This window comes from Marmota monax, unplaced genomic scaffold, assembly GCF_021218885.2.
Source record: "Marmota monax isolate L192 unplaced genomic scaffold, Marmota_monax_Labrador192_F-V1.1 WCK01_AAM20220418_F8-fsc00022, whole genome shotgun sequence".
NCBI classification, from domain to species: Eukaryota; Metazoa; Chordata; class Mammalia; order Rodentia; family Sciuridae; genus Marmota; species Marmota monax.
The window spans coordinates 13353522-14464728 of NW_026695215.1; the positions used below are offsets into that span (position 1 = coordinate 13353522).

The 1111207-nt window shown below is 37.9% G+C and overlaps 11 protein-coding genes, 2 long non-coding RNA genes, 1 other non-coding gene and 3 pseudogenes across 41 annotated transcripts; 9 read left to right on the forward strand and 8 right to left on the reverse strand.

The window, feature by feature from the left end:
• Positions 1-79236: 79236 nt before the first annotated feature.
• Positions 79237-82628, reverse strand: Chst2 (carbohydrate sulfotransferase 2). The gene has a single exon (XM_046431825.2). The coding sequence runs from the start codon at positions 82501-82503 to the stop codon at positions 80911-80913; it is 1593 nt and encodes a 530-aa protein (XP_046287781.1). The 5' UTR covers positions 82504-82628; the 3' UTR covers positions 79237-80910.
• A 43621-nt stretch (positions 82629-126249) lies between these two features.
• Positions 126250-179924, reverse strand: U2surp (U2 snRNP associated SURP domain containing). Of its 4 annotated transcripts, none has more exons than XM_046431434.2 (28): positions 179814-179924; positions 171384-171428; positions 169847-169978; positions 167169-167267; positions 165294-165408; positions 164723-164853; positions 160107-160174; positions 159500-159594; positions 159382-159417; positions 159208-159290; positions 157230-157395; positions 156836-157047; positions 155865-155908; positions 152645-152749; positions 151491-151557; positions 151250-151413; positions 149544-149706; positions 149061-149140; positions 148144-148231; positions 147083-147205; positions 144466-144622; positions 143176-143271; positions 142363-142429; positions 139987-140146; positions 135489-135599; positions 132852-132970; positions 131528-131704; positions 126250-130351 (listed from the first exon to the last, which is right to left on the reverse strand). In XM_046431434.2, exons 1-28 carry the CDS (start codon positions 179856-179858, stop codon positions 130213-130215), a joined length of 3087 nt encoding a protein of 1028 aa, XP_046287390.1. In that variant the 5' UTR covers positions 179859-179924; the 3' UTR covers positions 126250-130212. The 4 variants fall into 4 exon arrangements, with proteins under 4 accessions (XP_046287390.1, XP_046287389.1, XP_046287388.1 ...); XM_046431433.2 differs by having other exon boundaries at positions 159385-159417; positions 164723-164856; XM_046431432.2 differs by having other exon boundaries at positions 164723-164856.
• A 20200-nt stretch (positions 179925-200124) lies between these two features.
• Positions 200125-216390, reverse strand: LOC124084519 (uncharacterized). Its single transcript, XR_006849122.2, has 4 exons — positions 216114-216390; positions 208037-208130; positions 206595-206646; positions 200125-203155 (listed from the first exon to the last, which is right to left on the reverse strand). It is a non-coding gene; the product is annotated as an uncharacterized LOC124084519 (long non-coding RNA).
• Positions 216391-216417: 27 nt separating this feature from the next.
• Positions 216418-223116, forward strand: Paqr9 (progestin and adipoQ receptor family member 9). Of its 3 annotated transcripts, none has more exons than XM_046431817.2 (2): positions 216418-216583; positions 217520-223116. In XM_046431817.2, the coding sequence occupies exons 1-2, from the start codon at positions 216557-216559 to the stop codon at positions 218807-218809; spliced, it is 1317 nt and encodes a 438-aa protein (XP_046287773.1). In that variant the 5' UTR covers positions 216418-216556; the 3' UTR covers positions 218810-223116. The 3 variants fall into 3 exon arrangements, with proteins under 3 accessions (XP_046287773.1, XP_058430851.1, XP_046287774.1); XM_058574868.1 differs by lacking the exon at positions 216418-216583 and adding an exon at positions 216771-216785; XM_046431818.2 differs by lacking the exon at positions 216418-216583 and adding an exon at positions 216977-217140.
• Positions 223117-227285: 4169 nt separating this feature from the next.
• LOC124084469 (nuclear speckle splicing regulatory protein 1-like) lies at positions 227286-258582 on the forward strand (annotated as a pseudogene).
• Positions 258583-289355: 30773 nt separating this feature from the next.
• Positions 289356-350842, forward strand: Pcolce2 (procollagen C-endopeptidase enhancer 2). Its single transcript, XM_046431922.2, has 9 exons — positions 289356-289587; positions 290510-290618; positions 326832-327087; positions 331905-332029; positions 335360-335496; positions 341176-341330; positions 345313-345396; positions 347781-347948; positions 350267-350842. Exons 1-9 carry the CDS (start codon positions 289508-289510, stop codon positions 350395-350397), a joined length of 1245 nt encoding a protein of 414 aa, XP_046287878.1. The 5' UTR covers positions 289356-289507; the 3' UTR covers positions 350398-350842.
• Positions 350843-353622: 2780 nt separating this feature from the next.
• Positions 353623-353732, reverse strand: LOC124084626 (U6 spliceosomal RNA). The gene has a single exon (XR_006849167.1). It is a non-coding gene; the product is annotated as a U6 spliceosomal RNA (small nuclear RNA).
• Positions 353733-359223: 5491 nt separating this feature from the next.
• Trpc1 (transient receptor potential cation channel subfamily C member 1) lies at positions 359224-442258 on the reverse strand. Of its 5 annotated transcripts, XM_046431841.2 has the most exons (13): positions 441553-442258; positions 432905-433059; positions 426576-426677; positions 421895-422097; positions 398778-398909; positions 396242-396437; positions 392038-392374; positions 385780-385919; positions 383997-384140; positions 365225-365400; positions 363428-363629; positions 362905-363099; positions 359224-361104 (listed from the first exon to the last, which is right to left on the reverse strand). In XM_046431841.2, the coding sequence occupies exons 1-13, from the start codon at positions 441773-441775 to the stop codon at positions 360877-360879; spliced, it is 2433 nt and encodes an 810-aa protein (XP_046287797.1). In that variant the 5' UTR covers positions 441776-442258; the 3' UTR covers positions 359224-360876. The 5 variants fall into 5 exon arrangements, with proteins under 5 accessions (XP_046287797.1, XP_046287798.1, XP_046287799.1 ...); XM_046431842.2 differs by lacking the exon at positions 426576-426677 and having other exon boundaries at positions 441553-442257; XM_046431843.2 differs by lacking the exons at positions 426576-426677; positions 432905-433059 and having other exon boundaries at positions 441553-441727.
• A 2536-nt stretch (positions 442259-444794) lies between these two features.
• On the reverse strand, positions 444795-562966 carry Pls1 (plastin 1). 4 transcript variants are annotated; one of them, XM_046431914.2, is made up of 16 exons: positions 562865-562966; positions 495457-495561; positions 490613-490776; positions 488950-489079; positions 484886-485018; positions 483031-483112; positions 475300-475465; positions 475077-475219; positions 473046-473141; positions 470545-470740; positions 465699-465777; positions 462160-462274; positions 455639-455772; positions 454152-454275; positions 446887-447011; positions 444795-446607 (listed from the first exon to the last, which is right to left on the reverse strand). In XM_046431914.2, the coding sequence occupies exons 2-16, from the start codon at positions 495524-495526 to the stop codon at positions 446472-446474; spliced, it is 1893 nt and encodes a 630-aa protein (XP_046287870.1). In that variant the 5' UTR covers positions 495527-495561; positions 562865-562966; the 3' UTR covers positions 444795-446471. The 4 variants fall into 4 exon arrangements, with proteins under 4 accessions (XP_046287870.1, XP_058430790.1, XP_046287871.1 ...); XM_058574807.1 differs by lacking the exon at positions 562865-562966 and adding an exon at positions 546746-546767; XM_046431915.2 differs by lacking the exon at positions 562865-562966 and adding an exon at positions 531406-531590.
• Positions 562967-573284: 10318 nt separating this feature from the next.
• On the forward strand, positions 573285-684791 carry Atr (ATR serine/threonine kinase). Of its 6 annotated transcripts, none has more exons than XM_058574885.1 (47): positions 573285-573443; positions 576683-576774; positions 583965-584114; positions 586717-587594; positions 588536-588729; positions 589261-589452; positions 589955-590145; positions 590722-590874; positions 592248-592455; positions 592583-592845; positions 593841-594031; positions 594107-594207; positions 594503-594674; positions 595688-595858; positions 597361-597555; positions 599626-599811; positions 603753-603845; positions 605726-605856; positions 609875-610018; positions 613608-613701; positions 614597-614722; positions 619733-619939; positions 620937-621050; positions 625387-625502; positions 628265-628385; positions 630660-630797; positions 632730-632940; positions 634707-634885; positions 637333-637497; positions 638878-638969; positions 641926-642017; positions 642357-642534; positions 644934-645113; positions 645552-645711; positions 648699-648878; positions 655002-655144; positions 660470-660567; positions 661035-661267; positions 662111-662245; positions 663912-664112; positions 667916-668059; positions 670982-671132; positions 673613-673769; positions 674289-674442; positions 676194-676345; positions 682773-682878; positions 683975-684791. In XM_058574885.1, exons 1-47 carry the CDS (start codon positions 573385-573387, stop codon positions 684146-684148), a joined length of 7965 nt encoding a protein of 2654 aa, XP_058430868.1. In that variant the 5' UTR covers positions 573285-573384; the 3' UTR covers positions 684149-684791. The 6 variants fall into 6 exon arrangements, with proteins under 6 accessions (XP_058430868.1, XP_046287880.1, XP_058430869.1 ...); XM_046431924.2 differs by having other exon boundaries at positions 592263-592455; XM_058574886.1 differs by having other exon boundaries at positions 588536-588714.
• Positions 615263-615748, reverse strand: LOC124084447 (histone H2A.V-like). The gene has a single exon (XM_058574914.1). The coding sequence runs from the start codon at positions 615746-615748 to the stop codon at positions 615263-615265; it is 486 nt and encodes a 161-aa protein (XP_058430897.1).
• LOC131423159 (transmembrane protein 230-like) lies at positions 617185-617539 on the reverse strand (annotated as a pseudogene).
• A 1080-nt stretch (positions 684792-685871) lies between the features above and the next one.
• On the forward strand, positions 685872-797981 carry Xrn1 (5'-3' exoribonuclease 1). Its single transcript, XM_046431928.2, has 41 exons — positions 685872-686071; positions 697532-697764; positions 700958-701055; positions 702181-702290; positions 702387-702497; positions 704132-704214; positions 706541-706628; positions 706712-706880; positions 707850-707917; positions 712161-712298; positions 715832-715898; positions 716110-716215; positions 717909-717998; positions 720250-720406; positions 721961-722080; positions 726587-726756; positions 728243-728363; positions 728461-728559; positions 732395-732498; positions 735440-735571; positions 739075-739237; positions 741141-741254; positions 743232-743330; positions 746018-746133; positions 746619-746765; positions 750586-750675; positions 751055-751190; positions 755379-755435; positions 755540-755672; positions 761499-761568; positions 763264-763471; positions 767487-767582; positions 770535-770643; positions 774079-774140; positions 776081-776203; positions 776913-777072; positions 778960-779141; positions 781365-781478; positions 781573-781675; positions 785157-785314; positions 793166-797981. The coding sequence occupies exons 1-41, from the start codon at positions 685997-685999 to the stop codon at positions 793469-793471; spliced, it is 5085 nt and encodes a 1694-aa protein (XP_046287884.1). The 5' UTR covers positions 685872-685996; the 3' UTR covers positions 793472-797981.
• A 27471-nt stretch (positions 797982-825452) lies between these two features.
• Positions 825453-829603, forward strand: LOC124084596 (uncharacterized). Its single transcript, XR_006849144.2, has 3 exons — positions 825453-825770; positions 827934-828140; positions 828708-829603. It is a non-coding gene; the product is annotated as an uncharacterized LOC124084596 (long non-coding RNA).
• A 29197-nt stretch (positions 829604-858800) lies between these two features.
• Positions 858801-936658, forward strand: Gk5 (glycerol kinase 5). The gene is made up of 16 exons (XM_046431746.2): positions 858801-859045; positions 869646-869739; positions 872119-872194; positions 878485-878578; positions 885100-885231; positions 897136-897211; positions 897976-898037; positions 898234-898307; positions 898511-898571; positions 901131-901257; positions 903373-903477; positions 919087-919181; positions 924668-924771; positions 926543-926602; positions 927303-927436; positions 929735-936658. Exons 1-16 carry the CDS (start codon positions 858884-858886, stop codon positions 929881-929883), a joined length of 1605 nt encoding a protein of 534 aa, XP_046287702.1. The 5' UTR covers positions 858801-858883; the 3' UTR covers positions 929884-936658.
• Positions 936659-945421: 8763 nt separating this feature from the next.
• On the forward strand, positions 945422-1108661 carry Tfdp2 (transcription factor Dp-2). 11 transcript variants are annotated; one of them, XM_058574942.1, is made up of 16 exons: positions 945430-945559; positions 953478-953533; positions 975305-975334; positions 979584-979684; positions 990356-990422; positions 1018806-1018840; positions 1049184-1049287; positions 1061047-1061168; positions 1062173-1062220; positions 1079624-1079786; positions 1084511-1084657; positions 1088358-1088426; positions 1092865-1093016; positions 1096408-1096574; positions 1102824-1102929; positions 1103144-1108661. In XM_058574942.1, exons 7-16 carry the CDS (start codon positions 1049285-1049287, stop codon positions 1103325-1103327), a joined length of 1161 nt encoding a protein of 386 aa, XP_058430925.1. In that variant the 5' UTR covers positions 945430-945559; positions 953478-953533; positions 975305-975334; positions 979584-979684; positions 990356-990422; positions 1018806-1018840; positions 1049184-1049284; the 3' UTR covers positions 1103328-1108661. The 11 variants fall into 11 exon arrangements, with proteins under 11 accessions (XP_046287694.1, XP_046287696.1, XP_046287697.1 ...); XM_058574939.1 differs by lacking the exon at positions 1018806-1018840; XM_046431738.2 differs by lacking the exons at positions 953478-953533; positions 1018806-1018840 and having other exon boundaries at positions 945422-945559.
• LOC124084637 (U6 spliceosomal RNA) lies at positions 961478-961570 on the forward strand (annotated as a pseudogene).
• Positions 1108662-1111207: the final 2546 nt, after the last annotated feature.

A 1111207-nucleotide genomic window follows, 5' to 3' on the forward strand; every position in this document is an offset into this window, starting at 1 on the left:
TGGTAATCCTATTTTATTTTGAAATTTTTTAAAAAATGAAAGGATAATGAGATCTACTATGAAAACAGATCCACTCAGCTACAGAAGAGCTCTACCTTAGTGGTCCATATTCATGATCTAATCCTTTCATTACAAATAAGCAATCAAGGCTCAATAAATATCTGAGGGAACTCACCAGCACACAAGAAAAATCACTAGGGTAAACAGAATAACTCATTACCGAGGATGCACATACAGATTTTGAAAGATCTGAAAAGGCCCAGTGGCCCGCGGCGGGACAGAGCTTCCAATCACTCCTGCAAGGTAGGCAGGCCTGCGACCCACCGGCAGAAGAGGAGCAGCGGCCTGCTGAGAGGCAGAGCCGCCCCCTCCCCCTGCCCCGGCAAGGTAGACAGAACTGTGACCACCCACAGAGCAGGCCCAGCGGCCTGCTGAGGGGCAGAGCCGCCCCCCATCCCCCGAGCCTGCCAGGTAGGAGGAACTGTGACCACCGACAGAAAAGGCCCAGTGGCCTGCAGCGGGACAGAGCTTCCAATCACTCCTGCAAGGTAGGCGGGCCTGCGACCCACCGGCAGAAGAGGAGCAGCGGCCTGCTGAGAGGCAGAGCTGCCCCCTCCCCCTGCCCCGGCAAGGTAGACAGAACTGTGACCACCCACAGAGCAGGCCCAGTGGCCTGCTGAGGGGCAGAGCCGCCCCCCACCCCCCGCGGCTGCCAGGTAGGAGGAACTGTGACCACCGACAGAAAAGGCCCAGTGGCCTGCGGCGGGACAGAGCTTCCAATCACTCCTGCAAGGTAGGCGGGCCTGCGACCCACCGGCAGAAGAGGAGCAGCGGCCTGCTGAGAGGCAGAGCCGCCCCCTCCCCCCGCGCCTGCAAGGTAGACAGAACTGTGACCACCATCAGAACAGGCCAGACCTGCAACCAACAGACAGAACAGGCCCAGTGGCCTGAGAAAGGGTAGAGCCGCCCCCCCCGCGCCTGCAAGGTAGGCGGACCTGCGACCCACTGGCAGAACAGCCCCAGAGGCCTGCAGAGGGGCAGTGCCACTGCCTGCGCCTGCAAAGTAGGCAGAACTGCCACCACCGACAGAATAAGCCTAGCCTCCTGCAGAGGGACAGAGCCGCTGCCCGCGCCTGCAAGGTAGGCGGACCTGCTACCGACCGGCAAAGCAGGCCCAGCGGCCTGCCGGCGTGGTAGGCACATTGCCCCAATTGGAGGAGGGGCAGAGCCGCCGCCCACGCCTGCGAGGGAGACTTTGCAACTATACAAGACCAATATAAATATATAGGGGGAAAATTCAATAGCACAACAGTTTCACCAAGTAGAAAGGAACACGAACAGTATGAAGAGACAAGGAAAGAAAGGACCACAAGCAATGCAGGTCAACTCAACGTTAGAAGAGGTAATAGCTGCAGCAGATGGAATGTCAGATAAAGAATTCAGGATATACATGCTTCAGATGATCTGGAGTCTCAAGGAAGACATCAGACAGCAAAATCAGACAATGAAAGATCACTTCAACAATGAATTACATAAACAAATCTAAGAAGCAAAAGATCAACTATACAGGGACATAGAGGTTATAAAAAACAAACAAACAGAAATCCTAGAAATGCAGGAAGCAATAAACCAACTTAAAAACTCAATTGAGAATACTACCAGCAGAGTAGAACACTTAGAAGATAGAACATCAGACAATGAAGATAAAGTATTTCAACTTGAAAAGAACATAGACAGCTCAGCAAGATTGTTAAGAAACCATGAGCAGAACATCCAAGAAATATGGGATAACATCAAGAGACCAAATTTAAGAGTCATTGGGATACAGGAAGGGACAGAGTTTCAAACCAAAGGAATGAGCAATCTATTCAATGAAATAATACGAGAAAACTTCCCAGACTTGAAGAATGAGACAGAATCCCAAATCCTAGAAGCCTACAGGACGCCGAATGTGCAAAATCATAAGAGACCCACACCTAGACACATTATAATGAAGATGCCCAACATACAGAATAAGGAGAGAATTTTAAAAGCTACAAGAGAAAGGAAGCAGGTCACATTTAGGGGTAAGCCAATCAGGATAACAGCTGATCTTTCAACACAGACTCTGAAAGCTAGAAGATCCTGGAATAACATATTTCAAACACTGAAAGAAAATGGGTTCCAACCAAGAATTGTGTTTCCAGCGAAATTAAGCTTCAGGATGGAAGATGAAATTAAAACCTTCCACCATAAACAAAAGTTAAAAGAATTTGCAGCTAGAAAACCATCTCTTCTAAACATCCTTGGCAAAACATTACAGGAAGAGGAAATGGAAAATAACAATGAAAACCAACAGTGGGAGGTAGGACAGTAAAGGGGGGAAAAATAATCAAAGAGGAAAACAAACCATGTTTAGTAACATAAATAAACAAATATGGCTGGAAGAACAACCCATATCTCAATAATAACCCTAAATGTTAATGGCTTAAACTCACCAATCAAGAGACACAGGCTAGTAGAATGGATCACAAAACAAGACCCAACAATATGCTGCCTACAGGAGACGCATTTGATAGGAAAAGACATACATAGGCTGAAGGTGAAAGGTTGGGAAAAATCATATCACTCATATGGACTTCGGAAACAAGCAGGAGTGTCCATACTCATATCAAATAAAATAGATTTCAAGCCAAAGTTAATCAAAAGGGATAAAGAGGGACACTACATACTGCTTAAGGGAACCATACACCAACAAGACATAACAATCATAAATATATATGCCCCAAACAATGGTGCAGCTATGTTCATCAAACAAACTCTTCTCAAGTTCAAGAGTCTAATAGACCACCATACAATAATCATGGGAGACTTCAACACACCTCTCTCGCCACTGGACAGATCTTCCAAACAAAAGTTGAATAAGGAAACTATAGAACTCAATAACACTATTAATAACCTAGACTTAATTGACATATATAGAATATACCACCCAACATCAAGCAGTTACACCTTTTTCTCAGCCACACATGGATCCTTCTCAAAAATAGATCATATATTATGTCACAGGGAAACTCTTAGACAATATAAAGGAATAGAGATAATACCATGCATCCTATCTGATCATAATGGAATGGAACTGAAAATCAACGATAAAAGAAGGAAGGAAAAAGAATACATCACTTGGAGAATGAACAATAGGTTACTGAATGATCAATGGGTTATAGAAGACATCAAGGAGGAAATTAAAAAATTCTTAGAGATTAATGAAAACACAGACACAACATATCGGAATCTATGGGACACATTGAAAGCAGTTCTAAGAGGAAAATTCATTGCTTGGAGTTCATTCCTTAAAAAAAGAAAAAACCAACAAATAAATGATCTCATACTTCATCTCAAAATCCTAGAAAAAGAAGAGCAAAACAATAGCAAAAGAAGTAGAAGGCAAGAAATAATTAAAATCAGAGCTGAAATTAATGAAATCGAAACAAAAGAAACGATTGAAAAAATTGACAAAACTAAAAGTTGGTTCTTTGAAAAAATAAACAAAATCGACAGACCCTTAGCCATGCTAGCGAAGAGAAGAAGAGAGAGAACTCAAATTAGTAGCATACGGGATGAAAAAGGCAATATCACAACAGACACTTCAGATATACAGAAGATAATCAAAAATTATTTTGAATCCTTATACTCCAATAAATTAGAAGATAGTGAAGGCATCGATAAATTTCTTAAGTCATACGATCTGCCCAGGTTGAGTCAGGAGGATATAGACAACCTAAACAGACCAATATCAATTGAGGAAATAGAAGAAACCATCAAAAGACTACCAACTAAGAAAAGCCCAGGACCGGATGGGTATACAGCAGAGTTTTACAAAACCTTTAAAGAGGAACTAATTCCAATACTTTTCAAGCTACTTCAGGAAATAGAAAAAGAGGGAGAACTTCCAAATTCATTCTACGAGGCCAACATCACCCTGATTCCTAAACCAGACAAAGACACTTCAAAGAAAGAAAACTACAGACCAATATCTCTAATGAACCTAGATGCAAAAATCCTCAATAAAATTCTGGCGAATCGGATACAAAAACATATCAAAAAAATTGTGCACCATGATCAAGTAGGATTCATCCCTGGGATGCAAGGCTGGTTCAATATACGGAAATCAATAAATGTTATTCACCACATCAATAGACTTAAAAATAAGAACCATATGATCATCTTGATAGATGCGGAAAAAGCATTCAACAAAGTACAGCATCCCTTTATGTTCAAAACTCTAGAAAAACTAGGGATAACAGGAACATACCTCAATATTGTAAAAGCAATCTATGCTAAGCCTCAGGCTAGCATCATTCTGAATGGAGAAAAATTGAAGGCATTCCCTCTAAAATCTGGAACAAGACAGGGATGCCCTCTCTCACCACTTCTGTTCAACATAGTTCTCGAAACACTGGCCAGAGCAATTAGACAGACCAAAGAAATTAAAGGCATCAAAATAGGAAAAGAAGAACTTAAATTATCACTATTTGCAGATGACATGATTCTATACCTAGCAGACCCAAAAGGGTCTACAAAGAAACTATTAGAGCTAATAAATGAATTCAGCAAAGTGGCAGGATATAAAATCAACACGCATAAATCAAAGGCATTCCTGTATATCAGCGACAAATCCTCTGAAATGGAAATGAGGACAACCACTCCATTCACAATATCTTCAAAAAAAATAAAATACTTGGGAATCAACCTAACAAAAGAGGTGAAAGACTTATACAATGAAAACTACAGAACCCTAAAGAGAGAAATAGAAGAAGATCTTAGAAGATGGAAAAATATACCCTGTTCACGGATAGGCAGAACTAACATCATCAAAATGGCGATATTACCAAAAGTTCTCTATAGGTTTAATGCAATGCCAATCAAAATCCCAACGGCATTTCTTATAGAAATAGAGAAAGCAATCATGAAATTCATATGGAAAAATAAACGACCCAGAATAGCAAAAACAATGCTAAGCAGGAAGTGTGAATCAGGCGGTATAGCGATACCAGACTTCAAACTATACTACAGAGCAATAGTAACAAAAACAGCATGGTACTGGTACCAAAACAGGCAGGTGGACCAATGGTACAGAATAGAGGACACAGAAACCAATCCACAAAACTACAACTACCTTATATTTGATAAAGGGGCTAAAAGCATGCAATGGAGGAAGGATAGCATCTTCAACAAATGGTGCTGGGAAAACTGGAAATCCATATGCAACAAAATGAAACTGAATCCCTTTCTCTCGCCATGCACAAAAGTTAATTCAAAATGGATCAAGGAGCTTGATATGAAACCAGAGACACGCCGTCTGATAGAAGAAAAAGTTGGCTACGATCTACATACTGTGGGGTCGGGCTCCAAATTCCTCAATAGGACACCCATAGCACAAAAGTTAATAACTAGAATCAACAAATGGGACTTACTCAAACTAAAAAGTTTTTTCTCAGCAAAAGAAACAATAAGAAAGGTAAATAGAGAGCCTACATCCTGGGAACAAATCTTTACTCCTCACACTTCAGATAGAGCCCTAATATCCAGAGTATACAAAGAACTCCAAAAATTAGACAATAAGAGAACAAACAACCCAATCAACAAATGGGCCAAGGACCTGAACAGACACTTCTCAGAGGAGGACATACAATCAATCAACAAGTACATGAAAAAATGCTCACCATCTCTAGCAGTCAGAGAAATGCAAATCAAAACCACCCTAAGATACCATCTCACTCCAGTTAGATTGGCAGCCATTATGAAGTCAAACAACAACAAGTGCTGGCGAGGATGTGGGGAAAAGGGTACACTTGTACATTGCTGGTGGGACTGCAAATTGGTGCAGCCAATTTGGAAAGCAGTATGGAGATTTCTTGGAAAGCTGGGAATGGAGCCACCATTTGACCCAGCTATTCCCCTTCTCGGTCTATTCCCTAAAGACCTAAAAAGAGCATGCTACAGGGACACTGCTACATCGATGTTCATAGCAGCACAATTCACAATAGCAAGACTGTGGAACCAACCTAGATGCCCTTCAATAGATGAATGGATAAAAAAAAATGTGGCATTTATACACAATGGAGTATTACTCTGCATTAAAAAATGACAAAATCATAGAATTTACAGGGAAATGGATGGCATTAGAGCAGATTATGCTAAGTGAAGCTAGCCAATCCCTAAAAAACAAATGCCAAATGTCTTCTTTGATATAAGGAGAGTAACTAAGAACAGAGTAGGGTCGAAAAGCATGAGAAGAAGATTAACATTAAACAGGGATGAGAGGTGGGAGGGAAAGGGAGAGAGAAGGGAAATTGCATGGAATTGGAAGGAGACCCTCAGAGTTATACAAAAGTACATACAAGAGGAAGTGAGGGGAAAGGGAAAAATAATACAAGGGGGACAAATGAATGTCAGTAGAGGGGGCAGAGAGAGAAGAGGGGAGGGGAGGGGAGGGGAGGGGGGATAGTAGAGGATAGGAAAGGCAGCAGAACACAACAGACACTAGTATGGCAATATGTAAATCAATGGATGTGTAACTGATGTGATTCTGCAATCTGTATATGGGGTAAAAATGGGAGCTCATAACCCACTTGAATCAAAGTGTGAAATATGATATATCAAGAACTATGTAATGTTTTGAACAGCCAACAATAAAAAATTAAAAAAAAAAGAAAGATCTGTATACATTAAAATAGAATAGGATACTTGAATGTGGTGCAGAGAACAAATACAGCATTTTGAAATTTAAAAAAATACATAGTTATCAAAATAAAAATCAATATAAAACTAGGAAACAAAGTCAAAGAAAAATTGTAGAGTAGGAATAATAATTTAAAAGGAAGAAGTAAAACTAGAAAAAGAAGAGTAGAAGTGTGGTATGGTAAATTTAACTTCAATCCAAGAAAATTTGCTTTTTCTTTGAGGAGAAGCAAGGTCATATTTTATTTTTTTTCTACATTTTTTATTGGTGGCTTATAGTACATAATAACTGGATTTGTTACCACATATTTGTACACGTACAAAATATTAAAACATAATTTGGCCAATATCATCTCCCAGCATTTCCCCCTCTCTTCCCACTTCTAACTAATTGGTCAATTCCCTCTACTGCTCTCCCTTTGGTTTTTAGGAGATCCACCACCACCTTTCTTTTGCTTCCTTTTTTCTCTCTAGTGTCAGCATATGACAAAAAAAAAGTATGGCTTTTGATATTATGAGTTTGACTTAATTCACTTGATGATCTCTAGTTTCATCCATTTTCCTGAAAATGATATACTTTCATTCTTTCCTTGTGGCTGAACAAAACTCCATTGTGTATGTGCACCACATTCTCTTTATCCATTCATCCACTGATGGATACCTAGACTGTTTCTCTAGTTTGGCTATTTGAGAATTGTGCTGCTATAAACATGAGTATGCATGTATCACTATAGTAAGATGACTTTGATTCTTCTGGATAAATACCAAGGAGTGGTATAGCTGAGTCATATGGTGGTTTCACACCTAGTCTTTCAGAACCTCAATACTGATTTCCAAAGTAGTTGTACTAATTTACAACCCTACCAACAGTGTAAAAGTGTTCCTTTTTCCCCACATCCTCTCCAGTATTTATTATTTTTGTATTCTTAATGATTGCCACTCTGACCGTGTGACACAAAACCTCAGTGTAGTTTTGATTTGCATTTTCTTAACTTCTAATGATGTTGGACATTTTTTTTTCATTTGTATGCCATTTGTATTTGTGGGCCATTTGTATTTTGTTTTTGAGAAATATCTGTTTAATTCATTTGCTCATTCATTAATTGGATTATTTTATTTTTGTGCAAAGTTTTTGAGTTTATATATTCTAGATATTAATCCTCTGTCAGAAGAGTAGAAGGTTTTCTCTTCACATTCCCAATTGTTTCCTTTGCTGGGCAGAAGATTTTTTTAATTTGATGCTGTCCCATTTATTAACTCTTGGAATTATTTCCTGAGCTTTAGGGGTCCTGTTGAAAAGTCTTTGCCTGTGTCTATATGCTGGAGAGCTGATTACATTTTCTTCTATGAGTTGCCTATTCTCTGTTCTACTCCTTTGGTCTTTGATCCATTTTGAGTTTATTTTTGTACAGGGTAAGAGATAGGGGTCTAGTTTCTTTCTTGTATGTATGGATAAACAGTTTTCCCAGCACTGTTTGTTTAAAAGACTGTCTTTTCTCCAATGTATGTTTTTGGCACCTTTGTCAAGGATCAGTTGACTGCAGATGTGGGGTATGGCTCTGTGTCTTTTATTCTGTACATTGGTTTATGTGTCTGTTTTTTTGCCAGTACCGTCAGTTTTTGTTACTACAGCTCTGTAGTATAATTTAAAATCAGGTATTGTGATGCTCCAGCATTGCTTTCTTGACTATAATTGTTTGGGCTGTTCTGGGTCTTTTAGTTTTCCAAATGAATTTTAGGACTGTTTTTTCTAGTTCTGTGAAGAATGTCATTGGAATTTTGATGGGGATTGCATTGACTCTGTATATTGCTCTTGGTAGTATAACCATTTTAACAATATTAATTCTGCCTATCCATGAACATGGGAGGTTTTCCATCTTCCGAGGTCTTCTTCAATTTGTTTCTTCAATCTTTTATAGTTTTTTATTGTAGAGCTCTTTTACCTCCTCTGTTTTTTGTTTATTTGTTTGTCTTGAGGCTATCGCAAATGGAATTGTTTTCCTTATTTCTTTCTCAGTAGATTTATTGATGGTATATATAAAAGCTATTGGTTTCATAAACTGCTACTTTGCCAAATTTGTTTATTATTTCTAGCAATCTTTTGGTGGAGTTTTTTGGCTCTTCCAGGTATAGGATCATACATCATCTGCAAACAGTGATAATTTGACTTCTTCCTATTTTATCCTTTTTATTTCCTTCTCTTGCCTAATTTCTCTGCCTAGAATTTCTAGCAGTATATTAAATAGGAGTGGTGAGAGTAGACATCCTTGTCTTGTCCCAGATTTTAAAAGAAATGCTTTCGTTATTTTCCCCATTTACTAGGAGGTTTGATCTGGATTTTTCATACATAGCCTTTATGATGCTGAGGTACGTTCCTTCTATACCTAATTTCTTTAATATTTTTATCATTAATGCATGCTGAATTTTGTTAAAAGTCCTCTCTATATCTATTGAGATGACTCAGTAAATTTTTATCCTTAATTCTACTAATGTGATGAATTACGTTTATTGATTTGTGTGTATTGAACCACCTCTGGAATAAAACCAGCTTGGTCATGATGTACCATATTCTTAATAGGTTGTTGAGCATGATTTGCTAAAATTTTACTAATTATTTTTGCATTTACTTGCTCATCAGGGATATTTGTAGTTTTCCTTAATGCGTCCTTATATGGTTTTGATATGAGTATGATACCAATTCATAGAATGAATTTGGAAGTATTTCATCCCTTTCTATTTCATGGAATAGTTTAAGGAATATTGGCCTTAGTTTTTTAAAGGTTTAGTGGAATTCAGCTAAGAATTCATCTGGTTCTGGGATTTTCTTTGTTAGAAAGCATTTTATTGCTGTTTCTATCCAATTACAAGTTATTGGTCTATTTAAGTGTTCTATATTCTCTTGACTCAGTTTTGACAGATCTTATTTGTCTAGAAATGTATCCATTTCTCCTAAGTTTTCCAATTTATTGGAATTAAGTTTCCAAATAGTCCCTAGTGATCTACTGGGTTTCTGTGAGGTCTGTAATGATTTCTCTTTTTATCTCTAATTTTATTTATTTGGATTTACTTTTTGTTGTTGTTACTTTGGCTAAAGGTTTATCAATCTTGTTTATCTTTTCAAAAAACCAACTCTTTGTTTCATGATCCTTTGTATTGTTTTTCTTTTCTCAAGTTCATTAATTTCAGCTCTGATCTTAATTATTTCCTTCTTTCTACTGGTCTTGGAATTGGTTTGTTCTTTTTCAAGGGCATTGAGATGCATCATTAGGTTGTTTATTTGGAATATTTCTGATTTTCTTATGTAGGCACTTATAGCTCTAAACTTTCCCCTTAAAAGTGCCTTCATAGTGTCCCAGAGGTTCTAGTATGATATAACACTATTTTTTAATTAAGTCTAAGAATTTTTTAATTTCTCCCTGTATTTCTTCTATCAAGAAGAAGAAATCAAACCCATTCATCATTCAAAAGAGTATAGGTCAATCTCCATGTTTTTATATAGTGTCTACATGATTTCTAAATTCATACCATTAAGATCTGATAAGATGCAAGGAATTATATCAATCACTTTTTACTTGCTAAGAGTTGCTTTAAGACCTAAAATATGGTCTATTTTGGAGAAGTTCCATGATCCACTGAGAGAAAACTGTATTCAACTGTTGTTGGATGAAATATTCTACATGCGTCTGTTAAGTGCATTTGATTTATAATATTTTTCATGTCCAGAGAGTCTTTACTAAGGTTTTTATTTCATCTGAGTGATTTATTTAATGGTAAGAGAGGTAAGTTAAAATTACCCAGTATTATTGTATTGGGGTCATTCTGAGGCTTCAATATGAGTAGTGTCTCTTTTATTTAATTAGTTGAACTGACATTTGAGTTATAAAAATTTGTTATTGCTATATCTTCTTGTGGATATTCCCATTACCAGTGTGAAGTGACCTTCTTTGTCTCTTCTGATTAGTTTTGGTTTGAGGTCTGCTTTGACAGATATGAGTCTAGCTCCGCTTGCTTGTTTGCTCCATTCACATTGCATATCAATTCCATCTTTCCACTTTTGGCTGACTTTGCCTGTAAGTTGCATCTCTTGCAAATAATATATAGTTGGATCTTGTTTTTCAATGCATTCTTCCAGTTCATTTCTTTTTATTAAAGAGTTGAGACCATTTATATTCAATGTGATTATTAATTCTTGCCATTTTGTTTATTTATTATGTTTAATTTGATCCTGTTTTTCATTTGCTTAACTACTCTTCAAATTATATTTGTTCATTTGTGAGCCCTGGAGTTTGTTTTTTTTTATTTCTTCTGTGCGGACTATTTTTTTAAGGAAGTTCTATAATGCCAATTTAGTAGTCCTGCATTCTTTCAGTTTCTGCTTATCTTGGAAGGTTTTTATTTCATCTTCAATTTTGAATGATAGCTTTGCTGGACAGAGCTGTCTTCATTGACAGTTATTTTCTTTCAGAACATAGAACACATCAATCCAAGCCTTCCTGGCTTTTAGAGTTTGGACTGAGAATTCAGAAGTTATTTGATTAGCTTGCCTCTAAATGTGACCTGACTTTTTCTCTTGATGCTCTTAAAAGTCTATACTTGTTCTGTATGTTATGCATTTTAATTATAATGTGTTATGGAGAGATTCCCTTTTTGATCTTGTCTATTTGGGGTTCTGAATGTTTCCTGTATCTGGATGTCCATCTTGTTCTAGAGGTTTGGAAGTTTTTCTGTTATTACTTCCCCAAAAAGGTCATCTACTTCATTAGTCTGCATCTCACAACCCTCCTGATTCCAATGATTCCTATATTTGGTCTCTTAATAGTCCCAGATTTCTTATATTTTCTGATTATGGTTACTTATTTTATTTAATGCTGTCTAGATATTCAAAAGCTGGCCAGTTTGTCTTCCAGTTCTGCGATTCTGTCTTCAGCATGGTCTATTCTATTAGAGACTTTTAACTAAACATTTTGTTTGATTTATTGTGTCTTTCATCTCCAATATTTCTGTTTGATTCTTTTTCAATATTTCTAACTACTTATTGAATTTCTCATTCATATCCTGTGCTTAATTCATTCAGTTGTTTCTCTGTGTTCTCTTGGAATTCATTTATTATTTTTATAGTGATTCTTTTGCATTCTTTATCTGGCATTTCATCCACTTTGATACCTTTGGGGTCAGTTGGTTGTGAATTATGAGCTTTAGGAGGTGTCATGTTACCTTTTCATGTTTCCTGTATTCCTGTGTTTTCTATTGAGAGGGATTTCTTTTCCACTCTTATGTGCAGGCCTTGTTAGGGCACAGTCTTCATTTGCCAAGGTATCCAGGCATGATCTAGATTGAGAACCCCTCTCATAGCTGAGATGACTGCAGGCTTTGTGTTCACTCTCTTAGTTTTTGCAGTAGCAATGCACATTCATATGTGAGACCTAGGGGCCAACCCTAGATGTTTCTACTTGAGGTCTGCTCATTAGTTTGGGTTTTTGTCTTTTCTATTCTTTGTATTGAAATATTGCTGAAGATTAGGTGTCATTGTGTGTGGAGCAAGGTGCACTGTCTTTTGATGGAGCTGAGTTTAGCAGAAGAGTCTCTATCCTGTGAATTTGTAGTGTCCCCATAGGTTCCACAGAGTAGGGAAATAAAAATAATAGCAACAACTGATGCAAACAACATACACCATTAAAATAAACGCCTTCTTCCTCCTATGACATCTACAATTAATTAATTGCCACACACACAAAAAAAAAAAACAGAGGTGGTAGGGTCAGCAATTGCCAACAGCAAAAACAATAAGTACCCATAAACTAGATCTGGCATTAAAGCAGACAATAGGTGTCAACTATGTCATCCACAGGAGTAATAATGGCAAAAGCATTAATGGCAGGGCAGAAATTATATAAACCAATTATTTCTAAAAACTGGTAGAACCACAGTTAATTAAAAGAAAAGAAAATGTGATAGGAAGGTAGAAAAGAGTTCACAATTTCAAAAAGTCACAGAGAAAATTAAGAAGAGATGTAGAAGGTGCTGGCTACAAGGAAGGAGGGGAATAGGGAGAAAGAAAAGGGGAGAGCAATAGAATATGGCTATTAGCAGGAAAAGAGGAGAGAAATAGAAACATGAGAAACAAATAAATGAAAACAATACAAAACAAAACCAAAATATACAATCCAAACCCCTAATCCTCAAAAGGCAAGGCAAGGAAAAATAACTACATTTTTTAAAATGCTAAAAATGGGGGGGAAAGAAACAAATACATATATGTATATATGATCATGAACCAATCAGCACAGCAAGAACACGAAAGAAAGAAAGAAAGAAAGAAATCGATTGATTCTTAATGAAAAATGAAAGAATCCTTTCTACTGAATTGGTCAAAACACTCAACAAAAATGGATGATATCTGTCTATGCCTGACTGTCTTACCATTTCTTCTTGAGCTATGTGCTGAAAGCTAGAACAAGTTTTGGAGGTTGTTAACCCTTTACTCTTTTTATGTTACTCTCTAAGCTGCCAGTTGGAGTGGCCCAAAACTGAGGCTGGTTCAAATAAGTCTCAGCTTCCCTTCTCACCAGTATGGAGCTGGATAGGGTGGATGGGAAGTACCATCAGCTGGAGCTTTTGTCCACATGGCTCAGATTGGTAGGACTGCCCCAGAGTCCTGCTCATAGGACAGGGGAGCCAATCCTCCCCACACTCTGCTGCCCATGAGCACAGCCTTCCCAGACTTAGTCCCTGAGTGTGTTTGCAGCTGCCTGTTCAGATTCCTGTCCTGCCTCAGCCAGTCATGTAAGCTGTCAAAGAAGCAAGTTGGGCTCCCCTTTTTTCTGATTTGAATTCCCTTGAGTACAATCTTCTCTGTGCCTGTTTCACTCAAATTCTGATAGTACACCATAACCCACATGGTAGGTGCTTGTTGGGATGGTGTAGCCGTGTTTGCTGTGACCTCCCAGCTCTGCAGTAGCAGTGGCAGTGTGGCCACCACAAGATGGCTCTGCCTTGGCTCTCTGTGTCCAGTTGGGAAACAGAGAGCACTTTTCAAGCACCAGTGCACAGTGTAGCCTCTGGGTCAGCTAAATCCCAGCTGCTTTTCTGATCTTTGGCTTTTCCATACCAAATCTATGTTTCTTTCTTAGTTCTCCCTCCCTCAGCACTAAACCAGCTCTGCTACTGCTGCTACCACAACCAACTCAATTCCAATGTGGTCTTTCTTCTTGGTTGAATATGCACAAGTTTCTGAGTCTCTTAGACACTCTGATAATTTTTAGTGAAATCCCTCCTTCACCTACATGACTGAGAAGCAGTTCTCCTGCTGTTTGAATCCCAAGCCACAGATCAAGTAGGAATGCAGATTCCTCTACTCCACTATTCTTAATGAGCTCTCAACCCAAGAATTCTAAAACCAATCCAATAGAATTTCCAAAAAGAAAGAGAGGATTAGAGAGAAGGAAAAAATTAAATCAATCATAGAAGAAATTTTCCTAAAGTAGAAGCAAAGTTTCAATGGCTGAGCAAAGTGGCCCACACATATACTCTTATGAAACTCTGAAACATCCAAGATAAAAAGAAGGTAAAACTTCCAAAGCCAAAAAGAAAAAAAAAATCTACAAAAGAACCAGCATCAGACTTCTCATCAATCATACTATAAGTGAAGATACAGGAGCAAGGCTGGATAAATTCTGATAAATTATCTCTTACCTAAATTCTATAGCTAACCAAATTATCAATCAAGTGTAAGGGTGAGATAATGACTTTTTAAACATATATGAATTTACAAATTTTACCTCACAGTTACTTTTCCTGAAAAACTTACTTGTCATGGTATTCAGCAAAAATTTAAATGAACTACACAAAAGATGAAGACCTGGGCCAAACCAGAAGTATGACAAATAAAATAATAAATAGAATCTTAAGATGATAACCATGCAGCAATTTCAAAACTACAAATACAAAATTAAACACAAAGTCAGAGATCTTCCCCCCAAAATGTCTTTATTTGTAAAAATAGATTAGCCATTTGTGGTGGTGCCTACCTATAATCCCAGCAGCGTGGGAGGCTGAGGCAGGAGGCTCAAGGGTTCAAAGCCAGCCTCAGCAACAGAAAGGCCCTAAGCAACTCAGCAAGACTCTGTCTCTAAATAGAACACACACAAAAAAGCCTGGGGATATGGCTCAGTGGTGAAGTGCCCCCGAGTTCAATCCCCAGTACCAATAAATAAATAATTGCAATAAGAGTGTAATTAAGAAATTTGATAAGCTAATTGTGTGAAGCCATTCCGGTGTAGTTAAAATCTGAGTCTCCAGAATCAGATTACCTGGTTCAAATCACAAGCTGTGTGTATGACTTTGGATGGTGGTTACTTATATTTTCTGAGGCTTAATCTCCTTATCTGAAAGATGAATATAAAAAGAATTCCTTCATAGGGTTTGGTGAGTATCAAATGAAATAGTGCCTACAAAATATCTAGCCCCTGTCTCTCATTACTTCTTATTTTATTATACTTTTTGTATCAAGAAAATGGGCAGTTGGAGACTTTGCAAAAGACAAAACAAAGCTGTCAAGAAGTGTCATGTGTCAAATCAAATTAAAATGCAGTACGAGTTTGAACACGTGAAGTAATATGAAGCTGAAAACAAAATTCACTTGACCTTGAAGATTGGAGTTTTTGCCTTTGAGTGCCACGGGTTTGGTGATTTAGGATTATTTTTCCTTCTCTAAAAGTCTAATCAAACTACTTGGTTCTCCACTGAATAATATTTACATAATCATAATTTCCAATTGCCATTTAATGGTATTCGATTTTAAGAAACTAACCTATCGTCAAAGCACAGAAGACTTAATTATAGTCACAGATCCGAATATAAATGTAATAAACCTTGATCACGCAAAAGTAATGATCAAAGCTGAGACGAGAGGGGCTGGAGAAGAGGGGAAGGAAGCATAGGGGTAGAACATCTTTTTTTTACATAATGACTATCCTAGAAACCCTACTTCTGGGATGCAGTTTATGGTTCTAAGTGAAGCCCAAAAAAACATTTAAAATAATATAGCTTTTAAAAATGGCACACAAGCAGGGGAAGAGTGATGATGGTAATGCTCTAAATTCTTTAACTTCCAAAGCCAACTTACTTCCTGAGAATAGGACCTGGCAGCAGAGGGTGGGTGATGTCCTGAAAGCAGGCCAGAGGATAATTTTCCTTTTTCTCTTATGCCCAGATGCTTTTTGGATTTTTTTTTCTTATGCATCTGTATTACTTATATTATTCAGTAACGTGAAAAGCGCTGGTCTAGTTGGTCAATAAATATTTATAGAGTGCCTCCTATGCTCCAGGCCTTCTCTAAGTTCTGAGGAGTTAACAACATAAAATCCTCTCCCTTGGAAAGCTGACATTCTGGTTAAGGAGACCAACAGTAAATATGGAAATGATCTGATAAATAAGCTAATATCAAACGATAGCTGCTGCAGAAGGAGTTGGGAAATGTGATGGGGAGGGCCTGCAGGAGGACACGGGGAAGCTGCTTTATCTGGGAAGATCAAAAAGAATCGAGGGCCCAGCGAGAGGATGCTTGTACCGTGTGCACAAGGTTCTGGGTTCAAACCCCAGCACTGGGGAAAAAACATAAAAGTCTCTGGGAGGGGTGGGAGGAGGGGACATTGGAATTGAGATGTGAACAATGAACGAACAAACGAAGAGAAGGCAACCATGAAAGGATTGGGGGAAGCATTGCTTTCAAAGACCCGAGACTCGAAGAAGCTTGGCAGATTCCCAGGCTAGACCCAGCTGGTTGTTTGAAACAGAGGGTGTAAGGGAGCGATAACAGGAGGTGAGTTCAGGAGATTTGGAGGAGCCAGATTGTAGTGGATTATTTAGGTCATGATTAATCATTTATTGTTGTTTTTCTTTTTCCAAATGAAAAAAAGTTTCAAGTTATTAGAGGATTTTAAGTAAAAAAAAAAAAAAGTGATGTGATCTGAGTTGACTCTCACTTTAAGAAATTTGTCACTTGAATCAGGCACTAGGATTACATAAGGTATGATTTTAACCACTTTCCAACCAGCTGTAGAGTGAGAAGCAACGGAAGTGAGCACAGGGTGGGCAGGGGGGACTGCGGTGGTTTAGAGTAGGGTGATAGCAGAGATGGTGAAACAGTCAAATGTATTTGTGAAACAGTCAGAATGTATTTGTGAAAGAACGAATAAGGCTCGTTGGAGAAAATGCTCGTTTATTGAGAAACAGCTCTGCAAATTTATAGAGCTGGGGGTGGCTTGACAGTTATGACAGTTTAATGGTTGAACGGTTTGACAGTTGGCATGGGGTGCTTTCTGACTGGTGGGTAAGGATCATGTGACCCAGCAGGGCTAGTCTGATTGGTGGGTAAGGATCATGTGAGCCAGCAGGGTTCACCATTGGACGGCTCTTCTGGGGGATGGGGAAGTTAGTCTTTGGAGCAGCCCACTCCCAACAATTTGAAAAAAGAATAAGACCCCAGGGGTAGATGGTGGTGGTGTGAAGAAAACAAGGAACCCACTGAGACTGCTCAGTCTTTTTCAGGAGAAATGGAGAGGATGGTGATGCCCTTTGCTCAAGTAAGAATGCAAGGAGCAGCAGTTTAGGGTAGAGGACATGGGAGGCACAGTGCTTGCAAAGCAAAAATCCTAGCTGTGTCCTGATTCGGTTGTGTTTCCAAAGATGGCTACAGTGAGACGCCCACCCTCACCTCCATGCTCTTTCGCAATGAGATCTTGAGGTAGAGCATTTTCTTTCCCTTCAGATCCGGCTCACGATGTGCCTTGTTTTGACTAATAAAATGCAACAGCAATGATACTATGGAACTTCAGGAGTAAGGCATTAAGAAACTTGCAGCTTCTACCTTTGCTAATTAGAATGCTAATGCTTGAACTCCAGCTGTCCTGGAAGGAAGACTAGGGTAGACACCTGCAGGCAGCCCTGTCAGATGAGAGAGATGGACAAACAGATCCCAGGCCTCACCACCAAGGCTGCAGTAAGTGAAGCCGTCTTCTCTAATTTCATTCACCACCAGCCTTGTAAGAGGCCCTCCTTGTGCCCTGTGGACAAGAGAAACCATCAAGTAAGACCTGCTCAATTTTCCGGTACACAGAATGGTAGACAAAGAAAATAGTTATTTTGGACCACTAAGCTTCAGGGTGATTTGTTACACGGCATCAATAAGTGAAAGAAGAAGTACTCCTCAGCCTAATTGCTATCAGCTACTGAAAGATAATGAGGCATTCTGGAGTTGGATATAAAGAAACCGTGCAAAGGTCAAGGAAATGGATAGAGTTGAGGTTTCCAGGAGACTGAGGCATTTCTGAAGCAGGAGTTTTGTGTTAGTCATCTTTTTGTCGCTGTGAACAAAATTCCTGACAAGAACAACTCAGAGGAGTAAAAGTTTATTTGGGGCTCACAGTTTCAGAGGCTCAGTCCACAATTGGCTGACTCCATTGCTCTGGGGCTGAGGAAAGGCAGATAGATCATCATGGCAGAAGGACATGGTAAAGGAAAGCTGCTCAGCTCATGGCTGGCAAGAAGCAGAGAGAGAGAAAGGAGCCAGGAACAGACAGAGTCCAAGCCCAAGTGACCGACTTCCTCCAGCCGTGCCCCACCTGTGTATAGTTACCACTCATTAGTCCACCTAACTATTAATGGATTAATCCAGCAAATATATTCATGAAGAGGTCAGTGGATTAACCATTGCCTGACACCCTCCCACCCACACCAGAACCCTGCTGTATTGGGGATCCTTCTTTCAAAAAATGAGTTTTTCTGGGGACATTTCAGATCCAACTCATAACCATCACTACCATTGGAGAGCCGGAAAGACAGGAGGTGATGACAGAGAGTAGAAAAACTGAAATGAACACTTTGAGATGATGCTGTTGTAACTGATGAAAATGTGATGGTTATGATCACCGGATTAAGTGGCAGTGGCAGTTCTGAGGAACCAAGGAGGTCAAGCAACAGAGAGGCCAGCATGTGCAAAGGGTCACCTGCACAGATGTTAAAGTTGCCAGCCACAGGGAGAAAGAAATGACCTAATACCACGTTTAAGTGCGTGTTCTCTGGGACCAGATTACACTTTCAACACTGACTCTGTCACTAGCGCTGGGTGACATTAGGCAAAGTATATTATCTCAGTTAGCTAGAAAACTAGGATGGTAATAGCAGGTGGCTCACAGGATTATAAGAATTAAATAAAATAACGCCTTCGGGGTGCTCAGAGAGTTCAGGGAAAGAGAGAGCGCTCGGGAGGTGCTGGCTCTCATTATCATCGTTCTGATGATAAAGGCAGCAAGCAGATGCTAGAGGCAGCCAGGACTAAGGTCAGCGAATGACAGCAACAAGGTGGGGTGGCAGGTGGTGCCATCTGATGATGTGCTTCAAAGGGCCTGAGGTCTTTGAAGTTGAAAGCCAAAGAAATGATTAATTAAAAGCAGAAAGGGGAGTAAAGAAGACACGGACTCTTTTCCCAGGCTTCAAGGTCTATGAGGTAGGAAATCAAAAGTGTCTCCTTGAGAGGGCTGCGGGGAAAGCAGAGTCCTGAGGGACAGCCAGATCCTGTCAGAGTGACGGGTAAAGGGATCATTCAGAGAAGGAGATGGGAACTTATGTTGGCTGGTGACAGGCCATGAGCTGCAAAGGGACAGTGGGAGGTTCGGTCACGTGAGGAGGAGCAGGAGAAGGGTCAGACTTTAGGATGTGCAGAGAGGCACGAAGACAAGGCGTGCAGTGATGGACTCTGGCGGAGTTCAGGGTCAAGGCTGAAGTATTCATGACCCACATGGCGTTGGTCCAGAAAGCCTCCCAAGGGGAAATGTGGAAGGATCTAGAACCAGCTATCCATTTTTTTTTTTTTTTTAGTTTTTGGCAGACACAACATCTTTGTTTGTATGTGGTGCTGAGGATCGAACCCAGGTTGCACGCATGGCAGGCGAGCGCGCTACTGCTTGAGCCACATCCCCAGCCCAGCTATCCATTCTTATGGCTCAATATCTGAGGAACAGACAAGGGGCTCTTCTGGGCAACTCACTTCCTATGCAACTTTTAAAAGGTACCTAGGAGGTGGTGGTAAGGTGGAAGGTATCTACCCACCTATCCCTAAGGTTAAGAACGGGAGTATCCATCTGTGATCCATTCATGCAAACTCAAAATGACTGTAGAGGCTGAGCCACCTGATTCTGCATCATTAATGAGTCCCAGGTGCTTAACATCTTCCCTGGCAAAAGGAAGGACCAGTATCAGCCTTTACAGTGCCTTAGTGCAAATCAGGAAAAGACACTCCTCCTGACAGGTGCAGCTGCCCAGGTGCATGGCTCAACTGACACATTGTGTTGCTTTCTCTACTTTCCCATAGCAAGCATACCAACATTGAGGTAGGCCCCACCAGGTGTGCCCTTACCATGCACAGCGTAGCACTGGCTGGACATGATGAAACTCATCTTCCCTCAGTTCTTGTGTTGGTTCTAAGTGTGTTGCCCTGAACAATCACTTCCCTTCTCGGAGCTCATTCATCTTTTGGGGGATTTCAATTACATTCATATATTAAATGAGTAGGCTGGACTCCTTCAGTTCATGCATGTGCTCATGTTATTACATGTCTGGGATTTTTGCTGTGCACCAAAAATACAAAGTTGACTTGGAAATACACAGTCTTTTGGAAGACAAATGTAGATTCCCACATTACAATGTAGGTTCCGTGACAGAGTACAGAAAGCATACAGAGAAAACCATGGGAACATAGAGGAGTTCCTGCTGATCACCTGTCACAGGTGCAACAGGTTCTAGTCAATAAGATAAAAGAAGTAAAGTACGTGACTTCTGAGCAGAGGTACTGAAAAGCCCCTCTACAATTCTCCATCCAGTATCCTCTTATTCTAATACAATATTCCTGAGAGAGGTCTCATGTTGAGATAGTAGAACCACAAAAATAAAGCATCACGTATTCCTGAGTCACCACATGATAGATAGCTACCTGGACCCATAATGAACTTGGTTATGAGCAATAAAGAAACTTGAGTCATAAAGGTTTTGATGTTGATTTGTTACTACAGCAAAACCTCAACTATCCTGACTGATGATGACTGATGTGGGTAAAAAGTTAAATGATAATGGATGAAAGATGAATTGCCTTCTAAGGTGGATGGGCCTGATTAACTGCTGGTGACTGAATATATATGAAAGACTAGATCCAAGACTAAATTGCATAGAATAACACAGGAAGGCTGACTCCAATGTCCCTGTAGTCCTTAAACTCCTCACTCAGATTTCCTCCAAATAAATGTAGTATAAAGCATTTAATTATTTTTCTTTAGGTACCTACCCTCCCACACATAAACCAGCTCCATAAATGAGGATCCACCTGGAAAATTACAGTTCCACCTCTTCTTGCCTGCAGTAATTACATTAGCAATGAGTGCATAAAGCAAGCCATGCCAGAGAAAAGAGCCAAAGTTATCTTTCTGGAGAATCACTGAGTAATAGGTTTCTTTCTTAGGGCGTAATTATGTAAATAGATCTAAGTCTGCAGTTGCTAGAACTACCTTTACTATGACATAGAATGTGCCTGAAAATGACAACTTAGAGAGATGATGGACATGATGAAACTCATCTTTCCTCAGTTCTTGTGTTGGAATATATAGAAATGTATAGATACCAGTCAGGTGATATATTTATCGTGTTCAGGATACCCACATATGACAGCCCAGTCTCTCCGTGGAGTTGGGCAGGAACCCACATACCCCAACTTGTAGTTCTGGAGCAAAGAAGAAATCCTGTACCACTTCATCTCCATCTGGAATGCGAAAGAAGACCAATAACAGCTTTGTGTGTTCTGGGTACAACCACCCATCCCTCTTCTCTGCATCTTCATTGACAAGAGATAAGATGGGTTCCTGGAGCTCTGTGTGCTCCAGGAAAGATCACCCACACCCCTTTACCACCCCAACATTCATAGATTCAACATCATTATCTGCCTTGGAGTCCATCTGGATTAATTCATCATGACTCTCACTCCTGTCTGTCAGTATCCATAAGACACGAGACTCCAGGTCATTCCACCTCTCATCCCAGACTTCCTCTAGTATGACTTGATTTCCCACCCCTTCCCAGCTCCTGAAACTCTCCCTCTTGTGTCCTCTGAAACTCACTGCACACCAACAAAATTCAAAGTCTCAATATCTTTCCAGAACATTCCTATCACCTCTTTGCTCCAACTAGAAAGGCCTATCTTCTGAAGACACCAGTTCCCTTCAGCCCTCACAGTGGTGGGCTTTTTTCTCTCACACAATCATCATACTACCTGGCCTGGAGGTGGGTTAGGAGCTTATTGGCTCCTCAGTAACATCTCACTTCTTCCTAAACCCCTCCATCTTTGAATGACATGCTGTCCAGGCTATCCCATCCACCACTTGCCCTCATTGCAATCACCTCCAGACCCTAGGTCACAGTCTCTCGTTGTTTGTTGCTTTTAGCTTCTAATTTACATACAAGCACATGCCTGTCTTGACATTTGTTGATTTCAGTGCCAACATGGATGAAACTTCCAATCTGTTCCTCCAGGTGGATGGGCCAAATTAACTGCTGGTCTTTGGATTGACTGAATGTATAAGAGGTCTCCCTTCCAGAGATTTCTTCCTCCTCCCCTTCTCCCACACTGACCTCAACCATGCAGTCACGTGGTCATATTTTTAACTTTATCACAACCAATAATCATGTTATTATCTCAGTTTAAATTTTCCCACCGTCCATCCACCAATTACTAGTTCTTCATTTCTCCAGCTAGTGCCCCAACCACAACACCTCTTTGATGCCACCAGGATAAAATCTATTGATCCGTCCACTTTTGTTGTTCATTCTCTTACTTTCTACCTTATACAACTTAGAGTCTGTGGCTCATCCCTGTAATCACCCTTTCCTCTTTTCTCCCTACCTATCTAGAAAAAAACCCATAGCTCTAGCAAATCCAGCACTCACCCTGACCCACATCTGCACATTCTAGCAGGAAGAAAACACACAACCATGCTGTCGGGTCTCACTCCAAAGTCGAGACCTCTGTTTACAATTTTTTGTGCTGCCATTACTCCTACTGTTTGTTTTTCTAAGTCCACTTTTTCCTCCTCTCTTAGATTTCTCCCCTTTGTCCTCACCCTCCCTCTCAGTTAATGACCTGACTTCCGACCTCCCTGAGTAAGTAGAATTAATCTGATGTGATTTTCCATACCTTCCTACCACCCTATCTTCCAGTACCCCCACCTGCCTCTGTGTTTTCTGCCATCCTTCTTCTGCAGTGGATTAACCGTCCACACTCCTAAGACAGAGTTATCCCCTAGTACACATGTATGTCCTCCCTTCCTGCCTACTCAAGGATATCAATCCAGAATTTACTCCATCTTTTCTGCATCATTTTCTCTTTCTTTACTAGAACTTTCATACCAGCATACAAACTAGTCCTAATAGCAAACATCTTTAAAAAGTAAATTCTTTAATCCCAGTCCCCACTCTAGTTACCATCCTGTATTATGTCCCACCACCAAACTTCTTCTCGAAGAAGTTTTTATACACAATGTCTTCAATTTCTCTTGGTTCCGTCTCTCTTGAGCCTACTCTGTCTGGCTTTCAATCCCACTGCTTAACCAAAGCAATTCTGTCAATTTACCCAAAAGTTGTTGAATGAATTAATCCCCATGTCAGTTTACAGTCCTCCTCTGCCTGGACCACTCAGCAGCATTTCCTACAGCAGGTCACACCCGCCTCAATACACCTTTGCTCTCTGTTTCCAGGACACCCTCAGCCTTGGTTCTCCTCCTCCTGGCTGCTCTTCTCTGTCTCTTGTGTTCATATCCATCAGTCTCATGTCCCTAACTTGGAACTCATATCTCAGGCCTCTTTTCTGTTTCCACACATTCCTTTGTGACCTCATCTGGTTCATGGCTTAAAACACAACAAAAATCTTAAATTTGTTATCTCTATCCCAGATCTCTGCTCTGAACTCCAAGCTCATGCATGCACCTCCTACTTAGCCTCACCACTTGGGCATCTGATAGCCATCACCAGCTTAATTTTTTCAAAACCAAGATCCCAATCACCCATCCATGCCACCCCCCCCCCCCAGAAACCTGCTCCTTTACTGTCTTCCCAACACCAACAACTGACAGTGGCATCCTTTCGGTTTCTCAGACCAAACACCTTTGGCTTCATACTGGACTCCTCTCCTTTCCTCACATTCCTTATCCAATCCATAAGCAAAGCCAAAAGCTTCTGCCTTCAAACTCTTCTCACATCCAATGTCACCACCCTAGTCTTCACCTGACATCATCACTTGCTTGGATTCTTGTGATAGTTTCATAAGAGGTCTTTTAGCTTTTGCTTTTGGCCCCTTACAGTCTGTGATCAACACACCAGCTCTTTAAAATACAAGATAAATCGATAACATGCTTCCGTTAGAACTCTTCAGTGCCTTCCATATCACTCAGAGTAAGTACCAAAGTTCCCTATAAGGCCTCACCTGGCCTGACCTTTCTGACCTCATCTCTTTCCGCCTTGCTCTCAGTCTGTTCCAGTCACACTCATCTCCTGCTGTCCTTGACTGTAACAGGCACCCTCGCACCGCACCACAGGACTCTTAGAGCTATTGTGGCCCCATCTCTGGAATATGGACCTAGAACATAAATATCTGTTGAAAAATTAATTTGAACTTTCATTCCATCATGTTTGTCCAGTCAGTTAAGGCTTCTGTCACAGCATAATAGACTGAGTACCCATCTCTCACAGGAAGAGGCCACAGGTTCAAGATGAAGTCTCCAGCAGACAATGCCTGGTAAATGCCTGCTTCCTGGTTTGCAGATGGCTGCCTTCTGGCTGTGTCCTCAGAGAGAAGAGAAAGAGAGCAGGCTCTCATATCTCTTCTTGTAAGGGTACCAGCCCTATTCATAAGGACGCTGTCCTTGTGACTTAATTACCTTCCAAGGGCTGCACCTCCTAATACCATCACATTGGTGGTTAAGATTTCAGCATAGAGAATTTGGGAGGGATACAAACATTCAATCCATAGTGATCATCTATGCACGTGACCTTAAGCAGGAGGCCTAATCTCTCTAAAGTCTCATTTTTTCACTGATCAAATGATAATATTTAAAAACCTGCCTCATACTTCCAATGCTACATTAAGTAACATCATATGTGTGAAGTGTCATCCATTGTTCCAGAATTATCATAGAAGCTAAATAAACAGTTATTTTTGATGTTTTTGCTGTTGTTGTCCTTAATCTGCATTATTGCAACAAATTGCAGTCAGGAATATATATTGCAGTCAAAAGATATCCTCCTCATCCTTCTAGAACCTTCAAGGACCAAATACAGTCCCAGTCTGAGCAGAATATCTCAGGCAGGCAGATCCCTTGGCCAAACATCCCCTGGTCCATCTACCACACTCAGAGCCCTTTGTGTAAGTACACTTTCTCTCAGGGAGAAAATAGCTCACCCGGGTGACACCAATTCCATCATGCAGGACACCAGGGTGGTATTTTGTGCAATGAAAGTAATTTACTAAATGGTCCTCTGGTGCATGGAGGAGTGAATTCATTTTGCACAGGTCACAAGTTTACTTCCAGAGAGCAGCTTCCTCCCTGCCAGAGCAGGCCCATGTCTAATGGAACCCTGAAGCCCAGCACTGGGGCTCCACGCAACACTGGTTCCTCTGAGTCCTGGGCCTCAGCAGCCGGAGAGGGAGGGAAACAGGAGCAGTGGCGGGCAGGGAAACCCAGTGTGTTCCCCACAGTGGCAACTTGGGACTATTAACTTGCCCAGAAGAGACCAGAAGAGGAGGGAATGGCCACCATTGGGAAGTGGTGGAAAGAGGAGGAAAAACCCAATGACAACCAGAACCACAATAAACCTAGGCCTGATTGGTGTTGGAGATGGGGGGGGCGGGGCGGAGAGAGAGGCACAGGGGCGATGTTGACGACCACAGAACCTTCAAAAACTATCAACCCCCCACATCAACCTTCCACCTCCCCCATCCCTTCCCTCCCTGGCATTTCTTTGTTTTAAATGACCTCCTTCTCACACATGTGTGCCCTCCCCGTGGCTGTTCTTCTCAGAGAAGTAACAGCATTTCTTATCAGGTCTGGATTTAGAATCCGCCCTTTTTGGAGCATTCAGAAATCCCTGGAAAATGTCAAACAAAGCCACGCTGCGTGAGGAGATATCCCCACGCCCACAGCACATGCTGCCAGGGCAAGTGAGGGTCACCATTTACTTCCAAACTTAACTCTTCGAGCTGCCTAAGATCAGAAGGAAAGGCAACAAAGATAGCGCTATTCAATGGCATGAAGTAGCCATTGAGCCAATGTTATCAAGCTTTAAAGGTGGCTTCAGTCAGCGTAGGCAAAAAAGATGGCCATCTGTACGTATCCTTGTCCATTTCGGTGGCTTCTGTCGTCCCCTCTCCACTTTTTATTTGCCTCCCAGAAATCTCAGAACCTGAGCTTTGATTTTTTTAAGGAACCAGTTCCAACCTGGATGACACTGGTCTACAGGGAGTTAAGTGTTTTGTGAAAAAAGAATAATTCTTGGGTCAATTTAACTTGATAAAACCTAAGTTGAAAAGAGTTCAACCCGTGTCTTTTACTGAAAGACTTTTCTGTGCTTTTCATCTGTGTGCTGTGATTCGCACACATAGCCTGGGATGTTTTCCACGCTTGCAGGGACAGCCCACAAGGCCAATCCTGCAGCGGACACATTTAGAGAAATGCTAGATTACATCTTTCTCTTTTCCTGACCTAAAGAAATGATAATAGATTTTCTTGTGATACGATTCTAAACAACAATTTTCATTACTGTTATATCCTGAACAATTTGAAAATGCTGGTTGAAATGCATCATAAACCCTTCAACTTATATTATGGAAATATGAGCCCCAGAGATCATAAGCTCAAGTCTCCACTGGTTACCAGTGGCTGGCCCAGTGGTCATAGCCCACAGACTCTGCAGTCACCTCCCTCCTCTGTTCATAGCCCACAGCTCCGTGCACCTAATGAGAACAATGATAATAATCACAGTACTCACTTGTTGCTGTGAGATTTAATAAGTTAAAATGTACACAAAGTTTGAAACAGTCAACACTAACGAAGCTTTCGTATGTGTCATAAATCATTTCAAGCTCTCGGGAGCAAATGGTGCACAGATCCTTTGAACCATAAGATTTATTCCATTGCCCTTCTCCCTCTAAGAAGGGCATGGAGAAGAAAAAGAAACTATGGAAATTTAAGTTAGACATTAACAAAAAGACGAGATGAAAAAGTTATATAATATCTTGAGGGAAAAAAAAATAAGAGATTGTTCAGTTTGGGGTATTTTTTATAGAAAAATATCAGATCCGGACTAAATTGCAATTTAGCCTACTTACAAAATGTCTCAGGGTCTAGGGAGATATTAACATTTTGTGTAGTGGGTATTCAGACAAATACTGATGGGGACTTTTGTATAAGCTGAGCAACAAAATTTCAAGATTTTGCTGTTTTAAATTTGCTGAATTGAAAAAATAGTGATTTCTGTGTCATAACACCACCTTTATATCCATGCCGTGAATCCTCTGTTAGCAGACAGATGTCTTGGTGTATGACTAGACTTAGAGGAGTCTCTTGAGGATCTTGATTCTACACTGAGAATCCCATGTCCCTCTTGAAGCCTCTTTTCGGACCTCTCTCTTTGTCCCCAGTCTCTCTCCGACTGCCTCTTTCTCTCACCAGCACAAACACCAGACTCTACCTGTAAACACTTTTTTAAAAACTGCATCTTCTCCTGTCTTCACATCCTTTCAAGTTAACATCAAGATTCCTCAAATTAATTTTCTGTCCTTACAGACATAATGAGTGACTGAAGGACGCCCCTTCGGACTCTCTGTTCTTAGCGTGGGAAAGGCACCTTACATTGCGTAAATCCTACTGAGGCCAGAGCCAAAAAGCCAGTGGAGTCTCTATAAATTAATTGTCACCTATTATTTTAAAAACACATGTGTACCTGTTTGTTGTTGGTTGCCCTATCCCCAGGCCCATTCTTTGCCCTTCTCTGGGCCACGCTGAGCCCTGGACACTGACTCCAATGGACAGCGTCAACCTGGCTCCTGTCAACTGGCTCTCGGTTGGGTTTGGCCCAGGGAGAACCTCAAGGTGAGGCAGGAGGAAAGAGCATGGGACCTCTCTTTCCTGCTCTCTCCCTGTCCTGAGCCATGTTTTCTGGCAGCCCCTGCATCCCTCCCGGACTCCAGCTCCCACTGGGCGGAAGCAAAGCACCTTGCAATGTTCCTTGTCCCTTCAGGCCTGGTCGGGAGATGGCCTCCATTGTTACCAGCCTCTGGGAACCCACTCTCCTTGCCTGTTCCCTTAATCCTGTCCATCCCCCTACCCACAGCCTCTTTTTGGCAGCCTCTTGAACTATGTGAATTGGATTATTATTTTTTTTTTTTGCTAAGATCTTGACCAATAAAAGAGGCCCAGTAAAAAATAATTTTACGCACATCAATTATTAATGTTATTTGTAAATAAAATAGCTTATTTGCATAAACATATAGTCTCAAAGGTAAGGAAAAAAAAAACACAGTTGTTCCTTCTCAGACTTAACACCATCCAGGTGATTTTTTTTTACAGAAAAATGCCTACTGCAGACATCTTAATTTTTTCGGGAGTTTAAGTAATATTCAGAATTCCTAACTGAGTTAAAGTGCTTCATCTGTAGGACCCACTTAGACCCAGAGATAATTACTTAGAAGAGACTAGAAATGTTTTGAAGTATATAAAGCAATGTTCTCTTTCTTTAAAAAGGAAAGAAAGCTTATGTTGAAAGTTTTAATTCAGAATCCACTTTAACAAACCTCTTGGGGTTCTTGCTCCTGCTCTTCCCTCTACCTAGAATTCCCTAGATCTCTTTGTGACTGAACTTTTCTTGTCATTTAGATCACTTAGAGAGGGCTTCACTTGTCACTTAGAGAAGAGTTCAAGTAGCCAGCCACCTTCCACCCCAACATTCTTAATTTAACCCTGTGTGTGACACCTTCTGCATCTGACGCTTTTCTGTGTATTTGTTTGCCTTCTTCCTTGCTGAGACATAGCTTCATAACAGCTGAAACATTATCTATCATATTCACTGCTATGTCTTCAGCACATGGCCCACAGTAGGTATTCAAAAAATATTGTCAAATGTCATAATAACTAAGTTTTAGAACTAATCTAGGTGCCCTTCAACAGATGACTGGAGAAAGAAAATGTGGTCCATGCACACAATGAAATATTACTCAGCCACAAAGAAGAATGAAACTATGGCATTTGCTAGTATATGGATGGAACTGGAGACTATCATGCTAAGTGAAATAAGTCAATCACCAAAAAAACAAAGGTCAAATGTTCTCTCAGATATGCAGATGTTAACACACAATAATGGAGTGGGGGAGAATAGAAATTCTTTGGATTAGACAAAGGAGAATGGAGGGAAAGGGGGATGGGATTAGGAAAGACAGTAGAATGAATCAGACATAACTTCCCTATGTTCATATATTAATACATGACCAGTGTGACTCCACATTATGTACAACCACAAGAATAGGAAGTTATATTCTATGTAAGAATGATATGTCAAAATACACTCTACTGTAATATGTATCAAAAAGAACAAATGAAAAAGTAAAATAATGTTGGATGAATTAATAAATGAACTGACATTTTATAAGAAGAAACTGTAATAAAACAGAGTGTTTGTTCTCAAAAAAAACTCATAAGTGCAAGAAAAAAAGTACATGGAAACTGGTAATAGAAAAGAGTTCTGTGATAGAACACAAAGAATCCCAATTGTAGCTATGGCCATCTTAGGGCAGAACAATTGCCAATGAACAAACTACAAAGGTCTGATAAGAGGTGAAAAAAATAAAATCCATTTGAACACTTTGGAAACACTCAAGGAAGCCAGGATTTGCAGGACCGGGAGCCCAAATTAAGAGCCCAGCATTCCCCTATGTCCTCAGAGCATTTTCTGATCCACATTCCGCAGCGTGGAAGGGCTGAGAAGCCAAGCAGAACCAGCAGCTGAGGGGTGGAGGGAGGCTGAGCCGTTTTCAGTTTCTTGCAAAGATGGACAGACAAAATCTTGGAGTCCAGAGTCAGCACAACAGAACTGAGAAGGCCAAGATCTAAGGCAGAAAGGAAGCAGGCAGGACTCAGCCCAGCAACTTGGACAAGATTTTTCCCTTGAGGCATTTACTGATTCATAAGAAGAACGTGCAAACAGGCAGATGGTGCTGGGAGAAGCTGGGCAGGGTCATCCCCAGTGTTACTTGGTGAAAATTTTTAAACCTTCCCTCTGGAGAAAGCATCATTCATAATTTCTTTAATTTTTTTACACACATGTTTGATATTCGATATAATGTTAACAGATATAATGTTTTTGTAATGTCAAGAGACATTACAAAAAAGACAATAGAAAGAGACCTTCTAAGATCAAAGGAGTTACTTAAATACTGGAGAACACCTAGGATTGATGAGTTAAAGAAAACAGATGGCAAGGTCTATAAAAAGAGAATTAGATCTACAAAAAAAAAGAATCAAATGGAAATTCCAAGTTGATATTAGAAATTAAGAATTCAGTAAACAGATTTAAAAGAAGATTAGACATACCTGGGAAAGGGAGGAGAAATCTGGAAAATAGGTAAATGGAAATTAGAGGGAAAAGATGAAAAATGAAGCAGAAGGCATAGGGAACCCAGCAGAACAATCTGACATAGATGAAATCAGAGTCAAAACAGGAGGAGGGAAAGAAAGGAGCAGAGAGATATGTGAAAAGTAATGACCAAGAATTTTCCAGAACTGATGAAAGACATCAAGCTATAGATTCAAGAAGTACCTCAATCTAGGCACCAGGATGCACACTTGTAATTCCCGTGGCTTAGGAGGCTAGGGCAGGGGAATCATAAGCTCTAGGCCAGCTTCAGCAACTTAGCCAGACCCTGTCTCAAAGTAAAAAATAAAAAGGGCTGGAGATGTAGCTCAGGGTAGAGTGGCTGGGCTCACCCCCAGTATCACCAAACCAAAAAAAAAAAAAACAATTTCACTTCAAACCCCACAAGGATAAATGCAGAGGAAAACAACACACCAACAAATACTACAGGAAAAAAAATACAAAGACAAAATGTTATAGTTACTTAAAGGTGAAAATAAAAATTTTACCTAAGAAAAATCAGACAAAGAATCATAATAAGATAACAATTCACTTATTCATCAAGAAGAATTCATTGAGCACTTAGTAGATGACCATTATTACGTTCAACCTTAAGAAAACCATGCAGCCAATATGGAAAGCAGTATGGAGATTTCTTGGAAAATTGGGAATGGAACCACCATTTGACTCAGCTATCCCTCTCCTCAGTCTATATCCAAAGGACTTAAAATTAGCATACTACAGGGATACAGCCACATCCATGTTCATAGCAACACAATTCACAATAGCTAAACTGTGGAACCAACCTAGATGCCCTTCAATAGATGAATGAATAAAAAAAGGTGGCATATATACACAATGGAATATTACTCAGCAATAAAAGAGAATAAAATCATGGCATTTGCAAGTAAATGGATGGAGTTAGAGAAGATAATGCTAAGTGAAGTTAGCCAATCCCCCCCCAAAAAAAAAACAAATGTTGAATGTTTTCTCTGATATAAGGAAGCTGATTCATAGTGGGGTAGGGAGAGGGAGCTTGGGAGGCATAGAAGAACTCTAGATAGGGCAGAGGGTTGGGAGGAAGAGGGAGGGGGCTATTAATGATGGGGTTATTAATGATGGTTGAATGTGATGGACATTATTATCCAAAGTACAGGTATAAAGGTATAAAGACACGTACAGGTATAAAGACACGAATTGGTGTGAATATATTTTGTATACAACCAGAGATATGAAAAATTGTGCTCTATACGAGTAATAAGAATTATAATGCATTCCACTGTCATATATAAATTTTAAAAATAATTAAAAATAGTAAAAAAAAAGAAAAAGAAAATCAAATATACTACATGACATCATCCGTGCCCTCTAGGAACTCAAATTTGACATGCAAGAGAGACAGAAATACCAATAGTCTTCATAAAGCCTGACAAGAAGGGTTTTGAGGGTTTTTTTTTTTTTAATCTCAAAGAAAGTGTGATACTTGGAGCAGGCCTGGGTGAGTGGGCACAGGGAAGCTTCAGAACATTCATGAGTAGTCTTACTAGAAGGTCAAGAACTGAAAACCCAACTTAAGGCACAGAGAGGTAAAGCTGGACCTCTCGTTGAGAAATGGTGAGTGGTCTCTTGGGGTTGCATGTGGGGAGACAGCAGGAAGATGCAGGTGGGCCCCACCACAGGTTTTTTAAGTGGGAAAGAAGGGCCTGGTCCAAGGCTCCCTGAAGAAAGAGTGCCCTGGGTGCAATGAAGGGTGCTCTTGAGGGGAAATCAATTCTAGCCCCTGAGACCAACTAGACGGCTGTTTGTTGTCATGATCCAGTTAAGCAAGCCAGGTGGTGCCTAAGCTAGGGCAACAGAAATAGGCAAGGAAACCCGAGAGAGCATTCTCTAGACGTTCCAAGGTTAGAATCAACAGGACTGAGCAGTCATTGACTGTAGGAAACAAACAAGTAAAGTCAAAGTTGACTCTAGGGTCCAGAGGATGTGGCAGTGGTGTCCGGGCCAGTGTGGCATGTGGAAAGCACCATGAGGCTTGTCCAGTTAGAAATATCAGTGGAGAGTTCCAAAGGGTCCCTCGGGAGCTGGGAAGTCCAGTCTGGAGCCCAGATGTAAGACCAGAAGCTGGCACCAATTTGTCAGAGCGAAGGAGAAAATGAGGTACCTGGTAAAGGCAGCAGAACAAGAACCATAAAGAGGTGACTCCCAAGTTCACGTCTCCGTAAGGCAGATCATCACAATAGGATGTTCCTGGGTTACTCATTGTGAGATAGGTCAAAATATTTTAATTGGAAAAAAAAATAATTAGGATGCTCATTACACAAGAAAACCGTTAAGAGAAATAGATCTATTACCCTTCGTACTTTATGTTTTCCTGAAGCTTTTTTGCTAAGCTGCATCCCAATTTTTTCTGCTTCGACAGCAGAAACACTAATGATGTGAGCTGTAGTTAAGAAGCCTTTCCAAGTCCCCTGCTTGAAAGCTTCAGCATGAATAATGCCAGAGGCACTGGGGGCGGGGGAGTTTCAAGGCTGCGTCTGTACTGGGTTTTTTAAAATAATGCACATCAAATAAGGAAGAAACCTCTTTTAAAACTCAGATGAAGTTTCCACAATATTAACTTAAGTATTTTTAACTTAAATATACATGCATATATGTACACAGTCTGTATAGGGCAGCTGGGGAAACTTTTTCTCCACTATCAGTGGATAGGTCGCTCTAATTTCAGATATGATTTATGGATGAGAATAGAGTTCATTAGTGAGATTAGAAGCATTTTTGCAGCCCACACAATATTGCCGAATACTATAGTTCAGGTCAAGAATAACAGACTTCCTTCTGCTGCAGAAATTCCCTCAGAGGGGCACACCGGATATGATATGAACTTTTGTGTTTTTTCTGCTATTTGTGGTTTATTTCTTAAAAACTCTGCTTCAAGTCTTTGAGACTACTAGGAGAGGCAGACTCTTAAATTAAATTTGCACATTTCATCTTAGGAGATGATGCTCCCAAAGTATTTTCCTATACCCCTAAAAACCAGCACCCCATAGCATATACTCCTAATAGTTCTGCAGTTTAAAACAATTCGTACTTGTTCATTCATTTGTGCTGCCTGCCCCCATTTTACACACACACACACACACACACACACACGTGTATAAGGAGGCAGAGCGAGGACAATTTCTTTCCCTGCAGGTTGGATGCCTGTGGCCTATGTGAGTAGGGATGCTGCCATCTGATGCCAGGCCAATCTCAGGGCAAAATGGCAGCAGGATGGAAGCTGCTCATGGAGCACCAAGTTCTACAAATCTCCCAACAGCCCACCTTTCACCTTCATTTAGCTTCTCTCGGGAGTTTTATTTTCTCTGTAGGTTCGGATCTCATAGATTGCCATTCTCCCAAACGAAAAACTCTAATACTGGCAGTCAGGACCACGTGATAGAATTGTGCACAGACAGCGACAGGATGGGGTAAACATGAGGTCTACATTCAGTGGAATTTTTTTGTGGTTTACCAAGATCTGTGTTGCAGGAAGAGAGGAGGGAAGTGCTCAGAAGGCCAGTTTCTCAACTCTTGAAAGTACCAGAGAGCCCCTCTGAGAACAACAGCCTTGTAATCAGCACTCAGAAAGGGGAGAAGAGGTGTCATTATACTTGATATGAGAAGATAAACCCTTGATCTGTTAAAAAAGAAAATGGAGGTGTTGATAACATACACTTGAAAGAAGTCCTAGTTTGTCCAGTAAAACTTTCATGAGTTGTCAACTTGCTAAAATTTTACCTCTCTTTCTCTAATTGCTCAGGTGCAATGTCATCTTGAAGGAGCTAGTTTCTGCATTAAGGATCACCAAGGAAAAGAGAAACCAACTGGGAGCTCAAGGAAAACTTGATGTAGGAGGTAGCATGAGAAGCCAGCCCAATACATGGGCTTTTTTTTCTTTTTTCTTTTTTTTTTTTTTTTTTTTTTGAGACAGGGAATCACTATGTTGTCCAGTCTGACCTTGAACTCGGGACCCTCCTCCCTCAGCCTCTGGAGTAGCTGGGAATACAGGTACGCACCACAACACCCAGCTCCCAAGGGGCAGATTTTTTTTTTTAAGGAGAAAGAGAGAGAGAGAATCTTTTTTGTAGATGGACACCACACAATGCCTTTTTATTTTTATGTGGTGCTGAGCATTGAACCCGGGTCCCACTTGTGCTAAGCAAGCGCTCTACCGTTGAGCCACAATCCCAGCCCAAGGGGCAGACTTTTTAAGGTGGTACTGGGGAGAAGAACACCATGGGAATAGTTGGGGAAAGTGAGCAGCATGTTCCAGAGACCACGGACTCCAGAGAGCTGTGATGTCCACATATGGGATAGGAAGAGAGAATTTAGGAGGAGTCTGGTCCAGAAGAATAATGGTGGACCAGCTCCTGGAGGGCCCTGTTCACCAGGCCAGGTTGTTCAGACTGAATTATGCCAGTCCGGGGAGTTATAAAGATATCTGATGGAGGCTTGGTCCTATCAGATAATCCCCCCAAATTGCTGACTGATATGGCCTAAGGCATTGCCCTCCTGAAAATATTTATAATTCAACTAAAAACTTCCTAAAGGCAAATTAAAGTGTTTGCTAATCCACAGAAGGAGGTATGAAATGAGATGCCGTCTGCAAGGGGCGTGTCATGGAACAGGGACTCCCAGACTCTCCTCAGTGAACCTCTTGTTCAAGTGAACCTCTTGAACACCAAGCTGACATTCCCCATTGCTGAGCTATAAAGAGCAGACAGCCCAAATGTTCCGTACCATTTTTCTCCTGAGACACAGAAAACCGATGAGGGTCACTGACAGCATGTTCTCCCACAGCTGGGCTCAGGGCTGCTTGGGCAACCAGCTTATCAAATGGTCTGATTGGAAACACTCAGCATTCAAATAGGAAAATTGATTTACCTCCATTCACTGCCTTCAGATTTGCTCTGTCGGATCTCCCTTCTCTGTCTCTGGACCGCAAACTTGATAGATCTTCAAAAATTTATAGTCAGGGTCAGTTCTACAAATAAGGTTCCTTTTGGTAATCAGGACTCCTCTCAGGCCTGGCCCAGTCTCAATCAAAATGTCACGTTTGCCTAGCATGCACGAGGCACTGGGTTCAATCCTTAGCACCACATAAAAATAAATAAACAAAAATAAAGGGATTGTATCCAACTATAAAAAAAGTTTTTTTTTTTAAAACATCAATCCCACACACTACAATACTCAGTCTCCTCTCCCTTGACAACCTGAGCCCCTCCCATTCAGCTTAGCCCTGACCCACCTGGGGTGTGGACAGAGTCTGTATTTCCACTGCCCTGTCACAGTTCCTCCATTTTGTCCTTCTCTCTTTCAGAGTTGGAACAGGAAAAGGGGTGAAGGTTCAAAGTTTGGCATACAGGCTACCTGGATGGTGTTTTTATGGCCCACCTGATACCCTGGGGATGCCCTCACTCAAGACTTGGGAGGAAGAACCTTCTCCTCTGTGGTGTATATTCATGTCCTTGATCAGCCTCCTTGAACTTCTAGCCTTCTTTTCATACAGGTACTAGATCCTCACTGGTTCCTCCACCTCTCAGGTATTTCAGAGCAGGTCTAGAAGCACCTCCCTAGGAACTTATGATCCCATAATTGTTGACTTTGGCCCTTAGGATGAATGTTTCAAGACAGCAGAGGTGTCATTCAACATCTGATGTACACACAAGTTATCACTCATTCATGGCAAATTCCCCCTTACTCACGAAATCACATCAAATGCAAATTAATGAAATGAAATTATTATACAGGAACCCCTGGATCTGACCTAATTTATTTTAAAAATATATTATTAGCGAACTTGGATACCTTAAGCATGATTAATGACAAGTTTCTTTTAACACATCGGAACTGATGTTTTGCTACATCAACGGAGCCCTTCTTTTACTTGGTAAGTATAATCTTATGCCAAAGAAGAGAAACTCAATAGAGAGAGGCCCATTTATGTGGACACATAAGTTCTAAGACATCAGTGGTAAGTATCACTTTGTATTATAATCACATATCATGTGGGCAGGTGAGAAATCCTAGCTAATTGCACCTGGCATCCCTGATTCTCCTCCCTAAGAAAGGCAGTGTGTTGGCTTTTTATCACTATGACACATACTTGAGAAAAACATCTTAGAGGAGGAAAGATTTATTTTGTCTGGTGGTTTCGGAGGCCTCGGTTCATGGTCAGCAGGCTCCATTGCTCTGGGTCTGCATAAGGCAGAACATCATGGCAGAAGAACACAGCAAAGGAAAGCTGATCACCTCATGGCAGCCAAAGAGAGAGAGAAAGAGAGGGGAGGGGGCTGGGGATAAATTAAAACCTTCAAAGGCAGGCCCCCTGTGCCCTACTTCCTCTAACGAGACCTTACCTCCTAACATTTCCTCCACCTCCCAAAAGTGCCATCAGCTAGGAACCAAGTCCTCAATTCTAAGTCCACACAGGAAGGAAGGAAAGTGATGGATGAAACAGAAGAAGACCGCACAGAATATGTGGCTTGGAGGTGTGAGAGCAGCTGCACTCATACAACCCACAGCGCACTTTGTAGTATCTTCCAGTTATAGTTCTTATGTTGAGAATACCTTTGGTCTCTGGCCAAATGTGTGGGGATCAGCATCATGGCTACTGCCCAAAAGCCTGCCCCAAATTCCCCAGTGCTTGGATACAACCACACATCTTCACATATTGGTCTCCTGCAGATTAGGGATTTAATTCTTATAAGACTGGGACACCCGCCATATGCATTAGCCTCTGTTTTTGCCAACAGAGAGGTTCATGGAGGGTTACTAATTTTTGTCAACTTCCTAGAGTCTTCTCAGTTATCTAAAATTTTTAGAATCATACGCCTGTCAATCAGTTAACAAACATCCAAGAAGAACACACCAGGCTCAGGACCCTGTGGGACTCCCGGGTCTACAGAAAAATAAAAAACAGCCAACCTCTAAGTTTAAGAGCAGACTTATCGGATGACATAACAGCTCACAGAATATTCTCTTTGGGATGAATTTCAGGAAGTGTGTCAGGAGGGAAGGAAAGATGGAAGGGAGTTCATCAAGAGAAAGAGGAAATGAGAAATGTCTAGAAGACACTTGGAAGATAGAAATTAGGGATTACGAATCATGGCTATTTTAATAAAAGGCAGATCTAGTGATTCAGTCAGTTCTGGAAAGAAAGTAAGAATGACTCATGAACAATCCAGATTCTCCCATCCAACAGTCTGGGTCTGGTGACTACTCAGTCCTTACCACTGAAAGCATGGTCCACGGAGAAGCAGCGTCGACAACACCTGGGAATTGGTTATGAATGCATTTTCTCAGGTCCCATCCTAAGAACAACAGATCAGAATCTGTACTTTAACAAGATCCTAAACTGACTCATGTGCATTTTCAAGTCTTCAAAGCACAACTGCCAAGCATGAGCCATACACATCTGTACCAATGAAGATCAGGAAACCCGTTCTGAGCTACTATGGGGGAAGCAGCCCAAATCATATCCTTCTCCTCTGCAAACCTAGAGGATTGTCACCTGGCTGGTGCCGCCTACCTGGCACCCAGTTCCTTCAGTGAGAAACACTCATTGCTACAGCTACTTTAGAATTCAAGAGAGCCCTCTATGCATACACTGAAGCCATCGGAGTGATGCTGAATTAGAATTCATTTTCCCATAGTGTTTGTGATGTGTTGGCATTTTTTATACTTGTAAATTAACTTATACTTCCAAAAAGTGATCTGAAAAAACTCACACCAAAAGAGATACATTCAATAAGGCTAAAGAAAAAAAAAAGACATCTGTAGGAAAAAATATGTAAAAAGGAAAAGCTTCAAGCACCTGGGAATTATCATGATTATGTAAACAAAGCAATGACCGTATCTCTGAGGTTGCTGGTAGCCAAAGCAAAAAGGGAAACATGACCTTTTTTTTTAATCTGAAACACCCCATTCAAGGGAGAGAGAGATTTTTGTAATGCCTAGATATCAATGTCAGGACGAAGAAAGTTAAAATTTAGAGAAAGATTAAAGAAACAATCAGAGACCCAAATCTTCAGGAAAAACAAAAAGTAGGATAAGACCCCAGATGAGCTTAAAGAGTAAATGTTTTGCATTTTATACCCTTCAATCTCTGTCTGAAACTCCTCAGAAAGGAAATAGCTCTCCTAGCTCTGTGTCCCCCGCCAATGTGATAAATACAACGTGTGGAGTCAATGCCGGTGATCAATTTTATGAAACAGATTTTTCTTCTTCTCCTCTTCCTTAAGAACTTATAAAGCACTAGAATTTTCAAAGCCCTTGTTTGACCTACACAACTGCCTTTGGAATTGATTTTCTCCATTGAGCTATGAGGAAAACAGCCTCCAAAAGTTTGTGCCACTGTCCAGAAGACAACTTGGAATCCACATCCCCCAACACCACGTCTGCTGTTCTCGAACCTACAAGCTGCCCGTTCTTAGAAGTCAAGACTTAATTTCACTGAGCTCTCTGAAAGTCTGATTTCCAGCTACCACATGGCAGATCTCAGGGGAAGTAACTCTTCAAGACAAGCAGAAGATGGATCTATAATATACTGCAAGACCAGCAACTGCCTACACTTAGGAGTCCATTCTTAAAAGGGTCAGTACAAGAGGCCTCTCCATATAAAAAAATCCTGCATGCATGTGCTTGACAGCTCCAGCTCAAACCCTAAGAGGAGGCTTTAAAGTCTAAAATAACTCTGAGAATGGGGAAGAAAAAAAAGGTAAGTCCACCATAATCAAAGAAAAACAGCCGAGAAGAATGAAAGAGACCTCTGCTGGGATTGGCCATTCAGCGACAAGCGAGTCTTGCCAAGACTAAAACTCAGGAAAAGGTGTCAACATCAGAACTGAGATCGCAGAAAATCAGCGTGAGGATGAACCGTGCCGTGGGGCAGCTGATCCACACAGCGGATGACAACAAGGCTCAGAATACAAATAATGTCACCGCGGCTGGAGAGAGAGCCCAGAGCCATTCACTTCCAGAAGGAAACCTTCATTGTCTCCCTGCCAGCAAAACCGAGCCAAGAACAGAAAAATCTCCAGTTCCTTCTCTCCTTGCCACTAGTCTACCACTCAGGCAAACAAATTGGAAACCTGGGGCCCTGAATAACAGATCTCAGCTCAAGACGCTGCCTGGGAATAAAGCAAATCTTCTGTGACCCGTTTAGTAACTGACCGAGTTTCCCTGTTTGTCGGCTGAGGCTGGGAAGCTCGGAGTGGAGTCTAGACCTGCCCTAGCAAGGTCAGGACCAAACAGTGCGCATTTCTCTGGGGCTTGGGTTTTACATTTCCTTATCCAGTGGCTGACGTGGAATTTTTGTAGGCCACATTAAATTGGCTTTGGAATGTGGTGGGATAAAGATTAAAAAGGGGAAGGAAGGAAAAGAAGGAGGGATTCGGAAGTCCATCCACGATTGTATGTGAGTTTGAGAGAGACAGATTGGATTCTGGAGTTCTTCATAAAAACCGTCCAGGCAAAACTAAATAAATTTAAAAATTAAGCGTAAAATAGTGTCCAGGCAAAGTATGTCATTAGGAGAAATAGAATGAGAACATCGTAACATCTAGAAAGAATTCCACCAGAGACCCCACAGGGTGCTGCCAGGCAAGAGATGGTCAAGGGAGGTACTGGCATAATGAGACCTCAGGACAGAACTAAAATCCTCGGTGTGATGGCCCCCACCTATGCTGTCCACAATCACCATTACCAAGAAGCCACCATGCACCACACACTTCCCATGCTGTCCTTTTTAAAATTTTTAGGAATAAATCACTTATAGAAAAATGTAAAGATCTGAACTATCCCAATCCATAACTTTTGACCATCGCGTACCCTGGTGTCACCCCAGGTCCCTAGACCACGCACGCTGCCCCATGGCATCCCGTTTGCTCCATGTCACTCCCACCCGCCTCTTTTCTTTGTCTTTGTGATATGGTCATTCTCAAGGTGTATATGGGTACCTGGTTGTGGTTTGAACTTTCATTTCCCCCGACGGTGAGTGATTTTGAACAGCTTCTCACAGACCCGTCGGCCATTCGAGAAATGTCTGTTCAGTTTCCTGGCCCATTTTTCAGCTGGGTTATTTATTTTATCTTGTTATTTGTTTTTATTTATGGAGCTGTTTGGAGTCCTGACATGCTTTGGATATTTACCCCTTGTCGGATGCACAGCTTGCAAATATGTCCTCTCATATCGTGGTTCGTCCTTCCGCTGTGTTGATGGCTCCCTCAGCCGTGCAGAAGCTTTTTAGTTGGATGCTACCCCAGTTGTCTATTTTGTTTCTGTTGCCTGTGCTTTTGAATTCAGACCCACAGAAAGCATTGCCAATGCCAAGGTGGTGAAGTCTTCTTTCCCTATTGTTTTTTCTAATAGTTTTACAATTTTAGGTCTTTTGTTTAAATCTTCAATCCATTTTGAGTTGGTTTTTGTCATGGTGTGAGATAGGGTACAGTTTCATTCTTCTGCATGTGGATATCAGTCATCTCTGCATCACTTATTGAAGAGACTATCTTGTCCTCCATTGTGTGGCCTTGGAACCTTTACTGAAAATTAACCATACCTGTGTGAATTTATTCTGGGCTCTCTGTGCTGTTCCACTGGTCTCCATATCCGTTTTTCTGCCGGCACCAGGCAGTTTTGACTACTAGAGCTCTGCCATATATTTGGAAGTCAGTTTGCTTAGGATTGTACTTGTTGCTTGCCGTCTTTTGTGACTCCATTCAGATTTCAGGATTGTTTCTTTCATTTTTATGAACAGAGTCATTGGAATTTTTATAGTAATTGCACAGAATCTGTAGATTGCTTTGGGTAGTGTGGACATTTAGCAATATTGTCTCCCAGTTTATGAACACAGCATATCATTCTATTTATTTGTGTTGTCAATTTCATCAATGTTTTATATTTTCCACATAAAGGTCTTTTGCCTCATTGGTAAAGTCTTCTTTTGGTCTAATCTGTAAATAGGATTACCTTCTTGATTTCTTATTGTAACAGTATGCTTTGATGGCCAGAAATGTTCACTCTTGATGTCACCTAGCCCCATTTCTCAATCTTCTCTTATTATGGTTAATGCTTTTCATATCCTGACCAAGAATTCTTTGCCCACTCCAAGATTGCTAAGATATTCTCTTTTATTTTCTTTCCATAGATTTATGGCTCTTTTTTCTTTAGCAATAACTTTATTTTATTTATTTATTTTTTTTTACGTGGTGCTGAGGATTGAACTGAATGCCTTACACATACTAGGCAAGGGCTCTGTCACTCAGCCACAACTGCTGCCCCTCCAATAACCATGGTCCTGATTTTATATACTACATGTATAATCCATTTCACACTTTGTGTGTGTGTGTGTGTGTGTGGTGCTGGGGAACGAACCCATGGCCTTGTGCATGCAAGGTACGCACTCTACCAACTGAGCTATATCCCCAGCCCTCACACTAACTTTTATATATGGATTGACGTGGGGGTCAAGGGTCATTTACCCCATGTGAATAATCCATTGTTCCAGCACCATTTGTTGAAAAGGCTTGCTTTTCTTTCTCTAAAATAACTTAGAACTTTGGTCAAATCACTATGTCATCTTGTTTAGTCTTTATAAAAATCCTGTGATATATATTCCCTACTTTATATATTATGAAACCAAAGCTCAGTAAGATTGAGTGATTCACCCAGTGTCACCACCCCTGGGGTGAGACAAGGAATACATCTCCAAGACTCAGCACCTATAAATACATCACCCTTTGTAGCTTCCTTCCTTCAAAGACCCACTCAAACCCTTGCTCCCCAAGAAGATTTCACCAATGTTGTCTGTTCTTCCTGTCTCACTTTCCTAAATTCCAGCTGCACCCAGACTTAGCATGTAGTCAGTGATGAGTGTTCTTATATCAATTTGCATCATTTTCCAATTGATACCTTGTTAACTCGTAAAATTCTTTTCTTCCCCTTCTAAAAATACTGATTTGAAGTTAGTCAGGTCTTAACTTCAATTTGTGTTTCTATACCATCAAGCACAATCGGTGCCTCATCAACTCTCTCTCTCTGAATGGATAATACATGTTCATTTAATCAATGAGTCCGTGCCCTCATTCTTTATCCGAGGTGTTCTGAATTACATTAGATCTTACCAGATCCTATCTCAGTCCCCCCCCCCACCTGGAGTGAACAATGTTGGCACTCTCTCTCTCAGAGCCACAAAAGAAGGCTTCCAAAGGTGACAACTCCCAAGTCTCCAGTTAGTTTCTTCCTCTCTCTGTTTGCATAACCAGTTGGTGCTAGAGATGAGCAGAAAACTAGTGAATTTTGAAACAGAAGAACTTCATTTCCAGAGGTTTTTAATTTGCCAAATGAGCAAAATGAGGGTTAGCTATAACTTCATGAATACAGTGACTTCTCTCCCCACAATGCAGCAGCTCCCTATCCTACCAACAGTTTACCATTGCAGAGATTCAGGACAGAAGTCCAACATTGGGCTCATTGTGAAAATTTTACAGAATTATAGGGGAGCGCTCCCCTATGTGAAACTTGGAAATTATGGAAACAGACACTGAATCATTAGAAAAGTGAAAATTTGAAAGCAAACACCATGAGGGAGCAAGAGGAGACACAAAGAACAAGAGCCAGAGTCAGAAGACAAGAGTCTGAGGCCAAGCCTCACACACAGAACTGCGTGCTGAGCCCCAACCCAGCCACTGCCCAGGCTGCTGCCTCTTCCAGGGTCATACTTCTGGGAGAGGCAGATCCTGCCCCTCTCAGGTAATTCCAACTACTGGGTTAAACAAGAACAATGAACACTTGTAAAAAATAAAATGCTCTAGACTTATATTCCGCACTATGTGCTTTCATTACCTGTTTTATCTCACAATAACTATCTGTACACATGGCCACACAGAGTCATGGGCCCCAACCATGCATGTGGCACTTCCTAGATGATGGAAGGATGTTTTGAGGTGATCCTGGCCACAGGCCACTTTAGCCTTATGAACTCTGTGTGGACTCTGAACCCCTGGGTAACCCCAACAGCTTCATTTGGCCTACTTCACACCTGTCTTATGGAGACAGGATGCATGAGCTGCTTTGTAAACTGAACAGTCCAGGAAACTCTAGCCTTGTCGCAAATAGGAAGCATGCATGACCTACTAGACATGAAGGAACTTCAAGAGAGACTGAGGACCCAATCATGAGGCATGCTCAGATGAGGAGCCCTCTGAGGAGTCCCAAAGAAGTCATTCTGATGAATTAAAAAGGCCAATCTCATCAGAAGATGGGAGGTTATGGAGCAGAGCTTCCCACAGGGAAGCCCACACCAGAAGCTCCAGGGGAACCAAAAAACGCAACTAAGAAGCAGTGACCTTGGAAGGCAGGCATGTCCAGAACTCTGAAAAGCTACAGGCCTCGGGCTCACAGAGGAAGTAATGCGGTGCTGTGAAGTTAAATGAATTCTTCAGAATGGCTTGTCCCTGGGAGGGATTGATGAAGCAATCTCCATCCCAAGGGCACCGTCAGCAGAAAATCCTGGGGTTGCTGCAATAAAGGCTGAGGGCCCCAGGAGAGAGGGGAGGCCATCCACCTCTAGAGACTCAGCACAGGGTGATAAATCACTGAGACAGAGAGCAGTGTCCAGTCACTCAGAAGGAATTTAGAAGCTGAAAGGTAGAGCATATGACACAGATATGACATCCAGGTCACATGCAGAGAAACACTTGCTACATAGTAACCGTGGAGAAGGTGAACTTCTAAATCCGGCTCAAGGGGCTGTGGGCCACCCCTCATAACAGAATATCTCAAGCATTCCAATTTCACAAGCTGAGTTCCACAGAGAAATTTGGCAAATCCATGGGGAAATGAGGGACAAATCATTCAAACTTTAAAAAGGACCTGCTGATCATTTCCTTCATCTAAATTATTAGAATACCTTCTCAGCTCTACCTTTGAAAAACAAAGACTTTTGCAATCAGCAACGGGTCTCACCAGTTCAGTCACTCAAGAGGAAGTAGCGTCGTTCTGTCAAAATTGGTTTATAGACGTTTATCTCAAAGTCTCTGAAGGTCTTTGTAATCTTGTAGAATTCTCTGAAGTAAATAACAGCAACAGGGAGACTGCCCCCAGATCCAAAGAAATTTGCTGGAAATATATGTACATGCACAGGAACTCAATTACACACACAAAGTAGGAGGCCCAGAAAATTCACAATCAGCCATGAAGCCCTATAAAATCACCAGCCACCATTTACCAAGGATGGACCATGGTAAACCAAGCCAAGCACCTCACAGAGTGGGGCTCATTTAATCCTCCAGAGAACACAGTGATAAGAATAACATTAGCAAGTTCCATAATTTCATTTAGTTCTCAGATCTAGCCTTAGAAAGCATATTATCCCATTTTACAGAAAGGCTCCAAAGACACCAAATAACTTGCCCATGATCATATACCCAAGTACCAACACCTTAATGTGCTAGACCCTTCCATAGGACACAGATGAGAGAACTGGTCCCTATCATCAAGGAACATGCAGCTGGTGAGAAGTGGTCAGGATTTGTGCTCCAATCATTCCAATGCTCTTAAGATATGGTGTTAAGTCAACTCTCACGCTCAGCCTAATTTCTGTTTGGATTTTCATATGGTTAAGATATGAGGTGTCCCCCAAAGGCTCTTGTGTAGGACAGTGCGAGAAAGTCTAGAGGTGACATGGTTGGGTTGTGAGAGTCTTGACCTAACCAGTGCATTAATCCCCTGATATGGATTAAATGGGTAGTAACTGTAAGTGGGGAGTGGCTGGAGAGGGCAGGTCACTGGGGGTGTGCCTTTGGGGTTTGTATTTTATCCCTGGTGAGCACAGCTCTCTGCTTTCTGTTGCCATGTCCTGAACTGCTGTCCTCTGTCATGCCTTCTGCCATGATGCTCTGCCTCACCTCAGGCACAGAACTGTGAAGTTGGCCATCTATGGACTGAGATCTCCAAAACCATGAACCAAATAAATCTATAAATCTTTCCTACTCTAAGTGTTCTTGTTGTTGTTGTTGTTGTTTGTTTGTTTTGTTTTGTTTTGTTTTTCTGGTCACAGGAATCCCAGGGCCTCAAACCAACACCCAGGTCCCATGTTGAGGGGCTGTTCATAAGAAGCTGGGCAGATGTCCAAGTGACCCATCCTAACCATGGCCTCCATACAGCTCTGAAGGTGGCCCAGAGAGCCAGGTCCCATAGTGCCATCTCCCTCACACCTGCCCTGGCAATGGTGGTTAGGATCTAAAGTTAATACTTGTAGGGAATGTGGGAAAGAAAGTCTATTGCTTTGTTTTCTTTTATTGTTAAGTTAATCTAGAGCCCACACTAGAAGGAAGGAAGATGAGCACATCAGAGTATTGGGGACATCCGAAGCTGGGGGGTTACCATCTTTCCCCATGAGTGGTCTCTGTCCGAGGTTCTCCTCCTTCCCTCGTCCTGCGTAGGCATGGGACTCAGGCTAAACCCAAGTGGACACTCCCAGCAAGTGAGTCTTAAGGGGAAAGAGGCAAAGAGGGGTTTCTGGGGTTGAGTCACCCAGCCACCATGCCCTGGACACAGTGACAAAAGTTCCTGCTGCAAAGTTTCCCAGGGTTTCTCCAGTCCCTGTTGTTCAGAAACGTGGTCCAACGGCTTTCCCTTCTGTTCTGTGCCCTAAGTTCACACTGCTACCTCTGGTCCAAGGGCCTTCCCTTCTATTCCTCCAGCACGTTCTCTTTCTGCTCAGGTTAGCTAGGATTGGCTTCTACTGCTTACAACTGGAAAAAAAAAAAAAAAGACCTCCCTGTCTCTCAGGCTGACCAAAACCTCAAGGTGCATCAGACCCTGGTGAACTGGGCTTCTGGATCCTCAGCAGAGACCAAGAGATGACTGATAGGGAAGCTCTAACAAGTGGAAAAATGTAGACTGTTTCAAGAGACAAGGAGTTGAGGAGAAAACTCCCATTTTGTTGGGTATCCACATAGTTTTATACCCCTGAAATCCTCTGTCCCTTGCACAACTCACACCTTTCAATGTCACTCTTCAGTGAAACACACAGATTTATTGTCCTGTGAAAAGTATTTCACTGTCTAGAGCATGATGTTAATGAGAGCAGCACTCCTGATTTACCTTTGTGGGCTCATGACCTAAGATGACAATCACAGACACAAATGTCACTCCACACCAAGTCAGGGCTCTTTTGACACTTCATGGGGCTGGAGCCAGGCAGCTGATGGGCAACACTAATCAGTGTCACAAATTCAGACTCAGACCATATTTCTTAGGACCCTGCTCCATGCCAGGTAGTGCATTAGACACGTCACATGCATTATCTCATTGGTCATCAAGTAGGACCTTGTGACAAATGGATTTGACTGTATTACACGTGAATGACATAGCCACACTGAAGAAGGTGAGAAAAGAAGGAACAAAGCTATGTAATTTTTGGAAAACAGAATCTCAACTGGATATTATAAGGCTAGAATCAAAAGAATGTATTGAACAGTGAACTCTACCTGGTAAACCTGTTTCTCACAGGGATTTGGGATTAGGAATTCTGAAACCACTTTATACGTATACCAGTGTTGGACATAAAAGTAGATAAACTGTAGAGAAGGAGAACCAGGTTTCTCACTGTTCAAGAAAGAAATTATAAATAAAGAAAGGTAGAGGTTGGAATCAATCCTGTGGTTCCAGATTGAAGCCAGAGGCAGCAGTAAGGACATATGGCTATTTTTGTTATTGTGGTAAAATAGACATAATGTAAAGCTTACGACCTAAACCATAAATTTTTAGGGGTGCAATTCAGCACATTCACATCGTATCCTTCACATTATTCTGCAGCTGTCACCAACTTCCACCTCCAGAACTCTCCCACCTTTCTGAACTGAGCTTCAAACTGTGGAGAGTGGTGACAGTGATTGGGAGACCAGTGTCTGAGACTTGGGTCCCTGATGACTTCATGGCTGTGCCATGCTTGGTGACTGGGAAAGTTTGTATGCAAAGGTGTGGGATGCCCAGTTGCTATGGCAATGCTATCCATGGGGAGACTCTGTTGCAAGAGTCTTATCAGCCTTGACCTTATTCTCAAGCACAGCAGCTCCTGGGAGTGAAGGAACTTCCTTGCTAAGATAATCACAATGTTTCTCCAGCTCTGCTGCTCCTGAATCTGCCCAGGAATTAGTAACTTTAAACATTGGACTTTCTTGAGAGCTGCACCATGCTCATAACATTGCACATTGCAACTGTAGAATGTAACTGAGGAAACAGCTGCACACTGTTGCTAACTCTGTAGCTTTCATGAATACAAAAATAATGCTTGTATAGTCTTTAATCTGATGAATGAGACATATATAATAAATATTGGTAGTTTAATTCTTTAGACCTGCTTCTCCATCAGAGAGCAGCGCTCCACCTGATCCCAGATTTATCTTCAAGATCTGTGTGTGTGACTCTTCATTTTTTCCAATCTCCCATCACCCCTTGCCAGAACATGCTAGTTTGGCCAGGCTGGTAGTACCGTACCACTGGACAGGAGCTCCATTTTGTCCTCTCCCCTCAGCCTGTACTAACACTGTTCTACTTTCCTTCTCTGTGAACTTGACCTTTCTAGTTACTTCATGTCGGTGAGATCTTATAACATTTGTCCTGATGAGTCTGGCTGATTTTATTCTGCATAATATTTTTGAAGGACACTCATATTGTAGCATGTATAGGAATTTTATTCCTTAAGACTGAATAATATTCCACTGTGTGTATATGCCCCTTGTTTATTCATTCATCCACTAATGAAGGTGTGAGAATTCTCCAACTTTGGGCTATTGTGAATAATGCTGCTGTGAACATATTTAAGTCACAAAAAATATGTAAGGCACTGCTTAATTCTTCGTATATATACATAGAAATATGGTCATTTATGTGTGATTTTTTTTTTTTGAGGAATCGCCATACTGTCTTCCACAGTGAATACACCATTTTACAGTCCCTAGAGTGTTATTCAATGGTTGCAATTTCTCCAAGTCCTCAACAACACTTGCTATTTTCAATTTTCTGGATACCAGCCATCCTACTAGTGTGATGTGGTATCTCATTAAGGTTTTGGTTTTCATTTCCCTAATGGTTACTAATGTTGAATATCTTCCTGTGCTTATGAGCTATTTGATATCTCCTTTGAAAAATGTATAATTGAGTCCTTTGCCCAATTTTATATTGGGTTGTGCTGCTGCTGCTGTTGTTGAGGTTTAGGAGTTATTTGTGTTATGGATATTAATTCTTTACCAGATATATAATTTGCAAAAATTTTTCTCTCATTCTATGGGTTGTCTTTCTCTTCTCTTAATAGTATCCTTTGATCTCCACCAAAAGGAAATTATTTTGATGAAGCTCAATTTATCTAGTTTTTCTTGCATTCCCTAGGCATTTTTATGTAATAGCCAAGAAATTGCCAGATTTGATGCCATGAGTCATTTCCCCTATTTAAAGAGTCTAAGATTTTAGCTCTTGTGTGAAGGAGGGGGTTTTGTCTAATTTGAGTTAATTCTGTATGTGGTATAAGGTTTGGGTTCAATTTCATCCTTTTGCATGTTTATATCCAATTTTCCACATGTAAGTTTATGTTATCTGTGGACAGAGATAATTTCACTTCTTCCTTTCCAATCTCGATAACTTTTATTTCTTTTTCTTGCCAAATTGCTTTGTCTAAGACTTCCAATTCTATGTGGAGGAACAGTGATAAGTGGGCCTCCTTGTCTTGTTCCTCATTGTGGAGGAAACACTAACATTTTTCTCCCATTGAGTATGGTAGATGGAATTCTGAAATACAAAATGGTATTAGTAGAAAAACTGAGAAAACTCTAATAATAGACTGTGGTTATTGAATAAAATCATACCCATTTTAATTCTTAGTTGTCATAATATACTGTAGTTGTGCCAGATTTAACATGAGGGAAGCTTGGTAAAGAGTCTATGGGAACTCTGCACTACTTTTTTAACTTCTCTAAGTCTAAAATGATCTCAATATAGAACAGATTTTTTAAATATCTGGAAGGGATAAAAACACACATAGAAAATAATTTGGGGCCCCGAAATATCATTTTTCTAAGAAAATAGGGCACATTTTTACTCTTTATGAATTAACTGTTCATAGTAGGTATTCACCACTTCTGCCCACTCTGCAACAGAAGAGCCTTGAGGGCCACTGTTCAGTCAGCATACTTAGGGAGCCTGTGGTACCTTCTTAGGCACATCTGAGTCTGAATTTGGGGAAATTCTTGGGGGAAAGTTGTTTCCTATATCCATAATATAAAAATTTCATTCCAGGATTGTAGTGAATATGAAATGAGATCCTATTTAAGAAAGCATTCAAATCCATGGTAGGTATTCAATGACTATCCTTTTTGCTTTTTTCTCTTTTTTAACAAACATTTTATAATACAAAAGAAAAACAAGACATGGCACCTTTTACATTAGGACCTTACACCTTGACTGGGACAAAATGTACACATGTGAAATAATTACCAATTAACAGCTTTACATTGATGTCATCCAGCGCTGAGTTCATTAGAAAGCGGGACAGTGTACCTCAGAGCACAGCACCACACAAGGAGCAGAGATGAGAGGAAAGTGGGCTGCCATTGCTGGCGCCATCTTTGAGAGGGTGGGACTGTCCTGAGCTTGGTGTGCACAGATGAGGAAAGGATGGGGCTGGGTGGGATGGTTGAGCCTGAGAAGGAAGAAAGTGAAGACCTGAAGGGAGACAGGACCATATCTGGGCGGGTGCCAAGTGAGGCACTTTGCAGAGACAGGAGACCACTGGGAGGTAGATGCACTTGCTTGGAGCACAAGATGAATGGGAGGCAGTGGGGAAAACAGACCAAGTGCAAGTAGGGCAGGATTCAGGCTGAGTCATTCTTGACACCAGAGGCAAAAGAAGCTGTGGTTTGTCCCCGAGTAAAGGTGAGGCTCAAGGGAGGCATGTAATGTTTTAGTTTGTACTTAACCACAGAAGTGTTTTTAAACAAAGGAGCCATGCGATCATAGCATGTGTTTCAGGCCAAATTCTGTTGCAAGAAATCCAAAGCACTCTGGCAATTTTAGCTGGGGAGCATTAGATGCCTATAAAAATCATTGAAAGGGCTGGGGGACTGAACTCCAGGCTCTTCTATTACAACAGAGGATTAGGGGGATTTTGAACTGATGGAGCCTTCTGGGAAAGCAATTGGATGATGTCCAATCAAAACTGTAAATGTATATATATATATAATCTTTGATCCATTATAGGAAAAAAAATCAATTCTAGAAAAATCTATCTAGAAAAAAATCTTCACTTATGAACACAAAGATGAACATGCATGGAACTATTCATGGGACTATTTTTCTACTAATGACAAATTAGATACTTCTAAATAAAAAGTGAAGTAAAGCATGGTATATTATGCTGAGGAGGAGGAGGTTGCCAGGTGATCCTCTGAAAGATCCTGCTCTGTTGAATTCTCTCACGAGGAAAATGTGTTCATGTACAGCTTGTAAAAACATCAGTAATTGGTCACCTTCTCCAAACTCCTATGTGACACGCACTGAAGAAAATGAGCCTGCACTTCTTTCAAATCAGACCATGTCCGGATGGGGGTGGGGGGAGTAGCAACCATCCCGTCACACACAAAATGAGCTGTTGTCCAACTCAGGTCAAAGTGAGAGCTGATGTGAAGACCAGGACAGTGCCTTGTGGTTTTGTCAAAGTGGATTGGAGGACATGGCATCTGGAGTGGGGAGGGGGTTCATTTTTGTCTGGTGTATTAGAGTTGTAAGTGGTATCACAAGGGACGTACGTGTTGAAAGGAGGTGACACCCTCTAAGTGGATTAAAAGACTGAAGATCTAGGCTGGAAGGAAAAGGGAGGCTGGTAGCCAGGAAGACAGACAAGTTCCCACCCAGGCAGGCTGCGGTCTGGTCCATCGCAGGTCCAATGCCACTCAGCCCTGCCTCCCACAGCCTTTCCCTAAGGGACCCTGAACCCTTACACCACTCCCTGATAGTTCCAAACCCTAGCAGATACATCTCGTTATCAAACAAGTTAGGAATTTTATGGCTTGGATATAAGGTGTCTCCTGAAAAGCTCATGTGTTAGGCAATACAGAAATGTTCAGAGGAGAAATGACTGGGTTCTGCGAGCTCTAAGCTAAGAAGTGGATTGATCCACTTGATGGATTTATAATTTGAAAGACTATTGCACTGGGAGGTAAACAGAGGCAGGTGGGGCATGGCTGGAGGAAGTAAGTCTCTAGGACCAGACGTTGGGGATTATATACTGTCCCTCTGACACCTACCCCACCCCCCTCTCTTCCCTCCCTCCTAGCTACCATGAGCAGAGCAGCCTCCCTCTGCCACACCCTTCTGCCATGATGGTACCTCACCTCAGGCCCAGAGCCATGGAACAACCTGTGCACAGACTGATCCTTGGAAACCATGAGGATCAGTTGCTCTTGTTAGGTATTTTGGTCATAGTGTTGATCTAAGACAAGTGTTAAAGGGCATCCACCTCCTCTTTGGTCTATTGTGAGTATCCGGGGCCTTTCCCTCCCTAAGCCTCCATAACGAGAGACTTGTCTCAAATAAAAGTGCTCTGATGCTGAGGAGGCCAGCAGTGATAAATGTTAACCACGCTTGGGTAATTCAAATACATATTTTGCCTGGTTATTAAACAGATGCTCCAAACTGCCTGTCCACTGGCCTAGGTCTAGCAAAATCATTTGCTTCTGATTTTTGAGCACTTCAAGTTTTCTTGGCACTTTATGAAGCACATAACCAGTGGAGTCTCCCCAGAGAAGAAGCAGCCTCACTTCTAAAGAGGGAGTCAGCGGTTGCGTTCATAAGATGAGTATTTATTGAGCCCAGAAGCAGAGGAGGCAACAGCCCCAGCCCACAAGCATCAGCTGGAGCAGCATGCCCCTTTTCAGGTACCCCATAGCATGAGGAAATGAAGCAAAAGATTGGGGAAAGTCTAGGCTGGTCAGAAAGGAGGGCTGGGGGTTTGTATTGGCTGCCTTCAGCAGGCTGATGGGTTATAATCCAGCAAGGAGTTTTTCAGCCCGGACCAGGGAGACAAAAAAAGCAAATTCAATTGAGGTTCATAAAACTTATGAAGCATATGCTGGAAAGTGCCTCAGCAACTCACTCCTGAGCCTTATCCCATAAATAACACAAGGACAAAGAGGTGAGGAAAATGAAATTGGAGACTAGGAGAAAAGAAATCTCTTTTTCACAAGGAGTTTAGATGAGGCTCTTTCCTGCAGCCGGCGGAGGTTGCCAGAGCACATGGAATAGCAGAATGTCTTTGGGGAGGCCCATTTCATTTCCATTTTTTTTAACCACTTTTGGCATTTGCAGGTGGGTGGTATTGGCACTTTTTGATTTAGGATGTAATTATATGTTTATTGGAAAAGGAAGGACTCGGAGGGAGATTATTTCCCATGTGCAAGAGTAGTTCATAAATACCGTATTCACCTCTGCATCTCATCCGTGCGCCCTCCACGCTGCACTCATCGCTTTGGGAGAAGAAATATCTGAATTTCTTTCCTGTGGACACAGCAAAGGGGGACCAGAAGGCTCAGTCACACCGCGGTGGACTCGGAGTCCCAGTTGGCTGAAGGCTGGAAGAGGCTGAAGACGATGCTCCCCCAGCCACATCGAGGGGAGTGCAGGGGTCAGACTCCACCTGCAGCTTCCTGAAACCCAGTCTCTCTTCCTCTCACACAAAGCCAGGGGCTGAAGCAAGGGAGGAGGGTTGGGGAGAGAAAATGCAATTACCTGGGGATGCGTTGGTTGTTGAGCCAACCAAAGAGCCAAGAAAAGCAAATAGGATGCTAACTGACCTGTCTGACTTTAAATCAAGTCACTCCTGGCTAAAATGAAGGGACCAGAGGTGACTCTTGAAATCACAGCTACAGAGAGAGCAGGGTTTGTATCCCTCCAGGAAGAAGCTGGGGGATGTGACCCAAAGGAAAAAGAGCCAGGATAAGCAAGGCTGCTGAATAAGAAGCGCATGAAGCCCAGCCAGATCCAGAGACATCAGTGGCCCTTCTGCTTCCGCACAATGGAGTGCTTCAATTTAAATTTTTTTTTTAAGAAACAAAAGACATAGGAGGCCAGATGCCATGATTTAAGACAAAGCAGTGGCTAGAAAGGCCAATTCTCCTGCAGAGAAATAGACTGTATATTGTTTTCATTATCCACTCATACACTCTCTGTTTTCACATGAAATCTAGTGCCCATTTCAAAAAAAGGAAATCTATATGTGTCTGCTAGCCCATTGTGATAGAAGCCATTTGTATCAGTTAGAAATGTATCCAGCTACAAATAACAGAATACCTGATGGCCAGGGATTGAAATGGATGAGGATTTATTGGCCCTATGCTAGAAGCCATCTGCAGGGAGGGGGTCAGCCGTGTAGCAGTAGCTCAGAGACTCAACACTGGCACCAGGATTCTAGTTTTTCTTTCTGCTCCACAGGACTTCCATATTAGGACATCGGCTTTGTGTTTTTTTGCTTCAAGGTTTCAAAGTAGTTGCTGCACTTTCACTCATCACATCTACATTCCAGAAAGGAAGAAGAGAAAGGAACAGAAAGGGGTAAAGTTTGTATACAGAAAGCAAATGCTTTTCCACAATTCCCTCGGAAGCATGGTACTTACAACTCAGTCACCAGAATGGTATCGCATGGTCATCAGCTGCTAGGGAGTCTGAGAGGTGTTTATGTTTGAGCTGGACATACTGCCAATCCCACCCAAAATGCCACTCTGACTGAAGTGAAATTGTATATTGGATAGGCAACCAGCAGGACCACACAGACAGCTGAGCTGACCACACCACACTCAGCCACAAGCAGCACCCAGACAATTAGCTTCTCTGTCATTCAGTGTAAATGTTGTGGTCTGCTGAGCTGGGACATTTGTCTGAGGAACACTGGCATTTTGTGCTAATATACAAATGTATAATGCTGACAACTTGGAATATGAGTTAGTCTTGTAAATAGTTTAGTTGTCCAAGTCTATGAAATGGGTATAAGCAGAGTTGGGGATTCTCCAGTGGGGGAAGGGGGAACTAGCTCTCCTAAAAATGTGGAACATGCATTTAATTGAGTTTTCTCCTCTGCTGCATATCGCCTAACACTTGTGATTATTTTTCTTATAGTTACCCAGTTTCCAATTCCATTAAAAGAAATGGATATCGAACGATATAACTCTGGAGGGCCTGACCACAGGACTATGTCACAGGTCTGAACCCCTGTTAGAAGTTCGTCTTTCTCTACCTCCACCCTTTGATGTAGGCTCTAAGATCATCCTCCCGTATCATAAGTCATGGCAAGTGCCCCTTCTTCAGAGAAGCCATCCCTGATCTCCTTCCCTCCCACATTGGATGTCTCCTTGTCCTCTGTTTTCCTTTCTAGAATTTCTGTACACGTATTGCAAAAATGGTCAGGAACTCTGCCACTGCTCTCTCCTATGCCACAGCAGGGTCTGGCAGGTAGAAGATGTCCAATAAATGTGGATCCAATGACTTCTAAGCAAACATCCATTGAATTATTACTAGGCCTGATTCAAAATGTTTCAAACATATCAAGGCATTAACTTGATAGCCACCTTATGTAGAAAAACCTGTCATCCCATTTTTCGGTTGAGAAAACTGAGGCTCAGAGAGGTCGAGGTTGCCCAATAAATGGCATTGCTAGGATCCGAGTCCAGACAGTGGCTCCAGAGCCAGGCTGTTAGCCATTGTGCGGCTCTGCCTCGGTATTGTGGAAGTTTCTGCCACACAGCACGGTGGATGGTAGCCGTCCACTGTTCCTTCCACATTGAATTGTGATCCTGTTCTTGTTCAGTTTCACAATCATCCTCACTTCTTAATCTTCTTCTCCTTTCTCAGACCTCACTTCCCCACCATTCACATGACCCCAGATCCCTCTTGATACTTTGTTAGTTAGGCACAAGATAGGCCCTGGTAAACATGAACATGACGTTAAGCACAATAAGCCAGACTCAGACAGTCAAGGGTCACATGTTTTCTCTCGTATGTGAAAGTCAGGGAGGAAAAGGGATCTCATGAAAGCAGAAGGGAGGCCAGAGGGGCGGGGAGGGGGAGCCAAGAGGTGGTACCGGGAATGAAACTGATCACATTGTGTTATGTGCATGTGTGAATATGTTGATGAATGCCATTTATGGCATATAATTGTGCACCAACAAAAATTTTTAGTTGATTAAAATCTCTAATTATGTGGGAGTCAGTTTGTTCAAAATAACATACATTTTAAAGTCAACTGTGAGAATGGTTAGTCTTTTTGATCAAAGAACTTCAATGATGGCAGATATAATTTTGCTATATCTCTTTATTAAGTACCTGCTTTATCTCTTTATTAAGTACCTTCAATGTGCTATATGCTTTTCGTACGTTATCTCTAATCTTCAACAATCTTTAAAGAAGCTAAAATTTTCCTTTTTTTTTTTGATACTGGGGATTGAACCCAGAGATGACTAACCACTGAGCCACATCCCCAGCCCTTTTTTATTTATTTATTTATTTTTTGGGGGGGGCACGTGGGTACTGGGAATTGAACTCAGGGGCACTCAGGCACTGAGCCACATCCCCAGCCCTATTTCATATTTTATTTAACAGGGTCTCACTGAGTTGCTTAGTACCTCACCATTGCTGAGGCTGACTGAACTCACAATCCTCCTGCTTCAGCCTCTCAGGCTGCTGGAATTACAGGTGGACACCACTGTGCACGCCCTTCAGCCCTTTTTAATTTTTATTTTAAGACAGGGTCTTGCTAAGTTGCTGAGACTGCCCTCGCATTTGCGACCTCCTGCCTTAGCCTTCCAAACCTCTAGGATTATAGGTGTGAACCAAGGTGCCCAGCACATTTTCCCATTTTTGAATTGAGAACCAAAAGCATGGAGGAATTTCAATGAATCATCTCAGGTAATCATACGGAGTAAGGGGAGGTGGGTTTTGTGGAAAAAAAAATAAGTGCCAATCCAGGCCCGAGGTCCTCATGAAGGAAACTTAACAAATAATAAACATTCAATCATGTTCTCAAATGAAATAAAGATCTATAAGGCATCACATGACCCATACGAGACTTTAACTAACAGAACTTTTCCATCCAATGAGAGAAAGTGCTCCACTTCTTCCCTTCACTTGCCAAAGAGGAAATTGTTTCTGAAACTGTAGCAGAAACAGTTCAGAAATCACAGAGGAAGGGAGCGTCTGGAGTCAGTAGTCGTGGTAGTCATGTCTTCTCTGCCCAGCGTCTTGCAGACAGATTCCTGCGTCTATCACATCTTATTCTCAGCAACCTTTTTTTTTTTTTGGTACCAGAGATTGAATCCAAGGACACTTAACCACTGAGCCACATTCCTAGCCTCTTTTTTATTTTTTTATTTAGAGACAGAGTCTCACTAAGTTGCTTAGCGCCTTGCTAAGTTGCTGAGGCTGGCTTTGCACTTGTGATTCTCCTGCCTCAGCCTCCCAAGTCACTGGGATTACAGGCTTGTGGCACCACACCCAGCTTTCTCAGATCCTTTCTGCAAAGGGTTTCTGAGCCCTAGTCCAGGAAATCACACCCACCATGAAAGGACAAGAATTGGCCCAGCACTGCAGATAATGACAAGTTATGCTCATCCCCCATCCACAAAAGAGAAAGTAAAGCAGCACTTGGGGCAGGTTTGACCCCTCACCTGATGACACCACCCTGTGTCCTTTTCTCCATTTCTAAAGGAAGCTTCACCGTCCAGCACAGGGTGTAGAAGCCAAGGAGAAGCAGGAAGTACAGCTGTGTGGAGGCATCGGCAGCATCACTGGGATAAGCCCGCCCTGCTCAGGTTTGGCTTTGGGGGAAGTTACAGTGACACATGTTCAATAGCATTTGCTCTATGTCTCCGTCACAACTCGTGCGATTTCACTACGTGGTGCTGTGACGATGCTTATCCCAGAGAGAAAACATCCTCAGACTTCCTCGATAGAAGGTCTTCCCCTGGACATCAGGGACTTTGAGAATTTCTGCTCATTTCCTCAGTCAAGAAGAGGGTGGGAATGAAGGATCTTCCAAGGTCCCTTAAATGACAAGCTGCCTGTCACAATGGCAGAGCCAGACAGCTCCAGTCTCTGCCACCCACCAGTCAGTGCCCACCAGTAATCAGGGTAACTGATCCATTGCTCAAGGGTGGACATGCAGGCTGCACCCAGGAGCTGGTGGATGAAAGCCCAGCCCAGTGGTCCCTCTGAGCAGGCGCCATGATGACTTCTGCCCTTAAGAGGAGGGACCCGCAGGAGCCACTCTTCCCCCGCGGTGGGGAGTTTACCGGGCAAAGGAGCCAAAATGGCTCTTCCTTCAAAGGTCAGTGAGACACTGCCTAAGGAAACTGTGACTTCAGACCTAACCTCACTGGCTCCCTAAATGACTGCAGAGCACATGAGCTGAGAACTCTCCTTGATCCTGCCACAGCCGCCCATGGGCAGTATTGGCCTGACAGTCCCATCGCTCACCCAGAGGAGAACAAGGCAAAGAAAATAGCTAGGAGCCTTCCCACATCTAAGTCCACTTGTTCCACAAAAAAATGCACAAAATACTGTTTTTTCTTTGTTTATACCATTTCTAGCATCCAAACGCTGGCTAAGAGACACATTACCATTACTGCCATCACCCTCTGTGCCCATAACCTGCTTCTTTCGCAAAATATAATTATTCTCGCTCTCCATGCTTTTAGCCAAAGATTAACTGGTAGCAATTTAAAAGGTCAAAGCCGAGATCAAACTGTGTGTGTGTTTTAATCTCAAAAAAAACATGTAAATTGGCCCAAACTTCAAAAATAACAAGCCAGGCGAGTAGACTATATGTTCATGAAAAGTTTCCTGTGACATACCAACCTGTGTCCGCATCACCAGCCTTGCATCCGTGCACCAGATGTAACCCCCAATGAGCTATCAGCCACGGTACAGTAAATGCTCATGCTTTATTGAAAAGGAGTGAGCAAACAGAATAGAAATATCACAGGCCAAGCGCTCCGTGGTGGAAATGAAGGTTGTCCCCAGCGTGGTGGCCGTGATGATTTATTCAACCAAATGTTTAAAATAAATGCCCTGGTATGTTTGTATTGATCGTACTTATTTTCGTTGACAGAAATCGTATCTGCTAACTCCATCTCTGGGTAGAGGGGTTGGGTCTGGGGACCATAAATCCCTCCAAAGGACACCATAAACTGTCCTGAAAAACGAGCCCCACTTTTCACAGAAACCAAGCGCGTTCCTTTCCACATGGTTGTTCTTCAACAAGAAATAATGAAGGAAAACAGTGCCGAAATGTGCTGTGCAATTCTTAATGGCATTTTAATAGTTTAAATTAGGAGTAAAAGGCCTCTCGGTGTGCGATTTGGCATAAACATTGCCCTTTCGTGATATTAATTGGGGTAGGGAGAGATGTCAAATAGCAGGCCTCAGTTCGGCTCACACAGTGGGGCAGCCGAGTGGCACAGAAGTCCCTCAGCACCTCCGAAGCAGCAGCCAGCCACGGGATTTCAGAGTACAGCAAAGCCTACCTGTGTCCCACACCATGGAGTGACTACAGTGTGATGTGCCACCGTACGCAGCTGACAGCTTGCTGCCCTAGATGTGGCAACTGCTTAATTGATGTGATGCTTAGCACTTCTACAAAGTGATCAGAATAGTGACATGTGAAAAGACATCAGCAGGGGAGTGCAGGTTTACCATTTGGAGATGTACCTGAGACCACTGCATGCAAACAGAGGAGACAGACACGCCCGTCTCTTCTAGATAAGGTTGCTAGCTCTGTGCACTAACTGGCACAGGCGTGGCCAATTTATTCTAAGGCAGAATCTCCATTCCTCTTGCAAACCCTGAAGACACACTTGTGACAAGAACAGGCAAGGTCCCTGCTCTTCAGGGACTCCCAATGTCAAATAAATAAACCAACAAAATATCAGGCTAATAGGATGAAGAAAATAAAATTGGCGAATGGCAAAGGAAGTGCTCATGTGGTCAGGAGGAAGGGGTAGGTATGCTGAGACCTGAATGGCAAGAGGGGAACAGCCATGCAGAGATCTCAGGAACAAGTACCCCAGGCAGAGGACACAGGAAGTGCAAAGGCCCTGAGGTAATGCTCCCTTTCCCTCCGGACCCACACAAGACCATGCAAGGCAGATCTTCTTACTGCAGCATTTCTTGAACAAATGGCCTAGCTCTCAGGTGTTAAGAGTCTGTAAACAAGTCAAGATGGCGCCTGGCATTTTGCAGAGGGAGTGGTTTGTGAAGTAACGCCAGCGAGCCATTAAGTGTGGAGATTCCTTATTGGTTGACTGATGTATCTAGTTTATGCTAATTAAGATAAGCTGTATGGAATGTATAGATACCCCTCCTATCCTACAATAAACGGCTCCCACTCCTGCTGTATCGATGTACACAAGTTGCTCGTCACCCCCTGGTTAATTTGCTGCAGCCGGACTGCGGCACCCAGGGTAGAAAATCAGGCTTGTTTCTCATATCAAAAATGGCTACCTCACTGAAGGAGTGAAAGCAGGGCTAGGTATCGTAAGGACACAGAATGCCAAGAGGGTAGGAAATATAAATGCTGCTTTCGAAGTACAAGGTCAGGTCCCTCCTGGACAGTTACCGGCAAGCAGCAACACATGAAACCACAGGTGAGAAGAAGGTGGGTGGTCTGAGAAAGTGTGGCAGATATCAGGCAATTTGTTCCATTTCCAACAAACAACGAGGGGTCACACACCTTGCTCCCGGGTCAGCAGACCTGGGTTGGTCACGAGTTTTCCTCTGCCCCATATTTATCACGGCAACAGTAGCTGCCCTGTTAAGGGGATCACAAGAGGACCATGCAGTGAACACACGGGCCTTTGAGGGAGATCCCAGATCCAAGCTACAGATGGAGCTGAGGACCATCAGTGTGGACAGCAAGAGCCAACAGAAGACGGGTCTATACACATGGGAGAAGTGGACTTCCTCCACATCAGGATCTCTGAATGAAGAAATGACACTCCCACGTGGCTTCAAAATGGCACCATGCTGAATCTTGAGAGATGAAAATGGAAGACTTGAACGGATCTTTTTTTTTTTCCGAACATAAAATTCTAAGAGCAGAACCACTGATGAAATGCAACCCTCTGTTGACAGTCACATGGAGCCCAGAGGAAGTAATAGAAGTACCTGGGTGCCCTCTCCAAGGCCACTGGAGATGTCCTTCTCTTGGGAAGGACCCTTTGTGAAGCCTAGTGTCCATCCCTGTTCAGATGGATCTCTTGAACACTAACAACTTTCATGATTACGACCCAGGTTTGAGTATTTCAGGAAGAGCTCATCTCTTGAGAGACTCTAGGCAATGCCCCAAAATTCATTTTGTAAGAATATATAGAATTCCTTCCAACTTCTAATCTTGTATTTTTTCCTTCTTCAACTATAAAATGCATCAACCACAATGTGGAAAGTCTTTGACTTTCTAGATAAGAAGCATTAGATGTTTTGATTTATATGATTGCTCAACTGCATTACCCATGTGGGAAATTGTTGGCTAAATCAACATGATTGAATTGTATTCCTAGGGTTTCTCACTGCACTTCTGTTTGATCTATAAGAGTGATTTTGATGAGGAATCCATAGAAAATGGAATTGAGACATCCTTCACCAAAACAGAACAGATTGGCTTTTGCACTGAGAGAACTGGCCTTGGAGTTCATATATTACCTGCTGACTATGTATATAACTCTGATATCCCTCGGGGAAATGGGTGTTCCAGAATATCAGCTATGCTGAGATTTCATATGATTCAACCATCTTGGCAGATGCGTTTCCGACTGGGAAATTGGATTTTTTAACTAAAGTGTAGGTACACACCAACACAATTGTAGGAAAAAAAATGAAGTATATAGTTAATTAGGATCTAGCAGTCAAACAACTAGCCAATCTAATTATTCCTCTACTAAACTGACCTGTAGCTTGAGCAAACGGACTGAGTTCACCAGTTAATTAGTGTGTTAGTCAGTTTTACATCACTATAACAAATACCCAAGACAATCAACTTATAAAGTAAAAGGTTTATTTTTATGCACAGTTTTAGAGTTTCTAGTCCATGACCAGCTGCCCCTACTGCTTTGGGTGTGTGGCAAGTTAAACTGTTCATCTCAGAGCCAGGAAGTGGAAGAAAGGAAAGGGAAAATACCAGTGTCCCACAATATCTTTCAAGGGCATGTCCCAAAGACCTAAAGAGCTCCCCCCAGACCCACCTTATTTCTACCACCACCCACTAGTGCCAATCTGGAGACCATGCCTCTAACACAGAAGCTTTAGGGGAGATTTCAGATCCAAACTATAGCAATACGGAAATAAGTATACATAGTCGACACACACCAAAACATACAAGTATATAATCAGAGATTATCCATAATCTCTTCTCTTTTCAGCTACAGAAGCAATAAACTGTGCTGCTCATGGGGGCAACCTGATGAATTGTCAAAACAGTAACTATTCAATGAATATTTGCTTAGACACGGTAAATAAAATAAATGTATACACCATTATTCTGTAACTTTTAGAATAGTAGCTTATGTCCCGAAAACTTACAGGCTATACCAAATAAATTGATAATAAAAAATGTATTGAGTGGCATATGCCTGTAATCCCAGTAGCTCAGGAGGCTGAGGCAGGAGGATTGCAAGTTTGAATCCAGCCTCAGCAATTTAGTGAGGCACTAAGCAACTTAATGAGACCCTGCCTCAAAATAAAAATAAAAAAAGGACTGGGGATGAGGCTCAATGGTAAAGTATCCTTGGGTTTAATCCATGGTACCAAAACAATTTCTACTGAGAAGGAATGAAAAATGACAAACACCCAACAAATACCACCTGTACTGAGGCTTCAAATTATTCTGGTCAAATGATCAGATAGAGTATACAGATCTTAATTTCTGAATACCATCCTCCAGTAAAAAGGAATCAGCACTCCTTGGAGAAATGACTGATTTAGAGTCACAGAAAGGAAAATAAAAGATAATCCTGAAACATCTCATGCTACCAAAAAGTTACAAGTCTTCAAAGTGACAGGGTTGTATCAAAATTGGCCAATTGGCCGATTTGGGTACAGGTTCAGCAATAAAATTATGATAGGAGTAGATAATTTCCCATAGAATAAAAGAAATTCCAGAGTGATATGCATAATTGAATAGACAAATGAGAGAAAGGAAAGCTCTAGTGGTAGAATTCCTTGAAGTCAACTTCTAACTAATAAATGTAGAAGGAATGATGGAGGTAAGTTATTATTTGGCAAATATCACAGTCATGATTGTCGCAGGCAGGAATTATCAGTGGGTGCTAAAATTAATGGGCATGAGTATGAGAAACAAGATATGAAAATGGTCTCAAAGCATCTTCCTATAAAACACTTATTACAAAGAGGAAAACAGCAACTTGCCAACGGAGACAACTGTGAGACCTCACCTTGCAAGTTTTTAGAGTTACTGCCACCAGTTATCCAATCAACCAACCTTGTGCCTCCTGATACATTGCACAAAGAAGGACACAGCATTGCTTCAGTGGTATGTGTATCAAAAAATGTATAACCTGGCCAAGTATGGTGGCACATGCCTGCAATTCCAGGGACTCCAGAGGCTGAGACAGGGGGATGGCAAGTTCAAGGACAGCCTGAGCAATTTAGTGAGACTCTGTCTCAAAATAAAATAATAAGAAGTACTGAGGATGTAGCTCAGTGGTCAAGCTCCCCTGCGTTCAAACCTCAGTAAGAAGAAACAAATGCCTAGCCTGAATCTAGTCATCATAAAACGTTTGACAAACCCTAATTAAGGGATCTCCCACAAAATAACTGGCAGTGCTCTCCAAAAGTGTCAAGGTCATGAAAGATAGACTGAGCAGCAAGCTGTCACAGATTAAGGAGAACTAAGAAGATACACCATCTAAATGCACCATGTTATCCTGTAAAGGATTGAGGACCAGAAAAAGAACATTTGGGGACAATTAGAGAAATGTGAATAAGGTCTCTAGGTTGTACAATGTTAATATTCTTATTTTATCACTTTGCTGTAGTTATATGGGTTACTAACATTTGAAAAATCTGGGTGAAGGGTTTATGGGAATTCTTTATGCTATTTTTGAAACTTTCATAAGTCTGAAATTATTTCAAAATGAAACAATAAAAGAATTTTTAAAAGTTGCTAAAGGTTCTGCTAGAGCTGGTTGATGTTCCAGCTTTTGTCACTAGGACTGAAACATCTGACACAAACAACTTGGAGGAGGAAAGTCTTCTTGAGCTTCAGAGGTTTCAATCCATGGTCAGCCTGCTCCATAGCTTGGGGACTGAGGTGATTCAGAACATCATGGCAGAAGAACATGGCATAGGAAGCTGTAGAGGAAGCTCTGGTGAAGAAATGATACTCCCAAGTGGCTGCTCTCAGAGAGCATGGGGGGGTGGGTCACGGGGACAAGAAATCCCCTTTCAGGGCATGCCTCCAGGGACGCACTTCCTCCAACGAGGCCCCTTCTCCTCAAATTTCCACCACCTCCCATAATGCCACCAAACCATCTTAATCCATCAGTGATTTGATCCACAGATGAAGTCAGAGTTCTCATAACCCAGTCACTTACCAAAGGCCCATCTGTGAACATGGCTGCATTGGAGATCAACCTTCAATCATGACCTCCTGGGAGATGCACTTCATGTCCACACCACAGCAGGTGGAAGTGCCAAGTCAAGCCAGCCTTGAAGAGACCAGGCTTTGTGGTCTGCCAGAGAGCTGACCCAGGGGTCACCAACATGGGCAGCAGCAACCTGAAGAAGCCAGGGTTCAGATAACTTGCCAAACCCCTGCATTCACCTGTCAACCTTAACCTAGAACTTTGGCCATACTTAATCTATTTATACCCACAGATGCCTTAAGCCCTGCCCTGTTTATAACTGCCTTCAAAATAGAGAACAAACTTCTTAATGGGGCTTTGGACAAGTTACTTAACTTGTTCCTTATTCACTTGGAAAACGGGGCCAATAATAGAAGCTAAATCACAGGGCCACTGTGAGGATTACGCGAAATAACATGGAAAGTATTTCTCTGGTTTGGAGAAAGTTCTCAATAAACGTTGACCACACTGCCCATCCTCTTCTTCATCATCATTATTCTTGGGCTTACAAAGCCCTCCCAACTGCCTCACCAGACTCTAGCTCCATGAGAGTGGGCGCTGTGTCCATCTCGGTCACCACTGTCACCCCAGCACTTCTCACAGCTGACTTCTTAAATGATTAAGGACATAAACCAACTGCTATCACAGATCCAAATTGACAGTAACTTAAGCAAGGCAGAAGTTTGTTTTTCTCTCACATAACCATCTGTGTGAGTAGTCCATGACCATAAGATACCACCAGGATCAGCACCCAGCTCCTCTCTCAGGGTGGGGCTGTTCCCAGAACCTCCTGACCTCACCCACATTCCAGCCAGCAGGAAGCCGAAAAGCTCCAGGAGGAAGGACACGCCCTTAAAGGGCACAGCCACGAGGATGTATACACATCAGTTCTGATATCTCCTCACTGACCAGAGCTTGGACACAGCCACACCCATTTGCGAGGGAGACTGCAGAATGCACCCTTTATTTCGGCAGCCATAGGCCTTGCTAAAACTCAGTAGTTCCATCACTATGGGTGAAGGGAGAATGCTACTCAGAAGCCACCAGCAATCTACAGATGTCAATTCCTGGCCCTCGTTCTAGACACCCTCCCTGCTGACTTCTCCCAAACCTTTGCACTCCTTGCTTCTTCTGCCAGCCACCCTAACCCAGCCATAGGCCCAGCACTTTAGACAATTTTACTATTCAGGCCCTGGAAAAGATGGTACTTTCTCTGCCAAGTCTTCTAGAGCACCCCATCACCACCCAGCAGGGATGGGCGACACCTCCCTTCACACAGGTCTTCCCCCCTCCCTGACCCTGTCCTACAGTGGCACTTGCCACGCTGTACCTGAACCGTTCATGAATCTGCCACAATGGAAACTCCAAGAGGGCAGAGAAAATAATATGTCTGTGTGTCCCTTGCACATTACAGCTCTTTAAATTTCTGAATTATTAATTACATACTTTCAAGAACTTATATTTGAATTTTCTAGCTACTGTGGCTTTGCCCAGTGGAAAAATATTCTTGGCATAAATATGACCACCGTGCCCCAGATCCAGGCAGGAAGTAGAGAATGTACCAGGGAAATCAGACCCATTGCTTATGAAAGAAAGGAATCCAGATGCTTCAGGCCCCGCAGGACCCTGGGAAGGCTCTTCCTGCTCCTAGCTTACATTTATGCCTGGCTGAGCAGGAGGGCAACAGAGACCTGTCACCCAACACCTCCCTGAAGGAAATCGGCTGAGTGTGTGGTGGCCTCTGGACTCTGGAAGCACATGCTGCTTCCTGAGCAAGCAGAGTTCACGTGGCAGCCTCGGACTCCGCTGGTGGAAGTCACAGCACAGATGGCCCTATGAACATGAAAAGCCTGTTTAATGTTAAAAGCCTTTGATTTTTTTTTCCCAGATTAATTTCTCCTTTGGTGCCCTGTGAGCTGTAGGCAATACCGTATAAGCCAAGGAGAGAGAGCATTTCAACCAAAATACTGTATTTCCTTACTTAATGCCATTTCCTTTAATTCCAAATCAAAGTCTTAAATACATGCGTGTGGATTTGGGGTTCGTTTTTGTTTATTTGATGAAAAAGAGTGAAGGGTATGGTTTGGGTTGTTTTCCTTGCCCATGTTTTAACAAAAGGGAAGAGAAAAAAAAAAAACTATGGAGCCCAGACAGAAGAATAAAGAGAGGTTATCATTTGCTAAAGATGATCTGTCAGAGGACACATCCTAATACAACCCCTGGGTTTAGAAATCCTGTCTTACCTTCTTTTCCTTGCTTAGTCCTCATTTTCCTCATTTCCAAAGCAGAATTGTTGTGGGCTCCTGTTTGCTGAGGGAGGACTTCTTTCAATATTAGCCCATCAAGCATTCTGAGTGTTCAGCTACCCTAGGAGTTTCATTGCATTTAATTTCTTGCAAGTACATAAAGTCAGTTACAAAACAGGGTTTGGAATGGTCCTTGGCTGGCATATGACAGTATCTTCTCATCAGAAACCACCACCTGGAAAGGGAAGCCAGCTGTATACTTATTTTTTCTCTGAAAACTCAGGTGAAGTTAAGGGTCCCCCAGAACTCTTCCATACAGAAGTTACTAAGCTCGTAGATCACTCTGGGTCCTTGGCCCATACTGATCTGGGATGTCACCAGGTGATAGCACAACTATTAGTCAATGACCCTCTGGTTTCTTAGTGCTTAGTGGTTGTTCAACAGGCCCTCATGACTGACAGGTCCTTTCTGGAGGAAGCATAGCCGGATCTGTGTTCTGTGGCTGTCTCCTCTGTCACTGAGCGCAGTGCTGTGGCATGGAACAGGAATCGTTGTCACAGTCACAAGGCAATATCTTTACTCTTGTTGTTAAGTACATAAAACTGTGGAAGATGACAGGCTGACAGTGTTGTTTTTGTTTTTGTTTTTTCATCCTACTCTGAATATCACAGGATGTCTTAATACCACGAGGACCTGATCTGGGAAAAACAATACCTGTGTGTGACTAAGTTCTAAATGTGCATCTTTATTAACCATGGCACTTCTGATTAAGAAATAAGTCTCCTCTAGTCACTCTATGTTGCTCCAAAACAGGAATAATACTTTCCCTGTAAGGGCATTTCTGTTAAAATTGCTAATCTGATTCAAAATACAGATGATACCTGATGGCGACTGAAACCAGAAATTAGATCTCAATTGATTATTTGGATTAGATAACTTGAAGTAATCTTTGAAAAACCTGAAAAGAGAAAAATAAGGATCTTTAAGTAATGGTCCACACATGACCAAGGAGTTGTGTGATGTTTTTACCTTCTTATTGAATGACCAGGTCTATTCCTTTTTTTTTTTAATTTGACAGTAGGTAGTATAGCTATGTTGGTCTAAAATGAGAACTACAAAGATTAACTGGGAGATAAAGCTGAATGGTAAGAACTTGAACTCTGACCTTGAAGTTGAGGGTCAAGGTGATGAAACAGGCTGGCTCTACCAAGTACTAGCTGGGTGACCTTGGGCAATTCACTACTCCTCTCTGAACCTCATCTGAAGACAGGGACGTGAGTAGTGGCACCTGAGAGGATGATTCAGCACGTAGTTCTGGCTACAGCCAGTGGCTCTCGTCCTTTGAATGCCAAAAGAAAGAGGATCTTTTCTCCCCCTTTCATTGCAAATAGAACAAATCTAAAAGGGCTGGTACCTTTTCCAGAGGAAGAAGGAATCTATCTGTACCTCCTGGCCATGAGATGCACACAAGCCCTGTTTAGCCCCACCCTGCACAACCCTGGTATGTTCAAATGCTATTTATCTTTGGGATTGCTGCCTAGAAAATAGACAGATAGATATAACCATCTATTTCCATGCTCTGTTGACTTTCCCCCCCACACTCTGAGGACCGTCTTTCAGTGGCAGAGCCAATGTGGCCACCTTCACAGAATACTCTAGCCCAATAAATGCTCCCAGGCTCCCCTGAGATGAGTGTGCTCTAGAATGTGTCTTATTTAGAATCCAGTGGTCTTTCTCTCTGCCATACATTGGGAATTGCAAACCGTGCTGGCTGACACACACGGTATAAATAAAGGCACTCAACCTGCTGCAAGAAACAGAGTTGCCCACTGGATACTAAAGTGCAAGTTAGCACAACTGGAATATTTTCAACAAAATGGTGATATAACAATCTATAAGCAATTAGGAACTTGCAGAAATCCTCTGATGTTGGAGGGACCATGACATTTTTGCAACTGAGAGAACTGACTCATGCTCTGCTGTTTGCAGGCTGGGAAAACTGATGGCCAGAGGTTCTAAGTTATTTCAGGTGGCCTGAAAAGCCTGGAAGAGTGACTGCCAATGGGAATGCCAGGACTCCATTCCCACGGGCACAGTGCTGAGTCAGTCACCGCCCCCACTTCCAGGAGGGCAGACCGCAGCTCCAGGGACACAAGTGCCTGCCTCTCCTGCCCCCAGCTTGAAGTCGGCTAACGTTTTTAAGCAAATCCTTAAGCTATGAAAAAGAGATGACTCATTCTTTCTGCCCTGCATTATTCAAAAGTTGAATAAATCATTTATGGCCCATGTATACATGTACAGGAGCATGCATAGATGATCCCTAGATAGACCCTGTCTTTACAAATTTACTCAAAATTCACGTGTGATGTTTGGATTGTAAGACTCCTAGGACAGAATCATATTCTCACTGAATGGGGTGAGCAGAAATCAGAAAAAGAAAAAAAGAACAAGATACCTACTGTCATTTTTAGCTAACATAAAATCTTAGAGAGCCTGACCCATCAAACGTTCTCATCACTTGAAAACAAGCTCAGAAATAAGAATATTTGTTATTTTTCTGCTATTTATACAATACTTGTTTGCCTTTAGCCCTCCCAATAGTACACACTCAAAAAGATTCTAAAAATCAAATTCCGGAGTGAGCCACATGGCTAAGAGCCTACAAAATGGAAGCCAAGAATTCATTTGAACGGGTTGTATTCCCCAGACTGTGACAGAATTCAGGTTTCAATTAGCCTTCTCCAGGCTCCCAAAACCAAGAGGAACCCAGTGGGTTGTTAACATATTCATAAGCAAGCAAGAGCTCTGTTCTTTGGCGGGCTGCCAGAACCCAGTGCCAGGGAGGATCCAAGCATCCGAGGTGAAGCCATGGGGGTCTTTCACCTCCCCCACTCTGTGGAACTGGACCAGCTGCATATGCCACACCTGGCTTCCAGATCATCTTTATCTATGTGTTTGTGAAACCCATGGGCAAAATGCCCTCTGATGGAGTCGTGAAATGCAACCAGAATTACTGAACTGAGATGGTGCTGCTTGTGGCAGCTCGACTCTCCAGGCTAGACGCTTCCAAAACGAAGTTGACTACAGGCCTGTAGTGCAGTCCTTCCCCAAAGCACATGAATCACCTGAAGATCTCATTAAAATGCAGATTCTGATCTGGCAGCCTGGGGAGGGACCATTGCTGCTGGCCTGAAGACCCCACTTTGAGTAGCAATGTTGTAACATGAGATCATTCCATTTACAATTAAATAAACATGGGTTAGAGGTACCCCAGGTGCCAGGCACTGGGACTTCTGCTAGAGGACACAGATAAGACAAGGGTTTGACCTTAGAGGAGCTTGTCATGTAATAGGAGAAGCAGCTTAAAACACTCTGGGTTAAGTCTGCACTGGTTACCAATCCTCTTGCCTTTTCCTCTTATTAAGATGCCTACCTATCCCAGGAATCGCAGCAAAATCTCCATTGGTTCTAACTGGGTCAAGTCTCCATTCTTAACCAATCACTGTGGTCCTGGGAAAGTCAAACTTCCAGCACAGCAGACCCTAGAGTTCAGCAGAATCACATGCATCACGACAGCAGGAGACGTGGACTCCCAAAAGAACATCAGTCGCTCCAGAACAATTTCATTCACTACTGTCTGGGCAGATGATAGAAGTGAAAAGTGTAGTTTAATTGCTCCCAAGGAGATTAAGGTTAAGTTGAAATATAGAGCAGATTGACACGCACCGAATCATTTGAAGTCAGTACAAAAGACTACACAGCCCAGTGCTCATTTGTGACCAGAGGAAGGAGATATCAGTGTGGACTGGAAGAGAAGTGTCCACAGGCATTATGAGCTGGCTTGTGCACTGGGACGTGACAAGACCAAACAAGTTCTAAGAGGGAACCGGGCCATCTTTGAAAACAAAGACAACTGCAAAGTCTTGGGGTGCCCAGATCAATGAATCCATTCTACCAATTATCATCCATGGCTTCAGACTTGACATTCTAGCTCTTTGTATCATCTTCACTGACAATCCAATATGGCTACATGAGCCCTTGACCAGTAACATCTTCAACTATCACCTCAGAAGTGTAGATTTCAGGAATTCCTGACCCCAGAATAAAGATATTCTGTATCATATGTATCTGATCTTGTAAAGTTCCAGACTGCTATCCCTCTATCCCTCCTAGTTTTCCACTATCCATTATCCAGTTATCCATCTTCTCCAAACTTAACATAATATAACTAGGAATGTAACTGGGGAAAAGCAATTTTAAAATTTATGACAGTCACAAATGTCCAAAATAGTAATGATGATGAAGATGACAGTGTTGGTGATATCAGTTATTAACATTTATTGACTGTGATCATGGGGCACCCTATTCTGGTTCTGAGTCACTGAGTATGAGATTTGCTTTCACTTAATTTAGCTCAGTTTCTCAAAGGAGCCACAGTCTGCGTTTGGAGCAGGACAGTTCTTCATTCTGAGGAACTGCTGAAGAATGGCAGAACATTCAACACTGCTCAACACATTTCCTGGTCATGACTAAAGAAAATAATCCAGAGGCCATCCTTCCAATTGTCCCTCTCCCCAACCAGACTGATTCCAGAGACAGTCCCATGTCCACTCAGAACCACTGGCTTAGCACCACATTGGGTCTCAAAGCTGATGTTGACAATACATTTGAGAATATGGACAAGACTGTTGGCCTCTCTGAGTCTCCGTCTCTTCTATAAAAGAAGGATCATAATCATACTTCTACCTAGTGGTTGCAAGTCTCAAATTACCCGATAAATTATTATACGAGACTATGTGGTGCGCTCGTTAGGATGGTGTTTGGCTATAAGGAACAGAAAGTCGGCAGCAACAGCTCAAGCAAGCAGGCACGTGCTCTCCCCACATTGCAGGTATTCTGGAGGCCCGTGGTCCTTGGCTGGTGCCGTGGCTTTAGGATGTCATCCATGTCCCTGGCTCCACTGCTTCTCTAAAGCAGCTTTTACCATCATGGCTGCCTGTCACTCACAGGATAGAGGCTCCACTTCTATACTCAATCTGGAGACCAGCCTGGGGATGGTGGGGTGGAGAAAGAGAGAAAAGGAGGAGGACAGAGAGGAAGAGGGAGGAAGGGGGGAAGAAAAGAGGGAAGGAAGGAAGGAAGGAAGGAAGGAAAGAAGGAAGGAAGGGGGAGGGAGGGAAGGAAGGAAGAAAGGAGGGAAGGAGGGAGGGAGGGAAGTAAGGAAGGATTGTTAACACCTGGAGGAAAGCACATCTCAAAATATAGTATCTACAAGGATTTCATCTCATGATTTCCATCTCACATCCCATTTCTCTGCATTACCTAAGACTAAATAAATGAATGTTCTTATTTATGTCCAGCAAGCATGGCAGCCCAACTAACTAGCGAGGCTCAAGGCTGGCCCACATCCTAACATAGCGAGGCAAAGTGCACAGCCTTGTGTGTAGTGGCCTCTAATGAAAATAGCCTCTGATTATCCAAGGTAGCAGGAAAATAATAAAAGTGTACAAATGAATATAGAAGATGTGTATTGGTTTGAGACCACCTGGCATCCGTTGTCTCTACTTTCAATCATTATGACCTGATTTTCTCTGAGAAATGACTTTGCATTGTGTGTGGATTGGTGGATCAGCCAAGGTGCCCTGCTCCAGTGCCAAGGAACAGACATCTGACCCAACATCACCAGTCCAACTCTCTCATCCAGGACTTCTAAATGTGCAAAAAAAGAAAGAGCAAGAGAGAGGAAGGGTGATTAAAAAGAAGAAGAAGAAGAAGAAGAAGAAGAGAGAGAGAGAGAGAGAAGAAGGGAGGAAAAGAAACTAAAGTACCCAGCCTGGCTCTTCAGCACTGCTTCACCTGTGACCGATGCCATCTTTCCCAGTGGATCCCCTGTTCTGCTCCATCTAGTTGGGTCACTTTTGTAACTGAAGAACCTGGACCGACACTCTCAGACCACCCACCCCAGCTGTCTGCTTTGGTTTCAACCTCATTTCCTCCCAAAACATGACCAGAATCCCAAGGGCACTTCCTCCCTGGTCCCCCAACATTACGTAAGGACACAGATAATTCTGAAATCATGGAAAGCCTAGTCAGAGCCAAGGAAATACAACAAAGCTTCCCAGAGAACCCCCGACTGGGAATTCAGAGCTGTGACTTCTAGTTTGTGCTTTCCCTCTAACTAGGAATGGGTCTCCATCCATGTTTCTGTGCCCGGTTTCCACACTGGTAGCTCTGGAAGTTTACAACAGGCCAACATTTCCTACCTTGCTATGTCTCCGCCTGCCTGCTGAGTTCTATGTGGCCTTCAGGGTTATAAGTCATGTCGCAGCATATCCCCTGCTTCTTGAGGCCACCTTGCCCTTTACAACTTAAATACGATGGCCTTGAATCTCCCCCTCACCATGGGGAAGGAAACTTCCTCCTCCCTCCCAATCATGTCCTGGGGTGAGCCAGCACTTCCTGAACCAAACTACTAGAAATACCTCTCCATAGTTCTCTGCCTATGGGAACTGGTCAGGTTTTGTCCCATTGTCAATCCAGGTGCCACTGCCCTGACCCTTCAACCTGCAAAGCACCACCCACTCAAGGCTAGAAGCCTTACCAGAGGTTCTGGGCAACTCCATGGCTATACCAGGCTCAGTGGGGCAAACAGCTCCAATCTGACCACTCTCTTCCTGTGGCTGGCCATTGTCTTCCCTTCCAAGAAGCATCTCTGTAGTCTCCCTACCCGGGCTCTAGCATTCAGCCATTTGGCCCCTATTATTTCTTCTTTTTTCCAATCCCCAAATTTCCTATTCAGTTTTTTTTTTATAGAGCTTCTTTCCACCACCAAAATGGCCTTTTACTGTGTTTTGCTAAACAACAGGATAGAGGCCCCACTTCTATACTCAATCTGGAGGCCAGCCTGGGGATGGTGGGGTAGAGAAAGAGAGAAAAGGAGAAGGACAGAGAAAAAGAGGGAGAAAGGGGGGAAGGAAGGAGGGAAGGAGGAAAGGAAGGAGGGAAGGAGGAAAGGAAGGAAGGAAGGAAGGGAGGGAGGGAGGGAGGGAGGGAGGGAGGAAGTAAGTCATTGTAAGAGGAATTTGGACCACCTGCACTTAAAATAACAATTACTTTTTCCTTATGTTGCACAAAAATGCATCTCTAAAGATACACCTGTTCCCCAGTTGGAGGCCCAATGTAGGCATTCAGGATGCATTTCTCAAAAAGCATTGGACTGGAACCAAAAAAAGGTTTGCTATTTTGTAGGTATCTCTTAAAAGGAAACAGTGTGATCTCTGATGTACGTGGCAAAAAGAAAGACTGTGCCATTCATTAGCCATGTGGCTTGGGAAAACTACCCATCCAAACTGATATGCCCTTCTGTACAACGGGGGTCGTCTTAATACTGATTGCATGGGAATCAAATGGAATCAGACTTAATAAAGCACTTTGCAGAGACTAACCCAGCATTGTCTTGCTATTTAGGGCATTTGAAAGTGAAATGAAAATGATGATTGAAAGTTATAAAGAGCAGAGCACATGAAGAAGCCACTTGGGAAATATGAAAATATAAATGAAAAACTACATGCCGCAAAGATTTAACCTAAATAATGGGATCTCGGAACTCGCGTCCTTGGGAGAATACTGGTCTCACCAGGAAGTAGGTCTGGTTAAATAACAGGGAAAAAAAAAAACTATAGATATAGATAGTGAATGAAGATGTGTTTCCATTCCTATTTTTCTTTAAAAAAGTAATGTAATGCCACCCTTCATATAAAGATACCTGGGCACCAATAGGAGAACATGAAATATTTGAATTCCTCCCAGGAACTGGTTCAATCCTAGAGAGACCAAGAGTTGGCCAGAGTAACTGGGACATCTGAAAATGGAAAGGTAATATTTAGACATCGATGTTGTTTCTTGAAAATTTTCCAGTCTCTGAAGTGATTAGAAGATGATCAAACTAGGGGGGATCTCTACATGTCAAAAACAGATAATGGTCTCAGACTACATTGCAAGAATACATTTTCCTACTTGGACCTTAGAATTTTCATTATATATCATTTTTCCTTGATGGTAATTTACTTGTTAACTTTCTTTCAGGCCTCCACTTTCATCTGTATTAATTTGTCTTGTTTTTTCAGTTTCTTGTCTGACACACATATAAATGAAAGTGGAATACAACAGTGCTAACTCTAAAACCTATTGACAAAGCATCTGTGCCTCTGTCTCTTCTAATCCGGCTTCTTGGGCAACATTTGTTATTTAGCTCCCACTTATTAAAGACCTAAGTACAAGAAGCTGCCTTGGTACAGGGGAATCACACACACATACACACACACACACACAAATAAGATCCAATCCCTTCTAGGGAAGGATCTAGGCTAGGAGGGGGAAATACGCCTATTAGCCTGATTCCAATCTGCAGTGATAACACTGATAGATCTATGTACGCAGCATTATAGTAGAATAGGGAACAGAAAAACATTTCTGCATCTTGGAGCAGGACTGGCACAAAGATCCAGAAACTTCAATAAGGAGTAGAAATTCACAAATAAAAAAAGAAAAGGGAGGCAGGCAGAAAGAGAGAGACAAAGTGAAGAACTGAGACCCAAAGGAAAATGCAACATTTCAAAACCAAAATACAAATCATCTGCACCAATTTGACTTAACACAATAAAGAGGAATGCCAGTTGGCTTAGTACATCTTGTCCCTTTACTCCTTGAGCTTATTGTGACTCAACCTTTTGCTTTTCCATGGGCTTTTTCTTTTTTTTTTTCCCATGGGCTTTTTCTGTCTCTATTACATACTAAGAAAAGAAGAAGCCCCACAAAAATTAGGAGAGCCCCACAAAAGTTCCAGAAGGAAGGAAATATTATTAGCGGAACCTGTCAGCATTCACATTCCAGAGGACAAGGAGGTCATGTTCTCTGTCCTCATGCAAGATGTCTGTCCTGACCTGTTCTTAGAAGGATCCCAGGAGCAGCAAAGGCTCCCTCCATCTTCAACAGGATCATCCCAAATGTTATTGTACCCAACCAATGGTTAAGAGGGCATTGTCAATCACTGGCTGCAAACACCAGGAAGTACATTGTTGGGTGTGCATACTCCACTTTAAAATGCCGTCATCACAGTGTGCTCAACAAGCCTCATTGTAGTTATTCACAATCACACAGGTTTTTGCACCCATTTTTCATTTGCACCATTATTTGTTCTCTCCTGTAGCTAGACATTTAATTCCTTGCATCTGGAGACAGGATCAGCTTCAGGGACATACAAGCTGCACTGTTGCCCCTGCTTAAAGGGGGCCCCGTGCTTGGTGTAACTGTCATCTCAAAAGCCTGATTTTTTTTTTTTTAACAAGGGCCTTGCACTTTTGTTTTGCTCTGAGCCCTGCAAATTATGTAGCTGGTCCTGTCCAGAAAACTAAGCACTTCAAAGTGAATTTCTAGCCCCGTCTACATACCTGGTATGGAAACCACTGCAAAACGTTTCTGAGTATAGCTTTGGGTTACAGGGGTTATTTTTACCATCACTCACTTGGTAGGATGACCATAACAAACCTCAAAGGTCAATCAGCCCCAAAATACTTTTGACATTTCCTTACAGACAACTAATTCAACCAAAAGTTAAGCTCTGGCCTTGACCACCCTTTATCATCCTATTACCAAGCATACAGACAGGCTCCTGCTCCTTCAAAACTCCTTTAATTTTATAAACCCCTCAAACACTGGTTCAGAAAGTTTCCCATTCTATAAACTTGATGTGTTATGCAGAATCTAACATTTCCTTTAAAATAATTTGATTAAGGGTGTGCAGAATTGCCTCAGATGTAATAAAAGTCAAGCCTTGTGATTGCAATTATTAAACACTTGTACCAAGGCCTGTACTCGAGTAGTTCATTGGCTTGTATTTTTGAACTGCAAAAGTAGCAGCTGGAGGTCCAGAAAGGAGGAAAAGTATTTCAACAAATTATTTTCTTAGCTGTGACAGGCTTGAAAGGGCTCTTCTCAAGGTGAGTGACAAAAGAGGTATATAAACTATGCACTTACGTGGGGATATCCCATCACATACCTTTAGCCATCCCTCAAATTACATTGTCATTTTGTACCTGTCCACATTGGATCCTGACACAGAACTGTCACAGGTTCTGATACAATAATTGGCCATTCACTCTCCAGAAGCCTGAGATCAAAAGTGAGCTCACCACCTACCCATTAGCTGGTATTGAAACATTCTCTGAGGCTGGGAATATAGCTCTGGAGTACAGAACTCACCTGGTATACATGAGAACATGGGTTCCATACCCAGCCCAAAAACAGAAAAAAAATTAAATATTCTTGTCCAGACTCCTTCAAGACAATGCAGGAACTCAATATGGTGTGTGTGGGTGTGGGTATGTGTTGTGTACGAAAGGAAGAAAGTTGGAGAAGGGTGGTAAAGTGACATCTCACCCTTATTTACCATGTCTACAGAAGAGACACGCCTGTTTAATTTCCCTCTTGCTCTTCCTGAAGTCATTCTAGAGACTGGGATTCAAACATGATCTTTATTTCATTGCTCAGTGGCTAGGGAATATTAACGTAATAGCCTCAACCAAATTCACATTAATTTCAAAACCATCGCCATCATCCAGCCACAACTCTACTGTGTGTAATAGAAACCCTGCCCAGGACTGGCTGCAGCCAGGCAGGGATGCATGGGATAGACAGCAGTTGTCTGATTCAGCATCCACAATAGAACAAACTCCCTGAAGTAACCATTCTTGGGTTAAATTTACACCAGAGCACTTGTCTGCACATTCACAGCACAGACACAATAAGTTCTCACATGGCTTCTACAAAAATGAATCATGTTACAGCCTCTCCTAGGCACCTGGGCACATTTGTTCTGCAGGTATGTTCCGATCCCTGCCTGCACGTTGTTCATATAGTTGGGAAAATAAATATTAAAAAGTTAGTTCCTTATTTGGAAACTTTCACTCCTTCACATTCATAAATTCTGCCTTTCTGTTTCTAACTCATCAGTGGGAAATACTGGTCTATACACAAGTTTCCATGAACATCTTAAAGATATTGCTTACTGCCTGCATCTAAATAGGGCCCACTTCCTTCAGCAAACCACAGTGAATAGCCTGGATCGGTCCCCAGACAGATAACACATTCTTCAACTCTTGCCCTCTGAACATTTTCAAAATTAGATAGCTACATAGTTCCTTTACTTATTTGATAAATATATATCCAGCACTCACTGTGTGGCAAACACCGAAGGGTAGAGGTTTGCTCCAGCCCCTGCCCCCAAGGTCCCCATGGGTCAGTCTGAATGAGGCCTTTCAGTGGCTCTGAGCTTCCTGAAACTCAAGCACCCACACTGTGCCTCTGCCTTGTTCTAAAACCATATTTGTTGACTAAAGGCACGGCATGGGATTTATTTTCTACATAGAACTTTCCAATTAACACAGACATTCCAAAGTCAAAAGTGTAAGTCAGGAGTGCTATTAGTTGAGCAGGGCTTAAAATACAAATCAACTCTAATAACGTGCTCAGGAGAATGTTTCCTCCTGCTGATGGACATCTTGCCAGGCTGGGAAATGTGAAAGGATCTCTTTCATGTGTGCTGCCTCCAAAACTGCCATAGGCTCTGTTACAATTTGTTGTGGCCCAGGCCTATTTGCACCAGGGGCTGACAGGAGCTTGTTAACGCCAAAAAGGCTCCTTTCCTCAAACCCGCAGAAGCTGAATGTCACTGATATGACTATCTCAGCTGTTAGGAGGAACAACCCTCTTCTCACTTTCCTGGAAGGCAGCTAGGTGCAAATCTCCAGGAACAATTCACCTTTCAAATTACAGAGTCCAAGAGTGGCAGAGTGGAGAGGATAAAGCTGCCACAAAACAAGGATATTACAGGCAAAAAAAAACCTGTGCAAACAGAGTGAGGGGGAACTGTTGATGTGAGCTTAATATTTCATCTGAGCAGAGGCCAGGAATGTTCTGGAGACTGCTAAGGCTCTGCATAGCATCTAATTTTTTTTTGTTTTTAATACAAGATCCAAAAACGTCATCATCCTACTTGAGCACAATCCAAGTCACTGGATATACTGGGATAAGAATGAATTCAACTGCTTAAAAATCCTTCGCTCAAGAACCAGGCATGAATTTCACTGTGGTGGTTAAGAGCTGATTCTAATGCCACATGAAATTTGTTTTTAAATGGTTATTTTATTCAGAATGGTTGCTTTTTAATGATGCTATCTTAATTTCCCACTAAACCCTTTTTCATCTATAGTCTTCCAACATTAATATTTATTTTGTTCATTTAGTTTTAAAGTATTCTTAAATTAAAGCTCTTACAAATGTTGCTGAAGATAATTCAGCATAGGCACTACCACAAAAAAATCATGAACAATATGATCACTGTGTCATAACTGTAATATAACTTAATAAACACAATATTAGAAACTATTTTAGTATATTAAGAAACAACCATTCTAGAACATGTTATAAAATCCACTGCCATATATACCTTTAAAAAAAAAAAACCTATATACTTCTTCATCTTGGAATTTTTACCAATGTAGTTAGATCTCACACTATAATGATAATTATACTTTTTTTTTTTTTTTTGGAGTAGTGTTGGGGATTGAACTCAGGGCCTTGTACATGCAAGGCAAGCACATACCAACTGAGCTAAGCCCCAACCCAATGATAGTCATACTTAAGAATTACTTTGTGTTCAAATATTTTCCATGTATGTATTATTTTTCATTGTCTTTTCCCTAAAATAAAATCTTCAGAATTTATACATATCAGCTTTCAGAAAACTCATAACAAATTATAGTAAAATAAAGCCATGATGATATTGAACTTGTACCGTATTTAATGCAATATACAACCACACTGTCTCTTGTTCCCATTTGGGCTTCAGAATTTCTTATCCTAATACAACATTCTGCAGAATGCTTCAGTACAATATGGGTTCAGGACACAGCAATATCATATCCATTGCAGGAAAATTCAATGGTTTTCTCCCTGGGAAAGTACCAAATCTCAAAATCCTACACACTAATCCATTTTTATTTTCTCTTCCCCATAATTCATTTTCAAATCTAAAAGAAGCTCTTGGCTGAAGCCTTACACTGTCTGCATCATGTGTTTTCTTTGCAAATTTCCTTTTAGGAAACATGATAAAGAAAGCAACATATCCCATGGGCGTCCCAAGTAAACCATTATAAATTCATATTCTCTTTCTCACTAATTTGGATGGTAAGTGAGGAAGAAGAGGAAGAGCCCATAAGTGCCCTTACTCCAAAAAGGGAAGATAAAACTTCTCTGCTTTTCTAAGCCTGGGTACTGTGTCAAAGGCAGAAAAATACTCCAGACAGAAGATACTTGTGTCACTTTGCTAACTGAAGAAGTTGCTACCGTCGCCAACAATATGTTCACATTCACTTTTGAGGCTTGTGTTCTAATCATCAGAATTTTCTAAAATTATATACTTTTTAAAAAGACTTTTCCCAGAGCCAAACTCATGACAAAAACATTAGTCTCAGCTTCAAGGTTCCCTGTCTTAACTCATTACAGTAGAAATCAAAAGCAAATGCATTCAAATCCTCAAGGGCTCACTTCTTCCTTTCTGTACTTGGAGTTCAACAGGAGAGTAGTTTGTGCATTTTCTTCCACTGCCCGTCTTGGTTGTGCCTGTAGAATTTGAAGATTTGTTCCATTCCTGAACACCTGGCAGGCTGTGATTTACATGTGAGAAAACAATTCCAATTCCGGGGTTATTATCAAGGAGCCAGAAGCTTCTCCCTGGTTAGCTGTCCTTCAGCAGAAGGCTAGAAATAAGGGAAGGGGGAAGGGAAGCAGATTCTATCTGAAGCTCTGTAGGACAAGTAACACAGGTAAATCCAAAGCAAGGGAGGCAAATATATTTAAAAAAAAAAAAAAAGAATATTATTTATTATCTTCTTTATTAATACTCACATGTAACCTTTGCTTTTTTACACAAAAGTCTACTTTAGAGGAATGCCTCCTTAGTTTATCAGGCCCAGTGGGGCATTTTTTTCCTGGACCACTTCCCCTTTGTCCTCCCCACCCCCCACCCACATCCAGATTACTCTTACATGTTCACAGATACCACGAAAACTTTGTAAACAAGATTTGGGTTACTGGAACTAGATTTCATCAACATTCCACTTCAAAATGGAAGGCAGGTGGGGGAGAGGGTGAGAAATAGGAGAAAGGGGAAGGGGAAAGAGACAGGGGACAAGAGAGGAGGGACCACTGTTCAGAACTTTCAAGTCTTACCTTTTCTGAGGTGTGTGTGTGTGTGTGTGTGTGTGTGTTCTGTTCCTTGAAATTCACTGACTCAAAACATCAACAGCTAGTGCCTGTGTGGTTATTTATATTATATATCTATAATAGAATATGTGGGCTACCTCAGTTTGGGTCTGGGCTGTTTGTTTAAACACATCACAGTTATCTTTGTGGGCGTCTCCACAGAGTGTCGGATCTCCTGGGAAACTCTCTCAGAGCCGGGGCTTCCGAAGCAGGGTCTTGCTGAGGTCTTTGACCTCCTCGGGGCTGTTGACCCGCTCATAACCCAACACAGCCATGGGCTGGTAGCAAAACTCCTCCACCTGCTTGATCTGCTGGAAGGTGAGTGCCGTCCGCCAGGCGTTGGCGGCCTGCGTGGCATTGCGTGCTGATACCACGAATGGCTTGGAGGAGGATCCTGAGCCACTGGTCATGTTCAGGGCAAACTGCTCCATTTCTGGACTCACCAGCAGCCCCACAAAGTCGTACACCCTCCGTAGCGTCTTAATGGGGTCTCCCACCAGGTCCTCGTACCGCACCACCAGGTAGTGACCCTGCAGCCAGTCGGGAGGCTGCAGGGCTGTCTGCAGCGTCTTGGCCATGCTGTTGCAGATGACCTCCATAGCGCCCAGCGCATGGTAGTCTGCGGGGCCGCCCATACCCTCCTTCTTGGCACCCAGCTTGTGGCCGGCGGCCTCCAGGAAGGGCATTCGATGGGCTCGCGGATCCCGGCTGCGCACAACTTGTAGGCTCTCACGGATGAGGCCGTGGCGCGAGCGGATGCGTGAGCTGGCAACCGCACGGGGATCACGCACCAGGTGGATGACCTTGAGGTCCAGGGCCGGGTCTCGAAGCAGTGGCGCCAATACTGCCACGTCGAAGACGCGCACGCCCTTGATGACCAGTGTGCGGTACTTGCGGCACTCCTCCTCAAAGCGTGCCAGGCGCTGAGGAGGGCACTTCTTGCACACCCGGTCGTCCACCAGTCCCACGACCTCCTTACGGTAGGCGGGGCACAGTGGCGACGAGCACACCACTTTGTTGGTGGCTGCCCCAAAGATGCCCAGAGTAGTAAGGTTGCGCCCCCCACTGCCCGCCGGACTATACAACTGGAAAACGGAGAGATCGCAGCGATAGAGAGCGCTCAGCATGTCCCGCGCTGCCCCCTGCAGGGAAACGGCGTCCCCGGGGTACAGTTTTTGCCACACGTGCCATACTGGCTCGTAGAGGAAGAACACCTCGGGGTTCTGGTTGAAAAGCTCGCCGAAGAAGGACGAGCCCGAGCGCCACGTGGTAAACACATATACCAGCTGCCGCTTGTCCCCGCCGTCCCTGGTGCCCCGAGTGCCATTGCCTGGAGGGGCCGCGGCCCCCACCACTCCCAAGGCTGCTGCAGGAGCTGCCCCGACGGCGGCAGCGGGAGGGCGGTACGGAGTGCGGGGGTCCAAACGGGTGTGAGAGCGGGGTGGAGCCGCTGGAGGCGGCCCCGGGCGCCCCCAGCTGCCCCCAGCTGCCCCTGCCGCGGCACCCAGCGGCCCGTCGGGGTTGCACTGCTGCAGCGGCTCCTTGTGCCATTTGTAGTCCAGGAGGTTGAGCATGGTAAGCACCAGCAGCAGTGCATAGCCCGCACACAGCACCAGCGCCTTCCTGCGGAACACCTTCATTCCGAGCGGGGACGCGGGCCAGCGGCGTCCTGGGCGCCGGGGCCACGGCGGGAGCAGGGCGCGTGGCGCGGCGGCAGGCACAGCCGGGAGCAGCCGGGGCAGCGCGCCCGGGGGCAGAGCTCGCGGCGAGCTGCGGCTCATCACAGGCACAGCTCCGGCCGGCAAAGCGGCGGAGGCGGCCCTGCAGCCCGAGAAGGGGACGCAGCGGGCCAGCTGCGGGTGCCGGGACTGGGGCCGCGGCTCCGAGGCGGGCGCGGCGGCAGTGGCGGCTGGTCCCTGGCGCCCAAGGCTGGCTCTCCCATGGCAGCGGCTCGGAGACGACCTGTGAGGGGAAGCGGAGTGAGTGGGTGCGCCCCAATCTCCCTCCCAGCTACCTCCTCCGCCTAAGTAACGCCCACCCACATGTCTGCCGGCTCCCCCACTCACCTGGAGCCGCGGGCGCGCCCCAGAGCGGCCCCGGATCACAAGGGAGGACTGTCCGGCTGTCACTCCTTCCTCGAATTCTCTTCTGATCTTTTCTGCTGGGGGTCCCTGCGCCTTCGGAGAGGGAGCCGCGGGACTCTGCAGCTCTAGCCCTGGACAGAGTTTCCTGGCAGCGGGCGCCCTGCAGCTCGGAAAGGGAAACTTTCACAGGGCCCGGAGCCCTGCTGCGCGCTCCGTTGAACCCGGCGCGTCCCGGCTCCAGCGATGTCTCCTCCTCTCTCTCGGGACCGCAGCTTCCTTCCTCGCTCTAGGGGGCGAAGCGGGCTAGAGGCGACGGTAAGGGTGGCTTATACGCGACCCAGCTCCGGGCAAAGCGGCTGTCGCTGTCTAGCTCTCGGCCTCTGCACAGCCAATCTTCCCATCTCTCTGGCTGCGGCGGATGGGGTGCAGCGCGACCCCGCAGCGGCGGCGGCTGCTTCTTCCATCACCGGGAGGATGCCCGGGCGGGCAGCGCAAGCAAGCCCCGCCGCTTCTTAGCTTCAGATTGGCCCGGAAGGACCCTACACACACAGCTCTAAGCAAAGGAGCCCCGGTCAGCAGCGCTCTCTTGCCTGCTCCGCCCCCGGCACGAGCCGCTTCTGGCCAACGAGGTATCCAGGCAGAGAAAGCCCCCGCCGCCGCCGCCGCCGCCGCCGCGCGAAAGCGGCGCCTGGGAGGATGCTGCTACCCGACTCCCCCTACGCCGAGAGCCTGCAACGCGCTCGGGCCAGCCTCTGCGCGGCTTCTGCCAGCCGGCGCGGGTTGGAGCGCGCCGCCGTCTGTCGCCGGGGCTCCTCCCCTTCGCCGAGCTGCCCTCCTCCTCCTCCTGTCCCACGCCCGCCCTCCTCGCAGCGCCTGACTCCGGCCGCCTCCTCCTTGGGGGCTGGAGATGCGACCCGGTTTACAACCGCGCTGCTTGAGCCGCCATCCGCGGTTGGAAAGACGTAGTTCTCTGTGCGCAAAGCCCTGGGGCGCGGGCGCGTGATTCGCAGCCTCTGGGGCTAGGAGCTACCGGAGACTTAGATTCTGCGTGGCTGCAGGACTCGGCCCTGTGCTACTCTCTCGAAGAGAGTTGGTAATAAAGTTTGGGCAGAAATCCCCCGGCGGCGGTTCGCTGTCTCCGCCTTCCCTCTGGGTAGACACCGACGGCGGCTTCTTGCGTAGCCCAAAACACACCGCTCCCGGGAGCGCTTAGAGAGCCGGGAGTCGCACTCTCAGGCTTCTGACACCCTGCTGGTCCTTTCCAGCTGTTCTGTGGTTTCTCCCATAAGGAGGAAGTAATAAATCTTTTTGACCCCAGGGTCAAAGAAGATTTCAGTTTTGGGTGCTGGTGGGGAGCCGTCTCCTCGCTCTGGACAGTATAGACAGGGAGCGGTTTCGTTTTTATTACGCCCCCAGCAGATGCTCTGGCTCTTTCTGCTGTGTCCACTGTGATTGACGTCCTCCTGAATTGGGGTGATGGGGGAAGGGGCGATTCTTTGTTCTAATTTACAGGGAAAGGAAAAAAAAAAAAAAAAAGCTTGTCCCGATTCTTGGCTTTAGAAATGAGATCAAAGAACTTTACTCCAAAGAAACACAAATGTTGGAACCTGAAAGTCGTTGTTTAGTTAGTTTAGATTGGTTTAAGTAGTTTTTAAGGTCATGAGGAAAAGCTCCTCTCCCTCGGCCCTCTAGTGTATAGTCCGTCTCTCCCCTCCCTCCGCCCCGCCCTCCTCTCGAAGCTTCAACTTCATCTATTAAATGGGGACAAATCTAATAGCCTCAGGCGACTGAGCGGTGATTGGACTTAAGGTTGGGCACATGGACAATAAGACCCCAGTTCAGGCCTAAAAGACTCTGGGTCCTGCAGGTCAGCGACCTCGGGTAAATCGGTCTCTTGTCCGGATGGGATTCTTTGGACAAAGTTGCTATAAACGCTTTATAGGATTTGTAGCTGCCTCTTTCAGGGGAGGACCTTATAAATTTAAAGTGCTGCCGTTGGCGCCATTGTTCTTCAGTGTCTTGCAGAATTTTCTGGTACAAGAACTCTTGGAAAGCTGCTTAACTCGCTTCCCGTGGGTTTGTAACTCGCTTTTTAGGGGTTTAGTTTCACGGTTGAAAAAGATATGTTCAAAAAATTTGATTTAGGGTCATTTTCCAGGAAACATCCATAATGTCATGATAGAGTTGAGCTAATTTCCCCCCCTGGGTTCTGACAAGGGTCACAGATGAGGTGTTTCTAGGACAGATTTTGCCAAAACTGGGCTGGGAGGGGGTAGAATTCAAATTTTATATGTAGCTTTCTCAAGTAGCATAGCATTACTTTTGGGAATTGGTGAGGACACCGGAAGTTTTTGTCCCTATTCACAGACTGGTAAACTTTAATTAGTGGCTTCCCATCTTTCTTTTACAGGGCCACCCTACCTCCCTTCCAGTGCTGTTCAAATGTTCCTGTCCCTCTCCCCCACTCCCGCATGAAAAGTCTGACATTAAGAAAAATAATTTCTAATATTTTCTGTTTAAATATCTAGGTATGTGCATACCCTGAAAACACTGAATTGCCATTATAAGGACCCTTTTAAAAACAACTGTTTGCATAGAAACAATTTTGTTGCAATTTTGTAACACTTTACTGGAGTTGGCAAAATAGTAAATGCATTTGTCAGACACCCCCACAGCCAGTGCTCAGCTGGCATAAATTTACAGGTTCTAGCATCTCCGCCCTCTCCAGCAAGTATTTTACCATTTTGCAGGATATCATGATTAATTGTGAACTTTCTGACAGGTAATGACATACAAAAACTTGATGACACCTTCCTGCATTTGTTCTGAAATTTCTTTCATTTTAATCTACTTGTCCTTTTAGCATAGTAATGACCCAGACCTACAATAAGTTTCATAACAATGTCATTCACAGAAGATCCAGTCATGCCACAGGGCTGTCCTCCATTTTAGCTTAGTGTTTGATTCTATATTTTCCAGGATGCACCTTCAGTCTCTGCTGCCTGTGGCATGGGAAGGAGATATCTGTTGGAAACTTGCTATGGCTGCTATCTTATCTCGGGCACTCTAATGTTCTGGGGTACCTTAGGCCAGGTACCGCCTGGCGAAAATGGCAGAGAAATTTTCAAGGAACTTCTTCCAGAGTCTGAAGGGAGTATTATGGTTTAGATGTGAGGTGTCCTCAAGATCATGTGAGAGACAATGCTAGAAAGTTCAGAGGTGAAATTATTGGGTTCTGAGAGCCTAAACCTACTCACTGCATTATTCCACTTGAATGGGTTAGCTGGGTGATAGCTTTAGGCATGCAGCATATGGCGTGCCTCTGGGGTATATATTTTGTCCCTGGTGAGCCCAGCTTAGTTTCTCTCAGCTTCCTTGTGGTGATGTCCTGAGCTGAAGTCCTCCACACTCTTCTGCCATGATGTTCTGCCTCACCTCAGGCTCCAAGGAATGGAGTTGGCCTTCTAGGACTGAGACCTCTGAAACTGTGAGCCCCAAATTAACTTTTCCTCCTTTAAAATTGTTCTTGTCAGGCCTTTTGGTCACCGTGGGGGGGGGGGGCAGGGAACTGACTAAACTAAGAGAGATGTAAGGCCAGGTTACCTGGACCATTCATATCCAGGCCTGCCTATGTCACTGGGAAATGTTTGTCCTTGGGCGCCAAGACAGAGTCTTTGTGTTTTCAGCAGATCTGAATTTTCAGTGGGATTTGAGTATACGGAATTGGATTTAAAATCCCTGACTTAATATGTGCTGTCCTCTTTAGTGCAAGGATCTCTCTCTTTTTTATTTTCTATGTTTTACTGTGATAATTATGTATGGACCCATTACATAGCCCAGGAACCTCCAGAGATCACCACTCTACTTAATTTAGCTTAGATGTAATGGTCAAATTGCAAGGGAAATTTTAACAAATACTTGCCTTAATAATCTCAAAAAGGAATAGCCCAGATAGTCCTGGGATTACCAAGGAACTGAAGTAGCCATTTTATTTCTTCCCCCAAGAAAAACAATGGGCTCAGAAGGATTTAAAGAAGGATTCTACCCAGCTTCCAGGTCTAGATAGTTCCTTAGACAAACCCTTCCATGGAATAGAAAAGGGGGCAGTACTTCTCCAGCTCCTCCTGAGGGGATGTTGACTAGAGAGGGATTTCAGAGAAGGAAATCAGTCCAATTCACTGATCAATGTATACATAAGACTCTTAAAATGTCAGAAAAATAGATCTAATCAAGTATGGATGGGGTTAGGGTGAGAGACAATACACTACCACCAATTTGAGTTTGTCCCAGGAACAAAAGAGTGATGATTAGTACTTACTAAGCACCTACCCAGTGCCAGGGGCTGGTCTAGCTCTGCAGGATATTGGTGTAAGAGGGAGACCTGGTCCCCATCCTCATGGAATTTACACTCCCAAGTGGGAGATATTCCATCCATGTGCATTTAAACAAATAAGATTATTTTAGAGATTTGTAAGTGCTATGGGGGAAATAAAATAGGTCAATGTGACAGAGAGTGACTGGACGCAGCTATTTTAAATTGGGGAGATGATCTTTGCAAAGGGAGGTTGACCCTTGTGAGGAATAATGAGGCAGCCAGATGAAAACTGAGACAGAAAGTATGTGAGACAATGAGAGCAGAGTCCCTGAGCAGGAATGAGATTAGCTTGTTTAAAGGCAGCAGGAGTCCAGTAGGGCTGGAGCCCAGCAACTGAGACCGTGGTGACCCACGACGGGGCATACCTGGCTTGCAATACCCAGGTGGGTTGTTCCTTCATGTTAACGTTAAAATGCAATTTGTTAAGAAGTACAAAAAAAGATGTTATGGGAGAAGTACACTCAGGTTCATTTCCAAATGAGTCACTCTGGGATTGCCCTGGTTTGGGTTCCACTCCCTTCTCCCCAGAACCCACCTGGATTTGCTCAAACTTTCTGATCCTTTGCTTTTTGACTGAGCCCAGCTGTATATTTCCTGGGTCTCTCCCCAGCCCTGAGGGTTGGCAATAAAGCCTTCCTGCAGGTTGTTCTCTCCCCAAGACACCAGAAGACAGGGGCTAAGCTAACTGAGCAGGAGTTGCCCTGCCACACATAGCGAGAGCCACCACCTTCTGTAGTCCACCAGCCATCACTCTGCTGCCTGAGGTGCACATCCTCCTGGGGTTCGCCTGCCCCACCTCCATGTTTGAAACACCCCACTGCATTGCCACTTTGGTAGGACCTTCAGCCAATTCAGTCCTTCACTGTCCCCCCATGGAACAGGTATCTTCCCAAGCTCAGCCAGTTAGACATTCTGTCTTCATTCATTGGCTCGCTCACTCATCCCATGTGTATCATGCTCCTGTCATGTGCCAAGCAATCCAAATCTTCAGCGGAGAGATGAAGAAATGGGACATGGCTGCTGCCCTCTCGTCCCATCTGTGGAGCTGATAGAGAGATGACCCATTCTTCTCTCAGAAGGGATCCTATCTCTTCTCAGGCTGCTTTTTTCTTTAAATTCTGTTAGCTACCACAAATCCCTTCCGTCCCCCCATAAAGTTTGTCAGAGTCTATTTCTGTTGCTTACCATCAAAACTCCCTGACAGGGCTTCCTACTTACTGCAGACTCGGTTTCCTTCATGCTCTTGTCTCTGTGCCTTGTTGTCCACATGACCTTAAGTGGTGCTCTCCCTTGAGTCTCCACCCTTAGATTCTGGCATCTAGCCAGCCAGGCATCCTAAGGAACTCCATCCCAATCCCACATGACTTGTTTTCTTGCCCATGCTGGTTGGGCTGCTCACTGGAGGCCCCTGACAGCCAGGTCTGCTTCACACTGGCTGGTACACCTTTCCTGACAGACTTACTGCTGGAAGCCATAGTTTATCATTACTGTCTTACCTCTGTCCCAGGGACTTACAGAACTTTTTATTATTTTTTATTTATAGCACCCTATTAAAGAGTAGAGATATTAGGTGGCCCACGAAGATAAAAACAAGAAAATTGATCAAAAGGAAAATAACATGAAACCAGGGGTACAGTCCATGTACCAATTCATTCCATGAGATCCTGGGCAGTGGCTAGCAGTAAATCAAAGCGCTTGGTTCTGAGTTTCCTAGTAGCTATAGTAAAGAAGGAAACCCGCTTAGGAGACTGACAGCTTTGCCTGAAATAGAGACCCAAGAAAACCTTCCCCTTCAACACCAACCTGGGCTTCATTCTGGGACCTGTGTTCGCTGCTTAGTTGCCATTAAAGGCAGTGTCGGTGTCTGGCATGTAAGTGTTCAATAAGTATTGATGGACTTACTGCAGGTCCTTATATAAAGAATTCTGCAGTGTAGAAAGCAGACTATGTCCTTAAGTATGACTCTCCAATAAAAATAATTTTAGAGTCAGGGAGAAAGGTGCTGGCTCTTATGAACCAAATCAATGCAAGCTAATGGCCTAATGTCAATGCTTAGCTCACTTGAGGCAATTTCATGTGGGCTGCATACACCCCCTTGCTGGTCCGGCCTCCTGGCTCACATCAGCATGTTTTGCAAAGCTGTTTATCGCATCAAGGTGGGCAGGGATGACTAACTTCTAGGAAAAGGCTTCTTGGAGAAACTACTGCCTGGAAACAAGAGCCTCAGCTCTGTCACCTGCCCCCACAGCTCCAAGTGCCAAACATCTCCAACAGCAGTACAAGCTGTCTTCCATGATCCTTGGCTGAAAGTGGCCTTGAAGCATTTTCAAAATCATCTCATTTCCTCCAGGGATTTCCTCCTCAATTCCCCGCTTTTCATGAGTCATGAACCCACCAAAAGGGGGGCATGTTGGGATTAGGCATCTCTTGCTCTGACCACTGCCCATCACTGTCATTCAGAGCCTCAGTCACAGGAATTCCTTCCTGAAGCCAATCTGTTCTTTCCACAGGGACCTGCCGCTGACTGCTGGGTGCTTTCAGGCCAGGTTTCCTGGAACCTGCTCACAAAGATGCCCATCCCCCCGGCACTGTCAACACTCTAGACAGTCTCCCACCTAGTCCACTCACCCAGGAGAAATGACCGTCACTGCTGGATTCTAAAGCACAATGTTTGAAAGCCTAGAGCAACTTTGACACTGAGGTTTTTGTCCATGATCAGAAATGTTTTAAAAATAAATAACCAGTCACAAAAATCAACTGTCACAGGAAGCAGAGATAATGTCATATTAGTAGAAACTCCATGAGACATCCATTGGGCTCTACAGTAATAGAATTCGGTTTAAAACAAATAAAGGGATATCTACAGCAATGCCCCCATGTGTTCAATGTCACTTCTGCATCAGGTACTACAGTACCTGAGGAATGGTTGTCAGTTGGAAAACCTCTTATTGACAGAAAGAATTAAGTTTCTGGAAATTAAAAAACAAGACGTAGAGGCTCATGTGCAGAATTTGGAATCAACCTTAGATTTAATTCCCTACAAGTTAACCTATAAGATCCAGGCTACTTGGAATGAGGTATCTTAGTGGGCCTCAGTTTCCCTGCCTATAATACAGCAGTAATAATAGTCATCTCACAGAATGGCTAGGGAAAGATGAGCTGAGCACAGGCATGCCCAGGAGTGGTTCATAAATAATAATTCTTTCCCCAACCCCAAGAAAAGTCCAGGTGAAGGTAGTCTTTTCCAACAAGAAAAAGAAAGAACTCAGAATCTATAAGAAGCAGGATTCTTTGCCTTTCTTGGTAGGGACATTAGGGATTTGGTTCAGTGATGATTTATAAGAGGGGTACAGAGGGTTGTGGTCAAGGTTTATAGGGACAGAAAGATGGAGAGGAGAGTTCTGTGGTCAGCAAATAGAAGGGACCCAAGCATGGCCAGAGTTTGCTATGAGTTTTATGGTCCTTGACATCCACAAAACCTCGCCATTCACTATGTGTGGTCAGTGGGTCAGCCGGATCAGAATCCCCTGGGAGCTTGTTAGAAACACTCTTGGGCTGAGACCTCCTGGGTTAGAACCTGCACATTAACAAGATCCTGAATAACTGGTATGCGCATGAGAGATCTGGAATCATGGTAGCAGCCACTTGAGCATTTAATGATGAGTGAACACCTCAATAAATAACACCAGGTTGGACATGTGGGTGGACTGACTTCTCTCCCTGAGCTTTTCTGTTGCATAAGTTTGGCAGGTGGCCAGTAGAGAGGTTTCTAGAGCAGCTGCTAATCCATGCCATGCACTTGAGTAAGTTAGAAAGAGACATGTTGATACCCAGCAAAGCTCCGTGTCAGGGTGCAGAACCACAGAGAGATGCAAGCTACTTTATCAGAGCCACTCAGCTCCCCCAGCCGGAGCCTCTGTGCAGGACCCAATCTGCACATTGGTCTGAGAGCCTCAGTATGAAAATAGGTAAAATAGTGCTTCCCAATTCCCAGAATCAGCCCATCATGCTCAACTTCCATATTTTCCAACAGCAATAGAAACAACTGCTTTGCTAGCATTAAACAGAAAGAAAAGGAAATTATAGCAGCGTTATTGGTTTCTTGAAGAAAAGTGAATGCTCTGGGCACATCATGAACCTCACAGTACACGTGGCATTCTCAGCCATGTTCTCTGTACTCTTGGAACCTACAGATAAAACGTTATGCAGTGACCTACGATTTTCCATAGATGGCCTCTGAGTTCAATTTCTATGGTGTATTGGTGAATGAAGTGGAATGTCAGATTTCATACATACACTATGTTGGCATCACGGGATAAAAAATCCAAGAGGGGAGACAGAAAGTAGCTCTCAACCTAGACAGCTTCATTCCACCTCTCCTCAGCTCTATGGATAGTGTTCCCCCCCTTCATCTTCTATAACAGTGTCTGAGTTCTGAATTCCCCAAACTTTATGTCAACTCTTACTACTTTGGCTCAGATATTGTCTAGTGACATGCTGAAAAGTTGGATGTGATTTTGACTCCAAATGTAACATCTTATTATTAGTTTTCCGATGAGGTGTCCTAGTCCTTCTACACATTTCTTTTTCTTAGTCACCACATTACACATGGCTGTACTCACTTCAAAGGAGCAACCTTTCAGCTCAAGTGTGGTTCCTGCCACATCTATTTCTAGAGCAGGAAACGTTTTGTTGATTGGGGAGCTGTTTCTTTCCCTTTGCCTTGTTAGCTGTCTATTTGTATGCAAGATTTCATTGTTAGGATACAACTTATGCAGAAAAGTCTCTTCTGCAAATCTGTGCCCCACTTACAGTTTTTTGAGGGAAAAAAATCTGCATCTTAATGCCACAGGTCAAATTCCAGCTCAACAAATATCTGAACCTGTAGCTTTCCTATAAAAATATATTGCTTTCTTCATCTCCAGCCAATTCCCCTTCTGTCATTTATTTTAGAATCTAATTGGCCTGATGAAATTTCAGTACAATATAAGAAACTGAGAATTTCTGGTACTGAGATATCTGTTTCGATTTTTATGACAAGTACCTGTGTTCCTGCAGATTGACTTTTTCATTATTCCTTTATGGGTGGATATTTGTTTCTTTCTTCCTCCTGTATTCTCTGTCTGGAACACAGGAGAGTGGTGGACCTTAGACCTGTCATTTCAGTTACGGACAACCATGCAAATGTCCTGCCAGTGGCATTGCTGGGCTCTGTGCCCAGAGAATGCAGATTTGACATAACAACATCATAACATGTGGCGTCGTGCCTGACAAAAGTGGGGTTAGCAGTCACTAGCGACAGACAGAAGCCCTCTCCTCCTAGTGGAAATTAATTCTCTGCTACTCATATGCATGACATAGCCCCGGAAGCTTTTGGATCCCTGGCTTGTTTAGTTCTGTCCATAATGATGTGGAGGACACCACCTCTTCACTTATATGGAGCATTTTTGCTGGCGTCACCAGGTCACTCTTGGATATCCACTTCTCAAATGTGGTCCTTCCTCTCAGAGTGCGTGGTACAGAGGAACCCAGGAGAGATGGTGCCATTTGGTAACAATGGGCTAAAGAACATTGTTTCTGTAAACCACTGGATTTGGCCAGCCATGCTAGCCATCAGCTTGGGTGTTTATGGCCCTTATGAAACTCCCATATCACTCAGGCAGGCAATTGCTTACTTATGTTCGGCTGGAAACCCTTAGAAATATGTGCTCAATAGCTGCAGATGTGCCCACAGCTTGCCCACTGTCCCAGCCTGGGTCAGCAATCTTTGCATCATTTGAAATAACCCACACTGTAATCCCCTAACAGAATATTATCCATCTGGTCGTTTAAGGCAAAGTGCTGAATATGCACTGTGTGTATTTGGGGCTCACATTCAGTTTAATCCCATGGTTCCTCCTGATTGGGGAAAAAAAATCTTTATTTACAGACCCCCACATCACTGATTCTTGCTGCTAGTAGAAGACAGATGATGTCATCTACTTGCATGACCATGGTTGACTTTCAAAGCAATTTACGGGTGCTAGTGCTTATAATCTCCCACCAGAGAAGGATGGAAATTTCAAGAAGGCTGGGAATGTTAGTACTAATTTTGCCCATGAACAGCTTGGTCCAGCAGAATTTGAGCATCCTTATTTCACGGTGTCCTCCAAGGACCAGTGGATGCCTAACCATGTATTAGGCTTATCTAGAAAGGCTGAATAGGGAAGGAAGAAATAAAAACCTCCTACGTCCAAGCATTCTCCTCCCAATCTCTCCCACAGAAGTGCTGCCTAACTGGAGCAAATAGGCAGGTGAGCCTCCCGGGGACATGAGAGATCCAGAAAAGTGCTGACACCGAGCTGGCCATTGACTGCAGCTGAGAGTGGAGGAAACCAGAAGCATCCCACTTGTTTTGTAAGCTGATGGCCATCATGAAGGAGGGTGGCCCCCACATCTGTGCCTGTCTTCTGCCCTCCAGCTCTGTATTAATCCCCTAGATTCACGGTTTCTATCAAACGGTCCAAAGGCCTTCCAAAGGTGAGGTTCGAACACATCCCTTCCCCAACCACTGAAACCATGACTCCAAGAGTGGGTCTTGGAAATCAGCCTGCTAGAAAGTCTTCCAGCTGATTCTGATGCACACTGAGGTTGGGGACCATGGTCAAATGCAGCACAGGCCTCAACACTTGGCCCATTTGGAAGCCCCCCTTTCTCCAATGCCAGTCTCTATCCATTGAAAGCCTCCTCCAGGGAGCCTTTCAGAATCTATAGGAAGAGGAGGCAGCCAATGCCCACAGCACCTTCGGTGGCTCATGTTTGAACCACTACGTAAGCTTACACAGTGGAGATGCCTGCACTTCTTGTTTTCCCTGGCATGGGCTTTCCTCATCTTCATCCATTCCCCCACCACTTTCCTTCTTTTTTGTTACATAAGATACTACTTGTCCTGCTGCTTAATACTTTCTTTCATCTAATTCACTGTTCAAGACCTAACCTATGTTAATTCAAAAAGCAATTATATATCACCACCATAAATGGAAAACAAGTATCATGTTCCAGAAATAAAAAGTAACCAAAACAAGCCAGGTATGGCAGCACACACCTTTAATCCCAGCAGCTCAGGAGGCTGAGGCAGGAGGATCACAAGTTCAAAGCCAGCCTCAGCAACTTGACAAGTCCCTGAGCAACTTAGCAAATCCCTGTCTCTAAGTAAAATATAAAAAGAGCTAGGGATGTGGCTCAGTGGTTAAGTGTCCTTGGGTTCGATCCCCAGTACCAAAAAAATAAAAATAAAAATAAATAATCAAAACATAAGGAACGAAAAAGAAAGTTTTTAAATTCTGGTTTGACTATGGCCTCTAAAAGGCTTAGACAGGTTTTCTGTTTTGTTCTGTTTTTTAAAATAAGTGTACATTAACTATCAAATAGTGTTAAAGACAGACCATCCCAGACTGAAATTGAAAATCATTTCTAGTTCTCCTGAAAACTATCACACATACCATAAGTAAGTAGTAGGTTCCTATTCTTTGTGAAAAATTGCTGCAGATGTGAAATTTCACAAAGACTGTATTTGATGGAAGATATATCAATTCAAAGGCAGACAAAAGAACTCAACCTAAATATTTCCTAGTACCGCCATTTACACCTTTAAAACTGCTTCAGAACTTAGCATGAGTGCTTTGCATACAGAGTTCACAGAACAAATATTTGTTGGGGAATGAATGAAGGAATGTACAAACATCCCCGTTGTAAAATTGATTTGGTACCTTTTCTCAGTTTAACTGCTCCATTAACCTCCAGTGGTTCATTCAGTTCCGTGTTTCCCTATTACGATACAAATTCTGCCCTCTGAATTCCTCCTCCCAGGTGCTGTGTTCCAATTATCCAGTTCAAGTAGACAGCACCTGATTTGCATGTGATTGGGTTGCAAGTCAGTCTGGTCATTCATGGAGGGTGAAGTGGAATTTTTTGTTTATTTTTTACACTTTCCACTTTGTATGCCAAATTAAATTACCTTTTTCATTTATGCGCGGTCATGAGCCACATGGTTTGTTCGAGCCACTAGTTGGTTTTAAGTTTGGGTTTCAGTTTAGGGCTGTGTATCTAATATTAATCCCCCAGTCACTAGCATCTCTGTACCTGAGGGTTTGTGTTTACTGCTGTGAAACCTAAAGCAGTTGCTCTCAACCTGAAGGCCTGGCTCCAGCTCACTGAGCAAATGCTTCATGCTATTTTCTTATTAATTTAATGGTAAACAGTTTCATTTCTGACTCATGAGCATTGCAAAAATGCTAGCAAACTTCATGTACCCAAAAATCAGAGAGTTCTTTTGAAACGGCTGTGTAAACAACTTGTATGCACAGTTTGCTTTTGTTGTTAAGGTTTCTAGTTTAAAAAGAATTTTTTTAAACATGTGCTTTGCTTTGCTTTGCTTTGCTTTTAAGGGTATCTAAATCTTTCTTCCAAAATAGTTCATAATCAACTTTTTCACAAATTCTGAGCCACATGGCAAATTAATCTGTTGAAACTGTTATAACAAAATACCATAGGCTGGATGGCTTAAACAACAGGCATTTATTTCTCGTAGTTCTGAAAGCTGGGAAGTCCAAGGTCAAGCTACTTGACCAGTTTAGTTCAGATGAGGGTCCTCTTCCAGGCTGGCACCTTGCTGTCCTCAGGTGGCAAAGAGAGAGCTCTCTTCTTCTTACAAAGCTACTAATCACATCACGAGGCCCACCCTCATGATCTCATCTAACCCTAATTACTTCCCAAAGAGTCCGAATACCAACACATTGGAGGTTAGTGTTTAACACATGAACTGGAGGGGGGCACAGCTCAGGGGGCAACAGGTCCCACACACACACAGTTATAATAAAAGGGAAAATACATTCTGCTTCCCATTAAGCTTGCATTTTTACTTACCCAACAGCCAAAATCTAGTATGACTCATATATTCAGCATATGTTTGTTTTTTTTTGAGGAGCTACTAAAGGCATATTTCTAAATTAAATCACATAACAAAAAAACTAGTGCATCTATAGTCCTTTTCCATTTCTAACCTTGTTACAACTGGCTCATGGGAGTGCATACTGGTATCACCTCTTCCAGAGGACCATTTGCTGGGACATGCCAAAATCCTCAAAAACATTTGACTCAGAAAATTCCAGTGCGACTATTGACAAACATGCTTATTCAGATCTAACTACAAAAAGAGGTTGAATATCGTTTTTGTTGTTGTTCTAATTAGTTATACATGATAGTAGAATGCATTTTGATTCATGGTACATAAATGGAGCATTTTCATTTCTCTGGTTGTACACGATGTAGAGTCACACCACATGTACAGTCATACATGTATCTAGGGTAATGATGTCCATCCCATTTCACCATCATTCCTGTCCCCACACCCCCTCCTTACCCATCCCTCTCCTTTGCCCAAAGTTCCTCCATTCTCCCCACACCCCCATCCCCATTATGAATCAGCATCCACTTATCAGAGAGAACATTTGGCCTTTGGTTTTTTGAAATTGGTTTACTTCACTTAGCATGGTATTCTCCAACTCCATCCATTTATCTTCAAATGCCATGAATTTTTTCTCTTTTAATGCTAAGTAATATTCTGTTGTGTATATGTACCACAGTTTTTTCATCCACTCATCTATTGAAGGTCATCTAGCTTGTTTCCACAGTTTAGCAATAATGAATTGTGCTTCTATAAACATTGAAGTGGCTGCATTACTGTAGTATGCTGTTTTTAAGTCTTTAGGGTATAGACTGAGGAGTGGGATAGCTGGGTCAAACAGTGGTTCCATTCCAAATTTTCTATGGAATCTCCATACTGCTTTCCAAATTGATTGCACCAATTTGCAATCCCAACAGCAATGTATAAGTGTACCTTTTCCCCCACATCCTCATCAGCACTTATTGTTGCTTGTATTATTGATAACTGTCATTCTGACTGGAGTGAGATGGAATCTTAGAGTAGTTTTGATTTGCATTTCTCTAATTCCTAGAGATGTTGAACATTTTTTCATATATTTGTTGATTGATTGTATTTCTTCTTCTGAGAAGTGTCTCTTCAGCGCCTTAGCCCATTTATTGATTGGGCTATTTGTTTTTTGGTTTTTTTTTTTGTTTGTTTGTTTGTTGTTTTTTTTTTTTTTGGTGTTAAATTTTTTGAGTTCCTTATACATCCTGGAGATTAGTGTTCTATCTGACGTGCATGTGGCAAAAATTTGCTCCCAAAATGTAGGCTCTCTCTCCATCTCATTGATTGTTTCTTTTGCTAAGAAGAAGCTTTTTAGTTTGAATCTTATGTAAAAGAACAAGAACAACCAAAAGGACATCTGGAGAAAAAGGTAAGAAAACTTGCTCTTTCAGATAGCAGATCTTGGTGTAACCCCATACTTCACACAATATGAGATTGGTACAGAGACAGAAGAACAGACCATAGACCAGATAGCTCTGTCACAGACTCATGCATGTGTGGCACTGCAAAAGGACAGAGACCATCTTTTCACAAACGATGCTTGGACTGTTGAGCATTCATATGGGAAAGAATGACATTGGACATGTACCTTGTACATAAAACTCAATTCCAGCCAAAAGATAAATCTTAATGTGAACAAAAACATAATGATTTTAGACAATATTACAGCAGAATAGCTTAATTGTCTAAATAGGGGAAACTTATTTAAGCAATATACAAAGTCACTTATTATGAAGAAGACTGTGTGTGTGTGTGTGTGTGTGTTGTCTACATGAGAGCTGCTTTTCATCAAAAAGTACTGTGAAGAAGTAGTGAAAAGACCAAGCATAGAATGGGAGAAGATATTGTAACGTGCAAGTGACAAAGGACTTCTATCCACATGACATTAAGAGCTTTGCAGATCAATAAGGAAGAGGCAATTTGCCTAATGGGAAAAAATGCAAAACATTTGAACAAACTCTTTAGAAAAAAGACAGCCTTGCCAGTGGACAAAAAGTTTCTCCATTTCATTAGTAATCAGGGAGGTGGAATTAAAAACCACAATGAGATACCATTAGCAGCAAACAGCAACAAATAGAAAATGACTGGCAGCGCCAACTGTTGGTGAGGATGGGAACTCCCAATCAGTCCTGGTGGAAATGTTAAATTATTGCTAGCTTGGAAGAGAGGTTCTGGTACTTTCTAGCAAACTCAAACGTTTTCACATTCTATGACCCAGAAATTCTACTCATAAGATATATTCACTAGAGAATCTATGGATATGCCCACCAGGAGACAGACATCTTCAAAGCGATCCTGTTTATAAAACCCAAACACCAAATTAGATAAATGAAATAGAATGCAAAATGAAAAGGAACAAACTAAAGTATAAACACAAACATGAAAGAACAATGTTGAGTAAAAAGAGCAAGAAGTGTTGACCCATTCATAGAAAATTCAAGAATAGCTGAAATTAAACTATATTCTTTTGAAATGCATCCATAAGTGACAAATTATATTTTTAAACAGTAAGAAAATGCTTTTCCACAAAAATTAAATAGTGGTTTCCTGTGTGGAGAAGAAACCGAGGTGTGCTTGATAAAGACAGAGGTTTTTGGAAGGGACTCAGAATGTTATATTTGTTAACTTAGATGGTGGCACACGATTATCAGTATTAACTGTACATTTTGGGGTACTTTTCTTATGTGTCACAGATTTTATAATATAAAAGAAAAATAAAAGGAGAAGAAAATCAAAGAAAGAAGTAAAGAAGGAGAGATGGAAGAAAAAAGAAGGAGTGAGAGAAATCAGAAAAGGACTAAAAGGAGGAAAGGGATTAAAGAGCGAAGGGAGAAAATAAAATAAATTGGAAGTGGAATGATCAATAGTCTGATGCATATTCTACTTCAGAAATTTGTGTTCCATTCCTGGTGGAAATGTTAAATTATTGCTAGCTTGGAAGAAAGGTTCTGGTATTTTCTAGCAAACTCAAAAGTTTTTGCACTCTCTGACCCAGCAATCCTACTCATAGGTATATTCACTAGAGAATCTATGAGGATGTGTCTGAAGTTTCAACTAAGACTGTCACTTACAATATCGTCTAATGCAATCGTATAATCTAAAAGTTCAAAAATAAGGAAGCAAATAAGTATAACTATGTGACCAAAGACTGTGCAACCATTACAAATGATATTATAGAAATATATTTGCTAACAAGATGGATCATTTAGGGTGGTAGACACCGAGATGTGCTGCTGAATGCCCATGCTGAGTAGGACTTGCTGCCCAGCTGCAGGGAGCCGGGTTGGCAGTCCCCTGTGGCCGTCAGTTACTTCAGTGTTGGCCTTAGCTACAGAGGGTTACTGAAGCATAGACAAGCTGCCACCCGACTTTGACCACAATGAGGGCCATGCCCTGTGGGATGAGCAACAAACAAGAGCCTTGGTCCCTCAAAGACCATGGTGTCACCTTGGAGGAGTTAAAGTCACCATGTGTTGAGGCACATTTATTACAGCAGCTTTGTCTTGCCTAATGCAGTTGTCTAAATTGCAAAATCAGGAGACTTCATATAAAAAATTCAAAAATTTCTGGATTGCATCAAAACATCATCATTGAATTTTTGTTCTTGCAAGATAATATGCCAGAAAATAGTGGTACTAAGGGGCTGGGGTTGTGGCTCAGTGGTGGAGCGCTCACCTAGTATGCATGAGGCCCTGGGTTCCATCCTCAGCACCACATAAAAATAAAAATAAAGACATTGTTCCCACCTAAAACTAAAAAAATAAATATTAAAAAAAAAGAAAGAAAATGGTGGTATTCAATTTAGAAAGGGACAATTTCTTTGAAGGGCAGCTTTTTAAAAATCACATACACACACATACCCCCCCCACACACACACACACAGAGGCATGCACAAGCACACGCTGACTCGGCTTTGAGAGTGATAGTCTCATATGGCACAATCAGCCCATTTTATAGACTGAGGAAGCAAAGTCCACAGAGTGACTGGCTGACAATCCCAAGTTAACCCAGATGTGGGCCTGGAATGATTTTCTCAACCTCTACTTTGTCTTGTAATCGCCAGCTGCACGTACATCTTAAACATGCCTCACTCCCTGGACACAATGGAGTCACGTGTTGGTTTTGACCACTTAACCTATTCCTATTTTTTTATAAAAGCCAAGATCATTTTATATGTTTGTTGTGTTCATTGTTATTTAAATCTCTGGTAACACTGATTTTGCATGATGCTAGAAGTATAGCCATTCAGCTGGCCTGTTTGTAAGCAGCCTTGAGCCATCAGCAGTGCAAATATCTCCAAGAGTGGTCTCTTTGATGGCATTGCAGCAGCCATGTGAAAACATCTCTCTTGCTAGGCATAGTAACTTGGAAGTCTGAGGCAGGAGGATCAAAAGTTGAGGCCACCTGAGCAACGTAACCAGACCCTCTCTCAAAATAAAATGTAACTCAGAGTGGGCTGGGGTTGTAGCTCAGTGGTAGAGCACTTGCATAGCATGTGTGAGGCACTGGGTTCAAATCTCAGCACCACATAGAAATTAATAAATAAAGGTCCATTGACAAGTAAAAAAAAAAATTTAAATGTAACTCAGAGGCAGAAATGCTCTTGGTGGGTTTAATCACCTGTACTGAGAGAAAGAGGGAGGGAGGGGGGGGAAGGGAGGGGAAGAAGAAAAGAGAAAGAAGGAAAGAAAGAGAGAGGGGTGCAGGAAGGAGAAAGGAAGGAAGAAAGAAAGAAAACTGTCTCTTTCTATCCTTATAATTTGCCTCAGTGGATTCTGGAAATCAGAAAATATTCACTGAACCCTTAAATACTGTTGAATCACTGATGAGAAGCCCAGCATCTCGTTGGCAGCTGGCTGGCACCGCAGGCTCCCCAGCCGGCTGAGAGCTGTGCAGAATGCTTAGGCTGTAAAGTCCAGGTTGGGCCTGCAAAAGGCAGGAAGTTCACATACACAGAGGCCAAACGACAGCTCAGGCGCTAAGCTTCTCGGCTTTTGTCAGTTTAAGTTAGTGCTTTAATGCAATTTTAATAGGTAGTGATTTTATTTTGTATCTAATGAAACCAACAGAGCGTGAAAATAGACATCAGAATTTGGAAGATAATGAGTCTGTTAGCTCTGGTGCCAGCGTGGCTGAGCGAGGTACAGTCCTTAAGTTTCAAAGAATAGACTGCTTCAAAAGAGCCTTTTATTAGCTTCATTAGGGTGGTCATCAAATGAATGATTTCATAGCAGATCTAATTAACCAAAGAATGTGCAGAACCTGCATCTCCTTCCTGCTAATTGGCATGGAGACTCCACATCAGCCACCTTAGGAATTCAGCATCCGGTAAACTCCATAGAATCTTCGTGGGAAGGGGTTTCATGAGGGTGCATTTTACAGCCAAATTCTGAACAAAACAAGATAAAACCTTCCCAGCCTTCCAGTTCCCAATGATGGGAACACCTGCCCATCTCTTTCCCTTCCCCAGCCACCAGGAATGCCTTGACTAGAAAAGTGCAGCGGCAGATGACATGCAGGTATCTGGAACAGAAGCAAGTTCCGCCAGGGACAAAGAGCTGTCCTGGAGCAAACTATCTGATGGCGCCCAGGACGGTCAGGACCCTGGAGGTGCTGGCTCGCCTGGGACAACGGCAAGCAGGACACTGGCCCTCCTCCAGAATGAAACCATCCTGAAGTTGACAGCTGACTCCTCTGGTCACCTAGAAGGCCAGCTTTTCTGCATCCCTCACCCACTTAGGCAGAAGCACAAGGCTGGGTTTCAAAAAAGCCCAGACCTACGCATCTAGAGAGGAGACTCGTGCCAGCTTCTGGGTGCTGTGGAAAGAGGTCAATCAGAAAAAAGAAAAGAGATCTCAGACAGTAAAACATATGACCAAATCGGGAGCAGTGGCCCAGGCCTGTGGTCCCAGCTATCCAGGAGCCTGAGGAAGGAGCATCCAGAATTCGAGGTCAGCCTGGGCAACAGAGAAAGACCCTGCCTAAAAAAATTTAAAATACACACACACACACACATATAAATACATATATACATCACCATCAAAATTTTAAAAAGAAAAAAAAAAAAAGAATGGTGAAGAGGATTGATGACCAAGTTGTTAATTTTAAGGCAGAACCAAAAATCTTCCAGAATAGACACACACACACAGATATACACATATATGCACAGCTCTGTGTGTGTGTGTGTGTGTGTGTATGTGTGTATCTTTGGCAGAAATGTAGAATATATATTCAAGAAATTTGACATCTATCAAACAGTAATTCCAGTAAAAGTGTCCAGTCATACCTGAAGAGAGGAAACAATCAAAATGGTAATAGGAGAAGATGCCCTGAGCTTTCTTGTGAAGGTAGACATGAATTTTCAGGTTGAAAGGTTCACCAAGTTCTAGACAAGACTGAAAAAAAGACCTTTATCTAGACACACCCTGCTAACATGCCCTGACTTCAAGGATTAAAAAAAAAAAAAATGCTAGGGGCTGGGGATATGGCTCAGTGGTAGAGTGCTTGCCTCTCAGGTATGAGGCATTGGGTTCAATCCTTAGCACCACATAAAAATAAATAAATAAAGATATTGTGTCCGTCTACAACTAAAATGTTTTTTTTTTTAATTCTAAAAATTTCCAGAAAAAAAGTCAGATTACTAAAATGGAGCAAAAGCCCAGCTTTTCTTAAGCAGCACTAGACTATAGAAGGCAATTATGCAATAAATACAATAGTCTAATAAAAACATTATTTTCTACCTGAGAATTTTGTCTCCTGGCAAATATTGAGTCAAATATTAGAGTTCAAAAGAGATTCCCAAATGAGTCCCAAAAGACTTATCATGGGCTTGGGGTTGCAACTCAGTGGTAGAACGCTTGCCTTGCACATGTGAGGTTCTTGGTTCGATCCTCGGCACCAAATGAAAATAAACAAATAAAATAAAGTCATTCTATCTAACTACAACTAAAGAAAAATATTTTTTAAAAAAAGATTTATCACCTACATATCTTAAATGAAAGAACTAAGCAAGTGAAATTAAATGAAATAAAACAAATTCCATTTAATGTCATGAGTGACCATGGAATATGATCTTGTAGATAAGAAAGAGACTAGGGGAATTTAAGGGGAAACCCGCTAATCTGAGACATTTGGAAAAAGTCCCTTCAATGAGCAAAGTTTTTGTTGCTATTGTACACTGCTGTCATTGTTATTTTGTTTGTGTTGCTATTACATGTTTTTTGTTGGTTTTTATGTTGCTGGGGATCAAACCCAGGGTCTCACACACACTAGGCCCAATTCTACCATTGAGCTATACCCCACTCTACAAGGTTTTGTTTGTTAGTTTGTTAGAATTGTATCTTCTGCTATATGGTTCAAATCATAGATGGTCCTACAATGACCAATACCCACATAAAAACATTACTGTAAATGAGTTAATGGGTTTTCAATTTTTAGAATTAAACTAAAGACAGGATGAAAGCCTTCATTGTAACTATATGAACAGAATAGTGCAGCAAACCATAACATTGTAAGTGTACCAAGCATAACTGAGAGGTGGAGGTGAGAGAGGAGGAGGAGGAGGAGGAGGAGGAGGAGAGGAAAGGAAGAGGAAGTGGTCTACTACAGTGTCCTCAGCTGATGGCGGTCTCTAGAAGAACTAGGCAAAACAACAAGCAGCAAAGCAGTCTTCTTTCTAGATAAAGGGAAATAGAAAGTTTCCATTTGAAGTTTAAAAAAAAATCAAGAAATAGAAGTACAAGCCTATTACTTCAACTTATGATTGTAAGTGCTAGAACAATTGAGGACAAAAACTACTGGCAGAGGTTAGTTTCCATGTTTTACTGTTTTATATGTTTAAAACTTAGTATTATACCATAGGTATATCTTTCTTATGGATTTTTTTTATTTGAATTTTGAGACAAGGTCTCTCTAAATTGCTTAGGACCTCACTGTTTCTAAGGCTGGCTTTGAACTTGTGATCCTCCTGCCTCAGCATCACAAACTGCTGGGATTACAGGCATGCACCACGTGTCCAAGTCTTGTGGAATTTGTAAATTAAAAAAAGAATTTTTGCATTTATTTAGCATGGTAGGCTTCAACAGTGTTTTTTAAATGAAGTTGATAGGAACACACTGAACTGAATAGCTTCATGGCCTTTACCAGATTGCAAAAAACACTTATATTGAAAGAACTTTATTTAGCTGGAGGATAGAGATCAAAATGCCGTCTCAGAATTTTTTTTTCTCTTTTTTCCTCTTGAAGAAAAAAATGAGTTGCTTGTTTGTGTGAGAACTCTAAAAAACATACACAATTATACACACTTTAGATTAAGTTTATAATTATCAGACTATGAAACTATTACTGTCACCCCTATATTTCATACAAACATTAAGGGAAAATGGGCAACGCTATATACTTTGTCTCTTTCTGAATTCAGGTAAGCTCATCAGAAGCTCAATGGTGGTGGTGATGATGGTAGTTGTGGTTATGGTGATAGTGATGATGATGGTGATAGTGATGGCGGTGGTGGTAATGTGGTGGTGATGATGGTAATGGTGGATGGTGATGGTAAATGATGGTGGTGGTGATGGTGTGTGGTGGTAGTGGTTGTAATGATGATGGGAATGGTTGTTATGATGGCAGTTGTGATAATTGATGGTGAAGATGATTTCATATACTGGGGCTGGATGAGAGGCTGGAGAGCAGAGAGAAACCCTAAGGAAATCCCAAACTCTGTGGCCTCTGGGATCTTAGCAAACAATACCAGAAGCCTATAGTGACCTATCCACGTTTCTTTGGGTGAAATAATTGCAAATTCTTTCTCAATCTCTCCACTATAACTGTGGCATCTTCATTGAGTAGCAATAAAAATGTACTATCTTACTATTTGTAGAGAATTCCTGTAACATTATGTGGCCTTAGTAGCTTTAACTCTCTCATATCAAAGTCAAAGCTTAGCTGCCCTTGACAGTTTATAGTTCTCTGCCTCCCAGTTCCTCAATGTGGTCTGCTCAGGTATCTGCCCCACACAACTACTTCCTACTTACCAGGTCCCATGGGTAGATATGTCCTTCTCCACTCTCCCCACAGATCCTCATACCCCACATGCACAGCACAGATATGGCTCAGTGACCTCCTCAGTCACAGTGTGATTTCATGGAACTTATTCCTCTCTGCTGAGCCCACCCATTAGAACTTCCTGAGGGGAAGTTCCTAGGTTTGCCCAGGACACCAGAGAAGGCTCTGGCCCACAGATGCCTCATTCTTTCTCTTGTTGCCCAGTGGCTAAGCACCCATGGCCCAGACAGCTCCCTCTTCCCACTGGTCTTGAGAGGTCTGCTGCCCTCTCCTCTCTGGAATCTGCAAGAATCCGCAAGAATCCACGGCTTCTGCTGTTTCATGAGTTTTATGACATTGCCTGCTCTGTGTCTCACCTGACCCATACACCTGGGTCTAACCTTCTTCCTGGCCAGGGCCCTCTTAGAGCCTGAGTAAGGTTGGGAGAAATAAACTGGACCCGTCATACGAGAACCACAAGGGTGACTGGCAGCAAGAACAAGTTTTCTGCAAAGAGATACCTGCTCACGTTGGACAGCTAAGGTGAGGCCATCCACCAAGTGAAGATACCTCCATGAAAATACCCCTGGCTCACTCCTTGGGAGCCCTGCCAGGAGAGGACCAGAGTTCACAGCTGCTCCCCAGAGAGACCTCAGAAACAACTGAGAAGAAAACACATCACTAGCACCAGCAAGACTCCCTCCAGGAGTCAGCTGCTTGACAGCATTTAAAATCTGGGCTCTGGAATCTAATTCCTGTTCTGAAAGCTGAAGACCTCTATGGAGACCAGAGAGGTCAGGTGGTTCAGAAAATCGGCCAAAAAAATCTAAATCGTTCCAACAACTCCCTTGATGGTGTGTGTGTGTGTGTGTGTGTGTGAGAGAGAGAGAGAGAGAGAGAGAGAGAGAGAGAGAGAGGAAGAGAGAGAAGGAGAGAGAGAGAGAGCGCAGGAGGGAGGGAGGGAGAGAGAGCAGACAGCATGAATCCAGTGTTAGAATCAGCATTAGAAAAACAAGGTTTTGTCTTTTACTTGGGAATAAGGGAAAGCATGTGAGTGTCCTCTGCAGATGCTGTAAGACAAAGCACGGTCCCAATGGTGGTTGGTGTCTAAAACCCAAAGGAACACTGGAAATGTTCATGAGGACACCTCACCCTGATGACACAACTCACTCTGCACCAACCACTGTTCCAGATGTTCTCCATGTCTATATGTCACTCAGAATTTACCATGGCCCTAGGGAGTAGGTATCATTATTAGTGTCCCCACATTAAGGTATGTTTTAGTCAGCTTTTTCGTCACCATGACCAAAAGACCTGACAAGAACAAAATAGAGGAGGAAAAATGTTTATTTGGCACTCACAGTTTCAGAGGTCTCATTCTATTGATGACTGACTCCACTGCCCTGGGCCTGAGGTGAGGCAGAACATCATGGCAGAAGGTTGTAGAGAAGGAAAGCTGATCACAGTAATCAAGAAGGAGAGAGAGAGAGACAGAGACAGAGACAGAGAGTGCCTCTCTTTCTTGGGACAAACTATAAACCCTAAAGGAACACCTTCAGTGACCTGCCTCCTGCAGCAACACCTTACCTGCCTACAGTTACCACCCAGCTAATCCATAACAGGGAATTAATCCACTGATTAGGTTACAACTCTAAAAACCTAATCATTGCACCTCTAAAAATTCTTGCACTGCCACACACGTGAGCTTCTGGGAGACACCTCATATCTAAACCATAACCAGGTAACTGAGACACAGAGAAGAAAGTAACTTACCTGCAGTTACACAGCTAAAGAGATGGAGTTGAGATTTGGACCCAGGTAGTTGTTTATCCCTTTCAAACTGTTTCTTCTCAAAGTGATGTTTTCATCCTCCTCAATGATTTTAGGTATGATTTGGTTTTAAGAATCATAATTTATACCAGCAGGGATTTTAGAGACTAGGTAGATTGAATGTCCAGTCTCTCTACATGATTTGTACCCTGGCATCCTTGCTCCTCAGCAATATGAATTTGACACTCCTATCAAAAGGTGGAGTTCATCCTCAGCACAGGTATCTGTACTGACCTTGTCTGTTGCTTTAGCCAAGAGAATACAGTGGAGAGAAGTTAAGCAGGCTCCGAGTTTAGGTCTTACAAGGCTGTGCATCTTCCAACCCCACCCTCTTGCAATTTCCAGTGGCCACCATGGTATCAGGAAGCCCAGATGAACAATCATATGGAAGGAGAAAACCACCAATTGTCTCAGATGAGCCCAGATCTGGCTGACCTTCCCATTGAGGGCACAGGGGTAAGACAAGCAAACAGCACTTCAGTAACCCTCAACTGTGAAATCATAAGTCATTGTCCTTGTAGGCCACCAAGGTGTGTGTGTGGGGGGGGGGGGGCTGGTTAGCAGCCATAGTGACTGATACAGAGATCACATAGCACAGCACACTCATTTTACAGCTGAGAAACCAGGTTCTCAGTGGCAGGATTAAGATGGAGCCACTCTGGCTTGCCTTCTGACCTGGGTCTTGCCATAGACAGAACAAGGCCTAGGCTCAAGAAGCCCTAGGTGCTGTGGGGTTTTCATGCACTGTGAGCTAGAGGGAGAGGAAGCTGGCTCAGGGACCAGAGCCAGTGGGTGTAGGAGGGTTCCAGCTGCAGGCCAGTGGTCAGACCCTCCCCCTTCTCTGACTTGGTAAAGTACCCAGGAGACCTCGAGATCAGCACCTGCGGGTGGGGGGGTGACAGGTGAAGGGAAGGGCCTGCCTACAGAAGCTGGAGAGCTCTTCCACCCTGTGCTTAGACAAAGCCCCTGCAGGCCCCTCCTGGTGACCTGAGCTTCAGATGCCAGGCTGCAGAGTGTGGGTTACACTCCACATCTGTCCCCTTGTTGGAGGCAAGGTAACCTCCAAGTCACACACCTGCCACAGCCACCATGCTGGGCTTCTCAGGCAGCAAAGTCAGACAGGGCTGAACTGGGTGAAGGTGGCTAGGGACACTGAGTGACAAGGGAAGGACTGGAAGTGAGAGAGCAGAAGAAACCCAAGAGGGCTCCCAAAAGCACCTCTCTCTGCCATGCCTCAGTTGACTATTCTATGCACACAGATCAAGAAGAGGAAAGAAGAAGGATCATCTGAGGGCCCCAGAGCAGTTTGTGCCTCCTGTCCAGTGTGTGCCTGGCATGCTGTACACCTCTTCTTCTCTCCCTGGGCCATGGCAGGAGGATCCTCCCCAGTTCCGGACGCCTCCAAACTCTCTTCTTTCTAACCTTCTCCCATGATGGAACAGACAGAACTCTCCAAAATTCAAATCTAGTGGTGCCCTCTTTCCTGTGACAATGTGACATTGCCCCACCACCACTACGGCCTCCACCAACCACGTGCACATCACATTTGAGATCCTTTGCTCCATTATCATAGACACCTGTACTATCATTTTAATGTTTTTCTTTAAAATGACTCATTTTTGACTTAAATAAATGGCTTTAAGTCATTCTAAGTAATAATACCCATGACACTGTGGGTTTGATGTGCTGTTTATAGTTTTTCTCAATGTGCATTACAATAATTACATAACTGAAAAATGTAAATGTTCCTTGTGTGCCACTTAAAACCATCCCACTGACTGTATTTCACTCTGAAACCCTATCAAGAGTGTATCAGTCTGAATAGTTGTGTTGCAAAAAATAGGAACTGAGTCTGATTACCATAAGTAAAAAGAGATTTTTGTTAGAAGGCTGTGGGAGACGGGGTAGTCTCACAGAATAGAGAGGAAAGCAGAAGATCCAAGCTTGCAAAGCACAGGGCCAGTAGGTGTGGCCAGGGGTGCAGGGGCCACAGGGGCTGTGTCCCAACCCCATCCGAGAACAGGAGCTGGAATGAATGTCGGCAATGTCCATCTTCACATCACTCAGTGATTCAAATTCCAGAGTGGGAATTCCTCCCAGGCTGCTTGGGTCCACTGCCTACCCTAAGCTGTACTGGCCCGAGTGTCTTTATAGAATGGATATCACACAGCAGAAAGCACTTCCCATGATGAGAGAATTCTTGTCCCCTTCTTGACCATGAAGGCTGCCTCTTCAACAGTGTTCATGGACAGAATATTTCACCAACTGCCCATGAAAGCTGGAAAGAAGTCTGTATCTTTTTGGCAATATCTGGTTCTTTTAGGGGATTTTTATCCTTTTTTATTTTATGTTGGAGATTTTTAGAAGAAAGGGTGGGCAATAGAGGACACTAGTAGCATTAGGACTGTCTAGCTTTAGAAAATAAATCCAATTTAAATAGGTGAGAAGTCCTTTTTTCCTCACCACCTATGGATTTCCTGGGCCCAAAATAAATTCCTTCTTGGGGCTGGGTTGGGGCTCAGTGGTAGAGCACTTGCCTAGCATGCATGAGGCACTGGGTTCAATCCTCAGCACCACACTAAAATAAATAAAGGTATTGTGTCCATATACAACTAAAAGAAAAAAAAGAAAGAAAAGAAAGAAGTTCCTTCTAGCACATGTCCTAGAACCAGCTAAGCTCCTCCTGGTTCAACTAGAAAGCCCAGAGCCAGATTTTGGCCCATTGATAGTAACCCTGTGGCTTTTAACCACATTTAGAACACTTGCCTAGCATGCATGAGGCCCTGGGTTTGATCCCCAGAATGGGGGAAAGAAAGAAAAGAAACTAGATACATTCCTTACAAAGCTCTACCTACTCTTTTTTTGAAGGCTACCTTACATATAACAAACCAGGAGATGTAGATGATCGTGATATGTGCATGTGTGTGCGCGTGCGCACTCACGTTGTTAAAATGAACCACCTTTAATCTCAGTTTTGGTTGGAGTTCCCATAATGTCACAGGACACTGGCCTGCTCCTCCTGCCCTCCAGTTTTATAAGAAATCCCAGGAAAGTTTCCAGAGCTTCCCACCCAGGTCCACCACTTGACTTCTGACTGACAGCAGGGTGACATTGGCTTTCAAGTCTCCTTTATGCATAACAACTCTAGTAGATCACATTGACCCATACTGACGGATTCTATTTGGAACCTGTTCTTACAGATTTTATGGTTAGAGGGAATTATCCTTATGTCCCTGAGTTCTGGGATCTGGTCTGTATAAGGGTCACAAACGTCACCCCCTTCAGGGTAACTTGGGTTCTTCTTATCAGCATTTCAGGCCTGCATTTCTCCTGCAGATAACAGGTTGTTTGCTGAGAAATGTAACATGCCTTGCCCACTTAAGCTGGCAGGGCTGCTGGTAAATTGCTTTTTAGAAAAGAAACCATGTAGGGGTCAGCACAGTGTACCCAGTTTGTAGAATTATTCCCTGAGCCCAGTGTTCCCACTACTCACATTTATCTGTTCCCTGTCATTAGGGCCAAGAACAAAATCAACAGGCGGCATGTACTTCCACATTTTATGCATTGGTACTAGATCACTCATACTAGATTTGCAAAAGATGGGTCAAAAGAGAAGTTCTGAGTCCAATACCACCTGGAGTCTGAAGAGTTAGGCTGCAGACACTGAGAGGTCACAGAGAACACTATTATTGAGATGGGAAATTTTTCCTCTCCTTCCTTTCTTGGAGAGAAGTAGGAAGCAGGAGAGCTTTTGTAAGAGCTCGTGGAGCTAAAGGAGGAAACATCTGGTTTCTTCTGAGTCCTCAGGATTCTTATTCTTTCAATACACCAGTTCCACAAACACACAGACTTGAGATCACAGGAGTGAATTTTGCACATAGCATTCATTCTAGGGCCCTAGGTGCAAGTTTTCATGATTTTCACAAGAAAACCATCACTGTTAAATGGGAGACCTTTCTGTGGTTGGACCTAGAGTCATTCTAAATCTAGTGAAATGCCACTCTACCCTGAAGCCCAGATTCACCCTAGGGATCTTTGGATTTTGTTTTTTTCATCTTGGAACTTCCCAAGTTTCCTTTCATTCTGCCTTTGGCCAGTACTGTTCTTTTGATGCTCTAAGAACTGAAGAAGTGTTTCCCCTTTCTCATAAAATGTGTTGGCAGAGGCCACAGCCCCATGGCTGTCAGATAGATACGTGCAGACTCCAAGGAGAATAAAGAGGGAGAAAAAGAGAACACAGACAGAGGGCCCAGGTGGCTGGGAAATTCCAAGATGTATGTCTGCAGATATATCTGGGATATATCTCGACCAGATTATCAAACCAGAAATCTAGCTGTGAGGTCCTTGCCTGACTTCTCCATAGCCTGGGTGGTTAAACAGCCCTGCTTTTCTCTATGGGACCAAAAGTAGAGTTCCTAACGGGGAACAAGCCTACTTCACCTAATTGGAAAATGCTTCAAGTTTGGGTCTTTCTACATCTTCTTAATGACAGGTTGCAGTAAGTGTTCAATACATTTTAACAGATGTGGTAGGAAGAATGGGTTGTGCAGGTTAAAGCAAGTGGGATGAAATTCTAGCAGATCAAAGCATTCTAAGTTGAATGTTTTTATTATAATTACAGAGAAACTCACAGATTCAAATAATGGATTCAAAATAAGAAACTATTTCTTGGTTTTCTGAGGTTATGACTTCAGAACATTATCTTTTCTGAAAATCAAAATGCAGCAAATGAGGTTCTTTTCTTCACCAATTGTTTAATTATTTTTCATTCATTTCTGGGATTATGCCTGATAGCTAAAGAGAGAGAGGAGAGAGAGAGCTCAAGGCACACCAGGGTTCCTTATTAATTTTACACACAAAACACTTCCAAATGTCCCTATATAGCATACTGCCAACAATAAATATTTTAGTCTCAGAAACAAATATAGTTTATGTTAAATTTATGGTTTGGCAATAAACTGGCTCTCAGCTTCTTAAGCTGTTCATTATTTTCCAGAAATTTCCAAAGATAGAGGTTGAAGAAAGTCTTTCCAGAAAGAAAAAATAATAATAATAATGAGTTAACACAAGAAAGTAATGGGCAAAAGATTTGAACAGACACTTCCCTAGAAACCATATCCCCTTTTCATAGTCAAAAGATTTACCAAGCATGAGAGCAGAGTTCACACCCACTGGAAAATCAAAAGGGACTGAGATTCCCATTGCCAGACTCCTTTGGCTCCAGGGCCCAGCTGTGACCTCAGCCTGGCCAGTCAGTCGCACAGAGGAAGCAACCAGTAAGAATCCAGTCTGTCAGTGCCTCAGAGTCTGCCACTGTCCCAGCCTGGCTTGTCTACCTTTCTGGTGACCAGGGGCTGCCCAAGAACTTTTTTCCTCAGTCAGCGCAAGTCAGTTACTGTTACACGCTGCTAAGAGCACAGATGCGTACAATGACACTGTCCTTGGATAAAATGCCAAGTCTCAAATGTGTGCCTGTTTCCCACCCAAAATATAGACCTGCTCTTTTGATTTGAATCTGGAATGTGCCCCAAAAGCCCAAGGACAAAATAATGCAGCATGTTCAGAGGCAAGTCCATAGGCTCAGGGGGTTGCTGACCTCATCGGTGGACTAATCCTTTTCCTGATTGATCATTTGAATGAATTTACTGGGAGGTGGTGAGAATTATGGGTAGGTGTGGCATAGTTGGAGAAAATAGGCCACCAGGGGCATGTCCTGTTTCTCTTTCTCTCCACCACCACCACCACCACCATCACCACCCCGCCACCTTCCTGGCTGCCATGAGCAGAGCTGCTTTCCTCCACCATGCCCTTCTACCATGGTGTTCTACCTTACCTCAGGGCTACACAGACACAGCCGTCTGACCATAGACTCAATCCTCTGAAACCATGAACTAAAATAAAGCTTTCCTCCTCTGAGTTGTTCTTGTTAGGTATTCTGATCACAGCAACCAAAGGCTGAGTTACCCACCTCACACTAGCTCTATTCCACCAGATTTTTAAAAACCACTTATGAAATGCAAAAATTCTTTGGAATTATGTGGACAAAACAAGTCTGTGTATGTTTCCAGAAGAGCTTATTTTACTACAAGGAATGAAAATTTTGGAGTCAGAGAAAAGATTCTATAAAGAAAGGCTGTCCCAAAGCCATGTTCTAGAATGTTCCTTCAGGCAGTAAATGGGAATCCAGCCCCCACAGCACCCTGCTTGGGTTTCAGAATTTATGGAGCCACCTAGGAGAAGAGAAGGGCATTTTCACAGATCCAACAAGCCAGCTAGAGCTCTGAAAAGCATTTCATTCAGCCATACTTCCCCCTGGGTTTCACAGCTTCTACGCATTTTCTTGCCGTATACCTTTTTTATGCTACTAAGATAAATACATGACTATGGTCTCTTAAGAATTCATCTTGTGAGTTGTTTTTTTCTCACCAGCTACAACCTCCAATCACAGCATGTGGGGCCGTAGCTAGGGACACTGTAATGGTGTCTCAGAGAATGAGCCCGGAAGGAGGAGAAGCTGCAAACACCAGGAAACCCTGAAGGTCAGAGGCCCATCTGGGAAGAAAAGGTCACTTTTAAGAAGATGGAAATTAAAAAAAAAAAAAGAAAGAAAGAAAGAATATCCCTTCTCAATCTTACAAGGCCAAGATGCCCGCAACCATTAGACTATCACACACCGTTCACCTACAAATCCATCCAAGCATCAGGTACTTCCACTACAAATGGGTTAAAGTAGATGAACAAGAGAGCTTGCCCCTAGATTGTCACTACAGGCAAGGAAAGGATTCCCCAGGGGCTCTCGGCCATGAGACCAAGACAAGTTACTCAGACCAAGTTAAGTTCCTGCCCACTGGGGTCAATGACTTGGAAAGTCACTTGTATTCTGCAGCCTTTGGTAGGACACCCTAAGCCATCTCTCTTGCATACCTGCAGGTTGGAGAAAATTCTGTGATGCAGTCTGTCACCCACCTCCCCTTGGCATATCTCTAACTGGCATAGATGTGGCCAGGGCCAACTGGCCTCAGGATAACCCACTGATTCCTTTTAGGAGAAGGTGCTACCAAGAAGTTTCAAGGCAGGCCCACATGAGAGAGACCTGTGACCCTCTGCCCTCTCCATGAAGCAGGCACCTCTACCCTGGACCAGAGAGCAGGGAAAGGGCGCCTGTCCTCCAGCTCTGCAGTCTGCTTTTGTCTTAAAGGGATGGCCCAACACAGCGGAGCTCACAGAGCACTTGTGGAACTGCCAGGATAGAAGACAAGCAGTGGACAGGGTTCAGCTCCTGACCTTTCTCCCACAGCACAGAAGGGTCCAATCTGGAGTGGCTCCCACAGGTCAGCCTCAGGCATGTGCAGGGGCCTGGGGTGTCCCAACTCCCAGTTTTGAGTAGGTTGAGCATCCCAGATTGTCCTCAGCCTTCTGTGTCCCTTTCCCAGGAAAGATCTCCACCCAATCAGAGATGGACATGATTTCAAGATGTATGCAGACCCCTGAGCTTCAGCCACTGCAAGTTCAAATGCATTCCCTTTTCCCTAGCCGGTGGTGACAGCCAGGAAGCCGGCAGACCTGGACTCACCCACCATGCCCAATATGTCTCTGAAATTTCCATTTCTGCAGGGCCTCCACAACACATTCTACCAGCCAAAGCCCAGAGAGCTAACTCCTCAGAGAGTTTCAATAATTTGTGTTAGCATTTTTCAATATTATTCCTAGATGAGACACAACTTTATTACCATCTCAAGCTGCCCTTTTCAATTCTAATATTCTCATATTCTGTGCATCCCCAGAGGCCCCTTTCCTGACAAAGATATTTACCTTAGATATATGTAACTTCCAAGAGTCTAAAATATGATCATAAAGCTATTATTAGCTAACATGGTGGCTTTTATCTTCTCCAAAGCAGAATTCACATCGTTAATAAGTCTTTTAAGATATTCTTCTTTGCAGAGCTCTCCTTTATCCCCCTATGCAGGGAGGACTTATTATAGACTATATCTTGGATCCACCAGGGGACCCACAGAATGAGGCCTGTGTGGCATTTTATTAGCCCAATAGATTATGTTCATGATAGAGAGGGAGAAAAAGCAAGTTAACATCCCCAGGAGTCTTGTAATGGTCCAAAGCTTTTCTTTCAGGCCAAAGAAAGAGGGTGAAGTGTCCACCTGGGCAAGAGAAAAGCCAGGCTCTTGAGTCCCTTCTGCCCTTGAGAGGTTAGAATATTGTAAATCAACTCTTGAGAAGTCCCCTCCAAATTCTGGGTTTGTCTAGACAGTGGCTCTTAAACATGGGTGCTTCTCAGAACCACCAGGAGGGCTTGCTTGTTGATGAAACAAATAGCTGGGCCCTGCCAGAATCTCTGGTTCTGTAGGCATGCAATGGGGCTCAGGAATCTGCATTTCTAAACACTTTCCAAGGAGGCTGCTGCAGCTGGTCTGGAGACTTTGCTGCAGAACCACATGGGTTCCAGGTTGGGTCAGTGTTTTAGGACACCCTAAGGGGGGTCAAATAGTCCTTGGGTCCCTGGCCTTTGGAAGTCCAACTTTCCCTAGATAGGACTCAGGCCCAAGCAGGCCAGTGCTATCAATGCAGCTGCTCCCTCCTGCTTGCTTCTACTCCTGTTTTGGGCCCTGCCAGAATGGATTACATAATTGTTCAGGCCCAATGCAAAATGAAAATCTGGAGGCCTAACTGTTCAAAAATTAAGAATTTCAATACAGCAACAACAGAGCATTAAAACCAAGCATGTGTCCTTTTCCCCAGGGCTTGAAGTTCAGACCCAAAACCCTGGTTCTTTCTCTGCCCCATCCTCCTGTCGCCCTCAAGTCTTCATGGAAGAGTTCATCCCACCTCCCACCTCCTTGACTCCACAAGTTTTGTCTCTCAAAAAAGGAGTATCAGCCCATCTGGGGAGGGAAATTTAAATACCTCTCAAAACTGTAGTGTTCTTACACTTTGATACAGCAATTCTACTCCAAGGGATTTATCCCTTTATTCCTTGAAGTGGTCTCACAGTGCTCAAAACCCATTCATTGGTATGTTTGTGATAAAATAAAATGGAAACAACTTGAGTGCCTGTCAACATGAAGAGGAAGGAATTCAGGAAACCTAACAACAAATTGTTAGTCATGACCCCCAAGAATTTTCACTTAACAATGTATACACCCTAAATTTTAAACTTTCCTATTACTTTTCAAAATTATTTGAGTATGTGTAGAACTGAAAAATACTTAGGACCACCACCAAAACAGTTTTCATCCAGAACCTTGACCACTCTCCAGGGCTGCTCCCCAATCCCTGGTCTTGGTCCTGCTCTTTCTACCTCTTCTCCTTTAACACTGGGACATGGCTCAGCCCAATTCAGCCTCTCAGGTAGCACACCAGCCTGACTACACGTGGATTTGCTGCATCTCAAGGCATTCAATTACCCCCGCCCTCAGAAATGAGCTCCCATGGAAACCTAACACGAATATATAAAGGATTTATGGAATTTCTTTTAGATCTATTGTTTCCTTGTTGCTGTTGCTTCCTCTGAGTAAATAAAACATATTCTTGCTTTAATGTTTGAACTTTGGATATGAAGCAGGATACCTATTAAGACACCTCAGAGTCAACATACTCCACAAGGTTCTCCTCAGTGACAGGTGACATCACATCACTCTCTTGCTCAGAAACCCCTGTGGATCCCCTAGGAAAAAAATCTGAAATTCTCAGCCTGCTGCTCCAAGCCCTCTGTGTATCTGTTCCTATTGCCTTCCTGCTCTTATCTGGCATGTGTCATCTCTCCCAAGAGAGCACAACACTATATGACCTATATGACCCTGAGCAGATGCCACGAGGGCTGATACAAGGGACAGGGGGAGGTGCTGACATTGGGGTGGGGCTTCTCCCCCCACCCCAGGCTGTGTCTCAGGTACCACCTCCTGTCATGACAGAGAAAGCTGGCGGGGCTGGGGTGTCCAGAGGGAGGAGAGGTTTGATAAAAGATGCCTCATAATGCCAGGAGATACTAACCAACCCAAAGAGCTTGGGTTGGGTCTAAATCACTAAAAGAACCCAAATTTTCAGATTTCCTTGGATACCAAATTCCTTAGTGTGCAACACTGGGGCTGGACGATTGTCCCTACCACCAATCCACATGGATCATTGTCCTTGGTGCAAGAACAGATCCACAGCACTCCTCAGTGATGAAATGCTGAGGGCAACAGGGAGGCTCAGGGAATTGGAGACTCCACGCCCACACTGGTAGCCCAAGTGTTTTGTGAGCTCCTAAGGGGAGGCACAGGAGAGCCACTCTCACTGGCCCCACCTCACTTATTTATTCCCCAGTTAGCTTCCATCTGTGCTTATGCTCTGTGATCCTTAAGCCCTGTTCTTCCCCAATTACAAAGACTGCAAATCAGTTAATCACATACTATCACAGACTTATAGGATTTTAAAATATATGTTTAAGAAATTTGGGGAAAAATTAGAAAAGGAGGCAGGGTAGAGAGAAATCATCTATAAGGCTATTAACCTACTGCTATTATTTTGATATATTCCATTTTAACCTTTTTCATATGCGTATTTTAATGTGTTCATAAATATAATTTTGCATCTGGCTGCAGAGTCCTCCAGCCTCATTTAATGGCCCCATAATATTCTGTCCAGTAAATTCTTGGCAATCTACCCAACAGTTCCCCTATATTTGGATGTTTGAATTACATCTAATTCTTTATAGGTGCCAATAAAGCTCTGATGCATGCATTTTTAAAATTATTATTTCCTTACATCAGAAAAAGTGCAATTTCTGGGTTAAAGTATATAGAGATATTTAGGATACGATACATTTGGTCAAATAGCATCTTAAAAGGTTGTACAAATTTATAGTGCAATAAGCAAAGAATATCAGCCATTGAAATATTTATTTCCTATGTATGTTTCAAATGAATATTTGCAAACTTAAAAGGGGGAAATAAACAGGATTTTGGAGTTGGAAGGAACCTCAGATCTAACCCAGCAACTTTTTAAACTTGTATGCATATCGGAATTATCTGAGAAAGTTTTGAATGAGAGGTCCAGTGAAGCTCTTGAAGAAATGGTTGTTTTAGGGGGCCGGGAGTAAAAATGTACAAGATAGGTCTGGAGTATTTGTTATTTCAGAAAACTAGGAAGCTGTGAAAGAACACTGTCATCTGTTAAAAGGACTCACAAGCCAACTTGAAGAGGCTCCCACTGACCAAAAAGAGGAATTCTAAGGATAAGAATTGTGATAGATTAAAGCACATCAAATACGTTAAAACCTATGAGGTTATAATGATACTAAAAATTATAATAAAACTTCAGTGGTCACTTTGGAGGATGACAGTGAAAACCCAGCATCAAAGTGACTTTGAAATCTGGAAACTAAAAGAAAAGATTCAAGCGCTTCAGCAGCCTTTTCTGTGTGAACTGTACCGTGGAGTAGGCAGACAGTAGCTGAGGGGAAGTTTCTCTGTATTGTCCCTGCTAACAAATGAAAAGGTAAAGATAAATTGGGGCTATCATCAATTGCAACCCCAATGAATTAGTGCATTCAGGCAGTGACCATCAATGGCTGCTAATGCACAAAAAGAAAGAGCACACGTTGTCTGCCCTGTACGTCCTATATGGTCTTTGCCAAAATGTCTGAACCTGTCTGATCAAACCTCTAAATCAATTATTGATTTTCAGAAAATATACATGGTGGGTGGGTGGGTGGAGTTACAGTCAGCAAAACCCAGACTGTGGAAAAGTCTGAAAGACAATGTCATTTCTGCAACAAAAATATTAAAAGGAAAAAATATAAAGCTGAGGACACGAATGTATTCAAAATGACTGAAGAGATAAACTAGCCAATCATAATGCAAAGGCCTGATTTAAAACTTTAACCAAAAATAACAAAAGGAAACCTTTTTACAACACAATTAAGGATTTGTGGACACTGACAGGATTTCTGACAATATTAAGAAGCCACTACTAGTTTTTCTTCTGGTGTATGAGGAATAGTGTGGGTATTTTTAAAGTCTTTACTTGTAAGAGAAACATACTAAAATACATACAATTAAAATAATACATCAGGAATTTATACAGACCAAAGTGGCTGTGAATGAATGGGATCCATTATATTATTATTTCCGATTTTGCAAATTTGAATTCTCCATGATTAAAAGCAGATAGGGCTGGGATTGTGGCTCAACGGTAGAGCGCTTGCCTAGCACATGAAAGGGCCTGAGTTCGATCCTCAGCACCATATAAAAATTAAAAAATAAAAGGTATTGTGTCCAACTAAAAAATAATACTAAAAAAAAAAAGCAAATAGATAAATATCAGGGTTATACCTATGCATAGCAACTCAAACTCAAAACCATGAATGTTATTTTCAAATGAGATTATAAGTGGAGGTCACCAACCTTCTCCAGTTGTCCTCCGTGGTTGGGAATCCATCTTTAGCAATAAAGCCCCTATCCTCAACCTCTTGTGAGGTTCTTAAGCCACCGACAGTCAACATTGCTACTCTTTAATCATTAAACACCACCTCTTGAGATTGATGATTTTGCTGATGCTAGATTATGAATCCTGAACAGAATAGGGGGTTATCCAGTCTTAGGAGTATTAGAATGTTGGAGGTGAGGAGTGACCCGAGTCTGGGTTTCTTGCAGTAACTGCCAAACCCTGAGATAAAGGAACTGAACCAATTCAGTCTTGGTGGATTATAGGAATGTAATGATAGAAGGGGTTATAAGTTGTGACAGAAAAAGGTGAGGGGGATGGTGGAGTGTCTGGTTTTCTTCTGACTCCTGTTCAATACGAGGACCTCTTCTTGATGTCTGATGATGGAGGCATCGCTCCTAAACTGAAAGGGGCAAACCTACACCAAAAGCACTGACCCTCTCTGGCCCAGGAGCTGGGGTGTCACATCATCCCTGATGGAGTGGAAAGCTTATTATGGGAAGACTGGTTTCCTCTTCCACATTGCTGCATTTGACTTTCAATAATGATATCCTTTAATAATTAAGCACAAGAACTTTAGGTCCAGTTTCTGATTAACTCACAGTACAGAAGGATTGCATGGCATTTCAGCCCCAAGGGTCATTTGGGAGGTTAACTCCACCACATACAGGACAGAGTAAAAAAAATGGAAACCCACCTGGGTAGTCCCTTGTCTGCATTGTTTGGCTTGATTCTTAAAACTTTATCAGAAATATTTTCCCTCCTATCTTCCCTAGTCTTCATCCCATAGCACACATCTACATTCATAAACTTCTCTCTCTCTCTCTCTCTCTGTCTCACACACACACACACACACACACACACACACACACACACATAAAACCTGGCAACCAATGAAGTCATCTAAAGGCTTACATTTAAGTTATACATTTTCTCTCTTCTAAAAATAAATTGGGGTTGGGGACGGGGGATGGGTTACAATAGATTCATAAGGAGAGTCTTTGGCTTTTTGCCTCAGCTGTCAGAGGAAATCAGGGTGGACCCGAGGACATGGTTGCCACTCAGCATGGCTTATGCAAGTGGGACTGCTTTAGACCCACAGATTTCTCCAGATGACTAAACCAGTTACTTCACTCATCTAGAGAGCCTGCCAAAATCTCCTTCTGTTTTATAGATTCCAGAAATCTCCCCAGCTGGAGCAAGTCATTTCACCCAATTTAAATTACTTTTTAAAATCATGTCATAAATTCCTAGGGCTGACAAAGTTGGGGTCAAATACCTATTCCCAAACACAAGAGGTCCAAAATGGTATTATATTTGGAAAGAAAGTTAACAAGATGCATTATATGAACTGTAAAATGTTTATATCTTTGACCCAGTAATTCCATAACTGAAAATAACTCAAAAATTTTTAAATGTATGAAATAAAAAATGTTAGGCATAGTAATGTTCACTACAGCATTATTTAGAAGAGAAAAAAGTGGAAACAATTCAAGTTGATAACAGGGTACTGACAAAGTAAACTACAATAAATATAACAATTAAAGTTATGTTTTCTTAAAAGTTGGTAACAAAAAGATAAACCCACCAGGAGAGCTCTTCATGGACGTTGAACCTTCAGCAAAAAGACAGGCTGAAGAAGGTTGGCACTTCGATCCTTCCCAGAGGGGTCCTGGCCAGACGGCTCCCCTGGGAATCTGGCTTCCTTAGCCTGCTGCTCCCATCCTGCAGATTCCCATGTTGGGCTTTCCAGGTGCAGTCAATCCTGGGTGCCTCCATAGGTTTCCACTAATTCCTTTTTTCTTAATTTAACTAGGTCTCTGTTGTTTTTAACCAAAGGACCCTCTGAAAAATAAAGTTGCCTAATCACAATTCCAAAGTGTTTTCCAAAGTATGTTCAGTGGAACGTTAGCCCTCTGAAATCAGGTTTCAGAAACACACAGTCCCCTGCCTGAGGATCTGTGGCACATCCTCAAGGTCCAGGGAAGTGCTGCTGTAAAGAAGCCTGATGGGCCAGGTCTTCCCAGCTCAGTTACCCACGCAACTCCATTCACAAATAATACCTACCAACAGTCTACAGTGCAGTAGGTGGTTGTAGCAGTGGACGGCAGTAGTACTGTAGACGGGAGTCTACACAATTTATCATTTCTTCATATAACCAGCCGAGAGTAACAGGAGCACTATGTCCTGATCAGCTGCCTGTTCGGAGTTCTGAACGAGAGGTCAAGTGAAGTCAATCTTACATGAATACCTAGCCTCTGTTGAGGGAAGGAATCAACAGCATTGGAGAAAATGCAGAGAGGCCAACTCCTTCACTAGGGAGCTGCCCCATGCTTGGGACAGTGCTATAAAATCCCATTTCATCTCTATGGCTAAGAGCCTCCTTTCTGGTTCCCCTGCTTCTTCTCTGGCCCCATCCCAATCTGTCTATACAGTGGCCACAGTGATCTTTCAAAAACAACATCAGGGTACACCCCTGCTTAAAACTGACAAGCTCTACCTAACCTCACCTCATGGCATACCCTCCTTTCCTCACTGCAATTGGGCCACACTGTCTCCCATTTCTCAATGTCACCAACACTGTTCCCCTCTTCAAACATGCTCCAGCTCACTCATTTAACCATCTGAAATGATCTCATTCAATTTTTAGTCTGGCTCTTCTGATTAGTATGTAAGCTCCAGGACAGGAGCTTGATAGTCTGTCCAGTCACCACCATTTGTCCCCAGTACCTGGTGAATATGTCAATGAGCAAGAGGTTGGCTCACCCATGCTGCAAGTGAGGAAATGGGCTCAGAGTGCCTGGGCTAAACATCTTCACCAACGCTACAAAGTTGGGCAACAACTGGAACCCATACTTTACATCTGAAGGCTGAAAGGAGTCTTTGGGTCTCTGGAGTTCAAATATTATGTTGGACAGTTGGCCAAGTCCTGCTGGCCCACACAATACAAAAAGCTAGGATTGCAAGAAGGCAACTTTCTGTCTCATCAAACCCTGTAGAGATAATCTAGATTTGTTAAAGATGATCAAGGTCAGAAATTATTCTACAGAAATCACTTTCCAAACAAAACATCCAAAGAGCCCAAAGGTCCTTAGGTCTGTTCCTTCAAACATAAAATTATGAGTGATTACACTAGCACTGCATGTCCTTACTCCAATCTTTCTGTATTCATTAATCAGAGAAACACCAGCTTAGCCATAACAAGGGAGTTTACTGTACTTGCCTTACTTGCAACACACCTGCAAGGAAAGAACTGAAAGCTGCAAAGACAGTGGAAAGAGGCACTACAGGCAATCAGGGGAGGTAAGGAAGGCAGGACAAGTCTTCCATTTCCTCCCAAAGTTCATCACATTTCTTCTATTTCACCAAAAGGGTCTTTTCAACAGAGGTAAGTCACCTTCCACTGTCATAGGAGCTTTACAAGGCCCTCAAGGATCTCTAGATCCCCAGTGGGTGCTATGTAAGGACACATCATGATAAACTGACAAAGGGTCAAAATGTGGGATCAGACACTAAAAACAGCTTGAAGGTTTTCTTCTTATTATGAGTTAAATAAAGAGTTATGAGGTCCTGGGAAAGCTGAAGTGAGGCCTGTGTACCTAAAGAACTCTCGAATTTCACTGTGAACTCTGGCACTTGGAAAGAATCATCTCGATCCTTCACTGGCTAGGACAGTATTGGGATCTGTGCTATAGCTGCTAATCATGAAGAATATTTTAAAGATAAGGTGTTCCAGATAGTTGAATTCTGCAACTTATGAAAGGTTCTGAAATACACAGTAGGCAGACTATTTTTAACACAAAATTCCTTTCATTCTTCATATACTGTTAGTCATAGTCTTACCATATAATAGTGACAAAATACACACTAGATTTTATTATAAAATATATGCAAATAAAGAATATTCTGAGGCTAGGCACAGGAACACACACCTGTTAATTCCAGAAACTCAGGAGGCTAAGACAGGAGGATCACAAGTTTGAGGCTAGCCTTAGCAATTTAGTAAGACCCTGTCTCAAAATTAAAAAATAAAAAGAGCTAGGAAGATAACTTAGTAGTCAAGTGCCCCTGCGTTCCATCCCCAGTACCGAGAAAAAAAAGGAAAAGAAAAGAACGTTCTGAGAAGTTTTAATAAGTTTCACATTAGTCAATTAAAATGATCATTCCTTGCCTAAAGCCTTCCTCTTATACTATTTAAATCAAATTAAGCATGTTTTCAGGATAATCCATTCAGAATGAAACTAGTATTTCTAGATGTAGCTGTCTCTTGGGAAATCCTTGAAGAGTGGTATTTCTGTTTTGTGTTACTTATATAGTATCTGGCACAAAGTTGGACATGCTGCAGATTTTGGGGGGAGAACACATTCTTAAAGTAAGATAAGATGTGTTTCATAGGATGAGCATTCTATGAAATACATATGCTTGCTACATATGGTATGTAATCTTGAAATTCACAGGGTTTAAGTTCACATTAAATAAATGCTACTGCAACTAGAGAATCTAAAGTTACCTACTTTCTGGATCCTGATACCTAATTATATCCTGTGCGAGAGACCTACATTAGCCCAGACTGTTTACCTTCCCAAAAGTTAGTGATACAACAGATCCTTGTTAAAATGTCAGCATAACCAAAAAACAACTGAAAAGCATTTTCCTAAATGATCTTAATAAACTGTTTATATCCAGTAGCTAATGCATAGTGCATAAAACAAAACATGCTGAAACAAGAAAAATCATCTAACATCACTTCATTAATGGAATATTTAGCCGCTCAGGTAATCAAGCTATAGTGAGGTATTTGTTTTCCAAATTTAATGTTTCAGCTCTATGAAGGACCCTAGTGTTTTAACATGTTATGCTCCTCCAGATTCATGTTTTATAGCTCAGAGAACTCCAAAAAGCTTTTTAAAAGTAAGATAGGATGTGTCAGAGGTTGAGGATGAACATCCTATGAAATTCATAAGCTACACAATATTTCATCTTGAAATTCACAGGGTTTAAGTTCACATTATATAAATGCTACTGAGTTTAATTACACTCCCAGTGCTTAATTCTTTTTCATTCTCTCTCAGGATATTGCTCTATACCCACTCATTTTGTTGCTCAGCTCTGGTAACTGGGGTGCGTGTTTCACATTGAACTTTGACAAAGAATCCGGTGCTTCACCAAATTTAATACTGTTCTCTAGTCTATTCTCACATGCACTCCTTTTCAGCTACTTACATTGATTTTCCTTTCTGGGATTCCACCTTTCAGAAACTTTTCTTGGTGGAATTCCAGAGTCATAAATGACAACTGATGAAAAAGTATTTTTAAAAATCTACTTAATAAAAATGTTTTTTCTCAAAGGAGATTAAGAATATCATATAAAAGACTGGAACAGGAGATTATAAGTATTTAATATGCAATAAATGTGCTAATATTATCACCAAATTTATAAAATGTTAACCAATACAAATCAAGTGTTTAAAAAGTCTCAAATTTCAGTGCTACTTTATCTCATTTTAGTTACAAGATGTTCTCATCACTCATTTTCAGGAATACTAAATGTTTAAGTACCCCTATGACAACCACATGCCAGTGATTTACATGATTTCTTACTTTGAATAACCACACAGATTATTATCTTTGTCTTGTAGGAAGATGATGAAATTCCAAAAAAACACAACACACCTAGTAGAGGAGAAAGGCTGGTGTTCAAATCCAAACACAGTTATCAGACTTTTCTTCTTCCTCTACTACTATGCCGTGCCACAACACACTGAAGTATCAAAAAACAAATTATTCTAAAACAGAATGATACTGTTTTCTAAGACAGAGGAAAATAACTTTTAAAAAATAAGAAAAGTTTTCTTTGTGGCAAAATGAATATCAAGTAAAAAAAAAAAAAAAAAAAAAAACAAAGCTTCCTACAAGTCAAAAATTTCCTTTCTCATGAGGCAATTAAAAAAAATCAGGAAAGCATTTAAGTATGGTCATTGATATTAATCCATTACACTTTCAAAATTGGTTTGCACTGAAAGTGTATTTTGCACCCCATGCTATGAAGTGTTAATGTGAAACTACATCATATATAACCGTAAGAGAACACAAAGCACAAAAGGCTGGGAAAATGGTAAAGAATTTTTAATTCAGTGGTGTGCTGTGTGATCTTACTTTCTAGAGTAATCAAACAGAATGAGGTTATGAAGTATGAGGGGTGGGATAGGAAGGAGAATATGGGGAGTCGTTTAATGGGTAGAGTTTCAATATTGCCAAAATGAAGAATATTCTGGAGATTGGCTGCATATCAATGGGAATACACGTAACTCCACTAAACTCACTTAAAAACGGTTAAGATGGTGAAATTTGTTAATAGCATTTTACCGCAATTAAAAATAAAGAGGAACCATTAAATTTTTTTTAATGTGATAATGATGCTGTGGTTTATGTTTTAAAAACAAAACAGAGATACAAACTAACAAGTTGATAGATATATGGATATTTGTTGTAGTAGCCTACTTTTGTATGCATTTTAAATTTTCTTCACTGAAATAAAATAAGCAGAACAAAATAACTTTTTTTTAACAAGGAGAACAAGGAAATGAAATTACCCAAACAACAGAATCATATATCATGAAAATATGTGATTAGAGTTTAGATTTATAAAATGTAACATTTTAGTTTTAACTGATAAATGTGACACCTCACTTTTTCACTTGGAACAGAGCTGCTAAAACTAGACATGGTTTACCAGGCTTTCATTAGAACAACTGTATGGAGAAAATTACATGAACAGTCTAAATTTACTATGAAAACAATGTATTTTATTAAAGTAATTAAAATCCAGAAAACAACAACAAAAGGGAAATTTCACAACCTTTGTTAGCAACTATATAATCTTTATGTAGAAAAACTATAAAGTGACAGTCTGATCTGGAAAGCAGTGCCACAACAACCCTAACCCTTAAGTCAAGGGTAACCAAACTCAGTTGCTATAGAATATTTCAGCAGAGCTGACTTCAACTATATTATGCTTATTTCTCGAAAACTGTCTTTTCTATTATTTCAAATCACCAGATACATAACATTCAAGAGCCTGTTAAAGTGAAAGGATAAAACACAAATACTCCAAGCACAATTACATGTAAAAACAATTGAGGTTATTGAATCTATAGATCTGAAAAACTACACAAATGACCAACTATACACATAATCCATTTACACTGAGGTTCCATGAGGTGGTACTGGAGGAACACGGAGGCACTGATTCTCAACAGTGGAGCAGGCTCACTCTGCACAGCAGTACACTCCCAACCCTTCCGTCTGTCACCACCACACTGCCCCTGGGGGTTTTACTTGTGTATTACTTAAAATCCAAACAAGTAGATGATAAAAAAAGAGAAGAGTCAAAAGGATGAGAAACACTCTAAAATCTATTCCAAAACATGCATATGAAAAGAGACCAAGCACTTTGTAAAATTTGAGTTTTTACAGGAATATTTTCCTTTAAATTTAGTGTCTTCACTAGTATCTGCACTGAATTTCATAATTAACTTTTCCATTAAAATGTCACTGAAGAGAAAAAAAAAGTTTTGTTTTTTTAAATACACCATCTCAGAAACATGGTACTATATTTTTAAAAACAACTTTGCTAAAGAAATCACACTGTTGTGGTCATCAGACTAGTTTAAGTCACTTTGGCAATATATTTATTTGCTCTTATTTTTAATAATGATAAAACTATTATCATGATCATGTAATTTTTCAGAACTTATATCACCAAGAAGGTAAATGTATACAAAATATTTCTAATAAACCTAAATTTGATCAAAATTTCTTTAAAATATTTTCAAGTGATCAAGAATATTATTAAAGTTTCACACATAAGTCACAGCATTTCCCCCAAGATTCATTAATTGGGATAAAAGATTCTGGGTAAGTTCCTAGAAATGGTCTATAGTAAAGAAAAATTGGGCCAGTGTAAAGTTTTTTGCAAACTTTAGCAAAAAGGCCAAGACTATTCTGAGCCAAATAAAGAGCATTCTTTCGTATCAGAGATTTTTGTTATGTTAATTCTTTAGTCTCTAACTCTTCAAGATGTTAAAGTTCATAAATTCCCATGTTTACTAATATAACAAGGAATACAAACAATGTCAAGAAAAGATTCACCACCATGATCCTTTTCAATCACTGGTCTCTTTCCAGAAAGAGAGAGACCAACACTTATTTCCTTTCTTTCACCTGGGAGAAGAGAGGAGAGTTACATGGTGTTAACCTGGTAAGAAATCACTGTGTATAAATGGTAGATTTGAGGGTAAAGAATTTAAATGATGCCCTTTGTAAAGATAGACAATAGAGGATTTCCTCTTGTGTGTAGTTGTGGCAGAGGACAGTGACTGTTACATATCTGGAACATGGTCTTTCCTACAACTAGAAGAAAGTGTCTATGCACATTTCAGTCAACCTAGAGACATTTGGCTATGCACTATATGTTCTATAGTTCCAAACTGATAAACGATAAGCTATTATAAAAATATGGTAGGATATCTTCCTCCCACAATTCACCAACTTCTGATCCTATTCAACTTTCACAGAATTTACAGGGAATTTAACAAGCTTACTCTAGATATTTCTTTATAAAGTAAAATTGGAACTAACCTATCTTACTATTTGCAATTTAAGAAAACAAAATCCAATAAACACATTAACAAATTTCACCACATATATTCTACTAGGCCTAAGCAATCCCCCTTAACCAAAAGTAAGCCAGTTTTATCCACTGCAAAGACAAACTACAATAGTTTTATCGAGATGTATATAAAGAAAACTGCTGAATTCCTTTGCAGTAGGAAAAATTACCAATAAGCACCCCAAACCACTACTCACTCCTCCTTCTCCAGGGTTTGTTTTGTTTTTGTTTTTAGAGCAAGAGGAAAATAAGCATTCCTTGCAACTTAACTGAAAAAATGATATCATGACCATGTCTAAGCCTATACAAGATAACAGTGAATGGGGAATGCCAAAATCACCAGCAATTCAACACTAGTAATGTTTTTGCAAAGAAAGGTAGATTATATAAAAATTACATTCTTCCAGGCAACGACCGGGGGAATAAATGGTTACTTTAAAATAATGACATTTATAGGTTTTTAAATACCAGCACCAAATGTTCACATTAATTATTCTGAACAACTTTTAGAAATTAACGTTTCCTAACAAAATGGATAAACAAAAAAGAGTGAACAATAAGGAAATAACTTCCAAGTAATACTTGCATGCTAAGACCAGTATATAAAATAACCTGATAGATTGGCTCATTTCCAAAGCTCTTGTAGATTTGCCCAGTTTGGACATAGTATGCCTCACTGCTCAACTAACAAGTTTCTTCCCAAAACATGGACACAAAGTATCTTATTTTTTGACAAGGCAAGACTAAGCACAAAGTTGAAAAGATTTTTTTTTTATAAGCAAGGGAAATCAAAACAATCCATTATTATAATAGCTTTCTACTTTCTCTGTTAAAGAGAAAAAAACATCAAACCACTATGTAAAATGCCTAAATGAAAAACTGAAAGCAAGATTGACAAATAATAGTGTCAGTTCAAGTCTATGTAACCCTTTATTACATTATATTTATAGTAACATTATGGTCAACACTACACAAGTTTTTTCTTCTTCTCAGACTACAGGGATTTTATTCTCATTTATAATAGATAACTCTGAGAATGGTTTTTGCACCTTGAATTTACAAACCATTGGATGTTAAATTTCCTGAAAACCATTGTATTTTTAAATTTTACTTATAGCTACACCTAAAGCCAAACTTTCTTTTTAAAAATTAAGATGTTTTAAACATAAATTTATAGAAATATTCTGATACCGGTGTTTGAAAGACAGCTCACAGAAGATTATAAAAGGGCAACTCCCATACGAAAGAATTCTATGGTCAAATCTTGTTAGAAAATTTCTTTTATAAATAAACTTTTTCCATGATAGAAGACAAAAATCAAGAGATTTCATTTTCTCCTAAAAATAAGTAGTTGCTCAAGACATGGGTTGAGTGTATTCAAATAATATTGCTTATTTGAAAAAAGAAAAATGTTTAAGTCAAGCATTCCATTCTCTGGGTATTGGAATTATCCAAGAGAACCTTACTGAAGAAAACTAGTCAGCAAACCTACCAATAGTAGTTTCAGGTCCCTTAATTTTGATATTCATCTTAGTAAATATAAAACTTCAGCTACTTGAACACTGGAACCTGTAAAGTGCATTAAAGGGTATAAGAACACAACATTAATGCCAAATTCACTTTGTAGGAATTCAAGGGACTTGATATCACCAACTGGGCAAAAAAACAACATTATACTTTTCTGTTTAGATTTTATTTGAAATCTAATTCAAATTGTCAAAGCTACAAAAGGGGGGAAGACATCTGTATTATTTTTGCTAAGTCACAACATCCTAAAACAAAATACTACTACTGCCAGCAGATCCATTATACACATTTCTGATGAAATTCATTAGCACAATAAAAATTTCATCTTCAGAAACAGCCACAATGAAAGTAATTTATACAATATAAAACAATGACAGGTCTACAGATGCAGTTACTCATGAGTTTACACATGCATTCACAAACAAACAAAAAAAACCCAGGAATGCTCTTTCATTTGATTTTTTTTGTTTTGTTTTTTTAAAAAACAGACCATTCAGGCACAAAACAAAATCGCATTTCCAATAAGTGACAGCATCTTAAAAACATATGTCAGTGTTTGTTTTTCTTTGACTTTTTATGAGACCTGTGTGGAGATCGGGACTGGGATCTGGATTTCTTCCCTGATTTTTTAGGGGATCTAGATCGTGATCGCCTAGACCTTTTAGGTGTCCTTGACCCAGATGGTGATCTAAGGAAACAAAAAAACAAAAACAAAAAAACAAAACAACAACAAAAAACCACAATTTATCATGTGATCAAAACTGCTTATCCATAAATTGTTTAAAATGATCTTTAAGAGAGCACAATGAAAGTCACTAAAATAAGACTGTGAACTTCTCAAGTTTATATTTTGCCCAGTGTGTGTATAGGCCACACACACACACACACACACACACACACACACACACAACTTTGTAGTTACTATGCAATTCATCAATGATCATCAGTTAAGCACCTATTTGTAAAGAAAGATTTCTATGTTCCCTACCCCTGCTCTACTGAATCTAAATCTCTAGAGGCAGGGACTGAATTTGCATTTTTAACAAGCTCACCAGTTAACCAATGTTCTCAAAATTTAAACCTCTAATCTACAAGGTAACTTTCAAAATGGCACCTAAGATTAGTCACAAAACACAGCAGCTTTGCAACCTATCAACTTGAGGGAAAAAAAACTTCAAATTACTACAATATGGTTCAAGGGCATCATCTGAGAGCATAATTTTGTTAAGTGTTATTTATGAAGATTTTCAAAATGAAGAAATATACAAGTACACATATATACATATATACATACTGTAAGAGAACCCTATTGAAAGATTTTACTAATAGTTACAATAATAAAATGTTAGTATATAAAGCAGTTTTAGCTCTCGGAAAAAATCTATAATACCAAATAAATAAAACATTTTTGAACCACTTTTAGTTCTATGAAGTAAAAGGAATAAAGAATATAAAATACTAAATTACATACTGAAGAAATGGTATAAATGGTATTTATTTCCACAAATCTCTACCCACGAACTTGTTAAAAATATTCCTATGGGAGGTGCATTTTTCTTTCAGCTTTGACATAATCTGAGAATATTCTACAGAAACTAAAGAGCAAAATGAAAAGTAAAGCAACTACCCCCGTGCCACAGGAAGCATTGGATACATCGAAAATTCTCAGCTGGTCTTTAACTTGTTGGGAGCCTTCTTGTACTTTAGTCATGAGAGCCTGGGGTAGGGGTGTGGGTAATAACAACCTAAAATGAAACTGTTATCTCTCTTTTAAAACTCTGCCAACCAAATTATGTTCAAAAGCTGGTAGAATAATAAGGATACTGGTATTTAAAATATTGTAAAAAATGGCTTGCATATTTACCTTTTGGCTTTTTTGCTAACATCCCTAGGAGAATCTTTGTGAGATGACCTGGACCGGGAGCTTTCTTTATGAGATCTTTCTGAACGCTCTGAACGCTCCGATTTTGGTGATGGGGATTTCACTCGTCTACCACTGCTACTGCGAGATGGGCTGGGGGATGTACTATGTCGCCTTTTCCTATGGAACAAAGCCCCAAAACATTTCATGAGTAAGCAAAGGATTAGGTATGTGTTTTTCTTTTATTAGATTGACAAATTAATTCCTACCAGTTTACACCACTGTTAATATTATTTTCTATAACACTCAAAAGTTCTTTGTAACTAGAACAAACAAGTCTTAAAATAGATTGATCGAGAGAAAACTAAATTCAGCTAAACTACATTTTCTTTTGCTCTAAGACAGATTATTGAGACAATCAACAAAATTAATTAAGTTTCTAGATTAGATAACAGTGAGGTTTTCTTTAACGTGATTTTTCTGATCTGATACTTTTATTGAGGTTAAATGAATATGGCTAAGATAACATGGCATCCTATTGTCCAATTATTCTTAAATGATTGGAATCAAGAGTGGAAAAGGAAAAATAAAGCAGAAGTAGAAATATTTTAACATTTGGGGGATGTAGAAGGGAACCTAGAAATTCTTTATTCTTTCAACTTCTGTAAATCTGAAATTATGTCAAATAATATCACAAAAAGTGACAGATTTTTGTTACCAAAACAATTAGCGTTACCTGAGGTAACTCTAGAATGGGTGAGCCAGAATTTATTTGCAATTATTTGTTTTGTTTTTTTTTTTTATTTGAAAAACCTCAATTCTGTCGACTAAAGCAATGTTCCTTCCTAGGAGACTTAGGAACTATGATAGTAAGAAATAAAAACTGAAAGAGAAATGCTTAGAATGAAGACTTAAAGCAAGAAGCAAGTCCCTGTGGCCTATGTACACAATCTCCTTTCAAAGTAAGACTGAGACAGGTTTACAGGTAGCAGCCTCAGCACAGAAACCAGAAAAAAATTCTTATAGCGGAGGTAAAAAGGAATATCTAGCAAGCTGTTCTGTTATTTAAGCTTCATGTTTGATACCTAATACTGTAACTGAATACTTGCACTCAACTAAGGCTAAGGCTACCATAAGATACATGTAAAGGGAAGATGCCCTACTTAGTTAAAACCAAGCAGCAATTTTTTCAGCTAACTCTGCCTCCTACAGATAGGAGTCAACAAGTTTATTGTAAAACACACTTCCAGTTTGTTGGTATCAATAATGAGAATATTATAAAATCAAAAATTATTGCAAAACCAGTATACACATCAGGATGTTATACCTTTCTTTCCTTGTTGGAGTACACTCATCTTTTTCCTTCTTGTCTTTGGATCTAGATTCCAACTTTTCTTTATCCTTCTTATCTCTTTCTCGTTCTCTTTCTAATTCTTTCTCTTTCTCCTGTTTTGTTTTTATAAAGAAAATATTTAGTTGCTTAAAAAAATTAATCAAGGTTAATCACTTTTATGTAACAATATTTTCTCATTTAGGAAACATTTTTTAACATCATTACTTAAGATACAATATCATTTTCAAAAAAATCTACCATTCCAGGAAAACTAGTTCTTGTACTGAATAATAATTACCATTATAACAATAATGACATTATAATGATAATAATAATAGGAGCTACATATTTACTTAGTGCTTACCATAGCCCAAGTCCTGTACTGAACATTTTTCCATATACCATTTCATGTAATCCTTTACAAGACCCCTAGGATCAGTAATATCACCATCAGTCTAGAGATGAAAACTGAGACTTGGAAAGATCAAGTACAATGTCTATAGTCACACTGAATGGTCAAGTCAGGGTTTTAGTTCAAGCTTTACAGTCAGATCTTGTCCTACTTCCTAATCCCACATACCCACCGCCCAACTCAAAAAAAAAAAAAAAAAATCAGAAAAAGCTAGCAATGCACTAAACTTTCCATCACAGATCACAATTAGTAAAAAGTAATTCTTCTAACTGCGCAGCAGGTTGATTTAATCAAGGAGTTCTTACTAAAGGAAAAAGCTGAAAAGAGGAAAATGGCTATTCATAATAATCTTCCACCAAAATTTTATTACTGAGAAACAAATACCAGCTATAATAGAAATTTTAAGTGCTAATTTACAAAAATAAACTGACTACATAATGATACAATTATGTACACCAGAAAATAGTTTCTTTGCTCATGTCACTTGAAATTCTGATTTGTATTGATAACAGTATAAACAAATGAGTGGTTACAGACAAAAAATCCAGATAACTTGGTTCTTCAACAAGAATTCCTCTATGATATGTATCAAAAATGCTATTTGATGGCTGACAATTCCAATTTTTAAGAAGTTATAGAAGCCTATACCAGATGTTGGAAAACTTTTTGTGTAATGTCAGATAGTAAATATTTTGTTTTTGTGGGCCACATACAGTCTTTGTCACAAGTGCTCAACTCTTGTCACTGCAGCATAAAAGCCACCATAAACAATACACAGTGAATGGGCATGGCAGTGTTCTAATAAAATTCAACCTACAAAATCAGGCATAGTCTACTGATCCTCAGCACATGCCTTCACAAAACACAAGCTTGTCTACAACTACAGTCATGGAATGTAAGGGGATTAAAGTGGTCATACATGTATTACCCATTTTAAACTTGCTACCATTAGGATTAGTGAGGACCAGAAGGTTTCTTGGCAGATAAATAATCTATCACCATTCCAAAGGAACTCAGAGGGTAAAGATTACTAGCATCTTTTAAAAAAAAATCTCATTCATATTTTTACAAATACAACATACAAAGTACAAATTTTACAAGTGGTGCTGAGGAGATCTTTAGGAAATATTCTCGTGATTGAAATGCCTACTATATGGAAACCATACTACAGTTAAACTACTTACAATGTTTCACAAATTCTAATTCAATAATAAAGCATAATAATAGTAGCTATCATCTAACAATCTTGCAGAATTGGAAACATCACCCCAGTTTCACAGAAAAGCCAGGTGCACATCAGAGAGTGGCACTAGGATTCCACAGGTCTGTGCAGCACCTCAGTCCCTTTACTGGACTGCTCCCCATTGTTGGTTCTACAAATGAATCATTTCAAGTTCCCTTCTATAACTTTTTCCTATTTCTCTGTTTTTATTTCTATTATTACCATTATTACATTATTATTTTGCAGACAATCAAAATATAGGCTAAAATAGCACCTCCACCAAAATTCCTGAGTTTCTTCAACAATTACCATGTGGGACTGCTACTTCTAGAAGTCTCTGCCTATTCCTACACATTTTTTTATGTGCAAAAATACAAAGTCCCTCAAAGACTTGGAATTCTGGGGTTGGGGTTGGAGTTGTGGCTCAGTGGTAGAGCACTTGCGTAGCGTGTATGAGGCACTGGGTTCAATTCTTAGCACTGCATATAAATAAATGAATAAAATAAAGGTCCATCAATGTCTTAAAAAAAAAAAAATCAAAAAAAATTTTAAAAACATGGAATTCACTGATGAGCCATTCTCTACCATTTACAGAAGTCCTAAAACAGCTTCCTGACACTAAAATTTCTCAAACCCTGTTTGCATCTGTATCTCGGTGCCAGTTTTCAGGGTAGCGGTTGTCTCACTGTCATAAACTTCTTCCTGTAAGGTTCTTTCAGTTTTGAAAGCATGCTCTTACTAGGATTAATCTTGTAGTCCACAGGTTGTACCCTGAATAAAATAGTATGCTGTTGCCTTAAGACCTCTTTTCCAAGTTGAAACGATTTTAAAATACTGAAACTCACATGCTTCTAACTGTCCACCAGTATACAACATTTATACATCAAAGGATATAAATGGAAATATACTGTCGTTAAGTATCCAATATACTAATATTCTAAGACATCAAATAAGTAATTTTGGAAATCATATATTATTAAACATATTTATTCCTTACTCGTTGAAGAAGTTTATCTCTGTAGTGTTCTACTTGCTCTTGGAAACTTTGGCCTGGTTTTTTAGGTCTTTTTCCAGACTCTAATTCATCCTGAAACTTCATAACTTTGAGCTGTGAAATAAAACATTTTTAAAATAAGTATTTTCAATTACTTATAGTTTCTTAAGAACCATTTTGCTCTCCTCTACAGTAAAGTGATATCTGATTAGCAATCAGTCAAAATATAACCTAAACATAAAACTGTCTTATCTGAAGGCCACTTGTCAGACAAGCCCATCCACACAGAATCCAAGTAATCAGACATCAGGTCACATGCTCTCTACACAGCCATGAGATTACTCAAAAAACCACATGCTTCATACCCTTAAGAACTTATTCTCTCAACACAATTATGAATTGGGATCTGGTTCCCCAAATTAGAAAGGCAAGGAAACTGGAGGAAAGCATACTGCCAGGAAGATATGTGTCAACAGAAAATAGATTAAAACACACACACACCCACCCACAAAGGCAGTATTCTGGTTAAAGCTGATGTTAGACCAAACAAAGAGCTGCACAGTCTGAAGATTTACTCTATTTCTAGTACAATATAATCACTGAATATCAACGTACAAAGAAAATATTAAAGTCATATTTAGAATGTACTTTTTAAGACAATACTGATTTTTTTAAAAAAATCAGAAAATGTTTTAATTCCATATCTTATAACTTATCCTTTAGAATGTCCACATAAAACCTATTTATACAAGAATATTCACTGCAACACTATTTGTAAAACTAAATTACCTACATGTTCAGATAGAGATTTCTGGCTAACTACACACAAACACACCAAAAAATCTGCAATAGTAACCAGAGAACATATACAAAAAACTGGTAAAATCAGTTACAGGGAGAAAAAGAATGGAATAGGTGAGATTAATTTCATTTTATTCTAGAGATTTAAGTATTTTAATATTTTTTACTACTAGATAAAAAAATACTAAAATGAATAAACTCATCATGTATTTTGAACTTGAAGATTTCACAAAACAGCTAAAATAAAAACTATCTGGAGGCTTAAAGGAGCTTAAATCATCCAAGAAATTTCCAAGGACAGATACTTTCTTCTTGGACTAATGGAGAGCAAATAAGGTAAAGATCATGAGGACTTTGCGATTGTCGGAAATTGAGGTGGGAAGTACACGGATCCTAGATGAATCCACCCTGTAAAGTCCCAAACCTGTCCAATCCAGTTTTACTCAATGAGATGGGGAATGCATTCTTGTCTAATGGAATTACCAGAGGTTAACATCTAATCCTGCTTTATTTAGATATTGATATGTCCTTTAAATGGGCTATGTGCTGCTACACATTTTATTTATATTGGAAAAACAAGGTCTCATTTGTTTTAGGCTTTCTACCCCCACTCGTCATTACAAATAAGACTTTCCAATAAAATGGAAACAAGATATAATTTCTTCCCAGTCCAAAATTAAAGTGGTATTTTCATGATTTTTTGAACTTGATGAATGTTTTTAATAAGTTCTCTAATTTTTTCCCTTTTACTACCTAATTTCACTTTTATACATAGTAAGTAAGGGTTTTATAATTGGAGTTTTAAGGTCCTCTCCTCTTCCTTTTAAAATCTTACAATTCTTTGCACTTTTTTCAAATTTTAATGATTATTACATCTTAAAAGACAGTTTTAGGCTTTCCACCCCCAGTAAGATATAAGTTTAGATTGTAAGATGGGGGTGCACAGCAATATAAATGGCTGATCTCATCACTGTATGCAGCCTTGACCAGAATAAATCAAAATATGTTTTGCAAATCAGAATTAAGTATCCAAAGGGCAAAAAACCAGACTCAGTGTCATTTATGGGAAAGGAGGACTTCCTAGACAATCTTTTAAAAATATCATTATAAAATTCCAATTTAGGGGCTGGAGTTGTGGCTCAGCAGTGGAGCGCTTGCTTCTTACATGTGAGGCGCTGGGTTCGATCCTCAGTACCACATAAAAATAAATAAACCAAGGTATTGTGTCCATCTACAACTTAAAAAAAAATATTTAAAAAAAAATTCCAACTTAGGTTTTTGCTGATACAGTCTACCTCTGGCTTAATCAAAAGTCCAAGGTATCCAGAAAAAAAAGGTGATTATAGGCCTCAACGTAAAAGAAAGTAGCCCACACAATGGCTTGTTGCCTTGGGATAATGACCAGGTATCACCTTCCTACTCAACTACTCATTCTTTCCTTAGGGACCAGGTTAGAAAGTGATCTTTCTCCTTCAATAATACAGAAGATCCTTCACTTGGCTCCCAGTCCAGTATTCTTTTCCAACTCCTATGGCAGAAGTAGGGACAGTGGAATAGGAAAAGGCAATGCTACTTAGGTACTACTCTACAGTATCTGAAAAATTAAGAATCTGTTCCTGGTCAACACTACAATATCATATCCACCAAGGTGAAACTTTATTCCATGTGATTAAATCTTTATTGCATGTGACTAAATCTCAGTACTAGCAAACAAGAGAGAAGAATAAGATAATTAGATAATGCTAAGGACTTGGTTCCAAATCAAAATCCCATGAGTCAATTGTGAAAGGTAGATACCATGAGAGCAGGAAAAACAGCCACTGAATATTTAACAAAGGGAGAAGCCAGACTACAACAGAACACACAAAACATGGAAAGGTATACTCTTAAGTATGTACATGGGTGTGTGCATGCACACATGTATATCCCACACGTATATATGCATATAATGTAGAAATAATAATGTTCATAAAATCCAGCCAAGTTAAGAAAAAGCTAAATTATACAGCTTTCTTCTCTTTATGTTAAGAAGCAAATAGAACATTTTAAACTAATTTTAAATAGTCTATTTTGGCGTTTATAAGGGGTAACTTAAATTATCAAGAAAATCTATTTTATTGAACTCAATCTCTACTTGTATTTTAACAGTTTTATTATATCAGTTAGGCAAAGCCTCTCAGTAAAATAGAAGGAGGACTGAGAGTTAGGAAGGGGCATGTGCTCATCAAAAAAGGTCCAACCCCTAACTGTGAAACATTGAAACTGGGCTAAATAATGTCTGAGTTGCTTTGTGGCTTGGAGCTTATATTAGTCTGTCTCTAGTTTTTGATCATCTAGACTCCAATACATATTGTGCCACTATCACATGGGTGGTTTAGACAAGTTATTTAAAATCTATCTCCATTTACTCACTTGCCAAATAAAGAGAACAGTATTTCCCTCATAAGGTTTTTGCAGAGATTGTGCAGCAATCAGCACAGTATTTAATGATACTCAGTGTTAGCTGTGTTTGAATTTGCTGTTAGCACCAAGTTTAACATGTGACTAATTTAATGCTTTCCACTAATGACTTATTTTTAACTTTTTTAAACCAATACCACCCAGTGGTACTTAACTGCTTATCTTCTTATAAATAATTCTATATACTTTTTTAAAAAAGAAAAAGGTCCAACCTATGTTTGTTCACTGATATACATTGTCTATTTCTAAAAAATTAAATTATTAGTAAGAGGAATAAGGCTGGCATGAAGTAAATATTCAAAAAACTGTTAAGTGAATGGACTTAACACTCTTCTTATGTTCTAGACTGACCACTGCTGTTATTTGCTAGAAATGTTTCATTACCTTGATGCATTAAAAAAAAATCTTTCTTTCTCTGACATGTCTGAAAAGCTTTGATTTTAAAAGGACATTTTAAAAAAAGGAGATGGAAGAATGGAGGGAAAGTTCATGAAATGGTCTGGGCTCTCCTATATATCTTTCTCCTCTTAATGTTATGACCCACTCAATGTCTACTCTTTGCCCAGTCATTAAAAGTAGACATATTTTAGTCCCTTATAATAAAATGTAAATATCACCTGAGTGTGCCAGAAAATATTTTATCATTCCCTAGTTACATACTGCATACATTCAAAATGTAATGAATTTCCTACATGATTAAATATAATCTATTAATTAGAATTTATTTCTTCAGAGGCTCTCTTATGTGCCTGCCATATTCTAGAGATAAAACAAAAAGGAAAGACATTAATCAATGAAGTAAGGCAGCAAACAAAATACATGCACACCCCACAACACATGTAAAATTATACAGAGATAAACAAAAGGAACAGGGCTGGGGTTGTGGTTCAGTGACAGAGTGCTTGCTTAGCACATGTGAGGCACTGGGTTCGATCCTCCTGCACCACATTAAAAAAAAAAAAAATAGATAAATAAATAAGGGTGCTGTGTCCATCTACAACTAAAATAATAATTTTAAAAAATTAAAAAATAGAAGGAATAGAGTCCACAAGAGAAGAAAAGGCTATTATGAGGGAAGGGATGCTTAAACTAAGAGACCTGAGAGGCTTAAAAAAATGGAGGCTTCTAAGCAGAGAGGGGAAATGGTATGTACCCACATATGCTGTCAAGAGAGAGTTGAACCTGACGGAGAAGGTGAAAAGCCAATGGAGTATAGCTTCAGTGTCACTCGCATACTAACCTCAATCTCACGAAGCTTAGCTCGTTTTTCCTCACTCATTTCAGAGTATTTAGAGAACTTGGACTCGGTCATTTCTTCTTTGATTGGATTAGAGTACAAGTGATGCTCTTCAGATTTGGAACTTTGGGTATCATCTTCATCTTCACTTTCTTCTTCTTGACTTTGGAAATAAGTAGAATACATGGTACGTCAAGACATCAAAAAAAGGTTACATTTTACAGACTGGAAATTTTATTTTTCACTGTCATAGAGCCTAAATAACATTAGCAAAATATATGAGGACAATTCATCCCTAAAACATTTCTTGTAAAATATCTGAGTAAATAATATTTTATAGACAATTTTGTAAAACTCATTTTCTCCACAGAATAAGTTTGAGCTTCAACATGACACTTTTAATAAATTTTGCTTATGTTAATGACATCTGTGTGCCTTTCATTCTGCAAAAAATTTTCTTTGCAATAGTTAACATAACATTTAAATATAAATTTAAAAATATACAAAGGGCTGGGAATGTAACTCAGTACTTATCTAGCATTTGTGAGGCCCCAGTTCAATCCCCAGTACTATAAAAAGAAAAAAGAGGGGAAAAAAAAAAAAAAGAGCTATGCTACTTGGATAACTTTAAATATATACATATTTTCAAATTGCTAATATAATTTTTCAAGGCCTGAGCAGTTGTTTTAATTGATTTTGGCCTTAGCCCTCAGTTAATAGTTCCAGGTTCAGTTCTCATCACAGCTTCTTTTGCACTTCTTTTAAAGAAAAGGGAAGTTCAAAATTAAAATGTAGAATTCATTACAAATGAAATTCTTTTAGGAATTCTTCTTCCAAGTCTTAATAGGCTATATTTTTGTTAAAATCACATTTCTCCCACAAATGCAATAATCACTAGCTTCAAAAAGCAGCTCTAAGTTAAAAGGCATTTTGGATTCAGCCACTAGAGAGTAGTAGTGAGGCATAAGAGAATTTCAAGAATCAGAAAGTTCTTTATGTGATTTTTTTCCCTCACTTTCATACTTATTTTTATATTATCAAGATTTATTTGGAGTTCCTAAAAAAAAAAAAATCAAAAGTATAAATTATTCTTATTCATGCTATCAGTGAATCATTTCAACATCAATACTAAAAGACAGTCATATTCCAAACATTAACACAAATAACAACTTTATGTCAAGAAAGAAAAAATTCCCAATACCTTTAGAAATAAAACCTACTTCACAATATATTCGAATTCTTTGAGTTCTCTGATGGCTTTCCTATCTTTCCTGCCTTCTAAATTAATTATTTTGAGTACAATACACATTTTAAAGCAGTGACTTCAAGTTCATGAGATGTGACTAATGATAGGATCATGGACATTAAAGAGTTAAAGATAATCACTGTTTTAAAGCAAACTGAATTAAACCAGACTCCTAAACTCCTCAACCTCAGACAGCTATTTCCATTAGCAAGCCACATCTCTATTTTGTAAATACTTTTATCATAATCATTGCTGACCTATTCTGATCACACCATTTCTGGAAAGACATCACTGTGACAAGTTTTTCTCATCATATCAATTTGTGTTTCTACAACTGAGTGATCATACTTCCTTAACAATCTAAAGACCCATTTATGAAATCCACATAAATTTCTGCGTTATGCTAGGACAAAAAGGAATTTTCCCATTCCTTCTTCCATTTGGGAATAATAAAAAAATTACAGAGATAATTTTTAAAATAAAGCCTCTGTTTTACATTCTTGATGCCACCTCTTCCTACTTAAAAATCTATTTCCTTTGCAATGATATTTTTTTTAATGTTCAACGCCCCCTACAAAGTACAAATACAATCTTGCAGGAGAATATGGGAACAGAGATTCCTATAATCACGTATTGTCAAATGCAAAAACAATTCTGGAGTAATTACCAAAAAACAAAATCAAGAATATAATTTCTCTATGCTGCGAAGAAAAGGTTGTACTTCTTTTATTCATTCTTAGTTCAGCTGAAGTGTTACATTTAAATAACAGAAAAGAAGCTCCCACTCACATTTTTTAAATAATTTTTGTGGATTTTCACAAAAAATTAAAAAATCACTTTTTTGTAGATTTGGTAACAAAGATTTGAAACAAATGTAGTCAGTCATTTAGTAATTACCAAGTGAGAATGTACAATCTATCACAGAAAATAAACTCAATAGCAAAGTGAAACAAGATACATGAATAGAAACCAAATCTCTTTATTCAATAGAAAAACTATGAACAACTAAAAACAACCCTCTCACAGGTGCTTTTAAGAGTGAAGTTTTCCTCTTCACTATTACTTCAACCATTAAGGAAAAAAAAGGAGTGTATATGCACTGGAAACAGTATATTTGAAACTTAGATTCTTACTTTTGATTTTCTTCTTCTTCTGATTCTTCGTGCTGGTCAAATAACTCCCACTTAGAAGTTGTTACAGCTACATGAAAAGTAAAGAGGATATAATATCACAAGGTAAATTAGCATTTTTTCAGCTGCTGCCTAAGAACTGAATGTTTATACTATAGAAGTTTTTAATCTGTTTATGTATTCTTTGAACAGCCAATTCTATGCAAAATCTCTTCCCTTAACACCTACAATTTTACTCAAACTCAAAACTGATAAAAAATGTGTCATTCTTCTTTCTGTGCTAGATGGTAACATCTATCAATTAAGTGCTAGGTCCAAACTGCATCTAATAATAAGCATTATGATTTTTTCTGAAATTGACCTCTCAAACAGATAGCTTCCCATCTACACTTTCTACTGAAATGCCTTAACCTTAAAAGTTTTGGGTATTTCTCTGATTACTCTCAATGCCTCCCAACTGAAGAATCTAAGAATCTAAGAAATTATTACTAGAGTAATAGCAACCACAATAAAAGCTCACACTATACATAAAATGTGGTTAACACTGGATCTTTAGAATGAATCATGTTATAAAACATAAAAGGAAAATACACACATACAAACGTATCAATGATTAACTTATAAGAACTCAATTTTTAAAATTTTTTTTAGTTGTAATTGGACACAATACCTTTATTTTATTTATTTATTTATTTTTATGTGGTACTGCGGATAGAACCCAGAGCACATGCGAGGCAAATGCTCTACCACTGAGCCACAACCTCAGCCCAAGAACTCATTTTTTTGAAGCTTGATATTTGCTATACCTTTACTCACCTTGTGCTTCCAATTCAGATTCATCTACAGCTTCCCATTTTGACGGGGCAACTTTAAATATAGGCTCATTCTTCTTTGAGTCTTCAGTTGCATCCACTAATGGAAAAAGAAGAACTATTAATTCTCACTACTAGGGGATGATCCAAGCTACTGCATTCAGGAATATTTACTCAATTATTAAAAAACAAAGTAAAACAAGGCCACACATGGAAAAATATTGATAGTATCAAGAACAAGGATGCTTCTGAGGTCCAAGTTTTTAACATTATACAGAACCCCACCCCATCCCCATCTATGAGAGACACACTCCAAGACCCTAGTGGATACCTGAAACCAGACAGGCACTAAACTCCTTATATACTGTACTTCTCCATATATACATATCTATAATAAAGTTCAATTTATAAATTAGGCACAGTAAAAGAGTAACAAAAACAATCATACAGTAGAATAATCAAAACACTATACTGTGATACAAGTAAACCTTAGGAATTATTTATTTTTGGAATTTTCCATATAATATTTTTGGACCAAGGTTAACAGCAGGTAACTGAAACTGAAAGTGAAATGGCAAATAAGGGGAATCTACTGTACATATCAACTCAGAAAACCTTGGTTAGTAATATTTTAAGCAAACGAAGAAACACAGAAGTAAAATAAATATATCTTGAACACCTTTACCTAACTGTTGTCTAAAATATCAAATCCCTAATTTGTTTAATATTTTAACATAATTTTAGGCAGCTAAGAAAACTGAATCTGTAGACTGGAAAATGTAATAATAAAAACAGAACTGGTAAGACTAGGTACATGGCATTGTGAATATAATTGTGAACAAGATTTGATCTATAATTTCCTGACAAGACAAAAAGGAAGTTACTAATATTATAGGAGGCCGACTATCTCAACAAAGAAAGGTGACCATAAAAAAATTTAGTCTTTTCCTTGGGGCTAGGGTTGTGGCTCAGCGGTAGAGCATTCACCTAGCACATTCGAGGCACTGGGTATGATCCTTAGCCCCACATAAAAATAAATAAATATAATAAAGTATTGTGTCCAACTACAACTAAAAAAATATTTTAAAAATAAAGTCTTTTCCTTGGTATAAACATTACCTTGGTATAAACATATTCAAGGATATTTGAATTTCGAAAAGTCAGAAAAATTTGACACCTTAACATTTTATTAAAATATTAAATAGAAATAATTCTTTCCATATTAGCATGAATAGAAATTAGTTTTGGTAACTAAACTTATTAACTACATTTAATGCTTGAAATCTGAACTTACAAGGCACTCCATCCAGATCATCATCAAGACTTTTTATAGGAACTCCATCAAGATCATCAATCGGAGTAGCATCAATGGGAATTCCATCCACATCTTCTAGAGGTGCACCATCAAGCTCTTCTTCAATGGGAGCACCATCAAGATCATCTGGTACATCCTGCAGAACCACATACAACTAACTGTAACATTTTCTTTGCTTGTTAAAGTCTCACTACTATAAACCTAACCAGTACAAGTAAGGTTGGTTGGATACCCACACTCCCGGGTACAACGTTAAGACAATAATATTTTATTGTCCAGTCTGCCCATGAAACAGGAACTGGTACCTTTCTTTATATAATATTTACCAAGTGCCAAGTACCATGTGAGTCAATGATGAGCAAATCATAGAATTTACGAAAGGTTTTTTTTTTTTTGTTATTATTTCAGGAAATCAGATAATCACAACAACATACAAATAATTGTTACAATAATGAGGTATATCACCATCCTATTAGAATGATTAATAAGGAAGTTTCACTTTGGAAGAGAAAACACTATCCACTTAAGAAACTGAAACAAAACCCATGAGTAGGGAGGATATGGAAGGATCTTGCATGAGTGAAAATGTACAGCTTGACTATTAAAGATGAAAGACTCAAGAACTATTGAGGTAAAAAGCAACAGAATGGAGGTGAATAGAATCTGCTATCATGTGCTATACCTTTTCATATACGTATTTACTTATATAGTTCTTTAATAAAATGAAGTCATGCTAAATACAGATGGTTCCCAACTTACTTACAATTATTTTTCGAATTTATAATGGTGCAAAAAAAGTGAGACATGTTCAGAGGTTAATCGTACTTCAAATTTTGAATTTTGATCTTTTCCTAGGACAACAATATGTTATATGATCTTCCTGTGATGCCGGGCAACAACAGCAAGCCACAGCTACCAGTCAGGCGCATGCTCATATGGATATGTACTGAGTTATCTGAGTTATCACCATTTTTTGGATACAGATATTTAGCAAGTTACATGAGATATTCAATACTTAATTTAAAACTAGGCTTTGTGTTAGGTAATTTAAGTGTCCTGAGCATGTTTAAGGTATAGGAGGGTAGCTATGACATTCCATAGATTAGCTGCATTAAATGTTTTTTCAATTTATGATACAATCAACTTACAATGGATTAATGAGACCTTATCATAAGTCATGGAATATCTATATATGGCTTGTTCTCTAATGTATCATAAATCTTTCATGTCATCAAAAAAAAAAAAAAAGCCACTAATTTTTACATAAAGACAGAACACAGAAAATTCCCACTATATATAACTTTGATTCTAGGGCTCAGGTAATTTTAGCAATAAAAAAAAAAAAAAAAAATCATTATTTAGTGTTAAACAATAGATTTTTTTTTAAACAAAGAAATGCTATCCCCAATTTTCCAAGAAATCTCCATACTGCTTTCCATATTGGCTGCAACAATTTGCAGTCCCACCAGCAGTGTATGAGTGAACCTTTTCCCCTCACATCCTCAGCAACACTTGTTGTTTGTATGCATAATAGCTGCCATTCTGACTGGAGTGAGATGAAATCTTAAGAGTGGTTTTGATTTACATTTCTCTAATTGCTAGTGATGACAAACATTTTTTCATGTGTTTGACAACTGACTATAAATCATCTTCTGAGAAGTGTTTCTTTAGGTCCTTGACCCATTTATTGACTGGGTTATTTGTGGGGTTTTTTTGTTTTTTTTTTTTTTTTTTTTGGTGTCTAACTTTTTGAATTCTTTATATACCTTAGAGATTAGTGCTCATCTGATGTGTGAAGGGTAAAGATTTGCTCCTAAGATGTAGGCTCTCTATTCACCTCACAGATTATTTCTTTTGCTGAGAAGATTTTTTAGTTCGAGTCCATCCCATTTATTGATTCTTGATTTGACCCAGCTATCCCTTTCCTTGGTCTATACTCAAAGGACTTAAAAACAGCATACTACAGGAATACAGCCACGTCAATGTTTATAATTCACAACAGCTAAACTGTGGAACCAACCTAGGTTCAATACATGAATGGATTAAAAAAAAAAAAACTGTGGCATATATACACAATGGAATATTTATTACTCAGCAATAAAAGAGAATAAAATCATGGCACTTGCAGGTAAATGGATGGCGTTATAGAAGATAATGCTAAGTGAAGTTAGCCAATCCCCCAAAACCAAATGCCAAATGTTTCCTCTGATATAAGGGGGCTGATTCATAGTGGGGTAGGGAGGGGGAGCATGGGAGGAATAGATGAACTCTAGATAGGGCAGAGGAGTTGGAGGGGGAGGGAAGGGGGCATGGGGTTATTAATGATGGTGGAATGTAATGATCATTATTATCCAAAGTACAGGTATGAAGACATGAATTGGTGTGAATATATTGTGTATACAATCAGAGATACGAAAAATTGTGCTCTGTATATATAATAAGAATTGTAATGCATTCCGCTGTCATACATAAATAAAAAATAAATTTAAAAATTAAAAAAAAAAACAGAAAAGAAATGCTATTCACATATGTAACATACCACACTGCAGTCCAAAAACAAATTTCAAAAATAATCAGACAAATATAGAATGCCTACCTCGGTTTCCTTTTCTTCAATAATATTTACAAGTCCTAAGAAAATATTCTGTAGTTTGATCAAAAATGGTTCTGGATAAATTGCCCAATCTTCCCATGCTCTGAAGCAGGTCATTACCCGTTGCTAAATAAATAGGAAATAGACAATGAGTTACTATTGTGGGCAGTGTCTCAAAGTTCAGTTCCTAAGAAACAACTATCATGATTTGCTGAATTTTCCTTTAAACTGACACTCTTCATAAAATTTTCAAAAAGCAAATATTTCATATTTAAAAAAAAATCAGTGTCACCTTCAAATTAAAGGGGAGCGGGACAACCACAATTGTTTGCTTTTCATCATATAAAGTCAATTCCAATATTAGTACTAAACATGAGTCTTATTCTGGGGTAGACTTAACAGAAATTTAGGAAAGCTGAAATCAAAGTAGCCAAGTTTTAACCTGAATCCCCTGTGGCCCAATAAAATACTTCAAATATCTGGCTAACATTTTCCTCTGCCATTCCCAAAACTGTCAATTCTAACTTAGGGTAAATATTTCAGAAAAAAATATTTAAAAAATAGATTTGTCTAAATCCTCTAGATGATGGGATCACTGGCTATCTTTCCAAGTTAAAAAATTTTCCTAACAAAGTTTTCTTCCCATGAAAGTATATTTACTTATTCAATTATAAGTTATTTTTTGGCTTTTCTTAATACCAGTCTATTGCTTATGAGGCTATAAAAAATTAGTAGCTGAATATGCTTTCTAAATATAAATAACAAAAATGTACATTCCCTAATCCAACCACACTGTATGTACCATTACAAAACAGTTTAACTTCTGAATGTGCTCTGTGGGAGGGGAGGAACCTAATAGCTAAAATATTTAAATAATTAACACTTAGAACTAATCTGATAAAACAAAAAGTGATGTATTTTAAATTTTCTTATACTTTTAAATAATGAAGGTAGCAGTAGAATTTTAAAACACTAACTTCTAATATGCTTTTCTAGCCCTCCAATGCCCTCCTCCTCCACCTATCTAGAACACTTAAGGCAAAAACAGAAAACAATATACATACCTTAAAGTTTTCAGACTGCAAATGGCCTTGAATTGTACGATAGGTAGCATTGAGGTCTGAAAATATCTGACATAACTTTGTTTCAAAACTGAAATTTAAATAATATATCCTTTAAAATAAAATCTGTTTGAAATTGCACCTCCTCTTCAAAATGCTAATCAATGAAAACCCCTCTTGGACTTAAAATTAAGATCAAGGTGCTTTGACTTCTACTATTCTACATTTTCTCCTGTAAAGACCCCCAAGAGTCGTAAGTATTAGTTCCCTTCAAAAACAAGGTACTTTACATTAGGACACAGTTGAACCATCTATTTCAACTTCTGTTTTATAAATAGGAAACTTATAAAAATTTAAGTGACTTGACCATAGCAAAAGCAGAGTAGGATCCATTTCTAAATTTCCTTTCAGAGACAAGTTTTGTTCCTGAGCCTAATTTATAAAATAAACACAGAAGAGGAACTCTAAGAAAGAGACAGCTTAATTATAGAACAGCAGTATAATTTCTTAATGCCTCAAAAAACATTAACAATGAAAATCATACAATGATGAACAGAAGAAAATGGAGATGTTATAGTTAATGTTGTATCTTTGCTCTACTCCTTTATGTCTGCTTATTAAACAACAACTAAATAAGATGTTATTTTTTTAACTTCACCTATCTTGTTATTTTGTCAACACTTAAGAATCTGACATTTAAAAACTGAAATAAAAATTAAAACTTCCCCAAAAACTGGTAATTCAGATTACAGCAATTTAGTTCAATAAATCCAGGCCAATTTAAAAGAGAATTCTCTAACCATAAATAAATTCAAATTATTTCTTCTATGTGGGCGATGTTAACAATTGATCCTCTTTTCTAAACTCCTTACCCTTAATTATTTTATTTCGGGAATATCAGCTTATATCATTATACTTACAATTTTCTATAATATGAAGCATTGGCAACTTTGGCTGAAGAGTTGTACAAAACATCAGAAACCAAATATAATCTGGCAATCTATAATGCCAAAAGATAACACAAATGGATTAAAAATAAAAACCATTAGCCAATAATATATCTAGAAAAAAACTCTATTGTCATTTCTTGGAATCGGGGCATAAGGCTAATGTTCAGCTATAATTTAATAATCACTCCCAAATTAGAAAAGTTATATGAAATTCAACATCATGGAAATGACACGAGCAGGGATAAAATCTGTCAACTCATTTATAGTTCGAGTTGTTGGTTACTTATATGTCGATGACAAAAGTTTCCCAGGCAGAGGAAAATAAAACTACACGGGAAAGATTTTGTCAAAGTTCTTCATGCAAAAAGAAAACCAATTCCAATTCAAAAAGAAGTCAACTATTATCTCCTATTTACTTTATTAAACATTCAGAAAAAGAAACCATTCCCATACCTTTTTAGGAAGAGGTGTCTTTAAGATAGACAATGATTCAGTAATGCAATCCACTATTTCTTCAGCAGCTTCAGCATTATTAAGACAGAAGACCATTGCATCTCCAATATCATTTTTTCTTGGAGTTAATCCCCGTAAGATTTCTTCTAATTTGTCCCTCTGTCTGAAAACAAATTTTTAAAATTATAAAATTACAGATATAAGTTTCAAATGCCATTATAGTTTTTGCTCACAAACTAATCTCTTTAAAGTCCACTCAGATAAAATAGATCTGAAGAATGTATTAAGTACCCCAAACTCGTTACCATTTTAATTTTTTTTATTTGAACATAACACCTTTATTTATTTTTATGTTGGTTGAGGATCAAACCCAGGGCCTTGCACACTCTAGGCAAGCACTCTACTGCTGATTCACAACCCCAGACCCTCATTATCATTTTTTTAAGAACTTATTTACAGAAGAATACTTCTCATGAAACTAAAAATATTCAATGACCTTTTTAGCTTACAAATTAAGTAAATTTAATATTATGGGTATATTTCCAAATCTTTAAGATTATCTCATCATACTGAAAAACGTTCTTGTTCTTTACTCTCCTTTCTTGAAGGAAGTCTTATTACTTTAGCACTTTGGCATGGGATTAGGACAGGCTAACTTTTTCTGTAATGAATAAGATCACAAATATTTTAGGTTTTGCAAGCCATATGGTCTCTGCCAGTCACTCTACTACTATAGCACCAAAGCAACCATAGACAACATGTAAAGAAATGGGCATGGGCATATTCCAATAAAACAGTATTTACAAAAACAGGAGGCAGTCAGATTTAGGCTTTGAGCTGCCTGCAGATTCCTGGACCAAAGTAATAATGGACCCATCCCTACAGAAACAAATACACTCAGATATGTAACACACCATTAGCAAATGCTCTCACAGTGCATCAAAGCAACATGTATTAAGATAATAGAAGGGGCTAAGGTTGTGGCTAGCGGTACAGTGCTCGCCTAGCATATGCGGGGCCCTGGGTTCCAACCTCAGCACCACATAAAAATAAATAAATAAAATGAAAGTATTGTGTCCAACGACAACTAAAAAATAAATATTAAAAAAAGAGATTAATAGACTATGCAATGAAGTCTAACTTTAAATGCTAAAAATTCTTTTAGCTAACTTTTCCCTATGAGATATATGGAGCATCCTCCAAATATTTAATAAATATGTTTCTGCTTTTTAAATCAGGCTAATTGCATTTACCAGGGCTGAGTGAGCACTAATAACATGTTTGCATGGCAGCCATCTCACAGCTCACACACTGTAAGCTCTATGAAAGACTTTGCATAGTCAACATCTGACCCCTTCCTAACCACACAGTAATTTTTCCTCTTTATGTTGCATTCAAAGAGGCAAGAATTCTAAGGGTCCCTAGATAATTCCTGTAAGAGTCTGAAGTATTCTAATGCCAGAGAAAGAAATCAATCATGTTTAAGAGATCATCAATAGTTTTATCACCAGGCACAGGACACGGTCAGTAGGACAGACATATATATTTGCCATAATGTTTAAAATTATAAAGCATATGATGAAAGATGTTAATATTTTAAATATTCACAAGTAGAAAATCATTGTATTTTAGGGTTATACCAATAAAACTATTAATTAAAGCAAAGTGACTTTTCTGAATATATAACAGAAAAAAAAGCATCTTACTCTTCCTTGAGTGCTCCCTTCTTACTAGGTTCCTCTACAAAAGCTTCTGTTTCTTGTTCTTCTGACATTCCATGAAGGTATGGATTTAATGGTGGTGGCCTCCAAAAAGATCCATTTTTGAACATACGAAAATCTTCTGTCCGCCATTTAGTTGGAGAATCTCCCTAAAAATTTCCAGGAAGTTATTAGAAAGGTCTAATAACTCAAGAGTGAAATTAATAAAGCAATTAATTCTACTTGCCTGCAGAATGGAATAAAGCTTCCACCTGTAGTAAACATGGGCAGGTGTCTGGTTTTCAAATAAGAACCTAAACAAAACAAAACAAAAACATTATAGACATCATATTCTTTTAGAAAGGGCTACCTTCAACTAAATATAAACAAATGATAAATATTATTTGCCCATTTAGTTCTAAAAAACAACTACAATCAAGAGACCCCCCAAAATTCCTTATATTTTGCCATCTGTTCCTTACCCCTTCCCTGCTGTCCCAACTCCAGACCACATTAATGATCGAGTTCAATACTTAAAAGGCATGTTTCTTGCTGGGACTTACAATGATTTATATGGAACACTTATAGGTCAGCTGCTGTGTCAGGCAATGGAGAGATTTTTCTCAACATGTAATTTCAAAAGTAGTGATTTTACACTACTTAAAAGAGTGTTAAATTAATGTCTTAGATACCATAGCAATTCAGAAAATAAACAATTTCCTTTCAAACTCGTTTAACTATAGTTTATGAAAGTGTCTTTCTTTTTTTTTTAAATATTTATTTATTTATTTATTTTAGTTTTCGGCGGACACAACATCTTTGTTTGTATGTGGTGCTGAGGATCGAACCCGGGCTGCACGCATGCCAGGCGAGCTCGCTACCGCTTGAGCCACATCCCCAGCCCCTGAAAGTGTCTTTCATTGAAAACATAATGAAAAGTATTTTTCTCCTAGACAATGCTAAAAACAATGCTATTTAACTAAATCAAAATGTGGTAGAAAAAAAAAACTGATCTAAGCATTCTAATCAACAACTGACTTATCCTTTTGCAAAAATAATCTTGTACTCTAAAATTTTATTCTTAATTCCTAAAAGCAGTTTAAAAATACACACCTGAAAATATCATACAATTTCACTTATATGAGATACCCAAAGCCAAATTCAGAGAGATATAAAGTAGAACAATGGTTGTGAGGATACAGAGCTGGGGAGATGGAGAGTTATTATTTAACGGGTACAGGATTTCAGGTTTGGAAGATGAAAAAAGTTTTGGAGATGGATAATAGTCATGGTTACTAACACAACAATGTGAATGGATTTAAAAGGCACTAAACTATACACTTAAAAATGATTATAATGGTAAATTTTATGTTATAGTACCACAATTTAAACAATACACACCTGAACATAGGATTGTTGATTTCTCTGTTCATAATCATAGCTTCAAACATTGGCCCTTCACGTACAACAAACTCTATCATTCGATGTATCAGGGCGAGCAAATTCCTACAACAACAACACAGTTAAAGAAAATGGATTCAGACCTACCACTATATAAAACTATACTTGACCTAAATTACTACAATTGTGCAGAAAAAGATCATTCTGCTGACTAAAACAGAATTTAATACCAAAAAAGCAACCTGGAGCATACGATAATGCCTTGTGCATTAAGAGGGAATGGGACAGTGGGGGTAGGGGAGCGGGAAGGTGGGAAAGGTGAAGGGAGGGTGGGAAACCACAACACAGCCTCATAGTAATAGAAGTTTAATTTTCTAAATGTCACTTAATTTTATTTTTCAAATGCAAAACATTAAATCCTGAATCACAACTAATTGGAAAGCTGTAAATATATAAAACCAGTAACTTATAACTTGCATATTATAACCACTAAAATTTACATACTATCTGTTTTAAAAGAAAATATTCCTAATCCAAGCACTTTTGTAGTTGTATTGAAATGTTATAACCATGACTATAATTTATGAAAATGCAAAACTACATGTCAAATTTAAGGCCTGATTTAATGAAAAATCCATCCAATTCCTGTGCTTTTCTGGTACACATTATACTAGATGGAGTTTTTATTAAATCTGACCTTTAATGAGGCAACATCCCTTTGAAGCACACTTCAAACTAGTTCACAATTCATGGCATGTACAACTCTGCCTACATGTTAAGAATCAATGAAGAAATTATATTGCCAAAGCCTTAAGTGAATGGAGTCCTACTCTTTCCAAACTGGGGGACATGGTGAGATGCCCTTCCCATTCTTCATAACCATGATGTTCAAATATTTAAGCCAAAAATAAATATACATAACTTTTTCCTACAGTCATTTATTCTCTGAATTTTTAGAAGGCCTTTACTGATTTTTTTTTTTAATCTGAAGCTAAAATGTCTAATAAAAGACTCCAAACACAATTTCAGACATTGATGATACTATCAGGTAAAAATGACTCAGCTTACTTATAAGCTACTTATAATTTCTCATTTCACCAGCTGCCCAGCATACAGAGCTGGCAAACAACAATTGGGAAAAGCAAAAGGATATTGGCTCTTGGTATAAGGCACACATTTAAAGTTACATCTTTAGCATTCCCAGTTCAAATTAAGTTCATATAACTGCTAGAATATAAATATAGTTATAGAACAAGACGGATTTTTTTTTTTTTGGCTGTATATAACTCCCTGTTTCAGAGTACATGGACAGTAAAATAACCTATCTTATGTTGACTATAATTATTTTCTCACAGTTTTCAAACAAACCTACTTAAGTGGATGCTAAAATCTCTACATAGTAAAAAAATAATTTAATTCTAAAGGAGGTAAAAAATTATATGCAGGTGTAAATCTTAACAAAGGGGCAACTATATATTTAAAACTATTAATTCAACCATAAATTGTTAAAACTAAAAACAAAAATCACTTAATTTTAAATTTAAAAAATTATTTTCCTTCATAGAAGTATTAATAGTTCTGCAAATATGCAGTTGATATCCAAATGAGAATGTATTCTCAGCATCCATAAAATTAATGACATTACTTTCAAGAAAGGGAGATACTGTAAAATTATGATTCATTCCAAAATTCCCACTGCTGTGAGCCAAATTAAAGTAAAGGGAAATTTTATACATCATAATATATAAGACCATTTACTAGGTGGACAAACACAATACACCCAGAAACTTGTATAAATTAAGTCAAAAGCAACTTGACTTCAGTATTAAAGATAGATGAAAAATGGTTTAGCAAGTTTAAAACCAAAGGGTTCACTCTAATGGTGAGTCAAGACTTTTCAGTAAAATGTATACTCAAAATTTTGTTTAGAAATAAGCTGAGCCACAAGTAAAGCTACTATGGGATATATGTTTTTTGAATATTACAAAAAATACTTTCCTGTGAATGCTTTATTAGTGGAAAAAAAACCCACTATAGTTTTAAACAGGCTTGTAACTGGTAAAATCTATTTTTACAAAATTAAAAGTTTTTAAATGTTTCATGATTATTTAAAATCAAAATCTGACAATTAGTAGTTGCTAACTTGAATTCAAGATTATTAAAGAATTGTAATCACACTTTTTTCCTTAAGAATTTTGTAATTTCCTTATTTTTTAAAAAATGTTGACTTTCTACCAGGATAAAACAGTGTAGTACAAAAAGATAATATATTTTAAAGTGCATTATTTTATTTTAAAATGGTAATTATCTTATTCTGGGAAACCACAACAAAAAAACAAAAAACAAAAAAATTGTCTCTCAGTTATAATAAAACCACATTTATTGGAGTCGATCGTACCAATGTCTGGTCAAAAACTGTATACTTTCCCAATCCATCCCATGATGTTTTCCTGGTCCCCCGCTGCCGCAGACAGTTCAGCTGGTGTTGCTCACCAAGGCCAATGTCAAAGAGAATTTGGTATTCTTTTGTGTTCATTTATTATTCAACCAGTGTTGTGTTCCTGTGTTTGGGAAAAGGCTTAGCTTGACTGAGCAAGAGCATACCTAGAGTATGAATTCTTCTGCATTGATAATATATTGAGAAAGGAAAAAAAGGAAGAAAGAAAAATAAAAGAATTCCAAACACCTATATTACCATGGAAAAAAGACTCTAATAAATACAGTGTTCACAAAAATATTAGGAATTTCTTCTTAAAATTAATTAGGAAAAAATAAATAAAACTATGCCCTCAGTAAGGAGAATGCAAACCAAAGTTGTATATTAAATGTGGCTAATTCAGAAATCAAAGAAGAAGGGAAAAAAAAAAGATTGGGTCAAATTATAACATTATCTAAAATTTAAGATGTTTTATTTAAAACACCTATTTGCCCATTATAATAGTCTAACATTAGAACAACTCCACATTAAATCTATTAAACATTTTCTAACTCTAAAGCTATAAAAATTCTCTACATTAATAACAATAAAAACAAAAGATAATGACATGAAATTGCAAAGCATACTAAAGTTAATTAAATTTCATACATCCCCCCCAAAAAGTACTGGGAAGGAACCATTGCTCAGTCAAGATATTACCTTTTCCTCAACACCATTTTTTTTAAAATTCAGAAGGGGATATTGTCTATATTTAGATCAGTAATAATAAAGAAAAACATGTACCTTTCTGTTGGGATAACCACTTTGACTATGGCTTGCGACAGAGTCTGTATATGAAGTCACATCAGATAATAAACATAGAATATGTGAGTATTGTTAACAAGTAACAAGCAAAAATATACATATGCATTGAAAATACTACACATCTAATCACAAGTTTTGCAGGCAATCACTGCATTTGAAGTAATTATACACTAAGCAATTACATAAATGCAAATGGATGTGTTCAGTGAACAATAAATGTTCACCAAATGCAAAGAATCAGAACATTCCTGCCAGAATGCACATCAATGCACTGAAATAGGTACTACACTGAGAATTATCAGATAAAGATTTTAATTTGTGAAATAATTAGCTGTTTGCCTCTGATCATACAGTTTGCTACTTTGTTCCCAAGCCTTTAAAACCAGCCCTGTCATTTTAAGTGTAATTAAGTCACAACAGAACCAACAGATTCTTATAACTTGAAATTCAGTTGGTTTTATGTTTAATAAAGAGAAATACTCACCCTTTGCTTTTTACTAGATTAACTTTTTAAAAATACCACATATAATCTCAAATATTCTAATACCTCAAACCTCGAGAGTTAGCTAGCTGCCATCCAAACAATTTAACTATTTAGGTGATCTTTCTAATTGATAAGTCACTTAACCAAATAAAAACTATCACTTTCTCAGAACAAAATAAATTTAGATACTGCACTTAAGCAAACCTGGATACAACACTGGACAAAGGGGGAGAAAAAAACTTAACAAGTGGTCAAAAAAGGAATGGTAGCCACAAATAAAAATGTGACCTAGTATTTCAATACAGGGTTTCCATGGGCTAAGGCAGGGAACACATCTATTTATTTCTTTAAGAAGTTGCCAAACAGAATTACACACACATTTTCTATAAAATTGTTGAAAAGAAACACTACCACAGATTTAGTATTTACAAATTAGATGCGGCCCTATGTACATTTTTTAAATTACCTTCTCAAAATCCTCCTTGTTTTTAGGTGGTGGTAACATGGGAGCATTGGGGTTTTTTAACCGTTCTCTAGGCTGCGCATTAAAAGGCAGTCCGGATGGAGGTGGGGGAAGTGTATGTTCCATCATAGAAGGCGGAATGTATATTGGATGTGGAGGAATAGGTACAGCTTTACCCCAACCTAACTTCATTTCAAAAGACATAATCATTTTTCCTACAAAGGAAGAAAAGAAAGGTCACTCTCCTAAGTCTCTAAAGAAAATAAAGTATATCTGGTTATTTGAATTATATTTCATTTTTAACCTCTTCATTCCTCACTGGAGTTTACATAACTACTTTTACAAACCAAAGAAATGTCTAAATTCTATTAAGTGAATAATTATAAAACTTTCTTACCATTTAAATTTTTTAAAGCTCTTTCAGCATCTCTTCTATTCATAAAGGCCACAAAGCCACAATTTCTTTCTCTTGCTCTTTCTTCATCAGTTCTAGGCCACATAATTTTCACACTAGCTAATGGTCCAAATCTTCCAAATTCTTGGCACAGCATTTCTTCATTCATCTATGAAAAGGCATTAAGGGTTTTTTGGTTTGAAAAAAAAAAAAGACAATTCTGTGCCAATAGAAAGCAAAGTAAATTTTGCAAAAATGAAAATCAACATATTAATGCAACAATTCTCCCTTCACACACCAGAAAATCTACACAGGTAAAATCCTGCACTCCTGGGGCACTCACACTTATTTTCAAATCACAAACGTTCTATTTCACTTAAATAAGATGCCAGGGTAGGAAGGCTGAGTGGCTGAAGAGAACAAAAAGCATATTTAACTCCCTTCTTTCTGTTTTAATATTTTAGAATCTAAGTAACCTGTTCTACAATGATGGTTTCTATGTCTAGGCATTTAGCAGCATTTTTCAGGCAGGAATAATTAGCACATTTAAAAGGAAACATTTGTTGATGATGAAAGAAAAAACCACCTTCCAACATCAAACTACTTCTCACTAGTATAAACCAAGAGCAGGGAAACAAATCAGTGAATATATAATAAGGTCAAATATTCTAATAGGTGTTTTGTTTCCCTTTGTTTTTTGGTTTTGGGCGGGGGGGGGGGGCGTTGGTGTGTGTGTTACTGGGGATTGAACCCAGGGCTGTTCTACCATCAAACCACATCTTCAGCCCTTTTATTTTTTTGAGACAGATCTTGCTAAATTGCTGTCCTCAAATTTGCAAACCTTCTGACTCAAGCCTCATGAGTCACTGGAATTACAGATGTAGACCATCACACCCAGCTCAAAAGTATCTGTAAGTTTTGTTTATTTGTTTTGGTACTGGGAATTGAAACCAGAGGTGCTTTACCACTGAGCAACATCCAGGCCTTTTTTTACTTTGAGACAGGATCTTGCAAAATTGCTTAAGTCCTTGCTAGGTTGCTGAGGCTGACTCTGAAAGTGCAATCTGCATGCTTCAGCCTCCTGAGCTGCTGGGATTACAGGCAAGTGCCACCATGCCCAACTGTAATTTTTCAAAAGAATATTCTGTACAATACCACTACAAGTCCCATAACATAAATAACAACATCGAAGCAGGAAAATAAGTAAATATTAAAGATAAAACCACAAATACTAGTTTGCTGTTAGAAGCAAAAAAGAAAAGTAAGCTATGTATTAGGTATTATAAAAATATGGACATCACTGGTCATAGTCTGATTTGATAAATAATAAAACTGGCACCTAGCAAAACATTCCATATTCAGAGTATAGTCCCAGTTACTGAAAGAGGAGACAAGCCCTCAAGAATTTGCAGCAAAACAATTTGGGCCATACTAATAAGTCCCAAATCTACAAGATAATTTTAGAGCCTCTCTAGTTCCATCAGATTTGCAAATTTCAGAATCTTGATTTTTTTTTTTTTTGGAGGTGGGGGTTGGGGGTACTGGAATTGAACTCAGGGGCACTCAACCACTGAGCCACATCCCCAGCCCTACTTTGTATTTTATTTAGAGACAGGGTCTCACTGAGTTGCTTAGTGCCTTGCTAAGTTGCTGAGGCTGGCTTTGAACTCACAATCCTCCTGTCGCAGCCTACCAAACTGCTGGGATTAAAGGCATCCACCACTACGCCAGTCTTGATTTTATTTTTGTATTGACTAAGAAAGCAATTTTCTTCCTAAGCATAAAGCAATATTATTTAACGGGGCTGGGGATGTGGCTCAAGCGGTAGCGCGCTCGCCTGGCATGCGTGCGGCCCGGGTTTGATCCTCAGCGCCACATACAAACAAAGATGTTGTGTCCGCCGAAAATTTAAAAAAAAAATAAATATTAAAATTCTCTCTCTCTCTCTAAAAAAAAAAAAATATTATTTAACTAATATTACCTGTGGATTAATGTTTCCAAGGTATAAATTAGTAGTACTTGGATCGCCTACATCATGTGAGCCTGGTGCATAATCATCAAGAACTAGAGAAAAAAAGAAAAAAAAATTATAACTTCCAAAACACAAAGCTTGGATAATTTCTTATTAATTAAAAAAGCAAAAAAACGGTATTACCACCAGATGATCGATTTCTCCTGGAAGGTGCGTCCACTTAAAAGAAAGGAAAGAAAATAATTCTTAATTGTCAGTATAATTAAGTACAAATACACACAATAAAATAAATGTCACTTACTAGAACGACGCTGACCATCAGAATCTGACTGAGGCGGCTCGAATCGACTTAACCTGCCTTTTGTTTTATGCCTCTCATCACGCTCTTCTTGAATTCTATTAAAACATATTTACAACCAATAAAAATGAGCCACAATTCACATTTAATAATAGAGTCTATCCAAGTGTCACCTTCAAATAGCCTGAAATATTGTATTTAACTCAAATATTGTAATGATAACCAAGATTAGACAGTCCCTATTTCTATCATTCCAGTGATGGAAAACAAAGCCCACTTTTAAGGTAAAGAGGAAATTGAACATTAAAACCACTGAATTTGTTGTTTCTTGTTATGCTTAACCACCCCTCACTCCTACACCAGTGAGTTCACTGCTTCTACTGCAAATAGAACTCCAGTCATTAAATAAAAAGAACTGCATCCACATAATCCAAGCAACCTTGACGCTGGACTAAATGCTAATTCATTTCAAATATGCTCCATCAAATATCTTCATGAGATCTAAAATAACCTCATAGCAAGCTGTTAATAATAACTATATTCTTCATACCTGTATTTCTAAGTATCAGTTCAATATACCTATGATAGTTCTTCTTATTATAAAACTTACTGTTTTAATTCTTCTTTGAAAAGTTCCAAGTTGCTTTTTTTCTTTTCTTTCTCCCCTTTCTTCAGTGGCTATGACAATGACAATTCAAACAAAATAAGATTTCAAAAAAACTGTTGTACGAAATCATATTTAAATAATTTTTACTTCAGTTTCATTACATATTCTAGTTATTTAAATTCAAAAGGGAGAATACTTCTGTTATTGAATATTCCCTATATTCTTCCTGTTCCCCCAAAACAACAAGTAAATAATTAAGTTATTAAAATGATTAGTTAAAACAACAACAAGTAGTAGTCTTAGTGAATAAAAAAGCTACTAATAAGTGGTCCTGAAAAAAGTATGTGAGGCATGGAATTCAAGAACAGTAAGTAAATGAAATGAACTGCCATGTAAAATAACTGCCATAAACAACTGCTGAAAATATGCGCAATTCAAAGCAATCACTTTTGGAGGATATAAATTACTGAAACAATGAGTAAAATCTACTACCAAGATAATTCAATGGGGAAGAATAGTCTTTTCGACAAATGGTGCTAGGACAATAAATTACCTACATGCAGAAGAATGAAGATATACCCCTACTTCACATTATATGCAAAATTATTTCAAAATAGCAAATAGACCTAAATGTAAGAGCAAAACCCATAAAATTCTTAGAGGAAAACAGGAATAATGTCATCTTTATGACACTGAATTAGGCAATGATTTTTTTAGATATATGATATCAAAAGCACAAATGACAACATTTAATTAAAATTTTCCAATTCCATGTTTCAATCGAGAAGAGTAGCCGGGTAGAGCAGCACATGCCTGTAATCCCAGCAGCTCAGGAGTCTGAGGTAGGAGGATCACAAGTTCAAGACGGTCTCACTTAGTGAGGCCCTAAGTAACTTAGTGAGATCCTGTCCCAAAATAAAAAGGGCTGGGGGTGAGGCTCGGTGGTAAAGTACCTCAGGGTTCAATTTCCAGTATTCATCACCCCCACCCGCTGAAAAAGGGCAAAGCCAAGCCACAGAACAGAAATCATTTACAAACCATGGAGCCAGTAAGAAACTTGATTCCTGAAAATATAAAATACTCTAAAAACTCAAAAATAAAAAGACAATCCAATTAAAATATGGGCCAAAGATTTGAATAGCTATTTCTTCAAAGATTATGGACAATAAACACATGAAAAGATAGCTGCTTAACATCATTAGGTAAATGTGTCTCAAAATAAAAATGAGGTACAACTTCACAAAGATGTCAGAAATAATTTTAACAAGTGCTGGTTAAGATACAGGGAAATTAGAACCATCATACATTACAGGCAAGATTACAAAACTTTGGAAAACAGTTTGGCAGTGTCTCAAAAGGTCAGAGAGTCACTATGTGACCCAGTAATTCCATATGTGGAATTTAACAAGAACTAAAAACCTACACCCACACAAAAAGCCATATATAAATATTTACAGCCGTATTACTCTTTTTTTTTTAATAGTAACACCTGTTAAGGGGATACAACCCATAAAGTAATGAACCCATCAAGTACCACATGGATAAACAATATGTGGTATATCATAGAGTGGAATATTGTTTGACCACAAAAAAGGACTGAAATATTAATACATGCCACAAGAAAGATGAACCTTGAAACATGCTGAGAATAGAAGCCACACCCAAAATACCATGTTGATGATCCCATCTGTATGAACTGCTCAGAATAGGGAAATCCAAAGATAGAAAGTAGATCAGTGCTTGCTAAGAGCTGAGAGTATGAGGGAAATGGGGACAACTAACTCCGGGCACAGAATTTCTTTGGCGAGTGATAAAAATGTTCTGAAATTGGAGAGAGGGGACCATTGAACAACCATGAATATACTAAAAAACCACCTAATTGTACACCTTAAAAGGACAGATTTTGTCAATAATTATTTTTTAAATACTTTGGAGTATCTGAAACACTACAAGAAAACTCAGCCTCACAGGATACAAAATCAACATACAAAAATCAATAGCTTTCTCATACATCACCAATGAATCTGTTGAGAAAGAAATAGGGAAAATAATTCCATTCACAATGGCCTCAAAAAATAAAATATCTAGGAATAAATCTAACCAAGGAAGAGAAAGACTTTGACAATGAAAAGTATAGAAAACTGATGAAAGAAAATTTTAAAAGACACTAGAAGATGGAAGTATAAAATCAACATTAATAAAAGGGCCATATTACCAAAAGCAATTAACACATTCAATGCAATCCTCATCAAAATACTAATGACATTCTTTACAGAACTAGAAAAAAATAGCCCTAAAAGTCATTTGGAAGAATAAAAGACCCAGACAAGCCAAAGCACTTCTAAACCAAAAAAAAAAAAAAAAAAGCAATGCTGGAGGCATAATACCTGCCTTCCAATTATACTACAGAGCCATGGTAACAAAAACTGCATGGTACTGGCATAAAAGCAGACATATAGACCAATGGAACAGAATATAAGACACGAAGACAAACCCACACACATATAGTCATCTGATCCTTGACAAATATGCCAAAAATATACATTGAAGAGAGCCTTTTAAACAAATAGTGCTGAGAACTAGCTATCCGCATGTAGAAGAATGAGACTAGATCCTTCTCTCTCGCCCCTCACACAAAAGTCAACTCAAAATAGATCAAAGACCTAGAAATTAGACTAGAAACTATGCAATTCCTAGAAGAAAACACAAGGTCAACACTCTAACATCTAGGTGCACACAACAACCCTCAATAGGACTCCTTAAAAATCTTTGCAAGCTACTTTTCTGACAGAGGATTAATAACAGAATAAAGAACTAAAAAAATAATAATAACCCAATTAATAAATGGGTAAATGAACGAAACAGATACTTCTCAAAAGAAATAATAAATACAAATGGACAGTAAATATGAAAAAATGTTCATCATTAGAAATTAGGGAAATGCATATCAAAACTACACTGAGATTTCATCTCATTCCACTTAGGATGGCATCCATCAAGAATACACACAAGGGGTCTGGGGTTGTGGCTCAGCAGTAGAGCACTCGCCTAGCACATGCGAGGCCCTGGCTTTAATCCTCTGCACCACATAAAAATAAATAAATAAAGGTATTGTGTCCAACTACAACTAAAAAATAAACATTTTTTTAAAAAGAGAATACACACAAGGCGACTGGAGTTGTAGCGCAGTGGTAAGAGTGCTTTCCTCGCATGTGGGAAGGCACTGAGTTCAATCCTCAGCACCACATAAAAATAAAGGTATTGTGTCCATCTACAACTAAAAAAAATATATTTAAAAAAAAAAAGAATACACCCAATAATAATGCAGGAAAGGATGTGTAGAAAAAGCACCTTTACACTTGGTGGAATTGTAAATTAGTACAACACTGTGGAAATCAAGTTGGAGGTTCCTCCAAAAGTCTAGGAATGGAACTACCATATGACCCAGGTATACCACTCCTTAGTATTTATACTAAAGAATTAAAGTAACAATACAACACACAAATACTCATGTCTATTGTAGTACAATTCACAACAGACAAACTGTGGAACCATCCTATGTGCCCATCAATGAATGTATGAGTAAAGAAAATGTGATATATATAAACAAATTTTATTTAGCCATAAAGAAGAAAGAAATTATGTCATTTGCAAGAAAATGGATAGGGCTGGGGACATAGCTCAGTTGGTAGAGTGCTTACCTTTCATGCACAAGGCCCTGGGTTCAATCCCCAGCACCACAAAAAAAAAAAAAAAAAAAAAAAAAAGAAAATGGATAGAACTTGAGAGCATTATGTTAAACAAAATAAGCTAAACTCAGAAAGTCAAGGATCATGTTTTCTCTCACATGTGAAAGATAGGGAAAAGAGAAAAAACAAATGGTAGGGTATAGATGTCTCATAAAAACAGGAGACCAAAAAGTAAAGGAAATGTACCAGGTAGAGGGGGGGAGAAGAAAGAAAGGGGAAAAACTCAGGAATGATACTGACGTAACTATACTGTCAAATAGTATACATGTATGAACGTCATAAACCTATTATATATAATTGTAATGTACCAACAAAAAATATGGAAACAAAAATAAAAACTGGAAAAAAAATCAATCTCACTGTTCAATTTAATCATACTTACTCACCAAATATGGCTTCAAATGACATTACCCACATCTACCTATCTACTATTCCCCATAAAAACCCCACCATCAAAGAATACAAATTTTTATAAACACTGAGAATATTTAAGATACAGTGTCACTAATTCTGATAGCAATTCCACAAAAAAGTTCAAAAATGCCTTGGAAAACATACACTACACACTGTTAATAATTTAAATACCTCAGTTCAGAATTTATTCTAAAGCTAACTTCTTTATTTTACATTTATACCCCAAATGCAGACAACTTTTGACTTGCAATATATGTAATGTGTAAGTACAACAAACAATGTTCATCTATGCGGCCTACTCTTATAATCTCTCATCTATATAAATTACTGGGTTAGAAAACATGAGAACTCAACATCTACCCCCCCAAAATTAAAAACAAACTGCTTACAGTGGTAGTACTGAAAGTATCACTGGGAGTGTCATCTTTGAACCTAAATTATTTAAGGATGACTTACAGGTTTTTTGGTTTCTATTACAAGAAGAGATGGTGGTCTTTCATTGGACGACTGATTTGGAGGATTTTTTTGATCTGCAAATCTTGAAGATGGCTTATAGATTTTACCTCTTTTTTCATCTGTTTCATGTTCTTCTGAAATGTAAAATGCTGTTTCAAAACTAATTTTATACTATTTGATTTTCTTTACTATTCTTATTTAAAAATAAACAAAAATTAACAGTATTAGTACTAAGATTTATCACTGTTAACATGTAATTAAATTGAAATACCACCATACCCCCAAAATATATACTCACTTTACAGTAAACTATTAAATACATTAAAATTTTTGCAAAGTGCTTGGCTATCTTAAATCTTGAAACGTATTAATTTTTTTTAATTATCTGGCTTCAATATCACCTTACTAAGTCACATCTGGCCATTGATTTTGCTAATTAATATAACCACTAGAGGGTGCTAATAGAAAGGAAATGGGAAAGTCAAAGCAGTCAGGCTTCTTCCATAATTATCTACCTGCAGTCATTCAACCAAGACAGGATTTGCTCAAGGACTAAAATACTGACACTCACCTTTAGCTGCATTAACAACACCCCCTCGCACAAATGTTTTCACTTTATTACCATCACTTCCTTCAAAAGCAGCAAGAAATTCCTCATAAATCTCCGCAGCTGCCTTTTCATCCTCCTAAATGCATAACAAAATATTAATAACATATTATAAAAGTATTATTGTATATGTGATTAAACTCATCAAGGAATAATGAAGATAAAACACTTTCCTTTTCAAGTTAAATATTTATAGTTGTAATATCTAAGTCTTAATAGATATTAGATATTAAGTAATACTAAAACTAAAAGAAGCTCTGCTCCTTTAGTAGCAATTGGTAGAACAGAAAAGAACCCACTACATATAGACCAGCAAGTAAATTTGCTTAGGGACAATCCAAGGGCCAAACCATAAAACAACTGACTGCATGTAATACAACTAACATTTACAAAGTATCCAAGGCATGATGACTTAATTCAGTGAATATAAAGATTTCCTTTTCAAACTAATGAAGATATAATATATGAAGTAAAAGCAACAATCTATTCCAGACACATAACACTGAAGAAAAAATGAACCTTGACATTTTCAATTATAGATATTTTAAATGTTCGCAAAGCATATATGAATAAAAAGAAAACAGGACAGAAAATAGGTAAATTTAATTAACAGCATGTAAAAATTTACTATTTATAAGAGGAATATCTCAAAATTGTTACATACAAGGGAGGAAACAGGTCAAAGGGACAGTGAGAAATACATGAACTTTTCAATAAATGATGCTAGGATAACTGGACAACCATTTGAAAAAGATAAAAATCAATCAACTTTTTACATGATGTTACCAGATAAACTGCAGATGAATCAATTTGATTTTCTTAAAATTAAATATAGAAGTACTAGAAGAAAACATGAGGAAATTCCTTTATAAGCTAGGAATGGAGAAAACAACTGAAAAATCAGAAATCATAGGGAAAGATTGATTATATTACAATATCAGAAGGAAATTTTTAAAAGAATCAAAAAACTAGGGGATAAAAACCATTGCAAGTTAAATCATAAACAAAGTGCTAGTAGAAACTTATAGTTCAGATATTAGCAGACAGTTGAAAAGAAAGGAAAACGGGTCAAGTTTATCATAAGAGAAATGCAAACTTGAAACTATACCAAGAAATTATTTTCACCTAGGAGACTGACAAAGTATCTTTAATGTCATCTACTTGCAAAGCCGTTGGGAAACAACCACTCACATGTACTCATAGGAATCAAAACACCCCCCACCCTATAGAGATTTTTGACAATATGACAAATATAGCAAAACTACATTTATGCATTTATTATTCAGCCTAGTAGTTTTCATCCTAGGAATATATCCCAAAGATACACTAGCAAAACAAAACAAAACAAAAAAACACATGCATAACACTATCCATAATAGCACAGCATTACGTGTAGTGGCAAGAGACCAAAACACAAATGCCCTCAGTAATTTTTTATGTGAATAAACAATTGCATATCTGCATAGCTGTTTAAAAAGGATAATAAATATTTCCATAATAATACCTATGATATAAACTTTTTAAAAAGCAACATGCAGTATTCTATATATATAGCTTGCTGTCATTCCTCTAAGAGGAGTACAATTTATGCACACAACACACTTCCCTATACAGAAAGATCAGAAAAAAAAAATTGTTACATACAAGGGAGGAAATAGGTCAAAAGAGACAGGGATAGAAAGTGAATATACCTCTAATACACCTTCCTGGGACAGACTTTCTCTTGGGGATGAACTGAGAATACCCCTGAAGTCAAAAATCTTTGGGAAACATTGCTGTGCTGCCCTTAAGACACACTCACATTTTGAAGGATAATTCAAGATATATTTTAAACATTACCTTTTTCTTTAATTCCTCTTGTTCCTTCTTACTTAAAGTTCGCTTAGCTGTGCTCATTTTTCCAATGCTGAATGCTTTAAGTTTGTTTTCTAGAAGAGGCTATGAGAAGAAATAAAGAGCATGTCTTTACATACACATTCTTAATGCTATCTTTAAATTTAATACACCTCAACTGATAACCAAGTCTCTGAGACAGGCTATTTTTTTTTTTTTAATTAACCGTAAAGAAAAGTTAGGACTACTCTAGTATTAGGTGCCTGCCTTGGACTTGACTCTGATATAAGTACCTATTCATTAAAGAATGGTTTATTTGCTAGCTCAAGGTCAATAGCATCTCAAGGCCTTTTTGTTCCTCTTTAAGGTAAAAACAGAACAAACAGACTGACACCAAGGTATAGGGCAAGAATAAAAGCACCTGAAGAGGGAAAATGTAAGTCTCTGGGCAAAAGTAGCAATGATTAAAAAAAAAAAAAAAAAAAAAAAAAAAACAGATCCTCAAATACAGAGGAAGGGATACATTTTTCTATGGTTCAGGAATTAACCATCTATAGCCCTCCATTTCAAGATACTATAAATATATCATGTATTTAGTAAGTTACCTCATTCTTCACCAGTAATGTATTTATGAACATAATCTTATTTTTCTTTGCTGGAAACATATCACTTAATTTTATATTTCATCTCAAGTAAAACTGCATCAATTAATTTGAATACACATTGAGCATACCAAATTGGAAACTTTCTGAGCATCAATATGATGCCATAAGTGGAAAATTCCACACCTGATCTCGTGTGACTAGTCATGGTCAAAACCTAGGTACCCAATAAAAGGATTAAGCAAAATTATCTTCAGGCTATAAGTATAAAATTTATATAAAACATACATGAATTTCTTTTTAAATTTTTTTTAGTTATAGATGGACACAATACCTTTATTTTATTTATTTATTTTATGTGAAGCTGAGGATGGAACCCAGTGCCTCACACAAGCTAGGTGAGTATTCTACCACCAAGCTACAACCCCAGCCCTAAATAAATTTCTTGTTTAAGACTTGGGTCCCATCCCCAAGGGTAATGCATTATGTATATGCAAATATTCCAAAATCTGAAAAAACTCAAAATGCATAACACTTCAGATAAGGGACACTCAATATACATAAGAAAATAACATTTTAATGAAGTCTTCATATATGTAACTTAGATGGAATTTCTTTCTAAAATAGGCGTAAATATATTGTCTGAAGACTTCTAGTTGCTCAATCAGTTACTCATTTGACTCATAAACTTAAAAGATAGAACTCTTTATTAAACACAACATAAAATATTGAAATTTGAAGGTTTCTGGGACTGAAAATATAGCTAAGGGGTAAGGCACTGCCTGGCATGAATGAGGCCTGGGTTCATTATCTGGCACCACAAAAACAATTTTTTCAAATAGCCAGGCGCAGTGGCACAGGCCTGTAATCCCAGCAGATCCAGAGTCTGAAGCAAAAGGATTGCAACTTCAAAGCCGGCCTTAGCAACTTAGTGAGGTCCTAAGCAACTTAGCAAGACCCTATCTCTTAATAAAATATAAAAGGGGTTGAGGATGTGGCTCAGTGGTTAAACGCCCCTGAATTCAATCCCCAATACCAAAAAAAAAAAAATTATTTTAATTAAAAATGAAGTCCCCTTGAGAAAAAGAAAGCAGTTTATAAGCTGAAAGTCAATGCTGGGTTTCAGAAACAGATTTAAAATAATTTTTCCCGCTCAAAGTGGAAAGAAAAATATTTTGCTATCATTCAGTGTTTCTGGAATCATCTTCAAAAGTTTAAATGAATGATAAAATTACATTTAAATTCGATGAAAACCATAATTTAACAAAACAAAATTTCTGCGCTCAAGCTTTATTTATATCTGAAGAGCTACATTTAGACATCCAAGAGAGAAATAGCTAAGGAAATCAAAGAGTGTTTACTCAAAGGAATAACAGTCATCCACTGAAAAGTTTGTTTACAGAGTTTTACTGAAATGAAAAAAAACATTAGATTGAAAACAGGATATTTTAAAGACGTGTTGCTGTAAAATGGATCTCAGAAATATTTATGCTTAGAAATATTAAACAATAAAAAACGTGTCACTGATGCTTTAGACTAGCTGGTGATGATTATATTATTATATTTTCTGAATTTAATCAGAAAAAAAGTTATGTTAAATAAATTAAAAACTAAAAAAGCCCAAGAGTATTTTGCAGATGCAGGAGAAAATATGTTCCCTCTCTCTATTCCTGAATGCCCCAGGCATTACACTTACCAACAGACAGCACCTGCTCCTACTTGCTTCCCAGGGTAAGACCATAAGCTCTCTAAGAATGAGGACTAAGTTTTAATCATCTATATATTTCCAGTGACTAGTATTTGGCACTTGGTTCAATGAACAAGGGGGTAAAGATAAATTTGACAATAGCCACCATACATCTAAAATACTTTGTTTTTAAAATATCGTTAAGCATTGTAAATGAAACATCTCATATAAACTAAAAAAACATTCTTATATAAACTTGAGTTTATTATTAACAAAAAATGTTATTTTCTAACATGACAAGATGAAACAAGTAAAAAACCAAATATTCCATCATCAAATTCAATCAAGGATAAATTAAAATCATTAACCATCCTTTCCTATCTACCAATACTCACTCTTGAGAGATTCTGATGAGGAGAATCACAAAGGCTCTCACGGGCACTTTCATTCCTATAATTATGTTTTCTTGGACTCTTAGGCCGCGTCCGACTTGGCATATCACTATCTGAGGGTCCAGATGCATCCATCTTCAGGAAAGTTAAAAAAAAAAAAAAAATCTTTTTAAATCTTGTATATAATACTGAAAACTAGAAATGATCTGAAAGTCATGACAAATTTTATTATAGATTGCCAAAAACCATGTTCCTTATACTGCTGCAATCACCCTTGATATCATTAGCAAAATCCTTAAGAACAGGGCCAAGTTTTCAATAATTCTTAACTCCCACTTGAAAGCACAAATATAGTGGTAAAAATCAATTGTTATTCTTTAAAAAACAGATTCTTTTCTTCATTTTTAAGAAAATGTCTACCAAATACCCAGGTCAGACTAACCATAGTTTATGTATCAGTTGTTTCTTCAAGTGAAAATGGTATTGCATGCAAAAAGCAGCTAGCTTCATTCCCCAACTCAATCTCACACAAGTAATTTTCCACAGGACAAACATCACACCTTGGTAAGGATAAGTGTTATACTCGTTTCATCACACACTATTAAAAAGACCCACATACAAGTCAAGACTTAATAATAATATTACTAATTTTATTGGTTCACTAAAAACATTCTTAAGTGAAACTAGCATTTTTCATTGTGCCTGGTGGGAAGGAACAAAATGACTAGCGGTTTTGGCACCGCTTCCCTGATTCTTTAACTGTAAAAAGCCAATAGTTTACCCACCAACTGCTTTTGCATCATCAGTGCAAATATCAAAACAGTGAGAAAAGTAACTAATGCTTTAGTTTTGAACTCAAAGACCCCGGAAGAGATTCTTAACAACCCCTAGAGGTCTACAAAGCACACTGTGAAAACTGCTGTAATAACATACATAAAGAATTATTTATTGCAACATTCAAAATGTCAAAAAGCAGGCTGTGGCTGTAGCTCAGTGGTAGAGCACTTGCCTAGCATGTGTGAGGCACTGGGTTCAATCCTCAGCACCACATAACAATAAATAAATAAAATCATTTAAAAAAATGTCAAAAAGCTTTAAACAAAAAGTTTATGTGTCTACTAACACCAAAATAGCTTAATAAATAATTGTACTTCTCCAACATTATGATGCCATTAGAAAAAACAGATCAGAGCATGCCAGCTGCCACGCAGAAAATTTCAACAGGTATAATGTACACTGAAAAAAAAGTGTCCAAATTTTGCAATCCCACAGTATCTAAGTACACACATTTATATGTGCACAAAACTTTATAAGCACAATAAAAAAATAAGGAAACATACATATTGAGTTTCTAAGATGGTGTAAGGCGGCTAACTTATACAAGAACAACACAAAATAAGAGGGAAAAAGAAAAAAATGTGCATACAGTGTAAATGTATTTACTTACCATATAAAGTCCTAGGCATGGAGATATATACACAAAGAAAAATTATATTTACTTTTTAAAGGAAAAAGACAAAAGACTGTCTTTTATACTCACATGTGCATCTGAAGAGCCAGATGAATGAACATCTGATGATCTGGTCTACAAATATTAAAAAAATTTTTTTAAAAGTCAATATTTAAAAGATAAAAAAAAAGTCTTGTTAGACTAATAGTTTCTTAAGTGATATGGATTTAATCTTCCCTAACTTTTAGCAATTCCTTCTCAGCTAATAAAATTAAACAAGGGAAATCTCTGACTTATGAAAAGGTTGAGATTCAAGATAAATGTGCAAATCAATTCTTTAAAATTCAGAAATCATATTTCCAAATGTGATATAAATGTTAATAGACTCTATCTGAGGAATAGTTACCTTTATATAGTATAGACTAGAAACGTACCCATCATTTTTACAACAGAATTTTGGTGCAAAAGCTCTTCCCAAGTCATAAGACAGACTATTGCTCCAACACTGCCCAAGCAGCAACATCTTGATCCACAGCCAAAAAAAAACCCAAAACAAAACAAAAAAACTTTCCTTTTGCCAACAACTGAAAGCCACATGAAGGGACTCTAACAGCAAGAAAATCCATATATAAAACCATTGCTATCTAGAAAAAAGGTACAAAGTCTACTATAAAAAAAAGGGAAAATTATAATACCAAATCCCCAATAGGTCACCATTTGCAACTTGTTTTAAGAGACCTGCTTCTAATTCATCATGTCAAGGGCTGACTGTAGAGATCCCTGTGCCTATAGGGTTAAATCCTCAGATAATGGCACTTTCCAACAATGGTGACCATTAAAATTTCATCTTATTTTTTCTTAACTGATTTACATCTCAGACTACACATGGCACAAAATAATTTGTTGTTGTTTTCAAAAAAAACATCTAGGGACAAAAAAAGCCAGGCTGCAAGGCTATTAGCTGAATAATACATGGTACCTTTCTGAAAGTTTTACATGGAGACTAAGAATTTAACTTTGTCACTAATGTTTTTTTTTTTTTTTTTTGAAGATACTGCATGGTAAGATTTTACTTCCGTGTTAAAGTGAGATTTTCTTTCAGTGTTAAAAGTGAAATAAAGAATCTTAAAATCACAAATATCTCATCTGACCCTAGCTCCCAGTTCTAGATTTCAAATAAAATACACACTAATTTTCTAAAGCAAATTAAACATTTGTTATGTTTTAGAAAAGAGCAAATACAGGAAGATTCATGAGTTCATGAAGTATTGCTTTATTTACCTTGTCCCAACATAAGACTAAAAGCAGCTGATCTGATTTTCTAACTCAATTTACTCCCAGAACTCCACTGTATTGAGCCCTAGGCAAAAACTAGCCCAAACCAGGCATGCATTGAGATATCACCCATCTTCATTCTTTCTGTCCATCATTTTCCTGTCCTCAACTTTACTGTGCCTTCCCCATTCATTTTCTTCTCCCAGGTGACCTTTCTTAATAATCAAGATAGTATAAAAGAATAAGCATTTTTACATTTCAACTTTGTGAAACATTCTTTGAAATACACCTATTTGCAGACATCTAAAAATTAGAAAATCCAAGATAATAAAAGGAACACAAATTAAGTGAAGAGGCTGAATGGACTTTTAAAAAAAAAAAAGCCTTCCTAAACACCAGTATTAACCTGCTAGGTAACAAACACAATATTGTAATGACAGGAACAAAAAACATAAAACACGCAAAAACCACTTTAAGAAATCCAAGTCACTTTTTGAAGACTAATATTCCTTTATGGAAAAAGACAATATTAAAACTATGTGAACGATACTCACATTTATTTATATATTTTAATACAATTTCATTCAAGAGCTCAAAATTCCAAAGGGAAATCTTTGCAAGGGGGTAAAGGAATTGGAAAATAGCTCTAACACAAGAATAAGAAGCATGCAAGAGAGTAGCTAAGAAAGGAACAGCCTTTATTTTACTGGTGCTGCATCCAAATCATCAATTTCTAGGATTTAAAACTAAGAGTCACAAGAACCTGGACTCTCCACCTATTTCCAGAGTTAACTCTTTCATGACTCCAAGTCATGTAGTCATAATCTAATCAAGAATATCACTTGAATAACCTTCTACCAAATTGGTGAATGATCTCTGAAAGTAATCTGTTCAAAAGTAGCACTATGAATTTGCAAACAAAGCAGTAACAGCATGGCTTAGAATAATGAATCAGCCAATTTCAATTAACCTAAAAAGTCATGGTTACATTTACTGCAAACCAGACATTTACCACTGATATGCAGCCGTAACTACACAGCATTCAATGGAACGTTTTTAGAACAAAAAACAAAAAAAAACTAAGATTAACAGAGAGATGCAAGCAGTTGTTAATAAGGTTTTTAAAAGGATGACCAATTTCAAAAGCTAGTGGTTGAAGTCAACAGTAAATGTACCACCACAGACGAGGAGCCTCTCCCTCTTCTTAACCTACACCTGAACTGTATTGTCTTCGGTTGTTTTTTCTCAACTGAAGAACACAAATTAACGATGCTTAAATATCTTCTGAAGTTTATAACACAATTCCTCATCCAGATGAAAAGACTCAAATGCAAGAAATTAAAGGGCAGAATAAGGAAAGCTTAAGGCAAAAAAAGAAGCAGATGTAAGAACTTTATCTTAGGATAGCAAAAATAAGAAAATTCAAAAAGATCAATCATTTTATTGGTTGCTAAGGTGATAAATGTAAAGCCAACTATACGATACTTATGGCCCTGTATCTTATTGGCCAAGAATAAAAACTAGCATTTTATCTTGCTGCTCCTACTTTACTTCAAATGAAAGCCCCACACCTAAGTTTTCAAATTAGCAGGCTATGCACAGCAATGTTCCTCTACCACCACTCCTGCCTGTCCAGCTCACCATTCCATCTCCTAAATGCCTTGCCCTCTAAAAGCATCAAAATTTTCACCCAAAGTTGAACAATTTCTCCCAAAGGAAATACATCAGCACCTTTATTATACAAAAATGATTTCCAGTTCTTGATCTTCAATTTTGGTCATCTCGTGGATTTCAATCTATTCTCAAACCGTCTCCTGGATGTCTTCACCTATGTGTCTGCAAGGTTCTCAAATCTCACATGTCCAAAATTCCTCCTAAACTAGCTTCTCCTTAGTTTCTTCATATGTGAAACCAAATAGCACCCATCTCAAGATTGTTGTGAAATGCAAATACAGGTGAAGCTCTTAGAAAAATGTTAACTTAATAATTGCTCAGTGTTAACCAGCAGCAGCAGCATTCTAACAGAGTTATCCTGGACACCTTCCTAATCAGCTGAGTGAAATTATGAGACTTAACATAGATCTTGCATAGAGACCTTTTGTTTGATTTAGATCTTCCCTTCAATTAATCACTTACTGAATACTTCCTAGGCTGGTACTGTGCCTTGCATTAGATAAATGCTACTGTGCCTTGCAAAGTAAAATAAGATACAGCTCCTGTACTTAGGAATGGATTTTAAAACCAAGTAAAACAATGTGGCTATGTCACAAGAGCACAGAAGGCAGGCAAATTTTAATTGGGTGGGGAAATGAGGATTGTCAGGGAAAGCTTCCTGGAACAGGATCTTGAGGTGTGATTTTTTTTTTTTAAGCAATCTTCAAAATGTGCCAACACCACTGTAATAACCTCCAAATCGGTCCTAACCCTTAAATCCTTCCTAAACTATGACTTCAGAAGAGCTCTCCTAAAGGACTTTCCTGCCTAAAATTTCTCCCAGATCTCTAATTTTATTCCCTAGCATTTAAAGTCCTCCACAGTTAAACCCAAACTTATCTTTCCAGTCTTTAACCCATTTTATACCCAAGTAAGTGCCCTATGCCGATTAAATCAGAGCACTTCTCAATCTATTTCCCACCTATTTATTTTCTTCACCTCATCCCTCTCCTTTTAATGCTCCTATCTATACCCTTGAGACTCTCCTCACTGCTCAAAGGACCCAAATTCCACGATACTCTTGAAGCTGCCTTCTCCCCAAGCTCTAATGTGTCATCTCCCTACTTTTAGACACTTCTGAGAGCACTGCCTTGTACTATTATGTGAGTTAGCTCTCTCCTACTAGAAAGCATGCTCCCCAGGAGTAGGAACAGACTAATTTAATGTCCTTTTTTAAATTTTTTTTTTTACCTTAACAGCAAGCACAGTATCTGACAAATGAGAAAGCCTCAATACACTTGTTGACTTAACCTATCTAAACAAGTACCTACCAAACAAAATTATACCCCACACTGTCAACACACTATGTCTACTCATTAACAAATAGCAGCTACCTGGCTTAATACCACTACTCAAGCCAAACCAAGGTTTTACCTCTCAAAAAAAAAAAAAAAAGAAAAACAACCTTTGTAAGAGCATTAAGATTTGCACTATATGTAATATAGTTACATAACAATCTAACATGATTTTTTAAATTACATCCAAAACACTACCAATATATAAAAAGCTTTAAGTACACTTTGTCCTATAGTATTAAGAGAGGTGATTAACTTCTCAAGGAATACAACAGCCTCAAGTGTTACTGGCAAATGTATCTGAAAAGTTGTTTCAAGGCTGCCAGTGCACTTCAGTGGTAGAGGCATGCTTAGCATATGCAAGGTCCTGGGATTTGATCTACAGAATAAAAAAAATTTAAAAAAGTCATTTCAGCAAAATATCCAGTACATGGCTGGTATGCAACGAATGTTAAAACTATATAATATAAGGCGAATTTTTGTAATATTATTGTTATTTTAAAGTTCTGCACCAAGTTTTATTTTTCTTTCAAAAGTGCTGCTCATTGTACAAAGGTGCAGGACTCTTTAACATGTATGCCAAATGAACTCTCTCATTTGCCACCAAGGCAAATGGCTCTCTTTCTTAGGCTTGCTCTCCAAGAAAAAAAAGTTTCAGAAACAAAAACCAAAAGAAAACAAATGCTGGAATTTCAGAAAACCATCAATTCAGTCTAGTAAGAACTGTAAAAAACTGTATCAACAGTCACAACAAATACATAAGGATCACAAGTCTAGAAAAGATCCTCGTTTTACTTTTTTTTTTCTCTAGGTGATTTTTTTGTTAATCAGCAAAGGCAGACAATAGTTCAAAGCATTTCAGTATTCTATGTCCAAGGAAGCCAGTAGTGTTTCCTATTTTATCCATTTACCTCTTTAACCCAATTTATTATAATACGACAAAAAAAAAAAAAAAACAGGTACCATCAGAGTGAAATAACAGGGCACACAATTCCATTATATTATCAATATTACCAGCACAGGAGATATAGAAGAAAAAGGAAATACCAGATTCTCTTTATAGCCTCCTTTGGCTGAGCATACAAACAATAAAACTGAAATTCAAAATGTTAAAATAATTTTTATAAACTAAATTCTAAAGAAATATGTTTAACAATTTTATAAACTCACAATGATAAGAGGGAGTGCTTTCAGCAACCCCTCCCTGGGCATGTCTCTCCCTCTCCCCTTTCAAAATCAAAGCTCTAATATGGCACTAAACTCCTGCCTTACCCAATTAATATTAGGTTTAGTCTATCCTGTTTAGTCTAAACAGAAATAAATGCATAGGAAATTTTAGTTCATTTCCAAAACATTTACTGAATGTCCAAATCCACCAGGCTTTAAAATGAAAAATACTAAGCAGGCATGATAGCATGCCTGCAATCCCAGCAACTCAGGAGGCCAAGGCAGGAGAATCACAAGTTCAAAGCCAGCCTTGCAATTTATAGAAGCAACTTAGTGAGACCCTCTCTCAAAATAAAAAATAAAAAGGGCTGGGGATGTTGTTTAGTGGTTAAGTGCCCCTGGGTTCAATCCATGCTACAAAAAAGAAAAAAAGAAATAAAATTACACAGAAAATAAGAGCCTGGAGGTCTTTTCATTATAGACAACTATACATATAGGTAAGTCACTTGACACACATTTGTAAAAATGTAGTTTTGAAGCTAGCTAGAAGAAACTGTAGCAGTTACCTATAATTAAAGAGATGTTAACGATTTTGCTATTGTCAATGGCAAAAATCCTGCATGTTATTTTTTTGTTTTGTGGTTCTGGGACTGAACTGTGTGGGCCTTACGCTTGCTACGTACATCTTTAAATTAATGTTTTCCTCAATGTCAAGAAATATAATTAATAATCATCCCTACCTATATCAATGGAAATTTAAACTACCAAAGAAGAATGAGCATAAAAAAGAAGTATCTGTTCACCCTTTCTGTACTGTGGAATATAAGCCATTTATCTGCTCTTTCCAGAAGAGGGAAATAAAACCATAGATCAATGACCAGAAATACCAAATACTGTAATACTAGCCAAAATGATCATATAATCTCTATAATAAATTCTGGAGTTGCATTAGAAGTAAAAAGCGGCAATCTGGGAAGTCATTATAACAGCTGATAACTTAGATTCAAATTCTCTGGATCACAATGTATCCTGACATTTTGAAAAAACAATTACTTTTTATTTCCTTTAGGAACAGAAGAGAGGAAGACCCAGATTTGTTATGCATTTTATAGACACTGACTCACCGAATCTTTATATCAACCTTGTAAAACAGGGAATGTATCTACAACACAAATGAGAAAATTGCAATTTAAGAGTTTAAGCAATTTTCCTAATATTACTGCAAATATAATGAACTACCAAGTCAGGATTTGAATCGAAATTTTTTGTTATCAAAATTCATAACCTTTCTACTACATCATGGAGTTTCCCTAATAACAGAGAAATCACGCCAATACAGGATTTGAGTGGGTTCTGATTCCTTTTAACAGACATGGATAAGAAATCTGTTGAAAGCATCAACAGATGATAATCTAAAGGACTATAAATGGTAAGACTCATTAACAGAAAACCCAATAATTTACTTAGAAGGAACAGTCAGTCACACATTCACAACCATCAGTACTATTTTAGAAGGAAGATTAAACAAGCACATTGAAATGTTTTCAATGTATCCAAGGTCTCAAAGACAGGATACTTCATACTTCGAGAAGAAACAAAAATTGTGAATTATCATAAACGTAGCAAGCTTTCCTAACAGTTCCCTAACAGCACGTGGAGCTATTTTCATCACAAATCTGTTGAATAGCAGAGTGGATAGAGTCAGGTACTACTGAATTTAAGCCACCTCTCTCTCTCTTTAGGAAGGGGAGAAGGAAAAAAAATCTACTGGGGAGGGATGGAAATGATATGGAGCAAAGGTTTGATGTAAAGCACCCCAAACTGTCCACGTACCATACTTTCACCTAACTAGAGGATGTCTGATAAGGACATTAACAATTACAAACTAAATAATTTGGTGAACATCATTTACCAAATGGCATTAAGACATGTTTATTAGACACTGAGAAAGCAAAAATAAAATGGATTGTGATGTCTCGCAGATCAAAGAGCAAAGGCGAGGCTCTCCTCTTCTACCTAAACTTCCTAGTATCTGACTTAAAAATCATAGTCTGTAAGTCCCTAGAACCTTTCAGTGTTACACAACTTCTTTCATCAGCATCTCAATGCTCACCAACTGACTACTTCATGGCAGTAACAATATTCTAATATTGAATTCCAGATGAGAAGCTCAACGCAAAACAAACCATTTTTTTTTAAAAATTAAAAACGATGAAATGACCCGCCCAAGATGGCAACTACGACCTGATATCAAAACCTTATTGACGCTAAACTATTTCCACAGCTCCCTGGTTTCACAAGATGTGCGCTCCGTTCCCTGTAAACTCAAGCGGAATTGACTGGGTATTTTCCAAGTCCACGGAAGTTCTTCCTTCGGTGGAACACACCACACGGAGAGAGGGACCCCGACTCTGCGACCCTCCCGAAAGAGGGTTCATTTTTCACTTCCTCTCCACGGAGGTGAAGGCCACGTGTAGAGCGCAGCGTTAACCTTGGCCACGCAACCCTGCCAAGGGTGGCCGCTCCCGCCTAGCTACTTCCCACCCCGCGTCCCCTCGCTCTCCGTCCTCCCTCCACAAACCTGCCACCCGAGAGCCCACGTACTCCTTGGAGGGCATGGAGGACACCGAAGATGGCCACAGCAGGTAAGACACGAAAGCCAAAGAACCAAGACAAAAAGAAACAGACACCCAAACACCGGGAGGCGATTCCCGCCTCTCCCGGGCGCTAGACCGCGGCCTCGGAGCCCAGCCGACTGGGACACAAGGGCGCGTTTTCAGGACTTCAGGTCTCCTTCTGAATCCCTGACTTCACTCCAGTGCCAAGCAAGGGGCAAGCTACACACGCCACCAGCCCCTGGGCACGCCGGTCTCGAGCCGAATCCAGGCTGGGACCGAAGGGGGACATCAGGCCTCTAAACCTGCGCACCACGGTGCGGCGGCACCCAGGCCTGCTGTTGCGACCAGAACGGAGACCCCCACCCCAGCAACCCCTCGCCAGCCGGAAGCGTCCGTAGACCCTGGATGACAGCCATAGACCCACTGACTCATGAAGACCTCTAAGAAATTACCTTTGAACTGGCCTTCTGAGATCCGCCTGGCGTTTTGTCCGCCATCTTGAGCTTTGCCCCTCCTTCGGCGGCGGCAGCAGCACGAGCGAGTCGAGCACCGAACGATTGGATCTCAGCGCAGCCCGCCAGCGGCCCGTAAGGCTGAGCAATCGACCGCCGGGATTGTGGATTTAGGCCTAGTCGCGCACGTGACTTCCGGTGCCAGTCACTTCCCTGGGCCCGCCTCCTCTGAGGGTCTTCTGGCTGTCGCGGTTCCTGGGCCTGTCATTGGGCCCGGGAATTTAGAGCATTTCCTTTTCCTGACTTTCAGGGCCGGCTGATATTTCAGTCTGTTTTCCCAGAACCGATTCTTGATAGATGCAAGCCAGTTTTTGTATTTCCTGGGCGGGAAGAAAAGCAGCCGCTCGTGAAGAAATGCGCTGGCGGTCTGGGGAGGAGCGTTCCCTTCAATTCAGAAAATGGGTCTGATCTAGAAAAGATACTGTAAGCGCCACCTCGGGAGCTCACCTCCACAGAGGAAAGCAAATTTGCAGCTTTCTCAGATGATGAATGTCGAGATAGAGTTGTGTCTGCAAAGCCCAGAAGAGAAGCGTTTGACCCAACCTGAGGGTGATCCGATAGAAACTGGGGCGTGCGCAAATGGATGCATGCAAAGACGGTGAATGAAAGAAAATCGTTAAATATAGACCGACTTCTAAATCGAGTGTACATGCAATCGTGTGCCGTTTTTTTAATTACATTTCACGCTTCGGTATTGTTTCATCGTTAATCACATAAATGGGGGAAGCGCCATAAGCTTTTCTACTTGGTACTTTTTTGGGGTTTCTTAATCAGGATCTGGATTCAAAGAGGGAAAGCTTGCTTGAGAAGGTCATTGCCTGAACGGAGTCAGGCAAGGAAAGTGGAAAGGGCATACCGGTCAGAGGAGAAGCTGAAGTGAAAGCCTTGTGGCATGAGTCAGGACAGCCCGTGCATTGTGCAATAAGGACTCCCGTCAAGTTTTATTCGACCAGATGTGGGAGGGACGTGACTGGAGAGGTGGATGGGAGCAAATTCACACAGGGCACTGAGGTAACCAGTGTAGTTAAGAGTTGGAATTCTATTCTAAGGATGAAGAGTGTCCATCAAGAGTATTAAGTAGAGCTTTGATGTGGTCAAATATTTGTTTTAAAATGTTCTGAGGACCGGGGCTGGGGGAGTGTTCATGACCTTCTGTCCCTAATGCATTTATTCAAAAATACTTCTGAGCCCTATTTTGTGTATAAAAGTCTACCCCTGGTGTTGTAAAGCTTTCAGAGACAGATAAATAAAGACTGGTCCTTATGTGATGTAAAACTTAGGGAGGAATGGGGGAGACAAGGAAACATCAAACTAACAAACACTATGCATAATTTAGTTGATGCTCCAGAGAAGGATCAATAGCCTAGGAAACTCTGAAAGAAGTAGTTAATTCTGGAGTAGGAATGGGTGAAGAGATGGGGGAGGGTTCACAGAAGAGAAACATGTGAGCCATCTCTGAAGAAGTAGAACTTTGTCTTTTGGATGGTGGGGGAACCCTTAGAACAGGATCTGCCACATGACTGGCCCTCCAGAGAGGTCAACCGGTCATATGCACCAGGTACTGAGGAATCAGCAGGCAATCCTCCTGTTTCCTGTGAGGCAATGGAGGTGGAAGAAGAGACAATAAACAAGCAAACAAGAAATGATCAGAAAGTGACAATTTCTGTCTCAGATCCTGCCACACTTTCTCCAGTTCTGAGCTTTTGCCCTCGCTCTCACCCTGGCCTCTAATTAAAGTCTAATCAGTTTTTTTACTCTTCCTGAAGATGCCACTTCCTTCCAGCAGCCTCATAGACCTATCTCCTTGGCAGAGCCTAGGCTAGATTCCCTGCTGTTTCCATGGGAACCTGTTCTTTCCCCACCTAAGAGCTTATCACACTGGATCTTAGTTGGTTGTTTAGCCTAAGATTAGAAAGTGAAATCATCAGCGGAGTTGGAGGGAACAGGAGTGGGATGGAGTGTGCCTAGTGATGTTCCTTCAATGCCACAGGCTGACTTTGTCACCATCAAGTGAACATATATGCAGCTTTTCAGTCAAATCCCCAAAATCCTACTTTAAAAATATTTTTTACTAAATATTTGCTAGGAAAGAGTAAAAAGAAAGGAATATAGGCTTTCTCCCTTTCTCCTTTTTTATATGATAAGCCCCAAATCAAGTCCAACAAATGTGACCTGCCCAGAAGTAATATGGAGGCCTTACTAAGACCAATTAAGTACATGAAAAAATTCAAAACCAAGTTGCCAGGTGTGGTGGTGCCTGCCTGTAATCCCAGCAATTCAGGAGGCTGAGGCAGGAGGATCACAAGTTTGAGGCCAGCCTCAACAACTTAGTGAGGCCCTAAGCAATTAGTGAGACCCTGCCTCAAAATAAAAAAAAAATGGTTGGGAATATGAGTCAGTGGTTAAGCATCCCTAGGTTCAATCCCTGGTACAAAAACAACAAAATTCAAAACCACGATTTGTAGCAGAGTTATTTATACATTTAAATTATGAAATCTTAGCCCTATCGCTCAACTACAAACATGGGATGAAAATAATCCAAAAGGAATTTTACAGAATCGGAAGAATTTAATTATGTTCATAATTATTATTAACAAGGGACCTCACATAAGTAGTAAGAACTATACAATCAATTGACCTCAGTTAGCATTACCTTTTTACAATCACACTCAAAGTACACCATTTTTCTCTCCCTGATGCTACTGTATTCCCCACAGCTGCCGTTTGTTTTTTAAGAGTTTTGTCTAAGCGACTCTGTTCAGCACAACTTACAAAGTCATCCTAGATACAGTCCATAGAGGTGTTTTGTTTGGCACAGCCAGGGGGATTTTTCTCTTTAAAATTTGAGCTAGCACTTTAAAATTGGAAGGTTTTACATAAAGTTCGCCTTTTGTTGAAATATGGGAAAATTGGGCAACAGTGGGGTACAATCCAGGTTGCTATAGCAACCTCTGACCAAGTGGACCGTGTACCCCAGTTGGCCAAGCTCTCACGTGGTGCACAAATTCCTCATACCCCGCCTGCTTGTAGACATTTTGGTCTTCTGCATCTGACACACAGTGTCAGTCTTAGCCAGGGGTGATTATCAGAACATTAAAAAGGCACCATCCAGAACCAACTTACCAACTAGGCAGAACAAAAAGCTCACTCAACTGCCAGAAGTCCACCGTACTTGTGAAGGTCCCCCAGAGTGTTTTCAAGGACAAGTGGAGTGGACAGAGCATTTCACAGTATGGATGGCTGTTGAAACTTTGCACATTGAAAGACGGTGTTAGGATTTGGATTCCAAAGCTCTACAAGAAATTCAACAACGTTCATGGTAGAGCTTTTAGGAAATGATTGGATCAAAAGGACTCTAATGTTATCGGTAACTTGACTGGACTACGGTGTGGTAACTGTAAGTTGGTGGGGCATGGTTGGAGGAAGTAGGTCACTGGAATCATGCCCTTGGGGACTGTATATCCTGTCCCTGGCTCTCCCACTCTCTCTCTTTCCTGGCTGCCATGAGCTGAGCAGCTTTTCTCAGTCACACCCTTTCGCCATGATGTTCTGCTTTGCGTCAGGCCCAGTACAATGAGTTAGCTGACCATGGACTGAAACCTCTGAAACCCTGAGCCAAAATAAACTTTTCCTCCCTTCAGTTGTTCATGTCAGGTATTTTGATCAAAACAATGAAAAACTGACTAACACGGAGACCTTAAAAATGAGTGTTCAAAGCCAAAATCTCCCATGTTATTCCAACCTTCTGCTCTCAGTTGATGCCACTTTCCTTCTAGAGAATTTTAAAGCAGTTTCTCCCTGCTCTCTAGGCCTCAGGACAGAGGTTGATGAAAGCACAGTCCCACCCATGGCTTCATTTTCTAGTGTATAAAAGACAAAGAAAGAAGATAAAGGAAAAGTCAGCAGCCAAAGATCAGACTCTTACCTCTGTTGCTAGGAGAGATCCCAGCTGCTTTTAGGAACAGTCAGGGAACAGTCTTCAAGGGAAGGCCATCTGTGTGGAATTTCCACTCTTCCTGATGGACTTGATCACCTGCCCCACGCCCACCCCACATTACTAGTCTTCCAAGTGGGATTTCAGTGGCAACAGCAGCTTCTCCCCTTACCCCCCCTTACCTCACCCCAAAATTACCTTACTCATTTATTGGTTATAAATGGAATTCCTTGGACAACAGCAACGGTGGCATTTTTTTAAAACCACAAATGCCTAAGAGGTAAGAGATAGGTAAAAATGGTGTCGAAAAGCACATAATCCAAGAATGGACTGGTGACATGCTGGAAGATGCCATAAATTGCTATTTTAACTATGATCCTGATAGGAAGAATATTTGTGTAGCAATTATTGTATCAACAAGATTAATAAAACTTCAGGTGGTCCAAATGGAATATTATGGAAATAGTTGTTTCTAAGGGAGAAAGGGAGTGTGTGTGTGTGTGTGTGTGTGTGTATGTGTGTGTGTGTGTGTGTGTGAGAGAGAGAGAGAGAGAGAGAAAGAGAGAGAGGAAGAAGGACTCAAGGTGCCCCTGGCAGATCGGGAGAACTAGCATCTGGGGAGCCCTCTTTGGTCATAACCTGACTGTCCAAAGGGGGACTTGGCTAGGACCACTTCATAAGGCTCACTTAGCCTGGGACCTGCCTTTAGCCAGTGGGTAGCCTGCATATCTCCATGTGACTAAAACTCTTGAGACAAGACCAGGCTAGGTGGAGAATGAAGTTATGAAGAGAAAAATGAAAACAAGACTATTTCCCTATCAATTCCATCTGATTGCTTGTGATACAAGTCCAGATGCAACACCGCTAAAAAGCCAAGGCTTCACTTTGACATTGCTGATGTGGTATGTCTTTCTGTCAAGGGACATAACCTGCTTTTCTTCGTTTACAAGTTTTGTTCCGTTTCCTTCATGTTAACTTTGCATATTTCCTGTCAGGTTAATTCTCTTTCCTGTTAGTGCTATAAATAGAAAAAGTTCTCTTTTTTTAATGTCCTAAGTGACTATTAATCCATTGATTCCTATACATTAATGTTGTGTGATGTGTTTATTGAATTATTTTATTATCTGTACAACTTATCAGTTTATTCTCTTGTGCTTTCAGGCATAAGATCAGATCAGTTGCAAATAATTTCAAGCTTACCTTCTCCTGTCCCCACTTATTTTTTAATCTTATTTTTCCCCATTGGGTAATTATATGAGCCAATATGTACAGAATAATATTAGGAAGAATGATGCTAATCAACACCCTTGCCTTGTTCTTGGCCTTGGTGAGACTGCTTTTTTAAAAAATATTTTTCTAGTTGTAGATGGACATACAATATCTTTATTTATTTTTATGTGGTGCTGAGGATCAAACCCAGTGCCTCATACATACGTACTCTACCACTGAGCCACAGCCACAGCCTTTAGTGAGACTGCTTTTAGTATTCTCATGAGGATGAGGATGAGGACTTGAGAGACTCAAGGAGATTCAAGGTGCCCCTGGCAGATCATGAGAACTGCATACAGCAACATCTGAGGATCCTGGGCTGTACAATCAGTTACACATTTTTTTAAGCAAACTACGGAATGGAAAATATAGAATTTGAAGTTCACATTAAAAAAAAAAAACTCAGGGACTATGAGGATATGCCAAAGAATGCTGATGACCAGGCCACCAGTTAGGGAAACACAAGACAAATCAGGACATCTCCATGTCTTGAGAAGATAAGAAAACAAGGGAGAGATTCCTGCTCTGTGCACCAGGGACAAGAGGCAGTGTGGCAGGTGGATGAGGACAGGTAGAAACTGGTTTAGCTTTTATTGCTGCTGTAAAATATTACCACAAAGTTCACGGCTTACAGTAAGAGAAATGTGTTCTCTTACCATCTTGGAGGTCAGAAATCTAAACTGGGCTGGCAGGCATGTCTCCATTTTAGACACTCGGGAGGTGAATCCTTTCCTCCTCTTCCAGCTTCTGGAGTTCCCAACCCCCACTGCACAACCAGCAGGGCCGCGTCTTCTCTGTGACATCTGCTTCCACCCTACATCTTCTCAGATTCTGACTCTACTCCCTCACTCCTCCTATGGATCCTGTGACTCCACGAGGCTCACTATGACAATCCAGGATCATATCCCTTTGCAAAAGCCTCAATCTGTCACATCCACAAAGGGCCCTGGCCATGAAGAGAACACTTACACATTCAAGGGATGAGGGCGTGGACACCTTTGAAAGGTCATTGTCCTGCCTACCCCAAGATATATCATGAACTTTCTGTTTCTGTATTTTGTCCCTGGCTGGCAGGGCACAGCTCTTGCTCCCACCAGAGAATTGACATGGAAATGGCCCTAATAATTATATTCCTCTCCAATCGTTTGGGTTCTGAAATGATTCCTGGGGAATCAATATGTAGAAGATGTGGTTCTGGTGAAGAAGGGATAAAATGAAACCAGTACCTGTTGTCAAAGGGATTTGAAGGTATGGAGGAGACAAACATCTCCCTTGTATAAAGAACACACAATTTCTCTCAATTTAATTTTGTTTTCTTCTGCAGTTTGACAAACTCCAAGAACCACCGTCGTCATTTACTGTTTTGCCACATGGTGGCGCTGCTGCGGCCAGTGAACAGAGACCCAGGGTCCCTGGTAGGTTTTCCCTGAGTGATCCTGGTGCTCAATGTTGAAACACTTGTTACAACTCCACATCTTTCTAATATCCTGTCATTGTCAATCAGGTTTTCATTGGGCAGTTGTGCTTGTCCTGGTGTTTCAAACTGTGCTGAAAAGAATGATGCCTTCTTAGAGGAAAGTTAAATGTGATAACATTGTGTCATGCTGCGCTGCGCTGTGCATTTAGAGGAGAACAGTTTGGAAATTATCAGAGATGACAAAACCATGAGAAGAGACATCAGAGGTCACCTCTCTGCGATTGAGCTGGCTTTGCTTCTCCTGGAGGGCAGGGGCATGGCTGAACTTCAGCACATAGCAAAGAGCCTGGCAGAGGAGGCTAAAGATAAGTATTGGTTGAATAAATAATAAATGAACCTGAAGAGGAAGATGGCCTTATAGCGCTCAACCACATCATCTCATTGTTGCCCCTACACAGAGAATAACAAAAAGTTCCTGCAACCAGATTCTACGTTATGGGGCATGAGGTCCAGGGTATCGCAGCTCTAGTTAGCTGCCATCTGTTGGTCTAGTCAGTGTGCCAGAGGCTCCCAGGGAATAAATGGAGAGTTCAGAAGGTGGGGTGGAGAACCAAAGCTAATTATGGATTGTGTGAATACAGGGTCTCAGATACAGAGGCAACCATTTTTCAGATGTCTTGGAGATGGTGCTGCAAGTGATAAGACAAGATTTTTATTAGGATAAGTGTACATAACATAAAATTGACCATTTTAGCCATTTTTAAGTGGCTTTAAGTACATTCACAGTATTGTGCAAGCATCCAGAACTTTTTGTTTTGTTTCCCAAACTGAAACTCTGTACCCATTAAATAGTAACTTTAGTCAGGTGCTGTGGTGTGTGGCTGTTGTCCAAGGCAGAGCCAGGAGGATCACTTGAGTCCTGGGGTCTGAGATCAGCTGGGCAAAATAACATAAACAAACAAAACACTCCCTTCCCCGCCCCTCAGACAATGGCAACCACCCTGTACCTTCTGTACCATGTGTCAGAATTTCCTTCCTTCCTTTCTTCTTTTTTTTTTCTTTTCATGGTGCTGGAGGTCAAACCCAGAGCATCTACAGGCTGGGCAAGTGCTCTACCTTCTTTCTTTTTAGTCTGTTTTTGTTTCTTTTCTGCCCCTCCCCCTTCCTTCTTAAGGCTGAATAAGGTTCCATATTTTGTCTATACACAGTGTGTTTACCCATTCATCTCCCATTGGGCACTTGAGTTGTCTCTAGCTTTTGGCTGTTATGAATTATGTCCATTGTCGTTGCATTCTCCAACGTATGACAACTTTGTCTTTATGCAGACTCTCAGATCCTAAAAGGACACTGTCAGGTCAGTGGGGTGGCGGTGACTTAGGACAAAGTAACCCTCACGGGAAAGAAACATCAATCAGGCACCAACAGAAACGCCTGTCAATCAGCAGGACCCCCTGGCCAATCCTGGAGTTCAGCCAGCTCCCCCAACCAACTCCAATGGGACAAAAGACTCTAAAAACACCTTTTCCTGTCCCAAGCCCTTCCCTAAAAACACCTTTTCCTGTAAGCCCCATAAAAGTTCAGTCCGGTCAAACTTCCACGCGGTTTCTCCTCAGACCCTTCTCCTGTCCACTCTGTGGGTCTGATTGAGTTCTGCCTGGGAGTGAGTCTCAATAAAGCCTCCTTTGGCGGCCTTTTTAAATCTGCCTCCCTTGGTCACTGCCCACTTTTGCCTGATCTTACAGACACTTACTATCTTGTGGGGATTAGCAGAAAGAATGGCATGATGGAGGTCCTCAGGCTTGACATCTCTTTGAATCTTAAAAAAGGAGTGTGTTCGGAGAATCATGCTGTGGTGCCCTTGAAGACCAATTCCTGGGAAAAAAGAATGATGCGAATTAAAACCATCTTCCTAGAGAAGAGCACAGTCAAGAAAGCTATGGGAACTGTTCTCAAGGAACAAAGACTTTTCCTTGTCACTCCCTAAGGCAGGCGAGAAAGCTTTGGATAGAGGCACAGAGTCACTGAGACCTGATTTCAACTCAGTGTATTGAAGAATTTGTTAACCTCTGAAAGTGTTTAACACACGAACAGTCAACCTGGGTGAAATGGGTGTCCTCTGTGAGAACTCACACACGGAAGCTGATTCCAGAACTGAAGGAGCGCAGAGGATCTGTGACTTCTGTTACTCCAGCATCTCTGTCTTTCTCATGCCTGAAACATCAGGAGAAAACAGAAATGACCAAAGAATTTCCAAAGCCAGTAGCTATTCAGTGTAAATTTCGTTTAAATATCTCCCAGTGTCTCGTTCCCCAGGTGATGTTGGAATCTGACTAGCTAATCCTTAAAAAGAAAGAGAGGGAAACATTATCCAATACAGTGACCTGAGCCAGGACAGATCACCAGGTACACTGGGGTACCAACTCAGAGGTCCCAGCTCTCACTTGTGTATTAGACTAGGAAAATAAATCCAGATCAAATTAAACAGAACCTTGTTATGTTGCTAATTAATGAAAATTAATGACTCCAGTTTGTCTAGTTTAGTAGACTTTGATAGTAATTTCTCTCCATTGAGTTTTTCTCTTTTCCTTTTTCACTAAAATTTGTGGGGGGAAGAAATGCCTGAAGAAGCCCAGTAGACCATTCTGAGACTCTGAGGTTGGAAAATAAATTGGAATGACCTCCTTTGGATGGCATTTTGGCCACAGCCATCAAAATGTGAAGTGCACATACCCTTTGACCCAGCAATCCCACTTGTAGGAATTTACCAGCCAGGTGCACTGTCACACAGGTGAAGAACATGTGCAGCAAAAGCCACTACAATGCATGACCAAAAATATCCCCAACATCCACCAATATGGGACTTGGAGTAAGGTGTGGCACATCTGAAGAATGCTGTGGGGGCAGGGGGTGGCCTGAAATTCTATGCCATAAGAATGAGGGATATTTTCTTTTTTTTTTTCCAAAGAGAGAGAGAATTTTTTAATATTTATTTTTTAGTTTTCAGTGGACACAACATCTTTTTTTTATTTTTGTGTGGTGCTGAGGATTGAACCCAGCGCCCCGCACATGCCAGGTGAATGCGCTATAGCTTGAGCCACATCCCCAGCCCAGGGATACTTTCTTTACAACGTGGATACACTACTGCAAAGGCAAGATAGGTGTGTGTGTGTGTGTGTGTTTGTGTGTGTGTGTTTAAAGAAAAGCTATTTGTAGCTATACGTATAGTACACATGTGTGGTAGACAGTTTCTATGATGCAACCAACAATCTCCAACCCCTGAACCATGCCTTTATGTAATTCCCAGCCCTTGAGGGTGGGTTTGATCCAGTGAATTGCTTCTAACAGAGAGAACGCATCAGTATCAGAAAAAGAAAAAAAAAATGACAGGATGTTCTTCTGGGATCAGGTTAAAAAGACCTTTGGTTGGGCTGGGGTTGTGGCTCAGTGGTAGAGCACTTGCCTAGCACCTGGGAGGCCCTGGGTTCAATCCTCAGCACCACATAAGAATAAATAAATAAAATAAAGGTATTGTGTCCAACTACAACTAAAAATTAAATATTAAAAAAAAAGACCTTTGGCATGCCTCCATGGTCTTCACTCCTCTTTTCTCCTGTTGGCGTACTGTGAGGTGCCCCATGGAGGGGTCCACCAGGCAGGAAACTGAGGGAAGCCTCCGGTCAAAAGCCAGTCACAAAATGAGGCCTGAGTCCCACCACCTGTGAGGAACAGGATCCTGTGACAAGGCTGGAGCACAGCTACACCGGGATTGCAGCACCAGCTGGCAGCCCGACTCCAGCCTTAGGAAAGACCTTGAGCCACAGGGCCAGCTCAGTCCTGGGCACCAGACCCACAGAGAACATGGGACCATGTGTGTTCGTTGTTGCGCACGCTGCAATCCCATCAGGAGGATCATGAGTTCAAAGGCAGTCTCAGCAATTTAGCAAGGACCTAAGCAACGCAGCAAGACCCTGTCTCCAAATACATATTTATATATAATACATATAAATATATATGTATATATATATATATATATGTGGGTCAGTGGTTAAGTATATCTGGGTTCAATTCCCAATACCACTCCCCCAAAAGTTACATGAGGTAACAATTTCTGGGTAACACCACATTGATATCTGTAATGTTGACAGATATTGCCAAGTTATCTTCCTCATCGTTGTGCCAGTTTACGCTCTGTTTCATGTGGATGATCCTGTTTATTTCCCCCTTTCATCTATGCAGTGTGTTAGTGAACTTCTGAGATTTAATGAACAGACATAAAATGTTTCTTCTTTATAGTTCTTTTTCATTTTCTGTGCATGAAATTGAGATCTTTTCACATTTAAGAGCCTTCGTGTTTTCCTTCTGCACTTCACATCTTTTTCTCATTTTTCTGTTGGTGATACTTTTCTTATGGATTTTTAGGAGCTCTTTACATAACAGGAAAACAAAATCTTTATGAATGATAAGTGCTATGGGCTTTCCTTCAACTTATTGCTTGAATTTTGATTTTCTTTATGATGATTTTGTCATGGTGAATGTCTTCAATTTTTTAATTTGTTCCTTTTAGTTATACATGACAGTAGAATGTATTTTGGCAAGTTATACATGCATAAAGTGTAACTTATTCTATTTATGATCCCATTCTTGTATTTGTACATGATGCGGAATTACTCTGGTCACGTATTCAAATATAAGACTAGGAAAGTTATATCCAATTAATTCTACTGTCTTTCCTATTCCTCTCCCTGAACCTCCTCTTCTGTTTCCTTTTGTCTAATTCAATGGATTTCTATAATTCCCCTCCCCAACCTCCCTTGTTTGGGGTTAGCATCCACAAATAAGAGACAACATTTGGTCTTTGGTTTTTCGGGATTAGCTTATTTCACTCAGCATGCAATATTGGAGGATATTTTATATTTAATAATATAATTAAATAAATTATTTAATAATATAATTAAATAAATTAATTCCATTATTTCATTCTTCTTTTGGGCTGAGTAATATTCCACAGTGTATATATACCACATTTTCTTTACCCATTCATCTCTTGAAGTACACCTAGGTTGTTTCCACAGCTCAGCTATTGTGAGTTGATGAGCCAAAAAGTTTTGTTGTGTAACAAATGACCTCATGTAATGCCACATGTATATTTATTTGTTTTTTCATGCATAATAATATATTTCTTAAAAACTGGCCTCTGTGCTTGCCATGACAAAGAGAAAGTAAGATTCTTGGGGGATCAGGGTGAAAATTTTTTTTATTCAATAAAAATATGAGTAGCTAATTTTTTGTTTTTGCAAATATAAAAAAGGATCTTATAAGATGACCAATTTTTTTGATATGTCACAGTTTTGTAAGAGGACAAAAGGCACATTTAAAAAATAATCACAGGACCCTGTGACAGGGCTGGAGCACAGCTACACAGGGACTGCAGCACTAGCTGGCAGCCCGACTGAGGAGGGCACAACGGGAATGTGACCAGCATTTTCTGTGTGTGGACATGCACTGATCCATCAGTGGTCACCTTGCACTCTATTTAATCTCCCTCATATGTCTATATTCTCACCACTGTTCACAGTTCCTAAGAATATTTTTAATATCCTCCAAAAACAATAATTCCCAAGACCCGTTTCTGAAACTCTCATATACATTTTTCTATATTTACTTACTTTTTTTTGCATTTTTCTCCCTGTCTCTGTAGGTGCATTACAGAAGTACATATGGTGGAATTCGTTGCTACGTATTCATAGGCGCACACAGGTATTGATATAATCTGGTCTATATTTATTGATCGTGATTCACAAAGAAGTTTGTTCGTGCTTTCTTTAACTTGGATATGTGTCGCATCTTTTCACATAAATGGTCCAGTCCGCCTCTCTGGGGGGAGGAGGAAAATGCCATCCTTCTGGGTCCATCCTCTGCTTATGGCGGGTCTAGCTCTCCTGGGCCACCCCTGGGGTCCAGCTCCCCCATGGGCCCTGTGGTTTTCTGCCTCCGTCCATGTCTCACACCTTCCCTTGGCCTGAGGTGCTCTTCCTCCCAGGCCCCTCTCCTGACTGACCCTCTGCCAAATGCAGGCCCAGCTGCAGGCTCTCCTGACCCCCTCAGCCCCCTCCTGCCCAACCATCGCATCCTCATCCCGCGATCCTAGCCCCTGGCTCCTTTGGACTACCCCTGTATTTTGTTCTGAGTTGCAGCAGGTTTTCACCTACCTTACTGTCACCTTTTGTCTCTTCCTTACTGGACGGTGACCTCCATGGAGATGAGAAGGGAAGGGGTAGAGAAAGGGAGGTGGAGACCCCGGAGAAGCATGAACTCCTCACTTTCCCATTCCCAGTGGAAGATTCTACCAGAACAGTGGCAGTGGATACATGTGGGCCACCCAGCGGCTGCTTTCCTCCTTGACATGAGTTCGTAAGAGACGTGTGAGCTTTACACATGTGCACCTTAAAACGCACAGGCAAGCAAACTTCATTTGCAATTGACAGAAGCCTCCTTACTTGTGTGGCTTAAACTAGAGAGAAATTTTATTCCTTCACCCATGAGACATTCAGAGCAAAGACTGGTGTAGGATTTGTCGATTCAGAAGCTCAGCCTCATCCATGTCTCTGCTCTGCCAGTCTTCTGCTCAGCTCTAATCTCTTTATAGTTACAAAATGGCTGCCACCATGCCCAACATCACTCCAAAGGGAATAAAATTGTTCTTTTTTCCTGAAAGCTTCTTTGTTTATTTAAGACTAAGTAGGAAAAATTTCCTAGAAACTCTCTCAGCAGACTTTTTCTTCGTGTCTCATTGGCCAGATATGTGCAGAGGCCTCTGCCTAAACCAGTTGATGGCAAGAGGAATAAAATGGTTATGAGTGGATTACAAGGAGCAGGAAGTGCACTGTCTAAATAAAATCTGACTCTGGGGCTGGGATGTAGCTCAGTGGTAGATGACGTGCCTGGCAGGCTCAAGTCCCTGGTTTCTACCTCTAGCCCTGCAACAAGAACAGCCACAGGAAAAATTCTGGATTTTGCTGAGAAGAGGAAGAAAATGGGCAGCAACCAACTCTTACTTTGTGAAGACTGAGGCTCACTGACTTTTTACACTTTATTAAACATTTAGCCACATTCGTATATTATAATTAGCAAATACTACTTACTTCTGCTATCCTAAGAGATACGTTTCTTAAATTGTCATACAAGTGACCCAAATCCAGCACAGAACATGAATGATAAAACTTGGAGCGCTGGTAGTGCCCGTTTTGTTATCTGGGGAAGATCCAGTGGGGCCCAAGTGAGAAGAACAGGCAGCGAAACTGTAGCTATGCCAGAGTTTGAGAAGAGATGGAGACGATGGATTTGCCCACCTTGCCCAGCTGGTCAGGATCCTTCAGTGGGCAGGAAGAACAACCAGGCCCCATGCAGATGAGCCTTGCATGTGTGGCACAGGAACACCATCAACAGTATGGGGACCTCAGGCAAGGAATTTCAATGTCCTGAGCCTCAGTTTCCTTATGTGTAAAAGAGATACTAATAATAATTTCTGAAAGGACTTTATCTGGAATGAAATCACACAGCACAATACCAGGAATACAAGAGTAAAATGCCCAACCTCCCCTCACAGCAGAAACAAAACAAAAGCAAACAGTGTTATAATAGCACAGGATCAATGGGGTAGAAAACAAGATCTCTAACACAGACCCATTTGCACAAGGGAACTTAATAGGCACTAAAGATGTCACCTCGAATCAGTGGAGGAAAAAATGAACTTCTCATCAGATGGTGTTGGGAAATGGACTTATTAGGAAGAGGAAAAAAAAAAGCCAGTCCCCATCCATCACCATGCACCAAGATCAGGTCACAGGATAGTGGTGTAAAACACCATTTTACTTCCCAAACTAGTGGAATGGTCTCTATTGGAATGAAAGATCTAATTGACAAAGGTATTCTCAGAAGGCCACACCCAGATTCTCCATAGGCTCCGGACCTCTTCAAAGAGATCTTGGTTTACTTACCATGACCAGGCACAAGGATTCTTCTTCACAAATGACACATTTGTGGAAATCTTCTATGAATTCTATTCTCAGATCACTTACCAAAAGGAGGTGTTCTTTGTTCACCAATTCCAGTGTTTACTTTAGGATGTGCCCTTTGTTGCTTTCGTGGGCAAATTGAAGTTGTGGTTCATTTTGTTTTCCATTTCCAGTCAGTTAAGTTATTTACATAAGTAGATAGATTCCATCTAGATATCTGAATATAGATGGAAAAATCACATGGGGTCTGTTTGGCTCTAGAAAGGTGGCTGGTAAAACCAATTAAATACATTTTTGAACATTTTCTTCCTTAGCTACTATTTGATTCTAATTTAAGAAATGCCATCTGCTATGTTTATGTTTACTTTTGGGCGGGGGGGGGGGGGGGGGGGGAATTAAAACCAGGGCCTTGTGCATGTGAGATAAGCACTCTTCCCTAACCCTAACCCTAACCCTATATCCCCAGCCCCTCTCATGTTTTGTGTGTGTGTGTGTGTGTTTTGATTTTTTACTATTGATTGATTTATTGATTGTTAGTGTTATTTTTGCTTTAGATCTTTAGAGTTTTCACTCCGATTTTTAGAATAGTCAGTCCAGTTTTGAGAGAATGAGGGACTCCTCTAATAGTTTGGGAGTGTTTCCTTTAACCACTAGAGGGCGCATTGCAGTTGGATTTTCTTGTTCAGTTCTGTTTTAATCAAAATGTGTCTTAATTTTTTAGTTGTAGCTGGACACAATCCTTTTATTTATTTTTATGTGGTGCTGAGGATCGAACCCAGGGCTCCGCATGTGCTAGGCGAGCACTCTACTACTGAGCCCCAGCCCCAGCCCCAACAGCTACCTCATTTTATGTAAGTGAGGAAAAAAATTTTCATTATTTTAGTGACAAATGTTTAAATCTTAAGGAAGGGCCAAAATACAGGTGGGGAATCGAAATCTTTGAAATCTAAATCCTGCTAAATCCAGATAGTCTTTCACAATTAAATAAATGCATAAAAATTTCTCTTCAGTTACTAATTGAGGAGAGGAAACTCTGACTTGCTTGAAAATAAAGAGTCACAGTCATGTACAACCAAAATAATGGGATCCTATACTTGTGGACACTTAAGTTGTCCACAAGTATACATACTCCATGTATGTATAATATGTCAAAATACATACTCTACTATCATGTGTACCTAAAAAGAACAACAACACAAAAGGGTCAGAGCCAGGCTGTGACACAGGCAAAGGAAGCTGTGTGGAGCGTGCAAAGAGGGCATTTCCTGCTTACAGAGAAGCACCCACATTTTGTCTTTAGTCTTTGATTGGCAATATATGCATATCATAAAATTTAAGTACTCAACAGTACACAGCAAAAGATAGTTTCCCTTATGCCCTGTTCTCCCTACAGCATAGTCTCCCTCGTTCAAAGCCACCACTGTGATTCATGTCTTATATATCCTTTAGAAAATTTATAGATTTATGGACATTTAGCCTAGCAAATATACTGAATTTCCCCCTACAGAAATGGCAGTGTGCTAATAAACTGTTCTCACGGGTTTTTTTAAATAATTATTATTTTTTTAGTTTTAGGTGGACACAATATCTTTATTTTTACATTTATATGGTGCTGAGGATCAAACCCAATGCCTCATGCATGCTAGGCGAGCACTTTACCACTGAGCCACAATCCCAGCCCCTCTCTCTTTCTTTTTTAACTTAACAATATATCTTACAGATCTTTCTATAGCTGAACCCAGACGTCCATCTGATTATTTAGAGCTGCCTGCCACTGAAGTCACATTATTCACTAGCTTACATTATTTTGTAATTCTATTAAATTATACCCACAATTTATATAATCAGCCTATACTTGTGGACACTTAAGTTGTCCTTGAAAAGAAAAAAAGCAGTTCTGCAATAAATATTCTTTTACATATGTCGTTTTGCACCTATTTGTCTGTAGGGTAAATACTGGGGCTAAGTTAAAGAGTATGCACAATTAAAATTGTAATGGGGGTTGGGATGTGGCTCAGTGGTAGAGTGCTTGCCTAGCAGGCTCAAGGCCCTAAGTTCGATCTTCAGCTAAAAAAAAAAAAAAAACCAATGCTGCCAATCAAATTCCCACCACCCCGTTTGTCTACACCTGATTCACAAGGTTTGTACTTTATTTATTTTTTATCTTAGTTAATCTGCTAGATGAACAATGGTATCTCCAGGTATTTTATTTTGTGTTTTTCTTATTATAAGTGAGTTGAGCATTTTTTTATGTGTTTAAGAGAAAGACTAGTCTGAATCAAGGCAAACTCCTGCATAAAGGGTTAAGATATTAAGGTAATTATAATTATAATTAGTAACCAAGAGGAACAACTATATTTTTAAGAGGGAAGAGAGACTCTTCACCCCTCTTTCTGTGAAGACCCACACTATTCTTTTGTATGCTGGAACCCTAGCTCTCCCCACCAAGGTACGATGAAGTCAAATGCCACCAAAGCGAAGTCATCATTTCCAAAATGCCTCCCATCCCCATAATCCTCAGCCCTTTCTTAGGCCCCTGAGCTTTTGGATTAACTCTGTCAAAAGAAATAAAACACAAGTCTTTCATATAATTTAATATTGTCTAGTAGCTATATTTTAAAAAGTAGAAGCACTTGTAAATACTTTCATTAACCATTTTATTTTTTTAATATTTATTCTTAAGTTTTAGGTGGACACAATATCTTTTTTTACATTTATATGGTGCCGAGGATCGAACCCAGTGCCTCCTGCATGCTAGGCGAGGGCTCTACCACTGAGCCACAACCCCAGCCCTTCAACAATTATTTTATTTAACACAATATATCCAAATGATTTCAACATAGTCACTATTAGAGATTATCGATGAAGCATTTTATATTCTTCTTTTTGAACCAAATCTTAGTAACTGAGTGTATGTATTCACATGTGGAGTAGATCTCAGTTCAGACCAGCCTAGGTTTCAAGGTCTCAATAGTGGTGCATGATTAGACCAACACTCTCTCACTCCCTGTACCTGACGTTTGATGTGGTCATCAATCAGCCGTCCCTGTTGGATATGGAAAATGAAAAACCCCAAAATAGTGTAGCCTGGGAAAAGGGAGTGAAAAAGAAATCCACATATTGATAGCTTTCATCTCTTTCAAGATAAATCCTTTTCAGTTGCTGGCCACTGGTGGGGAGAAGGTGTTTCATCAAACCTAGAATCATCTTCTCTGGGAAACACTAATCTCTTCCAAGATAAATCCTCTCCAGGTGCTGGCCACAGACCCCCAACCCCCAAGCCCAAATTCCTGAGTGCCCAAACTGACATGTCACTAAACCACTTCTCAGTACAACCTCTATAAGCCCAAACTCTTCCTGTGGCCAGAGGCTCATTTTCCATCAGGAGAGTGGGGCCATTCCCAGGTGTAATCCTATTCCTGAATAAAAGGCTGAAATGATCCATGAAGTTTGCCCAGGCTTTTTGTGCTAACAATCCCAGCAATCCGTATTCCTTCAGTTACAATTAGCTAACAAATAAGACACACTATATTCTTTCTTCTTTCTTTTCTTTTCTTTTTGGTACTGGGGACTGAACCCAGGGGTACTTTACCACTGAGCACATCCCCAACCCTCCATTCTTTAATATTTTTTAATTTAGAGATAGGGTCTCCCTGAGTTGCTTAGGGCCTCATTAAGTTGCTGAGGCTGGCTTTGAATTAGCGATCCTCCTGCCTCAGCCTCCGGAGCTGCTGGGATAACGAGCAAGCAAGATAACCATCACAACCGACCAGTCTTTACATTCTTATTGAAAACTAGGTTGAACCATAGAGCTAAAGGGAAAGTCCTGAGGTGGGATGGAAGAAATAGTAGGCAGGTAGAAAGGAGACGTACAGGAAGGACAAGGAAATAAGATTTTAATTCCAAAAGCTCCACATTATTTTCCAGGCCTGTCACTCCGTAAACCTGTCTCTCTCCCAGGCAGTTACTTCCAATTTCCTGAAAATCTACCAGTGCTCTATTAACTAAACCCCCAATAAATCCATTAAATAAAGAAAGAGACAATATTTCAAGAAACCTATAATTTAGCCAGTACTATCTATTGATTAGATAGTGAAGACCCCGTCAGCCTGCGCATTCTGAGATTGACCAGGCACCATAAACTGTCTGGACATCTCCAGACTGGTGTCAGTCTTAGGGACCATTCCATTCCCTCCCCTCATCAGGTTTCCTTTAGAAGAAGAGCCAGGCCAGGCGCAGTGGCGCACACCTGTAATCCCAGCGGCTCAGGAGGCTGAGGCAGGAGGATCACAAGTTCAAAGCGAGATGCTAAGCAACTCAGCGAGACCCTGTCTCTAAATAAAGAACAAAGTAGGACTGGGGATGTGGTTCAGAGGTAGAGTGCCCCGAGTTCAATCCCTAGTACAAAAAAAGGTAAAAGTGTTTCATCCCCAGCACTGAAATAATAAATTTTTTAAAAAATTCAGAAAGTATTAAAAGACCAACAGTGAAGTTTTCCTTGTCCCTCATCTCCACAGACCCCACTCTAGTTCCATAGGTAGTCACTGTTGTTTGTTGTTTTTACAAGAACTAATTATTCCTCGAGCATTTCAACTGAATAGGAAGAGGAATCTGAATTCTTATTTCCTCCCATGTTATAAACGTCAAATGGGTATTTCATGCCCTGCTCTGCGCCTGGAACTGCCTTTCCGTATCCATCGGAGAATCTTCCTTTGTTCCTTCCACAGCAGCAGCACCTTCCTTAGGACTGAGTGCTCCATGTCTTCACCAAGCCCCTGCTGCTGGGGTCTTGAGCTGCCTTCAGTGTTTACCACTATTACCATCAGTTCCCCAATGAGGAACCTCGTACCCATGTCCCTTTACGTGCACGCAAGTATGTAAAAGGGGAAACTGCACAAAGTGTAATTGCATAGATCATTTTGATAGGCAGTGTCAAATTGCCTTCTGCAGGCGCTGCATGAATTTACACTCTGTAGTGCAGAGCTCAGTCTTCCTAACTGCTGCCTGATGTTCTGAAGTGCACAGGGCACAAACCATAGCATCTGGGCCCCTCCTATTGATTCAGGTCGTGAGGTTGTTTTCAATTGTTGTATCACAAACAACGCTACAACAAACATCTGTATGTGTACTTCCTTGTGCATGTATTTCTCTAGGATAATTAAAGAAAACAAAGAGCAGAGAAAGTAGCTGGGCAAAGCCTGGAAGACAGAATGGAGCTCAGAGTGAGGAAGACAGGGAGAAGGCCCTCTGGCTGGGGCCAAGAAACAAAGCAGGAGAGGAGCCTGGGACCTCAGGGCAGATGTAGGGCTCAGAGGCCACTTGGGATTTTATTCTAAGATCAAGATTATCCGAATTACATTTTAAAGGATCACTGGGCACTGGGTATGGTAGTTTACCCTTGTAATTCCAGCAGCTTGGGAGGCTGAGGCAGGAGGATGGTGAGTTCAAAGGCAGGCTCAGCAACTTAGTGAGACCCTGTCTCTAAATAAAATACAAAAAAAAGGGGGGGCTTGGGATGTGGCTCAGTGGTTAAGTGCCCCTGGATGTAATCCCCAGTACCAAGAAAGAAAGGAAGGAAGGAAGGAAGGAAGGGAGGGAAAGAAAGAAAGGAAGGAAGGAGGGAGGGAGGGAGGGAGGGAGGGAGGAAGGGAGAGAAAGGAAAAAGAAAAAAGAAATCAATCAGTCAATCACTGGGCTGCTTCATGGAAAATGGCTTGGAGGGAACTCGGGGAAGCAGGAGAGCAGGCAATGATGTACATGAGACCAGGCATCAGAGACCAGGCTGAAGTGAAATGAAGAAATCCTTAGCAGGTTGCATACCCAGCACCGGTTTAAAAAAAAAAAAAAAAAAAAAGATACTTAATTATATTTGGTGAATGAATGGGAAAAAAAACTTTCCTCTCTCTGCCATCTGTCTTCTGGTGTCCCTGCTGGCCTTTCCAGTATTTTGGTTCTAAATTCCTGCCACCCCCTCCAAATCTGGAGTGTGGTTAACAACGGAGTAAACCACGTTCATTAACTCTTTGCCTGCAGTCTGCCAGGATCATGAGCTGCCAAGTAATGTGAGTTAATTGCTCGCACACCTTCGGGTTTCTTCTTTTTCTAACAGTATCGTTTTTTTTTTTCAAAATAAAATCCTTCTTTTCCTCCCCCTGTCCCCTTTTATTATCAGTGATTTTGCCGTATACTAGAAAAGGTAGATGGAGGAATTGATTTATTTGATTAATGAATATAAAATTATTATGGTTAAGTTTATTGTTTTAGACCACAGCCCTATGGGGACATGAATAAATGTGATTGCTTTTGCTAAAATATTTGTTAATCCTGTGGTTTAGTGCACTGATAATGGAACCCGCTGCTCCCCTGACTTTTAATGAGCTTACCACACTGCCTAGCAGAAAGCAAAGGAAATAATTTTGCAAACACATGTTAAGAAGACTAAGAGAGTTTTCAAATCTCCTTATGATCTCAGCATGTCACAAAGGTGCATTTAAATGTAATTTCCTTTTCCTATTCTTACCATTTTCTCTATAGATTTTTTTTTTAATGTAACATAGAAATCTAAGGGACAGGTGCTTTGGGCTGAATTGGGTTTCTCCCAAAAGTCACATGCTCACACCCTAATCCCCGAATGTGGCTGTATTTGAAGATGGTGGGTCCCTAGTGCAATAGAGCCAGTGTCCTAGTAAGGACAAGAAGAGACACCTGAGCTCTCTCTTTGCTATGTGAGAAGGTGGCAGCTGTTGGAAGCCAGAAACAGAGGCCTCACCAGAGACTGACCCTACCAGACCTCCATCTGGGACTACCAGCCCCCAAAATTGAGAAAACAAAATTCTGTGGTTTAAGCCACCTGGTCTATGATATTTTGTTATAGCAGCCCTAGCTGACTAATACAATGGAACTCTTAAATCCTTAAACAATATGATTTATTCCTAGCTATTATTCAGATTTTAAAAGGCTCCATCTGACTTGGAGGCCTTAATTAATATGATCTGTTTTAGCAGGGGTGGAGTTTTGCCTTCTTTTTGAGTAAATAACACTGACACAGTTGTACGATGATAATAGATTCAGTGCCTGGTTGATTCAGGTCACATACACAGTCGTAAAGTGAAATCATGTTATTAACAAAATCATCAGGGCTGTCCAGTCAAGGGCAATAGACTGCCTACGTGTCAGATCAACTGTAAACTCCTGTGTCTCTTCCTCTGCCCTCCTACAAATCAATGCCCACGTAGGCAGGTGTATTTTCTCCCTATTTCTTATTTAATAACATGAAATTAAAGGCTTCTTATTGGAGAGAGTGAGCTTCACATGCACATCTGCCTCCTGCTGTTCCAGAGAACATCACTGTGTGCGTATTTTTTTAAGGGACAGGGATAAAAATTTCAAAATTAAAGAGACGAGGAGAGGAAGCCACCAAAGGACTATACATTTTTGGAAGACAAATAAACAAAGCAGAGAAAGCCAAAACTCAGAACCCACCAGGATGAGAAATACAGGGAAAGTTGAGAGACTCCCCCCAACAAAGCTTAACAAGGACATCAGACCCACTACTATAGTATATTAATCTATTTTCTGTGGTTACAATAAAATATCTGAATAACTTATAAATAAAAGAGGCTTATTTAGCTCACAGTTTGGGAGGCTGAAAGGCCAGCCTCTGAAGAGGGTGCCCTTGGTGGTCTTACAGGGTAGGGGATGGGAGCACACGCAAGCAGGAGAATTCAGTGTCACAGGAAGCCAGACAGCAATGCGAGGGTCCAGCTCATGCTTTTATAGCAACTCCCTTTGTGGGAACTGACTGGGGTCCCACAATAACCACCTTAATGCCTCTGATAGCAGTGCCCCCCTTGACCTAAGAACTCCCCAATAGGTCCCACCTTTTAAAGGTCAAACACCTCTCTGAAGACCAAACCTCTGACCCATGAACCCTTAGGGGACAAACCACATCCTAACCATAGTACAAGGTGTAAATGTTCAATAAATGTTAATTATCACATTACTCTGGAATTTGCCTTTGCCACTCGATGCCAATACATACACAGGTCATTTATTTTTTGGTAGAACTCTGTAATATTCCGTGACTTGTTCATCCATTTCCTCATTTGAGAAACTTCTGGATTATTTTCATTTTGGTTCCCCCTCCCCCCTGCCCACCACCCACCATGGGAGTAGTCTTATAAATCAGCAGATTTTAATATTTTGTCAATATGATGGATTTTAAAACAATAGCTTACTTCTATTGTGATTTGCATTTCTCTAACAGAATTGAGCATCTTTTCTTACATTTATTGGCTATTTGAAGTTCATTTGTAAGCATTATTCACATCCTGTGCCCATTTTTCTTTTCCCGTTTTCCTGTTTTCTTCAAGAGATGATGAGTTCTTCATAATGTGAAGATATTAATTTCTTGTCTGTCCTATATAGACTTTATTATTTCTTGCCTGGAGGAAATTTCTAGTTTTTTGTTGTCAGATACATCATTATTTTTTCTTCATGGCTGAGGAAGTTTTTTTTGGAAGACATTGTATTTTTCAAGTCTCTCCCAAACTGAGATTTCACAAATATGCCCCGATATTTTCTTCTGTTATTCTTATTGTGTTTTCTGTTTAAAATTTAGATCTTCAATCTGTCTAGAATTTTTTTTCTGTAGTGTGAAGAAATAATAAGAAGTAACAATAAACTAGCTACCATTTACTGAAAGACTTCTATACTCTGGAGACTCTACAAATACTTTATATATTTCACATAGACAAGAACATAAAGGATCAAAGAGATTAAGGAATCAGGCAATTTCACTCAGCTACTAAAGTAAGACTGAGATTTAAACTCAAGCAATTTTTACTCTGGATCTTCTTCTCCTAAATATCCAGATGAACAGTTAATTCTGCAACCCCACTGAGTATACATCCTTTTCCGTTGAACCAAAACACAAATTTCATGATACAAATTCTCAAATAAGGTCCCCTGGATTCCACTACCATTGTGTCATGACTAAATTGTTTTGATTTTAGTAGTTTTATAGTAGGTTTTGTTCTCTCTCTGGTAAGACAAGTATTCTTTCATTACTTTTCTCAACCTACCCAATAAAATTTGCACATTTTATTCCACATAAACATTTAAAACATTTGTCCAGTTCCAAAAAAAGTACATATTTGCATGTTTTGACTTGGACTACATTAAATGTGAGTTTTAATATGTTAAGAATTGACATTTATACATTTACATATTCATCTCCCTATGCGTAATATAATATTCCATTTATTTTGATCCTTTGATAAAATGCTAGAGTTTCCTTTTAATATGATTCTTGTACTCATTCATGACTTATTTTATGATTTTTGTTATTTTTGTGAATAGAATATTTTCCCCATATAATAGGTAATTATAGAAGAAAAGGTAATTATTTGGGATATGTATCATATTCAGCAATTGAACTAAAGTAGTTATTCTAATTGTTTTTAAATGAAGTTTGTTTGTTTGTTTGTTTTGCATTTTCTAGGTATGCTGTCAAACATTTATTCTCTTTTCCAATATTGATACCAGTTGCTAAATTTATGAACAGGGGATCTTATTAAATAAGTTAAAATCTTCAAAATACTGAGCACTAGTAGTGAACGTGGATACCCCAGCTTTGCCTTGATTGTAATGGCAGTAGCTTTAACTTTGCACTCAATATATGATGTTGCTGACTGTAACTCAGTCTTCACTATGCTAAGATAGTTTCCTTCTTTTCCTATTAAACTTGTAATTTATTTTATTAGAAAACCTACTTAACTTTATTCATTTTTATCTACTACATAATCTTTTTTTAAATTTTTTTTAAGTTGTCAATGGACCTTTATTTTATTTATTTATATGTGGTGCTGAGAATTGAACCCAGGGCCTCACACATGCTAGGCAAGCGCTCTACCACTGAGCCACAAACCCAGCCCTGCTACCATAATCTTAATTTCTACTTTTAACTTGTTAGTAATAGTCCAGATTATTGTAATATTTTATAATGTTAAAAAATACTATAATTCTGGAATAGGTACCACTTGGTCATCTCTACCATCTCAAACCATTTATGAATATGTCAAAATGAACCCCACTATTATGTATAACTATTATGCACTAATAAAAAAATAAACACTTCTAGATAAAACATTATCAAATTCAGCAGTATGTTAAAGGAATGGTAGAAAAAGATATGGCAGTATAATTAGGAAACCTAAACTAGTCAACCAAAAAAATACCAAGTAAAAGAATTAAAAAAAAAACAGCTAGATATACATTATATGTCAAAAGGCAGTAGCTATATATAAACAGCAGTTAGGACTGGGTATGGGAAAAAAGTACTATTCATATCATAGTTATACATTTAATAGAATTTTTGAAGAAAAATGACTTGAGTGTTCTTCAGGAATTTGTTAAACATAATTTTGAAAAATGGAGATAGACATGGGTGGAGTGCTGTGTGCTATCTAATGATTAATTCACGGGAGACCACATAGCGATAGAGCTGGGGGCACAGGGCTGGCTCACTGGGTCTTCCTTCCCTCAGCTGGGACAAGTGCAAGGGCCCCATTCAAAACCATCCTGTAGTTTCCCAAGAAATTACTGAGTAAATTCTGCTTCATGAGAGAATTCCCAGAGTTAATTCCCGTTGTTTGGTCTCTGCATCAAAGCACAGGACTGATGTTCATTTTAAAAGTCTGTTAAATATTGGGCTGTCACTGTCAACTATTTTCTAAAAAGCTATACATGTAGCTTGGATAGAAAGTCCCCTGTAAAGAAAGAAACAGAAATGTGATATATATATATATATATATATATATATATATATATATATATATATATATATATATAATTTTTTTTTTCAGTAGAATACTACTCAGCTTTAAAGAAGAATGAAATTATGGCATTTGCCAGTAAATAGATGGAGTTGGAGAATATCATGCTAAGCAAAATAAGCTAATCCCCCAAAACCAAAGGCTGAATGTTTTCTCTAATATGTGGGTGCTGATTCACAATAAGAGGGGAGCACTAGAGAAGAATACCTTTACCTTAGATTAGGTAGAGGGAAGAGAGGGGAGGGAAGGGGATGTGGGGATAGGAAGGTTAGTAGAATGAAACAGACATTATTACTTCATGTATATATGTGACTGCATGACCAAGGTGATTCTACAACATGTACACTCGGGAACATGAGAAATTATATCCCATCTATGTATGATATATCAATGTGCATAAATGCATTCTACTGTCATGAATTAACCAATTAAAAATTTAAATAAATAAAGGAGGTAGTTGATGCACTAAACCTGCAACCATGAAGAACAATGCTGGCCCTTGAGTATACACTCAGTAAATGTTTGTTGAATAAATGAATGAAACTAACTTTGACACAAAAGCTTAAATTATCAAATGTGTGCATAGCAAGTCTATGTTTGGTGCTACAGAAATTCCTTTGTGAAATTTAGAGTCCTACAACACATATGCAAATATAAATTTAAATAAACATGTAAGCAGTACCAAGTTCAAAAAGAAAGAAAAAAGAAAGAAAGAAACGGGGTTGTCTTATTCATTGGAAATTTCCTATTTCTAGGAACACATGCATTAATTTATTAATTTAACCCCTATTTCTTGCACAGGACGCAATGCACCAGGTGCTGGGACGGCTGCTGCACTCAGGAGCTTACACACTAGTGGCTTCAAATGCACAGAAAGTGTGACCAACTCCACTGCTTTCCTTCATGAATAACAAAATGAAGTGCAATTGGTGAATGAAGAACTGATTATCTCTGTGTCTCATTGAAGAAATAGGTTATTTTTTAAAAATTACAAACATATTTAAATAACAGTATACTCAGTAATTGCTAATGCTACATATAAGAAATTCCTATTTCCAGTCTGACTTTGCATCCTGCTCCCTCTGCTGCATCAGGCACAGGTTTTCTAAATAGAAAAGGAAGCCGCATTTCCTCTCTGCCTTTTCTCTGGGGCTGAGGTCAGCCTTGGGCTGAAGCCAGCATGAGTCAGCTCCCCAGCATGGATCCCCTCTGCAGAGGCTGGCCCCGCTACAGCTCCCATGGAACACCTACCGCAAGTGTCTCTGGGCCAGGTCAGCAGCGGGCAGCAGCGTCTGGTGGATCCCTGCCGGAATACAGAGAGAAAGACTTACATGATTTCCTAGGTGGGCAGGGTAGGGCGACCAAGCAGGAGTCACTGAACTGTTCACATATTTGGTCTCCTCATTCTATTCTGGGAACAGCAAGGAAACAACTTAAAAGAAAAAAAAATGTAATAGTACATAATAGTACAATTGGTAACAGGGATAAATTCTTAGCATCTCAAAACACTTCCAGTGGAGATCCGGATGAACCATCAGAGGTATTTAAAATAAAAAAGGATGTATACTATTCTATTTCAGGGAAATATCCACATGAAAATATCAACATTAAAAATAGAACATGAAATTCACACGTGGATTGTAATTACATTAAACGTCTGTAGGTATACTTTAAAAGATTAGAAGTTAGAATATTGCCAATGGTTTGGAATGTAACTAGGGTTTTTCTTTTTTCCCTAGAAATTCTTCACTTAAAAAAAAAAACAACTTTTATGCAAATTGGAACAAATGGCAACTGACATTTCGAAGTACCAGAGCTATTCTTGACAGACTTACAAGAGAAGAGCAGAAGCAATTGCCTGCATGTTGGGATTTGTCAGCCTGTCCCCAAGTCCAGCTCCTCCAGGTCCAGATAAGGGGACCCGGTTCTGCAGCCCCATCCCCTCCTGACAGATCACACTGATGTCACCTGTTCAGTTCATGCATGCTTCTCAGCTCCTCTGGGATTCTGGTCACTGTGCTGCATCCTCCTCCAGCAGATCTGGATGGGGCCTGCCATGCATGGCCACCTCCCCACCTAAGGCCGACTGCTGGCCTTTTGAGTTCTCCTCCTGCAAGTTCTTCCTCCCAGCACCTTCAGGTGGAGCTGGCCTGCACTTGACCCTTCCTTCCCCTGCAGTTAACTAAATGCCCAGACGTTCAACCCATTCCAAAAGTTCACCTCCTTATATTTCAATGGCTTCTTGTTTTTAGGAATCCTTATTACAAGTTGAATACGGGCTGGGGATATAGCTTAGTTGGTAGAGCACTTGCCTCACATGCACAAGGCCCTGGGTTCAATCCCCAGCACCACAAAAAAAGGAAAAAAAAAAGTTGAACACACTTGAAAATTACCATTTTAAGTTGGTGTTTCATGATATTTCCATTGAGTTTGTTGCGCCTCACATAATGGGGACATAGGAATAACAGAAATGGCTACCGTTTATTGGTACCTTTTTGTGGCTGGCACTTTTTAGACATCAGTCTTCACAACAATCTTGGAGGAGAGCCATGTGGTTTTCCTTTGCAGCTCAGAGAGGCTCAACAGCTCACCCAAGGTCACATAGCTGGTACATGACAAAGTCAGACTTCAAACCTGGCCAAATCTGACTTGGAAGCCAGGGCTCTTTCACCCACCTTTCACTGTGTACCTACCCTCTGCAGTCTCAGAGAAGGCACAGACTGAGAGTCATAGACCCAGCAGAGTGTCCCTGACATCTTCATTTCTCTGGGCTTTGGTCTCCCTCATCTGTAAAATGAAGTAGTTGAACTTAAAAAGCTGCACAATAGGAAGGAATAGAAGGTGCAAGGGAAATAGACAAAACGGGCCTCCACTGCACTTACAGACCCCTTAGAGGCCATCACAGGTCCTTGCGTGACACAATTCCAGGCAGTTACCTCTTCCCCAGAGAGAAGAGGAGAAAGGGCCAGGATTGGTCACACAGCCAAATTTTCTAGCTGTCACATGAAGAAACAAGCACAGAATGCCCCAGGTACAGGAAAGAGAATCCTTTCTGACAGACAGCTCTCTGCTGGGGAAAGTCAGGTAGAACCATTACTGGCCACCACCCTGGGTGCAGGATTGACTGGCAGTAAGGAGGTCCTCTTGGGACAGGACTCAGGGAGTGGGATCTGAAGGTGCAAAACAGAGTGGTGGAGGAGATGCATCTGGCTCTATTTTTTTGCACTCAGAGCTAAATCATATCATCACAGACTCTGTCACCAAAGAAACCTGCAGAATGCAAACGAGAGGAAGAATTGCAGTCTGAATAACCGCCCCCAGAAAAGGTCAGGCAATTAGGCATAAGTTGTTCTTTTTCCAGGAACTGCCCCCATCTGCAACCTTCCTGTGTCACTGCACACAGACACGTAACCACTGCTTTTAAAAATGCAAGACCACACTTCCCTGAGTTTCTTATTGAGCACATTAGGTGAAGCGAAATCCAACCTCAATCAAGCTAGAAGCCATCTAATGTTCAGATTCCGCCCAATGGCAATGGAGCCAAACTCAAATCTTCCTCCATCCTCCCACACCCAAGTTTCCTAGAGATCTTTTCCTTCCCGAGCCTTTGCAGGTGGTGCTGGGCTGGATTCTGCCTTCGGACAGTTCTCTGGGAGGCTGTCAGGTCACGTGGCACCTGCAGGAGCTGCTGTGTTCCAGAGAGGACACAAAGAGAAGATGCTGGATACACCGAGGCCGGCTGTCCCCCAACTCTTCCTGTGGAATGGTGCTTGCTCTAGAGCTCTGTGTCCCTGTGAAACGTGCCACCTGACTGTTAGTGGCTTCTGTGTAAACTACCGTTTTAGCAGCTGCCTGCTCAGCTATGCTCTCACCAATGGGTCAAAAAAACCAGGATGTGGTGGTCTCCAAGGCTCTTAGGGCACTTGCAAAACTCCAAGCATCTTAAAACAGCCTTTCAGGGGGAGAATCTGCTAAGTGCCCAAAGCTCAGGCCATAGGCCCGGAGCATAATATTTTTATACCTCTGTGGCACCGTATCTGCCTTGACATTTGCTTCTCTATTTCAGTAAAGGTGAAAACATGGTGAGACAGAATCCTAAACAGAGCTGCTGAGCTGCCAGGGGTGCTAAATGAGGCTATTAATAGAAGAGATTTGAGGAATTCTCTTTGATACAAACGACTTTGTTAGAATTGACCTTTAAAATTCAAATCAAACACTGCTACTCCTTCTCACCCTCATGGCCATGTTATAGGTGGTTTCCTTCCAGATAAATGACTAGTCCTGCAATTCCACGCGCCTGCTCCGAAAGGCTCCGCCAGGCAGGGGTGGAGGATGTGGCCAGCACCCTTTTTTGATGATGTTATGTTTTGAAGGTCCCCCAGTGATTGATCTTAGTGCAGAAGCCACTGCCCTCGTTACAAGAGATTCACAGCCAATGGCTTCTGTGTTTTCTATTTCTGGGTCAGTACTTCTGGGTTGTGGAGGTCAGTTCATTAGAGATGCTTCTGCCTGAGCAGCATCAATACACATATTCTGAACTGAGCCTGACTCTGGGCTTAGCTTTTAGGGATAGTCTTTTTAATTATTCCACGAATGTTTCCTAAGTGTCAGGCACTCTGATGGGAGCTGTGGATAGGCAGTGAGCTTACATTTCAGGAGAAGAGAAAGAAAGAAATATATAATACATCACATATTATATAATGTCAGATAATGCGACTATGAGAAATATAAAGCAGGGTGAGGGGGCAGAGTGAGAGGAACCCCATCACTATCATGTCAGGGTGGACAGCAAGGTCTCTGGGAGGTGGCAATGTTGAGCAGAGGACTAAATAAAGGGAGAATGTCAGAAAGAAAAGTAGTTGAGGCAGAGGGAGGCAAACAGAAACAGAGAGTGCAAGGGCCCTGGGGCAGCTGTCAGTCCACCAATGAAGCAGTAAAAGGTGCTTATTCTTCAGGGGAAAGAACACACGTCTAGGCTGTGAGCATGGCTGACAGAGCATGGGCTACCGACCAGGCCCCTCTGCCCTCAGCTGGGCCACTGTGAGAGGCCAGCCTGTACACAGCCACAGGGAGCCTCTCCTAGCGGCACATGCTTGGGACTTAGCAGAACCTCAGAAAGGCTGGTGCTGTCAGAGGAGAGGTCAGAATGAGGGAGAGCAGTAATGAGCAATCACAGTCTTAAAAAATAATCCTTTTCTTACCATAACTAAGCACCACCAACCGTGAAGGACAAATGTCAAGTCAGTCCCTCCACGGGGTTCCCCCTCCCATCTCCCAAAAGAGGGACGGTTTTCTGCCACCAACTATGATGCTGCTGTAGAATTTTAAAATCACATCAACCCTAGTGACAGGAACATTCCAACATGGGGACTTGAGGCTGGCTCTTCCCATGCCTGTCTCATACAGGGAAAACCCCTCCACCCCCTTTCTAACCCTTCCTTTATTTGTACCCTTGCTGGTCTTTTCTAAGCAATGTGTTCTGTGCAGCCAAGCCAAAACAGCCCAGCATAAATAACTGATACTTAATATTTTTTATATTTAAAAAAATCTAACTAAAAAACATTTTCATCATCCCTTCTTTCATAAGAAATCTCTATCTTTGTGAAAGGCTTTTCTTCTCTGCCTTATTTCTGAATTGTTTAAAATGTCTGACGAACGTCTTGACAACTCCATATCCAATGATTTAATGTTAAATTTTTTTTAAAAGAATTTGAGAAAACAAAGTATTATGTTGTGTTTGCATCTGGCAGACCTGTGTTAGTTGGTCTCCGCTAAGTGGGGGTTGAATTTGATGTCCACAGGTATAAAGCATGCTCATTACTGAGGACGCTATTAGAAATGCTAACTGAAGATTTCAACGCACTCTGGAGCTGGGAGTATGGGATGGAACTGTGGCCCACAGAGCCATCCATTCCCACCCTTCCCTCCCAACATACACCAAATTAAACCAGGTTAGTATAATCAGGAAGCCTGCTGAATGCAGGAGTTGGCCGTCCATGCAATTTAAAGAAGAAATGAAAGAAAGATCCACTGTCCAGCATCCACCCCCATTTGCTAATTACAAGTAATCGAGCAAGGACATTGTTAGTACAAAGGAGAAATCAGTGAATATGAGATGGGCGCCAAGGGATAGGCAGACCATCCTCCAGGATTGATGGCTTTCCCAAAGACAAGTGTGGAGATGTCTCGTGACACTTAGTTTTTCCTGGTTCATTTGTCAGATGGCATTTAACCCTCACCCCAGCCCTGACCCCATTCCCATGGGGGTCAGCGCTAGGGGTGCAGGTGTCTGTAGAGCACATTACTTCAGAGTAAAAACATCCAAAGCTAATGGCATTCAGGGCAGCATTACAGTTCCCAGTTTCAAAACGGCTGCACCCAGTGAGTTCTCACAAAAGGGCTGCCTTTAAACATGGCGGAGCCATTGCCCCTCCAGTGGAGAGCAAGAACAATTCTGATTTGGCTCCACTGTGCTCCAGTTCACTCCTCTGCTCTTCTACACCTGGGGTTCCTAGATCCATCTCTGTGCCCCTAGTGCTGATTAGGGCCTGCTAAGTACACAACTGGGGACTATCTCCCAAATGCTCACCATGGATCCACCCAGTAAGCCCTCCCCAGTGCCAGGAAGTGTCTAGACAAGGAATTAGGTGGGTATGAGAATGGAGTGGCTCCAGTTGAGGTTGGTCAGGGCAGCAATGGAGGGATCAAGAGCACACCACCACCAAATCCATTTGACCCAACTTCCCAGAACCCAAGGCTTAAAGGAAGCATGCCAATGGGTGACCAGGAGAATAAGCATTTCCTAGAACATTTGTCCTTGTTCAATGTGGAGAAATGACTTAAGTGTACTGATAAGACACATCGGTCTCCCCAAATGCTTATGGTTTGGACACAAATGGGGCTCCAGATGAACACAAGGTCACCGAAACACACTCTTAAAACAATCAATCCACCTAGGATACATACAACACCCTCTATTAGTCTAGTGATTGGCACCTAGATAATTATGTTCACAAATATTTTCAACAAATAGATATTAACCCTCAAAAAAAAAGAAGAAGAAACATCATTACATTATAGAACTAAACAGAACCAGCGACAAGCAAGTTTCATTGAGGCCCAAGCTGAACCCCGTAACAGAGATGCCCTCCCCTCGAAGTCAAGTGTGTGATGAGGTAACAGGATACTTCCCTCCTGTACCAGTCAGCTGCTCTAATTGATAATGTTGTGATAAATGCAAAGATTATCTGTGAAATCACAGAATCTGCTCTTTGCCTCTATGCAGCAAGCCTCTGGGATCAACAGATGTTCCTCCTTTAGACGATGACACTTGTTATACTAAACGTACCTAATCACATCCAGGGTCACTTTCCACGTGTGCAACTGCTCTATCTGGCATGGTTCTTTTGGGGAACTTTCTAACCACACGCAGACTCAATAACCCTTATGGCTGACCTTTGGGCCAAGATGCAACAGTGTGTGTTTCTCATCAATAGCACTCCTTTAATTATTAACAAGATTTTCCAATAGCGACAATGATAAAAGAAAAAAACTTATGATGGAAAAGGATAAGTCCCTTTACTGGAAATGTTCAAGGCAAGCTACGTAACAGCTTCTCAGGAGCAAGTGCCTATGAAGGAAAGGTTGAGGGGATTGGAAAGAAAAGCACTGGACTCCGGCTCTGCCACCGGGCTGCTGAACCTCTCTGTGCCTGTTTCGTTTTCTTGGGGCCTGAAAATGGGGAGAGTGTGTTCACCTTGCCACCTTGTCCAGCTGCCTCCACCTCTCTCCCAGGTCCAGGGTGGATTCCCCCTCCTGACTCTCAAGTCACTGGAAGAGGTTTGGGGGGTCACCATCTGTTGTGCATACTAAACACCCAACCCGTTGTGACTGGGATTTTTTTTTTTAATCATCACAATAAGCTTTTCAAAGGTTAGAACCTAAAATCCTAGAATCTTAGAATAGGAAGACCACTTAGTTCCTAAAATCCTCTAGTCTGACTCTTCTTATTCACGGAGCTGTTTTTGTTTATTAATTATATGCTACTTTCTGATACTGTACAAACAAGGGCAATGGACTATGGAGCAGAGGTCAATAAACAATTCCCATCACCCACCCTTCTCAAAGTGTTTTGACCCTTCCCTGGGCCTCAATTTATTGCCTATCAATTACCCCCATGGACTACATACTAAAGCTTCATATTGAAACTGATGAGACTTACACAGAAATTGTAATCTTTTATTCTTCACCTTAGTCTCCTGTGCGCCCACTTCAGAGACCCAGGGTAGAAAAAAGGAGAATGAGCCGAGGTTGGGGCATGTGACATTGACACTACATGGAGACTTCAAAGGAAAAAACATCCTCAACCAGTCTTCCTTAGCATTTCTTCAAGAGAGAAACAGGGAACAGGCAAGAATAGCATTTTCTCTCCAGTTTCCAGCCCCCCTCCCTGACTTTCCAATCACACTTGTCCCCAAAGATTGTCACAGTCACTTCTGATGCCATAAGATTTTCTACCACTAGGGAGCTCATGCCCTGTTGTTTGGCTGTGACCCTGTCTGACCTGGGAGAGTGTGGTGGACACTATCATGGCTACTTTCAACTTGGAGAAAAGAGAAGCATTTTGTTGAGACTGTATATTCTGAAGACAGGGATTGAACCCTTGAGTTCTCTTTCTAAAGATTCTTGCGTGCAATTAACTCCTAGGTCCATTGTGGTTTATTGTTTACTTGCTTGGCTCATTGTTTTCTGGCTAACGTGAGACTAAAAAGTTATTTCCTCTGGAAAATAGGTGTCTTATTAGCAACTGGCATGTTTTTCTGCAGATTTTACAGGTCACTAATTGTCCTTATTAGAAAACATCAAATTTACTGTGAAATTTTATATATGCTTCATTTCATTAGAGAGAACCACAAAGACACCGATAGCTGGTCTAGAAGAAAGTTGCTAAAGCAAATCAGATTAGAAAAAGCGTTTATCCAGTTTGCCACACAGCCAACATATGATTGCATTTTGCAGCCAGGGCCCCACAGGACGCTGATGTACAAAATTTCTACAGAACTACCAAAACCACGTTTGCAACCTCCATTTGGCAAGCTTTCCATTGAGAACACGAGCTGGTTTCTGTGACCAGACTCCAGCACTGGCTTTCCACACACACCTTGAGGGGCGGGAGGTGGCAGCCAGCACATTGCTTCTATCTGTTCAGCCAAACCCAGCAACTCAAGCCTGGTTCTCACTGACAAGAGGCAGACAGTTTACTGGAATTAAAACAAACTACAAAACCCAGCATTGGTGGGAGGTGGGGAACACATTTTTATATCACAATTTTAAAAATTAAGAGACATTAACCCTATAGATGGGTACTAATTCAGGAAAAAATCAGATTGCTATTTTATAATGAAAAACTTTTATAATTAGAACACTTGTGCTGTTTCCTTTATTCCTTTTTACTTAGCTTTGTCAAGATACAGCAAGGTTAGCTGTTTGGGCTCTGCACAGTGAATGTTCATGAACACCTCTCACTGCGTGGCTGTACTTGACTTTGCACCTCCCACGGGGCAAGGATATATGAGAAAGGAGAAAGGCAGAGACCATGAAGGATTTGTGATCACTTACAAGAATGTTGTGACAGGGTGTTGTTTGACTTTATAAAATAATGACTTTTTAAAAGAACACTATATTTTATTAAGAATCCATTCTGCCATTCTTAGATGCAATGATAAATGTTATTTTATCTAGCTAGAGATGGTGCACACTCATTTACAGCCAATTCCATTATTTTGCTTGAAATGAACTTTTTATTGTATTTTTTCCAATTATGTAAGTGAGCTGATCATGCAACAAAGAGGTTGCTAAATGTGGGAATTATTATAAGATCAACATTTTTTACAGGCTACAGCTTAGGCTGTTTGTGGAGTGACAAAGGGAACATGAAAAGAAATTTTTTTTCCCTGTCTGCCCTGCATTTAGGTTTATCATTCCTAGGCTTGAATTAAGTGCCTGAGTCTTAATCCCTTTCACAAGTTAGCAAGTTAGCATGGGCCCTCCGTCCAGATGTGAAAGGAAATTAGATTTCACTTTAAAACAGACAGTGGGAAACCAGAGAACACTAAAAGAAAATACTGGTTAAATAACTGCAGCAAACCTTATTTATTAAAATCCATTAATCAGGAATGTGTGCTAGGTCAGACACAAGACCAGAGTTTGCCTTTGGCCTAATTGTGTAAGAGTTTGCTAAATCAATTACTAGTGGAAAATATTTCAGAGAGAAGGCCAACACTTCTAAAGAGACTGTTAAGTAATTCTATTCATTTACAATACAGAATGATATCCCAGTTATAAATAATTTTTATCCATATCTTAAAGCCACCTTGAGCCTCTCCTAAGTAAATCTTCCTTAATTTACTTACAGGATTTGCTGTAGTTAGGAAGGTAGCCTTTTATTCTTGAAATGAACTTAAAAACGAAAACTGAAAGCTTTTCCTAAATCATTCCTTTCTTCCTTTGAGTAAAACGGGTTGCTGGATGTTCCAGCTGAAATACATGAAATCTAGAAACAGCATACCTGGGTTCAGGTTCCCCTTCTACCACTTAGGCCTGTTCTTTATGGTCAAGGGTGCCCCCATTTCCTCTTCTGTAAAATGGGATGCATGATACCTAAAAGATTTGAAAACTATAAGGTGCTTAGTGCTTATTGTCGCCTGTACCACAGGTTAGAGATCAGTTAAACCCAGCCATACCCCCAGGGTATCACTGAGAGAAACTTACATGTTGAACTTTTTAGAACACACAGGTTTTTGAGACCCTCTTTCTTCAAGGGTCAAGGCATCTTTCCAAATCACTTGGAGTCTTCGAATCTTTTGTTCTTGCCTCCAGCCATCCAACCTATCCTGCCAGGTACTCCTGGTTAATTATGCATAAGTTTTACCCAAGCCTGCCATGTCTCTAGGAAATGATCTTGCTTTCTCTCTTCAATTCGTGCTAGAATGCACCTGCTCCCTGAGGTCTTCTTTCATCCACGCCCTCCCTTGACTCGGGCGCAGCTCTGCTTGGGAATCCCTTCTTAATAAATTCCTCGGATCCTAAGACGTTTTCTGAATCGCCAGGTCGTCATGTGAAGTTTTTCACTAAAATGCGGAGGTTCCAGCAACCGGTCCTGAGCTGCCGGACTCGGGGCTCCAAACAAGAATCCTAGTTACAGACGCAAGAAGATGGGTGAGCTGTGGCTCCAATGGCCGGTGAGCACGAGCGGAGGCTAGTTTGGGGACGGTTCCTCTGGACAAGACAAGGGTGAGGGAAATAGGAGGATAGTGACGCACCTGAATAAGTCCGCTAGGGGAAAGGGGATAAATATAAGGCTCGGTGTAGTGCTTGGAGTGAAAGGCCGACACGCACGCACGCAAGGATGAGCGAGGGGCAGGGAGAGAGAAGCAGCACCAGGTATCTGACAATGACAAGGCTCGGATCCGGACCCGGTAGCAGAGCCCCCGCCCCGCGTCCCCGATCTCCGCAATGTCCCCTCGCGGGCCACCTCGGGAGATGACTGTCAGCGCATCTCTCCGCCCCGCGCGGGCCCGGGCGCGCAGTCCCTCCCCTCCCCAGCGCCCGCAGCTCCCCGCCCCCTGAGAACGCGGCTCCCCAGTGTCCTCTAGAACGCCCGCGTGGCTGTCGGGTTTCGAATCCCAGAGCCGACCCTCACCCTCGGCCGGAGCGGCTGAGCCGCAAGCCAGCCTTTGGCCCCCGCATCAATCATTAACGGGTCGGCCTGGGCTGCGGAGGCCCGAGAAGGGGGATGGTACGGAACTCGAGACTGGGGACAACTCTATCCCCCGCGGCGGCCGCGAAACCCTAGCCGGGGAGGCCCCCGCCCTTCCTCAGTGCGCCCCCCCTCCTTCCCTCCCTCCCTCCAGCGCCTCGGCTCTCACATCCCCGCCTCTCGCTCCGGGGGCGGCGGCAGAGGCGCCCGCACCGCGCGATGCCCAGTCACCGCAGCAGCGCCGCCGCCGCAGTCCGCCGCGCCGCCGCCGCCGCCGCTGCTGCCGCTGCCGCAGCGCGGGCGGCCGCGCGCGGGTAGCAGGGAGCTCGGCGAGGGGGTTGCCGAGCCTCGCGCGCTCCTGCCGGTCGCCGCGCTGCCTACTGATTGTTTTATGATTCTATTTTTTTTTTTTATTTAGGAGCAGCTACTCGGAGGATCGGGTCTGGTCTTGAACCTGCAGCAACGCCCCCGGAGCGGGCACAAAGGCCCCGACGGCGACCGGCCGGGGCTGCCTAGCGCGCGGGAGCCGGCGCCAGAGCTCGCCTGCGGGCGTCCTAGTGGAGCCCCGAGCACCATGCCGCGGCGCCTGCAGCCCCGGGTCACGGGCACAAAGGGCCCTCCCGCCACGGCTGCCGGAGCTTCGGGGGCCAACCGGCATTGTCATCCTGCAGCCTCCGGGGACCTCCCAGCGTCTGCCAAGCAGTTACTGCGTTGGGACGAGGTCCCCGACGACTTCGTGGAGTGCTTCATCCTGTCGGGCTACCGGCGCCTGCCATGCACGGCGCAGGAGTGTCTGGCCTCGGTGCTGAAGCCTACCAATGAGACGCTCAACTTCTGGACGCACTTCATCCCACTGCTGCTGTTCTTGAGCAAGTTCTGTCGCCTGTTCTTCCTGAGCGGCCGCGATGTGCCCTTCCACCACCCGTGGCTGCTGCCCCTGTGGTGCTATGCGTCGGGTGTTCTGCTGACCTTCGCCATGAGCTGCACGGCGCACGTGTTCAGCTGCCTGTCGCTGCGCCTGCGCGCCGCCTTCTTCTACCTGGACTACGCGTCCATCAGCTACTATGGTTTCGGCAGCACAGTGGCCTACTACTACTATCTGCTGCCAGGCCTGAGCTTGCTGGACGCCAGAGTCATGACCCCGTATGTGCAGCAGCGCCTCGGCTGGCACGTGGACTGCACACGCCTCATTGCCGTCTACCGAGCGCTGGTGCTGCCGGTGGCCTTCGTGCTGGCTGTCGCATGCACGGTGGCCTGCTGCAAAAGCCGCACCGACTGGTGCGCCTATCCGTTCGCCTTGCGCACCTTCGTCTTCATCATGCCGCTCAGCATGGCCTGCCCCATTATGCTGGAGAGCTGGCTCTTCGACCTGCGTGGCGAGAACCCAACGCTCTTCGTGCACTTCTACCGTCGCTACTTCTGGCTGGTGGTGGCCGCCTTCTTCAACGTGAGCAAGATCCCCGAGCGCATCCAGCCAGGCCTCTTCGACATCATCGGCCACAGCCACCAGCTCTTCCACATCTTCACCTTCCTCAGTATCTATGACCAGGTGTACTACGTAGAGGAGGGCCTGCGCCAGTTCCTCCAGGCCCCACCTGCTGCGCCCACCTTCTCGGGCACCGTGGGCTACATGCTGCTGTTGGTGGTTTGCTTAGGGTTGGTCATCAGGAAGTTCCTAAACAACCCCGAATTCTACAGTAAAAAGTGAGCCTCCGCCATGGAGGAGGCTACTGGTTTGCCCGCCTGTTTGTTTGGAATTTATGTTGTTGCTGTTGTTGGTTTGTTTTCAAGTTTTCTTGTGTTTCCTTCTTTGCTCAAGGAGGGTGCTGCAAAACCACAAGGGAAAGGTCCACTGCTGCTAGGGGATCCTAGCCCACTTGGGGCTGAGGAAAAGGAAGAGAGAGGGATCAAATAGGAGGCAGAGGGCCACAATAGTTCTTGCCCTTGGAAAAAAAGGCAGGTGGTGTCTTTGACATCTGGAGATTTTGCAAAGACAGAGAATAAAATCCCAAATAAAACCCCAGTTTGCTTTTCCAGTTGTCTTCTGTGTCAGTGGTGATAACAAGAAGCCTTTGTGAGGTCAGGTATGCAATAAGGAGGATAAATAGAGAGAATCCCTGGGTACTTCCATTTCAGTCTGAGGAATGCTTGGATTTGTCAAAGAATGGAGCTTTGTAGGAAACGGGCACAAAGACACAAACCCAGGGCTTAACCTGCTAGAAAATGCATGGAATGTGAACACAAGTTAATTATTTGAATACGTTTCTCAGATGTTATTTAAATAATAATATATATGATGATTTTGCATAACTTATCAAAGCCTGTGATATGCACTGAATTTTCTTTGTCACATAGTTTTGAATTTTGTAGCCTTTTGCATTGCAAACTTGAACTGGACATCAGGGCAAGCTGGTTGAGAGTACTCAATTACTTTTTTAAACAGTGTTTTCTGAAGGCCTAGGAGTGTCAAGATACAACTGTGAATGACTACCTTAGGGACTCTGGTTAGACTATTGGTGAGGCGCTCAAGTGGTTTATAGAGATCCCAGATTCCTATTTACTTTATTCCACAAAACCCATCCTGGCTTTTTTGTTTGTTTGTTTTGTTTTTAATCTTATTCTTTTCTTCTCTATTTGTTTAAATTGCCACTGGAATAAATGTGCCTTTTAAAGCAATGCCCAAATGACTGGTCCTCAGACACAGTTTCTTGCATCAGGAAAGCAGCAGGAATAAGCTTTTCTTACTTTACTGCAAATCAGGGTTTAACATTCCACCCAGGAGGGAAGGAAGGTGGTGTTGGTTTTGAGTGTTTGGTAGAACCAGAAGTGGCTTACACGGGCATGCAGAGCATTTGGCTTCTCTATTGAGAGAAGAAGCCAACCCACTAATGTGACCACAGTTCCTAATTCAGATGTCGGGGAGGGTGAGAGGACACTGACACTGCCCATCTCTGTTTAAAATTAAAACTGTAATATTCAGGAATATTTATGTTATGAAAACAGGAGCGTATTACTTATTTATGTTATGAAAACAGGAGCATATTACTTAAGTAGTAACTGCAACTTTTGAGTTAAATGAGATTACACTTGCCCAGTTAAATACTAAAGCGTCATCCGGGTCCAGGGTATGGAAGTGATTGGCAGTCACCCTAAATCATTGAAAAATTAATGAACACACCCCAAGATGCTTTCTAATGATCTGATTGGCCAGTGTTATTCAGACTCGATTAACAGAAACCACTGAGGTAGCTTATTTATATACTTAACACTCTTGGTAAGTCGTTTTGGTTAAGAGCCAAATAAGTCTGTGAATAGAGAGTCTTGACCTCATGGCATAATTTAGATCAAGCACAGAAAATAGATGAACACTTACCTCAGCACTGGTAGGATGGTGCTCCTAGAAAGATTGCTGTTTTTGTTTGTGTTTTTAATAGCCACTAGAATTGTAAACAGAGAAGCTCAGCACAATTCCCTGGAGGAACCAGTATCCTTGAATGTGTTAATTTGCACACAGAAGTCAAATTTATGTAGGTCTATATTTGATTTAGGACCTCTTAATGGGCTCTTCAATACACTTTGCACAGTTCCAGAGGAGTGTCAGTGTCTACCCCTTTGCAAAGTGCAAGAAGAGTGCCTGTTAAGTTACGAAGGCTGGTGATTTGTTCTCAGCACAGATGTTATTCCTCAGCTGTAACTTAATTCCATACACGTGTTCAAGGACAGCTGTGGAAATCAGGATATTTCCACATGCAAACTTATTTGCATGGTATTGTCATCTCCTCTAGAGCCCCAAAGAATGTTGATTCGGAAACTAGAGAAACAGGTTGAAGAGTATCTTGCAGCTCCCCTGTCAAATGGGACCTCCCTTTCAGAAGGAGGGAGACTTCTGAAAAGGATCCATGGATTTGAGAATAAGAACAATCCTGGCATTTATCATTTTAAATTTTTTGTTGGAGATTTTCTGGATCCACAAACAGAATTCTCTTCTTGCCCTGTGTCTTTGTCCTTAAGCAAGGGCCACTTAGGGATAAAATTATACCCCTATCATTTTCAAGTGATTATGATGCATGAGCCAGTGAGATGACACACTTTTCCCTGGGAAGGTTAAACTGCCCAGTCTGTTCCAGAGAGAACCAGGACTCCTTTTCCTCTTTCCTTTGCCTCTTCCTTCCCCCGTGTCCTTCCCTCCCCATTCCACTTTAGATGTTATATACCACACGTACCAGTAAAGGAGGACATTCTAGTTGACAACAGTGATTGGACTTCATGTCATGTTTGCAAACAGGTACCACATATGCTAAGATCAGGAACAATTTGTTTATCTGTGTTATTTGCTAAATGACATCAGATTTCTGTTAGGAGAGACAATTCTATTTTAGAAGCAAATGTTTACTGAGTCTCCACATTTGCATGGAACTATCCATGTATATTGCACATTTCAAGGGTAACGTGGCAATCAGAATAAAACATCTTTAAAAACATTTTTTTCACACTCTTTATTTTGCCACATCTATTAAAATTCAGTTTCACTTTATTATGCTCAGTTGTTCAAAATACAGGACAAATTATAAATAAGAATTCACTCCATTATCTTTGCACAATCTACTCTGGCAGTAGAATTTTGCAGCATATTATGTAATGCTTTTTATTTTTACTTGTTAGTCATGATCTAGATGACATCTCAAGGAGCAGCACCATAGAGTCATTCTTGGGAGAAGAGGATGTTTGACTTCTGTGCCTGTCACCGGTGGGTGGGTCCCTGGGGCTGACTCAGGCTGACTCAGTAGTTTAAAAGGTTTCCTTTCTTCTCTGCCCTTCTTGCAGCTCAGGTGAAAAGGGTGACCTTCCCAGGGAGAGGAAGTGGAGCTCTTTGGTCTTGTCATGACTTGTAAAAATAAATGTGATCTTTTCCACTGGCCATACGCTTTCTATAAATAACCCAGGGAGAAAGTGTGGGGCTACAGAGCTGGCCAGGGTGGCCTTCACATGTTTCCATTCATAAATCCTGTAAGTGCTTGCAGTCAGAAAACCGTTAAGCCTCATTCATCATTGCCACTTCCTGGGAACCATTTCTAAGAATGTAGAATTTGAAGACGGAGGTGATTTTTATATTTTTCTGGTATGGTGCTGAATCTGAGGGCTAGCAGCAATAATAAATCGGGATTTTTAAAATATTTGAATCTCACAACTTTAGTTAGTCTGCACAAGCAAGAGACAGGTTTGATAGAAGTTATCTTCAAGATTTTACCATGGGTCCAAGGGGACAGAATTGTGTTTTCAAACTGATTGTAGGATGTGGGGACAGTTATGCACTCCGTCGTGTTTTCTAGCCTGCACAACTTTGATACCTGCCCAAGCACAGAGACCCTAACTGCATGTATCACATATAATATATGGGTCTCTATGTTCCTTTAATTGATTGCAATTTTTAAATAGAGCAAAATAAGAAATGATCGTTTTTGAAATCAGATTACAAAATCCAACAAAATGCCATCAGTCGAGGTTTGTCTTTGTGACTTTGTCAGTGTCTTTGGTTGCTGTTTATGCCTTCATTCATGTAATCCCTGAGTGATCATTGACCACCTACTATATGTAAGCTATTGGGCAAAGATCCATATTGTCACAGCCATTACTTTTTTTTTCTCCCTTGTTGGAAGAGAATTAGAAGTTTGGGTCTTCTCTCCTTTCCATTAGCATAAGCGCAATACATAGGATCGTATTTCAATTAACGTGCTAATTTGCCTGCAACCAATTGTTTTTCCTGTCTGCTTCTAAGCCTTTGGTTAAGAATGACTTGAAAATTTAATGTACAATCCAGGTAAAGGGATAGTGTGCCCACGTGCAGAACTGAAAAATTTATCACCACTATTAATTAATAAAGATACTACTAATAATAAAGATTGGAAGGTTAATAGTATTCATATCATTATGAAGTGTGATTCATTCAAAGTGCCTAAATTATGATGTCATTAAGTGAATTTCATAGAGAGTGTAATAAAGTTTAAAAAAAATACACATATGAGTTCAAGTGCTTAAATATCCGAAATTAAAACTGAGACGAATGTTCCAGCCTTTGCCCTCTTTCAAGGTCTGTGTTGTAACTTATAGAGCATCTCTTAGAAAAACTACCTGTGGGGGAATTTGGTTTGGTTTGGTTTTTTTGTACTGGGGATTGAACTTAGGGGAGCTTAACCACTGAGCCACATCCTCTGTCCTTTTTATTTTCTATTTTGAGACAGGTTCTCGCTAAGTTGCCGAGGGCCTCGAAAAATTGCCAAGGCTGGCCCTGATCGGGCTTATGATCCTCCTGCCTCAGCCTCTGGAGTTGCTGGGATTACAGGTGTGTGCCACCATGCCTGGCTGGAGGAGTTTTTTTTTTTTTTAGGATCCCTTTTTTAAAGGATCTGACTTAATTTAATAAAATAGGAAGAGGACATGGGAAAAGGAGACCAAGGAGGATTGGATTCCAGTATCCAGAATGAGGCAAGTTCCAATATGGACATTTTTGCCCATGTTTTAAATTTTGTACCTAAAAAAATCACGTGAACTCTCAGGGTGTTAGTATTTAAAGAGGTAGGCAAGGAATTCTATTTGACGCCTCCTGTGGCTTTTGACTTGAGCATGGAGTACCTGTGTGTATTTTGAGTGGTACGTTTATCCTCTGGCTTAATGTCCTTAATTTGTTTCCGTACAATAGGACATAAGTGAAAAGGGCTCTGGGGAATAGCACCAGCCAATTGTAAATCACCCTTTGAATGATTTCCTTGAAGGATTGCCAATATCCTGACATACATTGCCTGACAGTGAACAAGCCCAGATACTTTGAAAAAGGAAGCGTCCAGGGGCTGAAGCTTAGCACACTATTTCTTTGCAAGAGACCACATGCTTTCCTCTTGAAGATCTGACTTCTTTAGCATTATGAATAATTATTTCTCAATTATGAAAATGCATGTCAGTTCTTCTTGGTCACTATTCCAAAAAGCTAATATAAATTTATGCTGTTCTTTTTTTAAAAAAGGACAAAATTACACTCTGGGTTGCAGATTTCTAACCAGTTTGTAGTCCTGTTTTTTGTTTTTTTTTTTCCTTTTGCTTTATTTATTTATTTTAGAGCCGCTTAAGAGTCTGTGGGCATGTTGCAGAATTAGAGTGTTTATTTATAGGTCAGAGGCCAAGAATACTCACTGAGCTGCTAATTGTGGCAGGATGTGACTTTTGAAAGCTCTGAAATTTAATGTACACCTATGTGCAACAATACGCACTCATTTACTGTTTAACTCGTTTGGGAAAGCAGATTTTCCCTTGAGCTTCTGAAAATATTCCCAGTGTCTTTTGCTTCTAAATGCTATACAGGAGCTTTCCAGCTTTTTGTTCCAACCTCTGAAAGCTATTCCAAACCTGGCATTTCTCAAGGAAAATGTTCTTGAATGTGCAAAATTATTCTCCAGCGTGTAAAAGTGGCAGGCCACCTTGCTCATGCCTTACAACTCCACCCAAATATACAATAAGCACTCCAGGCTGGGAGGGGGTGTCCTTCAGTTGGTTATTTAGGCCATAAAGATGTCATAAGGATGACCCTTCCTCTGTTTACCACATGGAGAAAGGACACCATGTAAATCAGCCCATTTATAGATGAAGTACAGGGACCAGTTAACTTTCATTTCATTCTTTCTCTTAGATTTATTTCTAGTTAGCACAACCTGTTTTTAATACACTGGATGCAAAAAAGCAAAATTCATGGGAAACAATTTTGAAGAAGTATTTTAATTTTATATTGCAAAATTTGTAATAGCCGTTTGTTTGTTAATAAAACAGGCCTTAGCACCTGGATGAGAACCAGTGCTTTTTGGAAAGCCTCATCTTTGTCCTAGGAGTTTAATCACCTTGAGTTCTTATCCAAATGAAAAAGACCTCTCAGGTCTTTAAAAATGTAAATACTGTAGAGCTTAAAGACAAAAGGATTTTTTTTTTTAAGAAGAAAATATGTCCAATAAGTTCTATGTGTGTAACAAGGTTAAATTCAAAGTCTTTTAAAATTCTGGTTAGAAACTTTTTAAAATTTCCTCTCCCGGGAGGACCTAGCTAGGAAAGTCTACTTTTCTGCCAGAGGGGTTCTGGGTCTCTGGAGGTGGTGAGCAAAGCAACTGAGTACCCAGACACTAAGGAGGTGACGAGGGTTCGAGGACAGTGACTACAGAGCCAGTAAGAAGCATAGCCCTGGAAACTCTGTCCCTTGTGTCTTTGAAGTGGGAAGAAGAATCAGCCCCAGGTCCTCTCTGCCACCTTGAAGCCTTGGCTTTCCAGGAATCCAGCCTTGAAGACAGAGGTTCCTAAAAGGAGTCCTTGGCCTTCTCTGACCATCTGCCTTAGGAGGTGCATCCATTTCTAATGAAGAATTTAAATGCCACGATTGTACTGGGATTTCCAAAAAGGTACAACTAGCAGGTCCCCTCTGCAGTAAAGGGTCATATGCATATTCTCCCTCAGGTCAGAGGCAGAGGGAAGATTTAGCAGTGATCAAATAGAAACCTTGATTCTTTTTTGTTGTTGTTGTCTTGTTCTGTTTTTATTTTTTGTTTTTAAATTCACTTAATGGTGATAATGGAAAAAGAAAAAAGAATAACCTAGGCATAAAGAAATAATTATTCTTCCCACTGCTTGTTAAATCCTAAAGAGCTATATTTAGCTGGCTGAAGAGGCCTCCTCAGGACATGGGAACTTCTCTACCTGGACTATGAGGTGGTTTCAGGTCAATAGTGTGTTCTGACAGAAGAGCATTGCTTTATCGTAATTCCAGATTTCCTGATAAATCAGCCAAAATAGTCTTTAGAAATAGATATCATTTCGGTCAATTCTGTGCATGTAACTGAACATATTGTGACTCCTGTTTGTCGTACAGTTTGCCATGATTTCAGCTTTCTGAGACATTTGTTCCCTGCAGTTTTGAATATGAAAGTCTGTATAAATAATATAACTATGCATTTTTTTTGCTGAAAAAAAAACAAATGGATGAAATAAGAATAAAACATTTGTAAGCACAGCCTTCAGGATTGCCTTTGTGTGCCTGTCTGGGAGATAGCCTTTAGCAAACACAGTAGTCCTACATTACCAATAAAATGTGTGGAACACTAGTAAACATGATAAGAAAAAAAATACTCTTTTTATATAAAAATCAGCAGGCAGAAAGGAAGGATATAAGTTTGTCCCAAAGAAGAACCCTGAGAGTATTACTTTTTATAGTATTAGTTAGATGAAAAATAAAATTCATTAGTTATTTCAATACTATATCTTCTTTAAAAATGTATATGCAGACAATGAAATCTCCCTTGTACCTCCCTGTTTTTCAAGGACATTTGTGATAGGTTCAGTGGTACACTCCTATAATCCCAGTGCTCAGGAGGCTGAGGCAGGAGGATTGCAAGTTCAAAGCTAGCCTCAGCAACTCAAATATCTATGGTCCATGGGCTTCTGTGCAATACTGCCTGTCCCAGACTCCTGGTGAGGAATATGAATTTACAGTGTCTTTGTCCCAAATAACCTTAGCAAGGAGGACCCACCTTCCATTCTTTTTTGGGGAGTTGGGGGGTACCAGGGATTGAACTCAGGGGCGCTCTACTACTGAGCCTCATCCCCAGCCCAATTTTGTATTTTATGTAGAGGCTGAGTCTCACTGAATTGCTCAGCACCTTGCTATTGCTGAGGCTGGCTTTGAACTTGCGATCCTCCTGTCTCAGCCTCCCCAGCAACAGGGATTACAGGTGTGCGCCATGGCACCCTGCTGTACCTTCAGTTCTTATTCTCTGTGGCGATTACTTAGGCTACACTATGTTGACTTTTAAACGCTCAGTGAAGCAAGAAAAGGTTCATAGGAGGCACACTGGGGTGTTCACAGAAGGCAGGACACTGACCACGCATGTCTCAGGAAGGACAGGGAGCCAGACAGGGCCAGAGACTGCTGCCTCTCCCCAGGGCAGCTCTCCAGAGCTCTGCTACCAGAGGAGCCATCTCTGACTGCTTCCTGGCCCTGTCACGTCTGTCCCTGGGACAGATTCCTGGGAAGGAGTACCTGAAGGCTACCTTAGGTTGCGTGGACTCTTCTAGTGTCAGGGTACAACTGCTTGTTACTTGAGCCCTTGGGGATCCACAGGAGGGTGGAGGTGAGTTCCCCCCGCCAGGAAGAGAACATGGCAGATAAGAGCAACACAGCCTCTTGCTCCAGCCCCGTGGCTGTCTGGTACACAGCCCTAACACTAATTGCCACTCTCAGGGAGTATGAGGAGAGAAAAGTTTGGGACTGTGAGTGTTATGTCAAGCCAAATGTCCTACCAATGTCCCTGCTGAAGCTCCGGAGCGTCTGGTTGCAGAGGAGGTAGCCTTTCCAAACCTGCTTCCTTTAATGAAATACAGCTCTTACCTCTTTAGGAGCTGATTCTAGGTTCCCTTACACTCTGGCTTTTTGTTAGTTCCTGCCAATGAAAGAAATGGTGGAAGATTGGATTGGAAGGAAGGAAACCCATGATAAGTATTTTTCTCCTTCTCTCCCTATTCTTCCAACATTTTCCTAGGATCCTCAGTCCTGCTTGTTGTTGGCAGTCACTATATCACCCTGAGGGAAGGCAAAATAAGAATCAAGCCAGCATATGGAGTGGGTCAAGTAAAGTAAACCACTAAGGAAACCTTGATCAATCTGTGCCTGAAGCCTGCCCACATTTGGATGCTTTTCTTACTTAAGCCAATAAATTCTCTTCGTTTTAAGACTCAGTTAAAGTTGTATTTACCCTTTTTAAGCAGATGATTAAATTGATCTATAATATTTGTTTATCTCCCAGTCGTGTATAATAGGATTTGCGTAGCTCCTAGCCCACATTGATGCAGAGAGTCCCTCATTTCAGGACCTGCATGCTAACTAGATATTGACCGGGCTTTCATTTTTAAGTACAGATTTTCTGTATTAGTACTCTGCAATGCCAGAAGCACTTTCTCTCCTGTTCTCCAGTGTAGAACTGAACTTCCCTACCGCTTGTATTACTTCCTCCCTCTTAAGAAACCTCCCTCCAGTCATTGCACAGCGTTCTTCTGTATGTTTGCAACCACTTCTACTCAACAGAGTCCTCCTATGAGCACATAAACATGTACTACTTGTTGCTTCCATCTTCTAATGTCACCCTCTCCCCACTGTGTCACTGCTAAAAATCACCCTCTCCCTCTTCTTTATAGCCAGGCTTTCTGAAAAAGAGTGGGGAACACTCTACATTCTTAGCTTCCTCTCACTCCCTCCGTCACAGCATCCTGGCTTGATTAATCTCCCCAGTATGACTCACTAAAATGTCTCACAACCTCCTTGCGGACTGGGAGATATTTCTGAGACTCCCTTCTCCTTGGAACACTCTTTCCTTGGCCTCTGTGACTCTGTGCCACTCTTATCCAATCTCCTTTGCTGGCTCCCCCTCCACCCCACCCCGCACCCCCAAGTCATGCCTGTAGTCAGTTTTCTCAGAGTGCGAGCACCCACTGGCCAAGTTAGTTTGAGCAATTGGTCACCAGCTTTCTGATTGGGTGGCTTGCTCTCAGCCTTCCTATTCATGGCAGAGATGCTGTAGTTCTGATCCAGGAAGCTCAACCTTGCATTTGTTCCTCTAATTCTTCCAGTGAGTTTTTAAGCCAACCCATGCCTACTTTTAAACCCTCTTCAACCCAGCCAACTTGAGCGGATACTGTTGTCTGCAAAGAGCTCAAATGGGTTCATCAACTAAGCAGGAAAATCAGGAAGGCTGGAAATGGGAATGCTGGAAAATAGCTCTTCCTTCCCCAAACCACTGACAAGAAGGCCGTTGGGCCTCCTCAGAGAGTTTGGTTCTACTTGAAAGAAAAAGGGAACATTGGGAAGATAATTACCCCGGAAATTTTATTCCCTTCATAATAACCTAAAATAAAAGAGACACACAACACGAAAACCTGAAATACATGTCAAGTGAAAGAAATCTGAAACAACAAATCCCATAATCTGTAAGTATTGTTTCCAGGTATCAAGATAGTTTGTATGATATTCATGCCAAGATTCAGTTCTGAATAACCAAAAACCCATTAAATTAAAAAGTATACAAAATTCTCACATTGGATAGGAATTCTATGAGTCTTTGATCTAAAACCTTAACTGTGTCGTCCTCCGGCCCAGGGGAAGCAGCCAGAAGTGAGGCAGGCTTTTGGAAGCTGCTTGAATTCCGCTTTCCCAGGATAAAGGTGTTTTTATCTATAATGCATCTCCTACTTCTACCATCATACCCTGGATTTCCCTGGAGAATGGATCTACTCTCCCAGGACATGGGCTGGTGTCTGACCCAAGGTAGGCCTGCGTGCTGAGTCCTATATGGTCCCTTATCTACCTGCACAGGACTTCATGCAAGTCTGGGAGTTAACCCATAGCTTTCCATTCAATCACTCATTTATTCTCTCTGTCTCTTTGTCTGTCTCTCTTTCTCTCTCATTGTGGTTCTCTTCACCCCTCTTAAGTTAGCCAGAAGCTTTTAATTTTCTGTGATTAAAACATATTAACTGAGGACTTCTAGTTCCTAGTATGGCATGTAAGGAACTTGTCACTCTGGGTAACAAGTAAAAGGCTAACAAGAAGAAACAAACCAAACTGAAAAATCAGTAACCCTTCTTAGATAAGGTAGATAAGGTGGCAGATCACACGGCTGCCACCCAAATTAGAGACACAGGTGGACAGAGAATCACAGCCCACCAGAGCAGGGACCTATGACAAAAAAAATCTCTGCAGGAACCATCACAGAGTTTGTTGTTTGTTTGTTTCACCCAGGACACATATTTAATTCTCAATAAAAAAATACAAATAAAACGGTTAAGGTTTTAGATCAAAGACTCATAGAATTCCTATCCAATGTTAGAATTTTATATACTTTTTAATTTAATGGGTTTTTGGTTATTCAGAACTGAATCTTGGCATGAATATCATACAAACTATCTTGATACCTGGAAACAATAACAAAAGGCAAAACACAGTTTGAAAAGACAGAGCAAGGGCTGGGGTTGTGGCTCGGTGGCAGAGCACTTGCCCCCCACATGTGGGGCACCGGGTTCGATCCTCAGCACCACATAAAAATAAACAAACAAAATAAAGATATATTGTGTCCATGTGTAATTAAAGAAAAAAATTTAAAAAAAAAAAGACAGAGCAAGCCACAGAACGAGGCTCAGATAGGGTAGGTTCGGACTCGGGATTTAAAACAGTTATGCCAAGAATTCCGATGGGAAAAGTAGGCAATAGTCAAGAACAGATTGCTAATCCACAGAGAGAAGGGAACTTTAGGGAAGCTTCAGACCCAAATACAAGCACACATTTTCAAAACTGGAAAACAGAGGGGAAAAAAAAAAAGGCTGAGAGAAAAGAAAGTGCCAGAAAAGAATACCCAAGAACTATGGAACAATTACCAAAGTTGTGATATATGCATACGGGGAACACGGGAAGGAGAACAAAGAGAAGGAAGCCAAAGACTATCAACCCACATGCCCCAAATGTACAGCTTGAAAGGGAATGAAATTTTACACATGGACCAGACGTGACTTGCAAATCACTTATAAATGATTTTTTTTTCCTCTCAACTGTCTCAGAAGTCCACTATCAGTTTCTGACCTCCAATAACTTTTTTTTCCCTAAAAAATGAAGGAGAAGAAAATGAAAAAAGAACGTGGAGACTTAAGGAATCTGATTACCTTTATAAATTTATAAATTTATAAATAATGTATAAACAACTTTTAAACCGTAGAATTAATAGAAGATTCCGCATCCTGCCTGCTTGACTGATTCCCGCCCTTCCTATCTTGATCCTCTACAGCTATAAAAATATGGAAAAGTGAGAGGTGGAGAGAAGTTATGGGAACATTTATTAGTACAAAATGTAATTCTGCAAGGGCGACATTATTACATCAAGAGGACCTGAGTGGGTTTTGATCCCAGCCCTTCTTAATTCAGTGGTTGACTGAATTAGTTCATCTTCATCCCACCGTACATCTGTTTTGGTGGTGACCTATAAATATCAGAGTTCTTTCAGTTTCTTATTTTAGTTCACATAAGAAAATGCCACACAGTACAAGAAAAAAACGGTCTAAAGAAACAAATGTTTTCTACAGACTTATGTATATAGCACATCCCCTGTGAGAAGGACGTGGTCATGACCTCCTTTTCTCCTGTTGTTGCTATAGCTGTTTTGATTTGATTTTTTTTTCTTTACTTTTGATTTTGGGGGTTTCCTCTTTGCCCATTTTATCCCCTACTGGAAAAGTCAAATATAAAAGACGGAGGGTAAAAATTATTATCATAAATCTCTAGTCTACTTACGTGGTACCAAACGCAAGCTTGTTAATATTTAGGTGCCAAATTATTGTGTAAACGCATAAGGGGATCCAGGGCAAGTGGTATAGGTCATGGTGCCTCATCACAGCGTCTGGATAGAACGAAGTCACAGAGAACCGGTGGGAAGGAAAGTCAGGGCGTCTTCTGAGCATCAGTGACAGCTCCATGGCCTTCTCCACATCCTACAGTTTCACAGAATCATTTTGGCCCATGGGGCCTACACTTGTCCTGTGGTGTGGCAGAGGACACTGTCCTGTGACTCAGACTGAAATGTGGCAAGGCCTGGGTCCTTCCTTTCTTCTTGGGCATAATGAAGTGGGGCTCATTGTGTAAGTATCAGGATATCTTTATATCATAAACCCTTTTCTCCCCATCACTGGTCCTGTAAATGGTTTTGACAAATACATCCATCAAGCCGCAGTGTCACCTGCCCCCCCCCACACACACACACCAGTACAGATGACAGTTCATAGTTCTCCTGAAATTTCCTGAAGAGGGAACAGGTGTTGTCCTGGAAAACAGGAGGCCTACCAGCTTAGGATCCACCAGCACAGTCCTATGACAGGCTCATTGTCACCTCTGTCCCCACAGCAGTCAACTTTGTAGAGAGGCAGCCTGAGGTTCCTTACAACAGGGAAGAAAAAAACTGGATCCCAAGTTGGAGTGGGAGATTCTTGCCCTCCATGGGTCACACACACACCAAACTCAAAAATACCCCGGTCCCTGCAAGAGGATGTCCAAGCTGTCTAGTTTTGCAGAAAGATCATCTTCAAAATCATGTAAGAGAGAGCAGAGAGAAACAATGCAAACTACTTGGAATTTTCTAGCAGCTTCATTAAAAGGGTAAACAAAATCAAGTCATTTAACTTTATTAATATATTTTATTTAACCCCATATAACCAAAATACTATCACTTTAACCTGTGGCTTGATGCTGATGTTCAAGTGCTTGACCAGCCCACCCATATGCTGGACCACCCAGCACCAGGTTCCTCTTGCCTGGATCTATGTATGGAGACTGCTTTTCACCATCTGGATCTTTGACCACCTGGAATAGTCACCCGTCTCCTCTGTCCATCCACCACAGTTCACCATGGCTTCACCATTTAATTTCTATGCACCATGTGAAATTCCCTGGTTCATTGTTTCTCTCCCACCCTTGAAACCTAGGTCCTGAGACCACACGGTGGGATCTCCAGCACCCAGTACAGTACTGGCACATCGTAGGCACTCCTCTAACACTTGATGGACGCATGAATTAACAAACAGACACATGCAAATGACAAGATGTGCTGGTCCATGTTGGAGGAAACTAGTTTGACTTCATGGAGTCTTCGCTTCTAAAACCGAAAACATTTAACAAGGGGGAAAAGGAAGCTTTAGTTTCTATTTATGTCGTGCTACCCCAGTAACAGCTAAAACCAATGCATCAAAGTCTGCTTTCCTTTCTGTGCATGCTTCTAAGTGAGGGAAATAAATGGCCTTGCTTTTTGGCAGGTGAATAAAATTAGTGGCACTAGTGTTTGCATGTTTTCTGGGACATTAAATTCTCAAGTTCCTGTTAATAAGGGTAATGTGAAAAGCAGGGACAGATTTTCTCAGACCTTAAAATGAAACTTCCAGTTGACACACGTGTTGTTTTACCGGCAATGATAAGGCATTTATTTTCTGAAATTAATGTCAGTTCCTATCAAGCCAAAAATAGAACAGCACAGTAGCACAGCCACCTATTCTACACACGGAACTACCCAGTGGTGGCCAAGGCGACATCTCGGATTGTGGGAACAATAATCATATATTTGAACAATCAGAAGATGAAAATTCTTCTATAAATTGGATGGTTAATCAGGCAATAACAAGCAACTCAGTGATATCTCCATGCCTGGTTTATTAACTCACTCTCTCCACTGTTATGACAGAAATGTCAGATTTTCTTTAACATCTTATTTCCTTTATAGATTATAAATGTAAGCCAACTCAAAAGTTTTAAGATTTTAAAAAAATTATCAATAGTTTTAAGAATAAAGTTTTAATATATTAAATATGAAGCTGAGTCCAAATGGTGAAGAGCCAGCTTACCACACATGGGTTAACTCCCACTAATAAGAAAGAGAAAAGATAGGTGAGCTTGGGAGTGTGTGTGTGTATATTTGGTTGAGATCATTTCACAGTACTGCGTTCTCAATAAAACTGAACATTTGGCCTAGGAGTCGATAACATCATTAAGGCCTATTTCTGGACAAGCAGTGTGATTACATGTATTTGCAGCACCTGTTATAATAGATTCATCCGCTATTATAAAATGATTGATAAAATAGCAGTTTCCAAACCTATTTGCACAGTAGAATTACCTAGAAATCTTTACAAGACCACTGATTCCCAGGTCTTCTCCTCAGAGATTCTAATTCAGGCAATCTGCCAGGGCTTTGGAACCTGCAATTCATAAGCTCTCTTGGTGACTCCACTGATCCGCCCAGTCTGGGAACCTCTGTAGCAGAATTTTCCAAGATTAACCAAAGAGGCTCAGTGTTCAGGGATTCTCATTTGCATGGGTTTCTTGTAAGGCACAGCACATGATTTTGTAGTTGTAATTCATATTCCTTTTCTAAAAGAAGTTTCCCCTAGTTGTAAAGGAAACAGTCCTCACAAAACTGGGGTCTGCTTCTGCTCAGAAACTGTACCTTAGTGGGAAGACTCTAGCCCTAGGGTAAATCCCACACTCTGCCCCTTTTTTTGTCTGGCTTACAAATTAAGAAGAATTTTTTTTTTCAAATTTAAATGGTGGCAAAAATCAAAAGAATAATTCTTGACATATAAAAGTTACATAAAATTCAAATTTCAGTGTCCATAAATAAAGGTATATTAGCTCCCTGCAACTGTCTATACACGTTGCCTGTGGCTGCTGAGCTGAACCATTGCAACAGAGATGTGGGATCCACAAATTTACTGTCTGGCCCTTTTCAGAAAAAGTTTATGGAGTCCTGACTTGTGCTATCCAATGACAGTGTCATAGACACAACAGAAAATTGATTTTTAAAGGGTTGCTTTTTTTAATGTGACAAGCAGGGCAGAATAATCATTTAACATAAACAACTTACCAACACTCCCAATTGCAGAAGAGAGAGGTTTATTTTATGAAAATCTACAAGCGATTAAATTCAGACACGAATAGCAAAGACCTGATAGGACCATAGCGTCTTATTCAAGAGCCCTTAGAGCAAGCTGTGCTTAGTCTGTAGGATGGAAGACAGAGGGTTTGTGGAAGATGCAGGATAGGATTATTAGTAATGAAAAACCTCCAAGTAGAAACCATAAAAAAAATCTTGGAGGACTGTTGCAAAAAGAAAATATGCAATTAGATCAACCATAAGCATAAAAATAGGGTTGCTCTGGGTTTTGAAAAAAGTGTAGTAAAATGTTGCTAAAGTTACATATCAAAGTCCATCTTTCAGAGATGGATTGGTAAATCCGTTAAAGCAATCTACAAACAATGTTTAAAAACATTTTAACAATAATGATTGGATGTTTTGGGCAAGAACTGTGACAGATCATCGAATTCTGGCAGCAAAGCAGATGAAAAATATTGATTTAGTTGTCTCTCTTCATAGATGAATGACAAAAACATGCAGAGCTTCGAGGGTCATTCTGAAGGGCCGGGACCTCAGAAAAGTGGCAAGCAAGAAAGTCTGTCAAAGACAACTGTCCACGTGGTACCTGGGTTCCTGTGAATGCTGACTGTTCAGTTTCTGTACATGGAGCAGATTTCCTAATCAGGCAAACAGCAGGTGGAAAACTAGATTAAAGAATAAAATCCACTGGGAAGATAATTCAGTGAAAATATTATTAGGTTGGGAGGTCAAGGATAAAGGCAGACACTTTTTTTTTATTAGTCAGCTGACTCTGCAGCGCTCATGATTGGATTGCACAAAAGAGAATGAGAATCTTCCTTAACTGACACAGGGGCCTGCAGCTTTGAAGGCCCACGTGGTCTGCTCCTCCAGCTGCTGCTGGAATTCTGGCTATTTGAAGCCAATTTGTTCTCTTTTGAAGGAGCCCAGTTTCCTGAGTTCCAAAGCCCACCTGGGAATAAGATCCCAACATTAGTCCAACTTTCCCATGTTCATAAAGAAAGAGTTTAAGAGCTGGAGGGTTAGAGAAGAGTGGCATCCCTTGAAGGATGATTTACCAAACAGACAGAGGGGAACAAGGAAGGAGGGAGAAATTTGGGAGCATCGGCTGTGTACCAGGCACTTTGTACACGTCACTTCACCATCTCGGCCTCCCCTCTAGATAATTATTATTGATTCCACTTCATTGAGGAAAGAGACTGAGTTCCATGTTCACAGTCAGCCAACCAGCAACCGTGAACTGATGAGCTGCTGGATTCATGAATGTAAATGCTGAAATGTGAATGTAGGTCTGTCTGTCCATCTGCCTGGCCCCTGATCCTTACTCCAGCTCACCATCCTGCTCCAGGCAGGCTCTCCAAGTAGAGGCAGCAGCCTGCAGAGAGACACAGCTTCACAAATACGTCTTCCCCCGTCAAGGACCACCAACACACTTCTTATGTTTATCAGCGTTATAACAATAAAACTGAAGTTATGCCCTTCAATAATTAATACTGTCTTGAAGGCAGACGGACACATTGCCCATTGCAGTCTCTAAAGTGTCCATTTTTTTTTTTTTTGGTACTTGGGATTGAACTCAGGGGCACTTGATGATTTTGTATTTTATTTAGAGACAGGGTGTCACTGAGTTGCTTAGCGCTTCTCTTCACTGAGGCTGGCTTTGAACTCAATATCCTCCTACCTCAGCCTCCCAAGCTGCTGGAATTAGAGGCATGCACCACCACACCTGGCTAAGTGTCAACTTTTTTTGTTTGTTTGTGTGGTGCTGGGGATTGAACCCAGGGCCTTGTGCATGCAAGGCAAGCACTCTACCGACTGAGCTATATCCCCAGCACCCCTAAGTGTCAAATTTTGAATTTAGGATATGTCCAGTATTAGGTCCCTTTGAGACTTCACACAAACCTTCCCCCCACCAGCTAGCTGCAAAAACCGTCTCCTTTTAGGTGGATGCAAAGTTTTCTGCCTGAAGGTTACTCCAGACAGGTGACCAATCCTCCTGGCCCCTTGTTCCAGCTGTGACTGGTCTCTTTTTTCACAGCAGTCCAATTAGAAATGAAGTAGTACTTCAGTTCTAAGTCATCCCTCCCCTGGGGCCTTCCTTACTCAGGCCATTATCGTAATGAGTCACATGGTCTTCCTTAGTGATGGCCAGCAAGAAAAACACAGCCAGTGGATCTTTACAGGAATTATTAAAAGCATCCTTTAAAAAATCGGTTAAGGAACACACGCCACCACTTAGAAACCAGCAAGGAAGTAGTTTGATCAATTTGTAAATACTTGTATTTCTTCCAAAATTTCATCCTCAAATTGTTCAATTTATTCTTTCTCCCCAATTGCAGACACTTCAGAAGAGCTATCAAAAAACTCTGTCTCAAAAATCCTGTCCACTCTAAATTTAGCAGATTTCCTTTGTGAACCTAGACCTAATCTCAGATTAAACAAAACAAATGGTAGCTAAATAGATGGCCTCTTCAAATCTGTTTGCTTTGCCACAGAAGAACAAACCAAAGCTTTCCTAATTTGCAGTCCAGAAAACTCCTTTCTCAACTTACCAGTAGGGAAAGGAAAACCAAGTCCCAATGCAAACAGACATTCTGTAATTATAGGATTTTAGGTTTGAAGTCACTTCACCTAATCTTTGCATGACCCAGAATTCAACTCAGAAGATTAAAAGAACAGCATTTGCAATTCTATTCATGAAAAGTAAGGACTTGGCTAGAGTCAATAAAGCTGAGAAAAAAAAACATAAGCTGGTAGGCAAAATTAGGTAATCCTTATTCCAGTGCAAAGGGAAAAAATAGTTATATATTATTTCTATTAAAATAAGTAATACTTTTTTTTGATTTGTAAAACAATGAAACAATATTCCACAGTGAATTGCTCCATATGGGAGAACCAAATGAGGATTCCGTGGTTGGAGTAATTCCAGAAGCTTATCAGATCTAAATAAAAGATTGATGATGATCCTGACTTTAAAATTTAATGTCTAAGCTACCTACTAAATTTTACATTAGAAGAAAGTCAACTGTACTGTAAATCAATAAAATCAATTATGCCTCTCTTATGGGTTGGATTTTATAAGATAAAATTATATATTATCATGCTTTTTGAGAGCGCCTTGTTTATTTCATTCATTACCATTTTTCCAAATTTTCTTTTTGAAGGATTTAATGGACAATATTAACATATGATACATCACAAAACCCACACCTCTAAAAATACCCATATTCTTATACATTGCTGATAGACATGGTCTTTTATACCTCTAGGTATGGATACTGGATTTGCAAAAACAGAACAATCTAATAATCTGATATGCCCAAATTTAAGGAAATAGTTTCCAACTCTTAATTCTGTTGAAACTGATCGTCTTCCTGGAAGAAACGGTCGATATAGCAATCACAGCTGTGAGGCTTCTTTGTAAATAAATGCTTAGCGTCTGTTTATCCAACACCTTAGTAACTGTGTAAGTCTTCTCCCAAAGCCAGGTTACCAATTCACAGGGGCTTTATCTTTCGCTAACCCATCTCTCAAGTGAGTAAAAGGCTTGTGAGAGAAGGTAAATGACCTTCCACGGGTTTGAAATGGACTGTGAGATTTTGCAGTTTCTTTCCCGCTCTCTGTCTCAGTGTTCCCACAGCTCTCCTTGTTCCCCAACCTCCAGCAGGGGAGGAAAAAAAAATCATGTTAATAAATAATTGCAACTGTAAATACATCTACAAGTTTGACTTACTTTGCTTAACATACTGTTCCCAAGTTCCATCCATTTTCCTGCAAATGACATAATTTCATTCTTCTTTATGGCTGAATAAACTTCCATTGTTTGTATATAACCGGTTTTCTTTATCCACTCATCCATTGACAGATGCCCAGGCTGGTTCCTTAATTTGGCTCTGTGTATTATGCTGTTATAAACATGAATATGCATATATCACTACACTATGATGGCTTTCATTCTTTAGGATAAATACTGAGGAGTGGGATAGCTGGGCATATGGTAGTTCCATGCCCAGTCTTTTGAAGAAACTCCTTGCTGATTTCCTAGTATTTGTACTAATTTACAGTTACACCAACAGTGTATTAAAATTCCTTTTCCCCCAAATCCTCTCCAGAATTTGCTATTTGTATTCTTGAGAACTGGCATTCTAAATGGAGGTGACTTAAATCTCAGTGTGATTTTGAGATACATTTCCCTAGTTGCTGAAGATGTTGAGCATTTTTTCATCTATTTGTTGGCCACATGTATTTCTTCTTTTGAGAGGTGTCTGTTTCATTTATTTTGCCTATTTATTGATAAAGTTATTTGGGGTTTTCTTAAATATTTTTTAGTTGTCGATGGACCTTTATTTTATTTATTTATTTCTTATGTGGTGCTGAGAATTGAATGCAGTGTCTCACACATGCTAGGCAAGTGCTCTGTGACTGAGTTACAGCCTCAGCCCCTGAGTTATTGGTTTTTTTGGTGTTAACTTTTTTGAGTTCCTTATGTATTCTGGATGTTAATCCTGTGTCAGAAGACTAGCTGGCCAAGGTCTCCTATTCTATAGATTCTTGTTCCACACTCTCGTTTACTTTGCTGTGCAGAGCTTTTTAATTTGAAACCATCCTATTTATTTTTCTATTTTAATATTTTTATTAAGAGGTATGAAAACACCCAGAAAGATTAATAAATGTAAAGCAATGATGTCTGTCCTAATACAAAGAACTTTCTTTCACTGCATCATTTCCCTTCACAATGACCTTGAAATCACAGGAGGCAGTGATGCCAGGACATTTCCTCTTCTTTTATTACAAGTAGTGGGATTTCTGAATCAGCGCCCCTGCCTTCAGTCCTCTCATTTATAATCAAGAGGGAGTGTATTTGGGCGGGGGGTACCAGGAATTGAGCTCAAGGGCACTGTACCACTGAGCCACAACCCAGCCCTATTTTGTATTTTATTTAGAGACAGGGTCTCACTGAGTTGCTTAGCGCCTCAATTTTGCTGAGGCTGGCTTTGAACTTGCGATTCTCCTGCCTCAGCCTCCCAAGCCACTGGGATTACAGGCCTGAGCTACCACCCAGCAGAAGGCCGACAGGAACAGGACGACCACACCCGTGGGGTCTCCGTGATCCGCATTCTATTTGTAACATCCTATTTGTTGATTCTTATAGTATTCCTTGAGCTTCAGGTACCTGTACCGGTATATTGGAACGTTGGCGCTATATTTTCTTCTAGTGTTACAAAATTTCTGGTCTAATTCCTAGTTCTGTGATCCATTGTTGAGTTGACCTTTGTGCAGGGTGAGAAAGAAGGATCTAGTCTCATTCTTCTACATATGGATAACCAGTTTTCTCAGCACCATTTGTTAAAAAGACTGTCATTTTTCCAATGTATGTTTTTGGTGCCTTTGTCAAGGGTCAGATGACTATCTGTGTAGGCTTGTCTCTGTGTCATCTGTTCTGTTTCATTGGTCTGTGTGTCTGTTTTATGTCAGTGACACCACATTTGTCATATTAACAATCTTTTGGAATCCTCCAAGCTTCTACTTCAAGCTGATGTAACCTATTGGATATAAATTGTGTTTGTGTATTTATCTTCTTTGGGGTTTTGTTTTTGGTTTTGGGGTACGGGGGAGTGAACTGAGGGTAAGCTAATCTTTCTTCCTACTTGCAAATAAGGAGGTAGAAAGGGCACAAGGCTCTCACCCTGCACTCCAGGAGGAGACAGGCTGCTGACTCAGCCCTGCAGTGCTCCCTGTCACTGCAGTCACCATGTGACTACCTCTGCCACAACTGCCTAGCCAGCAGGGCAGGCGCTGAGCAAGGTTCAGTTATGCACACGTCCTGCTCTTACTACTGGTCCTCCCGTACCAGCGGGGGTGCTTCTGTGTTTAGCAACAGAAAGTCAAACTCAGATGGGCTCAGAAAACAAAAGATGTTTTGATGAATAGTTCAACGAAGGAGGGTTCTAAGTTTAAGTGCTGAAAATCGGTGCTGATGGAGGTCAAAACAAATCTTTTTGAAAGGATACAGGGTAGCCCAAAGCCTGGGCAGAGAGAACCACTACTTGTCCCTGGATGCACCTGTCCCTGGATGCAGGGTATCAAGGGCTGCTCCTCAAACTGTTGCCACAGAACCCTGCACTGCCCCTATAGCTGCCCATACCACAACAAATTCCCCAGTGTCTTGGCTACCTCATGCCACTAGCACGGGATCACAGGACCTTGGACGTTTGATGGCCGGGTACAGAAGGAATGTCTGTGCCCTTGTAGGGAAGCTGCCTCGCGTGTGACTGTCTGGCCCTGACTGTTTCTACCCTGCAAGACATCACTCTCCCCCCAGTAATATGCATGTGGTAGGAGAGCCCCAAACTTGGCCAGGTGCTCAGCAGGAGGTCCAGGTTTCACATCACATCTCATAGCATTCAGGAGAGAGGCATCTGAGTCCCCAAAATCCCATGAAAGTCCCAAGCTTCCTCTGGGTTTCCACATCTAGTCCCTGTACCATGGGAATTCCATGAGTTGCTGACCCCTCATTTCAGTCCAGAGGTTGGGATTACTCTGATTGATTTAGGCCCATGAGGGATCATTGCTAGAGCTGGGATAGGGGCAATCCCTATAATCCCATATCAATAATATGATTTTTTCAAAATGAGTTGATGCTTGATGAATGTTGGGGAGAAAACATGGCCTCCTCCTAACTACCCTCACTGGTATTTTAGAACTTAGATTTTAATACCTTCTCATTAGTTTTTTTCTTTTTTTAAAACATACCCGCTAATTACCTCCTCAAATAGACTACATGATCCATGGAAGCAAGGACTAGATTTACTGCAGAACTCTCTTAGTACTTAAGATATTACGGGCACTCAATAACTAATAATAAATCAAAGATTGTTCCATTAAAAGTGATCAATTAATCAACACCATTAAAGTGGGTCAAATAATTGACCACTTTTAATCAGTTGCTTTAGTTTTTCACAGAAACTCATTAGGTTTATGCACAAAATGAGAATAAAATATTTCTCTTTCACATGATAAGGACCAGAGATTCCTTTTAAAGGGTTTTTAAATTACTTGGGGGAATAAGCTTCAATAAATAAAAGAATTGGTCTTATTTCTCTTAGAGGCTTAAAATTATCCCAAAGTGTCTTGTTTATGGAGTGTATATCTATTGTGTTGCTTTTGGGTTTACATTTGAAAATAATTTATTTATCCTTTTTCTCCCTTTCTATTCCAATCTACAGTACAATTAATACAATTGTTCATTAGAAAAGACACTTTTCTTCAAAAGTGTGCTTTGCCCTGTTTAATGCTGAAACGAATTCCCTTTGGGTAAAATGATATAATAATACACTTTATAATTACTATTCTTACTCTATTAACTATTCAGTAAATCTCACTTTACGAAACCACTTTAGGGCTGGGATTGTGGCTCAGTGGTAGAGCGCTCCCCTAGCACAGGCGGGACCTGGGTTCAATCCTCAGCACCACATAAAAATAAAGGCATTGTGTTGTGTCCATTTACACCTAAAAATAAATTTTAAAAAAAAGAAACCACTTTAGAGACCAAATTTATGTAAACCCCTCATCATTTGCAGATAAGCATTGCAAAGAATTTGGTTGGGGGGTTTTGAACATTTTTTTAATATATATATTTTTTTAATATTGGTAAACCAGTAACTGGTTTAAATAACTAATGTGGAAATTTGGTGAAAGCACAGTTTTATGGATTGAGAGTCCATTTACATAAGAAGTTTACGGAATATTCAAAAAGCAATGACAAGGGCTAGAGTTGCGGCTCAGTGGTAGAGTGCTTGCCTGGCATGTGTGAGGTCCTGAGTTTGATCCTCAGCACCACATAATAAATAAATTAATTAATTAAAGATCCATTGACAACTAAAAAATATTAAAAAAAAAAAGCAATGAGGCCTTCTCCCTAATCTTCTGAGGATCTAAGAAAGAATTTTGGGGCTGGGATATGGCCCAGTGGTAGAGGACTTGCCTAGCATGTGTAAGGCCTTGGGTTCAATTCCAGCACTGCAACAAAAAAGAAAAAGGAAAGAATTTTCTGTGCCTCCAGTGCTAAGCAACGGTAACTAGGAAGTTGGAAGTTGGACTTACCACCTTGGTTTTCTTCTGTTGGTGTGGTAGAGTGTGCACCTTCACTTCCTGCCCCCACCATCTTTGCATTGTGACCTTGCACTTCTCTTTCCGCAGTGAGTCCTTTAGCACTGGGTTTAGCCATGTAACTTGCTTTGACCATCAGCACAAGAGAGGAGGACAGATGTGCCAGTTCTGGGCCCAGGCTACAGAAGTCTTGATGCTCAACCCCAAGTTGCTGGAAGACAATGATCTGTTGTCATGCACCTGAGATCTCGTGGATACTTATTCATTAAAATAAAAAAAAAATAAAAAAAAACTTAACTGATACCATCATCTTATTTTAAAATTACTTGAATTAGTTCTTATGGGGATGAATTTATTTAACTTAAGAAATAAAAATTGGAACATCATCAAGATGGCAGAATGTTGACAGGCAGTCTACTGTTATCTCATTGTAGGATCATCAATTTTGACAGCTACCCATGAACAAGGGCACCACAAAGAGATATGTTAACACATGTTAGGATGGGGCTATACTTTGGATATGGAATGACCCCAAGGCCCCTGGGCTAAAGGCTAAGTCCCCAGCTTGGCTCTACTGAGAGGTGGGGGAGACTTGAAGTGGCAGGTCCTGTGGGAGGTCTTTGGTCACTGGAGTGCCTTGAAGGCAATAGTGGGAAACAGAACGGAAGCTCCTCAAGAAATTAAAAATAGACTTATCATATGATCTAGCTATCCCTCTTCTGGGTATAAATTCAAAGGCAGCAAAACCAGTATCTCAAAGGGATATCTATCCTCTGTTGTCCATCACGGAATTATTTGCAATAGCCAATATATGGAAACAACCAAAGCATCCTCTCTCAGATGAAAGGATAAATGAAATTTGATAAATACACCACACACACACACACACACACACACACACGGAGAGAGAGAGAGAGAGAGAAAGAAAGAGAGGGAGGAATATCATTCAACCTGTAAAAAGAAGGAAATCTTGCTATTTTTGACAACATGAATAAACATGGAATATGTTATGCCAAGTGAAATAAACCAGTCACAGAAAGACAAATCCTGCATAACCACACTTCCAAATAGAATTAAAAGAACAGAATTCATAGAAACAGAGTAGAAAAGTGGCTATTAAGGGTCAATGGGTGGGGGAAAGAGGGAGATGTTAATCAAATTTCTGATTAAAAGATGAATGAGCTGGGCACAGTGGTGTACACCCGTAATCTTGCAACTCCAGAGGCTGAGGCAGGAGGATCGATCATAAGTTTAAGGCCAGCCTCAGTAACTTAGTGAAGCCCTAAGCAACTTAGCAAGATTCTGTCTCAAAATGAAAACAACCAGGGATGTGGCTTAGTGGTAAAACACCCCTGGGCTCAATCCCTGGTACAAAAAAACAAAAACAAAAGATTCATAGTGACCCAATGTTCAATATGGTTACAGTTAACATTAATATATAATATACTTGAAATTTTCCAAGAGAGTAGGTCCTAGTGTTATCATCACACATAAGGTAATGAATATGTTAATTCTTTTGATTACTCTTCTTAATGCATACATATATCAAAGTATCACACCAAAAATATACACAATTTTGTCAATTATACTTCAATAAAGCTCGGGGCAAGTGAAGGCAAAATAAAGATATTCTCATAAATAAGTAAGTAAATAAATAAATGATATTGCTCACAAAAATCAAGACTCCAGATCCTGAGATTCTAGACTCTTCAGAGCCAGTTTTTAGGCTTGTGACTCATCTTTCTGCAATATAATTAAATAAAAAGTTATTACATGTTTTTGTCCCAGAATCCCCAAAAAACAAAACAACAACAACAACAAAAAATCATTGAGAACCCCAAAGAGCCTTGTTTTTTTGGTAGATTACATCTGTTGATATTCACAATATTAGAAATTAAAACAAATTGAAAAATATTCATTTATCAATTCATTTAAATTAGTCATATACCTATTACAGTTAGTATAAACAACACATATTTTAAGAAAAATAACTACATTTTCTAGAACAAAATAATATGTAATAAGAAGGCAGCACTGTCATACATTTTTTATAAATTTCCTTTATTGTCTGGTCCAGTAAAACACAGCTGAATTCATACATTTGCTTATAGCTTAAATTTGCTGCAATGTATTTTTTTAGTTGAAGCATATGAAAAAATCTGGAAAAGTAGGAAAATAGAAGAGTATTAAAGTGGACTTTTTGAGTAATTGAAGAAATTCTTTGGTGATACAATGCCTAAATTTCACAAGTGATAGTTTCTTAAAGGATTAGTTGCAAGCCAGGCACAGGGGTGCATGCCTATAATCCCAGCAGCTCGGAAGGCTGAGGATCACAAGTTCAACGCCAGCCTCAGCAAAAGCGAGGTGCTAAGCAATTCAGTGAAACCCTGTCTCTAAATAAAATAAAAAAAGGGCTGGGGATGTGGTCAGTGGTCGAGTGACCCTGAGTTCAATCCCTATTACCAAAAAATAAAAATAAAAAATAGTTGCAATACAGATTATCATTTTGTACTATTTCATTAAAATCCATTTATCTGCACTGTGAACAGATCTTTTATGTATGCATGATCATGACCCCATGAGCCCCCTGATAGGATCTCTAGAGCACACTTTTGAGAAATGCTGGTGTAAAGTATCAAATAAGCTTTGCCTATATTCTCCTGTATCAGGCAATTGTGTCTTTCACATCTGGGCCACTACCCATGAGGCACAAAGAACATTACCCACCGTGTCACTTATTACATCCACAAAAGCTGAACTGATTATTTCTAATCCTTAAGTAAAGAAAACCAAGGAACACAACGAGTTGTGTTTCTATAGAAAACATGGCTGTTTCTTACATCACTCTTAACCAATGTGCTCTGGCATGAGATGGAAGTTTAGGACAAAGATACATAAGACAGACAAGGTCCTTGCTCATGGGGCGTTTACAGCCTTACAACAAGGGAGACCCACAAGAATAAGCGAATGCACAAACACAGATGCTCATTTCAGGTAGTGACTAGCATTCTCAAGACTATAAGGACCCCCACAAAACCCAGCCCTGATGTTGCCTCAGAAGGAGGAGAAAGTTCACAAATCTGCAGAACGATGCAAATCTAGGTCAAAACCACACACACACACACACACAAAAAGACTCTCTGGGGAGAGAGAGGGGGTGGCTATGACCTCTGTGGGCAAATGATAGGCAAAGCAGAGGAAGTCACTGTTGGGTCATGGCAGGACAGAGTTGCAAGCTGTTTTCTCTCTCTGACCCCTGGGTCATTGGCAGATCATTGCCTGGTATCACCTTGAGGCAAAATATCTGCTAGAGAGAGGTGGCAGGATACTGTGAAGGTAGTGCCCGGGCAGGGTGAGGAATGGCTAGCAATGGGGGTATTTGGATCCTAGCAATTCCATTTCCATCCCTTCCATCTGGAATGCTAGGGATTGCTGACTAGGTAAAGGGCAGGACAGGGTAGGGCTCCCTGAGGGACATGTGGGGGTGGGACAGGGGTAGGAAGCCCAGGATGTGGCATTGTAAGCTCTTCTCATACTCACCAGGAGGTACTCACCTGCAAGTTGAAAGCCCGCCTCTGCCACTTACTAAAGACATTGGGCAAGTCATTAACCCACTCCGTGTCTCAGTTTCTCCACCTGTATGTAAAATGAGGACAATAATAGCACCTACCTTGTAGGTTATTTGAGAACACGAAACTCATATAAGTAAAGCACTTAGACCATATGTCTATAGGTGTAGCCAATTACCATCCAAATCCATTCTCACAGGTCCATAAAGACACAACATGAAAGATACTCACTGCAGATCTGGGGAATGTGGGCGTTGAATGCACTCCAAGGGCAGGGAAAATGAATGCACACTACAGAATACCAGCGATCAGTTAGAAGCAATGGACCAAATGTACATATCCAGCTAGACAGATCTTTAAGGCTCACCTTGGAATGTAGCACATAATAACGAGAACAAGGGCCTATGGTACAGTATCACTTAGGAAAACCTAAAACATTCAACAAACAAAACACCACCTTACGTTGATATTACATGTGTGTAAGGATTAATAGCTATACCTTATGGTGGATGGCTCTGCAAAGGGAAATACAAATGAAAACCAGGAATGAATGGGGAAAGTATCTGTGGGGGAAAAAAAAGGTAATAATTGTATACCATGACCCGAGGCATGTGATTTGCTTAGTACTTTTTATGTGAGGTATAAGAAAATAGAGAAAGAATGGAAGAGGGAAGGGAAGGGATGGTAATTTATTAGATAGTGTTTGGGCTGCAGGTGGGTGAAGAACATTAAATGGGGTTGAAATGGGCAGCCCCTCTGAAGAGGTAACACACAGGCCGAAGTGCTAACAAATGTACCCAGCCACGTGAGGAGCCGGGGGTGAGCATTCCAGGTAGAAGGAACAGCATGTGCTAAGACTCTAAGCCCAAACATGGCATATTGAAGGAACAGGAAAAATAGAGGTGTGTTTGGAGCACTGTATGCATGGAGATGAGCTTTAATTTAAAAAAATAATAATAATCTGGGGAAGACTTCCTTCATGTGCTAAGGTCACACATACAGTTTAGGCTCACTGGTTTCAGGGAGTTTGACAGTTCCCAAGGAGAGGAGAAGTCCTCTCCGGTCTGATGGTGATCTGGCTGGTGACACAGAAGTGAAGTGTGAACTCCAGGCAACCCGACAACGGCAGACCTGAACTCAGCTCCCACAGGGTTGAGGGAGCCAATTCCCAGTCCTAGGGAGGCAGTGACTTCAGCGTGTCCAGGTTGGGGACACTGAGTCCTCCCTGCAGGAGGCTGGACAGCAGTGGGAAACCACAGAGCAAAGCTTCAGAAGCCCACAGTGCATGCTGTGGCCCCACTGAGTGCTGGGGTCTTTGCTGGGACCCCTTTCCACCCGTGCCCTCTGGCATCTGGAACTGGTTTCCTTCTGCCTCCACCTTCCTCACAGATCCAGAGACCAGCCAGTTCTTGGTTTCCCTCAAAAGAGCACTTGGTACATCAAAGGTGCAAACCCCAGGGTTTCACTCCGTCCTGAGGCGTTGACTTCTCAGTGCTGCGAAGCAGAGAAGGGCTCCTTCTGAAATAGAAAACCACCGAAAAGCAACAAACTGTTTTTCCTGAGCAGAAAATCCTCGAGGAGAGGGATCTAGTCTATCTTGATTTCCATCCCTTGTCCTCAGGCCCAGAAAAATGTCAGATCTAAGATGCCACATAGAATGGGTGGGATTAGTGTGTGCTTGCACACGCACACATGCATGCACATACACATGTGCACACAAACAAGCCTAAATTAACAGAAAAAAAATGGAATTTTCTTTTTTTATGGCAAAAGCTCCAACTAGAATGTATCTTTCCCAAGATAGCACGCATAGATGTAGCTTTGTTCAGCATCAATTTTTGCTCAAAAAGAATTGATTTTCCTCACTGGGACTATTATATAATAATGTTTATCGAGCACCATGTGCTAAACGCTGAATTATCTCATTTAAACCCAACAACAAGCCTATGACTTATGCACGATTTTATCCTCATCTAAAACAAGAGAAAACTGAAGCTAAAGAGGTTCAGTAACTTTTAAGTGATGGGTTTTCAATTCCAGGTCACCTGACCCCAGAACCCTTGAACTTCTGAAACTATCAAGTTTTACAAAATAAAGGGTATTAAAGTTTTACCTGAAACAACTACTGCTCTTCCAAATATTGTTTTCATTTTTTCTTTTCCCAACTAACTCCATATGGAGTCATGCAGCGCATATTGATGTATCAGTCAATGGAGGACCACTTAGGCCACAATGGTCCCATAAGATTATATAGGGCTGGGGTTGCTTGTAGCTCAGGGGTAGAGCCCTTGCCTAACATGTGTGAGACACTGAGTTGGATCCTCAGCACTGCATATAAATGAATAAAATAAAGGTCCATGGACAACTAAAAAAATATATTAAAAAAAAAAAGATTACACAGGGCTGAAGCATTCTACCATGTGGTGAGCAAACAGCATTACCCATGTATTCATGGTGACACTGGTGTGACCAAACCTACTGTGCTGTCAGTCACATAAAAGCACAGTATACACAATTATGTACAGCACATAATACTTGATAATGTGTTAAGGTCTATAAACAAGTCAGGATGGCACCTGGCATTTTGCCAGAGGGAATGGTTTGTGAAGTAATGTCAGCGAGCCATTAAGTGCGGAGATTCCTTATTGGTTGACTGCTGCATCTAGTTTATGTTAATTAAGATAAGCTGTGTGGAATGTGGACTGCGGCAATAATGGGAATAAAGACTATGTTATTTCTTTATGCATTTCTATACTACACTTTTTATTGTATTTATTTATTTATAAGGCTGGGCATCATGCTAGGAACTTGTACATGATAAGCATGCTCTTCAGTACTGAGTCATAGCCCCACCCCTTATCATTATTTTAGTCTTCTTCTACTTACAAAAAAAAAAAAAGTTCAAGGCCAGCAGCATCCTCATGCATCATGCACCTCATTTTACCACGACTTGATTGCGTCAAGGGGCCACATTGAGTGATTGGCCTATACCACGAAGGTGTGCATCAGGATGCTGTGATGTTCACACAATGAAATCTGCTAACACTGCATTTCCCAGACCATGTCCTCAATCACTGAGCAATGCAGGGCTGCACTGAAACATTTTTTTAAGGAGCTCAAAGCTTTTCACAGTATTATAGTCATTTAAAATATGTTTACCAGCCAATTTGCAAATGAGCAGTAAAAGTGAAGTCTTTGAGGTCACGGTCTGTCTTGGCACTGATTCTATGTTTGTTGTAATTCTAGTTTCCAGCTTTGCCCTTCTTTTTTTCCTCTAGTCTTTCTTTCTCTTTGCACTAATGGTTTAATTGTTTCTTGTGACTATAAAACAAGGTCTGAGCATTCTGAAAAAATTGCTGCAGTAAACATTCTTTATCTGAGTCTGGGTTCCCTGGAAATTATAGTCTGAGGCAGAACTTACAACCGAAAGCTCTCCTGGAAGAGTACAAAGTCAAGGCTGCAAGGGTGAAGCGGGACAGGACAATGAGGGGGAGGTGAAGCAAAGAGAAGGTGCTTTAATACTGGCCTCTGTTTCACTAGAAAGAACCATTGGTTACTGGATCATGTGGAAGTTTCCAGAAAAGCTACATGAAGCATTTCTCAGGAGAGTCCTTTAGGGAAAGGAAGAATTTATCCATGGGTTCTCTCTCACCCTCTGCCTCTCCATCAGTAAAGTCTGCATCACTGGAGATTAGCTTCTGAAATTCTGGCTTTGTCACTTGACCTCACTGGGCAGCCACCAGAGAAGCAGCAGTTGCATCTGCCCATGGTGAACCTCAGATCACGCGGTGAGTGTGCAGGCACAAGCCAGGGACATTCCTCTTCTGCCTGCAGGCTGCAGCCCCCTGGGCCCTAGCAAGCCAGGGTGTTCCCAGCAGTCTCACTGTGTCAAGTACCTGGTGACAGGGAGGGCCCAGGGAGGGATGAAAGAGGCCAGCAGTGTGAGGCATGAGGCAGTGTGACCTTGAGCTGTGCCAGGAGCAGCTGGCAATGGGCCCAGCTGCCTGAGCCTGGAGAACATTGCAACAGCACGGGTTCTGTAGTGATGGCGTCCCAAGAGCTTCTCTACAGCAACGACCAAAACCACATCTCCTCTTCTTAGAAGAAGATGATCTTCCTGCAGGGTCATCATAGCCTTGAGTAGAGAGCCATGGCTGAGGACCAAAAGCTCAAACTGTCAGAACACACTCACGGGGGTCTCCTAGTACACACACAGACTTCTCACTGGGTGGACCTAGAAGTGCGTGCAATGGCAGGGTCGTAGGAATGTCCCTCTTCAACTTTACCAAATATTGTCAGATTGCAGTCCTAAATAGCAGCTTTAAAGTCAGGTGTGGTGGCATGTGCCTGTAGACCCAGCTACTAGGGAGGCTGAGGCAGGAAGTTCACTTGAGCCCAGTAGAGACCCTGCCTCAAAAAATAATAAATAAATAAACTTCCAAGAGTCGCTTGTTAATTACTTGGTCTGATTCTTTTCTTTTCATATAAGATATGTCTAAAACTCATCTATGGATCCATAAATTTTCAGAGAAACAATTCACCAAATATCCTTATCACAATTCTCTTCTTATTAAACTGGAATAGATATCTTTTGCTAAACTCACAGGAAAACCAAAAGTAAGCATAAAAACTACCTACGAGGTATTGGAATTTGAAAAGAGAAGCTATTTGAATCCACATTCATTTATTTTTTAATAACTTTTTATTCTATTTATTTATTTTTATGTGGTATTGAAGATTGAACCCAGTACCTCACACATGGTAGGCAAGCGCTCTACCGCTGAGCCCCAGCCCCAGCCCCAGCCCCACGCCATCTATTCTTAATGCTCTTTGCAGTTCTCCCCCACACTCACCCCAGGCACACAGGGGCGCATGCACATCACAGCGCTTATTTTGCATTCATCCACTAGACAAATGGCTTTTGCTATTGTTTCAGAATCCATGCAAAGCAGCGTTGGGCAGACTCTTTACCATGCTGCAAGACCCAGAGTGTCCCTTGGGGCTTCCTAAGGTTCCCATGCAAAGCTGTGACTACCAGGGCTAAACACACATGGCTTCAAGTTAGTTCCAATGTGATTTTCCCTCCTTTTCTGTGGTATCGGTATATACTAAGAGTAGTGATAAGCACGGTCCCAGGGCATAGGGAAACACGATGTCTGTAGAGATTTTTAAGACAACAATAAAACAGACTAAAAGTTGGTCTGATTTTGTTATATTTATACTATATGCAATTCTATGTAATGCCAAATACTGTACCCCTCCCAATTGTTTTTGGCCTAAGCTCTAAAAAATGTCTGTGGTTACTATTTAATCTTCTAACAAATACAATTAACATATCATACTGCTTATCCTTTAATAAACATTATTTTCTACATGCAAGTTAATTCAGAGAAACCCTAACATAACCAGATTTAATCACATGCCTTATTTAAGAGCTAAGTTTCTAATTGTCCAGAATCACTCAAATTTGAGCTGGCTTTGGGTGTGCTTCACCTCTTCAACCCCGCAGAACCCTCTGCTTGTGCATTAAAGTACTACATTTGACAGAAATAGTGGAGTACAGTGGTTGTGGCAGAACTTGAGCAAGTTCAATCCTTTCTCTTTCAATTTAATTTTCTCATAAAAGCACATTTGGATTTTTTTATTATTAAAATTTAAAATAGTGAAAGTTCCTAATAGGCCCTGGGTTCAGTCCCTAGCACTGCATAATAATAATAATAAAGTACAAGGTATAATATTTTTGTTAAATAAGTGCAAATTTTAATTCATGCAAGAAATATTTTGCTGCATTTAAATACTATCTTTAGGAACTGAACTGACTTCTTTTAATTACTTTTTCTTTCTTAAAAATAACATTAAACTGTAGTGTTATTATTCATTTCTGTAGCAGACTAATATGAAGGTATATGACTTTTCTTTCTTTTGAACAGCAGTAATGTAATTAAGAAGTACTGATCCATCACTTTCACCTCTTTTTGATAGTATATTAATTTATTTTATGGGCATGATTGTATATACAAATTTCAGTTAAAAATCTCACCATGTTTCTTTTCAGTCCATTATTATGATCCCCTTCATTCCATGATTAACTAAAAATAATGTAAGGAGGTGGTGTTAAAATTGACTTGCTGGGCTGGGGTTGTAACTCAGTGGTAGAGCGCTTGCCTTGCATGTGTGAGGCTCTGGGTTTGATCCTCAACACAAGAATAAATAAGTAAAATAAATGTTTTTTTAAAAATCGACCTGCTCCATGTGCAGATACACAGGGTACACCCTGCAGCCTAGATCCCTCGGGCTGACTGCAGACTCACCCTGGAGAGCTCCCTGCCTGGAGACACTGCCCCCTGCTGCTGGGTATGAATTTGCTCACAGGACTGACGGATTAACACTCTCCCTAAATCCTATTCTTTTATTCTGAGACACATATTTAACTAAAATGTCAGCTCCACAAGGATTAGAACTTTGTCCTGTTCACACAGATCCCCAGGAAGAGAGTGGGTAATTGACACATTTTGTTGAATGAAAGAAGGAATGTGGGTGTTCAACCATACATTTTGAAGAATATGTGTTAATATTTCTGCATGTTTTGTGCATATGTTCACAGCACAAAATAAGAGTCTTACCAAGAGCAGATCATAGATCTTAAATTTTTTTTTTTGCATTCTCCCCACCACTGATCTCCCCAATGTCAGAGACTACAGTTACAGATTGACAAACAAATTGATTTACAAGATCAGATCTCAAAACACTATTTTGAAGTATCAGAATGGCCAAGGAGTTAAAATTTTATAAAAAGCATTTTAAATTTTTTTTCCTATCATCTTAGTTTTGTTTTTATAAGAGGATAGTGGGACAGGGAGAGGTTACTTAAAATGCTTAGAAGACAGATGCAACTCAGTGGTAGAGCATTTGCCTAGCAAGTGTAAGGCCAAAAGTTTGATCCCTAGCACTAGAAAACAAAAAGAAAGAAAACAAAATCTTAACTTATTAAAAATATACTAATTAAAAATACACTGATATCAACCTTCACCAAATTTTAATAATTTTCTTTCCATTCAATATAACTGATGCCCAGGAATGCATCTAATATGTTTCAGAATTTCCAAACACCAAAGTCACCATTACACTCGAGGTAAGAAAGGAGGGAAAATGTAACTGTTAGAGCTTTGGGGCTGCTCACATAAGGTATTCTTTCAAAGATAGGTAGAATATATTGCTAAAGATACTAAAAATTACACAGTCCAGCCTCAGTTTTTTTTATATTATTGATTTTATTTTTTTAAATACATGACAGTGGAATGCATTACAATTTTTATTACACATAGAGTACAATTTTTCATATTTTTGTATATTCAGTATGTTCACGCCAATTCATCTCAGTTTGTAAATAAAGAAGCCAGAACCCAGAAAGCATAAGACTTTCGTCCAAGGTCTCATAGTATAAGGGTACCACAAGGATCAGAAGTCAGCAATCCTGGTTTCCACCTCCACCTTCGTCCTAAAGAACAGATTATTCAACCAAAGTTCTTGAAGCTGAGAGTTCTCTGGAATAAAAGGATTTATGCAGCCATAAATGCCAGCCAGAAAAAAAAAAAAAAAAAAACAGGTTGTGGGACAAGTTCCCACTTAGGGGAACTTGGGGCAGCAAGGCTAGATGGTAGCTGGAAGCATGTCTGCCAAATCCAAGGGCCAAAAGCATTTTTGTAGTTAAAATTTGGAGAAGGAAAACATAACTAGTTTACATTGCATGGATGTCGTGGTCCACACCAGTAATCCCAGAAACTTGGAAGTCTGAGGCAGGTGGATCGTAAGTTCAAGACCAGCCTGGGCAAGTTAACAAGACTCTGTCTCAAAATAAAGTAAAAAGGGCTAGGGCTGTAGCTCAGTGGTGGAGCTCTTGCCTAGCCTGAGCAAGGACCTAGTTCCATCCCCACCACTACAACATAAATAAACATTATTAGTTTACACTGAACTCTCATTGGCTATAAGACAAAAGGGATTGAGATAATGCAAATCAGTGAAATTTGAATTGGAGAACAATCTATAGGAGAAGTACTTGTTGCTTCTGGATTGGTTGGGGGTGAACAGTCCGGAAAGCATCTCTGTAAACAGGATGCAGTGGCACCTGGTGGTCACTGTGACGGAATTTAAGTCAAAATTTCAACGTACAATCAGAATGTGAAACGGTCTTACTGGTTGGATTTTAGCTGTTAGCTGATTAATCTATCCTCCTCTCTATCTTCTCTTGTAATTAAATTTAAGGCATCTCAGATAAGAATTTTGTTCTTATCACAATGTACAAGAAAATGGCTCTATATGTGCTTATCATATCAAATTGCTGAAAGTATTTAAGAGCTTCAGAGCCACATCAGTTTATTAATGGCCATTGGCTAAACAATGGGAAAGAATATTATAAAGATGTCATTACATAGGCAGATAACAACATACCGATTAATAACGCCTTGAGGAAAACTTGAAGAATTACTTATTACAACATATCTACGTATAAGAAAATTAATAAGGGCTGGGCTTGTGGCTCAGCAGTAGAGTGCTCGCCTAGCACGTGTGAGGCCCAGGGTTCGATCCTTAGCACCACATAAAAATAAATAAATAAACGTATTGTATCCAACTACAACTAAAAATAAATCTTAAAAAAAAACTAATAAATATTTTCTAAGAATCTACCAGGCACATAGTTATTCCCCTCAGAAACCATTGAGTGAATAAATAATAGCACATACTTTCCATAATGCTCACCATCCACCATTCTCTGTTCTAAGTGCTTTATATTCATCAACACGTGTAACCTTCAAGACAACCCAGTGAATGAATATCACTCTTACCATCATCCCCATTTTACAGTTAAGGAAGTTGTGGACTTACCCCAGGCCAGGCAGGTAAGTAGAACTCTGCCAACCTGACCATCCATCTGGCTCTATAGGCCATGCCAACTGGAATCTACTTTCCATCTTAAGGAACATACATTAGAAGAGGTGCATAGCAGTGAAGATTTAAGTAACAACTAAGAAAAACCAGAATGTCCTTGAGGCAATGTACAAGCTCCAAGTGATTGGTAAATCAGTGCCAGAAACTAAATTTGAAATAGCTGAAGTTATTTTAATAAGCTATTTGCTGCCCCCTAACAGAAAATGTTATAGGATGAATTGTGCCCCACTTCCCTGCTCTGACGAATTTATGTGTTGTTCTACTCCCCAGCACCTCAGAATATGAGTCTATTTGGAGACAGGGCATTTAAAGAAGTCATTAAAGTAAACAAGTCATCAGGGGGGCCCAGGTCCAATCTGACTGGTGTCTTCATTAGGAGGCGGGTTAGGACCCAGGCACCAAGGAGGGAAGGCCTTGTGAGATAGAGAGTAGACAGTGCAGCCAGGGAGAGGCCTCAGGGTGGAACCCAAGCTACCCACTGGGACCTCGCTCAGCCTCCCAGGCCCCAACACCATGAGGAAGTAGATGGCTATCTAAACCACCCAGACTGAAAAGGCTAAGGCGGAAGGAGACTGGAGAGTTCACAGAGTTAAAGGAAACGTTAGCCATTTGCAGAACCAGAGCCAGGAACTTCAAGGAGGACCAGGGCCTCAGCACCCCCAGGACACACAACTGATCTCTCTCCTCTCCTCTCTTCTCTTATGTTTCACTTCATTTTTATTTGAGAGGTACTTTCTTTACAATGGAGGAGAAAATGTGGAATCTGTGAAAGGACAAAATTACAGCAATTTAGCTTCACAATCTTTAATTACTTTATTTTCGGTTCCAGAATCAGGCAACACTTCATTCTATAGATAGAGTTAAGTGGCAGCTTCACATCAGCAAGATGGTGACTCTGGGCAGACCACCTCGTGAGGGAGGCCCTTCAGAGCTGATGAGGAGCAGGCCAGGAAACAGACCACGCTGGGAATTCCAGTATAGGGTCTTAAGATTTAACATCTGAGCAGCCATCTTAAATGTTAACCGCCTGGGGGCTGGGGCTGGGGCTGAGTGGCAGAGTGCTTGCCTAACATGTATGAGGCACTGGGTTCGATCCTCAGCACCACATTAAAAAAAAAAAAAAGGTACATCAACAATTAAATGTTAACTGCCATCTTATGAGATAAATTTCCCTTTCCTGCACTTCCTCTTACCCCAATTCCTCCCACCCCCATTAGTGACCTATCCCATGGTAACCCTAAGCCAATCCCAGAAGGACAGGACCCCTTGACTCTGGAAAGCCCCATGGTACCACTGACCTAAGCCAAAACCATGCTATTCCCACCTGCCTAGCTCTGACACAAGCACCCCCAGCCTAGCCCATAGCGCCAGGCTACAACTCCAAACCCCTGCCCCACAAAAGCTGAACACCCGGACATCTGGGGGCCTCTCTCCTCTCTATAGAGGGATGGCCTTTATTTGCCAGCTCTGACAAATAAACTCTCGTGTGTATCTCTGCCTGGTCTCCATCTTTCATTTCTCGCTTACCCGTCTCTCGTTCCTTCCCTTCCCTTCATCCAGAGGCTGCAGGAGATTCTGCTGTGACAGTATTTACAGTGAAATGCAGGAGAAAAAGAAGGAAAGTAATTCTAAATTGCTTTTGGGAAAAGACTGGAAGCTCAAGTATATTCACAATGGAGATCAGAAAAAAAAAGAATGGGAAGGAAGAATAGAAAAGAAAATACAGACGGAAGGAGAAATGGAAAGGGGAGAATTTGATGATGGAGAGGCATTTGTGACATCTTATTTAGAAAGAGAGTTGCTGCACATTAGATGTAACCAAGTGGAAAGAGTTCGGTGAATTTGAGAGGCATCTACTAAATCAAGCAGTTGGGGAAGAGGAAGTACTAACTGCAGATTGTGTGAAGCTAGGTGTGGGATAAGGGACAAGAAATCAATAGGTTACTCCAATAAGTGAATTCAGAGAACAGAGTACCACAGGAGAAACGCATCATCCAAACCGGTGGAGACAGTGACCATGATGTTATGAGCAGCAAGGGTGATGAGACGGGAGAAAATAAAATGAAATGCAGAAGAGAGAAGGTCACAGAGACCTCTAAGAACTACCCCAGGCATCACAGGAATTAAGCTCATTCATGGTCATCTAGTGAAGAAAGGGGACATGGTACCAAAAAACCACACCAAAAGTTCCAAGTCAAGAGAACATGAGAAAAGGGCAGATCCATCCTGAGAGAGGCAATCTGGAGTCCAGGGGAATTATTATTATTGGTAGTAGTAGCAGTAGTGGTAATAGTAGTAGTAGCATTTTGGTACCAGGGATTGAACCCAGGGGCACTTAAGCACTGAGCCATATCCCCAGCACTTTTTTTCTATTTTATTAGAAACAGGGTCTCCCTGAGTTGCTTAGGGCCTGACTAAGTGGCTGAGGCTGGATTTGAACTCGCCTCAGGCTCCCCAACTACTAGAATTACAGGTGTGCACCACTACTCCTGGTTAACCAGGAGAATTATTCCATTAACTGAGACCACCAAACAGAAAAGAATTCTCTCTGGCTTAGAGAGGCCAGTCATAGAGATTCCCACGGGAAGAGGCATGAACAAGAAGATATATTGAAGAGAAGAGAGCAGAGAGAAAGAAGCGACAGAGAATGGAAAAGGGAGAAAGACTGGGAGAAATATTCCTCTGGAGAACAAGAAAGAGGTAGGCAATCTAATGATACATTGAGAAAGAACAGAAAAGCAAAACAAAAAAGAATACATAAAAGTGAGGAAGATACAGAAATGATAAGTACAGAGATAAGGAAAAACAAGAAATAAGCCCTCCATCTTCAGAAAGAAATCAAGACAGAAAGGAAGGCAGCCCAAATTCTAGGACAAGAGATGAGTTTCTTGGGGCTGGGGATGTGGCTCAATTGGTAGCGCACTCGCCTAGCACGCGTGGGGCACTGGGTTCGATTCTCAGCACCACATAAAAACAAAATAAAGATATTAAAAAAAAAGATATCTTATTAAAAAAGAGATGAGTTTCTTGACCAGGAAAGATCCAGCAAAACGAGAAACATGGAAGAGGACAAAGAAAGAAACCAGGAGAAACCCTCTTGTCCTGAAACATCACTGGGAGCAAAATACAGACTCTCAAAAGAAAAGCAAGGGCAAGGCCAAGAACAAGGGAGACCACCGAGGCAGTGAGCAAGTTTGCAAGCAGAACAGTGAGGAAACTGTGGTATCAGCTAGAGAGAGGTACTTGGCCAGGCCAATGGCTGGGTTCATGCAAAGACGTGTGTTAAGGAAGATGGTGATGAATGGTTGTCCCAACAGACAGATCTATGGAAGCCCAGAGCACTGGGACTTGCTTTGTGAAAGCATACAGAAATGTGTTCATAATGGCTGGAAGGGATTTTAAAATATATTTTCAACATTTATTTTTTTATTTAGGTTTAAATCAAAAGTCAGTACTTTTATCTCGAATGTTTAGTGGGATTTATCTATAACATTTCTTTATCAATCCCACATTCTTGGTTGTCTGCAAAAACCATAAGAGTGTGCTAAATTCCTCCCTATAACTACTTAATGAGGAAAATTGACTTCACTAAAACCATTTTTTAAAAAAAGCTCTCCTAATAATGTTGCTTTTGTTGCAAGATCTGTTTTGTTTCATAGATATATTTCAAATAAAAATGTGAATTTGAAAAGTAAAATAGAGAACATTGTTATACTCTGTGTCCTAAAGTTTGTATTAAAGTGTAAAGTATTGCTTATGTATCTTGTCTAAACTTCTTTATAAATTTTTTTCCACATTGTTTATTGGTGCATTATAGTTGTATATAATGATGGGATTTGTCGCTACATATTCATACATGCACTTATCTAAATAATTTTTTAACCTGCAACATACTTGGCCTAAATGAAAAATTAAAATAGTGATATGAAAAAGAAAAAAAATTGAGAGAGTATTCCAGTGAGCCCAGCAGAAGATGTCTGTTTTGTAGACGGAGAGAGAGGCTGAAGAAAGCAGATTGGTCATTTCAATTTACTTTTCTTGTAAGATGAGGACAGAAGACAGAACAAAAAGAAAATAATTGATTAGCTAATAGTAGATTATTTCAGGTCACTTCTTTGGGGTAAGGATTAAGGAAGAGGGGATTTCATTATCCTGCCAACTGAAACTGACCTATTTCAGAAACTTAGTTATTATCTCTCTAATCCTCTCTCCTAAGGTCAGATAAACTTGGTGACAGGAACTTCAGCGTACATGACTCCATTTTGATTATTAGCTTGATCCTTTGGTGTAGCACTTTAAGCCAACCAAAAAGTTAATTCTCCTCTTCCAGTGGGGTGTCCCCACCACCCTTGGCTGGCCTGTGTGCCTGAGTCTGCCTCTTGTGATTCACTTTATCTAGAGACAACCTGGCTTCTGCTGGGACCAGAGGGAGGTCTCTGAGAAATGAGGAAGGAATCTGGGTCCAACTACTTCTTCACAAGACTTTCCATAAACCTCTCATTTCCAGCCCTGCCTCTCGCCTTCCCTTTCAGAATAATCTGGTGCCTCTCCAGGGTGCTGTGCCATGAACCAGCTCCCCAGCTGCAGATGCTCGGGTGTCCACCTCCTCAGCTTTGCTGGGTTAGTCCCCACTCATCCAGCCCCTGTCTATTCTATCTTCCAAAAATGAGTTGAATGGACTCCTTACTCATCCATCCTCTTTGTCCTGTGGACTTAAGCCTTCTGGCTTCTTTGCTGTTATTTTAGTGCACTTTGAGAGAGACCAAAGGAAAATACATGTTTTTAAGCTGCAGTGTTTAACCAGAAGTCTATTTTGGGGATTTTCAAATAATCCTGTGAGACGCCACAGTGGTTGGCCTTGAAGCTTGGGAGTGTGGAGTGGTGCAGAGGACAGGGAGGAGAACGGCAAAGAGAAGGGTGGGCAGGCTCTGGCCCCACCCCTAACTAAGGCAGAACATCTCTGCTTTTTTCTGTTTTATATTTTAGGCATCTAAGATTTCACTGAAAGAAAGAGCCTTTATCTAAAAATAGGAAACCCTAAAACCACTGTGTGACACCAAGCTGCATCCTACAGATTTCTTGGAGTTGTAATCACGTCGTACATTTCCTACCCTGTTTTTAGTTCCCTTTTGTCATTATATTACGTTATAAACATGTTCCCATATCTCTGTAGCTTTTTCTTTCTTTTTTTTAAACATTTTTTTTCGTTGTTGATAGACCTTTATTTTATTTCTTTATATACAGTGCTGAGAATCAAACCCAGTGTCTCACACATGTCAGGCAAGTGCGTTACCACTGAGCCACAGGCCCAGCCCACAGCTTTTTTATAATTAGTTTATTAACCCAATCCCTGGTGCTGGTAGGCCCTTAATAAATAGAGGTTGAGCTGATTGTTACATGATTTGACAGTTGTTCCTAATTTATTTATAACTACAGGTTATGTGAATAGTTAGCCTGTTTCGTTCATTCATTCACTCACCCAATACATCGTTGTTGAACACTTACCATATGCTGAGAACTGGTGCATGTGAATGTAGCAATGAATAAGATAGACTGTTCTTCCACATAGAGCTAACAGTCGAAAGGGGAAGTCACAAGTAAAGTGGCAGTCACAATATAGATGGATCAGAGCTATGGGAAACAAAAGGGATTGTGGGAGCACAGCAAGGACATTATTGGATTCAATAACATCATCAATCAACCAGATACAATGGACATGTAGGGAGTACTTAATCTAACAACAGTGGAATACAATCTTCTCAATCTCCCATGGAGCAAACTCCAAGATAGACCACATTCCTGGCCATTAAACACACCATAACAAATTTAAAAGAATAGGTATCATTCAATGTATGCTTTCAGATCACAATGGAATTAACCTAAGAATCAAGAACAGAAAAAGGTTTGTAAAATCTCAAAATAGTTGCAAATTAAACAATATACTTCTAAATAACACATGGATCAAAGAAGACATACTATGAGCATTTAAAAATGTTTTGAACTAAATGAAAACATCAAAATTCTCGGGATGTTGCAAATGTATTGCATACAGGGAAATTCATAGCACCCAATGCATATTATGTTAGCTTTTTATCACTATGACAAAATACCTGAAAAAAATCAACTTAGGAGGAGGAAAGATTTGTTTTGGCTCATGGTTTCAGAGGTTTCACTACATGATCACTTGGCCCTATGGCCTTGGGCCTGTGGTAGCACAGTACATCACAGAATGAGCATGAGGAAGAGCAGAGCTGTTCACCTTATGGTGGCTGGGAAGCAGAGATAGAAAGGTAAGGGGCTAGGATCCCAATATCCCCTTCAAGGACACACCCCCCAATGACCTAACTTCCTTGTATTAGGCTCCACCTCCCAAAGTTGCCACCTCCTATTAAGAGCACCATCAGCTGGGGACAAAGTTCTCAATACATGAGACTTTGGGGACATTAAAGATCCAAATCAGGAGAGACTCAAGATGGCCGATAAGAGGAAGGCTGGCTGCATTTCCATTCGCTCTGTGGCTTGGGATTCAAGCAGTGGGAGTACTGCTTCTCAGTCATAAGGAAAAAATGAAATCATGTCATTTGCAGGAAAATGTATGGAATTAAAGAGCATTATATTAAGCAAAATAAGCCAATCTCAGAAAGTCAAGGGCCATGTTTTCTCATATATGCAAAAGCTAGAGAAGAAAAAGGGCAGTGGGGGTGGGGGGGGGCGGGGCAGGAAGGTGTGTATGTGTAGAATCTCATGAAAATTGAAGAAAGAGGATCAGTAGAGTAGAGGAAAGGGACCAGGTAAAGGGAGGAGAAAAGGGAAAGGGGAAATACTGAAGAACTATGTCGGCCAAATTATATTGCTATGTTGTATGCATATATGTAAAAGTGAACCCCTCATTACGTACAACTATAATGCACTAATAAAAATTGTGGGGCTGGGGATGTGGCTCAAGCGGTAGCGCGCTCGCCTGGTATGCGTGCGGCCCGGGTTCGATCCTCAGCACCACATACACACAAAGATGTTGTGTCCGCCGAAAATTAAACAATAAAAATAAATAAAAATTAAAAAAAAAAAAAAAAAAAAAAATTGTGGAAAGAAATAACAGAAAAGATCCAAACCATAACATGTATGTTAGAAAATATGAAAGATTTAAAAATCAATCAACTAGGACTGGGGCTATAGCTCAGTGGTAAAAGTGCTTGTCTTGTATGTGTGAGGCACTGAGTTCAATCCTCAGCACCACATAAAAATAAATAAAGATACTGTGTGTTCATCTACAACTAAAAAAAATTAAAAATCAATTAACTAAATTTCTATTTTAGAAACTAGAAAAAGAATAGCAAATTAAATTCAAAGTTAGCAGAAGAAGAAAAAAATCAAAGAAGAAATCAATGAAATTGAAAACAGGAAATCAGTAAGGAAAAATCAATGAAACCAAAAGCCTGTTCTCTGAAAAGTTTCAAAAAAAAAATTGATGAGCCTCTAGCCAGGCTAAGATAAAAAGAGAGATAGCACAAATTACTAATATCAGAAATGAAAGGAGGAAAATGACTAGAGGTCCCACAGGCATTAAAAAGACAATAAAAATACTATGAACTACTCTATACTCACAAATTTGATAACATTGATGAAACAGAACAATTCTCTTACAAAAACTCAATAGACACAGAAAAAGCACTTAACAAAACCCACAGGAAGAAATAAAGGATGCAAATAGGCTTATAAACATTAAGAAGTTGATTAAGAAATTGAATCAACAATTAACCTTTCAAAACAGAAAGCAGTAAGGCCAGATGAGTTCACCAACTCTGCCAAACATTTAAAGAACAATTCATACCGATTCTTTGCAATCTCCTTCAGAATAGATCAGCAGAGTAATATTTCTAAACTCATTCCATGTGGCCAGCATTACCCTAACACCAAAACAGACAAAGATGGTATAGGACCAAAAAAGTACAGACCAATATCTCTCATGAACATAGATGCAAAATCCTAAACAAAACACTAGCAATGGCTGGGGTTAGCACTTGACTAGCATTTGTGAGGCACTGGGTTCAATCCTCAGGATGACATTGAAATAAAAAATAAAAGTATTGTGTCCATCTACAACTAAAAATATTTTTTAAAAAACATTAGCAAATCAAATCCAACAAGGGATAAAAAGAATTTCATACCACAATCAAATGGGATTTATCTCAAGTATGCTAGGCTGATTCACATTTAAAAATCAACTACTGTTGGATAACAATTAATCAAATATTTCAAAATAACATAGAGAGGATTTTGCATGTTTCCAACACAAAGAAATGATATATGTCTGAAGTGGATATGCCAGTTACCCTGATAGGATAACTACACATTGTATGCATGCATTGAAATGTCAAATTGCATCCTATAGTATGTAAAATTACTATGTATCAACTAAAATATTTTTAAATAATGATTTAAAAAAGCAAATCAATGTGATTCATCATATTAACAAGCCAGAGAAGAAAAATTACTCAGTAATGTCAATAGGTACAGAAAAAGCACTTAACAAAACCCATCACCCATTCATGATAAAAACTCTGAGGAAACTAGGGTTATCGAAGGAACTTCCTCAACTTGATAAACAATATCTACAAAAATACACTGCAACCATACTTAATGGTAAGAAACTCAGTACTTCTCCACTACAATCAGGAAAGACAGGCATGTCCCTCTTTACCACTGCTTCTGACATTGCACCAGAAGTGCTAACTAATGTCATAATCGGAAAAAGGATTGAAAAGACATACAGATTGGGAAGGAGACATAAAACCATGTTTATTGGCAGAATACATGATAATCTTTGTAGAAAAAAATTTTGAAAAATTAACAAAAGAACAAAACAATAACACAAACCTCTTAGGTTTCAGAATAACGGGGTTAATCTATGAAATCAATCATTTTCCTATATAACAGCAATGAATAAGTGGAATTTAAAAGTAGAAACAAAATACCACTTATATTAATGTTCCCAAATATAAAATACTTAGGTATAAATCTAACGATATATTTAGAGAGTCTATTTTACGAATAGATAAATAGGTCGATGGAGCAGAATGGAGAGCAGAAATAGATCCCCATCAATACAGTCATCTGACTTCTGACAAAGAACAAAGGCAGTACGATGAAGGAAAGACAGCCTTTTTAGAAAAACAAATATTGCTGAAACAACTGCACATCCACCTGGGAAAAATAAAATGGCTTTAGACCTTGACTTTATACCTTTCACAAAAAAAAAAGTCTTAAAATGGATCTCAGACTTAAATGTAAAATGCAAAGCTATAAAAAGTCCTAGAAGATAAGAGAAAATCTAGATGTCTTTGGGTTTGGCAATGACTTTTTAAATATGCCACAAAGGCCATGAATCATGAAACAAACAACGGATAAACTAAATTTAATTAAAATAAGAATTTTCTATTTTGCAAAACACACTGTCACAAGAATGAGAAGACAAGTGACACAATAGGAGCAGATATCTGCAAAGGACATATCTGATGAAGGTCTATTATCCAAATTACATGAAGAGCTCTTAAAACTCAATAAAAAGAAAATTCTAAACCCAACTTAAAAATGGGCCAAAGACACACACCTCACCAATGAAGATAGACATGTAAAAAATTAGGATATCCCCATTGTGTCATCAAAGAGATGCAAATTAAAACAAGATACATCTATATATACATTAGAGTGGACAAAATGCAGAACACTAAGGATAGCAAATACTATCAGGGATGTGGAGCAATGGGAATTCTCATTCCTTGTTGGTGGGAATGCAAAATGGTACAGCCACATTGGAAGACCAGTTGGCAGCTTCTTACAAAACCAGACTGTTCAATCCAGAACACACACTCCTTGGTATTTACTGAAAGGAGTTGAAAACTTATCGTCTCCCAAAAACTTGTATGCAAATATTTTTAGAAATTTTATGCATAATTGCTAAAACTTGGAAGCTATTAAGATTTCCTTCAGTGGGTGAATGGACCAAGAAATTAAATAAATGTCATCAGAGAGATACAAATGGGCCATTCAGAAAATGAAAAATGGTTTAGCACCAAAAAGAAATAGCTATCAAGCCACAAAGAGACATGGGCAAACCTTAAATACATATTGCTAAGTGAAAGGAACCAATCTGAAAAGGCTATATATTGTGTGGTTCCAACTGTATGACATTCTAGAAAAAGCAAAACTATGGAAACAGTAAAAAGATCAGAGGTTGCCAAGGGTAGCAGGGGATAGAGAAAGAAGGAATGAATATGCAGAGCACAGAGGAGTTTTAGGGCAGTGAAACTGCTCAGCATGATACTCCAATGATAGATACCTGTCATCGTAAGTCTACGCAAACCCATAGAATGGAGAGCACTAAGAGTGAGCCTAACATACACTTCAGCATCGGGGTGACAGTGAACTAGGTTCATCAGTTATCAGTTATATAACAAGTACCACTCTTGTGTAGAGATGTTGATAACTAGGGAGGCTATGCATGTGTGTGGTCAGGGATACACAGGATGTCTCTATACCCTCTGCTCTATTTTTCTGTGAACCTAACACTGCTCTAAAGTAATTTTAAGTCTAGTGAAAAATGAAAAATAAACACGACATGTTGAGTGCAGATGGGAAAACAAATGGTACGTGTAGAGGAAGCAGGAGGTGCAAATGGACTGGGGACAGAGGAGGCAGTGTGCTTCCCAGGACCTGGAAGAGATTCAGGATGGGTGAGGAGTGAGCACCCTGGGTTGAGTTGGATGATGAAGAGTCTTGTGGACCCTAGACTTGGCTCTGTCATGAGGACAGGGGGAGCCATGAAACTATCTTGGAAGTGTTAAGGGACACAAGGTGGAAGAGCATCCATGACATCCTGGGGAGAGATGAGAAGTGAGGAATGCCACCCGATCCCTGGGACATGCTGACAGGGATGGACAGAGAAGAGCCTGCAAAGGAGATGAGAAGGTACAGCCCAAGATGTTGGGTGAGACCAAGCCGAATGCTGGTTAAAGAAGACAGTGTGATGGAGATTGCAAAGTGGTAACAAGGACATCACTGGGGCGCTTGATAAGGTGGTTTCAAGTAGGATGGCCAAACAGGAACCTGGCCACAGTGAGTCTAGACGCATCTGAATTCCAACATAACTAGGAAAGACGCTCAGGAATCATGGCTGAAAGGGAGAAGAAAAAGATAGGGCCCAGCTGAAAGGGGAAAAGAAAGCAAGAGATTGGAGCCCATTTGAATGCTATAGTGGCTCCCTAGTACCACCAATCTAAAAACAAAATACAACCAACAAAATTCTCCTGTCTATTACTATTTGGGCTCCTCCAAAGCTTGGCTCCAACTACCTTTATTTCTACTATGGTCTGAATGTTTGTGTCCCTGACATACGTATGTTGAAATCTTAACCACCAAGGTGATGGTAGGAGGAGGTGGGGACTTCTGGAAGTCATTAGGTCAAGAGGGTGGAACCCTCATCAAGGGGATTAGTGCCCTTATGAAAGAAAACCCAGAGAGATACCTTGCCTTTCCACCATGTGAGGACACAGCAAAAACATTGCTATGTCCCAATAAGTGAGCCCTCACCAGACACCAAGTCTGCCAGTGTCTTGAACTTAGACTTCCTTGCCTCCAGAACCATAAGGAATAAAATTCTGGTATTTATGATATTTTGTTATATCAGCAAGAATGAACTAAGACAATTTCCCACTACTCTCCACTGCCACACTGTGCTTCAAACAGGTGAGTCACTGTCCTCCAAATAAGCTCCATAGTTCACCACCCTTGTTTCCTAGTCTATGTGGTTTCCAGTAGCTGAAATGCCTTGTCACGTACCTCTGGTACAGCACTGGTATCACCTGCACCGGCCACCTTCAGCTTTTGGAAACCCCACAATTCTTCATACTGAGAATCTCCAGAGCTCATGGTATGTCCCCAATCTCTGACCCTACTTATCTTGAGTATCTAAGTTACATGGATGTCACTGGTATACCACTACTTCACTGGAAATTCCTTGAGGGCATGGGTTGTAGCTTGCTTAACATTCTGTAAGCTCTTCTTCTGTGCTAAGATTTCAATTAACATGCATGAAGAGATGAGTGAACAAAAATATCTATGAAAATTAATATGATAAAATTTATTTTTTAAAAGAAATTGAACATACAAAAATAGAGAATAAAACTGTAATTACCAGAAGCTAGGGGTGAAGAAAGCAGTAAATGGGGAGTCGTAGGTTAAAAGATGCAAAGTAGCAGATATGTGGATAAATCTAGAGATCCTAATATGCACCATGAGGAGAGTAGAAACGTTGTGTTGAGTTTGGGATTTTTGCTGAAAGAGTGGATTTTAGATGATCTTGCTACACACATTAAAATGGATAACTCTGTGAGGTGATACCTCTGTTAATCTGCTTGACTATAATAGCAATTTCACTATGTACATGTATATTAAAACATCATGTTGGACTGAAATACATACCTCTGTTGTTTTTGGTTCCACGGAGTTAGTCAGCTGATCTGCTGTTACTTTGTCAGGAGTCGAGAGCAAGGCCTTCACTGCAAGAACCCCAATCTGGGCTGAACTTGGGCCCTGGGACATTGTCTCTGACATCTCAAAGATGGAGCCATCTCAGTTCTAAAGTATAGGACCATGCCTGTTAGATTGCCTGCAGAAGATCCTGCAAGACCAACCAGTCTGTCAATCAACCACTTCTCCTTCAAGACTACCAGCCCCTGACACCCAAGACCGAGACCTAGGACTCATTGTCAAATCCTCCGACTCCTGAGACTCTGCCCCCACCTAAAACCCTCCCTGACTCCCTTTACAGGAATAAGACTCTTTGCCCCTAACCAGCAGGAAGAAGCTACAGAAGAAAGACCATCGTCCCCACCCCCAGTATCTATAAAAACAAAAAGGGAGGAATATTGGCATCAGACCTGCCATTTTATCTAGGAACTCCTAAGTTTTGATTCTGAGGCAAATGCTGCTCAGCTTCCCGTAAAACATGTAACTGCTCAAAGGTCAACCCCACCCCAGCCCATGTCTCCACTCCTAAGCATGCATGTGAAATTCCTCCTGCAGGCTAGAAAGCCCTCTGTGAGTGCCACACGTTGCTGCTCTCCTCGGAGGGACAGCCTTGTCAGTTTGCTCCGTGCTACTGACAACAAATCTCTTGTGTGAGATGCAAGCGTGTGGTGTGGTCCATGGGTTTTGCTAGTGTCCTTTCAACTAAATTCCCCCCTTTGCCAAATTTTTAAGAATAAAATTCTTGGACTTTTGTTGCCGAAAGCTCAGTCCTTGTCCAGGGTGCCAATCCAATAACGAGGACACAGTTTTGAGAAAAAGGAAAAGAGGTTTTATTACTTTGCTAGCAAAGGAGAAACCCTCCTGTCCCAGAGGCTGTGATTCTGCCAGGCATCAGGAATGGGGCTTTTAAAGAGGTCCAAAACAGAAGTACAAGCCATTGACACTGGGATGCTCGGATGCTGGTATTTCAACTGATTAACTGACAACACCAACTACTCTACAGTTAGGATAGGAAAGTGCCTCTATCTCACATGCCCTGTATCTGTATCTGCCCTGCCCCAGGAGTTAACAGCTGCAGGACTGTGCTGTGGAAGCAGGACAATGCGGCAGCTGCTTCACGTACCCCTTTCACTTAATTTTCTCACCTGAGGTAGGTACTGTTCTCCCATTTTACAGATGAAAAAATGGGTTAGGTGGGAACTTGTCAAATGAGTGACTCTGAACAAAGCACCTGGCATTTGTAACTGTGGCTGTGTAACTAACAAGATCCCTTGAGATTTGATGTTCCACTAAAACAGTAAAAAAAAAAAAAAAAAAAAAAAAAAAAAACATTTAAAGAGATTGTGCCAGTTTTGTGGGGGAAAGGGCCACAAAAGAGCTGTTGAAAATATAAGCTCTGAATAGTATTCAATTGCATTAAACCTAGTTTCCCACAAAGGCAGCATATGTCATCATGTTAGGTGTTTCTGATGGTACGTACCATGATGAAGTACAAAAGGGGATTTAAGCTGGGCACGGTGGTGCACACCTATAATCCTGGTGGCTTGGAGGCTGAGAAAGGAGGATCACGAGTTCAAAGCTAGCCTCAGCAAAAGCAAGGCACTAAGCAACTCAGTGATACCCTGTCTCTAAATAAAATAGAAAATAGGGCTGGGGTTGTGGCTCAGTGGTAGAGTATCCCTGAGTTCAATCCCCAGTACCCCCCAAAAGGGGCGGGGATTTGAAGGACACAATGGTACTAAATCACTAGAATATATAAACATTAGATGGCAATGGGGAAAGTTTTCTTATGGGAGGAAATGTGATGGTCTGCAAAGATGCATGCTGCCCACTATATTACCAGAACAAGTTAATTCCTAGTAACCAATTTACTTGTCTAGCAGTTGATTTTTTTTTCTTTACAAGCCTGAATGCCAGTTTACAAATGAGCTGTTTCCAGAAACTTTAAATAATGGTATTTAATATTTTTTTAAAAATACAAACCTTTGTTAAAAGAGTACTAAAGAACACGGAAGTGTTTTATTAGAGTACACAGTTGATGCCCTGGCAAGAGGCAACCCTTACCTCAATTCTTTTCTGGGGCCCTACATTCTCATTAAATAGAAACTCTCCCAGAACACACACACACATACACACACACATACACACACACATACACACTGTGTTCCAAGTAAATAATCTGATTCACTTTTCCATCATGCAATATGGCAACTATCATCACTCCATTTTATAGATGAGGAAATTAAGGCAGAGAGGACAGGTAACCTTCCCAAGGTCACATAGTTAATGAATGGCTAAACCAAGACTCCAAACAGAGGTCTCTTGGTCCTTGCAGCCCATGATCTTACCTAGTACACCATACTGCTATTGCTGGCTTCTTTCTGCTTTTGTTATTGATTTGAAGAGTGGAGAAGAAAATATTTTAGAAAATACTCGAATAGTAGGGTCAAGAGGTAGAGCTCAGAGCTAAAGTGCTTGCCTAGCATATGCAAGGCCCTGGGTTCCATCCCCAGCAATGTAAAAATAAAAATATTCTAACAGTAAGTACTCTCAGTAATATTGATGCAAGACATTATAAAATGTGCACTTTAGGAAGCTCTCAGATTGGTAGAAAGACCCATGGATTCTGTTTTTTTTTTTTCTTCTTTAAAATTCAGTAATAAGTAAACAGCATAAATAATAGGAAACTCGGAGAAATAGGCAGGAAGCATTCAGTCAATAAAAAAGAAACATGTTGGGATACTAGAAAGAAGAGAAGCAGTTAGATAAGAGAGCGATTCACTTTTCCTGGTGTTTTAGTCAGCTGTGCATTGCTATGACCAATAGACCTGACAGAACAACTTAGAGGAGGAAAAGTTTATTTGGGGTCACGGCTTCAGAAGTTCAGTCCATGGTCAGCCCACTCCATAGCTCTGGGACAGAGGTGAGGTAGAACATCATGGTGGAAGGGTGTGGTGGAGGAAAGCAGCTCAGGACAAGGCAAACAGGAAGCAGAAGGAGAACTGCATTCCCCAGGGACAAAACATAAACCCCAATGACATGCCCTGCCATGACCTACTTCCCCCAGCCACACCCTACACTTCCTGCCTGCAGTTACCTCACAGTTAATCCATATCAGTGGATTAATCCACTGATTAGGTACAACTCTCATAATCTAATAATGTCATCTCCAAACATTCTGGCATTGACTCATATATGAGTTTTTTGGGGACATCTCATATCTAAACTATAACACTTGGCTTTTATTGGGTGACATCTAATATTTCCAAAAAAAACCCTGAGTGTTCAACCACCTGGCATGATTCCAAGAATTGATTTCTTGTAAAATTTTTATTTGCCAGTGTTTTTGTTTTTTTTTTTCTCCTAGGAACATTCTTTCTTGGTGACACAAAAATTCGGTGGCCTTAGTTCTTCAAATTTATAAAAATGACTTTTTTGCTTACATGATTTTGGTTTTCCTCCTAAAGAGAAACATCAAGAATAGCAACTTATAACTGCCTGGAACAAGAACCCTGCCCTCATTCCTAGGTAATGATCTGGGAGTTGGGCAGGATATTTTCACAAACATGTTGTGGTAGGCCTTTCTCCATTCATCGGACGACATTACTCACTGTTTCTTGACAGTGATTATTTAGTAACTCACTTGTTTTTCTGTGAGATACCGTTTCTAATTAGATATCCATGACAATAAAATCAAAATATAGCTCAATTTCTGCTAAAGGACGGTGGTATATTCTTCAAATCAGGAAAAAAAATTTATCTCTACGGTATTATAAAGAAATTAAGTTCCAGGAAAATTCTGAACAAAGTCAGAAACATCCAGTTATAGTCCCTATTTTGGCTGGCTTCCCAGTAATGTCATCGTGCCTCTTCCCCAAATAGTCTATTAGAATGGGGGCTTCTCATTTTGAAAAATATGAACAGTCCATTCTTGTTGGATGGGGAAAAGTCTCCTTTGACATGACTCCCTTTCTTCTCTCTGACCACCTACCTTCCATCATAAAGCCCTCCATGAAACTTCTTAAAAATAAAAGTGAAATGAAAATAGCTGTGTTCTGAGGGTTTTCCCCTCTCAGAATTCTGGGTCAGCCCTAGATAATTAGTTTCTGTGAAGATACTTTTATACCCCTTAGTGAATCTTTTTAGATTCATGAGCATCTGAGACTTTTATAACCGATTTATGACTTATTCCTTTTTACTTTAAGAGAAAAATTCAGAAGTTGGTCTGAATGATTTTCTCAAAGGGAGGCTCTGAGAGAAGACCCTAGAATTCAGAGGCACTCAGAGTCACATTTTCAACTGGCCGCAGCTGGCCCTAGGGTGGTGGGTGAGACAGGGTGAGGCTGGGGCAGGCATAAAAGGGGAGAGGGCCCAGCAGTGGGAGCAACCTGGTTCATCTGAACTGTGTTACCCAGTATTAAAGACACCAGTTCTGACATCAGGCAGACCTGAATGCAAATCTCAAACAGCCAGCTACCAGCTCTGTGACAATGCAGAGCTCCCGAACCAACATGAGTGTCTGTTTTCTCATTTACAAATTGGAAAAACAATGCTGTATCTATCAGGGTCCCATCAGGAGACAGACTGTACCAGCTATCTGATCAGTGAGAATTAAATATAAAAAAACTGCTAACTAGGTATAGAGTGAACTAGGTAACTAGTGAGGTCAAAAGGGAGCACTTAGGAATCATAGCAGTAGCAAAACTGCAGCCTGCATCTCTAGAAGTGAGGAAAGGGGAAGAAGTCAGAGGGAGAGTGAGGCAGCAGAGGGCTGGCACTGTCTCTGAGGGGGTGCAGAGGAGGTTGGTCCTTCACCTGAAGGGAGAGCTGCAAATTGGAGTCCAATGTGGCCCCAGCGAGGGATGAATAAGTATGGTTGATGGGATGCTCATGGGAATAGGAAGAAGACCCAAGCCTGCAGGGGAAGAGCAAGGGCCCTTTCCTTCCTCCAGCCTGGCAGTCACCTTTGGATTTCCCCATGGCAAAGTCCAACAGGGAGCGGCTGGTGAAGGAGAAATGTGCTCTGCAGAGACCCAGCCCCAGGGTCACAGAGCAGAGTTCAGCATGGTGAGTTTGGAGCTGAGAGACAGAAACCTAGTCTATTCCCCGACACAAATGGCCTTTACTGAGTACGCACTCCCTGCCAGGCACAATGCCAAGAATTGTACATGCATTACTTTGTTTAAAAATTAATGAAGTGTGCCTGTTTTTATAGATGACTAAGAAAGAAAGCAGGGTTTACCTGACTTCCCAACCCCTCTGCTGAAAATAACAAGATGCTGTCTCTGTGAGTAGATATCATGTCTTCCCCTACCAACATTCCTCCCCTGCTCCAACATGTTCAATCTATAGTGCTCAGTGGTTTCTGGGGAAATGCTACAGGAATGGGGAGTGAGGCCTGTATATGGAGGAAGTGGACCACCTTGTGGCTCAGAAGTAAACACAATCTGGCCCTGATCCCAGGCAGATGGGGAGAAAGAATAAGAGATCTGTAAGGGAATTCACCTTGCAGGAAGAAGACTAACTAATGGCTGAGGAGCCATTCAGAGAAGCAGCATAGGACTGAGCACAAACTGTGAAATCTAATTTTAGTTTCCCTCCAATTAATCCTCATTACAGATATGAGATGTAAGTAGGGGTGATGGTTTTATCGTCCCAATGAAGAGGTGATGAAATTTTACCCTTGTTTCGTTGAAAGACTTACCCAAGATCTTCCAGCTAACAGGTGACAAAGCTTGGAGTTGGCTACCTTCTGACCGGGGAAACAAGGAACTTCAGCAAGGCCAGCCTATCGAACATGATGCTTAGCCAGGCTTATTACCTGGGATTGACTTGAGAATAATTTTAGAAAGTAATTTGGTGCTTCAAATGTTCTTTTTATATCTATTAATGGAATTTGATTCTGCTATTGATCATATTAACAACCCCATACAGCTTCTCATATCAATGGAGAGGAAAAAATTCCTGTAAGAAAATTCAATTGGTCAATAAGAATTTTTGAAACACCTGAGAACTGTTCCATCATCTCCCACCTCATTTCTTCAGCTATGTGCTCTGGTTCTCCAGAGCTGCCCTGTGAGTACCCTACCTCAGAGAGTACAGTTTGGCAATAGTCGCTACAAAAATCAATGCTGAGTGCAGGTAGCATTTAAACTGCCCTGGGGCTGCTCCTGTGTCTGAGTCACCCTGTTGATCTGGAAGTCTCAGTGTTGAATGATGCCCAAGGACATTTAGACAGACAGACAGACTGACTGATAGATTAATTCCTTCCATTCCTTCCACATTCTCCATTGCCTCACTCTGTCTACCTGCTGAGATGCAAGTATCTGTGGTTGGGGACACACTCTGGCCTCATTCATTCATGCAACAAATGCTTATCATGAGCCTAGACTCATGTCAGACATTGGGCTAGACTCAAAGGATAAAAAAACCCGCAAATACTCAGCTCCTGCCCTCGACTGATTTATGAACTTCTAGAGAAAGACTCACACCCATAAAAACAGGGGCTGTAAAGCAGGGCGTGCTGTGATGAACCTGTGTATGGAGCACAGGGCAGGAGAACAAAGGAGAGGCCTGCTCTCCCAGAGGTGGGGGTCAGGGAAAGATCATAGATGACCAGTGCTTAGGGTGAACCTTAAAAGACACTATGCTTTGTTACACACATTCCTGTGTTTATTGCAGGACTCCCCACTATAGCCAGGGTCTGGAATCAACCTAGAGATAAAGAGACAAAGAAAATCTGGTTCTGGGCCAGGGCTGTAGCTCAGTGATAGAGCGCTTGCCTAGCTTGTGTGAGGCACTGGGCTTGATTCTCGGCACCGCATAAAAATAAATAAAATAAAGGTCCATTGATAACTACATATATATATTTTTTTTTAAAAAAGAAGAAAATATGGTGTATATACATAAGTGAATACTGTTTGCCACTAAGAGCATGAAATTCTGTCATTTGAGAAATGGGATGGATATAGAAGATACTCTGTTAAGTGAAATAAGTGAAGAAAGACAAATGCTATATGATCTCACTCATAAGAGAGATTTTCTTCCTTCCTTCCTTCCTTCCTTCCTTCCTTCCTTCCTTCCTTCCTTCCTTCTTTCTTTCTTTCTTTCTTTCTTTCTTTCTTTCTTTCTTTCTTTCTTTCTTTCTTTCTTCTTTCAGATGGGTCTTCTGCACCCCAGGCAGACACTGATCTTCTGGGCTCAAGTGATCTGGCTGGGATCACAGGTATGAACCACCATGCCCACTTATAAGTGGAATGTAAAAATGATTTTATAGAAGTTGGAAGCAGAATAGTGGTGACCACGCACTGGAAAAAAACAGGAGGGAGGGGCGAGGAGAGGGAGTCAGTCAATTGTACATTGTCATTGCTCAATAGGAGGAAGAGGTTCTGAAGCCCTATACCACAGTCAGGTGAATGTCATTAACCATGATGCACTATACACCTCAAAATAGTTAGAAGAGAGGAATTTGAATGTCTCACCATAAAGAAATAATACAAGTAAGAGGTGATAGATATGCTAATTAACCCGAGTTGATCACTACCCAATGTACATGTGAGTGAAAAACCACATTTTATCTTATAAATATGTATAAATATTATACTTGAATCCATCAAAAATTTTAAAATTTAAAATGAAAAAGATAGTAAGATTGGTCATATGCTAAAAGCTTAGTCCCAGAATAGTGCTGTTAGAGATGGCAGAAGCTTTAAGCTGTGGAGTCTAGTGGCAGGTCTTCAGGTCACTGGGGGTGTGCACTTGAAGAGGATTGTGGGACCCCAGCCTGTGAGTCTCCTCTGCTTCCTGGCACATGATATAAGCAGTTTGCTCTACCATATGTTCCCACGGTGATGAGCTGTCCTGGCCAGAGGCCCCCAAGCAATCAATACCACCTGATCTTGGACTAGAACCTCCAGATCTGTGAGTTATATAAGCCTTTTTTTTTTCTTTATAAGATAATTACCTCAGGTATTTTGTTGTAGTACTGTGATTTGGACTAAGAGAAAAAATTCATTTGCTAGGGGGTGAACATATGGTTAGATAGGGGAACTGCAAGCAGAGGAATCTGCACAAGCTTGCCACTGTGGCTTGCATGTGACAGAAAACCTGATCCCAGCTGAATTAAGTAGAAAGTGAATTTGTTGCAGAACTAAGTGAGAAAAAAAAAATGTACAGGTATAAGCATTTAACAATGTACATTGTTAGGCATGGATAGATTCAGAACCCAAAAGCTGTCTTCCGGCCAGATGAAATGGCTCGAATGGTAACAAGATAGTGACAACAGATCCAATCTTACTTCCTCTCAGCTTTCCACTCCGGAGGAAACAGCACTACCACATGACACTCTTCTCAGAAAACGCCAGTGGCCCCTAGTGGCTCTGGGTAGGCAGCAATCAGATGAAGAAGTCACTGGGGCTAGCAGGGTGAAGCTTTGATTGTGTCCAGGGTCACTGGGGTGGAACTGTCCTCACAGGACAACCTGGGCTCAGGGTCTGGAAGGACAATCTGCACACTGTTCTTACCAAAAAGAGGGGTTGACCACACACCTCCGTTTCAGCACTGGAACTGCTGCGACCAGGAATCTGGAATTCACACCAATCGGCTTCTCCAGAAGCACCGATTTCTGCCCCTCCTGCCTGGAACAGCCAGTTTCCCCAGAGCCCTCACTTCCGGGAGGTTTTCACTGCACTCCCACAGGGGAGCACCAGCCTCTGGAGGGAGCCTGGGGACAGCTGTGGTCTAAGGGGCTCCATGGCCCTTGGGGAGCCCTGGCCTAACCATGTGTGGTCCCTCCCTTATCTCCTCTCCTGTTCTCCCTCCAGCTCCTCCTGCTCTGTCCCTGGCTCCACCAAGGCCAGCCCACAGGTACACCACTGCAGTTTCTAATTTTTGTGATACATTATTGGAATCTCATAGTGGGAGCAGCTACAGGCTTCATCTCCCAGGAGCCAAGCTTCTGGCTTGTTCAGCAGGCCACTCCCGCACTCAGGGACCCTCTTTCTACCTGAGGATGTCACCCTCAAAACCAAGACGTGTTCTGATACAGGTTCTTCTTTTTCAAGAACTTTCTGACTTATCCACTGTTCCTATATCTTTGCAGCCTTTCCTGTACAGATAAGAGGCAGGGGTATATATATAAATAAATACATAAATCATAAATATGTATATATGCTTTGTTTCAATGTGTTTATAAACTATTAGTATTTAAATAACAAATGTATATGTTTTTAAACGTTTCAATAAAAATGCTACAAAGCCGTGTCACAATTTAAAAGTCACTCTCCTAAGGTAACCATTGACAGGATGATTTATATTTCCTTCTTTACGTTTTTCTATAGTTTGCAGAATTAGCTGATTATATTCAAAAGTAATTAATTCTATTTAATTAATTTATTTTCTCTAATGAACAGGTCTTGTTTTATAATAGAAAATAAGGCCAGTAAAGCACAATTTCAATGAAGAACCAAACTTTTCTTCATTTTCTGCTACTTATAATAGAAAAATCTAAATTCTTTGGCTGAGGCCCCAAACTGTAGATAATGAATATTTTAGATTGTCATTATTGAGATATAAATTGCATAGAGTAAAATGTAAGTATTTTAGGTGCATAGTTCAAAGGGCTTTGGCCAAAGCGTAAACCCAGGTAGCCACCACTGCAGAGAAGATTTAGAACATTTACGTTGTTCCAGAGCCCCTGTGCCTCACACATGCTAGGCAAGCACTCTGCCACTGAGCCTCAACCCTGGCCCCAATAATTAATATAAATTTAATTTAAATTAAATAGTCATATATGTCTAGTGGCTACTGTATTGGACAGCATAGATCTAGATAAATAGCTAAATTACACCCAATGTTCTAATTTACTATTTTTCAGTCTAATATCAAAGTAATCATAGTTACACTTCAAAGTTAATGACATCTTGGAGCTAATATTTTGTTTTTTTTTTTTTTTTTGTAAGAATTTTAACAGGTTTATTGAAATATAATTCATATTCTATATAATTCACCCATTTAAAGCATATAGTCTGATGGCGTGTAGTGTATTCAGAGTAATATATACATCAGTATAATTTTAGAACATTTACATTAGTTTCCCAAAGAAACCTTGCAGCATTTATTTTTTTTTTTCATGTCCATTTTTTAAAAATTTATTTATTTATTTTTTTTTTTTTAAAAATTTTTTATTGTTGGCTGTTCAAAACATTACATAGTTCTTGATATATCATATTTCACAATTTGATTCAAGTGGGTTATGAGCTCCCATTTTTACCCCATATACAGATTGCAGAATCACATCAGTTACACATCCATTGATTTACATATTGCCATACTAGTGTCTGTTGTATTCTGCTGCCTTTCCTATCCTCTACTATCCCCCCTCCCCTCCCCTCCCCTCCCCTCCCCTCCCCTCTTCTCTCTCTGCTCCCTCTACTGACATTCGTTTGTCCCCCTTATATTATTTTTCCCCTTCCCCTCACTTCCTCTTGTATGTACTTTTGTATAACTCTGAGGGTCTCCTTCCATTTCCATGCATTTTCCCTTCTCTCTCCCTTTCCCTCCCACCTCTCATCCCTGTTTAATGTTAATCTTCTTCTCATGCTCTTCGACCCTACTCTGTTCTTAGTTACTCTCCTTATATCAAAGAAGACATTTGGCATTTGTTTTTTAGGGATTGGCTAGCTTCACTTAGCATAATCTGCTCTAATGCCATCCATTTCCCTGTAAATTCTATGATTTTGTCATTTTTTAATGCAGAGTAATACTCCATTGTGTATAAATGCCACATTTTTTTTATCCATTCATCCATTGAAGGGCATCTAGGTTGGTTCCACAGTCTAGCTATTGTGAATTGTGCTGCTATGAACATTGATGTAACAGTGTCCCTGTAGCATGCTCTTTTTAGGTCTTTAGGGAATAGACCGAGAAGGGGAATAGCTGGGTCAAATGGTGGCTCCATTCCCAGCTTTCCAAGAAATCTCCATACTGCTTTCCAAATTGACTGCACCAATTTGCAGTCCCACCAGCAATGTACAAGTGTACCCTTTTCCCCACATCCTCGCCAGCACTTGTTGTTGTTTGACTTCATAATGGCTGCCAATCTAACTGGAGTGAGATGGTATCTTAGGGTGGTTTTGATTTGCATTTCTCTGACTGCTAGAGATGGTGAGCATTTTTTCATGGAGCTAATATTTTGAATGGGCAGAGTACAACCTCAGGAAAATTAGAGAAGCAGTGACAACTAAAGAGGCCTTGATCACCTTCTTGGCTACTCATTGTGGCTCATGTTCTCATGTGTTCTTTTCTGGAAGCCAAGTAGAAAGGTTCTCCTATTTCTCTAGTTGCCTTCATTTTGGGATCTGCTAAAGCTCTTTGATGAGCTGGCAACCCAGAGAAAGGTTCAATCTAATGCTGCTGGATTTTATCATTATTTTGGAGATAATGACGTGACTTTGTAGTTTTTCTTTTCAAATTCATTTTTAGTACTCTGTGTTTTGGTCTAAATATTTATATCTACTCAAAATTCATATATGACAGGGCCTCAGGAGGCTAAGGCAGAAGCATTGCAAATTCTAAGCCAGCCTCAGCCATTTAGCAAGGCCCTAAGCAACTTAGCAAGATCCTGTCTCAAAATAAAAAATTGGGATGTGGCTCAGTGGTTAAGTGCCCCTGGGTTCATTCCCAGGTGCCAAAAATGGCTGCCATGAGAGTGCATCATGTAGGTCTCCCTCCAGGAGAAAACTGGTAATAAAGACAGTCATGGCAGCCTCCGTTGGCTGCACATTTGGGACCAATATGCACATTTCAAACATGCCAAGGCTGCACTCTATCCTGGTTGCTTTCAGCCAAACACAGACAAGGCAAGGGACCACAGCCAGTCTGTCACTACCCAACAGTCTCTTCTATCAGGCCTTCCTCTGGAGCGCCTCATTGCCTTCGCCAAGGTTTTGTTCAGGGCTGTGCTATGGTCTGAAGCTCTTCCAGCCCACTCTCCTCTTTCCCTAACTCCTCTCCCAGGCATCGACCTGCTTTAGTAGCTCCTACCTACTCATGGTTGCTCTGCCCTTGACCCTCCTTGGCATTCCTCCTGATGTATCCCTTGCATGTCTAAGTCTGCATTAGTATCTGCCTCTCAGAGGACTCAAACCCACCTGACACAAAAATGAAAGAGACTAATTATTTGAAGAAATAACTTTAAAGGACATTCTCTACGCTGAGGACAGGAAACAGGTCTGTTCCACCCAGCACTGTACCTCCAGGGCCTAGTGCAGCACTTGGTATAGAGTAGGGTCTCCATAACCTGTGGAAGAAAAGAGGGTTGGAAGGAGAGGAGCAAGGGATTGGATTAGCTGGGATAGAAAATCTTATTAGCCTTAGTGAATTTAAAAAAAAAAAGAAAAAAGCTATAGAATTGGAATTTCAGGGAGCGCCAAAGTGTAAAAATTTGTTAACATGTCTTATGGTTTGGGTATGAGGTGTCCCCCAAAAGCTCCTGTGTTAATACAGGGATGTTCAGAAGTGAAATGATTGAATTATGAGAGCTGCAATCTAATCAGTTTATCCTACTGTGAATTGACCGACTGGGTGGTAACTGTAGGCAGTTGGGGCATGGCTGGAGCAGGTGGGTCCCTGGGGATGTGTCAGGAAGGGTGCATCTGCCCTGCAGTCTTTTTTGCTTTTTCTCTACTTCCTGGCCAGCCATGCATGAAGCACCACTCCTCTGCTATGCCCTTCCAACCATGATGTTCTGCCTCCTCTTGGGCCCAGATGAACTGGGCCTACCATGGACTGAGCCTCTGAAACTGTGAACCAAAATAAATTTCTTGTCTTCTAAGTGGAGAGACGAGAAGCTGCCTAACACAACATGTCTCCAGCATCTTCTTGCATGCATATTCCATACATGTGTCCATATCTACATATGCACAAATGACAAAAGGCAGGAAATCATGTGCATATTTTACACATATTTTTATGCCTAGCATTTTTCTCAGAATACCCAATATCTACAAACATAAATAAATATAATACAAAAGTAAAAGGGAAATGAAACAACCAAAAAAATTCTCTAAATACTGCCAATGGAAATATTAGCAGTTGAGAAAACAGAGACAATTGGCAGCTCCAGGCCCATGACAGTGCTTCTGTTGCTAAGACTTCCCATTTGCACAATTAGTCCTACACAGCGGGCCAGAATGCTCCTGTCATTAGTGTCTGGCCAATATCCCCCAGTAAAAAAGCATCAGTTGCAGTGTCCCCAAGAAAAGGCTCTGGATTCAATCAAGAGCTGTAATCCTATTAAATTCAATCCAACAGCAGTAAGTCTCATGCTGATTTTTTAAATTAATAACCATTTAATACCCATAATAAATATATGTTGATGCTCAGGCATTTTGGCTTTATTTAGAATTTACAGAGAATGATGCTTTCCCACATGAAGATACTTTTGCAGTGATCTTGGCAAGAAAAAAAAAAGTATAGTCAGAATTCCGCTTGTTCCTTAGGAAAAATAAAGTGTTTGTTGAGATTATTTCAAAAGCTTTTCTAGGACTGTAAAATGTTTTCCGTGTCTGAGAGCAAAAAAATTCAGGCCACATGCTTTAAACCTGTTTTACTAATATTATGGAGTAATATTATGGATTTATGACTGCGTTCATAACCACAGTTTCATATATGTATAAATATGTGGGTACATATATTTGTAAAATTTGTAGTTCTGTTTTAAACTCAGAATTCCATAGGATCTCTTAATGGCTGTGTCTCAAAGTTCTGATCCTTCTGTTTGCACGTAACACTTATTTGGATAATTCCTTTTAGGTAGTTCTTACTTTTTCGTAGACAAAAACCCTTAAGCGATCTTGCAACACATAACAAATCAGACTCAAATGGGAAATTCAAATGCTTGCTCCAGAAGTTTAATGAGCAATGAATATTAATCTTTTCCTTGAGTAACAAATACAGAGAGATGTGAATTGAAGCAGATTATTCCCTGTGCCCTAGAAGAGAGATAAGTAAACAGGAAGTTACTTGTGAATGGTATTAAGATAGAAAAAGATTCAGTATTCTTCCTCTTGTGTGTGTGGGGGGGTCATCATCTTAAGTCAGTATCTTATTACAGTGATGTGGACACTAAAATCATTGTCTTTGATCTTCTTTATTGGTAACTTTTCCAAAAGCAAAGAACCAGAAAGACTTGGAATGAAAACAAACTCTTCAAATCCCTAGATACGATCTTCTCCTAGAAGAGACATTGGAAAGGAAGGGAGCTAACTAACGTGGGACCACTGTTGTCTTTAAGTGGTAAAGTTAAGGGTGATTTTCTTTTCTTTTTTAATATTTTCCAGACTTTATGTAATGAGCACCCATTTCCTTTCTATTTGGGAACATTTCTGCTTTTAAAACAAACCAATCTGTAGTTACTGAAGATGGAAGCCCACACGTCTTAAAGGAGAGTCTCTGTTTTCAGCCCTTGGTGTGGATAGGGTTCAGGGGCTGACACCAAGCTCTTGCCCCATGTTTCTAGGATGGGTGAGTGAAGAGGGCACAGGGACCCCAAAGTCATCAGAGGGGAAAGGCATCTGGGTGGATGGCCCTCGGGCAGCTGTTTCTTGCTCCAGACTCTCATAACCAGTCAGTCTTGGTGGCTCATCCTTGGGGTCCTGGCCCTTCTCTCAGGTGGCCATGTGGCACTGTTTTCTTGGCAGACAATCGCTAGTTGGGCATGACTCGTGATTATGAGTAACAGTGAATCCTGGTGAGACAGCCGCATGAGCTAGCTACAGAACACTCAGCTGGCTTAATATGTCAATCTACAGAGTAAAGTCACTTAAAGGTGGTGAGTATCTCTATCAAATAAAAAGATATCTATTAGTTACAAATGATGCTGATCACTTTTATAGGCAAAGGTGCGTCCCTCTAAGTCAACAGAATGGTACAATTCTGAGGCATTTTTGTTTGCTTTGGTGTTGTTACTTATACTTCTTACTTCATGATCTTCATTACCATCAGTGACCCACTTACTGAGCTTTTGAGGTTTTTTTTTTTTTAGGATCAAGACAGTTTCTTTGTTGACACTTGTCTTTATATCTTAAACCCAAGCCTTATTTGTATCACATGGTAGAATTCTGAGTTTTCAACAAAGTCTTTTGAAAATTCTTAGAGCTCCACCTCCATTTGGAAGGTGGGCAGCTATTGTTCTGGAACATTCACCTCAGGCTGTGTCCGCCTTTCCTGAGAAAATATCTGCTTACCTGTGTTAGCATAAAATGACCAAACTGGGTACAAGCTTCACGGATCAGCAGAGCCTTTATTCAGCAGTGGAGTGATTCGTCTGGTGGACCCACTTTCCTGGTGGAAAATGAGCCACTAGCCAAATGAGAAATCTGTGCTTACATATGTTACATTGAGAGGTGACTTAATTCTTGAAAGAGCATGTCAGTTTGGACACTCAGGAAATAGGTTGTGAGAATTTGAATTTTTTTTTTTTTTTTTTTTTTTACTGGGCAATGTTTTCACATGGAGAAGAATGGAAGGTCTGGGTTCAGTGCTTATCTCTGTCCCTTCAGGGTCCCATTGTACTGTCACAGAGAAAGGATGTATTGGGAAAGGATCAGTGTTATCAATGTGTTGCCTTCTTCCTCACTCCTTCTTCGAAGGCCACACTATTTTGGGGTTCGTCCTTTTCTATATCTTACAACCTGGTGCTTCTAGAGAAAGAGGAGGGAAAAATCTCTTTCCTAAGGAAAATCTCTGGAGACTTCTGAGTCAGTTCTTGGTCACATCTTCCACCAGGAGGCTTGAGGAACAGTGAATGGAATCAGTGTTCACAGAAGCGCAAAGCACAAAGGAGGGTGGTTTCCCAAGGAGGGGATTCTGGATAGACAAGCAGCACATACCAGTCCACGACACCGACCATCTCCATGTGCTTTGAGCATTCGGGTGTCCCAAGAGAGGATCTGATGGATTGGCATGCAGTATTGATTAAGAGTTGAGTTTCCCAGTCAGGGTAGATTCAAATCCCAGGTTTTTGTTTCCACATTAAAGGTTCTGAATTAATGGATAACTTCTAGAAACGTCAGAATCTTCACCTGTAAAATGATAGTAAGCATTCTTACCTCACAGGGCTCATAAGAGAATTAAATAAAATATTATTGAACAGCACTTAGCACTATGTTCCTGGAACATAGTAAGTGCTCAGAGTTAGAGATGATGTCAACAGCGACAGCAATGACGATGACAGTGATGGTACATTCATGGAGAGCCTTCAGCAGATGGTTTTATTGCAAAGCAACAAGAAGCAGCCAACTCCTGCATGTTCCAGTTGGCCCAGCTTTCATGAGGTTGCTTTGACCCAGAGAAAACCCTGACTCAGTCCATTGGGTCCAGGAGAGTGGAACTGGTTTCACTAGACACATTATTACCTTAGCAACTTCATGCCCAAAGACCTCCCTTCCGGTTTTTCTCCAGCAAAGGGGTGTAAGAAGACAGGTGAACAAAAATGGGTAGATCCCTATTGTGAACATCAGTCATGTTTGTACCTTCATATTATTTTTTGAGAAGCCTTTTAATACTTGGGACATTTCTACATTATGTGACCCTTATCCGTCAGCCTCCCTTGCAGCTGAGATGACAAGTAGCATGCACAGTATTCAGATGCATTTGCATGAGACTTTGATCAAAAGAGATCAACATGGACACAGGGGGGTCTGTGATAAGCTTTCATTCTGTGAGGGCAGGAGGGGCGTCTGGCCTTTGGGGCAGGAATGTTGCAAGGGTTAGGAATGCCCTGAGGTGCACAATGAAGTGTCCACTGCAGGAATTTCCAGGATCTGCATTTAGTGCTCAGTCTTGGTGGCAGCAATGACAATAGATTTCTCACTGGGCCTCTTCTGAGGCAGGGCTTTGGCCATTGTTCCAGGGAAATTAGCTTTGAGACTGGTTCCCCAATTGTCTTAATGGTAACACCACCTATTGCTGTTTTTAAATGCAACACTAAGTGGACTTGTTTGTTTGTTACTAAGAAGCCTGACCAATACATTTCCTCTCTAGCATTGTCTTTTTGGTGGGGGCAGTGGTGGGAGGGAATGGAGGGAAACTCTAGTTTTCTTCCTAATGTATGTTCACAAATATAAAAAATATCGAACTAATTTTTAATTCTAAAATTTAAAGGACACAAGTATGTCTACTGATTGGGTCTGTGCCCAGAACTCAAAGATTACAGAGAATTTCTAAATGTTGATAGTATCTAACATGCTGAATTCAGGGGTTGAGGATGTAGCTTAGTGGGAGACTGCTTGCCCAGGAAGTACAAAGCCCTGGGTTCAACCTCAGCACCAAAATGAATTTAGGAAAGGCATTTCCATCACTATAGTATTAATATTATAACTCTGCACTATCATACTTTCCTAGATAAAAGAAGATGAAAAAAAAATCCCGTTTGATAATTTTGAAAAACCACAGATATTATGGAAGCATCATGAACATGTATCATCACTAACTTGGGCTGCACAAAAGAATTTCCACACGAATTGCTTTTCAGATACTTTTCATTTCTTCTATAGATTTGCAGCACTTACAAATCTAGAGCGCCACATGGTTTGGATGGAGCAATGTCACCTTCAAGGAAGCACAAGACACACCTGTGCTCTGGATGTGACTCAGGATAGTGGAAAGGGAGATCCAGCCACTCCCTATTTTCTCCCCTCCACCCTCTTCCCCTCAGAAAGAGGGTTCCTAGACTGGGTGCTCAGGCACCTTTCAAGATAATTGGGGATTCTCCATATCTGAGGGCAATTGTACATGAAAAGTCCACTTATTTTCATAAAATAGGTACAAAGTTTTTATGGTAGGTATTGAAAAGTTGCTTAGGATTTTATCTTTATTTTTTTTTGAATTTTTAATATTTATTTTTTAGTTTTCGGCGGACACAACATCTTTGTTTGTATGTGGTGCTGAGGATCGAACCCGGGCCACACGCATGCCAGGCAAGCGTGCTACCACTTGAGCCACATCCCCCGCCCAGGATTTTATCTTTAAAATGAAACTGAAAATTAGAAAGTTAAATTTATTTTGTGTTCATCAAATTTCAGTTATATTTGAAACTGTGTGCTAATTCTCTTCATGAACAAAGAATGAATCAAGGTGAACTTTGTAGACAGTTTTCCTGACAAAACTACAGAGCAAATACAAACATCTCCTCTTTTACGTCTGACTCTCATAGTGCAGTGTATAGGAGATCACTGCTACAGTTCTAATGTTCCCCCAAGGCCCATCTGTTAAAGGCTTCCACCTCAGCTGGTGGTGCAATTGGGAAATAGAAGAACATTTAAGAGGTTGGGCCTAGTGGGAGGTCTTCAGGTCATTGGGGGTGTGGCTTCAGAGGGGAGGTAGGGCCTCCAGCCTCTTCCTTTTTCTTTTTCTTATACCTGCCAGCAAGAAGTGAGTGGTTTCACTCTACTTTGCACTCCCTCACTGATGTGCCATCTACAGGCCCAAAGCTATGGTGCCAACCAGTCATAGACTGAAAGCTCTGAAACTGTGAGCCCCAACAAACCTTTTCTCTTTCTAATGTGATTTGCTCAGGTATATTTTATAGAAAAAGAAAGCTAGCACAGTCACTTTTGGAAAAATATTGTGGGGGCTCCTGCATTTTTCTCACAGGTTTGTCTTTGATGCCTTGTTATTAAAAATCATTCATTTTGGGGCTGGGGTTATGGTTCAGCGTTAGAGTGCTCACCTCTCCCTGGGTTCAATCCTGAGCACCACATAAAAATAAATAAATAAAATAAAGATATTGTGTCCATCTACAACTAAAAAAATAAATATTAAAAAGTCATTCATTTGGGGGCTAGGGGGTATAGCTCCATGATTGAGCACGGGCTTAGCATAAGTTGAGTTCCTGCACTCACACACACACACACACACATACATACACACAAAGTCATTCTTTTTTGAAGGGGTTTTTTGGCTGGGAAACTTCTTCAGTTTCTTTCCTTCTGTTTTGTTACTGAAGCAACTCATCCAGGTCTTCATTACTCCAAAAAAGCTCATTATTCTCCCCCTTATTTTAACATAGCTTGCATTCATTTTATGAAACTCTGGATCTTTTACAAAATTAATACTGCATTGTGATATAAATGTGCATTAGATTTACATTGCATTTTCAGATATTTATAGGGTTGGTGAACTAATCAGAGGCCAATCAGCTAGACATACTAGACACAACTAAATGCTCATACTATGCAGCAAGGAATGCTTGAGTGGGGTCTAATTTTCAAGTGGTCAGTTCATTGGTGAATATTTCCATATTCCCATGACTTTGATTCTGCGCCTGCTAACTGCAGAGACTGGATAGTATACATTCGGGATAACAAGGATCACTTTACATTTTGAGAATCTACTCTATAGCTTTTTTTTTTTTTTTTAATATTTATTTATTTATTTTAATTCTCGGCGGACACAACATCTTTGTTTGTATGTGGTGCTGAGGATCGAACCCGGGCCGCACTCTATAGCTTTTGTCATCGTCACCTCTCCCCTTTCCCACTGCCTGGAGCTCTGTGGCTCCCTGGCCATTATACTACTTTTGCATTGCAGAAGTCCAGAACCTGGTCTCAGAGAGATGAACCATATACACACATCTTCAGAGTCCCCTTGGGTCTGCCTCAAATTTAACACATTAAACTTCTTGGGACAAGTAAGGTTTATAATTTTGGTTAGAACTGTAGTTCCAAGTCAAATATGTGTTTTTAAAAGCAAATAATATGAGTCTTAGTAAACTTTTAAAATCACATGGTGAGATCAATGTCTTTCTTATGAGTCTCAACAACAACATAATGATCAGTGTTAGAAACCCAACTCTTCAGCAAGGATATGAACTCATTCTCATGCTATAAATTAGGAAAAGAAAACACTGCTGAATATTTTTGTTCAAATAGTTTTCTATCTATTTAGGCATGCTTAATATTTTGTGCTTTTTATTTTGAATTTCAAAAACTTAGTTTAGTCCTAAGAATGAAGTATTTTCTGGCTATGAGGACTCCAAACCATTGCCCAAACTGAATTGCACAATATTTTCACTTTGTAATTTCAAACTATGACTTTTTAATAAACTATTATCTAAAACACTTATGCTATTGGGTAGCTTATTCTTGAAATGTGTGCAAAATAAACAATCGCTTATTTTTCTCTTTGTTGTTCTAAAGAAATTTTTATTGAGTTGAGGGTGTAAGTTTCAGGATATAATTCAGCTTGCCAAATTCTGTAATCCCTTGTTTAAAAAAATGTAATACAGGGCGTGGTGCCTTTAGGGAACTCTTCAAAAGTTGTAGTTTATGTGTTATTTTTTTCTTCACTTTTTAAAAATGCTAAGATAATCTGAAAGTTGCAGGGAAGTTCTGATTACTAGTATAGACTCTTGGGTTTTCCATTACTAAAAGTCAGGTTACTTTCTGTAACCAGTTTTACCTATTTTTTTGTCCCAAGTGTTTATATTCTTAACATTACAAGCACATCATTAGAAATGAATTTTTGAACAAGTTTTACTTTAATGCTTATATTTTTTCTTAAAAAGGTGAAAATATTTAGAGGGAACAGCAGAAATCAGGCATGAAATTAAGTTGTAGCTCCCATGGGTAGTATGGGTATTGAAAATCTCAATTCATCCATTCTATTTTGTTATTCTTTTATTAATCCCTATTACTGGGAAGAACTTACCAAATATAAAGGTTTAAAATTATTTTTGTGTAATTAAATAAAGGAAAGACTCCATTACACAAGGCTAGAATTGTTCTTCTTGGAAAAACAACTTCTTAACAGCTTAACTCATCAATACTAAAGAAAGAAATTGGAAAGCTTCTTTCCCAACTGTTGGATAAACTCTTCTAAAAACAGAGAGATGCCAGCAGAGAAACACCATTTCCAGAACATAACATGGGCTGGTGAGATTAGGTGATTCGGGATTATTTGACATTTAATGAGAATTCACTCAAAAATCGCTGGCTTGAGATGGTTGATTTAAATGCCCCCCCCCCCCAAAAAAAAAGTATCTCCCTCTTTATTTTCAAGAACAGGAAAAACAGAAGAATGTACTGAGATTGTGTATGTCTAAGGTAAAAGAATAAGACCCGGAGTTAAAATATGATAGAATGTCTTTGCTTTCCTCTTGGATCTGGATGTTCGAAGGCGACAAAACAGGGAACCCCAGGTTTTGCAGCAATCAGCTAAGTATAAAAATGATACTTTGTAAAGCAACTATGGGGGGGGGCACTCTCCAAAGCAAACCAAGACGCTCACCCCGAGACTGGTCCATGGATGGCGGAGCCAGGCCCGCCTGGGTACCACTCGGTCCCCATCCTTCTTCCCGCAGTCCCCGCGGTGGGTCCCGGGGCGCACGGAGGAGACGCCCGCCCGCCCCAGGGGAGGAGGCGGCTCTGGCCTGGGAGCCGCCCCTCCTGCCGCCGGAGAACAAACGGGATATTCAGCAGTGGCTTGTGGCTGCCAGAGCAACTCCTCAGGGGAAATGGAGCGTCGTCAGACGGCACCGTGATTGCCTATAAAAGCGCCCCCGCCCCGCCGGCCGCTGCGCACTCGGGGTACCTGGCTGCCCTCGGCGGCGAGCGAGCGAGCGCGGAGAGTGAGGGCTCCCGGACCGCAGCGAAGCCGGGGAGCGCGCCAGGGTCGATGCCAGCGGGGGTGTGAGCCCCAGCGGGTGCGAAGCGGGGTGCGCGCCGGCGGGGTGGAGCCCGCGCGTCCACACTGGCCATGAGGGGCGCCGGCGCCTGGGCCCCGCTCTGCTTGCTGCTGGCCGCCGCTCGGCCATCCCGGCTGCAGCCCCCGGAGAGGTAACACGACCCCAGACCTCCCGCTCCCCTGCAGCCTCGCGTGCCGCCCCTCTCCACGCGCTTCGGGGCGCCCGGACCGCCCTGCGCTCGCCCCTATGCCGAGTGGGCTCCGCGTGGACCAGCGCCCGGGCTCAGCAGCTGGCCCGGCCACCACGTGGCGGGGGTAACTGACCTGCCTCTCCTCTCCCCGAGTATTTAAGGGAGTGGAGGGAAGTAGCAGGGCCCACATCTGTGGCCTCTGCTTTGATTGCTGTTTTTGCCCCAGAGGCTTTGCCCAGGGATGAAAACCCAAGGGGAACCCAGAGAGCTGCTCCAAAAAGTTAACTCTTTGCCACCCTTTAGAGGGCTCCAGGATCTGGGCTGAGAGAACCAACCCAGGGCCAGTTTTGGCACCTCCTCTTCCAGTACCTCCATCAGCATCAGCCTTCCTTTTCAATGGGAGGCGCCACCAATGGCCAAGGATTTTCAGAAGAGGGGAGGAGACCTAGGCATGGCTCCAAATCTGGGAACTTCAAAACTTTAATATTAACTAATTGCTGGCTATCCTTAAAACCTTGAGCCTCACTCAGCCTGGCTCTCACCACTTCTCCCCCTCTCTCCAGTTAAGCTGATCCACTAACCATTTTTTTCCTACAAACTTGAATGTACCCTGGAGGACCAGGTTTTATAAATGTATATATATTCCTAGGTAAATGTATTCCTAGGCGATTATGATGGAGACAGATGGCATCTGGCCTGAGCGCTTGATCAGGCTGTAATTTAACTATTCTGAGAGCTAGCAGCTTTCAGATCCATGATCTGGTGCAAGCAAGTATTAAACCATATTAACTTCTCATCCATTTCAGTACATCTTTCTGAGGGTGACATTAGATTGTTAAACCATGTTTCAAATTAAGTATTCTTTCCTCTTTTATTTTCACAGACCTGTTTTCACATGTGGTGGCATTCTTACTGGAGAGTCTGGATTTATTGGCAGTGAAGGTTTTCCTGGAGTGTACCCTCCAAATAGCAAATGTACTTGGAAAATCACAGTAAGCATTTTTTAAAAAGGTATTCTCTTGAAAGTGGGCATTGGAAGCAGAGTAAGGCAGTTGCTTTTTCTCTCTGGTGTGAGGATTTGGGTTAGAGGCAAATGCCTGAATAAATGAAATGTTGGATTTACTTCAACTATTTGGGAGATTTTTATTAAGAGATCTAGTGGTGTCCTGCATTAGCGATTAGAAAGGGCTCAAGATAATGCTTGAAGGAATAAATTCTTAAAGCAGATGTGTTTCTGAGAACCTAGCCTGACTCAGTTGAATTTTATGGATGCCTGATGAAGGCTATTTTCAGTCAAAGGTCTGTCTAATGACCTCTGGAAGTTAGTTATTCCTCATGGCTGCATAAATTCCCAGTGGGAAATAAAAGATCAAAGATATTGTTATGACTACTTCATACCCACTAGGAAAAGAAAATAGAGAGAGGAGGCAAACACACACACACACACACACACACAACACTTTATGTCCCTGGATGGAAGCCACCACTAAAAGCAATCTAAGAATAGAGAATAATAATAATTGGGGCAGGGGACTGGATAACAATACTAGATTATGCCGAGTCAAGATCAGAAGCTTGATCTTGAAACAACTAGTGTTTTAAAAAGGGTATTTAGAGTCAGCTGGATTGTGTTATCTTTGTAGTCAGTGCTTGCTATCTTTATTTTTGTTGTTGTTGGGAAGTTGTTTGGTAATTGAAAACATTGGTTCCCTGAGAGCTTCCTTTAGTCAGACAGCGCCACCCACAGATTCTGATTGTAAGAAATAGCTGCTTCTGACTGTGTAAACTAGCATTTACTGTGCCAGGTCGTTAACACGCATAATCTCACTGAATCCTCAAAACCACTCTAATAAGGTATTATTATCCCCACTTTATAGATGGAGAAGCTGAGCCCTCAAAAAATTATAGGAACTGACTTAATAAGTCCTACTTTATGTAAAGTGAAACCTGTCCTTCAAGGAAGCATTCCCACTAGGAAGGTCACTTGCAGAGGGGCTGGGGTTGTGGCTCAGTGGCAGAGCACTTGCCCAGCATGTGTGTTCGATTTTCAGCACTACATAGAAATAAATGAACAAAATAAAGGTCCACCAACATCTAAAAATAGTTAAAAAAAAAAAAAAGAAGGTCATTTGGCAGGCAGATATGAGAGGGCCTCCTCTATAATGTAAAACTCAGCTCTTATGTGCATTCATGCCCTCGTATAAAAATGTCAGCCATCTGATGAATTGGTACAGATTTCATTGTTTTTACAGCACATGGAGCCAGGAGAGAATGACATAAAGATTAGCTTAGAAATATTGATATTAGCATAAATGTGAAATAAGTCTCTGAAAAGTAACTCATAAAAGTAACTTGTTTTTCATATTATAGCTGCATTTTAATTGTAATTAAATGCTTGCAAGTTTAAAACGATCAGAGAAAATTATTAGCCCAGAAGCATCACATGCTTAACAAGTTGAAATTCATGGTTGGCCAATGTTTTGGGGGGATTGCAGGATAGTGTTGGTGTGGCCTGAAACATTGACTGGGGGCTGGGGGGGGGGGCGTCCAGGCAAGATTTTCCTTAACAAAGGAGGGATTTGCCTCGGAGAGGCCTGTGGTCTCCTTCTTCTGTGTGGAGACAAAGGTGGTGTATGTTGCTTCATTTGAATGCAATTCCGAGGTGAAAGCTATGAGCCTGTTCCTGGAGTCCCAGGCCAGAGGTCTGACCCTGGGGGTCCCAACAAACCAGATACAGCCACAAGCCACCTGGAGAGCTCAACTGGAGAGATAAGTGATGGTAAAGTAGGAAAGGAATGTAGTCAGTGTGGCCATAGGGGAGGAAAGGGGAAGGGAGGGAACATGCCTTGTCAAACGGATTGGTCAGACTGTGGATCCTTATCTCAGGTCTGGTTCTTTGAGGTTCTGTGGCATCAGGGAAATCTTTATTGCTTGAGGGAGCAATTTTGTTCCATCCGGAGGTGGTCTGCCTATGAGGCTGGCTCTTATTGGAACCTGGGCTAAGCCAAGGAGAAAAGACTCAGAAAGAACAGGCCACAGAGCAAAGTGGAGTTGGTCAGGACTCCCTGAAGAGCCCAACTTTAAAGGAAACCATGTTACAACCTCAGCAGACCTCTCTTGATTTCAAGTTCTCCTCCCAACCCTCATCAACTATGTGGCCAGGATTTACCTTTAAATCTCAGGTTTATTATAAAGACAAAATGATTTTTTTGGTGGAGGGGCAGGATTGAACTCAGGGGCACTCAACCACTAAGCCACATCCCAGTCCTATTTTTGTATTTTATTTAGAGACAGGGTCTCACTGAGCTGATTAGCACCTCCCTTTTTGCTGAGGCTGGCTTTGAATCGTGATCCTTCTGCCTCAGCCTCCCAGGCCACTGGGATTACAGGCGTGGGTATGTAGAGACAAAATGAAACAGTGCATCTAAATCCCTGAAACTCAGAGCCTGAGGGGGAAGAAGTTTGATTTACCTCAAGAACATGTGGAGGAGGTGGTCAGTTGGAGCAGAACAAAGAAGGGGAACAATGGGATGAGAAGAAGCAAAAAAAAAAATTGGAAGTAGAGCTTTGGAGGCCAGAGTGAGGAGTTTGGATTTTGTTTTGGGTAAGAACCAAGGGAGGATTTTAAGCAGAGAAATGAGCCTGATTTTAAAAGATCATTCTGGCTGCTGTGTGGAGGTTGGATTACAGGGGGTTACGAATAGACACGGGGAGACAGATTAGGAAGGTGACGAGGTATCCAGGAGGAGATGGTGGAGTAAATAGGAGGGCAACAGAGAAGATGAAGAAATGTGGAGACCTTTGTCTCAGTGTTTTCTCAGCAGATCGGCGTGCTGTCAGAGTGTCCAGGCACCAACTGAGGGGCAAATGCACTGGTCCTGGCCCCTAGTATGGCCGCTGTTCTGGACAGGGCTATGCTCTGCTGGGGCCTTCTCCAATCCAGTCTCTAAAGTCTTCCTGAAGCTTGTTGGTCCAGTCCATTTTCCCGCCCCTCCGTCAGTAAACCAAGAATAGGGTCCCCACTGGGTGATTCAGTGTCACTTTTGTCAAAACATCACAGCCACATTTTTCTCTGGCACATTTCTAAGATGTTTTTCTCCATCACACAGATGGGAAAATCTCGGAGTGGCCTTTGAACTTTGTGGCATGCAGTGGTGCACACCTGTAATCCCAGCTACTGAGGAGGCTGGGGCAGAAGGATTGAGAGTTCAAGGCCAGCCTGGGCAATAGCAAGACTCTGTCTCAAAAAGTAGAAGGGCTGCAGATAGCTTGGTGGTAGAGTGCCCCTGAGTTCAATCCCTGGTACCGGAAAAACACACACATAGACACATGCACACACTTGCACGCACATGCACACACACACACACACACATAATCAAAACACTTCATTTCCCTGAAGAGGGAAAGAAATATGCATTTTAAACTCATCTGCCTCCCATTTCATTCTTCTGAACTGGACATGTGTTCCAGCAAGGTGGCCTTCACCACCAAGTGGCTTTCGTTAAACTATGCTATCAGTGGAGAATGTGGACAGTCTGGTTTTAGTGTCTATGCTTTGAGAAAGGTGAATACTAGTTGTCACAGCCAGACTTTCTAGACACTCGTGTAGGACTTTCTGGTATGGAAGTTTAGCCTGCAGATTAGAAATTTAGATTTGCTCTTATTTTTACTTTGCCCACTGCTGGGGATTGAACCCAGGGCCTTGCACCTGCAAAGCACATGCTGTCAGTGAGGTGCATTTCCAGCCCCTAGAATAGGACTTTGACATTTTTATAGCAATTTCTTGGATGGTTGCACTACCAACATTGGGTGTTTAAAATTTAAATTAATTAAATAAAAGTTCATTTCCTCAATCAGACTCACCACACTTCAAGTGCTCAATAGCCACATGTGGATAGTGGTCGCCATACTGGACGGTATGTGAGTATTTCCATCATCACCAGAAGTCCCTTAGGACAGTTCCAGAGGATTTTGAGGTTAATTTTACTCACATAAACATGTTGAGCATGAAGTTGCTCCATGCCAGTCAGTTGTACTTCTGCTTTTCAAATGGGGAAGCTGATACTTGCCCTTTGTGCTTGTTGACGTTGTGATTGTAACTTAAACCTGTTGACTCAGCTTTATCTTTCTGGTAACAAACTCTCAATGGCCTCAATTAGCCTTAAGTTTTACTAATTAATTTTGCTGACTGTGTTCTTAAAAACGCATGACTTGACATTAAATCAGAAAATTTAAGAGTTAAGAAATAGCTAAGTGTTTTGTAATCCATCATGAGAGTGACATTTTCTTAGTTTCCTGTGGGAGCTGTCTTTGGGGATTGTAATCCAAGGGGCATTTCATACATTTGTCCTTTATATATGAGGGAGTGGGCAGGAAAGGAGGGTGAATTGACAGCTAAGATCCTGTGGAACATGAGGACCCAGCCTTCTAAGAAAGCTTGGAAAAATCACCCTAACTGACTTAAGGATAAGAGCGGCCTGTGCCAAGTCCTGCAGCAAGACAGGGAACTCCAAACACGAACCGACCACCACCGGGACCCCCTGTGGCAGTGGTTCTCCTGCAGGCCAGGATTGTGTGCGGAGGGCAGTAAGAGGTCTCTAGACCCTTAAAGGAAGTGGGCCACCATCAGTCAGAACATGGCTGGTACCATTGGGCTCACTGCAACGTGGGCAAGAATGCTTTCCAGGAGTCGCCAGGCACAGTGCCGGAGACACACAGGTGACTGTATCGGCAGTGTGAGATGGGGTGCTGCCTGCTAGAAGGGGAGCCAGACGGAGTGGGCAGTGAGAGAAAATCCAGCAGGCACCTTGCATTCCCAGCTCCATAGCCCTGGGTGTAAAGACCACCAGTTCATATAGACTCATTATGGATTCACAGCACCCTTGGCAACTAACCACGACCTCTGTTTCTTGGTATTTTCGCCTATGACTTCTTCATTTTATAATCCCCATAGTAGAGTCAGAGATACATATTAATGATTTGATCCAAACCAAATACGTTCTTTTAGGGAGAAATAGACATTAACACTAACATATCTTGCGAGAGCAACTCTATTCCGAGTCTGACTTGGGCTCTATTTGGAGTCTGACTTGGGCTTTATTTGGTATGGATGGCTAAGTGGAATCGACCGAACTTTTATTTACAGCAACTGCAAATTAGAGGAAATTTAAAGCCCAGAGCCTTCTAAGAACTCTCCTTGATCTGGTGTATAGGAATTGTTCTTTAAAATTGGTTTCTGAACTTAAAACCAAATAGAACAGTAAATGTGCAAGGCAGTAGCTGTTATTATCTCACCAAAACAGCAGTTGGCATACAGAGATTGGTGTAAATAATTTTGTTCTTAGATTTAAAGCTGAGCATATTTTAAAAATCAGTTTTTAAAATGAGGTAAGCCATGTATATAGTCCTGTTGTCTTACGTCATTATTGAAATTACAAGGTTTATATTTGTTATTTAGAATCCCTTCCATATTTCCAAAAAATCTTAAAAGTACTGAAATTAGCCAGTTAATTAAGATTTTAATTATTGTTTTTAGCATAAGTCTGACTTGAGAAAAATCAGCAAATACTTGAGCAATTTAAAATTTAGTCTTGGGGCCCCACCTAGAAAACAATCTTTCATCCCTTTGACTCTGAAGTAAATAATGTGGGAGGATCAGAAAATCTTATTAGTCAGAGTTAAGAAGAAAATTTGGCAATACAGTCTGTCCTGTTTAGGCCAAAAGTATGTGCATTTCTCCTCATTTAGCTACTTCAGGCAGAAGACGAAAAGCATAAACTGTCTCGCATAGAAAGAACTTCAGATTTCCCACCTAATGCATGTAGTATCATTTGATAACTACCTATTTTTCCATCCTGCCAGAATTTAATACACTTGGTACTATATAGATCAGAGTACTAAAATAATAATGTATGTTTTTGAGCATGTCTTCAATTAATGTTGAATCATTTAATTTCATTTGCTGGCAGTTCTCTGAGGTTGTATGCAAGACAAGCATTAATGTGCCCATGTCACATTTAGGGAAACTGAGGCCTAATGATTTTGCATCTTGCATGATATCATCATGTTTGTAAATGGCATGAAAAGACTTAGCACAATATATTCTGACTCAGTAATACAATTACGCTCATACACTTATTTATCAAATAAATAAACATTCACCAAAATTTATTGAGTGCCAGCTATGGAGTAGGCACTGTGATGGGCCCTGGGAGCAAAAAGACAGGGCATAGCTTCTGCCCTCAGTGAGTCTGTAATCAATGTACTAGAGAGTAGACAAGAGAACCAGTAACAGTTGTATGTGTAAGTTATGTTGGTGCTCACCGTAAGTAGTTTTATGTGTTGACAATTTGGAGTAGACCTTTGTAAAAGCTTTATTTGACTTCACACAGACCTTGATATTTCTGAGTATACCTAATAAACAATTATAGAAGCCAGGCAGGGTGGTTCACACCTGTGATACCAGCAGCTTGGTTAAGAGGATGGCAAGTTCAACACCAGCCTCAGCAATTTACCGAGGCCCTAAGCAGCTATCTCAGAATGAAAAGGGGTGGGATGTGGCTCATTGGTTAAGTGCCCCTGGGTTCAATCCCCAGTACCAAAACCAAAACACAACAAAAAACAACTCCCCCCACCACCCCCCAAAAAGCAATTATATAAAGGTATTTCTGTACCCTTGCCCTGGGGGTAATTTTGTGACTTTGTTGTGTTAAAGTCATCATAGGAATCTATCCCCCAGAAGGCTGATTACATTTAAACTGGCTGATTAAACTTAAACAGCATTCACATTTAATGGAAAGAACTCGTAAATTAAAAATATGAGTGGGATTTATGTCTTTGCAATAACTTTTGAATGGCTTCATAAGAAGAAAGCTAGCAGGGGAGGGCATGGGTTTGTGTCAAAATTGAAACATAGAGCGATGCTCTGGTCAGTCAGTGCCAGGTATATAATTTGAGAAAACAAATAATGAATTGAGGCAGGAACTCAACGTTTAAGTCACTTAATTATACCTGAGGGTGTAGCAAGGGGTTCTAAAATTACTGTAACTATGATTTGTCTGGTATAACCACAGCAGGATAGATAGGGGAATGGAATTTTGGCCTTAAACACATATTTCCTGGCTTTAAACTATACATAGGATTTAGAATTATATAGAGATTGAAATTCCAATCTTAACTATGGGTTTTTTTTTAAATGAACGTATATATCTGTTTTACTAAGCATAGTTATTTCAACTGCCTGAATAGTAATTTAAGATGCTGTGTTAATTCGTTGACACTTAAGGCAAGTGACAATGAATATAATTAACAGAAAATGTTTGCATATCAAAGCTTGAGAACTGCATGAATAGGAGTAGAGCCTACAGCTGGGTTTGTTGTTGTTGTTGTTGTTGTTGTTTGTTTGTTTTTATCAAAAGTGCATAACTGGAAAGGTTATGACACTTAGGACACATCAGTAACCCAGTTAGGCTTTGGTGGAGAAGACACTAGAAGCTGGAAGTGTCCCTGCCAACTTGACTCCTCTGGGAGGCAGGGCCAGATGCAGCCTCTATCAGTGATCCAGCAGGTGACATTTTCCCACAGGGGCCTCTGTCCCCCTTTTACTGATTGTTTACTCTTCTGCTTGCTTTTGAGGCCTCTGGTCCTTATTTTCGTTTTGTTCTCCTTTTGATTCTTCGCATGGAAACCAAGTATGTTTTTATTGATTGAAAACCTGATGCTCTGTAAATATGTTCATTTGTGCTGCTTATATTTTTAGTGCCGCGTTCAGGCAGAGGAAACTAATAGAGAAGAAAACATGAAAATGGAGTCTTCCATTGGGTTTTTTCTTTCTACAAGAGATTCTCTTTGACAATTATTCAGAAGCAAAAAAACCCTCTCCTAAAAAAAAAAAAAAAAAAAAAAAACCCTCTCCTTTCTGAAACACCACTGTAATGATAGAATTCAAGGAGACACATTTTTTAAAGGCAGTGTAAATGGAGAAAGCATCCATAGAGGTAAAGCACTAGAACGGAATTTTTTTTTTATATTTTATGAATATTTTATGATATTTTATGAATATATAATATTTATGAATACCATTCCTTGCCTCCCTCCAGAGTTCAATTCACTGAACAAATTTGAATCGTTCCGTACATTTGCAAATTTCTTACAAATGTTCAGTTTGAAAAGACGGTGTCCTCACTTGTTGGTTGCTTTTTGTTGAAGACCAGAGAAGTATTTAGAGGGGTCCTAATTCCAAGGCTAGGCTTTGTGGTTTTTTTTTTTCCCCCCACGTTGTCCTGCTTAGTTAGGAAGGTGCCCTGTGGACAGCTGCTGTCCCGGGTTCCTTGCACAGAGAAGCGTTTTATGTGTGAGTTATTGTCCTTTGATCCCATGGAAAGGGGAATCATTACCCTCTCCTCACACAGTTGTAGCTTGTAATGTCACAGCTTTATCAATAGTGGCCGTAGTGCTTTGGGGTCCCCTTGAATTTCTAACTCTAGGAACTTGGGAGAAAAGAAGGGTTTTCTTCAAATACATTGTTTGTTAGCTCATGAGAGTCGGTGTGGCAGGTCCTGGAGAACCAGAATAAACATCCAAAAATAAATGGAACACCCGCAGAGAGGTGGGGAGCTGTAATGAAAGGTGCCCAGAGCACTACCCCTGCCTTGCTTTCACCGCCTGCCTCCCTGCAAGTCACTCCCGGGCACTGCACATAATCAAATAGTGTTTTCCAAAAACGTGAAGGGAGGGGAGATCAGTTAGGCCGAGATGGGCCAGTGGAAGCCAGTGGCTGTTTTACTGCTGAGTGCTCCTGGCCGTGGTTGATAGGGGTTTGATTGCTAGACACTGACCTAAAACCCCTGGGTTACTATCAACTTCCTCTGAAGAAATCATAATTTATTAATTCACTAAAACTGGAAAGTACCTACCTAAAATCAGGTGCTAGATTGAACCCAGAAACAGCAGTGATTGGAAACATCACAGCCCCGAATGGATGGGGGCGGTGAGGAGGGAGGCACTCAGTAGTCAGAAATGACTAACAGTGGCCACATGGTGACAGGGATCTTGGTAGAGGGTCATATGCATGGCATTCCTCAGTGCTTAGCAGAATGGGCTTTGGAGAGTCACAGTGACAGAGGTTTTAATCTCTGGCTGCTTACTAAGTACGTGATGAAAATTTCTGGAACTTTCTGAAGTTGGTACCCTGGATATCATGGTCCAACCTGCCCTGTGAGGTTGATGTGAGGATTGAAGTAAGTAGGAGACAAGGCCTCTGCACAGCGCTTGGTGGAGTCAGGCGCTCAATAAATGGTGGTGGTGGTGATTATTTTTTTTAAACCTCTTTTCCAGAGCTGTAATGAGGAATGAAAGTGTGGCATTTGTGTAGGACTTGTCTACAGGCCAGATTTTTCAAGCCGGATGGTAATCCCTTTGGGGCATGGCGAATTCCCATTGAAAATACCTGCTGCTGATCACTGTGCCCTTTCTTCATTTAAACATGAGCTTTCATAAAACTGTGCCCACAAAAGAGCTTCCAAACCCTCCCTGCTTTGCCCAGCCTCCTCCACCCCAGCACCTACGGCGGGTGCCTCTTGACTTTTGGAACCAGGCTGTTTGGAAGCGGAGAAATGATTGTCAGTTAAAAATTACAAATTAGGCTGGGGGTGTAGCTCAGAGCATGCAGGAGGCTCTGGGTTCAATCCTCATCACTGAAAAAGAAAGAAAAGAAAAAACCTTGCAAATAACCTTGTATCTTTAGAGATGGAGATTTTAATTCACCTTTGGAGTCCCAAATCACCAGAATGGTCTCCTCTAGTAACACAAACTAAAGACTTTATTCATTCATTCCTGATAGAGACACGTGGCGTGGTGGTTAAGCGTGAGTTCAGTTTCTGGAATTGTCCTGCCTAGATCCAAAGGCCAGCTCCACTGTGGTGGTGGTGAGTCTCCAAAGATGACACTTGAGGTGCCACACCTGCTGGTTTTCTAGCGACCCCCAACATTGAATCTGGGATGGCTTGTGAAACAGACAGAATAAAGCAAAAATGACAGTGCTTGACTTCTGGGGCTAGGGCATAAGAAGGCTTTCAGCTTCTGTCTCTGTTTTTCTTTTCTTTCTTTCTCTCTTTTTTTTTGCACTGCTGGGGATCAAATCCAGGTCCTTGTACTACACCTCCAGCCCCTGCCTTAGTTTCTTCAAATGTACATTCTGGGGGAAGCCAGCTGCCTTAGAAGGACCACCTTTCTGTGAGGAAGCTCAAGCTGGCTTCATAGAGAGAGATGCCCAGGCAGCCCCCAGCAGTTTTAATCTTCTCAGCTGATTTGCAGCCCCATGAGGGAGGGAGTCATTGGAGTTCTAGTGTGGTTAGGCCTTCAGATGACAATATCCTAGCTGCTAACTTGAGAATTGTTGCATGAGAAGTCAAGAACTCTCCAGCTGAAGCCGGTGAACCCACAGAACCATAAAAAATAAGAGCATTGTTTGAAGCCTCTTGTATTGAGGTATTATGTTATGCTACAGATTGCCAAAACAATTACTGCCTAGCAGTATTACCTTGGACTTTTTACTTAATTTCTTGGTTCCTCAGTTTTCTCATCTATGAAATGTGGATAACTCCACTCCCTACCTTCTAGGATTGTGTTAGGTGTTATATTCGTTATAACATATATGGTATTAAGATCAGTACCTAGTGCATGGTAATACTCAAAAAATCATTATTATCTGTTCATGAAATATTCATGAGATACTTACTGAACATTTATTATGCATCAGGCCCTGTTTTTATATTCTGGGCATATAGTTGTATAGGTCCCTCTAACAGTGACATGTGCAAAGCAGAACGGCATTCAGATTTAATATTGGTGTCTGGATGTTCACTTTCTAGAGTATAGAGGTGAACATTCCAGAACATCCTGAGGTGAAATACTTATATGGTTTCCATGTTTACATCCTGTTACTCAGTTGAGCTACAACTGTATATTATACTCCTAGTATGTGCAAGAGTACTGTGAAGCAGTATTAATGTTGACTTTGGAGCATGTTGATTTTATGTATAAAACCATCTGGGGTTGAACTTGCAAGCAGTTAAACAGTGAAATAAATTAACCAGTTAACATTAACCAAAAGAATATATTCTATTTAGCTAGTTAACTTGAGGAAAAATGTGATTTTCCTTTAGAGTCAACAAAGGCTAATGAAAATGCAGCTGAATGATAGATCGTATCATAATTTTGACATTTGTAGAATTGTTGAGCTAGCATATATCACTCAGCCACCTATAGTATTGCATTTGTTTTAGATATTTCATTCCATGTGGGTCATAAACTTTTGGGGGAAAGTATTTTTATGAGGAGAATTTTTTACATCTTGTGACGATGAATTAACAATAACATTCATCATCCTGTTGATGATGATAGTGGGCTCTGATTTGTGATTTTTCCACATTTGCCCAAGATTTCGGTGATCATGGGCTGAAAGTGAAGGAGATGGATGTGGTTGTTTTGGGCTGTGGAGCCCTGCATCAGGAGGCAAGTTTTTTTTTCCTACTTTGGGGTTCTTTTGTAAGCTATGGTTAGGAAGAAGGTGCCACACTTACTGTGGATGCACCGGAAGAACATTGGCATGGAGACTGATGGAATTTGGAGATGATGCAGTATTTACCAAGCACAGCTCTTCTGGGTGCATAGAATACATCAGGGATCATGGCTGACTCTTACCCTGGACGGGCTGCACGTGTCTGGCTTATACTCTGAACAACAAAGAGGAGCCAACAAGGGGAAGGTAGGAGAAGCGGAGGCCATTGAAGGAAGAGTCAGGCAGATCTTGTAGGGCCTTGTGGGCCATTGTGAGTGCAATAGGAAGTCTATCCATCGGAGCCCCAGTAGGAAACAGCACACTCAAAATACAGTGATTCAAGGGGTTAATCTGCAGAGGAACTCTCTCTAACAGGGCAGGAGGCCACAAATGATTATGTGGTGACATGGGACTAATTGCAGCCAAGCTGTCAGCACTTCTGGCTCCCAAGGGAGATGAGGGAGCTGTTACTAGAACCCAGGAGTCAGCACAAGATGACCTCATAGGGAAAGAGCCTTGGCCTGACTCTCTGTTTTCAATGTCCTACTGGTGCTTCCAAGGCCAGAAGCAACCAGAAGACAGATGTTGATGTGTGTGTTTATTCCTGGAGGTCAATCCCGGGAAGGCAGTAGGATGGAGATGGGGAGAGAGGGATCCAGAGGGACAAATGGAATGTAGAGGGCACAAGGAGGTTGTATCAGGGTCCTCCAGAGAAGTAGAACCAATAGTAGATACATACATATGTGTATATATCACACATTTATAAATATGCACACGCACGCATATTTAATATGCACACATATGTACATATATAAAAACCTTTATTTAAAGAAATTAGTTTATGTGATTGTGGTATTGTGGAGGCTGGGATCTGAAATGCATAGGGCAGGCAGGGGACACTCAGTGAGAAGTGATGCTGCTTTCTTCCTTAGGGAAACCTCAGATTCCACTTGTCCCTCTGAATTCCCTTCCAACTGATTGGACGAGGCCCACCCACATTATTGAGGATAATCTCCTTTATTTAAGGTCAACTGATTGCTGGGTACAGTCGCACATGCCTGTGATCCCAGGAACTTGGGAAGCTGAGACAGGAGGATCTTAGATTCAAGGCCAGCCTCAGCAACTTGGCAAGACCCTGTCTCAAAATTAAGAATAAAAAGGGCTGGGGATGTAGCTCAGTGGTAAAGCACCCCTGAGTTCAATCACTAGCTCCAAAAATAAAATAAAGTCAACTGACTATAGATGTCAAACACCTCCACAATATACCTTCACAACAGAACTTAGATTAGTGATTGATTGATTAACTAGGTACCACAGTGTAGCCACGTTCACACTTCAAACTAACCTTCACAAAGCAGGGTTTTAAGAAGAGGGGTGACATAATGTGGCTTGTGTTTTAAAAGGATCCCCTGGATGCTGTGTTGAAAACAGATCATGGGGTGTTAGGAGGCTGTTGCTGTCACTGAGAGGTGGTAGCTGAACCATTTGGGTTGTGGAGCCCTGCACAGGAGGCAAGATTTTTTTTTGGTCCTACGTTGGGGTTCTTTTGTAAGCTATGGTTAAGAGGCAGCAGGTAATAGTTTGCTTCCTTTTCTTGAACCAGCGCTTTAGGAAATCATATGAAAATTAGAAAGGTGACCCATTGGCATTTGGGGAGTCCCTGTCCCTAAAGTATGCAGTTCAAGATCTGAGTGGATGTGCTCCACTGTGCTAGGTCTGCTGGCTGCTGAACAGAAAGGTTCTCAGACAAGCTTTGAAGTGGAGAATGGTAGATTGTGGAAAAAAATTGCTCCATGCACAGGTTATGTTAATGAAGATGTTTCTTCTGCTTCAAATGCCTGCGGAGTGTGTCATAACAGGAAATCCCATATCTTGCCCAGCCTGGTTCAGAGCCCAGATGTCACTACTTTACCTTGAAAACAAGGTCTTGGGTTTTTTCCAGGTGGGACTATGGCAGAAAGGCCTTGGTGTGGGGAGTTTGGAGTGCTTCCAGCACTCGATGTTTTCTTCACTCTCCAGAGAAGTCAGTCGATAACATGATGGGGCATATCTTCACACCACACCCAGATGTTGCAGCAAAATGTGAAAAATGCTTCCTAGAGATAAATCGTATCAGAGACAGAATCAGGAATCCAAATGCTGTTCTTGCCCAAGTTGAAACTCACCTTTTGAAGTGACTTAATGATCCTTAAAAAAATATCCTCTGATGGTAGAGATCCTATTTTCAGTTTTGTGTGAGCAAGTTTTTCTAGTGTAGGGAAGATATAAAGGTATGAAATTTTGTAAATTGTATCTTAAACTTGTATCATAATTTTCAACATCCAAATCTGAAAATTGTGACTTATGGTTAAAATGCCTTAGGCATGAGGTTTCTGCTCAGAATTCCAGTTTTCCCAGTTCCTTCCAGACCTCAGCCAGGACTTAAGCTGATATGCAAATAGAAGAAGCCTGGGGCTCAACAGAGGGCAGATTTCAGGCCCAAGGAAAAAAAAGAGTTAAAGTATCTTTTTACCTGAACTCAAACTAGACCCCAACCAAAAGGTAAATTATATGGTATTTACTAATTACTGGCCAGTCATCTTTTTTTAGGACTCTTGCTTTTTCTTAGATTCTGTATTTTTTTGAACTCATGATTTTGATCCTACAGACAAGTTAATGTTTTTCTGATAAGTTCTATTTTTGATCACCTGGAGTTTTTTTTAAACATTGCAATGAGATTTCACCTGAGAAAGCTACAAGGCCTTTACTATTGTGTTGTGTTACACTTGTGTTACGTGTTGTATGTCGGTATGTCTGTATGTGTGTATGTCCATATATCATGCAGTGATATGACAATTGACAGATGAGGAGCGCTCATAAAAAATTAAAAAATGGATCCAAATATCTCTGATTCACGTGATTCAAATGGTTCAATTTAAATTGGGTAAACAGATGAAAGTAAAGATGTCTTTAAAATTAAGCTTATAAGTTTTTCTAGATGTTCAAAAAGGCCCTAATAAAATGTTAAATCTGCTTAAATTCAAAAAATTTACAAGTATTGTTTCAATGTGAACAGAAGGAGGTTAACAGATAAAGAGAAACTAGAAGGTTCTAGATATGGATTTAATAGAGGGAAAATGTGTTTCTGGATAAGAGTCTATATGATTAAGTAATTAAGAGGGTTTAAGTAAATGATATAAAAAAGGTCTGTGTAAGTTACTTATAAGTGTAGGTTTTTGAACAAGTAATCTTAAAGAAATTAAACAGCTGGTCAAACAAGTGCTGTTGTTTTAGAGAATTGTGCTATGTTATTTCTTTAAAAAGCTAAACTTGATTAATATAAAAACATCAATGTAATTGTGGTGTTAATGTGTCCATATCTTCCAGGTATACAAGTCTGTACGGTAGAAGTTTTAAAAGAGCATTATATCAAGCTGGTGGTTCTAAAGTTGTATGGTAATTTTAGGCTTAAAAAGAAAAACATGTTGATTTATTTATCATTTGTGTTCTATAACTGGACTTGTTATCCATAAGATATGTAAAGTTCTATGTTACTTTTTACACTGAGATACAATTTAAATGTATTTTTAAGTTAATGAGAGCCTAATCTGTGTGAAGGTTTTATTGCAAAACACAAAAAGTCCATTACTACTTTTCTACAAAAGGTTAAAAGCTTTCAGCCTTTCTTTAATTCATGTTTTAGATGTGATATTATGTTGTGTTTGCTCAAGTTCACAACAATTTATGTAGGCTTTGTAAAATGATGTTTAAAAAGCAAAGATCATTTTCAGAACTACAGTACTTAAGATTTATGAAAAGCCCTGCCTTACTTGAGATAAGGCTCTGTCCCATCTCACTACATGTGAAAGTGACTATGAAAGAAGTAGGCCAGATTTCAGTACAGTTAAAGTTGTGTCCAAAAGTAGTTTTTTGCCAAGATTACTAGGCTCTCAAACAGGGAATTATGATGTATAACCCTGCCAGAATTCAAGGTAGCTATTATATAAGCTAAATATGTTTTTACCCTAGTTAGTTTTGTTTTGTAGTTTGCTTATAGATGGTTTAAGGATTCCCTGTTAATGTTTTAAGGAGGTACTGCTTTAAGAACACACAACCTGAGTCAACATAAGATAAGGAGTTATCACCTACAGGATAGAGAGATAGACATTAAAGCCCAGTGCTCTTAATATAAGGCTGTTAACTTATTTGCTGGATGTTTAAGATTAAGTTTTAAAATTAGTTAAATTAAAAGGGCCAAGAAAACCAATATTTGGCTCTTGCCCTCTGAGTCAGTCTGAATCAGGGAATAGGGGACTTCTCCAAAGAGCTTTGCAACTCTAGGCCACATAACCTCCCGATCAGGGAGATTAATGAGACCAGTGGAGGACAGAAAGCCAATCAGTGCATTTGCTGTGAAGAGGAGGGTCATCAGAAAAGGGAGACATCCCTGATGCTTCCAAGGGAAGCCACATGGTCAAGCAAGGCCTGGACCCATCCTAGCGCAATGGCAGTAGCAGAACTGAGAAGCTGCTGTGAAGTTCCCCGAGGACTCCCAGGGAAGCTCAGCTGACTGTTAACAATAGATAAAAACAAAAGTCAGTTTGACTTGCTTCATCTTAAACACTTAGCAAAAACAGTCAAAGCCAAAGCACAGCTGTTCCTGGACATTTTAAATAATAATAGTTAAATGTAACTTCCAAAAATAAGTAAACTGGAGGCTACAAAAGAGATTCTCAGACAGGAATGCCTGATAACTATCAAAAGGAACTGCCAGAGTAGTTTTTAGATTAAGGCCTTTATTTCTAACTTACACAGGTAGGCTTAGTGTTTGCAAGTATGGTTATCCAGCCCTAAGTAACAGAATTAAAGATTTCTCTATTAGACATAGAGGTCATACTAGTAAAAGGATTTTACAAGACCAGATGACATTAAATTATTAAACTGTATCTTAAGGAAAAGGACATCTGTAACCCTAAAAGTTAAATGTTGTGTTTACATCCCTGACATTTCTGGAAATGTGACAAATATCCTTAAAGATTTACATGCTCAGAAGCCATGTCCTCAGCAACTTTGTCATGGAAACAATATCTTATCTCCTAGTTCTTGGTACTTCCTGGTGGAAAACATTGTTAATCTTTGTCTTTGCCATCATACTCATTGGCATATTGCTGTGCTATGGCATTTTGCTGCATCAATATGGTTCCAGTACTAATGAATTCTTGTTTCTCTTATAGACCATCCATCACTCAAATGGCCCTCCAGCCTATTACTTCTCAATCAGACTTCTATCATGGACCACTCGATAGACCCGATTTTTAAAGGGGGACTCCAAACTGCTTGCCCCACACCGTCCCTTTTCAGCCTGAAGAAGCCAGAGAGATTCTCTTCGCCCCCCTTCCTTACAGCAGTAAGGAGTTCCCAACTTAGAGGGGGGAATGAAGCCAGATTTAAAGTTAGGTAGTCAGTGTAGTTAGGTAAATCGGGTCTAATACCGAGTGAAATCTAAAATGGAGGCCATGCTGGCAATGATTCCGGGAAATGCAGGACAACTCAAGGAATGTTAATGAAGTCCTAGGCCAAAGTCCACCTCAAAGAAATGTTAATGAACAGCCCCCAGCAAAAAGGTGCTGACTCAGAAGTCCTTCCTGACCAGATTACTTCTTTGGCCCACCTGTGTCCCACCCCTCGGTCCTTCCCACCTACATTCCATCACTGAAAGAACTATAAAAAGGGGAGACAACATCCCTTCCACGGATTCCACCTCTTGGGTCCCCTTCTTCCTCCGGGAGAAGTCTTTTCTGCTGTCCTTTAATAAACTTCTAATTTCTACTCTGAAAAAAAAAAAAGAAACTCACCTTTTAAGATCTCAAGCGTGATTCCGTCCATCAACCTGACATTTTACAGAAGGTTGAGTTCATGAGGAAAAAATGACCCATCACTTCCGGGTCCTTATTTGATTTGACTCTCCAGAACCATCTAAGGAAGCCGGCAAACACTGCTTCTATTCTTGTTTTGTTTTGAGTTTTCTTTTTGTAGTTGTAAATGAACAGTATGCCTTTATTCTATTTGGTTTTTAAAATAATTTTTAAAAAATTTTGATAGATTTTTATTTTATTCATTTATATGCGGTGCTGAAATTGAACCCAGTGTCACACATGCTAGGCAAGTAGTGCCACTGAGCCCAGCCCCAGCCCACTGCTGCCATTCTTGACTTCTTATTACTGTGGGTTAGAATTTTCCAGTTTGTAGAGGAACAGAGTAAAAGATAAAACTGATTGCCGTTTTTTGTTTTTTTTTTTTTTGGTACTGAGGATTGAACTCAGGGACACTCAACCACTGAGCCACATCTCCAGCCCTATTTTGTATTTTATTTAGAGACAGGGTCTCACTGAGTTGCTTAGTGCCTTGCTGTTGCTGAGGCTGGCTTTAAACTCGAGATCCTCTTGCCTTAGCCTTGCAAGCCCCTGGGATTATAGGCATGTGCCACTATGCCTTGCTTGATCACCTTTGAGACTATTACCAAATGGATTGACCTAAGTTAGAAGTACGCCTCTTGCTCATGTGACTGTAGTACCGTGTTAATTTTAAGATAGTGGTATGAATTTGATGAGGTTTTAAAAATGGAGCCTAACACTGATGGACTGTGTATATATCAATATCCACTAAGTGGTCCTTGGAGGCCGAAAGTTTCAGAAACACCATCTTAGATGATGGTGTTGTAAAGGGAAGAAGCCCTATTCAGCCTTTGTCCTTTCCTTAAAGCCCAGCATGTGACCTGACACATAGTGGATACAGTACTTAATAAATATTTTATTATCTTATGGAAAAAAATTGGATAGCCTTCATGGGAGAAATGAGAGGACTACCATCTTCTCTTCTGTCCTCTGCTCTCCCCTCAAGGGACTCACATTCCTTTGAGAAGAGTTTACAGCCAGCTGTTTCATTACTCAATTTTATTATTTTTTTAATATTTATCGTTTAGTTGTAGTTGGACACAATACCTTTATTTTATTTATTTATTTTTATGTGGTGCCGAGGATTGAACCCAGGGCTTTGCACAAACTAGGCGCATGCTCTACCGCTGAGCCACAACCCCAGCGCCCATTTCTCAATTTTAAATCCTTCTCAGACATCTCAGATACTTTTCTTTTTTTCTTTTTTGAGGTACTAGGACTGAACCCAGGAGATCTACCACTGAGCCACATGTCCAGTCCTTCCTATTTTATGTTGAGACAGGCTCTTGCTAAGTTGCAGAGGCTTCTCTCAAACTTGCTATCCTCTTACCTCAGCCTCCCTAATAGCTGAAATTCAGGGTGTACACCACCACATCAAGTACTTTTTCTCATATGAAAACAAGAACTGCAAGTTGGGCTGGAGCTGTAGTTCAATGATGCAGTCCATGTTTATTCTACACAGGCCCTGAGTTCCAGCCCCAGCACTGCACACGTAAAATGTCACAATCCTCTATGACAGTTCTGCTTTTGATCCTTTGTGAAACTGTCGGATTAACTATTGGTCAATTCTTCCTTCTTTCCTTCCTTCCCTCCCTCCCACCTACTTACCTTCTTTCCTTTCTTCCTTCCCTCCCTCCTTCCTCCTTTCTTTCTTTGATGAGGATCACACCCAGGGCCTTGTACATGCTAGGCAAGTCCCTACACTGAGCTATATCCCCAGCCTAACCACATAAGTTATTTATACATGGAGTGGCTGTTGATTACGGATGCAATTGGTAAAATTAATAAAACAGGATACATGAGATGTGGCATGTAATAAATAACTGGGTTCTTATGATAGATAACAGGATGATAGGATATAACTAGAATTTTTTACAATTTGTTATGCAGATGCATATCATTTTCAAACTTCTCCTGACAGGTTTCAAGTTTGCAGTCATGAGAATGGCACTTAAGCGGCAGCTTTGCTATGATAGATAATAATAATTTTAGCCATCAGTCACTGAGCATTAATTAAGTGGCCAGCGTTGCTCTGAACTCAGTGGATTGCTAGCTGTACGTTCGCACGTCCTGCCCAGCACTGTTGTTTCTCTGTTTTATTTTAGGCATATCTTACATACAGTGACATGCACAGACCTAAATTTGCAATTCCCTGAGATTGATGGATGCATGCACCTGTGTAACCCCAACCATGGCAAGCATTTCCAGAGCAGAAGTGTTCCTTTTGTTCCTTCCCAGCCCATTCGTCCCTTCCCGCGAGGGGCAGACAGCATAGATTAATTTTTCCTGTTCTAGAACTTCATAAAATTGAGGTACTCTAGAAAAGTATGTGCTTCTTTATTTCTTGATCATTTTTATGCACTAGAATGCTTTTTTGGTTTATCTGTGTGGTTGCAGGTGCCAGTGATTTGCTCCTTCTGTTGCTGAGTATGATTCCATGGTGTGGCTGTGCCACAGCTGGTTTGTGCTTTCTCCTATTGATAGGCATTTGTGTTTTTTCCAGATTTGGGCTGCTATGAACATTTTTTTTTTCGAAATGTATTTTTATTCATACATGCTTCTTTTTCTCTAGGAGTTTCTGAGTCATGAGATCAGTACGTTTTAACTTTTTGAGAAACTGCTCATCCGGATTCCAAATGGGTTGCCCATTTTAAACCCCCACCAGTAAAGCATAGAATTTCTATTTGCTCCACATTCTGGACATTTTTGTTTGTTCCCAGTGGTGGGGATGGAACCCAGGACCTTGCGCATACTAGGCAAGCCTTCTACCACTGCATAGCACCCCTGACCTTAATCATCAGGCTTTTAAATTTTAGCTGTTCTAATGGGTGTTTGGTAATATTGAATTGTGATCTTAGTTTGCATTTCCCTGATGATAGAGATTGAACTCTTTTATGTATATATTACTCTTAGTGAAGTGTTTGTTCTTTTGCCCCTGTTTTTATTGGATTATTTGTCCTTTATCATCAAATTGCAATTCATTTATTCTGAATACAAGTTCCTTGTCAGAAACATGTATAGCAAATATTTTCTTCCCACGAGTGGTTTAGCTATTTGTTTCCCCATCATGTCTTTTGATTAGCAAAAATTGAAAAAAAAATGTGAGGGGTATTGAACCCTGGGGCACTTTACCACTGAGGTACATCCCCAGTTCTTTACATTTTTTTTTTTTTTTTAATTTTGAGACAGGGTCTCACTATATTGCCCAGGCTGATCTTGAACTTGCGATGCTCCTGCCTCAGCCTCTCAGTCCAGTCACTGTGATTACAGGTGTGCACCACCATTCCCAGTGAAATTTTAAAAATTTTGACATCAAATTTACCAGTTTTTACTCTTGCAATTAGTGCTTTCTTGCCATCCAGGATTGCAAAGATAGTCTTCTATGATCTTTTTCTAAAATATTTATAATTTCAGCTTTTACATTATGTCTATGATCCATCTCACATTGATTTTTGTATGGTATGAGGTAGAGCATCACCATTCATATTTTTCTATGGGGGTTTCCAGTTTTTTTTTTTTAAACACTTTTTGGAAGACTGTCCTTTCACCCATTGTCTTAATAGGAGATTTTATTTATGAATGGATTGATTGATCATGGGACCTGGCTCACACAATTGTGTAGGCTGAGAAGTCCCATCATTTGCTGTCTGCAAGCTGGAAAACCTTGTGGCATAAGTCGGTCTGAGCCTCAGGCCTGAGAACCAGGGGGCTGCTGGTATAAGGCCCGGAGTCCCAGTGAGTGCAGGAGAAAATGAATGTCTGTGCCCTTCTTGCTCCTTTCTGTTCTGTTTGTGTCCTTGCTGGGGTGGTGGATGCCAGCCTTCGTGGGTGAGGGTGGATCTTCTGAACTCCTTCTACTGACTCAAATGCTCATCTTTTCCAGAACTGCCCTAACAGTCACACCCAAAAATAATGTTTTTCCAGCCCATGTGGGAATCCCTCAGCCCCATCAAGCTGACACATAAAATGAACCATCAGACTCATTGAAGTGCTTTGATACTTTAGCCAAAAATTAATTGACCATATCTGTGGGCCTGCGTTTGGACTATTATATTCCATTGATCTAATCGCTTATCCTGACTGTTTTTCTGTTGCTTGCAGGGACTCTTTTGGACATCGTTATTATAATGATACCGATGAACAAATTAAGTGAATCGTATTCTTTAAAAGGGAAAAATTAAGCTGTAGATTAAAAGGCCTGAGTGTATCTACATTTCCTTTCTTCCTACCCAGTCACATCAATTATTCAAAGCTCTCTGTACTTACTTTGATTTTGCTGGTATATTTATACAAGTTAACATATTGACTACATGATATCTGTATTTGCAGTTATTCCTACAACTTCCCCATATATTTTTGTTGTTGGTGGTGGTTTTTTCAGTTTTGTTTTTTCATAGGGGAGATTGAACCCAGGGCCTCATTCATTCTAAATATATACTCTTCCACTGGGCTACATTCCCAGACCTCCATGTAGTTTAATTTTTGCTTTTTTCATATTGTCCTCTGAAAAGCAGTGAGAAGCCCTCTATCCTTGTCAGGGTGTTGCTTTTTTTTTTAATCTCTGTAGAAATTATGATTGATCTGAAAATTAAAGCAAGAAGCAATGTCCCTGGCTAGTGCAATCTCCAGGAGATGCTGTCATGAGCATCTGTTGTTATATGTAGGGCAGCGTCACTGCACTGTTTGGGGTACCTGGTCTCTTGTTCTTGGGCATGATATGGCTGCCTGAAACCAGATTTGCAGTGCAGCTCAGATGCTCATCTTTATCACAAGCTAAGTTTTGATGCTTTTCGATTTGTATTGGAAACGTTTTTACAGGATTAACCCCAACATAAAAAATGTCTCAAGATTTGAATAGACATTTCACCAAAATGATAGGTGAGTGGGGAATAAGTGCATAAAGAGATGCCTAACATCGTTAGTCATTAGAGAAACAAACAAAAACCACCATTTGGTACCCTTTCACACCCGCTAGAATGACTATAATTAGAAGATAGATAATAGCAAGTGTTTGTTGTTAACTATGTGGAGAAATCGAAATTCTTGTACACTGCTCGTCGGAATGTAAAATGGTGCAGCCACATTGGAAAAGTTTCTTTTACAGTTAAACATTTACCATAAGAACCAACAGTTACCCGTGAGGTTAAGAACTGGAGTTATGTTTGAATGCCTTTGTAGGAACAGACACCCTCCCAGGGTCCCTCCTCCACCCCGACCAGCAAGGAGGAGCCTCCCTCTCACTTCCCCACTCTTCTCCCTCTGTCATAAAAGGTTATGCTTTTACTCTGGGAATCAGAGGGCTCTGGATTTGGCAACTGCCAAGTGTACCAGAAGAGGCCAGGCCAAGGTGCAGCACTAACATCTGTGTACTGGAGGGTGAGAGACCTATTCCCCTTTCTCTCTGTCTCCCCTTGAAAGCTGAAGGAAGGTCTTTACCCTGCAGACAAGGCATCAAAAGATCTTAGAGAAGATGATCCACCCCAGAGAAAGGGCCTCCATCCAGGTACCGACATTTGGGAGTCCTTTTGTCTCCATCACACTGGGGACAAACCCTGCCCCAAGATTCCATTAGCCTTCTCTCACTTCGGAATAGGAACAGGCAGTTGACAGTTCCTAAACATTCAAGGAAAGCCTGTTACAGGAAAAGCAGAGCCCTGAACAGACAGAAAAATTCCAAAGAGACATCGTTACAGAGCAGAAGAAAATGTCAAACAACTGTCCTTATCCTCAGGGATATTTTAAAAAGGTCCGATGCATATAAAGTAGAACCAGGATGCTGAAGAGAGAAGCAGCAACGTAGTAAACACTCTTGGAAATTCATGACTTGACAGTAGCAATGAGAAGTCAATAGAAGGACTAGAAGGTAAACTTGGAAAGGATAGAAAGTAGAAAAAAGAAGAGGTAGAATACTGAAGAGAAAGGGTAAGAAAATTAGAGGATCTATCTAGGAAACCCCAACTAAATAATGAGCGTTCCAGAGAGAACAGAGAATATGGAAGGAGGGAATTATCAGAGCAATAATACTCAGCTCAGTGAATTAAAAAAGACAAAGCACGTCTGTTAAAATTTAGACAAGAAAATCCTGCACGCTTCTGGAGACTGGGAAATCACCTAGAAGAGAGAACCGCACCAGCCTGTGGGGAGCTGGAAGGTAGGGGGAAATGCCCTTGAAGTTCTGATGAAAAATATTTTAAAAACAAAGTTCTGTACCTCCCAAAGTGGCAAAGAACTCTGAGTACAGACAAGGCATTTTTAGATAAGCAAGATCTTAACCATTTGATCTCCATACACCCTTTGTAAGAAGACTACAAGAGGATGAGCTCCAGCAAAATGAGGGAATGAAGCAGGTAAGATAAAAGATGTTGGGGCTGGGGGTGTGGCTCAGTGGCAGCGTGCTTGCCTGGCATGTGTGAGGCACTGGGTTCAATCCTCAGCACCACATAAAATAAATAAAATAAAGGTATTGTGTCCATCTACAAATAAAATTTTTTAAAAATAATTTAAAAATTAAGAAAGAGTAAAGAAAAGAAAAAGGACATTGGAGCTCTGGTGGATTTCCCAAGTCAGTGATGAAGCAAAGTTCCTGCCTGTCAGTTGTGAGAGTAGCCAGTCTTGATGGGACAGGGACAGGGACAGGGAAGGAAGAGGAAGGGCACCAGAAGGTGGTTTCCAAGAAGAAAATGGAAACTGAAGGCCTGACCATTACTCACAGGGGTTTTAGTGATATGTACATAGAAAACTCAGCAAACCAAACACAGGCATTTATTAGCCTGTTTATGATTAGCAAGTTGTACAAGAAGCCCTAAACAATTTTGCAAGACCTTGTCTTAAAATAAAAAATAAAAAGTGCTGGGGATGTGATTCAGTGGTTAAGCATCCCTGGGTTTAATCCCTGGTTCAAAATAGAAAAAAAATGCAAGAAATGTCACAGTTCAGCTCAATAGTGAATAATATTTATGTGGTTATAGTAAGGGAAGTTCTAGATTTAACTAGACATTTGATGGAGAAAAGGGGAGAATAATAGGAAACACAAAGATAAAAGTTAAAAAGGATAAATCAAGAAACAGCAGCGCAGCTTATTATTAAGAAACAAAAAAATTATTAAGAAAGAAAAAAACGCTGAAGAGTTAAATCGGTTGTCTTTGAGGAGTGGATACTGGGGGTGGGAAGAGGGCAAGGACAGTTATTTCCTAGTAAGGCCTTGTGGTGCTATTTTAGATCATAACTATGGACATTAACTTTTTATATATAAATTGGATTTTGAAGCAGATTTAGTTCTCTCTTGTGGCAACCAGATGCTGCCGTGTAAGTCCTTCCTCTCTGTTCAAGAGGACCTCTGGGCTCCCATGTGCCTCTGTTCTGTTATATATGTGTTTATTACCTGACTGATTTCTCTCATCCCAGAAGGGACAGGCTTCTTGTTTCATTCTTAGTAAAATATCAGTATAGTTTTGTGCTCCCGATTCATTACAGATTTATCTTGATGAAATTCCAGATTACAGAAGTCTTTTCTTAAGAATGCCAATTTCAGTGTTATTTTTTTTTTCTTTATGCCACTGAACAGAAATCAGCTGTATCTTATTTAAAAAAAAGTTTTTGGAAAAAAAGGTAGACACGTCATTAAGAAGAAGACACAAGTGCTGCATGTGACAAAATGGCTCTCACTAGCACAGGGCTCCTCTGGCTGTTATATCTGTTGCCCTTAAGATCGCTGTCAGACAACAGGGACTAGTAGTTGAGGGTGGGGATACTTTTTCCTCTGGAAATCTCTACAAGTCATGTTTATCCTGTTCTGGATTAACTCATGTTGACAACTTTTGGAGAATTGAAAGAATGTCCTAAAGTGACTTAAGGACTTTGTTCCATTTTTTTTGGAAGATTTGGAGAAATTGGCTAGTTTTGATTTTTATGACCTATCTGCAGTCATGAAACACAACTAAAATAAATTAGTATCCTTACTTTAAAAAAATTATAATCCTGGGCTGAGGTTGTGGCTCAGCGGCAGAGCACTCACCTAGCACATGTGAGGCCCTGGGTTCGATCCTCAGCATAACATATAAATAAATAAAATAAAGGTATTGTGCCCACCTACAACTTAAAAAAAATAAGTATAATCCTGTATACATGGATTGAGGGACTGGCATATCAGCAAGCTTTTTTTTTGTTTGTTTGTTTTTGTACCAGGGATGCTTAACCACTGAGCCACATCCCCAGCCCTTTTTATTTTTTTATTTTGAGACAGAGTCTCTCTAAGTTGCTTAGGTCCTCACAAAGTTGCTGAGGCTGGCTTCAAACTTTCAATCCTCCTGAGCCTCTGGGATTACAGGCGTGCATCTCTGTGCCCGGCTAGAGTTCATGTTTTGTCCCAGCTGATGTGTGTTACTAGGATGGCAGCTGGTATTTAATGAATAATTGTCAGTTGGAGACCAAATAAGCAAATGACAATAGAAAATCCCCAAACTGTTCACATATCTGAGACCACAATATACAAAATAAAGATAGGAGACTTCTCCTTCTCTATGGTGGCCTTCCCTGCACTTTCTAGATGCCTGGCTCCCAGCCACGTCACAGACACAGATGCATCAGAGTGGGACAGTCCTGCCCATGCAAGGTTCACAGTGCACTGTGAGGCAAAGGATGCACTGCAGGCACCTGCGCGACTTGTGGATGTTGGGGACTCTGCCGAGGGAGAGAGAGAGCAATGAGGCCTCTGGAAGTGCCAGAGGGGAGATAAGGTGTCCTCAGGTCTGGGCTCTGGGAGAGGGGATTGGGGGAAGGTAGATGTGTTTGTCCCTGACTTTGAAATTGGGTTGAGAGTCAGCAGTGGGAGATTCCAGGCAAGGAATGCAGGTGTGGGGAAGGAAAGGGCCAGGTGTGTTTGAGACTGGGTAGAGGATACTCCAGACAATGGAGAGCTTCAGGGCTGAGGAGGCTGCAGTGGCAGACTGGTGGGCGCTGAACTCCGTTATTCTAAAGGAGTTGAAGCCTTTCTGTTCTCCTTCCATCCTTCATTCAGGAGTGATTCATTCATTCAGTGTTGGTGTTGGGATCAGGTGGGGCAGCTTCCAACAGTGGAGGAGAGGCCTCCATGCCCGAAGGCTGGGTGGCCATATGTCCTCATTTGTCATGGAAAAGTCCACTATGTACTTGCCATTTGGGCGTCTCGTGTGATTTTCCATTTGTCATGGATTTTTTCATTATTTTAAAAGAAACATTACTCTTTTTTTTTTTTTTTTGGTACCGAGGATTGAACTCAACCACTGAGCCACATCCCCAGCCCTATTTTGTATTAGAGACAGGGTCTCACTGAGTTGCTTAGCACCTCACTTTTGCTGAGGCTGGCTTTGAACTTGTGATCCTCCTGTCTCAGCCCCCTGAGCCGCTGAGATTACAGGTGTGTGCCACTGTGCCCAGCAGAAACATTACTCTTTAATAGTTGCTTTAGAATAATCCAGGATGCATTTGGTAGAGCTTCACCTTGTACTTCTGTCTTCTGTGGTGGTCTTGTGTAGACGTGTCAGGCACAGATGCAGTGCTGAGTGCTCTTTCCAACGTGGGGTCAAATGCAAAAGCAAGCAGCGAGAACTTGGGTCTCTCCCCACCCTTTCCTGACATCCTAGGCTTAGCTGCAAGGTGCAGCCAGTCTTGGGTGGCAGAGGGACTGTAATCAATGCTGCTGCTCCTGTCTGCCACTTGAGGTACCAGTGCCACGGTGGGAGTCATGGCTGGTGAAACACATGAAACCACCAGGGTATGCTTGGCTGGTCTGGTGGGAAACATGGGACAGAATAGCTTTGGTGTAGATGCAGTGCATGATGGGAAAAGGAGGCTGTCCTGCTGGAGAACAGAGAACCTGAAAGCTCTCCCTGGAGCGTTTTTTTTTTTTTTTTAATTGATTGCTCGTTATAAGTCTACAGCTCTTTGTTTGATTCTTTGGTCATGCTTTTATTTTGCAGGAAACCTTTGCAGGAGCAAACAGCTAAAAAGAAAGCTCACGATTAACGGTTTAGGCAGTGAATTTCCAGTTCTCAAGAAAGTGCATGATGAGTGCACAACTTACTCAAAGCTATCACTTATATCCATTCTGGGGTCCTAGTGACAGTGACAAGAGAGGCCCCTGTGAAAAGGAATGCCCCTTATTTAATGCTCCAGAACCTAAGCTGTAGTCCCTTACATGGTTGCCCATGTCCCCATCCTACCTGTCGGCACTTAGAGTTCCTGTTACTCTGGTTCTGCTTTGCTCCTCTATTTCTCTTGGCAAACTTGAGTTTAGTCGGCCTTGCATCCCTATAAGGCAGGACCACAGCTATTATCTCCTCCAGGACATTTTTTTTCCTTCACCCTTAGACAGCATTTGTAGCAGAGGCATTATGTGATGTGAATCCCATCTCTGTTGATTTCACAGCTAAGTCAAGACCCATCTCTCTTCTCAGCTTAAGAAGCACTGTGGCTACTGACTGGGTGCCTCTTGGCCAGCTCACCAGGCTCAGATAGCGGAGTCATGGGTGGTCATGGTGGTGGCATAGGGATGAATGTCTTGGCAGGGACGTTGAAAGTACAGCATGTATGCTAGAGTTTTGATCTTGAATGTCTCCCAGAGGCCCACGTGCTTGGACCCCAGCCCATGTCACCATTGGAGGTGGTGGAACCTCTAGGAGGTGGGGCCTATTGTAAGGAAGTTAGGTCATTGGGAATGTGCCCTTGAAGGGGATGTTGAGACCCTACCCCCTTCCTCTATCTCTCTTTTGTGTCCTGGTTGCCTTGAGGTGTCCTGCTTTGCTCTGCCGCGTGCTGTCCACCATGATGTAATGTGTCATCACAGGTCCCAAAGCAGTAGAGCCAACCAACAATGGACTGAAACCTCTGAAAACAAGAGCCCAAATAACCTTTCCTCCTTTATTAGTGAACTGTCTCAGGTACTTTGTCACAGTGATGGGAAAACTGATAAACACCATGTATCTTGATGATTCTGAAATTTTCTCACTTTTGTGATTGCTCCAAATTGTCCGTGTCCACTCCAAAGATAGGTGCCTTGAACTGAATTCATCTTGCCAAGTGTACTCCAAGCTGTCAACAGTCAGGCAAAGTTGTCATCTCCCTGACTGATGTGATGGTATAGCACACTGATTCATATAGAACTTGTAGCACCAAAAACAACAAAGACGACAGCTGTCTGTCTCAGAGACACTGTTTAAGAATAACGCGGGAATGTAACTGTCTGGGTAATTAACAGAGTGCAAAGCTTCTTGAACGGACAAGCCCCTAAATCTCAGGGGCCAGCACAGTGAATGCCTATTTCTTAACAGTCCTGTGCAATTTCGGGCTGTCCTTCAATCATAAACCCCTTCCCTGTGTGGAGTCTGCAGTCTCCTGGACCTTCCTGTTCCTCCACCGACTCCTCTCCTTAGAGCAAGAGAGACCTCCTGAGGATGTGCAGGGTGTTCCTTGGCTGTGCCTGGAGAGGGTACATCACTCCCTTCTACATTCCACTGGCTAGAACCCAGTCACCTGGCCTCAGCCTAACTGCAAAGGAGGCCAGGAAATGCTGGTTTCTGTGTGGCCAGGAGATGAAATGAGGTTTGGGAGCATTTCCTTGGGCTCGGCCACAGCCAGGTTACAGGAAACACAGGCAGGTGCAAGTCCTGGTCTCTGCTACGAACTCACTGGGTGGCCATGGGCAAATCATTGTGGCTGCTCTGAGCTGTTTCTTCTTCCTAGAAGGGTGCTAATGATGCTTGTCCTGCACATTTGATTTTACATTCTTATATAAATGTATGTGCTAGCAGCAGGTGGTGTGGCCTATACCACTTTTTTTTTTTTAAGATTATAAGGATCCAGTCAATGAATATTTTTTGAGCATCGTAACAGCCTAGCACTGGACCAGATGTGGAAAAACTCTGCTCTCTGCAGCTTATATTCCAGTGATGAGATGAATGATAAATAATCAGAAAGAAATGTCTGGACTATGTGATGTGTATGATACGTGACTGAGTGGCTCAGAATAGGCCTCTCTGAAGAGGTAACCCTTGAGCTGAGATCTCAACAGTGAGGTGGAGTCAGACACTTGAACATGAGGGAGAAGGGTGTATCAAGCACAGGGACCAGACTGTATGAAGGGGAAAGATGAGAGATAGTCAGGGATCATATCATGCAGGGTCTTTACCTCTCTGTACCTCAAGTTTCTGGGCTGATAATAATATCACTTGCTGAAATGGATTATATGAAATATTATGCGTACAGTACTTAGAGAAATACCTGGCATCTGAGACACATCTTGCCAAGTGTGAGCATTATAATTAAGATGGGAATCTTGTTCCAAGTGTAGTGGGAGAGTCTTGGGTGGTTTTCAGCAGGGCCGTGACTGAATCTCCACGATGGCATGTGGCCTGAACTTGATGTGGATGGGGTTTCCTTCCTCCTTCTTGACATCAAGCTAGTACAATTTTTGGGGGGTGAAATTCCTAACAACCAAAGAAAATGTTTATAACATCATTTTTTTTTTCATTTTTCTTTTTTGGTGCTGGGGATTGAACCCAGGGGCAGTTTACCATTGAGGTACCTTCCCAGTTCTATCTATCTATCTATCTATCTATCTATCTATCTATCTATCTATCTATCTATCTATCTATGAATGACAGGGTCTTGCTAAGTTGCTGAAGCTGGCCCGAACTTGAAATCCTTCTGTCTCAGCCTTCCAAGTTGCTGGGATTACAGGTGTGCACCCCCACACCTGGCTCATAATATCACGTGTTATTTCCACTAATTACATGTTTTGTTTTCTAAACATGTACAGACTTTCTCTTAAAAAGGGTAGTATTGAATAAGGCCTTGTAAGCTTCTGAGTTATCCTCCTCTTGGAAGACAGCCAAATATTTATACATAATTTTCACATAAATTTTTCTGGCTTACATTTGGGGCGATGTGTGCAAGGTGACCCTGAGCTTGGGTGCCTCTTGGGCTTTTTGCAAATAAACTGTGGTCTGCATTTTAGAACATCAGTTAGCAAAGGTCTGTTTGTAGAAAAGGGAAATCTTAGAAGATTAAAACAATGATTTTTAAAAAATGAGATATGCTGCAAAAACAGATCTTTTTGCTCAAAGTAGTAACTAACACGTTGGGGAGAGGAAAAGCTACAGATACATGGAACCCTCTCATTTCTGCAGCAATGGACTCTCCACAAAATGAAGCTAGCCTCATACTTGCATTTAGCTCTTAGTGTCCTGGAAATGCAAACCATCAGCTTAAAATGCAGTTCCCGTGTTTGCTGGCAGGAACCCCAGCATGGACAGACTTGGCACCTTCGCCTATGACCGTAAGGACGTCCCAGGGGCTGCGGGTGAGCTGAGGTCATGGCTGCAGCGCTAGGCTTTGGCCTACATGAGCCAGCTGCTGATAGGAAAAAGCACAGGACAGAGGGTTGTTTTCCTACAGGCAGATAATGAATCCCTTGGTCAATACAAACTCCCTAAACAGTAGCTTCATCTAATTGCCATCAAAAAAGCGTGCTCATTGAGTTTTTGTGTTGCGTGTTAGCAGTTACAGAAGATTTGAAATATAAAGTTTCCAAAAATATAGGTGTCTTGGTTTTGTGAAGACTGACTTAGAAAAGAGAGTGGTCTCCTGGCGCTGTGCCGCAGGCAGGGCAGGAAATAAGAGGGAGCAGGGAGTTGTTGGGGAGGGACCTGCCCATGTTTTGTACAAAGAAGCTGTGTTTCACTTAGTACCTGGCAGAGTCATTTGTTTAACAAGTGTTTCTGATGTTGAATCTTCTTGGGACCATGAGCTCTGCCAGGGCTCGGGCTGTCACGTTGAGTGAGGCAGGAGGGGTCTTTGCCTCCTGGGGCTCCATCTTCATCACAGTGAGTAAGTGGGCTGAACCTTTCCAGGCTCAGAGGCCTGGCGGATGGGCTGCCAACCGGGCAGAGCCCATCCTTGGGGGGCATCTGGAAATGTCTCCAGGAAGGCACGACCCTGGACCTGAGACCCTAAGCATGAGTGAGAGAAGGGCAGAAGTGGGCACATGTTCCTGGTCAAAGGAATAGCTTGTGAAAGTCCTGTGTCTTTTAATTTTAATTTTTATCTTTCCTCTTTTCTTTCTCATCTCCAGAAAATTCAAAGATGCTCAGGTTGTAGAACACTGTGGACAGCTATTTTCATTAATTTTTAAAACATTGAAAAACACAACTGTATATTTTGCATCTATACATATCCATGTGTATCGAATGTTTTGAATGGCAGGGAAGGACACCCAGTAAGTTGGGGACAGTGGTTGCTCTGAGAAAGGAGGAAGGAATGAGGTCTGGGATGAGGACAAAGGACAAGTCATTTTTATCCTAAATGTTTTATTTATTTTTATTAAAGGAGACTAAAAATGAGTTGACAAAAATTTAACAGAAGTCAATTCTGGATGATTGGTATTTGGGTACTTGTGAACATTATTTAATGTATCTTCCTGTATTTTAAAAAATATCCTTATCAAAGAAAAAAAAATCAAGAATATAGATTAACTTTGTCAAGTGGAAGGTTTGTCTTTAAGAACAAGCTTTCCAGAGTCCTTTCAAATGGCAATCAGGAACTCTCATCAAAGTTTGCCAACAGGACTTGAGATGCAGTTTGATGCTTCTATAAAAATGAACCTTCACTGCCCATATGGAAAATGAAGAGCAGACATTGTATTATGTTGAAAAGGTTCACAGCAGCATGTCTTTCCATTTATAATATAATTTCTCTTTGGCCTTCAATCCACGATGACGTCTCTGGTTACTGTAGACCCATAGTGGTGCAGATCACCTCGGCTGTTACAGAGGAACATTTGTCAGGATTGTTGGGATCAACAGGTGTACAGAATTGCAGTGAGGTAACCCATTCTCTATTGCTGAACATATCTGTGCCTCATTTCTAGAGAAACCTCAACTCTTCATTGAAATGAGAGCAGATAAAGAACTTTGGGAATGAGTAATTCATCCTGTTGGAAGAAAGGCCTGTGGTCCTTTTCAGCACCCAACTATAAGACAGAATGAGCAGTGTTCCCTGATGTTATGATTTAGATATGAGGTGTGCCCCAAAAGTTCATGAGTGGGTCAATGCAAGAACATTAAAAAGTGAAAGGATTATAAGAGCTATCACCTAATCGGTGGGTTAATCCACTAATATGGATTAATTGGATGCTAACTGTAGATAGGTAGTGTGTCGCTGGAGGAGGTGGGTCACTGGGGGTGTGCCTTTGGGGTTTGGTGAGTGAAGCTCTCTCCCTCTCTTCCGGGCTGTCATGTCCTCTGCCATGTCCTTCTGCCATGATGTTCTGCCCCACCTGAGCCCAGGGCAACTAACCCAACTGACCATGGACTGAGTCTCTGAAACTGTGAGCCTCAAATAAACTTTTCCTCCTGTACATTGTTGGTCACATCGAAGCAAAAGCTGACTAAAACACCTGAGCATCATCTAAGAATGGAGAACTTACCAGTGGAACAGACCCTGCGGCCCTGTGCCTGCCCTGTAATCTTCTAAAGGCCCAGGGACAGTCCTCCACATTCTTGCCAACGTCAGCTCCTGGTTTACAGTCACTGCCTTCCACACTCTTCCTTCTGTTATTGGTTGTGATTTCAGTATCTGTGGGTGATCCTCTTGGGTCCCCCTCCCTCCGTCTCTCCTCAGCCTCCCACTTACACTGCCATTTTATCCTCACCTCCCAACAGTCTAGGTTCTTTTCTGTGCCTAACAGATTCCGCAGTCCACCTTGATGATGGTCGCTCCTTGGCTACATCCTCTAGCTTCCTGCTCTTCCCTTCTTTCCCTCTCCCCCCTCCATAGTTTAAATCCAACTCTCCACCTGCCCTGCACCTCCATCCAGGTGGCTGAATGTGGGAGGGGGACTAACAACACCTGTCCCCTCCTGGTAATGGGTCTCAGTTTCATCAGTACCTTGACTTCAGAGGGTGCTAGCTGCTCAGCTGCGGCCTTTCCTCCCCCTCTCCCTCCCCTCTCCCCTCCCCCTCCCCTTCCTCCTCCTCCCTCTCCTTCTTCCTCCCCTTCCCCCTCCTCCTCCTCTTCCTCTTCTTTTTTTTTTTTTTTTTTAATGTACCAGGGATTGAACTCAGGGGCACTTAACCACTGAGCCACATCCCAGCTTGTTTTTATTTTATTTTTGCTGCCTTTCTTTCCCATGCCTTCTCCTCTGGTCCCAAACTCCCGCAGGCTCTCTGCCATCTGCACTTGCTGCTGATGACCTTGTTTTCCTTTTCACCAAGAAAACAAAAGCAGTCAGGAAAAAAACAAGAAATAAAAAACAAAAACCATATGCTCTCACCCCCTCACCCACCACCCTGCCTGCCTGCTTCCCCGTCCAGGCCTGGGGGCCCAGCGGACCTTGCTTCTGCCCCTGCCACTCCTCCCGTCCTTAGCCTGCTCCAGGAGTCTCCCAGCGTCCTCCCCTCTGGCTTCTGAGTTCCTCTGTCCCACTGCAGGTCCCAGTGAGCCTGTCCCCACCTCTCCTTCCCCCTTCCCTCCTATCTCTGTGTTCTTCGAGACAGCAAAACCCTTTGAAAGGTTGTCCATCTTCATCATCGCAGATCCCCCCACCCCGTCCTTCTTTCAGTCCTTCTCTTGTCAGGCTTCATCCCTTCCATGCCACCTAAGCAGCGTGTGAGAATCAGCAGCCACCTCTGGTTGCTAACCCCCGGGGCACTGAGCCCTCTGGTCTTCCTGGGTGTTCACCTTCCTCCCCACTCAGCCCAGCCTCAGGCCACCCTTTCTGCCTCCTGAGCTGGGCAGGCATCTCTGCAGCGCAGGCAGCACCCCCTGGGACTCAGTCTCTGATGTGGCTCTGCCTCATCTCACAGAGCTGAGGACTCCGCAGTGTCCCCAGGCTCTACTTGTTCCTTGCCCTCTTCCCTTTCCTATCTCCATTCACTGGGGGGATTTCTCCACGCTCCCTAGCTGCGAGCTGTCCTCCGTACATCGTACATCGACACCACTACTTGTTATTCAAGTGACGAGTAAACAGATTAGTTTGGAAATTTTTTCATGGCCAGGATTTTTTTTTTTTCAGTCATGCCTAGGGAACTTTCTGATATTTAAGCTTTTAGATGTGGCATCAACTTCTGATAGATTTCTGATCGCGGGGTAGAGGTTACATGCAAAACAACAGCAACAGCAAACTAGGGACCTGCCGCAGGGAGCTCTGTGTACAAATCAGGTGCTTTTCTGCTGTCAGTTTCTAGGTGGTAGCTTTGGAGCTTCTGATATTTGCATTATTAAGATAAGCTTCTAGCTATTAAAATACATCATGGCAAAGCATTTTATTACTCAGACAGTTTGCACCATGGTGTGTGTGTGTGTTCGTGTGTATGTGTATGTGTAAGTGTGTATGAAAGAAAGAGAGAAAGCAAATAGCACTGGAAACACTTCCTCTTATTTAGAAAAAACAAATGCCTGGCACTGAACTCAGGGACATAAGGAAGCTGTGCTAATGTTAACAGTATCTCTTTACCCTTAAGTCTCAGTTACTTTAGATGAATATAAACCAATCAGTTCGGGGTGTGTGTGTGTGTGTGTGTTTAGCTGCTGCTCTTTGTCATGTCATAAGCAAGTTTCTACAGAACCAAAATCTTACACTATTCAGTGGAGACGTCATCTAGTTGAAAGGGTCAAACAAATGTGATCAAGACTTTATAACTAAGCAATGGGAAGGAAGACATTACAAAATGGTGTGACCTGGGAAGGGATGGGACTTCCATAACCTGAGAATCCTACCAAATGCTTCTGTGGCTATTTATTTTGGTATTTATTTATTTATAGCTTTTTTTTCTTAGAGAGAGAGAGAGAATTTTTAATATTTATTTTTTAGTTTTCGGTGGACACAACATCTTTGTTTGTATGTGGTGCTGAGGATCGAACCCAGCGCCCCACGAATGCCAGGCGAGCGCACTACCGCTTGAGCCACATCCCCAGCCCCTATTTATAGCCTTTTTGTAGTCTTCTTTTTCTACTTAGAGAACGAAGAAGGATGTATCACAAGAATTACGTGGGGGTCATTATAGTGAAGAAAAGCTGATGAGAAAGTGAAAGGTTATCTTTTTAGTCACTAGTGCATTGTATTTTAAGTCTGCCTCATGTGTAAAATTTTCAGCTGGAAAATAAATAAAATTTCATAAAACTCACTTGAAGAAGGGATGATTCTGTTATTACTCAGTTAATTCAATCAGTACAAATGTTGGTCCAGATTTTGAGATTATCCCTTTGTCATATTTGTAAGAAGTGATAATTCAGATGCTTCTTTGCCAAGCAGACTGTCTGGGTGCCATGGTATTCTAGAATATTTCAGTACGTGCTGGGGTCCATCGGAAGGGATATTCTTTGTAAGCAATGACTTAACAATAAGACTGATCCAGTAGTTTGCAGCTTTGTGGAAACAAATTGTTAAAAGTATAAGATTGTTCACCCTGCTAAATATTGGAACTGCCGAAAAATAAAGTACTCGTGTTTTATTAAGAATGCTGTATGCTAGAAAATTTTCCCTGGCTTACTTCAGATTTGAGAGAAGAAAAAGCATCCTCTTGGGGACTTCAGTGGGCATGCAGGGCAGGTACCCTGCCATTGTGCAGCATCGCAGCCTGCAATTATGCTGCTATCTGTCCACTCTGAGCTTGGGTATTTGCCAAGGCCTCAGACTCTTTGTTCATGACAGTTTTCCATTTGGCCCTTCTTCTCCGCAGGTTCCAGAGGGAAAAGTCGTCGTCCTTAATTTCCGATTCATAGACCTCGAGAGTGACAACCTGTGCCGCTATGACTTCGTGGACGTGTACAATGGCCATGCCAATGGCCAGCGCATTGGGCGCTTCTGCGGCACCTTCCGGCCTGGAGCCCTGGTATCCAGCGGCAACAAGATGATGGTGCAGATGATCTCCGATGCCAACACCGCTGGCAATGGCTTCATGGCCATGTTCTCTGCTGCTGAACCAAATGAAAGAGGTACGGTTTCTACCCCATGGCCATGAGTTCAGTAAGGGCAGCTCACCGTGACCACATGCTGAGTGGGTCAGGCACCATTCTTGGCACTTCATAAATGTTTATTCTTTACCTAAAGCTCAAGAGCAGCTTAAACAGATAGCTAGGGAATGCCACTAAACCATCAAGATGGCATTTTAAAAAAATCTTCTTAAAAGTCTGTATATACATTCTTGTAAAAATTCCAGTATAGAAATTCATGGAGTAAAACATGAAGCTGACCTCTCTGTTCACATACAGAGGCACAAACACACTCCTTGACCCCCACGTAGCCCCTTCTAGAAGGAGCCCTGCCAGTGGTTTCCATCTCTTTCCATGTGTTTATGTTTGTGTCCTTTTTACAACAACCTTTTAAGAATTTAGGGAGATCATCTATTCGTATTATTTTACTTAATTCTGTGTTTTGGGATATTTTCATGTCAGTACGTGTGGAACTTCCAAGGGTAAAATCCTGAAGGATACCTGTGGCAGGTAAGCTTTAATAAATTTTCAGCCTTTCACCTGAGGGCACTGCCGGGTCTGCTCTAAGTTTGGGCTGCCGTGTGACAGTACGGACTTGAGTGTCAGAGGGTCAGATCAAGGGCTGACAGCAGTCAGAACTTCGGGGAGGAGATCCTAAGAGGGCGCTGCAGGAGGTACGAAATATATTATAAAATCCACCCAAATAATTGACAGCTCAGCTCTCCCATGTAGGCGAGAACCTGTTGGCCTTGCACGGAAGTGGAAGACAAGAGCTGAACAGAGATCACTGCTGCCTTCTGCTGTTAGGAAGACAGACCTTGAGCTTGTCTCCAGCCAAGTTAAATACTTGCTGCAGCAAAAACTGCTTTTCATAGAAACAGCACAGAATCTTGATTGTAATATATCATTGATAATGTCCACCACCTAATCATGTAATGAATAGGAAAAGTGAGTGCAGATTCAGGGAAAAAAAGATCAGTCAATAAAAGGACCCAAGATGACTCAGATGTTGCCAGTAGCAAATAAGCACTTGAAAGAGCTATTATAAATGTGTTTCAGAACTTAAAGGGAAACATATGTAGAATAAATAAACAGAAACAGAAATTGTAAAAAAAAAAAAAAAAGAATAAATTGATAATTCTAGAGCTAGAAGATACAGAATCTGACACTCTATTTTACCTGATGGGCCAACAAGTACATTGGAAATGGCAGAAAAAGAGTCAGTGAGCTTAAACGGAGATATCTAAACTGAGGCACCAGGAGAAAAAAGATGGAAGAAAAAGCCTCAAAGACCATATCAAGGGTCCAAAATATCTGTTATTTTTGTCCTAGGAGAAGTGATAATACTGCAGGAAAAAGCTGAAGAAATAATGATTTCTTTGTAACTAAATTTAGCAAAGAACAACAATTTATAGAGCCAAGAAGGTCAACAAAGCCTAAATGGGATCAATGAAAATGAAGCCACATCTAGTCACATCATAATTAAATTGCAGAAATCTAAATATAAAATCTCAATCATAGAAAGCCAAAAGATATACAAAAACAACCGTACGAATGGTGGCTCTCTTTCTTCTGAGGCCCAGCCTTGCTAAATTGCCCCAGGATGGCCTTGAACTTGTAGACTTCCTGCTTTAGCCTCCTAAATCTCTGGGATTACAGGTGTGTGCTGCTGCACCTAGGCTTTCTCCTAATCAGAAACAAAGGAGTCCAGGAAGCAGTGTCACCACATTCCTGAAGGGCTGGAATAAAACTGTCAACCCAGATTCAATGGCTTGTCTTCAACAATGAAACTGAAACAGAAGCATTGGAGATAAACACTATAAATATCTGAAAGACATTTCATACTCATGTCATGAGAGATAGTGAAGAGAGTTCTCCAGGTTGGAGATATGACCCCACAGCATAACCTGAAGGTAATGGAAAGCATGAAGGTTCTTGGAAATGATTCATATAAAAGGCTGTGCATTCTTTTCTTTTCATTTCTTCATGTGTATGTGTTCAAAACAAAAAAAAATTTAATACTGTATTATGGAATATATAACATATAATGTTATATGTTTGCAACTAAAGGATGGAGAGAAAAACAGAGCTATGCTTATATACTCACACACACAGTACATGAAGAAGTACAGTATTATTCCAAGTAGATTGTTGTAAGTTAAATATGCATGTCATAATCTCTAGGATGCCCATTAAAGATGCAAGAGTTATAGCTAAAAGCCAAAAGATTAAAATAGAATACTAAAGTTATTATAATTTAAATAAATCTGAAGGAAGAACAGTTGGAATGAAAGAGGGTGAGACAAATAGGAAGTGGCATGCTTAATCCAAGCACACTGATCAGGACATTAAATATAAAGGATTAAATACTCTAGTTAGAAGACAGCCAATTGTTAAAATGGATTCAAAAGCAAGACCCAACTATATGTTGTCTATGAAAAAGACTTAAAATACAAAACCCAAATAGATTGAAAATAAAGGGATGAAAAAATATTATGCATGCTTCATTAAAATTAAAATTAGGCTGGTTGCAGTGGCACATGCCTGTAATCCCAGTGGCTTGGGAGGCGAGTGAGGCAGGAGGATCACTAGTTCAAAGCCAACCTCGAAATTTATCAAGGCACTAAGCAACTCAGTGAGACCCTGTCTGTAATAAAATACAAAATAGAGCTAGAGATGGTCAAGGGCCCCCCAATTAAACATAATCTTACAGAAAGACAGTGACAAATGTGAATAGACATTCTACAGAATAATACAAAGAACTCATACAACTCAATAATAAAAAGGATAAAGATCTCAAATATAAAAGTGGGTAAAACACTTGGACATACATTTCACAAAGGGAAATAGAAATGGCCCATAAGTACCTGAAAAATTACTTTATATCATTAGTCATCAGGAAAATGCAAATTAAAGAGATACTATCACCTACCTGTCCTGTGGGTGAAACAATCAGAGTGTTTCACCTGAAGAGGTGTAAAGTGATATAGACCCCTGGGGGAAGGTTTGGTCGTTTTTTATGAAGCTAAACATCTATATTTATTCCTGGCCCAGCAGCTGCATTGCTAGGTATTTATGCAAGACAAATGAAAATACATGTCCACAAAAATAATCTTAGTGGCCTCATTTATAGTAGCCTAACTGGAAGTAACCCAAATGAGCATCAACAGAAAAATGGGTGAACAAATTGTCGTGTTTCTATTACAATGGAGTACACTCAAGAATGTAAAGGAACCACTAATGTAGCAGCGGGCAGTGAATTATGATAAGCAGGAGAAGGCCGGCTGGAAGAGCGCACCCTACCTGACTCCATGTAAATGGGGCTCCGATAAAATTAAGGTAAAAATTTTCAGTGAAGTGTTGTGAGGGATTGACAGGTTGGGAGGGGATTCCAAACTTTTGTGAGAAATGAATTCTATATTATCGTAGGAGTGTGGCTTACAAAAATACATCTATTTTCCAAACACGTATAACTAAGAGTCCTACATTTTAAAGTATGTGAATTCACCTCCCCAGACGTGTGAAGTGACAGTAATAAAGCCGAGGAAGCAGGTGGTGGGGATTGGGTACCAATATAGATGGAACAGTGGAACAATGACAATTGTTGAATTTAGGTGACGGATATGTGGGAGGTCATTACATTAAATATTCATTTTGTATATGCTTAAAATTTTCCAGTAATTAAAAGCCTTAGGAATCATTCCAAACTGAATTTTATAATATATTTTCTTAAATTTAGATATTTGTTTTAAGAATGCGTATCTGTGTTGTGTCAGGTTGGAGACAGAGCTCGCTGGTAGAGCATGTGCCAAAACATGTGCAAGGCCCTAGGTTTAATCCTCAATCCCACCAAGAAAAAAAAAAAGAATGATTATCTGTGTCAAAAAAAAATTTATTAAAGTATGTAAATTCTTTTAGATTCAATTCAGTTTTTAATGTGCTAATTAAATTCAAGTGAAATTAAATTTAAATTTTGTATTGAAATTACTTTCTAAAATTGTTTCTGCCAACCTATTTGTACATGTGCATTACATATATCAGATGTTTGAAATAATGATTGTCAGTACTAATTGTGGTTAGTTCAGGTGGTGGGATTTGGGGTAATGTTTTACTTTCTCTGCATTGCTGCGAGTTTATATTTTTATTTTTTTATTTTACAAATAAAAACTATTCTTAAAGATTATTAAAGATATATATGTATACACACATACAGCACATATAGTTTTCTAGTAATGATAGTTGTGTATATCAACTAATTAAAATTTTGTCCATGGGTATTTAATAAATAACCAATACCTTGAAGGTTCTTAGAATTCAGGAGAGTTTTTGAGCTAGAAGCTTTCTTTCTTTCTTTTTAATATTTTTAATTGTATATGGACAAAATACCTTTATTTTATTTATTTATTTTTATGTGGTGCTGAGGATCAAATCCATTGCCTCACGTGTGCTAGGCAAGTGCTCTACCACTGAGCCCCAGCTCCAGCCCAGAAGCTAGAAGCTTTCTGAATGAGTACACATGCCCAAATGTTTTCTCTTCATTCATCCAAAAAATTGAAAAAAAGAAAAGAAGCAAATGCTTTCATCCCTTCCCCGTCTCGTGCTGATCTGTGAGGTCACAAATCATTAACCCCATGTGTCTGTGTGTGCAGCAGATCATCTCTGTAACCTTTTTCTTCAAGAGAAAGTTGTAGAGCTTCTGCCATTGCCTTGGTTACTGTATTGTCACCTGATACCCCACATTCCTCATCTCCACATGGCTGTATTGCTGTAGGATATAAACTTGTGTTTTGCTTTTTTTTTTCCATATTTAATAACTTCAGGAGACCAATACTGTGGAGGACGGCTTGAAAGACCTTCTGGCTCTTTTAAAACCCCTAACTGGCCAGACCGGGATTACCCTGCAGGAGTCACCTGTGTGTGGCACATCATAGCCCCAAAGAACCAGGTGAGGCTCCCTGGTAAAGAAAGTGTGCATTTGTGAGCTGCCCAGGTAGTGTGAGGGGCCCACCCAAGAGCCTCTGGTTTGGAGCTAAGGATATGGGGAGAGAAAAGTTCTGTTGGACTCGTACTTCTTCCTGTGGAGAGGGAGGTTGAAATTCTCCTTTGTACTATTTCACTTGCAAAGTCATGGTTTTGATTTCTGTAGTTATGATTTTCAAAACAGTTTTCAAAATGCAAATACTGGACCATCCCCACTTGAGGTTGTTTAAACCTGCAGCAGATGTTCTGAGCGTGATGGTGTGAGCAGCAGGGGCCAGCAAGAAGGAGAAAACCCCAGAACATGTGCTCTCGGGGCTCTGGTCACTCACACGGCAAACCCTGCTGATGGCCCTCCTACTAAGCAAGCCAGACGGTCTGGTCCATGAGCTTCACAGAAAGCCAGGCATCTCATCTCTTCACAGAACCATATGCCACCGTGAAGGCTGGTCTCTTTAAGCTGTTTTGGGTGTTATTTAAAATAAAATGTGTGCAAGTTCCACACAAAAATTGTATTGCTTTAAAACAATCAATAGAGAAGGTGTGGTTTTCCAGTAGTTACTAGTTCATGGTAATGTGATTTTTTGCCCTTTTTGGGAACCACTTTCAGATATTAATTGTAGAGTAGAAACTGGCGCAGGAGTAGATGAAAATTTGTTTGTAAAATTTTAAAACTAACTTGGTAAAGATTATTATTATTATAAACACTATCATAGGACTGGGTGGTAGAGCTGGTAGTATAGTAGCTCAGTGGTAGAGTGCTTGCCTAGCATGTGCGAGGCACTGGATTCTTAGCACCATATATAAATAAATGAATAAAATAAAGGTCCATCAAAAACTTAAAAAAAAAATCAAACACTATTATAGCCTCTAATCCAGGCACAATGAGCTCAGCATTGTGATTTTTTAAAAAAACAAACAACTTTTCTAAACTGATCTTTCATGTAACTTGTATACATATTATTTGCCATATATTTATTTTTAAAATGGACAACTATTCAGGCCAGTATACCATTGCAAGTCATTGATTTGAGCACACACACACACACAACACACACACACACACAAATACACACATAAACACACACATACACATTTTAATCATAATCCCCAAACTCAGTTTTATTTTTTAGAAGAAAAACACAGTCATTTATTTGATAATGGAAGAGTCTCAAAGTCCATCTGAAACATTTTACAGTTTAAAATAACATTTAAAATTACATTTCTGAATCATTTAAACCATTTTGTAATTCTTGAAATTACATTGGTCATTCTTTTCTCTGTGACATTTATAAATCTGACCAAATATTTCAACTTAATTAACTTGAAGATTACAATTCAGCATCTCTCTTCCGTGATGATTTAACCTCTGAGTTTGAGTTTTTTTAATGTGACTTTTGGCTTCAGCCGGTAAGATTTCCATCATCATTGTAGCATTTGAAACCACTGGCAGCTCTGTTCAAAAGACAAAAATGTAGTGGGAAAATTAAATCCTAAATGATTTCTATGCAAGTCTGTGGCATTCTTCTACTGCAAAAAAATTCTGCCTCCACCTTTCCTCATGGCTTTCTCCCTTATGTTCTTATTTATTTACTCATTTTAAATCTTCTGTCCATAAGTTTTTATGTGACTAATTTCTAAGTAAAGAAAATTGAGCTAATTTTTAAATAGAAAGCATAGTTGCTGGTGAGAAATCACTTGACCCCTAAGAAATATCACAATACAATTAAAATAAACCATGGATGCTGATTTCTTTATAGGTAGGTAAATTTGCAGGTGCATGGCAGTTATGTTCCAAGCCAAAATTTACTTTTGTGCTGATTTGTGATGTTGTTATCATCTTCACCCAGATGATAAAAAAAAAAAGACGAGTCTGCTTTACCAAACAGGACTTAATGCCCATTAATAGGAATTAATTTCCACTGTCTTCCCAGAGGTTGATGGACAGGGTTGCTACCTACCTGCTGCTCAGTAAAAGTGGACACTGCTGTCTGAGGTCCATAGTGTCAGTGAATTCCATGAGATTTCCTGGGATTCACACGTTAGAGGTGCTCTTAAAGAATCTGCTTTTCAGGGGAATGATGATTACCCATTAAATGGAAATTTCCCATCCACTTGAATAATTTAACACTATTCTTGGTGCTAGATCAAAATAACCAAGAAACACTTTAGAATCCTAATGACTCTGTGCATTGATGCTTTTATGCAGCCTCTTCAAAAACCTCTCACATCCTAGGTAGGCTGCGCTCGGCACACTCACCTTTCCAGAAAGACATTCGGCTTCCCTGAGTCTCTGATCCTAAACATTTGACTCCTTTACATGTGAAAGAACATGCGTCTGTCTCCTTCCCTCAAAAGAACAGCTCTATCTGCTCATGCCCCCGCCAACAGACACACCCTACCATGCTCTGATGCAGGTGACATATACCAGATGATACTTCTGATTTTTGTTGGTTTTCTTTCAGAGAAGAATGAATTCATTTAGAATATAGTCCCCTTTCCCACTCTGACACACACCCAATTATCCAGTCTTTATTTTTCTCAGTTTTCTCTCCCCACCCCCAGATTTATTGAGGTATAGTTGATGAATAGAAGATGTGTATATTTACTGTATAAAGCATGATGTTTTGATAAATGTGTGAAATGTTTACCACATGAGGCTAATTAACATACCTATCATCTCACATAGTTATCCTTGCGGGCGTGCGCAGGTCTTTGTGGGTATGTGGTGAGAACATTTAAGATCCACTCTTGAAAATTTCAGATATACCACACCTTATTAACTGTAGTTATTGTGCTATAGAATACATCTCCAGAAGCCAACTGTAGCTTTGTGTCGTCGGAGTTAACGTGGCAGACTTCTGTAAGCTATAGGTGAACAGAGCTCCTGAGACCAAGGTTGATCAGGATTTGAGATTATCATTTATTATGATTAACAATGAAAGCAAAAAAAAATGCCATACTTTTGTTGACTCAATAACAAACATTGGGACAAGAATTATCATTATTTAAAAAAAATTTTTTAGTTGTCGATGGACCTTTATTTTATTTGTTTATATGTGGTGCCGAGAATCAAACCCAGTGCCTCACACATGCTGAGCAACTGCTCTACCATTGAGCTAAAACCAACCCCATCCTGATACAAGAATTATTGAAACAGAATCAATGCTTTTTTTTTTTTTAAACAAAGAAAAATCATGGTATTCTACCGATCTGGGAAATGGAAAAGGAAAAATTTCACTTAAGATTATTCAACAGTGCTATTTTTGATACTCCTAATGTTGTGCTTTCTCTAAAGCTTATAGAATTAAAGTTTGAAAAGTTTGATGTGGAGCGAGATAACTACTGCCGATATGATTATGTGGCTGTGTTTAATGGTGGAGAAGTCAATGATGCCAAAAGGATTGGAAAGTATTGTGGCGACAGTCCCCCTGCGTAAGTGGCCCCCATTTGTGTCATTACTATTTTAATAACTCTGAGTTTGTTTTTGTTTTGTTTTGTTTTTTGGTACTGGAGATTGAACCCAGGGTTGCTGAACCACCGAGGCACATTCCCAGCCCTTTTTTTTATATTTTGTTAGAGACAGAGTCTTGCTGAGTTGCTAAGAGCCTCACTAAATTGCTGAGACTGGCTTTGAACTTGCAATCCTCCTGCCTCAGTCTCCTGAGCCACTGGGATTACAGGTGTGCACCAGTGCACCTGGCCTGAAGTTGTATTTTTAAATAAATTTCCTAATCACATTTATTTTCTGGAAGATTTTATGCTGCTTTTTCTTGGGTTTCATAATTCTTGGAGTCCCATCTGGCACCACTAAGAGGAAATAACCACCCCAGGCCTGAGGCCACAGCAGGGAGAGCAGGTGAGGCCGAGATGGTCACGTTAATGATGCACCAGAGTCAGATGCTGAGCCAGACACCTGGGGGTATCAGTGCCCTGCAAAGGTGAGCTCAGGCATCAGGGTGGAATGGGAAATCCTGAGAAGCAAACAATGGCTAAGTATTGGGGATCCAGGCAAGAAGACTTGGAAGTTGATGACAAAAATGGGTGATTGTAGTTGATCAGGATCTGTCCTGGACAGTTTGAGGCCTCATACCTGCTCCTCATGTTGTAGCCCAAATAGACAAGCTCCGTCCAATGGACAAATGGAGAAGACTGCAACCAACAGTTAGAGAAAATATATTCTTTTCAAGCAAAAATGGACACTGGAGAAAAGAGAAACCATAACTACCAAATAATTAAAGATAGTTGATGAGCAGTTAGGTTTTCCTACTCAATCGGTAAAAACCAAGCTCAGATGACTTTTATCCATGAGTTCTAACACACATTTGAGAAACAGAAATTTTCAACACCACACAGATTCTTCTAGAGAAAAATAAGCATTGTTCTACAATTAATTCTATAAATTTAGTATAAACTTGACATCAAAGGGTAGGGATAGTATAAGAAAAGAATATTAGAGACCAGTCTCATTTATGAATATGATGAAAAATGAATTCTAAAAGAAAAATATTAGCAAGGTAAACACAGCAATGTATGAGAAAATACCCTATGACTAGGAATTCAAGGTTGGTTTGAATCTAGAAAATCTTTTAAATTTATTTATGCATTACCAAATTAAAGTGTGACTTGTGGATTTAATTTTTATTTGTTGGAAACATTTTACTGAAAATACCTTTTCTTAATAGCTTGAATAAAAAATTTTGTATTTTAAAAAATACTTTAAAAGTAACAAAAATATTAAGAACCCAAGAATAAACATTAAAAAAAAAAACCTTGCAAAGGCCTTAATAGAGAAAATTACAAATCTTTACTAAGAGATATTTTCAAAGACCGAAATAAATGGAAGTATATACAGTGCTCATGAATAGAAAAACTCTATCATTTACAACATAAAACTGGCAGTCTGATTCTAAAACTGACCAAGTGGCAAGGATGACGCAGTACACAGCATCAAGGGTGTAGGTGGACAAAATTAAGTTCTGAAGGAGAAAAGCCCGTCAAGAGGACTTGCTACAGGCATATCAGAAAGCTGTTGTAATTAAGACAGTGCAACTTGATCGAGACCCCCCGCCCCTGCTGAAAAATAGAAGGAGCCAGGCGGGTATGCCTGAAATCCCAGTGGCTTAGGAGGCCGCTGAGGCAGGAGGATTGTGAGTTCAAAGCAAGCCTCAGCAACTTAATGAGGCCCGAAGCAACTCAGGGACAGCCTGTTCTAAATAAAATATGTATAAATAAAAGGGGCAGGGATGTGACTCAATGTTTAAGAATCCCTGAGTTCAATCCCAGGTACCAAAAAAAGAAAAATAGGGTAGAAATAATTTATTCATGTGAAACGTGAAATGAAATTATACTCATATCTATAAAACATAAAAATCAACAACGGGTGAATCGAGAATGTAAAAAAGAAACAAATGAGAATTTCAGTTCATCAAAATACACCATAAAGGGGAAGAAGAGAAGGCACAAATGTACTCAAATTATTTTTTAGTTATTGATGGGACTTTTTATTTTATTTGTTTATATGTGGTGCTGAGAATCGAACCCAGTGCCTCACCCATGCTAGGCAAGCACTCTACCACTGAGCCACAACCCCAGCCCTGGACTCAAATTTTTGGAACACGCATTTGACAGAGTCCTGGGTTCCAGAACATACCAAAATAATTTTTAAAATAAGGAAAACATAACTCAACAGAAAAAGTGGGCAAAAGATATTTGAAAATGTATTCCCAAGAGAAGAAAGCTGCACAGTGAATAAACCTTTGAAGAGTGTAAATTGGCATAATCTCTTTGAAAATCAGCTTGGCATTATGTGATGAAGTTGGAATTCATCAGATAACCATGTATCTGTGACCTAGCATATGGCAGATACCTGCCTTCCTGGTGTACTAGTTACAGAGAGTTTGCCTGTGTGCACCACGAGACATATACAAGGATGTTCTCAGCAATGTTGTTTATAATGTTCCTGGGTGGGGACCGACAGTCCAGTGTTATCAAGAGAAGGTTTAAACTGTGTTCTAGGACACAGCATCAAAAGCAGTGCAAAAACCTCACAGTGACAATGATGAGCTTGGAAAAAAGCCCAGAAAAATAAAACACCACACTCCTTCTTTTATATGAAGTGTTAAAACATGCAGATCTATACAATATACTGTTTAGTGATGCATATGTATGTGATGAACAGAGGGAAAGAAGGTAGGAATAAACACGAAATTCAGGTGACTGGCTCTTCCTCGAGGGTGCATGGGGAGGCCAGGGGGACCGTCACTGAGCCTCATTCATTCCTGAGGATTGTGACTGGCACAGCCTACCAACTAGCCCTCTGTTCAGAAGACTATTTTCCCATAGTCAGAATACTTCTAGGTAGGACAGAAAATGAGAAAACTTGTTTCTGGAGCTTTTCTCACGTTAAAAATATGACTAGGAGGAGCACTGGCTGGATGGGCGTCACCTTACCGTACTTAGGTCTGGCTCAGCGCACTGTGGGTGCCATTGAATTAATTCAAAAACATTTATATATATTATACCCTTGCTGTGTGCTGGGTGCCATGTTAGGTACCAGAATACAGAGATAAGGAACAGGAAGGAACAAAAACAAAGCAGATAAGTAAATTGGCAAGGGAATGTCCTGGATGGGGTCTTTGGCCCAATCTGGGCATGTGACCAGAGGAAGCTTTTTGGAGGAGATAGTGCCTCTTGAAGGAAGAAGGCATTGCGCTTAATCAGAGGCAGAGGGGAGGACAGCCTCACTCCAAGCAGAAGGAACTCCGTCAAGAAAGATATGCAGGGGAGATAGATGCTATTTCTGGAAACTAAACCTTGAGTTGGGGCTTGAGGACGAGGCAGAGGGGTGCATTGTTCCTTGTTCTGCAGAGGTGGGAGACCTCCGAGTGCATTTAGACAGGGTTGACATGCCCAGGAGCTCTAGACTCCCATCCTAGACAAGATGAGAGGAGAGGCTCGTTCGGAGGTTGTTGCTAGGGTCCAGGTGAAGCTGAGGAGGTAGAGATGAAGGGGAGGGATGAATCAAGAAATATTTAGGAGGTAAAGTTAGCAGGATGTGGTGATTGGCTGGCTGTAGTGATTGAAGGAGGGAAAGACTGGAATGACAAGCTGGAGACAGCTGACACAGCTGGCTGTATGCCACATGAGACAGGGGAAGAGCTCTTCGAGATCTCACCTTGCCTTCCTAGCTGTCTGCAACACAAATTAGCAGATGCAACACTTGGCCCTGGGTATATATTATGGCACTGTGATTCTGTCACATTTAGACAAAGCTCAGTGGAAAAAAGCTGTCTTTGTTACTGAAAGACTCCTCCTTGAGAAAATTCAATTTCCAATACAATGCCTCCAAGAATATCACAGAAACGCAGTGGATGATGACTGTGATTAAAGCATCACGAGGAGAAGGCAGACCTGAGTGGGTCTCGAGACTTCCTTTGCTGCTCATAATAAGTGCTTTTTGTAATCCTTTAAACATGATTAACCTGTTCTTAACTTGTAATTGTATGTAGGTGAGAATTGTGTTTAGTGCATCATTTTTTATTTACTTAATGGAATGTGCTTTTCAAAAGCAGGTTAGCATATTTCTGTTGAAGGCTTGAATCCCAGAAGCATTATTTAAATTACTTTCGTCACTTTGGGGACTAGAAATATAAATGTAGGCCATGAAATTCAGTTTTATGTTTGTCCCATCCCTTGGCTCAGGTTATTATTCAAGATGGAAAATATTCTGCAGTTTTTCTAACTGGTTGGTTCAAGTTCAGATCTACCCACTCAGAGCAGCTGGGCAGGGAGGGTGGTGTGGGAAGAATTGTTTCATTATGTTTTGCCTTAGAAGTGACTTGACTGGTGGCACCTCCAAAAAGAACTTGAGTCAGATCCCTGACTAATTCAATTCAATAACTTGTCCAATCTTTGTCTGCTTCTGGATTCGTTTTTACATAGAAGCAACCGAACAGCATTTTCATTCTTATTTAAAAGAACAATAGCAAACCTTAAATGAAACCACTGTCTTGTATAATATAACGATCCCCTAAGATTTCAGAGAGTTTTTGGACTTCAGTTATCGTCTGTACCAGATCTTTAGTACCCACTCGCCAGCAAGCTCCTCCAATTAGAGTTCTGAGTGGTGTGGTTGGTGACTGCCAAAAGAGAGCGATCACTTTCTCTTTTTCCTTAAGAGCATTTCCTAATGGGCAATATAAATAGCAATCTCTCCATTGTGGGCATGCATTAGAACGCCCATTAAAAATGAGACGGAAGTGCCTTTAAACCCTGCATGACTTTCTTTTTTTTTTTTTTATCCCAGGGTGAGCAGCCCACTGAGATAATCCCTCTGGCTTATAGGGAGTGGGAATTTGTTCATCAGATTTGTCCATCGGATTCTCTGTGGCCAGCATCTGGTTCCCCAAGCTGGCTTGAACCCACAGTGTTCATTCAAAAAACTGCCCTCTTCCCGAGTAGGCAAACCCTGAGGTGGCTGTGGAAACCAAACACAGCATCTGCGTTCACCCTGGTCCCTACCCTACCACGGTCGCTGTAGATCACTGGATCCTGGGTTCACATCCCGATTCCCACATAATTGCCACCGGGCCTTGGGCCAATCACTTGAACTCTCTGAACTTCAGCTGACTATTCCATAAGAAGGGGATAATAACGGTGGTTGCGGAGATGGGTTGGGAGGCGCACGGTGTTGAGCTGAGCTAACACTGGGAGATGTTGAGCTACTGTGTTAACAGTTAGCAAATCGAGACTTGACCTTTTTAATGTCTTAGCTTTTAGGTGTAAATAAATGACCAATGTTTTTTTTTTTTTTTTTTTTTTTTTTTTTTTTTAAAGAGAGAGGGAGAGAGAGAGAGAGGGGGAGAGAGAGAGAGAATTTTTTAATATTTATTTTTTCAGTTCTTGGCTGACACAACATCTTTGTTTGTACGTGGTGCTGAGGATCGAACCCGGGCCGCACGCATGCCAGGCGAGCGCGCTACCGCTTGAGCCACATCCCCAGCCCGACCAATGTATTTTTAAAAATCAATGGACAGCTAGAAAATTTTACAGTTTTAGAGAGGTACCACTTAAACCTTAACATATATATGTAAACATGTTTTCTTCTTTTAGACCAATTGTATCTGAGAAAAATGAACTTCTTATTCAGTTTTTATCAGACTTAAGTTTAACTGCAGATGGATTTATTGGTCACTACAAATTCAGGCCCAAAAAATTACCCACAACGACAGCAGTACCTGTTACCACCACGTTCCCTGTAACTGTAGGTAAGTTTTTCTGTTTGGAAGTTTTGTGCAAAAACCTTAGGAGTATGAAAATAATTTTTTTTGAAGTAGAAAAAAAATAAGAAAAAGATACCAGAAACTAAAATACTTAACTAAAGTGAAAACTTGTGTAAGAAAATAGCACAACACTATTAATGAAAGAGGGATAGGGTAACAATGCTTACAAACTAATAGCTTTAAAACCTCATCTAAGAAAATGATGAACACTTAATAGTTACTAAGGAAGCCTATTGTATGCCCAACTTCCCTTTTTTGGCACTTACAAAAGTGTGGTTTTTCTTTCTTTTTTTATTCAAAACATTTTAACACGTAATTATGCATATTTGTGCAGTACAGTGTGATATTTGCTATGTGTATATAATGTGCAATGGTCAGTCAGGGTGATCAGCACTTCTAGCTCCTTAAACAAATATCATTTCATTGTGTTGGAAAACTTTAAATGCCTCTCTTCTAGTTCCTTATAAAATACATAATAAATTGTTGTGAACTATAATCACCCTACTGTGCTGTAGGATGCTAGAACTTATTCCCATCTCACTGTAATTTGTATCCCTAGCTGACCTTCTTTTCTATCCCCCCTCTCTCCTATCCTTCTGTGTGTGTGTGTATGTATGTATATATATATATATAAAAATTGTGGTATGTTAGGTTAAAGTTCTTTCTGTTCCTGCCAGTTTTCACATCTGCAAATTTTTAAAAACATTTTTATAGTAGATGGACACAATACCTTTATTTTAATTTTATGTGGTGCTGAGGATCAAACCCAGTGCCTCATGCTCTACCAATTGAGCTATAGCCCCAGCCCAATGTCTGCAAATTTTGATTGGGGATTTTTTGCTTCTAAGCAAAATGTCATATAAGATACATTACTTTTTTTTTCAAATTGAAGTAAATCAAACAAAAATATTTAAAATATTTCAGAAGTTGGTTGGGAAAACTGGTCTGGGGCATGGTGTAAGGACTAGAGAGGCAGGAGTAGGTCTCTATATCCTATCTGTTCCATCCACTGGGATCTCAGGATTCAGATTAAAAATAGTTAAGTCCAGGGCAGAGGAAAAAGGGGGGAAGCCTTAAGATATGAAATAGGCTGGAATAAGCCAGCTTTGTTGCCGGCCATATTGTGCACTCACCCTGGATAGGGCTGACCTGAGCACAGGCTGGCACTTCCAGGTCTGGTTTTTCTGGGCACTCTTCAAGAGGGCCACCTTGTGGCCTGAATGTGCACTGCCTCGTGTCACTATAGTTCTAGCTCATCTCAGCAGGCCTGGTGTTCTTACTCTGTCCATTGTTAACTGTCTGGTCACACCCCAGGTGCTGGTGGTTCTCTGGCTTTTATCTCAATCCTAAACTTTCTCTGAAATTTCAAACATGGATTTATAATTATCTCCTAGACATTTTGAGACTGCTGGCCATATAAATGAAAGCACATTAAATTCATTTTTATCAGTGTTTTCTGCCTCAAAAATACTTCTCCACCTGTTTCCCCAAACATATGCACATCTCCAGTAGCCACATTGTCTTCCTTTATCTTACTTTCTGATGGTGACCCTGCCCACCCACAGGCCATGTCATTGTGCCATTAAATTTACTTTCCCCAGCGGCGCTATCCTATATGGCAGCCGTGACTGAGCACTTGAAATGTGGCTAGTGATAGTAGAAACTAAAGTTTGCATTTGATTTTAATTAATTGAAACTTGAAAGCCTCTTGAGGCTAATGACAACCATACTGGGCAGCCCAGGAGCCCAAACATTTTTGGTGACGTATAAGACCCTTCACTCTTTGCTCCTCTTTAGAGCTTCGTTTTCAGGCCCTGTCACCTCTCTCTGTATGCTCTGAGTGTTTTGGTTTTAATCCAAGTGTGAGGGAAAGCTGTGGGTAGGTTTAAGCCAAGTTTAAGATTAGATTTGCATGTTATGAAGATCACTCTGGCCACTGTGAGGTGAATGGATTGTAGGAATTAAAAAAATGAGTAGGCCGGGCACGCTGGCGCACACCTGTAATCCCAGCAGTTCCATACGCTGAGGCAGGAGGATTGCGAGTTCAAAGCCAGCCTCAGCAACAGCGAGGTGCTAAGCAACTCACGGAGACCCTGTCTCTAAATGAAATACAAAAAAGGGCTGGGGATGGGGCTCAATGGTTGAGAGCCCCTGAGTTCAATCCCCAGTAACCCCCCTTCCACCAAGGGTAAAAAAAAAAAAAAAGGATGAGCAGGTTCTGGTTGTCCAGATGAACTGTGCTATGACAAAAACAAATAGTCAAGAGATGAATGGGAGACAGTGACAGGTCATGGTGGCAGGAGGTGTCAAAATGCCACCCGAGCTTCTGGTTTGTACAGCTGGGGCATAATGCTATTATTCATTGAGGCAGAGAATGGGGTTTGGGGGTGATAGACAAATTAATCTGTGCCCTCGTTGGGTTTGAAGTGTCCATGATACATTCAGGTGAAGATGACATGCACTTATGGACCTGTAGACGAGGAGAACTTGAAGGGGAAGAGGCTGTACTGGATAGTAGGATATGTAAATTTGAGACATTAGTAATGAATAATTTTAGCACAAGGACATGTGCATCTGGGACTGAATGAGATAGAGATGGATCGGGGGAAGGTGCTTGTTGAGGATGAGAACAGGGGACTGAGGGATCATCTGTAGGGAGGGTGGACCCACCAGAAGGGTTGTAGGAAGGGACACATGGAGAGGAAGGCTAAAAACTGGGGCCTTGTGAGAGGAGGGTGGTAGACGACAGTAAGATAAAGTGGGGAGGGGTGACAGCCTGTAACTTAAAGGCCAGAGAAACTGGGATCCACCAAAGAGTGACAAGGAGCAGCTCAGGAGACCCACCCAGCTCCCAGATGTTCTGAGGCTAAGGAGCCTGTTTCCCATGGATGTTCTCTTTCACTGGTAATGCTGATTATTAGTGGGAGTACAAATTAAGAGTGAATAAATAATAAACTCACAGAGGAGTCAGAAGAACATATTAGAAGGCCAACATTACCTTTGTAGATGTTTACCCAACAAGCACAATTCTGTTGTTTTTTGCAATTCTGTTTTCTTCATAGCATCTTGTCACACATAAAAACAATCATCAGCAGATACTTTAAAAACATTTTAAAGATGAAAATGGGGATTACATATTTGCATTTGGTCAACCCAGGGTTTCTCAACCTTGGCACTATTTACATTCTGGACCAGATAATTACTTGTGTGTGAGGTCCCATTCATTGGAGGGTGTTTAGCAGCATCCCTGACACCTACTCACTAGATGCCATTAGTACCCCTGAGTCATAACAACCAGAATGTTTCCAGATATTGACATATGACACGGGGCAAAATTACCTCCAGAGGAGAGCCACTGTATTTATCTATTTAGTTTTATTCTTAAATTTGTCTACTTCTCGGTTTTTAAAATCTTAATAGTCAATGCCAGGCTCAAAATAAATATTTAATGAGTACTCGCATCTTATTACGGATGTAACACTTTACACATGAGCAGCATTTCCAAAACCTTGTACCACTCACATTTAGGCAATTGCATTTGAAGTGCACCAAGAAAGCTCCTTCCCTTCTCAGGGGAACACCATAGGATTCCTTTTGTGAAGTGAAGGATTAAGCTGTATTTTATGAGTTCAGATGTGTTTGCCAGGTTTTTCTAAGCAGGGCACACACAGAGTGTATCTATTTTGGGTTGTAGTGTTAGATTTATATCAAGGAAGAAGAGAACAGAGCTAAATTTGGATTATCTTTGATCTCAGGTTTAAAATTCAGTACAGGGTATTGAGTTGCCCTGAGGAAATTAGAGTAGCATGAAGAATTTCTTCTGCATGGTTTATAATTATTTCATTGTAATAGTAGATTGGTGGCTCAGGGAAAGCAGTGGTAGTCTTAAAAGGGGATTCAGATATAAAACTCCAATGATACTTGAGTTCATTTTCCTGAGTCTTACGTCTTTCTTCTTTGAATTAAGGTTTAAAACCCACTGTGGCCCTGTGTCAACAGAAGTGTAAACGGACGGGGACTCTGGAGAGCAATTATTGTTCAAGCAACTTTGGTAAGAAATTAAAAACAAAAACAAAACACCTTTTCCCTTTAATCAGAAACTGGAGACTCCTTGCTTACCCTTAAAGGAATTCTCACAAACATAATGGTGAAGGCCACGGACATTGTTCATCTACCCAAGAAAATGATTTCCTGTATGCAAGTGTGTGTTGACTTGTGTTACTCATAATGTTAGATTTTACAGCTGAGAAAAATAAGCATTCAGAAAATGTGCTTTTTCTACAGAAGTGTGATAACTGGACTCTTGGTTCATTTCATTGCTATTCTCTGTATTCCGGCTGAGTATTCCTGAAAAGACCGGTGTACTTTTCTTCCTTCACATACTTTGCATGATCCAGGTTTTTTTTCACACATCTGGAATTCAAGTTAAGTGCATCAGAAACATAGCTAAGCTGACATTCATCAGCTGGCCTCTCTCAGAAGAATTTCAAGTATTTCCTCTGTAGTGCACTTCCAAAGTACTAAATTATGATGTGGAAATCTGAAGTCCATTTGGAAACTCTTATGGAACCTGAGGAGATAGTATTTAATGACTTGAAATTTCTTAAAGAGTTTTTTTTTTTTCCAATTAAAAAACGGTACCATCTGTGAAAGCTACTTAAGAGCAATAGATACTAAATTTGGTTATTTTAAAAAGCAGCTTAAACGAAACATTTAAGAAGTTTTATCAAGAAAAGAAAGTTGCTACAGCCCCAATAGATTACCCAGACTTTACTTGCCTTTGTTGGTGCCTTAAAGTGGTAACTGTCTGTAGCCCCAGTGACCTTTATGGTAAAGAAGGTATAAAGACATTGAAGAGGGGCTGGGGTCATGGCTCAGTCGTAGAATGCTCGCTTTGCATGCATGAAGCACTGGGTTTGACCCTCAGCACTGCATAAATGTAAAATAAAGATATTGTGTTCACCTAAAACTAAAAAATAAATATTAAAAAAAGGACATTGAAGCGCCTGGGGCCCTAAATCTGATTGCAGTTTGCCTACTGAAATTCAAATAACTGACATTAAAATGAAAACAAATAGCAGCAGGTGTCATTTCTATCACATCTAGGCTAGTCACCTGTAGGAGGTGGTTCAGGAAATTGTCCTCCCTGTGCCTTGGAAACCACCTGATCACACTTGGTTACAGATTGCCATTTTGCAGTGATCACTCATCACCAGGAATAAGGAAGGCATGATAAGAATCCCGGTTGTGGTGCTTGGTACATTGCATAAGCAGCAAGGAGTGCTCACTTTGTCCCCAAGGGGTCAAGCTTGACTTATGCCATTGATTGTGATCATATGGCACCATTACCAAATACTATGACCAGTGGCCCAGGTGTTCTCTGCCAGGGCTGGTAACATTCCCTGGGGCGGTTGTTAGTTGTCACAAGAGCTGGGGAGTGCTACTATTTTGTTTTGTTTTTTTTCTGGGCAGAGGACAGCTGGTAAAAATATCACTCGCTACAAGCCCTACACCTCAAGGAATTGTCCCCTTAACTCCTAAAATGCCAACTGCATCCCTCAAGAAAGACAGCATCTTTGTATGGCTCATAAGAGAGACTTTCCTCTTGAATCAAGATGGAAAAATGGAGTTCTACATAATGAAAAGCAACTGACTTTTGCTAGATTTTTGTTGTTGTTGTTTTGACTTTATTTTTTTGTTTTTCTAAAATATATTTATTTTTTAGTTGTAATTGAACACAATACTTTATTTTATTTATTTTTATGTGGTGCTGAGGATCGAACCCAGGGCCTCGCACTTGCTAGGCGAGCGCTCTACCACTGAGCCACGACCCCAGCCCCTTGTTTCATTTTTAAAGCAAGAAAAAAGTTTTTAAAGTTATCCTTCGGTTCTATACTTTGACCGTTAAATGAGATAAAAAGGGTAAATAAGAAAGAAAATATGAAAGACCCAAATAAAGACAGATTTACTGATTAGTTTGAGAACAGAGGACAGCTATGGGGAGACATGGTAGACGTCACCCACAGACACACATCCTAGTGGTTCAGACCCCAACCTCCTAGTATGGTATCCTCTAAACAGTCAGGGTCTTCTTGAGCATTCACAGGCAGAAGCCATGAGCCTGTCCTTTATTTGGAAATTGATCTACATGTTGGAAGGAATATTTTAAGGAGTCCCCATCTCATCAATAGACTGCTGTGTGGCAAGTGTTTGGGTTTCTCTCCTAGCTGCCAACACCTAACAACCAGGGTGGCATTACGTGACCCTTTTTTACTACCTGAACTTTGGTGACAAAATACACAGAATCCAGCTTGAGAGTTCATCGAGGGCCCATTCTTTCAACATTAAAATGTCACATTTCTGAAACTTAGAAGAGCGCAAAACTACTTTCAGTTCTGCTTGCTTTTGCCTTCAGTGTCATGTTTCCTTCCCCAGTATTAGCTGGCACTGTCATCACCACCGTCACTCGAGGTGGGAGTTTGCATGCCACAGTCTCAATCATCAACATCTACAAAGAGGGAAATCTGGCAATCCAGCAGGCCGGCAAGAACATGAGCGCCAAGGTCATCGTGGTCTGCAAGCAGTGCCCGCTGCTCAGAAGAGGTGAGGAGCGAGAGAAGCGTTAGGCTTCCTTCCAGGGCGCTCAGAGGCAGAGAAGGAAAGGAGAGAGCATCTCTGAGCAAGTCATGGATCTTTCCAGCCCTAGCTGGTGGAGGGAAGTAAAATCAGGGCTAATATATGCCCACATCTGGTAGAAAAGGAAGCCTATGGGGTCAGGCAGAATTGGACTATAATCCTAGTCCTTACGACTTGTGGAAGAAGAATAGGTGATAGAAATAAGGAGTGAGTTCCAGAAGCATCTGAATTTGATTCAACAAAGAACAAATATGAAGGCAGTAGTTCAGGAGAGAGAGATTTTAGACTATTGCACTTCAGGTGCCCATACTACATTAAGAGGGAAAAGTCTAGCCAGCCATAGGAAATGCAGAATTGAACTTCAGAAGAGACAAGTATATTTGGGCTAGAATTAAAGATCTGGGAATCATTTGCATAAATAGGACCATTAAATACACGGAGAGGAATGAATTTGTTGAGAGAGATTATGGAAAAGGAAAAGTTACACCAGAGGCAGAGGCATATGACTTTAAAGACTTTAAACCAACTTAAATACTAGTTCTTTAATTTATAAATAATATGTTTCACAGTTTAGAATTTTTAAAAAAATAAATAGGGGTAAAAGATAAAAAGTGAAACCTCTCCCTTTTCCCCAGAGGTACTATAAAAATTTCCTTACAGAAAGCTTTATCCATATAAAGCATGGGCCCCCATGCTTAGATGAATGACATCCTATGTACATTTTCTACTGCAACTTTTCCCCACAGAAAGTGAATGGCCTTAGTCTAGACCTGTATTAGCCAGCCACACCAATGTATAAAAAAAATAGTATAACAAATAGTACTTCCTTAAGTACTTTTTAATATCTGTTTTTTGCAAGGGACTATATCAGTGCAAGCATGTAAACCATCTACTCTCAAGAAACTTCCATAGTATCTTTGCATAACTGTGCCGAGAGCTCTTTCCTTGGAGTGGTGATAACGTCTGGTATGTACTGTGACATACCATGATTTCTGAGTCCAATCCTAGCTAAGTCCTTTCTTTAGTCTTGTCACATACTTTTACCACAGTTAAACCACCACTCAGTGCTGTGCCCCCCCCCTACAATATTCACTTCAGGTAAGCCTCATTCTGTGCTCAGATTGTTCAGAAGAGGCAGGAGGCTGGAAGCCCCGTGTTGAGTTGACATCTGCAGAAAAAACCAGCAAAGGCTCTGTAAAGAATATTTCTTGCCAGAACTGCCAGGTAATGCACAGGTAATGTGCAGATAATGCACAATAGCTTCTTTATGGTCTCCGAATGCTGCTGGAAGTCTAGCCTTGAGGTGACATCCACCTGCCCAGCCTACCAAGTTATATATTTCTCTTTTTTCTTTTTCTTTCTTTCATTCTTTTCTTTCTTTTTCTTTTTCTTTTTTTTTTTTTTTTTGTACCAGGAATTGAACTCAGGGGCACTGGACCACTGAGCCACATCCCCAGCCCCATTTTGTATTTTATTTAAAGACAGAGTCTCACTGAGTTGCATAGCATCTCACTGAGGCTGGCTTTGAACTCAAAATCCTCCTGCCTCAGCCTTATATTTCTCTTTTGATATACAGGGGACAAGAGTGGAATAAAAGAAGGAGGGAATCGGCCCCTCCTGATGACACTTTTCCATAGCACTATAAATCTTTAGAGTTCAACTGAAGCACCTCAGCTGAGCCCCCAGTCTCGACTTAACTGAGCCAAACTCATCAATGTATTAAAAAATAGGATCACAAATAATAGCACTTTTTAGTACCTATTTTTTTTGCAAGGCACTGTCTGAATGCAAGAAGCATGTGAATCATCTGTGCCCTCAAGAAGTTGACATGGCAGATTCATGTTTGACCCCAACAGAAGAGAGTGGATCACTAGTTGCCAATTGCCAGAGAAATCCAGACAAACAAATTATGGGACTATGAGAGGCCACCTGAAGAAGACCCATCATGAAACATTCGAGGCCCCTTGAGAAAGGGGAAGCTTTCATGTTAATAGTACATCATTCATAGTGGGTATCAGGGAGCTAGCCAGACCTGCAGCACCACAGGGTGGAAGATGACTGGGTCTCACTGTTTCATACAGGGTCCTTATGTTAGCAGAACTGGAAGATGTTACTGTTGAATCTATACTTTTGCTAATGAGAGTATTAAGCCAGATTTTATCCTAGAAGGAATAAAGGTGTGTCATGTACAGGAAAGAACTTTATCCAGAGGTAAGTTTTAATCTAAGGTTAGTCTAAGAACACACATAAGGAAAACTATTTATTTGTATATTTTCTTTCTTTAGGTCTAAATTACATTATTATGGGCCAAGTGGGTGAAGACGGGCGAGGCAAAATCATGCCAAACAGCTTTATCATGATGTTCAAGACCAAGAATCAGAAGCTTCTGAATGTCTTAAAAAACAAGCAGTGTTAACAGTGAACTGCATCTACTTAAACTGCACTCTGTTGTTGCCTTTGAAAGATTTGTTTTCCCTAAGTAGCAAACACACACACACACAGCCAGACATTTATTTGAGCATTCTGAAAGATTGGACTGACTCTTCACATGATGTAGGTATGAGGCCTCTGAAGCTGCTGCTGGGAGTTCAGAGCGTGCACCAGGAAGCAGAGATCTGAGAACCTGCCAACTTGGCGCGGTGACAGGAAGCTACAGGCATCAAGCATTGACAGCTTGGAGCAGTTTGTTTATGCATCTCTGTAAAAGGATATTTGAGAATTGAGTTGTGTGAGGATACAAAAGAGATTTTATAAGTGCAATATTTATAGTGATATTTCTTTTATCTTCAAGCATTTGCTGAAGTGTTACATTCTTCTCTTGCATTTTTTAAATCAAAGCTTAATAAAACATGTAAAAATGATTACACAGCAGCTGTTAAAGTTCTTATAAAAAGTGGGACACTATTAAAAATATACTCTCTTCTAGCAGTAAGAATATTATTTACATATAAGGTTGTCTTTGTATCGTTTTGTTAAAATACTTAAGCATTCCAAAAATTTCAAGGACTCAATGGACAAATAATGTCGGTAGACTATAATTTCTCTCTGCAGAAGCAGAAAATATTAGATAGAGCTAGAATGGTGTCCCTCAGAGCTAGTCCAAACTCTTTCATCCTGTTATTGAAACAGAAGCTCAGGTGAAGCTCATCACTTGCCCAGAGGGCACATCTCCTGAGAGACACTGCAATCATCTTAGAGTCTGAATTTCAGACTCAATGCCCTCACTGTCACGGGAAGAGGCCCTCCCTACCCAGCAGAAAGCCCCTTTACCCTGATTTGAAGAATTTAGGTAAAAAATTCTAGTACTTAGGCTAGTATTTGCTAGCATAAATAATTGGCCTTTGGGCTGGGGATGTGGCTCAAGCGGTAGCGCGCTCGCCTGTCATGCGTGCGGCCCGGGTTCGATCCTCAGCACCACATACAAACAAAGATGTTGTGTCCACCGAGAACTAAAAAAATAAATAAATATTAAAAAAAAAAAAAAAAAAAAAATAATTGGCCTTTTACAGAGCTTGAACTTAGAAATAAGCCTGATGCTCCTTACCTGTTCATCCCAGTTAGCTGGATCAGGCTGTACCAGCTAAGATACATTCTGCCATCGCTTTTTAAAAAAATTTTCTTAGTTGTTGATGGATGTTTATTTTATTTATTTATACGTGGTGCTGAGAATTGAACCCAGTGCCTCTCACATGCTAGCCAAGCGCTCTACCACTGAGCCACAACCCCAGCCTCTGCTATTGCTTTTTAATAAAAATCTATTTTCACTCAGCAGGGGAGAACTTTGAAGGACCTTCCATAATTCACACAGTTGCTTAAAGTGTACCTATACCTGTAGTGGGTGTGACAACCAGCCTTTCAGGAGGGTGCTGGTCAGGGTATGGAGGTGGGGACAGTCATGTCTTATCCAAGAGAGTAGAAAGAGCATTAGACATGAACAAAGACTTGGGTCACAAAGTCTCCCATGGTAGAAACAAAGTTTTAAAAATAAGGGAAATATTATTTTGGGTGAAAAACAATTCCCAGTCCTGGGGGTAATGGACATTTAAACGATAGCAAAATATAAATTAAAAAGAAGAATCCCTGTTTTGGCAGATGAGTGAGCAGAAGTAAGCAATAACTATGAACTGGCTGGCAGGGTTGGAAATCATTCCTAAGCTCTCACACTGAGATGCCCATCTATTCCCGACTCACCAGCCAAGGAAGTGGATGAACTAGAGGACCCAGCAGACTGCTGAGCTGTTGCTTTATTGGCGAGGGCCACCTTCTAGAAAGGCACCTCATCCAGCCAGGATGTAACATGAACTCCAATGGATTCCAGCCTTCCTTTTGAGAATACCTGTTAGTTTCTTTCAGAATACTTGCTAGAGGACTTTGGAGTAATTACTTAAGATTCTGTTTTCTCTTCCATCTTCACAGGATCTTTGCACTGATGTATCACAGGCAGCATGTTTAGAAGGATCTGCTTCCTGCATCACCAGTGAGACTGCCTTAGGTTTCGGAGTGGGGCTGGAGGCGTAGTAGGGTGAAAACTTAGAAAAGTCATCCAAACTTCATTCCCTTAACATCTTTGACACAGACTTAGAACTGCTTAGGGAGTCGTGACTAATAGTATGGCCCTGGTATTATTGTGTTAGCTTTTTATCTCTGTGACCAAAATACCTGACAAGAACAACTTAGAGGAGGAAAAGTTTATTTTGGCTCCCAGTTTCAGAGGTTTAGTCCATGGTCCGCTGAGTCCATTGCTCTGGGCCTGAGGTGAGGTAGAACATAAGGGCAGGAGGGCATGGTGGAGGAAAACTGCTTAGCTCATGGCAGACAGAAGACAGGGTGAGCAAGGAGCCAGGGACAAAATATGAATTCCCAAGAGCATGCCTCCGGTGACAGACCTTCTCCAGCCACACCTGTCCATGATTAGCATCCAGTACAGTAGTTCTTTTGTTAATCCATCAGACGAATTAACCTGATTATGTTATAGTTCTCATATCTAATCATTTCACCTCTGAACAATGTCTCTCACCCTTATAGCCAAACCATGACACTTGTCTTTTGATGCAATTACTCAAAACAGAGATCATCAAGCTGAATAGTGAAGCTGTTTTCTGATCCAACATCCATTCCATAATTTCTTTTATGAAATCATTTATTTTGTCTGCACTTCAATTTCCTTAGTTTTAAATTGAGGAAGTGAAACTAGATAAATTCTGGTATTTTCTTTAAGGAATTCATTTTAATTTTTTATTTGTGTGTTATAATTACACATAATAGTGGGATCCATTGTGATATATCTGTATATACACATACCAAAATTGGTCAATATAATTCCTCAAGCATCTCCCCTTTCCCTCTCATCTTTCTCCCCAGTCTTCTTCCTCTACTGGTCTCCTTTCTTGTTTTTTAATATTTATTTTTTAGTTGTAGTTGGAAATAATATATTTTATTTATTTTTATATGGTGCTGAGGATCGAACCAGGGCCTTGCGCATGCTAGGCAAGTGCTCTACCGCTGAGCCACAATCCCAGCCCCTGCCTTCTATTTTTATGAGATCCTTTTTCTCTCTAGTTTCCACATATGGGAGAAAACATATGACTTTTGACTTTCTAAATCTGGCTTATTTCACTTAACATTTATGTTCTCCAATTCCAAAAACATGGGTCATTTCACAAATTTGCATATCAACCTTGCACAGGAGCCATGCTAATCTTCTCTGTATTGTTCCAATTTTAGTATATTTATATAAATACATACATATAAAGAATGAATAGGTGAACATACTGATTTTATCACAAAACATTTCAGATTTATAAATAATACTAATGTGTTTTAAGAGGGTCTTGATAGCTCCATTTTCATCCTTTTGCATCAATTTGATTCCTAATATAAGGATCCAGCAAATTCCCCAAGTCTTTCAACATTAGTTGAAAAGCTTACCTTTTTCCCCCTTCATGTAGGGCAGTGCTACCAATGTCCAGTGAGACTTTCTGGACTACTGAAATGATGTAAACTAATGATAAAAATCTTTTTTAAAGAAACGTCTAAGTAAAAGTTAAATCAGAAAGCTCTCATGTGACTTAAGTAACATTAATTAGAAACTACTTTTGCTTGAATTCATGGGTTTATTTATGCAAGTGCAAAAAAATCTGAGATAAAATAAATTAGATTAGCAAACATTAAAATTTATTTTGCCTAAGTGTTCTAAATCCCTTATATTGAGAGAAAAGGAAAAAATATTAATTTAGAACTTTGATAACTTAAATATTCACATTAACATATTTAGGATAATCAGAAAAGATTATAAAGTATTGAATTTTAAAACTAGTAGAAGGAAAAAAAAGAAAAGCTTAATGAAAGTGAAATAAGAAAAACTGCAAGAAAACATGATGGTAGCAATACAAATGTATTAGTAATTTTAATAAAAATAGTTAAGCACAAAAGTAAAAAGTCAAAGGCAGACTAGATTGGGGGCTCGGAAAGTCCAACAATAATCTATTTGAAGGAGACTTCTAAAACAAAAACTGAGAGAAAAAGGATAGAAAAAAACTTTATGAGGAAAACATTAATACTAGAAAACAATAGATTGAAAGGCATTATTAATGACGGTTATAAAGAGACACAACAATTCTAAACCTGTATGCAGCTAATAACATCCTTTAAAACATCTGATATTATATAAATGGAAAATGTCAAGTGGAGGATTTTAACATTTCTCTCAGTAATTGACAGGTTTAAAAGAAAAACAGTAAGGATAGAGAAGTTTGGTTTGGAGCCAGAGTTATGCAAAAAGTTATGCATAAAATGACAGATTTACTTAGCAAACATAAAGAATAATACCAAAAGCACATTACACTTCAGAACATATGGAACAATTTCAAAACTTGCCCATCTGCTGTATCACGAAACAAATCCCAACAAATTTCAAAGGTCTAGTATCATGAAGATACCTTTCAACAACATCGAAGAATTAGAATCCCCCCCAAAAAGTAAACAATAATAACAGAAAACCCAAGAAAAACACTTTACTAGACATTCATAAATGTGCTTTTAATTTTTAAAATATTTTTATTAGTTATTGTTGGACCTTTATTTATTTAATTGCTTATATGTGGTGCTGAGAATCGAACTCAGTGCCTCATGCATGCTAGGCAAGCACTCTACCAATGAGCCACAACTCCACCCCATAAATGTGCTTTTACATAATTCATATGAAAAAGAAACCAAAATGTAAAAGAAATTACTAAAGACTGAACAGTAACAGAAATACTGCATTTTAAATATGTGTGGAATGCAGCTTAAAGAGCCCTTTAAATTTATCAGGAAGTTAGTAAAAGAACAACAGAATAAAATTATTTTTCTATTGTAGTGTTGGGGATTGAACCCAGGCAGGCAAACACCCTTCCACTGAGCTAAACCCAGCCTATAATGAACCTATAAACAGTAGAGAGAAATAAATATAGAGCATAGACTTGTATTATTATTCAGTGGAGTGTCTGGAAACCTTGAGTTTGCTCCTCTGCAAAATAAGAAAGATGAATTGGATCTTTCTGAGATCCCTTAGGGTCTCAACATACTTCCATGTCCTTTGTATCCCAGATTATACAGGTTAAAAAGTAGTATAGAAAAAAACTAACTAGTGGGCTGGGGATATAGCTCAGTTGGTAGAGTGCTTGCCTAGCATGCCCAAGGCCCTGGGTTCAATCTCTAACTCCAAATAAAATAAAATAAAATTAACCATTCTCTCCATTTTGAGCACTTTGGTCCCCCCTTAAGCTGGCTCATTATTTTCTGAGGCTAACTCCTCCCTTCCTGTTTATTTACTATCTCACTGTTCATCTTCTCTCGCTCACCCATCTTGGTGGTCTGTTTGTTTTTTTGTAGATGGACACAATACCTTTGTTACTTATTTATTTAGTGACTTATTTATTTTAATTGATGCTGAGGGTGAAATCCAGTGCCTCACACTCGATAGGTAAGCACTCTTATCACTGAGCCCCAGCCCCAGCCCCATCTTGGTGGTTTCTTGATCCTTGTCATAAAATTAAGTCTTTAATAAACTAGTGTTTTAGAAAAGCAGGGTCTAGACAACTTGTAAGTCCAGTTTTCCAACCAAGATGAACTTGAAAATTAATTCAAAATAGCAAAGCTTTCAGATACATTTTACCCAACCAAGTAAAATGAGTTCAGGATCTCCAGTCATTATATAACCTTGAACAAATTATTTAAAATGCCAAATTACCCATCTATTAAATTAGTAGAAGTAGATGATCTAAGTTTTCCTCCAGTCTAATTTGAGGACCATTAGTGCACACAATTTTAAGTATATTACCCCTAGAATATTTACACATATAAATAATACACACATAAATAATGCCTCAATTTCCTTTCAACCACTCTGTGCCTTCCAACATTAACATGCTACAGAAGCTGAGCATACTGGAGAGAATAAGAGAATGTTCTTTCCATGCTTAGTTTACCTTTACAGCTTTAAGAAAAGAAGAAAAAAGAAAAATCTGCAATAAAACAAATATTATAGAAAATATGGTGATTTTTTGCAATTTCCACTGAAATATTTAATGGGGAAAATGAGTTTTAAAATATGGAGCTGAATTACCTCGCAGAATTTGTTCAATTTCTGAATGAGTTTCCGAGGCAACCTGTGCATGTTTCTCAAAATTATTTTGAAATAGCATTTGAAAGTTTTAATATTTTCCAATGAGAATAATTTTGCCCAAAATTAAAGGATGGATTAAATAAAAAATTTTAATGGAAAAACAGGGAGAGAGAGATATCCAGATTCTTAGTAACCGGAAGAAGAAAATGGAGCTTACCTGTAATTTATTTGATTGGCTGGGATGGTTCTTTTTTTAAACATACATTTACCTCCCCCACAAACCTGCTGTTTTACCTCTTGCATTACTGTAATTTAATCGGCATCAGAAATATCTCTCTCTTAAAGATGGTTATTTTTAAAACATGTAACTTAGCACATAAAATATTTCCTAATTTTTGTGTGGTATATCTGAAGTGTTTATTTCAAAACGCAGGTAGGAGGAGAAGGAGGGGAAAAGACAATGTCAAGCTATCAAATGAAAGAGAAACACTTTATGGGAAATTCTTCTAAGTATATCTTCCAGAAATAGTATGTTTATGAAAGGGGCAGTAATACCTGAAAGCTAACAAATTAACTCACAAAGGAAAAATTCAGAGCAGCCATTATTCCTGACGCTATTAATATTTCCTTAGTGTAATTCTGAATAATTAGACCCAGTTGGTTTACTCCCCAGGGCCTACCACCTCAGCCTATTTGGTAGTTCATAAATATATTTTTTTGAGAAAAATAATTTAAAACAGTCTAAGGAATCAAAAAAAGCTTCCTTTATCAGTAAGATATTTTATTCATTAGTAATGAGATAAAGGACATTTCCAGTTTTATCATTTTTCTAGAAAGACCAACAATGATCAGTAGTTGGTTATGTGTGTCCCGCAACCAATTAATAATAACCTCTAGTTGCTTCTAGGAATAATGTTAATATGAATGAAATGAAATCTGAAAACATTACCATCTGATCAAACATACTGGTCTTCATTGGGGGTAGCATAGGAGGTAGAATCTCAATCTGTTCTTTTAGTTATTATCATATAATAAGATTGTTGAGAGAAACTATAAAATCTATAAAACATTGCTGAGAGAAATTAAGGAAGGCCTAAATAAATGGAGAGATGTATCATGTTCATGAACTAGAGAACAATATTGTTAAAATGTCAATTCTTCCCAAAGTGAGTAGATTCGATACAATCCAGTCAGAATACTGACAGGAATATACATACACATATATATGTATATATGTACATATGTGTAGCGATTGAGAAATTCCTTTTTTTTTTTGTTGTTAAAAATCAGAGACCCTAGATACAAAAATAATTTTTAAAATGTACTGCATGTGACCATTTATTATTGTAGTTTGCCCTTTGGTATTGCTAGTGATGGGTACTGACATATATTCAGTTTTCTTTTGGAGTAGTGATGAATTATAAGATTCCACAGTATTTTCTTATCTCCTTAATATGTTTATGTTGTAGCGCTATATTTTATATTTTCACATCAGATTTATTGCATGCAATCTTCTTTCCACCAGACCTTGGTGGCCAAGGTTTTATCTTTTCTAGTATGTACTGTTGTAGAATTACACAGTATGTAACCTTTGTAACTGGTTTCCTTCACTTACTTTTAAAATTCATGCATGTTATTACATGTCAGTAGTTTGTCCCTGTGGTGGCACTATAATGTATTAACCTACCTAGGCCTAATTATGTTTCCCAGAATTCACTTCCTTATATGCTTCTATTTAGGGTGGGCCACAAGAGACATCTTAGTGTGACATCTGCACAGCAGAGGTAAAGCAGTACCTATTCTGTTCTTTATGTGGATATTTCTGTAACTCAGACCTGTGGTACCCTCCCTGCTAGCTCACCTCACTGATGTGGGCAGCAGCCAGGCTTACCGATGTTCCATTTTTCCTTGGATCCTACTTCATCTCTACTTCCTGAACCAATTGTGTTTTAGCAACACACTTCCAAAGGCAGGGAGCAAAGGGCAACAGTTCTCTCACGGGATACCACTTCATAAGGCTAGAGACAAGAGCACTGCCATGGCGTGTCAATCCACCTTCATGGGTTCCACCTTGTCGTCACTCCCTCATTTATATCTGTCTATCCTTCCTACCTGCCAACTGCATGAACTTCCAGCTCCAGCATTAGATGCAAAAAACAGCCTCACCAAGACTGCTTATCAACTCCAAATAAACAGACCACTACACAAACATGCCTGCAAATATCCTAGAAGTTCTGCTTCTCTGACTGAGACAATTCCTTTTCACTGTTGAGCAAATTTCCATTGTGTGTACATACAATTTTTTAAAATTCATTCATAGTTGATGAACATCTAGTTGTTTTCCATTTGGGTCATGAAAAAAGCTTCTATGAACATTCACATACAGGTCCTTCTGTGGACATATGGTATTCATCAATATAAGAGGAAACAGCTAACAGAATCAAATGTGATTACCACTAGAGACGGGAAGGGGTGCAAGGAACATCTAAGGTTGATATTTTTGCATTTTAGTACTTTGTTACAATGACTTTTAAAAACCAACATCACTGAATTGTACATTCTAAAAAGATAAATCTTATGGTATGGGAATTATATATCAATTTTAGAAAGTATATAATAGAATAGACAGACTGTCAATTTGTGATTTAATGTCAAGTTTTATTCACCTTTTTTCTTATAATATACTCATTCAAAATATACCTCATAAGTAACTCATGCATGCAGTAGGCACTCTATAAATATTTTAATTTAATAATTAGATGTTTTTTAGAATGACTAAAAATCCTGATGTAAAATCCCAATTGGGAAGTGCATAATCCCATCGTAGACAAAATATAACTTTACAATAAACATTTTTATAAGAATTTGCCCCAAAGAGGGAAAACTTAAAATTTGGAAAAAAATAAAAATTAAAAAGTAAGGGAAACATAACACTGACATATTTAGACAATGATCCCTGGATCGGTGGTGCTTATAGACCAAGAGCTACCTGCACCCTGTGGCCTTAAGACCATCTGACATTCAGTTAAGCAGAGAATTATATACCTTATACCTTCTTAACTGGAAATGCTGCAAGAATATATAAACTATAGCCTATGAAAAAATTCTACCTACATCCCTCAGGTGAACACAGAAAATATAATATACATTTTATAATGTATATTATAAAATTAAATATACATTTTATTCTTAAATTTAAAAAAACAAGGCTTTTCATCTTAAGCAGCAAGAATGATCCACAAATAAGCATGAAGTCACTTTAATAGAAGCTGTGTTAAATTCTGTGGAAAATACTTTGGGAGATAAGCTCACGAATCTTAATTCAAATATAAAACAAATCCTTTCATTAAAGGGTCATCCACTGTTTTACAAAACCAAAAGGCTATGACTATACATGATAAAGATGTATCTTTATTTTATGATTATTCACTCTGGCTTGGAAAAAATTATAGCACTATCATGGTAAAGAAAAATTAAAAGCACCCAAATGACCAGGGAAGTAACTATGCAAACTTATAAATACCCTATGGCTAGAAAATAAAAATGTCTATTTTTCAAAAATGACATAATTCTATAAAAATCTGAATAGACTACACAATACATGGAAATATATATGTATATAATACTATTAAGTGAAAAAAATAAAATTAAAAATATAAAATGATTATAACCATGTAAAAGTAAATATATTACAATAACAAAAACTGAAGTGAATTTAAATTGACAGACATAAATAGATTCAAATATTCATTATGGTTTTTTCTTTGTTGCTTAAGATTATAATAAAATAAAAAAAATAGACTATTATTTTAGATAAAATTCTATTGCTAAACAATAAATACTGGACTATATTTGTGAACTAAAACAGAGGTTTTAAAAACCATAATGTTTATATTTCAAGTGTATCTTATGGTAGGAGATAAATAAGCTCACATTTGCTGACCTTTACTTTTTACAAAACCTTCTGAGCAATGTGTATATTTATACTCCTCTTACACATAAAAAGAATAACATTTTAAAGCACTGTCCAATTAAGAAAACCAAATAGCATGCTAATTAAAATCTATCTACTTAATGTGTTTTGCTCCTGCAAAAAGCCACTGACAGGTTTTAAAAAACTAATTCTATATACATATATTACATAACACATATTTATGCTATAAATATTTTAAAGGATGGCTTTTACATAATTATTTCAATATATATCTTATTAATTTAATTGCAAGTTATGTAAATACAGTCTTTCAAATTCGTTATTGAAAATTATTCTCTACAAGATTTAGAAAATGGTTAATTTCTTGGATAAAACATAGCATATTTAGAAGTCCGAAAGCCAAGCAAATCTCTTATTTCATTTCGGAATTTTGACAGATCTTGGCGCAGTTCATTTAGATTTTCCACAGTTGCCTGATCTGTACTTTGCATCTTCTGTCTCATGGAAGTCAAGTAACGATGTACTAAGCAGCACATCACTTTTTGATAGTTTTCATCTCTCTTTTGTTTCAAATTTCTCCATTCCTTCAAAACATAAAATAATACGATAACCAATGATATGCAGGAAAAAAATATATAACTATTTACAGTGATGGGGATGGAACACAGAGCCTTGTACATGTTAGGCAAGCACTCTACAACTGAAGTGTACCCCCAGTTCCAGAAACAATGTTTAAATGAGATAAATTTTTTAAAAAAGGTACACAGAGCTTTTAATGCTTAAAAGATGACAGTTTTGCCATAAAGTGGTACAAAATAATGTTCAACACTTGGTTAAAACAAATATAGACTGCATATCTGTTTTATTTACTCATCACTATGCAAACTTGGTTTTAAAAAAATGGCATCAGGAATATTAAATTTAGAGCAGAGTTTAGCGAACTATGACCCAAAGTCCAAAATGTGGCCTCATTCCTGTTTTTTATAGTATGTGACCTAAGAATTGTTTGTACAAATGAACATTTGTAATTAATTTTATGATAGGCAGCTCTCTAATCTTGAACTTTAAGTAGAATTTTATCCCTACCAAAAGGAATCACATTCTTTTTATTAGTACTCATGTATTACAAAGATTATTACTCAATTATTGTCATATTTTGGATTTCACCAATAAAGATTGATGGGAATTTTTTTCTCTCTTGTCTTATTACTACTTACATAATATCTTTAATTTTGTTTTGGCTTGCAAAATGTGAAATATTTACTCTCTAGCTTTTTACTGGAAAATTCGGCAACATCCTGGTTTATAAGAAACATGTACTATATTATTGATGTATTGAATAACTTTCAAGAAGAATCAAATAGCAACATAGAAGTTTGAGCAATTGCCAATCTCAGATGTTTCTTTTTTAAAAATATTTATTTTTTTAGGTGTAGATGGGCAGAACATAATGTCTATTTTTATGTGGTGCTGAGGATCAAACCCGGGTCCCGCCTGTGCTAGGCGAGCGCTCTGCTGCTGAGCCACAATCCTAGCCCTGTTTCTTTTTTAAAAAAATATTTTTTTAGTTTTTGACAGACCATTATTTTATTTATATGCAGTGCTTAGAATCGAACCCAGTGCCTCATACATGCCAGGCAAGTGCACTACCACTGAGCCACAGTGTCAGCCCTATCAGATGTTTCTTAAAGAATGAATATGCAAGTCAATACATGAGCTGCCTCTATTAGTCATTTTTTATCTACGGTGAAAGAATAGGTATTCTAAATTATTTTCCATATTTTCAAACTGTAAGATGAGATTTCACATGCTGGGAAAATTTGAAAACTAAAGAAATCTTGCTTCTATCTCTCACTCTCAAATATTTACTAAATCCTTCCTTCATGTTAGATACTATGCTGTGCATTAGGGATACAACAATGGATAAAACAAACTAGTCATAGGCCCTCAGGAACTCACATATTTAGGTTTTAATGCATGGATGGTGGAAGGAGAACCTCATTGTTATATGAAATACATATATGAAGATGTGAGAAAAAAAAAAGAATAGTGCTACCTTAGATTAGGTAGAGAGAAGTGATGGGAGGGGAAGGGAGGGGTTGGGGAGATAGGAAGGATAGTAGAATGAAACAGACATTATTATTACTGTGTGTATATATGTGACTGCATAACCAATGTGATTCTGTAACCTGTATACTCAGAAAAATGAGATATTGTATCCCATGTGATTCAAATGTATGATATGTCAAGGTCATTGTACTGTCATGAGTAACTAATTAAAACAAATTAAAAAAAAACTCAAAAAAAAAAAAAAAAGAAAGAAACATCCAATATTAGGGATTGCTACAACTTCTTTGCTGCAAATCAAACTTCTGATTTCTTACCTTTAAACTGTTTTGCCGTTTGACCTTGCCTTTTGATGTATGAGAGCAAATCCACTTACTGAGGCTACTAATCAGATAACAAATAGTCTTTGGAGAAGGAATGATGTTGAAAGGTGGTGGTAATGTACACTTGTCATCAAAGTAGCTAAGCCACAACTTTGCTCGAGCAAATTTCCATTCTTTGTCTTCATGATTCTATAAGAAGAAAATGAAAAGCAATATAGAGTGAGTGTGTGCATGCACATGTGCGTGCGCGCACACACACACACACATACACACACACACACAGAGGCAGGCAGGAGAGGGTGAGGGAACACATTCTTTAAAACTGTCTAAATGTTTTCACATCATGTACACAAAAAGTTGGTCTAAGGTTTGCAACTGTTATAAATTACATTTTAAATTTCTATATTTAATTTTTTAATGATACTATTTCTTAATTCTTATAATTTTTGTTTACTTTATTGCACACATTTAGTAAGATCTGAAGAGAATATAAAGTTTTAAAAGAAAGAACACTTACTGCTATCAACTGAAAGCTTTTATGAAGCATTGCTACCAGCAGTTTCGTAAGCACAATCACAACTACGACATTGTATGTACCAACAATAACGGCTCCAACAAAGGACTGCAACTCTTCTCCATAGCTAAATCTTGTGACAAAGATTGCCACATGTGCTAAGGAAAAAATATACCAGAACAAAGCAAAGCAAGTGCCAATGAACCTGTAAAGACAATTACATTTCTGTTTAAAAGGAAATTAAACAAATTGGCAAAAATGAATAACAAAAGTATACAAAACATAAATTAATAATCCTTGCATAACACTTTATAGGACTAAATGAGGTTGATTTCCATAGTACAGGTATGTCTTATTTTTTAAATTTATTTTTAGTTGTAGATGGACATAATAGCTTTATTTTATTTACTTATTTTTATGTGGTGCTGAGGATCAAACCCAGTGCCTCACAAGTGTGAGGCAAGCACTCCACCATTGAGCTATACCCCCAGTCCCAGGTATGTCTTACTTTAAACAAGGACATGGACTTAAAGGAAGATAAATGATTCCTCATTGTTTAATAATTTGCAGCCTGTCTAGTCTCCACACAGCAGCCTATTTGATACTTAAACCTTCAAATGTTGTTCACTCTCAATACTCAAATCCTAACAAGGGCCAACAAGGTCCCTCCCACCTGGTCCCTATTACTTTGAGATCTCATTACCAGCAACTCTCCCTCGGAGGCACCACATTCCATCCACACTGACCATGCCAGCCCTGTTTCCATTGCTGGGTACAGCCTTTGCTGTTCCCTCTGTCTGCGAATACTCTTCTGCCAGACAACACCATGGCATCTTTACCAACTTTAGTTCTGTACTTGATTATCATCTCTTCTGGGGTACTTTGTAGCCCCTATCAAATCTCTCTTACATGCATATATACGTATACTAGCATATAGTATGAATACTCAATGAACACATATTCATTAATCATGTTCTTTAAATAAGAGGACACTCAACGTAATGAATTGTTGTTATGTAACAGGAATACACAAATGTGGAATACTATACCTTTTCTTTATTATTTTATTTAAGAAATAAGGTAAGAGATGGGCATGGTAGTTGCACGTCTGTACTCCCAGAGGCTTGGGAGGCTGAGGCAGAAGGATCGAGAGTTCAAAGCCAGCCTCAGCAACTTAGCAAGGCCCTAGGCAACTGGGTGAGAACCTATCTCTAAAATATAAAAAAGAGGGCTGGGAATGTGGCTCAGTTGTTAAGCGACCCTCAGTTCAATCCCAGTACCAAAAGCAAAGGGGGGGGGCAAGGTATTTTGTCTACCTATTGGCTGGTTGTTTCACTCCTTATGATTCATTAGAATTGAAGAAAACCTTGTTCATAAGTTCTAATGATTCACAATTCTAACGACCTCTTAAGAAATGTTGAAAAAGTGATAAGAGTATACTTGGTTGTAACAATGACTGGTAGTTGCAACTGACATTGAATCCTTGGAGAACAGAGATGCTGACCACCTTGCACATATGGTTGACAAGGAACTGCCCCCAAATTCTAAGAGTGTACAAAATGCCAAGAGTTGCTGTGTTAGGTAGGATGCAGCACAGAAGATAGGTGTAGCAACTTGGACCTACTAATTAGATTCTCTATGTAAAATGACTACAAATGATTCACGAAAAATGAGAATGTGTTAAAGTTTATAAAAAGGAATTTCATAAAGAAAATTTTAAGCCTTATTTTTATAGCCTCTAATTCACATTGAACACAACAGAGAGAAATATATTTACTAAAAATTCCAAAAACCACTCACGAATGGAAGGTATCATTGCTTTGCTGTTCACAGAAGATGCCCACACAGTCTTTCTGTTCTTTTGGAGTATAGCCTTTATCATAGAGCTGTGTCAGTCCAATTGTGAAAGAAAACAAAACAAGAAGGAACATTCCGAGAAATTTTCCAAAATCTTGTAACATCTGTCCCATTGAAATCTGTGGAATGTATTACATAGATGTTTATTAAAATTACCAGAGAAACTAGATATTAAATATTGAATTACCCAGCAATAACAAGAAGACAAACACATGATCCCCACGCCATCTCTTTTATTTCATCTGGTTGAGATATTTCAGCAATTTGAAAACATCAAAAATCCAGCTGTCTAACAAAAAGCCATTCTAATCATGACAACACTGCAAGTGTTGGATGATACAGTCCCTGAATCTGGACCAGGTCTGCAGAGGACGCTGTTTCTATGGAGGTAGGGGTACAGGCAAGGAAAGTTTTTAAAGGCCTAATTTGCAAGGGATACAAGGAATGTGCCCTAATGAAATCCAAAAGGAAATAAGCACTTCTATTTATATGGCTTCTTAAAGTTTGCAAATATAAAATCATTAGGACACAAAGTATTTCATCTGATTTTTGCAACCAATTCTAATCCAATTCCTAAAAATCTTCCTCCCTCAGATCTGCAGTGATCTCTTTTTGCTGAAGGGATCAACTTACTTTCACTTTGGTTCCATTTTAAGAAAGCATGTATGTAAGTCAAATGGGAGTGTCTACCATTAATAATGAATATTAAATAAATATCTTTTGTAATTAACACACATATAGGGCATCTGGAAGTTTTTTCTTCTTTTAATTGTAGTTGTAGATGGACAGCATACCTTTATTTTATTTGTTTTATTTTTAAGTGGTACTAAGGATCGAACCCAGTGCCTCACACATGCTAGGCAGGCCCTCTGCCACTGAGCTACAGTCCCAGCCCCATCTGGAAGTTTTCAATCAAGCCTAATTTCATTCTCTTTCATACTCCTTCAACATCTGGGAATAAGGTACTTTCAATAAATCTTAGTGTCTAAATTGAAATTACAAATTTTGGGTAGCAATTTTGGGGTTTTTTTTTTGTTGTTTTTTGGGGTTTTTTTTTTTGGTACTGGGGATTGAACCCAGGGGCACTCAACTACTGAGCCACTCCCCAGCCCTATTTTGTATTTTATTTAGAGACAGGGTCTCACTGAGTTGCTTGGTGCCTCATTGTTGCTGAGGCTGGCTTTGAATTTGTGGTCCTCCCGCCTCAGCCTCCAGAGCTGCTGGGATTACAGGCATGCACCACTGCGCCCAGCTGATGGTAATTTTTTGACCCAGCAATTCTACCCCTAGGAAAGTAGCCAATAGGAAGTAAAAAGATGAATGCATACACAATGATTTTCAATTCAGTATTGTTAGAGGTAGCAATAACAATTGGAACATTCCAAATATTGTTTTTAAGAGAAGGAAGAACATGTGCTGGCTTAAAAAGTTACCTATAAAACACTAAATCAAAAAAATAGTTTATTAACATTTTGTAGATACATACACAAAAGTCCCACTACTATCTTTTTAAAGGACATATAAGGCTATGGTTTAATATGCACAGGAAATTTCTGGAAGTTTACCCAACACATTGTTAACAATGTTCATGAAAAGTAGGACTACGGGTATAGAAAAAAGGCAGACTCTCACTTTATATTCCTTTGAGTTTTCTTTACTATATGCTTTTGTTACTTTTAAGACAAAACCACTAGTGTTTATAACCTTTCCTAAAATTTAAGTAAATGTATTTAATAAACCAGATCTAGCTTCAAATAAAATTTCTAATTGACCCAAGCCTGTCAACATAGCACATACCCCCTTGCCAATGATACAAAATGGCTGCCACAGACAAGTGGCCAAGCATTCCAGTCTACTAAAAAGAGCAAACTAAGCAGAATTTTTAGGCTCACCACAAGCTAGTAATCCAGATTCCGCAACAGTGACTACGCCATGTGTTGCTTTTCAAAGCATGCTTCCTTCACTTGGCTCCCTTGCAAAATTCTGACAGAAGTAGGGATTGTTTAGAATTGGAATATCAGCTCAAAAGTTTTGAGAAAGAGAAGAAAAATATTTTCCTCTTAAATGTACTAATTAATGACAGCTTTATTGGGTCACCTTGAAAAAGAAAAACATTCATCCAGATTGTGAGTGCTCAGAATAAATCCATAGCATACTGATAGAGACCTTAGTAACATTTTTAAAAATATATATACATTGAAAATCTTTTTTAAAAAAAATCTTTATTTTTATGTGGTGCTGAGAATCGAACCCAGTGCCTCACACATGCCAAGTGAGTGCGCTACCACTTGAGCAACATCCCCAGCTGTGAGACCTTAGTAACTTATGCCAATAAGAATACAGTAACTGCTTTTGATAACTATAGAAAAGAGTACCCTTGAAGAAACTTTAGACACTGTAAGCTTATAGGTAAATAGGGTTTTCCAAGATCGATCCTATATGTAATTTTAATTTTTAAAACAGGAAAAAGAAGTTTCAATTTAACATAACAAAGCTTTAAAGAATAAGTGTAATCAATTTCATTATAAAGGTGAACAAGACTGAATGAGAATACCATAGATTTCATGACTTTTAAAAAGCATATTAGTTGATGGGAAAGGCAGCGGAGCACAACAGACACTAGTATGGCAATTTGTAAATCAATGGATGTGTAACTGATGTGAATCTGCAATCTGTGTATGGGGTGAAGGTGGGAGTTCATAACCCACTAGAATCAAAGTGTGGAATATGATATGTCAAGAAATTTGTAATGTTTTGAACAACCCACAATAAAAAATTAAAAAAAAAAAAAAAAAAAAAAAAAAAGCATATTAGTTCTTGTATACCAAAGTAGTACAGTGGATATCACTGAGGTGAATATTGGCTTGAAGACACTATGTGAGAAGCAAACATAAAAAAACATAAAAAACAGGAAATGTATTTTAGACTGAGAAAGATTACAAGGGTTATGCATTTATAAATGTGATAATCATGCTTTTACAACATTTCCTTATTCAAAAACTACTTGACAGTTTTGAGGAATATAAAAATTTTAAAACAAAAAGGGAAAGATAATTACAACTTCAATACTAAAATAAAAGGAGTAAATACTAGTATATATAGGAGACTGAGGAAGGAGGATCACTTGAGTTCAGGATTTCAGGGGCAGCCTGAGACCCCCATCTCAAAACAAATAAAAACAAAAATAATATTATGAAAATTAGAGCAAACTACTGAGTTAATGTAACTTTAGATAGCATCAAATGCCACTCAAGTGATGAAACCATGTATTTTTATATTGATTGTGCACCATAAGACAAACACCACATGTGAAAAGAGAAAGAAATACTGAAGTATTATAAGGATCACATCTTTTGATCTTTTAACACTATTTCTGGAGACTTATCCTTAGGAAATAATTTAATGGAGGCAAAAGACTTCATATACACAGCATTATGTAGAACTACAAAAATGAGCTAAATTCCTTGAATTATAAAGGTTGATATCATTCGGGTTCACATAAAAAATATATCATTAGTTCATTAAATTATAAAAGTAAAGGGAAGCAATAATAATGACAACTTCTAGTCATTCTCCTTCAAGTTTTTCCAGAATAAAGCCATAATTATCTAAAATTTCTATCTACTCAATCTACCCATGTTCAAAATTCTTTGTGTAAGTAATAATATTTAAAATTCCTGACACAGAGATCCTCAGAATCCAGCCCAGTCTGTCTTTTTCAGCTTCAGCTCCATAACTCCACAGGTCTACGCATGATGGACATCCTGTACATGTACACCACACCTGATGCCTCCACACTTCTACACAGTACTCTCCTCTTCTTTGCCAGGGAAGCTTCCTATCCCTTCAAGGCTAATATTGAAGGCCACCTCCTCTCCAGAGCCTTTCTGATTCCCTCCAGGTCCTTTCTCAGTCATGCTCCCAAAGGAACTCTGTTATTTCTAAAACAGTGTTTTTTACTTTATACTAACATTTTTGTGTGTGTCTCCTTCACCAGTGTTTAGGGGCAAGCACCAGATAAGCTCCAGAGCCTGGCATATTAATTAAAATGTTGAACACATAACTATCTTTCATATGCCTTTTATTTAATTCTTTATAGTTTTTCAAGAGCTATCACATATTTCTCAAGGTGAGAAACACAGAATTATCTCTACTGTTCCAAATGACAAAACTAAAGCTCAGAGAGATTGACTCAATTGCTCAGGGAAATACAACTAACAGATGGCAGAATGGATTCTTGCTTCTAACTCCTTGCAAGCACTTTTCTAAAACATTACTTTGTGGATTTATCTTAGCTCTCCTATTACAAGTTTGGGGTTGGGTACAATTGGGAAGGATTTAGTTCTCACATAATAGTTCCTGCACACCAAGAATTGTTAAATTAATATGTGAATGAATATCCAACAAAGATGTAATTGTTAGTTAATTTGGTTAATTAACACCAAGTTCTTCTAACACTGTGTACTTGCCTTAGTTCCTGATCTATAAATAGGATACAAGGGGTCGCCAAAGGTTGCATCAGACTCACCTATTTAATCAGTATCTCTAAGGGCAAGGCCTGAGAACCCAGGTTCAACACACTTCCCAGGTGGTTCTGCAACCTGCCAGTTTAAGAGCCTCTGGACTACATGAGCTCCAGCTCTGACATTTTATGCTTCTTATTTTTTTTTTTTAAAGAGAGAGAGAATTTTTTTTTAATATTTTTATTTTTTTGTTCTCGGCGGACACAACATCTTTGTTTGTATGTGGTACGGAGGATGGAACCCGGGCCGCACGCATGCCAGACCAGCACGCTACCGCTTGAGCCACATCCCCAGCCCATTTTATGCTTCTTAAAAGAATATTCACCTCCAAGTATAACCTCAAAAGCAAAGCACCTGAAATAGCTCTTAATTCATTAGAAACAGCAATTTATATTATATAAACTATTAAATTAAATCTGATAATTATCCAGTAAGTCCAAATAACTCACTAGGAATAAATATGCATACACAATATTAACCTTCCAAAATTCTTGGATTATTCTCAAGCCTTCCATAGTCATCTACTATAAAGGGAATAGAAGAATGGATCAGTCATTTATGGAAAGCCAACAATGTGTCAGGTACTCTGCTGTACATACTATATCCACCAACCCATTTAATCCTCACAATAAAACACATATAGGAACTGAGGCTCACAGAGATTAGGCAACAGTGGATGATGGAGCAAGACTGTGAATCAAACCATCAGAATCCAAGGGGTATTCACCTACTTTAATATTAGTAACCCCAATAATTAGTCCAAACAGAAAAGCAAAACTTTAGGTGAAAGCACTTTCAGCTGTAAATGTTGAAGCCCAAGGAAGCACGCACAAACCTTTAAGGGCCTCTCTCTTTCAGTTTCATTTGCGAATCACTACCACCTTAGAACTGCTCCTTACCTGAATCCACTGCATTGGGGACCCTCCTCAGAGCATGCTAATCAACAAATGAGGGCATTTAGTTGAACTGTCTGTGACTGCATGATATGGGAGACATTCCTAGGAAAGAAATATTTCTATTTTGGGGAAAGAAATGGTCCTCTTTATCCTTGAAGAAGTTGAAAAGAAAGTTTGAGAAGGAAAGGGATTAATACTTGAGAAAGTTTATAAATAACCTCCCCCACCCCTTAGTTTTTCTAGATGTGAGGCCTGCAGGAGTGAGATCAAGGCAGCCTGGAAAAGAAGCTGGAGGGGAAGACGTGTTGCTTTTGTAAGGGTTGGTTGTCACAGTACTGAGGACGCGGAGATGATATTTTAGTGGGAAGGGGAGAAAAGGAAGAGGAAGGGGAAGAAGACCAGCTGATCTTATGACTGTCAATTAACTACCCAATCTTATCAAGTTGGATGATAAAGGATCAAAGTAGCAGGTTTCTCTTTGGATAGATCATGAACTCGAGAGCTCCTTGAACAGAAGGAGTAAAACTCATAAGGGACTACTTTCTCTGAAAGTCTTGATTCTCTCTCTTATCCTTCTGGACCATATTCCACCCTACCTCTTGCCAAATTCTGTTAGAACCTTCTCACTACTTGGCACCTGCAGCTGTCTTCAAAATAATTATATAGAAAATGATTGCAGCAGAGAGCTTTATGTACACTCATTTCAGGATTTTTATCTTTCTGGGACTACATGTAATATTAAAATACATCCATTTTCAGTGAATTTATTTGCAAAAAAAATTTTAGCTTGCTATAGGATTAAACTTCTATTTTAAAGACTACTACAGCAGTTGCTAAACTCACTGTAGCTACTATTTCTTGAGCATTTGGTGTAGGCCAAGTACTGTTTGCACAGATGGTATCCCCCCCCCCAATCTATTTAAAATAATGAAAAGAGAAAGAAAGGGAGAATGAAAAATAAGAACGGAACCAATGCCACCATAATGTTGACATTTTGGGAGGGGAGTACCAGGGATTAAACCACTGAGCCACATTCCCAGCCCTTTTTGTATTTTATTTAGAGACAGGTTCTCACTAAGTTGTTTAGGGCCTCACTAAGTTGATGAGACTGGCTTTGAACTTGTGATCCTCCTGCCTCAGCCTCCTGAGCTGCTAGGATTACAGGCGTGCGCCCCTGTGCCTGGCTAATTTGACGTTTTGATTATGAACATGCTCATGAGTCAAAAGAAATCTTTGTGCTAGCAAGAAGACTTTGGCCAGCCCAGTGTGGTGGCACATGCCTGTAATTCCAGCAACTGGGGAGGCTGAGACAGGAGGATTACAAACATGAGATTAAAAAATAAAAAGGGTTTGGGGATGTAGATCAATGGTACAGCACCCCAGGTTTAATCCAGATACTGAAAACAGAATTGTCAAAAGAATGTGCTAACTTATTATATTTGTCTTCCTATATAAGATAAAGTAATTTAATGAATGTTGTTAGACTCTTTCCTGCGTAGGTCTTCAGAGGGAAAAAAAAAAGTCAATGAAAGATAAAATATGCCTTCATTCTCTGTGGGGGGGGGGTAACAGTTTTAAAAACATTTTTTTTTTTTACTTTTTAACTGGTAGACAAGATTGAGAATGAAGCCCTTAAACCTCCAAACCATGGCATGGTCTCATCTAGGATGGGCCAGTCACTATATTCCTATATTCTTATCAAGCACTCAGTAAATCTTTGTTAAGTGAGTTAGTAGGCTATAGTTGATATTACAGCTGCCTAAGCAAGTCATACCTGTTTTCCAAATCCTCTTCCTCCTCCAGATGGGAAGGAATCAGGGACCCTGAAGCACGTAGAGTTGTGAACCAAGTGGTACCACTTGGGTTCAAAGCCATAGCACTGAGAGGAAGCATATAGGATCTGAGGGAGTCCTACCCTATGATCAGATGGGAAGGCAGCATGCTCTGTGGTCAGGCCTTCTCCTTTCTGTCTAATCACTCAACTATCTATGTTAAAAGTGATTCATTTGAAACATGTAGATAAACTAGGAAAGACTTTTGAAAAAAAATATATAATAATGCATGCTCACAGATGGTTGCAGATGTTACTACACAATAAAATTTAAGGACTATTATTCTGTAGTACTGAAAACACTGTGAGGCAATTTAGCAAGTGATTAAGAACACTGGCTTCTGAAGGCTGGGGATCCAGCTCTGTTTAGCATGTGTAAGGCCTTGTATTCAATGTCCTGGGTTAAAAACAAAAAATCATTGGTTCTGAAGTCAAATCACCTGGGCTGGAATGCCAGTTCTGTTCCTTATCAGCTCTGTGTGACCTTCTACAAGTATTTAATGTCTCTATGCCTCAGTTTCTTCCTTTGTAAAATGAAAATAAAAGAGTCTGCCTGAGAATTGTTGTGAGAATGAAATGAAGTAATAAATGTAAATAAGGATCTTAGATCTGTTTCTGGCACACAAGGGCTCAATAAATGTTTGCTGCTATTATTACTATTATCATAATTATTTACAGATTCTACCTTCATGGTTTTTTTTTTCTTAAAAACATAAATATTACTGAGTTATGTCTAAATGTGTTTCTTATATCTGCTAAAATGTAGTAGTAGTATCCTTCATAAAAACAGTAGAGTCAACTCCAGGTTGGCCTCTGGTCAGAAAGATCCAGTTCAAGTCTTTTGACTCTACTGCTTACTAATTGTGTAAACTATTTAATTCCTCTAGACCTTAGATTCTCCAAATGTGAAATGTAAATACAATAACAAGAATAACATGGATTGTGATGAGCCTTAATTAGGTGAAAAACACTTTGCACAGTGCCTGGCCCACAAAACATACTCAATAACTGTTCCCGATGTTATTATTTTGAATGAGCAGCTACAGCATCAGCTGGGACATTTCCCAGAGCTTTTTCTTATCTCACATCACTAGGCACTTGTTTCTACCTAACCCCATTTTACCACTTTTTCATTTCAATTAGCAAACATTCCTTAAGTAACATTCTATGACAAGGAAGTAAGTGAAGATTAGAAAATGAAGATATACTCCCCATACTCAAATAATTTTTAGTTTAGTAGGAACAACATAACTTTACAATTTAAGACAAGCTATATGTAGAATGTGCTCATTAAAAGTTCAAAATATTCATAAATAAGAGTGAAATTATGGTATTTGCCAGTAAAAGATGGAACTGGAGATTATTATGCTAAATAAAATAAGCCAATCCCAAAAAACCAAAGGTCAAATGTTCTCTCTGAAATGTGGATGTTAGTTCACAATGTCGGTGGGTGTGTATTGGGGGTGGTCGGGGAATAGAAATTCATTTGATTAGACAAAGAGAGATGAAGGGAAAGGAAGGGGAATAGAAATAGGAAAGACAGTAGAATGAATCAGACATAATTTTCCTATATATAAAAATACACGAACAGTGTAACTCCACATCATATACAACTGCAAGAATGGGATCCTAATTAGAGTAGATTATACTCCATGTATGTATAATATTTCAAAATATACTCTACTGTCATATACATCTAAAAAAACAAATTAAAAAAAGAAGTTCAAAGCATTAATTCGTGGGATGGAGATATTCATTTTCATGAATATTAGTACTGGAATAGATTTCCTAATTGCTGGGACACTAAAGCTGGCTCATGTTCCCTCTTCCTGAAACACCCTACAGGCCCCACATTATCTGTACATGCTTCAAGGCTTAATTCCTGTGCCACCTCTTCTGACAAAGTCTTTTCTGATGCCTTGGACCAAAATAAATGCCCTTTCTCTGAGCTCTCCTTTATAGCACATACTAGTTTAAATGCATACATTGGTTTGTTGTCACACTCAGTAGAGCATGAGATCCTTAAGATGAGGCTGTGGCTTATTTGTTTTAGAGTTACTAATGGAGTACTTACCAGGCACTCAATAAATGTTTGTTAGATGAATAAATACAATGTCAACTAGCAGAGCATGTGACAGGGACATTCCAAACAGGGTAAGAACATAAAATGACATGGAAGTGGAAAAGCACATTTGTGAGGCTAGTGACTCATCTTGGCCTAGGTGAAAAAAAAAGACATTCTGGGAAGGGACAAAGAGATGAATACGGTGAGAGATGACTAGAAAGTTAGTGGAATCAGACTGTAGAGGGCCACCTTCCAAAGGTAGTTCTGAGCTATTGGTCTACCTATAATGTAAATTTGATGAACACAATCATGAAATGTCTACTACTAGGGTAAAAGATTGAGTTCTGCTGAACATAAGTTCATTTTATACATTCCACTCTAGGATAATCCGATGACACTGATTTGCCTGAGACAGTCCCAGTTCACACTTGTTGTCCAAACTTAATAATTAATAGCATCCATTTAATTCCCTTAAGAGTCTCCATTTGAATGATAAACCTGCTCATTCAAACCAAAGGAGAGAACTATATCCCCATTACAGGTTATAAAAGCAGTGTATCCCCATTACAGGTTATAAAAGCAGTTAAAATAAGTCTCTCAGCTTCTAAATCTGAGAGATGTAGAAGGAAAGCATGTTAGTAAATGAAGATCAATTTAACAAAAAACTGCAATAATCACATAAAAATTTGTGCATTTGTATACACTAATAACCCAACTAACTGAAAAGGATATTAGGAAAACAAGCCCACTTATAATAACATGAAAAAGAATAAAACAGGAATAAACTTAAATAGAAAAGTAAAGGATCTGTGCACTAAAACTATAAAACATTGATTTAAAAAATTAGATTCTGCAAATGGAATGGCATCTCATATTCCTGGATTGGAAAACATAATGTTGTTAAAATGTCTATTATAGTGAAATGGATGTACAGATTCGATATGATTCCTATCAAAATCCAACAGCATTTTTTTCAAATATAGAAAAAAAATTCTAAAATTCAGATGACCCCAAATAGGAAATCCTGAGGGTAAAGAACTGAAATCCTGAGGGTAAAAAACTGAAAGCAAAACACTTCCTGATTTCAACATATGCAAAGTTACAGTAAGTAAAACAGTAGGGCACTGTGATAAAAACAGACATATAGACCAATGAGATAGAATAAACAGTCTAAAATAAATCCATATATATCTACCAACGATGGTGCCAAGAACATACAATGGGGAAAGGGTAATCTCTTCAACAACCACTACTGGAAAAACTAAACATTGTGCACCCAGAAAAGAGTGAATCTGACCCTCATGTCAAACACAAAAATCAACTCAAAAGGGATTAAAGACTTAAACATAAGACCTGAAACTATAACACTTCTAGAAAAAAAATCCATATTCATGATGCTGATCTTGGCAATGATTTCATGGCTTTGACACCAGAAACATAGAAAACAAAAGCAAAAACACATAGGTGGCTCAAGATCAAACTAAAGATTTTGCAAAATAAACAACAGAATTAAAGGTAACCTATGGAGAGGGAGAAAATATTTGCAAATTATAAATGTGATAAAGGATTAATTTCCAAAATATATAAAGAACACATACAATTAAACAGAAAGGCAAAACAAAACAAAAATAACCCAATTAAAATGGGCTAAGGACTTGGATAGATATTTCTCCAAAGAAGATATACAAATGGCCAACAGAAATATGAAATGATGCTTCACATCATTACCAATGAGATACTACCCACCTCACACCTTTAGGAATGACTATTATAGAAATATTAATAATAAAAAAGACAACAAGTGGTAGTGAGGCCATGGAGAAATGGGAACCCCTGAACACTGCCAATGAGAAATCAAAATTGTAGCGCAGTTATGGAAAACAGTGTGAAGGTTCCTCAAAAAATTGAAAATAAACTCCATATGATACAGCAATCCTACGTTGGGATATTTATCCAAAGAAACTAAAATCAGCATCTGTATGAGATATTAGCAGTCCTCTGTTCACTGTGGTACTACTCACAATAGCCAAAATGTGGAAACAACCTAAATGTCCAACACAGATTAATGGGTTTTAAAAAATGTGGTGTATATATACTCAATGGAATATTATTCAGCCTTAAAAAGAAAGGAAATCCTGCAATATATATAACATGGATTAATTTATTCAAATTAAGAGGTATAAAATTTCATTTTTGTAAGATGAACAAGTTCTAGAAATTTGGTATAAAACATTGTGCCTAAAGATAAAATTGTGCATCAGTTTCGCTCTTATGGATATATTAACAATATTATGTACTCCAATCTGTATATGGGATGCCTTTCCATCTGTTTGTGACTTTAATTTTTTCATGAATGTTTTATAGTTTTCAGTGCACAAGTCTTTTACATTCTATTTAACAAGTTTTGATGTGTGTATATATCCATGAAATCATCATGACAATCCCTATAGTAAACACATCCATCAACAATTTTCCTTATGCCCCTTAATATTTATGTATTTCTTAACAATATAACACGAGTAAATGTTATTATAGTTCTATCTTTTGCATATGTATCACTGATGAAGTTTTTGAGAATTGTCTCCAACCCATTCTTTTTTTAATACCTTTATTTTATATGGTGCTGAGGATCAAACCCAGTACCTCTGCAAGCCTTGTGGCTTTTAAAATTGCATCATTTTGCTCAAGTTAAAAGTGAATTTCTTATGGTGCTAAGAAAATTGATTATCAATATGTAGAAAAATGAAACTAAACCCTTACCTTTCACTCTGCACAAAAAATCAACTTAAAATGTATGAAAGACCTAGGACATTAGACCAGAAGCTTATGTAATTCCTAGAAGAAAACTTAGGGTCAATGCTCCAGCATATAGGCACAGGCAACAGCTTTCTCAAAGAACCCCTAAAGCTCAGGAAATAATGCCAAAAGTTAATAAATGGGATAGCATTAAATTAAAAAGCTTCTGCACAGTAAAGGAAACAATCTGGAAGAGGAAGAATGAACCTAGAGAATGGGAGAAAATCTCTGATAGCTACTCTTCTAACAGAAGATTAATATCTAAAATGTATAAAGAACTCAAAACACTTAACACCAAAAAAAATAAATAACTTAATAAATGGGCAAAGGAACTGAACAGGCACTTCACAGAAGAAATAGGAATGGTCAACATAAATATTAAAAAATGTTCAACATCATTAGCAATAAGGGAAATGAAAAATCAAAACTACACTGAGCTGGGTGCCAAGGCATATGCCTGTAATCCCAGCAGCTCTGGAGGCTGAGGTAGGAGGATCCAAGTTCAAAGCCAGCCTGAGCAAAGTGAGACACTAAGCAACCCAATGAGACCCTGTCTCTAAAATACAAAAAAAGGGGTGGGGATGTGGCTTAGTGGTTGAGTGCCTCTGAGTCAATCCCTGGTACCAAAAACAAACACACACACAAAAAACAACACTGAGATTTCATCTCACACCAGGCAGAATAGCAGTCATCAAAATATAAACAACAATGTGGCTCAGTGGTAGAGTGCTTCCCTGGCATGTATAAGGCCTTAGGTTTATTTCCAGCACTGCAAAACAATCAAATAAAAAAAAACTAATAAACAAGCTGGAGAAGATATGGAGAAAAAGAAACACTTTTGCATTGTTGGTGGGATTGTAAATTAGTATAACCATTATGGAAATCAGTATGAAAGTTCCTCAAAAGACAAGTCATGGAACCACTGTGTAAATCAGCTCCTCAGCTATACCACTCCTTTGTATTTATTATTTATCATACTGACTTATTATTATAAATTTATTATTTATCATACTATAGTGATACATGCATTCCCATGTTTACAGCAGCACAAAATCACAATACCCAAACTATGGAACCAGCCTAGGTGTCCATCAACGGATGAACTGATAAAGAAAATGTGATACATATACACAATGGAGATTTATTCAGCTATAAAGAAGAATGAAATTATGGCATTTGAAAAAAGTGCATGAACTTGAGACAATTATGTTAAGCAAAATAAGCCAAACTTAGAAGGTCAGGGATCATATGTTTTCTCTCATATGTGGAAGTTAGAGAAGAAAAAGGAAAAGAAAGGGTGGGGATATCATAAAAACCAAAGGGAGATCAGTAGAGGAAAAGGATCAGGGTATGGGAGTAAGGAAGGGAGCAGGAGCAGGGAAGTGCTGGGGGGGAAAGCATTTTGGAAGTAGCCAGAATGTAATTGCAAATATTTGGCCACTTATGGAGGGAGAAATATTTATTTCCTACCTCATTCATGAACAAGTATGCATGAGGTTCTATGAATAACATACATTGATTTCACTAGGAGCTGGGGGTGGAGCCTTGAGCAAAAGACTTGGTTCCTAAAGAGTTTGTTAAATTTCCTCCAACTTTCAATAATTGTTATTGTAAACAATAATGCTATAAGAAGCTTAATATTAAGATACTTCATGCCTATATTACAAATGAATGGAGAGAGGCTCAGAGAAGTTAAATATTTTTTTTTATTATTATTACACAGCTGGTAAAGAGCGAAGGTAAGATTCCCATTCATTTTTATTTTCGTAGGGTTAATATTTCTTTCATATAAAGAAAATTCAATTTACATTATTATAGATTATGTGCTACGAGTAGAATAACAAGTTTAATGATGTACTGATTTTAACTTCCAGTACATTTTTAAAGAAATGTCAGTAAATAATGCTGTATCACCAACTTTGTGGGGTATAAGGGTATAAAAATTTAATATTCTTTTTATTAGTGTTTGTAAAAGAGCTTTAACAAATTTTGGAAAATTTTATATTAAAAAATATTTTTTTTATATTTAGGAGGAAAAAGTGATGTTTAATGTTGTCCTAACTTAAAAGTCTTAAGTGGGTAAACACTAGAGTGTCTTACCGCAATAAACCTTCTTTTAAAAAAAGAATAGTTCTTGGGCCGGGGATGTGACTCAAGTGGTAGCGCGCTCGCCTGGCATGCGCGGGGTGCTGGTTTCGATCCTCAGCACTACATAAAAATAAAAGATGTTGTGTCCACCGAAAACTAAAAAATAAACATTAAAAAAAGAATTGTTCTTTAGTAAAAGGTTAAAACATATGACTCTTACTCAATATCTATTTTTCCTTTTTTCTGACTAATCCAAATCTTGAATTTTTGAAGGCAATAAGCTCAACTAAAAGTACTCAACATTCTTAGACTTTCTTCTAGCTTCAAATAGCCATGTTCCCCAATTCTGGTTAATGCAATATAAGTAGAAGTATTTAACATAGCTCCAGGGAAAGCAACTGATTCCTGATAAGAAGGGAAAGAGAGATGGCTCCAAGTTCTCTGCCTTTTTTTTTTTTTTTTTTTTTTTTTTTTTTGTTGTTGTTCTTTTTAGATACATGTGACAGTAGGGTATATTTTCACATATTGTACCCACATGGAGTATAGCTTATACTAATTAGGATCCCATTCTTGTGGTTGTACAGAATGTGGAGTTTCTCTGGTGGTGCATTCATATATAAAGATAGGAAAGTTATGTCAGATTATTTCCACTGTCTTTCCTATTCCTATCCCCTTTCCCTTCCCTTCATTCTCCTTTTCTAATACACTGAACTTCTATTCTTTCCCTCCCTCCTTGTCATATGTTAGTATCTGCATATCAAATAGAACATTCAACCTTTGGTTTTGGGGGATTAACATTTCATTTAGTATGACAGTCTCCAGATCCATCCATTTACCAACAGATGCCATAATTTTATTCTTCTTTATGGCTGAGTAATATTCCATTGTGTATATATACTAGTTTCTTTATCCATTCATCTGTTGAAGGGCACCGAGGTTGGTTCCATAGCTCAACTATTGTGAATTGAGCTGCTATAAAACATTCATGTGGCTATGTCACAGTAGTATGCTGATTTTAAGTCCTTTGGGTATATACCATGGAATGGGATAATGGGTCATGGTGATTCCACTGCAAGTTTTCTGAGGAATTTCCTTACTGCTCTCCAGAGGGGTTGCAACAATTTGCAGTCCCACCAGTGATATATGAGTATACATTTCCCCCCTACATCCTTGCCAACATTTATTGTTACTGGTATTCTTGATAATTGCCATTCTGACTGGAGTGAGATGGAATCTCATTGTAGTTTTAATTTTCATTTCTCTAATTGCTGGAGATGCTGAACATTTTTTCATATATCTGTTGATCATTTGTTATTTCTTTCTCTGTGAAGTGCCTATTCAGTTCTTTTGCCCATTTACTGATTGGATTATCTGGTCTTTTGGCATTAGGTTTTTTGAATTTCTTTATATATCCTGGAGATTAATGCTCTATCTGAGGTGCAGGTGGCAAAGGTTTTCTCCGATTCTATAGGCTCTCTCTTCATGCTCTTGATTGTTTCCTTTGCTATAAAGAAGCTTTTTACTTTGATACCATCCCATTTATTGATGCTTGATTTTACTTCTTGCACTTTAGGAGTCTTGTTGAGGAAGTTAGTACCTAAGGCAACATGATGTAAGTTGGGCCTTATTTTCTTCTAGTAAGCACAGGGTCTCTGCTCCAATGCCTATTGACTTTGAGTTGAGTTTTGTGCAGGGTGAGAGACAGGGGTTAAATTTCATTCTGCTATACATGGATTTCCAGTTTTTCCAGCACCATTTGTTGAAGAGGATACCTTTTCTCCAGTGTATGTTTATGGAGCCTTTATTTAGTATGAGTTAACTGTATTTATGTGGGTTTGTCTCTGTCTTCTGTTCTGTTACATTGGTTTTCATGTTGTTACCAATACCATGCTGTTTTTGTTACTATAGCTCTGTAGTATCTTTTAAGATCTGGTATTGTGATGCTTCCTGCTAAGGATTGCTTTGATTATTCTGGGTCTCTTATTTTTCCAAATAAATTGCATGATTGCCTTTTCTATTTTTATGAAGAACATCATTGGAAGTTGAATAGGAAATCCATTAAATCTGTATAGCGCTTTTGGTTCTCTGCCTGTTTTAAGTAGCTTTTCCACTGCTGTGACCAAAAGTCCTAACATGACAATTTGTGGAAGAAATTATTTTGAGGGTCACGGTTTCAGAGTTCTCTGTTCATTCATGGCCAATTCCACTGCTCTGACCATTAGGGGAGGCAGAACATCACAGCTAAAGAATGTGGTGAAAGTGGTTCAGGACATGGAACCAGGACGCAGAGACAGCTTACCTTACCACAGACAAAACATAGACCCCAAAGGCATGCCTGCAGCAAACCATTTCCTCCAGCCATACCCTACCAGCCTACAGCTGCCACTCAGTTAATCCCTATCAGGGGATTAATGCACTGATTAAGTTAAAACTCTCATAACCCCATCATTTTACCTCTAAACTTTCTAGCATTGTTTCATATATGAGCTTTTGAGGGACATTTCTTTCTTTTTTTAAACATATTTTTTAGTTGTAGATGGACACAATACCTTTATTTATTTATCTTTTTGTGGTGCTGAGGATCGAACTCAGTGCCTTACACATGCTAGGCGAGTGAACTACTACTGAGCCACAACCCCAGCACTGGGACATTTTTTATCTAAACCGTAACACTGCCTTTGACTTTGCAGTTTTTCCTTCTTCGTGCTAGATGCTTTGAATTGGTCATTTGCTTTATAAACACTGCTGACTGGCTTAATTTTATGATATACATTGCATTCGTTTGTGCTTTAAAAAAATGTGTTTCTATTGTTGTTGAATGAAATGATCTATCAATTGGGCTAGATTGGGAGAGTGTTATTCAGGTATTCTGTGTAGTATTGTTTTGCTATTGATTGCTTTTATTAGAGGAGTATTAAATTTCTGACAATAATTGTGGATTTATATATTTCTCCTTACAGGTCTACCAGCTTTTACTTTGTGTATTTTGAAATTGTTATTGGGTATATAAGTACTTAGAATTATGTTCTCTTAATTAATTGAAATTTTATCATGAAATGACCTGTTTTCTGGCTTTTGCTCTGATATCTACTGGGTCTACTATTAAAAGATTAGCCTAATTTTTCTCTTGATTAGTATCATCACAGTACATTTCTTGTCCTTTTCTTTTTAATGCCTTTGTGTTTCTCTTGTAAGCAGTATATTATTGGGTCTGCTTTTGTTTATCCAATTTATCAATCTCTGCCTTTTGATTGGGTAGCTAGACCATGTATACTTAATGTGATAAACTGATTCAAGTTCATGATGTCATGTTTTATCCTCTTTATCCCATCTATTCTTTGTCTCTTTTTCCTGTTTTTCTATCTTTTTTTAAAAAATCTTTATTTATTTTTATGTGGTACTGAGGATCAAACCCAGTGCCTCATGCATGTGAAGCGGGCGCTCTACCACTGAGCCCCAGCCCTAGCCCCTCTTTTTTTGGTTTTAATGATTCATTTTATGTCCTTTGTTGGTTTATTAACTATAACTCTGTTTTACTGCACAGGTCTAATCAAATCAGGGTTTCCTACATATTTTCTTTTTCACATGCCTGTTTAGAGAAAGTAATTATGCCTTGTTATACCTTCTCTAAAAATATAAAAAGCAATCTAAATTATTAGCTTTTTTTTTTTTTTTCAGTGCTGGAGATTGAACCCAGGACCTTGTGCATGTGAGGAAAGCATTCTACCAACTATGCTGTATCCTTAGCCCACTATTAGCAAATTTTAACTATGGAAAATGAACATCATTCAGATTTTCAGAATTATAAGTTAGCAGATTTGGACCTACAATAGTCAATTACTACACTCTGTGGGGTAAATTAAACCAATTGTGAGTCCTTTCTTTGATGTAAAGAGACAGAATTTAGTCTTGGATTCTCACACATAACAATCATTTGGTTAGACAAATCACATACCATATCAAAACCTCAATTTCTTCAACAATCCAATACTATCAAGTGCAAAGCTGGACTATATAATCAATGAATTTTTAAGCTCTAAATATAATACTTTTTAGCTTATTACATTTACTATTTATGAAACAAAAGTTTAAAAATATTTTAAAGTAGAGCTGACATATTTTCAAAATCATTATTATGGTTATTTGTTTTCACTGCACCTCTCTTAATAAACTAAAACACTTTCTACTTTAAATGTGAGATTCATTTTGATAAAAAGCAGTTTTTATGTTACTCTACTGTTGTCTGAAATAGAACTATATTTTAAACACATCTGTGTCTATGGAGTGAAGGGTGGATGCTGATGAATCATAGCTTAATAAGGTCTGAATTCCTGAAAGCAAAGGATTATTTTTGTGCCAGAAGCAAAGTAGATAAACATGCTGTGTTCTTCTAATTATTAATTATTTTCAAAAGCAAAGTTTAGTTTTAACATTATGAGACAACAATGCTCCAGTGGATACATAGAAAGATGTAATAATAAAATCTAACAAGTGTTCTTCAAGAAATTTAATTTACCTGTAATGGACCCAAGATAGAGCTGGTTGTATACATAAAAAAGAGCCGTAGATAACTCAGAACATTTGCAAATGCAAAAAGCCCTTCTGCCACAAGCGTAGGATGGAATGCATCCCAGTCCTTCCGATCAGCAAAATCATGAAACTAGAGTTAGGGAAAAAAGTCAAAGGTGAATAGCACTCTCAATTTAGGAAAGTAAAAACAAATATTCAGAAATTTCTGAAAGAAAACTATTTAAATTATGTCTCCTTGTGGGGAATCTCCATTTATGCTTTATACTTTTTCTTTTTTAATAGAAATAATGTTTTAATAAAAGATTTCCATGTATGTAAGGCAATATCAGTTATGTCATTTAAAGAGTTATTCCCAGAAATTTTTAGGTTTTAAAAAATTAAACAATTTGTCATTAAACTTTTTTATGCAATGAAACATTTAGTTTTCTTAAAGTCTACAACATAAAGTTTTAAGCATAAATGCTGTCAATTAATTAGTTATATTGAATTAACCTTGTCCTTTCACTTAGGATTCTAGAATAAATCATAGAAGTCCCCTGCTGTTTTTAATTTAAAAAGAAGAAAGTGCATTACTATACCTGATAATGTCCACATGTCCCAGCTGCATGGAACACTCTTGAGATTTTATGTCTGACTTCCTGGCATAATTATTAATAGAGCATCTTATCATTTTCAAAATGTTCTTTTTGAACAATAAATTATAGGACTAGAGAGATAAGTCTGAAAAAGTAATGCCATTCAATCTCTTTATCTTATCTTACACAGATAAATCAAACCATTTATCTGTGTAAGACCAATTTTTATTTTCTTAGTAACTTTACACTGCAGTCACTGAATATACCTCATCAATGTGTTGCACACTGTTGGTCATTTAAAGGAATGGAATATTTTAATAAAGTAAATTGATATAAGAAAGTCACTTTACTTTTTCTATAATCAATAAATTGGTCAAAAGGCAGAGAATACTTTATATTTTAGTTGCTTAAATATGCTATCCCAGAAAGAATTCTAAACTCAGGGTTTAAATAAAGATAGTTAACATATAATCTATTACCTTTTCTGGCCTTGGGAGAGTGTAAATCTTGATGGAAAGTAAAATTTTAAGATGTCTACAAACTTAGATTTTTGTCTAATTCTGAATGAAAATATAGTGTCATCAGAAAAAATATTACATTTATACCATTTTAAGCTGCAAAAGATGACAGGCATGATTTGGAATGTGTAAAATACTATATGATGAATTCCACTAAGATACTTTCACATTGATATAAAGATTTAAAATACCTGTCATTTAAAGTTACTTTGTGGTCTCATTTTAAGTATATACATGTTAATGAGCTAAAAGAACCTAGCTCAAACATATATATATGAAAAAAAAAATCCTGCCATTTGTAAGAAAGAAAATCCCTATATGGACCTGGATTTAAATCCAATCGTGGTTTCTTTTTGTGTGGACTTAGATATGCTATTTAATATCTCTGAGCTTCATTTTTCTTATTTGTAAAATGGGGCTAAGGACTTCTGTCTCATAGAATCCCTATGAGGATAAAATGAGACAAAGTATACCAAATATCACAGTATATCAAACTGTGGTACCTACCATATAGAAGGTAACATCCTTTAAACTACTAAAAAAAGGGGGGAATTATATATAAATAGTTTTAAAATGAAAACATACTAAAGATATAGCCCTATGAAACTCTGAGTTACATGGCTATATATCTTAGGTGTTTTTGAATTAAATTTCAATTGAAATAGTAAATGGTCACCTTATTGTGAGCAACCACTTTGAGAGCAAAGGTTGCCAAATAAAGAGAATTCATGACAAAACTGAGTTGATTACGAGATTCTTCTAAAAAGTCTTCCAACCCTTCATACCAAAGTCTTTTAATGTCGGACCAAATCATCCCTAAAAAAAGAAGAAAAAATCAGATAACATTTTCTTAATTTAATAGTAAGCTAAATAATACTTTGAGTCAAAATATTAAATAAATGACCCTTGGCTACCTATATCCTTATTCAGAAGAAAAAAGAAAAGAAAAAAAAAAAAGAAATTTTAGTGAAAAGTTCCTCAAATTGGAAAGAAAATTAACTTAGATTTCATATGATTTGAAAAAAATAACCTAAGTTCTGTCTTTACCAGGGAGGGATGCTAAGTAATGTGAAGCAAACTAAGAATAAATTGATATTAAGTACATACACACATGTGCGTGCCCCACCCCCACACCAGTACATGGGTTCAGTCCCTGATCCTTTTCACTTTTGACAAATTCAATTTATGATATCATCCACTCTACTGGCTTTAAATACCATCTATATGGCAAAGACTCTAAAATTTTTATATTTACACTGAACTAATATTTATATAATAATTTATATCTCTTATAACTTATATAGGCACTTGGCTACTCTACATCTCACAATGGTAGATGTGTCTAAACTTAACTCCTACTCTCTCCCCTAAAATTTGCTGCATTTGCAGATTTTTCCATCTCAGTTAATGGTAACTCCATCCCAGTTGCTCAATCCAAATGTCCTTGAACCATCCCTGATTCCTGTATTTCTTTCTTTCTTTTTTCGTTCTCTCTTTCTTTCTTTCTCTCTTTTTCTTTTCTTTTCTCTTCTTCTTCTTTTTTTTTTTTTTTGTAGTTATAGATGGCCTTTATTTATTTACTTTTTATGTGGTGGTAAGGATCAAACCAGCGCTAGGCAAGTGCTCTGCCACTGAGCCTCAGCCCTCCTGTATTCCTTTTAAGCTCATATTCAATGCAAAAGCAAATCCTGTTTACTTTCAAAATATATTTGGATCTAACTCTTCTCACAACCACTTCAACTTCAAGCCACCATCCTCTATTCTATTCTCACTACAGCAACCATAATGATTATTTTAAAATGCAAGTATTGCTTTGTTCCTCAAAACTTTTTCAGAAGCTCCCAGAAGAGAAAGGATCAATAGAATATCCAAACTCTTTCTCCATGGGAACGTAACCTCAGGTTACCTTCCACTAAAGTGATTCCCATGGAAACACGCTATATTGAGAAAAATATGGAAGGTCAGCTTTGTTCAACATCATTAAAAAAACTAGCATTGATTAGGCAATTGCTTTTGGACTGGGAGAACAAGGGTGGACTCATAGACCCTGAAGATAAACATGGCCAGGACTCTATGATATCTCTCAACTCAGAGTGTGCCTATATTGGAAGCTATACTCTTGGACTTTATAAGGTACAGTTTCTATTGAATTTGAAGTTTTCCTAGTGGGATAACCCACACCCCCCACATGGCCTTATTCCATAGAACATCAGACTGGGAAACAGCCTGAGTCTATTATAAACACTTCCACACCAGAGGCTAGTAATATGGCCCAGGATAATTTTATGGTATATTTCTTCATCAAGACATTCTAAAGGAGACTATAAAGTAACAGAAAAATAGAGTAGTATAGCAAAATACATGGGTGGAGATCAAATTAAGCCAATTAAAATCATCCTCTGGCTAAACAGCAGGCAGGATAATTTCCTTGAGAAATGCATGAAACGTCCTTAAAAACATCTGTTCATAACATCTTAATTAGTAGTACTGATTTTATGTAGAAACATTTAACATAGTTACCAATCTGATAGATAAAAAACTTGAAAATTCCACTACTCAAAATGAGTAGGTAAAAACTAACAATGTTAAAAGAAGTAGTCTGACAGGTGACTTTTTATTAATTCAAACATTGTTTTCTTTTATCTGGGGAAGGAGTAGGAGATGAAAGTTTCTTGAGAATCAATCATGTTCAACATTTACCCAGGACTAGGAGTTATGAAGCAAAAAAATACATATATTAAATAAAAAACTCTCTATGTGTATACTTTCTTAAAGAGCTCAAATTATTATCTAATCCTAGCTTCTGATATACAATAGTATATAAAACTTTATTTATAAGTCATTTTCAAACAAAACACTTATATTTAAACTTTAGATATATTTTTCTTAATGTTAAAACACTAAGCCAAGAAAGATGCTTACAGAAATACTTATTTCTACAAAATGCAGTATTATACTTAAATGAAACTCTTGACAATAAGGTATAACATGGTTTGGAGAAGACATTTGATCAGAAAAGACAAGTATATGAAAGACTAATGAGGAGCCCATCAGGTAGCTCTCCTGTGCAACACTCCCCACCATAATAAAGCTGATATACTTGATGCATTCCATTTTTCTAAGTTGGACTAAAAAGAGCCAAATAACTATAAACTATTATAAGCAATTAAATCACTGCACAATCAATGCTCTATATGTTGGGGGCCCGTTATGCTTTTATATTTTAGAATTAGTAAATAGTATTAACAAGCAGCAATCCCAGTCATTTTGGGATTTCTCATGGCTTGATCGTAGGTCCTCTCATGTTTTCTTTCTATGCTTTTTCCTGAAGTGTCTATTCATGCTCACAATTTCATACAATTCCTATATGCAGATATTCACACATTTATAACTCCAGCTTGAACTTCCTCTTGAGCTCCATACTATGATATCGAATTGTCTGCCTTGAAATCTCTCTTGGTTATATCAAAGGCTTTTCAAATACAACATATCCAAAACTACACTGAATATCTACCCTTTCACAAATCATCAAACCTAGTCTTCTTCTAAAATATCTAAAATACCTTGATCTCCTTTCCTTTATACCTCTTACATACTAATGTAATCAATTAGTTGTAAACATCACTGCATTCGGACCAGCCATATCTCTTATACACTATGTGTTCCCATGTTCTATTGGCTTTACTTTGTACATATCTCTCAATCTGTTGTTTTCTCTCTTTTTCTATCACAATCATCCTAATTCCTAGGAACTATCAGCTCCCATCTGGATTACTCCAACAACTTCCTTATTAGTATCCATTCATCTACTCTTGCTATAGCCTATCTTCCTAACCCACATTATTCTTCACATTTTAGTCACAATGATCTTTTCAAAAGACAAAACTGATCGTGTTGGGCTGGGGTTGTGGCTCAGTGGTACAGCATGTGTGAGGCACTGGGTTTGATCCTCAGCACTACATTAAAAATAAAATAAAATAAAGGTATTGTATCCATTTATAACAAAAATATATATTTTTAAAAAAACTGATCATGTCACTTGCCTACTTAAAACCTTTCATGGTCTTTCATCATTTAAGTTGAAATTACTTAACCTGCCCTACAATGCTATGCATGGTCTTGTATAACATGTTTCTCCATCTTCATCTTGAATCATGCTTCCCTTATTCAGTGTTCTAGGAATATTATCTTTTAGTGAGTCCCTTCTTTGTATTATACTCTCTAGCCACTGTACTTCTGAATGTGCTTTCATCTTAGCCTAGAATACTTTTCTCCTCTAATTCTCCTAGATGACTCATTTTTTTAACTTAGATCTTAGCTCCTTTCTTAACTTCCTTAAAATAGCTTTTACAACCTCCCTGACTAGGTGAAATGCCCCTGTAATATGCTTGCTCTCCTAGCATCATGACTTTTTCTTAATAACAAGTAACTCATTTGTGATTTTTCATTTTTCTGTATGATTCTCAACTTAATGTTATTGTTGTGGCTGTAGGTGCTACTCTTTGCCTTATTAGACCATAAGCTTGATGAGTACAGGAGCCACACCTGCTTCTGCCTATGCTTGAACAAATGAGTACAAAAAATTTTTTAAATACATTTTTATAATAGCTATTCTGTTATGTTTAAAAGTAAAAAATTAAGGAAAAGAATATTATCAGCATTCTGTGATACATTAATAAATTGTTTCTTTTTTCTCTATCTTGCTTTTTATAACTTAACCCTACCTTTTTTGTAAGACCTAAGGAATAGAAACAGGAAACAAATACATAAAAAATGGTCATCATGAGTATGAAGTTACAATACTTGTTATTTGAAATAATAAAACAAACCAAAGAGTGACTTTAGATAATTAGGCAAACTATTTCTACACATTTACTTAGCACAGGTTTGGAACTATATATTTAAGGAAGCCCAAAGTGATCAAATAATATAACAGAATAACCTGAAAAGGACATCCCTTACAAGTTATACTGAGATCTAATTGTTTCAAAGAAGAAGCTTTTTGCTGAAAAAAGTAAAACATTTTCAGGAGTTTTACTGGTTTAACTTACATTCATTCCTTTAGCGAGGCAGAACTGGTTAGAAAATGAATCACATGTGTGTGGAGGGGAGTGCATATGTATACACATAAAATGTTACTGAAAACAGGATTTAAAAGGAAATAGCTATAATGTTACCATCATTATGAAAATAAGCAGCTGCAGTAATATTATGCTATCGGAAGAGCAGTATAAGTCTGAGTTCAGTTAGTTTTTATTCAATGCAAAGATAAATTGATTTGATTCTTATACAGACTTGATTAAAGTGAATCTTAACTTATAAAACCCCAAAATTCTTTCTTACTACTACTTAAGCAAAAGTTTATAGGTGGATGATATAAAATTTCATTTCTTTAAGGCTAAGGAATATATAATAATTTTTTTCAGAATTAACAGAAGGAAAGAGTTTCTTAGATGCCTTGTAACCTATTTTTTTTACTTAATCAAATACATAAACAAAACTTACATTGAAAAGATATACACAATTCAATATAGAATCATACATATGGTAAAGAATAAATTATTTCCTAAATTAAAACATTAAATTTTTAAGAAAATGCCAAAAGTATAGGAAAATGCTAATGAAAAGGAATTATTTAATTCTCTTTAAACTAAAGTTTAGATTTGCATCATTTTTACTTTACCTACCCAATTTTAAATTTTAACACATCATGGCCTGAATACCACTAAAAGTAAAATTGACTGAAATCAAGTTACTTGAAATTCACTGATTTTCAAATTAAAACCTTAATACATTAAAATTGTTTTTAGAGCTGAAGGAGAACTAAAAGTGTATATTGTAAAATAGCTTCTCAAATTATTTAATTCAGACAAACTAAAAAGGCATATTCAATAATTGAAACTTGAATCAAGAATTCAGTGATCAAAAAATAAATGTAATCAGTACTTTCAGCCATAGAAAAAAACTAGATTTTAATATCCTGTTACTCTATAGCAAATAGTAGGTCAGGTGGGAAATGCTGGAGTTAAAAAAACTAGATTAAACATACTAAAGAAATAAAGAAAATGTCTTTAAAAGACCACTGTCTGTTTAAGTAATGTGGTTCTACCTCAACTCCTACCCTTCCACAAAAACAAAAAAAAAAAAGAAAGGGCAAGGGGAGTAAATGACCTGCACAAGATCATTTAAGATACTTACTATGTAATACTTATAAATATTTTTCAGAAAGTAAAAATGTCTTATTCTTTTAAACCTGTAATTTCTAAACAGATCTGATTTTCATTACAAAGAACTGATTTTTTGAATGAGTCAGACCTCTTTGAATCTAAATTTAAATAATATTTATATAATAGAGATAAAATAAAATGTAAGTACAATAGTGCACACGTTTTTTTAATAACTTTATTTTATTGATTTATTTTTATGTGGTGCTAAGGATTGAATGAATCCTGTGCCTCACATGTACCAGGCAAGTGCTCTGCCACTGAGCTACAACCCCAGCTCAAAAGTGCACAAGTTTTTAATGACAAAACTAATGATATTTAGTTTAGAAACAGAAAATTTATAAAAAGTGTAAAATATAAAATATGTTGTTTTAAAATACCCAAGGAAAATTCATACTCTAATACAAAATAGCATTCATTAATTTAAAAAAGGTTTTCTATATTAACAATTAGGAACAATGTCACAGTCTGAGAAAAATGAATTTTTAACTTCCACATATTAAATAATATTAAATTATATCATCAAGTTCATTAACATTTATCTTCAAAGAAGTATTAGTTAAATCTTCAATGATTATGGAAATGTTCAAATTCTTGCTGCATGAACTGTGTAAAATTATAAATTGAATTCAATGTTCATAGTGCCATCAAACAAGGAAGAATTAATGTGCTAAACAAGGCAAATTCTTTTGAACTAACTTGATACTCACCAATAATCCACAGTATAAGAAGATAGTCTATTCTTTCAAGGGCTGGCCCCATTGTGTTTTTCTTATCCTCATTGTAGACGAGAGAGTACAGATTCAATAACAGCAAGAATGTGAAATATGATGCTCCATGAATAATAAATTTCATAAAAGGTGTATGAATGATTCTGCCAAATTGAGATTTGGGAGCTATCAAATAACACAGTGACAAAACTGGCCAAAAGATGCCAACTGTCAAAACAGTCATTATCTTCTTACAGGTGGGTTTACGTCGATAACCTGACATCTGTCCAAACCAAACAGTGTTCAGGAACTGTTGGCAGTTAGACTGGGAGACAAACTGAAAAGGACATACACAGACATAAAAAAAAAAAAATGCAAAACAAAACCTTTAAATACTAACTGATTAATTGATATTCAAAATTCAAAGTCTTAATACTAGTTTAAAAATCAACTCTATACAATAAACATAGGATTTTTTTTTTCTTTTCTTCTTACAACTAATCAAAGAGTGCACAGGTTAAGAGCATAGACTCTGGAGCCAGATTATTTAGACTCATATCCAGGCTCTGCCACTTACTAAGTGCCCTTGAGCAAGTTTTTAAACCTCTCTAAGCCTCAAATTTCTCATCTCTAATGTTCAGATAATAATAGCTACTCATAAACTTGTGAAGATTCAATACAAAGCTCTTATGAACAGTGCTTTGTTCTTAGCATGCAGTATTGCATTATTATTAGCCTACTGAGCTATTTTGTCACACCTAAAGACTCTTTTAAGAGTATTAGCTTTTATAAACCTTTATAAAGACTCATAATTTATAAAATGTCAAAGTTAACATGCACAAGCCTTAGAAAGAGATACTACTAACTAATCTTTGAATGTCTTCATTCTAGAAAACCTGCTAATTTTAGTTGCAAGAAATCAATATGTCGGGGCTGGGGCTGTGGCTCAGCGGTAGAGCGCTCACCTAGCATGCATGGAGCCCTGGATTCAAGCTTTAGAACCACATAAAATTAAAAATGAATGGAATAAAGGTGCTGTGTTCAACCAAAAATAAAAAATAAAAATAAAAAAGTAAAGAAATCAATGTCAAGATAACAAAAGGATCTATATCCTAGATCTAGTCATGTTCCATGAAAACACTGAAAATGTGTTAAAATGTATTAAAGATACTCTAACACTGCTTAAAACTGAATTGCATGTGAGCAGAAAAGGGAAAATATTCCCAAGTAAGGAAATTTTAGTTCAAGTACAGAAATTTACCAAACTTTATAAACTTTTCTAGTCTACAAATTTCATTCACTATATTTTTCCAATATAATATTCATGTTGTAAAGTATAACTTAAGTGTCCTAATAACTCTGGATCCAAATTTGATCAGGTTTGAGATTATCAAAAATAATTTTGTAAAGCACAAATAGATGGGTAATAATTACATTATTATTTGGGTAATGTAAAATAACATTTGATTAATCTTCTGTCTTAAAAAGATTTATCCTGAGATAGAATATAACTTGTAGAATATAACACTGTAATGAAAAAAATGAATTGGACAGTTATGTGATTGTTTATTGTGCTTATGAAAAATTCTTCTAATACACTGTACTTATTTTTAGCAATTAGGACTTACTTAATCTTTGTTCTGCTCAGATTCTAGTGTTCCTGGAAATCTTAATTTGTTCCTCAGGGTGAAATACATGGGAAACAAGTTTTTCTTCCCATTAACACCCCAATGGTTTTGCCTCTCCCCCAAATGTCAAAGCAAACTCAGGATTGATTATTATTCTTACCATTCGTTTATATAATTAGCAGTGAAGTTAAATAATATCTGGAAGAACAACATTTCAATTACAAATGTTCTAAGGCTACGGTGGTTTTGAAACATGGACACAGATTCTCTGAAACTCTTGTCATCAAGAGGTGTTGGGCAGAGAAAAGAATCACTATTCCCTATCCTTCAATTTGATAAGCTTGTGATTGCTCTAACACCAGATTCTAGTAGAAGTGATGCTATGTGACAAAGGTAAGTGTTTAAAGGCCATGTTTCTTTCAGATTGTATGCTAGAAAACTTGCTCTTGGAGTTATAAACTGCTCTGTAAAAAGTCCTATTGCAGGGCTGGGGTTGTGGCTCAGCGGTAGAGTGCTTGCCTAGCAAGTGCGAGACCCTGGGTTCAATCCTCAGCACCACATAAAATAAATAAATAAAATAAAGATATTGTGTTCAACTACAACTAAAAAATAAATATAAAAAAAGTCCTATTTTGCACTGAATTCACCACCCTGTGAAGTCCAAGCTACATACTGCAGGAAAGCATTCCAATTAGCTGTCAGATGTTTTTTGGACCACCTAATCACAACCTGCCCTCTGTATGGCCATGCTCCTCCAAAGTTCCAGTTTAAATTCTCAGATGCTCTATGCTCTGTAGACTCAACCACCTGAGTATCCAGCCTACTTAGACCTTGATATTCCAAGTCTTTGACTGCTGACTGGACACAGACATGTGAGTGAAGAAGCCTACATCACCCATTTGTACTAGCACTCATTAGCACTGACTTTCCTTTTCAAGCAGCATGAGTGCACTGTTGATGGGTAAAATTAAATCTATACTGACTTAGATATTTATACTTACATTTTTTTTCCCATTAAATGTTCCCACCTTGAGCAAGAAACTTGGGAGTAGTATGAAAAGTACAGGATTTTAAGTCAAAGTTCTAGAGAAGAAATATATTATCTAGGTAATCTTGAAGTAAACACTGTTAAATTCCCATATCTATTTCCTAAGTCCACAAGCTATTGTTTTAAACTGCACATCAGGTACAACTGCAAGAATGGGATTGTAATTAGAATAAGTTATACTCTGTGTACATATAATATGTCAAAATATACTCTACTGTAGTGTTCACCTAAAATGAACAAACACCAAAAAATTTAAAAATAAAACTATTGTTTTTATCTTTTTAACTTCTATTTTTTTCTTATAGATGGTACTGGGGATTGAACCCAGGGCCTCCCAACTCATGCTAGGCAGGCAATCTCTTTCTGAGCTACTATTCCAGGTCTTTTTTTTTTTTTTTTTTTTGTACCAAGAATTGAACCCAGGGGCATTTTACCATTGAGCCACACCCCCAGCTCTTTTTATTTTTTTTTAATTTTGAGATAGGGTCTTACTAAGTTGCTTAGGGCCTCTCACTAAGTTGCTGAGGCTTTGAACTTGTGATCCTATTGCCTCAACCTCCCAAGAGGCTGGCATTTCAGGCATGAACCACTGCACCCAGCTGTCAAAAAGCTATTGTGAGGATCAAATTTTCAACCACAACAATAAAAAATTCTGATCTTAGTACCAAAGGTCCTGACTTTGCCGTTAGCCATCATCTAATTTAGGATCCAGTTTTGTAATAATATAAATTTCATAAGCAAGTTTTATTCCAAATCTCTATGTTGACAACGAAAATGAGTCTTAGAAGTGACACCTTAAAAAAGTATCATTTATCAACATCCCATACTATCAACTAGATATCACTATCTACATATAAATACCATTGTTTAGTGAATACCTCAAGAAATAAAATTTAAAATGCATACCTTCATCTTCAAGTTCCTGAATCATGTGTATGTGTGTGTATGGGGAGTAGAAATGGGTATTTCCCTTAATAGGAAGGGATGATGCCAGAAGAGTCAGATTCAACTTAGTTATATCATGCGCCTCTCCACCTTTAGGTTTTACAATGAATTACAAATAAAAAGAATCAGGAAACATAATATCTGATACTTTATTTTTAAATAGAAATTACTATTTACTATAGAAAGGGCTACTTATAACCAGTTCAATAAGACAAACCTGTAACAGATAAAAACACAGGTAGAAACTTCACTGTAAAAGTTTACCTGTGTAGCTACTAGTTAGCAAAACATTAAAATCAGCAACCATATTATTTTAACTAATATAAATTATTAAAAGTAATAGTAACTACCATTTATTACTTGCTAAATACTAGTACTTGCCATGCTAAAACCTTTAAATACATATTTTTAATTAATTATTAAAATTAAAGCTCAGACAGATTCAATAACTTTCCCAAGGACACACAATTACAAGAAGCAGAAGTAGGATCTTGACCCAGATATGTTGCTCCAAAGCCTCTGCTCTGAGCCACTACACAATGGTGGAGAAAATAATTTAAATATATCACAGAAATCCTCATACCTCCTTTTGGTTATATTTGATTGCAAGTTTTAGACGACTTAAATTCATTCTTTCTTCCAGTAGTCCCCGTTTGTCAAGAGGTTCATCACTAGAAGTATGGTTTAGGATAACTTCCAACTCACGTGAATTCCGGGCTTGTGCAAGCAAATCTTTAGCAAACATTTTGCATTGTCGGGCTAGTTCCTCATAATCATTTCTTGGGGAAAAAAAAAAGCATTAATCTATTAGAAATGTCACTTCCATTTTCCAATTACACTATATTCACTAGAAAAAATCTGAAGTCTTTCTTTTTCTGCTGACAGTTGAATGACCTTACTGATACACAAATTCTCCAGGGCTTTGGGGAAAACTGTAACACAATGATGTTCCCTGTGTTCATACTGATAATCTTAGATGAGCACAATGTTTCCTTATATAGATTGATATTCCTGGATATTCTAATAATATTCATCCATCAGTGTCCACTTAACTCATTTGTTTTATTCTCTGTAAGTTTGGCTAAGATTTCCTATTTTATTAATAATATAAATACAAATAACATTTTAATGTCATCTGATTAATATTATTAAATAATTTTAACCAGAGGACTTTTCAATAGCCTACATTTATGTTAATTCTAATATTAAAAATTATTTTGATTTGTATTTAAAAGTGCTTACTTGAATGAAATTAGAGAGATACTAAAATTTACTTACTAAAGAACTTACTTTCAGAATAACTATTGCTTAAACTTTACTTCTCTTTGAATTGCTTATTAAAGGCAGATCTAACCTAGTTTGTAAGAAACAAAGTTTTAGTACATAATTAATTTAAAAAATATCAGTACGGGCTGAGGTTGTGGCTCAGTGGCAGAGCACTTGCCTAGGATGTGTGAGGCACTGGGTTTGATTCTCAGCACCATGTATCAATAAATAAAATAAAGGTCCATTGACAATTAAAAAAATTTTTAAAAATCAGTTACATTAAACTTATGTATAAGTTTAATAACAATTTAAGATTTAAGAATGAGGTTAGAAATAAATAATTATGAGCCAGTAACATGAGGGTGAACTTCATTAAGTAATGTTTATTCAGTTTTTTTTCTCCCAGGAGAAAGGAAGGGAAAATAAGACTTTCCATTTTTTTAGTCTTCCTTTACAATGGAATTTTCCATGAACTGGCTGCATGAAATTATAACTCAAAGAATAAAAACTTCTTTTTCTTAGAAGCTAACAGTTCTCTCATTCTTTGTATTTACTATATAACCTGAGAACAGGCAATTGGATTTCTTTAACACATGAGTTATTACCTGCTTCTTTGTTTAAGAACCTAATTGCAAATGGGAACATTCATCAGAAATGTATATTATCACAAAGCTATCTCATCATTACATAAACATTTTGATAGAACACTAAATTTAAAGGTGAATTAATACATTTTGTCAATCTAATTTGCTTAATCTCTAGATTATTAAAAGAAAAGTTAGTGGCTATACAGTTTAGAATGGACATATGGTAAACTAGCAGCAAGAAGTCCTGTGTTCTAGTTATAACTTTGCTTCTATTTTTAAATGTTAATATTAATAAACCAACTAGTCTGTGTATACCTCTTTCTCTGTCTGTAAAAACACTGGATAGGGGTGGGGTTGTAGCTCAGTGAGAGAGAGCATTTACCTAGCATATGTGAGGCCCTGGGTTTGATCCCCAGCACCACATAAAAACTAAATAAACAAAATAAAGTATTGTGTCTATCTACAACTAAAAATATTTAAAAAACAAAACACTGGATAATGTAAATGAGTTCTATGATCACTTCCAAATCTAACTTTATTATTCTGATCATAGCATAATCACAGCAGTTGTTTCAAATCCTTCTTGGAATGAACTGAATAAATTCTATTTCATATGGTGACTCAGAACTCAAAATATGAGACTGCAACAGAAAATTATTCATATTTAAGCAAAATAATTTATTAGTAGTGTTGTGTGCTGATACTTTAAAAGTAGCAAAAATTTAATTTTAACCATGACTTGAGTTAATCAAAGTACTACTTTGTTCTATCAAATTTAAATAAAATTTAATGTATCCAAATTAAGTAAAAAAATTTAAACTTATAAACAGGTATTTTTATTCAGTGTGAAAGTTTGAACTTTCCCACTTGGGTCAGGTTGCTGGAGGAGGGAAAAGGTGGGTTTAGGCATAAATCCCTGCAAAACCCTTGCAATACGAGCTGGTTCAATTTCTCCTTTTTCAGAGGGTACTAAGGATAACTCTGCCATAAAGGAAAATCTCAAAGCTTTCCCTGGGGGAATAAGGGTGGTTAAAGAGTATAAGAGAGAAGATGGGGAAGGAATAACTTAAATAAAACAGCACAGATCTGTTCCTTTGAGGGAAAAGGAAAATTCCCAAGTAAGAGGTATCAAGGTTTGGTCATCTAGAATCAAATGTAAATAAATTGTAAGTAAATATAAATTATAATTTGTTCTATCAAGAACTTCAAGATGAATATTCTGCTACAAAAGGTATTATGCAATTTAAAATTTCCATTCATTCCCACCTAAATTCCACCTCCACAAGGCTTAGTTCTTTTAAATCAGCACTAAGTTCAAATGCTCTTAGGATTGGATCCTCTTCTGTTAACATTATTAGAGCTGGACTGGCCAAGCATCGATATATATCAAGACGAAACCTGTGAAAACATACAATTCCATAATGTAAAAAAAATTATTACACACATATGATTAGATAGTCTATAGTTGCTTTAAATTTATGAAATACTATAAAATTAATAAAAAATAACTATAAATATATTTATTACAAGATAACATCCATAAAAGAAAAAAGACTTGGTGCTGGGGTTGTGGCTCAGTGGTAGAGTGCTCGCCTAGCATGCATGAGGTACTGGGTTCGATCCTCAGCACCACACAAAAACAAAATAATGTGTGTCCACCTAAAACTAAAAAAACACATAAATAAATAAATATTAAAAAAGAAAAAAGACTTTAAAATAAAATATTTTGATATGCAAATACTGAAAAATCTTCTATTGCCTTTATAGAAATTGTTTTACTATCTGTTTCCACAGACTCAAAGCTTTTTATTGTTCAAGCCAATTTAATTAAAGTAACTTTCTAGCCAGGTGTGATGGTGCACACATGCAGTCCCAGCAGCTTAGGAGGCTGAGGTAGAAGGATAACAAAGCCATCCTCAACAACTTTGGAAGAGCCTATGCAACTTACTGAGACCCTATCTCAAAATAAAAAATAAAAAGGGCTGGGGATGTGGCTCTGTGGTTAAGTATCCCTCTGTTCAATCCCCAGTTCCAACAACAACAACAAAATTTTTATTCTTAAACCCAACATAATTTTACATGAAATATACTAATAATGAATGTTTGCTATGATATGGATTTTATGATTATTAAATTTTTCATTTCTCAGCAAAAAAAAAACTTTTTCAATATGCTAGATATACGTAACGTTCTCTTTAAGCCAGATTATGATTTTGAAAGACGTTTCAAATCTTAAAATTGAAATTATTTTTTTGTACATAATTTCCAGCTGATAGAAAGCATTCTCTTAACCTCTGTAAATTAATAAATCTTCACATTTAAATCCTTAAATAGAAAATAAACCAGAAAAATTCACTGTAATTCATGTATAAGTATATAGTTCCTAATTAATAAATTTGGAAGATGTTATGTAATGCATATTTTCCTTTTAAATAAAAAATACAAATTTAATACATAACTGTTGTTTTAAAAAGTAAGCAATTTAGAAATGACACTCCCCAATCTTCCTCCTTCCACTAACTATATTTCAAAGATACTTTACAGAGAAGTATATTATCCTTCCCAATTACTCTATTTATACACAAATATAATGATACATAATATATAAAGAAACAACCAACCTGCCTTTTAAAAAGATATCATCTCTTCCTTTCCTACAACTGGGTGGTTTTCCATTTGATGGAAGGCCACTGAATTTTGTTATAGTTTGGACCTGGAATATCCCAGAGGCTCATGTGTTGAAGGCTTGGTTCCCAGTTGGTGATGCTATTTTAGGAGGTAGGGTCTAGCTGGAAGTAGTGAGTCCCTGGGGAGGTGCCTTTGAAGGGTATATTTTGTCCCTGGTCCTTTTCTTTCTCATAGCTTTCCAGCCACTATGAGGTGAGCAGCTTTACTCCACAACATGATGTTCTGCTTTACCAAGGACCACAAACAACAGAACCAAGTGGAATGAATTGAAACCTCTGAAACATAGTGAGCCTAAACAAGTCCTTCCTCTTTTAAACTGATTTTCTCAGGTATTTTGTTCCAGCAATAGAAAACTAAAACAAGTTTCCATTAATGAACATTTATGTTGCTTTTAACTTTTTTCTACTATAAAAATTCAGCAATTACTAATCTTTACATTAGTTCCTATATCTCTCACACACTTTAAATTGCTGGGCAAAATGGCATGTGTATTTTAAATTCCAATAGATGCTTCCAAAGTAATAATAATGAGAGCTCACTTACCCCCACATTTTCATTAATACTAGATATTATCGATATTTTAAATCTTTGCCAACTTAATAGAAAATAGAATTTTATACTTGGTTTAAACTGAATTTCTTTAGAAGAGTTTTCTTTTATGTTTAATATCAGTCTATGTTCCTTCTTCTGAAAACTACCTGTTCATATTCTTTGGCCTTTTTCTCTGATGATTGTTCACCTTTTCAAAAAAAATTATTTATCTTTTTTTTCTAAAATAGACTGTTGTATAAACTTAATTCACCACGTCACGTTAAGGATTAATGAGAAAATGCACTTCCAATGGTGGAATAAAGGTACTGGCAACCAATTAGAGTTATAATGAAGCACTACTGAGTGGAAATCATTTAGATGTGATCTCACAAATAGTGAAGCTGCTTTACTCTATAAACGCTATCAGAAGTTTATAAAATCTACCATCTATTTTATAAAATCTATCATTTTTCATTTGGTATTCAAAACACCACCCAAAGTAATATAGTATAAAGAGGTCAGTGATTTCCCTACTCACACAGAGGTACAAAATGAAAAAATTGTCCCTCAAAAACCAACCATTTCAGATCAGGAATGGTGGTGGGTAGGAGACTATCACAGAGTGCTAACAATATATTATCTAAAATGTCCCATGTCTAACAAAATATTACGAGATGTATAAAGAAAAAAGAAATTATAGTTCACAGTGTGGGGTGGGGGTGGGGGGAAGCAGGCAAAAGAAACTGACTGAGAGAGTGATCTGATGCTGGATTTAACAGAAAAAGACTTCACAGTAGCCACTGTAAGTATGTTCACAGTACTAAAGGAAAGCTTAATTACAGAACTAAAGGAAGATAAAAGATAGTGTGGTATCAAACTGATATCAATAAAGAAATTATGAAAAATAACAAAATGGAAATTATGTAACTGAAAAGTATAATAATTGAAATAGAAATTCACTAGAGGGGCTTGTTATGGGTTGAATTATATTACTCCAAAATTCATATGTTGATGCCCTATCCACCAGTACTTTAAAATGTGCCTTTATTTGAAGATAGAATTTCAAAAGAGGAAATCAAGGTAAAATGGAGACATTATGATATTCCTACATCCCATCTGACTAGTGTCTCAAACACAGAATACATTATGTGAACAGTAAGATAGCCAACTACGGGCCAAGAAGAAAGATCTAGAACACATTCTTCCTCCATACCCTTCATAAGGACAATAATTTCATTTCTGGCTTCTAAGTAAGCCACAGGTTTGGGAAAAAATAAATTTCAGTTGTACCTTGTTATGACAGCCCTAAAAAATTAAAACAGAGCTCAACAACTGTTGTATGCTGGCAGAAAAATTTACAAACTTGAAGATACATAGGTACAGATTATGTAGGCTAAAATATTGGACGAAGACTTGGGAAACATGAACACTGTCTTAGAGAGATATAGAACAACACTAAGCCCACTAATACGGTCATATTGGAAGTAGAGAAAGAAGAGAAGAAAAAGGAGAAGGAAAAATATTTGACTCAATAGAAGATAAAAACATTCTAAAGTTTCTTAAAAAATATTAACCAATATATCTAGGAATCTCAACAAACTGCAAGTAGAATAAATGCAGACACACTCAACAGAAGCATCATAGTAGAAATGCTGAAAGTCCAAGACAAGGAGAAAATCTTGAAAATAATAAGAGAAAAACAGTGCATCACTTAGAAAATGTATCCAAATAATATTAACAGCTGACTTCTCAATAGAAACCTTGGAGTCCAAAAGTCAATGAAAAAACATTTTCTAACAGGTGCTCAAAGAAAAATAACTGTCAGCCAGAAATCCTATAGCCAGAAAAGCTAATGTTCAATAATAAAAGATAAATTAAAACTTTACCAGCTGAACAGAATGTGTTGCTAGCAGATCTACCTTTCAAGAAATCTAAAAAGTTGTTCTTCAAAAGGAAAGCAAATAGTTCTAGACAGTAATTCAAATCCACATGAACAAACACTATAAATTCATATTTTCTTCTTTTGTCCCTTAACTGATTCTAAAAACAATTATAAAATAATATAAATGTAACCAAGTATAATATTTGGCTCATAACATACAGAAATATAATCTAGGTATAATATTTTTGCCAATAACAGCACAAAGTAGAAGTGGGGCTGAAGCTGTAATGACTAAAAGTGGTAAGATAAAAATTATAGCAATGCATCATTGAGTGTTTAACATAAGTAGAAATAAAATATATAACTATCACTATAAGAGAAGAAATAAAATAGAAATATATAGGAATAATAGTTCTATATATTACTAGAATCAAGCTAGTATATATCTGAAACTGATTTTGACAAATTAAGATATATATGATAAATCTTAAAAAAAAAAATCGGTTAAAAAAAGAGGAGACTGGGAATAGAACTTAGTGGTAGGGGACATGTTTAGCATATGTGACCCTTAGTTGCATTCCCAGCACAAAACAAACACCAACCCAACCAAAAAAAAAAAAAAAAACAAGAAAAGAAAAAAATACTCAAAAAAAATTTTAAAAATTGATCATTAATAAAAGTGAAGTGCTACACTGAAAATATACTTGAGGAACTTCTGAAGAAAAATAACATGAGACATAAAGACCAAAAAGGAGACAAAAAAACACTGGAAATGAAAAAGGTACACTAAATTTTTTTGAACACAAACATAGGAGAGGAACCAAAAGGACTGAGAAATACAGAAAATAAATGGAAAATTGAAAACATAAAGTTAATCATATAAAAAAATTACATTATATATGAGTGAACTAAACATTCCAAAAGCAAAGACTTCAGAGAGGACAAAAAAAGACGCAACACTGTCCAAAAACCATGCACTTTAAATAAAAAGACACAAACAAGTTGAAAGTAAAGGGCTGGAAGGATGTATCATGCAGTCAGTAATCACAAGGAGTGAGAATGGATAACAATATTAAACAGGATATTTAGCAACAACAAATGTATATGCTCCCATCAGCAAAGCCTCAAAGCATACAAAGCAAAAACAGAATTGAAAGCAGAAAGATAATTCAGCAATTACAGTTGGAGATTTTAATACTTTTTTCCCAGAAACTCATAGAACAACTAGAGAGAAGACACATAGGAATAAGGAATATTGGATCAGTGTGAAACAATGTGATTGAATTGGAATTTTTTGGGGGGAGGTACCAGGGATTAAACCCAGGGACACTTAACCACTGAGCCACATCCCCAACCCATGTTTTATTTTGAGACAGGGCCTTGTTAAGTTGCTAAGGATGGCTTTAAATTTACAATCCTCCTGCCTCAGCCTTCTGAGGCACTGGGATTACAGGCATCCACCACTGCACTGGGCTTCAATTGGAATTTATAGAACACTTACCCCAAAAAGCAAAATACATATTAGCTCAAGAGTACATAGGACATTTTCTATGTTAAATCACATACTGGACCACAAAACTAGTCTTACCATATTAAAAAGGAATGAAAGCATAATTCTCTAAATTAAGCAATGATTTCATATCTATGCCATCAAAAGCACAAGTAACCACAAAAGGTGTGTGGGGGTGGGGAGGGGTAGAACAACTAAATTCCATCCAAATTTAAAACTTTTCTTAAAAGCTCATCGGAAGGGGCTGGGGATGTGGCTCAAGTGGTAGTGCGCTTGCCTGGTACGCCTGCGGCCCGGGTTCAGTCCTCAGCACCACATACAAACAAAGATGTTGTGTCCGCCGAAAACTAAAAAATAAATATTAAAAAATATTTAAAAAAAAAAAAAAAAAAAAAAAAAAAAAAAGCTCATCGGAAAAGTGAAAATGACATACACAGAATGTTAGAAAATATTTGAAAATTATATATCTTATGAGGCAATACTTATATCTGAAATCCTTACAACTCAGCAAGATAAAGGCAGATAAACAACTAAAAATTGGGAAAAGTACCCGTTTCCAATGAAGATGTACATATAACCAATAAGCCATTGAAAGATGCTATTTAGATAAAATATCCAGAACAGGCACATTCATAAGGTTAAAGAGTAGATTTTATGACTTCCAAGGGCTGAGAGAGTCATCACTAACAGATATGGAGTTTCATTTTGAAATGATAAAATATACTGGAATTAATATAATTTTAGGATACTTATAAGTATTCCCCAAATAGAATTGTATACTTAAAAGGGTGAACTTTATGGTTTATGAATTATATCTCTGTGTGTGCCACTGAGAATTAAACCAAGGGGCCTCATGCACTGAGCTAAATCCCCAACCCTTTCTTATATTTTATTTTGAGACAGGGTCTCATTAAGTTTTGCAAACTGGTCTAGAACTTGTGATCTTCCTGTCTCAACCTCCTGAGTAATTGGAATTATAAGCCTCCATCATAATGCTCAGCCTCAACAAAGATGTTATTTTAAAAAATAAACTGTACTCTTCAACCACAACAGAATTAAAGAAGTTACCAGGAGAAAAAAATCTGGGAAACATTCAACTTTATAAAAGTAAAAAGTAATTTTTTTCTTGTGGCACTGGGGATTTAACCCAATGGCACTCTACCACTGAGCTACATATCCAAAAATTGTATTTATTTTTATTTTTTATGTTAGGGTACCAATAAATTGCCAAGGCTGGCCTTAGCAGCTGGAATAACAGGCTGCTACCCCCAGTAAACAGGATATTTTAAAATAACCCACTGATCAAAAGAATGAGAAGACAAGTTGCAGACTCAGAGAAAATACAGAATTCCCACTTTATCCACAGACTATAAGTTCCAACATCCATGTAGACGCCTGAAAACACCCAGAGTACTAAAACCTAAACAGATGGTCCTCAACTTACAATAGTTTAATTTATAATTTTTTGAATTGACAATGGTGAGACACTGTTATGCCTTCAGAATAAAACATTTTAAATTGTTAATTTTGATTTTTCTCAGACTAGCAATATTAGTGGGAGACTGTCCCACTATACTGGGCAGCAGTTGGAAGCTGCAGCTCCCAGTCAGCCATATGATCATATGGTTTTCCATATAAAATAGGCTTTGTGTTAGATTATCTTACCCTTCTAGGCTAATGTATGCTTCTAAGTATTGGGCTAGGCTAAAGTATGATGTTTGGTAAGTTAGGTATATTAAAAGCCACTTGTAATATACAATATTTTCAGTTTACAATGGGTTTACTGGGACCTAACCCCATAATGGAGGAATATGTATATGTACTGTTTTTTCCTACATATAAACACCAATAATAAAGTTTAATTTTAAGTTAGGCATAGTAAAGAGAATAGTAATTAAATAGAAGTTATAATAATACAGTATAATAAAAGTTATTTAAAACTTATGAATTATTTCTTTCTGCAGTTTTCCATTTAATATTTTCAGATCATGGTTGACTGCAGGTAACTGAAAACATGGAAAGCAAAAATACAGATAGGGGAGACAACTGTACTTTTCAAACAACATATCTCATAAAAGATTCTTATCTAAAGTACATACAGAACTTTTAAAACTCAACAAGAAAATTAAAAACTCAATTTAAAAACAGAAAAAAGATCTAAATAGACACCTCACTAAAAATATAATTATACAGATGGCCAAAAAACACATGAAAAATGCACAACATCACACATTGCAAGAAAACTGCAAATTAAACTAACAATAAACTACTACTATACAACCTGTTAAAATGTATAACATTGTGATACTGAATGAGGGTGCAGATGTGTAGCAATATGAACCCTCATTCATCACTGGTTGGAATGGTAAATAATGCAGCCACTATGGAAAAGTTTGACAGTTTGGCAGTTTCTTACAAAACTGAACAGCAATTAACTATATAATCCAATAATCATGCTTCTAGATATCTACCTAAATGAGTTAGAAACTTACATTGACACGAAAACCTGTACATGAATACATGTGGTTTTGATCAAAACTGTCAAATTTTAAAACCCATCAGGATGTCCCTTAATAGGTGAGTGGATAAATGGTGGTATACCCAAACAATGGAACATCATTTAGCACTAGTAAGAAATGTGCTAAGCCATGAAAAGATGTTAAGAAAATTTAAATGTATACTACTAAGTGAAAGACGTAAATGATGGATACTGCTTGATGTCAATTATATGACATTTTGGAAAAAGTTAAGATGGGAGACAGTAAAAGGATCAGTAGTGGTAGCTGGGTGCAGTGGTACACACCTGTAATCCCAGCTTCAGGAGGCTGAGGCAGGCGGATTGCGAGTTCAAAGCCATCCTCAGCAAAAGTGAGGCACTAAGCAACTCAGTGAGACCCTGTCTCTAAATAAAATACAAAATAGGGCTGGGGATGTGGTTCAGTGGTCCAGTGCCCCTGAGTTCAATTCCTGGTACCCCCAAAAAAAGTGTAGTGGTTGCTTGCAGGGGGCTTCAGAGAAGGGAGGAGTGAACAGGTTTAACAGGGAATTTTTAGGGTAGTGAAACTATTCTCTATGATACCATTAGGGGTATATGTCCTTAAACATTTGCCAAAACCCAAAAAATGTATAATACTAAGAGTAAACCCTAATGTAAACTACAGACTTTGGCTAATGTATCAATGTTCATTCATCTATTTTAACAAATATAATAGATGGGGATGTAGTTCCATGGTAGACAGCTTGCCTGGCATATGTGAAGCCCTGATATGAATCCCGGAAGGAAGGAAGGAAGGAAGGAGGGAAGGAAGGAAGGGAGGGAGGGAGGGAGGGAGAGAGGGAACACTGTAACAAATTTATGACATCAGTGAAGGATGCTGATGGTATGGAATACCTGGGGAGAGGGGTCTTATATAGGAATTATACCTTCTGATGAATATTGCTATGAAGTTTATTAAAACTTCCTTAAATAAATTAAGCCTATTAATTAAAGAAAAATAAAAACACTCAAGAGTCAAAGAAGAAATCATATGGGAAACAGAAAATATCTTGAACATATTTACATCAGAAAGGAAACAAGAGCTAAAAATAAATAAGCTAAGGTTCTAACTGAAGAAGCTAGAGAGCTAAGAGCAAATTAAATTCAATGTTAATAGAAAGAAAAATAAAGTTACCAGCAGAAGCAACAAAATGGAAACCGAAAAACAATAAAGAACATGAATAAAATTAATGTTGTCACTTAGAAAAATCAATAAAATTGATAAGATCAGAGATAAACTGCAAAAGACCAGAGAATAAATACTTTTGGCTTTGATGTTTATACTGTTTATATGGCAATTACTCAATTTTCATGTTATACCACAATAACAGCAATAAACAGTGCATAAACAAACAGGCATAGGCATATTCCAATAAAACTTTATTTATAAAAACAGTTGGTAGGGGCTGGGGATGTGGCTCAAGCGGTAGCGTGGTCGCCTGGCATGCACTCGGCACTGGGTTCTATCCTCAGCATCACAGAAAAATAAAATAAAGATGTTGTGTCTACCGAAAACTAAAAAATAAATATTAAAAAATTCTCTTTCTCTCTCTCTTAAAAAAAAAAAAAAACAGTTGGTAGACTGGATTTGGCTCCAGTACCACAGCCGACTAATTCTAAGCTAGACAAAGAAAGAGAGAAAGAGAGGCAGAGGGAGAAGGGAAAGGGTGGAGAAGAGACAGAAAGAATGAACATAGATATCTGGAATAAAAAGGTTATCACTAGAGAGTCTACAGAAATAAAAAAGTTTTTAAAGAATTATAATCATCTATATGCCAAATTAGACAACATAAAGGAAATGGATAGGGAGGGGGAGCATGGGAAGATTAGATGAATTCTAGATAGGGAAGAGAGGTGGGAGGGATAAGGAGGGGGCAGGGGATTAGCAAGGGCGATGGAATGTGATGGACATCATTATCCAAAGTACATGTATAAAGGAATGAATTGGCGTGAACATACTCTATATACAAAGGTATGAAAAATTATACTGTATATGTGTAATAAGAATTGTAATGTATTCCGCTTTTGTATATTTAAAAAAACAAAATCAATAAAAGAGTTAAAAAAAGGAAATGGACAATTTCTTAGAACATCACAAATGACTGAAATGGATTTGAGGATAAGCAGAAAATGTGAATAGAACTATTTTAAGAAAATTAACTTAATAAAAATTATCCTGCAAAAATAGAGTATAGATCCAGATAACTTCACTTACTATTTTCAACAAATATTTAAGAAAGAATGCTAATCATAAATATAATCTTTCAAAAAATAGAGGAAGTGAGAATACTTTAAAGCTCATTTTCTGAAACCACTGTTACCCTGATATCAAAGTCGGATAAAGATATCCCAAAAAAACAAAGCTATAGAAAATATCCTTCATGAACATAAAACAAAAAATATTTAACATATTAGCAAACTGAATTCAGTAACACATACAAGGGATTATTATCACAACCTAGTAGGGTTTATCCCAGGAAAACAAGGTCAGTTTAACATCTGAACATCAATTACTGTAATATAACATATTAATAGAATAAAGATCTAAAAATATATATCTATTTTAACAGACACAAGAAAAGCCTTTGACCAAAATCCAAAGATAATTAATGATGAAAAACTCTCAACAAACTAAAAATAGTAAGAAATATCCTCATTCTTTTTTATATGTATTTTTTTAGTTGCAGGTGGACACAATAACTTTATTTTTTTATGTGGTGCTGAGGATTGAACCCAGTGCCTCACATGTGCCAGGTAAATGCTCTACTACTGAGCCACACAGCCCTAGTCCTGTCCATATTCTTATAAAAGATATCCATGAAAATTTTATGGTTAACATCATACTTTTTATTGGTACATATTAATTATATAGAATAGTGAGTTTCATTTTGGTATATCCATACATGTACATAACATAACTTGATCAATTTCACTCCAATACCTCTCCTTCTCCTGATCCCCTTCCTTTACCCTAATGGTCTCCTGTATACTTTCATAGTGTTTCTTTCTTTCTTCTTTTTTTTATTAACATCTAGCTTTCAAATATGAGAGAAAACAAAAAATGCTTGTCTTTCTGAATCTGGCTTATTTTACAAAATGATTCCATTCATTTTCCTGCAAATGACATAATTTTGTTCTTGTTTATGGATGAGTAAAACTCCATTGTGTATATATACCACATTTTCTTTAATCATTCATCTATTTATAGACATCCAGTCTGACTCAACAAGTTGACCATTGTGAACTGTGTTGCAATAAATATGGGTATGCATGTATCTCCATAGTATGCTAACTTCAACTCTTGTAGATAAATACCAAGGAGTGGTAAAGTTAGATCAAATGGTAGTTCTATTTTAGTATTTTGAAGAATCTCCATACTGATTTCCATAGTAAGTATACCAATTTACATTCTCACTAGCAGTTAATAATGACTCCTCTGGTCCTCTATCTTCACCAGCATTTATTGTTATTTGTATTCTTGATGATTATTATTCTGACTGAGATGAGATGGAACCTCAATGTAGTTTGGATTTACACTTCTCTGATGACTAAAAGTGTTGAACATTTTTTCCATATAATTTTTGGCCTCTTTTGAGAAGTATGTTGAGTTACCTGTGTGGTTTGGGTTTTTTTTTTTTTGGTGGTTGTTATTGTTGTTTTGGGATTTTTTGGTAATGAGTTTTTTTTATTTCTTTATATATTCTGAATATCTGTATGTTTTATGTACTCTACTGTCTTCCCACTTAGTTGTCTACCCAAAATTACTTCCTCTCTATTTTCCTGCTACTAACCTTCCTTTTTAGATTTCTCTTTCATACTTCCTAAGACACAGTAACTCTATATCCTTACCTCCTACCTCTTCAGCATATCCTCCTACACCTTATCCCTGATGAAATATAGAATATTTCATCCTTCAATGAGCGAATACACTTTCTTCTCTACAACACATGGATCTTTCTCTAAATAGACCATATATTATGCCACAAAGCAATTCTTAACAAATACAAAAAAGTAGAGATACTACCCTGCATTTTATCAGATCATAATTTAATGAAACTAGAAATCAATGATAAAATAAAAAATAAAAACTACTTCAAAAACTCTAAACCCTTTTACAAACCTACTGAATAGTACAAACCTACTGAGTATATAGTAGATAATAATTGAATTCACCATTTCTGTACATTGTGACCAAACTGAAAATGTCTTAATAGCAACTATTTGTTTTTAGGTTGTACATTATTTATAGAGGGATCTGTTAACATTGTCCTTCTCCTCAAAGAAGAGGTATTGGAACCCTACAGGGGCACTATAAGCCTGTAAGGTAAAAAAGGTAATGACTCAGATCCACAGTGCTAGAAGGGAAGACACACAACCAACATGAAAAGACAAGGGAAGAAAGTGCCCCACACAAATCAAGATACCACATTATTAGAATCCATGGCCAGCACTTCAGAAGAAATGACAGAGAAGGAGTTCAGGATATACATGATTAAAATGTTCTGTGAATTAAAGGATAATATAAGAGAGTATAAGAGAGCAAATACAGGCAGCAAAAGATCATTTTGACAAAGAGCTACATAAACAAATACAGGAAGCAAAAGATTACTTCAATAGGCAGACACAGTTTCTAAAAAAAAAAAGAAAAGAAATCCTTGAAATGAAAGAAAAAATAAACCAAATTAAAAGTTCAATTGAAAGCATCACCAACAAATTAGACCACTTGGAAGACAGAACCTCATACAAAGAAGACAAAATATATAATCTTGAAAAAAAAATGTAGACCACACAGTGAAAATGGTAAGAAACCATGAGCAGAACATTCAAGAAATATGGGATAGCATAAAAAAGACCAAATTTAAGAGTTATTGGAATAGAGGAAGGCATAGAGTTCCAAACCAAAGGAATGAATAATCTATTCAATGAAATAATGTCAGAAAATTTTCCAAACATGAAGAATGAATTGGAAAACCAAATTCAAGAGGCTTATAGGATGCCAAATGTACAAAATCACAAAAGATCCACACCAAGGCACATTATAATGAAAATGCCTAAAATACAGAAAAAGGAGAGAATATTAAAAGCTAAGAGAGAAAGGAAACAGATTACATATAGGGGGAAAACAACTGGGTTATGTGCAGATTTTTCAACCCAGACCCTGAAAGATAGAAGATCCTGGAACAACATATGTCAAGCTTTGAAAGAAAATGAAATCTTATATCCAGCAAAATTAAGCTTTAGATTTGATGATGAAATAAAAACCTTCCACAATAAACAAAAGTTAAAAGAATGTACAGCTAGAAAATCTGCACCACAGAACATACCTGGCAAAATATTCCATGAAGAGAAAATAAAAAACAACAATGAAAATTAGCAGAGGGAGGTATTACACTAAAGGAAAAACTTATCAAAGGAGAAACTAAGTCAAGTTAAATAACAAAAATGGCTCGGAATACAAATCAAGTCACAAAAATAACCCTGAATGTTAATGACCTAAACTCACCAATCAAAAGACATAGGCTAGCAGATTGGATTAATAATAATAATAATTTTAAAAAAACAACAATGTGCTGCCTCCAGGAGACTCATCCCATAGGAAAAGACATACACAGAATGAAGGTGGAAGACTGGGAAAAATCATACCATTCACATGGACTGCAGAAGCAAGCAGGAGTTTCCATCCTCATATCAAATAAAGCAGACTTCAAACTAAAGTCAATCAAAAAGGATAAAGAAGGACACTACATACTGCTAAAGGGAACCATACACCAACAAGACTTAACAATTATAAATATGTATGCCGCAAACAATGGAGCATCTATGTTCATCAAACAAATTCTTCTCAAGTTCAAGAGTCAAATTGACCACAACACAATAATTTTGAGTGACTTTAATACACCTCTTTCACCACTGGATAGATCTTCCAAACAAAAGCTGAAAAAACTACAGAACTCAATAATACAATCAATAACTTAGACTTAACTGACATATATAGAATATTTCATCCTTCAACAAGCGAATACACTTTCTTCTCAGCAGCACATGGAACCTTCTCTAAAATAGATCATATATTATGCCACAAAGCAATTCTTAGCAAATACAAAAAAGTAGAGATACTACCCTGCATTTTATCAGATCATAATGGAATGAAATTAAAAATCAATGATAAAATAAAAACTACTCCAACACCCGGAGACTAAATAATATGCTACTGAATGAACAATGGGTTGCAAAAGACATTAAGGAGGAGATTAAAATATTCTTAGAGGTAAATGAGAACACTGATAGAACACATCAAAATTTCTGGGACACTAAGAGGAATGTTCATTCCTTAAAAGAACAAAAAGTCAACAAATAAATGACCTAATATTACATCTCAAAGTCCTAGAAAAAGAACAAATCAACACCAAAAGCAGTAGAAGACAGGAAATAATTAAAATCAGTGCTGAAATCAATGAAATTGAAACAAAAGAAACAATTGAAAAAATTTACAGAACAAAAATTGAAAAAATAAAATTGACAAACCGTTAGCCATGCTAACAAAGAGAAGGTGAGAGAAAACTCAAATTACTAACGTCCATAATGAAAAAAGGAAATATCACAACAGACACTACAGAAATATAGAAGATAATTATACATTATTTTGAAGAATTTTACTTCAATGAAATAGAAAATATTGAAGGCATGACAAATTTCTAGAGTTACATAATTTGCCCACATTGAATCAGGATGATATACACAATTTAAACAGATCAATTTCGAGCAATGAAATAGAAGACACTATCAGAAGCCTACCAACAAAGAAAAGCCCAGGACCGGATGGATACACAGTTGAGTTCACAAGACCTATGAAGAAGAACTAATACCTATACTCTTCAAATTATTTCATGAAATAGAAAAAGAGGGAGCACTTCCAAACTCATTGTACAATATCACCCTGATTCCAAAACCAGAAAAGACACATCAAAGAAAAAACCTTCAGACCAATATCTCTAATGAACACAGATGCAAAAATTCACAATAAAATTCTGGCAAAAACATATCAAAAAGATAGTGTACCAAAATCAAGTGGGGTTCCTCCCAGGGATGCAAGGTTGGTTCAACATACAGAAATCAATAAATGTATTTAATCACATCAATAGACTTAAAGATAAGAACCATATGATCATCTCAATAGATGCAGAAAAGGCATTCTACAAAATACAGCACCCCTACGTGTTCAAAACACTAGAAAATAATAGGAACACACCTTAACATTATAAAAGGTATCTATGCTAACCCCAAGGCCAACATCATTCTATATGCAGAAAAATTGAAAGCATTCCCTTTAAAAACTGGAATAAGACAGGGATGCCCTCTTTCACCACTTCTACGTAACATAGTTCTTGAAACACTGGCCAGAGCAATTAGGCGAAAGAAATTAAAGGAATACAGGTAGGAAAAGAAGAAATCAAATTAGCACGATTTGCCAATGATATGATTCTATATTTAGAAGACCCAAAAATTCCAACAGAAAACTTCTAAAACTGGTAAATGAATTCAGTAAAGTAGTAGGATACACAATCAACAAGCATTAATCAAAAGCATTTCTGTATATCAGTGAAAAATCCTCTGACAGGGAAACAAGGAAAACTGCCCCATTTACAATAGCCTCAAGAAAAATAAAATACTTGGGAATCAACCTAATAAAAGAGGTAAAAGACCTCTATAACGAAAACTACAGAAAACAAAATAAAGAAATTAAAGAAGACCTTAAAAGTTAGAAAGATTTCTCTTGTTCTTGGATAGGCAGAATTAATATTGTCAAAATGACCATACTACCAAAAGCAATACACAGATTTAATGTAATTCCATTCAAAATCCTAATGATATTCCTCATAGAAATAGAAAAAGCAGTCATGAACTTCATCTGGAAAAACAAGAGATCCAGAATAGCTAAAGCAATCCTTAGCAAGAAGAGTGAAATAGGTGGCACCACTATACCAGACCTTAAACTATTCTACAAAGCAACAGTAACAAACACAGCATGGTACTGGCACCAAAATAGACTGGTAAACTAATGGCACAGAATAGAGGACACAGAGACTAACCCACAGAATTACAATTTTCTTGTATTAGACAAAGGCATGAGAAACATACATTGGAGAAAAGATAGCCTCTTCAACAAATGGTTCTAGGAAAACTGGAAATCCATATGCAACAAAATGAAATTAAACTCCTATCACCCACCACACACAAAACTCAACTCAAAGTGGATCAAGGACTTAGGAATTAAACCAGAGACCCTGTATCTAATAGAATAAAAAGTAGGCCCAAATCTCCAACATATTAGATTAGGCTCCTACTTCCTTAATAAGACTCCTATAATGCAAGAATTAAAATCAAGAATTAATAAATGAGATGAATTCAAACTGAAAAGCTCTTCTCAGCAAAAGAAACAATCAGTGATGTGAATAGAGAGCCTACAGCTTGGGAGCAAAGTTTTACCACTTCCACATCAGATAGAGCACTAATCTCTAGGGTATAAAAAGAACTCAAAAAGCTAAACACCAAATAAACAAATAACCCAATCAATAAATAGGCCAAGGAACTGAACAGACACTTCCCAGAAGATGATATACAATCAATCAACAAATACATGAAAAATGTTCAACATCTCTAGCAATTAGAGAAATGCAAATCAAAACTACTCTAAGATTTCATCCCACTCTAGTCAGAATGGCAGCTATTAAGAATACAAACAACAATAAGTGTTGGCGAGGATTTTGGGAAAAAGGCACACTCATACATTGCTGGTGGGATTGCAAAACTGTGCAGCCAATATGGAAAGCAGTATGGAGAGTCCTTGGAAAATGGGAATAGAACTACCATTTGACCCAGCCATCCCACTCCTCAGTCTATACCCAAAAGACTTAAAAACAGCATACTACAGGGACACAGCCACATCAATGTTTATAGCAGCACAATTCACAATAGCTAAATTGTGGAACCAACCTAGATACCCTTTAGTAGATAATGGATAAAGAAACTGTGGGGCTAGGGCTGTGACTCAAGCGGTAGCACGCTCGCCTGGCATGTGCGGGGTGCTGGGTTCGATCCTCAGCACCACATAAAAATAAAATAAAGATGTTGTATCCACCGAAAACTAAAAAATGAATATTAAAAAAATTTATAAAAAGAAACTGTGGTATATATACACAATGGAATAGTACTCAGCAATAGAGAATAAAATCATGGCATTTGCAGGTAAATGGATGCAGTTAGAGTTTAATACTACGTGAAGTTAGCTAATCCCCAAAAACTAAATGCCATATGTTTTCTTTATTATAAGGAAGCTGACTCGTAGTGGGGTTGGGAAGGGGAGCATGGGAGGATTGGATGAACTCTATATAGGGCAAAGGGGTGGGAGGGAAAAAGAGGGGGTACGGGGGTAGAAAAGATGGTGAAATGAGATGGACATCATGATCCTAAGTACATGTATGAAGACACAAAAGGTGTGAATATAATTTGTATACAACCAGAGATATGAAAAATCGTGCTCTATATGTGTAATATAAATTGTAATGTATTCTGCTGTCATATATAACAAATTCAAATAAAAAATAAATAAATAAAAAGTATGGAAAAAATAAAATTTACAATAAGGATGCCATAACTACCAGAGTGATATTCGTTTAAACCCAGATGTATATATCAATGAATAAGAACAGAGTCTAGAAATAAAACCACATGTATCAATTCAAATGATTTCCCAAGATGTGAAGATAATTCAAAATAAGAAAAATGACCTTTTCAATAAATAGTGCTGTAGTAAATGGTGGGATATTATAAAAATCCTTTTTTCATATATACTCAAAAATTTACTCAAAAAATCATATAGTTAACTATAAATCCTAAAACTATAAAGATTTAGAAGAAAACCAGAGAAAATCTTGGTGACCTTGAGTTAGGCAAATATTTCATAACTATGACACTGAAAACGTAATTCATAAAAGAAAAATAAACTTCATCAAAATGAACAATTATGCATCTCAAAAGATACCATAAAGAAAATGAAAAGACAAGCCATGAACTGGGAAAAATAATTTGTAAAACATGTATCTGTTTAAGAACCTATGCCCACAGTACAGAAAGAACTCTTAGAACTCAATAACAACAAGAAGACAAACAACCCAACTGAAAAATGAGCTAAAGATTCAAATAGAGGATAAGCTAACTAAAAATAAGCACATAATATGTTTGACATCATAAGACACAGAGATATGCAAATTAAAATCATAAGGTGAAAGTATGTGTAGATACTAAATGGCTATGATCAAAAAGACTAACAGTATCAATTGTTGGTGAGTATTCAGCAGTATTAGAATCATCATACATATTTGCTAATGAGAATGTAAAAGGATATAAACATTTTAAAAAACAATTTGACAGTTCCTTAAAAAGTTAAACTTATAATTACTATACAATCCAAAAATTCTACTCCAAGATATCTACACAATAGAAATAAAAATATGTCCACATAAAAACCTGTATGTCAATGTTCACTGCTAAAAATTGGAAACAACTCAAATGTTGATAAACGAATGAACAAGAACCACGTTATCTATATAATGGAGTAATAATCAACACTAAAAAATAAATATTGATATAGGCAATGGTACGGATGAACCTCAAAAATATGTTAAGTAAAAGAATACAGAGATGTAAGTCAACTTTTTGCATGATTCTATTTATATGTAATTTCTAGAATAAGAAAAACTATACAAAAAGAAAATCTCTTGGAGATAGGGATGGAAGAAAGGACTGACCATAAATGGGCCAAGAAAACTTCTTTCTGTGATGAAAATATTACAATATTGGGTTGTGGTGATATTTACTAAAAAGTATACACTACTACAGTCATCAGTCTCCACATCTTAAAGAAGACTTTTTTGAGGCCCTATTAAGCTAGGTGATTATGTTCTATGTAACTTTTTGGAGTGCTGGTTTCATTCACACCAATATACAAATATGGAAAGATGTAATTCTGTTAAGTCCAAAGTACTTTTAAAACAGTAGTTTCATATGGTTCAATCTAAATATTTTGGCACCCATGAAAAGAATTGGAGTAAATGAGGCAAGATTAATAACATGTAGGCAACTGAATGACAAAGGAGGGCAAACTTGAATGTAATTTGTATAAGCAGAAATTTGGAGAGGGAATTGCTGACATGTAATTGATGGTCATTGACAGCCTGTGCTAAGCACTTTACCACTACAGAGGTACAACCCCAGCCCCTAAAAGTATTTTTCGAAAAGTAGAAAGTTTTTAAAAGGCGAAAAATTTATATGATAGACCCTGCGTCTAATAGAAGAAAAAGTAGGCCCTAATCTCCATCGTGTGGGATTAAGCCCCAACTTCCTTAATAAGACTCCTTGGCACAAGAATTAAAATTAAGAATCAATAAAAGGTTCTTCTCAGCAAAAGAAACAATCTGTGAGGTAAATAGAGAGCCTACATCTGGAAGCAAATCTTCACCCTTCGCATAACAGAGCACTAATCTCGAGGGTATATAAAGAAGTCAAAAAGCTAAGCAAAAAAAAAAAAAAATCAAAAAAAATAACCCAATCTGGGCTGGGGATGTGGCTCAAGTGGTAGTGCACTTGCCTGGCGTGTGCAGCCAGGGTTTGATCCTCAGTACCACATACAAACAAAGATGTTGTGTCTGCTGAAAACTAAAAAATAAATATTAAAAATTCTCTCTCTCTCAAAAAAATCAAATTATAAAAAAAAATCTTCTTTTTAAATAAATAAATAACCCAATCAATAAATGGGCCAAGGACCTGAACAGACACTTCTCAGAAGATGATATACAATCAATCAACAAGTATATGAAAAAATGTTCAGCATCTCTAGCAATTAGAGAAATGCAAATCAAAATTACTCTAAGATTTCATCTCACTCCAGTCAGAATGGCAGCTATTATGAGGATAAACAACAATAAGTGTTGGTAAGGATTTTGGGAAAAAGGCACACTCATACACTGCTGGTAGGACTGCAAAATCGTGCAGCCAATATGGAAAGCAGTATGGAGATTTCCTGGAAAATTGGGAATGGAATTACCATTTGACCCAGCTATCCCTCTCCTCGTTCTATACCCAAAGGACTTAAAAACAGCATACTACAGGGATACAGCCACATCAATGTTTACAGCAGCATAATTCACAATAGCTAAACTTTGGAACCAAACTTGATGCCCCTCAGTAGATGAATGGATTAAAAATGTGGCATATATACACAATGGAATATTACTGAGCAATAAAAGAAAATAGAACGATAGCATTTGCAGGTAAATGGATGGCGTTGGAGAAAATAATGCTAAGTGAAGTTAGCCAATCCCCAAAAAACAAATGCCAAATGTTTTCTCTGATGTAAGGTGACAGACCCATAATGGGATAGGGAGGGGGAGCAGGGGAGGAATAGACAAACTCTAGATAGGGCAGAGGGGGCAAGGGATTAGCAATGATGGTGGAATGTGATAGACACCATTAAAAGTACATGTATGAAGACATGAATTGGTGTGAACATACTTTATATGCAGAGATATGAAAAATTGTGCTCTATATGTGTAATAAGAATTGTAATGCATTCCACTGTCATGTATTTAAAAAATTAAATCAATATAAAAAATAAAATTTAAAAAATAACCCTCAAAAAAAAAAGTAGAAAGTAAAGTGGTATAGCCATAGCTATCAACCAAGTCTTATCAAAGAGAAACATAAATGTTTTTGTAAAACAGAAAACATTTCTAGTTATACCTCTGAAAATGAACTTAAATTGATTCCAGCTGACTTTTTCAATTTATTGATTTGTGACTATCAATCCAATAGAAACCTATTTTTAAGGTGAGGAAGAAGTGAGGGAAGAGGGTTTGCAGGTTAAAGTTTATTTTGTATACGACAATCCTTGACTTAAAAAAGTTTGTTGGGCTGGGGATGTGGCTCAAGCGGTAGTGCGCTCGCCTGGCATGCGTGTGGCCCGGGTTTGATCCTCAGCACCACAAACAAAGATGTTGTGTCCGCTGAAAACTAAAAAATAAATATTAAAAAAAAATTCTCTCTCTCTCTCTCTCTTTAAAAAAAAGTTTGTCAACAGGCTGCCTAGGACTTTCAGACCTATTTTGCAAAGTAGATGTTAAACTTGACACTATATCAACTATATTTAGTTATTATTTGCATATATACGTAAGGGGTATAATAAATTACAATAATTAATTATGTTAAGTCTGAAGTACTTTTAAAACAGTAATTTCATATGGTTCAATCTAAATATTTTGGCAACCATGAAACAGAACTAATTATGTTTAATTACACATAAAAAATAATATCACTTTCCATTGCTATATCAGAATATCTGAAACTGGATAATTTACAAAGAAAAGGGGTTTATTTTGGTTCACAAATCTGAAATTCCAAGAGTGCATCTGCTCAGCTCAGTTTCATGGTGGAAAGAAGCAGGTATATGCAGAAGAAAGGACAGATGTGAGAAAGGCTGAAAGGTGGTTCCAGGTATGTTCTGGTAAGAACTAATTCATTATCACAAGAACTTATCCAGTCTCAAGAGAACTAACCCAGTCTATTGAAAAAGACATTAATATATTCATGAGGACACTGACCTAATCACCTCTCAAAGGCACCTCTGAATACCACTACTCGGGAATCAAATTCCAATGTGTTTTGGTAGGGAAAAACTATACCTAAACTATCGCAAAGGCTTATGCTGAAAATTAGTTCCAAAATCTAGTCCAGAACCAGACATCTTAGACAACATATCCATGTGTGTGATCTTGCTCAACCTGTTCAAGACAGGTAAGGTAGGTACTTTTTAAAATCAACCCCTCCTCCATTGTTCTTAATATTTCAATTGGAGAAATGGGAAGAGATGATGAATAGTGAAAAAATAAAGACTTGAATATTTTCTGAGAGGCATAATAGGTCAAATATTTAGATAGGAAATAGTTGTGTTTTTTTTTTAAAGAGAGAGAGAGAGAGAGAGAGAGAGAGAGAGAGAGAGAGAGAGAGAAAGAGAGAAATAATTTTTTTTAATATTTATTTTTTAGTTCTCGGCGAACACAACATCTTTGTTTGTATGTGGTGCTGAGGATCAAACCCGGGCCGCACGCATGCTAGGAGAGCGCACTACCGCTTGAGCCACATCCCCAGCCCCAATAGTTGTGTTTTTTAAAAATAAATAAGATAGAAAGTGATAACTATTTACAACTTGGAAATTCTCTTGAACTAATAAACTATAATTCTAAAAAGCAAATAGTACCCCTTCCCTCGAGAGCATGAGATAAACCTTATTCTTAATTTGAAGAATTTTCTTAATTATTTAGCATTTTGTGGGAGGCTGATATAGCATATGACCAGCATTTGCTTTCCCTCCCTGTCAGCTGAGGCACTGTTGGTCAGCCTGTGATTTGGTTGCTCTAAGTAACCGAAGACTGTAGCCCCGATCTTGAGGGTAGAGAAAACGCAAATGTGTCTTCATGCGTAGGTGTGCCTTCCTACATCCCCAGGGACGGAGCTACGCTCACCTGTTCCTTTGTGATATTACCCCTTGCCCTGTTTGGGACAGAATGTTCCATGGAAACGCCCTTTGTGTGTCCCCTTCTCTTACTCTGCCCTTGGGTGTGGCCTTCCTAGCTGTCAGTCAACCTGCTGACAGCAGACATCCTAGACTCAGTCCCTCTTGCCTCATTTGAGTGGCTTCTCCTCAATAAAAAGGGTCAGCACATGCTCACACTCTCTCTCTCTCTGCAGACCCTTAAGGTCAGAGGAGCCGTCGGAGCACCCCCAAAGAAAAAGGTATTTCTGTCTCTTGTGTGGTTATTTCACGCAGCCCAGTTCCACCTTTATGACAAATCTTGTCACACTGATAGCAATGAAGCTACTTGAAAAGACCCCTGAGTGTTTTAGTCACATCCAACGTGGTGTCCCTGGGTGGGCAGGTTTGAGTGTTTAAGTCCCCGGGAACGTGACAGCATTTGGTAAAAATTTCTGAAAAATTCAGAACTCAGTGAGCAACAGAGCTAGAAGTATGGCTTCCATAAGTCATAGAGCATCACATTTCTTAAAAGCTGCATAAAAAGAATATTAAAATAAAAACCAAACAATAAACAAACAAAACCTCCAACATCACTGATACATATCTTACTAAATCACACATTTATTTACCAAAATCTTAATTTTCTAACCTGGAATGTCGGAGGCTATCCTTTTTGTTTTTTGCAGAACACAATGTACATTCACAGCCAACTGCATGGGGCTTGGGTAGAGAAACGTCCTGTTTTAGCAGCATTGTAAGAATCTCGTAGTTGTTACGATGAGCAGCTAAAATGACAGGTGCGACATCCATAGTAGTTGAGTACTCAGGATTCTGGATTCGTTCCATTAGTTTCTGAAAAATATTTATATAAATGTCCAAAAGTTATTATTTGTGACTTCAAAAAATATTTATCTGAAGAATGAAATGAAAAAAAATAGGAAGGCACAAAGAACTTAGTAATTATTTTAAAGAATATGATAAGCATTATACTTGGACTACATTTTTTGAAACCTCAAAACTTAATTCAGTTAATAAATGGAGTATAATCATAACAGACAAAGTCTTCAGTAGGAAACATTCATATAACTAGAGTTCTATTTTCTAAGAAAAAAAGAAGTAAAGCTAACTAGAGAAATACCTTAGAAAAAAGTATTTAATTTTTACAAGACTATAGAACATGCATGAGAAGGAAAAAGAGTAAGAATTTTAGAAAAAGAATATAATGAAAAAACAGAAATGTTAAAAACAGAGTACAAATGCATGAGAAAAATTAAAAATTTCATCTTTATGACAAATCTTGTCACACTGATAGCAATGAAGCTTCTTGAAAAGAATAGGAAGCACTCTTCATTCTGTATAGTTCTTTACCTATACTACTTCCTATTGCAAATGCACAAAAACACTATCGATCACAGTTACTATTTAATGAGTCCTGGAACTATTAGCACATTACATTTATCATCTCATTTAATCCTCACAGTAGCCTATAAAACTGAGCATAATTAATCCCCATGAAGAAACTGAGGCTCAGAGAAGTTAATGTGCCCAAGCCACACAATGGAGTGGCAGGGTGCTGATCAGAATCCAGGTCTGTACTACCAGGAGCCTGAGCTCCTTCTAATTCGTGGGCACAGGGGCCTGAGGATGACATGAAATGAGGAAAAAAATATTAGTAATCAAAGGATCAAGGTTAAATAAAAAGGTTGACTATTTTATGACTATTGTATATTCTTTCCAATACTTCTCACTTTTTCGCAGAGGTTTCCCTGAGAGCTGTTTGATCCAGGGTAAGCTGATCAAGTTCACATTTTGGTAATTTTTATTAACATTGTAAAAGTAGTGTACACTCAATATAAAATATCTGAAAAATATAGAAAAGCAGAAAGAAGAATAAAAATACCTATATTCCTTCTATCCAAATAACATTTTACAGTACAATATTTCCTTCTAGTCCTTTCTCTATCACACCCCTTTCTAAAAGACATTTTTTGAATAAATAATAGGTATGCTAAACACCAGTAGTTAAAAACCACAATTCTTACTTTTTCAAAGATCAAGGACAATTTTTAATAATCTTATAAAGCTATAGCCCAGGATCTTCAAGGAAAAAATTAATGTTCATAATTTTACATGCAATTTAAGGAAGTTCATAGACTATGTTCAAGATATTTTGCTAATTTAAATAACACTATAACAAACATCTTTATGAAAACAGGTTTTTGCAAATTTAGGATTATCTCATTAACACAGACACTCCAACACAAAGTGGAATTATAGATCTAAAGATCATGAACAGTTTTGACACTCCTAATGATTAATATCACAGTTCTTTTAGTAGCTTATATTACCAATAATATTTAAAAAGTATTCATTTTACCCTAAAGTTTTACTCACCAGTGCTGGGTAAGTTAGATAAATTATAATTTATGAATGAAAAACATCATTATGAAATTTTAATTTGCTTTACTTTGATTACTGGTAAATTTTAATGTTTTACAATATACTTTTTAAATTTTGTTTTTCCCCTTTTATGAATAGTTTGTATGGACACTTCCCAATTACTTATTAAAGACTTCAAATTAATGAATTTAACAATTACAGAGAAACCTAAAATTAACCATTTTCCCTCTTACTGCATTATTGGCCATGAAGAAAATTATATTTAGTCCTAACAGAAAAATCCTAAGAGAAAAGTGGTCCTCATGCTTCTTATGAAACATTTAACTATATGAAAAACACTATTAAGACATGCATAAGATTAATATCCATAAGTTCATTGTTTGTAACATAAGTCTATGTATTATCAAATAACCTGTATTTGAAAGCCAATTGGGAAAATAAAATTTTGACAAGTCAAGAATAGAGAATGAAATCACTGAAGTGGTAAAATAAAATATAAAAAAAATTTAATATTGTCTATCTGGCAGAATAGGGCTATTAAGTATGATCTTGCTGACACTGGAAGTATTTAGATAAAGACTGAATAACCTTCATTTGTTGGAGTAGACAGTGTTTTCACACTGATTAGGTGAGGACTGCCAAAGTCATGCAACTCTAAGATTTAACTGACAGTGGTAACAGTGATAAGATAATACTAGTTAGGGGTTTCAATATTTAGTGCACTCCACTCCACATTGCCACTCAAGAAAGGAAATGGGTTGAAAGGCTAGGAATAACATGTAGACCAAAATATGATAGTAACTTTAAGATAAATGGCAGAAAATTCAATAGGATTCCAGATATTTCTGGTCCTTTGGATAGGGACTATAGTCTTAGTTCTTTTTTCTTTATTCCTGTTAGTTTCTTACCACTACTTAAACTAGATGGTAATATCCTCTGCAACAAGTCATACATTTTTGTTTTTATTATAGTGTTGTTTTATTTTTTGTGGCTCTGGGAATTGAACCCAGGGCCTTGTATATGCCAGGCAAACCTCTACCACTGAGCTACACCACCAACCCAGAAAGTCACATTCTTATAAGTCTAAATGAAAGTAAAAATTTTCAATTATGATAAAGGATGAAATTTGGCAGAGCTTCTTACAGTTCTTAGATCATGGCACATAGTGTGCTACAAATTTATAATTATTTCTTAAAACATTATTTTTCTTCTGTATATAACCTATCTATACTCCCAGCAGTTATTTAAACTGTTGCATTTTGCCCTCATAAATAATAAATGATACAATTTAAAAACTTGATGTACAATATATATCTTATTTTTAAATTAGTATTTATCTGATTATTAATGCTATCCTAATTAAACAGCAATAAAGAAAATATTTTAAAGAAAAAATATACTTAATTTGGTCAAGCAACAAAAGATGAAAATTTTGCTACATTTAGATAGTCTTTTATTCAGTATTTTTAACATTGGATCAAATAACATGTATAATTCATTATCCCCATTTTTTCCCACTTAATACATCATAAATTTACATATTTCAAAAAGTTCTTTTTAAAAATATTTATTTTTTAGTTATAGTTGGACACAATACCTTTATTTTATTTATTTTTGTGTGGTGCTGAGGATCGAACCCAGGGCCTCGCATGTGTATTTGCTAGGTACGTGCTCTACCACTGAGCCACAACCCCAGCCCCTCAAAAAATTCTTTTTAAAATAGCATTCTAATGACTGCATATTTCACTGTGTGTACACATAATTATTCACATTTCCTATCTTCTTTTAAGATGTTTATTTTCTTCACCCTGGTGCTGGGAATCAAACCCGGGGTCTCCCACATTCATAGCAAGCCCTTACCACTGAGCTATTTTTAGAATGTTTAAACTTGTGTTACCTTGCATTGTTTTTCACTGCTATAAATAAAACTGTAATCAACATTTTTATCCATTTTTTAACCATATCCTTCACAGATTTCTAGAGGAGAAAACACTAAGAATATGACAGCTTTCTTGTTTATGACACATCTTGCCAAAATGTTTTCCAAAATACCTCCACCAGCACATAAACCTCTACTTCTCCCTTGCCATCAATGATCATCATTAAAAATATTTGCTAAGTACATGCTTGTAGCCCCAGCTACTCATTAGGCAGGCTTGCAGAGAAGAATTGCTTCAGCCCACAAATTCAAGACCAGCATAGGCGACATTGTGAAATCCTATCTCAAAAAAAAGGGGGATTTTTTGTAATTTAATAAGCAAAAATTAGTATCTCACATTTGATTATCAGTAAGGTTTAACATTTTATTTTTATTTTTATGAATTTTTTGTCATTTTGTAATATGATTTGATGTCTTCCATTAATTTATCTAATATTAAAACAAAGATTACTAATTTGAGATATTTGCTGCAAGTATGTTTTGCCAGTTTTCCATCATTTTCTAAATTTTGCCTAATGTTTGGATTCCATCAATTTAATGTATATAACAGCCAAAGACTGTCCCACTGTAATTTTTGCCCATTATTTTTATGCTTTAAAAAAAAATCCTTTTACTCCTAATCAGTTAAATATTCATCTACATTGTCTTCCAGTTTTATAGTTTCACTGAATAATTTTATGGTGTACATTTAATTCTTAAGTCTATCTAGAAATTAGCCTATATTTTCAACATTACCTGCAGAATATTCTAGACTAAAAGTGTCCATTATAATAAAATTATGGGAATGTCAATTAATTTTAAAAAGTTTTCCTGAAAGCAATACTAATTATTATTGCAAATGTCTATTTACTTTAAGGTAATACTTTACAAGTGAAAAAAATCTACTTTTTAAAAAACCGAAACAAATTTGGGGGAAGAAAAAAATGGCAATGGAGCAGGAGATCTACTTTGGCTTAAAAATCCAAATTAATAAATATTTAAGAGTACTAACTACTATAGTTGGTCTTGATGCCCGTTTTGGTCGATGATTAAGTAGTATATCAACAGCTCCCACTACTTCAGAGTCGATTGCCACCAAAAGTGCATCTGCGGACTTCAAAAAAAAAAAAGTTAAAAAAAGAAAATGGAAGATAAAAAGGTAAACTATTTATTTTTTTACTAATTCATAAATAAAATTATTTTTTAAAATTTAAACTGTATTATATACAGTAATACTGAATTTGCAAAAATTAAAACTGTACAAATAGTACATGTGCTTTCCTTAGCAGTACTTCTGTGTACTACAATACACACTGTCTGTTCTGGTTTTAATGCACGAGTTGATAAAATAAGGAATGCTTAATCAAAGGGATTACTAGCGGAGTAGTGCTGATCCATGCAGTATTTAAAGTTGGATAAATTTTTTTCAAGACCTTTACTCTTGAACTGCAGACCAAAAAAAAAAAAAAAAATCTTAATGTTCCAAATCTATAGATTATTGATAGGAACCATTACTACAGGCAAAGAATTATGTTCAGTCTAACAAAAATTATCATTGTCAATGCAATCATGAGAACAGGGCAAAGTAAAAAAGTTCTAAAGGGAAGAGCACTCTTTTCTTATCTTTGAAACATACATGGCTGAAAGAAGTTGTACAAATTTGGCATTAATAGTAACTATCATCAAGTATAAACCCAAAGAATTTTAAGCTGCCAAAGCATATAAAGGGCAGGAAAAAGAAGTGATTTTATAGTTCTACTCTCAACCTAGAGCTCATTGTGAAGACCCACTTCTGACAGGAGGAAAAGTCAACAGATTCACAGGAAATAAGAACTTTTTGATTCTCTGTAACAGTCTGTAGTCCTTTTGGCAACCATGACAACAGAATTTGCTTTCTTTGGGTTTTTTATTTAAGGAAAACCATAAAGACAAAAGGAAAACATGGGAATAAATAATGTTTAATTTTTCAAAATGCCCTGGTTATTTTCAATCTGTTCATTTTTAACTGTAATAATCTTTACTATTTAAATAAATCAACATTATTGCTCTGGAGAATGAAATTATATCAGACCTTTAATAGTTCTTCATAGCTGAAAAGAATAAAGCTTTTATCCACTTTATCCAAATGTCAAAAATAGAGCTAAAAATGACAGACTTTACCTGGACATTGAAAAACAGTACTATACACAGGAAGAAAGGGCTGAAGTCCCCATTCAACATTAGCAATCACCCAAGTTCTCTCTCAGAAAAAACTTCCTACCCAAATGTGAAATTTAATCCATCATTTTTTTCCTTTAAAAATTTTAGGGTTGGGGCTAGGGTTGGGGCTCAGTGGTAGAGTGCTCGCCTAGCATGTGTGAGGCACTGGGTTCAATCTCAACACCATGTAAAAAATAAATAAATAAAAAATTTAGGGTTCATTGGGCTATACAGCCCTTGATTTCAAGTCTTAGCATTATTCTTCTGCTTTGTAAACATTTTTCTTCAGTTTTAGCATATTAAGTTAAACAAACAAACAAACAAACAAAAAAGAACCCTGTACCCATTACTAATAAATATTTCATTTGTGGTTTTAAATTTCAACCATAAAATAATTATTATAGTTGCTCTCAAAATCAAATACCAGGCAATCTCAACCATTTGAAACATAGCCATTGATCCAGCCACAACTTAACACACACACACACACACACACAAACTTTTACTGAGTTGTCACAAATAACTTCATGAGCGTTACTGCCCAGAAGAAACAGGTATAGGTATAAGCATGCAGTCTTAGAGTTGTCTATAAATAATGGATATCTGGCTTTCCCAAGTATCCTTCAGATCTTTACTGCATAAGGGAACAGCTAGGTTAAAATCAACAAAGGGGAGAAGGGTTGGCTAGTGAATAAATAAAATAGCAGTGTAGCAAAATCTCTGTCAATACACAGCAGTCTGGAGACATCTGACATAGCGACAAACATGTTAATAGTTTTAGACCATATGAAGCAAAGTAAAATGATTACACTCTCAATTATTCCAATTTATGGTATTATAGTTAAATTATATTCAGATATACTACTTAGTAAAGAATATTTATATTATGTATCTCAATGCTTAAAAGGATAAGCTTCAGCTATAAAATATTTATTTGTATAAAAATGTCATGTAAATAAGGAGTTACCATTGATTTGTTCTGTACAAACAATATGTTATTTGATAAATAGTGGCTGTTATGAAGGAAAAGTATTTTAAATTCTTTTCAAAATATATACAAGAATACAAAATATCCTTGCTAGTTGTTTCCCACTTTCTCAGACATCTGACAATTCCTTATTAAAATAGCTTCAATACAAATGTCATTATGTATTTATGAGGTCCCTATCTTCCTTCTCACCTTAGAGTTTGTCTTTCAACAATTCCCATACTCTTTCCTCTAAACTTGGGGTAAGAAGCTAGTTATTTCCTTTCCAAACCTAATTTTCCAACTTAGTATTCTAGTTAATGTTCTCCAATCTTCTATAAGACCATGGTCCTCCACTGGCAAAAATAGTGGTTCCAGGATGGGAGTGGTAGCGCTTGCCTGTAATCCCAGTGGCTTGGGAGGCTGAGGTAGGAGGATTGCGAGGTTCAAAGCCAGCCCCAGCAAAAGCAAGGCACTAAGCAACTCAGTGAGATCCTGTCTCTAAATAAAATACAAAATAGGGCTGAGGATGTGGCTCAGTGGCCAAGTGCCCCTGGGTTCAATCCCTGGAACTTCCAACCTGCCCACCCCTCAAAAAAAATACTGGTTCCAACTCCCACCTCTCACAACTTTAAATTGTTCCTTGCTCTTTGCTAACTTAACTTGATCTTATCTCTTATCACTCACCTTTTCTTCTTCCTTTCATGTGTCAAACTTCTCAAATCAACATGCATCATTTTCTCTAATTCTACCCAACCCATACTTTCAAAATCCAATTCCCATTTCTATCTCCTCATTTTCCTTGATTTATAAGCAACATATTAAAAATTCTTTTCTTTGCCTTTCGTACTATCTCAACTGCCCCTGACATCTTCAATTATTCACTGGTCCCCTTTAATGAAACCCTTTACTTCAAATGCCCTTTATTAAATGTAGGCCTCCCTAAGAATAAGTCTGCAGCAGACCTTTGCTTGTAACATCAATGGTCATCTGAATGCCTATGATTGCCTACATTTCTCTCTTTATCTAAACCTGTCCCTAGAGATACAAATCTTCACCTGTGACTGCTGGGAACTGCTTGATAGTCCTCAAATAGATAAGGCTAAAACCATAAAATCAGAAGTCATTTTCCTTTGCACCAAGCCTGATTTCTCAACTTGCTAGTTTTCTTTCATCCTTCTTTCAGTCATCCATGTTTAAGATTTTCAAGTAATCTTCAACTCCTCTTTTCTCCCCTCCAGATTTAAACACTCAAGAAATCTTTCAATTCTTCTTTCATAGATCTCTAATATCTGTCTTGTCTTAATTCTTCTTGTAGTAACTATTCTTCTTAGAGCCACTTTTCTAGTTTAGTTTTAACATCTTCACATCTGAAGTACTACATAACTGCTCACACAGGCTACACCCTTCTCCACTTTTCTAATCTATACTAAATTCGATCACTAGATTTAACTTTCTAAAATACTACTGGACACATAGCATACCCTTCTTTAAAATCACTTAATGATACCCCACTATCTATTACATAAAACCCAGATTCCTCAGTCTAGGATAAAAGGCCTTTTTCATCAGTTTTTCTTTTAGTTACTTTTCCTGATAATTCCCTTTACTTTGCAACCCAAATATTTTGTTCCAAAAAGCTGTCTCAAGAATATACATTGCACATATCTTTACTTATGTCCTTCTATACATCCTTTGTTCCTTATCCACCTAGAAATATTTGAGAGTAGATTAGGGTAATAGGTAAGAGCACAGACTACGGAGCCAGGTCTATCATATACAATAAATTTGGGCAAGTTAATCTTTCTGAGCCTCAGTTTCCTCCTCTGTAAGTCAGGGATAATGGTAGTATCTACCTTCTAGGGCTGTTGAGAGGATTAAGTAAGTGAATATATATAAGGTTACTCATGGTGTAGTGCTACATAAGTGTTAGCAACACTAATATTTCAAGGCTAAGCTCAACTGATACTCTTCCAATGAAACACTACTTAATGATAGCTTTTATACATAGTGATCATTGTCTTTTCTATATTTCTAAAATATTTATATTAAGCCTCAAGAGTTTAAGTATAAAATAGGTTTTCTCAAGAATGGCACTATTGATATTTGGGGTCAGAATTTTTTTTCTTGTGGTAGCTGTCCTCTGTGGTGGAGTATGTTCAGCAACATCCTAAACTTTGTCCACTAAATACCACTAGTAATCTGCCCCCCAGTTGTGAAACTAAAAATATCTCCAGACATTGCCAAGTGTTCCTTGGCAAATCATTTGGTTGAAAACCATTGATATAACACCAGATAAGCACAAGAAAGCATTTTGTAACTGTAAAACAACATACAAAAATAAAGCATTATTACCACTCAACACTTATCAAATACATCTTTGTATTATTTAGTTGATTTATAATTCATATGCACTTTGTCTAATTCATTTGAAGAATCCATATTTTACTTATTCATTTTCACAATCACACACAAGCAAAGGCCTTGAACTTTTGTTGACTGATAGAATGAGAATGAGGTAACCTCGAGAGGAGATTGTGAACTGGAAAGAGCATGGGATTTGTAGTCAGAAGAGTAAATTCAAATCTTAGTTTTGCGTTTAATAATTTTAGAACTTTGGGCATTTCATTAAAGTCTATGAGCCTCAGTTTTCTGATCTATAAAAGATTTCATTTATATAAGTTAACTGTGATGTTTGAATATGATCAAGAATGTGAAAGAAACATGTATGAAGTACAGAATCATTATATACATATAACCATATATGTAAAAACACAAAATTATTAAACCATAATACCTCTTTATCCAGAATTATCAGGGACTGAATTTCTTTATCTCTTTATTTTCTAGATAACTGAAGCTTATGCCTTTAAGTGTTCAACTAAAATTGAAACCATTTTGGTGGAAATCTTCTGCTTTTATGAGTACTACATAAATATATTCTTCTTTCTTCTAAAACAATAGGTACTGAATATAATTTAACTTTTTCTTGCTGAGTCTATGCCATTGTTATAAACCTTAATTATCATTCTAATACATAGTTCCTCTCAGAGATGAATAGAAATGTAATGCTATTGACCTCTTTATAAAATATCCCAGAAGAACCATGTCTCATTTTGTTCCATTGTAGTTCTAGCGCCCCCTTTCTATTGCCCCTTGAATTCTCTCTGGATTGGAAAACTAAGAATTAAATCTGTTGACATGGAATCTAAAATGAGAAAAAAAAATAGATTTTGAACGGGGGCTCCAGAAGTATTCATACAATTAAACTTAATTTAGAAACTTCATCACACCTACTCTGGCTAGTCAGAGGTATTTATTTATTCTTTCTTATTCCTAGTTGTATTCTGTATAGCTGAAGTTCCTGGGTAAGCAATTTCTGTACTCTACAAATATATATGTAGACACAGTACCATGTTAGAATAGATAAAATAGAGATTATACAGAATATGTATGTGCCTTTAGAAAATATGCTGTGAGTGCTTTCTGATGCCACTTAAAAAGTATATCTATGTGTGCTAGTTAAGGGAAAAAAAGAGCCAAAATCCATGTGCTAAGTCCCATCAGAAGCAAACCAAAAAAGGAAAGGAAAATATATTATTATTAAATTTCTTTTCAGCATCTCCAAACTGAATTCTTCAAAATTTACATACATGCCTACTTTTGTACCTGAATTGATATGAAACAAACAGAAAGGTGTCTTTTTTTTAGTTAAAAAAAATCTTCATTTTCATACATAAGTAAACATTACATTTCAAACAAAGAGGAAGTGAGTAAACCAGTCTATTTCATTCACATGATTGTAAATAACATGGGGCACATAAAAACTTGTCCTCCTAACACTTCAGAACATTTGTCCTATATATAGGTAAATAATAAAATAGGATTGATACAGGTAATAAAAACAAAATCATCTTTAATGATTCATGTTAATATAGCTCTATGGGATATAGGGGAAAATGAGAGTTAATATGAAAAAGACAAACCAATTCAAAAAATTATTCTTCATAAAATGTCATTTTTTGATTTCTTTAAACTACTTAGTAGCTTAAACACAAACAGTGAAAAAGAAAGGAAGAAAATAAAAAGAAGAAAGTAAACTAGGAAGAAAGGTAAAAACACGGTATAGCTAACATTTCTTAGAAGCTACTGGATAAAATTATCTAGCCTTGTACCTGACAACCGTAGTCCAAAAGAAGCTGCAGTATATCCAAGTTTTCGTTTTCAATAGTTATGGTAACAGCATTTCTCCCAAGCACATCTACGCAATTTATGTTCAAGTCACCTGAACTGTTTTCCTCCAAAATCTTTTTAACCATATAATAGTCACCTAAATAACAATATACAAACATAATTTAATATCCAAGAAATATAAGAATGACTGTAAAGAATAATTTAGCTTGTGGAATTAAAAGACTTAAAATATCTAAACTCATTTTAGTATAAGAAATTGTGCACAGAAAATGTGAACATTTCCTAGGTAAAAACTTATATCTTGATAAAATAACAATCACACCAATAGCAAATGTAAAATGTAAGTAAAAAATTTTTTATTGTGCAGTATGAAATAAAAATTATTAGTTTAAAATTCTGACCTGGATGGTTATACGGAAAGAAGCTTGTAGAAGATATGTAAAACAATTTAACAAAGAACGCCCCAAAATAGAGATTAGCAGCTAGAAAAATAAGAAGTTTAAAAGAATAAGTTTTATAGCTCAAATTTATATACACATTTACTCATATATCACAATGGTTAAAAATGAGATTCAGTAATAATTAGAAATATAACAAAGAGTTTTTATAGGGAAAGCATACTTTTGAAAAAGCAGTTTGAATATATAAGTATGGTGTATGTATAGTAAGAGGTAAAACTGCCTGAAAATCCTCTCCTCCCATCTCTCTCTCTCGCTCTCTCTCTCTCTCTCTCTCACACACACACACACACACACACACACACACACACACACCCTTCAATGATGAAACTTTTAAATGACCAGGCAACATTGAGATCACAAAACTTAAAGCAGGACTAGAACTACTGCTTGATCTGTCAGAAGCAGATGGACTGCCTTCTAACTGATGGTAGCCTACAACAAAACAGTTAACCCATGTGGAAAAATGAGAATAATTATTTTCACCAAGGGCCTACTTTTTATGTATACATAAAAGAAATTAGGAAACTTAAAATACACAGCAGGATTAGGGGGAAGAAATCAAAAGAGGAATGCTAATTAGAGAAAGAAAGCAAGAGGGTTGCTTGTTGTTTCATTTTACTTTTTAAAAAATAGTCTTTTAGTTGTCAATGGACCTTTATTTTATTTATTTATATGCGGTGCTGAGAATTGAACCCAGTACCTCATCTGTGCTAGGTAAACGCTCTGCCACTGAGCCACAATTACAGCGCCTCATTTTACTTTATTTATGAATAAACTATTTAGGTGACTTGTAAATATAGTCTGTTTCTTAAAAAAATCTATGAATAAGAAACAGAGAACCATTACAATTAGAGTAGAAATCAGAAGAAAAAAGAAATGTGATTTTATGATACAGAAAGAGAAAAGACTTAGGGACTGGGTGAATAAGAAAGGTAACAGATTTTGTTTTAATTTCAAATAAAATTTGCTGTTACTTTTAATCTATGATCTTACAGTTCCCACATATTCCAAAACAAGTTAAAGAATAGTTTTCTTGAAAATATATTTCCTTAATTCACTCCAGAATAAAACTAATCACAAAAGAGTATTTTCCCCATATTACTACAAATTAATATTTAGGCACTAAAGCTCCATTACAGAAACAGTAGACACAAAGTTATGCTCTTAGTCACAAGTTGAATCAACAGTGATCAAACAAACAGACCATTACTGGAAAATAACATTTTAAAACCTTATCTCAGATGAATTTATGTCAATGTCTTAATAACAGGAGAATGTAACTAAGAAATAAAAGTTCAGCTGTATTTCCTTGTTATCACTCTGTGTCTAGGTGAGGATTATTACTTCTACTTGGGACTCACTAAGCTTTCTAAGAGAAGAATTTCTGTCCTTGATTAATTCTTCAATGTTTTCAGCCATTATCTTTTTAAATATTGCTTCATTTCCAAAGTTTATGTTTGCAAGTCATTTAAGATGAACTGCATGTTAAAGGAGAAGAATAGTTTTAACTTTAGAATGAGTGTATACATAAAAGAAGTTGGGAAACTTAAAATACACAGCAAGAAACTAGTTAACACAGCATGGGATACAATTCAACATGACTGTGTTTATAAGAAAAATATATTTTGCATTTCCATTTTAAACAGAAATTGCTTTCAAGAGTGACATTCATCTTTTGTTTTTTAAAAATTTATAGAAGGAAATGCAACATAGTTTGTTTAGTGTTTTGACTTGATGGTTGTCAAAGAATTCAGTGAAGGAAAAGGCTTTCTTCAATCCATTCCATAGGGAGTATGCCAATTCAACAGCAAGTCATCTTGGTCCCCTCTCCAAAGTATCACACATAACTCATCTACATATCCCCATCCATTATCTTTCTTGTACATGTCACTCATCCATTATCTTTCTTCTGGACAAGGAAATGGCCTCTTAACTGATACATCTGCTGAAAAAGATTCTCCCCTTGACCAAAGTCAAGCTTCTCTGGGCTCTCTTCTCCACCAAGTCTCAACCTTGGCCAATAAAGCCTTGAAGGAAACAGTAACAAAGTTACTGTGATCCTTAGTGCCTGCCTAAGGAAACTCATGGGTGCCAAAAGAATTTAGTATTTGTTCCAGCCAACAGTTACCTGAACAGGACCCCTGTTCCCAGCTGTGGTGAGAAGTAGAAGCCTAACTTCCATTTAGTACCAGTTAGTAAACCCAGATTGGTTTCACATAGACCAACCTTTCACTTCCTGCTTTTCGTAATGTTTTACTTTCCTCACTCTACTGAGCCCCCATACGTGCACTTGTCTATTCCTTGAGTCTCTCTTTAAAACACCTAATCACTTTTGAATAACTGAACTTGAGTTAAATGCACACTGGACTCTCTTCCTAGAGAAGTTTTATATTATTTTAATAATACTTTACATTCCATTATGGGGATCCACAAACTTGTTCTGAAAAAGGGCCAGATAGTATATATACTAGGCTCTGGGGCCAGGACATCCTAATCACAATGACTCAAGCAGGCACCTTTAGCACAAAAGCAGCCATAGATCATATGTAAACATATTAATGTGGATATGTTCCCATAAAACTTTGTTTATAAACACTGAAATTTGGATTTCACAGAATTTTCATGTGATATAAAATAATTCTTTAAATTAAAAAAAATTAACTATATGAAATGTAAAAGCCAATCCTAGTTCACAAGCCTTACAAAACAGGTGGCTCTGTCCTGTGGGCCACAGTTTGCCGTATCTTGCATTGCCCCTGTTCTAGCCGTACTTTTTCAATCCATTCCTTTTAAAACTTCAAAGCATATATAGCTTTCAGTCCTCCTGATTTTCTATCACGTTATTGCCTACAAAGCCCTATAAGACCAGTGCCACTCTCCTGCTCACCCACTATGATCATTCTGGACCACTGTTTTACAAACTACAGTTTGCAAACCATTAGCAGTCATGAAATCAATGTAGTGAATCCCAACTGGCAATTTTAAAAAAATTAAATAGTGGGGCTGGGGATGTGGCTCAAGCGGTAGCACGCTCGCCTGGCACACGTGCGGCCCGGGTTCAATCCTCAGCACCACATACAAACAAAAAAGAAGTTGTGTCTGCCGAAAACTAAAAAATAAATATTAAAATTCTCTCCTCTCTCTCTCTTTAAAAAAAATAAAGAAATAAAATAGTATATAAAATACCAGAGAAATCTCATGGATCCTTTGTACAAATTCACTTTGCCCAACTGTGATAAACCCTTGAGCAATACAATGAAGAAATGTTACAATACTGATTGAGAACAGGTGATTGCAACTTTCTTCACTGGCACATCTCATTTGATTTTCTGGTATTAAGATGTTAAATTTCACTGTTACTGAAATGGGACCATTAATGTTGATCAGTTTTAATTTTATATAAACCAAATTTAAGTTAGCAGTAAAGTGTGGGATAATTTTATCTGTCGAAAAATTTGTAAAGGGGCTAAGGTTGTGGCTCAGCTGTAGAGTGTTTGCCTAGAACATGCAAGGCACTGGGTTCCATCCTCAGCACCACATAAAAATAAATAAATAAAATAAAGGTATTGTGTCCAACCACAACTAAAAAGAAAATATTTAAATCTTTTCAAACCAAGTTTCTACAACAAACTGAGTATGGCAATTACATGCTAATTGAAATATTCCCAATTGTGCTTAAAATAGACTTTATTAAGAGGAAAATGTTTTGGCATTAAAAGGAATTCTACTGGATCTCTAAGGATTATTGGTGGTGCTGGAATTCTTTTACTCTTGATCATTCATTTGGGCTCCTAAAAATCACTACCTATCACTTCTTTATTACTTTTAAAGTTCTTATTACCTATTAAATTACTAACCCTAGATCTTAAAACTTCTCAGTATCACTAAATTTGATAGAATCAGCTGTAAAGAAGATATTTCTTTTTAGGCTACAACACTTATTCAATTAATTGCCTCTTTTAACACCCTTTAACTTTGAAATATAGAAATTATAAGGGTTTGGCTTGCTTATCTATTTATCTATCTATCTATTCATCAATCCATCCTATTTATCTATTACTGCCCAAGAGATTGCTCTATACTAGAAATATCCTACCTTCCAAATCGCATATAAGCCATTTAAGTTAAATTAAGCATTTGCTACTTCCCTTCAGTCAGATCTATTATACACAACATATTTTTTTCTTTGTACTGCTCCTCACTATAGCACAAGAGATCATCTTTCTAACGGAAAAAAAATCTTAAAACATAGGAGTGTGGTCAGTAATTTATTGATAACACTTTTCCAATGCCTTAACACAATTAGGAATATGCTAAGAGGATTTTGATGACATAGAAAAGAGAAGCAAAGTAAAAATAATATTAAGAAATATACTTGTAGGATCACTGCAAAGAAATGTCAGTATATACAACTGTGAGGCAGCTAGTTGCTCAATGAATCTGTTATAGATGAATTATCCATCAAGACACTGGTGAAGTGAGTCATTTTTTTGTTAAAATAACATTATTTTATTAAGATAACCATACCTGATGGCAACATTTCCTAAGTAGTACATCTAAAACTTTGGTGATTTGAAAAGCTTTCCTATACAAAATTCCAAAGTGCTACAAATTGAGGACAATTTGAGAAATATTTGTAGAATGATGCCTAAGGTACCCTCTTACCTCTCCTTTCTGCAAAGTATTCTTCCCTCACAGCACATATCTCTTTACACTAGGTGCTGCCTGCCAACATAAAACTTCTCACCAATACCCAGTCCTCTGCAGTTTTCTCTCCCACCACCTTCCTACCTCACATTTAAAATCTCTTCTCAAATAGCTAAAATAAAAAAGTCCCATTAAATATATAAGGTGTTAATTAAACTCAGCTTTTATTATTTCACCAGAAATATTGCACATTTTAAAAGTATCCCTAGTCCAGCGGTACACACAATTTATGTAGGAAAGCTATCATTGAAGTATTCTTCCTTATAACCCAGAAAACATATTACAAATGTGACAGAATACAAACTAGGATAAGCCTGGGAATAGAAGTGAAATTCTGCCCTTTCCACTCTTTCTCTGGCCCCATGCTAAAATGTCAAGAAGAAATTCTGACTCAAATAAAAATTAAATTTCCCAAAAATAGTACCACTGGAGAGTTGGCTGAGATGGAATCCTTTCATACCTCTTTCTTCCATGGAAGAACTGATTACTGATCTTAGCAAATTAAAGAGTTTATGTGGGTTCTTGTTCACAAATATGTACCAAAATCAATTACTTTAAATGAGAAAAATTCACATGAATCATAAATTAATTTTTTTTCCAGTTGGTAGGCCTACAGACTACCATAAACTCCCCTGATTTAAAGAGGTTCATTACCATAGTAACTCTCAATGAGGGAGGAAAAAGACATCGGCAGAGAGAACCACTACTATTTAATAAAACAACACATTTATAGTCAGCTCTTGTTTCAGTTTGCCTTTACCTCTGAATTGTATAATTCTGTCTAAAAAGAATATGAATGTACTTTCTGAGAATTTCATTGGGTGGGGGCAGACATATTGCTGGATCAGGAACTTTTAATTAATGTTTTCTTCTAAGTTTTTTACAAAAACAAAAGAGCCAGTGTTACCTCTGACATGAACCTAACCCACTCTGAAGATCAGTAACAGTCATAGTGGCTACTACCCGGATGGGCAGTGGCCTAAAACTATTGAACTCATTTACTTAAAAGCCAGCTGTTATAAAGTCTTTTCCTTTCCATTTTTTTTTTTCCTTATTCCTACTTCTTTGTTTACTCCTTAATCTGTACCCACCTTTCAAAGGACCACCCATTTACTAACATTACATAACTACCTCATCTACACAATTTTAGGAATTTAGGAATTCCTAGATTCTCCCCAATTGGATTATTTTAAACATTTTACACATGTAGAATAAGATTGTGAAATGACATTAGTTGATTTGCTCTGGTGCTACAAAAGTGGCATACTTGCTTTCTACCTTTATTGGATTAATAATATACATAAATCAAGGTTTATAAAATATCCACACAAAGCAAGTTTAATTACCAACTATTAAGTTCAAATGTGCATATCTCTTCTGACATAAATGATTTTCATTTGTTCAACTATAACCAGATAAATTATGGTGGTGATTGCCAGATAGCTACACACACACACTCTCTCTCTCTCTCACACACACACACACACAAATCTGATTCATGGAATTATGAGGATTAAATTAAATCATCTATGAAAAACATGAGCATTCTACCCCAATACATTTTTGTTAATGTATGCTACTTGGTCTACTGAAATTCTAACATAATTGTAAGAGTTATAGCTACCTCAGAAAATTTTTCACTTTTAAACTGGGTTTGAGTAACAAAAAAAATTTTAATTATTAAATATTGACACTCAAACCTAAAAATACACTATTCTTTTTTGTAAACAAAAAATTACCATAACTTGAACTTATTTTTAAATATAAATGTATACCATAATTACGGGTAAGAAATATACCATTTTTCTAAATCTAACCCAAGAACTTGTTTCAATATACCTGAAACAGAAAATACCTGCTTAATCTCTCATTTAATATTTAAAAAATTTATATAGGGAGATAAGGTATGCATATTTGATTTCCAACTCATCCTCAAAAGCCAAATCTCTCCAAGAATCTTAATGTTATAAAACGGAAGCTGACAAGACGCTTCAACAGCTACTGTGGATAGGCTATTAAACAGTTATCAATTAATATTCTTGTTAAGGACATGTCATGCAATAATCCTAAAATACACACTACAAATAGTTACTCTCATCATATTTCATTATGACATCTCTCTGTCCTCAGTTTTCCAGAAATATCAAATTCTATTTCCTGACATACTTTCTTTGCTTTAAAATAACCACAACATAATAGGTTAGGGTAGCTGAAGTGGCCACTTAATTTGTTCTAGTATAACACAATCTTTTCCCTTTCCCTATCACAAAATTTTTGAGGGAAGAGAACTCAGGCAAGCCACTCTAGCAACACCAAAAATTTTACATAATCAACAGACCATAATTTTTGTGACATATAGATATATACTCTATTTCTTTGCAATCCCAAGACTACTTATAGTTGCATCTATGGTATACCTTAACAAATGCTTCCATAATACTAATACTACTACCTGAGAACACCTTGACCACAGATATAGGTGGACTGTTGATATGTCAATGTGTTTTCAAAAAGTTGTGCAAATAAATTCTTAAAAAGCAATAAGAGAGGTTAGGAAGGCTGTCATTTATGCTAACAAACTAAAAAATCTTCTGCAGTCTTTCCACAGTGTAAGTTGCCCTTTGGGTTTGTTTTGGAAGTCTGCAAAGTTCTAACAGTTAAAGAAGTTAGCATGGCCATTGTACAGCAAGCTGCACAAATTTAGAAACAAAATTTTCAATACTCCTCATGTAGGAAATAAAATGCATAAGGGCAATCAATTTCCTATTCCTTTTATTATATGCATCACTCGAAAACATGTTTATGTGAAAAGACTTGTTCTTACGGCCATAAAATGACCTATTTATAAATTTTTTAAGAACAAAAGTAAACTAAATATATTCCATGTATTTTCGCCCTGTAATTATTTTTCACTACTACTATCTCCCAAAGGCGGCTCTGAAGCCATAAACCTTTTTATCCAAAAGCACGAACTCAGGGCTGTTTCGAGAAACTTTGGGGAACTAAGGCAGAATTTCTCCAGACCTGTCTATTTCATGTGTCTCTACCTAGATACTGAGAAACTTAATTCCATTCGACTATCACTGGCCAAGTCACTGGACGGCAGACGCTAATAGAAGAAGGGATCTTCCAACACACACACACACACACACACACACACACACACACACCAGGTGAAAGCCCATGAGTGGGAGGAATCTCAGGGGAAGGACAGGGGATTTTCGGACTGGAAGCTCTGACACTAGCCCAGATCATTCACAAAGCCACCTCCAGCAGGGACCCCGCGGAGCGCGCGCCCCAACCCCACCGCCCGCCGGCTGCAAGCTCACGGGGCAGGTGGCGCGGGACAGCGGCCGCCGCGGGAACAGGGAGGGCGCGCCCCAGGAAGCTGCAGCAGGGGAGAGGTCTAGAGGAGCGAGCGCAGGGGCGTCCCGAGGTGGAGAAAGGGGCCTGGCTCTCACCCTTGTCGCACGCCAGCAAGAAAAGCTTCTCATTCAGGGTGTTCTCCTCCTTCACCTCCCGCACATCCTTCAGCGCCATCACTTCGTTCGGCGACGAAGAGGAAGATGGTGAGGAAGGCAGGGAGGAGGAGGAGACGCCAGAGAGGTCCGTGCTCGGGTACAGGGCCGCCATCATCGCGGCCCACGAAGGGGGCAGGCCAGGGGACGGGGGCGGGGCCCCCATCGGCCCCGACCCCGACCCCAGCGCCGCCCCAGGGCTAGAAAAGGGATGAGTCGTTCCCACGGCCGCTTCGGCGTGCGGCCCGTTGGCCCCGGAGGACGTCGCCTCCCCTCGGAACCAGCACTCGCCCTCCACTGACAGCCCCAGATTGGTGGCAGCGCCTGCGCGGCCCCGGGGCCAGCGCCCCCTCCCCAGCCGCCGGCGCCCGGGCCGTGCAGGTCCGCGCCCGTCCGGGGACGACAGAGTGGAGCGCGCCAGGGCGGCAGCCGAGCGCGGGGCCGTGCCAGGAGCCGCAGGGGCCGCGCAGGGGCGGCCCGGCCCAGGGGGAGGAAGAGAGGTCGGTGGGAGAGGAGCTCCGAGAGGCGCTTCTGAGCACGCCGGGCTCCGGGGCTGTAGGAACCGCCGACCCAGCTGCGCCCGGAGACGTTCGCCACTCTCCTCACGTCATCCTCTACCCCGCGGTAGCGACGACACCGGGGCGGGGCCTGCGGCCAGCTGGGCGGAGCCTGCGGCGGCAGAGGTCTCCGGTGGGCGTGGCCTGTGGGGTGGGCGTGGCCTGAGACTGGGCGGGCTCGGAGGACGCACCGCCTTGACTCCTCGCCAGGAGCGGTAGCTGGAAGGCGCTGCGCAGATTGGGGTATGGGGAGCCTCTTGGCCTGCGCTGTTCACACCAGGTTGCGGATTTGAAGTAATTTCTCCGCGCCCGCTGCTGCACAATAGTAAACACGCAGCACATATCTGTTTGAGCCTCTGACGACAACGTATAGGCGAAACCCCTGGTGGAATTGTCCACGTCCTTGGCGTTCTGGTGAGCTCTGCCCCAGAACAGGGGCGAAGTCCCGCCGCCACACACTGGTGGGTTGGTCCGCCCTGACGTTGGGCTAGATGTCGTTTTAAGGGATATATATTACACACACACACACACACACATTTTGAACGATTAGTTTGCGATCTGAAATTGACCTAATATTCTTGTCACACATTTATTCGCATATGATTAAAAGACGCCGTCGCATTTGAATAAGTGCATCACCATCCTTCCAAGGGCCACATTTATTAAATGCGTATTTAATTTAAAAGATGGATCTATTATTTGGGCAACAGCGGAGCGTTCAGTAAGTGCCACTTTCTTGAATGATTTATTTTTAATCAAAATTTTATTTAAAGCAGATTAATCATTATCCAGTGTTGCTATTGTCTTCCACCTTTGAAAGGTAAGGAGGGAAAACTGAAAATTACATCTTTTTTTGGGGGGGGGTACCAGGCATTGAAAACTCAGGGGCACTGGACCACTGAGCCACACCCCCATCCCTATTTTGTATTTTATTTAGAGATAGGTCTCACTGAGTTGCTTAGCGCCTCGCTTTTGCTGAGGCTGGCTTTGAACTAGAGATCCTCCTGCCTCAGCCTCCCCAGATGCTGGGATTACAGACAGTGCGCCACCTGGCAGGGCTGGAAATTACGTCTTTAATTCTTATTACTTCCCACAATAAACTACAGGAAAAAATCTAAATCATACCTTTTAGGCTGTAGGTTTTAAGGCAATGCATAAATTTACTTCAGAGTAGCTTGAATTTGAGGGGAATACTTCCTATCCCAGTCAAGTTATTTGTTCCTCTCCTATCCCTGCCAACACTTTTTTCTCACAATTCTAAATGGAACTTTCCCCTGAAAGTCCTCTTTAGATCAGGTCTAAAAGGCCTTAGCAGATGCCAAGATTGCCTACCTTTCCAAACTTTTTCTGTGTGTTTACTTCAAAATATGAACAACCAATTGAATTTGTCTCTCGACAAATCTCCCCTTTTGTCTTGTTCAGTACAGTTCCAAGTTTGCTGGTGAAATGTGAAAATTTCTCATTTTAAATTCAAGGCAAGTGAACAGTTACATATTCATGTGTACATGCTTATACACTTAGTCCAGCAAAATGTTTAGTCGGTAGCAGAACAACCCTAACACAGGTATAAGTATTTTTTCACTTTCATCTGAAGTTTTTTCAACTTTCGGGACTTAAATGATTCTTTAGGACTCCCAAGGGCACTGGAGTAATTTCTAAGATACCCTACTTTAAGGTATCCTAGCAGACATTCCAAAGTATTTGGGGGCTATACCTACTTCAGAGTAAGCCAGTGTTCTAACTGCACTCTATTTTTCAAACCTTTGGATCATCTCAGATGCAGAATATCTTCTCTTGCCTCTCTAGTAAACTCTATCTAGCATAAATTGGGATATTTTAACATATCTACATGTGTCAATTCTGCATGTTACATGGAAACCAATGGTAGTGTTATGAACAATCATATTCAAGATTCAGAAGCAGCACATTAACTCAAAGCAACTCACCCAAATCACAGGTACAAAAAAGAACAGTCATAACTCCAGTCAGAGAAGTAAAAAATCCAGATTTACATCTAGTCCTAGAAATAGGATTGACCATATCTACACCTTCAGCGACTGTCCCTCTCCTTTATTACTCTGAAGCCACATTTGCCTGTTTTCTATAATGCTTACAAGTCTCTTCCAGGCTGGAGAGTCTTTGTTCTTGTTCTCTGAACTGACCACTCATAGTCTAAATAAAACATCATTAGTGAGACCTTCCCTAATATCCAAATTTACCTACACCTCAATTCCCAAGTCAGTCTCTATTACATGGTCCTGCTTTATTTCTTCAACTGCACTATTTAAAATTCCTATTAATGGTCCGTTTCTCTCCAATAGGGTATAAGGTCAGAAGACTGTGTATTTTTCTCAGCTGAATCCCTAATGTATAACATAATACATCCATCACAGAAGACAATACATTTATGTTAATGAATTGATGAATTCACTCAAATTATTCAACTCAAACTAGATTTGTAGTAATCATACAGTCTTTAATAAAATTCTTCATAGGAAATAACTACCCTCACCTTCAAAGCAAGGATCTAATTTTACTAATTTAGGAATTGTTCTCTTTTCTGGAAAATAAGTTTGCCCTAGACTAATTTTCAAGGCTGTACCTTTAAATGAAATAAATACTGACACATTTCTACATACACAGCAGTTTTATTAAATGTACTTTGTGAGGAAAAAGAATTCTCTAAAGTGCCAAATTTCATTTAAATCAGATAGCTTAGTAAATATGAAAAAAATCAAAGAGGGAAGCATGATTTAAATAATCTCATAAAAGAGAACATATCTTAATTTTCATATAACATACCATAATTTTCATATAAGAAAACAATCATCAAAATATAAAAGGGAAAGAAATCTCTTGTAGAAGAATATATTTCAAAATTCCACCTACTGATCATTTCACTTAAAAAATTCTATTCTAAACACAAAGTCACTCTCACTCTTACCATGATTGTTTTAATCAGTAGGAGGAGGAGGATTTAAACTATTCATTCACACTGAGATAAAGTGACAGCATTTTTGTTGCATAGCAGTATTGCTTACTGGCACTGAAAGTGGGGGATGGAGGAAGTAGATTTTTGGATTCAATTGTAAGCAGTAGAATGGCCTACTGTTAAAAATTCAGTGAAAAAAATGGGTCTCAAGCTTTAGGTACTCCTAAGTAACACAAACATTAAACAAACATTGCCAATTTATAGGAGACTGTGAAAGAAATGTAAAAATACTCTTGTTGAATATTAGCTTTATGTTACTTTTACTAATAGAATATGCCTACTGAATATCTTCTAAATTATATAGGTTTAATTATACACCTAAACTACTATTGGTATATGAAGCTAACAGGATAGTATCCACCTGTTTTAGCCAATGTCTTGCTACAAGTATTTGGAAGGAATCAGGTGAGAAATAACTATAAGCACATTCATAATGAGTATCTGTAAAAGAAATCTTCACATATCAGACATCCACAAAAGGGAGTGTTACATATATTGTGGAGACAAAATAAATACTTGTTGGCTGATTGACTGATTATATATACCATTTAAGCAAAACTGAGTAATTCAAGTACAAAATATGTACACATGCAGATATTTCTCTAATAACGTCCTACAAACATATAGTATATGCTACATGCCATAGATAAAACTGCATTACTGAACTAGGAGTTTAAAGTAGCAATACAGTTAAAATTAAGCTTTAAAGAAAAAGCTCCTGCTCTTTAAACAAGAGAATGAAATTTGTGATTTATTTAAGATTAGTTCTCATTTGTAAAAAAGTTTTAATATTAATGAACAATACTTGCCACTTTAAAATTTTAAACAGTATAGAAATTTATAGAAAGTTAAATTTTTAGACCACTTTACATAGTTGGAGAAAGAAAATAAAATGATTAGACTGGATTATGACTTTGAATACATTAGATCACAATTAAATAACACACCAAAGAAGTCAAAACACATTCACAGCAGAACCTGCAAAAACTTTTTTTTTTTTCCTGATTTTTTTAACTATAGAAAAAGAATGAATTAATCTTGCCTTTTAAGACTTTTAGGAAACAAAAGTAATTTAATCATGAAATATCAGTTTAATAACAAACATTCTACTGTCAGTATATTATTGGGAAGTAAATGGTGTTATCCAAAAAGATGATAATTCTAACTAATATGAATAGGATGTTAAACTCATTAATGAATACATCTATTTTAAACATACAAATACTCTGATTTGATACCCACTACATTTCATAATTCTGTAAACTGTGAGGCATTCAATGTGTTTAATGTGGCAGATGACCATATTAGTTTCATTATTTTATTCTGTTCAGTCCTTTTCCCATTAAGCATGCAAACACCGTCATAACCATCTTTGGTTTTACTTCTACGAGGTCATCAGGTAATGCATAAATCCGAGCACCAATCTTTCGAGCAACTGAAATGGCATATCTTGAAAAGACAAGAAAAATATTTTGTTATTTGTATATCTACAGTGTTTTCACAGTAAAATAAAAATATTTATTTTAGCAATTAAATATTTTGATAGGTTAAAGTTGTGATTCTTAGATCATATTCCCCTTGCAAGTTGTACTTAAAAATATACTGGACAATTGAGTAACACAAAAAAGTCAAAATACATTTTGACTGAAATTGAATATCTTGACAAGACAATCCTTTCCCTGGAAGGATTTGAGAGAATTAAAAGGCCACTATGTTCTAAAGACTTACTTAGCATTATTCAGTTTATCCTCATCAGAAAAGTTTTCTCTCTTGATCATTTCTTGACGAACTGCATTTGGTGCAATGGCATCTATTAAATCTAGAACAGGTAAACTTGTGCTAATAGATTTATCCTAGGAAATAAAGCATAGATGAATGTTCTTAAACATCTTACCATTAATTTTCACAGATGTCAGTCTCTTCTGGTCATAGTCATTTAACTAAATATAATCTATAAATTTTCTTTGTACTTAATTTTAAGCATTTTTGTAACCAGCACACAAAATCCTTTAAAATACTCTTTTTTTCTTCAGTATTTCTACAAATTATAGTGAAAAGAGTTATCAAATACCTGAATAAAGTTTTGGGATATAAGTATTCCTAAGTGTGCTAACTATAGTATCTTGTGAAAAACAACTTTTGAAAGGGAATAGGAGATAGGTTTTAAATTAATAATTTTATAAATTCTGGTAATATTTCTTAGACCATGAATTACCGAGTCTTTACTTAATATTTTTTAGAAAGAGAAACTAAATAGTGAAAGGGAAATAACATTTACAAAGGATTGTTCCTGTTGCTTTACATATTTTAGCTTATTTAATCCTCTTTTGAAAATCCTAACATCCTAGTAAAAAAGGAATTATAAAGCCTCTTTTAAAGATAAAGAACATGATTAAGTTGTGTTTAACACAACCAGTAAATACAAAACAAGTATTAGAACCCATAACAATCTGACTCTAATGTCTAAGATACTTTGCATTTTGAAGTTACCTCGAATGTGAATTAAAAATGGATAACTAGATTCTAGTGGATAGAGTGCTGTAGCTGAAGAAAAAAAATCTGATCTGAGTTGATTTTGCCACTTACCGGTACTTAAACAAATTATTTGTTCTTTTTCGAAGCTTGAATAATGGCCACTATTACTTGCCTGCCCAGCATCCACTCACTCCTTACTTCTTTATCCATTCTAACAGAACTCATATTTTTGCTCTGTACCCATTCCTCCCCCAAATGTACGGTGCTTCAAGGAAAGCTGATCCCATCCAGAGCTTCAAGGAGTGAATTTGAAGTCTAGGACATTCTCTCTTAATTGAAGGCAGGGCAATAAACTTATTCTTTATATGTATAAAGCATACAGTGTGCATAAACAGATATTCAGTGTATATTTACATTAAAATTTCACAGGAAAAGGGCGATTAGGGAACAAGTGTCTAAAAATACTGCTGAGGGGGACAATAATGGGGAAAAAAAGTTTAAAAAAAAAACACTCTAGCTTGCTACCACAGTGATTTTAATTTGGGTTTAATTTAATTAGACTATAGAAAGCCAGCAACCCCTCCTCCTGAATATGAATGAGAGGATGAAACCTCTGTCACAACCAGCACCTATCCTATAATCAAGAGGAGAACCAGCTTTTGGGTGAAGTTGGCATGTTAGATGGCAAAGCAGAGATGGGAAAAAACCCTGAGTCCTGAATGACATTCTTCAGTTACTAGCTCAATTAGTCCTTACGTCTACCCTACCTCTCCATTTGTTATTGTATTAACTACCTTTCCTTTTGTCCTAAGCCACATTAAATTGGATTTCTGTTTCTTGAAGCCAAACTATACCTTTTCCTAATTTCTAAAATAGGAATGTCACAGGATTCTTGGGAATATTATGATAATACAGGTGAAAGCATCTAGTACAGTTCATAGCCAAATGTGGTTTTTGTTTCGTTTTGTGGTTCCAGGGATTGAATTCAGGGATGCTCGTACCTAGTTCTTTTTATTTTTTTATTTTGAAACAGGGTCTTGTTATGTTGCTGATGTCACATTGAATTTGTGATTCTCCTGCCTTAGTCTCCCAAGTAGCTGGGATTACAAGCATAAGGCATGTGCCACTGCACCTAGCCAAATGTGGGTTCCTTTTTCACATTTGTTATTGGTGCATTATAATTATTCTCCAGTTCCTTCCCTTTTCCTCCCTGCCTCCTTCCCCCTGATCTGCCTGCTCTGCTCTACTGATTCCTTTCTCTAGTTATTATTAATTAGTGCACTATCATTATATATATAAGCAAGATTCACTGCAGTATATTTGTACTTGGGCATAGAATAATTTAGTAGTTTGTTCCCTAGTACTTCCCATGCCTTCCCCTGCTCCCCACCCCGCTTTTTTTTTTTTTTTTTTTTTTTTTGGTACCAGGAATTGAACCCAGGAGCGCTTAACCACTGAGCCACATCCCCAGTTCTTTTTATTTTTTATTTTCAGACAGGCCTAAGTTGCTTAGGGTCTCACTTCCTTCCTTTTGTTAATAATTGTTTTTAGTTGTAGATGGACACAATACCTTTATTTTATTTATTTTTATGTGGTGCAGTGGATTGAACCCAGGGTCTCACATGTGCTAGGAAAGTGCTCACCACTGAGCCACAAGTCCTGCCCATCCTCCTTCCTTCTTGATTCCCTTCTTCTACTCTATTGGTCTCCTTTCTATTTTCATGAGATTCCCATCCCCCATTTAATCCATCCATCTCTCTCTCTCTCTCTCTCTTTCTCTCTCTCTCTCTCTCTCTCTCTCTCTCTCTCTCTCTCTTCCTCAAACAGAGAAAGTGTTCTACCCTTGCTTTGAAAAGACTGACTTATCATTTCACTTAGCATGATATTCTCTAGTTCCCTCCATTTACCAGCAAATGACTTAATTTCATTCTTCATTATGGCTGAGCAAAACTACACTGCATATTATTATCACATTTTCTTTATCAGTTCATCTGTTGACAAACACCTTGGCTGGTTCCATAACGTGGCTATTGTGAATTGTGCTACTATAAACATTGGTATGTGTGTATCACCATAGTATGGTGCTTTTAGATCTTTAGGATAAATATGAAGGAGTGGTATAGTAAATATCTGACAAAACAAGTTGAAGCCATGTGAAGAAAAGTAACAGCTCATGACCTGTGAGCCACCTAAGAATAAAATTTTTCTAAAATTCATAAATTATCAGAAATGCTTATTTTATAAATCATATTTGGAACAGGTAGAAATGGAAGATAAAATTAATTAGGGCTCTTCAGTCTACCTTATGCTGGCAATCTGGATCTGATTTTTTGGTATGTCTCTATTTTTTAAAAAAACCTTCATACTTGTTTTCTCACTGTATAGCCTGCAGATCAACTACATGAAAATCACCTGGGATACTTGTTAAAAGTGAAAATTTATGGCTAGAGGTGTCACTCAGTGGTAGAGAGCTTGCCTAGCATGGAAGAAGCCCTGTATTGAATTCCCAGAACAAGAAAAAAAAGTGCAAATTTAGCCTTGCTCTCAAATTAATTAGTCAGGTTATCTGTGGATAAGGCTGGATATTTAGATTTTTAATAAGCTTCCTAGATGACTCTATACTGTTATACATTCTCAAAATTAGCTTAATATTTATGTCATTCTAGAATAAATTTAAATATATATGGGTTTACCTTCCACACATTTCAAAAAATAGAGAAATGATTTGTTTAGTTGTACTCTATTTTTAAAATATATCTTGATTTAGAGATTGAAAATAAGGATGTTTTTTCTACCTATTTTCTTATGATTCACTTTGGGGAAAGATTTTACTGTGTTGAAATAAAATTTAAGTTTCTAAAGATTATATCAGGTTGTCATCTGATGACAACTCCTCTGGTACATTATTAGTGAAAGACTCTTGCAAAGTGGCAGGGGCTATACTGAAAATCCTTAATTTGAAATATAAATTTCCATTTTTTCCTTTAAGTTCATCATTAAAAATTAAGCAAAAACAATTTCTAGAATTTTAAAAAGAATAAGCCTAGAACTTAGCTTGCTTTTCAAGATAATGAATCATATCATCTCATTCTCTTAATTTAGTAAGTGCTATTAGAAAATTCCACCCCATCACTCTTCTTATCATTTTTTAAAATAAAAGGTGAAAAACAATGATGTGGTTACCAGGGTTCCCCAAAGGACTTCCCAGGAACCTCTTGACATATAACGCCCTTTATATGTTGGTGGTTCCTATAGTGTAGTAAGCACCATTTATTGAGCCATTAATATGTGCCAGTACTGTCAAGCTCTTTACATTTGTTATCCTAGTCTGACAAGAATCCTATAAGTATTAATATCTTCATTTAAGATATGGGGAAACTGAAGCACACAGAAATTAATAACTTGCCCAAGGTCAAACAACTACTAATGCTGAGGCAGACATAAGTTCTGTTTTATTCATCAATAGATGTAGCCAAGCTAGGGTTTTTGTAAAACAGACCCTTTAACTGATTCATATGGTATTACTGATATCAATAATGTGATTCTTATTTTCTTATTTGTCTATTTGACAAAATAAGAGGTCTTTGGGGGCACTATGTAATCACAGTAAATAGCAAGGCACCTGACACAGGGTAAGCTTTGAATATTTATGGAATGAATGAGCAGTATGTCGCACAGCAAATAAATGGCTGAGCCAAGAGCCAAACGCAAAGCCATACAACTCCAAAGCTTGGCTTTCAGTCTGCAGGTAGATAGCCCTGGATGTAAAATCCAGCTATTCTGCTTAAAGGTTGCATGACAGTGGACAAGTTATTTAATCTAACTGCTCTAGTGCTCCTTTTCTTGCTCACTGAAAGAAGTAAAAGAAAGTGTATAAAGTACTCAGCATGGTTACACTTGGGACTTCACACATGGTCGTTATGATTATTATTATTTGGTGATATTCCACCTCCCTATTTTCTTGGTGAGTGAAAATTACTCTATAACTAAAGAGAGTAAATTTGTCTTTTCTGAAATGTCTAGTTATAGCATCACCTTGATAACTATTAATAAATTCTTACTAGCACCATTTATTGTAACCTTCAGACATAATGCCTTCTACAGCTGGAAAAAACTTCCCCCATCCCAACTATTTTCTAGCAGTCACTACCACATTTCTTAGTCATCTGCTTGTCTTTAAAGAGTATTTTATCAAGCACCTATGAAATGCCAAGCACTTTTGCAATGCTTCTTTCTGCCTCTGTGCTCTCTCCGGCTGCGGTTCTGTGTGAGCATTCTCCCTGGTAGGGTTTTTGTACTATCATTTTCAACTATCTCTTCTATCCAGCTGGTCACCAAGTCAGTCTTCCCAGTCTTCCCAGTGTCTCCTTTCATCCACCTCCACGTTTATTCTGCCTCAAACTCAGTAAGCTAAAGACTGAATTCATCACCTTTTCTAGAAACCAGCTGCACTTCATGATACTCCATTCTCTGTACTTTCCATTTTACAGATTACCCAGACCCCAAACAAGAATTCTGACTCTGCTCTCTAACCCCCACTTCTCTAAATCAAGAAGCCAAGTTCTAGATGTTTTTTCACAACAGCTCATAGATATCCATTCTAAAATTTCCCAGTGCCCATCTCCATACAGACCCTTTATTTTACATCTCATGCACTGCCTTAGAGTCTTATGCTTTGTTGTTCTTACACCATTCTTCCTACAACTCATGTTGATCACCACATTTAGAGTAGTCTTTCTAAATCAATCACCTTTCTTACATTACTCCCCTTACTCAATCTCCTTAAAGATCTTTATCAAGGGCTGGCGTTGTGGCTCAGTGGAAGAGCACTTGCCTAGAAATGTGAGGCACTGGGTTTGATCCCTAGCACCACCTAAAACTAAATACATAAAATAAAGGTATTGTGTCCACCTACAACTAAAAAATTATTTTCAAAAAATTATCTTTATCAAGATCCTCCACAATCTTGATCTAGTCCATATCTAGTACAACATCCCATATAAGCCATCCTCCCTAGCCAATCTCCTTCTCCCTACCTTCTCAGACTTGCCCTTATCCTTCTAGCTTATTCTTCCCCCCCCCCCACCAATTCAAATCCCTTCTCCATCAATTAACTTTTTCCACTCTTTAATGACTATTGAGTTGGAAATTATCAATTAGACTTAACCCAAGATAATATTAATTATATTAATTGGAGCTTATAATTTAGTTTGTAGTATTGTTACCTTCTCAGTTATACAAGTTTCTCTTTCAAATAAATGGTGAACACTGAGGGCCAAATTAATTTCTTACTATTTATTCAGAAAAGTTACTTAATAGTAAATACTTAATAAGTATTGTTTTTTCCTAAATGCTATTAATATATTTAATTATCTGTGCTTATTATTTTAAATTAGTATGTAAATGCATATAATTTCAGTGTAACAATATTAAAGTGTAACTGCCAGTTTGAGAAGTTTATAATATACCCTCAATCCTGTTTCACATTTTTAAATTGTGTTTTCTATATAAAATATATAGACAAATTATAAACTGAAAATTACTTTAAAAAAATAAGCAACAATAAAAACATTATTGGTTCTTTTCAAGATAAAAGAGGGATAAAAAGCACTTGAACTAGGAACTTGGGCAACATCTCTGCCAACATCCAACTTCCTATTATAATTGTTTGAGTCCTCAGTTTTTGGTATAGATGAAAAAATTGAATTTATCAGTTTCTAACATTTCTTCCACTCTACAATGTTGTTAAACAAATAGAGCAAAGGCAAAGAAAAGAATAAAGATGGGTAGATATTTCCTAGGATAGCTTAGTGTTTCATCTGTTTGCACTTCTTTATTTCACTAAAAACTGCAAATTGCTGGCTTTTCACACATAATAAAATCACAAACACTGAATGAAGGTGTACAAGCAGACATGCTCTTTTGTAGTTAACACCAGCTTGCATGCAAAAGCAAAACACAATGAAATGCATGAAAATTAGTGGTATGTACGGGCAGATTACATCTTGGAGTGCTTTATGGATCATCCACAAATGCTTGGAAGTGTTAAGTGCATTATGAAGCCAGATGACAAGATTTTTTTTTTCCTACCAGTTTTCTCAATTCCCACTTGAATCGGTTTGGCTGGCTCTGTTATGCCTTGGAAATGATGTCAATACAATTCTGAGACTGCTGCTAGGGAGCACAAAACATTACAGGTCCTATATAAACAATGGCTTTTATCTTTCTTTTTCATTTGACAATTGGATTTTTTTGGCTCGATTCTATTTCTTCTTAAGATTAAATTACCATCATCTATTACCTTGAATTTATATTCAATAGGATAACCAATCACAAATATAAAAATTCAAACTGAATATTTCTAGTTTACACATGCCAAATAATTACTATGCCTAAACTCCTAAGTTGTGTGTTTCTAAGATATTACATTAATGTAATTCTGAACCTAAACAATATAATTCTCCATAAAAAGTTCCTTCCGAAACTTACAGAAAAAAATCTTAAGTACTCTTGATTACCTTGAAGCTGGAAATAGAAGTATTTTTGTTTGCACTTTTAAGAGTCTGGTTGACCCATTTAATAATAATTTCATCATTTACTTTTTCACCCTCTCCAAGATCTGATAACACATTCAATGTGTACCTGCAATAGAAAAGACACATATTTGAGACTAAAATGGGTAAATTTTGCTTTCATATCATTTATGTCAATATTTAGATAAACATTTAAGAAACAGTTCAGTTCTAATAAATATTTCTAATGTTAGCCTGGCATTTGTACTTGGTTACATTCCAGAGTTCTAAAGCTCACTATGTAAAAACAAAAACTACCATATGGTATTTAAAAAATTTAAAACAACTTACAGAGCCATTTTAAGAGACATTAATAAAAAGTGTTTCTAGAGATTGACCCATTTTCTTTTTTAATTTATTTTTTATTACTTCTTTTTAGTTATAAATAACATTAGAATTCATTTTGACATAATTATAAAAGTATGGAAAATAATTTGCCTTAATTCCCCAGTACTTCCTCTTTTTCTCTTCTCCTTTCTCCCTATTTCCTTCCCTCTACTGATTTTTCTGCTATTTACTTATTTTTTTTTAATTAGTGTTTTGTGAGTACACATGATAGTGAGATTCACTGTGGTATATTCATAATATTCATAATGATAAGTGTTGGCAAGTGTGGGGGAAACAGGTATACCATACATTGTTGGTGGGAATGCAAATTAGTGCAACCACATAAAAAAGTTAGGTCAGATTTTGATGAAATTCTGTCCCCCTCCTCTGCTTTTTTCTTTTCTCTGTTTTTTTCCTCCTTGTTTTGGCCTAGCTTCCACACATCAGAGAAAATATTCAGCCTTTGGTTTTTTGGGATTGGCTTGTTTCACTTAGCACGACAATCTCCAGTTCCAAGCATTTACCAGCAAATGCCATAATTTCATTCTTCTTTATGACTGACTAATACTCCATTGTGTATATATACTACATCTTCTTTATCCATTCATCTGTTGAAGGGCATTAGGTTAGTTCCATCGCTTAGATATTGTGGATTGTGCTACTATAAACATTGATGTGGTTGTATTCCTATAGTATGCTGATTTTATATCTTTTGGACGTATACCAAGAAGTGGGATAGCTGGGTCCTATAGTGATTCAAATCCTAGTTTTCTGAGGAATCTCCATCCTGCTTTCCAGAGTGGTTGCACTAATTTGCAGTCCCATCAGCAATGTATGGTATACTTGTTTCCCCAACACTTGCCAACACTTATCATTAGTTGTATATCTTGATAATTGCCATTCTGAATGAAGTGAGATGAAGAAACAAACCCATTTTAAAATGAAATTCACTAGTATGTATAACCAATAGTAAATCCTTTACAAAATTAATATATTTTACATTGTATGTTTATTGTGTTTATTATTCTTCAAAAATAGCTAAAAGTTTAGCTCAGTAACTTGTTGAAGGGAACTGACAGTGTTGCTGTAAACACATCAGCCTTTACCTTCTCATCAGCTGCCATACCAATGCCAGAGTAAGTGTTGAATTCCCTTCATTTAGGTCCTGCCCAGCAATACCAACCAAGGAGAATTTGGCTTTATTCTTCCCAAGCTCCACTGCATAGTTACAGTTTTCAATCTATAAGCAAGCAAAAGTTTGGGTATAAAAACATATTTCCTGAATATGTCAACCTAATTCAGTCATCTGAAAAAATAATTCTAATAACACTTTATATGACTTAATTTCATTTCATAATAACCCAGTGAAAGCAAGGAATAACTATTTCTATTTTATAGCTAAAGATATCCAAGCACTAAGGGGTTGATCTAGATAGAGGAACAACTGGCTAAAAAGTGTTAAGAGCCTGTCTTACCCTGTAAGTCTTGACTCTCTAAGATTACACATCTTACTAATGGCAAATATGTAACTAAAATCCTTGGTTTCCTGCATTCCACTAATAAACCTAATAAATAATGTTTATTCTAGATTTTAAATTAAGGAATAGAAAAGTCATCGTTTCATTAAGAATCTCTCGTATTCATCTCTCATATTCTTTATCTGATCTTACTCATCCTTAATTTCAGCTTTTGGCCCATTTTATTTAACAAAGGCTTAACCTTAACTACACCAGTTAATAATGATTGTTAACTTGTTGAATTCCTAATAATGCTTATATTGCAATGCTTATGCACCATCTTTTACTTATTTTAGCTTTTATGTGATTTCTTTTGCTACTCATTGTATGGCTCCTTTTAAAAAACAAAAATGTTTACATGTATCAATCTATATCATAGTTTCCCTACTTCCAGCCAAGTGCCTTGCCAACAGTCAAAATCTGATCTATAAATACCAATAAATTATTTGCCCACCTATCTATTTATTTCTAGTGATATTAAGTCTGGTTAAATTTTTCTGTACTTTTTTTTTTTTTGGTCTATCTTGGCCTCTAGAGAATATTCTTATTTCCCATCATCTAGTGTTGTACTTCTTTTATCAGAATAGAAATATCACACACACACACACACACACACACACATTCTTATGTAGATGAGTTTTCCTTAAGTAAAATTGTATGCTCTCATAATTGTATAATCTCACCAGTAGAAGAAAAGTGTTTACTAAGTACTTTTTGGAAAAAACAGTTAAGAAAAAAACAGTATAATTAGTTTCTCTCAATTTTCTTTTCAAGGTAGTGAAGCCTCCATTTCAAAACAATTCAACCAGGGATAAGCAGATATATTTTTTTCTAAAAATAAGGAAATATTTCTATGAAAGGCAAAGAAGAGGCCACACAATTAGCAGATTTTTAAAACAAATTTGTTAAAAAGAATTCAAATTCCTGAAGTTCAGTTGGTTTAAAAAAAAATACAAGAAGATCCTTTGAACTTTCTGTAACATCTGCCTGGTTCACTTCATAAATCAAATAAAACATCTGATTTGGATTCATATTTTTTACATGCAAGGAGATAATATTTCAAAATTAGTTTTCCTAGTAGTCATATTTAATTATGCCTGTTTAATAGAAACAAATGCTATAGAAATTTATAGAACTAAAAAAAATAGATTCCTAATTTATGGAAAGTAATCAGCACTCCTGATTATGTAACTGTGAATAAAAAGAGAGAAAAATCATGGATACTCATTTGAATGGGAAACTTCACTGGCAAATTGCAGTCATCACTTTTGTGTAGACTGTGTTTCAGTAAAGGGCCATCTGTTAGTTAGTTAGACCAAAATGCCTGAGAGAGAAGATGGTGAGAAAGAATCTCACTAGTGTAGATAGAGCCTAAGGGGATGCTAGTGTAGAGCCTAAGGGGATGCTGGTATGACTAACAAGAAAGGGAAACTGGAAGTGGGTGTTAATATAAGGGGAATGGTGTTCTATTTGGGGCAGCATTTGGTTGCAAATTTGGCAGAACATTTCTAAGATCTGGAGAGGTACTAAACTGGAGAAAAAATGAGAAATTAGGTTCCTGGCGGTAAGTCATGTTTATGATAGTATCCTAAAACCTTAAAAATAGATCTGCTTTCTGAGGCTGTACATACAGAAGTTAAGAGCTTTAGGCAAGAATGAGTCTTGGAAATACTTGAGTTGTCAGGCTAAAATATGAGGAACCCATGAAAGTTAAGAATGAGCACAAAGCCAAGCATGGTGGTGCAGAACTATAATTCCAGCTACTCCAGAGGCCAAGTTAGGAGGATTACAAGTTCAAAGCCAGCCTGAGTAACTTAGTGAGACCCTGTCTCAAAACAAAAAAATAAAAAGGTAGCAGAATACAACAGTTACTAATAGGGCATTATGTAAAAATGTGGATGTGTAACCGATATGATTCTGCAATCTGTATTTGGGGTAAAATTGGGAGTTCATAACCAACTTGAATCTAATGTATGAAATATGATATGTCAAGAGCTTTGTAATGTTTTGAACAACCAATAAAAAATAAATAAATTAAATAAATAAATAAATAAATAAAAAGGGCTGGGGCCGTAGCTCAGTGGTACAGGGCCCCTAGGTTCAATCCCCAGGAGGGAAAGGGTGGTGAAATGAACACAAAGAAAGCAAGGAAAAGTTAGAGAGCACAGTCTCTGAGTGAATGAAAGAATGATTCCAAGCACTTCAAATGCTTTGGAGGCTCATTTGGACAATGAGAAGGGTTATGTAATAGGATACTAGGTTCCAAGTGACAACAAATACTGAAAAAGTAATGAAGAAATATATTTAATGATACAGTTTTATGAACTTTATAAGTGAAGTGATGTGCATTGATGATTGCCCAAAGTCCATAAAATAATTCCCTACGATAATGTGTCATGAAAAGGACTGCTTTTTTGTTTTTTAAGCATCTCGAATTTATCTCAGGCTTTATGTTTAATTCTACTAAACTGCTGGTATTTGTTGAAATGAAGCATTCTACATATGATTCATTTATAATATTTTGCAATTAACATAAAAATCCCAAGCATAATGAATGGTTCAATTTGTGTTTTCCTGTTACATTTTACATAAGAAATTTTGAAGGGAAAAAAAAAAAAAAAACTTAAGGCTGGGGTTGTGGCTCAGTGGTGTAGCATTTGCCTGGCATCTGTGAGGCACTGGGTTTGATTTTCAGCACCACATATAAATAAATAAAAGGTCCATTGACAAAAAAAAATATATATATATATATTAAAAAAAACAAATGAAATTATTCAACAAGATTTTCTGAATTCTTAAAGATTTTCTGAATTGTACTTCTGTGACAAAAACTGTGAGCAAATCAATTGAAAGTTTAAAATGTAGTCAGTCCAACCATCAGAAATACTGAGAAATATGAATATAAATTTCATCATTATACTATTATACTACCAATTTTAAAACTTCTAATATTAAGATGTATTTACTTTTAAAAGTCTTTTATTTTTTAAATTACAAAGTCTATAAATATATGTTCATTCTGGGGATGTAGAGGAAGATTAGAAGTCCTTTTTGAATTATATGTTTAAAACAGATTTATATCATGTACATACACAGTTTTAAATATTGCTTTCCCATGCCACTATTACTAAAACACTTTTTTAAAATTTCTTTTTTGGTACCCAGGGATTAAACCCAAAGGCACCACTGAGACATATCCCCAGCCTTTTTTATTTTTTATTCTGAGACAGGTTCTTGCTCAGTTGTTTAGGGCCTTGCTAAGTTGCTCAGACTGGCTTTGAACTTGCAATTCTTCTGCCTCAGCTAAAATACTTTTTTTTTTTTTTTTTGGTCCTGGGGTTTGAACTCAGGGACACTAGAACACTGAGCCACATCCCCAGCTCTATTTTGTATTTTACTTAGAGACAGGGTCTCACTGAGTTGCTTACTGCCTAGTTTTTGCTGAAGCTGGCTTTGAACTCTCTATCCTTCTGCCTCAGCCTCCCAAGCCCCTGGGATTACAGGCGTTCATTACCACGCCAGGCTAAAACACTATTTTTAATGGCAAATTTTACTTCATCTTATAGGTGAGTCACTACTAAGGCTTTATTGAACAATTATTTTAGTTTTTGTTCTATAAACATTATGGTGATAAACATTCTGGTGGACAATTGCTTGTCTGACTTCCTGATTTTTCATCAGAATAGATGATAAGAATTGAAATTTTTAGATCAAAGGATTTTTAAACATATATTTTAGTTGTCAATGAACCTTTATTTCATTTATTTATTAATATGTGGTGCTCAGAATTGAACCCAGTGTCTCACATATCCCAGGCTTTACCACTGAGCCATAACTCCAATCCCAAACGATTTTTTTTAAAGATTATTGATAATATATTACCAAACTGATTCTAGAAAGGTTCTAAAAAGGAACATATCCTCTTAACACTGGATGAATTTCTTGTTTTAAACTGCATTTCTTTATGGTGGGTAAAAGTTTTTCTGTGTATTACCCATCATTTTTTTCTATGAATTTTGAACTCATTTTGTTTTCCCATTTTGCTGGTAACAGCAACTGGATTTTAGTAGTTGATTTGTATGAACTACTTATATTTACATTATTAACCACTTGTCATACTTTTTGTAAACATGGATTCTTCACGTTTGCTTTTAACTTTTCTTTATGATTTATTTTTGTACATAAAGTTTGAAGTTTATATGAAATGTATTCATATCTACTTTTTCCTTTGTAATTAATTATTTATTCCAGGAATAGAGAATCATTCACTTACATTTTAAGAGTTTTATTATATTTTAATACTCCTTACTTTAAATCCGCCTGGCATTTACTTTGGTGGATTATATATGATAAAGACTGCGTTTTTTTTCTAACTAAATAGTTAACTAGGTTTTTCTGGCATCATTTTTTGGATGATCTTTCCTTTCCCTCTTGAATTCAGCAACCACCTTGCCATATATTAAGTTCTTAGGTTTATAATTTCTTGGCTATCCTATTCCATTCCATTTTTACATTCATACTAAATATTTCACTTACTGTACCTTCACTATAAATTTTAATATATAGCCATGTACTGCTTAATAAGAAATGTGTCACTATGGTCATGACGTCAACAGGTGATATAATCTTAGGGACTCACCATTGTATATGTGGTTCATCATTAACCCATGACTATTTTCTAACATCTCTAAAATATCCCTCAACATCCTTGGAAAATGTTCCTGACTATTCAGGGCTTTTCCTTCTTCCAGTGAAGCTTTAGAATCACTTTATAAGTCCCACTTACCCCCTAATACACACACATATATAAATTGCTTCACCTATCCCCTGCTACACACACACAGTCTTAGATTCTAAATGGAATTATGTTCTACCAGTAAGTTGACTACAAGAAAAATTGATCTCTTTATGTTATTTAGTCTTTCTGTCCAGGAATATGGTTATATTTCTTCTTATTCAACTACCAACAGTTTTAACATTATGAAAATGCTGGTCAATTTCATATTAATCAAACAAGTAAGTTCCAGAAAATTTAGTCCATTAATTTGTTTAGTATGTTTAAATTATTCTTATTTTAAACAAAAGGATGAGGTTAAATGAAAGTATTAACATTTGAAAGTCCTGCATACTTTTACTTTAGAAAGCAAATGACACTAAAAAAAGGTAAAAAGGAAATGCAAAAAAACCCAAAAAGGTTTCCACAGAACAAACATGAATACCAAGGAGACTACTGATCCTATATGAAAAATACTGGAAGATAAGAACTTCTTTTTACATTCATCTGCCAGATTTTCTTCCACCAGATGTAATGAAATCACTGCCTTCAAAAACATTTATTGACTTTCCACTGCTTATAGCTTAAAACCCATGTTCTTTAATCTGGCATTCAAGGTTCTTAATATCTTGCTCCAATCCCAATATTTAATTAACTGCTTACCTATCAAAATCTTCTGCTGTAGCAAAACCATTTTCCTTAATTCCCAGAAACACACTTTCCCACTATTATTGTTTTGCTTAACCCTCAGCCCCTTCTCCATCCTCCTTGTGACAAAATTCAATAATACATTCCTCAAGGTCTACCTCAAAATCAGCCTTCTGCGTGAAGCCTTTCATAAGGGCGACCTGTGGCCTTTTCTTCTTTAAAACCCATACTATCACTTTGCTTATACTGTCCTATATTGTAGTGGTTTATCTTATCTCCCTGCCTACTTTAGGGCTCCATAACTTGTTTTTTTTAATATTATGCATTGCACTGTAATATATAGTAGGTAATCAAATATCTGCTGAGTAAATGAATGAATAACCAGTAAAGATTCAGCAAGTTGTGGCAAATATAAAATAAGAGCGCACGTAACAATACATCTCAAAGAACATTAATACTACAACTTGCTAAAGAAGAAAGCATTTATAAAAGTGTCTGACTGGAAAGACTGCCTCCAACTTCCAAATATTTATTAAAGCAAATTTGTAAAAAGGCTATCAGGTTTAACATATTGGTTTGAAATAGAACAGCGAGGACAGGCCATAGTTTACCAAGCTTCATGAAAATCTAAATCTTCTGTTTTATATCAGAACAATGACAATATAGCCACAATCATTATTTCATTCACCTTCTTCATGTTTCCTCCAAGAGCAGGATAAGGAGGTTTGTTGACATGGCTCCAGTCAACTGGCACTCGAATCATTTCATAGAGCTGAAAGATCACTAGAGCATCTGCAAGGTCACTAAAACAAGAAGGAAAAGGAGATGAGAGAAGAGTCAATGCTGGTATTATTTAATTTTATGAAGTACACTGACATATTTCTTGAAAAACACAAAGGCTGGGCATGGTGGTACAAATCTGTGACCCCAGCTACTCGGGAGGCTCAAGCAGAAGAACAGCAATTTTGAGGCCAGCCTAGGCAACTTACTGAGACCCTGTCTCAAAATAAAACTAAAAGAGGACTGCAAATGTAGCTCTGTAGGAAAGCACTCAGCTAGCATGTGCAAGGCTCTGGGCTCAATCTCTAGTATGGCAAAGAAAAAAAATCCACAATAGGGTCATTTAATGCTTATAGAATAACAGGATATATAATTTGACCCAGAACTTCCATTCTAAGAATGTGCCCAAAAATTTGTCGTAAATATTTACAAAAACATTTGTATGTATTTATATATGTACATATAATCATATCCATGCATATGCTATACACACATACATATATATGTAGGTAAGTAAATACATATGTACACTCACACAGAAAGACATTTGTTGCCACAGTATTGATAATTTTTTTTTTTTTTTTTTTTTTTGAGACCAGATCTCTATTGCCCAGACTAGTTTCTAATTTCTGGGCTACAATAATCCTCCTGCCTCAGCCTCCTGAGTAGCTAAGACTGTAGGGATATGTCACTGCACCCTGCTCATAGTATTTATAAATTTGGGAACAGCTTAAATGCCTGGCCATTAAGAGCTATTGAATAAACTATCCATACTATGAACTCCTGGGCCACCATTAGAAATAGTTATGTAGATCTCTGTATACCAACATGACAGTCTTTACAAGGGAATATTAAGTTTACAAGAGTAAATGGCAAAACACTTTACATGGTTGGATCTCATTTATTTTTTAAAAAATTAGAGTCGAATGTATTTATATACCTATGTATGCTAAGGACTATTAATATGGATTACCTCTGGGCAGGAAAAAGGAAGTATGAGAGGGTAAGAAGGCAATTGTATATTTTATTTTATTCTGTATACTTACATATTTCTTGAAACTTATACAGTAGAATAAATTTATATCTTAGTGATATACTAGTATTTTTAGAAACTTTAATTATAGGAAAGCCACAGCTATTAAGTAGGCAGTGGTTCATGTTCAATGATGAAGGTTAAGAGGAGGGAATTTATAAGCAAGCAGGAGTTCTTAAAGTGAGAACTACTACCTTGTATTGAGAAAAGTTAAGTTCTCCTGAGAAAATATGTCTGTGTTGAGTCTGTTCTCAATTCTGTATGCTAAGGACATAAAGCAGTAGCAATTGATTTTTTAAATTGCTAGGCCTGTGATGTAGTATGTGGCTTTTCTCCTCTAACAGCTTATTCAATGAGTTATGTCTTACTAAGGTTGATACTAAGGTTAGTTTGCATTCTCTGAGCATACACCATATGGCAGTGAAGGAGGCTGGGCTCTGTGCTGACTGATGGGGAAAGTCTAATCTGAAAGTAATTAAAATCTGCAAGGTTGGGACTGAGGCTGTAGCTCAGTGGTAAAGTGCTTGCCTCGTACGTGTGAGGCACTGGGTTCAATCCTCAGCACCACATAAAAATAAGTAAATAAAGATACTGTGTGTTCATCTATAACTAAATAAACATTTTAAAAAATCTAGATACTAGTATCAACATTATTTTTTTAAAAAATCTGACAAGGTTATCTGTAAGCAGATGAGCATTTTCTATAAAAAAGGTATACTAGCCAGGCAGAGTGATGCAAACCTGTAATCCCAATGGCTCAGGAGGCTGAGGCAGGAAGATCTCAAGTTCAAAGCCAGCCTTAGCAATTTAGCGAGGCCCTAATCAAGTTAGTCAGATCCTGTCTCAAAATAAAAATTAAAAAGGGCTGGGGATATGGCTCAGTGGTTAAGTGCCCCTGGGTTCAATCCCCAGTTCCAAAAAAAAATATTACTAAGGTACTAAGGTATTTGTGTAGGTTCTAGAATCCATCTATTTCATGATTTTTTTTTTCTTAAGTGAACCCACTCTCATTCCTGTGTAATATGGTATTATTAATGATGTTCTACAAATGGGAAAACTGAGACCCAGAGAGATGAAATTACTTCCAGAGATTTCAGGATGAATTCCACAAACTGATCCTAGAAACACACTAGAGCTATTTGTTCTTTCAAGTTAGTTCATAAAGATCTATTCCTCTCTCATGTCCAATATTTGAGTTTTACCTGCCCTAATATAATGCTAGTTCCTGTAAAATTGATGTACATCTCTTCTTGTTTAGCTGGAATTAAAATGAGCCTATCACACTGAGCCAATTAACAGAATAAGGCAATATTTGGTTTTAGATCTTAAAGAACAGTTTTAATACATACCAAGAAGCAGAAATTACTATATTACTACTACTAATCCTCAGCAAGTTAGGTTGTCTGCTATGACATTAATCTTCATATTTAAATAATAACTTGGTCAATCTTTAGATAGAGTTAAACTCTTTAAAAAAGAGTTTCCTTCATGTGTAAATTAATGATAGGTTTAGTTAGGCTTTTTTCCTTAAAAAATAAAACGTTAGCTGAAGTTGAGTTCCTTTATATGTCTTTCAAGGCAAGATTCTATAATAATGAGAAGAAAGATTTCTTCTCACCCACATCTAGGAAGACACATTGTTATCACTAACAGCATTGGAAATGATTTAGTATAATATCTTCTTAGTCCAATCAATGTTAATTATATGCTGTCACACAGGGATTGAATCCAGGGATTCTCTACCACATCCTCTGTTTCCCCATCTTTCTTCAGACAGTCCCCAAACTTGTAATTCTCCTGCCTCAGTCTTGCTAATCACTGGAGTCACAGGCCTGTACCCCTGTACCCAGCTATATATTGTCATTTTTAAACAGAGATAAAAATTTAATAATTACCAGGGAAAACAAGTTATTTCTATAAATTAAATAAAAGCATACACAAACATTTTAGAGTAATTGAGATTGTGATGAAAATAAATTAAAAATATGAATTGTAATGATGAATACCGATATAAAGGTTAAGAACCATTTATCAAATATTACAGTTATTCTAATATGCTAAAGCTGAAGTAATTTCTTATTTTCAAGATTACCATGAAAGAATAACGTGTATCTTTACTGATGTATTTCTATCATCAAAAATTATAATTATTATATTTTTAAAAAATTTTACTATATTGCCAATTCCCAGCATTCTGAAACTCTAAATGTTAGCTAACTCCTTGTGATAAGAGAAAATGCTATTATGTAAACATACCAAGTTTGAAACTTTTTAAATTCAACCTCTGGGGCTGGGGGTGTAGCTTAGTGGTAGAGCATTTGCCTAGCATGTGTGAGGACTTGGGTTCCTTCCCAGAATGGAGGTGAGGGGAATTTGATCCTGACAGTAAGGTTCAAACACAGTAAAATATTTACCTGTACAAATGATTAATATATGGGTTGACCCCCAAGGAATTCATCCAGTTCCGAAAAGTCCGCTCTTCCTTGCTCTCTCCTAGATTACACATAAATTACACTGATGATTCAGGACAGAAAGAATCAGGAACTATATTTTAAACTATTCAGACAGGTACAAATTGGCCATACATACTTGGTCAGGGTTCTTTAGATACCATAATTTCTTTGGAGGAAAAAAGAAAAACAATCTTATCCCCCACCATCTAGGAAGCCTTCGTTTACACACCACTCTCTCCCCCCTCACTCTGGCTTCCCATTCTCTTTTTCTTCATCTAGATTCCCTTAGTTGATGTCTGTGAATTACTACTGTCCAGAAATACCACAGATAAACTTGTGTAGTCTGAAGTTATGATTAGATGCAAAAAGGACTAGATAAACATTGTAAAATGAAATCTTTTAGCTTTCGGGATAACATCAGCATATTAAACATAAATAGAAAAGCTTTGCTTTTTCAAATACAGTGTATTGGGAATCTAATTTTATACAGATTATGGTTTCATACAGGAAAGTTTCTGGGTGTACAAACCTATACTTTATACCAAACAATGAAGGAGAGAGGGAATCTCTAATAATATTTAAAAACAGATCACTGGGGTGGGGGGCGTGTAATAACTATTTTACAGGCTTCCTGGGTTTATTTAGATTATCACTATTGAAAATACTTGATGAATATGGACCCCACCTAGCACTCTAATGTGTGCTAAGCTAAAGTTATACTTCATCATATTAAGTTCCTGAACCTCAAAGGTCACCTCAAGAAGACAACTCCTGCAGGCACTATTATTTAACCTGGGTTAATGGTCCAGGCCATTCCTTTCACAGCAGTAAAAACACTACCTATAAGGAAAATGTAGGGAAGGGGTACCACAAAGCAAGTAGAGATGTGGGTCCCCTGCTGCATTTGCCTTGCAGTTACATGCTGATTGCAAATGGTCCTAAATGACCAACCAAAATAATTTGTCCTTCAGCAAAGTTGGGGGACAGTGGAATAGCCTAGACTGTATCTAATCACCAGACTTCTGAAAGCTAAAACATTTCACTTTTCATCACTTCTAATTCCTATTCAAGTCCAGGACACTCTCTAAACTTGGGCCCATGTGAGACTCCCTGGACAATTCAATATAGAAATCAATAACCATCTGAGCTTCAGGGTCCATTCCTCTAGAATCATCTGTACAGTAATCTTCAGGCTAAGTGCCACAGATAGTATGAACGAAAATAGGTACTGAAACCTTTTATGATCTAAAGGACACTGTTATTTTCATCAACCTTTCAGGAAATAAACTGCCCAATATATCTTCATGTGGTTTTCAATGTCATTACCTAACAGATTTCCCAGAATCTACTTTAATTCTTATTCTATGAAATTGTATAGCCATATAGTTTCTTGCTTCAATTTTGTTCCCACTGGTCTTCATAAGAGGCAATTGATCAGTGTGCTGTGCTATAACCACCTTATAATTAAATTAACAATCTACATGACAACCTTTTTAAAAAAAATATTCCCAGAATCCGGGCCTACCTTACTTACAGTAGTTATTTTAAAAGGTTCAAAATTATTCCCTGAACTATCCACAACATGACAAAGATAAACATTTTGTGAATAATAGCTTGATGCATGTGGCTTGGATTTACCTTTTGGTCATTTCTCTATTACCATCTGTTATAATGGTATATATACATATATAAAATTTTTTCCAGATATTAGAAATTTTCCACATTATTCTCACTTGGGAAAATCCAAAAGATGTGTTAAAATTACAAAGTTTGAATGTCCCAGTAAAATAATTTAAATATTCAAATTCTATTGACTGATGATATAATGAATATTTTAAAAGATACTAAGCTTGCATTTTGATTGAGTTCTGAAACTGTTATAAGCTTCAGAGATTCATGCTTCTTCCTTTTATTCTCAACTAATTATAATTTTAACTTTTAATCTCTGCAAAGAAAAGTAGATTTCAGAAATGAGCATTTATTTGTCAAGCGCCATTTCAAGTTATCTTGGTAAATAAATGCTCAAAGCTAGAAGCACTATGCATTTGTGCAAGAGCCATGGTAAAGCATTACAAAAACATATGTATTCCAGATTAGACAATGTTTTCTGGATTGTAGACAACTGAAGTGGTTTTCAAACTGAAATCTTAATTGCTGATATTTAAGATAGAAAGAATTATATTCTTTTCATTTGTAGATCAAATTGACATCTGCATCAATACAGATTTCAATAAAAATAACAAAAGTAGACTACTAAGATGAAAGAAAAGGAACTAATATAGATCCAACATCCACTATGCTGTAATGTATTAAGTGCTTTCCACCTCCCACTCTGACTACAACTTTTCTACTTGTGGTCACATTTAACTTGCTTTCTAACTCTTTAAAATAAATATTATTAGTCCTGTTTTATATATGAGAAAACAAAGACAGAGGTTACTCAGATAAGAAGTAATAGAAACATGATTTGAATAAAGTCTTTCTAATTCTGTGGCCTAGGTACTTTCTATCACCATGAATAAATTCTGAGATGGTCTCTCTATATGTAGCCCACTTGTTTGGATCAATTAGATGTAAAGGTTTAATATTTAATTGTACTTTTAGTTCCTCACAGATAAAATTCTTTGCCAATGAGGACATACTAATATATGAATTTGGGATGTGATATGGTCAAGCTTCATAATTCACAGGGATCTATAAAAACTTAAATTTACAGAGGAAATATGCTGATGACAGTCAAAGTCAAATACATTTCAGCAGATGTATCAGGACATACATATGTTCTACATAAAGAGGATTGATAAATACTTCCATAGTATCTTAACAAATATAGTCAATGCTAATGGAAATATGTAGCAATCCTGTGCACACTGAAAAATTTCAAAAGCATGCTGAACACTAGCAAAAGAATTCAAACATGACAAATAGAGCGAGCAAGTTGGAAAAGATATCTAGCAAGAATTCAGTGACTATAAAAAGCAGATCATTTTTAATATGCCACTCTAAACAATGCCTTCTACTATAAGACACAGAGGGATTTTGAAATTTTCCAGACCGATAAAAACCTAGCAGTCTTCTTTTTTACTTAATTATTTTTAATGTTTATTTTTTAGTTGTAGTTGGACATAATACTTTTATTTTATTCATTTATTTTTATGTGGTGCTGAGGATTGAACCCAGGGCCTTGCACATGCTAGGCGAATGCTCTACCACTGAGCCACAACCCCAGCCCCTTTGCTAAATTTTTGAGTTCTAATCTTTTACTCTAAATTTCTCTTTACAAATATATATGTATATCTACTTTTTTTTCTATTTTTCCTCTTGGTTACAGATCTATGTAGAAAATGTAGTCTTTATCTTATTTAACTGACCCTCAGAAGAGTGAATTGAATTAATCCTATTTCTCAAAAAATATATTTATGAAATTTGAAATTTCTTTCATTCATCATGACACTATAATTACAAGGTGACAAGGAAATCAGAACTCTGGTTGTGGCACTTAAAGAAAAAGATCATGAACTGAGTTTTCACTCAGTCTCACTGGGGAAGGAAAGAAGCAGGGGTGGTTTTGTGAGAGAATGAATACTGCAACATCAAATTCTCTCCACCAGGAAGAATCCCTGCCTTCTCCAAATAAGGGCAACTGAGGAAAAAATCTTAGACTGGCCTCTCTCCAACAACCACCAGCACTGCTCATTCTGATACTAGTGGGGTATAGGTATGCATGTGGATGAGGCTGTGAGAATGGAAGAAAAAAGCAAGAGGCTGGGAAACAAGGAGAAAAACTAGACTTGAGAATGTTTTGGTCATTATGATGATTCATATATTATAAGCTTCACTGACATTTAGTAAATGTAACATAGCTAAATAATGCCAAATAATCTGTTGTAGAACCTAAATGAATCCTTTCAAAGATGGCTTGTGATAAAAAATAAGATTTATCACAGGAGAGAAAGATAAAGACTTTACATCAAATCATTACGTCCAATTGTCAAAACTAGTTCCTACTGCGTTTGTAACTACAGTATCCTATCACTATAGAAGGCACTTTAGGTCGAGAGTATATATGATCAAAGCATTGCTCTGGTATTTTTTTGTTGTTGTTGTTCTGCTATTTAATTAAACTTCGTTTCTGTTTCTTGCTTGTCGTTATTCATTCTATAGGCATATTAAGACAACACAGCATGAACAATGCAAAAAATAAATATCAACCCAAATGGAAAGAATAAATGGCACTAATAAAAAGAACATTCAGAAAGAATACATTTTTAGAGTAATAGAAAAGTACTAAATACAGTACCTACATTAGGAGGGGTCAAATCTGCATTTCATGAAGCAAAATAGGAAAGTATTATATATTATGAGACAGATAACAGTAGCCCACACACAAGACAAGTAATGAATACTGTAATATTTTTCATGTACACCAAAACTATTAAAAAGAGAATAATACTGGAGTCAAACTGCTTTTCAAAGGAGAAAAAAAAGCTACCAATAATTGTTTTTTTTCCTCCAAGAGATAATTCACTATCCATATTGGTGGTACTCATAGGATCATATTTTAAATGTCTTGATAGTTTCCACTAAATTCTTATGGAGAAATGACAAATAAGATAATTTACCCCAGCATTCTCTTTTAACCAAAACCAACAATCACTTTATGTAATTTGAACTTTTTAATAGATGCACATGCCTACACACAATAAAGTGCATCTTCTACAATAAATTCCCTAGCTTTGACAACGAAGTAAGACAGTACCACAAGAAGAGAAATACAATGTTTCAATTAAAGGCAGAAACAACATACCTTCCAATAAATTTATATCGATGTCATTATTATCAGGTTTGTGTAGGCATGGATATGTGTTAAAAAGATTAGCTACAAAGGCTAAATTAAGTTTAGGATTGCCTGAAACCACATCAGCAGGAGTAACAAACTGTCTGCAGCCTAGTTTATCTGCTTCTTGAAGCATGAATTCAGCACGCTTCAGGTCATTTCTCTCCTAAACAAGGAAATAAAAATGGTTAAGATTAAACCTTTTTTTGATTGGCATAATTTTTATAGTTATAGATATCTCAACTCCCCCCTCCCCTTTTTCTAATCAAAAAGGAAAAAGTCACTCAGTTTTCTTGCTGGGACCACTGAGTCATATTTAACACTCCTTGCTGAAATACTCAACAAGCCCCTCAAATATTATATCAGTAAGCTCCTGTTGGTTAAAGTGTAGGCAACACCATCACCTGGTAGAGTGCCAGGCTTAGTTGCCTCACCCATTCTACATTGAGTAGTATTTCCCATACTCTTTTTTCAATGAAAAACAGCTTGGAATCATATAACACTTAAAATCAGAAAGAACAGCAACTTGCAAACCCTGGAAACAAACAAATCAAGCCAAATGCTCATGAATGTGAGAGTAGATGAATGAACTGGTATATTCATACAATGATACACCATGATATAATGATATATCATGATATAATGATGGTGTATCATTGTATGAATATACCAGTTCATTCATTAACTCCAAAATGAGTGACTCAGAGACATTAAGTTCAAAATAGCACTGGAAATTTAAGTATAATGATAAACTTTACATGAAGTTGTCAAGGAAAATAAAAGATTTAATAAGGAATGCATTTGATGAAAGGAAACTACATAAAGAGAGAAAGGAAACTACATAAAAAGAGAAGCAAAATAAAAATGAACACAAAGATTAAAGATGGTGGTTACCAAACTGAGGTGAGGCAGAGAGATGAAGAACTGTATGGCTAAATGAAAATTATCATCAAGGTCTTAGTTTTCAAGTTAGATTGAGGGTTTATGAGGCTTATAACAATTTCAAAACAATCACAACTAAAAATGAAAGGAGGTCCATGTATGGGCCCATCAAGAGAGTTATCATAACCAAGGATCATAACCTATCTGATTCTGTGTACCAGAGTTTTAAAGTAGTAAAAATGTACATGATATGAGAAAATGATAGATTCAATGCCATTAAACAATAAAAGTTACAAAGGTAGATATCAATAGATCACAATATGTGGACCTTATTTGTATTGTAATTCAAATGAACCACAAAAGGAAAATTTGACATTTTCAAATTAATTAAAGATGTCAACAATAACTAGGTGATGTTATAGATTATTATTAATTTTTTAGGGATAAAGGGTTGTGGTCATACTAAAAAAGTATCTTCTACAAATACATACTGAAATGTTTATGAAATGATACAATGTCTAGAATTTGCTTCAAAATAATATACGAAAGGAGGTAAATTGGGAATAAATTAAATAAATCCACTGACCATGAGCTGATAAATGTTTACCTAGTAGATGAGCATATGGTCATTTACTATACTAAGTATTTTTTATAATAAATTTTAAATATTCCCTAAGTTTTTTAAGATTCTGATTTTTGACTCAAAGTAATTTACAAACTTCGCACAGTTTTACAATACTAACTTTCTGCTATATTTGAAACTAAATATTAAGGATAACTACACTTTAAATATTCAATACATTTTCATACACACATAGTCTGACCATATTTTCATGTTTATATAGAACCACCCCAAGTATTTATAATTTATGCTTAAAGAATAAACTTCCTAGGAAGTATGTTTGGTGGTTCAGGATCTATATCAGTCCTATACCATAAATACAAGGAATTGCCATGTTGTATTCTGTGTATTTCCAAAAGTAAACTGTGGAACTGATAATCAGTAGCTTAGCAATCTAATAACAGCTTCTTACTTCCTTTCCTGACACACATTGAGTCACAGAATCAACACATTCAGTTGCACTGCACCAGGGAAACGTCGATATAAGGTTGATTTGACACATACTCAAGGTTAGAATTTTGCAATTCCTTTTCTTCAGTGGCACAGGCAGATGGCTCAGCATTGTAGACTGGAGCTTAGGACGTGGAAAAATACTTCTGAAGAGCAAAGGGTCAAACTTCAAAGAAGGGCACAGAACGCCACCAAGGAATGCTGCCTGTAGAGTATTATACTCTAAATTTGAATATAATTACTCATCGAATTGACAGTCAGAAAGCAGAACAGAACTCTTACCAGGAGTTGAGGGAGGGGGAAATGAGGAGTTATTGTTGAATGGGTACAGAACTTTACTATGGAATGATGAAAAAATTCTAGAGAAATAGTGGTAATAGTTGTACAACAGTGTGAATATACTGAATTTCACTTGAACTGCATACTCAAAAATGGTAAAATTGGTAAATTTTATGTTACATATAATTTTACTACAATATACCAAAAGAAAGAAAGAAGGAAAATTTAAACTGCTCACATTAAATCCTGAAAGGTCAATGGCAATGGCAGTTCCATTTTCTCGGTCACCTTTAGGGGCAATCTGATTAAGCAGATGAAAATATGCTCTTGAATCCTTCAAGGAAAGAAAAAAATAGTATTTTTTAAATGAATAAAATCATCATTCATTTAGAGAAAAAAGTGCTCAATTTGAGAAAATTGTTCCCATTGCAAAGAGTAAAATAACAAACAACTCAGTGACTGTAATAACAGAATTACTTATGAGTTCCTACATGCATCATGCTAGTTTATGCTTCCAAGCTTCTAGCAATGTGGTTCTGGGTACCTGAAAGCCCCTCACCCCACCATTTACATTTGTTTACAACCCCAAGCATCAGGATCAATTAAGATTCAGGTCAAATATATTCTGGAAGGCTTCCCTGATGTCTCTATAAATGAATTAAGTACCCTTCCCTATATTACATAGCACCCATTGGCCATCTCTTTAAATAAACTGTGGCCACGTTGTATTAAATCATCCCATGAAGTCTCCAAAGACAGTTACCATAATTCCACATGCATGTAGCTCTGCCCATCAAAAAGCAAAGGCTATTTCTTTTTCCCTTTAATTTGAACTGGCCTTCTGACTCACTCTGACCAAAAGAATGCTGTGAAAGTGATATTCTGGACCTTCCAAACCCACATCTTAAAAGAGCCTCTGCTTCCTCCCTTTAGAATTTAACTTCTACATAAGAAGTCCACCTATTTGAGGCCATCATGCTATGCAGTGGAAACCCAAGATAGCCACATGGAGAGGCTTGGTGGAGGAGCACTGAGGCACTAGACATGTAACCTTTCTTGTACACCTTCCAGATGCACCCAAATGATAGCTGAATATACCCAGAGATCCCAGGAAAAAAGTATGTGAAGGAGAAGAACCACCCAGCCAAGATGCATCAACCGACAAAATTATGAGAAATAATAAATCATTATTTTAAGCCAGCAAATTTTATATGATTTGCTGTATACGAAAAGATAAATGAAACATCCTTACTAGACATTTGCCTCCCTGTGAAACTGTAAGCTTCTTCCAGGCTGAGTCTTTGCATTGCTTACTCCTGGCATAATGCCCAGCAGGAGGGGCTTGCTGTCTGAATGACCTGAGCTGAACTGAGTTTTAAAGGATCCAGAATAAGAGAAACCCCCCAAATAAACTGAATGAACACATAAGAGTTCAAAGTAAAAAATGTCACTTGAAAGATTGTCATCTAGACCATTACAGCAAAAACATAAGGTGTTAATACACCTAAAGAGGGCATATAAATTAAATACAGCACTACTCTAATTTTTTTTTCCAGATTCCTCTGGCAATACCTATCCTAGCAGTGACCATGGTTTGTTAGGCAGAAATGAGTGTTAAATTTTCCCTGATAAGGCTCTCCCAGGATAGAGGGAAGTGTTTTAAGCTTCTCTGGTCCAGAGACATACCTTAAGATTTCCTTTGCCTCCTGATTCCCTGAGCCCTCACACAATTTAGTTTCCTGTTAGATGATTACTGGCAAAATGAAAGAGTGTTGAACTAGTGAGACCCACAGGCCTCCAGTCGAGCCAACAGATGTCATTCTCAGTCCAAATTAATGGGCTCACTTAATTTTTAAAAAAAAAAAATATTTTTAGTTGTAGATGGACATAATACCTTTATTTTGTTTATTTAGGTTTTTTGTTTGTTTGTTTGTTTTAAGGTGGCGCTGGGGATTGGGGATCAAACCCATTGCCTCACACATGCTGGGCAAGCATTCTACCACTGAGCCACAACCCAGCCCTCTCATTATAATTTAGCAGAAATGTGACAAATAAAATAGTAAAGACTGTTTTAATCTGTTGAGGCTAGCTCCTCCTTCCTCTCACCATCAATTATAATACTTATGAAAAATCAATACATCAGTTAATTTTTAAAAATTCTGTGTATATAATTGGGATTTTTGTGAATATAATTTAAAAAACTATTTTTAAATACTTTACATTCCACATCCTTGGTTCATGTGACTAATTTGAACATTAAAATGAAAACCTTAATGTCTTGGCTGAAGTTGCTAATGGTGCGCCATCCTGCATTGGTGAGGTGGTAGTTCACCCACCGCAGAAGTAACTCCTCTGGAGAAAGCTTCATCAGCTCCTCCAGTTCTTCACCTTCATTCAGCAATGCAATCAAAGCTGGGATGAAAACGAAAAAATGTAAATTCTTCTGAATGTGGTTTGTGTCAACGAAAAATGAACATTTTTGAAGATCTCACCTTCATTCCTGGAAATCTCAATATCAGCAAAAAGACCAACTTTGATGATCTGCCAGAGAAGTCCCAAAACCAAGTGAGGTTTTCCTTCTTTGAGGTCCTGTGCACCAATGTTGACCACTGTACAACCAATGGCTGAAGCAGAATTCAGGGCTAGGTTTAGATTTTCCTGAATCACCAAAAAAAAAAAAAAAAAAAAAATTACAAATGAGGAAATACTTTCTAAGTTCCTGTCTACAAGTTATTTGCAAGAAATAGTGGATTCTCACTCCAGTCAGAATGGCAATTATCAAGAATACAAGTAATAATAAATGTTGGTGAGGATGTAGCAGAAAGGTACACTCGTACATACCAGTGGGACGGCAAACTGGAGCAACCACTATGGGAAGCAGTATGGAGATTCCTTAGAAAACTTGGAATGGAACCACCATTTGACCCAGTTATCTCACTAACCAGTTTATACCCAAAGGACTTAAAATCAGCATACTAAAGCAACATAGCCACATCAATGTTTATAGCAATTCAGTTCACAATAGCCAAGCTATGGAACCAACCTAGGTGCCCTACAACAGCTGAATGGATAAAGAAAATGTGGTTTATTTACACAATGAAGTATTACTCAGCCATAAAGAAGAATGAAATTATAGTATTAGCTGGTAAATAGATGGAACTAAGGAATAACATGCTAAGTGAAATAAGCCAGTCCCCAAAATACCAAAGGCTGGATATTCTGATATGTGGATGCTAACCCACAACAAGGAAGGGTGGGGAGAGGAAGAATAGAAGTTCATTGGCTTAGACAAAGAAGAATGAAGGCAAGGAAGGGGAGTGGGAATAGGAAAGACAGTAGAATGAATCAGACATAGCTTTCCTATATTCATATATGAATATATGACCAGTGTAACTCCACATCATGTACAACCACAAGAATTGGATTCTAATTATTCTAATTTATACTACATATATGTATAATATGTCAAACTACACTCTACTGTCATGTATGTCTAAAAAACAAACAAAAAGGGGTCAGTCCCACAAGACTGCACCTCCCCCCAATCAAAAAATAATGGATCGCATGAATTTCAGATTTTTAAACATAAAGTAATATTTATACAACTAAATTACTACTATTAAAAATCTCATGGTTGTAACTATCATCTTTATGTACCAATGAGTTCAAATATGAATCCTTAGGCCATAACTCCTCTAAGCTCCCACTCTAAGTTCTACCCTGTAAACACACTTATATCTACCTGGCTGTTCTTCAAGGACCTTAAATCCAGTAAGTCCAAAATAAGCAAATTTTCTCACCATGCTTTGCTGATCTTCCTTTCATCCCTGTTAAAACCTGTTTTTCCTTCTTTATTTTCTGTCTTGGATCACTGGACCAATTTTCATTCTTTCCTCCTTTCTCCTAAGTCAGAAACCTAAGAGAATCCTTGTGCTTCCTCGCCTCCCATGACCAATCATCTGTTTCTGTCAATTCCACTATCCAAATACCTCTGAAAACTGTCAGTGCCTTTCTTTAACAATTTCCTAACTTCCTAAAGACCATCCGCAGACTTACTCTCTCCAACCCATCCTCCACAATGTCCTGCTTTCAGTGATCCTAGTAAAATATAAAGCTGATAGTGTCCCCAGCTTTGAAATCCTTCATATGTCCCCTGTCACTACCACTGTCTCCTCTTACTTTGTTCTGGTTATACAGGTCCTCTGAACTTGCTGTGCCTTCTGCTTGGAACATGCTTCCCCCAAATACACAGTTGCTTTAAAACTCTGCTCAAATGCATATAACCTGTGAGATCTCTGATCATCACAGATCTAATCAACAGCATCATCACTGCCCCTGCTGGTATTAGTTACCCATATTTTACTCCTTTTCTGACATATATTTGTTTCTTGTTATCTCTCTCCCAACTAAGAGTATGGACTCTATAACAACAGGCACTTTGATCTGTTTGATGTGTTTTCTAGTACTGAGGCACATTTTATCTGCTCAGCAAACATTTACTAAATACATGAATGAATGGGTAAGAGTAAAAGAAGGTATGGAGGGAAAGAAGAGATTCATGTTTGAATCCTTAATGGGGAAATCAAAAACTTTCAGGACTTCACTCTGGCCTCACCTCCTTGTATTTCAAATGGTCTATGCTTTGGCCAAGACACAAAGTCCTTTGACCTGTGATGTTCCATTTCCTCAAGTCGCACGCTCATTCCTCACCTCAAGCATTTTCTTTCCCTACATCCTCTTCCACACGAAACTTCCCTATATCATAGTTAAGTTGTAAATATGTGAAAAGAAGGAAGCTATTAACATGCTCATGTAAATTTTCACTGTTTAAATACAGTTAATGGCATATTGCCTTAGAAATTTCAGTACTCTCAGTTTATTAGTGCTGGGGTAATGATTTTTACTTTTATAAAGTCTCCATTTGGAAGCACTTCTTTTAAAAATGATGTTCAATTAGTTTTCATTTCCAGAAAAATTTTAAAGTAACTCTGAAGATGGATTTTACAGGTGAGTAAACCGAGGCACAGTGGTGGAGCCTGATCGAGGCGGTCTCCAGAGCCCTTCCTTTTAATCACTATGCTGTACTAGCACTCTCATGTGATGGTAGCAATAGCAACTATTTAACAAAAGCAACTATGCATAGTCTTCAAAGCACAGTAAATATTTTAGTGGCTTTCTCAAGATATATACTAAAGCAATTTATCTTGCTAGGCTCCGAGTAAATGGTGTTATCTCTTGGGGATCAGTGAGGAGTAATTAAAGGAAGCATTTGGAATTATTTTTGTGGCAATGTTCTTTTAAATATAGTTCATCAGAAAGCAGCAGAACCAAAGAATCCCTCAACAACTTTATAATTTCATAAGTAAATAAATATGATAAATATGAAAACACTAAGTAAAGTTAAAATATTCTATGGAAGTCTTAGAAGATTTTTAATAGCTCCAGATGTTTTTAAGTTACCTTAGATCAAATCAATACAACTTTCATGTCATAGCTTCTACAAATTTAGGCTTGACCTCTTTTCTCTCCAGAGAACAAAGGATGTTTGCTCCACTTATGATTCCCCAGAATGCATCAACAGGGGGAAGAAATTGACTATTACTGGAATTATTTCAGTCTATCTTAGAATAACTCAATTCATATGCCTTGACAATATGAAATGGATTCAAAAAAAGTATGTAACTTCACCAAGCTGATTGTAAAAACCAAAACTTTTGACCACTATTCTCAACTTGGACACTGACAAGCAAAACCACACTATTATCTACATTAATATGGCTTTGTAAGATATTTCCATTGTCTTCACTGACTTTACTGTTCCTCTGTCTTCATGAGCATAATGTTATTCTTCCAGGAATCTTGAACCAAGGCAAAAGATTTGATTGCTCATTGCAGGCTTTGCCTAAAAGACCCATTAGCCTTCCAATGAAAAACATTAGTGGACAACATATACCCTAATATTCTTTCATTCCTCACCTTGAAAACTTCCCCATGTCACTCTACTTACCAGTCTTGGATTATTGTATAGAGTGGCTGACACAACCTGAATCCAGCTCCTCTCACCACTTCCCTCACATAGAAAAACTCACCTTAAATCACAATTCCAAATCCCAAATACTTCCCTCACCTTCCTGGCTCTAAGACATAGCTAAAGTTTTGCAGGTGGTGTTTTTCTCTTACTGTAGTGTGTTGGGGATATAAGAGGGAATCATTTTTTTTGGTGGTGTTTTTTTAAACATTGACTCTGCACACAAGTATATAAGGTGTCTTACAAGTAATTAATTTAAAGAAAAATTTAAAAAGTTGCAATGTGTATCTTTCAAATAAACAGTAGTTTCTATCTGGTAAATAAAAATTTACTGCCCTACTGTTAACAGGGAATAGGAGAGCTACTGTTTTCTAAAGCCACTTCTAAACATCTAAAAAAACAAGAACAGGAGAACTTCATGAAGAGGTTGCTCTCCGAACCTTACCATGGACAACTGCCCTGAGTACCCAAAACTTCTTTCTGTTGGTGGGAAAGATAAGGACAGTGGGAAACCACAAACAAAAGGAATATGAGAGAGGTGTTCCTCCCTGTGTTTGTGTCCTAACCTGTAACAGGAATACTAACAAAAGAAACAAGGAAAATGGCAGTTTATCTGGATTACCCATCCATTTTCTCCCATTTTTTCTGTGCAATAGTAAACTAACAAAGAAACTGCCCACTTTACCAGGTAGAAAAATTCACTCTCTTCTTTTAGATGGCTTCGTATATGCCCCTTCTATTTTTGTTTTTTATTTTTTATACCCCTTCTATTTTTTTTTAGAAAAAATTTTCAGTTGTTCATAGAATTTTATTTTTACTTATTTATATGTGATGCTAAGAATTGAACCTAGTGCCTCACACATGCTAGGCAAGCACTCTATCACTGAGCTACAACCCTGGCCCATATCCCTTCTATTTTGATTAACTATCCAAGTCTTCACTAACAGTCTTGAAAATGTACTATAAGTTTTTTTTTTAACTTCATACCACTTTGCAAATTTCCATAAAGGTTCAATTTCAAATGTATACACTTTTTTTCTTGTTGTATACAAAGTATATTCACACCATTCATGTCTTCATACATGTATATAGGGTAATGATGTCCATCACATTCCACCATCTTTTTTATCCCCATACTCCCTCCTTTCTCCTCCCACCCCTTTGCCCTATCTAGAGTTCATCTAAACTTCTTCCCAACTCCACTATGACTCAACCTCCTTATATCAGAGAAAACATTCAGCCTTTGGTTTTGGAGGATTGGCTTACTTCACTTAACATGATTTTCCAACTCCATCCATTTACTTGCAAATGCCATGATTTTATTCTCTTTTATTGCTGAGTAAATACTTCATTGTGTACATATACCAAATTTTCTTTATCCATTCATCTATTGAAGGGCATCTAGGTTGGTTCCACAGATCAGCTGTTGTGAATTGTGCTGCAATAAACACTGATGTGGCTGTGGCCCTGTAGTATGCTATTTTAAGTCCTTTGGGTATAGACCAAGGAGGGGGATAGCTGGGTCAAAAGCTGGTTTCATTCCCAATTTTCCAAGGAATCTCCAAAATGTATACACTTTTGTTAATGATTTATTTTATTTTTTTAGTTATATATGGACACAATGCCTTTATTTATTTTTATGTTGTACTAAGATCAAACCCTGTGCCTCACATGTGCTAGGCAAGCACTCTACCACTGAGTCACAACTCCAGTCCCTTATCAACGATATTTAGAGGGCTGTGCTATATACTAATTCGGTTAATAAGAAAGAAGGCACGACTTGTTATTTAGACTTCATCCTTATTTTACATCACATAACTTCTACACCATTAGGAATATCCAAATGAGAATTATAATGTTTTCCTGTTTAAGCTGTAATGCATGCAAGATAAAACTAAGGTTATATATATGTGTACATTTATATACACTGTACAAACATATGAAGTACAAACATATGTACTTAGTATGTATGTGAGTATATTCATTGCATTGAACTTTTCTTCTTTCTTTCTTTCTTTTTCATTTGGTAACGAACAGATTCAACTTCCTATAGCTAGTCTTGTGTTGGTTTCCTGATTTTCTAAATCCTGAAATCACTATTTTTTGTTTTGGAGAGTCTTATCCACATAATTAATTGTTTCTAATAATGATATACAAGCACAAGAATGCAGCTCAGTAGTACTCTGGGTAGATAAAAAAGGTGAGAAAGTCTCCAAGATTACAAGTCCTCTTCTTTACCTGATCTGCCCTTTTCCCTGCTTTCATAACTACTGTGCATTACTTCACCCTTTCCTTATCTTTTTCTTCTTTCATGTATCACATGAATATATATATACCACATAAATCTACCATAAGAAGGTGAAAAACATTATTAACACAATCTTATAATCTTTAACAAATGAATTAGGCTTCTTTGGGATAAAATTCCATGTGAAACTAGTAATTTTATAGCAAATCTATTATTCCCTGAGTTCTGAAATCCTGAACAAACAAGAGAGAGTTAATATCCATGGTAACACTTTCCCCTTCTCAAAATTCTCAGTCTTTTTTCATTCTATATTAGTACTCTCTTTCAAGCATCCTAAAAGCTTAGGCTACTGAAAGAATTCTATCTCTAAAAATAAAGGAACAATACTTAACCCCTCAGATCCATTCTGTAGCTACTGCAAAATATTTACAGAATATTTTTCTTTGTTTTTTCAATGCACTGTATACATGTACTAAAATTAAAACCAAATTAAGTTTACAAAAAAGTAAGAAATGTTGTACTTCATATTCATATTGTATTTCATATTGTACATGTTGTACTTCATATTCAGTGCCATAAAAATTTATGGGACACATGTATACTAAAAATAAGATGGAGATGAATATTTTCAATAATTACAGCTATTAGCTGAAGAGAAGATTCTAGCACAAGATGATCTGGCAACTGCAATTAGAAATGGGCTTCTTTAAAAATGGTAGTTTTTACTAGGGATATGCAACATTATTAGCCTACTGGCAAGTGAGAAATCAATAAAGCCATGTAGTCAACATCTAGTTTTATACTTCTCAAGAATAACAGGAAGAGGGAACTCCTTGAATAGTCTAAGACTAACTTTGTACCACTGACCTGAGGTCCTAGCTTCCAAAAGAAGAAATCTAACAATTTGAGCAAAATTAAGTTCTGTACTTGCCAAGTGAAGAAACAGATTAGCAGTAGTTAAATTTTAATAATTTTTGTTGTGACCACATATTAAATAGTTGTTATTGCTACCACCACATAAGAGTGGCAGTACAGCATGATGATAAAGAGGAAGAGCTCTGGAGACCTCTGGGATCATACCTTGGCTCTGCCACAGTGTGCCTGTCAGTGACCCAGTTATCTCATCAACAAATTCATGTACATGTCTACTATAAGGTTACAGGAAGGAGTAAATGGAATAATTCACATGGTGTGTTTAGAATAACAACTGGTACCTAGTAAGTACTCAGTAAATTTTAATATCTACCCATTTATGTAGACATTTTGAGGGCAAAATTATAATTAAAAATTTCTGGATTTCAACAAGATCTGTATAAAAAAGCTGAGTACAGAAGAATCTAGCACAAAAAGAATAAAAATTGTGTGATATGCTAAAACTTTGCAGTGCTGTTTTTACAACCAGCCAACAAGATCTCTGGCATCAGGACTTGGGGTGTACCTCAGTGGCAAAGGGCTTGCCTAGCACGCACGAGGCCATGGGTTCAAGCTCCAGAACCACAGGGGAAAAAAAAAAAGAAAAACTAGTATCAAGTAATCATTAACAACTTCATTATTACAATAACATAAGTTGAATACTATTAACTTAAAGTAACTTAAAGACAGTTACCTGAAATACTTAGAATCTTTTTTTTTTAGTTGTAGATAGACATAATACCTTTATTTTTTATTTATTTATCTTCATGTAGTGTTGAGGATCAAACCCAGGGCCTCACAAGTGCCACTCTACCACTGAGCTACAACCCTGGCCCTGAAGTACTTAGAATCTTAATTCTACTTATTACCAAATGCAGCTGAGTTTTTATTTAATAAAAACCAAGTTTTTATAAGAAAACAATTATATTAAATCAAAAGTTTTACCAGGGCCCAATTATCCATTAATAAAAACCTTATAGTTTATACGTAGTTTATACGATAGTAACATATTACTAGCAAAGGACAAATACTTACAGAAACAGTAAAAGGAGTGAGCTTTTTCTTATTAATGGCTCTTTCATCAATTGTATCTGGTTCAGATAAGTTGATCATTTTGCTAAAGAAAAGGGAATAATTTAGTTTAAAATTCCAGAAATTTTTTAATTTTGCAAGTAACCGTAATAGTTAAATTTTGAAGATAATAGTTAATTTCTTTAAATTGTTTATAATCATATCAGTTTCTAAAATCTAAGAAATATTTCCTATCTTAAAATATATCATTGCAGTAATCTTAGCATTTACTCCCAATTATTTTAACCATCTTGCATTTTCTTTTTGTGACTATTTTACTTAACGATCAATATTTCATGTAAACAAATTCTCAAGAAGCCAGCGCTCCATGAAATAGTATCAAGATTGTTAAAATTACTGTTATTGCAGAAAGATAAGGAGCCAGGAACTTTGTCTTTCTAGGACTTCAACAATTCAGACATCTTTTTTTTTTTTTTAATTTTTTATTGTTGGCTGTTCAAAACATTACATAGTTCTTGATATATCATATTTCACAATTTGATTCAAGTGGGTTATGAGCTCCCATTTTTACCCCATATACAGATTGCAGAATCACATCAGTTACACATCCATTGATTTACATATTGCCATACTAGTGTCTGTTGTATTCTGCTGCCTTTCCTATCCTCTACTATCCCCCCTCCCCTCCCCTCCCCTCCCCTCCCCTCCCCTCTTCTCTCTCTGCTCCCTCTACTGACATTCGTTTGTCCCCCTTATATTATTTTTCCCCTTCCCCTCACTTCCTCTTGTATGTACTTTTGTATAACTCTGAGGGTCTCCTTCCATTTCCATGCATTTTCCCTTCTCTCTCCCTTTCCCTCCCACCTCTCATCCCTGTTTAATGTTAATCTTCTTCTCATGCTCTTCGACCCTACTCTGTTCTTAGTTACTCTCCTTATATCAAAGAAGACATTTGGCATTTGTTTTTTAGGGATTGGCTAGCTTCACTTAGCATAATCTGCTCTAATGCCATCCATTTCCCTGTAAATTCTATGATTTTGTCATTTTTTAATGCAGAGTAATACTCCATTGTGTATAAATGCCACATAATATGAGTGTTATCTGTTTCTTTTAGAATATATTTAATTTACACTAGGAAATTCTCCAAAGGCCAGAGGAAGAGATCAGAATTGCAGGCAGAGGTTGAGGTATATATTTCACATAATGACCTAAACATTAATAACTCATACTTATGGATAGGAGTTGGTATTTTTTTAAAGTAAATATACAGAAAAAAAAACTAAAGAAAATGTGCCAAGATGTTAATAATTGTTAACAATGGGTGGTAAGAATATTTCTGATGGCTATTTGCTTCTTTGGAAGTTCTTGGTATTTTCATAGAGTTAAAAAATAAAAACTTTGTACAAAGAAGTATGCTGGGAATACAAAACACACTTACAAGGTTTATGGTATATGAACAGAATAGACTAAAGATCTAAGATAAATTTAAAACATTATTTTCATTTATATACAACTAAAATGTACCTTCCTTTTACATCTGATCATCTTCCTGTCCCAGTGAATAGTCAATACTTCCTTATCAGGAAAAAAAATTGTGACAATGTAAACATTTTAAAATGCATCTAAGTATCAACTCAAAACTTTCCTGGATTACTATGATAACAGGAAAATAAGGGACTGCATGGAAAATATCAGAAAACATATAGTACTTAATTTTCTGTGCAGCACAAATCCTACAAGACCTGCAAGTACCCACTAATTCCAAAAGAACACAGATTTGCTGAATTGTAGTTGTCATGGAATGCTCATCAATAGGGACAGTTAAGAACAATCTCCTGTAACTAGACGCTTTACTCACCAGAGAAGGATGCCATCTGCAAGAGATGTGAAAAGGCTGTCATCGTTGGGATTCATAGGTATAAGATGCTTACAGTCAGGGTCATTCTCTAGGGCTTTGTTTATCCAATTAACAAAAGCCACTTTTTCTTCCTCTGGAAACAGAAAATTTTGACAGGCAAAGCACATTTTACAAAGTTTATCAAACACTACAAAAACATACTTTTTAATTTATGCTTAAAGATATCAGATGACTATTAATAAAATTCTACTAAGACACTAAATGTTGAAGAAAGGGATAAAGGGAAATTCATTCTACTTTTTCATCCAAAATATTAGCACAGAAGGTAGGAAGGTGTATATCTTAAAAGAGTACGACATTTGATTTGATTCTAAAATCTTTCCAAATATGTATTGCTTCTGAAACCTAATGAATCAGCAGCAAAATGTCAGAGGTCAAATACAGATATAGACACAGACAGATACTTAAATGGGGGGGCGGGAATCCACAAAGATCCATGACAATAAATTCTACCCCCTAAAACAGATTTTTGGCTTACAAAATAAATACTGAATTCAATCAAGATTTGTTTGCGCTGGAGATGTAGTTCAGTTGTAGAGCTCTTGTTTAGCATGAGTAAGGCCCTGGGTTAGATCCCCAGCACCAAAAAACAGAAGGAGAGGACAGGGGGTTATTCAAATGAATAAAACAGCTCCATTTCTGTGAAATCTTTACCATAAGAAAATTAATTGTCACAAATCTAGATACCAGCACTCTCTTAGTCATCTTCATCATTGATTTCTCAATACATGGCTTATAGTATGGGTACATTAATCTTCAGAAAGTGTTGCTGTGCTATTTAATAAGGAAAATAGGAAGGAACTTGAAGTAAAAATGTTCTACAGCTTTATTATTATTCTGTAAATATAAAATTATTTAACAATATAAATCCTCAAAGTGATTAATCTCTCTTTCCATCAGAATTAGCAGAATTAGGTAATTTTCCTAAGGGTATATCTGGCAAGTACCCTCAAAATTCAATCCACCATCTATATAGTCAGTAAAAACATAAAAAATCATCAGTATTTCTCCTTTGTACATATACTCATGTGCCTTCTTATCTACTTGTCCCACCATGAGTATCTCCTTAAAAGGACTCAAGAGTCTAGGGATTTAAAGATCACTAAGACACTATACCTACCATCAAGAGATTATAGTGTAATGATAAAACAAATATCCAAAGAAATGACACATAAGGGAAATATATACACCACATATACATGCAATGTTTTAAAAGTTTGAAGAAGGAAATAATCACTTGTGTTTGTACTGATCAATAAAGATTTACAGAGCTGCGTGCAAGGCGCTTGCCTGTAGTCTCTGGTCTCCAGGAAACTGAGGTAGGAGACCAGCCTGGGCAGTGAGATCATCTCAAAACAAACAGCAACAAAACAAAAACTTTACAGAGAAGGCACTATTTGAAAGGAAGGCTATCAGCAGGTAAAAACGGGCAGAGAAAGGGAAAATGTTCCAGGTAGAGGAATAAAGAAATGACACACTGCAATGGCGTTTAATTTTATTTTTGCCATAGAGGGGACAGTTTATAATTGAGCCACATCCTCAGCTCTTTTTCATTGTTTACTTTCAGATAGGATCTTGCTAAGTTGCCAAGGCTGGCCTCAAACTTGTTATCCTGACTCAGCCACCTGAAGTGCTAAAATTATAGGCCTGCACCACTGGGCCCTGCTAAGATGGCTGTAATTTTTTTAAATGGACAATAACAAGTGTTGATACAGATGTGAAAAACTAGAAACCTCATATGTGGCTGGAGGAAATGGAAAACAGTACAGCCACTTTGAAAAACAGTTTGCCAATTCTTTAAAAATATTAAACAGAGATATCAAAAGATCCACAATTCCACTCCTAGGCAGATACTCAGGAGAACTGAAAGCACATATCCACACACAAAAAAACACATACATGAGTGTTCACACAGCATTATTCATAATGGTCAAAAACTGAGAACAACCCAAATGTTTATAAACTCATAAGAGGATGAACAAAATGTGATATTATCCTCAGAATGGAATGTTCAGCAGTAAAAAGGAATGAAGTATGATATATGCTATAACATAGATGAACCCTGAAAAATGCTAGTGAAGAAATGCCTATCAATGGAAAGGCCACTGCAATGATTCTATTTATATGAAACTTCCAGAATAGGCAAATCTATAGGAACACAAAGTGGGGTGATGGTTGCAGAGGCTTCAGAGAGGGGGAAATGAGGAACAACTGCTGAGGATCTAGGGGTTTATCCCTCTGTAATGAAAATATTCTGAAATGAAGTATGATGATAATTGTGCAACTCTGAATATACTAAAAACTCTGAATTATATAATTTAAAAGGGTGAATTTCTCAATATCACCATTATATCTCATTAAAGCTGTTTTTTTAAAAGCCATTATATGTTCTATATCTTTTTCTACATAATAGGTGGAGGTATTCATCTGTTAAAAGTCATCAAGTTGGGCTGGGGTTGCAGTTCAGTGGTAGAGCACTTGTCTTGCACATGTGAGGCACTGAGTTCGATCCTCAGCACCACATAAAAATAAATAAATAAAATAAAGGTATTATGTCTGTGTACAACTAAAAAAAATTTTTTAAAGTCATCAAGTTAAGAAAAGTCTACTTTATGCACTTTACTATTTATATCTCAATAAACAGGTAAAAATCTGTGGTGACAGATATCAGAGAAGTATTTATATCTGGGGAGAAACAGCTACTATTAGGGGCATGAGAAAGCCACACAGGATGAAGGAAATATTCCATATAATGATCTGGCAGGAAGCCACATGGATATATGCACATGTAAAACATTTTTGAGCTATGTATTTACAATTACAGCATTTGGCTGAATGCATATTTTACCTCAATGTTTTTTGTTTTCTTTTTAAAATATAGTCATTTCAGTAGAATGGACAAGCCAAAATTGAGGTAAAAGGTTAATACCTTTCTGGCATGGTAGTGCACTATAATCCCACTATTCAGGAGGCTGAGGCAGGAGGATCACAAGTTCAAGATCAGCCTGGGCAATTTAATAAGCTCCTATCTCAAAACAAAATAAAAAGGACAGTGGGTGCAGCTAAGTACTAGTAGGCATGTGCTAGGCCCTGGGTTCAATCCCCTGTGCCACAAAACAAAGAAACAACAAAAGTGGAGGTATCAGTTACAGACTAATTCCTTTACCACTAATTCCCTAGTGGGAAATGGCTAAGAAAAAAATACAATGGATAGGCGAAATCTGAAAGAGGAAAATCCAATTAGAAAGGAAGAGGATCAAGAGGACAATTAACAAATTCCTTTATTCAAAGGAAAAATGTTACAAGGAATTTTATCAAAAGCATAGTTCTAATTATGTTCATATGAATAAAAAGGAACTTGGCCAAGGGTTCTTAGACATCTTAACCCTGAGAAGTAAGCTAACACGGGTCAAGACTCCTCACCGTAAGAGTTAAAATGACTCTGGATTTCCCACTGGGAAACAATCCAGTGGTTCTATCAGATCAAGGAAATCAGGTGCCATGCTCTCTAGTCGCTTGATTGCTTGATTTAAAAAAAAAAAAAAAGTCAAAAAGCTCAGCTTTTGGAAAATGGAAGGGGAAAAAAATCCTTAAAATAAGCCTTTCCACCATTCCTCAACCAGTTCTAAAAGTAAAGCCACCTTTCTAGTCAGGATGAAAAATCCATTCAAAAGTCATGATAAAACATAGCCAGTGCTCAAACATAAATAATTTTCATTCTGTTGTTTTCGATGTCTGTTGTCTCTCTGATGTCCACTGAACCTGACAACATGGTTGGAATTCGTTGATATCAGTGATTCCAGGATATTTTCATTTTGACATCTCTAACATTGAGATATATTTTAAATTTGAAATCACAGCATAATTTAGTCTGGAGGAAGGTTTTTCCCCTCAGTGATAGACAAAATAATGGTATGAATTACAACAAATGGCATCTTAGTTTTGTTGAAGTGTGGCACTTACTGAATCAATGCCTAAAAGATCAGATTTGGGGTGGTGGTTACCTGAGTAAGAATGCTGTGTGCCCTCGCTGGAAATGGATGAAGTTCCCCCAATAGCAGTAATCCCTTCCCTCTTGTTAATTATTTTTCGGAATGTTTTGCTGATATCTTTGCTTTTTAATTCTTGCATTAGCTAGAATGGAATACAAGCAAAATTGAGAATCAGATAATCATAAAAATCTGGTGAAATAAAAGATGTTTATTTGAAATGACACAAAAATAAATATGAATCAAGTGTTTTCATATTGAATGCTTGTGAATAAAGAGAACTTTCATGTCATTTTATCAAAATCAAAAAATGAATAAATGTCTGCCCCCCAGCCAACCACTGGAACAAGTCAAAACTAAGCTTAAATTGAACACACCAAAATTATTCTTCTGGATTTGCCATGATCTTTTGTACTGACAATCTAAGGAATAACTAACCACATGATAAATATTTTTAAATTCCATAATGAAGGCATTTTCCTACCTAAATATTCCAAGTGAATACATGTTAAAGTAAACATGTCAGCTATTGCAGGAAATAACAGGCTTATAGAAACACCCTCTCCTCATCTCTCTTATTGGGCAATTCAGAGATTGGAGAGGCTGACATTTCTCCATGTAGCAGTCAGTGATTTGCTGTTGTTAATGCAAATCTAATCATGTCACCTCATACTCTTCCTTCCCTTAACTTCCTGTTGTTAGGATAAAAACCAATATCCTACAAGGACATTTTGTTTCCTTAAATAGATCCTGAAGTTCATAGTCACTAACATACCCACTGTTATCAATATCTGCCAGGATATATTAAGAGCTGTCATGACCTGATCTGAGTTTTCCAGCTATGATCCTTATCCATACTACCTCAGCTGCAGCATACTATCCCTTTTTCCAATTGCTTAAGAGTAACCACAGGGCCTCTGCACATGTGGTCACCTCTACCTCCCAACAGCCTTTTTCTATTTAACATCTTTCTTCAGATCTCAGCTGGGTCTTCACAGGGATACCTTTCCTGAGACCCTGAGTTTTCCAGCCTCCCCTCAAAGTTCAATTCCTTCTACTTACAAACTCTCATGGAACATGCACCACACTATTCATAGCAATTATCATAGTTGATATCATTTATCTAGTTATGTGATATTTTGCATTCCCAACCACATGTAAACTCCATGAAAGCAAAGACCATGTCTCTTTTTGCTCATCCCATTATTCACAGTGCCAAGAGCTCAAATGAGGAATGCAAAAACAGATCATTTATATTTCATAAGTATTTATTCAATTATATTCATGGATAATAAAAAATAATTCAATATAGTTATTGTAGGACATGAACTACTACTAAACCTGACTTCCATTCAATGATATTTTCCTTTTTTTTTTTTTAGTTATTGACAGACCTTCATTTTATTTATGTACCGTGCTGAGAATCGAACCCAGTGCCTCACACATGGTAAGCAAGTGCTCTACTACCGAGCTACAGCCCCAGCCCCTTTTCCTTTGCTTTTTGAATTTTTTATGAAAATTATTTTTACAATAATAATTAGTAGTAGTGTTACCATCCTTTAAAAATGTTAGATTTTCTGGCCTCTCCAGCTAGATCTAACCAAAGCTAGCAATGACATTATTAAAATTCTGCTTGAAGTAAAATAAATAGTAACTAGGAGAGAATTAGATTACTTACTGACACAAACTCTTCAAAACTGATTTTGCCATCTTTGCTGTTGTCAGTAACTGCTAGAATTTTCTCCACAATCTCGCGTACCTTGTAGCCAGGAAGAGGAAGGCTTGCTTCCTTAAATAGGTCCTGAAGTTCATAGTCACTAACATACCCACTGTTATCAATATCTGCAAAGATATATTTAGAGCTGTCAAACATCATTTGTGCTGTTGAAGACGAATACTCAGAAAGCCACTTGGAGGATTCACAGGCATACATACATACCCGTATAGTTGCACCTGAACTGTACAGGGTATCAAAACACTCACATTTAAATGAGGTACATCTGTATAGAACCAGGTTCCCTACATGTATTTTAAGTGTATGGTATAGACAGTGCCTAGATGGGAAACTCTGTTTAAAACATGACTAAATTTCAAAGAAATAAGCTGGGAAGTTTCAGATATCTAATATATATACATATATATCTAATATATATACATATCTAATATATATACATATCTAATATATATACACACATATATATCTAATATATATACATATCTAATACACATACACACATATATATCTAATATATATACATATCTAATATATATACACATATATATCTAATATATATATATATAATATATATATATATACACATATAGATCTAATATATATATACACATATAGATCTAATATATATATACACATATAGATCTAATATATATATCTTATATATATATCTAATATATATATATATATATATATATATATATATATATATATATATATATATATATATATCAGCGTGACCAAGAGGGAACACCCATCCAGACTTTAACTTAATGGAATTTACAAAATGAATCTGCTGGCCCCATAACGCACATAAAATAGGTACATTATATAAAATTATACCTCAAGTATTTTTGTTTTACATTTCTCTTGGTGGCAGTTCATTTCATTTGTCAATAATTCACTGGGTCTTCATTATGTATTTATGATACCATTATGTACACTGAATCATGTCTGATGTCACTATGAGATCAGGTTGTCAAGATATTTCACACCTATATTTGGACTTTGGAAGCAGGTTTCCAGGTGTTTTCACATTATCACTGAGATCTCTTTCCTGTGTTTTCCTAGCGACTGGAGAGCACTTTTGATTCAGAACAAAGGCAACACAAAACACTTATATCCAAAGTTGGCTAAAGAGCTTTGGACTGTTTTGCTTGTTGCCTGGGTCTACCTTGTACAGGCCCTCTTTGTTCATCTGGCAATAGCTTCTTTGTTAGCCATATTTTTTTTCTTCCCAGTAAAAGAGCTCTCATCACTGTAACTGAATTAATGATATGGCCAAGTACTTATCTTTAAAACTCAAATATGAGAGTTTTACAATACTCCTCAGAATGATGAACTAAACTAGAACCACCAGTAACCAATATAGTGCTATAATCCCAAGGCAGCTAGGAAGCTGAATTGCTTGGTATTGTAATAATGCTACTTTCTTTGTATTTAGAAGCAAAACTTCATTATTAGTATAGCAGGAGTTCAGAACTGCTTCCTATAATTCTGAAGTTTATAAATAGACCACATTGACTTATTGCTATCCCAACACTATAGTGGGAGATATTGAAAAATAAAAAAAGATTGAGGAAGTTATTTACCTGCCAACAATCATGCTGAACTAAAATGAACAGTAAGGACACACAGCTCTGAAGACGGACAAGTCTGAGTGCTCAAATGCCAGCTCCATCCCTACAGGTTCTGCAGTTTTGGTGTGATATAACAAGAACTAATAGATACCATTTAGTAAGCACATATTCTGGGCCAAATTATTTACTAAGAACATGACTTACCTTATCTTATGGTTATTTAACCATAAGATCATGACTTTAAAAGAAACAAGACTTTCTTCCAAGTAACAACAGCAAACAACCTGATTCAAAAATAAGCAAATACAGCCAGGCACAGTGGTGCACACCTGTAATCCCAACAGCTCGGGAGGCTGAGGCAGGAAGATCACAAGTTCAAAGCCAACCTCAGCAAAGTGACTAATTGAGACCATGTCTCTAAATAAAGTACAAAATAGGGCTGGGGATGTGGCTCAGTGGCCAAGTGCCCCTGAGTTCAATCCAAGGTAACCCCCCCCCGCAGAAAAAAGAAACAAACAAACAAATGGCCAATAAGCACATGAAAATATGTTCAACATTACTAATTCTTAGGGAAATATGAGCACAAACCACAATGAAATTCCACTTCACATCCCTGAGAGTAGCTGTTATAAGATAAAATAAAATACCACTGCCACCAATAAGAACAACAATAAAAAACAAGTGAGGTGAGGATATGAAGAAATTAGAACACTTGAACACTGCTGGTGGGAATATAAAACGGTGAAACTACTATGGAAAATAATATGATATTTTCCAAAAAAATTAAATATGGAATTTCCATATGGTCCAACCGTTCTACTTCTGGGTATAACTCAAGAGCCTTGGAAGCAGGGATTCACACAGATATCTGAATAACTGTGTTCACAGCAGCACTATTCACCATAGCCGAAACATAGACCCAAACCAAATGGTATCAGTCAATGAATGGATAAGAAAAAGTTATATATAGATATACATGATGAAATATTTTTTAGCCATAAAAGGTAGGAAATTCTGATACACACTATATCGATGAACCTGGAAGACATCAAGATAAGTGAAATAAGCCAGTCACAAAAAGACAAATATTATATGATTCCACTTAGAGGAAGTACCCAGGGCAGTAAAATTCATCCAGCCAGAAAGAATGTTATTTACCAGGGACTAAGGGAGAATAAAATGGGGAATTATTATTTACTAGTTCTAGAGTTTTAGCATGGGAAGATGAAAAGAGTTTCAGAAAAGGATGGTGATGACATATACAAAACAATGTGAATATACTTAATGCCACTAAACTATACGCTACAAATAGAGTGGTAAATTTGATTACATTTATTTTACCATGAATGTAAAAAGAAAACAAAAGAAACAAGACTTAGAAATATTTTAACTCCCCACTTTCTCCAGTGGTCCCCAAATCCTCCATCTAATAAGGTTGGATGGGTGTGTCCTTCTGTATCTGAAAGAAGTCCTAATGTTCAAGTTAGCAAGGGCTTGCTGAGTGCATGAGTCACAGTTTACCTTGTAAATAAAGCCAGCAAATACATATTCTTCTAGTGTCGGCAGCTCCCTCACACAGAACAAAACACTCCGCTGTCAGAGTTATTCCATTAGTGAACTGCTTATTCAAAATATTATTAAATAAATATTGCAAGATTATATGTCCATGAGTCATAAAGGTTAAGTTGGTGTATTAAAGAAAGAACATAGATTACTAATTCATTCATTTCACTAAGACCTAGGTAGCTCTTTATTTATACCTATAAAATAACTGGAATACCAAGCTAGGAGATGCATGTTTATTATCTTTTCTGTTTCAGTACCTGCAGTAAACAGAACTTTTCAATAACTGCCCACTTTGTGTCTTGAAATGATTCTGGGCATTTATAAAATACTGCATAAAACTTATTATTAATAATTTTCTAGGAATCATAACCTATTTATGCAGTGTGCTAATGACAAATATGCCATCCCCAGGAAGAAGGAGAAGAGCCCAGAGAATTATAGAATCTGCTTTATTTCACAGTAATGATTTGTAAATCATGAGGCTTTACTTTTTATTTTTAAAGAACTTTGCTTATTAAAATAAAATCTCTTTTCTTTGTATTGCTTTCTAAAATTCATCCTGCATTGCATTTCACCTATATTAATTTTAGTCATTACTCACTATGTTGATGAGAAATCTAGGAGCAAGACTAACTGTGATCATTATATCCTCCCTGGTGCACCCTCTGACTCGGATTTTCCTGGAGTGCTTCATTGCCTAAGGGAAAATGTCTGTTGGGGAGGGGGCAGAGATGGCATCTCTATCCCAAAGTCTATTCATGGTGCTCAACTTTCTTTTGCATGTATTTGTAGACTAAGGCAAAAAAAAATGGTATTTATGTTGTCCTCTTTGTTTACCAAAAGTTATCTAAGAAGAAAATACAGAAGTATTGAGATCCAACCAAGTGTGAAGAAAAATTGGGGAAGAAAAATACAAAGCTGTTGGGCTGGGGCTGTGGCTCAGTGGTAGAGCAATTCCCTAGCACATGTGAGGAGCTGGGTTCAATCCTCAGCACCACATAAAAATAAATAAATAAAATAAAGGCACTCTGTCCATCTACAAATAAAAATGTATTTTTTAAAAAAATAAAAATAAAAAGCTGTCAAGATGTCCATGTCATAAAGACAAAACAGTGGCTTTTTAAAAAGCAAAAGAAGAAAAACAAGACATACAGCCTTTAAAAACAATACTAAAATTCTTTAAATTATGCGTGAGGAGGAAAATAAGGCATATGACCTTTAAAAACAACACTAGATTTTCCAAATATGCTGCATGCAGTCAAGAAGTGTCACTACTGCTAGTGACAAAGACGTGAAGGACAGAGTTCAGTTTATATACAAGGAAGTGTTTCTATGTTTTTTTTTTCACTGTAATGAGGATACCAGTTAAGCATATTCAGTTACACTGTCATTCATTAACCTAGATTATGCTACGCAAAGAAGTGATCTAAGAATTCAAAGTCCATTTCATCTAGAAATTCAAGCCAGTCTTTATTTTATCTCTCAGAATGAAAGAATCCAGTGAAACCTAGATAGAGAGGGGCAGAAAAGGAATAAACCTGGGGATCACTAGTGAAAAAAGAAGAAATAAAACGTACTGTTCTGCTACTGAGATCTGACATCAGGCAGAACAGTCACAGCACATTTCCTCTTCCTCAAGCATACCTATTTTATTAAATGCTTCTTGCAGTTCTTCAAGCTCCTCCCGAGAGATGGTAGTGGTACTATTTTCCATCTTTGGACAGGAAAGACTACTTCAGGACTTTTTATCTAGAAAAAGCAAATAATGAAAAGAATATTAGCCCTTTGGAAGCATTTAAGCAATATAAGGTACAGAGGGAGGACACAAGAAGGGAGGGTATAAGAAATCATCCATAAGGTCTGGCTGACAAGGAACAAAGGGAGCAGGTAGGTCTCCCAGCAACCCCTTCCCAGACAGACCTGCAAACAGTAACCTAGACACAAATAGGGATGCACATTCTTCACACCCTCTGCTTTCACAGGGTACAAACATTTCTCGATAGTATCTATAATTTTCATTTACATTTTCCTACTAATTCAGCAAAATCAGCATTTCGAGTTTGAGAAAAGTATAAATGTAAAGGATGAGATCAGAAAGGAAGCTGTGAAGAAATGAATAATGTCCACGAAAAGGGTAAAGGAAGTTCGAGTCTGTTCCCCTAAGGCTGGTGTTTGTGGTTTGAAATGTTTAGCTTTAAAATAATCCAGACTCTGCCACATCCTTTTGCCTTCCCTGTGTTAGGCCTTTCCCAGGGCAGCGGGGCCCTTCTTACTGAGCAGGCAAGACAAACTCAGAGGGGAAAAAAAATCTGTAATATGAGGCTGTAAGAAAGTAAGAAGGTGGCGTTACTAATAGAGAGTAATTGCTAACAAATGCCCCAAACTGAACATTTAAAGCCTCATAATTCTACTATCCAGAAATATAACCTAATATCTTTCTGCTATCTTTCTTTCTGGTTTACTTTCTAAGCCATGTGTACCTTTGCTAAGGGGTGAAAAATGTGAGCACACTATCTTAAAACCTTTTTCATAGGTGTGGGCAGACACATTGTCAGTTTGTTTTCATATTATCAATATGATATTTAATGGTCACATATACTGTATCATAATTAATTTGATAAATCTCTTTGTTTCAGGGTATATGCATTGCTTCCCATTTTTATTATAATACTTCAATGAACACCCTTGTAGAAAAATCTTTGCTCATATCCATGTTTTCTTTATAATAATTATCTAAAAGTAGAATTACATTCTTAAGACTTCTGCTATGTAGCAGTGCAACTCACTTTTTAAATTATTTAGTGGCTTGTCTATTCAGAGTAAAGCTAAAGATGAGCACAAATTACATGGCATTCCTCTTGTGTATACCAGTTATATCAGACTGATAGGTACTTCAGAAAATAAATGAAAATTTGTGCTTTGTAAGACAGCAGGGCTCAAAGCTGTAGGAAATCTTACATACTTTTAACTATATTCATATAAAAGGCTTGATATCCCTAAAATTTTAAGGGAAGCACATCAATTTTTAAAATAATCTATTCACTGAAATTTATCACTGATTATTTTAAAATCATATTAAATTACTCTCAGACCTCTCAAACAATAGAATTCACTTATCATTTAGGATCTGTACATCAACTTATTTAAAATTTTAGTGTTCTTTCAAAATAATAGATTTCTATCTTTTAAAAGGGGGGTGCTGGTTCTAATTTAATGTACAATTAAAATTTTTAAAAAATATTCCATTGCCCACTATTTAATTTTACATTATTTTTTAAAAATTAGAAGACTTCAAATGAGTGAAGAGGGAAAAAGGGATCTTACTCCCTTACATCTTAGCATTACTCATTTTATTGAATTCTCACTTTTAGGTTTTCTGTAGTTAAAGCTATTTATAGACATAGTTATTTTGTATTGAACGTAATTAAATAGCCTTAGTAGGCTTTCTGAGCATAATTCCCCAGGACTGAAAAATGTGACTCCTGTTGTGGCTGACTCTGAATCTTTGTGGTCTTGGTCATCTTATATGTCTTTTCCACTATTCAAAATTGTTTCTATCTCTTGATTCACGTTTTAAAAATAGTGGTCCAATTTTAGTATCTATCCTGTACCGAAGGCTGCAAATTAACAGTTCTTGTGTTGACTTTGCATTTGAAATGATTAAAAATAAGGTGAGGGTCTATTATTTAGCCATGCCTATTGATATTTACATCATCTGATAATTATATAAAATATTTTTGTTCTCCCATAATAAGGCAAAAATAGCATATAAACTTAATCATAAAGCAATTTGCTAGGCTGGGATTATAGCTCAGTGGTAGAGCACTTGCCTCACATGTGTGAGGCACTGGGTTCAATCCTCAGCACCACATAAAAATAAATAAAAATATTGTGTGTATCTACAACTAAATTTTTTTTTAAAAAGCAATTTGCCCATACAGTGTTATGCTTTTTATTTTTATCATACAAATGAGAAAATACAAAATGATCTTCAAGAGATGCTGTTTTATTTATTTATTTATTTATTTATCATTTTGTAGTTGTAGATGGACAGAATGCCTGTATTTGTTTATTTTTATGTGTTGCTAAGAATCAAACCCAGTGCCTCACACATACTGGGCAAGTGCTCTACTGCTGAGCTACAGTTCCAGCCCTTCAAGATATACTCTTGAAGTCAGATGTGGTGGTGCACACCTGTGATCTAGCAATTCGGGAGGCTAAGGCAGGAGGATGGCAGATTTCAGGCCAGCCTGAGAAACTTAGCAAGACCCTATCTCAAAATTTTAAAAAATCTTTCAAAGGTGGGGATATAGCTTGCTGAAACCCTCTGAGTTCAATTCCAATAAATAAAAGTAAGTATGGAGAGGAGTGGGAGGGAAGTGGTATCTATTGCATGTTTATAAAATATTTCTGATGGGGCTGGGGTTGTGGCTCAATGGTAGAGCTCTCGCCTCACACGTGCAAGACCCTGGGTTCGATCCTCAGCACCACATGAAAATAAATAAGTGAAATAAAGGTATTAAAAAAATATTTCTGAGAGGATTCAAGAAAATGCTGACAGGCACTGATTCTCTAGAGGAAATGGAGAATTGGAGTCAGACTGGAAAAAGAACTTTCTTTAAATTATGTATTTTTTTTTTTAGACTATAAGCCTGCAAAGACCAAAAGTTAGCTAAAAAACAATAAAGGCAATTGTAAAACACTAAATAAAACAAATGTTAATGATCTGAAGGTACACATTATTAAATACTGATAATGATAAATTCTACATAAAATACCTATTATCTGCATTAGTTTTCAATAAACACACCCATATCTCCTTACAATGTACACTACCAAATACTAAAATAATTCATACTATACTAAATACTAAAATAATTCATATCTACAAAAGCATGAAGACTTGGTAGTAAAGTGGTTAATACTATACTGCCTTTTTCACAATAATAGAATCATATATTAATATGCTGTATCAATATTTTTCTATTTCTTTTTTTTACAAAATTGTGATGATGTTAGGATTCTTTAAAAAGCTGTGGCATATGGTATAGCTTAGTGAGCATTTTTTACATAGCACAATAAACTTATTGAATATCATATTGGCTAAGAAAATACAGGAGTTTTTTGGTGCACAAAAGGCTATTCTAGTTGCATGATCCCCAGGCTTGCTATGGTGTTTTTCATTTAAAAAAAAAAAAAAGTTTCTGCTATAATAAAATAGCACACTTTTTAAGAAATATATGTATGAAAAAAAATTCCATCAAATATATTTTTAAACTGGTATGCAAAATTTTAAAAGAAAAGTCCACTAACACAATAACCAGTAACCCATATTTTTCTTATTAGTCCTGCACCTGCATAGTTCATGAGCCATATACTGTCGAGAGAGAGAGAGAGAGAGAGAGAGAGAGAGAGAGAGAGAGAATTGTTTTAATATTTATTTCTTAGTTATTGGCGGACACAACATCTTTGTTTGTATGTGGTGCTGAGGATCGAACCCGGGCCACACGCATGCCAGGCAAGCAAGCTACCGCTTGAGCCACATCCCCAGGCCCACCATATACTGTCTTAATTGCTTAGCATATATTCTCACCTAATCCTTACCATTCTATGAGCTAGGTCCTGTCCCCATTCTGACAATTAAGAAAGGCACAATCATGGGACTTTCTCGAGGTCTCCAAGTAAGTAACAGAGGAAGGAAGGAAATGAGTCTCCCAGCTGAGCTGAGAACCCAACTATCACTCTTGCCCCTAGGCCGGGATGGAGGCCTCCCAAATGGAATCTGATATCAAGCCAGAGAAATGCATATTTATTTATTTCAATAATCATACAATAATTTACGTTACATATTTATACTTGGAGAAATAAGAACTTGCATTTTAAAAGAAAATGGCTTCTGTAAAGGGTGGGGGTAAATTTTAGTTAGATCGACTCATTTATCAAGCAAGTACAACTTATGGACTGTGAAACAGTTGCTGGTATTTGCTTTGCAATTTTAGATATGAAGAACTTGTCACTTAGTATCCAAACACCTAGCTTGAGGCATATATATACATAGATGCGCCAGACAGCTCAGAAGAGCTTAGCTACAAAAGTCTGCTCTGAAAGATGCAGTCCAGAAGCCACTAGGATCCCTGACAAGATACCCACGGATGGGGAGGGTAAGCTGAATTCTTTATATAGAGACATTTCCCATGGATTTTGACATATTCTCTGTATTTCTTCAATAATTCCAGAACTGCTTTCCTCTCCCACTTTTTTAAGCAAAAGCATTTTAAATTGAACATTCTTTCACCAATTAAAGCCTTTTTTTTTTCTTTCCTAATCCTCAAGTATGCCTTGACACAACCAAATATCTACTGAAATGTAAAGAAAGCACATGCCAAAAAAGAAAATTTCAATTTAGATGAAACGGAATCTGGTCTTTTATCCTCCCTCAAATTTCTTAACTTTCTTGAGCCACTTAAAGCTTTACCAAAGTTAGTGGAAGCAGTCCTTAATGACTAGCAGGGCCTATAGCCCTCCCTACAGTAATATAAGGGAAAAGGGGTTTAGGAACAGCCCTAAATGGCCACAGGACCAATGGGATTTTTTTTTTTTTTTTATCTTTGATCGATGCTCCCAATGGTGAAAAACCAAAGCTGTCTCCACAGGCACCCACCAGCACTTCTTGGGCTTCCTAACTCTTCTATTTTCCCTCCTTCCACAGTGGCCCTAACCCAGGTCACTTCAGATTCTCTTCAGTTCTCAAGCAACCCTCTGACTCAGCTCAGCTAGCTAGCTTTACCCCTCATCCACCCTACAAAATTCCCTTTATCCCTTACTAGGGCCAGAACGCAGGCTCCCCAAATATAATTTGATATCATCATATAATTATGTCTTTATTTACATAATCATACAGTAATTTCATTACATATTTATACTCTGGGAAATAAGAGCTTGCTTATTAATATAAAAATAATGGCAAATATTTACCAAGGGTCTTCAGCAGGCCTGGAATTTTGCTGACTCCTCACATACATGAGCTTTATTTTTTTAAAGGCTATCTTTTCTTCCATGTATTCTTTTTTCAGACGTTGATGGGCCTTTATTTTATTCATTCATTTACATGTGGTGCTGATAATCAAACCCAAGACCTCGCACATGCTAGGCAAGTGGTCCACTACTGAGCTGCAATTCCTGCCTCTCTCTGTTTTTAATCTGTTCTACTGACAGGAGCAGCAGCATCCTTCAAAATCCATATATGAGGGCTACAGATATAAGGCAACTTGCCCAAGGAAGGTAGACAAAAAGAGATTCCAAATCAATCTGGCACGCTAGGGATGCAGCTCAGAGGAAGAGGACTTACCTAGGATATACAAGATCCTGGATTCTACCTCTAGCAACATCACCCCCAAAAAATCAAATCTGTTTCCAGTACCCAAATTCTTAATTTCTACATGTAGTTTATTTAACACCTGCTCTTTCATTGTAAGCATCACAGGGAGTTTTAATGAAAGGACTGTCAACTACTTCACACTAAAGTACAAATGACCAATAAGCCCTTGGAGTTAACTCTTCCAATCAAATTTACATTACTATTTGATCAATAGAATATTTAGACATCAGTAAAATAAATAACATCTGTCTCTTAAAAATATGCTAAGTGGAAAAAGAAAACTTCTAAAGGATACCTACATCATGTCACTTATTATAAATTATAAAAACACAAAATATTATAAATGTTGCTTATGATGCTGTATATATATATATTAAGTCTTAAAATCTGAGAATGACACAAATTCAGAACAGTGCTTGTCTCTGTAGAGGGAAGTAAGGAGCAGGGCTTTGGGGTGAGGTGGGGACGGATTTATTACTTTTTTAAAAAAGATAAATATAAAGAAACTATGGCAAAATTTTAATGTTTATTCAATCTGGGAAGTTAGTGCATGGATATTGGTTACATTGTTTCTGTTTTCTTCAGGGTTTTAAAAAAAATTCATAATGTTAAAAGAATATCCTTAGGGGCTGGGGTTGTGGGTCAGTGATAGAGCACTTCCCTCGCACATACGAGGCACTGGGTTCAAGCCTCAGCACCACATACAAATAAATAAATAAAATAAAGTTATTGTGTCCATCTACAACTAAATATTTTTAAAAATATTCTTAGAAAAGAAAAAGGATGCTTCTTAAATCAAAGGCACAAACCACACAGGGTCTGGGGACATAGTTCAGTGGTAGGACCTGCATTTAACATCCATGAGACCCTGGGTTTGATCTCCAGCACCACAAAAAGAAAGAAAAGATAAGAAACTCAGTAAAAATAACACACACCAAAAAAGATGACCAATATGTAAATCATTAATATTGTTATGGTACAATAATTTACTGAAATATTGTGTTTATTCTTTTTCCTTCTAATTTAAAGCAGCAACAATCTCTTGTCTTGGGGTTCCTGCAGTACAGGAAAGAAAGTCAGGCTGGAATCTGTGGCTTCCTCTGTCTTTGGGAAGAAGACTAAACAAGCTAATGCGTCTACTTCGGTTAGGTGTGCTGGAAATGGGTTGGGGTGGGCAAGAAAAGGGCACCTCTAGATGAAGAAAGAAGAATAAAGGAAAGAGGGAAGCCTGGAGGCAAGCTAGGAAGGCCACTGCCCCGGGGGCAGGTGCCACAGAGTCTCCACTTGACAGAACCTGCAGGTTAGGCCAGGGGTGCTTTCCAGGCAGCCACTGAGGATGGGGGACTGAGGGTGGAAGAGCTTTCTTCAAGCCGCCTTCTGTTCCACCTGAGGCTGAGAGGCAGATTCTACGTGCCTGATAAAGACATGGAAGCATTCAGGCAGGATGAGGTCAAAATAAAGTCTCTTTGAAGAATGTAAAGAAAGCTGGGCATGGTGGTGCATGCCTATAATCCCCTGAGGCTGAGGCAGAAGCATCACAAGTTCAAAGCCAGCCTCAGCAAAAAATGAGGCACTAAGCAACTCAGTGAGACCCTGTCTCTTAAAAAAAAAATAGGGTTGGGGATGTGGCTCAGTGGTCAAGTACCCGAGTTCAATCCCCATAATCCCCCCTCCAAAAAAAAAAAAGAATGTAAAGAAAGGTGGTATTTATTTCATCCCTGGTGTTTATGGGGAAAGTCTTGATGACATTTCTGGTGAGTAGCATTTCACCGGGGCCCTGGATCCTCCTCCCCTTCTTTGCAAATTACTCTCTCTACTATCTCCCACTACAGCCCTTCCCTTTTCCTGAAATATTTCCTATTTTCAGCTCTCCATTCCAAGGCTGAAGGTTGCAAGGCCTCTGGAGTAAATCACTCTGTGACAAAAGGAAGCACCTAAGAAACATAATTTAAGAGTTTCTTTCTAGTTTAAAGGAAACCCTGGAAAATATTTTCATCTATCTATAGTATTTCCAGCAAGCTCCTTCCTTTGTCAACCACATTTCACAACAGGGAGCTGCATCATTCAATTTATAATGAACCAACATTCATATTCCCTATCAACCAGTTATTTTTAAAACGGACTTTCCTTAGTAAATTTAGCTGAGTATAAATATGAATGGGAGATTACTTTGTTGAATATTAGCTTCCTACTCTACATGCCAATCTTTCCTTTGGACAGAGGGTACAATGTATTAAATAGATAAAATAGAATTCAAATTTTCCTAAGCATCCTTCAGCCCTACTAGAACTGGGCTTCACTTTTTCATTCACTCTAAAGAGACGTTATATAAACCTTTCCTTAAAAAGTCACTAATTTGCTTGCCAACAGCCTGAATATGTCAGATACCAAAATATTTTTAAAAGGTAATTGCTGTAAATACTAAACCTATTCTCAAACAAACAAAATAATTTAAGTGCCTGGACAATTCTAGAGACCTTGAGAGCATCAGTTAGGCACCCTTATGAAGAACTGTGCCAGGTACAACACAACAGGGTGAAGTGACACTTGTTTCCAAACCATCTCTTTTGTGACCCTCCTAAATGGAGGCCTGGTCATCTCCTGCCTTTAAAATAAAAAAAATAATGATGATGTTGGGGCTTTTCTCTCCTTCAGTCTTACCAAGTATTCGCCACTGTATTACTCCCCACACTGCTGAGTAATAATGAGCTCTCTGCCTCCTGCTCTCAGTTTGACAAATGGGACTCTGGCCCTTACAAGGGCCACTCATCACTCCCTGCGTATCCTTAACTCCACAATGGGGTAAAATGATCCATGATCACCTCTGTTTTCCATTGCTCAGTGTCTTCACCTCTCGTGTATTATTAAATTCACATATAACTTTTTTGGGGGACAGGTATGGGGACTGAATCCAGGGGTACTTAACCACTGAGCCACATCCCCAACCCCTTTATTATTATTATGATTTTTATTTTGAGACAGGTCCTTACTATGTTGCTGGCCTTGAACTTTTTTTCCTCCTGCTTCCATCCCCTGAGCCAGGGGGATTATAGGGACACACTACCAGGCGCCAGGATGTTAACTTATTCTTGATTCTTTGTTGCTTTGTGATGGTTTTATTTTACTATTTTACTCTCATCCCACTTTCCTAACTTCATTGTTTACTCCTTAAAGGCAAAAAATGGATATATAGCTCTTTTTGTCTTCCCAGTGGCCTTACGTTGTGTATGTGGGAACATTTAGTAAAAGTCATTAACAGTGATGTTTTTCTTCACAGAGAAGGAAGAGAGGTGGACAACAAAGGACCAGGCAAAACTAGTGGCCCATGGGGAATGTGTCATCAACAGACCAGAGGCTAAAGGAAGGGCTTCTATCCCTTCATAACCAATTCTCTTTATTCACTTTCCCACCCACTCATTATTTAGTCAACAACTTTCTGAGCACCTACCATGCTAAGTACTAAGAGGCACAGAGGCTAGTTTGATAGCATTCATAATCTTATGTTTTTATCAGTCTGTTATAATTATACATAGTAGTAAGGTTCCTTGAGACACATGAATACATACACATGACAATTTTTTTTAATATCCTTATTTTATTTTTATATGGTGCTGAGGATCGAACCCAGGCCCTCACACGTGCTAGGCGAGCGCTGTACCACTGAGCCACAACCCCAGCCCCACATAACAATTTTAACTATTTCATCCCCCAGGTTTTTACTTTTTAAATTTGTTATAGTTGTAGATGGGCAGCATGCCTTTATTTATTTTTTTATGTGGTGCTAAATCTCAAACACAGTGTCTCATGCATTGCTAGGCAAGTGCTCTGCCACTGAGCAACAGCCCCAGCCCCTTTCCCCAGGGTTTTCTTTTTCCTTCCACTCCTCCCTCCCCAGATCCCCTTCCTCTATTTTACAGGTCTGCCTTCTATTTATTTATTTAAATTAAAAATTTTGTGTGGATGGACAGCATGCCTTTGTTTATTTTTACATGGTGCTAAGGATCAAACCCAATGCCTCACATATGCTAGGCAAGCATTCTGCCACTAAGCTACAGCTACAGCCCCTATTTATTTTTTCAAAATATACTTATGTATGTATTTATTATACATAAAAATGGAATTCATCTTGATATATTCATACACGTGCTCAGCATAGTTTGCTCAATTTCATGCCAGGTACCTCCCCTTTCCCTGCCGTCTTTCCTAGCATATTATTTACTATTGCTGGTTTTTTTTTTTTTTTTTGTCAGGTACCTATCAGAATAATTTGGGTCAATTTTTTCTAACCCCTTAACAAAGGAATTAATAATATAGCCTCGATTTTTTCCTACGTGAACCTTTTAAGTTCTGATATTCTTGTGCAAACACTAGACCTGTAAACAGAAATCTTCTGGCAAAGTAGGGAACACAGAAAACTCGTCTTCTCCCCACTGCCTCACCACATAGGCCACCACCGTGGTCACCACATTCCTGCATATCTGTGCACTTGGGCACTGACTTGGGGTTGGTATTTGGTGGCTGAGAGTTACCACCAGCACCTTTTTACATCCCTTTACTTAAAAGTCCCAATATGCCATTCCCTGGCAAGGGAGTTTAAATTTATTCACATTCAACAAACACTTACTATTTGGCTGGGCTAAACATGGAGATTTCAAGATCAACAAGAATTATTTTCCTCTAGAATGCCACTCCCAGAATGCTTATTCTGATAAGCATTTGACAAATCCTACGATGACTTCTCTGATGAAAAATCAGATTCATTCTCTAATTTCCTATTTAAATATGGATTTGAAAGGAGTCTATTTTATACACTGTACACACTTACAGTAGTCCCTCAGCATATAAGTGACCTTGGGTAGGAAATTTCTAGGCTAGCAAGGCAGCTGTATCATATGAGATGGCAACATGTGAAGGAAGGCAGGAAAACAAGAACAAGACAGAAACCAAAGACTCACGGAACATAAATGGAAGTTCTTGGAAAAGCATTTATTATGTGAAGGGTTCATGCTGTGGCAAAACTATGGCCCTCTTCTGTTAAAGCAAACCGCACATCAGAGGGAGGCATCGGCCAAATAGGAGATGCAAAACTGTGGTGAGTCCACAGGTATTCTGTGCAGGCAGACATGGAGCAGACCAAAATGGTTGTGCAGAAGGACTCAGAGGAAGAGCTTTCCCAAGAGGCCATACTGAAATCAAAGCTGTGGGACTCAAACACCAAAGCAGAAGCTCGAATGTGTCTTGACTTCTTCAACTGAATGGATGACTGTGCAGAGCCACTGGGTGCTTACACCCAAATATCAAGGAAAAAAAAAACCTTGTCTCTTCTCAAAAGGCTCCTACCCTGGAGTTCCCCCATTGTCCCTGGCTAACTCCAAACAGGTGCTGTTCAGCCTCGAAACCCCAACACTTCTAGCGGCAAGTGTGGAAGCACTGAAAGGATGGCCTAGGCAGGGGGCCATGTATCAACCTCCACTCACCTCCACCCCGCTGGCCTCTCACTCTGTGCCCTCAGCCCTACCCCGTGGGTTTCCTGATGGGCCTGTCACACCCCCCAGTGATACGACACTGCTTCCACGGCCGCCTGTCCAAATGGCTGGAAACTCTTTGTTAGTAGAACTTAGATTAGTAATTGTCTTAGCTAAGAAATAGGAAACTATACAAACTAGAATTTATGGATGACAGTAAAGAAGTCCACAGGAGACTCAGATTGGAACCATCTGGAGGTGTGAAAGGAAAGGGAGGACTCAGACTCCAGAGCTTTCCTGAAACTTCAAGTCCTCTCTAAATTGAACGTGAAAGGAACATAGCTAATTTATAAGCTGAGGAAATTCCAATCTACAGAGCAGAAATCAGTTCTCTGGAGGACATGTAGACCAGTGATGCCAACAGCCTCAAGCTCAGCACACTGCCACCCGACAGGCCATGAAAATGCTGAAGTCCTCTGTGAAGGGAGAGCCCCCACGCCCATTTGACTCCCACCTTCATCCTTTCTCTGAGATGTCTGTGACGCCAGCCCTCACCTCCAACCCAACAGGGACCAGGCAGGGAAAGTCAAATGTGTGATTCAGCCCACACAGGGGCTGTGAAGAAGGGGGCTCTGACAGGGGCAGCCACTGCTGCGCTTCTGGGGTGCTGGATCTGGTTGTCCAAGGGAAGGCAGAGCCATCTTTTTATGTAAAAATCCGATCTTTAACAATGTGAATTATTACTAATCACCATGCGTGCCAGACAAGTTCTCTGAATCAGAATCAGTGCTTTGATTCTCAGCTACTGCACTTGGCCAAAGAGCTTTGGTGGAAATGCTGTTTCTAATTTCCTATCAGATTAGTTCACTTGGAGGGCAAGCAGAAAACACTGGCTCTTGAGTTAAACCCAACCTCACCTTCACAACACCCATCACATCCTGAACTTAACCAGGGGTTATTTCCAAGTCAGCTGCTCTGAAAGAGGAGGGGCCAATGCGTCATAAGGATCTGGAACTGTCTTGCTGTCCTGAGATCTTTTCTTTTTCTTCTCTTTTAGTAGTTACATTATATCTTCTCTGCCCCACCCTCGTTCCCACTTGAGGACTCCCAGGATAGCCATTCCCTGCTTTCTGAGAAATTCAACACAAGCATGTTACTCACAGAACCATCCTTACCTTACAGTCTTAACACTTCAAGTAAGATTTCCTCAACATGTTTTGATTGTTTACTTCCAACTATTCCCTTCTTCTCAAACAGCCCAATATTAGTTTAATCTTTTTTTGATGGTGAGCAGTGGGCGGGGGGCGGGGGGGAGGGATGGGGGATGACACTAAGGGATTGACCCAGGGGTGCTTCACCACTGAACCACATCCCCAGCCATTTTAATTTTTTTTTTTTACAGGGTTTCACTAAGTTGCTGAAAGTCTCAGTAAGTTGCTGAGGCTGGCCTTGAACTTGTGATCCTCCTGCCTCAGCCTCCTGAGTCACTGGGATTACAGGCAAGCGCCACCACACCTGGCCTAATTTTAGTTTTAGAGTTCTACCTGTCTCCTATTATTCACCTATGCCACTAGGCATCAGTCCAGGTCCACACCAAATATTCCCTGGCCACAGTAATTTTTATTTAGGAATGAACATAAAACCCAATTGGAGTGGAAAGACAGAAGACGCATTTTGTAGAACTTTCCATAACAAAAGCCCCTGTATACACCACTGGAACTGTATCATGCAGCAGAGGCTGGAGCAGCTGCAGCCATCATGCCTCCACAAGGAGAGGACCCAGGGCTAAGAATGAAGCCAAAACCAACACAGCAGAAGCAGTGCCAAGTGGAAGAGAGAAAACACACTCGGGAGAGTTGCGTGCATCCTGAAGCCACTGCAGGAAAGGACTTGTACTGTTTTGGTTACTTGAAACAATTTTTAAAGTTAAGTTGGGTCTCTTTTCCTTTCAATAAAAAGTCCAAATTAAGAGAGAGGGAGAGCAAGCGAGCGCAATATCAGACAAAATTTACATAAAGAAAATTGGAAGGAAGATTACTTCCTCATAGGATAGAAAATAGTTGGGCATTGAACTGGGAAGGAGAATCAATCATAATTATATTTTCTGAATAAGTTTACAGCTGGATAAGAAGTTTTATTTTTGTTATAATTTGTATTTTTATCACCAGAATACCTCACCCTGAAAACCAAGTGTATCAGTGACCACAGAAGTTGGTTTCTCAGGGCTTTCACCCTGATCAGCGCCAATAAGGATTCACTTCAGGCCTCAGGCCTCTGGGTCTATGGTTTCCTTGTACCTTTCTACAGCATCCCTTTCCCTTTATCCAGGAAAAATTTTCCCATTTCTTTTAATTCATCTTCAGGTAAAGATAACCAGCTGAGCAGGAATGAAAAATGAGCAAATCTTTCTGGCAAGAGGTAGAACAGAATAGTCCAGACACAATAACAATCTAGGTCGATAAACATTAAAGTCAGGAGTTCTGTTTGTTTGTTTGCATGTTTTGCAGTGCTAGGGATTGAACACCAGGCCTCCACACACACTGGGCAAATGCTCCACCACTAAGCTACCAGTCTCTCTTATTTTGAGACAAGGTCTTGCTAAATTACCTAGGTTAGACTCAAACCTGCAATCCTCCTGCCTCAGTGTCTGGAGTAGCTGGGATTACAGGTGTGTGCCACCACACCTGGCAAATCAGGGAATTTCTAACACATTACATGTACAAGGGAAAAATGTAATTTACCCAGTCTCAGAGTAAAAAGTATACACATCGAAGATGTCTTCAGATTATCCAGTACCCCACCAAGCACAGGCACCCTGAGCATCAAGTACTTTTAAGTGGGTTTGATTTCCAAGGGAGTGCCAGACATGGATGTCAGTAAGATCCACACTATAATTTTCTGGGTGGCATAGCAATGTGCTTCCAAAACACAAAGAGAACAATAAAGACACATGGCCAACAGGAATTCAGGAATGAATGAGGCTGAGAAAATAATGCTTTTTTCTAATAGTAATTTTATACAGGGTCAGGTATCTAATAGCATAATAGCGTCTCAAAGAACTGGCCTGGAATAAGTAGGAACATCAGAAATGACAGGCTTCTTTATCCAATATATTTGTTACTTTCATTGTTGTCTTAAAGTTCCAGTTGACAGTAATGATATTACTATATTGTGATTCAGAATTATGTACACTAATTATTCTCTACTTTTAAATTCTGAAAGAGGAAAACATTCCAAAAGTTAGTGCCTCACACACCTGATTTTATTTCTCTCATCTTTTCCTTGTTCCCTAAACTACACATCCATTTCCTTCATGAGCTCATGGCTTCCACTGTTGCAGTTTAGCCTTTACCTCTACACTCCAGTTCCTTCCCTTTAACAGACCTATTTCCCACCACACCCTGAGAAAGGCTTTCTTTTTCTCCTGAAGACTCTTCCTTATTGTCCTACAATTTCCCTTCATGCTATTGCCCATGCCTAGAAACTTTCCTCCCACATCCAAATTTTTGCGCACTCTCAAACCACAGTTCAAATTCTACTGTGAATTTCTTCTTCATTGCCCTCATATTGTTTCAGCACATATTTATTGACAACACCTAAGGTGCTGGGTGTTGTGGTCAGTGGGGGAGGCAATCAGATGGTGAGTAATAAATGCAACTGACTGTCAAAAGGCTTCCTTCACAGTTCAATAAGGAGTGACAACCCAACAAGAGTGACAGCCAGGCAGAATGAGACTTCCTCCCCAACTGCAGACATTACTCAGCAATTGCAGCTCCCGCCCACCCAGCCTTCATTTGGTTCAAGATCCTCTTCTCAACTTGGCCCTCCATACCACCCCTACCAGCCAGCCAGCCCTCAAAATGAACTAGAATGCCATTCCCAGAACCACCATATGAGCTAGAAAGAAGTAAGCAGGAAAGGACTGGAAGAGTCAAGGAAGTTTACAGAGCAGGTACCATTTGAACAGTACCTTGAAAAATGAATAAGCAGAGAAAGGGGCAAATCTCAGCTGGGGTCAGGCGGGGGGGGAGGGGAGGTTGGACCTTAGTTTTTTATATAATTCTTTTTAGTTGTAGATGGACACAATACCTTTATTTTATGTATTTATTTTTATGTGGTGCTGCGGATCAAACCCAGTGCCTCACAGGTACAAGGCAAGTGCTTGCTCTACCATGGAGCTAAGACTCCAGTCCCAGGACCTTAGTTTTTAGAGCACACTGATAGTCTGGCAAAAATGGAGTTCTTCACTATTTATGTAATTTATCACCTTATAATTTTTTAAGTGGAGAAGAAATACAGCTATGCCGTTACCCTCAACAAATTTACAAGATAATAAGAGGATGTAATACCATAAAAATACTTCAGAATACTGCTTCTACCCTCTTGGTGGCAATCATGGTAAATGATCCCACTCAAATTGGTGCCAATCCTTTGAACACCTTTAATTTTCTATTAGTGTTTTTGCCTCCTGGTGAAACGATGGTTAAAAAATTCCAGCTCTGGCATATGAAAAATAACTCCTCCCATCTCCCCCAACATGCTACACCTTAATTTGAAGCAGACCAATATGATCCAACCTAAAGGTTCCCTTCTTCCATTCAAATGGGTCAAAAATACATTTCTTCTTCTGCAGCTCAGAAAAGAAGTGACATTCTCACTCCAAGCAATGTTTTCCAAAGAAAAATTTTCTATGACTTCATCTGTGTCCCCTTACCTAGTAACAACAGAAGCATTTAATCTACCTGTTATCTGTGCCAGTTTAAGTATCTCGATTGTTAGCAAAACAACAAAAACAAGAACATTAAAAAAAAAAAAAAACAACCAGAATCTGGCAACATTTGTTTATATAAAAAGGAATGCATAGAGGATGAAGGTTGCAGAATGTTGACTCAAAGAATCAAGGGACAGCTGAACAGGTTCCAGAAGGACAAGTACCAGCAGCTCCATGAAGCACATACTTGGAGCACTTTTTCTCTCTCAGTGCCTCCACCAACATCTGTGAGTGACAACCGAACTTCCAGGGTGCTGAGTCTGATTGATAGAGCTTCAATCACATGCCCACCTCTGTAGTCAGAGGACACCAGGAAGACAAGACCAGCAGCTCTAGAGAACCTCTTCCTCCTAGGTTCATTGTCTTCTGGTCTTCTGCTCCGTCTTAATGTTTGCATGAAGCAAAGATGAAGTTTTAAATCTGACTCCTAAGCAAATGCCAGCACACCATCCTTAGACTTCTTCTGACTTGAACTCTTCGTGCCTAATCAACTAAAGATTATATAAACAAACCTCCTAAAATCGCCCCCCAAACCCACAAATGGGTTTTGTGTTAACATGAGGCAGTCCAAACAAGGCAAGTGCAATTCCTCACCCTTTCAACACTACACAGTCTGGAGGGCTCGGTGTAGACCCAGTCCTGTCCTAAGCCCTGATCCAATTACTACATATATTGTTTCATTTGGCACTCACAGCAGCTCTATGATGTTGGTATTATTACAAAGTCCACTTCACAGTTAAAGAAATGGAGACTTTAAGCTTCACTCTAAGTGGCAGAGCTGGGCTCAGAACCAGAGTCTGGCAAGTCCAGAACCCCAATCTAGATATTATCTTTCTACTGGTGATCCCCCCAGAGCCTCTTACATATCTCCACCTCAATTTATGCTTCCTGTGACATTTTTCTGTTAGAAGATGCTCTAGAACCTAACTTTCCAGTATAGAATTATTAGGGTGAGGTTTGGATACAGCATGATCTTCTTTCTAGAAACTGAGGAAATTTATGTAAGGTTAAGTGAACTTTGTGAAAATAATATTCATCATTATATATCAAATTTTGTCTGAAAAAGTACTTTGTTCCTGTTTAGTCACAATAAATTAAACCTAAGGGAGATAATTATCTAGGCTGTAATTGTCTGTAATACCAAATATCTTAGAATGAACATTTCAGGACCAACACCAAAGAACGGTCAAAGAACACAAAGCTGTGATCCACTTCAAAGTTCTCCTGTATAACCTCGGCATTATGATTTCCTGGTTTAGCCTCCCCTTTCCTCCAGTTCTAGCCCAAATTCCAGTGTAAATGATTCACAGCCACACAAATGACATTCTGATCCCACTCGTGCCCAAGTAAGCATTAAGCATAAGATTCCTAACCAGGGTGCTTCCATGTCACGGTTTGAACTTTAACCTCCAAAACACACATTGGCTTAAACTTGAAGTTTTTCACTCTCTACTCAGATAAACTTAAAAAGTGCTTTCAGGAGTTGAAATTCTGGGGTGCTTTCATTTGCAACCTGCATAATCCAACTCTGACTCTGGCTATTAAAAGGTAGAGGAAGGAAGAAGGGTCATATATATGTTTTTTCAGGGAGCCAGAGAAATCCTTCCTGAAATCCTAAATATCTAAAGATTACATATAAAAACATTATTGTATTATCAAACAATTACAGGCTAGTGTGATGGCACACACCTGTAATTCTAACTATTCAAGAGTCTGAGGCAGGGGAATTTTAAGTTCAAGACCAGCCCACGCAACTTAGAGAGACCCTGTCTCAAAAAATAAAACGTTGCTGGGGATGTAGCTCAGTGGGTACAGAACCTGACCAAGTATGCAAGGGTCCTGGGCTCAACTTCCAGCACCCACCCCTGGCATCACCTCCCCACAAAAGCCATAATAACAAAGAATCAAACTATCAACTAGTACAACTATCAATCTAGTAACATTATATTTTTTAAAAAAATATTTATTTTTTTAGTTGGACACAATACCTTTATTTTTATTTGTTTATTTTTATGTGGTGCTAAGGATGGAACCCAGGGCCTCGAATGTGCTAGGCATGCACTCTACCACTAAGCCCCAGCCCCAGCCCTAACATTATATTCTTAAAGAGTAAAACAAATGAAAAGGTCTATGTTTTAATCACACTGCATGTCACAATGAAGGATTCTAGCAAACACAGAAGATCAGAGTTTTTTCCTGTTCACAAAAGATGAATACCTCCTACTGTGCAACCAGGTATTGCCCAAGAACTGAGGTATCTGTACCTTTTGCTACTGGAGAAGGGAAGAAAGAAGTACCTACTACTAACTTTGGAAACTTCCTCCCATCAGAATCTTAGCAGTAGAAAAGCAATAAACAACCACATTTATATTTATTGAGCATTTTATACTCTCCAAAGCAGTTCCATATCCATGACCTCATTCTTATTAGACACAATGAGATTTTTTTTTTTTTTTTTAGTTTTTAGTTTTCAGCGGACACAACATCTTTATTTGTATGTGGTGCTGAGGATCGAACCCGGGCTGCACGCATGCCAGGCAAGCGCACTACCGCTTGAGCCACATCCCCAGCCCCACAATGAGATTTAATGATTTATAACCTTTATAAAATCCAGTCCACACTCACTCTACAGAGAACAGCACTGGCATCTAGAATGAGAGACAAAATGATGAGCTTCGAGTTCCAGAATAAGTCACTGACAAGGCTGGTGACAGAATTGACATAAAAAGAGAAGTAAAGATCACTGAGGGGAAAAAAAATCATTTTACATGCCTAAGAAGTTTAAGCCACAATTAAGACACAACAGATAATTAATGCCATGGGTTGCACAGACATTAATGTCATAGTGGGTTGCTTTAATTTTTTTCTAGAAGAAATGAACAAGAGCACATCTATTGTAGGAGATCTTAGCTGTTGATAGTTTAGTCAAAAGCAAATAAGGATACCAAGAATTCTAATAATAAAATCAATAAATTGGAAGGAATAAAATATTCTATAACTCTTAGATTACATTCCTTATTTTCCTGAACCAAATCAGTAAGCTATACAGCCCACTCACTGTTAGAAGACCAACATCATTGTTATGTAGAATCGGCTCCTCTCTCTGACTTGTACAAGACCCCAGAGCTCAAACAAGGAAAAATGGAGAAGACTCTCTTTATAATTGGTGAGCAAGAGATGGTTTGCCTTCTGAGCCCATGTCATTCCTTCAAAAGTACCGGCACCCAAATCCCTTGCCATGTCTGTATGCAGTGACCTCTGCTCTCAAGGCCAGTCACAGTGATGAGAAGTAACATCCCCAATGTATGCAGCAGTCCCCAAGCTGTAAGCCTCAAAGTCATCTGAGCTCCATCACCCCTCTTCCCCCACAGAACCATAACCGACCATAAAGTTCTAACCCCAAAATGCTTCTGGAAAATCCTCCTCTATCTTGGCTTGTCAGTGCCTTCGTGCGGCACTCTGATGTCCCCCCAGGGCTCCTTCAAGAGGTTCACCGGCTCTACCTGACTCTTGCTAGGTGCTAGCAAAGAACACGCCCACAGCCTCCGCATAACTTTCACCACAATGAATGAAAGTACCCTACTTAAGATTTCATGGAGAAGTAGAAAATTTACATTATACACCACTGGGCAAAACTCAGTCAGATTTCCTTTAATTACTCCAACTTTCCCCAAACCTCTCTAGGAAAGAGCTACCTTCTCCCTGATCACTCCAAAACTCTCTCCCTGCCATGGCTCCCCGAGCTTCCTCTCTGGGCTTCAGTCTCACCTTTTTCCCCCACTCCATCTACACCCCAATGCTTTTATTCTTTTATGTTTAGCAATTCGGCTAGCTCTTTCCTCAGTTTCTACAATTCACATCCTCTTTCAACCATAAGTACCCTCTCGCCAAATACATCTTCCACCTGAAGAGCCAACTTACTTAGAAACTGCTAGAAAAGCAACAAAAAATGAGAAGCTATTAAGTCATATAGGCTTCATGTTACTGTCCAAAAAAAATTTTAAACTAAAGATGTTACAGACTTAAAAGTATCTTTTAAAAATGGTCATTAAACCAAGGAGAAACTAAAATAACAACAAAACACCATGGTTTTGCCCAGAAAGCTAGTAGCCATCCGTTTTTTTTGTTGTTGTTGTTTGTTTTTTTACCATCACAACTTTTTTATTTTTTATATGATGCTAAGGATCGAACCCAGTGCTTCATAGGTGCTAGGCAAGCACTCTGTCACTGAGCTACACAACCCCAGCCCAGTAGCCATACTTTGTTATTTATTTATTTATTCTAATCAGTTATACATGACAGTAGAATGTTCTTCGATTCATTGTACACAAATAGAGCAGAATTTTTCACTTCTCTGGTTGTACCCAAAGGAGGGTCACACCATTCATGAAATCGTACATGTACTTAGGGTAATGATGACCGTCTCATTTCACCATCTTTCCTACCTCCATACCCCTTTGCCCCAATCCAAAGTTCCTCCACTCATGCCCTGCCCCATCCCCATTATGGATTAACATCCACTTATCAGAGAAAACATTCGGCTGTAGCCATACTTTTAAAAGGACAATAATCACTAGGAGCACCGATGCCAAAAAACACACAGACCCCCACCGTATGGGGTACAAACTGACAGATCCCACTAATGGGCACACACTGGAACAGCTTCCTGAAGCATCCATTTAGCAGCAATAGGAACAAAAATCTGGAAAATGTTGGAAAAATAATCCCATCAAAGAATATCTCTACAAGATGACCTGAAATAAATAAATTTTGGTATCTATAATAGTGGAAAATGAAAATGACCTAGATTTCTAAAAATAGAGGATTTATTTAATAAAATAATGTCTCCTAATAAAACGAATAGCAAGCAATCATTAGAAATTATTTTCTCAAAGACTATGGAAAAGTTCACAATATTAGATTTGAAAAAAGGAGGTTATGATATGCACAGTATGTTGCCAGCTTTGTTCAAAGTACATATCTATGCAAAGAAAAGAGAAAGAAATCAACAGTGATGTTAAATTCCAACCTGCTTCTTACACATAATGTTGGATAAAATATAAATCTTTAATTTTTCAGTAGGAATTTGATCTTGAGCAAGCAAAAGATATTCCCCAACAGGAGACAGGAAGTGGGAAGATGAGCAAAAACAAGTCCAAATTCACACCTCCAGGGAGAGGAGCTGAGGCCTCAGGCCCCCAACACAGGGGGAAGATAAAAAGCCCCACACCAGGAAAGGACAGTCTTCTTTATAAAGAGGGATGCTCACTATGGACGACAGGGCAAAAAAGCCCATGAGAAATCAGAACCTCAAACCTGCCCTAGGTGTGAGCAGGGGCCTGAGTTCACACCACCTCCTCTACAGAAACCCAGAACACAAGAAACCATTGACAGCACAGAGACCTGGCAAAGGCAGACGGAGAACTGCCTCATGGGAAGATCTCCACTGTCTAGGGACCACCCTGGACTTCAGCTGAAGGCCGGGCTCTGAAGAGGAGCTCAACGAAAATTCCAGATCATTTAAAAATCAACATGAAAAGCATCTACATAGTTTCAAACTGGGAATCATGAAAGAGACTTTGAAATAAATATGTCTGAAATGTTCAGAGATAAAAGAAGGAATTCATTAATAAATAATGAACCAGATTTTTTTTTTTTAAAAACAGTGTATGTGGCTGGGGTTGTAGCTCAGTTGTAGAGCACTTGCCTAGCATGTGCCAGGCACTGAGTTTGATCCTTAGCACTGCACAAAGACAAATAAATAAAGGTATATTAAAAAAAGAAAAGAAAAGAAAAAAAAAGGATAGCCAGGCATGGTGGTACATGCCTGTAATTCTAGCCACTCAGGAGGCTGAGGCAGGAGTATTGCAAGTTGAAGGCCAGCCTAGGCAACTGGGTGAGATCCTGTCTCAAAATAAAAACTAAAGGGCTGGAGATGTAGCTCAGTGGTAGGAAATTTTGCATTCAACACCTCGTGCACTTAAGAAGTTTACATTCCTAAAAATAACTTTTTGAAAAATGGCAGGGATAAACCTTGATATCCTACTAGCATAAATCCAACTGGCATCTCACGAACACCCCTGCAACCTAGCCACAGCCTCAAAGACCTTCCCGCCGCAAGCTCCATGCACACACTCCAGACACACTGAGTGTATCAGCAGGCCTAACAGATGTCAGGTTTTTCTTAACACCGAGCTCTATACTCACCTTTTCCCTGGAAGCCCTTCATTCTTTTTTCAGCCTTTAAATCCCAGGCAATCATTCTAGATCTGGTCAGATATTATTTCCTTTAGAAAACCTTCCCCACATCCCTCAGCCTGAATGCACACCTGTGCCCCTCAGGGATGCCAAAGGAACTGACTGAGCCTTCTGGTCAATGTGTGTGGACAGCACCTTGTGTTTGGCCCAACAAGGACAACGCATCATTGGAAATAGAAATACCTTTATTTTATTCAAGTCATCTCTGAATCCTAAAGTGTCTAACACACTGCTTACCCAAAGTTAGTGCTCAGTAAAAATGTGTTTTATGGACTTCAGAGCAGAAAGTTCCTCAAACCCTATCAAAAAGCTCAAGGTTAGTCTGTCTGCTTAATCCAGCTTTTCTTCCTTGTCTTGGAGAACTGAATTAAATTCACCTGTCCACTGGGTTGTGTTTTGTTTGTTTTTAACATCTGCTTAAACAAGACATTGCAAGGTTTTGGGGATTTGGTTTTCTGGTTTTGTTTTGTTTTGTTTTTAAGTACTTGGGATTAAACCTGGGTCTGGGTGCACCTTACCACTGAGCTACATCCCCAGTCCTTTTCATTTTTTTAAATCTTGAGATGGACAAAGTCTAGCTAAGTTGTCTGGGCTGACCTCAATCTTGAAATCCTCCTGCCTCAACCTCCTGAGTACTTTGGATAATAGGCGTGCACCACCACACCCAGCTGACAGGGTATTTCCTGATTCTGCCCTTGTATTGTTCACTGTTTCTGACATGTCATGTATATAATCACACTCATCTTCTTTATTCTATAAAAGTCCTCCAGCAATTTTAATCCACAGCTTAAATCATTTTCAAATGAGCAATCAATCACAGTTTTTCAAGGTTTCCTTGGACATGAGAAATATAGAACTAGTAATATAAAATAAGTCTCAATTCAATTAAGGAAATAACATATGACTACTTAGTATTCAATACTGTGTTAAATACTACAGGAGATAGAAAAGAAAGATATCTTTTCTTCACTCAAAAAGTTTAAGTTCAAGCCAGATATGGTGGTGCACACATGTAATCCCAGGTTCTTGGGAGGCCAAGGCAGGAGGATCACAAGTTTGAGGTCAACATGGGCAAGACTCTGTCACAAAATAAACTAAAATAAAAAGGGCTGAGGTTGTAACTTAGTGATAGAGCATACCTGGGTTCAATCCCCAGTACCATCAAAAAAAAAACAAACTTTATGTCATTCACTTATCAATTCAACTAATGTTTTTTAAGAACTAAGTAGGCACCCAGTCCTACATTAAGCACTATGAAGAGCATCAGGAATTTTTATTTCTGGTGTCAGCATCACAAACTAGTAGGGAGTATGTAAGGAAAAAAAAAAAAGCTAAACAAACAGTGATTTAGTGTAAACATAATCAGTAAAATTTAGCAGAAAATCCCTAAGTGGTGTCTGTCTGGTGTGGTTAGAATGCAAAGAATTCTGAAGATGGGAAAAGGCAGAGGTCTCTGCATACTCCCATGATCCAGAATGTGTTCGAGAGGTGGGAACTGGGGAGAAACTAGTGTTATCTCAAGTAAAACAGAGTCAAACCACAAGAGTACCCACCTGTTTTACGAGCTCAACCCCTGCCCTCCACCATCCCACTACTACCACCACGTGAACCCGAAGGGCATTCAGGGTCTGAATGGAGGGACGCCATGTGACCACAGACCTAGCAGTAATTCAGACACTGAGCAGATGCTAGCAGGAAGGGCCACTCACACCCAGGGAGGAGACAGAAACCAAGGTCTCAGCAGACACCAGCGTAACAGAAACAACAGCCCTATACTAAACTCTGTGCCAATACCCACGTTGTGATGCCACCTGAAGAATACAACTGAATTCAGCCAACAATGACTGAGTTGTACCCTGCATGTTTTACCCCAGGGAAGGCTTCCACTATATGGGGACTAATGATAGCATTACGTTGTAGTACCCCCCCCCAAAAAAAGATAAATGCTTGTTACACGCCAAAATTTTAAGACATACAAGTATTTATTATACACCTAAATTCATCATTTCCAGAAGTTTTAAAAAATATATACAGTGTATCATTAAATTCCAAAATGAATACTAAGGAAGTATGTGCTGTGATTTGAATATGAGGTACTCCTGAGTTAATGCAGGAAGGTTCAAAGGTGAAACAACTGGAATTGAGAGCTATAACCTCAACATTTCATCCTTGTTTGAATAGACTAACTGGGTGGTAACTATACTCAGGTGGCATGTGGTTAGAGAAGGTGGGTCACTGGGGGTGTGCCAGTGTGTGGCCCCTCCCCACCTCCACCACCCAGCTGCCATGAGATAAGCAGCGTCCTCTGCCACACCCTTTGGCCATGATGTTCAGCCTCACTTTGGGCCCAGAGCAATGGACTCTGCCAACCTTGGACTAAACCTTTGGAACCATGAGCCAAAATAAACTTTTCCTTCCCTAAATTGTTCTCCTTGGGTATTTTGGTCACAGATTAACAGTGGTCCACTTTATGTTTTGAATATAGCACTGCCTGGTCTGCCATTTCAACTTATTTTTGGAAGAACAGGTTTCTTTCTCTTCCTCTCTCCCTCCCTTTCCTAATCTCACCCCTGCCCTAATCTTGAGGGAAGCAGGATTACCTTTCTGAGGACACACCCACCATGGAAATGAAGTAATTCTGATTTCAGGGATGGCATGAGAAAAGTCTAAGAAATGACTGTCTCCCAACTTAACAAGTTAATTGCAACCTCAGACAGGGGACCCCGTTCCCCCTGATGGGGATAGTCACTGCGTCAGGGAAAGGAGTCCCCATGTTTCTCCTTTGCTAGCAAAGCAATACAACTTCATTTTCCTTTTTCTCACAACCTAAGGATGGAGCTTGCAGTAACAACAGTGACACAAAGCTGAGCAACACAGAAATTGGTACTGAGAAGTGGGGTTGGTGCTGTGATTACTATCACCACATGGTCCAGAAGCCTTTGCAGCTGGTTTGCAGGAGGAGTTTGCAGGCTTAATGGGCAATTCTGATGGGGGTTCAGAAGACCTGAATGCAGATAGGAATGCAGACTATACTCATGAGATTGCATAGAGAACCAGGGGTCTACTGGGAATTGGACTAGAGGCCACTTATTTTATATTCAAAAAACTTATTCACATTTTCCCCATGTCTTGAGACTGTGTGTGACACTGATCTTAAAGGCAGTGGACTAATTAACCTGGCAGAGAAAAATTTCAAGGCAGCACAGCATGAAGTCAGTAGCAGGGATTATGCTGACAGTTTTTAACCAGATTTGCCAAGAGGATTACAAGCAGAAAATAGAGCTGAAGGATTTTTAAAACTTTCAGTTTGGCCAGAAAAGTGCCTCTAAAACTGAGGCCAAGGATATGCTTGTTGTACAGATTACAGCCCCTAAAGAGATGCTAAGTACTTTGCACAGAGCGCTAGAAAAGATGCCTCAAGGGTATCTCAGGAATTTGCAAGACCACAGCACCACAAGCTCAAGGGTACAGAAGGAAAAATTCCTTTGAGAAGAGATCTTGGAGGCACCCACCATGACCATGATGTTCGGTCTCCATTTGGACCCAGAGAAATAAACTCTGCCAACCTTGGACTAAACCTCTAGAACCATGAAAATAAACTTTTCCTTCCCTAAATTGTTCTTGTTGGGTAACTTTGATCACAGCAACACAAAATTGACAAAAACAATATGCCTCAGAGACAGACGGTCTAGCTACAGATTTAGATTATTCACAAAGCAGGCACATTTCTGCCAGCCCTGAAGTATCACCATTGTGCAATGTTAGGTATTTACCCCCTCTTGTTCTCAATTTAATACCAGAAGCAATAATTTCTATTTTATATGGTTGTACCTGATCAAATGGGAGAGCACACGTGAAGGCCAGGCACTAATTTATGAACTCTTTTAGGAGATTAAGATGCTTAAACTCCCCTCACCCCCCAATACTGGGGACTGAACAGAGGCTATGGATGTAGTTTAGTGGTAAAATGCCCCTGGGTTCAATCCCAGCACCAAAACAAAAAATGAAAAAAACAAAACTCTGCCATGTTTTGTAGTCTCAACCTACAGGCCAAACTCACAAGCTCAAGCAATCCTCCTGCCTCAGATTCCTTAGTGATTGGGACTATAGATGTATACCACTGCACACAGCTGACAATTAACCTTCAAAGTGAGATTACTGGATCATATGGTAATTCTATTTCTAATTTTTTAAATGTGATTACTGATTAAGTAATGTGATTACTGATTAAGTCTCTCATCCTGCTCTGCTGTTTTTGTTTTTTATTTGTCCTATCTATTCTTTGTTTTATTTCTCCCTTTTTTCTTTTTCTTTTGGAGTACCCAAATATTATCTATAATTCCTATTTATCTCCTTTCTTGCCTTCTTAGTTGTAACTTTGTTATTTTATCAATTGCTTTAGGGTTTATAAATATACACATTTAACATTACAGTTTATATTCAAATGATATTAATCCATCTTACATTTAGTATGAGAAAGTTACAGTGATTTACAGGTTGAGCATCACTACACTAAAAATCCAAAATCCAAAATCCTTCAACCAATAAAGTTAGAATGTTCAACAGGTAAAGTCTATGCAAATACTTCAAAATATGAAAAACTATGAAATCTGAAACATTTCTGGTCCCAAGAATTTTAGATAAGGGATACTCATCCTAGACTTCCATTTCCCCCTCCTGGCCTTTATACTATTATTATCATATATTTCACATGTGTTACAAGTGCCATACTACATTTTATTATTTTCATTTAAATTATCTTTTAGTATCAAACATCACATAGTACTCCACAGAGACAAAATTTTTATGTTTTTATCAGTTAAGAAATAAATTTAAATTTTTAAAAAGCTAATTATCTTGTGAAGAGATTTAAAAAAGAAAAAATCTGTACTGTTTACCCATGTAGCACCATTTCTGATGTTCTTCATTCCTCTGAATAGGTCTATACTTCCATACAGTATCATAGGCCTTCTGCCTCAAGTACTCCCTTTAACATTACTTGTAATATAAGTCTATTAGCAGTGAGTACTTTCAGTTTTTAATGTTTCAGTCTTACTTTCTAAAAACAATGGAATATGTTTTTGTTGGGTGTGGAATTCTAGGTTGACTGGTTTTCTTTCATTACATTAATAATGTTCTCCCATTGCTTCATCCGCACTGTTCCAAGAAGACATCTATATCATTTTTACCTTCCTTCTTCTGTATACATCTTTTTTTTTCCCTATGGATTATCTTAGGATTTATCTTTTTAATTGGCTTAAAGTAATTTCATTATGATGTGCTTTGATACAGTTTTCCTCATATCTTTTGCTTAGAGTTTCATTGAGTTTCTTGGATCTGTTGGTTGTGGTTTTCATTAAATTTGGAATGTTTTCCAAATATTTCTTCTGCTCTCCTCTCCTTTAAAGAATTTAGGTACATGTATATTAGATCACTTGACATTGCCCTTTGGATTTACTGGATTCTTTTAATTCTTTTCTTTTGTTTCATTTTTGGATAATCCCTATTGCTGTATCTTCAAAGTCACTAATCTTTTCTTCTTCAATGTCTAATCTGTACTTAATCCCATCAAATGTTTTTTGTTTCTTTGTTTTATCACAGATGCTATAGTTTTATCTCCAGAGATTCTACTGTCTTTTAAGATACTTTCTATATCTACACTTAATTCTTAAGCAAACCGAATCCATCTATAATAAATTTTTTAATGCCACTATCTGAAAATTCTGTGCCAGTTTTGATTGATAACTTTTTTCCTCACTCTCATTATGGGTAACATTTTTCTGTTTGTTTGCATGCCTGGTAATTTTTTATTTGATAACAGGTACTATAAAGTTGACTTTAACCCTAACACTAAATTTACCATCTTATAATTCAGTAATTTATATTCATATTGTTGTGTAACCCATCTCTAGAATTTTTCCTCTTGCAAATGTAAAACTCTATATTCATAAACACCAATCTCTGCCCCATCTGCTAGCCCTTGGTATCTACCTCCTATGATATGACTACACATTTTATATGAGCAGACTCATTCAGTATTTGTCCTTTTGTGCCAGGCTTATTTTGTTTAGCGTAATGTCCTTCAGGTTTGTCAATGTTGTAGCATGTGACAAGATTTCCTTTTTAAAGGCTCTGTAATATTCTATGTGTGTATATACCACTTTTTCTTTATCCATTCATCTGTTGATGAAAATTGGGTTGATTCCACCTCTTGGCTATTGTGAAAAACACTGCAATGAAGATGGGTGTACAACTCTCTCCTCAAAATCCTACTTTAAAATTTTTTGGATGTTTGCCCAGACGTGAGATTACTGAATCATATGGTAATTCTATTTCTAATTTTTTGAGGAATTTCCACACTCTTTTCTATAGTGCCTGCACTATTTTATACTCCCAGCAAAAGTTCACAAGAGTTCCAGTTTATCTGCACCCTCACCAACAGTTGTTATTTTCTGTTCATTTGAGTGGCCATCCTAACTGGCATGAGGTAATGTAATGATAGTTTTTATTTGTATTTCTCTTATGATATTGAGCAAATGAGGAAGTGGGAGATGACTTTCTTCTTTTTCCTCAAGATCATTTTTGTTACTCAAAATCCCTTCAGATACTATATGAATTTGGAATATTTTTTCATATTTGTAATTTTTCAAACAAATATATCCTATAAAATAAAACTTTTTTGGGGGGGTACTGGGGATTGAACCCAGGGACCCTTTACCACTGAGCTACATGCCCAGCCCTTCTTATTTGAGACAGGGTCTCACTAAGTTGCTTTGGACATTGCTAATTTGCTGAGGCTGGCCTTGAACTTGAGATCCTCCTTCCTCAGCCTCCCAAATTACTGGGACTATAGGTACACACCACTATACTCAGCTTAAAATAATGCCCTATTCTTGATCTTTGTTCTGAGACATGTTAAATTACTCAAAGGATTTTATCCTTTGGAATATTCCTTATAAGTTTTGTTCGGCAGAACCAGAGGGGAAGAGGACTTGTGGCAACGTCTGGCTGCATTTTTTTACTTCCACCACAGAGGAAGTGTTACTGGTATTTAAGTCCAGCATTTCTACAGTGCTGAGGTTGATGTTTCCGAGGACTCTACCTAATAACCTGTACATTACTACTTTTGCTGTCAGTCTGGTTGGTGGGAAGAGGCATCTTTCCTGTTCTGGTGTGAGTGCCAACCATGTTCCTTCCGATCTTTCTAGATGGTTCTTTCCCATAACTCCAGGTAGTTTGCTATGCACATGATCAGAATTCTTCTGAATATGTGCCACTCTTATATAAATTATTTCAAATTCTAAAAACAAGTTCCCAAAATAGTAGTTGTTACCTCTATTTTTAGCTCTTCAATGTTAACCAACTCTCCCCAATACCATTCAGCACTGGGTTCATATAAACCAGATGACGGTGTCAGAGTCCCAGTTTCCACTATTCCATAAAAGGGCGGGCCCAGGAAGCTTCTTCTCTGGTCCTGCCATGAGAATTTAGTCATTCTGTTTACAGAATGAGTCTGACCCTATAAAATTTTTGCAATCTTACAATACCTTAGTTAAGTCAGTGCTTTAAAATAACATTAACTGGCTGACCCAATTTTGTGTGTGTGTGTGTGTTTTAATGTGATTTATTTTTTCCCCTTCAGTATGTCTGTCCCTTCAGTGAGTTGGAATGTCTCAGGGCAAATTCACTTGAGATTTAACTCTTAATGAGAAATAACAATATAAACTGTGAAAGAAAAAAAAATAAGTTTGCTATTAAGAGAAATGAAGTCTCAAGTTTAAGTGCCTTCTCAATTATAAAGTGCTTTCACATGAGTTATTGTATCTGACTTTCACATCAACACATTAGGTTAAGCAGAACTGAACATAATACAATAATACACATATATAAGCGAGAGGAATAAAATAATACTATCCTACTACATAAACTATTATACACACAAACACACATGCACAATTTCTGCAGTTCTGCTACTTAACCCATTCTTATTCCTATTACTTGCATATAAGGAGACAGACTCAGAGAGGTCAGCCTGCACAGCCTAGGTCATCTGCTGATAAGTGTCAACACTGGTACTATTTTCTGTGTGCCTTAGTCCCAGTCCCAGGTACCTTTCAATATGACACACTTGCTTCTTTTTTCTCTTTTCTTCTGCAGTGTTGGGGGCACCCCAGGGCCTTGAGCATGCTAAGCAAGATCTCTACCACTGAGCCACGTCCCCGGTCACTACACTCACTCCTCAATCATCCATCAAGAGCAATGAATCCATGAAAGAGGTTCTCGGGGGAGCCAGGGAATCGTCTTTCTACAGGATATTCAAGAGAGCGATCTGAGCCTTTTTATGTAGAGGCTGAAATTAGATGACTCAGTATAGAGGCGTACAAAACAATTCTGCACATGGTTCTTTTCACTTTCTCAATTCTAATTGAACCTCCAATTTCCCCTTTTTTTCTAAGAATGAAAGTGCTATTTACTATATTCAACAAGAATTAAGTAATAATTTTGAAGAGATTGTTACTATTCAGAAGACACTGTTATGAGTACCTAAATCTGTGGAAATAAAGCATAATGGATCCAACATATTCAGTACTGTTAATCCACTACAGACTTTCATAGTAAGGTCATAAGATGCCGTGGACAGCAGAACACATATGAACATGACAAAAATCAGGTTGGAAATTAAACATCAATTTAGGTGAACAGAAGGTTCTATCTGAAATGCTTACATTTCCCCTACAGCACTGATTCGTAAAGGTTTTTTAATTTTTAACCTTTTTGATAAAAGGCAACGGACCCTACTCAGAAAGAAAACTGCACATAGATCTGATTCTCACCCATGATCTCAGATAGTGTCCGAACTACACAGGCCACCCACACGCCCACCGTGGACTTCGTAGAGGTCCAGGGGCTTGGGGCTGGCCACTCCAGCTGCAGGGATTCTAAACTCTTTCCTTGGGAAAAAAAAAAATGTCTTCAGTAATTCTTTGGAGTACATGTTCTCCCTATTCTCAACAAAATTCAACCTTTTTAGTGAAAAACAATCAGCAAGACTTGCTAGCATAAAACTTGGTCATCAACAGCTGGGCCTCACAAAAGGCAAACGAACACATACAACCATAATTCAAGTCCACTGATTAACAAACAATTCCATAGGAGGAAAAAAGAGAACATTCAAACATGGAGTCTGACAAAGATTCCCCTACGAGGGCCATGGTTAAGCCGAGTGACTGTGAAGAGAAAGAAGGCTTTTAGACAGTTCTGATTATGGCGTAACCAATATTTTCAAAATCTTGATTTAAAAAGCAAATCCCAATAAGCCTGTCATACTACTGAACCAAACTCTTTCTCCAAACAACTTCTAAGCCATGAGTGTTACTTATGAGGATGAGTTAACAGGCATGGATCAGTCCAAAAACAAGGTACAAATCTATCATGGGTAGAAAAATCTCACAACTCCCCCCCCCCCCAAACAAAAGCAAACAACCACCTTAAAAGCATCTAGTCCAACTTCCCCTTTTTACAGATGAGAAAACTCAGGCCGCAGCCTTGTCTCCTCAGAAGACTAGAGTCACCAAGAACAAAAGTCTCCGCCACTGCAGTACAAGAAATAAATACTAGAGCATCTTATGTTTATTTTTAAAATTAAAAATGGAACAAAATTAGTTTTACAAATATTTAACATGTATTTTCAGTATTACTGAGGTGACACCAAACAGTTAAAGGGATACTCCAGGAGAGGACAGGACACCCACAGAGGGAGAGGCTGGATAGCAGGCCATCATTCCTGCGCTTCAGTAACTTCTTAGAGCACATGTTCAACATTTGTGATGTCCCACAGTTTGCCTGTTGAGTGGATTCATGGATTATATAATCTGATTGTTACCAAACCTACTAAATGGACAAGTAGCTTTAAAAGATGCTTGGGGAAAAAAAATACAGACTAAAAAAAGCACTAATCCTATAAGCATAAGAAAACAGAAAGGGTGACACCTCGAATCCTAGTATGCGTCTTAACCAGCTACCTTAGAAAACAAACTATAAACAAATTAACAAAAAAATTGCAAAATTATCAAAATGATATAAAATATAGTTTTGCCTTCATAGTCATTAACAATAAATAGCACCCTGTGTGTAGACTTCACCAGGAGATATTCGTTTAGGATAAAACAAAAATCCTTCCAATTAATATTGCATTTAAAAATCATATTCATTTAAATTAATTTTTACATATGCCCTAGTACATGTAACACATACAGTAAGTGGAACACGAATATAACAATAAATTAACATATATGCATGTTGATATCCCTTATCTGAAATGCTTGGGTCCAAAAGTGTTTCAGATTTTGCATTTATTTTTTATTTTAGAATATTTGCATCAACATAATGAGACAGCTAGGGTCTGGTATGACAGAGAAGTGCCTTTGGAAACTGTCCAGGGCAAAATGACTTTCAGCTCCCCTCCTAATCCTTTTAGGTCCCTCCCTTTTGCCTGGCAATCTAAATTCTAAAAAGGGGCCCCACCTAAAAGGTTAAAAGGTTAACAGCTGGGGCTGGGTTGTGGCTTAGTGGCAGAGTCTTTGCCTGGCACATGTGAGTCACTGGGTTTGATCCTCAGCACGACACAAAAATAAACAAAATAAAAATAGTGTCCATCTATAACTAAGTTTTTTTTTAAAAAAAGAGATTAATTGTTGAATTATCTGTATTTACATTTATAGAATCCAGAACAACTGGTGACCTTTGTCCCTCCTTAGTCTTCAGCTCTGTGCATCAACTACTGCAAACATGTCAATTAACTTGCTGAAAAGTAATGTGTCTGTGTGAAAAGAAAGCACAGGAACTAGCCTCCTGAGTCCAGGTCCACTGCAATGTCTGGCTAGAGAAGAGGAGACACCCACCTGGAAGGAGGACCCTGCTCAGCCAGGCCTTCCTACCCACAGCTCACCACACCTCCTTTACACAAGAGCCTCTTAAAAGCCCCTTCCACTCTTGAGCTCCCAAAGATAGAGCTTTGGTGACAGCTCCTCTATCTTCGCAAGATTGCTAGTCCCTGAATAAACCTGATTCCTTCCTGCCAACTCCTATCTCCCAAATATTGGTCTTTAAGTGGCGAGCAGCGAGACCTTTAATCCTAGCTATGGTGGGACCCAAACCTAAACATGAAATTCGTTCTTTTTTTTTAGTTGTAGGTGGACACCATACCTTTATTTTATTTATTTATTTTTATATGGTGCTAAGGATCAAACCAAGTGCCTCACACGTGCTAGACAAGTGCTCTACCACTGAGCTATAACTCCAGTCCCTAAACATGAAATTGTTTTGTACTTCATATACACTGCATACACATAGCCTAAAGGTAATGTGACACAATATTTTTAGTATGCTTTAGTATGTGATTGTCACAGTCAAAAAGTTTTGGATTTTTTTTTTTTTTTGGTTTGGGAATGTAGTTTGATCATAGAGCACTTGCCTAATATGAATGAAATCTGGAACATTTCAGATTTTTTTAAAAATATTTATTTATTTTTTAGTTTTCGGCGGAAATAACATCTTTGTTTGTATATGGTGCTGAGGATCGAACCCAGGTAGCACGCATGCCAGGCGAGCGCACTACCGCTTGAGCCACATTCTCAGCCCAACATTTCAGATTTTGGATTCTCAGATTCAAGAGGTTCAACCTATACCTTGAATACACACTTTTTTACTGATGAAGGAGATATGCATTTTAAAAAGCCCAGGGGCCACTGAGCCAGAGTTGCAGAGCCAGAGAAAACCCAGATCCCACCTCTGCTAGATTAGGCGCAGGAATTAAGAATTCTTCCACCATTTGCTTCTAGTGGTTATGACAGCACCTCATCTGTCCTCCAAGACAGAACTGCCCATTGGAAACATTTGCTAGGGAAGAGAAAAATGGAAACCTCAATTCTAACAGAAGAATGTGATCGGTAGCCAGTAAACTTATAATTCTTAAAGCAATTGAAGCCCAGAAATATTGAACTTTAGAAATTAAAATCAGTACTTAAAAGAAGAAAAAAGAAAAATAACAGGCCAGCACTCAGTGGAACATTCGAGAGTTGAAGGTACTTGCATTCACAGGGCATACTTAACCCCAGTGCTGCCCCATCCTCTACAGGCTCCTGTTACCAGGATCCTTAGCAACAGAACCTTTTACAGCACTGTAAGTTGAAGGACCTGGACTTTTTTAATGGCTAGATAAGGCCACACCATTAATAACATTTGTAGCTATGCAAAGTAACATAATAAGGGTAATCAAATATCATGCTTTGGGTGGTAAGCTGATCTAAACTGGGGATCATAAAGGAACGCTATCCCTTCCTCCACAAGAACGCAATTGAGCAATTGGCTGGCTCATTATGAAAGGCACCAAGGGAGCCTTTGTTGGACTCAAGGCATAATATAGGAGAGGCAATCCTGGTCCCTAGAAAAGCCACTAAGGGAAGTGTTTTTTGTTTTTTTTTTTTTTTTTAACTATATTATATTTTTTTTATTTCCATTGTGTTCACTGTACAGAATAAACTAGACACATGTGTTGGTTTCTCTAAGAAGAGCCTATTTTACAACAAATAAATTTAAATGGTTCACAAAGCAAAACAGGTAAGTCCCAACTTTCTATTCAGGTTTGAGAATTCAGGTCACTGCACAAATGAAACATACAGAACTTTTAAAAAGGGGCTATTAAAAAAAAAAAAAAAAACTCCTCAAGTCTTTAATTCTTTGGCACTAAGATCTATTCAAATTGCCAGTAGTATCAGTATCCAAGTTTCCTCGACATGTATCATTCAAGACCTTCTCAGCTTTACATGGGCTGGGAACTATTCATTTTCTGCTTTACTAAGAAAAGACGTAAAGAAAGATTCCCACGCCTTCCAGGGCTGTGGAAGGTAAAGACAAACAGCTTTTCAACCAACCTCAACCATTAAAAATGCTCAAAGTGAAAGGTGAGCTGCTTAGGTGTACACTGTAGAGGAGGAAACTCTAAAAGTCGTAGGTCCCTTACCAAAATCAATAAAATGGTGGGGGAAAAAAAAATCTCCTAAGCCAGGATACTATCTCCTGGTTCTTAAAAATGTAGTAGAGCAAAAATAACAATAGAGAATTCTCTTCAATTGATTTAGATATCTGCTTTACTCTCCATACACTCAGGCAAAACCTTGTCACATCCTAGAACTGGAGATGCTCTCTATGGTCATTTGTTTTACATTTCTGTGGAATCTCCTTAGGAAAAGGGAAGTTTGATTATCAATAATTAAACTATAAACTGGAAGAGCTGTTTCATCAGGCTTACAGCAATAATGCAGGTTCACTCTGGATTGGCCCAGAAAGAGCATATTCAGTCACTACAGAATTTTACAAATATTTTATATCCATTTCTAAAAGTAAAATTAAATCCAAACCAAGAATTATGAATTTAACATAATCCAACTTTGAGTACACCAAAATAGTCCTTCATTATCTAACAAATAGTACTATTACAGAAGAAATAATGTCCAAAAGAGTGAAGAGAGAATTAAGAATTACATGACAATCACACCAAGGTTTGTATTGATTATGCAAAGCCACTTTGAATCTCAAAGCCACAAAATACTCAAAAAGAAATACTGTGAGGCACTTTAACTCAATTTAACCACTTTTTGAAAAAGCAGCAATAGGATCTGAGAACATAATCACTACTGACTACTAAGGAAAGATCTACATACCTGCTTCTGCTGATCACCTGAGGTTTGAAGGTCCAGAAAAACAAACTGAAAAGTTTAAAATTCAGCCTCCCTTAGCTGTGCCTTGCTTCTGATACTCCTCTATGGAAAAAGTCAGTGTTTGACCAAAGAAAACAGGCAACTAACCCCACACTGAGGTGTTCTGCCTACTACTACAGATTTTAATCTCTAAAGAACTTGGTCTCAGTAGAAAGGCCAACCTGCAACATGGGTGTGGTTTGGAACTATTAAAAAAAAAAAAAAAGACAACTCATGAGGCAAAAATGTAGATGTTGTCACCATTTCTATTTGAGTACAGCTCAGATGCTTAAAATGCATTCCTGTACTCACTTTATCTCTTAAGACTCTATTCAACTAGGTTTTCTCCCTGTGAATTTGAGACTGTCATATGACCTCTCATATTATTTTTTATAAATATTATTTTGCTACTTTAGTTTTATAATAGTAACATTATTTTCACCAACTGAAGAACCACTAAGCAATCAAGCATACATTGTGACTCCTAGATTTAGAAAACAATGTTAAACTAAAAAATGAAACAAAATCCTATGCTTAGACTACTTTCAAGAAAATATAAGAAAATTACCTTTGAATAGAACTGGAAACCTTAGATAGAACTAACTACACAGTATTAAAGCTAAAAAGTACCTCAAGGGTGATAGTGCAATTTTACTTTCTAAGTGAGTCAAGAACAAGTTCACTTATAAACACCATAATCTATGTTCACTGAGTGGTTAAACCTCTGAAGAGGAAGTCTGAAATATCCTTTATGATGCCTCCATAAAAGTAAAGAATGAATTATAAAACTGTTTCAGAAAGTGAAAGAAAAAGTTAAGGGTTTTGATCTTATGAGTCAATTGAAAGCCCAAAGTACATAAGATTCCATTTACAAAAAATCCTAGAAAACACAAATGGTAACAGGCAGCAGACCTGTGGTCTTCTAGGACGGAGGCAAAGGGAGGATTGGCAGGCAAAGGGACATGTCACCACCGGCTATTAGGGGCGACATCCTGTGGGTGTACACACCTGTCAAAGCACGGCTAACTGTTCACTTTATATGGAGCAGTGCATTATGCTTGTATTATACCTCGATGAATGCTAAAAATACACACAAGTGCTTAACTATTTAAAGGCTTACTCTTGCTCCATATGGCCACAAGCTGGTAGACTTAGGAACTTTACCACGAAACAAGTTAGGCATAAATATAAGGAAAAATATTCTGTCTGTGTGGTTCAGAGACAATCCAGATGAACTCTGGAATACTGAGGGTGTTTTGTTCATTTATAGGACTTTTTTGTTTTTGTTTTGTTCGCAGTACCTGGGATTGCGGGGCATTAAACATGCTAGGCAAGCACTTTCCCACTGAGCTATATCTTGAGCCTTTTTTTTAAAATATTATTTTATTTGTTTATTTGTATGTGGTGCTGGGGATGGAACCCAGTGCCTCACATCTGCTAGGCAAGTGCTCTACCATAGCCACATCTTAGGCCTTTTTAAAAGAAATTATTTTGCTGTGAGACAAGATCTCACTAAATTGCCAAATTTCAAAACTACAATCCTCCTGTCTCAGTCTTCTTAAAAGCTGGGACTACAGGCGTGCACCACCACACCAGACCTGAGGTTCTCTTTACTGGGCTTTCTTCAACAAAGGTTCAAAGTATATTTGGGGAGTACAGACGATGTTGTCTTTGGGCATTCCTAAATGGAAAGTTGAAAGAGGTGACAGCTTTTCATCGTTATGACCAAAATACCCAGTAAGAACAAATTAGAGGGAGAAAAGTTTATTTTGGCTCATGGTTGAAGAGGTTCAGACCATGGTCAGCTGGCTCCATTTCTCTAGGCCTGAGGTGAGGCAGGAGACCATAGCAGAAGGGTGTGGCAAAAGAAAACCCTTCCAGGGCATGACCCCAGTGATCTACTGCCTCCAACTAGGCGCCAGGGTCTCAGGAGTCCATTCAGCTTTCAATGGCGGTCAGAGCTTCATGGTCCATGCCTGGGTCAGGTCTGATCCATGAGGTCAGAACTCTCATGATCCAAGCATCACCTAAAAGCCTCATCCCTGAACTTTGTTACATCGAGCACCATGCTTTCAACATGTCCTCCAAAGACAGGACATTCCAGGTCCAAACCATAGCAGTGACTTCTTGCATTGAAAATTTTATTATTTCAAGAAGACTCTTCACGGATGTCTGTGATCCTGCTGCTATTGTGGGGAACCCTGCTAACTAACCTTCCAGAGAAAACATAGATTATCTGTGTTTGATTTCCCCAAGGACTTTTCTTCACAGGAAAAAAAAAAAAGTCAATTTATCTCCCTTAGGTAGTCCTTTCTAAATATGGATCCTGCATGATTATTTTCTGATTTTTGAAAAATAATATATAAAATGAAAAAATTATAAAATTAAAATCGCTCTCAAGCACACTATTCAGAAATAACCAGAGCTAGAGATGTTATAAATTTCCCATCTTTGCTCCATGCACCTGGGTATACTTTTTTTTTTTTTTTAAAACACAATTGGTATTTGCTATGTTTTACCTACCATGATTAAGAAATTTGGTATTTCATGAGATATTTTTTGAAAACATTACTTTCATGCTTCATAGTAGAATTACAACTCTACCATAACTAAAGGACTCAAGTTGGTAACTAAGCCAGTTTCCAGTGGACGTGTTCCTAGAAATAATGCTTCAGCAAACATCCTTGAACAGAGAAACTGGATGGGCAAAGGAGGACATTATAGCCCTGAATCCAATTTCTATAAGATTTTATCTATTTCATTTTGTTATATGAATTTCTACCTTGTTGTATAGGGATATGGTGGATAATTAAAGTGTGCATTGTGGGACAGCCAGTTGTGTTGATGACAGAAACTATGAGCCTCAACCAAAATTCTAGAGAAAATATGCAGATTTGATCTCAATTAAAAATATGATGAAGAACTGGGCCTGGTGGCAAGTGACTATAGTCCCAACTACTTAAAAAAGGATGAAGTAGGAAGGTCACTTGAGCCTGGAAGTTCAAGATCAGCCTGGTCAATACAGCAAGACACCACCTCAAAAACAACAACTACGTAGAAAGTAACACGTGCCAAGTCATTGATCAGGACCAAGAGCACGGTGTATGGCGTAGTCGTAACAACCTTTGGATATTTGAGATGAAAGCATTTTGAGTGATCACAGGAACTCAATAAGTATTAGAAAACAAACCCGGAGTTAAAGTTGTATATGTAACTCAAACTATTTGATAAAGCAAAAACAATTGGAAAATAATGCTCTGTTTCATGTTTAAATGCATCCTCAGGACAGATGCAAACTCACATACACTTAATTGGAAATTTGTATTGCCAGGCGGGTGGTGCATGCCCATAATCCCAGGGGTTCAGGAGGCTGAGGCAGGAGGATCACAAGTTCAAAGTCAGTCTCAGCAATTTAGCAAGGCCCTAACCAACTCAGGGAGACCCTGTCTCTAAATAAAGCATAAAACAGGGCTGAGGATATGTCTCACTTGTTAAGCGCCCCGGGGTTCAATTCCCAGTACCCCCCCCCAAAAAAAATAAATAAAGTATTGTTATAAGATCAGTAAGAATATATTTTTTTATCTTAAAAACAGTCCATTTCTCAAACTTCTAAAATACTAAGTAAGTGATTACCCTTGACAGTGGCACCAACTAGAAGGAAGCGGTAGGGTTTCTTGGGTACTAGTAATAATTCCAATTTCCAGATGTGGGTACCAACTTTGTGAAAGTAGCAGTTTGTAAATATATGGTTTAATGAATTTTTACAATCTGTATTTTTTTCCCTGCATATAGAGCATAAGTCAATTAAAGGTTTTGAAATGGAAATAAAAAAAAAAATAAAAGTCCATTCCCTTGCCCCCAAAATACTAGATAATCTGACCAAATATAAATTCACATAATATTCAGTAAAATATGAACTGGAAACTTCATCTCTAACATTCCCAGTTTTACTCACATACATTAGACATTCTTAGCAATCTTTTAAGAACATTCTAAGGAACAAATACATATATTTTTCAAATTCTGGTGTATTGATAATATAATCGATTACCTCAATTTAGTAATTCCATTAGTGGTTACTGAGTAATTATTATGTCCAGGATGCTGCAAGGGCTTCTCTAACACTTCACAGGTTTATGAAGGAAGAGATCACAGAGAACTCAGAAAGAGCCAGATGCCAAGGATTCAATTTATTTTAATTTAACTATCGGAAAAAAAAAATGAGTAGATGCCATACTTTTAGCATCGTGGGAAATGTTTCCTAAAATAAGTGGGTGTCAAAGCTTGCCATAAATATGAATTATTATGGGAGTAGACAGAGGGTAGGAATGAAGGTGCGGAAGCCGGGAGCACATGGCAGGCCACGAGTGAGCAGAGCCAAGAAGCTGGCTGCCCGCGGGGCCTATCGCACAGCCATTTTTTTTTTTTTTCCTGAATCTAAATTACCAGAGAAGCAGGCATCATGTAAATTCCCTCCCTTTCCTACACACAAAAGCAAGGGTTGTCGCAGGTCTGCTGGATGACAAGAGTCCCAAGACAGCCTGAAGCTAAACTTGGCTTTGAAATCTGGCCCTGAAATGATTTTCATTTAGAACAACACCCAGCTAAGTCCTGTTTTCTCAGGTATATTGATATGAATGGTTGTAGTCATGCTGGCAGTAATAACTCCTACTGTCCTGTCAACAAAAGCACACAATATGACAGGCAGGAAAATATCCCCAAAGATGTCTAGGCTCTAACTCCCAGGACCTATAAATAGGGTACTTTAAATGACAAAAGGGCTTTTGCAGATGTTGATTAAGGGTATGGGCCTTGGGATGGAGCAGATTATCCTGGATTATCAACCTAATCACATGAGTCTTTAAAAGCAGAGAAGCTTTCCTTGCTGGATCAAAGGGAATAAACAGGAGGAGGAGGGGGAGGAGGAAGAGGTATTCAAAGTGTGAGGGGACCTGGACCCACTGTTCCTATCCTTGAAGATGGGGAAAAAGGCGGGAGGGGGGGGGGCACATTAATAAGAATACAGGTGGCTTCCAGAAGCTGGGAATGGCCTTCAGCTGACATCCATTCAGAAAAGGGACCTCAGGCCTATCACCACAGGAAGTGACTACCACCAACAACACAAGCAAGCCAAAAAGAACATCCTTCCCTAGAGCCTCCAGGACTGAGTGCAGTCTTGCCAGATCGGCTGACTCCTCTGGTGAGACCTACATCAGGCTTCCAACCTTCAGAACTGGACGATAACAAATTTGTGTTGTTTAAGTTGCTGGATTTGTAGTAATTGTTATGGGAGCAATAGAAAGCTAACACAAGGGGCTGGGATTGTGGCTCAGCAGTAGAGCACTCATCTGGCACATTCGAGGCCCTTGGTTTGATCCTCAGCACCACATAAAAATAAATAAACAAAATTAAGGTATTGTGTGCAACTACTTCTAAAAAATAAATATAAAAAAGAAAAAGAAAGCTAACACAAACTCAGGCAGTTGCATTCCAGAACAGAATGTTCTTCATCACCTTGGCTTTGGATTGCCCAATAAAACAGAACAGCTATCCCTGGAAAGATGCAATGGGAGCAGGCAGAGTATGTTTTGGGAAAGGATCAATGTAGCCTTAAATAAAATTTCCCTTCCATTGCATATACAAACATATCAGAAATTAGGCAAATTTTTAGTTTAGTAGCTCAAAAAGAAAACCACCACAAAAAATTTAGAGTATACAAGATTCTGCCAGTAATGAGGAGCAGAAGTATCTTTGTCTCAGCTCTTCTAAGAGACTAGGGCCCAGAAATTTATTTTAGTAGATGTGAAATGCTACCCAGCAATTAGGCACAGTGCTCGTTAGCATTACTAAGATCAACCTGTAGAGCTATCTTATAGATTCCTCAACTCCAAAGATTCTCATTCAGAATTTTCAGGGTGGGACCCAGGAATCCGAATAGGATCAAAATTTAGAATTTCTGAATGGCTAATACTGCTGAAACACACCCCTCTTCCACCAATCCCCTGAGACCTCTGCTATTCTGACCAAGAATCAAAATCCATTTCTTGTTAGGAGTTAGCCTGGGCACTAGCGTATCTGTCAGACTGAATGGTTAAGGACCCAGCTTTGACACTAGCAGACTTGAATCTGCTGTGGTCTCCTGTTGATGGGATGCTTTGGGCAAATCAGCTAAGTTCTCTGTGCCTCAGTGTTCTCTTCTGTATAAAAGGAATGGAAGACCTAACTACCTACAATGTGGTTAGGACCGACTTAGCACAGCTCTTGGAACAAAGTGTTCAGGTACTGTGATTATCAACACTACTCCAATTCAAGAGCAAAATAGTACATGCAGAGGCAGCTTGAATTCTTTAGCATTTTTCATTCCTGTAACAGTATCTGGAAAGGTTAAATATGTAATGGAAACAAGTTTCCATTCTAAACTGCATGGAATTCAGAGTGTTTACAAGAGGTTGTATTGTGGCAGTGGGTAGGGTGAGGGGAGCTATCCTGATCACCTTGAGGCTATACCCAAGGAGGCCTAATTTTAATCCAAACCCCTGAACAGTTAACTGGAGCAAAAACATATTTCTTACTCACAAATATTTAGGAAATGTATTCTTTCTTTTTTTTTTAACCTGAGAATATGAAATACCAACTACATGGATGGTTGAAAGTTCCTGCCATCTCTAAAGCTATTTTATCCAATGAGCAGGCAGACCTCTATTCTGACTCAAAGACTGTTGAAAGTGAAATTGCTTGACTAGCTCAAGGTTATAAAGTACATTAAATAACCCCAGCTGCCAGTTGAATATGAAGGACATAAATAATCATGTCACTGAACAATAAGCACAGTCCTATAACACGAAAATGAACAGATACGAAAAGCAAATCGCACAGCCGATGCTATGACAAATGATACTACCACAGTCGAACGGCCTGTAGAAAAATAAATCAGAGAATACAATTGTAATGAAACACAAAAATAGGGCTGGGGGTATAGCTCAGTGGTAGAGTGCTTGCCTAGCATATAGGAGGCCCTGGGTTTGACTCCTCACACCAGGGGGAAAAAAAGAAAACACACACACACACCAAAAAAATAAATAAATAAATAAAAAATAAGTGATCAATTGGGTATAAACAATGATGCTGGATGGAATGCAGTCCTACTTCATGATTTCCTTTCTAAAAGGTTTTAGTCTTCATTCTTTCCCAGGTTATGTCCATTCCTTTGTCATTCTTTTTTTTTTTTTTCTCTCTCTCTCTCCTTTATCATTTACAGAAAAGAATAGAAAACACTAGCAGATGAGAAAGGGGGCATTTGAAGAAAGTCCTTCTCAGACTACTGTCCTGTAGACCACAGGGGAGGGTTATTGTTGGGAAAGGATCCCATCTGCATAGTTTCATGAGGGTCTTGTGAAAGCAGCATCCTGGCCTCTTTCTCTACACAGCTTTCTCACTGTCCCAAGCAGGGGAACTGATTTATCTCCCCGGGGAGACCTGGATCCACCGCACCTCATACCTCCACTGCAGCCATTCTCAAACTTCAACTGCAACAGAATCAAAGGGGAAGGCTTGTGAAAACACAGACATCTGCTCCCATCCAAGAGTTTCTGATTCCATTGGTCTAGAATGGAAACCAAAAATCTTCATTTCTAACAAGTTTTGAGGTAGCGTGGAAGCTATCTGCCTGGGAACCACCTTTGAGAAAGGCTGCTATTACAAGTGGGGCTGTAGCTGGGAGCCAGCTTGCACACGTCCAGCTTAGGAATCAGAGCTGGAGGGAAGGGAAAGTACCACCCTTGGGAATCTCCTGGAGCCTGGAGAAGCAAGCAGTCGCAAAGCAGGCGGGCATCAAGGGGAAACCACCCCTGACCTCCACAGCAGAGATCTTTAAGACTCCACAGTCCCTCTCTGCTCTCTGGGACACACAGGGACATGCAGAGAACAGGTGTTACCCCTGCTCCCCAAGTGTGCGGCTCCAGAGAGCAGCTCTGAAGAATTCCACACCCTGACGGCCGTGACATGGGCGTCTACCTGCTCCTGGGATTACACAGCTGCAGAGAGGACATGCTCTAGGGAGCTCTGCATTCTGCCCCAGCTGTTTCCTGCACAGGAAGCTGCTGAGATTCCAACTGAGTCCAGCCACAAATCACTGGACAGCCACCTGGAGGGCACCACAGGGGAAAGCAGAGAGAGGGTGAGTAACCCCAGGATTTTCTGGGTCCAAGAAGACACAAAGAGAAGCTCTGCTCAGCCCAGGCTCTAAGTTTCCACTCTTGCCAGCTCACTGAAGCGCCTCAGTGTTGAAGATTTTATTTTTTATTAATACATTTTTTGTTGTTGTTTTTGTCTTAGCACTGGGGACTGAACCCAGAGGCACTTACCCACTGAGCCACATCCCCAACCCTTTTTATTTTTTTGTTTTGAGACAAGTTCTCAAGTTGCTTAGAGCCTCTCTAATTTGCTGAGGCTGACCTCAAATTTGTGATCCTCCTGCCTCAGCCTACCAAGTCACCGGGATTACAGGCATAAGCCACTATGCCTGGCTACTAATACATTTTTTGATATTGCTATTTCATGCTTGTTTGGTTTTTCCTCTTTTCTCCTCTTTTTTTTTAAATTTTCTTTTACTTTTCTCCTTTTCCTTTTTCTCATTTGTTTTACTTGTCTCCTTTGGCTTGGTTTTTTTTTTTTTTAACTTTTTTTTTTTATTCTCTATTATTTCCCTCTTTCTTTTCAGTTGTTGATGGTGTTGGTGTTGGGGTTTTTCTTTAGTTGGTTTATACTTTATTTCTTTATCTGGATTGCTTTTTCTTCTTTTCTCTCCTTCCTTTGCAGAACTGCGAAATGTCCTGGGAATCCAGCACATGAAGCACCCTAGGTAAGTATTCTGCCACTAAGTTACACTCTCGTCCTGATTAGAGGGATTGCACCTTGCCCCAGATATGACTTGGTCCTGCTTGAACTTTGGCAGATACTTCTACTTAAAGAACAGGAGGGATAACAGCCCCAGCTGACGACCCATCCCCAAGTAGTCATGGCTGGAAGGACGGAGTCCAAAGTCCTGCTCCCAGACACTCACCTGCTTAGCAACAGCAGAAAGCAACAGCACAACTGTGGCACCAGCTATGGCGCCATCAGCAATGGTTGCTTCCATACCCTATCAGATGCATGTGACTGACAAGACTGGAGGAGGACCTATGATGATACTGACCTTGGCCTCTCTCTGCAAAACAACTATGACTGCTCCAGTGTCTAAACAGTATGAACACTCCAGGACCATCCGTGGAACAGTCAGTGACAGAACTGCTTTCAAGTAATAGAGCTAACATCACCAGAGCCTAAGGAAACCCCCCAACACCTGAAAGGGGCTTCCATTGCCATTCTCACTGTAGGAGCAACCCGAGGGTACACCCCACATACGCTGCTGTCTGCACCAAACCTGCATAAACTTTCAGAAGGACCCACACTCTTGTGAGAACTACAGAGAAAATGAGTCCCTTAGATTCCAACATGGAACACATTGTGTCAAAATCCACTAATCACAGCTAAAGGAGACACAAGGAAATTACACTAATAAGTCAGATATGAATTAGACTCGACACTGCCCAACAAAGCAATAACCCAACCACAAATCATCAAGGGAAAGCTACTTAAGAAGGTTTTCACATAAAAGTAGAAGATAGATTTATCCAGTAGATGCACACATCTCAACTTAAAAACAAAAGACATATGAAAAAACAGAACAACATGATAACTGCAAAAGTTCCTAACAGAAGCTAAAGATATTGAAGTGTATGAAATTCCAGACAAAAATCATTCAAAAGACTTATTTTTAAAAGCTCCATGAAACCCAAGAAAATACAAATAAACAATTGAAACAATTAAGGAAGACAATGCCAGGTACAAATGAGCATTTTTTTTTAAATATTTTTTAGTAGTTGGACACAATACCCTTATTTTTTATTTATTTATTTTTATGTGGTGCTGAGAATCGAACTCAGGGCCTCACACATGCTAGGCAAGTGCTCCACTGCTGAGCCACAACCCATCCCCCGACCCCCCACCACACTTTTTATTGGTACATTATAGTTGTATACACTGATGGGATCTGTTGTTTCATACTCGAACATACACAGAATATAACAATAAAATTTGGTCAAAATCAGTGCCCAGCATGAAAGAAAGATTAATACAATCACGAGAGCATGGGAAAAATAAATCTCACTGGATTTCAAAATGAGACACAGGAACTATCAAACATTATAAATATAGTAAACCATCAAATATCTAAAACAAACAGGAAGTGAACATAGAATATTCAAAACAACCCCCCCAAAATAAAAAAAAGACAGAATCAGCTACAAACCTTTCAATAATTACCCTAAATATAAATGGTCTTAATTCTCTGATTAAAAGACACAGACTAGTTGGATTAAAAAAATAATATCCAACTTACCTCACCTGCAAAGAAAGACTGAAAGTGAAAAGATAGGGCTGGGGTTGTGGCTCAGTGATAGAGTGCTTACCTAGCATGTGTGAGGAACTGGGTTTGATCCTTGGCACCATATAAAAAAATAAATAAGTTATAAAAAAAATTTTAAAGAGAGAAAAATTTTTTTAAAAGTGAAAGGATAAAAAGTGATATTCCAAGCAAATGCAATTCCAAAGCAAATAAGAATAGCTATACTTATATCTGACAAAATAGACTTTAAGCCAAAAATCAAAAGAGACAAAAAGGTCACTAATTATTAAGGCAATGATTCACCAAGAAAATATAACAATTATAAACTTACATGCACCAAACATCAGTGCACCCAATTTTATTAAACAAACACTACTAGACATAAAGGGAGAGATGGGCTCCACTACAATAATAGTAGGTAACTTCAATACCCTGTTCTTACTAACAGATCATCTAACACCACCCCAAATTCAAAGAAACAACAGAATTAAACTATAATTTAGAACAAATGGATTTAACAGACATTTAAACAGCAAAATAAAAGACAGAAAGATCCAATTAAAGATGAAAGAGAAACCAAAAGAAAAAGAGAAGATCCAATTAGAGGTAAAAAGGAAATATTACAACAGATACTACTAAAATTCAACGAATCATCAGAGAATATTTCTAAAACTATGTACCAATAAATTGGGGGGGAAGAAATAAAAGATGGCTCATTATCACCTAATGACATTATGGAGATACTGTACAAACCCTAAACTGTCTACCTTTAGCCTTTTTCCTATGTAATAAAAATAAATCTCTATTTAGTTCAACCATTATAAATAAATAAATAGGAAACCTCAGAAGAAATGTACAAAAAAATCCAGATGACCAACCAAAATTGAACTAAGGATAATTTTTTAAAAAACTCAAAAATAATATATTTATTTATGTGTGTGCATACATGTACATATAGTTTACATAGGGAGGGGAAGAGAGAATTTCTTTTACAACGACCATGGGATAGCTGTTTATTGAATAAAGACCGGGAGGAAGTTAATTATGGTTAAATAATGTGACTGAATGAGTAATCATTGAGGCAGTTCACTGTTTGTGAGAATAAAACCACATGGAGCTGGTTCTGAGCCAGAGGGTCAGAAACTCAGCCTGCAGGCCACATCCGGCCAAGTGCCAGTTTGCATATAGCCTGTGAACTAAGAATAGATTTTTACATGAGCTGGGGTTGTGGCTCAGTGGTACAGCGCTTGACTGACATGTAGGGCCTTGAGTTCAATTCTCAGCACTACATATAAATAAATAAAAATTTGTTCACAACTAAAAAAAAAATGCTTAAAAAAAAGAATAGTTTTTTACATTTCCAAAGGGTTGGAGAAAAATCAAAAGAATAATAGTTAGTGACATGAAAACTATAAGCAATTAAAATTTCAATGCCCATAGATAAAATTTATTGGAACACAGCGACATTCATTTGGTTACATACTGTCTAGGGCTGTTTTCATGCTAAAAGAGCAGCATTAGGTAAGGAAGACAGACCATATGTCCACAAAGTTCAAGTATTTATTATGTGACCTTTTACAGGGGGGCAAAAAAAAAAAAAAATCACCAAACCCTGGTCTAGACTGGGAGCTCTCTGAAGACCACTGGGGCCTTGCTCAGTGCTTGGCCTAAAATTATATTCAGTAAATATCTGAAAAACAGACATGGTGTCAACATGAAGACCTATGGTGGGACTCCTCAAATGTGGTAAAGGTAACTGTTCTCAAAGAACACACAGCCTTTGTGAAAACAGAAGAAAGGCCTGCCCCAGTTGGCACAGCCCAGCCAGGATCTCTGTTGTCCTATAATTCTAATGGTAGAATTTTAGGCCACAAGGAAAGAGTAGGGAAAAGATAGATCATAAGGACAAACTAGCAGAGGAGTGCAGTACAGGCTTTATCAGTAGTATATTTTTAAAGAAAAAGTTAGCATCACAAAAACAACAACAGATAATTAACATAGGAAAAAAAAAGTTATATTTAAAAAACCCTCTATGGGCTTTACCACATCTTACTCTTTAATAAGACTGTGGAAAAGTTTACAAAGTCTTCAATTGCTGATATATATACATATATGTATATATATTGCCTTTGGAAGAAGAACAAAAATTTAACTGTAGTTATATTTCCCAGTAAGGGCTTGATCACATGGGAAGATGACCATGTGATCATCTTCACATGGTCATGTATATATATACATACACACACATATACATATACATTCACACACAATTGTGCACCTACATCACAGTAAATATTAGGTCTCACAGTACTCAGTGCTACCTACATGACTTCCAGTGTCACATTCAACTAGGAAGCCTTGTTTTTAAGGCTATACAGTGACAGGCTGGTTTCTATAGGGGAGTTATAGGCATGGGATTGGGTCTAATCCAAGTACCATTTCAAACGCGGCAAGTGGATTGAATTAGATAATATTTAGCCTGGAAAGGAAACTGCAGTGCTCAATGTAAATAACTTAATTCATGTAAAACACTTAAAAGAGACTGGTACCTAGAAGATACTAAATACCAGCTTTGATCATCAGCACCATCACCTGGAGAATTACAAAAGAAGTAAGCCTCATTTTTATTCCCTTGGGAAAATGTGGCCACATTCACAAATAGAAATCAAGTTGCTGAATGAGCCATACATAAATTACAAATCTTATTAGCTTGTGGCAAAATTCACTTGTAATTTATTATCAGGTAATTATCACTAAATATTTCAGTACACTTTTCTATCTTTACTGGAGAACTTTTTTATTGTTGTTGTTTCCAATTGAACAAATTCTCTTATTTTAGAGATGATGGCTAAAAGACATTTATCGTTCACTCAATGTCCATGTGCTCCTCCATTCACTTTCTGCCCCTTCACATTAAATAGGATCCTTTGGTTAGTTCTGACCAATGAGCTGTGAAAAGAAACTTGTGTTAATCTAGGCCAAACCGGTTCAGAGCTGGTATTTGGGCCTCCAGTTCCCCTCCCCCACTGGGATGATTTGGAAGCCACCAGTTAAGACAGAAAAATATATCACACACACACACACACACACACACGCTCACAAATCACAGCACCTGATGTCTGTCACAGCATGTACAACAGCTGTCCTATAGAACAGTCTGTGCACATTGACATTTACGTGAGCAAGAAACCAATGAAGATTTTAGTACACACTAGTCTATTCTGATTAATACAGAAAGTCCAATATGCTGATAACACAGAAATTTTATATATATATAAATTTTAGTTGTAGTTAGACACAATACCTTTATTTTATTTATTTATTTTTATGTGGTGCTGAGGATCAAACCCAGTGCCTCGCACATGCTAGGCACTCACTCTACTGATGAGCCACAATCCCAGCCCCACAGAAAGAAATCTTCCATCAGTCTGTGATCAACCAGTTTGGGCAATTCACAAGGAAGAACTGAAAAGAAATTTCCCAGTCTTCCTGTGGCAGTTAGCTATGTAACTTCATTAGTTCAAGTGCATTCACAGAATATTACCACACCTACTCCTATTCAAAAATAAGTATGTAAAACCAAATCCTGCCACAAATGCATTTTTAAAAAAATTTATAAAACTGGAGAGTTGACTGAGATACACGTGAGCAGTGGAACCATCAACAACACAAGAACTGCAGCTGAATGTACTGTTCTCCCATGTGGCTCCTTTCCTGCTTAAGGACACCTGGGCTTTCATTTTCAGCAGACAAGGTAGCAGGAGGTACCGTCCACAGTCAGACAAGAGGGTGCAGGGCCCCAGGTAAAGTTCTCCTTTGTTAGCAGTCAGCAAGTATTCTGTTCATTGGACAGACTGATTACATGGAGCCACAAACAGGGAGATGCAATCTCCTCTGGCTGGCAAGAAAAATATCCATGAAGATAAGGACTCTAGCCTGGGTCCCTCAGACATTCCTGATTTAAAAATCACTGGAAACTCCAGAGTCTTGCAGGCAGTTAAGTTCAAGCTTCTATTGTCCTGGGTAACAATCTCAGATCTACTACTGATGTAACAACAGTTAGCCAAACATCAGAGCCTCTCTGAACCTCCATTACTTCTACTGTACAAAAGGAAGACAACAACTGGTGGAGGTGGAAGTGCTCCCTCCAAATTGGAGGCTTCTTCCAGAGGCTGCCATGATGTGTGGAGTTCTCTAAAAGTCAATCTGAGGGCTGGGGTTGTGGCTCAGTGGCACATGTAAGGTACTGGGTTCAATTCTCAGCACCACATAACAAATAAAATAAAGGCATTCTGTCCATCTACAACTACCAAAAAAAAAAAAAAAGTCAGTCTGAATTTCCACTAATGCTTTATAATATGCAAAACAAAAGACTATGTTGGGACTGGGGTTGTGGTTCAGCAGTAGAGCACTCACCTAGCACAGGTGAGGCGCTGGGTTCGATCCTCAGCACCACATGTAAGTAAATAAATAAAAGATACAGTGCCCAACTACAACTAAAAAAAAAGACTACGAACATTGAAAGGAATGAAAAATATACCTTTAAATCACCCTTAGATTACCTGCTATCTAATGACAGTCATAAAAATATATAATCTGGTCATCTTCCTATGTGATCAAACCCTTACTGGGAAATATAACTACAGCTAAATTTTTGTTCTTCTTCCAAAGGCAATTGAAATTTCCAAATTCTCAAGAATTTTCTACTAACCACATTCTGCTGACTTCTAATTCTGGTTGCATATTTTGAAATTCTAAAGTTGCTCTGATACTAAAAACCAGTATCACCACAAGTTATTCATTAATTTTTTTGCTGTTGTTGTTGAACAAATTCCAACACAGAGGCATTCTATGATGTACCTGACCACTCTTCCTCAAAATTCTCAGGATCATCAAAACACAAGGAAAGTCTGAGAAACTGTCCCATTCAACTGGAGTCTAAGACGACAGAGGTTAATGTAATGTCATATCCTGGATGGAATCCTGTAACACAAAAAGGACTTTAGGTAAAAAGTAAATGTGAATATGAAATATGAACACGGTATAGACTTTAATAATACTATACAATATTATCTCACTAATTATAACAAAGGCATCAAGCCAGATGCATTACGGTAAGATGTTAATAACGGGGTGAACTGTACATTAATGTGGGACACATGGAAACTTCTCATATCTAAAATGGTCCTAAAAGATAGTCTACTAATAATTTTTCTGAATGTCACAATGAGTTACCACCTCACACCCACCATGATGGCCATAATTAAGAACAAAGTACTAGTGAAGATGTGGATCAACAGGAACCTTCATACTTTGCTGGCAGGAATATAAAATAATGCAGCTATTTTGGGAACAGTCTGCGGTCCCTCGGAATGTGCAGCTACCACGTGGCTCAGCAATTCTACTTTTAGGTACTGTATATGCCCAAGAGAAATGAAAACAAATGCCCCCCAAAGACTAATTAATAAATCTCATAGCAGCACTGTTCATAAAAGCCAACATAAAGAAAAAAACCCAATGTCCATCAACTGATGACTGGATAGATTTTTTTTAAACTCTGGTATATCCACACAATGGAGTATTACTCATAGCCATAAAAAGAAGTGAAGTATTAATATATACAACATGGTAATCCTTGAAGACAGACTTAATAAATTAAGCCAGTTGCAAAAGGCTACATATTACATTTATGTGAAATTTCAGTAACAGGCAGATCTATAAAGACAGAAGTAGAATTGTCATTGCCTAGGAGAGGGGTGGGGACAGATGGTAGGAGATGAGGAGTGCTAATGAATACGAGGTGATAAAATATTATAAAATTAGCTATATACTTCAAATAGATGAATTATAGGGTATTATATTTCAGTAAAACTATTTTTACTTGTTCTTATTAGATATGCATGACAGTAGAGTGTATTTTGACATATCATACACACGTGGAGTATAACTCCCCATTCTTGTGGTTGTACTTGATGTGGAGTTACACTGGTCATGTATTCATGTGAACATAGGAAAGTGATGTCTGTTTCATTCTACTGCCTTTCCCATTCCCATCTGCCCTCCATTTCCTTCATTCCTCTGTTTAATCCAATGGACTTCTATTCTTCCCTCCCCTACCACCATGTGTGTTAGCATCTGCAAATCAAAAAGAATATTCAGCCTTTGGTTTTTTGGGATTAGCAATAAAGCTATTATTTTTAAAAACAATATCATGTGCACCAAAAACACTGACAAAATACTATTTAATCCTATTTAAGGCCAAGATTTTAAAATGTTTGGTTAACATGAAACTTAATTTTCCTGAAAAGTTCTGTTTCATTTTGTAATGCTTTACTATAGTGCCTTTGAACATAATAAAATAGAACTTGCACATAGGTTTTGAATGAATCTTTGTATCCTCTTTAGATTCAACCAGCAACATGTATAAGAAGTCCTCCCTTAAGAGTGTTCGAGGGCTGGAGATGTGGCTCAAGTGGTAGCGTGCTCGCCTGGCATGCATGCGGCCCAGGTTCAATCCTCAGCACCACATACAAACAGAGATGTTGTGTCCACCAAAAACTAAAAAATAAATACTCTCTCTCTCTCTTAAAAAAAAAAAAAGAGTGTTCGAAATGTGGGCTGGGGATTAAGCTCACCTGGGTTGAAACCTCAGCACCACCACCAAAATAAAAAAGGAACGCCCAAAATGTCAAATAGAATGCAGAATATATCCACTGATATTTAATAATAAATTAACCTGCAAAAATGACTTATGCAGTCACCACCAGTCATCGCCTCTGAGTTGTCCTCATCACATGAGCAACCTAAAACTAACCCTGCAGAAATATGTCAGCTAAGACTTAAGTCTTCATAGCATATTATATATCACATAAGAAAAATATAACAAAATATTTAGAATATTTAGAAAGTTTAATGTTCATCATCCTCGACATTCCAAAAGCATATAAACAGGAAATATAATAGTTTAAAAAATAAAACTAACATCATGATTAAGAACTGAACTACCAGCTGGGGTTGTGGCTCAGTGGTAGAGCACTTGCCTCCCATTCATGAGGCACTGGGTTTGATCCTCAGCATAAAAATAAATAAAGATACTGTGTCCATCTACAACTAAAAATATATTTTTTAAAAAAGAACTGAACTACCATTAACATTAGAGAAACTATAAAAACCTCAGGAAGGATAAGTAACTTTTGGTCCTCTTCTGACTGCAAGAAAAACATGTATCCAAACTTCTGGCACATTAGTATGCTAGTAAACATTTCTTTGAGCATCTCTGTAAGCTACTCTCCTACTTTTTTTTTTTTTTTTTTAATTTTTCCAGTAGTGGGGGTTGAACCCAGGGCATCAAACTTATTAGCAAGTCTTCTACCTCTGAACTATATCCCCAGACCTTTTTGAAATTTTGTTTTAAGCCAGGGTCTCACTAAATTGTCCAGGCTGGCTTCAAACTGCCTTACAAACAGCTAGGATTACAGGCATGAACCATCATGACTGGCTTCTCTTTTTCTTCTTTTTTTTATTTACCCCCCTGAGCTGGGATCGCTGTTGCCCAGGCAGTTTGGAACTCTTGCAATCCTGGGATCTTCCAGCTTTGGCCTCCCAAATAGTTGGACTACAGGGGCACACCACTGTGCTCAGCTCTCACTTCTAATCCGAATACTATTAAAACAATAAAAGATACTTCAAACAGAATATAACCTTTACATTTGGTCACTTTATTTCAGGATTGCAAGTTTTACATACAAGCATTATCTTCAGGTAAAGCATTACTTTTACATATTATTTTATTCACTTCTAGGATTAGTTTAGCATGCATATGAAACCACAACAGTACTTAATATTTTAAATTCAAGTTATCTATCAAGTGTTAAGAAAAGTCTATAGTATCAAGATTGTCTGTCAATAAAACACAGATCTGGGAGTAATAGTACAGTAGACCCCCCTTATCTGTGGAGTATATGTTCCAAGATCCCCCATTATCTACCTGAAACCATGTATTAAGAAAACCTATGGGATTTTTTCTAATATATACATACCTATGAGAAAAACTTATTATAAATTGATTTATTTACAAGTTAATTTATAAATTGGTAAGAGATACACAAAAACCAACAGAATCATAATATTTTATAATAAAAGTTATATGAATATGGTTTTTGTCTTTCTCAAAATATCTCTCTCACTGCATGGTGCTCACCCTCCTTGTGATGATGTAGGCAATATGATGAGATGAAGTGAGATGAATGACACAAATATTTTTATGTAGTGTTTGGCTACTTTTGACCTTCTCTGCTCATACCCCAGAAGCTATTCTGGGGATCAGGATGACATCCTGCATCACTCAGCTCCATCCCAGGAGGTGGAATCATTCATTTGTTCAGAACATCCATGCTGTATATGCTACCCTCCCATTACTCACTTAGTAGTCATCTTGGCTACCAGACTGTCGAGGGATTGAAGTACTTGAATTTAAGTAACCCTCAGAATTTAAAACTTATGACTCATTTCTGGAATTTTCTATTTCATATTTTTGGACCACAATTGACACCAGTAACTGAAACCACAGAAAGCAAAACCACAGATAAAGGGGTTTAGTAGTACAATATGAAAATAAGGCACCATGGACCTAAAGTCATTATAAGCAAGAAGCTACAATGTAATGGCAGAGTGGGAGAGCAGGTAAGTGTGGATTCACCTACTCATTAATTCATTTTTTCCCTCCATTCAACAACTTATTGGGAGCCTATGTATCAGGCAATGGGGCACAAAACTGAAAAAGATACACCTGGCCAAAGTTCACACTCCATGTGGCCCCAGGACTTATATTGGATAAACTTTAATATTAGATGTAGACTTAAAATGTGTATGGTATCTATTTTTAATATTTTTTTAGTTGTAGATGGGTACAATACCTTCATTTTATGTATTTATTTTTATGTGGTGTTGAACCCAGTGTCTCACACATGCTAGGCAAGCGCTCTCCCACAGCCCATCCCTGTATAGTATCTTTTTAATTTATCTATTTATTTAATCCATAACAAAGCAGAAGGCAGGCGGGGAACAAGGTTCAGATAAGCTGAATGACCTGAAGATTCTCCTACCCAAAGAACCTCTCAGCTGTGGACCTGGGCAAGAAGGGTGAGTCAGTCACCTGGGTCCCAGACACTCACCCACGGCTTCTTCTGTTAGTCACTAGCACATAGCAGCTCCACAGTGACAACTGTTGACATGAATCTATTTTCTTCCCTACCATATTGTAGGTCCTCAGTACAGGATGCTTTTTAGGGGTCATACACAAGAGATTCTCAAAACCTCCAATGAGACACAGATGTCTCTCCTTTCTGTGGACATGACCCCCAAAAAAGATAAGTGGATCTGGCCACGGTGGCACATGCCTGTAATGCCAGCAGTTGGGGAGGCTAAGGCAGGAGGACTGCAGTGCAAAGCCAGCCTCAGTAATGACGAGGCACTAAGCAACTCAGTAAGATGACCCTGTCTCTAAATGAAATACAAAATAGGGCTGGAATGTGGCTCAGTGGTTGAGTGCCCCTGAGTTTAATCCCTGGTACAAAAAAAAAAAAAAAAAAAATGAAGGGAAAGGATTGTCCTGGCCTTAGAGGCCTTTACTCCCCAGAGACAAGCTCTTCCAGTAAGAAATTTATAATTAAAGCAATTCTGAAGAGACACCATACTGCCATTCACCCTTACTTTTCACCATGGAATCTATCAGCACTTGAAGTCATCTTGAGAGCAACAGCTTACGACCACATTTATATCCTTAGCTTTAACTTTTAAATGTCCCTGTCTTCTGGAACCATCCAGAAAAAGTATTATAATCACTAGTCCCAGAGATTTATTTATTTTTGTCTCTATAATTTGTCTCTTGAAAATTACAATTGTTTGTCCTTTTATATTTCATATAGTGTTGAAAGACTCAGAAACCTCTAATAATGAATTACTTTTCCCAAGCCTGGAAGATGCTTGACATGCACATATTAAAATCAAGAGTCAGGCCAGGGTGCAGAGGCGCATGCCTGTAATTCCAGTGGCTTGGGAAGGTGAGGCAGGAGGATCGCAAGTTCAAAGCCAACCTCAGCAAAAGCGGGTACTCAGCAACTCAGTGACACTCTGTCTCTAAATAAAAAATAAAATAGGCTGGGGATGTGGCTCAGTGGTAGAGTGCCCCTGAGTTTAATCCCTTGTACCAAAAAAATAAATAAATAAATAAAAATAATCAGAGCCAGAAGAAAAGCATTTCAGGCGTCCTTTCAAGATGATATTAACTATAGATCAATACACTGTAAGAAACAGGTTACCTCCTCCTTGGTGTTTTCAGAGGGTAGGAGGGACCAGCGGTCAGGGTAAACCTGAGATAAGCCTATAACTCAACATTACCTATAGAATAAAGTCTAAAACCCACAACCTCATCCTCTAAGATGGTCCACAATCTGGCCCTAATACTTTCCACCTGCACCTTCCTGTATTTTCCAATACAGGAAGAGTTCTCACCACTGGACAAACCTGCATTTCCTTCTCCAATGACAATCTGAGGATCTGCTGTCCCTTTGTCTGGAATTTTCTCCTTATTATACGATGCTCATTTTTAAATATGATTTGAGTGTGTCCCTCAAAGTTTGGAAGACTGGTCCCTAGGATGACAGTATTGCAGTGGGGAAACCTTGAAGAGGTGGAACCTAGTTCAAGGTAATCAGAGAAGGAGAAGACTACCCCAGAAGGGATTAATGGTGGTCTCATGGAGTGAATGAGTTTAGAAAGAGAGGCCATCCTACATGCTTGGCCCCCCTTCTGCACTGGGTATTTTCCACCATGTTGTGATACAGCCAATGGGGTCTGCACCAGAGGCCGCCCAATCCTGGACTTTCAGCCTCTGAAACTGTGAGCCAAATAAGCCTCTTTTCTTTATGAAGTACCTAGTCTCTTATTTTGTTATAGCAACAGATCAAACTCTACCCAGTAAGCATTTGTCAACCCTTCAATGCATAATTCAAATGCCCCTCCACTTTATTTTCTTTATCTACACATATGCTCCCTCATCAGATGGTTTACAAAGATGCATAAAACATCAAAGGATGTCATCAAATTCAGCATCCTGTCAACTCTGCCCTGCCATAATTATTACCCTGGAAAGTAAGCTTTCCATTTCAGTCTTATCATATTTGGTTTCTATATATTTTGACAGCACATAGCACAAGTGTCCGTGTTCTGTGGCCACAGATGTGTGCTTTAACTCTCCTACAAGACTGTAGATATTCTGAGGGCAGAAAAAGAACTTTCTATAGTTGTATAAGTCCTAGTTCTTGGCTCAGAGCTTATAGGCCATTTCGAAAATATTTGTTGAATGAAGCTTAAGATTCCATAGAGAATAACAAAATTAAGGGGCTGGGGCTCAGCGGTAGTGCACTTGCCTGGCATGTGTGAGGCGTGGGTTCAATTCTCAGCACTACGTATAAATAAATAAAGGTCTATCAACAACTTAAAAAAAATTACATGAGATACCCAACACTTCAAAAAAAAAAAAGAATAACAAAATTAAATCCAAATGCACATCTCTTGAGCATACTATTCCTTTATGCTTGGTTTGGGTCAATTCCTAACATCTGGCTGATGCTGGCAGTTCCACTTTCTGTAGAAATGGCCCACTGGCCGAACAACAGTTACTTTTAAACATGAAATACAAGAAAAGGGCTGGTTTCCTGAGAAAACTGACCATCAGCCTCAGCATCACCTGGGAACTTGTTAAAATGTACATGATTCAACTCTACCCCAGACCTAAGGAACAGAAACTGTGAGCCGGCACCGTGGTGCACACCTGTGATCTTGGCTGCTCAGTAGGCTGAGGCAGTAAGATCTCAGGGTAGAGGCAAGCTGGGCAACTTAGCAAGACCCTGTGTTGAAAATACAAGAAGCTGGGGATGTCTATTGCTGAGCACCCAGTCCTGCAAAAGGAGGGGCAGGATTAGAAACTGAAGTTTGGACCCAGCAACCTGTTTTGTCCCGGGGTCTCCAGGTGACCCCTACGCACACTTCCATTTTAGAGCACACTGAAGCAGCTGTACTTTCCGGCAAGGTCAGTTCTTTCTGTCATCATGCTTTCCTCCTGCTGCCCCTTTCTCCATGGAATGCTTTATTCTTTGTCAACTGAATTTATGCTTCCCTTTCAAGGTTCAGCTCAAAAGTCACCTCCACCTTGAAGCCTTCCTTGACCCACTCAACAGAATTAACTGCTCTCTATTTGGGTTCCCTCAAAGCTTCACCCCACTGTTCCTCTGGTGCTCACTCATCACAGGCAGTTGTCCCTGTGTCTTGCCTTCTCCCTCTGACTAAGAACTCTCAAGTGCAGGACCATGTCTCACTCATAGCCCTGTCCCAGCCCGTCTCCCCTTATCTTCTGCAAGAAACTTCTGATTAACAAGGAAGATGCTGAGGCCAAACTCTGTCTCCATAGTAGAGACTAGAAAAAAAAAAAATACGACTGTTAGATGAGATCCTAAGTTGAGGTGGCAGTTATTAAAGGCACCTCTGGCAACAGAAATGACTTAAAGAGCTACACAGTTGAGGTTTACCCACAAATCACTTTCAGGATTTTTTAAAAATCAAATACAAATTTCCCAGAGAAATTACTTTCTCTGGTCAGAAAAAGAAGAAAACAGATTGGAAAAGCACTAGATTTAGAGTTACGCTGAAGATTCATGAGGTCAGAGACCCTATATTTGTCTTGACCATCACTGCTCCCAATGCTAAGTCCTGATTTTTTTTTCAAAGGCTGAAATTAGAAGACACAGATATGAGCTCAATCTCTGCCACTTCTATGTTGGGTAACCTCAAACAGGCAAGTCATTCTTGAAGCCTAGGCCACTTATCAATAAAGGCAGCAAAGTCAGAAAACTATTTTAACTGTCAATACACACTTTTCCTCCTTATCTTACAGTTTACTAATTGCTTTTGCATTCACTGTCTTTTTTAATCATCAAACCCACCACTGAACAGAAGCCTCCCTTCTAATGGGATCAGAAACAATCTCAGACTTTGACTTCCCATCCATGGCTATAACCAGAGGTCAGTGATTTGTGGTATCTAAACTTTCAATTGCCCTAAGGCTCATTTTGGCTGACCACTAAATATTCAGAGATTTTTCAAATAATCTTTTTTCACTGATGATAATTCTTGAGCTTAACCTGGCTGCCTGAAGATTAAAAAAAAAAAAAAAATCAAGCAAATTGCTGTTGTCATCTTTCCAAAATTAATTCATTTGCATGACAACTTTTGCTAAAAAAACATCAGTGGGTTTTTGTGAGCTGCATTTCATGGCTGGCACCTCACTGACCTGATAACACTTTATAAGAACTGGGCCACTCTTGAAAACATTGTCTGGATCAAAAAGGATGTCCCACTGAACTAAAACCTGGGAAGAGAGACGGAAGAGAGAACCGTCATCAGAGGAGAATTCTAGGAGAGTTGTTCCGTGAAAGAATGCAGGAGTCTGAGACTTTCTGTTTTGTTCACAAAGGTTATAAACACTAACTTGATATCAGACTAAAGGTTCAATTATATACTAACTTGATATTGTCTTTCCACCAAATTATTGATGAATAGCAGTAAACCCTCAGTAGAGACTCACTTATCAAACCTCAAAATTCTAGTTTGCATTGATTTTTATCTATAAACAGTACTTATATATTTATCATCAAGGACAAAAAAAATGTGGGGGAAAAAGAAATCAATATAGCCATAAAAGATGGCGCTGAAGATTGCAAAGTGAAATGAAACAAAAAGTCTACCCAGGCCATCAATCATTCACCATGAGTCACAAAGGAACTTTTATTTTAACAATTTAATCTAGATTCTGAGTACCAGTTATGGAAACAACATGAGAACACAGCCTGTACTTTCTATTAAAGGCATTCAAATTGTTTGATCAACATCACCATTAGGCCACAAACTGTCAGTCATCCACTTTGGATTTTACAGTGGTGGTCCCTGTCAATGAACTTATCCATGGACTGCAGAGGGCCCCCTCACAAGCATCCGCTGAAGAGGGAAGGTTTAGACCAGTGGGTTTTGGTCCACGACATGCCTGCTCTTCCTGCATGTATGCAGATATCTTAAACTCAAATCTAATCCAAATTCTATTTCGGCAGCAGTGCTAAAATCTCATTCTGGTTTTCCAAAAAGTTGAATGGGCTTTTGTCAGCTTATACAAATAAATACATTTAAAAAAACATGTAATTTCTTGGAACTGGATCGTTCAACAAATTATTGTGCTTCTCAATAACAGAGTAAATCTGTTTTCCTCCAGTACTGTGAGTCAACCACACCCCAAATCCTTGGCTTTTATAATGAAGAAGCCCACACACATACCTTCTTCTACCTTACCAAGGTATCCATCCACCCTAATATCAAAAAAAAGAGTTTCTCATGTATAAGCTTTTATCTACCAGAGACAGGCCTATGTGCTGTGAGTTATCTTCCAAAGATTCTGTGGTTTTATAACTGTGAATTGCTGGGAAAAAAAATCAATCATAAAAACTCAGCTTGTTATGAAGTTTAAAGTCTCCTTCCCAACTGGACTTTATGAACGAAGCTATTTCTAGCTCCTCTAGAAAATACTTTGATATAATAAGTCTTTTAAATAAGAGGAAAAACTCTCCTAATCATCTCTCAATCTTGCCCCTCCTGTGTCCCCAGTAAATTACTAAAAAGCAACTTGCTTTTACAGAAGCAGCGATGCAGGAGTCTCACTAAAAAAAAAAAGGCAAACACACAGTTTCAGACACAGTTGCACTGAAAAGAAACCAGATGATCAAATGATCAAAGTTGACACAGCCTCACATCTCATGTGACCTTATATAGTAGCAAAGTTTCCAGCAATCAAAATTGTATGACCATTTTATAACCAATAAGCCCTTATGCAGCACAAAGGCCTCTTTCTCTTTCTCCCTGATTTTCATCATCACCCAGCATAAAACGGTGCATGGGAAGTGGATGACGGGACGAGTTTGGGGATACTGAGACAAGCAAAGGGTGGAGGACAGAGCACCTGGCCCTTCCTTTCATATCCATCCGGGGCACAGACTCTGGGAACACATAGATCCACTAGGGAGGGGCGAGAGGAGGGGAGGTGAAGCACAACCAGGAAGTGGAAGCAGCTCAGGAGGCACAGGAGGCAAGAACCTCTCACCTGGGTTGCATTTTGAGACTCTCAGGAGAAGGTAAATTCCTGGTGAAGCTTGGTTCACCAAAAGGAGGAAGAGGAGCACACTTTCTCAGAGTCAACTCAGTAGCTCATTCCCATGGTCAAATCTGGGGTCTACAACATTTGTCTCTGACCTGGCACCTTCCCTGAGATACCTGTGCCTACCACCAACTAGTCCACACGGACTTCAGAACTCCCTAATTTTGAGAATTCATGGTACAGGTATGGATTCTCCCTGGGGATTTATCACCACAGTTCAAAGGCCTGAGACCAGAGTCAGGATCCACAGATATTCTAGGAGCTTCCTTCCAGCAGTGAATTCTAACACCATAGGGGAAAAAAAAAAGAAAAAAAAAACATTTACAATCCCAAAGATTTCCTAGGCTCCTACACAAGGTGAGTTCCTCACCCCACCCCCCCAATTCTAGAGGCACCCCATGGATCACTACCAATTCACTCCACACCACCCCAAATGAGAGGGGAGACAAATCAGAATGTGCTTTAATGGTGTCCCAGATTAAAAGCTGCCCTCTCCAACCCCAGGAACACTTCAAAGGAAAAGCAGATAAAGACTAAATGGAATAAAAAGTCAGAAACATATTCATCACTGCTTTTCTGTTTCTCAGATTAAATTCTGGCTCACAGAATGTTAGAAGTTTCACCAGTTAAAACTTGTGACCATTCTAAACTTCTGTTACAGTAACCACAGATAAAGATATTTGATTATTTGAGCTCTCAGTGCCTGCAGTCAGGTAAGCCTGGGGTCAAATCTCAACTCAGCCACATGTCAACAGGGTGAACTCAGATAGGCGATGTTATCTGAGCTTCAGCTTTCTCATCTATAAAAAGAGGGTAATAATAATTGCACCTACCTCATAGGATGGTTTGTAAAAATTAAAAATTGCTTGTATGAATATATTTAATATAATGTTGGACCCATGGAAAGTACTTTATTAAACCAGTTACCAATACAAATGTTACTATCTATTATCTTCAGAAAGTTACATGATATGGTCAACTTATACATGGCTACTGTAAACTTTCGGACACAATATTTGGGCACTTTTTAAGTATATGAGGCATTAATTTCAACCTACCGCCTGATTTTGCATTTGTCTAATCAATTTTCACTAATGTAACGATTAAAAAAAATTTAAAGATAATCCCTTTTTAACTAGGCCAACCCTTCTTTCTCCTGCTAAACATCTCAAGTTCTTTCAGTCTGTCCCCTCAACTGTTCTCTCCTTGACACTTTTATAAAAATAGACATCACTGCCTATCAAAAATGAAGAAGCGATTGATCACGGTGAATTTCAGCTCCCCAGTGCTGCCTGCAGCTCAGTGGAAAGGCTGAGTTTTGATTTGCAAAACAGCTATTTGCAACATCTGTTCCAAGCAAACAAATACATCCCAAAGCACCTCTTGAACTGGGATTTGGGGTTCAGCAGCACTGCCTTCTGTCTTGTTTTTCCAGGTACAGTCTGATCGCAATTCCCTTTCTCTGTCTCCACATCACATTCCTGGGCCACAAACACCACCCTTCAGTGCCATGCTCCCTGAGACCATGGCTCACAACCCCCTGAAGGAGTAGGATGTCCTGAATACACTCTCAGTCTAAGGACTTTGGGCCAACTGTTTGTCTTCTGCCTCTGACAAGCTAAACTACCAATGACCTTTCCAGACTCTTCCTCAACTCCCCCTCCTATGGATCCCAGGTCCCCAATGTACCCACCCCCACACTCTATACCCAGTTTTGAATTGGCCAGTCCCCTGTGTCTCATCTCTTCCAATGATACTGACATTCTCCCATCAGCTACTAAACGTCCTCCTTTTGATTTTTTTTATTGGTTGTTCAAAACATTACAAAGCTCTTGACATATCATATTTCATACATTAGATTCAAGTGGGTTATGAACTCCCATTTTTACCCCAAATACAGATTGCAGAATCACATCGGTTACACATCCACATTTTTACATAATGCCCTATTAGTAACTGTTGTATTCTGCTACCTTTCCTATCCTCTACTATCCCCCCTCCCCTCCCCTCCCATCTCCTCTCTCTACCCCATCTACTGTAATTCATTTCTCTCCTTGTTTTTTTTCCCATTCCCCTCACAGCCTCTTATATATAATTTTGTATAACAATGAGGGTCTCCTTCCATTTCCATGCAATTTCCCTTTTCTCTCCCTTTCCCTCCCACCTCATGTCTCTGTTAAATGTTAATCTTTTCCTCTTGCTCTTCCTCCCTCCTCTGTTCTTAGTTGCTCTCATTATATCAAAGAAGACATTTGGCATTTGTTTTTTAGGGATTGGTTAGCTTCACTTAGCATAATCTGCTCTAGTGCCATCCATTTCCCTGCAAATTCCATGATTTTGTCATTTTTTAGTGCTGCGTAATACTCCATGGTGTATAAATGCCACATTTTTTTTATCCATTCATCTATTGAAGGGCATCTGGGTTGGTTCCACAGTCTAGCTATTGTGAATTGTGCTGCTATGAACATCGATGTGGTAGTATCCCTGTAGTAAGCTCTTTTAAGGTCTTTAGGGAATAGTCCGAGAAGGGCAATAGCTGGGTCAAATGGTGGTTCCATTCCCAGCTTTCCCAGGAATCTCCATACTTCTTTCCAAATTGGCCGCACCAATTTGCAGTCCCACCAGCAATGTACAAGAGTACCCTTTTCCCCACATCCTCGCCAGCACTTATTGTTTGACTTCATAATGGCTGCCAATCTTACTGGAGTGAGATGGTATCTTAGGGTGGTTTTGACTTGCATTTCTCTGACTGCTAGAGATGGTGAGCATTTTTTCATGTACTTGTTGATTAATTGTATGTCCTCCTCTGAGAAGTGTCTGTTCAGGTCCTTGGCCCATTTGTTGATTGGGTTATTTGTTATCTTATTGTCTAATTTTTTGAGTTCTTTGTATACTCTGGATATTAGGGCTCTATCTGAAGTGTATGGAGTATCCTTTTGATTTCTGAGGGTTTTCGATCCACAGAACATCTCAACCCTGACTGTCCAGTCACCAGTTCCAATTAATCTTAGTGCCTATAACCTGGAAAAGTAAGGGTTAATGAAAGAGGCTGGTGCCTAGTAAAGAAGAAAGTTGAACAGAACCTCTGGCTATGCTACTAACTAGCTGGGTTAAGAATATCTCAGTTCCTCCTCTATCCAATGAGGGGACAGTTTGGATAAAGTGCTATCTACCAGCTCTAAGATCCTGACTGCCATTCCTCCTCATGCCAAAATACACTTACTTATTTATTCATTCAATAACTACTAAGTTCTGATACTGTAAAGCAATGTGCCAGACATTCTAAGAATCACAGTGTCAATATCATCCTCTAGAATGTGAAAAAGATAATTACGTTGACAACTATAATAAGCAGAAGAGAAATCTTGTCCCAATCAGAGGTGCTAATAAGATAAAAAGAATATTATAAGCCCATTAATAACACTCCAAACTTGAAACTAAAGTAATTTTCAACACCTTTCCTCCTTTAAATCTAGTCTTTCATCAAATGCTTCTTTCTGGTTTTGGGGGTTTTTTTTTGGGGGGGGTGCAATATTGGGGATTGACTCCAGAGTGCTTAACCACTGAGCTACATTCTCAACCCTTTTATTTTTTATTTTGAGATAGGCTCTTGCTAAGTTGTTAAGGCTGGCCTCGAATTTGCAATCCTCCTGCCTCAGCCTCCGGCAGTGCTGGGATTACAGGCGTGTGCCACCATGCCCGGCCCTGTACGTCACTCTTACTCCACTTTGCATTTACAAGTCACATGCTCAGTCCAAGCTCTGGACAGCTGTTCACCATTGTGTTTTTACCTGTCTCTAGCATTCCCCCCAATCTATAATCTCTTGTCAAAATATGAGAATCATCCCATCTGGCTGGTTTGACTCCATCTCTGTTTGCTACCACTCTAAGGTAGCCTCTCCTGTACATCAGAATACCCGCATCGAATCCTTCAGAAAACTATGGGTGCTTCATTTTCCTCCCTCCTACAAACAGTGGCTGAGACTATACTCTGTACTTAGCGCTGAGTGGGATGTTTAAGTCACGGGCTTTAACCTTCAAGAGTTTACACAGCCTGACAACTTCCTGGTCAGAAAATGAGGATTGTGTACTAAAATATAATTCACAATACCATACACAGTGCGGACTACCAGCTGCACAGATGACAGTGATAAATACCACAGGGTTCTAAAGGGGCAAACTACTTATGGCCGCAGCAATCAAGGAAGGCTTCCAGTAAGAGGTTACAGCTGAGAAACATCTTGCAACACGGAAAGACCTCAACAGGGATGAAGGCAAACAAGCATTCCAGGCCAAAGAAGGAGGATAGTTTGGTTTCAAGACCAGCAAATTCGTAGGTGGGGCTTGAGTGACACTTCTTGAAAGGAGTTTACAAGGTACAGCAAGCTAAGTATTAGACACAGCTAGTTTTCTGCTCCAACCAGACTACATGAGAAAGTGGAAAAGAACGTTTAATAACCTATTCAAATGATGAGAGGAATTTCAGCAGGGAGAGGTAAAAAGATCCCTGAAATCAGAAAACCTGGTTCTCAGGTCCGGTTTTGCCAACGAGGGACTTTGGTGGCCACAGCAAGTCATCTAACCTCCCTGGTCTCAGTTTTCTCATTTGTAAATTGAAGCAGTTGAACTGGCTGACCTCGAAGGCCCCTGCAGACCAAAACTGGACCAACTGTATATAATTTCTGCCATTAAAACATTCATCACGGGAGAAAGTAGGAGGAAAAATATCCCCTTTCTGTTTCTCTTCCTGAACTTTTCCTAAACTACTTCTGTGTCTCGCACATCACAAAGTTAACTTTCCTATAATTTAACTTTACTGTAGAATTTCACTACAGAATTCAATTTAAAGAGGAGCTAATTCCAAGGGAAGAGCAGGATGCAAAAGCACTTGCTTTCTTCCTGACACCTACACAGTGTTCAGTTTGCCTCCTGCCTTGAAATTGTGCTTAGGGTTCAAAAGGTTCTCTAAGAAATTTATGCAGCACAGCTTTAGCCTCCTACAAGTGTATCCAGGACCGCAGCCCCAAAGTAAAATATATATCCATAGAAGCCATAAAATGTGACAGGATAAACAAAGGATGAAGTATGAGAATTTCTTTTAATAGTACCAAATGAAGATTAAAAAAAAAAAAAGCTGTAATGTTGAAAGGTAAAGGGGAGGGGATTCTGTAAAGTCAGTACTTTGAAATGCAGCTGAAACTGGAAAAGTTTGACAGTGAAAATCCGCTGAAAACTGACATTTCTCACGCCGCATCCAGAGGCCCCCATGCTCCAGGAAAGACACCAAACCCAGAAAGCACGGATGCAGTTTCATTCTAGCCCTATTGATCCTATGCACCAAAAGGCCAAAGACAAATAAATCAAGTCACAGAATTCAAACGAAAAAGACGGATCCAGAAAGTCTCGCGAACAGCCACCGAAAGTTTAAAACAGAAGACTGAATCAAATGCCTTACTTTATGCAGAGATGCATAATAACGCACCATCTCATGCATATTGTTTAAATAGTGCAAATACACGATGTAACACCTGCGGGCACTTCTTGCTGCCCCAAGTGGGCAGAGCGCGTCCGGAGATCCGCCGGCGCCGCGCCGCACCGCACGGCGGGGAGAGCCTGGCTGGCGAGGATCTCTGGCTGCCCCCCGAGGAAGTCAAGCTTTGCTTTTCTTCGGTCGGTCCTGCCTGCCTTTAGGGCCCCGACTCCCGCATCCCCGCGCCTGGTACCTGCTGCGATCGTACTGCAGCTCCGGCTGGGGATCCCCGCGCCCCGCAGGTCGACTCTGCAGCTACCTCTGCGCGCCCGCCCGGCTGCTGCGCTCGCCCCCACCGCGCATGCGCGGCCGGCTCCCCCGGCTCCCAAACTCGGAATCCACTCGCCGGGTTTTGGCTGCAGCTTTCAGGGAAGGGACCTCCAGCTAAGAACCTGGTTCTGGTGGAGGATGAAAGAAGCTGCAGGTACAGGGAGGGGGGAGGAGCGAGGAGGAGGTGGGTGGGCTCTGCGGCCACGTCATCCCTGCAGCCCCCCCCCCCTTCACCAACCCCAAAGATGACCCTCTATCCCCTCTTAAACTGGAGTGGGAATTGGCATCACCTGGAGGGCTTGTTAAACTAGACCCAGAGTTTCAGGGGGTCTGGAGAGATACTTGGATTTCTGGAATGTTCTTCGGGGAAGCTGCTGCTACTAGTCTGGGTACCACATGTTGAAAGCCACAGGTCAAAAGGAAAGCTATTTGTTATGAAAGAAAAAGTTTTCTTTTGAGATTTAACATAACACTTCCTTGTCATATACCAGCCACACCTGTTTGAAATAAATGCCTAAAAGACTGTCCTCAAACAAAGGTGGGATGTTTCCCCTAGCACGTGAGTCAGGTGAATGGAATGCAGCTTCAAGAGTTCTCACCAATGTTGCCTGCAGCATCATCCCTAGCCCTTAGTGCAGTCCAGGGAACAGAGCTGTTCCTTATCTTGTTGCCCCTCCCCCCCTTTTTTTCTAAATATTTATTTTTTAGTTTGAGGTTTTTTATTTTGATGTGGTGCTGAGGATCAAGCTACAGCTTGAGCCACATCCCCAACCCATCTTGTTGCCCCTTTAACTCAGAGTCCTGCGTGCCTCCTTTGCACCCAGCACTGTGTGTGATACAGAATGGGCACCCAAGAAACCCTGACATGGTCGTAACTGGGCTGGAGAAGAAAGGAGGAGGCTGAAATTATTTTAAGAACCCAAAAGAATTTGGAAGTAGGTGAGCCAGGGAGAGGGAGGATAAGAATTTCTTCTTACCCTTTACTTAGAGAAACATGAAAATTTAGTATTTTTATCTGAGCCCAGATACACAGAGGGGTTGAGAATGCAAGGTCTCACAAAACATTTCTTTAAAAGTGCAACACAGATATCCCTAGGGTTATCCAAAAGAAATTGAAATATATGCCCAAAGTCTTTGTTCATAGGCAGTTGGGTTTTTTTTTTTTTTCCACAGTAGCCCCAGTCAAGAAGGAACTCAACTGTCCATCAATAAGCGAATGAAAAAACAAATTGTGGTAAACCTATACAGTGAGTATTACTCAGCATTGAAAAAGAAATAACTACTCACACAGGCCTCAACATGGACAAATCTCAAAATCATTTGCTGAGTTGAAGAGGCCAGAGATAAATAAATACATACTTATGATTCTATTTGTATGAAGTCTAACCTATAATGACAAGAAGTAAGTAAGTGATTACCTGGAGCCCGGATGGAGGAAAGGATGCACTGCAAAGGGGCAGTAAAAATCTTTTTTTGGTGGGGGGGCTTTGGGAATGTGGTGGCACATGCCTGTAATACAGTGACTCAGGAGACTGAGGTAGGAGGATTAAAAGTTCAAGGCCAGACTCAGCAATTTAGCAGGACTTTGTCTCAAAATAAAAAGGGCAGGTGAGGTGGCTCAGTAGCTGAGCATCCCTCTGTTCAACCTTCAGTATCCCCAAAAACCTTTGCGGGTAATGGAAGTTTTCTCTTTATTAATCATAGTGATGCTTTCACTAAATACAGAACTGTCAAAGCTAAATTGTAGACTTTAAATATATGGAATTTATTTTACATAAAGTATTCCTCAATAGAGTTGGAAAGAAAAAAAATCAAATATCTTAGGATCTTCTTATTTAGTGGAAATATTGACCAAGATAAGTTCATGAGGAAATGCAGACTAAACAGGTGTGACCTGATTGTGAAGGAAGCAAAATAAAGCTGCCCTCCAGAGATAGCTAAAAGTAATCAATATAAAATGTCTGAGGCAGCCATCGAAAAAGTAACCAACCCAAAGATAGGGCTTGTAATGTATGAATGATAAAACTAGAGCGTTTACCAAAAGTATCTTCCAAATCTGAATAGTAAATAGAGTATATCATTGGAAATGCACAAGCAGTACGTTCTTTTTTTAATATTTATTTTTATTTATTTATTTTTATGTGGTGCTGAGGATCGAACCCAGGGCCTCAAGCATGCAAGGCAAGTGCTCTACCACTGAACTATAACCCCAGCCCCAACAACCAGTACATTATTTAAAAAAGAAAATTGTTCTCTGCTCAGCTGACTGTATGACCACCAATAAGGAGCAGGGTTTTCAAATTGCGTTCATAGGAGCCATAGGTTTCGGGAAGATAAAAAACCAGACAGGGTTCTGGGGCAGGGACCTCAGACCAGCCAACACAACTTATTTACATATTAATTACAAGATCTTATTTGATAAAAGTGTTCTACTGATAATTCAAAAAGTAATCATTTGAAAATACTTGAAGTAATAGCACCAGGTAGGAAGAATTCACACAGAGGAGATGCAGTCTTGGTGGGCACAAGTACACTGTAGTCGTGGTAATAACCCTAGGTTCCAGTCTTTCTAGCTTAGTCCCAATTTTAAATATTTGTTATGACATGAATCAGATCTAATGATGCATTCCAATTGTTGATTTAAAAAAAAAAAAACAAGGATGGTTTTCTGGATCTTCTACAGTTTGTATAAAATACCAATAACAACAATAGCTAAGAGTTCTTGACCTACTGGGTATCTCTCATCATTTTAAGCACTTGTGTTTTCTCCTTGAAGATCCATGGCAACCCTATGAAATTAGCCTCATTTTGTATGAGAGAAAACCAAGATATAAAATGTTAATTACTTTTCTCTAAATACAACTCAATAAAGACTAAAGAAGTAAAAACTAAAGACAACTAAATAAAAATGTCTCTTATATTAAGACAACATTTGCTGATTCCATACTTCTTCCCAAAGATCCATCTGAATTATTAATTTATTTTTATGGGCTCATTCTTGGAGCAGACTCCACTGATCACCACCATCATCATCTTCACCATCAACACTAAGGTTTATTCTGTTTCCTATGTACTTACTTCTGTGCCCAGAAGTTCACCTACTTTATTTCACTTAATATTCACAAGGACTAAAGTAGAGATTCAGAAATATTATGTAACAAAGACAGTGAATGATGGAACCAGGATTCTGACTCAAGTTCAACTCTCCAGCTGTGCTATTTACCATAATACTAGTCCCTACAAAATTACGTCTCTTACTGTAAAGGGGAAAAATAGGCATTCTGGATTACAAGTGAGTCTCTGTGAATGTGTCTAGTGTTAGAAACCAGAGAATTACAGTTTCTAAAATAAGTTGTAACCATAACACCCAACTGCCACCTGGCCTTGATCCAAACCCTGGAATCTGCTGTTACCAACAAGTGTCAATTTCATGTCCAATTTCAGGAAACATGGATGCATTTTTAATGACACAAACAAGTACAGTGAAAATACTTAGTTTATTTGGTCATTTTTCCAGGATGAAGAAAGTAGAGAAAAATACAAAAAAGTGGAAAAGAGTAAAATTCGGTATTCATTTCAACTTTGACTTTCTGATAGGTTCTTTTTCCCAAGATATCATTTAAACAATAATTGAGAAATAGGACAGAAAAAAATACAAAAATATCTCTGTCTCACACACACACACACACACACACAAACACTATTTAAGAAATTGGATCAGAATAGACAACCAAGTACACATAACTACACTCTACCTACTATTTAAAATCTCAGAAATTGTTAAGAGATACTCTTTTAAAAAGTAAAAAAACAAGCTGGGCATGGTGGCACATGTGTGTAATTCCAGCGACTCAGGAGGCTGAGGTAGGAGGATCGTGAGTTCAAAGGCAGCCTCAGCAACTTACTGAGGTACTTGCAACTCAGTGAGACCCTGAATAAATCTTATCTAAATAAAATTTTATCTAAATAAAATATATATTTAAAAAAAGGTTAGGGATGTGGCTCAGTAGTTAAGCACCCCTGAGTTCAATTCCCAGTACCAAAAAAAAAAAAAAAAGTAAAAAACAAACAAAAACTAGGAAAACATGAAAAATTTCTGTCAACAAACCAGGAATATTGAGAAAAGATAGACTGCAGAAAGATTACATCTGAGAAAAGCAAAAATGGGGTGCTGGGAGGTGGAGCTCTGGGGCAGAGCATGAACTTAGCATGTGTGAGGTCCTGGGTTCAACCACCAGCACCCCCAAAAGAAAGAAGAAGAAAAATTCAGCTCAAATTCTGTGGAGGCCACAGTTAAGACAAAGTTGGTGGAAGTCCACATGAGCTCACAGTTAAGAGATCAAGAGATGGGAAGGAGGTCACTGAAACAGTGGCCAAGGAGAGAAACCGGGGAAAGGTCAAGATCACGGAGGCTAGTCCACTCCATTCTCCTCCCAGTGCTTCCATACTGCAGCCCAGGGAGCTGAGATGGCCAGTCTCCCTCACCTGGAAGACACTGTCAACAGGCGCTTGCCTCTGCAGGGCTGCTCCTTGCCCCAAAGCTGGCTGAGGCCGGCCACAGTAAATCAAAGGAAAAGTGAACAGAGATGCTAAAACGCAAAATGGAACAGATAGATACTAACTCATTTTTACACATTTGGGGAAAACAAAAAATCATTAGAGGGGCACCATTTCTACAACTGATATTAGAGAAAACAGAGCAATCAGAAAATATTGGAAAATTGTAGTTAATATCATTAGAGAAACATGAGATGTCATGTGTACAAAAAATTAACCATATACTTGGGAATTAAAATTTGGAGTGACTACAATTAAAAAAAAAAACAAAAAAAAACCACTAAACTAAATGGATGGTTTGGGTTTCAGAGTAGACACAGAATAGCAAGTGAAAAATTGAGCTGAACAATGTTCCTAGAGTGACGTCAGGCTAATAGAGGCAGGAAAAAAAATGGCTTTAGAGCCCCAAAGAAGGAGCTGGTACAGCTTATCACCTTCCCCATTCTCCCTCTACACCTTGCCCATTCATGTTTGGAAAAAATTAAACCATGGACAACATTACCTGAGATAGAAGGCAAATTTTCAAATGAGCCGTGGGGTGTAGCAGGGACTACAGATTGTTCCCCAGAATCTTTTCATCTGTGATACATTTCATAGACGAAAATGATGGACTAGTAACATATTAACAGAAAACACCCATGCACTGCCCCACTCTCTCCTTGGATGCCTTCCAGGGAAGCCAAAATCAGTTATTTTCCAAATCACTTGCAGCTAGGTCTCCAAATATGACTTAAGTTCCACCAGGTCATTTAACATTTTGATTCAAATTTGAATTATATGGAGACAGACGCGAGGCGTTGTATTACTTTGGCGGATTCCCAATTCCGCAGCTTCTTGATCTTTTTGGGGTTGACACCTGCTTTAACAGGTAATTAGGGGGATTCTTGAAAATTCACTATTAAGTATACAGATCCCAAGCATTTTGTGTGTTGTCTACGGCTCTTAACAAGCCCCTACCAAAAGGGGCTTCAATCTCATAGGCACTGTCCATATTGGAAACAAGTTTTCTTATTCAAAAATTATGTCTAGATAAATGTGGAAACGAATGCTAGAAAACCGAAAAACAAAAATCTTAGCAACAAGTCCAGAGAAGGCCAGGAGTGGTGGCGCATGGCTCAAATCCCAGCTTCATGGGAGGCTGAGGGAGGAGGATAACAAATTTAAGGCCAGCCTGGCAACTTAATGACACCCTGTCTCAAAATAAATAAATAAAAAGTCCTTACGGTAGAGTGCTTGCCTCTTGCCTAGCATGTGTTAGGCCCTGGGTTTAATTCCCAGTGACACCAAAAAAAAAAAAGAAAGAAAAGGAAAAAATTACAGAGAACATTTTTAGCCTTTGTGGTTAAGCTTTCTAAACAAGATGCAAACCCAAACCCCAGAAACTATACAGGAAAATATGGACAAACTTGATATAATAAAAACTAAAATTCCTGCCAAATAACAGACTAAGAAAAATATTCTCAGAATGTAATCAGAAAATGGCCAATATTCATAATATATTAAAATATTCTTAAACAACATTTAAAAAGACAACACCAAATTAAAACCAATGAAGTTCTAAACATGTAATTTTATAGAAAAAGAAATCCAAAGGATCAATAGACAAATAGGTAGATGCTTGAACTTGCCGGGAATAGAGAAATGCATGTCAATATGTGTAAGTGCTCTAACACAAACCAATCAAAGCAGAATCCAGAAGTGCCAAGATTAAAAAGCTTCCCCCACACAGAGTTTCAATGTGCAATGTGTAGCAAGGTTAAGAACCATTGCTCTAAAATGCTCAAAGTTTGGACTGTGGACCAGCAGCATCAGCATTACTTAGGAGCAGGTTTTTTAAAAATGCAAATTTTTAAGTTTCTTTTCAGACCTGTTGAATCAGAATCTCTGGGAATGGTTTCCAGGAATCCATTTTAAGGAGCCCTCCACATCATCTAGATGCATGCTCCAGTCTGAAAACTCTAAAACCTTTCTTTTGGTGCTTTATTTCCTTACAGAGTTACTTGGAAGATAATATCAGATGAAAAAGTATTTTAAGAAAAGTAAAACTAATAATTGCCAATGCAAACAATCTTTACTATTCTGATACCTATTATATGATCTTAAGGTCCTAGTGGAGACCTCAGTAATACAAATGAGAGTAATTTATTACAAAGATAGAAATCTCCCAGGTGCATGGGGAGTACTTCATGTTCTTATTTCTGAATTATCTCCAAGTCCTAGTTCTATACAAAAGTCAGAGTAGACGTGAAACTACCACAGGGATAGCAAGACAAATGGCTTACTTTTAAATTTCTTCAATGTTGTGTTACTTTATAAGAACTTTCGTTTTGTTTTTATTCCATTTGGTAATGGGTTTTTATAGTGTTTCTACTACATGGGATAAATGTATTAGTGCAGTTTGGCTGCCATGTGCCATTTATTTGGCTTTATTAGATTTCAGAATGTGGGCTTGTAGTTCTCTTGTCCGTTATTTGAGGTTTTGGACACAATTCCTATATTTTATTTATTTATTTTTATGTGGTGCTGAGGTTTGAACTCAGGGCCTCACACGTACTAGGCAAACACTGTACTGCTGAGCCACAACCCCAGCCCCATTATTTGAGTTTTTAACCAATGCAAATCAACAGACATGTGTCTGCTCCCTTTTAACCTTAGTCTATGTCTGGCTATACTCAATACACAACTAAGCAATTGAAGAAAGGGAATGGTATAATCATACTTGAGTTTCAAAAAAGCTGCACTGACTGATTTGTAGAACATCACCAAACACCAAACAACACCAGCACCACATAGCAGCTTGTTAGAAACACAAATTATGGAGTGTTTGTGTGTATGCCAAGCTTTCTATTGAAGTCCACTTCAAGCATAGAAAGGAATTCGTATAAAACTGTTTTTATTTTATAGTATTTCTTTAAGATTTCTACTTTAATGTATTATTTGTGATGTGCACTCTACAGGAAAATCCTGAAATAATGCCACAAATGTGGGAAAACAGAAACAACAATGTATTCTGATAAAACTTGCACAGAATTTAGGCAACCTGTTCTGAGATGCAAGTCAATTTCTAATTCAATGTGTTGCAGCGCCATCTGGTGATCATTTTCCACAGTAACAGTAGTTTAATAATTAATGGTGACAATTCTATACAGGCTGACTGGAATCTCCAGGACATTAGTTGGCCCCCTTTTGTCAACTGGACCTGGGACCCCAAGCTTAGGAAGTATATCAGGAATACTGAAACACACCCACACACCAAACTCTCTTCTTCCTGCTTCACTGTCTCTCCCACACTCCATCTCCCCAAATGATAAAAGAGGGGAGATGGGAACACAGAAACCAACTGACAGTTGTATTATGTCCAAATTTACTTCTGTACCCCAGATCACATTAGACTACAGTACTAATATATATATATCTCTCTCACACACACACGGTTAATAACATGCATACATTAAGGCACATATTCTTTTAATTTCAACAATACTATTGGTCAAAAAAGTTGGGAGTCCCCAGAATGGAAAATAGACTGGAGAGAAATATTTTACCAACTGAAAAATAACAAATGTTAGTTATGATTTTAAAATTATATTGAGAAAGATTATAAAATAACCATGTTATCTGGAAGGCTTAGAACCAAGAGACTCTTTAATCACTGGAATTATAGGCATGCAACATCATGCCCAGCAATTCAGATTCTACTTTAAAAAACAACAACAACAAAACAAAAACCTGGATATATGTTAAAGCCTCATTATTTTATTCCCTTCTTTTCCTATCCCTAAATACAACTATTTTGAAGTTGATATATATACTTTCCAACCATATTCTTTTGAGGAGCTGGGGATCAAACCCAGGGACATATGCATGCCTGGCAAATGCCCTATCACTGAACTATACCCCCAATCCTCCTAATTTTGTTATACTTTTAGCATATATGAGTGCCTGTGTATACATGTAAACTACAATACATGTATACCCCACAAAGCATTATTTTATAGTTTTCAATTTGTATAAATGAAATGGTACTATTAGGTATACCTTTGAAATTTGCTTTTTACACTCAGTATTGTTTTCAGGATTCATATTTGTAGGCATATGTAGTGTAGTTCATTCACTTAAACTAAGACATGATTTTCTACTGTAGGACTACCGTCTCTTATTTGATGTTTGTGGTGTATCTTGCAAGGTCGATATTATTCATGCTATTTTACAGACAAAAAAAAAAAACAAAAACAAAAAAACCCCAAAACCCCTGAAGTATAGAGAAATTAAATAACTGTGGTCATACAGTTTCTACCAAATCAAATGAGAACTTTTGCAGGGCCTGTGACTCCTAAAATCATGTTCTTTCCATTGTAAAATTCATTACTCATTCAACATTTATTAACTGAGCACCAACTAGGAACCAAGCACTATTTCAGGTCCTGAGTATCTACAGTGAACAAAACAGACAAGATTTTGTTCTCAAGGACCATATATTCTAGAGACCATCAATACAATAATATGTAATATACCACTTGGTTCTAATTCCCATGAAGAAAAATAATAGAAGACGAGGAGGAAAAAGTGTATGCGTGCTAGTCTATACGAGGTTCTCTGGTGTTATTTCAGCAAATACGCCTGAAGGAAAAGGGGCAATATCAGATGGTAAAGGAGTTCAGTGTCAAGGCAAAGGGTTTGGCAAATGCAAAGACCCTGAGGCAGGAGCATATTTGGTTGTCATTCTATCACATTTTTTTTCTTCCTTTTTTTGGTTGGCACCAGAGATTAAACCCAAAGCCTCACACATGCTAGGCAGGCACTCTGCCGCTGATAACACCCCAACCCTTTAAAAAAAATGTTTTTGAGACAGATCTAAGTTGTCCATTTCTGAATGTTACTTTAAATCAAATATCATTTTGGGGGCTGGGGTTGTAGCTCAGCGGTAAGAGCGCTCGCCTACCATGTGTGAGGACCTGGATTGGATCCTCCGCACCATGTAAAGTTAAAGATATTGTGTCCAACTAAAAATAATAAATATTAAAAAAAATTATTATTTTAAATTCCATTTTTAAATATTAAAGGTTGGTAGGATCCTAAATCTAGGAAGCCGAAGAGTAACTTTCGTTTGGGGGAAAAAGATTGCTAGAATCGAAAGGACAAGGATAGGCCCACTTCTGCCCTGGATTTTGTTGTTGTTTTGTACTGAGGATTGAACCCAGGGGTACTTAACCACTGAGCCACATCCCCAGACCCTTTTTGTATTTTATTTAAATTTAAAATTTATTTTATTTAAATTTTGTATTTTATTTAAATTGAGCTCAATTTCTGAGGCAGGCTTTGAACTCGCGATCCTCCTGCCTCAGCCTCCTGAGCTGCTAGGATTAGGGGCATGAGCCACCGCGCTCGAATCCGCCCAGATTCTCTCAGGAGAAAAACCCTGGACAAGAGTGATGGCTAAACGAGAAGCACTCGTTTTGAGATGTGACAGCGTTGTGCGGGTGGAAACCCTTGGCCTTCGGTTGCTGAGCTGTTTCAGTTCTCACTTCTGTGAGGAGGAGTCTGGGCTGGTGGTCGCTCAAGGCTTTCCTACCCAGCTCAGGGTTTTGCAGCGCTGAGCGCCCCAGGGACAGAGCCCAGCTGCTTTGAATCCACACAGCCCGCGAGACACCGGTGCAAGTTCGCCCCGCCCCTCTCCGCCTGCTCGCCCCGCCCCCGCAGCCTGCCGGCTTCCTCCGGGTCCTAAGAGGAAAATAAACAGTGTTTGATGAACCGGGTTGGCAGGAGCTTCCGGCAGGAGTTTTGAGCCTCGCGAGGCCCCGTCTGGTGCCCCGCCATCCACCAGAGGCTGCTGTGGAGACCCGGAACTCGCGGCGGCGTGGTTGACGAGTGGCGCGCTGGCTCAGCATGGGTGAACAGGGTCTGGAGCTGGCTTCCATGATCCCGGCCCTGCGGGAGCTGGGCAGGTAGGGCCAGGTCAGGCGGTCTTGAGTCCCGCGTCCTCCTCCTCCGGGCCGGCTGGCGGCTCACGTCCCCCTCTCCCGCCGCGGTCCTGGGTAAAATGTCCGGCGTCGGATTTGGGCGCCCCTGCTGCGGAGTGGCGGTTTTGAGGACGCGGTGGCGTCGGGACGGACCTGCGGGTAGCGGGTCCGAGCGGAGCGGGGCGTCAGCCGGCCCGACTTGGCCTTGGGGACGCCCGGGAGCTCGCCCCGACCTGGAGGTTCTGTGTGGTGCAGCTGGAAGGAAGTGTCCTCGCGGATTGCTTTCGGGACAGTTTCTCTTCTTTATGGTCCCTTGAGGGATTGGTTTATATTTTGTCCCAAAAACTGCTTTGGGAGGAAAAGTCACGGCTTCTGAATTTCTGCAAGGGAAATCGGTAGCTGCAAAAGGCAGTTGAATTTCTTTCTTCCGAGTGAAGAAAGCCCCTTCTGAAGTCCCTTGGCATCCATTGCCCAATCCGTACTCCGTTAGTGGAGTTAGAAATCAGAGGGCTCGGACACAGGGACCAAAAATCTAAGCGTGCACAGCCTTACCAAAGTTTGAAAGTCATATTTCATTTACTTATGCCTGTTTTCAGTAAATCACCAGAGTAACATCATGTTAAACCGGTTTTTGTTGTTTTTTAATTTTTTCTTTTGTTTTTAGCTGTAGATGGACACAATACCTTTATGTGGTGCTGAGGATTGAACCCAGCGCCTCACACGTGCTAGGCAAGCTCTACCCTTGGGCTGTACCCCCCTCCCTGTGGTTTTGTTTTGATTGCTATACCGAGGCCACCCCAGAGGCGCTTTATCACTGAGCTACATCCCTAGGCCTTTTTAAACGAATTTTTAATTCTGAGACAGGTTCTCACTACCTCGAATTTGGGATTTTCCTGCCTCAGCCTCTCGAGTAGCAGGGATTACGGGTTTCTTGGATTTATAAATAGTATGTTTTATCAGTAGAGTTTAGGTTACCCTTCAGTTGTTTGTGGTCATTCCAAGAGAAGAAGAGAAAAACTTACCTACAGAGAATTGTCTAATGGTTTTTCATTGCCATGACTTTTTTTTATTACAACTACTTCAGTACTCATTTATCTATTTTCATAGTATTTCCGTGATTAGTATGAGGCAATGTTATTTTTATATATTAAGAAAAATAATTGGAAGAACCAAAGCCACAGCTAGCAGGTTTCAGGGGCTAGGTTTCAGATTCAGGCCATCAAGTCTTTTTCTTCTTCTTCTTTTTTTTTTTTCTCCCTTATTTAACCATGACAGACTTTTGGGGGAGAAAAAAAAAGAATGAGATGTTGGTGTTCTAATTTGTGGGTCCTTCTCCCTAAGTCAGGGACTTACATCAAATGCCCCATTTGTTTCTGCTGTTAGTATTCTTTACTCTGAATAGTCTCTGGGTTATCTTTCCACTCTTCTGCCTTTGACTCCTGTCTGCCATATGATGAATCCAAGTAGGTTTCTCCAAGCCAGATCTTCTATAGAATTGCACACACACACACAATTATGTACTAGCAATTTCATGTAATTAAGACTCAACTTGTCCAATACAAATTCTTCATGTGTCCTAATGTTCCCAACTTTTTTTGTAATTTAATTTTTTTTTGATGCAGGAGAGTAAATAAGGCATTATGCATGCTAAGAACATGCTTTACCACTGAACTACGTCTCCATGTTTTAATTCTTTCATTTACTGAAATGGGGATATCTTAGAAAGTGATATCAAGTTTACTCATTTCTTCAACCCAAAAATCTGGGAGTCTGGTATGTGTGGTACTAAAGGTTGAACCTAGGGATGCTCTATCACTTAGCTGCATTCCCGGCCTCTTTTATTTTTTATTTTGAGACAGCGTCTGACTAAGTTGCCTAGGAGGGCTTCAGACTTACTGTCTTACTGCCTCAGCTTCCCCAATTGCTGATATTACAGGTGTTTGCCACGATGCTCAGCTGGGAGTCATTTTTGACTATTCCTCCATTTGCTTTTGGGTTATGTTCTTGGCCCTATTTATATTGGCTGTCTTACAAAGTAGTCTTACCTAGTATGATTGCTTTCAATATTATCTATATACTGGTAATTTTCAAATTTCTATTTCTAGCCCAGAGAGGCATCTGATAGAGTTTAATATGCAGAATGCTGGGGTTGTGGTTCAGCAGTGGAGCGCTCACCTAGCATGTGCAAGGCACTGGGTTCGATCCTCAGCTCCACATAAAAATAAATAAAATATTTGATATTATGTTCAACTACAGTTAAAAATATATTTTTTTAAAAAAAGAACTACAACTCAACAACAACAAAATGCAACTTGATTAAAAATGGACAAAGGGCTTAAATAAAATTTCCCCAAAGTTCTAAAAACAGCCAATGGTCATGTGTAAAGATGTTTAATATCATTAATCATTAGGGAAATGCAAATCAAAAGCACAAGGAAATACCATTTCATACCTACTGTGATAACTATCATATTTTTTTAAAAAACCAAAAAGAAAATTTTTGGTGAGAATCTGGGACAATTGGAACCCTTATGCGTTGCTAGTGGGGATATGATGTTATGGGGGTTCCACAAAAAAAAAAAAATTGAACATAGAATTACATATGATCCAGCACATCTTCTGGCTATATACCCCAAAGAACTGAAAGCAGGGACTTGGACAGATATTTTTCTGCTCATGTTTATAGTCCCAAAAGATGGAAGCAACTCAAGCATCCATCAACAGATGATTGAATAAACAGAATCTGATATGTACATACAATGAAATGTAATTCAGCCTTAAAAAGGAAGGAAATTCTGACATATGCTACAATATAGGTGAACTTTGAGACAAGCCAAGTGAAATAAGATAAGTATGGTTCTATTCCACTTACATGAGGTACCTACAGTAATAAAACTCATGGAGGAAGAAAAGTGGAATGGTGGTTGCCAGGGAGTAGGAGGACAGAAATATGGTAAATTATTATTGATTGGCTATAGAATTACAGTTTGAGAAGTGCTGAGTGGCTATATGCAGCTAGTGGCAGGGCAGGTCTAGATTCTACACTTTGAATCTCTGTGGTGTCATTTTGCATGTCTTTTCCCCCCTTCTATATAGATATGAATTTAGATTTTCTCTTTTTTAAGCAGAACTATATACTTCATATGTCAACATTGAAACTAAGCACATTTGATAAGTTCAACTGTAGAGAATTTTGGACTAAAAGCTTTTTATTTGTATTTTAGTGCCATGCCAGAGGAATATAATACAGTTGTACAGAAGCCAAGACAAATTCTATGTCAGTTCATTGATCGAATACTTACAGATGTAAATGTTGGTAAGAAAGCAGTTATTTCTTATGTAAACTTAAAATAATTCTGTTTTTCTATCAGTAATGTAAATCAGATGTTATACGTGAAATATATTTGGCCAGGTTTGATCAAGTGACCCTTATTTTTTAGCAGTATTTTGTGCCAATGGTAGAGATATAGCAAGTGCCACAGAGAAATTTTTTGTTGTTGTTTCTTATTCTTTTTTTTTTTTTTAATTTTTTATTGTTGGTTGTTCAAAACATTACATAGTTCTTGATATATCATATTTCACACTTTGATTCAAGTGGGTTATGAACTCCCATTTTTACCCCGTATACAGATTGCAGAATCACATCGGTTACACATCCATTGATTTATATATTGCCATACTAGTGTCTGTTGTATTCTGCCTTTCTTATCCTCTACTATCCCCCCTCCCCTCCCCTACCCTCTTTTCTCTCTACCCCCTCTACTGTCATTCATTTCTCCCCCTTGTATTATTTTCCCCTTTCCCATCACTTCCTCTTGTATGAAATTTTGTATAACCCTGAGGGTCTCCTTCCATTTCCATGCAATTTCCCTTCTCTCTCCCTTTCCCTCCCACCTCTCATCCCAGTTTAATGTTAATCTTCTTCTCCTGCTCTTCGTCCCTACTCTGTTCTTAGTTACTCTCCTTATATCAAAGAAGACATTTGGCATTTGTTTTTTAGGGATTGGCTAGCTTCACTTAGCATAATCTGCTCTAATGCCATCCATTTCCCTGCAAATTCTATGATTTTGTCATTTTTTAATGCAGAGTAATACTCCATTATGTATAAATGCCACATTTTTTTTAATCCACTCATCTATTGAAGGGCATCTAGGTTGGTTCCACAGTCTTGCTATTGTGAATTGTGCTGCTATGAACATCGATGTAGCAGTGTCCCTGTAGCATGCTCTTTTTAGGTCTTTAGGGAATAGACCTAGAAGGGGAATAGCTGGGTCAAATGGTGGTTCCATTCCCAGCTTTCCAAGAAATCTCCATACTGCTTTCCAAATTGGCTGCACCAATTTGCAGTCCCACCAGCAATGTACAAGTGTACCCTTTTCCCCACATCCTCGCCAGCACTTGTTGTTTGACTTCATAATGGCTGCCAGTCTTACTGGAGTGAGATGGTATCTTAGGGTGGTTTTGATTTGCATTTCTCTGACTGCTAGAGATGGTGAGCATTTTTTCATGTACTTGTTGATTGATTGTATGTCCCCCTCTGAGAAGTGTCTGTTCAGGTCCTTGGCCCATTTGTTGATTGGGTTATTTGTTATCTTATTGTCTAATTTTTTGAGTTCTTTGTATACTCTAGATATTAGGGCTCTATCTGAAGTGTGAGAAGTAAATATTTGTTCCCAGGATGTAGGCTCCCTATTTACCTCTCTTATTGTTTCTTTTGCTGAGAAAAAAACTTTTTAGTTTGAGTAAGTCCCATTTGTTGATTCTAGTTATTAACTTTTGTGCTATGGGTGTCCTATTGAGGAATTTGGAGCCCGACCCCACAGTATGTAGATCGTAGCCAACTTTTTCTTCTATCAGACAGCGTGTCTCTGATTTGATATCAAGCTCCTTGATCCATTTTGAATTAACTTTTGTGCATGGCGAGAGAAAGGGATTCAGTTTCATTTTGTTGCATATGGATTTCCAGTTTTCCCAGCACCATTTGTTGAAGATGCTATCCTTCCTCCATTGCATGCTTTTAGCCCCTTTATCAAATATAAGATAATTGTAGTTTTGTGGATTGGTTTCTGTGTCCTCTATTCTGTACCATTGGTCCACCCGCCTGTTTTGGTACCAGTACCATGCTGTTTTTGTTACTATTGCTCTGTAGTATAGTTTGAAGTCTGGTATCGCTATACCGCCTGATTCACACTTCCTGCTTAGCATTGTTTTTGCTATTCTGGGTCTTTTATTTTTCCCTATGAATTTCATGATTGCTTTCTCTATTTCTACAAGAAATGCCGTTGGGATTTTGATTGGGATTGCATTAAACTTATAGAGAACTTTTGGTAATATCGCCATTTTGATGATGTTAGTTCTGCCTATCCATGAACAGGGTATATTTTTCCATCTTCTAAGATCTTCTATTTCTCTCTTTAGGGTTCTGTAGTTTTCATTGTATAAGTCTTTCACCTCTTTTGTTAGGTTGATTCCCAAGTATTTTATTTTTTTTGAGGATATTGTGAATGGAGTGGTTGTCCTCATTTCCATTTCAGAGGATTTGTCGCTGATATACAGGAATGCCTTTGATTTATGCGTGTTGATTTTAAATCCTGCCACTTTGCTGAATTCATTCATTAGCTCTAATAGTTTCTTTGTAGACCCTTTTGGGTCTGCTAGGTATAGAATCATGTCATCTACAAATAGTGATAATTTAAGTTCTTCTTTTCCTATTTTTGTGCCTTTAATTTCTTTCGTCTGTCTAATTGCTCTGGCCAGTGTTTCGAGAACTATGTTGAACAGAAGTGGTGAGAGAGGGCATCCCTGTCTTGTTCCAGATTTTAGAGGGAATGCCTTCAATTTTTCTCCATTCAGAATGATGCTAGCCTGAGGCTTAGCATAGATTGCTTTTACAATATTGAGGTATGTTCCTGTTATCCCTAGTTTTTCTAGAGTTTTGAACATAAAGAGATGCTGTACTTTGTCGAATGCTTTTTCCGCATCTATCAAGATGATCATATGGTTCTTATTTTTAAGTCTATTGATGTGGTGAATAACATTTATTGATTTCCGTATATTGAACCAGCCTTGCATCCCAGGGATGAATCCTACTTGATCATGGTGCACAATTTTTTTGATAAGTTTTTGTATCCGAGTGGCCAGAATTTTATTGAGGATTTTTGCATCTAGGTTCATTAGAGATATTGGTCTGTAGTTTTCTTTCTTTGAAGTGTCTTTGTCTGGTTTAGGTATCAGGGTGATGTTGGCCTCGTAGAATGAATTTGGAAGTTCTCCCTCTTTTTCTATTTCCTGAAGTAGCTTGAAAAGTATTGGTATTAGTTCCTCTTTAAAGGTTTTGTAAAACTCTGCTGTATACCCATCCGGTCCTGGGCTTTTCTTAGTTGGTAGTCTTTTGATGGTTTCTTCTATTTCCTCAATTGATATTGGTCTGTTTCGGTTGTCTATATCCTCCTGACTCAATCTGGGCAGATCATATGACTTAAGAAATTTATTGATGCCTTCACTATCTTCTAATTTATTGGAGTATAAGGATTCAAAATAATTTCTAATTATCTTCTGTATTTCTGAAGTGTCTGTTGTGATATTGCCTTTTTCATCCCGTATGCTAGTAATTTGAGTTCTCTCTCTTCTTCTCTTCGTTAGCATGGCTAAGGGTCTGTCGATTTTATTTATTTTTTCAAAGAACCAACTTTTAGTTTTGTCAATTTTTTCAATTGTTTCTTTTGTTTCGATTTCATTAATTTCAGCTCTGATTTTAATTATTTCTTGCCTTCTACTTCTTTTGCTATTGTTTTGCTCTTCTTTATCTAGGATTTTGAGATGAAGTATGAGATCATTTATTTGTTGGTTTTTCCTTTTTTTAAGGAATGAACTCCAAGCAATGAATTTTCCTCTTAGAACTGCTTTCAATGTGTCCCATAGATTCCGATATGTTGTGTCTGTGTTTTCATTTATCTCTAAGAATTTTTTAATTTCCTCCTTGATGTCTTCTATAACCCATTGATCATTCAGTAACCTATTGTTCATTCTCCAAGTGATGCATGATTTTTCCTTCCTTCTTTTATCGTTGATTTTCAGTTTCATTCCATTATGATCAGATAAGATGCATGGTATTATCTCTACTCCTTTATATTGTCTAAGAGTTGCCCTGTGACATAATATATGATCTATTTTTGAGAAGGATCCATGTGCTGCTGAGAAAAAACTGTAACTGCTTTATGTTGGGTAGTATATTCTATATATGTCAATTAAGTCTAGGTTATTAATTGTGTTATTGAGTTCTATAGTTTCCTTATTCAACTTTTGTTTGGAAGATCTGTCCATTGGTGAGAGAGGTGTGTTGAAGTCTCCCATGATTATTGTATGGTGGTCTATTAGACTCTTGAATTTGAGAAGAGTTTGTTTGATGAACATAGCGGCACCATTGTTTGGGGCATATATATTTATGATTGTTATGTCTTGTTGGTGTATGGTTCCCTTGAGCAGTATGTAGTGTCCCTCTTTATCCCTTTTGATTAACTTGGGCTTGAAATTTATTGTATTTGATATGAGTATGGACACTCCTGCTTGTTTCCGAAGTCCATATGAGTGATATGATTTTTCCCAACCTTTCACCTTCAGTCTTTGTATGTCTTTTCCTATCAAATGCGTCTCCTGTAGGCAGCATATTGTTGGGTTTTGTTTTGTGATCCATTCTACTAGCCTGTGTCTCTTAATTGGTGAGTTTAAGCCATTAACATTTAGGGTTATTATTGAGATATGGGTTGTTCTTCCAGCCATATTTGTTTATTTCTGTTACTAAACATGGTTTGTTTTCCTCTTTGATTATTTTTCCCCCCTTTAGTGTCCTACCTCCCACTGTTGGTTTTCATTGTTATTTTCCATTTCCTCTTCCTGTAATGTTTTGCCAAGGATGTTTTGAAGAGATGGTTTTCTAGCTGCAAATTCTTTAAACTTTTGTTTGTCGTGGAAGGTTTTAATTTCATCTTCCATCCTGAAGCTTAATTTCGCTGGATACACAATTCTTGGTTGGAACCCATTTTCTTTCAGTGTTTGAAATATGTTATTCCAGGATCTTCTAGCTTTCAGAGTCTGTGTGGAAAGATCAGCTGTTATCCTGATTGGCTTACCCCTAAATGTAATCTGCTTCCTTTCTCTTGTAGCTTTTAAAATTCTCTCCTTATTCTGTATGTTGGGCATCTTCATTATAATGTGTCTAGGTGTGGATCTCTTATGATTTTGCACATTTGGCGTCCTGTAGGCTTCTAGGATTTGGGATTCTGTCTCATTCTTCAAGTCTGGGAAGTTTTCTCGTATTATTTCATTGAATAGATTGCTCATTCCTTTGGTTTGAAACTCTATCCCTTCCTGTATCCCAATGACTCTTAAATTTGGTCTCTTTATGTTATCCCATATTTCTTGGATGTTCTGCTCATGGTTTCTTAACAGTCTTGCTGAGCTGTCTATGTTCTTTTCCAGTTGAAATACTTTGTCTTCATTGTCTGATGTTCTATCTTCTAAGTGTTCTACTCTGCTGGTAGTATTCTCAATTGAGTTTTTAAGTTGGTTTATTGCTTCCTGCATTTGTAGGATTTCTGTTTGTTTGTTTTTTATAACCTCTATCTCCCTGTATAGTTGATCTTTTGCTTCTTGGATTTGTTTATGTAATTCATTGTCGAAGTGATCTTTCATTGTCTGATTTTGCTGTCTGATGTCTTCCTTGAGACTCCAGATCATCTGAAGCATGTATATCCTGAATTCTTTATCTGACATTCCATCTGCTGCAGATATTACCTCTTCTAACGTTGAGTTGACCTGCATTGCTTGTGGTCCTTTCTTTCCTTGTCTCTTCATACTGTTCGCGTTTCTTTCTGCTTGGTGAAACTGTTGTGCTATTGAATTTTCCCCCTATATATTTATATTGCTCTTGTATAGTTGCAAAGTCTCCCTTGCAGGCGCGGGCGGCGGCTCTGCCCCTCCCCCAATTGGGGCAATGTGCCTACCACACCGACAGGCCACTGGGCCTGTTCTGCCGGTTGGTAGCAGGTCCGCCTACCTTGCAGGCGCGGGCAGCGGCTCTGCCCCTCTGCGGGCCGCTAGGCTTGTTCTGTCGGTGGTCGCAGTTCTGCCTACTTTGCAGGCGCGGGCAGTGGCACTGCCCCTCTGCAGGCCGCTGGGCCTGTTCTGCCTGTGGGTCGCAGGTCCGCCTACCTTGCAGGCGCGGGGGAGGGGGGCGGCCCTACCCTTCCGCAGGCCGCTGGGCCTGTTCTGTCTGTCGGTTGCAGGTCTGGCCTGTTCTGTTGGTGGTCGCAGGTCCGCCTACCTTGCAGGTGCGTGGGGCAGCTCTGCCCCTCCGCGGAATTCTGGGCCTGTTCTTCCAGTGGGTCACAGGTCCGCCTACCTTGCAGGCGCGGGGGGCGGCTGTGCCCCTCCGCGGGCTGCTGGGCCTGTTCTGTCGGTGGTCACAGTTCCGCCTACCTTGCAGGCGTCGGGGGAGGGGCCGGCTCTGCCCCTCAGCAGGCCGCTGTGCCTGTTCTGCTGGTGGGTCGCAGGCCCGCCTACCTTGCAGGCGTGGTTGGCAGCTCTGCCCCTCCGCGGGCCACCTGTTTCTTTTTCTTGTATATGGAAAAACTCTTTAAATGAGTAGCTACTTTTGTTTTCAAGAGGTACTAGAATTCTGTAAGTTGGTTTTTTTTAAATATTTATATTTTAGTTGTGGTTGGACACAATACCTTTATTTTATTTGTTTATTCTTATATAGTGATGAGAATCTAACCCAGTGCCTCACACATGCTAGGCAAGAGCTCAACTGCTGAGCCACAACCCCAGCCCTGTAAGTTGTTGAATCAACTCTTTATTGTGGCAGTCTAAGAAGGTGTCATATCTCTTGAAATTACATGGAGTTTTTATTATAGAGTGGCATTTCACTTAGGGCTTATAATTTTCATTCCATATTTGGCACAGACAGTTTTTATGATATGGTAACCATTTAGCCTTTTTTTTTTTCAATCAGCATAGTTAAGGTTTCTGAAAAAAAGCACAGAGGATTTTGACTACTTGCAAGATGTGTTTTCACAAAGTGCCCCCTCTGTTTAGACCATTTGCCTTCCCCTGTGCTTGACCAGCTTCTCATCTAGAAATTCCTTCAGTGTGTCTTCCGAGATACCTGTTTTTTCTTTTCTAGATAAGTGCAGTAACCATATTATACTATTATTTATTTGCTTGACTCCTCCTGGATTATGAGATTTTATTTTAATCTTTATATTTTAGCATAGTGCCTGGTATATTGTAATCCTGTAACACACATTTGCTGAATGGAATTATGATAGGTGAATGCAAGTTATTATTAAACATTTAAAATTAGATAAGACTGTAGTGTTTGTAGCTCTATCGATTTACCATTGAACACTATGCTGGACATAATTCTGATCACCAGAGTCTAGTTTCTTAACGTAAAATCTGCTGTTTAAGTTGTCAAGGCTCTAAAATTATCTCTTATTATTTTAGTTGCTCTAGAACTTGTAAAGAAAACTGACTCTCAGCCAACCTCTGTGATGTTGCTTGATTTCATCCAGCATATCATGAAATCTTCCCCACTTATGTTTGTAAATGTGAATGGAAGCCAGTGGCAACATGAGACCAAAGGCAGTTGTATTGGTGAGTGCATTCATCTGCAGTCATCCACAGTCTATTTTATTGAAATCTACCGTTTTCTGCTCTTTTGAACTATCAAGTATGTGATTGCACTGTGAGTGTGTGTGATACCAGGAATTGAACCCAAGGTACTTTACCAATGATCCCCAGCACCCCAACCCCCAATCCCACACACTTGTTTTTTTGAGACCAGATTATGCTAAGTTTCTGAGGCTTGCCTAAGCTTGTCTCAAACTTCTAATTATCCTGCCTCAGCCTCCAGAGTCTCTATGATTACAGGTTTACACCACTGCACATGACTATGGCTGTACTTTTGAGTCAGGTTTGATAGAAATTGAGGGAACAAAGCAGTAGTGGTATTGGTTATTTTTATCTCATATAATTTTATTTTTATTATCATAATGCTAAATACTTAGAGCAGAAGTAACCAAAAATGTTCATTTGCCATTGAACATTTTGGCACAGTTTTCTTTTTTCTGTTTTTGGTAATCTTTTTTTTTTCTAGATCATTTCTTATTCTGGAGCACAGCTATGCCCATTTGTTTACTTATGGTCTGTAATCACTACAGAGGCAACTTGGGCACTCAAGTAAAAATTATTTACTATCTGGCTTTAAGAAAAAAACTTGCTGCTGGGCTTGCTGGGGTTGTGGCTCAGGGTTAAAGCACTTGCCTCACATGTGTGAGGCACTAGGTTCAATTCTCAGCATTGCATATAAATAAATGAATATGTTGTGTCCATCAACAACTAAAGAAAAATAAAATATTGCAAAAAAACTTGCTTGGGGCTGTGGCTCAGTGGTAGCACTTGCCTGGCAAGTGTGAGGCACTGGGTTGGATTCTCAGAACCACATATAAATAAATAAAATAAAGCTCTATCAATAACTAAAAAATATTTTTAAAAAAATTGAGGCTGGGGTTGTGGCTCAGTGGTAGAGCACTCACTTAGCACGGGAGAGGCCCTGAGTTCCGTCCTCAGCACCACAAAATAATTAATTAATTAAAGATATTGTATCCAACTACAACTAAAAAATAAATATTAAAAAAAGGCAGATAGTTAATTAAAAAAAAAAACTTGCTGACATTTTTTTCTATATTTTGAGGCTTTTTGCTATGCTTAATTCTTATTATTCCAACTACTTTTATCTCTTTATTGGTCTCCTAATAAAGAGATGCAAAGCAAGCTTCCTGTCCGCCCCCCATATAATGAAGTATTTTAAATTTTAACACTTCAAGACTCAACTTTAATAGCATGTCCTCCAAAAGTTTTTTTCTTTTACTCCTGACTTCCCAGGACTGGCTCGGTTGCTATTTCTTTGTGCTCTTTTAGTACTAGCATTCTGTGTTTCTTGTACAATGATTGTTAAACCATTATAATCACTTGTTTGTTTATACTCTTTTTTTTAATATTTATTTTTTAGTTGTAGTCAGACACAATACCTTTATTTCACTTATTTATTTTTATGTGGTGCCTAGGATTGAGCCCAGGGTCTTGCACGTGTGAGGCAAGTACTCTACCACTGAGCCACAACCCCAGCCTCTCGTATTCTTTTTTTTTTTTGGTACCAAAGATTGAACCCAGGGGCAATAACTATTGAACCGTAGCCTCAGCCCTTTTTTGTATTTTATTTAGAGATAGGGCCTCACTAAGTTGCTGAGGCTGATTTTGAACTCATGATCCTCCTACCTCAGCCTTCCGAGCTGCTGGGATTACAGTCATGCACCACCACACCTGGCTGTTTGTCCATATTCTTTGCTATGATATTTTGTAAACTGACTAGTGGGTTATGAAATTACTTTAAGGAGTTTTGGCATTCAAGATAAGATAAAATAGACTAGAAATATGGTACATTGAATGTAATGTGTATAAGTACTGTTTTAAGTTCATAAAAGTTTTGTTTTATATGTTTAAAGTAAATATACTGAGCCATGATATAAAATATATTTCTTAGTTGTAGTCAAAAAGTTCAAGAATTCTATAGGGTTTGTGTGGACACGACTATGATGATTTATCCTGGGACAGAGTTACCACTTGATCTTTTTTTGTGTGTGTGCTAGGGGAGCACAAAAGTAACTAAGAGTTATTATCAGAACTTATAAAGACACTCTTCCCTTTTGAACCCAGGGCCTTAACACTAGACAATTGCTCTGCCACTGAGCTATATACCTCTAGCCCTCCACTCAATAAATCTTTTTTGAAGGAGTGATAATAACTACCATATGTTGAACATTTATTATACTTTGGAAAGTATCCTGCATATTTCGCACACATCTTATTTGACCCTTACAGCAGCCCATAGCATAGATATCATTATTCTCCTTTTGTAGATGATGTTACAGAGGTTCCAAAAATGCCAAGTTCAGGCAACTTGTATGTGACAGGCTAGGACCTTATCTGTCTGACTCAAAGTTGATATTCTGTACTTGATCTTAGACAAAAGGCTAAGAAGCTATTAAAGATGATATTCAAAACTACTGTTATGTTTCCATTGTGTAAGGAATAGAGACTGTTATTTAAGTTTATACTTTTAAAAATCAGTCTTTGGGCATTTAGCAAATTAACACTTCTGATATACTTACTGATTATCTTTTTGTTTACTTTAAAGAATTCAGTAATTGGATCATCACAAGGCTTTTAAGGATTGCAGCAACTCCATCCTGTCACATGTTACACAAGAAAATCTGTGAAGTTATCTGCTCATTATTATTTCTTTTTAAAAGCAAGAGTCCTACTATTTTTGGGGTACTCACAAAGGAATTATTATATCTTTTTGAAGACTTGATTTGCCTCCACAGAAGAAGTGCAATGGGAGATGTTGTGGAATGGCCAGTGGTCTTTAACCGATTTTTAAGCCAATTAGATGAACATATGGAATACTTACAACCAGCTCCTTTGCAGTTTGTTAGCATGCAAAATTTGGAATGTATTGAAGTCACTTTATTAATGGTTCTTATTCGTATTATTGCAACTGTGTTTTTTAGAAGGCAAGAACTCTTTCTTTGGCGAATAGGTTGTGTTCTTCTAGAGTATGGTAGTCCAAAAGTTAAATGCTTAGCAATAAGCCTTGTAACTGAACTCTTTGAACTTGGAGGACTACCAGCACAACCAGCCAGTGCTTTCTTCAGCTCATTTTTGGAATTGTTAAAACATCTTGTAGAAATGGATGCTGATCACTTAAAACTGTATGAAGAGCCATTATCAAAACTTATAAAGACACTCTTCCCTTTTGAAGCAGAAGCTTATAGAAATATTGAACCTGTCTATTTAAATATGCTGCTGGAAAAACTCTGTGTCATGTTTGAAGATGGTGTGCTTATGCGGCTCAAGTCTGATTTGCTAAAAGCAGCTTTGTGTCATTTACTGCAGTATTTCATAAAGTTTGTGCCAGCTGGGTATGAATCTGCTTTACAAGTCAGGAAGGTCTATGTAGGAAATATTTGTAGAGCTCTTGCAGATGTTATTGGAGTTCAGGCAGATGTAAAGGTGAGTAATTCTTAAAGTTACTTGTACAGTGTGTATTTTGGTCACTTAAATGTATGTATATGTACAAGATGTAATGAGAAAGAGTATCTTTTATAATATATTGAAGATATAATGATTTTCATGGTTTAGTCTGGCTTCCTATTGGATTTTTACTTTGATTTCTGAAGTATTTGTTCATTAAGTTGTTAATGAACTGCCAGTAGAGTAAAATGTTTTAAAGTGAAGGGTAAATTTGCTACATTATTATTTGAAATAGGGCTAGTTATAAACTTAATTGCAGACTTTGATCACTCACATAGATTTTTATCTTTGACATGTTATAATCAATCACTTATAAAATCTATGAATAATTAGTCATGCCAAATTATGCCCTCTTTCTTGTTTAAACTGGAAGTCAGGTAATAAAATATTCAGATGTGTAGTAGTAACTTGTTTAAGCATTTTAGTTCATATTATCTAGAAATCTTGTTTGATTTATAGTATGGAAAAATTAATTCTGTTATAGAATTTTTCTTTGTAGCATTTTGGTAGGGGAAAAAGAGATTATAGAGAGAAGGATTTGTTATAAGCCTTCTAAAATATAAACCTATCATTGATCTATGGACTGTGAAATAATAAAGATTAACTTGGGTGTTTGGTTTGCCTTATAGAAACCTCCAAAATATTTTGTTTTAAATTTTATTTATTTATTAATTTTTTTAGATGTAGATAGACACAGTGCCTTTATTTTGTTTGTTTATTTTTATGTGGTGCTAAGAATTGAACCCAGTGCCTCATGTATGGTAGGCAAGCACTCTACCATTGAGCCACAACCCAGCCCCCCAAAATAGTTTACTAAATTTACTTGAAAACATGTAGCTAACACCTAATGCATTTTTGCTGCCTGTAATATAGACATATTTTCTAAGAGATAGTTTTTGAAATTATTTTTGTTTCCTCAGTACTTGTTGGGCCCACTTTATGCAGCCTTGAAAATGGAAAGTATGGAAATCATTGAGGAAATACAGTGCCAAGCTCAACAGGAAAATCTTGGCACTAATAGTGATGGAATATCACCCAAAAGACGTAGACTCAGCTCCTCTCTAAGTTCTTTCAAAAGAGCATCGAAACAGTCGGAAGAGTATGACCTTATTCAGTTTGTATTTAGCCATTTAAATTTTATTCACTTTAAAAATCAGCTTTAGTTAAGTACTTTGATTTAAATAGACAAAAAAAAATCATTCTAACTTAGTCAAAGGAATGCTTAAAATGTTTTAATAGTTCTTGTTTTAATAGTTCTACATGGCTAAATGTAGTTACTTTGAATGTTTTTACATGCCTATTTAATTAATATATGAAATATCTCTGAAATGTGCATCTATCAATAACTTTTCAAATGTTAACAAGTAAACCTTTTTTTTTGTAACATAGCCAAAGAATTGCCATATTTCAGCCAGCCTGAGCATTGTTTTAAGTTTGTCTTAGTATAGATAAAAGTTCATGTTACATGGCATTTTTGTTTAAATATGTTTCATTGTTTTTGTTTTGATGTTGAGGATTGAACCCAGAGCCTTACATATGCTAAGCATGTGCTGAACCTCTAAGTTAGATCCTCAGTCCCATGCTTCATGTTTTAACCAGACTTATATTTAATATCTCTTTTTACTGTCATTGTAATTAATTATAGAATTAAACATGTGGATATGAACAAAAAAAGCATATTATGGAATGCACTGAAACAAAAAGCTGAATCCCTTCAGATTTCCCTTGAATGTAGTAGTCTGAAGAATCCTGTTATTGAGGCTTTAGAAGGAATCACTGTTATCTTACAACTGACTGCTCTGTGTACTGTTCACTGTTGTCATCAAAACATGGACTGGTAAAACAACTTCTTGTATTTTCTGGGTGGGTTTCCTATAATGAATTTGGATTTCCTGTTGAAGGAGACCTTTTTATTAACTTCATTTGTGACCTTGGGACACAAACTTTTCAGTGAAGTCTATGAGTTTGTTTTTTGCTTCATGCCTACTAAATGCTAGGCACTGTGCTAAGTGTGCACAGAAAGAAGAAAAGATTTACTAAACCAGTTAATAATTGTGCAGACATGTGTTCAGTAATTTTTGAGCCTGGTGATACCACATTTAAGGATCCCTGATTAATTTTAATTCCTAAATCAGAAGAGTGATTGAAACCAACATAGTTATTATAAACCTAAAATAGTAATAAAGATATTAATTAGCTTGTTTGTTTTCTTTTAATTGTTTTTAAAGTTGTTATAGGTTTGTTTTGTACTCTTCTTTCATCTTTGCTATAGTATTATGTTTGACAATATCATAATTCATCTTAATTCTAATGTCTCCTAAAAAATGTACTTATTGCAGCCATAATTTCAAGGACTGTCAGCACAAATGTGAAAAGAAATCTTCAGTACTGATAACTTGGATGTCTTTGGATTTTTACACAAAAGTGATTAAGAGCTGTAGGAATTTGTTAGAATCTATTCAGAAACCTCAACTGGAGGTAGTCATTGATAATGTGGTGAAAATTTATGATGCTTTGATTTATATGCAAGGTGAGTACAAATAATCAGTAGATCGGAATAGCCTTGATCAGTGTTGAAATAGGCTTTTGTTTTTGCCTGAAGCCTAAATATACAAGTGTTAGGACTACCCAGAAGATATTTCTTGATTTTGATCAGTTAAGATTGTTAATAATTTCTTAGTTTCAAACTTATTTTTATAATATTTTTATTTTAGTCAATAGAAATTTACTTATAACTTAAGATTATTTTTAAATATGAAAATTTGAAGAACTCTTTTAAATAGTGCATAGATGAATATTTTTATAAAGTCACATTTAATTTGTTTGGCTTCACAGACCTCAGAACATCATTCCTAGGGATGGAAGTATAGCTTAGTGATAGATTGTATACCTTGTATGCACAAGGCCCTGGGTTTGATCCCTAGCACCAAAAAAGAAAAAGGAAGAGCATTATTCATGGCCCTTTACATTAAGAACCCCTGTTTATTGAATGTTTATTATAATTCCATTTGATGTTCCCAATATATATATTTTTATTGAAAAAAGACAAAAGTTAGATATGGTTAAGGAATAAGTATAATTTGTGTTCTATTTTGTGCTTCTGTAGTAAAAAATTCATTTGAAGATCATATTCTGGAAGATTTATGTGGAATGCTGTCACTTCCATGGATTTATTCCCATTCTGATGATGATTCTTTAAAGCTGACTACTTTTGCCACTAGTCTTCTAACATTAAGCCAGAGGATTTCAGATAGTTGCTGTAAGTGGTCACAAATTTATGTCTTATGAGTGTAGTTTTGTTTTGCTTTGTTTTAACTTATCACTGTACAGTTTATGACACTTATTACTAACTTTTTTCAATAATTAATAGAGGGGGTATACTTTTATAATTCAGAAGGGAATTAAATATATTCAAAGGAACAAATGAAAGTCTGCCTCATATCCCATTTCTTTGCTTTCTGTAAAAAAATTTGAAATATATTCTTAAATATCTTTGATGTTCATTTAAGAAACTTATGAAATATTTGAGAAATACCAAAAAAAAAAAAAAATGGAGAGTAATACACCAAAGTTTCTTATATCAGCCTCCCATTTTAAGAATTGAATTGTTAGCTGGGCGTGGTGGTACATACCTGTAATTCCAGCTACTTTGGCTTAGACAGGAGAATTATTCCAAGTTTGAAGCCAGACTAGGTAACTTAGAGAGATCCTGTTTCAAAATAAAAAGGGTTGGGATATAGCCAAGTGGTAGAGCATTGCCTAGCATGTGCAAAAACCCTGGGTTCAATCCTAGTGTGGGGTGAGGGGTAAACTACAACAAAAAAAGAAGTAAAAATGTTATGGATGTAATGGAAGCCCTTCTATTGTCCCTCACCAGTTTTATTCCCCTCATTCTTTCCTTAGTGATAACTACTGTTCTGAATTAGGTGTTTTACTGTTCTGATAAATATTTTATTACTTTTACTATAGATGTATTTTTCTCCAAATAATAGGTAGAATTCTATTTCTTTTTACAACTTGCATTTTATTATTCAACATTATCTTTATGAGATTTATCCATGGTAATACATGGAACTGGTATTTTATTTAAACTTCTGAAAAGTAGGTAACTGTAGAACAAACACTATCAATTCTCCTTTTGGTGGGCGATCAAATTGTTTTCACAATTACAAACACAATTTCAAAGAAAGTTTTTATAAATGACAAAGTCCAGGGCTTGCTGTTTGAGTGTGGTTTTACCACCATTTGGAAACTTATTAGAAAAAGAGAAGCTTATGCTGCATCTAGAACTTCTGATTGTGAATCTGCATTTTTAACAAGATCAGGCAATTCATGTGCATATTAAAGTTTGAGAATCAGTATTTCAGGGTGACTTCCAGGAGTGAAATTGTTGGGTTGTAGAGTTTGCACACCCAGAACTCTGTTGTGCTATATTGTTCCCCAAAGATGTGCCAATCTACACCCCTGTTAGCAGAACATGAGAGTTGTTTTACATCTCACTGGTTGACATTCTTGGGCAATAAATTTTTGTTATCTAAAAAAAGAAGAAAATTTTACAAAGATAACTAACTTGTTTGTTTACTCTCTGGTAGATGATTTTCAATTAACACTGTTAGAAATCTTGTTTAATAGACTTAATTTTCTCAGCACCACAGACACAGTCAAGATGTGTGTTTCTTCTAACTCTGTTTCCAAGAAGAATATTCCTTGAATGGAGAACAGCAGTTTACAACTGGGCTTTGCAGAGCTCCCATGAAATAATCCGGGCTAGTTGTGTTAATGGATTTTTTATCTTACTGCAGCAGAAGAATCCTTGTAACAGAGTTCCCAAGATTCTTATGTATGTATTAAGATTTTAATTTGAATGTATCACTTGATTGGAAGACTCATTCTCTGGCTATATATGTAAATATTTGTTTATTGCTCATTGTAAGCAAGATGACTTAGTACTTTTTTTTTTCCCCCAGAGATAAAGTCAAAGATGATTCTGACGTTGTCAAGAAAGAATTTGCTTCTATACTTGGTCAGCTGGTCTGTACTCTTCATGGCGTGTTTTATTTGACAAGTTCTTTAATAGAACCTTTCTCTGAGCATGGAAATGTGGACCTCTTCTGTAAAAGCCTGAAAGCTATTTCTCAACATGAATGTTCCTCTTCTCAACTAAAAGCTTCTATTTGCAAGCCATTCCTTTTCCTATTGGAAAAAAAAACACCTAGTCCAGTAAAACTTGGTGAGTGGTTATGATTTACTTAATATAAAATACTGTTAAAGTTGCAGTTTTCATATCGATGACAAAATTAGTCTGAAGCCTTAAAAGATTATAACAAGTTATATGCTTGATAGATTGAATGCTCAGTAATGATTGAATATAAATGGTATGGGACTGGTATTAGATTATCGCAAAACTAATAAGATAAATGATTTTTTGATTTTTAAAATGTTCTTGTGATTTGAGAGTCTAATGGGGGCAAACCAGAAAGTTGGTATAATATTGTAAGGTTCAATATTATGTATTTTCTTCAGTGATACCAGAGACCATCTTATTGTGTCCCGTAACCACTTTGAACCTTTAGAACTTCATATAGATTACCTTGCCCAACTGAGGTCTGTAGATTGTATCTTTTTGGCTACTTTCCAGGGTTAATAAAATGTGACTTTTTGGGGGAGCATAAAATTTGTACAAATACTAGAAAAATTCATTTGTTTAGGCAGTAAGTTGGAAATTGTTCCCAAGTTTTCAAAGCAATAGATAGTAGGTAGTTTTAGGGCCCCTAAATCTTGTAATTTTAACAATAGAGATTTCCCTGAAGTGGAGCAAATTATATTCCATGCATGTATGATTATGTCAAAATGAACCCCAATATTATGTATAATTATGCACTACAAAAAAAAATCCTCTTAGTTCAAGGTTGTTTGAATTAGTGAAATGTGCTTAAGTCTGCATGGTAACATACAATTATTTATAAAATCTAAAAAGGATTATTTGTAGCTTAAAAATTTAGAATTTATTTTTGATTTTAGTCATTTATGGCATAAGTATAAAGCAATTCAAATTTATAAACATCTTATTTTAATTCTGTGTGGTATGTATATTCGAATATTAAGTGTTGGCATATAAAGGAACTTGGGAATGTTCATCAGTATGTTGTTTATTGACAATATTTTTACAGTATAACTTTGATATTTAATGTGTCACATTAGGTAATGTGTACTCTCTCCCTTTAGCTTTCATAGATAATCTACATCATATTTGTAAACATCTTGATTTTAGAGAAGATGAAACAGATGTTAAAGCAGTTCTTGGAACTTTATTAAACTTAATGGAAGATCCAGACAAGGATGTTAGAGTGGCTTTTAGTGGAAATATCAAACATATATTGGAAGCCTTGGGTTCTGAAGATGGATTTATAAAAGAGGTTAATATTTTCAACATTTGGGTTATAAATCTATCTCTAAGTTTTTTTTTTTTAACTAGTTTAATTTTATTCTAGCTATTTGTCTTAAGAATGAAGGAAGCATATACACATGCCCAAATATCAAGAAATAATGAGTTGAAGGATACCTTGATTCTTACAACAGGGGACATTGGAAGGTACATTTGGCAGCATTTGTATTCTTTATTTTAATCATTGTCTTATATTCCTGCTATAAGTGACAGTGAGGGCTGGGGATGTAGCTTAGTAGTAGAGTGCTTACCTAACATGCACGAGGATCTGAGTTTGATCCTCAGCACTGCAAAAAAAAAAAAAAAAAAAAAAAGACAATGAATGCGAGGTATTTGATATTACTTGTAAAAATGGGATTCAGCATGTTTATATTTGTGGGTTTTTATTTGTTTCGGAGGCATAGATTATACATATACATGTTTGTTTGTTTTTAAATTTTAGGGCAGCAAAAGGAGATTTGGTACCTTTTGCACTGTTGCACTTATTGCATTGTTTGTTATCTAAGTCAGCGTCTATCTCTGGAGCAGCATATACAGAAATTAGAGCTCTGGTTGCAGCTAAAAGTGTTAAACTGCAAAGTTTTTTCAGTCAGTATAAGAAACCCATCTGTCAGGTGAGAATCAGTATTCATCTTGACTATAGGTAATAGCAGTACTTTCTAAGAGTTTGAAAAAATAAATAAATAAAACTGGCTATGGTGGTGCTCACCTATAGTTGCTTGGGAGGTGGAGGTGGGAGGTTTGCTTGAGCCCAGTTTGAGTTCAGCCAGGAAACATCTGAAGAAAGAAAGAACATGTGTCCATGTGTTATTTTGCTTGCTTTATAATATTATTTTAAAATTATGTTTTTATGTTGCCATTTTATATTTTAGCATATTGATCTGAAGACATAGATTGTAAATAAGAGAGGGAAGGGCTGGGGATGTGGCTTAAGCGGTAGCGCGCTTGCCTGGCATCCGCGGGGCACTGGGTTCAATCCTCAGCACCACATAAAAATAAAATAAAGATGTTATGTCCACCAAAAACTAAAAAAAATAAATATTAAAAAAATTCTCTCTCTCTCTCAAAAGAAAAAAAAGAGAGAGGGAAAAGTCATCTTTTTTTTTTTTAATAACTTTATTTTATTTATTTATTTTTATGTGGTGCTGAGGATCAAACCCAGGGCCTTGTACGTGTGAGGCGAGTTCTCTACTGATAAGCCATAACCCCGGCATGGGACAAGTCATCTTATGATGATTTATTGAATTATCACACCATTATTAATCTTTAGGGGAGAATCCTTTTTTTTTTTTTTTTTAGCCTTTTAGGCGATAGTAAAATTGTATGCCTTGATGTTATAGATAGCACACTTTGTTTTCAGAAAAGTATGTTCAGTGAATGGCTGAAAGGGTAGTCTATACTAAAATATTAGTTTTATCCTATATTTGTGATACAATTGTTCGCATGGTATTCAAGTTTTTAAAATAAGCCTTGTTACTTCATCTGTAAAAGGGAGTTATGACATAATCCATTTCATTAATGTTATATTCAATGAGTCAATTCAAGCAATGTAGAACACTGACTACCCTTTATGTTAGATGAAAAAGCATTAAAATTTCTAATAATAATAAAATTGTTTTTGCTCTAGTTTTTGGTAGAATCTCTTCACTCCAGTCAGATGACAGCACTTCCAAGTACTCCTTGCCAGAATTCTGAGATGCGAAAACAAGATGTAGCTCACCAGAGAGAAATGACTTTAAATACCTTATCTGAAATTGCCAATGTTTTTGACTTTCCTGATCTTAATCGTTTCCTTACAGTGAGTTGCAATGTATAGTTTACTTAATTGATTCAGTATTTTATTAATTCAGTATTTTATTCATTATATTGTCGGCCTTTCTTTATTTCTTCCCTTTTTTTCCAAGAAATCTGGCAAATACATTAAGGAGCATATGGATCCTAGATTTTCAAATTTACATGTTTTGTTTTTATTATCCTATAAAACTTAAGTCCCTATTGATTTTAAGTTACTGCTCTGTAGGTTTGGCTGTGCAAATTCATTCAGTGAAGTAGTTGAGCCTTTGGTTCTATTGATAATTCAAAGACTAATATGATCATTTCTCCCTTTGAGGAGTTGGAGTATTAATGTACAAAACTAGTGGTATAGGTGATCTGCTATGAATTCAAATGAAAAATTTGTAGTATGATATGGTTTGAGAAATCTTTGAAATTCACTGGCCTGATATTTAAAAGGTGAAGAGAGTAGATGCTGGGCCTGGTGGCACCCACCTGTAATTCCAGCCACTTGGGAGACCAAAGCAGAAGGATTGCAAGTTTGAGGCCTGCTGGACAACTTAATGAGACCCAAAAAAACAAAAAGGGGTGGGGATAGAGTTCAGTGGTAAAGTGCCCCTGGATTCAGTCCCCAGTAACAGGAAAAAGAATAGATTATCTTCTTATCCTTTCCAAAAAGCAAGATATATTGTTACTCTTAACAATAAATTATAATAGCAGTTCATACTATTATGCTATTAATTCTACTCTGGGAACCAAAAAATACAGATGTTTATTGCAACAGTGTTCAAGTAGCAAAGAAGAAATTAAGTGTCTAATTTTAGGTCACAGAATATTACATAATCATTCTAACATAATAATTATGATAACTCTGTAGAAACTATCTTAAAAGATTTTAGAAGTCTTATAGTGTTAATATTTAAGTTGGAAGCATAACACAAGTAAGATGGTCTCTGAAGGCAAAGTGTGAGTCTTGTTCATTGTTATATCTCTAGTACTTAAAATAGTGATTGACATGCAGTAAGTATTCATTAGGTACGTGTAGAATAAAAGAAAGGCCAACCATTTTATCTTTGGGTTCCATGTGTATTTTATGAATAAGATCTTAAAGAAAATAGACCTCAATGAAGATAGACTTGTTGTAGTATTGCTATGTTAGATATGTTAAAAGATTTTCTTCTTTACATATAAGTTAAAGACTTCATCAGACTTAAGACTTCTTTACCTTAGAGCATGTGTGGATTTTAACACATACTCATGAGAAATGATCTTCTTTGTTATTGTGTGTCTCCACCTTCTATGCCACCAGGCACTTTGCTTGTTTTGTAATATCTACAGTGCCTGAATCATAGCAGATGCTCACTAGATACCAGACAAGTAAATAAATGGTAAATCTGAATTCAAATTCAAGTTATATCTGGACTTCAAATGTGTATGGCATTTTCGAATATTTTTGTACATAGCTTATGTGAATATTTTATCACACAGACAAATGTACTTTTTAGTAACTTCTGTATTCTTTTTCAGAGGACTTTACAAGTTTTACTGCCTGACCTTGCTGCCAAAGCAAGCCCTGCAGCTTCTGCTCTCATTCGAACCTTAGGAAAACAATTAAATGTCAATCGTAGAGAGATTTTAATAAATAACTTCAAATATATCTTTTCTCATTTGGTTTGTTCTTGTTCCAAAGATGAATTAGAACGTGCGCTTCATTATCTGAAGGTAATTGAATATTTGTATATGTTTTATTCTTTTGTTTAAAGTAGGATTAATGAAAACTTACTCTAATGGGAAGGAGAATAATTTATAGCCTATCCTAAAAAAATATATTAAATGTTGTTGGGTTAAATAATCTTTGTCTTAGACACATATTAAGTAGAATTCTTTTAATATTTTATTTGATCATTTCACCATAATGGGCTAGGATAGTTATTCTCATGGATGAAGTCCTCTCTTTTTTTTTTTTCCCCAGTACTAGAGATTGAACTCAGGGGCACTTGAGTACTAAGCCACACTCCCAACCCTGTTTTGTATTTTATCTAGAGACAGGGTTTCACTGAGTTGCTTAGCACCTCACTTATGCTGAGGCTGGCTTTGAACTCCAGATCCTGCTGCCTCAACCTCCCAAGCAGCTGGGATTATAGGTGTGTGCCACCATCCCCGATTCATGGATGAAGTTCTAAATGAAATACTAATTTCATTTAGTGTCTTAGTATTTTGGTTGATTGACTGCTGTATACAAGTAATTATATCCATTGGAAGAGAAAACTTCAACTGTAGTATAATGTCTGTATCTAGTTTAGTTACTTGGTGGTCTGGTTATAGTTTGGCCCTGTTTCTTATTTGTTTTTAAATTTAAAATGGTAGCTTATGCTTCTTTTTTGGTGTTGTATTGACAACATTGTCTGTGAGGAATATGTTACTATGTGGGAACAGAAAAACCTCTGAGAAATACACATACAACTTTACCGTTTTCTCTGATATTAATGTATTTCGTTTTCATAATAGGCCAGTAGCAGATCTCTCTCAACATGAGAGTTATTGAATATTGATTGTATTTATTCATTTTGAGAAAGTGAATCTGTGTGTTGTGGGGGTAGAATGTAATAAATATTTAAAAGAGTCTTACCACGTGTCAGAAACTGCTATATCCACATACTGTGGTTCACTTCTTCACAGTTACTCAATAAAGGTACTACAGGTTGAGTAACTGTTATCTAAAATACTTGGGTCCAGATTTCATATTTTTTCAGATTTGCAATATTTGTGTGTACATAATGAGATGTCCTGAAGATGGGACCAAAGTTTGCACACAGAATTTATTTGTTTCATATACACCTTAAACACATAGCCTGAATATAATTTTTTAAATCCTTTTTTTCAGTTGTAGATGGACACAATACCTTTATTTTATTTATTATTATTATTTTTTAAATATTTGTTTTTAGTTTTAGGTGGACACAATATCTTTATTTTATTTTTATGTGGTGCTGAGAATTGAACCCAGTGTCCCATGCATGCTAGTCGAGCACGCTACCACTTGAGCCACATCCCCAGCCCCCCTTTATTTTATTTATATATTTTTATGTGGTACTGAGGATCGAATCCAGTGCCTCACACATGCTAGGCAAACACTTTACCACTGAGCCATAACCCGAGCCTGTATAAATTTTATACATATTTTTAGCAAGCCTGTATTTTGATTGTGACGTATCACATGATATCAGGTATAGAATTTTCTACGTGAATCGTCATGTCAGTGCTTTGTTTTGCAGCATTTTTCAGATTAGGATATTCAACCTATATCTTGGTTTTATAGTGAGGAAATTAAGGCAAAGAGAGGTTCAAGTAGGTAACTTGTTTGAGTTATAATGTAACTAATCTGATGAGGAAAAACTGGTCTTAGGCACTCTGCTGTGTTTCTTCCCAGGATTTGTGTGTTTATAAATATTGAGTTAACGATATGATAAGACCTTAGAGAAAAACTAGGACTTGGTTTTTAAAAATTTTACTGATCACGTCTCTTCATTATCTATAACTGGTGGTAGGTATACCTGTAGAGAAAAAGATTAGAGTCTTTACATAGTGAGAACGAAGCCCTGGATGCACTCTCCAGCACCATATACGCATATGAAAAGGTAGAATAATTTTCCAGTGCCTTTTTTTTTTAGTACCATTAAATACGTGGTCTAGAGCTCCTGGTTTACTAATAGCATGTTCAAAGCAATGTACTTATTTCCAGGATGTTTGTATAAAGAAAAAAAAATGCTTTTTTTGAATTCTTTGTGTTAGAATGAAACAGAAATTGAACTGGGGAGCCTGTTGAGACAGGATTTCCAAGGATTGCATAATGAATTGTTGCTACGTATTGGAGAACATTATCAACAAGTTTTCAATGGTTTGTCAATACTTGCCTCGTTTGCATCTAGTGATGATCCATATCAGGGCCCAAAAGATATCACATCACCTGAACTAATGGTAAGGGGAATATGAGGTTTTGTGTTTGTTTCTCTTCCTTTTTGTTTTTCCCCCCAGTTCTTAAGTTCTTTTAATTGAGATCATCAAAGAGAAGCAGATTTCATTATACACATAGCATGAGGCTGCATTCTTCAGAGTTCATGCTTTATTCATTCAAATGGTTACATTTTTCCTCCTTTTTTAATAGCTTCTTTATGGAATTGAGGAAACTTTTTGTTGTTCTTGCATGTTTCAATTGTTAGATATTTTAAAAAATTTTTATTTGGTATTATTACTTAAAAAAAAGGTTGACTTATATTGCATGGTTATAGTAAGGCATGTATCAGCTTTGAAAAATGGAATTTTCAAGTGATTTTGAAGATTTTTTTTTACTGAGTAAATTATAAAGTTTGTTTTTCATTTTTAACTATGTTGAATATGCTTGTAGTTTTCCTTCTACCTTACTTCCAGATACCCTTCAACATTTAATCCATTGTTGGATTGAAGGAAAGCTAAAAGATGTATTAGCCCTTTTTATCTTTCTCTACCTTAAGTTTATATCTGAAGTCACTTCACTGTTTTTTTATGGTGTTCGTTTAATTATTTTTATTTATTTTAGTCATATTAGGAATTGAACCCAGGGCCTTACTGACTGGCCTACATCCTCAGCCCATTTTATATGTTATTTTTGAGACAGGGTCTCACTGGCCCTCAACTTGTGATCCTCCTGTCTCAGTTTCCTGAGTAGCTGGGATTACACGTGTGCACCACTATGCCTGGCACTATTTTCTTTATTTAAAATATATGTATATATCTCCTCACACTTATTCTTGTTGTTTTCTTTATGCTTGCTGTCATTTCTTTTTTTTTTATTTATTTTTTAGTTGTAGTTAGACACAATACCTTTTATTTATTTATGTATTTATTTATTTTTATGTGGTGCTGAGGATCAAACCCAGGGCCTCACACGTGCTAGGTGAGCACTCTACCACTGAGCCACAAGTTCACTCCCTGCTGTCATTTCTTAAGAGACTGAAAGAACTACCAACAAAATATTTTTAAAGAGGTTTCTGTCTTTGCGTTTTCATTTCCCATTAAGTGAACCCATTCTACTGTAGCTCTGTTATCACTTTTCCACTGAAATTCTTTTTTGTCTGGGTCACTAACAGTTTCCCTGCTATTAAATTCTGATGGTGACTTCTCTTTTGTCCACCTTGTGCAAACTTCCAGTAGCATTTAACACAATTGACCATCCTTTTTACTATGTTGCATCTCCATGATACCACATTGTCTTGTTTTTTTTTTTTTTTTTTGCTACTCTGTCTATTCATTTTTAACAGATGGGCTCTTTCGAGTGTTGCGGGCAATTAAGAGGACCAGAAAAATATTAAGAAATCCAGAGACTGCAAATAGCAGGCAACTAGTGTTCCTTTAGTCCTGAGAAAAGGAAAGAAATGGTGTTACTAGAACCTTGTGGAGAACTAAAACCATGATAGGGGGCCTTGTCATTGTGGAGGACTGCAGCCACTGCTAGAAACACCTCAGAACACACTGCAGGAAATAGAAATACCACACTCGCTTCCTTCTGTCTGTTCTCCTATTGTTGCTTCCTGTTGATAAAATTCAGTGGATGGAGGGATCCTAAGTAATGCAATCTGGCCATCCTTGCAAGCATTGAGCCGGACAGAAAAGGGCAGAGAGTGAGAGAGGATGGCAGACAGAGACTGTCAACCTTTTTATCATCTGTACTTACCTATATTTTGATTATCTAAATAAATCCAAACATAATGAGCCCATTAAAAAACTTTTTTTCAACCAGCATAGCTGAGTGGTAGAGTGCATTCTTAACATGCATGAGGCTCTGGATTCAATCTCTAGCATGAAAAAGAGAGAGAAAAGAAAAAAGAAATCCTGATTTTTCCCTCCCTAACCTTTTTATCCCTAGCCTTCCCTATCTCAGAAAATGGTACACTGTACCACTGCCTACCCACTTGCTTCAGTCAAAACCTAGAAAACATTCATGAGCCCTCCATTATTTTTTTATTTTTTATTTTTTTTTAATAAATCAAGGTGTGGGCAAGTCTTATCAGGTATGCCTCCAAAATATCTTTCCCTCTTTGGCCACTACTCTCACAAGCAACTAATATTTTCTTCTGGGACAACTATAGAAGCCACCTAACTAGTCTCTCCTTTCATTGTTTCCTCCATACAATCAATTACTTGCACAGCATTTGGAGTGTTCTTTTTACACACTCATATCATTCCCCTGCTTAAATTTCTTCTACGGTTTTCATTGCTCTTAAAATCTTTAAGACCATATGTGATCTGCCTGCCTTTCTACTTGTGCAACTCTTCTTCCTTTTTTCTGTGTTTCAGCACTTTTTGTTTCTTAAATATGCTAAGCTTTTTCCTGCTTCAAACCTTCGCTGTAGATATCTCTCTTCTTGAAATAACCTCCTGGCTCTTTCTCATTCTTTAGATTTCAAAGTTTCCTGATCACCCCATCTAAATTCACTCATCTCATGTCTTCTCTATCACATGATCATATGTGTTTTCTTATAGCACTTAACACATATTTACATATTTATTTAAAAACTAATTTGCCACATAAGTTAATGGGAAAGTGACTTTGTTTATCTTGTGTATCTGTACCTTGCTCAGTATTCTAGGTATGCATAATACATATGTGCTGAGTGGCAGAATGAACTCAGAATGAATTATTTGTCTAAATGCAAGAACTTTAAATTTAGGATATTGATATAGCTTTATGAATGCCATCTGTATCTGCATTTTATTTAAGAAGCATATGCTGGAATTGTAGCTTATTATGCCAAAGTTGAGTCTCAATCCAAATCAGAAGTTTACAAAACAAAATATAATTTGGGGCTTAATAAACATGATTTTCTGGGCTTATCGAGAAAAGTTTTTGTCCCAACATCTGTTCTGGAGAGACATGTAGGTGGCTGTCTAGCTCCTCCCACTGTGTGCTAGCACACCCGCTCCTACTCTTTTTCCTTTGGCAGTATGTTTAACCTCAAGATATGTAAAGTAGGTGCCCCAACACTAGCTTGGTTCTAGAGTTGGAAAATACTTCATTTGCCACTCAGCCCCAGCTCTTTCACTTGCCATTTTCCCTCTGCAAATATAAAGATTTTGAGAAAGGAATATTCTTTAGGAGTAATCACTTTGCCAGTTTATAAACAACTTAAAATTGATTTATCATTTAACTATAGACTGAGCACAAAGCATCTTATTTTACCTTTAAAGCAATAGGTACTTTCACTGTTCACATTTTATAGACTCAGAGGAGTTAAGTATCTTAAGATTACATATCAAAAAGGGTCAAAATTTGGATTTAAAGACAGAGTTGACTTGACTTAAAGCTCATGGCCTTATCTTTAGGATTCTCTCTCAAGAAAGGCTTAACTCTAGTTGTTTCTGGAGACCCAAAGTGGCATAGTCAGTGATTTGTATCTGCCCTGCAACTGTTGATGCCCAGAGTCTTATACCCCTTTTTCACTGTTACCTTAAGGGATACTGACAGTATGTCAAACGATGATTCTGGTAGGGGGCCATAATCAAGTGCTTTTTTTTTTTTTTTTTTCTAGTTTAGCTCTAAATGCCATAGAATAAAGGTAGGTAGTGACTTATCTTTCTTCTTTTTTCCACTCTGGATTTTGAAGATAGCACCACAGCTCACTCCATGAATAAAAAGTTTATAGTTTTTTCATTACTGTTTAACCAAATTTCATCATGGTAATTATAAGTCAGTTTTACTAATTTCTTTAAATACTAGATGTGAAAATACATGCTTTTGGAGAAACTTAATACACTATATGTTTATTTCTAATATTCTAGCCTGGCTAGGTGAAATGAAAATGAAGTTCATCAAATAATTGTCAATTTAAGAAATTTGATGTGTATTAAACTCACATATTATTTGGGTTTTTCTTCTCTCTTAGGCTGATTATTTGCAACCCAAGTTGTTGGGCATTTTGGCCTTTTTTAACATGCAGTTACTGAGCTCCAGTGTTGGCATTGAAGATAAGAAAATGGTAAGTAGTGACAATTGAACTCCACAGAACTGGGATTGAATTCATATAGCATATGCAGGAGATGTGATTTCCACTTCTAGTCTCAAAAACAAACAAAAAACCAAACATTTCACATTGTATATTGCTGAATAACTTTTATAAGGTTTGGGGGAATCTGTAAGTAGGAATTATATAATTTGTAATTGTTTTGTTTATGAGGGAAAGAAAATCCAACCCAAAATAACTTAAAGGAATTTGTTGGCTTTATAAATCTAAAAGTGTAAGATAATATAGCTTCAGCTGTAACTTGATTCTGGAATCAGAAAACTTTCTTAGAGGGCTGGGGTATGGATCAGTAGTAGAGAGCTTGCCTAGCATGCACCAGGCCTCAGGTTCCATCCCCAGCACCACAAGAACAAATGAAGTACATTCTTAGAATCAATCTCTTGGCTCAGATTCACTAGGCTTTATGGTTGCAGTAGCTTCTGGCTCCATATCATCACAGCATCCAGGTCAATGGGAGACTTGAAACCAGCAATCACTTATAGCTCAAACAGAAGTTGTATAATTGAACTTATTGGTCCAAATGGGTCTAATATGGTCATGGCCCATGTTGTGTGTTTGTTTTTTCTTCAGGCGCTGGGAATTAAAGTGGCACTTTACCACTGAGCTACATCCGCAACCCTTTTTAAAATTTTTAAATTTCGAGATAGGATCTCCCTAAGTTGCTTAGGGCCTCACTAAGTTGCTGAAGTTGGCTTTAAACTTGCAGTCCTTCTGCCTCAGCCTCCTGAGCTGCTGGGATTATAAGTGTGCACCATAGCACCTGGCTCCCATCTTTGAATACCAAAATGTTAGGTTTTATAAAGTAAGGCAACTTCAGTATTTGTCAGCTTATGTTTAAGTGGTTGGGTACAATGAAGTTTCATGATGGCTGCTAAAATAGTCACTGCTGAATATTTTTATCCTATAAACGGGGACAAAATTTTAGCCATTGATAAAATTTTTCTTTTTGTTGCTTTCTACCCCTGCAGTCAGTAAGATTATTATTTAAAAATCTATGAATAAAAGCTTTTATGTATTTGATTCCCCTTCTCTTAATAAAAGGACCCATGAATACATAACAGTGAACTCTAAAAATTTCAGCAACCAGTGGCTTTTATTTTAGTGGTAACTAGTAAGTTTAATCCCCTACACAATTTCTATTTCATCTACATGTGAAGCATGCCATTTACTTACTGTTATCCCAAATCAGACAATTACCTCAAAACTAAGAAAAGAAACATTTGCATTATAGAACCATAAAAAACTTGCATGTTTTGGCACGTAATTGGGGTTGAGTCATCTTTACCCTTTGTTAGAACCTGAAGCTGTCTATACAATTCTGGGTCTGTGTATATCATCAGTTGTTTGTTTTACTACACTCAGGACATCTGGAATTTAGTATCATTAGGACGAAAATTTCCTTAACTGTTGGTCACTGTGAAGCATGCCATTTACTTCAAATTTTTTTACAAGGCTCTAAAATTCAAATGATTGTAATTCAGTTCAGTTTCTATTTTTGTTGCATGGCGATTTGGGATAAATATGAAGAAAGTTAAGCAATTTGTATTATATCATTAATAAATTTGAAAATTTACTATTCTAGAGAACCATTAGGCCATAATAACAAATCACCTTTAAGGGAAGTAAAAAGCAGAATTTAACTTGCATTTTTTAAATTCCTAATTCCCACATAAATTGACAAAATGAACTGACCAACATTTATTTATCAGATCTTTTGTCTTGTTTACAAATACATGATACGCTGGGATTTGGGTGGGAAACACTTGTCCTAAGGGCCAGTCTACTTTTGGCAGCTCGTTTATAAGCTTTATTTTAAAGTACTATTTAATTTATAGGCCTTGAATAGCTTGATGTCTTTGATGAAGTTGATGGGACCCAAACATGTCAGTTCTGTGAGAGTGAAGATGATGACCACACTGAGAACTGGCCTTCGATTCAAGGATGATTTTCCTGAATTGTGTTGCAGGTAAATGCCTGCCTGAGTTCATCGGGATGTGTGTGTGTTTGTGTTTCCTGGTAGCACTAACTTGAATTCTTATCTGTTTGAGGGAAATTAGGTCAAACCATAAGTAATTAAGAGGCTATTTATATTAAAAGACAGCTTAATTTTTTTCTTTAAAAATGTTTATTATGAAAATCTTATATCATAATGGGAAACAGAAAGAGTTATTTATTGAACCCCCCTTCTCTATTTCCTAACAGTTCACATTGATAATGTATTCTACCTCTATCGCTTTTAATGTTAGATGAAATATCTTAAAGAAAATCCTAGATTCACACTGTTGTGCTTATACAGATATTTCAAATGTATCTAATGGATGAAGACATTAAAAAAAAAAAAAAAAGACTATCATGAGCTGGATTCGGTGGCACATGGAAGGCTGAGGGAGAAGGATAACATGTTCAAGCCATCCAGGCAACTTAGAACCTGTCTCAAAAGAATTTTTAAAGTGCTGTCATGTATTTCAATGATAGGTTCAATTACTAGTACCAGGGGGAAAAAAATCATGAACTATTATGCTTAGCAGAACTATTCTTAGTTCTTATACTTAACAGGATAATAGAAATTCCTAATATTAGTTAAAACTAGTCTGTAATCACAGATATTCAAAGATCTATTTTGATGTTGATTTGTTTAGTGAACTATGTAAATGTTTTATATGGTATTTTCTTGTTATTGTACTATCGAGGATTGAAACCAGGAGCATTCCACCTCTGAGCTACATCCCCAGACATGTTTTTTGTTTTTTTTTTTTAATCTTTTATTGATTTGATTTTATTTTTTTAAACACATGACAGCATTACATTTCTTATTACACATATAAAGCACAATTTTTCGTATCTCTGTATATAAAGTATGTTCACCCAATTTATGCCTTTATACAGGTGCTTTTTTTTGCATTACAATTCTTAGTACACATACATACCACAATTTTTCATATCTCTGTATATAAAGTATGTTGACATCCAGTTCAAGTCTTCATACATGTACTTTGTGTAATGATGTCCATCACATTCCACCATCCTTGCTAATCCCCTGCCCCCTCCCTTTCCCTCCCAACCAGATATGTTTTTTTAAATATTTATTTTTTTAGTTGCAGTTCAACACAGTACCTTTATTTTGTTTGTTTGTTTTTACGTGGTACTGAAGATCAAACCCAGGGCCTCATATGTGCTGAGCAGGTGCTTTACCACAACCCCAGCCCCAGCCCCAGACATTGTTAAAACTTATTTTGAAATAGGATTTTGCTAGATTGCCCTGGGTGGCCTCAGAGATGTTGGTTTGTTTGAGTCAGAATGTAAACAAGGTCCACACATCATCCATTTGGTTGTTTTGGCTCTTACATAGCTTATCCTTCCATACATAGTAACTATTAAGATTTTGGAATGTAGGATTTGACTGATTGCTGATTTGACTTTTTCTTCTACCTCATCGCTTCTCCATTGTTTTTCCATATAAACTGGTAGTTAGATACAGATGATTGATTGTATTTAGGTTCAACTTATTAGGGAATAATGCTTTATATTTGGGACTTCGTGCTTCTGTTATCTCAAACATAAGTCACATAATATATAATATTAGTAGGTTTGGTTTAATTAGTAGCTTTGGTTTTATCAACCTGAATTCCTCTATAACATAGTTTCTTTGATCTTTTATCTAAAGATTTTAACATTAATTAGTGATCATTGCCTGAGTCCATTATTTCATTATAGATGGTAAATTATTTCTTTTGTATTTATCAGATGGAATTCTTTTTTTTTTTTAAATATTTATTTTTATTTGTTTATTTTCATGTGGTGCAAAGGATTGAACCCAGGGCCTCATGCATGGGAGGCAAGTGCCCTACCACTGAGCTACAACTCCACCTCTATTGGATGGAATTCTTATTAAATAAAGCAAAATTCCTCATTAAATAATAAGCCATTGTGAAACAGTTTATATAGGAAATTAATTCATACAGGATAGGCAGGATAAATATTTTAATATTTCTATCAATTTTCAGAATAAAGGTTTTGTGCCCCAGCAATCTCCAGTAAAATTTTTCTTTTCTTTTTGTATCATTTTAGCCCCATGGATTTTTATGAATTTGATGAATTTTAATACATGAAAATCATATTCATTTACCAAATGTGTCCTGCCTTTAGCCAGTAGGGGTCCTTTTAGATTGTTACCTATGACTTTTGACTAACCCATTAATCTTTTATAAATTGTTTGCTTTCTAGCATGATAAGATGTCATGGTTCATCTTGGACATTTCTTGCCCCTGAACCAAAATTAGCAATTTCTTTTAGGATCTTCAGCTCTGGTTCCTTTGAACCAGGATTAACTCCTAGTCTGGGCACTTGTTTGGTCTACCCATTGTGACTGACAATTGCTATTGTCATTGCTTCCAAGTATTAGTGGCACTAGACAATTTGTATTATTTTATAAAGTGAAAAAAATTACAAGTTTATTTGTATATTTTCAATCCAAATGAAAGATTACCTACTTTTTACTTAACTCTTTTGATTTTACATTTTATTTCTTTTCTGTATGTTTAATATCTTTGTTCCTGTTGCCTTTTTTTTTTTTCTGTCTAAACATATATTTGACTTTAAAATGACAATTTCAGTATGACTGCTAACAGATTATGAGATGCAATTTCAGCTTTTTAGAGGTTCTTTTTTTCCTTAAAAAACTCATTAGAAAGTCATGGGAAATTATTATTTTCTGTGTGCGTATGCCACCATCTTAATATTCAGTTAGGGTCAGTTGTTTTAAAATTTTCAGGAGTAAAGCTGGGTGCAGTAGTATGTGCTTGTCATCCCAGCTACTCAGGAGGTTGAGATGGGAGGATTGCAGGTTCAAGACTGGCCTTGGCAACAGAAATGAAAAACAAAAAAGTCAAATTTTTTTAGGGGTTTCTTTGTTTTTGTCTTTTTGTTTAGCTTAAAAATCAGCTCAGCACAGTGATCCCAGTTCCTCTAGAGGTTGAGGCAGGAGGATTGCAAGTTTTAGGCCCTCCTGGGCAACCTAGCAATATCCTGTTTCAAAATAAGTTTTTAAAAATATCTGGGAATGTAGCTCAGAGGTGGAATGCTCCTGGTTTCAGTCTTCACTAGTACAAAAAAATAAAAAGAAAAATACCATGTAAAACATTTACATAGTCCATTTAACAAGTTATACTGAGAGAAGTCTTGCTTGTATTCCTGACCCATAAAGGCATTCTTTTTCATTCATTTGTTTATCTTCTCATTTTATAAGCACAAATGCTCCTTGACCTACGGGAGTGGTGTTACCTCCCAATAAAACCATTTTAAGTTGAAAATATCACAAGTGGAAATGTTTTCAACATACCTAAACCCACTGGACATCTTAGCTTAGTATAACCTAACTTAAATCAGTTCAGAACACTTTCTTTAGCCTATAGTTGGATAAAATCATCTGACACATAGCCTATTTTATAATGAAACATTGACTATCTAATTTGTAATTTCTTAAATACCATGGTACGCTATAGAGGGCAGTTTAGTTGTTTGTCCTTATGATAGTTTGGTAAATTCTAAGCTATGGCCCAGCATCACGAGAGAGAATTGTAGCACATATCATATTGTTAGGCCAGGGACAGATAAAATTGAAATATGGTTTCTATTAAATGCACATTACATTTGAACCATTGTAAAGTCAAAAAATCTTTTAAGTTGAACCATAATTAGTCACGGACCAGCTGTATGGGCAAATGTGCACACATAAAAATTGCTTTGAATATTAATCCTGCCCCATATTACTGGTTTTTTTTTTCCACTTTGCTATTTTGACTTAATATAATTTGGTCATCATTTGGGGTATATACTACTGATCGTTATTTCTTTTTTTTTTTTTAAAGCTTCCTTGTAATCTGTGATACATATATCATTATTTCTTCAACTAATAACTAATTGATGGAACTTTACAAGTGATAAAAATTATGGGACTTAATTTTTTGTTCTGTTTTTTCACGTAGAGCTTGGGACTGCTTTGTTCGTTGCCTGGATCACACTTATCTAGGCTCCCTTCTCAGCCATGTAATAGTAGCTTTGTTACCTCTCATACACATCCAGCCTAAGGAAACTGCAGCTATCTTTCACTACCTTATAATTGAAAACAGGTATTGTAACTAAAATTAATAATTATAGTGGCGATTCTTTTACTGGATTCTTAGGTCTCAAAAGTATTAGGATTGTTGTTGGTAATATCGAACCGTTCACTTTTTACATTTTTTTCCAATTAAAATCATTGGAGTATAATTATGTATTGAATTGATGCTGTTTCCATTGTGGTATTATTTCCATTGTATTTATATTTATTTATTTGTTTATTTAATTAAAAAAATTTTTTTTGCTTGTCGATGGACTTTATTTTCTTTATTTTCATGTGGTGTTGAGAATTGAACACAGTGCCTCATACATGCTAGGCAAATGCTCTACCACTGAGCTACAGCCCTAGCCCTGTATTTATATTTAAAACTCTTTAAACCAGCCTGTTACTTTAAGCTTTTTTCACATTATCATATTTTGTTAGAAGGATCTTTTAAAAACATCTCTACCTGTATCATTCCAGCATATAAAAACATTCTGTGCTTCTCTGTTTTCTAACTGATGAATTCCAAATTACTTAACTTGACATCCAGGGCTTTCCAGAAGCTAGCCACTTTTATATCTCAAAATCTTTTCCCATAATTTTGGACAGCTATTGACAGAGCATATATTACTTCATCTCATTTGTAGTTTTGACCCAGGCTGCCCTTTCGCCTAAAATGTTTTCCTTTATATTTTAACTTTTTTCTATTTTTTTCCTTCACTGACTTTTCTCCATCATAGTTACTTTCCTTCTGAAAAGTTGATATTTAAATATTAGTACCTATTTATCTGCTCACCTGTGTGTAGATAAATAGGTGTTATTGCCCGTGCGCTATTGCCATTCCCTTTAATTTTTAATTTCCAGAAACTGTCCAATCAGGGAGAAAGCACAGGAGGAAAAATTAATATGTTTTTATGTATTGTGAATAGTTTTTTTTTTTAACTTTCTTGTTATTTTGTACATGGTAAAACAAAAAAATCAATAATTTAGATCACTTTTCAAATATCTTTTTAAAATTGTTATCCAAATATTTATATCATAGCTGTTTATTATAGATACTGGACTCATTTCTCTTCAAACTAAAGTCCTCTTTTGCTCAGTGCTTGTTAGAAGACCTTAAGCTCCCTGAATGAATGAATTTTATATTGGATTTGTTTATTGTTTCTCTAGCATTGTATCTAGCATGGTGTTCATTGCATGGTAGCACATATTAGTGTTTTTTTTTTTTTTTAATTTTTAAGATTTATTCTTTTTTTTTTTTTTTAAAGAGAGAGAGAGAATTTTTAATATTTATTTTTCAGTTTTCGGCAGACACAACATCCCCGTTTGTATGTGGTGCTGAGGATCGAACCCGGGCTGCACGCATGCCAGGCGAGCGCGCTACCACTTGATCCACATCCCCAGCCCCACATATTAGTTATTGAATACATATTTGTAACATGAGTTAATGAAGACTAGACTGAAAAATACCTATTAAATTTTTTTATTTGTTCTTTTTAGGTATACATGAAACATACACATACATGGAGTATAACTTATTCTAATTAGAATCCCATTTTTTTTTAATATTTATTTTTGAGTTGTAGCTGGACACAATACCTTTATTTATTTATTTTAAAGTGGTGCTTAAGATCGAACCCAGGGTCTTGCATGTGCTAGGTGAGTGCTCTACTGCTGAGCCACAACCCCAGCCCCATAGAATCCCATCCTTATAGTTGTACATAATGTGGAGTTTCACTGGTCGTGTATTCATATATCAACATAGAAAAGTTATGTCCAATTCATTCTACTGTCTTTTCTATTCCCATCCCCCCTTCCTTTCATTCCTCTTTGTCTAATCTAATCTTCCCTCTCCCTCCCTTATTGTGTGTTAACATCTATATATCAGAGAGAACATTCTACCTTTGATTTTGGGGATTGATTCATTTCACTTAGCATGATATTCTCTAGTTCCATCTATTTGAATAGAACTAGAACTGCCATGATTTCATTCTTTATCACTAATATTCCATTGTGTAAATGTACCACATTTTCTTTATCCATTCAGCTATTGAAGGACACATAGAATGGTTTCATATATTTTTATGTATTTTGTAATGTGGACTGAGCTCCACTGGTTAGCTATTGTGAATTGAGCTGCTATAAACATTGATGTGGCTGCATCACTATAGTAAGCTGATTTTAAGTCCTTTTGAATATAAACTAAGGAGTGGGATAACTGGGTCAAATGGTGATTCCATTCCAGGTTTTCTAGGGAATCTCCATACTGTTCTCCAGGGTGGTTGCACCAATTTGCATTCCCACCAGCAGTGTATGAGTGTACCTTTTCCCCTTCATCCTCACCAACATTTATTGTTACTTGTATTCTTGATGATTGCCATTCTGACTGGAGTAAGATGGAATCTTGGTGTAGTTTTAATTTGCATTTCTTTAATATCTAAAGATGTTAAACATTTTTTAGTCATTCATGAGAGATACATGACCCATAATTTTAGAATATTTATTATATAATAGGCTAATAAAAAATTTATAGCTTCAATAAAAAATATGTATTTTTCTCCAAAAGTCTTTATGAAAATTCAGGCTTTATGGTTGGCTTTGGCTACCTATTGCTGTATTACAAGTCATCCCAAAACTTGCCATCTTAAATTAGTGAGCATTTTTATGTATTTTGTAATGTGGATGAGCTCCACTGGTTATTTCTTCTATTGATTTTAACAAAGGTCATTGGTATGACCACATTCGGCTGGCAAGAACACTGGGCTGGGCTTCTTGCTCTTCCTATATAGTCTTAGAACCTATTTCTATGTGTCCTGTCCATCCTGGTGGTCAGACTTTCTTGCATGGTGACTCTGCTCTCTACAAGTATAATGGAAGCTGTCAGGCAGTTTTAATGCCTACACTCCATACTGGAATAGCATATCTTCTGTCATAATGTTTGCCAAAGCAAGTCACATGCCCAACCCAGATTGAAAAGGAAAGGACTGTATATATGTATATGTATTCTGAAAAGCATGGTTTACTTGGGGCCACCAACATAACAGACTTTGATAGGTGGTTTTCTTAGCTTTGGTTATTTGCTACTATTAATGTAACTGAACAGCATAGACATAGTTAGGAAAAATACTTGCATGTTAATAATCAGCTAGCACTTTTTAAAATTGTTTTTAAAATTTTATTTTAATTAGTTATATATGACAGCAGAATGCATTTCGGTTAATATTAACAAACAGCACAATTTTTCATGTCTCTGGTTGAACACAAAGTAGAGTCACACCATTTATGTTTTTATACATGTACTTAGGGTAATGATGTCCATCTCATTCCACCATCTTTCCTATCTTCATACCCTCCCATCCCCCTCCCTTCCCTTTGCCCTTTCTAAAGTTCATCTATTCCTCCCATGTTCCCCTCAGCTAGCATTTTTAAGTGTTAATTAAATTGCCTTTTGAAAGTTGTTCATGGACCTTTATTTATTTACTTATATGCGGTACTGAGAATTGAACCCAGTGCCTCACACATGCTAGGCAAGTGCTCTACTCTACCACTGAGCCACAACACCAGCCCCATAATATTCATATTCTTGGCAAATAACATTTTTTTCCCCAACTTGTTAGGGATGCTGTGCAAGATTTTCTTCATGAAATATACTTTTTGCCTGATCATCCAGAATTAAAAAAAATACAAGCAGTTCTCCAGGAATACAGAAAGGTATTTAATCTTCTATATATGCTTTGGAAGATACTAGCTACAAAATTATCCTACAATGTATTGAATAAAGATCCTTTAGATTCATATGTAGGGATAGTATAATAATATTCTGATGGCTAATTTCTGGTAGCTAAATAATGCTACCATGAATCCATGATTTCTTTAGGGAGGTTTTAGAATTTTAGGTCACAAACATAATAGCATTGGATAGATTAAACAGCAAATAATACAGTTTTTGTGCCTTTATTACCCAGGTCAGTATACCTTACTTACAGTCCCCAAAAGAAGCTGCCAAAGTTACATCCCCTTAAAGAAGAAAGAAAAAGCTTGTGGATGATTTTTTGTTTTGTTGTGCTATAAATCATGATACAGGGAAATGAGATACAAATGATTCTTGAGCTTTAGAAGGGGACCAATATTTAGTTCCAACACCTTAAAGTCTAGTGAGCCCTCTGAAATAATGAAAATGTTAATGGTGATGATATGGCTTTTTAGGGCAGAAAGTGGGATACTTGATTTTAGTTTCATCTTAAGTAGTAAAAGGAAGGAATTAAATTATCTATCTCATCCGTAGACCTGGGTTATACTGTAGTGCAGCCCTCCATAAGTAAGGAGAAGGTCATACTTCTTCTCAGGAAGCATTTATTTTAGATAAGTAAACTTTTATTGAGAATTTAAATCCGGGTCTAAAGACTTTAGAATAAAATCCTTTTCCCTGAGAAGTGCTAACAATGACATATACTTTGAAAGGAATAGATGGAAATTTTATTATTTGTTAAAGCTAATTTTTATTGGAGTATACTTTAACTAATGATAACCATATAGGGAATTCAGGCCTTCAGAAATGGTTATTAAGATAATTAATAAAGCATGTCTGTCTGTGCTCTATATGTAGGAAACTTCTGAAAGTACTGATCTTCAAACAACCCTTCAGCTATCCATGAAAGCAATTCAGCATGAAAATGTAGATGTTCGTATTCATGCTCTTACAAGCTTGAAGGAAACCTTGTATAAAAACCAGGTATGCTAAGGGCTAGGGATGTAACTCAAAGGTAGGATGTTTGCCTGACATGCACAAGGCCTTGTGTTGGCTCTCTAGCACTGAAAAAAAAAAAAAGGGAGGGGGATAGTATATACACACACACACACACGTATATATGCACATATATATGTATACATACATATATAATAAATAAGAAATGAAAATAATAAAATAAGGTATGCTGAGATATCAAAAAGATTTGAGACTCAGATTCAATGAAGGAAGTAAACTTGGGGGTGTGGGGACAGATGACCTTTATTGAACTCATCAGAGTGTAAATAATGTCTACACAAAACCAAATGTTTATTCCTATTACTTAAGCATGACAATATTAAAATCAAAACAACTTTTTAAAGACAGTTCAATCAAAACCCACTACTTCAGAATCAATAGCTTCTTTGAGGCCACAGTAACAACTTAAATATGGTTAAGACTTGAATGCAGAAATTTAGTTGGTTGGAAAGTTAATTAAACGTTCAACTTGCTAAGTAGAATTACATAAAGGCAAAATAGTGTTTTTCACAGAAATGTTGGAATCATTGACTCTGGACAGCTGATAAAGTATTTAGAATCCTGAGATGATAAGAAATCCAGGTATCCTTTAGACAGAGTCTCCTTTCTGTTGCCCTCTCTTCCCAGAGGTTTGTGGATGTGCGGGATAACACCACTACCAACAATTGTAGCCTTGATAAGTAACTCTAATTCTTCATTACCATGAATATAGTAAGTTGCAAGTAATAAGAGGTATTGCATTTTACCTTTTAAGTCTTCTGATGCATTTCCTGCTAGTTCATACACCTCTGCAGTGAAGTACCACTGGTTGGCTGCACTGTACACAGCAGCAGTCATGCCCACACATCCATGGCTGCTTGTCCTAGATTTCAGGCGATAATGAATATGCCCCACAGGGAACTGCAACCTGGAAACCACCTTTGTCTTGGCCTTTCGAAAGTGCTTCTCAGTCTTAACCACCAGCCATTTCGAATTCTGCTGAAGCCTAGACATTGCTGGCAGAGAAAAGTCTCATTAGACCCACAGTGAGATCCCACCACCTATTCCTTCATTGCACTGCAATTCAAACTGCTAAAAAGGAAGTAGATCATCAAATCCAACTGAGAAATCAGTAATTGATGAGTTGCCTTTTAACTTGAATCCCAGAGATTTACAAGATTATTGTTTTTAAAGGGTCATGATTTTATGGATATGTTTTGACTTACTGTATCTTCCTAAGTAAAGATTTATATGTTTGTATATCAGCAGTTTTGAGTCTTCTGGTATAATTTCCTATAGGTATCTGTCAAAATGTCAGCAGTTTTATCAGTTTACATTTTGAATGGAACAAACTGTTTGCTTTAACAAAGCTAATTTTTTTTTTATTCTGACATTTTAATTTTCTTTAAATACAAGGCACTTTTTTCAAGCAAAGAAACAGAATTAACAGATGTGGTCCTCCAGAGATCGAAGCCAAGTCTTGAGATCTTCAGCTGAATGACACTGTAGTATCAGGTGTTAGCAACAGAGTTATACACTCTAAATAGCAACCGCTTATCGTCATTTTTCATTAGGGAACAGCCAAAAGTCCAGTCTTTAAAGACGTGATATATAGAACATCTCGATCTACACAAAGGATAGAATAACTCAAATTATATGCAGGCCAGCCTATTAGAAAACATGATCAGATCTGGCCAAGGATTGATTATCAGAGACAGTGCTTATACTTTGAAAACTTACTCTGATTTTAAAAACTCCTGGTTCCTGTCACTAGGAAACAAAGTAAAAAATATTATAGGTGGATCCACACTAATATGTAATTTTTAAAAAATATTTATTTGTAGTTGTACGCAATAACTTTATTTATCTATCTATTTATTTAATTTTACGTGGTGCTGAAGATTGAACTCAAGGCCTTGCACGTGCTAGGTGAGCGCTCTACTGCTGAGCCATAATCCAACCCCTAATATGTAATTTTATAGAGGTCTTCCACCAGAATGTGAAGGTAGAGTTAAGATCTTTTGATATTTTAAAAACAAATTACTTAGTAACTAAGAAATTAAACATACCACACTCTTCTATTTGATAAAATAACAAATTGACAATGAAGACTATAAAAGAAATGCTCACTCTATAGGGGGAGGAAATAGTAACAATTTCTACTACAGAATAACCTGCTTTCCCAGACAAATAGCATTGCTATTCTTTCGTGATACAGATTCATATGGAAAAACTTGTTGAGTTTTGCCAAGGCCAGATGAAAAACAAAGTGTTTTCTAATAAGCTAATTAAGCTCAGTGAACATTTTTGGGATGGACCTATAAACTCTGGCCATTATTTGGTCAAAGATCCACAAACTGCATAATTCCTCAGCCCTTAGCTGTAAGTTTCTGCTCAATATCAAAACTGCGTTCAGTCACACTGTGACTTGTCTCAGGGCTGAAGTGTTATCAAAAATCTGGTATGTCATCATAGGAGTAACCCTGGTAGCCTTTAAATGAGTAGCAGGCAATGTGTAGATGATAAAATCCTGGCAAGAACACCAGAATGCCAGTGATCAGGACAGGAATGGGTCTGCCCCCGACCCGTCTTTCTGATGTAGCCTGACAGAAGGAAGGAGCCTGTGGTAATAAGAAAGGCGCCAATCAAAAACAGCACATTGGCAAGTGAAATGGCCTCATGAGGGATTTTAGGAGGGCTTTTCTTAAACTGATGGTCAATGTAGCCATTGTCTGTGCTGGAGAGCCTTGAGTATTTTACTTTACTGTTGGGGATTCCAGGAGCCAGATTAGTACTAAAGGGCATTATAACACACAGACACAGCTACAGTCCGAGCACCATGCCAAGACTGGGGCTAGCAGGGAACTCACCCAGACCTCATGGCACAGCCACCTAATTAGTAACACCCCAGCAAGCACCAGCCCGTTGCAGAAGTCCGAAGCTAAATTTTTAAGTTTACTTTTTCAAGGAGCCAGTGAATTTTATTCTTTTCCTTTGCAACAAATTCTAGATTATCCCTAATCTTGATGATAGTGTAAACATATTTAGAATACCAGATTGCTTATAAATAAAGAGAAAAAATTTAATCAGATTACATATTTTTGCACCTCAAGCATACAAGATGTGAAAGCCTAAGACCCTCATGATGCTGGCTAACAAAACTAGAGTGTTTTTTTCCATGATAGACATGGACAGAAGGTACATATGATGGTAGAGTACATGGCTCCTGGGGCAGTGAGCTTATAGAACCAATGTGAGTAGCAACTGACCTAGAGATGATCCCTCCAGATGTGAAGAGCTTAGAATCTCCTCCAGCTGAGATTTTATGCCCTCCCTACTATATACTTACATTATCAATGTTACAGCCTCAGTCCTGCCCTAAACAAAAATGAAACTGCCCTGTATTTGCCTCTTGCCCCAGACTTACACCTGGGTATCAGATAAGTTAGAGGGCTTCTAGTCTCTGACGTGACTTATGAATAAATAACAAAGGATCTGTCCCATTGGTATAGAGGTTTTCTAGTTTAGATTATTTCTAAGCAGATAGCATGGTCAAGGCCTAACATAAGGAGACATCATCTCAGTCATCACTTGTTAGATTTAAATCATTGAATTTAACAATGCAGTGTCATTTCTTGCACAGCTGCTTCATTTTCGCCACCTGTATCACAAAAAGATAAATTACATCTAGTATTTTCTACTTCAATGTAAAGATTCAGTGTAAAATAGGTAACCTAGGCAGAGTAAGAAGGGAAGTGTATTTGCAAGAGTCTTAGGTCAAATTGAGTACTCTGTATGAGATTTTGTGGCCACAGATTGTTATAGGATATTTTTTACAGTAAGGATTAATTTCATTTAGCATATATATCTAGCTGGATCAATTTACCGTAGGTAAGAAAGAAGAAACTGTTAGAGGCAAGGAGGACTTAAAGGACACATGAGGAGATAAAAAAGAACAAGAACTCAAAGACACACATCTTTCCAGCCGTATCCTAGCAGATATTCGCCCCAAACCAGCAAAATAGGTAAATGTCAAATAAAGAAAAAACACAGAAACCACAAATATTTAAATAAGAAATGACAAAGCCAGGTGCAGTGGTGCATACCTGTAATCCTAGCAGCATGAGAGGCTAAGCCAGGAGGATCACAAGTTCTAAGCCAGCCTCAGCAACTTAGTGAGGTTCTAAGCAACTTAGTCAAAAAATAAAAAGGCCTAGGGATGTAGTTTAGTAGTTAAGCACCCATGGGTTCAATCTCTGGTACCAAAAAAAAAAACAAAAACAAAAGCAAGAAAAATAAACTTCAAAACAAAGAAAGTATTTTAAAATATTACGAGAGACTACTGCATATTCTTGTATTTAAATAAATTTGTAAACATATATAATTTTGTCAAAACTGACTCCAATAAAAATAACTTAAAAAAACAAATCTCAGCAGGGGAAGCAAATAATATTATAAATGAACATTCAGGAGAAATAACCAGGCCCAGGAGTTTTGGGGGTATAGGGGATAGTTATCAAATCTTCCTGCCTTCTTCAGTATTAATAAAGTATTTCTTTAGTATTTTACATTATCTCCTCTATGGGCTTCTTATTGATACCTCCTTGTTTTATGTTATTAGTTGTTGACTTAGGACTGTGCTGCCATTGAGCTAGCCAAAAGTTGTATTAACACTTGAAATGTAACTTAAAGGAATTGAGATGTGCTGATGATTTATACATATTGGCTTTTGAAGAATTAGTATCAAAGGAAAGTAAAACACCTCACAGATATTTTTTTCATGTCAATTACATGTTGAAATGATCATCTTTTGAAAATACTGTATTAAATAAAAGGTGCTGAAATTTTTAAAAAACTAATTGAAAAGATTGCAGATAGAGAAATTTAATTTTTTCAGTATTTATGAGAGATATTTCTTAATATTTCTAAGCTTTATAGTTTAGGAAAACACTGGTTTGTTGGAGTTATATATAAACTTCCTTTTCATTTTTATTTTAGGAAAAACTGATAAAATATGCAACTGATAGTGAAACAGTGGAACCTGTTATCTCACAGTTGGTGACAGTGCTTTTGAAAGGTTGTCAAGATGCAAATTCTCAAGCTCGCCTACTCTGTGGGGAGTGTTTAGGGGAGTTAGGGGCAATAGATCCAGGTCGATTAGATTTCTCAACAACTGAAACCCAAGGAAAAGATTTTACATTTGTGGTAAGTAATCATAAAAATTTGGAATGACAAGATTTCTTTTGTATCTTTTGAGATATAGATATATATATATATATGGTATATTGCATATATATATATATATATATATATATATATATATATATATTACATTTAAGAAGCAAGTTATCTTTAGTGACAGCTTGATCAAAATAAGAAAATTTAGGTAATTTCTTAAGTCTGTTTTTTTTTTTTTTTGTTATTATTTTTTTAGTTGTTGATGACCTTTATTTTATTTATTTACACGATAATCAAACCCAGTGCCTCACATATACTAGGCAAGTGCACTAAGGCTGAGCCACAGCCCTAGCCCCCTTAGTCTGTTTCTTAATACTATTGTGGAACTCTTTAGCCTTAAGCAACTGAGCCTTATCAATCTAGTGCATTGTGTTCTTGCAAATAAAGCTTCCCTGGGTATTCTAATAGTATATCAAAAAGTTTTAGTAGCCAAATGAATTTGCAATCCTTGTAAAAGAAAATTAAATGGAACTTTCGATGTGTCAGTAAATCTCTAAGTGGAGGTTACATTGAAAGTATTTCTTGGAGTTTCTCAAGCGACTCTTGGACTCTGCAGAATGCAGTTAGCAGGTAGAGCTCAGTGGTAGAGTATATCCCTAGCATTCGCAAGACGCTGAGTTTGATCCCCAGCACTGGAAAAGAATGCAGTTAAGGGAGTGCTATTTATACATTTTGCTTTTTTAGGAGTTAAAAAATAATTGCAAATTGTCAGGACTATTCAGAAAACTGAATGATTTTAATACACTCTGAAAATAGCCTAGTAAAATAGCCTGAAGAGATGTATATTTGTTTTCTTAACTATAGATTATGTTTTAGCCTTGTACCAACTTCATTTGAACGTCACTGTTCTTTCCTTTTTCTACACTAAATTCACTAGGAAACTAGGTCACCTTGGGAGGCACAGTACACTATAAGAAATTTTATATACCAATTATTATTAATTTTTTTTCTTATTTTTATTGAGACTGGAGTAGAAGATTTAAGCTTTGCCTACGGATTATTGATGGAGCTAACAAGGGCTTTCCTTGCATATGCAGATAACAGCAGAGCTCAAGATTCAGCTGCTTATGCCATTCAGGTAAGAATGCTTGCACGTGGTAGTCATTTCGGGCCTTACATTATTGAATTCTAGTAAGAAAGTTGTAAATTCTATCTTTGTAAAACACTTATTTTTTTAATTATCATTTTAATTATCAAAGTAATCATGTATTTTTAGAAAATACAGAAGTACATCCTCTTAAAATATTATAGATTCTTTACAATTTTAATGTACACATAAATATGTGTGTTTTGTTCCACCAAAACAATATGATCATATTATTTATGATGTTCTGTAATTTTATTTTATTTTGTTACACAGTCTATCTTAATTTTCTGTGTTAGTACTTATATCTCCAATTTATTCTTCAATTAATGTACCATAGTTTAGTTAAGAAATTTATTTAAAACATTTAGGTTGTATTCAGTATTTTGCCTTTACAAAAAATGATTCAAGGAACACATTTATATTTCTTTAACACTAAATTGAATATATCAATAGTATAAATATGTATAAATATAAATGAGAACAAGTGCAATGTATGTTTGATAGATTTTATTTTTTTAAAAAGTCATCCTAAAAAATTAAATCTTTGCCAAAGTGACTGATGTAAAATGTATCTTTTAATTTGCATTTGTTTGTTATGTTATAATATAGTTGTTATAACCTTCAACACATTTATTATTCTTTTGTGAGTTCTAAATGATCTTTTCCCACTTTTCTTTAATGTGGTTTATTTTTTATTCATATTTAAAGGCTACTCACCTATAATTAAAATCATTTGTCTGTCATACACATAATTTCTGGTGACTTTATTTGCCTTTAATTATTTAATTGAACCCAGGGATGCTTAACCAGTGAGCCACATCCCTAACCCCCTTTTTTTTTCTTTTTAATTTCGAGACATGGTCTCACTAAGTTGCTTAAGGCCTCACTAAATTGCTGAGGCTGGTTTTGAATTTGTGGTCCTCCTGCCTCATCTTGAGTCAGTGGGATTACAGGCATGCACCACTGCATGCTGCTCTTTGTTTGCCCTTTTTTAAGCTAGTTTTTTCTGCTGAAAGTTCTGTGTTTGGTTAGACATTCAGATGTGAAATTTATAATGAAAGATCTAGATAACAGATACAAAATTTGGATGTTTTCATTATGGCATATTTCAAACAGTCTGGATGAGATAAAAGAGGAATATAGGTTAAGATTCTAGTAATTGGGCACAGTGGCAATTGTGATCCCATTTGTTCAGGATGCTGAGGCAGGAGGATCACTGGAGGCCAGCCTGGGTAACAGTAAGACTATTTCAAAAACAAACAAAAAAAAAGAGATTCTAGTAATTGAGCCTAGATAGTAAGAAATCAGAGAAAAGATCAAGGAATAAGAAAACTGAGAGTGAATGAACTACTAATTACATAAGAGAATGTAATTTTTGAGACGGCAAGAGTTTCAAGAAATATTGTGTGATCTGTTGCATAAATTGCTGATTACAGGCATAATAGTTTAAGAAAGGAAAATTGCCCATTGGGAACTACCAGCATTTTACCAGTTATCCCACCCTCAGTATATACCCAAAGGACTTAAAATCAGTATATTATAGTGACGCAGCCACCCTCATGTTTATAGCAGCTCAGCTCAGAATAGTTGGGACCAACCTAGGTGCCCTTCAACAGATGAATGGATAAAGAAAATATACTATATGTACACAATGAAATAATTCTCTGCCATAAAGAAGAATGAAATTATGGCATTTGCTGGTAAATGGATAGAACTAGAGACTATCATGCTAAGTGAAGTATGCCAATCCCAAAAAACCAAAGGCAGAATATTCTCTCTGATATGTCAGTGCTTACACACATGGGTGTGATAGAAGTTCATTGTATTAGACAAGGGGAATGAAGGAAAGGTAGGGGGACTGGGAATAGAAAAAACAGTAGAATGAATCTGTCAGTCTTTTCCTATGTTCATGTATGGATACACAGCCAAAGTAGTTTCACATCTTATACAACTTAGATGAATAGGAAGGTATACTCCATGTATGTATAATATGTCAAAATACATTCTACTGTCATATATAACTAAAAAGAACAAATGGAAAAGAAGAATGGGAGAGTAGCTGAGGAGGAAAGAAGAGTAAAGATGGAAAAAATCACAGTATGTTTCTGTGTTATTTGGGAACATAGAAAAATGATGATGTAGGAGTGAATTGATGTAGTATTTTTTTTAATATAGGCTAAGCATGCACTCTACCACTGAGCTCTGCCTTCAGCCCTGATGTAATATTTTAAATAAGCAAATAGGCATAGAATATAGAATACAAGTGGAATGGGTAGCCTTCATTAGAAATAAGGAGAATTCATCTATGATGACAGGAAAGAAAGCAGATCAGATAGTTACTTATAACTGACATTGCCAGGCTTGCTTAGAGATGAGAACAGAAGTTGTGGTGGTCTGGCTGCTGCTTTTTCTCTGTGGAATAAGCAGAGCCTAGACGTGTAAGCATATTCGTGTTTTTTTAAGAGTATAACTGGTCCTAAAATCAAGAATTGCCGAGCCAGTAAGTTTGTTATTGGAGGTACAAAGGACTGCTTTTAGAGCACATTTGCTGAACATTCGAAAAAGCTGAACTCAAACAAAAACAGTGAAAAAGTTGGGTGTATGTGCATGGTACTCAGGGGTTGAACCCAGGGCCTTATAAATGTGAGGCAAATACTCTACCACTGAGCAACATCCCCAGCCCTTCAAACAAAATTTAATAACATTTTAAAGTTAAATGAAAAATGGAATTTGGTTACTTCATGAACTTTTTATATGGCCTCTTAATTTTATTTAAAAACTAAGTTTAGGGCTGTGGTTGTGGCCCAGTGGTAGAACACTTGCCTAGCACGTATGAGGCACTGGGTTTGAATAAAAATAAATAAATAAAATAAAGTTATTAACTCCATCTACAACTTTAAAAAAAAATCACCAAGTATATGGGACTGGGGTTGTAGCTCAGTGGTGGTTGCCTGGCACGTGTGAGGCAGTGGGTTCAATTCTCAGCACCACTTAAAAAAAAAATTAGTAAAATAAAGGTATTGTGTCACGTACAACTAAAAAAATTTTTTTTAAATAAATAAATAAAATAAAGTTATTGTGGGGCTGGAATGGTGGCTCAGTGGTGGAGTGCCTACCTAGCATGTGTGAGGCACTGGGTTGGATTCTCAGCACTGCATATAAATAAATAAAATAAAGGTCCATTGACAACTAAAAAGTATTTTTAAAAATGTGTTCTCCTACAACCCAAAATATTAAAAAAAAAAAAAAAACTAAGTATACATACCAGGCATGGTGGTGCACAGCTGTAATCCCAGCAACTCAGGAGGCAGAAGGATTGCAAGTTCAAGACCAGCCTCAGCAACTCAGCAATGCTCTAAGCACTTAGTGAGACCCTGTCTGAAAAGAAAAAAGAAAAAAAAAGGCTAGGAATATAGTTCAGTGGGTAAACATCCCTGGGTTCAATCCCAGTATCAAAAAAATAAAAAATAAAATAAAAATTAAAATAATAAATAAGTATACTAAGTATAAGTTTAAAATACATATTTTGCCAATTGCTGCTCATATTTTATAAATACCAGAAAAACATCTATTATATGTGTTCATTTTTAGTGAAATAGGAGACTAAGAGTAACAGGTAATGATGTAAATATAAATAATATCCTAAAATATTTGTCCTATTTTAACGACAGATATTAAAAATAAGGATTTTTTTTTTCTTCATCTACAAAATTCCCACCACTTTTTTTGAGAAAAGGAAAATATAACCATTTAATCTTTGGGCTTGAATACTAATAAGTAAATTTATCTTTAATATTTGCATTCTGTTTTCAGAACTTTTAAGGTCAGTATTTTAGATCTAGAATTCAAGACATCTTCAGTTTTTGTACTGTTTTGGATTTATACTTGACTTTCATCATGATTCATAAGAGATCAGATTCTAAGGATAGGCAGTTGAGGTTATAGCTCAGTAGTATACCATATAGTTAGCATGCATAAGGCCCTGTGATTAATCCCCAGCAGAAGAAAAATTCAAAGGATTATAGTTTTGCAAATATAGAAAACTCTATTTTTTCCTTCTAAGTAGCTCTTAATTTATATAGTTCAGTATATATTATGCATAAACTGACTTCATATCCAGTACTGTCACAGCTTTGCAAAACTAAGTAAGCATCTCAGTGGTTCTAGGCATTGAAATAAATGTTCTAAGGAAGTTTACAGTTCCACAGTTTTAAAAGTCTGCTTATTTTTCTATGTATCTTTATAGCCATAATATGTAGAACATTGGTTAATATAAAGGTTTATCTGCTTAACTCTGGACTTACAAATGTAAAATATATATTTGTAGGAGTTACTATCTATTTATGACTGTAGAGAAATGCAGAGCAATGGCCGAGGTCACCAGTTGTGGAAGAGGTTTCCCGAGCATGTTCGGGAAATTCTAGAACCGCACCTAAATACTAGGTATGTAGACTCATTTAAACTATTTTTCCAAAATCGTCTTTAATGTTATAAAAATTAATATTATTTATCATATAGTTTTTTAATATTAGAAGTATTTTAATATGTTCTTATATTTTCTACAGTGATTTATTCTTACATTTTTGTTAAAATGACAAGTGCTCATTGCTCATTTGGTAAATTCTATAACTTTAAGTATTTAGGCTATTTCATGGACATAAAAAAAATTGGTTATTATTTTTTTTAACTTCAGCTCTCAGTAGTACTTTGAAAGAATCTACTTCTGTTCGGGAGTAAAGGCACCAGGGATTGAACTCAGGGGCGCTCAGCCACTGAGCCACATCCCCATCCCTATTTTGTATTTTATTTAGAAACAGGGTCTTACTGAATTGCTTAGTGCCTCGCTTTTGCTGAAGCTGTCTTTGAACTAAGAGATCCTCCTGAGCCACTGGGATTGCAGGCCTTCGCCACTGCACCTGGCCTGAAAGAATCTACTTTAGATTGAATGTGAGTTAATACATTTGACGAGTTTTAAATATAGAAGTTTAAGTGTTTGGAACTGATTTCAAAGTGTTTAGTAATCGCATTTTAAGATTTTCATCTGTCCCAGTTTCTTTTCATGAATATATTTTTACCCTCTACTTTTAAAAAAGTATTTTCTAATCTTATTTTCAGTTTAAATCATTGTTAGGCTATGTGCCGTGGTGCATAATCCCAGTGGCTTGGGAAGCCAGAGCAGGAGGATTTCAGGTTCACAGCCAGCCTCAGCAACTTAGTGAAGCCCCAAGCAACTTAGTGAAACCCCATCTCAAAATCCAAAATAAAAAGGTCTCAGGATATGGCTCAGTAGTTAAGTGCCTCAGGTTCAATCCCTGGTACCAAAATAAATAAAATTGATAGGAATAATTAAAATCCATAAAATTATGAGTTTTAGTTAAAAACTATTATTTTAGGTATTCTAAGCCATATGTTTATTACATATGTAACCATGGATAAGTTACTTCTTGGAGACTTACTCAAGTGTCTGTACTAGCAGCAAAACTCCTTATAAATTTAAGCCCTAAAGTTTGCGTATTATTCACTTGATAATCTTTTATGTTTAGAAATGCTTTGAACATCATTTTATTTCTTATGACTAGTGTTATTAAAGGTGTAATTTATTAATTTAAAGTTAAAATTAAAAATTTTTTTGAAGACTCCACACTTCCCCATTTATTTAGTCAGTGTTTTATATAAATGCATTTAGATACCTAAGACTTTCTGTGATCTACTGGAAAGTTTATGTCCATCGGAGTCATATATATGGTTTGAATCTTGGCTCCTCATTTGCTAACTGAAAGTTTTGGGCAAGTCATTTAACATTTCCAAGTCTTAATTTTTTTTTTCATTTTAAAAATGTAGTTGATATCATTCATATCATATGATCATTTATTAAGAATAAAGATTGGGCTGGGGTTGTAGCTTAGTGGTTGAACACTTGCCTCACATGCATGAGGCACTGGGTTTGATCCTCAGCACTTCATAAGTAAATAAAGATTCCTTGGAAATTTGATTTGTGTGTTTGTGGAAATGCTGGGGATTGAGCCCATAGTTTCATGCATTCTAGGCAAGTGTTTTACCACTGAACTACATTTCCAACCAAATTCCTTGATTTGGGGGTGTATTTTGGAGGTACACAATAATAATATTTTTGGAGGTACTTAATAAGAAGTAGAAGCTAACACGTCTGCCCGCTTGTTATTCAGTTTAATATTTCATAAGATGCCAACATATTATTTCCATGTTATTCCTTTATAAGGGGCAACTTTTTTTTTTAAAGAATTTAACCTTTATTTATTTGTTGTTGTTTGTTTTTATGTGGTGCTGAGGATTGAACCCAGGGCCTCACCTGTCCTAGGCAAGCGCTCTACCCTTGAGCCACAACCCCAGCCCATAAGAGGCATTTTTTTTTTTTTAAGAGAGAGAGAGAGAGAATTTTTTTAATATATTTTTTTTAGTTTTCAGCGAACACAACATCTTTTTTGTTTGTATGTGGTGCTGAGGTTCGAACCCGGGCCACACACATGTCAGGCGAGTGTGCTACCGCTTGAGCCACATCCCCTGCCCCCATAAGAGGCAACTTTAAAGTTGTCATGTACAAGAGTGATCTTAGGAAAGCAATGAGAAATCTTATGATCTGCTTTTATATTTGAGGGATAAGAAGATTCTCTCAGATGATTCCTCACTAGTGGAAGTTAGGAGATTTATCTAGCTGGGATCTGCGATCTGTTTATGGAAATTAGTGCCTCATAAAGATAAGGAACTGAAAAAAAAACTGCCCTTCGTTTGGGCGGTTTCAATGTAGTTGACCTCCTTTTGTATTAAAGCTTTTGTATGAAATAGTCAAATACCAGACCAGCAAATGCATCAGTTCCTTGGACTGGTTGATATTTACTCTTTGGAGAGTCTGGGGAATTTTCTAAAAATTGTATCTAAAAAGCTGCTTCCAAATCATATTTTATATTCTCCTTTAATTTTTTCAGTTTATATGTAATTTTATTACATTAAGTGGTAATTAATGTAATAATGACCCTGAGGAGCATCAGAATGGGAACACCATGGCCCTGATGGGGAATTAGGTCTAGAGAGAGTAACTTCTCTTTGTAATAGGCAGATAGTTCTAATACCTCAGTGAAGGAGTTGATGTAATTTCTTATACTTTCTTTAAAAAGTTCTAAACAGATATATACTTAATTTTTTTAATAAACAAATTTTCAAAATTACAGATATAAAAGTTCTCAGAAGTCAACAGATTGGTCTGGAGTAAAGAAGCCAATTTACTTAAGTAAATTAGGTAATAACTTTGCAGAATGGTCAGCATCTTGGGCAGGTTATCTCATAACAAAGGTAAGAGAACCCTGTTCAGAATTTGTTAGCTGAACAGAAATTCTGAAGTAAACCCAAACATTATCTGAATGCATAACACAAAACAGCTGGAATGGAAATAATTGTACTGATAATGATAAAAAGTTTTGAAGAAAATGTTTATTAATAAAGAGAATTTTTCTATTGTTACTCTAATAGTTTTCATTCTGAGAAGGTAATTGTTTTATCAAATTACCATATAATTTATGTGTTTGTAAAATGTTTATTACATTATGTCTATACATTTTACATTGTAAAATAGTACTATTTAAAGGACTTGAATGCTATATATTATCCTTTAATGGCACTTTTAAAAGAAGGTACATCATTTGAACTTTCTCTAAAATAAGAAATTTTGCTAAACATGGTAGCACATGCCTATAATTCCAGCTACTCTGGGGGCTAAGGTAGGACTTTTGTAAGTTCAAGGCTAGCCTTGGCAACTTAACAATACTGTGCCTCTAAATTAAAAATAAAAAGCATTGGGGATGCAGCTCAGTGGTAAAGCCCCTCTAGGTTCAATTCCTAGTACTGGAAAAAATAAAGATATTTTAAAATGAAATCTCATGGAAAAATTACGGCTATGTTTCTGATGTTTTTCTAATGTGAGATTTTACAGGTCTGTGAGACAAAATGGTATTCTGTGTTCTAAGAAAATGTTTAAGTCATGCTTAAAATTCACAACTTGTGTTTTAAATTTACAGTTCTGTTAACTAGTATTTTAAAATATATTTTTCATTATAAATGGCAATTTTAAGACATTTTCTCATGAATAGACTAGAAACATGTATAATGTGTGTGTGTATGTGTATATATTTAAATTAAGTACCTCTAGCTTTGGAATATTTTTGTTTGTTTTGTTTTATTTATATTTTAGTTATAGGTAGATACAATATTTTATTTTTATGTGGTACTGAGGATTGAACCCAGTGCCTCACAAATGCTAGGCAAGCACTCTAGCTCTAAGCCACAATCCCAGCCCCTTGTTGTTGTTTTAAGTGAAGGTTTTATATTTGAGGGAAAAAAAACTTTAAAACTTTTTTAGGTGTTCAGTAGTGTTAGTAAATTGAAAGTTATGTCTTACTGATAAAATTTGACTTTAACCCCAAGTAATTTAATTTTTAAATTTAATTTTTAAATATTGTAAATATCTAAATTATACAACATGTTTTGAAATACTTATATCCAAGTAATTTAATTTTATATTTCTTTTGTTTTTTTTTTATAATTTATCATCATCATTTATTACTTATTTAAATTTTAAATTTCATACTTAATGTTCTTTCCCAAAGCATAATTTTTGGTTAAAATGTTACTTAAGGAATTAATGTACCAAATGTAATGTTAGCTAAGTATATATAATATATAATAAGTATATATTAGGAAAGTTAATCCGTAAGAAAACATGACACATTAAAAAAGAATTGTAAGCAGCACAATTCACAGTAGCTAAATTATGGAACCAACCTAGATGCCCTTCAGTAGATGAATGGATAGGGAAACTGGTATATATATATATATATATATATATATATATATATATATATATATATATATACGGGAACATTACTCAGAAGTAAAAGAGAATAAAATCATGGCAATTGCAGGATGAAGTTGGAGAATATAATGCTAAGCGAAGCAAGCCAAGCCCAAAATACCAAAGGCCAAATATTTTCTTTGATATGAGGATGCTGATTCAAAATGGCAGTGGGGATGCATAGCGTGGGAGGAATGGAGGAACTTTAGATAGGGCAAAGGGGAAGGAGGGGGCAAGGAGGTAGGAATGATGGTGATACGAGTTAGACATCATTACCCTAAGTACATGTAGGAAGACACGAATGGTGTGAAAATACTTTGTGTATAATCAGTGACTTGAAAAATTGTGTTCTGTATGTGTAATATGAAATGAATTGCATTCTGCCATCATGTATAACAAATTAGAATAAATAAATAATTTATTTAAAAAAGATTTAATGGGAAAAAAAAAAAGAATTGTAAGTGGGTGAGACCAATTATTCTGAGGTAGTTGGCAATTCAGGTATCTTCATTGCCTGAAGGGTCTCAGCCACCCAGACATTTGGGACATTTAGAGTGACCAGAGAAGTGGTGATCTGAACTCATAGTTGCTTGAGTGCACATGCTTCCCTCCATAAGAGGACCCTCTCTGCCATGATGTATTATCTTGTGTTAAATGTTTTAATTTGGTCAATAGAATAAACGAACTAGTTATTCTCCTTCAACCATTTGAGTTTACAGGTTCGGCATGATCTTGCCAGCAAAATCTTCACCTGTTGTAGCATAATGATGAAGCATGATTTTAAGGTGACCATCTATCTTCTTCCACATATACTAGTGTATGTCTTATTGGGTTGTAATCAAGAAGATCAGCAAGAGGTGAGAAATACCATTTTTATTCTGAGTATGTGAAACCTTCTCCAATGTTATTAGTATTAGAAACACTTCAGATTAGTAGGAAATGTAGATCTGTTTAACTGTGTATATTCACCTATCTGCATGTCTAAAGCAGAGCAGAATCTTTTAAAAACTTTTCAATATCAAAGAAATATGCAAGGCTTAGAGTAGAAAATCTTAAAGAGTATTATTTAACACCCAAACATAAATAGAACATGTTGAAATGGATACATAAGAAACTATTGATAGTGTTTTTTTCTGGGGAATGCTACTATGAATTAGGAATAAGGAAAGGGCAGTATTTTACTCTTCATTTTATATTTTATAGTTTAGTTTTTTAACCACATATAACACTGTTCTTTTTTATGATAATTTTAATAGTATAATTAGCATATTATTATTCTTTTTTAAATTTTTTTTTTACTTTTCATGAACACAGTGACTTTATTATTTTTACGTGATGCTGAGGATCAAACCCAGTGCCCCAGACGTGTGAGGCAAGTGCTCTGCCACTGAGCCACAATCCCAGCCCATATTGTTATATACTTACAGTAAAAGTCCAAATTGTGCAAATAAATCAAAGTGTGCCCTTTGATTACCATTTTTGATGCTATATCTCCAGAATTCATCACCATTATTAGAGTGATGTATACTGTTTCCAGGCTTTTTTTTTTTTTAAAATACAATTGGTTTTGTTTCATTTGGGGTTTTTAAATTGGTATTCTTTTGTAGGTACTGTTCTATATATTACCAATTTATAGATTCCCCTTTTAAAATATACTGCATAAATATAATCCTTCAGTAGTATAACTTATTAGTTGTACCATAGCTTATTTAACTGTTGCCATATAGTAATTACAGGTTATGTATATGTGTGTCCTTTTGATCAGTTGGTAGAAGTTCTGAATTCTGGATGCCAGTTGCTGGTCGTATTTTGAAATGATTTTTAAAAATTACTAGTGATTTTAAAAAATCTTTGTTAATGCCAAATTTATAAGTCTTTTTATAGATTTTGACAATTTTATGTGATGGCTTCTCTTATCCAACATAGGTACTTATTTTCCTACATTTTAAAAAAATTTTTAAGTGATACATAAAAATTGTACATATTTTGGGGGGTTTTTAAAAGATGTTTTGATGCATGTATACATTGTAGAACTTCAAATCCGGCTATATCTATCTCAGACATTTGTCATTTACTATAAAGTAAAAACATGAAAAGTCATTTTTATTCTTTTAAATATACTGTACATTATATGTAGTCACCTTGCTGTGTAGATGAATATATTTTCTTTTTTTATAATTTTTTTGAATACCTTTATTCTATTTATATATTTTTATGTGGTGCTGAGGATTGAACCCAGGGCTTCACATGTGCTGAGCAGGTGCTGTACCACTGAGTTACAGCCCCAGCCCTGTGAATACATTTTCTTTTAATCCTTCTGTTTTTACATTTACCCCTTAATTATTCTGAAATTGATTTTTACAGGTAGTGTGAGATATTATTCTTTTTCATTTTTTACTATTAAATAGTTTTCCTGTTTTTTATTGAATAATCTGGAAGAATTTTTTAATATTTTTGTATTTTATTTAGTCTTTAATGGTGTGTATTTAATTGGTTTAATTATAGACAAGATAGGGGGCTGGGATTGTGGCTCAGCGGTGGAGCACTCGCCTACCATGGGCGAGACCCAGGTTTGATCCTCAGCATCACATAAAAATAAAGGCATTGTGTTGTGTCCATCTACACCTAAAAATTAAATGTTAAAAAAAAATTATAGACAAGATAGATTATTATTAATCTAATTTTTTCTTTTGAAAATTGTTGCCTAAGAAGGTTTTCTCTTTTATGTCAGATAATAATAAAATGATATTGTATAAACATGTAATTAACTACAAAATGGATTCTCTTAGGTTTATGCAGAAATTATGGCAGTTCTAAAACATGATGATCAGCAAACCATAAGTACCCAAGACAGTGCATCTGATCTGTGTCAGCTCAGTACTCAGACTGTGTTCTCCATGCTTGACCATCTCACTCAGTGGGCAAGGCATAAATTTCAGGTCCTGAATGCTGAGAAACTTCCACAGAGCAAATCCAACAAAGAAAAGGTTGACTCAATGGGTGAGTTATAACTTCTGTTTATTTTCTTCTTTTAATTATTCTCCCAGTTAACTCCTTCCTGTGTCAATTCTTTAATTTAACAGTTACCTTTAGAAAGACCTGTTTTTGTGCATTTTTAAAACATGTAATAAGTATGTGCTTCTCACTAAGGAAAAGCAATGAACTTATAGTTTAAGACACCTCTTGAAGTTTTTACTCTCACTTCTTTACACAACACACCTATCTAATTTTTGTTTGTATAAAATGGGGTATCTCACTCAGAAGATTGTTGTGAAGATTAGGTGAGATGATGTATGTATAACTTGTAAAGTATGAAATAAATGTGTTATTAATATTGTTATTAGCCTTCTCTCACTATTAACTTAGTTTACTCCTAGTCCCCTCAGTGTGTTGTATTTGTGAATGTTTATTTTTCACACCTAAGTTTTAAATTTCAAAGAAGATTTTAGTTCATTCATTTCAGGACCCATGGAAAAATTTATTATTATTATTATTATTATTATTAATTTTCCTAATCTCTGGTGGTATTTTGTACCCAGTAGGCTCTCCAGACATACTTACAACACATGACACATTACATCCTGCCATACTTTCTTTCCTGTAATAATAAAATTTACACTAACATAACAAAAGGAGGAATCTTATTACAGTTAATCCTGATAATCTACCCCATTTGGTGAGAAGAATTATATTCATCACACAGTAGTGGATACTATTCATGTCTTTGAAGCACAATTTTGTTGTTGTTTATAGTAGATGGCTGTATCCTGCTTCTTTATACATCAGCTATGCCTATAGATATCATGTAATTTTTACTCCTAGGCTTTGGGGCTAATTGGTTTTCATTTAAGAGGCCTCCACTTAAAAATTTCCCATTTGGTGGGCATCCTCTTTGTTGTCTATAAACCTGTTAAACATAGTGATATATCGATTTTCTAAAACTTCTATACTTGCAAATAATTATCTATTTGGGAGAATGCTTTTCTCTGGGATATGGCTAATTATTAATATATCTTCCATTAATTTTGACAATTAAATGTTTGTTCCTACTTCTGAATATGAAAATGGTTCTATAAAACCAAGCACTAACTCTGTTATCACCATTTTCACAAATAGTGATATTAAAATTTTTAATTTTTTAAAAACTTTTAATTTTTTTAAACTTTTAAAAACACTTGGGGGTAGGAGGTAATGCACTTGCCTAGCATACACACAAACACACCAAAAAGGGAGGCAGAACACTAAACTTTAAAATAAAAAAGAAGGCTAATTCCATAGTTTAATTTTGCCCTATTAAATAGCTACATTTTATTAATATTGTAGTAATAACTACTCTGTCTTTTGTATCATCTTTACATCTTATTAACATCTAATATTAAATTAACACTTAGTCTTACAATAATCTTAATATTCCCCAGTGTTTTGTCGTGTGTGTGTGTGTGGGGGGGGGGGTGGTAGGAATCATAATGAGGGCCTTGTGCATGCAAGGCTAGCACTCTACCACTAAACTATCCCTCCATCCTCTTAATATTTCCCTTTTATAGATAAGAAACAGAGACTAAATAAGTTAAATCACTGTCCAATATAAAGTAAGTACTAATAGTAAAGTTGGAATATGACCCTGTGAACAATCATTTATTTTTAGTTATATCTTCAATATGATACCTTAGTATATTTAGATTATTTAGGGAAATAAGTACTTAAACTGATACTTTTAGATTTTTATCTTATAAGTCATTCCTCAATTTTTTTTTTCAATAATCTAGTATCGACTGTGGATTTTGAGGATTATCAGAGTGTAACACGTTTTCTAGACCTCATACCTCAGGATACTCTGGCAGTAGCTTCCTTTCGCTCCAAAGCATACACAAGAGCCGTAATGCACTTTGAATCATTTATTACAGAAAAGAAACAAAATATTCAAGAGCATCTTGGATTTTTACAGGTTTGAAATTAATATAGTAAATTTTGTAATGGAAATTAATATAGCCAGTCTATTATGATTGTATTGTTCATTTTATTGTTTTATTTGCTATGCTGGCAGTAGATATTTATAGTACTTTAGAAGCTTACAGATGAGTGGGGCCATATGAACATCAATTTGGTATAATATCTTAAGTACAGTGATACAGATTTGCCCTGAGGAAGGACACTTATTTCATGTTCTGTGAGGACTGAGGTGGGAGGAGGGGTTGGATAAGCCAGAAGTCGGGCTTTTTGGAGATGATAACTTAAATAATGAGTGATGGATAGCAGAGGTATCTCCATGGAGTTGGTAAAGAACATTGCATATACTCAAGAGTAAAGTGATAAGTTTTGAATAGCTCAGAAATATTACTAATATCTTTTAAGTTGTCCAAGCTTCTTAGAGGGTGTGAACTACAGAAGTTTTCTAGTCACAGTGGCATTTTAGTTAAACGCCTGTGGCAAGTTGCAGAGGAAAAGTTCAATAGGGCTCTGTTCTCACTGTGAGAAGTGTGGACTTGAATGTGGGGTGGGGGGTGAGTGGGGAATATACTGGTTATGTCAGCATCAGGCATGAGAATGCTGGTGAAATAATGGTTTAGATGATAGATGACTCTGTGGGGAAAAAAAGAAAGTAAAGGCCAGTGAGACTACATGGAATTAAATATGAGATCAAGATTGGGCTTTTTCAGGTCAAAAAACAACATGTGGTAAAATAACTAGAAAATTAGTAGCTTATACTTTTAGGATAAATATTAGCCCTTTCCTGTCTTTTGTGTTCCACCTTGTCTAATTTTGTGTGGCTCATTGTTAAAGTCTTTACCTTAAAAGGATATTCAGTTTCCTTTACTCCCATTGTTTTGTACTCTACAGCACTCCAACCCTTTATAAACTCACCCGTCTGCCTTTCTTGCATCTGCATGGCAATTGCTGAACATTCCTGAAGAAAAATTGCCCAATGTCTTTTATAACTGATTTTCCTTTAAGCTTAGAATCTCAAACATCTTTAACACAGTGTAGGAGTCTTTAATACTGCCTGCAATACTTCTGTTTTTCTCTAATAAGCCTACTTTCCCACTTTCCAGAACATTATATATTTTCTTCATTTCCCTGATTCTACTTCCATCTCAACTGATCTTTCTTCGTCCTTCAATAGGAAAATAGAAGCCAGATGTCTGCATGGCATCTGCACCATATTTTTTTTTTCTTCCCTTATGTTATTCCTAAGGGAGGATCCCTTCCTGTCAAAATTCAGCCCTCCTGTGTTCTTGAGTTCAAGAGTTTCACTATTTCAAATACACCTTCCTTCTTTGTATCAATTTATCTTCCTGAGCCAGAGTAGAGTACATAGGCATGTTCTGGGATCTCATATCTTATTATTATTATTTTTTTTAATAATGCCCTTGATCTTAAGTCCTCCTTCAGGAAAGTACCATTTCTATTTGTCTTCACAAGTCAGTTTTAGACAGAATTATCTGACTTGCTAATACTGTCTTTGCTTTCCATTCACTCTTTTTTTTTTTTTTTTTAATTTTTTTTTGGTAGTTGTAGATGCACAGAATGCCTTTATTTTCTGTGTTTATTTTTATGTGGTGCTGAGGATTGAACTCAGTGCCCTGTGGTGCATGCTAGGCAAGCACTCTGTGCACTGAGCTACAGCCACAGCCCACCATTCACTCTTTGCCCATTTTTTCTTTTTACTTGATGCTACTCTTGGTAAAAAAATCAATGGCTTCCATGTTACTAAATTTAACAGATGTTTCCCATTTTCTTGAACCCACAGTATCATTTGATTGTTCCTTTTCATGAAGACATTTGCTTTTCCCTCATGGCTTCTGGGATTATTTTATTCCTTAAATTTCTTCCAGTTTCCCTAATCTCTCCTCTGTCAGTTTAATTTGCTAATGCTTCCTTTGTCTGAAGATAGAACCTGTACTCTCCATCCTCCAGCTTCTTTTCATCTCTATCTCTGTGCATTTCTTAGATCTTTCATTGTCTTCAAAGAATGTCTTTGTGTTAATTGCTTCCCAAATTTTCATCTTTAAACTGAATCACCTTTGAGCCCATATTTTAATGTCTTGGATTTTTTGTTGATATCTCAATACCAATATATTAAAATGCTTATTTAAATTCTTAAAAAATTTGAAATGTACTCAACAGAATCTGTTATCAGTTGGTTTCAAGAGAGTTTCAGAATCTTGAAGTTCCTTGCATCCCTCATGATCAATAATAGATACTAATGTAGATTTGTATTTAAGTGAAATAAGAGGTAACAGAATGCTTGGAAAAGTTTGTAATTTTACTGTGAATCTGCCTTCAAATACTGTTACTTTGAGGGAAAATTTCTCTTATGTTATTTACATATTGTATGGGTGGTTTTGTAGTTGTTGTTTTTTTCCTTGTTTGATTACTTTTTGTTGAACAAAGAAACTGTATGCTGCTATGCATGAACCAGATGGAGTGGCTGGAGTAAGCGCAATTCGAAAGGCAGAACCATCTCTAAAAGAACAGATCCTTGAACATGAAAGCATTGGCTTGCTGAGGGATGCCACTGCTTGTTATGACAGGGCTATTCAGCTAGAACCAGACCAGGTAAGGTAATAATTGAAAGGCAGATAATGAAAAGTGCCCTGATTAGGAACTTTGAGAACCTTAAGTTTCAGTATTGTCTCTTCCAGTGTCATTGTGTGTCTGGAAAATATTTTACCCTCTGAGCTTGAGTTTCCTGACAGATAAAATTGGAGACTTGACTTATGCTAAATGATTTAAAAAATCCCTTCCAATCCTTTCTATGACCTGAGAATACCCAAATGGATGAGATTTATTGTGGACTATATTTATATAAAATATGCATTTAATAACTAAAATTTATATCATTTTCATTTTTTATTAAAAGTATGAGCCATGCTCATAATAGTGATTTTCTACAACCTGAGAAACATTTTCCTATTACACACACAAACACACACTCTAACTCTCTCCCCCTCCTCTTTGCCTCCCCCACTCCCTCTTCTTTCTCATCCCTCCCCTCCCCCCTCCCCCAACACACACTTAACAACCCACCTTCAAATCTCTGAAAGAGTCCATTAGAATAACTGAGCTAAAGAGGGGTAGGTTATTTACTGGGGCAGTAAAGACTGTTAGAATTATTAATTTATAATCTTGCCTTAGAGTCTCATCTTAGAGTTTTGCTTTTTGGCATATATAGCATTTATTTGCACAGAAGTTCAATATATGAGGCTTTTATTTTTCACAATTTTGTTTTTAATTTTTAAAACTATATGTAATTCAGCTTAACATTGTAGTTATGAAAGTCCAAAAATCTATATTAATAACATTATAACTTTAAAAAAATTTTTTTAGTTGTAGTTAGACATAATACTTTTATTTTATTTATTTATTGGTATGTGGTGCTGAAGATTGAACCCAGCACCTTGCACATGCTAGGCAAGCACTCTACTGCTGAGCCACAACTCCAGCCCCTAATAATATCATAACTATAGAGTTTTAATTTTCATTAAAGAATTATGACATATCTTTAAACAAAAAATTAAGATATTGGATACTCTTACACTCATTACTTCTATGTTTGACCTGAACTAAAATATTAGAACAAATGTGGAAAAATATAATAAATCCAATATTAGATTTATTTTTATTGTTGTCTACATCTTCTTCTGTTACTTTATTTTATTTTGTTTTTATTTATTTATTTTGTGGTGCTGGGGATTGAACCCAGGGCCTTGTGCATGCAAGGCAACCACTCTACCAACTGAGCTATATCCCCAGCCCTTCTGTTACTTCAAATATGTAAGGACTTTGATAGTAGGTCCTGCCAGATAGGACATGGTTGAACTAAAAAACATGACATAGTGAGATAAATAGTATTTTAATGATATCATTTAAATTATTCTTGGTCTCCAAAATAATATTTGAAGTAATAATTACCATCTTTTATTTTTACATTTCTAGATCATTCATTATCATGGTGTAGTGAAATCCATGTTAGGTCTTGGTCAGCTTTCTACTGTAATCACTCAGGTGAATGGAGTGCATGCTAACAGGTAATATTTTCTAAAGAATGGTTTTCTTTTGTTATTCTCTCTGAGTGGGGATTTAATTTTCAAATGGGGCAGCTTAATGTTTATTGAATAATGAAGTGTTTTTATATATGTTTTTATGGTGTTAGAAATTAGCACAGAAATTTTTTTCTACCCTTTTTTTTTTTAGAGAGAGAATTTTTTTTTTAATTTTTTTTTTTTTTTTTTTTTTTTAGTTTTCGGAGGACACATCTTTGTATGTGGTGCTGAGGATCGAACCCGGGCCGCACGCATGCCAGGCGAGCGTGCTACCGCTTAGCCACATCCCCATCCCTCAGCTTTGTTCTTGATAGCTGAAAACCTTATTTCTTAATTTACTAACCAGTCCCCAGCTAACTGTTGGGCAGTGAGATCTGGTCAATGGTAAATGGGATCTCAGTTCATCAAAGAACACATAGGCCAGGGTTTTTAGTTAGACCGATTTGTAGGAAGTCTCTTTTAAATATAGATTTTTTTATGTTCTAAGACTGTGATTCATAAAAACTACCACCCTACAATGGCAAGAGCAGAGAGGCTAACTGTTGGTCAGATGGTATCACAGTTGTGGAATTCATGAAGTAATGAGGCAAACTTTTCAGAAGTACGGGAAAAGTGGCTATATGTTATAGATAGGTTTTATTGATCTTATGAATGAAGTGATTTTAGGAGTATTTGGGAAAGTCATGGCTCAGATTGGGGTGCTTTTTTTTTTTTTTTTTTGGTACCAGGTTCAATAACCAAGAGGTATTTCATCACTGAGCCACATGCCAGTCCATTTTATTTGTTTGTTTGTTTGTTTGTTTTTTGAGAGAGAGAGAGAATTTTAATATTTATTTTTTTGTTTTCGGCAGACACAACATCTTTGTTTTGTATGTGGTGCTGAGGATCGAACCCGGGCTGCATGCATGCCAGGCGAGCGCGCTACCGCTTGAGCCACATCCCCAGCCCATGTTTGTTTGTTTTGAGACAGGGTCTCACTAAGTTGCTTAAGCACTTGCTAAGTTGCTGAGGCTGGTTTTGAACTTCAGATCCTCTTGCCTCTGCCTCCCAAGCTGCAGAGATTATAGGTGTGCACCACCACACCTGGCTAAGTTGGGTGCTTCTTTATGACACACTGCATGATTAGACTCCCCATGTCTTCTTTTTAGGTCTGAGACACATCCCCAATTTGGGGTTGTAAAAAAGCATAGACCAATAAAGTGATAATTATGTTATAGTAAAGCAAATAGTCTTTGAGGGAACATGTTTTCCTTGGGGAGAATTTCTGTTTCTCATTTAAATAAATATTTCTTCAAAACTATCAACTGTGCTTGATGTACATATAATTCTTTTTAAGATACTTGTCTGTGTAAATTTTTGAAAAAAATATTAATTTTTTAGTTTTAGGTGGACACAGTATCTTTATTTTACATTTATGTGGTGCTGAGGATCGAACCCAGTGCCTCGTGCATACTAGGCGAGCGCTCTACCACTGAGCCAAAACCCCAGCCCAGTGTGGAAAAATTTTAACAGCATAATCCTCATTGCCATTTGGCACTTTCAGAATAAGGTTTAATATGACACCTCCTGTCTCAATAGCAAATACTCCTAATACTACTCAGATTTTTATTCTGAAAGTTTGATGTTTTGGTGTCTAATAGTAAGCCATTCAAAATTGGGCTTTGGAAAGTTACATTTCCGTTGTATTTATTTTACCCTTGTTCTAAATTGGTTTTGGTGGTGTTCATGTTTACAAATTAGAGCATGCTCAATACTTTAGGTAGCTATTTTTAGATTTTTTTAAAAAATAAAAAATGTTGGGCTGGGGATGTGGCTCAAGCGGTAGCGCTCTCTCTCTCTCTCTCTTAAAAAAAAATGTTTAGGCTATTTGTTACGTTCTGGTTTTACTACAGAAAGAGCAAAGAAGACTTTTAAGAATAATGTTCCAGCTTTTCTTGAGTCTTAACATTTTTATAAAATGTGGACATATATATGCTATATGCAGTGTTATTAGATAATTAAATAGGAAAATGGCTTAGCACAGGATCTAGTGTATAGCAGATATTCAAATGGTGTGATTCATAGAGAAGAAACATTGAGGAAAGTCTAGCTGCTTCTATGGGGTTATAATTCAAAATAGTATTGTTTATCCTAGTGTTACCTAAGTAGAATCCTGCAGAAAAAAGCCTAACAGCTAGCTGTGGCGGCACATACCTGTAGACTCAGCTACTTTGAAGGCTGAGGAAAGAAGATCACTTGTTCCTAGTTTACGATCAGTCTGGACAACATGAGACCCCAACTCTTAAAAATAAGTAAATATATAAATAACATACTTTATATATTACATATTACTGAACTATATAATATAAATTATATAATAGTATATATACTAAATATATATGTGTGTATATATGTATCTCAATGATTTTGCAAACCCAAATTTTAAAGTAACTAAAAATAGTTTAACACTAGCTATATGTTGTTGGCAACTAATTTTGTATGCTTTGTTAGGCCTTTCACACATCACTTGTAACTTTCTTCTCCCCTTGGTATATATTTTTGTATTAAATTGGATTAAAAATTGTAAGAGACCCAAATTTATCTCTGAATTCATGTACATTCAATTGGTTGTATTTGATTCATGCTTTTTGTTCAGATTAAGCATACAGATAGTTTTACAATGAGCTGTGTTATTATCCAGGGATTAACTCTGTTCAATATATGACACAGTTTTATTTGTCAAGGATTTTCTATCAGATGTAGTTTAATGAAAGGTAAATGTTTTTAAAGAATGGAAAAATAACAATTTTGGAGGGTTGTTTCTACATAAAGATAATTATTTTGTAAGTAAGTACAAAATACAAAACAAATGCATCAAATAGAGCAATAAGTAAATATAATAAATGGAATATCTAAAACATTGAAAAAATAAAATTCAGTTGATATGAATTTCTTTTAATAGGTCTGAATGGACAGATGAATTAAATACATACAGAGTGGAAGCAGCTTGGAAATTATCACAGTGGGATTTGGTGGAAAACTATTTAGCAGCAGGTAAAATTACTTGTAACTAACTTTCTTAGACCCTTGGTAATGAGTATCCTATGCAGCTCTCCAAATGTTCCTGACCCACACACCTCCAGCCCTATATTTTTGTATTAAATTGAATTAAAAAGTATAATCACTTTTAATTGGCCATAAATATTCAAGCTTCAATAGTTTAGCAACATTTATAATTAACCCCTGAGCCTGTCTTATGATTACCTGCTTAGCTGTTCAAAATAGAATGAAGTTATTTGTTCAGTATTTCTGCTGATTGTTTCATCAAATGAAATAAAAACTGGCTCTTAGACCCATCTATAATAGCATTTCTTGATTCTTCATTTGTTTCAGACGGGAAATCTACAACATGGAGTGTCAGACTGGGACAGCTACTATTGTCAGCCAAAAAAAGAGATGTCACAGCTTTTTATGACACATTGAAACTAGTGAGAGCAGAACAAATTGTGCCTCTTTCAGCTGCAAGTTTTGAAAGAGGCTCTTACCAACGAGGATATGAATATATTGTGAGGTATTTTGGGGTATTTGGGTTTTTGGGGGGGGAGAGGGAAGGCCCACAGTACCAGGGATCAAACCCAGGACTGCACATGTGTTAGGGAAGCACTCTATCATCAAGCTATATCTCCAACCTTTTATTTTATTTTGCAACAGTGTCTCACAGAGTTTTCTAGGCTGCAATCCTCCAGCGTCAGCCTCCCGTGTGTCTGGGATTATTAGGTGTGCACCACCATTCTTGTCTTAGGGTTCCCATTTTTAGATTCCTAGTCTGTAAATGTCACTTGATAGGATTGCTTTTTTTTTTTTTTTTGAAAACCAGGGATTGGACTTAGGGGTATTCAACCACTGAGCTGCGTCCCCAGCCCTATTTTATATTTTATTTGTCTCATTGAGTTGCGTAGTGCCTTGCTTTTGCTGAGGCTGGCTCTGAACTCTTGATCCTCCTGCCTCAGCCTTCCGAGCTGCTGGGATTATGGAAAATTTCTTATGAGTAAGTTACTCTGATAATATGTTTGGTATATTGGTAAGCTACATAAGGTAGCTTTTTAAACTTTCACCTATAGTTTTTTGTTTTTTTTTTTTTAATATTCTAACATACATCCTTTTTAATTGAAAAGGCAGTTATGGGGCTGATAAAACAAAAACAGCTAGGTGTGGGTGCTGCATACCTGCAATCCCAGCAATTTAGGTGGTTGAAACAGGAGGATCACAATTTCAGGGCCAGCCTCAGTAACTTAGCAAGGCCCTAAGCAGCTTAGAAAGACCCTGTCTCCAAAAACATAAAAATAAAAAGGGCTGGGGATGTGTTTCAGTGGCTAAGCACCCTGGGGTTCAATCCCTGTTACCAAAAAACAAAAAGCAAAAACATATTTATCTTTCTGTGATATCTTAATTTATTTCCTATATAAGTAACCCAGTTAATTGAGACATATGTTATTCCTGCCACTTGGTACTCATTGGTTCCCTTTCTCATTTAGAAATGTATTTGATGCTTCCCCCTGAAAAAACACACATTAGGCATTACATTTCTAGGAAAGAATGTTTTAGAACTGAGGAAGAAAATGATGGGAAACATTTTAGGTCTATTAAATGAAGAAAAATGAAAAAATAAGTGTTATAATTAAACTGTAATCTAAAAGATAATGAATAAATCTAAAAGATAATGAAGTGTTGTATTTTTTTGGTGTTTTTAAATCTTTTTATTTTAATATTTATTTTTTAGTTGTAGTTGGACACAATACCTTTATATTATTTATTTTTATGTGGTGCTGAGGATCAAACCCAGGGCCTCACACATGGTAGGCGAGCGCTCTACCGCTGAACCATAGCTCCAGCCCTGTTGTTGTTTTTTGAAGTTAGAAATTGGTCTATTTTTTATCAGTCCCCCTCTGGTAACATCATAATGGAACCAAATATTGAATTGGACCACTGAGTTTAATTTCATTCTATAGCTACTCAACAGTATCCTTATATCTTGAACACTGAGTCATAGATTTTATGTAAGGGGAGAAAGCTATTGTGAATGTATCATGGTTTTCATCCCTCTTAGCAAAAAAAAAAAACTACATTCATTACACATTTTTTTTTTACTGACCTCTACTGTGCCATGCCCTCTTTCATTAGCACTGGCGGTATGCAAATGTTTCATGTTGATTTATAATAGATTCATGTTTTCTTTCCATATAGATGGTAAAGTCTGATTTCATACATTTGAATTTAGTTTTATATACCCTTTAATTCATAATAATTTGGGATTCACAACGAAGCACTTAAATATTTTAAGTAGTATAAATTAGTGTTTATACTCAATTTGTAATGAAAAATAGAAATGATACTATTTATATATGAAGAATTTATTTATTTATTTTTAAAGTATTTGTTTAGTTATACATGGGCACAATATATTTATTTTGTTTATTTATTTTTATGTGGTGCTGAGGATTGAACCCAGGGTCTCACACGTGCTAGGCGAGCGCTCTACCGCCGAGCCACTACCCAGCCCCTGGAGAATATATTTAAAGTTGTACTAAAGAAAACTGCACATTTTAATTTCTTCATGACTGATTTAAAGTATGTGCTGTAGGGGCTAGGATTATGGCTCAGCAGTAGAGCGTTCACCTTGCATATGCAAGGCCCTGGGTTTGATCCTCAGCATCACATAAAAATAAATAAATAAAGTTATTTTTAAAATAAATAAAGTGCATGCTTTAGGCCAGGTACAATGGTACTAGCCTGTAATCTCAGCAACTCAGGAAGATCACAAGTTTGAGGTCATTCTCACCAATTTAATGAGATGCTGGTCTCTAGTGCCCCTGGGTTCTATCCTCGATATGGTACATACATTCATATATGCTTTACATACGAGATTTGTAATGTTGAATATGACAACATTTTAACTATTTCTGTCTTCAGGTTGCACATGTTGTGTGAGTTGGAGCATAGCATCAAACCACTTTTTCAACAGTCTTTAGGTGACAGTTCTCAAGAAGATTCCCTAAACTGGGTAGCTCGACTAGAAATGACCCAGAATTCCTACAGAGCCAAGGAGCCCATCCTGGCCCTCCGGAGGGCTTTATTAAGCCTCAACAAAAGGTCATTCACATTGTTTGTTTGTTTGTTTGTTTGTTTCCTTTTTAGTTATCTTTAATTTAGTATTATTTTTGGATATTATTTGGGAATATTTTTATTTTCTGAATTCTAGGTTAATCTTTTCAGTGCTTAAGACTACACTGTGTATTTGAAACAAACTTAGAACTTAAGAATCAATTTTATATGCTATTTATATTTTAATTACTGTTAGGAAATATCTTGGGAAGTTTCCAATGTAAGCCAAGAATAAAGTCTTCATAAGAGAGAAAAACAGAACACTGTAAGAAAATTACAATCAGGGTTTTTCCCTAAACAAATTTATCATTGATCCCTTTGAAATAGTATATTGAGAAGGTTCTGTGTTGGGAAGAGATACTTTAATTAAGTTATTGAATACACTTACAAATGTTCTTTGTCCCATGTTTTATCATATTCCTTTAGACCAGATTACAATGAAATGGTTGGAGAGTGTTGGCTACAGAGCGCTAGAGTAGCTAGAAAGGCCGGCCACCACCAGACTGCCTACAATGCCCTCCTTAATGCAGGGGAATCTCGACTCGCCGAACTGTGTGTGGAAAGGGCAAAGTGGCTGTGGTCCAAGGTAATGGCCAAGGTTATGTCATCAGATATATGTTCTGTTGGGAATTATGTACTTCCTACAAAAGCTCAAGTGTGGAAGATTCCTAATCCAAATTAGAACCACCTTTTTCTGTCATTTCTTATCATTATTTGTTTACAAGAGTCTGGGAATGACATTTTCTTCTATCCAACAGTCTTCAGATCTTCCCATTTCAAGCCTGAACGTCAGTTCTTTCTGTTTTCATCTGTCCTACAATTTTCCTGGGGAGAATAACGAGTTCTTACTTTATTTTTATCTTCTGAATGTACACAGGTTATGTTAATAGACAATCAATAAATATGTGTTAAGTGAACTAACACTGTTCTATATGGCCCTCCCCATATTACTATCAAAATTCACTTCCATTCTAGCATGTTAGAAAGGGCCTAGTATCAGAACTCATGTCCCTAAAGATCCCCAGGTTAAAGCAGTAGCAATAGGAAAGGAGGTTTTATGCTTGTCACTAGTCTAGAATTGATAGCGTTTTCTGAAATTAATACCTGGCAAATGTAGTTGATACCATTTAACATTGTACCAACTTTGTGGTAGCTGAAAAATGAATGGGGACGACATGTTTCTTGCATTGGTGAGAGAAGTAACAGTTCATCCTGGTTCATTGATATCTGATCATTTTATAAGCTTGTGCTAGTCTGTATATTGCTTAAACTCATTATCGTTCAAAATGCAATTCATTCTCTTAATACTTACATTTCTCTTCCCGTGTTTCCTATTTTTCTGAACAAGACACCATCCTCTCATATAAAACAAATCTCACCTTCATCTTTTTTTTAATTTTTTTTTTTGTAGTTGTAGATGGACAGCATGCCTTTATTTTATTTGTTTATTTTTATATGGTGCTGGGGATCAAACCCAGTTCTTCACACATGCAGGACAAACGCTCTGCCACTGAGCTGCAGCTCTAGCCCTCACCCTCACTTTTCACATCCAGTTGAAGAGTAATTCTTTGTTCTTCAACCTTAGGAATATTTGAGTACTCTCCTTCTTATTTGTTTTCACTGCTTTGATCCATGCCCTTATTATTTCCAGACTTTCATAACATTAACAACCTTTTTTAGGATCTCACAGTTCCTCCATGTATATTACCGCTGTCTGTGGTCTTTCTAAAGTACACATTGAAATTTATTGCTTCTTCAAAAAGATTAAACTCTTCAAAATATGCTTCATACCTTTAGGATTAAATCTAACAAGTACACAACGCCCTTTCCAATCAAGTATCATCCAACCTTTTAAGCTATGTTTGTCACTCTCTCACAAATGCTTTATGCTTCAGTTAAAATCAGCTTACAGCTGCCTCTCAACTTATGGGTTTATTGGGCTGTATCCTATCATAAGTTGAAAATAAGTGCATTTATACCTAACCTACCTGATATAATAGTTTGGCAGCACAATATTACAGTAGTCACCCTCTTATTCTTTGCTTTGTTTTCCATGGTTTTATTTACCTGAGGTTTTAATTACCCATACCCAACCTTTGACTGAAAATATTAAATAGAAAATTCTAGAAATGAATAATTCATAAGTTTTAAATAACTGTACTTCAGTATATTATAATTATTCTCCTTTATTGTTATTCTCTTATTAATACTTATTTATGTATTTAAATAACTTTTAGCACTATCTATTGTAATTTTTCTCCATTATTATCAGTTATTATTATTCTCTTATTATATCTTATTTATAAATTAAGCTTTTATCACAGCTGTGTGTGAATAGGAAAAGACACAATATATATATAGGTTTTTGTACTATCCTCAGCTTCAGGCATGCACTGGGAATTTTAGAACATATTGCCTACAGATAAGGGGGGGCTGCTGTATACTATAGAGTATCAGTTATTTTATCTTCATGATCATGTGCTTATTGGAAGATGTGGCTCATCACCACTGCCCAACATCATAGTATCATATCTCCAGATTGAGAACAGATTCAAGTTCAAAGTATGGTTTCTACTGAACATGTGTGACATTTACACTGTTGTATGATCAGAAAAATTTAAGTGAAAACCATAAGTCAGGGACTATCTTTATCTTGTTTTTCTCCCAATTAAAATCATTGTTTCTTCTTAGGATGTCCTTCACTAAATCCTCTGCCAGGAAAATTTTCACAGATTATTTAAAATCTAATTCAGATCTCCTCCTCCCCCACATTGATAACCTTTCCTGATTACTTCTGTCCTTTATTTTCATGTATCTTCAGTTAGATTTAGGGAATTCCCCTGTCTTCTCTAATACTCATGTGTAGTCCTATGTTATAGTACTTAATATAATGTTTGATTATTTTACATATATATGTAGTCTGTTTCTTCACTTGAGTATGATTTTTTTTCCTCCAGTACTGGGGATTAAACCCAGGGCCTTGCACATACATCTAAGAACTCCCCTCCTCTACCAGGGATTAAACCCAGGGATGCTTAACCATGAAGCCATATCTGCAGCCCTCTTTTATTTATGTATTTATTTTTTATTTTGAGACATAGTCTCACTAAGTTGCTCGAGGCCTTGCTAAGTTGCTGAGGCTTATTATTGACTGAAAATATTAAATAGAAAATTCTAGAAATGAATAATTCATAAATTGAATTTAGGATTGAATTTAGGATTCTCCTCCCTCAGCTTCCTTAGCTGCTGGGATTACAGGAATACTCCCCAGTGTCCTGCTACATCTACCAACTTTTTTAATCTAGTGATTTCAGTTTATTTATGATCATTATTCTAAATCATCTACATATATTTTCATTTCCCTCCACTTTAATTATAAAATGAATGAATATGAATTCTGCATGAAATGAATCAGTGTTCCCTTTTTTAGAATTTTTCTTTAATAAGAGGGAAATGAGCAATAAATATAAAATTACAAATGGATTTATGTCTCAGTATATTTAATGAACCTTAAAGGCAAAAAATAGTAATATATTCTCAAATTTAAAGGTTTGTTATTGTCTTTTATTTTAGGGCGATGTTCACCAGGCACTTATTGTTCTTCAAAAGGGTGTTGAATTATGTTTTCCTGAAAATAAAACCCCAACTGAGAGTAAGAACATGTTAATTCATGGTCGAGCTACACTACTAGTGGGTCGTTTCATGGAAGAAACTGCTAACTTTGAAAGCAATGCAATTATGAAAAAATATAAGGCAAGTATATGTTTAATGTAATTTCATTTAGAAACAGTTTTTAAACTGGATAAAATGATTTTTCAGATCCACATACACGTGTAAAAAATAGGAAATTGACTTTTTTTTTTTTTTTTTTTTTTAAGGAGAGAGAGAGAGAGAGAGAGAGAATTATTTTTTTTAATATTTATTTTTTAGTTCTCGGCGGACACAACATCTTTGTATGTGGTGCTGAGGATCGAACCCGGGCCGCACGCAGGCCAGGCGAGCGCGCTACCACTTGAGCCACATCCCCAGCCCAGAAATTGACTTTTTAATGAGTATATATATCGTTGGTATGTGAAATTATCACAAAATAAATATATTCATGAAACCACCTAGTTTAGAAATTTTCACAAAGTAAATACACTCATGAAACCATCTACCAGGTCAAGAAGTAGGCCTGGCAACACTCCACAACCCCTTCTTTGACCCCACTCATCATATCTTCACCCACCTTCCCAAAGTTAACTGCATCCTAGCCTGAAAATTTTGAAAAACCAATGTATAACTTCTTTACTAGTTATTAATTTTTACAACCCAGTGTTCAATTAAAAAATTGCAATGGAAATTTTAAAATACTTTGAATTAAATGATAATAGAATTATGACATCAAAACCTGTAAGATACTTCTATAAGCATGCTTAAAAGGAATTTAAAAATTTACTTGCATGTATTAAAAGAAGGTAAAGGCTCAAAAATAATGAACTAAGTATTTAGGTCAGAGAAATTAGAAAAGGACTAAAAGTGGGGGAATTACAAAGAAAACAAAAGAAAGGAAAAATAAAGTGAAGGCATACTTTATAAACTTAGGTGGAAAGATTTTGGAAGACCCAGGGTTCAATCCCCAGCACCAAAATAAAACAAAACAAAACAAAAGAAGAAAGAAAAAAAAAGCATGATTTTTGACTTTTGAATTGTATAGTTTGTATGTTATATCTCAATAGAGAAGTTATTCTTTTTTAATTACCCAAATGGAATTCTTTATATAAAAATGTATCATTGCTATGGGAATGTAAAAAATCAATACATACCTATTAAGTGACCTAGCAATTCCTAGGTATTTATCCCAGGGAATTAAAATGAAGTTGACAGCAAATTTGATATTGCAAAAGTAAATATTAGAGACATGGGAATAGAAACTTAAAAATCAATCATAGACAGGAAAAAGAGACTGAAAAAAGATACAAATTAAATACAAACCTCAGAACTTTAGTGTATGTAATAAATTGCATGAGATTAAAGTTTTAGAAGTAGAGGGGAGAGAATTAGAGGATAGAAAAAGTAAATAAATGTGAAAATAAATAAAAACAGGGCTGGGATGTGGCTCAGCAGTGGAGCACTTGTCAATGCATGAGGCCCCCAGTTGGATTCCCAGCAGAGCAAAAGCAAAAAACAAACAAGAGGGGGCTAGGGTTGGGCTCAGTGGTAGCGCCCTTGTCTGGTATGTGTGAGGCACTGGGTTCGATTTCCAGCACCATCTTTTTTTGTTTGTTTTTTAATCCTTTTTTTTTTTTTAAGAGATGGAGAATTTCAATATTTATTTTTCTTTTTTTTTTTTATTGGTTGTTCAAAACATTACAAAGCTCTTGACATATCATATTTCATACATTAGATTCAAGTTGGTTATGAACTCCCAATTTTACCCCAAATGCAGATTGCAGAATCACATCGATTACACATCCACATTTTTACATAATGCCCTATTAGTAACTGTTGTATTCTGCTACCTTTCCTATCCTCTACTATCCCCCCTCCCCTCCCCTCCCATCTTCTCTCTCTACCCCATCTACTGTAATTCATTTCTCTCCTTGTTTATTTTCCCATTCCCCTCACAACCTCTTATATGTAATTTTGTATAACAATGAGGGTCTCCCTCCATTACCATGCAATTTCCCTTTTCTCTCCCTTTCCCTCCCACCTCATGTCTCTGTTTAATGTTAATCTTTTCTTCCTGCTCTTCCTCCCTGCTCTGTTCTTAGTTGCTCTCATTATATCAAAGAAGACATTTGGTATTTGTTTTTTAGGGATTGGCTAGCTTCACTAAGCATAATCTGCTCTAGTGCCATCCATTTCTCTGCAAATTCCATGATTTTGTCATTTTTTAGTGCTGCGTAATACTCCATGGTGTATAAATGCCACATTTTTTTTATCCATTCATCTATTGAAGGGCATCTGGGTTGGTTCCACAGTCTAGCAATTGTGAATTGTGCTGCCATGAACATCTATGTAGCAGTATCCCTGTAGTACGCTCTTTTAAGGTCTTCAGCAGACACAACATCTTTGTTTGTATGTGGTGCTGAGGATCGAACCTGGGCCGCACACATGCCAGGCGAGCGCGCTACCGCTTGAGCCACATCCCCAGCCCCCAGCACCACGTATAAATAAAAAAATTAAGATCTATCAACAACTAAAAAATATTTTAAACAAACAAAAAAGAGAACCACTAATAACTGATTTCTGGAATTAATAAAGACCATCACTATTACTCTTACAGAGCTTACTAAAATTATAAAAGAATGGGGACATCACTAACACATTTGAAAATTTCTAAATGATAAATTCTTAGGGGGGACAAAATAGAACTTACCAAATTGACATAGGAGAAATAGAAAATCTCAATAGTTCTCTAACTGCTAAAGTAAATTAAACAACTTACCACAAATGTAACTACAGAATTAATTGTCTTCACTTTTGAATTGTCCCAGATATTCAAAAAGAAATCATAGATTTTTTTTTTCCGCAAAACTTTTTCATAGAGAATAGGGAAAGATGAAACATTTACCAGGTAGTTTTAGGAATTCAGAATAGTCTTGATACCAGAACCAAACAAAAACATTCCATGGAAAGAAAATTATACTCCACTTAGAGAAATAGATTCAACAGTCCTAAACAAAGTATTTTGTTAAGTTTATTGTAGGATTACAGAGTAGGTGATCAGATGAAAGTCAATCAGTGTAATTTACCATATTAACAAAATTAAGGAGATAACTCATAATCATTTCAGTAGATGCAGAATATATTTGATATTTTATTATTTATTCATAATTTAAAATTCTTAGCAAATTAGGAATAGAACATCATTTATTAAGGTGGAAGGTATTTCCAGAAAGTGTACAACTTCTTACTCTACAGTAAAATGTTGCTAGCCTTCATTTTAAGATGAAGAATAATATAAGATGCCTACTATTTCCAATTCTGTTAAACACTTGAGAGTATGGCCAGTGTAATAGTGAAGAAAAGGAAATAAAGAATCAGGGAAAAAATTAAACATTTTTTAATTTGAAATGATATTACTTAGTTGAAAAGATTATTGATAAATTATTAGAAATATCAAGTGAGTTTAAGAAGTTTGCTTGATATAATGGTATATAAAAAATTCAGTTTTTTTTTTTTGTCAGCAAGAAAATAATTTAAAACGTACCATTTGCAAGTATCTTGTGTTTGAACAGCTGGAAATCTTATGTGAGAAAAACGTAATCGTTCTACTTTAAGTTATTTCAAAGCAGTTTATATTCCTAAACTGAAAAACTAAAATTATAAATGTCTAGATTAAGAAAATAGAATGTTAATCTTTTCTTCCTGCTCTTCCTCCCTGCTCTGTTCTTAGTTGCTCTCCTTATATCAAAGAAGACATTTGGTATTTGTTTTTTAGGGATTGGCTAGCTTCACTAAGCATAATCTGAGAAAAGGGAAATTGCATGGTAATGGAGGGAGACCCTCATTGTTATACAAAATTACATATAAGAGGTTGTGAGGGGAATGGGAAAATAAACAAGGAGAGATATGAATTACAGTGGATGGGGTAGAGAGAGAAGATGGGAGGGGAGGGAGGGGGGATGGTAGAGGATAGGAAAGGTAGCAGAATATAACAGTTACTAATAGGGCATTATGTAAAAATGTGGATGTGTAACTGATGTGATTCTGCAATCTGTATTTGGGGTAAAATTGGGAGTTCATAACCAACTTGAATCTAATGTATGAAATATGATATGTGAAGAGCTTTATAATGTTTTGAACAACCAATAAAAAAAAATTAAAAAAAAAAAAAAAAAAAAAAAAAAGAAAATAGAATGAAATATTTAAAACCTTAGGTTAGACAAATGTTTCTTTGATCACAAAAAAATTAGCCTTAAAAGAAAAACTAATAAATTGGATTGCCATCAAAGTTAAAACCTACTACAAAAGGCATAATCTAGAAAATGAAAACATAAACCATAGATTGGAAGGAAATAATGTATTTCCTGTAAGGACAGAGGACTTATATCTAAATTATAAAGAACCTGAAATTTAATAAGACAAACAACTAAATTTAATGATCTACCAAGTCTTGAATAAACACTTTCTAAACAGTATATACAAATAAATAAAATGTACATAAAAACAGATTTAATCAGGAAGATGCAAATTAAAGCCACAATGAGATAACCAGTTCACCACATCAGAATGGCTAAAGTTGAAAAGTCTAGCAGTACTTATTATTCCAATAACTGGACCTCTCATCATTGCTGGTGGGAATATGAAAAGATAATATAAACCTGCCACATGACCTAGCCAATCCATTATTAGGTATTTTACCCAAGAGAAATAGTTATATGTCCATCAAAAGATTTATCAGAACTTGACTTTAGGGAAAGAAATAGCCACTGTCACCTGGAGCCCAACTGGGAGTAAACCATAGGGTATAGAAACCTTAACCTCACCATCCTCCTGTTCCAACTTCCCATTGTCTGAACCTCACAGGATGCTTGAGGCCACACAGGCCCATTGATGTAAGTCATCAATGTCAATCTTGTTGGGCCCTGAGCAGGGTGGAAAAGGCTCAAGGGTGGCAAGTATAACTGTAGATTATTGTCAAACTGAGAATAACCTGCATACATATCAGGACTTATTGAAGGTAGAGTAATTAAAATGGTAGTATATTCATATGATGTTAGACACATAAAACCCAGTAGAACAGAAGAGAGAGCACAGACAGCTTCCAGATTGTATTGTAGGATGGTAAAGAATAGTCTTCATTTATAATGATAGTTATATCATTTGGATATCTTACAGGGGAAAAAAAAAAGTCAAACAATTCCTTTATATCATAAACAAAAACTAACTTCAAATGCTGGGCCTTGTGTATGCTAGGCAGGGACTCTACCACTGAGCTACCAGGCCTAGAGACCTCTAAATAGACCAAAACCATAACAATAAATTAAACAATAATTTCTGTTCATCAGAAAAATACCGTTTTATTTTTTCAATTTTTTAATTTAGTTAGTGGTACTTTCATTTAATTTAGTATTAATTACGTTATTAACACGTATTTATGGTACAGATTAGTAGGTTTCACTGTGACATTTCCATACATATAAACATTGTCCTTTTTTGGGGTACTTAGCAGGGATTGTACCCAGGGGCACTTGACCATTGCTACCCCAGTCCTAGTTTACTTTTTTCAATTTTGAAACAGGGTCTTGCTAGGTGACTGAGTCTGGCCTTAAAATTGCAATGCTCTTGCCTCAGTCTCTAAGTTGCTAGAATTACAGGCGAGTTCCACCATTCTCAGTGATATTTCATTCCTTGTTTATATCCACCCTCTGTTACTTCCCTTTCTTCCCCTCCCTTCTCTCTTCTGCTCTCCACAATTTTCTTCCCTTTCCCTAATAATCTCTCTCTTACTTCCAAGTAATTTTTATTTTTGTTTCCTCTCATAAGAGAAAACATGCAATATTTGTCTTTCTGTGTCTGGCTTAAGAAAACACCATTTTAAATTAGAGGCAAGCCATAGGTTAGAAGATATTTATAACATTTATAAATGATAAGGGGTTCATATCCAGAATATAATAAAACCCAGCATGTCCTCATGGGAAATGTAAAAGAATGTTTATAATGTCATTTTTTCTAGGTTTTTTAGTGAAAGTAACCCTAAGGTCAGTTATAGAATGGATAAATTAGCATAATTTATAATGGAATATTATATAGCTAGCTGAAGTTACAGGTAACAATTTCATGTAGGTGTGGGCCTCATACCAAGTGTGACTAGAATCCTTAAACCTATTCACACTTACTTCCCAGCAGTGTGACGTTTTCTTAGGTATCTTTTGTTCTCTCTTATAGGATGTCACCTTGTTCCTCCCAGAGTGGGAGGATGGACATTTCTACCTTGCCAAGTATTATGACAAATTGATGCCCATGGTAACAGACAACAAAATGGAAAAGCAAGGTGATCTTATCAGGTATATAGTCCTTCATTTTGGAAGGTAAGTGTAAGAACTGCATATTTGCCTATATATGTCAGAATAATTATTAACACATATCTTAGCATATTCAGAATGTTTTCTGCTTTACCATTGATTCAGTCTATAACCTTTGGTGAGATTTAAATTTTTTCCTTATACTTTTTTATTATTATTACTTTTTCTTTTTTTTTGGTACTAGGAATTGAACCCCTGGGCGCTTAATCATTGAGCCAGTCCCTCACCCATTTTTTATTAAAAAAATTTTTTTTTAGTTGTAGATGGACACAATACCTTTATTTTATTTATTTCTATTTTTATGTGATGCCGAGGATCTAACCCAGTGCCTCACACATGCTAGGCAAGTGCTCTACCACTGAGCCACAACCCCAGCCCCTATATTTTTTTATTTTGAGACAGAGGTCTTGCTGAGTTGCTTAGGGCCTTGCTAACTTGCTAAAGCTGGTTTTGAACTTGTTATCTTCCTGCCTCTGCCTCCCAAGCTGCAGGGAGCTGTGCCCAGCTCCTTATACTTTTAAAAACTTTCTTAGTGGAAAAATTGATACATGCATACATTTTTTTTTTTTTTTTTTTTTTTTAATTTCAGCCAGGCTTGGTGGTATACACCTGTAATATCAGTGACTAAGGAGGGATCACAAGTTCCAGGCCAGCCTTGGCAATTTAGCAAAACCCCATCTCAAAAAAAAAAAAAAAAAATTTTTTAAAGGCTTTGTTCAGTGCCAGAGCTCCCCTGGATTCAATTCCCAGTACCAGAAAAGTAAAGCAGAGAAGAGGGAAGGGGAGGATAGATAATGCAATAGTGTTCAGAGGTGAATTGATTAGATTATGAGAGCTGTGACCTAATCAGTGGATTAATCCATCTGGAAGATTAATAATTTTAATGGATTACTGAGTGATCACAGTTGGAGTATGGCTGGAGGAAGTCAGTCATTATGGGCATGCCCTTGGGGAATATTTCATCTATGGCTCCTTGCACATATATAAAATCCAAAGCCTAATTTTATTAATTAATCATTATTCATACATTATTAAAAATAAATTATTAACACCTTATTAACTTATTTGCTAAGTATCAGTGTTTGCCCTTAAGGAGCTTCAGTTTATTTAGGTAGAGAAACCATAAAAGTATATAAAACATTTAAATAATTGTACATAATAGAATATGTGAGTAGATACCAAAATCAGTCATATAAATAACAAATATTTTTCTGATATTAGCCAAGATAACAGAAGTAGAAGTCCAGAAATCATGGGTTTTGGGCAATCTTGAGTTTAAAACTTATGATTTCAAAAGTACTCTCTTCACAGCCAGGCATGATGGCACATGCTTATAAACCCAGCAACTCAGAAGGCTGAGGCAGAGGATTACAATTTCAAAGCCAGCCACAGCAACTTAGCAAGACCATTAGCAGCTTAGAAAAAAGATATAATATAAAAAATAAAAGGACTGGGAATGTAGCTCAGGGGTAAAGCACCCTTGGGTTTAATCCGTGGTACCCCCACCTCCCCCTAAAAAGTGTTTCTCTGTGTGTCAGTTAAAATATTGTAAAAGAAAAGAAAAAAAAAAAAAATATATATATATATATATATATATTAGGATAGCGAGACTTAGTCAAGACTGCAGAGGTCTGGTAGATGTCATAACAAAGGTGTAATAGCAAACCAAATTTGACAGCACATTAAAAAGATTCAGATTCACCATGATAAGTACAATTTATGCCAAGAGTGCAAGGATAGATCAACAAAAGTAGATCTGCATATATGATATATCACATTAATAGAATGAAGGACAAAAAGCATATGATCTTCTGAACACAGACAGAAAAAGCATTTGACACATTTCAATTTCCTTTCATGATAAAATCTCTCAAATGATTAGGGATAGAAGGAAGGTGCCCCCATATAAAAAGACCACCTATGACAAACCCACAGCAAAGTTCAAACTAAATGGTGAAACGTTTAAAGCTGCCATGTGTGGTGGTGCATGCTAACAATCCCAGTAACTCCAGAGGATGAGACAGGAGAATTTCATGTTCCAGGACAGTCTGAGCAACTTAGCAAGACCTTTTCTCAAAATTAAAAATCAAAAGGTCTGGGGATGTAACTTAATGGCAGAACATCCCTGGGTTCAATCACTATTTAAAAAAAAAAAAGTTCAAAGATTTTCCTCTAAGATGAAGAACAAGACAAGGATGTAGAGTAATTAGGCAAGAAAAAGAAATAAAAGAAACTTACATTGGAAATGAAAAGTTAAATTGTCCCTGTTTAGAGAACATTATTGTATGCATTGAAAATTCTAAAGGGCCCAACAAAAAGCTGTTAGTTTGAATGAATAAATGAATTTAGTTAAATTGTAGAATATAAAATCAGTATACAAAGATCACTAGTATTTTTATATACTATCTGAAAAAGAAACCATTACAATACCTACCAAAAAAGTAAAATACTTAAGAATAAAAAGACATACACTGAAAGCTATACAATACTGATGAAAGAAATTGAAGATGACCCAAATAAATCACAGAATATCCTGTGTTCATACATTGTTAAATGTTGCTAAAATGTCCATACTACCAAAGTGATTTGCAGTCTATCAAAATTCCAATGGCCTTTTCTGTGGAGATAGAAAAAAAATCCTAAAATTCATGTGGAACTGAAGAACACAGAAAATCCCAAATAGCCAGGACAGTTTTGAGCAAGAAGAACAAAGATGGAGGCATCAAACAACTTCAAAATATACTATAAAATTACAGTAATTAATACTACATAGTACTGTAATAAAAATAGTCATACATAACAATGGAATAGAATAAAGAGCCCAGAAATAAATCCACACATTTATTGTCAGTTGATTTTTCTACAAAGATGCCATAAATGTTGGGACAGCTGGATACCTAGTATTTACATATAGAAGAATGAACTTGGACCCTTATCTCACACCATAAAAAAAATCACCTCAAAATGGATTAAAGACTTAAATGTAAGACATAAAACTATAAAATTATGAAAAGAAAAAGCAGGGGAAAAGCTCCATGAAGCTGGTCTAGGCAGTTAATTTTGGGTTATAACCCTTTTCTTGCACAGGCAACAAAAGCAAATATAGACAAATGGAATTACATCAAACTAAAAACCTTCTGCACAACCGATGAAATAATCAACAGAGTGAAGAGGCAAACTGTGGAATGGGTGGAAATAATTGCAGACCATACATCTAAAAAAAAGTTAATAGCCAAACTATGTAAGGAACTCATAACCCTCAGTATTAAGAAAACAACTGAATTTTAAAATGGGCATAGGATCTGAATAGACATTGCTTAAAAGAACACATAAAATGGCCAACAGAGGTATATACAAAATGCTGATATCATTCAACATCAGAAATACAAATTTGTTACAATGGCGCTTTTGGTTTTTTTGGTATCAGTGATTGAACTCAGGAGGACTTAACCACTGAGCCACATCCCCAGCCCTTTTATATTTTATTTTGAGACAGAGTCTCACTAAACTGTTCAGGGATTTGCTAAATTGCTGAGGCTGGCTTTGAACTCATGATCCTCCTGCCTTAGCCTCCTGAGATGCTGGGATTAATAGGTATGTGCCACCACACCCAGCTACAATGGCTTTCATTGAGATGTTTGTCAATTTAAATAAATAAAAATGTTTTATAAAAAACATCACAATGGCCAGGCTTGGTGGATTACACCTGTAATCCCAGCGACTCAGGAGGCTGAGGCAGAGAGATCACAAGTTTGAGGCCAGCTCCAGCAACTTGGTGAGGTCCTAAGCAACTTAGTGAAACCCAGTCTCAGAATAAAAATTACAAAGGGATGGGTTTGGCTTAGTGGTTAATCACCATTGGGTTCAATCCTGGTACCACAAACTCCCGCTTCCCCCCCAAAAAACTCTAGTGTGTACCTTTGAAAAAAAACAAAACTGCCAGCTTTCTTAATTGGTAGTAAGATATCAAGAGAGGAAAATCCCCTCATTCTCATATGGCAACACAAAAGCACATATACTTCTGTGTCATAAAACTGTCCCTGCCCAGTTCTCAAAAAAATTTGTACACCATGTTCGTAGCCGCATTATTCAGAGAAGCTAAAAGATGGAAGAAACTTAACATCCCATGAAAAGACAGACGGATAAGCAAAATGTGGTGTGTCCATACAATGGAATAGTATTTAAAAAGGAGGAAATTCTGACACATGGTACAACATGGGTGAACCTTCAGGACATAAATGTGCTAAATGAAATAAACCATTCACAGAAGGACAAATAGTATATGATTCCTCTTAAATGAGGTGCCCTAGAGTACTCAAATTCACAGATCGAAAGCAGAATAATGATTGTCAGGGTCTGAGGGGAGGGAGTATTTGATAGGTATCTAGTTTCAGTTGGGGAAGATGAAGAATTTCTAAAGATGCATGGTGATGATAGTTACACAACAATGTGAATGTACAACTGAACTATATGCTTAAAAATGGTAAAGATGACAAACTTAATGTTATGTATGTTTTGCCATAATAAAATACTTTTGGATAAAATATACTGATGTCTAGGTCTCAAAAATTATTTTCATTAAAGAGAGAATGTTACTAATTTTTCACAGATTTAACAAGAAACAGGATTGAGTGGTTTGTTTATGGAATCATGAGGAAACTAGACTAGATGAAAATTGTATACTGGTAAATAGGAGACTAAGACTGGAAAATTACAGAGATAAAGGACTGGACACTTGAATCCCAGAAGAGTAATTCAAATAGTCTTCACAGATAGATTGTCAGTTCCTGTTTTTGAACAGAGGAGCATGATAAAACCAAAATTTCAATCCAGAATGCATTGAAGGGAAGAAATGTAGAATTGGGGTGAATGAATCATTGTAATCAAATAGAATGATTTTACTTGACTTAGGCTTATGGCCATGAAATGCAAATGAAGGGACCCATCCTAAGGACAATTTGAAAGAAGTATTGATGGGACTTTGGTTAGATTAAAACCTGTATAATTTTGTGCAGGCATTACAGAGCTAAGTGAGGAATGTAGTAGAAAAAAAAAAGAAGGCAGGGGTCAAAAATAACCCCTACTAGGAAGAAATATTAATACCATAATTTTGTGAGAAAGCTATGTGTAGCTGAAATGATTGGTTTAAGTCTTTACCCTTTTTTTCTGCCCAAGGAATTCATTTCTTTTTCCTTTTTATTGATGCATTATAATTGTATATAACAATAGGATTTGTTGTTGCATATTCATATATGCTGTCTTTACATTTTAACTCGTGTAACATAAGAAAGAGCACTATGTTAATAATATTTCTTGTCTATATAATTGTAGATCTTTACAGTATGGAAATCAATTCATATATCAGTCAATGCCACGAATGTTGTCACTATGGCTTGATTTTGGTGCTAAGGCATACGAATGGGAAAAAGGTACATGTCTTAATGTAAATATTTTAAGGGATTAGAAAGACATAACTTCGTTTTAAAAGTCAGCTTTGACTTGACAGTCTAATTTACCAAAAGCTAAGAATTATTTTGGTAATTAATATATAAGTTTGAGCAGGAAACTGAAAAAGAAAGGGAAAGATTAATCATAGAGTTTTAAAGTAATTGAATTGCAATGAAATTTTGATTATTTCTTGATGAACACATTGAAAGATGTTAGTTTAAAGAAAATAATTTACTTAACCCTAAAAGTTACAATGAACAGTGAAAATTAATGGCTCTTGGCCCTGAATGTTTTTCCTACTTGGATAGAGACAACTCTCTTCACAGTTTGACAGGTGCTTTGGCTTTGGGCATGGGAATGATATATTTTAAAGCTATTATTAAAACGATAGCTTGAGAAATGAACTGATAGTCTTTTCTTCTTTATGGTCTTTCAAACTTTCTTCTAGCTGGCCGTTCTGATCGTGTGCAAATGAGAAATGACTTGGCTAAAATAAATAAAGTTATCACGGAACACACAAACCAGTTAGCTCCATATCAATTTTTGACTGCTTTTTCACAATTAATCTCTCGAATCTGTCATTCTTATGATGAAGTTTTTGTTGTCTTGATGGAAATAATAGCCAAAGTGTTTCTGGCCTATCCTCAGCAAGCAATGTGGATGATGACAGCTGTATCAAAGGTATATATTAATCACTATAGTATCTTTCACTATTTTATATTGCATTGGTTATTTAATACTATGTAGAACAAATATTAGATGAGTAATTTTTGTTACTTTTTAAAAAGAGAAATTATAGCAAAATACCTTATTTTAATATTTGAAGATATTTACTATATGTAATGAAGTGACTAATATGCTTAAGAGCTAAGAATTAAGTTTTCTTTATGAAGTCTAATAAACTGTTCAGTAACCAGTTTTTTCCCAAGTGTTTTAATCTAAACTACAAGGACTATTATACTAATGACTATTGTGTTATTAATGGAACATTTAAGTTGATTAATATATTTAATAAGTAAATATTTTAGAAAACACACAGAAATGTAAGATGTAAATTAAAATTGATACCTTCTGCCATTTCTATTTATATCCATACCTTCATACATTGCTATGTATATTTTCTAAGCATATTTTAATACATTTGAATTACATTGGCAATTTCACATTTGAAAATACATTTTTAGTAATTGTATAAAATTCCAAAATAGGTTCCTATAAATTTTTATTTAGTTGGTCACTAAGGTTATTTTTATTTTTTTGCTATTATATTACATCTAGACATGCTTTATATTTATCCTTATTTCTGATTGTTTCTTCAATGTAGATCCCCAAAAGAAAATGTACCAGGTCCTAGGATAACAACATTTTTATGGCTTTGATGGCATTGTCAAATTTATTTCCAAGAATTTTTTATCAGTATAAACTCACATGATGGGTACTTTTTAGGTTGATTTTTGTCAATGAAAAATTTTGTTATCCTTTTTAGGTCTTAATTACATTTAATTTTTTTTTTTTTTTTAACAGTCTTCGTATCCCATGCGTGTGAACAGATGCAAGGAAATCCTAAAGAAAGCTATTAGTATGAAAAAGTCTTTAGAAAAGTTTGTTGGAGATGCAACTCGCCTAACAGACAAGCTTCTAGAATTGTGCAACAAACCGGTACTATCACAAATCTTACTGCTTACAGATCATTGTGTTAGATGGTTTTATATAAAGCTTACATATGATTTCAATCTGACTTTCTTTTATCTGATTAATTAAATTAAAATAAATTAAAATTAAAATAATTCTAAAATGTGTGGGATACACATATATCAAAATGCACCAAATTGTGTACTTTAAATACAAGCATACAGACACACACACATTTATTTAATTTTATTTATTCATTTTTGTGGTACTGGCTTTCAAACTCAGGACCTTAAGCATGCTTAGGCAAGCATTCTACCACAAGGCTACATCTCCACCCTCCATATGATTTATCTTAATAAACTTTAAAAAAATTTCTAACTTATGTTTGTCTTCCAAATATCCTCTAAGTTTCTGAAAATTCTTAATATGAATTTTCTGAAAGTAGATTATCCATATTTATCAAAAGTAATTTTGAGAATATAAAATGATCCACAAAAATCTAAGTGTGTAAATTCAGCTATTTATTGTAGTCTGTTATATTCTGCCATATCTTTAAAACTTTGATAGCTCAGGATGTATTTCAGTGCCTGTGAAGGGGCAGACACTATAGTTTTAAGGAAAACAAAGGGGAGTAAGACTTCTTCTCCTGCCTTGAGGTGTCCAAAGATGATTATTATCTGGAATAGTAAGTACTGCTTCTAGTAGACTTGTGACCGAAGTAAGAACATGGTTACAAAATCTGCCTAAGGAATTAGTGGAAAAAACCTGGAGAATATGTAGGAAAGGTAAGAGTATGTGGGAGGGGGTGGTTATAAAAAGGGAGAGACTAACATTAATTGATAGATTTTACTTTGAAATACACTGAAAGTCTATAAAATGTTTCTAGGTAAAAAGATATAGATTACCCTGTTTTTTATCTTCCTTTCAGGGGTAATCTACTTTGCCATCTTCATGAATTCTGTTTCATGTGATATGCTTGACATTATCAAAAAACCATGTTATGATAATCACTAACATTTGTTACACACTGTTAGAATTGCTTTCAGTGTATGGGTTTCTACTTCTTTATCTGCAACTTCATGGCAAGCTACACTTAGAAACTCCAAATTTTTCAAGTTTTTAAAGTGTATATACTTTACTCTCATATCACCACTGAGAGTAATGCATTGGAGTATCCCATAATCAAACACATAGCTGTTTCTGCTGTAAAATGCATTCATTTTTATGTGAGAAGTTCAGGTATCATTTTGTTAACAAATGAGATTTGGTACCAAACACAAAACAAAAATTTGATTTATAGATCTTTTTGAATGATCTTTTTTTCTAATGCCTGATAATAGATTGTAAACTTCTGTTATCTCCTTTAGTCATTACACAATCCTGTGATGTACTGTTATTATTGATGAGGTAAAAGAAAGATTAAAATGAGATGATTAGAAATTCTTAGAAAAGTAACTGGACACAGTTATGAGGCTTTTAGGAGGATCACCTGAACCTAGTAGGTTGAGGCCAGTCTTGGAAGTAGAGCCAAGACCATCTCAAAAAATATATATATATATGTAGAAAACTGTGCGCAGCTTAGTTCATGTAATTAAGATAGTGTATAAGTGAAATGTTTGTTGTGGTAGAAGTTAAATGTTCTATAATTCGAGGTACACAGAGAAATTAAAATGGACTATTTCTTTTTTTCCAGGTTGATGGAAGTAGTTCCATATTAAGCATGAGCACTCATTTCAAAATGCTTAAAAGGCTGGTAGAAGAAGCAACATTCAGTGAAATCCTCATTCCTTTACAGTCTGTCATGATACCTACTCTTCCTTCAATTCTGGGTGCCCATGCTAATCATGAGCCATTTCCTGGGCATTGGGCCTATATTGCAGGCTTTGATGATATGGTAAACTTCAGTTTTATATGAACTATAATTTTAAAAATTAGGTGAGCTAGAAACTTCAAATCAAGCTAAGAATCTAAGTGAATGAAAAACAAAGTGACTGGAAATAAAGTTGAAACTGTTTTGTACTGATGGTATAAAATCCAGTGATAAAAATTTCTTTTTCAACCTAATGATTTAACTTTTCTCATGCTTGTGTTGTTAAGACTGGTAATCTTTTTTTCCAATATTTGATTTTTTTATATTCTCTTTTATCCTAAAAATGAAGAGAAAGAACAAAATGCAGGTTGTGTTTATTTCATAGAAGGAAATGAAATTCAGCTAGTAAGAACGTGTTTTTTTAGTATAAAATATGGCTATAAATTTATGATTGTTTTAAATAAATGGTACTAAGCACTTCTACATAAATACTTTTTTTACCATTTTATTTTTTTATTATTTAAAAAATTTTTTTTTATTATTAGTTGTTCAAAACATAACAAAGCTCTTGACATATCATATTTCATACATTTGATTCACACGGATTATGAACTCCCATTTTTACCCCTTATAAAAATTGCAGTTTCACATCGGTTACACATCCACTTTTTTACATACCACCATACTAGTGTATGTTGTATTCTGCTGCCTGTCCTATCCTCTACTATCCCCCCCTCCCCTCCCATCCTCTCTCTCTACCCCATCTACTGTAATTCATTTCTCTCTCTTGTTTTTTTTTCCCTTTTCCCCTCACTTCCTCTTATATGTGATTTTGTATAACAATGAGGGTCTCCTTCCTTTACCAAGCAATTTCCCTTCTCTCTCCCTTTCCCTCCCCACTCTCGTCCCTGTTTAATGGTGATCTTCTTCTCATGCTCTTCCTCCCTGCTGTGTTCTTAGTTGCTCTTCTTATATGAAAGATGATACTTGGCATTTGTTTTTTAGGGATTGGCTAGCTTCACTTAGCATAATCTGCTCTAGTGCCATCCATTTCCCTGCAAATGCCATGATTTTGTCATTTTTTAGTGCTGAGTAGTACTCCATGGTGTATAAATGCCACATTTTTTTTATCCATTCATCTATTGAAGGGCATCTAGGTTGATTCCACAGTCTAGCTATTGTGAATTGTGCTGCTATGAACATCATTGTAGCAGTATCCCTATAGTACGCTCTTTTAAGGTCTTTAGGGAAGAGTCCAAGAAGGGGAATAGCTGGGTCAAATGGTGGTTCCATTCCCAGCTTTCCAAGGAATCTCCATACTGCTTTCCAAATTGGCTGCACCAATTTGCAGTCCCATCAGCAATGTACAAGTGTACCCTTTTCCCCACATCCTCGTCAGCACTCGTTGTTGTTTGACTTCATAATGGCTGCCAATCTTACTGGAGTGAGATGGTATCTTAGAGTGGTTTTGATTTGCATTTCTCTGACTGCTAGAGATGGTGAGCATTTTTTCATGTACTTGTTGATTGATTGTGTGTCCTCCTCCGAGAAGTGTCTGTTCAGGTCCTTGGCCTATTTGTTGATAGGGTTATTATCTTATTGTCTAATTTTTTGAGTTCTTTGTATACTCTGGATATTAGGGCTCTATCTGAAGTATGAGGAGTAAAAATTTGTTCCCAGGATGTAGGCTCCCTATTTACCTCTCTTATTGTTTCTCTTGCTGAGAAAAACTTTTTAGTTTAAGTAAGTCCCATTTGTTGATTCTTGTTATTAACTCTTGTGCTATGGGTGTCCTATTAAGGAATTTGGAGCCCGACCCCACAATATGTAGATCGGAGCAGCCAACTTTTTCTTCTATCAGACACAGAGTCTCTGATTTGATATCAAGCTCCTTGATCCATTTTGAGTTAACTTTTGTGCATGGCGAGAGAAGGGGATTCAGTTTCATTTTGTTGCATATGGATTTCCAGTTTTCCCAGCACCATTTGTTGAAGATGCTATCCTTCCTCCATTGCATGCTTTTAGCCCCTTTATCAAATATAAGATAGTTGTAACTTTGTGGATTGTTCTCTGTGTCCTCTATTCTGTACCATTGGTCCACCTGCCTGTTTTGGTACCAGTACCATGGTGTTTTTGTTATTATTGCTCTGTAGTATAGTTTGAAATCTGGTATCGCTATACCGCCTGATTCACACTTCCTGCTTAGAGTTGCTTTTGCTATTCTGGGTCTTTTATTTTTCCATATGAATTTCATGATTGCTTTATCTATTTCTACAAGAAATGCCATTGGGAGTTTGATTGGCATTGCATTAAACCTATAGAGAACTTTTGGTAATATCGCCATTTTGATGATGTTAGTTCTGAGTATCCATGAACAGGGTATATTTTTCCATCTTCTAAGATCTTCTATTTCTCTCTTTAGGGTTCTGTAGTTTTCATTGTATAAATTTTTCACCTAAATAAATACTTTTGAGAACTATATTTATTCCAATAGTTTTTAGACTCAGGACATTTGTCCACTGCTTTCATAGCCTGTTACCAAACCATATAATGCATGATTACTATCATAGTAGTGCTTTGTTTTTAACTTAAACAATATTGTTCATGGTATTTACTCACCATGTTTACTCACCTCATTAGGTAGACTTGATTTTGGAGAAGGTTTTTTTTTTTTTTTTAAAGAGAATTTTAATTGTACATGTATTGGGTTTCTTTTGACAAAATTATACATATGAGGGCCTGTCCTGTAATGCCAGCAGCTTGGGAAGTAGAGGCAGGAGGATCAGGAGTTCAAAGCTAGCCTCAGTAAAAGCAAGGCACTAAGAAACTCAGTGAGACCCTGTCTCTATTTAAATAAAATACAAAATAGGGCTGGGGATGTGGCTCAGTGGTCAGGTGCCCCAGAGTTCATCCCTGGTACATACCACCACCACCAAAAATAATTATACATATGAGGACTAATAATATTGGGAAAACAGTCAAAATATTAATTAAATTAAGGAAATGATTACAAAGAGAAAAACTCCATCCTATTAAAGGAATCAGTACTCTCTCCATTTCACCCACTCACTGAAGGTTTAATACAAAGTGCTCCACTCTTGGCATTCCTGGCCACAGTCCCTTTATATTACTGGTGGACACACCAGCTTACGTACAAGCCTTCATTTATTTTTGATTGCTACTTTCTACAGATACATAAAGATGAAATTCCCTTTGGTATATTTATATATGTATATAACATGATATTGTTGGATTTGTTCGATATTTCTTTGCCTTTGAGAAAGTTCTTTTTTTAAAAAATCAAATTCCTTTCAATTGATATTTTTTAAACCATTGAAACTTTTTTGAAGACAGGTCCTAAAAAATATATTTAAACATTTTTTTAACATTGTGACTGCTTTGAAGGAAACTGCATAAATTTGCTAAGTACTCTTTTACTTTATATTTATTCCTAATTGGGTGAAATTAATATGTCTTTATTCATGTGCGACTATCCTTTTTTAGATCCTAAATAATTAAAAGAATTTGTTAAAATACAAATTTACTACAAAAATGCCCAGTTAGATTTATTTATTTATTTATTTATTTGGTACCAGGGATTGAACCCAGGGGCACTTAACCACTGAGCCACATCCACAGCCTGCTTTTTTTACATTTTATTTTGAGACAAGTTCTCACTAAGTTGTTTAGGGCCTCTCAAATTTGCTGAGGCTGACTTTGAATTGGCAGTCCTCCTGCCACAGCCTTCCTGAGCTACTGAGATTACAGGCATACACCACCACACTTGGTTTACATCATTTTTATTTTACATAACTCAATATCTATAATATGTAGACATTAAACAGAATTTTGGCCTTAATTTTTATGTAGAACTTATCATCTTTTAGGTGGAAATTCTTGCTTCTCTTCAGAAACCAAAGAAGATCTCTTTAAAAGGCTCAGATGGAAAATTCTACATCATGATGTGTAAGCCAAAAGATGATCTAAGAAAGGATTGTAGACTAATGGAATTCAATTCCCTGATTAATAAGGTTTGGAGATGTTTGCTTTTATTTCAGAATTATCAGAATTACTCTCAAGTGTATAGGCTTCTCATTATACAGATGGATCACTCTCAAAAAGAAGGAATGATGTATGACTTTTTCATTTTTTAAAAAGTATGATTTAAATGTACAAAACATAAAATTTACCATTTTAACCATTTTTAAGAGTTTAGTGCTCTTAGGTACTTTTTTTTTATTTTTTAATTAACTAATTGGTAGACCTTTATTTTATTTATTTATATGTGGTGCTGAGGATGGAACTCAGTGCCTCACACATACCAGGTAAGTGTGCTACTGCTGAGCCCCAGCCCCAGCCCCTTAGGTACTTTCATATTGTTTTGCAACCATTACTATCATCCCCTTCCAGAACTTTTAAATTTTCTTAAATTGAAACTATTTTTTAAACAGTAATTCCCCATTCCCCGCCAGTCTCTAGCAACTGCCATTCTATTTGTTATCTGCATTGATTTGACCACTGTGGGTACATCATATAAGTAGAAATCACATAGTATTTGCCCTTTTGTGACTGGCTTATTACACTTGGCATTATATCTTCAAGGTTCAGAATTTCCCAAACTGAATAATATCTCATTGTATATCTAGTTTACATTTACTTTATCCTTTGATGAACACTTGATTTGCTTCCCTTTTTGGCTATTGTGAATAATGTTCCTTTGAATATGTGTATACTATTATCTATTTAAGTCCCTGTGTTCAGTCTTTTGAGTATATACATATAAGTAAAATTGCCTGTTTCACTTAATTAATTTTTGGGATCACGTCATGAATTGGTGTCACATATAGTGGAGAAATGTTCTACCTCATCCCTAGCCTGTTTCACTTAATTATTAATAAGAAAATTGCTTTTATATAGAAAAAAATAAAATATTAAGTTGAAAATATTTCCTATTTAATGATTAAGTTGTCAATTTATGCCTTTTCTATCAGATTTATTGGGTGTTATGTTTCAACGCGAGGATGAAAAGTTAGGTTCTGTTTTTATCACCTCACTGATAAAAGCTAATAATTAGGGTTTTTTTTTTCAGTTTTATTGGTGTTTGATATAGATATCAAAGATGATGTAAGAAATTTATTATGAATATATGGTCTTATATCTTCGAATTTTTCATTAACCAAGCATTAACCGTAGCATATTTTTTAATTGGTAAAAATTAAGCCATACTATGGAAAGATGGAACTTGAATTTTTCTGCAAGTTTTTTGCGGTTTTTTTTTTTTTTGCCCTTCCTGCCTCTCCCCTCCCCACATTTCACTGGTGTGTTTTGTCTTTTTGGTGGTGATACTGGAGATTGAACCCATGGGCCCTCAACCACAGAACTATGTTCCCCAGCCCTTTTTTATTTTGAGAGAAGACCCTCTAGGTTGCCCAGTCTGGCCTCAAGTTTGTGATTCTACTGTCTCAGCCTCCCAAGTCATTGGGATAATAGGCATGTACCACTGCACCGGGCAACTTGAACCTCTTTTTTATTAGGAGAAAGTGTTTGGCCTTTAGCATAAAAAGGATATATTAACAGATGAGGGGTTTTCTTGGTTTTGTTTTCTAAGGACAGTTCTGAGCCTATAATCTGAGCAACTCCAGGAGCTATGGCAGGAGAAACACAAGTTGGAGGCCAGTGTAGGCAACTTAGTGAGACTCGTATCTCAACAAGATTTTTTTTTTTTTTTTAAAGGGCTGGGGATGTAGCTCAGTAGAAGAACAACTCTGGGTTTCTTCCCCAGGGAAAAAAAATAAAGGACAGTCGTGGAATGGGGATGTATGTAGCTCCGGGATAGAGTCCCCAGGTCCTGAGATAAATCTCCAGCACCAAAAAAAGAGGACAGTTATGGTCAGTGTTTGTTTTAAACAAAGCAATTTAAAAGTTAACACTACATTTAAAAAACATTTCTAGGGACTAGGGATGTGGCTCATCTACCGGTAGAGTGCAAGGCCCTGGGTTCAATCCTCAGCACCACGTAAAAATAAATAAATTAATTAAAAGTATTGTGTCCAACTACAACTAAATAATAAATATTTAAAAAGACATTTCAAAAGTAATCTGATAAAAAGGATTCTTTTTCATTTAAAATGTTTGCTAAATCAGTACAGTTACTGACTGTTAAAGCATTAGCACATCCTTCCCAAAGCTCCTTGAGTGTTTTTCTGGTTTAAGTATCAAGTAATTTGACTTCATTTTATAAATTTGCCTTAATGAACTTTGTTACTGATTAGGGTATGTCATTACCATGACTAGTCATTAATATGGTCAAATAAAAATAGCCTGATTATGAAAAACTGTAGTCTTACTATGTTTGGTCTTAAGGACCACACACTAATTTTTACACGAAATTCTAATGCCATTATTATTTTCCCAGCCTTTGTAGAGTCCACTTATTTGTAAAGTTTAAATATGTTTTGCATTAGTGATTGTGGTTTTGGATTGAACAAGTTGTAATTATGTATGTGTGCTTAGTTATAATAATTAAACTGAAAGAGTAAGAAATATATTTTGAGGATGTCATGCAACTCATACTTTTTTGATATATACTCTTTTTAGATGATTAAGATTAAACAGTAGTCTGTATGCTTGAGTAATTAACTTTTCAGTAATATCTATAAAAACAGGAAATAAGACAGTATTTTGTCACTGTTAAATATGCAACTGTAATATTTTTCACACAATATTCTTGTCACATTAATAATGAATATTAAAAGAAGGACTTGCTCAAGCCATTTTTAATGGTTTGAAAATAGCTGAGGGATACTGCCCCCATACTTTTCCTTTGCTATCTTTTATCTTCACTACATAGTAAACCACCTCTGGCATCTGTTTGCTGTAAAATGAACAATATTTAGATATAATTTGTATAACTTTTAGAACTTTTGAATTCTATTTAAATTTTTTTTTAACAGTGCTTAAGAAAAGATGCAGAATCTCGCAGAAGAGAACTTCATATCCGAACATACGCAGTTATTCCACTAAATGATGAATGTGGCATTATTGAATGGGTGAACAACACTGCTGGCTTGAGACCTATTCTTACCAAAATATATAAGGAAAAGGGTACTAAGTTAATTCTTATGACATGTGTATAATGTGGGAGTGATAACTACACACATAAAATATGGGTATGATTGGTTTTAGCATATGACAGTATACATATTTGTTTATATAAGCCATAGTGAAATTTATAATTCTATGTACAGAGGCATTTAAGTCTTTTTCTTCTTACCTTCCTTATATTTTGAATTATATTTCTTATATTTCTTAATCTTCACTGAAAAAAGGATTTGAAGTGGCTTACAAAAATATATATGTGAAAAAAATTTTCCCAGATAGTGATTAGCAGTTCTGAAACTATGTGTATATTAGTATTTAGGAAAGAAGTAGATATACTGTGAATAATGAGAGATTCTATCTAAATCTTGGATAAGTTAAGTAAAAATAATAGGATAACTGTAATCGATTATAACCTATGAAATACAATAGACAGACATAGTAACCAGACTAGTAGACAAACACTTGAGTAAATACTTAAGAAGTAGGAATAGCCTTTTCTTACAGTAGAATTATAGTTGATAATTTAGAAAGATTGATGGAAATGGAAAATCACCAATTAGCAAACACTAGTAAGAATTGTTATAGGCAGTGATTATCATTGGATCCTAAAATTAATCGCCAAAAGTGTGAAATAAAAGTGGTAGTCTCTAAAAAAACAATGAAAGACAAAGACAAATTTTTTAGTTTTGATGACTTCTCAGCGACAGCAAAATATACTATGGAATTGTAGATTAGATCCTGGCTCAGAAAAAGGGTACTTACTAGTGTGACAGAGAAACTTGAATAAGGTCTGAAAGTAAATTAAAATAATGCAGTAACAATAAGAATTTCCTGATTTAAATAATTGTACTATTGTTATGATAGTTATGAACATTAAGATGAAGAATATACAGAAATTCTGTATATTTATGCCACATTTTATAAGTTCAAAATTATTTGAAAGTAAATGATTTTGAAATGCCTATGATGCAGTACATCAAAAATGATGTATTGGGTTGAGATTGTGGCTCAGCATAGAGAGTTCACCTAGCATGTGCAAGGCCCTGGGTTCGATCCTCAGCACCACATAAAAATAAATAAAATAAAGGTATTGTGTCCAACTACAACTAAAAAATAAATTTTTAAAAAATGATGTATTGAGCAAGTATCAGAGTGAAGTAGAATATAAATGTATAGTTTCCATGGGCTGCTATAAAAATACCACAACTAGGTAGGTTATTGTCTCACAATTATAGAGGCTAGAATTCCAAAATCAAGATGTCCATAGGACTATGGTCTCTCTTAAAGCTCATGTTTCATAACTTTCTCTTATTTTCTGATATTCTTTGGCTGGTAGCTGTTATCTCTCTACTTTTTTTTAATATATTAAAAGGAACATAAGTCAATCCATAACAGTAAATAATAGTGATAAATTACTATATTATGGGTATTATAAGTATGTTGTACACATTTATTATTAACAAACCTAATTATCTCTATTTTATAGACAGTATCATACAAGTAACTTGTCCAAGTTCACATGACTAACACTGCAGAACTGAAACTCAAACACACTTGAGTTGGAATTCAAGGAACTTGCTGTTGACTATTTTATTTATAAGGATGAAATAAAAGGTTTAGATATTGATATTGGATTTGTTTTTATTGTGAACATGGCTGAATCATACAACATTTCAGGCTAAATTCCTCAAATCATAAGCTTGTCATAAAACTTGATCATCCCAGATAATTTGGATTCTAAGGTTTATTGTAAGAATTAGTTACAATATGGATTTTATTTAGTTGCATTATGGATCCTTTACATAAATTATTGCAGAGCACAATGTGTAATGATTCAGTTCACACCTGTACTGTTTTGACTAGCAGAGATCACAGACTGCTGATGCAGCTCAGTGGTACTTAATTAGTCCTGGCTTCAGTCTCCAGCACTAGAAAGCAAAAAACAAACCAAAAACCTCAAGAGATTTCACTACAGTTTTAGTAAATGTTACAGCATTTTTACCATTTAGGGTCACCACTAACACTGGAATTTTTCTGATTCTTATTCTGGAGTTATTTGTTTACATAACATTGGTTTTTGTAAACATCAATAAGAGACTACTTTTGATAAGCATTAAAGAAAAACAATGTGATTTATTATTTTATTATAATATTAATGAGTTCATAAAAAATTTTTGTTATATGTTTATTTATTTGTTTGTTTCTTTATTTGTGTATGTATGTAGTTGTAGATGGACAGCATGCCTTTATTTTGTTTCTTTTTGTGTGGTGCTGAGGATCAAACCCAGTGCCCAGGCAAGTGCTCTGCCACTGAGTTACAGCCTCAGCCCAAGTTTTTTATTTGTTTTATGTAACGTTTCTTATTTGTTTTTTGAATAACAATTTGAGAAAAAGTAGACATTTCCTGTTCTACTTTTAAGAAAAATACTTTCTTCCTTTTCTTATTTGACTGTGTGATTAATGGAAATCACCCTGCCTTGCAGGAGTGTATATGACAGGAAAGGAACTTCGTCAGTGTATGCTCCCAAAGTCAGCAGCTTTGTCTGAAAAACTCAAAGTATTCCAAGAATTTCTCCTGCCCAGGCATCCCCCTGTTTTTCATGAGTGGTTTCTGAGAACTTTCCCTGATCCTACATCATGGTAAGTTACCAAGAATATAATATGTTGTTTATAGCTGAATGTTTATTTTGAAAACTTTAGATTTTTGTTGCTTTATCTGGCATAAGGATATTTGATAAACATTGTATCTCCTTTATTTTTTTATTTTTTTAAATTATAAGAGGTGTTTAATAATTATTTGGATTACATCTCTCCCAGTTGGTAACAGTCATCAAACCCATTTAAGGAGTATTCTGCAAAGAGAATTTTGGGCTGTTTTATTATCAGATATAACCAGTTGTAGCTGGGAGACATGAAGACCTACACAACAGTAGACAATTCCATGAACTTCATCACAAAAACTATCATAAAATTTATTTCCAGAAGTACAAAGTATTCATCTATGCATGTACGTTGGCAGGATAATTTCTAATAGCAGAATAGAATTCATCAATGCATTTTTTCCTTGAATCCTGCTTATGAACAAATCCATGATGGTGAAAAGCACGCATGCTTTACAACTTAATTTTCTTATCCTAAACTTAAATACATCCCCTTTAGGTATAGTAGCAGATCAGCATACTGCCGTTCTACTGCAGTGATGTCAATGGTTGGTTATATCCTGGGGCTTGGAGACCGCCATGGTGAAAACATTCTTTTTGATTCTTTGACTGGTGAATGTGTACATGTAGATTTCAACTGTCTTTTTAATAAGGTATGTGATGTGACTTAATTTTTCCTTTCTTTCTTTCTCTCTCTCAGTTGCCTTTCCTCAACAACTATTCTTCCTAGATAAACCTCTTGGTTACATTTATACTCAAATCTGAGTCAAGTTGAGTTTTATGCCTGGTTTTCATCATTGGATTCCATCGTAAAGCATTTTAGAATGAAGAGAACTTAGAAGAATGATGTAGTAAATAGCAAACCTAGCAATGAACTTGGAAGTCCAAAAGCATAGCTTTAAGTTCTGACTCAGTTGGCTACTAGTTATGTGGACATGTGCTAATCAGTGCATTTTACTGAGACTTAGTTTTAGGGATAAAAAGTAATATGATTTCTAAATCTGGCAGCAGATCAAAATTATCCAACAGTTTTAAAAAGTACAGGGCTAGGGATGTGTAGTTTGGTGGTAGAACACTTGCCCAGTGTGTCAGATACCCTGGATTTAGTCCCCAGGATCACAAAACAAACAAAAAGAAAGAAAGAAAAACTAAAAAAGAAACACCTAGAAAATATCCCAGGAGATTTCAGATTCTATAAGTCCAGAGTGAGGCTTAGGAATAAATTAAAGCAATTAGACTCATCTCTAAGGCTCCCTACAATTTTCTAACATTATAATCCTGGAGAGCAGATTTGGTAGGTTAGTCTGCTGTTTTCTTCATCTCTCTCTTTTATGAGTTAGTTGTCTTGTGCTGTAACAGGAAACCAAGAAAGGTCATAGACTCGAGCTAGAATAAATCAAAGACAAACCACTGATATAAATCATACAGACGAGGAAGATAGGGTAACAGATTGGAAGGTAAAAGAATCCTAGGAAAGGCTCATTAGAGAATGGCAGAAAATAAAAAACTCAAGTTATGACATGTTTAATTTCCTGAGGTTATGTGATTGTATCTTTCTTCCTCTTGTTGTAAAGTGAAATCTTAATGAAAGAAAAAATATATGAGAATATTTGTCTGTACTCTATATATTATTCAAGAAAGACATTATGGAAACTTGAGATTAAATAGTCATTTAAAAATTCTCTATGATAGTACTCACTATACCATATCAGTGAAAGAGCAACATTGATTTTTCTAGATCTTATCCAAGATAAAATTGTGCTTTAAGTTTCTCAAAAGCAAAGGCAGAGTCATGGACTCTTGCACAATATAAACCTTTTACAAGACAGGCGTAGTAGCACACACCTGTAATCCTAGTGGATTGGGAGGCTGAGACAGGAGGATGGCAAGTTCAAAGCCAGCCTCAGCAAAAGCAAGATGCTAAGCAACTCAGTGAGATCCTATCTCTAAATAAAATACAAAATAGGCTGGGGATGTGGCTCAGTAGTTGAGTGCCCCTGAGTTCAATCCCCAGTACCAAAAAACAACAACAAAAAAAATGTTACTAACAAATATTTTGAGGATACTTTACCTCTTTTTGGTTTTGTTTTGTTTTTGTACTGGGGATTGAACCCAGGGACACTTTACCATGGAGCTATATCCCTAGTCCTTTTTATTTTTTTATTTTGAGGCAGGGTATAACTAAGTTGCGAGGGGTCTTGCTAAATTGCTGAGGCTGGCCTCAAACTTACAGTCCTCCTGCCCTTGTCTCTTGAATTTGTGGGATGACAGGTATGTGTCACTGTGCCTGGCAGTATACTTTTGCTCTTTTCTACAGGAGTCTAGACATGAAGTCTCAACTCTTTGAGTAAAGATCTTTAAATTCTAATTTTGTTACTTTATGATAATACTCATTGTTTTTAAGGGAGAAACCTTTGAAGTTCCAGAAATTGTACCATTTCGCCTGACTCATAACATGGTTAATGGAATGGGTCCAATGGGAACAGAGGGTCTTTTTCGAAGAGCCTGTGAAGTTACACTGAGGCTAATGCGAGATCAGAGAGAGCCTTTAATGAGGTAATCATCTATACTTTGTAAATAATTTAGCAATAACCTTGAATGTAAATACTGATCTCTGTTTTTCTTTATATAAAAACTACTTTGCATTGGCTGAAGTACATTTTTTAAAATAATAGCTTAAGATATAATTCACTAACTATAAAATTCATCCTTTTAAAAGCATATACTTGATTGTTTTTTAGTATGTTCATATAGCTGTGCAGCCATGGCCACCATCTAATTTTAAGACATTCTCAGGACCTCAAAAAGCATGAGGATTAGCATTTATTCCCTGTTTCTTCCCACATCCACCTCCCTGTCCCCAGCCATCTCTTTGCAACCACTAATCTACTTTCTGTCTCTGATTATCCCTATTCTGGACAGTTCATATAAGTGTGTCTGTCTTCCTTCACTTAGGATGTTTTCAAAGTTCATCATGTATAAGTACTTTTTTTTTTATTGCCAAGTAACATTCTATTTTATGAATATACCACATCTTATTTATTCATCAGTTAATACACATTTGTACCTTTGGTACAAGTTTGTTTTACCAAAACATTTGCTTCTGCCTTTTGGCTCCTGTGAACAGGGTGGCTGTGAACACCTTGTACAAACTTTATGTGGATGTATGTTTTCAGGTCTCCTGTGGATACGTAGGAGTGCTGGGCTATATGTTAACCTTAAGCTTAACATTTTGAAGAATTTTCAGATTATTTTCCAAAACTGTTATAGATCTTTATAATCACACCAGTAATGTATGTGGGTTCCAATTTCTCCATATTTTTATCAATGCTTATTACCATGTCTTTTATTTTACCTGTTCTACTAAGAATGAAGTGCTGGATTTCTGTTTATGGTCTTAATAAATATTTCCCTAATGACGGGGGATGTGAGCATCTTTTCACATGCTTATTGGTCATTTGTGTGTCTTCTATGGATAAATGTCTATTCAAGTTCCTTTTTTCTTTTTTTCCCTCATTGTGTTGCTTAGGCTCTGGGATCAAGAGATCTTCCTGCCTCAGCCTCCCTAGTAGCTCAAACTATACATGCCTTCCACTGCACCTTACTCCTTTGCCTACTTTTATATATATATACATATATATATGTATGTGTGTGTGTGTGTGTGTTTTTTAATGTGTTGCTCAGGATCAGACCCAGTGCCTCACACATGCGAGGCGAGCACTGTACCACTGAGCTACAGTTTCAGCTCTCTTTGCCTACTTAAAAAAAAAAAAATTTTAAGCTAATACTTTTTTTAGTTGTTGGACACCATACCTTTATTTTGTTTATTTATTTTTATATGGTGCTAAGAATCGAACCCAGTGCCTCACATATGCGAGGCAAGCAATCTACCGCTGAGCCACAACCCCAGCCCCTCCCTTTGCATACTTTTTTTAAAAATTCATTCTAATTTGTCATATATGACAGCAGAATGCATTACAATTTATATTACACATATAGAGCACAATTTTTCATAACTCTGGTTGTATACAAAGTATCTTCACACCATTTGTGTCTTCATACATGTACTTAGGGTAATAATGTCCATCACATTCCACCATCTTTCTTACCCCCATGCCCCATCCCTTCCCCTCCCACCCCTTTGCCCTATCTAGAGTTCATCCAGTCCTCCCATGCTCCCCCTCCCAACTCCACTATCTACTGCTGAGTAATATTCCATTGTGTATATATACCACAGTTTCGTTAGCCATTCATCTACTTAAGGGCATCTAGGTTGGTTCCACAGTTTAGCTGTTGTGAATTGTGCTGCTATAAACATTGATGTGGCTGTGTCACTGTAAGTATGCTGTTTTTAAGTCCTTTGGGTATAGACTGCGGAGTGGGATAGCTGAGTCAAATGGTGGTTCCACTCCCAATTTTCCAAGGAATCTCCATACTGCTTTCCATATTGGGTGCACCATTTTGTAGTCCCACCAACAATGTATGAGTGTGCCTTTTCCCCCCCACATCCTCACCAACACTTACTGTTGTTTGTATTCTTAATAGCTGCCACTCTGACTGGAGTGAGATGATATCTTAGAGTAGTTTTGATTTGCATTTCTCTAATTGCTAGAGATAAACATTTTTGCATATATTTGTTGATTGATTGTATATCATCTTCTGAGAGGTGTCTGTTCAGTTCCTTGGTCCATTTATTGATTGGGCTTTTTTTTTTTTTTTTTGGTGTTTAGCTTTGTGAGTTCTTTATGTACCCTAGAGATTAGTGCTTTATCTGATGTGCTAGTGATAAAATTTGCTCCCAAGCTGTAGGCTGTTTTCCTCACTGATTATTTCTTTTGGTGAGAAGAAGCTTTTTAGTTTGAATCCATCCCATTTATTGTTTCCTGATTTTAATTCTTGTGCTATAGGGGTCTTATTAAGGAAGTCAAGGCCTAATCCAACATGATGGAGATTTGGGGTTACTTTTTATTCTATTTGACACAGCGTCTCTGGTTTAATTTCTAGGTCCTTGATCCACTTTGAGTTGAGTTTTGTGCATGGTGAGAGATAGGGGTTTAATTTCATTTTGTTGCATATGGATTTCTAGTTTTCCCAGCACCATTTGTTGAAGAGGCTATCTTTTCTCCAATATATGTTTTTGGCAACTTTGTCTAATATAAGATAATTATAATTATGTGGGTTAGTCTCTGTGTCCTCTATTCTGTACTATTGGTTTACCAGTCTATTTTGGTGCCAATACCATGCTGTTTTGTTACTGTTGCTCTGTAGTATATAAGGTCTGGTATAGTGGTGCCACGTGCCTCACTCTTCTTGCTTTAGCTATTCTGGTTCTCTTATTTTTCCAGATGAATTTCATGGTTGCTTTTCCTATTTCTGTGAGGAATTTTGCCTACTTTTTAATTTGATAATTTGTCCTTTATTCCTTAGTTGATAAGAGTTCTTTACATATTCTGGATACAAGATCCTCCTAACATATGATTTGCAAATATTTTCTCCCATCTTTTTACATTCTTGATGATATTCATTGAACTATAATGGTTTTTTTATTTTTGATGCTGGGATTCAAACCCAGTGCCTTACACATGATAAGCATGCACTGTACCACCAAGCTATATCCCTAACCAAAGTTTTAAAGTTTGGTGAAGTCTTAATGTATATTTTTCTTTTTGTTAATTTTGATGTTTTATGTAAAAATTATTGCCTAATTCAACTTCAAAAATATTTACTCTTAAATTTTCTTCTAAGTGCTTTATATTTTAGCTTTTTTTTTTTAAGAGAGAGAGAATTTTTTAATATTTATTATTTTAGTTTTTGGTGGACACAACATCGTTGTTTGTATGTGGTGCTGAGGATTGAACCTGGGCCGCACGCATGCCAGGTGTACGCGCTACCGCTTGAGCCACATCCCCAGCCCAAGCTTTTTTATTTTAATCTTTGATCTATTTTTAGTTTTTGTGTACATTGTGTGAGGTGCAGATCCATATTCATACTTACACATGTGTATTTAGTTGTCTCAACACCAGTTTTTGAAAAGAGTGTTTTTCTCCATTTGGTTGTCTAACTGTGTGTGTGTGTGTGTGTGTCCTTGAAACAGGGTTTGTATCGCCCATTCTATCCTAGAACTCTCCAGTTCTTCACCTCATCCTCCAGTGAAATTGAGATTATTGGTGTATTCCACTGCACTTGTATTGTCTTGGCATTTTTGTTGAAATGGTCAGCTGGGGGCTCTCATTAGAGTTCAGTAGTAGAATACTTGTCTAGCGTGCACAAGGCCCTGGGTTCTATTCCCAGTACCTCGAAAAAAAGAAATGTTCAGTTGGTTTTCAACAATTCTATTCAGCAGTCTATTTCTTTGTTTAACTTTATGCCATCTATAGAATGTCCTTATCACTATATTTTTGTAGTAAGTTTTAAAATGAAGAAATGTGAATATTCCAACTTTGTTCTTTTTTCAAGTTTGTGTAGCTATTTTAGGTTCTTTGCATTTCCATATGAATTTTAGCATCATAATGTCAATTTCTTCAAAAAGCCAGCTTGGATTTTGATAATTTGAAATGACATTAAGGTTGTAAATCGATTTGTAGGGTATTGTCTTCTTAACAATATTAAAATTTCTGATTCATCAATACGTAATGTTTTCCATTCATTTAAATATTTATTAATTTCTTTTTAAAATATTTTTAGTTGTAGATGGACACAATATCTTTATTTATTTTTATGTGGTGCTGAGGATCAAACCGAGTGCCTCAGTGGTGTGAGACGGGCGCTGTACTGAGCCACAGTCCCAGCCGTCATTAATTTCTTTCAACCATGTTTTATAGATTGTATATTTTATAGATATGTATGCACATCTTGTATTCAGCTTTTTAAAAGTTTATTCCTAGGCATTTTATTCCTTTTGATTCTATTCTAAATGAGATTTTCTCTTAATTTCATTTTCAGTTTGTTCATTGCTACTTTATAGAAATACAGCATTGATCTTGTGTCCTGAAACTCGCTGAACTCCTTAATTATTCCTAATAGTTATTTTTGTGGATACCTGAAGATTTTCTCTGTAATAGCACATCATCTGCAAATAGAGTTTTATTTCTTCCTTTGCAATTTCAGTGCCTTTTATTTCTTTTTCTTGCCTAACTGTCCTAGTTAGATCTATGTCAAATAGATCAGGTAAGAGCATAGTCCTGTAGGTCTTAGAGATAAAAGTCTTTCACTTCTAAGTAAACTATTAGGCTATGGGAAACAGATTTTTAAAGGACTTTTCAGCTCTTTTATTCACTTCCGGTATTTAAAATCTTTCTACCAAACATTGTGGTAGAATATACTGGTTATATTAGTTAAACATGAGGAAAAACAAATCCTCTGAAAGAGGAAATATTTCATTTATGAATCACTTACCCAGGAGCCCTTGTTTTATTTGGGGAAGTCAGGAAATAATTTCTGAAGTAGCTGGATTTCTTAAAGATAAATAGAGTTGACCGTGCAAAGGGGAAAAGAGTGTCCTGAGAGTGATAAAATATCAAATTAAGTGAAGGCATGGCCTGCCTGAGAAATGTAATCAAGAGCTCCCCTTATCCACAGTATCCATAGACGAATGTTCCATCACTCCCAGGGGATGCCTAAAACCAAGGGTAGTATCCAACTCTATATGTACTATGTTTTTTCTATATATATATATTTGTGATAAAGTTTAATTTATAAGTTAGACACACTAAGAGATTAACAACAATAACTAATAATAAAATAGAACAGTTACAACAATATCCTGTAACAAAATTGCCACCATCTCTATTCCTGTGCTTTGAGGCTATTGTTAAGTAAAATAAGGGTTACTTACATAATCACTGGGATTTCATGACAGTCATTCTGATAGATCAGCTGGCTAAGTGACTGACTAATAGGCAGGTGGAGTGGTACACAGTGTGGATATGCTAGACAAAAGGATGAGTCACATGCTGGGCAGGGGTAGTAGGACAGCAGGAGATTTCATCATGCTACCCAGAAGGGTACAATTTAAAACTGAAAAATTGATTATTTTTTGGAATTTTCCATTTAATATTTTCAAACCACATGTAACTGAAACTACAAAACACAGAAGACTACTGTACTGTATTCTAGAGGCTATCCCTCAAAGAGTTGGTGCTAAGAAATGATGGCTAAATTACGCAGGACTACTTGAAGCTTCTTTTCACATTTAAGCTATACCCTGAGAGCAACCAGAAGTAATTGGAGGGTTTTAAGAAGAAACAAAAAAGAAGAGAAGGAATTGAGACAATCTGGTTTATACTGTAGAATAATTAGAGTTTGGACTAAAGGCCAGAAAACTAAGGACGATTGTGGAAACCAAGTATTAAACAATGGTGCATTGGAGGATGTTGTAGCAGTAGAGATGGAGATAAGTAGAGAGTCTAAAAAGGTGGAATCAGATGATAGAGAAAGAGGAAGCAAGGATGATTACTAGATTTTTTTCCTGGGAAAATAATATTGTTCTTAACTGATTTGGGGAATACAAGAGTAGTAGTTAGGAAAAGGTAATGAGTTTTGTTTTAGAGATACTGAGTTTGGGGTGCCTATATTAAATCCAAGTGGGTATTTCCTGTAAGTGGTTGGATTTGATGTCTAGAGCACAGACAAAAGATCTGGTGGTAACTGAAGGCATTAATGATATGGCAGGGGATAAAATCCATTTATTCAGTAAATACTCATTTATCAGTTCATGGTATACATTTAGAGATGGCATACAGAACTCATCTTGCCCTCAAAAAACACCTCCTACCATCTTGTGTCTTGCCTCTATCTCCCCTATCTTTCCCTTCTCTGCACGACAAAACAAAAATTTCACATAACCTTACTGAAAAAGTAGTAATGTCTCTTACAGAGTATTATACTAAGCTTCTCATCCTTCACCTAACTCTTAAGTGTTGACTGTAGCAAGATTTCTTTTTTGCAAAGATATCATTGTATTAACCATATGTTTCAATTTTAGTGTCTTAAAGACTTTTCTACATGATCCTCTTGTGGAGTGGAGTAAGCCAGTAAAAGGACATTCCAAAGCAACACTGAATGAAACTGGGGAAGTTGTCAATGAAAAGGTTAGCAGAAGGTGCAACTTGATATGAACTAATACTGTGTGTCTTACAAATGAGAACTGAATACTGAATTCTTAAATATTTCAAGTGAATGTTGATTACTCTGAAATCTAAGTTTTCTTTATTGTTATTTCTAATGTTAACATAGCATTGATGTAATAAAAGACAACAAGGCATACTTGTTTAACATAAACATCTTACAATTATGAAATAACAGTGGGAAAAACTTGGACACAAATTGCCTGAGTTTACAGAACAACATATCTGAGCCTTACTACAGTGATATGTGCCATAAGCCATCTTGAAAAATGTAGCAGTTAATTCCTTACTAAAATTAGTTAAGTCTCAATTTTACAGATGACCATTTTTAGTAAGTTAGAATAGATTTAAGGATTTTTTTTTAAATGTGATATATGTCCTGTGGATTAAACCCAGGGCTTTGTGCATACTAAGCACATGCTGTGCCACTGAGCTACACCACCAGCCTGAGGATTGTTTTTCTGATAACATCATTTTCATTTTTATATTCTGATATGCTGTTTTCCTAAGAGAAAAAAATGTGAAGTTTTTTTTCTAAGTAGCTCACTTAGAATTTCCATTTGTATGCGCTAATGTAATTTAAGTATTAGGTTATTAGAGCGTTATTGCTATTATTAGAATATTCATTCAAATACATAATGTCTATACACATTGAAAGCACCTTTTTGTTGGTTTTGTATTTTTGTGTGTGTGATCCTAGGGATTTATCCTAGGGTCTTGCACATCCTGGACAAGTGCTCCACTACTGAGCTACTTCCTAGCCCTTGAAACAAATTATTTAAATTTATTACTTTTCTGGAATTATAATGTGAAAAGAGTTTCCCTCTATTTCATGAAGTCCAGAAACATGTCCAATCAGTTGATGTTGAATTAATATAACAAGCCTCAAAATCAATATCTCGCTACTGAATTTGATTTTTCTTTATTTGCTGTTTCAAAGGGGTAATCATTAGTAAAAAGTGTTGATATTTATTTAAATATCAAGAAAGTAGAAATTCTAAATTACCAACACCACATGTTATTGAGTCATTAGTCCTAATGACTTTGTCTTTCTTTTTAGGCCAAGACCCACGTTCTTGACATAGAGCAGCGACTGCAAGGTGTAATCAAGACCCGAAATAGAGTGACAGGATTGCCATTATCTATTGAAGGACATGTGCATTACCTTATACAAGAAGCTACGGATGAAAACTTATTATGCCAAATGTACCTTGGCTGGACCCCATATATGTGAAATGCAATTACTTCAAAGAATGTTATCTAGAATTAATGTATTCAATATTTATATATATATATATTTAATTCTAAATTACAACATAAGTTTCTTTATGTTTTCAGAGCAACTGGTATTATTTCTTTCTGATTGTTAATAAGAAGAGTGTTTTGGGTGGTTTTTGTTTTGTTTGCAGTACTGAGGATTGAACCCAGGGTCTCACACATGGTATACAGTCTACCACTGAACTATATCCCCAGCCCTGTTAATAATGTTTTAAGATAATATATGTTCAGTTATTAAGATAAATTGCTTAACACACATGGTATATTCTAATTGAAGAATTGAAACATCATATATTCATATGGTTAAAGAAGTATTTGCAAGAAAACAAGCCAGCCTAATTTCATTTTACAATTTTTATTGGTTTCTTTTAAAAAAATAATAGTTGGCATAAGGATTCATTTTGACAACAAAATTAAATCCAGCATTTCTGTACACTTATACACAGAGCTGCCTCTTTTGTCCTTGTGGAACTGACAGCCTGAGAGATTCAAACATAATAGCATATTATTAAGTTCGATTAATAATAAAAGTCTTTTTTAGTATGTTTGAAAGTGTGATGGGGAAAATTTCAAGAAATGTGAATAAACATTCTGTAATATTTTTGTTTTTATTTTATTTTTTTCCAGTGCTAGGAATGGAACCCAGGGCCTCATACATGATAGGCAAGCACTCTACACTCGAACTACACCAGCATTCCTAACATTCTATAAAATTTAAAGATGTTGCCATACTCCAGGTGTACTAGAATGCACTATCTAGTGTTCATAGAAGATAGCAACACTCAAAACTGCATGAGATTTTAAAGTCGGAAAATAGTTAAATGTCAAATTTTTTTTTTCCGAAGACTTAAGATAATTAGGCAGCAGTGCGGTTATTACATTCAAATAATTGGAAAACTCGAAATAAGTTAACAATAGAACTCAGCCTTGTGAAAACTAAACATATAATTTCCTTCCAGAGGCCTAATGTTTACAGTTAAAGGCCCTCTAATTCAGAAAAATTTTCGCAACTTTCGAAAAGAGCAGGTTATTTGTTTTGGAGGTACTGGAACCCGGAGCACTACCACTGAGCTACACTTACCCCAACCCTCTTACTATCCTGTCCAAGTGTTTGGAAAAATGGGTTTGATTCTTTCTAAAACAATTTCTTTTGGCACTGGGGATTGAACACGAGTTGCTTGACCACTGAGCTACATCCCTACCCCTTTTTATTTTTTGAGATAGGTTGGGCAAAATAGTAGAGACCTACAGGCATGCGCCCGAAAAGCTCGCTTTGTTTTTTGTTTGCGGGTTTTCCTTTTTCCAAAAAATATTTTTAAAGGAAACTTTACTGTTGGCTTACATTCCTAAGAGAAAATAACGCGCTCTCGCAAAATAAAGCCAAATATATCGCTAGACATTTTCTAAATCCGTGCTGAAAAAATACTGATTAGCAACACCAGGAGGCAGAAGCAGCCAGGACAAAAGTCGGTGTTCAGCACCCTTCCAACAATCCCTGGCGGTTTTCACACCGCTTCCAAAGCACAGCCCATCAGTTGGCATTCTCAGGGCTAAGGTCCAGAGATCCTCGCAGCTCCTAGGCCGCCGCCAACACCTGGGCCGCAGGCGGCGAGGCCGACGGGAATAAGCCCCGCCCCGGGACGCGGCCGCGGATCCCGCCGCTCTAGGCGCGCAGGGCGCTCTCTATGGTCGGTTGGGCGGTGTGTTGTCATCGGCGGAGCGACGGCCGGAGGCGAAGGCGTAGGCCCCGGCGGGGCGTTTGGTTTCGGTTTGGCCCTGTCTGCAATTAGTGTTGACTGTCGAAATGGGAGTCCCCAAGTTTTACCGATGGATTTCGGAGCGGTACCCCTGCCTCAGCGAAGTGGTGAAAGAGCATCAGGTGGGTGAGCGCGGGCGGCGGTTCAGAAGGCCGAGGACCCCGGGACCGCGGCTTTCCAGCTTCCTCCTGCTCTTCTCTGCTGGCGGAGGGGCGTAGGCCGGGGGATGGGAGGTTTGAGGACGCAGGGTGAACCGACTGAGGTGCCACAGGCGGGATGCGTTCCTGTGCGCAGACCCGCGGGGCTCCCGGCTAGTCTGACAGCTCCTGCCCGGGCAGGGCCTTCCGCGACTAGGAAATAAGTCCTGGGTGGGAACGCTCCGAGAGTTCGCCCCTTCCCTCAGCAGGGAGCTGCAGGTTTCCTCCGCCCTGATGGAGGGGTGAAGCTGAAGGACAGACCCTCGTAGATCCCCGAGCCCACCAAAGGAGCTGACCCACGTACAAACCATAACAGCCGCCTCCGCGGTTGAATCACCTTGTTTACTTTCCCTTAGAAAGGGCTGCATCCCACCTACCTCGCTCCCAGCACCTAGACTTTTTGTCGTGGCTGATGGTTCATATTTATGATGCCTTTTCAATTATCTCAAATACATTATCAACTCCCCCAGCTACTCAGGAGGCTGAGACAGGAGGATCACAAGTTCGAGGGCAGCCTGGCAACTTAGGGAGACCCTGTCACAAAATAAAAAGGATTGGAAACTATCAAAAGGACCCAGTGGTAAAGCGACCCTGGGTTAAATCCCCAGTACCTCTAAAGGAAAAAAGGTATCAATATCAACCCCCTTTTGCCATAACAAAAATAATAATGATGAAAATAATAATAATAGGGCCGGGGGAGGGCGTTAGAGGCTTCAGTGCATTAGAGAGCACGAGAACATTATTGGTGCTAATAACATTTGGCATGCAGTGACCACAGAACAATGTTTATGTGTAGAGTCCAAAATGTATATTTATGTATTGGAACTGTGAAAAGAAAACAGTGGTCTGTTAGGTAAACTAGACTTTGGGGGATATTTTAGTGTTTCTTACTTTTAATGAATTTAATAGATCTTTTTTACGTTTTATGTTTGACGGGGGTGGGGGAGGGGAGTCATTTGGAAAGTTTATATACCTGATTAAATTACTCGGTAGCATTGTATTAATAGTGGCAGTTATTACATTATGGTTTAATTTTTTTTCAAGTGCTTAAAAGCCTAAAGATAGCACTAAACTTCTGCAGAGGATTTTTTTGTTGTTGTTGTTACTGGATTCCAATCTAATTTGAGATTTTAGAAAAAGCTTACCAGAAATTCCAAAATGCTAGCTTATCTGTCATTTGTTTAGAGCATAAGTTGAATTGGACATAGAGGGACATTTATTCCTGGGAGGAAGGTTTAAAAGGATACCAGTATATTGCAGAAATAGAGACAAACTGGCTTTTCCTGGACCCTTCAATCAACAAGTATTTGAGTCACTTTTTCCTCTAAAATGAAAAAATAAGGTGAATGCTATTCAGAATGACTTGATAACACATAATTTGTTTGATAATATTTTTATTCAGTACAGAGCTTGGTTTGGTGAAAATATTTTGGGTTCTCTATTCTGAGGAATTTTGTTACTGAAAACATAAGTAATCTTAAAGGCATTTTTATCACATGGACACTAAGGATAGGTTTTGTGAATACTTTACACTAGATAGAAACTGAGAATAGGATTGTTAAAAAAATTTCATTGTAGTAAACCTTAAAACTAGGTGCACCAAAGTGATATTGTTAGATATCTGATCACAAAGACACTAAGGGCTACCAACTACTCTCCAAGTAATACTTAAAGATGGCAATACCTCAATATGTCACAGTGATTCAGAAACTAGTCCAGGGAAGAAGGAATTAGGAGAAGGAGTGGGTTCTAGGAAGGTAATGGTGGTGACAGTAACACAGTTTTTCAGCCTCTAAATCTTCACATGAAAACAGAAAGTGAAACTAGATAGTGAAACTTAAAATCAATAAAACAATTGCAACAAACCTTGTGACATGGTATCTCCATGATACTTTGGGGTCAAAATACTGCTAGAAGAGGACAAAGAAAGCATGAGGAAAAAGGAAGCATGTTGGACCTCAGACCAGAACTCCAGAACAACTGACAGGTATTCACTGAAAGACTGTGCTAGTCAATTAGATAGCCATAGCCAAAATGGAGAGCTTTTATTCTGAAAGACCAAGGAGACAGGAGCAGTATCCCTCCTATGCATTCTCAAAACTGGCTTGCCAAGGCAGAGCCCACTCTAAGGAGAAACTGCTGAGAGTGAAATAAAATTTTATAACAAAGCGTGCAGTACAGACAAGAAGAGAAAAGAGGGGACTATTCAGATAAAAGTTAAGGAGTGTTATAGTCAAAAAAAATCTTGAAAAAACAACCACCAAATTTTTTTAATACTACCCAGAGGAGGGAGCTTTGTTAAGTCAAAGCTTTTCTGAAACCCTACTCATTCTAAAAGCTCAAGAAAATTAAATTTACACCGAAATGAGCAACAAAAAGTATTGAAGTTAGATTGCATACAAAGTTATTATAGGGAAAATACATTGCTACAGACATTAAAAACATACAGTAAAGGGCTAGGGATGTAGGTCAGTTGCAGAGCACACACTTAGCATGTGCAAGGCCCTGGACTGATCCCCCAAGGCCTCCCCCAGAAGTTTTTTTTTTTTTTGCAGTTAAAAACATGCCCACAGAACAGCAAAACTATAGCCCAGTCTTTCAGAATGAGCTGAAATGCACTAAGAAAATTATATGAAAGAACAATATATCAATTATGAAAACTGCAGGATAAGATGACAGAACCTAGAGAAAATTAGAAATGAAACCTAAAATGTAAGCAAGGCAAGGGCAAATAATGCTGTAAGACGGGTTGAAAAAAGAGATGGAAAGAAGAGAAAATTGTAAGCAATAGGGGTTCCTGAGAAAAAATGCAACAACAAATACTAAAAGAAAACTTTCCTAGGGCTGGTGTTGTAGCTCAGTGGTAGAGCACTTGTCTAGCATTTGTGAGGCATTGGGTTTGATTCTCAGCACTGCTTATAAATAAATAAGATAAAGGCCCACCAACACCATATATAAATGTATAAATAAATATATAGAGAGATAACTTTCCTAAAATTAAAATGAATGTCAAAATTGTGTATTAAAAGACTGTACCCTGTACCTGATTTACCAAGACATAGTCTAATAAAATTACTGGACTCTAAAGAAAAAGACTAGTGACTTCAGTTGAGGGTCCCCAAATGGTGAACAGCATGTTTGCCCCTGTTAGTGTCCCCGCAACACTGAAAGGAAAAAAGAGAAAGTAAGGATAGCTATATAAATCTGAAAGTTTGCTTCTATCCAGATTCTCCATTTCATTGGAGATTAGTTGATGATTTGGTTTTAGAGTCAATAGTACCACCACTGTGAAAGGAGAGGAAAGCAATTCCAGAGACATTTTTTCAAATAATCATCATTGGTTGGGAGTGCAAATCAATGGCAGAACACATGCCCAGCATGTACAAGGCCATGGGTTCAATCCCCAGCACTGGGGGGAAAAAAAAAGGGGGGGGGGGGACAAAAAGCGACTGATTTTTACCCTTGCACCAACTCATTCTTTACATATCTTCAGACCTTGGGGCTTACCAATTTATGACCATCTATGAGCAGATACAACTGTTCCAGTTTCCAATGCAATATTCTGCATCTTAGCCTCCCCACCACACCTCCTTTTTTTTTTTTTTTTAACAATCTATCAACATAAGTCCATTTATTCTTTTCTAGAAATCTGTGGTTGATTTGTGTCTAATGATGAGCCTCAGGTCTAAACCTTGTTCCTTTTGGCTAAGTCATAAAACTAGGAGTATGATGTATTTTCAGGCTCTGGGGATGCTTAAAGGAGACTGTGTTTGTGTGTGTGTGTGTGTGTGTTGTTTTATTGTCATAGAATTGGGATTTGGGGAAAGGAAAAATCTAAACACATATCTTTAATCAACAAAGGTCATATAACTAACATTAAACTCTTAGAACATGTGGAGTTCTCTTTGTGGTTATTAACCAGAATATTGACATCAAAATAGCTAAGATTTGTTAAGCACTAAGCACTTGCCTTGGAATGGGTATTGCTTTACATGCATGCATTCACTAATTTAATCTTAACATAGCTGAGAAAACAGTCACAAAAACAATTGTTATCCACTAGTGCATGTTGCAGCTAAATGTGAAACCATTTTTTGTTTGTTTGGTTGGTTTTGTTTTCATTACTGCCTCTCTGCTAGGAAGCCCTTTGGGCGTTTTTTCCTCCTAATCACTACCTCGCTTTCATGGAATTTGAATGCCACAGATGTTCTGTGTATCTGTTTATATACTAGAGTACTTCTTTATCTCTTTCTCTCTCACACACACAATAATTTTGGTCTTGATGTAAGCAATATTGTTGCTGTTAAAAATGCATATTATTATTATTAGTAGTTTTTTTGGTACTGGATTGAGCACTTAACCACTGAGCCACATCCCCAGTTTGTTTTTTGGCTTTCAACTTGTGATCTTCCTGTTTCAGCATCCGCTGGGATTACAGGCGTACACCACCACACCAATACTCTTGATCCAGAAAGCTCTGTTAAAATATACATTACAGGAAAAAAAAAAAAAAAAAAATATATATATATATATATATATATATACATACACACACATTACAGGATTAAACATGTGAACCATTTTTAACATTTTTTTAAAATATTTTTATTAGTTGATGCACCTTTATTTTATTTATTTACACGTGGTGCTGAGAATCGAACTCAGTGCCTCACACATGCTAGGAAAGCACTCTACTGCTCAGCCATAACCCCAGCCCCCGTTTTTAATATTTTTATTAGTGCATTATAGTTATACATAATATGGCATTCCTTTTGATATTCATACATGGATGGAATATAATTTGCTCCATGTTAATCCTCAGTATTTCTACTTTTCCTCCCTCCCCCAATTTTACCCATTTTTAAGTGTACAGTTCAATAGTGTCAAATACATTTACCTTGTGTACTAAGCCTACTCTCTAAAAACTTACCTGTGCATTCCTTCCTTCCCCAATGGCAGTGGTACTTTACTACTGAACTATACTGAACTTTCCTAGCCTTTTTTATTCTTTAAATTTTGATAAAAGGTCTCACTAAGTTACCAAGGCTGGTCCCAAACTTGCAATACTCTTGCCTCAACCTGCCAAATTTCTGGGATTACAGTGTTCAATACCATGCCTAACTCTTCTGTGCATTTTTGTTGAAACTTGCATCTTGGTTATGAAAACTTAAAGTTTCAAATTATAGGGTACACAGGTTGTCATTTCCATTTTAAAGTGTTTGCTGTTATACAGGGAACTTAACTGTCTTATTCTTTACTATATTCAGGAAATACTATATTTCTCATATATATATATATATATCAGTATGATGTGTGGCACATGATGCATATTCAATAAACACTTGTTGAATGAATTTAATTGTAGCATATAACATATAAAAGTTAGAATATATAAACCTTGAATATTAAAATATAACCTGTTTTAAAATATATCACATTTTTAAATGAAGCAACAAAACCTTGGAATTGTTTAACATGAATTTAAGTGAATAAGAATAAAGAACAGAAATGAATGTTGACAGCTGCTTTATTTAATCAGATGGTCAAATATATGTTATTTGTCTTTAAAAACAAATTTTATAATAATAAGTAGGCTACAAAGTTAGACTAACAAAAAGAAACTAATGTTTTGAGATTAGATACTAAGATACTAGTATGTTGAGGGCCACAGCCTAGTCAGGATGATGCATGGCATTTTTGCCAGAAGGGAGTGGTTGAGAGATGACGCCAGCGAGCCGTTGAGATGGTAATGGTTAAGTTAAGCTGCTACATATTCAGTTGTATATAGATCCCTGCTGTCCGCCCTGGGCACCCGCTACTTTGGAGTTCTCCTGGGGAGTTCACGATTGTTGGTGAAGTTCCGGAGGAGGGATTTCCAGTTGGTGGTTCCTGGAAGGGCCGTGTGGGTGTCGTTCTCCGGAGTTCAGGCAATAAAAGCGTTCCTGTTTTGAACCTACAAGTGCCTCGTGGCGGCTAGGTTATTTTGTGCCCAGCCAGACTGCGGCACTAGTACATAGCCACAATTTAAAGCAGTGTATACGCGCATGTTCCAAATGATTGGGGTGTAGGCTGTCTGTGTAATCAGGATTAATGAGGGGAAATTTCATTTGTTTATTAATTCCTTCGATTTTGGATGGGTGATCTACTGGGTGTTGAACCCAGGGATTCTTTACCACCGAGTGAATTTATTTTGTTTTCAGATGGAGTCTCATTTTGAATATTTCATTTTAAACATTGAAGTCTCATTTTGAACATTGCTGAATATCTCACTAAATTGCTGAGGCTGGCCTTGAACTTGCAGTCTTCCTGCCTTGACCTCCTGAGTCACTGGGATTATAGGCTTGTGCCATGCTACTGGGCTAGATATTTGTAATTGCTGCTTGTGTCAGGCAGTGTGCTAAAGATCTGAGATCTTACATTAAGAAACTCAGAGTTTAACAGTGGGAGATAAACACACTCTTAAACACTCAACAAAAATTCATGGAGCACCTACTAATGTGCCAACACTATTATATGCATTGAGAACACAAAAATAAGATACAGCTCCTGTTCTCAAAATGCTGAATCTCAAAACAGATTTGAAAACCAGAAGTAGCATAAACTATCATTCAGAGAGTGCTGGGGATGTGGCTCAAGCGGTAGCACGCTCGCCTGGCATGCGTGCAGCCTGGGTTCGATACTCAGCACCACATACAAACAAAGATGTTGTGTCCACCGAAAACTAAAAAATAAATATTAAAAAAAATTCTCTCTCTCTCTCTCTCTCTCTCTCTCTCTCTCTTTCTCATTAAAAAACAAAGAGAGAGTGCTTAATTGCTTCGTTAAGTGAAGTAAGGGAGGCATGTTCAAGATGTGGCATAAAGAAGGAGTATCATCTCCCCTTAATAGGGAAAACAAAACAGACATAAGTGCCTGAGCTGAATCTGGAAGGATGAGAAAATTAGTGGAGGGAAGAACAGGAAGAAGCTTTGAGGCAAAGAAGCATTGAGGCAAAAAGAGGAATAGCATCTATAAAGTCTTAGAGGTTTGAAACAGCCCAGGTGTTTAATTCACAGTGTCTAGCTTGTAGGGCATATCTGGAAACAGGAAAAGAATGTAGGATTGATGGGAAAAATAGCCAAATCATACAGGACCTTTTATGGTATTAGGATTTGTAGTATCTTATGGGTTTAAGGAATGATTAGATTATGTTTTAGAAGAAATGATTAAGCCATGGTGAGACAAACCTAGACTCGAGCAGTCCCATTGGAAAACTGCCCACCTAAACCAGTGCAGATCTGGGACTAGAGAAAAAGATGAGATCGCCTAAAACAATAGGAATGGATAGGATGAAAAGATTCTAGAAATGTTTTGGATGCTAAATTAGAAAACAAAATACCTCAGTGACTAATTAGATATGGGTTTGGAGAGGTGGAGAGTATAAAATAACTTTTAAAAAAATTTTTAAAAATTTTTTTTTTTAGTTGTTGGTAGACCTTTATTTATTTATATGTGGTGCTGAGAATCTAACCTAGTGCCTCAGATGTGCCAGGCAATTGCACCACCACTGAGCCCCAGCTCCAGCCCAACCTTAAAATTTCTAACATACAAATATAATAACTGGAAAGAGAAGATAATGATAATAAAAATTGTGAATTTAATTTTTAAGATTTTGCATTTATTTTTATTGGTGCATAATAATTATATAATTTCAATTTTATTTTTATTTTTTAGGGGAATATCAGGGATTGAACTCAGGGGCACTTGACCACTGAGCCACATCCCAGCCCTATTTTGCATATTATTTAGAGACAGGATTTCACTGAGTTGCTTAGCATCTTGCTTTTGCTGAGGCTGACTTTGAACTTGTGATCCTCCTGCCTCAGCCTCCGGAGCAGCTGGGACTACAGATGTACACCACCACGCCCAGCATAATTTAATTTTTAGAATCTTAGATTATGTCAACAAATTTAGGAAACTTTAAACTGATTTCCTGTATGTGATTTATTTATTAAATTACTTCCAAACTTTGACTAACAGGCATCTACTTTTATAAAAACACTTTCATTATTCTGGCTCTCATTTATTTTTTTCTCACTTTGTCAAGTTGGCCAATGGTTGCTTATTCATTTTGTGTTTTACTAATCTGAAACCTAAGAGAATTTTTAAAACATTAGTCTAGAGGAAAGTAAAAAGCAACTGAAATTTCTTCATGTAGAACTAGTAATGTTGTTTCTATATACTTCCTATGTTTTCTATGCAGAAACACATATAAATAAATATTTTCTATAATTATCCTATTTGCATTTTTTCTGTCCTACTTTTGTCTCTGGCCTTATGTTTGTAGATATTTTTCCATAATAAATATAAATCTCTATCATAATTTTTAATTGATATGTAATATTCCACTGTATACTGTCATCAGTTTTCTATTATTAGTCATTTAGATTGTTTTTCTTTTTTTTTTTTTTTTAATTTTTTCTGAACAGACCTGCCATGGATATTTTTATATTCACATATTCATAAATTAGTCATTTCTGATGATTCTCAGGATAAATTTACATTCATACAACTCCTCAGTTAAAGATATACATGTTTTCAAATATCGATACATACTTTCAAATTAGTTATTTCAATTTATTATTCCCATTTCAAACGATTGGATATAGATTCCATTTCTCTTTCCTAGGACTGTGACTTTCTTTTCTAAAATGGAGATAATAAATATTTATTTTTAAGGTTGTTATAAATAATTAAGAGAATTAATGTAAATAGTTAACCTAATGTTTAGCACATAGTAAGTCCACAGTTACTGTCAGCTATTACTTTTAATAACCTGTGGAACTGCATTTCCCCAAAGCTTTGTAAATACTGGGCAATATCAGTCTGTTCAGTTTTACTAATATGTGGAGAAAATGTTACACCATTATACTTCAAAACTTTTGGATGAACATCTTTTCTTAGGCTCATTAGAGTTTTGTGTTTCTTTTTTTAATTGTTTTCAGGTTTTTATGGATACTTGTAAAATTTGCTCTTTTTCTTCGTTTTAAGAATTTTTTATTTCTTAGGAATATTGACTGTCCTCATTTGCAAAATATTTTCTCTGTTTTGTCATTTTTAATTGAATTTGGTACTTTTTTGACCTTTTAGATTTACAACAATAAATTTTTAGATAGCTAATTCACTATTTATTTATGTTTGGGGGCTTTTCTACCCTAATATTGTCAAAATATTTTTGTGTGTACTGTGTATATGTTGTTTTTTGTTTGTTGGTTGGTTTGGTACTGGGGATTGAACCCAGGAGTACTTAGCCACTTAGTCACATTCTCAAACACCACCCCCCCCTTTTTTTTTTTTAATTTTATTCTTTTAAGACAGGGTCTCATTAAGTTGCTTAGGGCCTTGCTAAGTTGCTGAGACTGGCTTTGAATTTTGATCTTCCTGCCTCAGACTCCCGAGTTGCTGGGATTATAGGCATGTATCATCATGCCCGGCACTTTTTTCTTTTTTTAAGTTATATTTTTCACAATGAAGTTTTTAATCCTTCAGCATTTTGATGGTGGTTAGTAGGGGGAGGTGGGGACTGGGTCTTGCTATGTTGCCCAGGCTGGCCTAGAACTCTGGGGCACAAGTAATAGTCCTACCTCAGCCTCCCAAGTAGCTGGGACTACAGTCATGTGCCACTGTGCCTGGCTCCTCTAGAATTTTCTTATAAGTTGAGATGCAGTTTTGTTTCCATATAGTTAGATATGACACCATTCCTTTCTTTGGCTGATTTGAAATGCCTCTTACATACTAAATTTCCATATATACCCACTCTATTTCAAACTTATTTGCTTCAGATTGTTTTATTACTTTCAATTTGTTGACAGCAAATTTTCCTTCATTACTCTTGTTTTTAATTCTCTTCCTGGCTTATGTTGCATAGTTATTCTCCTAGGAAAGTTAGGAATCATTTTTACAGTACCACCCCAAAATTACATTGAGATTTTGATTGAGATTTTCAGATTTCAAACAATTAGTAAATCTTGAACACATGTTAAAAATCTTATGATCACAACTATTATTTCAGTTGAACCTATTTGTTACTCATTAAGAACACACATAAAATTTTACATGATGCTTAGTTTTCTGTAAATGTTTTTACAGCATTCATTGTTTCAAGAGCCAAAAGTTTTCACCCTTAAAACTTAAAGGTGTGCTATTTTGTCAGTAATAGAAGTATGTGTCCTTACCTGTTTTAAAACTCAGATTACTGAATTACACTTTCAGAAGTGGTTTTCATTGGATTTATATAAGATTGTCCATATTTTATTTAATTAATATGTAAAGTAGGTCTAATTTTTTTTTCTTACTGGGAATTGAACCCAGGCATGCTCTACTACTGAGCTAGATCCCCAGCTTCTTTTTATTTTGAGGCAAGGTCTTGCTAATCCTCCTGCCTCCACCTCCCAGCACTTGGCTAAAATTCTTTGATTATGCTAAATATGATAACTGTTTAGTTGCACCAATTTCAGTTCCCTGTTAGTGTATATTTGTTTCAGTGGTGTTCCTTTACTTGCTCAGAAACATTTAAGTAGAGAAAAAAATAAACAAGAACCAGAACTGTTAAGGTCTTTTTATGAAGGCAGATGACTCTTGGTCAAAGTTTAGAAATCATTTAATCCATGTATCACAAATAAGAAATCAGTTCTTCAGGTTTCCTAAATTTCTTGGCATGATTTAATATTTTTAAAATGTAACCAAATCAAGTGGCTTTGTTTTAGTAAAACCAAATATCCATTTAGGCTTTAAATCGTTTGCTAAACTTTTCAATAACCTTATATTGGGTTGTGACAACCTTCTTACTTTTACTTCTGTTATTCAACTGTTTGATGTAAATGTTACCCATTTACAAAGGAAACCAAGGATCTGAGAAGTTAATATGTAGAAAAAAGGAAAGAAATTAATATTTTGAGTACCAAATGATCCAAGCACTGTATTTGGTGTTTTCCTGAGATATCTTATTTTGAATAAGTAGATAATTGCCTGACAGCAAATTTGATCAAGTCTTTGGTACACTTCTTAATCATATGTCTCAATATTACTAATTCTTCCTGTTTGATTTTTCCTTGCTTTCTTTGTTCAACTGTGATTGTTTAGCCACTTTTTTATATTTTGTTTTTTATCATTGATAATTACTTTTTTTCTTTTTTATTTGACACAGGGCCTCACTAAGTTGCTTAGGGCCATGCTAATTTGATGAGGCTGGCTTTGAACTTGCAATCTTCCTGCCTAAGGCTCCCAAGTTGCTGGGATCATAGGTGTACACCACTGCACCCTGCTGATAATCACTTTTCCCAAATGCCAACATATCTGTGGTTGATTCTAATTAATGAGTATAATAAGTATATTTCTTTTTTTTAGATTCCTGAATTTGATAACTTGTACCTGGATATGAATGGAATTATTCATCAGTGCTCCCATCCTAATGATGATGATGTTCACTTCAGAATTTCAGATGATAAAATCTTTACTGACATTTTTCACTACTTGGAAGTGTTGTTTCGCATTATTAAACCTAGGAAAGTGTTCTTCATGGCTGTTGATGGTGTGGCTCCTCGAGCAAAAATGAACCAGCAGCGTGGGAGGCGTTTTAGGTAAAATGTTCAAAAATAATTGACGTAAAACAACATATCTTCTAATCATGTTTATTTTTGCTTAAATTCCCCCACAAATGGACTATCTCATGATAATGAGCTAGAAATTCAAATGAGGTATCATTTCACAAAGTGTATGTTGGATTTTATATAGTTGCTCAGTTGTTCTCCATCACAAGGTTTTCAAACTTCTTTTTGATAATTTGAAAATAATAGTTGTAAAACAAAGTTGTTATACTGGTTTACTCTGAGTTGTTAACTAGAGTGAACCGAGAGACTGTTGTCATAAGAACATTATTGACATTTAAAGTAACATTTATTAAATAACCAGACCCTGAGATAAATGCTGACTTTGAATGAGTATGGAACTTAATGGAGCAGAAAGACAAGTGAGATCAGAAGGTGATGATGGACTGTGGGAAGAGAGTTGAATTAGGATACTTAGGATATTATCAGCACCACTGTATAGAAGTAAAGGATGAGAAGAGATTAAAAACATAAAGAGGATCTTAAAGGCAAATTCCTGGACATGTAAAATATTTCTAAGTAACAATGAGATCAAGCTATGTCCCTGTTTATGAATAACAGAAGTAAAAGTAAGAAGGTTGTCACAACCCAAGGCGAGGAACCCTGAATCAAGAGACTTGGATGGATCACTAGCATAATGAATCCTTTAATCATAATGACAGCTTAAAGAGTGGAAAGAGCACCTGTGCATCAGATGTGGAAGTCATCAAAGAAGGTGGGAGAGTGCCCTGGATAAGGCTTCCAGTAAGAATAAAAGAATGACAAAAAATACGGATTTAATATCAAAAGTAAAAAGATACTTGGAAGTCTTAGAAAGACTGTGAGATCCTTGAAGGAAAGATCCTTCTAATACCAAAATTGAGATTCTCAAGTACCACTCAAGACTTATTAATCTGACTCTAGGAGTTGGGAAACTCCTGGAAACCATTTTAACTAGACTCCCTTGGTATTTATTAAACTAGTTTTTGTGAGCCACTAGCCTAGAAAATCTGATATTAAGGAAGGATTATATAAACCCATTGCATTGGTCGGGGTTCACTTGAAGATAATAGGAAACATTCAGACTAACTTAAGCAGAAAGGTACATGAATGGTATCTCCAGAAACTTATTCCCTTTGATGTGATCCAGAGATTAAGCTACCACCAAAACTATTAGCTCCAAGGATATATCACTGTCATTATAATTTAGCAATCAGGAGGCCACCACAGCATTTATTAGCTCCACAACCCCGGTGCTTTTATTGAAAATACAGATGCGCTACTCCTTCCGTCTCATCACCACAAACCTATTCAATACTGGAATCTCCTCTACCATTGCTGAAATACACACATCTCCTATGGCCACTGTGCCTCAACTGTTGGTAGGTATCACTGCACTTCCAAACCTTTTATGGAGGCATCTCATTGTCAAAAATCAAGTCATATCCAAAAACTTAACTGCAGGGAAGCTTGAGTTTTATTTATTTATTTAAGCTTTGCAACCACTCTAATATTAGAAGGAGGAGAATAGAATGGAGGCTAAGGGCCAATCCACTATAACCACCATAACCTTTCCTAAATACTCTGCTGGTATTAAGTATTTCATGTTTCCCAGAAATCCCCAATCAACTGTCATTCCTTCAGTGATTGTTTTCTCCATTCATAATGTATAATTCTACATGTGTTATTCCTAAATCTTTTCTTCTGACTTTTATTCCCCTAAAATTTCATTATAAGATCACATGATTATGGCCAGATACAAAGAATAATTCTTTCTTTATTTGTCCATAGCACTTAACAGAGCTGATCATTCTTTTTGAACTTCTCTCATTCCTTGGCCTTCTTAAAACCATATTATTTCTTTTTCTATACGTTCGTAGTCTCTTTTCCTTCCTGATTTTCTTTTTTTAAAAAATATATCTTTTTAAAATGGAGATGGACACAATACCTTTCTTTTTCTTTCTTTCTTTCTTTCTTTCTTTATGTGGTGCTGAGAATTGGACCCAGTGCCTCACATGTGCTAGGCAAGCATTGTATCACTGACCCACAACCCCAGCCATGATTTTCGTAAATTGTTAGTATTTCTAACGGTTCTCTCCTGGGCCCTGAGTGATCCACTTGTGGCTTTAATTACTCTGTCTATCCTAATGACTCCCAAATTTATCTTTCTGGTGGTTCTCTCCCAAGCTCCTTTTTATCCAAATGCTTGCTACCCTTGAGGCTTAACATGTTCAACACTGAACTCACCTTTCTCTCAAAACTGCCCTCCTTTTGTTTCCTGTTTCAGTGAATGACAGTACCATGTACTTGGCTGCCTAATAGTCTTACCTTGTCCTTATCCCAAACATTTTCCATATTGCATTCAAATTAAACATATGGCTATGTAATTTTCTGTCTCCCCATTAGAGTATAATCTCTGAGACCTGGAGTCATTTCTCTTTTGTTATATCCCAAGACTTTGCCACATAGTTGCATTGAATAGTCATTTGTTCATTTAAAGTAGAAGAGGAGAAAAGAAGAAAGAATACACTGCAGAGGTTACAAATGAGTTAGTGTTATTTGAGTTTTTGTTATATTGAGGTTGGCAAGAGAGAGATTAAATAGGAGGAAGAATTTGTTCATGAAAACAGAATTCAGAGCATAGTAGATAGAATTAGTAGCAATTCTGTAGAAAGTATGCCCGAGGCAGAGCTTCTTAACTTGTATGCCATGTGGCATTCTGATGTGCTACAAAGATATGTGAGAATTTTTTTTATAATTGCTTATGTAATATTCTCAGAGATCATTGATGACATTTAAGATCATAAAATGATTAAGATCATTAAATGATATTCTTAAATGTGTATATAAGGAATGTTTAAAGCTGTGCAGTGCTTTAAGTCATTTCTAGAATGAATTTGCAGTATATTTGTGATAAAAATTACTTCATAAGTATTTTTAAATTTCTGTCTGTTTTGCTGGTTTAGTATCCAACTTCTATAGTCCTTATGTGAAAAACTCAATTCTTTACGTCAAAAGAATTGAGGCTCATATTTATCAGTTATAACTATTTCAAAACTTGTATTTTTTGAACCTTAAAATTGATGAATTTGTATTTTGATTTTAAAAGCACCTAAATAACAATTTGTATAAAGATCTTTACTTCTTTTCAGCAAGTTTAAGATGCTCTTTTCCCTTAACCTTTAAGGTCAGCCAAGGAGGCAGAAGACAAAATAAAAAAGGCAATAGAAAAGGGAGAAACTCTTCCTACAGAGGCCAGGTTTGATTCCAACTGTATTACACCAGGTAAATTCACTGAGAGAAAAATTCTGAATGAATTAAAATGTAAATAGAAAATTTATTTTTTCGAGTGTATTTTTATTTTCCAGACTTATTTTGGTCTTAAGGTTCCATTTGCTATATTTTCCCACTTGTGTCTATTCATGAGATGATTTGGTCATAAGTGCTCCTATAGAGACCCTCTCTAGGAATTTTCAGATGTTAAAAAAAGCAGATATGGGCAGGACTTCCACATGTAAACAGAATTCTAAATCTAGAAGAAACATAAAATCCTTCAGTCCTGATTCTGCCATTTATTGGTATTAAATCGTCAGTGAAGTTGTAACTTATCAAGTTCATGTTGCTGCCTTATGATTCCAGGATGAGACACTCATTTTCCTAATCCAGAGAGTTTACTACTCTACCTCTCAAAAGCAAATAAGATTTCTGTGACTTTAAGGAAAATAAATCTATCAGTAATATGTTTAACTTAATTTTACATTCAGTAGCATACTTATATTCTTAGGAGCTTTGTGTTTGAACATAAATCTTAAAAAATCTAACTTCCTTATGAATAGTAATTTTCTCTTTGGTTAAATGTGTCAGATGCACATTACTAGTTTTATCCTGATTATAGTGTACAACTATATTGCCTTTGAGTATCGATCAACTGGGCTTTTCCTAAACTATAATCATTGTAGACTAATTTTCTAGATTAATGATTTTTCAGATTAATAATAGTGATAATATTTTGTTACTGTTATTTTTGGCAATATAGTTGAAACTGCATGCCTTACAAAAATACTTCAGAATTTAACAAAAGAAGTAGAAAGTTGAAGTTCATTAGTGTGCAAACTCTGCATTTGTGTAAAAATACACAAAGCATATTCCTTAGTAGTTAAAATTTCTTGACTTCCCCTTGTGACATTGAAGTCATTTTGGTGACTAGCAAGATTTGAAGCAGCTGTGATTATTTTCGAGAGAATGGTACAACATTTTGTTCTTTCAGGATAAAGAAGGAGGCTTTTAACCTTCAAAGATCCTGTACCTAGCTATTTCCTGGACATCCAAATCTAATTATATGTTGTCACTGGGAATTCACTGTTTTCATGTCTTTCTCAGATTAATCTTTTTTAAACTTTTTATTTATAGGGACAGAATTCATGGCTAGGTTACATGAACATCTGAAATATTTTGTAAATATGAAAATTTCCACAGACAAGTCATGGCAAGGAGTTACCATCTACTTCTCAGGCCATGAGGTTACCATCTTTTTTTATTTAAAATAAATTTTTAAAGTTTATGTAATATTCTCAACCATAACATATTACCACACTTTTTAAAAACATTGTATTTAGACACCCGGAGAAGGAGAGCATAAAATCATGGAATTTATCAGATCCGAGAAAGCAAAACCAGATCATGATCCAAACACCAGACACTGTCTTTATGGTTTAGATGCTGACTTGGTAGGTATAATATTTTATTGTTATTATAAGATTATGTCATTGTAGGTAAATATCTAAGAGACTCAGTTTTATATAGGAATCTTATTGGCTTTGTTAATAAATACAAAAAACAATGATTCCTACTTTTGCCTTTACCAAACTTCTAAAACAGTTGGAAAAATTTTTTTTTTTTTTTGATGGGGGGAAGGAACATATTATGTTCTCTATAGTTAGTCTACAGACCTACTGACCCTAGTAGTATAAATAGTGAAGTTATAGAAAGGGGAACCTCTCATGGAACCTCTTCAAGGTTCTGTGACTTTTAATACCTCCTGATGTGGCAAATTTTATGCCCCAGATACTTTCTTTTGTTTAGTTGTAGATGAATACAATACCTTTTTTAAAGATTTTTTTATTTTTATGTGGTGCTGAAGATCAAACCCAGTGCCTCACATGTGCTAGGTAAGTGCTCTACCACTAAGCTACAACCCCAGCCCTCTATCCCCAATACTTTTACTAGCCTTTTTTTGTTTAACTTTTTATTATGGAAGTTTTAAAATTAAACAAAAATAGCCAAAGTAGCATAATGAACTTCCTCGTGTCCTTCATCTACCTTTAATATTAATTTTTAACTCCTATCCTTAACCATCTCATCTGTCTGCTCTTTCTCCTACCATTCTGGATTATTGAAGCAAATCCCAGATATTTATATCATTTAATCTATACATATTTTCATAATGGTTCTCTAAAAGGGAAGGTTGGTTTTTTTAAAAGTACTTAACTGCAATGCCATTATCCCACATAAAACAAAAATTAACATCATTGTTTAATATATAAATAACCAATTAGTATTCTTATCTCCCTAATTGCATAATGTTTCTTTTGTGTTATTGTTTGAATCAGTATTGAAATAAATAATATACATTGCAATTGCTTGATATATCTCACTAGCTTTTTACTTACTTTGGAAACTGTAATACTGTAAAATAAAATTAGTTGAAGGTGCCCTTTTCCATTTTTTCTGTATTTTTTACATGCTAGAAATATCTTGACCTCCAAAAGAGCCCTACGTTTTATCATTAAAAAGCTGCTGCCTCTAAATTCTAACCCATTTTCTCATGGCAAGTAGAAATGTGTGAAAACCAAGAGAAGGTTGTAGGGAAAAGGAGTGAGAAAGGACAGAGTGGCAGTTATAAAGGTCATAGGACTCTTAAGGGGAAAATGTTTTTCCTAGAAAAATACACTTACTTTGTTGAGCACAGTGGTACAGTGGTACAGGCATGTAATCCCAGCTGCTTTGGAGGCTGAAGCAGGAGGATCTCAAATTCAAAGCCAGACTGAGCAATTTCACAGGACTCCCCCCCGCCCAAAAAAAAAAAATTTAAAGGGTTGCAAATGTAGCTAAGTGGTAGAACACTTGTCTAGCATGTGTGAGGTCCTGGGTTCCATCCCCTAGTACCACCAGAAAAAAAGAAAAGTACACTTAAACTATCCTGTTCATATTCTACAACTTGATCACACTTTGATATTTGTGTGTTAATATGGTAATTGTTTATTTATTCTCTATATAGAAATGTTTTCATTTAATTGCCTTTGTGAATCTAATACTAGAAAAAATGGGAGAAGAGAAACATTTCATAATCATTTTTCCACAGATCATGCTTGGATTAACAAGTCACGAGGCACATTTTTCTCTTTTAAGAGAAGAAGTTCGATTTGGTGGCAAAAAAACACAAAGGTAAATCACATAGCATTCATGTTGTAAGAAAGAACAGAAATTTAGCTTGGATTATAATCCCTTAACAGGTATGTAATCTGTTTTGTTCATAGTGTCCTTTGATACACCAAAGTTTTTAATTACGATATAATCCAATTTATCTTTTCTTTTTGTTGCCTGAGCTTTTAGTGTAACATCAAGAAATCATCACCAAATTCAATGTTATAAAGATTATTTCCTATGTTTTATTCTAAGAGTTTTATAGGTTTGTTGTTGCTGTTGTTTGGATTTTGCGTAGCACTGGGTTTTGAACCCCAGGGCCTTGCATAAGCTAGGCAAGAGCTATACTACTGATTTACATCCTAAGCCCTGGGTTTTATAGTTTTAACTTTTACATTTAGGACTTTAGTACATTTGAGTTAATTTTTGTATATGGCAAAAGTAAAGGCCCAACTCCATTCTTTTTCATGTGGCTCTCCAATTTTCTTAGCAATATTTGTTGGAAAGACTGTCCTTCCCTGTTGAATCTCTTGGACCCTAATTGAAAGTCATTTTACCATGGTAAACAAGGACTTATTTCTTGGGCTTTCCATTATACTACATTGGTCTATATATCTTTATGCCAGTACCCATGTTTTGATTAATGTAATTTTGTAGTGGAAATCAGTAAGAGTACAACCTCCAACTTTATTCTTTTTCAAGAGTGTTTTGTCCATCTACTCAGGGTTTCCTGAAATTCCATATGATTTTTAGGATAGATTTTTGTGGTTTTGTGAGAAACATCTTTGTGATTCTGATAGGGATAGCATTGAGTCTGTAGATCTCTTTGAGCATCTTGGTATTAAGCCATGAACCTAAGATGTCTTTCCATTCACTTGTCTCTCCTTTAATTTCTTTCAACATTTTGTAGTTTTCAGTGTACAAGTCTTAACTCTTTGGTTATGTTTACTCTTAAGTATTTATTCTTTGGAATATTTTTATAAATGGAATAATTTTCTTAATTTCCTTTTCAGATTGTTCATTGATGGTATATGGAAATATAGCTGATATTTGGGTACTGATCTCATACCCTCCATACATGCTAAATTAGTTCTTTAGCCCTACTAGATTTTGTATGTATGTCTGTGTGTGTTTTCTATGGAATTTTCTATGTGGAGAATTATTCCATCAGTAAATAGATTTAGTTTTACTTCATTCTTTTCAACTTCAATTCCCTTTATTTCTTTTTCCTGCCTAATTGCTCTGGCTAGGACTTCCAGAAAAGTGTTGAGTAGTAGTTTGAATAGCTGTGGTAAGGTAGCCATCCTTTTCTTGTTCCTGATCTTAAGAGGAAAGCTTTCACTCTTTCACCATAGAGTAAAAAATTAACTGTGAGTTTTCATAAATGCCCTTTATCATACTAAGGAAAGTCTTTTCATATCTTAGTTTGCTGAATACTTTTTAATACCTTTATTTTATTTACTTATTTTTATATGGTGCTGAGGATCGAACCCAGCACCTTGCACGTGCTAGGCGAGAGCTCTGTTATTGAGCCACAATCCCAGCCCCTTGCTGAATATTTTTATTGTGGAAGAGTATTGAATACTGTCAGATGCTTTTCTGAAAAATGATGAGGATTTTTTTTCCCTTCATTCTATTTTTTTAAATATTTATTTTTTAGTTGTAGTTGGACACAATACCTTTATTTCACTTATTTATTTTTATGTGGTGCTGAGGATCAAACCCAGGGCCTCGCACGTGCTAGGCGAGAGCTCTACCACTGAGCCACAACCCCAGCCCTCCCTTAATTCTATTAATGTGATGTATTAAACTAATTTTCTCATGTTGAACTATACTTGAATTCTTGGGATAAATCTTGCTTGTGAATGAATGGCATATGAGCTATTTAATTTGCTATCATTTCTTTATAGTCTTACTTATAGTTAAATACAGTTTATAGGCTGATAACCAGGAATATAGAACCCTTTACCAATTCAGATAAGAGAAAGAAAGAAAGATATTGCCTCACCTTGTACCTTGGACTACACTAAAAGAGATGTAAAAATATGTATTCATATGCTTTCTCTTAATGGCTAACCTTAAATGAGCCAGGTCACTGGTTTCTTAGTTTTATTATATATTACTTGAGACTTCTGAATGCTGAGATTCCTTCTACAAAAGGCATAATATAAGCCAATTATTTTTAACTTTACCATGTTACATTATTTTTACTTTTACATAAATTATATGCTTTAATTACAAGACTTAACTGTCTTCTAATGATAATTATGATTTAAGGTTTGCTACATTTTTCAACTTAGAGCTTAAAATGTAATTTACTCTGTTTTGATCCTCTGATTGATTACAGGGTGTGTGCACCAGAAGAAACCACATTTCACCTTTTACACTTGTCTTTAATGAGAGAATATATTGACTATGAGTTTTCAGTGTTAAAAGTAAGTATTAACATAGCCATGGGCCAAGGTTTTGTATGCAGAAATCTGTACAGGGTTTCACTTTGTTTTCCATTTTACCTTAGGCAAAGATCACATTTAAATATGATATTGAAAGAATTATAGATGATTGGATTTTGATGGGATTTCTGGTTGGCAATGATTTTATCCCTCATCTACCTCATTTACATATTAATCATGATGCACTGCCTCTTCTTTATGGAACATATATTACCATCCTTCCAGAACTTGGGGGTAAGAAAATTTAATATTCATTTGAGGCTACTTTAATTTAGCAGTGTCTTACCCTAAAAATGTCACTCATTCATTAAATAATTGCATGCCCAACTAAACTAAAGCCTAAGGTTACAAGCAATGAGGTTGTCATTTTCAATGATTCCCAAGGAAAGAAAGTGATCAGAGTTATTGATACCTCACAATAACTCTAATATAAAAATTTCCTAAGAAAATATAATTTAAATTTTTCAATTTTAATTTAATTTTAGTTTCCTGAGAAAGCCAAGGGAACTTGTTGGTTTCGCTTAACTCCTTTAGTATTTAAATGTAGAATTCAGTTTTTTTTTTTTTTTTTGAGGCTGGTATTGGGGATTGAACTCAGGGGCAACTCAACCACTGAGCCACATCCCCAGCCCTGTTTTGTATTTTATTTAGAGACAGGGTCTCACTGAGTTGCTTTGAACCCGCGATCCTCCTCCTGTCTCAGCCTCCCAAGCCACTGGAATTACAGACATGCACCACTGCACCTAGCTGAAATTCAGTTTTTCTAAATAGATATGCATCAGAGTATTTAATATGAAGGAAATATTTTTTCAGTTAAAGTGAAATATGGAGACAATAGTGATGCTGAATAAAACATACAACAGAGTAACACGACATTAGTTTTTTCCCCAAGCTGACATATCAAATTGAAATGATCTGGATAGATTCTAGAACAGTTTAATTGTTTCCAGGTGTGGTTGGAAATATAGAAGGATGATTATCATGTGAACCTGTTTTTTGTTTTTTTTTTTGCTTCTATACAAACATATTGTATATTATAGGAATATAAAGCTCAAAGAAACTAGGGCTGCTTTATATATAGCCCAACAGTGTTTTTTCCTGATTAGTAGAATATTGACATTTAACAGCTTGTGGAAAAATTTTGTAGAATTGTTGGAAAAACGTGTCAGATTTTAGTACAAATTTGGATTTTTTTCTTTTTAGGTTATATTAATGAAAGTGGACATCTCAACTTACCTCGATTTGAGAAATACCTTGTGAAACTATCAGATGTAAGTAACTATACATTTTTGTTTTCCTGTCCCAGTGTAGCTATAAATGGTTAGTAACTGTTTTAGTCAGCCTTTTGGCCGATGTGACTAAAACACCTGACCAGAACAATATAGACTGAGGAAAAGTTTATATGGGGGCTCACAGTTTTAGAGGTCTCAACCCATAGGCAGCATGCACCATTCCTTGGGGCTCGAGGTGAAGCTGAACATCATGGCAGAAGAATGTGGTGGAGGGAAGCAGCTCATATGATGATCAGACAGCAAGAGAGACTTCATCCACCAGATACAAAATATGTACCCCAAAGACACGCTTCTAATGCCCCACCTTCTCCAGCTACACCCTACCTATCTTCAACCACCACTCAGTTAATCCCATCAGGAAATTGATTCACTGATTGGGTTAAGGCTGTCATAACCCAGTCATTTCTCTAAATCTTCTTGCATTATCTCACACAGGAGCTTTTGGGATACATCTCATGTCCAAAACATAACAGTAACCAACTAAACAGTAGCAGGAAAAAAAACTTTTATAATTATCTCCCAGGTGCTAATTACATTTTTCACCTAAATTCTGTTCCTTCCCCTCATATTTTTTATTGGTGCATTTTAACTGTACATACTGATGGGATTTGTTGTTACATATTTATAATAACAAATATATTTTAATATAACAATATAATTTGGCCATTATCACATCCTAGCATTTTTTCCCTCGCTCTCCCCACTTTCTACCCCTTGATTTCTTTTCTCTACTAATCTCCTTTTCATTTTTATGAGATTCAACCCCATCTTTGTTTTCCTTTTCCTCTTTAGCACGCACATAGGAAAGAAAACATAGGACCCTTAACCTCTGAGAGTTTGACTTGTTTTGCTTAACATAATGGTTTCTAGTTCCTTCTGTTTTCCTGCAGGTGACATAATTTTGTTTTTATTTATGGCTGAATAAAACTACATTATGTATATATATCACATTTTCTTTTTATGCGTTGATGGGCATCTAGGCATCTTGGCCATTGTGAATTGTGCTGCTATAAACATGGATATACATGTATCACTATTGTATGATGACTTTAATTCTTCAGGGTAAATAATGAGAAGTGGTATAGCTGGGTCATATGGTGGTCCTAACCTTTTGAGGAACCTTCATACTGATTTCCATAGTAGTTGTACTAATTTACAGTTCCACACTCCACATCTTCTTTAGCATTTGTTCTTATTTGTATTCTTAACGACTGCCATTCTGATTAGTCTGAGATGAAATCTCAGTGTAGTTTGGATTTGCATTTCCCTACTTGCTAATGATGTTGAACATTTTTTCATATATTTCTTAGACATTTGTGTTTCTTCTTTTGAGAAGTATCTATTTAATTTGTTCACTCATTTATTAATAAGGTTACTTGATTTTTCTAGCATAAAGTTTTTTTTGAGTTCTTTGTATATCCTAGATATTTATCCTCTGTCCAAAGAATAGCTAACAAAGATTTTCTCCCATTCTGTAGGCTCTCTCTTCACATTCCTAATTGTTTCCTTTGCTGTGCAGAAGCTTTTTAATTTGATGCCATCCCATCTTTTTGGCATTATTTCCTGAGCTTTAGGGTTCTTATTGAGAAAGTTGTTGCCTGTGCCTATGTACTGGAGCGTTGACCCTGTTTTTTCTAGCAGTTGTATAGTTTCTCATCTAAGTCCTAAGTCTTTGATCCATTTTGGATTGATTTTTGTGCTGGGCGAGAGATCAAGATCTATAGTTTCATTCTTCTACGTATGGATAACCAGTTTTTCCAGCACCATTTGTTTAAAAAGCTGTGTTTTCTCTAGTGTATTTTTCGGCACCTTTGTCAAAGATCAGATGACTGTAGATGTATGGTTTTTGTCTCTGTGTCTTCTATCCTGTACCATTATCTTTATGGCAATACCATACAGTTTTTGTTACTGTAGTCCTGTAGTATGATTTGAAGTCTGCTATTGTGATGCCTTCAGCATTGCTTTTTTGGCCCAGAATTGTTTTTCCTATTCTGGGTCTTTTAGTCTTCCAAATGAATTTTAGGACTATTTTTTTCTAGTTCTGTGAAGAATGTCATTGGTATTTTGATGGGAATTGCATTGAATCTATATTTGCTTTGGTAGTATGGCCATTATAACAATATTAATTCTGCCTATCCACAAACATGGGAGGTTTTTCCATCTTTTGAACTCTTCAATTTCTTTCTACAGTGTTCTATAGTTTTCATTGTAGAGGTCTTTCACCCCCTTGGTTAGATTTGTTCCTAGTCCCCCTATTTGGGGACTATTATGAATGGAATTATTTTCCTGATTTCCTTCTCAGAGATTCATTGTTGGTATATAAGGAAGCTATTGATTTTTGTATGTTGATTTTGTAACCTACTGTTTGCCATGTTTGTTTAGTAGCTCTAGCAGTCTTTTGTTAGAGTTCTTTGGATCTTCTAGGTATAGGATCATATCATGTGCAAAAGTGATAATTTGACTTTTTTTCTTTCTTTTTTTTATTTTTTAATTTTTTAAATATTTTTTTAGTTGTAGATAAACACAATATCTTTATTTTATTTATTTATTTTTTGTATGTGATGCTGAGGATTGAACCCAGTGCCTCACGCATGCGAGGCAAGTGCTGAACCACTGAGCTACAACCCCGGCCCTTTATTTTTTTATTTTATTTTTTTTTTATATTTATTTTTCAGTTTTAGGTGGACACAATATCTTTGTTTTATTTTTATGCGGTGCTGAGAATCGAACCCAGTGCCTCATGCATGCTAGGCAAGCATGCTACCACTTGAGCCACATCCCTAGCCCGTTTCCTCTTTTTATACCTCTTGTTTCCTTCTCATGCCTAATTGCATTGGCTAGAATTTCTAGCATTATATTAAAAAGGAATAGTGTGAGCAGACATTCTTTTCTTGTTCTATATTTTAAAGGAAATGCTTTCAGTTTTTCCCCATTTACTATAAGGTTTGCTTTGGGTTTTTTACATGTAGCCTTTATGATGTTGAAGTAGTTTCCTGTTATCCCTAGTTTCTTCAGTGTTTTAATCATGAATGAGCACTGAATTTTGTCAGAGATCTTTTATGAATCTGTTGAAATAACAAGTGATCAACTTGGTCATGGTGTATAATCTTCTTACTATGTTGTTGAACACAGTTTGCTAATATCTGATTAAGTATTTTTGAATCTGAGTTAATTGGTCTAGGGGCTGGGGCTGTAGCTCATTAGTAGAGTGCCCGCCTTGCACATGTATTTTTTTTAAAAAAAAAAGGATTGGTCTATAGTTTTCTTTCCTTGACATATCCTCATCTGGTTTTGATATGAGTATGATACTGGCTTCATAAAATAAATTTGGAAGTCTTCCATCCCTTTCTATTTTGTGGAATAACTTGAGGAGTATGGGCATTAGTTCTTTAAAGATTCAGTGGAATTCATCAAAGAATCCATCTCATCTTGGCTTTTCTTTGTTAGAAGTCTTTTTATTACTACTTGTATCTCATTACAAAATACTGGTCTATTTAGGTGTTCTGTGTCTTCTTGATTCAGTTTTAGCAGATAGTATTTGTCTAGAAATGTCTTGTTTATCTTCTCAAAGAACCAACGCTTTGTTTCATTGATCCTTTGTATTGTTTTATGTTTTCAATTTCATTGATTTCAGCTCTGTTTTAATCATTACCTTCCTTCTACTGGTTTTGGAATTGATTTGTTGTTCTTTATCAAGGGCCTTGAGTTGCATCCTTAGGTTGATTATTTGGGATCTTTCTAATTTTTTTATGTAGACACTCATAGCTTTAAACTTTCCTCTTAAAACTGCCTTCTTAATGTCCCAGAGGTTCTGATATATTGTATCACTATTCTCATTCGAGGCTAAGATATCCCTTGATATCTTCTATGACATATTCATCACTCAAAAGTGTGTTGTTCAATCTCACTGTGTTTATATAGTCTCTGTAAGGTATTTTCATGTTAATTTCTAATTTCATACCATTATGAGCTGATAAGATACAAGGAATTATATTAGTTTTTTGTATTTATTTCTTTGTGGCCTATAAATTCTGTTTTTATTTTCTTTTTATGTTTAATTTTCATAGGGAAAATGAGGTCCCCATATGTGTAAAAAAGTAATATGTGTAAAAAGTAATATTTCCCAATTTCCTATGTCCCAGAAATAGTCATTCTGTAAAGTTTGGTTTGTCTTCGATACGTACTTGAATCATTTTTAAATGGATTTAAATTTTTTGTGCAGTTTGATCGGGAGCACTTCAGTGAAGTTTTTGTGGACCTAAAGTGGTTTGAAAGCAAAGTTGGTAACAAGTACCTCAACGAAGCAGCAGGTGTTGCAGCAGAAGAAGCCAAGAACTATAAGGAAAAGAAAAAACCAAAGGTGTCCTTTTTTTTGTTAGGTGTTCTTTCACTTTTTTAGCTGTGAGATAAAACTGATACTCCTTATTTCTCATTTTCCTTCTATGATTTTGGAGTTGCCTCATTTCATTTTCATTTCTTCTTTCCTATAGGTAGTTAAAAGTTGTTTTGGTTTCTTTTCTCTACTAGATTCTCTCATTTAGATCTGATCCTTAACAGTAATTTATTTTTACCCTTGAAGAAGCACATTGTTTTTTCTTCACTTTTTCATTCTATAAATAAGTGTGGAAAACATTTCTTAATATAAGAGTCTAGAAAATTACTTTTCTTTTAAAAATAATCATTTAAACCATGTTATTTGAAAACAAAAGACCAACATACTAATTGTTTTTGTAGTTGTTGTTGTTCTACTTGGTTGTACATGATAGCAGAATGCATTTCATTTCATCTTACACAAATGGAGCACGACATTTCAATTCTCATACATGTACCTAGGGCAATGATGTCCATCTCATTCCACCATCTTTGCAACATACTAGTTTTAAAATGTACATATTTATAGCATTTAATGTCATGAGACATCAACTAGATTGATTTTTTTAAATGATTTTTATATAAACTACATTAATAGGCTAGGTTAGGAGTAATTAGTGGTAAAATATCTTATAAACTGTTATTTGCTTAATAATTATATGATAAAACTATTTAAAATATGTCTCTAATAAATTCTAAAGAATGTCTTTGTGTTGTCTTGAAAACAAAACTTATGAAATTATCTTCAGCCTATCCATAGTTATGGGATCTTGATAAAGTTTCCTGCACTCATCTTAGTATACTGGTTCTGTGTAGTTTTACATCTAAAATGTCTTGTTCCAGGAGGGGCAATTATTCTGTTTTTTCCTGGAATGGTCTTTCTAATTACTTAGCTCTTCCTTAGTGGAACTTGGTAATGGTCAGTCTTCATTCCATCTGTGCGTTTTTTCCTCCCAATAAAAAGCTTTGCGATGCTTTGCGAACCTGTGTGCACAGAACTAACATGTCAGTAATCCCTGATTTCCTTGCCTCAACTCATTCCTTAAACTTGACCATATTCTAGGCATATGTATGTGGCTAACGTTAGAGACACAGGCAGAAATAGCCTAAGCACATGAAATCAGTAGGGGCTATAAATTGGATGAAGAAAACGAAATGAAGATAAGGAAATGGGAAGAACTAATAATGGGAGTCATTGGCAGTTGACAGGCAATCCAAAAACAGAGGAGAGAAAGGATTGAGATCACAATGGATGAAAAACAGAAGCAGAATATGAAGGATGGATAGATGAAGAGTTATAGAAAAACAAATGCATTGCATGGGAGAGAAAAAAGAAGTGGAAGATAGAGTCGTAGAATGATAGGATTCAAGCTGGGTGCAGTGGCACATGCCTGTAATCCCAGTGGCTTGGGGGGCTGAGTCAAGAGGATTACAGCTTCAACAACTTAGAGAGCTATAAGCAACATAGCTCAAAATGCTGCCTCAAAATTTAAAAAGAACTGGGGGATGTGGCGCAGGAATTAAGCAACCCTGAGTTCAATTCCTGGAACAATACCAAAAAACAAAAGAAAACAAAAAGGACAGGATTCAGAGATACAGAAAATAGATATTATAACCACTGAATTTAATTATAAAGGAATAGAATGTTAAAAGTAACATAAATTTTGGACACATAAAAATACTTACATGATAAATGATACAAGGATTTGATGTTGATTGTATACTTTGTTCTAAGTAAACGAGATACTCTTTAAGTATATTCTTGGAATATGAATAATTTAAATTCATTCTTTTTTTTGCGGGGGTGGGGGGTACATATCAGGGATTGAACTTGGGCACTCTGCCATTGAGCCACATCCCCAGCCCTATTTTGTATTTTATTTAGAGACAAGGTCTCACTGAGTTGCTTAGTGCCTCACTTTTTGCTAAGGCTGGCTTTGAATTCGTGATCCTCCTGCCTCAACCTCCCTAGTCACTGGGATTACAGGAGTGTACCACTGTACCTGGCAAGTGTATTCTTCTTTAACATTGATGAGAATCACTTTATCTATCTTTGAATGACCTGACTTCTAAGTTCTACGTGATAGAAATGTATAGTTTTAGGGCTGGGGATGTAGCTCAGTTGGTAGAGTGCTTCCCTAGCATATACAGGGCCCTAGGTTCTATCCCTAGAAATACACACACACACACACAGTTTTAGAAATTGATAACCAAAAACATTTATACATTACTTATTATTTTTAAGCTTTTACAGAGTTCTTTAAGAATTTTTAAAAAATTTTTAATTTGTTCTTTTTAGATATATATGACAATGAAGTATATTTTGACATATTATACATGCATGGAGTATAACTTGCAGTTCTTGTGGTCATACATGATGTTGAGTTACAATGGTTGTGTATTCATATATGAACATAGGACAGTTATGTTCAATTCATTCTACTGACTTTTCTATTCCCATCCCCCTTCCCTTCCCTGCATTCTACTTTGTCTAGTCTAGTGAACTTCTACTCTTCTCTTCCCACCCCTTATTGTGTGTTAGCATCTGCTTATCAGAGAGAAAACTTTGGTTTTGGGGGATTGGCTTATTTCACTTAGTATGATATTCTCTAGTTCCATCCATTTACCAGCAAATGCCATAATTTGATTCTTCCTTATGGCTGATTAATATTCCATTGAGTATATATACCATATTTTCTTTATCCATTCATCTGTTCAAGCACACCTAGGTTGGTTCCATAGCTTAACTATTGTGAATTGAGCTGTTTATAAACATTGATGTAGCTATGACACTGTAGTATGCTGATGTTAAGTCCTTTGGGTATATGCTGAGGAGTAGGATAACTGGGTCAAATAGTGGTTTCATTCCATGTTTTCTAAGGAATCTCCCTGCTGCTTTCCAGAATGGTTGCACCAGTTGCAGTCCCACCAGCAATGTATGAGTGTACCTTTTCCCCATATCCTTACCAACATTTATTGTTACTTATATTTTTGACGTTCGCCATTCTGAGTGGAGTGAGATGAAATCTCAGTTTAGTTTTAATTTGCATTTCTCTAATTGCTACAGACGTTGGCCATTTACTGATTGAGTTATTTGGGTTTGTTGTTTTTTTTTTTTGAGAGAGAGAGAGAGAATTTTTTTAATATTTATTTTTTAGTTTTTGGTGTACACAACATCTTTATTTTATTTGTATGTGGTGCTGAGGATCGAACCCAGCACTCTGCGCATGCCAGGCAAGCGCGCTACCGCTTGAGCCACATCTCCAGCCCTAGTTATTTGGTTTTTTGGTGTTAAGTTTTTTGGTTTTTTTTTTTTTTTTTTTTTGAGTTCTTTCTGTATTCTCAAGATTAATGCTCTATTTGATGTGCAGATGGTAGAGAATTTTTCCTATTCTGTAGGCTCTCTCTTCACGTTCTTGATTGTTTCCTTTAAGGATAATTTCAATTAGTTTTAGCATTTTTTAAATATCCCCTTGAAATATATCTTACCATTTATTTTATGATGATTTATAATTTTTATAGGGCCAGGAAAATTCTGTATGTTGGGCTGCTTTAGACAAAAATGAAAGTGCAGTGGTAGCTTCTAAGGGTAAGTACAAACTATATAGTATTACTTTTTATGTGTTATTACCTTGACAGAATAGTTATAATTTGATATATCAATACTAATTTAGTAATATTGAATTGGACAAATTGCTATGATAACATAAGAATCAACTTTGATATGCATTTATCAGAGCATTAGAAGAAAAACAGAATATTCATAACTGTCAGTCACTATCTTTCTTTTTTTCCCCTAGATAACTTAGAAGATGAGACTGAAGATGATGATCTATTTGAAACTGAGTTTAGACAATATAAAAGAACATATTACATGACAAAGATGGGGGTTGATGTAGTCTCTGAGTACGTTTTTGCCAATCCTTTTACTTTAAAGTAAAAATAAAAATTAGATTTTGCAGTTCTTCAGAAAACAGCACAATTCTGACAAAGTAGTAGAAGAGAAGGATTTTTTGGTTTCATAAATTATTGTAGATTTTAACTAGTAGGATATGGTTTTGGAGAAGGTGATATTAATTCTGACTTGTATTATAATTAAAATAGAGAAATTGTCCTTAAACACAGAAAGCTTATTACAAAGTTACTTAAAATAGTAAAAAATTAATCTAATGTCCAATAAGAAGGTTCCCAGTAATCAGCCTCTGCATCATCATCATCACAGTCACCATCCCTCTCATCTCCACATCTTCAGAATCTGTGTAGCTGCTAAACTGGTACTTGAAGAAATTTCATAATAATTTGGAAAGATACTTAAATTTTAAAACAGAACACAAAATCATACATGTAGCTCATAGTCATTAACACTTTTTAAAAAATCAACGTAGGAATAGAAAAGACTGATGCTGGTGTCGTGGTACACACCTATTGTCCTACATACTTAGGAGGCTGTGGTGGGAGGATGACTTGAGGCCCGGAGTTCAAGACCAGTCTGGGCAACATGGCTAGACACCATCTTAAAATAAAGAGAGACTGAAAAAGAGGGCTGGAGTTTTGGCTCAGCAGTAGAGTACTCGTCTAGCACGTGCGAGGCCCTGGGTTCAATCCTCAGCACCACATAAAAATAAATAAATAAAATAAAGGTATTGTGTCTAACTACACCTAAAAAATAAATATTAAAAAAAAAAAAGACTGAAAAGAAACATACCAAAATGTATAGTGATTGCTGTAAGGGAATGAAAATGCTTGTTTTTATTCCTAGGGAAATATTTGTTTTATAATAACAAAGTAATAATTTCATGTATAAAAGCATACCTCCCAGAAATATGGAGACTTGGAATTTCTTAAGCAACTACTTTGGGCTTTAGACTGGTGCCTGTCTTGTATTCAAAGATTGATTTTACCCAAACCTTAAATGATAGCATTTGGTTTTTGAGAGAAGAAATTAGAAGAGAATCTTGCTCAGCAGCTGTAGCACTTTTCTTTTTTTTTTTTTTTTTTTGGTTTGTACTATTTTATTTGTATTGGGTTTTTCTGGACAACTCAATACTGCATTTTTTTTATGTTTTTTTTTTTTTTATTTTTTATTGTTGGTTGTTCAAAACATTACAAATTTCTTGATATATCATATTTCACACTTTGATTCAAGTGGGTTATGAACTCCCATTTTTACCCCATATACAGTGTAGCACTTTTCAAAGGGTATTTTATCTGCTATAACCAGGCTTTTCAAGAACTTTCTGATGTGCCCATCTCATCCCCACTATTTAAGAGAGCAACAGTACTGCTTGATAAAATATTTCATTAGCTAAGTCTTTAAATTTTAGACCAAATGTGTCATAGATTTACTAGTCAAATATGCATAGCAGGCTTGATAGTTGGTGTAGGTAAACTATGAAGCAAACCTTTCGTGTGAAAGGTGGAATTTTTTAATATCTTAGAGTTTTTCTGATTGTTATTTTTTAATAGTATATAATTTGTAGTTAATTCATTGACTTAATAAGCCATGTGAGGTAAAATGTATGAGGAAATATGCTCTAGAGACACTGGCCTGTTTTCAAAAAAAAAATAATGTAATGAAAATATTCCTTTCTATTTTCAGTGATTTTCTGGCTGATCAAGCTGCATGTTATGTTCAGGCAATACAGTGGATTTTGCACTATTACTATCACGGTGTTCAGTCCTGGAGCTGGTAAGAGCATATCTTTTTTTTTTTTTTTAATTTTTTTTTTTTGAGCATATCTTTTTTAAAATGTTTTTTTCTGTAAGAATCTCATTTAGACATTTCTTCTTCGTCCTTTTTTTTTTTTTTTTTTGGTGTGTGTGTGTTTTGCTGGGGATTGAACCCGGGGCCTTGTGCATGTTAGGCAAGCACTCTCCCAACTGAACTATATCTTCTGCCCAGGTAATCTTTTCTTAAATGAAAATACTTGAAAAAGATGCTTCTAGCCCTAGCAGATGATAAAAGATCTTTATTAAGGATGTAAAATTCTCTATTTAGCTAAATCAGAGCTGAAGATGTAATTCGGTTGTAGCTCATTTGTCTAGCATGCAAGAAGTCCTGGGTTGAGTCCCAGCATCACCCCCCCCCCCAAAAAAAGAGAGAGAGAGAAAGAAAAGAGATGAATCAAGTATGACTTAAGTTTAGATAACTATCAGATCTGGGTGATAGTTACATGGGAGTATTCATTGTATTCTCTAAATTTTTGTGTGTTTAAAATTTTTTTAAAATAGTAATAATTTTTTGAAGACTAGACTAGTTGTACGTTAGGCTGGAAAAATAAAGGAGAAAGGAATTATTTGTTTTTACTGGAAATAGTAATAATTTGCCACTTCTCTTCCCTGTTCCAGCAAATTTTATTCAAAACCATCCACCAAAATAGAAAAGTAACAGACCAAAAGACGATCAGTGAAAAGTGAAGACTTAGGTGATAACATAGCTCTGCTTTGTTTTTTTAAGAGGGCTCACATAAGTTGTTTCTATTGTTTTCATGCATTAAAACCAGACACTTGAGAAGCATGTTCTCATCTAATCTTCACAACTAAAGTAGACATTGTTTTCCCCCATTACAGATGAAGAAATAAAGCCTCAAAAAGTTTAATCTTCCCAAAACCTTACATCCCAGAACCAAGTCCAAGTGTGTCTGATTCCAGAGTCTGTTTGTTTTACATTATTTCTCCTAACTTTTTCCATTGCTTTGAAATGTATGCCACAATTAGAAAATATAAACACATACACAACACACACACACACACACACACACACACCTGAGTCAAACACCTAGAGCATATCGAAAAATTTTTAAGTGTGTATGTTCAAAGCTTTGTAAAAATACATAGTTAAAGATGGAATGATGGGGCTGGGATTGTGGCTCAATGTGTGAAACACTGGATTCGATCCTCAGCACCACATAAAAATAAATAAATAGCTGGGTGCAGTGGGGCACGCCTGTAATCCCAGGGGTTTGGGAGGCTGAGACAGGAGGATCACAAGTTCAAAGCCAGCCTCAGCAAAAGCAAGGCGCTAAGCAACTTTGTGAGACCCTGTCTCTAAATAAAATACAAAAAAAATGCCTGGGGATGTGGCTCAGTGGCCAATTACTATTGAGTTCAATCCCCAGTACCATCAATAAATAAATAAATAAATAAATAGTGTCATCTATAGCTTAAAAAAAAGGATGGAATGATTTAAAATATAAAGTTAAACATGAATGATATAAAATAAAATTAGTATGTAATTAATGCATGTTTTAATCTCTATTATAAATATAATAATATGAATATGAATTCAAATAAAAAAGTTCTTAGAGTTGACCATTAAGGGCCACATTAGCTTAGACTCACTATTCCTCCCTCTGTCCTTATGGACTAATTAAAGCTTTTATCAGAACCTTCAGCTGCTCCCAGAACCTTGCTTGAAGGTCCCAGGGCCAACTGACAAGACTGAAGATCCTCTGAGTACCTCATTACTGTTCAGCGTATGGACTGGAAGATTCATGATGAGCATTTTGTGAATTCAAAAAAGTATTACAAATTCATGATCAGCGGCATGCACCTGTAGTGCCAACACTAAGGAAGTTGAGGCAGGAGGATCACTTGAGACCCCATCTCAAAAACAGAACAAAAGCAGCATTACATTATATGCATTCTTCAATTACCTGATTTTTAGAAATCTGAAACTGCACTTGAAAATTAATGAATATAATACTTTTTGCCATTATGCCATCCACATTTTCTAACTGTGCCGATTTCTTATATTTGGGTGGTAGAATTGTGGGTGATACTTAATTTTTCTTGAAATTTATTGTTATATGGTATTAAGCTATAGAAGAAATATATATATATATGTATATATATACACACACACACACTTATATATATATATATAAATTATTGACTTGTTTCATGGTTTCTAGTTGCTTAAAACTCATTTTGTTTTGTAGGTATTATCCTTATCATTATGCACCTTTCCTGTCAGACATCCGCAACATCAGTACACTCCAAATCCATTTTGAACTAGGAAAACCTTTTAAACCATTTGAACAGCTTCTTGCTGTACTTCCAGCGGCTAGCAAAAATTTACTTCCTACATGCTATCAGGTGAGTTTTAGATGATTTTTTTTTTTTTTGGTGGTGCTGGGGATTGAACCCATGGCCTTGGGCATGCAAGGCAAGCACTTTACCAACTGAGCTATATCCCCAGCCCCAGGTGAGTTTTAGAATTGAATGTTTTTATGTTCTTTTTAATATTTAAGAGTTCCTTGTCCAAATCTAAGAAACAATAATACACAAATATATTTAGTAGATAAATACATTTATTTTCCATTTTAAATACAGTATTTCTTTAACAAGCTCCTTGTAAAGTAATTTCTGGTTTAAATGCTGGTTTTGTTTTAAAAATGAAAAAACTTCATAAACTATTTAGAGCCTAGCTTTTTCATTTTTAACACCTTTAAACACATCTTTAATTTGTGTATACACTGAAGAAAGTAAACTAAAACAGGTAAAATCAGAAGCTATCTTGTTGGTCTACACATTTCACATTCATTCCTGTTCTGTCTTACCTGCTGCCTATTAGAACATGGATTCCTCTAATAAATAATTTATCAGCAGTATTACCCTCATGTATATTTGAATTTTAAAGATTTCATTTATCAAACTGAAATGCTAACATATTTTACATAACAAGAGGAATACAGGGTCAGCAAAATTATACTAAGCTAACAGATCATGAAAGTATACTTCATTAGTTCTTCTAGAGTATCAGTAGTACGTTCTTCTAATTCCATGGTCAGCTTCCAGGAATTATGTACACACATACCTTTTGCTGTGTCAGAAAGATTCTGACACTTAACCCAAGCCTTGATCCTAGCCTCTTGTCTCCCCTTATAAGTTTCTTTGATGCTTTTTTTTCCTTCCCTTGCACATATTAAACTTTGATATTCAGCCACTGTGGGCCAGTATGACCATGCAAGTGTATTACAGCCATGATTGTTTTATTTGCTCATTGTAAGTGCCATATTCATTAATATTTTGAATATCATGCTGGGAATATGTTGTTTTATTTCTTTGAAAAAAAATTTGTTTTCTTCTGTATTCATTTCCTTAAGCTTTCTTTTTGTAAAACATCTATACACTTTGTCTACCTCTGTTATAAAATCTTTAATAATAAAAAATGTGTATTATTGGACTCTTTGATGTTAGTGGTTCAGTAGTTCTTGGATTTTAATTGTTTATTTCTTTAATTCTGGACGACAGTTGTTATATTACTTAATAGAATCAATCAGGACACAAAGAATTATTTTTTTTAACGGAGGACTAGTAGAAGCTTCTGAAATGAAGCCTGAAAAAGAAAACAGAATTTAGGGGCTACATCTCACAGAATGAAAAGTTTTTAAAATGATAAAGTTCAGAGTAAAGATGTGTTTGCTATATAACTAAGTGAATGAAACAGGAATGTAAACAATAGTAGTGAAATTGGAATTCTTATAGTTGAAAATCAAAATATAGCAACTGAGTGCATTGCAATACCTAAAAATAAAAATTTAGTTTGCTTAAAAATTTCAAAGTAACTTGTGAGGAAATATTACAAATACATTATAAAAAGCTATATTAATTTTCTTATATTTCTGTATACTATTTTATTTTTTATAGCATTTGATGACCAGTGAAGACTCTCCAATTATAGAATATTATCCACCTGATTTTAAAACTGATCTAAATGGAAAACAACAGGAATGGGAAGCTGTGGTATTAATACCTTTTATTGATGAGGTCAGTGCATGTAATAATTATATACATTCTTAAGCAGACATTATTTCACTTAAGTTAATAAGCAGTTGATTTTCATCACCACTTATATTTTGTTTGAGACTTAGCCACTCTTCATTGTGTACTCAAAACTTCAATGTATATTAATGATAAGGCTGGAATGGCTTTACTAATATTAGACAAAGTAAATAACTTCAGAACAAAAAATATAACCAGAGATAAAGAGGGATATTTCTTATGATAAGAGAGGCAATCAGTTCATCAAGGCATAGGAACTGGACATATAGCTTGGTGATAAAGTACTTGTCTAATATGTGCGAGGTCCTAAGTTTGATCCCCAGAATCAAAAAAAAAGAAAGGAAGAAAAGACAGAAAAATCCTAAATACATATGCACCTAATAACAGTTTCAACGTGAAACAAAAACTCAGAATTGAGGAAGAAAGAGAGAAATCCACAATTATAGGTAGAAACTTTGATACTTTTCTCTGAAGAATTGATAGCACAATGATAGCACAAGACAGAAAATAAGGATAAAGATTTCAATAAAAACCTACTCAACTTCATTAATATTTATAATACACTATACTGAGAATGTACATTCTTTCAAGTGAAATGGTGGAAATTGCCCAATTAGAATACTAATAGAATTTTCAGAACTGAGAGATTATTTTTATCTCATGGAGGATTATTGCTCAAACTCTGTTGCTAAGATGTGATCTGCTTGTCTGCACATATAAACACACATCCTCTTCAGCTTGAGCATTTGTCAGGCTTCCCTTAATATCTGCCCCGTTTTCTCAGAATGTTCTTGCTGATTTGTTTGTGTGTAAGGTGGGGAAGTTAGTAAAGCTGTTTAACATACATTGACTACACAATCTAGCAATACACTCTTGAGTACTTATACTAGGGAGTGAAAACTATGTCCACAAAAAAACCAATGTGTGAATGTTCAGAGCAATTTTATTTGGAATAACTGCAAACTAGAAAAAAAATTCAAATATCTTTTATTGTGTAAATGGGTAAACACATAGTGCATTCTCATAATGAAATAACTTAGCAATAAAAAAGGAAAGAACTATTGATATAAAAAGCTTGGCTGAAAATACATACTTAAGTGAAAAAAGACATGTAAAAACTAGTAGTTGGGGATGCAGTTGTGGCTCAGTGGTACAGCACTTGCCTAGCATGTGTGAGGCACTGGGTTTGATCCTCAGTACCACATAAAAATAAATTTAAAAAATAAAGGTGTTGTCCATCTATAACCAAAAAAAAAATTAAAAAGAAAATTAGTAGTATAGTAGTATTGAAATAATCTCAGGGACTTGGTTTTGATAATATACTATGGTTTTATATATAAGAGGTTATCACTAGGGAAAACTGGAAAGCATAGGAATGCTCTTTACTATAATTCACAACTTCTTGTGAATCTGAAATTATTTTTTAAAGTGTACAATGCGGTTTTATTAACTTTAGTCACCATACTCCAGAACTTACTCATCCTGTGTAACTAAAAGTTTGTACACTTTGACCAACCTTTCTCTGTCCCCTCTGCCCCCATTCCCCACCCCTACTAGCCCCTGCCAACAACCATTCTGCTCTGCTTCTAAAGAGTTCAACTTCTTAGATTCCACATGTACATAATATCATGCAACATGTCATCTTTCTGTGTTTGTCTTATTTCACTTAGCATAATATCCCCCAGGTTCATTCATGTTATCACATACAACAGAATTTCCTGTCTTTAAAGACTGAGTAATTCCATTGTGTATATATACCATATATTCTTTTCCTTTTATCTGTTGACCAACCCTTAGGGTAATTCCATAGCTTGGCTACTATAAACAGTGCTGCAGTAAACTTGGGAGTTAATTATTTTATTTTATTTGGATATTTATTTGCTTGTCAGATTGCTGGATCAAACAGTAATATTTTAAAATTTTTTTAATAATCTACATGGTGTTTACCATAATGACTATACTAACTTACATTCTACCAGCAGTATAAAGGGCTCTTTCTTTATCCTCACCAATAATAGCTTTTGTCTTTAACTTTTTAATAATATCCATCCTAATAGAAATAAGATGATATCTCATTGTAGTTTTATTTTTCATTTCTTTGATTATTAGTAATGTTGAACATTTTTTCATTTTCCTGCTGTTCTATGCATGTTTTGGGCAGGTGAACCTAGGGCCTAATGCCTGCTACTTACTAAGCAAGCACTCTACCACTGAGCTACACTCCAATTCTGTGTGTCTTCTTTGGAAAAATATCTATTCAGATCCTTTCCTGATTTTTTTAAAATATATTTTTAGTTGTAGATGGACACAATATCTTTATTTTATTTATTCTTATGTGGTGCTGAGGATCGAACCCAGGGCCTCATACATTCTAGGAGAGCTCTCTACTGCTAAGCTACAATCCTAGTCCCCACTTTTCTGATTTTTGTCAGTTTTTGTTTTGTTGCTAATGAGTTGATATATATTTATACTGAGTTTCTAATATATTTTTGGATTGTACCTCTTTAAGAGCTATATAGTTTGCAAATGTTTTCTCCCATTCCATAAATTGTCTCTTGGCTTTGTTATTTCCTTTGCTATGCACACATTTTATTTAGTTTGCTGCAGTCCCACTTGTCTGTTTTTGCTTTTGTTGCCTGTGCTTTTTCAATCATATCCAAAAAATCATTTCCCATACTGTGTCAAGAAGGATTTACCTTGTTTTCTTCTCATTATTTTATAGCTTAGATATTTAAGTCATTAATCCATTTTTAGTTGATTTCTTTGTTAATGATGTAAGATAAGGATCCAGTCTCATTTTTCTTCATGTGGATATCTAATTTTTCCACTACTGTTTATTGAAGAGACTATCCTATTCCTGTTGTTTGTTCTTGGCACCCTTTCAAAGATTAGTTGATTATAAATCCTGGATTTATTTTTGCACTCTCTAGTTTGTTTCTTTGGCCTATATGTCTGTTTTGTTTTGTTTTTTTGAGTGTAGTTTTGTGTATGTTCACCCTTTACATTTTCTCTTTTGTAAATTACCTGTTTATACTTGTTTGTATTCTCTCCTTCATTTCTCTTCTTTTTGAGTTTTTTAAGTAAATTTGTATGTTAAGAGTAGTGTTTTCATTATCACATTTGTCTACTGATTTGTTATATAGTATCTTCTGTTACAAACACTTTCTTTTACTTCAAAATATCTTTTTCCTTAAAGGTGTTAGACTTTTTCTGCTTCAAAAAGAACTTAATTGCTGTCATGTATAACTAATTACTGTCATGTATAACTAATTAAAACAAATAAAAAATTTCAAAAAAAAGAGCTTATTGCTCTAAATCATCAATATTTTAGATTTTCTCTTAATACTTTTATGTGTATGTGTCTTTTTAATAACTGGATAGTTAAGTCAATAATGACAACATCATTACTTAAATATCTGAATTCCTATGTTTGAAGTATCTTGGAATTCACTTTTAACTCTTTTCTGTTCTTCTCATCTGTTTTTATTATAATGGCTTTATAATGGATAGGATCTGGTAAGACTCATCCCAAATTCTTTTTTTTTTTAAAAAGAGAGAGAGAGAGAGAGAGAGAGAGAATTTTTTAATATTTATTTTTTAGTTTTCGGCAGACACAACATCTTTGTATGTGGTGCTGAGGATCGAACCCGGGCCGCACGCATGCCAGGCGAGCGCACTACCGATTAAGCCACATCACCAGCCCCCAAATTCTTTTTTAGTATTCACACATTCTTCTATGTGAACATTGTTACAATTTTGTCCTCTTAAAAAAGCAATTTGTTTTTGTTTTTGTTTTTTCATTATGGGGATTGAACTCAGAGGTGCACTACCAGCCCTTTTTATTTTTTATTTTGAGATAGAGTCTCACTAAATTGCTGAGGCTGGCCTCAATCTTATAATTCTCCTTTCTTAGCTTATCAAATCACTAGAATTACAGTCATGCACCACCATGTCTGGCTAAAAAGTTTACATATATTTTAAACTATTGTTATTTTGATTGGAATTATGTTAAATTTGTAAGTTAATTTAGAAAGGTGGACAGTTGCTATGCCACTGCAAAATTTGTAAAGTAAAAAAATAATACTGCATGATTTATGATATTATAAGTTTATGTTTAAAATTTAATTCTTGAGCTGGGACTAGTGCAGTGATGTTTATATTGTATGTGCAAGGCCCTAGGTTCAATTTATAGTCCCACAAAATAAAATAAAATTTGATTCACTGCTGCTATTTTTATCTGCACTTTAGTGGCTACTATTGGAGTAATAGTTTCAGAGGAATTTGCAGTGGCAGCAGTATGCTAGATCTCTATGAAGCAATGAAGAGCATATCGCATTTTTATGTAAGAAATTGGAAGAGTTTCAGTAGTTAAGATTTTGTTTTTCAAGCACACAAATAGTGATTCTACATGGAAGAAAAAGTATTTATTCGGTACATTGAGATTATGGAATTTTAAAACTTTTAATCCTTCTTTTCATTCTTTACATTCAGAAGCGATTGTTGGAAGCCATGGAGACATGTAACCACTCCCTCAAAAAGGAAGAGAGGAAAAGAAACCAACATAGTGAGTGTCTAATGTGCTGGTATGATAGAGACACAGAGTTTACCTACCCTTCTCCGTGGCCAGAAAAGTTCCCTGCCATAGAACGATGTTGTACAAGGTAAGGTTATGTGGTAATTTTTCAACAACAAAGAGCCCTCTGACACCAAAACAGTTTTGAATATCTATTTTGGAGAATGAACAAATAGTTTATGACAGAGTCAATTGATTATTAATGAGCTGGGTGTGATGTCATGTGACTGTATTGCCAGGAACTCAGAAAGCCGAGGTAGAAGAATCACTTGAGCCCAAGAATTTGACACCAGCCTAAGCAACATAGCAAGACCCTGACTCAAAACAAACAAAACAAGGGCTGGGGTTGTGGTTCAGCAGTAGAGCATTTGCCTAGCACATGTAAGGTGCAGGGTTCAATCCTCAGCAACACATAAAAATAAATAAAATAAAATAATTTAAAACTTTAAAAAAACAAAACATAATTAAATGGATTTTATCCAACTTGCAGGGATTTCAGCATCTCTAACACTTGTTCCTACATTTCTCCACTTTGGTCAGATTCTACCCTCTTTTCTTCTGTTAAAATTTTATGTTTTTTCTTCCTAATGTATGTCTCTGTCTATTGAGTCACTGTAGAGGATTTTTGTTTTGAATTTTTTTTTTCATTGTCAGTGTCTCTGCTGCCAGCATTATTTGATATGCTCTAACTTGGCCTCTTGTACCACCAACCACCTAACTCGAAAGAAGAAAAGTAAAAGATTCATTCTTATTACCTCAGACCCATGTTTTCTCTTCTTAATTAAAATGTCTATTTTCTCTTTTCTTTTTTGGTACTGGGGATTGAACCCAGAGAAATTTACTACTGAATTACATTTTATTGTTTTTATTATTTATTTTGAGAGGGTCTCACTCTGCTGCTTGGACTGGCCTCAAACTTGATGATTCTTTTTACCTCAGCCTCCAGAGTCTCTGGAACTACAGGCATATGCCACTCATATGGAGTTTTTTCTCTTATCTTCCCTGCAAATAATCTATCCGGAAGGTAGTTGAGTTGCAAATAAAGTGAACATCTCTCAGTGTAATATTTCCTCTTGTTAAAGCAAGTAGGACAATAAGGTAGTTATTATAAAATGTTAATTTTTCATCTTGGATTTTGAGACATGAACAATATAGAGATTTGTGTTTTCTTTATTTTATAAATCAGTTATTCATATAGATTTAAGTTTCTGAAGGAAAAGTTCATGCTTGTATCTAGACCAGTAACAACAGAGAAACTAGGATATCCTTCCCAGTATTCTATTTGTCTAAAAGAACTAATTGTCATTCCCTTCTCTAAAAGTCAGAATAATTCTTGGGAAATAATTAAGGTAATGTTGAAAAACTGTGCTTGTCATGTTTGAATTTTATTTTATTTTTTTAATATTTATTTTTTAGTTGTAGTTGGACACAATACGTTTATTTTATTTATTTATATGTGGTGCTGAGGATCCAACCCAGGGCCTCGCATGTGCTAGGCGAGCACTTTACCCCTGAGCCACAACCCCAGTCCTAATGTTTGAATTTTAAATTAAATACCTTGATTTATTTTCTAGGTACAAAATAATATCATTAGATGCTTGGCGTGTGGACATAAACAAGAACAAAATAACCAGAGTTGACCAGAAGGCATTATATTTCTGCGGATTCCCAACTCTGAAACACATCAAACATAAAGTCAGTGGCTATTTAATTCAGAACCTTTTCACTTTATTATAATGTGAACTGCTTATGGAGAAAGAATTAAAATCAAATTCTTTGAATTCTTTTAAAGTTTTTTTTGAAAAAAAGTGGTGTTCAAGTATTCCAGCAAAGCAGTCGTGGAGAAAACATGATGTTGGAAATCTTAGTGAATATAGAATCAGATGAACTTGTAAGTATTTCATTCATCATTTATTTATTCGGTGCTTATTATGGATAAAAATGTTTGTAGTCACCAAGGTGTTTACCAATGATGTATAATGTGCTATACTCCAGAGGTTCACATTCTAAATAAGGATGAAGCAAAGAAACATTTACACTAATTAAATAACAGTTTAAGAACCTGTATAATTGTAGCACAGTGAGCAAAAATGTACTCCAGGAACTTTGGAAGGAGATGAACTATATAAGCCAAAGGTTAAGTACAGACTTGCATGCAGATGAAAATAGTCTTGAGCCAGGTTCAAAAGACATATTAGGGCAAAGAGGAGAAAAGGAGGGGAAAGTCAGGCTAGTTGAAAGAAGTATCACAAACTGGGAATTTTTAGTAAAAAATAAGTATATGATAAATTGTGTTAGTCTTTTAACCTTTTTGAATGTAAATTATTTAATACTTTTTCTTATTTTAAAATAAATGTGATATGAGAAGGACTAAACTTGACTGAAACGGAGGACTTATGGGAAATAGTGGATGATAAGGTTGAAAAAACAGATTGAGGCCAGATACTATAGAGGACTTTGAATACCAGGCTAAGAAATTTGGAGGGTTTTTTTTTCCCATGACTATTATATTGAAATAAATATTTTCATAAAGATTAATTTGGTGGTATTATCAAAGACTAAATTGCACAAAAGAGCAACGGAAGAAAATGGGAAAGTTTGCTAGTTCAGAAACTATAGCACTGTGTTTAGGTTATAAGGGCCTAAACTGTGGAAGTGGCAATAGATTAAATGAGCAAGATAAATTGACAAGTTTTATTATTTGTTCAAATACAGAGGGTAAAAAGAGAAAGAAAACAGTAGATATTACTGAGCTATCTAAGCTACTAGGGAATAATTGTAGTTTACTGGATAGAAAAGTTAAAAGAGGAATTGCTGGTTTAGGATGATTAATGATGAATATTGATGAATATTTATAGTGGTACTAGGACATTTAACTGGAACTGCTTTGCCAGCTTTTCTTTTCTTTTTTAATATTTTCAGCTGTAGATGGACACAATATCTTTATTTTATTTTTTATGTGGTGCTGAGAATCAAACCTAGTGCCTCACACACGCTAGGCTCACACAATCTACTACTGAGCCACAACTTCAGCCTGCCAGCTTTTCTTAAACAATGTTTCACAAGTGATAAAAGCCCTAATGCCCTAAGGCACTCATTGTCTGCAATAAATTAACTTATCTTCTACTACATTTAGAATGATGCTAGTTATGAACCATTCTTAGAAAAATCAAGAAAATAATTAAGTTATTTTTTATTTGTATTGTAGTTCAGATGGAAAAACTCAGATAAGAAAGGCTGTTTATTCACAGTTAAATGCCTGGAGCTTGAGCAAAGAGAGATAGGATTCTACAAGCTGTCAACAGAAAATTGATAGCTTAGGCCTCGAGACTCATTTCCTCAAAGAAAAGCTTCACCGAGCATTCATGGTCTCAACATTACCCACAGTTATATAGGGTGCAAAAGAGCCAATAAAAGTAACATAGTGAGCCTGGCTACTTGGGAGGATCTCAAGTTTGTGGCCAACCTGGACGACTTGTCAAGACTCTGTCTCAACATACAATTTAAAAGGTCTAGGAATGTAGCTCCTTGGTAAAAATATTTGCCTAGTATGCATAAAACCCTGGGTTTAATACCCATTGCTATTGGGTATCAAAAAGTAAAAAGTAGAGTCGTAGATACAAAAGAATGATTCCAAGTTAAGTAGTATCACAAAATCATGGAACAGGGGCTGTATGCTTCCTAAGTTAGAAGAAAAATAAAAACTAAAGTCAGGTCTTTGAATTTGAGCATTGATGTTGGCCTTAGAGAATTTCATTCCAGTAGATTGGTGGAGGCAGAAGTTCAATTCCTAAAGACTAGACTAATGCTAGGTAAATAGGAAATATCAATAGCAGGTACAAAGCCCTTGAATAAAAAGTTTATCATTGAAAAGAGGGACAGAAACAACTGTATGTAAAGAAGAAACATCCAGCAAAATCTGTACAAAGAAGGAAGATAGAGCTAATGGAGAAGGAAGTGACAAACCACTGTAGCAGAAAAGGGTGTATATGATAACAGGACCCCATATGAAGTAATAAAAGGTTTTATCTAGATCTTAAATGAAAAAATCTAGAAAAAGAGGACACTTTCTTAAAAAACCGAAAGACTTGAAGAATAAAATCAGAAATAGATGTATAAAAGGGAAAAGAATAATTGAGGGGGGCTGGGATTGTGGCTTAGCGGTAGAGCACTCACCTAGCATATGTGAGGCCCTGGGTTCGATCCTCAATACCACATAAAAATAAATAAATAAAATAAAGGTATTGTGTCCATCTACATCTAAAAAATAAATATTTTTTAAAAAAGAATATGGGCTGAGATTGTGGCTCAGTGGTAGAACGCTCGCCTAGCACGGGCGGGACCCGGGTTCAATCCTCAGCACCACATAAAAATAAAGGCATTGTGTTGTGTCCATCTACATCCAAAAAATAAATATTTTTTAAAAAAGAATAATTGAGGGAGTCTCATTCTAATATTGAAACTTTTTTAAATATTTATTTTTTAGTTTTAGGTAGACACAAGATTTTATTTTTATGTGGTGCTGAGGATCGAACCCAGTGCCTCATGCATGCTAGGCAGGCGCTCTGCCTACCACTGAACCACAACCCTAGCCCCAAAACTTAAATTCCATTTGAATAGTTAGTCTGTTGTTTACTATGTTCATTTTAACAAATATTCAAGTATCAAAATTAAATTACTATAAAAAGTCTCAAATAGTCATCTGTATTGTTAAAAAAATTTTGTTAAAAAATTAAGGATAATAAGCCAAAAAAAAAAGGAATAAGTTGTATTTAAACTTAAGTTTCCACCACAAAGTTGTTCTCTAACTTATATGTACAAATTAAATAATATGGGTTTTTTTTAAAGAGAGAGAATTTTTAATGTTTATTTTTTAGTTTTCGGTGGACACAACATCTTTATTTTTATTTGTATGTGGTGCTGAGGATCAAACCCAGCGCCCCACACATGCCAGGCGAGCGCGCTACCGCTTGAGCCACATCCCAGCCCAATAATATAGTTTTTTTAAAACTAGATTTAAAAAAAAAAACTTAGTTGTAGCTGGACACAATATCTTTATTTTATTTATTTATTTTTATGTGGTGCTGAGATCAAACCTAGTGCCTTGCCCACTGAGCCACAGCCACAGCCCCTAAAACTAGAATTTTTACTTAAGTTATTTTTTATACAGAATATATTTGTTCTGCATTTTACAGTTTACAAAAGCTTTTGTATATACTCTTTTCTTTTATTGTTAACATTGCAAGTGAGACGTTATTCCTTCTTCTTAGAAAAGAAAACTCAGTCTCAATGGGATTAAATGATTTGCCCGAGATTTTTATACCTAAAAAAGAAGTAGAACCCAAATTTGGAACGTGTCTCTTGACTTTTAGTGTAATGTTTTTTGTTTTTTGTTTTTTCTCTCATTATACTCCCACAAACTGAAATAAGATCCTATTTCTTAATTTTTTAAATATTTGTTGATATAAAGCAATGAATAGCCCTTTTATAGACATTTCTGCTGTTCTTTTCACTTTCCTCAATTCCTATTAGAAAAATAAGCAAAACATTTATGAATCTAATGGTTAGCATCATAGAATTTTACTAGTAGATGGAATTTTGTAACATTACTAATCCAACCTTGTTCATTTTACAAAAAATGTAAACACTTAAATGGAAAATTTTCCCTGTATAAAGTTTTCTCTTGGACCTAATGCATGAATTAATTTTTCTGCTCTTACTTTAAGAGTGTAGAAAATATAGCTTCATCGGTGCTTGGAAAGTCTGTTTTTGTTAATTGGCCTCACCTTGAAGAAGCTAGAGTTGTGGCTGTATCAGACGGCGAAACTAAGTAAGATTTTATTTATAATTTCTCTGACATATTTGCTTTGCTTTGATTGATTCAGTTTTTTAAACTGATAAAATTATTATAAGAATGTTTACACTATAGTGAAAATCTAATCATACCATTTGAAGTTTAACCACTTTGATATTTATTGAGATATTTTAGATGCATATTATTTTCTTTTTTAGCTATAAAAATCTTAGGCAAATCATTTAATCCCATTGAGACTGAGTTTTCTTTTCTAAGAAGAAGGAATAATGTCTCACTTGCAATGTTAACAATAAAAGAAAAGAGTATATACAAAAGCTTTTGTAAACTGTAAAATGCAGAACAAATATGTTCTGTATAAAAATAACATGCATCTAAAACATGCATCTTTTCCTCTTAAAACCTTAGAAGTTCTATATGCTAATTCTTTACTATCAGTGGTTATCATTATAGTATTTAGCAAATGTATGTCTCTTTCTGATAAGAATTAATAATATATAACCTTACTTTTACCATGCTCTTCACAGGTTTCATTTAAATAATACATTAATTTTTTAAAAAACACATACCTTCTTTTTTTTTTTTTTTTTTTTTTTTGGTAGTAGTGGGGATTGAGCAGGGCATTCTACTACTGAGTTACATCTCCAGCCCTTTTTATTTTGAGACACAGCCACACTGATTTTCTCAGACTGGCCTCAAATTTACTGTCCTCCTGCCTTAGCCTCAGGCTCTGGATTAGTGGTGTTACAGGCGTGTACCCAGGCTCAGCTCCTCAAGTTCACAGTCACTTTTTTTTCTTACATGGCTTTTTTTCTCCACATTCTTTTTACTAAAAAAATTTTCATTTTACATAATGGTGGAATTAGTTGTTATATATTCATACATGCACACAATATAATTTGGCCAGTATCACTCCCCAGCACTTCCCTCCCGTCTTCCCACCCTCTCACAGTCATTTCATGAGAGAACATTTAGACAAGTTTTTCTTTGTCATTTTTGATCATTCATTATTTCCTATAAGCATTTTTGTCCTGATTTCTTGTTCTTTTGTTATTTTTTGTATGGTTAAAACTTTCTGAAACAAATTTTTTCAGAAAAGAAATGGGTTGGTGTTGTTTTCTGGGTAATTACATCTCCAGACTATCTTTTTTTGTTTTCTTCATGCATGGGTCTAGAATTTTAGAGGCTCGGTCCTTTTTCCTTACCTCAGCATACATATTCTCTATTGTATTCTGTTTTGTACTGTTGTTGATGAAAAGTCAATCCAGTGTGATCTTTTTTTTTTTTTTACCTCTGATAAGTGTCTGCTTTTCTATGTGAAATCTTGAGGATTCCTTTTGAATCATCAAATTCAGATTCAGTTCTCCTACCGTTTCAGTGTAATCCAACTTACCTTTTTTTTTTTTTTTTTTTAATGCTTTTGGTAAAAAGTCTCAGAACTCTTCACCTAGACCTAGGTTACAAGGACTTTAATATTTTCTTTGAGAAGTTTTATAGTTTTACCTTAAATCAAAGATCAATTTTGAGTTAATTTTTGTATAAGGTATGAGATTTAGATCCAGTTTTGTATATTTGCCTATGAATATTCAGTTGCTGCAGGCATTTGGTAAAAAATCTATTCTTCCTCCATCGGTTGCTTTTGCATCTTTGTGAAAAATCACCTAGAGCCTGACTACTCAGGTGGCTGAAGCAGGAGAATTGCAAGGTCAGAGTCAGCCTGGATAACCTAATAAGACTCTGTTTCAGAATTTAAAAAATGAACAAGGGTGGGAATATGCTTACTACTTCTCTAACATATGTGAGGTCTTGGATTCAATCTTCAATACTACAAAAAAGTAGTTCATTCCAGCGGTTCAGGAGGCTGAGGCAGGAGGATTACAAGTTCAAAGCCAGCCTCAGCAACTTAGCGAGGCCCTCAGCAATTTGGCAAGACTCTGACTCAAAATAAAAAGGACTGGGGATGTGGCTCAGAAGTTAAGCCCCCTTGAGTTCAATCCCCAGTACTAAAACAAAAAGTTGAGTATATTTGTATGTAACTTTCCTGGGTTCTCTATTCCATTAGTATATTTTAGTCTATTTTAAAGTGTCTACCACACTATCTTGATTATTATATAGAAAAGTCTTAACATCAGGTAAAGTGATTTCTTGACCTTATTTTTCTTTTTCAAAATTGTTTTAATTATTCTAGGTTCTTTGCCTTTATAAATTTTAGAATAAATTATTATATGTCTATAAATAATCTTGGAGGGATATTTTTAGAACTTTTGTTAAACCTATAAATCAGTTTGAGGAACTTTGACATCTTTACAATATTGAGTCTTCTAAGCCATGAACATATATTTCTTTATTTAAATCGTTGACTTCTTTCATCAGTGTTTTATTTTATTTTTTTTTAAAGAGAGAGAGAGAGAGAGAGAGAGAGAGAATTTTTAACATTTATTTTTTTTTTTTTAGTTTTCATCAGACACAACATCTTTGTATGTGGTGCTGAGGATCGAACCCGGGCCGCACGCATGCCAGGCGAGCGCGCTACCGCTTGAGCCACATCCCCAGCCCTCATCAGTGTTTTAGTTTTTTATTTTACAAGTCTTGTACATGTTTTGTTATATTTATACCTATGTATTTGATTTTTCTTGAAGTGACTATAAATGCATTTTTTTTTTTTTTTAATGAGATGAGGTCTTGTTTTGTTTCATTGTTCGATTTCCAACGTGGGGTCTCCTCCTGTTTCAGCTTCCTGAGGGACTACAAGGCATATGCATCTGCACCCAGCTTTGAATTTTTTAGAAGTCCTTATTCTATAATATATGTTACAGTTTCAAAAAAGCCTTTTTTTTTCTATTTTCTTTTCCTGCTATTGTACTATATAGAAATTTTTTCACTTTGGACATTCATACTGCTAGAACTCTATATTAAAGCACAAATTTGGCATTAAATACTTTGTATTTTAATTTTTAAGGTTTTACTTAGAAGAACCTCCAGGAACACAGAAGCTTTATTTGGGAAGGACTGTGCCACCATCTAAAGTAATCCATCTTGGAGACAAAGAACAATCTAACTGGACAAAAGAAGTACAAGGAATTTCAGAACAGTAAGTGTTGTAAAAAGAATTTAACATACTAGAATTAGAATTTTAAATGTATTCATTCTCTAACTTATTTCCACTTACCATAGTAGTTATTCTGAACACTTACTGTCCTCATCTTGTGTTCTAAAGAAAACAGTGAGCCGTAGTTTAAATTAATATCTGGTTCACAGCAGTTATAGCCTTCACCAGTTTGTCACTAAAATACTTAATGAAATAAGGGAAAAAATGAAATAATATCATCACTTAATGCTATAAATAACTTAATGTGTTGCCTAAATTTTAGTGCTATTTCCGTTAACCATAAGGCCATTTCTTGGCTATGTGTAAGTAATAAAAATCGGAAGGAAGATCCTCTTTGTTCCTCATATTCATTCTCTCCCTATTCCTCCCTTCTCCCTCTACCGCATCCTTACACAGTTTAGAAATGCATCCTGTAACTTCTAACCAGACTGAGAACCTCCATCCTTGCAGTGCTGATTTTCTAGGTCACTACAGTGCTTTGTGTCCTATGATCCCATCCTAACAACACCTCTTTATCGAAACACTGGAGATCTCAAAACCAAAACAGAATAATTGAGACCAGCAGCAGCATAAGAAATTGTGTTATAAGTGTATATATGTCAGCAAGTTCTGATTAATCTGTAGGAAAATCCATTAATAAATTTGGGGGGAATCAAGGATACTTCTCCCCTATAATTCAGGAGCTAATAATTTGCTTAATGCCCTTACTCACAGATGAGTACACAGGAAAAATGTATACAGACCATTCAGCATTAAAGCATATAAACACAGATCTCAAGAGATAAAGGTAGAATATATTTTCACCTCTCAAGAATATAAATTATATAATCCTACCATAAGGTATATCTTCTGAATTTTCTTATTTTCACATAAATAAAATCATAATAAACTATGTGATTAATAAGTCTCTCCTTAGATACCTTAAATGAGTATGCTCTGTAAGGGTAGAACATATCTGCTTTTTTGACCACTTTATTCTAATTTTTTGGCTAGTATGTAGGTACTTAGTAATTGTTTGAATGAATATTGTTTTGGTCAAGAGTCTTTTAATTGGAAAAAAAAAGAAACTTATCCATATACTTCAGATAAAGCGTTTAGTCAATTTTTTCATATAGTCAACATATTGATATTTGAGTATCAATACTGCTAGGGTTAGTAGTAGGCACTGTGGATACAACAATGAATAAAAACATGTACAAAAACACTCATGAATCTTACAGTGGGTGGATGGGGATAGATATTAACGTGTGATTTTTGGTCAAACTACAGCATGATAATTGATTTAGGTACATGCAGATATGGAATGAGAGAAACAGATGAATTTTTAAGAAATTTCCACTTCAGAAATTTGTTAGATAACTTGTATTTCTGGCTAAGATGATGTGACTTACTTCAGAACAATTCTTATCTTAGAGAAACTATTATGAAATATATATGTAAGAATATATTGTTATATACTATATAGTATATATAATAATTTTATATAGTATTATGTTATATGATACATAGTATATAATACATATATTTATGTGTAGTCATATATAAAATTCAATAATATGATTATTATATGGAGCTCAGTAGATGGTCTGAATAATAATATGAGTATACTAGAACTTAAATTAATGAACTAAAAGAAAAAGCTGAGAAGTTCCCAGCAAATAGTACAATAGCACAAAGAAATAAGAGTATAGTCGGAGTTTATAGAATCTGCCTGATTATTTTAAATGGAAAAAATGGAAAAGAGATAAGAAAATATCCATTAAATGTTTTAGATCAGGAACCTACAAACTTTTCCATGAAGGCCAGGTAGTAAATATTTCAGGCTATAGACTTTATGATGTGTGTCACATCTACTCAACTCTGCCATTATAGCACAAAAGTAGCCATACACAGTATGTAATTGATAACTATGTTCCAGTAAAGGTTTGTTTTAAAAAGCAGAAAGCATTCTGGGTTTAGTTCATTACTGTCATTTGCATACCCTTGCTTTAGATGGAAAATAGCCAACTGATGCACATAAACTAATCTCTCTCTATGAATTTAATAATTATGGATGTTTTATATAAACAGAATCGTATAATATGTGACCTTTTATGTCTGTTTTCTTTCACTAAGCATGTTTCTGAAGTTCATACACATTGTCACATCTATTGGTGTTTGTTTCTGGTTGTGGCTGAATGAATAATATTCCATTATAGGTTTATCCATTTATTGGTGAACATTTAGGTTTTTTCCTCTTTTGAATAGTACTACTATGCACATTTGTTTACCAGTATTTGTTGAATACCTGTTTTCAGTTTTGGGGAGTATACACTTAGACATGGAATTTATGGGTTTGGGGGGTTTTTTAATTCTTTTTTTAGTTATACATAACACAATATATTTTGACATATATGGGTGGAGTACAACTTCCCACTCTTGTCATTGTACATGATGTGGAGTTACGATGGTTGTGTATTCTTATATGAACATAGAAAAGTTATGTCCAGTTGATTCTACTGTCTTTCCCATTCTCTTCCCCCGCCATTCCCCCGTCCAATTAGGTGAACCCCACTTTTCCTCCCTGACACCTATTGTGAATCAGTATCCACATATCAGAGAAAACATTCAGCCTTTGGTTTTGGGGGATTGGCTTACTTCACTTAACATGATATTCTTTAGCTCCATCCATTTACCTGCAAATGCCATAATTTCATTCTTGTTTATGGCTGAGTAATAGTCTGGGTATATGTACCACATTTTCTTTATTGATTCATCTGTTGAAGGGCGCCTAGGTTGATTCCATAGCTTAGCTATTGTGAATTGAGCTGTATGAACATTGATGTAGTTATGTCTCTGTAGTATACTGATTTTAAATCCTTTGGGTATATGCTGAGGAGTGGGATAACTAAGTCAAATGTTGGTTCCATTTCAAGTTTTCTGAGGAACTTCATACTGCTTTCCAGAATGGCTGTGCCAATTTGCAGTCCCACCAGCAGTGTATGAGTGAGTGTACCTTTTTCCCCACACCCTCACCAACCTTTATTGTTACTTGTATTCTTGATAATTGGCATTCTGACCGGAGTGAGAATTACTGGGTTCTAAGGCAATTCTGTGTTTACTTTTCTGAGGTGCTGTCAAACTGTTTTCCATAGCGGCTGTACCACTTTACATTTCCATCCACAGTGTACAAGTATTCCAGTTTCTCCATATTGTCACCAACACTTGTTTTCCTGTGTTGTAAGTACAGCCATCCTAGAGAATGTAAAATACAGGAGTTTCTTATGACTCTCTCATTTCTCATTTAACCACATAGACAGTGGAAGAAGTATCCATAGACTAAAATAAATACTGCATTAACTTAGTTAGGCATGCAGAAATGCTAGCATATTTATTTGAAGTTTATTTAAACATTTGATTATGAGTTGGTAGTTTCGAACGATTATCATCTTAGACTATATACGTACTTATACATAGCTATATTTCTTTTTAATTCTTTCTTTTAGTTACCTGAGAAGAAAAGGAATAATAATAAATGAAACATCTGCAGTTGTGTATGCTCAGTTACTCACAGGCCGTAAATATCAAATAAGTCAAAATGGTGAAGTTCGTCTAGAAAAACAGTGGTCAAAACAAGTTCTTCCTTTTGTTTATCAAACTATTGTCAAGGTAGGTGTTCATCAAGTTTTAGTTTCATCTTAATGTATACTATATTATACATTGTATAAAAAAGACTGACATTAATATTTATCAATAGGCTAACTCAACAATATATAGTAGAGGTTATTCTTTAATATAATTTGCAAAGTACATTAATCTGTAGAAAAGTATTTCATGCTCAGACACTCACTGTACACTGTGGAAACTTGTCTTTTGGACTTTTTAATTTGTTTTCAGTATTGGAGGTTGAACCAGGGCACTCTACCACTGAGCTACATACCCAGCGCTTTTGTTTTTTGAGACAGGGTCTTGCTAAGTTGCTGAGGATGACCTCAAGCATGTGATTATCTTCTTAGTCTCCTGAGTTGCTGATTAAAGACAGGCACTACCATGCCAGCTTCTTTGGGGTATTTTTTAAGGATTTAATCTCTAAAAAAAAATTACAGCATTAATTTTTACCCTTGCAGTTCAGGTGTGTTTTCTTCAAAAATATTTACCTTAAATAAACAAATGAACATAAAATGCATTTATTTTTCTGTTTATGTTCTTAGACATGGTAAGAAAGAAAAAATTTAAATGCAGTAGTCCCTGCTTATCCAAAGTTTTGCTTTCTACAGTTTCAGTTACCGTCAATCAGCCAGAGTCTACAAATACTAAACGGAGGGCTGGGGTTGTAGCTCAGTGGTAGAGCACTTGCCTAGCATGTGTGAAGCACTGGGTTTGATCCTCAGCACCATATGAAAAGAAATAAATAAAATAAAGGTATTGTGTCCATCTACAACTAAAAATTTTTTTAAATATATTAAATGGAAATGCCAGGATTAAATAATTCATAAGTTTTAAATTGGCCACTATTCTGAGTAATATGATGGAATCTTATATTGTCCCACCTGGGGATGTGAATCACCCCTTTTCCAGCATATTTATGCTGAATATGCTACCTATCCATTAGTCACTAATAGACATTTCTGTTATCAGATCACCTATTGCAGTATTATAGTGCAGTAACTTTTATTTTTCTTAACAATGACCCCAAAATGTAATAGTAGTGAAGAAGACCATTAGTATGTGCCAAAGAGAAGCCATAAAGTGCTTCCTTTTTTTAAATATTTTTTAGTTATAGACGGATGCAATACCTTTATTTTGTTTATTCATTTTTATGTGGTGCTGAGGATTGAACCCAGTGCCTCACATGTGCAAGGCAAGCGCTCTGCCACTGAGCCACAATCCCAGCCCCCTAAAGTGCTTTCTTTAAGTGAAAAAGTAAAGTTCTCAACATAAGAAAGGTAAAAAAACAAATGCTAAAATTGCTAAGATTATAGTAAAAAATGAATCTTCTGTCTATAAAATTGTGAAGACAGAAAAATAAGTCTGTGTTAGCTTTGTGTTGCACTTCAAACTACAAAAGTTATGGCCACAGTGTGTTTTGAATGCTTAGTCATTGAGCACACTTCATCTCATCATCTAAGCATTTTATCATCACAAGAAGAAAGATGAGAACAATACAAGATATTTTGAAAGAAACCACATTCACCTAACCTTTACTATAGTATATTGTTATAAGTGTTCTATTCTCTTACTTGCCTAATTTACAAATTAACCTTTATCATAGATCCAGCAAGGTTCGTCCCTTCTGTGCCATCCTTTCTTCATCTGTACAGTAAGGTTAATAATAGTCTCTGCCACAGAGGGTAGCGTTGAGAATTAAATGAACTAAATAAATGTGTGAAGTACCTAGAAGAGTGCGGGGTGTATATCCAGTCGATAAGTTACAGATTCTAATATTGTTATGTAGAAAATCTTCACATTTGATATTTAGCAGACAGCATAAACATAATCTTATAAGAAAAATGACGTGTAACTATAGAAATTTTGACTGTGATGATTTACTTTTATATTTCATTTTATGTAGGACATCCGAGCTTTTGATTCTCGTTTCTCCAATATCAAAACACTGGATGATTTGTTTCCTCCTAGAAGTGTGGTATTTATGCTGGGAACTCCATATTATGGCTGCACTGGAGAAGTTAGTTTCACATTTGCTACTAATTAAATTTCTGCCTGCTTTCAAATTCATAGAGTTATTTAACTTGTCTTTATTTAGAGGCAAAAATGTAACACAAAGGGAAAAAATAAAGAATTCATTTGTGTAAGTTATGAACTCAGTATTTGAATACGTGTCTTTAGTCTTGAGAAGTTTAGGGTCAGTAGGTGGCAATGAAGAATTCAAATCCTGATCTTTTTTTTAAATGTTTTTTTATTGTGGTGACATCAATGAAACAATTATGAGATTATATTAGATATATTATAGGGTTATTGAATGATTTCTATGTATATTGTATATTTTTCCCTATTTCATAGGGAAAAAGTACTGCAAATACGGAATGAGAGAAAGAATGTATGGAGACAGATTTGGAGATGCACTGTGAATTCTTGATTTCTAAAATATGTGTGTATGTATGTGTGTTCGTACATGCATAAATTTTTAGCTCTGTTCAAAATAATAATAAGCAAAGCCACCTATTAGAATGTAACAACCAGATCTTGACCTGTAATACCATATCCCAAAAAAGGGGAACATCAGTGCTTCTCGGTGAAATAGTGGATTCTAAGTGTGGGACAGGGAAGACACAGGATGTGTATCTGGAATACCTTGTTATGCCAGAAAGTAAGAAGTGCTCAAAAGAACAATGGAAGCATGTCATGTAAACACAGGAACCAGGCTAAAGGGGCTCCCACAGGCCAAGTCTGGGACAGAAAACCAAAATAATTATACACAGTAATGAGTTAATCACTGGTGGGAAATGGGAATTATGATACCTCAATAATAATAAAAAAATAAATGGGAAAGAGAAGTGCTCTTGTTACCATATCGTGTCTAAAGTAAATGGAAGAGAGTGTGAGTGTTGGAAAACATTTTGAATAAAAACATTTTGAGTAACAGTAAGAGACAGCCTTGGAAGTTAAAGCTAGGGAGAATTTTTATCAGGAACAGGTATTTTGCATGGTTAAAAAAGTTTCTCTCCATAGACATTTTATTAAGTGCAAGAGAAACAAATTGTTCAGTGAAGAAACTGAGTGGCATGTTGATAGTATGATCAATGTTGATATCACAGTGAGAAATAGGTAAACCTTGTGTACCTCCATATATGACACCTTAAGAAAGACACATCACCTATACAATATTCTGGCTGTAACTTAATTGCAAAGAAGCATCAAACAAATCCAAAATAAGGAGCTCTTTTTTTTTTTCTTTCTTAAAGCAGAGTCAAGAGGGAAGAATGAATTTTATTTTTCAAAATGTCCATATTATGAAAAACAAAGAAAAGTCCTGGATATATTCCAGATAAAGAATGCTAAAGAAACAATTAAATGCTATGTCTGATCCTAGCCTGGATCCTGTAAAAGAGGGAGAACAGAATTCCATATAGGTTATCATTAAGTCAGCTGACAAAATGGAATATGAACACTAGCTTAGATAAAATAATATTTATAAAAGTATTAAATTTATATATTTAATAACTATTGTGGTTTTTAATAAAAGTTACTTCTTTGGAACTAGACACTGAAATATTTAGAGGTTAAGGAGTATGTTGTTTACAAAAACAGATGAATGCAAAAATGATGTATACAGAACCAGAAATATATTGCATGTATGTAAATGTACACAGTACACAAGTGTTAAAGCCATTTTTGTTATAATGTTAATAAATGAGTCTGGGCCAATGTTTGTAAGTGTTCATACTATTTTCATTTTAGTAATTTTTTTGTTCTTTGAAATAATTTCCAAATAAGTTAATTTGAAAAAGAATGATTAACAGCTATTAAAGAAAGAATAAAAGGACTCAAAATATTATCACTTCCACTTAAAAATTCCAGGAGGATTTCCACTATTCATTTTATTGTCATAGCATATTTTAGAAATAATACCATTCAGATAAGTAGAAAATGTAACGCAAGAAACTAAAACATATTGTGGTGTTATTTTTATTTTTTCCTGTAGGTTCAAGATTCAGGTGATGTTATTACAGAAGGTAGGATTCGTGTGGTTTTCAGCATTCCCTGTGAGCCCAACCTTGATGCTCTAATACAGAACCAGCATGTGAGTATAGTAGTTCATGTGGCTTCTTTAGAATATCACTAAACTTTTAAAATGTTAGAACACTGTTGCCACCTTTTTAAAATTTATTTCAAATATTTTAAGAATAAATATGAAATCTGTCCTTAAAAATTCATGTAAATCTAGCATGTGCAAGTCTCTGGGTTTGAACCCTAGCACTGAAAAAATAAATTTTTTTTTCGTAGCAGTGCTGGGGATGGAACCCAGGACCTCATTCATGCTAGACATGTGCTCTGCCAGGGAGCTATACCCCTAGCCCTCATGTAAATCTTTAAGGGAAAAAAAGTCACTGAAATCCCCTTATTAATTTATAGTAATTCAAAGCCCGCATTTTTAGTTACAGTGGCCAGTGGCCTTTCTATGAAGGTTCTTATCTTTACTCGGCTAAAATAGACAGTCTCAATCCTAGAGAATATTGGGAAACTGAATTTAAATTCACTGCAACTTTTTTTAGGACTTTTCCTCCAAAAATGTTTACTGGCCTTATTTTACCCTGTAAATATAGGGGTAAGTTGGGGCTGGGGTTGTGGCTCAGCGGTAAAGTGCTCGCCTAGCACGTTCGAGGCCCTCGTCCTCAGCACCACATATAAATAAACAAATAAAATAAAGGTATTGTGTAAACTAAAACTAAAAAAAATTTTTAAAAATATAGGGTGAAGTTTCTGATAGCTATCATTTGTTGTTATTAATGACCCAATAATTAACTTGACTGAAATTAATTCACCATCAACCAGCTTTTGCTACTTTTGCTGTTATTTGGTAAAATCTAGGGCTTTATATCCTGTGAAGTAAATTTAAGACATTAAGAGTCAGCATACCATGAGGAAACTTTATATATAGAAAGCAGAGATGTCCCTATTCATCAGGGGAAAAAAAAGGTATCTACTTAAGAGAAAATATAGACAGTATAGTCAGGAAACCATCAGAGTGGCTCATCAGACAGAAAAACTGGAATTTTATTCTGAGAGTTGGTGATGGTGGAAGAACCTGCATTTCTTCATCCCTGGCTTCCAGATCCAGAAGAGCCTACCCACTTGTAGCATAGAGTGCTGGTCAGGATATCTGCTCCAGTATACTTCCTGTCTTATTTACATGCTTTCTTTTAATTTTTATTTAATCCTCCATCTTTCTCTACCCCAACCTCTTCAGCTATATATAATTTTTTATAATCTGTGGGTTGTGATAATTTTAATTAATGTTTAATTATAGCATAGTTCAGCATTTCTCAAAAGGAGTACTGTTGGTATTTGGAGCAAGACAATTATGTGTGGGGGGGGGGGGTTGATTATGTAAATAGGACTCTTCTGTATATGAAAGGACAGTTGACACCTTTGGCCTCTGGGCATTAAGTACTAGTAGCCCATCCAATTATTATAACTCAGTGTTCCATGACATATTTCCAAATGCTTATTACAAAAGTGGTACAACTTGTAAATACACAAACTATTCTGGAATACATACTTGATTTGTATTATTCCAAATCTAATGGTGTACTTTATGGAAAAAAAAAAATGTTACATTCTTTACTAACATATTTACACAATTTACTAATAACTTTATATTCCAGACCCTCAAAAACAATTATTCATTGGGGGGGGGTCATTGTAAATATGATCAATAAAATAATGGTGGCTCATTTAATTCCTCACCAATCTCTAGATATTTGGTTTTTGTTGGTAGTAAAATTTCCTTATATTCATATCAGATATGTGCATAAATTGAGAATATAAGCTATTCATATAATTAATATATGTATAAAAATTAATGTGTTATTTCTGTATACATTATATAAGGAGTATATGATAGTTGGTACTGGATTTGCAAATTACTTGATCCTGGTTAAAAATTAGATTATCTGTTTGGGGGCAGGGGTTGTTTGGTTTTATGGTACTGGGGATTGAACACAGGGCTGCAAAATCACGAGCTACATTCCCAGTCCTTTTTATTTTTTATTTTGAGATGGGGTCTCGCTAAATTGCCAAGTCTGGCCTCAAACTTGCTATCCTCCTGCCTTTACCTCTGGAGTCACTTGGATTATAGGCATGTGCTACAGTTACTTCTTTTTGTTAATTTGACAATTTTTATGGTTTCTCTCCTATACAAGTTTAGATTTATTTTCATTGACTTTATTAATTATGAGACTATACATACTTATTACTTTGGTAAGTATTTAGGGGAAAAGAATATTACTTATATCCATGTATGCAAAATATTTTAATTTTGCTCAATTGTAATTATTTTGATGACATACTTATGTTTTAATTCAGCATGATAGTTATTAAGGCCTCATTTTGTCCATGGTACTTTACTCAGCCCTGCTTGGAATATAAAAATAAGTTTATAAAAAATTCTTGCCTGAGGAGTTTGCCATTTAGTACTTACAGTAGAGTTTTATTTCTTAAGACAGTTTCACAAACTGTATATTTCCTCCCCCTTTCATCCATCCTTGGGAATTCTGTTCTTTAAGGAGAAAAAGAGAGGAGCAGAAAAATTCTGCCTTCAGTTCCTTTCAAAAAAAAAGGGGAAATGGATCTAAATGAGAATCCTTATATTGCCACAATCCAATGGTTAGTGATGTCTTGATTATCTCCAAATTTTAAAGGTAAAGAAATAATATTTAATGTGAATTTGTGTTTACATAATTGACCTTTTTGTTTTTATATTTAAAGAAATATTCTATAAAGTACAACCCAGGATATGTGTTGGCCAGTCGCCTTGGAGTGAGTGGATACCTTGTTTCAAGGTTTACAGGAAGTATTTTTATTGGAAGAGGATCTAGGAGAAAGTAAGTTTTTGTTAGAAAAATGTACTTAAAGTGGCAGAAAAATAAATTATAAAGATTAAATGCCTAGTATTTCAATATTTATTTTCTTATTAATTGCTGTGGATTTTCTTTTAAAATCGTGTATCACTTCCTCTGATGATAATCTTTTACTTGAAGGGCATGTTTTAGATGGTTGGAAAGATAGCTTTTATTTTTAGCAGCTAACAAATTGAACCTTGAAAAAAGGTATCAGAGGGTGTGTGTGGAACCTCAATAATAAATTTCCTTGCATTTTATTTCATTATCCTCTATAACTACATAATTTATTTACATAATTTGTTGATTTAGATTTTGAAGCCTTTCCTCTAGTTTTTCAATTACTGCTAATTGAAAATAACCATAATTAAAATACAGAACATAAAAACAGAGTAGAAAGGAAAACGTTTCACTGCTTGAACAAGTTTTTAAAATTTGTATGTGTGTTTGTGTGTATGGTTTAAATTTAGTCCTCATGGAGACCATAAAGCAAATGTGGGTTTAAATCTCAAATTCAACAAAAAAAATGAAGAGGTACCTGGATATACTAAGAAAGTTGGAAGTGAATGGATGTACTCATCTGCAGCAGAACAACTTCTTGCTGAGTACTTAGAGAGGTAAGTGTCTGGCGAGATTCTACTAGGCAGGGCACAGTGGCACACACTTATAAACCCAGCATGTAGGGAGGCTGAGGCTCCAGGATCACAAGTTCAAGGCTAACCTCAGCAACTTATCGAGCTGCTGTTTCAAAATAAATAAAAAGGGCTGGGGGGTGTAGCTTAGTTATAAGGTGCCCCTGGGTTCAGATGCCAGTATCAAAACAAAAGATTCCAATAGATAGCCAGAAACTTAGGAACATACTATTTATTTTGTCTTGCCTTATACCAGTTTTAGAAATAATTCTTTAGAAAAATATGCAGCAGCACATTTGTGTTAACATTCCTTTTGTAAACATGTTAACATTTTCTTTAGTAAATGTTAACTGAGTTACTTAGTGACTAAGATTTACAGGAAATATGCCTCTTCTCACAATTTAATGTTCTTTCCATTGTTCCCCTGGTTTCTGACCTTATCGAAGAGCTCTTATATTTGAATTTCTAGGACTCCCCTAACAAAGTATCATAAACTGAGTGTCTTAAACAACATGATCTTATTGTCTCACAGTTCTGGTGACCTGAATCAAGATATCAACAGAGCAGTAGTTCTTCTAAAGGCAGTAGGGCTTGTAGATAAATTTCTCCAATCCTCCATCATCAGGTGACCATTCTCCCTATATGTGTATCTACATTTCCCCCTTTATAAGGACACCTATTTATTGGATTAGAGCCCACCCTAATAATGCCACTTTAATTTGATTGCCTCTATAAAATCCTTGTTTCCAAATAAAGTCACATTATTTACATATATATTTTTTTCTTTTCTTTTTCCCCCCAGGGATTTAACCTAAGGATGCTTAACCACTAAGCTACATTCCCAGCCCTTTTTATTGTATTGTTTTGTTTTTTTGATCTAGGTCTCACTAAGTTGTTTAGGGCCTCACTAAGTTGCTGAGACTGGCCTCAAACTTGGAATCCTCTGCTTCCAGAGTTGCTGGAATTACAAGTGTGCACCACCATACCCACAACACATTCTATATTTTTTGATGGAGAATGGGAGCTCAATTCTCTACTACCATCCAAAAATTTAGATTGTTTCTTCTATTTACTTTCATATTGCATCAAAAGGTCCATGTTTAAACATCTTCTTTTTTTTTTTTTTTCAACTTCACATACCCATTCATCTAATTTGATTTTTCTTTGCTTGTTTGTTTTTTGTTTGGGTACAGGGATTTATCCCAGGGGCACTTAACCACTGAGGCACATCCCCAACCTGTTTTATCTTTTGAGACAGAATCTTACTAAGTTGCCTAGGGCCTTATTAAGTTGCTGAGGCTGGCTTTGAGCTTACGATCCTGCTGCCTCAGCCTCCTGAGTTGCTGGGAGTATAGATGTGTGACACCATGACCTGCCATTCATCTATTCTGAGATACTTTTAATTGAGCTTTAGGTCTTCCCCATTTCCTCACATCCCCACAGACATACTCCTCCTCTTGTTAGAGTTTTATCACATTTTTTAGTTAAATCTATATTTAAGGTTTATTTGATTATGATAAAATAAATATTCACAGCTGGACCTTGTGGAGGTATTATGATTACATTCCTTTCTTATACATATTTTCTCTGATGCTTTATTATTTGCTTATTATGTAAGTTTATATAAATAATTCAGTCCTAAACTGTGCCGTAGCTTTGAAACTCAATACTGTCAAACAGATCAGGGGGTCTCTGAATTCCATTTTCTTTTTAAAGACTTTTTCCTGGAACCTTACATCATCCTACCTCATTGGCACGCTGATTGCTCTCTAGGGCTGTTGCACAGCTCTCATTCTGGAATTTCCCTTTACTGTCATCCTAGAGTTTCCCTTCACCTTCCGCTGTGTAGGATGGCTTCTTTTTTCTGACTCCTACACTGTATTCTTTTCTTGTTTATGACTCCATTTTGATGAAGCATTTAACTCTGGTAGCTTTTTGAGAAAGCTTGCATGCCAAGAAATGCCTTTATTTTTCTCCTATGCTTGTTTGGATTGGAGATCATTTTCCCTCAGGATTTTGAAAGTGAACTTGAGTGGGGCTTATAACACAGGACTTCACTATTTCTAAAAAGGACCTCCTGGTATCACTCCATATATATTTCTTTTCTCTTTGGCTAATTTTCCAAGAGAGATATCCTTCAGCCTTTTCTTTGTGCCATAGATGTGGGGTACAAAACTAACTGCTAGTTTTCTGGAAATAAACTGGAGAAAAGGCCTCACTAGCAAGTGGTTACTGTGATACACCCCTCATATCTCTCTTCAGGACTGAATGGCCTGGTCCCCTCACAGCAGTAACGATTCTGAGGGCTCCCAACTGCTAACCCTCTTCAAGAATTCCTAAAGTTGCATGCCCTTTCTACAGTAGCCACAGATCCAGTGCCTGACCTAGAAGGCAGGATAAAGGTCCAAGCAACCTGATTACTCCAGTTCAGGACAAGTCTGAAGGGCCATGCAAATTTGAGATCTTTATAGGTTTGGCCAGGGAATTCTTTCAGAATGAATCACAACTTAGTTTCTCCTTGTGCCCAGTTCTGCTTCCTTCCTCTCTTTACCCTTCCACACATGTTAATTCCACAAGCACTTTCTACTATATACTTCCTGTATATTTATCTCCATCTCAGAGTCGGCTTCCTAGAGACAGTCTGCTTCTTAGTGATGCATCATATAGGATTTATGCTTTCATTAATCCCGTTTTCATCATGGCACCTCTTCACCACTTCCCAGCTGCCTGAGTTCTGGTGTACCTAAGGTTAGGGTATCCCCAGTTTGACGAGGTCTTCTGTTGGGGTGGTAGGCAAGTAACCAACTCATGACTGTCAACTAAAATCCTATTAAATCTTACTTCATGCTACAACCTTCAAGTGTACCTGAGTTTTTGCAGGGTTCTGTAGTTCTTGTTTCTTATATTGTTTTTATGTTTTTCTGTTGTAGAAGGCTCGAGGGTGTCCTCCGGACTTCTTGCACAATATGGATGTGGGGGACAAAATTGACTGCTAGTATTCTGCTGGTATTCTGGAAATTAACCAAGCAAAAGAAATGCATACAAAGTAACAATTCACAAACTGGAAGACTTTCAGAATACAGGATGCTTGCCTTAAGCCCACTTTATAAACATAAAGAAAAAAGCACTTGAACCCTTTTTGTGATTGGTTGAAATTGCTTATTGGTGACTTCCCCTACTGGGAATTTAGGATTCAGCTTATTCCTGTCTAAGAATACCTACAATACTCGCCCACCCAGTTTCCAACTTCTGAAATTTCATTAACAATTCTTACATGCTATCAGATACTCTGCTTCTGTCTTTGTTTGTGTTTCTAGATGTATGGACTTCTTTATACTTTACTGTCACGTGTTCAGTCTGCTTTTATATACCAGAAAGTCCTGCACTATTCAGAAACAAATGGAGTTTTGAGGAATATCAGAAGAAACTATTAATCCATTTTGGTCTGCTGTATTGTAGAGTGATCCACCTTTGTTGAAAACATTAGAAAATGAGCTTATAAATATTATTTTTGTTCATTTATCTCCTGTCACTGTAGTCAAAGAATTGGAGTCATCATTGAAGTATTTTATAAGTCTAGGGATTTCTCCCTCAGCCATGGGAGTTTTTAAAAGGTATAAGTATATTCTGGTTTTCAAATCATTCAGTCTCTATTCCTTATTAAAAGTGTCCCTTAATAATACTGTAATATTTCTTTGGTAATGTTACATGTCCCCCTCAGGATCTAAAATTATTTCCTGAAAATTTATGTGAAATGAGCCATATGTGTTTGTACAGCAATATTGTTTCTTGTTTGTTTGACTAGAGCACCAGAACTATTTAGTTATATAGCCAAAAATAGCCAAGAGGATGTGTTCTATGAAGATGACATTTGGCCTGGAGAAAATGAGAATGGGTAAGCAAGATTTATGGTATTTATTGACTCATAATTCAATTTAATGGTTTCCTTGAAGAGTGCACCTAGTTTATCAAAAATTCTCATGTTACTTTTTGTTGTTTGGTATTGTTTCATTTTTCCTTTAACAGCTCATTAGAAATTTTATTTTGTTGATGTCAGCGAATAATTTTAAACTGATTTTTTTCTGTACTCTTTATAATTGAGAGATAGCATGTCCATTTTATGTTAGATTTATAATTAGACTTAGTTAATTTCACTAATTATTAATTATATAAATTTGCCACAATTCTCAGAAAGTTTATATCAGCTCTCTAATATAAGCTCTCAAAGTCTTAATAAATGTGGAAAATATTTTGGTTTTTTGTTGTTACTATAGTGCAGAGAAAGTTCAAGAAATTATTACTTGGCTAAAAGGACATCCTGTCAGTACTTTGTCTCGTTCTTCTTGTGATTTACAAATTCTGGATGCAGCTATTGTTGAGAAAATCGAGGAAGAAGTTGAAAAGTGCAAGGTATCAGCTTTGAATAACAAAATTATTGATGAGATTTTAAGATAAATGTACTATGTATTATTTTACAAATAATTAAGTTTTTTCTACCAACTAATATCAATACTCAATGGTTCTAATTAAAATAATCCTATGATTTTAAAAAGCATCCTAACCATTTTCAATGGCATGAGTAAGTTCATCTGAACAGATATACTTTAATATACAAAAGCAATAGCATTTAAATTTTATTTCTTTATAGTATTTCCAGCTTTAAGAATTAATATTTTGAAACTCTACTCATGATAGAAAGTTTGTGATTGAGAAATAAGGTTAATCCCCATTTCTATCTATTCTAATAACTACGTTCTTTCAAGGTACAATTCATGTGTTTGTAGAAAATAATTTACTTAATTAACTTTTATAAAATTACAAGTAAAATGTACTTTTGAGTTGGGCATGGTGATGCATGCCTTAATCCCAATAGCTTGGGAGGCAGAGGCAGGAGGATTGCAAATTCAAATTCAGCACTTTAATGAGGCCCTAAGCAATTTAGTGAGACCCTGTCTCAAAACTTAAAAACTCAGCAGGGGCTTGGGGATGTGGCTTGGTGGTTTAGCACCCCTGGGTTCAACAAGGAAAATAAATAAACAAGTAAATAAAATGTGCTTTCAGAGTTAAGCAGGCTGGTACATGCCTGTAATCCCACTGACTTGGTAGGATCACAAGTTCAAGGTCTTGTCTGGCAATTTAGGGAAACTTTGTCTCAAAATAAAAAATATAAAAAGCTGGGTATGTAGTTTTGTGATAGAGACCCCTGGGTCAATTCCCAGTACAAAAATAAGTAAAAAAAATAAAACAAAATGCACTTTTGTCACTCAAGTTCATTCAGTTAGTAAGAATTTTTGAAATCCTACTTTATCTCTCTCCTTTTTCTTATATTTTGCTTTTTCAGAGCAACAAGCTTCTGTAGTAGACTTATGTATTTTATGTACTTTACTCTTCTACCATAGTACAATAGAAAATGGATTGATTGGGCTGGGGTGGTAACTCAGTAGAAGAGCACTTGCCTAGCATGTGTGAGGCACTTGGTTTGATTCTCAGCACCGCATATAAATAAATAAATAAATAAGGTTCATCCACAACTAAAAAATATATATTTAAAAAATGTATTACAAAAAGAAAATGGGGGGCTGGGGCTATAGCTCAGTGGCACTTGCCTAGCATGTATGAGGCCCTGGGTTTAGTCCTTGGCACTGCATAAAAATGAAACAAAGGAATGCTGTCCATCTATGAGAACAACAACAACAACAAATTTAAAAAAATAAATAAAAGAAAATGAATTGATATTATTGCTTTTTAGAAACTTTATTTTTCACAAATTTACTTTTTTATTAAAATGATTGTTAACATAGCACTCTCTTTTTTGCACTAGTAGAATTAAGAACTGTACTCAATCTATCTCCTCCACTCTCTGTTTGAATCCCTCTTTTGATTTGGACTGGGGTCTACTCTGTGGTAGAGTACTTATGCAGGAAGCCCTGTGTCCAAGCCCCAATTCAGGAAAAAAAGGTTTTTAACCTTTTAATAATGCTTAGCTAGTATTGATGCCTAATAATGATTAGCTACTATTATAATTATTATTACTTGAATTTTTTCTGATTATGGTCTAGAAAATCACCACTAGATGGTTTTTTTTTGTTTGTTTGTTTGTTTTTTTCTCTTGGGGGGAAATTATAAGGCTCAGCGCAAAGAATTTAAAGGGGGTTGGGGGATGTATACTGGAGATCACACCCAAGGCCTCATGCATGCTGGGCATGTGCGCCACAACTAAGCTTTACCTTCTGTCCCACGAGTTTAATTTTTGAAAGGTCATTGATATTCAGCTGTGATTACCTTTTAATTGTCTCAATATAGAATAAAATATATTTCTTCAGCATTGTTTCTTGGTTTTGTTTTGGAGGGTTTAAAGAAGAGGTTTGATTTTTTTGTTTGTTTGTTTTGTTTTATGGTTCTGAAAATTGAACCCAGACGTTCTCTACCAATGAGCTACATTTCCAGCCCTTTATTTTATTTTTATTTCTATTTTATTTCAAGATAGAGCCTCACTGCATTGTCCAAAGTGGCCTGAAACTTGTGATCCTCCTGCCTCGGCTTCCTGAGTAGCTGGGATTATATGCGTGTACCACCATACCCAGCTACTGGGAGAGCTTTTTAAGAAAGCTCTGGGTTCCACCTTAGAGCAGTGCTTCTTAAACTTTAAAGTACAAATAAATCATAGTAGCATCTTGTTAAAATACTGGTTCTGACTCCGTAAGCCTAGGGTGAGGCTTAAGAGTTTGTTTTGTTTTCCTTTTTCTTTTCTGCAACACTAGGGACAGAACTCAGGGCCTTGCACATGTGAGGCAGTATTCCACCTTTGAGCGACACCCCAAGCCCAAGATTCTGCATTTCTAAAAATGATCACATTTTGAGTAGTCCCCAAATTCTTCATCCAATACCTATAGAATGGAGCATATTGTGGAAATTACCTAGTGTGTTCATTTGCCTAACAAATGAAGTTTGATAATCACATCCTCTGGTCAGAGCTGTGGTATAACAATGCCTAGGTATATATTAGAGCTTTTGGGTTGTTTTTTCCAATGCAGTAGTCCAGGCACAGTTCTGGTATCTTTTTCTTTTTTCAGTTCCTTTAAATTCTTCTGATATTCCACTTGTTGCAGTCTGTTAATCCTGCTATGGGCTGAATACATAGACACCTTATCAATATGGCCTTCATTATTCACCTTATTAAAATTGCATTATCTCCCCATATTGCCCATCTCTCTTCCCTGCTCCTTTTTTTTTTTAATGCTTTTTGCCTTTAATTTTCAAACATACAGGCCAAGTGGCACATGCCTATAATCCCAGTGATTTGGAAGGCCAATATAAAAGGATTGCAAGTTTAAGACCAGCCTGGACAATTTAGCAACACCCTATCCCAAGATAAAAATAAAAAGGCAGAACTCGAATTGGTTCAACATCCCCAGGGGAGCTGAACAACATCCCTAGCCCCCATTTTGTTTCTGTTACATCTTTCTTAACTAGAGTAAACAATCAGTTCACTGCTTTATTCCTAGCACTTTGATTAATGACTACATGGCACATAAATGTAATTTAACAAATATTTACTGAAAGAAAAGATAAAATGCCTCATAATAAAATAGACACTGTTTAAAGGATTGAGCACTTACAGTATGTGAATACATGAACTCTATAGTTCATTGTTGTTTGATGTCCTCTTGCCCTTATTTGCAAAAGTGATGTTCTAAAGAGAAATCTAAAGATAGCACTGCTGACATTTTTTAAATGAGGTTAGTATTCTCTATTTTAACAACCTACTATTTTATGGAATGCAATCAATAGAAATAATTTCCACTGTTTGATTAGCTAGAACACGTAAAATTATTGCCTTCCCATAGATGGAAGGCAGCTAATGCTGAAAGTGTGAGTACACAGAACAAGTGAAAAAGAACAGGAAAAACTCTTCTTCCAGCATTCTGTAGATAACTCAAACATTCAGACATCAAATTTCACAATAGATCAAAAGGCAAAGGTTTTATCAAATGAACTCAAGCTTAATTTTTAAAAATACCACACAACCCATGGTGTTCTCACAGATAATACTTTATACCTTTCTTTCTTCTATAAAAATCTTTGCTGGCTATTTCCTATAATTCTTTTGAAAGAGGAAAAAAGCCATAAGATAGCACTTTTATATATAAAGTTCAAAATAGGCAAATCTAATCTTTTGTGTTAGCAGTAAGTTTACTTGAGGAAGGCCAGTAAGTAGGAGGGGCTGGAGAGGGTTTCTTATGCTTAAGGAAAAGTGCTGCTCGGATCAAGTGTGGATACACACAGATGTATTAAAGAAAAAAATTCTTCTGGCTTCACTTACAACTTTGCATTTTTCTATGTCATATTTCAAAAACAATTTACATTAAAATTTTTAAAATAAGAATTTAGGTTTATAAGCATTTTATAAATGTTTATTTTATTCCCACTTACCCGTAGCTGCGGAACTTTAGATGTTCTTAAAATTAATCATTTCGTTTGGCTTTATAAGCTTTTTTGTTTTGTTTTTTATTTTTGGTTCTGTAAACTTAAGATATGTTGAAGTAGTGAATTCTGCTTTTACAATTTTACACATAAAAGTTTTTTTTCTTTCCTCAGCAAAGAAAGAATAATAAGAAAGTACGAGTGACAGTGAAGCCACATTTGCTATACAGAGTAAGTTCCTATCAAAGAATTCAAACTAGTTGCTTTTGCTTTAAAAATGTTTTCAATATATTAGAGAAACTTTTAATGAGAATTAATGGCTCTCTTATTTTCAGCCTTTAGAACAGCAACATGGAGTCATTCCTGATCGGGATGCAGAATTTCGTCTCTTTGACCGTGTTGTAAACGTGAGAGAGAATTTTTCGGTTCCAGTTGGCCTTCGGGGCACTATCATAGGAATCAAAGGAGGTAATGTCTCAATACTTGATAAGTCTTTAGCTATACTTATATGGTAATATAAAGCACAAATTTGTGTGTTTTTCATATCTAAGCAGAAAAATGTATATATCAGGAAAAAATCCTTTTATGTTGTAGCTTTTGTGAAATTTTTTTTTCCTTCTACATTGTATTTGTCAGAGAAAATTCCCCTTTTTTTTTTTGCCTGTGTAATCATCTAAGACATAATTAAAAGAAGGGGAAGTTGAGATGGGACTGTCAAATTTTGCTGGTTTATATTTATCACACTGAAATTATATAAGATCTTTAGGGTAAACATATGTTTTTATAAAACTAAGAGGAAATTTTCATAACTTTTCTTTAAATTTTTTTTTTTTTTTTTGGTACTGGGAATTGAACCCAGGGGCACTTAACCACTGAGCCATATCCCAACCCTTTTTCGTATTTTATTTAGAGACAGGATCTCTCTAAGTTGATGAGCCTGGCTTTGAACTCTTAATCCTCCTGCCTCAGCAGTCCCAAGCTAATGGGATTACAGGCACTGTACCCAGGCTTTAAACTTTTGTCTAATCTTGCTCAGAGCTTTACTTTAATTTCCATTGTAATATTTAGGATTCTATGAAGAAATAAATAAACATCGCATTGTTTACATTTGAAGATTGGGAATTAAATTTGTATATTAATCTAAATTTTATATCATAATTAAATTATATAAAACAGACCTATCAATCTGTTGAACAATAATGTGCATATAGTTAGCATTACTGTACTGTATACTTTAAAATGGCTAAGATGGTAAATTTTATGTTTTTATATTGTTTTGTTTTGGTGCTAGAGATTTAACCTAGGACACATTCTAAGTGCATTCTAAGTACTTGCTCTACCACTGAGCCCTATGTTGTGTGTTTTAACCAAAAATTTAAAAAGGAGATGTGGGGGATGGTACACACCCATAATCCCAGTGACTTAGGAGACTGAAGCAAAAGGATCACAAGTTTGAGGCCAGCCTGTGTAATTTTGTAAGACCCAATGTCAAAGTTGAAAAATAAAAAGGGCTGGGAATGTAGCTCAGGGTAACATGCCCCTGGGTACAATATCAAGTACTGGGGAGTTGGGGGGTGGAGGAGAGAAATAAAGGAAGAGAAGGAAAAAAAAAAAAAGGAGGAAGCATCTAAGGTTCTAAATGTGTCCCAAAGAGATACCTGGAGTGAACAACTTTATGGAGCAGATTCCAAAAATAGCCCCAACCTGAAACAGCAAATTAGGTGCCCAGGGATCAGGATGCTTTGCAGCACTGTCTCTCCATGACCCAGGCACTCAACCACTTGGTCTCACCATCCCAAAAGGAAAAATAGGCAGGCCACAGGCATATTCAGTATCAACGGTATGCCACATACTTAAATATTTTGTACTCAACCTTCACAACCACCTGACAGATGGATATTATTTCCTTACCTGAAAGATTAAACAATTTGCTTCTATTTACATCAATAAGTGGAAGAGCTGTAATTTGGCTTAGTTTGCTTAATTTAATGGTCTCAAGTTCCATCCATTTTCTTTTTTTTTTTTTTAATATTTATTTTTTAGTTATCGGCGGACACAACATCTTTGTTTGTATGTGGTGCTGAGGGCCGCATGCATGCCAGGCGAGCGCGCTACCACTTGAGCCACATCCCCAACCCCATCCATCCATTTTCTTGCAAATGACATAATTTCATTTTTCTTTAGGGCTGAATAAAACTTCATTATATATACATACTAAATTTTCTTTATCCATTCATCCGTTGATGGACACCTAGGCTGTTCCATAGTTTGGCTAGTGTGAAATTGTGCTCCTATAAATATGGGCAGGCATGTATCACTGTAATTTTTTTTTAGGATAAATACTAAGGAGTGGTACAGCTGGGTCATATGGTGGCAGATATTGTGTAGTCTTCTCCACAGATATAAAACTGGTTGAATGAAGAGCAACTGACTGATTGATTGATTGATTTTAAGGAATTGGCTCATGTAGCTATGGAGACTGGCAACTCCAAAATTACAAGCTGGAAATTCCAGCAAGAGCTGATTTTGCTTGAGTCTGGAGGTAGATTTCTTCCTTTGGGGGATCCCAAATCTTCTCTTATGACTTTCAGCTAATCAGATGAGACCCACACAGGTTATGAAGAGTAATCTACTTTGCTCAAAGTCTGCTAACTTGAATGTTAGTCACAGCTTAAAAATAGTTTCACAGCAATATCTACATGAATGTTTAACCAAACAGCTGGACACCACAGCCTAAGTTCACAGATGAAATCAACCAACATGAATATCTTAGACAAGCAACTCCCAAAGTGCACTACTTTCTACTGTACATGAAATAACTTTAAGTAAAATAGGGCAGTTCATTAAATAACATTGATCAGTGATTCTTTTATATTGTATTTTCATCCTAATTATTTTCGTAAGAAAGACTCTATTTGAAATGAGCCCTGACACCGCACTATGCTTACTTGTAACAAAGAAAGCAGGACCAGAATTCAGCAAGAAATTAATTACATTGTTTTCATCTTTTTTTCTTGTTGTTGGTACCCAAGGCTTCACACATGCTAGGCAGGTACTTTAATACTAAGCTACATTATTAGCCCTTTTTGCTTTTTTTTAAATTTATTTTTGTTGTTGTTTTAGTTATTTTGTTGTTTTTTGGGGTACCAGGGATTGATCACGGAGCCACATCCCCAGCCTTTTTTTGTATTTTATTTAGAGACGGTCTCATTGAGTTGCTAAGCGCCTCTCTGTTGCTGAGGCTGGCTTTGAACTTACCATCCTCCTGTCTCAGCCTCCCCTGCGGTGGTGGGATTATAGGTGTTCCCTACCTGCCTGGCTTTTGTTTTGTTTTAAGACAGGGTCTTGCTAAATCGCCAAGGCTGGCTTTGAACTTTTGATCCTCTTGCCTTAGCTAGCTTCCTCAGAAGCTGGAATTACAGGTGTGCTTATTAGCCTATTTTGCAGAAATCAACAAGATGATTTTTAAAACCTATATAGGATCCAAAGACTCTGGACTAGTCAGATCAATTTGAAAAAATGACAAAATTGAAGAATTTCTACTACCTGATTGCAAAATGTATAAAGATTGAATAGTGGAAAACAGTGTAGATTGGCATAAAAACAGACTGTGTGTAAATTAGTGGAATAGAATTAGACTCCAGAAACAGACCTATACGTTTATGGTCAATTGTTTTATAGTGACGAAATTAAATGCACCTTATACCTTCTATAGAAATTAGTTAAAATTAATCAGAGACTTATGTAAGAGGTAAAATTACAAAAACTTCTAAGAAAAAAATATTAATAATATAGAGTTTGTTAAAGATATCTTAAATAGCACATAGAAAGCCTGAAATAGAAAACATTGATCATTTGGATTTCATGAAAATAAAAGATGTTTTCTCTTCAAAGACACTGCTACATAACAGATATGGTAGCACGATTCTGTAATCCCAGCAACTCAGGAGACAGAGACAGAAAGATCACAAGCTGCCAGACAGCTTTGCAAAACCTTATCTCAAAATTAAAAGGGCTGGGGATGTAACTAGTTGTAGAGCACTTTCCTAGCATTCACAGGACCTAGGTTCAATCCCCGGTACCAAAAAAAAAAAAAAAAAAAAAAAAGACATTATTACAGAAATGAAATTACAAGCCACATACAAAGAAAATATTAGCAAACTGTAAATCCAACAAAATACTTGTGTTTAGAATATGTAATTTTTACAACTGAGTAATAAACAATTCAAAATTTAAAAAAAAGAATAGCTGAACAGATATTTTACCACAGAAGATATGTGGCAGAGGAGCTCCAGTGGCGCAATCGGTTAGCGCGCGGTACTTATAAGATATGTGGCAGAAACATGAAAAGATGCTCAAAACCATTCGTCATTAAGAAATAAAAATTAAACCCATAAGAAGAGTTGAGGATGGAGCTTACTGGTAGAGTACTTGCCTACCATGCACAAGGCCCTGGATTTAATCCCCAAACCTCAGTACAAAAAAAAAAAAATTTAATTGTAATGCATTCTACTGTCTCATATAACAAATTAAAATTTTAAATATTAAAATATTTAATGTTAAATATTAGCAGTAAAAACAAAACAAAACTGTTAGCAGTATTGTGGAGTAACTGCAACTCTCCTACATTGCCAGTGGGGATATAAAAGATATGGCCACTTTGGAAAGTAGGTTTTTAAAAAAGCTATTAAACATGCATCTACTGTAAAACCCAGCTGTTCCACAGCTGTTCCATCCCTAGAGGCTTACCCAAGGAAATGAAGGCTTAAACAAAAACAAGGTCTCATTCATGAATCTTTGAAGCAGCTTTGTATATAATGACCAAAAAACTGGAAATAATCTAAATGTGCATCAACAGGTGAGTGGTTAAATAAATTGTTAGATACCTGTACAATGAGATATTTCTCAAACAATAAAAAAGAAAAAACTACTAATACATACAATGAGAATGACACTCAAAATAATTATGCTGAAAGAAGCTAGACAAAAGAGGAATACATATTCTATGATTTTATTTATATAAAATTTTAGAAATACAAACAGGTTAGTTTGTATTTAGTTTGTGACAGCAGACTTTTAGTGGTTTCCCAGGGAAGGAGGGTGGGGATTACAAAAGGACACAGGAAACTTTGGGAAGTGATTTTTTTTCCAATTTATTATTTTTTATTTGTTCTACTTAGTTGTACATGACAGCAGAATGCATTTCAGTTCATTGTACACAAATGTAGCAGAAAATTTCAATTCTCTGGTTGTACACAGTGTAGAGATGCACCATTCATGCATCATACATGTACCTAGGATAATGATGTCCATCTCATTTCACCATCACTCCTGCCTCATAATTCTTCCCCATCCTCCCCGTTGCCCAATCTAAAGTTCAGGAATGGTTATATATGATGGCTTCATAGTTAATGCCTTATGTTAAAACTCATTAAATTGTATTCTTTAAATATGGTCAATTTATCCCATGTTACTTATACCTCAGTAAAGCTGTTTTTAAAAAAAAATGTAACCAGGTACAGTGGTGCCCACTGTAATCCTAGCAGTTCAGGAGGCTGAGGCTGATCATAAGTTTGAGGTCAGCCTTGGCAGGAGCCTCAAAATTAAAAAAAAAAAAAAGAAGAAGTAAGAGGACTAGGTACCTAGCTCAATGGTACAAAACCCTTGCATTCAATCCCCAATATCCAATAAATAAATAAGTGCATTCTTTACAACTAGCAATTTCACTTCTAACCTAGGGAAGGATATGGTTAAAGGACAGTGTTCGTGATAGCAGTGTTTGTAATAGCATTGCTATCTGTGAGATTCATTCATGTGTCTTTGCGTTTATTCTGTTTTCTAGACGCACAGTATAACATGAATGAATCTCACAGATACAATGACAAAAGAATATATTGTCTATGATAACATGTATATAATGTTTCAAAACTTAGAAAACAATACACTACATATCATTAACATGTGTACACGTGTAGTAAAAGTATGAAGAAATGCCTTTTAGCTCAATGTTAGAACACTTGCCTAGCAGCCCAAGACCTTGGTTTCAATACCCAACACTGAAAAAAAAGAAAAAATATATGTATATATAACAATCATAACTGTCAAATTGAAGATAGTGGTTACTTAGCTGGGAATTGGGGTATAGTGGTCTTCTCAAGCACTATATTGTTACATGTCATTCTTCACATCCAGAATATTTTATATGGACTTCAAAAATAGCTTCTGAGCACTCTAAAACTTACCAATGATTTTTCATTATATGATTTTAGTCTCTCTCTCTCTCTCCTTCAACAGCTAATAGAGAAGCTGATGTACTATTTGAAGTATTATTTGATGAAGAATTTCCTGGAGGCTTAACAATAAGGTTTGTATTTCCAAATAATGATTTTATTTTGTGACTATGTCCACGTGGCCTCGGGTTTTACATTATTTGTTTGTATGTCCACAGTTTAGTTCATAGTTTATGTAGGATACCACACTTACTACACAGTATATCATGGTGAATAAGGCAGACATGCTTTCTGCCCTCATAGAGTTTGAATTTTATTGAGATAATGAAGCAACTAATTACAGTATTAATTATTTAATTAAAATGTAATAAGAGAGTGGAAGGAAAAATAAATAGTAGTTAATTGGCAGAAGAAGGAACAGTGAAGAGTGCTCAGAAAGACAAAAAAAGAGCATATATAACAAAGGATATTTATGGTTAAGTAACTTGAGGAGTAGAAATATCCCTTGAATTCAGTGACTTGTAAATATTTCAGTAGAGTGGTGGACCTGACTGGAGTGGTTTGAGGTGTGAATAGCAAGTGGAGTGGAGACAGGAAATGAAGGTAACACTTGAGAAACCTGACTAGGAAGGAAAAGAGCAATAGAACAGGAAGGTAGCAGGTTTAATGAACTAGGTTTGAATTGTTTTTGATTTAACTTAAGTAAGACTTGAATTCATTTTGAGAGCATTCTAACTCAAAGTTTAAAGTTTATGGGAAAGATCATGATGGTATAAAGGCACCATGGTGTATTAGAAAGTCTGAGCTCTTTCACTTAAACTAACCTTGGGTAGGTTAGTTAAAAACATCTGACCATCAGTATCCTCTTTCACTAGGTTATTATAAGGATAAAATAAAATCCTGTACAGTTTTCCTTTTGCTCTTCTAAAATCAACTAGAAGACTAAAGTGAATCTAGCTCAGTTTCCTCTTCTCTTCTGTTTTGGGTAATTAAAAATTTTAAATTATTCTTATTTAACTGCCTGGCATAAACTCACAATCTTCAATCTTTGTTCTAAATGGTTCCCTTCAAGATGCTATTATTATCATGTTAAAACTCAGATATTGTCTGGGTATGTAACTCAGTGGTAGAGTGCTAACCCAGCATGCTCTTGGCCCTGCAGTTGATCCCCAGTACCACAAAAAAAGAAAAAGAAACCTGAATATGCTTGCTGCCCAAAGACCTTTCTGCCTATACTCTTCAAATGCAGCAACAGAATCTGGATCCTTATTTGATTTTATTTTTCATAAAAATGGTTGATTACTAGTAACTTTAGCCAAGTAACCTTTGAAAATAGTTTTACTCTGTTTTTAGGTTTTTCCTCCCAGTGTCTTTTTTCCCTCTCCTAGTTAAGTGCAGTGGATTGCTTGACTGATAGAGGGCTATGTAAAAGATTAACTGCCTGCAGAATACTGATTTTCATAATATGGAATCTTTGCTAATTGTAGTTCTCATTAAAATTGGTATTTTATAGCAACCTTGCAGTTAAAAAAGTTTCTTATAAAAGAACTATATACTTTTGCTTGGTGTGGTGGCACACACCTGTAATCCCAGTGACAAAAAGCTGAGGCAGGAAATTCACAAGTTCAAGGCCAGCCTCAGCAACCTAGCAAGACACTATCTCAAAATCTTTTTAAAAATGTAAAAATGAGCCAGGCATGACGGTGCATGCCTATAATCCAGTTTATTACTTCTTATGATGGATTGTCTACCCCCAAATTATTTGATTCTTCTCCGTAGCATATTTAGTATTGTTTCCTTTTGATCCTGATAAACCATTTTACTTTTAGGTGCTCACCTGGTAGAGGTTATCGACTACCAACAAGTGCCTTGGTGAACCTTTCTCATGGGAGTCGCTCTGAAACAGGAAATCAAAAGTTGACAGCCATTGTGAAACCACAGCCAGCTGTGAATCACTATAGCCCAAATTTATCAGTTTCTGCCTCACATTTAGGAGGCCTCAACCATTCTCCTCAGTCACTTTTTGTTCCTACTCAAGTAAGTCAGTGTTTTAACTTCTCTCCATCTTCTTTACAAAATCACAAATCATGGCAGACTTTCTAAATGGAAATTTAATTTGACTTAGTTTTCCTTTTTTATTTAAAAAGTGTAGTTCAAATCAATTTCAAAGTTGTTTTAAAATAGTAGGCTAATGAAGAATGCTATAACTCAGCTCATCCAAAGACTGTCAGGATGATCACAAGTTCAAGGCCAGCCTGGGCAATTTATTGAGACTGTCTCAAAATATAAAATTTTTAAGGGCTGGAGATGTAGCTTAGTGGTAGAGGTTTTGCTTAGGAAGCAGAAGGTCCCTGAGTTTAATCCTTATACCACCAAAAAAAAAGAAAGAAAGAAAAGAAGGAAGAAGAAAAGAATTCATTCTGCTGCTATTAAATTAGTTTTATTAAAAATAAAATACATTAGGGCAAGGATCATAGCTCATTGGTAGAACACTTGCCTAGCACGTGTGAAGCACTGGGTTCAATCCTTAACATCATATAAAAATAAATAAAATAGAGGTATTGTTTCCATCTACAATTTAAAAACATATAAAAAATAAAACTAGATTAATTGAAAGAATGAACTTGAGAATATGTTTTTTATGTTTACTTTTTAAATTATTTAAATTTTTTCTTATAGTCTAAATGTCCTATGCTATCTTCTATGAATGATAGAAATTGAAAAGTTCAAAGGGAAGTTACATTTGTCAAAAGCAGTTTTTAAGTTCCCACCATGTAATCCATGGATGATTTTCTTTTCTTTTTAATAACTTTGTGTTTTTGGTTTTTGTTTTTTTGTTTTTTTAAATGTGGTGCTTAGGATCAAACCCAGTGCCTCATCCATGCTAGGCAAGTGCTCCAACCATGAGTCACGACCCCAGCCCATGGATGATTTTCTTAATCTTTCTGGACACAAAAACTGAGTTATCTTTTCTGAAACATTGAACTGTATTTAATTAATGGCCCCAATTTTTAGGCTTAAACACATTTTTTTAAACCAAATAATACATATATATTGTAGACTAGTTGGAAAACATATAATTAGATAGTAACAAAGGAAACACAAGCAAAAATCTTTCAAGGAGCATAGGTAACTGCTATTAAATTTTGGAGCAAGTTTTTAGCCATGCTAACGAAGAGAAGAAGAGAGAGAACTCAAATCACTAACATACGGGATGAAAAAGGCAATGTCACAACAGACACTACAGAAATACAGAAGACAATTAGAAATTATTTTGAAAACCTATATTCCAATAAAATAGAAGATAGTGAAGACATTGATAAATTCCTTAAGTCATATGATTTGCCCAGACTGAGTCAGGAGGATACTCACAACTTAAACAGACCAATAACAATAGATGAAATAGAAGAAGCAATCAAAAGACTTCCAACCAAGAAAAGCCCAGGACCGGATGGGTATACAGCGGAGTTTTACAAAACCTTTAAGGAAGAATTAATACCAATACTTTTCAAGTTATTTCAGGAAATAGAAAAAGAAGGAGCTCTGCCAAATTCATTCTATGAGGCCAACATCACCCTGATTCCGAAACCAGACAAAGACACCTCAAAGAAAGAAAACTACAGACCAATATCTCTGATGAACATAGATGCAAAAATCCTCAATAAAATTCTGGCGAATCGGATACAAAGGCACATCAAAAAAATTGTGCACCATGATCAAGTAGGATTCATCCCTGGGATGCAAGGATGGTTCAATATACCGAAATCAATAAATGTTTTTCACCACATCAATAGACTTAAAAATAAGAACCATATGATCATCTCAATAGACGCAGAAAAAGCATTCGACAAAGTACAGCATCCCTTTATGTTCAAAACATTAGAAAAACTAGGGATAACAGGAACTTACCTCGACATTGTAAAAGCTATCTATGCTAAGCCTCAGGCTAGCATCATTCTCAATGGAGAAAAATTGAAGGCATTCCCCCTAAAATCTGGAACAAGACAGGGATGCCCTCTATCACCACTTCTATTCAATATAGTTCTCGAAACACTGGCCAGAGCAATTAGACAGACGAAAGAAATAAAAGGCATAAAAATAGGAAAGGAAGAACTTAAATTATCACTATTTGCAGATGACATGATTCTATACCTAGAAGACCCAAAAGGGTCTACAAAAAAACTACTAGAACTAATAAATGAATTCAGCAAAGTGGCAGGATATAAAATCAACACGCATAAATCAAAGGCATTTCTGTATATCAGCGACAAAACTTCTGAAACGGAAATGAGGAAAAACACTCCATTCACAATATCCTCAAAAAAAAAATAAAATACTTGGGAATCAACCTAACAAAAGAGGTGAAAGATTTATATAATGAAAACTACAAAACCCTAAAAAGAGAAGTAGAAGAAGATCTTAGAAGATGGAAAAATATACCCTGTTCATGGATAGGCAGAACTAACATCATCAAAATGGCGATATTACCAAAAGTTCTCTATAGGTTTAATGCGATGCCAATCAAAATTCCAAAGGCATTTCTTGTAGAAATGGATAAAGCAATCATGAAATTCATATGGAAAAATAAAAGACCCAGAATAGCAAAAGCAATTCTAAGCAGGAAGTGCGAATCAGGCGGTATAGCGATACCAGACTTAAAACTATATTACAGAGCAATAGTAACAAAAACAGCATGGTACTGGTACCAAAACAGGAGGGTGGACCAATGGTACAGAATAGAGGACACAGAGACTAATCCACAAAGCTACAACTATCTTATATTTGATAAAGGAGCTAAAAGCATGCAATGGAGGGAGGATAGCATCTTCAACAAATGGTGCTGGGAAAACTGGAAATCCATATGCAACAAAATGAAACTGAATCCCCTCCTCTCGCCATGCACAAAAGTTAACTCAAAGTGGATCAAGGAGCTAGATATCAAATCAGAGACTCTGCGTCTGATAGAAGAAAAAGTTGGCTCCGATCTACATATTGTAGGGTCGGGCTCCAAATTCCTTAATAGGACACCCATAGCACAAAAGTTGATAACAAAAATCAACAAATGGGACTTACTTAAACTGAAAAGTTTTCTCTCAGCAAGAGAAACAATAAAAGAGGTAAATAGGGAGCCTACATTATGGGAACAAATTTTTACTCCTCACACTTCAGATAGAGCCCTAATATCCAGAGTATACAAAGAACTCAAAAAATTTTCAGAATCTTAAACTGCATTAAATCAATTTAATTAAATTAATTATAAATTAATAATTTATGAATTATAATCATAAATAATCAAATTATAAATTTATTTCTAATTTATAAATTAATAGATAATTTCTAAATTTACCGAGATTACTTTATGTAAAGTAGAAATTTTTAAAACAAAATCTTTAGATGTTTGTATAAAAGAGATTATATACTAATTTGTTAGAAGGGAAAAAAGCTGTTGGTGAGATATTGAGTATAATCTTTGTTTTTTAGTTGTTGATGGACCTTTATTTTATTTATTTTTATGTGGTGCTAAGGATAGAACCCAATGCCCCACACATGCTAGGCAAGCTCTCTACTACTGTGCTACAACCCCAGCACAAATATAATCTTTTTTTAAATTTTTTTAATTTTATTTATTCTAATTTGTTATATATGACAACAGAATACAATTTAACTCATATTACACAAATAGAGCAGTTTTTCACAGTTTACACAAATTAAATGGAAATTTAATTTGACTTAGTTTTCTTTTTTTATTTAAAAAGTGTGGTTTAAATCACATCACTGATTGTACCCGAGTATAATCTTTTATAGTCTTTCTTATGTTTTATTTTTTAAGTAAACCTGTTCAAAACATTTGCATATTTAAAAAGACTAGTTTCATTCTAGTAGAATGCTTTCATAATTACTGAGCTAAGCTCTAGAAAAAACAAAAATTCAGGGATTTCAAATAATGAAAATAAATATCCAACCTCCAACTAAATAATTTTAATAAATAAATAATTTCATATGAACTTTTGTCCTGTCTAATTTTCTTAAGAAATTGTTTGTGCTTCACTAGGCACCTATTAAAGATGATGATGAATTTTGCAACATTTGGCAATCCTTACAGGAATCTGGAAAAATTCAGCAGTTCCAGCCAACTATACAAGAGAAGGTTAGTATTCTTTATTTGATGAACAATTCATTTTTAAAAAGATTTTTTTTAATTTTTCTTTCAGCTTTGCAATAATTAAAAATTTCTCCTAAAATAGAAAAAAGACAGTTTTGATTATGAATTTTGGTAATTATTTTTAGACATGACATTTTAGGACTGGTGAGTGAGAGTACATTTTTCTTTTAAGTCAGTTTTGGAATTTATTTATTTATTTATTTATTTATTTTTGGTACCAGGGATTGAACTCAGGGCACTCGACCGACCACTGAGCCACATTCTGAGCCCTATTTTGTAGTTTATTTAGAGACAGAGTCTCACTGAGTTGCTTACCACCTCACTTTTGCTGAGGTTCACTTTGAACTCATGATCCTCCTATATCAGCCTCAGAAGTCACTGGAATTACAGGCATGTGCCACCACACCCAGCAGTTTTGGATTTTTTTAAAAGCTACTTAAAAAATCAACAGTAGCTATATTTTAAATTCAACAAAGGTTTTAATGGCAATAACTTATTTTTTTCCATTTGAATGTATAATCTTACACTAGAAGTTGATTTGTTAAATATGAATGAGCAAATTTATATTCCTTTATAAAAATAAGAAGATGAAAGAGGGCTGAGGTTGTATAGCTCAGAGAGCTTACCAACATTCATAAGGCCCTAAGTTCACTCCCCAGCACAGCAACAAAAGAGCAAAGAAATGCTGCTAAAAGAATAGTCTCAAAGAAATGAAGAGGGCAAAGAGTTAATTCCTGCTAAATTTTTTGCTAGTTACTAACCTAACTTCTCAGTGTGAGTCAAAAAAAATTGTTCTGTCTATAATCCACTAGCCTGCACCATAAGCACCTCATCTGTTTCAGTGTCTTGTGGCATTATCTGTGCTAGAGAGGACAAAATTGCAAATGTGATGGTAAAACAGGCATAAAAAGTGAGGGTGGAATCAGGGGATTTTGCTCAGAGGTAGAGCATTTACCTGACATCTGGAGGCCCAGAGTTCTATCTTAAACATGTGCATGTGCACACACATGAAAGCAAGGCACAGTGGCATAGCCCTTTAATCCCAGCAACTCAGGAGGCTGAAGCAGGAGGATCACAAGTTTGAAGCCAGCCTCAACAACTTAGTGAGATCCTGTCTCAAAATAAAAAGCATTGGGACTGTAACTCAATGGTGAACTCCCCCTGGGTTTAATCCCTAATACTGAAATTTTTTTTTTAAAAAGTGAAAACTGAGAATTGACCATAGAGTTTAGCACCTGAAGTTCATTGGGAACCTTGAGGAGCAGTTTCAGTAATATGATGAGACTAAAAAACTGGAGTGTGTTTAAGAGAGAAGGGGAGAACACCAGTAGTACACACCTGTAATCCCAGCACCTGGAGAGGCTGAGGCAAGATCATCAGTTTAAAGCCAACTTAGCAAGACTCTATCTCAAAATAAAAGAACAAAAAGGGCTGAGGATGTAACTCAATGGTAGAGCACCCCTGGGTTCAATCCACAGTATTGAGGTGGGGCGGGGGGTGGGGGGGACGACTTAAAAAAAAAAGAAACAGGGAAAGGGGAAGAAAAAGTGGAGGCAGCAATTAGAGACGGCAGTTCTTTGAAGAAGTTTTGTTCTAAAAGGAAATGTTAGCAAGGTGCATTTTGTGGTTCATACCTGTGGTCCCATCTGCTATCAGTTACTTAAGTCAGGAGACTGTCCTAGGCCAGGAAAGAATTCATGGCCAGTCTGAGAAACACAGCAAGACTTTTCTCTTAAAATGAATGAGTGAATGGATGAGTGGATGGAAATATTACCCTGAGAGCCTTGTAGTCTATATCCATCTATGCAACTACTTTGGTTTTTGGTTTTTTGGTACTGGAGATTGAATCCAGGGGTGCTATACCACTGAGCTCCATCCCCAGCCCTTTTTATTTTAAGATTTCCAGACAGGGTTTCACTAACTTGCTGAGGGTCCTACTAAGTTACTGAGGCTGGCCTCAAACTTGCAAACCTTTTGCCTCAGCCTCTCAAATCATTGGGATTATAGGTGTGAGCCTCCATGCCTGGCTCTATTCAAAATTTTTTTTAACTTGTGCTCTTCCAACCTTTCACTAGGAACTGTTCCTCTAAATTCAACAACAGTTTTTTCCCCTTTTTGCCTTATTGCTTGACCAATGACTCTTACCTCTTTGCTAAGAATTGTTAATCTTACATCTTGGCTTCAAATGTATTTTAAATTGAAGATATTAGTTAATTTGCATTCCCTTTCATGTTCCTTCCCCCAGTATCTGATTTTTATTAATATTGATATTGTCAAATAATAGGAAGATATTACAGTACTTAAGACAATTAGCAAGAGCCCAGTGCAGTGACACCAGTTTATAATCCCAGCAATTTGGTAGGCTGAGACAGGAGAATCACAAGTTCAAGGCCAGCCTCAGCAATTTAGGGAGGCCCCAAACACAGGTCCTTGTACTACCTTGCTCTTGTCCAGAGCTATTTCTTCTCCTGCTCACTCCCTGCTCCCACCTCCCCCAGAGGTAGGATTATCTCAAAGCACATCTAGAAAGGCTGCTATTTCTGTTGTAAAGAAACATTTTCCTAAAGTTTAATATTTCTTTAGTTTCTGTGTTTAACTTAAAACAAAATTTGGTTTAATTCTATTAAAATATGACTTTTGAGAAAAAAAAAGAAAATAGCACTTTCATAAAAGGATTGTTTTCTATTTGTCTTGCTGTCATACTGATGCCTGGAGAAATGTTTGCAGTGATGAGCATTATGTAAATTATTTTTATTGCTGGTGGTGAATTTTGGATAGTTTTTTAAATTCTGTTTGCTTTTCTATCTTACTTTTTTCCTAAGGAACTATGTAATTTTTATTAAAATAATAAAGTAATTATTAATTAAAAGTTGAGGAAAAGTAATAGTTATAGTATTAAGATTTATTTAACTTATTCTTAAGCATTTTAACTTGCAGGGTGCAGTTCTACCTCAAGAAATAAGTCAAGTAACTCAACAGCATAAATCTGGCTTTAATGACAACAGTATTAAATACCAACAAAGGAAACATGACCCTCACAGAAAATGTAAGTTTTAAATTAGAAAGGTTTACTTGTATATTATCTGTTTCTTTTTTTAACATCAAATTGTATACTTATTCATTTTTATGTGGTGCTGAGGATCAAACCCAGTGCCTCACATATGCTAGGCAAGTGCTCTACCACTGAACTACAACCCCAGCCTCACCTGCTTTCTTTTTTTTTTTTAAAAAAAAAAAAAAACAGCTTCGAAGTATACTTCCCATATCATAAAACAAATTCATCCTTTAAAGTATACAATCAGTGTTTTGTGTTATTTTGTTTTTTATGTTTTTATAAAGTTGTGCAATCAATACCACTATCTAAATTTAAAACATTTTCATCACCCCAAAAAGAAACATCATACTCACTAATAATAATACTCTTCTAGGCCCTAACAACCTCTAATTTACTTAGTGTGGATTTACATATTCTGTATGTTTCATATAAATAAAAGCAGAAGCTGAGTGTGGTGGCACACACCTATAATCCCAGCTACTCAGGAGGCTTAGGCAGGAGAATTGCAGATTTGAGATCAACCTCCTCAACTTAGGGAGGCCCTAAGCAACTTAGCAAAACTCTGTCTCAAAGTAAAAAATAAAATAAAAAAGGATGGGAATGGGAATGTATCTCAGTGGTTAAATACCCCTGGATTCAGACCCTAGTACTCCCCCCCAAAAAAAATAGAAAACATGACCTTTAAGGTCCTTTCATGTTATAGCCTGTATCTGTAAGTACTTCATTCCTTTTATGACCAAATAATATTCCACTGTGTGAATACCACTTATTTTTCCATTCATCTGTTGCCACATTTGGAGATATGGTGAATATATGTGTACCATTTTTTTTGAGAACATATATTTGTAATTCTCTTGAGAGAATTACTTCTAATTCTTCTACTTCTAGTATTGAGTCATATGGTAACTCTGTGCTTAACTTTCTGTGGTACTACCAAACTTTTTTCCAAAGTTGCTATACCAAAGTGTCTATACCATTTACATCTGCCTTCCATATGTAAGCATCCAGCCTGATCACAACACTTGTTATTGTCCATTTGTTTGATGATAACCATCCTGGTAGATGTGAAGTAGGATCTCCTTGGATTCTCATTTACAATTCATTAATGACTAATAACGTTGAGCAGATATTCATGTGCTTATTATTAACTATCATATCTTTTTTAGAGATCTGTTCAAATGCTTAGTTAATTTTTTAATTGGGTTATTTGTCTATTTATTTTGCAGTGCTGGGGACTAAACCCACAACTTCATGCTTACTAAGCAAGCACTCTACTACTGAGTTATATCCTAGGCCCCTCAAACACATTTTTGTTGTTGTTTTGGGTTTTTTGTTGGTTGGTTGGTTGGTTTTGCCTGCCTTCCTTTCTTTCTTTTCTTTATTATTATTTTTTTCTTTTCTTTATAGTAATGAGAATCGAACACAGGGTCTCACATGTGCGTGCTAACCGCTGTGCTTAAACCCCTCAGCCCTCAAGTGCTATTCTGTATCTACTGAGATGATCTGTTCTTTATTCAGCTTATATGGTGTGTTCCACTGATTATATTTCATATGTTTAACAAACTTTGCATTCTTGAGATAAATCCAACAAAGCTACAGTGTAAGTCCTTTTTATGTGCTGCAAGATTTGATTTGGTAGTTTTTTAAAGTTCTTTTTTACATGCATATTTATAAATGATGTTGTCTGTAATTTTCTTTTCTTGGGATGGCTTTGATTTTGTTATCACGGTAGTACTGAGCTCATACAATGAGTTGAGAAATGAGCCCTCCTTATGTATTTTTTTGGAAGAGTTTGAGAAGTATTAGTGTTACTTTAAATGTTTGATACAATTCATCTGGACATGGACTTAGTAATAATACCATTTCTCAAAATTACATTTTAAGAAAGGACTTGGGGGTGTAGCTCACTGGTAAGAGTACCCCTAGTTTCAGTCCCAGTACTGCAATCAATCAAGTAAATAAATAAGTAAATGTCTTAATTGGCTTTGTTTGCCACTGTAGAATTGAGCAACACCTCATTGCTTACAGTAAGTGTTCCCATGGCCTGAGCCGAAGAAGTTGGTTTTATAGATGGGAAAAGGCTAAAGAAAGTACAAACAAAGACTAAAAAGTGGACTGATCATTTTAAGATACTTTCCTTATGTAGTAGACATGGAGACAGAACAATGGAAAAATAACTGGCTAACATCAAGGAACTTTGTTCTCATGCCTGTTGAAACTGGCCTATTGGGAAAATTTAGTTGTTCTTTCTCCTGAGTTCTCAGAAGGCAAGTTAACAACTCAACTTTGGTTTCACTTTTAGTGGAATTGATTCCATTTTGATTTTTAGTCTGACCTTTTAGGGTCTAGTGCAGGATCTTGGCCCAAAACAATGGCCTTCTATAAGTTTTATTTAACATTCCTTAATATCTGGAACCAGTAAGCCTCCCAATCTGTGCTGAGGAGTTCTCTGTATTTGGTGGGTCATGACTTCAGTACTTAGCCAAGGCATTGCCCTTTTTGTCTCTCTCACTCTCCTTTCCCTCCTGTCATCTCTTGTCCTCCCCCTTTCCCTCTCCCTGCTTCTTTCCTCCATCTCTCTTTCCTCCTTATTTCCCTTCCTTCCCTTCTTATTTTCTCTTTTCTCCCCACCCGTCTTTGCCCCTCCCCAGATTGGCTTTATAAACAGCCAGTGATAAGAAAGTGGTATAAATATGTTACAGTACATCTATATAATCCAGTATATCCAAAATTATAGAATAGTATGTATTGATTACAAATTATGCTTTTCTTGCCTCTTGTCCTCATCTCCTTCATCTTTACATACTTTTGTTTGTTAAATCATATAGTCTGTCAAATTTTAATTTTCCTATCGCCTCTCCAACTTTCCCTTAACAGGAATATTAAAATAGCTTATTTGTCTCTTATTCTTCTTCTGTCTAGCTAATAGGCTAATTTTAATCTTACTAAAACACAATTCTGATCACATTACTACCTCCTCAAAACTTTTCTGATTGCTTACCCTACCAATTTTAATTGCAGATATGGCCCTAACCTGCGCTTTTAGTTCCATTCAGCTCTGTTATACTCCTTACCTACCAGTGGAACTGGTTTGTTTATAGTTCCGTAACGCACTCCTTGCTTTTTGCTCTTCTTCCACTATTCCTTCTGCCTGGAATACTTAGATTCCTATGCTCCCTTTGGAAATCTACCATCCTTCAAGGTTTAATTCAGATTCCACTTTCCTTTTCCCTTATTATTGTCTGCAAATATCTCTTCTATCCTTCCCTAGATTATAAAATCCTTTAAATCAGTCTTAATTTCTCTGAATTTAAAGTAAATTCTCTGAATTATTAACAGTTCCTTGCTATGGTAAACGTTTGGTAAATTTAATTGTTGTTCAGTGAGCTCTTTCATTTACCAAAATTTCTGTTTTCTTGTCTCTAGTTAAAGAAGAGTGTAAGAGTCCTAAAACTGAGTGTAGGTCACAAAAAACATCCAATAAACAGGTAAGCTTCCTAAAGTCAAATTTCTTTATGCAGTTGGTAACTCTTTGGCATCTGCCTAAATTTTGTGACTTTTTCAACCAAATCTACAGGGTGTATGGCAGGAAGATTGTTGAAATATAGGTTGATGGTCACTTGAATGGAAGGTTGAACAGTTGGAATGCAGAATTTGGAACTAGGGAACCTGAAATCCTGATCTTTCCATGTAGTAGTTGGGTGGCCTTGAGGAGTTTTTACCTCACAACCTTAATTTCTTCATTTTAAAAATGAAGATTAAAAATATTGATCATTTATAGGCTCTCTCAATCTATATAATCTATTATACATACATAGACCTATATGTATATGTATAAAACATGTGGAAATATATATTTGTGTATGCATTGATACTATATGGAAGGAACAACATATCAAACTTAGCAGGGTATAAATTTTGTGGAATTAGATTGGTGTGGGGGAAACTGAGATCATTTGTTTTATGTTATATATTCCCTGGCATTTGATAAAAAGCATGTATACATTTTATAATCAAAGAATTTGACATGTATGTATATGATATTTACACTCTGCGTGCACATTATATTTTAATACATATTTTCAAAAACTTGATCTCAGCCTGGGGATGTAGGTCAGTTGTAGAATACTTCCTTAGCATATTCAAGACTTTGGGTCTGATACCCAGCACCACAAAAAGCAAAAACAAAAAACTTTTATAAGCTGGTAATCTATTAAATTTATAAAAAATATCCTAGAAAGTTTGACAAGTATCATATTTTCAGTAACTAGAATCCATTAACATGTAGATACCAGTAAATAGTTTACTTTTCTGACTTTTAATGTCTTTTTATTTCAAAACTCTTTTGCTGTGATATCCTTCTATTAAAAAATACTGAAAAAAATTTTGTACGATAGTGAAGCCTATGGACTTTTGGTAAAACCATTATTATTCTCTGAATAATATTTTAATGCTAAAATAAAACACAAGATTTGAATGAAAATCACTATTCTAAAATACAGTTAAAAACACTGCTATCATAGTTTTCTTGGATTGCTGTAACAAAAATAACCGTAGACTTGGTGGCTTAAAAAAAACAAACATTTGTTTTCCTCATAGTTCTGGAGGCTGGGAAGTCCAAGATGAAAGCATTGGCAGAATGATGTTTTTAATGCTTAAAAGGTTTGAAAGAAAAACCTGCAATTTTGAAATACAATTAGGATCTGGTGAGGGCTTTTTTCCTGGCTTGCAAATAATCCCTCTTCTTAAATTCTAATATGGTAGAAAGAAAGAGCTCTGTTCTCTTTGTCATCTTATAAGAAACACTAATCTCTTTATGGGGGCTCTACACTTATGACCTCATCTAAACCTAACCTCCTGAAGGCCCCACATCCTAATACTCATTGGGAGTTAGAGTTTGAACATAGCAATTTGAGGAGGATGCAAACATGCCATCCATATAAGTGGTTTATGGCCTATGTTCATGATTGAAAGAAATGCTAAATCTCATTTAGATATTAATGAAGAGAAATCATTTTTTTCCCATCCAAGTTTACAGGCCCCTTTTTTCCTTATGATATGAAAAGGAAAGCAGCACATAAAAATTTGTAGCCATTCTAAATGAATATTAATAGTAGCAAATAAAATTTATTTGCACAGAAAGTTCATTCTTACTTTTTTATAGACTTTTGGAGGGCCTACCAAATGTAATATTAAGCTATTGAAAAGAAATGAAAGTCCAGAAGTCTCAGGAAAGCAAAAGGTTATGACTGGTTATCCAAATGCTATTGATAAGGTAAAAGATATTTATTTAGTTTCTCTTCCCAAAGTTTAACACCTGGAAAGATGATTGAGTGAAATTTTAATTACCAGTTTTGAGCATAAAACTGATAGCTTTTGCTGTCTCCTTCTATTTTCATCTTCATCCACATATATTTGTTCTTCTTAGCTTAACTCTGGAATTGAGAACTTTTTGGCGTCATTGAATATCTCCAAAGAAAACGAAGCACAGTCATCCCATCATGGAGAACCTTCAAATGAAGAGCATTTGTCACCACAATCATTTGCTATGGTTTGTATGCTATAGTTTTTTGTACTATGGTAATTTCTCTACTACTGGCCATGTATACATACCCCATGTGGCTCTTCAAATACTTTTCCCTCATGTAGGTTGCTGTAGTGCATCTGTATTAGTATCCTGTGAGGAAAAACAGGCTGCCTTGGACAATTTAGCCATCCTTCTCTTTTTTCCTGTTAGAAAAAAGCTCCTCATTTTCAAACATTGCTTCTAAGTGGCTAGGCTAAGGTTAAGCAGAACAATAAATATTGTTTCTATACCTGGAATCTAATTTATTTTCAGCTCTTCACTATTGCTTTGCCTTGCTCTCTATATAAATGTAGTTAGCATATTAATTTGGGGGATACATGGGGGATTGGGGATTAAACCCAGAAGTGGTATTTACCAATAAACTACATCTCCAGTCCTTTTCAATTTATATTTTGAGACAGATCTTGCTAAGTTGCTCAGACTGGCCTTGAACTTGTGATTCTCCTGCCTTAGCCTCTAAATTTTAACAGTGGAACTCTTCAAAAGAAAGATCAAGGGCTGGAGATATATCTCTGTGGTAGAGGGCTTGCCTACCATGCACCAGGCTCTGGGTTTGAGCCCTAATATTAAAAAAAAAAAAAAAAAATCAAAAAGAAAGATAAACTGTATGAACCTAATGTTAACTCTCCTCTTTCCATCCCCACCATCTCCATATGAATGATTCTCAAAAAAGAAGGGAACACGAATGCTGAAAGAAATTCTAAAAATTGATGGTTCTGACACAATGGACCGTAAGAATGAAATGAAAAAGTTTGGTAATGAAGCCACTGTTTCCTCTAATAAAAGAGATGAATATGGACTGTCCTCACAACCTAAACAAAATAAGAAATTAGGTAAGTAAACTGAGTACTACTACTAATAATCAATATCATTCCCAGAAAGTCAGTTCATTTATTTCTTTTTATCATTTGTTTTTTTAAAAGATAAAACTAGTTTTCTTAAGAGTATAATTTTTACTTGTGTTATTTATCTAAAAATGTAATTGTGTAACCAAAACTATACAATCCCTAAGTCTTCTTATGATGACTTAAATTGTACTATTACAGTTTCTCATTCTATAGATGCCTAAACCTTGAAAGGTTTTCACATTCTGGCTTTTTTTCCTCCATAATTTAAAAGTGCCTATGTAATTTAAACATATTGCAAATAACTAGTGTAATAATTAAATAACATATATAAGGCAATAAAGACTTGACACATTACAGGTGCCAATAACTGGTATTAGAATTATGTTAAAATAATTTGACCAGTATAAAAATAGGAAAGAAAAAACATTAAATGAATTTAAAATTATTAATGGAGGTAGACTATGAAGAGTAAGTGATTATCTTAAAATCTCTGAAACCTGTAGCATAATGTGTGGTATATAGCTGCATTTCAATAAATAGTCATCGTTGTCCCTACTCTCTGTGTCCTTTAAACATGAGTATTTTATCTATGTAATTATCTTCCAAAGGCTACCAGGAAGAATGACTTACACAAAAGTTTCCCAGAAAAATAAAAAATATTTTTGAATAATCAATTCTGGATTTTTTGTAATATTTATTTTTCAGTTTTAGGTGGACACAATATCTTTGTTTTATTTTTATGTGGGGCTAAGGATTGAATCCAGTGCCTCAGGTGTGCTAGGAAATGCTCCACCACTTGAGCCACAACCCCAGCCCTAATTCTGGATTTATTAAAGATCAAAATCTAAAACGAAAGCAAAGCCTAGCTCTGTGTTTACTCCAGTGAATATTGCTATAACTGATTAAAATTTTCAAAAGCTACTAGAAAACTAGTAATTATCAAGTGATGATATGCCCCTGAAATACAGCAAAATAAAATTTTAAAATAAAATTGAGTAAAAATAGTCCCAATGTCCAAAACAAGTAAATTTTACTAATTTCAATATAGTGAAATTGGACCCAAGAATCTAATAGTTCAGAATCCAGCCAGTGTTACAGAAGTAACTGGCTCTGTGACTTTGGGGAAGCCCTTTAATATCTTTTTATATTCTGTAGTAGAAAACTAGATTAATTCTTTACCAAGGTATTAGTGAAGAATGTGAATGTTCAAAATGTTTTAGTCATCTATATAAAAACATAATTAAAAGATTTAATTTCAAAAACCTTGTAAGAAGAATCATTTTGAAGCAACAAAAACATTCTTCCAGTCAGGTGCAGTGATATACTCCTATAATCCTAGCAACTCTGGAGACTGAGGCAGAAGAAACAGTCTTGGCAATTTATTGAGACTCTGTCTCAAAAGATAAAAAGGACAAGGGTATAGCCCCTGAGTTCAAATCCCTGTACCACACAAAAAAAAATTTAAATTCTTGTTCTATGTATCTCGGAATGTATGGTAAAATTACAAGAATTAGATCTAAGGCAAAGCCTTAAAACTTAAGCATTAATTGTAGATCTGCTCAAGAAAGTCATTTGTTTTGATTTTTACCTGTAACCATACCATGTAATCATTAGTTGCTCAAGATTTTAATTTGGGGAAATTAACTACTTATTTTTAAATTTTTATCTTAATGACTTATCATTAATCAATTATAATCATCTAAAAACTTTTTATTGAAGTTTCAATAATTTTAAGCAATACTAGTTTATATTTGCTTCTTGGGAGATTCATTTCTTTAAATATTTAGCATTTCCTATGTGATCTATAAATACAGTAATTGCATAATTTGAGGTATTTTATTAATATATTTGTCCATTTTGTATTTTTGGTAGCATCTTATATGAACAAGCCTCACAGTGCTAATGAGTACCATAATGTTCCATCTGTGGACAATGTGTGTTGGCCTGTTCCTGGCCAGATCCCTCCTGTGCCCACTCCAGTAACTGAACTTTCTCGAATTTGCTCCCTTATTGGAATGCCACAACCAGATTTCTCCTTTCTGAGAACATCTCAGGTATAGTATTCCATCTGTATAAATTCTTAAACACAGAACTTAAATAAATTGTCTGAAAATCTTTGGCTAGAAAAAAAAGGTAATGGAACTTTTAAAATTTAAAATATGAACAGCAAATTTCTGGTTCTCACTCTGGTTATTCCATTTTTACATAACTAGAACCCAAACAGAAGTTTACAGAAAGGAACTTGGGGAGCAAGTGTCCTATGAAATTCTTTAGACTGATAGAACTTGGTAGAGATCTTGGTCTGTTGCAACAATTTTCAAACTTTTTAGCCTCTGAAACTCCCTTTTTTTTTAAGGAACCCAAAGCATTTTTGTTGGTGTAAGTTACATCTATATTTATCATATTACAAATTAAAACAGCCAGGCTCAATGGCTCATGCCTATAATCCCAGCGGCTCAGGAGGCTAATGCAGGAGGATCATGAGTTCAAAAGCCATTTGTACAACCACATCCATAACAGCTTTATTCACAATAGCTAAAATGTGGAAGTGTTCGAAGGATGAATGAATAAACAAAATGTAGTATATCCAAACAATGGGATATTCTTTCTTGAGGTGGGGGGCGATTGCTGGGGATTGAACTTGGAGGTACTCGGCCACTGAGCCACAAGCCCAGCCCTATTTTGTATTTTATTTAGAGATGGAGTCTCACTGAGTTGCTTAGTGCCTCGCTTTTGCTGAGGCTGGCTTTTGATCCTCCTGCCTCCGCCTCCCAAGACCCTGGCATTACAGGCATGTGCCACTGTGTCTGGCCACAATGAGATATTCTTTTTTTTTTTTTTTTTTTTTTTAAAGAGAGAATTTTTTACTATTTATTTTTTTAGTTTTCTGTGGACACAATATCTTTGTTTGTATGTGGTGCTGAGGAGTGAACCCGGGCCACACGCATGCCAGGCGAGCGTGCATCGCTTGAGCCACATCCCCAGCCCCACAATGGGATATTCTTTAGCCTTAAAAATGAAGGAAATTCTGACATATACTACAACATGGATGAACTTTTGAGGACATTAACCTAAAGGAACTAAGCCAGTTACAAAAAGACAAACAGTGTATGATTCTATCTGTATGAGATACTTAAACAGTGGTTAACACCAGTTGGATAGAGGAGGAAATATGGAGTTAAAATAGGATAGGGTAGAGAATTTCAGCATTACAAAATGAAGAGCTGTGGAGATGGGCAGTGGTGATGTATAGCATAACATTATTAATATATTTAATACTACTGAATCATATACTTAAAAATGGTTAAGATAGTAAATATTATGTTGTATTATCTTACCACAATAAAAAAAGGTTATAGAAGGAAAAACAAAGAATTAAACCAATAATATAAAAATTAATACCTTTTGAAAAAAAGAAAAAGACTTCTTCTGGGTACAGATTGGACTGGGGCCTTTTACATCTTAGATAAGCTTTCAACTGCCAAGTTTCATACCCAGACCCTGAAAGAAATAGAATTTAAAAAATAAATCTTTGTAAATCAAAAACTTGAAGTATAGCTGGGCGTGGTGGTACATACCTGTTATCCCAGCAACTCAGGAGGCTGAGGCAGAAGGATCAAAATATAAAATTAGAACCCCTGAGTCTTTTAACTTTGGGCAGTGAATTCATATCAGCAAACCGTCAGGTAATTAAAAGATGGTTTTAAAGCATGATTCAGCAAAAATTTCCTATAAAGACACAATAAATATATTAGTCCTTGTGGGTCTGAGGGCCACTCTCACAACTTCCCAATTCTACAGTTTTTTAGTGTGAAAGTAATCATATGCACTAATATTTTTAATGCAACCACGTTTCAGCAAAATTTTATTCCATAATTTCTAATTATCAACATACAAAAAAGGTTTTGCTGGCTTTTGTTTGCATCACAATACTTGACCCTTGTGCCATCTTAGTTTGTTGTTGTTTCTTCCTGTCTTGCTGTGTTGCCCAGACTGGTCTCCGTTCCTAGGCTCATGCCATCCTCCTATCTTATCCTAGGCTCATCCTACCATACATGGCCCAGAGAATATTTGCTTTGAAACATTAAAAGATAAAGCAACAGTTATAAAACTTTTGCCTGGAAACTCAGCACTTAAACTAATAGTCCTTTTTTGAATTCCTTATTCTCTTTTACAGGTTGTTGTATGAAATTATCCCACTCATTTAGACTAAGCTTTGGGAGAGGAGTTAGACTTCTTAACATAGTTTCATCAACATCTTTATTCTCTTTTTTTAGACAATGACAGTTTGCCAAGTAAAATTATCTAATGGCTTACTGGTACACGGGCCACAGTGCCACTCTGAAAATGAAGCCAAGGAGAAAGCTGCACTTTTTGCTTTACAACAGTTGGTAAGAACTGTCCATGACTTCTCTACTGAATTTTTAATTAGTTTCCATACAAACATTTTGTTTTACTGTCTTATAACTTTTAAATATTTCACAGGGCTCTTTAGGAGTGAATTTTTCTTTGCCTCCACCAATATTTCCAAATTATCCTCCCGCTGTACCAGCTGGAACCATACCTCCAGTCTTTCCCCAACCTACTGGTAAGATATGTTGCTTCTGTAAGTCTTTACCTCTGAGTTGTTGTTTTTACTAAGTTCTTTTAAGAAGCTTTTTTTTTTTTTTAATTAAAAAAATATATATACTAAGATGTCTAGGAATAAAGAAGAATAGATGCAAAAATTCTCAATAAAATTCTGGCAAATTAAATACAAAAACATATTTAAAAGATAGTACACCACAATAAAGAGGGTTCATCCCAGGGGTGCAAGCTTGGTTCAACATATGGTAATCAGTAAATGTAATTCATCATGTCAATAGACTTAGGGACATGATCATCTCAATAAATACTGAAAAAGCATTTGAAAAAATATAGCACCCATTCATGCTCAAAACACTAGAAAAACTAGGGATATTAGAAACATACCTCAACATTGTAAAAGATATATACACTAAACCAAAGGCCAATATCATTGTAAATGGAGAAAAATTGAACAACAAATATATGAAAAAATAAATGTTGGTGAGGATGTAGGGGAAAAGGTACACTTTGCTGGTGGGACTAAAAATTAGTGCAACCACTCTAGAAACCAGTACAGAGAGTCCTCAGAAACATTTGACCCAATTATTCCACTCCTCAGTTTATACACAAAAGACTTAAAATCAGCATACTGTAGTGACATGGTAACATCAGTGTTTATAGCCGCTCAGCTGACAATAGCTAAGCTATGGAACCAACCTAGGTACCCTTCAGCAGATGAATGGTTAAAGAAAATGTGCTACATACACAATGGATTATTACTCAGCCTTAAAGAAGAACAACATTATGGCATTTTCTGGTACATGGAGAGAGCCAGAGAATATTATGCTAAGTGAAAAAAGCCAATCCCAAAGAACCAAAAGCCAGATTTTTTTCTTTGATATGCGGGTTCTAATTCACAATGGGGGGCAGGCACCTAGGAAAATAAACCCCATTATCTTATTTCTCTACATAACTAAAGTAAATCTAGTGTAAAAGTAAAGGCATTTTCAGACATGCAAATTTATTTTATTTCTTATGTACCCTTTCTTAAGAAGTTACTGGAACTGAGCACAGTGGTACACATTGTAATCCCAGTGACTCAAGACACTGAGGCAGAAGGATCAGAAGTTTGAGGCCAGCCTGCACAACTTAACAAGACCTTTCTCACTAGGAATGTAGCTCAATAATAGAGCACCCTAGTACCAGAAAAATAAAAATGAAAAAGTTACTGGATTACCTATTTTAGCAAACAAAGCAATAATTTTAGAAAGAAGAAAACCATGAGACCAAAAGAAAAAGTTGCAGATCTATACATCTGATATACTCAAGTAAAGGATGTAAGGATGCCGGCTGCTTAACAAGTCTAGAAAGTAACTACTTCCAACTGGGAAGCAGAAGGAAGTCTTGGCAAGTAAGGCAGATTATCTGCTAGCCAGGCAACATTTGAAAAAACATTAAAAATAGATACAAAGAAGACTAAGCAGCTTTTAAAAGATAATTTCCAACCAGAATATAAAGTTTTACAAGAAAAGAAACATAATCAGACAATCTTGCTTTGCAATGACAAAATTTAAACAATTATGTATCATAAACACTTTATTAAGCAAATATATACATATATTAGGAGGACAGGGCAAGTAGTAAAGGGTAATGCAAAATAACTGAATTTTGATCTATATAGCCAGTCAATAGTTCTAAAAATGCTTAAAATTGATAAATTACTCATTAGGAGCATAAGCAGTATTGAGCAGTATGGAAATGAACATCTAAACTTAGTTAAACCTGGAGTAGAACATATGGCTGTTGTTTTATGTTGAAAACTTATGTGAAGTACAGTGTATATGTAATACATTGATTTTTGTTAAAAAGTACTTCTCTAAGGTCACAATTACTAAGTAGCAGAATTGTTATTCCAAGTACAAGTTTGACTGTTTTCAAAGCCCATGGTTTTGTTACTATACTACACAGATATTCCTTTGTCTGTATAAACAATGTTTTCATCAAGACTCAGTGTACTAATATCACTGTTAATTCATCGAATTAATTTTGACTGATTCTTCACTTTTAAAAATGAATCCAGTAGCCGGGTGGTGGTGCTTGCCTGTCATTGCAGCAACTCTGGAGGCTGAGGCAGAAGAATCACAAGTTTGAGGCCAGCCTGAGCAATTTAATAAGACCCTGTCTCAAAATAAAAGTTAAAGGGCTGAGAATGTGGCTCAATGATAGAGTGACTCTGAGTTCAATCCCCAGTACTGCTCAAAAAACAAAACAAACAAACAAAAAAGTAAATTAAAAATATGGAGAAAAATACATTTATATCAGTGATTTGTTGGAGAAATTATGAAGCAAACCTGTGCATAAGGTTAACATTGTTTTATTTTTGTTTTTTTTTGTGTGTGTGTGTGTGCTTGGAATTGAATCCATGGCCTCATACATGCTAGGCAAACACTTTAGCACTGAGCTGTTTTCCCAACCATTTTTTAAAATTTTTCTTTACCATCTGGCAACACACACCTACAATCTCAGTTACTTAGAAGGCTAAGGTAAGAGAATCAAAAGTTCAAGACCATCCTTAGCAACTTATCAAAATTTTTTTAAAAAATTTTTAAAGGGCTGAGGATGTAGCTCGGCGGTAAAATGCCCAGTATTGCATAAATAAATAAATAAAAATTTTCTTCATCTAGTACTTGTGTATGTATAATTCACAACACTGATATATACTGCAGTTTTTCTCTGCTGAGGGGAAATATTTTTCTCAAGTATCTGCATTTTAATTAAAATATAAGTGCTTTGTGATCTCTTTGAGAAGAAGGTTTGAACATATTTCATATCTTCTTCAGTAGCAATGTGCAGTTGTCTTGTCACTGGTAAATGCGGTAGTTCCCATATGTTGCACTGGTGCTATCTGCATACAGATCACCTGAGGAGCTTGTTAGCAATACAGATTCCTGAGCCTTCCAAGTCTGAGTAGGTCCAAGTTGGTAAGTCTGCCCAGGAGTCTATTTCACAAGCTCCCCAAGTAGCTCACACAGATAAATCAGGTTTTAGAATCTTTAATATAATGTGTTGCTGATAAGAAGCCAAAGCAAAAATATCCTTGAAATACAAACATTAGAAGAGAGAAAAGCAAGATTCTACATACCATATGAAAGAGATCAGATTTTAGGATTTTAGGTTTTGAGCTTTTTGGGGTTTTGTTGTAATCTGGGAGCACTATGGAAGCAACTTAGCATTGAGGGCAGGCAAGATTTATTTAAAATGTAACTCCAGGTATTCCTACAGTTCCTGTCAGCATATGGTACTATTGGGCTTTGCAGTCCAGATACATTCATTTATTTAGACAGTTCGCAGTCCTAAGAAGAGATCCTGAGGTTGAATGATGTAAACAACATTAATTAAGTGTAAGCCTTTTGCTAAGGAGTAGGGGAGTTTAGCAGCAAGATGTCTTAAATTTCAGGGCTTTAATTTTACTAAGAGAAAGATTTTCTGTGATTTTTTAACAGCTAATATGATGCCTTCACCTCATCTCTTTGGCTCAATGCCATGGGGACCACCAGTGCCAGTTCCTGGGAAGCCCTTCCATCATACATCACATTCTGGGACCATACCCATGGCTGGAGGAATGCCAGGTGGAGTGCACAATCAGTTCATACCTCTGCAGGTGAGGCCTAGAAAGAGAATTATTTTTTTAAATGTTCAAAGAATGTCAATAAAAATTCATTTATTTGTTTTACTTATTCATTGCCATCTAGAAATCCAGCTCTAGGGATTGTGGGTATAGTTCAGTAGTAGAGCACTTGCCTAGCATTATGCAGGGGTCCCTGGGTTTAATCCCCAGCACTAGAAAAAAAAATAAGAGAAAGAGGATTCAAGATGGCCGATTAGAGGAAGACTGTATTTCCAGTTGCTCGTGGCTCATGATTCAAGTACTGCTTCTCAGCAAGGTAGGTGAAAGAGGGAGTTCACTAAAATTCAATAATGGATGGGCTGAGTCTCTTAGAGACTTAGAAATTCAGGTGCAGTGAGCAAAGCCCAAGAAGAGTACATTGGAGCCAAGCCAGTTGCAGCAGCAGTGCCAGTTCACCTCAGGGGGAAGGGATGCACAAACAGAGAAACACAATTGACAGATTTGGCACAGAAAACTTATAAAACAGAAAAAGCAATATAAACTTAGCTGAACTAGTGACTTACTGCACAGCAAACTGGTGCTTGAAAAGAGCTGTCTGTTAACTGGCGAGCAGAGAGCAGAAGCGGAGCCATCTTGAGGCTGGCCATGCTGTAGCCAGGAGATCACAGCATACACTGCCATACTGTCCTTGCAAGTGCCTACCATGTGGCCTATGGTGTACCTAGCAAAAAAAGTTAGTTGTTGGACACAGTACCTTTATTTTATTATGTGAAACAAGCACAAAGGAGATTGTGCCCAGGGTAATTCAAGTCAAGGATATGGAGAGGAGTGCAATTCCCTTTCCCTTTGAGTCTGGCAGCTCACATGACCAGCTGCAGAGGGCTGGGAAATTGGAACAGTTGGTGTGATTATACTTGGGAACTGAGACTGAGAAAGCTGTATTCATGGACAGTGGAGTGTGTGAGACTTGTGGAGGGTTGGCTCCCCCACTCTACAAGTAAAATTCTCAGGAGGCTTCTGAGATCTGGACTCCCAACAGAGATTGCATTTGCCCAGTCCTAGAAGTGTGTTGAATAAATCTCTCCAGAACAGATACCACCCAACAAAGTCCCAAAGGCTTAATTAGAGATAAGTCGCAGCCACTGGAACTTCCCTCTTAGAACTCTGCAGCAGCCCCATCTGGGAATGCATACCTTCTCTGTCTGAATAGAGCTCCAGTTAACAGTACTTCTTATAATGGTGAGAAGGGAAGTTGAGAACTATTTCAACCAACTTCAATTTAGGCCTTTGTAGCTAGCAGCTCTGTGAGCAAAACAAAAAGAGGAAGGGGTTAACAACCCCCAGCCCTTGCTCTAAGGGGTACAAAGCTCAGGAAGAAACAGGAAGTGAGGCATATGCATTGATCATCCTCATCAACAGTTTTGACCACCTTAGTGGAGGTGATTCCTTTATTTTTCATTAAGAATTTTTTTCCTTTGCCTGATTTTCTGGGGGAAGGGGGATTCCTTGATAGACTCTCCCATCCGCTTTCCCTGGTATAATGCTGTCTGCCTGGCTGCCTCCCTTGACCCTGTCTTCTAAGCAATCGATTGTTTTTGTTGTTGTTGTTGTTTGTTTTGGGGTTTTTTTTTTTTTTTTGCTATGTATCATACTGCCTTTTGTTGGATGGGTGAGAAGCCTCTCTGGTCAGCACATCCCTCTTCCCTAACAGTTTCTGTTCTTGACTTGAAAATTGATCTGCAGGGACCTCCCCAACCCAGACATTGGAGAGGGTGAAAGTTGCTAGACAAATGGGTTGGTAAGTCTGCCCAGGAGTGGTGACACAAGAGGATGTAACTGTCTGTACACTAAGGAGAGGAGGGGCAAAGTCCTGACTGGAGAGGTGTGGGTTGGGTCCTCTGCCTCTCATTGCATCTCTGACTCTGGAGCTCAGCCCCCTCCTTTTTCCTCAGTGGTAATAAGATATCAGTAAATTTACTTTGTCCGTGTTCTTGCTATGCTGATTGGTTTGTGGATATATATATATATATATATGAATATTTGCTTATTTTGTTTCATTTTTAGCATTTTTGTGATTATTTTTCTTTGTCTTATCTCTCAGAAGGGAATTTTGTTTATTTTCATTCTGTTTTGTTTTGTTAGTTGTTGGACACAGTACCTGTATTTTATTTATTTATTTTTATGTGGTGCTGAGGATCAAACCCAGCACCTTGCACATACTAGGTGAGCACTCTACTGCTGAGCCACAACCCCAGCCCCTTCATTCTGTTTTTATTTGTTTTTATTTTTTCTCTTCTCTTCACTAATAGCCAAATTCTCTTATTCTCTTTTTACTTTTGCTGCTTTTTTTTTTCCTCCTTCTTCTCAATAGCCATCACTTGCTACATCTCCTGCTCTCTCTCTGTTCACACTTTGACAATTCTAAACCTTTTTTTTTGCAGGGGGGGCAGGTACTGGGTATTGAACTCAGAGGTACTTAACCCATGAGCCACATCCCAAGCCATTCATATTTTTTATTCTGAGACAGGGTCTCCCTTAGGGCCTCACTCAGTTGCTGAAGCTAGCCTTGAACTTGTAATTCTCCTGCCTCAGTCGCTGGAATTATAGGTACCATCCTGTTACATCTCTTTTCTCTTAAATAACTGCATTTTTACCATCTCTGGATCTATTTGGCTAATGCCTCTACCATTCATGTTGTTACAGTTGTTAATACTATGTATGGCATAATTGACAACTGCTATTTAATGCCAGATCTAGTTCACAACTACTTATCATTTTTGCTCTTGGCAATTGCTGACCCCACCATTCTTGTTTTTGTGATAATTAGTGTTATAAATGTCATAGTAGGAACTGGGTATTTTAGTGTTATATATTGTTTGCTTCTGTTGTTGATGTTGGTTGTTTCCCCTTCTCTGTGAGGTACTATGAACTAAAAGTTCACAGGGTGCAGACTCTGCTGCTGAGATATCCAGCCAAGAGAACAATGTACCTTGCTCAGACTTTGATACAAAGAAGAGACAAAAAATCCAAATGAACAACCAGGCCACAAGTAAGAATAGCTACTGGAGGCCCTCAGGACCACCCATGGACAGCTACTCCTATAGCAAAAACACAGAGAATTAACAAAAAGATTGTGGACACCACACCTATGAGGGGTCTCAATCTAGATCACTGCCATACTCCTTTAGAATAAAGAGTTATTAAGTGAAAAAGAGCTGTCACAAGAAGATATACCTACATGCTCTGCTGTATATATTACAATTGCCAGACCCATAAAAAGGATCCCAGTCCTTTGAGACTTAGAGGGAAAGTGGAATCCTCGAGCTCTGACACAATATACACTCTGTCAAAATACACTAAATCACTAAAGAACTAGCAGGGAAACTATACTACAAATCCTGCTTGAAAATATATTGGGGAAAAAAAAATCACTTATCCCAGACCTACTCTGGCAATAAAAGGCTGTTCTGTAAAAATGTCCACATGTAAATGGAAGAAAAATCTTTCCCAATATATGCATAAAACCTAATACATGAATACAAGAAATGTGAAAAAATAAAGTAACACAATGCCTTCTAAAGTTTATGATTCACCAGCAACTGACTCCAAAGATATTGAAATGGATAAAATATCAGATAAAGAATTCAAAAGAATGGTGATCAATGAATTCCAAAAGAACAAAGAAGAACAACTGAATGAATTAAGGAGGTCAGTACAGAAGAGGAATGAGAAATTCAGTAAGGAGATAAAGTTATTGAAGAATAACCAAACAAATCTAGAAAATGAAAAACAGAATAAATAAATTAAAAAGTTCAGTTAAAAGTCTCTCTAATAGAGTAGACCACACTAAAGATAGAATTTCAGAGTTTGGAGATGAAGTAACCAGCCTTGAACAGACGTATTAAAGAAAAGAAGTAACCATGATCAGAATATAATAGACCTCTTAGACAACATTAAGAGACCAGATTTGAGAATCATTGGAATTAGAGAGGATTGTGAGATGCATGCTAATGAAATGAATAACCTCTTCAGGGAAATAATAAAAGTTTCCAAACCTTGAGAATGAGATGGACATCCAGATATAAGAGATATTCAGAACCCTAAATAGACAAAATCAAAAAAGAAACTCTTGCCAGGCACAGTGGTACACACCTGTAATCCCAGCAGTTTAGGAGGCTGAGACAGGAGAGTTGCGAATTCAAAGCCAACCTCAGCAATTTAGTGAGGTGCTAAGCAATTCAGTGAGACCCTGTCTCTAAATAAAATACAAAATAGGGTTGGGGATGTGGCTCAGTGGTTGAGTGCCCCTGAGTTTTTCAGCAAAAAAATAAATAAAAGAAAGAAAGAAACTCTTCACAACGCATTATAATTAAAATGCCTAACATACATAACCAGAATATAATTTTTTAAACCTTAAGATAAAAACATCAGTTTATATTTAGAGGCAAGCCAATCAATCAGAATTAGTCTGATTTCTTAGCACAAACTCTAAACTCCAGGAAGGTTTGGAATAATGTGTTCTAAGCCCTGAGAGAAAATAACTCAACCAAGATTACTAAATCTAACAAAGTTATCCTTCAAAATCAAAGGAGAAATAAAAACCTTCCAAGATAAGAAGGCACTAAAAGAATACATTACTACTAAGCCAGCACTACAGGAAATACTTAACTACCATATACTGAAGAACTCAAGAACAAACCCTAAAGCTTACAAGTGGGCAGATTTCATTTGAAGAATAGCTAAGCAAATGAGAAATAGAGTCAAATTAGAAAAAAAGTGGCAGGAATAAAAATCTCTATAATAACATAGGGTGTAAATGGGCTCAACTCTCCAATTAAAACACACAGGCTAGCAGAATACATTTTAAAACAAGATCCACAACCAGGTATAGTGGTACATACATATAATTCCAGTGACTTGGAAGGCTGAGGCGGGAGGATCTCAAGTTTGAGGCCAGCCTGGGTAACTTAGGCCCTAAGGAACAATAAGACACTGTCTCAAAATAAAAAAGAACTGGGGAGGTAGCTCAGTGGTAAAGCATCCCTGGGTTCAAACCTCAGTACAAAGAAAATTAAAAAAGGAAATGCACACACACACAAAAAAAAAAAAAAAAACAAGACCCAACTATATGTTGTTTTCAAAAGACTTACCTTATAGACAAAGATAGCCCCACAGGCTGAAATTGAAATGAGGAAAATTGGTATAGCATGCAAATGGAGCCCTGAAACACGCAGGAATAGCTACTCTCATATCTGACAAAGTAGACTACAAGCTAAAAATAATCAGAAGAGACAAAGAAGATCACTTTATACTGGCAAAGGGAACAATCCAACAAGAAGATACAACAGTAAATATTTATTCCCCAAACATCGGTGTTCCTAAGTACATAAAACAGACACTACTTGTCTGGGACCCTAGTATAATATTGGGTAATTTCAACACACTTCTCTCATGAGTAGATAGAATGTCCAGACAAAATATCAGTAAAGACCCTTCAGATCTAAAATATATTATAAATCAAATGGAATTAACGGAAATGTATAGAATGTTCCATACAACAACATTTACTTTCTTCTCAGCTGCTTATAGAACTTTCTTCAAAATAGGCCATATTTTAGGCCACAAAACAAATCTCAGCAAATACAAGAAGAACAGTACAATTCTTTGAATCTTATCTGATCAAAATGAAATAAAATTAGGACTCAACACCAAAAACAAAACTACAGAAATTGTATAAACTCATGAAGACTGAACAATACAATTTTGAATGATGAATGGATAATAGAAGAAATTAAGATAAATTTTTAAATTCTTAGACTCAAACAAGAATAGTGATATAACATACCAGAACGTCTGGGACACTATGAGAGTGGTTCTAAGAGGAAAGTTTATATCCATTAGTGCCTACAAAGGATCAGTGAAAACAAAGAGTCAGTTATTTTAAAAGATATACAGGATGAATAAACCTTTAGCCAAATTAACCAAAAGAAAAAGATAAGACCCAAATTCATAACATTAGAGATGCATAAGGAAAAAAAAATCATCACACACATCACAGAAATCCAGAGGATCATTAGGGATTATTTTGAAAATTTATATCCCAATATATTAGAAAATCTAGAAGAATTGGATATATTCCTAGATACATATTCTCTGCCAAATTGAGTGAAGAGGACAGAGAAAATCCAAATAGACCAGGAACAAGCAATGAGATAGAAGCAGTCATTAAGAGAATTTCAACAAAGAAAAGCCCAGGACTAGCTGGATTTTCAGCTGAATTCTATCAGACCTTATTATGGTTTAGATATGAGGTGTCCTGTGAAAGCTCATATGTGACACAATGCAAGAAAATTCAGAAGTGAATTGACTGAGTTTATGAGGGGCCAAATCTCATCAGTGCGTTAATCCACTCAGGGATTAACTGAGCACTAAATGTAGACAGGTAGGATGTGGCTGGAGGAGATAGATCATGGAGGCGGGGGTTGCTTTTGGGGTTTATATTTTGTCCCTGGTGAGCAGAACACTCAACGTCCTCCGCCAACCCCATCACTTGCTGCTGTTTTCCTCCTCCACACCCTTCTGCCATGGTGCTCTGCCTTACCTTAGGCCCAGAACAACAAAATCAGCCATCTGTGAACTGAGACCTCTGAAACTGTGAGCACCAAATAATCTTTTCCTCCTCTAAAATTGTTCTTGTCAGGTCTTTTGATCACAGCAGTAAAAAAGGTGACTAAAATAGACCTTTTTATATATATATATATATTTTTTTTTAGTTGTGGTTAACACAATACCTTTATTTACTTACTTATTTTTTATATGGTGCTGAGGATCGAACCCAGGGCCTCGCACATGCTAGGTGAGCATCCTACCGCTGAGCCACAACCCCAGCCCCTAAAATAGACCTTTAAAGAAGAACTAATGCCAATGCTCCACAGTGTATTCCATGACATAGAAAAGGGTGGAATACTTCTAAATTCATTCTGTGAAAAACCAGTATCACCCTGATAACAACACAAGAGGGACCAACATTCCTGATGAATCTAAATGCAAAACTCCTTAATAAAATATTAGCAAATTACATTCAACAACATATTAAGATTGTATTGTGAAGGAGGGGTTGTTATCTGAAAAGCAAAGGGAACTCAGCAGAGTTCAGGAAGGGGACCAGTGTGGGAGAAAAAGGGGAAGTACTGGGGAATGATATTGGCCAAATTATTGTTTCCTCTTGTGCATGTACGAATATGTAACAATGAATCCCACCATTATGTATAATAATTATGATGCAGCAATAAAAAATAGGGGAAAAGTTTAAAAAAATTAAGGAGACATCCACATTTTTTTTTTTCAGAAGAAAAAGAAAAGAGAAGAAAAGAAATTTAGTACTGGTCTAGGAACTGAAAATGTAGTGACGCATCTAACCTGGTCCCTGCTCAGTTTGTGTTCTAAAAATAGTAATGATTATAGCAAGTAATAATACAGTATTCTAATACAAAGTGATTGAAAATAAGAAATGTAACTTTTTAAAATTTTAGTTATGGAAGATGTTTTAATATTTTCTTGCAACTGAGTTTTTCAAATTATTAAAGTCTGGGGCTGGGGTTGTGGCTCAGTAGCAGAGCATTTGCCACGCACATGTGAGGCACTGGGTTCGATCCTCAGGACCACATGAAGATAAATAAACAAAATAAAGATATTGTGCCCATGTATAACTAAAAAAATTTAAAAGTATATATAAAAAATTATTAAGGTCTGATTTGGAAATTATAAGTAGATGTCACAAATCAGCAGTGATTGACAAATATTAGCAGCATGGTTTATAATATTTCTTGAATAGTTTTTTTTTTCTCCTACACTACTGGTTAATAATGCTTTTATTCCTTAAAGGTTACCAAAAAAAGGGTTGCAAACAAAAAGAACTTTGAGAATAAGGAGGCCCAGAGTTCTTCTCAAGCCACCCCACTTCAGACTAGCAAGCCCAGCTCTTCTGATGACACCAGAGTGATTCCACAGGAAAGCTCATCAGGCCCTTTAAAGTCCTCTCAGCTTGCTCAACCTGCATCTTCTTTTCAAGTTGAAACTGCCTCCCAAGGCCACAATACGTCTCACCAGAAGTCAACACCAAGCTCTTCTTCTAGAAGAAAATCAAGAAAACTGGCTGTCAATTTTGGAATTTCTAAACCTTCTGAATAAATTTGGTACTTGGGAATTAAAATAATTTCTTTTATTTCCATCACCTTTTTATAAATCCATATCTCATAAATGTACTATTTTAAAATAATATGTTTGAATATTTTTAAGTCGTCAGGCACTTTTCATGCTATTTAAAAGACTATATATCAAATTGTGCACTTTAAATATGTGCAGTTTGTTGTACGTCAATTATACCTCAATAAAGTTGTAAAAAGAAAAAATACTAAATTAAACCTTTTGTTAAAATGAATTTTAGTGGGCTAAGCGTTAAAATGTACCACTCTAACCATTGGCCTCATTAGAAGCTTCCTTGAACTATGAAGTAGACATCATATTAGCAATAATAGTAAACATCTTTTACACTATCATTGAGGGATAATTAAATGAAGCATGAAAATTGGGCCTAAAATATAATTTTCTGGATGTGGATTTTATTTCTCTTTTTAATGATGTAACAAAATTATCAAGAGAATGGCTTGCTCTTATGTGTATTGTATTTATGTGCTCTTATCTCTGAGGGTCCTTTAGACCTGCTGTGAAGTAATCACACTGGTTGTGGTGCTGCCAGTTTTGCTTTATTCTAAATTTTGTACCAAAGCAACTATAGAGTACTAATCAGAATATTTCATCCATCTGCTTAGAACTATAAATAGCAATTTAAATTTGAGTAATTAGAATTTTTTAGATTATTCAAGAACCAGCATTAGTAATTTCTAATAAAATTAAATTTCTAAATCCACAGGGTACAATGATTACAAATTACTCTTCTAATAGAACAAAGTACAAAAATATTAATCATGTTGTTAAATTGTGTTGTTCTTTCCTATAGCTTTTTATTTGCTTACTTAACATGTATGAGAGCTCGTTGTTGTTCCTGGAACTGATGGAATTCTAGCTTTCAATTCCAAGGTGCGCTGTGGTACAGACACCGTTGGCAGTTTGTGATGTGTGCTCTTTACTCATTCTAGTTCTACCCTTGAGCTGTATGCTCAGCTGGTCAGTGACACTGGCATTCTGTCTTTGCATGTCACGTGTGGATGTGTGTTGTTCAAACCATTGAAATGATTTAGAATTTATGAAAATTTCTCATTGGTACCAGGGCCTGGGTTTGTATCTCCCTATACACACACACACACACACACACACACATATATATATTTATCTTTTAGTTTTTGTGATATGCTTATATTTTTAAGGAAGAAAGTTATCGTACTTTTTTAAAAGTGGGAGCCACAGTCTTTATACAGAGCTGCTTATTATCATATCTGATTTCATTTAGCTCATTGAAAACTCTGCCATGAGTGTCAAAGTCGTCTGTTTTTTTAAAATGCTGATATTGAACTAAATGAATTCCTTTTTTCTAATGGCTGATTAAGTGTCTCTAAATGTTAGCCGGATATTTGTATATTAGTAGTGCCTTTAGTATAGAGATAAATGTTCTGTATCTGTCATGTATTATGGTCATATGAGTTTCTGTGATTCTTCTCTGTCATTTTCCTAGGCTCCGATGTTTGTCCACAGTTCCCATCATTTCCTTGTCTCTATCTGTAATAGGTGTTAAGTGATGAGGCTCAAGTAGTTCTCAATGTTTATCTCTATGGCCTCAAAAATTCTCTCTTTGCTTTAAAATGAGACATTTATTATGGGGGTACAAGGGAAAAGTTATATTGTGACAATAATATTAGGTTGACCTCTTTCTACTTTTAAGTGTAATATTTGTCACCTCACCAAACTGTACAAACTCCAGCATTCAAGAACTGCCTCACTCATCACTCCTGTGTAGCAGTTCTGTCAACAGTATGTGGCCTACATCTGTATGAAACACAGAGGAGGGAGCACAGACCATCTGAAAACTCCCAAGAGAAATTTTAGTAAACATAGTGCCATTGAACCCCAGGGGGCACTTATGCCATGTTTGAGTCCAGCAAGCTCATTGTGAATAATCAGTAAAAGTACTTTTTTAAACATATTTTTCTAAAGGTCAAGACTGAAGAGAAATGGGAGAGAGCTCTATAATGGCTAGACAGTGGTCAGGCATTCTCTATCCTTTTTCCCTTGTACACCTATTCCAGTGAAAGATGTGGCAGAGTCCATCTTTATAGCATGATGGTCATTAGACATCAATGGACAGGATCCATTGATAGTCATATCTGATGGGTCTAGTGCATCTGAAAAACGACTAGACTTTGAGAAACAAGATTTTTCTCTTTGGGATGGGATGGACCAAAATCACTCCCAAATTAAATGCTCATTAAACTATTGGACTTTTTGTGGAAATGGTGGACTCTATGTAGGGCACAGAAGGGACAGACTCCCCAGATTACTTCATGTTTCCACATAACTAGAGGATTTTAATCTATTTAAATCTTTTCTCTCTTCACTGAAATATTATTTCTAAATGTCCTTGTTTAACAATTCTTTTTTTAGCAAGTTAAGTGAATACTGAAGGTTTATTCTTCAGTCTCACTCCTCCTGTTCACAATTTCTTGCATCACCTAGTCGTTACCTTGTTTTCATACTTTGACAGATAAAGTGTATTAATTGATTTATATCATGTATATTTAAGTCTTTAATGTCCTAGATTCAGTTGCATGAAAAATTATATTTACCTGTATTAAATCTTAGTTTCTAATTGAGATTTTGCTTGCTTTTTAAACAGGTAAGTAGGGAAGATTAAGAGATTTTTTTTTCCCTATTGATGGAAGGGATAAAGAACCATCGATGCAAGTTTTTTTATTTTATTTGCTGTGATCAGGTGTTCACTCTGGTTTTAGACCAATCTGCATTCTTAGTTTTAAGGGAAGGAGGCAGTCAGAGGGAAACTGTAGATAGACATCCATCAGTGTGTTTTCTAGCTCAAGGAATTGGGGTCAAGTTATGGGGTATTTTTATGCATTCCTTTTTTAATCATCTATTTATATTAACAAACCATTTATTTTTTATACTGGTCATCTGATTTTTACCTTCCATGAGATGGATAGAGGTGTGCAGATCTCCACTGAAGTTAGTTCTTTCATGCTTCTTCCCACTATTCAAAGCATCTTTTTAAAAAGTAACCAGGCTTCTTAGATTTCAAGGGGGGCTCTGTTTCTTTGTACTATCTTGGTTCCAAGTCGTATTTTTACTGTAGGAGATTATTAATTAATTAGAGAGAATAATTACTGTGAAAGACATTCTCTGTCTTTAAAAAGAAATCAACCACAGAAGTTCATTGTTCTTTTTCTACAGATAGTAAATAATACCTTGTGTACATACATTCTCTAAGCTTTGTCAGTGAAGCAGTCATTTCTGCAGGCACTCCCTTTGATCGTCAGAATAAAGCTTAAAATTCTAAAAGTGCATATTTTTCACACTGACTTAATTCATAATTTCATCACTGTCCTCCTCCTGCCAGGAAGCAATAGGAAATGGTTGGAACAGACCAGGTTTCCAGCAACAGGACAGATCACACAGACGGCCCCAAGTTTCACTGCTAGCTCACTGAGTTAACAGACATCAGATCCTTCTTTTAAAAAGAGGGGGATAAAATGTAGAAAATAGTTCTGGTAGTCAAGAATGTCAGCAGTCCACAGCTGCTTTTGTATTTGTGTGTCTCTGTGTGTGAGTGTGTGTGTCCGTGTCCGTGTCCCTGTCCCTGTGAACCAATAATAATGCCTTGCTCAATCAATGCATTCAGCCATCTCAAGTGCAATTTGTCAGGGAGACTGTGGTTTCCAATAGATATGTTTTTTTATGTAGTTCAACCTGTAAAAATTATTCTTTCCCACAGTACACCATGACTATTGATTATTTCAGCAGCTAGTATACTAGCTGGCCAAGTAAGTAAGTTTCTGTAGCTATTTTAGTAATTTGAAACCAAATTCTCACACTGTTTCTCATGAAATGATAGAAGTGAGAATTTGGTCCACAGTTTGATTTAAGTTCTTTCATTTCTTTCTTTCCCTTACAGTTAAGGGGTGTTTAGTGTTTGTATTTTTTGGATTTTATTTATTTTATTTTTTATTTCCTGTTGCCTGCATCAAATTGCTTGAGTGTTTTCAACTATTTTGATGTATGAATAATACGTGGTGTGCTGTGTCATTAATGTATTCAACATTTTGTTCATTTAAACAACATAATTAAGTATGATTCATACACATACATAAAATCTTAATTCATTTCTTTTCTCATATAACTATTTTATAAGTAACTGGAATTTTTCATTAGATCTTATACAGAGCAGTATTTTATTAAAAATTCAAAAGGGAAGACTTTTATGTGCTCATTTTGTAGTTTTTGTTTTTTAAATATCTTTACATTGTCTGCCAATTAAAGTGTTTTTAACTTGCATTGGAATGGACTCCGAATGTATTTTTGTGTTGTTAAGTTGTACATTTGTAAATTTCTAGCATGAAGTTAGCCTCAAAATTCTGTGCAAAGGGATTTTAAAATATAAGATTCACTGAAAGAGTTGCTATACATGTTAAATGCTGTATGGATTTTAATTAAAAATTTAAGAATGATTTCTTAAGTTGTTTGTTCTGATTGCTTTAATATAAAAAATAGAAACATACTTTTCACTTAAACCCCTTTTTTTTGGTACCAGGGATTGAACTTGGGGGCACTTGACCACTGAGCCACATCCCCAGCCCTATTTTGTATTTTATTTAGAGACAGGGTCTCTCTAAGTTGCTTAGTGCCTCACTTTTGCCGAGGCTGGCTTTGAATTCGCTATCCTCCTGCCTCAGTCTCCTGAGCCACTAGGATTATAAGCGTGCACCACCACACTGGCCCCATCTCCTTTCATATCTAATCTCCATGCTGTGTCATATAGTAAACCAAGATAGTGTGGCTGGTGAGGAAAACTGGAATGGCAGATTCCATGGCTGTGGTTCAGACCCAGCTTTACCTCTTGCTAGTAGTAAATGAATCATTATCATGTTATCATCGGCAAATTATGTAAGGTATAAGCCTCAGATTCCTCATCTTCTAAAGGAAGCAAACAGCACCCTTGTCTTCACATGTGTGAAGCACCAGGCAAGGGTAGCTTCTTTACAAGTATTAGTAGTAACAGTGGTCATCGCCTGTATACTATATTAAGCACACGGTCCTCTGGGTGGTGTCATACCTCGCTGTTCTGAGTCACCTTTTGGCACCCAGTTTGGACAAAGTCCATACCTCACTTAGGTACCTGTAAGATTCCTTTTCTGTTTTCCCTCTCATGAGTCCCTCTACATTTCTTCCCATTGCAGAGGAAGATCCTTGTAGAGCCACGAAGAAAGCGGCTAATTCCAGTTCCCCCACCCCTGGAGCAGGCATTGTGTGTGGCACAGAGCTTTACCCCCAGCCCCTAATTCCTATTCTTTTTTTTTTTTAATAGATGGACACAATACCTTTATTTATTTATTTGTTTGTTTATTTATTTATTTTATGTGGTACTGGGGATTGAACCCAGTGCTTCATGCATGCTAGGCAAGTGCTCTACCACTGTGCCACCATCCTGGCCCCCCTATTCCTTTTTTTTTAATATTTATTTTTTAGTTGTAATTGGACACAATACCTTTATTTATTTATTTTTATGTGGTGCTGAGGATCGAACCCAGGGCCTCACATGTGCTAAGCGAGCGCTCTACCACTGAGCCACAACCCCAGCCCTATTCCTATTCTTAAGGCCAGGGAGTTGACAGGACTCACAAACCTATCACTGACCATGTCTCAAAATAGAACTCTGATGCATTGTTTTGCCAAAGTCTCTCTACAATAGCATAGGTAGTAGTTGGGAAAAGGGTAAAGAGGGAAGCACATGTCTTCTTGCTATATCTACTCCAGGTCTCCCCCATGAACCTGAGACCTCCTTGTACTTTACTCAAGCTCATGAGGAATGAGCACATTCTGATAAGGCATTTGGCCACCTTGGCCCAGGAGGAAGCATGTGGGCTAAGACTACCCATGGAGACCTAGCTAGCTGCTTTTCCGTTTCATTCAGTAACTATCCCTCCTGACCACGACAAGGGAAAACCTGTGACCCTAATCAAAGAAAAGGGCTCAAGGGGTCTGTCTCAGTCTGTACCTGCTGCTATAACAAAATACCTTAGACTGCATAATTTGTAAATAATAGTAATAGAAATTTATTTCTCACATTTCTGGAGGAAATCCAAAGTAATATCAGAAGAATCAGTGTCTGGTGAAGCCTTGCCCTTTGCTTCATGGATGGAGTCTCTTGCCTGAGTCCTTGCTTCTCCCAGGGCAGAAGGCAAACAGGCAAAAAGGCCAGGAAGCTCTCTGAAGCTTTTCTGCCCCTTCCCTACATAGAGTCACTAAGTTGCCCAGGATGGCCTTGAACTCCAGATCCTCCTGCCTCAGCCTCTCCAAGTAGCTGGGATTACATGAATGCATTTTTTTAAATAACAGCATTAATCCCGTTCATGAGATCAGGGCCTGCATGACTTAATCACTTCCAAAAATTCTCACCTCTTAATTCCATCACCTTGGGGTTTAAGTTACAGGGTGATAATGAAAGTCCTCATAAAAGGAGTCAGCTGAGCCAAGTATAGTGGTTCACATCTGTAATCCCAGCAACTTGAAGGCTGAGGCAGGAGGATTCCAAGTTCAAAGCCAGTCTCAGCAACTTAGCAAGACTGTCACCCACATCCGCGTAGGCAGTGGAATTTGTGTTCCCTACTCATGAGGAGGGCTGGCTGCGACATAAAGCTAATTTCAGAGAGCAGAGGTGGGACGGCTCTTTAAACTTAGGGGTCAAGAGAGAAACCAAGAGCCCACATTTGCTTTATTATATACGGGGAAAACCTCAAAGGTTTTCCATAGAATGATGTTCTGCCAAATCAGGTAGGCGGTGGGCTGTCCAGGCCCAGTGGGTCACATCCAATTCTGGATCTAGGAAAGCAGCCTTCCTAGCTGAGCCAAGACTTGGGCCATCTGCATTGCGTCATCCATTAAGCGGGAGGAGCCACTTGCAATGCCAAACCAAAACCTCCTTGGCTCAATGCAGAGTGAAGACACTAAATAGTTCAGGAGTGGCTTCCCACACAAGACCCTGTCTCAAAATAAAAAGTAAAAAAGGCTGGGGATGTGGCCCAGTGGTTAAATGCCCTGGGTTTTAATCCCCTGTACCAAAAAAAAAAAAAAGACTCAACTGAAAGTAGGATGCAGGGCTGGGGATGTGGCTTAAGCTGTAGCGCGCTCGCCTGGCATATGGCATATGTGCAGCCCAGGTTCGATCCTCAGCACCACATACAAACAAAGATGTTGTGTCCGCCGAAAACTAAAGAATAAATATTGTTTAAAAAAATTCCCTCTCTCTCTCTCTCTCTCTCTAGAAAAAAAAAAAAAGTAGGATGCAAAGCCCAAATTAGCAGTGAGACAAATACTGGTGTTTGTAAGCAAAGATCCTAGGAGCTTAAACCCCAGATTCATCCACAGACATGTGCAACAAGACAAATGACTAATACAGTTTTTGTGACCTTTACTTTTTTTGCATGGGGGAGGGAGGCTGGTGTCAAACCCAGGGCCTTGAGCATGCTAGACAAGTGCTTTGCCACAGAGTTACAACCCCAGCACCTATTTGCTTAAAAAAAAAAAAAAAAAAAAAAAAAACTGGTAGGGGCTGGGGTAGAGAGCTGAGTTGGTAGAGTTCTTGCCCTGCATGCACAAGTCCTTGGGTTCAATCCCCAACACCACAATATTAAAAACTGTAGTCTACTATTGCCAGGTAATCTTTCTTGAATTGCACACACACACACACAAATATGCACACATTCACAATTTCTCCCTACTTAAAAGCTTAGTCAAACACCAATGGAGGCTTAACTGGTAGCTCTAGTATTATCAGGTGATGATTTCCCAATTACAATTCCTTACGGCCACTGAGTGAAGTAAGTCATCACTTTTTTTTTTTTTTTTTGCCTGAAATGTCATCATGTGATGTTTCTGCACTGACTGGCACAGATAATGTTGGTCATCGTTACATAAAGCATCCACTTGCCTCACACACATTCCATGCACTGACCTCAAGTCCTGGAGCATTGCTACCTCCTATGACAGTCTGCCTTGTCTGTCCGTCTTTATAATTCAAGCCTTAATGCAGTTCCTCTTCCTCTCCTACTTGGACTATTGCAATTGTCCACTATTTTCCCTCCATTCATCTTGCACCACTCAGTCCATAAAAATAACAGTAAGAGCCTGTAATCCTAGCAACTGAGGAGGCTGAGTCAGTTGGATCAAAAGTTCAAGGTGTGGGCTGGGGATATAGCTCAGTTAATAGAGCGCTTGCCTCACATGCACGAGGTGCTGGACCTTGGTTCAATCCCCACCACCACAAAAATAGTTCAAGGCCAGCCTCAGTAACTTAGGGAGATTCAATCTCAAAAATAAAAAGTAAAAGAAATAGGAATGTAACTCAGTGGCCAAGCACCCCTGGGTTTAATTCCTAGTGAAGCAGACCAGGTACTCCCACCAAAGAGACCCCCTACCATATTTATAACATGTAAGCTTCTCCAGCACCCACCCCTCCAATAACTGAGCTTTTATTCTTGCCAGAAAGCTTTTTACATAAGATATCAGCAAAAATTTCTGCAGAGAGCATTGTAGTTTTTAGCTTTTTCTCTTTTTTGTAAATGCCAGGGTTTGCAGGGGAGAAAAAAAAAAACTTGTAAAACCTCTGTCTAGTCTACAAAATGGAAGAAAAAGCACTTGTCATGTAAACCTTCAAACCCCTCCTCCCATTGGGTATGAAGGTCAAAGAATTTCCAGACTCAGGATTCAGAGAATTTTAGACAATAGCCCCTATAGACCCTGCAGCCAATCAACCTGCTTCCTGAAAATTCCCTGGGTGTCCAGCCTCTTCTGTCCTCTATCATTTGGTGACCCAGATGGGACAGTAAAGGAAAAGACAACTTTTCTGCCTCTCTTCTCTCCGGGTCTGGCTTCCCCGGGATGTCAGAGGACAGCACTCCTCCTTGGTGAACCATGGACGACTCTTTGCCTGAAGGTGAGGTGACTCACCCTGTGTCCCGGAGCTGCTGCCCCAGAGCACACGGGAACCCATGAGGAGCAGGAACCAGATCTAGGAAACTTGGAGCACCACCCAACTGATCAGGTAAGACCCGGGTCCATTAGTGGTAGCCCACCTGACTTCCCCCATAGAGGCCTAAGCAGGTGGGAGAGAGGCCTGATCACCTCTGAGGCTCCTGAGTAACCTCCAAAGAAGTAGAACTGAAAAGAACCCCAGGAGCCACCCGAGTAGTCTGTGGGGTCAGAGAGTGGAAGGGACACCATGACTCCTTTAGTTGTGGAGTTCAGGGGATTTGGGCGGTAGAGACATTTTGCTCTGACCATGTCTGTGTGAAAGTGTATGGATGAGACGGACAAGGGGAGGGTTCCAACCCGACCCAAAGTGAGTTCAGGATCCTGATCCACGGTTCCAAGGTGCCTCATACTGTCTGTGGTGGATTCCACCAACCAACGTCCAGGTGGATGCTCCAGGTCAGGGGTTGATGCCCATCCACAAGGCCAAGAGGACCCTAAGTCCCCACGAGGGGGTCATTGGGAGACGGACAAAGCAAGTCTTGTCCTAAGTGTGCGACCCCCATGCAGGGTGGGACATGGGAGGCACACAATGGAGACTGAGCCCTTTGAAATGTATGTGAAAAAACTTTAGAAAAGGTTTCAATGGTAAGGACTGGGGTCGTGGATCAGTGGTAGAGCACTTGCCTGGTATGTGTAAGGCACTGGGTTCGATCCTCAGCACCACATTAAATAAATAAATATATAGTTCTGATGGTAACTATGGGGTGAAACTCACTCCACAAAGTTATATACTCTCTGCGAATTAGAATGGCCAACCTTTGTGGTGGGGTGGCTACCAGAAGGGTCTTTAGATAAAAGTGTCATTGGTGAGGTCCTTTTAACAATTGTCAGAACCCCTGGACACCCAGACCAATTCCCTTATATTGATTGCTGGCAAGAGATAGTGCAGAAACAGCCCCCTTGGTTGAGAGCCTGTCTGGAAGGACAATCTAAATTGATGTTAGCTCAGACTATAGTGGCCTCTAAGCCTCAACTAAAGAGAACTAAGCAGAGAAAAACCTGAGAAAGAAAAGACAGAAAGGAAACCAATTTTTCCCCATGAGACAGAAAAGAACCCATTACCTTATGTGCTACTGTACCAGATTTTGCCAAGACCACTAAGATAACAGGCTGACCCCTCCCCCTCCTTGTCCCCAGAGGCACCAGATGGTGGCCCCTCGGCACTGGCTACTCCTTCCTCCTCCATTCCCTCAGTGCCAGAAGCTTCGGGCCTCCCACAGCCAAAGACTCCTCAGTCTCCCAAGATCAAGGTGGGAAACTTGTCCCAAGACCAGAGCCATAAGCTAGATGAGGGCTCTCCAGATGCCCCAGTGAGAGACTAGGGGGCCCGACTATGTTGACCAGGAGGGAAACGTCCAAGGGGGACAGTGCATTTTTGTGTGCCAGCCTTTCACCATCACTGATCTCTTGAACTGAAAAAATCAAACTCCGTCCTACACAGAGAAGCCCCAGGCCATGATCGATCTGATGCAATCTGTTATGCAGCCTCACCAGCCCAAGCAGACAAGTGACCCAAGCAGCTTTAAAATGGCTAGAGGAACATGCTCTGGATGCACAAGGCACACTCCAAGCCTGTGCCAGACTCAATTCCCAAGCACAGACCCAAGGTGGGACACCAAAACGAGGAAGAGCTCCTAAAGATAAAGAGATACCAAGAAGCCTTCTTAGGCTGCCTAAAAGAAGGGAAAAGGAGAGCCCTAAACATGAACAAGATATCAGAAGTGTGCTGGGCTTGGTGGTACACTCCTGTAATCCCAGCAGCTTGGGAGGCTGAGACAGGAGAATCGCTAGTTCAAAGCCAGCCTCAGCAAAAGTGAGACACAAAGCAACTCAGTGAGACCCTATTTCTAAATAAAATACAAAATAGGGCTGGGGATGTGGCTCAGTGGTTGAGTGTCCCTGAGTTCAATCCCCAGTACCAAAAAAAAAAAAAAAAAGATATCAGAAGTGCTCCAACAGCCTGAAGAGAGCCCAGCCAGTTCTATGAATGACCGTGCGAGGCCTTCTGAGCCTTCCTTCCCTGTGATCCGGAGGCACCAGGCAACCAGCGGGTGACTGATGCTGCCCCTGTGGGACAGGCCCAGAGAGACATTTGCCAAAAATGTTGCTGGGCTTTGCTGGAAGGAGTGCCAATGATCTGATTGACAAGGCCACCTCGGTTTTCATCAGCCAAGGCCAAGAGGGTCGATGAGAGGCAGACAGAAGACGAAGAAGAAGATTGGTCTCCTTGTGGCTGCCCTCACTGCAAACCCACAAGTCCCCCGGAGTGGGGGTCCCACCAGGACAAAGCAAAACAAATATCAAAGTCAGAGCCAGATGCAGGGCCCAAGGACAGTCTGAATGGAGGGACCATTTTATCCAGGGATGAAGCTGAGGCTAAGCCAGTGTGCCTCCTGCCATCGAGAGGGCCACTGGAAGAAGGAATGCCCCCAACTGAAGGCCAATTGTCCTGACCCAGGCAGCCACTGGGTTTCAGGGTGAAAGGGTTGGAAAAACAAGGAGTCTGCATAACGGATTGCATCAGATCAATCATGGCCTGGGGCTTCTCTGCTTAGGAGGGAGTTTGATTTTTTTCAGCTGAAGAGATCAGTGATGGTGAAAGGCTGGCACACAAAAATGCACTGTCCCCCTCACCACCCCTCTTCAGGACGGCACAGGCTGTTGAGAGCCACAGCCGAGTCGGGTTTGCGCCTGGCATTTGCCAGAAGGAGTGGTTGAGAGGTGACGCCAGCGAGCCATTAAGATGATGATAATTAAGTTAAGCTGTGTATAATTGCTGTGACTGGATGATGCTGGATTGAAACAGGCTGTGTATTCAGTTGTATTCAGACCCCTGCTGTCGGCAATAGGGCGGCTCTTGCTGCCTCGGTGCCCGCTACTTTTGAGTTCTCACGGAGTTCCCATTGAGTTCTTGCAGAGTTCCTGTTGAGTTCTCACGGAGCCCCGTTGAGGGTGGGGAGAGTTCCTGGGGAGTGCGCATGGAGTGCGGGGGAGAGTTCGGGCAATAAAGTAGTTCCTGTTTGAACCTACAAGTGCCTCCTGACAGCTGGGCTATTTTGTGCCCAGCCAGACTGCAGCAACAGGCTGCGGATTTGAAAGTCTTTCCTGCAAAACGACATGGAAGCTGGCCTCTGATACAGATGCACACTGCTCTGATAGGTAGGTGACCCCCCCCCCCATTGTGGCCGGAGCAACCCAAAAAGACGGCATCAAGGGGACACAACTGCTTCTTCCTCTCCTATATAAAACTGGCTACAAACTCTCAAAGAAGAAAGCCCAAGTTTGTCAAGAAAAAGTCAGGTACCTTGGTTTCCATCTGGCTCAGAGACAACGGCAACAGGTACCCAGGAAGAAACGGGCCATCTGTTCAATTCTAGCCCCTTCCACTCACCCCCAGACCTGAGAGCTCCTGGCGCTGTCCCATTCTGCTGTATGTGGATCCCTAACTTTTCAGTTATGGCCAAAATCCTCTATGAGGCCACAAAGTGGGGAGAACAGGATCCTCCAATGTGGAGACCAACACAACAAAAATGAGGACATTAAACAAGCACTCACCAGTGTCCTTGGACTGGACTCCCTGAATTCACAAAGCCCTTCTCTCTGGATGTCCATGCATGGTCTGGAATAGCTGGGAGTCCTGACTCAAATACTGGGGACGTGGCACTGTCCAGTGGCCTGCCTTTCTGAACAGCTGGACTCAGTGGTTCAAGCTGGCCACCTTGTCTAAAGGCCCTTGCAGCCACGGCCCACCCTCCTGGTGAAGAAACAAGCTATTTAGAAACCAAGAAACAAGTTATTAAAAAACACTGCCTTTGTTTGGTGCTGGGGATTGGACCAGCGCCTCGCACAGGCTAGGCAAGGTCTGTGCCACTGAACTACACCCCCAGCACCCAGAAATTAGTACGGTTAAAACGTGACATTTGAGTCTTAGGGCTGAAGCCCACCTTGAGTAGTTCTTAGTTGGTCTCCTCGGTTGCACAGATTAACTAAGTGGCTGTGCAGAGGCAGGTGCAGAAGCCATGTCCTCAACTCCCTGTTGCAATGACCTTTCCTTCAAGGAACTTGGATCTCTTATTTCCTGTTATATAATGTCATTGCGTAATGAGTGAACCACTGCTTAGTGATCTGTGCTCTTTCTTAAGAAACAAAACATTAACAGTGAACAGTGTGGGAAAGGGTAGAAAAACCTGGAGACAAAAAGACCAGAGGCACATACTGGCTGGGAGGAGAAACTGAGATCGACTACTCCCAGGCAATCAAGAATCCATCCTTCCAAATTGGAGAGATTCATCTGTTCACACTGTCACTGGCTATTAAAGCTTAGTAACCAGGTGGGGGTGTAGCTCAGGGTCCTGGGTTCCATCTCCAGCACCTAAAAAAAAAAAAAAAAAAAAAATAGCAATTACTGGGGGTTTGAAGGCTTTTGGCTTCCAACATTTGGTCCAGCTGTCCAGAAGTCAGCCCAGTTAATACTGAGCAAGAGCCGGGCACAGTGGCACACACTTGTAATCCCAGTGGCTGGGGAGGCTGAGGCAGGAGGATTGCAAATTCAAAGGAAGCCTCAGCAACTTAGCAAGATCCTGTCTCAAAATAAAAAAAATATATATATAAAGGGCGGGGATGTGGCTCAGTGGTAGAGTACCCCTGGGTTTGGTCTCCAGTATAAAACGAAACAAAACAAAAAAAATCTTGATCAACAAGCTTTGGTGTTGCTCTCTGGTGACCACTGTGATTTTCAGACAAAGAAAACTCATTTCTAGAACTTGAGATACCTGGACTGCTTAAAGAATGTATGACCAATTTCCATGCTAAGTTTGAAAACTCCAAATAATAAGGGGTGGGTTTGATTCTGTGTATTTTGTTATTTATTATTATATATTTTATAATTTGTTTATTATTTATTTCCCCCTACAATTTACTACCAAAAATTTCAAATACACATAAAAGGTGAAAAGATACTTCAGTGAACATCTAGAGATACATGATCCAAATTCTATCATTAACATTTTGCTATTCTTTCTTCAACATGTATCTACCCATCTATCCATCCATCCATCCCTCTTCCCACTTAACAATCCATGTGTACTTTTTTGTCTGGTGAGAACTGAACCCAGGGCCTTGTGCATGATAAGCACACTCTACCACTGAGCTAGGAGCTACACACCAGCCCCTACATCTTATTTTTGTACGCATTTCAAAGTAAATTACAGGTTGGGGATATAGCTCCTTGGTAGAGTGCCTGCCTCACATGCACAGGGCCCTGGGTTCAATCCCTAGCACTGCCAAAAAATAAAAAATAAAATAAGTTACAGACATTGTTATAATTCCCCCCCCAAATACTTCAACATACATATCCTTAACCAAAGTTCGATATTGTGATTTTTCTTTTCTTTCTTTTTTTCCATGCTAGGGATCAGAGAAGTCAGGACTTTGCACATGCCAGGCAAGAGCTCTACCACCAAGCTATATTCCAGCTCTTTGTTATCATCATTATTTTATTTTGAGACAGGGTTTCAAGCTGGGGGTGTGACTCAGTGGTAGATTTCTTATCTAGCTTACAAGAAGCCCTAGGTTGCATCCCCAGCACAACCCATGCACGCGCACATGTGTGTGTGCACATGCACACACACACATACACACACACACATACAAAGTTATGACAAAGGCCTTGCTAAATTGCTAGAGGCTGGCCTTGAACTTGTGATCCTCCTCCCTCAGCCTCATGAGTAGCTGGGATTACATGTGTGCATTATCATGCCCAGAGACTTCAATATTTTTTATGGCTCATTTTGTTTCTTTCAAGGTAAAGTTTACATGAAATTAAATGTAAAACGTGCAAGGCCCAGAACTGTAAAAATAATAATAAAATAATGGTGTGAATCTTCATTAAGTGTACATTCACGAGACCTAGAAAATATATAAACGTGTGAACCTGATGCTAAACATGACTGTCACCCACTGGCAATTCCCTCACACCTCTGTGAATAAATCTCCACCAAAGCCCCTAGCAGCATTAGTCATTGTTCTGAAATCTTTCCACCATAAATGAGCCTTCCCAGTTCTAAGCCTTCATATCCCTGGGGAATACAGTGTGGATTATTCACATAAGGCTGCTTTTACTCTGTTTGGGACTCATTCTTATCATCGTGTGCATCAGTAGCTTGTTTATTTCTGAATTGGAGACCGTTGTGTGAAGAAAACACAGTGCTATGTATTCTCTAGCTGTTGGCGAGGTAGGCTTTTCCCAGCTTGGGGCTCAGATGAGTAGAGCTGCCATGAATGTCTTTTTGTGGACATTTGTTTCTTTGATCTTGAGTAAATACCTGGGGATGGAATCTGTGGGCCACAGTTATGCTTATTTTCATAAGAGACTGTCAGACTCTTTCCAAAGTGGTTGTACCATTTTACACTCCCATCTATAAAGCATTAGAATTCAGACTACTCCAGATACCCACTAAGCTTTCTTCTGTCAGTCTTCAATTTTGAATACTTTGTTGGTGTGCAGAAGGTATTTATTTTTAAAAATGCATTAATATGAGCAAATCCATTTATTCTTCTATTTAACACAATATAGTCTGTTTTTAGAAAAAAGGCCATGTGCACTCACAGAAGTGGATGAAACTTTGTTTTCTTGTACTCAGGAAGTTAGAATACTTTAAAATATGTATTCATTAGTCCATTTTCCTTTACTATAATGGAATACCTGAGGCTAGATACTTTATTTCAAAAAAGGTTTATTTAGCTCACAATTCTGGAGGTTCATGTCTGAAAACAGCAGAGACTGAATCTTGGTGAGAGTCTCCCATGGCTGCCTCATGGTGGATGCATCATAACTGGAGAACATGTGAGAGAGAAAGATGGGAATGGAGACAGGAAGCCCACGGGGATGGAGAGGGGCTCTTTATAACAACCTGATCTCACAAGAACAAACTCGGGGTCTGAGGGGAACGACCTGAATCCCTTCCCAGTGGAGTCAGTGCCCACTGAGGACCCAACTAGGCCAGCTGCCACAGGCCTCATGGACTGGTCAGCTTTTTTGTCACTGACCAAAATTCCTGACAAGAACACTGCAGAGGAGGAGAAGTTACTTTTGGCCTCAGGGTTCAGAGGGTCAAGCCATGGTCGGCTGGCTCCATTGCTTTGGGCCTAAGTGAGGGGAAACTCCATCGCAGAAGGGCCTGGTGGAGGAAAGCAGCTCACCTCCTGGCAATTAGGAAGCAAAGAAAGAGCTAGCAAGGATCCAGAGACCAAATGTAAGCCCCAGAGTCACACCCCAGTGACCCCCAACCTGGGGGGGCCATCCGAGGACCAGTTCCACCGCGTGGAGACCCACTCAAGCTACACCCAACGACGAGGTGGAGCGCCGTCTCACTCTTTTATTAAAGACCTGATGTGATTTTATTTTTCGGCCTTCTTTTTGTAGTGAAATACATGTAACAAAATACCATTTAAACAATTTTAAAGTGTTTGATTCCATGGTACTAAGTGCACTTGTGATCACATCACCGCTCTCTAGTTCCAGAACATTCCTGCCACCCCAGATGGAAACTCCATGCCACTGAGCCTTCACTCCTCATTCTCCTTCCTTAAAGCCCTAGAAACCACAAATCTTCTTCCTGCACCTACGGATTCACAATTCTGGGTATTTCACGCAGGCAGAATCAAATCCTCTCAGAGTGGCTGTTTCATGATTTTAAGTTCACTTACAGTTTCTTTGTGTCGCAGGACACAACACAGACACATGGATGGATGAGAGACAGAAGTTATTGCTACTTATATCCTCAGGCAAAGGAAGGCCACGACACAGGGCCACCCACAGTTGCTCTTAGGGACAGGGTCACAAGAGGCTGGAACTATAGGAAGTAGTGGGGTCAGCTTTCGTGGACTTCCTGAGTATTTTACTTGAATATTTTGAATAATTCTGTGGGCTCAGGGAAGAGGAGGAGTCCTTGGGTGTGAGGGTCCAGGGGCCTCTGAAAGAGTGTGTCCAGTAAGGAGTGTCAGAGCCTAATGAGGAAGTGCTGGGGTGGACACTTCACAAACTGGCCACGGAGGGGCAAAGAGGAATTGACAGTGTGGTCACATCCTCAAAACTGGGTCAAGACAGCTCTTATGAAATATCATGTTCTGCGTCATCCTGTATCAGGCGCCTGTCACCTCACAATGAGTTCAGGCATCATCCGTGTTGTGGCAGCTGTCAATGGGCATTGGCAGATTCTCTTTTGAGAAATGTGTATTTGAGTCCTCTGCCCACTTCTAAACCAGGGGTTTGACTCCCAACATTTATCCAGCTGTCCAGAAGTCAGCCCAGTTAATACTGAGCAAGAGCCGGGCACAGTGGCACACACCTGTAGTCCCAGTAGGATTTTGGGGGGTATTTTTGCATGAAGTGTGTTTTTAACTCCAACAAGCCACCTTCTTAGTCCAAATTATTTCCTCCTATTTTCAATATTGGTGATTTTAACTTCATAGATTAAAATTTGCTTGTTCCAACATGTGTCATGTTTCAACTTTGGTAAATCAAAGTTATGTGTGTCGTTTACATAAGCAGATCGGCTTTTCAGGTGATGCTCTTCTAGTTTTCAGGAAAGAACTGAATCGCCTGATTAGAAGGATTATACTGAAATTCAAATCTTAAAATCGTATTATTGGAACTGTGCAAAAACACATTTCTTGCAATCGGAGATGTTAAATACAACAGAGAAATGGTGAGTCTCCTCAATTAAAAGTCATTAATCCTCCAAAATAATTTGTTAAATGTCAGCAAAAGTTAATCAAACTATACTAGGAAAAAAAACAAATTGTAGTATCATTGACAAATTAATTTTACAAGAGACCTTGGGGCTGGGTTGTGGCTCAGTGGTAGAGCTCTCGCCCAGCATGCATAAAGCACTGGGTTTGATCCTCAGTACCACATAAAAATAGAATAAAGGTATTGTGTGTACCTACAACTAAAAAATAAATAAAAAGAGGGCTTAATCACTATAATTCTAGGCAGTTCCTCCTTCCTATAGCAGGCAAACTGTATCATTACCATGTGAAATCAGACCCAACACTAGGGATGATGGTTTATACCCGGGATCCCAGAACTCGGGGGAGAGAGGGGCAGAAGCAGGAGGATCATCAATTCAAGGCCTGCCTCAGCAACTTGGTGAGGCCCTGTCTCAAAATAAAAATAAAAGGGCTGGGGATGCAGCAGTAATGGGGCCTTGCTGGGTTCAATCCCAGGACATACACAAAAGTCATAACCAACATAACCAAATGGATGTATTGAACTTTTCACATATGTACCAAAATTATAAGTACCCAAGGGCCAGTGAAGACATGAAGACCAACATCTAGTAAATATGATTGAATCTGACCTGGTTAGAAATCAGTTTCTCTAAATGGAAAAACTCCAAAAAAAAAAATTATTTAAGGGCTGGGGTTATAGCTTAGTGGTAAAATGCTTGCCTAGCATGTGTGAGGCCCTGGGTGGTTCAATCCACAGCACCACATAAAACTAAATAAAGAAAATAAAGCTATATATGTGTGTGTGTGTGTGTGTGTTTGTGTATACATACACTATTGTTTTAAAAAAAATTTAAGGTGCCAAATAAGTGGATATAAACATATAAACAAGGATAGGTCTTAGTCTATAAAAATGTTTTGGAGCTTTATTTTCTACCATCTGTGGTGCTGAGGATTGGACTCAAGGCCTCACGTGTGCTCAGTAAGCACCCTACCACTGAGCTACAACTTCAACAGCACTTTTTAAGAGGTCTGAAACTGGTGAAAGCTGGTGTACACTTATGATCCCAAATACCTGGGAGTCTGAGGCTCGAGGATCATAAGTTCAAGCCAACCTGTTGCAACACTGTGAGACCCTGTCTCAAAAAAAAAAAAAAAAAAAAAGAAAAAGAAAGAAAGACAGCCAGGGTTGGTGGTGCACACCTGCAATCCCAGCAACTCAGGAGGCTGAGGCAAGAGGATCATTAGTTTGAGGCCAGCCTCAGCATCTTAATGAGGCCCTAGGCAACCCAGTGAGACCTTCTCATAAAATAAAAAATAAAAAGGCTGGGGATATGGCTCAGTGGTAAAGTATCTCTGGGTTGAATCCCTGGTACAAAAAAAAAAAAAAAAAAAAGACTCAATTGAAAGTAGGATGCCACCATGCACCTGGCTTCCATTAACAATTTTTTTTTTTTAGGATGGGCAGTATAGGCCCGGCTTTGGGGACATTAACATTTCCATTTCCCAGAGGTTTGTTTCCAATTTCCAGGCTCAAACTGGACTCCATTTCTCCATCAGACCCTACTTACCTAGCTACATTAACTCCCTGTCTTAAATCTGTCTTCACTTGTATTCTTGATAATCACCATTCTGAATGGAGTGAGATGAAATCTCAGTGTAGTTTTGATTTGCATTTCCATAATTGCCAGAGATGATGAACATTTTTTCATATATTTGTTGACCATTTGTATGTCTTCTTTTGGGAAGTGTCTGTTCACTTCTTTTGTCCATTTCTTTTTTTATATATATACATTTATTTATTTATCTTTATGTGGTGCTGAGGATCGAACCCAGGGCCTCACACATGCTAGGTGAGTACTCTACCACTGAGACACAACCCCAGCCCCTTGCTCATTTCTTGATGATGTTATTTGGGGGTTTTGGTGTTAAGTTTTTTGAGTTCTTTGTATATCCTGGAAATTAATGTACTATCTGAGCTGCAGGCTCTCTCTTCATGCTCTTGATTGTTTCCTTTGCTGTGAAGAAGCTTTTTAGTTTGACGCCATCCCATTTGTTGATTCTTGATTTTACTTCTTGAGCTCAAGGAGTCTTGTTCAACAGGAAGTCAGATCCTGAGCAACATGTTAAAGTGTTGGGCCTACATTTACTTCTAGTGTGTGCAGGGTCTCTGGTCTAATGCCTAGGTCTTTGATCCATTTTGAGTTGAGTTTTGTGCAGGGGGAGAGATAGAGGTTAAATTTCATTCTACTACATATGGATTTCCAATTTTCCCAGCACCATTTGTTGAAGAGGCTGTCTTTTCTCCAATGTAAGTATTTGGGACCTTTGTCTGTAACTGTATTTATGTGGATTTTTCTCTGTATCTCTCATTCTGTTACATTTGTCTTGTCTGTTTTGGTGCCAGTACCATGCTGTTTTTGTTACTACAGCTTTGTAGTATAATTTAAGGTCTGGTATTGTGATGCCTCTTGCTCCGCTTTTCTAAGGATTGCTTTGGCTATTTTGGGCCTCTTATTTTTCCAAATGAATTTTATGCTTGCTTTTTCATTTCTTTTCATTTTTTTATTTGTTCTTTTTAGATATACATGACTGTAGACATATCATACATACATGGAGTATAACTTCCCATTATTTTTTTAATTTATTTTTAACTTCCCATTCTTGTGGTTGTATATAATGTGGAGTTAACACTGGTCATGTATTCATATATGAACATAGAAAAGGGCTGAGATTGTGGCTCAGCAGTAGAATGCTTGCCTAGCACGTGGGAGGCACTGGGTTTGCTCCTCAGAACCATATAAAAATAAATAAATAAAATAAAGGTATTGTGTCCAACTACAAATACACACACACACACACACATACTTTAAAAAAAAAGAACATAGGAAAGTTATGTCCAATTCATTCTACTGTCTTTCCTATTCTCATCCCCTCTCCCTTACCTGCATTCCTCTTTATCTAATCCAGTGAACTTCTATCCACACACACCCACAGCTTATTGTGAGTTGGCATCTGCATGTCAGAGAGAATATTCAGCCTTTGGTTTTTGGGGATTGCTTGCCTGCTTTTTCTATTTCTATGAAGAACATCATTAGAATTTTGATGGGAATTGCATTGAATCTATATAGTGCTTTTGGTAGTGTGGTTATTTTGACAATATTAGTTCTACCTATCTAAGAACATGGGAGGTCTTTCCATCTTCTAAGGTCTTCCTCAATTTTTTTCTTTATTGTTCTGTAGTTTTCATTATAGAGGTTCTTTCACCTCTTCTGTTAGATTGACTCCCAAGGGTTTTGTTGTTGTTGTTGTTTGTTTTGTTTTGTTTTGTTAGGCTATTGGGAATGGGATGGTTTTCCTAATTTCTTTCAGCTGATTCATCATTGGTGTATAGGAACACAATTGATTTCTGGGTGTTAATTTTGTATCTGCTGCTTTGCTGAATCAATTTATAGTTTTAGAAGTTTTCTGCTGGAGTCTTTTGGGTCTTCTAAATATAGAATCATGTCATAGGCAAGCAGAGATTCATTGAGCTCCTCTTTTCCTTTAATTTCTTTCTTTTGCCTAATTGCTCTGGCTAGGGTTTCAAGGACTGTGTTGAATAGAAGTGGTGAAAGCAGGCATCTCTGTCTTGTTCCAGTTTTTAGATGGAATGCTTCCAATTCTTCTCCCTTTACAATGATGTTGGCCTTGGGTTTGTCATATATAGCATTTACAATGTTAAGGTATGTTCTCTATTTTTCTTATTTTTTCTAATGTTTTAATCATGAATGGGTAGTGAACTCTGTCACATAAATGCCTTTCTGCATCAATTGAGATAATCATATGATTCTTGTCTTTAGTCTATTGATGTGATAAATTACGTTTATTGATTTCCGTATGTTGAAACAGCCTTGCATCCCTGCAATGAACCCCACTTGATCATGATGCGCTATCGCTTTATTGTGTTTTGTATGTGATTTGCCAATTATTTATTAATAATTTTTGCATCTATGTTCATCAAGGATATTGGTCTGAAGTTTTCTTTCCTTGATGTATCTTTGTCTGGTTTTGGTATCAGGGTGATACTAGCTTTTTACAATGTGTTTGGAAGGGTTGCCTCCTTTTGTATTTCAAGAAATAATTTGAGGAGAATTGGTATTAGTTTTTTTAAGATCTGCTAGAACTTGGTTGAGAATCTATCCAGGCCTGGGCTTTTCTTTGTTGGTAGGTTTTTGATGGCATCTTCAATTCATTATTTGAAATTGATATATTTAAATTTTCTATATACTCCTGGTTCAATTTGGGTAAGTCATATGTCTCTAGGAATTTGTCAATGTAATGATATTTTTGACATTTCCAGGCCAGTTTTACAGATAATGTCACTCAGGTTTGATTTAACCAGTTGTTTTCTCACAATTAAATTCAGATTAGAAATTTGGGACAAGAGTCCAAGCTTAGTAATATTACTCAGGGGGCTGGGTTTGTGGCTCAGTGGTAGAGTGCTTGCCTAGCATGTGTGAGGCACTGGGTTTGATTCTTAGCACCACATATACATAAAATAAATAAAATAAAGTTCATCTTGTTGATGGACCTTTGTTTTATTTAGCTTATTTATATAAGGTACTGGGAATCGAACCCAGTGCCTCACATGTACAAGGCAAGCGCTCTACCACTGAGCTACAACTCCAGCCCTAAAAAAATATTTAAAAAAAATTAATCAGGTGTGGACAGATAGTGACAGGTGCATATTTTGAGGTTAATATTTAGAAAATTTTTTATGAGGAATATACACACCTGATATCTGATAAATAAGGAGAATTGAGCTAATTCAGAAGCTCTGCCCATGGCTGTTCTCACTCCCAATCAAATAAATGGAAATGCTGGTTAACACTTAGCAACAACCAAAAGAGAGTGATTTATTTCCATGCTTGAAATCAAGAGTCAGGGCAGGGTTGCAGCTCTGTAGTACAGCACTTGCCTAGCATGCAGGCGGCCCTGCGTTCAATTCCCAGTACTGGAAAAAAAAAAAAGAAGAAGAAGGAAGGAAGGAAGGAAGGAGGGAGGGAGGGAGGGAGGGAGGGAAGGAAGGAAGGAAGGAAGGAAGGAAAGAAAGAAAGAAAATCAAGAAGGACAAATCCTGAGGCAGTAGGAGTGGTGAACTGCTGAAATGGAGAAACCTGAACCCTTCTGTTTGGAGACAGTTCCCTGTTGCATTTCTACATGTCTAAGGACAATTTTTATCTCAGACTCTTCAAGTATGTTTGTAGAGTTGATAGCCTTGGAAATGATACATAGGGTCTCCATATGGGTAGGAGAACAGGTTTATTTCCCGATAAGGATAATAAGATGGTTTCCTGGGGGTAAAAATTGGGCATAGTTGCCATCGGTCACTTTAAAAGATGGGGGTTTGCTGGGCACAGTGATGTTGGCCTGTAGTGCCAGCACTCGGGATGTTGAAGTGGGAGGATCTTTGAGCCCAAGAAGTTCAAGGCCAGCCTGGAGAACATGGCAAGACCCCATTTCCCAAAAGAAAAGCATCTGGGTACAGGGGTGACAGCCTTTAATCCCAGCTCCTGGGAGGCTGGAGCGAGAAGATGTCAAGTTCAAGGCCAGGCTTAGCAATTGAAGGATACTCTCAGCAACTTGCCGACACCCTGTCTCAAAAGAGAGGGTGGGAGGGCTGGCGATGAAGCTCAGAGGTCAAGCACCCCTCGATTCAGTCTCCGGTTCCACACCAAACAGGCAAACACAGACAAGCAAGCAGAAAGATGGGGGTTTCCCAAGCCCAGTGTGTGGCTGTGACACAGCCAGCTCTGGGCACAGCATGCCAGGACCGTAAGTCAAGAACCCAGGTGAACATGCAGCTTGGGGCCTGCTGGGCAGAGTTCATCTGGACTGGTCTCCTTAGTGGCTGAACAGATGCGGAGGCGGGTTGCAAGCTGACCTACAGCCACAGTTGTCACTGATGCTTAGGGACTGCTTGACTGCTTGGCACGAAGTTACCCACCAACAAATGCCAGGTCGGGATTCGCAGCACACATCTGATGGGAACCCAAAGCTGAGAAATTAACACAGAAGCTCCTTTGAGGCCAGCAAGGCTTCAAGGCACTGGTAGAAGCAAACACAAAACTGCCCTGTAGGGTGCTTGCATGATGCACAGTACAGAATGTCTGGGGAAAGTAGTTCATCAAAGATAATTTCATGGTTTAACAGATGAGAAAACACAGAAGAAAATGTACCAGCAACTGGGAGCACTTATACTCTGAGAAGTAGAGATAATACAAGAACCTAAAAAAGGCTTCAGAATAAATATGCTCAAAGCAATCAAGGGAATAAGCAAGAAAAAAACACTGTGAGGCGAGAGTAACATAGAAGAAGAAAGAAAGAAACCAGGCACAGCAGGACACACCTGTAATCCAAGCAATTTGGAAGATTGAGGCCGAGGGTTCACAAGTTCAAGACCAGAATGGGCAATTTGCAAGACCCAGTCTCAGAATAAAAATATAAAGAGCTATGGATGTGGCTCAGTGGTAGAGCACCCCTGGGTTCAATCTCTAGTAACACACACACACACACACACAAGCTTGGTGGTGAGATCAGAGACACAGCCCAAAAAAGAATGATTGGATTGGAAAATGGAGCCGAGGAAGTTACCCATAATAAAGCAAGCACAAAGAGATGAATAAAAGGAAAATATTTTTTTTAAATTTTTTATTGTGGGTTGTTCAAAACATTACAAATTTCTTGACATATCATATTCCACACTTTGATTCAAGTGGGTTATGACCTCCCACCTTCACCCCATACACAGATTGCAGAATCACATCAGTTACACATCCATTGATTGGAAAATATTTTTTAAATGAAATTGATGCTAAGAGATATGAAGAGAATGAAAAAAATAAAGCATATGTAAAGGGTAAATAAGAGAATGTACCTATGTGTACTCATTTGTGCAAAAAAAAAAAAAGGGACAATTGGAGATGGGGGATGTCTGTAATCCCAGCGGCTCAGGAGGCTGAAGGAGGAGGATCAAAGCCAGCCTCAGCAGATTAGCAAGGCACTTAGCAACTCAGCAAGACCTTGTCTCTAAATAAAATATAAAGAAAGGCCTGGGGAGGTGGCTCAGAGGTTAAGCACACCTGGGTTAAATCCTCAGTACCCAAAACAAAACAGAACAAAACACACACAGATCAAGGAGATGAATTATCTTCAAGGGTGTGAGGGAAGACGTGGGAAAAAGAGAAGTGTATGAGGAGGGGACAGGAAAAAGTACACTCTCCGAATATACCTCTTTCTGTAATTATGCTACGTGGAACCATGCTGATGTTTTATGTATTCAAAAATAAGCAAATAAATAAGATCAATAGGTTGGGGGGCAAAAGAAATACAAACAGAAATAAACCAAATCATTTTCAAATGAATAATGTAATCACATTGAAGGAGGAAAAAGAAAAAAAAAAGAATCCAAATAGTATTGACTCAGGCTAAACAAATATTGACTTCTAGATAGTAGACTTCTTCTTCAGACAAACCTGGTGTAACAATTTTGAAACTAACTTATTTGTATTATAGGATCGATTGAATTAGCAAATAATACAAATAACAGGAGCAAGATTTCTCACTGGGAGAGAAGGGAGTTACCAAGGTGGAAATGGAAAACACTGAATAAATCTTGTATACTGAAATGAAATTGGAGGTAAACCTCCAAATAAACTTGAGGTTTAAAAATAGATAGATGGAGGTGGTGTGTGTGTCTGTACTGCCTGCCACTCCAGAGACTGAAGCGGAAGGATCACAAGTTTTAGGCCAGCCTGTCTCAAAATTAAAAAAATTAAAATAAAAAATAGATGTAGTTCAGTGTTAGAGCAGCCCTAGGTACAATCTCCAGTACCAAAAGAAAGGAAAAGAAAAAGAATTTCAAATGGTTCAGAAGAAAATTGAATGGTAGGTAATTAGAAAAATATAATCATGGTAAAATGAAAAAATTGGGGGACTCTGGGTAGAAGACATATGGGAATCCTTTGTATTACCTTGTACCTTTCCTGCAAGTCTGAAATCATATCAAAATTTAAAAATAAGCAGGGTGTGGTGGCATAGGCTTGTAATTCCAGCAGCTCAGGAGACTGAGGCAGGAGGATCACAAGTTCAAAGCCAGCCTCAGCAACTTAGTGAGGCCTTAACAAACTTATGGAGACCCTGTCTCAAAATAGAAAATAAAAAGGACTGTTGCTCAGTGGTTAAGCACTCCTGGGTTCAATCCCTGGTACCCAAAATCAATCAACCAATCAATTAATCAATCAAATATCTAATAGGCTTCCCTAAAGAGAGAATAGAAAGAATGAGAAGCAAGTAAAAAGCAGAACATTTTCCAGAATTGAAGACCCAATCCCCAGTCTGAAGGATCTCATGTCCCAAGCAGGATAAATTAAAAACAAAACCATATCTAAGAGGACCAGAGCATGAATTTGAATAGAAAATCTTAAATTTACCTGAAATTAAAGGCAGAGTACCCACCAAGTTCCCATTCTGAGTTAGCATGAAATCTTTCACTGTCCTACTTCATCCTGCCAGGGATGTAAATCAGCCCTTTGTCCAGCAGATCCACGTGGTATATGCTACCTTCCTGCTGTTTACCAGGTCAACTGTGGTGGTATCACAGTGCTTGTGTTCAAGAAAACTGTAATTTACTTAGTAATGGCCCTAAAGTACAAGAGTAGTGATGCTGGCAATTTGGATGTGCCCAAGAGAAGCCACAAAGTGCTTCTTTTAAGTGAAAAAGCAAAAGTTCTTGTTAATGAAGGAAAGGAAAAAAAACAACTCCCAAGCTGAGGTTGCTCAGATCTACTGGAAGAATGAGTCTTCTACCTGTGAAATTATGAAGAAAGAAAAAGGAATCAGTAGTACTTTTGCTGCTTCATCCAAAACTGCAAAAGAGTTATGGCCACTGTGCATGATGAGTGCTTAGTTAAGATGCAGAAGGCATTCCACTGCAGTTCAGAGGGCTGAGGGCACAGTGGTAGAGCAAGGCCCTGGGTTCAATCCGCAGTCTCCCCAGCCCTGCCCGCAAGTTACAGAGGTGGGTACTATCCACAGTTTCAGGCATCCACTGGGGGTCTTAGAATGTAGACTCCCTCATTAAGGGAGCACTACATTATAGCTACTGTAGGAATTTCTTGATCTTATGGTGACTCTACTCACTTGAGGGATCATTGAACTATTTCCCACAAGATAGGCCATTTATATTCCCACGCCAGCATAAGAGAGTAAGGATTCTTCCATGTCTTACCCACAACCTATTATTACCTGACTTTTTGATTCTAAGCCATCTTAGATGTGAAGTGCTATCAAGTTGTGGCTTGGGATTGCACTTCCCTAATGACTAATGATGTCAAGCATCTGTTCATGTGATATGGGCCATTTCTATATCATCCTTGGAGAAATGTCTGTTCAGATCCTTTTCCCATCTTTGATTGGGTTATTTGTCTTTCTCTTATGGAGTCGAAGTGTTCTTTATGAATTCTGGATCCAAGTCCCTTCCCAGATGTATAATTTACAAATATTTTCTCCCACTTTGTGGGTTGTCTTTTCATTTTCTTGATGGTGTGCTTTGAAACACAAAAGCTTTTAATGTTCATTAGTTCAAATTAGCTAGTTTTTTAATTTTGTCGTTTTACTTTGGTGTCATGTATATCTGAGAATCCATTGCTAAATGCAAGGTCATAAAGATTCCTTTTTTTTTTTCCCTAAGATTTTATCGCTTTAGCTCTTGAATTTTGGCATTTGGTTGCTTTTTTAGCTATTTTTCATATGGTGTTGGGTAAGAGTCCGAGTTTATCCATTCTCATATGGCCATCCAGTTAACCCGGCAACAGCTGTTTTAAAAGACTATTTTGGGGCTGGGGTTGGGGCTCAGTGGTGGAGCGCTTGGCCAGCACATGTGAGACCCTGGGTTCGATCCTCAGCACCACATAAAAATAAATAAATAAAGATATTGCGTCATCTACAACTAAAAATATTTTTTTAAATAAATAAATAAAATTGGGGCTGGGGTTGTGGCTCAGTGGTAGAGCACTCACCTAGCACATGCGAGGTTCTGGGTTCAATCCTCAGCACCACATAAAAATAAATAAATAAAATAAAGATATTCACAACTACAACTAAAAAATAAATATTTAAAAAATTTTAAAAATAAATAAATAGATAGATAGAAAATAAAAGACGCTTCTTTCCCTCACAGGAGGGTCTTAGAGTGCTTTTTGAAAGGCAATTGACTTAGACATAGGATTTCATTTCTAGACTGTCAGTTCTATCCTTCTGGACTGCATTTACACATGTGCCAGGAACTCCTAAACTTGATCACCATGACTTTTTAGAAGTGTTAGAAATCCGTCAGTCTTCCTACTGTGTTCCAGAAGAGTTTTGACTGTTCTAGCGTCCTCGAATTCCTGGGGAATTCTAGAATCAGCTGTTGATTTCTATAGAGACCAACTGGGGTTCTGACGAAAACTGCAGGATAGCACTTCTGCTGGCTTTTGGTTTACTTTGCTCTGCTTTTCCAGTGTCTTGAGATGGAACATTAGATTATCAGTGTGAAATCTTTCTTCCCTCTTAATCTAGGAACTCAGCATACATTCCCTTCAGCACTGCCTTCTCTGTGAATCACAAGTGTTGTTATGGTGCATCTTCACTCCATTCACCTCTGACTTATTGTCTGAGGTTTTATTGTTGTGGGTGTTTTTTTTTTTTTAATTTTTTTTTTTTTTAGTTGTAGATGGACACATATGAGAATGTTTCCTGTCTTTTTTGGTCCTCTATTATTCCTTTACTGCTTTCTCTATAATTAAGAGAATATTTATTTGCATGTGGTGCTGAGGACTTGTACCCAGAATACATAAAGAACACTTTAGCTCCATAAGTGCCTCACACGTGCAAGGCAAGGGCTCCACTCCCGAGCCCCCAGCCCCAGCCCCTGTTGTGGGTCTTTTTTGTTTGTTTTCTTGTCATTTGATTTTGCAGTGCTGGGGACCAGGGGTGCTCCACCACTGAGCTACATCCCAGAATTTTTTATATTTTATTTAATGTTAGCTGTAGATGGACACAATTATTTGACTTATTTACTTTTATGTGGTGCTGAGGATTGAACCCATTCCCTCAAAAATTCTAGGCAAGTGCTCTATCACTGAGCCCCTCACCAGAGCCCTTTTTATTTTTCATTTTGAGACAGGGTTTCACAAAGTGGCTGAGCCTGGGATATCTTTCCCCACCCTCTTTTTATTTTTTATTTTTTTGGTACTGGGAATTGAAACCAGGGGCTCTTAACAACTGAGCTACATCTCCAGTCCCCCTTTTAAACTTTTGTTTAGAAACGATCTCACTAAGTGGCTGAGGCTAGCTTTGAATTGGCGATCCTCCTGCCTCAGCCTCCTGAGCCACTGGTACTACAGGAATACCCCACCGTGTCTACCCTTAACATTAGAGGTAGAATATGTATAAGAATAAAGCCAAAAGGGGTAGGGGTGTAGTGAATACATAAAAATGACATTTCTGTATCTCATTGGAATTGTTAGTATAAATATGAAATTGAGTCTGATTAGTTAGGAGGTGTATAGGAAGCACTAAGGAAAAAAACATTTAAAACCGCTCCAACGTCTGTGTGCGCACATACGTGTGCTAGGGTCTTGTACATACTGATCAAAAACTCTACCACCAAACTGTACCCATAGCTCCACAACTGTTTTGTTGTTTTTGTTGTTGTTGTTGTTTGGGGACCAGGGATTGAACTCAGGGGCACTTGGCCATTGAGCCACATCCCATTCAAGGACATTTGTGTCCTTGAATCTAAAATGGTATCTCTGTAGACAGTACCTAGTTGTATCTCATTTTTTTATTCATTTTTATTTGTTTTGACGCAGTTGGTCAATCCGTTCATGTTTAATGCTCTTTTGATACAGCTGGATTCACGTGGCCATCTTACTAGTGGTTTCCTGTCTCATGTCTTTTTTGGTCTTCTATTGTTCCTTTACTGCTTTCTCTAGTATTAAGTGAATATTTTGTAATGAAGCATTTAAATTCTTTGATTTTTTTTCCCACTATTTCGAGGGTTTTTAAATGTTTCTTTCTTGGGGCTTCCTGTACAGATCTTATCTAATCAGACTCAATTTCATATTTGTACTAACAATTCCAATGAGATTCAGAAATGTTGCTTTTATATATTCACTACACCCCTACCTCTTTTGGCTTTATTCTTATACATATACCTCTTAAAGTTACAAATGAAATAATACATTGCTATAACTGTTATTTTATCATCTGTAGTCATTGATGTAGCTCAATAAACTTTGCTTGCAACCACCTATGTGCTTCATTGGCAAATATATTACATTTCTGGATATTTCAGGCCCACTTTTGTACACATTATTTTACACGTTTGCTTTTTTCTTTTCCTTCTTTTTTTTGTGTGTGTGTGCGCATGCTGTGGGTTTGACTGGGCTTTGTATATGCTTGTCAAAAACTACCACCAAACTGTATCCATAGCTCCACAGCTGTTTTTTGTTTTGTTTTTGTTGTACCAAGGATTGAACCCAGACGCACTTGACCACTGAGCCCCGTCTCCAGCCCTATTTTGTATTTTACTTAGAGACAGGGTCTCACTGAGTTGCTTAGCGCCTCATTTTTGCTGAGGCCGCCTTTGAACACTCTTGATCCTCCTGCCTCAGCCTCCTGAGCTGCTGGGATCCACAACTGCATTTTTTTTTTTAATATACTTTATTTTTTTCCTATATCTTATTTTTTTTTAATGTGGTGCTGAAGACTGAACCCACTGCCTCACATGTGCGAGGCAGGCGCTCTACCACTGAGCTACAGCTCCAGCCCCCACAACTGCTTTTTAAAGAAGTTAGGAGAGGAACACTAGGCATGATGATGCATGCCAGGATTCCTCATGACTTGGGAGGCTGAGGCAGGAGAATGGCAAGTTCAAGCCAGTCTCAGAAACTTAGACCTCTCTCAAATCAAAAATAAAAGCCAGGTGTGGTGGCCCACTCCTGTCATCCCAGTGATTTGGGAGGCTGAAGTAGGAGGATCCCAAATTGAAAGCCAGCTTCAGCAACTAAGTGAGTCCCTAAGCAACTTAGCAAGATCCTGTTTCAAAATAAAACATAAAAACAGCCGAGGATGTGGCTCTGTGCTTAAGTGTCCCTGGGATCAATCCCTGGTACCAAAAAATAAAATAAAAATTAAGAAGGGCTAAGGGTGTATCTTAGTAGTAGAGTGTCCCTGGTTCAATCCCTAATACGGGGCGGGAGGGGGGGGGCAATAAATAAAATATAAAAAGAAAAAAAAAAACATGTCTTTATACTATCTTTTATAATTGTGTCACTTTCTAGGGCTCTCTTTTGTGTCTTTCAAGATTCCCTCTTTGTCTTTGACTTTCAGCATTTTTACTATGATGTGTCTTTTAATCTTTGAGTTTATGTTTATTCTCCTTGGAGTCCACTAGCTTTCTGGATACGCAGGTGCTGTTTTTCTATAAAATTTGAAGTTTCTGGCCATCATTTCTTTCAATATTTTGTCTTCTCTCTTTTTGATCCCTCTGGTACATGTAAATTGGTGTCCTTCATGGAGTCCCATATTTCTGTGAGGCTCTGTTCAACATGGAATGCTGGACCTTCCACTTACAAACCGGGGGACCTTGGTAACTGCCTTAGCTGCTGTGCCTTGGTTTTCCCAACTGCTAAATGGGATGATGACCACGCTAACTCATAGGGTTGCTGTGAGTTTTTCGTAAGTGGATGAAGGCCATCTGTGACAGTTCTAGGTCAGGGTCTGATATTTGCCACCAGGGTGCTCCTCCCAGTTCTCTTTCTCTGGTTGTCTCCTGCAGAAAACTGTATCTTGAATCTCCTCTGTTAGGTGCAGGACAGGCTGAGTAAGCTGTCTGCAGGGCATGCCAAACAAAGTTAGCTGCAGAGTGACCTGGTCACTCAAACCCTCTGTCTGGCTCTTTATCACCTGTTTGCTTCAAGCCAAACGCCCAAGCCCCCGCTCAAGGCTGAACGCTTCGCCCCCCTGCTCAAGGCTGAACACTCAACCCCCTGCTCAAGGCCGAACACGTAACCCACCCCCCTTGTGTCAACAAGGCAGCTTGCAGACCCAGAGACCTCATTAGATTTGGGCTATAAAAACTCCCTCCTGCCGGGCCCCTCTCTCTCTTGCTTTCTCTATGTCTCTTGCTCTCTCTTGCTTTCTCTGTCTCTCTCTTGCGCGCGCTTCCTCTCTCTCTCTCTCTCTTTCTCTTTCTCTCTCTTCTCCTCGGTTGCACTGCTGCAACAAAGATCTCTTGGTTGCTCTGAGTGTTGTGGTCACTTTCCTTTCATTGGTGCTGAAACCCGCGAGAGGGTTAAAACCCACTTTTGGGTCCCTCTTCCTTCGGAAATGCCACTCACCGGACGACCTGAACCCATTTTCTCGATCGCCAGAACTCCATCCACCACCAGCCTTAGTGAGTTTCCCCTTCCTGGAGAGGATTTGACCGTTGATTGTCCGGCAAACCTCTTTGCCCACCTGCGGGGAGGAAAACACCCCACCACAGCCTTCAAGGCTATGGTGGCCCTCAGGGACTCCTTCCTAGGGCAGATTAGACTCCTGGATTCAAAATTATTCCCTTCCCTTCCCAGCTGGTAGTTTACCAGCATAGGCTTTGTAGGTCTCCCTCAAAGGACTGTGTAACCTCCAGGGACACGTAACAGACAACCGAACATCACATCCCACCCAGACCTTCACCATCTCTGTGGCTCTCCTAAAGTCCTAGTCCTCACCTTCAAGACTCGGCTGCTAGAGAGAACCTTACCCTCCCCTTCCTCTCTCTTCCCCTGTCTCTCTCTTTCCCCTCTTTCCGGCCCAGGGAGTCTCCGGCCTCTCCAGGAGGGGTCCCGAAAAGCCTTGGCCAAGGTCTCCCACAGCTCCGGCTCTGTCCAGGATGAGAGCTTCGACTGTCAGGATTCGGTGACGACCAATCTCTGCAGCTCGAACCTGCCACTAAGGCACTCCTGATTTTTGGCTCTAGCGGGGACGCCCCTTTTGCCAATAAATCAGTTTCCTCCTTCTCTCTTATACTACGGTTGCGTCTCCTTCCTTCTCCTCTATACTGTTTGCATCCCCTTCCCTCCTCCTTATACTACGTTTGTGACATGGGTAATGTGTCCTCTCTGCCGGTCGACTCTCCCCTACAATACCTCTTGGATAATCTCAAAACCCTCTCCTTGACATCTGACATCAAACCCAAAAAATTGATCAAATATAGCACCCAAGCCCACTTATCCTTTAGACAACTAAAGAAGACGTGTTATCAATAAGATTAATATAAAGTTCAATAAAGTGGGTACAATTTAAATGTAATATATTATGTTAGCTAGTATTCATGTGACCTCAAACAACAATATATGTAAACTTTATAAAATAATATTTTTTAAAAAGGATCAGCTTCAATACTAGAACACTTTGCCTTAGATTTATAAAGAGCCCTGGCTTACCTGAGATAAGGCTGTGCCTCCCATCTTACTACATGTCAGAATGACTCCAAAGTAGGCCAGACTTCAGCTAAAGCCCAATACTCTTAATTTAAGGTGAAACTGACTTTGCTGGATGTTTAAGATCAAGACTTAAACTTAAATTAAAAAGGCCAAGAAAACCAATATTTGGCTCTGGCCCTCTGAGTCAGTCTGAATCCAGGGAACAGGGAATTTCTCTAAAGAGCTTTGCAACTCTGGGCCACATAACCTCCTGATCAGGGAGATTAATGAGACCACTAGAGAATGAAAAGCCAATCCGTGCATTTGCTATGAAGAGGAGGGTCACCGGAGAAGGGAGACATCCCTGATGCTTCCAAGGGAAGCCACATGGTCAAGCAAGACCTGGACCCATCCTAGCGCAGATGGCACTAGCAGAACTAAGAGAAGCTGCTCTCAAGTTCCCCCACGAGTGACCCCTATGGGAACTTGGCTGACTCTTAACAATAGATAGAAACAAAGTCAATTTTGACCAACTTGATCTTAAACACCTACCAAAACCAGTTAAGCCAAAACCAGTCATTCCTGGGAGTAATGAAGGACAAGAACAGCTAGAAAAGAGGAGACAGCAACTAGGCCAACAGGCTCCATGGGGAATGTTCAGTCAAGTATGGCCTTGGCTTCTCCCCCTCATAGGACCCTTATTAGTCCTCTTTATGTTTCTCCTAATAGGACCATGTATGTTAAATTGCCTACAGAAGTTCCTGCAAGATCAGATACACAAATTCACCAACCAGTCAGTCAATCAATTACTTCTTTAACACTACCAGCCCCTGATGCCCAAGACAGAGACCTATGACTCATGATCAACTCCTCTGGCTCCAGAGACTCTGCCCCCACCTAAAACCCTCCCTAACCCCTTTTCCAGATTTTACAATCCCTCTTTCACTTCCTAGGAATGAGAACTACTCTCCTGCAGGTCCACTCTGATTGTTCTGTCTGCTCTACAATATCCCCACAAGGAAGCATCAAACCTAAACTCCCCAGGCATCAGATGAGGAGCCACTAGCCAGGCAAAGGCTGGTAGATCAACTTCACTCATATGCCTAGGCACAAAAAGTTTCACTACCTACTTACTTTGGTTGATACTTTTTCAGGTTGGATAGATGACTTCCCTACATCCAGGGAAATTGCTGACACCATTGCCTCCATCCTCATTGAGGGGATCATTCCCAGGTTCGAACTTCCCACCTCCATCCAGTGAGACAGTGGTCCAGCTCTCACTTCTCAGGTTGTTCAACTAGTCTCCAAAGGCCTCAACATCACCTGGAGTCTCCACATCTCCCACTAACCCCAATCCTTGGGTAAGGTTGAGAGGCCTAACGGCATTCTCAAAGATCATTTCACTAAACTTGCTATTGAACTTAGGCTCTCCTGACCCAATCTCCTGCCGTTGGCCCTCACCTGATTTTAGGTAGCCCCAAGAGCTCCCTCAGGCCTTAGCCCCTTTGATTAATTCTATGAGTACCCTTTCTTAACCACCCAAAGCTTTCCAATCACTCCTCTTCCCCTTGTGTCCTACCTGTCCTATCTCACACTTCTATGCAAACTCCTAAGGGAACACACAGACGGGTGCCTTCCTGCACCTTGCCTCAATCCCAGCACAACCACAAACTGAATTGGACCCTCTTCAACTCGGTGACTCAGTCTTAATTCAGGAACTACATTCTCAATCGTTGGAACCCTGATGGACGGGACCCCATACAGTCATACTTACTACCCCAATGGTAACCAAGCATTTAGACACTCTCTCTGGTACTTAAAAAGGCACCTGTTCCAAATGTCCAGTCCTGGACTTCCACCACGCCCACCAAACTCAAAATTTCTCACCAACCCTCTTCTTCTTTTACTAATCATTATTCTCTCTCAAGTTTTTATCTCAAACCACAGATGCCACTTCTACAACCAAACCACCAGGATGACACCACCCACTCTCAGTTTATGGGTCAAGGCGATTGCTCTTCCACTGGCTGAAATCGGGCTGTCACCCTTAACATTACTGGATTCAACCAAGCCACCTCTGATACTTCCTAGAGTCCCTACAACAGGACCAATGGCTGATACCAAGAATCTCCTCCATCTAGGACTGGTTTGATGCCATCAACGACTTGTGGCTTCAAGGAACTTTTATGGACTTTACCCCTACCAAAGTAGTTATTATAGCCACTGAGTGTTATTTCTGGCTGCCCTGATGTTCTCAGACCTGTCCCCGGAACATTCCTCCACTTCCCCTTCTAGGCCCAACACCACCCACCATTAAGCAGGAAGTAGCCAGAGGACTTTACGCTGTCCCCCATGTCACTTAGAAAAACAAAAAGGGAGGAATGTTAGGTGCAGGACAGGCTGAGTAAGCTGTCTGCAGGGCATGCCAAACAAAGTTAGCTGCAGGGTGACCTGGCCACTCAAACTCTCTGTCTGGCTCTTTATCACCTGTTTGCTTCAAGCCCAAACGCCCAAGCCCCGGCTCAAGGCTGAACGCTTCGCCCCCCCTGCTCAAGGCTGAACACTCAACCCCCTGCTCAAGGCCGAACACATAACCCCCCTTGTGCCAACAAGGCAGCTTGCAGACCCAGAGACCTCATTAGATTTGGGCTATAAAAACTCCCTCCTGCCGGGCCCCTCTCTCTCTTGCTTTCTCTATCTCTCTTGCTCTCTCTTGCTTTCTCTGTCTCTCTCTTGCGCGTGCTTCCTCTCTCTCTCTCTCTTTCTCTTTCTCTCTCTTCTCCTCTGTTGCACTGCTGCAATAAAGATCTCTTGGTGGCTCTGAGTGTTGTGGTCACTTTCCTTTCATCCTCCAAGTTCCTTTCACCACATTCTCCTCTCTTCTTGAGAGTGTCTTTGAGTAGAACTTCTCAGAGCTCTATTACCAATGAAGTCAGCTCCTTCGGGAAGAGGCAAGAAGCTGTGTTTTAGCCTAATTCTCCTCCTGGGTCACTGCTCTGGATCTGGCATGCTGTAGGAGAGGAGGGCTGAGCCGGGCGGGGCAGTAGCCTGAGGTGGTTTCCTCTTGCCTGCCCTTTGCCTCTTGGTGTGCAGCCAGCCAGCACCACGGGAGCAAGGGAGCAAGGGCAGGGACAAACAGAGCCCCAGTGTGCTCAGGAGCACCTGGCCCCAGGCAGAACCTGTGTTCCAAGAACGTGTTCCTGGGCAGAGGTTTCTTGGTTCTTATCTTCACCAAAGAAAGACTGTGGTCGAGAGAGAGAGAGAGAGAGAGAGAGAGAGAGAGAGAGAGAGAGAGAGAAATTTTAAAATATTTATTTCTTAGTTTTTTCGGCGGACACAACATCTTTGTATGTGGTGTTGAGGATCGAACCCGGGCCGCATGCATGCCAGGCGAGCGTGCTACCGCTTGAGCCACATCCCCAGCCCCACAACACATTTACTTAACAGAACAATCTTACACTTCAGAGAAGATATGAGACAGCCTCATATCTTCCACACTGTGGGCCCTATGGGGCTTTGAGGCCTGCTTGGGATCCTACCATCCTTTAAATAAAATAATAATATTAAAGTAATAAAAATAATAATATTCATTTGGGACAGTTATGTTTGTTTCCCACCTAAGTTTAGTGCCCCTTTGCCAATTTCACCATGTTGGAACTTTCCCCAGCGTCTAAGCAAAACCCAAAACCATGGGGGTGGGGGGTCAAATAACGATGCAAATGATATTATGATCTGGGGTCCAGGGAGGAAGCACTGGTATTCTGAGCATTCTCTGGTTGCTCAGGGATAACTATGTCCATTCCCCAGATTGACAGGGACCTGTTTGACCACACGAAGGTGGTCCCTAGGTGGGCAATTAGGTGCCCCCTAGGGTGGGGCCTGAGTCTCCATTGCCCACCTTCTTTGCTCACGGCTGTCTGGCTATCTTCTCTGATGGACCTGGGTGGAAAGGAGCCTCCACCTCCCAACTGCACTGTCTGCAGCTTAGTTTCAGCAACAGGTGAACAAAAGCAGGAGAGAAATGCCAACCACGCTCCCGGGAAGAAACTCCTCTGAGTGGGAGTTGGGGAAAGGGAGCCCCGTGTTCTTGGCTTCAGACAAGAAGGGTACTTCTGTCCTGCATGGCAGAGAGGAGAAAAAGCAGGGAAAGGTCTTGATCGAATTATCCCAGGTATTTATGGATTACTGTTTATTTATTTTTTTGTCGTAGATAGACATAATGGCTTTATTTTATCTATTTATTTTTATGTGGTGTTGAGGATCGAACCCAGGGCCTCACATGTGCTAGGCAAGTGCTCTACCACTGAGTCGCAACCCAGCTCCAAATTTATGTTGTTTTTTTAAAACTAAGTTTTCACAGATTTTGTTAAATAGACATTCCCCTATTGGATGTCTGTCCTTATAACAATTTCCAGAGACTTCAAATAATGGGTTTTTACTTTTGTTTTTACAATTTTACTAGTTTCAATAGTACATGGAGGGCCTCACACTGTCATGCCAGAAATCAGTGTCTCTGCCAAAGTATTTTAGTGCCTGTATTAGGTTGCTATTGCTGCTATAACAAATTATCACAAACCGAATGTGGTAAGTGATGAACCCAGACTAATGCCATCTTAAATTTGGGAGCCATCTCATCACAAAGTCAAGAAAAGTTAATTTCTGTTTTACTATAAATTACTGCGATTTATAAACTTGTTTGAAATTCCTGCCTATGCCTTGAACTCACCCATGCCTGGCTCCCCCTGACCAGATAACAACCCTCTCTGAAACCTCAGTAGTGCCTCATAAATTCTGATGCTGGGATCTAAATTTATTCCCTACCTTGAAATGTTAAACCATGTAGATCATTAACCTACTATCTGCCTTTGTATTATGTTAGTCAAAATCCTGTTAGCTGTAAGTTCTCAAGACACCCCCTTTTGCAACTTTTTGTGCTATAAAACTGCTCCAAGAGACCTGGGGTACTGTTCTCTAGCCCAGGGTTTTGGGGAGAGACAGTCCTGGCCAGTTCCAGTTTATACAAATACAAGCTTGCTTTAATTTTATTTAAAACTGGAATTGGTGGTCTTTGTGTCGGGGTTTAACATCTGGAGGCCCCAGTGAGATCAGATCACCGGAGCTCTTCAGTGAAAACCTTCGCTCTGGGACTCCGGGGCTGGAGTGCCGCCCCAGGGGGTGCACAACTTGCAATGTTCCAAGGCCCTGGGATGTGCCTTCAGTTCATCAGATTGCTGGAGTGAACTGCTGCACTAAAAAAATTAGCAAGTATTCAGGGGAGGAGACCTCCATAGGAAAGTGGCTCCCTTATAGCATCTGGTATTGGGTTAAGAGAGATCTCTTCTAGAGACAGTGAGGTGCCTGGCGAGGCACATACTCACTCCTGTCCTCTGGTATTGGTTGGTAAGGAATTCCTTCTGGTGGGGACAGTGAGGTGGCTGGTGAGACACAATGTGCTCCTGTCCAGGACAGTAGTGAAATGTTGCACTGTCCTTTGGTATTGGTTTGGTAGGGACAGAGAGGTGCCTGATGAGGCACACACACACTCCTATCTGGAATTAGCAAGATATTGCACTTCTCCCTGGGTTTTGGCACCTGGTTCTTGTTCTCCTTATGTTTTATGTTTTTTTTTATCTTTTTTCTGCCTTTTCTAGTAGAAACTTAAGACAGTTGAACAACAAAATGGGTAATAAGTAAGCCTAATACTTCTTTGAGCTGTGTTTTGAGGAACTTTGACAAACTTTACTCCCCTTTGTTAAGCAGGATTGGGGAAGCAGTGTTTTCTTTTCTTCCCTAGTTGGCTGCCTTGAGCACACCCACTGCAGGAGGGAGATGCCTGCTGGGGATCTGGGAAATGAATAGCTCCCAAGTTAACAAGTGAATCCTAACCTGCCATCAGGGCACCCTGGGAACCCCTACCGAAATGTAACTCTTAACAAAATTTCTTTAAAACCCCTTGTCCCTCCAGATCAAGAGAGTCACAGCCTTTGGGACAGGAGTCCCCTGTTTCTCCTTTGTTAGCAAAGCAATGAATTTTCTTTTTCCTTTTTCTCAAAATCCTTCCCTCATTATTAAATTGTCATTAATTGACTTTGCGGACAGAAACCGAACTTTCAGTTACAAATTTTGACACCCCAGGTGGGACTCCAGAGCAGCCCCCGTTCTGCTTTCTTGGGGAAACCTGGCACTCCAGCAACTGCAGGCGAAGGATGTAAGATGAACTTTTGAGAGCTGACTACTGGAGAGTTAGGAGACAGACAAGAGTGCCTGGGGTCTGATGGAACCAGAGGAGCTAATCCTGTAAGTAAAGGGAGGGACTGAGGGACTCCCAGCAGCTGCCGAAGCCCCTTTTGCTTCGGGGAACTCCTGCCTTCCTTCTCTGCACTGTAAGGATCGCTCCATCTCTTTTTACCTTAAAAAACAAAACAAAAAAAAAAAAAAGGGAAACTGAATGCAGTAAAGTCACTACACGGAGACCCTTGATTTTACACTTTGTAAGACTGGAAGATGCCGCACCACATGACACAGATCACCAAAGAGTTTTCCACTTTATTACAAAAGGCTGTGTGTTTATATAGGTCTAAGGAGAGGTCGCAGGGCTGAGGTAGATAACAGGTTGCCCGTTTATTGGCAAGCTCTTCCATATGTCAGTTCCGGAGCCCAAGAAGTTAATTCTAATTGGGGCTAAGGCTTCCCACCAGCAGGGTTTGAACGTTGGCACCCGCGGGAACGTTTCGCACCAGTGAAAGAAACAAAGAGGAGAAAGGGGGTCGTTAGACGTCATGCTGGGGTTTTTCTCTGGGGTGCTTATGTTTTCCCAACATTCCTCCCTTTTTGTTTTCTTAGGAATTGGGGCGTTGTTAGTCAGATCTGGCTGCTTCTGGCTGTGCGGGGACGGCAGGGCCTAGAAGGGGAAGTGGAGGAATGTTGGGGGGGGGGGCAGGTCTGGGGATATCATGGCAACCAGAAATAAAACCCAGTGGCTATAGACAGCTACTTCCATAGGGGTGAAGTCTATGAAAGTTCCCTGAAACCAGAAGTCATCGATGGCGTCGAACCAGTCCTGGATGGAGGAGATTGTTAGTATCAGCCACTGGTCCTGTAACAGAGACTCTAGGAAACATTGGAACCGTTGCCTTGACATGGCATCACCAGCACCTGAAGAAGATCAGAGCAAACAAAAGCAGGATGAAGATAAAAATTAAACCAAATGTCAGTTTGGGGCAGAAGTTCCATGTCGGGGGACTGACAGAGAAAAGGCCAAGGGCCATGAGGAGGCTTAAAAGGACATAAAGGCTCAAGAATCCAGGATGGCAGATTAAGAGGTTCTCTGGGCTCATTGTCTCCCACTGTCCAATGTCCGTTGCATTCCATCGCGCCTGGTAGTGAGCTTCAGCAATGAGTGAGCTGTTCTCTTGAAGATGTTGGGGGCTCATTGGTCATCAGAGGCTGGTAGTACCTAAGCAGAGGCTGGTTGAAAATTTGGTTAGAGATCTTCTGTAATTGGCCCTGTAGGAAGCGAAGCAAACAGGGCAGGAACAGACACATCAGGAAAAGAAGACATATGGGCCCTAAAAGAGGCAACAGCCACGATTGGAAGTGGGCTAAAAAGAAGGTGGCAAATGGGTTTTGGTTTGGTGGATTTTTCAAAGAGGTAGCCAAGTCGGTGAGCTTGACTACATTAGTTTCCACAAGGCCCGATTCGTTGATGTAGTAACAGCATTCTTCCCTCAAGAAAAGACAGGTTCCACCTTTTTCGGCTGTGAGTAGGTCTATAGCTCGTCGATTTTGAAGAGTAACTTGAGCCAAGGATGTGACCTGCCTTTGTAAAGATGCCAGAGATTCTGCCGTAGAAGTGAGCGCTTGTTCAAGTTTAGAACTTAAGTCCTGTACAGCCCATAAGGAGTGTCCTAGAGCTCCACCAGAAATTCCTGCTCCCGCTGCAGATACAGCCAGTGAGAGACCCACCAGTATTGGAAGGAAAGCAGCCCGCTTATTCTGCACTGGGGGAGACGAGAGGGCCTGCACTTCAGCTGGGGTATAGAGAGTCAATTGCGGGACAAGTGTCACCAGTATACATGGGGTAGAGGTGTTGGTGAATAAGATAGTGATGAGAGAACCATTACACCAGAAGAATGAGCCAAGTGGTGCATAGAGGGTGAAGTTAAAGGTGATGTTAGAGTGGCAAAACTTTGACTGGGAGACACCCAAGCCCAGGAGGCAGCACTGGGGAATCACAGTATGGTTAGACTCCTCGGGCTCCCATAATGGAGCTTCGGGTGAAAGGGTTCAGAGAGAATGGCGGGCAGATGGAGTGGAGAAATTTGAGAGGTCAGAAGCCTAGAAGTTCAAGGGAACCGCTGCAAGCAAAGGTCGAGTTAGAGAGGCGCATAAGTAGCAATCAGTTGGTGTGATGGCAGGGAGGGTTAGATTTAAGAAGGTTACAGTTTCAGTAAGTAGTCGTAGCCATGAATACTGTGGTGGACTCCCGACATTAGGCTCATATGGATCCTGTATGGAGTCTTACAACTGCTGTTCAGAATGCTTTATATCAGTAGAGATTATAGCTACTGAGGGCTGGGAGGGTTGAAGCTCTCGGGAGATGGAGATGGAGCCACAGGGGGTGGGAGAGGATATGTCACAGTAGAAGGAAGCATTTACCCTAGAAGTCCAGCATGGAGGGTTAGGGTCAGTGATAGCCAATTGATAGCCCCCCGAGATCAATCTGAAATTTCCAACGCAGGACTCCCCAATGCATGCATGTGGGTTATGAACGTTACATGACCAGTAGGGGCATCCCCCATAGGTTTTGGGCCACCATTTGCAGTAATCCTCTGTCTGATCATATAAGAAGCAAAGGTAAGGCCTAGTGGCTATTTTTAAAAGTTCAGAATTCTGGTAGGAGAGGGGAAGGAAGATAGATGCATTACATCCGGTAGGGGCGTAATCGACTGAAGAAACTAGGTGAGTGTAACGAGGACATATGTCTCGTTACATATGCCTTGGACATATGTCTCTCTGACTTTGAATCTCCAAGTATCATGGTGGAGTAGGGCAGGTGGGACACAATGGGGGGGAGGAGTGACAGGAAAGTTTTAGTTGATTAAGAAAGGCATCCATAGAACAGCTCAAAGGGGCTAAGGCCTGAGGGGGCTCTAGGAGTTGCCCGAATTTGGGTGAGGGCCAATGGCAAAAGATTGGGCCAGGATAGTCTGCGTTCAATAGCAAGTTTAGTGAGATGATCCTTGAGAATGCCATTAGGCCTCTCAACCTTACCCGAGGATTGGGGTCAGTGGGGGATGTGGGGCCTCCAAGTGCTGTTAAGGCCTTTGGAAACTAGTTAAACAATCCGAGAAGTGAAGGCTGGACCGTTGTCTGACTGGATGGAGGCAGGAAGTTCAAACCTAGGAATGATCTGCTTAATGAGGATGGAAGTGACAGTGTCAGCAGTTTCCGATGGTGTCAGCAGTTTTCCTGGAGGTAGGGGAGGCTTCTATCCAACTGTAAGAGAGTGCTATCCCCAAATTACAAACAGTTAAATCCTATGTCAAGGCCTGACCAAAGTGGTAGGGACTGTCCCTGAAGCCTTGGGGTAGGCCTGTCCATGTCAGCTGTTGAAACCTAAAGAATGTAAGGTCTTCCCATGTGAAGGCAAAGAGGTAATAAAAGTCAGGATGCAAAGGCACTGTAAAAAAAGCCAGCTTTAAGGTCCAGGACAGTAAAGTGAATGGTTAAAGCGGGATATGAGAAAGAAAAGTATGAGGGTTGGAAACCGAGTGGATGGGAATAACTGCCTCATTAATTAGGCGGAGTTCCTGGACTAAGCGATAGGCTCCGGAGGGTTTGCGCACCAGCAAATGAAATAATTTGTCTAGATTCAAAAATTTACAAGGATTGCTTCATATTGTGAACCAAAAAGGGAGTTAACAGATAGAAAAGAGAAATTAACAGTTCTATATGAGTTTGCATTATATATATATTATATATATATAATATATATAAATATGTAAAATGATCAGTCAAGTTTTTTCTTCAGGTCAAATGTTAATATACTGATATAAATCAAAGTTTAATCTAGGGACTGGGGATGTGGCTCAAGTGGTAGCACGCTTGCCTGGCATGAGCGCGGTCCAGGTTCAATGCTCAGCACCACACACAAAGATGTTGTGTCCGCCGAAAACTAAAAAATAAATTTTAAAAAAATTTAATCTATATGTTAAAAAGACAAAGATTTCTTAAAACATTGATTTACCCATAACATCATGTTTATTTTTTATTTATTTTTTTTTAGCAAGTAATCTTGAAGGAATTAAGGATTATACAATTATGGTTAAATATTAACTGTTATTTTGAAATATTATGTTATTCCCTTAAGAGCTGAACATAATTATAATAAAAATATTAATGTAATTATGATGCTATTACTATTATTTATATATTAAATATGTTCATATCTTTCAGGTATACAAGTCTTTAAGGTAGAAGCTTTAAAAGAACATTATATCAAGCTGGTATTCTTCACACTAAAGTTGTATGGTAATTTTGGGCTTATAACGATGATAAACTTTATTGGAGATTTATTTATACCATTTAATGTTATGTAACTGGACCTGTTATCAATAAGATATAAAGTTTTCCATTACTTTTTACAGTAGGGTACAATTTAAATATATTTTTAAGTTAATGAGAGCCTAATGTATGTAAAGGTTAATATTGTAAAACACAAGCCTTTTGCTACTTTTCCACAAAAGGTTAAAAGCTCTCAGCCTTTCTATAATTAATGTTTTAAATGTAATATCATATTGTGTTAGCTAATACTCATGTGACCTCGAGCAACAATATATGTAAACTTTGTAAAATGATATTAAAGAAACAAAAATCTGCTTTAGAACTGGAACAATTACTTAAGATTTATAAAGAACCTCACCTTACCTGAGATAAGGCTCTGCCTCCCATCTTAATATGTGTCAGATTGACTCCACAGCAGGCCAGACTTCAGTTCAATTAAAGTTATATTCAAAAGATTGATTTTTGTTGTTAAGATTACTAGGATCTCAAATAGGGGTTATAATATATAACTCAGTCAAAATTCAAGGTAGTTATTACACAAACTAAAAATATGTTTTTACTCTTGTTAATTTTATTTTGTATTTTCCTATAAATTGCCTAAATGTTGCCTGTTAATGATGCACAGAGGTATTGCTTCAAGAACACACAATCAGGATTAATTTAAGATATTAAGACATCACTTAAAGACAGATAGGATAGTACAGACCCCAATTAATAAAAAAGGGTAAATGACTGTAAGGTTATAGAGATTAAAGATAAAGCCCAGTATTCTTAATTTAAGACTGGTGAGACTTACTTGCTAGATGTTTAAGATTAAGACTTAAAAATTAAAGTTAAATTAAAAGGGACCAAGAACCAATATTTGGCTCTTGCCCTCTGAGTCAGTCTAAACCCAGGGAACAGGGAACTTCTCTAAAGAGCTTTGCAACTCTGGGCTGTATGAGCTCCTGCTCAGGGAGATTAATGAGACCACTGGAGAACAGAAAGCCAATCAATGTACTTGCCATGAAGAGGAGGGATATTGGAGAAGAGGAACATCCCTGGTGCTTCCAAGGGAAGCCACATGGTTAGTAAAACCTGGACCCATCCTAGTGCAAATGGCACTAGCAGACCCCAAGGGTGATTCCCATGGAAACTCAGCTGACTCTTAATAATAGAATAGAAACAAAAGTTAGTTTGACTTGCTTTATCCTAAAGACCTAGCAAAAAATTAAAACCAAAACATAGCCAATCCTGGGCATTTAAAGATAATAATAATAGTTAAATATGACTTAAGATATACACTTATGTTAGCCCCCAAAATAAGTAAGACTGGAGGCTACAAATAGATATTTTTAGGCAGGAATGTCTGATAACTATCAAAAGAGACTATCAAGAGGAACTGCCAGTGGGCTGGGGATGTGGCTCAAGCGGTAGCGCGCTTGCCTGGCATGCGTGCGGCCCGGGTTCGACCCTCAGCACCACATGCAAACAAAGATGTTGTGTCCGCCGATAACTAAAAAATAAAAATATTAAAAAAAAAAAAAAGAGGAACTGCCAGAGTCACAAGTTTTTAGTTAAATTAAGGCCTACAGATATTCCTAACTTACACAGGTAGGCTTGATTTTTGCTAGTATTATTATCCAGCCCTAAGTAACAGAACTAAAGGGTTTTATACTAGATGCGGAGGTCATAACAGCAAAAATTTTAGAAGATCAGATGACATTGAGTAGCTTAACTACATTTCATGGGGATAGACATCTGCAACATTAAAAGTTAAATGTTGTGTTTACATTCCTGATAACTCTAAAGATGTTAAAGATTTACATTCCTATATAAAGGCCTTGTCCACTCTGGGGACAGATTCTCAGTCTTCACACCTCCTAGTGAGAAAATATTAACATCTATTGTCTTCATGATATTCATTGACATGCTCCAGAGACTGCAATATTTGTTCAGTACTCATGTTTTTTGTTTCTCTTTCACAGAAGCACCCATCCCCAGAGGACTTTACAACCTGTTCTTCCCCAGCCAGACTTCCATCCGACCTGAACTCCAAAGCTGTTTGCCCCACCACACAGCACCCCCTCTCAGCTCTGAAGAAGCCAGAACAATCATCACCCCTTTTTCTTACAACAATGAAGCCAGAAATAGATAGTCAATATAAATAGGTAAATCGAGTCAGGTCTGATCAGGGAGGCCAGTTTTGGGTGAGTCCAGGAAGTTGGGAACTGTCACCTAAGGGATTCAAATTCCTTCACAGCTCTTCCTCTACCCTATCAAAGATTTGAAAGGGAAACATAAGACAAGGGGGGGAATGATGAACCCAGCCTAATTCCATCTTAAGTTTGGGAGCCATCTCATCACAAAGTCATGAAAAGTTAATTTCTGTTTTACTATAAATTACTGCGATTTATAAACTTGTTTGAAATTCCTGCCTATGCCTTGAACTCACCCATGCCTGGCTCCCCCTGACCAGATAACAACCCTCTCTGAAACCTCAGTAGTGCCTCATAAATTCTGATGCTGGGATCTAAATTTACTCCCTATCTTGAAATATCATGCCATGTAGATCATTAACCTACTATCCGCCTTTGTACTATGCTTATCAAAATCCTGTTAGCTGTAAGTTCTCAAGACACCCCCCTTTGCAACATTTTGTGCTATAAAACTGTGCTCCTAGAGAGCTGGGGTACTGTTCTCTAGCCCAGGGTTTTGGGGAGAGACAGTCCTGGCCAGTTCCAGTTTATACAAATACAAGCTTGCTTTAGTTTGATTTAAAATTGGAGTTGATGGTCTTTTCTTTACATCATGGTTTAACAATAAGGATTTAGACTCTTCACTTTAGTCTAGTGGGTGGCTAAAAGCAAGATTAAAGCCTTGGTTATATCTGCCTCCATTTTGTATGTGTCTCCCTTGCTCTGAGTTATCTGGGATTGTAGGAACAAGATCTGATTGATAAACATCTTGTGATGAGTCCACGTTCTTCCTAAGGACAAGACCCTGCCTGACCAGTCCTGAGATAAAGATGCACAGACCATATCTGATCAAGTTCGCCTGCCTGGGCAGCTCTGGAAAGCCTGTGGCTATGCAAGTCACTGTTGGCCCTTTGAAGCCAGGGCTGAGGGTATGGGTCCACTTGTCCTCCCAGCAGCGCCACACTGATTCAAGTTCCTTTGGTGCTTTTCTTTACCTTTTCTATTTGGCTTCAGAGGTGAGTGGTCAGACCTGAATTGTCAGGTCCCCAGAGTCAGGGTTCTGGCCTAGAACTCTGTTAATGGTAAGGCAGGCGTGGGGAGACTCCCTTCCTTCCTTTTCTCAGCCTCTCTTGCCTGCATGCCTTGGCTCATGGCTCATGGCCCCCTTCCAATAAGGTCATCACTCCAACCTCTTCTTCTGTCACCAGATCTCTTCTGACATTGCTGCCTTTTGTTTTTTTAAGCAGTGCTGGGGCTTGAATCCAGGGCCCCCATGCATGTTAGTCTAGTGCCCTACCACTGAGCCACATCCCCGGCCCTCCTGCCTCCTCTCAACCCTGTAAGGACTCTTGTGATTTCATGAGTCCATCCAGGTAATCCAGGATAATCTCCCCATCTCAAAATATTTGACATAATCGCAACCACAAAGTCCCTTTTTCCGTGTAAGGTGTCACATTCACAGGTTCTGGGGATTAGGATGTGGACATCTTTGGCAGGGGAGAGCATTATTCTGCCTCTTAAAAAATATGCCTTACACTGCCTTCCTGAGATCTGTGATTATATTTTTTTCCCAGGACTAAAAAGAAATTGAATCACATAAACATCCTTAGCACTGAAGGGTGTTACTTAGATGAACAGAAACCTCATGAAAGCATTTTTTTTTCCTATAATAATGTAAAGAGAGATTATTTTTTAAAAGTTGATTTTTAAATGATTTGCAATCCAATCATCACAGACAAATATGTGTAGTACTTAATTATATTCCCTAATATCCTACTGAGTTTGAACCATACCAAGTCATGTCAAGCCATTTGTATCCCAGATTCTCTCCTAGTGAAGCCAGATTTAAAGTTAGGTAGTCAGTGTAGTTAGGTAAATCGGGTCTAATACCGAGTGAAATCTAAAATGGAGGCCATGCTGGCAATGATTCCGGGAAACGCAGGACAACTCAAGGAATGTTAATGAAGTCCGAAAAGGCCCTAGGCCAAAGTCCACCTCAAAGAAATGTTAATGAACAGCCCCCAGCAAAAAGGTGCTGACTCAGTCCTTCCTGACCAGATTACTTCTTTGGCCCACCTGTGTCCCACCCCTCGGTCCTTCCCACCTACATTCCATCACTGAAAGAACTATAAAAAGGGGAGACAACATCCCTTCCACGGATTCCACCTCTTGGGTCCCCTTCTTCCTCCGGGAGAAGTCTTTTCTGCTGTCCTTTAATAAACTTCTAATTTCTCCTCTGACCTTGCCTCGGCGTGCTTCTTTGGTGTTATTCTTCAACATTGGGGAAGCAAGAACTCGTCACCGGTCAACAGCGGTAACATATTGGAGGTCCCAGACCGAGATTCTACACCGAGGTAAGTGCACACACCCCATGTCTGTTTGAGGTGCATCTTTCTCTCTATTTCTTTCTGGAGGGTAAGGTGGGCACCCGACGGCTACTTAAACGCAATTAGTGCAGCCGCCACTCTTCAAGACTCGGGTGAGAGGTTTCCCGGCCTAGGCAGCTCTCAATCACCTGTTCAATACAGAGCAGGCATGTTGGGTTCTGCCAAAGCCGCTTCCAACTTTTCTGTCTGGGCCTGGAGAGCAATTGGCGTGAGTACACAGTGTCCCGAATCCCGATCTGCCTCGGATGCGTGGAGGTGGAGGAAGGAGTTTGGAACAACTGCGGAATTCCGGTCTGGGCTACACTCAGAGGATTCCTAAGGTTCCTTTCTCTTGAGCCCCCTCCCGACAGCCCTCAGGGGTATCTAGGGTGATCGGTAGATGAATGGCACTGAGGGAAAGCCCCAATCACTTTTGCCTCCGTATGGGCCATGCAACACTCCCAACCCCGCATCTATTCCTCCTGGATGCTCCCCTTCCTTCGCAGGTCAGAAATGTTAGCAATTCAGGTTGTAGGACTGAGAGAAAGGCATGGGATAATTAGCAAAATCTGCCCAGGTTCCCTAAGATGCATAGGTAAATTTCACTAGTCTGTTTTATCGCCCCAATGTTTAAAATGCGTTGTGTTCCCTAAGCTGCTAGAGAGGCATTTTTAGAATCAACTCCTCTGGTAATCTGCTACCTTACAACCAGTAGATATCCCTTAACACTTAGGAGGCTCCTTTAGTCTACAGAGCAAAGGCAATGAAAGAGCACACGATTCTCTTTTGCAATGGGTTTTTAGTGGCCGGGAGGATAAGCAGTAATGCCCTTAAGTCTGAATCCTCCCAGGGTCTCTGGCACAGGGCAAACTGAGACCCTAGCACTTTGCTAAAGGGGACCAGAAACCCCTTGGCAAAGCAAGGTGAGAGACGGGTTTTCTGGACCGTTTAGGAAGCTCAAACTTAGGGAGACGTCCCTAATGAGAACAGTTTTCTCTGGCGCAGCGTGGGCGCCTGAGTCCTGTTCTTCTCACTCAGACGGGAGCTTCTCTCTCTCCAATACGCCAGGTGCACCACTAGCCTGCGTATTGAAAAATTGGGATAAATTTGAACCTCAGACGCTCAAGAAAAAGCACCTTATTTTCTTGGCCTGGCCTCAATACAAACTCTCTGATGAAGAAACCTGGCCACCAGAGGGAAATATCAATTTTAATACAATTTAACAGTTTGATAAAATTTACAAAAAAGGAAATGGTGTGAGGTGCTGTATGTTCAGATTTTCTTTGCTCTAAGGGAAAATCCTAAATTATGCCACAGTGTAAAGTAGACTTAGCTATGATATCTGCCATGAAGAGAAAAAATCTTGGACTCACTGAGGAAAAAGAATCAAGAGAAAAATTTGGGCCGATCAAAGTACATACCCCCTTCCCCCTTCAAGACCTAAGGCAGATAAAAACTGACTCTACTGGAAAGTTAGGAGATATGCCAGATTGCCTGGGATTGGATCTATCCAAAGGAGCTAATCCTGTAAGTAAAAGGGAAACTGAGGATTCCCAGCAGCTGCCAGAGCCATTTTCGCTTTGGGGAATTTCCTCATTCTTCCCTGCACTGTAAGGATTGCTCCATCTCTGTCCACTTAAAAAGAAGGGACACTGAATGCAGTAAAGTCAGTCACACTGAGACCCTTGATTTTACACCCATAGTTGCCCCTCTGTGAAAACATCTGGTCCACTCATGGGAAATCTAAGGTGCCACTGATAGGAGTCATAATTAAATGGAAGTTAAAAACCCGGAGAGATTTTTTTCTTATCTGGTCTGTTTTAAAGGTTATTATAGGTTGTTTCTTGGGGATGATCTTGGCTAAATGTGTGTCTAAAAGATGATTTTTTTATTGTAACATCTGGTATCTAAATGAGTTTGAAGCATTGCATAATCTTGCAGTTAAAAGTTGGGGTTAGGTAATTGTTTAGTTTGATTTCAGATAATTCATGCCAGAGAACTTAAATACTTAGGATAGAAAATTGGAAGTAGTAACTCCCAATCATTTAGTTTTATTTTGAACTGGGTAGCCGGAGAAGATTTCACTAGGTGTACCAGTGCATTAACTTGGGCAAGGATAGTAAATTATGATATGTTATCTGTTCCCCTCAGTGTGTAAGATTTAGGAAAAATGTTGAATTGAAACGTTGGTCTGGCTTATTGAAATAACATTGAATAGCAACAGTCTTAAATTTTTAAAGCTTAATTTTGGATATACAAGGTAGTGTGTGGTTCTCAAGATTTTTTTCAGGTGATTTAATGTAACTTAATACTACTTTAGGAACTTCAGAACAAAGGAAGTGACTTAATGATCCTAAAGAAATTTCTTCTGATGGTAGAGATCCTATTTTCAGTTTTGTGTGAGCAAGTTTTTCTAGTGTAGGAAAATGTAAAGGTATGAAATTTTGTAAATTGTATCTTAAACTTGTATCATAATTTTCAACATCCAAACCTGAAAATTGTGACTTATGGTTAAAATGCCTTAGGCATGAGGTTTCTGCTCAGAATTCCAGTTTTCCCAGTTCCTTCCAGACCTCAGCCAGGACTTAAGTTGATATGCAAATAGAAGAAGCCTAGAGCACTCAGTATGAGACAGATCTGAGGCCCAAGAAAAAAAAAAGAGTAAAGTGTCTTTTTATGGGAACTCAAACTAGATTAAACCAAAGAGTAAATTGTATGGCATTTACTAATTACTGGCCGGTCAATTTTTTCTAGGACTTTTGCTTTTTTCTTAGATTCTGTATTTTTTTTTGAGCTCGTGATTTTGATCCTACAGAGAAGTTAATGTTTTTCTGATAAGTTCTATTTTTGATCAACTGGAGTTTTTTTTTTAAACATTGCAATGAGATTTCACCTGAGAAAGCTACAAGGCCTTTACTATTGTGTTGTGTTACACTTGTGTTACGTGTTGTATGTCGGTATGTCTGTGTGTATGTCCATATATCGTGCAGTGATATGACAATTGACAGATGAGGAGCGCTCATGAAAAATTAAAAAAAAATGGATCCAAATATCTTTGATTCACGTGATTCAAATGGTTCAATTTAAATTGGGTAAACAGATGAAAGTAAAGATGTCTTTAAAATTAAGCTTATAAGTTTTTCTAGATGTTCAAAAAGGCCCTAATAAAATGTTAAATCTGCTTAAATTCAAAAAATTTACAAGTATTCAAAATGTGAACAGAAGGTTAACAGATAAAAGAAACTAGAAGGTTCTAGATATGGATTTAATAGAGGGAAAATGTGTTTCTGGATAAGAGTATATGATTAAGTAATTAAGAGGGTTTAAGTAAATGATATAAAAAAGGTCTGTGTAAGTTGCTTATAAGTGTAGGTTTTTGAACAAGTAATCTTAAAGAAATTAAACAGCTGGTCAAACAAGTGCTGTTGTTTTAGAGAATTGTGCTATGTTATTTCTTTAAAAAGCTAAACTTGATTAATATAAAAACATCAATGTAATTGTGGTGTTAATGTGTCCATATCTTCCAGGTATAGAAGTCTATAAGGTAGAAGCTTTAGAAAGAGCATTATATCAAGCTGGTGTTCTCAAGTTGTATGGTAATTTTAGGCTTAAAAAAGAAAAACATGTTGGAGATTTATTTATATCATTTGTGTTCTATAACTGGACTTGTTATCAATAAGATGTAAAGTTCTATGTTACTTTTTACACTGAGATACAATTTAAATGTATTTTTAAGTTAATGAGAGCCTAATCTTTGTGAAGGTTTTATTGCAAAACACAAAAGTACTTTGCTACTTTTCTACAAAAGGTTAAAAGCTTTCAGTCTTTCTTTAATTCATGTTTTAGATGTGATATTCATGTTGTGTTTGCTCAAGTTCACAACAATTTATGTAGGCTTTGTAAAATGATGTTTGAAAAGCAAAGATCAGTGATCAGTTTCAGAACTACAGTACTTAAGATTTATGAAAAGCCCTGCCTTACTTGAGATAAGGCTCTGTCCCATCTCACTACATGTGAAAGTGACTATGAAAGAAGTAGGCCAGATTTCAGTACAGTTAAAGTTGTGTCCAAAAGTAGTTTTTTGCCAAGATTATTAGGATCTCAAACAGGGAATTATGATGTATAACCCTGCCAGAATTCAAGGTAGCTATTATATAAGCTAAATGTTTTTACTCTTGATAATTTTATTTTGTAGTTTTCTTAAATGATTTAGGATTGCCTGTTAATGTTTTAAAGAGGTACTGCTTTAAGAACACAACCTGGGTCAACATAAGATAAGGAGTTATCACCTACAGGATAGAGAGATAGACATTAAAGCCCAGTGCTCTTTAATATAAGGCTGTTAACTTATTTGCTGGATGTTTAAGATTAAGTTTTAAAATTAAAGTTAAATTAAAAGGGCCAAGAAAACCAATATTTGGCTCTTGCCCTCTAAGTCAGTCTGAATCAGGGAATAGGGGACTTCTCCAAAGGGCTCTGCAACTCTAGGCCACATAACCTCCTGATCAGGGAGATTAATGAGACCAGTGGAGGACAGAAAGCCAATCAGTGCATTTGCTGTGAAGAGGAGGGTCATCAGAAAAGGGAGACATCCCTGATGCTTCCAAGGGAAGCCACATGGTCAAGCAAGGCCTGGACCCATCCTAGCGCAATGGCACTAGCAGAACTGAGAAGCTGCTGTGAAGTTCCCGAGGACTCCCAGGGAAAGTCAGCTGACTGTTAACAATAGATAGAAACAAAAGTCAGTTTGACTTGCTTCATCTTAAACACTTAAGCAAAGACAGTCAAAGCCAAAGCACAGCTGTTCCTGGACATTTTAAATAATAATAATAGTTAAATGTAACTTCCAAAAATAAGTAAACTGGAGGCTACAAAAGAGATTCTCAGACAGGAATGCCTGATAACTATCAAAAGGAACTGCCAAAGTAGTTTTTAGTTTAAGGCCTTTATTTCTAACTTACACAGGTAGGCTTAGTGTTTGCAAGTATGGTTATCCAGCCCTAAGTAACAGAATTAAAGATTTCTCTATTAGACACAGGGGTCATACTAGTAAAAGGATTTTACAAGACCAGATGACATTAAATTATTAAACTGTATCTTAAGGAAAAGGACATCTGTAACCCTAAAAGTTAAATGTTGTGTTTACATCCCTGACATTTCTCGCAATGTGACAAATATCCTTAAAGATTTACATGCTCAGATAGAAGCCATGTCCTCAGCAACTTTGTCATGGAAACAATATCTTAGCTCCTAGTTCTTGGTACTTCCTGGTGGAAAACATTGTTAATCTTTGTCTTTGCCATCATACTCATTGGCATATTCCTGTGGTATGGCATTTATTGCTGCTGCATCGATATGGTTCCAGTACTAATGAATTCTTGTTTCTCTTATAGACCATCCATCACTCAAATGGCCCTCCAGCCTATTACTTCTCAATCAGATGTATATCATGGACCACTCGATAGACCCGATTTTTAAAGGGGGACTCCAAACTGCTTGCCCCACACCGTCCCTTTTCAGCCTGAAGAAGCCAGAGAGATTCTCTTCGCCCCCCTTCCTTACAGCAGTAAGGAGTTCCCAACTTAGAGGGGGGAATGAAGCCAGATTTAAAGTTAGGTAGTCAGTGTAGTTAGGTAAATCGGGTCTAATACCGAGTGAAATCTAAAATGGAGGCCATGCTGGCAATGATTCCGGGAAACGCAGGACAACTCAAGGAATGTTAATGAAGTCCGAAAAGGCCCTAGGCCAAAGTCCACCTCAAAGAAATGTTAATGAACAGCCCCCAGCAAAAAGGTGCTGACTCAGTCCTTCCTGACCAGATTACTTCTTTGGCCCACCTGTGTCCCACCCCTCGGTCCTTCCCACCTACATTCCATTACTGAAAGAACTATAAAAAGGGGAGACAACATCCCTTCCACGGATTCCACCTCTTGGGTCCCCTTCTTCCTCCGGGAGAAGTCTTTTCTGCTGTCCTTTAATAAACTTCTAATTTCTCCTCTGACCTTGCCTCGGCGTGCTTCTTTGGTGTTATTCTTCAACACTGGGGAAGCAAGGACTCGTCACCGGTCAACAGCGGTAACACTAGCTATAAGGAATGTTCTTCCTATTTATCACGAGTGATTTTGGAAGTTATAATAAAGAAATGATGGCACTGAGCATGGTGGTGCATGCCTATAATACCCATGGCTTGGGAGGCTGAGACAGGAGGATGGCAAGTTCAAAGCCAGCCTTAGAATTTAGTAAGGCCCAAAACAATTTAGCAAGACCCTGTCTCAAAATAAAAAGTAGAAAGGACTGGGGATGTGGCTCAGTGGTTAAACACTCCTGGGTTCAATCCCTGGCACCAAAAAAAAAAAAAAAAAGAATAAGGGCTGGGGGTGTAGCTCAGTGGTAGAGTTCTGCTTAGTATGAGTAAAGCCCTGGGTTCTATCCTTAGCACCACACACACACACACACACACACACACACAAGATAACAAATAAAAATATCTGATATCATTGATTCTCATTATTCTTGCATTCCACAATTGTAAATTAATCTTTAAAAAATGTATCTGTAACCTCCCAAGTGAATACTTACAGTGTAGCATTTTGATTTTTTTTTTAAATGGATATCTTTATTATTTTACAAGAAACCATGACAGAGTTTGGTTTAAAAAAAAAAAAAAACGTTTACAGCTTCATACAGAAATGACTCACATAAAAGAAATTTCTCCACCTGCTCCTATTCTCCCATCCTATACTGTTATATAAAGGTTCACTTTCATATTCACCAATTTGTGTACCTTGGTCCTCCACTCATTACTTTTTGACATTTACATCAATCAAATATATACATATATGAATTCTCCAAATGTATAATGTCAAGAGTATTATGATAAACATATTAAATATCTTCACTTTACATTGCCTTTACCAGAGCATGTGCAAACATTTTTATTACATATTTAATCCATAAAACCTGTGAAACTTGATATGTAAATTTAAGGTGTAAAACATTAAGCTAAAATTCTCATTAAATTATTCTAAAAACAGACAAAACACTACCTATTTTCATTTTTCTTTAGCATTACAGAATATCAATCCTTTCTGTGTGGATAAATATCAATCATTCATAGGTGAATTTTCTTTTTCTTTGTTTTTGTTCTTTCTAAATATACATGACAGTAGTGTGTATTTTGACATATTATACATACATAAAATAAATATAACTTGTTTTAACTAGGATCCCCTTATTGTGGTTGTATATGATGTGGAGTTACATTGGTCGTGTATTCATATATGAGGATGGGAAAGATACGTCTGATTCATTCTACTGTTTTTCTATTCCCATCTCACCTCCCTTCCCTTCATCCCTTTGTCTAGTCCAGTGAACTTCTAATCTTCACCTCCCTTGTTGTGGGTTATCATATATCAGATAGAACATTCTGCCTTTGGTTTTTTGGGATTGGCTTATTTCACTTAGCATGATAGTCTCCAGTTCCATTTATTTACCAGCAAATTCCATAATTTCATTCTTCTTTATGGCTGAGTAATATTCCATTGTTTATATATACCACATTTTCTTTATTCATTCATCTGTTGTAGGTCACCTAGTTTAGAAGGATTGCAAGTTTGAGGCCAGTCTCAGTAACTTAGCAAGACCTTCAGCAATTTAGGGAGACCCTGATTCATAATAAAAAATAATTTTAAAAAACTAGGGATGTAGATAGTGGTAAAAGTGATCCTTGGGTTCAATTCCCAGTACCAAAAAAAAGAAGAAGTAGAAGAAGTTAACAGTCCATTTTTTCCCTCTCTTATGTGGAAGCTTGAGAGAAAATAAAAAGGAATAAACAAGGGATTTCATGAAAATAGAAGAGACCAGATTTCTTTCTTTCTTTCTTTCTTTCTTTCCTTCCTTCCTTCCTTCCTTCCTTCCTTCCTTCTTTCTTTCTTTCTTTCTCTCTTGCTTTTTTTGTGGTGCTCATCCCAGGGCCTTATGCATATAAGGCAAGCACTCTACCAACTGAGCTGTATCCCCAAGCCTTAATTCTTTCTTACTGAATGGTGACACCAGGTACTTTTTGATCCAGCCCCAGGAAGTCCAGCTAGGTTTCTTGAGTGTGAGGGAGGCTGTGTTGTCACCCTGGGCCTTCTGTAAGAGCATAAGCGTAAGAAGCTACAGTGGTGGGGCAAGAGCCCAGGACAGTGATCATGAGAAACTGATGTGACTCTATTTTTAGATAACAGCAGCTTCTACCTCAAGGCCTGTCCTAAGGAAGGGGGTGTGACCCTTGTCCTTGGAAAGACCCACAGAGCACTCCTAAGCACATACCCACCCTGCTGAATTGTTTGTCTGTAAATTACAGGAGAGGTCTGTGAGCCAGGTGTCCCTGACTCAGTCACGCTAGGTGAGGACCCATAGCAACCCCCATAGCAATCTCCAATCAGCATGAGACAGGGAAAATACCTGGAATGCCATATGATCCCCCAGTAGTTTATGGTGGTTGATAACATGTTGGGAAACCATGTAGTTCAGCACATACACCCCTCATGGCCTAAACCAATCAGTTCAAAGGAACCCCTTCTTGTACTAGCCAATCACCCCTACCCAACTTGTTCCCGCCAGTGAATGTGCTTATCAATGTTAAGAGTTGTTGTTTGACTTTCCCGCAGTATGGAATGATTTGCTGTGTGATGTTGTGACGCATAGAGAATTCCCCCAAACCTTTAAAATCTCACTGAACAAAGGACTGGGACTCACTCCCTGGGACCGCTGCGTCGGGAACGGTTGTGAGTCCAGGCTCCAGCTTGCAATGAAGACTCTTGTGTGATTGCATCAGATTTGGCTCCTGGAGGTCTATTGCGGTCCCACGAATCTGGCATAACAACCAAGCCCAGAATCTGAGCAGCAGCCAGAACAGATAAAAGTGAAGGTCACCAGGTGATGGAGGTCACAGCAGCAGTTCCCTCTGACTCAAGAACTATAGACTGACCTGACCCGACCCACTAGCAGGGCATTTGGGAGCCTTGTGCCTGTGCCCTGTGGCCCGCAAACCCCTTTCCCTAAGGACAGAGTGTTGCAGGGGACAGATGAGGCAGGACACCAAAGACAGCAGGAAACAGTTTTATTTGGCTGCAGCCAGGTTCAGTGGGCACAGCTTTCGCTGTCATCAATTAATCCCCTGAACCCAGAGTTCAGGCAGTTTCAGAACTTTATACCCAGCATGTAAGGGGAGGGGCTCAGAAGTTCACAGTCTGCAGAAGTTCACACAAAAACAGCTTTTTCTTTCACTGTTCTGGGCAAGTTAACCCTTCAAGGACAACACCTGAGAAGGAGAAAGCTTCTTTTCCCTTTCTTCCCTCGCCCTGCCAGCTGTTACCATGCAGCCCAATTAGTAACAACTTCTCTTATCTTTGAAATGTGAACATCTCTGTGAAGCTCAAGGCCAGAGACCTAGTTAAAAGAATCTGCTTTTCTGCACACTCTGCATTTACAGACATACTTCCCTTGAAAACCATTACAAATTGTCATATATATATGAGATAGTTCATAAAGGTTTGTTCAGCACCTGGAGTGCTGATCTCTTTCAGGCCCAGTGGCCAAATTTAATTATCATAAGAGAATACAACAGGAAATAGGAAGCTTCTCTACATTGAACGTTTTTGATTGCTTTTTTGATAGCTTAACTACAATGAACTCTTTTGCTGATAGTCCTAAGATCAATTATGGTGAATATTTCTGGAGAAGGGAGGAGGGGGTGCCACTACAAGACTAGGGCTGGAGGCGAGCAGGTTTTCTTTTATGTCTTATTTACTAGGGAGCACATAACCATGTTTTTGCTAATTTGTTTGATTTATGAAGTGATTTCCTCTAGTCTGGGTTTTCTGTTATTGTTACTCCATCTTAAAATTTCCAGTTCTCTTTCTGATTTTGGGCTGACTCAAAGTCCTCTTCTATTTTCAGATGTTGAAGAACATCAGACCTGACAGTTCGAAGTTCCTGGTTCTCATTCCTTCTAATCTGTTTCAGAGAGAAAACGAATGGGCTTAATGGCAAGGCAGGCTAAGAAAGACATCAGTGGAACAGAGGTGGGGAACAGCAGGGCTAGATCTGAGGAACTAGCCTGCTCGTGGAGGTGACCCCAAGGAGGGCAGCCGGTGCTCAGCACCAACATGCTCAGCTGTCCAGGACTGACACTCTCAGCTGGCATCAGAAACAACAGGGCTCAGAATGCTGAGTAGAAGGTTCTGCCACCACACACCCACACGGGTGTCCAGAAGAAATAGTTCAGGTCTTATGAAAGAAATAATTTCTAGGGACTAAATAAGGGGGGAGAATGATGATCCTGTGGGACAGGAGGCTTGTATGATTTCAGGAGTCCATTAGCAAAATGAATAGAAAAATATCTCACTTTTCAAATGCAACAAAGATTTTCAAGAGTTTTTTAGGACTCTTGTCAGGGATGTGGCAGGGGACCATGAAGATGAGTGGTATGATGCTTAAGTTTCCTTAATTTTATTACCTCTACCCATAGTTTGGTTCAGACTAGGGCTCCAGACACAACCAAATCAGAAAACTGAGACATAAGCCCTTCTGCAGAACAGGATAGATTCATAAAACAAGGGTAAAGAGAGAGAAGGTGGTTTGATGTTCATGTGGTTATGGAGGGCGACTAGCCCAGGCCTCTCATATAGGTTGGACAGTGTGCACTGGGGCCATATGACAGCATGCACAGAGTAGCATGGAGATTAGGAAGTGCCCTGGGTGTCTTGTGGCCAATCAGACAGAGAATGGGGTCTGGTAAGGACTTAACATGGTAATTTATTTGCTTCCCCCCCCCCTTTTTTTTTGGTACCAGGGATTGAACCCAAGGGCACTGAGCCACTGAGCCACTAAGCCACATCCCCAGCTCTTTTTATTTTCAAACAGGGTCTCATAAGGTTGCTTACAGTCTCGCTAAATTGCTGAGGCTGGCTTTGAACTTGCAGTCTTATTGCCTAAACCTCCTGAGTCTCTGGGGATTACAGGTGTGCATCACCATGCCCAGCTATTTATTTGCTTTTTCATTCAGTCACTGAATAGCTTCTATGCTTTGGAGGATGAGAAATGATTAAGGTCTGGTGCCTACCCTCAAGGATCTTAAGTGTAAAAGCAGTATTTGACACCTGACCATGATGCAACCCTGAGTCCCCAGAGGAAGTCACCTGGACCACAAAAGCCTTTGGAGGAGTGTAATGAGAATGCTGGGATGATGACAAGGCACCAGGGCATTAGTAGGAGCTTGCTGAAGACTGGAAGCACATTTGTCCCTGCACATTTAGAAAGAAGCAGGTTGACCACTGTCCCTGCTTTGTTCTGTCTTGGTTTTAGCATTAGTTTTTCCAGCTATAGTAAAACGGGGACAGTTAGCCAACCTAGGAGGGAGGAACACTGACTAGCTTCCCTGGAGGAACTAGGGCATCAAAGTTTCTGGGCTCAGGGTGTCCTATTGAGGAATTTGGAGCCCGACCCCACAGTATGTAGATCGTAGCCAACTTTTTCTTCTATCAGACGGCGTGTCTCTGATTTGATATCAAGCTCCTTGATCCATTTTGAATTCACTTTTGTGCATGGCGAGAGAAAGGGATTCAGTTTCATTTTGTTGCATATGGATTTCCAGTTTTCCCAGCACCATTTGTTGAAGATGCTATCCTTCCTCCATTGCATGCTTTTAGCCCCTTTATCAAATATAAGAGAGTTGTAGTTTTGTGGATTGGTTTCTGTGTCCTCTATTCTGTACCATTGGTCCACCCGCCTGTTTTGGTACCAGTACCATGCTGTTTTTGTTACTATTGCTCTGTAGTATAGTTTGAAGTCTGGTATCGCTATACCGCCTGATTCACACTTCCTGCTTAGCATTGTTTTTGCTATTCTAGGTCTTTTATTTTTCCATATGAATTTCATGATTGCTTTCTCTATTTCTACAAGAAATGCCTTTGGAATTTTGATTGGCATTGCATTAAACCTATAGAGAACTTTTGGTAATATCGCCATTTTGATGATGTTAGTTCTGCCTATCCATGAACAGGGTATATTTTTCCATCTTCTAAGATCTTCTTCTATTTCTCTCTTTAGGGTTCTGTAGTTTTCATTGTATAAGTCTTTCACCTCTTTTGTTAGGTTGATTCCCAAGTATTTTATTTTTTTTTGAAGATATTGTGAATGGAGTGGTTGTCCTCATTTCCATTTCAGAGGATTTGTCGCTGATATACAGGAATGCCTTTGATTTATGCGTGTTGATTTTATATCCTGCCACTTTGCTGAATTCATTTATTAGCTCTAATAGTTTCTTTGTAGAGCCTTTTGGGTCTGCTAGGTATAGAATCATATCATCTGCAAATAGTGATAATTTAAGTTCTTCTTTTCCTATTTTTATGCCTTTAATTTCTTTTGTCTGTCTAATTGCTGTGACCAGTGTTTCGAGAACTATGTTGAACAGAAGTGGTGAGAGAGGGCATCCCTGTCTTGTTCCAGATTTTAGAGGGAATGCCTTCAATTTTTCTCCATTCAGAATGATGCTAGCCTGAGGCTTAGCATAGATTGCTTTTACAATATTGAGGTATGTTCCTGTTATCCCTAGTTTTTCTAGAGTTTTGAACATAAAGGGATGCACAAAAGTTAATAACTAGAATCAACAAATGGGACTTACTCAAACTAAAAAGTTTTTTCTCAGCTAAAGAAACAATAAGAGAGGTAAATAGAGAGCCTACATCCTGGGAACAAATCTTTACTCCTCACACTTCAGACAGAGCCCTAATATCCAGAGTATACAAAGAACTCCAAAAATTAGACAATAAGATAACTAACAACCCAATCAACAAATGGGCCAAGGACCTGAACAGACACTTCTCAGAGGAGGACATACAATCAATCAACAAGTACATGAAAAAATGCTCACCATCTCTAGCAGTCAGAGAAATGCAAATCAAAACCACCCTAAGATACCATCTCACTCCAGTAAGATTGGCAGCCATCATGAAGTCAAACAACAACAAGTGCTGGCGAGGATGTGGGGAAAAGGGTACACTTGTACATTGCTGGTGGGACTGCAAATTGGTGCAGCCAATTTGGAAAGCAGTATGGAGATTTCTTGGAAAGCTGGGAATGGAGCCACCATTTGACCCAGCTATTCCCCTTCTTGGTCTATTCCCTAAAGACCTAAAAAGAGCATGCTACAGGGACACTGCTACATCGATGTTCATAGCAGCTCAATTCACAATAGCAAGACTTTGGAACCAACCCAGATGCCCTTCAATAGACGAATGGATTAAAAAAATGTGGCATTTATACACAATGGAGTATTACTCTGCATTAAAAAATGACAAAATCATAGAATTTGCAGGGAAATGGATGGCACTAGAGCAGATTATGCTAAGTGAAGCTAGCCAATCCCTAAAAAGCAAATGCCAAATGTCTCCTTTGATATAAGGAGAGTAACTAAGAACAGAGTAGGGACGAAGAGCATGAGAAGAAGATTAACATTAAACAGAGATGAGAGGTGGGAGGGAAAGGGAGAGAAAAGGGAAATTGCATGGAAATGGAAGGAGACCCTCAGGGTTATACAAAAGAACATACAAGAGGAAATGAGGGGAAAGGGAAAAATAATACAAGGGGGAGAAATGAAGGTCAATAGGGGGGGTAGAGAGAGAAGAAGGGTGGGGAGGGGAGGGGAGGGGGGATAGTAGAGGATAGGAAAGGTAGCAGAACATGACAGTCACAAGTATGGCAATATGTAAATCAATGGATGTGTAATTGATGTGATTCTGCAATCTGTATATGGGCTAAAAATGGGAGTTCATAACTCACTTGAAGCAAAGTGTGAAAGATGATATATCAAGAACTATGTAATGTTTTGAACAACCAACAATAAAAAAAAAATAAAAATAAATAAAAAAAAAAAAGTTTCTGGGCTCAGGGCCAAAGCACCATTCATTTATTTTTGGCATGTGACCTTCAACATACTTTCTGATCCAGCCTTGGGAACTCTAGCCAGGTTTCTTGAGCCTGTGGGAGGCTGGTGTCACCTGGGCCTGCTGTAAGAGCATAAGAAGCTAGAATAATGGGGAAAGAGGCTGGGAGAATGATCAAGCCCAGAATCTGAGAAGCGGCAGCCAAAACAGATGAAGGTAAGAACACCAGGTGATGGAGGTCACAGTTCTCTCTGACTCAAAAACCATGGACTGACCTGACCTTTGAGCCAGTGCCCTGCATACTCCTTTCCCTAAGGACAAAGCAGGGTCAGAAGTGTAAGGCTGCAGCACAAAGAACAGGGAAGAAACAGTATCCCTTTGTTCCTCTAGGCCTCTTCTAGGCAACAGTCTGTTGGTTTAGGTAAATCCGCCTGGATTTTTATTGGGATCTTCACTTTAGTTTACCTCACACTCAGCATGTGAAATTACATGCAAAAATTTGTAAGAATCTTCTTGGGCTGAACACAGTGGCATACGTCTGTAATCCCAGCTACTCAGGAGACTGAGGCAGGAGCATTATAGGTTCAAAGAGAGTCTCAGCCAATTAGTGAGACCCTGTATCAAAAAATAAAAGGGCTGGGGATGTTGATCAGTGTGTGTGGCGGGGAGAATCTTCTTGGGATGACAACATTCAGCAGGGTCTCAAAGTTGTTCAAGATCTGAAACACCTTTAAAAACCCTTGACTAAGGGACTGGGGCTGGGGCTTAGTAGTAGAGCACTTGCCTACCATGTGTGAGGCACTGGGTTTAAACCCCAGCACCACATTTAAAAAAAAAAATTAACTAAACAAGACAAAGCTTAAAAAAATGCCAGACCAAGTATTTTTTAAGGTACCTATTTTCATATTCTATGATTGTTTAAAAATAATTGATTCAAATTTATAAATAGAATAATGAAGGAACAGTCAGGGTTCAAGAAAATATCATTTTGAGAAATATGCCAAATATTAACACTGAATAATACAAAACAGTTTTCTTTGTTGTGGATGGGGAACTGTCGTGGGGTTTTGTGTCAACTTGACTAGGCTATTTGGGCAAACCACGTGTACCCATTGGTTTGGTTCAAACACCAGACTAGAGATTGCTATAAAAGGTATTTTTAGATATGATTAACATCTAAATAAGCTGACTTTGAATAAGGCAGATTACCTTCCATAATGTGGGAGGGCCTCATCCATTAGTGAAAAACCTTAAAGGCAAAGACAAGTTTTCCAAAGAGGAAATTCTTTTTTTTTTTTTTGGAGGGGGGGTGTACCAGAGATTGAACTCAGGGGCACTCAACCCTGAGCCACATCTCCCAGCCCAATTTTGCATTTTATTAGAAACAGGGTCTCACTGAGTTGCCTAGCATCTCTCAGACGTTGCTAAGGCTGGCTTTGAACTTACGATCCTCTTATCTCAGCCTCCCAGGCTGCTGAATTACAGGCATGCACCGCAGGTTAGCAATTCTCAAAATTGCCACAAAGCAATCTTGCTAGAGTTTCCAGCCGCTCTACAAAATTTCCAGAACTTGCCAGTGCCCAGTCATGTGCACCAATTCCTTCAAATCACTTCTCCTATTGGTTCTACTTTTCTGAAGAACTCTGACTAGTATAGGACTCCTTAGTCATTTATTTAAAATTACAGTACTGGGAAGATCACATACAACCACTGAATAAAATAGCCCCGGTGAAAGCAGGCTATTTGGAACAAATGAGTTCTTTTGGCCTGTGGCAGGGTATAAAGAAAAAATAACACTTTGGGGTGTACGTTCAAGCTTCAAGTGTTATGGCTAAAAACCAGTTTGGTCAAATTGGCTGAAAGCAAATAGGTAAACAGGACCATTTGACCAAACCATGATTTGATCCAAAATCAATATGCATCCTTTTCTTTTTTGGCAGTTCTGCAGATCCAACCCAGGGCCTCTCCATTGAGCTACATCCCCATTCCTTCTAATTTTATTTTGAGACAGGGGCTAAGTTGCCCAGGCTGGCCTTGAACTTGCCATCCTCCTGCCACAGCCGCTGGAGTCATTGCAGCCAGGCTGCTATCACTTTTTAACTGATATGCCACTTTGCACTATTTAACGTTTTCACAAGAAGCACATATCCGTGTTACTCTGACACTTTTACAGAAACATAACGAGTTTTTTCAGTTCTGGTTTTAGAGGGCTCAAGGCACTGGGGGGTGCGGAGCGGGCGTTACCGCTCGGTAGGGATCTGCACCCTCTCCCAGGCCAGCGCGGGGGAGGCCGGTGAAGTTCGCGCAGACCCCAGTCTTGCTTCTTGCCAAGTGCGTGGAAGAGCCCAGACCCTGTGAGCAGAGGTGAAGAGTTTAAAAAAAAAAAAAAAAAGGAGGGGGTGCTTCGTGAGGCTTCTAGATTCCGCAAAACACCAAAGCAACATCCGCTGGGGTGGAGCGGGATGGTAAAATCAGCCTCCCAGCTTCCTCCCTTCGCACCGGGTCTCATTGTGCCGTATTTCACCTCAGCAGGTACATACTGCGGCGCATCCTCTGGCAAACTCGACTCGCTTTTCCGGGGAGTTTTGGGGGACTCTCCGAGTTTACTGATAAACACTTCCGGCCGAGTTTTAAATTTCCTTTCGCGTCACTTGATTTTTCTCCATAGTGATTCCTAAGATGTAACTAGGGTTGGAAGAAACCCAGGCGCTGCTGCCTCTGGGAGCGGGAGGCCGTAAGCGAAGTCATTCGAACCGACGGCTAAGTCCACGCCACCTCCGCCGGGATCCGAGGCCACGGCGGCGAAGACAAGACCAGTGTAGACTCCCGGCGCTCCCGTTCCCCGGCTCACCTCTACGCTGCCCGCGCGGCCGCCCGGCGCGCAGACGTGACGTCACAACGCATGGGCGGAGCCTCGGCGGGGCGGGGCGCCCGCGGTCTCGCGGAGGGGGCGGGGCGGGGCGGGGGCGGTGGCCCGGCAGGGCGCGCTCAGTCCCCGAGGTGCCGGCGTTTATAGCCCGCCCGCTGTGGAAGCGGCTGCGGCCGAGCGGCGTGCAGCGTCGCGATGTCGGGGCTGCCCACTAGCCTGGAGCAGCTGCGCCCAGAGCAGAGCACGCTGGAGGCGTCGCGCGCTCGCTTCGTGCTGGGGCTGGACGTGGGCAGCTCTATGATCCGCTGCCACGTCTATGACCGGACGGCGCGGGTCTGCGGCTCCAGCGCGCAGAAGGTGACAGGGGAGCGGGCGTCGGGGCGCAGGTGTGGGTCTCGCGGAACACGCGGGATCGATCCCGAGAGGCGAGCGGGCGGGTCCGCCCCTCCCAGCCTGGACGCGGCCACCTGCCGCACGGCGGGCCCGGGGACCTGAGTGGCGCGCCCGGACGGCCACATCGCGCATTCCCTCCGCCCGCGGGCTGCACCGCGGGCGCCCTTCCTGCCACGCTGAGCGCACCCGGCGGGTGTGTGACCCGCGCCGCTCGCGGGCTCTGTTTCCTGGAAGTCCCCTCTCCGGCCTTACCTGGGTGGGACTTGAGGTGATTCACTGTGCGGCACTGGGCAGGGTCCGTGTATCCAGCCAGAGGTGGTTTGTGATTTGCTTGCTTTTTCCTGTACTTCTTTGATAAACCTCCAATTCCGAGTTTATTTACATTAAACATTTTTAGGTCTTTGACAAAACTTAATTTATTGACTGTTTTTCGGTTGTCATCTTTATTAACTACTCCTGAAAGTGCTGCTTCCTTACATGAACAGCTGGTTTCCATGAATATTGAGGAATTGAGCAATTTTGAAAGTTGTGTTGTCATTATTATTATTATTTTCTTTTCAACTTTGAGAATTCATAAAAACATCTTTTTCCTGGGTTGAGAAACCTACGAAGTCATTGGTTGGCTGTTAGCAAAGCTTTGAACTATTGATTATTCTGTGCAGCAGCCAATAACTTGATATTCTTTTTTTTTCTGAATACTTTTTTATTTGTAGTTGGACACAATATCTTTATTTTATTTTTACGGGTTGCCAGGGATCAAACCCAATGCCTCACTCATGCCAGGCAAGCGCTGTACCACTGAGCCACAACTCTGGCTCAACAACTTGATATTCTCGTTCTCAATGCACCAGAAGTAATGTTTATTAGATATGGTTTTCTTATTTTCTCTTTTCAATACCTGCATCTTTTTGTGTTAGAAATGGTATGGAGCAATTCGTTTCCTCAACCATTTCCAACGGTATGGGATTATTTCTTTTTTCTCTGTGTCCACCTGTCTTCCCACTGTATTTTTTATCCCAGCAGCTGCCCAGGAGCCAGTCTACCTAGGATGCAAGTAAGTAGAGAGGGCTTTGAGAATTCGTTTTGAGGAAACATCAGACTTTCATTCAGATTTCAGTAAAAGGACAGGGAGCTGGGACTGCAGCAAATCCCTGATTCCTTCCCTGGCTAGCAGTGCAGGAATACCCCTTGGCCTCAACCCTGTCTCTACCCCAACCTGAAAGGACAGATGAAAGACAGACACTGTCCTTCAGTGACTGTACTCCTTATCTTATTATGAGCCTTTATCACAAACACAGTGATACTTTTTACATTCTCCCTTAGAATTCTAGACACAAAGTGCTTTTGTTTTAAGCAATGATTTTTTTTAAAAAATGGAGTATTTGGATCCAAAAGGAGAAACTTGTTAGAAAATGTGGTTTCACAGTTGCTATATAATTTGGGGCAAGTCATTGGTGTTTTAGAAATGAGGTTAAGAATCTCAAAGATGAATCAAAATTGCAGTGATTGAAGGAAGCTAGGGTGGTTTGCTCATACTCTAATCTGTGGAGAAGTTGTCTGCAAAAATATATGAGTAAATGAAAATATGAAAAATTTGTCCTCCAGGGACGAAGCAGTATTTTAGATGAAGGAATTTATAGCAATGTCTCTCCAACTTGAGGTGGAAGCTTTCAGTAGTATTTAACTATGGGTCTGGGACTGCTGAATTTGAAATAAGTAAAGCTAAGCGTTTAGAAACTTGTGTAGCAATTTGGCAAAGCAATTTTATGTCTGTTGTCTTTAATAATGAAACACTTGGGATTTTATTTTGTGTGTCTCATTTTCTAGGAACTTATTTTAATTGTATCTTAAAAATCATTGGCCCACAAGGCTGGGGGTGCAGCTCTCTGGTGAAGCACTTGCCTAGCCTGTGCAAGGCCCTGGGTTCTATCCCCAGCATTGCAGAAAAATAAAAATAAAAATACAAAAGCAGCATCTGGTCCTTTACTGCAGATAGTTTGAGTTCTTTGGGAAGATCTTGTCGGTCTACATTGCAAATTAGCCCCTGGTTTATTACTTCATGGGCACAGAATAAATAAATGAATTAAATAAATAATTAAATGAATTAAATAAATAATTAAAGTGTTAGGAATTCAGTTTACTTCATGAATTCTATGACTTAGACAAAAAAACTTGATTGTATCTGTTTTCTCCAGTGAAAAAAAATCACACCCATGCTACTATGATAGAAGGAATAGTAATAAAAACCTGAAAAGAGCTAACTCTTTGGAGACATGAATAAGATAGATAGTGTTGACCTTTTAGTGAAAATTGAAATCCCAGACATGAGGACTTACATTAGGAGGTTTGTACTAGACCTCTCAGAAGAATTCAGTTTTATTTCTTGTACACTCATATATTTTTAAAATTTTTAACAACAGAGATGCACTTTGGACTTTTTCATTAGTTTTTGTTTTCAGTTGTGCTGGGGAACAAACCCAGGTTATGCATTTTACTGCTGAGCTACATTGCCAGCCCAGAGAATTTGTATTCTTTTTTAAAGTATTTCTTCTAGACTCTTAAATATTGTTGTTAAATATTATATAAAATCGCACAGGTGCACATTTGATTTTGTTTTGAAAAATGTAGAAAATTAGGGCTGGGGTTGTGGCTCAGTGGCAGAGCACTTGCCTAGCATGTGTGAGGCACTGGGTTTTATTCTCAGCACCACATATAAATAAATAAAAAATAAAGATTCATCAACAACTAAAAAAATTTTTTTGTTTTGATATAGAAAATTTATCTTGTTCTCCAGTTGAGTATCATGCTGTTCTGAGAAGTTGGTAAGATAATGATTGGAAGAACAAGTTCAGGACAGAAGTTTCACTCCAGTGAGAACAGTGACATCTCCAATACTGTGTACTCATGGTACCCTCTTGGAAAATACACTGCTGGTTATCATTTTTTTGTTGTTGTTTGTAGTCAGAAGACGTTTTCTTCTTAACTTTGATTATATTCTCCATCTGATTTTGGTTTGGTTCTCCTAGAGAGGGACATATTTCACTCCTGTTACATGTTGGGGACTGCTATGGTTTGAGTTCCCAAGGGTTGTGTTGGGAGCTTGGCTCCCAGTAAGGCACTATTGGGAGCTGGTGAAACCTTAAAGACGTGAGACCTAGTGGGGAGTCCTTAGGTCACTGAGGGTGCTGTCCTCAGAGGAACCAAGGTGGTTCTTTTGGCTTTTGGGATCCTGGCAATTTCCTTTTCCCTGGCTTCCTGACTTGCTGTACGTTCTCTTTTTCTTGCATAAATCCTGCAGTGATGCCATGGCCATCTGCCATGATATAATGCAGCCAAGGGGGCCATCATCAGAGGACAAACTGAGGGAACCGGCAGATCTTGGACTTTCAGCCTCCTAAACTGTGAGCTAGTTGGGCATGGTGGTGCGCAGGCCTAGTAATCCCGGGAACTAAAGAGTCTGAGACAGGAGGATCACAAGTTCAGTGAGTTCAATGCCAGCCTCAGCAACCTAGCAAGACCCTGTTTCAAAATTAAAAATAAAAAGGGCTGGAGATATGGCTCAGGGGCAAGGTGTGCTTGGATTCAATCCCTAGTACTGCAAACAAAACAAAGCAGTGAGCTGCATAAACTTCTTTTCCTTATACATTACCCAACTTCGGGTATTTTATTATAGCAATGGAAAATGGACCAATGTAGAGATGCTGTGACCTGTCCAGGTTGGTGGAATTAGGTGAAGTGAGCCAGTGGGTCCATCATCAAGTCTGAAGATTTGTTGCCTGAAGCAGTGATACCACATTGAATTTTGGGGGATGAGAAAGTGTTGTTGTTGAACCATTATAATCTGTAGTCAGAAAACCCTTGGATGGAAATGACAGAAATATTTTAATGGAAGAGAAATAGATTTCATTAAATCTGTTACTGATGAGCTCACTGAATAATAATAGATTCTTTTTCCTACAGTACCTTAAGTCACCCTTCTGTTCCCCATGTTATTGTTCTTTGTGTTTATTTATTTCTTAAATGTTTAGAAATTTTCCTAAAATGATGCTTTTGTTCACTTTTTCAGTACCATGCCTTGCTCTAGCACTCAGCTGTATCTGTATCTGGTATTTGTTATATAGAACTCTGGGTTTAGCTACTCTAGAGAGTAAACTTCTTACTTTCTGCTAGGTTAGGGAGAGGCAGTGATTTGGCTGAGATCTTTAAAAAGACCTTGAATCAGTTTTGTATACGGCCCTATCTGGCATCTCAGCATTCAGAGGTATCTCTAATTTCTAGTGTTCAACTGTAAAATCTCTTCTCTGTTGATGGCCCTTGCTGTGATAATTTGCTTATATATTGATTCATTATTCCTCCCCCGCCCCGCACATACTACTGCACTGGTCTTGTTCACCTTTTATTTGAGGAATACCTGTGATGTCCTAGGCACTTCTGGATACTGGGGATGAAATGCACAGAAGAGACATGCTTCCTGCCCCCGAGTGCTCCATTCTGAGAAGTAGGGTAGAGATGATCTGACTCTGGGCAGCCTGGCCATTATGAGGAATAATGGTTTTACCCCAGAGTGTGGTAGGGTTGAGGGTGGGGTGGGTAGAACAGAGGTGCAGGTATTCTGAAGAGGGAGTAAGGTGTGGGCATTTTCTCCAGTAGGCTAAGTGTTGTACCACCTGCCCACTCATTGTTCATATTTTAAATATGTGTTAAAATATAGTCTGATCCTGTTTGCTTTCCTCTTCTGTTTGTCCTTGTGCCTTTGAAGTCCTTTTTTTTTTTTTTTTTTTTTAAGTATTAGGAATGGAACCCAGGTCTTTGACACATGGTATACAAGTGCTCTACTACTGAGCTACCACACCCTTAGCTTTAAGTCTTTTTAATTACTTTTTTTTCCCTTTTGTTATTACTGGGATGAATCCAAGGACAGTCTATCAATGAGCTGTACCCCCAGCCTTTAAAACATTTTTTTAAAAATTTTGCCAGGCATTGGGATGCACGCCTGTAATTCTAGCAGTGTAGGAGGCTGAGGCAGAAGGATCACAAATTCAAGGCCATCCTCAGCAATTTAGACCCTAAATTAGTGAGACTCTGTCTGAAAATTAAAAAAAAAAAAAAAAAAAAGGACTGGGGAAGGAGCTCAGTAGTAGAGTACCAAAAAAAGGAATTAAAAAAAATTTTTTGTTGTTGTCTTTTTTTTGGTACCAGGGATTGAACTCAGGGGCACTCGACCACTGAGCCACATCCCCAGCCCAGTTGTGTATTTTATTTAGAGATAGGGTCTCACTGAGTTGCTTAGCACCCTGCTTTTGCTGAAGCTGGCTTTGAACTCATGATTCTCTGCCTCAGCCTCCGGAGCCTTTGGGAGTACAGGCGTTCACCATCATGCCCTGCGTTTTTTATTTTTAAATTTTGAGACAGGGTCTCACTAAGATGCTGAAACTAACTGCAGACTTGTTATCCTCCTTCCTCAGCCACTTGAGTTGCTGGTGATTACAGGTGTGCACAACCATGCCCAGAAAGGAATTGGGATAAATACATATGTTCATGCCATCAAGTTGACTTAAACACATAGATTTTAAAAAAAATTTTTTTTTATTTTGTGGTGCTGGGGATTGAACCCAGGGCCTTGTATATGCAAGGCAAGCACTGTATTAACTGAGCTATCTCCCCAGCCCGAAACCCATAGACTTTTACAGTTTTTTTTTTTAATTAACAAAGTAAAATAGACTTTTTTTTAGTATGTAGTTTCTATGGATTTTAGCACATATATAGGAGTAACCCTCTAAACACCTTTCTGCTGCCTCTTTGAGGTCATATCTTCCTTCCAAACTGTACCCTTGGTAACCACTGATCTATTTTCTATGATGTAGTGTTGTTTTTTTGTGTGTGTATGTGGTACTCGGGATTGAATCCAGGGGTGCTTGCCTATTGATCTACTTCTTAACCCTTTTATTTTATTTTTGAGACAAGACAGGCTCTTGCTAAATTCCCTGGTCTGGCCTTGAACTTGATCCCTCCCCCCAGTTGCTGGGATCACAGGTGTGCTGTGAATAGTTTGTTGTTCTGTCTTTTTCAGATTGTCATTGTGAGTGGAATCATACAGTAGGTAGCCTTTTATGGCTGGCTTTATTCAGTATAATGCCTTTAAGATTTGTCTACGTTGTGAGTATTGATAGTTGGTTCATTTTATTTTTTATTTCTTTTATTTTTGGGAGGTACTGGGGATTGAACTCAGGGGCACTAGGCCACTGAGCCACATCCCCAGCCCTGTTTTGTATTTTATTTAGAGACAGGGTCTCACTGAGTTGCTTAGCACCTCGCTTTTGCTGAGGCTGGCTTTGAACTCAAAATCATTCTGCCTCAGTGTCCCGACTGCTGGGATTACAGGTGTCTGCCACCATGCCCGGCTTGTTTTATTATTTTTGAGAGGTTTCATTATATGGATGTTCCACATTCATGCACCTGTTGAAGTACATTTTGGATTGTTTGCAGTTTCTGGTGGTTATGACTAGAGTTGCTGTAAACATTTATGCACAGATTTTGATGGGAACATAAATTTTCATTTCTTCTGAGCACATACTCAGGAGTGGGATTGGTGAGTCATCTGGCAAGTAAAAGTTTATCTTATATAAGAAATTGCCAGGTTTTTCCAGAGTGGCTGTACCATTTTGCATTCTCTTCAGGAATGTAAAAGAGACAAATATTTCTCATATCCATTAGTACTTCACCTTTTTTAAAAAAATATTTTTAGTTGTAGATGGACACAAGACCTTATTTATTTATTTTTATGTGGTGCTAAAGATCAAACCCAGTGCCTCACACATGCTAGGCAAGCGCTCCACCACTGAGCTACAGCCGCAGACCCCATTAGTACTTATTATTGTTATTTTTCCCCCCTACAGTTACCCATAAGGAGTGGTAACTCACTGTGGTTTTAATTTCTCATTTCCTTAATAGCTATTGATGTTGAATGTCTTCATGTATATATTTGATATCCATATATTTTCTGTAGAGTGCGTGATCAAGTCTTTTAAGAACCATTTTTTAAGGGGGTTGTTTGCTTACTGTGTAGTTTTTTGTTTTTTTTTTTAATTTTTCAGTTGGACACAATATCTTTATTTTGTTTATTTATTTTCATGTGGTGCTGAGGATCGAACCCAGGGCCTCACATGTACTAGGTGAGTGTTCTACCGCTGAGCCACAACCCCAGCCCTGCTTACTGTGGAGTTTTGAGATTTCTTTCATATGTGTGTGTGTGAGTGTGTGTGTATTTTAGTTGTTGATGGACACAATGCCTTTATTTTATTTGTTTATTTTTATGTGGTGCCAGGGATCAAACTCATATGCTAGGCAAGCGCTCTACCACTGAGCCACAACTGTGGCCCTCTTTATGTGTTCTGGATGTGAGTCCTGGTGTTGGATGTGTGACTTGCCGATATTTTCTACTAGGCTATACTTTGTCATTTCATTTTCTTTTTTTAAGTTGTCTTTTTATTTTCTTAAGTGTCTTTCTCAGAGTAAATATTTTGAACTTTGATTAAAGTCCATTTTGTCCTTTTTTTGTTTGCTTTATGAATTGTCCGACTGGTGTCCTAAGAATTCTTTGCTTAGCTCAAAGCATAAGGAGTTTCTCCTATGTTCTCTTCTAAACATTTTATAATTTTAGGTTTTACATTTAGATCTTGATCCATTTTGAGTTAACTTCAGGTTGAAGTTGATTTTTTTGCATATGAATGTCCAGTTGTTCAATATCACTTGTTGAACATCATTTTCTCCATTAAATTGTCTTCACTCTTTTGTAAAATTCCAGTTGGCCATATTTGTGTGGTTCTATTTCTGGACTCTGTTCTCTTCTTTTGATCTATTTGTCCATTCTATGCCAGTAGCACAGTTTTGATCATTGTAGCTTTATAGGAAGTCTTGCAATTGAATAGCATGATCTCTCTAAGTTTATTCTTTAATATTATTTTTACATTTATCTTTTAGTTGTAGGTGGACACAGTACCTTTATTTTATTTTTATGTCATGTTGAGGATCGAACCCAGTGTCTCACACATGCTAGGCGAATGTTCTACCCCTGAGCCATAACCCCAGCCCCTAAGTTTATTCTTTTTCAACATTGTTTTGACAATTTTAGTTCTTTTGCCTTTACATATAAATTTTAAAATCATCTTGCACATATATACATCTCCATTCTACTGGGGTTTTGATATAGAATTCTAAGATTCTTTTTCACTTAGTACATTAAAAATGTAGTTTTGAGCATGTAATGCATCTGCTTTCAAACTTTTTTCCTTGTTTTTAGTTTTGTGCATTTTAATTATGATGTATCTGAAGGTATAGTGCCTTAGACTTTGGTAGAGATTTCTAAGGCTTTTGTGAACTCCAGGCACTTTCAGCACTGTTATTTCCCTGAAGTCACTTTTCTCTCTACGATGAATCCTTTTCTTCTTCAGAGACCATGGTTATACAATAATAATTAAACCTTCTGCAATTGTCCCACATATCCTGTGGTTTTATTTTTCTCTAATCGTTCTTCTTTCTCATGTTTACATTACATATTTACTATTTTTTTATATTTCTTTTTTAGTTGAAGTTGGACACAATACCTTTATTTGTTTTTATGTGGTGCTGAGGATTGAACCCAGCACCTCACGCTTGCTAGAAGAGCTCGCTACCACTGAGCCACAATGCCAGCCCACATATTTACTATTGATCTATCTTCAAGTATTGACTTTCTTTTGTTATCTCCATTCTGCTATTGAGCCCATTCTGTGAGTTTTTAATTTTTATCATATAAGTATTTATTTATTTTTGGTGGTGCTGGGGATTGGGCTTGTGCCCAGCCCTAATTTTTAAATATTATGTTAAAAGACTGGGTCTTATGTAAATCTTACGAAAAATGCTAATGTTTCTTTCATCAGGCAGTTATTGGGTTCAGACTTAGTTCTGATCAGCCTTCTATGCATTATGCATTCAGCAGTACTTGTGTTTCCTAAATCTTGGTAGTACTTTTCAGATTTGCCTTGGATATATGCACAGCCTAGTGACTCAGGCAGTTGTCTGGCCCTTAGTTTTGTTCTTAATGTCTTTGGTATACTGTTCAGAACTACATCCATGCAACATGCAAGTACAGCTTCCATGTGAGCCTAGGAGTTTGTTTACAACTTTCTATGATGTTTTTCCCAAGCTCATCTCTCTCTGAGATTTCCGTATATATATATATATATATATATATATATATATATATTTTTTTTTTTTTTTTTTTTTTTTTTTTTTGGTCCTGGGTATTGAACCCAGGGTCTCAAGCATGCTAGGCAAGAACACTACCACTGGGCTACATCACCACATATTTAAATTTTTTATTTTGAGATAGGGTCTCTCTAAATTGCTCAGGCTGATCTTAAACTTGGGATTCTCCTGCCTCAGCCTCCAGAGTAGCTGGGATTACAGGTGTTTGTGCAACTACTATTTTTTTTTTTTTATAATTCCCTGAGCCTCACTTTTGGTCTTTAGCCTGAAATTTGGATCTTTTGTTACCTCATTTTTCTGGATGCATCTGAGGCAACAGGGGCCCAGAGAGATAAAGAAAGCCACAGGGGTTTACCTCCTGGTCTCAGGACTGCCTTCTCTGATTAGGAAGGAAGTTTTCCCTTCCTCAGTGTGTAGATGCTTGTTGAATCCTACTGATAACCACTATTACTGCTGCAGCCACACTTCAGGCCAGCCTGGGTGTGAAAGTAGGGAGTCTTGGAGGAAAAAGAGAAAAAGGCAGAGGGGGATCACTATGTTCCCTCTGAGTGTTGGGGGTTCCCCTTCTGGTTCTATGAGTTCAAACAACAGAGCTTTGCCTGGAACCCAATTTAGTTTTTAGAGTACTAGTTCAGGGGAAGTCAGAAAAATGGGAAGTTCCCTTCCAGTCTAATAGTACTAAAAAGAAGTGTATGTGTATGTCGGGGGTGGGGGTGAGGTTCTGGGGACCAAACTCAGTCCTCCTTTGTGCTATTGGTACACAAGTTCTTGTCTAGTTCCCCAGTGCACCTGCTACTAAATACTATTTAAGAGTCCAAGAAGCTGCCTGTGTATTCTCTAGGGTTATATTTGTACATAGTAGAAGAAACAGGATGGAGTACACTTTTACTCATTATAATCTGAACTGGAACTCAGTTCTTTTTAAATTTGTTTTTTAACCTTTTAGAAGTCTGACTTTTGTCTTATTATAAAATACCTTCATTGTAGAAAACTTGAAAAATAAAAGTAAGATAAAAGAAGATGAAATCTCTATAAACTCATGAACTACTGCTATTTTGGTGTTACCATATAGTCTTTTTAATTTCCTACATGTATTTTTTTTTCTGCTTTTTTGGGGGAGGTGCTTGGGATCAAATCTAGGGCCTTACACATGCTAAGTCTACACTCTACCCCTGGTTTTCACCCCCAGCCCCTCAGTTTTAACAATAAAAATTAACTAGATAAATAATGTTAATTATTTTAACCAGTAGTTCCAACGCCCAGTTACTGTCGACTCAATCTCATTATTTTTAATTAAATTTTCTCTTTTCTTAAATAGGTAAAAAACCTTTATCCTCGAGTTGGCTGGGTTGAAATTGATCCTGACATTCTCTGGACTCAATTTGTTGCTGTAATAAAAGATGCTATCAAAGGTAATAGGATTAATAAAAATAACAATGGCCTCTATGGTATATTTTGATTGTAATAAGAGTTTTCCTCAGGGATTTTATTAAGAGTTTTCTGAGGATTCTGTAGAATTTGTTGTTATAATATACATGTAGTATTTTATTAGGGGTCACAGTTTCCCTATATTTTTGGGGGGTGATTTGTGGTTCACAGCAAACCACTTCAATAAGGAAAAGTAACAGCAACCATGTCCCCCCATTTGTCTGTTCAGCTGTAATTTAAATGAATGTTTATCTTCTTTCATCCTGCTTGTACCTAGGACTGACTTGATTTCCTGATGCTTATAGAATACTATTGGGTTATAAACAGTTACCATGTACTGAGTTCGCAACTGTTCAAAACTTACTTCATTGTAAAGTAAGTTTTCCTTCTGTGGTCAGTTGATGTGGTCTTCTAACCACAGCCATGGACTAAAAATCTTAGCTCTTTAAGAGTGTTATTAGGGCTAGGGATATAGCTCAGTTGGTAGAGTGCTTGCCTCCCATGCACAAGGCCCTGGGTTCAATCTCCAGCACAAAAAGAAAAAAATAAAGAAAAATGTTTTCAGTGCAACTGTGTTCAGTAACATTGCAGAAGATGACTTATAGATTATAGAAAGTATTTTATGTCATTTTTCAAGCCTGAATTGCTTCTCCCCCTTATTTTAATTTGTAGTATTTCAAAACTTATTAAAAAGTTGCAAGAATAAGGAATGGGAAGCTAGCTCATAGTAGTAGAGCATGGTAGAGCATGCATGAGGCCCTGAGTTTCTTCCCCAGCACAGTAAAGAAACAAACAAACAAAAAACGTTTCAACAATAATAGAACAAACATTGGTATACCCTTCTCCCAGATTTAAACAATTCTCCACAAATATTTTTTCCTGAAATATTTGAGGGTTATTTGTGGTGTAATCTGTCACATCTAAACACTGTAGCATCATCTCCAAAGAAAAGCCATGTCCTCATGTGTATGCACAGTGCAGTTATCACACTTAGGAAATTAGTAAATACCTTACTACAGTATTTAACAATATTTAGCATTCATAGTGTCCTCTAGTATTTAGTCTTCAGTATTCTCTTATCTCAGTAAAAAAATAATAATAACTTTTTCTTTGTCTAGATTGCAAAGATGAGGCTTTGCAAATAGCTGTTAGTCTGTTTAGTCTACTTTAATCTATAGCAGGTTCTTTATGACATCGACAGTTTCAAAAGCACAGGCGAAGCCTGGCACAATGGTGCGCTCCTGTAATCCTAGCAGCTTGGGAGGCTGAGGAAGGAGGATCTTGAGTTCAAAGCCAGCCTCAACAAAAGTGAGGCACAAAGCAACTCAGTGAGACCCTGTCTCTAGATAAAATACAAAATAGGGCTGAGGATGTGAGGATGTGACTCTGGTCGAGTGCCCCTGAGTTCAATCCTCAGTATTCAAAAAAGAAAGCAAGCAAGCACAGGCCAGTTTAGCAAGCTGCCCCTCATTTGGGGGTTGTCTTATTATTTTCTCATCATGAGATTCAGGTTGAATATTTTTGTAAGGAATACTATGTATGGTGTGATAATTTTCCTCAGAGCTCAAATTGAAGTTGGCCAAAATTTTCCCAGTGGGGTAAACTGATGTTTTAAAAGAAAGTTACAGGTGCATACTTGTATCCTAGTGACTCTAGAGGCTGAGACTGAAGGATCGCAAGTTTGAGGCCAGCCTTGGCAATTTAATGGAGCCCTAAGCAACTTAGTGAGACCCTGTCTCAAAATAAAAAAACAAAAAGGGTTGGGGTGTGGCTCAGTGGTAAAAGCTCCTCTGGGTTCAATCCCTGGTTCAAAAAAAATTATAAAAATCACTTGGTATTACTATATTTTAGGAAATTTGGATTTTAAAAACATGTTTTTATTTACATCCTTAATTTCTATTTGTATTGAAAACATATTCTCAGCTTTAATAATTATTTACCTTTATCTCCATCAATCATCTTATGTTGTGATTGATCACCACCTAGGTTAAATTTCAATTTTTTAGTGTTATCAGGAAGAAGAACATACTACCTGAGTTACTTTGAATACATTTTTCTTTTTCTAACGTTTAAAGCTATTTTGTTAGGCTATGTCTTTTTCCTTTTAAATTAAAAAAAAAAAAACTACAAAATCATCCAGGTAGTGCTTTATTTATTAGTTCTAATTGTTTCGTTAAAATGCTAAGCCCAGTTGGGCATGGCCACACACATGCCTGTAATCCTAGAACTCCCTCCCCCACAAAGTGCTAAACCCAAGAGTTTTCCTTAAAGATTATATTGAATAATTTATTTTCCATGCAGTAATATGGTCAAGTAAACATCACTGGCTTTTAAACATGTGTTTCACTGGTCTTCACCTGCAGCTGCAGGAGCACAGACGAACCAGATTGTTGGTCTTGGTATATCCACACAGAGAGCGACTTTCATTACGTGGAACAGGTGAGTGCTTTGTGTGATAAGCACTGTATTGTGGGTTCCTGCTTCAGTGCTTAAGCAGCTGCAAAACCTGTTTGGGGTATTTTGGTGAATTGAGATGAGCTTACTTTCTGGCTTGCAGGCTACTCACTTGGTCTTGGGCTTTACTTATGTAAAATAACAATAAAGAGCTTCTTGTCATGAAATTCTCCTCCTCTTTTTGGATGTTAACTTCCAAAGGAGTGGATTGAAGATCTAAAAAATTATGTTATTCCTAGAGAGAGTCAGGGAATTTAACAATCTTTTGTTGTTGTTATTGTTCTGGGGATTGAACCCAGGGGCACATAACTACTGAGCCACATTCCTCCCCAGCCGTTTTTATTTTTCATTTTGAAACAGGGTCTCCTTTAAGTTACTTAGGGCCTTGCTAAGTTGCTGAGGCTGGCTCAAACTTGCAGTCCTGCCTCAGTGTCCCAAGTTGCTGGGGTTATAGCCATGCACCACCGCACCTGGCAACCCAGAAAATTCCAATATTGTGCTTATAGTTTAAATTTTCAGACTACTCCTAATTTACTATGTAGGTACCAAGCATCCGAGGCATATGCAGATTAGACATAATTATGGTATTTAATAGCAACCATAGCGTGAACACCTGTGATACTCCAAGTTTCATTATCTTTATAACAAACCTGTTATTTAGGTATTGTGTCTGTTTTTACAGAGACAGAAACTGAAACTCAAAGAAATAAGGAGATTGTTCAAAATTACTCAGTAAATAGAGCCAAGATTCCAAATTATCTTTTTGGGTTTTTTGTCTTATTTTATTTTTGCAGTGCTGGAGATGTAACCCACGGCTTCATGCTTGCTAGCCAAGTACTCTAACATCAAGCCAAGCCTCTAGCCCAGCATGTGTTGTTTTTTGGGGGGCAGAGGTTTGGGTACCAGGGATTGAACCAAGGAGCCCTTAACATCCCCAGCCCTTTTTGATTTTTATTTTGCAACAGGGTCTCATTAAGTTGTCCAAGTCCTCCCTGAATTGCTGAGCTGGCCTTGAATTTGGGATCCTCTTGCCTCAGCCACTGAAGTTGCTGGGATTACAGTTGTATGCCACTGTGCCCAGCCAGTGTGAGTTTTTTTTAAGGGAGAAAAAAAACCCAACCCTGTAAAATTTGTCTTTATTACAAAGCACTAGACTCCAAAGTATATGTTGAACTTGGGCCTTGAGAAATATAAGTAGGAGGAGGAAAATCCCTGCGAATCTGAAAAATATAATTGGGGTGAATTCATACAAACTTACCTCTGCTCCAGCAGTACTGAGGATTGGATCCAGGGGTGCTCTACCACTGAGCTATACTCCTGACCCATTTTATTTTTTATTTTGAGACAGCGTCTTGCTAATTTGCTAAGGCTGATCTTGAATTTGGGATCCTGCAGCCTCAGCTTCCTGAGTAGCTGGGATTACAGGTGGGAGTACAGGGCAGCACCTAGCTAGGACATGGTTTCTGATTTAGTGTTAGGCAAGAGGAAGAAATTTGAATTTAGCAATATTTCTGGCCTTGATATTTTGGAGAGTGTGATAAAAATCACAGAGAATACAAGAAGAGGGCTGGGGTTGTGTCTCAGAGGTAGAGCACTTGCCTAGCATGTGTGAGTCACTGGGTTCGATCCTTACCACCACATAAAAATAAAGATATTATATCCACCTATAATTAAAAAAATAAATAAATAAATATATATTTTTTAAAAAGAGGAGGCTGGGGATATAGCTCAGTTGGTAGAGTGTTTGTCTCGCAAGCGCAAGGCCCTGGGTTCAATCCCCAGCACAAAAAAAAGAGAGAGAGAGAGAACACAAGAAGAGGAACAGGTTGGGTTTGGGGAGAGTAGGTTAAAGAGAAGATGATAAAGTGTTTGGTTTTGGATGTCTGAATGTGGAGATATGATGGAGGTGTCTGGAACATTGGCGTCTTTAGGGTGAGGCACAGCAGATCTCCATATAGGTACTTTCTGTTTCGAGGCACGGTGTGTCTGAGGTTGATACCTTCATCTGCAGTCCCCCTGTGCCTGCCCTCCAGTGCCTTGAATATGGTGAGTCTTTAATAGTAATATATCATCAGATGAAGTGATGAATGAATTCAAGTTATCTGTGTAGATTTAATCAATGGCACTGTGGAAGTCTAGGGACAGGAAGTTCTTTCTTGTGGAAACTGTTCCATGGCATGCAGATGTTTGGCTGCTTTCCTGGTCTCTGTGAGATGCCAGTAAGCACCCCCACTCCCATCCTATTTTAACAACCACATGCAAAATCATGCTCAATTGAGAACTGCTGGTGCATATGAAGTCTAGACAAGTGGATTTATCTGGTAGGATTATTTGGAGAGAAGAGAAGCAGGCTGAGGATTTGGGCTATGACCCCTTCCTCCAGAATCAAAAGGAAATCAGGAAAGAAAAAGCTGGCAAAGCAGGATCAAAGCCAGGCTGAGAAGGGGATGATAAGGTCATGGAGGCAAGAGAGTGTTTCCAGGAAGGGAGCTGTTTGGAAGTGTCACATTTGGTTGGATTTGGTGATAAGGTCATGGGCCCCCCAGAGTGCTTTCGTCAGGATCTGGTACCTCTCATTCAAGATAGGAGTTTTAGGAATACACTTGTTGGGCAGCAGTAGGACCATACCTTGTTTTTAGAAAAGATATAAGAATCAGATTCCAAGCAGTCTGCTTCCCTTATTGGTATTGCTATTTTTCTTTGTAGAGGGAACAAGTTTTCTTCCTAGATCAATTATGTGAGTTTCTTTTCTTGGCTTTTTTTTTTTTCTTTTTTGAAATATTTGTATTCTTCTGTGAGTTTTAGAAACACTCTTTGCTTGTAGAAAACTGTAATGCAGATTTTTTTTAAGATAGATGCAAGGCCCCTTTCTTCTTTACCCTAAAATAATGGAGGCTTATTCTGCTCATTGGGCCTGAGTGAGCTGCTGTGGTGCATGATGCTGGCAGGTTCCAGAAGCTTGAAGTACGCCTTGTTCCTCTGTGGGAAGGGAGACAGACCAGACCCTCTGGAACAATCTATTGTTTGCTCCAGTCCAGCCAGTGCCCCTCCTCCCCCCTCGTTGTTTGCCTTTTTCCTATGAGCAGGATATATCCCTGTCCTCATGGCCATACAAACACTGTTTTCCATATGCTTGCTATCAGGAAGTATAAAACTTAGAACTTTCTTACTATTTTTCTCCTTGTTTTTTCCCCCTGTAAGAGACCGGGAAACTCAATGTTGTTAATTTTTTTTTTTTCAGTCCTTGAGTTTTCTTCATATTCTTTGGATTTAACTTCTTTTTTTTTTTCCTTCAATATAATCAGTGGTGTGTTTAGCTGACTTTCTAAAATAACTCCAAATATATGACCTCTGTTTTGATTTTTTAAAAATTTCTTTTGTTTTACAAAATCACTAGCTATTTGTTTCTTGCGTCGCTGTGTCTCTCAGGGAGACTTCTGCCAACTAACCTCAGATCAGGGTGTGTGCCAATCAGTAACATAAACTGCGTGAGTCGTGCCAGTGAGCGGGGACCCTCCGTAACTGTTGGGAGGTTCCCAGGGAGTGACTCGCTGTGGTGCTGCTGAACTGAATACAAAGCTGAGTAGGAGTGCCAGCCCCCAAGTAAGTCTCCTTACTCAAGTTTTATTCCATGATCTTGCCACATGAAATATGTCTTTCATTGTAGCATTTAATATTTATGTTAATGGCTCTTGCCACTTATTTATGACACAAAATATATAAGAGCCACAGAATGGTATAACGTGTTGGAAGGGCTTAAGACAGTTTCATTATAACATTACCATTTATGCTCTTCTTTTTTTCTCCTTTTATTGTTGGTAGAAATAGAATTAAGCCAAGTCAGTGCTATGTGAATGTTGGAATATGTGCTACCCCTTGAGGTCAGTTTTCTAGATTGTCTTGTACTGTGATCTGAATTGGCAATATCGCTTCCACGATTTGATTTCCCCCACTTTGCTCTTCAGCACACTAGCCTGCCAGTCCCTAACACTGCTTCATGATGACTGAAAAAATAACAGCACTTTTTTTCAAGAATATTCACCTTCCTGTTGGGCATGCCTATAATTGCAGCAACTTGGGAGGCTGAGGCAGGAGGATCACAAGTTCAAAGCCAGTGTCAGCAACTCAGTAAGGCCCTAAGCAACTTAGTGAGATCCTATCTCAAAATAAAAAAAATAATAAAAAGGACTGGGGATGTGGCTCAGTGGTTAAATGCCCCTGGATTCAATCCCCAGTACCAAGGCAGGGAAAAAAAAATGTTCACCTTCTTAGTTAATTCCTAAGCAACCTTCTGAGCTCAGTTCCACAGTCACTTTTCAAAGAAGCCTTTCTTGACCCCCAGTCCAGGAATGGTCTCTCTGTTAAATATATTTATGGCACCTTGAACTTCTACTCCATGACATTTATTCTTGTCCTATGTAAGCAATTGAGTGATTCTTTGTTTGAATTTCCTGGTAAAAAGTATGTTCATCAGGGCAAAGATGCATTGTCTCTGTTCACAGCTCTGTCCCCAGAAACAAAGATTGCCTTATAAATATTGGCTGAAATCATTGAGGATATGACCATAAATGTGGACTGCTTAAGTAGAGTGGGGAATGGCAGCCTTGGAAAGTGACACAGGAGGGGACCTGAAGAGGGTAGCAAGCCAGCCCGAGTTTAATGTTGAAGGTTAGTAGATGCTGTGCTGGGGGTGTGGCTCAGTGGTAGAGCATGTGCAGTCACTGCTGGCGCACAGGTTTGTGGGAACCAGTGGCTGATTTGTAGGACCCTTAATAGGAGAAAGGAGTTTTTCACTACTTCTTTCTTTATTTTCCACTATTGGGGATTAAACCTAGGGGTACACCATCACTGAGCTATATCCCCAGCCCTTTTTATTTTTTTATTTTGAGACAGCATCTCATTAAGTTGTCCAGGCTGGCCTTAAACTTGGAATCTTTCCCTTATGCCTCAGCCTCCCCAGTACCTGGTGTTATAGGTGTGTGTCATTATGCCCAGATTCTTCTATATTTTTTTAGTGCTGTACTCTTATTGTGGTATTGACCCAGGATTTGCTGAATTTCTGGGGTTTTTCTTTTCTTTTTTAAATATATTTTTTTAGTTGTAGATGGACACAATACCTTTATTTTGTTTATTTTTATTTGGTGCTGGGATCGAACCCAGTGCCTCATGCATGCTTGGTACGCACTCTACCACTGAGCCACAACCCTGGCCCAGGGGTTTTTATTTTCTTAATGTTTAAATTTTTTTTGCAGGGCTGGGAGCTAACCCAAGGCCTCACACATGCTAGGCAAGTACCTTACTACTGAGCTACGTCCCCTGCCTTTTCTGTTTGCAAATAGGATCTCACTGTGTCGCCCAGGCTGTCTTCTAACTTGCATTCCTTCTGATTCAGTCTCCCAAGAAACTGGTATTAAGGAGCATGGCACCATGCCCGGTTTGAATTTCTATTTATTGGTGAAATTTTGGTAAGCGTATTAGGTTCCTGAAGGCTAGGCCAAATCCTACAATTGAAAGGTAAAGAAATAGGCTCAGGTGATATTTTAGATCCTCTGAGGTCAGAAGTTTTTATCTGATTATATGTATCAGGGTAAGTACAAGGAAGGGAAAAGGCATTGGCTTTGTATCTTGCTTTTAAAGAAGCCGTTGGGCATGGCAGCACAAGCTTCTTATCCCAGCTATTCAGGAGGCTGAAGCAGGAGGGTTGCAAGTTCAAGACCAACCTGTGCAACTTAGTGAGATCCTGTCTCAAAAAATAAAAAGGGCTGGGGGTGAGGGGCTGGAGTTGTGTGGCTCAGTGGTAGAGCACTTGCCTAGCATGTGTGAATCACTGGGTTCGAGTCTCAGCACCACATATAAATAAATGATAAAGATCCATTAACAACTAAAAAAAAAAAAATTTAAAAAAAGGGCTTTGGATGTAGCTTAGTGGTACAGTGTTCATGTGCAAGGTCCTAGGTTCAATCCTTAGAGAGAAAGAGAGAAATATGTGGAACAAGTTTTCAAAGGCCTTTTCGTTTGTTGTTTTGGGGTGTGCACACATTGTAGTATTTCAAAAAGATTATCTTTGGGGATGGAATCTGATCTAAAATTTCACAACTGTGATGCAGTGTGTTTAGTTTAAAAAATCAAAGAGAAGCTGTTCAGAAAGCCCCATCTAATTAAATCATGCTTTGAAATTATATTTTAGCTTCTAATTTTGTTTTCTCTCATGGCAGATCTTTAGTATAGTCTCTGATGTTTACAGAGTCTCAAAACTTTGTTTCCTTCTTTTTTAGGAAAACAGGAAATCATTTTCACAACTTTATTAGTTGGCAAGACCTAAGAGCAATTGAACTTGTAAAATCCTGGAATAATTCTCTTATAATGAAGGTAATCTTTTCCTTAGATCTTATGTGATTTGGATGTTATTGTTTTTTCCTATAACTACCTCTTAACTGTAGTAAGTTTAATTACATAACTTCCTTCGTTTGTTGCTTTAGGATATTAAGAGTACACAAACAATTCCCCAAACCAGTAAAGTTTAATAATAGTCACCCAAAATTATATATGGTAGACTTAAGTACTTAATAGTTGCACCTTGGGAAGTCTTGAGGAGGTTGGGGGGACCACACTTTTACCTGTTAGTGGGAATTTGTGTTTCTATCCTTGAGAAATGGAAAAGACACAGACTAGATAGAATGAAATATCCAAATTTCATCATTGTTGTAATAAAGTGAAGAATGGATACTGAGATAATAGCTGGCAGCCTGCCACAAACTCTTCACTTTATGCCTGGAAGTACTAGGCCATCAGTCAGTGACAGTGCTGTCGCTAGTGGTGGCAGCAGCAACAGCATCAACACTAGCTGTAATTGTGTTATTTCTCTGAAATCTCCCTCCCTCCTCACTGTGAGATTACTGAGTCAAAGGGTCAGGTGTTTTCCACCTCCTCAAACGTGGTCCAACCTTCGGTGTTTGATGTTCCAATTAATATTCCATATTGATAAAATAATCAATTTCTAATGCCTCATGATCAAATGCCTTCTCAGCTACTATGCTGGCACCAGACAGTGCATATATTGTGTGTATATATGTGTGTATATATATTTTACATATATTTAAATGCATCTTGTCATAATAATTTGTGAGACTGAATATTGAGAGTTTCTGTGTATAGGAAAGAAATGGTAGTTAAAGGAGTTGAAAGTGGTTTTAAGGAAATATCTTGAATCCTGAAATGTATAATTTAAAATAAAATCATTTAGGGCTGAGGATGCAGCTTAGTTGTAGAGTGTCTTCCCTAATATTTTGTAAAGCCCTGAGTTCCATTCTGGCACTGCAAAAAATTAAATAAGTAAATACATAAATTTTACTTTGTAATTTTATGGCTTAATGTATAATTTTTTTTGGATACTGGGGATTGATGAACCATTAGTTTTTTTAATATTTATTTTTTAGTTGGACACAATATCTTTATTTTATTTATTTATTTTTATGTGGTGCTGAGGATTGAACCCAGGGCCTCCCACGTGCTAGGTGAGTGCTCTGCCACTGAGCCACAACCCCAGCCCCTGAACCAGTAGTTTTTAATAGTCCACTAAGGGTCTGGAATCGTTAGAGTGCTTTCCTAGCACAGGCGGGACCCGGGTTCGATCCTCAGCACCACATAAAAATAAAGGCATTGTGTTGTGTCCATCTACACCTAAAAAATAAATATTAAAAAAAAAAAGTTGAATAGTCCACCAAATATTCCTTAAGTTAAGAGAGATATTTGAAACTTTTATTCCTTTGAAAATTAGTTGTGACCACAAAAACATTTTACTTCTACAGTATGAACTCCAGATGTCAAATTTTGATGTAAAACTAAGACCTCATGCGTAACACTGAGCATTAAAAGCGCTGAATCTACCTGAAACTGAACATGTGCTTGATGAAAGTTTTGGTTCTTCTTAGTGGAAAATGCACCAAAGAGCATACTGGCACAGTTGAGCCTGCCCTGTTGCAGGCGTGTCCTAGCTGTGGAGGAACCCCTCCCTGCTGTCACTCTTCCTAGGGCTCATGGTTTTGGGATTCAGGCTGTGGGAGCTGTTTCTACTGCATTTGTCAGAGCTGGCACCATGGTCGTTAGTTTGGCCATCGCTAGCCCAAGGAATAGGAAGTAATTGAGACATGGAGTCATCTCCTCAGCCATGTCTTCCTCCAGCCTGCTCAGCCACCCAGGCCTTCTCTCATTGTTCTTAGTGATCACTGCGTCTTCTCTGCCCTAGCATAAAATCCCAACTCCTCAACACAGTTTGGCCCTATCCACTTTGCAGACCCCTTTGTCCATCTTTGCCCGTCTGCTTTTGTTCTTGTAGCTCTTTTTTTTTTTTTTTGTACTGAGGATTGAACCCAGGAGCACTCAACTACTGAGCCATATACCCAGCCTTTTTTTGTATTTTATTTAGAGACAGGGTCTCACTGAGTAGCTTAGGGCTTTGCCAAGTTGCTGAGGCTGGCTTTGAACTTGTGATCCTCCTACCTCAGCCTCCCAAGCCTCTAGGATTACAGGTGCATACTGTTCATGTAGTTCTCCAGTCCTTTCTCACCTTGAGTTCTCCCATCATGATTGGATGACTGGATCCTTCTCGTGATTAGGGACCCACCCATGTGTCAGCCCCTCTGGGAACCCTTCCCTGCCCTTGTGAAGAGCCCTCTCTACCCTAGTCTTTCACATTTCCCTTTGTTTCTTGCACCAAACTTATTAAATTTCAGAATGTCTCCTCCAACATTTATCAGTTCCTTGTGGTGACGTGTTATTTTTAAAATATTTTTTAAGTTGTAATTGGACACAATACCTTTATTTTATTTGTTTATATTTGGAGCTGAGGATCAAACCCAGGGCCTCCCATGTGCTAGGTGAGCGCTGTACTGCTGAGCCACAACCCCAGCCCTGTGACATGCGTCTTTTAAATTGAAATTTTAATTAACGTAATCATAGATTCAGATGTTGTTATAAGAAAAATTGCAGAAGTCCCTTATATACTGTGTAGTTTCTCCTAATGATAACATTTTTCTAAACTATAGTACGTCACAGTCTGGATATTAACATGAATATCATCCATAGATCTTATTTAGATTTCTCCAGTTTTACTTGTACTCATTTGTGTGCCTATGTTACATTCTATATAGTTTTCCATCTGTGCAGGTTCCAGGTATCTGCTGCTGTATTAAAATACTGAACAGCCTGGGCCTGGCCTATAATTCCAATGACTCAAAAGACTGAGGCAGGAAGACTATAAGTTTAACACCAGCCACAGCAACTTAGCAAGACCTGTCACAAACTAGAAAAATAAAAAGGCCTGGGATGTGGCTCAGTGATAAATTGTACCTGCTTTCAATTCCTGGTACACACACTCACAAAAAGATACTGAACATATCCATCACTACAATGATCTCTCTTTTTTTTTCCCCCTCAAGGTACTAGGGATTGAACCCAGGGCATTTAACCACTGGGCCACATCCCCAGCATGTTTTTATTTTTTTATTTTGAGACAGGGTCTCTTTGAGTTGCTTAGGGACTCAGCCTCCAGTGATGGGACTATAGACATGCACCACTGTGCATGGCTATAATGATCTCTCTCTCTCTCTTTAAAAAATAATTTAACCTTTATTTATTTATTTTTTATGTGGTGCTGAGGATTGAACCCAGTGCCTCACCCGTACTAGGCAAGTGCTCCACCACTGAGCTACAACCCCAGCCCCTACAATGATCTCTTATGTTGCCTTTTAATTAACTGTGATCTACCTCTTCTCTCCATACTCCACACTCTCTCCCATCGTTATCTCTTGGCAACCACTAATCAGTCCTCTATTTAAAAAATGTTTTTATTTAAAAATGTTCTATACATGGGATCATACTTTTTTTCTGATATTACCTTTGGGATTGCCTTTTTCCACTTAGTATTGTTCCCTGGAGATCCGTACAAGTTGGTGTATTAGCAACTCTTTTTTTTCATTGCTGGAATGTATTCAGTGGTACAGATGTGCCACAGTTTATCTAACCACTCACCTGTTGAAGGACATCTGTGCTAACTCCAGTTTTTACCTATTGTAAATAAAGCTGTTATGAGCATTCTTTGTATAGAACTTCATGTAAATAAAACCACATCCCAAAGCACTACTGGTGAGTTATCTGGTACTTGTGTGTTTTATTTTTTAAGAAACTGCCAAACCTGTTTCCAAGAATGATTTTATTATTTATATTACCACCAGTAATTCATGAGTTTTAAGACACATTTTTTTTTTCTGGTACTGGGAATCGAACCCAGGGATGCTTTACCACTAAACTATATTCCCAGCCCTTTTTATTTTTATTTATTTATTTTTTTTTTTAAAGAGAGAGTGAGAGAAAGAGAGAATTTTCAATATTTTTTAGTTCTCAGCGGACACACCATCCCTGTTTGTATGTGGTGCTGAGGATCGAACCCGGGCCGCACGCATGCCAGGCGAGCGCGCCACCGCTTGAGCCACATCCCCAGCCCCAAAATAATAACTTCGGGGCTGGCAGTGTAGCTCAGTAGCAGAGCACCTGCCTGGAACGAATGGTGTCCTGGTTTCGATCACTAGCACCACAGATGATGATAATATTTTTTTTTATTTTTATTTTTTTAAGAGAGAGTGGGAGAGAGAGAGAGAGAGAGAATTTTTTAATATTTATTTTTTAGTTCTCGGCGGACATAACATCTTTGTTTGTACGTGGTGCTGAGGATCGAACCCAGGCCGCACGCATGCCAGGCGGGCACGCTACCAATTGAGCCACATCCCCAGCCCTTATTTTTTTATTTTGAGAAAGAATCTTGCTAAGTTGCTTAGGACCTTGCTAAATTGCTGAGGCTGATCATGGACTTGTGATCCTCCTGCCTTAGTCTCCTGAGTCACTGGTATTACAGGTTTATGCCACTGGTATATGCCACTGCGCCTGGCCATTGTTTTCATATTTTAACACATTTGAAATTGGGATACATATCTTTGTGGCACATTAAATAATTATTCATTTTACATTCTGTCTTCTTAGGTTATCTAACTTGTTGGTTTGAATACTTACTTGTCTCTCTTCTCACAAGAATAGCAGTTTTCACAGGGCAGAGATTCTGGCTGTCTCATTTTTTTTTTTTTTTCAAGGCCTAACACAGTCCAGAATAGAGGGCTCCCAACAATTACTTGTTAGATGTAAATGAAGTTGTTCATTGTTCAGGTGTTGACTCAAAGTACAGGTGCTGGAGCTCTTAATACTTTGTATCCACACCCCCAATGAGTCAGCATTTTTAACAGAAGATCCTCAAAGTATCCTAAATCCAATTTTTAATAATAAGGTACATTGTGGCCAGGCTGGGGTGCACTCCTGTAATCCCAGCTACTTTGGAGGCTGAGATGGTAAGTTCAAGGCCAGCCTGGGCAACTTTCACAACCTTGTCTCAGAATAAAAAAATTTTAAAAAGAACTGGGGGTGTAGCTCAGTGGTGGAGCCTAGCATGAGTGATGCCCTGGATTCCATTCAGGATGCTTATGAATGAAGAACTTAAGTTTGAATCATTTCTTAAAATATAGCAAAAGGAATATAGGCCGTCACTTTAAGTACTTTAAATACTTTTTAAGCTTTTAATAAGTTCTTAGATCATTAGGTAAGAATAGATAGTATTAAATCAAATCATAAACATCTAAGTATTAATTATTTAAAATATAGGGAAATTTGGGGCTGGGGATATAGCTCAGTTGGTAGAGTGCTTGCCTTGCAAGCACAAGGCCCTGGTTTCAATCCCCAGCACCACATACACACACATTAAAAAAAAAATTGGCAAATCTTACTGTATGTTAATTGTACCTCAATAAAATTGACACAGAAATTGATGTTAAAAAAAGTATATAGGGAAATTTCCTTCTGAGTTAGTAATAACTTGATTTCTAATAAAAAAAGAGGAAGAGCTACTAGGAGTTCATTCTTACTAATGAGATTCGGGTTTCTTAGGGTTTTGATTTATAGAGGCAACCTGAAGCTGAAATACAAGATAATGGATATTGTAAAAATATATGGAAAAAGAGCCTTCAAAATCAAAGATTGGTCAAGAGTTTTATGTAGATTGTGTTACAATTTGAATAGCAGTGAATTAACTAAACAGATAGACCTCAAACAAAATTTAAGTTTACCTAAGCCTAATGAAATAAGAACTCTACCAATACAGCCTCTTCCCTAGACTCTATTCCTTCACTTCCATACTAAAACTAAATAGAAAGGTAAAAAGAGTTGTAGGCTTTTGTATGTTGTGGGTTTTTTTGTTAGTTATAGTTGGACACAATATATTTATTTTATTTTATTTTTTTATGTGGTGCTGAAGTTCGAACCCAGGGCCTCAAACATGCTAGGCAAGCACTTTACCGCTGAGCCACAACCCCAGCCCCTTATGTGGGTTTTTCTTATTTATTGATTTATTTAGCTATTTAGTTATTAAAGATGGGGTCTCATGGGCTGGAGTTGTGGCTCAGCAGTAGAGCGCTCACCTTGCTCGTGCGAGGCCCCTGGGTTCAATCCTCAGCACTACATAAAAATAAATAAATAAAATAAAGGTATTTTGTCCAACTACAACTAAAAAGTAAATATTAAAAAAAAAAAAGATGGTGTCTCACTATGTTGCCCACGCTGACCTCAAACTCCTGGGCTCAAGTAATCCTCCTGTCTCAGCCTCCCATGTGGCTGGGATTAAAGGCCTGAGCCACCAAGCCAAGCTCTGTTCTAGATTTTCTTAAGTGCTGAGAACAACTTCCTAAGTAGTTCAATGACTTGTTTGTTATTGGGTTTGTTAGCATATGTATAAATTGATAAGGAAACATCAAATACCTTCAGTGGGTTTTCTTAAACTCCTTTCTTTTCAATAGTTCCTGCACAGTTCCTGCCGAGTGCTGCACTTCTTCACTAGAAGTAAGCGACTCCTAGCAGCCAGTCGGTTCACCTTCACCACCCAGCAGGCTTCTTTGCGATTGGCCTGGATTTTACAGAACCTGACAGAGGTAGGGAAAAGGTTTTGTGTGTAGAAATGTGAGAAAGACCAGGGAAGGGAAAATCCAAGAAATAAAACTAGTAATTCAATTATTTGAGGGAATATGAAGCCCCACCACTATTGGAATGGAAGATAAGTCATATTTACTTGATTTGGTTTTTAAAACCTTTTTGTTGTGTACACATGTAGAAAGGTGGACGAAGCACAGGTTTACACAGGGTGATATTTAGTAGAGCAACGACTGTGTGGCACCACCTGGATCAAGAACTGTACCACTGTGTAATTTCATATTGTATATGAAATTTTTACATTTTTATCGTTTATGTGTGTATTCCTCAGTACCATACTTTAATTTTGCCTGAATATTTTTGCTTTTTGGTTTTTGGTACTAGGCATCGAACCCAGGGACATTTTACCAGTGAGCCGTATGCCTCACCCTTTTTATTTTTTATTTGACATAGGTCCTCACTAAGTTGCTGCAGCTGGCCTCGAACTTACAGTCCTCCTGCCTTAGTCTCCTAGTGTGCATCACTGTGCCCAGTTTGCCCGAAAATTAAAAAAAAAATTTTTTTTTAGTTGTTAATGGACCTTTATTTTATTTCTATGTGGTGCTGAGAATCGAACCCAGTGCCTCACACATTCTAAGCAAGTGCTCTACCACTGAGCCACAACCCCGGCCCCTTGCCTGAATATTTTTGAACTATATAAATTGAATTGTATGGTGTGTACAACATATTAGTGAAATATGCCTGTGTTGTGTGTAAAATAGTTTGCTAATATTTTCAATATTACTTACTGTTCAGTGTATGGTTTTACTATAGTTTTAAAAAAATCTATTCTGTTCATATACATTTGGATTATTTTCAAGTTTGGGCTATAATGAATATATCAGGGGCTGGGGATGTGGCTCACGCAGTAGTGCGCTCCCCTGGCATGCGTGCGGCGCGGGTTCGATCCTCAGCACCACATACAAACAAAGATGTTGTGTCCGCCGAAAACTAAAAAGTAAATATTAAAAACTTCTCTCTCTCAAAAAAAAAATGAATATATCAGTGTACATGTAAGCATTGTGTCTATATGTAGAAATGGAATATTTAGGGCATGAATGTGTATATATATCTTCAATGATTGTGGATAATGTCAAAACACATTTCCAAAGTGTTCACCCACTATCGTGATGGGAGGACTTTTTATTTGATTGACCTTCATAAATGCTATTGGACTTTTTTATTTTAGCATTCTTGTGGGTAAGTACGGACCTCATTGCAAATTTGACTGAGTAAAAAAATAAGATCTAGGGTTGGGGGTAAAGCTAGTGGGCTCAAGGTCCCTGAGTTCAGTCCCCTGTTCCCCTGTACCCCATCTCCAAATCCAGCTAAATACTGTCTACTGGGGATATACTTTAGATTTCAAAAACAAAAGTAATTGGGTAGAAAAGCCATATCATGGAGTGAGCCGATATAGTGACATACACTTGTAATTCCAGCTATGTGGGAGGCTGAGATAGAAGGATTGCAAGTTCGAGGCCAGCCTTAGTAACTTAGTGAGGCCCTGTCTCAAAATAAAATAAAAAAGACCCTGGGGTATAGCTCAGTGGTAAGGCACTACTGGTACAAAAAAAAAAAAAAAATGCAGTGGTTATCCTGGTATCAGATAGAATAGCCTTTAAAACAAAAAATGAAAATTACTAGAGACAAAAGAGAATTTTATAATGATAAGAAAGTTAATCCATCAGGATTAAAAAACAATTTTATAATTGTATATGCATCCAATAACAGAGCCCCGAATACATGAAGCAAAATTGACAGAATTAAAAAGGAAAATAAGACAATTGAACAGGAATAGTTGAAGACTACAATATCCTATTGTCTTTCTTTTTAAAAAAATAGTTTTTACAGCAGATGGACACGATATCTTTATTTTGTTTTTATGCAGTGGTAAGGATCGAACCCAGTGCCTCACACATGCTAGGCAACTGAGCTATATAACCCCAGCCCCCAATATCCTACTTTCAATAATGGTTAAAACAGTTAGACAAAAGATCAAAAAGTAAATAGAAAACTTAAAAAAAACAATAAGAACTAACTATGTCTAATAGATAGTTATAGAAAATTCCATTCAACAACAGAACATATTTCTTTTCAGGTGTGCATGGAACCTTCTTTAGGTTAGACCATATGTGAGGCCATAATATAAGCCTTCCTAAATTTGAAAGGATAACATCATACAAGGTCTGTTCTCTAACCGTGATGGAATGGAATTACAAGAAAATAACAGAAGAAAAGTTTGGAAGTTAAAAAGAGAGAGAGAGAGATTAATACGCTTCAAAATAACCAGTGGGTCAAAATTAGGAGCTACTTTGAAATGAATGAAAACGATGATACAATATATCAAAACTATGGGATGCAGGCAAAGCAGTTTTTATAACTTTATAACAAGGCTATATTAAGAATTTTTTCTTTTTTTTTTCCTTGGCAGTATTGGGAATTGAATCCAGGGTCACTACCACTGAGCTATGGCCCCACCCCTTTTTATTTTTTATTTTAAAGCAGGGTCTAGCCAAGTTAGTTGCTAAGGCTGGTGTTAAACTTTCAATCCTCCTGCCTCAGCCTCCCAAGTCACTGGGATTATAGGAGTATACCACCACACCCATTTAAGAATATATTTAAAAAGAAAAAAAAATTAACTCCACCTAACTTTCTATGAAAAGATAAGCAAACTAAACCCAAAGCAAGAAAATAAAAAATTAAGATTTAGAATGGAAATTAATAAAATATTTAACAAAAAAATGAAAAAAAAATCATTAAAACCAGAAGTTGGTTCTTTGAAAAGACTAGCTACACAGACAAAAAAGAAAGCAAACCAAAATAAATAAAACCATGAATGAAAAAGGGGACATTAATAATTCTGGTTTCACAAAATGCCTTAATGGGCAACACTATGAACAAGTTAGGTCACTATTAAAAAATGGAAATTTTCCTAGAAATATACAAACTACTCAAAAATAAATAAACAATCTGAATAAATCTTAGCAAGTAAAATGTTTGAATTAGTAAGTAACAGATTCTCACCTGGAAAATCCCAGGTCTAGATAGCTTCGTTGGTGAAATCTACCAAAAGCTTAAAGAAGAATTTTGACCAATTTTTCCAAAAATAGAAGAGAATGGAACACTTTTCAGCTCATTAGGCCAGTATTACCCTGACACCAAAATCAAAGACATCACAAAATTGCAGACCAATATCCCTTATGAATATAGATGCAAAAATCCTCAACAAAATTTTAGCAAGTCAAATCTAGCAACAAATAAAACAATTATATATGACCAAGTAGAAGTTATTATAGGAATGCAAGGTTGATTTAGCATTTGAAAATTGACTAATGTAATATACCAAATTAATAGAATAAGGGACAGAAAATACATGAGCATGTCAGTAGATGTAGAAAACCCTACAAAGTAGGAATAAAGGGTGATTTATTAGGGCCGGCTGGGCATGGTGGCACACGCCTGTAATCCCAGCAGCTCCAGAGCTGAGATAAGAGGACCTGATTGAGAGTTCAAAGCCAGTCTCAGCAAAAGTGAAGTGCTAAGCAACTCAGTGAGATCTTGTCTCTAAATAAAATACGAAATAGGGCTGGGAGTGTGGCTCAGTGTCAAGTGCCCCTGAGTCCAATCCCTCGTACCAAAAAAAAAAAAAAGGGTGACTACTTCTACCTGATCTGTGGAGACCCTATAGCAAACACTATACTTAATGGTAAAAGACTGAGTGCTTTCCCTGTAAGTTCAGAAATGAAATAAGGATATCTATACTCATCACTTCTAATTAACATTTTACTGGAGGTTCTAAGCTGGAGCAGTTACACAGTTAAGCAATGAAATAAAATGCAGCTAGTTTGGAAAGGAAGGAATGAAAGTATCTCTGTGATCCAGATGACATGATTGTCTATATAGGTAGTCTTAAGAAATCCCTGAGAAAATGATTACAACTAATAAGTTCAGCAGAGTTGCAGGGTATAAAATCGATATACAAAAATCAATTGCTATATACTAGCAATGAGTTAGAAATTCATTGAAATAAAGGAAACAGTTCTATTTATGATAGTGTCAAAAAGAATAAAATATGGGCTGGGCATGTAGCTCAGTTGGTAAAGTGCTTACCTTGAATGTGCAAGGCCATGGGTTCAATCCCCAGCACCACAAAAAAAAAAAAAAAAAAGGAACAAACTACCTAGGAATCCAGCTGGGTGCAGTGGTACACACCTGTAATTCCAGTAGCTCAGGAGGCTGAGACAGGAGGATTGCGAGTTCAAAGCCAGCCTCAGCAAAAGTGAGGTGCTAAGCAACTCAGTGAGACCTTGTCTCTAAATAAAATACAAAAGAGGGCTGGGGATGTGGCTCAGCGGTCAAGAGTCCCTGAGTTCAATCCCTGATGCCCCCCAAAAAACAACAGCAACAACAACAAAAAACTTAGAAATCCATTTAACAAAAGTGCTGCAAAACTTGCAGAAACTACAAAATGTTGTTTGCTATCAATGGAGGCTGAAATAAAGGTAAAGATATCCTCTGGCTGGGGATGTAGCTCAGTTCGTAGTGTTTGCCTCACATGTACAACACCCTGGGTTCTATCCTCAGCATCATTAAAAAAAAAAAAAAAAAAGATTACAGTGATCTTCAGTATTTTCCATACCAAAATCCATAGCTTTTTAAAAAATTTTAGCACACAAGCTGATCCTAAAATTCATATAGAAATTTGAGAACCCATAATAGTAAAAACAATTTGAAAAAAGAAAGTGTTGGAATCACACTTCTTTATTTCATCATGTACTTATTTTACATTTTCCTAATTACTAACAAAGTTGATCATCTTGTCTTGCTAATTAGTGGTTACTTGTGCATCCTTTTGTGAAGCATCTGTTTAAGTCTTTTGTCCAGGAAAAAAAATTAATAGATTTCGATTTTAGAGCAATTTTCGATTTATAGAAACATTGAACAGAAAGGACAGAGAGATCCCATATGCTCCCACCCCAACACAGTTTCTTCTGTTTTTAGCATCTTACCTTAATGTGGCACATGTTACAGTTGTTGGACTACACGTTAAGAATCATATGCAATAGTTTTATTGCCCTAAAATTTCCCTCTGGTTCACCTATTCATTCCTTTCCTTAAATCCCTGAACCCTTGGCAACCCCTGATTTTTAAAATTATTTCTATAGTTTTGCCTTTTCCTAAATGTTATATAGTTGGAATCATACAGTACCTGGCCTTTTTATGTTGACTTCTTTCATTATCAATGTACATTTAAGGTGTTTCATGTCTTTTTTTGTGGCTTGACAGCCCATTTCTTTTTTTTAATTTCTTTTTTATTTGTTCTAATTAGTTATACATGACAGTAGAATACATTTATGCACTTTGACATACATAAATGGAGCATAATTTCTCATTCTTTTGGTTATACATGTTGTAGACTTAACACTGGGCTGCAGTCATATGTACATAAGGCCCGTATTTTTCTTTTTTTAAAAAATTTTTTAGTTGTAGATGGACACAATACCTTTATTTTATTTATTCATTTTAGATGTGCTGGGATCGAATCCAATGCCTCACGCATGCTAAGCAAGTGCTCTACCTCTGAGCCACAACTCCAGCCCAGGCCCATTTATTTTTTTCATTGAATAATATGCCATTGTTGAGATTTACCACAGTTTGTTTATTCAGTTCTTGTTGAAAAACACCTTGGTTGTTTCCAGTTTTTTGTAATTTTTGAATGTGTTAATCACCTTTCTGAAGCTGTGACAAAAAAACTGAGTAAAACAACTTTTTTAAAAGGACGAAAGATTTCTTTGGGATCAGTTTCAGAGGTTTTAATCCAGATTCTTGGCCCCATTGCTGTGGGTCCATGGCAGAGTAAAACATCGTGGCAGGGAGCGCGTTGTGGAACAAAGCTGCTCACCTCTCTGTGGCCAGTGAGCTAAGAGAAAGAGCTTACTTTAATAAAAAACCCTTTCCCCAAACCCATTAAGCTATGAGTCTGTACATGGATTAATCCATTTATGAAGTCAGAGCCCTCATAGTCTACTCCTGCAGTCCCCACCTCTGAAGTCTGCTGCTTTGGGAACCAACCCTTGAACACATAAGCTTTTGGGGGATGTTTAATGTCTAAACTATAATAATGAATAAAATTCTGTTTTGTATGTAGATTTTTTATGGACATAAATGTGTGCCTCATTGGGTAAATACTGAGGTGTGCAATTGCTCAATTGTGGTAAAACTCTATTTAGCTTTATAAAAAACTGCCATACTGTCTTCAAAAGTGGCTGTAGCATTTTGCACTCCCACCAACAGCAAATGAGAGTTACTGTGGCTACATATCCTCACTAACATTCAATGTTCATGTTTTGTGTTGTAGGCATCCTAATAGGTGTGCAGCAGATTGTTGTTTTCATGGTGTGTGATAATATTGCATTGCTTTCAGTTCCCCAATGGCATATGATATGCAGCATATTTTCATAATGAAATTGATCATCTGTATACCTTCTTTGGTGAGGCATATGTTCAGATATTTTGCCCACTCTTTAAATATTTAATTTGTAGATTTTTAATTTTTGATCAGTTTACAGAAAACTGAGTGGGTAACAGAGTTCCTATGTACCTCCACGAGTGTCTCCAATAATTAACATCTTGTATTAGGACAGTGTGCTTATTACAATTCATTAGCCAATAATGACATTTTGCTATTAACTGGAGTCTCGATATGTTATTAACTGAAGTCTATAGTTCACACTAGGATTTGCTCTTGTGTTATACACCTTTACAAATGTGTGACAATAACATGTGTATACCATTACAGTGTCATACCCAGTAATTTCACTGCACTACAAATTTCCTTCCTGGTCAACCTTCTCTGCAGTAAGCCTCCAGCTGTTCATCAGTTACAACTTAGATTTTTCTGTATCACTTTTTTTTTTTTTTTAAACTCTGCCTTCTTTCAAGATTTTTCTCTTTGTCTTTGGTTTTCTACAGTATGAATGTGATATACTAGGTGTAGACTTCTTGGTATTCATACTGATTGGTGTTCTTTAAGCTTCCTGGATATATGATTTGGTATTTGTCGTTGATTTTAGAAAATTCTGTCATGTTTTTACAGAAAACATTTCTTCTGTTCCTTTCTCTCCTCTGATATTCTCTTTATACGTGTCTTAGACTTCTTGTAATTGTCCCATGGTTCGCGGATATTCTTATTTATTTTTTTCCAATCTCTTTGCTTTTTAATTTTGGAAGTTTCTATTGACATATCTTCAAGGTCGCTGATTTTCTTTCCAGTCCTCTGATGAGTTTCAAAGGCTTTCCTTATTTCTGTTAGTATTTTTTTTTTAAAGTTGTAGACAGACACAATACCTTAATTTTTTTCACTTAGTTTTTATGTGGTGCTGAGAGGATCACACCCAGTGCCTCACCCATGCTAGGTGAGGGCTCCACCAGTGAGCACAACCCCAGACCATCTGCTAGTGTTTTTGATTTCCGACATTTCCTTTTTCTTTCTTAGAGTTTCCTTATCTTTGTTTACATTACCCATCTGTTTTTTTCATTAGAGTGCTTAGCGTATTAGTCCTAGGCATTTTACCTTTTTTGATAATTCCAAAATCTCTGCCTTATTGCAATCTGGTTCTGATGCTTGCCTTGTCCCTCAGATCTTTCAGATTTTGTTCTGCTTTTCAGCTTGCCATTTGTTGTTTTTTTTTTGCTGAAAGCCAAATGTGATATTTAGGGTAAAGGGCTGGGGCTGGAGCTCAGTGGTAGAGCGCTCGCCTGGCATGTGTGAAGCACTGGGTTCAATCCTCAGGATCAGGTAAAAAAAAAATAAAGGTACTGTGTCCTCCTACAACTAAAATAAATAAATAAATAAGAAAAAAGAAATGAGGTAAATAGGCTTTCTTTCTTTTATTTGTTCTTTTTTAGATATATATAACAGTGTATTTTGGCATATATAAATAAACGGAGTATAACTTCCCAATCTTGTGGTTGAACATGATGTGGAGTTACACTGGTGGTTTATTCATGTTTGAGCATAGGAAAGTGATGTCCGATTCAGGCTACTGTCTTTCCTATTCCTCTCTCTCCTCCCTTCCCTTCATTCCCCTTTGTCTAATTAGTGAACTTCTATTCTCCCCACTCCACATTATTGTGGGTTAGCAGCCACATATCAGAGAACATTTGGCCGTTGGTGTTTGGGGATTGGCTTATTTCACTACGCATGATGGTCTCCAGTTCCATCTAGATAACTAGGCTTTCTGCATGAAGTTTTACATTCATCTATTCAGGAATTAGGCTATGGAGAACACCAAGGTAACTGTCAGGATGTGGAGAATTGAAGTCTATGAAGTTGATGTAGCTTGTGCCTGTGTTGTTATCCTGTAAATTTTGACATTGTGGAGTGACACAAACATGTCCAATCTATATTAATGGTATAGCTCACTCTAAACTTTTCCTTAGTGTTCTTGTTTTTATCTTCCTTTGCCTGTTTGGGTTTCCCTAGAGATGACTTTTTTTTTTTTCTCTCTCTCTCTTTTTAATAATACTAGGGATTAAACCTAGGTCTTGCACTTGCTAGGAAATGCTCACCTCCAAGTTACAGCTTCAGCCCTTTTTTAAAAATTTGAGATAGGGTCAACCTAAGTTGCCCACACTGATCTCAAACTTGTGATCCTTCTGCTTCAGCCCCTGGGTAGCTGGGATTGTAGGTGTGTACCACCATGCCTAACTAGGGGCTTCTTAAATAAGGTCTGAGGCTTTCTGTTATTTCAGTTACAATTCCCTGTTGTAATTCAGAACTCTGGTGATGTTGTAGTGAAGACTGTGGGGAGCAGAAGCATTCTATAATCTTGTGACTGGGTCTCAGTCTTTCAGTGAGCTTGTGTCCCTTCACAAATACCTTTTCAGGTGAGCCAAGAAGGCAAGAGGGGCTGAAATTGAACATAGCTCTGTCCCTGCATCCATTAGGCTCCAATAAAACTGAAGTTGGTTAGGCTCTGGCAATTCAGCTTCCTGATTGCAGACCACTTTTAAGGAGTACGGAACACTTGGGGCTCATTTCCCAATTTTTACCTTTCCCTTTTCCCTGCAAGAAGCACACCCTCAGAGAGGGGACTCTGTATCTCTCAAGCTAGTTCATGGCAATTAATCTGGTACCATTTAAGTGTTCCTACCATGCTTCATGCAGTGGCACATACTTCTGGCAAGCTCTTATTCTCTGCATTCACCTGTGTCTTTGTACTTTTCTTTCTAAAAAAATTTTTTTAGCATTGGGGTTGTTGCTCATTTTTAAAAAAATATTTATTTTTTTAGTTATAGGTGGACACAGTTTTATTTTATTTATTTTCATGTGGTGCTGAGAATTGAACCCAGTGCCTCACATGTGCTAGGCAAGCGCTCTACCACTGAGCCACAACCCCAGCCCCGTCTTTGTAGTTTTCAGGACAGGTATTTGCTCTGTGACCTCAACTCTGGGATGTTATCAAAGAGGAGTTGTTGATTTTCAGTTTTTTCAGCTTTTTTTTTTTCTTATAAGAATGGAAGCAATGACTTCTATATACTCTTTATACATCATTCAGGAAATTGGAGTTTCTATTTTTATTAAATATTTATTTTTTAGTAGTAGCTGGACACAACACCTTTGTTTTATTTATTTATTTTAATGTGGTGTGAGGATCAAACCCAGGGCATCGCACGCGCTAGGCAAGCATTCTACCACTGAGCCACAACCCCAGCCCGATTAGAGTCTCCTTTCTACAATTAAAAACTGTGTTATTTCTTTTTTCCTTGCATATTCTCACACTTATGGATATTTTTGCTTGGTTATGTGTTATGAATGTTTTCTCCCTTCTGACATATGTCTTTCTTGGGTGGGGGGGCGGGAGTTCTTAATTTTAAAGTAGTGAGTTTATTAGTCCTAATATCTGATCTTTTTTGTGACCTTTTGGATAATTCTTTCCTAGTCTGAGCTCATGAAGATATTATTCTGTGTACACCCTCCTTTTGCCTTTCATAAGTTGTTTTAGTCTGCTTTGTTGCTGCTGCAAATAAAAGGACCTGGTCAGAACAGCTGTAGAGGAGGAAAGGTTTATTTAGAGACTCAGGGTTTCAGGGGCCTCAAACCATAGATAGCAGGCTCCATTCCTCGGGGCTTAAGGTGAGGCAGACATCATGGCAGAAGAGTGTGGCAGAGGGAAGCAGCTTGCAGGATGATCAAGAAGCTGAGACAGACTTTACTCTACAGATATAAATAAGTACCCCAAAGCCACACCTCAATTCCCACTTCCTCCAGCCACACCCTGTCACTTCAGTTACCACTCATTTAATCCCTCTTTTTAGATTTTTCTTTAATTCTCTAAATGATATTCCATTATTGTCTCTGTAGGATTCTTTGACATGTTTTGTAGAGTTAGGTAATTGATTTCTTTTATATCTATTTTAACAAGTCTTTCGAGTTATTTTTTTCTCAATTTTTTTGATCTGATATTTTAAAAATTAACTTATTTTTCTGATCTGACCTTTAATTTATTAATATTGCTAAATTCAGTTATTCTAGTTGCTTATCAGATATCTTTGTTGGGGGTTGTTCTGTGTATTCAAGTATGTCTTTTGAAAATAATTACATTTTCATTGTTACTGGTCTACCATTGTTCGTTCTTTCTTTTTCTTTTTTTTTTTTTTGCATTGTCATAGACCCCTGGGATTTGCCTGTAATCCCAGCTACTTTGGAAGCTGAGGCAGGAGGATTGCACATTCAGTGCCAGCCTGGGCAATTTCAAAATATTAAAAAGAGCTGGGGATGTTGCTCAGTGGTAAAGTACTTGCCTAGCTCGTGCAGAGGCCCTGGGTTCTTTCCTTAGCACACACAAAAACTACCATGCTTTAGGCCAGGTATTGGCATGTGTTTCTATAATGGCTAGATAGCAATATTCTGGGCTTTGAGAGCCATAAGATTTGGGTCATAACTGCTCTGTCATTGTAGCACAAATGCTGCCATAGGTAATCTATCAGCAAAAAACCATAGCTGGATTCCAAGAAAACTTTATTTGTAGACACTAAAATTCAAATTGTATATAGTTTTTATATGTCATAAAATATTATTCTTAGCTGAGTGTGGTGGCACATGCCTATAATCCCAGTGGCTCAGGAGGCTGAGGTAGGAAGATCATGAGTTCAAAGCCAGCCTCAGCAAAAGTGAGATACTAAACAATTCAGTGAGACCCTGTCTCTAAATGAAATACAAAATAGGGCTGGGGATGTGGCCTAGTGGTCGAGTGCCCCTGAATTCAATCCCTGGTACCCCCTCAAAAATATTATTCTTTGGGGTATTAAAAAGAATAGGGGCCTAGGGATATAGCTCAGTTGGTAGAATGTTTCCCTTGTATGCACAAGGCGTTGGGTTCAATCCACAGCACCACAAAAAAAAAAAAAAAAAAAGAATAGGAGTATAGCTCAGTAGTAGTAGACTACTTGTCCAGCATTCATGAGGCCCAGGGTTTAATCCTAAGCACTGCATAAACAAACTCTTTAAAAACCATTCTTAACTTGTACAAGAACAGACAGTGGAGTGGATTTGGCCCTTGAGTCACAACATGACATCCCTGCTTTAGGCTATACTCGTGTATTTGTATATCTAAACTAAAAAAATATGTGCTTTGCTTTTATTTTTAGTTACAAAAGTAGCACATGCTTGGTTTAAAGCTTAAAGCCCTTCAGAAATACCATACAGAAAATAAAAGCTACTCCCTCATAAATCTCACACTGTGATAATTGCTTAAAATTGTTTGGAATATATTATAAAATTGCTCTTACATGAATACATTAAATTTTATAATATATATCTACTGATCTGCACTGAATTGATTTTATGCTGTTTTATTTTCAAGGTACAGAAGGCAGTTGAAGAAGAAAATTGTTGCTTTGGGACTATTGATACCTGGTTGCTATACAAGCTCACAAAAGGTAAAGGTGACCTGATAGATCTATCTCAAGTAAATGAAATTAGACTGAGAGAGGATTGCCTACAATAGAGTAGAAGTTAACCTTTTCCTTCCTATATCCCAGACATACTACTCTTTGATGTCCACTACATGTTGTGGTAAAGCTAGATGTATTGCAGATCTGTTTTAAAAGGAGGATGGTTTTAAAATTGTGATGGCCAGGCACTAAGGTGCCCACCTGTAATCCCAGCTTGAGAGGCTGTGACAGGAGGATCACAAGTTTAAAGCCAGCCGCAGCAACTTAGTGAAGCCCTAAGCAACTCAGGAGACCCTGTGTCTAAATAAAATGTAAAAAAGGGCTAGGGATATAGTTCAGTGGTTAAGTGCCACTGGGTTCAATCCCCAGTACCAATAAAATAAAATAATGATGGAACCTCAAATATAAGACTGGGTAACAGTCTCAGTTTTCAGAGTGGTAAAACTTGAGTTGAGTACCACATCTGCCACACTGCAGTTGGATATAACCTATTGTAGGCATTCACTTAGCAGCTCTGAGCCTCTTTTCTCCATCTTCAAACTGGGGTCAGAAAGTGGCACTGTCCGTGAAAGTGCTTTTGTAAGCTATAAAAGTTCACAAAGATTAAGAGGGAAATTTCTCTGGGGACTATTTTGGAAAAATACTCATTTTGGAATGAATTTGAAAGTAGACAAAGGAATAGATCATAAACTAAGGATAGATATTTATTTATATTATCTGATAATAAATGTATTTCCCATGTAATTTAGGTTCTCAGTATGCCACGGATTTTTCAAATGCCAGTACAACTGGACTTTTTGATCCATATGAGGTAAAGATGATTTCTTCTTTCTCAATTGCCAATTTTTGAAAGATTTAGGTGAGGTTGTTTTAGTTTTTTTAAATTAATTTATTATAATTAGTGAAACTTGTATGTGATTATTTTGTACAATATAGTGTTTTGAGATGGTTACGTAGGTTTGAAATGTGTAGATGTGTGTGTTCTGATGTTGTGTTTTCATGCATAGATGTGTTGGAGCAGGCTCATTACCTCCATGATTTCCGTACCACTCTCTCTCCTGCCTCCCGTGAAGGACACCAGGTAATAATGAACATCAGACGTGAAAATCAGCAACATTGTCCTTGAAAGATTTTTGCTTTGTTGGGGAAAAGCATTTTATCACATACCTGAGGTGTTTGTATGTTCATATCTGACTTGTTGGCCTCTGCTGAAAACAGTTTGCTGAATTTTAGAGTTAATATTTCTAGAGCTATAACTAACTTTTTAATCAATCTTATTTGAAGCCACAATTTTGGATCAGTGGATGAAGAGATATTTGGTGTGCCTATACCAATAGTTGCCTTGGTAAGTCCAAACCACGAGGGTTTCTCTTTGTATTGTAGAAACTAAATGAATTTATGAATATTTGGAACTCACTTTAAGAGAGACAGATGTCCTTGGCAGAGTAAGGTCAGAGTAATCTAATGGGGCTGGGTGTAGCTCATGGTGGAGCACTTGACTGGCATGCTCTACTTAGTGTACCCATGTTCCATCCAAGCACCAAAGAAAAATCAGTTAAAGTATCCTTTTCCTTTTCAAGTTCAAGGGTCCTGGACATGAACAAGTATCCTCTGTATTTCAGAAAGGGGACCACTGGACCAGCCTCTGTCATGGAAGCACCTCATGATCTTTTCCAACTTACTTATGTATTGTCTTCCAGAAAGAGTGTGTTAAATTTTTTAAAGGTGTATTCTGAGTAATGTGTGGCTTATATTTGATATTATGAGCTAAAAACAATGATGGGGCCAGTGTTTTTATTGGGTACAATATATTCACAAAAGTAATAGAACAATTCAAATTAGAGAAAGTAGTATTTGAGTTTTATAAAATCCTTACCAAGCATCTACTGGTATAAAAGCTGGTGTAAAAAATTTTTAATTTTGTTATTTTTGATTTATAAAGTTCTTTTCATCAGTATATTCTTTTTCTCTAGCTAGATCAAGAGTCAAAATTTGGAAAACCACCAGAATTTGCTACCGGTTATCAGGCTGCAAAGAAACTCAAATGTTGCTTTTTGTTTTCGGAGGCAGCATAAGCAGGAGGCAGAGACTCGGTGTCCCTAGATGGACAGTCTCCATAGTAGCTGACGGAGCAGACGAGGGAAAGGGAATTTAATCCCCAGTTACAGCTTCACGGTCATTTAGGAAGAGTCTTACTCACTTGGGGGTTAGGTTCAGTATTAGATTAAGGTATAACTGGAATAATTTTTTTAAAAAAGGTTATTTAGATGAGTTTTATTTTTTATTTAATTAAGTTTATTTATTTATGTATTGTGTTGAGTCTTGAACCCAGGGTCTTGAACATGCTAGTCCAGTGCTCTGCCACTGAGTTACATTCCCCAGCCCTAGATTAATCTTAGTTTTTAAAATCTTGCCATATAAGACTGGAGAAGTGGCTCAGTGGTAGACATCTTGCCTGGCAAGCATGAGGCCCTTGGCTAAATCCCAGCACCACCACCCAAAAAAAAAAAAAAATTATCCTATAAAGTCAGTTGCATAGGTGCACTTGGAATGGTAAGGCAGGAGGATCACTTGAGCCCAGAATTTCTGGACTAGCCTGGACAACATAGCAACATTGTTAAAAAAAAAAAAACTAAAGTAGGATTAGGGATTAGGGCTATTTCTCAGTGGTAAAGTGCTTATCTGAGGCCCTGAGTTCAATAGGCAGCACCGAAAAAAATTTTAATAAATGTAAATGAATAAATATTCCTGTATGTGTGCTATATTTACTTATATTAACAAAATGATATAATTTTCCTACAAAAATATATAGTTGGAGCTGAGTGGCTCCTGTAAAACCAGCTACTCAGGAGCTGAGGCAGGAAAATTTCAAGTTAAAAGTCATCCTGGGCAATTTAGCAAGATCACGTCTCAGGGCTGGGATGTAGCTTAGTGGTAAAGGGCTCCTGTGTTAAATCACCCTGGTGCTGATGAGAAGAAAAAAATACACACACATATATATGGCTGGGAAAGGGATGGTTTTGACTTAGGTCTGTTTCTATTTAAACATTTACCTATCATTCTTTTTTTAAAAATTGTGCTGAGGGTAGAACCCAGCCACTCCTGCAAGTGCTCTGCTGCAGAGCTATATCCTCAGCTGCACCCATCATCCTGTTTTCTTAATATTTATTTTTTAGTTGTAGTTGGACAAATACCTTTATTTTATTTATTTAATTTTATGGGTGCTTGAGGGTCTAATCCAGGGCCTCGAACGTGCTAAGGGAGTGCTCTAACACAGAGCCACAACGCAAGCCCCACCCATCATTCTTTTTTTTTTTTTTAATATTTTTTAGTTTTAGATGGACACAATATCTTTATTTTGTTTTTATGTGGTGCTGAGAATCGAACCCAGTACCTCACGCATGCCAGGCGAGTGCGCTACCACTTGAGCCACATCTCTAGCACCCCCCCACCCATCATTCTTAATAAAAGAGAAACTTGTGCAGTCAGTTACTTTGACTAGTGAATGAAAACTCTGTAAGATGAAAATGAAAAAAAAAATCAATTTTTTTTCTATACAGTTTTTATTTTGACCTTTACTTCTAAGATTATTTATCTGATGCTTAAAAGTAATGAAGTAGGTTGCCCATTAAAAAATCCTGAGGCCAAAAAAAAAAAAAAATCCCAAAAATAAAAATTACCAAGGCACATTAGTTATGCACATGATGCTAATCCTAGAGAGACTCCTGTCCTGTAGTTTTTGTTCCCTGTTCTCTTTGGGATGTTATTTTTTTTTTAATTTGAGGAAAATGTGAATGAGAACATAAATATTTAATTGCAAGACTGCAATAAGTGAGGCAGTGAAAAATAATAAAATGGACCACTGCTAAGGGCCGTGGGTCTTACATTTGAACACTTTTGGTAGGTCGGTGACCAGCAATCAGCCATGTTCGGAGAGTGCTGCTTCCAGACAGGAGATGTAAAATTAACCATGGGAACTGGGACTTTTTTGGATATTAATACTGGAAACGACCCTCAACATACTGTTGGAGGTAAATAGTTAGAATTTATTCCGGTCTAATATCAGTTTTTATATTCATAAGTGTTTGGTGATCCTTATACTATTTACTCATTTTATGTTAAGAATGATCCAACACATTATTATTCTTAGAAACAATTAATCCCCATTTTCTTTATTTCCTTTAAGTTAGTAACATTAAAAAACAATAAAGGGCCGGGTGTGGTGATGCATGCCTTTAATCTCAGTGGTTTGGGAGGCCGAGGCAGAAGAATTGCAGGTTCAAAGCCAGACTCAGCAATTTCGTGAGGCTGTAAGCATCCTAGTGTGACCCTGTCTCAAAATGAAAAATAAAAAGGGCTGGGGATGTGGTTCAGTGATTAAGCGCCCTCGGGTTCGATCCCTGATGCAAAAACAAACAAAGAACACCCAAGAAAGAGAGTTAGCATGGTGGTGCATACCTGTAATCTCAGTGATTTGAGAGACCAAGGCAGGAGACTCTCAAATTCAAGGCCAGCCTCAGCAATTTAGTAAGGCCCTAAGTAAATTTGCAAGACCCTCTGTAGCGTTAAAAATAAAAGGGGCTGGGGATGTAACTTAGTGGTGAAGTATCCCTGGACTCAATTCCAAGTATCAAAACAATAACATCAACCAAAAAAGTCAGGTGCAGTGACCCATGGCTTCTAATCCCAGTGATATTTGAGAGGCTGAGGCAGGAGGATTATAAATTTGATGCTAGCCTGGGCAAGCAAGACCATGTCTCAAAGTAATAAATAAAACAGGCAAGGGATGTAGCTCAATGGTAAGCACTCCCTGGGCTCAATAACAAGTACTACAAAAGGAGGAGGAGGAGGAGGAGGAAAATCAAAAGATCAAAGTAGTTTGGTTAGCCTTCCAAATATTTATCTGTATTACATGTTATATATAAAACTTTATTAAAGTTCTAAGTTTCTCTCTCCTTTTTTTTTTTTTTTTTTTTGGTGGTGCTAGAGATTGAATCCAGGGCCTTGTGTGTGCTAGAAAAACATTCTACCACTGAATTACATCCCCAATCCTAATTGTTTTTCCTATTTATTAAGAATTATTCTTTCTCTGAACTTTTTTGTGATAGTTGTTAACTAGTGATGCATGCATGTGTCAAGTCTTAATGACAGTTGATTTCAGTTACCAAGAATTTGCAGATGTGCAAACAAAGAAATCTAGTTTGTAGAACTATTCCCTGGAGGTCTGGGGCACTTGATTTGGGCTCTGTTTTCTTCACATGGATGCTCAGATCTGTTTTTTAAAATATTTTTTCCTGTCTTCCATGCCTAATCCAGCTGTTCCTTTCTCCCTAACTGGGAAAATGAAAGGTAGAAAATGTTGATCATTATTCTCAGCTGTTTCTATGTAGGAGTCTTGTTTGGAAACCAGGGGTAAATACAGCAGCATAGCTTTCTAGAAAACTGATCTTGTAGTTACCTTTACTTCTCAAAATATTTATTGCCATGCGTCTAGAGGTATAGACAGGCCTATAGCTAAATAAACTAATATTTACGAGCTGAGGATGTAGCTTAGTGTTAGCACACTTGCCTAGTATGCATGAGGTCCTCGGATCAGCCCAGTACCACAAAAACAAACAAACCAAACAAAAGCAAAAAAATCCTAACATTTATTGTTCATGTTATATGCCAGGTACTGGTCTAAATTCTTTAACTTCTTTTCATGTGTAAACTCAGTTTACTCCTACAGCAGCTCTCTGTCATAGGCCATGTTACAGTGGAGGAAACAGGCTAATAGGTTAGATCACAACTAGTTAGTGAGAGAGGGCTGGAATGTGAATCCAAATGGTCTGACCTAATAGGCACTTTCCGTTTTTTTTTTTTTTTTTTTTAATAAAATTGCATTTTTCTAAGATGGCTAAGATGGCACATGCCTATAATCCCAGGACTTCAGAGACTGAGGCAGGAGGATTGCAAGTTCAAAGCCAGCCTCAGCAATTTAGTGAGGCCCTAAGCAAGTTGAGACTATGTCTCAATAAAAAATAAAGTGGTTAAGTGCCTCTGAGTACCTAAATAAATAAGTAAACAAATCACATGTTCTATTGGAACAGTCTCTCTTTGAGTTGTGTATCTATTAAATGACTTCAATTGTTTGCTTGTTTTCTAAGGCTTTTATCCATTGATCGGGTGGAAAATTGGACAAGAAGTTGTATGCTTAGCTGAAGGCAATGCAGGAGACACTGGAAGTGCCATAAAATGGGCTCAGCAATTAGGTAAGTTGACTTTTAAATGTATTTCGCAGGTCAGACTTAAAGAATTCTACTATGCCACATGATTGGAGATCAGTAGGCAACAAATGGGGTATTTATTTAAATAAAACATTACAGTGTTAGAGTTGAAGAAAATATGGAATGTTTTTATGATATTAAGGTGTTAAAGCTAGGTATTCAGGAACCATAAAGGAAAAGAATAATAGATTTAAGTGTCTAAAGTATCGGAAGTATAGGGAAAAATGTCTTAGGTAAAATTAGAAGACAGGTTAGTAAAAACAATTTGTAGCATGTCAGGAAAACAAATCACAAATAATTGACAAAGGAATACAGGCATTTCATAATAAAATGACCATTATGAACTGTTGCTTATAGCCAATAATCAAAGTAATGCATTTAAAAATATTGCCTTTTGCTGGGCAAGGTGGAGCACACCTGTAATCCCAGCTACTAGAGAGGCTGAGGCAGGAGGATTACAAGGGCTAGTTTGGGGTGACCTAGCGAGACTATGTCTCAAAATCTGAAAATTTTTTTTAAAAAGGGCTGGGGAACTGTACCCAAAGGACTTAAAAACAGCATAATACAGGGATACAGCCACATCAATGTTTATAGCAGCACAATTCACAATAGCTAAACTGTGGAGCCAACCTAGATGCCCTTCAGTGGATGAATGGGTAAAAAAATGTGGCATATATACACAATGGAATTTTAACAGCAGTAAAAGAGAATAAAATCATGGCATTTGCAGGTAAATGGATGGCGTTGGAGAAGGTAATGTTAAGTGAAGTTAGCCAATCCCCAAAAATCGAATGTCGAATGTTTTCTCTGATATAAGGAGGCTGACTTATAGTGGGGTAAGGAGGGGGAACATGGGAGGAATAGATGAATTCTACATAGGGAAGAGGGGAGGAAGGGAAAGGGAGGAGGCAGGGGATTAGCAAGGATGATGGAATGTGATGGACATCGTTATCCAAAGTACATGTATGAAGTTACGAATTGGGTGTCAACTACTTTATATACAGAGATATGAAAAATTGTGGTATATATGTGTAATAAGAATTGTAATGCAAAAAACCCCACAAAGTTCATGTATAAAGACATGAATTGGCATGAACATATTTTATAAACAAAGATGAAAAATTGTGCTCCATATGTGTAATAAGAATTGTAGGGGCTGGGATTGTGGCTCAGCGGTAGAGCTCTCACCTAGCAAGGGCGGGACCCGGGTTCGATCCCCAGCACCCCATAAAAAAAATAAAGGCATTGAGTTGTGTCCATCTACACCTAAAAAATAAATATTAAAAAAAAAGAATTGTAATGCATTCCACTTTTGTGTATTTAAAAAAAAATCAATTAAAAAAAAAAGGGCTGGGGATGTAGTTCAGTGGTAGAGCATTCCCAGGTTCATTCCCCAGTACCACACATACACACACACACAAAAAAAAAAAAACTACTTTTTTTTTTTCCAATTGTCAGTCTGTTAGAGATTAATAAGTTTTATGATGCTCAGCATTGGTAGAAATGTAGAAAAAAAAAGTATTATTATTTTCCATTGGGACGATTGTAATTAGTGTGGCCTTTCTGGAAGATAGCCAGGTAGTATGTAGCATTTTTCAGAGTGCAGACCCTTTGCATGCACTTCTGTTGATTTCCTATAAAAATCATATAGGTGGGCAAAGATGTGTACATATATGGATGTTTAATGTAGTAATTGGAAATAAGTTCTGTACAGTAATAAAGCCTGCAATAAATGTCAGTATATTCATACAGGGCAACAGTGTATATTTAAAACAGCAGTGTAGTTGCTTTTTTTTTTGGTACTGGAGATTTAACCTAGGGATGCTCTACCACTAAGCTACATCCCCAGCCCTTTTTATTTTTTATTTTGTGACAGGGCTTTGCTAAGTTGCTGGGGGCCTCACTAAGTTGCTGAGGTTGACTTGAACTTGCCATTCTCCTGTCTCAGCACCACAGGTTACTGGGACCACAGGATTTGCCATCTTACCTGGCTGTAGTTGCATATCTTTTTTTTTTAATATTTATTTTTTAGTTATAATTGGACCTATATTTTTTAATTTTTTTTTTGTGGTGCTGAGGATCGAACCCAGGGCCTCACATGTGCCAGGTGAGCGCTCTACCACTGAGCCACAACCCAAGCCCCATGTAGTTGCATATCCTAATGACATGGACCATATCTGTGATGCATTAAGGAGGTGATAGAGCATTTAAAGGTTAGCCTATATAAGTAATTTTTACTTCGAATTACTCTATTGAGATATTATCCACATACATACAGTGCACCAATTTAAAGTGTACACTCCAACATTATTCAGGGCTTGCGCTCAATTTAATTTAGGAATTAGTAAGCTAATTTAGCTTTTCAAAGATATATTGTATCTAAATCTTATAAAAGTTTAATTTACCTTGAGCAATTAAAAATTGATCTTGAGGTTAGGTGTGGTGATGCATGCCTGTAAACCCAGCAGCTCAGGAGGCTGAGGCAGGAGGATTGTGAGTTCAAAGCCAGCCTCTGCAAAAGTGAGGCACTAAGCAATTCAGTGAGACCCTGTCTCTAAATAAAATACAAAATAGGGCTACGTAAGTGATTCAGTGGCCAAGTGCCCCTGAGTTCAATCCCTGGTACCCCCCCACCAAAACAAAAAATTGATCTTGAGTAATTCATGATAATTCTTTCATAATAGAAGTAAAATGATTCTTGATTTTTGGCTGGTTATTTTTTTAAATAAAAAATTAAAAAGCCTAAAAATAAACAAATAAAGTGTTTTTAGAGTGTATATGTGGTGTTACGAACATCACCACTATCTAATTTTAGAATATTTTTATTTCCTGTAAAAGAAACACCCTACCCATTAGTAGCCCTGATACCATTTTTATCCTGGTCCTTCTCACCATAGCCCTGAGCTACCATTAATTTTCTTCCTGTCTGTGGATTTGCCTGTTTCAGGCATTTCATACTGATGAATTGTATCTTATGTAGTCTTTTGTTACTGACATCTTCCACTAGTGTATTTTCAAGGATCACATGTGCTATAGAATATATTAGTACTCCATTTCTTTCTTTCTTTTTTTTTAATAATTTTAGTTATAGATGGACATAATAATACCTTTATTTTATTTTTTATTTTTGTGTGGTGCTGAGGATCTCAGACCCAGTGCCCCACATGTGCTAGGCAAGCTCTCTGCCACTGAGCCACAACCCCAGTCCCTCCATTTCTTTCTTTTTTTTTTAGAGAGAGAGAGAGTGTTTTAATATTTACTTTTTAGTTCTCGGAGGACACAACATCTTTGTTTGTATGTGGTGCTTTTTTTAAAAAAATTATTTTTTTAGAGAAAGAAAGAGAGAGAGAGAGAAATTTTTTTTAATATTTATTTTTTTAGTTTTTTCGGCAGACACATCTTTCTTTGTATGTGGTTCTGAGGATCGAACCCGGGCCGCACACATACCAGGCGAGCGAGCTACCGCTTGAGCCACATCCCCAGCCCCCCTCCATTTCTTTTTATTGCTGAATAATATTCTATTGTATGAATAAGCCATAATTTATTTATCCATTCATCAGCTGTTGAAACTTGGGCTCTTTCTCTGCATTTCGTCTTTTATGAATAATGAACAGCTTGTTATAAAACCATATTTCCTTCATAAAGCATAGAATATTATATACCAAAATATTAATAATGCTTATAAGTAATTTAATTATAAGTAATTTACATAATTGCTGAGAGCCATAGCTGAGTCGGAATGACACATGGCATTTTTGCCAGAACAGAGTGGTTGAGAGGTGATGCCAGCAAGCCATTGAGATGATGACAGTTATGTTAAGCGGTGTATTCAATTGCATGTTAGATCCCTGCTGTCCAGCTTGGCCTGCTACTTTGGAGTTCTCCTGCTACTTTGGAGTTCTCCAGGGGATTCCCGGAGAGTTCCCTTTGGTTGGGGAAGTGCTGGAGGAGGGATTTTCTGGAGGAGGGATTTGCGGTTGGTGTATGGTGGCCCGTATGGGAAGGAACCCGCGACCTTGGCATTATCAGCACCAAGCTCTGATGAATCCAAATTTAAAAAGTTTAGAGTAAAAAGGGTTATTTTAAGTTTATCTTTAGGGGATATATACCCCTTTCCACATAATTATGAGTAATTATAATTAAATTATGGTGCAACTTTGACTTTATTCTTTGCTGATTGGAACTGAATTGATTTGTTTGAAGAAAAAATATCTATTGGCAGAAAACACACTCCAGGAGGAAAATGCCAGTTTCTTCCTTTCTCTCTTTCTCTTTTTCTTTGAGCCTGTACCTCATTATATGCATAAGATTTCTTATTAACCAAACAACATTTATTTCAAAGCTCTTTATTATTTAAATGTTGCTTCCTTCTTAAATGTGTTTCTCCTAATATTCTAGGCACGTCTTTAATAACTCTAGATTATCAAAAATAAAAAAAATAGTTTACATATTTCATCTCTTTTAGTTATACCTTTTATTACTTTTATTCCTTTGCGGAAGATGCAAATAGTTGATTTCATACTCATTGGTTAAAAACTACTACTCATTCATGAGTTTCATGGGCACATTATCCAAGGGAGTCATTTCCATCGCTTAGGTGAATCCAGGCTCATTCATTGTGATTCAGAATGCTTAAAAATGCTTAGGGGTGGGTGGTTGCAGAGCAGTGGCGCATGCCTATAATCCCAGAAGCTAAGGAGGCTGAGGCAGGTGGATCACAAGTTCAAAGTCAGCCTCAGCAAAAAGTAAGGCACTAAGCAAGTCAGTGAGACCCTGTCTCTAAACAAAATACAAAATAGGGCTGGGGATATGACTCAGTGGTAGAGTGTCCCTGAGTTCAACCTCTGGTACACACACACACACAAAAAAAAATGCTGAAAAATCTTCTCTGGGAGGTGGAGCCAAATGACCCTGAATTTGAGGAGGGACCTGAATTTCTGAGGGAAGCACAGGCCTTCCTGAAAGTCAGTTCCATCTCTGGAAGGAAAATGAGACTGTTGTGAAGGGAGAGACTAATTCAGAGTTGAATTATTTACTTTTAAATTTCAATAGCTGGCGTAGCTAAATATTGCTGGTATTTTCTGATATTTGTCTGAATTCACATTAAAAAATTCACATTTAAGCCAGGCTCAGTGGCACATGCCTATAATCTCAGCGCTAAGGAGGCTGAGTCAGGAGGCTCACCAGACTCAGCAGAAGCGAGGGACTAAGCAACTCAGAGAGACCCAGTTTCTAAATAAAATACAAAATAGGGCTAGGGATGTGGCTCAGTGGTCGAGTGCCCTGAGTTCAATCCTGGGTACCAAAAAGAAAAAAAAATCACATTTATTTGAATATATTTACTGAGAATTTGCTTTAATAAGGCATATTGAAAACAATAACTGAATTATATTCAGGAGAAACATATCATGTCAGAGCCCTAGTGACCCTGTCATCTCCTTGGAGATGTGGGTACTCTGCAGGCTCTGGGCCTCCATGTCTTTGTGTGACTTACTAGTCCTGTTCCTCCCTACGTGGTGGCTTCCTCCCACCTGTCACTGGTTGAACACAGATTGAACTTAGATTCACATGTAAAGCTATTTAAACTGGGTTAGTCTTGATTTTTAGATTTGTTTTTCAGTCTTTTGCACAGTTTCTCTGTCCACCCCCGACCTTAGGCCATATTTGGGTCCCTACATGGTCATCTCTTTTCAGTTTGGTCCATTTCTGCTCCTTTTCATTACTCTAGGTTCTATTTTGCTATTTCAATCTTGTCAATAGTTTTACATCCATCAGTTTTTATTCAATGAACAAATAACTGAGTGCTCAGGATGCACCTTTCTGTGTGCTAGGACATCAGTGACCCTCCCTGCCCTCATGGAGGTTATAGCCTAGCAGGGAAGGTGCACATTAAATTAATTTTTTAAAACTATTAAAGCTGAGCATGGTGGTATGCACCTGTAGTCCTAGGTACTTGCGAGGGATAGACGGGAGGAGTTCTTGAGCCCAGGAGTTCAAGGCCAGTCTGGGCAACATAGGAAGACCTTGTCTTAAAAATTGTGTGTGTCTGTGTGTGTGTGTGTGTGTTGTGTTACTGTTAAGTATCAGAAAGGAGCAGCAGTAGTAGAATCAGTGGTTGCCTTCTAAAGAGAGGACTTTGTCCAGTCTGGAGTATCAAAAGATTTTTTTAAAGAAGCAAGTAGTATTTCAGTTGAACCTGAAGAAAGAGTGAGAGTGGTTGAAGGTGTGGCGGCAGTTGGTCAAGGAGTGGTCCTAGTGTTATCCTTGGTGTGCCCAGCAGGGGTCCAGGTCCTTGGTGTCCCAAACAAAGAATTGAACAAGCCTGTAGTCCCAGCAGCTGGGGAGGCTGAGGCAGGAGGATTGCGAATTCAGAGCCCACCCCAGCAATTTATCAAGGCTGTAAGCAACTTAGCAGCACTTTGCCTCTAAATTAAAAAAAAAAAAAAGGAATTGAGCTACTAAACAAACAGAAGTAACAGGCAAAGTACAGTTACATTGAAGGTGAAGGTAGCACTGTATAAGGTAGAGCGAGTGAGCCGAGCAAGAGAGAGAGAGGCTCAAGGCCCAAGTGTCTGGAATTTAATGAATTTAATGTTTTGTATGCCAAGCTGTGAGGTTTGTCTCTTCCCTATATTTATCTGATTACTCCCTTTGCTTCCATTGGTTACTTTAGAAAACCTAATTAGAATATTGACCTCTTTCCCAGTTGGCTACTTTAGACTAACTACCAGTGGTGGGAGTCCTCAGGCCATGATGACTCATCTCCCTGTCTTGTCCTCTAGGAATGTTTTTCTTGTACCTTGCCTCTGCCATCTTGGTGTCCCTCTGAACTCCTGTCTAACACGAGCAGAGAAGACCAGTGTGAAAGGCCCTGAGCAGGGAGAAACATGACATAGTTAAGGGACTGAAAGAAAGCCCTGTTTCTTTTCTACATTTGAGGCAGTTTGCATCTCTGCCTCCTCCAATAACGAGGGTCAGGGGACATCTTTTCCTTCAGATCATTTTTAATTGCTACACGTCATGTCTGCCTGCCTCAGGCAGTTCCCATAAGACTCTTCATAAGTAATGCGTTTGAAATTATCCAGAACTCTTGTTTACTAGAAATAAAGGAACTGTATTTTTCCTCTCTGGGTACCTTCCCAAGAGAGACAAAAATCTCCCTCATTAGAGGGGATGAGATAAACATTCTCTCAAAGGTGAAGGGTTCTGAGTGACTGGTTAGGCTTCACAGTGAGTAGAGTTACAGAAGACAGCGGTCATAGTTCAAGGCCCTGCTTTCCTCTTTCCTGCTGGGAGGACACAGGAAGATGAGTCCACCCTGGTGCTGGAGTTGGAGTGGAGCCCAACAGGAGTGAAGCTTTGAGTTCTCCAGGCTTTATACCCAGGATAAATGGCTCATGCACACTGGTCAGAATTTCGTGGGTAAATTCATTTTTTCAAATTAATAAACTTCAGTGAGTTTACTAATTTGAAATAGAATTTGGGGAGCTAGGATGGTGGCTCCGCAGTGGAGTGCTTGCCTAGCACCACATAAAAAAATAAGGGCATTGTGTTGTGTCCATCTACACCTAAAAATAAATATTAAAAAAAGAAAGAAAAAAATAGAATTTGGTTCATTTGTTCCTGTTATTCAGTTTTAGTCCACTCCCCAAATCCTTTCTTTAGAAAGTATTCTTCTGTTTTTTAAGTGTGAAACATTAACATCATTCCCAAAGCCAAAACCAGGAAAAAAGATACACTCAGTTTTGACCGCCCCACCCCCAGCCCTGTACTCTGTCTCCCTGCCTCTTATAGATTATTACTTCATTTATCTTCTGTACTGCCTGTTTCTTTTTGCAAAGACATCAAGATATATGTATATTTCCTTATTTTCCCTGCTTTCTTACACAAAAGTAATATGTTATATATGTCCTCTTGTACTTTGCTATTTTCACTTAATTTATTTTCTGGAAATTATTTTCACACTAGGTCCCTGGGATCCTGTGGGTCCTTTACATAGTGCGCAATACTCCATTACTGATGTGCATGCAGTTAAGCCAGCCAGTGGCCTATTTTGGAGCATTTAAGTCGTTTCCAGTGTTTTGAAAATCCAGATGATGGTACAATGAATGTATGAATTTATATTTTCATATTGTTAGAGGTTTATCTTAGTAATAAATTCTCAGAAGTGGGGTTGCGGGGCTGGGGATGTGGCTCAAGTGGTAGCGCGCTTGCCTGGCATGTGTGCGGCCCGGGTTCGATCCTCAGCCCCACATACAAACAAAGATGTTGTGTCCGCCTAAAAAATAAATATAAAAAAATAAAAATAAAAAAAATAGGGCAGGGATGTGGCTCAGTGGTCGAGTGAGTGCACCTGGGTTCAAACCCTGGTACCGCCCTCCCAAAAAAACCCTCTTTAAAAAAAAAAAAGAAGTGGGGTTGCTTTGTCAAAGAGCAAATATACAGTAGTTTTGTTGGATATTGCTAAATTCCTCTCCCCAAGAATTATACCATTTTGTATTCACCCTAAAAAACATATGAAACTGTTGCCTTTGCAACTTACTAGTTACATGTATTGTCCAGCCTTTGAATTTTTGGGGGTAGGGAGTACTGGGGATTGAACTCAGGGACACTTGACCACTGAGCCACATCCCCAGCCCTATTTTGTATTTTATTTAGAGACAGGATCTCACTGAGTTGCATAGCACCTCACTTTTGCTGAGGCTGTCTTTGAACTCTCTATCCTCCTGTCTCAGCTTCTGGAGCTGCTGGGATTACAGGAGTGCGCCACCGCAACCCGTGAGCCTTTGAATTTTTGTCAACCTAGATGGGTGAGAAATGACATCTCAGTGTTAAAATGGTATTTATTTTTTCTTTTTTTTTTTTTTTTTTTTGGTATGGAGGAGTGAACCCACTGGGGCTTAACCACCAAGCCACATCCCCATCCCTTTACATTTTTATTTTAAGACAGGGTCCAACTAAGTTGCTGAGGCTGGTCTTGAATTTATGATCCTCCTGCCTCAGCCTCCCAAGTCACTGGGATTACTGGCATGTACCACTATGCCCAGCAGCATTTCTTTTTTATTATGGGTGAAGGTGAACCTCTGTCCCTATGTTTGAGAAACAATAAATACTACTTCAAGTCTGTTGAGGTATAATTGCATAAATTAAGTTCACCTATTTTAAATGTTCTGCGAGCTTTGACAGTATACTTGCAGTCATTCATATGTGTACATATCTGTGTGTGTGTGTTTGGGTTTTGGTGTATAATCGTACAGATGTTTTAGGACCTTCATAGACTAATGCAGTCATTAACAAGGATAATCTCTGCCCAACTCTAATCCCTAGAAGTAGCTGGTCTGTATTTTTACTGTTTTTTTTTTTTTTAATTCTACCTGCTTTTTAAAGAGTTCTTTTTTTATGCTGAACAAAAGTTCTTTTCTTAAAAGTATGTTAAGCAGAATTTTTTAATTTTGCTAGGCACACTTTACATACCTGTAATCCCAGCTATTCCAGAAGCTGGGGCAAGAGGATCACAAGTTCAAGGGCAGCCCCAACAACTTAGTGAGACCCTGTTTCAAAATAAAACAAAAAGGTCTGAGGGTGTAACTCAGTGGTAGAGTGCTTGCCTAGCATGTGCAAGTCCCTGGGCTCAATGGCCAGTACCACCCCCCCACCCACCCCGAGGCCCCCAACAACAAAGTTTTTAATTTAATTTTGGTGAAATTTAATGTATCAGTTTTTTGTTTTATAGACTGCTTTGGATAGTATATCTAAGGCTATTTGACAGGTTTTCTTTCATATTTTCTCCTAAGACTGGCATAGTTTATGTTTTACATTTAGATGTACGATCCATATTTAGTTAATTTTTCTATTAAAGCATGAGGTTTGGTCAAGGTTCTTTTTTTACATATGAATATCCTTTGGCTTTTTTTTTTTTAATGACATGGCAATGAACTCTTAATTCTCCTTTTTTGAAAATTATGGGGTCTTTTTTTTGTTTTTATTCTGAAGTTTATTTTTATAAGGTGTAGAATTCTGGGTTGTCAGTTCTTTTTCTTGATTACTTGGGCTGGGGCTGTAGCTTAGTGGCAGAGAGCTTGCCTAGCAAGAGTGAGGCACTGGGTTTGATCCTCAGCATTCATCTTTAATTACATAAATAAATAATCACAAAAATAAATAAATAAAAAGATATTGTTCTTAGCTAAGTGCATTGACACAGGTCTGTAATCCCAGCAGTTTGAGATGCAGAGGCAGGACAATCAAAAGTTCAATGCCAGCCTCAGCAATTTAGCTGAGGCCCTGTCTCAAAATAAAAATGACTAGAAGCCTATAATCCCAGGAGGCTGAAACACTTTGAAGCCAGTTCAAAGTCAGCCTCAGCAACATCAAGATGCTAAGCAACTCAATGAGATCCTGTCTCTAGATAAAATACAAAATAGGGCTGGGAATGTGGCTCAGTGGTTAGTACCACTGAGTTCAATCCCCAGTACCAAATAAATAAATAAATAAAAATAAAAAGGGCTGGGAATATGACTCAGTGAGAGAGCACCCCTGGGTTCATCCCCAGTACCAAAGGAAAAGAAATGTTCTACTACCTTTTTGTCTCATACTTTCTGATGAGAAATTCACAATTCGTAGTCATTTGAATATTTGTTCTCCATTATATAATCTGACTTCATTACAAGATTTTTCTTTGCCTTTTGTTTTTGGCTTTCAATTTTATTATGATGTGTCTAAGCAAAAGTTCTTTGTGTTTTAGCTTGTTTGGGATTTGCTGAGATTCTCTTCATTTTAGAGTCTTCTATTCATTTATTCATGTTTTACTGATATATAAAAATGGGCTGGAACTGTAGCGTGGTGGTAGAGTGTTTGCTTGGTATGTGCATTGGTTCAAAACCAACAAAAAATGCATAAAAATTGTATGTATTAGTGGGGTACCATGTGATGTTTCAATATATTTGTATGTTATAAAAATGATTAATCAGGGTAAACATATCTGTTTCCTCAAACATTTATCATTCCTTCATGGTAAACACTTTTAAAATCCTTGATGGTACTGGTGCTTGAACCCAAGGCCTTACACATGCATATTTAGTCCATGATCATTATCTGCAGTCACCCTCTTGTGTGATAGCATGAGATTCTTAGCCGTGCCTGTGTGCTGGGGATGAATCCAGAGCCCTGTGCATGTACCTAGAGATTATTGAATTTGTAGATTTTTATTTTTCGTTCACTGTGGGAAGTTTATAGTCATTTTTTTCTTCAAATAGTTCATTAGTGGTGCTTTTTCCTGGGACTCAAGAGACAAATGTTAGGCTTTCTTTTTGTCCCACAGGTCTTAGAAGCTCTGTTTTGCTTTTGGGGTTTTTTGCTTTTTGGGGTTTTTTTCCTCCCTCTTGTTAAGATAGGATGATTTCTTTTGCTTTGTCCCCACTTTACTGGATTTCCCCCTCTGTCTTCTCTATTCATCTATTGACCTATGCCATAAATTTTGAAATTTTGATTATTATATTTTTCAGTTTTGAAATTTCCTTTTGGTTCTTATTGCCACCTTCTATTGTCTTTTCCTTTGCAAGTAGTTGAGATTTCCTTTGTCTCTCATGTGTTGATCAATTTTCTATTGTTTTCAAAATTTGAATTTCATGCAACTCCTGGTCTTCTTCAAATCCTATGGAGAATTTTGATATTTTTAATTGTTCTTTTTTTAATTTTAATTTTTTAATTGTTAATGGACCTATATTTTTATTTACTTATATATGGTGCTGAGAATCGAACCCAGTGCCTCACACATACTAGGCAAGAGCTCTACCACTGAGCATTTTAACTTTTCCTATAGGCCATAGGTTTGGATATTCTGAGATCATAAGTTCTCCACCTTCTTAGGGCTGTGGTTCCAGTGTTCTCTCAGTTTTCAGGCTCTAAAATTTGGATCTTTCCCTCATTTTTGCCACCCAATGGCCAGTGGGTGGTGGTATACCTGGAGAACAATGCCTTTGGTTTATTGTATAGGTTGAATCTTCACATGCACAGCTCAGGGGTTAGGCTAAGAGTTCATTTAAAAATATATATATAGTTTTTTGGTGGTGCTGGGGCTCAAACCCAATACCTTGCAATCACTAAGCAAGCACTTTACCAGTCCCATCCGCAGCATCCCCAAGCTACATCCCCACCCCCATAAAAATCTTTGTGAGGTAATTTTCCTGAGCACCTTTCTCTCACTGATCTCTTGAATACTTTTTGTCAGGCGCCATGCCCTGGTGTTCTAGCTAGGAAGTTGCTTCTGTTTCCCTCCTGTACCGAACACCTTCCCCGCTGTTTCTGGCTCCTCATCTGGGTGGCAAGAGGGACTTCCATAGTGCTCCTATCTCAAGTTTTGGTTGCCTCTGCTGTGATGGCTGTTGTTAGCCACAGGGTTTCTTGGGGTGGGACAGATACCAAGAGGGAAAGAAGAAGAACGCAACAGAGATGCCCCTTGTGCTCTTGGCCTGCAGTACTGTATTACTGTGTCCCTGGGCTGTCGCTGATGCTACCTTGGGATTGCCTGGGAGCTCCAGCCTGAGAGAAAGAAAAATCTACAAAGCAAAAAATGGTACTTTCCTCACTGTGTCCCATCCAAACCCATCTCCTGTGTCTCAGACTGGTGGGAGTGGACTTTTCTCAAAGCTCTTTTTGTGCCCAGTATCAATCCGGTTTCCGGTTTCACGCTGTCCCTGAGCCTAGGCCAGGAGACACCAGAACACAAAACAGGAAACTGACCGTCAGTTTGGTGGCATTTGGTGTCCTCCCCCTCTTGCTGGCTTATTCTTCAGAGTCCTCAGCTAGCTTCTCCCTGCATTCCACCCAGGACTGTAGCTGCAGTCAGTGGGAGAGAGCAGAGTGTGCTAATTCCTAAAGCTTTTCATCAGTGAGCCCATTGGAGAGTGGTTTAAGTGGAAGATTATTTAAAGAAATTCTTCAAGCAAGGAATGGAACAAACAGTGAAAAATGTGAATAACTTAGATCTCTTTTTTTCCCCATGTTTCCTTGCCTGTTATCAAAAGCTTTCCCCCATCCAGCTGTCTAGTGTGCATTTTCACATCTTGTCTTGATTTTAAAACTTACACATGACTTTTTTTTAAAAGTATAGATTTTAAAACAAACTTTTAACATTAGTTTTTGAAGTGCCAAAGATATTTTGCATGTTATGGTTTAGATATGAGGTGTTCCCCAAGCTCCTATGTAAAAGAATGCAAGAGAGTTTAGAGGTGAAATGGTTGGGTAATGAGAGTCCCAGTAGGGATTAACTGGGTGGTAACTATAGGCAAGTAGGGTATGACCACAGGAGGTAGGTCCCTAGGGGTGTGCTTTTGGGTTATCTATTTTGTCCTGGGTGAATGGAACTCTATTTCCCGGTGCCACATCTCAGCTGCTTCCCTCTGCCACACACTTCCACCGTGATGCTCTACTTCACCCCAGGCCCAGAGCCACGGAGTTGGCCATCTGTGGAGTAAGACCTCTGAAGCCATGAGCCCAAATAAACTTTTCCTCTTCTAATTATCCTTGTCAGGTCTTCTGACCATGAAAAACAGAAGACCTGACTAAAATAATGGGTGAAGTTTATGAATCCGATGATTGTCACATTGAGTAAAATTTTTAGTTATTATTGGACAATCTTCAATAATTTGATTTTAATATACATGCTCCTTATATGTCTTTCTTTAACCAGTTGTTCATTATTAGTGTAACAAATCATGTATTGAAATAAAACCAATTTTATTAAGGCTGTATAAAAACAGTAATATTTATTATGACTGATTCCTGAGCTTTTTCATCTGACCCTTCTGCATGCTCCTTCAAAAATCACTTCACAGGGGGGCTGGGGTTGTAGCTCAGTGGTACAGCACTTGCCTAGCATATGTGAGGCACTGGGTTTGATTCTCAGCACTGAATATAAATAAATGAATAAATAAAGGTCCATCAACAACTAAAAGTATGTATAAAAGAACTTTAAAAAAAAATTATTTCCCAGAAAAGGATACTTAAATGACCAGTGAAAAGGTATTATTGACTTCATTAGTCAACAGGGAGATGTAAAATCAAACCAATAAGCAATGCCATCAATATAACTAAAATGTAACATAGATAACGTCAATTATTGCCAAGGACATAAGATGCCATACCTGTAGGAACCTTAAATTGGTACAACCAATTTAGAAAAGTATTTGGCAGCATCAACTAAAGCTAGTCCCAAATATGAAGATCCTATAACTAGCTATTCCATTTCTTGGAATTAATAAATAGAAATGTACACATATGTCCACCAAAAAGAATGTACACAAGGGTTTAGTGTGGTCTATTTATATTAACAAACACTGGAAACTACCCAAATGCCTATCAGCAGCAGACTAGATTAATGAGTTGTGTAAAGTCACATGGTAGAATACCACATGAATGGAGTATAACTAACTACTTGAGCAATCTGAATGAACCTCCCAAGTGTGATGTTGAATAAGAGAAGTTTCTATGTAGATTTAGGTATGGGTTACCTGGATGTGTTCACCCTGTGAACATTCATTCAGGGGGCTGGTGATCTGCGCAGTGGAAGGAACATTTGCCTAGCATGCAGGAGACCCTACATTTGATCCCCATCACTGCAAAAAAAAGGAAGGAAAATAAGTTTATCATCCATAAACTTAGTACTTGCACATTTTTCTGTATATATTTTATATACTTCAGCAAAAAGTTTACTAAATGAATTAAGTTTTGTTTTTCTATTTTTGCTTGTTTTTATTTTTATTTTTTAAGCTTTTTAAAAATTTTTTTTTGGGGGGTGGTACCAGGGATTGAACTCAGGGGCACTTAACCACTGAGCCACATCCCTAGCCCTATTTTGTATTTTATTTAGAGACAGGGCCTCACTGAGTTGCATAGCACCTCTCTTTTGCTGAGGCTGGCTTTGAACTCACCATCCTCTAGTCTCAGCCTTCTGATCCGCTGGGATTATAGGTGTACAACACCATGCCCAGCTGTTTGCTTGTTTTTGAAAGATTGACCTTTAATATATCTATTACTGGCCACTTATTGAACTCATAAAATGGAGTAATTTTTCAGTTGATTCTCTTATATATTATAGATGATTCTTTCATCAGAAAACTAGGAGATCTTATCTTCAGAAAATTTTGTTTTGTTTTTGTTTTGTTGCTGAAGTGGAACCCAGGGCCTCTTGCATGCTAAGTGTGCTCTCTGCCACTTAGTGACACCCCTGTCCCCAGGAGAATAATTTTTAATGCCAAAGAAACAGACATAGAATTGCTTCTGTAAGTAGCCCAAATATCTAAAAAAAAAAAAAAAAAGAGGGCCTGCCGCATGCAGAGCTTGCCTGGAAGAGCCTCTGTTTTCATTGTCCCCTCTCCCTTCTGTGGGCTCATAAACCTGTGCAGTATAAGAACTCAGAACTAGAACACGGTGACCTTTGTGCTGACTTTTTTAAGGGAGCATCATTTATATTATATTCACAATGCCTGGGATGCGGGTAAATGCTAGTTGTGTAACATAATTCTGTTTGTCCCTCCCCAACCCCTTCGTTTTGTTTTAGGGGTTTTTTTGTTGTTGTTTGTGTGTTTGTTTTTGCAGATCTTTTCACAGATGCTGCTGAGACTGAAAAAATGGCCAAAAGTTTGGAAGATTCTGAAGGAGTTTATTTTGTTCCATCTTTTAGTGGATTACAGGTACTTTTTTTTTTTTTTAAGTTCATGGCAATTGCAAACATTTTTCTGTTCCCACCACACCCCAAATTATGTATCTGTCACTCTATTACCTGAAAATTTGGCTGCTGAAAATAAATAAGATGAAAGGTACATTCTAGGACTGTGAAGTTGGGCTCTGGCCCAGCACAGATTCCATAAGAGAGCAGAATGTCCCTTAAGTGTGACCCTGCTGGCTTGGCTTGTACTTGCAGAATTCAGCTGGCTTCTGCTTAGAACTCTGTCCCTTGGCAGACTTAAGAGTTGGCAGGTTTGTCATAGAACTTTTACATAAGACTGAGGAGGATTACTTTATCATGACTAAAAATAGTCATTTCCTAGTAGGGGGAAAATATATCAGTAAATGGGCATTCTGTACCAAATAGAAAGTGTACCATTGGGAACCAGAAAAATAATGTCAGGGCATATTCACACTCTACCACATGCACAGGTAATGTACATATTTTAAAGTTATATCTTTGTAAGTTTTGATAACTTTTTTCAGAACTCAAGATTTCTTTTCATTAATTCTTGTGGTGGAGTTACTTTGCCTAATCGAAAACTGAACGTAGTTTTAAAAAACGATCAAAAGTTTGGAAGATTCTAAAGAAGTTTATTTTGTTCCATCTTTTAGTGGATTACAGATGTTTTTTAAGTTAATGGCATTACAAACATTTTTTTTTCTTCTACCACATCCCAAATTTTGTATCTGTCACTCTGTTACCTAAAGATTTGATTTTGTAACATTGAACTTTTTATTTAATTGAAAGAACTGTGATCCCACCTTGTATTTTAGCATATGTCACAAAGACTTTTAAAAGAGATTTTCAAGTACACTATTATGAACAAATTTACTTTCTGGGAATGTTTTATACCATTCCCTTTAAGCTTCCTATAAAAATTTTCTTTCTTTCAAAAAATAAAATTTTTCACTTGGAGAATTTGTCTTATACTTGAGCAATCAGATAAGGTCCAAAATTTTAAAGTTTGGCAGATATAACATAGAACCTGGTAAAAGAAAACGTAAATCAGGGTGTTTTAAATCTTAAATGTACTCTACCTTCAGAACTAGAATTAAAAATAGCATTCTTTGATGTCTTTAATATTCTCCTCCTGTGTGTTTGTCCTAAAGGCCTGAAAGCTGATGGAGTGTATGTAGAGATTACACTTCATCCTCTTCAGGGTGATGCTAGGCAACTCCAAACAGCAGCCATGGCAGGACAGGAAGCAAAAGTTTTCTATCTAATTGAGGTTTCAGGAAGAAGGTTAAATGGGTAATTGTCATCAGCAAAGGTAGGGCTTGGTTAGGTTTTTATAGATTCTTTCCTTTCTGAAAAATGTGCTGTGGGACTTAGTAGTGACTTTGTCTTGACAGCTCCATCTGTGCATTTCATCACCACATCCTGTTCAAATAATACATAGTTTGTGATTTAAAAAAAGAAGTCTTGCCAAAGCCCAAGAGCTTTAGACAGTAGTGTTACAGATAGGATTTTTAGTTTCAGCTTGATAAAGCCTCTCTGTCCTGCGAGATGACAACCTGGTTATCTCTTGGCAGCAGAGGGCTGGTGGGGGTGTCTGTGGGGGAGGACCGCAGGCCGGTATTTCCCAACATAAAATGAAGCTCTTAATTGAAAACTGAAAGTTAACTCAAACAATAGTGTGTTGATACAAAGCTGTTTGGAAAAATAAGGAGGCAGAATGTGTCAACAACTAGAGAAAATGAAAGATGGGGAATGGAAAGAAGGAAGGTTCAAGTGCCTGATGCTGCCTTTAGTTTTAGGATGTTATTAGAGCTTCAGAGAGTGAGGACAGCGTAAGATATTGAAGTCTCCTGTTACTCTCAGTTTCTCAAGAAGTTTGCTGAGAAGAGGGTGCTGGATCATGAGCTTTGTGGCAAATGGGGAAGTCTGGGACAGGCACTCTGGGGATGGCAGAGGTGTGGACCACACACCTGGGTGGCACCAGTGAATGCAACCATTGTGGCTTTGTTTTAGCAGGGCTTGTGCTTTGGAAAGCAAGATAGTAGGCATTGGAGGTAAGCATCAGTAGCTACCTACTTAGGCACTGGTCTGTGCTGATGGTGGAGTAGATAGACAGGACTAGGAGCCAAGTCTCAGTCTTCAGAGGATGAGGAGTGGTGTGGTTTAGATTTGAGATGTCCCCCAGAAGCTTGTGGGTGAGACAATGCAAGGACATTCAAAGGTGAAGTGCTTAGAGATATAACCTAATCACTGGGTAGATCCACTGATGCCAGTGATTAGCTGGGTGGTGAATATAGGCAGGCAGGGTGTGGCTGCAGGAGGTAGGTCACTGGGGGCGTGCCTTTAGGGTTTCTATTCCGTCCCTGGTGAACAGAGCGCTCTCTGCTTCCTGTTTGCAGCGTCCTGAGCTGCTTTTCTCCTCCGTGCCTGCATTCCTGATGTTCTGCCTCACTTCAGACCTAGAGCTGTGGAGTTAGCTCTCTGTGGACTGAGACCTCTGAAACTGTTAAAACCCAAATAAACTTGTCTGTCCTCTGTGTTGTGTCAGGTCTTTTAGTCCCAGTGAGGAAAAAGCTGACTAAAACAGAGAGATTTGCTGGGCATGGTGCCACACCCCTATAATCCTATCCATGGGGGGATAATTCAAAGTCATCCTCAACAACATAGCAAGACCCTAAGCAACTTAGCAAGACTCATTCTCAAAAAATGAAAAGAGCTGGGATGAAGTTTAGTGGTAAAACACCTCTGGGTTCAATCCCCAGTACCAAAAATAAAAATTAAAAAAAAAAAAAGGCAATAGTACTATAAAGGGTTTAGACAAGGAATAATAATAAATAATTATAGTGGCATCTAACCTGTGAATACTCACTATGCATCAGATATGTCCTAAATTCGTTCATTCTTTATTTTTTTTCTAAGCTGCTGGGGTTAGAATCTAGAAGCCCACGCCAGGCAGGTGCTCAGCTACTTAGCTACATCTCCAGTCCTGCTTTATTTCATTTCATTTCACTTCACTTCACTGTTTTACAACAGGGCCTCACTAAGTTGCAGATGCTGGCCTTGAACTTGATCCTCCTGCCTCAGCCCCCTGAGTAGCTGGGATTATAGTCTTGTGTCACCATAATCCACTGTCCTAAATTCTTTACATGCAGTATTTCATTTAATCCTCAGTAACTCAACAAGGTAGAAGATACTCGAATCATCCCACTCTGGAGATGGGGAAAATGAGATTGATTGCTTGCTTGATTTTTGGAACTGGGGATGTGACCCAGGGCTTAATGCATGCTTGGCAAACACTTTACAACTGAGCTATGTCCCCAGAGTGAAAACTGAGGTTTAGAGCTGTTAAATCACTTGTCTGATCTCACCTAGCTAGTGAGTGGCAGAACTGGTTTTAGAACCTAAGCATTCTGACTCCAGAGTCCAGGCTCTTAACTGCTCTGTCAGATGGCCTTATGGTATGACATAAAATACTATGGCAGTCAGAACACACAGTAGGTGCATACATTCAGAGTCTGGGTTGACAAGGGCAAGAAGCATGGCATTAACCATCCTACAATTCCCCATCAGATTCAGCTGAGATCCTGGTGGTGACAAGGGCCCTGGGGCAGGTAGTCTGTGCCCTGGGAAAGAGGTAGCTAGCTTTGCTTAGGGAGCCAAACAGAGTTTTGCTGAGTGCTACTGATCCTTGTTGGTTGATGGTTCTGTGGAGGCTTAGTCATTAGGATTGGCAGTGACAGCCTGAAGTTGTGGCTGTAGGCCATCTGCCATAATGGAGTGTGTCCAGGCCTGTAGAAGGACCTTCCTGGTGTTTCCTACCAGGACACAGACTCACATGGACTAACATGGGGGTGTTGTAACTTGTAAAGAAATTTTAAGTTTCTATGGAATACCTCCTTAATGTTGAATTTCTTTTTTAATTTTTTGTTGGTCCTTTTTAATTATACATGACAGTAGAATCAATGTGATATAATTATACAAGCATGGAATTTATCTTTTTCTAATTAGGATCCCCTTCTTATGGATATACATGATGGTGAGATTCCTTGTGATAAGTCATATATGTACATAGGAAAATTATGTCAGATTCATTCTGTAAGAATTCCTTAAGTAATTAGCAAAAGTATTATTTGTTTCTTTATTCACTAAATGTTAATTGGTCCTCTCTAAAGTGCTACATACAGTGGTTGGAGACACCTTGTGAGCATAAGACGAGGTTCCCTTTATGGCATTTACAGTATAGAGGGGAAGATTGAATCAATAATCCCACAAATGTGGTCATAAACTGGTACATAGTATCATGGCAAATTGTAGAGTTCCATAAAAGCATGTAATGGGGAACCTAATCTAGTCTCTGGATCAGAAGTTTTCTCTGAGGAAACTGAGCAAAGATTTGGAGGAGGATTATAAAATAACCAGGAGAAGGAGTGTAGAAAATTTTCTAAGGAAAGAGATACCAGGCATGGTGGGGCACACCTATAATCTCAGCCACTTAGGAGGCTGAGGCAGGAGGATCCCAAGTTTGAGGCCAGCCTGGAGAGCTTATCAAAACCCTGTCTCAAAATTAAAAACAAAAAGGGTTGAGGATGTAACTCAGTGGTAGAGCACCCCTGGGTTCGATTCCCAGTTCCTCAAAATAAAGAAGAAAAGCCCTGAAGCTAGAGTACTATTTTGGGGAAGCCATTTTCTTGGTAGCACTAGTGTGTCCATATGTCCTGAGTATATTCATGTGTCAGAACTGTTCTTCTGTTTCCTTATGAGATTGTAAGCTCTTGCAGGGATCTTTGTTTTATATCTTTATGTCCTATATGTCCTAGAATTGTCTTGCATTCTGGGGATACAAAGACTTTTTTTTTTTTTGGTACCAGGAATTGAACTCAGGGATACTCAGCCACTGAGCCACATCCCCAGCCCTATTTTGTATTTTATTTAGAGACAGGTCACTGAGTTGCTTAGTGCCTTGCAGTTGCTGAGGCTGGCTTTGAATTCAAGCTTCTGCTGTCTCAACCTCCTTAGCCATTGGAATTAGAGGGGTGCGCCACCATGCCCTGTGATTTATACAGACTTTATCCAATGAATATGTCTGACAGTATGTGTGATGTAAGCTGTGCCACTGAAAAGAATGTTTTTGTTTTTAAATCTTAAATCTAATTTATATCCTTAACAAGTCACTCTACATAGTGGTTGAGTGCCCCTGGTTCAATCCCATCCCCTGTACCAAAAAAAAAAAAAAATTATCCTAGGGCTGAGGGTGTAGGTGGCTGGCAGTGCACTTGTCTAGCTCCAGGCCTTGTAATTCCAGCTCCAACACCACAGGAAAAAAAAAAAAAGAAGAAGAAGGAAAGAAAGTAATCCTAATGTTTAATTTTTGGATTATCGTTTATTTTTAAGTATTCTTGTAACATGCCTATTTTTATTGTATAAATTTCCTCAAGTCTGTAGACATAACTAAGAACATTTATAATACATTCTTTTTACCTCTTCCTTTAGGCTCCATTAAATGACCCCTGTGCATGTGCTTCTTTTATGGGTTTGAAGCCTTCTACCAATAAACACCATCTTGTCCGAGCAATACTGGAGTCAATAGCTTTCAGGTAAGAAAATCTGCCCCAAGCTCCCTGCCTCTCATCTACATGCTTTGCCATTTCCTGTATTAATTTGCTCTCAAATTAAAATATTCAGTGCTTACAGACCCAGATCTTTAAGGTGGGCCTACCAAGCCCACCCATGTGCATGCATGCTTGTCTGTCAGTGCATAGGAGGGTCCACAAGCAGGTGGTGCTCATCCTGTCCTTCATTGTTCCAGAAGCTTATTGACTGTCCCCTCCATATAGGGGTGGCCTCTCAGGCCCCATGAAGAGAAAGAATGCCAAGAAGGGTGAGGGTGGGGCCAGAGCTGGTAAATAAGAATGGGGGAGGGGGACCTTCCCACCCCTTCCCAGGTTAGAGGATTATTTTCTAGTTAGATAGTAAAACAAGATCAGCACTTCTAAAAAATTGAAAATTTCTTACTTTTCATTAAGTTATTTAATTTAAACTTTCAGTTTAAAACATACTGCATTTGATCTAATCTGTTCTGATTGCTAATTTCCTTGATATTTCATTTAAATAGTACCAGTATTAGATTTGATTTTTGAAATTGAATGATTTTTAAAAACATCCAGGGGAGGCTGATGCTGTAGCTCAATGGTAAAGTGCTTGCCTCACATGTATGAGGCACTGGGTTCTATTCTCAGCACCACATAAAAATAAATAAAGATACTGTGTGTTCATCTACAACTAAATAAATATTAAAAAAAAAAAAAAATCCAGGACTGGGGTTAAAGCTCAGTGATAGAACATGTATTGTCCATATGTGAGGTGCTGGGTTCTATTCTCAGCACCACAGGAAAAAAAATAAGAATAAAAAAATTCCAGGGCTGGGGTTGTAGCTCAGAGGCAGAGCACTTGCCTAACATGTGTGAGGCACTGGGTTTGATCCTTAGCACCACATAAAAATGAAACAAATAAAATAAAAGCATACTGTCCATTTACAACTATAAAAAATAAATAAATTTTTAAAAATTCCAATTTCTCAAGCATGAAAGGTTCAAATTGGAATTTTCAAAGGTGTAGTTTCCTTATTCATGAGGGAGAATTCAAATTTATAATGCTTCTATTATCCAAGACTTAAATCATCAGAATTATTATTTATATATATTTCCTGTGATCCTTTTGCTATGGGACAAGTGTAGATTGTTAAAACTAAGAACACAGCTGTCAGAGCTGGGTGCAATAGTGGCATAGGCTATAATCCCAGGCTGAGGCAGGAGGATCACAAGCTCAAAGACAGCCTCAACAACTCAAGCAAGACCCTGTGTCAAAAAATAAAATCAGAAAAAAGGGCTGAGGATATAGCTCAGTGGTACAGTGCCCCCCAGGTTCGATCCCCATTGTGGGGGTGGATATAGCTGTCATGATAAAGAATATTTGTTTCATTTAGTTTAAAATAAGTTAATGTCCATGATTACAAAATAATTGTATTTGATGAATTCTATTAAATGTTATTTGTGGTATCTCATCTTAATGAATACCTTTTAAATAGCTAATTGCTTTACTTTTTCTTTGAAGAATGGTAAAAGATTTAACTTTGTTGTAAAATAAAAAACATGCTATATGAAGGGGGGAAGCATGAAAAGCCGAGCTGCTGTTTAAATCAGGCATCTGCTAGGCATTCTGCAGTTAACCAATATTTCTTTAATATTTTCTTTCGCATGTTTTATAAACATCAGGTAAATAAAACTGTGGTTTTAATTTTTTGATATCAGAATAGAGGATTATTATTATATGAATGCCCTCTAAATAGTTATCTTGTTTTTTAACCAGAAACAAACAATTATATGAGATGATGCAGAAAGAGATCCATATTCCTGTTACAAACGTCCGGTATGTGAGCTTTATTTCTAACAGGGTCATTTAGAAGTTCCAAGTAAGTAGTAGCTGCTATTAGTATTTTAATCATTCCGGTTTTTCAGGATTTCAAAAAGAATTTATGCCTGGCTCCTTGGCAGTAAATTATTGATCACTGGAATTTGGAGAGGATAGGAAAGCTAATTTTGGACTTCTGGAGAACATAACATAATATGAAATTTGGTAGAATCTTGCCACTCATGTGTATTGTATAAATCTTTTTTTTAAAAAAATCTCTCTTTTTGAGTTTTAGCTGTCTTTTTGGCATGGAAGTATCAAATTTACTGACTTTTGTTCCTATAATGTCCAAATGAATTTTTATGTTGGGTTAGTTTTTACTTAGCCTATTTTGACTAGTCCCAAGACAGACAGGGCAAGTGGGGAAATTGATGGCAGGAATAAGGAAAAGTATTTAGCAAATACCCAGTAAAATTGTTTGTCATCGGGTCAGTGCTAAGCGATATAATTTTGGAATTAAAAAATATATATATATACAGAGTTTGGGGATATAGCTCAGTGGAGAGAACTTCCTTAGCATGGCTCTAGGTTCAATCCTTAGCACAAAAAACATTAAACTTATAAAATCAAGGATGTAAGAAAAATATGTAGCCCACATAAAAAGAATGAATGATGCTATTATTCTTGTGACTTATCTTTTATATCTTGCTCCCCACAGGGCAGATGGAGGAGTTTGTAAGAACGGTTTTGTCATGCAGATGACTTCAGACCTGATTAATGAGAATATAGACAGACCAGCCCACTTTGACATGTCCTGTTTGGGTGCTGCTTCTCTTGCTGGCCTTGCTGTTGGTATGTGTAGATTTTATTAAAAAAAAAAAAAAAAAAAGCTACCTTGCAAACCATATCTATGATAGCATTTCTTCTCTCAAATCATAAAATTGCTGAGAGGATCTGGAAAGCCTTGGTGTGCATTAAGGTCCATATCCATAAGCATATTCCTCACAAAATACCCTGTGACCTTCTCTGTTTGTTGGTGGGTCTGGGTACACCACCTCTCCATCCTTCATTCCTTCCATGAGAATGAATAGGAGATGAGGGCATGTGATTCTCAGCTGCTTTGGTTCCTAGCAGAGAAGGATCTTTGGGTAGCTGGTGTTAAGGAAAAGAACTGTTCAAGCATACTTGTTAAAGAACACTAATGCAGACTTAATTCAGGGATACTGTTGCAACAGGTATAGGGACTAAGGCAATGTTTAAAACTGAAGCAAGTTTTCTAGTGGCAGATACAACAAGGAAAAGTGAGAATTTATAAGCTCAGGAGCAGGATGGGAATCAGTAAGTGGAAGATTTACTAAGAAGACACACTGGAGGTAAGAAGAAATTCTGGCTAAACCAACCTAACAGGATTTTTGCTGAAGGCTGGCCTGGGGGAATGTGGCAGATGAGATATCCAGGATGATCAGATACTGAGGTTTGGGGATTCTGGCTAAACGGACTTGGCTGCATTCTTCTTAAAGTAGATAATGAGGAAAGGAACATGGAAGTCTCAGAGTTGAAGCCTAGTCGAAAAAGACCAGAGGAACTAAGTATAGAGTTTGACCAAGAAGAGAATCTTGTCACTAGGCTTGTCTTTGGTTTTAGAAAGGACTGCATTCAACCAAGGAGGGTGGCACACTCCTGTGATCCTAGTGACTAGAGAAGCTGAGATAGGGGTACACAGTTGAGGGAGCCTCAGCACCTTGGTGAGATCCTGTCTCAAAAAAAAGGTGGGTGGGATTGGGGATGTAGTTGAATGGTAAAGTGCTTGGGTTCAATAAATAGATTACTATAAATAGATTAAATAAATAAACACACCCACACCCACATACACCTGTATCAGACTACTAATGATTATAATTATAAATGTGTCCTCAAATGGTCACAGTGGTATACACGTAATCTTAGTGACTCAGGAAACTGAGGCAGGAGGATAGCAAGTTCAAGACCAGCCTTGGCAACTTAGTGAGACCCTGTCTCAAAAAGAAAACGAGCAAGTTCATATGTAACTCTGTAGTAAAGCACCTCTGCGTTCAATCCCCAGTGCCAAAAAAAAAAAAAAGTGTTCTCTTGCTGCTTTTGATTATAAATCACATGATCCTCATTTCAAAGAACAGTATGTGTTAGATCAATTTTATCTTGAATTGGAATTTAAATAGCTTGCATAAAATGCTGTACTTTGAAAAGAAAACTCTCATATTAATTTCCAGCTTTTGATTTTATGCATATGACGGAGAGTTGTCACCTATGTCAAGATGTATGACAAAAATCTCAATTTATCTTCATTTATTTTAATTGCATAAAAATAATAATATATGCCCAGCGTAGTGACACATGTCTTTAATTCAGGCTATGTAGGAGACTAAGGCAGGAGGATCACAAGTTCCAGGCCAGCCTGGACAATGTACTGACTCCCTATGTCAAAAAATAGAGAGATGGGATATCTCAGTGGTAGAGCACTTGCCTGTCAGGGGAGAGGCCCTGGGTCCAACCTGCTGCACTGCAAGAAAGAAGAAAAAAAGAAAATTGAATTAAAAAAAAAATTTAGTTGTAGAAGGACACAATGCCTTCATTTTATTTATTTTTATGTGGTGCTGAGGATGGAACTCAGGGCCTCACATGTGGCAGGCAAGTGCTGTACCATTGAGCCACAACCCCAGCCCCCAGATTTTTTTTTTTTTAAATAGCAAGTCATGAAATTAAATGATGATGGGATGTGGCTACTTTGAAAGTGATTCAGTGGGGCTGGAGTTGTAGCTCAGCAGTACAGTGCTTGCCTCGCACACATGGGGCACTGGGTTTGATTCTCTGTACCACATAAAAATAAATAAATAAAATAAAGATATTGCACCCATCTAAAACTAAATAAAAATTAAAAAAAAAATGATTTGATGTCATGCCTCTCAGAAATAAAGCTTAAAATTAGAAAACAAAAGATTTTAAAATATTGGTGTATTTATTCCCAGAAATGGTCAATCTAACAAAAGTAGCAAACTATTTTGGATTGTTTTAAAATAGTAATTTTTTCCTGTGGCACAACTCATGTTTGTGAGTGAATTTTATGGACTCATTATTTGCCTTAAAATCTGAGAATAATTTTTTCATCTGTAGGGTTTTGGACTGACAAGGAGGAACTAAAGAAATTGAGGCAAAGTGAAATGGTTTTCAAGCCGCAGAAGAAATGTCAAGAATATGAAATGAATATGGAAAACTGGGTCAAAGCAGTGAAACGCTCCATGAATTGGTATAACAAGACATAACACTAAATGAAACAGTCAAGACTGTAGCCGGCTGGTGGATGCCACCTGCAGATTACAGTGCTCAGGGAGGACTGGTACCACAGGGACCACAGAGAAGATTCAAAATGAGCTTCGCAACCTGGGAGAAAAAGTGTTGCTCTTAAAAAACCAAAACAAAACTAACTAAAAAACACTAACTTTTTTTTTAATCTTGGTAAAATTATAAGGCGGCAGCAATACCTCAAAACTTCGTCTTCAATTTTCTAGCAAATTCCACAGGACATCAGCCATTTCCAACTGGATTTTGACAGTTATGAGCCCTCCTCTTTTTTAAACTGGGTCAGTGGTACATGGAACATAATTGTTTAGCATCCGAGAGCTAATAATTCTAGGTGAAACACCGTTCACATTTTGCTCCAAATTATCGGAAAAATATTTCTTTAATTCTTTACAACTAATCGGGCCAAACCAGGCATAGTGGAGCATACTTGTAATCCTGTGTATTTGGGAGGCTGAGGCAGAAGGATCACAAGTTCAAGGCCAGCCTCAGCAATTTAGAGAGACCCTATCTCAAAATGAAAAGGGCTGGGATGTAGCTCAATAGCAGAGCACCACTGGGTTCAATCCCCAGTACCAACAAAAAGAAAGAAAGAGAAAATTAAGTGGGATATTTGAAATCCATAAAGCCAAAAAGAAAGAGTAACTGAGAAAATATGGAAGTTTAAAATAATAAAAATTCAAATGTAAAGCCATAATTTTTCAATGTCATATCCAAATATGAGCTCAATGTGCCCTTCTCAGGAAAGCTTATTATTGAGTCAATTTTTTCCTTTTTTGGGTGTAAAGATACTGCCTTAATTTTCCCTTGTCCAGCCAAAATCTAAGCATTCTTTACATGTGGAAAAGCACTGGAAAACTAATTTTAGTTAATGGACTGAAATATATAATGATTTTTAAGGAACAGAAAAATATCTTTTAGTTTCTTTCTCAAATAACATTTCTTTCAAAAATTCTGGGTGAAGTATAACATTCTATTTTTTTACAAAATGCAGGCAGTTAAAATACATCTTGCCTTTCTTCTCCTGTTCTTTATCTCTCTTAGTTATTGAGATGCTTACATAAGTGTCTTTTGGTTTTATTAAGTGCCTAATTGATAGATTTTAATTTTAAAAAGGTGCCCTAGTTTATTGGCAATTTAAGACTTGCCTTCATGGCGGTATTTCACTTGTTGGTGTCTCATTCTAATGTTTGTCCAGCCTACTCATCTCTCTGAGCTACATGCAGTGGCACGTAGAATTGACAGGAGTGCATTCACAGTCACAGTTGCCCTTCTGGCCACAGAGCTGGAGATCCACAGAGAGGAGCCGACTTCATTCATTACTCCCACTGTCAGATTTCATTGCTAGAATCAATGTAAAGGAGAAACCCCAGGCTGAGTATGAAATTGTCGTAAGGCAACTGACCAGCCCCCAAACTGTTTTTATGTTATTTGTCCCTGCCTGCATTTGGGGATTTGAATTTGCAAGAATGAATGAATGAATTTCCCTTTTTATCAAGATTTATCACATACAAGTCCTGCATGGTAGAATTGGCTATTGTGTAATAATGAAAGTGGGGGAGGAACTGTTCGGGGAATCTTTTTTTTTTTTTTTTTAATTTTTTATTGTGGGTTGTTCAAAACATTACAAATTTCTTGACATATCATATTCCAACTTTGATTCAAGTGGGTTATGAACTCCCACCTTCACCCCATACACAGATTGCAGAATCACATCAGTTACACATCCATTGATTTACAAATTGCCATACTAGTGTCTGTTGTGCTCCGCTGCCTTTCATTGATGCCATTTTTCTCCATTTGAGAATCCAGTTGATAGACCAACAGTTAAAGTGCATTTCTGCAGATTCCATTTCCATGACCTTCAAGTATCTCTTTCAATGACTAAATGTTACCTGATGGAGGCATTGTAGTAACTACAAGGTATCATTAGCTCCATGAAGATTTGGATATTTTTTTGTTAAACAAAGATGGTTTGGGGCTGGGGTTGTGGCTCAGTGGTAGAGCGCTCGCCTAGCACATGTGGGGTGCCATGTTCAATCCTCAGCCCCACATAAAAATAAAATAAAGATATTGTGTCCAACTACAACTAAAAGAACAAAAACAATATTTTTAAAAAAGGATGGTTTGGTTTACTGTAACAAGTCATAGCTCTTTATGTAGATAATATCTTATTATTTTTGTTCTCTTTTTACATCCTTTTTACAAAGTTTAGTGGCCAATTAAAGGCTTCTCTACCAAAATTACATGAAAACTGCTCTTGTTGTGTTAATATTTCTTTTGGCTTCTGCTTCTTAGTGGGTGTGATTTCATGGAAATGATTCTGTCTTTTGGATTAGAATATACTGCATTGTAATATTATTCCTAAAAATTTGTTTCATTTCTTCTGCACATTATTCTTTCTCAACATTCAATTACAAAACAAAGGAGAAATACCTTTTAGATAATATAGGAAAATAATTTTGACTATCTCTTATTAGAATTGAACTACTCCTTGAAGAGCAGTTGCTAATTTTTTTTCTTCTGAGAATCTAGAAACTAATCTTTTATTTGTAGTGTTTCTGGCTGTTTTTAGTGACATGATTTAGTAAATCTTTTGTCATATTTAACCAAATTCAGTAATAAGGTGATATTTGCTTTTGTGGTTATAAAAACAATTGATAATGAAAGTCAGTTGAGTGGGAAAAAATCACTTTTTCCATCTGTCAAGTTTACTTTCCATTTTTATGCTAATATTTGAAAAGAATTAAATGTGCTAATGTTCCTCAGCATGTTTTATTTTCCCATTATGGATCTATCAGATAGTTTTAGTTCTTAAGCAGTCTCTTAAGTTCTTAAGGAGGAGAGTGTTCCAAGTTCTTAAGGAGGAGAATGTTCCTGTACAGTCCATGTTAAAGTGGTTCTAATTGCTTTTATACTATAGAATTACTGAATTTTAAATCCTTTTTATCCACCCATGACCTGGGCTTGCACTCTCAGCATTAACACTTTGGACTGGATAGTCTTTGTTCTGGGGTACAGTGCTGTGCATCAGAAGAGTATCCCCAACCTCCACCCTGTTGCTTCCAGCATCCTCCTCATAGTTGTTATGGCCAAAAAATGTCTCCAAACACTGCCACCATGGGAGGCAAAATCACCCCCGTTGAGAACCACCAATGTGGGCTAGGAGAAGAAAATTGAAGACTCAGGAATAGAGTATCATACTCCTGTTCTGACGCTTAGGGGACCCTCACAATATAATGATTGTCCTTTAAAAATTTTTTTGGTGGTACTGGGGGATCAAACCCAGGGCCTCCATCCTGCTAGGCAAGGACTCTACCCGGAGCTTCATCTCCAGCTGGTAATTGTCTAATATTTTTACCCACTCATCGCTACCGCAACCTTTGCAGCCTTTGTCGTCTTAATCAGTAGGTCTAGGACTTCAGTTTAGAATTAATGTATTCTACAGACCATCTGCTACTTGATCTGCTTTTTTGCCTCCCTTTCATCTCCGAGCAAGAGATGACCACTCTCTTTTTCTGCCTTCTGTGGAAACCTCCAGACTGGAAGCTCCCTGAAAGCAGGAGCCAAATCTGTTTCTTTCTCCAGAGCTTAACACTGTTCCTTCTTGTTTGTGGGATGAATTTTTGCTTTGTTTTAAAGTGCAACTTTGATGGTATACATATTTTATCTTTGATGTTACATACTTTTGTTGATATGGAACCGTTTATATTTGTTAAAAGTAAAATATGTCTCTGTTGAATTGATAACTTTGTTATAAGAGCTAGAATCCTTGTATTGTTTATTTAAAAATACTTCATATGTCCGTGTATTTGCAAATGTATTTTTATATAGATGTACACCCATAAATACAATTATATTTACTCTTTTTTTTTGGGGGGGGGTGTTGGGGATTGACCCCAGGGCCTCGTGGGTGCTAAGCAATACCCTACCACTCAGCTGCTCCCTCAGCTCTATTAACTTTTAAAGGTATAATTGAAGCCTTTCTAGTCACAGGGTTTATATGTTTGGCTGCAGATGACTAACAGAGATTAAATCATAACATTGCCAAACACTTAAGTGCTATAGGAAAGGAACTTCAGACATAGCCCTTTCTGCAAAGACACACTGGGAACTAGTCTTTAAAATAGTACAGCCCAGGAGGCTGTCAGGAATTTTATAATTCTTTAAGGTGAGAGAAAGCTGTGCTCCAGGGTCCTTCAGATTTAAGTGATTCTAGTGATTCTAGAGTCATCCTAGAGATAGCCTAAAGAATGCTTGAATATACCCGGAAGGAGTCTGAATCCCTTTGGGAAATTTAAATCATGTTTTTTCAAAGAAGAGTTAAAAACCCCAAACATACCTTGGATCTTTAAGACCTACCTGATTCCAGAATCATCATCTCAAATTCCCAAAGCCAGGCCATCTGGTTCACGGTAGTCAAAAATGGGGAACTCTAAACTGGTGGGCAGGGTGGTGCATACCTGTAATCCCAGTGGCTAGAGAGGCTGAGGCAGGAGAATCATGAGTTCAAAGCCAGCCTCAGCAAGGATGAGATGCTAAGCAAGTCATAAGACCCTATCTCTAAATAAATAGAGTACAAAGTAGGGCTGGAGATGTGGCTCAGGAGTTTAGTGCTCCTAAATTCAATCCCCAGTACCCCCTCAAAATGGGTTACCCCCCAAAATAAAGTAGGTAACCCAGAATTGTGGGTTTTTTAAGTTTTGGAGCCTCGTAACCATAAATATTTTGGTGCCAGCATCTAAATCACAGGCTATACTGTCACTATATTCCCATAGAATCCTTGGCCCAAGAAGAATTCAAGAATGATCTTGGGTATAGAAAGGATAGAGACATGAGCCTGCAGAATCAAATGTTTCTGAAATTCTGTTCTTTTTCTACTGTTGTACCTCCTTTACTATAAATTTGTTATTAAAATGGCTACGTCTAGATAGATATCTATACTGTATAGAGGAAAAATGTTAGAGGGACCCCACCCTAACTAATTCTTGGGCTGAGGGTATAGCTCAGTGGTAGAATGCTTTCCTAGCATGTACAAGGTCCTGGGCTCAATTCCCAGCACTGCAGAATCTTTATGAGAGACACCAAACTTTTCCAGTATGACTGTACCATTTTATATTCTCACCCATAATATGTGAGTGATCCAGTGTCTCCACATTCTTACCAGCATTTGTTATTGTCACTTTTTAAAATTCAGCTATCCTCATAGGTATATAGTGATATTTCATTAAGGTTTTAATTTGCAGTTCCCTAATTTGAAATGTGGTTGAATATCTTTTTATGTGATTTTTTGCCATCTTTGTATCCTGTTCTGTGAAATTTCTGTTCGTGTCTTTTGCCCATTTGTCAATTGGATTGTTTACTAAATGAGCCATATCTTTAAATATCTTTTTTAAAGTATTTTTAAAATCAGTCCAGTGACTTAAGAAGCCACTAAGTAGGATTTTTTTTAAAAAAATAATCCAAGGCAAAGTGTATATAGCATTTTGAACATGATTTTATAATATCCTGAGCAAAAGCTCTGGATACAAGTTCTGTTCTGTACTCATTAGAGTGTGGTACTAATACTGTGAGATAGCAGAAACATTTCAAAGATACCTTTACTTAAAATGTTCTGTGGAGTGTACAGGTACATACTTTCTACATAGCTGCCATCATGTTTCTAACCTTTTATACATAAAATCAACTGATTTGTGTAAAGATTTCATAATGACTTTGTAGAAAGTTAATTAGAAGTTTTCCTATTTGTGCAAGATAGTAAATATAAATCCCAATTCATATGCATCAGTAAATTTATATTATTTTTCTGGTATTCTTTATGAATTCATGGTTTTATTAAATAGTCATTGAGAATCTCAAACCATTTTTAAGATCAACAAACAAAAAACCAAGGGATGCATGGTAATACAGATATTTTTCATATGCACGTAAAATTTACCTTTTGTTTATTTTAACTTGTAGATTTAAAAAAATTACCTGGGCTTTTTTTTTTAAATATTTATTTATTTTTTTAGTTATCGGCAGACACAACATCTTTGTTGGTATGTGGTGCTGAGGATCGAACCCGGGCCGCACGCATGCCAGACAAGCGCGCTACCGCTTGAGCCACATCCCCAGCCCCCTGGGCGTTTTTATTAAATATTTTTTCCCACTTTGGTTTCTACACATTAAGAAAGTCACAGAGGGAAGCCCTGGGTTTGATCCCCACCAATGTGAAAAAGAAAGTGACAGAAATAAGTACATTAACTACAGCAGTAATTCTAAATAAATATAGGCTTCATGTGGTTAGGGAAAAAAGGGGTTTATGAACTCTTGCTTCTTTAGGTCCTCTTTAGACTTATTATTATATGTTCTACCTTCTCACATAAAGGAAATTACTTGAGGAGAGGGTTAATTCTTTGTGATGGGGGAAATATAATTTGTTGTGAAATTATACTGTATTTTTAAATATCTAGAAAATTTTTAAATAACTGGGGGGACTGGGGATTATAGCTCAGTGTTACAGTGATTGCCTAGCATGCCTAAAGACCTGGGTTCAATTCTTCAGTGCTGCCAAAATGTAGCAAAGATTAAAAATAATTAGACCAAAGGCAATTCATATACTAATGTGATGGGATTAGCCCACTAGTTGTTGAAATCCTTTCTGAAAATTATAATCTAAAATGATTTGGGAAACTGCAATGAAACAGTGAATGATTGATCTATACATGTTGGAATATTAAAGCCATTTTAATTTTGTATGTGTCGTTCTTTGCTTCAGTTTGCACACATTTTGTGACATCCAAATGGTGGAAGCTTCAGTGGAGTCTCTTCCTAGCTGAGCCCATGGTATCATTTTGTAGTAGGAAATTTTGAAGAATTATAAACATTGAGATATTTGAAGAAAGGCAGGTGTTTCATTATTATTATTATTTCAAAGTAGTATCAGTCTGATGAAGAAGACAAAGAATCAGGACATTATGGAGGTAATTATGAGCATTATGTGGAGCAGGTTCTCCTGAAATTTGATCGTATTACAGCAGTTATCTTAAAGAATGGGTTTTATTTAAAAGAAATTGTAGGGAAAAAGGAAAGATGATAATATCACATAATAATGGACTTTTTTTTTTCTTTTTTCTGTACTGGATATTTAACCCAGCGGCACTCTACAACTGAGCTACATACCCAGCTCCTTATTTATTTATTTATTATTTATTTTGTGACATGGTCTTGCTAAGTTGCCGAGGCTGGCTTCAAATTTAACAATCCTGCTGCCTCAACCTCCTGAGCTGCTAGGACTACAGGCGTGTGCCACTGTGCCCAACAATAGTGAACTTTTTGCTATTTAGAAAAACAGACAACTGATTAAGTGGTAGAGATTATAAAACAAATATATTAGATATGCTGAATTACCTTTCTCCCACTCCACCACTTGGGCAAGAGCATTTGCACCTAGATTAGGGAGATGGGATTGTAGATTCTCATATTCTCTTACCCAGACCACAGGAGCCTTGTCCTCTTCCAAAAAAGACGCTGTCAGTATCTCAGCTTCATCACCAAACACTGCCAACCATAGAGAAGAGGTTGAAATTATATCTACCTGGAAGCTAACAAGTCGGCTTCCCACAGTTTCATGGATTCTGACAAAGATAGGAGCCTCTTGGGTCAGAGATTAAGCCTGTTATTACTCATGGCATAGCAGGCATCAATTATCTTCATATTTACATCTGTTCTCCTTGCTTCCCAAGCCCTGCATGGAAGAATCCAGGCTGTTGTGCCTGCAGTGTTCTGTGGTACAGTCAAGGAGCCTCAGGCTTAGAAAAACCCCAGTGTTGCCAGGCATGATGGCCCACACCTGTAATCCTAGCAACTCAGGAGGCTGACGCTCAGCAATTTGTGAGACCCTGTCTCAAACTAAAAATAAAAAGGGCTGGGGATTGTAGCTCTGTGGTAGAGTGCCCCTTGGTTCAATCCCCAGTAATACTGGGGGGAAAAAAGCCACAAAAACAAAAAAACAAGTCATTTGTAATGTGATGATAGTAAATCTGCTTAATGCTTACCCAGAGGAAATGACTTTTATTGTACTGGATAGTTAAATAAAATTTTCCTCTGCTGCGTAGGGAGACACTAACTCTATGTCACAACAAAGGCCACTGTAGTTCTGATGGCAAGTCAAGTAGAAATGAGATACCTATGTAGAATTGCCTCTTGATTGTGGCAATTTTCATGTATACACATACCAACACTCATTTAAATACACACAGTTTATTATATGTCCATTAAACCTCAGTGCAACTGGGGGGAATGCTTTAAAGAAAAGCAGAAGTTCATGGCTGGTACAGTTGCACATGGCTGTAATCCCAGCAACTGCAAAGGCTGGGGCAAGAGGAACCTAAATTCAAGGCCAGCCTCAGCAATTTAGAGGGATACTAAACAATTCAGTGAGACCTTTTCTCAAAATAAAAATAAAAAGGACTGGGGATGTTGTTCAATCCTCAGGACCAAAAGAAAGGAAGAAAGAAAAGCAGAAGTTCAGATCTCATCCCAGTACTAAGAAATGAGAATCTGTATTTTAATAAAATCCCCTTGTATTTTTTTTCAACTTTTCTTTGATTTTTTTTTTTTAACTAAGAATTGAATTCAAGGGCACTTTTTAAAATTTTGAGACAGGGTTGCTAAGTTGTTTAGACTCTCTCTTAAGTTGCTGAATTTGCAATCCTCTCACCTCAGCCTCTTGAGTTGCTGGGATTTTAGTCATGCACCACATGCCCTGCTCAACCTTTTATTTTGAAATAATTTTAGACTTACAGAAAAGGAGTAAAAAGTACAGAGTTCCCCCTTCACCCCGCTTCCCCTCATTGACATCTCATATACTTGTGTAACCACAGACAGTTACTCAAACCAGGAAATTCATTGATACAGCAATGTTAACTAATCTGTAAGCCTTATTCAATTTGCTGTTCTCTAATGTCTTTTGAATTCAGAATTCAATGCACACCCCACGTTGCATTTAATTTTCATGTCGTCCTAAGTCTTCTCCAATCTGAGACAATTCCTTAGTCATTCTGTCCTCCATAATGTAGACATTTTTGAAAACAATTATTTTGTAGAATGTCCCTCAATTTTAGTTGTTCCAATGTTTTCCTGTGATTAGATTAAAATATTGCAACATTGTCAGATTACTGCAGAAGTGATGTGTGGCCTTTGTGCCTCCTATCATGAATATTTTATGAATTATTATGGTTATTAATCTTGGTCACTTGGTTAGGGTAGTATCTGCCAGCCAGGTTTTTCCACTGTAAGGTTACTATTTTTCCCTTTGTCATTAATAAAAATATTTTCCCCCCAGTACTGGGGATTGAACCGGGGGGGGGGTACTCTACACTGAGCTATGTCCTGGTGCACCACACCCCTCCCACCAACCTTATTTCAAGACGGTCTCCCTAAATTGCTGGCCTTGAACTTGCAATCCTCTTGCCTCAGCCTCCTGAATTGCTGGGATTACAGGCCTGGGCCATGCATCTGGCTTGTCGGTGGATATTTCTTGCCTACAACAATCACTTCTGTGGTATTTTTGCCCAGTAATGGCGATTTTCTATGTCTGTGGTCTTTACATTTATTCCCTGAAATTCTGTACAGAAGAACTGTCTCTTATCCTTTATTACTCAGTTACCTCAGTATGGGTCACCTCTTGCCCCACCTCATGTCCTCTTGGTCCACCTTTTTCTTCTCTTTTTACCTCTTCCTCCTCCCGCTCCTTCTTCCTGCTGGGGTCTGAACCCAGGGCCCTTCCACGTGCTAGCAAGCACTTCACCACTGAGCTGCGTGGCTGGCCCTTGGTCTACCTTTAATCCCCTTGTTGCTGCAATCAACTGCCCTGGTGAACCTGATAGCATCTTCCCTCATTTCATCTTCTGTTTTCTGAGCTGAAATTTCTCTGCCTCTCAGAATACCTGTCTGAACCCATTCTGACATTTTCTCTCATGTTCAAACCTGAAAGTGCTAGAGGGTCAACATTCTGTGGGGCAACCTTTAAACAGTGGAGAGGGGAGCCAGTGTACAAATATGCTCCTTGTCCCTCCAGTGGAGGGTTCTGAGTTGTGCTCTTCTCAGCTCCTCAGAGAGTCCCCTGCAGGATTGAGGCTCAGTAGCCTTCAGCAGTGGTTATCTCTGTAACACATCCTTGGATTGGTTCCTCCTTTGTGTTTCACAGTTGCTGTCCGCTCCCCATGCCTGTTCTTTAGAATCATCTCCCAAAATAAACCAACAGCATGTAAGAATTTGTGTTGTGGGACTGGGTACATGTCTGTAATCCCAGAAACTCGAGAGGCTGAGGTAGGAGGATCACAAATTTGGAGGCCAGCCTCATCAGTATAGTGAGGCCCTAAGCAGTTTCACGAGATCCTGTTTCAAAATAAAAAATAAAAATAAAAAAGGGCTAGGGATGTGGCTCAGTGGCAGAGTGCTGCTGGGTTCAATCCCCAGAATCACCACCACAAAAATAAATACATAAAAGAATTTGTATCAGATGTTTGTGGAGGAGAACAAATTAAGACCTGTGCCTTACCAGTTGTTACATATTTTGACTTCCATCCTGTACATAATTTAAGATCCTAGGGAAGTATGAAGACATGTATAGGAATTCATAGCATCAAAACGGCAGGGGGCATTGTTAAAAATACCAAATATCAGGCTGCGGTTGTGGCTCAGTGGTAGAGCCCTTGCCTAGCATGTGTGACGCACTGTGTTTGATTCTCAACACTGCATATAAATAAATGAATGAAATAAAGGTCCATCAACATCTAAAAAAAATTACCAAATATCTAGCAGTAAAGGAGTATATTATATAAGTGCTTATTTTGACATCAATGAAAATGAATACTCATTTTTATACTTCCAAGATAGATGAATGTTGGCCAAAAAATAATTTGCAGATGAATAATACATTTTGACCTTAAATATATAAAGTTCAAAACCATAAAAAAAATAGAGGTATGTACACATGGGTTACAATTATAAAGTAAAACAAGGAAATTACAAACAAAATTCAGGATGCTCATTTGGGAAGAGAAAGTCATAGGAATTCAGAAGCGCACATGAGGCTCTGATGGTGTTAATATTCTGTTTCCCAAGCTGTTACATGAGAGTTCATCATTATTCCTGTTTTTTTATTTTTCAGTATTGGGAATTGAACCCAGGGGCACTCTACCACTGGGCTATATCCCTGGCTCTTCCCGCTTTTTTTTTTTTCTCAGTACCAGGGATTGAACTCAGGGGCACTCAACCACTGAGCCACATCCCCGACCCAATTTTGTATTTTATAAGAGACAGGGTCTCACTGAGTTGTTCAGCACCTCACTAAACTGTTGAGGCTGGCTTTGAACTCCAGATCCTCCTGCCTAGGTCTCCTGCTTCCTGAGCCGCTGGGATTAAAGGCATGTGCCACCATGCCCCGCCTCCCTGGCCCTTTTTTATTTTGAGAGAGGATCTTCCTAAATTTTCCAGGCTAGCCTCGAATTTGCAATCCTCCTGCCTCAGCCTCCCAAGTCTCTGGGATTATGGGCATGTACCAAGGTGTCAGGCTTATTACTCCTTATAGCTCACACTTGCTTTATAGTTTTTTTTTAGGATGAACAAGATATTTTATCCAAAAAAAGACTTTAGGTTTGATATTAAGAAGAGGTTAGCTGGGCATGGTGGCACAGGCCCATAATCCCAGCGACTCAGGAGGCTGAGGCAGGAGGATCAAAGGTTCAAAGCCAGCCTTAGCAATTTAGCAAGGCCCTGAGCAACTCAGTGAGACCCTGTTTCTAATAAAATATAAAAAAAAAAGGTTGAGGATGTGACTTGGTCATTAAGTGCTCATGGGTTCAATCCCTGGTACCAAAAAGAAAAAAAAAAAGGGGGGGGGGTTACTTTTATGAAGGGTGATGTGGAATTGTTGCTATAACAAAAATCCTGAAATGAACTAGGGTGGATTTTTGCTTGAGAAAATTCCAAGGCTTTGATTTCATTCTGTGCTATTTGGTGATTAATCTTTGCATTGTAAGACTGTTTCTGGAAGACAGGACCCAGATTTAACACTTTTCAGTGTTATTTATTTTTTGGGTTAGTCACTAGGTGGATTGAATGTAAAAAAAAGATGATTTTTTTTTTAAACAAAATCATATCTGGAACTATTTTGGCAATGCATATCTTTCTGCATGTAAAATGGTGTCAGTAAGAACCTTGCTACTCAAAGTGTCATGTTTGGCTGATGAGCATCCCTTGGAAGCTTGGTGGAAATGCAGATGTGGGACCCACCTTATTCTGTAAATTTTAATAAGAATTCCCTAGGAACATTAAAATTTGAAAGGCACTGGCCCAGATGTCCTATACCTTCACCTGCACCAAGCAGCCTCCAGTAGGAACTGGATGCACATGGAAATTCTTGAGGTTAACTGTAACATATCTGTCTTTTTCATAGCCCTCTCTTTGTTGGCAATTATGTGGCTCACATGTTTACAATTAGGGAAGACTGTATTTAGACTTCTTTTTCCAAACATGCTGGGCTGCAGCATTATCATCCATTCAATAAGGAAGTGTAAAACCTATCAAGCTTCTCTTAAGCCCTGGGGATCTATTAGAAAGGTAAACAGAATTTTCTGGGAAAGGAGCTGGGGTTGGGGAGTTGAGGGAAGCTTTTCTGGAGAAGTGTTTAATTGTAGATGAGAAGGCATGGTAAGTGAGTTGTGGGTGAATTGGGGGATTGTTCCAAGCACCAGGAGTACCAATTAATGGCGCTCTTTGGACATTTGTGTTTGAATTTCCAATTCCTTGCACAGTTCTTGGCACACAGTAAGTGCTTAATAAGTGTTTGCCAAATCAATAAGTGTGCTGTCACACTTCAGACACCTATTCTCTAGCATTATAGATGGCGGAAGCTTTAATTTCCTTTTCAAAAGAAATAAGATACCTTAGTTGAAAAAAAAGAGAAGGAAGACAGAAAGCTGATTATTGTGTAAACTGCTAAGCTGAAACCATGAGTGGGAATGGCAAATTGATTTACATGAATCTTCCCTATAGCAACTCAACAATTTATTCTGTTCTGGAGAACTTTCAGTTTTTGGCTTCAAAACCAAGCTGTTCCTCCTTATTCTGAATTTCTTGGCCTGCTGTGAAACTAGCATTTACTGTCTTTTACAGCATACCCTGATTAGGTCATGGAAATTCACAGCTAGATCAAACTAGTATATGGAAAATTTGAAATTTTCATTGCCCATTTTACTCTGTGGCATTGGAAGATGTTATGAAATGTTGACTCTTAAATCATTTTGTCAAAGGCAATATTACAGTATGATAACTGCCATCATTTATGAACACTTACTATAGGCATTACATAAGAAAAGCCTCATATTATCTCCACAAAACAGTAAGTTAAACCATATGAAAATTGGCAAATATCAATAATTTCATATTTCAACTTACTGTTATCTCCAAGCTTTCACTTTAGAAAAAGGTGAAAGGTAGCTGGGTGTGGTGGTGCACACCTGTAATCCCAGCCACTCAGGAGGCTGAGATAGGAGGATGGTGAATCCAAAGACAGACTCAGCAAAAGCAAGGTGGTAAGCAGCTCAGTGAGACCCTGTCTTTAAATAAAATACAAAATAGGGCTGGGGATGTAGGTCAATGGTCGAGTGTCTCTGAGTTCAACCCCCAGTACCCACTCCCCAAAAACGTGAAAATTAATCCCAAATGGGCATAACTTCAAAATTTAGTACTGACTTTTCTGTATAGATTAAGAGGGGGACTTACAGGTCCTCAGCAACACCTACTCCTTTCCCCTCCTTAACCCAAGCGTTTTTTGTGTCTACTTTCATTATGGTTATTGATACATCATATTGTGGTAGTTTATCTCCCCTGCTAGATTTAGTTTCTTGAGGATGGAGGTTTTTTTTTTTTCCCCTGCCTTGTTAATTTTCATATCTTTAGTGCCTAGGGTGATATAAGTGTTGAATAAATGCTTTGAATATAATGCCTTAACTAAATTTCTCGGTAAAACTAAAAAAATCCTTATTGATTTATGACTGGGAAATGCAGTCACTCTATTGGGGATTTTGCATTTCAGAGTCAGCCAGTGAAGGACTGCTTTTGGCATTCTTGGACCCTGAAGACTTAGCCAATGAGCAATGGTGCAGAAACTGTCTTTCCACCCTACTCCACAGGGAGGTCCAAATGTGCTCTTTTTGTCTTCCTCTTTTCCTTTAGGTATCCACTTAAATAGCACTTCTCAGTGTTGCCTTTCCTCATCACCCTATTTAAGAATGAAGCTCGGCTTTTTTTTTTTTTCATGGCACATATCAGCATATAAAGGAGTTTTAATTTTGCTTATTTCTTTTGCATATCATCTTTCTCACCTTACTAGGATATAAGTTCAATGAAAGTAGGATTTTTTTTTTGTCTCTTCTCTTGACTTCTGATGTACCCCAGCATCAAGAAATAGTGTTTGGCAGTATAGAAGATCTATAAAATTTGAACGGATTGAAATGAGAAAGATCTAATTTATCGTTTTAAAGTTGGCGTCTTCCATGTCACTCACATCTGAGCCTCCACAATGAGGCTCACACGGGATGTTTCACACATGCAGGAATGGACAAAAGCTCTAATAGGGAATTAAATGATAGGAATTTGGTGGGGGTGGGGGGAGGGTGTGTGAGGCGATGTTCTCTTCAGCTTCCAAGTGACACCGATTACCTTGCCTAGTTTGCATCTTAACTTACTTGGGTAGTGAAGAACGTCCACATCCCCAGTGATCTCTAATCCACTGTCTGCATACATTTCAAGATGCCCATTTGAGTCTACGCTTGGCCTCACTTCAGGGTCACCCATTCCCATCCCCCTTCTCGCTGCTCCCTTGGGGCGACCCATCAAAGGCCTAGGGACCGAGAATTAACCGCCCCAGTCCCCTTCTTTTCAAGAGGAATGGGATTTTCCTCCTTTGGGGGATGGATGGAAAAGAGATTCACACCTTGGAGCCGAATGGGGATAGTGGGGGTGGTGAGGAGGTAGAAGGTGGAGAGGGGGCAGGGAGTGTTTCTAAATTTCAGGTTTCAGGCGGGCAGAAGGCGGCAGGAGTGCTAGTGACCGGCCAAAGCCGGGTATCGGCTGGGTCGCCCCAGAGCCGGGGAACTGGGAGCCGGCGCCCAGCGCGAGAGGTCCCGTCCTTCATCTCGACCCCTCCCCTCTTTGGGAAGCCTAGGGGCGGGGTTTGTTTACTCCCTGCACGCACTGCCGTCCTGGCCAATCAGTGAGAAGCGTCGCCTTGCGTCACGCATCCTGAGGGCCAATCGGCGCTCACTGTGCTGCTCCGCCGCCAAAGCTTGCGCGGGGGAAGCAGGGCAATAGCTCTGTCGGGTGAGGGCGGACGGAGTCGGCAGCGACCTCGGCTGTGCAGCCGTCGCTGCCTGGCACACGGGGCGCGCCCTGACCCTTTCTCTTTGGGTAGGCTCGAGGGCGCGCGCTCGGTCGGGGCCTCGATCTCCCGGGCCTCTACCCGGCAGGCCACGGATTCCCGACTGCCGCCAAGTGCGGGCGCCAGAGGAGCGGCGGCGCCAGAAGACGTGCCCCAGGCTCTGCCGGACCGGCTCGCGTGGCCGCCTGGTCCTGTGCATCCGAGCGGCGGTAAGGTCCGGGGAGAGGGCGCGGGCCTGCTTGCCGAGGCCCTTTGGACCCGGCGCGGCGCCTGCTTGGGCAGGTTTCCCTCCCTGAGCCCCGGGGCCTCCTCGCCACCCCTGTCGCATCTGTTTATTCCCACGGGTTGTTTCAGGCCTGGCCTAATAACCCGTGAGTGTGGACGAGAATTGGAAGCCTGAGAGGGTCACCCACTTACACACACACACACACACACACACAGCACATTAGGGGAGGTCACGTCCCTGAGTCACGCCTGGTGGAAGAGGGGAAGGGCTGCTTGCTACTTTCTCCTCGGCGGAGAAGGATGGCTTCTGAACCTGGTTTTCTGACTTTTCTTCCTTTCCGAACCCACAAGCCTCCATCTGTCTCTGCCAGGTGTTTCTTAGAGTTCTAAAGCTTTGTGTATCTGGAAGAGCCTCATGTACCCCCAGAAGGGAACTTTTCTCTAAAGTAGAGGATCACTTTTTGGGCCCAGAGAGAGACCTTTTGAGAAATTATGGAAAACTGTGATGTTTCTCCATAGAACTTATCAAGATTTTCGTAGGATTTCGCCAAGAGACTGTACAACGAAGTGAATGCACGCTCGGCCTGTGTTACCTTGCATTGTGTGGTCTCAGTTTGTTCAGCTGTAAAATAGTAGTTCCTACCTATGTGGAGGGGGGGAGGGAGTCAAGGGACTAATCTATGGAATGCGCTTGCAACTGGACTCTCCACACGTATTAAGTGCCCAGCATGAGTTAGGCATTTTTATTATTAACTACAGAGGATGCTAGTTTTGAAAAGGACTCCCCCCCCTTTGTTTCCCTTCTCTTTTGAAACTGTTAACAGCCTCATTCCGTTTCCATATTCATTGCTGAAAACTCCCCAGTCCTTGAATACTTTTCCTCATTCCATTTCCGAGGCTCTGACTCCCTCTCCTACTTATCTGCTTTCCTTTACTAAATCAGTAACTGATTCTTCCCCTGCCCCACTCTCCCCCACGTCTTGTGTTTTCGTTTGATTTTTACCCGCCTGATTTTTTCCTGGGCCACTGGTTTTCTCTTAATGCCTTGAAATCCCCCATACCTAATAAATGTAGTTGAAGTTATTCATTTTTTTTTCCTGCACGACAAAGTCATGACTTTTTCTCTGTTCAAAATTAAATGTAAAATAGTTTAACTATTCTAGTTGCATCTTGCTTTTTCAATTTCATTGGTTAGCCTGTAAATTTAGCTAAAGCTTTATCGCTGTCATATTACTATACTTAATCTTAATGTCAATGTTCATTCTCAAAGAGCACCAGGAGAAAAATGCCTAGACCCCAGGTTCTGTCACACTTGTGTACTGGCTCTGAATGTATTTGTTATTTATTAGAACATCTTGTGCCTGGAACTAGTCGAGTCTAATGGCAGATGTGGTGTCTGTAGCACTGTTCTGGCAGTGCACTTGCCCAGCACCACAGCACTTACATTTTTAAGAAACCCCAATACTTTTTGAACTCTTACTTTTCAGGGTTCCCCTCCCTCGTTTCTAGTTTAATTAAGAAAGAAATTGGAATTTTCTAGTGTGTAATAATTTTGTGATCGTATAATTCCTCCCCCCTCACTCTAGTGATAATGTGTAGTCCACATAGCACGTGGCAAGTTTTTCCCTTGCAGCTAACATTTTTAACTGAGCTGTGTGCTCTCAGCACTGCTTGAAATGGGATGAATGTCTTTTTTGTCATCTTTTAAACTTATTGATGTGTGTATCATAATGGATCTCAGAAGAAACTAGAAAATGTAGATTGAGACTCTTTTAGGTATAATGGATTTTAAAGATGATTAAATATACTTGCCTCTTCATACTTGAAGCTTTCTGTTTTAATCTAGGATACACGATTCTCTAGGTGTGGGTCACAAATGGATTTAAAAGTAGGTTTGTTACCCTCTAGAAATTTTTAGCAAAATTATTTGCATTAGTATGTTTTTCTGGAGAGATAACTCATAGTTTCTGAAGCAGAGATTTGGACAATTCTAATTTATATAAAATTATTTCTTTTATTGAATTGGAAGTTGTATCTTTACTGTATATGTTTAGCCTCTTCTGTATTTAAGTTTTGAGATATTTGAAGATATTTATATTTCACTCATTCTTTTCTTCTCTGGACAAATATTCTCAATCTTTTTTTTTTTTTTTTCCCACATTAAAGTGAAGTGAATGAATCCTCAGCCTGTATTACCTTGTATTGTACTAGTGACTGAACCCGCAGACACTTTACTGCTGAGTTACAAAATTACTTTTAGTTTTGAGACAGGGTCTTGCTAAATTGCTTAGGGCCTTGATAAATTTCTGAGGCTGATTTGGAACCTGAGGTCTTCCTGTCTTTCCAGTTGCTGGGATTAGATGCTTGTACCACCATGCTCAGGAACATTCTCAGTTTTTGTTTTTTTTTTCCTTTTTGGTAGTGCTGGGGATTGAACCCAGGACTTTGTGCATGCTTGTCAAGCACTCTATCAACTGAGCTATATTTTCAGCCCAACATTCTCAGTTTTAACCTCTTCTAATGACTTTTCTGACATTGTTTTCATTTGAATTGAACCTCTTCATGGTACTGATGGCTTTTTAAAGAATTTATTTAGTTCATTCATATTCTTATAAGTATGGTACATCAAATTAGGTATTAACTAGTATAGAAGATCTTAAATTATCTCTGTTTTTTTGTTTGGTGCTGGGGATTGAACTCAAGAGTGCTTTTCCACAGAGTTACATCTCTAGTCTTTTTAATTTTGAGATAGGTTCTCACTAAATTGCTGACGCCAGACTTGAATTTGTGGTCCTTTTGCCTTAGCCTTAGCCTTTTTTTTTTTTTTTTGTTATGGGAGATTGAACTCTGGGGCACTTGTCCATTGCTACATCCCCAGCCCTATTTTGTATTTTATTTAGAGACAGGGTTTCACTGAGTTGCTTAGTGCCTTTTGCTGAGGCTGGCTTTGAACTCACAGTCCTCCTTAGCCTTCAGAGCTGCTGGTATTACAGGAGTGTGCCCAATTTGCCTTAGCCCTTTGATTGGCTGAGCTACTCACCCGGGGCTTCCTCTCTGGTATTATTATTATTGTTATGGTACTGGGCTATTAATCACTGAGTTACATCCTCATGCATTTTTTAGTTTTCATTTTATATGGGGTCTCGCTAAATTGCTGAGGATGGCTTTACAGGTGGGCACCACAGCGCCTGGCTCTGGTTTTAAAGAAGGTACTTCAAAACCAGCGACTGGGGAGGTTGAGGCAGGAGGATTAAAAGTTTAAAGCCAGCCTTGGTGATTTAGTAAGGTCCTAAGTAACTTAGTGAGACCTTGTCTCTAAACAAAATATAGAAAGGGCTGGGATGTGGCTCAGTGGTTAAGCCTCCACCTGGTACCAAAAAAAAAAAAAAAAAAGGCGACCACATCACACTAATTCACAGTAATGTACTGATTAGGAAGATAAATTGTGGACTAACCTTCTTGGGTTTAAGTTCTGCCTCTACAGTTTATTGACTGAACAACCTTGATTTAATTATGTAACATGGTGAGTTTTAGTTTCCTTATCTATAAAATGGGGTTAATAGTAGTACTTCTCTCAAAGGGTTGTTTTAAAAATTAAATTAATATATATGTAAAGAGTTCAGAATGTTCCCTGGCATCTAATTGCTCTCTCTGTGTGTAACATTATAACTGATTTTATAGTCAACTAAATTTCCTTGGGTTGTTTTGGTCATGCTTTTCTAATTTTTTTTTTTTTCCAGTAGGACCCACTACCCTCCTTTCCCCAATTTTCAGTCATGCTCTCCTAATTATTATTATTATTGTTTTTAATACTTTTATTTTATTTATTTTTCGTTTATTTGTTTTTATGTGGTGCTGAGAATTGAACCCAGGGATTCTCACGTGCTAGGTGGCGAGTGCTCTACCTCTGAGCCACAACCCCAGCCCCCTCTCCTAATTCTTTAATGGAATCTTTTTTGGTAGAGCTTTGCATTTGTCTGTATTAAAATTTTCTTATCAGAATGTTTCCATTTTAATTGACATTTAAAAAAAATGACCTGAGTTGGTCATCCGGTAAATGCCAAATTATGTTTGATAAACTGTGAATTTGATAATGCTGGCGTTGCTGTTTTGCAAAACTTTATGAAAATGTTGATTACACAGTACTAAGAGCAGAGTTCTTGCCTTTCTGAAGAATGTAAAATTTTTATTTAATTCTTTGTTTCAGATTGGTCAAATTTAACCAGTTTATTATGATGCAACTCAAATATTTCCAAGTTTTTACAAGAAATATATGAGGAACCTTGATAGTTGATTTATTAGAATTCAGATTTTATATACCTGTTTTGTTTTTAAATTTATATCTAGGGCTGGGGATGTGGCTCAAGCGGTAGCGTGCTCTCCTGGCATGTGCGGGGTGCTGGGTTTGATCCTCAGCACCACATAAAAATAAAATAAAGATGTTGTGTCCACCGAAAACTAAAAAATAAATATTAAAAAAAATAAAATAAATTTATATCTAGTCAACTTAGTAACTCAGAAAAAGAGCTTTAATTTGTCATTACTTGGCATTAATGAGACCATACTACTTTCCAGTAATGTATGTTGATTACTATTTTTTTCTAAGTGTTCATGAACTTCTTTAAATAATAATTCTAGAATCTTGATGGGAATTTCATTGAATTTCAGTGATCAGTATTTGGCAGGATCTCATTTCTCTTTTTTTGAACAACAGTACTATATTTTCTTGCCTTAGTCTTCTGTCAACCTCTCCTGATCCCATAGTTTCTAAATGAGTGCTAACTACTGTGTGGAATTTTTATCTGGAGCAATATATTTTGTTGAAAACTTGCTTAAGAACACTAAGAGACTCTTTATTTGTCTTCTCATTCATATTGAGCTTTGGTTTCTGTTAACTCCCATGCCCATTTTGTGTAGGATTCTAAAGCTAATTTATCCCATCCAAGCTGAAGAGATTTTTCTTGATAGAGATGCCTGAAGCAAAAAACTCATCTCCGTCAACTTCTTTCCATTTCTACTGTTGTTACTGTGGTCTGGGCTCTTTCCTTTTTTTTTTTTTTGGTGGTGGAACTAGGATTGAACCCAGAGGCGCTTTACCACTGAGTTACATTCCCAACCTTTTTCATTGTCTCACTAACTTGCTTAAGGCCTCACTAAATTGCTGAGGGTAACCTTGAACTTATGATCCTTCTGCCTCAGTTTGCTGAGCCATTGGGAATACACGAGTATATCACTGCACCCAGCTATCATTTGTCTTTTTTCTTTTTAGTTGTAGTTGGACACAATATCATTATTTTATTTATTTATTTTTATGTGGTGCTGAGGATTGAACCCAGGGCCTCGCACGTGCTAGGTGAGTGCTTTACCGCTGAGCCACAATCCCAGCCCTCATTTGTCTTTTTTCTTTTCTTTTTTTTTTTAATATTTATTTTTTAGTTGTAGTTGCACACAATACCTTTATTTCACTCATTTATTTATATGTGGTGCTGAGGATTGAACCCTGGGTCTCGCACGTGTGAGGCGAGCACTCTACCACTGAGCCACAACCCCAGCCCTCATTTGTCTTTTTTCTTTAATTTTTTTTTAATTGTAGATGGACATAATACCTTCATTTTATTTATTTATTTATATGTGGTGCTGAGGATTGAACCCAGTACCTTACACATGCTAGGCAAGTGCTCTGTCACTGAGCTATAACCCCAGCCCCCTTTTTCTTTCTTTTTCTTTTCCCCTCCATCCCTCCTTTTTTTCTTCCTTCCTCCCTTTCTTTCACCAGGGATTAAGTCCAGAGGTGCTTAACCACTGAGCCATATTGCCAGCCTTTTTTATTTTTTATTTAGAGGCAGCATCTTGCTAACTTGATTAGGGCCTTGTTAAGTTGCTGAGGCTGGCTTTGAACTTGTGATCCTCCTGCCTCAGCCTCCCAAGCCACTGGCATTGCAGGTATGCACCACCGTGCCTGGTTTATCATTCCTTTTTTAAAAATTATTAGTATTTTTAAAAAATGTTTTAATTGTAGTTGGACACAATACGTTTATTATATTTTTATATGGTGCTGAGGATTGAACCCAGTGCTCTATCGCTGAGCCACAACCCCAGCCCCTTAATTATTTTTTTTAAGATCTTGATGGAATTTTATTTTATTCATTTATTTATATGTGGAGCTGAGATTCGAACCCAGTGCCTCACACATGCTAGGCAAGCGCTCTACCACTGAGCCACAACCCTAGCCCTTTATCATTCCTTTTTTCAAAGGACTACTGTAATAGCTTTCTATTGACTGACTTCCAGTCTTTCTGTCTCCTGTCTTTTTAAAGTCTTTTCTTCCCTATTGAGATAATATATAATTATCTAATTAGAATTTTAATAATTTTGAGTCCTTACCCCAACTCTCTCATTCTGTTTTACCTTTTGTTTACTACCTTTTAAAATTTAAGCCTATGTGTATCTGCATCTGTGTGTGTGTGTGTGTGTGTGTGTATTCCTATGTGCCTGTGTGCCCATAGGTGGGACTGAACCCAGGGCCTTGGGCATGCTTGGTGCATGTTTTGATACTGAGTTACATCCTCAGTGCCTCAAGCCTTTTTAACCTTCCTATTCTTAGGGATGGCATGAAGCAGCATCCAGATTGAAGGCATAGAGGGATGGTGGCTCCCCACCAGTGGTCTTTGTGTGAGTCACTCCACAGACATTTAAGAATGTTTACTATGTTACCAGCACTTTATGAGACGCTGAGTTGACAAAGGGGCATGATAAAGTCTCAGTCCTCAAAGAGTCCTATATGCAAAAAGGGAGAAATTTGGTTTTTGTTTGTTTTTTTTTTTTTGTACTGGGAATTGAATCCAGGGATGCTTAACCACTGAGCCACATCCCCAGCCCTTTTTAGTTTTTATTTAGAGACAGGATTTCAATAAGTTGCTTAGGGCCTTGATAAGTTGCTGAGGCTGTCTTTGAACTTGTGGTCCTCCTGCCTAGCCTCCTGAGCTGCTGGAATTATAGGCATGTGCCACTGTGCCTGACTGAATTATATTTCATTTAATTGGTTGTGTGATTATGAGCTTGCGATGTGATAAGCATATTGTGAATAGAAATAAGTATGTACTTAGATAAGATGTATACTGTTAAATTTACTTCTTCTTTGCAACATAAATATATCATTTTTTGTAAGGCCTATATGTCCTCTGGCTACATGTTACAGCTTTTTATTTTTTTTGTTTACATATGACACTGGAATGCATCACAATTCTTATCATACATATAGAACACTTTACAGCTTCTTTTATTTTGCTTTTGGGTACTGGGGATTGCATCCAGAGGTGCTTTACCACTGATCAACATCCTCAGCCCTTTTTTATTTTTATTTTGAGACCGGGTCTTGCCAAGTTGCTTAGGGCCTTGCTAAATTGCTGAGGCTGACCTCAGCACCCCCAAATTGCCGAGATTACAGGCATGCTCCTGGAAACAAGTTCTTTTGATTATTAAAAAAATTATAGATAGGGGACTGGGGGTGTAGCTTAGTGGAAGAGTGCTTGCCTAGCATGTGTGAGGTCCCGAGTTCAATCCCTAGCACCATAGATGCACAAATTATATGGAGGCTAAAGGATATCATGAATGATGTGAAATGTTAAAATTGTTACGAAAGAAGAAAAAAAAGCTAAAAGTGTTCCAAAAGGTAAAAGATTAAAAATATAATAGTAATGTTAGTCACAGAGCAGGAGTGTCATATCTAGTAAAACCTTTGTACTTCATAGTCAAAGATGCTGTGGTCAAGGATGCTGTTATGAATAGGGAAATGGGCATATCTGGTAAGTTGGGTATGTAACCAGAAATTTAGTGTAATTGAAAACAGAGTAGTGTCTCTATCATCAAATAGAAAATATAGCACTTTATTTTTAATTCTAGGTTTCCATTGAAGCTTTCTCACGAACTTCTAAACAAAGCTTTGTTAGACTGTCTAGGTATGTATATAGGTATTACTGTCTACGTATAAAGGTATTACTAAATATTATATATATATATGTATATGTTTGTCTATATGTAGGTATGTATGTGTTTAATACACACACAGGCACACACACATACAAATTTAGTAGTTTTCCCTGTAAGAAAGAATTTAATTCAGGTTTTTTTTATATTTTGATATGGGAATTGAACCCAGGGTGTTCAACCATTGAGCCACATCCCCAGTCCTTTTTATTTTTAAATTTTGAGACAGGGTCTCACTAAGTGCCTTGTTTAGGGCCTTGCTAAGTTTCTGAGGCTGGCTTTGAATTTGTGATCCTCCTGCCTCAGCCTCCTGAGCTTGCTGAGATTACAGGTGTGCACCACCACACCCACTGAGTGAAAAAAAACTCTATGATATTAATTTCATTCACTAATCTTGTAAAACATTTTCTGATTTTCTTTCTCATTTTTAACTACTGCAAGGGTATAGTAATTTTCAGCCCACCATCTAGTTAGTTATTAGATTCCTACAGCAGTTGGCAGAATGTATTTTTTTCATGTTGTGATGATGGTGATTTGGTGAATTTTGTAATTGATCTGTATCTGTCTTAAGTAACTAGTCTGCTTTTGGTTAAAAAAAAAAAAAATTTCCCCCTCTGCAGAACTAGGGAATGAACCGAGGAGCATTCTTATCACTGAAGTACATCCCCAACATTTAAAAAAAAAATTATTTTGCGACAGGGTTTCACTTTTATTCCTACTTTCTTGAGTGTTTTTACCATAGAAAGGTGTTAAATTATGTCTAAGATTATTTGTGTAACAATGGAAAAGGTGAACTTTTTTTTCCCCCCATGGTGCTTGTGATTGAACCTAGGGCATCATGCATGTAAGGGAATTGTTCTTATAATGTATGCTGAAGTCCCAGCCCTTTAAATTTAATTTAATTTTATTCTTTGCAGTGCTGGGAATTAAACCCATGGCCTTAATATGCTAGGCAAGTGCGCTACCACTGAGCTGCATTCCCCAGACCTTAAGTTTTATTTTGAGACAGGGTTTCTGTTGAACTTATGATCCTCCTGCCTCAGCCTTCTAAGTAACTGGAATCACAAGCATATGCTGCTGTAGTTGGCTTGGAAAATTTTTATGTGTAAAATATGAACAAAATAGGAAACGCTCACAGTTTATATTTTCTTTTAAATACCTTTATTTTATTTTATTTATTTATTTTTTAAAATGTGGTACTGAAGATAGAACTAAGTGCTTCAGCATGCTAGGCAAGTGCTCTACCACTGAGCCATAACCCCAGCCCCTCACAGATTATTTTTTCTGATACTAACTGTATGTGAGTCTTACTGGGTCTCATAGCTCTCCAGTAAGGCATTTTTTATTTATTTTTATTCTTAGCTCTTTCACAAATTCTCATATTTCTTCAAGAAAACAAAACAGGTGCTAAAGATCAGGAAAGGAAGTAGATCAGTTGTGCTTTCTGGACTTTTCTGGGCCTACAGTCTTTGTTTTTTAACTACCTGAATTAATATTTGGCTGTTTTCAATTTGTTAATTTCTGAAAGTCTTTCTCATATTTTTAGTCCCATAGGTAAAACTATGTTAAATGCTTTTTGGAGGAACCACAATAGATTTAAAAAATTTATACGAGTAATATATGGCTTGATGAATTTTCATTAACTAAATGTATCTATGTAACCATCATCCTAGATCCAGAACCAGACTGTTACCATCTCCCTTCTTCCCCATGGGAAGTTTACTGACTTCTTTTTTAAATTTTTTAAAAATATTTTTTAGTTGTCAATGGATCTTTATTTTATTTATTTATATGTGGTGCTGAGAATCAAACCCAGTGCCTCACACATGCTAGGCAAGTGCTCTACCACTTTAGAGAGAACCTGTCTCAAAATAAAAATAAATAGCCAGGAGTGGTGGCACATGACTGTAATCCCAGCAGCTCAGGAGGCTGAGGCAGGAGGATCATGAGTTCAAAGCCAGCCTCAGCAACGGCCCTAAGCAACTCAGTGAGACCCTGTCTTTAAATAAAATACAAAATAGGGCTGGGAATGTGGCTCAGTGGCTAAGTGCCCCTGTGTTCAATCCCTGGTACCCCTGTAAAAATAAATAAATAAATATATGGATGTAGAGATCAATTGTAGAGTGCCACTGAGTTCAATCCCTAGTACCACCACCCCCCCCCCAAAAAAAAAAAAATTTGCTGTAAAACACTATTCCTTGTTATGTTGGCAGCAACCTCATACACTCATGTTTATTGAGTCTCTTATGCTTATTTAATCCCATGTTTTGTTCATCATAGCTCTAGGAGCAATAGGCTATGCCATATGTATACATGATATAGCCTCATGTGGGAGGCTATATGATTTAGGTTTGTGTGATTATAATCTATGATGTTCACACAATGTAATAACCACCTAATGACACATTTCTCAGAATTATTCCTTTTATCAAGCAGCATGTGACCGTATAATTATCAAGGGTAACATGATAATGTACAATATTATTAACTAAAAATTCAGACCTGATTTAAATTTTACTAGTTTTTCTGTTCAGGGATTCTAAGATCTACATACAATTACTTTCTCCTTAGTCTTTTCTTTTTCTAATAATACCCTTTAGTTTTTCTTGGTCTTTCATGACCCTGATACTTCTGAGATTACTGATCAGAATGTCCATTGTTTTTTGGTTTGTCCAATATTTATGGTATATTTTGGTAAATAAAACAAAAATGATGTATCTTTCTTTCAAATAGCATTATGTTAAAGAATTAATTATATCAATATTTTTATTGCTAATTTTTTATCTCAATTGTTTGGTTACTTGCTTTCATGTTTTACATTTAAATATTTAATCCTTCTGGAGTTCATTCTTATATATGTTGTAAAATGTGGATTTAATTTTATCATTTTCCAAGTAACTATTCATTACCATTTATTTATTGAAAAGTCCATCTTCTCAGCTACTCAGGGCATTGAAGCAAGAGGATTGTAAGTTTGAGGCTAGCCTTGGTGGGATATGTAGCTCTGTGGTAGAGTACTTGCCTAGCACATGCAAGACTCTGGTTTTAATCTCAGGTAACACACATACGCAGTCTTTTCCATTGTTATAGAAATAATCTTTGATAGAATTTAACAACCTCTTATGATAAAAACACTCAAGAAAGTAGGAATAGAAGGAAAGTGCCTTTACATAATAATAGCCTATATGCAAGCCAAACAGCTGATATCATACTCAATGGTGAAAAACTGAAATTTTTTCCTGTAAGATCAGGAACAAGACAATGATGTCCACTTTCACCACTTTTGTCCTAATACTGGATGTCCTAGCCAGAGCAGTTAGACAAGAAAAAGAAGTAGAAGGCATCCAGATTGGAAAGGAAGAAGTAAAATTATCGTTCTTCGCAGATGATATGGTCCTATATGAGAAAACACCTTAAAGATTTCACAAAACTCCCCAATCTGTTAGAATTAATTAATAAACAAATTTAGCAAAGTGATACAAATAATTGGAAAGCTGTCCTGAGTTATTGCATTGGAAGACTTCAAATCATTAAATACCAGTATTACCCAAAGCAAGATACAGATTCAGTGCCATTCCCTATAAAAATTCCAATGACACTTCTTTTTGTAGAAGTTAAAAAATCCATCCCAAAATTCATATGGTATTTCCAGGGACCCTGAATAACCAAAACAATTTTAGAAATGAAGAACAAAGTTGAACATCTCACATTTACTGATTTTAAAACTTATTACAAAGCTATATTGGGCTGGGGTCGTGGCTCAGTGGTAGAGTGCTTACCTCACATGTGTGAGGCACTGGGTTCTATTCTCAGCACCACATATAAATAAATAAAATAAAGGCCCATAAAACAACTAAAAAAAATTAAAACAAAACAAAACAAAAAAACAAAGCTATAGTAATCAAAACTTATAGTTTTGGCATATAGACAGACATAAAATAGCCCAGGAAAAAACCCTCAAATGTATGGGCAAATGATACAAGGGTGCCAAGACTGTTCAGTGGGGAAAGGACATTCATTCATTTCAGCAAATCATGTTAGGAAAACTGTATATTCATATGTCAAAGTTAGATCTTTATACTATATGCAAAAGTTAACATGAATCAAAGGTCCAAATGTAAGACCTTAAAGTATAAAATGGTTAGAAGAAACCATGGGAAAAGCTTTATACATTGGATTTGGCAGTGATTACTTGGATAGGACCACAAAAGCCAGGCAATAAAGAAAAAAATAAGTTGGACTACATCAAAACTAAAAACTTTTATACACCAAAGGATACCATCAGCAGAGTGAAAGGCAACCATGGAATGTCAGAAAATATTTGAAAATCATATTTGATAAGAGGTCAATATTAGTTGTAGATGGACACAGTACCTTTATTTATTTTTATGTGGTGCTGAGGATCAAACCCAGTGCTTCATGCGTGCGAGGCAAGCGCTCTGCCACTGAGCCACATATTAGACAAAGGTGCCAAAAACATAAATTGGAGAAAAGATAGCCTCTTCAACAAAAAGTGCTTGCCGGGAAAACTGGAAATCCATATGCAGCAAAATAAAATTAAGCCCCTATCTCTCACCCTGCACAAAACTCAAAGTGGATCAAGGTCCTAAGAATTAAACCAGAGACCCTGTGCTTAACAGAAGAAAAAGTAGGCCCAAATCTTCATTATGTGTGTTAAACCTCGACTTCCTTAATAAGATTCCTGTAGTGTAAGAAATAAAACAAAGAATCAACTAAAAACTTCTCAGCAAAAGAAACAATCAGTGAGGTGAATAGAGAGCCTACAGCTAATTTTTACCACACGCACATCAGATAGAGTACTAATCTCTAATATATTTAAAGAACTCAAAAATCTTAACACCAAAAAAAGAAATAACCCAATTAATAAATGGGCCAACGAGCTGAACAGACACTTCTCAGAAGATGATATACAATCAGTCAACAAATACATGAAAAAAATGTTCAACATCTCTAGCAGTTAGAGAAAATCTAAACTTTAAGATTTCATCTCACTTCAGTCAGAATGGCAGCTATTATGAAGACAAACAACAATAAGTGTTGACGAGGATGTGGGGAAAAAGGCACTCATACCTCAAATATATAGAATCATTCAATATTTGGGACTACAAATTGGTGTAGCCAGTATGGAAGCAGTATGGAGATTTCTTAGAAGACTGGGAATGGAACTACTGTTTGACCCAGCTGTCCCACTTCTTGGTTTATACCCAAAGGACTTAAAAACAGCATACTACAGGAACACAGCCATATCAACGTTTATAGCAGCACAATTCACAATAGCTAAATTGTGGAACCAACCTAGATGCCCTTCAGTAGATGAATGGATAAAGAAAATGTGGCATATATACACAATGAATATTACTCAGCAATAAAAGAGAATAAAATCATGGCATTTGCAGGTAAATGGTTGGAGTTGGAGAATATCATGCTAAGTGAAGTTAGCCAATTTCCGAAAACTAAATGCTGAATTTTTTATCTGATATGTGGATGCTGATCCATAATGGGGGTGGGGGGACCGTTGGAGGAATGGAGGAACTTTAGATAGGGCAAAGGAGAGGGAGGGGAAGGGAGGGGGCACAGGAGTAGAATGAGATGGACATCATTATCCTAGGTACATGTATGAAGATACGAATGGTGTGACTCTACTTTGTGTACAACTAGAGACATGAAAAATTGTGCTCTGTATGTGTACTATGAATTGAAATGCATTCTGCTGTCATGTATAACAAATTAGAATAAATAAATTTTAAAAATATAAAAGAAGATCTAATGAAATATAGAGTTCAATTATCTTCATAAATGGAAATACTGTCATACTGAGGAGATAGCAATTCCTCCTAAATTACTCTAAACTGCAATATAATTTTAATAAAAAAAGAGGAAAAAAAGTTTAATATTTAGAATATATGAAGAACTTCTGTAGCCATGCATGGTGGCACAAGCCTATAATCCCATCTTCTTGGGATGCTGAAGCAGGAGGGTTGCAAGTTTAAGTTTCTGCGGTTTAGTGAGACCCTGTCTCAAAAATTAAGAGGTCTTTTGTAGGATGTAGCTCAGTGGTACAGCACCATGGGTTCAATCCTCAGTACCACCTCCTGCAAGAAAAAAATCTCCTATAGTTCAACAATAAAAAACTCAAAACAGCTTGATTAAAAAATAAACATAAGCTTTCAAATAGATATTCCTCCAAAGATGTACAGATGACCAACAAGCACATAAAAAGGTGCCCAGCATTCTAATTATTAAGAAAATATAAATCAAACCCACAGTGAAATGAAATATACCCCTTCACGTCCAAAAAAGAAAGAAAGTGTATTGGTGTATAGGAGCAGATGTTTTCAAATTGGATCCTTTAGGCACTGCTGGTAGGAATGTAAATGATATAGCTGCTGTGGAAAGCATATGGTGGTTCCTCAAAAAATTAAAAATAAGGGTTAGGGATATGTCTCAGTGGTAGAATACTTGCCTAGCAAGCATGAGGCCATGGGTTTGAACCCCAGCATGGCTGAAAGAAAGAAAAAAAGAATTTCCAAATGACATCGGTTTCATTTATGAGTATATAATTGAAAGTAATTGAAAACAGGGTCTCTTGGTGCTCTCTGTACCTCTGTGTTTTCAATGGTTAAAATGTAGAAGCAACACATGTCCATTGAACGATGATAACCAAATGTGGTAAATATATATATATTTATATATATATATATGATTTAATCTTAAAAAAAATCCAACATGCTATATTTGAATAAAGCTTGACATTATACGACTTGAAATAAGCCAGTAACAGAAATGCAAATATTGAATGATTCTATATATTTGAGGTACCTAGAGTAGTCTAATTCATAGAGGTGCAAGGTGGAAGGATAGTTGCCAGGAGTTGCGAGGACAGGAGTGAATGAGGAGTTTATGTTTAATGGGTTTAGAGTTTCAATTTTTTAGAACCAAAAGAGTTCTGGAGATTGGTTGTACAATAAAGTGGTTGTACTTAACATCATTGTGTTATGTGTATTTTGCCACACTTTACAAAAAAAAAATCATCTGGAAAAAAAAGTCCATATTTCTCCAGTGATTGGACATACCACCTTTGTTATATCCTGTATTTCTTTATGTATTTTGGTCTAATTCTGGATTTTCTGTTCTGTTTCTGTGATCTTTTGGTCTGTTCATGAACTTGTATCACAATATTTTAACTCCAGGTGCTTTATAGTATGTGTTAATGTTTGGTAAGGCTGCCTGTCTTTGTCATGTTTCCTTTTCAATCATTTTCTAGTTATTCTTGCATTTTTTCATGTCCATTTTTTTTTAATGGTGGTGCTGGAATTAGGTAAACATTCTACCACTGGCCTATATCCCCCCTCTTTCTGTATCAATTTTATTTATTTTTGAGAAGGGATCTTGCTGTGTTGCCCAGGCTGGCTTCTCATGATTCTTCTGCCTCAACCTAAGGAATACCTGGGATTACAGGTGTGTACTCTTTATCAGTTTTAGTATCAGCTCATACAGATCAGAAAATGGCTTGTTAGTATGTTTGCCAAGATTACATTGAACTTAAAAAATTAATTTAGTGGATTGTCTTATTCAAGAATATTGTGTCTTTCCATTATTTGTCTTTTAGGGTTATTTATTTAATGCCTGGGATTGAATCCAGGGCCTTGTTCATGCTAAGCTCACTCTCTACTAGTGAGCTATACCCACAGTCCTCTTTGAGGGTTATTTAAAAACTTTTCTCATATAGTTGTTGGTTTAAATAGCTCTATTTGAGTTAAAAATTCATGTATCATAAAATTCCCTTATTAAAGTATACAATTCTATGGTTTTTAGTATATTCAGCAATATATGCAACCATTATCTCTACTTCATTCCAAAACATTTTCATCACTCTGAAAAGAAACCCCAGCTCAGTGCTTGCTTGGGCAGCATCTATACTAAAATTAGAATGATACAGAGAATATTATCATGGCCCTGTGCAAGTTCATGAAGTGTTTCATATTTTTTAAAAATGATGATGGTTTTGGGAGAGATTTTATTAAAAAACAAACAAATAAATAAAAGAAACCCATACCCATTACCAGTCATTCCCCATTCCATTCTCCCTCATCCCTGTCAACTACTAATCTTTCTGTTTCAATCAGTGTGTCTGTTCTGAATATTTTATACAAATGGAATCATAAAATATGTGACCTTGTGTGACTGGTCCTTTTTGTTGGCATAACATTTTGTAGGTTCATTCATGGTATACATCGTATCAGTAATTCCTTTTTCATTGCCAAATATTCCATAGTATGTATATACCATATTTTGTTTATTCACCGGTTGGTGGACTTTGGGATTGTTTATATTTTTTGTCTATTACAGTAATGTGATGTACGTGTATGTAGGCCATTGTGTAAACTGTGTTGTTTCTTCTTCCTTTTTTGGGGGGGTGGGTGGGGTGGGGTGGAATCTTGCTATGTTGCCCAGGCTGGCCTCAAATTCCAAGGCTCAAGTTATCCCGACTCTGACCTTGCCTCGGTTATCCCAGTAGCTGTGACTATAGGTATAAACCACCATATCCAGCTTGACACTATTTTTAAAATTCCCTCACATAGGCATATGCTTTGCTTGTTAAATATTTCAAAGTATTCAATCTTTGTTGCTATTGGCTTTTCTCTGCCACTATATCATCCAAGTATTTTTTGATTTTGTGTTGATCTACATTGATTTTTGTTACTAATCATAAATTAAGTTTACCTATAATTCCTTTAATATTTTTAGTGGTTAACTAAATTTTTAGCAAGCATATTTCATTTAGAACAGTATTTCCTTAATAATACAGGGTCTTTAGAATTTTTTAATGCCATTGACACTTCTTTCTTCTTATGTTATTGTTGTCTAGGCTACATTTCCTTCTGTTTTCCCTCCCTTATTTCATCTTCTAAATTAGTCAGTATAGCTTCATACAGATGGTTTTTTTCACATATACTCATCTTTTTTTTTAAAAAAAAATTTTTGTGTTTCCCCTTTCTTGAATTCATTTTGAATCTTTTGTGGTTTCATTTTCCTGAAGTACAGCCTTTGAAGGTGTCTTTATTGAGCGTGCTGAAGGTCCTCTTGCTGGAAATGTGTTTATTTCACCCTCATTTTTGAAAGATAGTTTGGAATTCTAGTATATTACCCTAGCACCTTGTGGGTATTATTTTATTTGGTTTTTGTTTGCATTGTTCTTGAGAAATCCTGTGCAGTGTAATAGTCATTCCTTTTTAGATAATTTGTTTTTCTGATTTTTTTTTTCAGGGGGAGGGGCTTTTGATTTTTTTTATCCTTTTTTTTTTTTTTTGGTCTTGCTGGGGATTGAACCTAGGGCCTCACATGCTAGACAGGTGCTCTACCACTGAGCTACATTCCTAGCCCTCCAAGTTTTCTTAAATGTAAAATGTAAAATGCATACAACATAAAATTTACTATTTTAACTATTTTCGTCTTAACTATTTGAAAGTGCATAGCTCAATGTCATGAAGTACGTGTGTATTATTGCGCAAACATTGCCACCATCCATCTCCAGAACCTCTTGTCTTGTAAAACCAAAGCTCTGTACCAATAAACTTTGTTCTTATTCTTCCTTCACCCCCAGCCCCAGAAGCCACCATTCTACTTTCAGTCTCTATAAATTAGCCTCCGCCAGTTATATCATAGAAGTTAAATTGTGCTATATTTGTCATTTTGTGAGTAGCTTATTTCACTTTAGCATATGCCCTTAAGCTTCATCTATTTTGTAGCATATATGAAAATTTCATTTCTTTTTAAATTGAATAATAACAACATATTAGCAGTGTAAGAGGGAATGCAGATATTCTTTTTGTATTGCTATGGCAAATCTCAAAACGGGCCTGGGATGTAGCTCAGGGATAGAGTGCTTGCCTAGTGGAGCATGCACTGGGTCTTGGTGGGCCCTGGGTTTGATTCCTGGAACCCCAGGAAAAAAAAAAGTTGCACGCTGGGCATGGTGGCACATGCCTATAATACCAGGGCTCGGGAGGCTGAGACAGGAGAATCTTGAGTTCAGAGCCAGCCTAGCAAAAGTGAAATGCTAAGCAACTCAGTGAGACCCTGCTTCTAAATAAAATACAAAATAGGGCTGAGGATGTGGCTAAGTGTTGGAGTGCCCTTGAGTTCAATCTCCAACACCCCCCCAAAAAAAATGTTGCATAGAATTTTAAAAATAACTAAAAAGAATAAAAAATGAAAAGAGCTCAATTGTTAAGTGTAAGGTACAGAACAATATATTCAGCTTTATGAAAAATGGAAAAAGCAGGGGCTGGATATGTAGCCTGAAAGGTCAAGTTCCTGTGTTTAATCCCCAGCATTGGAGGAAAAAAGGAAAAGTAGAATATTTTTATATTGTTTGTGTATGCTTAAAGAAACTTGAGGTAAATATACAAGAAACATAAGGACTAGGAATGACTGTCCTTGCTGAGGTGTAAATGCAGCAAATGGTAAATAGGGAGATAGGGGCACATTTTGGGAGAATGACATTTCACTTAGTATCTTTTTATATTTCTGGCTCCTCCTGCTTTTTACCATGTTGTTATATTAACTATTAAATGAAATTAAATGTAAAAGTTATACAAACGTTATGCAGTTATTATCTCCTTTACTTCTTATTTTAAATTAATTGTAGACTCAAAAGAAGTTGCCAAAGTAGTACGGAGAAGTCCTGTAAACCTGTCACTCTGCTTTTCCCAAGTGATAATATGTAAATTAGCTATAGTATGTTATCAAAACCAGGAAATTGACATTGACACAACACAATTAACTAGACTACAGATCTTACTTGGATTTTACCAGTTTTTGTATACACTTGATTTTTTTTGTATTTTGTTTTATTTTTGGTGGTACTGGGGATTGAATCCAGGGCTTCATGTATGTGAGACAAGTGCTTTACCACTGAGCTATCTCCTAGCTCCCCCTTTCAGGGTTGTTTTTTTTTTTTTTTAATTTTGAGATTGAGTCTCAGTTGCCCAGGCTGGCCTTAAACTTGAGATCCTTCTGCCTCAGTCTCTGGAACAGCTGCAATCACAGTGTGTTCCACTGTTTTCTTATGTGTTTATATACAGCTCTGTGATGTGTTATCACATGTACAGATTCATATAAGCATAGTACACATGTATAGATTGATCACCAGAATTAAGATGCATGACTGTAACATTTAAAGACCAGTTTAGCATATCTATCTTTGGTAAATGAAAAAAAATCACCATTACAGTATGGTATCATTTAATAAGACTAATATTTTAAAACACTAAAAATGATATTTCTCTACATATAAATGCTTATATGAAAATGCATAGGATGAACTCTGCATGGACATTTACCAAACTGACAATGAAATTTACAAGTGAGATTTAAAGTGTATTGAGTTTTTGTAACTGAAATGTTTTCAGGTATCATCTGTAAATTAAAAATTTTTTTAGAGCCAGGTGTGGTGGCACATGCCTGTAATCCCAGCTACTGGGGGAGGGGGCACTGAGGCAGGATAACGGCAAGTTCAAGACTAGCTTGGGCAATTTAGCAAGATCCTGTCTCCAAATAAATTTTGTTTTAAAAACCTTTATTTTAGGGGCTGGAGTTGTGGCTCAGTAGTAGAACACTCGCCTAGTGCACGCGAGGCCCTGGGTTCAATCCTCAGCACCATAAAAATAAATAAAACAAAGATATTGTGTCCAACTACAATTTAAAAATAAACTATTCTGTACAGTTACTTTGGGGAAATACTTATTAAATAACTTTTAAGATGATGCTGTTTATTTTATTCATTTATTTATATGTGGTGCTGAGAATCGAACCCAGTGCCTCACACATGCAAGGCAAAAGCTCTACCACTGAGCCACAACCCCAGCCCTCAAAATAAATTTTTTTTTTAAAAGAGAGAGAGAGAGAGGGAATTTTAATATTTACTTTTTAGTTTTTCGGCAGACATAACATCTTTGTATGTGGTGCTGAGGATCGAACCCGGGCCGCACGCATGCCAGGCGAGCGCGCTACCGCTTGAGCCACATCCCCAGCCCAAAATAAAAATTTTCAAAAGTGGGGGATGCAGATATAGCTCAGTGGTAGAACAGCCCTTGAGTTCAATCCCCTGTAATGTTTAAAAATATATATACCATACACGTAACACACACATAAAACCAAGAACACAAATATAAAATTAAGTACATTTCTATTTATGGTACTCCTTTTCTGGTATTAAGAAATAAAAAGGAGATGGGAGAGGGCAGTGGTTGAGGCTGCCTTTTTAAAAAAAATATTTATTTTTTAGTAGTAGTAGGACACAATACCTTTATTTATTTATTTTTATGTGGTGCTGAGGATTGAACCCATGACCTTGCATGTGCTATGCGAACGCTCTACTGCTGAGCCACAACCCCAGCCTGAGGCTGCCTTTTTTTTTTTTTTGTCATGAACATGTATACTTTTTTTTTTTTTTTTTGGTACTGGGGATTGGACAAAGGGCCTTGCATACGCTAGGCAAGTGTTCTTCCTCTGAACTATATCCCAGCCCTTAAAATTTTTTTTATTGGAAGAATTTTTGAAATATGCAATTCTTTATTATGGAGGCCTCTGCTATAGGATATCTTGAATCAAGTTGGCATTAATAGAATGTATGACTTGCTTATGTACCTTTTATATAAATGTTACATTTACATATAAGTATACATCTGTGCATGTACATGTACCTGAAAGTATATGTACAAATAACATTAGGTTTTTCTCTCAGTGATAGGATTTAGAATGATTTTCCTTTCCTTTTTTGATCTTTTCTATAATTTTGGGTTATTTTACAGTGAATTTGTTAATTGTTCCCCTTTTCACTGCTTAACATTTGAGAAAATTGATGACAGTTTTTACCATTAACCTTTGGTTAGTACAGATTTCACACCTTCATCATATTCTGTCATGTGAATCGGTGGTTTTGACTGTTTTAGAATTTCAGTAAATATTACATGGAAAAAAAAAATCAAGTGCTGCAAGTAAAACGAGTGTTCCTTTTCTTTGCCATTTTCCCATGTTTCCTTTAAATCTTTTTATGCTATTTAACACTCAATATATATTCTTAAACATTTGCAAATATCACAAACATCCTTTAAGTGTTTAAAAATATTAAATTACTTTTTTTCACTTTTTATACCTTTATTTTATTTATTCATTTTTATGTGGTGCCAAAGATCAAACCCAGTGCCTTGCACATGCTAGGCAAGTGCTCTACCATTGAGCCACAACCGCAGCCCTTCTTAAATAACTTTAAGATGGAAAATGTTTAAAACTTTTAATGACATGGAACATATATATGGTAACATCTCATTTATCTAAACTTTATTGTAAGCTTTGGTTCGGTATGAAGGATAGGTTATTGAAACCTGTTATCTGGTTCAGTTTTCCCTCCTGTAAAATGGAGGTAACTATTCTGTACAGTTACTTTGGGGAAATACTTATTAAATAACTCTTAAGATGATGCTGTTTATAAAACTTATTTTATTTTCATTTGAACATAGATTAGACACTTTTGTGACTACAGTGGTGTTCATATTAGAATTAGAACTTGTGATGTTTTCTTCATAAAATATTGCTGTAGTGGTGCTGGGGATCCATCCCAGGGCCTCATGCATGGTTGCCAAGCCTTCTACCACTTAGCTACATCTATCCACTCCCCGTCCCAAATTGCTTCCTTTTGAGTGCTCCATTTTTGTCTCCTTTTCTTTTCTTTGGTAAATTGAACACCATGCTTGCATAATCCTTTGTACAGTACATTGTCTATAAACTTATATTAACACAAAAATGCTATTTTAAACACTCATCAAACCTGTTGTGATGGATCAAATAAGAATAAGTCTTAACAGTTGTGCTGCTAATCCAAAGCTGTGTTGATCTGGAAATTAGAGTTTGCTAAGCAGCATATGTGCAACAGGTGATCTAATCCATGTAGTCATTGTGCATAAATGAATTCATGGTTTAAACTTTGGCATGTACTGCTTGATAAAAGAACTTTTCAGTTAGGCTCTTGGCAGGATTTTGGAATGTGATTTTGTTTTAAATTTGAATGATCTCATCTGATGTTGATTCTTTGGATAGGGGCAGAAATGGTTATTTTCTTGCGAACTTGTTCTTAATAATCAAGAACAAATAATAAATATTGACAATGTGTTTGAAATGAAAGTATTGTTTAGGTGTTATGTAGAAGCATGTATAGGAATATGTCAATAATCCATTTCAATAATTGAGTTTTATCTAGGAATGAGGGGGGAATCCTAGTTTAGAGAATTTACTGGATGAACTTTAACTCCATGTGTAATTGCCCTTTAGTATTAAGCTTCTAGTGGACAGTTGCTTTGTTAATATGCTCATTGACAACAGCACCCAGCCCATATGTTCCCAATTATTATTATTTTCTGGGGGTACTGGGGATTGAACTCAGGGGCACTTGACCACTGAGCCATTTCCCCAACCCCATTTTGTATTTTATTTAGAGACAGCACTGAGTTGCTTAGTACTTTTGCTGAGGCTGGCTTTGAACTTGTGATCCTCCTGTCTCAGCCTCCTGGGCTTCTGGGTGTTTGCCACTGTACTTGGCTCCATTTGTTCCCTATTACCTCATCCTTTCTTTTGAGTATGATTGACTTCTGGTCTGAAACTTCTAGTTTTCAAGTTAAGCAAATTGACATTCTTAGTCTTATGTTAAATGAAATCAAGAAGATGAAATAAGGCTTGAGGACTCCCGTTATTAGTGCTTGGGTTTGGTGAAAGTTAATTTGAGCACACAGGGGACTTTTTTTTTTTTTTTTAAGATTAGAGTGTTGTTCCATTTGGTTAAGGTAGTTTGATTGCTAGATAAGTGGATTATTGATAGTGAATATAAATTTACCTGGTATAGTGAAGGAATGAGAGAGCTTTTCAGTTATGAAAGAATTATAAAATATTGCTGATATTACTGGTTTTTAAAGAATTAGAATGCAGTGGGCATGGTGGTGCACACCTCTTTTTAATCCCAGCCACTTGTGAGGCCAAGACAGGAAGATCACAAGTTTGAGGCCAGCCTCAGCAATTTAGCGAGGCTTGTCTCAAAATAAAGAGGGCTGGGAAGGTAGCTGAGTAGTAGAATACTCCGATATCTTTCTTCCAAATGTATGTTTTTGGCACCTTTGTCTGGTATGAGATAACTGTATCTGTGTGGATTTGTCTCTGTGTCTTCTATTCTGTACTATTGGTCCACATGTCTAGTTTTGTTACTGTTGCTCTGTAGTAATTGCTTTGGCTCTTCTGGGTCTCTTGTTTTTCCAAATGAATTTCATGATTGCCATTTCTATTTCTCTGAAGAATGTCATTGGGATTTTAATAGGAATGCATTTTTATTGCATTAAATCTGTATAATGCCTTAGGTAGTATGGCCATTTTGACAATGTTAATTCTGCCTATCCAAGAGCATGGGAGATCTTTCCATCTTCTAAGGTCTTCTCCAGTTTCTTTCTTTAGTGTTTTGTAGTTTTCATTGTAGAAGTCTTTCACCTCTTTTGTTAGATTGATTCCCAAGTAGTTTATTTATTTTTTTAAGGCTATTTTGAATGGGGTAGTTTTTCTAATTTTATTGCAGTGAATTCATTGCTTATGTATAGAAATGCATTTGATTTATTGCTATTGATTTTATATCCTGCTACTTTGCTGAAAAATTCCACTAGAAGTTTTTTTTTTATTATTTATTTTTTAGCTTTAGGTGGACACAATATCTTTATTTTATTTTTATGTGGTGCTGAGGATCGAACCCAGTGCCTCATGCATGCTAGGTGAGCGCGCTACTACTTGAGCCATATCCCCAGCCCCCCCACTTCATAGAACTAGAACTAGAAGTTTTCTGGTGGAATTTTTTGGATCCTTTAAATACAGAATCATGTCCTTGTCAAATAGTGATACTTTGAGTTCTTTTTCTATTTGTATCCCTTTAATTTATATTGTCTGTCTGATTGCTCTGGCTAGGTTTTCAAGGAAAACCTTATTTTGTTCCAGTTTTTAGAGGGAATGCTTGTTCCAGTTTTTAGAGGGAATGTTTTCTCCATTTAGAGTGATGTTGGCCTTGAGCTTTGCATAGATAGCTTTTACAATGTTGAGGTATGTTCCTACTATACGTAGTTTTTCTAGTGTTTTGAACATGAAGAGGTGCTGTATTTTGTGAAATGCTTTTTCTGCCTGTATTGGGATGATTGTATGATTTTTGTCTTTAAGTCTGTTGATGTGATGTATTATGTTTATTGATTTCTGTATGTTGAACTAACCCTGCATACCTGGGATGAATGCCACTTGATTGTGATGCACTATCTTTTAAATGTGTTTTTGTATGCGATTTGCCAGAATTTCATTGAGAATTTTTGCATCTATGTTCCTCAGGGATGTTGGTCTGAAGTTTTCTTAATGTGTCTTTGTCTGGTTTTGGTATCAGGGTGATACTAGTCTCATAGAATGAGTTTGGAAAGGTTCTCTCCTTTTCTATTTTGTGGAATGATTTGAGGAGTATTAGTATTAGTTCTTCTTTGAAGGTCTTGTAGAATGCAGCTGAGAATCCGTCTGGTCTTGATTTTTGATGGCATTTTCTGTTTCATTGCTTGAAATTGATCTGTTTAACTTGTGTATGTCCTCCTGATTCAGTTTGAGTGTCTTTAGAAATCTGTCGATGTCTTTTAGATTTTCTATTTTATTGGAGTATACAGTTTCAAATAGTTTCTGATTCAATAGTGTCTTCTGTGATATTTCCTTTTTCATCACGAATTTTAGTAATTTGAGTTTTCTGTCTCCTTCTCTTCATTAACGTGGCTAACGGTTTATCAATTTTATTTTATTTTTTCAAAGAACCAGTTTTTTGTTTTGTCAGTTTTTTCAGTTGTTTCTTTTGTTTTAATTTCATTGATTTCAGCGCTGATTTTATTTATATCCTGTCTTCTACTCCTTTTGGTGTTGATTTGTTTTTCTAGAGCTTTGAGATGTACTGTTAGATCATTTATTTGTTGACTTCTTTTAAGAATATTTTTTTAGTTGTAGATGGACCTTTATTTTATTTATTTATTTTTATGTGGTGCTGAGGATCGCACCCAGTACCTCACCCATGCTAGGCAAATGCTCTACTCCTGAGGTACAGCCCCAGCCCCTATTTTTGACTTTTTATACTTTTGATGAATGAGCTCCATGCAATGAACTTTCCTCTTAGCTTTGCCTTCATAGTGTCCCAGAGATTTATTTGTTTATTTTTTGGTGGTGCTGGCGATTGGACCCAGGGCCTTGTGCATGTGAGGCAAGCACTCTACCAACTGAGCTATATCCCCAGCCCAAGATTTTGATGTTGTATCAGTGTTCTCATTTACCTCTAAGAATTTATCTCTTCCCTGATGTCTTCTGCTATCCATTGTTCATTCAAGAGAACGCTATTTAGTTTCTAAGTGTTGAGAGTGGCTTCTATTTTTTTATTTTATCATTAATTTCTAGTTCCAGCTATTATGATCTGATAGAATGCAGGGTGATATCTCTATTTTGTTGTATTTGGTGAGAGTTGCTTTGTGGCAAAACATATGGTCTATTTTACAGAAGGATCCATGTGCTGTTGAGAAGAAAGTGTATTCCCTTGATGATTGATGAGATACTCTATATATGTCTGTTAAGTCTAAATCATTGATTGTATTATTTAGCTCTATAGTTTCTTTGTTTAATTTTTATTTGGAAGATCTATTTTGTTTATGGTGGGGGGGTCAGTCTATTGTTAGAACAGTAGGGGCTTTGTTCCCTGGTTTTTTCATGTTGTTTGTGTGTCTTATCTAGTGGTATAGATCTGAGGCGGTAGTTTCTACCCTACAGTCTTATAGTGTCCCTAAAGGCTTCCACTACCTCAGCTTTATTTAAGGGAGAGACCAAAGTAACAGCACCGAATGCAAACAGTATACAACCTTAAACCAAATAACTCCTATTAAGGAATCTACAGTTTTGTTACAGTAAACAGAAACGATGTGTTCAGTTATTGTCTATAATATAATAACAGTAAGTTTGCCAAAAGGATTTATCGTTTCTAATGATGTTCAGTGAGGGAACACAAGTACTGTGAGATGTGATGTTTATGAGGGAGAAGGAGAGAAGATAGAGGAAAAAAATTTATTGTAAGAGTGAGGGAGGAATTAATAGAGGTTGGTTGTTATTATCAGAGAAATAAGAAAGAGAATCCAGGGAGACAGATAGGTGAGAGAAAAAATATATACAGATTAAAAAAAAGTAAAAATAAGGATACACAACAAAACTATAATATGCTATTCAGACATCCCATTTCAATAAATTGATGCATGAAAAATATTTGGATTCAAAGATGGTAGAGATATGAGAGAGAGGGCAAAGAAAAAAAAAAAGGAAATTCTCATTAGGAAATTGAATGATAGCTTCCATTGGCTTTCAGAAATTTTCTCAGCTTTCCTTCTTTACTGATAAGTGGGGTTGTCTGAAGATTGATGGTGGCTCTACTAGGTGCCAGAGCAGTTGGGTGGGTGAGCCTATAGCAAGATGCTCTCACACTCTCTTTCAGTCTTCCCACCCCTTGCAGTTATAGCTGGCCCTTTCTGTTGTGTGCTGGAGAGAGTCCTGTTTTCTCCAGTTTCTCTAACCTGGGCCACCCTGCTCCTGGAACTGCCCCTAGTCTCCTGCTTTCCACCAGCTTGCTAGATCCAGACTGGCCTAGATCCAGACTGGCCCGCACAAACCCAGCTGCAATCTGACAAACCTGGGCTTCAGATTCCCCAGGCTCTGCCTTGCTGCAATCCCCAGATTTCAATACCTTTTTGACTTGCAGGGAGACCACTAGAGAGCTGCTCACACAAAGGAGAGACCCTGCAGAGAGGCAGCTAGATAGTGGCCACTAGCACACCTAGCAGGAAGACCTCAGGTACAAGCAGATCTGCAGGTACCCCGACAGTATATCTCTAGGCCTTGGCTGGTGTCCCCAGACTGAGGTGGCTGCACCCGGAGGAGATGGCTGTGGAGGCAGCAAACCTGCAGGCCCTGGTTAGTGTTTCAAGATGGCAGTAGCCACGTGTAACCAAACCCACGGGTACTGTGACAATGGACTAGTGGGTAGCAGGTGATCTGCTGGTGGCCTGTGGGCAGTCTGCAGGCTATTGGTGGGCTATCTGCAGGTGGACATGGGCAGCGCATGATGGGCAGGCAAGAGGTGGTCAAATGAGCAAATGGCAGACAGTAGGCAGCAGTCAGCAAGGGATCTGTGCTCAAAAGGCAGGTAATATGCTGGTAGACAGTAGGCTAATAGGGAGTAAACAGCAGGGGAATCAGTGGGCATTTAGGGCTGCCTTGCAGAGAAACAGTAGTTGCTCTGCTTGAATCCTGAGTCTCAGAGCAATAAGCAATGCAGTCTCCCTCCAGTTCACCATCTTGGATCCCTCTAAAAACAGTAATAAAAACAGTAATAATACTTTTCTGATAGACTTGTGGTGAGAAGTATATGATATCATACATGTGAAGTACTTGGGAGAGTGCCTAGAAAGCTACTTACTATCACCGTCTATGGAAATATCTTGTAATACAATATATCAAAAGTTGATTTTGCTCCATTTGTGAACAATGTGTCAAAATGGAATGTATAAATAACTAGAACAAATTTTTAAAAAAAGTGTTGAATGCAGTGGGGCATACCTGTAATCCCAACTTCTTGGGAGGCTAAAGCAGGAGGATCACAAGTTCAAGGCCAGCCTGGATGATTTAGCAAGACCCTGTCTCAAAAATAGAGGTGGGGTGGGAATGTAGCTCAATGGCAATGCACTCCTGATTTAATCCCCAGTACTACGGTGGAAAAAAAAGAAGTACATTAGAGTGCTGAAGGACTTTGTGCCAGTTACCGTGATTGCCTCTTATGGGTGGGCTTATGGCTGGTATTTGTTTTTTTATTTCATTTTTTAAAATATATATATATATATATATATTTAGTTGTCGTTGGACACAATTCCTTTATTCCATTCATTTATTTATATGTGGTGCTGAGGAACGAACCCAGGGCCCCCGCACATGCTAGGCGAGAACTCTACTGCTAAGCCACAATCCCAGCACTTTCATTTAGTTTAATGCTGGGGATTCAACAACTCAGAGCCTTGCATGTGTTAAACATGTACTCTGCCACTGGATTATACTCCCAATATGACTAATAGTTTCTTTTTGCTTTATTATTTTTTGTTTTGTTGTTTTGTGGTGCTGGGGATACAATCCAGAGCCTCCCATGTGCTAGACAAATGCTCTAACATTGAGCTACACCCCAAATCCCTTATTTTGTGTATTTTATAAACTTTGAATAATAAGCAGGTTTATAAAATTAGTAATGTTTGTTATTTAAATATGCTGCCTTTCCTGAAATTTTAATTTTTTGTAGCCTCTTTTATTTTCAGGATCAAAAAAGTCTATAAGCCCCGATTCAAGTGATATTACTGCTTAATTCTACAGATTTATTTGTAATTATTTTTGCTTTCTTCTCCCTCTCTCTCTCTCTCTTTCTCTTTCTCTCTCGCTCTCTCTCTCTATATGTATATATATACACACACACACAGACATATATAAGTAAATATATATAATATATATAAGTATATATATTTATTTTTTATTGGTAGATCATTTTAAAAGGCTTGGTAGTTAGAACTATGAAATTGTGATTGGAATGGCGAAGGACTTGCATTTTGAGACCATCTGTGGGGTTGCATTGTCTGAAACTGACAAGAGATCATGGCAGATGGTGGGGTCAAAAGATTGACTTTTTGAGCTTGACATAATGTGTTCATGAAGCTGGAAGAAGAAATCCTACTTATTTATTTATTTATTTATTTATTTTTTTAACTAGCAAAAGACCTTGGTGGCAGGAAGAACTGTGCAATTGTTGAGTCTGGATAAACATAATGCATCAGTGCGCATGACTGATTTATCTCAGAATCGTCAGTACTGCCAAAGATGGCAACTTCTTGAAACATTCCCTGCTTCTTTTATTTACTTTGTAGACATTTTTGAAGGTTTAAGACATGTATTACACATTTACAAATAATTCATAAAGAAAATACAAAAGTTTTAAAAGTGTTTTTTATTAAAAAGTGTATTTTAATTAAAAGGTTAAACTTTTGCTCAAAGCCAATAAAGCATATGTCTTGATTTTTAATTGAATGAAAGAAGTCTCTATTACAATCATTTCTTTTTATAATGTTTATCTAAGTGTAATTTTATTTCATTAATGTTACCTTTGTGCATTTTGGAGTGAGGGATGTAAGATAAAACAATTACATTTGAAGGTTTGTTGATAATAGACTCTCTCATCCACTACGCTGTTCCCAGTGTTTGGATTAGTTCCTTGTACTTAAGTGGCTGTTTAGTATTTGCTGGATAAGTAAATGAATGAATGACTATTGCTTACCGTTGTTAATTTTAGTTGAGTCATCTTTTTTAACTACAATTAAAATTTTTCCCTTTTTTCCTCCCTGTTTTGAAATTCCATTTATGTTATAGTTATTTTTCACTTCTACTGTGTGAGAATTATATATTATTTATTTTGGAGGAGGAAGCCTTAATTTGTTGCAGGAAATCAGTGAACTAATTTTCTTCCCTGATTGCTTACCTTGTATTAGGTAGTGACCTAGAAATTTTACATGTATTGATTCATGCAATTAAACAAATGTACTATTACTGTTTTGCAGATAAAGAAATTGAGACACAGAGATATTAAGGTAAATTTGCTCAATTAATCCATGTACTTTGGCAGTATTTCAAACCTTTATCATTTAGGCAGCATTTAGAGGTTCTAGTTTTTGCTGATCTCTATCTGGTAAGGAGATACATAGGGAATACCAAACAAAATTGCACTTTGTTCTGTCAAGCTCATTAATGTGGCTATGCAGTAGTTTTATAGGTAGCCTTTTTTTTTTTTTTTTTTTTTTTTTTTTTTTTTTTAAATATTTATTTATTTTTTTTTTAGTTTTTGGCGGACACAACATCTTTGTTTGTATGTGGTGCTGAGGATCGAACCCGGGCCGCATGCATGACAGGCGAGCGCGCTACCACTTGAGCCACATCCCCAGCCCCTATAGGTAGCCTCTTTTTTCCCCTCTTCTTTTTTCTTTTTTTAAATTAGTTCCCATCTGTCTTTCCTCTTTCCCTCCCTTTATCCTTTCCCCTTTCCCTGCTTGCCTGCCTGCCTGCCTTCCTTCCTTCCTTTTCTTTCCTTCTTTTTTCTCCCTCCCAGGGCCTTTTGTTTGCTCTCTACCACTGAGCTACATCCCCAGCACCAGGTAGCCTCTTACTGTTGTGTACTGAAATACTTATACTCTTAATTTCTTTTTATTTGTATGAATAGCACAGTGCCACTCAACAGCACAATCTTTAAGAAATTTCATACTGAGTGAATTCAGAAATAAAGCAGATGCCATTACAGCTGTTCTCTGAGCCCAAAGAAATGAGGAGAAGGGAACAGGAGAAACCTAGTAGCTAGATGTGTGGTATTCAACTCAACAAGGCTTGTATTTCATTGGCCAGAATTATATGTTATATGGTCAGCTCATCTAGGATGAGAATGTAGCACATTTAGCTGGATACATTGCCACCGTCAACTTTTTAAGAAACAAGGGAAAAATGATAATGGTTAGAGAATAGTATCTACCTTGGATATATGCATTAAAATTTTCACATCTTCAAACCGTATTTAAGACGGAAAGAGTTCATTGTTTTTTGTTGTAATTGTATTTCAGTAGGTCATAAAATAATCTTAAATTTTTTAGATTGAGCTTTTTTTGTGGTTAGAAGTGCTCCCAGTATTTAATGTATAAACTGGAGGGTATTTGACACTTTGACTTGGTAGATGTGATGATTTTTACTTTTAATAAATGATATCCAGTTTACTCCTAACACGACTCTGAAACACATAGTATTCTTTTTTTTTCAGATGGTGATACAAGAAGTTAAGATCTTACACTAAGTGTCAGAGCTGAGGTTGAGCCCAAGTCCATGATCTTTTCATTCTACTACATTGTGACTTTATTAAATGTCTAACTTTAAGCAGGAGACTTAGAAACAGCTTGTTAATTGATTTTTTTCTATTTCATTATTTTTATGCACATTCTTTCCATCTTTTTTGAGTTTCTACTTTTTAAGTTTTAAAATTGGTGGCTTATTGAATAAAAAGGTAGATATCACATGTTTTTATAAATATTTTTTATTTTCACTGTCATTCATTTCTAGATATTACAAATTCATGGAATGTTTAATAATTTTATTTTCTACATATATGATTTTAAATAATTTTTAATAGTGACTCCTAATTTAATTATATGTGACCAGATACTATAATCTGTATATATGTATTCCCCGTGAAATTTGTTGCAACTTCCTTGGTGGTCACATATGAGGACAACTTTTTATAGATTTGTACTTAAAGAGATGTTTCATACCTAATAGGCATAGATTTCTATATAGACATTACATCAATTTGCTTAAAACATTAATCTTCAAAATATAATACTTATATGTTAGCCTTTAAATTCTTTTTTTAAAAAAAGTATTTTTAGTTTTAGATGGACACAATACTTTTATTTTATTTATTGATTTTTTATGTGGTGCTGAGGATCGAACCTATTGCCCAGTCAAGCGCTCTACCACTGAGCCACAACCCCAGCCCTTCGCCTTTAAATTCTTGGGTCAAACATGTAATGTAGTTTGGTAAATGAGTCATCAGGAACTTGTGTTTTATTATTTATCAAATTTAAATTTATTTATCTATTTGGGTAGTGGGGACTGAAACCAGGGGCATTTTACCACTGAGCAACATCCTGGTCCTTTTCAATTTTCATTTTGAGGTAGAGTCTTGCCAAATTGCACAAGATAACCTAGAACTTGTGATATTGCATCAGCCTCCTCAGTAACTAGGGATTGTAGGCCTACATGCTTCACTGGGCAGTTTGTTTTCTTTGCTATTGAAAAATTACAAACTGTATTATGTTGAAAAGTAAAAAAAAACTTATTTTTCTTCTGTTTCCATTTTACTTGTAGATTCAAATTGCAGCATATAAAGGAGACATTTGTAGCCCCCATTTCTTCCAGTTCCCATTATTTATGATCTTTGACTTTGTTTTATCCTTCTTAAATTTTTAATTTTTAAATAATTCAAAAATGAAAGTTGTAAAAGTAGGGCAGAAAACTCCTGAATACCCTTTGTTCAGATTCCCCAAATGTAACAATTATGTAAACAATTTTCCATATGTGCTTTATTATTCTTACTTCCTCTGTATATCCATATCATATTTGTTTCATTATTTGAGGGTAAGTTATACCCATCCCTCTTAAATATTTTAATATGTTTTTCTGAGAAAAAATGATATTCAAAACCTCACTGCTCATTGATCAAAATCAGGAAAGGAAATGTTGAAACCATACTACCATCCAGTCTGTGCCCGTATTGTCTTCAATTACCCAATAATTGTCTTTACAGAAATCATTTATCTGATCCAGTATGCATTTGAGATCACTCAAAATTTATTTTTCATATGCTTTTTTAGTCTTTTAAAATCTGAAATGTTTCTCAGCCTTCCTTTCCCTTTCATGACACTAATACTTTTGCAGAATTAGGACCACTATCTTGTAGAATGTCCTTCAAGTTGGATTTCCCTGATTTTTCCTTATGATTAGATCTAGATTTTGCATTTTGGCCAGAAACAACTCAGAAATGATATCCGTCTCAGTGCACTTGAAGAGACCAGATGGCTTGTCCCATTGGTTATCATTTGGTGACTTTGATTTCTTGACTAAAGCAGTATGTGCCAGGTTTCTTCACTAGAAAGTTTGAATTAATAGGTGTTTTTTTTTCAAGATTATATAAATATGTAAATATCCTGTTTTCATCATGCTTCCACTGACTAGCTTTACCATTTATTGCTTTACTTGTTACTAGCCATCAGAATGGAGAGTTAACTGACTGCATCGTTCATTTATATTTATATTACTGCAAAGAAGAGCTTTTCTTTCTCCCTCATCTGTAATGATCTTGGATTATTATTTTTGTCATTGGATTTATAATCTGTTACTATCCTTATATATTTTGGTGCTCTGGTGACCCAAATCGTTCAGTTCTATACCCTTTAAACTGGCTCCTATGTATGATTTACATGTCTCCATCTCTCTCTGTCTCCCCACCCTGCCCCTCCCTCCCTCTGTCTTTTTTCCATTATTATTTTTTTTAATTTTTAATTTTCTGGTTATAGGTGGACACAATATCTTTATATATATGGTGCTGAGGATCAAACCCAGGGCCCCAACATGCTAGGCTAGTGCTCTACTTCTGAGACACAATCTTAGATTGTGTTGAGAAGAATATTGCTAGCTTCCTCAGGTGGTCCCTGAAGCCCCCCGCCTCTCTTTTTTTTTTTTTAACATTACTGGGGATTGAACGCAGGGCCTTCTGCATGCTAGGCAAGTGCTATACTACTGAACTGTATCCCCAGCCATTAAAAAAAATTTTTTTTAGAGACAAAGTCTAAGTCCTTGTAGTAGTCCTCCTGCCTAAGACTCACAAGTAGCTGGGATTATAGATGTGTACCACTGTGCCTGGCTTCTTTTGAGCCCTTCTTTACTTCAGGCACAATAAGACGTTTTAAGTTTATTTTGTACACTTTCTGCCTTGTTCTGAATTTAACCATTTCTCTATGAAGCCCTGGTATTTCTTTCAGTGGATTAGCTAAAGGAACATACTATAATATATCAGAGCTCAGGGTATGTCACTTGTTGGTTATCTTGATCAGATTACTTAACTGCTCTAAACCCTAGTTTTTAGGTGTAAAATGGGAATTAAATGGTATATATCTCATAGTGCTGTTGTGACAATTCCTTAGACATTCCACTTAGAGACCAATGCATGTCACATAGTAAATATGACATAAGTGTTGCCTATTATTATTACTACATTACTGTTCCTTTTTTTCCCTTTAACAGGATATTCTTTTAAAGAATTAATTGAAGATGAAGGTTTTTTGTTTTTGATTTTTTTAATGGCTTTACAGAATCTTAAATAGTTTGACATGACGGCAAAAAATGTAAGTATTTGTAAATTTTTTAATGTAAGTGATTTTTAAAATGACCTGTACTTTTTCCTGTGCATATTTTTTCACTGTTCTGGTTAATTAATTCAATTTCCTTGCATGGATTTATAATTGTTTTTGTTTATATAATGAATGAAATAAAATAAACTTCAGTGCTATTGAGTACTGTACTCTGAGGAACATGATGATATTTTTATACATTGGTACCAAATTGTTTCACCTCAATAACTACAAAATTGCTATTTCCATAAAGTCACCTCTCTCCCTTTTCTTTTGGGGACTAAAATAAGTTTGTTTTGGAACTTGCTAGAGAGTTATTTGGCCTTATTGAACAAGTCACTTCTTGCTTTAACATATTTCTTCTTTCTTTTTCTTTTTTTCTTTCTTTTTTGGTCTGGGATTGAACCCAGTTGTGCTTAACCACTAAGTGACACCCTTGTCCTTTTTATTTTTTTGAGATTGAATCTCGCTAAGTTGCTGAGGCTGGCCTTGAACTTGCAGTCCCCTTGCCTCTGCCTCCCGGGTTGCTGGGATTATAGGTGTGCACCACTGCAGCTGGCTAAGCTTTTTTTTTTTTTTTTTTTTTTTTTTCATATTTACTCAAGGAAATGTGTGTGCTCAGATGTTGTTGAGAAGAATATTGCTAACTTCCTCAGGTGATTCCTGAAGGAACACTAGACTTTAAAATGTTTTGGATAAATTATTCATTTTTCCCCTTTGTTTCAAGCTGTCATTTTGGCGTTTGTTTCCCATTCAGATGTTTGTTTCCAGTTATTGTGAAGGATTATGCCTTAATAAACAGTGAAACATATAGGGAAATAACCTTGTTATGACTTCTTTACCATTCCCAGAGTATTATGTAGGAATGTTTGACTGGGATTAGATAAAAAGATAGGGTGCAGGGTTGCCTCAAGGAATTCGAGAATAGGAAGTTAGTTAGGCCTTCAGAAAGATACAGGCCCAGAAATTAGCAATCTCCCAGGCATTAAAGCAGTGTTTGCTTTCCATCTTTATTTTTGGTACTGTGCATCTGCTTCATTTCTCCCTCCCTCTCCTCCTCTGAAGACTATCTTCCTTAGTTCCCCAGCCAGCCCCTCTCAGCATCTCTGTCTGCATGTTAAGGAACCAGCCAGTTCACAGTGAGAGGTGTGAAGGAAGGCAGCTTCAGTTTCAGACTCCTTGGGAAGCTTGAGTCTGACATCCACTAGTGGCTTAGTTAGTTGGGACTGGGAGAAGCAAATGTAATATTGTGTAAAATGGCTGCTAGGAGCCCACCACAGTATGAGGAGATATTATACAGGGCTTCTTGTGAGTCAGACAAATAGTTCTAATTACCCATTATACATCCAAAGAATAACATTAACAAACAAACCCTTATTACCTTGTAATACCTTATAGTAGGGTTCCCCCTACCTCCATGGTCTAAAAATATTGAATCAAAAATTTCATAAATAAATAATTCATAAGTCCTAAATTGTGCTGTGTTCTGGGTAGTATGCTGAAACCTTTCACTGTCCTTCTGCCTGGAGTGTGACTCATCCCTTCATCCAGCTTATGCATGCTGCATGTATTGCCTGCTATTGGCCACTGAATAGCCTTGTCAGTTAACAGATTAACTATTGCAGTATTACAGTATTTGCTTTCAGGTAGCCCCAAAGTACAAGAGTAGCTATGCTGGTAATTCAGATATACAAAAGAGAAGCTGTAAAGTGCTTCTTTTAAGATATTTGGAAAGAAAGAGTGAGACCATCTCATATACTTTTATTATAGTGTATTGTTATAATTACTCTATTTTATTGTTATTGTTGTTAATATCTTGCTGCACCTAATTAATAAATTAAGCTTTATCATAGATATGTATATATAGGGAAAAAAACTACAACTACAACTTGTGCTACAACTTGTGGTTTCAGGCGTGCACTGGGGGGGGTCTCTTATCTTTCTTTTCTAATTTTGGGTTATAATTCCAGAACCTTAACATATTTCTAATGTGCTTTAGTAACTTTAAATAGATACAGATTTTGCTTCATTATCATTAAGGGTCAGCCATCAGGATTGATTAATTAAGATATGGCACCAATTAAGAGGTTAAAGGAGACTTCTTGGTATTTGGCTTATGTCACAGTAATGGCCATGCTGCTTAATGAGAAGAGGATCTCTTGGGGAGGTGCAGGATCTTGTGGCAAACTCAGAGTTCTGTTTTAACATACTAATTTTGAGAAACCTAAAAACATCCAGTGGAGATATTGGCTAGGCAGTTGGATATTGCCTAGGTAGAGGAATGCTTCTGGCTGAAGGTAAAATTTTGGAGTTATTTCATATTAAAATTATTTTAAAGCAATGGGACCATGTGAGATTACACAGTGAGTGCATGAAAGGAGAGTACATGACGACCATGTGTGAGCACAGTGTTATCCAACATAAAGATGGGGAGAATGAGAAGCATCAGAGGAGATTCAGAGAATGGTATCAAAGATAGGAAGAAATAAAGAATAATCTGGTGATTTGGGAAGCAAGTGAAAAAAATGTTTCAAAAAGAGTGATCACTTGTGTCTCACAGTGATGAGAAGTGACTCAGGTGTGGAAGACGTTGCCCTTTATGGAAGCATCAGTATACTTATATTAATGTACTTATTTATGTCTTAATTTCGTTTTAAAATTTTTTTTAGTTATTGGTATATCTTTATTTATTTATTTTATTATTCATGTGTGGTGCTGAGAACCGAACCCAGTGCCTCACAAATGCCAGGCAAGTGCGCTACTGCTGAGCCAAAGCCACAGTCCACTCATAATTTCTATTTCTTATTTTGCATTTCTCTTATATAAATAGTTTTTGTGAAGAGTTCTTTTGCCATTTCCATGCCATAGTAGGTCTCTTGTGGGGGGAAATGATAAAAATCCTACTCAAAACAGCTTACGGATTTGGGCACTGTGGCACACACCTGAAATCCTACCTACTCAGGAGGCTGAGACAGGCAGATTTTGAGTTTGAGGCCAGCATTGGCAATTTAGGAAATCCTGTCTCAAGGGGAAAACACAAAATAAACAACAACAACGACAAAACCAGCTAAAGACAAAAAGTGAAATAGGTTGACTCATGTAGCTGAAAAGTCTAGACTCTTCTGGCTTTAAAGACACCTGGATTCACAGGATCAAGTGATGATGCCAGGGCACTGTATGTCTCTTCCCATCCTGGGGGCTGAATGGCTGACATGGGCCTTCTAATACTTATCTTAGAAGAAGACAGGAGTTTTCTTTTTTTGTGATTTTCTGGGGAGGAGCTTTGGTTGACTGTACTTGGTTCACATATTTAAACACTGTGGAGTAGAAAGTGGATATCATAAGTGGCCAGGCCTGGGTCATGGCCCTTTGCTGCTGCCATGGTACAGTTAAGCCTCTTTAATGTTAGTGTTCCTGACAGAACTACATGGAATGAGTTATTTTTTAAAAAGAAGAGATCAGGAGAACATACTATATTCATTGTATCTTGGATAAAATGGTTATCAAATAATACCTAGTATCTAGTGATAGTCTTCTAGACCCAAAATGCAGGTGTGTTCTAATTTAAACTCACTGAGTGTACAAGAGACTTTGAAATAAAATTTGCAGTTTAATTTTTGCCTTGTCAATGAAACTTCTTCACATGAACTATAATACACAGTGCAGAAAAATAGAAAATACAGAGAAAGAAAAGAAAAAATTGGTAACCTAGAGCTTATTAGCAAATTTTTGCCTAGAAAGGCAAGTAGTATATACATGAATATGTCAATATATCAACCAAATGTAATCTACTACTTAATCTCTATGATGAATGTCTTTTTTTTTTTATGTGTAGTGCTAAGGATTGAACCCAGGGCCTTACGCACGCAAGGCAAGTGCTCTATCAACTGAGCTATATCCCCAGCCCCTATGAATGCCTTTTCTTATCTTGATACTTCTGTAACATACATACATACATACATACATTCCTTCCTTCCTTTATTTTTAATTTTTTAATTTTATTTTTTTTGGTATCAAGGACTGAACTCAGGGGCCCTCAACTACTGAACCAAAGCCCTTTTTATTTTGAGACAGAGCTTTGATAAGTTTCTTAGGGTCTTGCTAAATTGCTGAGGCTGACCTTGAATTTGCAATCCTCCTGCCTCTGCCTCATGAGTTGTTGGGATTACAGGCATGGGCCACCATGCCTGGCTTTCAGAATATTTCCATGAGGCAAAATCTTAGGAAATTACTGATCCCAGAATGTGAGTGATTTTTTTTTTGAGCTTTTGATTCATAATGTTAAATTTCACTTACAAAAGATTATAGACAGATTTATGTATTTATCAGGGTTATATTTAATAGAGAATGCTGTTTCTCTGATTTTCTTTTGAATCTTTGCCAGCATAATCAGCAAACAACTGTATATGACATTATATTTCTTTGATTACTATTAGTTTAAACTAGCATTCTATATGTTTGTTGGTCATTTGCATTTCTATTTGGAAATTGGAAGCCACTGGCATTTGAAAAACAACCTCCACTTAAATATTACTTTGTCTTTAACAAAACATTCTCATAGTTATTTAATTTGAACAGAGGAGCTTTTTTTATGCACATATGTATTATCCTCATTTTTTAGTGATTGTTCCAAAACTGTCTTGCCTGTAATGGGTAGAGCTTACTTCTGAGCACATATCATCTTACTCTGAGTCCTGTTTTCTTTCAGTTATGTGAATCAGAGACATTCACTTTTTTTTTAAAAGAGAGAGAGAGAGAGAATTTTAATATTTATTTTTTAGTTATCGGCAGACACAACATCTTTATTTGTATGTGGTGCTGAGGATCGAACCCGGGCCGCACGCATGCTAGGCGAGCGCGCTACGGCTTGAGCCACATCCCCAGCCCCAGAAACATTCACTTTTTTCTATGAAGTTATAATGTTATTATTGGGGAGCATGTTTTTATTCTTACAAATTAGATTTGAGTATTTTTATTCAGCATTGACTGTGTACACTGGCACTGGTATACCCAGAGCCTGTTCCATTTTAGTAATCATTTTATTATGTATATCTTGTAACATCATGTTATATACATTAAATGTACATAAAAATTTTTTTTAAAAAATATTTTAAGCCAGGTGTGGTGGTGCATGCCTGTAATCCCAGTGGCTGGGGAGGCTGAGGCAGGAGGATCACGAGTTCAAAGTCAGCTTCGCAAAAGTGAGGTGCTAAGCAACTCAGTGAGAAGCTATCTCTAAATAAAATACAAAATAGGGCTGGGGATGTGGCTTAGTGGTTGAATACCCCTGAGTTTAATTCCCAGTTACCCCCATGTATATATGTATATATGTCTATTTAAAGAATACCCAGATGGAAGGCTTATCTCAGCACCTGACTAGACAAAATATGTGCCGTGAGATATGAGTTCACTCTTTTCTGTGGCTCAGTGAAATACAGCTCCTTTTTAAGTAGGTAGAATGAGGAAAGAATAATATTTTGTTTTTTTTAGAGAGAGAGAGAGAATTTTTTAATATTTATTTTTTAGTTTTCGGTGGACACAACATCTTTATTTTACTTTTTTGTGGTGCTGAGGATCTAACCCAGCACCCTGCGCATGCCAGGCGAGCGCACTATCATTTGAGCCACATCTCCAGCCTAAGAATAATATTTTTAACATGCCTTTTTTAACCAACTTTTTCTTCTTTCAAATGTATTTTCTTTGAGTCTTTAAACTACAATTTATGAAAGCAGAAATTAATACATATTTTGAAGCTTTTACTAAACAGATTTTGGTAGTATTTATATAAGCATTAGCTACAGACATGTTTCCTCCATTTGTGATTCCAAAATTAGCATGCAATATTGACTTTCAGTTGACCTTTTTCTAAATTTTTAGAGTATAATTTGATTATTAAAGTGCAGCTATACAACTGCTCAAAAAGTTTATGAGTCACTTACTACTTCACTATACAGAAGTTGGTTATGAAGAGCAGGTGTTTAAGCATAACGTTAACCCAGTAACTGTGAGCTCTCTACTGAGAATGTGTGGTTTTAATTGAGGGTTTTTTTTTTTCCATTATTGTCATACAATAACAAAAAGGTATAAACTGATCCTTTTGAAGTTATTATAATATAGTAGTAAATGATCATGTTGTATCAAGCATGGAATGAATATAATATATGTACATATATATGAGTTGTAGATGGACACAATACCTTTATTTTATTCATTTGTTTATTTTTTAATGTGGATCAGAGGATCAAAGTCAGTGCCTCACGTGTGCTTGGCAAGTGCTCTGCCACTGAACTACAACGTCAGCCCATGGAATGAATATATTAAAGTCTGTTTTAGTATTAATTACTTTATTTTAAAAGTAGAACACAGAAAAGTTTTGCCTTTCTCTCTTCATAAAAGAGTTTATAAAAGAGGGCATGTTAGTATTTATACACTACACTCTTCAACAGATGTTCAACAGATTGAATATTTAACATTACTGTTTGTGAGCAATTTTGTTTTGGTACTGGGGATTGAAGCCTGGGTTGCTTTACCCCTGAGCTTCATCCCCATCCCCAGTCCCTTGTATTTTTAACTTTGAGACAGGATCTCTAAGTTGCTGAATTTTCTGAAGGTCTTGTTAAAGTTGCTAAGACTGGCCTCTAACTTGCAATCCTCATGCCTCAGCATCCTGTGTTGCTGGGATTAATTTATTGCAGATTTTGTTGCAAAGGGTTAACTTTACTTCAACTGAATATTTACAGGAAAAAGTATCTGTACCATTGTCTGTATGGAATTCAGAAGCTCTTTTCTAGATGTCTTAGTCTAAACTGTATCATAAAAATTTGGTATATTAAATTCCATTTATCTAATATCTACTTTATCAGAATTACTTGTCTGTTATGAGTGATATGTAGAAATATTTCTGATAATATACCTCTGGGTGAAAAGAAACTATTGTTAGGGTCAGGGTTGTGGCTCAGTGGTAGAGTGCTTGCCTAGCATGTGTGAGGCACTGGGTTCGATCCCCAGCACAACATAAAAATAAAACAAAATAAAGGTATTGTGTCCATCTACAACTAAAAAAAGAAAAGAAAAAAAGAAATTGTTGTTAGTAGAGCATTTGAATTACAAAAAATGAATTAATTAGTTCTTAAGTATTATGAAAAAAGAAGAGAAAAGTGATCTAGCTCTTTCAGGTCATGGAGACCATTGACAATATCTACACTGTCATGGAACATGCAGGTCGGGGACAGATGAATGCCAGTGGCATTCAGGAGGAGGAGATCCATAGATCATTAAGGCAGATCGCAAGTGCTGTGTCTTGCTGCCACGAGAAAGGCATCATGCACCTAGTCCTGAAAGTGGATAACATCCTGGTGGATTCCAGAGGGAACATCAAACTCATCCACTTCAGCCTGAGCACCAGGGTCATTTCTAGTCAGAAGCTGAACAAGTTCTGGGGCAATTGCTTGCATTTTGCCCCTGAAGTTGTCCCATGGAAAGAATATTAAGCCCCCACCCCCATGAGCATTTGGAGTCTAGGTGTCCTTCTATATTCTATGGTCACAGGGAGGTGCCCATTTAGAGCAAAAAGATAGTGCAGATAGTGCAAACACAGTATTTCTGTACATGTTTCTGAGGGAGCACAAAGCCTCATCAGTCAAATACTGATGGTGGACGCCATGCAGAGGTCCACAGGGGAGCAGATAATGGGGTACCCATGGCTGAGCCAAGGTGGAGAGTATTTACCCAGTCATTCTAGTGAGCCACTTCCCAAACACCTGGACCCTGCAATCATGACAGCCATCTTTGATATGGGTTATGACCCTTATGATACCTGGATGTTCCCAGCAAATCAAAAATTGGAGGCCCAAGTTCCTGATACTCCAGCACCAGGGGCAAGCTGCACATTCCAGGTGAAGCCTGTGCATCAGGGGCTTGGGTCTTGTCTAGGCCCTGTGGATCCTTCCAATGTCCAACCAAAGAGGAGTGCCATTGAGTCTGCCCTTCTCACCTTCTCCCTGCCCTGTTAGCAGCAGCTGCATAAGGAGGCCAAGCAGTCAGGGCAGAAGGGTGGTAGGTGTGTCAGTATGCTTGCCATTGTCTCCACTTTCTGCATGCAAGGACACTCACTGGCAGCATAGGCTCCTAGCATGCCACAGACCCAACCCCTGGCTGATACTCAGTAGGTGGGTCACGGAAGATGGCAGCATGTCCTCCCAAGGTACCTCCACAGGGCAATCCCATGGCACTATCAAGAAGTGGTAAGGAGGATTGCCTCCTGCATTCAGCAGTTGTCTTGTGTCTTGTGGCTCAAGTGGAAAGAGGACACAAACATGCTAGATTCAGATACAGTGGTTCCAGTGAATACACAGAGCTGAGACAGACAGACCAATGGATATTCAGAAGACCCTGAGTTCTGTGGGTCCTGACGTGGTGTGGATATTGGTCAAGCATGCACTCAAACAGCTGCAGGAATGTGGTGTGCCAGCTGGCTCAGGCTTCCCACATTCCAGCCAGGAGTGCACCTCTGCTCCACTAGGAGCCTCCTGCTGCCCCTATCAGTGAGAGACAGCAGAGACTTTTCCTTGGGACACTTCACCCTGCCTGACTCATCCCTGTTCTTTCTTTCATCCTTCTGAGATGGTGCTTAATAAATTTCTGTTTCTCACAGATTGCATAATAAAATTGATGTTCCAAAGATTAAGAAGAAAAAAGGCAAATTAAAAAAAGAGAAAAGGGAGATCTTAGGGCAGGAGCCCAGCAGACATCCTCTCCAAGGCCTGGACTACAGGCCTCCTTCTCCTATTCAGTGCAGATGCTGTGCACCTTGAGCCAGTGTAGGTGGGGACTCACTTGTCTTCAGACAGTGTAGACGGAGACTTGCTTCCCTTGAGCTAGTGTAATTAGAAATTGTGTCCTTGAGCCAGAATTTGTGTCCTTAATTCAGATTGAGTTAGTTGCTTTGGCCAGAAGGAACCCCTTACCCAGTCTTCAGGCCCCTATCAATTTGTAGATAAAGAAATTGCATGATTTGACCAAGGCCATACACCTAGTAGGCTTTATGAGCCACAGTGTGGACCCAAGTAATTGAACATGAGGCCATTCCACTTTACTTTTATATTGTGATAATGATCCCTTACATGTCATGGTTTTCTTTCTTTCTTTCTTTCTTTCTTTCTTTCTTTCTTTCTTTCTTTCTTTCTTTCTTTCTTTCTTTCTTTCTTTCTCTCTCTCTCTCTCTCTCCCTCTCTCTCTCTCTCTCTATATATATATATATATATATATAAAATTTATTTTAGTTGTCAATGGACCTTTATTTTATTTATTTATATGCAGTGCTGAGAATGGAACCTAGTGTTTGACACATGCTAAGTAAGAGCGCTACCTCTGAGCCACAACCCCAGCCCCTTACATATCATAGTTTTGAAAAGCATTGTAGATAGTGATTAAGAACATTAAAAATTAAGGGCATTGGGCTGGGGTTGTGGTTCAGTGGTAGCGTGCTTACTTAGCATGCATGAGGCACTAGGTTTGATCCCCAGCACCATATAAAAATAAACAAATGAAATAAAGGTATTGGGTCCACCTACAGCTAAAAAAAAAAAAAAAATTAAGGGCATCAATCAGGATGAGCTTTTTATTTTAATTTTTTTTTTGGTGCTGGAAATTTAACCCAGCACCTTGCACATGCTAGGCAAGTGTTCTACCACCTAATCCCAATGATAGAATCCCCCCCCCCCCCTCAGGTCTGAGGATCAAACCCAGGGCCTTGTGCATGGTAGGCAAGTACTGTACCACTGAGCTATGTCCCCAGCCTTATGATGGAATTTGAATTAATCTTTGATACCTTCACTAATTTAATAGCAACTTGAGCTGTCACAGTACTTGTTTTCAGAAAACTCTCCCTATCAGGGACTTGGCATGGTAACACACACCTGTAATTCTAGCAATCTCAGGGACTCAGGAAGTTGAGACCAGAGAATCACAGTTTTAAGACCAGCCTTATCAACTTAGTAAGACCCTGTCAAAAAATAAAAAGAACTAGGCATATAATTCAGTGGCAGAGTACCTCTGGATTCAGTCCCCAGTACCAAAAACAACAACAAAAAATTATTAGTAAAATTGATAGAGTATGGTTCTGCGTACAAGTAATATTTCATGATGATGATGATTATTGTCATTTTGGGCTCTCCTGGGGATTGAACCAAAAGCCTCACACATGCTTGAGAATTTCTCTATTATTGAGCTATTCCCTTGGTCCAGTATTTTATTAATTTTAATTTGAACATTTCATATTTTCCTCATTTCAAGAAATATGACCACATTTTCTTTTATAATATGAAAAGTGGGCAATGTGGTTTTCACCTATAATCCCAGCTACTTGGGAGGCTGAGGCAGGAGGATTTTAAGTTTGAGGTCAGCTTCAGCAATTTAGCAAGACTTTGTCTCAGACTGAGTAGGGCTAGAGATATAGCTCAGTAATAGAACACTTGCCCAGCATGTGTAAGTCTTTGGGTTTAATCCATAAAACCACTGTGCCCCCCTCCAAAAATTATAACACCCTATGGTTGATATAATTAATTCATTTCACATAGCTATTTAGAATATTTGATTTGGATTTCTGGTAGAAGGTATAAAATAGCTTGTTATCCTATTTTTAATTTTTTAAACTGTTTTATTCAGGTTGGTTTGACTTCCACAAATGCAGAACTAAGAGGATTTATAGATCAGAATCTCAGTCCAACAAAAGGTAAGATTGCTGAATAAAAATTATTTGAATTTAGTTTTATTGTATTTGTTTTGTAAAATATGCAGCTGTAAGAAATACTATAGTTATATACCACATAATCTATGTTTTATCAAAGTTATTCTGAAAGGTAGAGGGTTTTGGTGTGATTTTTCTCTATTGCTTTCCTTAGGTTCTCATAGATTCTTTTTTTTTTTAATTATTTTTTTTTTTTTTTTTTTTTTTTAGTTGTAGACAGTCACATTGTCTATTTATTTTTATGTGGTGCTGAGGATCAAACCCAGTGCCTCACATGTCGGAAGGCAAGCACTTTACCACTGAGCTACAGCCCCTTAGATTCTTTTATTTATTAAAAAAAAATGTATATATATATATATATATATTTAGTTGTGGTTGGACTCAATACCTTTATTTTATTTATTTATTTTTATGTGGTGCTGAGGACCAAACCCAGCGCATTGTATGTGCTAGGCAAGCGCTCTACCGCCGAGCCCCAGCCCCAGCCCCCCCTTAGAGATTCTTGATTAGTGATGTTATTACAATTGAAGCTATTCAAACTATTTTTTTTTTCCCCTTTCTTGTTTGAGAGTCCTTTCAAGTCGTTTAACTTACAGGAAAATATGTAGAGAAAAATTATAAAATGGTTTTTTCTCTGTATGTTATATATATGCTCACATTTATATTTACATATAAAAACATACATGCATATACTCCTATGACAAATTACTGGTGGATGCTTATATCATAATCTGATCCTGGAATATAAGAACTTATATAGAAATCAGCAATATTATTCAATGTGTATCTTTTTTTGGGTGGTTTGAATTCAAGTATACTCATCCACTGAGCCACATCCCCAGCCCTATTTTGTATTTATTTATTTATTTAGAGACAGGGTCTCACTGAATTGCTTAACGTCTCACCCTTGCTGATGCTGTCTTTGAACTGCTGCAGTCTGGTGTGGGCCTGAAGAGGTAGCACTCATGGGTGAAAGCAAAACTGAGATCGAGAGTCCCTGAGACTCTGGGACTAAGACCAGACGTTATGGTTTAGATGTGGTGAACTTGTGATCCTCCTGCCTCAGCCTCCCAAGCTGCTGGGATTATAGGCATGTGCTATCGCACCCAACCTCAATATGTATCTTTTAGTATGTAGAGATACATGCTATAATTTTTATGAATGGAATGGTATGTTGTCTAGCATTGGTTTAAAAATAATCCATGGAAGACTGATGAAGTGGGTGACATTATAAATAAAGCAATATTGTCTATAAATTGTTTAAACCAGGTAAGGCTATGCTGGGTTTCATTTTTTTTTTTTTGGTCCTCCTTTGTATGTTTGAAATTTTCCATTATAAAAAGTAGAAATAAAATGTATGCCATTACAGTGCAAACAGCTATGAGGAGACATCAGCTTCTCAAAAGGTTATATCTACATGGGAGATGCACTGTGGAGAGGTTAGAAAAATCAGTATTTTATTATCAGTGTCTAATTTAGTAATAGTGGCCCATAGGAGTTATTTTGAGAGCTTAAGTGTTTAATGAAGTCATTTAAAGATACTTTAAACCTTACTGCTTCTTACAATATTTTTTACATGATGGTATACATAGAAAATGATAATATTATAACATTAATTTGGACGCACTGTGGCTAAACAGAAGGACTGTTTAAGGTAGGGGTAAGTTCCCTTGGAGTTCTAGCTGCCGCAGACCACTTCTGGCTGCCCCAGGAGGCTGAAGGGATCGGTGTCTAATATGCCCATAGGACACACAGGTAGAAATCGGTGTTTTATCAGGTGTGACACACAGGTGAGGGAAAGAAAGTGAAAACCACATGCTCCGTGCATATGGGAAACAGTGATCCCAAATAGTGGGATGGGGTGATGGAGTGATGCAGTGTCCTGAAAGTAAGAAGGAAAGCACAGCAAGTCATGATGGGGCAATAGAGAACAAGCCTTCAGATGGCTTCCTTCTGTCTAAGGCCAAAGAGAACAAGGGCTTAGGTGAGGAAGGTTGTCTCTGATGGCTGAACTGGTAAGAAAACTAGTTACTAAAATCAGACCTAGATGGATGCTGATACTAGTAAAGTTTGGCTGTAGACTAAAGCTTTCTCAGTTGAACTTTATACAACAAATGGAGAAAGTGGAGACAGGATCATTTAAGAGGAAGGGAGGGACTAGAAAGGTAAGGTTTAGAAATAACTATCTGTTTTAAAAAGAAAATGGTTACTTTTTTTTGAATGTTGGCTGGACACAGCAGAAGGAAATCTAGATTAAGTAAATCAGCAGGAGTTGGAAAAGAATACTTTTTATTACTTTCTAATTGGTGAAATTTAGTAATATCTATTACAGGCCCAAGTTAAGAGTTGTATTGGAAGGGAGATGTAGAAAAGTATTATCCTTAATTGAAATAATGTGGCAATGACATCATAAAAAATAGAAGAAATATTCTCGCCTTCTAACACCATCTTTTCCTTTTTGTTTATATTTTTTGTAAATTATTCCTATGTTTATATTTTAAAGATATAAGGCTAGGCCAGGCATGCATGGTGGTGTGTGCCTATAATCTAGCTACTCAGAAGGCTGAGGAAGGAGGATTACAAGTTCGAAGCTAGCCTCAGAATTTAGACCCTCCCTCAAACTTAGAAAAATGAAAAGGAGTAGGGATACACAGACCCAGCACCCCTGAAATTGAATTTCCATCATCCTCTCACCAAAACAAGAAAGATGCTGAGTCATTATAAGTACAGTTTTCTATTCCATTTTTTAGTCTAGTTCTAAAAAAGCACTAAGTTTTGATGATCTTCACAAATACTTTTTTTTTTTTCCTGATATTGGGGATTAAACTCAGGGGCACTCAACCACTGACCCACATCCCCAGCCCTATTTTGTATTTTATTTAGAGACAGGGTCTCACGGAGTTCCTTTTTTTTTTTAAAGAGAAAGAGAGAGAGAGAGAATTTTTATTTATTTTTGTTAGTTTTTGGCGGACACAACATCTTTGTTTGTATGTGGTGCTGAGGATCGAACCCGGGCCGCACGCATGCCAGGCAAGCGAGCTACCGCTTGAGCCACATCCCCAGCCCTCACTGAGTTCCTTAATGCCTTGCCATTGCTAAGGCCAGCTTTGAACTTGAGATCCTCCTGCCTCAGCCTCCTGAGTTGCTGGGATTACAGGTGTGGGCCACAAAGATCAGTGAAGTAACTTCCAGCACTCACACCCCTTTCTTCAGGATCACCTCCACTTTTTAACTGCCAGCGTTCTGTTTTAATGGTATCACTATTTACTTATTTTTGTGGTACTGGAAATTGAACCCAGGGCCTTATACATGGTGGGCAAGTGCTCTACCACTGAGCTATATCCCCAGCTCCAGTATCACTTTATTAAGGACAGCAAAATCCACAGTGTTGACCCTGCTGTCTCACACCATTCAACACAGAAGACTTTGCTTCAGGTCATCAAAATATGTGGGATTTCTCCCTACTAACAACAAAATAGTAATAATAATATTAATCCTCACTGTCATCATCATCATCCTGATGTTATCTACCTGAGAAACTGTCAGATTCCTCAGGTTAAGTGTTCAGATCCATGATCCTGCCTTCTACTTCAGATGTCAGTTACATACCCAGGTTGTGATTTGTGCTTTTGGCCAACATGCTGTGAATTGGGGGTTCCCTTTCTCCTGTCTTTGTGTTTAATTTTCTAGAACAGCTCTCCGGCTAGCTCTTGCAACTTAGCAAGACCCTGTCTCAAAATAAAAAATAAAAAGAGCTAGGGATGTAGCTTAGTGGTAGAGCACCCCTGGATTCAGTCCCCAGTACCTTAAAAGAGCGGGGGGTATTATGGTTTAAATGTAAGGTGTTTGCCAAAAGCTCATGAGTGAGACAATACAATAAAGTTCAGAGGTGAAATGATTGGATTTTATAAGAGTTTTAACCTAAGCAGTATATTAATCCCTTGACAGGGATTAGCTGGTTGGTAACTGTAGGCAGGGCGCGTATGGCTGGAGCATGTGGGTTCCTGGGGGCATGTCTTTGGGATCTATACATGTTGTTCTTGTTGAGTAGTGCTCCTTTTCTGCTTTCTGATCATGACCTGAGCTGCTTTCTTCTATCACACTCTTCCACCATGATATTCAGCCTCACCTTGAGCCCCAAGGAATGGAGCTGGCCTTCTGTGGACTGAGACCTTTGAAACTGTGAACCCCAAAATAAACTTTTACTCCTCTAATTGTTCTTGTTAAGTCTTTTGGTTACAACTACAGTGGGTTTTTGATTAGTTGAGCTCCGTAGCTCACACCTGTGATCCCAGGTACTAGAGATGCTGAGGCAGGAGGATTGCAAGTTTGAGTGCAGCTTAGGCAATTTAGTGAGACACTGTCTCAAAATGGAAAAATAAGGATGGCTGAAGAACTAGCTCAGTGGTAGTGCATCTGTGAGGGTTTATTTCTGAGACGTGTTCTATCATGTCTGTCTCGTGTTAGTACCATCATGTTTTTATAATACTCTAGTTTGGGTAAGTTTTTAAGACAGGAGTATGAGTTTTCCAACTTTACTTTTCTTTTTCAAGATTCTTTGGACTATTTAGATCCCCCAGCAATTTCATAGGAATGGAAGTCTTAGTATTTGGTGGAGATTGCACTGAATTTGTAGATTTGCAGTTTTATTGACTTTTATTAACATTGCCAAGTCTTTCTGTTCATGAACACATTTCATGTATGAAGTCTTCTTTAGTTTACTATTTCATTGTGAGGTGATATTGATGTTCTGAAATTAGATATTGGTGAGTTTACATAAATTTGTAAATATACTAAAAACCTCCTTAAAATGCGATTTTTTTTCTTGTTATGTGAATTTTACGTTGATAAACAAAACAAAACAAAACAAAATACTTTAGCTCAGTGTCTCCTTCCAGTTCTGATTCTTTCATTTCCCCCTCATGGCAGAGTTCTTCGCAGAGCTGTATTCTCACAGTCCCCTTCTTACTCCTCACTCATCCTGTCTCATAGAATCTGACTCCATTAATCCACTGAAACTGCTCTTAGTTGTTGTCTTTTTTTTTTTTTTAAACAAGATTTGATGCAATTAACATCTTCCTTTTTCATGGTTAACTTTTAACTTCCAAAACAGTTTTAGGTTTATAGGGAATTACAAAGATAGTACAGAGACTTTCCATATATTGTTCAGTTTTCCTCACTGTTGATATTAATATCTCACATTAGTATTGTACAGTTTTTACAGCTAATGAAACAATATGAATACATTTTTATTAACTTAATTTCATACTTAATTCAGTTTTCCTTAATTTTTAGCTAATCTCTTTTCTTTTCAGGAAAACATCCACACAACATCATATTTTATGGTCTTAGCATGTTAAGAACATGCTCCTTTTTCTGTGATAGTGTCTCCAACTTTCCATGTTTTTGATAACTTGATAATTTTGTGATGTACTGGTCAGGTACTTTGTATAATATTCCTCAATTGGGATTTTTCTGAAGTTTTCTCATGATATGACTTGTGTCAATTTTTGTTGTTGTTTTAGTATGGGGGACTGAACCCAGGGACTATCACTGAGCCACATCGCCAGCCCTTTTTATATTTTGAGACAATGCCTTGCTAAGTTGCTGAGGCTGGCCTTAAATTTGTGATCCTTCTGCCTTAGCCTCCCAAGTTTCTGGGATTACAGGTGTTTGCCACCATGCCAGCTTGTGCTTTTGTTTTTAAAAGAGCACAAATAGGGCTGGGGATATAGCTCAGTTGGGAGAGTGCTTGCCTTGCATGCACAAGGCCCTGGGCTCAATCCCCAACACCACACACACACACACCAAAAAAAAAAAAAAAAAAGACCATAAAATAAAGTGCCATTTTCATTACAGCACGTCACGGGTACATACTATCAACATGACTTATCATTGTTAATGTGAACTTTGATCACCTGGTGAAATAGTGTCTTGTCAGGCTTCTCCATTTTTTGTTTTTTAAATATTTCTAGTGGTAGATGGACACATTACCTTTATTTATGTATTTATTTATTTTTATTTGGTGATGAGGATCCAGCCCAGTGCCTCACATATGCTAGGCAAGTGTTCTACACCAAGCTACAACCCTGCCCCAGACTCTCCATGGTGAAGTTACTTTTTACTGCCACTCCCTTTTCATACCACAGTCTTTGTGTCTTATGGAGCACTGCACTGAGGAGTAAGAGTCATGCTGTGTCTCCTTGAGGGGGGTGTATCTGCATGAATGCAGTTAAAACCTACATAAGTGGAAACTCTGAAGCACTCTAAATTTTTCTCCTTTCTTCCCTCCCTCCTTCCCTCTCATTGCCTTGCCCCTCCCTCCCTCCCTCCCTTCCTTCCTTCCTTCCTTCCTTCCTTCCTTCCTTCCTTCCATCATTTATTTGTGTTAGTATGGATTCATGGGTATTTATACTCTGCATCCTAATCTATACCACTTTGACAGGTCCAGTTGTTTCAGCTGCAGCCATTGGGACCTCTTTCATTTGGTTTCTGTGTCCCTTTGTCATATCCTAATCATTGTGCTTTTTGTTTGTTTGGTCTTGGGCACGTCCTTATTTTCTGACACTGCAAGATTCTCATCTTGTCTGATGGCTGTCCAGTCCTCAGATCTTTCATTTTCTAAGTCTGGGTCCTTTTTGTTGGAATGGGAGATTGTTGTTAGAAAGCAAGACCTCAGTGCTAGGTGAGCTCATTGCCAGCTGAGGTGTGTTCTTTGTGTCTGTGGTGCCATGCTTCCTCAGTCTGTCATAGAAGGACCAATCTGGTACCATGCCAGAGTTAAGAACCAGTGCTCTGGAAGATGAGGATGTAATCTTGGTTCTATTTATACTCATCCTGAGTGTGAACTTCAGCAAGTTGATGTCTCTAGACCAGAATTTCCACTCTGAAATGATATCATTAGTAGTAAGTTGCGGGTGGGTGTGTGAAGATTAAATGGGTGCTCAGAAGCACTGAGCACGGTGCCTGGCGCTGGTGGATGCCTTCCTTCTAGTGAACAGTGTCTTTGTCTTCCTTTTTGCCCTTCCCTCCTACTCCACTCCATTGACCCTTCTTCCCTTTCCTCTAAATGCTGGTGTGCCATGGGGTTCTGTCTTAGTTTTTCTTCTTTCCTTTCACACTCTCCCTAGGAATTTCTTCTCTTCTCATGGCATTAGTTGTCATTGGCTCTCTGTATGAATGATTTTCAAATCTTTGTCTTCTGTTTTGTATACCCCGTGGCCCACTGAGCACCTTCATTTTATTTATCTATCTATCTATCTATCTATCTATCTGTTTATTTATTTTTGTGGTGTTGGGGATTGAACCCAGGGCCTTATGCTTACAAGGCAAGCACTCTACCAGCTGAGCTATATCCCCAGCCCCTCACCTTCATTTTAATATTTTTAATGCATCTAAATCTGTTCCAAATTAAAGTAATTGTTTTACCCTCTCAATATCTGCTCTCTCTTTTCCTTTATCTTACTGAATAGTTCTAACAGACACCTTTTGCCCAAACCAGTTATCATCATCAATTTCTTTTTCTTTTAATGTGACCAGAATTCAAGTAATATTTCACCCTCTCAAAATCTAGTCTTCTTATCTTAATAAATTTCTGAAGGCAGTTATCCTCATTGATTGCTTCTCTTTCTACTCCGAGTCAAATAATTTAGAAGGCGCGTTGGTCCATCTTGTAACCCTCTCAGCCCTCCTCCCTGTTTTCCCTACTCACTGCTACTATTTTAGGTCACACTACCATAAGGCACTGCCCGGATTTTGGGCGCAGTTTTCCTGTCCTGATTTATCTCTCTTTCTTTCATTCTCTGTACCATAGCTACATACTTTTCCTCAAACACTAATATGAACAAGTCTTCACAAGTTAAAAACAAGAGAAAATCTTTTATAGTTACTTATTAGATGTAGCTTAGTAGTAGACTGCTTGCCTTACACATGGGAGGCCCTGGGTTCAGTCCCCAGTAGCCAAACACAGGGTAGAATGGAGGGAAAAAAAATATAGGAAGATCCTTATTGCCCTCAAGATAAAGTCCAAACTCCAGTTTTAAAAGTGGCTCCTGTTTTCATCTCATCTCCAGACACACCTGTGCTGCTGCCTCGGTGAACTACTTTTAGTTCCCCATTCTCTCTTCTCTTTTTCTCTTAGGTTTTCTTTATGCTTTTGCTGTGCTTGGATGCTGTGCCTGCTTGATACCATTCTTCATGTCACTCCTGGTAGGCTTACACACATACATATATACATATGCATTTCACCTGGCCAATTCCTCTTTGTCCCTTGCATTTAAGTTTAGGTCTTAACTTCTGCTTGGCCCATGACCCTCTAATAATATGTCCTTATCCCTATGACACTGTATTTGTGTGTGTGTGTGTGTTTGTGTGTGTGTGTATGTATGTATGTTTCTTTGTTTCTTTTTTCTTTTTTTTAAAGATTACTGGTGTAATTCTTTATTTATTTTTGTGGTGCTGGGGATTGACCTCAGAGCCTTGTGCATGCAAGGCAAGCACTCTACCAACTGAGCTGTATCCCTAACCTCTTGTATGTTTCTTTTTGAGTCGGTCTCATTATGTCACCCAGGCTGACCTCAGCCTCCTAGGCTTAAGTGATTCTCTGGCCTCAGCCTCCAAAATAGCTGAGAATACAGGTTCATGCTACTGTGCCCCACTATCAAATTGTACGTGGTATCAGATACTGAACCCAGGGATGCTTAACCACTGAACCACATCCCCAGCCCATTTTAAAAATTTTTAATTTTTTACAGGGTCTCACTAATTTGTTTAGGACTGATTTTGGCCTCCAACTTGTGATCCTCCTGCCTCAGCCTCCTGAATTGCTGGTATTATAGGCCTGTGCTACTATGCCTGGCTGTCACATTGCATTTTAAAATTTTATTTATGTTTTGGTTTTGAGGATTGAACGAGAGCCCCATGTACATGCTAGGCAAGCATTCTTATTACTAAGCTAAATCTCCAGCCCCCTTTTTAAAAAATTCAAAGATTTTGAGACAGTATCCTAAGTTGCTCAGATTGGCCTTGAGTTTGTAATCCTCTTGCCTTAGCCTCCTGGTAGCTGCCACCATGCCTGACCACACTGTATTTTACTTGCTGGTTTGGCTATTGGTTTCTCCCATCTGATTGTAAGTGTTAAGAAGTTAGAGACTTTGTCTTATTCATTGTGCCTTTAGGATAGTTTCAAAGTCTGTTCCTTAGTATCTGTCTCAAAGTGCATATCCTTCTTTCTGCCTTTGATTCCTTTGGCCACTGGCTAAACTTGTATTTTTTAAAAAATGTAGCTGACCATTAATTTCTCAGTGTTTCCCTATTCCTGTCCCTGCTTTGTGCTACCTTTGAACCCTGTATGCACTTTGTTATTGCCTTTAAATGATATCGTAATTCTTGATATGATTGTCCTTTTTCCTTTACTAGACTATGTAGTCCATGAGGGAAAGGTCCTTTTTATATTTTTGCCTCCAGAGTCTAGTTTGATGCATAACACAGTTATATGTAGTAAATGTTGAAGTGCAAGGAGTTTATTTTGTTACAACATTCCCAGATATTTTATCAGACTATTTGTTTAACTTTTGAGAAATGAATAAAGAAGGAATTTGTCTTAATGATTTTTTTTTAATTAAATACTTTCTGGAATGAATTGTTAAGATATTTAGTGAGGAAAATGGCTGAGCTCATTGTCTTAGGATATGGATATATATCTATATCTATCTATCTATCTATAATCTATCTATCTATCTATCTATCTATCTATCTATCTATATATATATGAGTTGAAAAGTTTTTTTTTTTCTTTGAACTTAGAATTTAATCCAGGGGCACTCTATCACTGAGCCACATTCCCAGCCCAAGAGTTGAAGGTTTTTTAAAAAGTCATATAATTAGCTAAAATAAGATTAGCCCAAAGCCAATTGTGTACCATCAGAGAAGTAGTAGAAGAATTAGAATGAGGTGAATATTTATATATCCTTGCCATAAATCATGTCAGTGTACATTAGTGAAGCCAGACTTAAAGACAGGTAGTTAGTGTAGCTAGGTAAATCAGGTCTGATGGAGAAAATGAAGTCTGATTGGAGTCCAGGAAATTGGAAACTGCCCCTGGGAGATTGGAATGCTCAAGTCTTCAGAACCCTTTGATACTACCCCTCCCAAAAGATTGTTAATGAAGCAACTCCTGAGCTGCTAATCAAGGTCCCCTGGACTGTCACTTGCTTCCTGCCTGGCACTCCGCTTAGGTCCTTCAGCCTACCTGCTCACCCCCTGGCCATTCCACCACATCCCCCAGTCACTGTGCAGGATGAGGGGAAATGAACAAAGTAAGGGAGAAGTTGCAGGAGAACAAGGGAGACTTTAGATGTATAAAAAGGACTCGACTTCCTCATCCCATGGATTCTGATTCCGCCTTTGGGTCCTCTCCTTCCACCCAGGAGAAGTCTATTTTACTATCCTTTAATAAAGCTTCTTACTTTCTACTCTATGCCTGCCTCAGCATGCTTCCCTGACATTATACTTCAGCACTGGAGGAAGCAGGACTCATCAAGGTAACCAGTAACCAGTGGTATCATTATTAAGAAAAATAGGAGATAAGAATATTGTAACAGACTTCTGTCATGTTGAAAGACTAGCAAAACCTAAAATGAAGATCAGGAACTCCTTGGCTATCTGAGAGGCACATGCTATTGGGTGGCTTATAACTGTAGAGATTTTCGCATGTGAAAATATGCATACTTCTATCAAGCTCTGTGCAGTCCTTGGGAAGGTGCCTCTTTGGCAACTCTTAGGAGGAGGCTTCAATGGTAGGATGAATTGCTTATGTCCTTGCAGAAAGATGAAGTTGGTCATATATCTTAACTTGTTCTTTTATATTCTCAGCAGAGAAATACCACTCACTTATTCATTTTGCTCACTTATTCATTGCTTGCACATAAGATTTAAAATATGCATGTCTTGCCGGGCATGGTGATGCACCTTAATCCCAGCTACTTGGGAGGCTGAAGCAGAAGAATCACAAGTTCAAGGCCAGCCTGGGCAACTCAGTGAAATCCTGAGGCCATTTTTCAAAATAAAAATGAAATGCAGTGATGTGGCATGGCATGGCATTGGCTATAGCCTAGTGGTAGGGCTCTTCCCTAGCATGCCAGAGGCCCTGGGTTCAACCCCGTGTATTATATAAATAAATAAATGTGCATATTTCTTGCTGACTACAGGTTCTACACCATTTAAGAGACTATAGCTATTAAAATCATAACCTAGTAAAAGAAATTTATCCACTCAAAAGAGTGTATATAGTTGAATAATCAGATTCCTTCTGTAGAGGCAGAACTAGTGGAAACAATGGGAAAATGCTGTGATGGGAAGAAGGGGGAATGAAAGCTCTGAAGAGAATGCGGTTGCAACACAGAAAAGGGTTTTTTGAAAGGAACTAAAAAAAAAAAAATACTCAGAACTCTCAAACCTAAGAAAGATTGAAAATTAGATTGGGCAAAGATATACCAGGAACAGGAGTCATAATATTTATATCAAATAAAATATGCTTCAAACCTCAAAGCATTAAAGGAGTAGAGAGATATTATATAATTATAAAAGGAACAATCAGACCAATAATACAGTTTCTGAGAAATGAAGGTACCCAGGCTGAAACTCAGTGATAGAACCTGTGTTAGCATGTGCTAAACTCTGGATTTAATCCACAGCACCACCAAAAAAAAAAGCAATAGTGTAAAATAGAAGTAAAACTTACGAATAGATGGTTCACAGAAAAGGAAATATTAATGATTATTACATGTATGAAAAAGTACTCAACCTTATTCACATGAGATTGGGTGCATTCAGAGCAGTATGGCCGTAGATTCAACCTTATTCATAAGACATATGTTATTTTAAATTGTACTCAGAGCTGGGCCTGGTGGCACATGCTTAAAGCCCAGCAATTTGGAAGGTTGAGGCAGGAGGACCGCAAGTTTGAGGCCAGTCTAGGCAATATAGTGAGACTTTGTCTCAATTTTTTTTTTTTAAATTGTACACTGGTGTATTCAATAAAATTATTGAGTATGTATTAATAAGTTTGATAAATAGAAAAAGCAATCATGGAATTCATCTGGAAAAATAAGAGACCCAGAATAGCTAAAGCAATCCTTAGCAGGAAGAGTGAAGCAGGTGGCATCACTATACCAGACCTTAAACTATACTACAGAGCAATAGTAACAAAAACAGCATGGTATTGGCACCAAAACAGAGAAGTAGACCAATGGTACAAAATAGAGGACAGACACAGAGACTAACCTACAAAATTACAATTATCTTATATTAGACAAAGGTGCCAAAAACATGCACTGGAGAAAAGATAGCATCTTCATCAAATGGTGCTGGGAAAACTGGAAATCCATATGCAACAAAGAGAAATTAAACCCCTATCTCTCACCATGCACAAAACTCAACTCAAAGTGGGTGAAGGACCTAGGAATTAAACCAGAGACTCTGCGTCTAATAGAAGAAAAAGTAGGCCCTAATCTTTATCATGTTGGATTATGCCCCAACTTCCTTAATAAGACTCCTGTAGTGTAAGAATTAAAACCAAGAATCAATAAATGGGATGGATTCAAACTAAAAAGTTTCTTCTCAGCAGAAGAAACAGTCTGTGAGGTGAATAGAGAGCCTACATCTTGGGAGCAAATATTTACCCCTCACACATCAGATAGAGCACTAATCTCTAGGGTGTATAAAGAACTCAAAAAGCTAAGCACCAAAAACAAACAAACAAACAGACAAACAAAACCAAAATAACCCAATTAAGGTCACATCAATTTTCTCTTTTATTATATTCTAAGAATTTTACAGATTCATTTTGCATTTAAGTCCATGATCCATTTTGAGTCAGACTTTTGTTTCTTGATGCTGGGAACGGAATGCAGGGTTTTGCACATGTTAGGCAAGTGCTCTATCACTGAGTTATATCCCCAGCCCTCCATTTTGTTATGTTGCCCTGGCTGGTCTCATACTCCTGAGTACAAGCAATCCTCCTGCCTCAGCCTCCCAAGTAGCTGGGACTATAGGTGTTCTACCATGTTGAGGATTCTGAGTTAAATTTTGTGACAGATGTAAAATTTATGTCTAGATTCTATTTTTTACATGTAGATATCTAGTTTCATTTGTTGAATTTTGCTTTTTTCCATTGAATTGTCTTTGCTCATTTGTAAAAATTAGTTGGTATTTCATGTGGCTTTATTTCAGGGCGGTCTCATTCTTTTCTGTTCTTTTGCAGTCTTCTGTCATTCTGTGCTATGGCTTGAAGTTGGGTAGTGTCAGTCCTCCAGTTTTTCTTCTCTTTCAATATTATATTGATTCTTCTGAGTCTTGTCTTTTTGTGTTATTTTAGAATCAGTTTGAAATACAAAGTCACTTGCTGGATTTTTGACTGAGATTAAATTGAGTCCCCCCCCCCCCTTTTTTTTTTGGTGGTGCTGGGGATTGAACCCAGGGCCTTGTACATGTGAGGCAAGCACTCTACCAACTGAGCTATATCCCCAGCCCTTACATTGAATCTTTACATCAAATTGGGAGTTACGTTTTAAAAATATTGATTCTTCCTATCCATGAACATAGAATATCTATACATTAATTAGCCGTTTTTTAATTTTTTTGTTTATATTTTTTCTCATGTAGATGTTATACATATTTATTGGATTTATACTTAAGTATATCATTTTTTAAAAATACATTTATTTATTTATTTTTATGTGGTGCTGAGGATTGAACCCAGTGCCTCACATGTACCAGGCGAGTGCTCTACCTCTGATCCACAACTCCAGCTCCAAGTATTACATTTTTGGGTGCTAATATAAATGGTCCTATGTTTTAAATTTCAAGTTCCAGTTCTTCATTTCTGGCATATAGGAAAGCTATCGACCTTTATGTATTACCTTGTATCTTGCAACCTTACTGTCCAGTAGTTTTTTCTTCTTTGCAGAGGCTATGTTCCAAGTGGACATGGATTTGCGGGTGGGGGGCTATAGTAATTGCTTATTAGTTTTTAAGAGTTTTGTTTGTAGGACTGGGTACAAACCCAGGGCCTCATACATGCCAGGCAAGTGCTTTACCACTGAGTCACATCCCCAGTCTAGTTCTAGGAGCTCTTAAAATTGTAGCTGGTATTTTAAATTTTGATTTCCAGCTGGGCATAGTGGTGCACACCTGTAATCCCAGTGATTTGAGAGGCTGAGGCATGAGGATCACAAGTTCAAAGCCAGTCTTAGCAACAGTGAGGCACTAAGCAGCTCAGTAAGACTCTGTCTCTAAATCAAATACGAAATAAAGCTGAGGATGTGGCTCAGTGGTTGAGTGCCCATGTGTTCAATCCCCGGTAACCCCCCGCCCCCCAATTTTTTTTAAATTTCCAGTCATCCTTTGTTAGCATGTAGATGTATAGTTGGCTTTTGTATTTTGATTTTGTAGCCTGTCACCTTGTAAAACCCATTTGTTAGTTCTACTAGTTCTTTTGAAGATTTTTAGGATTTTCTTTTCTTTTATTGGTACTGAGAATTGAACTGAGGACCTTGTGCATGCTAGGCAGCTGCTCTACCTCTGAGCCACATTCCTGGCCCTTTTATTATTTATTTTGAGACAGGATTTTGCTAAATTACCCAGACTAGCTTTGAATTTACTATTCTCCTGCCTTACCTTTCCGAGTAGCTGGGATTATAGGTGTGCACCACTGCTTAATTCCTTAGGATTTTCTCTATCTACCACCATGTCATCTATAAATAAAGACAGTTTTCTTTCTTCCTTTCAAATTTGTGTTGTTTTTCTTTCTTAATTTTACTGCTTTGAGCAAAAGGTGGAATAGAAATGGTAAATGTGATATGAGCCACAGATATCACTGCCTTGTTTCTCACATTAGTTATAGACTTTTTCACAACTTCCCTTTATCAGGTGTTTTCCTTCATTCTTAGTTCCAGGTGTTTGGATCATGAATGGTTGCTGTGTTTGGTCAAATGCCTTTTCTGTACCTATTGCAATGATTATGTAGGGATATTTTTAGTTCATTAATATGGTAAATTACAGTGATTTTTACATGTCAAACCAACCTTGAATTTCTTGGCTAAATCCCACTTGATTATGAGGGAAATACCTAAATAATTGGAAAGTATTATTGAATTAAAGCCTGATTGTTGTATTTTAAATCATTTGTAATCTTAAGAGGTGTTTCTGGGGATCCCTGAACAGCAACAGAGAGCTTGCTAAACTGCAGAGTTAGATTTATTTATAGCGGAACCAGTTATTTTATTTAATTTTTTACTTTTTGGAATTCTCAGGGATTGAACCAAGGACCTTGTACATGCTAGGCAAGTACTTTATCACGGAGTTACATCTTGAGCCCTTTTTAAAACATTTTAAATTTTGAGATAGGGTCTCTCAAAGTTGCCCAGGCTGGCCTCAAACTTGCAGTTCTCCAGCCTCAGCATCCCAAGAAGCTGGGATTCATGTATGTGCCATTACACCCAGCTTGTTTCAGGTTTTATAGCATTTTTTTTAACAGACATTCACTACCTTGGAATAGGAACAAAGGAATAATTTTGTGAGAAAAGTAGTAGGAATAGAAGGAATTTAGAGTTCTACCAAAAGTGCTACTGGATGGCTCTTTCCAGGGGCCATAATAATGCATTTCTGCTGAGACAAAAATGTTAGTACTTCAATTTTCTTGATGAGAACAATATAAAGTTTAAAAGCAGTTGGATAGGTGAAGGTGTAAGGAATTGTTAGAAAAAGATTACTTCAGTCTTCACTTTGTTAAAAATTAGTTGGCTTATATATTTTGGAGTTCCATGTTTAATCAAACAAGCTGTCTTATTCTTTTTTTCTGAGTGTATGTTACAAATTTAAGCTCTGAGATACTTCGTAAGCTTCAATTTCATTTTATATTATTTTGAGAAGTAGGTATAAATGACACTTAGTTACACTCCTCCTGACAAGGAGTGTATGTAAGCAGGGGACAACGAGTGTAACTAAGGGATAAAGTGCGTGCTAGCATGAGTGAGGCTCCTGAGTTTGACCCCCAGAACTGCAAAACAAACAAATAAATAAGTGAAATAAATCTTTGGCTGACTTCTGAATATGAGGTCATATTTGGGTAAGTTTGGTTTTTCTAACTGTGTAGGCTTAGTGAAAGATTGTATTTTAATCTACATAGTGAACATTTCTGGCTTTTCCTTTTGAGTCTAGGTTTGGTTTCAGGATATTTAAAAATATCTTAATGGTCTGAAAATAGACAACTGCCCTGTTCTACAAATAGTTTTTTTTTTTAATTGACCTATTCATTCCATTAGATTGCTTTTCCTGAAGGACCTGTACATCTGCTCTTTTTTCTTGCTTGTATTTTTCCTATGTTTATTTTCAAAATGAATTATATTTAAATAATAGTGGTTAGTTATCATATTAAATAATTAAATGCTAGAATTAAATAAGAGTTAGCTTTAGAAATAAAAATCCAAGGTATTTCCTATTTAAAACAAAAAATAAAGGAGAAAAGTGTGTAAAGAGGCTGTGGTTACTACATCTTTTATTTTCCTGTTAACTACTTTTACAACATGTGTGGTTAGGTAGAATTGCATAATTCTGCTGTTTTTTGATTGCATGTTGTAGTTATGTATGTAGTTTTTTATAATGTGATATGAGCCACAATAAAAAGACTTTCCCCCCATTATTTCAATATTACACATTTTTATTCTCTATTTTAATACTTAAATTGCCTTTTTTTAAAAATAGAGTATGACATGCTGATACCTATTTTACATGTTTTTTTGAAATAACAGAGTTACTGTTTCTTATGAAAGGGTGATGAACTGGTATTTTTCTTTTGGGAGGAAATGGTATCTGCAATCTTGTTTCTGTGTGATGTCAAAATTCAGTTTCAGTGAATTAGCTTGTGACTCAGTTGGCAGAGTACAACACTGTTGAAATTAAAATGTATTTTAAAATGCAGTTTCTTATTTGCTTAGTATTTTGTAATGGAATTGATCTAGTTGTTTTATTTTCAATTCCCAGTAGAGACCATTGCCTTCCCACTTAAACCCTCTCCACATCTTTCACTTTAGCCATTATATTTACTATTAGAAACACTGTTGATACTAATTTCAAACCCATATCCCTAAGGAAAGAAGATGATTTTCCATTGCCAAAGGGTATTTGATTCTAAAATTGATCTTAAATTTTTTTCTTTGTTGAGCTTCTTTATTTAAATTTATGCTATTCATGATCAATATAAAATTGGTATGAATTGCTAAATCCAAAAGCAAAATATCCATAAACATGTCATATCACTGATTAACAATTCCATTCTACTAAAATGTTTTTATTTAATGATTTAATTCATTTATAGTATTTATTTTTAGGAGAGATTAAATTCCCCATTCTGATATTTAAACTGGTTTATCCTTCTCCTATAAATCACATAATAATTAAAATGGTAGCTAAAATATTCTTTTGTAAAGATTTATTGTCTGAAAAAATAAACATGAAAAGTATTAAAAGTTACAAAGATTTTGCTAAATCTATCCTTTTTGAGTAGTTTTGTATGTGCTCTAATGAAAAGGCATTTTATTTTGCTTTGTTCAATAAAGCAGGTTTGACATATTCAAGAGATGCTAGTTTGTAATCCCAGTGGCCCGGGAGGCTAAGGGCAGGAGGATCACAAGCTCAAGGCCAGCTTCAGCAACTTAGCAAGGCCCTAAACAATTTAGCGAGACCCTGTCTTGAAAATTAAAAATCAAAAGGTCTGGGGAGGACTGGGGCTATAGCTCAGTGGCAGAGCGCTTGCCTTGCACATATGAGGCACTGAGTTTGATCCTTAGCACCACATAAAGATAAACAAATAAAATAAAGACATGCTGTCTATTTACAACCACCAAAAAAAAAAAAAAAATGGGGTGGGGTGGGGGTAGGGCTGGGGAATATGTCTCAGTGGGAAAGGGCCCCTGAGTTAAATCCTTGGTACCAAAAAAAAAAAAAAATTGAAGTACTATAGTAGTATGGCTTCAAATTTCAGTTTTGCTACTAGGTCTACAGTTGGTATTATAGAAAATTACTTAATCTGTTTGATTTTCACACTGATAATGGGGAAAGTAATACTTAATGTGGGGTACATTTTTTCATTCAGTGCTCACAGTTAAAGCTGTATATATGTTACCATGTTGTAGGTGTTGAGTAAAATATAGCTATTTATTCATTCATTCATTTATTTATTTATTTTACAGTAGCATGCATTTTGACACATTCTACACAAGTAGAGCACAACTTCTTGTTCCTTTGGCTGTGCATGGTGCAGAGTCACTCCAGTAGTGTAATCATACATGTATATAGGATAATAATGTCTGTGTCATTCTACTGTCCTTCCCACCCCTGCAGCCCCACCCGACCCCTCATTCCCCTCAACAGCAACCAAAGTTCCTTCATTATTCTCTATACCCCCGGCCCACTAGGGAACAGCATCTGCTTATCAGAGAAAAACATTTGGCTTTGGTTTTTTGGGATTGGCTTATTTTAGTTAGCATGATACTACAAGGTGATTTTTAAAGTAAATTATATATGATAGCCAGTTTTGTAGTTAAGAACTTTTGCTTGTGGATAAAAGTATTTTAAAGTTGGAAAGTGTTTAATATACAATAATTATTTATGTATCAGTGTTCTGGTATATTCTGACAACTCAAATTGAAGTAAAATGGCATGTATTTTATTTTTTAGTAAATAAATTATTTTTAGAAAATTATGTATAGAAAAGACTGAGGAAAAATGTCACGGCCTTTTTTATAAAGTAGCTTCAGAAGGTGTGATTATGATTGACAATCACTGTATATTCTCTCCTGTATTTTGTGATATCATCCACAATAGGGTATTTTATAATTAAAATAATCATGTTTTATATTTATATTTCAAGTTTTAGTTGAAATATTCAAGGGATAATATGTATACAGGTATAGGACTCAGTGATACTTAAAAATTCAGCATTGATATCTGGAAGGAGAATATTACACTCCAGAGGTGTGCTTGGTATTCCCTCTGAAGGGTAACTACCATCTTGACTTCTAAAGGAACATTATTTTTGTCCATTTTTTTTTTTTTGCTTTATAAAGTGTAATCATACAGTGTTTATTCTTCTGTGATTGATTTCTCTTGTTCAAAACTATGAGATTCAACCATATTGTTTTATGTAGTTGTAGTTCATCTTTTCTCATTACTATGTAGTAGTCCATTGTGTGAATAAACCATAATTTTAAAATTCTAATGTTGTTTGGCATTTGGATAGTTGTAGTTTGGGGGTATTTTGTTCAGTGATAACATGGGCATGCTAGTTCATGTCCTTTGGTGAACATGTTTGCATTTCTAGTGTATACCTAGGATTGGAATTATTTAGTCTTTATCTTTATCTACAAAGTCTTTATCTTTAGTAGATATTGCAGATATTTTTTTCCATAGTGGTTTTATCAGTTTATACTCTCACCAGCAGAATATGAGGATTCCTGTTGTTCCACATCTTGCCAGTCCATGAGCCATGTTAGATGAGATTCTTCAGAGAAATAGAACAATAAGATATCCCTCCTGTTGGTAATATATACTGGGGGAGCAGAATAGGGTGGAGAGGAGAGGGGAAAGTAGAGAGGAGAGGGAGATTTATTAGAGGAATTAGCTCATGCAGTTAGGGGGGCTAAGAAGTTCTGTTATCTGCAACCTGGAGGGAGAACCAGGAAAGCTGGTGGTGTAATTCAGTCTGTTTTTTGAAGGCTGAGAACCAGAGGAGCCAGTTGTATAAATCCTAGTTCAGAGGCCTAAGAACCAGGAGGGCCAGCATCTAAGGGCAGGAGAAGATGAATGTCCTAACTGAAGCAGAAGCAAAATTTCCCTTCCTTTGCCTTCTGTTCTATTCTGTCCTTAACAGATTGGATGATGACTTGGCATTTGTGAGGGTAATCTTTATTCACTCTACAGGGTCAAATACAATCTGTTCCAGAAACACTCTCAGTGACCACCCAGAAACAGTGTCTTATCAGCTATCCGAGCATCCGTAGCCCAGTAGAGTTGACATGTAACATTAATCTTCACAAATTTTGTGTTTGCTTTTTGGTGGTTCTGGGGTTAAACCAACAAGTGCTCTATAATCCCTCTATATCTCAAGCCCTTTTTAAGATTTTATTTTGAGATGGTGTTTTGCCAAGTTGCCCAGGTTGGCCTAGAACTTGTGATCCTCCTGCCTTAGCCTCTGGAGTAACTGGGATCACAGGAATCACCATGCCTGGCTCAGAATTAAAATTATTAATTATTACCACTATATACTCATTGTGGTGAGTATATAGTGGTAATACATTGTGTGTGTGTGTGTGTGTTTTTAATGGTAGAGGGACACACAATATCTTTGTTTATTAATTATTATTATTTTTAAATTTGGTACTGAGGATCAAACCAGAGTCTCACATGTGCTAGGCAAGCACTCTGCCACTGAGCTACAGCCCCAGGCCACATTATGGTTTTAATTTGCCTTCCCTTTATGATCAATGAGTTGTGAACATTTCCTATCTTTTAAACCATAAATTATACTAAAACACTATGTAATATGCAGTTCATTATCAGATTATTTTCATCCCATGGAGCTCAATTATAAGAAGTATTTTGGAGAATGTTTCAAAGGATTTAATAATTTGATCCAAGGTTATGGCTATGGATCTTAAAAGTAGCATACATTTAATATTTAAAGTAAGACTCGTGTGTTCATGTAATACCCTATAATATGATATCTAGTGAGATATCATTAGATTATCAAGTATATTGTTGTAACTGAATGTAATTTCCTTTAGACTTCAACTACAAATGGAAGATATGTTTTCATATGAAAATCCTTCAATAAACTGAGTTGAAATTTTGGCAAAGACACATAAGTAAGTTGATAGCCAGACTCGGTTGGCTATTGTAATCAGGAACACTGGTAGACTCAGATAATATTTGGAAAGCACTATATGGATTTTTAAATTACTTTTGTAGCTTTCAAGTTATGCTTAATATCTTTTTTGTTATTGGATTTTTAAATATTTTACACACTGGTACCCTAACTCCTAATCCTCCATGTGTAGTTTCTCAGAATTCATTCCATTCTTCCTTTTGCCTGAGTCTAAACAAGGTGGAAGGCACAGACAGTACAGAAACTGCCTATACACACACAAACATATTGCCATAAATTGAATTATAGAAGAAAAGAAAGGAAAGGGAAGGACAAATTATTACCCTCATTGGTATTTTAAGATTATAATGCCAGACCAAGCCTGATGGTGCATACCTGTAATCCCAGTGACTGGGGAGGCTGAGGCAGGAGGATTGCTAAGTTCCAGGCCAGCCTCAGCAGTTTAGCAAGGTCCTATGCAAATTAGTAAGACCTGTCTCAAAATTAAAAATAAAAAGGGCTGCAGATATAGCTCAGTGGTTAAGCATCTTTGGGTTCAATTCCCCAGTACAAAAAAAAAGAAAAGAGAAGAAAAATTGTAATTCCAGGCTCATGAAATAAAGTATGGTTTACACTGAACACAGTGCCTGTCTCAAAGTGAATGAGGCAATGATAAAGTTCCACTGTCAGGTTTTTCTCTCTCTTTAGGTGTAGTTGGGAGCCTTCACTTGTCTCCCACCTACCTACCTACCTTTCTCTCTCTCTCTCTCTCTCTCTCTCTCTTCCTTCCTCCCTCCCTCCCTCTCTTTCTCTCTCTCTTTCTTTCTTTCTTTCTTTCCTCCTCTCCCTCTCCTCTCCTCCCTCCCTCCCTCCCTTCCTTCCCTCCCTCCCTTCCTTCCCTCCCTCAGGAGCACTTAACCATTGAGCCACATCCCTTGCTGATTTGCTTAGGGCCCTGCTAGGTTGCTGAGGCTGGCCTCTAATTTACTGTCTTCCTGCCTCAGCCTCTCAGTTTGTTGGGATTACAGATGTGTGCCACCACAACTGGCCCACCTTGTAATTTTGTTTGTTTAGAAAGGGATGTTTGAGATGGACAAAAGAAAGTTGCTGTTAATGAAATTTTCAGAGTGAAACTGTCTCAAGCTAATCCCATGAAGATAAATAAAAGAGTAGAAAGGCAAAATTTTGAAACCACTGGGAAATAAATTTGCATTTTAGTGACTTTTTGTTGGTACTTATTTTGAGAGAACCTAATGACTTCCATACCCATTAAAATAAAAAACAAAGTAAATTACATTTACATTAATTAGGATGTATCAATATGCCTGATGGTATATACCTATAATTCCATCTCTTGGGGAGGTTGAGGCAGGAGAATCACAAGCCCTTCCTGGGCAACTTAGTAAGATTCTGTTTCAAAATTTAAGAAAAAATAAAATTATAGGGCTGAGGATAGAGTTCAGTGGTAGAGTGTCCCTGGGTTCAATCTCTAGAAACACACACCCACAAGGAGAAAAAGAAAAGGGGAGAAAAAGATATATCAGTGAGGTAAGAAGTTGTATTGTCTATATTGGGTTACTTATGAACAAAGAGAACTAGGGAAAATATTTTAAGAGGAAGAAAATAAAACATTCCAAATATGAGGAAAGAAAACTGAGGCAGAGGAATTAGGAACTGAATAGCATCTGTCACGCTAGGTAATATTAATTGTTTTTGAAATTTTCCTTGATTTTTGATTCCATTTTTGTTGTTGTTGTTGTTGTTTTTGTGGTACTGGGGAGTGAATCCAGTGGTGCTTTACCACTGAGCCACATCCTCAGCCCTTTTTATTCTTTATTAAATAAATAAAGATCCTGAGACAGGATCTTGCTAAATTGTTTAGTGCGTCACTAAGTTCTGAGGCTGAATTTGAATTTGCAGTCCCTCAGCCTCCCTAGCCTCCTGGATTTCAGGCATGTGCCATCGCACCTGGCTGTTAAGGATCTTCAAAATAACCGTAACTATTTTGCAGGCTATAAGGAGAAAGGTGACATCTGAAATGTGTGGAACATGGACCTTAAAGGATCTAGCATAAACACATACTGCACTTAATTCATATGGAATTGGGATGGGGGAAAAATTATGTGATAAGAGAAGAGCGTGAACACTTAGATGATTTGGATAGAAAACTTTATAAAGACAAGGAACAGGTTAGCTGTGGCAAAGAGGAAAACTTCCAACATCTCCTGGCAGCCATATATAGTTGTACAGTTATGTACTCCCTCAACTCATCCTGTATTTTTGGAAAAAGAAGGAATTGTCTTTCTCTGACATTTTTCTGTTCACATTATGTAATTGGAAATTAATCACTTTAAGTTGAAACTTACCTGTTGGAATAAAATAATTTATGGAATTCACAACAACTCAAATTGTTTCACTACGTTACTCTTAGAAATTTTGGATTATAGGGCTGGGGTTGTGGCTCAGTGGTAGAGTGCTCACCTAGCATTAAAAATCAAATAAACAAAGGTATCGTGTCCAACTACAACTTAAAAAAAATCTCTCTCTCTCTCTCTCTCTCTCTCTCTCTCTCTCTCTATATATATATATATATATATATATATATATATATATTGGGTTACTTGATTAACCACAATTACATCTCCTTAGATGCATAGTATCCTCAGATTTCAGAAATTCTTTTTTGAATGAGAGAAACAAAACAACCCACCCAGGAACAAATTGTTTTTTTGGCTGGCAGAGCAACTCTTAGCATACATTAATCAAGCTAAGAACCAGAACTAATCCAAGATTTGGAGTTTTCTTAGCTCTGCTAATTATGTTTATTATTTTGCTTGTATTTTCATTTTTCCTATTCTCTCAAGTGATTAAAATTTTTTTGAAAATTTTTTTGTCTTCTTTGAAAAGATCCTATTATTTTGTTTTAGAAAGGATATGTTACAACTAATAAAGTTTTGTAATCCTGTGGTGGCTATGGAAATGTACCATTTAGCTCTCCTGCTAATAGGAGGGAGGCATAGTTGACTGACAGCCCCAGCTGTGGCCCCTTTGGGTCCACCACCTCATCCCTCCTTCCTGTTACTGTGGATTGAACCCAGGAGCATTCTACCACTGAACTATATCCCCGACTCTTTTTATTTCTTATTTTGAGACAGGATCTTGCCATGTTTCCCAAGGTGGTCTCGAACTTGTGATCTTCCTGCATCAATCCTTTGAGTAGCTAGGGTTATAGGCATATGCCAAAGCTAGCTCCACATCTTCATTCTTGCTGAGGTCACCCTGGTTGTGGCTCCTCTTAAGCCAGTGATTAAGTATGATAGGGTAATATTGTAGGCCCATGCATAAGGGACACGGGATTCCTCTAATGGGCGGAGTATTGTTTATCTATTGCTACTAAGAAATTATCTAAAACAAGCAGTTAATCTCACACAGTGGTCAGGAATCTGGGAGTGGCACTGGGAATCAAACACAGGGCCTTAGGCATGTTAGGCAAGTGCTCTACCACCAAGCTGTATCCTGAGACCTGCTAGGCTTTTAAAAACATAATTCCCACAATGGATTGATAGATATAGCAAATAAAAATACATGAGGAGCTGGGGGTATATAGCTGGATGGTAGAGGGCTTGCTTTGAGTGTAGGAGTCCCTGTGTTTGGTCTCTAGCACACACACACAAAGATAGAAAAATATTTGGAATGTACGTTTAGTAAAAACTATTCATTGTTTTTCTGAAATACAACTGGATATCCTGTATTTCTTTCTGTCTCCATCTTGTTATGTTGCCCAGGGTAACCTTGAACTCTTAGGCTCAAGCAATCTTCCTGCTTTAGCCTCCTGACTAGCTGGGACTGCAGGCCCATCCCCCCACACCCAGTAGGACTTCCTATACTTTAGTAGCCCTACTCCCATCCTCCTGGGATCACTTTGTCTTCTCTGTGCTCTTATGGCACCTTGTGCTATTCTGTTTGTGCATTTACTGCATTGCATTTATTTTTTATTTTTTAAAATTTATATATGACAGCGGAATGCATTACAATTCTTATTACACATATAGAACACAATTTTTCATATCTCTGGTTGTATACATAGTATATTCACACCAATTCGTGTCTTTATACCCGTACTTTGGATAATAATGATCATCACATTCCGCCATCATTAATTACCCCATGCCCCCTCCCTTCCCCTCCAACCCCTTTGCCCTATCTAGGTTCCTCTATTCCTCCCATGCTCCCGCTTCCTATCCCACTATGGATTAGCCTCCTTAAATCAGAGAAGGCATTCAACATTTGGTTTTTTGGGATTGGCTAACTTCACTTAGCATTATCTTCTGTAACTCCATCCATTTACCTGCAAATGCCATGAATTTATTCTCTTTTATTGCTGAGTAATATTCCATTGTGTATATATGCCACATTTTTTTTATCTATTCATTTATTGAAAGGCATCTAGGTTGACTCCACAGTTTAGGTATTGTGAATTGTGCTGCTATTATACATCGATGTGGCTGTGTCCCTGTAGTATGCTGTTTGTGCTTATTGCATATCGTAGTATATACTGCATTGCATTTTAATTCCCTAGTTAGTTATACCTTCCCACTGAAATGAAACCTCCCTATGGGAATAAACTGGGTCGTGTTTTCCTTTATTCACTATTATGTCTACAGTGCCAAGTTTCATGTTTGTCCTTTAGCAGGTACTCAGCAAATATATGTGAGTTATTCAAAGAATGAGAAAATTTTATTTTACAATTGCAAGCACTTTTACTCCTCCAGCTTTTCTTTGTCTTCCTCCTCCTCATGATGAAGCTCAGAGCAATGCTAATATGAAGAAAGGGCTAGGAGTTTGAGGTTTCAAAAACTGGCTTTTAGAACTTGACTTTTCCCTTCTAATAGGTAGAGGTAACATCTGTTTCCTACCTTGGAACCCCTCCCCCCCACCTCCCAAAAAAGGGAAGAAAGAAATTAAGCCTATTATGTTTCAAGCACTGTGCTAGCTTTAGCAGTCAGATGTTGTTCTTTATGTAGTAGTCATAGACCTCTTTTTCTTTTTGTGGTTCAAGCACTCTACCACAGAGCTCCACCTCCAGCCTGTAATAGGTCTGTGTGGTTGTTTATTTGTTTGTTTGTACTGGGGATTGAACCCAGGGGCACTTTACCACTGAGCTACATCCCCAGCCCTTTTTATTTTTTATTTTGGGTCTTACTGAGTTGCTCAGGGCCTCCCTAAATTGCTGAGGCTGGCTTTGAACTTTTGATCCTCTTACCTCCGCCTCCCACACTGCTGGGAGCCACCACGCCTGGCTGTAAAAGGTTTTAAATAGTATTAGGGACGTGGAATCAAAATAGCCCCGAGTTTAAATCTTTTTTTTTTTTAGTTGTTGATGGACCTTTATTTTTAAAATTTATTTAATTGTATGTGGTGCTGAGGATCGAATCCAGTGCCTCACACATGCTCTGCAAGCACTCTGCCACTGAGCCACAACCCCAGCCTGTGAATTTGAATCTTATTCTTACTACATACTAAAGGTGGCTGCTTGGGCAAAGTATTTAATCATATTTTAGAATGTCACTTTTCTCATCTCTAGAACAGAAATAATCATGTGGTCTCATAAGGGATATTATTAGGATTAAATGGAAAGTAATGGTTCTGCGTAGCAGTGTGTCTGTTTTGGGCACACGTGAGTACAAAGCAAATCCGTAATGAAACTTTGTGGGCCTGCCATAATGCAATTCCTTGAATGATTTTGGCTTTTTCTTACAGCCATTGACAATTTCTCCAATTATAGATTCTCAGCCAAGCACATATGCCAGGTGTCTGAAGCAGTAGTTTCTCCCTTACTGAGTTGGATTCCTGTGGCAACAACTTAGCAGTAGAGCAAAACTTAGTTGTTTATGAATCTAAAACACTCAGTTTCCTCAACAAAGATGAATAATTCAATGCTTGTAGTATCCCATTCCTGATGACAGTAGACCGCACTGAAGAATCAAAAAGGGGTATTTTTTTTTTTTTTGCCACAAACCAGTTTTCTCTGTAGTAACACTTTTGATATCTCTTTAAAATCCAAAGGAGCATAAGGCTCATGAGGCCCCACTTTCTTTTTTTTCCCCAATGTTTTTTTAGTTGTGATGGACACAGTGCCTTTTATTTTATTTATTTATTTTTATGTGGTACTGAGGATCGAACCTAGTGCTCACACATGAGACGAATGCTGTACCACTGAGCCACAACTTCAGTCCCTGGCCCCTCTTTCTAAATCTGTGATTCTAAAAATCATGTTCAAGTATGACTTTTGGCTCTTTACTTCTCAGAAGGATTCTTTCTTTCTTTTTAGCTATGTACTTCTTTTTTATTTGTTTTTATTAGTTACATATGATAATATAATGTATTTTGACATATTATATATATATATATATATATATATATATATATATATATATATATATATATGGAATATAATTTCTCCTTCTTCTGGTTGTACATGATGTGGAATTATATTGGTTGTGTAATCGTAATGCACATAGAATAGTAATGTCTGATTCATTCTGCTCTTTCTTATTCCCGTTCTTCTTCCCTTCTCTTCATTCCCTTTGTCTAATCCAAAGTACTTCTATTCTTCTCTCACCACCCCTGCGTTTTGAATTAGCATCCAAGGTTTCTTTTTATCTTGTAGGTTTTGTTGTTTTTATGGGGGGTATGGGGGGAGCTGGATATTGACCATAGGGCCTTGCACATGTAAAATACATGCTTTACCACTGACCTTCTCAGGAGGTTTCTGTCCTTAGTGGCCTCACTTGTATCAGGATGACTGGTTGTACCACACTTTACTCCATGCTTTTCTATTAATTAGAATAAGGAAAGCAAATTTCATATATGTTAAATTACTTACTACAGATCATTCAAGTAGTCAGTTGGGATTTGGATGCAGGTATCCTGACTCGATTGCAATATGTACTCCACATTCCATTTTTGTTACTGAATGAGAATTATTAAACCTGTGCCTTGGTATTCAATTGTGAGTTGTTAGTACTATGAAGTGCTATCCAGATACAAGCTAATCTCTATGGCAGAGAGTTTGTAATTGATTAGAAAGATGTGATATATACATAAAGATGTGATATATACATAAATAAAAAAGACAGTGTGTGCCAATGATTCATAAAGCCCATAATCAACTTGAGACCTGCAGAATACTTGGGATAGTTAGTTAATGTCGTTTATGTCTGGATTCTTATTCTTAGCTTAATGCTTTTGAGATTTATTCATGTTGCATTCAGGACTTCTTTTCTATTGCTAAATAGTATTCCATTGTGTGGTGTACCACAAATGTTTTATCCATTCATGGGTTGGTGAACATTTGGGATGTTTCCAGTTGAGGACATTATGAATTAATCTACTGTGGACATTTAAATCCAAATTTGTGTGTTGACGTAAGTTTTCATTTTTCTAAGGTAAATACCCAGAAGTGGAATTGCTGGGTCACATGGTAAGTGTATGTTTAACTTTGTAAGAAATTGCCAAACGTGTTTCCCAAAGTATCTGTGTAATTTGGTATTCCCACCAGCAGTGGTCTAGTTGCCCTTGCCAGTATTTGGCATGCACAAGAATTTTGTTGTTGTTGGGTTATTTAGTTTTGTTTTCATTCTAGCTATTCAGGTAAATTTGTGTGCTCTCTCAGTGTGGTTTAATTTGCACTTCTCTAATGACTGATGATATTATGAATTTTTGCACGTGCTTCTGTGCTATTAGCGTATCTTCTTTGATTAAGTAGCTATTTAAATCTTTTGTCCATTTTTTTTAAAGTCTTATTGTTTCATTCTGGATATGATTTCTTTTTTTTTTTAATATTTTATTAGTTATTCATGAATCTTTATTTATTTATTTGCTTATATGTGGTGCTGAGACTCAAACCCACTGCCTCACACATGCTAGGCAAGTGCTCTACCGCTGAGCCACAACCGCAGCCCCTGGATATGATTTCTTTATCATGTATATATTTTACAAATGTTTTCTACCACACTGGTTTGTCTGTCTGCCTCTTTCTTTTCTTTCTTTTATTAGGGATTGAACCCAGGTGCCCTTTGTCACTGAGCTACATCCACAGCCCTTTTGATTTTATTTTAAGACAGGGTCTTGCTTGCTAAATTGCCCAAGCTGGTCCTGAACTTGTGATCCTCCTGTCTCAGCCTACTGAGTCACTGGGATAATAGACATATACCATTTCACCCGATTTTTATTTTGTTGTTGTTTGTTTATGGTGCTGGGGATTGAACTAGGGCCTTGTGCATGCAAGGCAAGTACTCTACCAACTGAGCTATATATCTCCAGCCCTATTTTTATTTTTTTAAGTACAAATTTAAAAAAATCAGATGTTTTATATTTTGATATTTTGATGTGCAGCTTATCAGATAAGAAAGATAATTTGGTGGTGCTGGGATTCTGGCTCAGTGGCAGAGTACTTGCTTAGCATGCACAAAGTACTATATTTGATCCCAAGCCCTGCCCCTCCCTGCCAAAAAAAGAAAGAAAATATAGTTTGGGCTTGTGTCTCGTGTAAGAAATCTTTTCCTAAGCAAAAATACCAAAGTTTTTATCTCTGTTTTCCTCTGGAAACTTTAGTTTTAGCTCTTAAGTTTGTGATGAGTTTTTTTTTTTTTTTTGGCCATACTAGGGATGGAACCTGGGGACAAGGTCTTAATGAATTGCCAAGGCTTGCCTTGAGTTTGTGATCCTCCTTCCAGCTCTTGCCAGAGGCTGAGATTACAGGTGTGCACTGCCATGCCTGGCCAAATATGTGATAAGTTTAGAGTTAATTTTTTTATGTGGAGTGACAGAAGAGGTGAGGATTACCTTTTTTTTTTTTTTTTTTGGCATATAAATATCTAATTATCCCAGTATCATTTGAGGAAAATATTACTTTTTCCTATAGAATTGCTTTGTATTTTTGCCAGATATCAGTTGGATATAATTGAAAGTCTGATTTTAGATTCTGTTTGTTTTGTTAATCGATATGTGTATCTTTGTGCCAGTACCACACTGTCTTAATATACAACAGTTATATTATTATATATTAAGACATTCTATACTGTACCACACTGGTTACTGCAGCTCAGTGGTTTTCATTGAAGGGCATCTTTGCCACCTAGAGATGCTTGGCAATGTTTGAAATCACTTTTTTGGGGTAGGGTAATGAGGATTGAACTCAGGGGCACTCGGCCACTGAGCCACATTCCCAGCCCTATTTTATATTTTATTTAGAGTCAGGGTCTCACTGAGTTGCTTAGTGAGACCCTGTGAGTAGCTCACTTTTGCTGAGCCTGGCTTTAAACTCAGAAATCTTCCTGCCTCAACCTCCTGAGCTGCTGGAATTATAGGCAAGCAACACTGTGCTGGGCTTGAAATCATGTTTGATTTTTATAATTTGAGGGTGGGGCAGTTGTCCCTGATAGAGGTTGAAGCCAGGGATGCTGCTAAACATCCTACACAGTGCACACAGGACCATTTCCTATAACAAATATTAGCTATCCAAAATGTAAGTAGTGCTGTAGCTTTATTTACATTTGAAAATGTTGTCTTGAAATCAGGAAGTATAATTCCTCCAATTTAATTCTTTTTCAAATTTGTTTTGGCTATTCTAGGTCCTTTGAATTTTTATATAAATTCTAGAATCAGCTTATAAATTTCTACTAAAACATCTGGTAAGATTTTTAATGGGCTGGTCACAAGGTGTGTCTGTAATCACAGCTACTGGGGAGGTTGAGACAGGGTGATCACAAATTCAAGGTCATCCTGTCTCACAATGAAATTTTAAAAAACCTGCTGGAGATATAGCTCAGTGATAGAACACTTGCCTAGAATGTGCAAGAATCTAGGTTCAATCCCCAGCACTAAAGAAAAAAAAATTAATTTTGTTGATCTATAGTTAAATTTGGGAAGAATTGATATCTTGACAAAATTGAATCTTGTGGTCATGAGCATGTTTTATCCCTTAATTAATTTAAGTCTTCCATAGTTTTTTTCAGCAATGTATTGCAGTTTTTATTATATAGGTCTTACACACACTTTGTAAAATTTGTCCCTAACCATTTATTATTTTGATGCTGTTGTATATTATGTATTTTATTTTAATTTCTGGTGATTTTAGATGGTAGAATATAGAAATACAGTGGATATTTGTATATTGAACTTGTTGCCTGTGGCTTTGCTAATAAATTCACTAGTAGTAAATTTTTATAAATGCCATAGGATTTCTCACACAGCCAATATTTTCTCTGTGTATAAAGATAATTTTACTTATTCTTTTTAAATTTTATATGTTAATTCTTTTTCTTGATTCATTGTGTTGATTAAGACTTCTAGTTCATTGTTGAAGTATTGAAAGTAGACATGGTTATCTTGTTTCTGAATTTCTTTTGTACTTGTGATTGAACTCAGGGGCACTTTACCACTGAACTACATCTCCTGTCCTTTTTATTTTTTCATTTTGAGACAGGGTCTTGCTAAGTTGCTAAGAGTGGTTTCAAACTTGGAATTTTCCTGCCACAGCTGGGATTATAGGCATGTGCCACTGTACCTAGCTAAAGATTCCTGATTTTAGGGGGAAAACACAGTTTTTTAACCATAAGTATGATTTTTAGCTGTAAGTTTTCCTGTAGTTGTCTTTTAGCACATTCAGGAGATTTCTATCTGTTCCTTGCCTCCTGAGAGTTACTATTATGAATAGCTTTTGAATTGTTAAAAATACCTCATTTGTACCTATTAATGATAGTTTTGCTTTTTTAAAAAATTCTACAGATGTGGTGAATTGCATTGATCTTTAATGTTAAACCAACCTTGCATTCCACGTAGATAAGACATTTATATATATTGTCCTTTCTGTTTTTTCCCTCTCCTCCTCAGTCCTGGGAATTGAACCCAGGGTACTCTACCCAGCCCTTTGTTATTTTAATTTTTAGAGAAGATCTTGCAAAGTTGCTGAGGCTGGCCATTAATTTGTAATCATCCCACCTCAGCCTCTGAAATCATTGAATTACAAGCATGTGTTACTATGCCTGGCCTTTTTTACATGTTTGAATTCAATATGCTAAATTTTTGTTTAGCATTTTGTGATTTTTCATGTAAGATATTGTTGCAGTTTTTTAAAATAATATTGTTTTTGTTCTTTTTCTAAGAAAAAAATATTTTGACTTTAGTTGCTATCTTGTTTTATATTACCACTTTCAAAGTTAACACTTTATAAGTCTGTTTTGTTTTGTATTTTTAGTTCTGTTTGCCAGGAAATATGCTAAGTTCATCATTTTATATTACCCTCACCACCTCCTTGCAAGATAGGTACTGTTATCATGCCCATTTAGGGATGAGAATACTAAGGTACAAAATAGTTAATAAACTTTCCAAAGTTCTAGATGATCCATTCAAGTCTTTCAAACCAGAGATTAATCATATAAACACACTGCTCTATATTCATATATTTTTCTAGAAATCTTTCAGTAACATGAAACAATATTGACAAAACCATAAGAAATTTAAAAAGTTATTTATCTACTAATCTAAAACTACCTCTTTAATGCTAATCTATCCCAATAATCTATGTTCTTATTTTTCATTTTATTTTGAGGGTGTCTCTGACAGTTGGCATATTAGCTAAGCAATTTATAAACTTTATGAAGCACACTTTTTGTGGATTAACTTTAATGTTTCTAATTCATTGCTTTCATACTCAGAAGTTTACTTTCATAAGTTTAAATCTTACATCTATTGAATGTTGATCTGGATTAGAGCTTCCTTGAGAAAAAGTGTTCTTTTAGTCTTTAATATCCTCTATTCAATATACTCAGTAATATAAGCAAGCATATTATATTTATATCTTATTATAGTGTGACTGAAGAACAGGGAAAGCAAAAGTAGATGGAGTCGGGGAGATGGTGGAATGAGACAGACATTATTACCCTATGTATGGGAATGATTGTACGAATGGTGTGACTCTACATTATGTACAACCAGAGAAATGAAAAATTGTACTCCAATTGTGAAAATAAGTAAACAAAAAAAATGGAATACAAGTGCAAAAAAAAAGTTGATGAAAAGGTGTCTTCTACTTATTAACTATTCCCATGTTGCACATATACTAGATTATTATAGACATTTTGGCCTCAAAAATTCCACTGTGGGAAGCCTGAGTTTAGCTGGTTAGCATGTGGGACCCAGTTTAAACTCTACTATCCCATGGTCAAATCTGTGAAAACACAGAGAATCAAAGTAAGAAATAGAATGAAAACTAACAATCCAAATTAATGTGCACCAGGCCTCAGAAGAAATTTCCATGAGTCAAAGTAAAGATAGATTCCTAAGATAGAATGACAAGGACAGTCAAGAAAAAGGTTAATCTCTACTTCATACTTATAAGCTTAAGGAAGTTAAGTCTTGGCTAACCAGCCTTGCAGCTACCCCAGATGTTGCAACTGCTTTCTTCAGCATCCAGGTCTCTTTTTCTTCCTTACATCTCTCTTATCATTATTACCTCTCTACTTCCTTTGGTGACCACAGTCATGTAAAGGCAATGGTAGAAGTAGATTATGGTGCATTTCCAGATGGAAAGATACTGGTAACAAGAAGGTACAGAGAGAAGAAAATTCATGGGAATGGTATGCATTTTTTAGCCTTATCTTCGTTTGTTTTGTGTTGCTATCACAAAATACCTGAGGCTAGTTACTTTATATATTAATTATGGAGGATGGAAATCCAAGATTGGGTGGTCTCATCTGGTTGGCCATTGGTAAGGGACTTCTAGCTGCAGTCACAGTGTGGCAATGGCATCATGGCAGGAGTATAAGCAGAAGACAGGTTACACGGCAAGGCAGGATGACAGGGAATGGGGAAGGCCAGATTTGCTCCTTTTATAACAATACATGTCTTGGAAACTCACAAAGATACTAGATTCAATATAGTATTAAAATAGAACATTTTGAGGAGAATTAATATCTTTAAGCATATACTCTAAGCATCTGGGGAAGGGTTAAAAGGCTTCTAGAGAGGTATAAATAAAAGTAATTTCAGATTTTCTGCTGCACTATTAAATGATTAAAAATGAACAGCATTTATCGTGTTATTAGGAGAAAGAAAATGTTTTCAGTATTGTTTTTCTAAAGGCAAAATAATAGAACATAGTGTTAAAGAGTGGTAAAAATAATAAAGACTGACAGAATATAAGACCATTTGGGGCTGGAGTTGTAGCTCAGTGGTAGACTACTCACCTCATACATGTGAGATACTGGGTTTGATCCCTAGCACCACATCTATAACACACTCCCACACACATTTTTTTAAAATAATATAAGACTATCTTACTAGTAATTGAAATAAAATGATTATGTAAACATATAAGTTTACAAGATAGAGGGCTGGGGTGTAGCTCATGGGTTGAGTTCTGGGCTAGCATGCAGGAGCCCCTGATTCACTGACCAGTAATGCATATATTATACACATGCACAGAGGGTAGAGACACAGATTATATTAAAAAACCGTATCTAATCAGGTTTGGTAATTCATACCTGTAATCTCAGCTACATGAGAGAGGCAGGAGGATTGCAGGTTCAAGGCTAGCCTGGGCAACTTAGTAATACCCGGTCTCAAACAAACAAACAAACAAACAAAAAAACATTGAGACTATAACTCAGTGGCAGAGCACCCCTGGATTCAATCCCCAGTACCACAAAGCACAACAAAACAAAAAACAAAATCTAATCTAGGATTCCTATTGCCTGATTTTGAGGCTTACTATTAGCTACAGTAATCAAGATGAGCTACACCCCCAGCTCTTTTTATATTTTATTTAGAGATAGGGTCCTACTGAGTTGCTTAGCGCCTAAGTTGCTGATGCTGGCTTTGAACCTGTGATCCTCCTGCCTCAGCCTCCCTGGAGCCACTGGGATTACAGATGTGAGCCACCGCGCCTGGCTTCTCCATCACTTCTGACCTTAATTGCAAGTTCAGAGGTTTCCAGAACTATTCTTAGTTTCAATAATTCATTAGAAAGGCTGCCCGAACGCATTGAGAGGTGTTTTACTCATGGTTAACAGTTTATTACAGCTGAAGGATGCGGAGTAAAATCCATCAAGAGAAAAGGCACAGAGTTCAGGAAAGACCCACAGTGCATTTTTAGTATTTCAGTTTAAAAGTCTCAGTAATATTGAAGAGTGATTAAAGTTAGAAAAAATTTGTCTTCCTGTCTAATGATTAGAGAGATGATAGAATAGTTACTTTAAAGCCCCCTTCTTTATCTCTGACATCTGGATCATATATGAGTCTGGTTCTAATGATTGCCTTATTTCTTGATAAAGACTCCCACCTTTGTTTGTGTTTGTAATTTTTAATTTAATACCAGATGTCATGTATAAAAGGACAGTAGTGACAGGTAGATGGTGTTTGTGCCTGGAAATGGATGTACCTCCTCTGTCAGGCCATTGTTGTGTCAATCAAATGGAGTTGAGGTGGGTTTGGATTTGGACATTGCTGGGATTACCTTCTAGGTACCTCAGTGTTGTTATCTTGATTTGGCCTGTGTACTTTGGGCTTTCTCAGTCCCTCCTTGCCTCTATCACAGACAGGGACTCCCTTTCCACGTTTCGCCCCCTCTGCTGGTGGTTGGTTGGTAGTGCTTGTATCTCAGTGCTATGCTCCTGGTGGCCTCACAGGTGGCTCTCTGCTGTCCTGGTCTAGTGTTGCTCTTAGTCCCCGTGCATCTGGGCCTCTGGGCTTTGCCCTTTCCTAAGCAACAGCAAACCTATCTTTGGTGTCAGCCTGGAATCCTGGGCCACTGAGGTTTCTCATGCTTCTTGCAAACAGGATTTTGGCTTCTACCCCTAGCAGCAGTGGGGAATGTTCCCTCAGTGTGGGAGATTTTCCTGTCCTTTCACCAGTGACCAAGGGTTCTCCTTCAAGCCTTCCCCCAGAAAATGGGGATTTTTTTTGACTGAGAATTGGGTGTCAGATTTGCTACTTGCTGCCTGTGATTTATGACTGACTTTATAAGATGGAGGGATCTACGGCAGTGGGTGGGGCTTTGTGCTAGTAGCAGCTGATCACTCCACCCACACACCGTACCTCTATGGGGCCCTCTCTTCATTTTCCTGCTGTTCCTAATCTTTCTAATCTGTGAGCATTTGATAGTGGTTACAGTGGCTTCCTTTGCTTCTGGAGCTCCTGGTTATTCCAAATTGTCATGCTAACCACATGTGGCCTCAAAGAACACTTGCCTTGGGGCTTGTGACTGGGAATTGAATTTTAACTTTTATTTAATTTTAATCAATTTAAACTTAATAGCTGCATATGGATAAGGCCTCCATTTGGGATAGCATAGCTCTAGATATTGGATGACCATCAGAGGTTGTATTTCTCATTTCTTTTATTTTTGGGGTAGAAGAATGATATGTGTTGAAAAAAATTGGAAACAGTGGGAACATTGGAGAATGAGCATTAGCTAAGAAGAAAATTAGTTTCTGTTCTGAATGTCAATGCTCCTTTAACAAGGTCAGGGAACATATGAGGAGGTGCTGGTTTGGGAATGAAGACAAGAATTTGAATACTGAAGAAGTCAAGTTGAGATTATGGGGTGTGCAGACAGAAATGACCAATAGGCAATTGTAAATAAGAATTTAGAGCAGAACAGAACAGAAAATGACAGGGCTAGATGTATAATTTTTTTTTAGTCATCCACATAGAAGAATAAAGCTATAGAAATCATTATCTTCCAAAGAGGCTGTGTAAGTCTTGGAAGAAAAAATTGTTGTGTTAGTCAGCTTTCTGTTATTATAACAAATACCTGAGGTAAGTGAACTTCAGAAGAGGAAAGGTTTGTGTGGCTCACAGTTTTGGAGATTAATGATCATTAGTCCTATTGCTTTGGGCCTGTGGTGACCCAGTACACCATGGTGGGATCATGTGGTGGAGGAGACCTATTCACTTCATGCCTGGGCATGGAAAGAGAGACTGGGATCCCTCAGTCCCCTTCCAGGGCACATTCTCAGTAACCTAAAACCTCCCACTAGGCTGCATATCTTAAAAGTTTTATCACTTGGTATGTTTATGGACTGGAAACCAAGCCTTTGGATAGCATTCCAGATTCAACAATAGCAAACTTCAGACAGAACCTTGAAAAAACATCTATTTGTATTTAAAGGTTAAAAATAGGAAGAAGAGCAAACAAAGCTGAAGCTGTTTACTATGCAGTATTTTTAAGAAATAGTATATACCTGTGCAAGTGCTAGCAGGAGCCCTTTGCTGTAGGTTTTGTACTTGTCAAGAAGATGAATCCTTTTACTTGAACATGTAGGTATAGACACAGAACAGCTAATTTCCACTCAACATCATATTGGTCTTGTAGATAGCTGATATTGGCTAAATAAAACTATCATTATGCTATCATAGTGTCATTTCTGCCTATAGAATCATAAATGTTTTGCTCATGGTGGTGAATATTTGATCAGTAAGTTTCAGACTAAAGAGAATGCTGGTCCCTTTTTGGTGTTTTCTAATTAACCAACCAGTAGTTGTAATTAATAGCATATTTGAATGGATTTTCTTTATATGATTAAGTGAAAATTATTTGAGAGGATCTAGATAAGATATACTTTATTATGACAATGGGAAGTCCTGTGCATTTCCCATACTGTGTCATACACTTGTAAAGGAAAATAAAAGGTCATGATTATGTTGCCTGCCGAGAAAAGCAGTAGATTGAAGGGCAGGGAGAGTCAATACTGGGACTGGAGAAGGCACTGGGATGGAAGGCAAGCAGGAAGAGGGATTGTGGAGCAATAGAGGTAGGTTGAAGGTCATACCTGTAATAGCAGATCACGTGCTGCTTAGTTCAGTGCCTGATATATAACATGTGGTCAGTGAGCATTTGTTGAAGGGAAGAATGGGAGAAGGAAAATTGTTCCTTCAGGAACAGTGGAATCCTGCTTTGGCCCAACTTATTCATTGCTTGACCTAAATTATCTCATGTCTTCCTGAACTTGGGTTGCTGTTAGGTTTATTATTAAAATATATACCAGGTAGTTTATATTTGAACTTATAATCACTAGAGGGGAAGGGCATGAGGAGAGATGAGGATGGTTTGTAATTTAGAGTGTAATTTTCTTTTGAGAATATAGCAAGTATAGATGTAACCACATCTAATTCCTGAACAGAACTCTGGCCTTGGGTGCTACAGGCCAGCACTTCTGGATGATTTGACAGATTAGAGATGTGCACTTATTTTCTTTGTTAAAAGAAAAAAAAATCATCTGGCGAAATTACTACGCATGGTGGGGAATTTAGAAATATTTCTAGACTGTAAATGGGTAAAAATATGTAATATTTTAATACACAAACTGATAAGATTCTATATAATTTCCAAGTTGTTTCTTCTTTTCTTTCTCCTTCCTCCTCATTCTTCTACTTTGCCCCCCAACCCCAAATTCTTCTAGGGGCTGGGATTGTGGCACAGAAGTAGAGTGCTCACCTAGCATGTGTGAGGCACTGTGTTCAATCCTCAGCATCACATGAAATAAAGATATTGTATCTACCTATAACTAAAAGATAAATATTTTTTAAAAAGCCCTTCTAAAATCTGATTGTCCACAAAAACTTAGTTTATAAAATCTTAATTGAATTCTTTATTCAAATATTATAGTGGACTCACATCTGATAGTGAAAATGTTTTAGAATATGACAAGATATAAGGCTCTGAAGGGTTTATTTTCAATTTTGTTTAAACTAACGTGTTTCCAACTCAATTTACATATTTTTTCTTGTTTTCCTCTTCTTACAACTCAATTTAATTTACACCCTGCACACGTTGTCAGTGTTTCTGTTTGCATATAAGTGTAATATATGTTAACCAAGGAAAAGGTAGAGGAGAAACCTTTCATATCTTTCCTTCACTGTGGATTTGAGTGTCTAACTGGTGCTGTTTTAGACACTGGGGATACAACATTGACAAAGCATAAAACACTTGCTTGCCTTCCTGGAACTACTGTGGAGACACACTTTGAAAAGGGAATATTTTAGTTTAGTTGGTAACTAGTCAAAGAAGGAAAACTACGTTCATCATCTACGATAGTTGTACTCACTGGAAACTCAGATATAAGCTAATAAGCTCACTGAAGACAGGGATTTTTGTCTGGCTTTTGTCTGCTATGTCCAGTACTATATCACCAAGTCCCAAAACAGTGCTTGGCTTGTACAAAGTATTCAGTAAATAACATGTTGTGAATTGAGGTGTTTATTGTTATGAATTTGTGAAATCATGGCTATGTACTTTGGTGGGTTATTTTTTACATCTAACTAGTTGAAAATTTTATTATTTCAGTTGCCTTGTTTTCAGTGTTGTCTAGTTTTTGTTTTTACTTGTGCTACATACCAGGATGCAGGAAAAACTTACTAGTATTTGATAATCAGTGATGTGTTTATTTGACATTGCAAAGAATAGATTTGGAAAGGAACTTAAAAGATCTTCTTTTATTCACCTTTATGCCTAGGAAAACTGAATAAGATGATTAGATATGTAATCTTAATTAATCATTTAAAAAAACTAGGACAACATAATTACATTCCCTCTGGAGAAAATGGGAAAAGGTACTTAACCCTAAAGGGAGATATAAAGGGACTAATCGGAAAATTTTAAACTTCTAACTGTGTGGGAAAAATGGAAAAAAAAAAAAATAGAGCACAACTAAGCTCCTCTTTGTTGATATCAGAAATGGGCCTGTCATTCACTTTGGCGTTGAAGCATGGCCTCCTATCTCAGGGGGCAGGACCAGGACTTTTTTTTTTTTTCTTTCCCAAGAGCTGGGCAGTCATTATAGGTTCAAAAAGCCCCAACTAGTTTTTCAAGAGTTTCTCCTCCTGTTTTCCCTGAAACTCGTGGTGCTTTTTTGCTCTACTTTCAAGATGTATTAAGGTCTCCTGTTTTGTGACTGCTTTGGGAGCCAGCAAATACCCTGACATGCATAATTCTAATTATGCAGGCTTTATGAGTAAGTTAATCTTATTTTTAAACTAGTTAAAATTCAAGTGATATTTAGAAAAATGTTAGCTTAGAGTTAGACGGTTTATCATTCACCACCTTTACTTTAAGCATTTTTTTTTTAAATATTAAAAAAGCCTTTTCGGTTGATAAGAAAGCAAGGCTCTGCATAGAAAAGCCCCTTCATTGCTTAGATCTGTACTTTCAGTTTCTTTTGAAGTATCTTTGTTACATTAAATAATATTCATATGTGTTCAAAAGCCAGCTAGCCATATAGTTTTCTTGAGCATCTTTTTAGTTTTATGAGAAGTATTTTAAATTGAGCTTTTCTGAGCTCGATTGCTTACGCCTGACACAGTCTCAAGTTTCCACTGAATGGTAACAAAGACTGTGGAGTGTTGTTGGTACTGCAGTGAGAGGCATGCTTCCTTAGACCAGGTAAGAGAGATCAGTTTGTTTCTTACTGCTGAGAGTTTTTATAGTGTTTATTTTATATTCTTTTAGTAGCAGCAGTGTTGAATTGAAAAATGGCCAGTAGCATGCTGATTTCAAGACGTCCTTGCTGGTTGCAGTCAGAAAAACTACAGGGTATGGGGGTGGGGGGTGGGGGGGAGGGGTAGAGTTAGCCTGGTTTATCCCTGTTACTTATATAAATTAATTAAAATGTGCAAATAATTCTGGAGCTCAGTTTTCTTAATTCAGGAACTAAAGAAGCAGTTGAAGATACAATACGTTTATGGGTACTTCATGTTCATTACTTGTGAAAGCAATTCAGGTGATAGTTTTTACTTTCATTTTTTTCCCAATAGTTAATTAAATAAGCTTTAATCTTATTAAACATTTTTTTCCCATTTATGAAAACTTTTAAATTGTCAACAGCAAAATATGCTCCCTCAGGTCCTTGGATCAACCTGACACTTGGAAAATATTTCAGCTTTTATAGCTGTTTCGTTCCTTTCTTTCTTTCTTTTTTTTTTTCCTTGTACATTTTTCTTCAAAGTATTTGTGCTTTGAAAATGTCAGCTGTATTCTAATGAAGCTCAGGCATTGTTTGCTCATAAAGGGGCCGGTGCATTCCACTGCTTTATGGTTTATTATGAGGCACAGTGTGAGAGTGTGGGTGGCACCATTTGGTGTCTGCCTCTTGGGGTAGTGACTGCCATTATGTTAGCCTTGGATTGGCAAAGAAAATATAGCATGCAAGATGCTATATGAGTGTGGATACTGTGACGAAAATCTTATACCTAAACAATTCTTAGTGAGGCAGGAATGTGTGACAACTTGATTGAGTTGATCATTTCAAGTATGCCCTTGAAGTCTGCATTTTAGTTACAATTTGTATTTTGTCAGGCACATGTTTGTTTGTTTGTTTATTTGTTTTTAAAAGTATATGGCATTTAGGTCTTTTTGGAACTTTAATAAGGATGTGAATGTTTCTGAATAGGCTGTAACATTTTTAATAGATGCAATAATGTTTTAAATAATGCATTTACTTAAAGTTGTAAGGAACTTGGTGTGGGTGGGGAGGGAGAGTGGGAGAGGAGGTCAGGCGGAGAGCCTTTCTTTCAGTTAGGAAAGCCCTGGTGAAGAAAAAAGCAACAGATGTTTCTTCTGTTACAATTGAGGTTGTTTCATTCAAAACTGGCAATAGCTGGAATGGGTGTGTGTGAGAGATAAATCTGACTTAATCAGTGAATAAATAAAACAGCCATTTAGAAATTATTTTTAATTTATTCTTTTATGTTCTGAATTTCAAACTCAGCATTAGATAAACAGAAAGAGGCTTTTAAAAAATCTTCAAAATCGTGTATAATGAAAATGTCAGAAAGTTAATTTTGGTGCATTTAAGTTGTGGAAAAGTGGATCATTAGATCATTTAATATTTTTTAAAAACCTAGGCCATGTAAATAGATAGGAAATAGGTTGCAAAGTCTTTGTAATTATACAGTAGGTACAGATGCTTAAAATGAAATTGAATTATGAAACGTCAGTTGCATACATTAATAGATCATTTCCTTTTCTATGGAAAATATGAGACTTGTCCCAAAGACCTTCAAATAAGAAATGTGGGAGAAATATTTTGGGTGTAACTGAAATGATACATTGTAGTTTGCCTCTAAAAAGAAAGATTATAAGCTTAGATTGGTTGCTGATAGAAAGGGGGATTTTGGAAAGAGCAGGAGAGAAGAGTTGGAAGCAATGTGTGTGTAATGAAAGCAGTCAGAATTTTTAAGAAATAGCTTTTGAATGTGTGGAATTCATAATGAGTAAATTAAAATCGTCTCCTTTTACAAGTGACACAAAGAGAAGTGCTGTGCTCTTGTACAGTTTGCATTTATACACATTGCAACTTTATGCATTTCTTGAAGTTAGCTCTTGAAAAATCAGTGCTGAACCTCAGATCATGCACATTAGGTCTCTATTACATTCCTGCCACATCTCACTGTAAAATTAGTAGCGAAATACACCAGCCAAAAATATTCTTCAAGATATAGTTAAAATTGTATGGGTCAAATATTATACAGTTTTCTAAATATTTAATTGGTCTAAAAAGACTGCAAAAGACATCAACTGTCAAGCAATTATTAAAAATTTCTTTGGCTCTAAGATTTAAGATTCTAAATCTATGTACATTTTGCTTTTTTAAGGAATAGCAACATGTAGCAATTTAGTTTCTTTCCTAAGAGAAGCAAAATAGCTTATGTGTAGTTTAAAAGGAATTTTTACATTTGACTCAAGTAAAAACTTTTACAATTTTGACCAAAGAATGTAAATTTTGATGGAATAGACAGCCTTAAAAAAATTGATAACCCCAAGTAGGATATGTAACTATGATAGCATCATGGTTTGTAGTTATCAAAAATGTGTGTCATTTCTATTATAAATGTAAACAGGACAGAAGTAACTTATCAAGGAAGACAGAACACCAGCCATAGCAATACAGAAACAGTTGGGTCTATTAATCCTTCAAATTAAGAAAGTATCAAAATTATGAACAAGTCAGTTCCAATTATTTTAAAATAAATTCCCACTATCTCTTTTGATGTAAATGATCATGGAATCATTGTGTGTATTCAGATTATGGTGGAAAAACAAACATGCGTGCATTTTTATTATAGTGTAGATATATGTCTTATGTGACAAACCAATTTCTATTATACTGTGAATTTCTACTCTCTATATGAGAAACCAAGCAAGCAAGTTGATACCTAGAAATGGGTCAGCAGTATCTGAAGAAAAAACAAAACAAAAACATTTCATAATTCAGCTACTATGGAGAGGTAATTCCTAAATAACTAATTTTAATAGATACTTTCTATTACAATTGATATCACTATTTAAAATATATAATGAAAGAAGATTTCAGGAGCGAGGTACCTGTGAGTCTTCCTTTGTATGTGAATACTTGAGCACAAAACTCAGATCTTTTGGGAATCTGTGTCTAACCTATTCATTGTCTGCAAGTCAGAAACTTGCAGAGCAGCATGTTGATGTTCTCTCTGCCTTACATATACATATGCAATTAGAAATAATTAATGACTACTTAGACATTTTTCATCTTCAGAGTGGGAATAAGAGGGAAGATTTGCTTGATGCCTGTATTTTTCTGAAAACAATAACAACAACAAAAAGAAACTGCTTTGCATTGTTCAGGAGTAGGCAAAACAGTTTGAATACAGTACTTCGGCTATATTATCAGTTAGCATTTTTCAAAATACATTTTTTTAGTTGTAGATAAACACAATATGTTTATTTATTTTGTATGGTACTGAGGATCGAACCTCATGCATGCTAGGCAAGCGCTCCACCACTGGGCCACAACCCCAGGCCTAGTTAGCTGGTTTTGCACAGGTCCAGGAACCTATTGTGTAAGAACATTGTTTCTTTCTCTCAGGTTTCAAGCAACCAGTTTTCTATTAAATTTTTAGATGGTAGCTCCAAGGCTGGAGACCATCAATAGGGAAATTTGGTTTTGGCACTTTGCTTACCTGTGGTGAAAATTTGACAACTCTCTTGACAGTTTGTGTGACAAAAATGGGCAAAACAACAACAAAACAGTAACTGAGCACTTTTTGCCTGGTAGACACAGAGCTTATTTATTAAAAACAAAAAACAAAAAAAACTAAACGCTTGTAAAAATCTTTTAGTGGATTAATTTTTAATACAAGAAGGTTTGGCTGACATGGATATCTAACTAAGATTCCTTGCTATTCATCATCTTTTTTAAAATTTAGGTAGCATCACAAATAGAACATCAATACCTTACTGCAATTTTGAATGAGCTACTTGTACTTAGTTTGGTAATGTACAAGTAATCCTCTTTTTAAATTTTCTATGGAAAAGAACGGTTTTGAACCTCTTTAATTCATGGATATTCCTTGGTCTATGTGTGTGTATTCTAAAGTTTCACACTTACTTAAGAATCTCCAACTTTTTAAGATCTGTTTGTAGTCATTGTCACCTTTTATATATACTAGAAGAGTATCTCACTTGACTATAAATTTAAAATGATGTATTCATTAATACTGCCTGTTTACCATCTAAGAATGGGTTGAGAGTTTCTTCATGGGAATGACTTCTAATTAAGCACTCTTTAATACTCATAAATTCTGATCCTGTGGTTGCGCCCAGCTCCCTTGATCTATTCCAGCCACTCAGTGTCTGTTACTGTGAGATAAAAATGTGCTGCTTTCTTCTTGTTCTCTTTTACTAGGCCTGTAAACAATGTGTACTTGCCATCTGGTGGGTGTATTGGCTATGGTGACAGAGCTAAAAGTAGAGGTTGAAAATGGACTAAACATTAAGAAAAGACAACATCTGGCTAGGGATGTAGCTCAGTGATAGACAGCTGCCTAGCACATGTGAGGCCCCAGGTTCAGTCCACTGCACTGCAGGAGTTGGAGGGATGGAAAGGGAGAAATTAGGACATCTGTAGAAGAGATTGAAGAGAGCCCTTTCTCTTTTTAAAATGAAAAGTAAGTTCAGTGTAGTAGAAAAAGTCTACTTATACTCTAATAAATTCCTCAATTTAAACCAAGAAAAACAGAATTTGAAGCAGTCTTGCTGATTACAAAAATCATGTGAGGCACTTGTTAGCAATATGAATTTCCACCTAGTTTCTGATTCTTGAGGCGTCTGCCATGGAGCCTGGCAGCATGTATTTTGAATATGGGAGGCCTTACGCCTTTCAGTGCATGCTGTGACCAGGCATGCTTGGGAAGAATTGGCTCCAAAGCAGTGGAAGAACCAAATTGTTTGAGGGCATATAGTAAACTTACTAAACTATTAATCAGAAGATATGTTGTCCAAAAATAGGAAATTTTAATTAGGCAAATGGAAGAGAAATGAGAAAATTAAGAATTAAAAGATTTCCTTGACTGAACAAGGTAACAATAATAACAACAAAAAAAAAAGTGTCATAATCCACAGTACCACAAATGTACTTAGCAAACCACAGTCACAATTGCAAAACCATCATACTTAATACAGTGGAATGTTACTCTCTGATCATTGGGGTTGCCAAAAAGTGCTAGCAGAGTTACCACTATATCACCCCCTCACACCCCCACCCCTAGATGGGAGAAAGTAGACAATTCAAATTAGATGTAAAAGAAAGCAGTGAGTAGATAGCAAATTTTGTTTCCAGATCAAAATTTGAAGCTCTGAGGCATATTGGCTAAATTCTCCTGCATTAATGTGCCCCTGCTATTGTTTTTCTAGATACTTTTATTTTCTTATTTTAATTTATTATTTATTGGTGCATTATTTTAAAAAAATATTTATTTTTTAGTTTTAGGTGGACACAATATCTTCATTTTACATTTATGTGGTGCTGAGTATCGAACCCCGTGCCTCGTGCATGCGAGGCGAGCGCTCTACTACTGAGCCACAACCCCAGCCCTCATTGGTGCATTATAATTATACATAACAGAATTCATTATACCATTTGTGATACTTTAAAAACACCTTAATTAGAATGTTGATGTTCTCCTGCAGTCAATGAATGAAGGTCTATAACTAAATGTTGAAAAAAAGTTTGTGTATGCATATGTATACACACATACATACAAAGAGAGAGAGAGAGAGAGAGAGAGAGAGAGAGAGAGAGATTGTTCTCGAAAGAGATTTAGTGAGGAGGGACTAAATTACTTCTAAGGTATTTTAGCTTTGAGGTCTAATGAACTAAATGAACCCAGTTAAAATAGTCCAAACACCATAGCTTGAATTAAGAAATTTGCTTAAGAAATGAAGAAGCACTGTTTAAATCTTGGCATGTGAGAAGATAAAGAACTTTTTCTCTCTTCAAACTGAAGCATCCAGAACATTTATGGCTGTAGATACAAGAGAAAAGGGGAGCTAGATAGTAATTTTAAAAGATATCCTTCAAGGAAAATTGCTTACCAAAGCTAAAAGAACAGATGGGGTCTTTTTATGAAAAGTAGGTATATAAGAAAGTTTGAAATAAAATGTGTGGATCCCTTGAGGAAGTATGACCTTTTTAAAAAATATTTTTAGTTGTCAATGAACCTTTATTTTTAATTTATTTATATGCGATGCTAAGAATCGAACCCAGTGCCTCACACATACCAGGCAAGCACTCTACCACTGAGCTACAACCCCAGCCCTGAGGAAGTGTGACCTTTGAGCTACAGAGCTGCTACGTATTAGGGCCTTTTAAGGGTCCTTTCCTTGGTTCATGGACAGGTAGGTTCTGGCTGGGTAGCTATGTTAGTTAACTTTCCACCACTGACAACACACCTGAGAAAGTCAGCTTAGAGGAGGAAAGATCACGGACTCCAAAGTTTTATTATGTGTTCACTTGGCTCCTTTGTGTCTGGACCTGCGTTGAGGCAGAACTTGATGACAGAGAGCACTGCAGAGCAGAGCTGCTTACCTCGTGGCAGCCAGAAAAGCAGAGTGTGCCACCAGTGGCTTGGAACAAGAGGTACTCAGGCCCCAGGGACCTGCTTCCTCCTGCTAGGCCCCACCTTCTACAGTTTCCACCATCTCCCAATAGTTTGTTCAGTGATAAAACCCCCCAGTAGATCAATCTATTGATGAATCAGAGCCCTCAAGATCTGCTTCTCCAAAGCCCCACCTCTGAATATTCCGGTATTAGGGATCAAGCCTTCCACACCTGAGCCCTGGAGGACATTCCAGATCCAGCCTCAACAGTGGCCCCATTTGGGGGAATCTTGAGCGCTTCCTGTACTGCAACAGCTGCAAAAACACCCAGGCTTTTGCTTCCATGGTTTTGACGTGTAGGACGACCTTTCAGATCTTCTATCCTTAGGATGCTTGATTTCCATTTTGAAACTGTACACTGAGGGGGAGGTTCCAAAGGTCACTTTAATCACAATGCCTGGAGATACTATGAACTTTGATCTTCATTTTCTTACCCCCTCTTAATTATGGTGCTATTGTGATTACTCAAGATCAAAATATAATAATGATGATTGCATGTAGGTTTAATCCTAGAAGTTTGATGAACATGTTGAGTACAAATGTTACAAAATAGGCTGGTAGAGCACTTGGCTAGCGTGCTTGAAGCCCTGGGTTCAGTCCTGACTTTTTGCAAAAAGAAAACAAAAAAGCAACAAAATAGAGCACAGAGTGATAAATGTGCTGATAGGTAATGTGTATTATAGCTATACTATTTAGTAAATGCCATGAAAACTATCTTCTAAGAAGATGATTTTGGAATATATCTAAACATAAAAATGAAGGAAGCTAGAATAACTATGTATTTACCTTTATTCCCACCCCATGAGTGAATATTACACAAGAATATACTGTATCTTACTTATCTCACAGCTTTGGTGTGTCCATTTTGGATTCACTTTCTTTTCAAATCCATTTTGAGTAATTAGCATCTGTTTCAGTTATGAAGATAGTCCTATTGAATTATATGAACTGAGTTATTTTTTAAATGAAAGTGATTGATCTCCCCTGAACTATATCTATGTCCTTTCTCTCTAGTCTACTTTGTTTTCAGAGACATACACATTGCTTTCTAAATGGCTGGCTGGAATTAGAAATGCAGTCTTAAGGTTATGGAATCTTTTCTCTTCACAGAACAAATTGACCATACCAGAATTGACTTGTGACCTGACCTCCTTAGTACTGTATTTGAAACTAATTGATGTCCTTTACAACAATTATTAACAGATAGTAGTTAAAAGGGTAGTAAAGGAAGGAAAAGTGCTTGAACTTTCTTTTTCTGACTCATTCTGTGGTAGAAATGTTAATAATGAATGAAATAAAACCAAGTGGTACTGGCATATGAATTAGGCAGATGAGTGGAGCTAAATAGAAAATCAATAAATTGATCCAAATAAGTAAACTCAAGGAGCATTTCATATCAGCATGGGGAGTGAATTATTCATTAGAAATAACGAACTATAAGCCAGCCTGTAATCCCAGTTACTTGAGAGGCTGAGGCAGGAGGACTACAAATTTTTGACGCTGCCTGGGCAACTTCGTGAGAGAAATCCAAATTAAAAAATAAAAAGGGCTAGGGATATAGCAGTAATAGCGCACTTCTGGGTTCAGTCCCTAGACTGGGGAGTAAATTCCATGACAAGGATTTATAATATTAAGTGAAGACATTAAAATATTATAAGAAAACATAGGGGATGCTTAATAAATCTTAGTGTGTGTACTAACTAATGATAATTTGTAAAAATAGTATTTACTACTGGAAATTAAAAAACCTCAAAGTAAAATAAAACATGTCCTGGGCCGGGCATGGTGGTGCACGTCTGTAATCCCAGAGGCTTGGAAGACTGGGACCGAAGGATTGTGAATTCAAAGCCAGCCTCAGAAAAAATGAGGTGTTAAGCAATTCAATGAGACCCTGTCTCTAAATACAAAATAGGGCTGGAGTGCCCTGGTACCAAAAAAAAAAAATTCAATCCCTGGTACCAAAAAAAAAAAAAAAAAAAAAAAGTCCTAATATAATATGTGCTTCTAGGTTGGGGATCAAAAATAAATAAATAAGCCTGCAGTTGCTCTGACCTCCTTTGTTTTTATATTAAACATCTCCCTTTTTAAGTTTGACACAAAGGTCACAAGCAAAAAGATGTATAAAATCGACTGCTTTCTAATAAAATATGCAAAGAATTATATATTAAAGCAAATTGGGAAAAATATTTGCCGCAGGTATAGCTAAATCAACTGATGCATAAGACCCAAATGTATAATTTTTTAACACAAAAAATAACCCCCAAATGTATGATAATATGTTAAATTGATGAGGATATGTGGAAATGGACACTGTCATCCATTTCTAAAAGGAGGGTAAATTGGTACAACCAGTTGGTGTAACTAATGTGGGTAAAGACATGTGTATGTCACTCCAGCAGTTTCCTTAGTACTAAAAACCTTTAATTACGAAGGGTTCAGTAAGTAGACTAATAGAACTAAGAGAATACTATCTAGTATCTGAATAAATAATGAGGCAGTAATATGTATACAGTTATGGAAAGACATCTATGATACACAGTATTGCCAGAAAAGCAACATGCAAATTTATATAGTATTCAACCATGTGTGTGGAAAAAAGGAGGATATTTTTGCTGGGTGTGATGGTGCAAGCCTATAATCCCAGTGGCTGGGGAGGCTGAGACAGGAGGATCTCATCAAGGCCAACTTTAGCAACTTAGTGTGGCCTTAAGCAACTTAATGACACCCTACCTCAAAAAAAAAAGAAAAAGAGTTGTGGATGTGGCTCTGTGATAAAGTACATCTGGGTTAAATCCCAGTACTCCTCTCTACCAAAAAAAGAAAAAGGGTGTCTTTGGACATATGTTTGTGTGTACCTGGAGTATTTCTGGAAGCTTATATATGAACTGACACCAGTTTATTTTTTAGTTGTAGTTGGAAACAATATCTTTATTTTATTTATTTATTTTTATGTGGTGCTGAGAATCAAACCCAGGGTCTCACACGTGCTAGGCAAGTGCTCTACCCTGAGCCACAATCTCAGCCCCTAGTAGTTCTTTTTTAAAAATATTTTTAATTGTAGGTGGACATCATAACTTCATTTTATTTATTATGTGGTACTAAGAATAGAACCCAATACCTCACTTGTGCCAGGCAAGCGCTCTACCACTGGGCCACAATCCCAGCCCACCAGTAGCTCTTAATAAGGCAGGAAAGTGTTGGTGGTGGTTGGAAATAGAAGATTTAGTTTTCACTGTACACTCTTGTTTCTTGAGTTTGTATCATATGCTTACACACAGACATTTGTGTATTCATTCATTCATTCAGAAGTACACATTGGGCTCTGCTATATGCTAGGCAGATGCTGGAGTCAAAGCAGTAAATGAGATGACAAGAAGGTCCATGACCTTGTGAAATTTTTAACATTGTGAGAATGATTGGGATATAGGCAGATAATAATTATATGAGCAAGTAAATATAAATATATAACTTAAGTGGTGTGGTAAAAAATAAAGCTTTGTAAATTATTAGGAAGGGCTTATTATACGGTGGTCAGACATCTCTGGTGTCTTGACAACTGAGCCTGTTCTTGAAGTAGCAATAAGTCATGTAGGATCTGGAGAGGAAACCTGAAGGACATAGGGGAAATTGACAGGTGACAGGTTAGAAAGGAGGCCTACAGATGACATGGGGCTTTGTAAACCATCATAAGGACTTATGCCATAGGTAGGATCACTCTTTTTTATTTTTATTTATTTTTTAGTTGTAGAGGGACACTATACCTTTATTTTATTTATTAATTTTTATGTGGTGCTGAGGATCAAACCCAGTGCCTCACGTGTGGGAGGCAAGCGCTCCACGGCTGAGCCCAGCCCCAGCCCAGGTAGGGTCACTCTTGGTTGCTGCATGGAGGGTGAACAGTACTGTTCAGTAGGATAATGTGAGCCACTGATATAGTTCCAAATTTTGTTTTCTTTTCCTTTCCCTCCCCTCCTCTCCTCTTCCTCTCTCTCTACCTCCCTCTTTGTTTAATTTTCTTCCTTTGTTGCATTGGGGATTGAATCCAGGGGCACTTTTACTGAGCTACAATCCTAGTCCTTTTTTAATTTTTTATTTTGAGACTGGGTCTTGCTGAGTTGCTGAACTTCGTCTTGCTAAATTGCTGAGGCTTGAACCTGGAATCCTTCTGCCCCAGCCTCCTGAGTTGCTGGGATTACAGGCATGCACCACCACACCCAGGCCATAATTCTAAATTTTTTTTGTAGTCACATTTTGAAAAGTAAAAAGGTACACATAAAATTAATTTTAAGGATAGATTATTATTATTATTTTATTTTTTGGTCCTGGGCATTTAACCCAGGGACACTTTACCTGGAACTATATCCCCAGCCCTTTTTATTTTTTATTTTGAGAAGAATAGATTCTGATTGACCCAAACATTTGCCAAGCCATTTTCCCAAGACATTATCATTTAACAAGAAATCTATGTAAACATTATTAATGTTATTCATTATTGTTAGTGCTACATTATTATTATTTTTTATTTTTTTAATTTTTTAAATTACTTTTATTAATATTAATGTTATTACTGATAGTAATTATTATAGTTTTATATATAGTTTTTTTGTCTTGTCTTCAAAATCTGATGTATATTTTACACTTAGAGCACATCACAATTTAGATGACTAAATCTTCAACAGTGAAGTGAAATATAATACTACCAAAACAGGTAAGTTGTGTTTAGTGGAAAAATACTTTTGCTTTAGTCTTAAAATTTAAAGTAATAAAATTAAATAAGTTTAAAATTTAGGTTCTTCAGTTACACTAACTGCATTTCAAGTGCGCAGTAGTCTTATGTGTCAGAGACTATTGTATTAGCATGGAAACAAGAGTTGTGGGTGAGAATGTGCACAAGCAGGAGGTGAATCAGGGAGTTATCGCAATAGTTTACCCAGAGCCTTTGACCAGAGTGGTAGTATGGAGTCTGTGGGAAATGGTGTGCTCAAGGTGTGTTTTGAAGATAGAGCCAACAGGATTCATTAATGGTTTGAATGTGGGATATGAGAGAAAGAGGAGGAAACATGATCTTTTTGATACGCACAGTCAAAGAACAGAGTTGATGTTTCCTGAGAAGAAGAGAGAGGTGGAAGAAGACATTTTTGGATGGACTGTGTAGGGGAAGGTAGAGGGGTGTTCAAGGGCTAGATTTTGGATGTGTTAAATTAGAGGTATCTTTTGACCTCAATGCAAATATGAGAAGACAACTGGATATGTGAATCTGAAGTTCAGGATGGAGGTTTACTCCAGAGAAATATAATGGGAGTTTTCAGTGTATCTAAAACCCTGAGATGTAAATGATCTCATCCAGTGAGGAAAGTTTGACAGGAAAGGTTGGAAGACTGAACTTAAGGAGAAGAGGAACCAGCAACCAAGATGAGAAAGAACAGAGCCAGTGGGTTAGCAGGAGAACCAAGAGGGGTTGGTGGCTTGCATGCCACATAGAGAATGTGATCAAGGTAAAAGCTGAGACTTGACCATTAGGTCCAGCAACATGGGGATGATCTTGACAAGAGCTTATTCAGTGGAATTATAGAGGGAAATGGGAAGGGATTCACGAGAAACTTAGAAGTGGAGAAGTGGAAATGTCACGAATGTCATTTTGTGAGTAGTTTCGTTGTAGAGAGCAGTAAGAATGAGTTGGTAGCTGGAGCACTATGCATGGTCAAGAAAAGTTTTGTTTTTTGAGATGAAAGAAATAATCCATGTTTTATGTGTTAATGAGAATTTTGTATCAGAGGAAGAAAGGTTGCAGTGGTACAGAAAACTTTTGAAAGGGACACACCTGTAATCCCAGTGACTGGGAAGGCTGAGGCAGGAGGATTGCTTCCAGGCCAGCCTCACCAGTTTATTGAGACCTTAAGCAACTTAGCAAGACCCTATTTCAAAATAAAAAATTAAAAGAGTTCGGGATGTGACTTAGTGGTTAAGTACCCCTGGGTTCAATCTTGGTACCAAAAAGTAAATATAAAGAATAAGATAAATATATACTAAATAAAATACAATAATAATGACTGTAATGAGAGATGTAATTTAGACAAGTAAATGAACTGTTTATTTAGAAAGTACCAGCTGAGGTAACGGACGAGGAAAAACAAGAGGATGGCATAATCTGTAATTGGTATCTTACTGATAGATATGAATTTACCTAGGTCACTTTTCTCATTATTTTAAAAATTAAGATATAATTTACACACAGTAGAATTGATAGTCCAGAGCTCTGTGAGTTTGAGGAACATACTACCACAGTCTAGATGATTTTAAACTGTTATTTGGGGCTGTGAGTTAGCTTGTGCTGTGAAGCTGGACCTGTACATATGGGACAGCCCACTACTTCTAATTTGAGAGATTTATGAGCCCATCAAAAAGCATATTCTTACCTACACTGAGTTACTAACTTAGTTACTTTAGGAGGATGTGATAAAGGTTTCACTGAAGGTTTTTCCTAGCCCTAATTAAGACAAATCACCACCACCATCATCATCATCATCATCATCATCATCATCATCATCATCATCTTTTTCAGAAAGTCAGTGCTGTGAAAGAGTAATTTATACTGGCATTATACAGACAAAATTATTTACTGAATTGTTTTATTTTAGGACATAGTCAAGGTGATAAACTATAACTTGAACCTTTTAAACATTTTTGAGAGAAAGAACTCTTTGGTGTCTAGATAATTTTAATGGAAAACGAAAAGATTCCAGATACTCAAGAAATTGAAATAGAATTTGTGCCAAGTTGTGTGCCTGTGTTGAGATTTGGTGTGTTTTTTAGTCACTCCCCAGGTGGTTGATCTCATTTAGTTAATTAAGGAAAATTTCAGAACTAAAATCCAGGCAACTCTTAAAATTTTTGTTTTTAATAAATATACCGAGTGCCAGGAATTAGTTTTGGGGCAGTGTCAGGCTTCTGCTGCAAAGGGGTTATGAATTAAGGCCAAGTACATTAGGAAAAATTGTTTGAACTTGATTTGGTTGACCTCTTGCAACAGGCTAAAGTTTCAGGTGACTGGGTGTTTGTCACCTATTTAAATGTGTCCTTCTGAGTAAAGTTGAGCACCTCTTATGCCATCGCTGGCGCTGTATTTCTTTGTGTACTGAGATATTCTCATGTTGGATTATTGTCTTTTTCTTACTGATTTATAAGGATAGGTTAAATAATTTTTTAAAGGATAATAATAATTTTTAAGGGATAGTAATGATATATGAATCGCAAATTTCTTTACCAGCTTGACCATCTTTATTGAAGTCTGTTGGTTCTTTGCTATATAGAAACCTTTTTATTTTTGGGGAACCAGGGATTGAACTCAGGGATGCTCGACCACTGAGCCATATCTCTAGTCCAATTTTGTATTTTATTTAGAGACAGGGTCTCATTGAGTTGCTTAGTGCCTTGCTTTTTTTTTTTTTTTTAAATAATGTTATTGTATTTTTATGCCTTTATTTTATTTATTGATTTTTATATGTGGTGCTGAGGATTGAACCCAGTGCCTCACACATGCTAGGCAAGCATGCTACCACTGAGCTACAACCCCAGCCCTTACTGCCTTGCTTTTGCTAAGGCTGGCTTTGAACTCACAATCCTTCTGCCTCAGCCTCCTGAGCCTCTGGGATTACACTTAGCCTGGCAAAACTTTTGTTTTAAAGTGATCAATATATCAATCTTTTACTATTTCTAAATTCTATAACATCCTTATCCCCAAATTATAAAAATACTATATGTCTTTCTTCAAATGCTTTTATGGCTTTTGATATTTTTATTAAAATCAAATTATTTTTGTAAAAAGGTGAGAAACTGAAACCTGAAGTTTCTTTTGTCCACATGGACAATATCTTGTCCTAGTAATTTGCTCTTTCTTCATCAGTTTGAGATATTAATTTACTACATATAAATTTTTCATATGTGAATGGAGTAATTTCTGGACTTCAGTTTGTTTTGTCAGTTCCTTTATCTGCTTTGACAGTACCACATTATTTCAATTACTGTAACTTTGTAATCCTTTTGAGATTTGGTTGGCTGAAGTTCATCTCTGCCCCGTTATTCCTTTAAAAATTTTCCTTGGCCGTTCTCTGCCTTTACTCTTTCACATATGCTTTAGAATCAGTTTGTCAAATTTGTTAAGTTTTCTCTAAATTCTTTTGGTATTAACTGGACTAATGCTTTTCCTTTTCAGTTCTGGATTTAATGCTTTTTATTTTATCTAAAAATTTATAGTCTTTGTTTTCTTTTAGTGTCGGTTTAAGTAGGATCAGTCTGTTCCGTAACCTTACTTATTTTTTTGTGTTTCTTCTTCATTCTTTTTGCAAGTTTTTACTTTTGCTTCTGATGTAGTGTAGCAGAGATGATCTCATCTTAAACACTCAGAAGCAGTAGGTTCACTTAAAAACTAGCAGCTGAGGGCTACACCTTTTCAGGGCTTTATTCTTCCCTACAGGGATCTGTGGTGGATCTGCCTGGAATCAAGTTTGGGGCTCATGTCTCTCAATGCCATAACTGCAGTTACTCCCATCAGACTCACAGATTATTATTTTCCACTTATGTGGGTTCTTCAACAGATGAATACCATTTTGGGGGGAGTTTTAATAATAACCTTAAAAATCTTTAGCAAATGATAAGATACACTTTTTATGAAAAAAAATTCGGTTGCACAGTTACACTACAGGGAATCTTTATTTGCTAATACCAGGTATTCAGTCATGTTTTTAAAATAAAATTAAGGACGTAGCATTTTAGTTGATTTCAAACTCCGAGTTATGATTTCTATTGAGAAAAACAACGAAGTGTTTGATGTGGACAGCATTACAAGAATTTTGGCATCCAGATTAGGAAAGGTAGTCATTCCAAACTATGCTGATCAAATAGTTTTTAAACTTTTATGCACCTATTTTGTGTGAGGGACTAAACTAGGTGCTGGGATACCAAGCTTAGAAACCTAGCCCACTGACAGGAGATCTGCAAATAAGCAGTGGGTTTTATGAGAAGCCTGAAGAGGGACCTCCAGGACCTAGGCCACAGAGGCTGGGGACAGCTTTTAAGGAGAAGGTGGAGATGGAATTTTGAGGTGGAACCATGATGTTCACAAGTTGTGGGATCTTGTAACAAATGATCTAATGTCTCTCAACCTCTCTAATAGAATCTATTTCACGCTGTTGTCTTAAGCATTGACATTTATACATATTATATATATTTATATGAATTTTTAATTTTTTAAAATTTTATGCGTGTGTGTGTGTGTGTGTGTGTGTGTGTTGGGAGCCAGGAAGCTGTGGAACAGACTATGGAACAGACATAATAATCTCCCAGAAAATGATATGAAATATAGTCGACCCTCTGTATCCACAGGTTCAACTAACAATGAACTGAAAATATTTGGAAAAAATAAAAAGGTCTATACTGAATATGTACAGACCTTTTAAAATTGCCATCATTTCCTATATAATATAGTACAACAAGTATTTGCATAGCATTTCCGTTGTATTAGGCATTGTGCACGATCGAGAGATGATTTAATGTATACCGGAGGGTATGGGCAGGTTAAATGCGATTACTGTGCCTTTTTATAAAAGAGACTTGAGCACCATAGATTTTGGTATCCATGGGGTGCAGGTGGGGGTCCTGGAGCCTTTCGCCCCCACAGATATCAAGGGACAGTTGTATATTTAGCTTGAAGTGCTCACAGTCATTGACTAGCAGAAAGGGTCTTCCCAGCAGAGGGAAAGTTGTACTCCAAAGCTAGGAGGTTGTCTGGAGGCCTTGGTGGAATTGCATGGTGTTTGATCTGATTGAAGTGCAGGGTGCATGTGAAGGGAGTAGCTGAAGGTGAAGCTGGGAAAGAGACAGGGCTGAAATCTTTGACTGGAGCTTTTGTGTCATTTTTAGGAGCCTTTAGAGGTATTTAGGAAGTGTAGAGTCTTTGAAGACCTTGAGTTAGTAGAGTATCAGAACAGTTTTGCCAGTTGAAAGACTGGCTTGTTAGAGATGTGTTGGGTGGTAAGGAAGACTGCTTGAGGTAGGATATCCAGTGAGAGCATTGGTGCTCAGCCCTGACTGCACGTTGGAATCATCTGGAGAACTTTACCAGTTTCATGCCCAAGTTCACCTCAGATCCCGAGCATAGGCATTGGTTATTGCTTGTCTAGTGGGATCACAGCCAGGGTTTGTGAACCACTGTGTTGGAGGGTTGCTATATCCAAACCATATACTATGAAGTTCCAGATTAAACAAGTTCCAGCAGCATAAAGGAACCAGAGTAAGGAGATAACAAATAGAATGTGGTGGTCATTTGAAAGAAGAAAGGGTTGAGTGAAGGTTGTTTTCTAAATTTCATCACTGTGTAGATGAAGATAATATGCCACTGCTCAGTCATGTATCAGTGAGAATCTGAAGGAGAGGCAGATTTGAGTACTAAGCCTTGCTGATTGGACATGAGAAAGATGAAGAATTGTATTTTAATATGAAATTTGAGGGAAATGATCTATAGTATCAAATGAACAGAGAGAGAAACTGAAGGGAAGGAAGGAGCTAATGGAATAGTTGAAAATTCATGATAGAGTGCATCCTTGATGGGTGAAGTCACACCCATCAGTATAAAGCATAGAACAGAGAGAAAAGACCTCATTTCTATGAGAACAAGGAACATTTCCATTCAGAGAGAAATAGAATACTACTACTAATAATAAATTACAAGCAGTAATTTTGCCTGATGGCCTGATTTCCTTCCTATGGGAGGTACAGGAATCTGCTGAGAGTTACAAGGTGAAAAAGGAGATTAAGGAGTGTGGTCAAGCTTTGGAAAAGTAAGGACATGGCCATCTTAGGAAGAGACTGAGAAGACCATGTCTTTCTAGTTCTGGTCTAAGCGCTCATTTCCCCCGGTTTCAGTGTTGTCCTCTTTTGGTTACTTCCTGGGTGAGCTCCTTTTCTTCAGTTACACTGGCATCTTCTAGAAGAAACACTGATAAACTAAAGTTTGTCCAGAGGAGTTTAGTATTTGATATTGTAGTTTAGAAAATTGGCTTTTCACTTTGGGGATTTTTTTTTTTTTTTTTTGGCTACCACTTTGCTATATTAATTTGAAATGTAAAGTGTTGAAATCGCTTAAAAATATAGATTTTACTGTTTGCAGCATCAATAATTAGCATCATTTAAAAAAATATATATTTTGCTTTTACTTGAGGTATTGGAAATTGAACCCTGGGGCTTTCTACTACTGAGCTAATATTCCCTGCCCTCTGTGTTTTGAGACAGTCTTGCTAAATTACCCAGGGTGACCTTGAACTTGGAATCTTCCTGCCTCAGGCTCCTGAGTAGCCCAGATTGCAGGCTTGTGCCACTGTGCCTGGCTTTTTTCTTTACTGTTATGAAAGTGTGTTTGTCAAAATTTGACATTTTGAAAATATATGCACTTTTGGTATAAATGTTTTTACTGTAAAGGAATTTGAATCTTTATTTTACTTTTGATACATCATACTTTTTTTATTCTCTGAGTCTGCTAAAGATCTCTCAACTTTCAGTATGAACTATGATTTGTACTAATGTATTCGAAGTATTTCTTTCCTCTAAAAGACTAAAAATCCAATAGACTGGAACTATTTATTTTATAGATTTTCTGTAAAACATAACTGATTAGTTATTCATCAGAACTAATATATTCATTATAACAATACTATGGGTTTCCAGTAAGTCTTCTTGTTTATAATATGCTCTTAAGGTAATTTTAAATTACTTAAGTAAAGTGGCTCACCACTGAGGCTGTTTATGGATAGCAGTGGACTTGATGTTGCAAGACTGACTTAATGTTTTGATATCATTTCAGGTAACATATCATTTGTTGCATTTCCAGTTTCCAGCGCCAACTCACCAACAAAAATTTTACCAAAAACCTTAGGACCAATAAATGTGAATGTTGGACCCCAAATGGTAAGAAATTCATCAGTCTTTGTTTGAATTGAAACTTTGCTTAGGAAAGACTAACTTAAAATATAATTGTAAGCTGGGTGTGGTGGCACACACCTGTAATCCCAGTGGCTTTGGAGGTTGAGGCAGGAGGACCGTGAGTTCAAAGCCAGTCTCAGCAAGAGAGGCACTAAGCAACTCAGTGGGAACCTCTCTCTAAATAAAATACAAAAGGGGCTGGGGACATGATTCTTGGTTGAGTGCCTCTGAGTTCAATCTCTGGTACCAAAAAAAAAAAAAGATAATTATACTGAAGAAATTTGATCAAATATTCCAGTTAATTTCAGTCATCCCTTTCACTTTTTAAAACCATTTTGTTTTTATCTGAATGTAACTTATTATATCTTGACAAAAAGGCATTGTGTTCTTCCATGTTGCATTCTCACCTAATGGAATCTGTGGATGTATAATATTAAGCCTTTGCCCCCTGTGTGAGCCTTCTCTTGGCTTTAGTTGTTTAAATTGATTTGAAATCTGTTGTGTTTGATATCTTTATTCTTTTTTGTTTTTCTTAGAATCTTTTTCCTTAACTAGATAGTCTCATAATTTGAATGTTTAACCAGTATTTTAATCCATATCTGGAGCTTTGAATTTGAAATGACAATTGGGGAAAAATAACACATCAATTCATTTTCATCTTTCACAATAGAAATAATAGATGAAAAATAGGAAATATTTAACTATTTCTCGAAAGATATTTGTTAATTCTGCTAGAGCTTTAAGTATATAACACTTTTAGGAAACCATATTTATAAACAGAGATGCATGTATTCAATCCTCCAAAACTATACCTAATTTAAATGGCCTCTCCCCACCATAGATAAAAGTTATTATACATTTGAAGAATAATTCTTCATTGTCAGTATGTACATCTTTTCTTCTATAGAGCAAAAAAAGTAAATTACACATAATATGTAGCACAGTGGACAGTGTTTAATGCAAAGTTAATTATACAAACATATCTTTTAACATACTTAATGGTGCTGGGTGTGGTAGTATACTTATAATTCTAGCAACTCTGTAATCCCAGAGATTTGGGAGCCTGAGGCAGGAAGATCATAATTTTAAGGCCAGCCTTAGCATTTTAGTGAAACCTTCACCAACTTAGGGAGACCGGTACTCAAAATAAAAAGGGCTGTAGATATAGCTCAACAGTAGAGCACCCCTGGATTTAATCATCAGTACCCAAACAAACAAAAAAACATAATGATTTTAGAAATCTTTAAGACATTATAGACATGATATTTTCTTTGGTCAGTTGAGGACTGTTAATCATCTGCAGAATTCCAGCTAAAGATAAAACACAATTTACTGTAAGTATGTGAAGAATGTAATCTAGCTCCAAATGTCTTGGAGACCTAAAGCTCAAATAAGTATCCCCATTGCAAGGTAGCTCAGGGTATATTTTCAAACATTTGTTAAGCAGTACCCTTCCCAGCCACTACAGTAGGTGAAAATGAGATAAAGGAGATTAATAAGACATTCACTAAAATTAAATGTAGTCAGATTTTTAGGAGTCTGACCCTTACAATAATCTTCTGTGAGACTTTTTTTTTTTTTTTTTTTGGTATTTTAACTGATACTGCTTTGACTCAAATTAGAATTCCTCTTTTCTTCCCTTGTCAATTTGAACATGTGTGCATGTAAACTCTTACACAGTTCAGTTCTGACAATGGTAAGTAGTCAAGTGTACTGTTAACTCAGTTACCATAAACATCAGGATCAACACAGCAAAGGGCAGAAGGAGCAGAAGAGATTTGGCAAAAGAAAATTGGCTTTGATTTGTCTCCCTCCAGACTTTCTCTCTGGTTTCCTAATTGTGGGAGAATCCCGATGTTCTGAACATCTCCCTTAAAAATTCATGTTGAAGCCTAATAATCCCTGTTGTGGTGATGTTAAGAGGTGGAACCACTGTGTAGTGGCCAAGTCTCAAGGGCTCTATGTTCATGAATGGAATTTGTGCCCTTGGAAAGAGATTGAAGGGAACACCCCAGCCCCCTCTGTCACATAAGGACCCAGCAAGCAGGTACATTCTGTGAAGCACTGTGTCTTCCCCAGACATTGAATATGCTGACTTCCTCTTCTCCAGAACTGTGACAAATAAGTTTTTATTATTTTGTAAATTACCTAGTAAAGTATTTTGTTAGAGCAGATGTGAGAAATGGGGTGCTGTCATAATAAATATCTGAAACTCTGCGAGAGGCTTTGTAACTTTTGGTGGGCAGAGGTTAGCTGAGTTTAGAGAAATACATTAGCAAAAGACTGTATTGCCATGAATGGACAGTAAAGAGTGGTTCTGGAGAAGGCCCAGAAGAGAGCTGTGGAGAAAGCCTCAGTCTGCTTAGAGTTATCTGAGCAGTGTGATCAAAATGTTGGTAGAATTAGGTAGTAAAGGCCATTCTGATGAGGTCCCAGATTGAAGCCAGGAACTTGATATTAGAAACTATAGGAAAGGCCATTTTTTGTTACAAAGTGGCCAAGAATTTGATTATATTGTGGTCATGGCCTTAGAGATTTATGGAAGGAGGAATTTAGGAACAGTAACATAAGGTATTTGGCAGAAGAAATCCTTTTTTTTGTGTGCTGGGAATCGAACCCAAGGGCTCTTAACCACTGAGCCACATCCCCAACCCTTTTTTTTTTTTTTTTTAAATTTTGAGACAGAGTCTTGCTAAGTTGCTGAGTCTGGCTTTGAACTTACAATTCTCCTGCCTCAGCCTCCCAAACTGCTGGCATTATAGGTGTGTGCCCCCATACTATAGATTAAATATTCAGCAAAGTGTTGAGGGTAAGGCATTGCTTCTTTTGGCTGCTTATTATACAATCTGAAAAGAGAAAAATAAAAAAAGAATTATAAGTGGGATTGATAATCAGAAGGGGAGCAGAACTTAAAGATTTGGAAAAATTTTAAAATAGGCCATGTTTTAAAGAATGGAAAAAAAAAAAAAAAAACCTCTTCTGGCTCTTCTGGATAGAACACCAAGGTGTGGCCTACAACCTTTTGATAAAGAGGTGAGTATGGGTGGTGGAAGCCTGGTGCTGTCAAGACAGTGGAAGAATGAACCAGAAAGCATTATCTGTGCTGCCTTTCCCATCACAAGCCTAGCAAGCCAGGGCTTGGGGAACAAAATATGTCAAAAAATTGTCTACCCTGGCTCAGGGGACCTTGGCAGTCACTGCCTGGTACTGCCTCAAGTCTGTCCCCTTCTGTCACAGCCCTCCTCAGCCATTCCACACGCAGTGCATGCCACAAGGAGCAGGCAAAGAGCCTGGCAGTATACACATAGTGCCACTCCCCCCAGTGCAGAATGCATGAGTTGTGGAGGCATGGCTGCTTCCAGAACCCTCCCAGGGCCCAGGCAGAGAACAACTTGAGGGGTGTGACCATTGTAGAGAGCCCCTGGTGCCTGGTAGAGCCATGGGGATTCATTCTGAGATCAGACCAGGAAGAGCCATGGCATGCAACTCTGACCTAGGAGATCCACAGGCAGAAGACTCCAGCCCATGAAAACTGCATTGTGGACTGTGCCACACAGCAGATCGGAACCATGGGTATGGAGTCCCCTAGAAACTCATGTATGCAGAGCAGGACATCAAGTCAAAGAAAATTGTTCTCAAGTCCTACGATTTAGTGTTTGCCTGGTTGGTCAAGACTTACCATCCCTTTCTTCTTTCCCATGTCTCCTTTTTTGGAATGGGAATGTCTATCCTGCATCTGTCCCACCACTGTACTTTGGAAGCACTTTGATTTCCCAGGCTCATACAGCTAGACATTTGAGGGCAGAAAATCTTGAGAATTTTGTTCAGTTACTATCTGATTTTCATAGTCTAATTGATTATCAGAGAAACCACATGGTTTCTCTTAAATTAGGAATGTCTGGAGTTTAAAGGAAGAATAGGGGACTCTGAAATAGCTTCAGGACAGAATACACCTTTTAGCCTCACTTATATCTGATTTGGATGACACTCTAGACTTTCTGAGTGAATGCTAGGACAAATTAAGATTTACAGGACAACTGGAATGGAATGAATATATTTCATATGCGAGACAGACATGAATAGGGTGGGGCTAGATATAATGCCATGATTGGAATGTGACCCTCCAAAAATAATGTTGAAACCTCATCCCCATTTTGGTGATCCTAGTAGGAGGGCCTTGGAAAAGTGATTAAGTCATAGGGGCTCTGCACTCATGCTTGGTTCAAACACCCTAATACAGGAAGGTGAAGGGAGTACCCTAGCCCTTTCTGCCTGGAGAGGACACAGCAACAAGGCTCCATCTTAGAAGCAAGGAAGCCCTCACCAGACACTGAATCTGCTGGTATTTTGATGTTGGGCTTCTCATGTACTGAAAGTGAGCAATAAATTTATGTTGCTTATAAATAGTTAGAAATTTTGTCACAGCAACTTGAATGGGGAGTACATCCATTCCTTGGTTTTCCTCTTCTTTTGTCACTTTTCAACACTGTCTGGGTTGGGGGTATGGTGCAGTAGTAGAGTGCTTGGCTAGCATGTCCAAGGTTCTGGGTTTGGTTCCCAGCACTGTGAAAAATAAAAATAAAAATTGTCTTGAATCTCTCATCCATGATCCCATCTTACTTATCTATGTAATACAGTCTTCTTTTTCTACTTGATCTTGGAACTTTACAGTCTTTTGGAAGCCAAACCTTAATGATAGTAGAAATTTCAAAAGGTCATATGAAAAAATTTTCAGTGGGTACTGGTGTAGTAGTAACTGGTTTAACTAGGGATACTTGCCCTTGGTTTACAGTTTATCTTATAGATGTATATACCTTATGATTGCATGTATAAGTTCATAGCTACCTTATTTTAGAAGATTAAAAGCTATATGCTTATAATGAAAACCAAAATTTTGTCAAATAATGGAATCTTTTAATATAATATTTTTCAGAATACTTATGCTTTCAGTTTTTCTAACTGTAGGTGGCAGTAGTACATAAAATATGTTGAGGGCAGAAATTTTTTTTTTTTTTTTTAAGTCATACATGACAGCAGTTCAGAAAATTTGAGAATTTTGTTCAGTTACTGTCTGATTTTCATAGTCTAATTGATTATCAGAGAAACCACATGGTTTCTTTTAAATTAGGAATGTCTGGAGTTTGAAGGGAAAATGGGTGACTTTGAAATTTATGTATGTATGTGTGTGTGTGTGTGTGTGTGTGTATTTATTTATTTATTTATTATGGGGCTTGACTCCAGGGGTGCTCACCACTGAACTATATCCCCAGCCCCTGCTTTTAAAAATAATTTTTTAGTTGTGCTAGACCAATATTTTTATTTATTTTTATGTGGTGCTGAGGATCAAACCCAGTGCCTCACATGTGTAAGGCAAGTGTTCTACCACTGAGCTACAATCCCAGCCCCCCAGCTCTTTTTATTTTTATTTTGAGACAAGTTCTCCCTAAGCTGCTGAGGCTGACTTCAAACTTAGGATCCTCATGCCTCAGCTTCCCAAGTTGTGGGGATTACAGGTGTGCACCATTGTACCCTTCATGAAGGCTCTGAAATTTAAAACTCTCTCTTTTTTTTTTAAGTCATATCAGCTAAATATTAGAAGTATGTTTTTACCTCTGATTTTAATTTAGAATATCAAAATTAAAGTTCTGGGTCTATAAAGCATGTCTGAGTTGTCACTATGTAAATTAATTTTCCTATATTCAGTGGTTGATCAGCTCTTACTGACTTTCTTTTGAGTTTTTGTTGTTGTTCTGTGATTATTTGTTTGAGCCAGGGTCTCATCGTGTTGTCCAGGCTAACCTCAAGCTCCTGGACTCAATCTTCCTGCCCCAGCCTCCTAACTAGCTGGCACCACAGACCCATGCCACTGCACCTAGCTACTTTTTGCTTTGTTTCTTTCTTTCTTTCTTTCTTTTTTTAATATTTATTCTAATTTGTTATACATGACAGTGGAATACATTTCAATTCAGTATACACATATAGCACAATTTTTCATGTCTCTGATTGTATACAAAATAGAGTCACACCGGTCGTGTCTTCAGACAAGTACTTATGGTGGTGATGTCCATCTCATTCCACTGTCTTTCCTACCCCCATGTTGCTTTGTTTCTTTAAAGCTCACTATTAATATTATAGTTTAGGAACTCAGTATAGCTCATGCGCACTTCAAATTTGTGTTTCCTGTTCAAGTCTATCATCCCTCATTTTGTTCATGCAGGAAATGTTAAGGAATTGCTGTGTACTATGCCCTATGTTAAGAGAAAGGAGTAAGATGGTGTTATTCATGTTCAGATTATCAAAGACCATCAACCAAGGATCTGACATTAAAGGGAAAAAAAAAGTAAAGTAGAACATAGCAATTCATTTTCAGAGTCGTTTTCTTTTTTTCCATATTTTTATTGATGCATCATAGTTGTATATAATGGTGGGATTCAATGTTACATATTCATACATGCATACAATATAGCAATGTAATTTGGCCAATATCATTCCCCAGTATTTTTCTTCCCTCCCTCTGGTCTCTTTACTCTACTGATCTCCTTGGTTGTACATGAGATATCCTGCCATCCCCCAGAACATTTTTTTCCTTTTTCTTGTCTAGCTTCCACATAGGAGAAAAAACATATGACCCTTGACTTTTTGTGTTTGGCTTATTTATATTAACATAATGTTCTCAAATTCCATCCATTTTCTTGCAAATGATATAATTTCATTCTCTTTATGGTATAATAAAACATCATTGTGTATATATATCATGTATTCTTCATCCATTTATTCATTCCCATGTAATTTTTTTCTCAAATATGTTTTTTAGTTGTAGGACGACACAATATTTTATTTGTATGTGGTGCTGAGGATTGAACCCAGTGCCTCATGCATGCTAGGTAAGCACTCTACCACTGAGCCACAGCCACAGCCCGCCCCCTACATCATTTTTAATAAAGGTAGTCAGTTTTTCTATGTCCTGTTTCCCATCCTCTTTTCATCATCTCTCCCCCATCCCCAAAAGCCCTTTTTATCGGGAAAAATCAAGCATGTAGGCTAGTAATAGAGAAAGAGAACTCCTTAGTAATAATTCTGTACAAATAATAAAACTATTTCACAGATCAGTTGGAATGCTTAGGACTTCTGCTCTAGGAATGGAATAGAATAGAAAAGAGACTAGTCAAATACTCAAATCTTTCTTCTTAAGCTATTTGTACCCAAAGTCAGCATGCGAACTGTGCCCTTTATATTATAGTGTTTCTTATTGTATTTTACATAATTGGTTCTAGAATGTCAGTGAACAAAGAACCTAGTTTATTCCCTGTCAGTTTAAAAGTTGGGTCTTTTGTCTCAGTTCAGTAAATATTTATTGTGCCTTTCCTGTGAGCATCCCCCAGCATTGTGCTAGACCCTGCAAAGGACACAGTTTAGCAAGGCAGTTTGTCTTCCCTTAAAGTCTTGCAACTGGATGGGAAGTAGGGAAGTGAGCTCAGATACTTGGAGGAGTGGGAGATAAAACATACTTAGAATGTGTGACCAATACATTGTCTAGTTTCACGTTCTCTTGAGACAAGCTTCTGGATGCCTTACTTGATATTGCTAATAATCCGAATTTTTTAGACATCTGTCAGTATTATTGTCTTTTGTTTTTATTTTTTAATTCCAGAATTAACTTACTCAAATTATGTTCTGAACATCTGTAAGTATTAACATCTCCCTAGTCCCAGGTTGGCATAATGCCAAACACAAACAGAACCTAACTGAAGTTCCTAATACTTTAGTAAATGAATAAATGTTAACTGAACTTCAATAATGAAGTCTGAATACTGTTCAGGTTATTGTTTGAGTCTTTACCTCAATAGCAAATGAAGAACTTGAAATGCCTTTGAATTCTTCCCTTTGGTCCTTTATGGAGTAAGTTAACAACTAACATAATGACTATAGACCCTGGATATACAGACAGGTTTTTTTTTTAATTATTATGGAGACAAAAGTTAATTGGTATTTGACTTATATGACACAGTAAAAAAAGAAATTTTTGGAAGAGTTACTTAACAATTATATTTAACTCATATTATATGTTTTCATCTCAAGTAGAACCTAAGCAAAACCTTACTATTATAGAAATTTTCAAAATTTTATAAAAATAGAACCCTTGTGCCCAGCAGCTGCTTCATTAGCTATTCACATAGGGCCAGTCTTTTTCCATTAGTGCCTTCCTTCACTGGAACATGCCCTTATTTATTTGTTTTTATGAAAATACTTTGAAAGCTGTTATTAGGCTGCCAGATTTTTTGGTATTCTTATAAACATATTTGGAAAAAACATGTTCTCTTCACCAGTGAAAATTGTTATAAAATCTAGAAAACAATTTGGTAACACACATTAAGGATCCATTTTAAAAAATAAAATATTTTTTATTCCATTAATTTCCTTTCTGGAATATAGTCTTAGGAAATAGAAATTGAGGCTAAGATTTTTAACTGAATAATCTATAATTGAATAATTAAAAATCCATATGTATAATAATAATGGGGAACAATAATCCATACACTGGAATGTTTTATTTAATAACATGAGGAAATGTTGTGGAAGAAGCAAGAGAAAATTGCATGTACTAACCTACATTGTGTAGTATCTTTGCATTATACTGGACTCTGAAGATCTGATTTGTTATTATCCAGGCTCTAGTAAATCAAGCTCTACTGTAATTTGTATACTTAATTTCAAAGAAAGGTTTTCATTTTTCTAAGACATTGTAAGTTGTCAGTTTAATACTTACTAAAATGTACATTTTTACCTCATCAGTATTTAAGGTACTTCTGCTTTGCCAGGCACAATGGCACATGCCTGTAATCCCAATGACTTGGGAGGCTGACGCAGGAGGATCGCAAGTTTGAGACCAGCTTCAGCAGTTTGTGGCCCCTAAGCAACTTAGTAAGACCCTGTCTCAAAACAAAAAGGGTTGGGGAAGGCCAACCTCAATTCTCAGTGGAGAAAAACTGAAAGCATTCCCTCTAAGAACCGTAACAAGACAAGGATGCCCTCTTTTACCACTTTTATTAAATATCATTCTTGAAACTCTAGCTAGAGCAATCAGACAGAATAAAGAAATTAAAGGGATACAGATAGGAAGAGAAGAACTCAAACTATCACTGTTTACTGATGACATGATTTTATATTTAGAAGATCCAAAAAATTCCACTAGAAACATTCTAGCACTAATAAATGAATTCAGCAAAATAGCAAGATATAAAATTAACACCCATAAATCAAATGTGTTCCTATACATCAGTGATGAATACACTGAAAGAGAAATTAGGAAAACTACCCCATTCAAAATAGCTTTAAAAAAAACTGGAGAATCAGTCTAACAAAAGAAATTGAAAGACATCTACAATGAAAACTACAGAACACTAAAGAAAGAAATTGAAGAAGACCTCAGAAGATGGAAAGATCTCCCATGCCCTTGGATAGACAGAATTAACATTGTTAAAATGGCCATACTGCCAAAGGCATTACACAGATTTAATGCAATTCCTATTAAAATTCCAATGACATTCTTTGTAGAAATAGGAAAAGCAATCATGAAATTCATTTGGAAAAATAAGAGACCCAGAATAGCCAAAGCAATCTTAGAAAGAAGAGTGAAGCAGGAGGCATCACAATACCAGACCTTAGTGCAGTGGCGCATGCCTGTAATCCCAGTGGCTCGGGAGCCTGAGTCAGGAGGATGGCGATTTCAAAAAGCCAGCCTCAGCAAAAAGCAAGGCGCTAAACAACTCAGCAAGACCCTGTCTATAAATAAAATACAAAAAAGGGCTGGGGATGTGGCTCAATGGTTGAGTTCGATCCTGGCGCAAAAACAAAAACAACCGAACACCAGACCTTATATTATACTACAGAGCAGTAGTAACAAAACAGCATGGTATTGGCACCAAAATAGATGTGTGGGCCAATGATACAGTATAGGAGATACAGAGACAAACCCACATAAATACAGTTATCTCATATTAGACAAAGGCTCCAAAAACATACACTGGAGAGAAGATAGCTTCTTCAACAAATGGTACTGGGAAAACTGAAAATTCACATGTAGCAAAATGAAATTAAACCTACATCTCTTACCTTGCATAAAAATTAAGTCAAAGTGGATCAAAGACTTAGGCACTAGAACAGAGACCCTGCGCCTAATAGAAGAAAAAATAGGCACAGATCTCCACCATGTTGGCTTAGTAACTAACTTCCTTCACAAGACTCTTAAAGCACAAGAAGTAAAATCAAGAATTAATAAATGGGATGGAATCAAACTTCTTCACAGCAGAGGAAACAATAACATGAAGAGAGAGCCTATAGAATGAGAGGAAATCTTTCCCACACGCATCTCAGATAGAGCACTAGTCTCCAGGATATATAAAGTACTCAAACTTAACACCAGAAAACCAAATAACTCAGTCAATGAATGGGCAAAAGAACTGAACAGACACTTCACTGAAGAAATAACAATTGATCAACAAATATATGAAAAAATGTTCAACATCTCTAGCAATTAGAGAAATGCAAATTAAAACTACACTGAGATTCCATCTCCTTCCAGTCAGAATGGCAATCTTCAAGAATATAAGCAACAATAGGGGCTAGGGATATAGCTCAGTCAGTAGGGTTCTTTACATTCACAAGGCCCTGGGTTCAATCCCCAGCAGTACCAAAAAAAAAAAAAAAAAAAAAAAAAACAAGAATATAAACAAAAACAAATGTTGGCTACAATGTGGGGAAAAAGTACACTCATATATTGCTGGTGTGACTACAAATTGGTGTAATCAATCTGGAAAGTAGTATAGAGATTCCTCAGAAAATCTGGCATGGAACCATCATTTGACCCAGTTATTCCATTCCCTAGTTTATACCCAAAGGACTTAAAATCAGCACACTACAGTGATATAGACACATCAATGTTTATAGCAGCTCAATTCACAGTAGTTCAGCTATGGAATCAATCTAGATGCCCTTCAACAGATGGATAAAGAAACTGGCATATATACACAATGTAATATTACTCAGCCTTAAAGAAGAATGAAATTAGGCATTTGCTGATAAATGGATGAAACTGGAGAATGTTATGCTAAGTAAAATAAGCTAATTCCAAAGAACCAAAGGACAAATATTTTCCTCTGATGTGGATGCTAATTCACAATAAAGGGAGTGGGGAGAATAGTGGTATTTTGGACTAACAAAGGGGAGTGAAGGGAGGGGAGGGGGGAAGGGGTAGTAGTGATAGTAGAATGAATCGGACATTATTACCCTCTGTGCATATATGCTTACAGGACCTATATAGCTCTGCGTAATGTACAACCAGATAAATGAGAAGTTATACTCCATTTATAAATAACATGTCAAAATTCATTCCACTGTCAGGTATAACAAAACAATTTAGAACAAATATTTTTAAAAATTAGAACAAATTAAAAAAAAAAACAACTCAGGTATTAAGAAAAAAAAAAGTGAGGGTTTGGGGATGTGGCTCAGTAGTTAAACACCCCTGGATTTAATCCCCAGTGTTCCCGCCACTACAAAACACGGGGATACTCGTACTTTAAGATCCTAGGACATAAGTAAATCATAGGTATAGCTTATATTTTAGATGACTGGCATTAGGTGCTTTTTAGATAGCTGGGTCTCCTCCTGGTATCAACATATTGTCTGCCTGTAGGCTTTTCTCAGTAATTAACAGCATTATTTTCCTGTTCCTGACCTTACAGATCATAAGCACACCACAGAGACTAGCCAGCTCAGGAAGTGTTCTGATTGGGAGCCCGTACACCCCTGCACCAGCTATGGTCACTCAGACTCACATCGCAGAAGCCACTGGCTGGGTCCCCAGGTAAGATGGCACAAGTGACTATTTCTAAGCCCCTTAAAAAAAAAAGCTCTGACTTTTTATTGCTTCCTTGTCTTCTGTTCTTGTTTTGTTAGTATAATTCTTAAAAACTAATGTTTTTTGAAATCACCAATTTTGGTTTACTTTGTGTGTCATACACAAATTGCCTCTGGATCAACCTGTTTTAAATAGAGAAAAGCAGTACAATACCTTCAAACTGAATCTTTGGATTTTTTTTTTTAAACTCTGAGATAAGACTGTTTTTATTGTTACAACATTTAGCTGCTTTGAAAGTATGAAAATTATATTTTATATTGTTACTAACAGACATAAAATAGGAGCTATATATTATATGTTGGCTATACTCAGAATTTCTCCTATGAATTCTTATTTCCTTAAAAACCAGAAAAGAAATTAGGGAACCCAAAAAAAAAAAAAAAACTAGGGGAAAAAATGCCAAAGATATTAAAAATTTTATTCAGTTTTTACTTAATTCTTTGAAACACAGGGAATTTCAATCAATATCTCTTATGTGTTACTCATTCGCCACTTTTAGTATCAAACCCATATCTGTTTCATCTTTGCTTATAGGGTAATGCAGAGTCTCATCTCGTCACTCTGTTACTTTAGAAGGCCTTACATGGTGGCTACTGCACTAGGTGAATTTTAGCAAGCAGACAGCTGAGTCCTTTAAGCTACCTGCATGTTAATATGCATCCATACAGATGGACACACACACACATCAAAAACAAAAGTATTTTGTAAAACCTCATTTGTAGGTCTCTAATGTTCTCCTTCCTAAATTTTCATTGAACTCATTTCAATGTAAGATTACTTTGTCATGTCTTGTCCCAAGATTGTTTTTATTTTGTGACCATACTTTTTATATTTGTTAGTTTTTGTCTTTGGATATATTCAGTGTAGAATTAGACAAGTTATACATAAATTATTCATTAAATAAAGCTGTGCTTATTTATGTGTTGTGTTTATGCTTTTTGTCTTTTTAGTGATAGAAAACGGGCTAGAGAATTTATAGACTCTGATTTTTCAGAAAGGTGAGTATAAGTGTGAATATTTTGTTTAGGATTCCAGTATGAAGAGAGGTTTTTGGTGCCCAGACTTATTTAGTTTAAATAGTGAGGCGTTTTTCTTTCCATAATGTTAACGTCCTTCATTCCTTTTGGGAGGTGAAGTATTCTACCAAAGTGAATATTCCATTTTACCGTAACACGCCTCAACTTTTAACATGTTTTATTGAAACTATTTGTAGGTAATAATACCTCTTTTTCCCCTTTTTGGTTGTTATTGTTGTTGTTATTGTTACTGGAGATTGAACTCAGGGGCACTTTAGCCCTGAGCTACATTCCCAGTTTTTATTTGAGACAGTATCTCACTAAGTTGCTGAGGCTGGCTTTGAACTTGTGATCCTCCTGCCTCTGTCTTTGAGCTACTAGGATTTTAGGTGTGTGCCACTGAGCCCATCTCATAATACATTCTTATTTGTTTGTTAAGCACTATTTCAAGAATGATGTCACTTTTCTTAGAATATTAGTACAGTGGTTCTCCATTCTGGTTGTCATAGAATCACTCATGGTCTGTTAAATAAAATATAAAATGCCTATCAAGTCATTTAACTCCAGGATTAAGAACTCTCAGTTCAGGGGCAGAGTGCTTGCCTAGCTTGCATGAGGCCCTGGGTTCAGTCCACAGCACTACAAAATAAAAATAATCAATCAATTTCAAATCATTATTTGAGCTGAAGTTCAGTATTTCGGGTAGTCCACTACCCTGGATACCATATTAATGTTGACCTATTAAGACTCATCATCTCAGAGGCAGTTGAAATCTTTAAGATCATAACTGTTTTAGATGAAATCTTGCCAGCTATGCTTTTTAAAATTATTTCTGATTCTAAGTTTTTGTGACTTTTTTGAAAGGTGGTTTAGTCTTTTTTTCTCCTGTTAGATTGTGTGCTCTCAATGTAATAATTTCCTGACTTCACTATCCTAATTTGCCATCTATGATTTGCTGTGCATCGAGATACTAGTTAGCTCCATGTTAGAATTTAGTTTAAAATGCAGCGGTAGAATGCTCGCCTAGCACATGCGAAGCCCTGGGTTTGATCCTCAGCACCACAATAAACAAAATAAAGGTATTTGTAGTCCAATTACAATAAATAATAAATAAATAAATAAGAAAGTGCAGAGGCTCTGAGTGAGGATTGTGAGACTGTATATGAAGAATGTATATTTTCTAGCACTCTTTAGTTCTTCTCTCCCACCCACCCCCTTTTTATTGGGGATTCAACCCAAAGTCTCATTTATGATGTGTAAGTTCTCTACCACTGAACCCTCAAAAATTTTTTTTTCAACTTTTGAAAAGGTTAGGGGGTACCAAGGAGTTAGCCTGGGGGTGCCTAGCCACTGAGGCATATCCCCAGCCCTTTTTGGTATTTTATTTTGAGACAGGGCCTCGAGAAGTTGTTCAGGGCCTTGACAAGTTGCTGAGGCTGATTTTGAACTTATGATCCTGAACTGCCTCAGCCTCCTGAACTGCTGGGATTACAAGTGTGTGCCACTGGGCCCAGCAAAAACTTACTAAAATTTTGAAACAGGGTCTTGCTAAGTTGTAGCAATTGGCCTTGAACTTGTGATCTTCCTGCCTCCCAAGTAGTTTGTGAATGTGCCACCACACTCAGCTCAGTTCTTAACTATTTGAAACAGACAAGATCACTTCCAGGGAACCACTGTATCATATAGAAATATATGGGAAAATGTTTTTTTTCTATCTAATGGAAAACTCACATTGGTATTTATTGATGTTTATCCTATCAAAGTACAGGTACAAGTTCTTAGATATGTATTAAGCAATGTTATAGGCCTTAAAAAATGTCCTCAATGATAGAATGCAAGCTTAGTCGCTAGGTTCTATCCCTAGTACTGTGTGCACACATACACAAAAATGGAACTGTTTCTTGGTTAAGAACCTATATACTATAAATAGTATGTTATGGTTTTGATATGAGGTGTTCCCCAAAAACTCGTGTTAATGCAGTAATATGCAGAGATGAAAATGATTAGATTAGGAGAATTGTAACTTAATCAGTTATCCTCATTTGAAGGGTGAACTGTAAGCAAGTAGGGCATGGCTAGTAGAGGTGGAGGTGGTCACTAGAATTGCACCCTGAGAGGGTGTATCTTCCCCCTTCCCCCATGTTCTGCTTCCTGACCCTGACATCAGTGGAGCACCTTTCCTTTGCTGAGTCCTTTTCCTATGATGTGCTACCTCATTGTGGACCCAGAGCAATGGAGTCAATCGTCTATGGACTGAAACGTCTGAAACCATGAGCCCCAAGTAAACTTTCCCTCCTGTGAGGTGTTCTTTTCCAGTATTTTGGTCATAGGGATGAAAAGCAAACTAAAATACAATATAAAAAAATATGATTCTTGCCAGCCATGGTGGTGCATGTCTGTAATACCAGCGGCTTGAGAGGCTGAGGCAGGAGGATCATGAGTTCAAAACGAGCCTCAGCAACTTAGCGAGGCCTAAGCAACTTAGTGAGTGTCTCAAAAAATATATATTAAAAAGGATTGGGGATATGGCTCAGTGGTTAAGTGCCCTTGGGCTCAATTCCTGCTACCATACAAACAAATACCAAGATTCTCTTCATTTTCCTTCATAAGGGAAAAGTGTAAAGATCACATATCAAAATGCTAGATTAAGTTTACTAGGGGGTTGGGGTTGTGGCTCAGTGGTAGAGTGCTTGCCTAGCACGTGTGAGGTGCTGCGTTTTATCCTCAGCACCACATAAAAATAAAATAAAAGGTATTATGTCCAACTACAACTAAAAAATATTTTAAAAAATTATTAGGACAGGTTTACTTATTCAACACGCTTGGGACCAGAGTGTTTCAGAATTTGGAGTTTTTCAAATTTCATGGTTTTGCCTGGAGTTTATTGGTTAAGCATCCCTAATCCAAAATCCAGAATGCTCCAAAATAGAAAACTTTTTGAGTTTCATATCAACACTCAAAGAATTTAACATTTTGGAATATTTGGGATTTGGGAGGGTTTTGGAACTTGAATTTTGAAATTAGGGATGCTTGGCTTTTATAGCCATTGATTCAACTTTCCCTTTTCTCTGTTTAATTCAATTACTTTTTTTTCTTAGTGTTTATTTTTTTAAAAACTTTTTATTTAAAAAAATGTTGTGATTAAATCCAGTAGAGCTCTACCACTGAGCTACATCCCCAGCCCTTTTTATTTTAAGACAGGGTCTTACTCTATTGCCAAGGCTGTCTCTAACCTGGGATCCATCTGCCTCAGCTTCCTGAGTAGCAGTGGTTACTAGACTCTTCTTATTTTTTAGTATTACTTGCTGTATTATATCTAACCCCCACTTCTAGTCCACCAAAACAATTGCTAAATGTGTTTTTTTTTCCTCAAATCTTGTCCAAAATAAGTATAAGATTTAGTGCAGTAGTGTTTTATTCCTCCTTTTTCTCTTTTTTCCCCTCTTGTTGCTGGGGCTTGAACCCGGAGTCTTGTGCATGATAGGCAAGCACTCTACCATTGAGCTACATTCCCAGCCCCTTCATTTAATCTTTTTTTTTTTTTAAAACATCAAGAATCTTTTTTATATATAACTTTATTTTGTTTATTTAATTTGTTTATGTGGTGCTGAGAACCCAGTGCCTCACACATGCTAGGCAAGCGCTCTACCACTGAGCCACAACCCCAGCCCCTCATTTAATCTTAATTATCTTTTTTTGTCCTGCTGGAGCACAGTAAAAATGTTGTTTATATATATAATAAACTAATAATCCATAATAAACTAATACAATTTAAAGTATAATAAGTTATATAGTCAAAATCAATATGATGAAAACCCATGCTCTGCTTCAGTGGTGTTTATCAAGTCAATTCACTCATTCAACAAATGTATTTTGAGTATCTGCAAGGTGTTGGTGTGTTCTAGATATTAGGGATAATAACAAGCAAGACAGAGAGATCCCTTCACTTAAGGAACTCACTGGAAGGAAGCAGTAAACAAATAAAATAATTTTAGATGTAATACATATTATGCAAGGAAAAAAAAAGGTAGCTTGGTATGATAGTGCACACCTATAATCCCAGCAGAGGATCACAAGTTTGAGGTTAGTCGAGCAACTTAGACCCTGTTTCAAAACTAAAAAGGGGGAACCTGAGTATGTTAGTTCAGTGGTAGAGTGCCCCTGGGTTTAATTGCTAGTAGTAGAGTAAAAAGCAGGGGGGAGTGATTTGTAGAGAGTGTTGCAAGGGTTGCAGCTACTTTCAAAAATGTCTAAGGAGATCTTAGAGTGCAAAGAAGCCAAGAAGGTAAATAACCAGCAGTCAGTGGGGGAGCAGGGATTCTGAGCCAAGGGAATGGAAAATGCGGAGCCTCTAAGGGAGGAGGTGTGATACATTGGGTGCACCGTAGACTGGAGAGAGGAGGAGAACGGTGGTGTGAGCTGAGGATGGAGAGGCAGGTGGGCTTCAGGTCATTAAAGGCCTTGTGTTTTGTTCTGAGGAGCGTTTTAAGCAGGGATATCTTACGATTTAATTTACACTGGTTGCAAGTAACTAATGAATTCTAAGGAAACAGAGTGGAAGTCAAAAGACTATTTCAGGGACACTGGCTTGGCAGTGGAGATGGAAAAAAGTGGATAGATTTGGAGGTAGAACCAGAGGGATTTATTGATCGATTGAAGGAAAAGGGAAATGAAAGATGGCTCTTGATTTTCTTTTACTTGAACATTGATGTTATTTCCATTTATAGCAGTTAGGGATAGGTTTGTGGAAGGAATTGAGTTTTGTTTTAGACATAGGAAGTCAGGGAGACTTACTAATTATCAAAGTGGTAGTGTCATTAGCATAGAAGTGGTCATGGGCTTGGATGACATAATTCAGGGAGGGAGGTAGTGAAGGTCTATAATGGAAAAGCACTCATTTCCTATTTCCATCCCCACCCCACATTTCATATCACAGAAGGTGATTCTTTGTTTGCTAGATTAAGTCAGGTTTTAACTTTATAACATTACTGAACTTTTTTTTTAATTTAAACATTCTGGTTGACTCCTTTTAATTAGGAATGAGGCCTAGGGATATTACTCAATGGTAGAATCTTAGCATGTACAAGGTCTTGAGTTTCATCCCCAACACTCAGAAAAAAAGAAGAAATGAAATTTTTTTTTAATATTTCAATTTTTTGTAGTTGCACACAATAACCTTTATTCATTCATTCATTTATTTATTTTTATGTGGTGCTGAGTTTCGAACCCAGGGCCTTGCACATGCAGGGCAAGCGCTCTACTGCTGAGCCATAACTCCAGCCCCTGAAATTTTTATTATATATTATGTATAATTTTTCTCTCTCTCTCTTTTTTTTTGGTGGTGCTGGGCATTGAACTCAGTGCCGTATGCATGCAAGGCAAACACTGTACCAACTGAGCTTTATCCCCAGCCCTAATTTCTTTTGTTATCTAATTTTTTTAAGTTGTTGACGGAAACTTTGTTTTACGTATTTATTTATATGTGGTGCTGAGAATCGAACCTAGTGCCTCCCACATGCTACGCAAGCACTCTACCACTGAGCACAGCCCCAGCCCTACTATGCATAATTTCTCATTGAAATGGAATGTATATGTTGCAACTTAACCCTGGACTGCAGTAAGTCATATTAAGTAGGTTACTTTTGTAACCTGTTATTGGTAGAATATGAAAACAACAACAAAAACAAACAAAACAAAACAAAAAAAACAGTGATTTGTGGATTTTAGATAAGTGTCTGAAAGATAAATATTTTTATTCCTTGGGTATTATAAATTGGAATACTTCAAGTTACTGATGTAACATGCTTTTCACACTATTGTGTATTAGTGGTTTTATTTTCTTCCTTTTAGTTCATCAATTTGGTTTTTATTTGGTAAAGGATGCTTCCTCCCAGTTCATTTATTTGGCTTATGAACTAATAGATATCACAGTGTTCTCATCTAGTGTCATACGTTTAGTGTCATTTAGAAAGAAAGGGTCTTGCTGCTTCAAAGAGCTCAAGTTCTAAGAAAATGTGTAATCCCATCTACTTAAGGAAACTTTCAGTTTAAGATGAGGGACTGAATATTCATGTTTTCTCCCTCTTCCTAATATCATACTGAAATTATAGTGTTAAGAAAAGAAAGGAAATATATGTCTAGAGGTACTGTCAAAAGTGGTGGGGTATAGATTTTCCAATTCCAAGATAGACTCTGATATGGTTATAGTGAGTGATAAATGAAAATACAGAAATGTACACCCCAGAATAGGCAAAGAAGTAAGAATGCATTGGAGACAGGAGCCATTTTTCCTTGTATTGTCATGGAGAGGCTCCAGTCTTAGGGCTTACGGCTATAAAGGCAAGAAAGAATGTTGGAGGAATCACAGCAATAAAATAAAGATTATCTAACAGTATAGCTGGACCAGCCCTCTAAAACCCCTTGAAGCTCTCATCCTGTCTCCACATACATAGCAATCATACCAAAACCATTTTGTTCCCCAGACTAGAACTTGGAGAATTGGTTGCAAGGAAACAGAACTGCCTGCCCAGTAATGGTTTGAGTCTTAAATGTCCCCCAAAACTTATACTCTAAAGACTTGGACACCAGCCTGTGGTGCTGTGGATGGTGACTGTTTAAGAGGTGGGTCCTAATGGAAGGAAGTGAGCTCACTGGAAGTGTGTCTGGCTACTTCCTGGTGAGCAGCTGTGTTCCACCACTCACTCTGCACCATGATGTTCTGCCTCATCATAGACCTAAAGCAACAGGACTAAGCACCCCTGGGTTGTTTGAAGCCTCTGAAACCATGAGCCAAAATAAATCTCTCTGCCTTTTCTCAGGTATTTTGTCACAATGATGGAGAGGTAACTAATATATATACCCTCAGTTGAGTTTAAGGATTTTTTTTTTTCCCCAGTACTAGGAGTCAAACCCAGGGCCTTGCCCATGCAAGATGAGCACTGTGCTACTAATCACCGGGCATTTTTTGAGACAGAGTCATGCTAAGTTTCCCAGGCTGACCTCAAACTTGCTTCTATCTTGACCTCCTGAGTGGCTGGTATTACTGGCATATACAATCATGCCTGGTGAGTTTAAAGATCTTAGTATGCCCTCCAGAATAATCTTTCCTCATTCTGGCTTTTGTGTCTGTGGGGAAAAGATGACTAAGCTGCTTAACAGCAGTACTACCTGCCATTAACCTCTTTGGCTACCATGGCCCACCCATATGCACAGACATGGTATATGGGAAGTGAGCTTTCTGCATGTGGGGAGAACCTTCTTGGGAACAGAGACATAAACACAAGAAACCCATGTACACTCTGGTCATTTTGGTGCACACCTGTAATCCCAGTGATGCTGGAGGCTGAGCAGGATTGCAGGTTTAAGGCCAGTCTCAGCAATGGAGTCAGACCTAGTCTCAAAATAAAATAAAGAGCTAGAGATGTATCTTAGTGGTAGAGTGCCTCTGTTCAGTCTCCAATACTGCAAAAAATAAACACCTGAACCCAACATTCATAAACATGAAAGGACAAGACACTTTTGGAAAACTATCATGAAGGACAAAGAACAAGGTAAATAATCAAAAGTCCCAAATGAATAGGAAATAGTAATATTCCTGTTAGCAGAGAAGAACAATAAAAAGAGAGTTCTAATTATCATCCTTTGAGAAGTCTGAAGTTTCCTAAGAGATAATATCCATAAAACAAAAATAGCAAATATAAAAAAGGAGCAATGAAAATTCTCAGAAGTTTAAAACGCGATTGCTTAAAAATTTTTTTCAAAAAGATTGAAACATGATTAACAGTAACCAAAGTTAAAGGAAAAACTTGGCCGCAGCCTAGTGTTACTGCCAAGAATAGCCCGAAAGACTGAATGAAATACAGAATTATCTGTTTGAAGCCATCAGAAAGTTACTGAGGTGGTAAGAACAAGAGAGGCCAAAACTAGAGAAGAGAAAAATTTAGGAAGGTGAGCAACTTCCCCAGTAGTTTTTAGATATGGAGTTCTTGGCTGTTTGTGGGCAGGAGGCTGAGAATCTAGGTTTTGTATGAAATAAAGGAGAAGAACTAAATAATCAGTAGATACAGAGAAAACCATATAAGATATGGTTAATCAACTATACATTGTTGTTATTGGTAAACTAGTAATAGAAGAGAACTTAATATATTAAGACAATTGACAAAAATGGCAGCAAACAGTACATGTAGGGGTGACATCAAAAGCTTTCAACTTGAGATATAAGAAACAAGGAGGATCCCTGTTTTCACCCCTTTTATTCAGTACTGTATTACTATTTATTGTCTTAATCCAAGAAACAAAACTGCCAGTGTTTGTGGATGTTCTGATGCTGTGCCCAGGAATAAACCAAAAGAATATGCAAACTGAGTTGAAGTCAATTTAGCAAGGTTACTAGATACAAAGTCAATGGAAAAAACAATGGAGAACTTCTTTATTCCAGCAATGAATAGAAATATCTACTAAAAAATACAAAAAAGTGCATTAACCATCAGAAAAATGCAAGCAAAAACTACAATGTAAGTAAAACTACATCCACCAGAATGACTACAGTGAAAAACTAAACACCAAGAAGTTTGGCAGGGCTATGAAGAACCTAGACTGCTCATACACTACTGATAGCAGCATAAGTTCGCTCGTTTTTGGCATTGGCTGTATCTGTTAAAGCTGAGCATGCATACAGCCTGGGACACATCAATTCTGTTTGCAAGTATATACAAACAGAAGTTGATGTACATATTCATCAAAAACTTATCCAGGAAAGTTTTATAGACTATTCATAATAGCCTCCATGGTTCAAATCCAAGTCATGGCTCCAAAAGTAATTAAATTAAACTAATTTAATTAATATTTTAAAGAACATAATAGCCACAACTAGAAAGAAGTCAACAGCCATCTGCAGAATGGGTGAATGAAGTGTGTTCTCTTCATACACTGGAGTAAATGAACTGCAGCCATTTGAAGAATATGAATGAATCACTCAAAGATAGTTTTGAGAGTTGGGGTTGTGGCTTAGTGGTAGATGATTCACCTAGCACGTGTGAGTCACTGGGTTTGATCCTCAGCACCACATAAAATTTAAAAAATAAAAAATAAAAGTATTGTGTCCATCTATAACTAAAAAGTTATTATTTTTATATTTATTTTTTAGTTGTGGGTAGCCACAATAACTATTTATTTTTATGTGGTGCTGAGGATGGAACCCATTGCCTCACGCGCAATAGGCAAGCACTGTATCACTGAGCCACAACCTCAACCCTAAAAAGTTATTTTTAAAAGAAGATAGGTTTGAATCAGGCACAGAAGAGCACATATAAAAAGTACATATATAAAGTTCAAGACATGTAAAACTAATGATGGATATGGTGGTTGTGGATATCCTTTAGGTGGGGCTCGGGATGGTAATAACTAGGAAGGTACTTAACATGGTTTGCTCAGATCTTATGTGGGTTGTGCTTTAATAAAAATTTACATTTAAAAACCCAAGCCTAGGGGCTGGGGTTGTGGCTCAGGGGAAGAGCGCTCACTTTGCACATACAGGGTCATGGGTTCAATCCTCAGTACCACATAAAAATAAATAAACGAAATAGAGGTATTGTGTCCAACTACAACTAAAAAATAAATAAGGGCTGGGGCTGTGGCTTAGTGGTAGAGTGCTTGCTTTGCACATGTGAGGCACTGGGTTCTATCCTCAGCACCACATAAAAATATATAAAGATTTTGTGCCTATCTACAACTAAGAATGAATAAATGAATAAATAAATATTAAAAAAACAAAAACAACCCAAGCCTCGCATGCTTGAGGGTACCACCAAAACAAGCAAGCAAGCAAAAGCTCCAGAAGAGCTAACAACAGCCGCTAGGTAACTGAACAGTCCTGTAAATCTCTGGAAGGTGGAAGAGGACTGTGTAAGAAAAGGAAAGCTGTCCTCCCATGCTGTAAGCTTTTTGTAGACTAATTCAAGTTAATTATGAATAGTTCCCAAAGCACTGTTTTCAACCCTATCAAATAAAAAGAAGAAGAAATTACTGTTAATGAAATTGTAAGTAAAAACTTACTTACTTAGGTCTAAGTTAGTTTTTAAAAAGTCTGAGGTCCTAACTATAGAAAAGAGAAACAGGCTCGAGGTGTACTTCAGTTATAGAGATTTGCTTCACATGTGCAAGGCCTTGAGTTTGATTCCTAGCATGGTGAAAAGAAAGGGGAAGGGAAAAGGAAGGAAGTTTTAAAGAAAATAAGGAATAAATTTTAAAAAGAAAAGGAGAAGCAAAAGGAGAGTGATCCTAAGCAGTAATACCCAAGTGTGGTCTGGGCCGCAGTGCTAGTCTGGAATGGGTGAGTTTCTGGTAACTTGAGAACCTGGCATGGAGGTTCCTACGCCCTTACAGCAGTTTGATGTTGCTCTTAGCACACGGTGGCTCATGCAGGCTCATGCAACAATTGGAGTCCTGTCAGACTAAGGGTGTAGGTCATCTGTGGCACAGCCGCATGCTGGTCCTGCATGGGAAGACTGTTAAAACAGTGACTGTTTTTAACAACTTTGAGGAGGTACAGTTCATATGCTATGAATGTCAATGTTCATCCATTGACAATGTACAGTTCAAAGAATTGCACAACCTTTACTGCCAGTTCACCACCAGGAAAGAAATACTGCACCAGCACTCCCCAGTCCCTCATCCCTCCCAGTCTTAGGTGACTGCTGATCGACTTTCTTCTCTATAGATTTACCTATTCTGAATATTTCATATAATTGGAAATGTACATGATGTGGACCCTTGGGAGTGTCTTCTTTCATTTAGCATTTTTTAAAGGTTCGTCTGTGTTGTGGCATGTATTGGTTCTTCATTCCTTATTCCAGAATAATATTCATTCTACTACATGAATATACTGTATTTTATTTGTTTATTGATAAACATTTTGTTTCCTGTTTGTTTGTTTGTTTGTTTGTTTTGGGGGGTGTGCACTGGAGATTGAACCCAGGGCTACTTAACCACTGAGCCACATCCCAGCCACTTCTCACTAAGATGCTGAGGCTGAGGCTGGCTTTGAACTTGCAGTCCTCCTGAGCTGCTGAGATTTAGCCATGCGACACCATACCCAGCCCCTATACCTTTTCTTTTTTGCCTGTGATGTATGATGCTGCTGTGAATGTTTTTTAGCCAGTGCTCTTATGGAAATATGGAGAATTGCTTGCGTTTCTCTTAGGTATCTAACTAGGAGTGGAACTGATGGGTCATATGGTTACTTTTTGTTTAACCTTTTGAATAATTACCAGACTGTTTTCCAAAGTGGCTGCCCCATTATACATCCTTACCAGCAGTGTAAGGTTTCTAATTTTTGTATATCTGTACTAACATTTCTTGGATTTTTTTTTTCTTTTTTGGCAGAGTGCTGACAGTTGCACTCAGGCCCTCACACATGCTAGCGAAGTACTCTGTCACTGAGCCATATCCACAGCCCCTATACCTTTTCTTATTTTTTGGTGGGTGGGGTCCTGGGGATTAAACTCATGGGCACTTGACCACATCCCCAGCCCTATTTTGTGTTTTATTTAGAGACAGGGTCTCACTGAGTTGTTTGGCGCCTCGCTTTTGCTGAGGCTGGCTGAGCCTCCTACCTCAGCCTTCCAAGCCGCTGGGATTACAGGTGTGCACCACCATGCCTTGTTCTTTGATCCATTTTCAGTTATTTTTTTATAGCATGTTACATTTTAGGATCAATTTGTTAAATCTAAGCCAAAAACATTGAAAATGCATAAAGAAAAAAAATAGATATTATTTGACATTACTTTATTTTCAGTCATTTACTTTTTTATACAAATCTATTATTAAGTTTATTTAAAATTATTAGCTAAGTTTAAAAAGTAAACCTTTTTTCTTTTATTTATTTATTTTGTTTTTATTTTTTATTTTTTTGGTGCTTGGGATTGAATTTAGGACCTCGTCGTGCATGTTGGGCAAACGTTTTACCACAGAACAGCACCTTGTTTTCTAGTGTTCTTTTGATAATATCCATCCTAATGAGTGTGAAGCAGTATCTCATTGTGGTTTTGATTTGCACTTCTCTGATTAGTGATTTTGAGCATATTGCCATGTGCCTGTTGGCTGTTTGTACTGCTTTGGAGAGATGACTTTTCAAGTCCTTTGCCATTTTTTAACTGGGTTGCTTTTGTTGTTGTTGAATTGCAGGAGTTCTTCATATAGCATTTTAATAGAAACATGGTTTACTTAACTTTCAAAGAAGTGTCTTACTGAATTGGTTGAACAACCAGATTTCCTGTTTGCTGTAGGTGTTGATTATCCTAGCCTACTTTGTTGAATTTTTATATAGATATTGATTGACTTTTGGTATGATGCTCTATCAGCCTTCCAGTGAGTACATTTAATTTCTTGATTCTGCTATTATTGACCACAAAGCTTCAGTTTTGTATTGCTTATAAAAATTCCATTAGTTCTTGAAGGGGAAGAGTCACCTATTATGTGCTGTGTGTTTTAGGCATGGTGTGTTATTTAATCCTCACAACAACCTGCCAGACGGATATTTGTATTGCAGTTTTTAGATTGGAACACTATATGTTTCCTTCAAGTTCATTATCAATGAACTTGATAATGAACTAACTCTATGACACTCTTATGTAGGCTTGTATCTATGTTTCGAGAGTATGATCATCAGCATTTAGTAGCTATTAAAAGTCTAGTTAGTCCTTTAAATGTTATCTGTATATGACAACAGAGGGCAAACCAAATAAGTGATTACTGAGAACTACCCTGTGATTATCTTAATGCTGGCTTAAAAAAAAAAAAAAGACCTAAAATTAGATGAAAAACAACCCTATTTCATTCCTGGCTTTTAAAAAGCATATAACCACCAAGTTGAGAATTTATTTTCTTTAGTAAGCCATTATCTACTTTTTAGCTTGAATATAAAGCCTCATACACAACATTTTCTTTCAAAATAACTCCTGCATTTGTTTTTAGCAGTCTTTATTTACTTTTGCACTTGTACTAATTATATAAATTAGTGTATGAAAAGCCATTGGTTATCTAAATATGCCAAATTCTAGTTGCAAATGGACATAGAGGAGGCTTTGTATAGAAATGTATTTTGTTGGTGGTGTGTTCTTCCATTGATAGGTATAGGAGGTATAGTTACCCTTCGTGGCGTGACTATCACTGATAATTAATGCCTGTCATTGTGGGTTGCATTTAAAGTACATTTGTCACTTCTTTTAAATAATACTTTCCCTCATCTACAGCTTGGTTTCCTGGAGGTATGGTCCTTGTAGAAACCTGGAATAAATGCTTGCTCCCTTTTTATTGATTAGTATTCAAGGTGATGAACTTGTTTCCATCTTCTTCCAAAGGTCTTCTGTTTTAAAAAGACACCTAGAAGTTCATGAATTTAAACACTTGTGGTGGGTTTGTACATTGCAATTATTATAACTATCGAAACTTAAATTGTCTGGCTTTGGTCAGGGGGCCAGTTGATCTTAAGTTCTTTTGACATGACTGTAGTAGTCTTGAATACCTTGTTATTTGGTATGACTAAGATGTTCCAAGTTCATCTTGAATTTTTCCTTCCCTAAATATGGAAGCACCCATTGCTCTGAGAAACCCTAATTTCTTTAAATGAGAATGTATGTCACACTTCAGTTTGGGGTATCGTGGTGATCATTGCTACTAGGTTGCAAATTTTTTCAGGTCCTTTTAAATGGATGGATCTAAGAGACATATACATACCAAGATACAGTATTTCATGGGTTCATATTAATAGTTTTAATTCAAATCTTATATGGTCTGAAAGTCATGGTTTTTAAAGACGTTGGGATGAAAGGGATTGTAGAAGTAAAGTAAATGATAGTTATGCATTGGTTTTATTCTGTATTACATGCTCAACGCACCTAAATAATTCTACTGGTATTACCACTAATGTGATTATTGAGAACATTAGTTTCATTTTGGTTTTTGTTTGGTTTTGGTGTTAGGGATTTAACCAAGGGCCTTGTGGATGCTAGGCAAGAGCTCATTACTATGGAACTGCATCCCCAACCGCAGTTTCTTTTTATATACATTCTCCTCATTTTTCTCCACTTTTAAAGTAACTGTAACTATCTACTGTGGATCACAAACTCATTTAGATACTGTATTCTGTCCCTCTGAGCCCTCAGTTTTTCCATGTGTACAGGTGACTGTATATTTAATACTCACTACCAGGTCTCATGTCAGTGCCCTAGTGTCCAAAACTTGTCCTCTAGTGGATTCCTCAGAAGGGGCTGGTATGCAGGTAATCCCTGAGGTCGTACCTCTTATCTTTGAATGAAAGTCAGTGAATGTAAAGTTCTTGACTCATACTTTCTTTGTTAAATATGTTTATTTCCTTCTGGTATGTACCTCCTATTGAAAAAGCTGATGCCCTTTTCTTCTAGATGTCCACTACTTTACTGGAATGATTTGGTATTTGTCATTCTCATTTTTTAAAATTTCATGAATTACAGCATTCACTATTAATTATTCCCTTAAAACAGGTATGGATGTGGCAATATTTATTGTTTTCTTCTTGAACCTGAATTTTGGGAACCATATATGCTAGATTGTTCCAACAACTCTAGTCCTTATTGTGGGACCCGTGTACTCAGCTGGTATTTGAGAGGACAGAACTCCTCCTCAGTTCAACTGAGGCCCTAAAATTGGCAGCTGTGCTTCTAGTAAACTCTTTTGGCTATTATGAAGTTATCCTGTTCTCAGGTCCACTATATAGGGCCCCACCAAATATTTCTTTTTCTACTCAGACACTGGTATGTAGGCCTTTTGGCTAAAAACCAAAAGGGTTTGTATTCCTGTCTATAGGATCTTTGACAGTAGGTGTTCAGTTTTGCTATATAGTTGTGGTGTCTGTTTTTATGTCTCCCATAAGCTGTAGGCTCATATATTCAGCTACCTATTAAGTATATCCATTCAGAGCTGGGCACTATGGTACAGGTCTGTAATCCCAGTGGCTCAGAAGGCTGAGACAGGAGGATCACAAGTTCAAAGCCAGCCTCAGCCTCAGCAACAGCAAGCAACTCAGTGAGACCCCGTTTCTCAATAAAATACAAAATAGGTCTAGGGATGTTGCTCAGTGGTCGAGTGCCCCTGAGTTCAATCCCTGGTACTTCCCTCTTCCAAAAATATACATATACATCCATTCATATGTTATATAGGCTAATTAAACTCAACATCATTGCTACCCAGTGGAAATATAATGCTGACCACCTTTCTGAGAGCTAATTTAAAAAGTAAAAAGTGGATATAGCTTAGTGGTATAGTTTCCTGCCTAGCATGTGCAAGTTCTGGGTTCAGTTTACCACAAAAATACCAAAGAAACACATGAAATTCATTGTAATGCAGGTTGAACATCCCTAATCCAAAAATCCAAAATGCTCCATAACTTGAAACTTTTTGAGTGCTACAAGTGGAAAGATCCACACCATGAAAGTTTATTTCATGCACAAAATTATTAAAATATTATGTAAAAGTTACTGTCGTGCTTTATGTATAAATTGTATATGCTGCATAAGTGAATTTCATGTTTTAGTCTCAGGTGCCATCCCTAAGATGTGATGGATGTGCAAATATTCTAAAATGTAAAAAAAAATTGAAATTTTAAATGCTTCTGGTCCCAGGCATTTTGAATAAAAGATACTAATCCTGTATTATCTTTTATTTAACCCAGTATATCTAAAATATTATGTTTTAATGTGAAGCTTATGTAAAATTTATGAGATCTTTTATATTCACTGCTCAAGTCTTTGAAATTCAGTGTGTATTTTAAGCTTTTGTCTTATTTCTGAGTTCCCTATTTCTCTCCTTGAAACTCTCCATGTCAATCAGTTGCTTAGTTCTTCTGTTTTTTAACTTGAGAATTTTTGCAGTTCCATCACTTCTCCAACCTAATCACTGCCCCTGTCTCAGGGCTCACTGTTTCTTGACTGGGTCGTGGCAGTAGCCTCTCAGGTGATCTTGCTGTCACTGCCTTTCCCCTTATAACTTCATCTCCTGCTTTGCACAGATTTATCCCTAACTGGAAAGCGCACTGTACTGCCCGCCCCTCTTATTATCACTTAGTGGTTTCACCACATTTCAATAGATAAGGAAGGTGAACCATGAGGTGCATGTAGATGGTTCTTTGGGAATATACGGAAAAGGAAGTAAATGTCCTTTTCTCATCTCATTATTTTGAAAAGTGCGTGCTTAGTGTCTGTTAAAGTGCACAACAGAAAACATGTAACTGACTTATTAAATATAAATGTAATATGCTGATGGAATATGGCGAGATGAAGTACAAGTTCCTGTGCATTGGCTCTGAAGGGCCTGGCCTTTATCTACCTTTCTTCCTCATCACTAAGTCGTACTTCACATCCAGGTATACTCATCAAACTGTACTGTTTGATGAGCTCCTGTAGACTGTTTCACCATTCATGTGTCCAGTGCTGCTAATGACCCTGCCTGATAGCTTTCCTAGCTTCCTTCATGTGACGACTCCTCATTATTTGTGACTCTTCTCCAGCAAGTCACCCTCTTAGGGATCATATTAGATGTTGCTCTTCCTACAGCGTTCCCAAAGTATATTGTGAATAACTGACTTGGCAATTACTTTTTATAAAATTGAAATTATCTGTCATTGTGTGTGTCTGTCTCTCCATCATCCCCCGACTCAGAATGAGGGAGTGGGTCTTGCTTTAGTTTTGTATTTCTGTTTTTTGGCATAGAGTTGATGATACTCAGTAGAACTAAATTGAACCTCCTCCAAATGTTAAAAATTAAGTTATCAAAGTTTAGGCTTTGGCATTGACCAAATTTAATTAAAGACTTAGATCCAATTCCAGTGACTTTCAGTTAAAAGTTGAATAGGGGCTGGGGTTATAGTTTCATTGTAGAGCATATAGGTAGCATGCATACGCCTTGGGGCCAATCCCAGCACCACACACACAAAAAAACAGTTGAATAGATAAATAAACCCAAGAACAGTGATGCTTTTAATTTCAGAAAAACTAATATCCATAATTAAAAATAAGTATTAATGGTTCTATCAGCTCTAAAAAGGCCAGGGTTTTTGTCATTTTTCACTTATTTCCAGTGTCTATAACAGTATCTGGCACGTAGTAGTAATTCATTAATAAATATTCGTTGAGTAAATGAATGATATATATACAAAAGCACTATATACTTTATTAGGCTTTTAAGGCAAAAATTAATTTTTAAACATTTCCTATTATCTATTTAAATTTTTACAACTTGAAGCAAATACTAAATTGCTATCCTCCTGCGTTATCTTACAGAGTTTTGTGAAGGAAGTCATTGGTAAGTATGATGAAATATAAATTTTATTTTCATAATTTTTTTCTCTTCTAGTAAACGAAGCAAAAAAGGAGATAAAAATGGAAAAGGCTTGAGACATTTTTCTATGAAAGTATGTGAGAAAGTTCAGCGAAAAGGTACAACATCATATAATGAAGTAGCTGATGAGCTGGTTTCAGAGTTCACCAATTCCAACAACCACTTGGCAGCTGATTCGGTAGGTTGATCATTAACTTGATATGGAGTAACAGTGCTACTACAGTTTACTTCTTGGGGTTGTCTGTGTGATAAATTTGAGGAATCATATAAGCTAGAGCATCCTCAATAAGCTAGGAGGTATTTTTTTCATATTATAGATTGGAGGAGTTTAAAATAAAAATTGGGGGGTTACTAATGGAACATGCTTTTTTTAAACATGATCTCCTCTTCAGTGACTTCATTTACGTTTCTGAACTTTACTGTTTCGTCATTGTCTAAGTCAATAAGAAAATGTCACTTTTTGTTGGAAAATTCATGCATGGACATGCTTATTAACATTCCAGTTCTATAAGAGTGTGTAATAGAAATTACTCCCTTCTCCCACAGTCCCCATTCATAGGTAATATCATTCTTAGTTAATATTCACTGCTTGAATATCTTTCTAGAAATTCTTTTATGAATACATGTGATAAAATTTATTTCCTTTTTGTTTTAAACACAGAAGTGATAATGCTTTGCATGCTGCATTCTTTATTAATGCATGTTAGAGACTGTTCTTGCTGTAGAAATCATTCTCACTTTTTTCAGGCAAAATAAAGTTACAGATGGAAATGTACATAGTATACAATTAGATTTTTTTTTTCTTACTTTTTGGTAGATAGTTACATACAGTCAAGGTATAGAATTCTTTGAGTTTTGGTAGTTATGTGCACCTGTGAATCCACTACCACAGTCAAGATGCACAACCTCCCCATGACTTCCAAAAGGTTCTTTGAGCCCTTCAGGGCCGGTTCCTTCCTCTGCCTCCCTCCCTAAGCAAGTATTGATCTGCTTTTTATCACTAAAGATAAAAAGTTTACATTTTACTAAATGTAATTATATTATATGTACTCTACACAAATATTAAATAATAATGCTAACTCTAGTCATAGATGTTTAATTCTATATTGTTTGTGTGTTGGCAAGTGAACTTAGGACCTTGTGCGTATTAGGCATGTGCTCTACTACTGAGCTACAGATCTGTAATTCTAAACTCTAATGCAATATGTATAGTATTTCAGCCCTCAAAGAGGATAAATATTTTGAGATAATAGGAACTATAGACTACCTGAATTTTTAAAAAATTAAACATTTCTTCTTGCTTCTTTTTTTGTCTTTTGTGGTTCTGGGTATTAATCCCAGACTTTATACGTGCTAGTCAAGTGCTCTACCATGAACTGATCTCCAACCCTACCTCCCCGCCACCTTTTTTTAAAAAAAATTGTTTATTTTTTATGTAGTGGTGGGGATTGAACCCAGATCTTCATGAATGCTAGGCAAGTGCTTTAAAACTGAGCTATCTCCCCAGCCCCTTCAACTCTTTTTAAATTTAATTTTGAGACAAATCTTTACTCAGTTGCTGAGGCTGGCCTTGAACTTGCAATCCTCCTGCCTCAGCTTCCTGTAAGTAGTTGATATTATAGGTGTGCACCACCACACCTGGCTTGCTCTCTTTTCTTAAGAAAATATCAGAAATGGACATTGAATTTAATCAAATTATAGCTTCCTGAGAATTTTAGAATTTTTACATTAATATGCATAAGTGAGGTTTCTGTTTTTGTTTGTTAACTGTCTTTGCAGTCTGGCTTGGTAGTAGTATGCTGGCTTTATAAAATGAATTTAGAGGCCTTCTTTTTTTGTGTACTTCATTACAGGTTTAATAACATTGAATGTCAATTTCAGTTCCCTAAAATTGTACAGATATTACCTGTGAAACCATCTAATCCTGATGATTTGGTGAGAGGGTATATCTTAGGTAACTTTCTCCATTTATTCTTTGGTAATTACTCATTCTAGAATTTCTGTCTCCAGTAGGTTCAGTTTGGTATTTTCTGAAGATCTTCCATCTCATCCATATTCTCAAAATTATTAGAATTCTTTTTCCAAAAGAACCTTTTCTTGGTTTTGTTTACACCAACCTTCTGATTTGTGTTTCTAGGTTTTTGTTTTTTTTTTTAGTGCCGGGGATTGAGCCCAGGGTATGCGTGCTAGGCAAACACTCCACTACTGAGTCACATCACATCCTTGGCCCCTTTTGTTGCTTTTTACCCTTGTAGACTATGATGTATACTTTATATAGTTTAATTATTTTTGTTTAGTAATGAAAGTCTTTATGGCTATGACTTTTCCCCTTTAGCATTTTTTGGTTCTATTCCTTTGATTCTGATTTTTTTTTTTTTTTTTGGTACCGGGGATTCAACCCAAGGGTGCTTAACCACTGAACCACATCGCTAGCCCTTTTTATTTTTTGAGACAGGGTCTTGCTAACTTGCTTATGGCTTTGATAAATTTCTGTGGCTGGTTTTGAACTTGAAGTCTTCCTGCCTCAGCCTCCTGAGCTGCTGAGATTACAGGCGTGTATCCCCATACCCAGCTGATATATTATTCTTTATATATTCTCTAACTTTAGTTTTAATGTCCTTTTTGACTAAGAACATTGGAGTTTTATAATTTCAGGGGATAGGGATTTTTGTTTATTGCTATAGGTGTTTACTTTTACTAGAATATGAGTTGAACCTTTTCTGTTTTTGGATTGCATAGATATTTCTTTATAAGCCATTTTATGGTGGGTTTTGTTTCTTTTAATGTTCTCTGTACACTTGAAACAGTGCATCACCTTTTGATCTGAAGTGAAAGCCAAAGTTCTCAGATCTACCAGCCCCACTATGTCTGGCCTCCATTACCTCATTGATCTCAAAGTCTTTTTCGCACTTCCCCAGTTACTACCTCTGGCCACACATTTAGTATACTCCAGCCGTATGCTGCATGAGTATGCCAGAAGATGTCCCTGGTCAGGTCTCCATACTTGATGTTCCCTTTGCCTTTGTGAGCATCCATCTGGCTTCTCTTTCTCCTCCTTCTGATCTTCACTCAGATGTCACTGCAGAGAAGTATTTCCTCTTAGCCTTTTTCAGCATCTCACATATACATTTTATAATCCACTCCTAGCACCCCAGGATATAAACAAAGGTTGGGTTTTTTCTCTGTTCACTAAGTGTTACTTTTCTGATGATTTGGAAGATTTATACTCTGTAATTCTTTAGTTGGTTATCTTTATAACTTTAAGTAACATACTTAATATTTTATTTTTTATCATCTGTAATAGTACCTGTTGCTGGGCACTGTGGTGCACACCTGTAATCCAGTGACATGGGAGGTCGAGGCAGGAGGATGGCAAGTTCAAAGCCAACCTCAAAAAGGATTGGGAATGGGGTCTAGGGCTGTAACTCAGTGACAAAGCGCTTGCCTAGAAAGTGCAAGGCACTAGTTTCGATCCTTAGCACCACATACAAATAACCAAATAAAATAAAAGCATGTTGTCCGTATACAACTACAAAAAATATTTTTTAAAAAGGATTGGGGATGTGGGAAAGACCCCCCCACACACACACACACACACAAAACACAAACCAAAACAGTAGCTGTTGATTATGGAAGTGTAATAAATTAATATGCTATACTTATCGCCATCTTTCTCTTCCACCACAAGACTTAGATTAGATATATCAGTACTAATTGTTAAAGAAAAATATTTTTATAGTTGTTTTATAACTTCAAATAAATATACTGTGCTGAAAGCTCTATTGTTACATCATTATCTACTTTGAACAGTGCCCATATCCCTTCCAGTATCAAAGAGAAGAAACCAGGAACCCTACCTCACTGCCTCCACCTGTTATTTGTTGTTATGTTATTTCTATAATGTCAGGATTTCTCATATTTATTTTCAGTTCTATAACCTAAGTTTCCCCTTTATTTTAGATTATTTTAAATTTAGATGATTTCAGTGTTATTCCCCCATTCTGTATTATCATGGCATTTAATTGGCTGGAGTTTGTTCTTAGAAGCTACCTGCCCTCTTGCTCTATAATGTAAGACAACACAATTTCTTCATTGAGAAAGTCTTGCTACAAAAAAAGAAAGCTCAGCCAAACTAAGTGTGTTTTATGGTGATTGAAATTATATTGTGGTGCAAGTTCCTATTCTCATTGTAGACTGAAAACAACTTAGTAATCATTACTGCTCCAACTTTATCTAGAACTGAAAACATGCATTTTGTTGTTGTTGTTGCTGATTAAACCCAATGCCTTTGCGTGTTAAGTAAGCACTCTACTACTGAGCTATATCCCAGCCATTTTTTATTTTTTATTTTGAGGCAGGTTCTTACTAAGTTGCTGAAGTTGACTTTGCAGACCTTCTGCTTCAGCCTCTCAAGTAGCTGGAATTATAGACACATATCCTTGATTTTTTTTAGTCTAAACTTAAGGCTTATGCTTTATCTCCACTACTCCCTTCTGATATAGCTATTATTATCTTCGTGTGTATTAGTTTTGTGCATATTCTGGACTCTGGGATTTTTTTTTTAATATGGTGAATATTAGTTGAATTTTATTCATGTCTTTACTTTCAGGTTTTTCTTAATTCTGTCCTACATTTCCAAGTTCCCTTAAGTGATATATCTTCTACCTGAAGAAATCCTTTTAGTATTTTTTAATGTTGATCTGATGGTAACATAATATTTATAAAATTATTTTATGTTTTATAGTTTAAAAGTATCTTTATTATTTAATTTTGAAGGATATTTTCAATAGGCATAGAATGAATTCAGCACTTCAAAGATATTATGTTTTAATTTAATATATTAACATCACATGATTATACCTTTACCCTTAAAATTTATTGCTCAATAAAAATATTTTTCAGCAGGCTTATGATCAGAAGAACATTAGACGAAGAGTTTATGATGCTTTAAATGTGTTAATGGCAATGAACATAATTTCAAAGGAAAAGAAAGAGATCAAGTGGATTGGCCTGCCTACCAATTCTGCTCAGGAATGTCAAAACCTGGAGGTGAGAAAAACTATTTATGAGTAGTGGTTTGCACTCTATTACATCAGTGGCATTTTAATTTAAAAATATAATCACATAATATTAAGATATTCCCAACTGTTAGCTCATATATGCTATCATTTCTTTTAAAACACTACGTAGAATTTTAGAATTAGTGAAAGCTTTAGAGGTTTAGTCTCTATTTTGTATAAATGATGAAACTGAGAGTCATAAGATTTAAATGACTAGATTTAATTTTTGCTATTTCCTAGAAAAGATCTTAATTTCACTCGAATTTAATTCTAAGCACTCTAATAAATTTTAGTTGAATCATATAGTAGAAGTGTTATTTTATTTGATGTTTTGATGCAGAATAATGCTATATGGATCCGAAATATGATCAAGCTGTTTATTTCCTGTGTTAATTACACAGTGATCTAAATATAGCTATGAAAGTTAAACTTTTACCTTTGACTGGAATCAGTAACATCAGAATGGCATTTCATTTGTGTCTTTATCAGAATTGGGTGGGATGTTCAGCTTACATGAATTTTTTAGAATGATGTGCACAAAAACCTTTTTAGTTATTTAGTTAACTTTAAACATTATAGAAAATCTTTCCCAAATGAATATGTTCCCTGACACTCTTTCTAAATTTGTTTGACCTAAGTTTTGCTATGGGGCCACAAATGGAGTAAACTGAGGTTAACAGTGGCTTTTGGAGAATAATAAAGGTTGATGCTATGTTTTTTTCTTAGTACCTTGTCCCCCCTGCCCCCTAGAAAATAAAAAATTATTTTGTATTATATTTATGGATGGTGGGGGAAACCACACATTCATCACAGGGTACTCCCTAATGTTATTCAGGGATGGAGATGTGGCTCAGTTTGGTAGTGTTTGTTGAGTCTACACAAGGCCTTGGTTCAGTTCCCTAATATCACAAATGAAAGAAAAATGAAGTCAGACTGGGTGCAGGGGCACACACCTGTAATCCCAGTGCCTTGGGAGGCTGAAGCAAGAGGATTGAGAGTTCAAAGCCAGCCTCAGCAAAAGCAAAGCACTAAGCAACTCAGTGACCCTGTCTCTAAATAAAATACAAAATAGGCTGGGGATGTGGCTCAGTGATTGAGTGCCCCTGAATAAAATCCCTGGTACCCGTGCCCCCCCAAAAAAGAAAAAGAATGCTGAGTGCATAATCCTAGTTACTCGAGAAGCTGAGGCAGGAGGATTACAAGTTCCAGGCCAGCCTGGGCAACTTAGAGAGATGCCATCTCAAAATAAAATAAAGAGGGCTGGGGATGTAGCTCAGTTTCAGAGCACTTGCCTAGCATGCACAAGGTCCCTGGGTTCAGTCACCAGCATCAGAAAAAGAGACAAGAGACAGAGATAATTACTCATATGAAGGAGGTATGTGTAGATTCTCTGGAAAGAGCATTAAGGAAGGACTTTACCAAAGAAATAATCCCTGAGCTCAGTCACATCGAAGGAATTGGAATTCAACAAGTGGGTAAGGGCAGGGAAGACCTTGCAAAAGCCCTGCTTGGGCTGAGACACATAGAAAACACACGCATAACTGGGTGTAGCCAGGGCACAGGCTTGGAAAGAATGCTGCCTGTAACCCATGGAAGCCATTGATAAAGAGGAGGGTTGATAGGATGTGTTTTAAAGGATCACTCTACTAGTGGGTTGGAAGTTGAATTAACAAGGAAGGAAATGGGGCAGAGAAGGGAGACTTTTGGTTTGAGTGAGGTAGTGGGGGCCTGACCTGGCAGAAGGTGGGGCACGGTGAGCAGGTGGGAGCTTGCCTCAGTTGCTGGGGAGGCTCGAGCAGCCTCTTTTCTAATGTACAAGGCCACACAGATGTCTCAGTGGATCTTACAAAGGCTAGAGTGCGGTCGTGCTTAGGGGACCTCAGTGGCAGGAGCTTCTGTCTGGTGTAGACCAGAGTCGATGGGGAACAGACAGGAAGACATTCTTTGGAGTAGACAAGAAGATGAGTTTTTGATATGTGAAAAGATGAAAGTATAACTTTAGTTGAAAGATCTTAGTTGACTTTTATGTGGGGTTTTAGAATAGGCACCTCGTTCAGTATAGAATGAGTGCTCTGATTTGCTGAGCAAAGGATGTTGGCTTTTTAAAGACAGAAAAAAATGCTGAAGATAGCAGAAATGAAAATCAAAAACTAAATTTCCATTTCACAGTTAATTTCCTTGTGAAGATTAGAACACAAGGGCTCCCATATCATGCTGGCTAACACTGGCTTGTTTGGGGATTCCAGTTGTTATCTGTCTAAATTTCTTGGAAGGTCAAACACACAATTTAGTTTTGGCTTGGTGGCATGGACCTTCAGAATCTGTGACTCCATTTTGGTTTGGTCTGTTGGATCTAATGTCAGAGCTCAACACATGAGCCCCATTGGATTTTTGCCTAAGAAGATAGTGAGGAACTCACGAGCAAGGAAATTCATACCCTGATACCTGTTATCTAAGTAGTTGTAAAATTGAGAAAAATAGCACTTGTTTGAAGCTGGGAAATTTATCTGACAAGTATGTTTCGAACTACAAGTAGGAAGTGTATATTGAATATACATCTATATATTGGGATCTCTGTGTTAGCAGCTTTGTTCTGGAAAGTCAGCTAAACTGATTAATGAGATCTCTCTCCTCCTTGGGGGTGATTTGGCAAAGTAATAAATAATGGATTCTCTGGGACTTCATTGCCTAGGTTGAAATCCTGGTTCTTGCCACTCATTAGCTGTGTGACCTTGGCAGTGCTTAACCTTTCTACTTCTGCATTTCCCTGCATGCAAAATGGACAACAACAATACTTACCTCATAAGATGTGTATGAAGATGAATTAAGATAATGTGTATAAACGCTTAATTGAATGCTAGGACATGTAAAAGCTAAGTGGTGCTATTACTTTGATTAGAACTTGAGTAATAAAAGCAACAAATACTGCACAGCAAGTACAGTCATGCGTGACCACAGGGATACATTCTAAAAATATGCATGGTTGGTTGATTTCATTGTTGTATGAACACCCTAAAGTGTCCTTAAGAAAACCTTATGGCATAGGTCATTCGCTGTGACCTTATGATGTAATCAAGAGACAGGGTAAGCGCGAGGTATATGTGGCTGCTGCCAGTAACTATTTTATAGTGAACTTTTTTTAATGAGTAGATGGAATGCACTTGAAAATAACAAAAAAACATAGTACAGTAAACCAGTAACATAAACCAGTAAGTCACTTATGATCATTATCAAGCGTTTTATACTATACATAATTATATGTGCTAATTTTTATGCAACTGGCAGCAAAATGGGTTTGTTTACACCAGCATCACCAGAATACATGAGTTGTGCGGTGTGCTAGTAGGTGGTAGGAATTCCTCAGCTCCATTATAACCTTGCAGGACCACCGTCATACATGTGTCCAAAATGTACTGAAATGTCACTGTGAGGTCCGTGACATATTCATTAAAGGGATGGATTTCAGTTTTGACAACTATTGCCACAGTTCTACTATTGCAACCTGCTTTCATACCCTGAGGTCCTCCCCCCACCCCGCCCACCAAAAAAAAAGGTGTGATTTGCCTTTGCAGTTAAAATGGGTTGTTTCTTTAAGAAAATTCTTAACGTATCAGAATAGGAACATGAAAAGAAAGTGGTGCTTTATGTTTTATGTATTTTCATATTGTTTTATAACTTATATTTTAAAGATAGAGAAGCAGAGGCGAATAGAACGAATAAAGCAGAAGAGGGCCCAGCTACAAGAACTTCTCCTGCAGGTAAGGAGGCTGGGGTGTCTAGAGCTTCCCTGCCCGTCTTCTCTTCCTCCTCGTACTTGCTCTCACAGTCCTTGTGGACAGGTTCAGTGGTGCACACCCAACTACGGAGAAGGTTGAGGTGAGAGGACCTCAAGGTCCAGGCCAGTCTGAGAACTTGGTGAGACCCTATCTCAAAATAAAATTTTAAAAAAAGCCAGGCTCAGTGGCACACACCTATAATCCCAGTGGCTAGGGAGGCTGAGGCAGGAGCATCACGAGCTCAAAGCCAGGCTTAGCAACTTTGCAAGGCCCTAAGCAACTCAGTGAGACCCTGTCTCTAAATAAAATATAAAAAAGGGCTGGGGATGTGGCTCAGTGGTTGAATGCCCCCAAGTTCAATCCTGGATACCAAACAATAAGAGTCTACATGCTTCTGGGTTCAATCTCAGTGCCACTAAATAAATAAATAAGTGGATATTTTGTAATTGTGGTGCTTTTGGCAGTGTGATAGGAGCACACCAGCATGGACTCTCCATCCTAGCTCATTGCCAGTAAAGGCTCAGCCATTCAGGGGACCCATCTGGGTCACCCATTCCCTACCCCTCACACTTTGAGCTTCTCAGGCCTGGGTATGGTTCATTATGGAGCAGTTCACTTTGGGTCTCATCCTTACCCTGGACATATCAGGGGAGAGGTCTTGTGTTTATTTTCTCTCTAACTCAGAATATCAAAAGTAAAGCTAATTAAATTTTAAGTATTTTAAGTTAATCAAATCCACCAATAATACCCATTATCATGTCATTCACGACAGAATGGTTTGAAACGATTGTAACATGAAAAGATTCACAGAAATACCAACACTTAAAATGCATTTCTGTTTCAGAAAATAAATCTTACATTTGATCCCCAGTATGCAAAAGAAAAAAAATAAAAAAAGAAATTTTACAGTTTAATAAAGATCTCTATAGTCATCCTTTTTTTTTTTGATAATTGCCTAGAATTTAGATTATTTTAAGAAGTATTGTAGAACCCTTGTATGAAATCATGTGAGACTAAATTGTAGGGTATATTTTATTATTTTTTTCTTTTTTAGTAGTTACAGTTGGTGTAAAAATTTACTTCAGGCAGGAAATACATTTGGGCCAGTTTCAGTGTAATAGGATCAACTTTGTACGGTGAACCAGAGAGCCTTATTAAGCTTTTGCCTTTCACAGTGAGATGTCTTTATATGAAAAACATTACCACCAATTCACTTTTTTGATTTAATTTTTTATTTAATCCACCTTCGAGAAATAAAGATAGCAATAAGTTCCCAAATATTATAGCCCGTTTTCTTCAATACTCAATTTTTCTAATGACCAGAATATGCTGTGTTCTTTCGGATTCCAGATGGTTTCTGTTTTTCCCTTTCCAGATACTTATATTTGCTTGGAGGTTTTTTTTTTTTTTTGTACATTCATATACAAGTCAGAGAGCAAGAGCAGACAGTTGCCCTTCAGGGGTCTGTCCATGATCTTCGAGGAGAAAGGAAGAAAGGACACAGGGAAGGGTCGAGTGGCCATTTCAGATGAACCACAGACCTTGCGCAGTGGAAACCCAGAGATGACGATCCATCCTGATCGAGCCATTTCTCTCTCTCTCTCTCTCTCTCTCTCTCTCTCTCTCTCTCTCTCTCTCTCTCTTTCTCTTTGTCTTACTTTCATACTAAGCCCATGGCACCTGCCTGTGGAGCTGCCACGAGAGCAGGGATCTTAGGTATTTTTCATATTGAGATTCCAAATAAGATTTTGCTGGAGGAAAGTATTCTGCAGCTTTGAGAAAAAGTTGAAAGCTGACAGGTGATTCCTGAATCTCCCTGAGGAATTCTGCAGGGAACTGCTCCTCAGCTCCTTGTTGTCATCTTCCCTGGCTGACTCTGTGTTGTCCCTGTCCCTTCACAGTTTCTGCAGTATTTCCAACCAGCCCACATAGCAGCCTCTCTGTCAGCATGCCTGTAGTGATCTGTTTTTGTATCGGAAAATATGGTGCTGTGCAAGGTTGTCCTCAACAGATGGGAGCTTCCCATCTCTACATGCCCAGCCTGAAAAATGATAATTAATTTTTTTTCTGTTCAGCTTTATAGAAGGAACAAGAACATTGGTTTTTGTTTTAGTTGGGTTTGTTTTTAATATTTTTTTTTAGTTGTAGATAGACACAATATCTTTATTTTTATTTGTCTATTTTTTATGTAGTGCTAGGAACCAAACAAGCGCCCGACCACTGAGCTGCAGCCTCATCCCCTTGTTTTTTTTTTTTTTTTTTTGCTGTACTAAGGATTGGATCCAAGGACACTCTACTACTGAACTCATCCTCAGCCCTTTTTATTATTTATTTTGAGACAAGCTCTCAATAAGTTTGCCAGATTGGCCTGGAACTTGCAGTCCTCCTGCTTTGGCCTCCCCAAAAGATGGGATTACAGGTATATACCACTGAACACGGCTACTTTGATTTTTAAAAATAAGTAAATGTCACAAGCCTCTGATATCACATGACACAGGTAATATTACCTACATGCCACTACCTCCTATCTTGGTAATATGAGAAAGGAATAGTGTGAATAAATTTCCCTGTCATCACCCTACATACCCTATTTTCATGGGTATGTATAATTGTTCCTTCCAGCCCCTCAACCTTTTCCAGAACTGAACATGCTGACAGCTCTGTGGACTTTGGAATAGATGTTAATGAGTCTGGAAAGAACAAAAGGCTGAAAAAAAAAATCATTCAAAGCGCAGCAAATAAGGAACTCAGTCCATAATTAAAGGGTTGTGATTTTTCTTTTTTTACTGTGAATCTAATAGTACTGGACTGGGTATGTAGCTCAGTGGTAGAGCACTTGCCTAGCATGCACAAGGTCCTAGGTTGGATTCCCCAATACCACAAAACAAAAGAAAAACCAAATAGCAATATGTTTTTGCTGCCCTCTTCACCTGAAAAGTCTTTGCTATTAAATATAGTATTGATCAGTGAGTCATAAAGATATAAGGTTCTTCCTTACCACTGGTTATGTCCCCCATATCATGAGGCATCCTCTTGCACAGGGTCCACAAAGTTAGGCACAGTGTAGTAACAATTTCTAAGAGTTTGTTCTAGTAGAAGGAAAGAGAAGCACTCCACAGAAGTATTCAAGCATTTCATTTTTTTTTCTCAGTTCTATAGTTTTGGAATATTTTTCCCCTCAATATTAAATGAATTTAGCAATAAATATAGACTAAATTTAGTTCTATGGGAGCAGAAACTAACTTAAGTAATGCTTCATAATAGTAGTGATAGTTTTTTTTATAGTAATTGATATGATAGTGGATTTTGGGACACAGTTAAGGCTAGAATAATTGGGCCCTAACAACAGCAGCAAAATTCAGTATAAAAGACTAAGATATTGTGTCCATGTACAACTAAAAAATAAAAATTTAAAAAATTACGTTAGTTCTCCATATATTTTATAATCAGTACTAAGCTTCAGTTCCCTCCTCAGGAAAGTGTCAGATTGGGGAGGCTCAGGCTGGATTCCAGATGTGCCCTGAGCATATGGTCAGGTTCCATTTTGCCCTAGAAACCATGATGGCAGTAAGTGAGGGCAAATTGGCGGGGCTTGGGGCCCCAGCCCCTCTACAGCCATCCAGACCAGTGCTGCTTCCATCTGTTTTATGTAGTGAGGGTCCCAGCAGATGTCATCTGAAGAAAGGGTTCAGTGACTTTAAAACACATCCCTAGACTAGGCAGTCTAAAAGGTGTATTTGACCTGGGCACACTGGCACATAGCTATAAATCCCAGCACCTCAGGAGGCTGATGCAGGAGGGTTGCAAGTTCAAGGCCAGCCTTAGCAATTTAGCAAGGCCCTAAGCAACTTAGTGGGATCCTGTTTCAAAATAAAATGTAAAAAGGGGTAGGAATGTAATGCATTGGTAAAGTGCCCTTGGGTGCAATGATGGGGAGAAAAGATCAAAAGTGTTATTAATATTAAGGGCTAGGGATGTGGCTCAGTGGTTGAGTGCCCCTGAGTTCAATTCCTGGTACAAAAAACAACCGCAAACTCCTAGGAAGCTGTCAAGTAAATGGAAAACATGAGCTCAGTTGGTGTCACTCTTGCTGTGTCACCCCAAGAAGAGCTGCAGGTACCACTGGGCTCTCTCCCACATCTGCTCTCTCTATTTCTGTGGTTGATGAAAATCCGGGGCCCCATTATTTACATAAGAAGGATGTTAGTCATTCTATAAGTACAGATATTTTTTCCCTTGAGATGTATTTATTGGGTTAAATCATTCTAATTTTTTAAAATGTTTGACTTTCTTATTCATTAGTTTAGGAGGACTGCCTCTTTAAACTAATTTTAAACAATTTTAAATGTATTATCTTAATTTGTTTAAATCCCAACTCTTCCACATTAAATGACCATCTTCTTTTTCTTGAACATTGTAGCAAATTGCTTTCAAAAACCTGGTACAGAGAAATCGGCAAAATGAACAGCAAAACCAGGGCCCTCCAGCTCTGAACTCCACAATTCAGCTGCCATTTATAATCATCAATACGAGCAGAAAAACAGTCATAGATTGCAGCATCTCCAGTGACAAGTGAGTGGGGGAACTGGGGGCAAGTGCAGGGCTGGCCTTAAGAACATTCTCCCATCATGTGCTCTGTTCCCTGCAGCCTTCCACGGGGGCTGCCTGGGAGGGTGAGCACCTCTCATGTGGGTGCGTCTTACTCGCCTCCACCATCCCCTGTCCTGTGCCAGGCACTGTCTGCCTGTGACATGTGTGGTATGGTGCCTGGGCTGAGCTATAGTGTGACATGTGTGGTGTGGTGCCTGGGCTGAGCTATAGTGTGTCCTGTGTGTAGTAATTTGTGCTGAATCAGGCTGTCACTAAGGGCTGGGACAGGTAGGTTCATTGGTGATTACAGTTTTTTAGGGAAACGTGTTAGATCTGGCATTAAAGCAATCATTTCGTCATTTTATTATATCATACTTATATGTGCTTTTGTTTATCCATGAATGAAAGGCCATTAAAATGCTGAGCACATAACCAGGTGCAGTGGTGCACGGCTGTAATCGCAGTGGGACAAGAGGCTGAGGCAGGAAGATCATGAGTTCAAAGCCAGCCTCAGCAAAAGTGAGGTACTAAGCAACTCAGTGAGACCCTGTCTCCAAATAAAATATAAAAAGGGCTAGGGATGTGGCTCAGTGGTTGAGTGCCCCTGAGTTCAATTCCTGGTACAAAAAACAAAGAAAAAATGCTGGGCATGTTCTTTTTTAAAATCTCTCTCTCCCTCTCTCTCTTTCTCTCTCTCTTTCTTTCTTTCATTTTGTAGTTGTACATGGACAGCATGCCTTTATTTTATTTGTTTCATTTTTATGTGGTGCTAAGAATTGAACCCAGTGCCTCACACATTGCTAGACAAGCTCTCTGCCTCTGAGCTACAGCCCCAGCCCCCAATTTTTCTTTTTTTACATTATAATTGAAATTGATGCTAATATTCATCATAGCAAGTGGGAAGTAACCCTTTGCAAATTAGAGAATTCCTCTGGTAATTTGTTTTACTGTTCATGAAAAAGTTTGTATCAGTAGTCTGCAGGCTGTGGCCAGTACCGTGAAGAGGTTAAGGGTACACAGAAGGTGCAGAATGAGACCACAACAAAGCTCTATCTCTAGAACAAACAGGAGCGATGCCAGTGCCTCTCTTCCAGTCTCCCTGTGAGGATTAAGCAAAATAATGCCTCTGAAGGTCTGGTTCAGGGAAGCACTTGAGAATGTTGGCTGCTGTTAGGACAAGGGGTCAGCGAATAATTTGTCCAAGTTTGGAGACTTATTAAAGCCACAGGGGGACTCCACTCCTCCTCAGTCCCACAGCCCCACCCAAGACTGTGGCAGGGACACCAACACTCCTTTTGTCTGGTGGCGTTTCCCTGTTTGTCTGTATTGCATACAGGGAGTCTGAGGGATGCTTCCCAAGCAGAGGAAGAAGAGGACTTAAAAAAAAAAGCAGTGAGTGGGAATTTCAAAATGGTTTGAAGATTGAAATAAAAACATGGTATTAGAAACTGCAGGCTGTGAAGTCAGCCAGACACATTTTTCAACCTTTTAAGTTTCTTAGCCTTTCTGAAATCTCACTCCTTCTAAAAAAAATAAGAATTATAGTATTTACCTTGCCAGTTTGCAAAAGCTGTGGATGAATTCACATAAGACCCACCCAGGGCTCAGTTAATGTTGTGTATCTGGATCACTGTTCCGAAACTTGGGAATTGTTTCAGAAACTGGGGTCTACGAGGGCAGCTGGTATATTCTCAGGCACTGGTGTCCCTCCCATGTGTTCTTGGGACAGCAGAGCTGTGGAGCAAGGTGGGGGAGCCACGACACCTGGCTCCTATCTCACTCCGTGCCCTCCCTGTACCCTTAACTTTTTCCACTGATAAAAACTTTTTCATGAAGGGTAAACTTAGCGATAAAGCAGTACAAGTCTGGAAAATGCTTAACATCTTTTCAGGGAAAAAATACCAAAGGCATTTGTAGTTAGTCTGAAATTAGACTCCCTAGAAACAAACACAAAAACATAAAGTTAGTCTCTTGATTGTCGGGGATTATAAAATTCTCAGGTTAGTCTTTTAAGTCTAAAAAGGGTGTCAGGAAGATCTGGGAGCTGTTGGCCTCAAGGCTTGTGATGCTGCTCACCCAAGCTAGGATCTGCAGGATTCTGTGCCTTGGGTGGTCACTGACTCATGCCCCAACCGGGCTGCCCTGCGTGGAGCAGCTTGTATGCACTTGTGTTCAAGGCAGGCTGCAGACCTTTCTGGCAGTTACTGTGGTGATGAAATCTTCCCCTTCATTAGCTGGGAGGCTTTCCCACGCTGAGGATTAGGTCCACAAAGCCAACTGCTTTTAACAGATGCCTAAAATCATCCCCTTGGCAGGCACCCACTTCAGATTTATTTTCCCCTAAAAACTTGTTCATGTACTTTATTCAAATCCATATACTTAAGGTTATTTAAATATGGCATTTTGCTTCAAATTGTAGTTTGGCCCTCATCTGAGATCTACCATAAAAAGTGTTACCTTCACATGATTTTAATAGAATTCCATGACAAGTGAAACCCAGCATTGTCCCTGAACCTTCCCTTGAACTTGATTGTTGTGCCGGGAGGGCAGCTAGGCAGCCACATCCGGCAATTTTCAAGAACATGTCATGTATTTATTATGTGTGACACTTTTTCTTAGGACATTTCACTCCTTAGTCCTTTAAGACAGGATTTAGACATTGGTTTAATTTGTTAAAAGTCTTCCATTTAAGGACTGGGAATATAATTTAATGGTAGAGTGTTTGCCTAGCACTTGTGAGGCCCTGGGTTCCATCCCCAGTATCACAAAAAAAGTGCAAAACAAAAAAAATTTTTCCATATAAGCCAAGCTTACTGGTGTGTGCCTATAGTCACAGCTGTTTGGGAAGCTGAGGCAGGAGGGTCCCTTGAGCCCAGTAGGAGTTCAAGACCAGCCTGGGCAATATAGCAAGTCCCTATCTCAATAAATAAATAAAATAAAAGTCTCCCATTTATGCTTAACTAAACAGGCTAACACTTGACTCATGAAGGTGAAGTAAGCATTCAAAATCTTTTTTGCCAAAGCTAATAAGCCAACTGTAGTAGAAAGATCAAATATCAAAGTAGACTTTTGTGGCAAAGCCATAGACAATTTTGAAAAGTGTTAAGTTTAAAACAAAATTTTATCTCTTGTTTCCAACAGCATTACAGCTAAAGTTTATGGACTGCTGGTGCTTGTTACAACTAGGAAAGTCACTTCTCGAGGTGTCATCCCCCTGAAGCTGGTAGAATGGCTAGTGCTCTAAGTGGCAACAACTTTGAGGAGATGGCTGAACTTAGGCCCTCATGCGTTATAAAAGTACTGGGCATAAAACAATCCCAGCCTCTTGAGAACCACCGGAAATGCCATCGTATCTCTCTCTTCCCTGATGCAGGTTTGAATACCTCTTTAACTTTGACAACACCTTTGAGATCCATGATGACATAGAAGTACTGAAACGGATGGGAATGTCCTTTGGCCTGGAGTCGGGCAACTGCTCTCTGGAGGACCTGAAACTTGCTAAATCGCTGGTGCCAAAGGCTTTAGAAGGTTATATCACAGGTATGTTGACTGATGCTATCGCATCTTGTTCCCGATTAACAACAGTCTAACTTGTTAAAACCTTTCTCATAAAAAGCTGCAAAATTTTAGAACGTTTCCAACATTAAGAATTATTTTTACAGTATTGCAAACTTAGATTTCTATAACTCATATTATGTAGATCTAAATTGCCTGATTCACCATGAAATTAGGCTCTTCAGAAATAATACTATCTGTAAATTCCGGGACTAACCAAGAGGCACACTAGAGTAAGCTTTTAGTAAAACTTGATGAAGGAGTTTTTAAAAAATCCTTCCTCAGTGCCCTCTGGGTACTGAAAGGGATACTTTGAACCGTTTATAAAATAAAATATGTACACACCACCCTGCTCTAATGTAACTTTATGTATCTGTTGTTTATGCATAAAATAAATATCATTTGGTTAGTAATGAATTAAGAGAGAAGGAATATAGTAAAATTTATATTATCAATAAACAGTGTCAGACTGGGTAAATATGGATTCATGTTTAAAATCATTGCTGTTCTTGACAGTAAAACTTCTCAAGTTGACTATGTTTACTGTCCTTGGTCCTCTCTTCCCAATCTTACATTGTTTTAGAGTCTAAAGAGTCACAGAACAGTGACTGCCTAGTTTAGGAGAGAAGCATTACAGGTGACGTCCCTGATGCCCACCCTCGGGTCTGCGTCCTTCCCTATCTGTTTCGATGTCACCACTCTGTTTCTTATTGTTTGCTTGCTTTTCTTTAGAGCTACAAATATGGTAAACAGAAGCAGCTTATTAATTTGTTTTGCCCATTTCTGACCTTATGTAAAAAATAGATTCACACTAAAATATCCTTTAGTGATTTGATTTTCTTTGACTCATCTTTATGTTCCATAGATTCATCCAGGTGATTTAATTGTAGCTGTAATGCATATAATTTTACTTCTGTATAAAATGTCACTATATGACTATACAGTTTCTTCATTTTATTGATGGTAAACACTTATGTTGGTTCCAGTTTCTTGATGCTTTGAACATTACTATTCATTTATCTAGTGCTGTATACAAACATGTAGATCAAAATTATCAAATGCATCTTTAGCTTTATTGGATGAGGCCAGCATTTTTCAATTTGAATTTACCAAATTGTATTCTTTTTTTTTCTTAAAGAGAGAGAGAGAAGAGAATTTTTAATATTTATTTTTTAATTTTCGGCGGACACAACATCTTTGTTTGTATGTGGTGCTGAGGATCGAACCCAGGCCGCACGCATGCCAGGCGAGCGCGCTACTGCTTGAGCCACATCCCCAGCCCCAAATTGTATTCTTATCTGCAAAATAGTAGTGTTCTGTTTTCCTAGTTAAGTGGGTATGATATCATTGTAATTTTTTAAATTAAGTTTTAATTCACATAACAGAATACACCATTTTAAAGTGAATAGCTCATTGGTGCTCTAGTGTATTCACAAGGTTGTGTAATCATAATAATCACTGTCTAATTCTAGAACATGTTTATAATTGAAGAAAGAACCCCCCTGCCCATTAGCAGTCTCTCCCTACACCCCTAGCCCTTCCATCCCTGGAAGTCATCCATCTACTTCCCGTCACTGTGGATTTGTCTGTTATAGACATTTCATATGGGAAATGATACGATACATGGCCTTTTGTGTGTGCTTCTCTCATGCAGCATAGTGTTCAGGTTCATCCATCCTGTAACAGTGAGATAGGTTTGGCTTCTCTTAGATGAAATACTTGGGACCAAAAATTTTTCAGATTTGGATTGTTTTTTTCCCCTGTTTTGAAATATTTGCATATATGTAATAAAATACTTTGCAGATAGGATCTGCGCCTAAACATGAAATTCATTTGTTTCACATATACCTGTGTATATACAGCCTGAAGTTAATCATGTATTTTTAGTGTGCCTGTGTTTTGGCTGTGACCCATCACGTGTGGTTAGATGCAGACTTTTCCAGTTGTGGCAGCATATCAGTGCTCAGAAAGTTTGGATTTCGGTGCATTTCAAAGTCAAAAGTTTTGGATTAGGGGTGCTCAACCTAATTCCTTTTCCTTGGCAGATAATAGTCCTTGTGTGACTGTATCATATTTTGTTTATTCTTCCATTCATCAGTGGCTGGTTTGAATGATGCTATTTTGGACAAGTGTTTGTACAAGTGTTTTCGTGAACATGTTTTCAGATCTGCTGTCTGTATAAATAACTAGGAATGGAATTGCTGGATGTTCAACATTTTGAGGAAATGCCTCAACCGCGCGACCAGCATGCTGGTTTCATACAAGAGGTTCGTAGCATAGAAGTTAACTAGTGAGATCAAAATAAACACACAAGACTCAATTACGTTTTTCTTTGACCAGGTCCTAGATGGCCCTCTCTCTGGCTCTCGCCTCGAACCACCTGGTGGGACAACAAGGCTTACTCAGGACTAGCAGGAGAGAGAGAAAGAGCAGGGCATGCCAGGGAGTGGCCTTTTATTGGGGAACAAAAAATTCAGGGGAAAATTCCATCCAATGAAGGTCGAAGGGGACAGCATTCCAAGGTCAGGGTCAGTGATTGGTCTCAGGGTCAATGGTCAGTCACACCCCCGTACGGACAGGCTCTTGCACCTGGAGAAGGGTGGGGATTAGCTCTGACACAGTTTGGCCAGAACACCTCACACCCAATCAGGGAGGTACCCAATCACGTGCGAGAATGGCTTCCCACAAATGCAAACTGTTTTATAATGTAGTTATACAATTTTACCCCAGCAGTGTAGGAGGGTTCTAGTTTCTCCACATCCTTCTCAACACTTGTTATTGTCCATCTTTTTACTTTCTAGAATATTTTGGTGGTAGGGATCAAACCAGAGCCTGACTCATCGTGAGCATACACTCTACCCCCAAGCTGTGTCCCCAGCGCTGTCCATCTTTTTAATCGTGGCCATCCTAGTGGGTGTGAAGTTGTAACTCACTGTGATTTTTCTTTGTTTTTTCCCTAATGACCTATGATGCTTGCCATTGTCCTAATTCCTAGCAATATTGTACATTCTGCAAATGTAACTTTAATATTTAAATAATTTTTTTGCCTTTGCTTTCACCTAAAATTTACATCTTTTTATTGTTGTTTCAGTTTTTTTTTAATTGTTTTGTTTTTGTGGGTATGTTTATTGTTTTGAGCAGCAATACTGGGGACTAAACCCCCAGGGTCTAGCACATCTTAGATAAGTACTGAGTACCTCCCTAACCTTTTTCATTTTGGGACAAGGCCTTACTAAGTGCCCACTTTGGCCTTGAACTTGTGATCCTCCTACCTTGTAGCAGCAACTATAGGTGCATACCACCAAGATCAGCCCCAAACCATCACTTTTTTTTTTTTTTTAAAGACGATTCTCACTAAGTTGCAGAGTCTGGCCTTGAACTTCCAATCTTCTTGCTCAGCCTTCTAAGTATCTTGAATTACAGGCATGTACTACCATGCTAGGCCACATCACTTTTCAACAGCATTAAATGTTAGTTCTAAAGTATAATACATCAAATATGAGCAAAGTGGTAGGTCTTATTTTTAGGTTGGCTCTTTGCTCACACAGAAGAGTTTATTGACCGGGGTTTGGTTTCTGTTGGATTTAATTTTTAAGTTGGTGCCATCGACTTTCTGCAGCAGTGACCCCATCTCCCCACCCCATCAGCCAGCTGTCCCAGGTCTCTGTCCTGCTGCCTTCTCCCTGTGCCATCCCACATGAGTCCTGCTGTTTCACGAGCAGCCCAGTCACATGGAAGTCCAGCAGGGTCTGAATAAAGGGCTTACTCAATAAATCACCAGAACTGTATTTTAACTTAGTCCCCGCGAGAAGGCTGTGGGTGATTAGGCGGCCTCTGTGGTTTGATCTCTTCATGACCTCATTTGCAGACCGGGATACAGACTTTCTGGTTAGTTCAAAGGAAGAAACGTGTGCCTTTTTAGTGTGGAAAGGGACATAATGGCTTTTGGCAAGAGTGTGAGAACCATTGTGTGGATCCAGTGATAATGTGAAAGAAACGTAGGCTTTTCAAATCCATTGTGAAAAGAAAAGTAATCTGTTAGGCTCACAAACAAGTAAATAGCTGTGTTCTGACAGAAAGTTTCTCTAGTTCTATGTCCTAGTTAATATTCAGCACTCCTGGCTTTAATTTCATCTTCTCATAAGACTTGTTCTTACTTAATGTATTTAAAGACTGCTGTTCTTCTTAGAATGGAGTCCTTTTTTTCTTTTTTCTTTTTCCACAGCTGCCTTAGCCTTTGAAGAAAAAGGTTCACAAGGCCAGTCTAAAATTAATGTAGTCACCCCTCTTCTACACGAACAGCCTCTCACTTAGTCAGGCAGGATATCAGGATTTCCAGTTTCAGTACACATAGTCCATTTCTGTGCCCAGGAATACAAAAATATCATTTTAAAGTAAAAGCTTACTTTGGCAAGTTATATATTCTATATGTGTTGATTCTTACAATGTAACTAAAATAATTTCTTTTTAGGAGTGTATTTCTAGTGTTTCTACCACATTTTTTTTCTTTTCCTATGACACAATCCTTACAGTCACTGTAGAGAGACCATACAGTAATATCTGCATCTTGTATGTTTCAGTTATTGCCTTCTTTGAGATATCCATTTAGATAGAGAAATAAGTATAAAGTAAAATTGCAGTAAGAACTCAGTCTTCAGTCAGTCAACAAATATATGCAACAGTGTTCAACATCTCTAGTAATTAGAGAAATGCAAATCAAAACTACTCTAAAATTTCATCTCACTCCAGTCAGAATGGCAGCTGTTAAGAATACAAGCAACAATAAGTGCTAACGAGGATGTGGGGGAAAAGGCACACTCTTACATTGCAGGTGGGACTGCAAATTGGTGCACCCAATCTGGAAAGTAGTATGGAGATTTCTTAAAAAACATGGAATGGAACTACTGTTGGACCCAGCTATCCCACTCCTTGGTCTATACCCAAAGGACTCAAAACCATCATACAACAGTGACACAGCCATATCAATGTTTATAGCAGCACAATTTACAGTAGCCAAACTGTGGAACCAACCTAGATTCCCTTCAGTAGATGAGTGGGTAAAGAAACTGTGGCATATATACACAATGGATTATTACTCAGCAATAAAAGAGAATAAAATCATGGCATTTGCAGGTAAATGGATAGAGTTGGAGAATATCATGCTAAGCGAAGTAAGCCAATTCCCAAAAAACAAAGGCTGAATGTTTTCTCTGATAAGTGGATGCTAATCCATAATGGGGGGAGGGCATGGGATAAGGGGAGGAACTTTGGATGGGGCAAAGGGGAGGGAGGGGTGGGTAGAGGGTATGGGGATAGGAAAGATGATGGAATGAGGCAGACATCCCTGGTACAAGTATGATTACATGAATGCTGTGACCTACTTCGTGTACAACCAGAGAAGTGAAAAATTGTGCTCCATTTGTATACAATGAATTGAAGAGAATTCTGCTGTCATGTTTAACTGATTAGAACAAATAAATTTTTAAAAGAAAAAGAACTACTCAGACTTAGAATAGGAGAAGTGTTGCATGTGCCTAGAAAATAAGTAGCAAGGATTTGTCCAAAATACTTCCTGTAACTAAAACAGTAATGTCTGTCTTGCTTCATTAAACTCAGGACTGCATTGTACACCTCCTTCATTAAAAGCTCGACCTTTTAAAAGAAGGGCTAGTTTGAATTCTAAAGCAAAGGACACCAGGAGCAAAGGTGTCGGCAGTGACGGCCTCTGCAGAGGGCAGGCCGGGCTTCAGGCAGAAATCTGCCGCTGTGCCTGCTCCTTGAGCAAGGCGTCCCTCCCTGAGAGATTTCCGACTTGACTGTCACTTTACCCACTCCTGACTTTGGTGTTAACCCCGTCAGGGTCCATCATGGTGAGGACACCCAGCATCAGAGATATTCCATCTGCTGCTCCTAGTCCCAGGGAGCTGCCGCCTCGGGGTCTTCCCAACAAAAGGAATGAGTCTGAGTTTGTTCACCTTGAATTCTTTCTGTGGTTTGTCTTCCCCTGAGTGTGTGTGTGTGTGTGTGTGTGTGTGTTCCCCTGCCACTCTTGTGTTATAGAATTTTTTTTATTCCAAGGAGGTGAAGAAACCTGGGTTCTTCCCAGGGCGGGGAGTGGTTGAGCTGTTGTGGCGAGCAGCCTTGTCCCGGCTTAGCTGTGCCCTCTTCACACTCAAACAGCAGCAGCCACAGAATTTGCAGAGCCTACATTTTTTTTTTCTTTCTTTTTTTCAGATATCTCCACAGGGCCTTCTTGGTTAAATCAGGGACTACTTTTGAACTCTACCCAATCTGTTTCAAATTTAGACCTGCCCACCGGTGCCACCTTACCCCAGTCAAGGTACGTACTTCTTTTCAAGGTCAGGATGGCAGGCCGCAGCACATGGCCCTGCTCGCCCCTCAGGGCCAGGGTGAGCAGGGCCATGTGCTGCCTGCACAGGTCCTCGGGGGTGTGGCAGGCCTCACCTGGGGCAGCTCCTTCCTGTGTACTTTTTCCCATGTTGTACAAAAACTGTCGCATTAACCACCCTGTGTGTGTTTCTGCTGTTCGATAGCGTAAACCAGGGGTTGTGCCTGGATGCTGAAGTGGCCTTAGCAACTGGGCAGTTCCTTGCCCCAAACAGTCACCAGTCCAGCAGTGCGGCCTCCCACTGCTCCGAGTCCCGCGGAGAGACCCCCTGCTCGTTCAACGATGAAGACGAGGAAGATGACGAGGAGGACTCCTCCTCCCCAGAATAAAGACAGGAGAGAACTCACGTTTCCACATTGATGCTCGTGTGTGTTAGTGTGAGCTCTTGTTTTGAGATGATTTCTTCAGTCTTTGCCTTTGTTTGCACCGTGTGTTCAGTGAGAACTAGAGAAACACAGCCAGCAAGTTACTCGAAGGCTGAGAGGATTGGAATGTTAACATAGTGTGAATGAGAACTGGCCACAGCACTAGGTCCCACCCGCACAAAGCGCCTTTCCTGAGAGGGGGAGCGATCCCCAGAACAGGCCCAGGAACGGGCGCGTCTCCGGGAGGCTGGCTCTCTGTGGCGCCCTCACCTACGTAATCATTTTAGAATTGAGGTTGCTACAAGGAACAGCCCCGATGACCATGTCTCTCCCCCTTCCTGGGCTGCCTCTGACAGGCAGGCGCGAACACGCAAGTGCCGGTGGAGGTGTTCGGTGGGGGTGGAGATCGCAGTCCTGGTGGCCCAGGAGCACAGGTTAACTGCTGAACTAGTTGGGAGTTTAGTTGAGGTGCTTTTATGCATCTGCTGCCTTAGACAGCTTCTAGAAAGGAGCAAGCGCTCGTTCTGAAGTACTTAAATGACATTTAGAATAATTTATAGCAAAACTGAAATTACCATTAGCCAATGCGTCGGTGCATAGGATTTCCTAGGCTACTTCTGGAAGCCAAACTAGAATAGCATTTCCATGTGCATTAACCACTCTGCCAGCACTGCCTTCTGCCAGCATTCTAAACCTGGGGTTCCACAGAGAAGGAAACTGTATCATTTTACTCAAAGCTGTGCATTTCATACAGCTTTTTCATTTATAATGAAAGAAAGAAGCAAATTCCTATGACCAAGTTGCTTGCCTACCGCTCTCTGCAGTCACTGTATGATCTCACCCAGTGTGCAATTTGTGAAAATGAACCAAATGTCATTACTTTTGCCTTGAAAGAAAAGTCTGTTTCAAGAATATGAACAACAATGTTTTCTTGTACATGTTACCTTTTTTCACATTTTAATTAATCAAAATGACCTTACTAGATTGATTCCTGGGTAATTTGCCCTTCAAACTAACCCAATATTTCTGTGCAAATGTTGAACGCTGCAGTTGTCAGATGTGTGGTGGCAAGGAGCGTAGGGTGGGATTTCATAGCCAAAGGTGCATCCACTTCTCTGAGTGAAGAGTGTGCGAGGCCACACCCCCAACCTAATTACACAAAGAATAGTAGAACTCACTCTTGAATCACAGGGATTTGTCCTGACATTGTGCACCTAGCATCTGTGGACCCATCACCAAATGTGGCCCAGGAGGGCTTGTTCCTTAATCCCAGAGGGCAAGTGCAGGCTCCCAACATGCCTTTCTACAGCTCCACCACCAAGCTCACAGGGAACTGGAGCTCAGAGCTATGGTTGGCTAGTTTTGTTTTTTTTTAAACTAAGACTTTAAACACTGAAAAGCAAGAATATACAACTTTAGCTTAGGCTCCTTTGAGACGAAACCCTCATTCTGTTAGCACTAAGCTGTAGTGCAAACCCAGAGTATCCAAAGGGCAGGAGGCCTTGGCAGGTGCAGGGGCTTCTGCCTTGGCATGAGCTGGACAGCACAAGGAGAACATCTCCCCAGAGCAACCGGGAAGTGCCAGGCCTGCAGGGGCCTTCTGACTGGAAGGCCTTTACCTGACAGATGAGTGACATGGGGTGTCCCTCCACAACGTCCTTGAAAGGGGTGCCTCTTCCTCTACTAACCCCGACCTTTCTCCTCTCCCTACTGGAAGGAAAGGGGGCCCAGCAGGGACCTGGACAGACCAAGGGCCACAGTTAGCTTTTTAGTGTTCAAAATGTTGAAATGCAGGTTCCAGAAGACAGTCAGACAGTGGAGACGGATCCATGAATCATTCTCATTCCTTTGCCAGACAGCAGCATTCCCCTAGAGTCCTTGAGAAACCGTTTCCTTCTCTCCTGTCTCCATTGCTAAAGTGCTTTGCTTTAATTCATAAAGTGCAGGCTTAAAAAAGGCAACCAAAGACCATCATCCTCATTGTCCACCACTGGCTGTCCTGGCCACGTGTGGTGCTGTCAGGGAAGGTCCCAGTTCTGCTCTTTAGGGATGCATTTGGGGCACTGGTGAGGACATGTCGCAGAGTGGTGCCGTGGAACCAGTACACGCTGATGTGAGGCTCCCCCACCCCCAAGGGTCACTGTCTTCTCAAGGGTGCAGTGACATTCAGTTAGTAACTGTGCTCCATGGAATGCCTGCAGCTGGCTCCAGGAGACCCTTTGTGGGAGGAGCCTCGCTGCCAGGGAACACGGTGCCCTTCGTCATCCCCGCTGTAGGTGTCTCCCATCCATGTGCTCTTTGTGTGGGGAAAGCAGTTTCAGGGAGTTCATGTATGTTGTACCTTATGATTGTGGAGGGCTTTGGAAAGGGGGCAGGAAAGGAGGAGCCCCCAGACCTCAGAAGTGCCCATTGCCCCAGAAGATCAGGGGTGGAGGCCACAAGTTTTAAGTTCTTCCTTTTGAGTCTTTAAAGAAGCAGGGGTGGGGGGGTTGCTTCTGCCATTTTACCAGGATGGGCAGGGAGAGCGCCTCCTGTTGGCAGAACTTGTCATAACAGGACTCTGCCTTATTTGAAAAATAAAGCCAGGATCTGACCCCAAAAAGAAAGTGGCCCTTGTCAGATAATCCACATAGAGACTTCAGGAAGGAGGGGCTCCCTGCAGTCCCACAGCCATCTGTGATTATGCTCTTTGCTAAATCAAAGCTCTTTGGGGCTTCTTAGGTCACAGAGACAGCACAGTATGTGTCTTAGGCCCTTGGGACACTGTGTGTGTGTGTGTGTGTGTGTGTGTGTGTGTGTTGGGGGCTAGCTGATGATGGGAACTGCAGGAACTGCCCTAGCTGGTTCAGACATAACCACACCAAGAGAGAGCAGTCAATTTAGTTCTGTTGAGTTTTATACATGATTCATTTCAAGGGCTTTTATACTCAAGCTCCCTCCTCTAACATACAAGGGTTGTCTCTAGTCAATAAATCTGTGACAAAGACCTTAAAACTGTGCTGCCTTGGTGGTAAGTATGGGGCAGGGCTTGTTCCTCCCCCCCACACACACACACAAAAAAAAGAATACTGACCTTAGCTCTCATCAGTGTCTGTAAACTACTCACAGACTCTCTTGGACTCCCTACCTTCCTGTTCGCCCTCACAACCAGGCCTTAGAGAGGGACATCGTCTCTGCATGTTCTCTGAGTCCTTAGATGTACAAAGACCTAACGGCGGAGACAGGAGAGAGAGAGCCTCATCCAGCATGTGGGCTGGCTCTGGTGACAGGGAGGACTGGACACCTGAGAACTGGCTTCCCAGTGAGGCTCCCCATTTTTATGCACCAAAGCTGTGTCAAGCACTGATTGGTCACCAATATGTATTTTTTTGAAGACCCAGTATGTTTAAGGAGTCCCCACCATGCCATTTGAATGACTCAGAAATGTGCCTTTCTGCCCCCAACTCAGAGTTGATACCGTGTTCTGTTAACTCCACTTAAGCCGAACACTCACTCATGGGAAAAGCCTGATGTTTGCTTAGGATTTTACTTTTCTAAACAAATTTTCAAGCAAAATGCCTATACAAATTAAAACATTCTCAGGAAAATAGCCCGTTTTAAAACCAAAATATCTCTGAAAAGTTAAGCTTAGTCTGAGGGATGTGGTTTTCCCACATACTCTAATGGTCACAATATGCTAAGGAAAGCCCTGGGTAGGGGGGCCACAAAGCTAGCCCTTCACCAGTGTTGGGATGGGAGGGAGACTGACCGTGCGGCTGGCCTTTCTAACACGGCCAACTCTTGTACTGCTCTCATCTGGCCTTTGCTTTATCACCCCCCCAACCCCCCCCCCAAAAAGGCCTGCAGGACTGAGGCTGTTGGGACCCTGTTGCAGCCGAGGGGAACCGGGCCTCCCTGCTCTAGCTGAAGTGCAGGGTTTGGACAATGGGAGTGAACACCCCAGCCTGCTCATGTGGGGACAGGAACACCGAGCACTCTGCTTGCCCGTGTCCCTTGGCCTCAGTGTGGTCTCACAAAACCCCTGGCTGCCACTTCCTTCCCTGAAGGGTCCTTGCCTTCACTGCAGTCCTTCCAGAGGGCTCTGGATTAGCTTCAGTCCTGTGTCACCAAGTGCCAAGCAGCCAAGGAGCAAAAGTGAGACCTCCCCCAGCACAGCATGCACTGTCAGCTTGGGGTCTCTGCCCAGGGTTGGCAGTGGCAGCCAGGGAGAGGCGCACCCCCCAGGAGACCCTCAGACTGGGCCGTGGTGGGGCCTGGGGAAAGCTGCGAGCTGAGCCTCTGGGCCCACTGGTTTCTTTCCATCCCATCTGTCACAGCAGTGTGAGGACATCTCCCCACCCCAATCATGTTTGGGTTTTAAAAGCCGTCCCTCATCCTGGTCCCCATGCCAGGCATTGTTAATTACAAATGGCCTGATAATGTAGCTTGTTCAGACTGGAGGCAAATTTCTGTCATCCTGAGGTCTCTTGATCTGGCGGCTTTCCTAAGAGGCGTCTCTGGGCAAGCTGCCGTTCTGTTTCGTCCACTCGTACCAAGACAGGTTCATCCTTCCGGTGTCCTGAGAAGTGGACCAACCAGGTGACCCAGTGCAGTGCTGCCCAAGAGGCCTGGGCTTCAGGGACTGTCCCAATACCTGGTTCCTCCACGTGATTTATTGTCAACATACATGACCTTGGACCTTGGGGTGGAGGCTCTGAACCCAAATCACCTTTTCTTCACCCTTTAATTTGAAGATGCTTTGTTCTGATCATGTGCTATTAGGTTTTATTCCCAGAAAAATATGGTTCTGCTTTTTTCTGCATGAAGGATATACCATGGTGCCACACGCTTAAGAAATGAGGCCACATCTGATTTGCTACGTGTAGATGCTCCTGTAGAGTGAAGTACCTAACCCGATATGGTATATTATTTTGTAGTATCTCAAAATTTGTAAATAAATACCCTTATTTTTATATGGAAATTTTATAGAAGAGCTATTTCTGTATACATAATTACCAACAAGTCCTAAGCATCTTGAACCCCCCAAGCATCACCTGCAGCGGAACTGACCGAGGGGTTGCACAATGTTGCCTTCCCAGGACCCACTGGCCGCAGTCTCTGAGGTGGGCCTAGGAAGTGATATTTTTAATAAGCTGACTGATGTTTCTGTCATTTCAAGTGTGATTACTTTCTCCATCCTGTAAGATTAAAAGAAGAAACTTACACTCTAAATGAGTATAAGTTGCGCTTGAGAAAAAAAATGTATCAGACTGTTTTATGATTTGAGATGTATTATAGAAAATAAATAATTTAAAATAATTCTGGTCTCATTCGTAGTGACGAAGTGGTGGTGCTGGTGCTCTGCCCGGACCCTCCCTGTTAAGCCCTGGGATCTTCTTTTCCTAGCTGGGTCCCTTCAGTGACGGTACATGGGCAGCCAGTGAGATCCAAGAGGTCAGTCTCCTCGCCTCAGTCTGGGTGGTCTGATGGGCCACCCTGGTGTCACAGTCCCTGTGGAATTGGCTGAGCCTCTGCCTACAGCTTCAGCTGCACTGGGGATCTTCCCTGGCTACTCCATGGGGTCCCCAGGTGCTCAGTGCGTGCCACTGGCACCACCTGTGAGCAGAAGGCACATCAGAGTTTAAAAAGTTGTTCTCAGATCCATGACTTCTGTCTTTTCAAAGGTCACTTTAGAAGATAAAAAAAGATTATTTACTTATTTGTTAATTTTGGCACTGGGGATTGAGCCTAACCACTGAGCCATATCCCTCACCCCTTTTTAAATCTTATTTAGGGACAGGGCCCAGGGTCTGAGTTGCTTAGGGCCTCCTGAGCCACTGGATTAAGAATGACGTCTTTAAACTCCCAGAAACCACCAGCCTGAATACAGTGTCCAGGGAAAGTGCTTTTTCATCTTCAACAGAGAGAAGCCCCAGTATTGAAGACACTGCCATGCATGATGTCACTGGGCCTCGGGAACCACAGTAGCCCCTCAACACCACCTGTTCCAGCACTGTCCACCTGCCTCGAGGGGGCTGGAAGCCCAAGTAACAGGCTCTCCTGCATGGCGGCCAGCTGGGCATGGGGACAATCGGAAGGCACAGGAGGCCATGGCACTCACCTGAGGTTAGCATCCAGGGGAGGCTCCTTCCCACAGAGGGACACGAGTTCAGGGTGGTGGTATGGACCCGTGGCCCAGTGCTTCCCTCTTCCTCTGGCGTCCATGCTGAACTCCAGCTGATTTGTGTCCAACCCTGTTCCTTCTGTAGCAGCCACTTAGTGTCACTGGTTAAGGTGTCCAAGGACTCATGGGAGTAACTGTTGGGTCACATGACTGTAAGAAAGTGCCTTTTTGGGCTGGGCTGGGGCTCAGTGGCAGAGCGCTTACCTCGCTCGTGTGAGGCAGTGGGTTCGATCCTCAGCACCACACAAAAATAAATGTCTATCAACAACTTAAAAAAAACTATTTAAAAATTTTTAAAACAAAAAAGAAAGTGCCTTTGCTCCTGCAGTGGCTGTGTGGGGAGTCTGAATGACCACTAGGGTCACTGCTGCTAACAGGGACACCTGCAGAGCCCAGGGAGCTGCTTGATGAGCTGGGCAGGCTGAAGTGACAAAGCGTCTCGCAGCCCGGTCGGCAGCCCTCTTGCTCTCTGTTTTCCCTGCTCTGAGGTGAGCTGCGGAACCTTTGTGCTTCTGCTCCCCTGAGTGCTCACTCCCTCGTGGAGCCTGCGCCCCAGACCCTCCCCACTTTCCTAGCCACTTGAGGAAGGCTCCATCTGTCCTTCCGGGGCTGATGGCCAGAGGCCTGGGAGCTCCTTCATCCCACTTTGAGAGGCCTCTCCTCTTGCTGAACTTGCTTTCAGGAAATTGCACAGAGGCCCGGTGACATCCCGCATGGCAGTGTCTTCATGACTGGGGCTCCTCTGCTGCAGGACGAGCAAGCACTTTCCCTGGACACTGTATTCAGGCTGGTGGTTTCTGGGAGTTTAAAGATGTCATTCTTAATCCTAGTGGCTCAGGAGGCCTAAGCAACTCAGACCCTGGGCCCTGTCTCTAAGATATAAAAAAGAGCATGGGGTGTGGCTCAGTGGTTAGGCGGCCCTGGGTTCAATCCCCAGTGCACTGAGGTGGGAATCCTGCTGTCAGGGTGAGGACTAACCCATTGAAGGAAGAGCAAAGCCACTCCTTCATGTTAATCACTTTACCTAAGTCACTTTGACATGTTTGCCACTTGGGGTGCAGAGACTATTGCTCAACCACATTTTTCTTCTGCCTACCTTGACACTAAGGCCCGGAGCTTTGTTTTTTCTTTTATGCCCTAGCACTTGGCCATGGGTCTCAAAGCAAAACTCAGAACACGTCCATGGAACAGGTCATCTATGTAGGAATTATTTTAGGTTCTGCTAATTAATAATACTTTTCCCCTGCGGTACTGGGGGTTGGACCCGGGGCCTTGCCTGTGCTCAGCGAGCATCAGGCTACACCCCTGTCCCCATCTCCCACTTTTTTTCCAGACTTCAGATCTTCAACCTGAAAAAACAGAAAGCAGTTGTATAGGACACATCTTTACCTCTGGTGTCCTCTGCCCTTTGTGACAGGTCACTGGCGTGGAGAAAGGCTTTTGTGCCATAGAACAGTGGTGGGCTGTTCTGAATGAAGGGCTCCAGTCTGTCCTGCCACCATCTAAAAAGCAGACCCACCCTTTTCTTATGTGGTACCAAAATCCAGTTTATGAATCACTATGACAGTGGAAGAAGGGCTGGATGCGGGGGCACCCACCTGGCACTCCAGCAACCTAGGAGGCGGAGGCAGGAAGATTGCAACTTAGCCAGGCTCCCTCTCCAAAAAAAAAAAAACTGGGA

Bases quoted from the DNA above. Each gene is read 5' to 3' on its own strand.
- Paqr9 (XM_046431817.2), top strand. From the start codon at position 216,557: ATGGGTGAGCTGTGGCTCCAATGGCCG. The intron at 216,584-217,519 runs GTGAGCACGAGC...TTTTTTATTTAG, and splicing joins AGCTGTGGCTCCAATGGCCG to GAGCAGCTACTCGGAGGATC.
- Trpc1 (XM_046431841.2), bottom strand. From the start codon at position 441,775: ATGGGGGCCCCGCCCCCGTCCCCTGGCCTGCCCCCTTCGTGGGCCGCG. The intron at 433,060-441,552 runs GTGAGAGCCAGG...ATTGTTATTTAG, and splicing joins CTTGCTGGCGTGCGACAAGG to GTGACTATTATATGGTTAAA. The intron at 392,375-396,241 runs GTATGAGGATTT...TGTCCTTTTCAG, and splicing joins TCAAATATAACCAAAAGGAG to TTTGTCTCCCAGTCTAACTG.
- Pcolce2 (XM_046431922.2), top strand. From the start codon at position 289,508: ATGAGGGGCGCCGGCGCCTGGGCCCCGCTCTGCTTGCTGCTGGCCGCC. The intron at 335,497-341,175 runs GTAAGTGGCCCC...TTCTTCTTTTAG, and splicing joins TGTGGCGACAGTCCCCCTGC to ACCAATTGTATCTGAGAAAA. The intron at 345,397-347,780 runs GTAAGAAATTAA...TTCCTTCCCCAG, and splicing joins TTATTGTTCAAGCAACTTTG to TATTAGCTGGCACTGTCATC.
- LOC124084447 (XM_058574914.1), bottom strand. From the start codon at position 615,748: ATGTCTAGGCTTCAGCAGAATTCGAAATGGCTGGTGGTTAAGACTGAG.
- U2surp (XM_046431432.2), bottom strand. From the start codon at position 179,858: ATGGCGGACAAAACGCCAGGCGGATCTCAGAAGGCCAGTTCAAAG. The intron at 157,396-159,207 runs GTAATATTAGTT...GCCTTTTCATAG, and splicing joins TTGGAAACATTAATCCACAG to ATGAATGAAGAAATGCTGTG. The intron at 130,352-131,527 runs GTAAATATGCAA...TTGTTTCCTTAG, and splicing joins GTTAGCAAAAAAGCCAAAAG to ATCACCATCTGGGTCAAGGA.
- Gk5 (XM_046431746.2), top strand. From the start codon at position 858,884: ATGTCGGGGCTGCCCACTAGCCTGGAGCAGCTGCGCCCAGAGCAGAGC. The intron at 897,212-897,975 runs GTAAAGGTGACC...CATGTAATTTAG, and splicing joins GCTATACAAGCTCACAAAAG to GTTCTCAGTATGCCACGGAT. The intron at 903,478-919,086 runs GTAAGTTGACTT...TTGTTTTTGCAG, and splicing joins AAAATGGGCTCAGCAATTAG to ATCTTTTCACAGATGCTGCT.
- Xrn1 (XM_046431928.2), top strand. From the start codon at position 685,997: ATGGGAGTCCCCAAGTTTTACCGATGGATTTCGGAGCGGTACCCCTGC. The intron at 697,765-700,957 runs GTAAAATGTTCA...TTAACCTTTAAG, and splicing joins CAGCGTGGGAGGCGTTTTAG to GTCAGCCAAGGAGGCAGAAG. The intron at 716,216-717,908 runs GTACGTTTTTGC...TTCTATTTTCAG, and splicing joins GGGGTTGATGTAGTCTCTGA to TGATTTTCTGGCTGATCAAG.
- Tfdp2 (XM_046431738.2), top strand. The intron at 1,084,658-1,088,357 runs GTGAGAAAAACT...TATATTTTAAAG, and splicing joins AGGAATGTCAAAACCTGGAG to ATAGAGAAGCAGAGGCGAAT. The intron at 1,096,575-1,102,823 runs GTATGTTGACTG...TCTTTTTTTCAG, and splicing joins TTTAGAAGGTTATATCACAG to ATATCTCCACAGGGCCTTCT.
- Chst2 (XM_046431825.2), bottom strand. From the start codon at position 82,503: ATGAGCCGCAGCTCGCCGCGAGCTCTGCCCCCGGGCGCGCTGCCCCGG.
- Pls1 (XM_046431914.2), bottom strand. From the start codon at position 495,526: ATGGAAAATAGTACCACTACCATCTCTCGGGAGGAGCTTGAAGAACTG. The intron at 473,142-475,076 runs GTTTTCATTTTA...CTTTCCTTGAAG, and splicing joins ACTTCAGCCAAGACATTAAG to GATTCAAGAGCATATTTTCA. The intron at 454,276-455,638 runs GTAAAGGCTGAT...TTTCTATTGCAG, and splicing joins GTATGGCAGCTGATGAGAAG to GTACACATTGAATGTGTTAT.
- Atr (XM_058574885.1), top strand. From the start codon at position 573,385: ATGGGTGAACAGGGTCTGGAGCTGGCTTCCATGATCCCGGCCCTGCGG. The intron at 605,857-609,874 runs GTAAATGCCTGC...TTTTTCACGTAG, and splicing joins TTTCCTGAATTGTGTTGCAG to AGCTTGGGACTGCTTTGTTC. The intron at 610,019-613,607 runs GTATTGTAACTA...CCAACTTGTTAG, and splicing joins TACCTTATAATTGAAAACAG to GGATGCTGTGCAAGATTTTC.